This window comes from Dendrobates tinctorius, unplaced genomic scaffold, assembly GCF_039654945.1.
Source record: "Dendrobates tinctorius isolate UK_male_01 unplaced genomic scaffold, ASM3965494v1 ptg000143l, whole genome shotgun sequence".
Lineage (NCBI taxonomy): Eukaryota > Metazoa > Chordata > Amphibia > Anura > Dendrobatidae > Dendrobates > Dendrobates tinctorius.
Genome location: NW_027361810.1, coordinates 30074445 through 31226240, shown reverse-complemented (window position 1 = coordinate 31226240; position 1151796 = coordinate 30074445). Strand labels below are relative to the sequence as shown.

The 1151796-nt window shown below is 44.0% G+C and overlaps 9 protein-coding genes and 1 long non-coding RNA gene across 42 annotated transcripts in view; 5 read left to right on the top strand and 5 right to left on the bottom strand.

Annotated features, from left to right (window-relative positions):
- Positions 1 to 3464: 3464 nt before the first annotated feature.
- PLA2R1 (phospholipase A2 receptor 1) lies at positions 3465 to 55997 on the top strand. Its single transcript, XM_073545717.1, has 25 exons — positions 3465 to 3636; positions 5408 to 5578; positions 6870 to 6983; positions 9376 to 9519; positions 10758 to 10943; positions 13470 to 13630; positions 14314 to 14418; positions 16112 to 16218; positions 18622 to 18788; positions 20450 to 20658; positions 23344 to 23489; positions 25269 to 25353; positions 25587 to 25719; positions 27820 to 27855; positions 28111 to 28268; positions 28760 to 28818; positions 32550 to 32665; positions 34131 to 34285; positions 34431 to 34539; positions 38043 to 38173; positions 46652 to 46781; positions 48214 to 48452; positions 49728 to 49896; positions 52700 to 52738; positions 54332 to 55997. The coding sequence occupies exons 1-25, from the start codon at positions 3552 to 3554 to the stop codon at positions 54520 to 54522; spliced, it is 3345 nt and encodes a 1114-aa protein (XP_073401818.1). The 5' UTR covers positions 3465 to 3551; the 3' UTR covers positions 54523 to 55997.
- A 25701-nt stretch (positions 55998 to 81698) lies between these two features.
- LY75 (lymphocyte antigen 75) lies at positions 81699 to 215028 on the top strand. The gene is made up of 35 exons (XM_073545716.1): positions 81699 to 81879; positions 85682 to 86050; positions 99154 to 99324; positions 100837 to 101001; positions 108310 to 108420; positions 109490 to 109633; positions 109746 to 109931; positions 115047 to 115201; positions 116009 to 116119; positions 123394 to 123482; positions 123581 to 123747; positions 126135 to 126331; positions 127927 to 128069; positions 147506 to 147584; positions 148236 to 148301; positions 149676 to 149793; positions 151006 to 151041; positions 151144 to 151334; positions 155802 to 155860; positions 156385 to 156458; positions 157697 to 157839; positions 168304 to 168409; positions 168718 to 168878; positions 168978 to 169107; positions 180968 to 181194; positions 181313 to 181475; positions 187875 to 188030; positions 188150 to 188272; positions 189209 to 189403; positions 193395 to 193618; positions 193757 to 193928; positions 201632 to 201790; positions 209019 to 209141; positions 210283 to 210450; positions 211499 to 215028. The coding sequence occupies exons 1-35, from the start codon at positions 81783 to 81785 to the stop codon at positions 211660 to 211662; spliced, it is 5142 nt and encodes a 1713-aa protein (XP_073401817.1). The 5' UTR covers positions 81699 to 81782; the 3' UTR covers positions 211663 to 215028.
- A 12907-nt stretch (positions 215029 to 227935) lies between these two features.
- On the top strand, positions 227936 to 254384 carry CD302 (CD302 molecule). The gene is given in 7 exon segments (XM_073545226.1): positions 227936 to 228002; positions 232230 to 232272; positions 232274 to 232350; positions 232557 to 232593; positions 232595 to 232677; positions 253269 to 253531; positions 254370 to 254384. Coding segments are annotated over 7 exon segments (585 nt in total).
- A 97-nt stretch (positions 254385 to 254481) lies between these two features.
- MARCHF7 (membrane associated ring-CH-type finger 7) lies at positions 254482 to 290388 on the bottom strand. Of its 5 annotated transcripts, none has more exons than XR_012220335.1 (12): positions 290251 to 290388; positions 280632 to 280798; positions 277482 to 277634; positions 276786 to 276969; positions 274365 to 274517; positions 271651 to 272758; positions 270217 to 270386; positions 269490 to 269599; positions 261717 to 261830; positions 261326 to 261422; positions 260600 to 260648; positions 254482 to 255462 (listed from the first exon to the last, which is right to left on the bottom strand). XR_012220335.1 is itself a non-coding variant. In XM_073545715.1 (12 exons), exons 2-12 carry the CDS (start codon positions 280788 to 280790, stop codon positions 255407 to 255409), a joined length of 2157 nt encoding a protein of 718 aa, XP_073401816.1. In that variant the 5' UTR covers positions 280791 to 280798; positions 290251 to 290388; the 3' UTR covers positions 254482 to 255406. The 5 variants fall into 5 exon arrangements, 3 of the variants coding, with proteins under 3 accessions (XP_073401816.1, XP_073401813.1, XP_073401814.1); XR_012220336.1 differs by having other exon boundaries at positions 261723 to 261830; XM_073545715.1 differs by lacking the exon at positions 261326 to 261422 and having other exon boundaries at positions 271651 to 271729; positions 271829 to 272758.
- Positions 290389 to 376561: 86173 nt separating this feature from the next.
- LOC141049347 (uncharacterized) lies at positions 376562 to 379674 on the bottom strand. 2 transcript variants are annotated; one of them, XR_012220334.1, is made up of 2 exons: positions 379552 to 379674; positions 376562 to 377824 (listed from the first exon to the last, which is right to left on the bottom strand). It is a non-coding gene; the product is annotated as an uncharacterized lncRNA (long non-coding RNA). The 2 variants fall into 2 exon arrangements; XR_012220333.1 differs by lacking the exon at positions 379552 to 379674 and adding an exon at positions 378256 to 378389.
- BAZ2B (bromodomain adjacent to zinc finger domain 2B) lies at positions 377092 to 756657 on the top strand. Of its 18 annotated transcripts, none has more exons than XM_073545698.1 (39): positions 377092 to 377323; positions 465633 to 465673; positions 560604 to 560706; positions 598960 to 599103; positions 643265 to 643435; positions 652628 to 652780; positions 653137 to 653321; positions 659555 to 659740; positions 663260 to 663652; positions 674484 to 675108; positions 676467 to 676739; positions 677789 to 677849; positions 679301 to 679409; positions 687203 to 687304; positions 694088 to 694298; positions 697259 to 697351; positions 697432 to 697493; positions 700386 to 700451; positions 704022 to 704087; positions 708884 to 708928; positions 709417 to 709443; positions 711314 to 711379; positions 712461 to 712601; positions 713279 to 713533; positions 714246 to 714460; positions 714582 to 714656; positions 715143 to 715377; positions 717803 to 717865; positions 717949 to 718093; positions 729898 to 730553; positions 732588 to 732867; positions 733045 to 733200; positions 739730 to 739887; positions 741140 to 741450; positions 741864 to 741999; positions 752479 to 752625; positions 753130 to 753398; positions 753522 to 753665; positions 755036 to 756657. In XM_073545698.1, exons 4-39 carry the CDS (start codon positions 598962 to 598964, stop codon positions 755187 to 755189), a joined length of 6576 nt encoding a protein of 2191 aa, XP_073401799.1. In that variant the 5' UTR covers positions 377092 to 377323; positions 465633 to 465673; positions 560604 to 560706; positions 598960 to 598961; the 3' UTR covers positions 755190 to 756657. The 18 variants fall into 18 exon arrangements, with proteins under 18 accessions (XP_073401799.1, XP_073401800.1, XP_073401808.1 ...); XM_073545699.1 differs by having other exon boundaries at positions 659552 to 659740; positions 674484 to 675099; XM_073545707.1 differs by having other exon boundaries at positions 659552 to 659740; positions 741140 to 741345.
- Positions 756658 to 763162: 6505 nt separating this feature from the next.
- On the top strand, positions 763163 to 786451 carry WDSUB1 (WD repeat, sterile alpha motif and U-box domain containing 1). 3 transcript variants are annotated; one of them, XM_073545689.1, is made up of 12 exons: positions 763206 to 763313; positions 766330 to 766400; positions 768320 to 768727; positions 771027 to 771211; positions 771975 to 772067; positions 772150 to 772243; positions 773628 to 773661; positions 774305 to 774345; positions 774805 to 774911; positions 776980 to 777159; positions 777553 to 777693; positions 785679 to 786451. In XM_073545689.1, the coding sequence occupies exons 2-12, from the start codon at positions 766357 to 766359 to the stop codon at positions 785855 to 785857; spliced, it is 1506 nt and encodes a 501-aa protein (XP_073401790.1). In that variant the 5' UTR covers positions 763206 to 763313; positions 766330 to 766356; the 3' UTR covers positions 785858 to 786451. The 3 variants fall into 3 exon arrangements, with proteins under 3 accessions (XP_073401791.1, XP_073401790.1, XP_073401792.1); XM_073545690.1 differs by lacking the exon at positions 766330 to 766400 and having other exon boundaries at positions 763163 to 763313; XM_073545691.1 differs by lacking the exons at positions 763206 to 763313; positions 766330 to 766400; positions 768320 to 768727 and adding an exon at positions 768736 to 770920.
- A 226-nt stretch (positions 786452 to 786677) lies between these two features.
- TANC1 (tetratricopeptide repeat, ankyrin repeat and coiled-coil containing 1) lies at positions 786678 to 992515 on the bottom strand. Of its 4 annotated transcripts, XM_073545686.1 has the most exons (27): positions 991928 to 992515; positions 969449 to 969559; positions 924739 to 924808; positions 903413 to 903601; positions 871290 to 871394; positions 866802 to 866932; positions 863078 to 863267; positions 852963 to 853223; positions 845447 to 845572; positions 844734 to 845015; positions 843639 to 843790; positions 843248 to 843479; positions 842349 to 842515; positions 838697 to 839304; positions 835415 to 835523; positions 834024 to 834146; positions 828585 to 828821; positions 824674 to 824859; positions 820236 to 820314; positions 804320 to 804453; positions 799023 to 799146; positions 797929 to 798104; positions 795906 to 796038; positions 794119 to 794210; positions 793422 to 793568; positions 792593 to 792693; positions 786678 to 791763 (listed from the first exon to the last, which is right to left on the bottom strand). In XM_073545686.1, exons 3-27 carry the CDS (start codon positions 924794 to 924796, stop codon positions 790464 to 790466), a joined length of 5442 nt encoding a protein of 1813 aa, XP_073401787.1. In that variant the 5' UTR covers positions 924797 to 924808; positions 969449 to 969559; positions 991928 to 992515; the 3' UTR covers positions 786678 to 790463. The 4 variants fall into 4 exon arrangements, with proteins under 4 accessions (XP_073401787.1, XP_073401785.1, XP_073401788.1 ...); XM_073545684.1 differs by lacking the exon at positions 969449 to 969559; XM_073545687.1 differs by lacking the exons at positions 969449 to 969559; positions 991928 to 992515 and adding an exon at positions 937822 to 937891.
- Positions 992516 to 1013328: 20813 nt separating this feature from the next.
- On the bottom strand, positions 1013329 to 1023217 carry DAPL1 (death associated protein like 1). Its single transcript, XM_073545683.1, has 4 exons — positions 1023045 to 1023217; positions 1018121 to 1018217; positions 1016147 to 1016207; positions 1013329 to 1013559 (listed from the first exon to the last, which is right to left on the bottom strand). Exons 1-4 carry the CDS (start codon positions 1023100 to 1023102, stop codon positions 1013440 to 1013442), a joined length of 336 nt encoding a protein of 111 aa, XP_073401784.1. The 5' UTR covers positions 1023103 to 1023217; the 3' UTR covers positions 1013329 to 1013439.
- A 45788-nt stretch (positions 1023218 to 1069005) lies between these two features.
- The window catches only part of PKP4 (plakophilin 4), a 256389-nt gene continuing 173598 nt past the window's right edge, over positions 1069006 to 1151796 (bottom strand). For 2 of the 6 annotated variants that reach the window (XM_073545662.1, XM_073545667.1), the window contains 18 exons: positions 1148380 to 1148511; positions 1148077 to 1148264; positions 1146213 to 1146786; positions 1139746 to 1139937; positions 1126374 to 1126594; positions 1122399 to 1122527; positions 1118746 to 1118959; positions 1093573 to 1093756; positions 1090813 to 1090930; positions 1088640 to 1088828; positions 1087702 to 1087875; positions 1087369 to 1087519; positions 1085339 to 1085534; positions 1082666 to 1082750; positions 1079932 to 1080049; positions 1076505 to 1076636; positions 1073229 to 1073302; positions 1069006 to 1070086 (listed from right to left, as the gene is read on the bottom strand). In XM_073545662.1, the coding sequence (XP_073401763.1) occupies positions 1069838 to 1070086; positions 1073229 to 1073302; positions 1076505 to 1076636; positions 1079932 to 1080049; positions 1082666 to 1082750; positions 1085339 to 1085534; positions 1087369 to 1087519; positions 1087702 to 1087875; positions 1088640 to 1088828; positions 1090813 to 1090930; positions 1093573 to 1093756; positions 1118746 to 1118959; positions 1122399 to 1122527; positions 1126374 to 1126594; positions 1139746 to 1139937; positions 1146213 to 1146786; positions 1148077 to 1148264; positions 1148380 to 1148511 (3320 nt within the window). In that variant the 3' untranslated portion in view covers positions 1069006 to 1069837. Of the gene's footprint in view, positions 1070087 to 1073171; positions 1073303 to 1076504; positions 1076637 to 1079931; positions 1080050 to 1082665; positions 1082751 to 1085338; positions 1085535 to 1087368; positions 1087520 to 1087701; positions 1087876 to 1088639; positions 1088829 to 1090812; positions 1090931 to 1093572; positions 1093757 to 1118745; positions 1118960 to 1122398; positions 1122528 to 1126373; positions 1126595 to 1139745; positions 1139938 to 1146212; positions 1146787 to 1148076; positions 1148265 to 1148379; positions 1148512 to 1151796 lie in introns of all 6 variants that reach the window. The other 4 variants (XM_073545664.1, XM_073545663.1, XM_073545666.1 and 1 more) reach the window with 4 other exon arrangements.

Here is a 1151796-nt window from a genome sequence, read left to right as displayed (position 1 = left end):
CGTACCACCCGCAAACCAATGGGTTGTGTGAACGCTTTAACGGGACATTAAAACAGCTCATTGGGACTTTTACCAGGACCTACAGGGACTGAGAGAAATTCTTGCCACACCTCCTGTTTGCCTATCGGGAGGTGCCCCAAGAATCCACGGGGTTCTCCCCGTTCAAGCTGGTATACGGGAGACGGGTAAGGGGACCCCTAGACTTAGTGCTAGAACACTGGGAAGGGGAGGGCCTCATAGAAGGGGTACCTATTGTACCCTATGTGCTGGAATTCCGGGACCGCCTACAGGAGCTGACCCAGGCTGTACGTGAGAACATGCAGGCGACCCAGCGGCGCCAGCGCGTATGCTACGATCGGAGGGCCAGAGAGCGCACCTTGGAAATAGGACAGAAGGTCCTGGTGTTAGAGCCCACTAAGCAGAACAAGTTCCAAGCTGCATGGCAGGGGCCCTACCAGGTAGTGGGGAAAATAGCCGACACAACCTATAATGTGGCAGATTGTGACGACCCCAGGGTTATCCACATGTTCCACGTGAATATGCTGAAGCCTTACCGGGAGCGCCCTGAAGAGGTAGTGGACATCTGTGCAGCTGAAGCAGAGGTTTAGCCGGACTTCCCTTGCCGGATGTCTTAGGGGAAAGGACTCAGTCTAAAACATGGGACCAGGTACACTTAGGTGAAGACCTAGGCCCCCGGGAGAGACAGCAGGCGGAGGAGTTGTTGAGGCAGCGACAGAGGATGTTTTCAGGGAGACCAGGGTACACTCGCCTGGCACAACACAAGGTTGAGACCCAGGATCAGACCCCCCTGCAACAAAGCCCCTTCCGCGTCCCTGAGTCTGTACGAGAGGGGATGCGACAAGAGATTCAAGAGATGCTGCGTTTAGGGGTCATTGAAGAGTCAGATAGTCCCTGGGCATCCCCGTAGTGTTAGTGCCCAAGAAGGATGGCACTACACGGTTTTGTGTAGACTATCGTAAGCTCAATGAGAAAACAGTGACGGATGCATATCCCATGCTGCGTGTGGATGAGTTTTTAGACCGGCTGGCAGGAGCAAAGTATTTGACCACCATCGATCTATGCAAAGGCTGCTGGCAGATTCCCCTTAGTCCTGACGCTATTCCCAAGTCGTCATTTGTCACCCCATTCGGCTTATTCAAGTTTCGAGTTATGCCATTCGGGATGAAGAATGCCCCGGCGACCTTCCAAAGGCTGGCTGACCGGCTTCTGGATGGTCTTCAGGACTATGCTTGTGCCTACCTGGACGACATCGCCATCTACAGTGTGACATGGGAAGAGCATCTAAATCACCTAGAGACAGTATTGGATAGGATCCACCAGGCCGGAACCACCCTGAACCCAAACAAGTGTCACGTGGGCAAAGCAGAGGCTCAGTATTTAGGGCATTGGGTGGGAAGTGGGAAACAGCGACCAGAACCAGTCAAGATTGAGGCCATAGCCAAATGGCCCACCCCTCGAACTAAAAGCCAGGTCATGGCGTTTCTAGGGACGGCGGGGTATTACAGGAAATTCATTCCCAATTACAGCAGCGTAGCCAAGCCCCTCACTGATCTGACCCGTAAGAACCAACCCCGCCAGGTAACCTGGACCCCAGAGTGTGAGGAAGCCTTCCGCCAAATAAAGGACGCCCTCACCAATACCCCTGTATTGGCCGCACCCGATCCAACTAAACGTTTCCTTGTTCACACAGACGCTTCTATATTTGGATTGAGGCCAGTGCTGAGCCAAGTCGGGCCGGACGGCCAAGAACACCCGGTAGCTTACCTGAGTCGGAAACTACTGCCCCGTGAAGTAAGCTATGCGGCCATCGAGAAGGAGTGCCTGGCGGTAGTATGGGCACTCAAAAAGTTGCAACCATATTTGTATGGACGACAGTTTTCCCTCCTAATGGACCATAATCCCCTAGTCTGGCTTAATCGGGTCTCCGGAGACAACGCCAGATTGCTGCGGTGGAGTTTAGCCCTTTAACCTCTGAACTTCACCATCCACTACAGACACGGCAAACACAGCGGTAACGCCGATGGAATAAGTCGACATACGGAACTCGTACCAACCCCATAAACTTCGGTCATCCCCAAACCGATCCGTTAAGGATCAGACTGTGTATGCCGATCGCGTCGCTGAAAAGGGGGAGCCATGTTACAGAACCACTCAGCACCCAGAATATGTTGTGCAGTTATATGTATGTATAATAGGTTCCATGGGAGATGCATGTCCCTAATGCATCAGCCCACAGACTGCGCCCAGCTGCCCCCCCACCTTTGTAATTCCCACAGTAAATATCGGCAGGCTCCGGCCACCTGCGGCTATTGTAATGTATGTCTGGCCTGCCGCTTTTCTATTGGCCTGCCCTCTGTATCTGTGTGATATATTATGTGTCCTGTGAGTAAAGTGTTGTCAGACTGGAAATATGTGGAGAAGCAGTGATCTTTTATATGCGCCCATGTAACCAAGGAATTCCAGCCAGCGTCCTTCATTCAGACTCTAGCCAAAGCAGAGTGGACCTCCGGAAACACGGGATGGTACTGAAAGAGGTACCCGAGATTGGAAGACCCCGTTACACTAGGCTATTATTAATTGTTATGGACACTTTTTTGTATTTACCCTGATGCCGTATCTCTGTTATACATTGGTATTCGTATGTTAATGTTTGTTACGAGTCATGCTTTTAACATATTATTAAAAGTTAATTTTTATGGGTCTATTTTAGTCTTCAGGTTTTCAAATTTATAGACCCTGCTCTCCATCAATTAGTAGGTTTTGTTGTCAATGGAAAGTCCCCAGATATCAATCCTATTGAGAACCTGTGATCAATCCTCACAAACAATAACACAGAAATTATGATAAACTCCTAGCATTGATTAGGAAAGGATGGGTGGTCATCGGTCAGGGTTGTACCCAGTAGAGGCTTACTAGGGCGAAGGGCAGAAGTCTAAACTTAACGTATTTGTCATTAAAACTTTAAAAACGTGTGAAATGCTGATAATTATACTTCAGTAACCATAGAAACAGCCAAATAAAAGATCTAAAAAAACTGAAGCCGCACACGTAAAAACTAAATTTTGGCCACAACTATACAGAATATATTGAAGGCATTATACTTTTTGCTGCTAGATGGCACTAAAGCTTTTTCATTCTCCTCTGTGTCACTCCGGCTCATACCAGGAACAGGGGATACACAATATCACAGAACTACTACACCAAAGTTTCAATCAGGAGACTAGAACATTTTATTGACAACCCCGGCATAAGCTGCGATTTCAGTCATATTGGTTGTCACCGTGCTTTAATAAAAATAAATATACCCAAAATGTGATCAGTTAGATCTACAGTACGGTCATCCAGTACATAGGAGTCCTACCATCCCAGCTCCTCCTGCTCCCATAACTCAGCCCACATCCTCCACCATCCCTCACCTCCCCAGTCCGAAAGCAGCTGCATTTTTTTGCAAAGTTTTGGGTTTCATATGTTCTTCTCATTTTGTACCAGATTTTCAACTTTGAGAAGTGCTAAGATTTCGGTCACCGGCCATGTCTGCCCTACGGCACCATATCACTGGGTTGCTATATGGGATCCTGGTGCCTTATGTTTCTGCACAACTTCCCGGGGAAATCCGTGAGTGTAACTTATACAAGAAGGTCATGTGTGACTATACACAAAATGACTCATTAATACTATGTGACTATTGTAACTCTTACTAATATTATACAAAAGAATCATTGTTGCTATTGCTACAACTGCTACAGTAACACTGGGGACCTTTCCTGGGACTTATGCAAACTGGAGTCACTCTGCTACTTTTAATATCACCATATACTGCTCTTCATCAGGACAATGTCTAGTTTGTTACCACCTAATAACAACCCTGCCATGAAAGCAGATTTACCGATATGTAATTGCACCTAAGCTATGTCATAAAATGTACAAATAAATGGTGCATTTTGGCCCATTATGTTGCATCACGTTTTAGACATATTTATTGTGTGTATACACCTTACTAATAAAAAGAAATGTGACTTAATAGGGATCAAATGCAAAACTGTGTGCCAAATATTAGACAGGATTGGTAAATCTGCCCCACTATATACACGTGATTATTCTCTTGTGCAGACTCGTCAAGTATCAGTTGTGAGCTATTCTTTATTTGCATTGATATTACATGATATACATGTATATGGCAGTGTGGGAGGTCCGAATCGTTGCATCCCAGCTTCTATTCTGTCTGCATCTGAGGCTGCTGGTGAGCTGTTATATATAGAGCAAACGCTGCCCATTTCCAATGGAGCACTTTTAGAGCCCCATTACCGAGATTGGTGGGGGTCCCGGCAATCTGACCCCCACTCATCTGCAAGTTATCACTTACCCTTGGTGAATAACCCTTTGAGATTTGTTTGCACACCACACTTAGCTGCTAGACTTTTTTTTTCCAGTGACTGGTGTTAAATATCAATATTGTGCATGTTGTGAGAAATTTTAGGTTTGGCTATATGACAATACGGTAATAAATTTCAGGCAAGTCACACAGCGAAAAACATTTGTGCAACTTGCTGTCAGCGACTATATTAGAGCTCCAATATTGCTGTAAAAAATGGCCAAACTGTAGTCAAGTTGCATCCTAAATGCAGTTTAATAAAACTTGCATTGACGTCTATGACAAGTGCGTCACGTGCGATTTGCAACTAGCGACGGGAAATCAAACACATTTGGAAACCGTCGCAGTAGATCGCGGGTTGCGATGCGACAACATAGGAAATCATTAGATGTGATGTTGCAATGTCGTGTGACAGATGTCACCGTGCAAATGAGACAGAAATTTGGCTTACGGTAATTTGCACAAGAAAACCACTAGCTTACAAGCCTTGGGTCACATTTATTATGCAACTCCTTAGAAAGTTTGGAAAAGTGTCCTAAATGAATGAGAGAAAAGGCGGCAAGGCTTAAAAAGTGCCGAAATTGTGCCAAGATGTTCGTGCAACTTATGAGCCTCATGTAAACAATGGCATAAGGAAAAGTATCTAGGAAGATTTGACTTCTTTATCACACTAAATTTGGTCTCAATCTGGTTTAACATAAAATCTGCTATTTTGAGTTTTTCCAATTAGCTGATAAATTACAAGAAGGGAGGGTGTCGCTGTAAGGGGTTGAGGGGTAGCAGTCACGTCTAGGCCCTGGAGTATGAATGCATCCGCAGGCACTTTTTTGTATAAAACACTAGTACTACAAATGACACATGATAGATCCAGAAATGCAACATGACATTGGAGCTTTTGCATGGGTGCTCACAAGCTTAACGCTTCTTCTTGCCTTTATGACTATGGTTCTTGCATATATTGTACATTTTGACCCGGAATCATAAACAAATCTCGTTTACTCAATTTGCTCCTAGTTGATCGCTGTGATCTTTTATGGGAGGAAAACAGTGGAAAGCATATTTGTTATCAGTTCAACTTAGGATCCATTCTCTCATGGAGAGCAGCTCGGGCGTCTTGTCAGGCTCAAGGGGGCGATTTGTTAAGTATTATGAACGTGGCAGAGCAGAACTATATTTCCGGTAAGTGTCTGATAGCGTAATGATCGGTGCAATCCTACGCTATGTGACTTAGTGCAAAGAAAGGAAGAATAATGCAATAACCATAATCCATAAACACAATGTCCATCTCAGCGTACAGTAGTGACCTCTGTCTTTCTTATAGAAATATATAATACAGAAAATACCTATTTCTGTTTAATTATTTAGGTGACACAATGCAACATTTTCAGCACCCAAAATATAAATCCGATATCACATTCACAGAAATGGTTAAATATACCACGGCAATAACAGGCGGGAGCTGCAACAATGTAGATACCTTAAAGAGAATCTGTCATTTACCCAAACACTATTAACCTGCATGTATGGGGTTAATCTGCAGGCTAATAGCGCTACAATGCTGTCCGACCGTCTTACTGAAAGGACAGCTACCTGGAGATAATGAAGTTTATTTCTCCCAGCGGACGACTTTCAGTCATAGAGGCGTGCCTGGATCGGATACAGTCAATGCTCAGCGCACAGTGAGCAGCAAATGTCCGCACAACCTGGCACTTTGATTGACAGTTCGCTCTTCACAGGTGCACTGCAGCTGCCACTCACTGTCTGCTGAGCATTGACTGTATCTGATCCGGGCGCACCTCTACAACTGGAAGTTAGCCACTCCCGAGAAGAATAAAGTTCCTTTTGTCCTGGTAGTTGCACATTCAGTGAGGTGGCCAGAGAGCAATTTTTCCATTTATGACTGGGATTTTCCAACAAACCAATTGTCCTTTTGGAACAACTCTTGTAAGACTTATTGGACCTTATAGATGTTATAAAATGGAGTCATGCTTGAGTCCTTCCTCTATGTTGGCAACAAGAAAAGAGTCATTGTCCTTTCAGAATCTCAAAGATGCCAAAAGTCCAGAATTTTTAGAAACAATCCCAACATAGCTGGGCATGAAAAGGGACATGGTTTCCAAAACTCCATCCAGATGTGAATTAGGTGTCCACGAGATATGTCTTAAACATCTACAATTTTCCAACACTTACGTTAGCGAGTGTAGTGTCTATGTGTCTTATAGCTCACAGATTCCCATTGATTTGAATGGCCAACTTGTATTACCTAGAAGTGTTGTCCTGTTGGGAACTCCATTTTAACAAACAGGCCCCCATGACCGAGACCCCTTGCAATCAGATGTTAACACTACGGAAATGCAGTGTTTCCATGGATTATCTAACTTCATTGAGCATTTTTGAACATCTAAAGCAAATTTTTTGGAGCTAGCAAAAAAAGAAGAGTTAATCAACTGTTGTTTCGTCTACATGGGCAATGCAGATAGATTAAAGACCACTGACACCATGTTATGGATTGGCCTTAACCAACTGGACGGAGTATTCGGATGGCAGTGGTCGGATGGAGCAGCCTTGGCATTGGTCAACTGGAAAACAAGTATGTTTCATTGTATATAAAATGATATGTAATCTATAGGATAATACAGTGGGGAAAAAAAAGTATTTAGTCAGTCAGCAATAGTGCAAGTTCCACCACTTAAAAAGATGAGGCGTCTGTAATTTACATCATAGGTAGACCTCAACTATGGGAGACAAACTGAGAAAAAAAAATCCAGAAAATCACATTGTCTGTTTTTTTTTTTCATTTTATTTGCATATTATGGTGGAAAATAAGTATTTGGTCAGAAACAAAATTTCATCTCAATACTTTGTGATATATCCTTTGTTGGCAATGACAGAGGTCAAACGTTTTCTGTAAGTCTTCACAAGGTTGCCACACACTGTTGTTGGTATGTTGGCCCATTCCTCCATGCAGATCTCCTCTAGAGCAGTGATGTTTTTGGCTTTTCGCTTGGCAACACGGACTTTCAACTCCCTCCAAAGGTTTTCTATAGGGTTGAGATCTGGAGACTGGCTAGGCCACTCCAGGACCTTGAAATGCTTCTTACGAAGCCACTCCTTCGTTGCCCTGGCGGTGTGCTTTGGATCATTGTCATGTTGAAAGACCCAGCCACGTTTCATCTTCAATGCCCTTGCTGATGGAAGGAGGTTTGCACTCAAAATCTCACGATACATGGCCCCATTCATTCTTTCATGTACCCGGATCAGTCGTCCTGGCCCCTTTGCAGAGAAACAGCCCCAAAGCATGATGTTTCCACCACCATGCTTTACAGTAGGTATGGTGTTTGATGGATGCAACTCAGTATTCTTTTTCCTCCAAACACGACAAGTTGTGTTTCTACCAAACAGTTCCAGTTTGGTTTCATCAGACCATAGGACATTCTCCCAAAACTCCTCTGGATCATCCAAATGCTCTCTAGCAAACTTCAGACGGGCCCGGACATGTACAGGCTTAAGCAGTGGGACACGTCTGGCACTGCAGGATCTGAGTCCATGGTGGCGTAGTGTGTTACTTATGGTAGGCCTTGTTACATTGGTCCCAGCTCTCTGCAGTTCATTCACTAGGTCCCCCCGCGTGGTTCTGGGAATTTTGCTCACTGTTCTTGTGATCATTCTGACCCCACGGGGTGGGATTTTGCGTGGAGCACCAGACCGAGGGAGATTATCAGTGGTCTTGTATGTCTTCCATTTTCTAATTATTGCTCCCACAGTTGATTTCTTCACTCCAAGCTGGTTGGCTATTGCAGATTCAGTCTTCCCAGCCTGGTGCAGGGCTACAATTTTGTTTCTGGTGTCCTTTGACAGCTCTTTGGTCTTCACCATAGTGGAGTTTGGAGTCAGACTGTTTGAGGGTGTGCACAGGTGTCTTTTTATACTGATAACAAGTTTAAACAGGTGCCATTACTACAGGTAATGAGTGGAGGAAAGAGGAGACTCTTAAAGAAGAAGTTACAGGTCTGTGAGAGCCAGAAATCTTGATTGCTTGTTTCTGACCAAATACTTATTTTCCACCATAATATGCAAATAAAATGAAAAAAAAACAGACAATGTGATTTTCTGGATTTTTTTTCCTCAGTTTGTCTCCCATAGTTGAGGTCTACCTATGATGTAAATTACAGACGCCTCTCATCTTTTCAAGTGGTGGAACTTGCACTATTGCTGACTGACTAAATACTTTTTTTCCCCACTGTATATATGGAGGATATGACCTCTGTTATATAATAAGGCGAAAATGTATTGTGTCAATTATTTATCATCAAATGTTCATTGCAAAATTTACAAGTTGTATAATAAAGGGATGGTGCTCCCATTCTTAGCCAGCCATTAGCGGCAGCTTTAAAAACACCGCGGCTGATGATTTTATTTGTGAAGCTTGGAGACCAACAGTATATACAGGGACACCTTACTTTATAATATACTGTATATGGGGAGTGACACATTGGAATATACTGTAGATTAAGACAATTACGACTTAGAGTTTTCCAGACCTACTATATTGATGTATAAACCAACAACGAAGGAGAGGAAAAACCAAATATCTTAAAAAGTATAAATATTTTATTGAATTAGATAACTATTTAAATACAAAATGTTGCATAAGTCTCTACAAAATGGAAGGAGACAAGCAAACACCAGAAAAAAGGAACTACTATGGACCAGATTTTAACCTACAAAGTACAGTAGGTGCTGCTACAGTAGGGTAGGTGTAGATAACATTTCTAGTGAGTTCTCAATAATATCACTCACGTGATGGGGGAAGATTCACAAGGAAGAAATGTCATGACCTGAGCATTATTGCACCATATATGCACCCCGATGACACAACTGGAATCCTATTATATCACTTTTTTAAAGTTGGAATATTATCTTAAGATATATTACCTGTATGATACATTTTGTCTAGTCACTACTTGTAACTTCTGGTGCAGATTCCACCCCCTGGCTCCATGAGAGGAGACATTGTGGGACATATTACGCAGGAGGAGAACACAAATGGCTCAGCTATGAATGTGAATCCGAATTTCCTTATGCTTGTAAAAAGTATCTCATGAAAAGACAACACGAACACTATGGTGAGCAATAAATTATAATTCATTTAGGTTTCCTGCATTGTCTTAAGGGGGTTTTACACATATCGATATCGCTAGCAATATCGCTAAAGCATCACCGATTTTGTGACGCAGCAGTGATATTGCTAGCGATATCGCTATGTGTGATACTTACCTCCGACCGGCTCCCCCGCTGTCTGTCGCTGATCGAGCGAGATCGGCCGGGTCAATTTCTCGTCGGGCACTTAATGCTGGCGCCGACGAGCGACGTGTGGACGGGGGCGGGAGGACGTCAGCATCACTGCGTGTGAAAGGTAAGTAACGACCGCTGCTGCGTCGCTACGTCGCTGTGAGATCTGCCTGTTTGGCAGCTCACTAGCGACCATTTAGCGATGCACCAGCGATCTTGACTGGGTCGTATCGTGGTCAGATCGCTGGTGCATCGCTAAATGTAAAGGGGCCTTTAGTTTTGGGCTCGAGGTGTCATTGGGTTTTTGCAGGTCATACGTGTTAAGTGTTGGCCGACAACTGATGTTAAATTTAGCATTTTATGAGTCCAGTATATAATGTATGTGGTTGGTATTGTAAAAACCTGGTGAATGATCTACTTTGTTTGAGATATGTCAAGGGATAAAGGGATTGGGCATGTTGAATTTCGACTTGTCCAATTCTTTGTTCTTAAGAGAGATTAGCTGGTATCAAAGGTGCCGAAGATTTGTCTGGAGACCGCAAGGTCAACGCCGTCATGAAGAGGCTTTCATGGGACACGTAAAAGTGTCCAAGAAGCCATTTTTCTAAACAACTATGCCAGGCTGCATGCTGCTTGTGCTATTGTGAGCAATCTGCATGACCTAAACATGCTACCATGGCCTGCAACGTCTCCAGACTTGTCTCCCATTCAGCATATCTGGGACATCATTGGTCGTCAAAAGGAGCTGCCAGCAGCGGATCTTGATAATTTGCCCAAGTGCATTCAGCATGACAGACCTCACTGATAGCAGCCAAGGCTGTAAATTTGGGGATTTCTGCTAGTACTGGATACTGAATAAATTGAGATCTTTTGAATATTTTGTTTCCACTTTGTCATCATTTGCAGATCAGTAACTTGTCTATCCATCCTGCTATTTCCATAATTCCATGACTTTTCCTTCTGGGTGTTGCAATTTCAATCATTGAGCATATAAAGATATTAGGAGTTATAAATGTCTAAAATTATTCTAAAATGATCTGATGTTCCCTCTGCATGTCATGACTAATAGAAGAGACCTGGAAGTATTACCCAACACAGTGTGAGCCCGATTGGATCCCTTACAGCCAGCGCTGTAGTAAACTCCAGAAAGAGTTCAGCTGGTCTGAAGCATCTGCTGCCTGTCGCAGTCATGGAGGAGAATTAATGAGCGTGAACTCACTGGCAGATGTGGAATTTCTAGTTCATCTCTTTGACTATGGTGAGAATTTAACTGTCTTTTAATTTCTTATCTACTATTTAATATCACTGACATTCCGTGGCGCTGCACACAAATGATTGCTGCATATTCACACAATGAACACAAACAAACTGCCAGTGAGCATTTATGGGTGTACAGTGCAGCATGTTGGGCGGTACAGTTGGCAATGCATCTGCACTAGTGATGAGCGAACGTGCTGGGACAAGGTGTTATGTGAGCATGTTCATTTGCTAACCCAATGTCTTCGGCGCGCTTGAAAAATATGTCCGAGTCCCCGCGGCTGCACGTCTCGCGGCTGTTCAACAGCAGCAACACATGCAGGGATTGGCTAACCGGCAATATATGCGTGTGCTGCAACTGTCGAGCAGCCGTGAGACATGCAGCCGTGGGGACTCGGACATATTTTTCCGGCATGCCGAAGACACTCGGTTAGCTCCTCATCCCAGCACGTTCACTCATTACTAAGTTGTGCGATGCCTAAAGGCATGTCATGAACAATTCTTACTAGTGTTGATCGAGCACTGAAATTCTCGAGTGCTCAGTACTCGAATCGAGCACATCGGACGCTCGCACATGCTAAACTCCAGTAGCAAGCTTAATGGAAGGGAATGGCAAACTGGAGCATTCTCGCACTCTCCTCTCCCTCATCTCGGCTCAGATAATTCACTTACGGGGATCTGAACACTCAAGCACCACGCGATACTCAGCACTGCTCGCTACTCGATCAAGCACCCTGATGCCCGATGGAGTATTGAGCAGTGCCGAGCACACTCACCCATCACTAGTTCTTGCTAATTAGAATATGTGATGCTTTCAGTAGTGAACAGTTCTTTCCGCAACTGAATAACAACAGCCAAATAGAGATGTGGGCTGTCATGAACTGATTTATTGTAGGACTAAACCAGGGACTACGGATTGTGCATACTTCAGCCCAAACTCCTACAATGAATGTTGACTCTTCGTAGATTGAATCCCCAGGTGGCTTCCCCAGTAGTACTCTTCTTTAGCAATATTTGGTGCATTCATAGCCTGAAATTTTTACATTGCAATGCCAAGGCAAGAGACCAGGAGTGGAGGTTAGCAAATGCCCAGAAATTCCACGACTGTCAGGCTTGGACACGGGTAAGTTCGGCCGAGGACACAGCATATAAATTTAGGAAGATGGAAAAGGGAGAGGAAGGCCCTAAAGGTAGGGAGCGAGGGATGGGACACCTCCTCACACCAACAACCTGTGCCTGTCCATAAGCTCCCCTAACACTCTATGCAGGTCCTTCCCCCTGTCACCGTCATGTGCCTAGTCCCTGATTTTCACCTCAATGTACACTGGCTAGTGCACTAACCGGCAAGGACGCTAGACTCACAGGAGACAGACAAAATGGAAAATACCCAGCTCAGGCTCTGCTGCTAAGCTTCACAGCAGCAGAGCAAACGGCACCAGGAATCAGAAATCCCATAGCAGCAAGACCACCACCGTCACAGGAGAGCTCCTCACCCCCTAGCTGGTCTTCACAGAAGAACTCTATAACCGACGATCAGCTGATGAGTCATGTGACTATTTAAAGGAAGGTGGGAGTGGTTACCAACCAACATCAGCCTAAAAGATGTGCCAGCAAGAGACTGATATTAACTCTTGCTGGACCAAAAAGAGAAAACAACATTTAAATTTCAGCAGACCCAGAGCTATCCTGAATCCCCCAATGATTTGTGACAAAGACAATCCACAAAAATATTGCACTTTTTACCCTTAGTAATAAAAATATCACACGTCCCCAATTTCTTTGAAGCCAGAGAAGCCTGCTCAGATTATTATGACTGTAATTATCATTTCACAGTCTACAGTGAATGCAGCCGATGTCCTCATATCAGAATTACAGGCTGGAGACATTGATCACTATGGGCTATTTCACACTGAGTTCTACCCTACATTCAGTGACCCATTTTCATCTGAACCCCCCCATTTTCGTCTCTACGCCTATTGGAGGCAGACACCAATACATAGTAAATTACGTCTAGCTGTCCGCCTACAGTAGATGTGTACGGCCAAAACAAATCACGGCAGAGCACCCAGTGACTCTGTCTGCACCATTATAGAAAATGGACCCACTGGTGCATATGGCAGAATCCCGTCTTCGGGGGTTTAGACATTGGGGCCACTGAACGTGGGAGAGAGCGCAGTGTTTTGCACGCGCATGTTCTATATGTGGTTTTCACCGATAGAGGATATACCCATTATTGTCTACAGGGCTGTTCACCAAGAGTTCGCAAAAAATCTTAGAGAAATTTTCATTTTTTATCTGTGTCGTGGACGAAAATCAACCATACGAGTCTATGGGTTCGTGAAAGTCATGGACGGCACACGGCCATGTACAGTCCGTGATTAATATTTCAATGCATAGGAGAAGCTTTGTAAGTTATTTTTTGTTCCATACGTGAAAAACTCTCACCATTTTTATGGAAATATGTGGAAAATTAGAGATGTATGAAAGAGGCCTAGGATGCAATCCTGAATCTTTCTCCTTATTCCAGAGAATATAAGTGAAGCCTGGATTGGACTAAGCTCTAAAAATAGGGATCCGGTTCAGTTTCAGTGGTCGGATGGCTCCACAGTGACCTTCACCACATGGCAGAGACATGAACCCAACATTAGCCTGGAGGGCAGTGACCTCTGTGTGTCCGCACAAAAAACTGTAAGATAATATTTTGATGTTTTTCTTTGCTTTTACAAAGCATGCCCACCAAGATCCCCCATATTGCAGAGTATGACGCCACACTCTCCATGTCAGAGCATGCCTGTCACACTGTCTCATGTCGTAGTTTACTTACGTAAAGCAACTCCGATGGGGTTTTATAATCGTTGCAATGTTGCTGACGACCTCATTTCCTATAAGATAGCTTTTGAGTCCTTGTAGGTTTCTTAATACAAGAAATTTCTTTAAGATCAGCTGTTGCTTTTTACCCTGATGATGCTCAGTGGAATCAATGAGCATCTGTGCCAAATTTTGACTACAAAGGGTCAAATTCCAGTCCCCAGAGCTTTGCAGTATGCAGTTGCTAGTTTTCAATATGAATGAAGGGGGAAGGGCACTTTTTGAACTTTCCAATCTGCTCCATAGACTATGACAGAGCTGGAAAGGACACATCCTCAATATTGACCCCACAGGACTTCTTTTTCATGTTTTCTGTGTCCTATATAGCAAATCTACCTGCGGTAATTATGTCGGAAGAGGCAGCCAGGTTTAGTGTGCACCTTTACCATTCAGCATTTTGGAAAAGCTGGGTGCCGACCCCTTTAGGTTGCTAAAATGTATAAATGTAACAAATGTAATATAATGTATAGATATAAATATAAGCACATTTTTTTTTTATTTAGGATGGAAACTGGAAAGTGAGATCTTGCAGCAGAAAACTTATCTCAGTTTGCAAGAAACCCAGTCTATCAAAGACAACGGATGCTGCTGATGAAGAATGTGCAGAGGTAAATTAATAAGCAAATGTTCTAACCAGAAAATCTGATTTATGGCAATAATTTCTGAGAAGCCCACTTAATGAAAAATAGATGTACCTATGACCCTGTCAAATAAAATATATACACTCTCATGACTTACTCATTGCCCTATTTTGTGCTCATCACAGTTATGGATGCAGAGATGAGCAGGATCATGCCCTGAAGATTCCCATGAAACACCAATGAAATGTGGAGATTGCAAATACTCTTAGTCAATACATTCAACACTATCCATATAAATAAAACATTTCCTTTGTTAAGATCTATCTTTATCAGTAAGCAGAACGAGAGCAGAGGGAGGGACCTGCAGCACTGAGAAGAAGCAGGGTGTGGCTGAGAAATGTAGTTTTAGCAGATAAGAATAGGACCACCCTTTCTGCTTTGTGAACTTGGCTGCACAGAGGGGCAGAAGGAGAGGAAAGAAAGACACAAAAGTACAAGAAAGAAACTTTATGTTGGGTTGGTATGATATATTGACAATAGTCCTGCCGATACTGTGCTGTGCAAAATATTCACCGTTTTGGGACTAACCCTTTAAGAATATTGTCTTTAACATCCATCATAGTATAAAAATCATTACATTGTTCTGAAAGTGAACATGTGACGTTGACTGCGCTTAACTTTCAGTACAAAGGTTAGACAAGCAAATATATAACATCTGAGAAAACAAGAACTGCTAGGGGTTTGTTTGCTTATATTTGCATTTTTGGGGCTTCATGTATAGAAGTTGTTAGATGTTCTGAAGAGCAAGTAAACCACAGAGGATCTTATAAATATTGTTATCTGCACTGTGTTACTTCCACCCTGACGCTGTGCAGAAACTGCAGTTCAGCCCTATTGAAATTAAGTGGGTCAAGGTTACTGTTAAGGTTTGGAGAAATTTTATGAATTTGTATGAATATATAAGGTTTACAGGTAGACCATGGCCTTGGCATGTTTGTTCCAAGGGTCAGAATTTCAATGATCAGTTTATTGTGGGAGAAGCGCCAAAAAGTTATTCTTTAAAATTCTTATATACACTGCTGAAAAAAATAAAGGAAACACTAAAATACCACATCCTAGATATCATTGAATGAAATATTCCAGTTGCAGATTGTTAGTTGTTACGTAGTGGAGAACGTTGAGAACAAAAAAACATAAAATTGATCAATGTAAATCAAAATGAATATCCCATGGAGGTCTGGATTTGGAATGATACTCAAAATCAAAGTTGAAAATCAAATTACAGGCTGATCCAACTTCAGTGGAAATGCCTCAAAACATGGAAATGATGCTCAGTAGTGTGTGTGGCCTCCACGTGCCTGTATGACCTCCCTACAACGCCTGGGCATGCTCCTGATAAGGCGGCGGATGGTCTCCTGAAGGATCTCCTCCCAGACCTGGATTAAAGCAACAGTCAACTCCTGGACAGTCTGTGGTGCATTGTGTCGTTGATAGATGGAGCGAGACATGATGTCCCAGTACTGCTTGATAAAGTCCCACACTTAGAACAAAACATCACCACTATGACTTTGGGTCAGTGAACAGAATCTTTGTGGACTTTGGAGTGCTGCTTTTATCTTTTTGGTGATTATTTATATATAAATATAATCAGTTACTTGATCCTGATTATAATAATGTTGAGATTTTCTTTACTATGTTGTTGAACTTATTTTCTTTACAGAATTGGGAAAGGCATGGTGCTTATTGTTATGGCACTAACTTCCAAGATCAAACTTTCTTGGAAGTTAAAAGTGATTCCAACTGCCCCCCAGCAACTATCACCAACAGGTATGCTCTAACTTTGTAACATATGTTAAGTGGTCCAACCAGTGGGGCAAAGGGCAAGCCAAGTATTGTGTCCCCCAACGCAGTGGTAACTCACCCTAAGTACCCCTTTAAAATAAATAAAGCCCCACTTTGGAAATTATTAATGCCCCTATAATGCCCCCTGAGTGTTCCCTCCAAAACAAGTAATGCCATCTTTGTGCCACCCCTTCAACAATTAAACTGTAAACTTTATATTGAGCCTCTTACCCTCCTGCAAATACTGAGCCGGCACAGGTGATGTAATGCAGTGACGTCATTGTGCCATCTGCTACGGGACCCTGATATCAAGTGGTCCATAAGCCTACTGCAGCCTACAGGGCGGAGATTGGTGGGCAATGGAGGCTCCATACTCTGCAACTGGATCAAGGTGGCACTAGTCTGGAGATCCGGGGCACCCAGCCAGAAGTTTGAGGCATATGCACTTCCCCTGATCTTCAGTGCTGGCGACACCACTTCAATGCAAAATTTCAAAAGAGAACAGTACTATATATTTTTTTCTCTTAAAACTTTGTGCTCCTAAGAATTTTTATTCCCAGTGCAACCTTTTCTCTGGTTCCTCATACTATGATATGAGGCAGGACAGCAAAAAAGCCAACTTCCATATTTTAATTCTTTAAGGCTTTTTCACATAACGTTTTTAGGATTCATTTGTAAAAAAAAAACACTATAAATTTTATCCATTTTTATAAGAGTTTTGTGGATTTTTGTGTACTTAAAAGCTTTTATTTCAAGTAACATAGTAACATAGTTATTAAGGTTGAAGGAAGACTTTAAGTCCATCTAGTTCAACCCATATCCTATCCTAACTTGTCCTAAGTGTTTTCCTGTTTTATAGAGAGATCTAAAGAAACATATCAGGAATATAAATATTATTGGTTTACGAGCCATTCCTTAGTTTGATATCATGAGACCATAGACATAAATAGTTGCCAATGGTTCTGAAATTTGTCCAGGCTGTCACAATTTTTCATAGATAAATCTGGCTAATTCTGGCCTGTCCCAGGCAGAAAAGGGGTAGGGTTTAAGTAGCCTCACCAAAAAATGGGTGGTTACATTCGCCTAAGGGCCAATTCTTGAGTGATATCTAAATGTCCTTATGCTATTAAAACCAATATTGGTAAGCATAGGCATCGTTGGTGGCATGCACCCTCGGTTTAAAGCTAGAGTCGCTAGGATCACACGACCGTTTTCTTTCCATTCGAGAAAATCTGTCCAATTATGCTCATCACACTCTGATCAGAGTGGGATACGATTTTCTAGGAGGTGGAGAGAAAAAATAGGTTTCTCCACCTTCTTCATTATATCAGTATGTGAAAATGTGACCACACGCAGATGTCATCAGAACCATACACATGAATGGGCGAGTACCATCCAATTATCAGCGGCAAATTGGCAATTTTTCTACTCCTTAGATGACTCCGTCCAATGAAAAATTTTTACATGTGTACGGCCTCATAGAATAACATGGGTACAAGTACAATCCGTCAAAACCACAGACAGCACTTGTCCAATTAAAATGGTCATCAGCTAAGTCCTAAGGATAGGGTCACACAGCCGTTTTCTTCACATCTGAGAAAAAAGGTCTGATTATTCTGATCAGAGTTTGATCAGAGTGGCATCAGTTTTCTCAGACACAGAGAAAGAAAAAGTTTCTTCATCTTTCCCATTCTATCAGTCCGTGAAAATCAGACTGTACTCTGATAGCATCCAAGTGCGGTCTGATGTTTTTTTCGAGAAGCAACGAAGAGCAAGAGGAGTATGGGGCACATTGATCTGGTATACTCTTCCTGCTCTTCGTTGCTTCTCGGCTGTGCTCTGTCAGCTGGATCCAGGTACCCTCCGATGAATCATTCAACGCAACTGTTCTACAGATGTGGTAAGCTCCTACCCACCCACCTCTCTGATTTTTCTTTTTATGGACCCATAGACTTGCATTGCTGATTTTGATCCAAAACTTGGATCAAAATCGGACGTCTTCGACTTTTTCCGTGGACCACTCAGTCTGTGAAAAAAAATCAGACATGCACAGCCCCATATAATATCATAAGTAAAAGTGAAAACCATGGATAGCACTCGGTGGAGAAAACCGGTCTTGTCAATGAGCCCTAAGAAAAGATCCCAACGGCATGAGCAAAAAGAATTCATTTTAGTGATGGGAAAACTTACATTTTGGACACTTTATCTGGAGGAAGAGAACAGAGCTGATTCAATACAGCAATAGTCCTAGATATAAATCCAGGTGTCTCCTTGTTGGGAAGAGAAACCAAACGTAATCATTGCCATAATAAAAGGGAGCCTAAAAGAATGAGCCAGACAGAGTATAAGTGCATGAAATAGTAATGATGTTTTTGCTTGTTGTCTTAGGTTTGAGCAGGCTTTTATTAACAGCCTGATTTCTAGTAAGATTACCAGACACTTCGACTTTTGGATTGCATTTCAAGACATAAACAAAACTGGAGAATATAACTGGTTAATAAATGATAGAGAGTACCGGGATACAAGCTTCACAAACTGGGATGCCCAGGAACCAAGTAAGTGCATCTGTCTGGGGAAAAGAACTTTTGACTCGTGCATTGTATCTCGTGTAAGACTTGGTTTAGAATTTTTAAATTTTGACTAGATACAGCAAAAGAAGTTTTCTCACTTTGTAGGGAAAAGTTATACGATTTTCTAGTTCACTTTACGCAACATGATTTTCAAGATCACTGTTTACTGTCACTTAACCCTTTTAGCTACCGATTTTTACCTCTTCTTCCAAGTGAAATAGCGATTGGAGAAATTTTAGTTTTGAATGAAACCATTTATTTTACTATGTAATAAGCTGAAGAACAGAGAAAAAAATCCAACAACGGTGAAAAATAAATTCCGACATTGCATTCTTTGGGGGGGGTTTCATTTTCACAGTGTTCATTTTGCAGATAACTAACATGATTTTCCAGTTCAGTATGATTATGGTGATACCGAACTTGTACAGTTTTTTTTCATTAATTTAGTGGCTTAAAAAATTTCTGATCTTTGTAAACAAAGTAATTTGGTTTATGCTACCAACTTCTGAGACCCAGCACTTTTTTATTTTTCTGTTGAAGAGGGCTTGTTTTTTTGCGTGCCAAACTGTAATTTTTATTGTTTTTTTTTTTTTAGTGGAGTTGCGATAAGCAAAAAAACAGCAATTCTGGCATTTTGATTCTGGTTTTTTTTCTTTAGGGGGTTTCCATATAGGCTGAATAGTTTTACATTTTATTAGATCAGACTTTTACAGACACGGCAATACCGAATTTTTGTTTTAATTTTCTTTTCTATTTGTTTATTTTATCTATATTTTTTTAAGTCCCCAAAGGGGACATGAACCTGTGTCCATTTGATCAATTGTATATAGCGAAAATCAAAGACTCCTACTTGTGATGAGCGAGTATACTCGTTGCTCGGGTTTTCCCGAGCATCCTCGGGCAATCTCGAGTATTTGGGCGTGCCACTGCTCAGAGATTTAGTTTTCCTCGCCGCAGCTGCATGATTTGCGACAGCTAGAAAGCCTGAATACATGTGGGGGTTGCCTGTTTGTTAGGAATTCTCCTATGTATTCAGCCTGTCTAGCAGCCGCAAATCATGCAGCTGAGGCGACAAAAACTAAATCTCCGAGCACGCCCAAATACTCGGAGACCACCCGAGCATGCTCGGAGAAACCCAAGTAACAAGTATTCTCGCTCATCACTAACGCCTACAAAATCTAACCTGTGGCACAAGTATCGGCATGGTGGCTACATGGGCCTTCAGCAGGCGCTAGCTCTGTTTGCTGCTGTTGAAGGCAGGTGCCAGGTGTATAACACAGCTGACACTTGCCCTGTATTGATCGTACTCAGCTCCTGAGCCCACTACATGACCTACTGGTCATGTGGTGGGCACACAGATGTAATAATATCATAAGAGCATCCAGGAAGCGCCCTTTAGTTGCGGCAACCTGCTGCCTACATTTTATAATTCTAAGGGTTTTCTACAAAACAAAGTAATTGGATTTCACTAAAAGCAAAGACAGATGTGCGACACTAATTAGTCAACGGTATATACTATTTTTAACAGAAGTAACCATTAAGTTTACTTACATGGTATAATAATCCTGCTAAGGTTTCTACAAGACGAGTTCTCGTAAACTATAGATGCCCCTAATGCCTATCATTTCTGTTTGAGATATTTTTAGGTCATAATGGAGGTTGTGTTGTTCTGAGTAGTGGAGTCTCTCTGGGCCGCTGGGCAGTAAAGGACTGTAAAGGGTTCCGAGCTAAAACCTTGTGCAAAAAGCCGCTAAGAACTGATGTAGAGAGAGAACCAAACCCACTGGAAGGAAATATGGACCAAGCTTGTGCACCATCTTGGGACACAGCTCCACATCTTCATCACTGCTATAAGGTAACAATAAGTATAAAGTAGTGAATTCAGACATCAGTTCAAAAGTTTCCAGGATTATTTCCCAACAGCCTGGAAAAGGGTTGGTTTCCCCTGTGTTTTGCAAAATGGAACATTCCTTTTATAAAATATGATTGGGTAGTGTGCCCAATGACTAAAATGACCCTTGATGAAAGAGTGTTTCACCACTGATTGTCATCAATTTTACTCACATAGAGGCAATAAGCTTGTTGGTTGCAAAATCTAACATGAGGTAACAGTTGATACAAACCAACAGGCTGACTCCTGCACCATTTAAAAAGGGCAGTCTCATCTCCTAAAGTTATGATGCATTGCAAAACAAACCATGAATGTAGAGTAGATGCAAATCCCCATTCATTTGTTTGGAAATTTTGACCAGCTCTCCATTAACCCACAGCAGGGAGGAGACCGTCTTTAGAGAGATAGAAACAGGTTCTACACCTACCTTTTACATTAAATGTATGAAATGTGAATGCTTCTTTAACTTGCGCTTGTGACACTTTACTTGTATGTGCAGTACTTTACCTGTGCTGCCAGTCTGCTTGCAATCTCCTCAGCAGCACCTTCTTCACTCAGTGTCTTGCACAAAGCAGCACAGCGTGTACTCCCCTCTTCTGTGGCAAATCCTTACCTTTATGATGATTAATCTTCACCCTGTATGTGGATGCACACTTTAGTTACAGAATCAAGCCTCTATGCTCCCTTTTGTCATGACTATTCTTGCCCTCTCTCAATAACAGTAGTATACTAATGGGCAGGTGGACTGGTCTTCTCCAATGGGGCAGGCAGCTCAGTCTTGAATTCCTAACCTGCTCTTGTATGACCCTCTTTAAAGCCCTAGGGTAGTACACTTCAATTGTGAGTTCTCATCCCCACTTTCTAGATAGCTAAGACACAAGACATATTTGTTGAGATTCACAACTTCCTTATTTTTTCTGTCTACTTTGTTTGAAAGTGTCTGACATCTACTGGGGAGAAAATAGGAACCTTTTATACACCCCCAACAGTGTGGTCATGTAAGACTCTGGCATGTCACCAGGTACTCAGTGGGAATTCATGGGATAACAATCACAACATATTATCTGGCTGCAGCAGCAAACATCAGAAAACCAGCCATGTGCAAATCTATCTTAAGACTTTGTGTTCACATACCACTCAAAGCCTTAGATAATGGGTAGAGTTGATGCAAATTGATTCAAAAGACCCATTACGCTGGCCATGTCAGCTCTCTGGCTACTGGATAAGAGCTCTGAGACCCACCTCCTGCCTCCCGGCATCTGCAGGTCTTTATTTGCTTTACTGGCCTGGCACGACATCAAATGTGCATTACTCCAAACTAATGAAGTCGTGCCAGGCCAGCTATTCAAAAGAAGAGCTGCTAATGCCAACAGGTAAGAGTTGGTCCTCAGGGCCTGGCATCCAACCGCCAAGGATTCATGTCTTGACCGATGGACTTGGTCCTGCAAAATTGAAACAAACCAACTCTTACACATCTGGAGGTGACTGAGGGCATGTCTAAATATACTGTATTTGCTTGTTCACTAACTGGCAAATAACGCCACTCACTTCTGCATCAAGAGGTGAGCGGGGTTGGGTGATGTCACGTCTTCTGTAATCTGCCCGCTTGGTGCACAAGACAGGTAGAATGGAGCTGAATTACTTCTTTAATTTTAGGGGTAAAAGAAACAAGATGAAAAAGACACTGTTTTACTACAGTCAGTAACCATCATTTTTGTTGCAATAACCATAGAGATTAACTTTATGGAGGATGTGGCCTAAACTAATTTTGTTCAAATTTGGCATTTTAATGGGTTTTGTAGGCTTTCCTCGACGAATGGCATTAAAACTATCTTAAGACAGAAAAATCAATTGTTGTCAGGCATGCAAATGTGTAGTTCTGTAGTGTGAGATGTCCAAGACACTTTTATAAATGTCAAGTTTATTTAACAGAGGAACAGACCATTAAAGGGAAGCTGTCACCCCTTTTTTTTGTTCGAATATGAGCTGCCGGCACCGCCATCAGGGGCTTATCTACAGCATTCTGTAATGCTGTAGATAAGCCCCCGATGTAACCTGAAAGATAAGAAAAAAGTGTTAGATTATACTCACCGGGGGGCGGTCTGGTCCGATGGGTGTCGCGGTCCGGTCCGGCGCCTCCCATCTTCATACAATGCCATCCTCTTCTTTCCTTCCTGTCGTGGCTCCGGCGCAGGCGCACTGCTCTGCCCTGTTGAGGGAAGAGCAGAATACTTCAGTGCGCAGGTGCCGGACCTCTCCCGGCACCTGCGCACTGCAAAATACGCTCCCGGCGCCTGCGCACTGAAGTATTCTGCTCTGCCCTCAACAGGGCAGAGCAGTGCACCTGCGCTGGAGCCACGACAGGAAGGAAAGAAGATGGGAGGCGCCGGACCGGACTGCGACACCCATCGGACCGGACCGCCCCCCCGGTGAGTATAATCTAACTCTTTTTTCTTATCTTTCAGGTTACATCGGGGGCTTATCTACAGCATTACAGAATGCTGTAGATAAGCCCCTGATGGCGGTGCCGGCAGCTCATATTCCAAAAAAGGGGTGACAGATTCCCTTTAAGTGTTATCTCACTCAGCGGCCTTGTATAGTTATATGAGCAGATATCTGAATGCTCCACGTCTTCCTTTTTACATCCAGGTCTTCCATCATGAGAAACTGATGAGAAAAAGAACCTGGCAGGAAGCTGAAGATCTGTGCCAAGATTTTGGAGCTCATCTCATCAGTTTATCAAATATAGAGGAAGAAAAATTTGTAGGAGAATTCTTAAGCTCCATGTTTAAAAGGTCTTATGTTTCTGTCTATGTACTTTTGTATTACATACGTCACAAAGTTTCTAATATTTTTTAGGCGGGGGAATATGGGGGATGTGTGTTGGAAACGTTTAGTTGCTTACTCACACTTCTTTACAGCAAAATGTGCCCGATTTTAACCCACTGAATCTGTTTCATATTCTGGGGCTCAGCATCACAACAAAGAAAACAATGGGGACGCGCTACATTCTGGGAGTTTCTGGGACAATTCTTCAGAAATTTACTAATTCTTGTAAGAGATCTATTTTTGTCTGTTATATGTTACTTGTCTTATATTCATCGGCCATTTTATATCAACTTTTTGAGGCCGGTAATGGAATCTAAGGGGTTTTTACCAGGATTGTATTATCTTACATAGTACCATTAATTTCACAATGCTTTAAAGACATCATCATCATCGGGTCTCATAGTTTAAATTCCCTATCAGTATGTCTACAGAGTTTGCAAGGAAACTAGAGAACCTGGGGGAAACCCACGCAAACATGAGGAGAGCATGCAAACTTCTTGCTGATTTTGTTCTTGGTGGGATTTGAACCCAGAACTTCAGCACGAAAAAGCAGCAGTGCTAACCACGGAGTCACAGTGCTGCACTATAACCTTAACTTATGGACAGTGATAACTTCTAATCTTGGTAAATTCCTTTTTAATTTACATTTCAGGAGCTTTCTGGCAAGAATTTTTGGCCACTTTGAATTTGCCCATCATGTAAACCACAACTACTTGTAAAATGTCTTACAGTACAGTCTTCTTACCTAGATTCCTTATGTCTCTCACAGAAAAGAAGTCCACAGAGACACTACCACCATCTGCATGTCTGCTTCCGTTAGGTGTAGATACCCGAAAATGAGTTCCAGGAGAGAGCAGGTTCAATCTGTATCGACCACTATAGTCTATAGCCTCGTTAGCGCATACGTCCGAATCCTATTTTTCAGGGGGTTCAGATGTAAGCCCCGATGTAGCCACTGAACAGGTGTCTAAACGCAATGTGAAAGCACCCTAAGCCAGCAGTAGCTCCAGAGGTTTGCTCCAGAACCTGATGGACTTACTGCTGCTTTACTTTTACTTTTCCTAGGTAGATGATACATACTGTAGGAAGACACCGAAGGGGAGGGAAGTCCAGAATTCGGAGAATACAGGATAAGGAGGACAGCAAAGTCCATAAAGAAGAGATTCCATCTGCTCCTACGGAGGAGATAAGATCCAGCTCTTGGGTCCGTCACCTCACCTGAAGTGATGATTTCTGTTTCCTTGTATTGCCGTCCCCACGCTGCAAGCAGAAATACCATCTGCCAGGGAAACCCTGAGTGTGTCTGTATGCAGCCAGCTAGATATTCGGGACAAAACCCTTATGATCTGGGGCCCAGTGCCTAGTAACGCCCTTACCTGCTGTTCTGTAGACCGCAGGCTTAGAGCGACCTGTGCTCTATAGAACAGAGAGCGGTAGTGCAGGGAGATCATGTGTCCCTGCTCTCCCGCGAAGCTACAGTGACAGTACCGCCAGGTGGGCCCGTCCAAGCTTGGAGCCTGAGGCGACCGCACTCTCTGCCTCCCCATTGGCTACGCTATTGCTTCTAGTACCAAGAGGCTGTGATTTCACAACTTACAAGATGTAGAAAACATCAATGTTTCCATTATGTCATTACATTTCTAAAGCTGATCTTCTCCACTAAACTGAGAAATCTTGTAATAGGTAAAGTTATTCTTTTGATTTGACCCTTAATAATATCAGATCTGCTTTTGCTTTCCTTGCAGCGATGGAAAACGAAAGTTTTGGATTGGGTTCAATAAACGGAATCCATCTTCGAAAGATTCCTGGGAATGGTCAGACGGGTCCCCGGTAAGTGTCAGGTTCATTTAAACAGTGTAAAGCAATACAGTCCCACTCCAGTCAGGTTACTAAATAAGAGAAATAGAGTTTATTATGATTTAATGGTATTTGGTTGTGTTTTATTTTAAAGAGATGGCTTCGAAAAGTATACTTTGGGTTTCAATGGGTTCTAACTTCATTGTTTTTTCGTCCGCAACATACTGTAGACATAGAGTTACTATACTAGCATTTATTTTTTGCAGGTTGTGTCATCCTTTTGGCCTGATACATATCCTAGTGATGTTTCAATTAACTGTGCGGCATATGGGGCGGATATGCGGTTAGTGCCGTTAAATTGCAACGCACAAGAAGAATGGATCTGCAGAATTCCAAAAGGTAAATTACTAACTTAAAAAGGACTTGTAACTTAACAGGAATATTTTTACATGGTGTAAATGCTCCTGTTCTCCAGAATCCAGCGTTGTTGTTTGTTTTTTTTACCTCTGCCTCTCCATTCCTGAAGTATGGCCAAATTTTTCCTTTATATGCGGTAAATCCAGTCTTTTCACTAAGTGGTCATGGTTCTCAAGTTTTCTCTGTAAAAATCACTTGATGAGCACACCCATTTGGCTAAAAATACTAAATTTACATATAGAGAAAAGGAGGTCATATGTTACGCACAATATAGGACAAACTAAGTGCAACACAAAGGGATAAGGGAAGGGGAACCAAACACTAGGGAAGGGGGAAGTATAGACCCCTATACCGATTTAACGTCACCCTGTCTGTCCTACCATCCCTATATAGGTTCCACACCTATCGCCGAGCAGGATACCTAATCCCTGTGTGACCCTGGCAATAAGCGCTGCACCGGAAAGGACAGGGTGAGCTAGTCAATCCCACTAACACTAAAAACAGTAAGGATAAATGAAACCAGGGGGACACGTAGCTTGAGTAGACTCAGAGAGAAACGCCGATGTCCTCCAAACTCCAAGAGGACGCTAGTCGACTGCTGCAGCTCCAAGCCTCAACAGGACAGTGCAAATAGAAAATAACACCTGCAACTGGAACAAGAAGTTGAGAATTATAAACACCCAGATCCAGGTGACACAATTAAGGCCAGTGAAGGTGGCCACTAGTCTGCAAGGCCAACCGCTGAGACCTTCTGCAACTCGATGAAGTGCGATTGTCTGCTGCCTCTGACACACCCGTGACACCATATCTTAGTAACGGAGAGGAGCAGGAGCAGAAGAAAAACATTCCCGAATTCAGGAGAACAGCAGCATTTACACCAGGTAAACAAAATAACATCTTATAGCAAGTAACAGGTCTTCTTAAATTATATCTATGCTATGTACTGTATATTAATTTAATTTTCAGTCTTCAAACAGAGGCTGGACAGACATCTGTCTGAGAAGGTTTAGTGAATCCTGCTTTGAGCAGGGGGTGGGACACGATGACCCTGGAGGTCCCCTCCAACTCTAACATTCTAGGATTCTATTGTTCATTTTATTACTTTTTCATTTTCATTCCACACTTTATTATGGTATTTACATGCAAACGTATGCTAATGCATTGGAGATTGAAGTATTTATTATGTTGCAGCTTGTGACTATTTGTTTGCGCCAAATTTCTAAAATTGTTGCATGATGTTTGATAAATTTGGCGGCTTTTTAGAAGTAATATTTCTGTCTAGAGCTGTTTTTCTACTTTTTACTCCACCCTCTTACTGAAGTTAGAATTGCTGTACTTTTTTTTTTGTTTGTGCTACTTTAAAAAACTTGCCATTCATAAATCTGACTTTATCCTATTTGCCAAGCTAACGACGACCTCTTTCCGAGGATGGAATGGTGGGGAAAATTTTACAAAAATTAGCAAATTTTCTCACAATATAAATTTGTGAATTTTGACCCCAGAAGTCTCTTCCATAGATTACTCCCTCAGGGGTGAAGTCCAGGACCAGTGATCTAATCTATGGTAAAATGACAAAGAAAAACCTGAGAAACCCCCTCCCCATAGTCAATAGGGTCCGTCAGGTGCTGCCATTTCTTACCGTATATTCTCCTTTTGTAATGGGACATAATAATAATAATAATAATAATCTTTATATAGCGCCAACATATTCCGCAGCGCTTTACAGTTTCAAACACAACAGTCATAAGTAACAACGTTAACAATACAATAATTAAAGCGAAATAAGACGACCCTGCTCGTGGAGCTTACAATCTACAATGAGGTGGGGGAGATACAAAGCACAGGTTTGTATTTACAATGATGTATTTACAATGACGGTCCAGCCATCTTCAGGGGGTGGGGGTTAGATGGAGATAGTGAATGGGCTACACACACACAAACATGACTTTGATTACTGAATGTGATACATAAAATTTCCGTAAAGTGAACAGTGCAGGTATATATTTCATTAAAATGTTCCGTTTTCTTTGGTGTTTTGCGTCACTTTTTCTCAAGATTCATACTATAAATTTTTTTCTTCAGGTGTGATTCCCAAGACCCCAGATTGGCATATTAATGGTACAGTTGGAAAATTATAATTTGTTTTCTATTTATTTTCCATTTCTATTGTTAACCTTACTAGTTACCAGATGTGTGCGTCTTCTATTGCATGTAAAGGGGAAACTTTCAGAGAAAAAAATAGCAAAAAATGTCCTAAAATTAAGCTGAGAGGTGGCTGTAAATTGTGGCGGAATTGTTGTTTCTTTATCAATATTTCTGCTCAGTGTTCACTGAATTGTATTGTGATTCAAAATGTGTTAATTTTTTTTCCAGATATTCCATGGATTTTCTACCAAGGAAATAATTATTTTTTCTATGATACGATTGCTGATTTTGCTTCAGCTGAATTTATCTGCGGCTGGATGCAAAGTGGAGTGACCTCCATATTTACTGTGGCTGAGCAAACTTTTATACATCGGAGAATAAAACAGGTAACAGCCGGCGATAAAAATGCCTCTGTCAGAAATTGACAGCGGCATTTAACTAGGTAACAGCCATGGGTGGATCCCAATTCCACCCGCGGCTGTTGCTGGCACATGTCAGCTGTAAAGATAAGCTGTCATGTGCCCAAAAAGGTGCAGACTCAGTGCTGGAGCCCGCAGCAGAGGTAGTCCGACATTGGCGTACTATTACGCCCGATGTCGGGAAGGGGTTAAATGTAAATATATGGGGCTAAAAATCACTATTATAGAACAGAGAATATTAGTGCTGGAGCAGATAAATAATGAGAGGGGAGGATATCACATTTTCTGCAATTTCTTAAAAATTCCAGACAACCCCATTTAAAGGTTATTTTTGCTCTGGACCCCTCTGCTTTCTGTAGAGAAATGTCTAATTCACCTATCCCCCTACATTGTCATGATGCCAGCCAGGCACACACAAATGTGTACTGTAAAAATCATACATTTACCATACATTGCAGCTGTCCAGAGAGAAGAATTGGTGGATTGGACTCGTGAAGGAATCTGATGGTTTACAAAGGTACGCAAGTATATTTTTTAAGAAAGTGATTTTTTAAAGTTGTCATTTTATTTATTGTATTATCATGACATATTTGCGTCTGCGAGGGGACGTGCCTCTAAACCCAGCGTTCATTGAGCCGCACACAATAAAGTAGTTAAAGGGATTGTCCACCTTTTTTGGGAACAATTTTTTTTTTTTTTTTTTTTTTGCTTAACCCCTTCATGATCAGAGGTATTTCTGTTTTTGCACTTTCATTTTTTTGCTCCCCTTCTTCCCAGAGCCATAACTTCTTTATTTTTCGGTCAGTATGGTCATGTGAAGGTCCGAGCTAACGTTTTTAATGATACAATTTTGGTGTAGATACAATGTTTTTGATCGCCGGATATCGCATTTTATTGCAATGTAGCGGTGACCAAAAAAAAAAAACCGCAATATTTGCGTTTTGAATTTTGTTTCTCGTTCCAACGTTTAGCGAGCGAGTTAATTATTTTTTTTTTATATTGATAGATCGGGCGATTCTGAACGCGGCGATACCAAATACGTGAATATTTGATTTTTTTTAATTGTCTTATTTTGAATGGCGCAAAAGTGTGGCAGGGGGTGATTTTGAATTTTTATATTTTTATATTTTAAAAACATTTTTTCTTAACTTTTGGCATGCTTCAATAGTCGCCATCGGAGATTAGAAGCTGCACTACTTCGATCACCTCTGCTACACACAGGCGATGATCTGTGTGTAGCAGAAATGCTCACTTGCTATGAGCACCGATTACTGGGCAGGCGCTCATAGCAATCCGACAATGACAACTGTAGAGGTCTGCCTCTGATTGTCATGCCGACCCATAGGTGACCCGTGATCATGTGACGGGGTTACCGATGGGCGGGATTTACAACGCACTTCCAGTAAACGCAAGATAAATGCCGCTGTCAGAAATTGAATATATACGGGTGAAGTGTCACTGGCTGCGCTGCTGATAATAGAATTCCACGAATATTTTCCTTAGACACTTTATTTTAACAGGTTTACAAAGTCAACGTGTTTCGAGGTTAATGCAGGACCTCTTCATCAGGACAAAAACCTAGGAGAGAGAGAGAGAACAGAAACTGCAGCTGCGGATCCGCAAAACAATTGGCATGTGCACAGAGTTTTTGCATTTTCCATTTATTGACATTGTGTGCACAACGCACTGCGGATTTTAGGCAATTCTGCGCGTCCAAAAACGCTGTGTTAACACATCAAAATCCGCAACGTGTGCACACAGCCTTAGGCTGGTTTTACACTTGCGTTTTTTTGCGCTGTGTTTTTGCGCAAAAAAACGCATGCGTTTTTTTTCCTATACTTAACATGGGTACGCCTAGACATGCGTTTTTTTGTAGTGTGTGCCCGGGTGCACAAAATGCATCCTGTTGCATTTTTTTGTGTGTCCGACCTGTCTCAAAAAAACACATGCGCACGCAATGCACACATAATTCACCCAAAAGCACATTATAGTCTATGGGAGCACAAAAAAACGCATGCGTTTTTTTAAAAAAAGCCATGCGCAAAAACACAAAAAACGCATACAAACGCATGATGCGTTTTTTATGTGCGTTTTCACTGTGCACGCAGCGCAAAAAAGTGCAAGTGTGAATGTAGCCTTAAGAGTCTCCTGGCTATAGTAGCTTGTTCAGCAGTTAGCAACATTTAGGTGGTAAAAATACACATTTTCATTCCTGTTATGTCACTTTGTATTAATTCCTGAAAATCACTTGAAGGGTTAATAAATTACCTCAGAGCAGTTTTCAATATGTTGAGGGGTACTGTTTTTAAAATGGTATCACTTTTTGGGGGGGTTCCAATATATAGGACCCCCAAAGTCACTTCAAACCTGGATAGGTCCTGTAAGGTTCCACCATGTGAGTGGACGGGGATTACTCACTTTGCAGGTCTTTGAGGTAAACACTGGCACGCTCAGGGTTCAAACAAGTCCATTTTGGTTTATTATTTAGACAGTTCCAGCAGCCATTACACTGTCCGTTAAACATTCAGTTTTAACACATGAATACAGTCTCTCACCAAATAATACTTCTCGCTGACCCCGGTCAGTATAACACACGGTTCTCAAGACCGTTACCTGTTGGATCGCCACACAGGTTCTTGGATCCCTCTTATCCTCAGAGGTATCCGATAAATATCAGTTCACACACAATCTCTTTCTGAACTCGGTCAGTATCACACGGTTTTTAAAACCGTTACCTGTTGTCCACGCAGGTTCTCGGATCCCTCTTATCCTCAGAGGTATCCTGTAAATCCTTCTCACTGACCCCTGTCAGTATCACACGGTTTTCAAGACCGTCCGCTCCTTTTGGCTCGGACTCGCCAGCACGGCTTCCCCAGGCTATGGGACGTCCGAGCCTGGAACATGGGAGCTCTGTCCAGGCTGACAGACTCCAACACACTCTGTCACATGTGCAACACACCTTCCTTAGATAGCCTGTAACCACTCCCAGTTACCTCTCCCAGTTACCTATCACATGGCTAGTCACATGTTCATGACCTCATCACATATCCTCCAAATTCACAACCACACACACCTTTTCAGGCAAAGGTACAGTAAGCCCCCCTCACCACGGAGCGAGGCAAATGGGTAGCCCGGACCCAAATGTGAACAACAACTACTGAAAACTTTACGTACACTTAAGAAAACACTCTGGGCTACATCACAGGGAGCTGCCATCCCTGTGATACATACCTCCTATTAATCACGTTACCACCAGTCACACCACAGTCCCTAAAAAAATAAGTTTTGTAAATTTCCTTGGAAAAATGTAAAAATTGCTGCTACATTTTTAAACCTCCTAAAATGCTAAAAAATAAAATAACATTTTACAAATGGTGCTGATGTCAAGCAGACATGAAGGAAATGTCATTTATTAAAGTTTTGCTATAATCATTTGATTATAGCAAATGATTTGAAAATTGCATTTGAAAATTGCTAATTTTTTTTACCTTTTTGTCAAATTTCTGATACTTTTCATAAATAAACACAAAACATAGCCTGAATTTTACCATTACCATAAAGTATAATGTGTCATGAAAAACAAGTCCCCAAATCAATGGGATTTGTTGAAGCGTTCCAGGGTTATTATCACATAAAGTGACACTGGTAAGATTTAAAAAATTTGGCCCAGTGACTAAGGGGTTAAGTAAAAAAACCCGCATTGTTTCCAAAAGGTTGACAAGCCCTTTAAGAATGAACTTGTCTAGGAAGATATAAATCAGAAGTGGGCAAATATTTTCAGTGAGGGCTCTACTTTTTATGAAGCCATAATTGGGGGATCTATCAGGAAACAACTAAGAGAGCACAATATATTTTTGTTTTGGGCTATGCTCCTATTTTCAGATGTCCCAGAGCTGACTTCTGTAGGTTCCCATACATATAAGACAATAGTCATCCATATCTCTAGATTTGTCCTTGTGATTGGCTGATAATCTACAAAACTAAAATTGATGCCAAAAGTTGGGGAAAAAGAGGATCGGACATGTTGGATTACAATATGCCCAATCAAGCATTATCGTATTACCCTTTCCCTATTAAAATGAACATTCATGCTTGTCTGAGGTTTCATGTTTATGGAGGCGAAAGACATGGCATAAATTTATGGTGTACGGCCACATGACTGGTAGATGGTGATCTAATGTTCACACCCCAATGATCTTGATTGGAAGGATTGGTCACGTAATTTCAGCTTGTTATTTTTGGCTGCAGATGGAGAGATGGATCATCTGTTATATACACAAACTGGAAAACGGAGCTAAAGAGCAATACCATCAACACTGTAACAAGAGGAGACAGGCAGTGCGCCTATATTGGATCCGACACAGGTGGGTGCATCATGTTACATGTCTAAACTCGGTTGTCTTGTGTGGTAATACTGTGCTTGTGTAAGATAGCAAGGACACGGGATGCAGTGAAGAGCAGGAGGCAGAGCAAGAGTTAATGGGGTTTATTACAAGGGATACTCCACGCAGGGAGAGAATGAGTATTAAGGGGGAATGCTTAGTATACTATCAGGGTTCAGAACAAATGTATATAAAACAGTTAAACTTATCTGTCCAATGTTTCCGGGCGATGAAGGCTTGAAATCCCACGGTGGCGTTGAAAGTGACGCGTAAAGTCTCTGGCCTGATCCTGGAGAAAGTTGAGGCGCTGTCTCCTGACGGACACGGTGTTTCCTGGCTCTCCTAAGCGAGGTCCTATGGTATTGGGACAACATCTGTGACGTGGAACAGCCTGGGGTGCCGCCGGAGGGTGAATCAGTTCAGAGGCAGGAGTGAAGCTACCTGCGGGCATACAACCCGCCTGGTCAGTACTAGGCCGCGCGCTAGCGGCAGTCAGCGGGACAGCGCGGGACGGTATTTCTGTGCCCGGGGTAAGTGAACACACTGGTACACTTTGCTCACAGTCAGTCTGGATAGGGGAATGGAGTTTGCAACGCGGGTCTGTGCTATTACACCGCTCCACGGAGTCAACCTTCTCCTGCTGCGTACCCAGTCTTTCCGCCAAGTCTCCCGCATTCCCGCGCTCCATACCTTTTGTAACAGGTGCAAAAGTCTGTCCATGTCAGAAAGCTTTCCCCCCGGCAACAATGGTGACAGCCTGATAGTTCCGGATCCGACGCGAAAGAGACCACTGGCCCAGTCCATCTTCCTACACTTGCATACCATTTCTTCCCTTTAAATATAATTTTGTGTTTTTGTATATCTGTAGGTTAAACATTCTACGCTGATTGATCTCTTTAATATTTGTTTATGTAGGTCAGAGCTCTGGATATTTTGCTTACACGGCTCCAAATACTCTGCATAAACATAGATTTAAAACCTAGAATGCAAAGTGCCTGCTGACACCACTAGAGGGAGCTCACTGCATAATGTTATGATAAGACTGTATACAGGAAGCTCCCATGCTCCCTCTAGTGGCAGCTGCAAATATTTAGCATATTGTTTTATAATTCTCTGTATGCAGGAGAAATAATGCAAAGAAAAAAAGTCATATTGAAATATATTTAAGAAAAGCATCAGGAAATCATTTACTTTGTACCTAAGCAAGCCATAGTGTTAAAGCTTAGAAATTTGCTTTAAGCACACTCCATATTGCCTGATATCAGCTTCTTCTCAAAATTCACACAACCTTATGTTATATTTTGCATACAGCATTCTAGAATGTTGTAAAAGAGGCCTCCAAGGTGGTGGCCGTACTTTATATTGGGAAAACCTGGTGACAGTCATAGTTTCATAGTTTAACCTGTGTTACATTGCTTACGTTATCCCCATACGTTGTATTTTTCAGGTCTGTGGAGTTATTGCAGTTGTCATTCTATCAATTCCATCATCTGTAAAACAAATGTAACATTAAAGATTGAAAAACACTATATCCCGGTGGATATTGATGACGACCAGGAGTATGGGATCTGTCCTAAGGACTGGCTGTACTATGGAAACAAGGTTGGTGTTACTGGAGTCTATGGCACAAATATTGCAAGTCCAGACTATACATCCAACATGTGTGATGGGAGATTTCCCCCTTTATGAACAGACGCTTTGCTAATACATCATGCATTTATTTAGACTCATCATTATTATTTTATAGTGCTTCTTTGTATACAAGGATGACCTTCTGATGGACTGGTATTCGGCTTCTGATTACTGCAGGACACACGGTGGAGATCTTGCCACAATTACAAATGAAATAGAACAAGGTAACTTTTAGGAAACACTTTTACATTCCAAAAAATACCATATAGATTGCAGTGCACCGCATGCAGTGATGAGGCAGTGAACCACAAAGTTCAAACACAAAACTCCTTTAATGTGTTTCTTCACAGCATTAAAATGTCCAGATTCACACAAGTGCATATAAAGTCAGTGTCCACTTCACACAAGTGCATATAAAGTCAGTGTCCACTTCACCCAAGTGCATATCATATTGGTGCATAGCATTAGTGTCCATTTCAGCGCACTACATAATACACGGCATCCTTTAAATTACAGTCACTAAACCATGCTGGACTTCCCTTTGAACAGTAGCCGTGGGCTACTGCACTGCCGGGTCAATGTCTCTTACTCACAGTCGTACACAGTCCATGATATTCTCCGGATTACAGCCGGGAACCATATCCACCTCTTTGCAGCCATTACACATGCTAGTACTTCCTCTGGGCACAGGACAGTCTACCTCTGACTCACCTCCGGGCACAAGACAGTCCAACTTCGAGACCAGTCACCATGGATGGCAGCACCACTGTACGCTGTGGGTGCCAGGCCTATTGGCTTCGCTCTGCCCTTTGTTGCCTCACACAGGCCGGGCTCTGCAACACCAACTGCTCTGCACAGTAGCAAGCACCAACTCACTCTGGCTCTGACACACCCAAACCCTTTCCTGCAGGGCTTTTAACAAAGGATCTGTGGCCTTCAGCCACATGGAAAACCCGGGTCTGGAATGAAACGGACTGCACGACGACCATCCTGCAGTGTGTTTTACAACACAACATCCCAGAGCAGTTTTTCCCTACATCTGCCTTGGACACTTGCATGTCCAAGACTAACACTTATTTTCATTTTTTTTAGTCTACTTTGCAGTCACAGCTACGCGCGTGACTGCCATGCACTCCTATGGCCTTCATACGCCTCCGTACACAACCTGGGGAGAACACACAGTGACCCCTACCTGTGACATCGGTCACTGCTTCACCAGTACAATCACAGTTACGCCCGCGATGGCAATGCAATCCCATGACTTCAATACGCCTCTGTGCGTATCCCGGGGAGAACAAACAGCGACCGCCTACCTGTGACACGGGTCACTGCCACATAAGATGTAAAATAATGGAATATTGAACGTCTTCTCTCTGCAGCCAATATTTATTCCCTTTTTTTCTCCATCTTCCGAGATCCGCAATCTTCTTTTTTTTTTTCCCATTGACAAGTTTTAGTTGGATAAGCTGTGTATTTGTATAGCACTGTTTAATTTATCATTAAAGCAGAAAAGTAAATTACATGTTAGATGGAATGAAAAAAAGCAATGATAACGCTGTTTTCGCATGGGTTTAATTTTTACAGCGTCCTAGGCAAAAATAACACGGTAACTATTCTGCTGGTCAGTATAATTACTGAGATTCCAAATTTAATTTATATATTTTCTATTTTTCTTTTATTAATTTTAATTTAAAAAAAAATTGTTGATGGAGCGATGTCAGGGCTTATTTTCCTGGGGCACAGTTTTGATTTTTGATTGTACCTATCTTTTGGGTGCATTTAACTTTCTGACTGTTTACGGTATTTATTCCATTTTATTGGGAGACTCAGCGACTGGAAAAAAAAAACAGCAATTCTGGCAGCAATATTTTTAACAGTATTTACCGCATGGTATAAAAAATGCTTGGCAATATCAAATATGTTTGTTTCTTTTACTTTAAGACTTTTTTTAATAGAATATTTAAAAGAAATGACCTAAATTTTTAAAACAAATTTGCATCTGTTATCATTTGTTTGAGTTCTTTTCTATTAAACTTTATTATTTATATGTTCATTTTTTTGTGGGTAAAATTTTACCAATTTATTTAATATGTAGCCTGGCTTAATAGGATTTCAAAGATGGTCGGCTCCTGTCTGCCATGACAAACCCCTAGCTCCCACATTGCAGGGGTGACGAGGCAAATCACCTTTATCTGACCACATTACATGGTCATGATTAAAACGATCAGCGCTCATCACAGCCTGCACACGATATGTTTGTTCCTGAGCCTGCTCCATACACACGTACATGTCGGGAAATGGTTACATAGACTTACTAATTACTAGTTGGGCATGGTCCTTGGTGGTGGGCACCAACAAACCGCTTTGTCTTTTGCCAGAGTATTTGGACACAGAGCTTGGGCAGCAAACCGGTTCTGTACCCAGTGAAGAAAAATCTAATCACACCTCTGTTTACTGGGCAAACTGTGCCAGATAAGCGAAGAACGCGGCAGCACCTTGGCAGTGTCTATGGGAGTGACTAAGAGGAAGTTTGCACCATGCCAAATGTATTGCGCTAAATATTTCCTGCCATCTTCATATTTTTTGGCCAAGTTTTCCGTCATTTGCATTTTACTTACTTAAGTTCATGCACCCCACCTTAGTTTTGATAATGTCCTCCTAGTCGTCTATACACAAACTAAACATATTAGAGACACAGATTAGATATTAGAAAAAACTTTTCGACAGTTAGAGTGATCAATGAGTGGAACAGGCTGCCACAAGAAGTGGTGCGTTCTCCTTCAATGGAAGTCTTCAAACAGAGGCTGGACAGACATCTGACTGGGATGATTTAGCGATTCCTGCTTTGAGCAGGGGGTCGGACCAGATGGCCCAGGAGGTCCCTTCCAACTCTACGATTCTATGATATTCCTTCCTAAATTAATTCCTATACCTATCTCATAGCAGCATGATTTTGGCGCTTTAAGCTGAAAGTCATAGTGTTACATCAATTGCAGAACCACTGGTTAAAGACGTTTGCTTTATTGCATTCTGCAAACCATTCAAAGGAATTTGTATGTAAGATTAACCCACTGACCACCACCCCTCATATATGGTGATGTAGGTCTTGGAAAGGTAAATTCTCAAACACTTTTAAATTTTATATCCATTGCTGAGTAACTAGCTTTTTTTTTATTTATATGCAAATGAGGCATTAAGTGCTCTGGGAGTAACAGAGCATTTAATGAGCTTCTGCCTCTTGAGGTTGTTGCCCAGCCCAGCACCAGCCCCTTTTGCTTGATTGAAAGCTCGCTGTCTGACATCCCAGCATGGTGCCTGACATCACACAGTGAGCTGTCAGTCAAGTCAAAGAAACTCGTGCTGGATGGGGCAATAATCTGGGGAGCCAGAGACTCAGGAAATGCTCTGACATGACCATAGCACTTAATTCCTCGTTTGCATATGGATGAAAACTCTGATTGCTTGGGAATGCAACAACAGATAAAAGATATAAAAGTGTCAATGGATTTACATTTCAAAGACCTCCATGCCATTTTATATCAGTTTGGGAGAAGGAGATTGATGTTACTGATAGATTCCCTGTAAGAATTGGCAACTAAGTACAATACCTTAACTAAAGAACATTTCCACTAAAACATGCCATAAAGTAAAATGTTTGGGACTAGCATGCTCTCAAAATGTACTGGCCCACATGCTGCGTATCATCTGACATCTCATTTTTCTTTAGCTTTTATAGTTATGCAGCTCTTTGGGGAGAAGAAAGGTTTTTGGATCGGATACAGCAAAAATAATTATGATTTCTGTGAAAACGGCACTTTACAAACATACCGTAATTGGACTCCAACACTATCTGCCCATGTAAGTGCAAAAGCTTTACACTTTATGGTCATGAACAAAGTACATCTGATGCCAACCTATACTCCATGTGGGTAGTTCACTTGCTCCTACGTTTTTATGGTTTATGATAAATCGGCTGATCACTCTCAGTCCTGCTCTCAACACCCCATTGGACAGCCGATTTTGTAGAGGAAATTTAATACACATGATGACCATTCTTGTAATACAAGCATGGCTTGAATCTGCCAGAATGGGTGCTGCTTGTACATATTGGCTTCTAATTTTGTCTCACAGAGGATGGTTCTCAGAAGAAAGCCCTCTTTAATGTCGACATGAGTTTATAGGGCAAATGAACAAGGGTTATCATCATAATACTTCTCCCTTAATAGATCCATGAGGGTGACGGACAGAATAGTAAATGCCATTTGTATATTCAACATTTACACAAAATAAAGGGCACCATATTGGGAACCGAGTTTTCCCATCCATCAAGCTTTCTTTTTTTATTGTGGTCTGCAGCACTATTCCTGCTGAAGAAGACAGAACCCAGACTGAAGCCTGATGGCTTCTTTATAAATCCATGGGATCAGTCAGAATTTATTGGAATATGTATGTTTGGAAAATCCACATGACTGCATAATTGTTAAACAGGTTGTAGCAGTATGGCAGGCTCCCCTATATGGTGTCCCCTTCTTCCTCCATGCAGGGAGTATAATGTTTACACCTGCAAGATGGCTCCCAGCCAATTTCTGGGATCCATTCTGTATATAAGACACCCTCTCCCGTAGAGAGTCACCAAGCGACAAGTTGAGTCATTAGTGTGCTGTTCTACCAGTGTAGTTGTGAGGTCCCCTGGTTCCGGTGCAGCCAGGGTCCTGAACTCAAATCCTGGTCTGGGTATGGCCAGGGTCCTGAACCTGAATCCCTGGTCCCGATGAGGCCAGAGTCGTAAATCTCGTCCCCTGGTCTCGGTGCGGCGAGTCCTGTTCCAGAAGTCCCCTTCTCCAGGTGTGTCCAGTGTCTGAACGTTGTCCCTTGGTCCTGGAGTGGCCAGTCCTGAATCCGAAGTCCCTTAGTCCTGGTGCAGCCAGGGTCCTGAACCTGAATCTCTGGTCCCTATGCAGCCAGTGTCCTAAACCTCGTCCCCTGTTCTAAGTGTGGCCATTGCCTGAACGTTGTCCCCTGGTCCCGGTGCGGCGAGTCCTGTTCCAGAATTCCCCTGGTACTGGTGAGGCCAGTGCCTAAACGTTGTCTGTTGTGAGTTCATTTTTCCCTTCACCATTGAGGTCTGATGAACTCCCTCCTCTAGTGAAGGAAGGTAGTGAGACTGATTACCAAACACCTGGGCAGCTAGATGATGACTGGGTGGCTGGAATTGAGGACTGGATATAAGGCTGCCGACGCCCTTCTTCCTGGCTGGTGATTTTCCTGCTGGATTCTTGGAGACCAGTCTGATTCCTGCATCTCAAAGCTAAGTTTATTCGGTCGTCCATGACAGCACCACCTGAGAGAGGGATCCGCCCTTCCTAGGAACAGGAAAACCTACAGATACAAAAGGGCGGCACCTCTCCCACGCATCAGTTGGTTTCCTGTTCCTAAGAAGGACAGAACTGCCTACAGATCGTCAGTCATGAATAACCGAATTCCCAGGTCAGCGGACCGACTCAGGTAGCGGGGGGTTCTCCTACCTCGGTCTCGCTGGGGGCCCTGGATGCGCCACGGTGGGTCCGGGTAGGATTTCCACGACAGTGGTAAGAGCAGGCGGAGACAGGGTCCAGAGGGCGCCTTCTCCATGGGCCGGTGAGGTAAGCGGTGTCTCCCTGTGTCTCCTTCCCCCGGGGCGGTCCGTTCGGGCGGGCGCCGCCGGCGGTGTCCCACAAAAGGAGCGGCGGTTCCGAGCCGGCGGCGCAGTGCTGGCCCCTTGCCGCGCGTCCCCGCGGCCTCTGTCGCGCGGCGGAAGTGACGCGGTGGAGGGGGCGGAGCCTAGCGCCGAAACCGGAAGTCGGATGCCGGTCGACTTCCGGTTGTGGGGGACACGCGCCGATGCGCGCCCGCCGCCTGAGGGGGCCGGGCAGGCCTGAAGGAGAGGGGGAGGATCGCGGGGAGCGGTCCAATGGGGGGCCCGAACACCGGACGGAGCGCCTTCTTAAGACAGAAGGCGTTGCTGCTGAGGTGCTTCTGGAGGCCCAGCGATGGACACAACAGAAGCCCCCATGGATCCACAAGAGGTGCAGCCCGTGGCAAAGCACCCCAGTGACCAGCCTAAGAGGCGGAAGGAGGGACGTTCGAGTGGGAGCCACAGTAGTTCCTCTAGGCCAAAGGATCCTCCTGCAGCCCCCCATGATCCGGTACCTGTCCTCATCTGCAAGGGTAAGAGATCTGCGAGAATGTACCCTGATGCAGTGTCCCCTTATGTTTTTTGATTCTCAGGGGAAGAAGGCCACAGGGAAGCAGAAGCACAAGGAATGTGCCCTCTGTAGTTGCCCCTTACCAGATGGCCACCCTAAGAGATTGTGTCAGTCTTGCGTGAGACAGACGTTAGGGACGGAGATGAGGGGTAGAACATGAGTGGAGTATCAGACTCTTACACTCTTCCCTATTTACGCAGGTAGCGGAAGAAGCTCCAAGCTTCGCTACAGACCTGAGGCAATTAATCAGGACTGAAATAAAAGCCCTATCAAAAGAAGATTCTTCTAAAAGAAGACGAGCTAGTGTTTCAGGCTCAGAATCTTCAGTCGGCCCTAGGAGGGAAGATATCTCCTCAAAGTCCTCGGCCTCCTCTTCTTCTTCCGAAGAGGATTCCAGCCGGTTCTGTTTTCCCTTGGACCAAATGGATAAATTAATTAAAACCATAAGGTCAACCATGGGGGTAGAAGAAAAAAAGACAGAATTATCTGCTCAGGACATTATGTTCGGGGGTCTAGACCCCAGAAAGCAAAGGACTTTTCCATTAAACGAAAGAGTCCAGAGCCTGATAGACAGGGAGTGGAAAAAAACGGAAAAAAGGGGTTCTATGCCGCCTGCTTTCAAGCGAAGATACCCCTTTGAGGACCCAGTAGTAAGTCGATGGGATAAGGCCCCCAAGCTGGATGCAGCGGTAGCTAAGGCCTCCAAAAAGTCATCTATACCCTTCGACGATATGGCCTCCCTTAAAGACCCCCTAGATAAAAAGGCAGATTCCTTTTTAAAGGGCACATGGGAGATGTCAGCAGGCGCCCTAAGGCCAGCAATAGCAGCCACGTGCGCAGCCAGATCCATGATGGTTTGGCTGGATCAATTGGACTCCCAGCTAAAGGATGGAACCTCGCGGGCTTCCATCCGTAAGTCTCTTCCAATTATCCAGAATGCTGCTGCCTTTCTGGCAGATGCCTCGGCAGACTCAGTAAGAATGGCGGCCAGGTCTGCAAGTTTGTCTAATTCGGCCCGAAGAGCCTTCTGGTTAAAATGCTGGCCGGGAGATATCCAAGCCAGGTCCCGTCTCTGTTCTATCCCCTGTGAGGGTGAATACTTATTCGGCCCCGTCCTAGACGAACTGTTAGAGAAAGCCGGGGATGAGAAAAAGAAATTTCCAAGTCTGCCGAATACATCCTGGAGACGTCCCTTTTCTAGGAAAGGGTATTCCCGTAGGAGGCAGGCCAGAGATCAGAACAGATGGGACAACAAGAAAACCAGAGGTACGGGCTTCATGTTCGGAGGAGGGGGGCGCCAAGAAGGTCCATCACGGGATAATAAGAAGCCGCCCCAATGACTAGTGGCTCCGGTAGGAGGAAGATTATCTGCCTTCTACCCGGCCTGGGCCAGAATCTCAAATAGCAGCTGGATACTGGGGGTGATAGCTACAGGACTGCACCTAGAGTTCTCCTGCGTCCCCCAAGATCGGTTCAGGGTAACTCCGCTCAAATCTTCCCCGCTAGAACAAGCTGCCCTGGAGACCGAGGTCCTCGAGCTACTGTACAAAAAAGTCCTGACGAGAGTTCCAGAGGAAGAGAGGGGGAAAGGCTTCTATTCCCCCCTGTTCTTGGTCCGTAAACCGGACGACTCATTTAGGGCTATATTTAACCTCAAAGCCCTCAATAAATTCCTGGTCGTACGTCTGTTTAAAATGGAAACAACACCGCAATAAAAATGCTGTTTCAAAACTGCTTCATGGTGGTCCTAGATTTGAAAGACGCTTACTATCATATACCTATATGTCTAGCACACCAACCTTTCCTTAGACTGGCGGTTCAGTTGAAGGGGTCAATCCAGCACTTCCAGTATGCGGCCTTACCCTTCGGGGTGGCAGTTGCGCCCCGAGTATTCACCAAAGTGATGGCAGAGGTGATGGCCCATCTGCGCGAGCTAAACATTCTAGTCGTTCCCTATCTAGATGACCTCCTTATAATAGGCAGTTCAGCCGAGCAGTGTTTAGAACAATTACAGAAAACAACGGCGGCTCTAGAGCAGTTGGGATGGCTACTTAATATCAAAAAATCCCGTTTGCAGCCATTAAAAATTCAACAATTTTTAGGCCTAACCTTAGATTCTAAAAAGCAGGAATGCCGTCTTACCCCAGAGAAGCTGCTGCACCTGCATTGCCGGGTCCTTAACGCTTCCAACAACCCCTCCATGTCCCTCAGGAAAGCCATGTCCCTGTTGGGTTCCCTTTCGTCCTGCATTCCCGCGGTCCAGTGGGCCCAAGTTCATACGAGAACTCTACAGGGCGAAGTTTTATGGTATCAGAGGATTCTTGGGGGTAACTTAGAAGGTCGACTGACCTTATCCAGTAACACAATAGAGTCCCTGGAGTGGTGGTTAGAAAGAAATAACTTGTCTAGGGGGGTCCCTTGGGAGTATAACATTACCCGCGTGGTCACCACGGATGCAAGTCCTTCCGGTTGGGGGGCGCATATGGAGGAAATTCTGGTCCAGGGCCTATGGGAACGGGATCAGATACAAATGTCCTCTAATTTGAAAGAATTGACAGCGGTAGTACACGCAGCTAAAGAGCTCCTTATGTATCTGCAGGGCCATCACGTACGAGTTCTCTCGGACAATCGAGTGGCCGTGGCCTATATCAACCACCAAGGCGGAACTCGATCCAAAACTCTGATGAATGTGGCAGGACAGTTGTTCCAGCTAGCAGAGCGGCATTTTTTATCTCTCACGGTTCTTCACATAAGAGGAAAAGAGAACGTCGCAGCAGATTTCCTGAGCCGCAACCTGTTAAAACAAGGAGAGTGGGCCTTAAACACCTCCATTTTCGTTCAGATCGTGCAGAGATGGGGTCAACCAGAGGTGGATCTATTCGCCACCAAGGAGAACTCGAAAACGAGACAGTTTTGCTCCCTAAATCCCAGGGAGACTCCTCTGGCAGTAGATGCGCTACTGATAAAATGGGACTTCAGGCTAGCCTACGCCTTTCCTCCCCTATCTCTACTTCCTCTGGTGTTGAGGAAAATCAGGAAGGACAGGGCAAGGGTCATAGTCATCGCCCCGTTCTGGCCCAGAAGAGCATGGTTCTCGAACCTCAGGATCATGTCGGTAGACGATCCTTGGGTTCTCCCTGACATCCCGGACCTTCTGTCCCAGGGCCCGGTCTTCCACCCTCAGGTGGCTGGCCTTCATCTCACAGCGTGGAATTTGAGCGGTCATTGCTAAAAAGTAAAGGCTTCTCCCCAGACCTAATTGACACTCTACTAAAAAGTAGGAAAGTGGTGACAACTAAGATTTACGTCAGAATTTGGAAAAGATTCCTCCAAAGCTCAAATATAAATATTGACGATTCCGTCCCTATAGGCCAGATCTTGGAATTTTTACAAAAAAGGCTGGACCTGGGTCTCTCCACCAGTACCCTTAAAGTACAGGTATCCGCCTTAGGGGCCCTCTTTAGCTGCAACATCCCGGCTAATTACTGGGTTAATAGGTTTATCAAAGCAGCGAGTAGATCCAGACCAATAGTAAAAAATAGACTCACGCCATGGGATTTGAACCTAGTCCTCACAGCTATGACAGAAGCGCCATTTGAACCCATCTCGTCAGCCTCTATTAGGAGCCTGTCCCTCAAGATAGCTTTCCTGATAGCCATAACGTCAGCCCGTAGGGTAAGCGACATTCAGGCATTGTCTAGGCGCCCACCTTTTCTTCAGGTAAAAGAGGATAGGGTAATACTTAGACCTGACCCAGCGTATTTACCAAAAGTAGCCTCCAGCTTTCATAGGTCGCAGGAAATAGTCCTTCCATCCTTCCTCCCTAAACCAATTAATGAGAAAGAGGAGAAGCTACACACGTTAGATGTTAGGAGATGCCTCTTGGAGTATCTAGCGGTTACCGATCCTTGGAAGAAGGACAATGCCCTCTTTGTCTCCTACCAAGGCCCTAGGAAAGGTCTTAGGGTGTCCAAAAGTACACTAGCCAGATGGATTAGAGAAGCAATCTCGCTAGCTTACACCTCAAAAGGTAGAGTAGCTCCGGAGAAATTGAAGGCGCATTCCACCAGAGCCGTGGCGACCTCGTGGGCCGAGAGATCGGAAGTCTCCATCGACCAGATTTGTAAGGCGGCCACTTGGTCCTCTCCGAGCACTTTTTATAGTCATTATAGGCTAGACTTGGGTGCTTCTGCAGACCTCTCCTTCGGTATCAGGGTTCTGCAGGCTGTAGTCCCCCCCTAAAGTAGTGATTACTCTCTGTAATTCTCTCAGGTGGTGCTGTCATGGACGACCGAATAAAGTCTTAGTTACTCACCGGTTAACGGTATTTTTCGGAGTCCATGACAGCACCCATAGATTCCCTTCCCTTAGTCAAATTGGGTGTGCACGTCTTCCCTTTGTACATATCCACGGGTGATAAAAATTTAAGTGTTGATATTGTTGTACATATAATCATGCATTAACCTTGGAGGTCCTCTTTTATGCTCTGTAATCCAACTGATGCGTGGGAGAGGTGCCGCCCTTTTGTATCTGTAGGTTTTCCTGTTCCTAGGAAGGGCGGATCCCTCTCTCAGGTGGTGCTGTCATGGACTCCGAAAAATACCGTTAACCGGTGAGTAACTAAGACTTTTTCTGCTCTGCTTTGTACTCTTCTGTTTTGTTTTGCCTTGTTTTTTGGGAGTTCTGCAATCCCCGGCCGGGGGTGAGCTGAATTCCATTTTTGTCTCTGATCTGTTGATATTTTGCTCTGTCTTCAGAATATACCTGAGTGCTGATATAGTCTTTTGAAGCCTAGCGACTTCAGGGCCTGTTTTTCCTATCAGTCGGTTGGCTCATTTTGATAGGGTTTTTGTGGATGGCAGACAGTAGCCTTCCTATCCTGTCCTATGTAGTTAGCTTGGGCCCCATCATTTGCTCAACCTATCTTTCTATCTGTGTTAGTGTTTTCATCTTGCTTCACCGTCATTATATGTTGGGGGCTGCCTATTGCTTTGGGGTCTGCTCTGGGGCAGTTTAGTTTTCCCCTTTCTGTCTTTAGGCTATATAGTTCTCCGGCTGTGATCGAGGGGTCTAGGGCACCGTAGGAACCCCCCACGGCTACTGCTAGTTGTTGTGGATAGGTTCAGGGGTCTGCAATCCGATAGCTGCCAACCTCTCTGGTTTTTCTGGACTTAGCTGGTATTTTGTTTTTTCCTCCTTCGGTGACTCATCATAACAGTTGTGCCTTGGCCCTGGAGTGGCCATTCCTGAATCCTTGGTCCTGGTGCGGCAAGTCCTATTCCCAAAGTCCCCTGGTCCCAATGAGGCCAGTGCTTGAACATTGTCCCCCAGTCCATGTGTGGCAAGTCCCTTTATCCAGTATCCTAGACAGGTGTGTCTGAACATAGCCCTAGTCCATGTCAGAGAACCTGACCCCTTGGGTAAGCAGTTGCAGTACCGGGATCTGCCCAGGAGTGGTACCCAGCAGCTACCTGCAGCCCAGTCTGTCTTAACTATCAGGAGCTCCAATGAACACCTGGTAGCCGGTTAGCTATACCCATTCCTAGGCCCGGCCCTGTGGCACAGTGGGTCCACAAATCCACGTGCTCCATCATTGGGTGTAAAAAAGGTTTTTACATTTGCCATAAATGTATATATATTTTTTTTTCTTTACCTGGAGTAAATGCTGCTGTTCTCCTGAATCCGGCGCTGTTTTTGTTTTGTTTCTGCACCTCTCCATTCCTGAGATATCGCCTCCTCTTCACTGTATAAAACTCTACTTTTGTTAAGTGGGCATTGCTAAGTGGGCGTGGTCCTCAAATCTCTGTGGGCCTTTTCTTGAGGACCACACCCAGTTCAGTAAAAGGAATAGATTTATAGTTGACAAAGAAAGGGCCATATCTCGGTAATACCGAGGCATAGGGAGAAAAGTAACACAGTCCAAGACTCAGAAGAACAGCGGAATTTATATTAGGTAAAAAAAATACATATTTATGGTAAGTGACCAGTCCCCTTTAATTTGTTTTTTTTCATTCATTTTAATAGAAATCACTCAAACAGCAGCTGATTAGATGACAAGTTGTGTCATTTTTTCATTTTTTTTTCCTCATAGAATGGTCTAAATGATCAGAATCAACTTTGCGCTCTGATATCTGCAAACCATACTGTTCACCCAACTGGAAAATGGTATCTGGAAAAGTGCAGTCCTAAAGGCTATGGGTTTATTTGTGAGAAAGAATTAGGTAAGATACCATGGATGAATACTGGCATGTGTAATTGTTAGCGCAGAGTTTTGTGCTGTGAGACGTCTATTTGGAGCTTCCTTCGCCTGGTATTCTGGGCACCTCTGGTGACTACAAGACTACACAAGGTCGTGACATTGCAGGGCCTAGACTGTGCCAGAAGCGCCCAGAATGCCAGATTCGGAAATAAAGAGGAGGATCTGACTGGACATTGAATCAGGGTGAATTGCATTTCTCAACTCTAAAATTAAATACTCGTGCTAATGTCAGAATTCTGAGGTTAATTTTCATAGTAAGTACACCAGCCTCATTGGACCCAAGAGATATATTCAATAATGTATTCAGTGTGTATTATGAAATATGGTGACAGATCAGCTTTAAGTAACTTTTAAAATTAATCTGTTTGTGCTATGGAATCAGAGAGTAGCATGATTCAGAGACCCTGATTCCAATGATGTCTCACGCACTGAGCAGTGTTTTGCTGTTTCAATAAAATCAGTGTTTTATCAGCAGGAGAATATTACTAGAGGACTAGATTACCAGCTTTTCTGTCAATATACCATGTACACAGAAAGTGTCCAATCAGGGGTGTGGGCGGGGTTATACACAGCTCAGCATTTGAGCTCTGCTAGGTCTGCAGCAGAGAAAACTGGGATGCTATCACAAGTGCTGCACCCAGTAAACTAAGGAATACATCACTGGAATCAGGTTCTCTGTCCCTACATCATCACGCTGTCAGATTATATACCAAAACCCTGCTGACAAATTCCCTTTAAGAAAAGGCAAAAATGGACTTATGTATGTCAGCCAGTTTCCTATTAAGGAAAAAACTTTGTAGACAGTTGTACTAAAAAGCTTTATTGACTGTGCTTTACAATAGGTTAAGGTACAGAATTTTAGGATAAACATAAAGCAGCTGATTCATTATTGTATTTGCGGATTTTTGTACAGTTTTTGGTATTTTTTAACAGTTATTTCATTTGCACCCTTTTTTAAAGTCTACATTATGTGTAGTCGCCTCTTTTTTTTTCTCTTTTTTATGTTCATCATTGTGAGTTTTGGATTTCCAGATGTTTTCAGCTGATTCATCAATTGCGACTTTTAAAAAAAAAAAATCACAACATTTTTGCGCAAATGTACTTCAGAGTGATTTGTATGTACGCCTGAATTTATTATTTTTTTTAATTTTATGCAAATATTACGACATTTTAGATAAACATGGGAATTTTCACGCTAAAAAAAGTTGTTAGGAAGTTTAAAAAAAGTATTTTTTTTATTTTGCGCAAAATTTATGAAACACAAAATTAGTCAATCAATATCAGAAGGCAAAAAAAAAAGAAAAGTGACTTTTAAAAAAAAAAATAATAATAATGAATTGTGCCCGGGATACTTACTACTAAGGTGATTTTTTAAATATTTTTATTATTTTTAGATATTTCTAATCCAGCTGTTAATAGTTCTGACTTGTTCCCGGTATTAGAGACTATGGAATATGGAGATAAAACATACAGGATAATATCTGGTAACATGTCCTGGTATGAAGCCGCCTCTGCTTGTCAGCAATATGGGGGTAATTTGATTAGCATTACTGACCAATACCACCAAGCCTTTGTGACCATCCTTGTTCATCGCTTGGGATATCCTCACTGGATTGGATCCTATAGTGCTAATGTAAGTGAATATAGCCATCAATGTCTAAGAAAAAAATGTCTATTGCTGGCATTCACAAGAGTTGTCTTCTTGTATGAAGCCTTAATAGACGTTGTGTTCAGTTCATCGAGGGCCATTGTCATCCAGCTTCCCATGTACATTAAATGGGACAGTGGCAGGACTAGAATTCCATGGGCTTTGGTGCAAAATGTGGATCTGGGCTCCCACCAGCATGTTGGTCAGATGTACATGACCCTGTTATAATGTCCCTCGTCCAGGCCCCCATCTAGTAATACTGTACCCCATCCTGTAATAGTTTCCCCCTTCCTGGCCTCCATCCTATCATAATGTACCCCATCCTGTAATAGTTTCCCCCCGTCCTGGCCCACATCCAGTAATAATGTCCCCAGACCTGGCCCCATCCTGTAACAATATCCCTTGTCCTGGCCTCCATCCTATCATAATGTACCCCATCCTGTAATAGTTTCCCCCTTCCTGGCCTCCATCCTATCATAATGTACCCCATCCTGTAATAGTTTCCCCCATCCTGGCCCACATCCAGTAATAATGTCCCCAGACCTGGCCCCATCCTGTAACAGTATCCCTTGTCCTGGCCTCCATCCTATCATAATGTACCCCATCCTGTAATAGTTTCCCCCGTCCTGGCATACATCCAGTAATAATGTCCCCAGACCTGGCCCCATCCTGTAACAATATCCCTTGTCCTGGCCTCCATCCTATCATAATGTACCCTATCCTGTAATAGTTTCCCCCGTCCTGGCCCACATCCAGTAATAATGTTCCTAGACGTGGCCCCATCCTGTAATAATGACCCCCATCCTGTAATAATCTCCCTCGTCCTGGTCCCACCATATAATAATGTTCCCCTTCCTGCATTTATACCCCTCCTCCTGGCCTTCATCCAATAATAATGTCTGATGTCCTCTTCTCCAATACCTTTTAATAAAATAAATGATTCCTCTCGTGTGTCCTTGTTCCTTCATCCTCCAAAATTGTCGCATGGAGGAGAGCGACCCATGGCAGTAACGTCACAGATATATATATATATATATATAGCGATTATGATGCAGGACATTCAGTTGAAAGCGGTGCTGACGTCTGAGTGCTACCTGACTGCACTCGCCCAATCACGGTCACACGCACCCTCTGTGACCACGATCGTTTTGCCCCCGAGTAGGAATATTGCTACATAGAATGAAAGTATTAGAACATGTTTATTATGCATTCATCTTACTTTGGGATTAAAGTGAAATCTTTTTTTCTGCATATGACCAGAGCGGAGACGACTTTAGGTGGTTAGATGGCACGACGTCTCTATTTACATCATGGGCAGAGGAAGAGTCGCCGTCCGATGGGAGCTGTGTGTACATTGACACTAGTGGATACTGGAGAGCTGGACACTGTGATACAGAACTGCAGGGAGCGTTATGTCTTCCATCAGCAGGTACCATAATAAACACACTATCATCTTGTTGTTTATTAGCTTTACTAATATGTTTTTTTTATATGTATATTTTTATATTATAATAGTATAAGATTTAATTTTTTTAAATAACTTTGCAAATCACTTTATTACATTAGTCTTCATTCCTGTAAGTAATTATTGCATGTACCGTAAATGGCTTCCAAACCCCGGATTTTCTAAATCTATTTACCTTTCTTCGGCTTTCCTGATATCAGAACTTGCTCATTTGGAGTACAGATGATGGCAGTGATGGGTCAGCCCTCTCTCCTTCTCTGAGTGTTGGGCTGATCAGAACAATCTACAGCAGCTTCTCCCCAGTGAGACCCAGGCACTGAGCTGACCCATCACTGCCATTCATCTGTGCTCCAAATGAGTACAGTCTGGCATCATGGCAAGTAAAGTGAATAAAATAGATCGGTGAAAAGCCACCTGCATTCTTTTTTTTTTTTTACACGAATGAAAAAAAGTCCCTAATAAAATGATTTGCAAAGGTTCATAACTTTTCCATGCTGGATAAAATTATAAATATACAAATAAAAGTTGAGTGTTGGGATCTGTGACTACCGTTTAGCTACGGTGCCTACGTGGTATCTGAGGTAGTCTGAGACACGCCACCTGCCTCATACACTGGCTCAGACTATTGCTCTTCCCGTGCAGCTCGCCCCCAATGACTGACTGACCGCCCTACTCACCATGGTCATTGCCCAGCTTCTCCTCGCATTAGGTCGGCTCACTGAGTTTTCCCTTTTGCAGCGCTGCTGCAACAGCATGTTGCTTCCATTTGGCCTTAGGCTGTGTGCACACGCTGCGGATTTTCCCTATGGGAATCAAAAACCGCAGTGCAGACGGTGCGGAATTTTCCGCGGTTTTCAATCCGCAGAAAGAATTGACATGTCAATTCTTTCTGCGGATTCTCCTGCGGTTTGCCATCTCCTCTATTGAGGAGATGAAAACCCACAGGGCAAAACCGCAGAGCAATCCGCAGGTAAAACCGCAGGTATTTTGACCTGCGGTTTCACCTGCGGATTTTACAAAATCCGCACCTAATCCGCAGCGTGTGCACACAGCCTTAGGGGGTGGATGTCGGAATGCAGGAATTTAACCCTGCTGTGTCCTGCAGAGATCAGGTTTCCCGGCCTATCCCGTGCCAGCAGGCTCTATATTAGGCAGCTCATGCTCATCCCACCATTTCTTGCCCTAGTTTTGCATTCCGCCATATTCTGCTTCCTGTTAGTGACCTGGCTTGTTCACCCGTCCTGTCTGACCTCTTTGCTCCTGATCTCGGCTACATGTATCAAATCTGTGCTGACTGCCCTGACCTCGGATTGTCTGACCACGCCTTTGTCTTTGCTTTCCTGTATTGCATACCTGCGCCTCTGACCCTCCCTAAGGCAGATAGATGGAAAAGAAGGAGACCCCACACTCAGGATTGCCCTCTAAGTGCCAAAATGCAAAATTACTTTAAGGCTATGTGCCCACGATGCGATTAAATCCGGACACTGAAAACCAGACCCCTTCCCAGAAATCGCGCGTTTTTTGCCGCACGATTTGACCGCGATTATGTTCGCGATTTTGCCGCGATTTTCGCGTGTGATATTCAAGCACTTTCCAAGCGATTTGAAGCATCGCTTGGAAAGTGATTGACAGGTTGGTCACACTCGTCAAACATAGTGTTTGACAAGTGTGAGCAGCTTTTTACTATTGAGGCCGCCTATGCGGCATCAATAGTAAAAGATAGAATGTTAAAAATGATAAAAAAATCGGGGTATATTTACCTTCCGATGTCCCGCGCTGTCTCAGCGACGCTCCCGTTCCCAGCGATGCCTTGCGAGACCTGTGATGACATTGGTCTCGCATTGCTATAGAGAACTCACGAGACCGCTAGAGTAACGCGAGACTACATCATCACAGGACCTTGCCGCAAGGCATTACTGGGAACGCTAAGGCCCGGGAAGGCAGCGCGGGACGTCGGAAGGTAAATATAGCCCAATTTTTTTTCTTTTTTATTCTTTTTTTTTTACAGGGGGATGGTACCCAGGGCCTGGAGGACAGTCTCCTCTCCTCCACACCGTGGGTACCAATCGCACATGAGACGCTTAACTTCGCGCATGGTGGGCATAGCCACATGCGGGAAGTAAGCGATTCTTATGCATTCCCATGGGTGCGGAACCACGGCAATTCTTTGCGATTCCGCACAAAAGAATGAGCATGCGGCGATTTTTTTCCGCGATGCGATTCCGCCGCGGAAAAAAGCGCAGCATTAGCACAGCATGTGCGGCATGCCATAGGAATGCATGGGGGGCGTTATGTACAAGATTTTTAAACGTTTTCGCAGCGTTTTCGTGCCGAAAATCGCGGCAAAAACGCTTAAAAATCGCATCATGGGCACACAGCCTAAGAGTGACTCCTGCTCTGATGGATTCCAACTATCCATGTTTTACAAGAAGAGCCATATATATATTAAAGTCCACCAAACCAAAGTTAATTTGTGTTTGTAAATGTCTGGCTGACCACAGGAGCCATATGTACACTGTTACAGCTGATCACATTGGTGCCTCTGTTCTACTATTATGCCTTTTCAAAAACTTTATATAAAAGTTATGAAAGTGTATCTGTAACACTCTAAAACACAGAAATAACGTGTTTCTAGTTATTTAGTTTGTTAACTCCATGTAACAGGATCCCTTTTAATTTTAAGACTACAAAATACAGTAAGTATACAATGTATATAATGCCATATCTGTGAAACTAGCTGAAAATATATTTCTGTGTATCCCCCCAGGTCATTTGTTTTCGTTTATCCGGACAGATTCTTACAGAGGTGAGTCTATTTTTTTCTATAATAACACTGTATTTTTAGGTATTCGAGAGGCTTTCAGACCTCCTCAGTCTCCAGGGTTTGCGTACTACCCCTACTTCTGTAGCCCATAAAGTTGTACTCCTTAATTTTTTAATATGCAGATTTCATAAGCATATTTAAATTGATTTTCTAAAAGATGAAGTGTGGCTCTTCTTCTAGGGGTGGGTACATTCATAATCCAGCATCATGGACTGGAGTATGGTATATAATCCGTGCACTTCTGGCAGTACAAACCAGATCATCAAGTACATAAATACTATAGAGGCCCAAGCTACAGTTGGGTCCTTGTAGAATGGGGGCCCACTTTTCAGTTGGTCCCATTCTCTTTGCTACTAAGTGGTAAAAGCCTTTGCAGACTACAGTATATAAAAGGGTTGAAAAGATGGTTTTGATAACCCTCATATAAATCAGACTGTCCTTTTAGATTACCGTACAGTCATGCTAAAATTGTAGCAGCCCGTTGGCCAGGAACTAAGCTTGTTGTCTGACTTAAACTTGGTAGTTAGTTAAGGACTGCATTTCCTCCATTCTGGGTCAGTTGCAGGGGGAATGTAGAAGGAGCTATGCTGCCTGCTAGAGTTGGCCCAGGTTACAGAGGGGATATTGGCCAGGCTGCAGAGGGGATATTGGCCAGGTTACAGAGGGGATATTGGCCAGGTTACAGAGGGGATATTGGCCAGGTTACAGAGGGGATATTGGCCAGGTTACAGAGGGGATATTGGCCAGGTTACAGAGGAGATATTGGCCAGGTTACAGAGGAGATATTGGCTAGGCTACAGAGTGGATATTGGCCAGGTTACAGAGGGGATATTGGCCAGGTTACATAGGGAATATTTCCCAGGTTACAGAGGGGATATTGGCCAGGTTACAGAGGGGATACTGGCCAAGTTACAGAGTGGATATTGCCCAGGTTACAGAGGCAATATTGCCTCTGTGACTTTCCAGGGTGGAGGAAGCCACATGTACCCTACCATGAAGTCCATGAAAGATGTTAGGAAGATCGTGAAATGGGTGGATGATGGGGAAGTTGCCACCATAATGGTAATATGTGTTAGAAAACCATCTGAAGACATATATGCCAGAAAAATCGACAGTGCAATTGTCTCCCAAGAAGAGAGTGACTGAGAAGTGGACGGATGCAGAAGCATGGCCTATTATTGTGTGACCAAAACGAGACGTGATTTTTGTAGGAGAATTGCAGAGATTGTAAATATGTTGATACTGTAACATTTAAGGCCTCATCTAAGCAAAGTTCTTTATTACTGCTATGAAGAGACTGTGTTGGCTCCTTGCTTATGCACCGAGGGAAACCCCAGCCAGGACCGTCCTGCAGTTCTTGTCCCAAATATCACGGCTGAAGAAGGAAGCAAAACTCTGCAGCATAATGTGCCGCATAATGTGGGGGTTTGTTTGCTATGGAGCTTCCTCTCTTCTGTGTTTGCCTAAACATAGGAAGCCATTTGTGACAAATGTTGGATGCATGCATGTGCATTCGCTGTATTGTTTTGTATTATTACTATTTTATTTTCTAACATTTCTATTTTTTTCTTGTAGCCAGAAATCATTTTGTTATACCAGCTGCCCTGGTCTCAACAGTTGTGATATTCTTATTTTTATGGTACATTCTTAAAAAGAAGAGATTCCTTTCAAGCCCCGACAGCCAGAGATTACAATGCACCCAGTCCATCCCAGAGACTCAATTATGTATAGCTATTGCAGACGTGGATAAAAGTGAAAATCAGTAGTCCAAATAAAATAGCAAAAAACATTTTAATGTACTAGTTTGAAGACTGAAAATGAATAAGCTGGCCATACACAGTAGCCATGGGCCTGAACGCTTATTGCTATTTCACCCGACTTCTCAGTAGACATGCATGCTTGTCCAAGCGTGCATGTTTATTTTTAAAGGCAGATGGGAATTGGACGTTGGTGGACTCCTATATGTCTCCAAAGCATCGTTCATGCTGATCATCAGAGGTCAGGAAGCTCAAAAGGCAAATTAAATCATTGGCCAATCATTTCAATGTGCTGTATAAGGGGGCTAACCGATGAGAACTGTCTGAGCAGTGAACCACCCTTTCTCCACCACTGTGGTCACCAGTGAAATGCCTTATAGTCTGTACCATTTTATGGAGCACCTTGTTATGCCATGTTATGTTATAGATGTAAATGTCTTTTTTTTGTTGTTGTTGTGCACAAAAATGTTATTTAAATGTTCATTTCTGCATGTCAGAACATGCTTCATTGTATACAATGGGCTATAAGCAACCAGTCAGCAATTTTGCGGTGCCTGTGCTTGGCTCTTTAGTAAAAAAAAAAAATAAGTCCAAGTTGACTGGCAATGTAGGGCTAGGTACACACATCAGTTGTGGCCATTGTTGGGTGCATATGTTCAGGAGGATGTATGCACCCAACAGTTGCCTCAGTCAAGGTGGATGCCAAGGCATCTATCCACCATAGTTTTGGGTTATCTATGCATCTTCGATGGAAACGAGTGAGTGAGAATGTGAGATCAGGCAAAGTGTAGCCCCACCATTGTGCACCTGTCCTGAGAGGGTTCGTGGTTGGATTTTGGGCAGAGAACAAGACGTAAAAACCATGAGAGAAGATGAAATGGTTACGAACTCCTGGACAATGCCTTGAGCCTATTCTGGACTGCTGTGGGTTTGGGCTTGTTGGAGTGACTTCTCCTGTGCAAGTTAAGAGGATGCTAATGGTTAAAGAAGTAGAGACCTGCTGGTTAAGAGTCTGACCATACCAGCCTGCCAAGTCAAGCAATCCCAACTGTGCGATTCCCTGTGAACTGTGCCAAGAGGAAATTCCAGTGAGTAAAGTGCTACAAGAGCCTGTTCTTGTTTCTTTTGGCTACTGCCAGCTGTGTGTACTGTGACTGTTTTTGCTGCCAGTAATAACTGCCAAGTTCTGTTCCTCAATGCTGAGTTGTAACCATCAAGCTCCACATCTGAATTGTAAGTACCAAGATTTGTACCATCATTCTGTTGTATAACCACCAAGCCGCACCACAGTATTTCTGTGTAATTATTATGTTTGCTCCCTCACCTAAAGACTGTAGCCTCTATGCAAGTGTAGGGGAGAGGGCCCCGGAAAAAGGGCCAGCCGTGTGTCCGGGCCGGGACTGAGAGGGCTATCACCTGGGTTCCCAGGGGGTACGTTTCCAGGGGGAACAAGTGCAGGCGAGCACCGCCAGTTGACCTGGAAACGTGGGGGCGGGTCAAAGAAGGGGGTGGGGCCACTATAAAATGAGCGGTGAAGACCAGCAGGGGACAGTCGGCAGGGAGAGAGGAGAGGAAGACGAGAGATAGGAGGGAGGAGTCTAAGTGGTGCCCAGGAGCTAGAGTGAGCCAGCACTTTCGAGACGGGAGTGACGGGGGCTCACCTGACCAGAGGGGCGGATGGTGCCAAGCAGCGCGAGGAGGATACCCAGCGAAACCTGCGGCCTGTACAGTGAGACCCGCGGCCGCCACTGCCCCGCTCCATACCACGTCTGCGGCCTGCCCGACGAGACAACCCCGTTGGCAGGGGACAGGCACAGGGCCTGTATCGCCCACCCAGCACCATTGCGTAGGAATGCCCGAAGTCTTCAGCAACTCTTCTTTGGATGGACCCGGCGGCTGAGGCGCCGCCCGGACATTTCTTGGACACCAATTCTGCAGGACGTCAGAGATCGATAAGTGACACTCCGTTTGTTTATATTGAGCCCAAGGACCTGTAGCCGGCCATATAGCAGCCACTGCTCGCCGTACCGTTTAGTATTGTGTTACTGGTGTATTTGTGTATGACTTCCCTGCGTGGAAAACCGTTGTCAGCTTTACTCTAGTCTTTATCCGTATATATAAAAAAGTTAAGATTAACCCTTGGTCTACCTCCGGCTCGTCACTGCATCCTGCGTACCTGCGAGTACCACACAAGTTAACTAAAATGAAGTAAACCTGTGTTCCAGATGAAACCCGCTGCTTCCATGTATGTCAGCCATCATCGAGCGGAGAATCATGTTATTGGTTGTAAGCCACAGGCAAAAAGTTATCCTCTTATAAATGGGTAGTTTGAAGGTGTTGTGTAGGACTGCTCATCAAATTAGCGGGGGTCCTACACTTTTGCATAGGTAATCAATCAAGGAAAGTGGTATAAAGTACAGCAATAAGGAAGATTGTAAGTTACAACAATTCAAGGGGATATCAATAAACACAGTCTTATAATTAATGGATAAAGCAAACAAACATCAATAATTTGCATATATATATATATATATATATATATATATACACACAGTCATATGTAAAAGTTTGGGCACCCCTATTAATGTTAACCTTTTTTCTTTATAACAATTTTGGTTTTTGCAACAGCTATTTCAGTTTCATATATCTAATAACTGATGGACTCAGTTATATTTCTGGATTCAAATGAGGTTTATGGTACTAACAGAAAATGTGCAATCTGCATTTTAACAAAATTTGACCGGTGCAAAAGTATGGGCACCTCAACATAAAAGTGACATTAATATTTCGTAGATCCTCCTTTTGCAAAAATAACAGCCTCTAGTCGCTTCCTGTAGCTATTAATGAGTTCCTGGATCCTGGATGAAGGTATTTGTGACCATTCCTGTTTACAAAACAATTCCAGTTCAGTTAAGTTTGATGGTCGCCGAGCATGGACAGCCCGCTTCAAATCCTCCCACAGATGGTCAATGATATTCAGGTCTGGGGACTGGGATGGCCATTCCAGAACATTGTAATTGTTCCTCTGCATGAATGCCTGAGTAGATTTGGAGCGGTGTTTTGGATCATTGTCTTGCTGAAATATCCATACCCTGTGTAACTTCAACTTCGTCACTGATTCTTGCACATTATTGTCAAGAATCTGCTGATACTGTGTTGAATCCATGCGACCCTCAACTTTAACAAGATTCCCGGTGCCGGCATTGGCCACACAGCCCCAAAGCATGATGGAACCTCCACCAAATTTTACTGTGGGTAGCAAGTGTTTTTCTTGGAATGCTGTGTTTTTTAGCCTCCATGCATAACGCCTTTTTGTGTGACCAAACAACTCAATCTTTGTTTCATCAGTCCACAGGACCTTCTTCCAAAATGTAACTGGCTTGTCCAAATGTGCTTTTGCATACCTCAGGCGACTGTTTGTGGCGTGCTTGCAGAAACTGCTTCTTTCGCATCACTCTCCCATACAGCTTCTCCTTGTGCAAAGTGCGCTGTATTGTTGACCGATGCACAGTAACACCATCTGCAGAAAGATGATGCTGCAGGTCTTTGGAGGTGGTCTGTGGATTGTCCTTGACTGTGCTCACCATTCTTCTCTGCCTTTCTGATATTTTTCTTGGCCTGCCACTTCTGGGCTTAACAAGAACTGTACCTGTGTTCTTCCATTTCCTTACTATGTTCCTCACAGTGGAAACTGACAGGTTAAATCTCTGAGACAACTTTTTGTATCCTTCCCCTGAAAAGCGATGTTGAATAATCTTTGTTTTCAGATCATTTGAGAGTTGTTTTGAGGAGCCCATGATGCCACTCTTCATAGGAGAATCAAATAGGAGAACTACTTGCAAGTGGCCACCTTAAATACCTTTTCTCATGATTTGATACACCTGGCTATGAAGTTCAAAGCTCAATGAGGTCACAAAACCAATTTAGTGCTTCAGGAAGTCAGTAAAAAGTAGTTAGGAGTGTTCAAATCAAGAAAATGATAAGGGTGCCCATACTTTTGCACCGGTCAAATTTTGTTAAAATGCAGTTTGCACATTTTCTGTTAGTACAATAAACCTCATTTGAATCCAGAAATATAACTGAGTCCATCAGTTATTAGATATATGAAACTGAAATAGCTGTTGCAAAAGCCAAAATTATTATAAAGAAAAAAGGTTAACATTAACCCCTTCCTGACATCCGACGTACTATCCCGTCCATGGGACCCGGGCCCCTATGCCCATGGACGGGATAGTACGTCTACCGCGATCAGCGGCGCCCACGTGGTGAGCGCCGCTGATCGCGGCCGGGTGTCAGCTGATTATCATAGCTGACACCCGGCACAATGTGTCAGGGGCGGTCACAGACCGCCCCCGACATGTTAACCCCTTGCACCGGGGGTTAAAGGGAAGCATCGGCAGGGAGGGGGCTCCCTCCGTGCTTCCCTGAGCCCCCCACGGCAGCGCAATGTGCAGCGCTGCTGCGGGGGGCTCCTTTCCTGCAGGCCCCCGAATCCAAGATGGCGACGGGGGCCTTCGGGGGCCTGCAGGAAGCTGGCTTCCTCAGTGCCTGCAAAGCGCAGGCATGAGGAAGCCTTCTGCACTGCCTGTGACAGATCGCTGATCTGTCACAGTGATCTGTGATGTGACAGATCAGCGATCTGTCACAGGACAGTGATGTCCCACATGGGACTATTTAATAAAGTTAAAAAAAATAAAAAAAGTGTTAAAATAAATTTAAAAAAAAATCGCCAAATAAATTAGAAAAAAAAAAAAAATATTCCCCCAAATAAATCCTTTTTTTGGAAATAAAACAAAAAAAACAATAAAAGTACACATATTAGGTATCGCCGCGTCCATAACGACCTGCCCTATAAAACTGTCCCATTAGTTAACCCCTTTAGCGAACCCCTTAAAAAATAAAAATAAAAAACGAAGCAAAAAATAATGATTTATTATCATACCGCCAAATAAAAAGTGTAATAACGCGCTATCAAAAAGACGCATATAAATATCCATGGTACCGCTGAAAACGTCATCTTGTCCCGCAAAAAACAAGCTGCCACACAGCATCATCAGCGAAAAAATAAAAAAGTTATAGCTCGCAGAATAAAGCGATGCAAAAATAATTATTTTTTATATAAAATAGTTTTCATTGCATAAAACCGACAAAACATAAAAAAACAACCTAACTGAGGTATCGCTGTAACCGTACTGACCCGAAGAATAAAAGTGCTTTATCAATTTTACCGCACGCGGAACAGTGTAAACGCACCCCCCAAAAGAAATTCATGAAACGCTGGTTTTTGTTCATTCTGCGTCCCAAAAATCGGAATAAAAAGCGATCAAAAAATGTCACGTGCCTGAAAATGGTACCAATAAAAACGTCAACTCGTCCCGCAAAAAATAAGACCTCACATGACTCGGTGGGTCAAAATACAGAAAAATTATAGCTCTCAATATGTGGTGATGCAAAAACTATTTTTACAATGAAAAGCGTCTTTTAGCGTGTGACAGCTGCCAAATATAAAAACCGCCATAAATAGTAAATCAAACCCCCCGTTATCACCCCCTTAGTTGGGGAAAAATAATAAAATAAATTTTTTTTATTTATTTCCATTAGGGTTAGGGTTAGGGTTAGGGTAGGGTTAGGGCTAGGGTTAGGGTTAGAGTTAGGGTTAGGGTTAGGGCTAGGGTTAGGGTTAGGGCTGAGATTAGGGGTGTGTTGGGGTTCGGGTTGGAGTTAGAATTGGGGGTTTCCACTGTTTGGGCACATCAGGGGCTCTCCAAATGCAACATGGCGTCTGATCTCAATTCCAGCCAATTCTGAGTTGAAAAAGTCAAATGGTGCTCCTTCCCTTCCAAGCTCTGCCATGCGCCCAAACAGTGTTTTACCCCCACATGTAGGGTATCAGCCTACTCAGGTCAAATTGCAAAACAATTTTTGGGGTCCAATTTCTCCTGTTACCCTTAGGAAAATAAAAAATTGGGGGCAAAAATATCATTTTTGTGGAAAAAAATGATTTTTTTATTTTCACGTCCGAGCGTTATAAACTTCTGTGAAGCACTTGGGGGTTCAAAGTGCTCACCACACATCTAGTAAGTTCCGTGGGGGGTCTAGTGTCCAAAATGGGTTCACTTGTGGGGAGTTTCAATAGTTTAGGTACATCAGGGGCTCTCCAAACGCACATGACACTCGCAGACCATTCCATCAAAGTCTGCATTCCAAAACGTCACTGCTTCCCTTCCGAGCCCCGACGTGTGTCCATACAGTAGTTTTCTCCCACATATGGGGTGTCAGCGTACTCATGACAAATTGGACAACAACTTTTGGGGTCCAATTTCTCCTGTTACCCTTGGGAAAATGAAAAAATTGGGGACTAATTGATCATGTTTGTGGAAAAAATACGATTTTTTTTATTTTCATGCCCTGGCATTATAAACTGTGAAGCCTTTGGGGGTTCAAAGTGCTCACCTTACATCTAGATAAGTTCCTTAGGGGGTCTAGTTTTCAAAATGGGGTCATTTGTGGGGGGTTTCCACTGTTTAGGTACATCAGGGGTTTTCCAATCGCGACATGGTGTCCGATCTCAATTCCAGCCAAAAACGTCAAATGGCGCTGCTTCCCTTCCGAGCTCTGTCATGCGCCCAAATAGTGGTTTACCCCCACATGTGGGGTATTAGTGTACTCAGGACAAATTGCACAATAACTTTTAGGGTCCTGTTACCCTTGGGAAAATAAAAATTGGGGTGAAAAGATCATTTTTGTGGAAAAAAATATGATTTTTTAATTGTACCGCTGTACGTTCTAAACTTCTGTAAAGCCCTTGTGGGTTCAAAGTTCTCACCACATATCTAGATAAGTTCCTTGGGAGGTCTAGTTTCCAAAATGGGGTCACTTGTAGGGGGTTTCCACTGTTTAGGTACATCAGGGACTCTCCAAACGTGACATGGCGTCCGATCTGAATTCCAGCCAATTTTGCATTGAAAAAGTCAAACGGCGCTCCTTCCATTCTGAGCTCTGCCATGCGCCGAAACAGTGGTTCCCCCCCCACATATCAGGTATCTGCGTACTCAGGACAAATTGCACAATAACTTTTGCAGTCCAATTTCTCCTGTTACCCTTGGTAAAATAAAAAAAATTGAACCTGAAGTATTTTTTTTGTGAAAAAAAGTTAGATGTTCATTTTTTTTTTACATATTCAAAAAAATTCCTGTGACGCACCTAAAGGGTTAATAAACTTCTTGAATGTTGCTTTGAGCACCTTAAGGGGTGCAGTTTTTAGAATGGTGTCACTTTTGGGTATTTTCTATCATATAGACCCCTCAAAGTGGCTTCAAATGTGATGTGGTCCTAAAAATAAAATGGTGTTGTAAAAATGAGAAATCGCTGGTCAACTTTTAACCCTTATAACTTCCTAACAAAAAAAAATTTTGGTTCCAAAATTGTGCTGATGTAAAGTAAACATGTGGGAAATGTTAGTTATCAAGTTTTTTGTGTGCTGGTATCTCTGTGATTTAAGGGCATAAAAATTCAAAGTTGGAATATTGCGAAATTTTCAAAATTTTCGCCAAATTTCCATTTTTCTCACAAATAAACGCAAGTTATTTGAATGAAATGTTACCACAAACATGAAGTACAATATGTCACGAGAAAACAATGTCAGAATCACCGGTATCCATGGAAGCGTTCCAGAGTTATGACCTCATAAAGGTACAGTGGTCAGAATTGTAAAAATTGGCCCGGTCATGAACGTGCAAACCACCCTTGGGGGTGAAGGGGTTAATAGGGGTGCCCAAACTTTTACATATGACTGTATATACTGTGTATATATATATATATATATTACACATACATTTATATATATATATATATATATATATATACACGACCTCCTGAAAATTACTAGGAGGTGAGACGAAAAAAAATTGCCAAAAAGTATATATAAGATTAAAAAACTATTTATTCATAAAGTGTAATAAAAAGGTAAAAAAATTTTACACATCAAGCTAACGGAACATGATGAAGAACAACAATGGGAAAATGTAAGGTAAGTACCAAGAACACACAAACTTTGTTTGAAAATCAATGCATGAAAACATGTAAAAATATATATATATTTTTTTTAATTTAAGTGTTGTTCTTCATCATGTTCCGTTAGCTTATATACTTTTTGGCAATTTTTTTCATCTCACCTCCTAGTAATTTTCAGGAGGTTGTGTGTGTATATAATTCAAGGGGAAGGCCTGGAGGAGACAGTATGCAAAAGGTTTGCATATCCTGCATATTGCATAAAACGTTAGTATAGCCATGTTGACTGTGACACTAAGCAGGAGTGGCCTGTGTCAGACAGATGTGTGGATACCAGTCTAGATCCACTGATGCCAGCAGATAGGAGGTGGGTCACAGGGCTCCCGTCCAGAGGACACAGAATACTGACCTGGCTCCTGGATCAAGGTCCTGTGAATTTATTTGCTCATCTCTAGTGTTTACTATTCACAAATGTATTGTTCCCTGAGATAGAACCCACATCTATCTGACATTTATAACATATCCAATGAGAGTACCCCTTTAAAGAAGACCTGTCACATGCACATAAAAATTGAGTTACCGTAAGTAATATAAAAATCTCTTGATCTCCCCTGATTCTGTCGCTCTACTCTGTTTTGCATTACATTGCTAAATTGCAGTGTTTTTCACATTTGTTGCTTTTGCAGGGTAGTATGTGAAATTTCTGCTTGAATCCAACTGGGCGTTTCTTCAGAGTCTTCTTTGTTCTCACTCCTCCCTCCCAGATGCTGCCATTCACAGCTCGGCAGCTGATCTTACATTCTTGGCAGTGTCTGGAAGGGAGAGATAAAAGCGCACACCCCCAGAGAAGACTCTGATAAAACACCCAGTTGGACTGCAAGCAGACATTTTGCAGACATAGCTCCAAAAGGAAACTGAAAAGAGAGGCAGAATCAGGGGAGCTCAGGAATTTGTATAAGTTATGTAGCTGAAATTTTTTTTAAGGAAGTGACAGATCTTTCAGGAGGAATAGAAAACTTCAAGAGTAAATCCAGAAGTCTTTTCTGCATTAGGTCTCTCTGCTCATTCTTCTACATCTGACTTTGTGATGTTATCATTCTGTGCTGGAAACAAGTGATGGGTCTTAGACTTTCCAGATGAGGGATTATAGGAGCTTCTTTATATTTGAATTCCGTTTTGGTCTATTCTTAGTGGAAAGAGAACACATTATTATTAACTTTTCTACATCAACAATGGTTTACTATTTTACAGAGAACTGCAGCAATCATGACCATGATGATCTAAACATTAACAGCAGACTCTACAGACTAGTGTAAATGGCAATTATATCTCAAAAAATCCTAAATCCGTATATTGTAACCTCCTATATAAATACTGAACGACATATCCCAACCGATTTAAACAAAGGGCATTTCATTAAAATAGTGAGTGGCAACCTGTAAGTAAGTTGGAGACTTTAGCAGCACTAAGACGTCTCAAAGGGGAAGGGGCACATGGACCAGGTCACTTAAATCCTGATGTATCTCAGCTTATGAAAGTCCAAAGTGCATTGACATTGTATTATTTTTATGGGTAGTAAACAAACAAATATCAACGTATCCTTAATATAATATTTAAGTCAAGTGACCAAGGAAAGGAAAACTTCAGATATGGTGTAACGTCATTAGTTGGCAAAATTTAGACCTGTCGTGTGTTAAAGTACCGAGTGCTAGATCTAAATATCGAATATATTCAAAACCTGCTTAAAGTGCAATAAAAGCCATGTGGGCAGTAAATCAGCAGACTGCTGCAAAGTAATTGTGGGAAGGATCAGTTACCTACAATTGAATTGATCCAGCTAAGGAGGCACCATTACTGTACCCCGACAGCGGCGTTTCACCTACCAGGCTTCTTCCATTGGAGTGAATTCTTCTATGGAGGAGGAGGAACCCGGGGCCCAATGCAAAAGTGCAAGGTGTGACAAAGCCTCTGTGGATTTCATCCAATTAGCTAACAGCAATCAGGCTACACTTGGGTCTCTATGGAGGTTAATTCAATCCTCCAAGAATATACCTCCCCAGACCATTAGTGACCCACTGCTAAACTGGTCATGCTGGAAGATGTTGCAGGCATCATAAGATTTTCTGCAGATTTTTTCACCTTTTGTCACATGTGCTCAGTGTGAACTTGCTCTCATCCGAGGAGAAATGGGCAGCAATATTGGACATGCCAATTCCAGTGTTCACTACTGCACAGAACATCAGGCCCGAGTGCCACCTCATGGAGTCTTTCCAACAGTTTTGTCAGTAACAAGTACACCAGTAGCCTGTTGAAAGTGATTTTGTAGGGCTCTGACAGTGCTCCTGTTCTTCCTCACGCAAAGGTTGATGCCTTCCTCATCCCTGTCCTTGTGTAATGGGCATGGCATCTTCTTCATGCACTTGAGACTGTGGTGGGAGATAGAGAAAACCTTCTTGCACTGTCGCATACGGATGTGTCATCCTGGAGGATCTGGTGTGGTAGGGGGTCGGGATTGGGAGGTGGTCCACTGCTTACTGCGACAAGACGACACAGACACCAGACGGAGGCAGATTTTGGTTGCAACAGGTCTGAGTTTATTGGCCGTCCTCCTGACGACCGTAGTCATACACCGCAGCACCTTTACAGCTCTCCGTATCCAGGCCCGGGTACCTTCACCTTCCCTCAGTCGTAGTGACGTTCCTTGCGGATCTTTTGCTGGGGCTGCCCTAGGCTTATCTACCGCCAGCGCTTTACCAGTCCAAGTTCGTCGTCCAATCGGTACCCCCGGGGCCTCGTCTGTCTTGCGGTTCTTTGTGTCAGGGCCACCCCCCTGACTGTCTCTTCTTATCATTCCCCTGGTCGAGCTCTCTACCATTGTCAGTTCTCCGTACTGATTCTTCTTCTCTGGAGCTCCTCCCGGAGCTAGACTGCCTGGAACCCTATCCTGTTCTATTTATCCCCTCTCTCACCGGGAATTCCCCGCCTGGGTTCCTATCTCCCCGCCCCCCATGACTAACCATTTGTCAACCCATAAGCAGATGATAAGTCCTAGGCTACTCCCCCCTGCCATCTTGTGGTCATTTCTAGGTACTGCACTATCCTATCCACCTTTCCCAGCTGTCACCCTTCTATCCTGTCAATCTCCATCTCTTGTGCACAAACCGTCCCCTCCTACTACCAGTCACGTCTGTCCGTCAAGTCACCTTCCCCACACTCCCCCTCCCTTTGTCCATTGTCGTCCCGACAATCGTACTCCCTATCTACGTCGTTCTGAAGCTTGCCCACAGTCTGTTGTCGGACCGGTCGTTGGGCCAAACCCGCTGCCCATGGGGGCTGAACTAAACCGGGAGCACCATGCTATGAGCAGCCTACCGCTACTCACCAGCGCGCACACCACGTGACAACTTCTTTTCGGGTTGGCGAGGTCCACCCGGACTACTCTTCGGCATGAACCTCCCACTACTCTCCCCTTCCACTACCTTCAGCTTTCCGGAATGCCATGACCGAGGCCTTTCGCCTACCAGGTTATCATTGGCGCCCGTCCGTCCTTTTGGGGTATCCATGGTGTCGGGGACCTGACTGACGGACCACTGTCTGGTTTGATGTTCTTCGTCTCTACGTCCTTCACCTAAAAAGAGTCATGGTCGGCGTCTTCGTCACATCTACCTCGTACCCGGAACCTGTTATACACATTTTTTTTTTTTTTAAACACACTACTCATTAAATCAACTTTAACATACTGTTATCTCTACCTTAATAACAATATGAGTTACCCAACAGGGGTAACCCCTTTTCCCTTGTTTGTTTTTTTTTCGGTGTTTTTTTTCCATTTTTTTTCTTTTCTTTCAACATAACATTTTAAAACAGAACATAAATACTCCCCCTCCCTTTAACATGAGTATTTCCTCTTCCACATCCCTGCTATGCCAGGAGCAAGCAATCAACAATAAAATATGTGCCTTATCTTGGACGTCGAATTGTCCTCTTGGGGCCTGCACAACGGTGCAGCGAAATCCCGACAGTCCGGGCCATCTCCTGACGGCTGATGTTGCGCCAGTCCAGCAGGGGAACCCCACAGCCGTGAGGTTCCCGGGATGTCTTGCTCCTGAGCCCCGAGTGTTCTTTCTGCCCAGGGCTCAGGGGCCATCTCCCTCCTGAGAGATGAGTCAAAAGGAGTAGAAGGGGCCGAAAGTAGTTCCACGGCACGCGTTCCGCGCCATTTCTCTACTTGGGGACCAGCAGTCCACCACCGGTGGTGGCGTGGATGCGCTCATCTCTGTCGACGTGGTGGCTTCGCTCCATCTGGCCCCCAGCTCCTGCAGCTCCAACCTCAGGTATCGGTGAGCAGGCCGCAGCTGGAACCATGAGTGAGGCCGAGGCGGCCGCGGGTGCCGCCGGGTAGGCCGCGCGGCTCCACAATCGAACCAGAGGCGACCGCGGAACAGGCCGCAATCGGAGTCGCAGACTGGGCCAGAGTGGCGGCCGGCACTCGTGAGGAGGCCGCAGGGGAGGCCGGAGAGGCGGCAGGCTTCGGGTGGTAAACCGCTGCTGCCAGGTGGAACGCAGCAGCGTCGGCCACGGGCTGGTTCCGCTCTGGCGACGCGGGCTGATGCGCCACCGGTCGGGGTGGCTCAGGGTGGTGGGTAAGAGCGTCGGTTGGCCCAGCGAATGCCGCAAAGCCCTTCGCGACCGGGCCCACAGAAACGCAGGAGGCCGCGCGGGAAGGCCGGGTGGAGGGGGCTGGTCGCGGAGCCACCGGCCGGGCCAGGGGATCTCTCACCTTCCCCGGCACCGCAGCCTCCGGCAGGTCACTCCGCAGCTCCTCCCACAACCTCCGATCTTTGCCCCGCCGTCCGGCAGGGCTAGCCTCCAGGCTCGTGGGTCCCGCGGGGAGGCTCCCAGGCGATGTCTTTGGCGGCTGCTCCAGCAGAGCCCGAAGTCGCTCCTCCTCTCTGCCCGATGTCTGGGGGCCATCAGTGGCTCCCGAAAGCAGGCCTCCCGGTGAGATTCAACCTCTTGACGCCACCGCCCCGGATCCGGAACCAAGTCTCCAATTATAATTCACAGGTGAGCAGTCTTGTAATCCACAGGTATTTGTAATCCACAGGTGAACAGTCCAAGTCCTGTTGGGTTCTTCAGATGCAGGCCTGCCACGGAAGATGTTGTATTAGCGGCGGCGATCCTGCCGACTACGCCAAATGTGGTAGGGGGCCGGGATTGGGGGGTGGTCCACTGCTTACCGTGACCAGATGACACAGACACCAGACGGAGGCAGATTTTGGTTGCAACAGTGTCTGAGTTTATTGGCCGTCCTCCTGACGACCGTAGCCATACACCGCAGCACCTTTACAGCTCTCCGTATCCAGGCCCGGGTACCTTCACCTTCCCTCAGTCGTAGTGACGTTCCTCGCGGATCTTTCGCTGGGGCTGCCCTAGGCCTATCTACCACAAGCACTTCACCAGTCCAAGTTCGTCGTCCAATCGGTACCCCCGGTGCCTCGTCTGTCCTGCGGTTCTTTGTGTCAGGGCCACCCCCCTGACTATTTATCCCCTCTCTCACCAGGAATTCCCCTCCTGGGTTCCTATCTCCCTGCCCCCCATGACTAAGCGTTTCTCAAGCCATAAGCTAATGTTGAGTCCTAAGCTACTCCCCCCTGCCATCTTGTGGTCATTTCTAGGTACTGCACTATCCTATCCACCTTTCCCAGCTGTCACCCTTCTATCCTGTCAATCTCTGTCTCTTGTGCATGAACCGTCCCCTCCTACTACCAGTCACGTCTGTTCGTCAAGTCACCTTCCCCACACTGGACTACCTGAAAAACCTGAATGTGCTGCAGATACCATCTCATGCTACCAGTACTGACAAGGACACTGCAAAACAAAACTAGAAAATAATCAGTCATCAAGGAGAAGGAGAGCGGAATATCTGTAACCACCACCTACAAAACCTTTCCCATTTTAAGACTTGTCATGCTGTTACTCTCCAGTGATCCTGTTGATATTTTCCATTGCACCAAAGCAGGAGAAATTGATTCACAATTGCTAAAATTACCGAAGTGACAAATAAATATTCCTAAAGTTAATGTCACGGTCACTGTGTGTCTGGACGCAGATGTTACCGCAAGGCGAACCCATAACACATGTGACCCTGGATACAGCGCCTCCAGTGGGGCGAATTTAAATAATAAAACGTGCAGATGGATACACCGCCTCCACCTGGCGAATTTAGGTATTACACGTTAATATAAATTCTGGAAACCCCGCCTCCAGTACGGCGAATTTAAATAATAAGGGGGACCTGGGAAACATTAACAATGGTGGGCCCTGCAATAGGGAAAAGGGAATTGGAGACCTCCTGAGCTCCCCTGAGCCAGTGTCCCTGCACTCCTAACGTTCCCTATGCCGGTTCTGCACCGGGCGCCGCACGCGTACCTCAAAGCCCTTGCTCGCCCTGACCCTAAACCCTCACTAGGGAATTGGTCGGTGCGGAAACTAATCCCACCACTGCACTAACAACACACATGAGGGAAAGAGACAATACAGGGGGACACCACTTAGCTTTATGCTCTGTGCTTATGCTCCTGCAACAGAGCCCTCCACCTGCGTGCGTCTTCTCCTCCACCCGGATCCATCACCATAACAGGATCCTTCACCATAGTGCAGCCTTGGAGCAGGGTCCACCACCAGTTGCTGCTGCTTAGTAACAGAGTCCCAGAGATGAGTTCAGCTTCTGCCACGAAGTCAAGCATGCTTGAGTCCAGCTCAGCAGCCAAGTCCCACATGGTGAGTGCCACTCTCCATAGTCGCCACTCCACCAGTCCATGCAGACACTTCCTGCTGACACCATCACTGCGACCCCACCACGCCATGCCAGCCCTTCGTCCAGACACCATAGCTGACACAACTTCCCCCCTGGCTAAGCTGCGCAGGACTCCTCCTCAGCTCCATCCTTCCACCAGGCTCTCATCAACTCAGAATCAATGAATGAATATCACCAGCCGTGATTGCACACCCTGAGACTCATTTATAGAGCCCCACACCTGAATCATAATTACAGAGAACTTTAAACTGAAAACCTAAGGTGCGATACCACTAACCACCACCGGGGACAGTCAAGTCACCTTGGCAACTTGCCAAAAGGAAAAAAAGTTCACTCTGTGCTTTTACAACTGTCAGATCCACTCCAGATCATGACAGTTAATTTGTGGTTATACTGTGATGTGCAAGTTTTCACTTGATATTTTTAGCAGTTTTTGCAGTAGGACATGAATAAAGCTGCCATTTGTTATATCAGTCTACTTATCTGAAAACAGCTGCAACAGATAAAAAACTATTATAAGGTGCAGCCTTCAGGATTCTGATTCTATGTCCTCCAAAAGTGAACTTAAAGGGAATCTGTCATCTATTTTTGGACTATAAGCTGCGGCCAACGCCATTAGGGACTTATCTACAGCATTCAGTAATGCTGTAGATAAACCCCCGATGTAACCTGAAAGAGAAGAAAAACAAGTTAGATTATACTCACCCAGGGGCGGTCCGGGCCCGGTTTTGGTCCGAGGGGTGTCGCGGTCCGGCGCCTCATATCTTGTAGCGATGATGTCCTCTTCTTTGCTTTCCGTCGCGGCTCCAGCACAAGCGCACTGCTCTACCCTATTGAGGGCAGAGCGGAGTCCTGCAGTGTGCAGGCGCCGGACCTCTCTGAACTTTCCTGGCGCCTGCGTCCATCATGTCTTAAGTACTGCAATCGCTGCAGCTGCCTCGACACTTCTTGAATCCCTATCTTCATATATGATTATTTATCCCATAACAATTAAATGGTAACGATTTATTTTCACCAAACAATTGTAAAGGACAGTGTAATAACAATATGATACTTCAACAGGATCTTGAGCAATATCACGCTGGGTGGTTATAACCTCGCTAAACTTGTTCTTCCACTGAAGGTCGTGCCGGTATAAGATAATGTTAAATTAGGTCATCCATAAATCTTATTACTTTGTATATTTACCATATGAATGAAGCAGTGGGTGACCATGTACATTGATGTTTCACTAATATTTTATGGTCCTGACAGAGGCAACCGAGCACTTCAGTCCCGGGACATCAATCTCAAAGACTTTAAACAGAGTCGCAGCTTATATTAGGGACTCAAGACTCCCATTTTCTTGATTGTTGGGCTTCCCAGATATACAGAACTTGTGACTTATCCATTTGATAAATGATAAGTTACTTTCATGGTACAGCTCCTAAAGTGAAATTTGGTATCGTTTGGTATCGTTGTCTCCATTTGTAAAGTTCAGGCAGGAATAATATTTAAAAAAAAAACACTAAAACACCTTAAATAAAGAAAATGCTCTTAGCCTCTAATGCCGAGTCTTTTAGTTGCTGAAAGAGCGGAGCACTAGCAATGTCAATATTTCGACTTTACCGGAGGTTAAGATTGACATCTTCCTTTTTTGGGGGGTGTAGTGATGGAGGGACACATGATGCATCACTGTATAACAATCCAGTAGTGCATTTTGAAATTCTCCATGCCCATCATATTAGCATTCCTTCCCGTCACTGCAATCTCCCAGCAGATCCCGAGCAATGACGCTCAGCTTTCCGGGCATGCGCACTGAATCTGGGTGTACGTTCTAGCTTCATATCCCATGTGCGCATGCTCCGGTGCTGCTGAGCGTCAGTGGATAAATAACAGTTTGTGAGCATGCATGCTCTGTGCGCCTGTCTTCCCGCTTGCTACAGGGATGCTCATCAGCTCCAGAGCATGCATACATAGGATATGAGATTCAGTGCACATGCCCAGAAAGCGCAAGATCTTTGCTAGCATTCCTACCTATTCAGCAAGTGGAGTAGAAGTGTCCAGTGTAGTGATTCACACTCTCAGATAAGCATTAGGTAGCAGTCACACTGGCAATGTGGTTTGGTCAAAAGTTAACATGTAGTTTTATTTCATAAAATTCCAAAGGATTCAAAAACAAACCAGCCTTTTCTGGGCACAAAAGGTATAAAAGTGAATAAACCGTTCATTCAGCAGGCACACACATGTCAGTGCGACTCACCTAAACAGATTACAGTCCTTTCTCAAGAAGCAAATTTTACATACTGAAGAAATATGGTCCCACCAATCTCAGTATCCCCTTCAGCTTGAGCTCCAGCAGATTCCAGCTCCAAACAGAAGTGTTCAAAACCAGGCACAGTTCACACTGAACAAGCTGCAGCTTCCAAGCATTTCTCTGCATATCCAACACGCAGACTACTCTGCTTTCCTAGCTGACCTGTGCAGTCTCTATCCAGAGAACCTCTGGCTTGACTCTCTCCCAGCCACAGCTCACATTTTGGCTGGTTACTCACCAGTTTCAATCCACTTCACTTTGCCCAACTCCCAGCAGACTTCCACTAGGTGAACCCATTTCCTAGTTTGCAGTCAAAGCTAGCCAGGTGCATCTAATTAAGACCTGCCAGGATTTCTCCTAGTCCTACCTGGCTTTGCTAAAAAGAAAAACACATGTAGAAGTAGAATTCTGCACAATGTGCATGCTAATGTTGTGATCCCTATCATAAATTTGTTGCTGATTTTGCACGAGCTAATGCGTAAGGTGAAACCTCAACCAAGATTATTTTCTAGCTTTGATGCAAAATCTACATATATGTAATTCATGAGGATTTCCGTGAGGCATCATCTGAAATTTCACTGCAAAGCCGAGACAGAAAAAAAAATCAATGAATGGAAGTTGTTCTCTTTACTGTCCCAATAATTGTGATACACTGTAATGAAGAGGGTTAAGCAAATACTAGAAGTACTAGTGAAGGGCGACCGTGCTCAGTGATAATCGGCTATCACTTGAGTATCTAGGTGTTCTGATGTGCTCGGCACTCGTCGAGCATTGGCTGGTGCTTGGATTTGAATCTCGAATCCCCGCCCCACATATTACACAGCCAAAAACCATGCAGGGATTGCCTGCTAGTCACTGTAATACCATAGCCATCTTGGTGGTGGCATTACTGTTATTGGCCGGCCACATTTCCTCATCAGAGGTTATAAAAGAAATTGTGCTGCCATGGTCGGTGCACTGATGCCATTGCATAGCTCAGGGACAGATGTGATTGGAGGGAGAGAGCAGTTATTCAGACCTGTGTCTGTACAGTTTCGTTAATCAGTCCTCCAGGGGTGCTACTGTTGCTGATACTGTACCATTATACTAAAAGTCCTTCTAAGGACTCATCTTGTTCTTCTTCTATTGCTGGAGCAAAGAGAGTGGCTGATTACAGCCTTTAGGCAGGGCTCGTGGGCTTGTTACTAAATAATATAGCTGCTGCAGGTGACCACTTTTTCTTTTTTTTTTGGGGGGGGGGGGTGAAAAAAAATTGCTATATTGTTAGTCATACAGTTTAATGTGCCTGCCCTCAGTTAGCAGCAGGGGGCAAGTTTCCTCCCAAACCGAGGAGGAGAGGAAAGAGAGACACTGTCAAAGGCCTGGGCCAATTTCTTGACACACTCCTAGCATTCAGACTCTGATGACCGTGTATTTTTGACAAGGAGGGAAAAGTTTTTAAAGATGGTCAAGCAATACCTGGCCAACCAAACCAGCGTACCTCCTAATTCTTCTGCGACCTGCAACTATTGGATCTCAAAGCTGGACACCTGGCATGAGCTGTGCCTCTATGCCTTGGAGATGTTGTGCTGCCCTGCCGTTAACATTTTGTCTGAGCTGGTTTTTAGTGCCACAGAGGGGTCAAAACAGACAGGTGCTTTCGCCTGTCAGCAGAAAATGCTGACAGGCTTTCTCTGATATAAATGAACAAAGCCTGGATTAGCTTAGTTTTTTCCACACCACCAGATGACTGCACACATAAAATGTTTTTAATCTTCAATATTTGAATGAGTCCCTCCAGTGGTTGTCTTTAAGGGTGTATGGATGATTCTCCTTACAATTGTTTTCTGCTGGCTTTGCACTGTGTGCACAGATTTATGAGTGTAGAAGTACCACAGCTCCACTTTCTTAACTTCTTTATGAGGCACTCCAGCTGTTGCCTTCAATTGTGTATGGATGACCCTCTGTAGAATTTTTTTCTGGCTTTGCACTGTGTGCACAGCCTTTATGGATGCAGAAGTACTGCAACTACACTTTCTTAATATTTGAATGAGGCTTTCCAGTTAATGCCTTCAAGGGTGTATGAATGGCCATACTTGTAATTTTGGCAGACTTTGCACTGTGTGCAGAGCCTTTATAAATGTAAGTGTACTACAACTACACTTTGTTCACAATATTTGAATGAAATACTACAGTTGATATTTTCAAGGGTGTGTGGATGACCCAGCTTGTAATTTTTGGCAGCTTGTGCACTTAGTGCATAGCCTTTAGGAGTCTAGGAGTACCACTACGTGACAATTTGAACAGAATGTGTATGAGGCCTTTTCTGCCCATTAGCGCAAAAGACGAGGTTAATATTACTGTTGTCACTTTAATAAGCTGTAATACTCTTTTAGTGATGTCTAATGTGGTAATAGCATCATCTTGTGACGTTTAATTATATTGCATTTTGTTTTTCTGTAAAGGTGTCAATTGTATTGTGGGAGAAACCAATGCATTTTGGGTAAAAAAAAGGCCCTGGTGAAGCAGTCATTTTGTAAAAAGCAGTCTAGCAGAACAGTTGTGTAAAACTTTCTCCTGAATTATGTCACTAAAACGCCATTATCTTGGATAAATTATATCTGGTAAGGGAACTATATCTTTTCTGCAGTATTGTGTATTCCAAACTGTTGTTAAATCAGACGATGATTGTTACTAGGTCATGTGTTCACATGTTCAATCTTCATTTTGCTGTGTGTGTTCACTGTTAATTGTAAATTTCATAGTTATGTGATATTCTAAGCTCAATACTTATACCTGTTACTTATATTCTTGTAGTTTTACCATCCATACATTTGGATCCTATACATCTGTTGACTAATAAACAAGTTAGGGTACCGTTACACCTAGCGATGCACCAGCGATCCCGACTAGCGATATGACGCAGTCAGGATCGCTGGTGCATCGCTGGGTGGTCGCTAGTGAGCTGCCACTCAGGCAGATCTCACCAGCGACATCCCTGGGGAAGGGGATCGCTACTTACCTGTCAGACGCGGCGATCCTGCGTCCTCCCGCCCGGCTCCACGCGTCGCTCGTCGTCACAGCAGGAAGCGCCGCAGGGAGTGGACGACGAGAAATGGTCCAGCAGCTTCTCACGCGATCAGCGATAACCAGCGGGGGAGCCGGTCGGAGGTAAGTATCACATGCAGCGATATCGCTAGCAATATCGCTGCAACGTCACAAAATCGGTGACTTTGCAGCGATATTGCTAGCGATATCGCAGTGTAACGGGGGCTTTAGACTACAGAGAACAGTTTGCTTATCTTGGATGACAGAGAAGGGTTATGCAGTATGTCAGATTGCACACCGTGAGAAAGTGTAAGAAGACAGAACTAGGTCCTCATTTATGTCTAATACAGTGTGTATCTGAGTCCCTCTCCCATCTCATTTTGGCAGTTCTTGCCTCCTTCATAAATTACACTGAAATTTTATTCTATTTTTTATAAAAATTTCAATTTTGTTTTGCTTAAATTATTATTATTTTTTTAAATCCTTTTTAAATTGTGCCTTATATACAAGTCATTATACAGGAAGGAATGTTTCTTAACATTTTTTTTTATCTGTAAACTCCAATTTCTCATTAATTTTTAATGTTTTATTATGGAGTAAAAGTGTGACATCATTATTCTCAGCAGTGATCTTGGAGTCAGAGATGCTTCTAGGGGTCTTCCACATGCTGTTCTCCTTCCATTCATCACTTTTTTCAACCATTTCACCATTTTCACTGCCCACCCCCGACCTCCTTGTATGGTCTTATGGAAAAATACTCGCATTTCCCATTGACTCCCATTATACACGTTACTCGAAACGATCATCCGAGCATTAGGAATTGCTCGGTTCAAGTAACGAGCTTCCGAGTATTTCAGTGCTCGCTCATCCCTAGGAAATACCCATATACAGTACCTTTTGTATGCTAATAGGAAGCACATTTTTTTTGCCCTGGGGCTTCCACTAATCCAGCCCTGACCACCATATACGTATATTTGTGCACCCCTACAACAGGTAGGAGGATAGCCTGGGCGATCAGCGGCAGCATGAGTACCCTATGAGGTTTCCAGGATATGGGAGCTGATGGAGCGAATTTAGAAATGTATGTGTTCAGTTTCTAGAACAAGTATATTTACAATTTCCTCTTTTTACTGGAAATTATAAAGAAATTTGTGGTTTATGTCGAAACGCTATATTTGGATAAACTATGCTCAGAGTTGTCGTTTTTTCATCTGGATGAAGGGAAAAAAACATTTTTTAATTTGAAACATCTGGGTAAAATCCTACATGAAACTTTATTTATATTAAAATGTAAAATTATAAAATGTTATGCTTCCCTATTTTGTTTTCTTAAATCTTCCGAGGATAAGCCTTCAGAGGTCTTTTCTAACTCGTAGTCTATTGCCATAGAAAAAGTGGAAAGAGAGTAACTGACTGACGGCCTCGTTTGGAGGCTCTGTAAATATTTTATTAGTCAATTTTTGCTTTGAGTAATTACATAATTTATATTATTATTGCTTCCTGTTTGAATGAGAATAAATCTGATAATAAAGCCTGCTGGAAATCCTATTATGACAACGCAGATGCCTTGTATCCTGTGACTGGACCACTTACAAAGGATGCTGCAATACTTCAAGCCTCTCTGTGCAGGCCAAACCCTGGCAGGCACCTTAGGGTCACTTAGGATGGTTTTTATAGGACCATTGTGGACTGGGCTGCTTCATCCAGATGACAAATGTTGCAGCTGCACTAGTATAAACCCCCATCGTCAGGTCAGTACATATGGTACTGACGATAGGGGCCCGAGCTAATAAGGATCCCAAACTCAACCACCTGCCGGCTACCCACCAGTCATTGCATGTGAGCTATGGAGTTTTCATTATAAAAGTATTGTGTCCCGTAAAGATTGGTAACAGGATGCAGATCTGGCTCCCAGAATGGTGCCCAACATTTCACATATGCAAATGAAACTCTGATCATAATGTGATCTGATTCTCTCGAATGAGGAGAAAACATATTCTCCAATTTGTCAGTCCATGAAAATCAGGCCGCACTCAAATGTCATCTGAGCGAAGTCCGATGGTTTCCACAGACTCGTTTACTTGCATGGCAGAGTGCAATTTGAATATTGCATCAAACTTGGGCATCCTGCAATTTTTTTTTTCCTCGATCCTAGGAGAAAATCGGACATATGCACGACCCCATGGAATAGCATTGGTCCAAGTGTGATCTGATGCTTTGCTGGATCGCAAATGGACCAAATATATGGGCATGTGCACGTGCCCTTCCCCCATAATTATATCGTGGACCTGAAGGAGTGAATAAAAATCATATTATTCTCCTTATTTCTGTGCCGGTGAGGAAGCATACCAATGATTTCTTTCATAGGTGCCCTCCAAAAGTACACCACAGTGCAGGTACATGGACATAGTAGGGATTTCAGAGTCTCTGACCATTTTTCTGAATGTCCAGTTCTTGGCAACCAAAATACGGGTATAACCAATTCCAGGCTCTTTGTTTGGTGGCACAAAGCACCGGATAGAGAAGAATTATTGTACTTTTTGGGCATCGCTTTTTCTTTCAGCAAATTGACGCCGCAAATTCCAAATTCACTTTTGGCAAACGCAAGAGAACGGAGACTAAAGGGCTGTCACATTGTAGAAGGATCAACTTTATTCTCATTTGCACAAGGAAAGACTAGAAGCAATGGGATGAAACTGAATGGGAGGAGACACAGATTAGATATTAGAAAAAACTTTTTGACAGAGTGATCAATGAGTGGAACAAGCTGCCACGAGAAGTGGTGAGTTCTCCTTCAATGGAAGTCTTAAAACAGAGGCTGGACAGACATCTGACTGGGATGACTTAGCGAATCCTGCTTTGAGCAGGGGGTTGGACCAGATGACCCAGGAGGTCCCTTCCAACTCTACGATTCTATGATTCTATGCTCCATGCATATTTGGGTAATGCTTGGCGCTGTTATTTAGGCAGTCCTATCTGTGAACACCATTACACTATAATGGGATGTTAAATGGTTAAAAAAGCAAAATCTTCATGACAGATAGGACTGAAACCGATCTATCCCCTCTAATGACTGATACTCTGGCTTGTCCTTTATCGCTCACGATTTACTCTGCCCTCCAGGGTCTTCTCCTCCTGTTCCTTATGGATGCATAAGGAAGCAAGTTCCAAAAAGTAGGTATAACTATGTTAACAGTCCCCCCTTGTGTGGCTGGAGAGCGGCTCCCGTTCAGCTAGACAGTACGGTATTATACAAGTAGCACTCACTGTCACTACCGCATGAGGTATCTGTGCCAATAAAAAAGGCCCTGAGCAGTGTACCAAAATAGTGTTTATTATACATATGAAATGTGACGGAAACCGGAAGACTCAACAGAAAACCAGACTGAACCGACCATAGGAAGAATGTAGGAAAACCGGACTTGTGCTGAGCCTGTGGGGCCGGAGGAGGCCATATTGATAAACCCCCGCAGCCTGGGAATGACATCTGCCTGGTGTTAGTGTTTGCCACATTCATAACCAGGATCTGGCACTGAGTTTTTCATATAATTTTGTTTGGTTTTTTTTTCATGCTTTTCAAGGGAAAAAAACATACAAAAAAAAAAAACAATCAAAAAGCAATGTGACCTGAAGTTCTTTAAACCCCTTAAGAACCAGGGGTATTTTTGTTTTTGCGTTTCCATTTTTTACTCCCCATCTTCCCAGAGCCATAACTTTTGTTATTTTTCCGTCAATGTGGCCATGTGAGGGCTTTTTTTTTGCAGGACGAGTTTTACTTTTGAACGACACCAGTTCTTTTACCATATCATGTACTGGAAAATGGGGGAAAAATTCGAAATGCGGTGAAATTGCAAAAAAAAGTGCAATTCCACAATTTTTTTTTTGTGTTTTTTTTTTACCATGTTCATTAAATGCTGAACCTGACCTGCCATTATGCTTCCCCAGGTCATTACAAATTTGTAGATACCAAATATGTAAAGGGGTTTTTTTTTTTATTTAAGTGGTGAAAAAAAATCCAAAGTTTGTAAAAAAAAAAAAAATTGTAAAAAATACCACCATTTTCCGAAACCCGTAGTGTCTCCATTTTTCGAGATCTGGGGCTGGGTGAGGGCTTATCGTTTGTGTGCCGAGTTGATGTTTTTATTGACACCATTTTGGTGTAGATAGGATCTTTTGATCACCTGTTATTGCATTTTATTGCAGTGTTGCAGTGACCAAAAAAAACGTAATTCTGGTGTTTTTAATTTTTTTTCCTCATTACGCTGATCACCGATCGGATTAATTATTTTTACATCTTGATCAGATCAGCTGTCATTTGCCAGAAAAGGTGCTGGCTCGTCGCCGTAGCCCGCATCAAAGAGGGGGAAGCGACCTATGACGGACATAGCACGTCATAGGTCCTTAAGGGGTTAAGAGAACCTGGCAGCTCCATTATTGCAGCGAGCAAGTCGTAAAAAAAAAAATCCAACCGGTTACAACTTTTTCCAACTTTCTTGTTGCAATCGTGTTATCCTGTGGGTCACAATGCAGCTCCATTCACCTGCATTATACTGTAATGCAGCAGCCGCACCGAGCGATATTTGGCTGCGCAGCCTGTACTGCAGCCAAATTCGATGTGTGGCTCCAATCTCCAGCAGGGGGGGCCTTTCTGCTCATGAGGCACAAATATTCTGGCACCACGTCGGGGAGGAATTCATCGAGGGACATTTTTTTATCTCCGTTTTGCTGGTAGCTGCTTTGCCATTATTCACACCCAACTTATCAAAGTGCTGCACGACGTACAACAACCCTGGAGCACCTCGAGATATCAGATTTTTTTTTACCTTTTTATTCCACCCCAAATTGGAGTGAGAATTGTTTTGTTTTTTTTGCGCCTTTTAAAATATTGCAATTCATAAATCTGATTTCAGACGTGGAGAAAGCGACGTAGAAAAGTTGGCTGAGCGAGCAGACAACTATCTAATGTTCATGGCCACCATACTACTAAGTTCAGATGAGTGCAAAACTTTGCGGACCAGGTACAGCACCAAGATGAGAACAATGACCCAATAATTATCTGATTTGCACACATGTGGCCGCATGCAGACTAGACGTGCGCAGCCTCACTCAATACAAGTGTGTTCAGCAAGGCTGGACACGTCTAGTTGGAATGTGTCATACCGGAGAATCCTCACGTCGTGCACATAGACTGACGACTTGTACCCCAAGGCTGTACAGCCCCTTTCAGCTTAAAGACCCCTGAACTTGAAGTTACTCCTTTAACTGGTAGTGTTCAAAGCTTTTTTTGGCTGGCACCAGTGGTATAACTTGAAGCCCACGGGCCCCATTGCAGGATCTCAACTATCCCAGGTCTTTGATAGTATTGATCTCTTCTTAATATGGCACAAGGGACCTTTCGGATACTCTGGGCTCCAGGGTGTGAATGCAATGCAACCCCGGCTGCACCCACTGTAGTTATACCCCTGGCTGCCAGCGAGTCACTGGGGTATCTGACGCTGGGTTTTATGGGGCATCTGTCTGATTTTCACATTAGGTTATTTACAGCACTGTGTGCTCAACAGCCCATGAAAAAAAATCCCCTGTGACTAATTACAAAGGGAAACCACGTTGTTTTCCATTATTCCCAACAGCAAAAGCGGTCACTTTAACACTCAACACTCCATGATGAATATATCTGTAGTCATGAAGCGGGTCGGGGTTGTTGGACGAGGCTAAGGAGCTGAGCCCGCTCCACACAAGACAAGTGACGGTTACATAGCCATGATCTGCCTCTAACAGCATTTAACCCCTTATATGTATTTGTTTCACAGTTTCTTATTTTGCTATATATATATATATATATAATTAATAATCCATAAAGATATCTCCAGAGAGGGGAGATATCACCCTCACATTAAACTTATTGGATTAATTAGAACTGTGAAAGTGAGAAACTAATTATAACTAGGGAAGTGAGAGAGCTGACACTTCAATCTCCATTGAAGTAGGGACCTCCTGCAGTCACCAGGTAATTAAAAGATGAGATTTGTTCTGAGAACCAGTCACTAAGACTTTTGGCGCTGAGCGCACAAAAATGCAACACAGTGCGTTTGCTGTGCGCCGGCGCAGCGCCAAAAGGGCGGATGCGCCGACAAAAGTGTGCCAGCGCACGACCAGCGTACCCAACGCTAAATATAGAGTACGCTGATCGCATGCAGCGTCATGCGATCAGAGGAGGAGCTGACGGGAGGGGGCGCAGCTGGGGGAGGAGCTTAGCGGCGGCCGTGTGCTGCGCCTGGTAACGCTAGTGTGAAACTAGCCTTAGAAAGATAAAATCACAATAGGTAACATGACAACAATATCTACTGCCTGGGACCTACAGAGGCGAAGAACCCCCCTCCCTTTCCCTCCCCTTCCCTCCTTGATGAGTATCTCTGCCAAACTGGTGTCAGTGGTGGATGATGCTATCCGTGCCAAGTTTCATCACTTAGAAAGATAAAATCACAATAGGCAACATGACAATAATATCTACTGCCTGGGACCTACAGAGGTGAAGAACCTCCCCCTCTCCCACTTTCCTTGCTGTTATCTTTGACAAACAGGTGGAAGCGGTTGTTCTCCATGATCTCCCTGGTGTCAACCGCGACAATATATAAAAGGATAGTAAAAGGAATGGTGTCATTCAAAGCTACAAAACAAAAAATTAAAGACACTTTAGATGGGTGTATGGATGAAAAAATAAAAAGTTATAGCCCCTGGAAGAAATCGAGTGAAAAAATGGCCTAGCCATGAAGAGTTTAAGGGCATGTCTTACTTGAGAGCTTGTAGCTAGTTTATTATTTTCATTCTGAAGTGTAATGCTCTTATAATAAATTAATCTGATTATTGCCGCATCTATTACTAGAAATATCAGGGATTTGCAGGGAAATAGAAAACGCCCCAGTAGATCGGAGCAGCAACCGAGTGTGAAATATTCACATAGTAACTGATGATGCGTTTCTGTAGCCAATCAGAAAAATCCCTCTGACTCCCAGGCTGTCAGGGTCGAGTAAGTGGAGCGGGCGGGGACTCGCAGTCGATTTGCACGGTGCGGGGTGCTGTCTGTTGTTGTGAGCGGTGCGGTCGGGTGGGTTTATTATGGGAGCCGGGCGGCTGCCGGTGCTGCTGCGGTGCCTGGTGCTGCTGACGGTGTGGACCCGGCCGGTGCCAGGCTCTGCCTCGTCTCTACACAGAGGTAACATTGTACCCGCTGCTGCTGGTAACTTACGTGCTGGGCTCCTTCTTTTCACTTTCTGTTTGCAGGTTGCATTGTCTTCCTCCTGGAAGCTGCATTGCTCCTATGTAGATACCGATGGAGCAGAGTGGAGTTTGTCATTTGGCACGCCGAGTTATTTTACATGGGACTGCAATTTAACTGTTATTTTGGAGAGAGTTAGCCCAATGATGCAGCAGTCCCAGGAATGACATGACACATTCAGCTCTGCTGCATCTCATCTATTTATAGCCAATTTAGAAGAAAAAAAAAGTCTGTTTTTTTTAATACATGGATTGGAGAATATCTGGGATGGGAAGGGTTAATGGATGGATGAAGGAAGTTGCTGTCTCCATGAAGCTTCAGTTCCATTTTTTTTTTTGACTTAATAGTTTTTTTTGGGGGGATTAAATAATTGACAAATTTCTGTCGCGCCGTCACGACAGCGATGGACATCCCCCCCCCCCCAATCTGTAGCCCTCTTCTACCTTGACACCTCTCAGAAGCCTATGTCGTACAGCTGAGTCATGCCTCCGACCAAAATAATGCCGCCCCATGGTGCTGGATAGACGCACCGCCCCTCTGCACTGTGTGTGGATGAGACTCGGGGTCCGTTCACACCTCCGTATGGAGTAAGCGATCCGTCACATCGGTGATGACCGGGGCCCGATGAATTATTATGGGATCGGCCTCTCCTCTGATATGTTATTTTTTTGGGTTTTTTTTTAGAATGAAAAGTTTTGTTTGCAGTTTCTTTTTTTTTTGCAACTTAAAAAATAAAAATAAAAAAAATCTCATAATAATCAGCGCGGCCCCTCTGGATCACTTATTATAGGAACATGCGAGCGGAAATGTGAACAAAGCCCTTGATCACAAACCATAGGGAGGATTGACGGCATAGATAGTCGTACTGTATAAACAATGTTATTCCGATTGTCTGGAATCTCCAATAATCCAGATCCTTTGGGTGACGCGTTATTGTGCGTTTATAAATAAACATCTCTCCAAAAATTCAGAGCGCGGCAATAACAGATATACTATAGACAGCCGACCGGTATCTGTCATTGCCGTGGCCTGAATGATCGGAGGTTCTGGACTATTGGCGTGATACTTACTTTACTGATAAACACTGCGTCATCCAAAGTTTGAATTCTAAACTGTCCAAATGATTGGAAGTTCCGGACAGTTGGAATGACATATGAACATACACAAGCATATATGGCTATGGTGCTTGGAGTACTTATGGTGCTGTATAAGTAAAATCTATATTTACATTTTACTCCCTTGCATAGATCACGCCATCATGTTCCGCAGCGCTCTACAGACATCGATCTCCATCACTGTCCCCATTGGGGCTCACAATCTAAATTCTCTATCTGTATCTCTTTGGAGTGTGGGAGGAAACCCATGAAAGCTCCTTGCAGATGTTATCCTTGGTGGGATTTGTATCCAGGACCCCAGTGCTGTAAGGCTGCGGTGCTAACCACTGAGCCACCTTGCTGCTCTGTAGACAATGTGGAGAAAACAAATGTTGGCGTTTTAGGTGACAGTGGCTTCGGTTTCAGTTCTGATGTTGTAGTGATATTTATTGGGTGACAGTGGCCTCAGGGTCGGTTCTGATGTTCTAGTGGTATTTGGCACAAACTGCAGCGGGCTTCCATGTCTAGGATTTGCTGCCCCTGCGTCCATAAGAAGTTGTGTATGGTGACGTGATCTTTTCTCCTCTTATGACACAAACGCTCACGTGCCACCTAATACATGGTGAAGACACCGGGTTCACACACCCATGCCACCACCTTACTGGCCAAGGATTTCTGTCCAGACTTGCCTCCTGCTTTCAGGATATATGAGGAAGCTGTAAATGAAGTGACGTTCTGCGTCTATTCTCTATAAACGCACTGGACATATTTACCATCGCTGATCATTGTTGCGGATCATAAACATTTGTAACTCTTTCAGGAAAGCATTAGTATTATGTCTGCAAATATCTAACCACATAAATAAGTAAATAACTACTAAACCGAAGGCATGAAGTGGACACCTCCGGCAGAAAAAAAAAACAGTGAAAAAAATTGTTTATAAGTTTCTGCAAACTTGATGGAAAGAAGATAGACAATAAGTAACATAGTAAAACTTGGATTCTCCCTAAACCATGCCGAGTCATCGTCTTCTTTACTCTGAATTGTGTCATTCCTCCTTTTGCAAATACATAAACTAACAACTGGGTGTCGACGTTCCCATTGTCGTTGGGTTGTGATGGAATAGTAACATATTTCCAGGAGGGATAATGGAGGAACAGGGCGCAGTTAGGTCAAAAGTGGTTCCAGATTTTTTTATGGAGAGCAGAAGTAATTGCTGAAACATCATTTCAGGAGAGTGGACAGTTCATCGTCAAAGGGAATTTCTAACAATGCCGCTCTTTAATAATGGGTTATCCATGTAACTAAAATTCATGACGTTTGCATTTAGCATTAACGACCTCTGCGATCATTTGTTTACATGCATTGATTAAACGGGGTGTCCAGACTTCCACAGGCTTGTGTATCCTCGCAGTGCGTGCTGTCAGGATTCTCCATTACTGGGCGTTCAAGTGACTGCCAGTATGAGATTTGCATACTTCGGGCCACATTCCAACTAGACGTGTCAATTCACTTGTATTGAGCAAAGCCCTGAACGTCTAGTCGGCATGAGACCACATGTATGCCAATCGCATATCTATGGGCACACGCCTGCTCCTGACACTGGAGAATGCTGACACCGTGTATTCTGCAGTTGAACCCCCCCCCCCCCCCCCCAAGCCTGGACAACCCCTTTAAGAAATATCCATCCAAACCTCTCTGCATGACCTTTCATGCCATCAGTTTATTTTATTTCAATCCTTTTCTTGAACTTTGATCAGACTGTAGTAAAACTTCTGTTTTCATTGCCTTGGCTTTACCTGTACCTTGAACCTTGACCGTAAAGGAAAATTCCAACCGACCCAGATACGTCTCATTTCTGCGATGAGCAAGTTAAAGGGATTAGAAAAGTATGGCTGCTTTCTTCCAAAAAACAGCACCGCGCTGATTTTTGGAAGAAAGCAGCCATGTTGTTTTTTGTTTTTTTTTTTAAATTCTGGACAGCTTGTTCATGTATGATTTTAAGGGCGATTTTAAAGGGGGTTTACCATTACTTTATGAAGGTAATCAATGGGCAGATATGGTATCATAAAGATATATAATAACTTATATCGTCCACTTCTTTCCAGTCTGAGCTTACTTTCTGCAGCCATGGAGTGATGTCCATGCTCATGCGGTCACTGCAGACATGTATGGTGTGTGGCATTGTGGGCAAAACATCATCAATCCGAGAAGTACGAGTTTCCAGAGAAGCAGAACTGGAGCCAGCCTAGGAGTAAAGTGAATCCGTCATCAGATTTCACAGTATAAACTGCATACATTATTAAATAGATATTGTAGCCTTTATCAGGCTGGTGTACTTACTATGAAAATCAGCTGTAAAATTCTCTTTGAAAGTTTTTCCCACTCGATAGTAAAACATTTTTGACACCTTAAATAACCATTATAAGAACAAAAATGATTCAACCCTTCCGGAATGGATTTTCTCAGTAAGTACAACAGAGTCATCAGGTCCAAGGGATCAATTTAATGATGTATGCAGTGTGTATTGTGAAATCTGGTGACAGGTCTGCAAAAGTTAACATTAAGTTTAACAATAGTTTTATTCAGATTTTCTGTATCTTTGCATGTAACTTTGCGCTGAATATTTGTATTTTTCCCTGCAGAACACACATTTGAGATTCTTCACGTTCAGTCCGGTAAGTGCCTTACAGCGGAGAATGATCGTCTGTCAGTCGGGAGTTGCTCAGAGTCCGATAATTCAGTCTGGACATGGGGGTCCTCTCATCGCCTCTTCAGCGTGGCAACTCAAAAGTGCCTTGGAGTTGACATTTCTAAACCTCAGGAACCCTTGAAAATGGCTTCTTGTGACTCCACGCTAATGTTATGGTGGCGTTGTGAAGGTCGTGGTCTGTCTGGTGCCTCTGGATATGGACTAAGTGTAAAGAACGGAAATGTAACCGCGGAAATGAAGAGCAAAGATGAGTGGACACAGAATGGAAAATCCGAGGCGATATGTGATATCCCATATCATGGTACGTGGTGGTGTTTCATGGCTGTTATTGACAATTCTGTAAAATTCCTTTATTCCGGTTTCATTAGATAAATGGGTTTGTGTAAGATTACAAAAGCTCTCTTCCAGAAACAGCGCCACACCGGTCTACAGGTTGTTTCCGGTACTGCAGCATAGCTCTGTCATGGTGAATGGGGTGGATCTGCAATACCACACACAACCCGTGGACAGGAGTGGAATTGTTTTCGGGTTGATAAATCCCTGATCGCTGGGAATCCCACCAGTCCTCGCCGTCCTATAGAGAATGAATGGAGTCGTAGTGCGCATGATTGACGTGCCCTCTATTCAGCCGAATTCTATTCTTGGGACTGTGGGGGTCACAACAATTTAGGAAGTTAGGGGATAACTTCCAAACTTGGTCCATCCTTTTAATTGTTGCTGTTTCTGAAGCATGCTAAAAACAGGAAATGTGTTAAAATAGCAAAAAAAAAATAAAAATATATATATATATATATATAATCTGTATCTTTTTTGGATTTGGGGTATTCTTTCCCCACATTTTTATTATGGCTTTTGCTGCATTTTACTTTTTTTTTTTTTTTTTTTTTTTTTCTTGTTCTGCTCAACAATGTGGACATAGGTTTTCATTATCCACCAGTTTAACCATTTTCAACTTTTTGAAACGTTACGAAAATTCATGCTAGATTGTCAAATTTTACAGCTTATTATAAAAAAATGCAATTGGAATTATATTGGCTTTTTTTTTTTTTCTGTAGCTAATTCATTTAATGGGGTTGTCCCAGCTGTATAATATTGATGACCTATTCTAAGGCCTCGTTCACACGTTCAGTATTTGACATCAGTATCTGTAAGTTAAAACCAGGAGTGGGTGATAAATACAGAAGTGGTGACGGGTTTCTATTATACTTTTCTTCCGATTGTTCCTCTCCTGGTTTTGGCTTACAAATACTGATGTAAAATACTGACCACATACTGATAGAGTGAACGAGGCCTTGCGTATGGGAATCAGATTGATGGAAGTCTGAAACCGGCCACGCAACTGATCAGAAGATAGCAGGTCCAGTTAGGCTGCTTTTACACTTGCTGCTTTTTTTTGCGGCCCGTTTTTGCAGGCTGTATCGGATCGGATATGTATTTTTTGTCTGCCGCAATAACGGACCGCAAAAAAGTTTGCGGAGTTTCGTTTTTCATTTTTCCAATACTATGAAAATAGTACTGGCAAAAAAATGGCGTGCCGCAAAACCGGAAGTTGACGGTGCGCCGCAAAAGCAAACTGCCGTTTGTTTTTTCGGCCCCATTTGTTACAGTGGGGGCCGTGTCCGTACGCCGTATAAAAGATCGAGCAAGCTCGATCTTTTATCACGGCCACACGGCACACCGTGGAATTTTTGCGGGCCGATTTTGCGGCCCCATAGAAACCATGTTTTTGCGGCCCCAATAGATAAGTGTAAAACCAGCCTTACACCGTGTCCGGAGCAATACTCCCAGCTTCATGCACGGAGTAGTGTCCGTTGTCACTTGCTGCTGTTGAGATCACATCGTCTTCAGTAGCAGCCGAGCTGCAGAATCCGCTTCTGGCTGTTATTACTCCGTGTATGGAGATGTGGAGTTTCGGCTGATAACACTTGGGGTACCAGTTGTTGGACCCCCACAGATCTTACTTGGATGACCTATGGGATGGATAGACCGATATATACTGTACCTTAATATATTTATATTTTTTCCATTATTTTTCTAGTCTGTTCTCTTGGCTGCAGACTGGCGCACATACTCAGCCCCCTTCTTTTGTTTCTTATCTCACTGCTTCTGAACCCGTCAGCAAGGCCACATGATTCAATGCAATGTAATGGGCTTTGTTCTGTGCAGCTACAAACAATTCCACATCTAATCTTGTGTCAGTTAATCGCAGCACATTCTCTCCTTTTATGTTTATATTTTTATTCTATATCTGAACAGGAAAACAAAAAAATAGCCAAAAATGAGCGAAACCAGGGATTTCTCAATTTATGCAATCTATTCCATGCTTTCACCTTTTGGGCCAATATCTATGATTCCTGGAGCCACAAACCCAATACTTCCCAGTTCCTGAAATGCTCTGGCCATGATTTCTACTCCTACCACTTTGTTGCTTCAGCTTGTAAGTCATTCATCAGTGGTGTAACTTGAAGCTGCAAAATCTACAACGGGCCCCCAACTATCACAGGTCTTTAATAGTAACATGCTTTTCATAGAGGCCAAGGGAACGTTTTGGATCCCTAAACTCCAGGGCCTAGATGCGATTGCAACCCCTGCACCTATTATAGTTACGCCCTTGTCCTTCACGTAGCAAATTCATCAAAGCTCTGCTAATGGCTCTTACAACACTCTCGGGTTTCCCCATCTCTTTTCTCAATGAGGACACTCAGGCTGTAGAGAGGGAGGAAAGCACAGAATCATTTATGAGTTGTAGAAGGTGAAATCCGTCCAAGAATGAAGCTATGCTGAATTGCTGATACATGAGAGCTAGTGAAAACAGCAGAATTTTATTCTTATACATGAGGGATTGTGAAAGCTGCCGTGAAAAAAAAAATAAATGAATTGAAGATCAGAGAGGAGCCAGGGGGCAAAAAACATTGATACTATTATGGAAGACTGTAGATAGGGAGGAAAGCACAGAATCCTTCATGAGATGTGAAAGGTAAAAATCACTCCAGGAATGAAGCTATGCTGATACATGAGAGCTAGTGAAGGCACCAGCATCCGACCTTATCAAAAATGCACAATAACTTGAAGGGAAAAGTCCATTATTAAACAATTCCAAAATCATACGAATGACAGCACTGAAGGGGAAAAAAAAAAAGCCTTAAGACAGAGTCTTCTCAAAAGTTCACCTGATCCTGATCTAATTTATATTGCTATATTGAACATTTAAGGGTTTATCTCAGTCTCAGTATTCAGGAGCGTGCGCCGCTCCTCTGCCTTTCAGCCTCCTGCTTCCTATAGGGGGCAGTGCTCTACTGAAGATGGACAGTTTGGACCAGCGGCGTGGTTGCGTTACTGGTCCGTAGTGTGCGCTGTGCCATGCTCCTAGCAGAAGCAGCTTGGCCTCTGCGGCATCGAAGGAGCGCAGGGACTGTGAAGCAGACTGCACGCTGCTGCCCGGACTTGCAGCACGTCATTGCACAGTATCAGTTTCTGGTACTGTTGCATTCCTTCATTATTCTGGCAGTCACCTCTTGTTTGCAGAGCGATTTATTGCCTGCACCCTATTTCTGTAGTCGGGTTATTGGATGTCTGTGTACATGAGGGTGAGCTTTATGCAGTTCTGGTAGCTGTTTTTCTGAACTTTGCGCTTGTGGTTTAGAAGCAGGTTGTGGATACACTTACATATATGCGAGAGGTTTCTTATAAATGTGCTTCTGGATGAATGTTATACCCGATTAAAGCTGATGTTTTAATGCATTTTTAATGTTAATTACAAAGCTCATCCTTTATTAAGGATCACCGTGCAAAAAGTGCAGCCTTAAAGGGTCCCCCCTTCCTGTCTATATAGTAAAGTAGGAGGCTGGCCTAGCTATTGAAATACTCTGAGCCAGCCCCTTTAACTTCATGCTCTGTCCTGTGTCGAGCACAGAAATGAAAGCCAGGACCCAGAATGGAGTGACTAGCAAAGTAACAGTCCCTGGCCCTATTGGACTTCCTATTTAATGATCATCTATGTTTATTTGACGGTAAACCATCTTTAAAGTAAATTTTTACTTGCCTTTTATGGTTCAATGTAAGGAGTGATCTTTATGTTGACTGGAAACTTTGTGGTCCAGAACCGCAAATCCTATGCTTAGACATACGGGTAAATGATAATGAATTTTTGCCGCCTTTAGGAACCACTAGAGGGAGCCGATTGTATAAGGGTTTTATGTCGCTCACTAAGTAATCAGTATGCAGTAAGCTCCTCGGATCCCTCTAGTGGCAGCTGTAGGCAACCATTAATTTATTATGTAAATTTCCTATCAAGTCGGTGTCTGATCTACAAAAAAAAAGTTGAGCAGAATTAAATAAGGTTTGGTGGGAAAAGATTTAGGATGCCTTGTATTATAGTCATTTAAATGCCTCCTCTTTCTATGCTTAGTATCCATAGGTGGTACTAGTCAGTGATGACAACTTCCATCTATGACTGTGCTCATAGAGGTAGCTGTCAATCACTGATTAGCACCTCCCACTGGACACCTAGGACCAGAATAAACAGGGATTTAAATAAATAAAGTTATGACGAACTTTTTCCCTGCACAAACATATATCAATCTGTTATATATCAATCCTCTGGCTCTATAACATGGTGCACATCAGATATCCTTTTCAACATGACCGGTTCCCTTAGTAAATATAAATGAGGGAATGTACAGTATATATAATAGATATCTAAAAAGGGTTGAAAAAGCAGAGTCTGTACTGTGACATTAGTCTCCTTCCCGGCAATGGCTTTATGTGTTTATTATACACAAAAAAAGAATAAAGCGACAACTGGGAATGTTTTGGGTGGATGTAACCTTTTATTATATATAAAGTCAAAACAGATCATAAGCGAGCAAAGGGTCTGCACCTACAAAATACTTAAGTTTTTCGTTATTCCTAGGTGGTTAGATTGCAGAAACCAGTCTCTGATTCATAACGACAGGTTCCATTTTAAAGGAGAAATGCAGTCCTATGTAAAAAAACAAACTGTTTTGTTATGGACCACGTTTTTGGAGTGAAGGTAGAAGAAGCTGCTATGCCTTCTAGGGAATAGTAAGCTTCTCAGAGTCTGGAATCCGACGTTAAAAATGTTGGACGTTGCTGTCTTCTGAGTTTTTATATTTTTGATGTGGGTTTTTTTTTTTTTTCAACTGGAAGTGTTCAAAGGAACCAGTAGGGGAATTTCTAGATACCGATGACATGTAATGCCCACCAAAAGTAAAGTAACGAGGCTCCACAGCACAGCCTCCACTGATCCTGGATGAGCTACAAGCCCACATGAGGAATGAGGAGCCTGTAAAATGTGTTTTCTCCACCTATTTATGGTTTTATTTTCTTCAGGTTCTCGTGGCAAAGGTTGCTTGAAAGAACGCTGGCACTTTCTTTATTGTTGATGCCAATAAAAGATGCAGTAAACTCATAGGGAAAACAATCAAAAATGGCCCGGCGGCAGACAAAAACATTGGAATAGCGCTCGTTAGCAAAGAGGCTTGAAGAAAACAATCTCTGCCTTTTCCTGAAGCGTCTTCTTGCTTGAAAGCTTGGTTGGTTCACCCTGCTAGAAAAGGCATCATGTGCACATCCCCTTAGACTGGTTTCACACTTCTGTCATTCACAATCCAAGAACGGACCACAGTGTCCAAACCGGCTGTGGATCTCCTGACTCCAACTCGTATCTGCTTATGGGGTTGTTGACTTTGTATTGTTGTTGGGCTTTGCGTATATAGCGCTATCATATTCTTTACAGACATTATTGTCGCTGTCCCCTGTGGCATGGCTAAGGGTTGCATAGTTGATGGGAGGTATTTGTCTCAGAGACTACTTGTCGCTGTAATGTAAATCCTAAGTAATATCCAACGCATCCAGTGGACAGGGCAGGGCGCGGGAGCTCCACCTCTGTCTCATGGTCTACATCACCCCTCAGGTAACCGATGTACTATATCGACCTCCGGACCGTTTGCTGGAGTGGGGTTTCATGCAGTGCCGTTTATGATCCATACAGCTTTCTATCACGGCCCCTGCAATCCTCAGCCTGACCCCCTGGAAACCCCCCCCCCCCTCCCCCAGGCCCATAAGCGTCTTACTGTGGCTACCACAAACCTCAGCCTGACCCCCTGGCAAAACCCCCCCCAGCACCTGGGGACACTTAAAGGGGATCCACATTTATTACAAGTGCCACATCTTTGATACTACAGTTACCAAGTACCCCATGACTAAGATCCGGGAGGATCGAAACGTTGGGTATCTAGTCTGTATATACTAATTTTTCTGTTCTGGCACTTTTTTCTGTGGACTGGATGTTTTTGAATAAAGTTCACTAATTTTGCATAATATCCAATTAAGATGTGCGGTTAATTATATTTCTTGTGCTTATTAGGGTCTACAACCGGTCAGCAAGAGTGAGGCAGTTCAGTCCGGGAGACCGAGTTCTCGTGCTAATTCCGACAGTGGAGAGTAAGTTCTTGGTCAAGTGGCAAGGGCCGTATGAGGTGGTGGAGAAGCTTGGTGAGGTATATTATAAAATTCAGCAACCCGGAAGACGGAAACCATACCAGGTTTACCATGTTAACCTCCTCAAGCCGTGGCAGGATAGAGAGCCAGCGGTAACTCCGTGTTTACTGGGCAACCTAGAAGGTGAGGTTGGAGCAGTTACCATAGCGGAAACGCTATCGAAGGCCCAGAAACAACAGTTCCGGGAGTTCTCCAGAGAAACCGGGACCTGTTTTCAGAATTGCCGGGATGCACGAATGTCGTCGAGCACGAAGTTCTGACCGAGCCACATGTTATCGAATTCCTGAGGTCCATCGAGAAGTAATCTCCAAGGAGGTGCAGCGTATGTTGAAGCTCAGGGTCATTGAGGAATCCAAGAGCGGCTGGTCGAGCCCGATTGTCCTGGTCTCAAAACTTGATGGTGAATTCTGCAACGATTACGGGAAGCTGAATGAAGTCTCCAAGTTCAACGCATATCCCGTGCCACGCGTTGATGAGCTCATCGAGAGACTTGGACCTGCCAGGTACATAACCACCTTGGATTCGACAAAGGGATATTGGCAGATCCCCATGGCACAGGAAGCCAAGGAGAAGACTGCATTTTCTACACCAGACGGGTACTTCCAGTATGTCCGGATGCTGTTTGGCCTGCAGGGTGCTCCGGCGACCTTCCAGAAGGCTATGGATAGAATTCTTGCGCCTCATTAGCTATACGCTGCCGCGTACCTGGATGATATCGTCATCTTTACCCTGGACTTGGAGACTCCTCTGGACAAGGTCCAAGCAGTGTTTGATGCTCTAAGGGAGGCAGGGTTTACGATAAACCCAAAGAAGTGTGCTTGGGGAAAGAAGAAGCCATGTACCTGGGATATGTAGTGGGGCGTGGCGAGATCAAACCCCAAATCAATAAAGTGGAGGCAATTCGAACATGGCCGAGACCTCTGTCCAAAAAGCAAGTTAAATCCTTCCTGGGGATCGTGGGATATTACAGAAGGTTCATCCCAAACTTTGCCATGATGGCTGCGCCTCTAACTGATCTTCTAAAGGGAACAAAGTCTGTAATCATATGATCCGAAGAGGCAGAGTCAGCCTTCCAAGAGATGAAAGGGGCTCTGTGTAAGCAACCCGTTCTGGTGGCTCCGGACTTTAAAATGAATTTATCCTTAAGACATATGCCTCAGATGTCGGGGTAGGTGTAGTCCTTTCCCAGAAAATACGTGGGCAGGAGCATCCTGTTCTCTACTTGAGTAGGAAGTTGTCTTCTTGTGAGAAGAATTACTCAGTTGTAGAGAAGGAGTGTTTGGCCATAAAATGGGAAGTGGATACCTTACGGTACTACCTAGTGGGATGGAAGTTTAGGTTAATATCCGACCATGCCCCACTCAGATGGATGAGGGAAACAAAGGGTAAGAATGCTAGGGTCACCGACTGGTTCTTAGCACTACAAAACTTCAACTTCCATGTAAAGCATAGGGCCGGGAAGCTACATGGTAATGCCGATACCCTCTCAAGAATCCCTTGTCTAGTAGGTGAAAGTGCCAAGCCCCACGGCTTTAGGCAGAGCGGGGAGGTATGTGGCATGGCTAAGGGTTACATAGTTGATGGGAGGTATGTGTCTCAGAGATGACTTGTCTCTGTAATGTAATCCCTAAGTAATATCCCTATATTGCTAATATATTGCAAGGACCTGTAGTGAGCTGCTGGGTTCGTGGGTGTGGCTATACCCATATAACTAGACTGCTCCTGAAACAGAGGGCTGGATGTGAGGAGGGACAAGCCTCCTGTGTGTGCTGAGGCTCCAGGACTGAGCCTGAAGGAATGGACATTTTATGTTTTTTTTTTCCTCTTGAGCTGAAAGCTGTTTCTTTTGGTGATCTGCTGTTTTAGTTTATGAAGCAATAAACCCTATGAACTTTACATGGAACGTGCCTCCTGATTGCCACCCGTTGCACCTAAGAGAGTGAAATCCCTACACCCCATTGAGGCTCACAATCTAGATTCCCTATCAGTATGTCTTTGGAGTGTGGGTGGAAACTGGAGAGCCCAGAAGAAACCCACACAAACATGGGCAGAACATACAAAATCCATGCAGATGTTGTCCTTGGTGGGATTTGAACCCAGAACCCCAGGTCTTGAAAGCTACAGTGCTAACCACTGAGCCACTATACAGTGCTAACCACCGTGCTATCCAGGAAAGACCAACATTTTGGACTGTGTGTGATGGATTCATGAAACCAGTCTATGTTCACAGTTTTGATACCTGAACAGTGTGCCGTTGAAGAATAGCAATGTCTGTTCTGCTCAACATACCATCAAATGAATAGATGGGACTTGATCTCTTCCTTCTACCAAGAAGTGATTTAAAATGAGGTGTTCACTAACCTTGTAACTTGCCAGGTCCCATACGGTTGTCTTTTGCATCTAGAGCCAAGATTCTAGGTGGGGGTTGGAGTATTTATTTTGATGCTTGAGTTTTTCTTTCGGAACCTCTTGATTTGGGACTTGCAGTAACCTTGAGATAAAGTCTGTTAATCTGCTGGAAGCTTCTCCGTTATTTAGGAAATATTAGTAGGTTTGACTTGTTTAAAGGGGTTGTCTGGCCATCGGGTGGAAGTGTGCAATCACTCTATGTGACTGCAGACTTGTGAATCCTCCATCATGCATGCTGTGAGGATTCTCCTGTGCAATGGCGGCAAGTATGTGATTTGCATACTTCCGGTCACCTTCCAACTAGACTTGTCCGATCACTCATAAGGCAGGGCACGTCTAATTGGCCCCTGACAAATCACATACTTGCGGTTATGTGCCTGTTGTTCCTGGCACCGTAGAACCTTCACCACGCATGTGCTGTGAACATTCACAAGTCTGCAGTCACATAGGACGAATTCAGACTTGTACCTAAAACATGCAATAACACAGCCAGGCTCTGATTAATGCTGCTTGTGGTAAAAGGGTTGTCCGGTAATATGAAATGTTGCATGATCTCAGAGTGAACTTGCCTTGAAAATCCGTCTGCAGCTTTTGGAGCTCGGCTGACCAGTCTGAGGCCGGCCCCCGGCAGCTTCTCCCCTCCCTGCTTCCCTAGACTGACAGGTCTTTCAGTAACGCGGCAAGTGCCTGATACATGCTGCCTATGGTTTGGGGAGCATGAATGTTCGGTTCCCTGTAATAGTATTGAACTGGTTTTATCCTTACCGGTGGGTGGAGAAGAAGCGTGGTTATGGTTGAGATAAGGGACAAGAGTAAGGTGTGGAGCGTGCAGGCTGCAGTCACATTCCTGCCAACCTCCTCTGACCACAGCTCTCTTGTGACTCTGCAGGAACCTTAATTATCCAGTAGTTAATCCATTCGTTACAAGCAAATATTATTATATTGTGCCTGTTGGTAGGAAGGAAAACCAAATCACAATTACTTGGATGCAGATAATTGTGTAAGTGCAGCTGTTGATGTGATTATACGCGGAGCATCCAGAAATGTTGTGGTTCCGGGAATAGTCTTTTCAGTATTTGTGCTTTTCCTTGCCTGCTTCGTCTGTATACAGGCTTACTGTGCTATTGGCTAGTTGTGCTGCATTCTGAGGTACAATAAGACGTATTGCACTTTTTATATCCTGATCATTTCATTTTTTTTACTTTACTTTTAGCATCCATTTGCGTTTTTTTTTTTTTTTTATCTTTTTGTAAATTAGATTTTTTTTTTCCATTGTCTCTTTGCAATCAATACATTATTCCCTTAAAGGGAATCTGTCAGTGACATTTGCTCTTGATAAACACAGGTACTGCAGGATAGGTCTGTGTAAAACACTCAGGGATACCTATTTTGCCCCCTATCTGATGCTCCCTTTTTCTGAAATTTAACTTTTATTCATATATAAATTAGCGCGGTGGCTGCACTGGATGGTGGTGGCTGCACTGGATGGTGGTGGGTGCATTGGATGGCGGTGGCTGCACTGGATGGCGGCCCTGGCACTGGATGGCGGTGGGTGCACTGGATGGCGGGTGCACCTGCAGTCCTCATCTCCACTGTGCTTCTCCCCACCAGCACCTCTGTTTCTTGATTGACCATGGACACAGAGGCCTTTCTTTCCTTTTTTTGTCTTTGTTCTTTGATTCATCAGTAAGACGGTTTGTACTTTCTGCAAATTCTTGCACAAGTTTTTTTTTTTTTTTTTTTTTCCTTTCTGTCCCTCCTCCGATAAGCCTATGTGGCAACAGTGACTCTTCCTGTTCATACAAAAATGATCTACCGTATATTAGTACAATTCTATATGCAACCTCAGAGTTAATGTATAACTGAAAACTTTTGACATGTCGTAGAGAATTTTTGATCGAGTGGGGAACGTGGGGTAAGAACCAGAAGGTCCTCAGTCTAGCGTTTCTCTGCAAATAGCCTCAAACTTTTTTTTTTCTTTTACCACGTCTAGGAAAGCAGCCGTTGCCTGAACGCTTCTGTTCCCTCATTTTGGTGTTCAGTTGAGAGTCTAGCTGTTAAGATCTCATCGATCAAAACTTCTGTGTCTGGTACAAGTCAAAAGTTTTCTGAAAGTTCCTTTACACTTTATCCAGTGGAGCAACAGGTTGGACGCCCAAACGCCGCTTCGTTCTTTCTCTAGGGCTACCCGAAAAAGTCAAGTACTTTTTTTCTCTGTCCTATTACTTTATCTGTGCAGATTTCACCATAGTTCTGGTCTTTTGTTCATTAATCTGGAGTCTCTGGATGATCGGTATCGTCCAGCGCACAGGGAGGCATTCAGAAGTGGAAGCAATGTCTTAAGGGTACTTCACACATAGCGAGATCGCTGAAACGTCACAGGTTTTGTGATGCAACAGCGACCTCGCCAGCGATCTCGCTACGTGTGACACATAGCGGCAACCGGCCCCCCGCTGCGATATTGTGGCGCCCCTGAGGCTCAGTCGCCACAAAGGTACTGCACCTCCTCCTGACGTGTGGTATCCCACCATCCAGGTAAGGTGGAGACTCCTGACCACACTCCAACACCTGCACCCCACACCACAAAGTAGTGTAGCAAAGCACCTTCGGCGGCTCCCTGCTTGGAGTATAACAAGGCACCCATTGGTGGCTCCCTGCTTGGAACACGAAATGTGCTGGGAGGTGGGTGGAGTTAGATTACATTACAAGGAGCCGGAAGAGTTTAGGATTAGAGGTCAGTTGGTTGGAGAGCTAGAGAGAAGATGATCCCCGGAGAGAGGGATAGATGGATGGAAGTGCTGCAGCAGATCCCGGTGACCTGGGTCTGCTGGCACGGGAAAGAGAGAGAGAGCAACATAGACTGAAAGCCTGATTCTCCATAGAAAGAAAGGATTAGTACGGAACGTGAGGAGTAAAAGAGAACAGAGGATGTGGGTTAGAAGAGAACCCTTCCTAGAAGTTCTAAGCGCAAGGCCGGGACCCGATCCCCGAGGTTGTATGGATACTAATGGTCCTGCAGCAGACACCGGAGGAATAGAAGTAGTGACCACTTTATTCCCACACAAGACTTGGGGGCACAACAGCAACTGGATAGTGAGCCGGGACTTAGTAGCAAGGAGTCCCCGAAGCAGGCTACAGCTGTCTGCCGTACAAGTAGAGTTCATAGGAACATCGGACAGGAGGAACTCCAGAGTAACTCAGTACTAGGAGTACTTCATCTAAAGGCGCTATAAGAGGAGACGTTCAGAAAGGCACATATGTTGGCGGAGTGTTGGAAAGGAGTATTCCATCTGGCCTGGAGGATGACTGAGTCCCTGACCCGGAGGACACGGCACGGAGGCAGGCACCTGTTTGTACAACAGACTGTGAGTAAAGCTTTGGAACTACATGCCCTGGTGTCCTCCACTTATTCCTGCGCCAACCTGTCCAGCACTGCTACATCCCTTGCGCCTGACACCACACCAACTACGTGTCACCTCGCTTACTCTGCCCTGGGACTATAGCCCTGCCTGTGGAGGGCTATAACATCATTGCTGCACCACACCATCAGTCCCAGAGGATCTGCATGCAGTGTCGGCTTAACACCTCCCTTGCCGAACACCACAGGTGGCATCATGAACAATTCATTTCCACTACAAAACACCATCCAATCTCCCTTTTGCTTGGGCACCCAGGGCCACGGACCGGGTCACCGCTGCTGTGACTATCCCCTCTGAGAGACTGGCCCGGTACAGAGTACCCCACAGCCCTGGGAGGGCGACCCAATATCACTGATCGTGCTCAAATGTCCTGGGCCATTTTTGATCATTGGTGTCCCGCTGGCCAACATGCGTCGCTGTGTTTGACGCCATAACAACGACGGGCGACCTCGTTGGCGACTCAGAACTCAGGGACGCAGGCGTGATTTTGCTTTGTCTTTTCAAAGCCCCCTCAGCTCCGATTGGTGGTCTCAGATTAGGATCTTTGTAGCGTTTCCTTTTATAGGTCAGCTATCAATTATATGCAATCATGACATTTAACATGTACAGTTATAATAATCGCGTGTGACTGTGGATCCACGAATAAATAGCGCACTAGCGACTCAGACAGGGATGCTGAAGCAAACCGCGTAGTGATGGCGCAGTAGTGGCCACCAATCGGAGCAAAGGGGCATGGAAAAGGCAACACTGAAGCATGCCTATCGAGGTCTGAGTCGTCAGGATAGCTGCTGTGTGACAAGGTCCCAACCACTGCCGAGGTCGTTATACGGATCGCTGGATCTGTGCGGCGTCGTTGAGTAGATCTGCCTGTTTGACAGCTTACTAGCGACCATGTAGCGACGCACCAGCGATCCTCACCAGGTCGTATCGTTGTCGGGATCGCTGGAGCGTTGCTATATGTAACGGGACCGTTACTGTATATGAGCAAATGTAAAATCAGCAACTTTTATTATTTTTGTTCCCTTTTTAATCATTTTGCTTTTTTCTCTTTCAGTTGTGTATACGACAGGGGGGAATTCTTCTGGAAGACCCTGTGAATTTCCATTCCTGTATAAGGAGAAGTGGTATCATGACTGTATTCTCGATGGTACTGAAGATCAGGAGTGGTGCGCCACCTCCGAAAACTTTGATGACAATGTTCTTTTGGGAAACTGTTTAAAGCCAGGTTAGATGTGTTACATTCTTTTGTGTATAGATGAAAAGAGATTTAGGTGACAGTCCTTTAATTTCTGAACATTAGCATTCATTGCGCAGATAAAACTGCTGGAAAGTCCCCGGTCAGTCATGTAGTTTTACTGGATATAGTTCAACATTCAGAATATTTTATGTTGAATGCTATTAGAGAATTTTATGATGCCAAATAATTTTGTTCAAATCAGAGTTTTATGCTAAATATATAATATAAAAAATTTGATGATATTTTTTTTTTTTTTTTTTTTACATATTCATAGAAAAAAAAAACCCTCAGAAATCTTGCAATTTCCATACTAGCCTCTGGGCCTAATATTAGCTTTCGTGTTCTTTGTGGCAGACTTTTCAACAGTCTCATTATCATTACAGACAGGAATACATTAACAGGTATCACATTTATGGAAAACAAAGGATCCGTCATTCACAATAGGTGATGTCACAGCTCACCTCCTCCTCCTCCTGTGTAATGACAGATAACACCTCTATATACAGTAGATAACAAGGGAAGCACGGTGGCTCAGAGGTTAGCACTGCAGCGTAGCAGCGCTGGGGGTCTGGCTTCAAATCCCACCAAGGACAACATCTGCAAGGAGTTTGTATATTCTCCCCATGTTTGTGTGGGTTTCCTCCGGCGTCTCCGGTTTCCTCCCACATTCCAAAGACATACTGATGGGGAATCTAGATTGTGAGCCCCAATGGGGACAGTGCCGATAATGTCTGTAAAGCGCTGTGGAATTAATGGCGCTATATAGAATGAGTAAAATTAATAAATAAATAAGACAGGATCGACCATTCACAATAGATAATATAACAGCTCACCTTCTCCTCCTTGCTTCAAATTGACCTTTGCCCAGATTAGAGCATGCTAAGATTATGCTTCTATGCAAACAGTCGTCAGTGAGTCAGTGTATTGCTTCTAAAGTTCTTACAGAAGGTAATTTTTGTGATGACACATTCCCTTTAAAACATAGCTTATCCTTTTTGATTTGTGCCCAAATTCCTATGTAGTAATATCAGTCCAGGTGTAGGACATGTAAGAAGATACAAATGTCGGTACGTTTTTTTTTTGTTTTGTTTTACACACCTTCCTGATCTATGACATACTGGGTCCCCATCTTTGATGCAAGCTCAGGAAGTAAGCTTTCCATCTGCCCATTGGGCCCCCTGCGACCCCATGACAGCTGGGGTTCTGCTGAAGACCCCCGAGCCTGCCATGATGGTTCGCCTTTGAATCCCAGCCTGTGGCCGTTTGTTGTAAGCAATCCGATGATCGCAGGGTTTAAAAATAAAGTTAAAAAGTTTTTTAAAAATCTGGAAAAAAAATATTAAAATTCTAATCACGAATTTTTTGTTTCCCATAAAAATGCAACAAGTGATCAAAATATCGTATATGCCCCAATAAGCGGGAACAGCTGCTGCAATAAGTCCCAAAGTGAAGTTGTATATTGTATACTGATGATTTCTTACTTGCAATGTTCCCCTGTAGAGAGTGGATGTAATGGCTCGTGGACCCCAAATTTAGCACTCCAGCAATGTTACCAGTTCAATGCAAACTCGGTCCTGAAGTGGAAGGAAGCGTATATATCGTGCCAAAGCCAAGGTGCCGAATTACTGAGCTTATCCAGTCCTGAAGAGCTACGGTACATTATTGGTGAGTTCTGTTATGTGATGTTGTGTATACAGTGTGTGTGTTTACTGTATACTGTTTTAGTGAATACAGCATAGCTCCCTCTAGTGGTGGCTGCAGGATGAATTTTATTTTTTTTAAAGGTCTTGGCAATTTTATGTAAAATTTCATAAATGTGTCAGAAAGGCACATAGGCAATTTATAATATGTCCTCCTGTAGAAGGTATAGGGTTAGCACTGGAACAGGCCGCAATTCCGTGAAAAAATAAAATACAATAAGAAACTATCAAAACGCATGCACTACAAAATAGTATCAATATAATAGACCGGCTTGTTGCTCAAAAAAGCAAGCTCTTTCACCGCTCCATTGACAGAAAAATGAAAACATTACAGAACTTGGAAAATGGCGACACATGCAAAATAACTTTTTTTCTCTAGAATACTTTCTGGAAAAAAAAAAGTTTTTCAGCCTTTTAATTTTTTATTTTTTGTGTGTTCAAGTTTGGAAATTCTGTAATTATACTGACCCAGAGAATCATGTTCACAACTCATTTTTACTAAACAATGAAGCCTGCAAAAACAAGGAAACTATTCCGGAATTACGTTATTGTTTTTCTCGCAGTCTTACCACAGTTGGATTACTTCCCCCCCCCTCCGGTAAAATAAATGTTGCCATTTAAAATTAAAACTCGTCCTGCAAAAATCAAGTCCTCATGCGGTTATGTCGATGGAAATATAAAGAAAAGTTATAGCTTTTGTAAAGTGTGGAAAATAAGCGAGAGCACAAAAGCAGAAAATCACCTGGTCAGGATGGGGTTAAAAAATATTTTGTTAATTTTTTTTTTTTTGGTCTGATTTGTTAGAGAAATGTAATATTTTTTAGCTCTATAGAAGTGAATGGCTCTGAACTGCAATACCAGACACAACCTATGGTCAGGGGTGGTGCTGTTTTCCTCATAAAGCAGTCATACTCTTCTAAATCTATATTAGTTGTAGGAAATCCCACTTGGTTTGAACAATTCTAGCCTTACGATGGGGACTGAGAAAAGATAAAATACTTCTAGCTGCCCAAATCTTGAATTTGAAGTCTATTCTACATAGATTATTTTCTCCCCCATGATATACCGTACTTCCAATATGCGCTATTGAGTGGCAGGACCTGCTCACTGGCCCCACCCGCATTATGCACAGCGCAGTGTAAAGTGGTGAACTCGCTCTCCAGAGCAGGAAACGCACAGAGGTGTTGATCTGTTTGCCTGAATCTGGTTAATATGCAACTGCAGAGTCTTGTTTACACAGCGGAACGTTCACAATTGTTCCTTATGACTCATATTCTCGGGTCTCATTCATAAGACTCTCTTCAATTTGTGCAGCAGAAATTTCCCCTCTGCTAAAGTTCAATCAAAGTCCAGGTATCGGTGCACCTCGTCAGTCCATCTGTGTGGCCAATCCAGACTTCTACGTTCCAGCTTCACATTGTTCAATACTTAGACCTCATATGATACAGGCTTTAACGATGAATCCCCCCCAGACACTTCAATGTTGTCATAGTTGGAGAGCTTGAGGTGACCGGCGTAACGGCTGGATAGGGCTATGTGCATACTGCAATAATGCACTTGGCTAAAACTATACACCGTGAAAAGCTCCATGTGCGTACTTTAATTAACAAGGTCGCTCCACTACCTTTCAAATTGGTTAGGGTCCGACACCCACATCAATCGGCTGTTCTCACTGTGGAGGTTAGCAGTTGTCAAGCTGAGTAGCACAGCTCTGTCAACTGCCGGGTGGCCAGGGCCGGGTCCTGCCGGGTGGCCAGGGCCGGGTCCTGCCGGGTGGCCAGGGCCGGGTCCTGCCGGGTGGCCAGGGCCGGGTCCTGCTGTTATAAATAATAATAAAAAAATGTTCAGTCCGATATCGGATAAGTTACAGGAGCTCAGATAAGCTGGTAATGGCTTATCTGTCAACAAGCATGTTGGCGGTTTCCCATAGCAACCATCATAATTTCAAAATAAGTTCTGACCAGTAATAGAAATAACGACTATGAAAAGATTCCCAATATGAGCTGCTCTTTAAAGGGGTTGTTTAGGATTAGAGAAAGATGGCTACTTTCTTCCAAAAAGTTATTTGACGGCACAGCTCAGATGGATTGAAGTGAATTTTTGTTTGTTTGTTTGTTTTTCATCAATGTCCCACAACTTAGGATTTTTTTTTTCTTGTTTTCCAGAACATTCTTTATACGGTAAAAATGATCAGTGTCATTCAAACCTTCTACTCGTCCTGTTAAAAAAAAAATAAAAAAATAAAAAAAATCCATCATACAGCTATGTAGACCAATAAAAAAAACTGTAGTTCTCTGGAGAAGCAGGGGGAAAAAAAACTGAGTGTAAATAAAAAATGGCCGTGTCCTTAAAGGGAACCTGTCCCCATGAAAAGGCATTCCAATCTGCAGGCATCATGTCATGGAGCAGTGGGAGCTGAGCAGATTGATATATAGTTTTGTGAGAAAACATTCAGTATACCCTGTGTTTTCATCATTTAATCCTACTTTTTCTTGGATTTTTGGTCCAGTGGGCGGTCCTATTAGTGACTGATAGCTTTCTTTGTTTTCAGTCGTCTAACTGAACCAAAAATCCCAGAAAGAACAAGAGTCAAATGACTAAATCACAGGTTATACTGAATCTTTTCTCACAAAACTATACACTCACTGGCCACTTTATTAGGTACACCATGCTAGTAACGGGTTGGACCCCCTTTTGCCTTCAGAACTGCCTCAATTCTTCGTGGCAGAGATTCAACAAGGTGCTGGAAGCATTCCTCAGAGATTTTGGACCATATTGACATGATGGCATCACACAGTTGGCGCAGATTTGTCGGCTGCACATCCCTGATGCGAATCTCCCGTTCCACCACATCCCAAAGATGCTCTATTGGATTGAGATCTGGTGACTGAGGAGGCCATTTGAGTACAGTAAACTCATTGTCATGTTCAAGAAACCAATCTGAGATGATTCGAGCTTTATGACATGGCGCATTATCCTGCTGAAAGTAGCCATCAGATGTTGGGTACATTGTGGTCATAAAGGGATGGACATGGTCAGCAACAATACTCAGGTAGGCTGTGGCGTTGCAACGATGCTCAATTGGTACCAAGGGGCCCAAAGAGTGCCAAGAAAAAATTCCCCACACCATGACACCACCACCACCAGCCTGAACCGTTGATACAAGGCTGGATGGATCCATGCTTTCATGTTGTTTACGCCAAATTCTGACCCTACCATCCGAATGTCGCAGCAGAAATCGAGACTCATCAGACCAGGCAACGTTTTTCCAATCTTCTACTTTCCAATTTCGATGAGCTTGTGCAAATTGTAGCCTCAGTTTCCTGTTCTTAGCTGAGAGGAGTGGTACCCGGTGTGGTCTTCTGCTGCTGTAGCCCATCTGCCTCAAAGTTCGACGCACTGTGCGTTCAGAGATGCTCTTCTGCCTACCTTGGTTGTAACGGGTGGCAATTTGAGTCACTGTTGCCTTTCTATCAGCTCGAACCAGTATGCCCATTCTCCTCTGACCTCTGGCATCAACAAGGCATTTCCGGCCACAGAACTGCCGCTCACTGGATTTTTTTTCTTTTTCGGACCATTCTCTGTAAACCCTAGAGATGGTTTTGCGTGAAAATCCCAGTAGATCAGCAGTTTCTGAAATACTCAGACCAGCCCTTCTGGCACCAACAATCATGCCACGTTCAAAGGCACTCAAATCACCTTTCTTCCCCATACTGATGCTCGGTTTGAACTGCAGGAGATTGTCTTGACCATGTCTACATGCCTAAATGCACTGAGTTGCCGCCATGTGATTGGCTGATTAGAAATTAAGTCTTAACACACAGTTGGACAGGTGTACCTAATAAAGTGGCCAGTGAGTGTATATCAATCTACTCAGCTCTCCTTGCTCTATAACTTTGTGCCCTCAGATTAGACAGCATTATCATAGAATCGTAGAGTTGGAAGGGACCTCCTGGGCCATCTGGTCCAACCCCCTGCTCAAAGCAGGATTCGCTAAATCATCCCAGTCAGATTTCTGTCCAGCCTCTGTTTGAAGACTTCCATTGAAGGAGAACTCACCACTTCTCGTGGCAGCTTGTTCCACTCATTGATCACTCTAACTGTCAAAAAGTTTTTTCTAATATCTAATCTGTGTCTCCTCCCATTCAGTTTCATCCCATTGCTTCTAGTCTTTCCTTGTGCAAATGAGAATAAAGTTGATCCTTCTACAATGTGACAGCCCTTTAGATATTTGTAGACAGCTATTAAGTCTCCTCTCAGTCTTCTCTTTTGCAAACTAAACATTCCCAAATCCTGCAACCTTTCCTCATAAGACAGGGTTTGCAGACCGGTCACCATTCTGGTTGCTCTTTTCTGAACTTGCTCCAGTTTGTTGATGTCATTTTTAAAATCTGGTGCCCAAAACTGGACACAGTATTCCAGATGAGGTCTGACCAAAGAGGAGTAGAGGGAAATAATGACTTCACGTGATCTAGACTGTATGCTTCTGTTAATACATCCTATAATTGCATTTGCCTTTTTTGCTGCTGCATCACACTGTTGACTCATATTCAGTCTGTGATCTATTAGTATACCCAAATCTTTTTCACATGTGCTGCTGCTTAGGCCTATTCCTCCCATTCTGTATATGCTTTTTTCATTTTTATTGCCCAGATGTAGTACTTTGCATTTTTCCCTGTTAAAAACCATTCTGTTAGTTGCTGCCCACTTCTTCAGTTTATTTATATCTTTTTGAATCCTCTCTCTCTCTCTTCTCTAGTATTAGCTATCCGTCCTAGCTTTGTGTCATCAGCAAATTTAATCAGTTTACCCTCAATTCCTTCATCTAAATCGTTGATAAAGATGTTGAACAATACAGGGCCCAGGACAGAGCCCTGTGGTACCCCACTTGAGACATTCTTCCAACTGGATGTGCAGCCATTTACGACCACTCTTTGGGTCCGATCACTAAGCCAGTTATGAGTCCACCTAACAGTTGCCTTGTCCATTCCATACTTAGTCATTTTTTCAATAAGGATTGTATGAGATACTTTGTCAAATGCTTTGCTGAAGTCAAGATATACTATATCTACAGCATTTCCTTGATCCACCCAATCAGTGATTCCGTCATAGAAGGAAATTAAGTTAGTCTGACATGACTTATTAGTCACAAACCCATGCTGACTCTGTTTAATCACTTCATTCTTATCCAGGTACTGACATACATGTTGTTTAATAATTTGTTCAAAGATCTTTCCTGGTATAGAAGTCAGACTCACCGGCTTATAGTTGCCTGGGTCCACCTTCTTCCCCTTTTTGAAGATAGGAACAACATTTGCTCTTCTCCAGTCTTCTGGCACTTCTCCTGTTCTCCAAGAATTTTCAAAGATTATGGAGAGGGGTTCAAAAATTTCTTCTGCTATCTCCTTCAGTACTCTGGGGTGTAATTCATCTGGACCTGGAGACTTGCATTCATTTAGGTTAGCTAAGTGTTTCCTCACTATCTTTCTGTTTATAGATATCCTGGATTCTTCTATTCCCTTAATAGGACAGTGAAGAACAGTTGATGTTACATTTCCTTTCTGAGAGAAAACAGATGCAAAATAGGAATTTAAAAGTTCGGCCTTCTCAACATCCTGTCTTACCATTTCATAATTTTCATCCTGTAAAAATCCTATAGCATCTTTTACTTTTCTTTTACTTTTGACATATCCCCAAAATCCTTTATTATTGCTTTTGACATCTCTTGCAAGCCTCAATTCATTGTCAGCTTTATATAATCTGATTTGTGCCCTTCAGGTTCTGCAGACAGCATTATATTCTTCTTTAGATATGCCTCCCTCTTTCCATTTTATAAACCATTTTTTCTTCCTTTTTAGCATGTGCTTAAGTTCTTTGTTCATCCATCCTGGCTTCCTTAAATGCTTCCTATTCTTCCTCTTTCGGAATTGTTAACAACTGTGCTTTGAGAATTTCATTTTTCAAGATTTCCCATCCTTCCTGGACATTTTTGTCTTTAAGGATATCCAGCTATTGGATCCCTCCAATTCTCTTTCTGAATCCCTTAAAATCTGCCTTTCTGAAATCTAACCTTGACGTCTGAGTCTTCACAGGTCTTCCTCCTCTAGTTATCCAAAAATTTAAAATAGCATGGTCGCTACTTCCTAGGGTCCCAGCCACTTTTACCTCCTCAACCATTTCCTCCCTGTTTATAAGGATTAGATCCAAGGTAGCAGTTCCCCTTGTTTTCTCCCCTACCTTTTGGAAGATAAAGTTGTCAGCAAGAGAGGATAAGAATTTCCTTGACCTGTTAGTTTTGCCTGAGAGAGATTCCCAACAAATGTCTGGATAGTTGAAATCTCCCATGACAGGATCCCTTCAAGGCGGGGCTGTGTGGAACAGCATGTAGTCATCTATACTGCCCATCGTTTCTCCAAAGGAGTCCATGACAGAAATACAAAAAGAAACTGAACTGAATGAAATCCTATGTCTCTCGTCACATTTTTATTCTGGAGTGCAATTTCCAATTTTAAATAAATTTCCCCTGTGAGTCACGTTCATGGGAATCCCCTCCGCGCGCTATATGAGAATGCAAACCTTATGATGCAATCCTTTTTAACATTCCTTTTTTTTTTTTTTTTTTTTTTTTTTGTTCGTCCATAAGATTTTAAAATATGCTAGTCTATATAGGGGCAACATTACAATGTGTCCTGCTAGTTATTTCTGCCCAAAGGATGTAGTAGGAGTTCTGCTCTTGAGGAGATGACAATTTTATTTCCTCCTTATAATGCACCAACATATTTCCCAACCCTGTGTACGCGCCGTCACCAACTAATCAGTAATTAGCAAGTTTATGCAGTTAGGGCGCAAACCGGAGGAGCAGGAAAACTTTCCAGTTGTCATCCTGCAAACGAAGAGGGAAAACATCGTGCGCACAAGACTGTACCGTGGATCGTTTTTTATTGCTCGCCATTTTGTGTGTATGTCTGTGTGTTTATTGATCAATAAATTAAAAAAATGAAGCAGCAACGTGCAGGTATAGGAGCCAGCCCACAGGATGCAAGCCATCAACCCAAGGAACACAAAAAAGCAAAAACAAAAAAGTGTGCCGCACTCAATAGCAAATTCCATGCAAATAAAAAGCCTATATATGTATACGTGTGTGTGTGTGTGTGTGTGTGTGTGTGTATATATATATATATATATATATATATATATATATATATATATATATATATATATATATATATATATATATATATAAAATATAAATTTTTTTTTTGTTTGTTTGCAGAAACTGAAGATCTTCCGGATTCCATATGGATTGGCCTTAATCATTTGGCGACCAGTGGTGGCTGGCAGTGGTCAGACCATAGCCCCTTGAATTTTATCAACTGGGATGAAGGTACAGTAACTGAAATGGGTCATAAAGGCAACATCTATTATAATAATAATTTTTTTTTTTTTTCTTAAGAGAACCTGAAAGCTCTTTGCATCTTTCCTCTTCTGCCGTTTTATCTATCTATTTTTTTTTTTTCTTCTCCTGGAAATGTAAAATGGAAACGTGCACAAGCTTAGTAAAACCCATGACAAAGTTAAATTAACATGTTCTCCATAGAGAAAATAATATATAAAATATATATATATATATATATATATATATATATTATATTCTGTATTGAGAAAATGTTAATTTAACATGTGTGCGGGTTTAGTAAAATATTATATATACATCACTATGTATAGAGCGAGAGAGAAATGATAGTTTACTAAACTTGTGCACGTTTCCCTTTTACAAAATAATAACAAAAAGAAAATGCCAAACTACAAGTCCAGTAATATACGTAGAAAAAAAGGGACCGCAGGGCGAAGAATAGTCATGCAGTCATTATTGTGCCAGGCATTCCCTCTTAGAATGACATTTGGATGTTAGTTCTTTCTCCTCCACACCTTTGCCGTGATCCTTGGGGCAATTTCCTTCCCTTTTTACTGCAACAACGGGTATGGGACCCATCAGATGTTTTTTGTTTTTTTTTAAGGCATTTTTAAGCCACACATTAGGAGTTAGTGAGCCTATGAAATACTCTGGAACAACACATGGATGTCACCAGAGTGATGTACATCATTTACTGGTCAATGGGTAGGAGAAACTTTTGCTCTAGTCTACTGCATTGATGAAAAATAACCTGTCTTTTTCTTGTATACAAAAAAAAAATTCTCATGCGTTTTACAATTTTTATTATATATATATATATATATATATATATATATATATATATATATATATATTTTTTTTATTTTTTTAAGGTGAAATACTATGAATCCTAATAGCAATAGTATTCAAGGAATCTGTGCCGAGTCTTGTCGCGTAACTGGAGATTCCGGCTTCTTGTACGCTGCTGCTTGATTGGCGTCTGATACATATCTGCTTTCAAGAAATACATTATTGACCCTTGCCGTTTTTATTTTTCTAGGCATCTCTGCATTTTCACTTATAGATGGTTCAAGTTGTGGAAAACTGAATGTGAATTCTGGTCGATTTGAGTTCTTTCCATGCGATGCCGCCCTGCCGTATGTTTGTAAGAAAGCCGTAAATGAGACCAAATCTGATCCTGTGGGTAAGAAGCTTGGACAAAATGACAACTTTTATGAAAAAAAAAATGGCGTAAGAGAAAAATCTTAATTGATTTGCTTTTCTGTATTCTTGCCTCCTTGGTCGTCCCTTGGCAGATTATTGGCATTACTCTGAAACAGAGTGCACCGCACACTGGACGGCATACAACGGGTTTTGCTACAAGACACAAGAGTCCAATGCATGGGAGGAAGCCGATGTGTCCTGCAAGAAAGAGAACGGAAGTCTAATCAGCCTTCATTCTCTGGCCGATATCGAACTGGTGGTGACTAAGTTTCAGAACGGTATGTAATATTAATGGGGTATTATTTTAGATAACTTGCATATCGTAGTCTTCCACGAATGCCTCACAGGTTTCTTCTTTCAACTAGATCTTTTGTCCATCATGATGTTTGTATTTTGCTAAATAATTTTATCCCAAATGAGATGATACTGGAGCGTCTATACTAAAGTCTCTGGATTGTGACATTATTCCAAAATTCCTCCTGGAAATGTATGAATAAATGTACAAATGGGCGTAGCCATTTTCCTGGTCAGTAGGATGTGTCTCTGTACTTTCTGCCACTATTTAATTTGACAGTGTGAGACTTTTTAGGAATATTTTCCCTATTGACAAGAGGATTGATAACAGTTATCAATCCTGTCATTTGTTTCCTGGATGAATAACAGAGGAGCAGAACAACAAAAGTTATAAGAAAATATGCCACAGCATTGTCCTTTCATGTCAAATACAATGTACTAAAACAGAGATGGAGGGTAGATTTCAAAGTTTATAGACACTTCTATTTGCTTTCCAAAAAGACTTAAGTTTCTAACCATTTTGCTGCTATTTAGTGTGTGAGCATATGTAACATCTTTACATAGCTGATTTTGGAATAAATTCTCGGACTTTTGTGCGCTACCAGATAAATTCACCAATCCAATATTTAGGAGAAAGATTAATCCATTTATTTCCCAACGCGTTTCGAAATGTATACCATTTCTTCATCAGGGGATGACAATATATGATCAAACAGAACTGTCACAAGTTATATACAGCATGATTTCAAAAAGCGGCGCCAAAAAGGTCACATGTCATCTGGTGCAAATGTCAGGGTTCAAAGTATCACAGTTGAACTAATGCACTAATTAATCTCAATTCATTAAAAGCAATGTTTTTATTATAGAAAAAAATGAAGAAAGAAGAAGAAAAGAAGACCGAAAGAAAAAAAAAATATATATATATATTTAAAAAAACGAACTCATGACATCTAAAAAAACTTTTTGGCAGAGAAATGTATATCTTAGTGCACTGAACCACGGTCAGGTCATACCTGACAGAGAGGGAGAAAAAAGGACTAGTGGAGAAAAGATAAAATGTTATAATTAAAAATGATATGTATAATTTATTTGACAATAAAGGAAACTTTCTCTTGCTTTTTTAAAAAATGTATGAATCACGAATTAAAAAAATAAAAAATATATATGTGTCCGTGGATACTGCAATTGATTATAAAAAACTCTCACACGTCACTTGAAAAGGAGACGTTGGTTTCATTCACAAATATTCAGAATATCTGATAGTAGGAGGGCAAAGACACTGACTACGAAGAGCTTGCGTAGCGTTCGATGAAAGAAACCAGGATCGCTACCCGTGTTGTCCCTCATAAAGAGGGAGAGAAAGATAAAGGAGGAGAAAAAGAAAAGAACCACTCATCTTCAATACAGGAAAAATAACACTATTTTCTCACAGAAAAAATAATAATATGTATATAAAAGTATGTAGTAAAAATATATAAAAGAAAGGGAATAAGAGAAACTGTCTCTGTTGTAATATTATTACTCATAGAGAAAAATCTGTAAAATCATCTACCACCAATGAAATTTTTCCTATAAAGAATTATTTGAGTTGCACTACGGAATTTGTAATATATCTTATTGAGTGTGGATGCGGAAAACAATATGTTGGAAGAACAACCCAACCGCTACATTTAAGGGTTAATTCGCATAGATGTAACATCAAAAAAAGGTTTTTTACAACATGGTCTTTCTAGACATTTCACTATAAAACATAATAAGGATCCAAGTGGACTAAAAATCAGCCCAATTGAACATATTCCTGCTAATTTTCCTGACAGGATAGGGCAATTAAATAGAAAAGAAGTATTTTGGATCTATAGGTTAAATACACTCAAGCCATTTGGTTTAAACGAAATTTCAGAGTTTTTTCTTTGGAATGGAATAAATTTGATGATTTTCTCTTTTAATAATTTTTAATGATGTATGTATCTGTTATTCAGAATGAATTTTATCTAATCTGGTATGTTTAAACCCCTTTTTTATGTGCGACTTTTTATTCCATGTATTTTATTTCTATAATGTGGATGAATCAATTTATTCCCTTTCTTTTATATATTTTTACTACATACTTTTATATACATATTATTATTTTTTCTGTGAGAAAATAGTGTTATTTTTCCTGTATTGAAGATGAGTGGTTCTTTTCTTTTTCTCCTCCTTTATCTTTCTCTCCCTCTTTATGAGGGACAACACGGGTAGCGATCCTGGTTTCTTTCATCGAACGCTACGCAAGCTCTTCGTAGTCAGTGTCTTTGCCCTCCTACTATCAGATATTCTGAATATTTGTGAATGAAACCAACGTCTCCTTTTCAAGTGACGTGTGAGAGTTTTTTATAATCAATTGCAGTATCCACGGACACATATATATTTTTTATTTTTTTAATTGGTGATTCATACATTTTTTAAAAAAGCAAGAGAAAGTTTCCTTTATTGTCAAATAAATTATACATATCATTTTTAATTATAACATTTTATTTTTTCTCCACTAGTCCTTTTTTCTCCCTCTCTGTCAGGTATGACCTGACCGTGGTTCAGTGCACTAAGATATACATTTCTCTGCCAAAAAGTTTTTTTAGATGTCATGAGTTCGTTTTTTTAAATATATATATATATTTTTCTTTCGGTCTTCTTTTCTTCTTCTTCTTTCTTCATTTTTTTCTATAATAAAAACATTGCTTTTAATGAATTGAGATTAATTAGTGCATTAGTTCAACTGTGATACTTTGAACCCTGACATTTGCACCAGATGACATGTGACCTTTTTGGCGCCGCTTTTTTAAATCATGCTGTATATAACTTGTGACAGTTCTGTTTGATCATATATTGTCATCCCCTCATGAAGAAATGGTATACATTTCGAAACGCGTTGGGAAATAAATGGATTAATCTTTCTCCTAAATATTGGATTGGTGAATTTATCTGGTAGCGCACAAAAGTCCGAGAATTTATTCCAAAATCTGATGTGTAAGCGGTCACAGAGCTGACCTTTGGACGTGCAGCAAGCAGATTATTGATCCTACATGCTTGAACCTCTCCTAAAAAGGGTGAGTATAATCTAAATTACTTTTCCAGCATTAACCCGGATAAGACCCTATTGCGCTCTTTGTGTTCCTTTAGTTTTGACATCTTTACATAGCTGGCAGTGCTGTTGCTTCCGATGTAGATTCAATAGCAGACTGCTCCTTGGTGTGTGGGCTATATGCTTTAATTGTTCCTAACCATAGTGTTCTAGGTAGCAGCAGAGAAACCAGCGGGGATGTACATGGCAAGGTAGCAGCAGAGAAACCAGCGGGGATGTACATGGTAAGGTAGCAGCATAGAAACCAGCGGGGATGTGCATGGCAAGGTAGCAGCAGAGAAACCAGCGGGGATGTACATGGCAAGGTAGCAACAGAGAAACCAGCGGGGATGTACATGGTAAGGTAGCAGCATAGAAATCAGCGGGGATGTACATGGCAAGGTAGCAACAGAGAAACCAGCGGGGATGTACATGGCAAGGTAGCAGCAGAGAAATCAGCGGGGATGTACATGGTATGGTAGCAGCAGAGAAACCAGCGGGGATGTACATGGTAAGGTAGCAGCAGAGAAACCAGCGGGGATGTACAGGGTAAGGTAGCAGCAGAGAAACCAGCGGGGATGTACAGGGCAAGGTAGCAGCAGAGAAACCAGCGGGGATGTACATGGCAAGGTAGCAACAGAGAAACCAGCGGGGATGTACATGGCAAGGTAGCAGCAGAGAAATCAGCGGGGATGTACATGGTATGGTAGCAGCAGAGAAACCAGCGGGGATGTACATGGTAAGGTAGCAGCAGAGAAACCAGCGGGGATGTACAGGGTAAGGTAGCAGCAGAGAAACCAGCGGGGATGTACAGGGCAAGGTAGCAGCAGAGAAACCAGCGGGGATGTACAGGGCAAGGTAGCAACAGAGAAACCAGCGGGGATGTACAGGGCAAGGTAGCAACAGAGAAACCAGCGGGGATGTACATGGCAAGGTAGCAGCAGAGAAATCAGCGGGGATGTACATGGCAAGGTAGCAGCAGAGAAACCAGCGGGGATGTACATGGCAAGGTAGCAGCAGAGAAATCAGCGGGGATGTACATGGTATGGTAGCAGCAGAGAAACCAGCGGGGATGTACATGGTAAGGTAGCAGCAGAGAAACCAGCGGGGATGTACAGGGTAAGGTAGCAGCAGAGAAACCAGCGGGGATGTACAGGGCAAGGTAGCAGCAGAGAAACCAGCGGGGATGTACAGGGCAAGGTAGCAGCAGAGAAACCAGCGGGGATGTACATGGCAAGGTAGCAACAGAGAAACCAGCGGGGATGTACAGGGCAAGGTAGCAGCAGAGAAATCAGCGGGGATGTACATGGTATGGTAGCAGCAGAGAAACCAGCGGGGATGTACAGGGCAAGGTAGCAGCAGAGAAACCAGTGGGGATGTACATGGTATGGTAGCAGCAGAGAAACCAGCGGGGATGTACAGGGCAAGGTAGCAGCAGAGAAATCAGCGGGGATGTACATGGCAGTTCAAACAGTGGAGAGGGACCAAAGTATTTATTGAAGGAGGATGAGACAGACTTTACTGATCGGAGTTTCGCTGGGTGATTTATACAAGCTGTGTATGAGTGTAGAGAGGAGGAGGAAACTGCTTACTCCTCAGCATCAGTGCCTGTTGGCAAAATGGCTAGAAGAAATCACACGCATAAGAAAAAGGAAAAGTAATTAAGGAATGAAGCTGTGCTAGTACAGGAGACCTAGTGACGACAGCAGAATCCTAGAAACACAGACCTTACATCCAGCATGTAATACTGTGCACCACACAACACAAAGGAAAGTGTAAAACTGTGAGCTTCTTGCGAAGTGTATACTAAGGGGTCTGCGCCTGAAACAGTGCACCTTTTTATTTAAATTTATCCACAGATTTTAAAGAGCACCCTAGAAAGTACTAATTGTAGCCGGTGGAATTACTTTGCACCACTCACTACTTTCCTGGTCTTTGAGCGTTTATTTTTTTTTCTAGCACACATCACTTCTGTTGTTTTTGCTATTTATTAATTTTATAGAAAATGAAAATATTTGGTCGGGATTTCAAAGCCAGTCATTCCCCAATTTATTCAAGTGGTCGGATGGAACGGAAGTACAATTTACATACTGGGATCTAAAAGAGCCAGTACCTTTTTTCAATGTGACTCCGAACTGTGTGTCCTTTTCTGGACAGGTATGTATCTTTTATACTTGTGTTGCAATGCTACTGCAGAAGGTTCTCTTTACGGCGCGGGGAAATTTGCTCATTTTTACGGTTATTGCTTCTTTAATTGTGGATATGCAATAAGTAGTGATGAGCGAACATGCTGGGATAAGGTGTTATCTGAGCATGCTCGAGGGCTAAGGCTAGTTTCACACTAGCGTTCTGAGGCGCAGGGCTGCCGCTAAGCGCCTCCTCCGGTCAGCTTCTCCTATGATCGCATGAGGCTGCATGCGATCACCGTACCCTATATTTAGCGTTGGGTTCGCTGGCCTCGCACTGGTATGATTTTGCCCGCGCTTGCGCCCTTTTGGCGCTGCGGCGATGTGCGCCAAACACACTGTGTTGCATTTTTGGGTGTCTGTAGAACAGTAGCGAGACATGCAGCTGAGGCGTCTCGAACATGGTATTCGAGAACTCCGAAGACACACGGTTAGCATCTTATCCGAGCACATTCGCTCATCACTAGTATTAAGTATTTTTTTTATGGTTCATCTTAGGGTCTACATCTAGGGTTTTCACTTAAATCTCATTTTTAAGGCTGTAGCCAATGAGTTCATGGAGTGCAATATATGCTATGCAGGACTCCCTTTGTGCTCCTTTTGGATAGTGTCTCTTTTCAGACGTGCACAACAATGTAGGATCACGAACTAATCTCAAAGTTGTATTCTTTGAACTCTATTAGTTTAACCATTGGGTAAAATGAGAAGATCGCCATTAAAAAAAAAAAAATGATCCAGATTTTATTGCAAATGATATTTTTAATCTTGTTTCCAACAGACTGGTCGCTGGCAAGTAAGAAACTGTTCAGAGCCTTTGAAGTCCATATGCAGGAAACCTGGTGTGGTAAAGAATGCCACCAGCTCCGACTCAGGATGTCCTCCAGATAAGGTAAATTGCTTTCTTTTATTTTACTTTTGTTTTATTTTACTTTTTCTTTTATTTTTACTTTTGTTTTACTTTTACTTTTATTTTAACTTTTTTATTTTACTTTTACTTTTATTTTACTTTTTCTTTTACTTTTTCTTTTTCTTTTACTTTTCTTTTACTTTTCTTTTACTTTTCTTTTACTTTTCTTTTACTTTTCTTTTATTTTTACTTTTATTTTACTTTTACTTTTTACTTTTATTTTACTTTACTTTAAGACAATTTACCTTATTTTTAGCTCCTTGGCCCAGATAAATTCACTTAAACAGTACAAAATAACAGCTTTTAGGTAGCTATAGAATTATAGTTGCAATCCTTTTTTTTAACCTTTTCGTGCCTCATGCCATATATTTCCATCATGAAGCGGAAGCGAGATCAGCACTGATCAGGTGCCAGCAATGACGTACAGACAGCACCTGTTTCTAACAGCATTGATCAAAAATACGACAGCACAAAAAGATTAATTTTTAGGCTCTAATAGAATAAATAGTTACAGGTCATCATGCTGTGAAATGGACAGCACTCTATACTAAATAGATGTCTTCCTGACGCTCCTTCACCCATCACACTGTTACTTAAAACACTTAGAAAATCTGCAGCAGCATCGCCCTCCTCCCTGCTAGGAAGCTTAGTCCTTTGACCATGTTCTTAAGAAATATCCACTGTCACGAGATTTCATCCTCCGCTAACTCGCGTGGCTCTTATATTAGTAATTTATTGTACGTTCTTGTTCTATCTGGCGTTGTGACATGACTCGTTCTTGATTATCGGATGTTAAACCTCAAAATAGCAGTGCAAAATAAACAGATTTCATGCGTCTCATTTATCAGTATTGTGTAATAGAGAAAGATGGATTTTTGGTTCTTACCGTAAAAACTCTTTCTTGGAGCCTTCATTGGGGGACACAGAATACCATGGGTGTATGCTGCTGCTGCTAGGAGGCTGACACTATGCAAAACAAGAAAATTAGCTCCTCCCCGGCAGTATACACCCACCGACAGGCACTAGGCACCTCAGTTGGTGAGAAAGCAGTAGGAGAAGCAACGGAACACTCTAAACATATGTACCAACCCAACAAGGGACTCAAAGACCCAACACGGTACAATTTAAGCAGGGAGGGTGCTGTGTCCTCCAATGAAGGCTCCAAGAAAGAGATTTTACGGTAAGAACCAAAAATCCATCTTTCTTTATCGCCTTATTGGGGGACACAGAATACCATGGGACGTTCCAAAGCAGTCCCAAGGGCGGGAACAGCAATAAGGAACGAAAGAACAGGAAAGGCTTAGGTCGGCCGGTGCACCACCGCCGCCTGCAGAACCTTCCTACCAACAACTGCATCAGACGAGGCATGGGTATGAACCCTGTAGAACCTCGCAAATGTGTGCAAGGACGACCAGGTCACGGCCCTGCAAAGTTGCAGAGCCGAAGCCTGGTGTCGAACGGCCCACGAAGCTGCCACAGCCCGGGTGGAGTGAGCTCTCGCTCCCGGAGGGGGCCGTTTTTCCTGAAGTCGGTATGCTTCCTGAATGGTAGAACGAATCCAGCGAGCGATCGTGGATTTGGATGCCGGAAGCCCTTTCCTGTGACCTTCAGAGATGACCAGCAATGAATCGGATTGACGAAGTGAAGCGGTCCTAGCGAGGTAGACACGCAAGGCTCTAACAACATCCAGCTTGTGGAGTGACTTCTCAAGAGGGTGAGAAGGAGCCGGACAAAATGATGGAAGAACGATATTCTCGTTGATGTGAAACGAGGAAACCACCTTTGGCAGGAAGGAAGGAACGGGCCTGAGGACGACTTTATCCTGATGGAGCACCAGATAAGGAGAACGACATGACAAGGCCGCTAACTCAGAAACTCTTCTGATGGATGTAATGGCGAACAGAAAGGTTACCTTCCATGACAGAAGTGACAAAGGAATGTCCTGGATGGGCTCAAACGGCGCCTTTTGGAGAGCGCCAAGAACGAGATTGAGATCCCACGGTTCTATTGGTGAATGATGAGGAGGAGCCACATGAGCGACTCCTTGGAGAAACGTCTTAACCCTGCGGTAAGGAAGCGAGCTCTCTTTGAAAGAGGATAGACAAGGCAGAAACCTGGCCTTTCAGGGTACTGAGAGACAGACCTGAATCTAAGCCAGACTGGAGAAAACCCAGTATGGACGGAATGGAAAAGGCCATTGGAAAAACTTTTTTATCGTCGCACCAACGGAAAAAAGCCTTCCAACACCTGTGGTAAATGCGGGAAGAGGCTGGCTTTGATCATCGTCTGAATCACCTGGCTGGAAAAACCTGATTCTCTTAGGATTGCGGCCTCAACGGCCATGCCGTTAGATTCAGAGACCGAGAATTCTCGTGGTAAAGGGGGCCTTGCGAGAGAAGATCCGGACGGTCTGGAAGACTCCAGGGAACGTCCGCGAGCATGTTCACCAGTTCCGCATACCAAGGCCGTCTCGGCCAGTCTGGAGCCACAAGAATTACTGGAACGCCTTCCGATTTTATCTTCTTGACCACTCTTGGGATCAAGGCAAGAGGTGGAAAAAGATAAGAAAGTTGGAACTGGGACCACGGAATAACTAGGGCGTCGCACGCGACGGCTAGAGGGTCCCTGGACCTGGCTACGAAGCGCGGAACTTTGTGGTTCATCCGAGATGCCATGAGGTCGACGTCCGGAGAACCCCAGCGCTTGCATATCTGATCGAAGACTGAGGGATGGAGAGACCATTTGCCTGATGCTAGGCCTTGACGACTCAGAAAGTTGGCTGCCCAGTTTTCCACCCCTGGAATGTGAGTGGCGGAGATTGCTGGGACATAATGTTCCGCCCAGCGCAGAATCCTGGCCACTTCTGACATGACTTGGTGGCTGTGCGTGCCGCCCTGATGTTTTATGTACGCCACAGCCGTGGCGTTGTCCGACTGAATGCGGATCGGCTTGCCGACGAGAAGGGGTTGCCAGCGAAGAAGGGCCAGAAAGATTGCTCTGATCTCGAGCAGATTGATAGGAAGAAGAGCTTCCTGTGGGTTCCAGTGTCCTTGGGCCGTCCTCTGATGAAAAACCGCTCCCCAACCCAGGAGGCTGGCATCGGTGGTGATTTGCCACCGAAGCGGGAGGAAGGACCTCCCTTGGAGGACTGATGTAGACATCGTCCACCAAGTGAGGGATTGCCTCACTTTGAGAGGGAGGAGAATGGGCCGGTCTAAGGACCTCGTCGTCTTGTCCCAGACTGAAAGGAGGGACAGCTGAAGAGGACGAAGGTGAAACTGTGCGAAGGGCACTGCTTCCAAGGAAGCTACCATCTTCCCCAGAACTTTCATGCAGAATCGAAGGGGAATGGGCGTTGGCCGTTTGAGGGCTCGAATCCCTTTGAACAGAGCCGCAAACTTTTCCCTCGGAAGAAACACCCGGGCCAGGTTCGTGTCGAACTCCATGCCTAAAAAGGTCAGACGCTGAGTGGGGCTGAGGACGGACTTTTCTTTGTTGACTAACCATCCGAGACGGTCGAGAGTATCCAGGGTTATCTGAAGACTTAGGAGACAGTCTTGACGGGACGAGCCCTTGATTAAGAGAGCGTCCAGATAAGGAATGATGAGAATCCCTCTGGATCGAAGGATGGCCATGACCGTCGCCATCACTTTCGTGAAAACACGGGGGGCGGAGGCTAGGCCGAAGGGAAGAGCCGTGAACTGGTAATGATTTTCCTGAATCGCAAACCTGAGATATTTCTGATGCTGCAAGCAAACAGGGATGTAAAGATAGGCATCCTGTATGTCCACAGAACAGAGAAATTCTCCGGGCTCCATTGAGGCTATCACCGATTGAAGAGACTCCATTTTGAAGTGAAGAATCTTCACGTGGCGATTGAGCAATTTGAGGTCCAGGATTGGCCGCAGGGAGCCGTCTTTCTTCGGGACTACGAAGAGATTTGAGTAGAACCCTGAAAACCGTTCGTCTGAGGGAACGGGAACAATCACTCCGGCAGAAAGAAGGGAGGAGACGGCCTGAAAGAATCCTGGAATGTGGGACCGTTGTCTTGGAGGTCGAGACAGGAAAAAACGCCTGTCTGGCGGGGAAGAAAATTCGATCTTGTAACCGGATGCGATGATTTCCCTGACCCAAGCGTTGTTGACAACCGACAGCCAAGCGTCCACGAAAAAGGAAAGTCTGCCTCCCACCCTGGAAAAACTTCCTGGTGGGGGTGCCCCGTCACTTGGAGGCAAACCTACCGGAACGGGCACCTGAGGACCTGGAGTATTGTCCTCTAGATCTCCAGCGGGGAGCGGGCTTGTAAGAAGGTTTCTTCTGCTCTCGCTCCCTAGATGCGGAAGGACGCTCTTGCTGGACAGATCTCTCTGTGGACGAGAACGGACGAAAAGGCCTAAAGGGCCGAAAACCCTTTCTATTAAAAAGGCGTCTTGGTCGAGACTGGGAGAGAGAAGTACTTTTACCCCCAGTGGCATCGGAGATTATTTGATCCAGCTTGGCCCCAAAGAGCCTAGAACCATGGAAGGGCAGATTGGTGACCGACTTTTTTGAGGTGGTATCCGCATTCCATGATTTTAACCAAAGAACTCGGCGTACAGCCACTATATTGCTGTTATCCCTTGCTACGCAACCGGCCACATCTAAGGAGGCGGCTAAAAGGTATTTACCCGCATGATTAATTTGATCTGCTAGATCTGCCAGCTCGTCCTGGGGAGCTGCCGCTAAGTTGCCCCTGCGGAGAATTTTTGCCCAAGCCGAAATGACTTTAGCCACCCAGGAGGAGGCGAAAATAGGGCAGAGGGAGGCACCGGAGGCCTCAAAGATAGACTTCGCCAAAGATTCTAACTGTCTGTCTGTTGGATCCTTAAGCGATGCCCCGTCTGGAAGGGACAGAACCGTCTTAGAGGCTATGCGAGAGAAATGTGAGGGTCCACTTCAGGGGCTTTGGTCCATTTAGAAAGCAAATCGGCCTCAAATGGGTACAGAATATCTAAATACCTGCGGCCCGAAAAGCGTTGCTCAGGGTGCTCCCAATGTTTGGCTAGAGTAGTATCAAACTCCTTGTGGTTTGGAAAAGTTTTGGATGGAGGCCTTGATCGTTTAAATGGAACAGAACATTCCTGAGGAAGGGGCTTGTCGTGCTTAATCTCCAGGGTTTGGAAGATAGCTGAAAGAAGACTATCGACCATATTTCGTGTTTTAGACATGTCATCTGCTTCTGAACTAGATCCTGATTGTGGATCGTCATCTGACCTAAGGTCGTCCTCTGAAGAAGACGGACACCTGGGTGAAGCAGACGGGCCTAGTGAACTGGAAGACGAGCCCGATAGGAGACGCTTCCTGGACATCCTACTCGGCCTGTCCCTCTGAAGGTCGCTGTCAGGAGCGGACGACTCACCTTGAGAGGCGGTCGGTGCAGCAGTGGCTGTAGATAGCTGAGGCAAACGTTCTAGGACCTGGACCAGGGACTGAGAGACTTTGGTCAGATCGGAGACCGACTGAGACATAGCTACGGCCCATTCTGGGAGAGGGGAAGTGCCCTCATCACGGGAATCTGTGTGCTCCTGAGAGGCCGACATGGCTGAAGGACTGCAGGACTGGTAGAAAGGAGATGGCTGACCCGAAGCCCACTTCTTTTTACAGCGCGCACAGGCGTAATGAGTAGCGGTGGGCCTGAAACAGAGCTCCCCTGCAGGGTTGGGCATAAGGAAAACTGCGCTGAATGGCCGCGGGAATTGGGGAAGAACTGCGGAGGAAGACTAATATTTCTGCATAGAGCAGAGCCTACCTAGTTCCGGCGAGCAGCAGAAACGCTGAAGTGTCCCCCAGGCAGAGCAGAAAGCCAGGACCGAAAAAACAGGAAATGCCTGATGAGGTGAGCGGTGGGCGTAGCTTAGCGGCTGAGCCGCAATTGGAGCTGACATACAAGAAGAGAACAAGGAGCTCTGTGATGGGCTAAAAAAGGCGCGAGGCCAGCGCGCTCAGAAGGGGGAGGAGGCGCTCTGAGAAGCGGGAGCTGAAAACGAAAGTGAAAGTGTCGGCACCGCAGCCCCGTGATGGAATCGCCCAGGAAGGTGAAGAGAAGGCCTGTAAGGAGGTACTGTGCGCGCAGAAAAGCTTTGGAAAACCCTGCCCAGCTGTGACAACGGGGAGAGAAAACCCTGTATTCAGCTCCTGAACATAAGTGGAGAGGCGCGCGGCTGATGAGAGCGGCGCCCGTCAGGCAGGGAGAGGGGCGGGAGATTCAAACAGCCTGATGTGTTTGTCCAGTTTTCCACCGATGTGCCTCTTGGTAATGCTGCGGGCTGGAGGGATCGTACAGGCACTTACCTGTCGTCCCTGAAGAGGATGATCACAGGGGCCTCACAAGGGTAGTGGCAAGCCGCTGGCAACTGTCCTCTGTACCCGCATCCTGCAGAAGACGGCATTAACCTCTTGATGGCGAGGAAAATCTTGCGATCGCCGACTTCCTCTCAGCCCTGTCCCGAGAGAGGGGTGAGGAGGGGGATTTGGCAAGGACCAGCCACCTGTCCACATCCCATAGCACCAGAAGGTGATATGGAAAAAGTCCTGCCAGCGTACTGAGAGTTGCGATGTGGGATCAGCCACACTGCTCGCTCAGCCGCCTGATATGGGAAAGCAGGGTGAACTTCTACCCTGTTTCCCGACTTGAATCTGCAAAACAAAAGACAAAAAAAATTAAAAAGTTCCACTAGAACACCTAAAGGAAAGAAAGGTTCATTGCGGATCTGGGAAGATCCCGGTCCGCCTCCTACAGACCCTAAGCACAAACTGAGGTGCCTAGTTCCTGTCGGTGGGTGTATACTGCCGGGGAGGAGCTAATTTTCTTGTTTTGCATAGTGTCAGCCTCCTAGCAGCAGCAGCATACACCCATGGTATTCTGTGTCCCCCCAATAAGGCGATAAAAGTTTTTTTGCCCACATTAGCCAACTCTGCTTCTATTTTTGACTGGCGGCTGAGTTAACATGTAAGCTGAATTTTGATTATGATACTATTATTTTTTTTTATATACCGTATATATAATTTTTGCAAAACTTTCATTATGATTGATATTTTTTTTTATAGTTTTGAAAAAAGTTGCCTTTTTTTTGCGAATGTGTGTTTAATGTTTGGAGGTTAGTGGATCTTCGTAGTCATCAGCCAATAAAAATCACAGAGAGGGCTCGTACTGGGAAATTGAGTGGGTACTCTTTCATTCCGAAGTAACATGAATTTTATTTATTTTTCCTTTGTAGAACTGGAGAAAACATGGAGAATACTGCTACCTCCTCAACACAACAGAGGTGTCATATGACGCACAATGCAACCTCACAGTTATGAACAAGTAATGATTTTTTTTTTTAATGCGTAACTGAAAGTTGAGGTTATGTTTTTAATCCTAATGTTTTATCTTCAACTTTTTTTTTTTTTTTTTATTTCCAGGTTTGAGCAGGAATTCTTGAACTCCTTAATAATAAAGCAGAATAACATGGAGGGGAAATATTTCTGGACGGGTTTGCGAGATGTTAAAAATACTGGAGATTACTACTGGGAGACCGGGAATGGAACAAAAGACCCCACCTATTCTAACTGGAACACCCGCCAGCCAGGTAATCCCACGCTTCTTCTTTCGTATGCTTACAAGTGTTTAGAAACACCTTTTGGGACAGTTTTTTTTTTTTTTTTGGTTTACTTTATCCATAAACCCTATTGCCAAAAATTAACTCTTAGGCTAGTTTCACACTAGCGTTACTGGGCGCAGCACACAGCCGCCGCTAAGCTCCGCCCCCAGCCGCGCCCCCTCCGGTCAGCTCCTCCTCCGATCGCATGAGGCTGCATGCGATCAGCGTACCCTATACTTGGCGTTTGGTACGCTGATCATGCGCTGATACACTTTTGCCCGCGCATCTGCCCTTTTTGCGCTGCCCCGAGCGCACAAAAAAGCAACACAGTGCGTTTGGTGCACGTCGGCGCAGCGCAAAAAGGGCGGATGCGCGGGCAAAATTGTAGCAGCGCTCGATCAGCGTGCCCAACGTTAAGTATAGGGTACGTTGATCGCATGCAGCCTCATGCAATCGGAGGAGGCGCTGACAGGAGGGGGCGTGGCTGGGGGCGGAGCTTAGCGGCGGCCGTGCGCTGCGCCCAGTAACGCTAGTGTGAAACTAACCTTAGACTGTGTTCACACGTTCAGGATTTTTCACGTTTTTTTTTCGCGCTTTTGCCGCGTTTTTCCTCTGCAAAAACGCTTAAACGCATACATTAAGAATCCTATTAGAATGAATTCCGCAATCTTTGTGCCCATGATGCGTTTTTTTCCGCAAAAAAAAAACGCATTGCGGAAAAAAACGCAGCATGTTTATTAATTTTGCAGAAAATCTGCGGATTTCATTGTATTAGGATGCTCCTGAAAAAAACGCAAAAAGAAAATTGCGGATTTCCTGGGAAGGAGTCCGTTTTTTCTCAGGAAATTTCTGCATACGTGTGTACATAGCCTTAAGCTTCTAGAGCCTCACCGTACATAGACTGCAGAATGAGTTGACTATGACTCTGTCAGTGAGCTTGTCCTGACTCGCGACATTGTAAATTTTCTTCTAAGCTGTTTTATGACCAGTTGAACTTTGATTTAGTGATAAATCAACTTAGAAGATTATTCAGGAGAAGAAAGATAAGAGTGAAAATCCTGTGGACGCTCCCAGATTCTCATTCTTCTATGTCCTGGCTTGGCGTCAAACTATAAAAATTCTGTGATTAAACCCAGTTAACATAAAAATGATTATTACCCAATAAATGCTGGTATTTAAATAACATAATTTTTATTTATTGGACCAGCAGATGTCCATATGCTTTAATAACAATTTCCATTTTAATCACGGTTATATGTCCTCATAGATGGTCATTTCCTTTAAATGGTCATTTTAAGAAACTTTGCACAAATCCTTAGTACAAGCAAATATAAGAAACTTTTTTCCTTTTTTTTTTTTTATCCACTTTTCGGCCACTTTGTCCCACTCTTGCTTTCTGAACTTCTCATCCTCTGTGAAAAATTGCAAAAATTCACTGCCAGCAAAGTGAGGAATCAGATTACAGCTGCCTTTTGAAGACTATAGAGCGAGAGGCGCAGAGACACAGGGCTGCCGTTGCTTAGCCTTTTATGTCAGTCAGGGTAATGCCGCACGACTGGTTTTTCCACATCCGAGAAAAATTGTGCGATTACTCTGATCAGAGTGGGATCCGTTTTTCTCACACAAAGAGAGACGAAAAAAAAAAGTTTCTCCACCTTTCCCACTCTGTCAGTCCATGAAAATCAGACCGCACTCGAGTGTCAAGGGTCCGAATTTTTATTTTTTTATTTATTTATTTTTTTCATAGACCCGTAGACTTGCATTGCCGATTTTATGTCTGACCCGCGGATCAAAATTGGACAGGTCTCCGAAATTTTCTGCAGATAACTTGATCTGAGGAAAAAATCGGACATGTTCAGTCCCATGGAGTATCGTAGGTACGAGGGCTATCTGTGGAAACCATGGATGGCAGTTAACACGAAAACTGGTCCTAATGCTGTATGATGATCTCTATGCTGGTTCTGAACATGTTCTTCACGGAGAACGGGAGAAGAATCCCTCGTCTGTGTGTGCTGTGTATGAGAGACATGGTAGCAGCTGGGCTTCACCCCTCCAGCTCAGAGACAACTGAAAATTAGAGCAAGCTAGGGAGGGTATAAATGTAGGCAACAAATCATATAATGATCAGAAATCATGTAATATTTTAAAAATGTACTTAGTTACCTATATGACTATATGTGGGTGATGTAGCAGTGAGGGACCAAGTCACTTATTTTCTGGTTCAGGGTTGTAATTTCACGTAATTTTCATTAACAGTGTTTTTTGCACCCAAACCTCCACTCAATGTTTTCATAGCTTTCTAGTAATCGATCATTAATTTTTCTCTGTAGATTCATAGAAATTTTGCATTTTAATTTAAACTTTTTTTCCCCTAGCATTAGCCGGGGAATGTGTTGTTATGGCCACCGGAGGATCTATTGGAAAATGGGAGGTCAAAGACTGTAACACTTTTAAAGCTTTGACTATATGCAAAAAAAGAATTGGCGCAGCAGAAGAGGAGGAGAAGCCAAAACCCCCTCCCACCACGTGTCCCGATGGCTGGACGCCTGGAGCAGACCTATATTGCTACAAAGTATGATATCATTCAAAGTATGATGACATTTGTTTTACACAGAACCATAGATCAGATTTCACATTGCAAAATGCACACCTGATGAGAGTGCTGTACTTACTCTGAAAATCCATGTCGGGATGGCTGTATTGTCTTCATTGTCCCTCTTTCCTGCTGTGTCTTCATTGTCCCTCTTTCCTGCTGTTGAGACTCTGCCCACCTAGCCTGATTGTCAAATCCTCAGTATCCCTCCTCCCTGCTGCTCCTGAGATCTCACACTGTTCAGTAAAAGCTGCATCTGTCAGTCAGTCTGTGGGGGGGGGGCAAGGACTAAATACACTTGGGTTCATGAGCGCTTTCATTTTAACATTGGGATAATACAGCCATTTCGACACAGATTTTAAAAGTAAATACATCAGCCGCATCAGGTCAGAGAGATCTATTTAATAGTGTTTTTAATGGAAAAGAGTGGTACAGATCATTTTTAACCCCTTTACGACTGTTATTTAACCCCTTTGTTTAGGTCATGGGCTGTGTCTCTGCTTTTGGTGCGGGCTCGCACACTGAGCCAGCATCTTACGGGGCGCGGATGTGTTGTGACAGCCGGGAATCTGCCGAAGACACCCTTCTCTGTCATATCTTCCTGTGGACGCTGGCCTGTGGCCGCCATTCATAGATCATGATTTTTTTTTGCTAACATAGCCGTGCTGAAGTCCTGCTATGTATAACACAGGCGATCGGACAATCGCAGCTTCAAGTCTTCTAAGGGGACTATTAAATAAATTAAAACAAAAAAAAGTTTTAAAAATATAAAGTACAAAACTTCAAATCGCCCTTCTTTTACCTCATTAAAAATAAAACTAATACAAAATACACATATTTGGTATCTCTGCGTTCAGAAATATCCGATCTGTCAAACTATAAAATAAAGTAATTTGATTGGTAAACAGGGTAACGAGAAAAAAATCCTAACACCAGAATTGTTTTTTTGGGTGGCCGCAGCATTGCAGTAAAAGGCGATTAAAATATTGTATGTACCCCAAAATGGTATCCATATAAACATCAGCAAAAAAATAAACCCTCACCCAGAACCAGATCCCAAAAAATGGTAACGGTACAGGTCTTGGAAAATGGTGACAAATTCAAAAAACTTTAATACAAATTTCGGAATTTTTTTTACCACTTAAATAGAAAAGAAACTGATTGGTATCTGCATTCTCATACTGACCTGGAGAAGTCATATTGCCAGGTCAGTTTTACCATAAAAGGAACAAGGTAAATAAAAAAGCCCCCCCAAAATTGCAGAATTGCACTTTGTTTGCAGTTTTACCACACTTGGGAATTTTTTTTCCCCGTTTTCCAGTACACTAGGTGGTAAAAATCAATGGTGTCATTCAAAAGTACAACTCGTCTCGCAAAAAAACAAGCCCTCATATGACGATATTGACAGAAAGATAAAGTTATGGCTCTGGGAAGAAGGGGAGGAAAAAACGAAAAATGGAAAATCGCCCAGGGGTGAAGGGGTTAAGCATTTGGATAAATTTAAATTCCATAGAAAAATATCCATTTCTTGACCCTTGATAACATTCTGCATTTTTTTTTTTTTTTTTTTGCAGCTGTTTCATAAAGAGAGACTTTTGAGGCAGAAAACTTGGGAAGAATCCGAGGGAATTTGTGAGGAGTTTGGCGGCCACCTTGTCAGTTTTGCACATATGGAAGACCTGAACAACTTGTATTCATTTCTGAAACCGACATTGGGGTATGTTACTCAAAAACCATTTGGCTTTAACACTTTTTTTTATTCTATTATGATACGTTTTTTTTTCTCCAATCTTTGTACATACTCTAATCTTTACTTTACCTGCAATGTGCATATGACCGTTTTTCCAGCTGGTTTTAACTAGTGAGATTGTTATGGGCACAGTGCTTCATGAATCGCCTACATTTTTGCGCCATTTTTCTTGAAGATCCTTCCTGTGCGTTTTGGCTGCATTTCCTTAAAGGGGTTTTGTCCCAGTCACTCTTTGTGACTGCAGACTTATGAATCCCCACAACGTACGCACTGTGCGCTGCGTTGATTCGCCGGTTTCTGACCTGGGACCGGAGGGTATGTATGAGTTATACAAACTCTCGGCCAGTGGGCGCAGCCTCGCTCTCCATACACTTGTATTGAGCCGAGGCTGTGCCATGACTAAGTAACACTGGCGGCTAGTTGGCATCGCCGACTAAAGTGTGTGGCCTTGCCCCATACAAGTGTATGGAGCGAGACCGCGTCCACTGGCCAGGGGTATATATAATGCATACATACTGTCTGGTCCCGGGTCTGAAACTGATGAATCCCCGCATTGCGCCATGTGTGTTCTGGGGGGATTCATAAGTCTGCGGTCACACAGAGTGACTGCAGACTTATCAGTTAGGACTGGACAAGCCCTTTAAGCAGTTTGTAAAAGTTCTTTCTCCATCGCTTCATTGGGGGACACAGGGACCATGGGTGTATGCTTCTGCCACTAGGAGGCTGACACTATGCACATAAGAAAATTAGCTCCTCCTCCGCAATATACACCACACCGACTGCCGCTCAATTAGTCAGTTTCGCTTAGTGTCAGTAGGAGGTGGACTCAGGTCTTTCATTAGACCCCTATCTACCTCAGCGTGAGTCGTTCCCTTTCAGGTTCCCGGAGGGATACAGAGTGAACAGTCACATCTGTACTCCCACAAAGAGACTATGAGTACGGCGTGTACTGCCACCCTGTATCCTCATAGGTCTAGCCGGCAGGATCAAGAGCCTCTAACGCTGATGCATGTCCAGGCCACCACAGATTCTAGCCTCTGCCTCCTACCCACTCGCCCACCAGAGCCTGTCGGTAGATGGAGGCACGGACGTCCGCTAAGGGGTACGGACGTTTTATTCCCTCACTGGATTCCATGTACCTTTCCTCCTACAGCGCCTGCTCCATGGGTCCTAGGTCAGCAAGCGCTGGCTTAGGCCTCGGACATCGTTGTGGCATCTCTAGCCCTGTGCTCTCATAGCGCCGTGACAGTGCGGCCTGCGGGATACCTCCGCGCCGCACCACGTTCCTCCGGCGGCCGCCACTTCTAATTTAGGCCCCGGCTTCTATTCGGGCCTTGTGCTGGGCGTAGCCACGCCCCCTCGTTCGGGCGGGCTTTCTCCCGCCCGTCTCGTACCGACCACCGCCACACTAAGGGGACTAGAGGCGGTGAATGGTTCTGCCCACTCCCCCCAGCCGTCCTATGGGCTTCGAGCGGGTCTTTTACAGCTTCCAAGCGCAGTGGTTCCGCCCATCCTCTCTTCCGGCCACTTTTACCGCCCTCTACTTCAGCAGAGCACGTTTTCTCCCAGACAGCCTCCATTTTCTTCAACCTGAGGGCCGGTCGCCTTTCCCTGTCTACAGGAGTCATCCCCAAGTGAGCCGAGCACATAGCTGGAAGTCGCTCCGCTCACCAGTGCCGTGAGTAGCTCTGCACTGCAGACTGACACCCTCTGTCCCCTAACCGTCTGGCACTACTTAGTGGGTTAGCTCACCATGTCTAATTCTAAGCCACTTCGCTCTCGCCCCCCAACTTCCTCTTATTCCTCAGCTGTGGTCAGTCACTTTGCATGTAGTGCTTGAAAATGCAAATTTCCATCAGGTCAGTCCTCTCCCCTCTGTCAGGACTGCAGCAACCCCATTGATCCCACCCCTCAGGAGCCCCCGGCTGTCCCAAGTGAGAGTGAGACCCCTATTCCAGAGTGGGCTTCCTCTTTCTAAGTCTGCGGCAGTACTCACCAAAGTGTCTCAGACCCTGGTTTCCATACTTGATAAGTTGCCCCTGCAGACTTCCGCAGGGCCCAGCAAGCCACAGGAAGCTCCGGCTGAGCCTACCAACATTAGCTGCAAAAGATCCAGACAGGGGCACCGCTCCGATTCGTCTTCTTGCTCCGTTTTCGCCCCATAGCCCGTTACGGCGGCCCGGGTCGGCCAGATCCTCTTCTCCTGAACCAGGCGAAACTTTCTCGGATGCGTCCTCCGAGGATGTTTTGGAGCTTTTCTCGGACCAAATCGCGGACATGAGGGATATGGTCCAGAGCCTCATTGGTGCGATCAACCAAACCTTCAAGATCAAGGACTCGCCCCCCCCCCCCCCCCCCCCCGAAAGATCCCTCCCTGGTCCCGGGCTCCCATACTGCCATCGCCTCTCTCCTCGATTCGGGGGTAATTGTTCCCATTCCAGAAGCAGAGCGCTTCACAGGTTTCTATTCAAACCTGATTGTAGTACCAAAGAAAGGCGGTACGGTTCGGCCCATTCTGGATCTAAAGTTACTAAACAAAAGGGTCCGTCTGCGACACTTCAGAATGGAGTCCCTTCGTTCAGTAATCGCTTCCATGGAGGTACAGGAGTTTCTGTGCTCCATAGACATTCAGGACACTTATCTACATGTTCACATCTACCAAGGACATCAGAAATTTCTGTGTTTCGCGATTCATCAGGAGCATTTCCAATTTGTCACTCTACCGTTTGGTCTCGCCACCGCTCCCAGGGTTTTAACGAAAATCATGGCAGCGCTGATGGCCATTTTAAGGATCAGAGGTCTCGTGCTCTTCCCATACCTCGACGACATCCTCATCAAAGCTCCGTCCTTGCCCCAGGCTCACGAAAGTCTCGCCATCGTTTGCGACACCCTTTCCCGATTTTGGGTGGATTATCAACAGAAAAAAGTCCTGCCTGGTCCCAACGCAACGTCTTGTGTTTCTAGGCTTACTTTTCGACACCCATCAGGCAAAGGTTTTCCTTCCCGAAGAGAAGAGAGTAACTCTCCGGCGGGATATTCGCTTGCTTCAGAGTGCCCGGCCCACTTCTCTCCGTTGAGCCATGAGAGTCTTGGGGAGGATGGTGGCAACATCGGAAGCGATTCCCTTCGCCCAATTACACTCGCAACAACTTCAGCAGGCCATTCTGGCGCAGTGGAACAAGTCGGTCTCCTCCCTGGATCGTCCAATTTGACTCGTTTCGAGTCAGACTGTCCCTCAATTGGTAGCTAACATCACCTCTCATCTCTCAGGGCCGGTCCTTTCTTCCGGTGCATTGGCAAGTGGTGACGACGGACGCCAGCCTCCTAGGCTGGGGTGCGGTCTTTCGCCATCTGACCGTCCAGGGGCGTTGGTCGTCGCAGGAGGCAGCACTGCCAATCAACGTCCTCGAAATACGGGCAATTCTTCTGGCCCTTCTTCATTGGCACAGGCAACTGAGGGGTCTGCCAATTCGGATCCAGACGGACAATGCCATGGCGGTGGCATACGTCAACCACCAGGGAGGGACTCGGAGTGCCTTGGGCAGAGGCCTCAGTTCCAGCGATATCCGCGTTACACATCCCCGGCGTGGAAAACGAGGCCACCGACTTTCTCAGCCGCAAGGGCCTCGCGGCAGGGAAATGGTCCTTGCATCAGGAGGTCTTTCATCAGATTTGTCTGCGATGGGGAAGCCCGGACGTGGACCTTATGGCGTCCCGTCTGAACAGGAAGGTCCCACAGTTTGTGTCCAGAGCACGCGATCCTCTCGCGGTAGATGTCAATGCTCTGACCATTCCTTGGCCACAGTTTGCGCTCCCCTATCTATTCCCTCCCCTTCCTCTTCTCCCCAAACTGTTGAAGATCAAGTGAGAAGGGGTGCCAGTCATCCTCATCGCGCCGGTTTGGCCCAGACGAGCTTGGTTCGCGGACATCATCAACCATCTCGTGGATGCGCCTTGGAGGCTTCCAGACAGACCAGATCTGCTGTCTCAGGGTCCGATCTGCCACCCCAATTCTTGGTCACTCAATTTGACGGCCTGGCCATTGAGACCGCGTTTCTGAAAAAATCAGGCTTGTCAGACCAAGTAATTCACACCATGATCCGTGCTAGGAAACCGTCATCTTCCAGAATATACTATAGAACGTGGAAGGCCTATTTTCCCTTCACCCATGACAGCACCACATGAGAGAGGGATCCGCCCCGCCAGGACAGGAACCTACTGAAACATAAGGGGCGGCACCTCTCCCCCGCTTCAGTTGGGTTCCTGTCCTGGAAAGGAATCCCTCTGACAGCGGCGGTGCCTGTCAGGATGAAAGACCCAGGGCCGTCCCGGCGTGTAGAGTCCGCAGGGCTGTCTTACCTGCGACGCTGGTAGCGCAGTCCCCGGGGTTTTGCCTGATTCGGGCCCCGGGTTCGTGCGGGCACGTCCTGATGTCCTCCCTTCGGAGGTTCCTCCACGTGCCGCCCTCCCCCTGCGCGCGCCCGTCCTTCGCCTGCATGCAGGGGAAGCCGGGGGCGGAGACCGGCGTCTGACGTCAGCGGCGCAGAGGATTCTGGGAGCGCGACCGCTGACGTCATCAGGACGCGACGGTCATGGCGCCGGGCGCGGCGCCGGCCAGGCGGCTGGCGGTCGCGGGGGGGAGGGGTAATGAGGGGCTCACTCACCGATAAAAGAGGGAGCAGAAGCGGCTGCAGGGGGTGACAATAGCGTCTCAGGAGGATCGCTCACCGTCCCCATTGTCTCTGCCCCCATCGCAAGCTTCTGGTCGCAAGAGCCGCTCGAGCGGCAAAAGCAGCAGTCGTCCAAGTCACCGATCGAGGGATTCCTCGAGGTCAAAAGAGCGCAGAGCGCATGCTCCTTCACAGCCTCAGAGGCCGATACCGGTCTTTCCTGGGTGGTGAGTGATCTCCGTGAAAGTTAGATAACATTATAATAGGCCTTCCTATGTCTTTTTTTTTTTTTTCTCTCCTTCCCTTTACTTAGAGAGGCAAAAAAGCTATAAGTAAAAAGAAAAACAGAGAATGTGCAATATTCCGCAGCCCTTTAGCGAAAGATTGCCAAAAGGACTTGTGTCAGCTGTATCCAGCGGACTATGGCTGAAGAGGCGCCGAGCCTGGCAACAAACCTCAGATCCATAATAAAATCTGAGGTACAGGGCTCGCTTAAAAAATTATTAAAAAAGAAGAGCAAGAGTAGGAAAGCCTCCCCGAGTTCCTCGTCAGGCTCCTCTTCTTCAGAGTATCAAGCGGAGCACGGGTCATCTTCATCCTCAGACAGTGATACGGGGGGCAGACCTTGCTTTCCAGTAGAAGATACGGACGCTCTCCTTAAAGGCATCAGGTCCACTATGGGCCTGCAGGAGGAGAAGATAGAGAGATCGCTGGAGGATGTAATGTTTGGCGGCCTGCAAGAAAGGAAGAAGCGTACCTTTCCGGTCAATGACAAGGTTCAGGCCCTAATCGAGAGAGAGTGGAAGAAACCGGAGAGGTCAGGTAGCCTTCCCTCCTCTTCAAAGCGAAGATACCCCTTTGAGGCTAAGGACACGGACGTCTGGGACAAAGTCCCAAAGATTGACGCGGCAGTGTCTAGGTCTTCTAAGAAGTCGGCCCTGCCCCTGGAGGATTCAGGGGTTTTGAGAGACCCCTTGGATAAAAAAGCGGACTCATACCTAAGGCACACTTGGGAGGCAGCGGCAGGGGGTCTGAAACCAGCAATAGCCGGCACCTGTACAGCCCGGTCATTAATGGTCTGGTTGCAACAACTTGAAGAAAAATTAGTCTCCAAAGTACCAAGAGAAAAAATATTAGGAGAAATGTACCTGCTACACGGAGCTGCCGCCTTCTTGGCTGACACCTCCGCCGACTCAATGAGGTTAACGGCAAGAGCAGCGGGGCTATCGAACGCCGCAAGACGGGCGTTATGGCTCAAAGGCTGCCCTGGGGACATTCAATCTAAAGCAAAATTATGCTCGTTACCATGTGATGGGCAGTTCCTGTTTGGAAAAAACCTGGATGACATCCTGGAGAAAGCCGGTGATAAAAAGAAGGGCTTCCCCAGATTCATGGGTGATCAAAGAAGACCGCCCTTTCGGAGGGGAAGGTTCAATCGAGGCCGTCCCCCGGGAGAGCGAAAAAGGTGGGACGACAAGAGGAAAAAAGAACCGGGGTTCATGTTTGGGGGAACTTCCTCAACCGCCAAAAAATCCCCGCAATGACACCAGCCCTCCTGTGGGGGGGAAGATTGAGGTTCTTTTCCCAAGAATGGGAGAAAATATCGGCCAACAATTGGATTCTGAACATTATAAAGAATGGCCTAAAAATCCCCTTCTTCCAGCATCCAAGAGCTTCATTTGTGGTAACCCCCATCAGGAAGGAACCAGGAGAGCAGTTAGCCATAGAGACAGAAATCTTAGGACTGTTGGAGAAACGAGTTCTGATAGAGGTCCCAAAAGATCAAGAGAGAAGGGGGTTCTATTCTCCCCTCTTCCTAATAAAAAAACCCGATCTTTCCTTCAGAACAATAATAAATCTCAGGCGCCTCAATCAAAGGATCATGAACCAAACATTCGAAATGGAATCAGTGACTTCGGCCATAAAGCTGTTACACCACAACTGCTTCATGGCCGTAATAGATTTGAAGGATGCCTATTACCATATCCCGATGCACCATGAATACCAGAAATACCTGAGGGTAGCCCTATACATCCAGGGCGACCTCAGGCATTTTCAATTTACAGCTCTTCCGTTCGGCATCTCCATAGCGCCAAGGTTTTTACAAAAGTAATAGCAGAAATGACAGCTTTCCTTCGAATCCACAATGTGATTATGGTGCCTTACTTGGACGATTTTCTGGTCATTGGCAAGTCAGAAGATCACTGCGCACATCAGGTAGACAAGATAACAGAGACCCTGCAAAAACTGGGTTGGATGGTAAACTTAAAAAAATCAAAACTTCAACCCCTAAGGAAACAGACATTTCTAGGTTTTGTCTTGGACTCCGACCGACAAGTTTGTCTCTTGCCAGAGAAAAAACTAGAGAAGGTGAGAGAAATGACTCTTACAGCAATACAGCATCCTCACATGACCCTAAGAAGGGCAATGTCCCTGTTGGGCACGCTAACAGCCTGTATCCCGGCGGTCAACTGGGCACAGTTTCATACCCGACAACTGCAGGTGGAAATCTTGTCAGCCCAGAAACGATTAAAAGGGTATTTAGAAGGGAAGCTGGAACTTTCCGAAAGGGGGAAAAACTCTCTCACTTGGTGGCTAGACGGCACAAATTTAGCAGGGGGGACTTTGTGGCACAGGCCCGTGTCCGATGTAATATTGACAGACGCAAGCTCCTCGGGATGGGGGGCACACCTGAGAGAACATATAGCCCAAGGGTCCTGGAGTCAGATAGAGCGAAGGCTTCCTCCAACTTAAGAGAGTTGAGAGCGATAAACAGAGCCCTAGATACATTCATTCCCATGTTACAGGGCCAAAACGTCCGAATTATGTCAGACAACAGGGTGGCAGTAGCGTATGTCAACCACCAGGGAGGGACAAGGTCAAACTCCCTAATGGACGAAGCCAAAAGAATCTTCCTCAAGGCAGAACAACATCTAACCTCCCTGAAGGCCCTACATATCAAAGGGACAGAAAATGTTCAAGCCGACTTTCTAAGCCGCAACAAGTTAAAACAGGGAGAGTGGGCCTTAAATCGGGTAATATTCCAGAGGATAGTACAGTTATGGGGGCAGCCGGTAATCGTCCTCTTTGCCACCAAAAGCAACCGGCAAGTGAAGAGGTTCTGCTCATTGAACCCAGGGGAAAACCCGTGGGCAGTAGATGCTCTACAAATCCCGTGGTCGTTCAAACTGGGCTATGCCTTTCCCCCAGTAGCGTTAATCCCGGCAGTGATAAAAAAGATAAGAGACGAGCAAGCCAGAGTAATCCTCATAGCCCCGTTCTGGCCAAAAAGGCCGTGGTTTTCACTACTACAAATGATGTCTCTCTCGGACCCGTGGGTACTGCCAGAAATTCCAGATTTATTAGCTCAGGGGCCGATATTCCACAAACAAGTCAAGGGGCTCCATCTGACGGCGTGGAATTTGAGAGGGCACTTTTGAGAGATAAAGGGTTTTCCCCGGGATTGGTGACTACTCTAATGAAAAGTAGAAAACCAATAACAACCAACATATATGGCAGGACGTGGAAGAAATTCCTACAATTCCTGGGAAAACCGTTAGGTCAAGAACCTCCAATCGAGTCCATCTTGGAGTTCTTGCAGGCAGGCCTAGAGCTAGGCCTGGCGGTAAATACCCTCAAAGTACAGGTTTCAGCGCTGGGGGCATTATACAATTGCAATATAGCGGCAAACAGATGGGTAGCCAGGTTTATAAAATCTTGCCACAGATCTAGGCCAATTTCCTTACCGAAAATAGCTCCATGGGATCGAAATCTGGTACTGGAATCCCTTACGAAGGAGCCGTTTGAACCCATACAGCAGATTTCAACTAAAAATCTCACCCTAAAAACCATCATTCTGGTAGCTCTAACGTCGGCACGTAGGGTTAGTGACTTGCAGGCCCTTTCAGTCAACCCGCCATATGCACAGATATACCAGGATAGGGTGGTTATGAGAACAGACCCTGCTTACTTGCCGAAAGTAGTAACTAACTTTCACCGAAACCAAGAAATTGTCCTCCCTTCCTTTTGCGAGAATCCAAAAAACCCAGGGGAGGAAAAGTTTCATAGCCTAGACGTTAAAAGAGCCTTAGTAGAGTATATGTCTATAACCAGCCAGTGGAGGAGGTCCCAGTCCCTATTTGTAGCCTTCCAGGGTGCTAGGAAAGGTTATGGAGTGTCAAAGGGGACTATTGCCCGATGGATTAGGGAGGCCATTAGTGTAGCCTATTCGGTTAGTGGCGTCCCGGTTCCTGACGGCATCAAGGCTCATTCCACCAGAGCCGTGGCGACCTCCTGGGCTGAGAAAGCAGAGGTATCAATAGAGCAAATTTGTAAGGCCGCTACCTGGGCCTCACCCTCAACTTTCTTTAGACACTATAGACTAAATCTATCCTCCTCGGCTGACTTGACCTTTGGTAGAAGGGTGCTGCAAGCGGTGGTCCCTCCCTAAGGTGTTCGAAGTCTCCAGAATCTCTCATGTGGTGCTGTCATGGGTGAAGGGAAAACCACCATGGTTACTTACCGGTAGCCGGTTTTTCCGGAACCCATGACAGCACCCGTATATTTCCCCCCGTTTTCACCGTTTGGGTGTGCACAATAGTCAGGTGTTTTTGTGTGATGTGGTGTTGGATAAATATGTAACTAACCGGGAAGTCCTCTCAAATGCTCTGTAATCCAACTGAAGCGGGGGAGAGGTGCCGCCCCTTATGTTTCAGTAGGTTCCTGTCCTGGCGGGGCGGATCCCTCTCTCATGTGGTGCTGTCATGGGTTCCGGAAAAACCGGCTACCGGTAAGTAACCATGGTGGTTTTGGTTGGTGCGAATCCAATCGCATTCCGCCTATGTCTTTTTCGCTCCCTTCTATTCTGGCTTTCCTCCAGGTGGGCCTGGACGCTGGCCTTGCCCTTAGTTCTCTAAAGGGCCAAGTATTGGCGCTTTCCGTTCTTTTCCAGAGGTCGTTATCGTCTCGTCAGCAGGGCAAGACCTTTCTGCAGGGGGCAGCTCACACAGCACAGCCGTATCGAGCGCCCGTAGATCCCTGGGATCTAACTCTAGTCTTAGAGGCCCTACAAGGTCCTTCCTTTGAACCTCTCAAGGAGGTCTCTCTATCCTTTCTCTCTTGGAAAGTGGCTTTTCTTGTGGCCATTACTTCCATCCGGCGTGTCTCGGAATTGGCGGCCCTTTCTTGTCGCCCCCCTTTCTTGGTGATTCACCAGGATAAGGTGGTACTGCGACCTCAGCCTTCCTTCCATCCCAAGGTAGTGTCTGCCTTCCACCTGAATGAAGACATCGTCCTACCTTCTTTTTGCCCGGCTCCATCTCATCCCCGGGAACGCTCCTTGAACAGACTGGACCTGGTCATGGCGACGAGGGTCTATTTGGCTAGGACCGAGGCGTTACGGAAGACAGACTTCCTTTTTGTCATACCGGATGGTGCACGAAAGGGCCTGCCGGCCTCCAAGGCGACTATTGCTCGCTGGATTAGATCGGCAATCTTGGAGGCTTACCGGGCCAAGAGCAGAGTGCCTTCTCCGGGGGTTAGGGATCACTCCACTCGGGCAGTGGGTGCCTCCTGGGCAGTGCACCACAGAGCTTCTGCGCTGCAGCTTTGCAAGGCTGCAACCTGGTCATCTGTTCACATGTTTGTGAAATTCTACAGGGTCCACACCTAGGCTTCGGCGGATGCTAGCCTACAAAGAAGGATCTTGCAGGCAGCGGTGGTGAGTCCGCTGGCCTGATGGAAGTTTGCTTTCCCTCCCCAGGGACTGCTTTGGGACGTCCCATGGTTCCTGTGTCCCCCAATGAAGCGATGGAGAAAACATGATTTTTGGTTGCTTACCGTAAAATCTGTTTCTCGGAGCCTGGGGGACACAGCACCCTCCCATTTTTCACAACTTCTGTTATTCGTTTTGTGTTTTATAGATACAGTTGAGTTGTGTGCTTGTTCTCTACTCTACTACTTCTACTGCTTTCTCAATAACTGACTGAGCGCCAGTCGGTGGGGTGTATACTGCGGAGGAGGAGCTAATTTTCTTATGTGCATAGTGTCCTAGTGGCAGCAGCATACACCCATGGTTCCTGTGTCCCCCAATGAAGGCTCCGAGAAACAGATTTTACGGTAAGCAACCAAAAATCCTGTTTTTGTTCACATTTCCTATTTTTGTAAGTTTATTTTTTTTTTGTGTTGTCGCTTGAACATTTATTTTTTGGGTGCGATTTGCCTGCTTTTTTTCTAGCCCATTATTGGGATTATCCAGGACTATTACATTTTTTTTCACTATGGGTCAAAGAACTAACAGGCAAGTAGTTGCTAATTAAAGACTTCTCCTCCTGGCAAATCGGCAACTTTCTCTGATGTCGCATCGACAAAGCAGCAACTTTTCCTCTGCTCTGTTGACGGGGTGTAGGGTTGAGCAGATTCTCAGAATGCAGTGACGAGACACGAGACAGGGTATGACTTGTGAAATCAACTTTTATAGCTTGGAGCCGCTGGGGCTATGCTGAACAAGTAAAAGGGGTAACCACAATCTGTCCTCGCAGGGACTTACCAAAATAAACAATACTTTTCTTATATTCAATGTGACTAACCCGGCTAGTCCGGGTGTCGAAGGCCACGTATGGCCAAACTTTGGGTCCTTATTTCCTATAGTTCACTTATCCTTCCAGACGTCGCTCGGGATCTCAGGTGCGGCCGTTTAGAGGTTGCTGATGCGGTTGCCTTGACGCCTCGATATGCCGGGATGATTTGGGCTCGACAGGCCCTGAAGGATCTGTGCTGGTGGGGCACAACAGGCCCTGAAGTCTCTGTGCTGGTGGGGGCACAACAGGCCCTGAAGTCTCTGTGCTGGTGGGGGCACAACAGGCCCTGAAGTCTCTGTGCTGGTGGGGGCACAACAGGCCCTGAAGTCTCTGTGCTGGTGGGGGCACAACAGGCCCTGAAGTCTCTGTGCTGGTGGGGCACAACAGGCCCTGAAGACTCTGTGCTGGTGGGGCACAACAGGCCCTGAAGACTCTGTGCTGGTGGGGCACAACAGGCCCTGAAGACTCTGTGCTGGTGGGGCACAACAGGCCCTGAAGACTCTGTGCTGGTGGGGCACAACAGGCCCTGAAGACTCTGTGCTGGTGGGGCACAACAGGCCCTGAAGACTCTGTGCTGGTGGGGCACAACAGGCCCTGAAGACTCTGTGCTGGTGGGGCACAACAGGCCCTGAAGACTCTGTGCTGGTGGGGCTTTCAGGAGGTCTTTTACCGGCTCTCGTCTCACAGCGCAGTGATGACGCAGTTTCCCAAATGACGATCAGCCGGCCTCTGCTCAGGGTCCCTTTGTAGATGGGACGTGGGCCTCTATTGCCGCCTATGGCGAGGTGGCATCCACTGAGGCCGGTGATGGCAGGGCTGCAGCTGTGGAAGGAGACAGGGGCAGTGTCCAGGCCGCTGTAGCCGTTATACGTGTCGTCGCAGCGGCGACTTGAGGTAACGGACCTGTCTCAAAAGGGCGGGGGACAGGAGGCGTGGGTGTGTGCGACCGTGGGCGGGGAGCAGCCTCCGGTAAAAACCTCTCGTCTCTCTTGTCGGTGAGTGCGCAGCTTTCTCCTCACAGACTCCTGACGGTGTCTCTTACACACACCGCTCTTGACCCCGTCTCTCTCTAAATCACTCGTCTTCTCGCCTCCTGTCACACTCTCTGCCAACTGAGCGCCCCCTCCTCCTTTTGTCTTCGCCCCGCCCCCTGTTGCCCTGACACCTTTAGTTGTGTGTCTCCCTTTGTTATCCCCCCCCAGTGTTCTTCCTTCAGGAACCCTGATGGTGGTCCCCTGGGTTCCGGCCCAGTCACTGTCTGGGAGTCGTCCTCCCCACATTCCCCCACCCTGTAAGTTCGCCAGTCCTCGAGCGAGGGCCTTAGTCTATTGAGATTGGTCTGTAGGGGTTTCAATGTTCGTTGCCATTTGAACTGAACTTGTTCATATCGTTCAGGAGGTTTGCCAGCTGTTGACCGCTCGGAGTATCTCCGTTCAACTGGGGTGGAGTCTTCTGGGGTGGTGGAGATTGGAGGGCTGCTTGGTGCAGGCGGGCTAATTGTGTCAGCTGGTTCATTACTGAGTGGAGGGCCTCTGGGTTCTGGAGGAAAATCGTAGTCGTCGTCATCCGGGTCCCAACATATGGATGATGGTTCAGATGTCGACGGGGCAGGCACCAGTTGCTTCGGGTCGGTGGAAGTACACGGGCGTAACATATTATGATGCACAATACGAGTGGGCAGTGTTTCATCCTCCTCGGGTCGTATTTCGTACACAGGTCCTTCCGGATGGATACGGCGTAAGACCCGATAAGGACTCTCTTCCTAGCTTGTTCTGGGGGCGTTGTTCTAGTACAAGCTCACGGTCCCCGCTTTGGAGGTGAGGAGGTGGGGTTGCATTTTTCCCTGGGTGCTCCCAGTCTCGGAGCTTGGTGTGTACAATTCGATGAAGAATTTGCAGCCAATGGCGATGATTTCGGACCCAAGACGACACTCCGGTCCAGGGCTGAGATTCTTCGGGGTCCAACTCCACCTCCGTGATCCCTTTACCCTCTCGTCCAAACAACAGGGAGTAGGGGGTATAGCCACTAACTCGATGTACCCAATTGTTATAAACCCATACTAATTCAGAAACATATTCGGGCCAACGGGCCTTCTTGTCACTCTCCAGAGTGCGCAACATCTGAATCAATGTCCGATTAAATCGTTCACAAGTCCCATTTCCTTGCGGGTGATACGGTGTGGTCTGGGATTTGTCATTTCCATAGAGGTGATGTAGTTCTTCCATAACTTTTCCCAAAAAACATGCTCCCTGTTCAGAATGTATTCGTTGAATACAGCCGTATTCTTGTATAAAGTTTCTACAAATTGCGGAGGCAGCTGACTCTGCGGTCTGATCCCGAGTGGGGGGTGACCACAGTGAACTTGGTGAAACTATCTACCATAACGAGGCAGTGTTCGTATCCCTGAAATGCGGGCCCAATAGTCAGGTAATCCACCGTCAGGTGCTCAAGGGGCGCTGAGGTCACAATAGTCTGTGTTGCGGCTCGCTGAGCAGGTGGTTTGGCCAATTCGCATAAGCGGCAGGTCTGGCAAATTTCGTCTACAACAGCTGGCAAACGCGGCTGGTAAGCTTTCTGTTGCAGCCATTGCAAGGTCTTTTTTGTTCCAAAGTGGGCCCCTTTTTCGTGAGCTTCCCGAGCCAGTAGGTGAAGTTTGGCTCCTGGCGTAACCACCTGCCAAGCCGTCATTGAGGTTGTTTGTGATGTTATTTTACGGTACAATAGTCCCTTTCAGATAACCAATCTCTCCCATTGTCGCAACATCAGCAACAGGTCTTGAGTCAAACTTTGTCGTTGAGAGTCAGTGGGCAATTGCCCAGCGGCGACCCACGTCCTGAGAAGGCCAACCTCTTCATCGTCTTGTTGTTGTTGTACCTACTTATCCCGGGATTGTTCTAACATGCCCCTTGGGGTCTCGGGGGAAGATATTATTTTTATTGTCAGTTGTGAGCATGGCAGTAGTGAGAGCGAACGGTATTTCCTCTCCTAATTCTTCGTCTCGATTCTGCCCTGGAGTTGTATGTCGAATCCTGGAGAGGGCGTCTGCATGGACATTCTCGGCCCGTCTTTTGTAGATAATCTTATAATTGTACTTTGCCATCCGGGCCACCCATCGCTGTTCCAGAGCCCCCAATTTGGCGTTTTCCAAATGAGCCAGTGGGTTTGTTGTCAGTTCGCACCACCACCTTGGAGCCCACTAGGTACTCTGCGAATCTCTCCGTCATGGCCCACACCACTGCGAGGAGCTCGAGCTTGAAGGAGCTGTAATTGTCAGGGTTACGCTCAGAGTCATGGAGTGAGCGGCTTCCATATGCGATCACCCTCTCCCGGCCATCTTGTACCTGCGACAACACAGCCCCCAGCCCGTGAAGACTCCCGTCAGTGTGCAAGATGAACGGATGTGAGAAGTCTGCATAAGCCAACACTGGGGCATCCGAGAGCGCAGCCTTGAGGTCTCGGAAGGCCTCTTCCTGAGGGTGTTGCCACTGGATTCTTCGCCCATTGGCCCCAGCGGGAGCCCCCATCAGCAGGTCGTGCAAGGCTCGAGCTCGACATGCAAAATTCTTTACGAAACGACGGTAATATCCGGCTAACCTCAGAAAAGCCCGCACATCTTTTACCGTCTCGGGGGTAGGCCATTCCTGGATAGCAGCAACCTTCTCCTGGGATGGGCCTCACTCCCTCTGCTGAAACGACATGACCCAGATACTCAATCTGGGAGCGAAATAGGTGACATTTATGAGGCTTCACCTTCAACCCGTACTTTTGCAACCGGCTGAGTACCTGTCCCAACCGCTTTAGGTGGTCCTCGAAGGTGGCGGCATAGACGATGATGTCGTCCAGGTAGATCAACGTGGCCTCAAAATTGAGATCTCCCAGACGCCGCTCCATCAATCGCTGAAAGGTCCCGGGGGTGTTTGGGCTGGCAAACGGCATTCGATTAAACTCAAACAGTCCCATGGGCAATATGAACACCGTCTTGGCTCTATCTTCTTCTGACAAGGGCACCTGCCAGTACCCACTGGCCAAGTCCAGGGTCGAAAAATATGTTGCCTTCCCCAAGGCGGACAGGGATTCTTCTATGCGGGGCAATGGGTATGAGTCTTTAATAGTGCAAGCATTCAGTTTACGATAATCCACACAGAATCGTAGTGTACCATCTTTCTTCCGGACCAACACGATTGGAGCCGCCCAGGGCCTTTGACTTTCCAGTATCACCCCTTTTTGCAGCATCTGGGCCAGCAAAGTTTTCAGCTCTTGATAGAGTTGTGGCTGAATCTGTCGATATAGTTCCCGGATATGGGCCGCTCCCGCTGTGGGGATTTCATGAGTGATGGCGGTGGTACACCCAAAATCGTCCTCATGACTAGCAAATACTTCATGGTACTGTCCTAGAAATGTTTTTATCTGAGAGTTGGGCTGCAGTTAACCCAGAAAGCTCGGCCCGCATCTGCTCCAAAATATTTCGACCCTTTTTCTGTCCCGACTGCCGAGACTTCGTTGGCCTGTAAGGTTCGAATTGTTACTTCCCAAGGAACCTCGGCGTGTACTCGCAATTGAACCGCAGGAGCTGGCAGCACTTCTTCTAAAGGCCTTACTAGTTTAGCCAGTTCAGTCCGTGCTTTCAGAACAGTGTATCGGTCTTCAAGGTTAACACAGCATACCAGGACGGTTCCTTTTTGCACCGTAGCCAGGGAACGGGCCACCAGTATGCCAGGAGATAAGCGCTCCGAGTGACACGGCTCCACCTGCACCTCCACGCCCTCCAAAGGTATCGGGGCTCGAATTGGCAGGGCCACCACAGTCTGTCCAGGAGGTAGCACAAGCAGGGGAGCTGCTGACGCGATGACCTTGCCCAGAGCCTCGCCCTCCTGCCAGTCCTGATGCACCCGTGCACCTTGCACCAGCTGCTGGAATACCTGTCCCTGAGCTGTGCGAGAACCCCACTGCTTCAGAATCTTCTGTGTCGGATCATTTAGTAGTAAGTTGCCGAACTCTCGTAAAATATTCATGTCTAGGGTGACGGGGTGCCGTTGATCAGCTTCTCCTTGAGTTAGCACCACCCCTCTGCGACCAAAGGATTTACCGCACAACGTCACCTGCACCCACATTACCCCGGCAACTGGGACAGGCAGTTGGTTGGCGGCTATTAGTCTGATCTTGGGCCCCCACTGAGGTCTTGCTGCCTCCGGGAAGTTTTGTTGAAAGTACGTTGTGGGCATGGTGATTACTTGTGACCCCGTGTCCACCAGACACCGGACGGCCCGGCCCTCCACTTCTGCCCATACCACCGGACACTTTGCTACCAAATCTTCGGGACTTCTACCACCCCTAGTTGTTGTTTTCGGCTCCGAGCTGCGTCCCCCCAGCCCGGAGCCCTTTAGTTTAATGGTCGCCGGGGTGGGTATCTCCCACACCGCGGACACTCTCGGGCGAAGTGGCCTGGTTCTCCACGCTCAAAACACCGGGCCTTTGTAGGCTGACCACCCCGCGGGGGGCGGGATCCCCAGGGGCCGGGGTTAAAGCTAGGTCATCCAGTCCCGGTCTCGGTTCCAACTCGCCCTTAATATTTTTCAACTCTTGCTTCATCTCCTCCACCCACTGAGGCTCCTCGACTGCGTTCGCGGAGGCCTCCACACCTCGGACCTTCCCCACGGGGACCGCCATCCCCTGCTCTTGCTCTCGAGCCCGTGCCTGACTTCCCACCTCTGAAAAGTCTATTCGGGGATTCATTCTGATCTGCTCCCGCAATGCCTGCTTTATTAATGGATCTCGCAGACCAGTCACCAGTAGGTCACGTAGGGTAATGTCAACAGGTCCTACCCCTACCCCGTCTTTTCTTTCAATAGCCTTATGCAATTCTTGGAGGACATTCGTGTACTGAGTGATCGTCTCTCCCTCTGCCTGCATCCGACTAAACAAACGGGTACTTTCCTCTCCCACATTAGTAGGGTCCCCATGGGTCTGTTCTACTATCTGTAACACTTTTTCAAAAGTGTTGCGGTGCCCCGGAGGTTTCAACATCACTGACCTCCGCACCTCCCCGTCTAGTGCCATGAGTGCCACTTCGGCTTCCAGATCAGGGGTCATTGGGTGCATCCGAAAGAGTCCCCGCATCCGCTCTGTCCAGCTCCATAGCATAGTATTGGAGCCGGAAAATCTAGGCAGGTTGTTCAGCATGGCCCCCAATGAAATGCTGGAGCGGGGACCCTCATTATTTGTAAAGTTGACAGCTCCACCCTGATCAGGGGCACCACTGTCCGTGCTCGGAGACTGCATCCTGCCGACTACACCAAGTGTAGGGTTGAGCAGATTCTCAGGATGCAGTGACGAGACACGAGACGGTATGACTTGTGAAATCAACTTTTATAACTTGGAGCCGCTGGGGCTATGCTGAACAAGTAAAAAGGGTAACAACAATCTGTCCTCGCAGGGACTCAACAAAATAAACAATACTTTTCTTATATTCAATGTGACTAACCCGGCTAGTCCGGGTGAAGAAGGCAACGTATGGCCAAACTATGGGTCCTTATTTCCTATAGTTCACTTATCCTTCCAGACGTCGCTCGGGATCGCAGGTGTGGCCGCTTAGAGGTCGCTGATGCGGCTGCCTTGACGCCTCGATATCCCGGGATGATTTGGGCTCGACAGGCCCTGAAGGATCTGTGCTGGTGGGGCACAACAGGCCCTGAAGGATCTGTGCTGATGGGGGCACAACAGGCCCTGAAGGATCTGTGCTGATGGGGGCACAACAGGCCCTGAAGACTCTGTGCTGGTGGGGGCACAACAGGCCCTGAAGACTCTGTGCTGGTGGGGGCACAACAGGCCCTGAAGACTCTGTGCTGGTGGGGGCACAACAGGCCCTGAAGACTCTGTGCTGGTGGGGGCACAACAGGCCCTGAAGACTCTGTGCTGGTGGGGCACAACAGGCCCTGAAGACTCTGTGCTGGTGGGGGCACAACAGGCCCTGAAGACTCTGTGCTGGTGGGGCACAACAGGCCCTGAAGACTCTGTGCTGGTGGGGCTTTCAGGACGTCTTTTACCGGCTCTCGTCTCACAGCGCAGTGATGACGCAGTTTCCCAAATGACGATCGGCCGGCCTCTGCTCAGGGTCCCTTTGTAGACGGGACGTGGGCCTCTATTGCCGCCTATGGCGAGGTGGCATCCACTGGGCCGGTGTTGGCAGGGCTGCAGCTGTGGAAGGAGACAGGGGGGCAGTGTCCAGGCCGCTGTAGCCATTTTATGTGTCGTCACAGCGGCGACTTGAGGTAACGGACCTGTCTCAAAAGGGCGGGGGGCAGCGGGCGTGGCTGTGTGCGACCGTGGGCGGGGAGCGGCCTCCAGTAAAAGTCTCTCACGTCTCTCTTGTCGGTGAGTGCGTAGCTTTCTCCTCACAGACTCCTGACGGTGTCTCTTACACACACCGCTCGTGACCCCGTCTCTCTCTAAGTCACTCGTCTTCTCGCCTCCTGTCACACTCTCTGCCAACTGAGCGCGCCCCCTCCTCCTTTTGTCTTCGCCCCGCCCCCTGTTGCCCTGACACCTTTAGTCGTATGTCTCCATTTGTTGTCCCCCCAGTGTTGTTCCTTCAGGAACCCTGATTGCGGTCCCCTGGGTTCCGGCCCAGTCACTGTCTGGGAGTCCTCCTCCCCACATTGGCATGACTGCTGATGTCGTGGTGATTGACAGCCGGTTCCCCACTGCCTAACTACAGGGACCCAGCTGTCAGTCAGCATGACGTAAGCAGTCACGAGTAGAGATGAGCGATTTTCTTCGGGTCCCTGCTTATTCGGCAAGCTATAGCGCTTACCGAATTAGCTACAGAGGGAACCTGGATGGCGCCGGCTGATCAGCTGTTCGGCTCCGTGCATGGAGAACCTGTGTGCTAGTATTTTGCTTTTTCCTTCCCATAAACTTCTTTCTATTGTAAAGTATGGAGCGTCTCCCAAGTGTAAAACACCTGAATTATGATCCGCTCACGTCTCTGCACCTTTTGGCATTTTTGGAAACTTGAAGAGGGTAAAAGATGCTCGGCCGCCTGAACATGTGATCAGCAAGTCGTATTTACATAGAAATGGAGATGTTCGCTCTTTTGAGCATTTTCTGGGCACTTTAGGTGGACATACCCTTAATCTGTTGATTTCTTTATTACCAGTACCGGTTCTACCCGATGGATCTGGCTGGGGTTAAATAAAAGAAATCTGGGAAGCTGGGAATGGAGTGATGGCCGTCCCGTAAGTCAATATCTCATGTACTCTTCTTTCTCTCATTTCTGTTTGTACTAAACATGCGGGAAATAAACCTTAGGTTTGGGTTCTCCCTCCTAGTACACATTTGTGATCACTTATACTTGCACTGACATACTGGTATATACACAACAGACAGTTGAAGCTGCAGTGAAAAGCATGAGGGAGACCAGAGTAGGATTGAGTCAGGGATGAGATCTGACTTGCTTTGATACTTAGACTACAATCTAAATATAATCTAAGGCGTAAGAAAAGATCTGCTAAAAAAATGGCTACACCATACCACTAAGGAAATTGGTGGCTTAACCTTTTGGTGGCCAGAATTGTTTTTTTATTTCTTGAAACACAGGGCTGTCCCCCCCCCCCCCCTTTTTTTAGAAAAATTTTATTAGTTTTATTTGTGCATAAAGTAAAAATATAATTCCTTTTTTTTTCTTTTTTTACTGAATTGTACTTTCCTCTCTTTATTTGACCCTAAAATAAACATATAGGAATTTTCTTTTTTTGCTCTAGTTGTCTTGATACATAATATGGTTGGTACATTACATACTAACACGTTGCTTCTTTTGTAAAGCATTAGGCTTTTGGGTTGTTTTTTTTTTTTTTGTATTTTAACCCTGTAGTATCTTTCGTCCAAAGATTTCCTCCACAGTACTGAGTGATTTTCAGGAGGACTACGCTCTCCGGGACTGTGCTGCATTTGAGGTGGGTCGTGCTGTGTACGTGGACCCTGGCTGTGCTGTTGGGATGAACAGTTCTTCCAGTTCTTAGTCATTAATTATAAGGCTATGTGCCCACGTTGCAGAAATGCTGTGGAACTGTCCGCAGCATTTCCGCAACTCCCCGCCATGGGTAAAACGCATGCAGAATTTGCATGCGTTTTCCCGCAAAACACAAGCGTTTTTAGCTTGCAGAATGCTAGCGCTTTTCCAAGAGATTAGAAGCATTGCTTGGAAAAGTGATTGACAGGTTGGTCACACTTGTCAAGCATAGTGCTTGACAAGTGTGACCAACGTTTTACTATTGAGGCCACCTATGTGACCTCAATAGTAAAGATAGAATGTTAAAAATAATTAAAAAAAAAAATAGGGATATACTTACCTCCAGGCGGCCCCCGATCTCCTCAGTGGCGATCCCTGTCCTCAGCGTCACTGCCAGCAAGTTCCATTCCCAGGCGACCTTTGCGCGAAGGACCTTTGATGACGTAGCGCTCGCGTGACCGCTACATCATCAGAGGTCATTCTCGCAAAGCACGCCTGGGAATGGAACGTACCGGCAGCGCCGCTGAGGACTCCGGGGGCCTACAGAGGGTAAGTATATCTCTATTTTATATTTTAATTCTATTTTTAACGGGATTATGGTACCCAGGGCCTGGAGGAGAGTCTCCTCTTCTCCAGACCCTGGGTATCATCCGCACATGAAGCACTAACTTTACGCATGGTGGGCATAGCCATATGCGTAAAGTGAGCGTTTCAATGCAATCCTATGGCGGCGGAATCGCCGCTATTCTGCAAAATTAATGGACATGCTGCTGATTTTTCTGCTATGCGATTCCGCAGCTGAAAAATCCACAGCATGGGCACAGCAACTGCGGAATCCCATAGGAAACTAGCGATGGTGTCTGATATGGAATCCGCACGGCGTGTAATATGCACACTATTAGGATTGTGCTCTGCTTGCCAGTTTGAGCAGTCTCTCCACATGCCTGGCTATATGCAATTATTTTATTTTATTGTTTTATGTGCCCAGTTGAAAACTAAACTTTCTTATATTTTTGTTGCCCTAACAGTAACTTTAAAATCTAGTTCATGCACAACCTCTTTTAAAGGTTTGTTTGATTTTAAGACCCCTCGTTGTTGATTGTGGGCGGTTCAGACTCAGTTGTAATAATTAACAGGGCCGGTGGCTGGGTTGTAAAATGTAAAAAAAATAAAAATAATCACTTCTGCCCTTTAGCTACTTTGGAAGAAGGGGAGGAAACCACTGTAGTGGGCGTTCTTAAAAATGTTTGTTTTGTTTTTTACAGTTTACGCTTTGTTTACTTTTTTTCTATATTTTTTTTTTTCCCCAAATATACAGATAAATTTACCAAAACGAATGTACTGGATGGGGATTTTGGACCAAACTGAAACAAGTTATCGACTAAAACCATTTCACTGTGATGCAGAGCTGGAGTGGGTGTGCCAGGTTCCTAAAGGTGGGCTTCCCGCAGACTCAATCCCTGTCCGACAATAAGGGTATGTGCACACACTGCGGATTCTGCTGCGGATCCGCTGCAGTTCCGCAGACATTGTACAGTACAATGCAAAGCGATGGGATTTCAAAACCGCAGTGCACATGCTGCGGATTTTTCCGCGGTTATAAATCCGCAGCATGTCAATTCTTTCGGCGGATTCTGCAGCGGTTTGACACCTGTTCCATTGTCCAGGTGTCAAACCACAGAGGAAAACCGCAGGTCACTTTACCTGCAGATTTACCTGCAAATCCACGCGGAAAAATCTGCAGCCTCAATCCGCACTGTGTGCACTCACCCTAAGGCTGGCTGCAGACCAACGTATCAAAAATCCTCCAAGTTTCATCCAGTAAACTTGGACAGTTTTCAGCTAATTTTCATCAGTGTGCCATCCGTGTATCCATTTTTAACGTTCATGCACGATTCGTTTTCGTACATTTGCATAAAAAAAGTACATGATCAAATACAGTTTCCTAGGTTTATAATAGAAATGTATCTGTAAAACTCGAATGTCAGTCGGATGTTCCATTTAGGATCCCTTTTTCGTTTCTTATTTTTGTGCACTCATATACTTGCATGTGTGATTCTCACCCGAGAGATTTATCTTCCCTTTCATGGACAGTTAGACTGAGAAAAAAAAAAAATCATTAGTATAACTAGCCTTACTGAAGAACATAGGTCAGAGTGCTGTCTGATTAAAAAAATCGGATAGCACACATCCGACATACACGCTCGTCTGCATGAGCTATAAATGACATTTTCTTCCAGGAGGACAAATCTTCTGCAAGTCTCTGCATTTCTGAAAATAATAAATTGGTCAGAAAAGGTGATCAGTCTCTAGGATAGCACCAAGATGAGTATAAAATAGGAAAATAAAGGGATTTCCTACCACTGGAGAAATTTTGCTTAATCGTTCCCCCTGAAATAAAAACGATACTCCTCTCCTGCAGCGGCGCCATTCCAGGGTTTTGGTTTTTTTTGTTTTTTTTCTTTTTTCATCACCATTCCCGTCAAGTCACGTGATATTGTTGTCACATGGCTGCTTCTGCCAATCAGCGCTGTACACAGACTGCATTTAATGGACGCCTAATTTCGGCCTTAGATGTAAATAACCGTTGTTATATTTCTACATTTTCTACAATTCAGCATCTCATATGTGTTTTACTTTATTTCAAGGTGCCCCTCTGAAAACCCCAGTTTGGTATCAACCAGGTAATTTAATCCTAAACTTTTTCAAGGTGTTTTCCCAACCATTTTTTTTTTTTTACATTTCTTTTCTATTCAGTTTTTCATTTTGTCCTTTGGCTGTTTTAGATAAGACTGAAAGATCAGGTGCCTCCCTCATCATCGAAGACAGCGAATATTGGTTTGTGTCGGATACTCACCTCAGCTACAAGGAAGCCTCTTTCTATTGTGCCAGCAATGGCAGTGAATTGGCCACCATCGATTCTACCACCGCCATGAGAAGCATACAGGAATATTTGAAAAATAAAGGGCCAAATTTGGTAAAAACAAAATTCTGTAAATTAAATATTGAATACTTTTCTGTATTCAGTAACATCACGATGGGGGCAGCTTTGTGGCGCTGGGGGTGGCGGCCCACCCACTTCCGTGCAGTCGCAATCGGCTGGAAAGACTATGTTTTGCGGTCTGTGCTGGAGATGGTATGCTGCACCACCACAGGGTGGCCGCACCCAATCTCCAGCACAGGCCTCAAGCCACGGTCTTTCCTGCCGGCTGTGACTGCACGGAGGCGGGTGGGCAGGCAGCGGTGGGATCCGGCACATGTAGTCAGGCAGTGGGTCCTGGCGGGGGTCCGGCGGCGGCATCCCTCTCATTACTCCCCCCCTCCCCATTACACTCTCACATTATACCCCCTTCATTACACCCTTTTCACAGCCTCATGATCGCAGCGGCGGGCTGGAATCCGAGCGGCGGTCGGGATCACAGCGGTGTTTTCAGGATCGCAGCGGCAGCCTGGATCCGAGCGGCAGCTGTGATCCCAGCGGTGACCTGGATCCGAGCGGCAGCTGGGATCCCAGCCGCGTTCGGGATCGCAGCTGCGTCCTGGATCCGAGCGGCCGCTGGTACACCAGCGGTAGGAGGGATCGCAGCTGTGTCCTGGATCTGAGCGCATCGGGATCGCAGCTGCACCATGGATCTGAGCGGCATCACTCGGGTGTTCCAAAATGGCGGTTGGCGGATTTCCGGTGCGGCGCAGTGGATTGTGGGATTCGGGGACATCCAGACGGAAGTGGATGACGGACAGTTTAACGCAATTATGTATATAGATTCACATATATTGTGGTGTAGTGACCACTGTGTCCGCTAGGGGTTGCTGCGTGGATATCCCAGGAGAGAGGATGAGTGGCAGAATACTGAATGACCGTTATGTATCTCAAGGTAGGTGGCCTTGGGATGGAGACTTGTGTGTATGTTGATCAGCAGTGATACTGCTGAGGTGCTGTTTCAATGTGTTTGGGAAGTCTCCAGGTAACTGGTTAGGCGGTACCAGTTACCTACAAACCCACCCAGGGGGTGTGTTTAAGAACGCTATTATAAAGTGTGTATGAGTGGTTGAAGGACCTGTGATGAGGTCATACCCATGTGACCCGGTGGGCCTGGCTACGGCCCATATAAGGTGGCCAGGGTAGGTCACATGGGGTGAATGCTGGGACCTGGTTGGTCCGTTTTGGAAGGTCCCGCCTGAGAGAGATGGGGCTGTCTTCCTGACAGCAAGTGAACGCTGCATGTGCCTGATAGTTCCCTGGAGGGAATGGACGTCTGCAGTGAGCTGAAGCAGCCATGAGGGAACCCTGACGGTTGAGATGACTGTGAGGCTGAAGAGCCTGCGTATGGAACATTGCACAACCTGTGTGACCACAGGCTGGACAGCGTGAAGCTCTGTCATGGAAGCTATGCTGTTTTCTATTGCTTTGATGGTTTATGATGCATGAATAAACCGCATGGACTGAGATTGTTTTATGGAAAACCCGTGCCAGATCTGATTTGGCTGCCAAGCGAGTGTCCCCTATTTGAATGACAGCACTACCTTAAAATATATATATATATATATATATATATATATATATATATATATATATATATATATATATATATATATATATATATATATATATATATATAATGTGTATATATACACACTGTATGTGTGTGTGTGTATATATATATATATACTGTGTGTGTGTGTGTGTATATATATATATATACACACACACATACATATATCATATATATATATATACACACACACACACACACACACACACACACACACACACACACACACACAGTGAAGGAAATAATTATTTAATCCCTTGCTGATTTTGTAAGTTTGCCCACTGACAGAGATGAACGGTCTTTAATTTTAAGGGTAGGTTAATTTTAACATTGGGAGAATATCAAAAATAAAATCCAGAAAATCACATTGTATAAATTATATAAATTTATTTGCATTTTGCAGTGAGAAATAAGTATTTTATCCCCCACCAACCATTAAGAGTTCTGGCTTCTACAGACCAGTTAGACGCTCCTAATTAACTCGTTACCTGCATTATAGACAGCTGTCTTACATAGTCACCTTTATAAAAGACTCCTGTCCACAGACTCAATCAGTCATACTCTAACCTCTACAACATGGGCAAGACCAAAGAGCTTTCTAAGGATGTCAGGGACAAGATCATAGACCTGCACGAAGCTGAAATGGGCTACAAAACCATAAGTAAGACGCTGGGTGAGAAGGAGACAACTGTTGGTGCAATAGTAAAAAAATGGAAAAATGACTGTCAATCGACATCGATCCGGGGCATCATGCAAAATCTCACCTCGTGGGGTATCCTTTATCATGAGGAAGGTGCGGGATCAGCCTAAAACTACACAAGGGGGAACTTGTTAATGATCTCAAGGCAGCTGGGACCACAGTCGCTAAGAAAGCCATTGGTAACACATTACACCATAAAGGTTTAAAATCCTGCAGTGCCCACAGGATCCCCCTGCTCAAGAAGGCACATGTGCAGGCCCGTCTGAAGTTTGGCAATGATAACCTGCATGATTCTGTGAGTGATTGGGAGAAGGTGCTGTGGTCAGATGAGACAAACGAGCTCTTTGGCATTGACTCCACTCGCCGTGTTTGGAGGAAGAGAAATGCTGCCTATGACCCAAAGAATACCATCCCCACTGTCAAGCATGGAGGTGGAAACATTATGTTTTGGGGGTGTTTCTCTGCTAAGGGCACAGCACTACTTCATCGCATCCATGGGAGAATGGATGGAGCCATGTACCATAAAATCCTGAGTGACAACCTTCTTCCCTCGGCAACAAAAGAGTGGCTCAAAAAGAAGCGCAGTAAGGTCATGAAGTGGCCTAGCCTGTCTCCAGACCTTAACCCCTTAACTTCCAATGATGGACATAGCCCGTCATTGGACGTCTCCCCCCGCTTTGATGTGGGCTCCAGCGGTGAGCCCGCATCAAAGCCGGAACATTCGGCTATTTTGAACAGCTCACATGTGCCCGCATTAGGCGCAGGTGGATCGCAATTCCACTATTAACTAGTTAAATGCCACTGTCAAACGCTGACAGCGGCATTTAACCGGCGCTTCCGGCCGCGCGGCTGATCTCCATCACGTGATCGGGGGTCAGCAATGTGTTGGCACAACAACCAGAGGTCTCCTGGAGACCTCTATGGTTGTTGATGCTGGATTGCTATGAGCGCTACTCAGTGGTCGGCGCTCATAGCAATGCAGTAATTTAGCTACATATAGGCGATTTGCTCATCGCCTATATGTAACAGATCCAATCGAGCATGGGATGATTCTAACCTCCCATGGAGGCTATTGAAGCATGCCAAAATTTAAAAAAAAAAAAAAAAAGTTTTAAAAAATATAAAAAAAAAATAATAAAAGTTTAAATCCACCTCCCTTTCGCCCCATTCAAAATAAAACAATTAAATAAAACAATTTAAAAAAAAATCACACATACACATATTTGGTATCGCTGTGTTCAGAATCGCCCGATCTATCAATAAAAAAAAAAACATTAACCCGATCGCTAAACGGCATAGCGAGAAAAAAAAATCAAAACGCCAGAATTACAATTTTTGGTTGCTGTGACATTGCATTAAAATGCAATAACGGGCGATCAAAAGCGAGTATCTGGACAACTTTGGAATTTTTTTTCACCACTTAGATAAAAAAGAACCTAGACATGTTTGTTGTCTATGAACTCGTAATGACCTGGAGAATCATAATGGCAGGTCACTTTTAGCATTTAGTGAACCTAGCAAAAAAGCTAAGCAAAAACAAGTGTGGGATTGCACTTTTTTTTTTGCAATTTCACCGCACTTGGAATTTTTTTTCCCATTTTGTAGTACACAACATGGCAGAACCAATGGTGTTGTTCAAAAGTACAACACGTCCCGCAAAAAAAAAGGCCTCATGGCCATATTGATGGAAAAATAAAAAAGTTATGGCTCTGGAAAGACGGGGAGGTAGAAATGAAAGTGCATTACCAAAAATACCCCTGGTTAAGTGGTTAATCCCATGGAAAACTTATGGAGGGAGTTGAAGCCCCGAGTCAAACAAAGAAGAACTGCTTTAATTTTTTGCGCCAGGAGGCAGTGTAAAAGACTGGTGGAAAGCATGCCAAGACGCATGAAAACTGTCATTAAAAATTGTGGCTATTCCACAAAATATTGATTTCTGAACTCTTCCTGAGTTAAAATATTAGTATTGTTGTTTCTAAATGATTATCAACTTGTATTGCCAGCACCTGTCACTGAGACTTCGCTAGAATCTGTATTACACATGCCAGGTCTATAGGGTACCTAATCTTTTTTTTTTTTCGTATCTCTGTCATGTGACAGGGTATGAGGCGTTATGCCTAGAAAAACTGTGAAATAAAGGAAGCCTTGAAAACCCACATTTAAATGCTTTCTTTTTTTTTTTTTTTCTCAGTTACAAGGATTGATACAAAACTGGTGGATAAAGGCAACTGACTTCAGACGTCACCGTCCGTAAGTGCAACTTCATCATTCCCTGGTTTATTGCAAACAGCAGAAAACAAACTGAAGAAGAGCAATTTTAATAGCTGGACGCAACTAATGTATCAAGTGGTTTCTCCAGCTTAAAAATTCTACTTCTAGTAGTGGACAACCCCTTTAAATGACTACTGAATTCTAAAAATTATTCAACCCCCTTTAATAGAATTCCTCAGAAGCAACACATTTTCAAATCAGGTGTTGTCTCAAACAGACGTGATGCAACTAATCAAAAGCTTCTACTTCTACCTGGTGTGCTTGAGATAAATCACATCAAATACCTGGACTAGCTAGGGGCTTGTTCACTGAGATGTTTGATTCCATGTTGGTAATCTGGCAGTCAATAGAATGATCCAAAAAGTTGAGATTATTTCCTTACATTCATTATTCCAAAGCAGTTAAAGAAAAAAACTGTGTTTTGATTAATTTTTAATAGATTTCACATAGTTACTGTGAATAAGTTTCTTACAATTCCTCTTCCTATCTCTTTCTTATTTTAGGTTAGTGCTTTATCGATTGTTCGGCTCAGGTAACAGAGAGTGCAGTAGTATTTCTGCTCTCAGCCATTTTCCAGGTAATTTATTCAGACAAGGTTTTTAGGGTTAACTACGAATTTACAATTGGTAAATTATGTAAATTATCTGATGTGTTTGATTTTTTTTTTTTTTTTGTTTAATTTCCCTGCAGCACCACTTTTTTTCCATTAGAAGTTCTTATGCCCATTGCAGAGATGAGTTGTAAAGTTCATATGTTACTTTCCGCTAAAACCAAGGGGAGCATTAACAAAGATTCTTCTCCAGGGGCAGTTGCTTTTTCCCCTGTATGACATTGCCCAATCATAAGCAGGAAGCGTCATGCAGTGGAAAAAGGAAAACGTCGACAGAGAATGAGTTACTATGACACAGATCTAACTGCGGTCGATTACTTGCAGGAGGTGGAAGAGCTGTGTGTTGTGGAATAATGTTCTGGAACTTGGGATAGATGCACAGCCGTTTATGTGACAAGCTCTGATATCATACACTACAGCTCTTATCTCTCAGCATAACAGTGTCGGCAGAGGAGAGCTGCAGTGTGTAATCGTTGGCGCTTGTCAAGTACAGCACTATACATTAACTGCTAGTTGGACAGGCATTATTCCCCAATGTGTGGGATAGATGTAGAGAGGTATTTGCAATGACACTTAGCTCTGCCTTCCTTCCTCACTGTAATCGCTAGCACTGAGCTCTGTGTGACCTGGTTTGACCGGAGTTTTGCAATATCACATAGAAAAAGCCAGGTATGACCTTCCTTGGGGGCATTTACTCTATTTTTGTTCTCCTGTATGACTCCTGTGGCTTATGATTTGGCAACATCTTACAAGGGAAAATGTAAACTCTGCCAGAGAAGAATCTCTGCAACCTCCCACTTTGGCTCCTGGTTTAAAGGGGAAATTGGCATATAAACTTTTAGATAATTTCTTCTCAACTAAGTGGAAAAATCAAAAATCAAAAAAGATGTCAATCAAGGCTCAGTATCAGCTAGAACATATTGAAGGTGCACTACATAATTCCTGCCCAGATTACTTTTTTTTTTTTTCTTCCTTAATTTCTTTTGTGCAGCACATTGAAAAAGACAATTTTAACAACAGCTTGTTTCGTCAGGAGGCATTTTACACGGGACTGTAAAAGCTTGTGTTAGTTTCTTTGGCAAAAAAAATTTGTAATAGGCTTAAAGTAAAAGCACAATCCATGTAACGATTTTCTTTTCTTTTTTTGCATATAGAGTCTTAAGCTTTGTCGTCTTATAACCTAATTTAATGTTTGTATCTCGCAGACCAATTTAAGCCAATAAATTGCAATGTGAAGCTCCCATTTATATGTAAGAGCCTAAACATTTCTCTCCTGGAAATAATCACAAACAAAGTTATCAACTCTTCTGGAAGCTGTCCGAAAAACTTTACATTGTTTGGAAACAAGGTACATGATATAATAGAGACGGGTTATTAATACTTGTGATCCTGGCCTTAATAATGTTAAGAATTTTTAATTTTTGCTTTTTTAAAATGTGCTAATTTTTCCTATGGCATAGTTGTATGGAGGCTTGTTTTTTAATGGTCAAGTTGTTGTGTTTTTTTTTTTTATGTTAAAATTTAATTATCCCTAACAATACATGAGGTACTTGATTTTCTGTTTGAAATCAGATCTGTTATAGAGTGCAAATTTACCAATAGGACCTTAGTAGTTACAGTGGGGAAAAAAAGTATTTAGTCAGTCAGCAATAGTGCAAGTTCCACCACTTAAAAAGATGAGAGGCGTCTGTAATTTACATCATAGGTAGACCTCAACTATGGGAGACAAACTGAGAAAAAAAAATCCAGAAAATCACATTGTCTGTTTTTTTTTCATTTTATTTGCATATTATGGTGGAAAATAAGTATTTGGTCAGAAACAAAATTTCATCTCAATACTTTGTGATATATCCTTTGTTGGCAATGACAGAGGTCAAACGTTTTCTGTAAGTCTTCACAAGGTTGCCACACACTGTTGTTGGTATGTTGGCCCATTCCTCCATGCAGATCTCCTCTAGAGCAGTGATGTTTTTGGCTTTTCGCTTGGCAACACGGACTTTCAACTCCCTCCAAAGGTTTTCTATAGGGTTGAGATCTGGAGACTGGCTAGGCCACTCCAGGACCTTGAAATGCTTCTTACGAAGCCACTCCTTCGTTGCCCTGGCGGTGTGCTTTGGATCATTGTCATGTTGAAAGACCCAGCCACGTTTCATCTTCAATGCCCTTGCTGATGGAAGGAGGTTTGCACTCAAAATCTCACGATACATGGCCCCATTCATTCTTTCATGTACCCGGATCAGTCGTCCTGGCCCCTTTGCAGTGAAACAGCCCCAAAGCATGATGTTTCCACCACCATGCTTTACAGTAGGTGTGGTGTTTGATGGATGCAACTCAGTATTCTTTTTCCTCCAAACACGACAAGTTGTGTTTCTATCAAACAGTTCCAGTTTGGTTTCATCAGACCATAGGACATTCTCCCAAAACTCCTCTGGATCATCCAAATGCTCTCTAGCAAACTTCAGATGGGCCTGGACATGTACAGGCTTAAGCAGTGGGACACGTCTGGCACTGCAGGATCTGAGTCCATGGTGGCGTAGTGTGTTACTTATGGTAGGCCTTGTTACGTTGGTCCCAGCTCTCTGCAGTTCATTCACTAGGTCCCCCCGCGTGGTTCTGGGATTTTTGTTCACCGTTCTTGTGATCATTCTGACCCCATGGGGTGGGATTTTGCGTTTAGCACCAGATCGAAGGAGATTATCAGTGGTCTTGTATGTCTTCCATTTTCTAATTATTGCTCCCACAGTTGATTTCTTCACTCCAAGCTGGTTGGCTATTGCAGATTCAGTCTTCCCAGCCTGGTGCAGGGCTACAATTTTGTTTCTGGTGTCCTTTGACAGCTCTTTGGTCTTCACCATAGAGGAGTTTGGAGTCAGACTGTTTGAGGGTGTGCACAGGTGTCTTTTTATACTGATAACAAGTTTAAACAGGTGCCATTACTACAGGTAATGAGTGGAGGAAAGAGGAGACTCTTAAAGAAGAAGTTACAGGTCTGTGAGAGCCAGAAATCTTGATTGCTTGTTTCTGACCAAATACTTATTTTCCACCATAATATGCAAATAAAATGAAAAAAAAACAGACAATGTGATTTTCTGGATTTTTTTTTCTCAGTTTGTCTCCCATAGTTGAGGTCTACCTATGATGTAAATTACAGACGCCTCTCATCTTTTTAAGTGGTGGAACTTGCACTATTGCTGACTGACTAAATACTTTTTACTCTGTCGCCTTATTGGGGGACACAGAACCGTGGGTGTTATGCTGCTGTCCACTAGGAGGCGACACTATGCATAATCTGAAAAAGATTAACTTTGGCTCCTCCTCTGCAGTATACACCCCTGGACGGCGTCAGCCTTCTCCAGTTTTTGCTTAGTGTCGCAAGGAGGCACACCTAAGATTTTTTTCTCTCTTCCGTTTTTTTCCTTAATTTTTTTCAACGGATTACAGATGAAGAAAAGCGGGTCTCCAGTGAGACCCCCGGCATGGCTCCCTCCTCGGTCCCCTATTAAGGGGTACCCGGTTGAGGTCGAGATGGCTCTTCCCCATGTCGCTCCTTCCCCAGTCCCTCAGGTACTGGTTCGAAGTCGAGAACCCCCCCCCCTCCTTCCCCAGTTCCTTGGGCTCTGGGTTGAGGTCGAGGGTAGGACGAAGCCCCCTGACGGTGACAGCAGCACCCTCCCTAATCCCCCTCTGGGGGCATTAGGTCGAGACACCGCAGGTAGGGCCTGTACCAGGCACCATTCGGCCACTTACATGTCCAGGGACCCCAGCCCAGCTGCGGGCTCCTGTTTGGACCGGGGGAGGTGCAGGCAGGCATGGCACTTGTCAGAGACAGGGCTCCCGGCACCCCTGTCTCTGCGGCAGCACCAGCTGCATAGCGCCTCAAAGGGACCCCCCACAGGGCCCAGGTGGCGCTCATGTCTCCACCGCTAGCCTACCGTTCAATCCGGGGGGGTCTGGTTGGAATCCGACCCTCCCCAGGACAACCGCGCCGTCCTGGAGCCCTTCTGGGCATGAGCTATCAAATTTAGGCCACGGCTTCGGCCTAGCCGAAGTCGCCGCCTTATTCCCGCCCCCCCGGCCCGCCCGCCCCCGGATGACTAAAAATGACACAGTGTCATAGAAGGGGCGGATCGAGACAGGAAGGGCGCGCTTTTACATAGCTCCGCGCGCCCTTTTCAGCTCTCCGCCCCCTTCCCCCTCCACCTCAGAATCCGGTGGCCATCTTGCTGCACCTGAAGAAACTGAAGGCAGCACAGCAGTCTCTGGGGGGCACAAGAGGATTTACCAGCGCTGGACCTAGGGGGAGCACCGGTGGGGTAAGATCACAGCTGGGTCCTTTGTACTCAGCTGTGAGTTCCTGTAACCTATAACGCTCCCCTACCCCTCCTTTCCTCTGCGTAGATACACCTGTAGGGCCTCTGCGAATAGTTACTATGTCGGGCTCAAGAAAGGACCAGGCAAGACTGCTTTTGCGCAGTCTGCACAGCCTGCAAGGCCACTCTCCCCAGCAGCAGCACGTACCCGCACTGCTGGGACTGTACCCAAAGAACAGCAACGCTTCTGCGGCCGCTACTGCGCCAGAATGGGCGACTCAGATGTCGCAGTCTATAACAAAGTCTATAGATAACCTGACCTCCTCACTACTGCAGGCTCTGCAGGGTCATGTCTCGACTATGAACGTTACCCAGCAAAGGGACGTCCGGTATCAGGAACAGGCCGCTTACGACAGTTCGAGACGTAAGCGGACCCACAGGTCGCGTTCATCTGCGTCCTCACATAGCACTAGGTCGTCCCCCTCCAGGGAGAGACAGTGGCTACAGGTCACCGAGACCGTCCCCTGATACAGAGAGACAATGTGGATCTCCACAATGATCCCAGACCACACAAGACTCAGAGGGCATATGTGACTCCAACTCAGATAACGAAACAAGGAACGCTCTGCTCCCTTGTCCCCCTAGCAATGCTGCGCTAGTTGAGGATATAATCTCTTCCATCCTTCGGGTGCTAGACTTTTCTGATCCAACCCCTGAAATACCAGAACACAAGATTTCCTTTGAAAGTGTTCAGAAACCATCTGAGGTCTTTCTTGATCACCCGGAATTTCAAAAAAAAAAAAAAAAAATACTTTCTAAGCATTTTTCGCAGCCTGAGAAAACGCCAATCGCAAATACTTGAAAGCACAGTACCCCTTCCCACAGAAGGACACTAAGGATTGGACAGATCCGCCTAAAGTGGATCCTCCAGTCTCTAGGCTGACAGCACAAACGCTTCTCTCACTGCCTGACAGCTCAACCCTCAAGGACGCAGCAGACAGACAGGTAGAACGCATGGCTCGTTCAATCTTCGAGGCGGCAGGTGCCTCTTTAGCTCCTGCATTTGCTTCAGTTTGGGCAGCCAAGGCCATTATGGCCTGGGCTGATCTATTACAACAGGGCCTCCAAGCTTCAAATCCTCAGCTGGCGGACCAGGCGGTGCAAATTGCAGTAGTGACAGATTACATGGTCCATGCAGCGTTGGATTCTGCAAGAGGGGTAGCGGAAATAGCATCAAATGCCATCACAATCCGGCATATTCTCTGGCTAAGACAATGGAAGGCGGATGCGGCCTTAAAAAAGTCCCTAACAAATCTCCCGTACTTCAGGGGCCGTCCTTTCGGTGGAAAGCTGGATACAATGATATCCAATGCTACCGGGGGTAAAAGTACTTCCCTCCCTCAGCTGAAACCAAAACGCACGTTTAAAAGACGTAATCAATCTCGTTTCCGTTCCTTTCGGAATTCTTCAGGCTAGTCATAACAGTTCCCCTCTCAGGGACAACACACGGGCGGCACAGAGGCCGGACAGAAACTGGCAGTCAAAGGAAAGCCAGGCAAAATCCAAGGGAGGGAAAGCTCAGACTTTTCATTCATCATTACTCATCCCCTCCGGAAAACACCCCACTTGTAGGCGGTCGACTGCTACTCTTTCAGCAGGTCTGGCTGCCTATTACAGAAGACAGGTGGGTCAAGGAAATAATGTCTTCAGGATACAAAATCGAGTTTACTACCAGCCCACCGCACAGGTTTTTTCCCTGTTCCTCCAAAACCTCCACTCAAAGCTCGAGCCTTCCATCAAGCGGTTTCATCCCTCCTGCAAGCAGGAGTCATAATACCAGCAGACGAGCGCTTACGAGGGTTCTACTCCAACCTGTTCGTGGTGCCCAAAAAGGGAGGCAGCGTCCGACCCATACTAGACCTCAAGCAACTGAATAAGTATGTTCAAGTTCGTCACCTTCGCATGGAATCCCTCCAGTCAATCGTTGCGTCCATGGAGGAAGGAGAATATCTCGCCTCCATAGACATACAGGACGCATACCTGCATATACCGATTGCTTCTCCCATCAGAGATTTCTCAAACTCGCAATCAACCAAGACCATTACCAGTTTGTGGCCCTCCCGTTTGGTCTCGCCACGGCTCCCAGAACATTTACAAAGGACATGGCAGCTACCATGGACGTTCTGCACTCCAGAGGCATAGTAGTCGTTCCATACCTGGACGACCTGCTCATCAAGGCCCTCACCTTCAAGGACTGCGAGGTCAAAGTCTCAATCACGATCGACACTCTGAGTCGCCTGGGATGGTTAGTCAATTTACAGAAGTCCTCGACTACCCCAAGTCAGTCTCTGACCTTCCTGGGGATGCTATTTGACATCTCCAGGGGTTTGGTGATCCTCCCCAGGGACAAGACACTGGCCCTCCGTTTGGGAGTTCACACTCTCCTCCGCGGTTTCCCCCGATCTCTCCGGTATGCCATGAGCGGACTGGGCAGGATGGCAGCGGCAATGGAGGCAGTACCATTTGCCCAGATTCACCTCAGACCCCATCCTCAAGTCCTGGGACAGGAATCTGTTCTCCCTCAAGAGAGAGTTCCGGTTATCAGCGAAAACCAGGAGGTTCCTGCACTGGTGGCTCCAGCCAACCTCGCTTGCAATGGGAAAATCCTTTTCTCTCCGGTCACTGAAAGGTTTTGACCACCGGCGCAAGCCTTACAGGTTGGAGCGCGGTACACCTACATCACAGAGCGCAAGGCAAGTGGTCACCAATGGAAGTGACCATGCCCATCAACATCTTGGAAATTCGGGCCATATTCCTGGCATTGAAAGCCTTCCATCACTTGCTAGCAGACTCTCATATCAGAGTGCAGTCGGACAATGCCACGGCGGTGGCATACGTGAACCATCAAGGCGGCACCCGCAGCATCCAGGCGATGAACGAAGTAACACGTATCCTACACTGGGCGGAGGATGCGAGGTCGGTACTCTCTGCGGTCCACATTCCGGGTGTGGACAACTGGGAAGCCGACTATCTCAGCCGTCAAGGAATGGACTCGGGGGAGTGGTCTCTCCATCCCGAAGTTTTCCATCAGATCTGCCATTGTTGGGGGACCCCGGACGTGGTTCTGATGGCATCCCATCTCAATGCCAAAGTTCCCAATTTCATGGCCAGGACGCGCGATCCGCAGTCGCTCGGAGCAGATGCCCTGGTTCAGGACTGGACCCAGTTCCAGCTTCTGTACATTTTTCCACCCCTTCCCCTGATTTCCAGAGTCCTGAGGAAGATCAAACAAGAGGGTGTTCCCCACCATCCTATTCACTCCAGACTGGCCCAGGCGTACATGGTACGCCGACGTAGTGCAACTCACAGCAGACGCTCCCTGGCGTCTCCCCACACGTCCCAAACTTCTGTCACAAGGCCTGTTCTTCCACCAGAAATCAGGGGCTCTCAATTTGACGGCGTGGCCATTGAGACCTGGTTTTTGACCCAAGCAGGTTTCTTCATCGGACGTTGTTAAAACCATGATCAGGGCTCGAAAGCCAACTTCAGCCAAAACTTACTATCGTACCTGGAAGGCTTTCTTCACATGGTGCGAATTTCGTGGGCACATCCCACTCCCCTATTCTCTTCCAAAGGTCCTCGGTTTCCTTCAGTCAGGCCTGGACGCCGGGCTATCCCTGGGCTCGCTTAAGAGCCAGGTATCAGCGCTTTCAGTGCTCTTTCAGAGGCATTTTGCTAACAATCCGCAAGTGAAGACTTTTCTCCAAGGGGTTTCTCGATTGGTTCCCCCCTACAAACATCCGTCGGAGACGTGGGACCTCAACCTGGTCTTGACAGCACTACAGTCACCTCCTTTTGAACCCCTAAAGGAGGTCTCACTCCGCTTTCTATCACAGGAAGTGGTTTTTCCTGGTGGCAATCGCCTCGCTACGCAGGGTGTCCGAACTTTCAGCTCTTTCCTGCAGACAACCCTTCCTGGTTTTTCATCAGGACAAGGTGGTTCTCCGTACAGTGCCATCCTTCCTTCCGAAGGTTGTGTCCACCTTCCACCTCAATGAGAAAATCTCATTACCATCTCTTTGCCCGGTTCCCGTTCAAAGAGTGGAGAAGGCTCTGCATACGCTAGACTTTGTCAGGGCATTGCGTATTTACGTGTCTAGGACTGCTCCCTTCCGGAAGTCTAATTCACTTTTCCTTCTTCCAGAAGGCGTTCGCAAGGGCCTACCGGCTTTCAACGCCACCCTTGCTAGGTGGATCAAGTCCACCATTCAAGAAGCTTACCGCCTTAACAATTCTGCTCTTCCGGCCGGTATCACGGCTCAGTCTACGCGGGCGGTAGGGGCCTCTTGGGCCATTCAGTATCAAGCCTCGGCACATCAAGTGTGTAAGACAGCCACTTGGACTAGCCTGCACACATTTACAAAACACTACAGAGTGCATACCCAGTCCTCAGGGTATGCGAGCCTGGGTAGACGGGTCCTGCAGGTGGCAGTACCCCAAATTTAGGGAACTGTCAGTACAATATTCGTCCACTGCTTCCCACCCAGGGACTGCTTTGGGACGTCCCACGGTTCTGTGTCCCCCAATAAGGCGACAGAGTAAAGGAGATTTTTGTGTACTCACCGTAAAATCTCTTTCACTTAGCCTTTAATTGGGGGACACAGCTCCCACCCTGTTGCCCTTGCGGGCCGTTGTTACGTTTGGGTTCTCATATTGTTTGAGCTGGGTTCTCATATTGTTTGAGCTCATTTATGGTAGCCTTCTTACAGGCATGGGTATGTTTCTGGTATATTCCTCCTAATGCTTTTGCACAAAACTGGAGAAGGCTGACGCCGTCCAGGGGTGTATACTGTAGAGGAGGAGCCAAAGTTAATCTTTTTCAGATTATGCATAGTGTCGCCTCCTAGTGGACAGCAGCATAACACCCACGGTTCTGTGTCCCCCAATTAAAGGCTAAGAGAAAGAGATTTTACGGTGAGTACACAAAAATCTCCTTTTTCCCCACTGTAGTTTCCCCATTTCCCTTGTAGTTCCCAGTTCTTCCCCTTCCTAATCCTTTCCTCCTTCCTCACCCCACCTTCCTACCTTATTATAAGAAAAAAAAAAAATTCAATTACGGTATATCATACAATGTATTGAATAACTGAAAAAAAAAATTCCGGATGAAGTGAATGGTGAAAGAAACACAGTTGCTTCTTTCATTTTTGGGTTTCATTTTTTTGGCATTCATTGTGAGGTTCACTGTCCAAAACCAAACTTAGAATCATAGAATCGTAGAGTTGGAAAGGACCTCCTGGGCCATCTGGTCCAACCCCCTGCTCAAAGCAGGATTCGCTAAATCATCCCAGTTAGATGTCTGTCCAGCCTCTGTTTGAAGACTTCCATTGAAGGAGAACTCACCACTTCTCGTGGCAGCCTGTTCCACTCATTGATCACTCTAACTGTCAAAAAGTTTTTTCTAATATCTAATCTGTGTCTCCTCCCATTCAGCTTCATCCCATTGCTTCTAGTCTTTCCTTGTGCAAATGAGAATAAAGTTGATCCTTCTACAATGTGACAGCCCTTTAGATATTTGTAGACAGCTATTAAGTCTCCTCTCAGTCTTCTCTTTTGCAAACTAAACATTCCCAAATCCTGCAACCTTTCCTCATAAGACAGGGTTTGCAGACCGGTCACCATTCTGGTCGCTCTTTTCTGAACTTGCTCCAGTTTGTTGATGTCTTTTTTAAAATGTGGTGCCCAAAATTGGACACAATATTCCAGATGAGGTCTGACCAAAGAGGAGTAGAGGGAAATAATTACTTCACGTGATCTAGACTGTATGCTTCTGTTAATACATCCTAGAATTGCATTTGCCTTTTTTGCTGCTGCATCACACTGTTGACTTATATTCAGTCTGTGATCTATTAGTATACCCAAGTCTTTTTCACATGTGCTGTCACTTAGCCCTATTCCTCCCATTCTATATATGCTTTTTTCATTTTTATTGCCCAGATGTAGTACTTTGCATTTCTCCCTGTTAAAAACCATTCTGTTAGTTGCTGCCCACTTCTCCAGTTTATTTAAATCTTTTTGAATCCTCTATCTCTCTTCTCTAGTATTAGCTATCCCTCCTAGCTTTGTGTCATCAGCAAATTTAATCAGTTTACCCTCAATTCCTTCATCTAAATCATTGATAAAGATGTTGAACAATACAGGGCCCAGGACAGAGCCCTGTGGTACCCCCCTTGAGACATTCTTCCAACTGGATGTGCAGCCATTTACGACCACTCTTTGGGTCCGATCACTAAGCCAGTTATGAATCCACCTAACAGTTGCCTTGTCCATTCCATACTTAGTCATTTTTTCAATAAGGATTGTATGAGAGACTTTGTCAAATGCTTTGCTGAAGTCAAGATATACTATATCTACAGCATTTCCTTGATCCACCCAATCAGTAATACCGTCATAGAAGGAAATTAAGTTAGTCTGACATGACTTTAGTTACAAACCCATGCTGACTCTGTTTAATCACTTCATTCTTATCCAAGTATTGACATACATGTTGTTTAATAATGTATAGTGCTTTTTTATGCATATATTTTAGTTAAACCATTTTGAGATAAATACTGATGTATTAACTCATTGCTTTTTTTTTCTTGCATTTTTGTATCTGAGGTGCAGCTATCAAAAAGCGGCAATTTTGTAGATAATATAATTTTCATAGATCAGATTTTTATGGACATGGCAATACCGAATATTTTATTCTCATATATGTATGTACGGTATGTGTATACATATGCACATAGTTTTAATAATGAGGAAAAAATACAGCATTCGGTATTTCCATGTCTATGCAAATGTAAGAATATCTACAAAATTGCTGCTTTTTGATATTATGATATGATTTTTTCTTAATTTATAGGGGCCTCCAGCAGGACCCTGGCTTCAATGGCAATCCATCAGCACCCAACGGCCACAAAGGTCACGCCACATCATGGCTGATGGGTGACTGCATAGACAAGCCACGTCTTAAATGTGTTTGTGATTTGACAATGTAATTTAAAGGGGTGGTGATCTATCCGCAAAATAGGTGAAGGTCCGAGTGCAGGGACCCAAACTGATCACTAAACACGGAGCTTTTATCCCCATTGCAAAACGGAGTAGGTTGGACGCTCGACCGCTATTCCATTTATTGTTTATGCGCCCCATTGGGACGATTTAGCGCGCGTTCCAACAGTTAGACTTGCACCGATCAACGAGCTATCGTCTATCTTGTGTTCACCTGATAACCCCTTTATGCGATGAAACAGATCAGAGCTGTTAGAGGCAGGTGCTGGCTGTATAACACAGACAACAACTTCCCTGTATGGAGCGGGCTTCGCTCCTGGAATTGCTCCATACTCCCGCACCAACTCCTTAACATAACAGTACTTCATGCAGCAGGAAGGCACCTATTATAGGTAACGTCATTCTGGTAGTAGGACTACATAAACTCTGTAAATGATTGTCTTTTATTTTAGTGCTTCGTAAAAGTTCCTGAGCAAAACCTGACCTTCTTGGAAGCATCTAAATATTGCGGTATATACGGGGGCACTCTTCCTTCAATTCTGAACCAACATGAGCAAGGTAAGGAGGGAGTGCACTGTAATGTGTTGAGTGTCCTTGTGACTATTAGGAGGGAGTGCACTGTAAAGTGTCGAGTGTCCTTGTGACTATCTTCCTAGACCTAAGAGCTCCGTAGTGGAGTGGAGTAATGGCACAGTCTGTGTTCTTACTGCCCGATAATCCAAAACCTCTGATAATCTGGCACCTACCAAGCTCCATAAATACAAGAACAGCACTGAATTAGCAAGTCCAAGAGATGTCAAGATTATTTCTTTTAACTTTTTGTACAGTTCAGGTTACCAATATTTTGCCTTTTTTTCCTTCTGTAGATTTTATCACATATTTGAGTTCAAGCATGCAAAACAAATTCTGGATCGGCCTCAAAATTGGCTTGAATGCTCACACGTACAGCTGGCTGGACGGCACCGATGTCACCTACACCAACTATCATCCGCTGTTACAGGGAAGGATTAAACTGTTTCAGATTGATGTAAGGGCTGGGATTTAGAAGTTCAATGATTGCAAAATTATTTCATTGTTCTCATTCCTAAAGTTTCATTTTTTGTTTGTGTTTGTTTTTTTCCCCCAGGTAGGTAACATGGAGAAAAATCAGCAATGTGTGTTTTTTCTCAATGATCCCAAATCAACATTTGTTGGGACGTGGGACTTCACAGCTTGTTCAGATCAGCAATACGTGTCCATCTGCCAAAGATATGCAGGTAGGAAAATGGGAAAATGTAATCTTTGGCTGTGAAAAGTAAAGCATTTTAAGAGGAAAAAGGTGAAATAAAAAGTTTGCTTAAGTAGAAATACAGTAATTATTGCATATTGTTTGTGCAGAATTAGGTTTAGATGCTGATTTTGTTTTTTGAAGTTTTCTCTAAAGTAAATATTTGTCTTCTGTTTTTTTTTGTTTTTTTTTGTTACCTTATATTTTATCCACTTATGTTTTATAAGTAATATAAACATAAGATTCAGTTCTAAAGATAATATGAATATACAGTAGTATATAAAAATGTGGCCACCCCTGGTCGAAATTACTGTTATTGTAATTACATTTATGTATTACAGTTAAGCAAGTTGAAAATTAAATGATCTCTAAAAGGGCTAAAGTTAAGGATGACAAATTTCCTTTGTATTTTAGGCAAAAAAAAGCTATATTTCTCTATCGCTTCATTGGAGGACACAGGAAACCATGGGGTGTATGCTGCTGCCAGTAGGAGGCTAACACTGCAGAAAAAAAGTTAGCTCCTCCTCCGCAGTGTACACCCCACCGACAGGAAGTAATATATTCAGTTTTAGCTTAGTGTCAGTAGGAGGTGGGACACGGGTCTTTCATTAGACCCATATCTACCACAGAGTGCGTCGTTTCTTTTCAGGTACCCGGAGGGATACAGTGTGAACAGTCACTGCTGTACTCCCACGAAGAGACTATGAGTATGGCGTGTACTGCCACCCCGTATCCTCATATGTCTAGTCGGCAGGACCTCAACCCCTAACACAGAAGCGTGATCGTGATCCAGTCCTGGCCCCCGTCTCCCACCCACTCGCCCACCAGAGCCTGTCAGTGTTAGGAGGCGTGGACGTCCCAAAATGCAGCAAGTTCGGACTTCTTACATTCCTGGATGGAGAGGTACATCTCTTTCCCTCTCTCCCCCAGGTTCTCTAGAGGTGATGAAGAGAAGTTCAGAACAGGAAAACAGGGATCGATGGGTTGGAGTGTTGAGGCACTTTTAGACGATGGGGGCCTTTTTCCCCTAGTTTCCCGGTGGAATGGGGTGCTGGCCTGCCTTTTTGCGGTACTTTTTATGTCCTCCGATCCTCTCCACTCCCCCCTACTCTGGCGGTCAGGGAAATTAATCTAAGTCCCGGGTTCTCTCGGGCCTAGTGTTCGGCGTTTGCTTCGCCCCCTTCTGTCTGCACTTTGGGCGGGCTCGTCTCCCGCCCCTTGCTTAGTTCCCACCAGCCTGTTATAGCTCCGCCCCACTCGGCTTCATCTCTCTGCCGCGGAGCTGGCGCCATCTTTAGCCTTCTGAACCTGGCGCTTGGCTCCGCCTCTCTTCCGGCCTGTCAGTCTCTTAGTCAGTCTCGGGGTTTTTCAGCGTGCATCCCTGCAATGCACTCTTTTACCCTCCGGATCCAGGGCATCCTCTCACAGCCGTCAATTCTGCCTCCTGGGACCGTATAGTGCCTTTCCTGTGGGACCTTCCTCTTACCAGCAGTCCTACAGCCTGGCAGCTGAAAACAGGACGACTACTGTGAGTAGCTGCTCTGCAGACTGACATTCTCCTCTGCATCTTCTGGCACCTGTTAATGCGCAAGCCAGGCACAGCAGTGACTGGTGTAATATCTGCTCTAGAGCAGCACATTGACTGGTGTAATAAATGCTCTAGAGCAGTGCAGTCACTGGTGTATTATGTGCTCCTGAGCAGTGCAGTGACTCGTGTAATAAATGCTCTAGAACAGTGCAGTGACTGGTGTAATATCTGCTCTAGAGCAGTGCAGTCACTGGTGTATTATGTGCTCCTGAGCAGTGCAGTGACTCGTGTAATAAATGCTCTAGAACAGTGCAGTGACTGGTGTAATATCTGCTCTAGAGCAGTGCAGTCACTGGTGTATTATGTGCTCCTGAGCAGTGCAGTGACTCGTGTAATAAATGCTCTAGAACAGTGCAGTGACTGGTGTAATATCTGCTCTAGAGCAGTGCAGTCACTGGTGTATTATGTGCTCCTGAGCAGTGCAGTGACTCGTGTAATAAATGCTCTAGAACAGTGCAGTGACTGGTGTAATATCTGCTCTAGAGCAGTGCAGTCACTGGTGTATTATGTGCTCTTGAGCCGTGCAGTCACCAGCAATGGGTATTGCAGTGCACCCCACGCTGCCGTCATCTGCGCCACTGCCCGCTCTGCGCCCTCCACAGGGAGATGGGCCATTATAAAACTTGCCGCACGCTGTTTGCTCTATAGAATGTTTCACTTGCACGTTTCCCCTCAGAGATTTCCGTTACATCACACTGCTGTTGTGATTTCTCCTATTACATATCTGTGCCTTGATTTCAGCAGGGCAAGGCTCGGCCATTACTCTAAACATACAGATTCTAGAGCTCTGGCATATCATACGCTTCTATATCTCCTGCTCACAGGCACTCGCCCTGCATCTCCCTGCAGCCCCTCTCCTGTTACTAGCATTACTCTGCGCTAAGCAGAGAGTAGCTGCTCCTTCCCCTTCACTACTGCAGCGTTGGGACTAACTTCCAGCTGGGTGAAGTCTGTATTCTCCAGCAATGTTGGCTGTGGCTCAGTGGAAAAAGAAGCTGACCCCAGATCGCAGGCCCAAGGGTCTGAACCCAGGTGCACAACAGAGAGTGGAATTTAGTCTCCCTCTGATTCCAAGCCTACTGTTCTACCGTCAGGAGAGATGACTGGTCAGGACAGACTTCGTGGTGCGGCTTACTACACATGAGACTGTTATTTTGCCTAATACCATCAGGTATCCAGACCTAGACCGCCACACAGATTTGGCTCTCTCCTATACCCTTCTCCAGGGTTTTCTCCACGCTGATTTAGTCGCATGATACTGAGAGCCGATCGCAGCAGTACTCTATCTGCTGTGCAGGTTTTCAGACGCACCACCTACCAGGTACAGTAGGGTTTTTTGAAATGATGGTATTTTCAGTGGATCAGACGTGTCTTGGATTGACTGCTGCAGTGGTACTGGTGTTCTGTACTGTACTCAGGTGAGTCACATGCACTCTCCTTCACGTTCCTCGCATTTGATGGCAGCAGAACCCTATCCCCTATCCAGGTTTTAGATGCATCATCTGCCAGACACATTTAGTCGATACCTGCCATCTTTCCAGTGGTTCAGATGTGCCCGAGTTCGAGTGCTGCATCAGTCCTGCTCTTCTGTCCCAGAGTGAGGTGAGTCAGAACCGCCCTCTATCACGTACAGGGTCCTTTGCAGCATCTGCCTATGCTCCTTTCTATTCACCACTCAGTGAGAGGTGCCCGGTATTCATCACTTCTGGTTGACTGCAGCAGCGGTTACAGACCGCTATCAGGTCAGTCAGATGCACCTTCTGCTGCATGTTCATGGTCAATAACATTTGTGGTCTATTAACAGTTAAACAGAAAATCTACCACGTACCACAGGGTGGATCTCAGAACTACAGGGTGGATCTCAGCAGCAGCATTAAGCGGTCAGTCCACTTTCAGGTAGGTCAGACTCGCTGGTGTCAGGTACCGGATGGTCGCTGTTTTTTCTTCGGCCACGCACTGGGCCCTGATTGCGGGTTGCTCCCCAGGGGCCTTTACACACCATCTGATTATTCGGGCCTACCACTAACTATTCAGTAGGTCAGTTTACAGTGCTGTCCTCAGGCTATCTTCACTATCCAGTGCGTTACTCCTATCATAACTGATATACCAATTGCAGTTAATACGTTCTGGCTGTCTTACTGAGTCAGCAGAAAAGAAGAAAGGTGTGTGCTCCAGCGATGAAACAATCCACTGATGTATTAAAAAAAGTTTTTTATTTGCTTCTCAAAAACATGAAAAAACAACGTGGTTAACACAAAAAGCAGAAATATAACCTTGGTTATTGTTTTTTCATGTTTTTAAGAAGCAAATAAATTTTTTTTTAATACATCAGTGGATTGTTTCATCGCTGGAGCACACCTTTCTTCTTTTCTGCTGATTGCTGACGCCCTGGACTGGGGCGGCTCCGTGCAGAGGGCTTCCACTACTACAGACCAGTATGCGGTGGTGAGCTGACTTTCCTTTTCCCCTACCCTATCTTTTGATATTCTTACTGAGTCATGACTATTTACTGGTCTATCGTAGGGGCCTTTGCACTTCCTCAATACCAGAGCCCCCTATCTCTTTGTCAGTACTTACCTCTTCTTTCTTACAGACACCGGATAAAGCCTCGAGCAGCTCCGGGATTTGGTTTCCGAGCATGGCAGGAACAAGTTCTACCACCTTGGACAGGAATTGGAGCTTACTCTGCGCAAGCATCGACCGGCGTAGACAGCTGCTCCAGGCCTAGACCCAATGAGGAGTTTTGTGATAACATGTTTCTTCCTTCAGCCGGATTCCTATCCTTTTACTATTATCTTCGTTCCTGTGGTGTTTTATGCTTAGGTAAGTCGATCCACACACTACAATCCTCTCCCCGTTCCAGAGGGTCCAGGATGGATAGGGTCACCCAGGTAGTCATAGGAAATGATATTCCTTTCGTCAAGCAAGTTTTCTTATGGGGTCTATGTACTCCTTCCTAGGGCAACTTTTCATGGAGTTGACCTACTCCAGGTTTTTCATGGATTCTCCTCTCTCGACTGCTCATATTCTATTGTGCCTTCCAATGCCCATCTAGACTACTTTTTCCATAGTCCCTTGTAACCATCCTCATCCCGTACGCTCGAGTTTAGCTTCTTGATTGATCTGAGTCTGCGGAGTCGTTCAGTAGTCTACGTTATACCTGCTTAGATGGGCAATGGGTTGTCTCTTCAAACGGTTCTCCTTTTCGAGCCATTTTGTTGGTCAAACAGAACCTACATCACTGTGATGAGATCCAGGGTACCACCCGAGGTCCCCTTCAGTACGTCTTCAGTGTTTTACTTTCTAGCAGGTTCACAGTAGTCTACTCTCAGATTTGTACTTGTCAATTCAATTTACTGGTCTTTCTTTGTCATTTTCTGTGAGCTAACTGCAAACTGGTCCACTTCTCCGACTATAGACCCTCCGGTTTCCAGACTTACCACCAATACGGTCCTTCCTGTCCCAGAGAGAGCATCCCTCAAGGATACCAACGGCGGACTCAGAGTCCTTGGCAGAGTCAACCTTTGAAGTGTCCGCTGCTACTTTGTGCCCTGCCTTTGCCTCCACATGGGTAGCAAAGTTTATAGACGCATGGGCTAAGCTGCTCCATCAGGGCATTCTGTCTGGAGCCAGATCGAAGGAATTGACCGTCCTCGCGGACCATATTTAATCTTGGGGGGGGGGGGGGGGGGGGAGTACATGGTATCCGCATCCCTGGTCACCACTGCATGTGCTGCTTGGACATCCAGCAATATCGTGGCCATCTGAAGGACCATTGGGTTTAGGGCATGGCGGGCGAACTTGTCCTCAAAGAAGTCCCTCACCAACTTGCCTTTCCAGGGTTCCCGTTGGTTTGACTCCAAGTTGGACCAAATTATTAAGTAGGTCAACAGAGGGACGAGCTCTCTCCTTCCTCAGGCTAGAACTCGTCGTTCTCCTGGTGGTTTTTCCTCAGGGTGGCTCGTCGGGGTTCTAAGATTGCTGAATGGAGGAGTCCCTCCTTGTCTTTTCAGAATTAAATCTTTGTTCAGTAAGTGCTTCCTGGGATCCGCATGGGTTTTCTTTTGTCCCATGGAAGCATTTATCCAGGTCCTGATTTCTTCAGGGCATCGGAGATTCCTGCGGTTTTGTGAGGGGCGGATACACTTTCATTTTATAGCTTCCCCTTTCGGGTTCTCAACCACTCCCAGAGTCTCGCAGAGTCTGTGGCAGCAGTTTTGCACATTCTGTGGATCACAGGTTCAGTGCTCTTCCCGTACCCCGACGAGGTTCTCCATGGCTCTGTCTGTCATTCTTGATTCCCTTCCTTTCATCCGGCTTGGACTCATCCTTCGTAGCGCTCTCTCATCAGGCTACCTGCCAGGGTGCCGTGCGTTTATCCTGCTAAGGCCGCTCCTCCCCCTTTTCAGGACATCGATTCGGCATATAGAGGCCCTCCGGTCTCCAGGTCAGCAAATGCTCGCTGAATCCGGTCGACAATTGTAGGTTTACCAAGTCAGAGCAGAGCGCCTTCTTCTGGGTTTCAGGCTCACTCTACCAGCGCAGTGGACGCCTCCTGGCAGTTCATATAGGGCCTCCGCCCTGTACCTCTGCAGAGGGATGGTTGGTCATCCACATGTCCAGTTTCGGATGTTGCCGGCTTAGGTAGAAAGACCTTGCAGACAACGGTTGTGAGTTCTCTGAACAGATGGAGTTGTCTGATGTTCCCTCCCCTTGGGTACTACTTTGGGACATCCCATACCCTCCTGTGTTCCCCAATGAAGCGATGGAGAAAACAGGATTTTTGGTTGCTTACCGTAAAATCTGTTTCTCGGAGCCTTCACTGGTGGACACAGCACCCACCCAAGTTTAATAGCTCTGTTTATTGTATTATATTTTTACAGTTTGAGTTTCTGTGTTTTTCTTTCTCTTTTACATGTTGCTTCTCCTACTGCTTTCTCACTAACTGAATATCCTAGTTCCGGTCGGTGGGGTGTACACTGCGGAGGAGGAGCTAACATTTTTTCTGCATAATGTCAGCCTCCTAGTGGCAGCAGCATACACCCCATGGTTTCCTGTGCCCCCCAATGAAGGCTCCAAGAAACACATTTTACGGTAAGCAACCAAAAATCCTGTTTTTTAATCTTTTACATTTTAAAAATTCCAAAAAGGAAAATGGGCGATGCAAAAGATTGGGCACCCTTAGATATTAGTGTGCTCAAATAACTTTGACCAAGGCTTCAGACCTTAATTAGCTTGTTAGGGTTATGGCTTGTTCACTATCATCTTTAGGAAAGGCCAAGTGATGCAAATTTCCCTGCTTTATAAAAACCCAGCCTATGCTAACCTTGTACCAAAAAACAGCAGTCAGGGGTTCTTCTAAGCAGCTGCCTAGCACTCTGAAAATTAAAATGGTGGAGTCCCACAAAGCAGGAGAAGGCTATGGCAAAGCATTTTATAATTGCCCTTTCCTCAGTCCGAAATGTAACTAAAAAATGTCAGTTACCAGGAACAGTGGAGGTCTAGATAATGTCTGGAGGACCAAGCAAAATTTCAGTGAGAGCTGCTCATAGGTTTGCTAGAGAAGCAAATCACAACCCCTGCTTGACTGCAAAAGTCCTTCAGAAAAATTTAGCAGACTCTGGAGTTGTGCTACATTGTTCTGCTGTTCAGGAACAACTGCACAAATATGGCCTTCATGGAAGAGTCATCTGAAGAAAACCTCTCCTGCATCCTCACCCACAAAATTTAGCATCAGAAGTGTGCGAAAGAACATATAAACGAGCCTGATGCATTTTGGAAACAACTCCTGTGGACCGATAAGGTTAAAATAGAACTCTTTGGCCACAATGATCAAAGTTATGTGTGGATAAAAAAGGCACAGAATTTCAGATAAATAACATCTCAACATCCATTAAGCAAAGCGGGTGGATCAATTATGATTTGGGGCTGTGTTGCAGCCATTGGCGCAGTGAATATTTCACGGGTACAGGTAAGAATGGATTCAATGAAATGTCAACAAATGTTTGATGCAGACATAACACCATCTGTAAAAAAGCTGAAGTTGAAAAGAGGATGGCTTCTACAAATGGGGAATGATTCGAAACACATGTCAAAATCCGCAATAGACGACCTCAAAAGGTGCAAGCTGAATGTTTTACAATGGCCCTCACAGTCCTCTGATCTGAGCATCATTGATAATCTGTGGCTAGACCTCAAAATAAGATTGCAAGCAAGACGACCCAGGAATCTCACAGACCTGGAGGAATTTTCCAAGGAAGAATGGATGAAAATCTCTCAAACAGGAATTGAAAAACTCTTGTCTGGCTACAAGAAGCATTTACAAGCTGTGACACTTGCAAAAGGGGGTGCAACTCGGTACTCAACATGCAGGGTGCCCAAACTTTTGCATCTGCCCATTTTCCTTTTAAAATTTAATTTTTAAAATGGGAAAAAACTTTAAATTTTTTTTTTTTTTTTTTTGCTTAAAATACAAAGGAAATAGGTCATCTGTAACTAACACTTTTAGAGATCATTTAATCTTCAACCTGCTTAACTGTTCACAATAACAGTAATTTTGTCCTGGGGTGTCCAAACTTTTACATGCCATTGTAAGGTGCAAGTAATGAAATAATTTAAATACGTTTATATTATTTATCATTATTTTGTTACTTAGAGACAATATAACTATAATTTATTATAAATATATATTATAAATTAAGTTATTTTAAAGATTTATATTTTTTTGTCTCATTTATATTATCTTTATGTAACGTAATACTTAATCTAAATGTTTTATAGTTTATTCTTTCATTACTTATAGATTTAGTTCATTACTTATGTTTATATTGTTATATTAATACTATGTTTCAGCTATTGTCATCACTTTTATTATATTTTCTAACGTGTATATACTCGAAAATATATATATATATATATATATATATATATATATATATATATATATATATATATAATCTCTAATATATAAAGTTCAAGCGTGTGTATGTCCGGGATTGGCATCCGCACCGTCGCAGATACAGCCACAAAATTTGGCACAGTCACACGTCTGGACCCCGAGAGTGTCCTAGACTATGTTGTGAGGCGGAATTTTAACCCCGCGCGTTCCAATTCACCAAACAATTTTGCCCCTATCTACATAATGGTGAAATAGTGTGTATCAAGCCCCGCCCCTCATTATGATGTCATAATGGTTGCCATGGCGACGCTGATGTCATAGGTTGCAAGCCCCGCCACTCATTATGATGTCATAATGGTTGACGATGGGATGGAGGATGTGTGATGGGTATATGGGCACTCGACTATGGGATGGAGAATATGTATGATGGGTACATGGGCACGGGCCTATGGGATCGTGGATATGTATGATGGGTATATGGGCACGGGACTATGGGATGGAGGATAATTATAATTTGTTATAACTAACCACAGTTAGTTACTATGCCCGGGCAGCGCCGGGCTCTTCAGCTAAAATATATATATATATATATATATACACATATATATATATATATATATATATATATATATATATATACACTAGCTGAAGAGCCCGGCGTTATACCCAATTATAATTTGCGGGCCTGCCGGGGGTCTGTGCGGGCCTGCCGGGGGTCTGTACGGGCCTGCCGGGGGGTGTGTGTGTGTGTGTGTGCAGGCATCATCCGATGGGACTACATGTCCCATCGGGCTATGCCTGCTACAATGACAGTGATTGACACATTAGCCAATGATGGGACAGTAGTAGTCTCATCATCCGGCTAATGTGTTGAATGTAAAAACAAAAAGCAAAAATATACATACTACATACATACTACATACAGTATATACAACATTCATACAACATACATACATACTACATACATACTTCATATATACTACATTCATACAACATACATACATACTACATACATACTTCATATATACTACATTCATACAGCATACATACATACTACATATATACAACATTTATACTACATATATACTACATTCATACAGCATACATACATACTACTTAATACATGCATACTACATATATACAACATTCATACAACATACATGCATACTACATACATACTTCATATATACTACATTCATACAACATACAAACATACATACTACATTCATACATCATACATACATGCATACTACATTCATATAACATACATACATACTTCATATATACTACATTCATACAACATACTTCATACATACTTCATATATACTACATTCATACAACATACATACTACATAATACATGCATACTACATATATACAGCATTCATACAACATACATGCATACTACATACATACTACATATATACTACATTCATACAACATACATAGTACATACTACATACATACAACATGCTACAGACATACAACATACATACTACATACATACTACATACAATACATTCATACAATACATACATATAGACATACAGTACATATAACATAGAGTACATACTCACCATCACTTGTCACTTTGTTCCCCGAAGCCAGTGTCATCTCACTGTGAAAAATTTGAAAAAACAAACAAGCAATATACTCCCTGATCCGCAGAAATCCACGAGTGTCCCACGACGATCTCCTGCACTGCATCACTGAGAGGTTACTATAGTTTACTGGTCTCACTTTATGGCAAAAGCTGCGTGGGAACTTTCTCACACAGCAATGCCAAAAGTGAGACTAGGGACTATTTTTTTACAGTGGCGGAGGAATACAGTGCGGAAGGATACCTACCTCCCGCCATTGTATTCCTGGGGCCCCTAGAGAGCGGTGGCATCAGCTGATGCTGCTGTTCTCCACGGGAGATCGTCGTGGGACACTCGTGGATTTCTGCGGATCAGTGAGTATATCGCTTGTTTATTTTCATATTTTTTATAGATGACACTGGCTTCGGGGAACAAAGTGACAAGTGATGGTGAGTATGTACTCTATGTTGTATGTACTGTATGTCTATATGTATGTATTGTATGTATGTAGCATGTATGTAGCATGTATGTTGTATGAATGTAGTATATATGTAGCATGTATGTTGTATGAATGTAGTATATATGTAGTATGCATGTATGTATGTTGTATGAATATAGTATATATGTAGTATGTATGTAGCATGCAGTATGTATGTTGTATGAATGTAGTATATATGAAGTATGTATATAGTATATATGTAGTATGTATGTTGTAAGTATGAGTGTGTGTATATATATATATATATATATATATATATATATATATATATATATATATATATATAATTATTTTTTTTTTTTTTTTTTTTTACATTCAACACATTAGCCAGATGATGGGACTACTACTGTCCCATCATTGGCTAATGTGTCAATCACTGTCATTGTAGCAGGCATAGCCCGATGGGACTTGTAGTCCCATCGGACGATGCCTGCACACACACACAACCCCCGGCAGGCCCGCACAGACCCCACTCGCACACACAGACATGCACAGTGTCCACCCACGCACCGCCCACACTCTTCCCCCCTCCCGAACAGGATGTGCAAGTAAAGAAAGGGTTTTTTTTAATTCCGATATTTCTGTCCCATTGACTTGAATGGGACTTCCGGTATCGGAATCGGCGATACCCGATACTTTTTGGGTATCGGTCTGATCCGATATTTCTCAATATCGGAAAGTATCACTCAACACTACCCGTCATACATATCCTCCATCCCATAGTCCAGTGCCCATATACCCATCACACATCCTCCATCCCATAGTCCAGTGCCCATATACCCATCACACATCCTCCATCCCATAGTCAACCATTATGACATCATAATGAGGGGCGGGGCTTGATACGCACACACTTTTTCCCCATTATGTAGATAGGGGCAAAATTGTTTGGTGAATTGGAACGCGCAGGGTTAAAATTTCGCCTCACAACATAGCTTAGGACACTCTCAGGGTCCAGACGTGTGACTGTGCCAAATTTTGTCACTGTAGCTGCGACGGTGCGGATGCTTATCCCGGACACACACACATACATACATACATACATACATACATACATACATACATACATACATACACACATACACACACTTGAGCTTTATATATTAGATATACACACCGTTTTATATATACATATACACGTGTGTGTGTATATAATTTATTTTCCCCCCCATAAAAAATGAGAAATCTGCTATAATAGCTTTAAATAGAAGTATGATTTTCTTTTTTTTTTTCTTTCATTTATTTACAAACTATTTTTTTTTCTTTTTTTCTGAATCCTCTTCAGATCAGAGCGGCACAACTGCACAGACTGTGATCCCAGAAGAAGTAGAGTATAGAGATCGAAAGTATAGATTCATTCAAAAAAACATGACCTGGTACGAAGCAGTGTCTGAATGCAAAAGTAAAAATATGGAGCTGGTCAGTATCACGGATCAGTACCAGCTTTCCTTTCTCACAGTCACTGTTAGTCAAGTGGGTCAGCCGATGTGGATAGGACTCTCTAGCCATGATGTAAGTTTTTCAGCTTTTTTTTTTTTTTCTTCTTATGTCACTTTTTTTTAGTTTGCATTTCATGTGCACATTCCAGTAATTATTGCTGATTACTAACTAATGTGTTCTAATGTTCCAGGATGGGATCCACTACAAATGGCTTGATGGCAGCCTGGTTACCCTGAATCGCTGGTCAGAAGAAACTCAAGAGGAGGATTGCACTTTTATTTCTTTACATGGGACTTGGAAAAATGAGATCTGCGACATCCAGCTACCTGGGGCAATTTGTCATGTTCCACCAGGTAAGTTTTTGCCTTATTTTTTTTGTAGTGGGTAATGTCTGACTGGTTACATTACCATGAACGGTTGGACCTGCATCTGATGAAGTGGAATGCACTAAAAAAACTTGTGGAGGAGACAGTTGGCTACACCTGTGTACTGGCACTAATCTACTCACTGAATGATCTTTACACAAGCTGGACGTAGCCAGACCAGTGTGTCTTTACCTGTTGGTGACTTTGTCAGCCCAATATGCCTTCATCGAGGTTTCTCCGCTTCTAAGGCTACTATCGCTCGCTGGATACGTTCTGCCATTCTAGTAGCATATTGGGCTAAGGACCGATTGCATCTGTAAGGGAAAAATGGTTCGTTGGTTTCAGTGAATAACCGGAGACAGAGAAGGGGTTAACAGGAATTTACTGAACAATCAATATCAGTCAATACTCCATGCAGGCAGGAAAAGGAAATGGCAATAAAACATACAAAATAAACGGGACACTTATCGGTTGCAGTTCTGGCAGGGGGGAGGCTGGAATATCTCCCGGCGGCATCTCAAACAATGAACAAAGTCTCTGGCTCTGCTGCAAAGAAACGAATAACACTGCTGCCCGACAGTGCCAAAGAGTTCAGTCCTCTTTGTCTTGGAATCATAGAAACAGTCCTTTGTGGGGATGCTTCAGAAATGGCGCCGGGCATGGGTCGCAAGCACGTGTACAAGCCGCAACAACCCACGGTCTTTCGGAGTAGTCTCTAAACAGTTGTTCCGGTATCTCGGGTGAAACGGGTATTCAACGGTGCGAGTACAGACGGTAACTGAATAGCGTCAAGAGTAGTCTCAAAGTCAGCACACGGGGGTCTGGAAACAGAGGAGTTGTCAGTAGAAGCAGCGGAGAGGGAGTCAACCGTCTCCTGTCGCCTTCCCGCCAAGTCTCGCCTGTTCCCACGCTCGGGTCTCCTTTTGTACCCCGTGCCCCCTGCTGTCTGACATAAAGGTCTCTCCCTTTCAGAGGAAAACTTCCCCCGCCAACAGTGGTGACAGCCCCAATAGTTCCGGCCTTAAAGGGCACCGCACACCGCTGACTGCGTCTTCTATCATCTTCTTACACCTCCACTGGTGGTTAAGGTTCACTCCACCCGGTTGGTTGAGGCCTCCTGGGCCAGTTGCCATATCGGGCTTCCATTCTGCAGCTCTATAAGGCTACGATGTGGTCCTCCATTCACGTGTTCTCAGAGTTCATATCTTCTCGTTGGCTGATGGATGTCTGGGTAGAAAGGTATTCCGTTTGCAGTTGTCTGGGTAATAGCCTGAGGCATCTGATTTACTATCCTTTTACCTTTTGTTCTGTTTCCCATCCCTACAACTGCTTTCAGGACGTCCCATGGTCTCCTGTGTCCCCTAATGAGGCTCCGGAGAAAGGAGGATTTTTGGTACTTACCGTAAATTTTTATTCTTGTAAACTTCATAGCTGTCCTTGTTTGGACATGTCTTTCTTTACTGTATGTTGCTTCTCCTACTACTTGTTCACTAATTGAGTAACTAGGTGTCAGTAGGCAGGTGTACCAACTATTTTCTTTTGAGTGTAATTTTTCATGTCAGCGGTATACACTCATAGTCTCCTGTGTCCTCCAATGAAGGCGATTTTACAGCAAGTACCAAAAATCCTTCTAATATTTAAATCAGGTTTTTGACTTACGTTTATTTTTAAAAACAAATTTGTCAATGTTTTCATTTTTTGTTTTTAAATATCACTATCTTTATTTAAAAATGAAAAATAGTAATATTGCAATTTTCACCCTGGCCATTGGGGATATTTTAGATTCATACTTTGTTTTCAGAAAGGCTATTATCGGAGGCAGTGTTATAGTGACGGATGACACCTCCATGCACAGCTGAAATTACAGGATCCACCAATCACTTTTTTTTTTTTTTTTTTTTTTAATTTGTTAAACAGAATAAAATTTACACATTTGTATATCTTACAGAGCATTTGCAAGAGGTCAATAAATGTTGCACAATAAACTAAGATTATACAAGTTTTACGTTATTATATAAGCAATAAACCAATAAACAATTAAACAAGGAACATTGAGTATCATTTATTCTTATACGTGCTCAACAGCATATAGCTCATAAGAGTTCCGTACACTACTACTACTACTACTACTACTACTACTACTACTACTATCTCGCCGCCTAAAACTTTGCACTATAGTATTCCCCATGTGATGCCTCAAAATGTAAAGCTTAACATTTTACCTTGGTGTCGAGTCACTACGCATTAGTAGAGTAAGATGAGAAGAGTTCCACCTATCCCAAATTTTATCAAATTTTCCCGGGCACCCTCTATTTTGATATAGTGTACGCTCATACGGAATAAAGAGTTCACCAATTCAATCCAGGCTCTGAGAGAGGGGTGTGAGCCTCCCATCCACCATAGCGCCAATACCTTCCTGGCCATGAACAACATCTCCCCCAGGAAGATCCTCACATAATGTCCCCAAGTTTCCTCATCTAACACCCCAAACAGACCAGCGGATCGAGAGGAACAGGAGTTTGTACCAGGGATGTCAACAATTATGTCACTTCTTTCCAATAGAGAAGGATAATAGGGCATCTTCATATCATATGTATAAAATCTGCATCCGATAAGTGGCATCGCAGACATTCTGATGTCTGGAATTGACCCATCTTAAAAAGTTATGTCAGAGTTAAATACGATTGATATATAATATATAACTGGGTCATTCTATTATTAATACATGGTGACACCTTGATTGGAGATTCTAGAATCTCTTCCCATTCCTCTTCTTGCACATCAGGGATGAGTCTCTCCCACTTCCCCTTAATTGATCTCATAACAGTCAGCTCCCACTCATAGCATGTATGTATATAAGGAGGACATAAGGCCCTTGGGACCCTGTGAGTTAAGAATTCCTATCAAGGGGAGAGACGAGATAGCCCAGCCCACACCCATACCACGTATATGTGACTGGAAGGCTGATCTCAGCTGGCGGTAACGAAAAAATTGGGATCTCGGAATACTATATTTAGCCTGAATTTGCTCAAAGGATATCAGGGTACCATGGTCATATAAATCGCCCACCAAGTAGACGTCGTATGAAATCCAGAAGTCAGTAGACTGGTGGTTTAGCAGCACCGGAAAATAATTGTTGTTCCATAGAGGCATTTCAGCTATGATGCTATCGAATCTAATAACTTTTTTTAATTTGTCTCCAAACTGATCGCGCTAATCGGAGCAGGGGCAATAAATGAGGGACACTAATTTTATCTTATTCCAGGAAACCCAGTGGGCAGTCAGTCCGTGCAGCATGAATCAAATGACTTTCTGAATTAGGTAGGTAGTTGTCAGGCATCCATTTACTCAGTGCTTTAACCTGCCCAGCTAGATAATATATAAAAAAAAAATCTGGTAATGCCGCCCCACCCCCATCTTAAGGTCTCTGCAGGGTAGATAACCTGAATTTGGGCTAGCTTTCCCCCATATAAAAGATGTGAGTTGAGAATTTAGATTTACAAAAAAGGTTTTAGGTATCAGTACAGCACTGTATTGAAGGGAGTAGTTTAGGAAACAAAATCATCTAGATCAGATTTATACGACCGGCTACAGATAACGGGAGTTTACTCCAAGCTGCAAATTTAGATTTGGTTAGCTCCAACAATGGGTAAATATTGAATTGCAGGTCAAGTTAACTGCATCTGGATATAGTAATTCCCAAGATATTTCAAATTGAATACGATGGGCAGCGAGGAAAGGGTCTCAAGGTGGGGCATCGGGCTGTGGGAGAGAGGTAGCAGAGCACACTTCTCTCAGTTTATATACAGGCCCGAGCATTTACTAAATTTGTCTATAGTAGGAATTCCTTGTGTCAACGTCTCCTTCGCCTTATCCATAAATATCACCATGTCATCGGCATATAATCCAATGGTGTCCACACGATCTGCTATACGTACAGTTGTGGCCAAAAGTATTGACACCCCTGCAATTTTGTCGGATAATACTCAGTTTCTTCCTGAAAATGATTGCAAACACAAATTCTTTGGTATTATTATCTTCATTTAATTTGTCTTAAATGAAAAAACACAAAAGAGAATGAAGCAAAAAGCAAAACATTGATCATTTCACACAAAACTCCAAAAATGGGCCAGACAAAAGTATTGGCACCCTCAACCTAATACTTGGTTGCACAACCTTTAGCCAAAATAACTGCGACCAACCGCTTCCGGTAACCATCAATGAGTTTCTTACAATGCTCTGCTGGAATTTTAGACCATTCTTCTTTGGCAAACTACTCCAGGTCCCTGATATTAGAAGGGTGCCTTCTCCAAACTGCCATTTTTAGATCTCTCCACAGGTGTTCTATGGGATTCAGGTCTGGACTCATTGCTGGCCACCTTAGAAGTCTCCAGTGCTCTCTCTCAAACCATTTTCTAGTGCTTTTTGAAGTGTGTTTTGGGTCATTGTCCTGCTGGAAGACCCATGACCTCTGAGAGAGACCCAGCTTTCTCACACTGGGCCCTACATTATTCTGCAAAATTTGTTGGTAGTCTTCTGACTGCATAATGCCATGCACACAGTCAAGCAGTCCAGTGCCAGAGGCAGCAAAGCAACCCCAAAACATGAGGGAATCTCCGCCATGTTTGACTGTAGGGACCGTGTTCTTTTCTTTGAATGCCTCTTTTTTTTTCTCCTGTAAACTCTATGTTGTTGCCTTTGCCCAAAAAACTATACTTTTGTCTCATCTGACCAGAGAACATTCTTCCAAAACGTTTTAGGCTTTTTCAGGTAAGTTTTGGCAAACTCCAGCCTGGCTTTTTTATGTCTCGGGGTAAGAAGTGGGATCTTCCTGGGTCTCCTACCATACAGTCCCTTTTCATTCAGACGCCGACGGATAGTACGGGTTGACACTGTTGTACCCTCGGACTGCAGGGCAGCTTGAACTTGTTTGGATGTTAGTCGAGGTTCTTTATCCAATATCCGCACAATCTTGCGTTGAAATCTCTTGTCAATTTTTCTTTTCCGTCCACATCTAGGGAGGTTAGCCACAGTGCCATGGGCTTTAAACTTCTTGATGACACTGCGCACGGTAGACACAGGAACATTCAGGTCTTTAGAGATGGACTTGTAGCCTTGAGATTGCTCATGCTTCCTCACAATTTGGTTTCTCAAGTCCTCAGACAGTTCTTTGGTCTTCTTTCTTTTCTCCATGCTCAATGTGGTACACACAAGGACACAGGACAGAGGTTGAGTCAACTTTAATCCATGTCAACTGGCTGCAAGTGTGATTTAGTTATTGCCAACACCTGTTAGGTGCCACAGGTAAGTTACAGGTGCTGTTGATTACACAAATTAGAGAGGCATCACATGATTTTTCGAACAGTTCCAATACTTTTGTTCACCCTCTTTTTTATGTTTGGTGTGGAATTATATCCAATTTGGCTTTAGGACAATTCTTTTTGTGTTTTTTTTCATTTAAGACAAATTAAATGAAAATAATAATACCAAAGAATTTGTGTTTGCAATCATTTTCAGGAAGAAACTGAGTATTATCTGACAGAATTGCAGGGGTGTCAATACTTTTGGCCACAACTGTATACCTTGAATATCAGGAGAGGATCTTATGTGTATTGCCAGTGCCTCGATCGCAAGAGCAAAGAGGGCCGGGGAAAGGGGGCACCCCTGACGTGTTCCCCTGGATAATGAAAAAGACTCAGATATAGAATTATTTACAATTATACGAGCCTTGGGTTTCATATAAAGTACACCAATCCATTTTAAAAATTTATTGCCAAAACCATATCTCTGCAAGCAAGCAGAAAGGAAAGGCCACTCAAGAGAGTCAAAGGCCTTGGCCGCATCCAACGACACCAATGCCCAGTAATTGTCTGGTTTCAAAGAGCTATATTGGACCACTGACTGAACTCGCCTAATGTTAATAGAGCTACTCTTACCAGGCATAAAGCCGCCAATCACAATATTTGATATCACAGTTGCTCCTCCTCCTTTCACCTTTGCACACACTCAATAGATACCTTAAAAAGATGAGGTCAGGGTCTGACCATTGTGGCTAATGTAAATGTGTTATTTCTTGAAAGAAAAGGAACTTAATGTCTAGAAGAAAAAAAAGCACCAGGAGAGTGTGAAAATTTCAAGATTTCTATTTTAATTTTATTTTTAATACAGATTGATATGTAGAAAACACACTTAAAAAAATTAGCACAAAAACCAAATACTTACAAATCTGTCATTTTCTGCCGATAGTTCCCCTTTAAAAAAGCGTATCAGAAAGTTGCGAAAATGCAAGGTCCCATGTAAATTAAACTGAATACTAATGTGGGATTGTTTTACCTTTTTGCACCTTTTTCCCCAAATTCTAATTTGTTTTTCATATATATTTTGCAGAAACGCCTGCACATAAGGCAGAGGCCAACCACACAGACTGTCCTCATACAGTCGGGAAAACCGTATGGATTCCTTACAGAAATAGCTGTTATGCTTTTCTTTTAACACATAGAAGATGGTTACAAAGTGAATCAAAATATATCTGCCACACAGTCCGTATGTATCGGTCATTTATAGATTTTTTTACTGCAGTGCCAAATAATAAATACAATTCTTAATGACTTGATAAACCATCAGTAAGTGACTGTGAGCTCACGGACTTCACTGTCTTGCAGACCCGGATGCCTTTGTCCTGAGCATCAGAGACGAGGACGAAAATACATTTGTGTTTAACCATCTGCAGCCGTACGTTGACTTGGCCAAGTGGGTTTGGTTGGGACTTATTTATGATAGAAGTGGTAAGTCGTGATCATTATCGTTAAGACCTGAAACTCTTGGTTGGTTCATAGCACAGTAAGGCCAAATACCTGCCGAATAATTCTGATGTTTGCAAGAGGTCCTCAGTACATTTTACTGTGCGGGTATCTAAAGGGTAAGTGCAGCAGCTTTCAGTAAACTTTTGACCTGTTCTAGTGGAAATTGAAAAATTTTGATCTGTGAAGTCCAAGCTCTGAGAGCTCAACCAGCTGCAGAAAGTGCTCTTTTTGGGTAGACGGGATTAGCTAAAGATGGACTTATAGACTTGGCATAAAATTGTAGCAAATATCACTTCACTTAATAAGTTTGCAGTATTAACTGTTTGAGTTGTGGCATTGCATGACCCAAAAAATCCTACTACTCCAGTACATGACAAAAATGTTTTTTACAAATCTGTCAGAGCCCTGCTCAGTTAACACCTTTTTTATTATTTTTTCCCACTCCCTTCTTTCAGTGTTAGAGATAAAAGCAAGGAAAGGGGATGTATAAAGATCTTAAAAATGGAGAGTGGGGAATGTATCTACATTCTTAGGGAGGGCAGAGAAAACAGGGTTTTTAGAAAAGGAAGATAATGTATGATAATGTCTAAAGCACTGTTAAATTAATGGCGCTATATAAATGAGTAAAATAAATAAGATGAATGAAGTACAGGATAGAAGTATGAGATAATGAAGACGGCGAAACCCTGCATACAAACAGACCTCCCATCCAGCCTATATTACTAGGAGCTATGCTCCCACGAGAGAAGGATCTAAAGTGTGGATCAGGCTGCAAACAGAATATCAGAGGGTCTGCAAATGACTGAATATTGCAGACTGAAACCTAGTGTACTTGTATTAATTAAATGTAAACACTAACATTTGCATGTCCATAGTCGTTAAATCAATACTTAACCTACAGTGTTGTTCCTTTCCCAGCCAATGGTTTACGATGGCATGACCAGACCTTTGTCCGATACTCCAACTGGAGAGAGGGGAGACCAAATGTGACAAATAACAGCTTTTATGCTGCTATGAAAACTGATGGATTTTGGGACATTTATCCAAGTCCAATGGATTTTCAGCGGTTATACCTTCAACAACACTCTGTTGTGGCCTGCAAAATTGAGAAAGGTAACTCCTCCAGTAATTGGATCTAATATGTAGACAAAGTCGTGTAAAACAAAAACGAATAAATCAACAGATGCAGATGTTGAGCTCCATGAGATATGATCATTCAGTTAGACTTAGACTAACCTAGGCCTTGGTAAGGTCTAATGGCCAAACACCCGCAGAGTGATGTAACTTAATGAGTTGATCAGCCAATCATTTATAATCCGGGATCCCCCTGCTCAACTCTCGAGGTTCAAGTGAGCGGAGCAGGACTAACCCTATGACATCAAAAATTGACCTATTAAATGAATTGGATATATGTTGTTGTTGGGGTTTTTTATCACAATTTTTATTTTTAAAAATTAAAAAATCATATATATTTACATCAATAATTTATACTTGTACTTCCTGTTCTTCTAGTAAGCTTTTTCAGCAGGCTCCTTATCAGCAGACGTCAAATTACAATGACAGGTAACACCTCTATACACAGCTGATAACACAGGATCCACCAATCACAATAGGTGATGTCATAGCTGAGGGAACAGGAAGTAGGAATCTAGTGAAAATAGAAAAAAAAAGTATGTATATAAATATTCTAGGTGCACATACAGTGCCTACAAGTAGTATTCAACCCCCTGCAGATTTAGCAGGTTTGATAAGATGCAAATAAGTTAGAGCCTTCAAACTTCACACAAGAGCAGGATTTATTAACAGATGCATAAATCTTACAAACCAAAAAGTTATGTTGCTCAGTTAAATTTTAATAAGTTTTAAACATAAAAGTGTGGGTCAATTATTATTCAACCCCTAGGTTTAATATTTTGTGGAATAACCCTTGTTTGCAATTACAGCTAATAATCGTCTTTTATATGACCTGATCAGGCCGGCACAGGTCTCTGGAGTTATCTTGGCCCACACCTCCATGCAGATCTTCTCCAAGTTATCTAGGTTCTTTGGGTGTCTCATGTGGACTTTAATCTTGAGCTCCTTCCACAAGTTTTCAATTGGGTTAAGGTCAGGAGACTGACTAGGCCACTCCAACACCTTGATTTTTTGCCTCTTGAACCAGGCCTTGGTTTTCTTGGCTGTGTGCTTTGGGTCGTTGTCTTGTTGGAAGATGAAATGACGACCCATCTAAGATCCTTGATGGAGGAGCGGAGGTTCTTGGCCAAAATCTCCAGGTAGGCCGTGCTATCCATCTTCCCATGGATGCGGACCAGATGGCCAGGCCCCTTGGCTGAGAAACAGCCCCACAGCATGATGCTGCCACCACCATGCTTGACTGTAGGGATGGTATTCTTGGGGACGTATGCAGTGCCATCCAGTCTCCAAACGTCACGTGTGTGGTTGGCACCAAAGATCTCGATCTTGGTCTCATCAGACCAGAGAACCTTGAACCAGTCTGTCTCAGAGTCCTCCAAGTGATCATGAGCAAACTGTAGACGAGCCTTGACATGACGCTTTGAAAGTAAAGGTACCTTACGGGCTCGTCTGGAACGGAGACCATTGCGGTGGAGTACGTTACTTATGGTATTGACTGAAACCAATGTCCCCACTGCCATGAGATCTTCCCGGAGCTCCTTCCTTGTTGTCCTTGGGTTAGCCTTGACTCTTCGGACAAGCCTGGCCTCGGCACGGGAGGAAACTTTCAAAGGCGGTCCAGGCCGTGGAAGGCTAACAGTAGTTCCATAAGCCTTCCACTTCCGGATGATGCTCCCAACAGTGGAGACAGGTAGGCCCAACTCCTTGGAAAGGGTTTTGTACCCCTTGCCAGCCTTGTGACCCTCCACGATCTTGTCTCTGATGGCCTTGGAATGCTCCTTTGTCTTTCCCATGTTGACCATATACGAGTGCTGTTCACAAGTTTGGGGAGGGTCTTAAATAGTCAGAAAAGGCTGGAAAAAGAGATAATTAATCCAAACATGTGAAGCTCATTGTTCTTTGTGCCTGAAATACTTCTTAATACTTTAGGGGAACCAAACAGAATTCTGGTGGTTTGAGGGGTTGAATAATAAATGACCCTCTGAATAAACTTTTCACAATTTAAAAAAAAATTAAACAAAGAAATAACATTCTTTTTTGCTGCAGTGCATTTCACACTTCCAGGCTGATCTACAGTCCAAATGTCACAATGCCAAGTTAATTCCGAATGTGTAAACCTGCTAAATCTGCAGGGGGTTGAATACTACTTGTAGGCACTGTATATATAATTGTGTTAAAGTGTTTGCCCCCTTCCTGATTTCCTATTCTTTTGCATGTTTGTCACACTTAAATGTTTCTGATCACCATACAAATTTTAATATTCGACAAATATAACACAAGTAACCACAAAATGAGGTATATAAATGAAGGTCTTTATTAAGGTAAAAAGAAATCCAAACCTTCAGGGCCCTGTGTGAAAAGATGATTGCCCCTCCCCTTAAAACATAAATTAACTGTGGTTTATCACATCTTTGGGAAGTTGAGTTCAAATTCCCAAACCACACCCAGGCCTGATTACTGCCACACCTGTTCACAATCAGGAAATCGCTTAAATAGGACCTGCCTGACAAAGTGAAGAAGACCAAAGAAGTCTCAAAAGCTACACATCATGCCGTGATCCAAATAAATTCTGGAACAAATGAGAACCAACGTAATTTAGATTTATCAGTTTCTAAAAGGTCATAAAGCCATTTCTAAAGCTTTGGTACTGCTGCGAATGACTGAAAGCCATTATCCACAAATGGCAAAAACTTGGAACAGTGGTGAACCTTCCCAGGAGTGACCAGCCAACCAAAATTACCCCAAGAACGCAGCAACGCCTCATTCGAGAGGTCACAAAAGACCCCACAACAACATCCAAAGAACTGCAGGCCTCACTTGCCTCAGTTAAGGTCAGTGTTAATGACTCCACCATAAGAAAGAGACTGGGCAAAATATGGCCTGCATGGGAGAGTTCCAAGACAAAAACCACTGCTGAGCAATATGAACGTAAAAGATTGTATCAGTTTTGCCAGAAAACATCTTGATGATCCCCAAGATTCTTGGGAGAATACTCTGTGGACTGAAAAGACAAAGGATGAACTTTTTGGAAGGTCTATGTCCCTTTATATCTGGCGTAGAAGTAACACAGCATTTCAGAAAAGGATGTGATGGTCTGGAGTTGTTTTGCTGCTTCAGGACCTGGAAGACTTGCTGTGGTAAATGGAACCATGAATTCTGCTGTCTACCAAAAAATCCTGAAAGAGAATGTCTGGCCATCTGTTCATGACCTCAAGCTAAAGCGCACTTGGGTTATGCAGCAGGACAATAATCCAAAACATACCAGCAAGTCCACCTCTAAATGGCTTAACAAAAACAAAATTAAGACTTTGGAGTGGCCTAGTCAAAGTCCCTACCTTAATCCAATTGAGATGCTGTGGCGTGACCTTAAAAAGGGGGTTCATGCTCAGAAACCCTCCAGTGTGGCTGAATTACAACAATTCTGCAAAGATGAATGGCCAAAATTCCTCCAGAGCATCGTAAAAGACTCATTGCCAGTTATCGCAAACGCTTAATTGCAATTGTTGCTGCTAAGGGTGGCTCAAACAGTTATTAGGTTTAGGGTACAATTACATTTTCACACAGGACCTTGTAGGTTTGGATTTCTTTTTCCCTTAATAAAAACCTTAATTTTAAAAACTGCATTTTGTGATTACTTTGTTACCTTATGTCTATTATTTAAATTTGCTTGGTAATCTAAAACATTTGTGACACATTCAAAAGAATAAGAAATCGGGAAGTGGGCAAACACTTTTTCACACAACTGTGTATGTGCTAGTCTGTGTATGTATATATAAAGCTTTGTGTGTGTGTGTGTGTGTGTGTGTGTGTATATATATGTGTGTATTACAAATGCATAACTTTATTCTCTTGAAGTGTTTTGGGTTTTGTTTTTGTTAATTGTGACGTTTTCTATAGAAGCAGTTTAAGTAGACGCGTTTATAATATGACTTGCGATGATCCTAATGTAATGTTAATGTCACCCCATAAGGTTCGAATGGAGATTACGTTTCGCCAATGCCGACCTCTATGCCCTATTTAAATTCTACGTACTTTCTTGTAAAGAAGAAGGTTACCTGGTTTGAAGCAGTGAAGGAGTGCAGAATGAGTGACGGCCACCTGGCCAGTGTTCACACAGAGCACCAGCAATTGTTCGTAGAGCACATTCTCAGGCAGGATGGGTATACTATGTGGATTGGACTATGGAATAATGACGTGAGTACTCCAATCTCAAAATAAAGCCAGCGGGATGATCAGTCAATCACTGCAGTTCTGTAAATAATTTATTCTCTCTGAAATGTGATAAGTTTAAACATATCTGGACATTTCACTATAAATACTTTTGGCTTATAGGGGTCCAGTATGGAGTGGTCGGACGGTGCTAAAATCAACTACGCATCTAAATACTTTAAAAAGAAGCTCAGCCTTGGAAATTGTATCTATCTTGACGCAAAAGGAAACTGGAACCAGAAGAATTGTAGTGAAACGCTAAATGGGGCAATATGTTATAAAGAAACATTTCCAGGTATGTTGTGATTAGGGGAGACTTTCATAGTCCTGGAGTTTACAAGAGGCAAGTGTTACCCTCGTGGATGTTTTCGTTGGTTCTTCTTTACGGATTTCACAATTTTAAATTGACAATAGATGTCAAATCAATGCCTGCCCCAAGTATTTCAGTATATAGTACAAGCAAACAATTGCAGGTTCAAGTCCGTTAAGGGAACTAAATAAATATGAAAAAAGTAATTAAAAAAAAGTTTCTCTCTTCTCCTTTTTCCCAAAGTTAAAATAAATTTATAGTATATTTGGTATTGCTACACCCATAAACGTCTGCTCTATCAAAGCGTTTTTTTGTCTTTTGTAAATATAAAATGAGTTACCCTGTACAGTGATCTCAATAAAGAAAAAAAATTGAAACTCGAATTAGTTTTTTTGGTAGTGGCACTTTTCTTTAGAAAAAAAAAAAATAACGGGAAGAAAAAGCAATCGAGTCGTTGTTTGTAAGTCCAAAATAATACCAATAAACAATAGATGGCCAGCTCACCAGACAAAAAAAACAAGCACTTAGCGCTATATCAGTGGAAAGATAATCAAGTAGTTATGGATCTCAGAAAATGGTGACAGAAAACTTATTTTCTCGTTCGCCTTATTGGGGGACACAGAGACCATGGGTGTATGCTGCTGCCACTAGGAGGCTGACACTATGCACAAAAAAGGTTAGCTCCTCCTCCGCCGTATACACCCCACCGACCGGCAGGAAATTCCTCAGTTTAGCTTAGTGTCAGTAGGAGGTGGACACGGGTCTTTTATTAGACCCATATCTACCTCAGTGTGCGTCGTTTCTTTGCAGGTTCCAGAGGGATACGGAGTGAACAGTCACATCCGTACTCCCACAAAGAGACTATGAGTACGGCGTGTACTGCCACCCCGTATCCTCATAGGTCTCCGCAGCAGGACCAGGAGCCTCGCACAAGTAGGTGCCAGCCGCACGGACGGTCCTTGCCCCCTGCCTCCCACCCTCACGCCTACCAGAGCCTGAAGGTTGGATGAGGCGCGGATTTCATAGAGACAGACAGCGTGGGATTTTCAGGTACCTTTATTGTAAGGCCCCCTGCCTGGGTGAGTATGTCAGTCTTCCCCCGGCGTTTTCTCTTGGAGCGGTCGCCAGGGGGACCACGTTAGGGTCCCTGCACGCCCCGCATCCCCCCACGGTCACCGCATCCATGCAGGCCCCGGGTCTTCACGGGCCTCGTTCTGCGCTTCCCCCCCCCCCCTTTTTTCCATCTCGGCAGGGGTAGCGCTGGAGTCGGGCAGTTCTGGGCAGGGACGCGGCCCGGTGTTGCGACGCGTCTTCCGCGCCGACCCCCTGCTGACAGGCGGCCGCCGCAACTAATTTAGGCCCCGGCTTGTGTTCGGGCCTACCGCAGCGTCGCGGCCACGCCCCCGCCCCTTTCTACTAAGCGGGCTTCACTCCCGCTCTCCCCAGGCCCTCCCCCGCCTTTCCCTCTCCTGCCCAGCATATTATGGCTAGAGGGCAGCAATTATTAACCCTGCGAGGAGCACCGCCCTTCCCCGGGACCCGCGTTTTTCTACAGGCAGGTGCCATCTTCACAGCCTGCCAGCCGTACGCAGCTGGAGAGGCTCCCCAGCCCCTGAGCAGTTTCTGCAAGCAGCTTTTTGCCTCTTTGGGACGGCCAGCCGGACTTCTCCCTGATCTGCATCCCCGGACAGGTTGAGCAGCATCGCTTTTGGGGACACCGGACCGTGAGTAGCTCTGCACGGCAGACTGACCCTTCTCCGCCCTCTGTCCCCCAACCTTCCGGCACTACCTCAGGTTTTTCACAATGTCTATCCCTAAGGCTGATCGTACCCGCTCTTCGGCCCTCCCCTGCACCCTAGTCAAGTTCTTCACATGTTCTTCGTGCAACCACAAACTTCCCTCAGGTCAGTCCTCTCCCCTCTGCCTGGACTGTAGCAATCCAATCCAGCCCAACGCCGCTCAGGAGCCATCCATAGCCCCAGGGGTGAGTGAGCCCCCCCTTGCCGGGTTGGGCCTCCTCCCTATCACGGTCGGTGGCAGACCTCACCAAGGTGTCTCAGTCCCTAGCAGCCTTCTGGATAAGTTGCCCTTGGGAGCTTCTGCGGGACCTAGCACGTCCCAGGACGTCCCATCTGAGCCAGCCAGTGTCAGTCGCAAGAAACCCAGGCAGGATCTCCAGGCGGAGTCCTCTCCTCGCCCTACCTCACCCCATACTCCCCAGCAGTCTCCCTCTCGGGCCTCCTCTCCCGAGTCAGGTGAAGCGCTTTCGGAATCTGAAGGGGTCTTAGAGCTGGATTCGGATCAGGATGCGAACATGAAGGTTACGGTGCAGAACCTCATTGCCGCGATTCACCATACCTTCGACATCACTGACACCCCTGCGAAATCCTCAGATCAGGAGGTTTCGTTCAGACGGGCGGAAACACCTTCCAGGGTGTTTCCCTTTCATTCCGAGTTTGGGAAGATTTTTACCAAGGAATGGGAAGATACGACTAGACGCTTTCAAAGAGGAAAGCGTCTCGGCGTGCTGTATCCGTTCGCTAAAGAGCTCACGGACAACTGGGCCGCTTCTCCTTCAGTGGACCCTCCCGTATCCAGACTCTCTAATAATACTGTTCTTCCGCTGTCGTGTGTAGCGTCTCTAAAAGATTCTAATGACAGAATCATAGAATCCCTAGCAAAGTCTGCCTTCGAGGCGGCATCTGCGGCGGTATGTCCAGTCTTTGCTTCATCTTGGGCAGCAAAGGCTATATCCGCTTGGGCAGAGGACCTTCGGCAGGGCATTCTGGATAAGGCACAACCGGAGCATTTGGCCGATCTCGCCAATCAGATTTCCCATGCGGGGGATTATCTGCTTTCTGCTTCCTTGGATGCCGCATCTTGCGCGGTTCAGGCGTCAAGCAACATCGTGGCAATCCGACGTACAATTTGGCTCAAGGCCGCAGGCGGACTTGTCCTCTAAAAAGTCTCTGACTAATATGCCTTTTCAAGGAGTGCGTCTCTTTGGGTCCCAATTGGACCAGATTATTAAGGATGCTACCGGAGGTACGAGTTCTCTTCTCCCCCAATCCAAGCCTCGCAGACCTCCTCCAAGGCGTCAGTTCCGTCCCTTTCGGTCTTTCCGCCGTTTCAATGCGGCGGAAAACCCTTCCAACCAGCAAAGGCCACAAGCACGTCAGGAAAGAAAGAAGGTCTCCTTCAGGCCCACTCCGTCCTGGCGGTCCCACTCTTCCCAGGGAAGACCACCCAGATCTAGATCTGGACGGTCTACGTCCGCATGACTATCATCGGTCTTCCGTGGGTCCCTTCCAATTGGGAGGTCGACTTCTTTTCTTCAACGACGTCTGGTTCGCCTCAGTAGAGGACGCTTGGGTCAGAGAGGTTGTATCGACAGGATACAAAATAGAGTTCGTTTCTCTTCCACAGGATCGCTTCTTCCAATCCCGTCCGCCACGGGATCCTGCCTTGATCCCGGGGTTCGGTTCGGCCATCGCCTCTCTCCTCAGCTCCGGGGTGATTTGTGCCCGTTCCCGAATCGGAACGATTCACAGGGTTTTATTCAAACCTGTTTGTGGTGCCGAAAAAGGACGGGGCGGTTCGACCCATCTTGGATCTCAAGTTACTCAACAAGAGAGTTCGCCTCCGCCACTTCCGGATGGAGTCGGTTCTCTCGGTGATTGCCTCCATGGAGGAGCAGGAATTCATGTGTTCCATAGACATCAAAGATGCCTATCTACACGTGCCCATATTTCCCGGACATCCGAAGTTCCTGTGGTTTGCGATTCACCACGAACATTATCAGTTCGTCGCGCTCCCTTTCGGGCTCGCCACCACTCCCAGGGTCTTCACGAAGATTATGGCGGCTGTGAAGCCTTTAACAGCTTTCTTCATAATTGTTTATTTATTGTCCTTCTGTGATTTCTTATGTTTGTAATTTATAATGCAACAGCGCCACCTACTGTCTGTACAAACAGCTTTGGAGTTCATTCTAGTCTACTTCTCTTGTTTGATCTATCCGGCCACCGTAGTCTCTACCTTTGACCCCTGGGAGACATCATATACCCTTATTCTCCAGGAGCCATTTTAGTTTTTCATTCCATGTGGTACTGAAGCATCTCTCTGCCTCCCGGCTTACAGAAGCACCGTCGGTAAGGAGATTCAGGTTTTGACTTAGGACTATCTATACGTCAGCGCTTCTGTGTTTCTCCTTTGTAGTCAGCATTAGTTAGATCTTGTTTCCGTTCAAATAGGAACTACTTATGTACAAAATCTGTGATTTCAGTTCATGTATTACTTTACTATGTATGTACCATGTACTAAATGCTCCTATTGTTGTTTCACAGTTTCACTCTGCTTCATTGCAATAAAAGTTGAATACGGAAACTTCTCCAATCAATGAGTTGCGTGAAGGGAGTTAGCTTTATGTCGATTTATGTACGCCTTACACATAAAGAGGACAGAACAGCGGCGTTGATGGCCTTGTTGAGGATCAGAGGTCTTGTTCTTTTTCCGTATCTCGACGATATTCTGATCAAGGCTCCCTCCTTTCATCAGGCCCGCCTAAGTGTGGCGATCGTTCTAGACACCCTGTCCAGTTTTGGGTGGATCGTCAACCGGAAAAAGTCCTGTCTGATCCCTACTCAACGCCTTGTGTTTCTGGGCCTTCTTTTCGACACTCGTCGGTCAAGGGTATTTCTCCCACAAGACAAGATTCTTTCCCTGCAGCAGGGCGTCCGATCACTACAGATCGCACGGTTTTCATCTCTCAGGACAGCCATGAGGATTCTGGGGAAGATGGTGGCAGCAATAGAGGCAGTTTCCTTTGCCCAGTTTCACGCCAGGCCCCTCCAGCAGGCCATTTTGTCCAGGTGGAACAGGTCGGCTCTGTCTCTGGATCGTCTGGTTCATCTTCCATGCCGGATCAAGCGGTCTCTCAACTGGTGGTTGACGTCTCCCCTCATTCTCTCGGGGCGGTCCTTTCTTCCCAGATTGTCACAACGGACGCCAGCCTCATCGGCTGGGGTGCAGTGTTCCGCAATCATACTGTTCAGGGTCGATGGTCGACTCAGGAATCAGCTCTGCAGATCAATGTCCTAGAGATACGAGCGATCCTTCTGGCTCTCGTCCACTGGGAACGGCGCCTCAAGGGCCTGCCTGTCAGGATTCAAACAGACAATGCCACAGCGGTGGCGTATATCAACCGACAAGGGGGGACACGGAGTGTCTCAGCCCTGGCGGAAGTGTCCAGAATTCTTCAAAGGGCAGAGACCTTTGTTCCAACAATTTCCGCGGTTCACATTCCCGGCGTGGACAACTGGGCCGCCGATTTTCTAAGCCGCGAGGGTCTCGCGGCAGGGGAATGGTCCCTACATCCGGAGGTGTTTCATCTGCTCTGCCGTCGGTGGGGAACCTCGGACGTAGACCTCATGGCGTCTCGCCTCAAAAGGAAGGTACCACAATTCGTGTCCAGGTCTCGGGACCCCCTGGCAGTGGGCGCCGACGCTCTGGCCGTTCCTTGGTCACAGGTCGAGCTCCCCTACCTGTTCCCTCCCCTGCCTCTTCTTCCCAAGCTGTTGAAGAAAATCAAGGCAGAAGGGATTCCAGTCGTCCTCATCGCCCCGAATTGGCCCAGAAGGTCTTGGTTCGCGGACATTGTCAACCTTCTCGCGGACGCCCCCTGGAAGCTTCCCGACAGGGCAGATCTGCTGTCGCAAGGCCCGATTTGCCACCCCAATTCTCGGTCGCTCAATTTAACGGCGTGGCTGTTGAGACCGAGGTTTTGAAACGGGCAGGATTCTCTGATCGAGTAATTCATACCATGATCCGCGCCAGAAAGCCTTCCTCTTCCAAGATCTATTACCGTACTTGGAAAGCCTATTTCTCCTGGTGTGAGGCCAATGACATCGCGGCCATGGTTTTTTCGCTTCCTTCTGTTCTGGCGTTTCTTCAGACAGGGCTGGATGCGGGGCTTGCTCTCAGTTCCTTGAAGGGTCAAGTTTCGGCACTGTCCATTTTATTTCAGAAGACGCTGGCCTCCCGGCCCCAGGTCAAAACCTTTCTTCAGGGTGTGGCTCACACGGTTCCTCCGTACCGAGCGCCCGTGGATCCTTGGGATCTTAATTTCGTTCTTGGGGTTCTGCAAGGTCCTCCTTTTGAACCTCTCAGGGATGTTTCCCTTGCCCTCCTTTCTTGGAAGGTGGCCTTTCTGGTGGCCATTACTTCCATCCGACGTGTGTCGGAATTAGCGGCCCTTTCTTGCCGCTCTCCCTTTTTGGTACTTCATCAGGACAAGGTAGTTCTGCGGCCTCCGCCCTCTTTCCTTCCGAAGGTGGTATCTTCGTTTCACCTCAATGAGGACATTGTTCTGCCATCCTTCTGCCCGAGCCCAGCTCATCCTCGGGAGCGATCCTTGAACAAGCTGGACCTGGTCAGGGCATTGAGAGTCTATCTAGCCAGGACATCTTCCTTGCGGAAGTCAGACTCTCTGTTTATCATTCCAGACGGTGCAAGGAAAGGTCACCCAGCCTCAAAGGCCACTATTGCTCGCTGGATCAGATCGGCAATTTTGGAGGCATACCGGGTCAAGCATCGTGCAGCTCCTTCAGGGATCAGAGCGCACTCTACCCGGGCGGTGGGTGCCTCCTGGGCGGTGCGCCACAGAGCTTCCGCGCTGCAGCTTTGCAAAGCTGCAACGTGGTCTTCGGTTCACACTTTTGTGAAAGTCTACAGGGTCCACACCTACGCTTCGGCGGACGCCAGCCTAGGTAGAAGGATTCTGCAGGCCGCGGTGGTGAGTCCACTGGCCTGATGGAAGTTTGTTTCCCACCCCAGGGACTGCTTTGGGACGTTCCATGGTCTCTGTGTCCCCCAATAAGACGAACGAGAAAACAGGATTTTTTGGGTTGCTTACCGTAAAATCTGTTTCTCGGAGCCTTCATTGGGGGACACAGCACCCTCCCATGTTCTACAACTCCTGTTCTTATGTTTGTCGATTGGTTACAGTTGAGTTGTTCGTTCTGTTTTCAATCTATTCCGTTACTTCTCCTACTGCTTTCTCACTAACTGAGGAATTTCCTGCCGGTCGGTGGGGTGTATACGGCGGAGGAGGAGCTAACCTTTTTTGTGCATAGTGTCAGCCTCCTAGTGGCAGCAGCATACACCCATGGTCTCTGTGTCCCCCAATGAAGGCTCCGAGAAACAGATTTTACGGTAAGCAACCCAAAAAATCCTGTTTTCTTAAAATGTTCTAATGTTTTTTAAGAGAACTGTAAAAAATTGGTATTACTGTAATCGAACTCACCTTGAGAATCATGATACACAATAAACACTGTAAAAAATGAACACCCCCCCCCCCAAAAAAAAAAAGTTATCAGTATTGTATTATTTTTTCATCACTTCACCTCAGTTGGAATTTTTCCCCATTTTCCTGTTCAGAATTTAATAAAATAAATGGTACCATTCAAAACTGCAACTCATCCTGCAAGAAAACGAAGCCTCAAACTGCTATATTCATGGTAAAATAAGTTATGACTCTTGGAAGAAGGAGGAAGTAAAAGAGAGGATTTAAAAAAAAAAAAAAAAAAAACTAAACACGATTTCAGCTGTCTTTTTTCCAATTTCACTGTAACAATAGTTAATATTTAATGATGGACTATAATTGTGCTTTCTTTTTTTTTGTTGTTTCCCAGTACAATTGAAACATGATAGTGATGAAGACTTGTGTCCTAAAACTCCTGGCTCAGGGCAATGGATCCGTTACAAGGATTTCTGCTATGGTTTTGACGTGAAACTTTACAACTACGCTGTGTATAATAATACAGATGCCAGCAAAATGTGTCAAACTATAGGTACGTCATCACTTTATGCATAAAGTATTCCGTATAGTGTAGGTGTGCTTGTGTCAAAGTGTAAGACCCTCTAGACAAATATGTTTGTGCGTGATAGATATATATATATATATATATATATTAATTATAGAGAGAGAGAGATAGATATATAATTTCTCTATCGCTTCATTGGGGGACACAGAGACCATGGGTGTATGCTGCTGCCACTAGGAGGCTGACACTATGCACAGAAAAAGGTTAGCTCCTCCTCCGTAGCTCCTCCTCCGCAGTATACACCCCACCGACCGGCACTAATTTCCTCAGTTTATCTTGGTGTCAGTAGGAGGTGGACACGGGTCTTTCATTAGACCCATATCTACCTCGGTGTGTGTCGTTTCTTTTCAGGTTTCCGGAGGGATACAGTGTGAATAGTCACAACTGTACTCCCACAAAGAGACTGAGTACGGCGTGTACCGCCACCCCGTTTCCTCATAGCTCTCCGCAGCAGGATCAAGAGCTTAGCACGGGTGCGTGCCAGCGATCCAGATGGTCCTTGCCCCCCGACTCCCACCCACTCGCCTACCAGAGCCTGTCGGTTTGAATGAGGTGCGGACACAACAGAAGATGGATCAGACAGCGTTGGATAACGACAGGTACCTTTATTGACGGCAGAAATGGAGGTAAGTATGGGGCCCGAGTCGCATCCTCCTCAGCGGTTTCAAGATCCTTCACAGCGGTCGCTGCGGCAGTATTACAAGGTCTCGGCGCCGCATTTACTCCAGGCCCCGGCTTCAGTGTGGGCCTTGTTCTACTCTTCGCCCCTGCCTTCATTCTTAGGCGGGCTTCTCCCGCCCGGCAGACATCAGGCGGCGATCTTTAGGAGTGTTGCCGCGGCAGCGCTGTGTGTTATGAGCTCATTTTCTGCTCCACCAGCTGGGAGTTCTCCTTCCGTTCTCTCAGGTAGTGACAGGAGGTAGTGAGGTTAGTTTAATTGGTAATGGTCTGCCACCTGACGAGGAGGATAGTGATTGGATCTCTGGAGTATCAGACTGGATATAAGACAGCCAACGCCCTATCCTGTTGATGGTGATTCAGTCTGTTTCTCAGGTCTTGGACTTCAGCTCTGCTCCAGTCTTCTCAAGTTAAGTTTGTTTTTTGCTAATGTTCACACTTGCTCTTGTTGGTCAACTCAGTTTTTGTGTGGTCAGCCAAACCCGGCTGGGCTGTGCTGAATTTCCACTCTTATTTATCTGTATTTGCCAATTTGCCTTTTTGTCCTTTATTAGATTGGCCTCTTTTTGCTCTGTCTCAGAATATTCCAGAGTGCTGATATAGTGGGAGAAGTCTAATGACTTCAGGGTTAATTTTGTTATCAGAAGCGTTGGACATTATTTTTGGTAGGGTTTTTTGGCAGATTGCAGACAGTATCTTTCCTTTCCTGTCCTTTCAAGTTAGTTTGGCCCCATCGTTTGCTCAGCCTATTTTTCTGCCTTTGTTTGTGTTTTCATCTTGCTTCACCGTCAATACATGTGGGGGGCTGTCTTTCCTTTGGGCTCTGCTCTGGGGAGTTAGTTTTCCTCTTTTCTTACTTTAGGCTTATTTAGCTCTCCTGTTGTGACGAGGCGTCCAGTACCACCGTAGGCACGCTCCGCGACTGCTTCTAGTTGTGTATTAAGATCAGGGCTCTGTAGTCTGCATAGTTACCAACCTCTCTGGTTTTCTGAAACTTAGCATTGTGTTGCTTTTTTCCTCCTCGGTGACCCATTCATAACAGCTGTGGGACTTCTGCGCCGGCCCGCACTGATAGGCCGCCGCCGCTTTTACTTTAGGCCCCGGCTTCATTTCGGGCCTTCTCCAGCGTCGCGGCCACGCCCCCCGCCCTCTTTCCTAGGCGAGCTTTTCTCCCGCCCGTTCTAGGCCCACCCACCATCTCTTTCATGGACACTAGCCTGTTGTTTGCCATCTTCACTGAAACCGCGCGTTCCATCCTCTGCTCCTCTCAGGCTGCCGCCATCTTCTCAGCCTGTCAGCCAGACACCGTTCTTCTCTGCTGGGGCCCTGCATGTACAGAAGGGCCGTGTTGCATCGCTTTCTGGGAGTATCTACAGGACACTGGACCGTGAGTAGCTCTGCAGCTGCAGACTGACGCCCTCCTCTGCCTCGGTCCCCCAACCTTCTGGCATTGCTTCAGTGACTTTCCTTCATTATGCCTAACTCTAAGCCTGACCGTACCTGTCCTCCGGCTCCCACTGGCACCTTAGTCAAGTTCTTTGCTTGTTCTTCATGAAATCGCAAACTTCCCTCAGGTCAGTCCACTCCCCTCTGCCTAGATTGCAGCAATCCCATTCAGCCCGACGCCGCCCAGGAGCCATCTATTGCTCCACGTGAGAGTGAACCCCCCATTCCTGGCTGGGCTTCTTCTCTATCACAATCAGTGGCGGATCTCACCAGGGTGTCTCAGTCCCTAGTGGCCGTTCTTCATAAGTTGCCCCTGGACACTTCTGCAGGGTCCAGCAGGTCTCAAGAAGTTCCATCTGAGCCAGCCAGCATAAACCGCAAAAGAGCCAGACTGGATCTCTGGCCAGAATCCTCCCCTCACCCCATCTCACCACATAGTCCTTCCCAGCAGTCTCCTTCCCATGCCTCCTCACGCCTTCTCGGATGCGCCATCCGAAGAGATTTTAGAGCTGGATTCGGACCATGACGCGGACATGAAGGTTACGGTACAGAACCTCATTGCTGCGATTAACCACACTTTCGAAATCTCAGACTCCCCTGCGAAATCCTCAGATCAGGAGGTTTCGTTCAGACAGGCAGAAGCACCTTCCAGAGTCTTTGCAACCCACTCTGAGTTTGGCAAGCTCCTTACCAGGGAAAGAGAAAATCCGACCAGGCCCTTTCAAAGAGGGAAGCGCCTCGGCGTGCTGTATCCATTTCCTAAAGAGCTCACCGACAACTGGTCGGCTTCCCCCTCTGTAGACGCTCCAGTGTCCAGACTATCTAACAACACAGTCCTTCCAATTTCAGGTGTGGCGTCGCTAAAGGATTCTAATGATAGGATCATAGAATCCTTAGCAAAGTCAGCATTCGAAGCGGCTGCGACGATGCTAAGCCCGGCCTTCGCTTCAACTTGGGTAGCAAAGGCCATAGCTACTTGGGCGGAAAATCTCTGCCAGGGCTTTCTAGATAGAGCCCAACCAGAGAGATTGGCCGAACTGGCCAACCAGATCTCCCATGCAGAGGATTATCTGGTCTCTGCCTCCTTGGATGCCGCGTCTTGCGCAGCTCAGGCGTCCAGCAATGTAGTTGCAATCCGGCGTACAATTTGGCTCAAGGCTTGGCAGGCAGATTTGTCTTCAAAAAAGTCACTTACCAATCTACCTTTTCAGGGAGCCTGTCTCTTTGGATCCCAGCTGGACCAGATTATTAAGGACGCCACTGGAGGCACAAGCTCTCTTCTCCCTCAGTCCAAGCCTCGTAGACCTCCTCCAAGGCGTCAGTTTCGGTCTTTCCGCTGCTTCGCAACGGCAGAAGCCTTTTCCAACCACAAAGGCCGCAAGCACGCTAGGATAGGAAGGTCTCCTTTAGACCCACTTCCTCCTAGCGATCTCACTCCTCCCAGGGCAGATCCTCCAGGTCCAGAACTGGACAGTCCACATCAGCATGACTATCAACGAAATCTCGAGGCGCCTTCCCAACTAGGCGGTCGACTCCTTTTTTTCAGAGACGTCTGGCTTGCCTCAGTAGAAGACGCTTGGGTCAGGGAAGTTGTATCCTCAGGATACAAGATAAAGTTTGTTTCTCGTCCCCGGGATCGTTTCAGTCCCGACCTCCAAAAGACCCTGCCTTAGTTCTGGGTTTCTTTGCATCCATCGACTCTCTCCTCAGTTCTGGGGTGATTGTGCCCGTTCCCGAATAAGAACGATTCACAGGGTTTTATGTTTGTAGTGCCGAAAAAAGGCGGTGCAGTTCGGCCCATCCTGGACCTCAAGTTACTGAACAAGAGGGTCCGCCTACGACATTTCAGGATGGAGTCTCTTCGTTCGGTAAACGCTTCCATGGAGGCGCAGGAGTTCATGTGCTCAGTAGACATTCAAGATGCCTATCTGCATGTTCCCATCTTTCCCGGGCATCAGAAATTCCTACGTTTTGCGATTCACCAGGTCCACTACCAGTTTGTTGCCCTGCCGTTCGGTCTCGCCACCGCACCCATAGTATTTACAAAGATCTTGGCGGCGTTGATGGCCTTGTTGAGGATCAGAGGTCTCGTCCTCTTTCCGTACCTCGACGACATTCTAATCAAAGCTCCGTCTTTTCTCCAGACTCGCCAAAGTCTTACCATCGTTCTCGACACCCTGTCCAATTTCGGGTGGCTCGTCAACAAAATGAAGTCCTGCCTGGTTCCGACACAAAGTCTTGTGTTTCTAGGCCTATTGTTTGACACCCGTCGATCGAAGGTTTTTCTCCCAGTAGACAAGATAATCTCTCTGCAGCGAGATCTACAATCGCTGCAAAGCTCACCGCTTCCATCTCTCCGGGCAGCAATGGAAGTCCTAGGAAAGATGGTGGCAACGACCGAAGCGGTTCCCTTTGCCCAATTCCACTCCAGACTGCTCCAACAGGCCATCCTGTATTGGTGGAACAGGTCTTTCCCTGGATCATCCAATTCGCCTTTCCTACCGGGTCAAGCAGTCCCTCAATTGGTGGCTGACGTCTCCCCTCATTTCTCTGGGCCGGTCATTCCTTCCAATTCACTGGCAGATTGTGACAACGGACGCCAGCCTCCTCGGCTGGGGGGCAGTGTTTCACAATCAGACTGTTCAGGGTCGGTGGTCGACTCAAGAGACAGCTTTGCCGATCAACGTCCTCGAGATACGGGCGATCTGTCTGTCTCTCATTCACTGGGAGAGACTTCTCAAGGATCTACCGATCCGGATTCAGACAGATAATGCCACAGCGGTGTCATATGTCAACCACCAAGGGGGGACACGGAGTTCCTCAGCTCTAGAGGAAGTGTCCAAAATTTTCCGCTGGGCAGAAGTTAAAGTCCCAGCAAAATCCGCGGTGCATATTCCCAGCGTGGACAACTGGGCCGCCGATTTTCTCAGCTGCGAGGGTCTCACGGCGGGAGAGTGGTCCTTACATCCGGACGTCTTTCATCAGCTTTGCCGACGTTGGGGGACTCCGGACGTAGATCTGCTGGCATCTCGCCTGAACAGGAAGGTCCCTCAGTTCGTATCCAGGGCTCAAGATCCTCTTGCATTGGGCGCCGACGCTCTGACCATTCTCTGGTCTCAGTTCAGGCTAGGTGTCGATGATTTGACCATTCCTTGGCTACAGTTTGCGCTCCCCTATCTATTCCCTCCCCTTCCTCTTCTTCCCAAGCTGTTAAAGAAGCTGTTAAAGAAAATCAAAGCGGAAGGGGTTCCAGTCATCCTCATCGCTCTGGATTGGCCCAGAAGGTCTTGGTTCGCGGACATCGTCAACCTTCTCGCGGACGCCCCCTGAAAGCTTCCAGACAGGGCAGATCTGCTGTCTCTGGGTCCGATTTGCCCAATTCTCGGCTGCTCAATTTAACGGCGTGGCTGTTGAGACCGCGGTTTTGAAATGATCAGGTTATTCACACCATTAATCTGGGCTAGAAAGCCATCGTCTTAAAGATTTATTATCGTACATGGAAGGCCTATTTCACTTGGTGCGAGGTCAATGACATTCCGCCCATGTCCTTTTCACTCCCTTCTGTCTTGGCGCTCCTCCAGACAGGCCTTGACGCGGGCCTTGCCCTCAGCTCTTTAAAGGGTCAAGTCTTGGCGCTTTCCATTCTGTTCCAGAAGACGTTGGCCTCTCGTCCGCAGGTCAAGACCTTTCTTCAGGGAGTGGCTCATACGGCACCTCCTTACCGCATGCCTGTGGATCCATGGGATCTTAATCTGGTTCTCGAGGTTTTACAGGGTCCACCCTTTGAACCTCTCAGAGAAGTTTCCCTATCCCTTCTCTCCTGGAAAATAGCCTTCCTTGTGGCCATCACCTCCATTCGGCGCGTGTCGGAATTGGCGGCCCTTTCTTGTCGCCCCCCTTTCTTGGTGCTCCACCAGGATAAGGTGGTCCTGCGGCCCCCGCCTTCCTTCCTTCCTAAGGTAGTGTCCACTTTCCATCTGAATGAGGACATTGTTCTTTTGTCCGGGTCCAACTCACCCTCTTGAGCGCTCCTTGAACAAGCTAGACCTGGTCAGGGCAATGAAGGTCTACCTGGCTAGGGCGTCTCCCTTGCGGAAGACAGACTCTCTCTTCATCATTCCAGAAGGTGCGCGGAAAGGTCATCCGGCCTCCAAGGCTACTATTGCTCGCTGGATCAGATCGGCAATTTTAGAGGCCTACCGGGTCAAGCATCGAGTGGCCCTTCCTGGAGTCAGAGCTCACTCTACCCGGGCGGTGGGTGCCTCCTGGGCGGTGCGCCACAGAGCCTCCGCACTGCAGCTTTGCAAGGCTGCAACATGGTCTTCCATCCACACGTTTGCCAAATTTTACAAGGTCCACACCTATACTTTGGCGGACGCCAGCCTAGGCAGAAGGATCTTGCAGGCAGCGGTGGTGAGTTCTCAGACCTAATGGAAGTTTGCTTCTCCCTCCCCAGGGACTGCTTTGGGACGTCCCATGGTCTCTGTGTCCCCCAATGAAGCGATAGAGAAAACAGGATTTTTGGGTTACTTACCGTTTCTCGGAGCCTTCATTGGTGGACACAGCACCCTCCCATGTTCTACAACTCCTGTTCTTATGTGGTTTGTTACTTACAGTTGAGTTGTCTGTTTCTGTATCAGTCTATTTTGTTACTTCTCCTACTGCTTTCTCACTAACTGAGGAAATTAGGGCCGGTCGGTGGGGTGTATACTGCGGAGGAGGAGCTAACCTTTTTCTGTGCATAGTGGCAGCCTCCTAGTGGCAGCAGCATACACCCATGGTCTCTGTGTCCCCCAATGAAGGCTCAGAGAAACAGATTTTACGGTAAGTAGCCCAAAAATCCTGATATATATTACGCGCGTGCGCACACACACACAGGCACACCTAGTGGAATTAAGAAGGATGGAATCTTAAAGATATATATAATACTCTATTCAATTTGATTGGAAGCAGAATGTCAGCGCATTTAATAAGGATCTTGTCTCGGAATCCTCTTACCATTGGGAATGAACACCCACCATTGTGTAACATAAGCAGTATCTTTTTTTATTCACTATCCCTTTTATTACAGATCCCACTGCCAAGCTGCTGACTGTAAAAGACGAAGAGGAAAACACCTTTGTAAGCAAACATCTAAGCACCGATCCGTATGTTACCAACAAAATTTGGCTTGGAGTTAATTTTACCTCTAATGGTAAGGTTTTTTCAAAAGAAAACCAATAGTAAATAGTATGGGGCTGCAGTACCAACCATGGCTTTGATTGTAGAGTTGAGCGACTTTGGTCGGACCGGGTTTCATGAAACAAAATTTGCTTCAGATGAAACTCGTCCGACTAGGGCAAAAAAAGTCGGAGTTTCGTCCGAAACCCGACCCCAGTGCAAGGCAATGGGAAATAAAAGTCGGCATTGACCGGACGAAACTCCGACTTTTTTTGCCGTAGTCGGACGAGTTTCATCTGAAACAAATATTTTGTTTCATGAGACACGATCCGACCAAAGTCGCTCAACTCTACCAGCGAGAACAAGAATTGGCAGGTCCACCATTGGCTCTTTGTTCTCTTCGTGAATAAAAACAGGAGAACATTGGGCAGATGTAAAAATATGGCCGGTTTAGCAGTGGGTCAGTGATGATTTGTGGCGTTATAGCTTTGAAAGGTTGCACAAACCTCCATGTGATGGCCAATGATGCCTTGTCTGCTGTTTAGGCAACAGGACTGAGTTCCTCCTGGTTCCACGTGTGACCAGAGTATGTAGACATTTCCCAGATGACTAAGGCATTGCTGCCATTAACTGACTGGTGCTAACGTTCTTCAGATCTGTATGCAAATTTCTGGGACAATATCTATCCAATTCAATGCCACCACTGACTGTCCGGGAGCTCATGGATGTCCATCATCCACCGTCTCACCAGGAGCATATCCAGAAATTGTTGGGAGTGCTTCCAAGCATTTGGGGGCCATGCAGCCTACTGATAAGTCACATTAGGAGCTTCCATGATGGAATTTACGCCAATTGGACCTGCCTGTGATTTCATTTTTTTTACTTTAAATTAAAGGGTGATTTTGGAATCCAGCTCTCAACTGGCTGATGATTTTGGTCTCTATTGACTGTTAATTCCAAATGACATATTACTAAAGATTTCCTTCTTTCATTTGAGATTCAATGTCCCAGTTAAGTGTTAGCTTAATTCTTAGCAATGTATATATATGATTGTATAATCTACCAGGCTCTTCTGAGGTGGGGAAAGGCATCAATTAATGTAATTTCTGTGAATTTGTAAAGATTATGGTGGCTAAGATAAATGGAAGAGTAAATGTGCATGCTCCTTTCTTCAGGTCAGAAGGCAGTGTGGCTTGATGGCTCCCCTATGCAGTATACAAAATGGGAGCCTACACAGAATGCGGGGGCAGGACTGTGCGTTGTATTGATGCCTCAGACAGGAACGTGGAATAAAGTCCCGTGTGCACCAGGATATGGCAGAGTTGTCTGCAAATCACCATTGAGTAAGTTCTCCCAAAATTACAGATGGCGGGAGGAGGGGGTGTTCTCTTTGTTCTCAAAACAAAATGGTGTCAGACCACAAGCGATCTAATACTGACTACTTATAATTGGCATAGGCCATAAATTTCGTAAGCCATCTCTATAGATCATCTGTTACTACATTCTGCAGGGGCTGGAAGTACACTATGTATGGGGCCAGAACACCGCAGCTCTGTAGTCTGTGTTGTGTCTGATCTCAGATACTGTGGCTCAGCTCCTAGTGAAGTGAATAGAAGCTTATGTGCAGTTTACAAGTACGACCACTACTCAGTATATGGCGCGCTGGTGTTACATCTCCAGCCACCACGGAATCTGGCAACAGTTGTTCTTTGGAAGGCCGGTTGACCCACCGATCGGATACAGGTGACCTATCCTTAGAAGATACCATCAATATCTCAGCCTTGGACAAACTATTTAAAAATTGTTAACTTTCAAACAATGTTTGAGATGCTGTGACTTTTGCCACTTACAACTTGCCCAATTACTGCTCGGTTTGAGCGATGGGGATAAATGGAATCTGGCACCCTCAAATCTACAGTTTTAAACCGGGAATACGGCATAAACGTCGCACATACTTTTTAGCAATTTAACTTTACTCATTGTTGAATACCGTTTTTTCTTTTTAATTAATTATCAGGTACAGTCTGTGGACAAAAGTGGCATTGTTTTTGGGTAATGAAAAGTTGACCCTTTTGCTACTGTATATTTTTTTATCATTCTGGTCAGACAATTTTTTTCCAATTGCCTAATTTTGGGATTTTTCGAGAGAACCTTATATTATCAGCTGATTGGCTCCCTCCCATTAGCAAGAAACTCCAATAACCTGAGGCCCACATATTAAATAACTCGGCACATCTTTGATTTCAATCGGATCCACTATAAAGTACTGAGCACAGATGGCAGGAGCGTCCTTCATTCACCATCATGGGAACAATGAGAAACGATGACTTGTCCATCTCGGTAAACCGCCCCAATATTGTATTAATCCTGCTTTTTTTTATCTTGTCCTAGGATCCAGTGGAACAGGAATTGCAGTTGCATTTGCAGTGTCTGTGATTACCGTTCTGCTCATCGGGATCCTCGTCTATTTCTTTAGAAAGAGAAATCCCTTTTCTTCATCAATTCGGTATCGGCGAGCGGAAGATCAGATGGAGTCAATGATTGATTATACTTAGGACTGCTGTTAACCATTTACTTGCATTTTTATTTTGCACATTTTTTGTATTGCTGCAATTTACAAATTTTAATTGTTAGGGTATGTTCACACATTGTGCTTTTGTCACTGAAAACACAGCATTTTACTGTCCTAGCAAAGCGAATTTGATTTCTGAAATTTAGTGTACTTGTTGCTTATTTTTTCCTTGCAGATTTGAAGAGGTTTCTTATCTGCATTATGTCAATTCTTTCAGCATTACTACTACATTTTTGATTCATTTTACTGAATGGGAAAAAACACAAAAAAAAAAAAATTATAAAGCTCATTTTTTTCAGCTTTTTTACTACTAACACATCAGTATTTGTAGCAGATTAGCAAAGTTATCTGCTGCAAATACTGAATGGGTGCACATATCCTTAGTCTGTTTTCTATTTGTTGTGGAAGACTACTATGAAACCAGTCTGTTGAAAATGACTGAATACTTGATGATTTTATTTTTCCTATTAAGCCAAATTTAGATTTTATGGTTGGAATTAGAATTTTTGTTTTTGCAATTAAAAGTTTCTTTTGAAATTCTGGCTAATTTTAAGTAGAATATTTGGAAAAATATCCAAATTGGTATGGTACAGTTGGATGCAAATTGAAAGGATGTGGAACTATTTTAACAATTACTCTTAGGAACAAAATATCTACCCCTCATATCTTCTTGTAGATTTCATTTGTAAGTTATAAAAGCAGCTGCTTATAGTTTAGGGTTGATCTTTACATTTCTACTTTGTTTAATTAGTAGTGGCACATTTGGACATTTTGATAGATATGAAAAGTGGAGAAATGTCTTCCTGCACAATGATAGATATCAATACATTCATTCCATTCATTTCATTGGAGAGCATTGTCGATCAACTCTTGGAGAAATCGATGGAGAAAATACCTTATCAGTAAGGCTACGAGGTGCAGATATTTTAGGCTACATATGTATATGTTGGTAAGATTCCATACATTTTGCATTAGATTATGCGGAAGGTTTAATAAATTGCCAAAGATTGGACGGAGAGAACCAGTTACTAAATCAATTTAATTAAACGTATAATATTAGGAGATTTTGTGTTTAATAATTTATTTTGGGCTTATTCTTAATTGTAAATTTGATTTATTTTTTTTTTATTTTTTTTTTTTTTTAATACAGTGGTGTAGCGTTGGTTGCCAGTGCCTGGGCAATGCAAAAAATTGCACCTTCTAACCCATTAATAAGGTTGCTTGTGTACCCCTTTAAAATGAATAGTGCCCCCTTAAAATAAAGAATGCCTCCTTTAGAAAGTGGTAATATCCCCCTAGTATCCCCTCTAAAGTTAAAATGCAAATTGCCTCTTCAGAGAGAAAGAGGACTTTTACTCTACAGCACCACCTATTGGTAATAGTGATCCTACAAGTCACAATCAACCCTTTAACGAGTCTTGTAATATGACTTAGGATAAAAGCCAAATCAGAATCTCAATTTGCAGAAACGGTGTTTCGGGCTATTGGCCCTTGTCAGTGCAAAGTATGAGATCTGATTTGGCTGAGTGAGAGGCTCTGGACTGAGGTGTAAGGGGTAAGGTTTCTCCTTGTGGAGAGTGACATGCCAGCTCTGGCTTGTCAAGGAAAGGAGGCTTATTCGCCATGCAATGCTCCTCTGGGAAATTTAGTATGCAAATTGCCTCTTCAGAGAGAAAGAGGACTTTTACTCTACAGCGCCCTCTAAAGTTAATAATTCCACATTTTGTATCGCACCCTACAGAAAAGTTTGCACTCCTGTTATCCAAGTGACTAAGTGCTCTTCCCCCTTGCACACAGATTGAGCGGGCACAGGCGATGCGATGCCGTGACGTAATTGCGCTGCTTCTGCGAGGTTGCTGACCTACAAGACCGAGAATGGCCATAGACTCCCTGCTTTGTCACAGAACCAACAGTATAGACTTCATATTTGTGCATGGCCGGAGATGCGGGGCACGTAGCTAAAAAAAAAAATCTTCAGTGCTAGTGACACCACTTGTGCATGATTAAGTATGAACTGGCCGTAATATCTTCCTTTGCCTGCGCTACGCCACTGTTTTTAACGATAGTCTGGCACCTGTTAATGCCAGAATACATAAATATTACTGTGTGTATATAGTAGGTTGTGAGTTTCTGGAAATGTAATTTATTTTTGCTTTCTAACGCTACTGTAACAACAAAAGGAAATTTACGGTTTTTGGGGATTTTTTTGTATATCTGAATATTTATTCGTAGCACAGGTTAAAGGGCAACCCGACAAAATTTTGGGACTACAGCGTTTAGCCCTCGGAGTTTGCTTGCAAATTTTTAGTAAATTTCAACATTTTAAAACGGTATTCCCATCTGATATAGTTATGGCATATCAATGTACTAGATGTGGGACCCCCTTCTGTCTCGCGCTGTTATCAAGGCAGAGGTGGTCACAATTACCCTACAGATAACTGGGAATTCTGACTACCTCTTTACTGAAAGCCACGGCCCTGTTTTTTTTTTTTTTTTTATGTAGACTAATGTCCCATTAGTGGAATCCGCTTCTAGTTTACAGTTATGGCATATCCACAGGACAAGATGGGAATACTCCTTGTAAGATCGATGTGCAATATTTGAAGTGTCCATAATTCAGGCATACTTCAATTATAAACAATCGGCTTTCCGATACTGACCAAATACATAGATTTCATCCTGGAGAATATCTCTATTTATTACAGAGTAGAAGATTACACAATTGTCATAACGCCATGTTCAGCTCCTCGACCAAACGTTTAAAATAAAACCTCAGGCCTCAATTATCAGCACTGGCTAAAAGAAAAACTCTTTGTTGCCCATAGCAACCATCAGAACTCTCAGCTTTGAAATTTTCAAATTGCGCTTTTTAAAATAAAAGTTGGTTGTTAGGGGCAACAGTGACCCGTTTATCTGTTTGATAAATTTGCCCCATTGATTTTCTTTTTTTTATATTGCATATTACTTTTAATAAATACTTTTTGACATATAAAATAAGAAAATTAAAACACTTTTTAAATGGACTTAATTAAAAACCTGTTATCATTTCGTCTCCGGCTTCTATGTATTATAACTGTGTGGTAACTAACATAAAAAAAAAAAACTTGGGTACCATAATCAGCCAACCTCTTTTTTTTTTTTTTTTTTTTTTTATATATCGTATATATCTGCCGCCTCTGTTTTGCAGCTTTATATCCATCCGTAAGGTCCGATTTTTACGCTAGTGTGCATGAGCAAGTGCTAGCCGTCGTTATGAGTGATAACACTCACCACAATGTTATTCTATGGGGCCCTCAGACTTAGTCAGTCCAAGGTTTAATAATAAAAAAAAAAAAAAAAAAAAAAAAAATCGCATCTTGCAGAATTTTCCTCAGATAGTTGGATGGCACTTGCCCATTCATGACTATGGGTACATGGAAAACATCAGACAGCACTCGGGTAACATCTCAGTGCGATCCAATTTTCATGGATGCACTGCATGTAGAAAACTGAGAAACCATTTTTTTTTTTCTCTTCACCTTCGATAAAATCTGATCACACTCTGGACCGGTTTTCTCGGATGGAGAACATACGGTCGTCTGCACTCAGTCTAAGGGTATGTGCACACGCTGCGGATTCTGCGGATCCGCAGCAGATTCTGCTGCGTTGTACCATGCCATTAAAGTCTATGAGAAATGAAAAACGCTGTGCAGATTTTTCCGTGCGGATTTAAATCTGCAGCGTTTTGACACCTTCTCCATTATAGGAATCCGCAGGTGTCAAAACGCAGGGGAAATCTACACTAAATCCGCAGGTAAAAACGCAGGTCATTTAACCTGCAGATTTAGCCAAATCCGAGTGGAAAAATCCGCAGGGTAATCCGCAACGTGTGTACATACCCTAAGAAGTAGGAGGCAAATGGATGAAAGCATGACTGCAGTGTGTGTTTGTAATCTGTTACCATGGAGACATGAAAGCCTGTATAGGAGCTGTGAACACAAAATTGTTAATGAACAATTTTTTAAAAATTTGCTTCAGTTTTCATTTTAGATGTTTTGCAGCAATATAAATTGGATGGATATATATGGATGGATATATATACTCCTAGTTTTCATTCTCTGCAAAGTAAAGCTACCGACACCTGGTTTTACAGCACAATAAAGCAAACTTTTGAAGCTGTGGTAAATATGTACAGTAGATGATAGGTGTGATGTTGAATAATAAGCTTTAATAGAGGGTTTACACCAAATGCCAGGTGTTGGCTACCTATAGAACCCCCAATACCCTGAACTTGTAAATGCGCAGAAGTTGGAAAGCCGTAACTTGCCTTTATTTGCACTATGCAAAAATTCAGCCCTCTCATTCTTTACATCTAATGCTTTTATATACAGACCTATATGTAATGCTAATGGCTCTCTAAACCGCCAGTATCATAAAGCACATGAAAACCACTCCAGTAGGTAAAAGGAACTAAGTTTATTTTTAGTATTTATGTCCATTTTCTGTTGTGAAATAATAATTTGGAACTATTGGAATTTTACTTTTAATGTTGCATACATTTATAAACTGTAGTTTGTTTTTTTCTTTTTGTATCTGTAGTCAGCCATCTGTTTTTTTTGTTTGTTTGTTTTTATTCAGAAATACATTAAAAAATAAATTGGTACCAAAGTTTTGACATATTTAGATAACAAAGCAAGAAACTGGTGTTTAGGTTAGTCTACGCATTGTCATTTAGCTCATTGTCTCAATTGTTGTTCGTTGCATTAATAACCAGTTCCAACTTTTAGTCTCTCTTTAACAATCTATTATGTGGAAGGCTACTGCAGTATAAAATAAAACCTTCATGATGTTCAAATTTATTGACAATTTTATAAGGGAAATGGTTGCTTGTATATAAATTGTACATCTGATAAACCTTTAAAACAGTATGTTCAGTCTGAGATCAGTCAGTGCTAGAAATGTCAAGCCAATGTTTAATAAACTTGTTTTTATATAAAAAAAAAAAAGTGCTGTATTCTGTTTATTTCACATAAAGAGTTCTATAAAGGGATTGGGACCCCATGTTTTACTTTCAAAGGGGTTGTCTAACCATTGTTTGTTTGGTGAAATGCCAAAGAAATTGCACAGCTTACTCATGGCTCTGGTTCAAGTGATGGGGCCCACCTGTGGCAGTGTCCTAGTCAAACAGGTCTTATCAGTAAACCTTGGCGGAAATTTTACAATAGCCTTCAATATTACAGCATAGCCGTCTACTGTACAAACTTTTGTGTCGTAAACCCTAATGAATTTGACGAGCCACATTAGGCAATGCCCCCTGCTATCCAGCATTTTGATGGATAGCACCTCGTCACTCCCCATGTTATTTTATGGGGCCGTGCCCATGTCCGATTTTTTTTATTTTTTTTTTATTTATTTTTTTTTTTTCCCTCGGACAGAGTCAGTCCAAGTAAAAAATTTGCAATGTGCATGAGTTGGATCAATTATCGGATCACACTCGACCATTCACGTCATTGAGTCTGTGGAAAAAAATCAGACCTCACTCGGATGCAGTCATCATTGGATCTTATCATCCTCCCTCTCATGTCCTGACTCTGCTCTGAAACATAAGATATTATAGTGTGTTTTAGACGAAGCTGCACTTCATACATTTAGAACAACCCAGCACAGACTGTTGCAACCCTGGCTCACGCTGCAAACACGTTTTTTACAGCTGTGCTCCTGGTGCACCAAATGTCTATGGAGATAATCAAATCTGAAGATTTTATTTATTATAAGTTTATGCTTCAAACATACAACTCCACCCTTTACCTCTCCAAACAAGTCTTCTTTACTGCCCTCCTCACCTCACTATCCAACAATCCAAAAAGTCTGACATTTTTCATTCTCCTTTCATTCTCCCTTCAATACAAGAGTGCAGGCCCCTACTACTGACCTCAGGACTGACAATCTGGCCAGTTATTTCAAAGAAAAAATTGACACTATCTGACAAGAAATTTTCGAAAAACCCCCTAATATCATGCATTGTCCTCCCTCCTGCACGGCATCTAGCTCACTTTCAAGTCTTTGAACTGGTCACGGAAGAAAAAGTAACCAAGCTCCTTGCTTCTACTCACTACTACCTGCACCAGTGACCCTATGTCCTTACATCTCCAGTTCCTTTTCCAGGCTGTCACCACTCACCTACCTAAAAAATGTAACATCTCTCATCTGGTATCTTTCTCCCCTCATTTAAACACACCTGCATACATCCATTGCTTAAAAACCATCCCGCAACCAGCACTACACTACTAACTACAGACCGGTCCCTAATCTTCCATTCATCTCGAAACTCCTGGAACAATTGGTCCACTCCTGTCTTATCTGCCATCTCTCAAGTAACTTTTCTTTACCCTTTACAGTCTGGTTTCCAATCCTTACATTACTGAAACTGCCTTTACTAGAGTCTCTATCAATTTACTAATCGCTAAATCTAATGTAGAACGTAAGCCCTCTTGGGCAGAGTCCTCTTCCCCCTGTGTTCCAGTCTACCATTGCTAGTTTACTGTAAGTGATATTTGTATTTTGTATGTAACCCCTTCTCATGTAGCGCACCATGGAATCAATGGTGCTATATAAATAATAATAATGGTCGCTAGTCCCTGCTGATTCTCTTGGATCTCTCTGCAGCATTCAACACTATTGATCATCAACTCATTCTCACTATGCTCCGCTCTATCAGCCTCAAGGACACCATTCTCTCCGGATTCTCCTCCTACTTCTCTGACAGCTCCTTCACTGTATCTTTTGCTAGCCTCTTCCTCTCCTCTTTCCCTTACCATCAGGGTTCCTCAAGGATTAGTCCTAGGCCCCCTCCTCTTCTCCTTATATCCTGACCCTATTGGACAAAATCAGTAGATTCGGTTTTCAGTACCATCTCTATGCTGGTGACACCCAAATATATAAATAGTCTCCTTACCTCACCCATGTCTTTCCACTGTTTTTAACATCGTATCCTCCCTCTATCTAAAACTGAATCTGTCACACACTGACCTCCTTGTGTTCCTCCCTCCACTAACCTACCTATGCCTGATATTGCCATTTCCATGTGTGGCTCCACCATTAAGACCCCCCCCCGTTTCAGGGTCATATTTTACTGAGATCTTTCCTTCACTCCGCACATCCGATCACTTTCCCGCTCATGTAACCTACATCTGAAAAGCATCTCTAGAACTGGACTTTTTCTTACCTTTGACATAGCAAAAACTTACTATTGCTCTTATTCCATCTCATCTGGACTATTGTAACTCTACTAATCGGTCTCCCTCTTACCAAACTCTCTCCTCTCCAATCCGTCCTGAATGCAGCAACCAAGATCACATTCCTTTCCAACCACTATACTGATGCCTCTATCCTGTGCCAGTCATTGCACTGGTTCCCCATCCACTACAGAGTTCAATATAAACGTATCAATCTCGCCCACAAAGCACTCCACGCTTTAGCACCACTCTACATTTCCCTCTTCTCAATCTGGACTGGCCTGTGGCCTCACTTATCTAACTATTCCTGTTTTGCACATGCATTTTCTTTATTATGACCATCATAGCATCTGTTCACTTATCCTAAATGTAGTTAATAGTCCTCTGTGTCTGTACACATACTGGCTGGTGACCAGTTCTTGCAGCATTATGTAAACACCCTATTTAGTATATTGTTGGCTGGACTGTACAATATAAGCACTTTTCACCATTTACCTTTCGTGTCTCCTCTATTTCCTCATAGATTGTAGCTTGTGAGAAGCAGGACCCTGACTCCTCTTGGTATCTGTTGCGTTATATGTTATTCTGTAATGTCTTTATTCTCTGGCGCTATAGAAATAAAAATTATTATTTCAGGACTGACCTAATGTAAAAGAATGGAGAATTTTTTTTTAATTCTCCTTAACGGAGAACAGTCATCTGACCCGGCCTAGCCTTAAACTGGGGAAAAGAGTTGTGAATTTTAGATTTAGATCAAATATGTGGTGCACCATCATTTACATCTTTATGTGGCAAAAAAAATGGTCTAAATGGCTAAAGTTTTCCTCACCAACATATTACACATCACTGTACAGAGTCTGTTATTAATCATTTCAATCATTTTCTTAAAGGGGGCTCAAATATGTATTTGGGGTGGTTTTGTAGGAAGCCAGTTTGTCTGACCATATGTTTTTGGAGAGCAGGAGGAAACAAGAATAAGAAAAAGTAAATCCCTGCAAACTCCATACACATATTGTTGAATTCAAGCTGAGGGACATTATGAAGGGAGCTGGCTGTTAGTCTTAACTAAGAAGCCAAGCCAGCCCCCTTTTCTATCCATGTATTAGGTGTTACAGAGAAGGGGGCAGGCAGCAAATTAGCTATGAGCCTCACCGTCGTCCTCTTTACTCACAGCAGTAGTCACATGCTGACAGCGGGGAAAGCTTTATTTGTGTTCTAACGAACCAACAAGTGAAACCAGCACGCCAAACCTGCAATCAAAATATAAGTATATTAGTAAGTTTTATAAATTATGTAATAAGAAGCTGTGATAGCTCTGCAGAACTTGTGCCGGATGTGCCCTTAATGAAGAGAGACTGCCATCTGCTGGCCAGCCGAAATCACGCAGAACCAAAATGTGCTGGAAGATTTACAGGGGGAGTGGCCTTGTGTGCTAGACTGGATCAGGAGACCCACAGTAAGGACTTCCCTGATATAAAAGCCCTGAGTGCCAAACCATGAGGAGATTAGGCGGCAAGGAAGAGAGCAAAGCACACGAGCTCCAGAAACACTGCTGAGACCAGCTTGACAGGCCTTAACGGGAAGTCATTGCCACCTGGCAGGGTCAAGTATCGCCTGCGCTGGTCATGGCCAGGATGTGCGCCATGCGCTGGTTAAGCCTCCAAGGCCCGACGCCACCTGTCAAAGTTGAGGCCTAGTCCTCTCTGCCCCGAGCATAAAAGACTTCCGCCGATGGTCAAGCCGAAAAAAATCCGTGAGGAGATTGCGATAGGCGTCACCCGCTGGTGATTGCTTAGAAGCAGAGCAAGTGAGCAGGGCCGTCATTTACTGCTATCATCCACGTTACCGGGGTCAGCTGAGATTAGGGTCTCAGGTTGAGAGGGGGCTGGTTGGTGCGTGGGACGCTCAACGGGCTTTGATAGAATACGTCAGAAAGAGCCTTGCGGGAAAACCCAGTGACTCCCACTATTGCCAGAGCTTCAGATAGAACTTACATGGTGACTCCCATTAGTAGTGTGAGGAAAGAGGAAGACACAAGTGCAATATAGGGTCTTATCCCACAAATAAAGTAAGCAGTTTGACAAAAAACTGCTCACCTGGTAGAAGGTATTCAAAGCATGTATAGATAAGGGCTGCTGCAGATCCACAAGTCGATCACCGACTATCTGAAACAGAACTCTGCAAAGGAATACGTGGATTTCGTCCGCACTGCCCAAATGATGAAATTCCAGAAGGTTAATAAAGTTTGACAGTGGTTTATTCTACGCGTTTCAAGGTTTTTTGAAACCTCATACTTCAGGAAATACCACCTGGTACTTCCTGAAGAAGAGGTTGCAAAAAACCTTGAAACGCGTAGAATAAACCACTGTCAAACTTTATTACCCTTCTGGAATTTCATCATTTGGGCAGCGCGGACGAAATCCACGTATTCCTTTGCAGAGTTATGGTGACTCCCATGACAGGGCGCACCACCCAGAGAACATTAACATTAACTAGTGAAGACTTTCTTTGTTATTCTAAACTTATTGTTAGTCTGTCTATTGTTGATTTGCATAGTTGCTAATTTAAAGTGGTGGTGTATATAAATAGAATCATCCCTGACTGTTTCCCGCCTCGTGATCCCTGTTCATTGCATCCAGACACCTGCATTTTTTATGGCTGGATCACCTGTTTAACTGATTAATTACTGTTTATAATATTTTTTTTACAGGACTTTTTACTTAGAAGCCACATTTTTATAGCGCCCAACAATGGGTGAAAATGCAGCAGGTGCAGTGACGGTGGCATCTGCATGATTAACAGAGACAGGGGGCTCCATCTTTAATCTTTCGTTACCCAACATGATCGCAAGGAGCTGATACTTGCCCTACCTATGGTGGCCTTTTCGGCCGTGCTATAAGTAGGGTCTAAAAGGCCAAGTGTCAGTGTAACGCTGACAGGTCTAATGTACTGCAATATAGACGTGCTGCAGTGAATTACACCAGTGATCAAAGCGGGAAATGTTTAAGTTCTGTAGTGGGAGTACATAAAAATTTAAGAAAAAAAATATTTTGCCAATAAAAACGCAGCCTCTATATAAAAACAAAAATAAATAAAAACCAGACACATAATTGGTATCACCATATCTGGAACAACAAGACAGAAGAAGAATCAACGTCTTCAGAAGGATATTATCAATACCATGTGTGGAGGAATGCACACAGCCCCGTTCCTCCCACGTCACCACCGTGACGTAACTACACAGGCACAGCTCTCCGGTGCCCCTTTTGCCTCTCAGGTCAGTAAGGGAACTGCACCTAGAGCAAATGGTCACCATGGAGGAGGTCCTGTTACCCGCTGGGGGTTCTAAGATTCGTGATCAGAGTAAAAGCATCAGCCCAAGATTAAGTTTATAGTTTAATTGCCTTAAGGACGCACTAGATAATTACAGAAATATACAGTAAATTTGCAGTCAGAGAAAAGATATAACAATAAGGGTACAAGACTTAAGATATTAAGCTGGAGGTCAATATACCAGATTGTAGGGTCATGTGGGTGCTGGGGAGCTCTGCAGTCCACAGGTACAAGAATCTTAGTTGCCGGACAGACCCCCAAAGCATGGGCCGCTGCTCCCCTCGGCAGGTCTGTCCCCAGGTCCTTCTTAGATCGTCATCGTCTGGATCTTCTGTGTGAAGGAAAGAGTGTCTGCAAGGGGCTGCTAGTCCTTAAACATGCTAGGTTCCTCCCCCTGTGTCAGAGGGTGGGCTAATAATCCATGCTCCTAGGATGGAGCCAAAGCGTCTGGGACACACAAAGGACGTATATTCCTGCATCCGCTAGCAGGTACATTCTAATTGAAGCCCTAGGCTTTTTTCTGGCCCCCTGCTGGCACGGCTCCGTACCTGAGCTTTGAAGCTCTGTTTTGGGCCTATCCTCATTATCACACCAATGGCACTGGCTATTTAGCATTGGAACACTAAATCCTGCTTGCATTTGCTAAGTACACAGCACCTGGGGGTATGTTAGCTGCCTGTAATTCCTGAACTTAGACCAAAATGGATGCCAAGCTCAGACATGTGGCCCCATATCTAAGATGGCGGCTGCTCTTTCATCACACCATGGATGGCAAGTAGAACAAATAAATCAATTGTGGAACAAATCAAGCCAGACATGTCACTCAAAGTAAGGATCACTAAGCTACAACTTGCCTACTTTGGACACATCATGCAAAGAGAGTAATCACTGGAGAAGGACATCATGGTCGGAAGAATAGAAGGAACAAGGCGAAGAGGAAGACCAGCAACCCAGTGACTTAATACTATAAAAATAAGGGCAGAGAAGACTCTGGTGGACCCTCTAGGCTTGCACAAGATCAATCTTACATAAAGTCGCCGTGGCCGGAGATCAATCTGAAGGCCATTAGAAAAAAAATATCTAAAACATCTCTGTCATTATTTATTCTTTATGGTGAACACCTTAAATACAAAATAGATAAAACCCATGCCAAAAATGTAGCTTTTCATCATACTGACACACAAGTTGGAGTCACTTTGGCCTCTGTTCTGGCAATTTCTGTGTTTTAAGTGCCTTTTTCATGCACAAAAGGTATATAGGGTACATATTCCACCTGAAATCCGTCTGAACAAGTGCCACAAAATTGCCCCCATAAAATGAACATAAGGCACAGCAAAGTCAAAACGACACTGCTGTGCATATTTTCCATCTTATCTCACTTTTTTTCTTATCCGCTTCAGGGTTCGAAAACCTTGGAGTTGTTAAAAGAAGTAATATGGTCTTTCTTCCGAGAATGAAAATGAAAAATTTGCATCTAATATAACATTTTAGTGGTAAAAATTATTTTTTTATTACCTTTGCTTAACAATATTAAATTCTGTAAGGCATCGGTATCGTCAAAATGCTCAGTACACCCCTAGATGAATGGTTTCTGCTCTTCCAATGCAAATTGTCCCCACAAACTACTCCAAAAAAATCTTTGCTCCTAAAACCAAATAGCATATAACCATATATAGGGTACTGCCGAGTTCGGTAGACAAATTGTAATGTCCATTTTCTTTGTCAAAATTAAATATTTTGGGCTACAGCAATATTTTAGCTTAAAAAAACAAAGATTTTGTTTGCATATGGATAGCAACTGACGCGAAGGTGCCCTTACTAGAATTTTTAATCACTCTTTCACACATTATTATTCGCTCACTTTCACTCTTTTCGAGTAGGTATAATTCCTTTTCAACATCTACAATTGTCTATACAAATGTGTAATATTTCTTTAAAACTAAAATGCTTACAAATATGAGAGGATTTGTCACCCGTCGCTCCTCCCTGATCGCTCACAGATATGGTGGAGCTGCAGTTGTTTTCTACATTATTGTGCAATTGATATTTGGATAGAAGATTCCCGGCAGTTCCATCTCTCAGATCCCTGGCTCTAGACTAAGGGGGTACATCTACAGCAGTAGGAGAGGATAATGTGGGTTTATGTGGCTGCAGAGGTCACAACTGCTCTTCTTACATGTCTGTGTTCTGCATTCTGGTAAGAAGTAGATGGTAAGTGTTATTACTATGCTATATAATCCAGAATATTGGCTAATCAGTACTGCCACCTCATAGTAGTAGCCTCTGTACAAGCCATCCAGGCAGCATTTTAACTTTAAAGTTAACATTCTTAATTGAGTACATTTTTTTTTTATTAATATTATAGGCATTACAAAGTTATGAATTTTTGTAATATACCGTATTTTGTTTTCTTATCTCTCAAACACTTTGCTGCAGTGATGTTTGACATGGCCCAGTTCATGCTCCTTTAGAAGCTGCTTTTAACCGCTGCTCAGCCGTAATCAGTACACTATTGTCTAACATCAATCAGAGTATGGGAATCCTCCTCTCTGAGCCTCTCTGCTTATCACTCGGGTACTGTGACTACTGTTTTTACACTTTAGTCACTCCTTATTCAGCTAAAAAAAAAAACAGGCAGTTTACCCCCTTTTCAGACCAGGCACATTTTTTTTTCTTCATACATGCGGTTTAAAGAGCTGTAAATTTTTTTCTCGTTCAGATATTCAAGTGATTTTTGTGTTTTCTTTCGTGTTGCACGGGGCTTCATTTTTATGTCACTGTCATATTCTCTTTTTGCTGATATCAGTGAAAAAATAAAGGAAAAAAATGTCTACTTTTCCCACTTTTTATTGATTTTTTTATTACTACAAAAAAAACTACTAAAAAACATGTTAATCTTTGTTCCACATTCTGTAAGGCTAGTTTCACACTAGCGTTTATTCCACGCAGCGCACGGCACCGCTAAGCCCCGCCCCTGCCAGCTCCCTGCCCGCCCCATCCGGTCATCACCGCCTACTATTGCACATGGACGCTTGCGATCTGCGCACCCTATCTTTAGCATAGGGTGCACAGATCGTGCGCTGGCCGTGCGCTAGTAGGATTTTGGCGTGCGCTGCGCACTTTTGAAGGTGCACCCGTGTGCGCCGAACGCAGCATGTTGCATTTTGGCGCGCTCGGCGCACCTTCAAAAATGTGCAGCGCACGCCAAAATCCTACTAGCGCTACGGCCAGCGCACGATCTGCGCACCCTATGCTAAAGATAGGGTGCGCAGATCGCAAGCATCCATGTGTGATAGTAGGCGGCGATTACCGGATGGGGCGGGCAGGGAGCCAGCAGGGGGCGGGGCTTAGCGGCGCCGTGTGGAATAAACGCTAGTGTGAAACTAGCCTAATAAGTATTTTTGTATATCATTTTTTTTTTCCCGGTACAGGGTTAGTAAAAGCGATTCGGATTTACTTTTCATCCCCCCATAAGGTCATAAAAGACCTTTGAGTGAGAATTTAAATATTTTTATTTTCATCTTATTTCCATTGTATCTGGCTGGTATATTAGCCCCATTACAAGGGAAATTCAGCCTCCTGACTGCATAATGAAGAGCAAAAAAATGATGATACTAAAGTCCCCCATGTTATATCCCCCATCATGAAATACCATGTAGATAAAATTATCATGTAAAAAATTTAATTAAATAAATCAATCATATCAGCATTTCTACCCTGGTAAACATGGATATGGTGTCAAGGTTTAGCAGGTAACATAAAACGTGGTGCTCAGGCCATCTATGACCAATGATGCAGAGTAAATCTATTTGTAAATTACCTTAAACACCCGGGTATCCCTAACGCCCTGACGCGCGTTTTGGACCTGCTTTCGTCAGGGACCAGTTCACTTGGGACTTTTGTATCGTCATTTTTTTTGCTCTTCTTCATACATTCATGACAATTAGTCCAATTTAGTCCTTACATCATCTTATTTAGTCTTATTTTGCTTTAATTATTGTATTGTTAGCGTTGTTACTTATGACTTGTGTTTTGAAACTGTTAAACTGTAAAGCGCTGCGGAATATGTTGGCGCTATATAAATAAAGATTATTATTATTATTATTGGCATTATGGATGTTATAATATGATGTTTTACCTACATACTCTTGTTGAATATGCCAATTTTTTCTATATTGCCCTTCCTGAACCCGTAAAAGAGAACATTTCACCACTTTTTGCCTGCTCTCATCACATTATACAGCCCTCATCTGTCTGGTCATTCATAATGCAATTACATGACAGTGCTATGAGAGGAGAGCTGCATGTATTGCAGATATCAGGACATTATTCCCTGTTATTTGGAATAGCTGCAAGGTGTCGTATGTAATGTCAGTAAGCATCAGCAGGGAGATCTCAGTGTCACCTGGTTAGACATGTGTCTTAACAAATCGCAGTGATTTGAACATCTCTGGGGGTATTTTCTTCTTTTTTTTCTCCCCTGTACGTTGCTGCCTTCTTATGATTGGGCAACATCATACAGAGGAAAAAGTACATCTACAATAATGCCCGTTGGTCGAAGAGAAAAATAGCATTTAAAGTTTTGAAGCTAATATCTCCCGAACAGAGATGACAAATGGAAAAAAAAAAACTAAAAACCATCTTTTATTCAGCTTTAAAGCCACTCTATCATGATGTAGCCAGTGTAGCATGTAAAAAATGGTGAAAAGTCTTCTTTAAAGGGTTTAAAAAGTTTATCAATATGGCTCAAAAAGTAAAAAAACACAAGTCAAAAAAGAAGAGTGCCTTAACACATAATGAATTGTGCCCATTATGTTGATCTGTAGTGCACTGATGTCATTTAAACATGTTTCATAGCTTAGCGAAGATCAGCGCAAAATCCTACTGTTTGCACAAATGTATTCATACCTATGTAAGAATACAGTCAAATGTGAGTAAACTGCTGGGACCAGAGAGAACTACCTACTTAGGCATAAGATGACTATCCATCTTGAAATACCAATTATTTTTTTTTATCTAAATAGTTTCAATATTCTGTGCCGATTCATTTGCTCAAATGTCTTTTTAGTTGTTGTAGTTTTGTTTTAATAATAGATGCTGGATACCTGCAGCCACCATTAGAGGGAGCACAGGAGTCAGATGGTACAGGTATACATTAACCTTAATCATAAAGATAATAGGCTCCATTTAGTGGTGGCAGCAGGAAGACAGAATTATATCTTGTACACTGATTTCTATGCAGAAACCAGGACTTCAGAATTAGATAGATTAAGAAATAAATGAATGACTATGATGAAAAGTGGAGATTCATTCAAAGATGAGTGAGGGCACATGTGGCTGGTACTTTTAAGTGGTCTTTAAAAGACATGCCATGGGTACTCATGTTCAAGAATTCCAGTTTCTGGCACAGGGCAGCACAGTGGCTCAGTGGTTAGCACTGCAGCGCTGGAGTCCTGGGTTAAAATCCCGCCAAGGACAACATCTGCAAGGAGTTTGTATGTTCTCCCAGTGTTTGCGTGGGTTTCCTCCGGGTTCTCCGGTTTCCTCCCACATTCCAAAGACATACTGATAGGGATTCTAGATTGTGAGCCCCATCGGGGACAGTGATGATAATGTGTAAAGCGCAGTGGAATTAATGGCGCTATATAAATGAGTAAAATAAATAATTATTTCGGTGCATTTTGGAAAGTTTTAGCAGAATACGCAAGTATGGGTCTTACTTGTCATGATCATCACAATTTGGAGAAAGTTGGAGATCCAGTGCACCCAGCCAAAGGTCGGGGCAATTTGCACCGCCCCAGAGCACCCAGTGCTACTTCCTTAGGCTATATTCACATGTCCAGTAATGATCCATTAGAACTGATCCAGCAGTTGGGAAAAAATTTGTGCAGACACAACTTTTTAGTCCGTTTTTCAAGAAACTGCTGGATCCATTTTTTTCTAAAACTGAAGTCTATGGACAACGGATCCCGTAATTAGCCATCCGTTATTCTCCCATTTCTAAATATCCATTTTTCGTTTGCTGGATCCATTAGAGATAGAAGACAATGGATGGCTAATTAACGGATCCATTGTCCATAGACTTTAATGTTAAAAAAGGACAACTTTTTTGCCAATAGATTGCTGCTGGATCCGTTCTAACAGGTAATTACTGGATATGTGAACGTAGCCTTATTCTTTGGAACTTTTGCACCCAGGGCAAGCAGTCGTGTGGTCTCCCCATGCTATGCCCCTAATGCGGATCTCCCTTCATGAGAGAAGGACCTGCTTCAGCCATTAGACTACTTATTCCTTATTTGAGGGGTTTGCGCCAAAGCCACAAGTGGAGGCAACAGGAAGGAGAAGTATACATCCTTCCACTATATTTCTTTTTTTTCTCTCATCAAAAACTGCATCTAAAGTTGCAGTGGTATTGTTGTGTGAAATCAACCTTCTCAAAATTCATGCCAAATCTATATTACACTGTTGTAATAACGAAGTCTTAGTGTGTACAGCAGCAAGATGTTCCTTGGGTTTGGATTGACTGAACATGTATGTGTCCTGTATGGGGAGAGGAGTTAGCTGCAGACAGGCAACTCTGATGGCAGCACCAAAATATTGAAATTCAACATCGCAGATCCTCCTTATTTCTCCAGCATCGTCCATGTGCTGTGATTGTGCAATCACTAAGGGGATCCATCCTTTGGAACCATCAAATCTAAGAAGAAGGGGATATAGTTCTACTGCCATTTCAGTCTTTCCTTACCTAACTTGTCCAGGGTCAATGGGGTCCATGCTGTAGTGTTCTGCACGGTCACGCAGCGAGGAGCTTTGCAGGAAAAAGGGCACAAACCAAACGATCTAGCAGATCTGCAACCCTTTCAAAATCAATGGGGTCCAATGGGTCAGACCTCCCTTCACACCATAAAGTGATGGCATATCCGTTAATGAGAAGGGAATATCTTCTCAACTAACACTGCCACTTTTTAATCCCACTAGCCAAAAGGGATGAGGCCAAACCTTCCTGTAAGGGCAATAGCTTCTTCTGTAGCACGTACAGTATGTCCTTGCCAATAGCTGAACAAAACATAGCTGGAAAGAGGTAGAAGTCCAGTGGCGCAAGGTCGAGTGAATAAGGGAGATGTGGTAGAATTTCAAAGCCACAAGAGAAAGCTTCCATTTGGGCAGCATGTGAGTTGTGAACTGGTGCATTGCCTTGCAGAAAGCGGACACCTTCTGAGCATGTCACGTCTCTTGGTTTTGATGGCCTCCCGCAATTTCCGCAGCAGTGAAGCATTGTATGCCCCAGTCATCATGGTACCCTTTTCTAGGAAATCCATCAATAGTACTCCGTGCTGGTCCCAAAATACTGTGAGGATCACCTTGCCTGCCGAGGGTTGGATACGTGCCTTCTTTGGAGGCGGTGAGTCAAGATGCTTCCAATGCATCGATTGGACTTTAGTCTCAGAATCGTAGTGATGGACCCAGCTTTCATCCTGTGTGATCAGTCTCTTGAATACGTCCTCCTGGTTTCCATGGCACATCGTCAATAGAGCCTGCGAGCATTCGACTCGTTCCTGCTTCTGGAAAGGTGTGAGCAGCGAGCGGATACCTTATGCATGTGAAGATGGTCTTGGATGATTTTTACCACGGACCACACATTAATATTGACATTTTGGGCTAGGTGGCGAATGGTTACGCAGTGATTTTTCAAAGTAGCGATCTCCACTTACTGCATGGTGTGTTCATCAATAGCAGAGTGGGGTCACCCTGGAATTAGAGCTGTTTGCACCAAAATCCAACCACATTTGAATTGACGATGCCAGTTTTTGATGACATCATATGATGGTGAATCATCACCATAAACCTCTTTCATCTCATCGAATGTCTCCTTTGGTGTACGGCCTTTCAAGTAAACGAACTTGATGAACTGCTCTGTATTCCACTGGGTCCATTATCAAACCTCACACCATTTCGGCACCTGTAAAGTCAAGACTGTTTGTTATCAGTTCTGAGTTGCAAATTGGCACGTAACCTATAGAGACTTATATTATTACACATGTGGCGGTTTCAGCGTTCTGTGATAAATAGAAGTGGGACAGGGAAAATCTTTAATGAACAACCCTCATATAAGACTATTCAACCTTTTCCCAAAAATATCAAAAGTATGGATTTACTGCTTCTGTGTAGTCATAAATGATCCATACTTGAATTCCCAAGTCTCCTGGAACATTTGAGAGGGTTCTAGGAAAAGGGGTAAAACCTCCAAGAAGTGATGGTCAATCTCACACAGTCAAAAAAAAAAAAGCTTTCCGGAAAGTAGAGCATCCACCAATTTCCTTGCACTGGTATGCTCAGCCACCTAATAGCAAATTAATAGGTGGAAAACATGGTATGGGGGTGCAGGCTGTAAAAAAAAAAGAAAAAAAAAGGACTAGATAGTAACATTTTCAACAGCAACGTTTCCTCTATTGCGGATTACTTTTTTGGTCATAGTTGAGAGCGGTTGCAAACCTAGTCTCCTGGTCTGGAGGACCGGACCTGGCCTGTGTGACACCAGCCACACTCTGCTTGTGATTACTGGGTGATGACAGCATGTCAGAGCTGTCGGCTATTATCACCTCTACAAAATGTAAAAATTAAAAAAAAAAAAAAAATTGAGCTTGGTTTGAGTTGGTACACATGCAGCATATAAATGCATGCTCACATGGCCAAAAAGCATACAAAACCTACAAAATAAAAATTTAATTATAGCAGGGGTTTTTTTCATTTTGTCTTTTGTAGGTTTAAAATGTAAACATTGAAAAGTGTGGTCATTCATGGTCCCAATCACCCGAAACTCAATTAGCAAAAAAAAAAAAAAAAAATGTTGTTTCCCATCATTATAGGGGGATCTAAAGGATTTAGTAAGCAATTTTCAATTAAGACTACTTAGAAAGCCATCTACCATTTTGTTGCTGCAGAGTATCTAAGTAATTTTTCTAGCGGAGCGGTGTGCAAAAATGTTAAACAGGGTAAGCTCCTGCTCAATTCTGACAGCTCTCTTCTTCAGCTTCCCTTCTCTTAATGTTATCAATTCTTATAGAACTAATTTTTGGACTTCCATGCGCTGCTTGACAAAATACAGGATTCCAATTATAGTAGAAGATTAATCATTTATTCCCAACGCGTTTCAAATTAAGAACTACTTCTTCCTCAGGGGATATTTGTCATCCCCTGAGGAAGAAGTAGTTCTTACTTCGAAACGCGTTGGGAATAAATGATTAATCTTCTACTATAATTGGAATCCTGTATTTTGTCAAGCAGCGCATGGAAGTCCAAAAATTAGTTCTATAAGAATTGATATATTAGCGGTCACTTGTCTGGGCATTGGACGTGCAGCAGCTGACTACCAATTGTATATGCCTGATCTCTCCTATAATAGGTGAGTGGATTTCTTTTAAAATTTTAACATTAACCCGGATAAGACCCTATTGCGCTTTTTCTTGTTCCTATAGTGTACTATATTGAACTTCTCTTAATGTTAGAAATAGTAAGAGGGAGGGGGTGTACATGGATCTCCAAAGCATGAAGAGGAGAGAAAGTGTCTACAGTCTCAGGGAGGGCAGAAAACAGACTACATGAAAGGAGGAAAGAACATTTAGGGGGGGTACACAGATTTCAGCATGGAGAGAAGAGAAAGTGTCTATAGTCTCAGGGAGGACAGGTAACAGACTATAGAAAAGCACACAAAGAACAATTGGGGTGCACACTGATCAGCAAAGAGGAAAAAGTGTCTACAATCTCAGGTATGACGGAAAAGACTAAAGGAAAGCACATTAAGAGGAATTACTACAAAGAAGCTGTGGCATATTATCTACTGAGAACTATCAGTTCCAATAGATCAAAATGATCTTTGAAGCCTTTTCTGACCATTAACTCATTTAATTATAGAACTTTCTGCAACAAAGCTGCTACATCTGAACATGTTCTGTATCTCCCAGCATTAAGCTGACCCGCTTCTTTTTCTGTCCTTCTCCCTCAGATATCGGGGCTGACATTACAAGCATCAGTTCCCAGGAGGAAAACGTTTCTGGTTAAAATGTTCCTAACCCAATAGAAAGGTCCCACAGAAGTGTTACTGGGCATGTTCTATGACAGCAATGGCAAGTTACTGGTATATGGTTATAGCCAGTATGTAGAATATGCCATACAACGAGCCATATATAGAAATGTACATATTTGTGCCAAGGATGTGTAAGCTGCCATTTCCCAATCTCACAGACCGCATCAGATCCTGTCGGCGGCACTAGACATACAATGGCCACGAACAGTAACTTGCATATAAACCTCATCATGTACGTTTCCACAGACAACTCGCTAAAATGGTACAAGTCTGATGTGACTTATGAATTGGAGACAAGCAAAATCAGCCGATTAAGAATATAATCTCAACACTTGTGTGAAAATGAACACAGAGCGGCCAGTGGGACGTCATGGACCAAAACTGCAGCAAAACCTGATGCCTGCGGTTTTGCAGCGTTTTTTTGCACTAACTCATTGCTTTCTATGGGTGAAAAAAAAAATAAGCTGCATAAACAACGTGTGGACATAGCTCAAGGTTGTGCTAGTGCAACAGACTTTGCTAGCATTTCTGACTGATTGTATCTATCTGGACTGCTTGCAAATATCACCATTATGACAACTTTAGGGAAATTTACACAATTATCCATGACCTTGTAAATATACTGTGTACAGTGTTTCCCAATAATGAACACACAAAAAGCCCTGAAATTATGTTACAAAAGTCGGTAATTAGACTTACCGGTAATTGTATTTCCAGGAATCCATCCTGACTGCACCATGGAGGACGTCCTTCTTATCCTCATTGGGACAGAAAACAATGGGAGGTTAAAAGGACCCTCCCCTTACCACCCTTCAGTACCACATGTGGATGGATGCAAAGAAAATTTTCTTAAACAATCTTATACAAACCTTAGGTCACGAGTATAGAATATTTGCAGTAGGGAGGGAACTAGTAGTGCTGTTAGGATGTATTCCTGGAAATACAATCACCGGTAGGTCTAATTACCGTTTTCCAGTTCACTACCTGACAGCACCATGGAGAAGTACCAAAGAATGATAGTCTAGGGCGGGACTACTGCATGAAGGAAGGCTAACTGCCCTGAGACTACGTCCAGTTTATAATGTTTAGAAAAGGTACTAAGTCTAGACCAAGTTGCGGCCCTGCAGATTTGGTCTGCTGATGCCCCCCCTCTTTCTGCACATGAAGTGGCCATAGCTCTAGTAGAATGGGCTCTGAGAACGTCCAGGGGAACTTCCCTGCGCTTTGTAGGCTAGACTTATCGTGTATCTGATCCACCTAGCGATCGTGGATTTTGCTGCCTTTCTACCTATATTTGGACCCCCGTACTGTACAAAAAAATTTTTGTCCTGCCTCCAACCCTCCGTTGCTTCTAGGTATTTGAGAACAGTCTCCCTAACATCTAGGTTATGATAGGTTCGTTCATTCTTTCGGGTTTCTAGGGTGTTGGCAGAATGAGGGAAGAACAACTTCCTGATTTGAGTTTGAGACAACCTTAGGGAGGAAGGCTGGGTCGAGCCTCAAAACTAAACGATCTTCGAACACTTGTAAGTACTGGTTCTGAATGGATAAGGCTTGTAGTTCCCCTAGTCTTTTTGCTGACGTAATAGCAACCAAGAAAGCAGTTTTGAATGAAAACTTGCTAATATCCATACAGTAAGGTCCATATATATTTGGACAGAGACAACATTTTTCTAATCTTGGTTGTAGACATTACCACAATGAATTTTGAACAAAACAATTCAGATGCAGTTGAAGTTCAGACTTTCAGCTTTCATTTGAGGGTATCCACATTAAAATTGGATGAAGGGTTTAGGAGTTTCAGCTCCTTAACATGTGCCACCCTGTTTTTAAAGGGACCAAAAGTAATTGGACAATTGACTCCAAGGCTATTTCATGGACAGGTGTGAGCAATCCCTTCGTTATATAATTCTCAATTAAGCCGATAAAAAGCCTGGAGTTGATTTGAGGTGTGGTGCTTGCATTTGGAAGGTTTTGCTGTGAAGGAAACTTGCGTTCAAAGGAGCTCTCCATGCAGGTGAAACAAGCCATCCTTAAGCTGCAAAAACAGAAAAAACCCATCCGAGAAATTGCTACAACATTAGGAGTGGCAAAATCTACAGTTTGGTACATCCTGAGAAACCCCTTCACAACAGCCAACCAAGTGAACAACACTCTCCAGGAAGTAGGCGTATCAATATACAAATCTACCATAAAGAGAAGACTGCATGAAAGTAAAAGCAGAGGGTTCACTGCACGGTACAAGCCACTCATAAGCATCAAGAATAAAAAGGCTAGACTGGACTTTGCTAAAAAAAAAAAATCTAAAAAAGCCAGCACAGTTCTGGAAGAACATTCTTTGGACAGATGAAACCAAGGTCAACCTCTACCAGAATGATGGAAAGAGAAAAGTATGGCGAAGGCGTGGTACAGCTCATGATCCAAAGCATACCACATCATCTGTAAAACACGGCGGAGGCAGTGTGATGGCTTGGGCATGCATGGCTGCCAGCGGCACTGGGTCACTAGTGTTTATTGATGATGTGACACAGGACAGAAGCAGCCGAATGAATTCTAAGGTATTCAGAGCCATACTGTGTGCTCAGATCCAGCCAAATGCAGCCAAACTGATTGGTCGTCGTTTCATACTACAGATGGACAATGACCCAAAACATAACGCTAAAGCAAACCAGGAGTTTATTAAAGCAAAGAAGTGGAATATTCTTGACTGGCCAGGTCAGTCACCTGATCTCAACCCAATTGAGCATGCATTTCACTTGTTAAAGACTATACTTCAGACAGAAAGGCCCACAAACAAACAGCAACTGAAAACCACCGCAGTGAAGGCCTGGCAGAGCATCAAAAAGGAGGAAACACAGCGTCTGGTGATGTCCATGAGTTCAAGACTTCACGCAGTCATTGCCAGCAAAGGGTTTTCAACCAAGTACTAGAAATGAACATTTTATTTACAATTATTTAATATGTCCAATTACTTTTGGTCCCTTTAAAAACAGGGTTGCACATGTTAAGGAGCTGAAACTCCTAAACCCTTCATCCATTTTTAATGTGGATACTCTCAAATGAAAGCTGAAAGTCTGAACTTCAACGGCATCTGAATTGTTTTGTTTAAAATTCATTGTGGTAATGTCTAGAACGAAAATTAGAAAAATGTTGTCTCTGTCCAAATATATATGGACCTAACTGTATCTTCTGATAGATCACATGGCCGTTTTCACAGTGCATTAAGGACTAGATTAAGATCCCATGGTGGAACCGACCTCCGTATGAAAGGCTTCAGTCGCTGTACGACTCTGGAAGACCTAGCTATCCAGGGGTGCAAGGACAGAGCAGAGTCAAAGAATACACTAAGGGCCAAGATCTGCAACCTCAGGGTACTGGGTCTAAGGCCTTTCTTGAATCCTGACTGCAGGAAGTCAAGAATTTAAGGAATGTTTGGATGGGTAGTATCTACTGGCCCCTCTCCACAATAACTGCAGAATAGTTTCCATATTTTGTCGTAAATGGCGGAGGTCACTGGTTTTCTACTTGCTTTAAGTGTTGAGATCACCTCCTCAGACAGACCTCTGAACTTTAGGACCTGCCATTCAGGATCCAGGCTGAGAGTTGGAGAGCGTCTGGGTTGTGATGGATGACCGGGCCTTGGTGGAGATCTTCCCTCCTTGGCAGTAGGATGGGGTCTTCCGTCAACATCTTCCTCAGCAGAGGAAACCAGCTCCTTTTCAGCCAGAAGGGCACCACTAAGATAACTGTCGCCCTTTCGTCGTGTATTTTCCTGAGAATTCTCTGAATCAGAGGAAGAGGTGGGAATGCATACAGTATAAGAGGCCTTTTTCCCATGGCTGGGATAGAGCATAGAGTCCTGCTGAACCATCCAGAAGATCTAGGGAGAAAAAGGTTCTGACTTTTGCATCGCCTCTGGCGGCGAACAGATCCACGTCTGGTCTCCCCCAACGTTGGCACAACATGTTGAACACATCGTTAATCAATTCCCACTCCGTGGAGACTACTTTCTTCCTGCTCAGAAAATCTGCCACCTGGTTTTTGGCTCCTTCTAGATGTACTGCTGAGATGGATAGGACAGATCTTTCTGCCCATCTGAAGATCCACTTTGCCAGATGCTGTAGTGATGGATGCTTTGGCCCTCCTTGGTGATGCAGAAATGCCACTGCCATTGTGTTGTCGGATAAAACTTTTAAATGCTTGCCTTTGACCGGAGACCGAACGTGGAGAAGCACTTTCCACACTGCGTATAACTCTCTGAAATTCGAGGACTTGGCCTTTCTCTCTGGGCTCCATTCTCCTTGGAAGTATCTCCCTTCCATGTGACCCCCCCAGCCTAGCTGACTTACGTTGGTGGTGGTGATGACACACGGGAAGAGAATCCACAGAACGCCATTCTGGAGGTTTCCCGGAATGGTCCACCAACGCAGGGATTTCCTCACCCGAGCGGATAGGGACATTCCCTTGTCCAGCGAGAGCTGGCTTCTGTCCCAAATTGATAGGACCGCCTTCTGTAGTTCTCAAGAGTGGAACTGATTCCACCTCACGCAGGGGATGCAAGATGCCATCAGTCCCAGAATCTTCATTGCTTCCCTGATAGAGCAGCAGTTTCTTGCGAACTGGTGAATCCTTTCTACCATCACCGTCTGTTTTTCTTCTGGTAAGAAAGATCCTCTCAGATGGGAGTCTAGCAAGACCCCCAGAAATTTTATCCTTGGCTCTGGGACCAGGTTCGACTTTTCCCAGTTTATGATCCATCCTAGATTCTGCAGTGTGGAGATCGACATATGGCAATCGGCCCTGAGTTGATCTTTGGAATTGGCCACTACCAGGAAGTCGTCTAAATAAGGTATAATTGTGATGTCGCGATTTCTCAGATAGGCGTCCACCTCTACCATTAGTTTAGTAAACACCCTGGGGGCTGAAGCTAGGCCGAAAGGAAGACACCGAAACTGGTAGTGACGGACCCTCCCCTGAACTCTCAGGCCAAACCTCAGATATCTCTGGTAGGATTCGTGAATCGGGACGTGATAGTATGCACTTTTCAAATCTAAAGTGCACATCACCATATCCTTATCTATGAGGGGTATTGTGGACCTTATGGACTCCATCTTAAATCTCTTGTACCTCCCCATTTGTTTAGGGGTTTGAGATTTATTATTGTCCTGATTTCTCCCGAAGGTTTTTTTTTTTTTATCAAGAAAAGGCTTGAGTAATGACCTCTGCTTTTCTCCTGAACGGGAATCGGGACTATAGCCCCAATTCTTAATAAGTCCTGAATGTCCGACCACAGTCCTGAATGTCCGACCACAATCGGGGAGGTTGAGGGAAGGCAAACCTCTCTGGGGGTAGACAGGCAAACTCTACCTTGTAACCTTGGGAGACGGTCTGTAAAACCCACGGATTTTGAGATACTTTTTCCCAGCCTCTCAGGAACCCTCTTAGCCGACTCCCTATTCTGACGGCGTCATTCCCCTTTCCCTTGTAGTCTGACTTCTGACTAGGTCGGGGCCAATGAAAGGGCTGGTATTTCTTTGGCCTCTCCTCCGGGAACCCCTTCTTTTTATCTTAGGCCTTTCCAGAATGTCGTCCAGAACAGGCCTGAAAAGGGGATGGAGCAAAGTTTATTTTTAGATTGAGTGACCCCTGACCAGGTCTTTAGCCAAATAGCCCTTCTAGCTGCGTTGGACAATGACCCATTCCTACATGCGAATCGTACTGACTCAGCCAATGCGTCAGCCATGAAGCTGGTCACTAGCTTCAGGAGGGGCAAGGATTGAAGAATAGTGTCTCTGGGAGTCTTGGCTCTTAAATGCTCTTCCAAGTCGTCCACCCATAAGTGCATTGAGCGAGCCACCGATGTCACGGCAACGTTGGCCCATATTACGGCTGTTGAGGTCTCCCAGGTTCTTTTCAGAAGCCCATCTGCTTTCCGATCCATAGGCTCCTGTTATGAATGGGTCACTGAGGAGGAGAGCAGGCCCGAGCTGAGCCACAGAACACCAGAGAGGTTGGCAACTAAGCGGATTGCAGACCCCTGATCCTATCTACACAACTAGCAGTAGCCGTGGAGCGTACCTACGATGATCCTAGTTGCCTCGGCACAGCCGGAGAGCTAACTACGCCTAAAGCAAGAAAGGGGAAAGCTAAACTGCCCCAGAGTAGACCCCAAAGGAATAGATAGCCCCCAAACATATATTGTCGGTGAGACAAGATGAAAACACAAACGCAGATAGGAAAATAGGCTGAGCAAATGATGGGGCCCACACTGACTAGACAGGACAGGAAAGGATAGATACTGTCTGCAATCACGCACAAAAAACCCTGCAAAATGTCCAACACGACTAATGCACAAAAACCCTGAAGTCACACGACTTCGCCTCCCACTATATCAGTACTCTGGTAGATTCTGAAAGCAAAGCAACAGAGACCAATATACCAGGAGGGAAAAACAAACTGGCATAAGCAGCAACATATGGTGGTGATGCAGCACAGCCCCAGCCGGAGCTGGCCGACCTGCACAAAGCAGGAATAGACAGAACCTGAACAAATGCAAACAGAAAAGCAAATGAATCACTTAGCTGGATAATGCAGGGAAAGAGCTGGATACGTCAGACCTCAGGAGGCAAGGCAGCAAAAATCACCAGCAGGGATAGAGGGCGTCGGCTGTCTTAAATCCCATTCTGAAGCCTCAGATCTCCAATTGTTGGTGGTAAGCCTCTGTCAATCAAATCAGCTCCACTACCTCCAGTAACCACCAGATGGAGCACAGAAAGAGAATTCACAACAGGCTCATTCAGACTGGAGGAGTCCTCAAACGGGATAGAAGTTCTTTTCGTCACCTTGGCCACGGGAACATCTATTTTGGAAACATCCTCCCAGGCCTTGACATCATCTGCATCAAAGAGTAAATGGAGTCTGAAGTCTCTTGGGATCACCAGCCTTTTTTCTGCATCCTCCCATTCCTCCAGGTTCATGGAGCGGATGTGGAACACCCTACTCATCTGGGAACGTAGACCACCAAACATCTCGTCCTGTACAGAGCGGGCTTTTGTGGTTTCCTCCACCTGCATAGTATCACGCACTGCACGGAGTTCATCTGTGTCCTCGGATAAAAAAATAAATAAAAAAAAAAAAGGTACCGCTTGGACCTCCTGCATTATGATGGATCTCATATTGGCCATTAAGGTTTGTTCCTCTCTGACAATCTTCATAGTACAAGCATCACAGAGGTGCTTCTGCCAGGTCTCGGGTAGCTTAGCAGTACAGATAAGGCATCTTATTTTTACCCGATTTTTTGCTATCCTTCTTAGCAGCTGTCAAGGGAGGTTTCTCCCCCTAGACTACAGAGTACAGGCTGTGTTTCTAAATGTAGGGAAGGGGGTTAACGATGGTAAAGCTTTGGAAGCCTACTCACATGCCCCTGGCTTTGTTCTGAGCCAACCTCTGCTTTAGTGGGATCCTCCATAATAGCTAATGGAAGCGGTCCCTGTTTACAGTAGGGTAGCCTGCACGCCACAAAGGACCCTATTTATACGGTATCCTCCTGTAGCGCCGGCCTCCTGGAACGCACACTGGAGCTGACCGCAACCCAGAAGTCCTCTACCCGGCCTGCACAGGTGACGCTGCCTCAGTATAGACTGATGCCGACTGCGACCCAGAAGTATAAGTGATACACAGCCGGAAGTGCGCATGCCCGGATCCACCGCTGGAACGCATGCTGGCCCAGACCCGCCCCAGGAACCACAGCATGCTGGAGGCAGAGCATCCTGAGCCGAGCGCCCCCAGATAGGGGGAAGTTGCCCGATCCTCAGGAGCAGCGCTACACTGAGGTAGGCTGAGGAGCCCTCAGGAAGGGTGTCAGCCGCAGATCTCTTGAGGTGGGAAGGGAAGGCTGGGCCCCCTGATCCTCACCGATCTGCCCGGTACAGCCAGGAATAGGAGCTCTCATCGTTCCTATTCTCAGTGGGACAGGAAAAAACACTGAAAGGTGGTAAGGGGAGGGTCCTTTTAACCTCGCATTGTTTCCTGTCCCAATGAGGATAAGAAGGATGTCCTCCATGGTGCTGTCAGGTGGTGAACTGGAAACACTTATTTTCAAACTTTTAATAAAAATATAAAATAACAGCAAAATATTTTTTTCTCTCACCAGATATTTCAAAAGAAAGCAGGATCATTGGTAAGATAGCAGTGTTTTACTGTTTTTGGATCAAATCATTAAGGATTCTGAATCAAAATTGAAAAAAAAAAAATCTCAATTCTCAGTAGCAGTAAATCAACTCTGGCCATAAGTGTTGCATATAAAGATGACTAGTGATGAGCGCCAGTACTCGCTACTCGAATTTGCATCGGACTATCTGGTGCCATTCTAGAGCCCCCCAGCCCACATGTTTTGCGGCTGTTAGAAAAAAAACAAAAAACCACCATGCGGGGGATTGCCTGTGTATGGCAGGCAATATCCATATGGTTTTTCCCACTAACAGTCAAAGAGCATGTGGGGCCTCAAGCATGCCGTATGAGCACCCGTGATATGTACCCGAGCACCTTCGCTCATCTCTAAAGACAGCCAAACAGATAAATCATGCAACATTTTGGGCAAATTAATACAATGCAGCCATATAGGTCTCTATAAGAAGCCTATCCATTACTAATCCTAGTTATACAGTAAATAAAGACACAGCAAGTATAAAGTCTTTATTTAGAAATAAAAGACCGTTTTAAATAAAAATCCAAAACAGTTATACTCACCTAAAGCCTAATTCCACCGAATCCCTTGTCTCCTGTAATAAAAAACAAATATCCCTCACCTGTCCATCATTCTCTGCTACACCGTAATCGATGTCTGGGGGATAAATAGTTTACCACCTGGACAGTGGCAAGATGCGACCGTCCAGGCTGAGAACCACTGGGGAATGAGCTGCTCTGTGACATCGAGGTTATGGCTGATCAGTGAGGCTGCGTTCCCAGCCAGGCTGAACTGTGGTGACCTCAGCACCATGGGGGGGAGAGTCAGTGATTAGGTAACCTAGAATCACAGTGATCCACTGTGAACTCACTGAGCTGAACTGTGGGGACTTCATCACTGACTTTCCCACGGTGCTGAGGTCACCGCAGTTCAGCCTGGCTGGGAACGGCAGCCTCAGTGACCGGTAGTAACCTCAATGTCACCGAGCAGGTTATTCGCCAGTAGTTCTCAGCCTTGACGGTTGCATCTTGGCACTGTCCAGGATTCAAGCTGTGTGCCCACGTTGCTTTTTTTAAGCGTTTGTGCAGAAACGCTTAAAAGCAGCTTCACATTAAATTGCATGCGTTTTTGGCTTTTTGTGCCAATGCATGCATTTTAAACCGCTCGGGAATCGCTTAGCGGCTAAAAACGCAGCATGCTCATTAATTTCCGCATTGCTGAGCGTTTTTAGCCATTTCCAATGTTCCCAGAAAACGCGCGGAAAAACGCATCAAAAACGTGCGTCTTTTTGTGCAAAAACGTGCAAGAAACACACGGAAATAAAACACGCGTTTTCTGGGAAGGGGATCAGTTTCCTGAGCGTTTAAAAACGCTAACGTGGGCACATAGTTTGAGGCTATTTATCCCCCAGTCATCGATTACAGCGTAGAACAGAATGACGGAGGGGTGAGGGACAGTGATTTTTTTTATTACAAGGGATTCAGTGGAATTAGGAGTTATACTCACCTAGTGTTTTTTTTGTTTTATTTTTTAAATAAAGAAGTGCGTTGTTTTATTTCTAATAAAGGACTTTATTCTGGCTGTGTCTTTATTTACCATACAACTATAGGATTAGTAATGGATGTATTTTATAGACGCCTCTCCATTACTAACCCGTGGGCTTGATGTCACCTGACAATACAAAAGGTGACATTAACCCCACTTGCCACCGCTACAAGGCAATTGGGAAGAGCCAGGTAAAGAGCCAGAATTGGCACATCCAAGACTAGTTTCACACTAGCGTTACCGGGCACAGCGCAGGTCCGCCACTAAGCGCCATGCCCCCTCCGGTCAGCTCCTCCTCCGATCGCATGACACTGCATGCGATCAGCGTACCCTATACTTAGCGATGGGTACGCTGGTCATGCGCTGGTACACTTTTGCCCATGTATCCGCCCTTTTTGCACTGCGCCGAGCGCACAAAATTGCAACACAGTGCGTTTGGCGCACGTTGGCGCAGCGCAAAAAGGGCAGATGCGCGGGCAAACGTGTACAGCGCACTACCAGCGTACTCTATGCTAAGTATAGGGTACGCTGATCACATGCAGGATCATGCGATCAGAGGAGCTGACCGGAGGGGGCGGAGCTTAGCGGCAGCCCTGCGCCCGGTAACGCTAGTGTGAAACTAGCCTAATAGATGTGCCTTTTCTGGGCAGCTATTTTTAGGCTAGGGGTGGAGTGGGTCAATATCCCTGTCCCCTTACCAGCCTGAGAATACAACTCATCATTCTCCTCTGCTCATGCTGATCGCTGGCAGAGCAGAGGAGAATGATTAGATCCATCTTCAGCACCTGGCACCAGGGAACAGCGCTAACCTTACCTCTGTTTCTCAGGCACCAGTGCGTGTGGCACACATTATACACACATGGACATCTCCGGTACCAATTTGTCCAATACCGGAAATACCAGGACATGTGAGACAGTCCTTAAAGGGAATCTGTCACCCATATTTAGTGATGATATGTAAAGATATCATTAAATTGTGCGTCACATAAGGATTCTAGTAAGGCTTTTGATTCCCCCCGACCTCACACCTTTGAGGCATAAATACCTTTTTTAGCTTGTTGGGGATGCATACATATTGCCACGGTCCAGTCCGATGGGCGTGGCTTAGTAGTCTTCTCTCCCTCCCCCTCGGCTTGCTTCACGCAATCTTTGTCTGTGAATTCCACAGACGCCGTTGGTTTCCGCGCTTGCGCAATGTAAAGGCCCCCGGCGCCTGCGCAGTATGCTTTGCCCAACTGTGGGCGAAGCATAAAATCGCCACTGCGCAAGCACCGGTATTTTCCAGCGTGGTCTATGCCCCGGAAGTCTTCACATGAAGGACACACTTCCCGGGGCATAGACCGCGCTGGAAAATACCGGCGCATGCGCAGTAGCGATTTTATGCTTCGCTGTTGTGAGTTCATTTTCCCCTTCATTACTGAGGCCCGAGGAACTCCCTCTTCTGGTAAAAGAAGGTAGTGAGCCTGATTGTAAAACACCTGAGGCTGATGATTGTGACTGGCTGAGTGGAGTTACGGACTGGATATAATGCTGCCGACGCCCTACTGCCCTGCGGGTGATTTCTCTGTGGGATCCTTGGAGACCAGTCTGAATTCCTGCTCCTCCAAAGCTAAGTTTGCTGCTCGGCCTTTTGCTTTTGTGCTTTGACTTTGTTTTTGCTTTGTTTTTCTGGATTTCTGCCATTCCCTGCTGGGGTGTGCTGAATTCATTTAGCTCTGTCTTCTGAAATTACCTGAGTGCTGATTCAGTTTTTGAAGCCTAGCTGCTTCAGGGCCTTTTTTCATATCAGCTGGTTGGCTTATGTCTTTGATAGGGTTTTGGCAGATTGCAGACAGCAGCCTTCCTGTCCTTTGCTATCTAGGTAGTTTTGGGGCCCCGTCTTTGCTCAGTCTATCTTTCTGTCTGTGTTAGTATTTTCATCTTGCTTCACCGTCATTATATGTTGGGGGCTGCCTTTTGCTTTGGGGTCTGCTCTGGGGCAGTTTAGATTTCCCCTTTCTTTCTTTAGGCCTATGTATTTCTCCGGCTGTGATCGAGGGGTCTAGGGCATTGTAGGAACCCCCCACGGCTACTGCTAGTTGTGTTGATAGGTTCAGGGGTCTGCAATCTGATAGTTGCCAACTTCTCTAGGTTTCTGGACTTAGCTTGTATTTCTGCTTTTGCCTCCTACGGTGACTCATTCATAACACTTCGCCCACAGTTGGGCAAAGCATACTGCGCAGGCGCCGGGGGCCTTTACATTGCGCAAGCGCGGAAACCAACGGCGTCTGTGGTATTCACAGACGAAGATTACGTGAAGCAAGCCGAGGAGGTGGGGGGGGGGGGGAAGACCACTAAGCCACGCCCATCGGACCGGATCACGGCGATTTGCATGCATCACCAACAAGCTAAAAAGCCGGATTACTTACCGGTAATGCTCTTTTAATGAGTCCACGACAGCACCCACTTGGACAGAGGGATCCGCCCATAGGAACAGGAAACCTACAGAGATAAAAGAGGGCGGTCCGCCTCTCCTCAGTTGGATTTTAGAGTACCCAGAGGACCGCCAATTATTAGGCCATTATATTATTTAATATTCAAAAATAATTTTACATCTAAGGTGGTGTATATACAATATGTTAACTTCTAGGGAGGGTTAGTGAACGGGTGCTGTCGTGGACTCGTTAAAAGAGCAATACCGGTAAGTAATCCGGCTTTTTACTCTTCGCCACGACAGCACCCACTTGGAGAGACTTTCAGAGACCTTCACCTGGGAGGGACCACCGTGCCGAGGACCGCTCTACCAAAGGCTAGGTCAGATGAGCATGATAAATCAAGCCTATAGTGGTTATAAAAGGTAGAGGGCGTAGACCAAGTTGCAGCCTTACATATCGACTCGATTGCGACATCTCCCCTCTCTGCCCAAGAGGAAGCCATGGCTCTGGCGGGTCTGCCTCGATACCCTCCGGAGGATCTTCATTGCTCATGGAGTATGCCAGACTGATCGCATCTCTGATCCACCGAGACAGGGTACCCCTTGTGACCTCATATCCCTTCTTTTGGCCCTGAAAGGAAATAGAGCCCTACTCTTCCTCCAGCTCCTAGACCTCTCGATGTATTGTAATACTGCTCTTCTAACGTCTAGCGTATGAAACTTTTCTTCTTCTGGGGTAGAAGGGTTACTGAAAAATGAGGGGAGGTGAATCTCCTGTGACCCATGAAACTTCCCTGCTACTTTTGGTAAGTATGAGGGGTCTGGTTTTAATATTAGCTGATCCTGGAATGTCAACAGAAAAGGGGGTTCTATTGAGAGTGCTTGTATGTCGCTAACCCTTCTAGCTGAGGTTAGTGCCACTAATAGTGCTGTCTTGAGAGATAGGTGCTTAAGGGATATTGAGTCTAATGGTTCAAAGGGAGGACGTGTAAGGGCCTCTAGTACCAGATTTAAATCCCACGAAGGAACCCTGGGTATGTGTACCGGTTCACTCCTCTCACAGGCCGAAATGAATCTGGCTATCCATCTATTGCCTGCCACATTATAACTATAGAGGGCCCCAAGAGCCGATACCTGGACTTTTAGAGTGTTAACAGATAGGGAAAGATTTAGGACTTTTTGTAGAAACTCTAGGATTGATGTTATCGAAATTTCTCTAGAGTCAGGAGCTGTGTGAAACTCTAAGAATTTCCTCCATACCCTGGCGTAAATTCTTGTCGTAGCCAGTTTTCGGCTCTGTAGGAGAGTATTGACTAATCTCTCAGAGAATCCTCTTGCTCTCAATATCTCCCTTTCAAGTTCCAAGCCGTCAAGTGGAGATTGTCCACTTGAGGATGGAACAATGGCCCCTGCGAAAGGAGCTTGGGGGTTGAAGGAAGCACCCAAGGGTCGGTCACTGACATTGGAGACAAGAGAACCATGGCCTCCTGGGCCAGAATGGCGCTATTAAGATTATTCGTGCCTTCTCCGCCCTGATCTTCCTGATCACCTGCGGTAGTAGTATGATTGGGGAAAATGCGTATGCCAGCTTGAACTGCCATGGGGTTTGAAGGGCATCCAGAATTTCCAGATCGTCTCTGATATTTAGCGAGGCGAATCTTTGCACCTGCCTGTTCTCCCTGGTGGCGAAGAGATCTATTTGGGGAAGACCCCATATTGACACAATACGTGTGAATATTCGCCGGCTCAGGCACCACTCCCCTTGCCGTAGCGTATGGCGGCTTAGAAAGTCCGCTTCTGAATTGTCTCTCCCTCTTATGTGAAGGGCCGAGAGAGACAAGAAATGTTTTTCGGCTAAGGACAAGATCTTTCTTGCGGAAGACATTAATGCTACTGATCGAGTCCCGCCTTGCCTGTTCAGATATGCGACCACTGTGGTGTTGTCTGAAAGTATCCTCACGTTTTCCCCTCGTAACTGTGAAAGAAAATGATATAATGCATGACTAACTGCTTTCAGTTCTTTCAAGTTTGAAGAATCCTGATCCTCACTTATATCCCACCGGCCATGGGCGATGGTGCTTTCCATATGAGCTCCCCATCCCGTGGGGCTAGCGTTAGTAGTAATTATACGGGAGGGTGTTATTACCCATGGTACTCCTCCCGATAAGTTGTCCTCCTCTAGCCACCATGCTAGGGAGGTTAGGACCGTCCGAGAAAGGGTCATTTTCTTTGTCAAATTCCCCCGGTCATGGGTTTGTTCTAAGAGAATTTGATGCTGTAATTTCCTTGTGTGGAATTGGGCCCGCCGAACTGCCGGACTGCAGGAAGTAAGGGACCCCAGGAGGGACATTGCCTCCCTTAAGGATATGTGTGGCTTGTCTATAGCTAACCTAACTTTCGTTTTAATTGCTGTAATTTTTACCTGTGGCAGCAGACATTTTTGGTTTATGGAGTCTAGTTGGAGACCCAGGAAGGACTGAACTGACTGTGGTTCGATTCTGGACTTCTTGAAGTTTATTATCCAGCCAAGAGCCTGCAGGGACAAGATTGCATCATCCACTCGTTTGTTACATTGTCGAGTTGAATTCCCGATTATTAAAAAATCATCTAAATAGGGTATTATCAGAGAGTCCTTCTGGCGTAAGAAAGCCATCACTTCCAGAATCACCTTTGTAAAGACCCTTTGTGCGATGGAAAGGCCAAATGGCATGGCTGTGAACTGGAGGTGTTGTATGGTGCCCTCGAGGAAGACCGCCACTCTGAGGTATTTCTGTAACCTGTAATGGATGGGAAGATGATAATAGGCATCTTTCAGATCCAGGCCCGCCATCATACAATTGGGAAAAAGGAGCTTAATTGCTGATCTAATGGATTCCATCTTAAATTTATGATTTATTATAAATCATAGAATCGTAGAGTTGGAAGGGACCTCCTGGGCCATCTGGTCCAACCCCCTGCTCAAAGCAGGATTCGCTAAATCATCCCAGTCAGATGTCTGTCCAGCCTCTGTTTGAAGACTTCCATTGAAGGAGAACTCACCACTTCTCGTGGCAGCCTGTTCCACTCATTGATCACTCTGTCAAAAAGTTTTTTCTAATATCTAATCTGTGTCTCCTCCCATTCAGTTTCATCCCATTGCTCTTAGTCTTTCCTTGTGCAAATGAGAATAAAGTTGATCCTTCTACAATGTGACAGCCCTTTAGATATTTGTAGACAGCTATTAAGTCTCCTCTCAGTCTTCTCTTTTGCAAACTAAACATTCCCAAATCCTGCAACCTTTCCTCATAAGACAGGGTTTGCAGACCGGTCACCATTCTGGTCGCTCTTTTCTGAACTTGCTCCAGTTTGTTGATGTCTTTTTTAAAATGTGGTGCCCAAAACTGGACACAATATTCCAGATGAGGTCTGACCAAAGAGGAGTAGAGGGAAATAATGACTTCACGTGATCTAGACTGTATGCTTCTGTTAATACATCCTAGAATTGCATTTGCCTTTTTTGCTGCTGCATCACACTGTTGACTCATATTCAGTCTGTGATCTATTAGTATACCCAAGTCTTTTTCACATGTGCTGTCACTTAGCCCTATTCCTCCCATTCTATATATGTTTTTTCCATTTTTATTGCCCAGATGTAGTACTTTGCATTTCTCCCTGTTAAAAACCATTCTGTTAGTTGCTGCCCACTTCTCCAGTTTATTTAAATCTTTTTGAATCCTCTCTCTCTCTTCTCTAGTATTAGCTATCCCTCCTAGCTTTGTGTCATCAGCAAATTTAATCAGTTTATCAACGATTTAGATGAAGGAATTGAGGGTAAAGATGTTGAACAATACAGGGCCCAGGATAGAGCCCTGTGGTACCCCACTTGAGACATTCTTCCAACTGGATGTGCAGCCATTTACGACCACTCTTTGGGTCCGATCACTAAGCCAGTTATGAATCCACCTAACAGTTGCCTTGTCCATTCCATACTTAGTCATTTTTTCAATAAGGATTGTATGAGAGACTTTGTCAAATGCTTTGCTGAAGTCAAGATACACTATATCTACAGCATTTCCTTGATCCACCCAATCAGTGATACCGTCATAGAAGGAAATTAAGTTAGTCTGACATGACTTATTAGTTACAAACCCATGCTGACTCTGTTTGATCACTTCATTCTTATCCAGGTATTGACATACATGTTGTTTAATAATTTGTTCAAAGATCTTTCCTGGTATAGAAGTCAGACTCACCGGCCTATAGTTGCCTGGGTCCAGCTTCTTCCCCTTTTTGAAGATAGGAACAACATTTACTCTTCTCCAGTCTTCTGGCACTTCTCCTGTTCTCCAAGAATTTTCAAAGATTATGGAGAGGGGTTCAAAAATTTCTTCTGCTATCTCCTTCAGTACTCTGGGGTGTAATTCATCTGGACCTGGAGACTTGAATTCATTTAGGTTAGCTAAGTGTTTCCTCACTATCTTTCTGTTTATAGATATCCTGGATTCTTCTATTCCCTTAATAGGACAGTGAATAACAGCTGATGTTACATTTCCTTTGAGAGAAAACAGACGCAAAATAGGAATTTAAAAGTTCAGCCTTCTCAACATCCTGTCTTACCATTTCATCATTTTCATCCTGTAAAAATCCTATAGCATCTTTGACTTTTCTTTTACTTTTGACATATCCCCAAAATCCTTTATTATTGCATTTGACATCTCTTGCAAGCCTCAATTCATTTTCAGCTTTAGCTAATCTGATTTGTGCCCTGCAGGTTCTGCAGACAGCATTATATTCTTCTTTAGATATGCCTCCCTCTTTCCATTTTATAAACATTTTTTTCTTCCTTTTTAGCATGTGCTTAAGTTCTGTGTTCATCCATCCTGGTTTCCTTAAATGCTTCCTATTCTTCCCTCTTTTCGGAATTGTTAACAACTGTGCTTTGAGAATTTCATTTTTCAAGATTTCCCATCCTTCCTGGACATTTTTGTCTTTAAGGATATCCAGCCATTGGATCCCTCCAATTCTCTTTCTGAATCCCTTAAAATCTGCCTTTCTGAAATCTAACCTTGACGTCTGAGTCTTCACAGGTCTTCCTCCTCTAGTTATCCAAAATTCTAAAATAGCATGGTCGCTACCTCCTAGGGTCCCAGCCACTTTTACCTCCTCAACCATTTCCTCCCTGTTTATAAGGATTAGATCCAAGGTAGCAGTTCCCCTTGTTTTCTCCCTTACCTTTTGGAAGATAAAGTTGTCAGCAAGAGAGGATAAGAATTTCCTTGACCTGTTAGTTTTGCCTGAGAGAGATTCCCAACAAATGTCTGGATAGTTGAAATCTCCCATGACAACTATGTCATTTTTTGGAGAACTTGGCCATTTGATGCATTAAGAGTTCATCCATATCTTCAGCTTGCACAGGCGGCCTGTAGTAAATGCCTACAATGGTGTCCTTTCCATTGTTCTGACCTTGTATTCTTACCCAAACAGTTTCCACAGAACTCCCAGTCTCTGAAGCTTCAATCTCTGTGCAGATATATGCGTTTCTAACATACAATCCGACACCCCCTCCTCGTTTATCAAGTCTGTTTCTTGCAAATAAGTTGTATCCTTCTAGTCTTGTATTCCAATCATGTGAATTGTCCCACCAAGTTTCAGTGATTCCAATGACATCATATTTCTTTTCCTGTGTTAGTAGTTCCAAAACATTTTAGTTTGTGATTGGTTTCTCTTTCTCCAATATTTTTATTAATTAGATTCTTTCGTCTTTGTTCTTCCTTTCCACTTCTAATAGCAGAGTTCTCAATAGCATTTGTCAGGTGTGTGACTTTTTCTGGTCTTTTGCTTCCCTTCCCATGTTGTTCTAGTTTAAAGCTCTCCTTACAAGTGTAGCAAGGCGACTTCCAAATACATGTTTTCCAGTCTTCGTAAGGTGCACCCCATCTCTAGCAAGTAGTCCATCGTGTAAGTAGTTCACTCCGTGATCCAGAAATCCAAATTGTTGCTGACGGCACCATCGACGTAACCAGTTGTTCACCTGCAGAATCTTATTCCACCTCCTTGTTCCATGGCCATCCACTGGGAGGATGGAAGGGAAGACCACCTGCGCTCCCAGTTCTTTCACTTTCTTGCCTAAGTCTTCAAAGTCTCTGCAGATGGTTTCCAGGTCGTTTCTTGCGGTGTTATTTGTCCCCACATGTAGTAGCAGGAATTTAGCTTCCTCAGGTTGATTATAGTCCTGAATGAGCCATCTGGTTTAGGCATCAGAAAGAGAGTGGAATAAAATACTCTCCCTTCCTGTCCTTTAGGTACATGGATCAAAACTTTTTTGTCCAGTAAACTAAAAATCTCAGTTTCTAGGGCCCGCTGTTGGATTGGTGAGCTAAGGGATGTTATGATGACTGAGTTACAGGGTACATGATGGAACTCTAATTTTAACCCTTCCCTGATAATACCCAGGACCCAAGGGCTGGCTGTGACTTTTTCCATTCCCAAAGGAAAATTTTTTATCTCCCTCCTACTGGAGGGACTGGCTCTTTAGCTCCTATCCCTGCGGAAGGAGGTTCCCCTAAACATGGCCCCTTTGCCTTTTTCTTCCTTCGTGGCCCAGCGATTTAGATTTTCTGCTGGTCTCCCTCTGCCAAATGGTCGTCTCCTAAACGCTCTTCTATAAAATGGAAGAGAGGGGTTAGGGAACCTTTTTTCTTTCCTTCGCTTTGGTAAGGATTTCATCTAACGTTTTCCCAAACAAAAACTCACCCTCACAAGGTATGGCACAAAGCTTTGCCTTGGATTGGGTGTCACTTTTCCAGCTTTTGAGCCATAGGCTCCGTCTGGCATTAAGCCAGCTGTTCTGGCTGCCATGTGCAGTGAATCAGCAGAAGTGTCTGCCATATATGCTGCTGCGCCACGGATCAGTGGTATAGCGACTCGTAGCTTGTCTCTGGAAACTTTCTGGTCTATTTGCTGGTCTAATTGATCGATCCAGTCCAGCATAGACCGAGCCGTGCACGTACTAGCTATTGCTGGTTTAAACGTGCCCGTAGCTGCCTCCCATGCTCTTTTTAGTGAGGCATCAGTTTTTCGGTCCAGTGGGTCTTTTAGAATCCCTGCATCTTCCACTGGAAAGGCCGACTGTCTTGAAGCGGAGGCGACTGCTGCGTCGACTTTCAGGACCTTAGACCACGTTGATAATTCCTCATCGCTGAAGGGGTAGCTCTTTTTTGAGGCCGAGGGGAGATAACCTCTCTGGTCCTGCTTCTCCCATTCCTTTTTAATCAAAGCTTTTATAGCTGGTATAACCGGACAAGCTCTCCTCTTTCTGTTAGACCTGCAAACATAATTTCTTGTGTTGTTTGAGGATCTTTTGTCTCGGTGCATCCCATTGGGTTCCTCACCGATTTAACTAGATTGTCCATGTTGTCTAACGGAAAACATGAACGCCCTTCCGTATCAGAAGATGATGTGGATGCATTGGAACTGTCAGAGGCTACTGCTTCGTCCTCATCCGTATCTAAGCTAACTGTAGATGGCTTGTTAGTCTTAGTACTTATAGTGCTGCTAGCCTGGGTTAGGGCCTGTAATTCTTCCCTTATTGTAGCCCTTATATCTGTTGTTGAGGCCTGCTTTGCTGTTTCATTGATGCACTTTTTACATAGCCTCTTTATACGAGTCCGGAAGAGGACGTGTACAGAGGGCACATTCCTTATTTTTTGATTTTTCCTTTCTCTTAGCCTACAGCATAGCAGAAGAGAGAGAGAGAACGATATATATCAGCTTGATAGGCAGAGAGTCGTCCACTCACCCAGAGAAGCTGTAGGTATCGGCTCAGGCTGAGAAGGCGGCTTGTTGGCGTGGCTTCTATCCGAGGAGCCTCGACGTGAGTGATCCTTGGCTGCCGCTGAATCACCTGCCTGGGGATACGTGTCCTGTCTTGGGGAAGACATGCTTGCACGCTCTATCCATATCCCCATGGTCTTTTTATAGCCCCTTCATTTACCCGGTACCTCCCCCCAGGTGTGCTGCGGGTGCAGTTAATTAGCATGCGACCAGCCTGAATTACAGCCGCCGGCGCAGCAAACATTAAACCTTTTTTTCCCCCTGGAGGGGGCGGGGAGTGTTCCTCCATGCCTAGTCTCGCGTGGCTCTCTGAGACCGCGCATGCGCTGTGCACTGAGGAACCTCCGGTAACCCAGAAGTTCCTCCTTACCTCCTGTCAGCGCTGCATGTGCGTCCTCCTAGACGCTGAAGCCCCCGGAACGCCCGGGGATTTACCGCTTCCCCTCGGTTCTGCACTCCCACACGGACCGGGATGGCTTCTCTCCAAAATCCCAGTGGCGTGTGTATCATCAGAAAACGCCCTGTCGGCCCCACCAGGTACCGGTGTTTCTTATTGCGCTGCTGCTGCCCAGACGAGGAGGGAGCCGGATCCCAGCACTCAGTCGCTGCTTCCGGACCGGAACCCCTGCTGTTCCCGCAGATACCGCACAGGCGGTTCCTTGGCCCAGGTATGATCTGTAGAGAATCCTGCGGTTCCCATCGGAACAGGAAACCAACTGAGGAGAGGCAGACCGCCCTCTTTTACCTCTGTAGGTTTCCTGTTCCTATGGGCGGATCCCTCTCTCCAAGTGGGTGCTGTCGTGGCAAAGAATAAAAAAGGTATTTATGCCTCAAAAAGTGCAGGGTCGGGGAGTCAAAAGTCCTAATAGAATCCTTAGGGGACACACAATTTAGTGATATCTTTACATGATATCACTATATATGGGTGACAGATTCCCTTTAAACAGATTTCATTGTAGAATCAACATACACAGCTTGTTATTTTTTTCATTTACAGATTGAGTAATCTTTTTGGCTTTTCTGATTGCTACATTTATCATAATTACACTAGCTTTATCCATAGTAGTGATATTCTTTCACAAGAGGAGAAACTGGTTTAATAGGCAAAACAGCGCCGGAGTTCTCCTGTACAGCGATGATGCAGTTCTGGTGGACACTATGGACAGTGAAGACTACCTGAAAATTAAGCACCCGTCACACACAGCGATCTCGCTAGCGAGATTGCTGCTGAGTAACAAGTTTTGTGACGCAACAGCGATCTCACCAGTGAGATCGCTGTGTGTGACAGCCATTAGCGACCGGTCCCCCTGCCGGTTATCGCTGATAGTCCTGGAATAGCCAGGTCATTTTTTTGATCGCTGGTCTCCTGCTGGCCAGCACGCATCGCTGCATGTGACAGGCGGGCAACCAGCGATCAGCACGCTGGTAACTAAGGTAAACGCAGGGTTTCTAAGCAGCACGCAGCACTTAGAAACCCGATGTGTACCTTAGTTACCAGCGCTGATGCAGGGAGCTGGTAACCAAGGTACACATCGGGTTTCTAAGGGGCGCCCGATGTGTACCTTAGTTACCAGCTCCCTGCATCAGCGCACTGGTAACTAAGATACACTGCGGGTAACTAAGCAACATGCGTCGCTTGTTACCCTCCTGTCGCTGGTCCTGATCGCTTGTGAAGCTGCCCGTTTGGCAGGTCACCAGCAATCATGTAGCGACACCAGCGATCCTGACAAGGTCATATCGTTGTTGGGATCGCTGGTGCGTCGCTATGTATGACGGGGCCCTTACAGATCTTAAACAAAAAGTCACTGTCAGCAGGGTGTTAAGCATGAACTAGTGATGTGCAAACATGCTCAGATATGGAGTTATCCATGGGTGCGCTCAAATATGTTAAGTCCAAATGGCTGCATGTCTCGCAGCTGTTGAAAAGCCACGAGACATGCAGGCACAGTGTCCAACATTATTAGAGTATGGCAAAGTCACTCGGTTAGCACCCGCAGATAACACTATCAGAGCATGTTCGCTCATCACTAGTGTGGACTAAACTTGTTTTTGTGCAAGGTTCTGGCATTTATAGTATTTGGGTTTTTTTTGCATTTTGGTTCAGACTCATGGAGGATAGAAAGGAAATAACATTAAATAGGGTGTCATTTGAGGGGAAATTAGCAACCTCCTTAATATTCAATGCAATGACGTAAGCAAATAAAAGGGAGCAGTCATTGGTTTCGTACATCTTTATTATTTTTATCATACAACTAAAACATCAATGTGCATTTAGTGAATATACAAGGGTCTACAATTTTAGCAATTACAAGTGTTTAAAAATTTTTCTTCTTTATCATTTATATTTTTGCAAAGTTTTTTTTGGAAAATGTGCTATATACTTAAAGTCAGGAAAGAGGAGGGGGAAGAAAATTTATCAAGTCAACTTCAAAGTAACGGCTTGGTATTAAATGGAAAGGCAGATCTGAAAAGAACAGATGTACAAGTCCCTCTTCTATTAAACCGTCAACACTGGAGGCAAGACGTTCTATAAAACAAGAGCCTGCAATATAAGGCGCGGGGGGCTTCATCCTGTAGTGATCACATTACAATTTTATCCCCTCCCCCAATTCATATGATCGAGTTGCTAATCTTTTTCGAGTACCCATTACTTACAGAACAGAGGCAGTTTTGGTAGGCTGAATATTGGCTTGGCCTACAATTGTTGAGGCTTCAGTATATAGTCTCTGAGGCCATTGAGACCTGGTAAACCCATGAACTGGTGTGCAGTGCGAAGAGCACCCCCTTCACTATACACAGGTGACAGCTGAATTACATGAATAGGAGCAGAAGTTCTGATTACATAGCACATAAAAAAAAAAAAAACAAAAAAACAAAAAAGACATTGCAGCAGACAGTCACAAATTCAGCAGCAAACATGGAAAAGAGGAAAAATAAAAATAAGCAAAAAGAATTAAAGGTTCAAGAGGCCAAACTAGGTTTGACAGATGCAATATTAGAAAATTACTCAAGTGCAACAAGTGACCAAGGGGCAAAACAGTGAGTGATGCAACAGGAATGCCAGGAATGGGCACAAACAGAAATGCAAAGAATGGACTTTCTTATGAAGACTCCTTTAAGTGTCAAATCCTTTACTGTTCTTTACACTCGTTCATCCTCCGAATCATCATCATCATCATCATCGTCATCTTCTGATGCTAAAAAAAAAAAAAAAAAAAAAAAAAAAAAAAAAAGCGAAACTAAATGTTAGGGTTTTAAAAAGGCATACAGATCTTGCACCCATAGTGTTCTCATCTGAACCTGTCCCTTCATGAAGTCTTTGGCTCTAGCATTATGTTGTGTCCCCTCTGGTTCTAGACAGACTGGGCTGTTGATTTACAGTACACATTGTGCTGAAAACACAGGATTTTTGGGTTGCTTACCGTAAAATCTGTTTCTCGGAGCCTTTATTGGGGGGAAACAGAGCATGGGTGTATGCTGCTGACACTATGCACAAAAAAGATAGCTCCTCCTCCGCAGTGTACACCCCACCGACTGGCAGGGTATTCCTCAGTTAGTGAGAAAGCAGTAGGAGAAGTAACAGAATAGATTGTTCAGTTTTCAAACAACTCAACTGTAACCAGTTACTTCTCCTACTGCTTTCTCACTAACTGAGGAATACCCTGCCAGTCGGTGGGGTGTACACTGCGGAGGAGGAGCTATCTTTTTTGTGCATAGTGTCAGCAGCATACACCCATGCTCTGTTTCCCCCCAATAAAGGCTCCGAGAAACAGATTTTACGGTAAGCAACCCAAAAATCCTGTTTTCTCGTTCGCCTTATTGGGGACACAGACCATGGGATGTACCAAAGCAGTCCCTGGGGTGGGAAACAAACTTCCATCAGGCCAGTGGACTCATCACCGCTGCCTGCAGAATCCTCCTACCTAGGCTGGCGTCCGCCGAAGCGTAGGTGTGGACCTTGTAGAGTTTCACAAACGTGTGAACCGGAGACCAGGTTGCAGCTTTGCAAAGCTGCAGCGCGGAGGCTGTGGCATACCGCCCAGGAAGCACCCACTGCCCGGGTAGAGTGCGCTCTGATCCCCAGAGGGGGCCCACTCGATGTTTAACCCAGTAGGCCTCCAAAATTGCCGATCTGATCCAGCGAGCAATAGTAGCTTTGGAAGCCAGGTGTCCTTTCCACGCCCATCTGGAATGACGAAAAGAGAGTCTTTCGCAAGGAAGTCGTCCTAGACTCATCGCCCTGACCAGATCCAGCTTGTTCAGGGACCGCTCCCGAGGGTGAGTAGGACTCTGACAGAAGGACGGCAGAACAATATCCTCATTGAGGTGAAAGGAGGACACCACCTTCAGAAGAAAAGAGGGCGGAGGCCGCAGAACTACCTTGTCCTGGTGAAGTACCAAGACAGGAGTGCGGCAAGAAAGCCGCCAATTCTGACACACGCTGGATGGAAGTGATGGCCACCAGAAAAGCTACCTTCCAAGAAAGGAGAGAAAGGGAAACATCCCTGAGAGGTTCAAAAGGAGAACCTTGCAGAACCTCAAGAACCGGATTAAGATCCCATGGATCCACGGGCGCTCGATATGGAGGAGCCGTGTGAGCCACGCCCTGAAGAAAGGTTTTGACCTGAGGGCAGGAGGCCAACGTCTTCTGAAACAAAATGGACAGCGCCGAAACTTGACCCTTCAAGGAACTGAGCAAGCCCCGCATCCAGCCCTGCCTGAAGAAACGCCAGAACGGAAGGGAGTGAAAAGCACATGGGCGTGATGTTATTGGCCTCACACCAAGTGAAATAGGCCTTCCAAGTACGGTAGTAAATTTTGGAAGATGATGGCTTCCTGGCTCGGATCATGGTATGAATTATTCGACCGGAGAATCCTGCTCGTTTCAAAACCTCGGTCTCAGCCACGCCGTTAAATTGAGCGGCCGAGAATTGGGGTGGCAAATTGGGCCTTGAGACCGCAGATCTGCCCTGTCTGGAAGCTTCCAGGGGGCGTCCGCGAGAAGGTTGACAATGTCCGCAAACCAAGACCTTCTGGGCCAATTCGGGGCGATGAGAATGACTGGAATTCCTTCTGCTTTGATCTTCAACAGCTTGGGAAGAAGAGGTAGGGGAGCTCAAACTGCAACCAAGGAACGGCCAGAGTGTCGGCGCCCACTGCGAGGGGATCTCGAGTCCTGGATACAAACTGTGGGACTTTCCTGTTGAGGCGAGAAGCTAGCAGATCTACGTCCGGGGTTCCCCAACGACGGCAGAGCTGAAGAAATACCTCCGGATGTAGGGAGGGACCACTCTCCTGCCGCGAGACCCTCGCGGCTGAGAAAATCGTCGGCCCAGTTGTCTACGCCGGGAATGTGTACCGCGGAGATTGTCGGTACCGAAATCTCTGCCCACCGAAGGATCTTGGACACTTCTGCCAGGGCTGACACACTCCGTGTCCCTCCTTGGCGGTTGACATATGCCACCGCTGTGGCATTGTCTGTCTGAATCCGGACAGGCAGGCCCCTGAGGAGCCTCTCCCAGTGGACGAGAGCCAGATGGATCGCTCGTATCTCTAGGACGTTGATCGGCAGAGCAGATTCCTGAGTCGACCAACGACCTTGAACAGTGTGATGGCGGAACACTGCACCCCAGCCGAGGAAGCTGGCATCCATTGTTACAATCTGCCAGTGAACGGGAAGAAAAGACTGCCCCAAGAGGATGAGAGGTGACGTCAACCACCAGTTGAGTGACCGCTTGATCCGGCCTGAAAGACAAACTGGGCGATCCAGGGACAGAGCAGACCTGTTCCACCTCGACAAAATGGCGTGTTGGAGGGAAGTTTGCGATTGCAAGAAGAGCATGCAAAGAACTTGACTAGAGTGCAGGGCGGTTACGGTCATATTTGGAGTTAGACAGTGAAACCTGAGGTAGTGCCGGAAGGTTGGGGGACAGGGTGCGGAGAAGGGTGTCAGCCTGCAGAAGCAGAGCTACTCACGGTCCGGTGACCCCTGAGACGAAGGTATCCACCTCTCTGCAGATGCGGGACGCGCGATATCCGTCTGACAGGCTGTGCGACTGCAAAGATGGCGACCGTCAGAGGAAACAGGGAAAAACGCGCTCCCAGGGAAGGAGGGTGGAGATAACCGGCTGCCGAATCCGGCGCCTCCCCTGGCCAGGAACAGGCTGAGAAGGGCGGTGGGAGGGCCTGGAACGAGCGGGAGAGAAGCCCGCTTAGAAGAAAGGGGCGGGGGGCATAGCCGCGACGCTAAGGTAGGCCCGACAGAAGCCGGGGCCTAAATTACTAGCAGCGGCCGCCTGTCAGCAAGGGGTCGGCGCGGAGGTGCCGCAATGTGAGCGCCGCCGCGCGAGGACCCTGGAATACCCGATCGGAGTGTCGGGGAGAAGAGGACGGTGAAGGGGCTGGCTGTAGGAGCAGGATGGGCGCAGGAGTTTGCAGCGCCACCGCATCCCTGCTCCAGGGAAGACGCTGCAAACGTGCCCTCGGGGAGGAATGCTGCAGGCCAAAGGGTCCCCATACTTACCCGTCCCGGGCCCCGAATCCTGAAGAAAGTACCTGTACCTGAAGAGTCTTAGTCTCATCCAACCGACAGGCTCTGGTAGGCGATTGGATGGGAGACTGGCGACGAGGACCCTCTGGATCGCATCTTCGTGTTGGCGTCCGCCTGGAAGGCTGGTGGTCCTGCTACGGAGAACTGAGGATACGGGGTGGCAGTACATGCCGTACTCCGACTCCTTGTGGGAGTACAGATGTGACCATTCACACTGTATCCCTCCGGGAAAACCTGAAAAGGAACGATGCACATCGAGGTAGATATGGGTCTAATTAAAGACCCGTGTCCACCTCCTACTGACACTAAGCTAAACTGAGGAATTCCATGTCGGTCGGTGGGGTGTACACTACGGAGGAGGAGCTAACCTTTTTTGTGCATAGTGTCAGCCTCCTAGTGGCAGCAGCATACACCCATGGTCTCTGTGTCCCCCAATAAGGCGAACGAGAAATTTATGTTTATTTAAAGGCTTGTTTCTACTTTAATACTTGAATGTGAAGTTACACATCAGAATTGTTAGGGAAAAAAAAAAAAAAAAAAAAAAAAAAAGTTAAATTCCCTTTGTCAAAAAGGGTTATTCACTACCCACAGAATATGGGATAACTTGCTGATTGCCAGCAGTTGGACCCAAAGCAATGTCAGAGATCCCAAAGAACAGGGCTGTGCAGAGCCTAATCTGAATGGAGCAGATGCAAACATGCGTGACCTCTGCTCCAACCACTCTCTATGAGACATCCAGAAAGAGCGCAGTATTTTGCCTTCTCCAGCAGTCCTATAGGCTATGAATTGAGGGATGGTTGACCATCTGTACCTCTGCTCCATTCAGATCAGGATCTGTGCAGTGTAGTAGTTGAGATCACTTGGTGTCCAAGAAGTCACCATTTATATTTGCTGATCACTAGGAGTCCAATTTAAAAAAGATTCCTTAACTGTTTTTTTTTTTTTATGTCTGTCTTTTCCCCACATCAGTCTGAATTGAATAGAAGTCTTGATGTTTCCACACTGGCAGTTTTAGGCCGGGGTCCCACTTGCGAGTGCAATGCAAGAAACCGGCGCCAGTCTCTCACATCAATACCCTGCACTGCCGCCGACACTCGGGACCAAAGTGTGCAGCTGCATAGAAATACATGCAGTTGGAGAACTCTGGTCCAGAGTTCCGGGTATTGATGCGCGAGTTTCTCGCATCACACTTGCGAGTGTGATCCCCGGCCTTACATTTATACTTTCCATTGTTTCAGGAAACAAACATTAGCTGCAATGAACCGATTAACCCTAACTTGTGTTAAGCATCTAATCAGCTTGTGCAAAGGTAATTATGAAGAGTGGAGGAGAGCTGTGACATCTACTGTGGTTAATGGATCTTGTGTGGACATTGACACTAGGTGATGTCACAGCTCTCCCACTCCCTCTCTTTACAATGTACAATGACCTTTGTGCACACATTATAATATTTATTTTCATATAGCGCCAACATATTCTGCAGCACTTTACAGTTTGCACACATCATTGCTGTCCCTGATGGGGCTCACAATCTAAATTCGATGCTTCAATAGAAAAGATCAGAGACCAAATCTGTTCATGGCAGAAATATACATATTTTTCAAAAGTAGGTGAAAAACAAACCAAAACCACGAGACATCTCTTCTGAAAATCTGATTTACACAATATGTAATTTTATAATGAGAGGTTCCCTTTAGAGAAAAACAATGGATTCAAAAGACCTTCATGTAGACAGAAGGACAGTGTAGAGGACATGGCTAAAATGCTAAAATGACAGAACTTACTTTCAAGATCTTCCATATGTGCTTGAAGGGTCCGAGCAAGGTTAATAAACTGAAAAATAAAAAAAAAAATAAAAAAATTACACAAGGTCAAAAACAGCATTAATAGACATGGATAGTACGATTAAAAATTTTTCTCTTAAGGATTTTTGTATTCCCTTCCACATCACTTTAACAGGGAACCGATCACGTCACCCAAACGTTATAGCCTGAGGATTAACCCCATGTCTGCAGGCCAACAGCCCAGCTGCCAGGAGGAAGTTAACTTTATTCCCTCTGGCTTTCAGTCATAGCGATGAGTTATGCCACACCTTTGACTGAAAGCTGGAGGCTATCGGGTAGAATTACGTTAACTTCCTCGTGGCAGCTATAGAACACTGTTAGCCTGCAGATTTGCTGATATGGGGGTCAGTTTAATCAGGTTTGTGGATGTGACCGATTCCCTTTAAAGGTTTTGTTGTATATCAAAAATGTCTGAGTAGGTGCTACTGGTGATTAAAGAGGGGTTGCAGCATACTTTAGTCTTTATTTTCAAGACTCACATAGAAGAGAACAGAAAGGGAAATTCAATCCTGACCGCTAACCTCCATTTTCAGTGGCTACCAGGAGGGTGCAGTTCTTGAGATAGTAGGTCTCAATCCACTGATCACCTCTCCTGTGGATATACCACAAATGACACATTGGAATACCCCTTTAAACATCATAAGTAGCGCAAAAGTGAAGACTTACTCAAACTTGGAGCCAGAATTTATGTACACCTTAGTCTACTGAGCACTGCTGTCCTCCTATTCTTCCTAGTAGTGGTGTACTCTGGATTGATATTTGACTGTAAGGGGAATTAATGTAGAGTTAAACGAGGGTGAAAAACATAACACTACATGTCTGGACACTTTCCCAAAAAATTCTCCCTGAGGAATCAGGAAAGCAAAAAAGTCACCGTGCCTTTAACTGGAAAAAGGGCAGCGGCACCCACCCGTCTATACATACGGGTGCAGAACGTATAAGCGGCAAACTGGCACTAATGCAACAGAAAGTAACTGATGACCTGCATAAAGATGAGTAAACTTTACAAACTGTTTACTAGCAGAACACAAGGAAATGTAGAAGTTTGTGAACTCACTCTAACCCGAGTGTTTGCTTCGTTTGCAGCTCCCAACATGTCAGAAAAGCGCTGCTCACATAGATGCAGTAAGACAACGAGATACAGACCGGAGCTTATGAATTCATATTCAGCCTAGAGGCAACGAAAAAAAAAAAAAAAAAAAAAGAGAAAGCGTTAATTAGGAGTTACTGTAACAAAAGTGAAACACAGGATTTTTGGGTTGCGTACCGTAAAATCTGTTTTTTGGAGCCTTCATTGGGGGACACAGACCATGGGTGTATGCTGCTGCCACTTGGAGGCTGACACTATGCACAAAAAAAAAAAAAAAAAAAAGATTAGCTCCTCCTCCGCAGTGTACACCCCACCGACCGGCAGGGAATTCCTCAGTGAGAAAGCAGTAGGAGAAGTAACAATAGATTGGTTGGTTACAGTTGAGTTGTGAACAGAACAAAGTAAGAACAGGAGTTGTAGAACATGGGAGGGTGCTGTGTCCCCCAATGAAGGCTCCGAGAAACAGATTTTACGGTAAGCAACCCAAAAATCCTGTTCTCATTCACCTCATTGGGGGACACAGAGACCATGGGACGTCCCAAAGCAGTCCCTGGGGTGGGAAACAAACTTCCATCAGGCCAGTGGACTCACCACTGCTGCCTGCAGGATCCTTCTACCTAGGCTGGCGTCCGCCGAAGTGTAGGTGTGGACCTTGTAGAATTTCACAAACGTGTGAACCTAAGATCAGGTTGCAGCTTTGCAAAGCTGCAGTGCGGAGACTCTGTGGCATACCGCCCAGGAAGCACCCACTGCCCGGGTAGAGTGCGCTCTGATCCCCAGAGGGGCCACTCGATGCTTAACCCGGTAGGCCTCCAAAATTGCCGATCTGATCCAGCAAGCAAATAGTAGCTTTGGAAGCCGGGTGACCTTTCCACGCCCATCTGGAATGACGAAAAGAGAGTCTTTCGCAAGGAAGTCGTCCTAGACTCATCGCCCTGACCAGATCCAGCTTGTTCAGGGACCGCTCCCGAGGGTGAGTTGGACTCTGACAGAAGGACAGCAGAACAATATCCTCATTGAGGTGAAAGGAGGACACCACCTTCAGAAGAAAAGAGGGCAGAGGCCGCAAAACTACCTTGTCCTGGTGAAGTACCAAGAAAGGAGAGCGGCAAGAAAGCCGCCAATTCTGACACGTGTTTCGGATGGAAGTGATGGCCACCAGAAAAGCTACCTTCCAAGAAAGGAGAGAAAGGGAAACATCCCTGAGAGTTTCAAAAGGAGAACCTTGCAGAACCTCAAGAACCGGATTAAGATCCCATGGATCCACGGGCGCTCGACACGGAGGAGCCGTGTGAGCCACGCCCTGAATAAAGGTTTTGACCTGAGGGCAGGAGGCCAACGTCTTCTGAAACAAGATGGACAGCGCCGAAACTTGACCCTTCAAGGAACTGAGCAAGCCCCGCATCCAGCCCTGCCTGAAGAAACGCCAGAACGGAAGGGAGTGAAAAGCACATGAGCGCGATGTTATTGGCCTCACACCAAGTGAAATAGGCCTTCCATGTACGGTAGTAAATTTTGGAAGATGGCTTCCTGGCTCGGATCATGGTATGAATTACTCGACCGGAGAATCCTGCTCGTTTCAAAACCTCGGTCTCAGCCACGCCGTTAAATTGAGCTGCCGAGATTTGGGGTGGCAAATCGGGCCTTGAGACAGCAGATCTGCCCTGTCTGGAAGCTTCCAGGTGGTGTCCGCGAGAAGGTTCACAATGTCCGCGAACCAAGACCTTCTGGGCCAATTCGGCGCGATGAGAACGACGAATTCCTTCTACTTTGATCTTCAACAGCTTGGGAAGAAGAGGTAGGGGAGCTCGAACTGTTGTCTACGCCGGGAATGTGTACCGCGGAGATTGTCGGTACCGAAATCTCTGCCCACCGGAGGATCTTGGACACTTCTGCCAGGGCTGAGACACTCAGTGTCCCTCCTTGGCGGTTGACATATGCCACCGCTGTGGCATTGTCTGAATCCGGACAGGCGGGCCCCTGAGGAGCCTCTCCCAGTGGACGAGAGCCAGATGGATCGCTCGTATCTAGGACGTTGATCGGCAGAGCAGATTCCCGAGTCGACCAACGACCTTGAACAGTGTGATGGCGGAACACTGCACCCCAGCCGAGGAGGCTGGCATCTGTTACAATCTGCCAGTGAACGGGAAGAAAAGACCGCCCCAAGAGGATGAGAGGTGACGTCAACCACCAGTTGAGTGACCGCTTGATACGGCCTGAAAGACGAACAGGGCGATCCAGGGACAGAGCCGACCTGTTCCACCTCGACAAAGTGGCGTGTTGGAGAGGTCTGGCGTGAAATTGGGCAAAGGGAACTGCCTCTATCGCCGCCACTATATTTCCCAGGACCCTCATGGTTGTTCGGAGGGACGGAAATTGTGTGGTCTGCAGAGATTGTACATCCTGCCGCAGGGAGAGAATCTTCTCTTGTGGGAGAAAGACCCTTGACCGACGACTGTCAAACAGGAGGCCCAGAAACACAAGACGTTGAGTAGGAACCAGACAGGACTTTTTCCTGTTGACGATCCACCCGAAATTGGAAAGAGTGTCTAGGACGATTGTCAAACTTAGGCATGCCTGTTGGAAAGAGGGAGCTTTTATCAGGATATCGTCGAGGTACAGAAAAACAACGAGACCTCTGATCCTCAACAAGGCCATCAACGCAGCTATGATCTTCGTGAAGACTCTGGGAGCGGTGGCGAGACCGAAGGGCAGTGCGACAAACTGGTAATGTTCCTGGCGAACCGCATAACGCAGGAACTTCTGATGTCCGTAGAATATGGGAACATGTAGTTAGGCATCTTGGATGTCTATTGAACACATGAATTCCTGCTCCTCCAAGGAAGCGATTACCGAACGAACCGACTCCATCCAGAAGTGGCGAAGACGGACTCTCTTGTTGAGCAGCTTGAGATCCAAAGGTGGGTCGGACCGCCCCGTCTTTTTTCGGCACGACAAATAGGTTTGAATAAAACCCTGTAAACCGCTCCGATTCGGGAACGGGCACAATCACCCCGGAACTGAGGAGAGAGTCGATGGCCGTAAAGAACCCCAGGATCAAAGCTGGATCTTTTGGAGGACGGGATTCGAAGAAACGATCCCATGGAAGAGAGACAAACTCTATCTTGTATCCTGACAATACAACCTCTCTGACCCAAGCGTCCTCTACTGAGGCCAGCCAGACGTCCTTGAAGAACAGGAGTCGACCTCCCACTTGGAAGGGACCCTCGGGAGTCCGAGGATAGTCATGCTGATGTGGATCGTCCAGATCTGGATGGCCTGCCCTGCGAAGAGTGGGAACGCCAGAAGGGAGTGGGTCTGAAGGAAACTTTCATCCTATCTTGGCGTGCCTGCGGTTTTTGTTGGTTGGAGGAGGTCTCCACCGTATTGAAATGGCGGTAAGCCCGAAAGGGTTGAAACTGACGCCTTAGTGGAGGTCTGCGAGGCTTGAACTGAGGCAGGAGAGAACTCGTGCCTCCGGTGGCGTCCTTAATAATCTGGTCCAATTGAAATCCAAAGAGGCGCCCTCCCTGAAAAGGCAAATTAGTAAGACTTTTTAGAAGACAGGTCCGCCTGCCAGGCCTTGAGCCAAATTGTACGTCGGATTGCCACGTTACTGGACGCCTGAACTGCGCAGGATGCGGCATCCAAAGAAGCAGAAAGCAGATAATCCCCCGCATGGGAAATCTGATTGGCGAGATCGGCCAATCGATCTGGTTGTGCTTTCTCTAGGATGCCCTGACGAAGATCCTCTGCCCAAGTAGCTATGGCCTTTGCTGCCCAAGATGAAGCAAAAATTGGGCATACCGCTGTCGAAGCCGCTTCGAAGGCAGACTTCGCTAGGGATTCTATAATCCTTTAAAGACGCCACGCCTGAAAGGGGGAGAACAGTGTTAGTAGAAAGCCTGGACACGGGCGGGTCGACCGAGGGGGGGGGGGAGGCAGACCAGTTGTCCGTGAGCTCTTTAGCAAACGGGTACAGAACGCCGAGACGCTTTCCTCTTTGAAAGCGTCTGGTCGGATCTCCTCTTTCCCTGGTAAAAATCTTTCCAAACTCAGAATGTAAAGGGAATACCCTGGAGGGTGTTTCCTCCCGTTTGAACGAAACCTCCTGATCTGAGGATTTTGCAGGGGGGGGGGGGGTCAGCAATGTCGAAGGACTGATGGATCGCTGCCATGAGGTTCTGTACAGTAACCCTCATGTTCGCATCCTGGTCCGAATCCAGCTCTAAGATCCCCTCAGATGACCTGTCCGAGAGCGCTTCACCTGACTCGGGAGAGGAGGCCCGGGAGGGAGGCTGCCGAGAAGGACTATGTGGTGACATGAGGAGAGGAGGATTCCGGCTGGAGATCCTGCCTGGGTCTTTTGCGACTAAACGGTGGCCGACGCAGATGGAACCTCTTAAGGCCTGCTGGACCCTGTAGAGGAGTCCAGGGGTAACTTGTCCAGAACGGCTACTAGGGACTGAGACACCCTGGTGAGGTCTGCCACTGACTGTGGTAGAGACGAGGCCCAGCTGGGCATGGGGGGGGTTCACTCTCGCCTGGGGCCCTAGATGGCTCCTGGGCGGCGTCAGGTTGAATAGGATTGCTACAATCCAGGCAGAGGATTAAAAACACACATGTGACATGCACAATGTGAACAAGTCTGTTGGACCATGTTCACTCCACCCTGACTGAAACACAAACAAAAAGCACAGAATGACAAATGTGCAAAAATACCTTGCAATAAGACATATAACAGTAGTCAGCAAGTGCTGATAAAAGGTAATAACAAAAACAGGGTATTTAGTCTATACGTTTTTTTGCAAAAAAATGTATAACAAGCTGCCTCACCAACGTCAAGGTAACCCGTATTGAAGCAGTCCCTATCTAATGTATTTAATACCTGAACATATGAACTGTATCTAAATGAGCAGGATTAAGACAGGCGCTTTCTGGTATGGGCACGTGATGCAAGACAGCTCCTTATGTGCATGTCACACAAGAGAGGGGTGGGGTCTCTCAAATCATGCATAAGCACGAAAAAAACTGGATTAAAAACACATGTGACATGCACAATGTGAACAAGTCTGTTGGACCATGTTCACTCCACCCTGACTGAAACACAAACAAAAAGCACAGAATGACAAATGTGCAAAAATACCTTGCAATAAGACATATAACATATAACATATAATCCAGTTTTTTTCGTGCTTATGCAAGATTTGAGAGACCCCACCCCTCTCTTGTGTGACATGCACATAAGGAGCTGTCTTGCATCACGTGCCCATACCAGAAAGCGCCTGTCTTAATCCTGCTCATTTAGATACAGTTCATATGTTCAGGTATTAAATACATTAGATAGGGACTGCTTCAATACGGGTTACCTTGACGTTGGTGAGGCAGCTTGTTATACATTTTTTTGCAAAAAAACGTATAGACTAAATACCCTGTTTTTGTTATTACCTTTTATCAGCACTTGCTGACTACTGTTATATGTCTTATTGCAAGGTATTTTTGCACATTTGTCATTCTGTGCTTTTTGTTTGTAATCCAGGCAGAGGGAAGTGGACTGACCTGAGGGAAGTTTGCGATTGCAAGAAGAGCATGCAAAGAACTTGACTAGAGTGCAGGGGGGAGCCGCAGGGCGGTTACGGTCATATTTGGAGTTAGACAGTCAAACCTGAGTTAGTGCCGGAAGGTTGGGGGACAGGGTGCGGAGAAAGGTGTCAGCCTGCAGAAGCAGAGCTACTCAAGGTCCGGTGACCCCTGAGGTGAAGGTATCCTCTCTGCAGATGCAGGACGTGCAATATCCATCTGACAGGCTCAGGGAGCGATATCCGGCTGACAGGGGCGTCCAGCTGCAAAGATGGCGACCCGTCAGAGGAAACAGGGAAAAACACGCTCCCAGGGAAGGAGGGCGGAGCCAACCGCCTGCTGAATCTGGCGCCGCCCCTGGCCAGGAACAGGCTGAGAAGGGCGGTGGGAGGGCCTGGAACGGGTGGGAGAGAAGCCCGCTTAGAAGAAAGGGGCGGGGGGCGTGGCCGCGACGCTAAGGTAGGCCCGCTGAGGTGTCGCAATGTGAGCGCCGCCGCGCGAGGACCCTGGAATACCCGGAGTGTCGGGGAGAAGAGGACAGTGAAGGGGCTGGCTGTAGGAGCAGGATGGGCGCAGGAGTTTGCAGCGCCACCGCATCCCTGCTCCAGGGAAGACGCTGCAAACATGCCGTCGGGGAGGAATGCTGCAGGCCAAAGGGTCCCCATACTTACCCGTCCCGGGCCCGAATCCAGAAGAAAGTACCTGTACCTGAAGAGTCTGCGTCTCATCCAACCGACAGGCTCTGGTAGGAGAGTGGGTGGGAGACTGGCGACGAAGACCCTCTGGATCGCTGACACATCTTCGTGTTGGCGTCCGCCTGGAAGGCTGGTGGTCCTGCTATGGAGAACTGTGAGGATACGGGGTGGCAGTACATGCCGTACTCCGACTCCTTGTGGGAGTACAGATGTGACCATTCACACTGTATCCCTCCGGGAAAACCTGAAAAGGAACTACGCACATCGAGGTAGATATGGGTCTAATTAAAGACCCGTGTCCACCTCCTACTGACACTAAGCTAAACTGAGGAATTCCATGCCGGTCGGTGGGGTGTACACTGCGTAGGAGGAGCTAACTTTTTTTGTGCATAGTGTCAGCAGCATACACCCATGGTCTCTGTGTCCCCCAATGAGGCGAACGAGAAAGTTGTAGTTTTTTTTTTTATTTCCTTTTTAAATCAAATATTACATCCACACCTCAGCACTCCGGCTGCAGTTTTTATGCCCCACAAAAACTTGGGATAAGATTTACTTGATCCTCAAAGTCACGGCAGATTATAAAGATACCCCAGAAACAAATTCCTAATTAAAAAAATAAAAGTGTGTCTTTGAGTGTGTAATGTTATCCACTAATCAGCTGGACTGCTCTGCTCATATTCCTCTGCCTGGAAGCAGACAGTCAGCACTGCATGCCTTCAGTATAGGAGGGGGAACAGACATCTACTTTTGGCATACATTAGGCTAAGAAGTCACATGTATACAAGTTGAATAAGTTTCCACTGTACGTACCCAAGTAAATGCCAAATATCAGCCATAACACGAACAGGCCGAGCTTCTAACACAGCAAGATCCATAATTAGAATATGGAGGGAGAAGTCTGCGGGCACAGTACACAGCATTCTGCAGGGCTGAAAGCATAGCTATGGAGGAGCAGTGTGTGCGCATGTCTCCTTCTGCTGCCATTTTACTCGGAGATGGAGCAGGAGATAAAATGGATCATGCTGCTTGATGACTGGAGCTAGCAACAACTCGCTTCACTAGGAGAATATCGCACGATATACATGTTGCAATAATGCTTACTGCACGTAAAATACAGGCGAGTACATTTTATTAATGCTGGTGTAGAACTTTAATAAGTATATGAACGGGTGGGAGAAAAAAAAAAAAATTCTAATATGTAAATCCATATATTTTATTCTTTAATCTGTGTGGCCATCTGTAAAGTGACAAGACAGGTCCTGCAGTAGGGGGGGGGGGGGGAAGCTTGCTGACAAGGTCCATCCCAAACCAGAGGTATGCACTGTACAATGGCACTGCACTTAATACAGAAACCACATGAACAAGGCCTTGTGATTTTGTATGACTCCAGGGTGGCAACAGGACAATACTGCCATCGAGATGCAATACTCACGGTTTACCAGTCTTAGCTCTCAGGGATACTCACCCTTTCATTTGCATGGGCCCGATACAGCTCTTGTATGTCAAAGTCTTCCAAGTTTAAATCCAACTTCTCTTTGCACAACTCGCATGTAGTTATTGTCTCTAGGCTAGAACCTGGAAAAACAGGTTTGTTACACAATCTTAATCCAAAAAATTAGGGCCGGCAAAATGTCTACCATTGAGCCAAGTCCATGCTTCAGTGCAACTTTTAATAAGTTCTCAAACAGTGCAGCTGGTAGTCAGTTCTAACAGAAGTCTTGATGTAGGGACACTGTAGACGTAGCATTGAGGCCACACATGGGGACAGGCTATAGCAAGTAGCCTCTTCAGGGAAGTCACAGCAGCTTTACAGTGCATGCATTGCAAAGTGCTTATTTAAAATAACTACAAGGATTCTGCATAATAGTCTTGGCCAATTGCATCTAGAAAGATAAAAAGCAAGAGGGTAGAGGGCTTAACCTCCAGCACGTCAGTGTCCAACAACAACCTCCTTACTCTCCCAACGGGCTCTCATGGCCCCAGTGTCTGCAATCTTTGTAGACAATGGCAAAAAAGGAGATGGAAAACAAAAAAAAAAAAAAAAAAAAAAAAACAAAAAAAAAATATAAATAAAGCCATGGCAAAATTGTTTTGTTCCTTACGTCTTCACACCTTTTCCAAGGTTATTATATGGCAAGGAGACCTTACAACCGCCTCCCATAACATGCCCATGTGTATCCAATGGGACTTACCAGAATTGATTTTAGCATGTAGCCATTTCTTCATACAGTCCTGGTGAACATACTGCAGACTTCCTGAACATTTACACGGCTCGATAAAGGGATTAGTTGGAGTGGTGACACCAGTCTGGCAGATTCGACACAAGTCACCGTCCTCCTCTTCAGAGTCCTCCAGAAGAAGGCTAAAAAGATAACTGAAGAGATTAGATCAAGGAAGACAAAACAAAATGATTTGACTTCAGATTACAGACAAAGTTATTGCCTCTCAGAATGTCGGCAGATTTAGTTATATTACATGCCATTAAAGGGAATTTGTCACCTGGTTTTGGCAGGCTATTTAAATGAGGTTGGTCCGGTCCAATGGGCGGTGTTTCCGATCTTTGCCACCTCCCCATCCCTGGCCTCCGTCTACAGTTTTCTCATGAATAGGACTAGGTGTCCGCCATTTTTCACACGTGCAGTATGCTTTGCCCAACTGCGGGCAAAGCCAAAAAGACTGACTGCGCATGCGCCGGTTAACTAAGCCCCGGAAGTATTGTTCGGAAACACCGCCTATGGAACCGGACCGACCGCATTTAAATAGCCCGCCAAAAGTAGGTGACAGATTCCCTTTAAAGAATTTCTGTGCCACAATTTACTAGATGTGCTTAAGCCTCTTATCCCCTTCAGTACACCCCCACAAACCATCCTGGATCCTGTGGGACAGTACTGAATTTGGGAAGCTGTCCAGGTAGGTTAGGATTATGTCCCAACTTCAACTGTACCCTCAAGATACAGTTGAGCACAATGGCAGAGAAGGGAGGAGACAGATCCTTCTTTCAATACTCTTGCGGTTTAGAGACAGAAGGGCCTGCAAGGATTTTTAGGTCATGAGAAAGCAGCTGAGGCACCAGAGAAGCAATGCAGGAAATTGTGGGTCATACAGCCTGTACTGGGCACCATAAACAGGGTACCATACTGAAAACTCCCATGGGCTTTGTTAGGAAAGTTATTTTTATGTGGTACATTTAAAGGACTGGGTGAGGTTATGGAAGTGGCTTTCTGCTATGTAGCTTGTGTCCCTTGCAACTTGCAAAGTTGAAGGTATGCGTCAGTGCCAGAATCTCAAGCTCTGCTGGAAACTAAAAAAGGAAAAAACTACTCATGCATTCCAAAAACCATAAGTGGCTGAGCTGGCACAGATACCAACTTCATGTTGTAAAACTTTTCTGGCTCAAATTCTTACAGAAATCGCATGTCTAGGCATTTGCAAGTTTAAAAATCGCTGTTTAGATGCCAAGCAGCTACTCCAAGTCAAGGTCAGACCCATAAGATAGCCTTAAAACACAACTCGCAAATATGTAACAAAAATCAGAGAAACTGAAAGTCCTCAGATTGGGGAGAACAGGGGGGTCCTGACCAATCTGTTTTTGCCACAATTTGTGGTCACCGATGCTTTACACTTGCCTTTCTTTAATTTTCTTAAGCTTCTCTGGATCCCTTGAGTTTTCAGACTTTTCGCTCTCTTGTGCATCACTTGTCCTACCTGAGGGAACAATGTCTACGGTTATCATGACATTGTCGGATAAGGAGTTCCCAAGTGCAGCTGGCACTGAGAAATGTAAAAAGGAGTTAGGAAGCATGCCTGATATTCCTGAACTTCTCCTACTGAAAAGGGATTCTGCTAGAGATGCAGCTTGTGCCGAGCCCCTCAGAGAGTTTGACGACCGAGGTGAAGAGTTGCCAGAGGCTACACCTGCTCCTTGGATGGGGTGTACATCATCTAATGAAGAGTCTTCTTGAGACACTCTCCTGAAAAGATTGTGCCTCCTGCTGGAATCAGAGGTAGACGAAGCTCTTAATGGCTCCTCTCTTCCTTCCCGTCTTCTCCTGGAAAACAAAGGCGTGCACCTATTCCTTAAGGAAGAAGGCAGCCATGACCCAGATGTCCTGCTCTCAGAATCTTCTGATCTATAAAGTTCCGATTCCGATGCTGAAAGTTGATTGGGAGACACAGATGAGAATCCCCATCGTGGCCGTCTGAGAAATGCAAATCCCTGAGATTGCCCTGAAGGCCTAGTTTCTGATGTGTCTGTATTGGCAGGTGTTGTAGCTACTGGCTGAGGAGAAGAGTTTTGTAAACCGGTTTGTGCTTCTTGTGTTTCAGCTGACCTTCCGCTTAGAGAATCTTGGCTAGATCGCCTAGAGAAGAAGGTGGACGACATACTAGAGGCAAGGCGGGAAAGCAAGTGCCTTGTTGTACGTCTGCCTTCACCATCCGTACTCTGTTCACTACTAGACCTTGGAGGAGCAGGAGAGACTCTTCCTGATGGAGTCCTTGAAGTCCCTTCATTTCTACTAGAAGTATGGCGGAAGTCCAGTGAACTGTCCCTTTGTGAAGAGCGCAGGTCTCGTGACGTGACTGGTTTGGAACTTCTGCTGGAATCTTTGAGCAGCAAGGAACTCTGAGAAGGCAACTGGCGGTTGATAGATGATGTGTTAAGTCGAACTGTGCTTAGTGAATTCTCTTTTGGTCTTGCGCCTTGTGCATATGAAGAAACCCTCTCCTGAAGAGCTACATGCAATGGGAAAAAAAAAAAAAAAAACTAAGTTAGATTTAAAGATTTAATATAAAATTTTGTTCAATTTAAGCAGTTAAACTAAGTTTGTCCGCATGGTAATATTGGAAAGGTCTGATACTTGGGCCTCCTGGGTTATATTTAGAGAGACACCAGAATTGGATTCTTGTTTGTAGAGTTCCTAGATGTTGGGAACCATGGGTCTGCCTACGGGGTGGCTTTACATTCTTTACCCCTATCCTCTCTTTCACTTTTCCCTTGCCATTTTTTTTTCTTCTTACACCTAGCATCTTATTCTAGGTACCGTCTTATCAAAATTAATTCAGTTTATGGATAAAGTTATGTACTGATGTTGATTGCCTATATAAACAAGCATCTTAAGTGCCCATTTAGCATTTGTTATATATGTATGATTTTCTATAGGCAAAGCTGTTCTAAATGTTACATAATTTGTTTCATGACATTGGATGTGATGTGTCTTTTCATGATAATGATTGACATGTAACAGAAATATTTCAATAAACTTGATTCACACACAAAAAAAAAAAAAAAATTAATTGTCTTACAGATCCCACTACCTGATAAAATGCTAAATGAAGTAGATGCTCATACACAGATCCTGGATTACCCCTTTATATTTTAGTATAGAATTAAAATACTATATGAATATAACTTGTCTTTAGGATTCAGAACTGCATTCATAGCTCTGAAGGTGTCAGTTGTAAATGCACTTCTGAATCATAAGGATAAGTTCACACGTTGCATATTTTGGGCGACTTCTGTTCTTTTCATTGCAAAAGGTGATATCTCCACTAAGAATTGACATGCTATAGATTTTTAATTTTTTTTTTTTTTTTTTTAAAGTCACACTGCAGGCCAATTTATGTGCAGGAGGTTTCAGCAGTGAGTCAATGAGATTTTGCCAGTATTGTATCAAGCTGGAGATTTTTGCATGCAACTTTGTCAACCTACCCAGAAGGTGACATATGGCATATCTATTGTAGTTTATACACAAAAAAAAAAAAAAATATATGTGTGTTATATATAGAGCTCTTTTTCCCTACAGGATTAGTCATATTTAAGCCATTAGCTCATTCCCCTGTACTCCCCACTCTCCCATATGTCCTCGGTTATACTTAGATGAGAGGCATCACCAGGTTCATCTACAATCTACACTTACACGACAGCCAGGTCAGTAGTCTGTAGACATTTACTCTCAGAACCATCTCTTAGTTCCCGACATTATCCCAGCCTAGCATAACACACGTGACATTGCATTGCGTCATGGCTGACTTTAAGAAGAGCCACGGAAGTCAGAAGAACGTTATTAGGAACTCCGTCCGATGACCACAGATCACTGGCCTGGATGCAGGACCGGATACTCTGAAACAACTCACACCTCTACCCATCAATCGATTACAAGTAGTTTTCACAGATTTAGCAGTGGACGTCATTCCTAATACATCTGGCTTTTCTCCAGATTCTACCATAAAATTTTGAATGGGTTCTCACATAACGTCCATGACACTAGGACTACATTAGAAGTTTTGAAAAAAAAAAAAAAAGACTAAAAAAAAAAAAAAATAAAGTAATGGCACTTACACGAAGGTGTTGAATCACTATTTCTAGGTCCATAATCCATCAGTCCACTTGCAGATGTGTCCGTCCTCCTGTCTCTCTCACGCTCACTTGTGAAATCAGAATGAAGCATCACAGAAGTAGTCCTGGGAAAGCGCCCATACCTGCTTGACGGGTCTGAAAATAATAACACAGGTCAACGAAAAAAAATTTTTTTTCTGGTGTCCAAAATATTTTAATGAATTTGGGGTATTTTTGGGGTGCTGATTCTGAATATGTCATCAGTTTTGCCAGATTGGCTCAAGTTTTTGAGATTTTTGGTATCTTATTTATAGCACTTGTTGGTAAATGCGACGCATCATCTCATTAATTTCTTTGGATTAGTACTTGAACTGAGCAGTTCTCAATATAGTTTTGTGTTAATTAGTGTTCTAAAAGTTTGTTCATAGCTTGATTTTTGCACTAACTTTATGTTGTTGTCTGTTTTCCAGTGAAAAGCATGAACTCATCATGAAGAAGTTGTCTTAACGATCCAGACTCATTCTGTTACATTTGTGGTGAATATACACTGCCAAAACATAGAAGAAACATAACACACTTCGTAAAAAAAGTGTATTTTGCCTATTTTGGGGTTATGCTTGGGGACCAAGACAAGTTTTGGGCACCACACATAGTGTGCAAAGCATGTATCGAATTATTACGAAAATGGAGCAAAGGACAAAGAAAAAGCTTCAAATTTGGTGTTCCAATGGTGTGGAGAGAGCCAAAAAATCATCATGATGACTGTTATTTCTGTGCAGTGCAAGTGCAAGGATTCAATAAGCATAAGAAACGAAAATGGGAGTAACATGGAATCTGCAAGAAGGCCTGTCCCTCATTGTGAAGATGTGCCTGTACCTGTGTTTACCATAAATAACAGTCATCATGATGATTTTTTGGCTCTCTCCACACCATTGGAACACCAAATTTGAAGCTTTTTCTTTGTCCTTTGCTCCATTTTCGTAATAATTCGATACATGCTTTGCACACTATGTGTGGTGCCCAAAACTTGTCTTGGTCCCCAAGCATAACCCCAAAATAGGCAAAATACACTTTTTTTACGAAGTCTGTTATGTTTCTTCTATGTTTTGGCAGTGTGTATTCACCACAAATGTAACAGAATGAGTCTGGATCGTTAAGACAACTTCTTCTTGATGAGTTCATGCTTTTCACTGGAAAACAGACAACAACATAAAGTTAGTGCAAAAATCAAGCTATGAACAAACTTTTAGAACACTAATTAACACAAAACTATATTGAGAACTGCTCAGTTCAAGTACTAATCCAAAGAAATTAATGAGATGATGCGTCGCATTTACCAACAAGTGCTATAAATAAGATACCAAAAATCTCAAAAACTTGAGCCAATCTGGCAAAACTGATGACATATTCAGAATCAGCACCCCAAAAATACCCTAAATTCGATGAAATATCTTTGGCACCAAAAATGCTGTTGACCAGTGTAATCAACTATTAAAGGATGATGCATATTAAATGCTGCAAATCAAGAAAATTCACGAGGTAAAAAAAAAAAAAAAAAAAAAAAAATATGCAGTGAGCATTTTTATATTACTGAAACTATTGGTGTGGCTCTATGAGTCCTAGCCGGAAAAAAAAAAAAAAAAAAAAAAAAAAAAAAACCACAAACTACAACATATCACAATTTGTGTTGCAGTAATCCAAAGTGCTGAGAAATCGAGCTTCGAAGCCACATATATGGCGTCAAAGCTCAATTCCTCAGCGCTAAGACATCGGTATCAATTTTACTCCTGTATTATGACCTATATAGAGATATCACTAGTCAGAATAACTTTGCTAAAGCACCCCTGATACCACCTGATTAGCAGACTCCAATTTTTTTTTTTTTTTTTTTTTTGAGGGGGAGGAGAGGTTATCCCTCTTCTCTGCCTCCCTGTACATGCAGAGATGTCAGCAGCAATGATTGACAGTGGTTCTGGACTAGTCCACCTCCTGCAGGCAGGAGAGCTGGGACATAATTGGGAAAAAAAAAAAAAAAAAAAAAAAAAAAAAAAAAAAAACTACCACACAACACAGACTATTTAGGAATAAAACAGGGGTCATCATACACACACGTAGTGACAATTTAAGATTGCAGTGTCCCCACTCATGATTACTACAGGTGACTTCGGTGCTGGTGAGGCAGACCAGGGGACCACAGTGTCCATGGTGTGTTGGTGTGTAGTGACTTACATCCAATGCCTCCTTATACACACACATTGGTGCTGCGATCACTAGTGATCCGTTGGCCTTCTAGCTCCTAGTCTGTGGATATGATCCTGAGCAAAACCCACAAAACAGGAGAAGTCATGTAGGCTGCAACATTTTGTGGTGGTCACAGCAGCCATTCTGATTTAGGCAAAAAGTCAGCAAACTTCATTAGAGTACCTGGACTAGAAGAGTAGCTTGAACTAGTACTCCTTACAGTAGACAGAGGGGTACGTCCAGAATAAGACAACTTTGGTCTCTTTGAATCCCAGTCTTGCTGCTGACTATGCAATCCTGTGTAAGTGCTCGGAGACCTCTCCGATAGATCGTTCCAGGACGGCTGAGAGGACACAGATGCTGTGGACTAAGCCAGAAAAATTGGTGACAGTAAGAATTTGCCCTGTTAAGAATATATATGTTCTACAGTTTAGAGACAGGTAGGCAGATGTCTCAGCAGCTCAGCTTCCATCAGTGCAAGTAGTTCTACCAGCGCATCCAACAGTGCAGGTAGTTCCGGCGATTATGACATTGCGGAATGTGACATGTCGGAATGTATAACACCAAGGTTGGTGCTGCCTGCAAACTGGGCAAATGCACAATACAGGAACACATCAAGTACATCTGGTGTAGATCCTAACTCCCTATGATTTATCCTCTGACCCATTTATGATGCAGTGGAAACGTCCTGATAATTACTACCCAACGGGAACTGCAAGTTATTCAGGGACTGAAAATTATTAACTATTTAAACAGGAACATCCATTTTCAGCAGCCCAAATGACTGGCAGCATGAAATCCAAAGTTATGTTTTACTCCGAAGTTTGTTTTTTTTTTCCCAAAAAATAAATCTAAAAAATTTTGTTACAGGCCACTTACAATTCTGCTCCTGTTTGCCAAGTAACTACCAGATTTAGGGAGGTCGTATGTTCCTGAGCAGCGCTGGTACGTAGGAGAAGGGGTCTTCCAGGAAGGCTCAAGACTATCCCTCTCTCGAAAAGTCCAGTTTCTGCCTGACGTTCGGTTGGAAGCCTGGGCAGAAAAAGAGGGTCACAAGTCAGATCTGAGAAATACCAACCTTCACACATTTACTCTTGATGGAAAAAGATCAGCATGTAGAAGGTGGCAAAAAAAAAAAAAACTCACAAAAAGCTAACGTGATCCAAGACTTAATTGCAGTACTGCAGAAATAAACGCTCTTGTCAGGAAGGAGAAGCATGGCATTCAGCCCTTTGACCTACAACGCAGCCTTAGAAGCCAATTACGCAATCATTTGGCCCAGTTTTCTGAAAACTACATTATATGCAGAGCTAGGAAAAAGATGGTGAACTGTCACCTCCCTGAAGTGGACCCCAATGTTGGTTGAAAGCCTCAGATTTACATCAATGTCTTTATTCCAGATGTTGGCATACTAGTATCCACATGAAAGTGGCCTACAACTATGCAAGTTCAGTTTTTCTGCATGAGGATATCACAGACCTCAGAGTGGTTTCATCTATTTTTAGTGAAGGCTGCCATCAGATTAGGATTGGTGAAAATCTGGAGAGATTTGACCTCTAATGTTGAGAATAAGGGGCCCCATACATTGATGGCTGTCGACCAAATGATCGCTCTCCCCCAGACTGAGGAGCACTTGCTCTGCTAAGGGTCGCCATGTTGTCTGCGAGAGTGCCAGTGTCAAACATCTCTGGTGGTGGCTTATTTTGCAATCTACAACAAATGAATCCAGCATGTCCGATTTCAGACTGCCGAACCTCACCTCCTCTGACGTCACATGTTTGTAGACAGACGGGAGGGCCTCATGAACGTCAGCCAATATCAGTCGACATTAGTCTATAGTGCATGGGCCTATGGGTGCTTTCACACTGCGTTGCGTCCCCGTTGGGGAATACATCTGAAATCCCCCCCCCAAATGCGGCGATGGGGCCAATAGACTGCAATGGTGACAGCAGAGAGTGAGCTCTGCTGTACGTGCCCAAAAAGAGCGCATGTTTGCTCTGCCGCCACCATTGCAATTGGCCCCGTCAGCGCATGCGTCCTGGACCCTGTTTTGTGGGGGATTTTGGATGTATGCCCCAAACAGGATATAGAACGCATTTGTGAAAGCACCCCATGTACAATACTACACAAGCACAGCTTTAGAGGGGGGGGGGGGGGGGTTTTGTGGAAACCACAAATACGACCAAAGGTCCATACATAAAAAAATCATCATTATTAAACATATAATATACATACAGTGGAGACTGAACATGGGCGCAAGCACTGGCACAAACATGCCATTATACAAAAGGACGCCTGACCCAAAAGATACAAGTCAATATATAAACCTACAGATATAATAATCTTTACTGTGATCCAGGGTCTCAATGGAGACCTGACCCAAAAGGTAACATGTATAGATACAAAAGTATGCTCTTTAGCAATAATAGAATATAATCACCATAGGTCATCCTTAACACATAGGTTTCTAATGCCTGATTTGGCATGGCTTGATGCATTTTAATTACCTGCTGTATATATAGCACTTGGTAAGGTATTCAGGGTCAGCAGGTCTACCCCGACGCGTGTTTCGGATGCTCGTCCTTTGTCAGAGGGCGTGACAAGCATAGCTTTGCAGATCACAGTGCAAACCTCATCATCCGCATTATGTGACAATGTAGCAGTGGCAGAGAGACAACCTGTGGCAGCACGACTACACAGTGACGCTGACCGATCATTGCTGCTGGTGTCCGGACACACCGCCAAATGGCAACACCAAGTCAATTCCTTCACAATAACAAAAGGTTCTGCATAATTGATATATTGCAGAGATACATTAATTACACTGACCTGTGTGACACACGGAACCTGGCCAGACACTGACCCGGAAAGGGAGACAAATTGGTATCTTTTAGTACAGCGCTTGGGTTTATTTTATATGTTCCACACTGACAGACCAGTTCATCCCAGGGAGGGCCATAAACTTAAGGCTGTATGACCAGAGAGCTGAAGGAGTCACAGTTTCAATTATCTGACCTGTTTCCAAGAACATAATGAGAGAAGCCAATCCTGTGTGTATTCTGGCCTCAGGACATCACAAGTCAACAAACGCTACAAACAAACTTCTACACACCAAGATGCATTTACCTACAGAATTACCTCTGCGTCTAGCCAGAGGCAAAGCAGATTATTGCCATGTCAGAGGGGTCTCTGCTCAAATCTCCCCCTCCAAGAGCCAGAACAGATACCCGCTCTGTAGGAGCAGCCTCCATTCTGGTAGACTCCGGACATCCTTATAATACAAAGGCAGCCATTTACCAGTATGGTCAATGCACAAGCGCCTGGCTGACCACAGCTTTTATGGTGCAGGAAACAGGCGATGGGGCAACCAATCGACTGCACCAACAACCACTATCTGAAAGATTGTCCCTTGCGAGAAAGTCTCTTTAAGTATGGGCACCAGTCACCGTAGTGTCACCAGCAGAAGACGAGACCTCTTGGCTTTGCACAGCCTGAGGGTGGCATTTTAGGATTTCAATGATCCTGTAACATTCTCTGCACCCTTCATTCACATTAGACGGTCAGCCTATCCCACTGAAATTGTCATTTTGGGGGGCAGGGGTCAGCTAACATTCATTTAGCATGTACTGCCACCTTACAGGGGTTGTCCTGGATTGGAAAGACATGGCTGCTTTCTTCCAAAAGATGTCACCACTGCTGTCTACAGATTGTATTTTCAACTCAAACTATGTAATTTCAGAGCTGAAATGCAATACCAGACAACCTATAGACCGAAGTGGTGCCATTTGGCAAGATAGCAGCCATACATTTTCTGAACACCTTTAAGTTTAGGGCAAAACACCTAAAAAAGGCCCTTTAGCAATGTGATCAACAAAAAAGGTTTAGCGACCAGTTATTTTAATGGTTGACCTCCTTCCCTTGTATCATGAAGAGGTGCACAGTCAGGATTGTGCTTATTTCAATTTTTGCATTTTTACTCCAGGAAATAAAAAAAGAAAAATATTAAGTAAATGACCATTACAGATTTACCTGAAAGTCAGAATCAGGTCGTAGTGAACCGTCTCTTATGCGATAGGTTTCATTATGGCCGCTTAACCTGCCAGTTCTCAGCAATCGAGCACTTATGGGAGGAGAAGGGGAAGGCTGAACTGTTATCCGCCGGGGCAATCTTGATGGCTTGGGTTCCATATTTGTGCCTAGGGAAGGAAGAAAAATTAAAGGTTTATTTCCAACTTTATCCTGTTGCTATAATTCATCGATATCAGCAACAAACCCAGATGTTGCAGCCTGCCGCCTTTGCGCTCCTCTAGCAGTCACCATATCACACACACGTCTGTCATTTTCTGTATGTTGCACAAATATTTTAGAAAACCCTTTAACAGATTTCTTTGGAGTCAAGATGTCCATTAGCTGCCACAATTTTGAAAACGTGGCATCACATAGTGACCAGATGAACGGCCACCCAAGCAATAAGTGGACCGCTTCCATCAGCCACTTTATCCATTCTGGCTCTTACAGTGGTGGTGGTGGTGGGTGGGGGGGGGGGTATCTTTTATTACTACCCAACTACCCATCCCAGATTGGTAGGAGCCTGTGCAAGAGAACCTAGCAATGATCAACGTCATAAGCAGAGACTGAACGTGGCTGAGGACTGGCCAGATGCTCACAATTTTACATCAGTATCTGTAAGCCAAAATCAGGAGTGGGTGATAAATACAGAAGTGGTGATGTGTTTCTATCATACCTTATCTCTGATTGTTCCTCTCCTGCTTTTGGCTTACAAATACTGAGTGTGAACTTTGCCTTAGAAGGATAATCCACAGGATAGGCGATGACTGAACTGCACTGATCGGCAGAACAGGAAACTTCTTCCCATTAGGATGATGGACCTTGGAACAGCGGTTAGACATGCCACTCCATATTTAAATGGATAAGAACGTCCCGTTGAGGATAAAGGTTCCCAGTTCTGCCGATCAGCGCGGGTCCCTGTGGTCTGACCAAAATCAATCAGTAAGATGAGAAGTCATAACTTGTTTCCCCACTAGAAGACCCCCTCTAATATACATCTTCGGCCTACCACTTCCTTAAACAACGTTCCCCAGCATTGCTGCCAGTGATCGAGGAGAATCAGTGATTGCACCACCTGGCGTTGGACCACGCACGCTCTACCACGCACGCTCTGTCAAACGGTAACATTCATCATCTACCTTACACGACGCCCTTACAACAGGTCAGGAAGTGATGGAGAAACGCACTTCTTAAAATATTAATAAGTTTAAAAATATACAACTGGATGGCAGATGCCGCCCTTCGAGGGCTAAACTTAGCAGACCTCGGCCATTTTATCTAGGACACTAGGAGCAAAACAGATACCGAGAAGGCGGTGTCAGGCTCAGGTTGCTCTGTGCAAAACACGTTGCATCAGCTCTTACTGCAGGCGGGGAGACATCCATTATGCAGTCTCGGAGTCGTGCACATTAGGTTAGCTCATAAATCAGCCATAGAGAGATTTTTTTTCCCCTTTCATCAATTTCCTGTAGATTATGTAGCGCCACCTTATACCATAACAGTGCACAGATTGTAATCGCCTCCTTTCCAGTGTACCCTGATCACATTTCATTAAACCCAGATAAGAAATGGATGAATTTCTTAGAAAGTCAATTAGGTCTTCTTGTACACGCTGGTGTGGCCCTAAGGTTCTCACATCATGAAGCTGCAGATCGTACGTTGCCATCTTCTACCCAAAAAGCTAGCCTCCACAGAGAATACCACTGATATAGCATGCACTACTAGGTGTCGAAGCGTGGATCAGCAATATGTGGCCAAATTTAATGGGTCTCCGGATGGCAAGACACGATGAATGTATATGTCAGTCCATGCAAAAGTGCCTTCACATTGCATACTGGCACCATCGAGGCTTACTACCAACCCCCCCCCCGCTCCCTTGCAAAACGTAGTTCGGACGTATGTGCCGAGATGGCGCCATAGGTCAACGTGCCGGCAGAGCGAATGTGCGCTCTGATGTGCATCATTTTTTGGGAGGTTGCACCTACTGGAGGCAGACATAGTCTACTACATCCGAGTGTCCGCCTCTTGTAAGCCAATAAGCCTGAGAACGATGCAAAGTGCGCTCTGCTGGCACCATTATCATTCTATGACCCGTCGGTGCATATGTCAGAATCACATTTTGCACGGGTTTCAGATGCAAATCCCAATGGAGCCACTGAATGGGTGCCTAAACTGCGTGAAAGCATCCTTAGGCCATGTCACATGTTCAGTATCTGTAAGCCATAATCAGGAGTGGAGGGAAAAAAAAAAAAAAAAAAGAAAAAAAAAAAAAGAGGAAAAGTATAATAGAAACCTGTCACCACTTCTGTATTTGTCACCCACTGCTGGTTTTGGCTTACAAAGACTGATGTAAAATACTGAACGTGTAACCATAGCCATAAGGGCCCGTTACACAGCGATCTCACTGGCGAGATCGCTGACTTTGTGACACATCAGCCATCTCTCCAGCGAGATCGCTGTGTGTGACATCCAGCAGCGATCAGCCCCCCCGCAGGGTATCGCTGATCGTGCTGGATCGTCCTGGCCCGATTTTTCCCATCACTGGTCTCCCGCTGGCCAGCACGCATCGCTGCGTGTGACAGGCGGGAGACCAGCGATCAGCGACGCTGCACGCTGGTTACCAACGTAAACATCGGGTTTCTAAGGGCCGCGGGGCCCTTAGAAACCCTATGTTTACCCTAGATACCAGCAGGCACTGCAGGCAGGGCGGGAGGTGGAGGCAGAGCGGCGCACAGACCGGAGTAGCTCTGCTATCCGCTACTCCAGTCTGTCAGACCGGAGCAGCAGACAGACTGGCGTAGCTCTGCCTCCACCTACCGCCCTGCCTGCAGTGCACGCTGGTATCTAGGGTAAACATCGGGTTTCTAAGGGCCCCGCGGCCCTTAGAAACCCGATATTTACGTTGGTAACCAGCGTGCTCGCTAGTCCTGATCGCTAGAGGGGCTGTCTATGACAGCTCACCAGCGATCAGCTAACCATGTCCCAGCGATCCCATCCACATCAGATCGTTGGTGGGATCGCTGGGACATCATTATGTGTAACGGTACCCTTAGAGTCATACCTACAACTTCAAGGAGTCCCAATGGTTGCCAAGTTAAATCCCTTAACGCCCTTGCAAATAGCATAGCTTAAGGAAATATTGAAGTTTCCCTGCCGGTCATCCCTATCGCACATACGGCTCTTGCCAAACTGGCATTACAAGTCATACATACTGTAAAAGGGAACAAACTACTGAAGGAGTCAGGTCGCTTGGCTCAAAAAGGGAGGGATAACACAATCCAAAACAATCATTACATAAAACAGATAAAAGGAGGTCGGACCCATCAAGCACGATGACCAGTATGACATGGACCCTGGTGGGGAAAAAAACCTGACCTTGTGAGAGTGAATTCACGCTGCTCTCCGGGAAAGGCGACAGTGCAAATTGCGAGAATATCCACCAGCTCATTTACCCCCCCAAGGGAGGTCTCCATTGGGCTTGTATACATTGGAATATAACTTCCATGGTAGGAAAAGCATAGGCAGTGTGTGGTGAAAATAGGACATTGGGGCTCATGATTGATGCATGTCTGTATATACCTACACCGTGAGATATAGCCATAATGCTGCCTATGCATATGGGTACTGAACAATGGATTAAAGGTTTTTTTCCAAGTTTTGGAAGTCACAGGTGCAGATCCCGGTGTGTTATTGTTTGCGGGCCTCATGTTACGTCACCAACGCTGCAGTTAATCAGTGAGCTCAGCAACTCGGGCGGAACGACTGCGCTCAGTTATTGGCTGCAGCGCCAACAACGTGACATCAGTGCTGCAGACAACCGACTATGAAGAGGGCGAGAAAAATCATGCAAAAAAAAAAAGTGCCAATAGTCATTTACTGGTGAAAAGAGGGTGTTGGAGAATCAGAGCCCACCTCTATAATGGGCATCTAGGATTGAGTGTATGATAAATAGGACATCCACAACAGGGGAAGAGGAGGAATTAATGAAAAATAACAGCACCTTAAACAGATCAGGTTTTGTCCGTAACCTTACATTAGGCTGGCTCACAATCTGTAAAGACAAGAGTTAATAAATCCGTGTAGGGCGTTTTACAAAGCATCGTTACAGAGCCATATATGAACTTTACACTGAATCACATAAGCGCTTCTGCAAAAACAGGCCACAGGGGGGAGAAAAAAAAAAAAAAAAAAATACATATATACACACTTTCCTGTTACCAAGCCATAATGCTCCGTTTCCCGTTCAGGCGTTAACACCTTAAACACCGAGGAAAAGGGACTCAAAAGATACAAAAACAAAAGTACAAGTCACTTTCTGATACTAAGCAAACATTACATACTTTCCACAAGTTGGCGCCTGCAGCCCAGCTGTTCCCACAGATCTGGGACCCCACAAAGCTTTGGGAAATTACCAGTATACAGTCCGGGAGCAGATGTCTTCCTGAGTCTTGCTGGAGCAGGGTGACAGGATTGCTAGGAATGGAGCGGCAAGTTAAATATAAACAGCTTCCCAGTATGAGCAGGCGCACGGCTTCCTGTGCTCCGGGCAGGGACGGCGATCGCTCTGCCTCTGGACATCTGATCTCTCCTACCAGAAGCCTCAGCAGCAGCAGAACAGACTGCTCATTCTCCTCCCTCAGAAGAGACGGCAGTACAATGGGGCACACAAGCAGCGCCGGCCGCAACGTGGTGGAGACCTGCACCCGCCCCGTGTAGGTGGTGGCACCAGCGCACGGTATAGGGAGGCGCAGTCTGTTGCGCTTTCCTATACAGTTATAGACTACCTCTGTCCGGCCAGTATAAATAGGGCATTTGTGACCTCAGACTGCCAAAAGAAAAAGGGGGTCTACGGCAACATTAACGTACGCGTCCGCAGCTTTCCCAAACATGCATGTTCAGTATGCAGTTAGGCCAAGGAACCCACGGATACCGGATTATCAGACCAGTCATGGCTGCGTACCAGAGGAGCTCTATCTCAATGCATTGTTCAGTCCATAAATCAGACCAGATTAGGGCACGCTATGACTTGTTTTTTGCACACAAACATGAAGTTCATGTGAAGAGTAGACCTTGTGCACTAGCACCAGCCAACATTGGTTCCTATCCCTAAAAAAGCAACTTTCTGCCATGCATAGCCACTCCCCCCAATGATCCACCACACACACACGCATAGCCACTCTCCCCCCCCCCCCAATGATCCACCACACAAGCATAGCCACTCTCCCCCCCCCCCCCAATGATCCACCACACACGCATAGCCACTCTCCCCCCCCCCCCCCAATGATCCACCACACACGCATAGCCACTCTCCCCCCCCCCCCAATGATCCACCACACACGCATAGCCACTCTCCCCCCCCCCCCCAATGATCCACCACACACGCATAGCCACTCTCCCCCCCCCCAATGATCCACCACACACGCATAGCCACTCTCCCCCCCCCCCCCCAATGATCCACCACACACGCATAGCCACTCTCCCCCCCCCCCAATGATCCACCACACACGCATAGCCACTCTCCCCCCCCCCCAATGATCCACCACACACGCATAGCCACTCTCCCCCCCCCCCCAATGATCCACCACACACGCATAGCCACTCTCCCCCCCCCCCCAATGATCCACCACACACGCATAGCCACTCTCCCCCCCCCCCCCAATGATCCACCACACACGCACAGCCACTCTCCCCCCCCCCCCAATGATCCACCACACACGCATAGCCACTCTCCCCCCCCCCCCCCCAATGATCCACCACACACGCATAGCCACTCTCCCCCCCCCCCCCAATGATCCACCACACACGCATAGCCACTCTTCCCCCCCCCCCAATGATCCACCACACACCCATAGCCACTCCCCCCAATGATCCACCACACACCCATAGCCACTCTCCCCCCCCCCCCCCAATGATCCACCACACACCCATAGCCACTCCCCCCCCCAAATGATCCACCACACGCATAGCCACTCCCCCCCCCCAAATGATCCACCACACAAGCATAGCCACTCTACCCCCCCCCCCAATGATCCACCACACACGCATAGCCGCTCTACCCCCTCCCCAATGATCCACCACACACGCATAGCCGCTCTACCCCCTCCTCAATGATCCACATGCGCATAGCCACTCTACTACCCCTCCTCAATGATCTCAACTTTATTTTTTTGTTTTTTTGTTTTTTTTTTATCATGAGGGAGACACTGGTCTTTATAAAACCTATGGGGTGGGATTCAATTAAAATTGTGACCTGAAAGTTTCACTTTGGTCTGAAGTTTGTCACGGTGCTGCACACATGGCCATTCTGTGGAGTTGGTGCAGTAATGTTATTTTATGGCCAATCCTGCCTGCAATCGATTAGTGATGAGTCAATGTGCTGGGATAAGGTGTTATCCGAGCACACTCTGGTGCCAACCAAGTGATTTTGGCTTGCTTGAATACCATGTTTGAGTCCTCGTGGCTATTAGACAGCCGCAATATATGCAGGGATTGCCATTTGTTAGACAATCCCTGCATGTGTTGCTGCTGTGGAGAAGCCACGAGGACTCGAACATATTATTTGAGCACGCCAAAGACATTCGGTTAGTACCAGAGCATGCTCCGATAACACCTTATCCCAGCATGTTCACTCATCACTAGTGACCAGCTATCTTCTGGACAGCCATACTGATACATTTAGAGCACTTTTTTTCCACAGCAACCTGTATATCTTTGGGTTTTTCTTTCAATCCTGGCGAACGTCCAACTTTTTTTTGCGCTACCTGTCTGTTACTTGCCAAACTACGGAGCTAGTTGTTTCCCCACTTCTTGATTAGAGTTTAAACATAAGTGGCGGTAAATTCTACGGCATTGATGCTCCATTCACAGTGATGGCATGTCCGCAAGTGTGATATTACATCTGGGTATAAATGGAGGACCAGGGCACATGTGTGTCTGTTGTGGAAATGCACAAAAAAGACTAAACACATTTATCCTGCAGATCTAAAGACCCCTTTAAAATGAATTGGTAAAATTTGTACTAAACCAAAGCATTTCCAAACCAGATATTTACATGCTGCAGATAACAAAAATAAATTTCTACAAAAAAAAAAAAAAAAAAAAAAAAAAAAAAAAGACGCATGCATTTGGTTGAGACCAAGAGCTCATCCACTTTGCTGATTCTGTAAAGTTCTTCTGATCTACATGAGGAACATCTACGCCAAATATGTAAGAGTCAGAAGGAATTTGTCAGCAGGTCTTTGCTATTCAATTTGACAGTAGCATAATATGGGCAAGTGAGCTTGATTCCAGTGAATTCCAGTGATATGTCACTCATTTACTGGCTGCAGCAGTTGTAGCAGAGCTCAGAAAGCTTCTCCCACCCACACCAGACTCTATGGGCATTGTCTGTTCACAGTGAGCTGCTAATCTGTGGTGGGGCATGGTCAGACCAGAGCACACATGCACTGTGGTCCAGGCAGTGATAATCTCCAGGAGATAAAACCTTCATTGCACAGAAGCAGCACACAGCCCAATAAATGACATCGCTGAAGTCAGTGTCTCAACCCCTACCTCAGAATGCCCACAGATTACATAGCAAAAACCTCATTTCAGATTCCCTTTAAGGCCACGTTCAGTATTTTACATCAGGGTTTGCAAACCAAAACCAGGAGTGGCACAATCAGAAGTATAATAGAAACAAGTCACCACTTCTGGTCTTGGCTTAGAAATACTGATCAAATAATGAACACAGCCTAAGGGGTACTTCACACTAAGCGAGATCACTGGTGTCACCGATTTTGTGACGCAACAATGACCTCACCAGCGATCTTGTTACGTGTGACACTTAGCAGCAACCAGGCCCCAACTGTGATGTCGCTGATCCTGCTCGAATGTCCTGGGCCATTTTTTGATCGCTGGAGTCCCGCTAGCCAGCATGCATCGCTGTGTTTGACACCGATGAGCGACCTCGTTAGCGACTCAAATCATGGACGCAGGCGGGAGTCGTCAGAATCGCTGCTGTGTGACAAGGTCCCAACGACCGCCGAGACTGTTGCTGCGTTGTTGAGTAGATCTGACTGACATCTTACTAGTGATCATTTAGCGATGCACCAGCGATCCTCACCAAGTCGCATCGTTGTCGGGATCGCTGGTGCGTCGCTTAGTGTAACGGTACCCTAAGGCTATGTTCACATATTGCTTTTTTTAGGCAAAATTTTAAGCTGCGTATTACAGTATCAGCAAAAGCTAGGAGATTTCTCATGCACACAGTATTTTTTCCCGACTGAATTGAAAAACTACTGCATGTTACTTTCAGCTTTTTTTCACCCATAGGAAACAATGGTCAAGGGCAAAAATGCAGGTATCAGGTTTTGCTGCAAAAACCTCAGGAAATTGCATCATGTTTTTTTTCTTATGCACTAAACTTTCAGCCTGAACAAGAGACAAATGTACTTCATAAACACACAGCAAAGAAAAAAAAAAAAAGAAGACAGCAAAACCAATGTGTGGACATAGCCCAAGACTGCTTCTTCCAAGTGCCCTACTACTTCCACACTAGATTCCTTGTGACTGGCACTTAGAATCACTGCAAAAAAAGTGATCGTAATTGGGAAGACAAGCACGTATACAGAAGTAACATTAGGCCAGTAAGCATAAGTGTGCTGACAGGCTGCCATTTGAGTGGATGTAAAAACTTATTAGGATACGGGCCTAGTCAGGCACGGTATAGGCTGGGAGAAATTCAGCATAGAAAAAAAATAAAAATAACAAACACTACAGAAGCCATAGGTTAATGGATCTGGAAAAAAAAAAATGTAAATACATAATTTGGGTGCACACTTGGGTTTCCATGTCATATCTTTTTCTAGAGGGATTTCTGAGCACCGTCACTGTTCTGGGTAAATAACGGGACGCCTAAAGGGATGACGGAACAGAGGACATCCATGTCAAAGAAAAAAAAAAAAAAAAAACACTCCCAACAAAATTTTGCAAGTGGGAGCAGGAGTTCAGTGGTGTAGTGCACCATTACCCAGTCTAACGTATTGCCATCAAGTCAGAAAAACCTCGGCGTCAACCTCTCGTCAGGGTGAGGAAAATTCATCTACTTTTTTTTTTTTTTTTATTTCCAGGACGACAAGAAGCGCGGCCGCCATTACAGGAAGTGACAGACATGGCGGGAGCCTGTGACAACATGCGCCGGGCGGTACATAACGGCGGCCATATTCACCATCACCACACACATTCCAATACAAGAGGAAGTGAAAAGCTATTAATACAGAACTGTCCTAGAGGCCTTAATGTAAAGCCTGTAGCTTCCATATTCAGGAGAGACAAGCACAGGGACACGTGTACAGGCGGCCATGTTACCCAGCTTCCCTCAAGGCTGCACAATACATAAAACATTCACATATACACCACATTATATATCTATCTCCCCCTAAGAGAAGAGTGGAATAATCCACCTCTCAATATTATACTCAGGAGGACGCCACCATACACAGCAAAAGGAGGGGAGGATGATACTGCGGTCTATCAGGGCTGTCACCATTAACCTCACCCCTCAGCTACCGCCATTGCCCGCAGGATAACTCTTACCCACCTCGGCCCGTCCAAAAGGAGAAAGAATAAAATGGCGTCCTCGTTTTATTGTGTACGGGCCCCGACACGCAGGTCAGCTGACTGCTTCTTGCTTTTCACCTCCTTCTCGTTTCCCTTACAAGTAGTGACGTTCTGCTACATCCGGGCACCGGACTGCTGAGGCGCCATGATGGTTATGGGCAAATATCCGGAAGTGACGTAGCTGACGATAAGCGTCACCGGCCGGAAGTCTCTTATCCCTGTTGCAAAATTCATCACTTTATGGTAAAATAGGTTTTTTCCATGAAAAAAATAAAAATAAAATAAAAAAGGCTTTGGAGTTTTACTGAAATTGAGTAAAGTAGTAGAGTTGAGCGAAACAGGTCGGCCAGATTCATAAGTCCCCGACATATGGAAGGCAAAGTCACTCATCTCTATAAAGTAGTTTTGTTTTTAACCCTGAGGGATGTACCCAATTTTCAATTTTGCCCTTTTTTTTACCTTTTTTTTTTCCGCCCCTTTTGCCAAAGAGACATTTTTCCATCAACGTAGACGTATGAGGGCTTGCTGGCTTAGTAGGATGAGTTGTTGAATTCTGCCAATGTTATCATATAATGCATTGAAAAAAACAGAAAAATACCAAAAGGGCGAAAATGGTGGAAAAAACATGATTCGGCCATTGCTTTTTGAGATTTGGTTTTACTGCGTTTATTGTGCAGTAACAATGGCCTGATAACCTGATTCTCCATGTCCGTACAATTACGGCGATGCCAGACTTGCATCATTTTTGTTATTTTTGTGGTGAAAAAAATCCAAATTTTATAAAAAAAAAAAAAAATAAAAAACTAAAAATTTTGTTTTGCCATTTTGATATCTGTAGCTTTTTTACTTGTCTGTAGTTGGAGCCGTGTGAGAACTTGTTTTTTTAAATGGTGAGCTTTTATTTTTATCAATACCATTTTGGGGTACGAACAATATTTTGGCCATTTTTTATTGCTTTTTTTATGGGCAGGTGAAGCAACCAAAAAAACAACAATTGTAGAATATTTTTTTGTGTGGTGTTTTTAACAAAAGGCTTAAACAGTTTTACAGACACGACATTAGAAAATGTTTAGTTTTTTATTTTTTTAGTGTTTACTCTGGAAAAGGGTGGAGGCTAGAAATTTTTATGCTTTTTTTTAATATTTGTAATAGTCTCAAAAAAAAAATTATTTTTACTCTACACTTTATTCTTTAGTCTTCTGTGGGGACTTGCACAAGAGATTGTTTGATCATCACTTGTACTATATACAAGTGTAAGCACAGCGTTCTGATCTCCATCCCATTTATTCTATGCAGTTGTCGCTCTCGGGTCGGGAGAGCCGCTGGCCAGTCCGAGCACTGTGTTCCGATCTCAGTCCCATTTATTCTATGCAGTTGCGCGCTCAGGTCGGGAGAGCCGCCCGCCAGTCCGAGCACTGTGTTTCGATCTCAGTCCCATTTATTCTATGCAGTTGTCGTATTCGGGTCGGGAGAGCCGCCAGCCAGTCCAAACACTGTGTTCCAATCTCAGTCCCATTTATTCTATACAGTTGTCATGCTCAGGTCGGGAGAGCCACCGGCCAGTCCGAGCACTGTGTTCCGATCTCAGTCCCATTTATTCTATACAGTTGTCGCGCTCGAGTCAGGAGAGCCGCCGGCCAGTCCGAGCACTGTGTTCCGATATCAGTCCCATTTATTCTATACATTTGTCGCACTCGGGTCGAGAGAGCCGCCGGCCAGTCCGAGCACTGTGTTCCGATCTCAGTCCCATTTATTCTATACAGTTGTCGCGCTCAGGTTGGAAGAGCTGCAGGTCAGTCTGAGCACTGTATTCCAATCTCAGTCCCATTTATTCTATGCAGTTGTCGCGCTCAGGTTGGGAGAGATGCTGGCCAGTCCAATCTCTGCATTCCGATCTCAGTCCCATTTATTCTATACAGTTGTCGCGCTCAGGTCGGGAGAGCCGCCCGCCAGTCCGAGCACTGTGTTCCGATCTCAGTCCCATTTATTCTATGCAGTTGTCGCACTCGGGTCGGGAGAGCCGCCAGCCAGTCCGAGCACTGTGTTCCAATCTCAGTCCCATTTATTCTATACAGTTGTCACGCTCAGGTCGGGAGAGCCACCGGCCAGTCCGAGCACTGTGTTCCGATCTCAGTCCCATTTATTCTATGCAGTTGTCGCGCTCGGGTCGGGAGAGCCGCCGGCCAGTCCGAGCACTGTGTTCCAGTCTCAGTCCCATTTATTCTACACAGTTGGCACGCTCAGGTTGGGAGAGATTCCGGCCAGTCCAATCTCTGCATTGCGGTCTCAGTCCCATTCATACGGCCGTCTACGCCCTAAGTACCAGACTTTACTTCAGGAATAGAAGGGGGCTTAGTTCTTTCTGTCCATTCCTTTAGGTCTGTTTGCTCAGGGGGAAGCAGTGTCTTTCTTTCAGCCTAGAACCATTCTTATCAAACCTGTTTTATTTCTAGCAGCCGCCTCTACTTTGCTTGTGTAGGCAAGAACTACCACACCTAGTATCACACTTCCGTCTATGTCAGAGATGAATGCTCATGGTTGGATTGAGTGCTAAATCTGACAGATCACTGTATTACTAGGCGGATGTATTTTTTACAACCCCGGCTGTAATGGCAACCGTATTGGTTTTCACCCAGGATATAGAAGAGTAACTGGGTGCCCGGGTTAGTCTTTATTGTGGGTGCAGATGCCCTTTGAACCTCTTATCTGGATGTCCAGGTCAAAGTAATACTTTGTATTATATCAATCTGACATTGTGCTCCTATCTTCATAAATAAATAGTAAAAGTAGGTAAAACAATGGGGAACGTGGCCTCGGTGCCTGCTCTTCCCTCTGGAATTCATCTGACAGCTGCTCACAACAGGTTACACATAGCAGATACATATTCTTCATGTGACTCATGCCTTCCTTACTGAGGCCATATGTGGATTTTAGGTCAATGGAACATCAATGACAGCAGAAAAACATGAATATTTCATTCTGGAGAAGCTCTGAGATGATTTCTAAGAATGTGGAATAATTGCTTTTAGGGAAGGAAACGAGGGGGGGAAATCGCTAATGCACAGTCTGAGATGTTATAATAACTTTCCAGAGAATTTTTAAAAGCCATGTGCATCTTCACATATAATTTTTATTTTTATTGTTTACTGTACTTATCTCCTAATTGCGAAGTTAAAGAAGTTTTCTGGTTTCAGAAAACTTCTGTCCCTTCTCCGGATCCAGTACTGAGTCTCACATATCACATGATCACTTATGCGCCAGATGATTTGTATAACCTGAATTTCAAAGATGATCCTCTATGGAGCTTGCATGGAGGTGCATGTATTTCACATGCCTGATAGTGTATGGGGCTGTTCACATGTCAGTGTGCACACACAGAAAAAATGTGCCTGTTTTTGATCCGAATCAGAAATCTAACTCACCCATCCAAATAAATGTTTTTCACAAAAAAACAGAGGATGGATGTCATCTGTGTGTCCTTCAAGTGCTGTCCATTTGCTTTTTTTATGTTGTAATGGCTAGGAGAACCTTAGAACTTTTTTTCTTGCAAATGGGAAAAACGGATGCTATATAGAAACAAAGCAAAAGTGGATGAAAATCAGATCCAGAAAAGTGAAGACAAAACTCTACAATTTTTTTCCCTGTATGTATAAAGGAGTGTCTGAATAAGGTCTTAGGTGCAGATATTTTGTTTTCCACTTTAACTGGTGAGGCTTTAATCTTGTCTAGACTGGCTTCTAGTCTAGACCTGATACAATATTTGCAAACCCTCAGATAAAAGAATACCCGATACAGTTTATATAAGAGTTTTCATTTACTGATAGCAAGCTGATGATATGAAAATAATGTGGAATTTTAAAACAAAGGTTGTTAGAAAGTTGCAGAACTTTTCATTGTTAACAATCAAAGGGTTATTCTCATTTTATCACAAAGATATGAAATTATTTTATGATCAGTGGTGGTCAGATCTCTGGGATTCCTTCTGATTCTGAGAATGAAGGAGCCACGGAGCAGAATTTAGGACCATGGCAACTTCACTATTCTTCCCATCTGCTGGTTTGAATGGAACTGCAACGCTATGCCATTTAAGTTAATGAGAAACTTAGAAGGGGCACAACAGCAATGCTGCAGCTGCTTCATTCTTGGGGTTGGTGGGGGGTGCCCCTAGTGTCTGACCCACATCATTCATAAAGTAATGACATATACTAATGATACCCATCATGCAAATCTGTGTCACTGTTCAAACATTGTGTCCATTCTGCTGCTCTTTTGGGGCTCACAGATTTCTTTGGATTTCTAGGGGGATGTATATGTAAGGGGTGTGGACTGGACTGTCTCATTCCTTCCCAATTGCATTTGGTCCCAACCTAGTGGTCATGCTGACCCACCAAGGAGAGTAACTTCGATTGATCTGGGAGAGAGATTGTTTATGTGTTATGTGTTGCATTTGGTGTCTTCTAGGATTCTGGATGGTCGAGGACGACCATCAATAAAGAGGGGAGGAATGTAAGGGATGTGGACTGGATTGTCGCTTTCCCACCCCTGAAGACTTCAATTGAGTTGTGAAATGTATTGTAATGTGAATAGTGTCCTGCGCCTTGTGTATTTATTGTGATATGAAATGTTGATAGTGTACAGTATATGGTAAAACATAGGTTAGGATTTAGGACACAAAGTAGATAGGATAAGTTAGCGACTGTAGTTGATAAGATAGTGTTAATGATCGGGACTAGCCCATAATGAGAGGGGCTTAGTGTTAGGGAAAGTGACTTCTTTCTGATAGTTAGAAAGGGACAAGTTCAAGTAGGAAATGTCTGTGAGCAGTGCTGCCATCATGGGTGAACTGCTAAGAAAAAGGAGAATAAGGGACAAGGGAGTAGTGCGACCCTAAACTGACTGAAGCGACAGACATATCACAAGAAGCCCTTAGCTTGGTGAACGCTGAAGGTAAGAGGACTGAATTAGTGGGACTAGTGGGTGGTCCCGAGCGGTAGATCCAGGGCGCCAGTGGTGAAAGAAATAGGACACGGAACTGCTGAGTAGATAGAGAGACATGCTGATCAGGGCTGTGACGTAGTAGTGGAAAACAGGTTGCTTCACCGGCCCGGAGTACACAACAATGGAAGGAAACTGTGTGTGTGAAAATGCTTTCCACTGTGAAGGAAACGTCCATAAGACTTTGTACATGCTACCCCTTGTACATAACCCTTACTAAGTTTCCATTCAGTAAAGAGTGTGTTTTAGTAAGGGAGTTTGTTTTTTCAAACGTTGAACCTATGATCCTGGCCAGCCATTACCATTGGTACAGGTGGCCTGCTCGGGCGTAAGGTCCTCACAGCATCAACACCTAGCCAGGACCACACTTTCATGTAGTGCTACGGAGCATAACAGGAGAAAATGAGTGCCTTGCCCATGGCTACCATTCCACGCTACATTTACATGGTACAGTAAATCTGATATCATATGGGCATGCTGCATTTTGTTTCAGTATATAATATAGTTAATGTCTTACTGCCATTTACAGAGGCTTTACTGGACGGGACACTTCTTGGATAGCACACACCCACTTGATAATCTGTTTCACCTTCCTTGGAATCTTGTTTACCGAGCTGATTATTCAGGTTTAACACAACAATTATTACTTGTGTTATATAGTCGCAAAAGAGAAACACAAAGTCCCTGATTCATCATGACTGATGGTTTGTGCTCCAGTTTTGATGAAGAGTGCCCTGGAGTAAAGGGGGTTTTACACATAGCGATATCGCTAGCAATATCGCTAAAACGTCACTGATTTTGTGACGTTATAGTGATATCGCTATGTGTGATACTTACCTCCGACCAGCTCCCTCACTGTCTGTCGCTGATCGCGCGAGATCGGGCGGCTCCATTTCTCGTCGTCTGCTTCCTGCTGGGCTTCCTGCTGGCGCCGACGAGCGACGCGTGGACGCGGGCGGGAGGACGTCTGGATCACTGTGTGTGAAAGGTAAGTATCGTCCGCTGCATCACTGCTGCATCGCTGTGAGATCTTCCTGTGTGGAAGCTCACTAGCGATCATTTAGCGATGCACCAGCGATCCTGACCGGGTTGTATCGCTGGTGCATCGCTAAATGTAAAAGGGCCTTTAGATGCACTAAACTCATTAAAGGGAATCTGTCACCCCATTTTTGCTCTATGAGCTGTGGCCACCGCCATCAGGGGCTTATCTACAGCATTCTGTTATGTTGTAGATAAGTTCCCGATGCAACCTGAAAGATAAGAAAAACAAGTTAGATCAGTGGTCCCCAACCTTTTTTGCACCAGGGACCGGCTTCAAGCAAGACCATTCTTCCATGACCCGGCATGGCGGGATGGAGGTGTGACAGGGGCGGGGCTTTGGTCATAAGGGGGCGGGGCTATGGACGCGGTTGTAGCTTAGCAGTGCATACTTATCATTTAATTATAACATTTATAATGTGACTCAACTCACCATAGGTTTTGAATGAGTGGGAGCACCTGGCTTGTTTCTCTGTTTCAGTGGGAGCAGCGGGCTACTTCTACTGATGACCGTTACTGCTAATGATGATTGGAACCTACAAGGAAATGGAGCATTGAGCACTTAAGAAAAATTGTACTGGAGTACTGTACATGCTGATTATTTTCTAATCATCAGAAAATGTATGTGTGGTTCCCCCCGTCCTGTCCAGCTCTGTGTGGCTCCCCCTGTTGTATGCATGGCTCCCCTGTCCCATCCTTGTATACATGGCTGTGCTCCCACCCTCCCATCCTGTATACATGGCTCTGCTCCCTCCCTCCCATCCTGTATACATGGCTCCGCTCCCACCCTCCCATCCTGTATACATGGCTCTGCTCCCACCCTCCCATCCTGTATACATGGCTCCGCTCCCACCCTCTCATCCTTGTATACATGGCTCTGCTCCCATCCTCCCATCCTTGCATACATGGCTCCACTCCCACTCTCCCATCCTGTATGCATGGCTCTGCTCCCACTCTCCCATCCTGTATACATGGCTCCCCTGTCCCATCCTGTATACATGGCTCCACTCCCACTCTCCCTCCCTTGTATATATGGCTCTGCTCCCACTCTCCCTCCCCTGTATACATGGCTCTGCTTCCACTCTCCCTCCCTTGTATATATGGCTCTGCTCCCACTCTCCCTCCCTTGTATATATGGCTCTGCTCCCACTCTCCCTCCCTTGTATATATGGCTCCGCTCCCACTCTCCCTCCCTTATATATATGGCTCCGCTCCCACTCTCCCTCCCTTGTATATATGGCTCCGCTCCCACTCTCCCTCCCTTGTATATATGGCTCCGCTCCCACTCTCCCTACCCTGTATATATGGCTCCGCTCCCACTCTCCCTCTCTTATATATATGGCTCCGCTATCACTCTCCCTCTCTTGTATATATGGCTCCACTCCCACTCTCCCTCCCCTGTATATATGGCTCCGCTCCCACTCTCCCTCCCTTATATATGGCTCCGCTCCCACTCTCCCTCCCTTGTATATATGGCTCCGCTCCCACTCTCCCTCCCTTGTATATATGGCTCCGCTCGGCTCCCCCATCCTCACCCATCATACTTACCCTCACGTCGCTGACCTTCCTTCCGCTGAACTTCCCTCCCTGCATCTCGCGGCGCTTCAGCTCCTGTGCGGAGCGGTCACATGCTACCGCTCATTAAGGTCTATGAGTATGGACGCCACGCCTATGGGAGCTGAGTGGCATCCATATTCATGACCTTAAATGAGCGGTACACTTGACCGCTCAGCGCTGGATGAAGCCGCCGACAGGGACCGGTGAGTATGAGCTGCTGCACCGCCGCCGGCTCCCCTTGTGTCCGCGGACCGGCAAGGGCACTGCAACGGCCCGGTGCTGGGCCGCGGACCGGTGGTTGGGGACCCCTGAGTTAGATTATACTCACCGGGGAACTTGGTCGGGTGCGGTGGGTGTCGCGGTCCGGTGCCTCCCATCTTCTAGCGATGACATCCACCTTCTTACTTCTGCCGTGGCTCCTGCACAGGCGTACTTTATCTGCCCTATTGAGGGCAGAGCAGAGTACTGCAGTGGGCAGGCGCCGTGAAAGGTCAGAGAGGTGCGGCGCCTGCACACTGCAGTACTTTAGCTGGCTGGGGACAGTATAAAAACTAGAAGTCATACAAAAATTTAGCAACATTTCAAGCAGGATGTTTCCCCCAGAAAACGGGCTTCAACTTGATGAATCGGACCCTAAAGTATCTCACTGGGAGAGGGTGCAGAGGCATGGGTTACACAAGTGATGTTCAGACTATTGTCCTTTTTTACTCATAAAGGTACTGTCACACTTAGCGATGTACCAGCGATCCCGATCAGCGATATGACGCGGTCAGGATGGCTGGTACATCGCTAAGTGGTTGCTAGTGAGCTGCCACACAGGCAGATCTCAATAGCGACATCGCTGGGGACGGGGGTCGCTACTTACCTGTCACACCAGGCGATCCTGCATCCTCCCGCCCAGCTCCACGCGTCGCTCGTCGTCACAGCAGGAAGCGCCACAGGAAGCTGACGACGAGAAACAGTCCTGAACGTTCTCGCGCGATCAGCGATTACCAGCGGGGGAGCGGGTTGTAGGTAAGTATCAAACACAGCGATATCGCTAGCAATATCGCTATAACGTCACAAGTTATAGCAATATTGCTAGCGATATCGCTTAGTGTGACAGTACCTTAAGTTTGATCACAATAACAGCTTAATGCAAACTTGCATGACAATCTTGTCCTGACTAAACCAATATCTCCATCAGTGTGACCATCTATGGTACAGTCAATTGCTCGGTCAGCAACTAAGTAGGCCGGCTCTCCCGTACACAGAAGAATATCTAAAGAAGAATATCTAAGAATATCTAAAGAAGAATATAATGCTGTCTGCAGAACTTGCAGGGCATAAATCAGATTATCTAAAGCTGACAATGAACTGAGGATTGCAAGAGACGTCAAAAGCAATAATAAAGGATTTTGGGGATATGTTAAAAGTAAAAGAAAAGTCAAAGATACTATAGGATTTTTACAGGATGAAAATGATGAAATGGTAAGACAGGATGTTGAGAAGGCCTAACTTTTAAATTCCTATTTTGCATCTGTTTTCTCTCAGAAAGGAAATGTAACATCAAATGTTCTTCACTGTCCTATTAAGGGAATAGAAGAATCCAGGATATCTATAAACAGAATTATAGTGAGGAAACACTTAGCTAACCTAAATGAATTCAAGTCTCCAGGTCCAGATGAATTACACCCCAGAGTACTGAAGGAGATAGCAGAAGAAATTTTTGAACCCCTCTCCATAATCTTTGAAAATTCTTGGAGAACAGGAGAAGTCCCAGAAGACTGGAGAAGAGCAAATGTTGTTCCTATCTTCAAAAAGGGGAAAAAGGTGGACCCAGGCAACTATAGGCCAGTGAGTCTGACTTCTATACCAGGAAAGATCTTTGAACAAATTATTAAACAACATGTATGCAAGTACCTGGATAAGAATGAAGTGATTAGACAGAGTCAGCATGGGTTTGTAACCAATAAGTTGTTAGGCGTCGGGTTCCTGCCACTGCACAGCTGGAATTCAGAGCCTTGCACCCAGCGGTCTCATATTCTTCTTCGGCCACAGTGGAGCCTGCTCAGCAGATTCGTCGGTCCCGGCGCTCTGCCCAGGCCAACTCCGTGGGTTTGCTTGCTGCTGCCACCTCTGGCACAGCTATGACAATGCATGCTGCTCAGCAGCGAGATTCTCCAGGGACTAAGTCCTCATGTCGGGCCACTGAGCATGCCCGTGGAGTGATCTCCCATTGGAGATCGAGGGTCACGTGCTCAGGTCCTGCTCGTGTTCGGATTGGCCCATCCGAGAAGCCAGGAAGGTTCCGGACGCCCGTGGCTATAAAAGGTTCGCATGGCTGCTCGCCCATGCGCTAGGATAGACTGTATTTACAGACTATAAGGTGTGAGAGATGTATGCACGTGTGGTAGGGGGCCGGGCTAGGGGGGTGGGCCACTGCTTACCAGACGAGGCAATGATGAGACGGAGACAGCATCCACTTGTAACAGTTCCGGATTTATTTGTCGTCCTCCTGACGACCACCAAACACGCACCGCAGTTTCTTTACACCACTGTATCGCCAGGCCTGGGTACCTATTCTTCAGCTCCAGTCACAGTAACGCACCTCGCGGATCTTTCACTGGGGGCTGTCCTAGACCAATCTACCCCCAGCGCTTCACCTGCCTGAGATCGTCTTCCAATCGGTACCCCCGGGGCCTCGTCTGTCTTGCGGTACGTCGAGTCAGGGTCTCCCCCCTGGCTGCCTCTTCTCCTTGCCTGTCCTGCAGTCCGTCGGGTCAGGGCCACTCCCCCTGACTGTCTCTCCTTTGTCCGTCCCCCTGGCCGAGCTCTTCTCACTTTCTCCATCTTCTTCTGAGCTCCTCCCGGGACTAAACTCTCCTGGAGCCCCGCCTTCTTCTATTTATCCCCTCTCTCACAGGGGAATTTCCCACCCAGGCTCCTATCTCCCCGCCCCCCATGACTAAGCGGATTCCTAAGCCCTAAGCTGATGTTAAGTCCTGTACTACTCTCCCCTGCCATCTTGTGGTCATTTCACGGTACTGCACTCCCTTTTGTGTCTTTCCCTGCTGTTACCATTCTAACCTGTCAATCTCTGTCACTAGTGCACAAACCGTCCCCTCCTTCTGCCAGTCACGTCTGTCCGTCAAGTCACCTTCCCCACACTCCTCCACCCTTTGTCCATTGTCGTCCCGACAATCGTATGTCCTACCTATGTCGTTCTGAATCTTATCCACAGTCTGTTGTCGGACCGGTCGTTGGGCCACACCCGCCACGGGGACCGAACTAAACCAGGAGCACCATGCTCCTAGCAGCCTACTACTACCCGCCAGCACGCACGCCACGTGACAACTTCTTTCGGGTTGGCGAGGTCCACCTGGACTACTCTACGGCGTGTAACTCCCACTGCTCTCCCCTTCCACTACCTTCAACCATTTCTTCCTTTTTGGGGTGTCCGTGGTGTCGGAGATCTGACTTGGGACCACTGTCTGGTTCGATATCTCTCATCTCCTCGTCCTTCATTAAAAGAGTCATGGTCGGCGTCTTCGTCACAACTACCTCATACCCGGAACCTGTTACATACATTTTTTTGTTAAACACACTACTTATTAAATCAACTTTAACATACCGTATATATGATTACCACTATTCTAATAACAATAGGAGTTACTCAACCGGAGCAACCCCCTTTTCTCTTTCTCTTTTTCTCTCTTTTTTTCTTTAACTCCTTCGTTAAACACATTATTTTCAAACATAAAATGGAACTACTCCCTCTCCCTTTAACATTAGAACTTTTTCCCACATCCCCGCTATGTCAGGCAAAGCCAAATTCAACAATTATAAAAAAAAACATTTTTCCTTTAACCTGGACGCAAACTGTCCTCATGGTCTGCACAACGGTGCAGCGAAGTCCTGACAGTCCGGGCCACCTCCTGATAGCCGGTAGCAGGGGGTCCCACAGCCGTGGAGCTCCCGGGATGTCTCGACTGTTCCTGAGCCTCGACTGTTCTTTTTGCCCAGGGCTCAGGGGTCATCTCCCTCCTGAGAGATGAGTCAAAAGGGGTAGAAGGGGCCGAAAGTGGTTCCACGGCGCGCGTTCCGCACCAGCTCTCCACTTGAGAACCAGCAGCCCACCACCGGTGGTGGCGTGGACGCTCTCATTTCTGTCGACGTGGTGGCTTCGCTTCGTCCGGCCCCCAGCTCTTGCAGCTCCAACCGCAGGTGAGGGACCGGGGTCGTTGACCGCTGAGAAGCGGAGCGGCGAAAATTAGCAGATGGCTCTGCAGAGGCAGCAGAGCCTGATGACCCGGCCGAAGCCGCAATCCGGAGCGGGGCCGGAGCAGCCGCGGATCTTGATGGGCAGGCCGCAGCCGTGGTATGGAGTGCGGCAGAGGCGGCCCCAGGCATCGGTGAGCAGGCCGCAGCTGGAACCATGAGCGAGGCAGAGGCGGCCGCGGGTGCCGCCGGGTAGGCCGCGGCCAGCGCTGCGATCGAACCAGGGGCGGCCGCGGAGCAGGCCGCAACCGGAGTTGCAGACGGGGCCGGAGTAGCGGCCGGCTTCATGGACGGGGCCGCTGCTGAAAGGGGGAACGCAGCGTCGGCCACGGGCTGGCTCCGCACCGGCGACACCGGACGTGGCGCCGCCGGGCGGGGTGGTTCGGGGACGTGGCAGTTCCGCACCGGCGACACCGGACATTGCGCCGCCGGGCAGGGTGGTTCAGGGACGGGAGCAGGGCCATTGATCAGCCCGGCGGAGGCCGCCGAGTCCTCCGCGGCTGAGCCTCCAGGAGCACAGGAGGCCGCGCGGTGCGGCCGGGTGGTGGGGGCCGCATGCGGGGGAACTCTCACCTTCCCCAGCGCTGCGGCCTCCGACACGTCATCCCACGGCTCCTCCTGCAGCCTCCGTTCTTCACCCCTCCGTCCAGCAGGGCTAGCCTCCAGGCTGGGGGATCCCGCGGGGAGGCTCCCTGGCGATGTCTTCAGCGGCCGCTCCGGCGGCCCTGCAGTCGCTCCTCTTCTCCGCCCGTTGTCTGGCTTTCGTACCACCCCGGATCCTCCGATGACAAGCAAGGATCCGGAACACAGTCTCCAAATTATAATCCACAGGCCAGCGATTTGTAATCCACAGGTGTTTGTAATCCACAGGCACTTGTAATCCACAGAGGAACAGTCCAAGTCCTTCTAGGTTCTTCAAACGCAGGCCTGCCGCGGAAGGTGTCGTATTAGCGGTGGTGATCATGCCGACTACACCAAATGTGGTAGGAGGCCGGGCTAGGGGGGTGGGCCACTGCTTACCAAACGAGGCAAAGATGAGACGGAGACAGCTTCCACTTGTAACAGTTCCGGATTTATTTGTCGTCCTCCTGACGACCACCAAACACGCACCGCAGCTTCTTTACACCACTGTATCGCCAGGCCCGGGTACCTATTCTTCAGCTCCAGTCACAGTAACGCACCTCGCGGATCTTTCACTGGGGCTGTCCTAGACCAATCTACCCCCAGCGCTTCACCTGCCCGAGATTGTCTTCCAATCGGTACCCCCGGGGCCTCGTCTGTCTTGCGGTACGTCGAGTCAGGGTCTCCGCCCTGGCTGCCTCTTCTCCTTGCCTGTCCTGCAGTCCGTCGGGTCAGGGCCACCCCCCCTGACTGTCTCTCCTTTGTCCGTCCCCCTGGCCGAGCTCTTCTCACTTTCTCCGTCTTCTTCTGAGCTCCTCCCGGGACTAAACTCTCCTGGAGCCACGCCTTCTTCTATTTATCCCCTCTCTCACAGGGGAGTTTCCCACCTGGGCTCCTATCTCCCCGCCCCCCCATGACTAAGCGGATTCCTAAGCCCTAAGCTGATGTTAAGTCCTGTACTACTCTCCCCTGCCATCTTGTGGTCATTTCACGGTACTGCACTCCCTTTTCTGTCTTTCCCTGCTGTTACCATTCTAACCTGTCAATCTCTGTCACTAGTGCACAAACCGTCCCCTCCTTCTGCCAGTCACGTCTGTCCGTCAAGTCACCTTCCCCACACACGTATGAATGTATCTGGTGACTGACTCATTATGAAACCCCTACCCTTGGTATGCATGTGTTGTGCAGCCTAGCCTGCTAGTGCCCAGGCTTAGGTGTAGGTAGGTCAGGGTTTGAGTCAGACATTGGTCCTCACCAGTGATCTGTGGCGCCCCTGAGGCTCAGTCGCCACATATGTACTGCACCTCCTCCTGAGGTGTGGTGCCCCACCATCCAGGTAAGGTGGAAGCACCTGACCACACTACAACACCTGCATCCCACACCACAAAGTAGTGTAGCAAAGCACCTTCGGCGGCTCCCTGCTTGGAGTATAGCAAAGCACCCCTTGGTGGCTCCCTGCTTGGAAATGTGCTGGGAGGTGGGTGGAGTTTAGTTCGCACCAAAAAAGCGGGAAGAGTTGAGTCAGTCAGTCAGTCTTTCATTCAGAGAGTGAGTGAAAATGTAGAAGGACAGAGTGTGAGACAGAGAAGATCCCCGGGAGAGGGATGGAAGAAGGAAGTGCCGAAGCAGGCCACAGTGATCTGGGTCCGCTGGCACAGGAAAGAGGCAAAGAAAGGAAGCTTGATTCTCCATTGGGAAGAAGGATTAGTACGGAACGTAAGGAGAATAAGAGAACAAGGATGAGGGTTAGAGGAGAACCCTTTTCAAGTTCTAAGCGCAAGGCCGGGGTCCGGTCCCCGAGGTTGTACGGATACTAATGGTCCTGCAGCAGACTCCGGAGGAATAGAAGTAGTGACCGCTTTATTCCCACACAAGACTTGGGGGCACAACAGCAACATATTAGTGAGCCGGGACTTAATAGCAAGGAGTCCCCGAAGCAGGCTACAGCTGTCTGCCGTACAAGTAGAGTTCATAGGAACATCTGACAGGAGGAACTCCAGTGTAACTCAGTACTAGGAGTACTTCACTCAAAGGCGCTATAAGAGGAGACGTTCAGAAAAGGCACATATGTTGGTGGAGTGTTGGAAAGGAGTATTCCATCTGGCCTGGAGGTTCACTGAGTCCCTAACCCGGAGGACACGGCACAGAAGCGGGCACCTGTTTGCACAACAGACTGTTAGTAAAGCTTTGGAACTACATGCCCTGGTGTCTTCATGCCCTGGTGTCTTCCACTTATTCCTGCGCCAACCTGCAAAGCACCGCTACATCCCTCGCGCCTGACACTACACCATCTAAGTGTCACTTCACCTACCCTGCCCTGGGATATCAGCCCTGCCTGTGGAGGGCTATAACATCACTGCTGCACCACACCATCTGTCCCAGAGGATCTGTCTGCAGCGTCGGCTTACATCTCTATTGCCGAATACCACAGGTGGCGTCACGAATCACTCATAAACTTTCACTACCATAAGCACACTGAACATTCTCCTTTTTACAATGGGCACCCAGGGCCACGGGCCGGGTCCCAGCTGCCGTGACATCTCCCAATGAAACTCATCGGGCCCGGTACCGAGTACCCCACAGCCCTGGGTGTGAGGGTGTCCCATTTTGGCGTCACGAACAGGATGACGAGACCCGATGCCATCGGGTTCTGTGTGCCTGAGATCTGTTGGACTTAGAACTTTTGGAAATGTTCAGAAGACCTAATTTGATAGACTGTGAAATGAATGCTAAAAATGGCCGCCGGCGCGGTGAAGAAGGGCGTGACAACCTGGGTGGTCCTAAGAAAAGACTGCGAACTGTCCTGAGCCTCCCCTGTCTGAACTTCTATGCGACAGCAACATGGCCCACCCCCCGAGGGGTTCGTATACTGGCTTGGTATGGAGGAGTTGGAAGAAGACGCCGCCCCCAGAAGGAGAAGCGGAAGCCAGTGGCGGGTAAAGAGCAGAGGTGGGAAGAAGAACGCCAGAACGCCATATTGGAAGGAGAAGGGATGAGGCCTGCGGAGCGCGAGGAGGTCGAGCTGAGTCTCCCCGGCACAATGGCTGAAGGCTCCGACCCGGCTTCCAGGATGGACTGTCAACAACAGCTGGAGGAGGAGATTGCCCGGTTGACTCGCGAACTGTGGCTGAAGCAGGAGGCGCTCTGGAGGAAGAAGTGTCAGCCTGCCCTGGAGGGGTCTACACCCGCGGTACCCCAGTTACCGGTACCCGCCATCGCTGCACCGGATCTCCCCGAGACGAACCCTGTAGAGCCTGCGACCGCTGCAACACCACCGGCAGCATCCCCTGCAATCTCTCCGTTACCAACGCCGCTGTGTGAGGCATTGGGAGCTGAAGTGGAGGAAGAGGAGCTCCCGCCTGGACCTGACGCGGCCGCGCAGGTCCCACCAAGAACCCCCGCAGACCCGGAGCCGCTATCTGCTCCACCACTGCCGGCATCTGGACCTGCTACCCCGGTGGATACCCCTGCAGCTGCCCACCGTCTCAGGCCTGCACCGGAACCGCAACACCGCTGGAAAGCACCAGGTATGCCCATCGGCCCTGAAGTTATGGAAGCCACTGGGTGCCCGCCGGCTACAGCGGCCGGACAGGTGGTGCTGAACTTGGTTTGGGACCGGGTTATCAGTCCCCGGTGGGAAACACCTGAACCCCTGACCGTGGTGCCGCGGTCCACAGTGAGCAGGGGCCGGTCCCGGGAAGAGGAGGAGGAAACAGAAGCCCGATGCCAGGAGACCCTCCGCCAGTTGGCTGAGCAACGGGAGAGAGAACAGCGGAGGTTGGCTGTGCTGGGCCCTGATCTGGACTACAAGGAGAAAGCCCGTGCTGGTCACTATGTGTCCCGGGACTCAGCAGGATGGGGCCAGGTCCTTAATGTGAACCACGAGCGAGGATTCGGTTTCATCGCCGACCCTACACGGATCTCCGACCTGTTCTTTAGCCGGAGAGACGTGGAGTCTCATCTCTGGAAAGGACACCCTGCTCGAGACTTACAATCGGGGGAATATGTGACTTTCACACTGCATGAAGGACTTCACGGCTGGTACACTTTAAACGTATGCCGGATACCCGAGGACTTCCTTGCCACCTTTAAGAAGGAAAAGGCCTGCGCTTCCCCGGTATCTCCCACCGTGATCACCAAAACTGTGTTGGTACCCACACTCGTAAACCAAGCTACGTCTGTACCAATCCAGCGTCCCTTGGTACAAATCACTACTGAAGATCCGCGATTCCTTAACCCATCAAGACACCCAGAGCATCTCCCCTGGAAGCAGCCCAAGGAACCAGCTTCCAGAACCCCAGGAGGGGATAACTAGCCCTAATAACTAACTTTGTTACCTTGGAGGGTATTTGCACCCTTTGCTCTTGTTTTCTATTTTTCTTTTTGGTTATCATGTTTTTGTTTCTTCCCAGTTGTTGCCCAGTTTGGTTGGCAGTCTTTACACTTGAACTATGGAGATCATAGACGCTGAGTGATCTCGAACTGTTAATGTATATAGTTTGCACCTCTTTAGGTGCTTTCTCTTGGTTTTACATAGGAACCTGCCCTTGGAACAAGGACTAGCTCGTTATAAGGACATTTCCAGACATGATGGCCGTTCCAATGTCTACTCTTTGCACTTATTGATAATGCTTAGTATTTTTGAATAAGAAACTAGAAAGTGAAAGTATTAATGACAGATTTCATAGGGTTTAATTGAGACAGAAATACAGTGAATGTTTTACAATGTTTGAATAAAGATGTGAGAATTGAATAAAAATATGTAGATGACGAATCGAGCAATAACGGTTGTCACTCCTAAGACAAAAGGAAAGAAGAGAGTAGAAAATGTGAAAGATAACAGAAAAGAAATGTATTGCCAGAAAATATGTTACTCAAGCTGGTAGTGAATTTGCTTCTATAGCACTTTAAATTAGGTAGCATAACTTTAAATATAGATAAACAGTTAAATTGTTTGTAACGTTCAAGAAACAGTGCCTCCCACATTGGGAAGTTTAGTATAAGATATGTTCATTATGCAATATAAAAATTTGTATGTTCCTGTATTGTCAACTTTGTTTCCTTGCAGCCTGCGGACGTGCTGTGTTTAACGGGGGGGTATGTGGCACCCCTGAGGCTCAGTCGCCACAGAGGTACTGCACCTCCTCCTGAGGTGTGGTGCCCCACCATCCAGGTAAGGTGGAAGCACCTGACCACACTACAACACCTGCATCCCACACCACAAAGTAGTGTAGCAAAGCACCTTCGGCGGCTCCCTGCTTGGAGTATAGCAAAGCACCCCTTGGTGACTCCCTGCTTGGAATACGAAACGTGCTGGGAGGTGGGTGGAGTTTAGTTCGCACCAAAAGAGCTGGAAGAGTTGAGTCAGTCAGCCATCTTTCATTCAGAGAGTGAGTGAAGATGTAGAAGGACAGAGTGTGAGACAGAGAAGATCCCGGGGGGAGGGATGGAAGAAGGAAGTGCTGCAGCAGGCCACAGTGATCTGGGTCTGCTGGCACAAGAAAGAAACAGAGAAAGGAAGCTTGATTCTCCATTGGGAAGAAGGATTAGTATGGAACATAAGGAGAATAAGAGAACAAGGACCAGGGTTAGAGGAGAACCCTTTTCAAGTTCTAAGCGCAAGGCCGGGATCCGGTCCCCGAGGTTGTACGGATACTAATGGTCCTGCAGCAGACACCGGAGGAATAGAAGTAGTGACCGCTTTATTCCCACACAAGACTTGGGGGCACAACAGCAACATATTAGTGAGCTGGGACTTAATAGCAAGGAGTCCCCGAAGCAGGCTACAGCTGTCTGCCGTACAAGTAGAGTTCATAGGAACATTTGACAGGAGGAACTCCAGTGTAACTCAGTACTAGGAGTACGTCACTCAAAGGCGCTATAAGAGGAGACATTCAGAAAAGGCACATATGTTGGCGGAGTGTTGGAAGGGAGTATTCCATCTGGCCTGGAGGTTGACTGAGTCCCTAACCCGGAGGACACGGCATGGTAGCGGGCACCTGTTTGCACAACAGACTGTGAGTAAAGCTTTGGAACTACATGCTCTGGTGTCTTCCACTTATTCCTGCGCCAACCTGTCCAGCACCGCTATATCCCTCGCGCCTGACACTACACCATCTAAGTGTCACGTCACCTACCCTGCCCTGGGACTACAGCCCTGCCTGTGGAGGGCTATAACATCGCTGCTGCATCACACCATCTGTCCCAGAGGATCTGTCTGCAGCGTTGGCTTACATCTCTATTGCCGAATACCACAGGTGGCGTCACGAATCACTCATAAACTTTCACTACCATAAGCACACTGAACATTCTCCTTTTTACAATGGGTGCCCAGGACCACGGGCCGGGTCCCAGCTGCCATGACATCTCCCATTGAAGCTCATCGGGCCCGGTACCGAGTACCCCACAGCCCTGGGTGTGAGGGCGTCCCAGATCCAGCACGCCTCAGTGCACGTGCTCCACACTCCACTGCCAGCGTCTTTAGCGGCACTCGTGGCAGCGACGCCGCGCGCTCAGTGGGCCTAGAGGGACTCTAACCCCGTGTCCTTGGGGTAGCGTTCTGTGGCCGTACACTGTGCGCTCTTTTAGCCGAGCTCTGTGAGCACAAACAGGCTCCGGCGTTTATGTTCAGCGGTAGTGTGGCTCTGTGAAGCAACAGAGTCCGCCCCCGTACACACCGAGTGACGATAACCCGCATGTGTCTTTACAGTATACCGCCATATAGCATCCGCCATTACTGAGCAGCAGGTCACCACCCCTGCACGGTGGACCTCGGGCTGCGAACGCACCTTATTACCATCTTTATTATCTGGTGCGTTCCGCCAGCCTTAACTGTTATGATGAGTCACCGAAGGAGGAAAATACAAAATACCAGCTAAGTCCAGAAAAACCAGAGAGGTTGGCAGCTATCGGATTGCAGACCCCTGAACCTATCCACAACAACTAGCAGTAGCCGTGGGGGGTTCCTACGGTGCCCTAGACCCCTAGATCACAGCCGGAGAACTAAATAGCCTAAAGACAGAAAGGGGAAAAACTAAACTGCCCCAGAGCAGACCCCAAAGCAATAGGCAGCCCCCAACATATAATGACGGTGAAGCAAGATGAAAACACTAACACAGATAGAAAGATAGGTTGAGCAAATGATGGGGCCCAAGCTAACTACATAGGACAGGATAGGAAAGCTGCTGTCTGCCATCCGCAAAACCCTTATCAAAATGAGCCAACCGACTGATAGGAAAAACAGGCCCTGAAGACGCTAGGCTTCAAAAAACTATATCAGCACTCAGGTATATTCTGAAGACAGAGCAAAAGATCAACAGATCAGAGACAAAAATGGAATTCAGCTCACCCCCGGCCGGGGATGGCAGAACTCCCAAAAAACAAGGCAAAACAAAAACAAAACTGAAGTGTACAAAGCAGAGCAGAAAAACTTAGCTTTGAGCTGCAGGAATCAGACTGGTCTCCAAGAATCCAGCAGGAAAATCACCAGCCAGGAAGAAGGGCGTCGGCAGCCTTATATCCAGTCCTCAATTCCAGCCACCCAGTCATCATCTAGCTGCCCATGTGTTTGGTAATCAGCCTCACTACCTTCCTTCACCAGAGGAGGGACTTCATCAGACCTCAATGGTAAAGGGAAAAATGAACTCACAACACTTAACATTATCCTAGCGCCAGGGTCTGGCTCTTAATGGCGGTTGAACAGCGACTGCTGCAGTACATCCGGCAGCTGCAGGGCAGGTTGGCGGCTCTCGAGCGTTCAGCCTCAGCTGTGGATGTTACTGCGGTCGCTGTCCAGGCAGCCACAGAGGCTGTCTCTCGTGTGACCACAGCCATCCCTGCCCCGACTTTGTCCCGCTTCCCGCTGCCCGAGAAGTTCTCGGGTGATAGTGCTTCTTGTAGGGGTTTCGTAAGCCAGTGCTCTATACAGCTGGAGCTGCTGGCCGCACGATTCCCCTCTGAGCGGGCTAAAGTTGGATTTATTATTTCCCTCTTGTCGGGCAGGGCTTTGGAGTGGGCCACACCGCTGTGGGAGCGTGATGATCATGTGGTGCAGAGTGTCTCGCGGTTCTTGGACACTCTGAAGCAGGTGTTCCTGGGACCACGAGTCACCCATGACACCGCGCTCCGGCTGCTGGCATTGTCACAGGGCTCGTCCATGGTCAGCGACTTTGCCATCCAGTTCCGGACGCTGGCCTCAGAGTTTGAGTGGCCAGGTAAGGTACTCATTCCGGCATTCTGGAGAGGTTTGGCTGGCCATGTGAAGGACGCTCTGGCCACCAGGGAGATTCCCGCTACACTGGAGGAACTTATCACTGTCTCCACCCGTATTGATCTTCGCTTCGCCGAGCGAAGGTTGGAGCGGGCCCAGTGTAGGCAGAGGTTTAGGTTGGCACCTAGTTTTGCTAAACCTCTGGAATCTTCCGATCGGGCGTCCGAGCATCAGGGGGCTTCCCGTGAGGGATCCAGGGCCCGGTCCGCTCGAGCTCCTGTGGGCTGTCATGTTTGCCAGCAGTCCGGTCACCTTACCAACCGGTGCCCACAGCAGCTGGCAGAATGCTCGCGCCTAGTGGCCGTAGGAGGCGGCGCACTAGAATCAGTGGCGTTTTCCTCCAAGCTGTCCTTTAAGGGGACACTTGAGTTTGATTCATCCACTCTGGCAGTGGAGGTTTGCGTCGATACCGGGGCAGAGGGCAATTTTATTTCGTCAGCCTTCGCTCAATGGCACGCTATACCCCTGGTTATGATGTCTACACCAGTCACCGTCAGAGAGGTGAACAGCGCCACTCTACCCTCACAGATAACCCACCAGACCGCCCCCTTGTTATTCTCACTGGCTCCATCTCATCAGGAGATGATATCCCTCCTCGTCATGCCCGAGGGTATTGACCAGGTACATCTAGGGGTCCCCTGGTTGCGGTACCACTCCCCCCATATAGAGTGGTCCACAGGGAGGATTATTGGGTGGAGTAAATCATGTGAGAGTAGATGTCTGAGGGAGTGCATTCAGGTTGCCTCCACCGAGGTTCCCGCAGATCTCTCCTTGCTCCCCAAACACTATCGACAGTATGCGGACGTGTTCTCCAAAAAGGCGGCGGAGACCCTTCCACCGCATCGCCCCTATGACTGTCCTATTGACCTCTTGCCTGGTGCTGAGCCTCCCCGGGGTCAAGTCTATCCCCTATCTCTCTAGGAGACAGAGGCCATGTCTCAATACATCAGGGAGAATCTGGCAAGAGGATTCATTAGGAAGTCAGTGTCACCAGCGGGGGCGGGATTCTTCTTCGTCCAGAAGAAAAGTGGGACACTACGTCCTTGCATCGATTATAGGGGTCTTAATGCCATCATCGTTAAGAATAAGTATCCTCTCCCCTGATATCAGAGCTGTTTGATAGGCTATGGGGAGTGAGGGTGTTTTCCAAACTTGATCTGCGGGGGGCTTACAACCTGATTCGCATCCGTGATGGGGACGAATGAAAGACGGCATTTAACACCAGGGATGGGCACTATGAATACCTGGTGATGCCCTTCGGCCTCTGTAATGCCCCGGCCATCTTCCAAGACTTTGTGAACGATATCTTCCGGGATATGCTTACCACCTCGGTTGTAGTCTATCTGGATGATATTCTCATCTACTCTCCAGATATTGACTCCCACCGGAGAAATGTTTGCAAAGTTTTCGATCGCCTGCGGGCAAACTCCCTCTATGCCAAGTTGGAGAAGTGTGTGTTTGAGCAGGAGTCCTTGCCTTTCCTGGGCTATATCATCTCCGCCCGGGGATTGGTCATGGATCCTGCCAAGCTACAGGCGGTGATGGATTGGCAGGAACCTCATTCTCTCAAAGCGGTGCAGCGCTTTATGGGGTTCATAAATTACTATCGCCAATTCATCCCCCACTTCTCGACTTTGGTAGCACCCTTGGTAGCCCTCACCAAGAAGGGTGCAAATCCCTAGTTGTGGTCGGAACCGGTCTCCAAGGCCTTCTCCTCCATTAAGTCCCAATTCGCTAGCGCTGCCATTCTACATCACCCCGATGTTGGTAAGCCCTTCATTCTGGAAGTGGATGCCTCTTCCGTCGATGCTGGAGCGGTCCTGTTTCAGAAGGACACGCAAGGTCGGAAGCACCCATGCTTCTTTTTCTCCAAGACCTTCACACCGGCGGAGAGGAATTATGCCATCGGGGACAGGGAGTTGCTAGCGATGAAGTTGGCCTTCTCGGAGTGGAGACACCTCCTGGAGGGGGCTCGCCACCCTTTCCAGGTGTTCATCGACCACAAAAACTCGGTGTATCTGCAAACAGCCCAGCAGCTAAATTCTCGCCAGGCCAGATGGTCTGTTCTTTTCCCGGTTCCACTTCACCCTCCATTTTCTCTCCGGGGAGAAGAACGTTCGGGCCGATGCTGTCTCCCGCTCCGTGGTGTCATCGGAGGAAGAGGAGGAGGAGCCTCGGCTGATCACCCCATCCGAGAGCCTGAGGACTGTGGCTCCGGTTGCCCTTGAGTCAGTACCTCCGGGCAAGACATTTGTCCCTGCCCGTCTGCAACCGGAGGTCCTCTCTTGGGCTCATTCGTCCAGGGCGGGTGGACATTTTGGGACAAAACGGACCTCTGAGCTTCTGGCGAGGATGTAATGGTGGCCGCATATGGCCCGTGACATCAGGGACTATATCCAGGTGTGCATCTCTTGCGCCCAGAATAGGTCTTCTCGGCAGCGGCCCGCTGGGCTTCTTTATCCTCTGCCGGTAGCGGACAGGCCCTGGGAGATGGTCGGTATGGACTTTGTGGTGGGGCTACCCAAGTCCAGTGGCAGCACGGTCATTTGGGTTGTCACCGACCATTTCTCTAAGATGGTGCACCTGGTACCTCTCTCCCGGTTACCTTCTGCGCGGGGCCTGGCAGTGTTGTTCATTAAGCACGTTTTCCGCCTGCATGGCATGCCGGACAAGATTGTCAGTGACCGGGGTCCTCAGTTTGCTTCCCGGTTTTGGAGAGAGCTTTGTTCCCTGCTCAGCATTGAGCTGAATCTCTCCTCGGCCTATCATCCCGAGACGAACGGATTGGTAGAGAGAGCCAACCAGACCCTGATCACATATCTTCGACATTTTGTCTCGGCCAGGCAGGATGACTGGGCATCCTTGCTGCAGTGGGCAGAGTTTGCTTTGAACAATGCTGTGGCCGACTCCACCGGTCAGACCCCATTCCTCCTAAATTACGGCCAGCATCCGCGCGTCCCTGTGCCCATGCCCATGTCATCCACCGACTCCAGAGTGGCAGACTGGGCGGTGGAGGCACGCGACATTTGGGATCACACTCAGGATGCTATCCGAGCTTCCAAGGAGAGAATGAGGACCTCCGCTGACGCACACCGGCGCACTGCTCCGACTTTTGCCCCTGGCGACTTGGTGTGGCTCTCCGCCTGAAACATCAGGCTGCAGGTAGAGTCCGCTAAGTTCGCACCACGCTACAGTGGCCCCTTCAAGGTCCTCGAGCAGATCAGCTCTGTGGTCTACCGTTTGGCCCTTCCACCACACTTGGCTATCTCTGATACATTCCACGTGTCCCTCCTTAATCCTGTTCACTTGTCCCGGTTCTCCGAGTCATCTGCCGAGACATCAGACTTGTCCTCGGACGAGTTTGAGGTGAATGCCATCGTGGGATGCAAGGTGATGCGGGGCAAAAAGTTTTATTTGGTGGATTGGAAGGGTCATGGTCCAGAGGCTCAGACCTGGGAGCCAGTGGAGAACATTCACGATCCGCTCCTCATTGCGGCATTTGAGCGTAGCGAGGCTCAGAAGGGAAGGGGCCCTAGGAGGGGGGGGTAATGTTAGATGTCGGGTTCCTGCCACTGCACAGCAGGAATCCAGAGCCTTGCACCCAAAGGTCTCCCATTCTTCTTCGGCCACAGTGGAGCCTGCTCAGCAAATTCGTCGGTCCCGGCGCTCTGCCCAGGCCAATTCCATGGGTTTGCTTGCTGCTGCCACCTCTGGCACAACTATGACAATGCATACTGCTCAGCAGCGAGATTCTCCAGGGACTAAGTCCTCATGTCGGGCCACTAAGCATGCCCGTGGAGTGATCTCCCATTGGAGATCGAGGGTCACGTGCTCGGGTCCTGCTCGTGTTCGGATTGGCCCATCCGAGAGGCCAGGAAGGTCCCGGACGCCCATGGCTATAAAAGGTTTGCATGGCCGCTCGCCCATGCGCTAGGATAGACTGTATTTACAGACTATAAGGTGTGAAAGATGTACTGTATGCACGTATGAATGTATCTGGTGACTGACTCATTATGAAACCCCTACCCTTGGTACGCATGTGTTGTGCAGTCTAGCCTGCTAGCGCCCAGGCTTAGGAGTAGGTAGGTCAGGGTTTGAGTCAGACATTGGTCCACACCAGTGATCCAGCACGCCTCAGTGCACGTGCTCCACACTCCACCACTGCCAGCGTCTTTAGCGGCGCTCGTGGCAGCGACACCGCGCGCTCAGTGGGCCTAGAGGGACTCTAACCCCGTGTCCTTGGGGTAGCATTCTGTGGCCGCACACTTTGCGCTCTTTTATCTGAGCTCTGTGAGCATAAACAGGCTCCGGCGTTTATGTTCAACGGTAGTGCGGCTCTGTGAAGCAACAGAGTCCGCTCCCGTACACACCGGGTGACGATAACCCGCGTGTGTCTTTATAGTATACCGCCATATAGCATCTGCCATTACTGAGCAGCAGGTTACCACCCCTGCACGGTGGACCTCGGACTGCGAACGCACCTTATTACCATCTTTATTATTTGGTGCGTTCCGCCAGCCTTAACATAAGTCATGTCAGACTAACTTAATTTCCTTCTATGACAGAATCACTGATTGGGTGGATCAGGGAAATGCTGTAGATATAGTATATCTTGACTTCAGCAAAGCATTTGACAAAGTATCTCACACAATCCTTATAGAAAAAATGGCTAAGTATGGAATGGACAAGGCAACTGTTAGGTGGATTCATAACTGGCTTAGTGATCAGACCCAAAGAGTGGTCGTAAATGGCTGCACATCCAGTTGGAAAAATGTCTCAAGTGGGGTACCACAGGGCTCTGTCCTGGGCCCTGTATTGTTCAACATCTTTATCAACGATTTAGATGAAGGAATTGAGGGTAAACTGATTAAATTTGCTGGTGACACAAAGCTAGGAGGGATAGGTAATACTAGAGAAGAGAGAGAGGATTCAAAAAGATATAAATAAACTTGAGCAGTGGGCAGCAACTAACAGAATGGTTTTTAACAGGGAAAAATGCAAAGTACTACATCTGGGCAATAAAAATGAAAAAAGCATATACAGGATGGGAGAAATAGGGCTAAGCAACAGCACATGTGAAAAAGACTTGGGTATACTAATAGATCACAGACTGAACATGAGTCAACAGTGTGATGCAGCAGCAAAAAAGGCAAATGCAATTCTAGGATGTATTAACAGAAGCATACAGTCTAGATCACGTGAAGTCATTATTGCCCTCTACTCCTCTTTGGTCAGACCTCATCTGGAATACTGTGTCCAGTTTTGGGGCCACATTTTAAAAAAGACATCAACAAACTGGAGCAAGTTCAGAAAAGAGCGACCAGAATGGTGACTGGTCTGCAAACCCTGTCTTATGAGGAAAGGTTACAGGATTTGGGATTGTTTAGCTTGCAGAAGAGAAGACTGAGAGGAGACTTAATAGCTGTCTACAAATATCTCAAGGGTTGTCACATTGTAGAAGGATCATCTTTATTCTCATTTGCACAAGGAAAGACTAGAAGCAATGGGATAAAACTGAATGGGAAGAAACACAGATTAGATATTAGAAAAAACTTTTTGACAGTTAGAGTGATCAATGATTGGAACAGGCTGCCACGAGAGGTGGTGAGTTCTCCTTCAATAGAAGTATTCAAACAGAGGCTGGACAGACATCTGTCTGGGATGATTTAGCGAATCCTGCTTTTGAGCAGACGGCCCAGGAGGTCCCTTCCAATGCTACGATTCTATGATTCCTGTGTTCTCTCCGGCTAAAATCGGTCTAATGTGTAAGGGGGGCTTTACATTTGCCAGAGATTTTTTTTACCTGAGATTTTTTTTCTATCAAAGCCTTCCATATAGGCATAAATAATTGATAGGTGCCACCAGGGCAACTGTTTATACAGCTAAAGTTCCGTCACGTCACATTTGTACTGTCTGCCTAGAAGTATCAGAAGGACTACCCAATGTGTTAGCACCGCTCCCGCTGCCATACTCACCGCTCCTGCTTCTGCCCCGACTCTCTCCTCTGACGCGTCCTGCACGCGCGCCTCCACTTCCCTTGCTTTCCGGCGACCGGCGTCCCGACGTTCTCCTCCACTTCCCTCGGCCGCGCGCACTGTGCCTCTGCGCACGCGCCGGAGGGATAAGCCGCACGCTGCTACCGGCAGCCACCTGTCTGCCGTGACCTGACCCGGACCGGCCCCCCGACCTATCAGAGGCCACCACCAGGTATTTCAGGCCGCCCTCCCTTAGTGGAGGCGCCTGACTATTGAGTTGCCTCTCGGTTGTCTAGGCCGTGCTCCCTGCTGCTAGTTCCTTGCTAGCTGCTCTCTAGTTTATTCCTTGTGTTTTGTGCCTCCTGTTAGTTCCTGTGTCCTCAGTGTTCCTCTGTCCCTCTGGTCGTTCCTCCTGCCTAACCCCTGTGTCTCCTTCCTTTTCAGTTCGCCTCTTCCTGGACCCCCGCCTTCCTCCGTCCTTCTCCTCTTCCGCAGTCGCTGGACCCTGGTCACCCTGGTTCCTCTCTGGACCTTCCTCTGTTCCTCATCACTAGTTCACCCTCCTGAGCCGACCCCTGGTCCTGGCTGCCGTGGCGCTAGAACTTCCCGAGTCTGTTCCCTAACGGTCCCTGTATAGGGGTCGGTCCACTTGGTGCGCTCGCTCGGGGAGAGCTCGGCGCCACGGTCCAGTGGGTCCACTCTCGTCACCTGTGTCCACAACGTAACAGTATAGTCAGGCCATGGACCCCGCCGGGGCCGCTACCCAAAAGGAGTTGGTTTTCCTTAGGGAGAACCAGACCCGTATTATGTCTTTCATGAAGACCATGGATTCCCGCTTGTCGGCCTTGCAGGCCGCTGATCCTGGTAACGCCTCCCAACTTGCCAGCCTCCAGCAGGAGCTGGTTCAACAACGGGACACCCAATCCCATATTCTTTCGTATATGGCTTCGGTCGACGATCGGCTGCTTTCCCTTCAATCGGCCGCCGGACGCGATTCGTCCCGCAGTTCAGATCCCGGACCCTCTCCGCCTCCCAGGCTTGGTAGACCGCCTCGGTAAGGCGGCGACCCCAAGTTGTGCAGGGGCTTCTTGAATCAGTGCAGGTTGCACTTCGAACTCCTGCCCCAACAATACCCCACCGATCGGGCCAAGGTTGCCTTCATTGTCTCCCATTTGGAGGGAGAAGCACTCTCCTGGGTAAATCCCCTGTGGGAGCGGGACGATCTCGTGGTCTCCAGTCTCCAGACCTTCACTGACACATTCCGTAGGGTCTTTGACGAGCCCGGACGGTTGGCTTCCGCCACGGAGTCTCTTTTTTGCCTCTCCCAGGGCGCTCTTACAGTCGGACAATACGCCATCCGGTTCCGTACCTTGGCCTCCGAGGTAGGGTGGAATAACGAGGCTTTGGTTGGGGCCTTCTGGCGTGGCCTCTCAGGCAAAATTAAAGATGAGCTGGCAGGGCGAGACACCCCAACCTCCTTGGAGGATTTAATTTTGTTGGCCACACGCATCGACCTTCGGTTCCAGGAACGCGCTAGAGAGACTGGTAGGGACAGGAGACCGCTGAGACCATCTGCTTCTTTTCACAGGCCGTCCAGCCCACATCCGCCTGGGGCATCCTCCAGTTCGGCGTCTGAGCCAATGCAGGTGGATCGGGTCAAGTTGGCAGAACGGCGCCGTAAGGAGAGAGTGATGGAGGGTCTGTGCCTGTATTGCGGCAGCGCGTCCCACTTCTTACGCTTCTGTCCTGAGAGACCGGGAAACTCCTCCACCTAGGGCAGGTAAGAGAGGCCGATCTAGGTGTGTCTCACTCCTCTCACCCCCTTACCCTTTCAGTTCAGTTGGTTTTGGGTCGGAGACGTGGTTCGGAGGTGGCCTATGTGGACTCGGGCGCGGCAGGGAACTTCATTAGGTTGAAGGAGGTAAAGAAGTATCAGATTCCTGTGGTCTCTCTGAAGACTCCACGTGTCATCGCCTCAGTAGATGGTAGACCCCTACGTGAATCCGTGTTCCTGGTAACAGAGGAGGTGTGTCTGCAAATTGGGGCCTTGCACCAGGAGCGGATCGCTTTCTACGTCCTCCCCAACCTTTCCCATGCTGTGCTGCTTGGTCTTCCGTGGCTTAGGACTCATGAACCTGTCTTGGATTGGCGTTCCGGTGAGGTCCTCCGCTGGGGGCATCCCTGCCAAGAGAAGTGTCTGGGGCCTGTCCGCCCGGCTAACCCTCCACCAGCCTCCTCGGGCCCCGAGGCTCTTCCAGCCGCATACTGGGCTTTCTCTGACGTATTTGACAAGAAGGAGGCAGAGGTTCTTCCTCCGCATCGCCCGTATGACTGCCCCATTGATCTGCGACCCGGGACCACTCCGCCCCGAGGGCGAATTTATCCCTTGTCCCCTGCAGAGACTACGGCCATGTCCGAGTATATTCGTGAGAATTTAGCTCGAGGGTTCATACGGAAATCTTCTTCCCCGGCCGGAGCCGGGTTTTTCTTTGTAAAGAAGAAAGACGGTTCTCTCCGTCCTTGTATTGATTTCCGGGGCCTGAACGACATTACTGTGAAGAACAAATATCCGTTGCCTCTCATTCCTGAACTCTTTGACCGGTTACGGGGAGCCCGCATTTTCTCAAAGTTGGATCTACGTGGGGCTTACAACCTCATCCGCATTCGCCCTGGTGACGAATGGAAGACCGCCTTTAACACCCGGGACGGGCATTACGAATACCTGGTTATGCCCTTCGGTCTCTGCAATGCTCCCGCGGTCTTTCAGGAGTTTGTTAATGATATCTTCCGAGACTTGTTGTACTCCTGCGTGGTGGTATATCTGGACGACATCCTTATTTTTTCCCCGGATCTGGCGTCCCATAGGAGGAGTGTTCGTCTGGTCTTACAACGTCTGCGGGAGAATCGCCTCTACGCGAAGCTTGAGAAGTGTCTCTTTGAGCAGTCTTCCTTGCCTTTCTTGGGCTACATCGTTTCAGATTCTGGGCTGGAGATGGATCCTGAGAAACTGTCGGCTATTCTTCGATGGCCTCGCCCTGTGGGGGTCAAGGCGATTCAAAGGTTCCTCGGCTTCGCCAACTATTACCGTCAATTTGTGCCACATTTTTCGTCCATCATCAAACCCATCTCCAGTCTCACTCGCAAGAGCGTCAACTCCTCGTCCTGGCCTCCGGAGGCTGAAGAGGCCTTTTCCTGCCTGAAGCAAGCCTTCGCGACCGCACCTGTTCTACACCGACCCGAGGCTAATAAGCCATTCATCCTGGAGGTAGACGCCTCCTCCACCGGAGCAGGTGCAGTGCTCTCACAGAGGTCCCCGTCCGGCCGCCTGATTACCTGCGGGTTCTTTTCAAAGGCCTTCTCGCCGGCTGAGTGTAACTACGCCATCGGGGATCGCGAGCTGTTGGCCATAAAGTTGTCGCTCGAGGAGTGGCGTTACCTCCTTGAAGGCTCGGTCCATCCGTTTACCATCTTTACCGACCACAAGAACCTTGCATATCTCCAGTCAGCCCAGAGACTTAACCCTCGGCAGGCCAGATGGTCCCTCTTCTTTGGTCGGTTCGATTTTGAATTGCGTTTCCGTCCCGGGCCAAAGAACATCAAGGCGGACGCATTGTCCCGGTCTCTGCAGCCCGCTGATCTGATGGAGGAACCATCTCACATTATCGATCCCGCTAAGATCATCACTGTGGCCCCGGTGAGACTGATTACTCCTCCTCCCGGCAAGACCTACGTCCCAGATGCTGAAAGAGAAAAGGTACTGCATTGGGGACATTCCTCGAAAGTTTCCGGACATGTCGGAGTCAAGAAGACATTTGAGCTCATCGCTCGTTTTTACTGGTGGCCCTCACTACTCCAGGATGTGACAGACTTCACGGCCTCCTGTCCCTCTTGCGCCAAGGTCAAGATTCCTAGGCGACCACCCGCCGGCCTTCTGCTTCCTCTCCCGATTCCTTCGGTTCCATGGCAACATATTGGTTTGGATTTCATCACGGATCTGCCTAAGTCTTCCGGATCTACGACTATCCTGGTGGCTGTTGACCGCTTCTCCAAGATGGCCCATTTTGTTCCTCTACCTGCGCTGCCCTCCGCTCCAGAGTTGGCGAAGATTTTTATCCAGCACATCTTCCGCCTCCACGGCTTTCCACAGCATATTGTTTCCGATCGAGGGGTACAGTTCACCTCTCGGTTTTGGAGGGCCTTGTGTAAACTTCTAGAGATAAAACTGGACTTTTCATCCGCATACCATCCCCAGTCCAATGGTCAGGTTGAACGCGTTAATCAGGTACTAGCGTCCTACTTACGGCAGTTCTCTAACGCTCATCAGGATAACTGGGTCCATCTACTTCCCTGGGCAGAGTTCTCCTACAATAACCATCCCAGCGAGTCATCAGCCAAGTCTCCATTTTTCGTAGTCTTTGGCATGCACCCTGGTGTTCCTCTACCTTTGTCCGGTTCCTCCGGTGTGCCTGCAGCCGACTCCCTGACCCAAGAGTTCTCTCGGATCTGGTCCGAAACTAAGGAGGCCCTCCAGAGGTCGGGGGAACGCATGAAGAGGCACGCTGACAAAAGACGCTTGGATGCTCCCAACTACCTCCCAGGTCAACAAGTTTGGTTATCGGCCAAGTACATTAGGCTAAAGCTCCCTTCCTACAAGTTGGGACCGCGCTACATTGGGCCTTTCAAGATTCTCAAACGTCTGAACAACGTATCTTACAAACTGGAGTTGCCTGCGTCGCTTCGGGTCCCCAACTCCTTCCACGTCTCCCTCCTTAAACCGGTTGTCCTGAATCGGTTTCACCCGGCCCCGAACCTTTCTCCTCTTCCTGTTACGTCTGATGACGTCTTCGAGGTAAAAGACATCCTGGCCTCGAGAAAAGTTAGAGGTAAAACCTTTTTTTTGATCGACTGGAAGGGTTTTGGTCCCGAGGAGAGATCCTGGGAGCCGCAGGAGAATATCAATGCTCCTCGCATTCTTAAGAGGTTTTTAGCCAGACGCAGTGGAGGGGAGTGTAAGAGAGGGGGTACTGTTAGCACCGCTGCCATACTCACCGCTCCTGCTTCTGCCCCGACTCTCTCCTCTGACGCGTCCTGCACGCGCGCCTCCACTTCCCTTGCTTTCCGGCGACCGGCGTCCCGACGTTCTCCTCCACTTCCCTCGGCCGCGCGCACTGTGCCTCTGCGCACGCGCCGGAGGGATAAGCCGCACGCTGCTACCGGCAGCCACCTGTCTGCCGTGACCTGACCCGGACCGGCCCCCCGACCTATCAGAGGCCACCACCAGGTATTTCAGGCCGCCCTCCCTTAGTGGAGGCGCCTGACTATTGAGTTGCCTCTCGGTTGTCTAGGCCGTGCTCCCTGCTGCTAGTTCCTTGCTAGCTGCTCTCTAGTTTATTCCTTGTGTTTTGTGCCTCCTGTTAGTTCCTGTGTCCTCAGTGTTCCTCTGTCCCTCTGGTCGTTCCTCCTGCCTAACCCCTGTGTCTCCTTCCTTTTCAGTTCGCCTCTTCCTGGACCCCCGCCTTCCTCCGTCCTTCTCCTCTTCCGCAGTCGCTGGACCCTGGTCACCCTGGTTCCTCTCTGGACCTTCCTCTGTTCCTCATCACTAGTTCACCCTCCTGAGCCGACCCCTGGTCCTGGCTGCCGTGGCGCTAGAACTTCCCGAGTCTGTTCCCTAACGGTCCCTGTATAGGGGTCGGTCCACTTGGTGCGCTCGCTCGGGGAGAGCTCGGCGCCACGGTCCAGTGGGTCCACTCTCGTCACCTGTGTCCACAACGTAACACAATGTATACTTCTGTTTTATGTGTACATGTCTAACAGGTGACCGATTGCAACGCACAGAAGGCACGAGGCAGGAACAGTCAATTAACGGTTTAATTCTTTCAAATACAGCGGGAATATACAGCAGTTAGGAGTTAATTATATCAAACAGTGCAAAACAGCAATAAACCATACAACAATGCAATTATAATAACAGGTAAAGTCTCTTGAGAATTATGCTAATGTTCTTTATACAAGAGTGGTATGCCTGTTCCTGGGAGCTACCACATTAGCTCTTCCGGCTACAATTGCCCTAGTGAGGGTCACCGGGTTTTCACGCTAAGCCGCAAGTCCTCCTGACTAAGTCTATCAAAGAGCATTGAACCTCTGCGCACCAACCAGCCCCCGTCCCACCCGTTATCCTAACCCAAGCCAACCCCTGTACAAGGCGTTATGGCTGGAAGTGACGGCTCTGCTCACTCATGCCGCCCTTCTGTAACCGTAATTGGAAAAAAAATTTTGGCACTCAACTTTTGCAATATGTGAAGAATTTTATTTGCATATAGGATACATACATATTAAGGATATCATATTTATGTCCCGTCTTCCAATTCTCCCCTAGATCTCCGGATCTTTTGTTGACAATTTGGCCTATACTTCTCTTATCAGTGGTGCTTCATTCAAAAAATCAGAGATTTGTTGAACATGAGCAGTCTAGTGTACTGATGAAGGCTTACTGTCAGCATCGGACTGGCCCACCGGAGAACCGGTGGATTCTCCGGTGGGCCCTGGCACCTGCAGGCATACAGGGCCAGCAGTTGCCTAGGGCCCCCGCTGCTCTAGGGGCCCCCAGCCAGTGGTGTGTCGCACACCATGCAGCTGCTATGGGGGCCCCTGCCAGCGGAGCAGCAGCGGGTGTCAGGAGGCAGGAGCCCCTGTCCCCGCTGCCAGCGTCGGACTGGAACACCTTGGGCCCACCAGAGAAAATCATTCTTGGGGCCCACTATGTAGCTGCATAGAGTTAAATACCAGACCACCAATTATGTGGTAAAACACGCTAATATCCGGGTATAATATAAGGTTGTACATGTCTTAATTATGTAGCAGGAGTTGGGGTAGCCCCCTCATAGAATATAAAGCAGCCCCCTCACATAGTATAATGCAGCCATCTCATAGAATATAATGCAGCCATCTCATAGAATATAATACTGCCCCCCTCATAGGGTATAATGCACCCCCTCATAGGGTATAATGCACCCCCTCATAGGGTATAATACTGCCCCCCTCATAGGGTATAATACTGCCCCCCTCATAGGGAATAATGCACCCCCTCATAGGGTATAATGCTGCCCCCTCATAGGGTATAATACTGCCCCCCTCATAGGGTATAATACTGCCCCCCTCATAAGGTATAACACTGCCCCCCTCATAGGGAATAATGCACCCCCTCATAGGGTATAATACTGCCCCCCCTCATAGGGTATAATGCTGCCCCCTCATAGGGTATAATACTGCCCCCCTCATAGGGTATAATACTGCCCCCCTCATAGGGAATAATGCACCCCCTCATAGGGTATAATGCACCCCCTCATAGGGAATAATGCTGCCCTCCTCATAGGGTATAATGCTGCCTCCTCATAGGGTATAATGCTGCCCCCTCATAGGGTATAATACTGCCCCCCTCATAGGGAATAATGCACCCCCTCATAGGGTATAATGCTATATAGATATATAGATATAGAGTTAGATAGATATAGATAGAAAGATAGATGTAGAAATAGATAGATATAGAGATAGATAGTAGATAATGGATAGAAAGTAGATAATGGATAGATATAGATAGAAAGATTCATAGAGATAGATAGAGATAGATAGAGATAGATATAAAGATAGATATAGAAAGAAAGAAAGAAAGATAGATAGATAGATAGATAGATAGATAGATAGATAGATAGATAGATAGATCGATAGGTAGATAGATATAGAGATAGATAGAAAATAGATAATGGATAGATAGATAGATATAGAGATAGATAGCTATAGATAGAAAGATATAGAGATAGATAGATATATAGATAGAGATAGATAATAGATAGAGATAGATAATAGATAGAGATATACAGATATAATAATAATAATAATAATAATAATAATAATAATAATAATAATAATAATAATATAGACATATATAGATATAGAGATAAATATATATAGATACATGGCTATAAATAAAAATAGATATAGAGATATATAGAGATAGATAGATATAGAGATAATAGATATAGAGATAGATAGATAGATAGATAGATAGATAGATAGATATAGAGACAGATAGATATAGAGATAGATATAGAGATAATAGCTAGATATAGAGATATGTATAGAGATAGATAGATATAGAGTTAGAAAGATAGATATAGAGAGATATAGAGATAGATAGAGATAGCTAGATAGATAGATGGATAGATAGATATAGATAATAGAGATAATAGATAGATATAATAGATAGATATAGAGATAGATATAGAGATAGATGGATAGATCAATAGATAGATAGATAAAGAGAGATAGAGATAGAGATAGATAGATAATGAGATATAGAGATAGATATAGAGATATAGTGTTAGATAGAAAGATAGCTATAGATATAGAGATAGATATATATAGAGATAGATATGGATATAGAGATAGATATGGATATAGAGATAACAGATATAGAGATAGATAGATAGATATAGAGATAGATAGATATAGAGATAGATAGATAGATATAGAGATAATATATAGATAGATAGATACAGAGATAATATATAGATAGCTATAGAGAGAGAGATATAGAGATAGATATAGAGAGAAACAGATATATATAGAGATAGATATAGAGATAGATAGGTAGATAGATATAGAGATAATAGATATAGAGATAGATAGATATAGATATAAAGATAGATAGAGAGAGCGGTAGATAGAGAGAGAGATAGATACAGAGATCGATAAATAGATAGAGAGATAGATATAGATAATAGATAGAGATAGATAGATAAAGATAGATAATAAATATAGAGATAACAGATAGATATAGAGATAGAGTAAGATAGAAAGATATAGAGATAGGTAGATATAGATAATAGAGATAGCTAGATAGATAGTAATAATAGATAGATATAGATAGATTTAGATAGAAAGATAGATATAGAGATATATGTAGAGATAGAAAGATAGATATAGAGATAGAGCGATAGATAGAGATAGATATAGATAATAGATAGAGATAAATAGATAGATAGATAGATAGATAGAGAAAGATAGATAGATATAGAGATAGATATAGAGATAGAAAGATAGATAGATATACAGAGAGATAGATATAGAGATAGAGATAAATAGATAGATAGATATAGAGAGAGATATAGAGAGAAATAGATATAGATATAGAGATAATAGATATATATAGAGATAGATAGATAGATATAGATATAGAGAGAGATAGATACAGAGAAAAGATATAGAGATAAATAGATAAAGATAGATAGATATAGAGATAGAAAGATAGATATAGAGATAGAGCGATAGATAGATATACAGAGAGATAGCTATAGAGATATAGAGATAGATATAGAGAGAAATAGAGATAGATATAGAGATAGACACTTAGATGATGTGGTGTCGGGCGCAGGGGATGTAGTAGTGCTGGGCAGGTTGACGCAGGAATAAGTGGAGGACACCAGGGCATGTAGTTCCAAAGCTTTAATCACAGTCTGTTGTGGCACCAGAGCCCGCATCCGTGCCGTGTCCTCCGGGTTAGGAGCTCAGCCAACATCCAGGCAAGATGAGGTACTCCTTTCCAACACTCCGCCAACATATGTGCCTTTTCTGAACGTCTCCCTCTTAGCGCCTTTGAGTGAAGTACTCACAGTACTGAGTTACACTGGAGTTCCTCCTGTCAGATGTTTCTATGAACTCTACTTGTACGGCAAACAGCTGTAGCCTGCTTTGGGGACTCCTTACTACCTAGTCCCGGCTCTCTCACGTGTTGTGCCCCCAAGTCTGGTGTGGAAATAAAGTGGTGACAACTTCTATTCCTCCGGTGTCTGCTGCAGGACCATTAGTATCCATACAACCTCGGGGACCGGACCCCGGCCTTGTGCTTAGAACTTGGGAAGGGTTCTCCTCTAACCCTAATCTTTAGTTCTCTTCTTCGCCTCACGTTCCGTACTAATACTTTCCTTCTTATGGAGAGAGTCAGGCTTTCTATCGATGTTCCTTTCCTGTGCCAGCGGACCCAGGTCACTGAAGACTGCTGCAGCACTTCCTTCCTCCATCCCACTCAGGGGATCTTCACTCCTCCTCTGACTCTGTCAGATTGACCAAATCCTAAACTCTTCCCGCTCTTTTGATGCAAAACTAAACTCCACCCGCCTCCCAGCATGCTTCGTGTTCCAAGCAGGGAGCCACCAAAGGTGCTCTGCTACACTACTATGTTGTGTGGGATGCAGGTGTTGGAGTGTGGTCAGGTGTCTCCACCTTACCTGAATGATGGGGCACCACACCTCAGGAGGAGGTGCAGTACCTCTGTGGCGACTGAACCCTCAGGGGCGCCACATATTCAGCTAACTCTTTTTAACATACTGTATAACTTATTTTCGGACTATAGGACGCACCCCAGGTTTTGAGAGCAGAAGATAGGATAAACATATTTCCTACTAATTAAAACTTCCTTTGTGGTGTAAAGAAGTTGGGAATTTATATCATTAATTTTAATGCATTAGGGTAGAATAGGAGGTAGTAGATCTATTGTAATGTTTATCTGAAGCAAGTGTATTATACACTACACATACTGTATATACAGTACACACCACACAGATCTGCTACACACACACAAACTCTTCTTTTTTTTTTTAAACCAGTTATTTTTATTTAGGTTTCAAAAGATTTTAAACAATAAACAGTGGATATCAATATACATGTAACAATTCACATATCTTGTAGTAATACAATCAAAGCCATCCCCCCTCCCCCCTCCCCCAATACTCCTTATGCCGGGTATAACGCAAACTCTTCTACATACACACACAGTTCTGTTACATACACGCCGCTTTGCTACATCAACACACACAGCTCTTCTACATCCACACAGCTCTGTTATATACACAAATCTCTGCTACATACAGACAACTCTTCTACATATACACAGCTCTTTTATATACAGTAGGTACTGAAAGTATTCAGACCCCTTTAAATTTCTCGCTCTTTTGTTTCATTGCAGCCATTCGGTAAATTCAAAAAAGTTCATTTTTTTCTCATTAATGTACACTCTGCACCCCATCTATACTGAAAAAAACAGAAATGTAGAAATTTTTGCAAATTTATTAAAAAAGAAAAACTGAAATATCACACTGTCATAAGTATTCAGACCCTTTGCTCAGTATTGAGTAGACGCACCTTTTGAGCTAGTACAGCCATGAGTCTTCTTGAGAATGATGCAACAAGTTTTTCACACCTGGATTTGGTGATCCTCTGCTTTTCTTCCTTGCAGATCCTCTCCAGTTCCGTCATGTTGGATGGTGAATGTTGGTCGGGTCTCTGGCTGGGCCAGTCAAGAATGGTCACAGAGTTGTTCTGAAGCCACTCCTTTCTTATTTTAGCTGTGTGCTTAGAGTCATTGTCTTGTTGGAAGGTGAACCTTAGGCCAAGTCTGAGGTCCAGAGCACTCTGGGAGAGGTTTTCATCCAGGATATCTCCGTACTTGGCCACATTCATGTTTCCTTCAATTGCAGCCAGTCGTCCTGTCCCTGCAGCTGAAAAACACCCCCATAGCGTGATGCTGCCACCACCATGTTTCACTGTTGGGATTGTATTGGGCAGGTGATGAGCAGAGTTTGGTTTTCTCCACACATACCGCTTAGAATTATCACCAAAAAGTTCTATCTTCATCTCATCAGACCAGAGAATCTTATTTCTCATAGTCTGGGAGTCCTTCATGTGTTTTTTAGTAAACTCTGTGCAGGCTTTCATATGTCTGGCACTAAGGAGATGGTGCAGTAAAAACGGTCACAGGAGCGCAAGAAAGGACCAGGACAAGGAAGTTTTTTCTATAACCACAACGAGTTTCGAAGGTACCCCGTCTTCATCAGGTGGAAATTTATTATCAACAAACAGGAAGGGGTATTTAAACAAAATACAACCAATCAGGGGTTGGGGGCAATAAAACAGGTCATATGATAAGTAAGATTGCACACAATCAAACAGATCAGTGTTGTGCTGGAGGAGAGAGAGAGAACTGTGCACTGTAAACTTTTTTCTGTGAATGGGCAGAATGGTTTGTCAGCGCTATACACAATCACAGTAAGCTACCTCCAGATTATGAGACTCACACACTTTTTAGTAAGATTTTTTTTTTTGCTAAAAAGTGCATCTTATAGTCCAAAAAATACGGTACCAGCATAATTTAAAATGCCCGATCCTTCACTCACATTGTCTTGTGAGTGGAAAGTCTGGAAACTCCACTGCTTATTAGATGGTCATCCTACCTTGCAGAAGTTGGCAGGCTTGACCGGCTTTAATCCAATGTGCATGGCAGCCTTAACATAATGTGCACAGATACTAACTGCGCCTTATTCAGGAGGAAGAGAGGAATGATAAAATTTGACTACTTTGACTCAGATACTGCACAGTATGCTTGTATAAGAAAAATTAAATGTCCTGTAAAGTATATGTATTTCTATGCAGCCGCACACTCCGGTCCCGAGTGCCGGGTATTGATGCGAGAGACTTGCGCGAGTTTCTCGCATCACACTCGCAAGTGTGACCCCGGCCTAATACAGATGCTTCTGCTAACAAGCTAGCTGACCTCTTCCAATTGCAGAATTGTGAATGCAGCTCTGGATTATTATACAGACTGCGTGTCAGAGTCAGTGCGTAATAAGTAATATAGTATATTGACATGTTGCTAAGCAGGTTTGAAGGTTATATCTATAATTAAAGGGCTTGTTCTGCATGACATAAACCTGGCTGCTTCCTTCAAAAACAGCACCATACTGATATTGCGGTGACGGCATTAAAGTGAATGGGACAGGGCTGTGATACTACACACAACCTGTTGACAGGTGCAGAATGGGTACTATTTTTGGAAGATGGCAGTCATGCTTTTCTAATCTTGGATAGACACCAATCTCCAAAACAGGGCTCCGAAATGCTCTGTCGGAATGGAATTGCCTCCATTTATTCGTCCTCCATTCTACAGAGAATGAATGGAGCGACTGTCAAGCATGCACACTGCCACCCCATTCGTACGGGGCACTTTTGTTAGAGCAATCCTGTAGATAGTTAATTACTTCTTAATTACCAAGCATCTTCCTGCATAGATCTTGAAATGCTACTACAAATCCTATAGCTGTTTTGTGATATCGCCACTAGATGGCGGCACAGATAACATAATACATGTTTTGCTGGAGTCCTCTTCCTGTGTGTAATTTATACTTTTCTGCACTTTATAGAATTTTTTTTATTCAATTTTTTTCTTTGACGTGCAAATTGCATCTTACAACATGACCAAGCCGATGGGAAAACTTTTCTTCTAGAAAGCCGGTTAACAGCCAATACGATGACCATTGCAGCATCCATAAGGGTTGTCACACAGCTTTGCCAGACTCCTGAATGGCTAATCTGTTCTGTCATGCTCAGGAGAGACCCCAGAGCATAATAATGAATATTAAATTAGTGGATAATTACTTTTTCAGGAATTCGAATTTCCTGGGAAAATCCGCGCGAACAAGCGAATTGGAATTTTGCTAGATCCGCTCGCGCAGGAACAAAACCGCTACAAAATGACTAAATGTGTCAGTAGTGGGTTTATATGTGCGGTTACTTGTCTTCCCTCAGTAGATACATTGTATACTAGGTCACTTCTGCCATGCAGAGAGTAGTATCCAGCACTAATGGCCGACCTATGTTGGTGTCTGGCCCTTTATTTTTGTATTTGTATTCCGCTTTGAGCCTTGTATCTGACCACCTACACTCGACCCAGCGCCTCGTATCTATTATTCATCCAAACTATCGTCTATTAGCACTATATGCAAATAGGTTGCTTAGCAGGAATAGAAGTCATCTGCATTCCGTGCCGGCACCAAGGTGTCACCCGGCTGTCAAGGCTAGCGACATGGAATAGAAAATAAAATCCCCCCCCCCCCTCCTTATTTCTATTAGATTGCTTTATTTCCCTAAATGATCGCTGTGTTTTTACCTTTATCATAGTAAATGTAACTGACGGGATTTGAAATGTTCAGGTTATTCACAATGGAGGGCTGTTTCCCACTTAGGCTCATCAGCGTAGGATAAGACGTCGTTTTCAAGCAGCTTCCCCTCTATAATTGCCCCACTTGTAAAGGAAGTGATTTGGTTTTATTTTTGTAAATTTCTACTACTGCAATTATTACTTTTAAGAGATTGTGCGAGATTAAAACAAAATGGCTTCTCTCTGACAGAAATAGTGCCACCCGTGTCTTTTGTCTAGTATTACGGTTCTGCTCCATTCACTTATAGGGAACGTATCATCAACAAAGTGATCTATCGCTGAACTCTGGTTTTTACAATGAATGTATTTTCTAAACTTTTTTTGTTTACTTTTCTTATTACTAGCTATATTGGCCAGTTTATATACTAATATTAGACTTCTTCTAGTTTGAATGTTCTCCCCGTGTTTGCATGGGTTTCCTCCGGGTACTCCGGTTTCCTCCCACATTCCAAAGACACACTGATAGGGAATTTAGATTGTGAGCCCCATCGGGGACAGCGATGATAATGTGTGCAAACTGTAAAGCGCTGCGAAGTATGTTAGCGCTATATAAAAATAAAGATTATTATTATTATCTGTTCTTCACATTTACATTAGCAGCAATAGGACTCAGATTGTATAGAAGTATACATTGGGTATATTCTAATTTGGGCAAGGGTCATTTTGCAGGGAGGGGGAGGAGGCGAGCTGTGACATCAGCTATTGTGAATGGTGGATCCTGTCTTATAAACTGTATATATGTGTTATCTGTCCTTGTACAAGAGGAGGAGGAGGTGATATCACCTATTGTGATAGGTGGATCCTGTCTTATCTACTGCATATAGAGATGTTATCTGTCCTTTTACAGAAGGTGGAGGAGGTGAGCTGTGACATCATCTATGGAAATGCTGGATCCTGTGTTATCTACTGCATATAGAGGTGTTATCAGTCATTGTACAGGAAGAGGTGAGATGTGACATCTCCTATTGTGAATGGTGGATCCTGTGTTATTTACTGTACATAGAGGTGTTATCAGTCATTGTACAGGAGAAGGAGGTGAGGTGTGACATCACCTATTGTGAATGGTGGATCCTGTGTTATCTACTGTACATAGAGGTGTTATCAGTCATTGTACAGGAGAAGGAGGTGAGCTGTGACATCACCTATTGTGAATGGTTTATCCTGTGTTATTTACTGTACATAGAGATGTTATCAGGCATTGTACAGGAGATAGGGGAGGTGAACTGTGACATCACCTATTGTGAATGGTGGATCCTGTGTTATTTACTGTACATAAAGGTGTTATCAGTCATTGTAAAGGAGAAGAAGGTGAGCTCTGACATCACAGCTTTACATACATTACAGTGTATGTAAAGGTGTTATAAGTCATTGTACAGGAGGACAAAATTGTCTCCATCTTCTCCATTTTGTCAGTATGCAGAAATCAGACTGAAATCAGATGTCATCCGAGTGCAGTCTGATGGTTTCCACGGACTCATTAATTTGCATGGCCGAGTGCGATCCGAATACTGAATCAAACTTGGGCATGCATTGATTTTGTTCCACTGAATCAGCTCTGTCCGAAGAAAAATCTGACATGTGCACGGTCGTATAGTATAACATTGGTCCGAGTGTCATCCAATGTTTTATCAGATCGCACTTGAACTGAAAATAGAGACATACATTTATAAAAGTACTGGACAACCCCTTTAAGTCTTAGAACCATAAGGGATCAAACCTAGATCATCCTCTGTGGCCATGTCATGTCCACTCTTTGCGGTTGAGTCTTGACTTTCCACAACTTTCACAAGGCGGCTCCTAGCATGTGAATATACCCTCCGCAGTGGCGTAACCTGAAGCTCCCCGGCCCTAATACGAGGACTGAAGTAAGATTTCTGGCATAAGGTTATACCGTAGCTCGTCATGAATAAAACAATCTGTGGCGTCACCGTTCCACCCCAGCTCTGCCAATCTGATGGAATTGGGTGAAACTGGTGTGAAAACACCAAAGGTCGCAGAATGTTCGCCAAATTCAGGTTATACAAAAAATTTACAACTTATCATAGGGTTTTTTGCCAATCAATGCTTAAAGGGGTATTCCCATCTCAAAGATCCTATCCCAATATGTAGTAGGTGTAATAGTACTAATATGATATTAGGAAATGCCTCCAACTAGAAATGTAGAATAATTGTTCTTCTGATTAGCTATGTCACTTACTCCATGTGTTCAGTGTATTGCAGAGGCTTAGGTATCCATGGTTACGACCACTAACAGCTAACTGTTATAATATAAGTGGTTGTAACCGTGGATATATAAGTTGCTGCAATGCCCTGCACATGGGGTTAGCAACATAGCAAATCAGAAGAACTATACTACATTTCTAATTGGAAGGATTTGCTAATATTATTATTATTATTACACCTACTACATATTGGGTTAGGATCCTGGAGATAGGAATAACCCTTTAAGTATCGCTCCATCAGCGTCAGAGTAAAATGTTCTAGCATACAAAATAAGGATAATGCATTAAAAGGATCAAATAAAGTTGTAAAATAACAATTGCTTCATGGGAAATTGTTTGAAATATTAAATGTGAAGAGTATAAAAAAAAAAAATACAATGTTTTTTTTTTCCTGTGTTCACACTACAAAAAAAATGACATAGTAATTTATTGAAACCCCAAACAATGCTTCACAATACAGGTTCACCCACGTAATACAGCAAGATTAATAATAAAGAAAAAAGTTATGAATCCTGGAATGCAAAGAGACAAAAAAAGAAAGAAAGATGATGGGGTTAGACCTATAAAAAGTAAAGAAAATGACATAACATAGATTTTACATTTGCGCACACATACTCTGTAATGAAGGAGGGGTTCAAATATGGAATAAGCGCGGTTTCTCTATTCTTGTGTGTGAGGCTTCCCAGTGCCAGGGAAGGCAGCGCAGCCTGGGGACATCCTCTTGGGACCCTGAGGCAGATCCCCCTGGGGGAAGTGTTCACTTGTCCACAAAGTACAATTTACATTCAAAGCAGAAAAGCAATCACATGTCAAATGTCTGGGCCTGATATTGTGCAACACAAACTAGCAACGAGATTGTAGCACAGCCAGCCTGGAGCTGAGGTCTGCATAGGATTAGCTGGGAAGTGAGGGGGACACAAAGGGGACGACGTTTTTTTTTTTTTTTAAGGATTCTTGAGCTCTTTGTGAAAGTGCAAAACCTACTTCACAGGCCCCAAAGAGGAACGTTTACTGATTAACCCATGCAGCCCAGTCTGGTGTTTAACTACTGCAAGAGAATAAATTATGTTATCTATCTATCATCTATCTATTGTCTATCTATTATCTATCTATTATCTATCTATTATCTATCTCTATCTATCTATCTATCTCATATCTATCTATTATCTATCTATCTATCTATCTCATATCTATCATCTATCTATCTATCATCTATCTATCTCATATATATATCTATTATCTATCTATCTATCTATCTCTATCTATCTATCTATCTATGTATCTATCTATTTTATATCTATCTTCTATCTATCATCTATCAATTATCTATCTATTGTCTATCTATTATCTATCTCTATCTATCTATCTATATCTATCTATCACATATCTATCTAATATCTAGTTATCTATTGATTGTATCTATTATCTGTTCATCACGCTATTATTTTATCACTCTACCTAACTCCCATCTTTCACTCTGATCTAATAATTGAATATCGCTTCTCTATTTTACAATATATATATATATCTTTCTATCTATGGATCTACTATTTCTATCTCACATCTGTTCCTGTATACGATCTTTCATCTTTTTATTCGTCCATTCATGCATCTTTCTTTCTATCTATGATGTCTGTAAAGTTCTGTGGAAATAAAGGTGCTATTAAATTGAGTAAAATAAATAAATCTATCTCGCATCTGTCTACACTCACTGGCCACTTTATTAGGTACACCTGTCCAACTGTGTGTTAAGACTTAATTTCTAATCAGCCAATCACATGGCGGCAACTCAGTGCATTTAGGCATGTAGACATGGTCAAGACAATCTCCTGCAGTTCAAACCGAGCATCAGTATGGGGAAGAAAGGTGATTTGAGTGCCTTTGAACGTGGCATGATTGTTGGTGCCAGAAGGGCTGGTCTGAGTATTTCAGAAACTGCTGATCTACTGGGATTTTCACGCACAACCATCTCTAGGGTTTACAGAGAATGGTCCGAAAAAGAAAAAAAATCCAGTGAGCGGCAGTTCTGTGGCCGGAAATGCCTTGTTGATGCCAGAGGTCAGAGGAGAATGGGCAGACTGGTTCGAGCTGATAGAAAGGCAACAGTGACTCAAATTGCCACCCGTTACAACCAAGGTAGGCAGAAGAGCATCTCTGAACGCACAGTGCGTCGAACTTTGAGGCAGATGGGCTACAGCAGCAGAAGACCACACTGGGTACCACTCCTCTCAGCTAAGAACAGGAAACTGAGGCTACAATTTGCACAAGCTCATCGAAATTGGACAGTAGAAGATTGGAAAAACGTTGCCTGGTCTGATGAGTCTCGATTTCTGCTGCGACATTCGGATGGTAGGGTCAGAATTTGGCGTAAACAACATGAAAGCATGGATCCATCCTGCCTTGTATCAACGGTTCAGGCTGGTGGTGGTGGTGTCATGGTGTGGGGAATTTTTTCTGGGCACTCTTTGGGCCCCTTGGTACCAATTGAGCATCGTTGCAACGCCACAGCCTACCTGAGTATTGTTGGTGACCATGTCCATCCCTTTATGACCACAATGTACCCAACATCTGATGGCTACTTTCAGCAGGATAATGCGCCATGTCATAAAGCTCGAATCATCTCAGATTGGTTTCTTGAACATGACAATGAGTTCACTGTACTCAAATGGCCTCCTCAGTCACCAGATCTCAATCCAATAGAGCATCTTTGGGATGTGGTGGAACGGGAGATTCGCATCAGGGATGTGCAGCCGACAAATCTGCGCCAACTGTGTGATGCCATCATGTCAATATGGTCCAAAATCTCTGAGGAATGCTTCCAGCACCTTGTTGAATCTCTGCCACGAAGAATTGAGGCAGTTCTGAAGGCAAAAGGGGGTCCAACCCCTTACTAGCATGGTGTACCTAATAAAGTGGCCAGTGAGTGTATATTCTATCCTCTCTCTCTCTGAAGAGGGAATTTGCTTATATAATCTATCAATCATCATTCTTTTATCTATCATCTTTTTATTTCTCCATTCATCCATCCTTCCATCCATCTATTTCCTATCCATCTATAAAGCTAATCTATCTGTCGCCATCTCTTGATCCACCTATCCATCACATATCTATCTATCTATCTATCTATCTTCTGTGATCTATCCATTATTATTATTTATTATTATAGCGCCATTTATTCCATGGCGCTTTACATGTGAGGAGGGGTATACATAATAAATAAAAGTACAGTAATCTTAATACAAGTCATGACTGGTACAGGATGAGAGAGGACCCTGCCCACGAGGGCTCACAATCTACAAGGGATGGGTGATAATACAGTAGGCGAGGGTAGATCTGGTCGTGCAGCGGTTTGGTGGATCGGTGGTTACTGCAGGTTGTAGGCTTGTCTGTCTATCTATCTATCTATCTATCTATCTATCTATCATAGATCTGTCCATCACATGTCTATCCATCCATCCCCACTATTTCCAGCCCAGCATTGATCCTTGAGAAGTTATAGGTGTGCTTATAAATAATTTTCTTCCCACTGAGAATTCTAAATATTTACTTTCTTGTGTTAATCTTACATAAATGAGTTACAATACGTCTGCCTCTTGAAGTGTGGAAGAGGTGCTTAGGAGGTAAGTAAATAGGCAATAATTAACCAGGAACGATATTGTGCCTGGCACACAGAGAGCTCCATGATGTTACAATAGACCTGTCTGTACACTGCAGAAGGAAGAAGAAACCCTCGCTAATCGCATCGGTGAAGACCTATTCCAGGACGTCCCATAATGGTGGCTCAGTGGTTAGCACTGCAGTCTTACAGCGCTGGGGTCCTGGGTTCAAATCCCACCAAGGACAACATCTGCAAGGAGTCTGCATGTTCTCCCCGTGTTTGCATGTGTTTCCTCCAGGTTCCTCCCACCTTCTAAACACCTACTGATAGGGAATTTAGATTGTGGGCCCCATCGGGACAGCGCTAATAATGTCTGTAAAGCGCTGTGGAATTAACCCCTTTCCTACAATGGACGTAATGTTTCGCCCATGTGACCTGGGACCTAAGTCCCATGGACGGAATATTACGTCATAGCGATCAGCGGCGCCCAAGTTGATTATCACAGCTGACACCCGGCACAATGTGTCAGGGGAGCTCACGGACCGCCCCGACATGTTAACCCCTTGCACACCGCAATCAAACACGATCGCGGTGTACCGGGGGCTAAAGGGAAGCATCAGCAGGGAGAGGGCTTCCTCCGTGCTTCCCTAAGCCTACCACAGCAGTGCAGCGCTGCTGCGGGGGGCTCCATCCCTGCAGGTCCCCGAATCCAAGATGGCGACGGGGACCTTGAGGGGCCTGCAGGGAGCTGACTTCCTCAGTGCCCGCAAAGCGCAGGCATGAGGAAGTCTGCAGAACTGCCTGTGATAGATTGCTGTCCCAGGACAGTGATGTCCCCCCTGGGACAACCTAATAAAGTAAAAAAAAAAAAGTGTAAAAATAATTTTTTAAAAATCGCTAAATAAATTTAAAAAAAAAAATTCCCTAATAAATTCATTTTTTGGAAATAAAAAAAACCCAATAAAAGTACACATATTTGGTATCGCCGCGTCCATAATGACCCACCTTATAAAACAGTTATTAGTTAACCCCTTTAGCAAACCCCTTAAAAAATAAAAATAGAAAACGAAGTATGATTTATTATCATACTGCCGAACAAAAAGTGCAACAACGCACGATCAAAAAGACGCATATAAATATCCATAGTACCGCTGAAAACGTCATCTTGTCCCGCAAAAAACAAGCTGCCATACAGCGTCATCAGTGAAAAAATAAAAAAGTTATAGCTCGCAGAATAAAGCGATGGAAAAATAATTATTATTTATATAAAATTGTTTTCATTGCATAAAAGCGCCAAAACATAAAAAAAGACCTAAATGAGGTATCGCTGTAACCGTACTAACCCGAAGAATAAAACACCTTTATCAATTTTACCGCACGCGGAACGGTGTAAACGCACCCCCCAAAAGAAATTCATGAAACGCTGTTTTTTGTTCATTCTGCATCCCAAAAATCGGAATAAAAAGCGATCAAAAAATGTCATGTGCCTGAAAATGATACCAATAAAAACGTCAACTCGTCCTGCAAAAAATAAGACCTCACATGACTCGGTGGGTCAAAATATGGAAAAATTATAGCTCTCAATATGTGGTGATGCAAAAACTATTTTTACAATAAAAAGCGTCTTTTAGCGTGCGACAGCTGCCAAACATAAAAACCGCCATAAATAGTAAATCAAACCCCCCGATATCACCCCCTTAGTTAGGGAAAAATAATAAAATTAAAAACATGTATTTATTTCCATTTTCCCATAAGGGTTAGGGTTTGGGCTAGGGCTAGGGTTAGGGCTGAGATTAGGGTTAGGGGTGTGTTAGGGTTGGAGTTATAATTGGGGGGTTTCCACTGTTTGGGCACATCAGGGGCTCTCCAAATGCAACATGGCAGCTGATCTCAATTCCAGCCAATTCTGCATTGAAAAAGTCAAATGGTGCTCCTTCCCTTCCAAACTCTGCCATGCGTCCAAACAGTGTTTTACCCCCACATATGCGGTATCAGCCTACTCAGGACAAATTGCAAAACAACTTTTGGGGTCCAATTTCTCCTGTTGCCCTTAGGAAAATAAAAAATTGGGGGCAAAAATATTTTTGTGGAAAAAAATGATTTTTTTATTTTCACGCCCGGGCGTTATAAACTTCTGTGAAGCACTTGGGGGTTCAAAGTGCTCACCACACATCTAGATAAGTTCCGTGGGGGGTCTAGTTTCCAAAATGGGGTCACTTGTGGGGAGTTTGAATAGTTTAGGTACATCAGGAGCTCTCCAAACGCACATGACACCCGCAGACCATTCCATCAAAGTCTGCATTCCAAAACGTCACTACTTCCCTTCCGAGCCCCGACGTGTGCCCATACAGTAGTTTTCTACCACATATGAGGTGTCAGCGTACTCAGGACAAATTGGACAACAACTTTTGGGGTCCAATTTCTCCTGGTACCCTTGGGAAAATAAAAAAATTGGGGACTAAATGATCATGTTTATGGAAAAAATACGAATTTTTTATTTTCACGCCCAGGCATTATAAACTTCTGTGAAGCACTGGGGGGTTCAAAGTGCTCACCACACATCTAGATACGTTCCTTAGGGGGTCTAGTTTCCAAAATGGTGTCATTTGTGCAGGATTTCCGCTGTTTTGGTACATCAGGGGTTTTCCAATCGCGACATGGTGTCCGATCTCAATTCCAGCCAAAAAGTCAAATGGCGCTGCTTCCCTTCCGAGCTCTGCCATGCGCCCAAATAGTCATTTACACCCACATATGGGGTATCAGCGTACTCAGGACAAATTGCACAATAGCTTTTAGGGTCCTGTTACCCTTGGAAAAATAAGAATTGGGGGTGAAAAGATAATTTTTTGGAAAAAATATGCATTTTTAATTGTACAGCTGTACGTTCTAAAGTTCTGTGAAGCCATTGGGGCTTCAAAATTCTCACCACACATCTAGATAAGTTCCTTGGGGGTCTAGTTTCCAAAATGGGGTCACTTGTGGGGGGTTTCCACTGTTTAGGTACATCAGGGACTCTCCAAACGTGACATCCGATCTGAATTCCAGCCAATTTTGCATTGAAAAAGTCAAACGGCGCTCCTTCCCTTCTGAGCTTTGCCATGCACCGAAACAGTGGTTCCCCCCACATATCAGGTATCAGCGTACTCAGGACAAATTGCACAATAACTTTTGCAGTCCAATTTCTCCTGTTACCCTTGGTAAAATAAAAAAAATTGAACCTGAAGTATTTTTTTTTGTGAAAAAAAGTTAAATGTTCATTTTTTTAAAATATTCAAAAAATTCCTGTGAAGCACCTGAAGGGTCAATAAACTTCTTGAATGTGGTTTTGAGCACCTTAAGGGGTGCAGTTTTTAGAATGCTGTCACTTTTGGGTATTTTCTATCATATAGACCCCTCAAAGTGGCTTCAAATGTGATGTGGTCCGTAAAAATAAAATGGCGTTGCAAAAATGAGAAATCGCTGGTCAACTTTTAACCCTTATAACTTCCTAACAAAAAAAAATTTTGGTTCCAAAATTGTGCTGATGTAAAGTAAATATGTGGGAAATGTTACTTATTGAGTTTTTTGTGTGCTGTATCTCTGTGATTTAAGAGCATAAAAATTCAAAGTTGGAAAATTGCAAAATTTTCAAAATTTTAGCCAAATTTCTGTTTTTTTTCACAAATAAACACAAGTTATTTGAATGAAATTTTACCACTAACATGAAGTACAATATGTCAAGAGAAAACATTGTCAGAATCACCGAGATCCATGGAAGCGTTCCAGAGTTATTACCTCATAAAGGGACAGTGGTCAGAATTGTAAAAATTGCCCCGGGAGTTAACGTGCAAACCACCCTTGGTAGTGAAGGGGTTAATGTTCACCGGCCGCTCCAAAAGTTTCACCTTTTGCCATTTACACAAAAGTCCTTGTCAGCTTCATTAACTTTTTGAAAAGTGGGAACAGCTTCACCAGTAGGACGTGTGGTGTGTGCCGCAGGCAAATTTATAGTAATTTATGCCTCAAAAGTGGAAGAAATTACAACAGAAATGTATAGAAGCCCCTGACCAGAGTACATTAAACCTTTGGTGAATCCTACTCCAGCGCCCTGTTTATCAAGACTGGCGGGCAAAATGGTAGTTTTAACGAATTGGGGCCACTGAGCATGTCGGGAGTATTGCCTTTCAGAGGTATTTTTTGTTGGTAAACTTTGGCATATACCACTGTATTGGAAAACGTTGCCTATAATGTTCCAAGTTAGGAAAAAACAAACAAACATAGCTTTACATAAAAAAAAGGTTTTTTTTTCCTAATTTCTGCATATACCTGCCCGACGGTGGCCTAAAATGACACTCCTTTCTTTACTTTTGAATAAACTGAGTTGTATAGATACATTTAGCGTATATAGGGAAGTTTATCCCAGAGAAAGTCGACAAATGAACCCAAAAGTTTTGATTTATGTAGTTTTGATATGAGTGCGCTAAACATAAGCCTCAATAGTGATATGAACTTTTACGAAGTACACTAACAGCAATGCTGGTATAAGAGCGATTATAAATGATTGGGTTAAGCTGCTGAACCCCCTCTCTGCATGTGGTTTCCATAAGGCTGAGTTCATATATAATGGTCATGCTGTGGCTTTTAACTTCATCATCCCTGTGCCGCTGTGCTCTTTTCACTATTTCCGATTCACAATCACTTCTCATACACCTATATGACCACACAACTGATCGTAATTGCTGAGCGGTTTCGCTGCAGGATTAAGTGATTGTGCAGGCAAACAGTGGAAAGACTGCAATGTTAGAATGACCACTGACAAAGCTAGGGTGAAACGTGCGTTGGGGCGCTAGGACCACATGTTATATCAGCTTTTCCTTCTATAACAGTGTAAGTGCTTTACTTGGGTCTTTACCTCTTATCTTTTCACTTGTTCCTCCACTGCGTTGCTATCTTAGGCACTGACAAGCAATTTATATATACTGCTCAAAGAAATAAAGGGAACACAATTGTTGCAAATGGAATAGTGTTCCCTTTATTTTTTTGAGCAGTATATTTTATCAGATTTCTTGGTAAAACTTACTCTGTATATTAAATAATAGACATCATATCATGTATCCATTATATAAATGTGGTCCTCCATTGTGCTACTCTGCTTTTCTATTTTAATTTTAATAATCTTAATATTTCATTTTATAAGACTTAGTGCACCATTTGTTTTTCTGTTGTTGGTATTTTTGCAGCATAAGAAATGCAGAATCCCTGCTCCCAACTTGGCTATTACTTAAAGGAAACCTATGATTTGCAAAAAGTTGTAATTTATGGTCCGGAACCTGATACCCCACAAAACACTGATCTGAAGCGTGCAGCTCTGATAAGCGCAAGTGCGCATAACGATGTGATGAATCAATATAAACTGTCACAATTCATTTTTGGATTCGTGGCAGCTCTAGTTCCGCTTTAATTTAAATGTAGCTTTTTTCCCTTCAGGCCAGCAAGGGTTAATGTCTGTTTTCCTTGCTGGCAGCTGATTTGTTGCTAGTCAGCTGATGCGTGTGGAGACCACTCCCACCATTCTTTAAAAAGGCCCAAGACCCATCAACTGACAGTCGGTGATAGAGTTTTCTATGTTGACCAAGCCTGGAGTAAAGAGCTCTCTGGCTTCAGTGGTGCTTCTGCTGTGTTCTTGGAGTTCGTGGTCCGGGTGCCTTATCCTCTGCTGTGTGGTGCTTTACAGCAGGGACGGTGTTAAGTACTATTTCTCCTTTTTCTGTGTGTCTTGTTGTTGTCCCTCTCTCTGTGTTGTTCACCATCCCCAGTGGTGATGCTAGTGTCTTTACCGGCCAGTGCACTAGCCAGGGAGTAGTGAGGTGGCAATTAGGGACCATGCACATGACGTCAGCCAGGGGAAGGAGCTGCTTAGGGTGTTAGGGGAGTTTAGGGACAGGCACAGGTTGGAGCTCAGGAGATGCCCCATACCTTGTTCCCTAATGTGAGAGTCTTGCTCTGCCCATTCCATCCCGTTTTGTTTGTTGTTTAGTCCAGGGTTCCCAAACTCCAGTCCTCAAGGCCCACCAACAGATCATGTTTTCAGGATTTCCTTTGTATTGCACAGATGATGCAATTATCACCTGTGCTATACTTAGGGTACTGTTACACCTAGCGACTCACCAGCGATCCCGACCAGCGATATGACGCGGTCAGGATCGCTGGTGAATCGCTAGGTGGTCGCTAGTGAGCTGCCACACAGGCAGATCTCACTAGCGACATCGCTGGGGACGGGGATCGCTACTTACCTGTCAGACGCGGCGATCCTGCGTCCTCCCGCCCGGCTCCACGCGTCGCTCGTCGTCACAGCAGGAAGCGCCGCAGGAAGTGGCCGACGAGAAATGGTCCAGCAGCTTCTCGCGCGATCAGCGATAACCAGCGGGGGAGCCGGTCGGAGGTAAGTATCACATGCAGCGATATCGCTAGCAATATCGCTGCAACGTCACAAAATCGGTGACTTTACAGCGATATTGCTAGCGATATCGCAGTGTTTAACGGGGGCTTAAGGAAATCCTGAAAACATGATCTGTTGTGTTGGTGGGCCTTGAGGACTGGAGTTGGGGAACCCTGGTTTAGTCAGCAGGATGTTAACCGTGTCGGTTCGTGACATAAACCCTATATTTGGGTGATCTACACTCTAAGGACCCAGAGACTTAATATTGAGCCCATGCACAGCTCTGTGCTTATGATCCTAATGCGCTTCAGAGCAGTGTTTTGAGAGATCTGTGGGGATCTCAGGACTCAGCCCTCCCCCCCTTCCACGATCAGCAGCACTTTGCAGCCGATATAAAGTAGAAAAACATTTTAAAAGTCACAGGTAAAGTGATAAAGGTGGTGATTAAATGAGTTCTTACCAAAAAAGTGTTTTATTAGCTTGTGTAATAATATGACGATCTACACGACTTGTAAAGGCCCCGTCACACACAGTGAGATCGCTGATTTCGTGATGCAACAGCGATCTCGCTGTGTGTGGCACGCATCAGCGACTGCCCCCCCCCCCCCGCCGGGTATCGCTGATCGTGCAGCAATGTGCTGGGCCATTTTTTGATCGTTGGTCTCCCGCTGGCCAGCGCGCATCACTGCAGATGCTGGGACCTGGTATCCAAGGTAAATATCGGGTAACTAAGCGCGCGCGTCGCTTAGTTACCCGCGGTGTACCTTGGATACCAGCGTGCTCGCTGGTCCTGATCGCTGGTGAAGCTGCCTGTTTGACAGCTCACCAGCGATCATGTAGCGAAGCACCAGCGATCCTGACCAGGTCATATCGTTGTCGGGATCGCTGGTGCATCGTTTAGTGTGACAGGACCGTTAGACCCCCATAAGTTATTTGCCGATTCTATCATTTCCTTTACTTTCAGTGGCCTTAGTATGGAGATCCATAATCAGAACTGTCATATTTTAATAAAACCTTTAAACTTTCATGAGTAGTTAGGTACGTGCAGTATATCTTATTTACCCATATGATTTACTAGATCTTTGTAAACGAGAGATAACATTCCTAGCCAATTTGTGATAATACTGGAAGTAAAAAGTGGAAATTCAATGTAATCCAAGAATGGAAACACGAATAGCAGCTGCATCTCCATAATGTAAAGATTTTTTACTAACAAAATAAAGTTTTGTTATAAATGTTACCCGCTAAATGTAAACTAGGGTCTGGACTTGTTTAAAACCAATCATGAATATAAATGATCCCCAGCTATGACTGCTGCTGTCCCTTTAAATTGATATTTAAAAAAAAAAAAAAATGCCCCTCATGCTTCGTGTTTTTCATCTAGCACCTTTCAGGATGAATAGTTTTCTGACGAATTAGCACAAAAAAGATTGTCTCCATAGTTACTGATTTTAATAGAAAGGCCTAGGAATAAATTGACATTAAAACTGAAGCTTTCTGTAAGAAAAAAAAAATGGATGAGTGCCCCAGAACAGCAATCATTTTACAAACATCAAAAGTTGCATTGGAAGCTACTGATCTTAACCCCTTTGGATCTCTTTCAGCAAAAAATACAAAACCTACATTTTGCAATGCGCCTCTAGCCAAAAAATGCCAGCAGGTGAAAAAAGTATTTACATGCCTGTGCGTATTGTGTGGGAAACATGATCTGCTGTTCCTATAGTAACAGTGAAAGTATTGTGACAGTTCCGGAATTGTTGCACTTTTTGGACGACATCAAACTCCTAATTTTTTTTTATTCCCGATCGTCAGGGGTGCGTGTAGGAAATTAGAGTAAATTGTGTTATTGGTGATAATACTTTTTTTTTTGCACCGTAAGCAAAGCTCAAAGGAGTTTTGAAATATCGAGATAAAGTTGATTTGGTGGAAAAGAACCTTAAGAGAAGATAGAGATCTTGTATCCTATGAAGCCACGTGTGGACGGTAGAAGAGAGGAGCAGCTGATGTTTTTCTCATGTTAATTGCCTTCAGGTGGCGCTATCGAGATTGTTTCATTCTTCTGGGAGAGAACTAATTTGTTTTTTGCTCTTATGGGTCATTGATAATAAGACTCCATACTTAACTGATCTTTTTAAAGGGGTGTTTGAAAGTTACCTCCTATCCACGGGATATGTCCCACAGACAATGAAAAGAGCTAAGGTGTGCATGCTTCCCAAGATTGTCGGGGGTCCCAGTGTTTGCAATGTCCCAATAGTACAATAATGGATAGGTGATACATTATAGATAGGTGAAACTTAAGCCCCTGTCACACATAGCGGTCTCGCTAGCGAGATCGCTGCTGAGTCACAAGTTTTGTGACGCAACAGCGATCTCACCAGCGACATCGCTGTGTGTGACAGGTATCAGCGACCGGCCCCCCCTGCCGGGTATCGCTGATTGTTCTGGGAAGCCCGGGACATTTTTTTAATCGTGGGTCTCCCACTGGCCAGCACGCATCGCTGCGTGTGACAGGTGGGAGACCAGTGATCAGCGAGCTGGACGCTGGTTTCTAATGTAAATCGTAGGTAACTAAGGGCGCGCGGCACTTAGAAACCCGCTGTTTACCTTGGTTACCAGCTCCCTGCAGCAGCGCGCTAGTAACTAAGGTACACAGCGGGTTTCTAAGTGACGTGCGCACTTGTTACCCGCGTCGTCGCTGGTGCTGATCGCTGCTGAGATCTGCCTGTTTGGCAGCTCACCAGTGATCATATAGTGACACACCAGCGATCCTGACAAGTTCATATCGCTGATGGGATCGCTGGTGAGTCGCTATGACGGGGCCCTTACAAACTTGGTCTAACCCCTTAGATCAAGTTTGTAAGTTATCTCCTATACACGGGATAAGGGATAACTTTCCAGTCGTGGGGGTCCGACTTTCATCGTCCCTACCGATCCTGAGAGCAAATATTAGAGGATGGATCTGACCCAAGAGTAATGGCACTTATATCTACTACAAGAGCCAAAATAAGTTTAACCATAAAACTAATCCTATCTTGTGCTGAAATCCTAATCGATGGGTTTGGTTTTATTTAAAATTAACTTTAAGAGTTAACAAAAAAGGAAACAGAACTAAAGGCACCATACAATTGTGTACTATTTTTGGACCAAAAGTATTGGATGCCAGAAGGATCAAGAAAAATACTAAAGGCAAGAAAGAATGTTTTCATGGTGCCTAAGGCAAAGGTTTTTAGCTTGCCCTCTTCCACACTTGATCTATGACTTTTAGCATGATTGCTGTGGGGTGGACAATCACTCAGTTAATTGCCCTGTGTGACTTCACCCTCCCCCTCCAATACTTGGTCTTTTGATCTATAATTTTACATCCTAGCTATGTTCCTATACATGCAGTTATAAAATCTGTCTGTCTACAGTATTAATTTATCTATAAATCTCTATATTTTATCTACAGGAAAGATGTATATCTCTGTACCGTGTTAGCCAGTAGATAGAAAAATATTCAGAATTGAGAGTCCTCAGTGGTTGATACGTTTTAATGGCTAACTGAAAAGATGGTAACACATTGCAAGCTTTCGAGACTACTCAGGTCTCTTCATCAGGCTCTGAAGAAGAGACCTGAGTAGTCTCGAAAGCTTGCAATGTGTTACCATCTTTTCAGTTAGCCATTAAAAGGTATCAACCACTGAGGACTCTCAATTCTGAATATTTTTCTATATTTTATCTAACACATATTGATCTAAAAATTAAAAAAATAACAATAAAACAAAAACAAAAGACTATACTGTTGCAAGCACCCAGATACATGAACAACAAGACCAATCAATATAAAACCTACAAAGTGGACATTTGGAGATTTATCTGTCTTTACCTTTATTCCACGCCCAAGGTACACAACGTTTCAACTCCAAGTGTGAGTATGGGCCCCTGAGTATGGGCTGCTGAGTCACAAGTTTTGTGACACAACAGCGATCTCACCAGCGAGATCGCTGTGTGTGACAGCGATCAGCGACCGGCCCCCCTGCTGGTATCGCTGATCGCTGCAAGAAACCTCTGGACATTTTTTTTCGTCGCTGATCTCCCGCTGGCCAGCACGCATCGCTGCGTGTGACAGGCGGGAGACCAGCGATCAGTTGGTAACTAACGTACACATCGGGTATCCAAGGGACGCGCGTCCCTTGGATACCCGATGTGTACGTTAGTTACCAGCGAGTTACAGGTGCCACCGCCTCACGATGGGGACCAGGAGCCCGCGGAGTGTGTACCTTAAGTTTGCCGCCGCACGCTGGGGACCAGGAGGCAGCAGGACGCCGCCACGAGAGGCCGGGGATGCAGGCGCTCCCTCTGCTGGTGGAGGACTGGAACAGCAGGCACACTTGTCCGCTGCTCCCGGGCTCGCTCCTCACCTCGGCGTCGGTGTGCTGATCGCTGGTGAAGCTGTCTGTGTGACAGCTCACCAGCGATCACATAGCGACTTACCAGCGATCCTGACACGTTGATATCGTTGTCGGGATCGCTGGTAAATCGCTATGTGTGTCTCCAGCTTATCTCTCTCTCTATCTCTCTATATTATTATTCTAATTAAACACTTAAAGGGGTTGTCTAGGGCTATTTTATTTTTTTTTATTATGGGCCTAAAAGCTAACAGGCAGATAGTTCCTTACTACTTGTCTGTTCTACCTGGCTCAGAGCGGTCATGACCACTCCTAACGTGATTCAGCTGCTGCATGTGAACAGAGTAGTTCTTCTTCCGGGCTGCTCTATCGATGACTGCCAACGACATGCTGATTGACAGGCGGCTACCCACAATTAAGCTGCGGGGAGCAGACTGTTAATCAACATGACATCAGCAGTCATGCTCCATCGATAAAGCAGAAGAGAAGCCGCTGCTCTGTCAACGCGATGTCAGCGGAAGCCACTGAATCACTGGCAGGAGCAATCTGTGACCATTCTGTGCCGGCAGAGATAAGCGCCAGGCATAACAGGCAGGAGTAGGTAGTTAACAACTACCGGGCCTGTAAAGCCCCTTTCTCACATAGCAAGATCGCTGATTTTGTGACGCAACAGCGACTTTGCCAGCGATCTCGCTACATGTGACACATAGCGGCGACCAGCCCCCCCCCCGCTGGAGATCACTGATTGTGCTCGAATGCCCTGGGCCATTTTTCGCCATAGGCGTCCCGCTGGCCAGCGCGCATCGCTGTGTTTCACGCCGACGAGTGACCTCGTTGGCGACGCTGAACTCAGGGATGCAGGCGGGAATCGTCTGAGAAACTGCTGTGTGACAAGGTACCAACGACTGTCGAGGTCGTTACAGGGATCGCCGGATCGTTGCTGCATCGCTGAAGAGATCTGCCTGTTTGGCAGCTCACTAGCAACCATTTAGCGACGCACCAGCGATCCTTACCAGGCCGTATCGTTGTCGGGATCGCTGGTGCGTCGCTAAGTGTAACGGTACCCTTAGTTTTTTTGGCCCATAGTAAAAAAGTAAGTAGCCCTGGAGAACTCCTTTAATTAGTACTTGACCTGGAAAGGACAGATGTTCACCAAATGCCTTTGCCTTTGAATTGATAATCCAAATTAGAATTGTATCACCTAATACGCCAAGAGCAACTTTTGTCTATCTATCTATCTATCTATCTATCTTTTGCTTTCTTGGCCTTTTTTTCAGAGAATATGAATGACAACACCAAAACTTTTTCTCCTCTCATGGTTAGTGCTTCTGTGAAGCCATTTATTGTCAAACTACTGTGTTTTATCTTTTTAAATCATAATGACAACCCAAAACATCCAAATGACCCTGATCAAAAGTTTACATATCCCATTTCTTAATACCGTGTATTGCTCCCTCTAATATCATTGACTGTTTGAAGTCTTTTGTGGTAGTTGTGAATGAGGTTCTTTATTTTCTCAGATGGTAAAGCTGCCCACTCTTCTCGCAAAAAGCCTCCAGTTCTTCTAAATTCCTGGGCTGTCTAGCATGAATTGTATGCTTGAAATCTCCCCAGAGTGGCTCAATGATATTGAGGTCAGGAGACTGAGATGGCCACTCCAGAACCTTCACTTTGTTCTGCTGTCACCAATGACAGGTCAACTTGGCCTTCTGTGTTTTGGATCGTTGTCATGTTGGAACGTCCAAGTATGCCCCATGCGCAGCAGTATTTGTTGATAACGTGCTGTATACATCTTTCCTTCAACTTTGACCATGTTTACTGTGCCTCTCTACCTCACAGATCCCCAAAACATCAGCGATCCACCTCTGTGCTTTACAGTAGGAATGGTGATCCTTTCATGATAGGCCTTGTTGACCTCTCTCCAAATGTAATGTTTATGGTTGTGGCCAAAAAGTTCACTTTTGGTCTCATCACTTCAAATTGCCTTGTTCCAGAAGTTTTGAGGCTTGTTTCTGTGCTGTTTTCGTATTGTAGGCAAGATAGTTTGTGGCATTTGCGCAGTAATGGCTTTCTTCTGGCGACTCGACCATGCAGCCCATTTTTCTTCAAGTGCCTCCTTATTGTGCATCTTGAAGCAGCCACTCCACTAGTTTTCAGAGAGTCTAGTATTTCAGCTAATGTGATTTGTTGGTTTTTCTTTGCATCCCGAACAATTTTCCTGGCAGTTGTGGATGAATTTTTTGTTGGTCTACCTGACGGTGGTTTTATTTTTACAGAGCCCCTGATTTTCCATTTGTTAATCACAGTTTGAATGCTGCTGTCTGGCATTATCAATTCCTTGGATATCTTTTTGAATCCCTTTCCTGTTTAATACAGTTCAACTCTTTTTTTTCTAGATCCGTTTACAATTCTTTTCCTTTCCATATGACTCACAATCCAGAAACGTCAGTGGCTGGATGAAAGATGCAAGAGTCTGTCTGGATTCCAGAAACTTACTCAGCTTTTATGCACACACGTGATTACAAGCAAACAGGTCACAGGTAAGGATGTTACCTTTAGTAGCCATTCAAACCCATTTGTGTCAACTTCTGTGCATGTTATCAGGCCAAAATCACCAGGGTATGTGAACTTTTGATCAGCATCATTTAGATGTTTTGGGTTGGCATTATGACATAAAAAGAGAAAACACAGTAGTTTGACAATAAATGGCTTCACCCAACCACTAACCGTGAGTGGAGAAAAAATTTTGGTGTTATCATTCATATTCTCTGAAAAAAGGCCAAGAAAGCAAAAATTCTGCCGGGGTATGCTATCTATCTATCTATCTATCTATCTATCTATCTATCTATGTACGATTTCTGGTTCTAGACACTGACATTCTGATCCATTTTCATTTAGGTAAAAGCCAAAATGAGAATTTCTGTTAGCACCGTCACTCATTCACAGATCTCTTCTTAGCTGTAGAAATCTTCTGATCCAGCCTCATTCATACCCCAAACATTTCTAAATATGTATCCTACCAGGCTTTGAATGTTAACATGTTTACTGAAGCCGACAAATAATGGATACATATGGTAAACTAATCAGCATCGAGCCAGCAGTAAAAACAATTCCCCCACCCTGGGCACCAAAACTATGCGGCTTTACAGACACCCCGACCTTTGAAGTTTTAATTGTAAACCAGGAACACTTGTGTTTAGAAGTTTCTATCAATAATGGATTACACCCTAGGAAAAAAAAGACAAAAAGTGACAGAGGCTCTGTGCTTCAGATACTCAGTAGACAGACGGTTAGATATGGCGCTGCTGGTGCATCCAGCCATACTTCATGGTGGATATTACAAGTGCTATATACGGCTGATGATATTTTATTATCCCTGACAGAACTAAATCCATCAATAAAATTCAACATTTTCTCAATGAATTCTCTTTTATCTCATATTTTAAAATAAATGTCACCCAATCTAAAATTCTACATTTTAATTTAAACTCTTCTCAAATTCAAGAAGTTAAAAACATATCCCCATGGAGCTGGGCAGAAAAAGACTTTGTATATCTAGGTTTAAAGTTTTCTAGGGATATTAACTCTTTGATCTCTACTAATCTCAATGATCTTATTAATTCTACTATTAAGGATTTTAATTTTTACATTGATACAGGACTTTCATGGTGGGGGAAAAATTTAATTGTCAAATCCATTATTTTGCCCAAAATATTATATGTTTTTCGATCTCTCCCGTTATCTGTTTCTACCTCATTTTTAACCAGCCTACATTCTCATATTAATTTTTTTGTGTGGGGTAATAAAAGGTCTAGGATTGCTACTAATCAATTATTTAAACGCAAACCACATGGTGGAATGGGTCTGCCCAACATTACAGCATATTATTATGCTAATCTCATAAAGCAGTCTATTTGGTGGTGGCCTAGCCTATATAAACCATCTTGGATTGACTTGGAATTATTTTTCAATAAAGATTACCCCACTAAACAGAATTATTTTCAATCTGCTTATCAAAAAAGGGACTTTCCCTATTAATCATCCTATTTTCTTATCGATTTCGGAAGCTTGGATGAAATTATTCCGACTTAGAAGGCAAATTCCTAATTCAGAAATCATTAAAGTACTCCCTCTTTCTTTGGTTGAGGTTATTGCAGAGTTTAATCTAGATCCACTCTGGGCTACTTGTGGTGTTACCAAAATTCAAGACATTTACGATGGTAAATTTTTCTACCCATTTACACAAATCAAGGCCACATTTGGGATTCCCTCTTCTGCCTTTTTACAATTCTTAATCTTGAAGAACCAAATGGAGCTTTTTCTGCAGACCAAACCATATCTCTCTGAACCTTCTGTCCTTATGTTAAAAAATTTAGGTCCTAATATTTTTTGGAGCATTCAATACCCTTATAAATGGTTTAACTTGGATCAAACCTTTTGTAAATCACCTTACATGATTAAATGGGAAGACGACCTCCACCTTTCACTAGAGATAGACGATTGGGAAAAGGCGATTATAACAACGTACTCTTCCACTATTTCAATGACTCTCCAAGAGTCATTTTATAAACTATTATCACGATGGTACTATACTCCCTCTAGATTAGCCAAGATCAACTCAGACAACTCCCCAAATTTTTGGAGAGAACGTGGACAGATTGGCTCTCTATTTCACATATACTGGTCATGTCCAAAGAACCATTATGGATAGAGGATGAGTCCTTGGTTTGTCAAATTTTAAATATTAATGATTTTATTTTAACCCCTCAGTTGGCCTTACTCTCTATGGGCATTGATCAGTTCAATCCATCCTTAAGACAACTTATTCTTCATTTTTTTTTTTAGTTACCAAAAATAATATTGCTTTTTTTTGGAAGTCCCCTAATATTCCCTCATTACAAGATTTAATTAATAAACCTTCTTTACATAAATCTTATGAAAATAAAATTGCTATTTCAAATAACTGCTTTAACAAATTTGCTTGTAAATGGAACTGTTGGATAGAACTATTTCCATAAGGGCATTGTTTTTTATTTTTATTTCTAGTTTATATTTGTGTAAAGTATTTTGACTATGTTTTTGATCTGACAAATATCTATCTGTTCTATGTATTTTATGGACTGATTGCATGACAATGCATTATTTCCCTTTCCCGGTTATTATAAATTTTAATAAAATTTATTGGAAAAACAAGTGCTATAGACGATGCAAACACAGTGTTATCTCACCCCAGAGATGCAATAATATTCAATCTCAGCAAGGTCTGTCTGCAAGAAGAGAGGACTGGCTAGTTGTAAAGGGAAACAAAGGCAATGGACTACTGTATGGCCCTTGATATAGGGCATGCTTCAATGTTTTTGCCCTAGCCGCTCCAATAACAGCCAAATGCAGCCATGTAACCCAGAACTATGCAGAAAAATAAGTTATAATTGAGAACAAAAATCATATTTTTACTTTATACTGGTCCTGAAGTATAAGAAGTGCAGTAATATCAGCCAGGATTAAAGAGAACCTGTCACTAACCATAAATATGTATTCTTTTTACCTGGTGTAAATGCCGCTGTTCTCCTGAATCCGGCGCTGTTTTTCTTTTGTTCCTGCGCCTCTCCGTTCCAGAGATATGGCCTCCTTTTCTTTGACATAAATCTAGTCTTTTTAACCAATGGGGTGTGGTCTTCAAGAAAACACCCACAGAGAAGAGATTAGACCCACACCCACTTGGCTAAAAAGATTGAAGTTACATACAGGGAAGAGGCGGACATACCTCAGGAAAGGAGAGGAGCAAAAGAAAATGAAAAACAGCGCTGGATTCAGGAGAAGGGCAGCATTTACAACAGGTAAAAAACATTACATATTTATGGCAATTGACAGGTCATTTTTCAAGTTAATAGTAGTGATGTAATATGGGGGAACATGCAGTCAGAAATATTTCTCAAAATATAATAATAAATCAGCTGAGATTAACTTTTTATACTTATGGCCTAAACATATGTAAATAACCTGGAAAAGTAGATGCCTTGCATTAGAATGTAATACACCGGCTGGTTGTGCCAGTTAGTTATCAGGTTCAGGTATCACTTTACAACAGGACCCAGGAGAATCAGCTACACCTCCAGTAGTAACCAAATGTTAGTGCCAGGTACCTATATATTAATTTACCAGCTCCTCTCACATTGAGACAAGACATGCAATTAAAAATGTCAAACAAATCCATCTATCTATCTATCTATCTATCTATCTATCTATCTATCTATCTATCTATTCTACAGTTTTGACTTCTTTTTGTTTCTTTCTCTTTTTTCTTTCTTTCTCTTCTCTTTTCTTCCTCTCTTTCTTTCTTTCTTTCTTTATTTCTTTCTTTCTTTCGTCTTACTTTCTTTCTCTCTCTCACTTTTTCCCTCTTTTCCACCTTGTTTTAAATATCTCATAATTATCTATCTATCTATCCATCTATTTTATAATCCACATTTTCATTACCTTCTTTCTTTATTTTATCTGTCTATCTTTGCTAATGGGAACACAAGAATCGGCCAATTTATGGCCTTAGAGCCTTCATGTTTTGAAAGCACATCTTATTGAGTAACAATACAGCTTATATTTAATAAGCTGGATCCGGTCAGGATCGCTGGTGCATCGCTAAATGATCGCTAGTGAGCTGCCACACAGGAAGATCTCACAGCGATGCAGCAGCGACGCAGCGGACGATACTTTCCTTTCACACACAGCGATCCTGACGTCCTCCCGCCCGCGTCCAGCGTCGCTCGTCTCACACAGCAGGAAGTCTCAGCAGGAAGCAGATGACGAGAAATGGAGCCGCCCGATCTCGCGCGATGAGCGACAGACAGCGGGGGAGCCGGTCGGAGGTAAGTATCACACATAGCGATATCGCTAGCAATATCGCTATAACGTCACAAAATCAGTGACGTTTTAGCGATATTGCTAGCGATATCACTATGTGTAAAACCCCCTTAACCCCTTCCTGACATCCGACGTACTATCCCGTCCACGGTACCCGGGCCCGTATGACCGTGGACGGGATAGTACGTCTACCGCGATCAGCGGCGCCCACGTGGTGAGCGCCGCTGATCGCGGTCAGGGGCGGTCACGGACCGCCCCCGACACGTTAACCCCTTGCACACCGCGATCAAACATGATCGCGGTGTACCGGGAGTTAAAGGGAAGCATCGGCAGGGAGAGGGCTCCCTCCGTGCTTCCCTGAGCCCCCCACGGCAGCGCAATGTGCAGCGCTGCTGCGGGGGGCTCCTATCCTCCAGGCCCCCGAATCCAAGATGGCGACGGGGGCCTTCGGGGACCTGAGGAAGCTGGCTTCCTCAGTGCCTGCAAAGCGCAGGCAAGAGGAAGTCTTCTTCAATGCCTGTGTCAGATTGCTGATCTGTCACAGTGATCTGTGATGTGACAGATCAGCGATCTGTCACAGGACAGTGATGTCCCACCTGGGACTATGTAATAAAGTAAAAAAAATTAAAAAAAAAAGTAAAAATAAATTTAAAAAAATCGCCAAATAAATTAGTAAAAAAAAAAAAAAAATATTCCCCAATAAATTCATTTTTTGAAAATAATAAAAAAAAACAACAATAAAAGTACACATATTAGGTATCGCCGCATCCGTAACGACCTGCCCTATAAAACTGTCCCATTAGTTAACCCCTTTAGCGAACCCCTTAAAAAATAAAAATAAAAAACGAAGCAGAAAATAATGATTTATTATCATACCACCAAACAAAAAGTGTAATAACGCGCGATCAAAAAGACGCATATAAATATCCATGGTACCGCTGAAAACGTCATCTTGTCCCGCAAAAAACGAGCTGCCACACAGCATCATCAGCGAAAAAATAAAAAAGTTATAGCTCGCAGAATAAAGCGATGCAAAAATAATTATTTTTTATATAAAATAGTTTTCATTGCATAAAACCGACAAAACATAAAAAACGACCTAAATGAGGTATCGCTGTAACCGTACTGACCCGAAGAATAAAACCGCTTTATCAATTTTACCGCACGCGGAACGGTGTAAACGCACCCCCCCCAAAAGAAATTCATGAAATGCTGGTTTTTGTTCATTCTTCGTCCCAAAAATCGGAATAAAAAGCGATCAAAAAATGTCACGTGCCCGAAAATGGTACCAATAAAAACGTCAACTCGTCCCGCAAAAAATAAGACCTCACATGACTCAGTGGGTCAAAATACGGAAAAATTATAGCTCTCAATATGTGGTGATGCAAAAACTATTTTTTCAATAAAAAGCGTCTTTTAGCGTGCGACAGCTGCCAAACATAAAAACCGCCACAAATAGTAAATCAAACCCCCCGTTATCACCCCCTTAGGTAGGGAAAAATAATAAAATAAAAAAATGTATTTATTTCCATTTTTCCATTAGGGCTAGGGTTAGGGCCAGGGTTAGGGCTAGGGTTAGGGCTAGGGTTAGGGTTAGGGCTAGGGTTAGGGTTAGGGTTAGGGTTAGGGCTAGGGCTAGGGTTAGGGCTAGGGCTGAGATTAGGGTTAGGGGTGTGTTGGGGTTCGGGTTGGAGTTAGAATTGGGGGTTTCCACTGTTTGGGCACATCAGGGGCTCTCCAAATGCAACATTGCGTCTGATCTCAATTTCAGCCAATTCTGAGTTGAAAAAGTCATATGGTGCTCCTTCCCTTCCAAGCTCTGCCATGCGTCCAAACAGTGTTTTACCCCCACATGTAGGGTATCAGCCTACTCAGGACAAATTGCAAAACAATTTTTGGGGTCCAATTTCTCCTGTTACCCTTAGGAAAATAAAAATTTGGGGGCAAAAATATCATTTTTGTGGAAAAAAATGATTTTTTTATTTTCACGTCCGAGCGTTATAAACTTCTGTGAAGCACTTGGGGGTTCAAAGTGCTCACCACACATCTAGATAAGTTCTGTGAGGGGGTCTAGTGTCCAAAATGGGGTCACTTGTGGGGAGTTTCAATAGTTTAGGTACATTAGGGGCTCTCCAAACGCACATGACACCCGCAGACCATTCCATCAAAGTCTGCATTCCAAAACGTCACTACTTCCCTTCCGAGCCCTGACGTGTGTCCATACAGTAGTTTTCTCCCACATATGGGGTGTCAGCGTACTCATGACAAATTGGACAACAACTTTTGGGGTCCAATTTCTCCTGTTACCCTTGGGAAAATGAAAAAATTGGGGACTAATTGATCATGTTTGTGGAAAAAATACGATTTTTTTTATTTTCATGCCTGGGCATTATAAACTTCTGTGAAGCCCTTGGGGGTTCAAAGTGCTCACCTCACATCTAGATAAGTTCCTTAGGGGGTCTAGTTTCCAAAATGGGGTCATTTGTGGGGGGTTTCCACTGTTTAGGTACATTAGGGGCTCTCCAAAGGCAACATAACACCCGCAGACCATTCCATCAATGTCTGCATTCCAAAACGTCACTACTTCCCTTCCGAGCCCTGACGTGTGTCCATACAGTAGTTTTCTCCCACATATGGGGTGTCAGCGTACTCATGACAAATTGGACAACAACTTTTGGGGTCCAATTTCTCCTGTTACCCTTGGGAAAATGAAAAAATTGGGGACTAATTGATCATGTTTGTGGAAAAAATACGATTTTTTTATTTTCATGCCCGGGCATTATAAACTTCTGTGAAGCCCTTGGGGGTTCAAAGTGCTCACCTCACATCTAGATAAGTTCCTTAGGGGGTCTAGTTTCCAAAATGGGGTCATTTGTGGGGGGTTTCCACTGTTTAGGTACATTAGGGGCTCTCCAAAGGCAACATGACACCCGCAGACCATTCCATCAATGTCTGCATTCCAAAACGTCACTACTTCCCTTCCGAGCCCTGACGTGTGTCCATACAGTAGTTTTCTCCCACATATGGGGTGTCAGCGTACTCAGGACAAATTGGACAACAACTTTTGGGGTTCAATTTCTCCTGTTACCCTTGGGAAAATAAAAAAAATGGTGACTAAAAGATCATGTTTGTGGAAAAAATACGAATTTTTTATTTTCACGCCCGGGCATTATAAACTTCTGTGAAGCACTGGGGGGTTCAAAGTACTCACCACACATCTAGATAAATTCCTTGGGGGGTCTAGTTTACAAAATGGTGTCATTTGTGGGGGGTTTCCACTGTTTAGGTACATCAGGGGTTTTCCAATCGCGACATGGTGTCCGATCTCAATTCCAGCCAAAAACATCAAATGGCGCTGCTTCCCTTCCGAGCTCTGCCATGCGCCCAAATAGTGGTTTACCCCCACATGTGGGGTATCAGCGTACTCAGGACAAATTGCACAATAACTTTTAGGGTGCTGTTACCCTTGGAAAAATAAGAATTGAGGGTGAAAAGATCATTTTTGTGGAAAAAATATGATTTTTTAATTGTACGGCTTTATGTTATAAACTTCTGTGAAGCCCTTGGGGGTTCAAAGTTCTTACCACACATCTAGATAAGTTCCTTATGGGGTCTAGTTTCCAAAATGGTGTCATTTGTGGGGGGTTTCCACTGTTTAGGTACATCAGGGGTTTTCCAATCGCGACATGGTGTCCGATCTCAATTCCAGCCAAAAACGTCAAATGGCGCTGCTTCCCTTCCGAGCTCTGCCATGCGCCCAAATAGTGGTTTACCCCCACATGTGGGGTATCAGCGTACTCAGGACAAATTGCACAATAACTTTTAGGCTGCTGTTACCCTTGGAAAAATAAGAATTGAGGGTGAAAAGATCATTTTTGTGGAAAAAATATGATTTTTTAATTGTACGGCTTTATGTTATAAACTTCTGTGAAGCCCTTGGGGGTTCAAAGTTCTCACCACACATCTAGATAAGTTCCTTAGGGGGTCTAGTTTCCAAAATGGTGTCATTTGTGGGGGGTTTCCACTGTTTTGGTACATCAGGGGTTTTCCAATCGCGACATGATGTCCGATCTCAATTCCAGCCAAAAACGTCAAATGGCGCTGCTTCCCTTCCGAGCTCTGCCATGCGCCCAAATAGTGGTTTACCCCCACATGTGGGGTATCAGCATACTCAGGACAAATTGCACAATAACTTTTAGGGTCCTGTTACCCTTGGGAAAATAAAAATTGGGGTGAAAAGATCATTTTTGTGGAAAAAATATGATTTTTTAATTGTACCGCTTTACGTTATAAACTTCTGTAAAGCCCTTGTGGGTTCAAAGTTCTCACCACATATCTAGATAAGTTCCTTGGGGGGTCTAGTTTCCAAAATGGGGTCACTTGTAGGGGGTTTCCACTGTTTAGGTACATCAGGGACTCTCCAAATGTGACATGGTGTCCGATCTGAATTCCAGCCAATTTTGCATTGAAAAAGTCAAACGGCGCTCCTTCCATTCTGAGCTCTGCCATGCGCCGAAACAGTCGTTCCCCCCCACAAATCAGGTATCAGCGTACTCAGGACAAATTGCACAATAACTTTTGCAGTCCAATTTCTCCTGTTACCCTTGGTAAAATAAAAAAAATTGAACCTGAAGTATTTTTTTGTGAAAAAAAGTTAGATGTTCATTTCTTTTTAAATATTCAAAAAAATTCCTGTGACGCACCTAATGGGTTAATAAACTTCTTGAATGTGGTTTTGAGCACCTTAAGGGGTTCAGTTTTTAGAATGGTGTACTTTTGGGTATTTTCTATCATATAGACCCCTCAAAGTGGCTTCAAATGTGATGTGGTCCTAAAAATAAAATGGTGTTGTAAAAATGAGAAATCGCTGGTCAACTTTTAACCCTTATAACTTCCTAACAAAAAAAAATTTTGGTTCCAAAATTGTGCTGATGTAAAGTAAACATGTGGGAAATGTTACTTATCAAGTTTTTTGTGTGCCGTATATCTGTGATTTAAGGGCATAAAAATTCAAAGTTGGAAAATTACGAAATTTTCAAAATTTTTGCCAAATTTCCATTTTTTTCACAAATAAACGCAAGTTATTTGAATGAAATTTTACCACTAACATGAAGTACAATATGTCACGAGAAAACAATGTCAGAATCACCGGGATCAATGGAAGCGTTCCAGAGTTATGACCTCATAAAGGTACAGTGGTCAGAATTGTAAAAATTGGCCCGGTCATGAACGTGCAAACCACCCTTGGGGGTGAAGGGGTTAAGGAGGTGCTGGTCAGGGCTATAGTTTAGTATTGGAGGTTGTGACTGCCTCCTGTCTGACTCTGCACTCCTCCCATTAACCCATAAGTGGTTTTAATCTGTTCTACTTGTCCATTTAAATTGTAGGCTTATAGCCTGAGAGTGGCATGTTCAGTAGAACAGGGACCCCTCAGAGAAGTGTCACCTTGCCGTGGTTGATGGGCACACATGAATTGGCCAATGTATGCGCTAAGAATCTTCATTTTTCGTAAGTACATCTTACTGAGTAACAATACTGCTTAGATTTAAAACTGCCGGTGTTTTAATATATCTTAGCCTTTACAGAGTGCTGCTGTGTTTTCTTTTTATATATCTTTTTTCATCTACTTTTTAGTATCTATCTGTAATTTTACATTTGTATTCTAGTTGTACACCTAAGTAATACTTGACCTGGAAATGACAGACTCTAAATGCCTTGGCCTTTGAATTGATAATCCAAAGAAATGTATCACCTATTACGCCAAGAGCCACTTCATTTTTGTTTTATTATGTAATAATTATTATGAACTGATTTCACATATAGTGTAAATGTGCATTCAGATTACTTGTGTACCTAGAAACCGTGGACCCCTTGACATCATCACTGGCATTGGACTGGATGTGTCCATGTAATACTTGGACATCCTTTCTTTTGAATGGCCAGCCTGTAATGGTACAGCAACTCCAACATGCCCGATTTGTCTGACATCTGCCGGTAGTTTGCATTTCTGTAAGCGGTGCACCGGGTGGCGTATGGCAGCCTATTTCAGGAACACCCTGGAGCTGTGGGACGGCCCCTGCTGGGGATTCTCCTCTTGGGTCAAGGCAAAGGGACACACACACACAGAATGATATAAGTGCTATCTTTCCAATTATTTATGCACAGTCTTTTAACATTACTTTTTGGAATTTGCAGTTCTTAATTTAGCAGACGTGCTTCATCTGTTCATGTCCCCATCACTCTCATATTCAGGACTCCTCTCTGCCCATCCAACCTTCCTGGTAGCTCCCTCTGGGTGCAGCACACCTCCACACTTTTCCCAGGCTCTGTCACGCTACAGGGACAGCTCAGAGTGGTCTTTTCCTTCACTTCGTACAGGCAGGCAGTGCTTCCTCTGCCTGTGACAGTCACAGAGGCATACTCACCTCTAACCTGGGGCAGCACACTGTACTTACATCCCCTAACCCTCCCCTGCAGGGAAGATCCTACCCTCTTCACCTGGCCTTAGTAACTGCCCCCGAGGGACGAGAAATCGGCCCCTAAATAACCTGGGCCACGTTCAAGGTAGCATTCCTATGCTAACCCTATAGGCAGACTTTCCAACCAGTTTCACTCCAAGTACACAATACGCTTACTTAAAGGGCTTGTGCAGGACTATTATATTTTTTTTTACAATGGCCTAAAAACTAACAAGCAGCAACTACCCGCCTGTTGTACCCAGCGCCGGCTCAGAGCGAACACTGACTGCTTCTGCTGGCGACTCAGCCACCCCATGTCAACAGAGCAGCTTCTCCTCTTCCAGGCTACTCAGTCAATGGTGCGTGACAGCCAATGTCATGCTCATTGACAGGAGGCTCCCTGCAGTTAGGCAGTGGGGAGCCAGCTGACAATCAGCATGACGTCTGCAGTCACACCCTGTGAACAGAAGCCACTGAATTGCCAGCAGGAGTGGTCTGTGACCACTTTGTGCTGGCTGAGATCGGCACCGGGCACAACAGGCAGGTAGTTCTTAGGCCCATTGTTAAAAAAATGTATATATATATAGTCCTGGATAACCCCTTTAACCCATACCGTCCCAGAAGACCTAGTCACTTATGAATTATGAAGTGCTTTCACAGACCCCTCACCCATGCCCGCATGTTCCCCAACCACAACTTACATGTGGAATATTAAGGGGTAACTAAGAGGCCAGTTCTTTGTAGGAGGGTGAACATTACCTGTCCAGTTTCAATCCTCCTACAAGAAGGCCAGTCCTACTATAATTGACAGTCCTGTTTTGGGATGCTTTATTGTGCCATATATGGGACCTCGGACACCAATATATGATGATTCTTACTTCTAGTGTTTAATGTGGACAGTTCTCACACTTTAACTACATTGTTGTTCTTTTTGTGAAATTTATCACATTTGTGATCAGTGTTTTGCTCTTTTATCAATTCATTCAGCAGAACACATTCATTGATCCGTGTATTTTAGGCACATAAAAGGGATAAGAAATTAAAGATGACCTAATATAAAGCATTGTCCGGAGACGCATGTGTTATGTGCCCCCAAGCTGTTTCTTCTTCTCTTACAGATCAGTCCACACCGATACCTTTGACCTTCACAGATATGTATTGATCCGAAGGATTATCAGAAAGGATAAAAATGATACGCTTATTGATGGGAGAACAATTACATGTGAAATAGCTGAGGCCGTAAATAAATCTCAGGCAATATAGTAACCCTGACCGTGCACAGAGATGATTGCCTGGCCAAAGCTGGCAATTAACATCCCAAATCCCTCATTAACATATCAATCTCTATGGATGCTAGGACAAGGGGTTATCAATGACACCAATCAGATTTGGGAGGCAGGAGACAGAATTTAATGGCTGTTGGGTAAAACTGGAGTTACAAGGCCAAATTTCTGCCCATAACAAGCTCTGATCGGTGATAATAAGTTGATCGACGCTCGTTTAGGACTCTTTTACCAAAGTTAATATATAGGGTCCAAACAATCATTAATGTGATTGCCCACATAAAGTTTGCCAAAGTTTCACTCCAAATCAGATGGGTTTGGGACACTATGTTATTTCTGGTTGCTTATATGGCGCCAAGATATCCTGCTTGGGATCAATCACATCATTCCTGTGTCCAGTATGGCGCCCAATCTCAGGCGCACATAAACACTAATTTCTGATTCAGTTTGTAGTACAGGAGGAAAACCCAGGCAAACATGGCGAGAACATGGAAAATACAGGCAGTTGTTGCCCTTCTCAGGACTCCAGGGCTTTTCTGAGCTTGTGTGGCTGGTAATTAAAGAGGATCCGTCACCAGGTTTTTTAGATCCCACCTGATGTAGGGGCAGAAACACTGATTCCAGCAAAGTATCATTTACTAGACTGCTTGCTTCAGTTTTGAAAAACTTTCTGTTTTATCTGCTGGAGATCTACCGGTTCTTTGAATGCTGAGCTCTGTATAACCCCGCCCACATCACTGATTGGCAGCTTTCTGTGTACACTGTGCATAGGCAGAAAGCTGCCAATCAGTGATGGGGGCGTGGTTGGACTACCTGGCAACAGGTTTACTAGTCGACTAGTGAAAATTTCCTACTGATTAATCAGGGTTTTTATCAAAACTACAGCAATCAGCCCAGTCAGTGACACATCGCTGGAATCAGGGTCACTGTCTCTTTATACTGCTGTCAGATAAGGTGACAAAAACCCGGTGACAGATTCACTTTAAAGGCTCCACTTGCTGTACCCTCAACTTCTTTTTTTGGAAAAATTTGTGATGTGTCAAAAATAATTCATAATGATATAAAACCACCAATGTGAATGGCAGGTCCTGCTTCTTTTACTTTTTATTTTTGTAAGGTCATTTCTTACAAACTGTCTCATAAGGGAGCTGTGTGTGATGTTCATATGCTGCATTCTATTCCATTTCCCTGATGTCCATGCAAACGGCCTATGGGTAGCTATCTTTTTCTTTAGGAGAAGTCTCTTGTTTAGCTAAATATCCTAAGTCATGTGGCAAGACTTGTTAAAGAGGACCTGTCACCAGGTCAAAAGTATTCATTTTGCTCTTATTTTATCTCTGGTGCCCCCCTGAGTATTCCGTTTTTGCTTTTTTTTTAATCTGTTGTATGGTTCCAGACATATGGGCCTATTTAGTGTTATTTTTTCATACTTTACAAAGGGTTCATGGCTGACCAGATCCTCTGGGGCATGTCTTTAGGCTGCTCTACATTGTTACCCTGTGAGCACCGCCCCCTAGGTATAGACCATAAAATGTATAACTAAATTAAAAAGGCCCACAACTCTAGATCCATATGGCGTATATGAAAAAAAATAAGAAATGGCATCCTCAGGAGAGCCAAGTGAATAAAATAAGAGCAAAAACTGGACACCTTTGAACTTGTGATATGTCAACTTTAAAGGGGTTGTCCACTGCTGGACGACCCTTTTTCATTGTCCCTATAATGAGCCTAGTAAAGTGAAAAAAGCATAGCCCGGTGTCTCTTCTCTACTGTGAAGAGGCCATTGTAGGCTGCAGTGCTCATGGATCGCCCGCCAGGGCCGTGGGGTACTCGGTACCGGGCCGGTATCTCAGAGGGAAGTGTCACAGTAGCAGTGATCCACTCCGTGGCCCTGGGCGTCCATGTAAAAGGGGATGGTGTTAAGCGTGACTGATTAAAGTTTATAAGTGGATTATTCGTGACGCCACCTGTAGTGTTCGGCAATGAAGGTGTTAAGCCGACGCTGCAGACAGATCCTCTGGGACAGATGGTGTGGTGCAGCAAGGATGTTGTGGCCCTCCACAGGTAGGGCCGTAGTCCCAGGGCAGTGTAGATGAAGAGCTAGTGAGGAGAGCGTAATGGTGCAGTGTTAAGCACAGAGATGTAGCAGTGCTGAGTGGGTTGGCGCAGGAATAAGCGGAGGACACCAGGGCATGTAGTTCCAAAGCTTTACTCACAGTCTGTTGTGCATACAGGTGCCCGCCTTGATGCTGTGTCCTCCAGGTCAGGGGCTCAGCCAACCTACAGGCAAGATGAAGTACTCCGTTCCAACACTCCGCCAACATATGCCTTCTCTGAACATCTCCTTTCTAGCTCTTGTAATGAAGTACTTGTGGTTGTGTGTTAAACCCAAGTTCCTCCTTTAAGATGTTCCTTTGAACTCTACTTGTACGGCAGACAGCTGTAGCCTGCTTCGGGGACTCCTTGCTACCAAGTCCCGGCTCACTCACGTTGCTATTGTGCCCCCAAGTCTTGTGTGGGAATAAAGTGGTGACAACTTCTATTCCTCCGGTGTCTGCTGCAGGATCATTAGTATCCATACAACCTCGGGGACCGGACCCCGGCCATGCGCTTAGAACTTGAGGAAGGGTTCCACTCCGACCCTAGTCCTTGAATGGTGAGGTACCACACCTCAGGAGGAGGTGCAGTACCTCTGTGGCGACTGAACCCTCAGGGGCGCCACACTCATGTGACATAAACAATGTCACGAGACCACCTCTCGGAGCAAAGGAATGGTGCCAAACTGGAAGGCAAATATGCTTTTTTCTTAATTACTAAACAAATTGAAAAGGAGTTGTTCAGTAATAATAATAGTGGACAACCCCTACAAAGGGATGGACATTGACTTTTAGGGTAACCAGCTGTTAGGCATCAGGTTCCAGGCGCTGCACAGCGGGAATCTCAAGCCTTGCCGTCGACGGTCTCCCATTTTTCTTCAGCCACAATGGAGCCTGCTCAGCAGACTTTTCGATCCCAGCCTTCTGCTCACACCAGCAGTGTGGACTCGGTTGCTGCTGCGACCTCTGGTCCAGTTATGACAATGCACCCTGGCCAGCAGCAAAAGACTCCAGAGTCTGTCCTTCCGTCGCTCCACTGAGCATGCTCATGGGACGATCTCCCATTGGGGATCGGGAGTCACATGCACAGGTCCTTCTCCAGTTCTGATTGGACCATCAGGGGGACCAGGAAGGTCCCGGAAGGACATGGCTATAAAAGGTTCACATGGCCGCCCCGCCACGCGCTATGATAGACTCTGAGGCTATAGTGCTTAGTGTATGTGTGATGATGGATGAATGAGCCTGGTGACTGATGCATTATAATTCCCCACTCCTTGGATATTCGGTATGAGTTAGGGTTAGGAATCAGAGTCAGCACCGTAGCTCCGACACTGCATAGCGCCGCGGTGGTTCACATTACCGTGACCTGTGTTGTTAACAGGTTGCGGTTGTTTGCTGGCTGGCGCGAACTGCGTGAAGTAACGGAGGTCGTTCCTGCTATCACCGGGTTAATGGTTACCCATCGGTGTCCGGCTTACCCTACACGCCTTCTCCTCATTGTTCAGCTGCAGTTGGTCACCTCTGCACGGTGGGCCCCGGGCTGCAAACGCACCTCATATATTATTCCATCTTTATTATTTGGTGCGTTCCGCCAGCCTGTAACACCAGCTGAGAGCTAATTTGCATCCTTTTTTTTCCCCAGAGAGCATCGCATGACCTATAAATTTCTCTGTGCCTGCTGGTGGTCTCCAAAAGAAGAAACAGTGCCCCCCGTAGACCTCTATCAAAGGCTTGTCACCCAGCAAACCATAAACACCACGCACGCTCTAAACTGAATTCATTTTTCGACCACTTTTTGTAGATGACCCAACTCATGCGATATTTTTCATCTTCTTTAACAGGAGAAAAGCGGACTTGCATAGGATGATGGAAGTGGCTGCTCACAAACAGCCGGGAATCCCAGCCTGATGGGACCCCCGAAGCCAGAAAACATATTCAATGCCCAGGGCATGTCTGAACGGAACCCACTGTAATGCATCTGCTTTGTATTTTAAACGGGATTTTTCTGCTGTGGCCTTGTCATATTATTCTGTAAATCATATTTTTAGAATGCAGCGTAACTGCTCTTGTCACCAGCCAGATACATGGAGCTATAAAATTTTTACAGAGGCTTAAAATGCGACGAGAGGTCGGGGTGGTAGATGTCTGGTTTTGCATTTCTACGACATAAGCTTCCTCCAGGTATTTGTAAAATCATCTGAGATGGCTGCGCAGATACCTCCGTTATAAATAACCAGCATCACTCGAAATATCCCATGTGGATGCCCTGAACCTTGCATAAATTATGCACAAGTGAAAATAGGGCTAGTTATGGTAATGACTATAATAATGAATATGCAAAAGCAAACAGAAAATTGATTTATGGCCCTGATTCTGTTTTTTTTGTGTGGAAATAATAAAAAAAATAAATCTGTTAAGACAGTTTCCTTTTTTTAATTTTGTATATATACACTGCTCAAAAAAATAAAGGGAACACTTAGCCAACAGAATATAACTCCAAGTAAATCACACTTCTGTGAAATAAAACTGTCCTTTTAAGGTCCTGTCACACTTAGCGATGCACCAGCGATCCCGACAACGATATGACCCGGTCAGGATCGCTGGTGCATCGCTAAGTGGTCGCTAGTGAGCTGCCACACAGGCAGATCTCACCAGCGACATAGCAGCGGTCGGCGGTCGCTACTTACCTGTCAGACGAAGCGATGAACACTTCCTCCCGCCCGTGTTCACGTGACGCTCGTCACCACAGCAGGAAGTCCAGCAGGAAGCTGACGACGAGAAAAGGCCCAGGCCGTTCTCGTGCGATCAGCAATAACCAGCTGGGGAGCCGGTCGGAGGTAAGTATCACACATAGCGATATCGCTAGCAATATCGTTGCTGCGTCACAAAACCAGTGCTAGCGATATCGCTTAGTGTGACGGGCCCTTTAGGAAGCAACACTGATTGACAATCAATTTCACATGCTGTTGTGCAAATGGAATAGACAACAGATGGAAATTATTGGCAATTATGAAGACACCCTCAATAAAGGAGTGGTTCTGCAGGTGGGGACCACAGACCACATCTCAGTACCAATGCTTTCTGGCTGATGTTTTGGTCACTTTTGAATGTTGGTTGTGCTTTCACACTCATGGTAGAATGAGACGTACTCTACAACCCACACAAGAGGCTCAGGTAGTGCAGCTCATCCAGGATGGCACATCAATGCGAGCTGTGGCAAAAAGGTTTGCTGTGTCTGTCAGCGTAGTGTCCAGAGGCTGGAGGCGCTACAAGGAGACAGGCCAGTACACCAGAAGACATGGAGGGGGCCGTAGGAGGGCATCAACCCAGCAGCAGGACCGCTACCTTAGCCTTTGAGCAAGGAGGAACAGGAGGAGCACTGCCAGAGCCCTGCAAAATGAGCTCCAGCAGGCCACAAATGTGCATGTGTCTGCACAATCGGTTAGAACCCAACTCCATGAGGATAGTCTGAGTGCCCAATGTCCACAGATGGGGTTGTGCTCAGAGAAGTGTATATATAAATATATACATATATATATATATATATATATATATATATATATAAACAAATAATAAAACTGTATAAATGCTCCTTTGAATGATTTAGGTTGGCAATGAAAAAAATAGAAAAAAGTTGCATATTTTGGGTACATGTCTATGTTCCATGATTTTATGTATTAGTTAGACTCTTCCAGCAGCCACGTCCCCAACTGGTTCTTGAACATTTCCATCCATCTGATTTTTAATACAATTCCACATGTAATCCAGGATGATAAGGCTCATTCCTCTTTAAATTGCTAATGAGGATAGAATCAATACCAATCCTGACAGCATATATATTATCATATTGTTTTATTGTGTCCAGAAATGATTTATTCTGCATCAGTAATTTTACAATCCAACCTTCTTAACATATAATGATGAGTGTAAGTAAGTTTCTGATTTCAATCTATCCCCAACCATATAAAGATGGGCTGACTTAAGACTTTAGATTACTTTGATATTGTGAACATGTGTGACTTTTTTTTCTTCTTTTTCTTGCATTTTAAAAAGGTTTTTCCCAGAAAACACTTTTATGACATGCCATCAGACATGTCATAAAAGTCAAATTGGTGGGATTTCAGCAGCTGAGACCTCCAGCCCTCCCCTTTATTCCTTTATTAGAATAAAAGGGAATTGGAGAAAACTAGAAATTATTTTACATGTAGGTTTCTTGACCTGCATTTTGCTTCATTGCACAGGCCACCTCTTGCCTGTACCTTTTTGGTTGCCCTGACATGTCTAATTTGTGCTGATGACCTGGCCTCCCACTTTACAGAAAAAATAAATAATATCCGTCAGGACATCTGCTCCCAACCACCAAGTGCTGTGACTCCCATCCCTTCCTGCATCTCCCCTGGCTCACTTTCCACATTTGATCCCATCACAGAAGAAAAAGTCTCCAGACTCCTCTCCTCCTCTCGTCCAACCACATGCACTACCAACCCCATTTCCTCACATCTCCTCCAGTCTCTCTCTCCAGTCGTCACAACTCACCTAACAGCAATCTTTAATCTCTCCCTCTCCTCTGGCATTTTCCCATCTGCCTTCAAACACGCCATTGTTACTCCATTACTAAAGAAACCCGCTCTCGACCCATACTGCACAAACAACTACAGACCAGTCTCCAATCTCCCCTTCATTTCTAAACTTTTGGAGCGCCTAGATTACTCCCGCCTTACCCGTTACCTCTCCACTCACTCCCTTCTAGACCCTTCACAGTCCGGCTTCCGCCCCCTACATTCGACTGAAATTGTACTCATCAAAGTGACCAATGACCTTCTGACAGCAAAATGTAACGGTGACCACTCTCTGCAGCTTTCGACACTGTTGACCACCATCTCCTACTCTCTAGGCTCCAGTCACTAGGCATTAAGGACACTGCTCTCTCCGGGTTCTCTTCTGACTTTCTGACTGCTCCTTCAATGTTTTGTTCTCTGTCTCCACGTCATCTCCTCTTCCTCTCGCTGTCGGGGTACCTCAGGGCTCAGTCCTTGGCCCCCTTCTCTTCTCTCTCTACACAGCCCCAATTGGACAGACCATCAGCAGATTTGGCTTTCAGTACCATCTTTATGCTGATGACACACAACTATATACGTCATTCCCCGACCTTACCCCCGCTGTACTACCGAACGCCAGTGACTGTCTGTCCGCAGTCTCCAACATCATGTCCGCTCTCTATCTGAAACTCAACCTCTCCAAAACTGAACTTCTTCTGCTCCCGCCGTCTACTATCCTCCCTAAATCTGACCTTTCCCTCTCTGTGGGTGGCACCACAATAACACACTGGCAGCAGGTGCGCTGTCTGGGTGTTATGTTTGACACCAATCTCTCCTTCACATCCCATATACAATCTCTTGCCTGCTCTTGCCACTTACACCTAAAGAACATCTCTAAAATCTGCTCTTTTCTCACCATGGAAACAACAAAAACCCTCACTGTAGCATTGATCCACTCCCGCCTGGATTACTGCAACGCTCTATTAATTGGCCTCCCCGTTACTTGATTATCCCCTCTCCAGTCCATACTTAATGCAGCAGCCAGGGTCATCTATCTGGCTAATCGGTACTCGGACACGTCCGCTCTTCGCCAGTCCTTACATTGGCTGCCCATTCATTATAGGATCCAATTCAAAGTTCTTGTTCTCACCCACAAAACTCTCCACAGTGCAGCACCCCCCTACATCTCCTCCCTCATTTCTGTCTATCGGCCTAACCGACCACTGTGCTCTGCAAACGACTTTCGACTAACCTCTGCACTAATCCGTACCTTCCACTCCCGACTCCAAGACTTCTCCCGCGCTGCGCCAATCCTCTGGAATGCTCTACCCTAAGAAATTAGGACTATCCACAATTTGCATAGTTTCGGGCGCTCCTTCAAAACACATTTGTTCAGAGCGGCCTATCACATTCAGTAATCAAAGTCATTCTATGTGTAAGTGTGCGTGTGTAGCCCATTCACTATCTCCATCCATCCCTAACTCCCTCAAGATGGCTGGACCATCATTATAAATACACCATTGTAAATACACACCTGTACTTTGTATCTCCCCCACCTCATTGTAGATTGTAAGCTCTCACGAACAGGGTCATCTTATTTTGCTTTAATTACTGTATTGTTAACGTTATTACTTATGAATTGTGTTTTGAAACTGTTAAACTGTAAAGCACTGCGGAATATGTTGGTGCTATATAAATAAAGATTAATATTATTGTATCTGCTTTTTTGTCCTAAAACAAATAAAAATTGCACGCTTTTCCTACCCATTAAATAATTATAAAAGCGCAAAAAAAAATAACCAAAAACCCATCGTGGGAATGTAACCTAAGAGATGTCCCTCTCATAGAGAACAGAGGACCACTTTAGAGCACGAGCGCTCTGTATATGTGAGAGTCGGGCGAGTTAGCTGATGGCCAAATGTTCGACTGAAACATCGTTTGCCGATACGTGTCTAAAGTGTATGAGATACTCAAGATGTTCAAGAGATACCTGTGTAGCTCTCATTGATGAATATATATGGGTTGTGAACAGGGGTTTTGCCATTTTTTAACTTATTTACATTATTTATTACTATTCATTAGGTGTACTCTAGATCCATTTGGTGGAGCTCAGTAGTGCCTCATCCATAGAACTCTATAGGCACATACTGTACCATCATGAGCCTTAGGGACCTAATATTGCAGCCTACAGGGTGATTGCATACAGTTTTTCTGTTTTGCATGAGTCCCTGATGGAACAGACTGCTACAGATCATATCTTACAACCTGCACATACTCTGCTTTTTCACTAACCTTGATATGCACCATTCCCGGGAATCCCATTAACTACTGAAATTAGATACATGTATTTCTTTATGGAATTTTCCTAAAAAGGTCCTAATGTGAGGACTCTTTTCCATTTTTTTATCTCCATGGCTGAGATAAGAATAACCCTTTAATGAAAATCTTTCAGGAGGATTTCACACTCCAAACTATGCATATGTGCATGTAGCTCTTGCAAAGACAAGTCCGGGAATACCTTTACATGGCCAGTCCTTTCCTCCATCACTGAGAAATCAGCGTTTTAATTCATATGCAAATGGCTGTTATATCTGAAGCCTCTGTCACTCCAGCTCTATTCCCCACCCAGTGCCACCTTTTTACCTGACAACTCCTTTCCCTGAAGTCACACAGCATAGAGGCTGTAAGTGAAGCAGGAGGAGGTGGCGCTGGGTGATGAATAGAGCTGGAGTGACAGAGGCTTCAGATGTACAAAGAGCTCTTCAGCCTCTTTGCATATCAGTTCAAACCCTGATTTCTCAGTAACAGAGGAAAGAACTGGCCATGTAAAGGTATTGTTGGACTTGTCTTTGAAAGATGTGCATACATATATAAATAGTTTTGTGGGTGAAACTCTGCTGACAGATTCCCTTTAAGGCTCATACATGGTCCCTATGCAACAGCATATCAAGTCTCTATTGACTCATAGGAACTGGTGTTTATGCTGCTTTCTTAAGAATACCACCATGCATGGATTAAACCATAAGGCCGGGGTCACACTTGCGAGAAACTCGCACGAGTCTCGCGTCTCAATACCTGGCCGACTGCCGGCGGCAGTGCCGGGTGTTGAGATAGGAGACTCGTGCGAGTTTCTCACAAGTGTGACCTCGGCCTAACGCAGTTTACAGGAACCTTTGTATTCCTTCATGTAGGAGCAGGTACACAGAGGCCTACAGAATTCTATATGGCTGCCATATTATGAATGGTTCGGTAAATATGTCCAAAAATGTTCTTATTCATTCCTATTTCGGAATCCAACGTCAAAAAATTATCACAACTGGGCTATTTATTGAACACAATGGACTCATGAGTACTTTCTAACTATGATAAGACCCTGTACACATTATAGAAAGGTTGTCCTGTCCTGACAATTTCAGCTGTCCATCTAATGTGTAGGGCTTCCTGACCTTCTCCTGATAGATGATGTGAGAGTGAAATGATCAACCATACTGAATTTTATTTCCCAAACCTTCTGTACTTCTAGTCAACATTAAAGGTGTCTTGTAGCAGCTTACTCCACTCTTCTCATTGAATACATGTGCATGCTTGACCAAATCGAGCATGCATGCATATGGGAGACATAGCTTTCAAACAGCAATTATTTAAAGGGGACCCGTCACCAGGTGAAAAGTAACCAGTTTTTGCTTTCATTTTATTTCTGCTTGTCTCCTGATTATTCCTTTTTTTTTAAAATCCGCCATACGATTCCTGAGGCATAGGCCTATTTATTAAGAGCTAATATTCAAAGTCTTTACTAAGGGGGCGTTGCTCATAGGGCAAGTATGCAAAACACTTAAAGACACCCCCCCGAGGATCCCATAAGCCACACCCCTTTGTAAAGACTAAAAATTAGCCCTAAATAAAAAAGGCTTATATTTTTGGAATCATAAATACTCTAGGAAGCACGTGCCAGGGAGCTTCACTGGTGCATACACTGAGGATTCACATAGAGCCTATAACAATACTGTTTGGAAACTCTTAAACTTTTTTTTTACCTAACCTGCAAAATAGAGGCCTGTTCTACGGTAGACTTCCAGGGAAAACAAATGGAAGCTTGACATTCTTCAATGTAACCCAGTAAGTAGACTGGTTAGAGCACAGATCATCCAATCGCAAGATCAGAAGGTCTGATTGGATGATTACTAACCCATACTAGCAGGAGGGCGATCATGGCACATTCTCCGAAATTCATGTATCATGTTTTGAATGCAAAACAACTAATTTATATCGACATTGATATCAGTAGATTTCAGTTTACAGGGCTGGAAGATTATTACTAAATTTTCAGGTTAGCAAAGTATTGACCCGATGCAATATAAGCTAGAGACCGGCTGAGGAGTTAATTAAATATACGCTAATGACATATTATAACAAAACCGTCGTCCTTATTAAAAGTTATTAGGTAGTTAGTCAAATTATATCTTCAAAGGAATTCAAAGCATGGAAACTCGGGATTAAATTATGCAATTGAACCTTAGGCCAGCTTTTACTGTTGAGACAGTTTTGCTACTAAGAGAGGAATCGTGTGTCATTGAAATTAAATGCTTTTCCAGGGCTGGAAGGTTCCAGTTTTAATGAAATTACTGAGTGTGGTGTACTGAAATGATTAAAATCTGTATTCCGGGAATGTGGCAGTGAAAAAAAAAAATCTATAAATGCAAGCCCAGATGCTGTTAAGATGTGAGCACTTTCATGGATATAAGTGAAAAAAAAAAAAAATAATATAAAAAATAAAACATATATTAATTCCAAATTCACGTTACTTTTTAAATAAGACGTCTCCCGCTGCACACTACTAGAATTTGAGATTCCATTTTGTTTTGACTAGGAAATGAGAATCTTTCTTTTCAAACGACCCCATTAAAACAGGATTTGTTTTTTTTTTTTCTTTTGCCCTTCCCCCCCCCTCCGCTTTCTGCATTGCAATCATTGTGCTTACACTTATTATGTTACAAAATGACCGAGGTAAGGCTGACATTCTCATTGCATGCAAAAGACGTACTCGGCGAGGCAGTTTTTTTTTTTCCTTTTTTTTTTCTAATGAAGGAGCTTTGTACAATCTCCCCATGTGCTAATACTAATGAAGATCCTCCAGCACAATTAAAATCACAGTCAAAGCCAAAACAGAAAACAACATGAGATTTTTATTATTATTTTTATTCTTTCATTTATCCATATAAAAAAAATTGGAAATAATTTTTTTTTTATTTTCTGAGCAGATGACATTTTATTATAAGGCTGAGTGCAGACGGAGTTTTGAGCCCTGCCGATTTTTCCGTGCAGAATGGAAGAAAACCGCAGGTCAAATGACCTGCATTTTTCCTGCGGATTTCTTCCATTTTTCACGCGGTTTTCATGCGTTTTTTGTGCGGTTTTCCATTGCGGTCTTCCCCCTGCGGATTTGGTAACAGGGGAGATAGAAAACCGCACAAAAGAAGCAACATGCTGCGGATTTTGTACCGCAGGAAAACCGCACGGAAAAATCCGCAGCGTCTGCACAGCGTTTTTTTTTTTTCATTCATTTTAAAGGTACTGTACATCACAATGCGGATATGCAACGTTTCTGCGCGGTAAAATCCGCTGCGGAAACGCTGCAAATCTGCATCGTGTGCACATGGCCTAAAGGGTTAATTGCTCCTTTGTTTTTTTCTTTTAGCCTTTAATTAATTAGGTGTTCTATTTGGACTTCAAACCCTAGGCCTAAACATGATGTGAGTGTGAACTTTAAAAAGTAAAATATCTAACCACAAGTGATAAGGTATTGGAGGGACAACTGAGAGGTGCAGCCGAGCGTGGGGGGGGGATGACCTTCATTCACTACCGTAAATTACACAAGAGGTAGATTAGGGAATAGTCAGTTACTGAGACAGAGAAATGGAGGAGGGATCATTTGCTGTTTTGGTAGAAACTATAATGTTATTACTGTATTTATAGCCAGTCTGGCAGGTCCAAAGCATTAATACACACAATAGGACAGAATGTGATCAACTTTAAAAGCATTACTCAAGGCAGCCTCTGCTTTATTTTTTTGCTGATCGCTGGGATTTTTTCTCTCTCTCTTTCGCAGTACGACCTTTCATTTTATTCTCTTCATTGCTTTCTCTTCCCTACAGTATCACTTACACATAGCAGTCGTAAGCACAGTCAAGCAGAGTGCAATCTTTATTTATGATCAAGGATGTTTTTTGGAAAAGCAAGGCACCCCAATTATATCATCCATTCCCACGAGGTGTTTTTTTTTGTTTTGTTTTTTAGTTTAAGGAAGGAGTGGTCTGAAATGTGAAGAAATTAAAAGTTTTAGGCTGTGTTCTATAAGGCCATTTTATGCCTTTGTTCTAGCGATTTTTTTTTTTGGGGGGGGGCGCGTCTGATAAAACTTTACAAACGTAGTAATTTTGTATATTGATTTCAAAACGGAGATAAACGTTTTCTTCATTAGATCACAAAGAACATGTTCTCAATCGTTCCAGTAAGATTTTCTCGATCATTCAAGAAATAACATGTTCTCAATCGTTTCAGAAAGACTTTCTCGATCATACAAGACAGAACATGTTCTCACTCGATCCAGAAAGATGATATCAACCATACAAGACAGAACAGGTTCTCACTCGTTCCAGAAAGAATTTCTTGATCTTAAAAGACAGAACATGATCTCAATCGTTCCAGAAAGATTTATCTCGATCATACAAGACGGAATATGTTCTCAATCTTTCCAGAAAGATTTTCTCAATCATTCAAGAAAGAGCAAGTTCTCAATCATTCCAGAAAGACTTTATCGATCATACAAGAAAGAACATGTTCTCAATCATTTCAGAAATATTTTCTCGATCACACAAGACAGAACATGCTCTCAATCGTTCCAGAAAGATTTTCTAGGTCATACAAGACAGAACATGTTCTCAATTGTTCCAGAAAGTTTTTCTAGGTCATACAAGACAGAACATATTCTTGATTATATGTCGCTCCTTAGCAGAATTCACACCACTTCTTTGATACTTGACACATGCCCTATACAAAGATGTACAAGTAGAATATTAGATGATAGCAAGTCAAAATGGAGCCCTTTTGGAATTTATTTGGACTGCAAACATTGAGATATCTCAGTTTAGTGGCGTAACTTGAAGCTCATGGGCTCTAATGCAAAATCTTGGACAAGGCCCCCAACTATCACAGGTCTTTAATAGCATTGGCTTTGTCATATGGGTTAAAGGAACCATTTTGGTCAACTGAGACTCCAGGGCCCAGGTACGACTTCAGGACCTGCACCCACTATAGTTATGAGCCTGTCTTAAAATATAAAATGAATATTCTAAATGTATCAACTAGAACATGGATTAATTCATGGAGCTAGAGGAGGGTCAGGAACCGGAGTCCAAAATTCAAGAGAGTTTCACGAGCCAACGTAGAACGATGATGCGTCTCTTATTTTTAACATATCTGAATATACAACTGTACACAGAATAGATTTTTAAGGGGTTAAATGGCAGAAAGCCTTAAATTCTCCCACAAAATTGTCATACGTTGTATTCACCTAGCCTTATACGTGCGCGTGAACATTACACGGTGGTTGTTTAATCTGTTTAAGTTGATAATCGAGAAATAAAGATAAAAATAGAAGTTATTTTAAAAAATGACATATAAACACACACATATTTATACATAATAAAAGCAAGAAACAATAAAAATAATATTCATAATAATAAAAAGCAATTATCAATATTTACACTTGTTCAAAACAAATAAATAAGTACAATAATTAAAACTGTCCTGAAAGGATTAATAAATTAATGATTAAATCTTTCTTTATATTTTTATATTTTAGAGAACACGAACCTTATAGTTACATATGTCACAAAAGGAAGTTAGTAAATAATAATAAAAAAAAAGTGAGTTATATTTCTTTGTTTGTTAGAAAAGTAATCTTATCCGAGTATATCTTTACACCAGAGATGGGAATGACATGGAGGTTTCTCTCTTTGGCAAAGGACATCAAATCGATAAACTTGGGGTAAAAAAATAAAATAAAATAAAACAAGCAAATAAACATTTTTTTCCCTCCTTTGCAGACTCTCTGGTTAACAGCAAGTTTCATTGTTAGAGGCTTGTTGGCTGACGTCACTTTTGGTTCATGAAGCTTTGCCTTGAAGTGAAGCTGAATAAAAACCTTGAGAAGAATCTCCTTCAATCTGCTGCAAGGAACTAAACAGACACACACACATAGAGGGAGCACAATTACACCCTCTTCCTTTATGTCCTTTCCCACAGCTCCTGGAGAGACACACAGCACACAAAAAGAGACTGGCAAGGAAAAAGGCAGAGATAACCTACTATCACCTCTCCCTAAAATATTCACCCCCCTGAATCCCTGGCAAGGAGGAGACCCTGGGCATAAGGTGAGTGCACACTAAAGCAGCAGCAGGGCAAGGCAATTACAGCAAGGGGTTACTTCTGAGGGTCCCAACTAGCAGGGGAAGGATTGTTTGGATACATGGGGGGTTCCCTGTGTTGTTATACAGTTCTCTATGGGATCAGTAGGGGTGCTGTAGTCTTACAGAGGGGGAGGCACATGAGAAGGTGAATGCATGCCCTCCCTGTGCCCCTCTCCTATCTCTCCCCTTGCATACTGCTATCTGCTTCTCTGTTTGTTTTCCTGCATTTCTTCCCAGAGGCTTCTGCTAGCTTAATGGGACATTGCATTCAGTATTCCCATATTTAACCCTACAGCTCCCTTTCCGCCCCTCCCGGAGGTGCAAGGTAATGAGGCACCCTAGCTCCTGGAATATATCCTCTTCTGGCAATAGGACACTTATTATTAACCCTTCTCGTTGTCTTGTGTCGCGCCCGGCCGTCATACGAGGTCCACCTCTTCGGTATCGTAGACTATTTCCTTCCTTCTGTAAAGAGGGAAAAAAAAAATTAAAAAAATCTGGAGGATTATTTAAGATTTATTTCCATCCGCAAGTAAATTTTTATTTTTTTATTTTTTTTTTGCCACGAATGTCCCATTTTCTTCCTGTGGGTTTGCAGATATCAAGGGAAACATTTGTTGTTGAGAGAATCAGTCCAGTGTTTAAGTGTAATTCAGTTTTGCACAAATCCCATATGTCTTGCAACTCAATGCCAGGAACATCTGCCAGTAACCGTAAACTGGTGGTAATGCTGTCGATTGGCTTATCCAGCCCCCCCAAATGTCCCATTCATTCCCATCTATTTAAAGCTACGCGTCTTAGTGTTAAAGGGGGTGTTGACTACAAGCGTAATAATAACCCCACCTTCTGTTTTGCATAGTGGTTAGTATCTCAGGGGTTAAGTGAGGTAAGCCTACCTATAAAGTGATTTTAATGCCAAAATCGCCGCAACAACACCATACAAATTCCAGGCTTGATGCCAGGAGGGTAATGTGGATTGATAGGAAGGATCAGGGGGGTGAACAAGGGTGCTGTATATGGAGCATCTGATCACTGCTGTCTTCCTGCACTGCCCTCTTCATCTCTCCTACTCTTTTGTGTTCCTTCCTTGAACAGAATAGCAGCTGCTGACTGGTTGAGTTGTTGAAATTTATCCCTTTGTGTATATAACAATATCCTCCATTTTCCTCCTTTTTTTTTCCCCTGCCCTCTGAACAACAAGCTACTCGCCATCTTGTATAATCTTTTTTTATTTGCAAGATTCTTTAATTAATTAATTTTTATTTATTTTCGATAAGGAAAAGAGAGGGGGGAAGAAGGAACACTCGCACTTTTTTTTTTTTTGCAGATCAGAAGACAAGAATCATCATTGGTCTTATTTATCCGGCCCAAACTTTTATAACGCAGATTATTTCAAGTTTGGATTTTTCTACATTTTTTTTTAATTATTTTTATTATTCATTTTATACAAATCCATTTTGCTCAATTTCGGAAACGGCTTATTTTATTTTTATTTTTTTAATTCTCTTTTCGTCACCTTCTCATCAATTTACAACAGGTGTACAAATACCGTGCCATATGCGAAATGAAATTGTCCCTTTTTTCTTAAATGTGTTTTTCCAAACCTGTCACTTTTTATGGCTTGAAAACGCAATAAGATTTGCTAATTAGCTACATTTCATTATTTTATGCACATTCTTTGTATTTGCTTTGATGATGCAGATGGTTGCACAGAACTTATTTCCCTTTTTTTCCCCCCTTTATTTTATTTTTTGTTTTTTTTATGTTACTGACCTTGAATGGTTCAATGTATAATGCATGACTTCAATTATTTCTTGCCTGTCGAATGTTTATGCCATGTGTAGTGGGTGGAATTTTATGCATTGATTTGTAATAATTACTTTTATTTATTTCTCTTTTATTATTTTTGTTGGTTTGTTTATTTAGTTCTCTTATTTATTTTGTATTAACCCCAGTGGTGCAAGAGTTAAATGATCGTCTATCTGATCCCTATATTGTTATACCCTTTCAGTAAAAGTGGCTTTTTTTTTTTACATTTTGAAAGAGTGGAGTTTTCTTTTTTTTTTTCTTTCCTGATAGTTTTTAGTACTTGCTTGCAAAGTAAGGGTTAATCCATGGGTACTTGTTGTGAAATCAGAGTTTTAAAAAGCAAGGAGCTGTATGCAGGATTCCTTAGAAAAACACAGCCTTACCTCCGGCTACACCAGACTTGTCAGCCCATGTGGGAAGAGAAGACAATCAGCCTCAGTGTTCTTAAAATTGTTTCCTAAACAATACCTACTTTTTTGTCTTATAAAAAGTTCCACCGGTCACATGACCGCTCCTAATAAAACACTTTATGGCTCATCAGTAAGAAGAGCTGGAACCAGGCAGTAGTGAAAAATTAAAGATTCATTCTAAATAGGTACAAATAGAAGTTTTCAGAACCAAAATAATATATAGTACACACAGATATAGATTGTCTAAACTAGATTATCAACACATTAAGCAAGACTTATTTAATTAGCCTTATAAATTAAATCAATTGGGGAAAAAAAAACTTCTAAAATTAAAATTGTGTTAGTTGCAGTAGAGAATCACAAGAATGAAGATTAGTTTTGAAATTACCACGTAAAACATGTTTCTATATTATTAAATAAGACAATTTATTAAGCAGAAACTCAAATTTTAGTCTACAATTTTTTTATTTTTTTTTAAATGTAGATGTCTTTTGCATTTCCTATGGGCCTATGACCCAGTCTTCAACCCCAAGGCTAAGTTCACACGTTCAGTATTTGGTCAGTATTTTCCATCAGTATTTGTTAGCCAAAACAAGGAGTGGGTGACCAATGTCGGACTGGGTTGCCAAGGGCCCACCAGTAACCAACTCCAGGGCCCACTTTTCAGCTATATGCAAATCCTCAATCACAATTGTATATAACAATGATCTGGGTAGATACTTACATGAATAAGAAGCCGCCATTGTCTGTACATAGTGATTGAAATATATTGTGCCAAGTACTGCTCATATAACAGGGCTGTGGTCGTCTCTTGCACAGGGGCCCACCGGAGGATTTTCCTGTTCTCCTGTGGGCCAGTCCAAACCTGTGGGTAATAAATACAGAAGTGGTGACGTGTTTATATTATACTTTTCCTCTGATTGTTCCTTTCCTGTTTTGGTTTTCAAATACTGATGGAAAATACTGACCAAATACTGAACGTGGCCTAATGCTGGGTTCCCTCATCCTTTTGGGGACCGTGATGTGTAGGTTGGCCGTGATCTCTTGACTTGAGCTCAACAGCCTATGAGACTGATGAGTTTGGGTCAGGAGCCCTACAAACGATCTGTATCTGATAGTCCGTACTTGGACCGTTGTCACAGAGCTGTAAATTCGGCCTAAATCCTCATTTTTCTTCTATGTGATCTATCTGTGTTTTCCCCAAGTAGAGTGCCTACCCATTATAGCTTATGCAGCTTTACAAAAATCATAGCTACTCCTCAAGTGGCTATTCAGTTTTCAGATTCAAGCTTTTTCAAAACCGTTTCCGGCGGGGCTCTGACTCTGATCGTATTCAGTCCATAGAACATTTCAACAAGGGATGAGTCAGACAGCTGTTTAACTCGGACGAGAATCACAACGCAATGCTGGGACGGACGGACTGACTGGTGGCTCTCTCGACCTGAGCATGATAGCTGCCGAGAAATACATGCCGTCCTGTTCGGGTCGGGAGAGCCGGCGGCCAGTCCGAGCATTGTGTTGCGATCCTCATCCGAGGCCATCTGACTCTTTCCTAAGGAAGATAATTTGGCACTCACCAAAATAAGTGGTAAGTGCCGGGGTTTTTTTCCCCCTTATTAAAACGTTCAATGGGGTTGTGAAATAAAACAGAGACTTGTCCATTTTTAACTTGAGTCATGGATCAAACTCACCCATTTAAATCAATAGGTCCATAAAAAAATGGACAGCAAATGGATGCTATCCCTGTATCACCTGAGTGCTGTCTGATCTTATTGCTGTCTTTTTGCATACAAGAAAAAAACGGATGGTAAAAATGGACACAATGAATGGATCAAAATCGTATCCAGGCCATTGATGATGAAAAACAGTTCATTTTTTTTTCACATACGAGATAAAAAATTGATGTCTGAATGATGTCTTACAATTTGGCCATTGACCCGTGTATCAAAATAGATCTTCTACTGGACCAGAAGTCGTACGTAATACTGATATGCAGACTGTTGTGTGTCATTTGGAGTCTTGTCCCTAAATATTTTATTGTCGGAGGAGCGTTAGTCCTTTAGGTTAGGGGTTATAAATGCTGGCCTGTATGGCTCAAGGGGAAACTAAAAATCTACTATAAGGTTTCTATTCTTCTTTTTTTTAAATCAAAATAAAGACCATGGGGTTACAGTATGTCCACATAAAATCTGTAGTGAAAATGACAGTTCAAACTCAACGCAAGTGATCTGCTCCCTCTTGGCGTGGCCAAACGGTTCAGTCCACCTTCACATTTATTTGTTTTCCATCTATCTTCGCCCTGCTCTTCTTTGATTGACAGCTCAGGAGTCAGAGAAGGGAGGTGATATATGAAAAATATGTTGCTGGGAAGGTGCACTGAACTGCCCGGCCACATCCAGGGTGCGCCTGTGGTTGGTTTGAACAGTCATTTTGGGCTGACAGACTCCCTTTTAGTGATATTTTTGTTGATGTTATTTTTCTATACATTAATATGATAAATATGTTATTATAGTGACCGTGATCCTTTAGAGTCTCATGATTCGCACTTGTCGGGGTAGATTAGCAGCTGTACCCACACGCAATACTTCAGTTTCATTGGGGCATTGTAGAGATAGCCTAAACCAGTCATTTTTTTTTTTTTCCCTTTTGACATCAGGAAACTTGTCAAAAATAGTTACTTCCCAAAAAAGTAGTAATTATATCATATATACTTCTTAAATACATATATCTGTCTGCATGTAGAGTGGAGGAGTATGTCAGTAACACCTGGCATTCTTCCTGCTCTTTTCATTCAGCTGACCCTGCTTAGGTTACCTGGTCTAGTGTTCCCTGGTCTTTCAAGTAGAGAAATTGTTCTTCCAGCAGTATGATACACCTGTACTTCTGTGACGATAAGCAAAAAATACTCCCTTTTTTTTCTGTTAGGCCTCAGGCCAGGATTGAGGATAATTTACATACAAATTAAAGTCAGCACTATCAGCTGAACCTTTTAGAAATGCAACATATTAAAGGAAATCTGTAAACAGAAAAATGTCTTGCAGTACCGTTTTAATCAGGTTTTTGTATTATTATTTTTTTCTTTAGCAAAATTTTTACTAAAAATAAAAAAAGTTGAGATCTTGCAATTCTCACACTGACCACTGGGGCTAATTTTTACTGTGACTTCCTGTTTTCAGGAAATACACATGTACATTAGCCACAATCAATAGACTATTTTTGTATTGAAGCATCTAATGAGCATGTGCAAAGGTTAAAGGAAGGACGAGGGTCAGCTATGACATTGTTTATTGGAATAGTGCATCCTGTATTATCAACTGGTTATAGAGGTGTTACCAGTCATTATAATCCTGCATCTAATAATAAGGAGCCGGCTGAAAATGCTTCCTAAAAGGACAGAACCTAAAATATCCCAAGCGGTGGGTGTGAAAATTGCAAGAGTATTTCTTTTTTTTATATTTTTATAAAGTTCGTATACTGGATATTGCAAGATTTCTAATTTGTTTTTGTCTAACACAGTTTATGATATGGCAAAAAAAATGTGTTGCTCAGAAAACTGATTTAAATAGTAAATAATTTTTTGACAACATATTCCCTTTAAAGAAGCCCTCCTCCCATCAAAGTTTTTATCATTTTAATATATTGCAATCATCATATTATATAGCACTGTGTACATACATTTGCTCACTTTTCCTTTCTACCCAGTAAATTCTTCTCTTTTCTCTGCTCTATGTAGAAACAGGAAGTCTCTTGTCCCTTAATTTATAATTTCCCTCTTCAACTCCTGACCCAGCTGCTACCTCCTCCCCCCCTGCCAGGGACCTTTGCAGTGACTTATGAGTCATGCAGGGAAAAGAGACTTTCTGTTTCTACATAGAGCTTAGAAGGATTCGGCTAGTTATTAATCACGTGATGTCATAGACCTAATGGAAAAGAGAAGAATTAGCTGGGTAGAAAGGTGAAATGAGCAATTGTAAGTACACAATGCTATATAGTATGATGACTGCAATATATTAAGAGGATAAAAAGTTTGATGTGAGGAGGAGGAGGGCTTCTTTAAGTAACTTCAAGAACTAAAATTTAGGTGGAAGCTTTTTTTGTGTTAGTAGGTCTCACTTGCTCAATAAACTAACATTTAGCAAAGGGCAGAAATTCTCTTGTGTTGACAAGTTTTACTTGCTTAATCTACAAGGGTTTTGAAGCCTCCACAATTTTCCTGGTGTACTAGTGCCAATGTGACCTGCATGGTATTATGTTAGGCCCTTTAAAATGCCTAGTATGGAAAAAAAAACTTTTAACTTTCAAGCCTGCAATAGATGTGATGAAACAGAAATTAATGTATCCAATCAATTAAATTTTGGGGGGATTTTTCAGGATTTTTATCCTTATTTTTTGGGGGGGTTGTCGATTATCATCCTGTAATAATGGTAATTTTGTCAATCTGATTAGTCCAGAGTGCTTGACGAACAATATTTCTCTGTGCAGAACATTAACATCTGGTTGGCCGTAAGTGTGCATGACTTTCAGTAGACGACTAATCAGGTGTGAAATTGTTCCTATCATTAGGAATTATTGAAGCATTTTTGGGATGCTAAGTTGTTCTAACACTATTGTATGGCATGGTCTTCGATTTGGGAGGAAAATCTTGGGTCATCTGTTGTGGAGAGACTTCTGGTGGCCATACACATTACATTAGTGTTACCTGAGTCCACCTATTTTTAACAAGACTGGACGACCATCAATACACGACTCTCCACAAAGGGAAATGTCAGGGAAAAAAGGTTGCATGCAGTTTAATGAATTGGAACTACTACCGTGAGCATATCACTGGAAATTGAACTAAAACAGGATTCTTTATTATGAAGGGTGTCTCAACAGTCAACGCTAAATCCATTGTGTTATCTATTAACACTCAAAAGGTGTATTTTCTCCAAATCTATAATATTCCTTAAAATAAAAAAGATGGGACGTGTCGGATTTCAACATGTCCAATTCTTTGTTTTCATGAGAGGCTTCCCTATAGTACTCCTCTCTCCCCAGTGAGAATCATGCATGGTCAGTTTAGGGGTCATGGGGCTTCGATTGGAAGGTCTGTCTGCCAAATTAGCATTTTAACAAATGTATGACCACATTAAGAAGAATAACAGTGAAAATTTTAGGTAGAAATGAGCAAAAATTTAAAAGTATAGATTGTATGGAGAGTTGGAATTTCATTACTGATCCTTTTTGTTTTTCTTGAGTGATTTCTCCTCTCATGTATGGTCGGCTGAACCAAGCACACATGTGTATGGGAACGTCGGAAGAGATAGCTGTAAAATAAAATGTTCCTTTAATATGAGTATCATGCGAAGTCCCCTACATGGTCTCAATATTTATCTGTAGAATCAGACTGTGTATGACCAGTATAATAGATCTCTGCTAGATTGGACCCCGATGCCCATCCGTGTAACGACCGTCCGCTGACGCCAGTAGAAACTTCAACAGATGAAGTGTATTGCACATCGGGTCCCCGCGCGCCACAATGCACGCTGCCGGCTAATCAGACAACAGGACAGAGGAATATTTGTGTGTCTATGGCTATGTTTAGGAATCCTCCATGAGGACATTAGTCATGTAGTTGCACCATTGGCCTGTGCGATAACTTATAGTTAGAAATTGGCAAAAAGATTCAAACTACCCTTGTCCATTGTCCAATTCAGTCCCCCTCAGCAGCAGGTGCAAACTTCAGCACTGACAATCCTCTGCCCGGATTTCTAAATTTCATGACAAAATGACGTCAACTGGGCTAAGTCATCGGCAGGATGCCGGGCGGAGGAGTGAACACTGGCCTTTTCCAGCTGCCATGGAGGAACGAACTCGACTCTGGATCTGGGTCGTTTTCTTTTTGCTCATCTCTACTTCAGATGTTCTGTCGATATTTACCTTTCCTTTGACAATAAGATTTCCTTTCAAAAGAGGATTAGTAACCAACTTCCTTGGGGAATTTACACTGACACACCTGGATTCCTTTTTTATTTTTGCTTAATTGGTAATTCCTTTCTGTTGAAATCACCTTTGGGTTTTTTTTCCCCTTTTTTTTTTTTTTTTCCATTTTTTTTCATACTCTCAAACTTGTTACTTCACTGCCCAAATTATATTTGAAACTGCATACGTTTTTTCATGTATAAGTAACATAATAGGTGGAGAAGGTCTGATCTTAAGGTTATTTTTTTGCTTTGTGGTATTACAGTAAGCTCTGGGGCTTCCTACAGTCCTGTTGAAAAGCATGGTGACATCACCTGTTACTCAACAGTTGTAGCTGTGCCCGCAGCTCTAGATCATGGCATGGTTGGTAGAAGGCGCATAGGGCATGTTGTGTAAGCACCAAGCCTGGAAGAGTTATTAACTCACTAGGAAGATTGTACTTCGCTTGCTCAAGCCATAGACTCTTAATTTCTGGTTTGGCATATGTTGGTTGCACGGAGGCCTATTTGACGTGTGCATTTTTTTTTTTTTTTCAGATCTTTGGGAAAGTACTGACTTTCCTAAAGGAGATCAGCTGAGAATAAGAGTCTTATTGGCGATGCTCCATGGGACAAAAGTATGCAGATTAGCTCTCTCACCAACTTCTCACAATATCAGCCACAAAGTGTATCATCCCAGCACTTAAATTAGGCTAGGTTCACACCCAGCGCATTTTTTTCTCATTCGAGAGAATCGGAACGATTATGCTAATCACACTCTGATCAAACTCTGATTAGCGTTTGATCCAATTTTTCGTGGATATAGAGAAGATGGAAAAAGAAAATTCTCCATCTTCTCCATTGTGTCAGTCCATGACAATGGCACATCACACCCATATCACACGAGTGCAGTCCGATGTTTTCCACCGACTCGTTGACTTGCATGCCCGAGTGCGATCCGACTATCAGATGCGAATCGTACATGCTGCGATTTCTTCTTTAGATATCCTGTATCTAAGGAAAACCTCTGACACGTGTACGGCCTCATAGAATAACAGTGGTCCGAGTGCGATCCGATGTTTTGTCAGATCGCACTTGGACTGGAAGTACAGTCATGTGCATGAGCCCTTAACATGACACGTTAAGTTTCAACTCCAGCCTCTATTTATTAATATCGAAAACTTGCTTACTAAAGAAATAAAAAGATGACGTGTCATCAAATTCATATACTGTATATCTCCATATGATCTGAGACGGGTCCATTTTTCACTTTTCCTTTTTCCCAAAATAATGCAGCCTCTGGTCATTTGTTCACAGCAACTTTAACAATATTACGGCATCAACACTTGGGGCCCGATTCATTAACGCTTTATGCTGGCGTAAAAAGTTTGGAAAAGTCGCAAGATTTTGGAATAACTCGAGGCTGCTCTAAAATTTTGTGACTTTTGGTGTTCTCACCCAACTCTGACAAAGTGGATAGCGCTGCGGCGGGATGGAAAGAGTGGGGACCGACGCTCATTGAATAAATGACTGAGAGCAGAATTCGTTATACGCCACAAATCTTACTCAAGTTCTCCACGAGGAGATCCACACAAAGGTAGACATCATTTCGCTCCCCGACTGGTTCAATAGGAGGTGTGTGCCTCTAAGGCTATGTGCACACGTAGATTTTGGTCCTGCGGATTTTTCTGTGCGGATTTGGAAAAATCTGCAGGTACACTCTCAGGTCAAAAGACCTGCGGTTTACCTGCGAATTAGCCTGCGGTTTAGCCCTGCGGATTCACACTTCTACAATGGAGAAGGTGTGAAACCGCAGCGGAATCCGCACAAAGAATTGACATGCGGCGGATCTGAACCCGCAGCAAATCCGCGCGGTAAAATTTGCAGCATGTGCACAGTGTTTTCCAGTTTACCATTGAAAACAATGGTACTGTACAATGCACCTAAATCTGCTGCGAACCCGCAGAGCCCGATTTCACTGCGATTTTACCGCGATTTTCGCGTGCGATAATCAAGCACTTTCCAAGCGATTTGAAGCATCGCTTGGAAAGTGATTGACAGGTTGGTCACACTCGTCAAACATAGTGTTTGACAAGTGTGAGCAGCTTTTTACTATTGAGGCCGCCTATGCGGCCTCAATAGTAAAAGATAGGATGTTAAAATACTAAAAAAAATAAAAAAATCGGGGTATATTTACCTTCCGGCGTCCCGCGCTGTCATCCCGGGCCTCAGCGTTCCCAGTAATGCCTTGCGAGACCTGTGATGACGTAGTCTCACGTTGCTATAGCGATCTAGAGTCACGCGAGACTACGTCATTACAGGGCCTTGCCGCAAGGCATTACTGGGAACGCTTAGGCCGGGAATGCAGCGCGGGACACCGGAAGGTAAATATACCCCGATTTTTTTTATTTTTTATTCTTTTTTTTACAGGGGGATGGTACCCAGGGCCTGGAGGACAGTCTCCTCTCCTCCACACCGTGGGTACCAACCGCACATGAGACGCTTAACTTCCCGCATGGTGGGCATAGCCACATGCGTGAAGTAAGCAGTTCTCATGCATTCCTATTGGTGCAGAATCGCGGCAATTCTTTGCGATTCCGCACAAAAGAATGAGCATGCTGCGATTTTTTTCCGCAATGCGATTCCGCCGCGGAAAAAAGCGCAGCATTAGCACAGCATGTGCGGAATGCCATAGGAATGCATGGGGGGCATTCTGTACACGATTTTTAAACGTTTTTGCAGCGCAAAAACGCTTAAAAATCGCTACGTGGGCACACAGCTGAAACGCTGCGGATCCGCAGCAGAATCCTCACTGTGTGCACATAGCCTTAAAGAATTGGGAGCCTTACACTTCTCTCTGACTCCTCATCAAGACCAACGTGAAGATTGCCAGTCTGAGCTCTGGTTCTGCCTGAGTTGATGGCACAAGCTGATCAGAGCAGAGCTCTATCAATGTGACATCAAAGCTGCAGACAATGAGAATAGCAGTGGAGACTCAGTGATGGAGCCAGGGAGGGTGAGTAAGGCACAGTTTGTTTTTTTGTTTGTTTTTTTTTTAACTGCAGTCAGGGTTTTTCCAAAACTGTAAAAAAAAAAATAAAAAAAAAAATTAAATGTTGATAAAAGTTGCAGTGAGCAAACGACCAGAGATGACTGCATGATATGGTAAGAAGCAAAGTGAAAAATGTGGACATCTTAGGTCGCATGGAACGGTGCATGGTTTGATGACTTTTCATCACTTATTAAGCAAGTTTTCAATGGTGACCTTTCATTAATGGAGGCTGGAATTGAAGATTTATGTATCATGCTATTTGAAGTGCTGGGATAACACACTTCAGGGTCAATGTTGCCTAAAGCCCCCGTCACACACAGCGATCTGGCTAGCGACATCGCTGCTGAGTCACAAGTTTTATGACGCAACAGATATCCCACCAGCGAGATTGCTGTGTGTGACACTTATCAGCGACCGGCCCCCCCTGCCGGGTATCGCTGATCGTCCTGGAATGGCTATGACATTTTTTTTGATCGTTGGTCTCCCGCTGGCCAGCACGCATCGCTGCGTGTGACAGGCGAGAGACCAGTAATCAGCGAGCTGGAGCTGGAAGCCAAGGTAAACATCGGGTTTCTAAGCGCTGCACGGCGCTTAGAAACCCGATGTGTACGTTAGATACCAGCGCGCTGGTGCAGGGAGCTGGTAACCAAGGTAAACATCTTACCTTGGTTACCAGCGCGCTGGTATCTAAGGTACACAGCGGTCGCTGGTGCTGATCGCTGGTGAAGCTGCCTGTCTGGCAGGTCACCAGCGATCATGTAGCGACACACCAACGATCCTGACAAGTTCATATCGTTGTCGGGATCGCAATGTGTGATGGTGCCCTTAGACTAAAGAAGGTGAAGATGTGATTTCTTGTAGTAAGTAATGACGTGGTAAGTCGTTTTTCTTTTCCTTGTTTATAATCTTAAATATTGGACTGGTCCACAAAGCCAGTACCACTCCAATCCCTATGCAAGTTAAAGGCTATGCTCACACGTTGCATTTTTGCTGTGTTTTTTTTTTATGCAAAGTTTAAGTCTATGTTTAAGCTACTTACAAAAAGCAGGTTTTGCTTAGTTTGTGCTGCGTTTTTCGTTTAGTTTTTGCTGACTTTTTGTCAGTGTACATTTGTCTTTTGTGCATGCTGATAAACAGGGCCGGCGTTAGGGGCAGGCAGACCAGGCAGCTGCCTAGGGCCCCCGCTCCTCCACGGGCTCCCAGCCAGCGGCACATCACACAGCCGCTATGGGGCCCCTGTGAGGCAGGGGGGCCCGCCTGCCCCCAGCGCTGACTCCCGCCGCCGCATTGAAGGAGGCAGTGATGGAGGAGACAGCGTCAGCTGACGCTCCCTCTCCCATCATTCCCCGCTCTGCCTCTGACACAGCAGGGGTGCGATGACATCATCGCGCTCTCACTGTGTGCCAGACAGAGCAGGAGGAGACAGGAGCAGCCAGCAGCGCAGGCACGAGGAGAACGTGAGGAGTGTTTTTTTTTTTTTTTTTTGTTTGTTTGTTTTTTTTTAAATCAGTGTGAGTACTGGACTGTGGGGCCACTCTGGGTGGACTATATACCATGCTGCGGGGACTATATACCATGCTGGACTGTATTATACCATGCTGGACTGTATTACACCATTCTGGGGGGCTATATACCATGCTGGGCTGTATCATACCATGCTGGGGGGCTATATACCATGCTGGGCTGTATTATATCATGCTGGGGGGGCTATATACCATGCTGGGCTGTATCATACCATGCTGGGGGGGGCTATATACCATGCTGGGCTGTATTACATCTTGCTGGGGGGGCTATATACCATGCTGGACTGTATTATACCATGCTGGGGTGGCTATATACCATGCTGGACTGTATTACACCATTCTGGGGGGGCTATATACCATGCTGGGCTGTATCATACCATGCTGGGGGGGCTATATACCATGCTGGGCTGTATTATATTATGCTGGGGGGGCTATATACTATGCTGGACTGTATTATATCATGCTGGGGGGGCTATATACCATGCTGGGCTGTATTATATCATGCTGGGGGGTCTATATACCATGCTGGACTGTATTACACCATTCTGGGGGAGCTATATACTACGCTGGGCTGTATTACACCATTCTGGGGGGATATATTCCATGCTGGGCTGTATTACACCATTCTGGGGGGGCTATATACCATGCTGGACTGTATTACACCATTCTGGGGGAGCTATATACTACGCTGGGCTGTATTACACCATTCTGGGGGGATATATTCCATGCTGGGCTGTATTACACCATTCTGGGGGGGCTATATACCATGCTGGGCTGTATTACACCATTCTGGGGGAGCTATATACTACGCTGGGCTGTATTACACCATTCTGGGGGGATATATTCCATGCTGGGCTGTATTACACCATTCTGGGGGGGGCTATATACCATGCTGGGCTGTATTACACCATTCTGGGGGGCTATATACCATGCTGGGCTGTATTATACCATTTTGGGGGGGCTATATACCATGCTGGGCTGTATTATACCATGCTGGGCTGTATTACACCATTCTGGGGGGGTTATATACCATGCTGGGCTGTATTATACCATGCTGGGCTGTATTACACCATTCTGGGGGGGGCTATATACATGCTGGGCTGTATTATACCATGCTGGGGGGCTATATACCATGATGGGCTGTATTATACCATACTGGGCTGTATTATTCCATTCTGGGGGGCTATATACCATGCTGGGCTGTATTATACCATTTTGGGGGGCTATATACCATGCTGGGCTGAATTATACCATGCTGGGCTGAATTATACCATGCTGGGCTGTATTATACCATGGTGGGCTGTATTTTACCATGCTGGGCTGTATACCATGGTGGGCTGGGCTGTATACCATGTGGTGCTGGGCTATATACCATGTGGTGCTGGGCTATATACTATGCGGCTGTGTTATATACCATGGGGGGTACATTTTACATTATATTCTATAGGGAGAGGCTGCGTTATATAATATGTGGGGCTACACTATATTCTATGGGGAGGTGGGCTGTATTATATTCTATTTGGGGATACATTATATTCTACGGGGGGCTGTATTATATTCGATGGGGGCTGCATTATACTATATGAGGAGGGCTACATTATACTATATAAGGGGCTGCATTATATCCTATGAGGGGGTTGCCATATATTCTATGGAGGGGCTATATGGGGGGTGGGGCTGCATTATATTCTATGGGGGTTACATTATATTCTGTGGAGTGGCTGCATTATACTCTGGGGTAGCTGCATTATTCTCTAAGGGATGGCTGCATTATACTATGAGGGGGGCTGCATTATATTCTATGGGGGTTACATTATATTGTATGGCGGGGCTGCATTATACTCTGTGGGGTGGCTGCATTATGCTCTATGTGGACTGCATTATACTGTATCGAGGACTATGGGGAATACATTATATGAAGAACTATGAGGTACATTATGCTATGGGAAGTGAATTGTACTACATGGGTGACTATGGCAGTGCATTATACTATATGAAGAACTATGAGGAGTGTATTATACTATATAGAATCATAGAATCGTAGAGTTGGAAGGGACCTCCTGGTCCAACCCCCTGCTCAAAGCAGGATTCGCTAAATCATCCCAGTCAGATGTCTGTCCAGCCTCTGTTTGAAGACTTCCATTGAAGGAGAACTCACCACTTCTCGTGGCAGCCTGTTCCACTCATTGATCACTCTAACTGTCAAAAAGTTTTTTCTAATATCTAATCTGTGTCTCCTCCCATTCAGTTTCATCCCATTGCTTCTAGTCTTTCCTTGTGCAAATGAGAATAAAGTTGATCCTTCTACAATGTGACAACCCTTGAGATATTTGTAGACAGCTATTAAGTCTCCTCTCAGTCTTCTCTTTTGCAAACTAAACATTCCCAAATCCTGCAACCTTTCCTCATAAGACAGGGTTTGCAGACCGGTCACCATTCTGGTCGCTCTTTTCTGAACTTGCTCCAGTTTGTTGATGTCTTTTTTAAAATGTGGCGCCCAAAACTGGACACAGTATTCCAGATGAGGTCTGACCAAAGAGGAGTAGAGGGAAATAATGACTTCACGTGATCTAGACTGTATGCTTCTGTTAATACATCCTAGAATTGCATTTGCCTTTTTTGCTGCTGCATCACACTGTTGACTCATATTCAGTCTGTGATCTATTAGTATACCCAAGTCTTTTTCACATGTACTGTCACTTAGCCCTATTCCTCTCATTCTGTATATGCTTTTTTCATTTTTATTGCCCAGATATAGTACTTTGCATTTTTCCCTGTTAAAAACCATTCTGTTAGTTGCTGCCCACTTCTCCAGTTTATTTATATCTTTTTGAATCCTCTCTCTCTCTTCTCTAGTATTAGCTATCCCTCCTAGCTTTGTGTCATCAGCAAATTTAATCAGTTTACCCTCAATTCCTTCATCTAAATCGTTGATAAAGATGTTGAACAATACAGGGCCCAGGACAGAGCCCTGTGGTACCCCACTTGAGACATTCTTCCAACTGGATGTGCAGCCATTTACGACCACTCTTTGGGTCCGATCACTAAGCCAGTTATGAATCCACCTAACAGTTGCCTTGTCCATTCCATACTTAGTCATTTTTTCAATAAGGATTGTATGAGAGACTTTGTCAAATGCTTTGCTGAAGTCAAGATATGCTATATCTACAGCATTTCCTTGATCCACCCAATCAGTGATTCCATCATAGAAGGAAATTAAGTTAGTCTGACATGACTTATTAGTTACAAACCCATGCTGACTCTGTTTAATCACTTCATTCTTATCCAGGTACTGACATACATGTTGTTTAATAATTTGTTCAAAGATCTTTCCTGGTATAGAAGTCAGACTCACCGGCCTATAGTTGCCTGGGTCCACCTTCTTCCCCTTTTTGAAGATAGGAACAACATTTGCTCTTCTCCAGTCTTCTGGCACTTCTCCTGTTCTCCAAGAATTTTCAAAGATTATGGAGGACTGAGCAGTGTATTTTAATATATGGAGGGCTATGAGGAGTGTATTATACTATATGGAGGACTGAGGAGTGTATTATACTATATGGAGGACTATGGGGCAGATTATATTATATGGAGGACTATGGGGTGTAAACTGTAGATGTGCTGCTGATAACATGATACTGTATGGTGATCTGTTAGGGTGTGTGCACACGTTGTGGATTAGTCTGCGGCTTTTTCTGCAGAGAATCCATATCTCTTGGCAGAAACTGCAGGGTAAAACACATGCATTTTTCCTGCGGATTCCTAGTATGTGTACAGCGGATTTGATGCAGGTTCTAGTGCGGTTTGGCAGTGCGGATGAGAGATTGATTGATTTTATGTCCCGGAACGTACACTGCAGCTACGGTTCCGCAAAAAAAGAAGTAAATGCTGCGGAAAATAAACCGCAGCAAATCTGCGCGGAATTTTCCGCAACATGTGCACGGCGGATTTGGTTTTCCATAGGTTTACATGGTACTGTAAACCGCATGGAAACTGCTGCGGATCCGCAGGACCAAATCCACACCCCCTTAGTGATCCATTAGGGATCGTTCTGTTCCCATCATTCTTTCTCAGACGGTGGAAAGAGGCCGGGAAACAAGTGTTGAACGACTTCAATATTGTTGATCACACTCATTTAGCGGCCTGAACTCAGCGCATGTAAATACAATCGAAATGCTTCCGTGTGATGTGCAATATGTTAGCATTTGGGGCCCAATTTTAAACTTTGCCTAGGGCCCCACTTTGCCTAAAACCGGCCCTGCTGATAAAGTATAGTGCATAAAAAAAATCTAATTCAACTTAATCAGGATTGGCACCAAAAATGCAGCAAAACCTGATACCTGCGATTTTTGCACTATCCAATGCTTTCAATGGGTGAAAAATGCTGAAATAAGTGACCTTGCATTTTGTAAGGGTCCCGTTTCACATAGCGACGCACCAGCGATCCCGACAATGATACGACCTGGTAAGGATCGCTGGTGCGTCGCTACATGGTCGCTAGTAAGCTGCCAAACAGGCAGATCTCTTCAACGACGCACCAGCGATCCCGACAGCGATATGACCTGGTAAGGATCGCTGGTGCGTTGTCACATAGCAGCTATTCTGAACTATTCCAGCCTGTGTCCCTGAGTTCTGCGTCGCCAACGAGGTCACTCGTCGGCGTCAATCACAGCGATGCATGCTGGCCAGCGGGACGCCGACGCTGAAAAAATGGCCCAGGAGTCCAGGACATTCGAGCACGATCAGCGATATCCAGCGGGGGGGCCGGTTGCCTCTGTGTCACATGTAGCGAGATCGCTGTTGCGTCGGTGACGCATCAGCAATCTCGCTAGCGATCTCACTATGTGAGATGTGGCCTTTAAAATGCAGCTCTTTGACAAAACAGTCAGGAAAAAAAAAACAAGCTGTGTGCACAAGATTTCTGAAATCTCATAGACTTTGCAGGTACTGTGAAACGCAGCTGAAAATTAGCATAAAAAAGCAGCATTAAAATGCTGCAAAAACGCAACGTGTGAACATAGCCAAAGAGGTTGTCCTGGATTATAAGAACTTTAAATAAAAAATTATGAGCAACTCATAAGAGAGGTGAGGCTTTGTGTTTGAAATCTAGCAGCCATGTTTTTCTTATTATGGACAATTCTTTAAAATGTATTTTTTGTATAAGCAGACGAAGCCATGAATTTCTTTTGTGCATTTACATATTTAGTACAAATCACAAGCAAACTGCAAAAATATTAGCAAGGATTAGGTTTCTTGCAAGAAAGGAGCCTGACATTTATAACTTTAGCCGGATGCATTCGATGCTTCATTTTAATTCCCTGTTGAGTGGAAGAAAACAGAGAATATCTTTTGTTGGAGAAATAATTTTTCTCTGCCAAATATGTGAAATTCTAAGAAGGAAAATGTTTAAATAGTGAAGCATCTTTTGGAGCAGATTGTTGTAAATTGAGCATGCGGGAAAATCTCTGATCCTGTAACTGTACAATAGACAGAATAGAGACGATCCAGGGATTATCACATTCATAAGATAACCAATTGCTTTAGGAGATCCCATGTGTAAATGTTGTTTTTTTAGTTTGTTTGTCTTTTTTCATTATTTCTATAGTGGAAACCTATTTCACAAAATTTTAGAGACCTTGTAATATCTTATAGTAATATCTTCTTGCTGCCAGCCTGCACCACCAACCAGCGGCTACTCCAGGGACTTAAGGGCCTTTCTCACATAGCCAGATCGCTAAAGCGTCACCGATTTTGTGACGCAACAGTGATCTCACCAGCGATCTCGCTTTGTGTGACACGTACCTGAGACCGCCCCCTTGCTGGATATCGCTGATCGTGCTCGAATGGCCTGGGCCATTTTTTCGTCGTTGGCATCCCGATGGCCGGCATGCATCGCTGTGTTCAGTGCCAACTAGCGACGTCGTTGGCGACGCAGAACTCATGGACGCAGGCTGGAGGTTGTCAGAATCGCTGTGGTGTGACAGGTAACAGCGACCCCCGACGTATCGCTGCTGCGTCGCCAGATAGATCTGCCTGTTTGACAGCTCACTAGTGACCATTTAGTGACGCACCAGCGATCCTGACCAGGTCGTATCGTTGTCGGGATCACTGGTGCATCGCTAAATGTAATGGGACCCTTAGTCCAGGGTCCCTCTCTGTGTGAATCCACAGACAAAAAATTTTCATATGTCACAAGCAGTCTTTAATCTTATTTTTTATCAAATGTAGATATCTGGTTTTGTGGATAAATGTGGGTTTGGAAAGTAATGGTGTCACTCACTGTAGGAAAGATGAAGTGCAACATGAAGGGATAAGGAAAAGGGAGTCCAACACTAGGGAAGGGGGTAAGTGGAGACCCCTAGACAGATATAAAGTCACCCTGTCTGCCCTAAACTTTCCTATATAGGTTATGCACCTATTGCCGAGCAGGAACCTAATCCCTGCCTGACCCTGGCAATAAGCCCTGCTTAGGGAAAGAAGGGGAATGCACTAGTCAATCTCCACTACAACTAAAGACAGCTGGATAGACAAACAAGGGGAACACTTATTAGAGTAGACTCAGAGATGTAACACAGATGTCCTCCAACAACACCAAAGAGGAAGATAACCGACTGCTATAGGTCCAAGCCTCAACAGGGGAAGATGGAAATATCACCAGCGATTCCCAGCAGCAAGCTGGGAATCTATAAACACACTGATCCAGGTGTGTCTCTAGAATCACTGCGTTGAGAAACATGTGATGGTGTCTCCGCAGTGTTGGATGTTGATCTCCATGAGGTCATTGATCCTCATTTTTCACAGTCTTCTACTAGGCATTGCTTCTACTGGCCAGTTTCTCACTCCACACTGATGAGGGGCAATACCCCGAAACAGCTGTCTGTGGATGGATACCATGTTTTGGCATAGGTGGTTTCCTTCATTGGAGACTGCCCTTCCCGTGGTTGTTCCTTCCCGGGGAAAGACCTGGCTAGTCATTGCTTGCGTTGAGAAACATGTGATGGTGTCTCCGCAGCTTGTGTTTTGCATGTTTTTACATATTTCCCATAAGGGATGGGGGCTTTGCTCTAGAATCACTGCGTTGAGAAACATGTGATGGTGTCTCCGCAGTGTTGGATGTTGATCTCCATGAGTTCATTCATCCTCATTTTTCACTATCTACAGTTTCAGACATACCCGTGACAAAAGGAACAGAACACTGGTGTCGTCTTAGTTTAAGGAGCAAAATACATTGTTCAACTACTGTTACATTGCTTTTAAAACTTTACACAATGCGTTTTTATATTTGAGAACTTAATGGAGGTTTTTCTATTAAAAGTCAATTTTTGTTATCAAACATAAACTAATGCAAGCAGACAGTGACTAAATCTAAATGAAAGTCAGTGAGCTTTAATATGTTTCCTCGGTGCAGTTTAGAACAGTTTGTCGGTGTAAATAATTTATGACAAGAAATTGTATTTATACTTCTTGAAGTGGAATTAAAATCTCAATCAGACATAGCAACTTAGCAACGTCATTTTTTTAGCCCCAGTAACCAGTAAAATTACTTTTTCTTCTTAGCTAATCTCTAGGACATATAAGTTAAATATACCAGTAATTTGTGGCTATTTCCATCTGTGATGTCTGTATAACTTAGGGTATGTGCTGCTTGACAAAAATTAATTACCTCTTTTGGCAGCAAACATAAAGCTATCAGAATTACACAGATTTGTTTTTCCCCCAATCCCTGGTTTGTAGTACTTTAGAACCATGATGCTTGGTTTCCAGCAGCTGTGTGGCCAGTCTCTTGTTTCTAGTGGTTTTAGTGCCATGTTCTCTCATTTTCAGTGGTTTAGTGCTAAGGTCTCTCGTTTCCAGTAGTTTAGTGCCAAAGTCTTTGGTTTCCACTGGTTTAGTTTCATGGTCTCAGGTTTACACTGGTTTAGTACAAAGGTCTTTCATTTTTCGTGCTTTAGGGCCGAGGCCTCTTGTTTCTGGTGGTTTAGTGCAAAGGTGTTTTGTTTCCACTGGTTTAGTGGCAAAGTTTCCCATTCACAATGGTTTAGTGCCAAGTTCTCTTGTTTCTAGTGGTTTGGTGCCAAGGTGTCTTGTTTCCAGTAATTTAGTGCCAAGATGTTTCTTTTCCAGTGGGTAAATGCCAAGGTCTCTATTGTTTCTACTGGTTTAGTGCCAATGTCTCACATTTCCCGTGGCTTAGTGCCAAGGTCTCTCGTTTTCAGTCATTTAGTGACAAGGTCTTTAGTTTCCACTGTTTTAGTGTCATGGTCTCTCGTTTCCACTGGTTTAGTGCCATGGTGATTCATTTCCACTGGTTTATAGTCCTGATCTGTCATCTCCACTGGTTTAGTGCCATGGTCTTTTGTTTCAAATGGTTTAGTGTCAGTCTCATTTTCAATGGTTTAGGGCCAAGGTCTCTTGTTTTAGTGGTGTAGTTCCATGGTGTCTTTCTTCCAGTGGTTTAGTACCAAGGTGTTTAGTTTTTAGTGGTAAGGTCTCTTGTTTTCAATAGTTTAGTGCCAAGGTCTCTTGTTTTCAGTCATTTAATACAAAGATCTTTAGTTTTCAGCGGTTTACTGCCATGGTCTTTTGCTTCCACTGGTTTAGTGCCAAAGTCTCCCATTTTCAGTGGTTTAGGTCCAAAGTCTCTGGCTTCCAAAGGTTTAATAGCTCTATCTTGATTTCTGATAGATTAGAGTCCCAGTGCCTTGTTTTTAGTGATTTAGTACCCGGTCCCTTATTTCCACTATTTTAGATCTCCTTTTCCTGGTTTCTAATGATTTAGGGTCATGGTGGATAATCTGCCAGTCCTTGGTGGACAGTGTGTTCACTTATCTGACTTCTTATTCCTAAGAGCTCTCTTTTCTCTTGAGATGGTCGCATACCTCATACTGTATATCCAAATGAGTCTATAAATGTTAATGCTATTGTCTCCCCCCATAGAATCATAGAATCGTAGAGTTGGAAGGGACCTCCTGGGCCATCTGGTCCAACCCCCTGCTCAAAGCAGGATTCGCTAAATCATCCCAGTCAGATGTCTGTCCAGCCTCTGTTTGAAGACTTCCATTGAAGGAGAACTCGCCACTTCTCGTGGCAGCCTGTTTCACTCATTGATCACTCTAACTGTCAAAAAGTTTTTTCTAATATCTAATCTGTGTCTCTTCCCATTCAGTTTCATCCCATTGCTTCTAGTCTTTCCTTGTGCAAATGAGAATAAAGTTGATCCTTCTACAATGTGACAGCCCTTTAGATATTTGTAGACAGCTATTAAGTCTCCTCTCAGTCTTCTCTCTTGCAAACTAAACATTCCCAAATCCTGCAACCTTTCCTCATAAGACAGGGTTTGCAGACCGGTCACCATTCTGGTCGCTCTTTTCTGAACTTGCTCCAGTTTGTTGATGTCTTTTTTAAAATGTGGTGCCCAAAACTGGACACAATATTCCATTCCATGTAAGGTCTTCCTGGCCAAGTATACGCAAGTTCTCAACAGAGAGAGGGGATAAAGCCCATCATGCCGATTAAATAGTTGACGGACAAACGATGGTTTAACCGATCATTCATCTGACTGCTATCTCTGCTGACTCTTTCATGCACAGAAACACTCAGCTCTCTTGCGTGCTCCTGTCTTCTCTAGAAAGAGCCATCACCAGACTAATTTGGCAGCGGTTTATCTCCCCGAGAACAAAAGGATCGGCAATCTCAAATTGGATATACTGGATCCATATTCCCCCCCCCCGACATCATGTGTTGGGAGTAGAGTTGGGGGAGGAAATCATACACATAGACTCTCATCTGAGCCAGCAGATATCAGCTGGTTTTGGCCGACATTAGTCTAATGTGTATGTTAGGCCTCAAGACTCCTAACAGATACCTTCCATGGTGATCTTACTCGAAAACAAAAGACAAGTCATATTCCAATCTAGCATATCCAATTCTACATTCCCTCGACTTTAGTCTTTGGAGACAGGTAAGACCCCACCACACATATGAGAGGTCAGCTGATCAACCAAATTGGAAAGTCTTGCTTTAGTTTTTTTAATACGTATGGCCACCTTTATTCTAACAGACAGTTTGCTTTAGAGTTAATAGTTAGGCAACTATTGAACTTTTGCATTAAGATTAAGACATTTAATATAAATATATTTTGGACTAAATTAAGGCTTGAGAGGATGGGGTGCACCATGAGGCATAACACTTACAGGTCATGTGTAGCATTTGCAGCTCTCCATCATTCACTTCATTGGAGCTAATTTGCGCTACCAGACACAACCTATCGACAATGGTGGCGTGATTTTTGGAAGTAGGCAGTTGGTTTTTTTTTTGCTTTTTTTTTTTTTTTTTTAAATCCTGGACACCCGTTTTAAGCACTCTTTCTCCAGGGAGGGAACCATTTATATTGATGCTTTTATTCCTTCTCGGTCTCCATCTAAACCTCCTGTTCCGGGTGGGCTTTTATCTCATATTTCTATACTTCATCCAGAACATCTGTTTTTCTGCAGGGATTGTCTGTCCTGGAGGGGGAAAAAATGCAAATTGATTAGGACTTTGTGTAAACCCCTTTCATAATTAATGCACTATATACAAAGGAAATAAAATATAATAATTAGTAATGACAGCTTGAATTGGGTAATCCTGTGTGTGGAAAAGTTCCTCAAAGTCTCTCCTGCACTAAAGCTTCTGACTGACCTATATTTCTCAAGGGAGTGCTACGTCCTAATCTGAAAATTCACAGACTCTTGAAAAATCATCATATGTTTATTATTTATATATAGTTATATACATTATATATTTTAATATATGTAATTTAAATTAAAAAAATCTCTTTTATAGCATTGTTTTAGATAAACCATCTTAGTTTGGCTGACTCATTTTTTTTGGGGGGGAATGGATGTCTTACATGTATCCTGGTCTTCCTCTTCAAAGAAAATTGGATATTTTTGTGCACGTTACACAACATGAGAATGAGTGATGGGACACGGAGGCAGAGATCTGTTTCTAGACTACAATTGACAGTGATTCAGCAAGAGCAAAAGGTGACTGTGCTTCTAGCCGAACACACCTAATAAACTAATCCTGGCATTTCCTGAATGAACTTTCCCTTTTTTCTTTCTTTCTTTTTTTGGGGGGAAGGGTGTGAGGGATGAGGAGGCTGTAGATCTACTTCAAGGAAGATGGTATAAAAAGGCATATGGGACTCACATTGGTGGTAAGACGTATGGGGCATGGCAAGCGTATGTGGCATGGCAAGTAGTATTGTTCCCCCTAAGCCTAGTAATAATGCCTCTTTAGTTCCCACATTTACAAAGTTTTATCACCCAGTTAAAAATGAATGGTGCTGTCTCCAAAAGTAATAATGCCCCCTTTGTGCATAAAAAAATAAGGTTTATGTTCACCTAAACCAAATCACCAGTAGGCATGAGTGGACCCGTGGAAGTTTGGGTTCGAGCGAACTTTAGTCCAAAGTTTGGTTTGGGTACCAGAACGCTCCCCGATCCCCATATGAGTAAATGGGGACCCAAACTTTGGTGCTCTAAAATGGTCGTTGTAAGTGCTAATGGGCTGCAAAAGTCCCACTCTCTATTACATGATCTGCCTGTATTGGTGTCATGTTGACGCTGATACAAGTGAAAGTGGCGCTCGCCCGGAGATCTATTGTGACCAGTCAGAAGTCTGGAGCATATGCTTTGCTTTTAGCATTAACTATGCCACTGCTCCTTTTTTCTTGAAGAGATGTAGGGAACGTCCGCACAAGATTTAACTGCAAAAACGTGCAAATTTTGTTAAGGATTTCATTGCCAAAATATTGGTTTAAATTTTTGCATTGGACAAGGTGACATCCGCAGCATGTATTGACATGATGAGGATTTAAAACCCACACTGCTGCTCATTTTACACAAAAAGTAAACAATCCATCAGTGGAAAATCCATAGCGTTTTACTCCCAATGTGGATGTATCGTAAAAGTAATAATATTTGTTACTGAGAGTTGGAGCTCACTAGTAACATTGCTATCGTTAACTGACGTGAAACGTAACCGTCTTTGTACAACGCTATTGAATATGTTGGAGCTAGATAAGGAAAAGGTAATAATAATAGGATTGTATAAACACACATTGATAGATTTGCGTGAGAGTCATAAGAAAGGAGATTTATGATGATAATTTCTTGTTTGACAACCTGGCAAGGGGCCACGCATTATGTCCCCAATAGTGGGGTAATGAGGAAAGATGTGGCTGCTGAACCTTCCCCAACCACACACACCAGGAAACTCTCCCTACACCCAATACATGGTTGTTGTGTTCTGTCAGTATTAGCAGGGATGGACTGGCCGAACCAGAGAATCCTCCGGTGGGCCCTGGCTTCTCCTTTAGGGAAGCCTATAGACTAGTTCAGAACTTGCAGATGCTAAGGGGCTTTTGAATGGGGGACAACCCAGTACCACCATCTGGATTTCAATAGTATCTAAGTAAATACTTAACGTAGGTCCCCAAAAAATGAGAAAGGTATTCAAAGAGTGATACCTTTATGGGCTAACCAGAGAAATTATATTTGCAAGCTTTCAGGGCTCAGAAGGCCCCTTCATCAGGAGCTACATTACAAGGTATCACTCTTTGAATACCTTTCTCATTTTTTGGGGACCTAAGTATTTATATCGATTTTTCTGGCTAACACGGTACCACAAAATTATTTTGTATTGTACATCAATAGTATCTAAGCAATCACGTGATAACCAATCGAATTAGTACACAGAGCTGAATCCTGACATTGTGAATCCTACGGCTATACCACTTGATACAGGGCCTGATGAAAATTAGCCCAGTTCTGAAAAAAACCCATTAATGATAATGTATTGGCTTTGAGTAGATGAAAGGTGGGCACGCAAAATCAAGTCCTCTGATGGGCCCAATGTTCCTCAGTTTGACACTGAGTATTTCATTGTCTGTATATGCACTGCAATGCCCGGACTGACTGCAGGTATCCTGACCCGAACTTACAGCCTCATATAAGGCTTTAAAGCTCAAAGTTTGGGTCAGGAGACCCCCTCCGACCAGTCGAGGCATTGCGGTCCATACACAGACGGTGAAATACTGACTTCTGAACCCGGACTTGGTGGGATCAAATGTTAATTATATCCCGTTATAATTAGCCACATAATATAGAACACTTCTTGGGGAGATAGCCTCCATATTTAGAAGGCAAATTTTTCTACGCCTAATTTAAAAAAAAAAAAAATCTGTAGAAATGGTTTTATTAGCTTAGTTAAGGCAGGATTGCAATGTCAGCATATCCATTAAAAGTTTGTAGAATTATTAAAGCATGCGTCCCTGCATATTGATCCACGAAGAATAAAATTATCATATTAATTATTTTTGCAACTGAAAAATGTTAAAATCCACCCTGTGTTGGATGTGTTTCGTGTCCTCCGGGACCGCAGGAAAGGTTGAACTCGACTGACTCGCGTCTATTATTCGATCTCGCCAATTGTTAATGCCATATTAGTGAAATTCTGCAGTTTTAGACAATAAAAGCAATGTCTCCATGGTTTTAAATGACAAGTCTGTGCAGTATGATACCTCAGTCGTGTTAGAGCTGTTTGCTAAACACAATTTTGACAACTATTCCTCCCAGCCACCAATACACGCATGCTCAGCGTGCATATATTCCCAGTAGGATATACTGGCATCCAGGGGTCAACATACCATTGGTGCAACTTGGTGCCCTAAAGGTAAGGAGGCCCACTTCTACCTCCATAGCAGGTGGAATTGTGTATTATGATAAACGGTGGCTCATTGGTTAGCACTGTTGATTTGCAGCTCTGGGGTCCTGGGTTCAAATCCCACCAAGGACAACATCTGCAAGGACTTTGTATGTTCTCCCCATGTTTGCGTGGGTTTCCTTTGGGTTCTCCGTTTTCTTCCCACACTCCAAAGGCATACTGATAGGGAATTTATATTGTGAGCCCCATCTGGGACGGTGCCGATAATGTCTGTAAAGCGCTGTGGAATTAATGGCGCTATATAAATGAGTAAAATTTTAAAAAACTTTTGGCCTGCAAAGTGTCCATATACTGTTCTTGCACTGGAGCCCTCTTCCGTTTGTGTCCGCTCCTGTTGGCATCAGAATATTACTCATAGGCAGACTTCTATTGTAGCGACCATAGATGGTTGACTCATAGTCTCATGGATAGTCAACTGGTCCCACTAAAATCAACAGGTCTAGTAGGAAAGTAGATAAAAAAGGAAAAAAAAAAACGTCCATGTTACCTATGCAGCCAATCATTTGACTCAGCAATCTCATGCCATACATGCTAGCAGAAAAGATGATAGATTGTATAGATGCATCAGAATCCAGTGGATCACTGCAGCAGTCATGGGCATAAAAGACACGGCACGGAAGTAAGCAAAGACCGGTGGAGACCACCGGAGTCATGGTGCTAGAGCTACAGAGATAAGAGTTGAGCTTTTTTTTCCTGCTGTTAGTCCAATTTTTAAAAATCCCAAGGCGATAAAAAATATTGGTTTTGTAGCGACACCTCTTCCCCCCCCCCCCCTTTCTATAGATAGAGTGGTGATGCAGTACCCATCCTTAAACTTCCAGCCTTGCTTATATGACATGTACACATTGCTCTGGAGTCTTCGGATTGATACACTTTATGGCACTGAATATGTAACCGCTCCACGTCTGTTCCGGCATAACAGGATTTCGTAGAACATGATTTGAAGTGTTATGGCACGGACATGCTTGACTTGTGTGAGGCATATGTAACATTGCTCTAACATAGACATAACACTCTGCGTAAAGAAATACAGGATATATGATCTAGTGCATATTTTGGTGTAAGCTTGACTTTTTGGGGGCCCTTAAAGTGGTATTCCTATCTCATTACTAGGCGGTGCCATCTCATATTGACTCTGACTCTGAAAATGAATTGATGTTTTGGGCTCTGTTCTTTTTTTCCCCTCTACACAGCCGTACTGGAAACTGCAGCACAGAACAATTCTAGAGTAATGTTGCTGTCCCCCTACACTGTGTAGATCTGGGGCGCCACTGTGCAAATAGAAAGAATGGAAAGAGTAAGCAGTGCTAATTTGGTGCAGGGGCCCATTCATATCCAAGATCAGTGAGCGTACCAGAGGTCAGACCCCCAGCGATCATAAGTTGGTGGCAGAGCCTTGCGATATTCCATTACTCAAAGTGGTTTTCCAGCGAAAACAAGTAAAGGCTTATCCACAGGATTGGTGAAAATAAATTATTGATTAGTGACTGCCTGTCTGCCGGGACCCCAGCCAATTGGCAGAACTTGGAACTTTAATCGCCATAAGAATGGGTCATTAGCAGCGCGCATGTTCGACCTCCGTTCCAGTTACTACTTATGGCTCGCGCTCGCCCTTTTTCGGCCACCCCATAGAGAATGACTAGAACTGTGAACGGACGTGCTCACTGCCGCTCCATTCTAGAGAGGATAAAAGTTTCCCGTTCTGCTATAATATGGAAAGGTTGTTCTAAAGGAAGACTCCATTTTTGAAGAATAATTTTACTTTTCATTGTTACAATCTATGTAAAATCTTCAGTAAATTTCTTGCTTTCGTTATGTTGCATGGATTTGGCTTTTCATGTTTCAATTACATGTAAAAGTGTGCACTCATTTTAGGTACAAAAACGGTTATCATCTAGGAAAACTCCTATATGGTATACTATAGGTGCTAAGTATGGCTGAATGATGACTTAAATACTCTTTAGTCCAAATAGTCCAATTATCTATACACTGCCTCTAAACATGTCTGCTTCTCCATGGCTACAGACTACAAACAAACCCAGCGTAGTCAGATCCTGCAGTCACACTCCCATCAATCTGCTGCATCTTTTTGCTAACTTACTAAATATACTTTATCCAAAAGTTGAGTTAAAATGAAGGTAGTACGGCTTCAGCATCGGACTACATAGTTTGTTTGTAGTCTGTGACCATGGGAAAACCTAAGTCTTGGAGCTATTTGCGGTCTCCACAAAATTGTAGAATATGTTGTCGTATTTTATTTTTATATTACATGTATTATTTTACATTGATCCTTCATTTAAAGGTGTATGCCTGTCTTATAAGTTGATGGCACATGGCTAGATATTTTAATTTTCAGGATCAGTGGTGATAAATGTCCAATGATGAGTTATCTTAGCAAAATACATTTTAAATAGAAAATAAATATTCGGGGTAGTGGTGGACAGTGGTCTCATTACTCTGTAGGGACATTATTTCGATGCCCTTATTTAAAGTGTACTTCATTTTCTATGGGACTGACAGAGATCGTCAAGTGCAACATTACCTCCGGCAATCTCATAGACAATGAACTGCGCGGATGTGCGCGTGCGCGGCAACCAATCAATTCAAATGAGCCATTTCAGCGCTGGTGACGGGAAGGGTTCCAAGTGGTTATCAGTCCCCAGAAATAAACAGAAATTGTGTCCTCTGTATACTGTAGAAACTATCCTATATAAACATAGCAATGTCCCATCGAGTGGGATTAGTGTGCACATTTTAAACTTATTGTGGATAATTGACAATTTTTATGAATTATTTGAGCTCAAGAAACCTAAAACTCTTATTTGATACAAACGGTAAATCCTTGCAGATATGATCTATGGATCTTTCTTTTATTCCATTGCTGCCTTTGTTTTGTTTTTTTGTGTGTTTCTATGCATTGTGATTCTGCATTGGAGAGGAGCAGATGTTTTGCCAAACATCCTGATGTGTTGCTTTTTCTTATGGGAGTGCATAACCGTTTCTTGTGATGCATTGACTTGACAGCTGCTAGATTTCAGGGAGCTGCTTAGAAGCCATTAGTGGTGTCATTGAATTGAAACAGAACAGTCACTCCCAGCTTGAACTGCAATTGTTAATATCTTGTTGCTATTTTTTTTCTTGCAGCAACGCAAGGCCTGGAAGATCACATTCTAAAAGTAATGATCTTTTCTTTCCGGCTGAAGGCCCTGGTTAGAACAAAGAGGTGTTAGGACTTGTTAGGATTCTTGTTCGGAGGCAACTAATGATTTCATTTTTATTTTTACTGTTTTTTGCACTTTCTATTACTTTTTTTTTTGCATGAGGCTAATACTGCAGGGTTCCCTTGTAGCCTTGTATTATGCATTGCTAGTAAGAAGTATGATACAGGAAAGATATATATCTTTGTACCGTGTTAGCCAGTAGATAGAAGAATATTCAGAATTGAGATTCCTCAGTGGTTGATACCTTTTAATGGCTAACTGAAAAGATGGTAACACATTGCAAGCTTTCAAGACTACTCAGGTCTCTTCATCAGGCATTGACTAATACAACATCTGAAGAATCACATATTTATGCACAAAACAGCACAGAAATAACCATATAAATATGTGATTCTTCAGATGTTGTATTAGTCAATGCCTGATGAAGAGACCTGAGTAGTCTCGAAAGCTTGCAATGTGTTACCATCTTTTCAGTTAGCCATTAAAAGGTATCAACCACTGAGGACTCTCAATTCTGAATATTCTAGTAAGAAGTATAAATTGTCTAGGGATTTAACTAATTTTGACCATTAGGTTTGAGCCTCATTTATTTTATATCATCTACATGAATCAATAATTTATTTTGTCACTATTGCAGACTGAAAACCTAATACAGATGTGACACGCTTAAAAAAAAAAAAACAAAAAAAAAACTTTGACGGGATGTACCGTAATTGTCATCACAACCACTGGGTGGCCACATGTAGGCACATATTGCAGAAACATCTCCTGGTAGAGTTTTTAAAAATCATATTTTTATTCAAAGCTTCTTATTTGCAAAGTATGTCCTATGAGGAACGTTTAAATGATCTGGGAATGTTTAGTTTTCAAAAAAAAAAAGAAGGCTAAGAGGAGACTTAATAGCTGTCTAGAAATATCTGAAGGGATGTCACAGTGTAGAGGGATCATCATTATTTCCATTTGCACATGGAATCACGAGAAGCAATGGAAGGAAACTGAAATTGAGAAGATACAGACTTGATATTTGAAAAAAACTTTTTGACAGTGAGGGTGATCAATGAGTGGAACAGGCTGCCACGAGAAGTTGTGAGTTCTCCTTCAATGGAAGTCTTCAAACAAAGGCTGGACAGACATCTGTCTGAGATGGTTTAGTGAATCCTGCATTGAGCAGGGGGTTGGACATGATGACCCTGGAGGTCCTTTCCAATTGTAAGATTCTATGATCATGTGTCACTCATCTTAGGATTTGTTGAGCATAAAGGTTTTGAAGACCACATCTGTATAATTACTTAGTGATATAGCCTTATTATAAAATTCGGACTGTTTCATCATTCCATCTAGGCCCCACATGACCCTGTCTCACTGCTTCCATTTTCAACATAGATTATGTACTGTATATTTGAGTGACAAGACACCAAACAATTTTACTTTTTCTTAGCATTTTCAATATTTGCTAGAAATTCTACAGTTCCTGGAAAGCTGCCACCACTAGAGGGAGCTTATGAGCTGACTGTATACTCTTTATACATTGAAAGCCATAGTAAAACAGTATCCAGCAAGGTCCTCCCTCTAGTGGTGACAGCAGGAAGTATTATTTACAGTATGGGCCTGATTCATCATTTCATTTTGGCCATTTTTTTTATGTGAATAACTTCGTTAGTGACTTTTTGATTTACAACAAAATTATTCAAAGGAATTGTTCCTTTTTTAATTATCTTTTGTTGTTAATTTTTTGGCTTTTCCATTTTTTTCCCAATGATTTCAGCAAATGCAAATTTTTAAAAAGTAGCAAAATCTTTGCTCAATTATATACCTGTCCTGTTTCCCTGGAGTGATTTTTAATTTTTTTTTTTTTTTTTTAACACTATGAATGTTGGCCACAAATTTTGTTTTGCTGAATATTAATCATTGTTGTACCTTTTTTTGAATAGAAAGTTGAAATTCAAATATAACAAAAAAGAATTTGAAATTTGTGCAAAATTCGTGACCCATGTGCATCATTTTGAATAATTTGGCGCAAAAACTGGTGACAAATACCATAAGAAAAAAAAGAAAAAAAGACGTAAAAAAAGACAAAAAAAAAGCAAATACTGAAACGGGGCTCATGTTCTAGCGATTTGGAGCTCTTTATCGAAATAATACAACAGTCCCTCTAGGTGGTTCATTCATAGAATACAGGAAGCAAACTATTTTTCTAGCTTCTTTTAGGTTTTCTAGGCGATTGATACACATCAAACCTTGGCGTCATTTCTTTTTCAGTCCTGTGGATCTATTCAGAAAAAAAATCATTAGAACCAATATTTACAGCTCCAGACAAATGAGTCAAGTTTTGTAGAAGCGACCTCTCCAGAATTGCTGCTTTGTAAGTAATTTGACTTTCCTGGTGTTTTGCTGAAGTCAGCGAGGGTAGGTGGGATCAATGCATAAAAGTACATTTTCAGTAAGTGCTGTTGTTTCCAAGTAATTTGGCACACAACTGGGCCGAAATGGTGTTTTGTTTGTTAAATGGCTTAGAAATCTGCAAATCTCTTTATTACGGGAGAGGCAGACGGTGCGGGCTATTGCTGCATGTATATTCATGGACACAGCAAATTCTTCACTTTTATTGCACAGTGGAAAACAAATTCGTCTAGATTTAAGTAAAATGAATGTGAAGCAACACAGCTAAGAAAGTAATAGCAAAGGGCCAATATCTATAGAAAGGCTCACAATTAGTTGCCTGAAAAAAGGGTTATTACCAAAATAGTAAGTTGTTACTGATCGCTAGGGGTCTAACTGCTGGGACTTCAAGAACAAGGTTCTGGAACCCAGGATTTTTCGGTGATACATGACCCGGCTATTTCCTGCTGTCCCTTGAACAATAAACGAAGCAAAGTCGAGCTTTTGAACCGCTGCTCCATTGTGGCAAATTGCATACTGTCACAATTCTTTAAATGGTACATTTAGACAAGCATGAAAAACTAGTTGGCATGTGACTCGAAGGATGATATGCACATTGCCTATAGTTTTATGAATGGGTCACCGAGGAGGAGAGCGCAATAGGCTATGCCACCAGAACACCAGAGAGGTTGGTCGCTCAGCGGATTGCAGACCCCTGATCTTAAGACAACTAGCAGTAGCCGTGGAGCGTTCCTACGTTGCCCTAGACGCTTCGTCACAGCCTGAGGACTAACTAAGCCTAAAGACAGAAAGGTGAAATCTAAACTGCCCCGGAGCAGATCCCCAAAGGAATAGACAGCCCCCAAACATATTTTGTTGGTGAGACAAGATGAAGCACAAACACAGACAGAAAATAGACTGAGGGAATGATGGGGCCCACACTGACTAGATAGGACAGGTCAGAAAAGGCACTGTCTGCAATCATGCAAAAACCCTAACAATTCCAACACGACTGATATACAGAAATACTGAGGTTTGCACAAACCTCGCCCCCACAATATCAGCACTCAGGTGTGAACTGGCGGCTAGCAACAGGCTAATACAGCAGGGGACTGAGCAAACAAACACAAGATACAAAAATACAGGGCAGGAGCCCGCAGCCCCTAGGGGAGCAAGCTGACCCCTGACAGCAAGGCAAAATCAGATGCAAAGGGTTTAGCAAATGACACTTAGCTGAAAATGCAGGATCAGGCAGGAGACAGAAATCCTCAATAAGCAAAGAAATGAGTATCACCGGCAGCCACTGAGAGAAGTCTGCTCGCTTATGTAGTCCCAGTCACTACCCCCACTCCTCCAATTATCTTCTGCAGCTGTTGGGTTAACATCATGTTGACCAGCTCCACTACCAGCAGTATCCACCAGAGGGAGCCTTGCCTCAAAAGTCGGATTTAAGAGAGTTGACAACACTACAGTATGAGCGGTTTTATGACAACTGCTCCAGCAGCTAGACTGAGCGTGATCCTGACAGTGTGCACGCTGCCTGGAATCGGCAAGCTGCAGTCACATTGACTGCAGAAAAACAAGCCTGGCCTGGAAAACCTAGTCCAAGCGCGACCTTGAAAATTTTATTTTGGGGAATTGATATCCAAGCAATTCCTTCTTTTATCTTCAAACACACTAATAATTAGATCTTGAGAAATCGGTTGACTGGCTGTCTTGTCTTTTAGGACACACTGCTTAAAGTTTAACAATAGTCTTGTAACTGATTCATGGATTAATTCCTTTTGCTATATTTGACGTTAGGTAGGAAGTTCTCCCACGACAAGTTGTTTGCCTCATCTGGCTAAAAAAAACCTAGGATTATCGATTGCATATGTTCTGTCTTTTTTTTAACTTTACCAACTATGTTATGCAAAATCTGTAAAAGTTTCCCCAAACTTTGATATGTAATTGTGTCCACATATATGTCAGAGGAGCAATTGGATCCCCCTACAGCACTGGGTGTAGGCACTGTAATGTCTGCCATCGTTGGACTCCTATCATGCTGTTACATCAGTTATTGTGGCTGACATTTTATTCTGAATCCCCTGAAGGCTCAAAAAAAGTGGTTCAGTCACTAAAACTGAGCACAGAGCCTCAGAGTTTTAATAATACACAGATCAGCCAAGACATTAAAACCAGGTGAATCTTATTGAACATAAAGGATATATTTTAACACCACCGGAATTGTGATAGCTAGATGACTCTTCTCCAAAACACCAAGTTCTTGGTTAGTTCCTACCAAATGTGGTCCAAGGAAGAACAATCAGCAGATGGGCAAGAAATCCACATGTGCCCAAGACATATTACTACATGTATAGAGTAAAGATTAGTCCGTCAGGGCCTAACCCAAAGAACCGCCATTATAAGTCAGAAGATACTGCTGGCTATGATGGAAAGATGTCAGGACACATAGGGCATCGCAGCTTGCTATGCGTGGGGGTGATTCACTGACTGATCAAAGTGCCCATAATGACCCCTGTCCATCTTGGAAAACTACAGTGACCATTGGCAATGGAAAGAATTGTCTAGGGCTGACAAATTATGTTTTCTTTTACATGTTGTGGACAGCAAAGTGTGTGTACACTTTGATACCAAAATGTGCTACTGGGAAAAGACCAGTTGGAGGAGACATTGTAATGGCTTGGACATCATATGGATGTTACTTTGACATGTACCACCTATCTAAACATCGTAACAACCAAGTACCCGCCATTCATGCAACGATATTCCTATATAGCATTGGGCTCTATCAACAAGATAATGCCTCTCAACACATCTTCTAAAATAGATCAGGCATGGATTGAGGAACATGGCAAAGAGATCAAGGTGATGATTTGGCCTCCATATTATTCAGATCTCAATCTGATTGAGCATCTTTAGAATGTGCTGGAAAAACAAGTCCAATCTAAGCATAACCCATCCTTGCAACTTTCGGAGCTTAAAGGATTTGCTGGTAACGTCTTGATACCACCTACTACAGGGCAACTTCAGACGTGATGTTGAGTATGTGCTTCGAGGCGTGGCCTGCATGCAGACTGTGATGGCTGCTTAGAGCCAGAGCTCCAGCATCTACCAACCGAAAGCAGCACATATCAGCTCTCCACTGTGCACCCAACCTTCAAAAAAGTAACTGCTGGCTGCCTCACATATCTGAGCTCATGATGACATGCGGCTGCCAGATTTCTTTCCTAAGGAACAGACTGCACATGCTTCAGGGAAGATGGCAGCTGCATCCCCCTCCAGGTCCTCCATGTCCTCACAAGGCTCTGCAAGAGGTATGAATGTGGGTCACCCTCCCAGGACTACGGGATACTCGGTACCGGGCCGGCGTCAGCGGGATGTGTCACAGCAGCGGTGACCCGGTCCGTGGCCCTGGGCGCCCAAGTAATGGGGGGGGAATTTGTATTGTAGTTTGAATGAATAGTTCGTGATGCCACCTGTGGTGTTCGGCAAGTGAGGTGTCAAGCCGACGCTGCTTGCAGATCCTCTGGGGCTGGTGGTGTGTGGCAGCCAAGATGGTAAAGCTCCCCACAGGTGGAGCTGTAGCCCCAGGGAAGTGTAGGTGTAATGAATGAGGAGAAGCGCAGGCAGTGTAGGAGCTGGTACCCAGATGTAGTGGTGCTGAGGATGTAGGCGTGATAATGATTGGAGGACACCGGGGCTTGTAGTTCCAAAGCTTTACTCACAGTCTGTCGTGCACACAGGTGCCTGCCTCCGGGCCTTGTCCTCCGGGTCAGAGACTCAGTCAACCTCCAGGCAAGATGGTAGGCTCCCTCCAACACTCCGCCAACATGTACCTTTCTGAACGTCTCCTCTATAGCGCCTTAAAGTGTGAAGATCTCCTAGTACTGAGTTACACTGGAGTTCCTCTCATCAGATGTTCCCAAGAACTCTCCTTGTACGGCACACAGCTGTAGCCTGCTTCGGGGACTCCCTTCTCCTGAGTCCCGGCTCTCTATCCAAATGCTGTTGTGCCCCAAGTCTTGGATGGGAGTAGTGCATTTACAGCCAACTACTCCACCGGTGTCTGCTGCTGAACCATAAGTGTCCTTACAACCTCAGGGACCGGGCCCCGGCCTTGCGCTTAGAACCTATAGGCAGGGTGCTTCCTTCCAACCCACGTCCTCTCTGTTCTATTCTCCTTCGTTCCATACTATCCTCTCTTTCTTATGGATGCTTTGGTTACAGATCAGTGTCCTTCTTCCTTCCTTCCTTTCCCGTGCCAGCTGGCTCAGGTCACTGAGGCAGCTGCAGCACTCCTTCCTCCATCCCTTCTTCCAGGGATCCCCACTCCTCTCCGAGTGGCTTCCTTCTCAGACTTCCCTCATGGACTCCCCTAGGGACTGCCTTCGCAGACTGACCCCTAATTCTAAACCTTCCCAGTCTTTTATGTATTCTAACTCCACCCACCTCCCAGCACGTCCAGTGTTCCAAGCAGGGAACCACCAAAGGTGCTCTGCTACTCTCTAAGCACTGAGCCGCAATGTGGTTTTGCAGAACTACCCTGGTGTGTGGGGTGTGAGTGTTGGAGCGTGGAAAGGAGTTCCCACCTTACCTGGATGGTGGGGCACTACACCTTAGGAGAAAGTGCAGTACCTCTGTGGCGACTGAGCCTCAGGGGCGCCACAAATGCAGAGGGGGACAGGCATAGCAGCTCTACCCCAATGAATAAAGGGGATATGAGGGAATTCTTAGCCTCCATCCGTTCCTCCCTAAAAGAGGACATGCACTCCATGTTAAAAGAAATAAGAGGGGACATACGCTCCCTGGGAGAACGTACTTCACATGTTGAAAACAAAATGGTGGAATATGCTACTTCCATTAATGCCCTGGTGGATGAAAATGAGGCACTTAAGGGGGAGCTAGTTCATGTGCTTGACAAATTGCATGACCTGGAAGACAGATCCAGGAGAAATAGCGTTCGTATACGGGGTATACCAGAAGAGGTAGCTGATAAAGACCTAGCCCCCTTCATGCATAATTTTATACAAGCTGTACTTCCCACACTTTCTCCAAAGGATCTCCTGATAGACAGGATTCATAGAATTCCAAAACCCAAGCACATAGATCATGCTCTGCCTAGAGACACCTTAGCCCCTATCCATTTCTTCTCTACTAAGGATGCATTTATACAGCAGATGAGGAAACCTCCTGAATTACCTACTGAGTATGTGCTTCAATGGGTCCAAGGGCAAAGGGAGAGAGACGGCCTCCCATCTGAATATGACGAGTCAACTTTACACATTTTCTCATTCTCAGAAATTTTGCAGAATTGATGGTATGTTTTACTTCTTTTTAGGGTTGTCTAATCTTCAAGAGTGCTTGCTAGCGCGTAGTGCACTCCTGATCATTGACAGTTTGGACCAGTGACATAGGTTTGAGCTACAGGCTCAAAGTTTGCACCCTGCCATGTTGCAACAGCAGCAGAAAAGCGCAGGGCACTGAAACTGGATGGATCTAGAGATTCGACCAACTTCAGAGCAGCACTTGCAAGCTCTATACCTGTCATGAAGACTCCACTCAGTGTGTCTTGTATGCAGTGAGTGACATTTTTGCTGCCCTAAGGAATCAGTCGTACTGAGCTGTCAGTTTGGTGCGTGACATCTCAGTTGTCCACTCTAGTGCAGGGGCGTGCTGAGCTCTCAGTATTTTGAAAGACAGTTCAGCCGTCCAATCTGAAACTGGGATGTGCTGAGCTTCCTCCAGGTGTTCTGTTCTAAGTGATTAGCTGGCTACTTAGCTAAGCTGTCAGTCCCAGATCTCTGCCAGTCCTAATATATGCTCAGTGTTGCAAGTTTGCCTTGTATTTTAGTGGTCTGTTTGTTGATCTATTGCTGCCAGACCTTCGACCTTGCTCTGATCATCCGTTTACTTTGATCCGTTATCTTCCTGGTATTCTGACTTCGGACCGTGACCTGACTATTCCTTTGTCTTAACCCTTTAGATTATAACGTGCTCTCTTGGTATCTGACCCCAAAACATTTGACTACCCTGCCTCAAGGCTTGCCTATGTGTAATGACTAGTGTCACAGTACCAAAGAGCTTGTAAGTGCTTCCTTCCTTGCCTAGAAAACCAGCCAAAGCTGAGTCTGCAAAGGTGGTCAGTAATCTGGGATGACAATCAGTAAACAATTAAACACAGATGAGAGCATTAGATGATTTTTAATAAGAAGAAAATTGCAAAGTTGCTTGTTTTTACAAGCACATTGCAATTTTACTCATTTTAACAAGATGAGACAACCCCATTAAGCTTCCGTATCTGAATTTGTAATCCATGTAGTTTTTTGGACGCACCTTCATATAATTTCACAAGAGTGTGTCACTCAGGCCATAGCCACTTGTTCTTCCTAACCATTTTTAATATTTCCACCACAAAGCTCTAAAACAAGATTTTGGCTGTCTGTACCGAATAGCAGGGCACTAGAGAAGAAGCTGATCAGACCAAGAGTTTCTGTTGCTGTGCCTGCTCAACGTTAATGTATTTGACATGGTGATACACCTTCTATATTTGTGATAAATATAAAAAATAACGCTGAGTATATTATCTGAGAAACACAAAAAATGAAAACTAGGCCACAATGAGTAATTGATCAAGATGAAAAGGATTGAATGTGACTGGCTCCATTTACGTTAGATCAATTTGTAGAAACTGGCTATAGTACATATTAACGTCCCATGCACTCCAGATTGTCAGTTTTTTTTTCCTTTTATAATTATGTTTATAATTTAGAACATCTGTAAATGAGTCTTTTTGTGCAGTGTTGGCATGCTGACCTAATTTGTTGCAAAATATAGAAGCGGAAAGAATTTATAAACTGAGGTTTGTGTGAATGACCAAGAATGTCAACTACGGGTAAAGCATAGAAGAAAACAAAGAAAGCAGCTGAAGAAGTCAGACTGTGTTTTCCTTATTAAGATAAATCCTTTCCATCAAATTAAGAAGTGCGCCTGCCCTTTAAGTAGTTTACATTTTATGTACAGTTTTATTATTTATGTTGCCATGTTTTTGATGAAAAAGTGCTTGCATGAGAATTCCCCATTAATTACTTGTGTGCCTCTTGCTTGTTTTACTGCTGAAACATGATTCCAGAAAAAGACTGCCAGATGTAGTGACAGAGAAATAATCAATAACAAATGTATCAGTACAGCTGTCTCGCTCAAGGTAAAAGGATTTTCTTACCACCATCTTCGCTTTCAGGGTTTCTCTCTATATCTACTCATCTCTATAGTCTGCCAATGTATCTGATATCTATATATACTCTACTGGTCTATCCTGTGGTGTAATTAGAGTCTGACGGACCCCAGTGCAAAATGTGGCCCTGGTCCCACATCTACATGTTGGTCAGATATATGGGCCCTTGTAGCGTTCTATATCCTCTAAAGACATACATGTTCGCCCCATGTAACAATATCTCCCATTCTGGCTCCTTCTTGTAATAATCTCCCCTATCCTGGGCCCCTTCTTGGTATAATGGTCCCCATCCTGGCATAATGTCCCCATCATGATATAATGTCCCCATCCTGGTATAATTTCCCCTATCCTGATATAATGTCCTCATTTTGTTATAATGTCCCCATCTTGGTATAATGTCCCCATCCTGGTATATTGTCCCCAATCTTCTATAATGTCCTCCATCCTCACATGATATTCCCATTCAGGGATAGTGTCCTCCATCCTGATTCAATGTCCACCATCCTGGTATAATATCCCCATCATGATATAATGTCCACCATCCTTTATATTGTCATCCATCCTGGTAAAATATTCCGTTTCTGGTAATATTGTCTCCCTCTCCTGATATAATGTCCTCATTCTGGTATAGTGTCCCCCATCCAGGTATAATATCCCCATTATGATATAAGGTCCACCATCCTCTATAATGTAATCCATACTGGTATAATGTTTCCTTTTTGGTATAGTGTCCCCATTCTGGTATAATGTCCCCATCCTGGTATATTGTCCTCCTTCTGGTACAATGCTCCCCATCCTGGGCCCCTACCTTTATTTCCAGCACATTTAAAAAGAAACAAATGATTACTCTCACCTTCCTCCGCTCCTACACTGTTCTTCATCCTCTTCTGTAGCTGGGGCAGGAGTCGTCAGCAGACCTTGGGATGCTAGCAAAAGCAGCGCATGATGTCCCTGCCACGCAATGTTCGTCACTGGCAAACCAACGTCAGCTGCCGGCTTCTGATTGAGCAGCGGCGTGTATTGCAGCCAGGGCTGTGGAGTCAGTAAGCCAAAACTCCGACTCCTCAATTTCCCTGACTTCCGACTGCACAACTCTGACTCCACAGCCCTGGTCACTACTGAGCATGTACATAAAGTGCAGCACAGATTCATCTCAAATAAAAGCCGAAATCCTTAGATCAGGAATAGAAAGACATTTATAGGACATTTCATAGCTTTCCCAAATTCTCATGAAAAAATGTGCAGCACATCCTGCATTGTACCACTGTATCCAATTTATTGTATATTTTAGGAGTTGGTATCTATCCATGTTATACCGACTCCACCAAAATAGACAACGACTCCACTGCCCTGATTGCAGCGCAGTGAGCTGGTGGGTCTCTGTTCCGCAATACCTTTCAGCTGAATGTGCATTCAAGGAAACACATCCAGGTGAAATTGGTGTTGGCCGGCCCCCCTCCCACATGGGCTCGGTCACAGTCGCACCCTCTGCGATTTCAATCTATCCCTCTATTTATCTAATAAAATCACTTAATCTGAAGAATCTGATTTTCCTTTACTGCTAAAGCAAATGTCCACTTTTCTACACCATATTGTTTTCCGGTACCCCATACTGTGTTGATTCAGGTCTCCAATGGGTATTCCCATCCATATGATAAGTCATCACTTTATGACCTCTGAGACCACTTTCCTCCACAGTTGGACAGCAGTGCTAGTTTATCTTTGCAGACCCTTACATAGGATAGTCCAGGAAGCTGATAGAACCTGTAGGAGACTGTATACAATATGTTAACATCTCTCTTGACCTCCCGGGAGCCCACCCATACACATACATTCTTACATTCTCGGCAGCAGCTTATCATCTTGGAAAAAAAACCATACAAAAGAGTCAGGAGTTTAACATTTAAAATGCCGGATCCTTCTCTTCTTTGATATCATCTGTCTTTGGAGACTAGTCACGAAGTCCCGATAGGCATTAGATGGTCCAACAGTCCCCCTAAAATCAGTGACTTCATCTTTAGTGGGAAAGGCTGTGACAAGCTCTAATTTGTTTTTATGAAAGGGTTTTATTCTCTATGGCGTTGATCTCATGATCACCCGCTGCATTAAATCCCGCCTCCCAGGTAAACAAATCTACAATAACACTGTATAAATGCAGTGATACATTTTGCATGGATTTACTTTTTAATGTAGTCATTCCCATCATGCAGTTCTCACGAAGCTTTGGGTATTGAATAATTGAGCTGGAGAAGGTTTTTCTATGTTTTCTTTCCATCATGGGCTTCTTTGTCCTGTTCAGCCTCTCCATGTACATTATGATTATTGAAATCAAACCTCTCCATGAATGAAGGTCTGCAGGTCTCTTATTGATTTCTCAAGGTCTGTGGATATCTTGGGATCAATATTGTATTTAACTTGAGGCGCAATTCTACTGACATTCATTTAATTTCAGAAGAGAAATCAAGATGGCAAAAATAATAACAGCACTGCAAAAAATACAAATAATTCTTTTTTGACTTTTCATCTGTAGGAAATGTATAACTTGAACTATGAAGGATAAAAAAAACAACAACAATACTTGGTTGTAGTTAGGGTTGAGCAAACAGATTTGTAGGACTCTAGTCCAGTGGCCATGTTGGTCGTCCATGGCCTTTGGACCAGAGACCTATAAACTTCCTTCTACCCGTGGCATTCATTCTCATTAGTAGGCCCCGTGATATCAGTATGTTGCAGCATGACAAGTGCATGATGTCACAGGCACCTACTAATCAATAACGCACCAGGGTAGTAAGAGGTTTGCAGTGCTTTGGTCCAGTGGCCACCGACTACTGAATTGGCCTCTGGACCAGGATCGTGTTAATCTTTTGCTCAACTCTAAAGTGGACATTTTATCAAAAATCTATTTTCTTATGATCGTTTTATATTGAATGCACAAGAACATGCTTTCTTCTACAAGTGCAAAAAAGTGCACCAGGAAGTGGTCTATCACAAAGTTTCTTCAGATAGAGAAAGGTTTCCCACTTATCGCTAAACCTTAGCAAATGTCTAGGAGGCCTAGCAAAAATTAAAAAGAAATGGTCACCAAAATAACAATCTTGGGATGACCTGTTCGTGCTTTGTTCTGTGCCCAAGAAGTCTTGATTTGGCTTGTTCAGAAGGAGGAGCCAGGTTGCCGAAGAGTGAAGAACATAAGGGTCCTTTATTCTCCTCTCAAAATAATCAAAACTGGCAACCTGCTTTCTGAATTGTATCAGTGATAGAGACAAATGAAAATACTAGTCGTCTGACCAGAATTATAAAAATTAAAAAATAGAATGTTGGGATAAACAGGAATGCAAGCAAATTTGCAATTAGTCAGTGGGATCCGGTATCTAGTGATTGTAGGCATCCCCAAAATTTACAGTCTTTTGGTACTTTTTGCGCCATGACCTTCCAAACTTCTCAGCCCATAGCAGTTACTGCTCACCTACATGGATATAATAGCACTAATGGTTGCCATTGTGTAGGTCCATCCTGAACTATTGGCATTTTTACCGTGGATAAGAACAAATGCTATACTTGGGGTAACAATGAGGGTAGACAGTATAGTAGCTGTCTTGGGGGCCCAGCTATTATCGCCCATCTCCACTTAGAGATGTAGAGATAAGGTGTAGTTAGTGATCACAGAGAATAATGTTGCTGCCAGTAGTAGACTGAATGCTGAAGGTGATCATGGTGCAGTGGGGTCTCTGTCCATATTTTGCTTTGGTGTCCCATGACTGTTATTTGGTCAGTCAGAAAAGAGCTAATAATGCAGGTATGGCAGCAGGGTCAGCACTGATGAGAAGAAAGAACGGGACTTGGGTTTTAGCAGAAGTAGCTTTGTTTGCACAATGATTTCATACATATTAGATGGTTGACCAAAATAGTCGGATATTTTCAACTATTTAATTGATACTAATGCGTTGTAGAGGTTGTCCCTGGGTGGGATTTGAACCCAGGATCCCAGCGTAGCAAGGCTACAATGCTAACCACGGAGCCACCGTGCTGCAGTAAAAATGGAAGTATTTAGATACAGAGGCAGTAACGGTCTGTTATTAGTTGTCAAACAATGAGATTTTGTTGGATACCTGTGTAGCGATGCCTGGACGACACCGCCGGGCAGAAAAAAATACGGTACAGTAGACGAGGAGGGAGGAAAAAAACCACCGGCTTTATTGAAAGATAGAGGATTATATGCCAGAAAATAATAAGTTATTGAAATGATAATAGCAATAATAGTTACAAAGACAGATAGCTGGAGCTTGTCACACAAGCTGTGCTACAGCTATGGCAATGTAAATCTCATTACAAACAGTCTAAACTATTTCTACAAACTTCTCTAACTTCCGATAATCAGGCGGTGCTGCCACAGCATCCTAGCTAAAGAAGCCTGCTCTACACCCTAACACAGTTGTATACCGTTGTCATACTCACAGTTCTGTAGTGCTTAGAAGACGGTCTGGTGGCTGCTGGGCGGTCCTGGTAATAGAGTGGAGTTTGTTGTGTTGAGCTCTTACTTCAGGTTTTCTGATCCGTCTTCTTCCGGATCCGGGCAAGTCTCGTTCCCACTTTCAATGTTGAGAGATTACTGGTGCCACAGCCTTGTTTTCTCTCTCAGATTACAGGTGCTCAGGGAGAACTACCTGGCTGTGCGATGCAACTCTTTCCTTCTGACACAGTCCTGATGATCGATCCTATGGTAACTGGGCACTATCTTCTCCCTCAAAGCCATTAGTTAATTTACTAGTCTCTCGTTGTTAGGACACACTTATTGTCTTGCCTGTCTCTCACAGGCACAAGGGTCTCCCTTCTCTTCCTGAATCAACACTTCCTGCTTCTTGTTCAAAAAACGCACACAGCCAGCTACACATGCACACAAATCAGAGGAGAGCACTGTCTCTTAAAGTCACAGTGTAATTCAGTTCTTAGCAGGGGCTGACCACCTATACCTTCTCAGTGTATTGAACTGTAGTGTTCTAGCTACTTATACTTTTTGCTTCCTCCGTTTTCCCTCTTGATCCCCATTGATGACGTATTTTAAGTATAGGTCATCAGTATCTTGTCACCCAGTTTTCAAGACAACTAAATTTATGTTTACAAGATGTTGTTTGTTGTTTTACGGAGTAATGCTTATTGAATAAACATACACTTCATTCCAAAATGTCGTGGTTATTGGGAAAAAGTCCACTTTAAATGTATAAGACTTCTATTTATTTTTATGCATCATTCATAAACTTGCTGACACCCACTATAGAAGAATACTATTACCAGAGTCTGGAAGGCAGAATTTCATGGCTAATACTGAAATGTAATTCTTATCTTCAGTCTAAATATTGCGGACTTAGTGTGAGAGGTGCAGATCAGAATGGAAGGCGCTCCAAATATTTTTATAAAGATTATATATAAATAGATCTTTGTGCAGAGGCGGTTGAGGGGCTTCACTGGATCATATGTGAACAATAGATTTTCTGTTGCTAGTCCTTTTTTATGTTACATAAAAGCAATTGCTGTATCTGGGTTCATGGTTGAAATGGCTTCACTTTAATGTGAAGCTCCACCTTGGGTGAGTAGGGACGCATAGCCCCAGTGCAAAACTTTTTTACTCCCACCTTTACTTTGTATATAATATTTATTATGGATGACTTAAATATCCTACCATAATGAAATTTGCATTTATATATGGTGATAACATCAAAGTGAAAATAGTGACTTGGTAATTGTAAATGCAACCTCCATTGCCCCACTGCTGCATGGAATTGTACTGCCCTGCTTAATGCAGTCATTGTTGTGTGTTTTATAGAAGCCTGCATTTTGTCAATTGACCTCACTGAACTAAGTTAGCCATTGGCACAATGCATCTACTACATACAGTAATCAGCACTGTCATGTTGCAAACACAATGCATGCTCAAGTACAGTGGCATAGCTAGACCATCGGTGGGTCCCAGTGATTTTGACCGAGGTCCCCCTGCATGTTGGTCAGATGTATAGGCCCTTGTAGCTAAATCCTACAGGAACATACAAGTTGAACCTCCTCCATCTTGTGCTCCTTCCTGTGACGAGCGTCGGCTTACGCTGAGTCGTTTCTTCATTGAATGAGTGGGCCCTCTGGGCCGTGGCACCCACCCACCTAGGGCGAGCTAACCTAGTGAGAACCACCCCCTTATACAGGGAGTGTCAGGGGCAAGACCAAGGAGGTGAGCCACCACGGCAGCTGGACCAGACGGCTGGCTCAGGGAAACAAGACAAGACAAGGCGAGACGAGACGTTAGTTCAAAGAAACTTCATTTAAGGAAGGCTTCAGGGATAACATCAGGTACAAACATAACCAGAACAGGGACAACATAGCAAAGTGCGTGCAAGGGCACGCCAAGTCCAAGCATGGTACGTGCAGATGGTAGGCGGAGGCACGATGACATCAGACTCCGGACAGCAAGCGAAGATCAACCAGGACATCAGGTTCTGAAGCTCTGTAGGCAATCATCAGGATCCGGACATCCAAAGGTCAGCCAGGGTTCCATGCAAGGAAACAAGACAGGGTTAACGACATGATGCATGTCAACGGACACGCCAGGTTCGGGTTCACAGGACTGAGGCCTGCGCATGCCAAGGGGCATGCCAGGGACGGGTACAAGGACGGAGACCTGCGCGTGCGAGGGCACGCCAGGGACGGGTTCAATGGCATCGGAATCTGGGGTGCTGGCATCGACCGACAGGGTCCAGGAAGCAGGCTACGGACATCAGCTCCGGACATCAGGCCGCAGTCATCTAGGTCCGGACCTCTGGCAGCGGTCGGCAGGTTAAGGAATCCGGCAGGCAAACTAGGGTTCAGAGCAGAGCAAAGAGAGCAAAAGACTTTGTGCAAGAGTAGCACGAAAAGGCACAGTGCGAGAACCAGCGTACGTGCAAGGGAGCACGGACACCACAGCTGGGGGCACCGGCAGGTGGTACCGACTATGGCATAAGCAGGCGGGCACGACTAGAGGCGGCCACGCAGCCGGAAACCACTATAGCACTGGACTGGGGCACGGCTGAGGCACACAGGCGAGCACGGCTAGAGGCGGCACGGCTGAGGCACACCAGGCAGGCACAGGCGACCAGGCACGTGCACGGAGGCATGGAGCCACAAGGCAGGGCTAGGCAAAGGTACAGGACAGAGACGTGTGCGATACCGCACGGCAAAGCCTAGTACGAAAAATGCAAGAGCGCACGAAACATCAGAGGCAAGGCATAGAGTAGTAGAAAGGACCCTGCGCATGCAAAGGACATGCCAGGGGCAAAGTACAAGGCGAGGCCTGCGCGTACCGAGGGGCATGCCAGGGACAGGGCACAGAACAGAGGCCTGCACATTTAGACAGACACGACAGGGACAGAGTCTAGCAGCGGAGCGTAGGCCGAAGTCCAGAGCTAGGCCAAGGGAGAACCTTGGGGCTAGACAGGGTACAGAGCGGAGGCCTGAACGTGCAGAGAGGCACGACAGGGACAGGGTACAGAGATTAGGCCTGCTCGTGTAGGGAGACACGTCAGGGACAGTGTACAGAGAGGGGTACCTGAAGCCACATAGCAAAGCGAGACAGGAAACATGGAAAGAAACACAGAACAGAATGCAAACAAGGACTACAAGGCAAAGCAGGGCAAAGACAAAACATGGCACGAAAGACAAACACTAGACAAGGCACAAGACAAGAGACTGAATACGAGCACGGAGCGTGTGCAGAGACGCACGACAGAGCAGAGTGCAAGGGCACAGAATAGAGGGAGCAACCCACAGACCAAGCAGCCATGCAAAGAAGCAACACAATACTCAGGCCCTGAGCATAGGAAGGGGCGGTCTGATATAGGGCATAGCATCACCACTTCTGCGTCAGGACCAGGGAAGAGCTTCCAGTTCAGATCCTCTAGGATCACAGAGCACGGTCACATGATCAGGGCTTCAGACCTGCAGAAACGATTGCAGAACCGGACAGTGCAGGATCCTAGGAAAGGTCACATGATCAGGGTTTCTAGACATGCAGAGATGATTGCAGAACCAGACAGTGCAGGATCCTAGGAAAGGTCACATGATCAGGGTTTCAGACATGCAGAGACGAATGCAGAACCAGCCTATGTTGGAACATAGGAAGGACACATGATCAGGGATTCTAGAGCAGAAACACAGGCAGCCTGCAGCTCAACGGACATGAGGTGAGTTTGCACACTGCTCTAGGGAACATGCAGGATAGCAGACACGAGATGCGTGTGCACACCGCTCCAGGGGTTCTTGAGGCAAAACAGACATGGCAGACATGACAGACATGGCGGACATGACACTTCCTCGTATATATGTCCCCCATCCTAGGCCCATGCAAAAATATATGTCCCCCATCCTGGGAACGTCCTAGTATATATGTCCCTCATCTTGACCCCATCCTGATATGCATACAGTATGTCCTCCATCCTGGTATATTTGTCCATCATCCTGACTCCATCCTGGTGTGTGTATGTATGTATGTATGTGTGTATATATATATATATATATATATATATATATATATATACACTCACTGGCCACTTTATTAGGTACACCATGCTAGTAAGGGGTTGGACCCCCTTTTGCCTTCAGAACTGCCTCAATTCTTCGTGGCAGAGATTCAACAAGGTGCTGGAAGCATTCCTCAGAGATTTTGGACCATATTGACATGATGGCATCACACAGTTGGCGCAGATTTGTCGGCTGCACATCCCTGATGCGAATCTCCCGTTCCACCACATCCCAAAGATGCTCTATTGGATTGAGATCTGGTGACTGAGGAGGCCATTTGAGTACAGTAAACTCATTGTCATGTTCAAGAAACCAATCTGAGATGATTCGAGCTTTATGACATGGCGCATTATCCTGCTGAAAGTAGCCATCAGATGTTGGGTACATTGTGGTCATAAAGGGATGGACATGGTCAGCAACAATACTCAGGTAGGCTGTGGCGTTGCAACGATGCTCAATTGGTACCAAGGGGCCCAAAGAGTGCCCAGAAAAAATTCCCCACACCATGACACCACCACCACCAGCCTGAACCGTTGATACAAGGCAGGATGGATCCATGCTTTCATGTTGTTTACGCCAAATTCTGACCCTACCATCCGAATGTCGCAGCAGAAATCGAGACTCATCAGACCAGGCAACGTTTTTCCAGTCTTCTACTGTCCAATTTCGATGAGCTTGTGCAAATTGTAGCCTCAGTTTCCTGTTCTTAGCTGAGAGGAGTGGTACCCAGTGTGGTCTTCTGCTGCTGTAGCCCATCTGCCTCAAAGTTCGACGCACTGTGCGTTCAGAGATGCTCTTCTGCCTACCTTGGTTGTAACGGGTGGCAATTTGAGCCACTGTTGCCTTTCTATCAGCTCGAACCAGTCTGCCCATTCTCCTCTGACCTCTGGCATCAACATGGCATTTCCGGCCACAGAACTGCCGCTCACTGGATTTTTTTTCTTTTTCGGACCATTCTCTGTAAACCCTAGAGATGGTTGTGCGTGAAAATCCCAGTAGATCAGCAGTTTCTGAAATTCTCAGACCAGCCCTTCTGGCACCAACAATCATGCCACGTTCAAAGGCACTCAAATCACCTTTCTTCCCCATACTGATGCTCGGTTTGAACTGCAGGAGATTGTCTTGACCATGTCTACATGCCTAAATGCACTGAGTTGCTGCCATGTGATTGGCTGATTAGAAATTAAGTCTTAACACACAGTTGGACAGGTGTACCTAATAAAGTGGCCAGTGAGTGTGTGTATGTGTGTATATATATATATATATATATATATATATATATATATATATATATATATATATATATACACACATACACACACACACACACACACACACACACACACATTGTGGTGTAATGACCACTGCATCCGCTAGGGGGCGCTGTATGGATGTCCCAAGAGAGAGAATGAGTGGCATGAGATGGAGACTTATGTATGTGTGTGGATCAGCAATGACATTGCTGAGGTGTTGCTTCAATGTGTCAGGGAGAAGTCTCCAGGTAACTAGAGAGCTGGGCGGCACTGGTTACCTACAAACCCACCCAGGGGGTGTGTTTAAAGAACACTGTTGTAAAGAGTGTGTAAATGCTTGAAGGACCTGTGATGAGGTCAGAGTCATGTGACCCGGTGGGCGTGGCTATGGACCATATAATGTGGCCAGGGTAGGTCACATGTGGTGAATGCTGGGACCTGGTTGGTCCAGTGTGGAAGGTCCCGTCTGAGTGAGATGGGGCTGCCTTCTGACAGCAAGTGAACGCTGTGTTAATGGCTGCACATGCCTGGGAGTTCCCTGGAGGGAATGGACGTCTGCAGTATGCTAAAGGAACCATGAGTGACCCTGACGTGGGTGAGATAAAAAGCCTGTGCATGTTTAACCTGTGTGACCACAGGGATTACAGAGCTGAACTCTGTCATGGACGCTATGCTGTTATATGGAGTTTATGTTGCTTCTGTGGGTTTATGCTGTTAAATAAACCGCATGGACTATTATGATTTTATGGAAAACCTGTGCCGGATCTGATTTCGTGGCTGCTGAGCGAGTGATCCCATACTTGAATGACTGCGCTACCTCACAATATATATATGTCCTCTGTTCTGAAATATATGTTCCCCTTCCTTTCCCAATCCTGGTATATATATGTTCCTTATCCTGATCCCCATCCTGGAATATACATCCCTCATCTTGGGCCCCGTCCTGATATATATATTTATATATATAATATTTCTTCCATGCTGTTATATATGTCCTCTATCCTGGTACTGTGTGTGTGTGTGTGTGTGTGTGTGTGTGTGTGTATATATATATATATGTGTATGTTCCCCATCCTGGTATATGTCCCCCATTCTGCTGCTGTTCTTTAATGCATAGAAAAAAATAAATGCTCCTACTCACCTTCCCTTTGCTCCTCCGCCGTGCAGAGTCCTCTTTTGAAGCTAGCAGCTGACTTCAGCGTGCATGTGATGGGAGTCAATGATGTCATTGCCATGTGCCCCCAGTCACGTGCACGCCGACGTCAGCTGCTGGCCTCTGATTGGTCAGCAGCATTTATTTCCACACATGGACCCAACGAGTCTGCGCTACAATACATTTAAGTAGAATATGCGTCCAAGGATGCACATCCAGTTGAAGTTTGCATAAGCATTGCTGGGCCCCTCACCTGCACAGGCCCGATCGCGACCTCTGCCACCGTGATCGTTACGCCAATGCCGAAGAAGTAACACATGTACCAGTGCTATATGTGTATTTTATGGAATTGCAGACAGTACAGTTCATATGTGCACTGTAAAGTGGCTGCAGAGCAGAGCCTCAGTTTTTTTATTGCCTTTTCCCAATTGTTTATCATACATTTTGGAGGGGAGGGTGTTGCAGACTAATGATAGGGGGGTGACTCTTACATTAACAGGCAGTAATAACACAGGGGGATTTAGGATTTTTTAGTATAAATTTCCAAGTATAAAATACATATGGTTCATAGAAATCTTCTTTAAAGGGCATGTCCAGTCAAAAGAAGTCGTCACCTATCCACAGAATGGGTGATAACTTATTGATCTGCGCAGGCCCAACCACTGGGAGCAACACCGGCTGTCAGAAGGCGTCACTTTTATCCTTATTATTACAAGTTAATTCTGACATCCCCATAATGAATGCAGCAGCGGTCATGCATCCGACCTGCTGCTCCGTTTTGTTACAAGTATAGAAATTCCCTGTTCTGTCAGTCAGTGCAGGTTCCAATGCTTGGACCTCCACCAATCAGCAAGTCATTTCCTATCCTGTGGATAGGTGATATCTTGTTTATTTTTTCTAGACAACCCCTTTAATCCAAACTCATTTTGTCATTTTTTGTCTCATATTCAAATTAGGAAATATCTAAGAAAAAAAATATTTTCTGTGTGTCCTATGATTTCAAGTCATGTGACCCCTCTTACTGCCATAGATCCCATACTGCCATAGATGCAACGTTTCAAACAACCATAGGTCTTTTTCAAGCATGCTTGTTAAAGACCTATGGCTGGTAGAAACGTTGCACCTATGGCAGAATAAAGGGGCTTTGAAGTTTTTTTTTCACCTTATTTTGGACACCGGTCTTTTTTCATTTATTGAGTTTTTTTCCAAGTGGACTCCTTGGGACGTCTCTGACAGGGCGTCTGAGCTTGGACATTTGTAGTGCTGCAAGCAACGTTTACCTATATCAGTCCTCATTACTGTTCTTTGGCTCCCAACTGGCTGCAGCAGGAGCCTCCCCCCTCTTCTCTCCCTGCAGTAGGACAGACAGATTGTAAAGATCCACCTCCTTGATACTCAGCCAAAAATTGAACAGATCAGTAGGAGATTAAAGGCCCCCCATACACATTAGATAGTTTGGCCATCAGCTGTCTCCCCAGACTCCCTTAAAACTCAGATATGCTTGACCCAGATAGCCCACTAAGTCTGCCGGTGAAAGGTCTTCAGGACCCTAGAATTCACATAGGACAGTGGACAATCCTGCCAGTATCAGCTGGCTTGGCAGGCTTTAGCTTAATGCATTTTGGAGGCCTAACCTTGTGTTCTCTGCAGGATTTCTAAAAGGCATGCAATTCCGTCTGGGAAAGAATATGACTGGTTTCTTGGTTTAGAGTTTCTTTAAATTAGTTGTGGTATAGGATACCCAAACTGGGTGTTCGGATCGAGATCAGAAACCTCAACTTATCAATAGTGGAGAGAGAGCACAAGGGGAATCTATCAGTGCTGGAGGACCCATCAGGTCCATCTATTACACCATTCATCTCAATAGTCAAATGCAATATTTCCGTTCACCTGCAGTGGCGCTGGTTGGAAATTGAGCGTTTGCAGCTAAGGTCAACCACAGATTAATACTGATCACTGTGAGTCCAATCAGCAGGGAAACCTGAGATCAGCTTATCATCACACGACATTTCTAACAAAAATGTATTGCATAAAATGAACAACCAATGTAAGGACAGCTTGAATGAATTTAAGTAGTTCTAAAGACAAGTCCTTACAGACCAAGGCTGCACGAAGAAAGAACACTAGTGCATATTACATATCTGAATAGATCATATTGCTATGAAACCTCTCAATCCCCACCGACCGATGTGGTCCTTCAAAATCCAATCCAAGGGGCCTGACTTTCCACAAATGCAATAATGCATTTTTACATTGACGTGCATATATTAGTAAAAACTGTAAAAACAGTTTCATAAAAGATATTTTTCAAAGTGCTTTCAGGAACTACCTAAGTATAGTTTGTCACTATAAGATCGGCGGTGGTCCAACTCCTGACATCCCCTCGATCAGTGATCGAAAAGGCCATGGCTCTTCGAAATTAGCACAGCGCCGTACATTGTGTAGTGGCCAGGAATGGTACTGCAGCTCTCCTATTCAAGTACATGTATTAAATAAAGACATAAACCCCATAGTAAGTGGGTTTACCAACGCCTATTTTCATCATAGGCTCGTCTTTTACAGTTAGGATGTGACCGGTGTTTGAGTTTTATAATTTTTCACGGGATCTCACTGTTTATTAGTATATGGCATATTATGCATTTGATTTTGTTCCTTCATTTTAAGGCCTTCATTGTGCATTCTCTTGCACAGACCATATTTAATGAGGTGTCAAGACCATAGACTCCCTGGAGTAAATGAAGGTAAATTTGGGCAATGATGGGTTAAGCCCCCCCCCCCCTTTAATTTAAGTAGCGAAAATTATTTTAAAAGCAAAGATTGAGAATATTGCATTGGCCCAATGAATGCGGAGAAAAATAATTGTGCCCCCCCCCCCCCTTCTTGTTTTGCATCCTTACACTTTTCCACCACCATGCACTCATTAATCAAAGACGCTGCACTCCTGCTGAGGGCAGAGAGGTTCATCAAATTGGCAGCCGGTTTGGTGTAAAGAACGGTGTACTGAAGCTCTTAACGCACTGGGACATAAATAAATCTAAGGTCTTTGTATGCAAACCCTGGAGGTTAATACTGTATAATTCAATGTCCTGTCTTTGTTTTTATGATTGATGTTTTTAAATGTTTGAAGCTCCATGCAAGTCTTTCAGCGGGTCAGGGCTGGCAGAATCTCATTGGCTGTAGCGGAAAAGCATTAGGTTGGCAGCAGAGACTGTAAGTCTACTGCGGAGATTTTAGATTTTTTTTTTTTTTTAGTCTAGAAGATCATTGTCATTGCCTGAGATGTTCCAGTGATTGACAATCCCCGCTGTGATAATGGGCCTCGGCGCACAAAATGCCAATACTCTGCTCCTGTTTGTTCTTAAGCTTCTGACTATTCGTATCTTTAACCAAGAGAACGGATTGAACAAACAAAAGCCACTGGGACCAGTATGGGGAGATAGGACTGGGAGTTGGCTCTTTACATGAATTGGTTGCATATTCATAATTTAAGAACAGCTGCTTACAGCGAGCACACAGTGATTTGCAAGCTATTATCAGCCATTCCGCTCACACATGCCCACAGCCCTTTTTTTTTCCCTCTATATTGATCTACCTGCATTTAAAGTCTGGTCACTGCTGCAACCAGAGCAATCTTTTCATTTTAGCTGTGTTGGCAACATAGGACGGCTTTAATTTTAAATATTTAATTTTTGACTAAATGCTGCGCCAAATGATAAAGGCTTTGAAGAAGTAACATGTAAAGGTCACCATGACACATTAATCTCTAGCGGAAAGGAAAAAGGAGAAAAAAAAAGCATAAAAAAACCCACAGGGATAAAGAAGAAAGTGTCTGAGATGCAGTTGAAGAACCTTTGTGCAGTCCGTTGGCGTTGCACTTTGTCTTTTGCTCCGTTCTGGGTTTTTTTTTTGGTTTTTTTTTTAAATGACATGTGAGAAAATTGTATATTACAGGGTTTTCAAGAGTATCAGCTTTGCGGGTAGTAGCGTTCATAATTTATCTTCAGATATTATGGGCTAAGTCACGGCTGATATTTCTGAGAATTGTGTTTAAATGGAAAACAAGGATTATCTGGTTCAGGTTGATTAGATCTGTTTTCTGCATTTCGCTGTATTTGATGCTTATTTTCTGTAATATCTGTCTTCTATGCCTCACAGAATGATGTGGAAAAAAGATATAATCTGTGTGTATATGTGCATTGTTTATGAGTGTATGTATCTATTTGTCCATGTACCATATCTATTTCATGTTTATCTATTTATCTCATCTATCATCTATCTATTATCAATCTATTTATCTGTCATCTATCTATCTCTGTAAATCAAGAAAAATAGGCAGCACTCCAAATTAAATGTGAAAAAAGTGGATACTTTACTGATCGTCAGGTGGCGACGTTTCAACGGTGACCCGTCTTTATTAAGCCGTCTTTATTGGCTTGATAAAGACGGGTCACCGTTGAAACGTCGCCACCTGAGGATCAGTAGAGTATCCACTTTTTTCACATTTAATTTGGAGTGCTGCCTATTTTTCTTTATTTATTAACTCGGTTCTTTGGACACTGCAGAATAGGTTTTGCACTAATTTTATAATTTTGGTAGCGCTACCCTTTTTTTTTATTTATCTATCTCTATATGTATCCTTTTTACTCCATGTACAGATATGTCTACATATGCATATATCTAGTAACACATATTTGCTATATATAGTAAAAAATCTAAATGGTGCCGTAAGTGCGCATGTGCAGATTGATCTTCTAGCAATCTTCGGGAAAATGGCGTCATGGCAAATGCGCAGATTGCGGTCGCTTTAAACCTGCGGTCAACAAATCGGCCAAGGCACCGACACACATCAATGTCAGGGCGCAATGACTTTGTGACGCAGTGCCGGGACTCTGAAGTCCTGTGTGCGCGTCTGTGCTATGACAGCACGTTGGTCCACCCGAGTGCACACCGATACAGTTAAAGGGAACCTGTCACCCCCCCCCCAAGCGTTTTTAAGCAAAAGAGCCACCTTGTGCAGCACTAATGCTGCTTTCTGTCAAGGTGGCTCTCTTACTTAGTGTCCCTTCCACAGCAGAAATAATCGTTTTTAAAATTGTTCAAAAATACCTGAATTTTGACAGAGGGGCAGGTCTTTCCCCCTCTGACAGACGCCTCGCATCCAACAGTCATTTCTTTCTTCAGTATTTGGTGCCGCCTCCTCAGTGTTCTTTTGAAATGGCACCTGCGCTGTACTATAGTTTCGTGGGCATGCGCAGTTAGCGCTGCCTGACGTGCCCGTGCTCTCAGATCACATCCCGGCACATCCTGGCATGCGCAGTAGTTCTCTGCAGCTCTCATGCCCAAGATTCCCAGCCCCGCAGTGTGAATAAATCATAAGCGACTGCGGGGCGGGATGTCTGGCCGCGCGATATGAAGGCCGGGATGTGATCTGAGAGCACGGGCACGTCGGGCAGTGCTAACTGCGTGCTGAAGAATTAAGATTTCTCTTTACTGGGAAGGTCGACCCCCTGAAGAACAAGCCTTTTGCATTATTCCTGCTCCACCAAACTTAATAGTTGGCACAATGCAGTCAGGCAGATCATGTTCTATGGCATTCACCAAATTCAGACTCATCAATCAGTCTGACAGATAGAGAAGCTCCAGAGTCCAGTGGTGCCTGTTTTACACCGCTCCGTCCAACGCTTGGCATTGTGCTTGGCGATTTAAGACTTGCATGCAGCTACTCCGCCATGGAAACTTGTGTTCTGATGTTCCCAGCGCACATTTTTTGGGGATGATGTTAATACTGGAGAAGTTTTGGAGCTCTTCAGTTATGGAGTCAGCAGTGCTTTGATGACTTTTATGCACCTCAGTAAGTATGGCTTGTTCTAAACTCAGGACCGCGCTCACTGATACCAGCACAGTCTTGTAATAGGAGCTACCGGTGTAACAAGTCAGTTCATGACCCTCCAAAATATTCACCATCACCTGTTAGTGATTTTATTGAGAAGTGTAAGCAAACCAAGCAACTCAGCCATGAAGTGGAGACCTCGAGAAGCTACATAGTGGTGTCACTGAGCTCTAAGAAGCAGAGAGCAGAAAAGTCACTAACGCTCTGCTGACTCCAAGCCTCCACAAAAACGGTTTTTCATGGATATTTTGAGGCATTCTGGTCATAGATCGCAGGCAATGTTCAAAACAGCCTTAGAGACAGAAGTTTATCTATTTACCCTCTGGACGCATTTCATTCTGAATTCCTATGAGTCGGTCTGCTTTGCATCAAACACAGTTGTGTCAGTGACTCTACTTTTCCATTTTGCCAGTCATTGTGGTATAACACATTGACACCCCGCACAAACATTCCCAAATGTCTGCATAGAAAAGTGTCTACGTCTAATAATATGAGGTATTATTAATAACTTTTTGTTATATGGAGAAAGTTAATTTATCTCGAAATCTCAAGGAACGATATTCTATTTACCTTTCCGAGATATCCTATTTTTCTAATACTCATGAATTAACCATTATTGTGTAGGTCCACCTCATGCCACCACAACACTATGACCTATCAAGCTATGGACTCCATCCACAACACCTCCGAATCTATCTTGCGCCAAGATGTTGCAAAGTGGAGCCTTCCTTGATCTGGCCCACATCAATGAGCTTGAAATGCCCAGGACCATGTCGATGGTTCATCGGTTGTCCTTCCTTGGACTACTTTTGGTAGAAACCAATTACTGCATACCCAGACCACCATATACCACCTACCATTTAGGAGATGCTCCTAACTAGTTGCCAAGCCATCACGATTTGGCTCCTCTCAAAGTTGCTCAGATCCTTACGCTTGTCCATTATGTCTGTTTCCAACAAGTCATCTTCAAGAACTGACTGTTCACTTGCTGCCCATGTTATGGCTGATTGGTTAATAGCAGTAATATTATACAGTGTCGTCTGACAGGCTAATGTATTTGGTACAAATCTGACAAGCCTACAGCCTGCAATGATCCTCGGTCTACTGAACCACTGCACAACCAGCTCTACCCTCTCCTGGTGTATCCTCACCCATCCCTGTAGACTGAGCCCTCGCGGGCAGGGTCCTCTCTCCTTCTGTACTCGTGTGTCCCTTGTCTTGCACATGTTTATTGTACTTGTCTATATTTCCCCTTGTCCCTGTAATGCACCATGGAATAAATGGCGCTATATAGATGTATAATAATAATATTATAAAGGTTTTCAGTTTTGTAAGCTTATACCATGCCCAGACGGCAAATTATTATTTTTTCCCTCACAGTATCCATATATTTACTGCATACCATATTGCAAAAATATTGTCCAAGATGAAGATTTTTTTTCAAGGAGAGAATAAAGTGCCCCAAGGCGCCGCTATATGGCAACGCACAGATTGCCTGTGGGTTCATAATACAGTACTCTGAATGACTTATGAATGTGACCCAGTATATAGTGTTACTGTAGTAAGGTGACCGGCTAGGCGGTGGTCCTCTTACCGCCGCAAACAGACTGAGACGGAGACTGAAGTGCGTCCAACAGGTCCTCTTTATTGGCCGTCCTCTTGACGACCACAGCAACATACAGAGGCAGCTAGACACTCTCCGCACACAGGCCCGGGTACCTTCGCTTCCTCCTTACTTCTGTATGATGGCCCTCGCTGCTCTTTCACTGCCGCTGCCCTAGGCCTACCACTACAGCGCTTCGCCTGCCTGAGTCCGTCCATCTTGTGGTACCCCCAGGCTCTCTGACTGCGGCTTCTCTTGTCTCTCTGTCTGCGGCTTCTCTTATCAGGGCCACCCCCCTGACTCTCTCAGATGTCAGTCCCTTCTGGAGCTTCACCACTGTACTTCTCTTCCTCAGGTCTACTCTTCTCCTCAGCTCCTCTCCCTGGACTGACCGCTTCTAGAACTCTCTACCTGCCTTTTATCCCCCTCCTTGAGGATTCCTCCCAGAGTTCTGTAACCCCGCCCCCCATGGCTGTGCGGTTTCGTAGCCATAAGCTGATGTTAAGTCCATTCCTCACAACTTTCTCTACTCCCATCTTGTGGCCAAACTTCGGTATTACACCCATCTTTCCTTTCTCCACCTGTCTCCCATCTATAACTGCAACAGTCCACCTAAAGCACACTATACCTTTACCTTCCCACTGCAGACAGGTCCGTACGTCAGTCCACCTCCCCTACATTACATTCATTTTCTTGCCCTTTCTCTCTTCACATTCTTTTTTTTTTTGTCTATGTAGGTTTCAGTCTCCACTGTAGCTTTGGCAACCTATTCATAACAATGGAAGGACAAATATTGTAGGAAATATATCATCAGAAGATACCTATAATTTAAATAAGGTTTTCGTGTTACATGTATTTGTAAAAAAATATATATTTTTTTGGAAACTTTTTTTTTCAAGTTTATGATCTTTACAAGAAAAAATATTTAGTAATCTTTTGACACCGACCACTAGTTCTTTGTTAGACTCTAACTTCCTGACTACTGATGAGCGAACATGCTCATATGACGTGTTTTTAGCATGCTCGAATAATGTGTTTGAGTCCGCGTGGCTGCATGTCTCACGGCTGTTCTACAGCCACAACATATGCAGAGATGGCCTAACAAACAGGAAATCCTTGCTTGTGTTGTGGCTGTCAAACAGCCACGAGACATGCAGCTTCAGGGACTCAAACATATTTTTCAAGCAAACCGAAGACAGTCGGGTAGCACACGAGCATGCTCGGATAACGCTTTATCCAAGCACGCTCGCTCATTACTATTTCTAACCATTCAGAAAGTGTTTTTTAGCAGGATCCTTATCATTAGAGGCAGGATTACAATGACAGGTAACACCTATACACAGCTGATTACACAGGATCCACCTATCAAAACATGATGGCGATGTCACAGCTGACCCTTCTCCCCCCTCCCTTCACAATACAATTGCACATGCTCTTTAGATGCCTCAATGATACTAAATATTGGAGTATGTTAAATGTGGCTAATATACATGTGCATTTCCTAAAAGAACAGGAAGTTTGAGTGTAAAATAGTCACAGTGGCCGGTGAAGATTAACCAAAACATCAAAGGGAGGGATAAAATAACACAGCAATTTTGTGTATTAACAGATATAACCAATTTAATATGTCAAAAACCAAGTGGTATATTTGCTGGCCGACTAGATGGGCAGTGTGAAAATTGCAAGGTTTCTATTTTTTATTTTTGATACAGATTGTGATATAAAAAAATTGCCAAAAATGTAAAAAAAAAAACCCCAAAAAAAACATTTAGCACAAAAAAACAATTTAAACAATAGGCCATTTTCTGATGATGGCTTCCCTTTAATAGAGGATGCAGTCCTTTCAAGAGGAAAAAGTGAATTTAAATTGCAGAATTGTAGAATATGACATCATCGGAAGGTCAGGCTGTATGTAGAAGTGCAGTCTTATTGAGTAGAACGTTAGGGTTAACTCATTTAGTAGTGATTACTTTATAAAACAAATATATAGGATATGTGACAACAGATGTGGGGAATTTTGCGTTCATTTGTGCGCCAGATGCTACAATTCTTGACATATAATTTATTTTTATTCTTTTAAAGCCTGAACAATATGTTACATACGTCAGAACCTTTTAATTAGTGTTTACATCTCATCCTATGTTTTCAGATGTGCATTGATACTTTAGTCACTGTTTCTGAAAAGATCTTTTGTGTTCAGATAGAAAAAAAACTGCATATGGGAAATCTGGATACTGATGACCCTTATTCTAATGGTACCATATGGCGGTATACATAAATAATAAAGGCTGACTTTGGGGGGGGGGTTGTATGCTATTCAAGATCGAGGTGTTACCAAGGCGCAGGACATAGTGCGAAAAGACTGTTCCTCTTACTTCAGAGGTCGCACACTTCAAAAGATATAAAGCAGCAGATAGAGATGCTTTAAAATCTATGTGCACCTTCAAAACCTCGGTTTTTTTTCCGCGTTTCAGATTCATCTAGAATTAAAATTGAAGCAATTTTGCAGCAGGTTTTCATTACACATTTTGTACCGTTTCGACAGTTCCTTCTCAGACCTATGTGTCGCTATAGTAACAGACAACAAACGAACCCTGCTGTAGTCTGATCCTGCAGTTGAACTGTCATCCATCTGTCCCTTCTTGTATGCCAGCATAAAGTTGGGAACACATGGAAAGGAATATGACTGTAGGATCAGACTATACAGAGATGCTGGAGCTGTAGAATTAAATTGATAGGGCATTTCTAAGCATGAGTTATTGCAAAAGTTGCTTATGTTTCAGTTTATTTAAGATAATAAATAAATATTGGATATGGCCTGAAGTTCTACCTAATCTCCTTATCCCTCTCTAACCTCAGCTCATTGTCTCTTCAGAGTGGAAGAGGATCAGAACTCTAGTGTCTCCTATTGACGTAGCAATCCCAAAAGTCAAGATCGACTCTCTAACGAGCCTTGTCACATGACTTAGGATAAAACCCAAAACCAAACTCTCAATTTAAAGACGCTGTGTTTTGGGCATTGCAAAGTGTGAGGTCTGTTTTGACTGGGTGAGAGGCCTCTGACCGGGATCCAAGGGGTAACATGCGGAGAGTGACACATCAATCCTGACATGACACGGACACCAGGTGATGTAAGGACGAGGCAGAGACAAGTGTTGGTTGTAACAGTTCCGGATTTATTCGTCGTCCTCCTGACGACCACTGCCTCGCACCGCAGCTACTTTGCACTTCTCTGCCTCCAGGCCCAGGTACCTGCACCTTCCTCCATGCGGAGAGCGACACATCAATCCTGACATGCCAAGGTGAGGAGGAGCTTTACCCCTTGCATCCTAACCTCAGCTCATTGACAATTCCGGCTTAGGGCCCCCATACACATTAGGTAGCTGTCAGCTGAACTTCTCTCCAGCTATGTCCCTGTGGTAGGGGTCGGGATTGGGGGGTGGTCCACTGCTTACCACGACCAGATGACACGGACACCAGGTGATGTAAGGACGAGGCGGAGACAGGTTTTGGTTGTAACAGTTCCGGATTTATTCGTCGTCCTCCTGACGACCACTGCCTCGCACCGCAGCTACTTTGCACTTCTCTGCCTCCAGGCCCAGGTACCTGCACCTTTACACCAGTCGTAGTAACGTCCCTTGCGGATCTTTCACTGGGGCTGTCCTAGACCAATCCACCGCCAGCGCTTCACCTGCCCAAGGTCGTTGTCCAATCGGTACCCCCGGGGCCTCGCCTGTCCTGCGGTACGTCGTGTCCGACCCACCGCCTCGTCTGTCCTGTGGTACGTCGTGTCAGGGCCACTCCCCTGACTGTCCTCTATTGTCAATCCCCCAGTCAAGCTCTTCACCGTTTCCGACTTCCGTTCTAAGTCTTCTGTCAAGCTCCTCCCGGGACTGACCTCCTGGAACCCCAACCACTCCTACTTATCCCCTCTCTCACTGGGAATTCCCTTCCTGGGTTCCTATCTCCCCGCCCCCCATGACTATGCGTTTCTCGAGCCATAAGCCGTTGTTAAGTCCAAAGCTACTCTCCCCTGCCATCTTGTGGTCCTTTCTCGGTACTGCACTCTCCTATCCACCTTTCCCAGCTGTTACCCTTTTAACCTGTCAATCTTCGTCGCTAGTGCACAAACCGTCCCCTCCTACTACCAGTCAAGTCTGTCCATCAAGTCACCTTCCCCACATCCCCTGAACCTGCCTTTCACAGGAACGCTCTACTTAGCCGAGTGCTCCTGTGTTCTCTATGAGTCTTCTCTGGCAGTGGCTTATCTCCTGGAGAACAAAAGAATCACTGGAAATCATCTGACGGTGGAAACTCGGGAGGTCCCCATTGACATTAGACTTTTGACAGATATTGGTTGGTTTGGTCAACTTTATTCTAATACTTATAGGGGCATTTAATGGAAAGAAAACTCAGTAACTTGAGAGGACTAGATCGCTGGGATTATAAGCAATGAGATGTCACTTGAGTGATCACTAGAAGACAGTGATAAATAAGGTTGTTCAAAGTGGACAGTCATTTTTAAGAATAAGAACTTATTTAAAGGAGATTTCTAAGTTGAGACTATTGATGTTCTCACCTTAGGACAGGGCGTAAATATACGATTGGTTGTCATCCAACTCTTGGCTCTTCCCACAGTTTAAAGGTGCCTTGGTGGTTGGCAAATGCTGCAAACATTTCATGATTTGTTCAGCCGCCCTCTATTTAAATACCCAGCAAAAGCAACAACTAAGTAGATGCAGAACGGGTCCCAATGCTCATAGAGCACCACAGCTCCTTCAGGCAGATATAGGGTGAGGGTGCCTAAAGTTGGACCCACAGCAATGAGATCTTGATGGCACGTCCTAAATATTGGTCTTCGGTATTCTCAACCTGGAAAACCTCTTTAAAAGGGTTGTGCACTTTGCCTTTAAAGACTGCACAGCTCTTATGCTTTCAAAATGGCCATAGATGGAGAATAATGTGACCACACATGTCCATCACCTCCTCAAATTAATAAGAAACTTTCCCGTGTGCCGTGTTTTGGTTTTTTTTTTTTCTTCAATTGGCGGAGGCTGACGGAAAGTCTGGTCAAATGCTCCTACTTTAGCAGCTGTTTTGAGAACGGGTGCAGTCTATCAGGAAGGCTGTAATTCATGCATCATGTGGGGGCAGAGACCCGGATTCAAGTGATGTATTATTTGCTGGGCTGTTTGCTGTCCTTTTCATAAAATCATTATATTATCAGCTGCAGACCTACCAGTCCTCTGAATGCTAATCCACGTATAACCCCCCCCCACTCCCATTACCACTGATTGACAGCTTTCTGTGTACACTGTGCATAGGCAGACAGCTGACAGTCAGTGATGGACCAGGATTATACAGATCTCTTAAATATGGAAAACTACGTACAGTGGTGTAACGTGAAGTTTATGGACCCCAGTGCAAAATCTCAAACTGGGCCCTTAACTATACAGGTCTTTAACAGGTCTTCTCATATGGGCCAAAGAGAACTTTTGAGGCCTTTTAGGCTCCAGAGCGCAGGGGCGACTGCAACCCATGCACCTATTATAGATACGCCCCTGATAATAATAATAAATTTTATTTTTATAGCGCCGACATATTCCGCAGCACTTTACATTTCAGAGGGGATTTGTACAGACAATAGACATTACAGCATAACAATAATCACATACAGTAGATTATAACAAATACCAAGAGGAATGAGGGCCCTGCTCGCAAGCTTACAGTCTATGAGGAAAGAGGTAGACACGAAAGGTGGGTGGTAACAGTTGTCCTGATTGTATGGACCAGCCATAATGTTAAGTGTGTAACAGTACAGACACAGAGGGCTAATGGATGCATAAAGCATGTGGGAACATGATGCTGGGAACCTGGTTATGGTAAAACTTTTGGCTCTGCCACACAGGGATAGGTTAGGTTAATGTGTTGAGGCGATAGGCCAGTCTGAATAAATGCGTTTTCAGGACACGCTTAAAATTGTGGGGATTGGGGACTAATCGTATTGACCTGGGAAGTGCATTCCAAAGAATTGGCGCGGCACGTGTAAAGTCTTGGAGACGGGAGTGGGAGGTTCTGACTATTGAGGATACTAACCTCAGGTCATCAGCAGAACGGAGGGCGCGGGTAGGGTGGTATACTGAGACGAGGGAGGAGATGTAGGGTGGTGCTGAGCCATGGAGGGCTTTGTGGGTGAGGGTAATAAGTTTATACTGAATTCTGGAGTGGATGGGTAGCCAGTGTAATGACTGGCACAAGGTAGAGGCATCGGTGTAACGATTGGCGAGGAATATGATCCTGGCTGCAGCATTCAATACAGATTGGAGAGGGGAGAGTTTGGTAAGAGGGAGACCGATTAGAAGAGAGTTACAATAGTCGAGACGAGAATGAATAAGAGAAACAGTAAGAGTTTTTGCAGAGTCAAAAGTAAGATTGCATGGCAGCAGGTTTACTAGTCCTCTAGTGATTATCCTCTTGTGATAAAAGAGTGATTTTTTTTTTTTTTTTTTTTTTAACAAAAGCGCAGCAAGCAACACATCGCTGGAATCAGGGTCTCTACATTGTTCTGCTCTCAGATTATGTGGCAAAAACCTGGTGACAGATTCCCTTTAAGTGAAAAGCCCTATAAATGTTGACTCACTTAGCGAGCCAGTGAGTCAGGTTTCCCCTGATCATACAGAGTGATTGACAGCTTTCTCCACGCACCATACAAGCTGTCAATCATTGCATGTGTGCCGTAAATGCTGGCATCACTGAGCCTGAGCATCATTTACAGGATTCTTCTACTAATACAGGTTAATTCACCTGTAGCTGATGTATTGCAAAACTTTCTGCAACCGTTGCATTTATCTGGCTCAATCCTGCAGAAATCTGGGCATCCTGCAATGACATTTTTGCAACAACTCTACATGTGCGCATATTCTCGGGCTTAGGGCAGCATGTCAGAGCTACGATTCTAGTCTCTTTCCGTTTTACAGGCCTTGATTTCAATAGCTTTTTATGCAACTGGCAGAGTATCTTGCATGTTAATTAACCTGGCTTGTATGGTAATTGCTGCCTCAACCAGTTTTATGGCTACCCACCTTGGCCTGTCAGAACGCGAGGATGGTGAAGTACCCAAAAATGGGCTTTACTATGAATAAAAATAATTATTATATTTATTCTTCAGAATGCCCTGTTCATTAACACACCAGAAGGAAGCCCATTATAAATATTACAGCCCCCTACATCCTGTAGGAAAGGAGCCATAATAATTGGATTTACCGATAATACTTTGTTACAATGTGCAATATTTTTTTCCGGCCCTCAAACAACGCCAGCGGCATTAATATTTGTTGCAAAGATTTTCATCAGTGATAAACACCACAGGCCATTAACTGTGCTCATTACACTGGTTTATGCCATTGCAGGTAGGCAGACATTAATTCTTGTTTTTTGTTTTTTTTTTGCCGTAAACCGTTGATTGTGGACTTGCTAAAATCAGCAAACATTCGCCGTAATGATTTACTCTTTCATGCTTTCAGAGGTATGAGCCTCCTGTGAAATGTACGAGCAACCTTATGGTAAAACTGAGGCTCCTGATGTGTGGCATTTCACTGGCACAGTGACCAAACGAGGATTATGTCATGTTGGCAAAATGTATATTTAATCTGCAAAATATGTCATCTTTATCGAATTGCCAGTTTGTAATCACATTGGTAGTCATAGACTAGTATGGTCCATATACCACATCATCTATGTACACAAATGATGCTTGGTCTAAAGAGTTCATCTTGGACATCCCGTGCCATATGTCCAATTGGCATATATAGACCCATCAGCACGGAGAGGCACTAATAAGTAATAATGGATCTTATTCTGGCAGACTTTTATCCACCCTTGTATCTAATGTCTGACCATTCCTTTTAATGCAAAACCAGCTTTTTATTCGGAAAATCAGGCTTTGGACTTAAAGCAATCAACGAGTCACCTCACTGGTTCTTATATTAAGTTTTTTTTTTTCCAAAATAGCAAGTTATCCCCAATCCATAGGACAGATGCCAACATTACACACTACTGTATAATGAATCGGCATAGTTTCCAATGTTTTAAAGAGGCAGAATCCCCCTTTCTTAAAGAACACACCTCTTCCATGCCCCCATTTTATGCAAATTGAATATTCACTTGGCATCTAGGCCTCTGTCTAAAGATTAAGCATCCAAGTGCCATGCACAAGAAAATATCTGGATGTGCTTTCTGAAAAGACGGCTTTGCTGGCACCTAAAACTTTCCAACTCCTCTAGGAATATGTGATGACTTCCCTTTTTCTAAGAGTCTCCTGGAAGATCCAGGAGAGTTGGCAACTTCCTTGCCTATCGGGCATTAATACAGTACCCATGCAAGTGTATGGACTCTCATCACTGTACCCCTGCATGGCTGACTTTTCATATGGAGGTTTGTAGAGGTTTCATCTTTTAGAATCTGCTTCCGAAAAGCTTCTGAAAAGCTCCATTATATCCTTTTTTTGTCCAGAACTTGGACTCCACTGGTGGCATATCAGTAGAGTCCAAGCTGGGAGAGCCCCACTATTCCTGAGAATTAGAGTTGAGCGACTTTGGTCGGATCGGGTTTCGTGAAACCCAAATGAAACAAAATTTGTTTCGGATGAAACTGGTCCGACTAGGGCAAAAAAAGTCGGAGTTTCATCTGAAACCCGACCCCAATGCAAGTCAAAGGTGGAATAAAAGTCGGCATTGAGTGGATGAATATCATCCGCTCAATGCCGACTTTTATTTCCCATTGACTTGCATTGGGGTCGGGTTTCAGATGAAACTCCGACTTTTTTTGCCCTAGTCGGACCAGTTTCAACCAAAACAAATTGTTTTATTCGGGTTTCACGAAACCCGATCCGACCAAAGTTGCTCAACTCTACTGAGAATAAAAGGGATCCAGCACTTATGTAGACATGCACCCCTTTCTAGTTTTTGGCTTTGGGCCCCTGGCTGTACAGGATACCACAGACAGCCCCATTTATCTGAATGAAGCCGTGCTGCATTTTCTTGCACAAATGTCGGCCAGGGGTGAATAATATTGATGGGGGGGGGGGGACAGTGCGACATTAGTACAGGATTCCTGGAGAACTTAGCGATTAGACCACCTCCGTTCATAAAGTGATGGCATATCCTAGCAATCAAATGGAAGCCCCCTTTAAACAATGCCGTTCTCTGTCTTCTTAGGCTAAATGTACACCATTCATATATCAAGGGTTATAAATGGGATATTCGTCCATAAGTCTAGTATCTTCATATTTCTGTTTGGGAACAGGTTTCTTCCACCCAGTCTTTTGCGGTGTATACTTACCCCAGCACACAGTCCAGAGTCGCTAATGTCTTAATATGTTATTTTTGTAATATAACAAAATTGTTCTTGGCAGGAGGACTTCACTGGTGATGGCATAGATGTGTTTCACATTTCTAAAAGCCCAAAACAAACAGTGTGTTCGAAATCCATTACAGACCTTCTGGCACTTGCGAGAATGATGCTTACAAAGCATGAGGCTAATTCTGGGAAGCTTTATGCTATTTCATATCCCGAAAAAAAAATAATATGTGTATATTTGTGCGTGTGGAAAAAAAAAATTATATATAGATGGAGAGATATATATTACACATCCATATATGTATATTGTGGTGTAGTGACCACTGTGTCCGCTAGGGGGTGCTGTGTGGGTGTGCCAGGACAGCCATATAAGCATTTCCATTGTCCTGATAGGTGTAGGATACTGAATGATCATAATGTATCTCAAGGTGGCTGGCCTGGGGTTGCAGGATTGAGTATTGATCAGCAGAGGTACTGCTGACGTTTCCGTTACAATGTGTCAGGGAAGCCTGTGTGTGGCTGTGTGCAATAGGACCTTTAGTGAGGTCATTGCCATGTGATCACCTGTGGGTGTGGTTATGGACCATATAAGGTACCGGAGGTCTGGTCACATGGTAGTGAATGCTGGGACCTGGTTGGTCCAGTGTGGAAGGTCCCGTCTGAGTGAGATGGGTCTGCCTTCTGACAGTAAGTGAACGCTGTGTTAATGGCTGCACGTGCCTGGTAATTCCCTGGAGGGAATGGACGTCTGCCGCATGATGGTGAAAGAACCATGAGTGACCCTGACGTGGGTGAGATAACACTGAGGCTGAAGAGCCTGTGTAATGGACATTTCCTGTGTGATCTAAGGATAACCAGAATGAAGCTATAATGGACGCTATGCTGTAATGTGAAGTTTATATTGCTGCTGTGGGTTTATGATGGAGGAATAAACCGCATTGACTATGTTATGGTTATTGAAAACCCGATGCCGGATGTGTTTTATTCGCTGCCTAGCGAGGATTCCCTAACTGAATGACAGCGCTACCTCACAATATATATATATGTACATGTATAAAAAATACAGAGGAGCAAATATAATTAATTATATTGGAACAAGACAGATGCCGGCCTACAATTTTCCAGTAGTGGCTAATAAATGAATGCGAAGCAATAATTGATTGCCAGGAGCTGCTACATATTTAGTAAAAATTTGAATATGCAATGAAAATTAATATGTGTAAAGTGGTCCTCCGGTTTTCATGCTGTAGTCACAAAAGGTTATGTCAATTACCGTAAGTACTGGCGTTGTGTAAATGGCTGGCTTATGTCTACGGAGACTAGCATTGGGCTTAGACATGTGGCCATAGTATTTAAGACATGTAGGGACATCAGTCAGAATATGAGCGCCATTTCCCATGCCAGCTTGATGACTCAACTTAAGGACAGGCAAGGCGCTCTGGGAAGTGCAACAGAATGATGGCTGGACCCCAAGCTGCTGCTGATGGTCAATGTTAAAAGGGTTTTCAATATTGGAAGAACTGTGGTTAGTTTTTGTGCTATGTAATCCTGGACACTTTTATTTATTTTACTCACTTATATAGCACCATTAATTCCACAGCGCATCACAGACATCATCGTCGCTGTCCCCATTGGGTTCCGAATATATTTTCCCTATCAGTATGTCTTTGGAATGTGGGAGGAAACCCACGCAAGCATGGGGAGAACATACAAACTCCTTGAATATGTTGTCCTTGGTTGGATTTGAACCCAGGCTTAACTTGCCTTCCCCAGACAACCCCTTTTATCATCTATAGGATAAGCGATAACTTACTGATCGGTGATGGTCCAATCTATGGAATCTACACCGATCAGCATAATGAGGCACTTTTATCCGTGTTAGAATAATTCCTCAAGGGGCTGCCGAGTACTGTCCAACCCTATAGTGAATGCACGGAGTGGCATTTGAGCATCTCAATCTCCACTCCTTCTTGTAACAGGGTAAAGTGCCCCGTTGGGGATAAAAAAATCCCTATTCTACTGATTAGTGCAGGTCTCAACAGTCGGGACTCTCTAAGATCAGTAAGTTATCACCTTTCATGCAGATAGGTGATAACTTGTTTTCAATTGACAACCTCTTTAAGTGTAGACCATTAACTTTATAGGACCAAAAAAGCTTTAAGTTGCTAATTTTAAGTCTATTCTCACTCATAGAGATGGGTCCGATTGGATCCACTCTTGTTTTTGTCACAAAGTATACAGCTCTTACACAGACAGGTTTTATGGCTATATGAATGACTCTATAAAACTACATTAATAGTAGAGAGGAGAAGAGATATAACCGTACAGAATAATGCAAATGTATGTACCATATGATATGATTTATGATCCTGTCCCATAAGTTGCAGTGTATCAGGGTCATTCAAAAAGTTTTATATTCTTATGTAGCCATTTCTTTATAGAACAGAAACTTGAAATTTTGGAAAACATATTGAATGTTTTTATAAAATAGTGTGCCAAATTTCAAGCAAAGTCTTAGATTTCTTTCAGTTTTATAAGCCGTTACTGTGAATGACATGACCCTTTGAAATTGCTGCAAAGTATATTGCATGCAGTGATAAAGCACCTCTACCGAAGAGGGATATCACCACTAGAGATTGGTGATGGAGATGGTGCAAACTGTGCAGTTCACTTTTCTCCATTTTTAAAAATTCACAGAACTTTAATGGCCTATAAAATTGAAAGAAATCTTGGAATTTACCTGAAATTTTGCAAATCAGTTTATAAAGATGTACAATATTTTTACTCCAGATATCAGAACTTGGTGTAAACCAGAAGCGGTTCAGATTATGAAGGAATTGTAAGGGTGTGTGCACATGTTGCAGATTCTGCTGCGGATTTGTCAAAAACCGCCGGTAAATCCGCAGGCCATAAGACCTGCGGTTTATCTGCAGCTTTTCTGTGGATTAGCCTGTGGTTTTCCCCTGCGGTTTGACATCCGTAATTGAGCAGGTGCTAAACCGCTGCAGAATCCGCACAAAGAATTGACATGCTGCGGTTTTGAAACCGCAGCAAATCCGCATGAAAAAATCTGCACCGTGTGCACTGCGGTTTTCATTTTCCATTGATTTTAATGGTACCGTACACCGCAGCAGAAATTGCTGCGAATCCGCAGGACCAAAACCACTGTGGATCCACAGCAGAATCCGCAACGTGTGCACACACCCTAAGGCTATGTGCACACGCTGCGGATTGGTCTGTGGATTTTTTATCTGCGGACCCGCTTGTAAAACCGCAGGTAAAATGACCTGCGGATTGGCCTGCGGTTTATCATCTCTACAATGGAGGAGATAGTAAACCGCAGCAGAATCCGCAGAAAAGAATTGACATGTCATTTCTTTCTGCGGATTCAAAGCCGCAGCTTTTCCGCAGTTAAAAATCCTCAGCATGTGCACAGCAGATTGTAAATCCCATAGGATAACATGCTATTGTACATTGTCTGCAGAACTGCTGCAGTTCTGCCGCAGCAAAAACCGCAGCGTGTGCACATAGCCATAGACCGTCATGAATCTGCACAGGTAAATACCAAATCTGGACCTGTAATTTCTCAGCAAGAACTCTGCACAAATTTGCCACATGTCACTGTAACAAAGCCCGTCATGCTGCTGTGACCTTCCATTAAATAACCTGTCAAAAGCCCAACGTTGAAACCTCAGCGATAGTCTTAAAGGGGAACCTCCGTGAATGTGATGGCGGCTGGATTCTGTCTGCGGGGGTCCATCATATGCAACAGTGAAAGTTCAAACCCCAATAGTAAACTCTGGCGCACGGGAAGATGTTTGTTGAAAAGACACGGAAATGCAAAAGCATGCTAATGTTTCACAGCTGTGAGCTGAAATGGAAAAATATCTTTTGCCTGAAGAAACTTTCTTCAGCTTGGAAAGGTATTTATTATTCATAAGACCTTACTTGTTTTTCTAACGTTGAGGCACCACTGTTAAAGAAGAAAGTTTAAGAAGAGTTGTCATATTACCCCTCCCCCCAATTTAGCACTCAACCACTCAGATATTTCTTTGCAGTCAGTCAATACAAATGTTGTGAAATCATCATCAGTGTTTTCTCAGTCAGACATTATTGGGTTTTTCTTTTTTTTTTAGAATATATCTTTGGACTTTTTGTGTCATTAAAGTGCATCCAATGCCCAGGAGTAGCCATTAATTTATTACTAATCGGTAACGTTACAAAGTGCATCCAGCGACAGTGATCCACAGTGGTTTTGGTCCTGCGGATTCGCAGCAATTTCTGCTGCGGTGTACAGTACCATTAAAATCAATGGAAAATGAAAACCGCAGTGCACACGATGCGGATTTTTTCATGCGGATTCTGCTGCGGTTTAGCACCTGCTCCATGACAGATGTCAAACCGCAGGGGAAAACCACAGGCTAATCCACAGAAAAACTGCAGATAAACCGCAGGTCTTATGGCCTGTGGATTTACCTGCGGTTTTTGACAAATCCGCAGCAGAATCTGCATCGTGTGCACACACCCTTACAATTCCTTCATAATCTGAACTGCTTCTGGTTTACACCAAGTTATTCAGTGGCCGCTAATTGACTGCCACATCCCCGGATGGAAAAGGAGGCAAGGAGACCAGTGGTCATATGCCTAGCAGTGGAAAAGAATGGCAGGGGTCCAGTAGGTATCTGCATTTTATTTTATATATTTTTTAAGACCACAATGGAACAGGATTGGATCCCAGCAGGGCATAGACATTTTTTTTTTTTTTTTTTTTAATTTAAATATTTTTCTTAAGTTTCAAAACATGCATATAAAGAGATTTTAGGATTAAAACAAGCAAATTATGTTTCACTTTGGTAGCTATTCATGGTGCGAAAAAAGGTATATCCTCAAATGCAAGTTTTATATAAGAACCATCACTGTGATTATGTAAAATGTAGCACCAAGGGATGAGTACTCAACCATATTGTTTATAACAAGATCATAGAAAGAAAGGAAATTAAAAAAAAAAGCAAATAAAAGAAGGAAAGCAAAGGAGGGAGAAAGGAAGGACAATAGATAGGGACAGTCATATCAAAAGGATCTCTGAACACTACAATGGCGTCGTTTTCACTTTTCGTTGTCCGACAACCAAATAACTAGTTTGCAACCCTCCGCAAATAAGGACAAAAATGTCCACCGGCGATAAAGATTTTCTGAGCAATCATTGTTTTTTGCTACCATATTTTCTATTTTCATGATATTGTTAACCTCATCCACCCATTGTCCCAGAGAGCAGTCATTCGTAGTTATCCAAGAAAAAGTTTTTCTATGGAAATGCGCTTTAAATTTGAGATGAAAGGAGTTAGAAAATGTTCATAACCTGCAAATGTTACTTCCATAACTGGGCTAAAATTTAGAGCTTAAGCATTCCATTATGTTAATGGCAGCTGGCTGGGATACCTCGTCTGCAGTGCCAGCCTCAGTCTGTATCCTTCGTTTCTCCAGGGCCAGGAGATTGTTATAAAGAGTTTGGAACCCTGGGGACAGGCATAAAATCCTCAGCACTACAGGTCAAATCCAACATGTTCCAGGCACGAAAATGCCATTTAGGATGCTTTGAAGCTGAGCTGTTGGCCAATATTGAAATTATTACTTTTTTTTTTTTTCTTTTGCAAATCCGGCCTCCATGTTTGTTCTGAGTCTCATTCATTCCAGCTGAAGTCAGGGCCTCAGCTATCAGCACTGTCGAAATTGTTCACTGGCTGTGCCCTGCTTTTTGCATAATTTAAGCAAAATAGACAGGCTGAAGAAATGTGAGTGAATTTAATTGCAAATGTCTAAGATCAGATTTTTTTTTTACTTGCACAGTTTTTTGTTTTTTTTTCAGTTTCCAGGACCCAGAAACCTTTCTTATAAAAACGTGTAGAATAATAAGATACATTTCTACTTGGATATTGAATGTGGAAAATATCCAGTTATCTACATGGAGCACAGAGCCATTGTGAAAAGTTACTAAATCATGATGAGGGGTTCTAGAATGGCGCAATATCACACATCAGTGTGATCCTTGTATCTTATAGTACTAAATAGATGGATATTGGAGATAGAAACACACTCTAACTCACACTCTGTGTTTAGTCCTATGTAAGTGCTACTTAAGTTATACTTAAAGGAAAGTTCTTGAATATTTAAATAGTGGTATATATACATAGGCTCTTGTCCCCCAATAAAAATTATACCTTTTTTGTTGCGATCCGATGTACCAGTCACGAGAAATGACAAGTGGAAGCCTATATAAAAATCATGCCGGAAGTTCATGGGGGCGTGTCAATGCACTAGGTCTCTCACGCCCCCAGTGCAATTCAAGCCTGATTTGCATATGAATTGTATACTAGATTTCTCATGACTGGCACATCGGATCTTTACAAAAAAAGTATCATATTGTTTGGAGGACAAATGGCTATACAGCCACACCACTACTTACATATTTAAAAATAGGCTGATAGGTTCCCTTTAAGGAAATCTAACACCAGGAGATCTCTTTTTAAATTAGCATTTGCCACCATGTTTTCACTTATCAATATTTTATTATGATATATAATAATCCATCTTTCTTTTATCAACCCCTTGTATCAGTTTTCAGTAAATTTTCAAAAGAAGCGTGTCTTTGCAGCGTTTTTTTGTAATGCAAATTTTCAGCTGCATTTCACAGTACCAACAAAGTCTGAGATTTTAGAAATCTCATGCACACAGCTTGTTTTTTTTTTTGCTATCAGTATTTTGTGCTTTGCGTGTTTGTTTTTGCACAGTGAAGGAAGTCACATCTTTCAGCATTTTTTTTCAGCGTTTTTCACCCATTGACATGAATGGGTGGTGAAAAACCGCTGAAAATCCTCATCAGGTTTTGCTGTGTTTTTTTTTTTTTTTTTTTTTGCCAAAACCTGATTCTATAGAATAGGACGTTTTTTTTCAGCACTAAACTTGATGACAGTAGCAACATTGTGGATTTAATAAAATCTTGCTACAGACCAAATCCGCAGCATACGGCTTCGTTCAGACAATGCATATTCAATCAGTGTGCTGTCCGTGTCCACAATGAACCGGACTTAGACAGTACACTGACCAATGAAAGTCAATCTTATCGCTGATCGCGCGAGAAGCTCCTGGACCATTCCTCGTCGGGCGCTTCCTGCTGGGCTTCCTGTGGCGCTGGCAAGCGACGCGTGGAGCCGGGCGGGAGGACACAGGATCACCGCGTCTGACAGGTAAGTAGCGATCCCCGACCCCTGCGATGTCGCTGGTGAGATCTGCCTGTGTGGCAGCTCACTAGCGACCACCTAGCGATGCACCAGCGATCCTGACCGCGTCATATCGTTGGTCGGGATCGCTGGTGCATCGCTAGGTGTAACGGTACCCTTAGGCCAGGGTCACACTTGGGAGAAACTCACACGAGTCTTGCGTATCAATACCCGGCACTGCCATCAGCACTCAGACCGGAGCTCTCAGCTGCATAGAAATACATGCAGCCGCACACTCCGGTCCCGAGTGCCGGCGGCAGTACCGGGTATTGAGACTCGTGAGAGTTTCTCACAAGTGTGACCCCGGCCTTATAGTCAGTAAGTGATTTTCCACAAAGACTAAGGGCCCAGTTCATCATTTGCATTTTTTTTTACTAGCTTTTCTTTTTCTTTTTATTTTGCACTAAATTCTAGAAAAAAAAACTTTATTAATTTTGTGCTAAATCAAAAATGCTCCTTTTTGCAACTTTTTTTTTTTAAAGTCACAATTAGTACATTAGCAGCAAACATCTGGGAAACCCAATCTCTGGCCATAAAAGTGAGCATAAAAAAGCAGACAAACGTATATAAAATAGACTGCAAAAAAAAAAAGTGCAAATTAAAAAGAAGGAAAAGACTCGAATGAAAAAAAAGATGCTAAATACCAAATAACTATGCAAAGCAAAAAAAAAAAGAGTGCTCGCAAAACAATGATGAGACCGGATGTAACCAACTCCTGCACCCATGTGAGCTGCGCACAGACCCAACCACGGCCGAAACTTGCGGCATATGTGACAGGTCCGATTTGAACAACTGATCCCAACCTAAGTTGGCTGAAAATATTCAAATAATGCAGAAAGAAATGAGATTTTACCTCAGCAAGTGAGTGCCCCACTAATCCCATCACTGCTTGGTAACCATTGACTTCCATGAAGCCATACGACAGCACCCATAGAAGTCTGTTCTCCGTCATGTACTGAAAACATGGAAGTCTACTCAGATTTTGTATAAAGTTTTTCTTCTTGGGGGAGAATTCCTTTATAATACTGAGCTATACGCGGATACGGGTAAAAAAAAACAAAAAAAAACAACCCTTTTTAATTAGGATTTCCTCCCAAAGTAGAAAATTGTGCATAAATTAGTGACAGGAATAGGTTTTATTTCCATTTGGCAGTTTCCTGTTTTGTTATGGTGACCACTTTGATAAATGTGACAGGAAGTGCAGCCATATTGTAAATCCTATATCCAGAAACTTGTGGTAAAACTGCAAGGTTAATCATTCACAAATCGGCAACATCATCGAGGATAAAGGACCTTGAATATGGCTGAACTTCCTGTCAGGCCTGTTATGATTTATTAATATTCAGCCATTTTACAATATAGGTGTAATTCTCGTTGCTTAGCAGCAGATGGGGGTCACGTGACTATCCAGTCAGTAGATAGGGGTGAACAGAGGTGACTAATGAATATTCATGAGCGGCCATTTTTTATTAAAAAAAAAAAAGCAACGGATGAAATTTCAGAGGGTCATGACGTAAGTGATTATGTGAAACGATGTTGGTCACATAATTCATGTCTATGCCATAAAGTGGAGCATTTTGGTGACTCTATGGTGCTAGCGGCATGCCTAGCCACGGCGCTGTGACAGGACGGTTATGTGGCGCCCCTGAGGCTTAGTCATCACAGAGGTACTGCACCTCCTCCTGAGGTGTGGTGCCCCACCATCCAGGTAAGTTGGAGGCTCCTGACCACGCTCCAACACCTGCACCCCACACCACAAAGTAGTGTAGCAAAGCCACATTGCGGCTCCCTGCTTGGAGTATAGCAGAGCACCTTAGGTGGCTCCCTGCTTGGAGTGTAGCAAAGCACCTTAGGTGGCTCCCTGCTTGGAACACGAAACGTGCTGGGAGGCGGGTGGAGTTAGAATACATAAAAGAGCGGGAAGGTTTAGGATTTGAGGTCAGACAGTAAGAGAGTCACTCAGAGAGGAGTGAGGAGAGAAGATCCCTGGGAGAGGGATGGAGGAAGGAGGTGCTGCAGCAGATCTCTGTGACCTGGGTCTGCTGGCACGGGAAAGGAAAGAAGGAGAAAGACATTGAACAGAAACCTGATCTTCCATAAGAAAGAAAGAGACTAGTACAGAACGTAGGAGTAAAAGGGAACAGAGGACGTGGGTTAGAGGAAGAACCCTGCCTAGAAGTTCTAAGCGCATGGCCGGGGCCCGGTCCCCGAGGTTGTATGGATACTAATGGTCCTACAGCAGACACCGGTGGAGTAGTGGGCTGTAAATGCACTACTCCCATCTAAGACTTGGGGGCACAATAGCAACTTGGATAGTGAGCCGGGACTCAGGAGTGAGGAGTCCCCGAAGCAGGCTACAGCTGTCTGCCGCACAAGTAGAGTTCTTGGGAACATCAGTCAGGAGGCACTCCAGTGTAACTCAGTACTGGGAGTACTTCACACTTAAAGGCGCTATAAGAGGAGACGTTCAGAAAGGCACATGGCGGAGCGTTGGAAGGGAGCATTCCATCTGGCCTGGAGGTTGATTGAGTCCATGACCCGGAGGATGCGGCACGGAGGCAGGCACCTGTGTGTACTACAGACTGTGAGTAAAGCTTTGGAACTACAAGCCCTGGTGTCCTCTATTGATTCTTGCGCCAACGCACCCAGCACCGCTACATCTGGGAACCAGCTTCTACACCGCTTGTGCCTCTCCTCTCACATCTACACTGCCCTGGGACTACAGCTCCACGTGTGGGGAGCTTCACCATCTTGACTGCAACACACCACCAGCCCCAGAGGATCTGCATGCAGCGTCGGCTTAACATCTCACTTGCCGAACACCACAGGTGGCGTCACAAACTATTCATTTACATTCCATCATCTCCAATCTCCCCTAATACTTGGGCGCCCAGGGCCACGGACCGGGTCACTGCTGCAGTGACACATCCCGCCGACACCGGCCCGGTACCGAGTACACCACGGCCCTGGGAGGGCTCAGTAAAGAATCATATTGACTTAAAAGAGGTCCGTTGAGGTATTTTTTAAGGCAACAGAAGTGCTTCTGGCGGTGCCATGTTCGCCGCCAGCGGCATTAAAAAAACTCTTAAAAATAATGAAATGCGTCACCAGAAAATCCCCGCAGGTTTAAATCAAGTTTTTCTGCTAAATGTATTTTTTAGTTATGTTTGGTAATCCTATTTTTTTTTTTTTCATTTTACTTGTTTGTATAAAAAAAAAAAATCAATAAATTAGGAATATTGACATTTTTACATCTACATCCTAAGGCATCTGGAAATGCACATGTACATTAGCAGCAATAGACTGACTTAAGCCCCCGTCACACTAAGAGAGATCGCTGCTGAGTCACGTCAAGTTTTGTGACACAACAGCGACCTCAGCAGCGATCTCGCTACGTTTGACAGGTAGCAGCGACCAGGCCCCTGCTGTGAGATCGCTGGTCGTGTCGGAATGACCTGGACATTTTTTTGATCGCTGAGGTCCCGCTGGGTAGCATGCATCGGTATGTTTGGCACCTTACCAGCGACCTCGTTAGCGACTCAGAAGCGAGACACATAGGCATAGATTTGCGTTGCCTTTTCCGTGCCCCCTCAGCTCCGATTGGTGGTCGATACTGCGTCCTGATTGGCCTTGCCTTAAAAGGAGGCAACATAGTAGCACTTCCGTTCTTTGTTTCTGACCTTGTGCTGATTTGCAGATCAGCGGCTGCGACTCCACATCGATTTAACTATTCTTCAACTGTTCTTCTGACACCTATACTCTGTGTGCACGGTAGGTATCGTTGGGGTCTCAAATGCGTTTCCATTTTTACTTAATTCATAGGAGCAGCCGGAGAACGCTACTATGATCTGCAAACCAGCACGCGGTCAGGAACAAAAAACGGAAGTGCTACTATGTTGCCTTCTTTTAAGGCAAGGCCGCCAATCAGGACACCGTAGCAACCACCTATCGTTGCTGCGTTGTTGGGAAGATCTGACTGTTTGGCATCTCACCAGCGACCGCATAGCGACGCAGCAACGATCCCTACCAGGTCGCATTGTTGTCGGGTTCGCTGTAGCGTCGCTGAGTGTGACTGGAGCTTTAGACCCTATCTTTTGTATTAGAATCCCTTTCATTGTAATCCTGTCTGTAATGATAACGAGTCTGCTGAAAACTGTTCTGTAAAGAGAAGGAAATAGGAGTCTAAAATAAGGCCCAGGGGCCGATGTTTAATGCGATCGTCGGCCTCTATATCAGTCTTTGGGCCTTCTGGCGGAGGGTCACGTGGTCACATCCAAAGACTGATGTAATGGCCAGAAGGAGGAGGCTGTGGAGTGGGCAGGAAGCTATGGCAGCAGGAAACCTTAGACAGGTGAATGTAATTTTTATTTTTACCCCTTCCTTTATTATGCTTGGTGGCTGGAGACTCCTTATGTAGAGCATGATAAACGTCTTTTCGGGGAACTTTTGACTCTACCTGAATTTTATTCGGACAGAATCCAATCTGTCAAAACGAATTGTAAGCCATTTACTCAGCTATTGTCATTTTTTATGTGTGTGTTTTGTTTTTTTTTGTTTTTTTTTTGTTTTTATATTCTAGCTTTTTTATATTCGCGTGAGTCCCTCGCATCAGTACCTGGCACTAGGACCGGAGGGTGCGGCTGCATGTATTTCTGTGCAGCCACACACTCCGGTCCCGAGTGCCAGCGGCAGTGCCGGGTATTGATGCGAGAGACTCACGCGAGTTTCTTGCATCACACTCGTAAGTGTGACCCCGGCCTTATTTGAAAAGAATGGCATCATTACGTTACTTTTTTTATCCAATAGTTTTTTTTTTCTAAAAACATTAGGGTTAATTATGCCGATAACATGCCCTGGTATTAAATAATTAGCTGTGAAGGTTACCCATGATGTGTGACGTTCCTTATTGATGTCATTGTATTGTTGTGAATAAATTGTGTTCTCATAAATAAGTCATATAGTGGACTGCGGATACTGTGGGGTTATTTAAAAATGTACATTTTACAAAATTATATAGTATTGTCGCAAATACCGATTTGTGTTTTGTGGACAGTATCTGCATTTTTAATGATTCGATTCCTCTTAAGAATAACCTGCATTTTACTGTGATGGGAAGTTCTTTGCTGATGGATGAGCAACCTAAAAGTTATTTTGTGTCTTTGACCAGTGTAGGTCTGACTTCCAATACATGTATCTATACATCCCATTCATGAAAAAATGCATTATCAAATGCAAAGTGAATGAACAAAAAAGAAATCTAAATCAAATCAATATGTGGTGTGACCGCCCTTTGCTTTCCTCACTTGTTCTAGGTACTTCCACGCAGTTTTTTAAGGAACTTGGCAAGGAGTCTGTTACAAACATCTTGGAGAAATAACCACAGATCTTCTGTGGATGTCGCTTGTGTAAATCCTTCTGTCTTCTCATGTAATCCCAGGCATACTGGATGATGTTGACTTCAGGACTCTTTCGTGGCCGGATCATCTTTGTTCTTCTTGCCGCTAGATCATGTTGACATTGGCTGTATGTTGGGGGTCGATGTCCTGCTGCAGAATATATTTTTGGAGCCAATTAGAAGCCTCCCTGGTGTTATTGAAGATGGATAAGTATCTGTCTGTGATCGAGTCTGTCTGGGATTACATGAACAGACAGGAGGATTTGCACAAGCCTAAATTCACAGAAGATCTGTGGTTAGTTCTCAAAGATGTTTGGCACAATCTCCCTGGAAGAACTGATGAAGACAAACGGCGCCATACCAAATATTGATTTGATTTAGATTTCTCTTTTGTTAATTCAATTTGTTTTGTTAATTGATAAAATTACATTAACATTTTTTTTTTTTTCAAAACATTCTTCCTTTTTTGCAATGAACTGAATGTAGCCATTAGGCCTTTAAGCAGTCCTCTCTCTCTGCAAGTACACCACATTTTCTTATGTCTTGTTGTATACCATAAATCATTTGTAGTGTTTTTCGTGGTGTAGAAGAATCTTCTATTGTGCAGAAAACACAATAGTTTCTTCCTGTAGTGAGGATTTTCCATTTCCCCTTGATAGCTTTGTATTCATTTGTATGTTTAAGGACGCAGTGACATCATATAATTTAGGAGGGCGTTGTAGGATTGTCCGCTTGTGGAGGTTACAAAGGGTCAGTAGCTGTTCTCTTGTTACTGTGTATCTTATTGTAGTTCCTAAGCTTCTCATCAAGGAACAACCATGTTTCTAAAATATGTAATGGAATGGGACCATGACTGGGCATAGACTTTTCACTAAAGATGAACGTACATATTAGATGAATGTTGGCCAAAACTGCTGGGATTGCCCCGATACATACAGTAACTTTTTCCCAACAACAAATGTCAGGAGGAAGAAGGATGGGGCATGTAGTTTTTCAACATGCCCATTCCTTTTTTCTCATGGGAAATAACCTTCTGCCAAAATTATCTGTCAGCAGTGGCCTATTCTATCAAGTGTGCATGTGTATGGGAGGGTTCAGACGTATAGCTGTCAGCAAAAAGAGCATTGACCTGACAGCTAGCTGAGGGGTATGGTAATCTTAAAGGGACTCTGTGAGCACAGAAAGACTGTTCAAACCAAATACAGGTGCTCGGTGCATCATGGTGTGGCCAAACAATTAAGTACACCTTCTCACCTGCTTGTTTTTAACATATCTCTGCCCATCTTGATTAAGCCAGCCAGAGCTGTCAACCAAAGAAGGGGGGAGTGGAGATAGAGGAAAACAAGCAGATGGGAAGGTGTACTTAATTGTTTGACCATGCCATGAAGCACCGAGCACCTGTACTTGGTTTGGTTTGAACAGTCATTCTGCGCTGTCAGAGTCCCATTAAAAGTATGTCAGCATAAAATGACTGTTCAAACCAAGCACAGGAGAATGATGTTCCCTTAGCTTGATCAACAGTTCTGTGCACCTTCCGTCCTAATTGTTTGCCGTCTGTCGCTGCCCTTCTGTGACCACATGTAAAGCCAGACCACATGTAAAGCCAGAACGGTCAATCAAGGAAGAGAAGTGTGGCGAAAGATGGAAAACAAAGTAGGAGGGAAGGTGCACTGAAGTGTTTGGCCACACCAAGGGTGCACTGAGCTCCTCTTTGCTTGGTTAGAACAGTTATTTTGTGCTGACAGATTCCCTTTAAGCTTCCTTTCTCAAGATAACAAAAGAACGAAAATCCAACATCCCTGTTGCGTCTTCCATTGATTTGAAAGACAGTTAGGAAACCCTGACATTAGTTTATCAGCCAATGGCATCAAAAGTGGTGGCTGCAGCCAACTTTGATATATTGTTTATGGCCAGCTTTCAGCTTTACTTTCACAAGTACCATGGGTCAACCAGACTTCTGATAGGAATTGTGCACATGGGGTTCATGGTGGCCCCTTGGGTGCTGAGCTTGTCTAGGGCCACATCTGCATGGAGTCTGAATGTTCTGCCTTCTAGGAAACTGACCTCATCAGTCAATATTGAGCCTTGTTGGTCGGAGAGATCACCATGACTGCACTTTTTGTACCACGCTGAAGAATTGGTTGGCGCAATAGGAATACCAGATAATAAAAAAAAAAAAAAAAGTGGCTCCTTAACAGCTGAAGGCTGCCCAAGCTTGTCCTAACCACTAATCACTATTTTTAGGTATTTCCCCAGACACATAAGATTAGTACAAAGAACAATCAGTGGCTTGGTTTTCTGAGTTGCCACCAGGTTCAGCAGAATGCAGAAATGTATCATTGAAATTGAAAATGCAGACGCATCCAAAGGTGCAGAATGGAAGAGGCAGCGTCTATGATGATCCAATTATATATTATCTGTGCTAAGGTCTGCTTTAACCATTTCACTGGCCTACATAAAAGGATTATTAGAAAAACAGACAAGAACTGCTCAGGGTGGGGGGAGAACATTATTGTACTATTATTTAGAATTGTAACTTTAACATCCTATGTTGTTGAATCGATTCCATATAGTTACAATACTGTATAAACACTGCTTTGTCTCTATAGTTACAGCTCGGATTTCGCTGTTACCACACTTCATTTTTGTTTTTCTTTTGGCAAATGAGTCCAGGAATCTGTGGGTTTCGGGCCAGGAACGAGTGATGTATACATTCTCCTGCAGTGCACACAACTGATCGCATTAACCTCTTGCAGGATAAAAACTCACCAATAGATGATATCTAACAGTGTAGATCCTTCCTGAGATCAGTCATTTGCATTATGCTGTATGACCGTGAAGACCTATCCTGTGATATAACAAGTTCAACAACACCACTTTGGAAGTAAAGGGTTTTTGGGGACAAATTTTTTTTTTTTTTTTTTACTTGTGTTAAATACCTGTTTTGGGAACTAAAAATTATATTTGCAATTAGGTTTAAGATTTTTTGCACCATTTGGCTTTTTTTTTTTTACTTGCACCTTCAACTTGTTATCAATCAACAGAGAGGAGGTCAGAAAAACACAGATAAGAGAGTTACAAACCCGTCAGACAGTCATAGTGAGCTGACTGATAGATTCTCAGTTGACTCATTCTGCAGCTGGCAATAGACAGTGCAACACGGAGGCTATAGAAGGCAAACAGTACAAAATGTTTAATGAAACCCAATTGCAAAAAAGTTTGTTTTTGTGTTCTTTTTAGTACACAATACATGCATTTGAGGAGAAAAAAGACCATACAAGCTTAGGCTAGATTCACACTAGCATATGGCCGAGGTGCCGGCAGACTTCCTCTGTGAAGCTCCGCCCACAGCCGCACCTCCTCCCGTCAGCCCCTCCTACCTCGGCATGCATCCCCTATCTTTAGAATTGGGTACGCAGGCCATGCCGATGTATGCAGATGCCTCCGCATGCGTCGTTTTGACGGTGCGGCGACCGCACGAAAATGCAACATGTTGCGTTCGGCGCAGGTCGCCGCACCGTCAAAACGACGCATGCGGAGGCATCTGCATACATCGTCACGGCCTGCGTACAGAATGCTAAAGGTAGGGTACGCACGACGCCTGCCAAGGTAAGCGGAGCTGACGGGTGAAGGTGCGGCCGTGGGCAGAGCTTCACAGGGGAAGTCCGCCGGCACCTCGGCCATACGCTAGTGTGAAACCAGCCTTAGTCTGCTATGAAAAAAAAATCAGCACACAATTTTCGACCTCAAAACTTGTCACATTTTTATCTTTGGCTAATGGGGATTATGATGGATGGCCTAAATTCTTAATATTTGGAATCTGTAGTAAATTTTCAGTGTTCCTGTCCCAAAGTTGTAAGTGTATATGATAAAAAGTTATACATAATTACAATACACAATTCATTTATATAGTAGCCAATAAAATACACTGAGCACCCCCCCCCATTATGTCCTCGTAAAGAGCAAATACCGTAATATTGATACTGGTAAGATGGAGAATACATATGATTTCTAAATAAATCTTCCATTGTCTCTGCCAAAAGTTCTCAAGACAGCGGCATGACATTTAGTTTTGATTTCCCGTTGCAGAGCTGAGTTTTGGCGGATGTTCAGTAAAGGCTAAATTAGGTCGCTTCTACATAAAGTTGTTGAACAGATAAATGAGCCTTTGGTGTCCACTGAATTACAGACGCTGCATTGTAAGAGTATTTACAGTAAAATTCCACCTTCAGAGCGGGGAGTCTTTGTGGAGTCCTCATTTGCACCTATTTACATGGATTTTTCAATAGGAAATAAGTCTAAAAAGGGCCAAATAATAATAAGGGCACAACAGGCAAATGCCACACGGTTTCCAGCATTTCTTCAATCTCGCCTTCCCCTAAATAATCTTTATTTGGGTGCTGTATGATGTATAGACCCGGAATGGCACTCTTATTTGCAAGATGGGGGACCATATGGGGACATGGAGAAAGGGGGCTGTCGACAATTACCCGTGAAGGAGTCTACCTTCCAAATGAGCTGCATTATTTCTGAGCAAGTGTACTACATTTTATATTGGAAAGGTGGAAAAAAACACCTTTTGTAGGGGACAAAACTCAGTACCATAATTGGGTCCTGATATTGATATTTGCTAGAAGTTCTCTCTTCATCTATGTATGTTGGAGCCTTCAGCATCCACTCTCTTTAATTGTCAACCACTTTAAGGCCAGGTGACTTGATCCTCAGATATTCATGCCGATCCCAACAGCTCCACTTCCGACTCGTGTTTGACACAGCAGAAAACTTCTTGCGTCAAGTGATGATCGACGGTGAAGGGGGATGGCTGACTGCTCCAGTAACTAAACCAGTGATTTCACTTCCTCTTTATCTGAACCAGCCTCTTTCTCCGTCAAGTCAAATGTATAGAAGGGGGCTGGCTTAGCTAGTAACATTTAATTTAAATTTTAAAATAAACCATCAACCAGCCCTCTCCATACACAAGAACTGATAACATTCCCGACACAGGACACTCCCAGTGCCCAGTGGAGCTGCGGAGATCCGAAGACGGGAGCACCTCTCTCTGAATGCCAAATTATTGTAAGTATTTTTACTAGGAAGACTTCTAAAGTAAGGGGGAGCGGGCCCGTGAAAGTTCAGGTTCTGTTACCCGACCCAAACTTTATTTCAAAGTTCGGTTAGGGTACCAAAAATGTACCCGAAATTGAACTAGAACCCAAATCCTAATGAAAACATTGAGGACTTGAACTTTTGAGCTGGAAAATTCTCTCTCTATCCTTTCGACTTCCCCCGGAACTCCGAACTTTGCAATGGAATTCCAACTGTCCAGTACGAGATCCGAACGTTTAAGTTCGGGTTCGCTCATCTATAGTCTAAAGGTAATTTTTTGGAAGTGGATTGCCCATTTAGGCCACCTTTGCAACCACTGTAAATAAACTGACAATATTCTTGGGTGACTTTTCAGTGATCATTTATGAAGACCAAATTTAAAAAAGAGTCAACACTGTCTCCTTCAAGTGAACGTTTTAGAACCTTGGCTTCCAGTGCCCTGCACAGTGAAATAGACAATTTTGTGATCCTGTCACTTATTCTATGTTATGATAACCAGCCGCAGAGACAGTCCAGGGCTCTGCCAGTTCTGCAGCTTTACGCCCTGTGTGTGTCAGGGCTGGTTAACACACAGCAGATGTACTGAGATTATTTATGGCATGTTTTACAGCGGGTATGTTGGCTGACAAGTTAATGGTGCACCCTAAATGTATTGTTTTGCATAATAAAATGTATCATGTGGGTGATTACATTCTTTAACCCTTCCATTGCCGTCAGTCTTCGCTGGTCGTCGTGCAGTTGTACAATGGTAGATGAAAGATTGAGGATCGCTAATTAGAAAGAATTGATGTCGGCCTAGTTATAGAATCATTGTGTCAACATTTTAGCAAAAAGATACATAGCTAGAGAATGAAACAAAGGTCAGAATAACGAGTCCAAACAAGTGAGGGTATTGTTCTCGGGAAGTTGCAATTTGCATCATCCAAAAGTTTTTCCTTCCAATTTTTTTTTTAATTTTTAATTGTTTTCTAGTCTTAAATTCTTTTTTAAGGTTATATTCACCCGTTGAGTATTTACAGCAGATTTTCCTGCAGTAAAAACCAGAGTACTGGCAGGAAAAATGCTGCCTAAAATTCGGTCATTTTTGCATGCGTTTTGTTTTTTTTTCTACTCATTTACAGTGATGGCCAAAAGTATTGACACCCCTGCAATTCTGTCAGATAATACTCAGTTTCTTCCTGAAAATGATTGCAAACACAAATTCTTTGGTATTATTATCTTCATTTAATTTGTCTTAAATGAAAAAACACAAAAGAGAATGAAGCAAAAAGCAAAACATTGATCATTTCACACAAAACTCCAAAAATGGGCCGGACAAAAGTATTGGCACCCTCAGCCTAATACTTGGTTGCACAACCTTTAGCCAAAATAACTGCGACCAACTGCTTCCGGTAACCATCAATGAGTTTCTTACAATGCTCTGCTGGAATTTTAGACCATTCTTCTTTGGCAAACTACTCCAGGTCCCTGATATTTGAAGGGTGCCTTCTCCAAACTGCCATTTTTAGATCTCTCCACAGGTGTTCTATGGGATTCAGGTCTGGACTCATTGCTGGCCACCTTAGAAGTCTCCAGTGCTTTCTCTCAAACCATTTTCTAGTGCTTTTTGAAGTGTGTTTTGGGTTATTGTCCTGCTGGAAGACCCATGACCTCTGAGGTAGACCCAGCTTTCTCACACTGTGCCCTAAATTATGCTGCAAAATTTGTTGGTAGTCTTCTGACTTCATAATGCCATGCACACGGTCAAGCAGTCCAGTGCCAGAGGCAGCAAAGCAACCCCAAAACATCAGGGAACCTCCGCCATGTTTGACTGTAGGGACCGTGTACTTTTCTTTGAATGCCTCTTTTTTCTCCTGTAAACTCTATGTTGATGCTTTTGCCCTAAAAGCTCTACTTTTGTCTCATCTGACCAGAGAACATTCTTCCAAAATGTTTTAGGCTTTTTCAGGTAAGTTTTGGCAAACTCCAGCCTGGCTTTTTTATGTCTCGGGGTAAGAAGTGGAGTCTTCCTGGGTCTCCTACCATACAGTCCCTTTTCATTCAGATGCCGACGGATAGTACGGATTGACACTGTTGTACCCTCGGACTGCAGGGCAGCTTGAACTTGTTTGGATGTTAGTCGAGGTTCTTTATCCAACATCCGCACAATCTTGCATTGAAATCTCTTGTCAATCTTTCTTTTCTGGCCACATCTAGAGAGGTTAGCCACAGTGCCATGGGCTTTAAACTTCTTGATGACACTGCGCACGGTAGACACAGGAACATTCAGGTCTTTGGAGATGGACTTGTAGCCTTGATATTGCTCATGCTTCCTCACAATTTGGTTTCTCAAGTCCTCAGACAGTTCTTTGGTCTTCTTTAATTTCTCCATGCTCAATGTGGTACACACAAGGACACAGGACAGAGGTTGAGTCAACTTTAATCCATGTCAACTGGCTGCAAGTGTGATTTAGTTATTGCCAACACCTGTTAGGTGCCACAGGTAAGTTATAGGTGCTGTTAATTACACAAATTAAAGAAGCATCACATGATTTTTCGAACGGTGCCAATACTTTTGTCCACCCTCTTTGTTATGTTTGGTGTGGAATTATATCCAATTTGGCTTTAGGACAATTCTTTTTGTGTTTTTTCATTTAAGACAAATTAAATGAAGATAATAATACCAAAGAATTTGTGTTTGCAATCATTTTCAGGAAGAAACTGAGTATTATCTGACAGAATTGCAGGGGTGTCAATACTTTTGGCCATGACTGTAGGCCGGGGTGACACTTGCAACTGCAATGCGAGTCTCTCGCCTCAATAACCAGCATTGCCGCCGGCACTCGGGACCGGAGTGTGCGGCTGCATGTATTTCTATGCAGCTGAATGCTCCAGTCCGAACCGCCGGCGGCAGTGCCGGGTATTGATGTGAGAGACTCGCATTGCAGTTGCAAGTGTCACCCCGGCCATAATTGGATGAAAAACGCTGAAAGAATTGACAAGCTGCAGATTTGAAGAAACGCTTTGATGGCTCAAATCTGCAAAAATAAGCAGTATGTGCATGAGATTTCAGAAATCTCTTTCACTTTCCTAGTACTGTAAGGCTAAGTTCACACTGGGCATTTTTGCTGCTTTTTTTTCTGAGTGCTTGGCAGGAAAGAGGCTGCAGCAAAAATGCAGGTTTTGCTGCGTTATTGGCTGCATTTTTGTGCCTTTTTTTCATGTGTTTTTTTTTCATTCAACTCAATGGGTGAAAAACTCTGAAAAAACGCTGAAAGACGTTTTTCACCCATTGAGTTGAATGAAAAAAACCACAGCGTGTACACATAGCCTAATAGTATCTCTATCTTTTGTTTAATCAGTTTGTCTATTTTTTTTTTTTCAGCGTGCAAGAGTGATGTCACAGAACTGACGACATTTCTTACAGTAAGTGAAAATTTCATGCAAAAGTGTACTTGTACATGGGGTCTCCTTGGCATAGTCATGCGTTTTTTAGCTTCAAGTCAGTAATTTATTGGTCATGTTCTAGTGTGGTTTAGAGTAATCATAAGTAGCCGTACCATAGGCCAGATGGAGACAAGTAATGTCGCTGCCCAACTCGGTGACATCACTTAAAGGGTTTGCCCCATAATTGCACCTTATCGCTAGAGTTGAGCAAAAAAGATTTGCAGGACTCTGGTCCGATGGCCATGTCAGTAGCCCGTGGGGGTTTACGGTGCTCTCGTCTGGTGGCCACCAAGTACCAAAGTAGCTGCTGAACTAGGGTCTTTTAATATTTTTGCTCAACTCCACTTATTACCTATGCACAGGAGATCTAATAAGTTTCTCAGTGTTGGGAGTCTCAACCATTATGAGAATGGGCGTATTGAGCATGCTCACCTCTTCAACATTCAGAGGACTGACCGAGATGGCAAGGACATCACAGGATTGTCTTGGTCTCCTAGATAAAGAAGGAAATGTAAGGCAAGAAAATGGCAGAGATCATATCGGCCGCAGCACTATTAAATTGTAACGTGCATCATCAAACTCTGCATGTCAGGACTCATTGCTTGTAGGGGAAAATACGTGCAAAATCCAGATTATGGCAGTGCTCAGAGGTTTTATGGCTCTTTTCTAAGGAGCCTTGCTTGCTCCTTGCATTGCTGTGCTAGCTCTCTGTTCCCTGTGAGCCGAAGACATGAGATGACTGCTAGCATTATTGTGGTTTGTCCTGATGAAGAAGTTTTGTATATTTCGAAAAGTGTTGAAAAAGAAAAAAAACACATAAATATTCTTCATTGTCTTCTCATCGCCTGGTGGAACATTGGCAGTGCGGCATTATATCCATTTTTCCACTTGTCTACATGAGATGACTACTAGCTGAACAGTCATTTTTCTATCAGTCTCACCTCTTGTCCAGTACGCTTCCACTAATTTATAAAGTAAGGGAAGCACCTGGCGGCCTCAGATTTGTTAGATTTTTTTTTTTATTATTAGCAGATCCTGTTGAAAACAGAGAGATCCACTGATGATCATCTATTGTCTACAGCCAACGTTAGGACATTGATATTCTAAAGTGGTGATGTGTAGACAAAGCAAATGTTTGGTTTTGGATCTTTCGGAGGATGAGACACCTTTCCCTAAGCTCATTTATCTGTGTTGAAATTGCATTGCAACCCTCACTTCTGCACAATATTTTGTCAGATGATGATATAAAAAAGATATATCAGAAAGAAGCCGTCCTCTATAATTTGCCAGTCCTTTATATATCCTTCAGTGTTTTTGCTTTTTCGCTGTTTGCTTTTTCTTTTATGTGGATTTGTGCCAGCTGAATGCTTGCTTCAGTGTGAGCTGAATAAGACAATCACAAGTCAGGCATGCAACCCTTCTAATGCAAACTAGATAAAGAGGAGTGCTCAGCAGAAAAATGCAAAAATGTCTAATAGTCTGACTGAGTTGGCTGTATGTGACATGATTGATTCTGTTTATCTTCCTGCAGTGCTTATAGTTCAAGCATATAGTAGTGGGAGGTCACTGACCATGGTTTAGGAGGGTTGTGAGGCCCTTAGGTTCCTCACCGCTTTGCAAACCAGTAGAGTTGAGCAAAAAAGTCATACTGATCCGGCATCGGACATCCAGTCCTCGGTGGTGGCTGGACCAGGGAAGTCTTCACTTCAGTGCATGGACTCCTTGGCACAGCAATCTGGGCAGCTCTTGCTAGGCCCTTCGGCATCATGAAATTGCATGAGACTCGCACAATGTCCCAAAATGCGTCATTCTTTGACTTTACGACATCACAGGGTCTGGTAAGCACAAGAGGCGCCCAAGATGTCAAGCCAAAGTGAAGATTTCCCTGTCCCAGCTGTTACGGAGGAACGGACTGATCGCCGCCTGGACCAAACCAGTGCAAATCTTTGGCTGTACTCTACAAACCAGCTTCTCCTTCTACCTCTGGGAGGTGCTTGGGAGGCAGACACCAGAGCAGAGACGAGATGCCCTGCAAAGACGAGGATATTTTAGAATAAATTAATGTTTTTTTTCACTTTCTACATAGGGTTTGTGATCGACATGCATCCCAGTGCACATATTTGTGATGCACATCACTTTACTTGCATTTTTACATATGTTTTATAAAAGTATACGTTCAAAAAGGGTAGGTCCCCACTGCGCTTCTATTTAAAATATATACTGCGGAAACCTCCCAGACCGACCATAGGTCTCTTGACCTGCACTCAACAGTCTCCCTCATGTACAGCACCATGGTCTGGAAATCGAGGTCTGTACACTGTCCGTGAAACTTGGACGTGTGAAACCAGCCTAAGCCTATGTTCATATGCAGCACTTTTCCAACTTTTTTTAATACAAATTAAAAGCTGGGGTTTTTTTTACAATACCAGCAAAAGCTATCAGATTTCAGAAATCTCTAATGTCCGGAGCATGTTTTTATTATTTCATGACTGAATTTGAGAACTGCAGCTTTTTTTAAATCTGCAGTAAGTGACTTCTTTCAACTTTTTTTTACAGATATTTTTCACCCATAGAAAGCAATGACAAAGTGCAAACACTGCAAAATGGCAGTAAACAGATTTTGCTGCATTTTTGGTGAATAAAACTAGCTTTATTATACATTATACTGTAGACTACACATGTGATCCACACCAAAAAAAAGCTGCAAAATTTGCATTTTGGATGCAATGTTTTAACTGCCAAGAGAGCTGATTTTGCTGTAGGAAAAAAAGCGTAGCAAAAAATACTGGGTGTGAATACAGCCTAAGGCCGGCGTCACACTAGAGAGGAATACGGACGAGTGAGAGGCGATAAAAAAAACGCATTGCCCACGGACCAATGATTCTCTATGGGGTAGCTCCCATCAGCCGTATTTTTCTCGCGTATTTTCTACGGTCCGTGGGAGCCCACGCATTTTTTTTTACAACGAATTAACCCCTTAAATTAACACCTACATCTCCCAAATTTTGCACACAAACCCTCATCTAATTATTAGTCAGGGACATATAAAAAAAAACATGAAATGAAATGGTTTACTGTATGTAAACCATGTGTCATTTCATGTCGGGTAGGGGAATGACTTGACAGTAGCCGTCAATTGAATTAGCGGCTATTCTGCTATGTAGAACTCTGTGAAATATAAATATATATGTGTCTCAATGACATGTATGTATGTGTGTGTGTGTATGTGTATATATATATATATACACAGAGAATGTATGTATATATATATATATATATATATATATATATATATATATATATATATATATATATATATATATATATATATATATATATATATACATTCTCTGTGTCTATATCTATTCTTTCATTTCTTTATTAAACCTGTCAGTGTGAGTTTACTGTATAGCGCACTGAATTGCCGGCTTTTCTAAAAGACACCGGGTGCATATTTCTCACAAGTCACACGTGTGGTCCGTGTGTAATGCGTATTGTTAGCGCACCCATAGACTTGCATTGGCGTACTACAGTCGTAATACGCTGACAATCGCAGCATGCTGCGATTGGCATGGACCACAGAAAATACGTGAGAAAAATATGGCTGATGGGAGCTACCCCACAGAAAATCATTGGTCCGTGGGCAATGCGTTTTTTTTTTTTTATCGCCTCTCACTCGTCCGTATTCCTCTCTAGTGTGACGCCGGCCTTAGACGTTAGATAGCGCATGACCTTTTCAATAAAGGGGCATTTACACATTGTGATATCGCTAAAGCATCACCGATTTTGTGACGCAGCAGCGATATTGCTAGCAACATCGCTATGTGTGATACTTACCTCCGACCGGCTCCCCCGCTGTCTGTCGCTGATCGCGCAGCTCCATTTCTCGTCGGGCGCTTCCTTCGGGCTTCCTGCTGGCGCCGACAAGCGACGCGTGGACGTGGGCGGGAGGACGTCAGGATCGCCGCGTCTGAAAGGTAAGTAACGACCGCTGCTGTGTCGCTGCATCGCTGGTGAGATCTGCCTGTGTGGCAGCTCACTAGCGACCATTTAGCGATGCACCAGCGATCCTGACCGGGTCGTATCGTTGTCGGGATCGCTGGTGCATCGCTAAATGTTAAGGGGCTTTAAATGAAAACCTGTGATGACTCTTTTTTTGGATAGACCCTATGAAGACATTTTACTTATGCGTTGGGAGGTTTCTCGACGTACAGGCTAATTGTACAATGGAAAATGTAGTTTGAACTTGGCCCGATACAAAATTATTTTGATTCTTCTGTTTCTCAAAATTCCAAGAAAAGTTGGAATCAGGTCTAACAATTTAGGCTACACTACAGAAACATTTTATTAATAAATAGGAGTTCAGATAACGTGTCAGCCAATCCTGATTACATCTCTTTGAGTTTGAACAAAGGGACAGTGTTCATCTGAAATTACTTTTCCAAAAACAATAACATGGCTTATACATTAATCGCCCTTGTACTATCTGATAAAGATCACAGATGGAAATCAGAATCATATAAAAAGGTGTGTGGATCTGTAAAACGATTCCCATATCATGCTCATTCTGTGCCTCCCTGTTATTCTAATATATGCAGTAAATGTCCTCTCTCATAGGCTTAAGCCTTAAAGTGATTACGGTATACATGATTAAAAAACCTAGACGGCTTTTTTTTAATATGAGAAAAGACACTGTTTCCCACATTACAATAGCTTACTGTAGCTTTTGACCAGTTTTCCCATCTACGGCCGCTATCACTAGTTTTCAGTTGTCTCTGAGCTACTGGGTGGAGACTAGATGCAATGATGTCTCCCGTACACAGCACATACAGACTTGAATTGATTCCTGCTCTTCTTTCTCTATGTAGCACACAGACCTAAGAAGCAGCAACATGAAGGACATTATACTGTAATACAGAGCAATGTAGCTGTGAATCCATTGCTGATGTAAGATAAACACAGACAAACTGCAACATGAAGGACATTATATTGTAATACTGAGCAATGTAGCTGTGAATCCAATGCTGATGTAAGATAAACACACAGACAGAAACTGCAACATGAAGGACATTATATAGAATCATAGAATCATATAATCGTAGAGTTGGAAGGGACCTCCTGGGCCATCTGGTCCAACCCCCTGCTCAAAGCAGGATTCGCTAAATCATCCCAGTCAGATGCCTGTCCAGCCTCTGTTTGAAGACTTCCATTGGAGGAGAACTCACCACTTCTCGTGGCAGCCTGTTCCACTCATTGATCACTCTAACTGTCAAAAAGTTTTTTCTAATATCTAATCTGTGTCTCCTCCCATTCAGTTTCATCCCATTGCTTCTAGTCTTTCCTTGTGCAAATGAGAATAAAGTTGATCCTTCTACAATGTGACAGCCCTTTAGATATTTGTAGACAGCTATTAAGTCTCCTCTCAGTCTTCTCTTTTGCAAACTAAACATTCCCAAATCCTGCAACCTTTCCTCATAAGACAGGGTTTGCAGACCGGTCACCATTCTGGTCGCTCTTTTCTGAACTTGCTCCAGTTTGTTGATGTCTTTTTTTAAAATGTGGTGCCCAAAACTGGACACAATATTCCAGATGAGGTCTGACCAAAGAGGAGTAGAGGGAAATAATGACTTCACGTGATCTAGACTGTATGCTTCTGTTAATACATCCTAGAATTGCATTTGCCTTTTTTGCTGCTGCATCACACTGTTGACTCATATTCAGTCTGTGATCTATTAGTATACCCAAGTCTTTTTCACATGTGCTGTCACTTAGCCCTATTCCTCCCATTCTATATATGCTTTTTTCATTTTTATTGCCCAGATGTAGTACTTTGCATTTCTCCCTGTTAAAAACCATTCTGTTAGTTGCTGCCCACTTCTCCAGTTTATTTAAATCTTTTTGAATCCTCTCTCTCTCTTCTCTAGTATTAGCTATCCCTCCTAGCTTTGTGTCATCAGCAAATTTGATCAGTTTACCCTCAATTCCTTCATCTAAATCATTGATAAAGATGTTGAACAATACAGGGCCCAGGACAGAGCCCTGTGGTACCCCACTTGAGACATTCCTCCAACTGGATGTGCAGCCATTTACGACCACTCTTTGGGTCCGATCACTAAGCCAGTTATGAATCCACCTAACAGTTGCCTTGTCCATTCCATACTTAGTCATTTTTTCAATAAGGATTGTATGAGAGACTTTGTTAAATGCTTTGCTGAAGTCAAGATATACTATATCTACAGCATTTCCTTGATCCACCCAATCAGTGATACCGTCATAGAAGGAAATTAAGTTAGTCTGACATGACTTATTAGTTACAAACCCATGCTGACTCTGTTTAATCACTTCATTCTTATCCAGGTATTGACATACATGTTGTTTAATAATTTGTTCAAAGATCTTTCCTGGTATAGAAGTCAGACTCACCGGCCTATAGTTGCCTGGGTCCACCTTCTTCCCCTTTTTGAAGATAGGAACAACATTTGCTCTTCTCCAGTCTTCTGGCACTTCTCCTGTTCTCCAAGAATTTTCAAAGATTATGTAGAGGGGTTCAAAAATTTCTTCTGCTATCTCCTTCAGTACTCTGGGGTGTAATTCATCTGGACCTGGAGACTTGAATTCATTTAGGTTAGCTAAGTGTTTCCTCACTATCTTTCTGTTTATAGATATCCTGGATTCTTCTATTCCCTTAATAGGACAGTGAATAACAGTTGATGTTACATTTCCTTTCTGAGAGAAAACAGATGCAAAATAGGAATTTAAAAGTTCAGCCTTCTCAACATCCTGTCTTACCATGTCATCATTTTCATCCTGTAAAAATCCTATAGCATCTTTGACTTTTCTTTTACTTTTGACATATCCCCAAAATCCTTTATTATTGCTTTTGACATCTCTTGCAAGCCTCAATTCATTTTCAGCTTTAGATAATCTGATTTGTGCCCTGCAGGTTCTGCAGACAGCATTATATTCTTCTTTAGATATGCCTCCCTCTTTCCATTTTATAAACATTTTTTTCTTCCTTTTTAGCATGTGCTTAAGTTCTGTGTTCATCCATCCTGGCTTCCTTAAATGCTTCCTATTCTTCCCTCTTTTCGGAATTGTTAACAACTGTGCTTTGAGAATTTCATTTTTCAAGATTTCCCATCCTTCCTGGACATTTTTGTCTTTAAGGATATCCAGCCATTGGATCCCTCCAATTCTCTTTCTGAATCCCTTAAAATCTGCCTTTCTGAAATCTAACCTTGATGTCTGAGTCTTCACAGGTCTTCCGCCTCTAGTTATCCAAAATTCTAAAATAGCATGGTCGCTACCTCCTAGGGTCCCAGCCACTTTTACCTCCTCAACCATTTCCTCCCTGTTTATAAGGATTAGATCCAAGGTAGCAGTTCCCCTTGTTTTCTCCCTTACCTTTTGGAAGATAAAGTTGTCAGCAAGAGAGGATAAGAATCTCCTTGACCTGTTAGTTTTGCCTGAGAGAGATTCCCAACAAATGTCTGGATAGTTGAAATCTCCCATGACAACTATGTCATATTTTTTGGAGAACTTGGCCATTTGATGCATAAAGAGTTCATCCATAACTTCAGCTTGCACAGGCGGCCTGTAGTAAATGCCTACAATGGTGTCCTTTTCATTGTTCTGTCCTTGTATTCTTACCCAAACAGTTTCCACAGAACTCACAGTCTCTAAAGCTTCAATCTCTGTGCAGATATACGCGTTTCTAACATACAATGCGACACCCCCTCCTCGTTTATCAAGTCTGTTTCTTGCAAATAAGTTGTATCCTTCTAGTCTTGTATTCCAATCATGTGAATTGTCCCACCAAGTTTCAGTGATTCCAATGACATCATATTTCTTTTCCTGTGTTAATAGTTCCAATTCTCCTTGTTTGCTGCCCATGCTTTGTGCATTAGTATAGAAACATTTTAGTTTGTGATTGGTTTCTCTTTCTCCAATATTTTTATTAATTGGATTATTTTGTCTTTGTTCTTCCTTTCCACTTCTAATAGCAGAGTTCTCAATAGCATTTGTCAGGTGTATGGCTTTTTCTGGTCTTTTGCTTCCCTTCCCATGTTATTCTAGTTTAAAGCTCTCCTTACAAGTGTAGCAAGGCGACTTCCAAATACATGCTTTCCAGTCTTCGTAAGGTGCACCCCATCTCTAGCAAGTAGTCCATCGTATAAGTAGTTCACTCTGTGATCCAGAAATCCAAATCGTTGCTGACGGCACCATCGACGTAGCCAGTTGTTCACCTGCAGAATCTTATTCCACCTCCTTGTTCCATGGCCATCCACTGGGAGGATGGAAGAGAAGACCACCTGCGCTCCCAGTTCTTTCACTTTCTTGCCTAAGTCTTCAAAGTCTCTGCAGATGGTTTCCAGGTCGTTTCTTGCGGTGTCATTTGTCCCCACATGTAGTAGCAGGAATGGGTAGTCATCTGTAGGTCTGAAGAGTCCTGATATCCTGTCAGACACATCTTTAATTTTTGCACCTGGAAGACAGCACATTTCTCTTGAAGTTATATCCGGTCTGCAGATAGCGGCCTCTGTTCCTCTCAACAGGGAATCCCCCATGACCACCACTCTCCGTTTCTTCTTCACAACATTTTTCTTTCTCCATCCAGGAGGACTCTGAAGGCGTACAAGGTTGCTGTTTGTTGGCAAAGTCTTATCCTGATGTATTTCTTCATCGTTTTCCTGCGTGAGAGCCTGGTACTGGTTTCTGAGCAGTATGGGTGCTGACTGCTTCCTGATCCTCCTGCTTCTCTGGGTCACATGTCTCCATTCCTCTGTTTCTTCAGGTGCACTTTGAATTTCTTCTCTTTCTGTAACATGAAGAGATAATTCTGCTCTGTCCAAGAACTCTTCACCTTCCTTAATGATCTTCAACGTAGCTAACCTCTCTTCGAGATTTTGCAACTTTTATATTGTAATACTGAGCAATGTAGTTGTGAATACAGTGCTGGTGTAAGATATAACACAGACAGAAGCAGCATTGAGGACATATACTGTAATACTGAGCAATGTAGCTGTAAATACAGTGCTGGTGTAAGATAAAACACAGACAGAAGCAGCATTGAGGACATATACTGTAATACTGAGCAATGTAGCTGTAAATACAGTGCTGGTGTAAGATATAACACAGACAGAAGCAGCATTGAGGACATCATACTGTAATACTGAGCAATGTAGCTGTAAATACAGTGCTGGTGTAAGATATAACACAGACAGAAGCAGCATTGAGGACATCATACTGTAATACAGAGCAATGTAGCTGTGAATCGAATGCTGATGTAAGATAAACACACAGACAGAACCTGCAACATGAAGGACATATACTGTAATACTGAGCAATGTAGCTGTGACTACAGTGCTGGTGTAAGATAAAACACAAACAGAAGCAGCATTGAGGACATCATACTGTAATACTGAGCAATGTAGCTGTAAATACAGTGCTGGGGTAAGATAAAACACTTGAAAGCAGCAGCACAATGAGTCTTTTTGTCTCCCTCTGTCTCTCTCTCTGCTCTTTCTCCTCCACCCCCCATTTCCATAAACTTCAATAGGCAGCTGTAATCTGATGCTTCAGTGAACTGTCAGTCCATCCTGTTTTGACCAGGACAGATTTTACCAAAGTAATTTTTTTTCTCTTAAATATTGACCATGTGGAGGGGAAGTAGGGTAAAGTGTCAGTCTTTTCTAATTACACAAAACTATGTATGACAATAAAAGCTGAGCTAGATTGCATATTATTACAGAATGATCTGTCTGCATGGACAAACGCACGGCAAATGAGGTTTAATGTTGCTAAATGTAGATTAATGCACCAAGGCCAGAGTAAGGCTATGTGCACACGGTGCGGATCCTCCCGCGGATTTTTCCGCGCAGATTTTAAGAAATCCGCAGGTCAAATGACCTGCATTTTTCCTGCGGATTTCTTCCTGTTTTTTTCGCGGTTTTTGGGCAGTTTTCCACCTGCGGATTTGTAGAATGGAGCAGGTGGAAAACTGCAGCAAAACCGCACAAAAGAAGTGACATGCTGCTTTTTTTTTTTTTAACCGCACAAAAACCACGCGGAAAAATCTGCAGCGTGTGCACAGCGTTTTTTTTTTTTTCATTGGCTATAATGGTACTGTACATCACCTGCAGTTCTGCTGCAGATCCGCAGCGGCAAATCCGCTGCGGATCCGCGGTAGAAACCGCACCGTGTGCACAGGGCCTTGGCATATTGAGGCTGTTACAATGTCTGGGTGGGCATATGGGTGTCTGTGCAGCAGAAAAGTGAGTCACACAGGACAGAGATAGCAGACAGGAGATGTACTGAAAGCCGCAGACGTCAGGGAGACCGCAGTTAAGAAGCAGAGGTACTGAAGGCCACAGGTAACTGAGGTACTGGAAGCCGCAGGCAGCCAGGTGTCGTCCTGGAGACCATAGACAGGTTGCAGAAGATACTGAAGGCCACAGGTAGAGGAGTAACTGAGGGACTGGAAGCCACAGGCAGACAGGAGATGTCCTGAAGACCATAGACAGGTTGCAGAGGTATTGTAGGCCACAGGCGGGCAGGTAACTGAGGTACTGGAAGCAGCTGTCAGCCAAGTAACTGTGCACAGACAAACTTACAGTCTTAATACCAAGACACATATGTGTATTTTGGTGAGCCTTATATAGGCCTATGAAGTTGAGCACATGGAAGCACACTGGGCTCCTTGCAAAGCCTGATGTGGAGCACAAGAAAGTTTAGTGGACCAGGGAGCAGTTCCCAGACCCCTAAGTGACAGCGCACAACATTGTTTATTTTGCCGTTTTAAAATAAGTAGGACAAAGAAAAAAAAATAGAAAAATGTAATTTTGCTGTCAAATGATGATTCCTACATATGTGAGACGTCGTGGATAACCCAGAGTATGCAATTTTTTTTTTTTTTCTTTCATTTTCATTTCTCATTTTCTTTTCATCTCCTAATTTAACTCGGTCCTAATGCGTTTGTTTATAGCGAGGAATAAGTCCGAACTTGTAGAAAGCGTCACCCTGTCACAACAGTGGCCTCCTCTCCTCATTTCCACATGGTGAGAGGTCCATAAGTGAAAATAGCCCTCTGTCACCGGCATATTGAAGACACATGTACCCCCGCTCTGGTTTTCTTTCATGAAGGCTGACAAATGTATACCAGGCTTACAACTGGGGCCCAGCTAATCAGGGAGAGACAAATAACACATTGCTGGCAAATTACTCTCAGGATCCTGCAGGCAGCCACGGGGTTAAAATGAGTTTGCAAGGAAGAACAAAAGAATATGCTAAGGAATGCAGCATCTAGAGAGGGCTATATGCACTGTCTATACAGAAAGTAACAAGGGCTCTTCAGGATGTCTCCAGGATTCCTGCAGGGATATTTGCACATGAGACTCAACAATCCTGTGACTCAGAAGTGTAAGAAAAAATTATATTTTCTCTGCAAAGAAGGCCTACTAAAAACAAAATCCCTCCAGAACTCCTAATACATGGGCTGCTTTCAATACTTAGGATATTCAAGGACCAATATGCCCATCAAGTCCCATTTATAGGATATGTACCCCTGGGTGGGCATTTTTGTTTTACCTAAATGCATGTATTTTGAGATAAGAATAATTTTTAAATTGAGTGTCATTAAAAATGTTTTGCACCGTTCGCCTTCTACAGCCTCTATGTTGCATTCTCTATTGCTGTCTGCTGAATGAGGTAACTGAGAATCCTTCAGCGAACTAATTCTGGTGTATATTTTTACGCATAGTTTTATTGAAGAGCGTAGTCTACTGATGAATCGTAGACTGAAGTTTTGCCACTGTAGTTTACAGGCACATTAGAAGTATACACTCGGACTAAAGTTATTCAATGGGGCAGCGCAATAATTTTTTTCCACTGACTGTATCTGCATGGGAAATAATCGCAGCATGCACGATTTTCCTCTGAAAATCGGATGAGACTCACTCATTCAAATCTATGGGTGGTAGCTGTGGGCGAGGTACTCGTCTTTTACGCCCCGGTACGTTACATGAAGGTGGGGTCCTGGCTCGATGTGTGAATTTCGTTGATCGAGACGTTACTCCCTTGCAGGCTGCATGTTACCGATGACTTTGGTTGACCAAATCCAGATGTTGAGGACTTCAATGAGGAAGACCACCAGTCAAAAATAAACTTTTAACTGAACGATAACTTGTTGGGGAGTATGTAGGAAAGATAGCACTTGCACAAGCTTAATGAACGTTTCCTTCAACACACGGAGCATTTTCACACATAGTCTCAGTTCCTTTCTCATAACCCGTTTTGTTTGTGTCTCCACTAGTTCACCTGCCTTCACCACAACCCAACACTGTACGGCAGTCCAGTAACTGAGACTCCTGTACTTCAACCCGCGGCTCCACATCCTCTTTTCCTCTTAGGGGAACAAGTTTGCCAATATGGCCGGTACTTCGCTTCTCTGCCTGCTGACGCCTTGGAACTCCCACCTGGGGCACTCTCTTCGTCTCACGTTACCTGTTCCTTCCTGATCCATTACCTCTCTGAGTTATAAACTTGGGGCCGTACTGCTAGATGTCCTGTCCCAGGACCCGTCTTCGGTGTATCACTTCTGTCTTTCTGTCACTTCTCCTTTCTCTACTCTGGATTTCGCTATCCACTACCTCAGTCTCCTCAGCCACCCACATCATGCAGCACTGCTTACTGTCCATATCTTAAATCTGCTTCTGACACATACTGGGCTCTATCTGATGTCCTGACAGGAAACTGTCTCTGCCCCTTCACCTTATCCTCTTCCTCTCTGGGCTAGTCCCAACCACTGTAGAGCAACAAAACGTTATCACCAATGATACATATCTCAATTCACATTATACACCATAACAACAGTTGTGTCTTCGAGGGGGAACGTGGGCAGTATGTCCATCTCCTTACATACTACCTTTAGTAAATTAGCTGCATTTTCACACCGACTTATTTTCCTTCGATCTCCACCCCTATATTTCTTTATGGACAGCTTTGGCTTTCCAAGAGCTAGAGGAGGGAAGACCTAGATGGAAAACAAATAGAGGGGAAAGCTCACTGAACTTTTGGCCACACTAAGGGTGCACTGAGCTCCTGTGCTTGGTTTGAACATTCACTTTGCGCAGTCTCTTTATGAAGCCTATACTGCTGAATACATTTTTCAGATTTTGAGTTAGTGCTTTTTTTTTTTATTATTTAGACCTGTATTTAACTAAATGTCCCCCCTATATCTTTGTTTTTGATGTTCAATAACTTGGACAGCTACACAAGCAGCACCAGAGTTAGGACATGTGATTCATCCCTTGACATATACACATAGTAACGCCATGTCAGAAAGAAGGACACACGGTCAATTGAACTGTGATCCAGTGGACCACAGAGAAGAAGAGAAGCCAAGATGATGACTTGTAAGTACTCTGACAGGGAGAGAATCTCTGAAGTCATGGCCTCCAATGTGATTCTATATAGAGTCGAAATATGGAGGCAGATAGACATGAAACGTGACAAGATGATATACAGAAGTGTAGCAGACAGGGGTGGACACATAATTGGTGCTAACTGTACAGCCGCACAGGGCCCCAAGAGGTCAGGGGGCCACTACCACCTCCAAAGGTGGTGCAATTCTGGATTATGAAGAGCTGTTGGAGAGCAAAGGGCCCATATATTGTTTTTGTACAGGGACCTCTCATGTCTTCTCAATTAGCATTTTTTTAAAGACGTATGATAATTTACTGATAATGCTATACGTTTATCTTATGTTCTATGTGCTGGAGCATGCATGGAGAAGACAAACTATACAGCAAAAGTTTCACAAGGGACCTTCCTTGTGTTGGTTCATGGCCCTGTCTTGTTTGTTAGAGGCTGTGACCGCTCCTTTTTAAACTGATCTATCAGCAGACTTTACGATAGAAACTAGATACATTATTAAGTAGAATTCTTAGACCTGGAAAGACTGGGGCGCTTACTTTGAAAATCCATGCACGAACGTCTGTATAATCCAGATATTATCATGAGCAATTTTTATAGTTCATGTGAAGAGTGAGAGATTTCAATTGTATATTCAGTGTCTGTCACCCAGCCTGGCTGATAACTGCAGCTTGTACTGAGCAGTGTGAGATTCAGCAGCAGGAAAGAGGGATACTGAGGATTAGAGATGAGCGAACTTGTTCAAGAAACATTCACCAAATCTGCTTGTGCCATATTCGTGCCGAGTTTATGTTTAGCGATCGTGTACGAACATATCCGCTCATCTCTACTTGTATGAGCAAATATGTTCGGAAAAAAAATCGCCAAACATAAATTCGGCACGGAACATGGCACATTCGGATTCAGTGAACATTTCCCGAACAAGTTCGCTCATCTCTACTGAGTATCTGTTAATCAGACTACGTAGGTGGAGCTTTAGTAGTAAGAAGAACACTCGAATTGGGTAGAGTCTGTGCTTAAAGTTTAGTAAGGATTATACAGCCTATAGCACATGGATTTTCAAAATAAATACACCAGGCTCATCAGGTCTGATATCTACAAAATGATTATGAACAGTTTTGTTTTTTTGTTTTTTTTCAATCTGGTGTCAGATCCCCATAGCAGCTGAATGGCCTGTCTCTGTCTCTTCTATAATGCATATGCCATTTACTAATTATAAGCAAATTTGTAAAAATCAAAATGAATTTTGGAAAATGGCAAACCCAGGTCTTGTTCATCTGACAATTTAGCTTGGCGACATCTGCAGCTAGTGGGCGACTTTTAATTTCTTTTAGCGCTGGTGATCAATTATTTTATAGATATGATATTAACCTTGGGGGGTTGTTTGCAGACTCCCGGCGACATACATGTGACAGCGCAATGTTTTGCTTCATGCTAATGGTAAAAGAAACAGTTGCTCTGAGATGTTTCTGTTTCTTGTGATGTCCTTTCATTATGAGACATTTACTAGAACTGCACAAATATTAAAGAGTCGCTTTTGCTAGATTAAAGAATTGTTCTGCACCAAAGCTACAATTTTTTTTTTACCCTGAATTTAGTTACCTTGGGTGTGCGCATGTGAAATAATGGGTTGCCCATAACGCTAACATATGCTTCCTTCTGTTATTATACACGGCACACCTGTCCGTCAGGTCAGTCCAGTCATACATATCTATGTCCAGCGTCTAGTTTGCAATATATTTTATGCCAATTTTGTAAATTTGTTCCATCTGTGTCAGTTATGGGCAATATTTATATAGGGCATAGTTATCAATTAAAGGGCATGGACATCTTCTGTTTTGTTTTTACTTTAATTCATTTATTTTGGGCTAGAAATCATTTTTTCAGTTAGTTTTCATTAAAAATGTTGCATTTTTTCCTTCTGTAGTCTCTGTCCTGCACCGTCTAGTGTTGGTTGCAGAATGAGTTAACTAAGAATCCATCAGTGAGCTCATTCTGATGGGATGTTTACAACTCTTTTATCTGTCTTTTACTGAGCTTCTCCCATCTGATTTAAGATCACATAGAAGTTCATCTCTCTTTGATGTGGTTTATGGAGATAAAACTCCCTTTCCAAAGTAAATTACTGATAGAATCTCAGTTATATCATTCTACTGCCAGTAATAAGCTAAGAAACAAACAGCCTTAAAGGCCAAGCAGTGAAAATTTTTTGATTAACCCCTTAACAACCGGGGTATTTTTGGTTTTGCATTTTCATTTTTTCTTCCCAGAGCCATAACTTCTTTATTTTTCCATCAATATGTCCATATGAGGGCTTGTTTTTTTGTGGGATAAGTTGTACTTTTGTATAACACCATTGGTTTTACCATGACATACTACAAGACCGGAAAAAAGTTCGGTGAAATTGCAATGCCACACTTGTTTTTTGTTTGGCTTTTTTGCTAGGTTCGCTAAATGCTAAAACTGACCTGTCATCATGATTCTCCAGGTTATTACGAGTTCATAGACACCAAACATGTCTATGTCCTCTTTTATCTAAAAAGTTTCAAACTTTGCTAAAAAAAAAGTGTCATTTTCCGAGACCCATAGCGTCTCCATTTTTGATGATCCCAGGTTGGGTGGGGGCTTATTTTTTGTGTGCCGGGCTGATGTTTTTAATGATACGATTTTGGTGCAGATATGATCTTTTGATCTCCCGTTTTTGCATTTTAATGCAATGTCACGGTGACCAAAAAACGTAATTCTTGTGTTTTGACTTTTTTTTCTCACTACGCTGTTTAGCGATCAAGTTAATCCTTTTTATTGATCGAGCGATTCTTAACATGGTGATACTGAATATGTGTATGTTTGATTTTAATTTTATTGTTTTATTTTGAATGGGGTAAAAGGGGGGTGATTTGAACTTTTATGTTTTTTTTTTTAATTTTGTCATATTTTTAAACATTTTTTTTTTTTTTTTACTTTTGGCATGCTTCAATAGTCTCTATAGGAGGCTAGAAGCTGCCATAGCTTAATCGGCTCTGCTACATATAGGCGATGCTCAGATCGCCTATATGTAGCAGAAATACAGCATTGCTACGAGCACTGACCTCCGGGTGGCGCTCATAGCAATTAGGCATCAACATCAAGCATAGAGGTCTCCAGGAGACCTCTGGTTGTTATGCCAACGCATCACTGACCCCTGATCACATAATGGGGGTCAGCGATGCGCGCATTTCCGGCTGCGCGGCCGGAAGCGCTGATTATATGCCGCCGTCCGCGTTTGACGTCGGCGTTTAACTAGTTAATAGGTGCAGGTGGATCACGATTCCACCTGCGCCTATTGCGGGCACATGTCAGCTGTTCAAAACAGCTGACATCTACCGGCTTCGATGCGGCCTCACCGCCGGAGCCCACATCAAAGCGGGGGAGACGTCCAATGACGGACTGCACTCAGATGTCGTCCAAGTGCAGTACGATGTTCTCCATGGGCCCTTTGACTTCTATGGCTAAGCGTGGTCCGAATATTGGATCAAATTCGGACATGCAGCAATTTTTATCTTCGGACAGGTTCTGTCAGAGGAAAAAAATTGGATCGCGTACAGGCAGCAAATACGCTCGTCTGCACGAGCCCTCATAGGAAGTTACAGATACAACAGGACAGTGCCAGTAGAATGTCATTTGGAAGTTCCCACATAACGGGAATATTACATGTGGATACTGCTGCAGATTATTGTTCTCTGTTTCCACAGTTTCATTTCTTTACAATTGTGAATAGCGTCGTAGAGAAAAATTATTTGCTTTTAGAAAACTTAATTTTTAATGTCTAACTTTCTTGAATGATGTAAATTTGTTAGAATCTTACTCTCACATTGCCTTTGTAACAATTCCGGAGTCTATGATTATTGTAGCCGTGTGCAGTAATTGTAGATTTAGTTAAACTGGTAGAAATACATTGTAACACAGCGAGAAAGTGCAATTACAGCTTTCAGGAAGATATTCTTAGCAGACTTGTTGTTTTGCAGAGGTTTGTTCTACTCACAATGGTTAACAACATTGTGTAAGGTTCTAGCCATGGTTTTCACAGTTAGAACTCGAACTTGTACCCAGTATAATTCTACAGGGCTGTTCACATGGCCAAATTTTTTTGCAGACCAAGTGGTCCATGCAAAATCATGGAGACCTGTCCGATATTGATAAGAGTGTCAGATCAAAATCAGCAATCTAAGGGCCCCGTCACACAAGCGACTCACCAGCGATCCCAACAACGATATCAACTTGTCAGGATCGCTGGTGTTGCTACATGATCGCTGGTGAGCTGCCAAACAGCCAGCTTCACCAGCGATCAGCACCAGCGACGCCGAGCGGGCGCGTCGCTGTGTACGCTAGCTACCAGCGTGCTGGAGCAGGGAGCTGGTAACCAAGGTACACATCGGGTTTCTAAGCACCGCGCGGCACTTAGACACCCGATGTGTACCTTGGTTATCAGCTCCCTGCACCAGCGCGCTGGTAACTAAGGCTACTTTCACACATCCGGTGTGTGGGGTCCGGCGGCGTGCGGCAAAAAGCCGGGCCACTGGATTTGGCCTGCAGCGGTGACACCGGATGTGTATGCGGCGCCTGATATGGCTCGGACACGATTTAAAGGAGCCGCAGGAGGAAGATACACCGAGGGACGAGAGACAGCCGCCGAAAGGTTGGGGGGGGAGAGACACTTGTGGGGTTAACACTCAGTGTCCGGGCGAGAGAGAGATCTCTCTCGCCGGGCACTTGTGGGGTTAACACTCACAATGTCCAGGCATGCGCTGTGTAAAAAGCCGTTCCGGCGCTGCAAAAAAACGTTGCAGGGAACGTTTTTTGCTGACGCCGGACGTCTCATGTTTGCCGTATCCGGCAAAAAAAACGAAGCGCCACATGTCCATCCGGCACGAAGCGGCGATCATTACGTTCAATGTGACAAAACTGGATCCGGTTTTCACACTTTTCGCCGCATCGTGCCGGATTTAAAAATACAGATGTGTGAAAGTAGCCTAAGGTACACATCGGGCGTCTAAGCACCGCGCGCCGCTTAGAAACCCGACGTTTACCTTGGTTACCAGCTAGCTGATCGCTGGTCGTTGCTCTCCCGCCTGCCACACGCTTGCGTGCTGGCCAGCGGGAGACCAATGACCAAAAAAAAAAAAGTCCTGACCTTTCATGAACGATCAGCGATACCCGGCAGGGGGGCCAGTCGCTGATAGCTGTCACACACAGCGATCTCGCTGGTGAGATCGCTGTTGCGTCACAAAACTTGTGACTCAGCAGCAATCTCGCTAGCGAGATCGCTGTGTGTGATGGGGGCTTAAGTCTATGGTCCATGAACAAAATCGGACAACACTTGGAAGCCATCTGACTGCAGTCAATTTTTCACGAACTCCTAGATAGGAGAAGGTTGAGAAACTTTTTTTTATGTTTCTCATTCGAGAAATACTGAACAAACTCAGATGAGACTGATGAATATCTGAACAAAACTGCTGATGAAACTAGGACCATATTTACGTGAAAATCTCTGGTGTCTGAATGAGCCCTTATGCCTAGTTGAGGACTAACTCGTACAAACCCTCCAGTTAGAAAGCCACAAATCCTCCCAGTGCACAGTGCTTGTGCTGAGGGGATTTATGAGTCTGCAGTCACACAGAGTGACTGCAGACTTAACGATTTGGACCAGACAACCCCTTTAAATGGATTGTGCACCTTTGGGAGCATTTTTTTGTTTAGGAATGCATGTATTTGAGGGCTACAAATTATTCTCCAGTTGGGTTTCATTAAAAATTTTGCACCTTTTTTGCTTTTACGGGATCTTTGTTTCCCTGTACATTCAACCTGTGGTCTACGCTCATAAACCAACTGAGAGGACATCAGGAAAAGAGTTACCATCGCCCTGTCAGACTATCATAGCGGACTGACTGATGGATTCTCAGTTAACTCCTTCTGCAGTCGCCAAAAGACAGTGCAATAAAGCAGCTATAGAAGGCAAGGTGTGCAAAGATGTTTAATGAAACCCAATTTCGAAATGGTTTCTAGCCCCAATTACATGTAGCCACTCCCAATTACATGTAGCCACTCCCAATTACATGTAGCCACTCCCATTTAAGGCAAATTATGACAAGTTATGAGGCAGTATGGGAATAGGATATGTGTGTTCATATCTAAAGAAATGAATCATACCAGATTCTAATAAAGCAGGGTGACAACACTAATAGAAATAATAATGAACCTCCTCTTCCTCCAATGACATTTGGCCATATTAAAGCATGCTTAGATAATGCTTCTATGTAATAATAATAATAAATTTTATTTCTATAGCGCCGACATATTCCGCAGCACTTTACATTTCAGAGGGGATTTGTACAGACGATAGACATTACAGGATAACAATAATCACATAGATTATAACAGATACCAAGAGGAATGAGGGCCCTGCTCGCAAGCTTACAGTCTATGAGGAAAGAGGTAGACACGAAAGGTGGGTGGTAACAGTTGCCCTGATTGTTCGGACCAGCCATAATGTTAAGTGTGTAACAGTACAGACACAGAGGGCTAATGGATGCATAAAGCATGTGGGAACATGATGCGGGGAACCTGGTTATGGTAAAACGTTTGACTGTGCCACCCAGGGATAGATTAGGTTAATGTGTTGAGGCGGTAGGCCAGTCTGAATAAATGAGTTTTCAGGGCATGCTTAAAATTGTGGGGATTGGGGACTAATCGTATTGACCTGAGAAGTGCATTCCAAAGAATTGGCGCAGCATGTGTAAAGTCTTGGAGACAGGAGTGGGAGGTTCTGATTATTGAGGATGCTAACCTCAGGTCATCAGCAGAACGAAGGGCGCGGGTAGGGTGGTATAATGAAACAAGGGAGGAGATGTAGGGTGGTGCTGAGCCATGGAGCTTGTATACAAATAGGGTCTGACTGTTGCTGCTAATGTCCATGTAATGAACGGGAAGTGGGAGTTTTAAATTTGACCTAAAGCCAAGTGTGAAAATTACATATTATTATTATTATTATTATTATTATTATTATTATTATAATATATGAAATATAAAAAAAATATTAAAAAAAGTAAATGTAGAATAAAAATCTGATCAAAGCAATATTTCATTTAATGGTGACCCTTTCCATTATGATGAAAATTCCAGTTTCTAGCTTTTGTGAATCCAGCGACCCTGAGAACAGGGCTATCAAAGTGTGTGACCACGGCCCTATTTACTTCTATAGGACTGCAGTCCCTTGAAAGTAAATGACATGCTCACACCGCATCTAACCAGGGAGTATTAAAAGATGAAAATTCACTTCTACGATAGGGATTACTGACCAGGATTTGCAATTTTCTTGTTTTATCCCAATCGTCATGGGTTTTATTCAAGGACAGCTTTTGATGATATATCTGATTAGTGGGGGTCTGGCGGCAGGGACTCTTTCTGAAGGTTGTCATAGGAATACACTTGATAAGAGCCTTGTTATACAATAACCATGAAATAAAAGCAGAAACGTGGAACAAGCCGAGATACAACCCAAGTGCCAGGCACATCCAGTACCCGCGGGTTCGGGTGCTCCTGCGCTCCATATTCGTGCCTGTTTGTGTTTATCGCTACCTGTACATATGTTACTTTTAGCACCAGTCACGCTGCGTCTGTTTGTGGTGTCAATTTCATATGCGAGTCACATTAACTGCAAGAAAACACACTCCGCTAAGCAGAAATGTTACATGGCAGCAAATTGTCTCTATTTGTGTCACAAAATAATGTATCAAGCTCTCTAAGTAACCGTTCTAAGAATCCCCCCTGTCTTCTCCATTCGTGCTTGTAGAATCAGTTAAATGATCTTTAATAGTGACGAGAGCACGCTCGTGTCCTAAACAAGTATTTTCGGCGTGCTTGAGACGCCACGGCTGCTTGTCTCGTGGCTGTTCGACAGCGGCAACATATGCAGGGAATGCCTGTTTGTTAGGAAATCCCTGGATGTGTTGCGGCTGTCAAACAGCCGTGACGACTCGAGCACGCCGAAAATACTCGTTTAGGAGCATGCTCGCTCATCACTAATCTTTAAGTATTTTTTGGGCACTTTCCATATTTTCGTTTTTTTTGCAAATTTTCATTTTTGACATACAGTAGATTTTCCTGTTTTTATAAAACAACCCTTTCCATAATCTAGAAGAACGAACAGTGATGCACCTACATCCCACTCAGTTCTATGGGACATGGGAAAATGTAGCTACAAAGTGTCACCCTCCCTCCATAGATCACTTGGACAGCTTATTGAGGTTAATTGACAGCACACCATTTATTCCACAGCACTTTACAGATATTATTGGCACTGTCCTCATTGTGGCTCACAATCCCTATTCCCCATCAGTAGGTCTTTCGAGTGTGGGAAGAAACCGTAGAACCCGGAAGAAACCTGTGCAAACACGGGGAGAACATACAAACTCCTTGCATATGTTGTCCTTGGTCTGATTTGAACCCAGGACCCCAGCACTGCAAGGCCACTGAGCCACTGTGCTGCCCAATGTTTCATTTTTCCCCTGTGGTGGTCCTGTAGAAAATTACTTGAACTTACTAATAGGTTACTTTGCTGATTACATATGTTCTCTTTGGGTGTTACCATTGGAATTTCCTGTGTGCAGCTTGTTGTCACTCGGCCCTTTTAGGGTACGTGCCCACTATCTGGAGTTGCTGGGAGTTTGATGCTGCGTACTTGTGCAGCGTCAAATCTGCAGCGTCCAGCTGTGACAGCATACTGGATCCACTATGCATCCACAGACGCCTGTGGATCACCCGCGGAGACTGACATGTGGCGCGTCTTTCCAGACTGCAGCGTGTCTCTTTATCTTGCGGAGACGCGAATCTCCGCCAAAAAAAATTCACCCGTACAATGTATTGGATGCAGTGAATCTGTACAGTTCAATGAACACATGCGGATTCACCTGCATTCAATAGGTGGCAGTGAACATACGTTGCATCCAAAGCGCTGCTACTTCCGGATCGTGTGCACCAAGCCTTTAGGTTGATGGAAAATGCATGAGACATCAAAAATCAATATTCACATTTCCTCCCCCACTGCAAAAAAAAAACCCACAACATACGTAAAGGTAATTTGGCATTTAGATTGTGAGCCCCAATGACGGAGATGACAATCTCTGTATAGCACTGCTGAATATGTTGGTGATAGTAAATATAAAAAATTATTCATCTGTCAATATTTTAAAATAAATCAATAATAGATAATTATTTCCCTAAAGAGTTTATTAGAATAGAAAACAATGGAGGATATTTATATAAAAAATGACAATTAAAGAACACTTGCAATTATCATAAATATAAATATATATATATTTTTGTTACTGGTGTAAATGCCGCTATTCTTTTGAATCCGGCGTGGTTTTTCTTTTGTTCCTGCACCTCTCTCTTCCTGAGATATGGCCCTTTTCATCTCTGTATATAAATCCAGTTATATTCGTCAAGTAGGCATGGTCCTCATGAAAATGACACTGATTTGATAACCACGCCCCCTTGGATAATATTACTACATTTATATACAGAGAAGAGAAGGTCATATCTCAGGAATGGAGAGGCGCAGGAAGGGGAGAAAAACAACACTGGATTCAGAAGAACAGCGGCATTTACACCAGGTAAAATAAATGCATATTAAAGGGGTTGTCCACTACTCGAACAACCCCTTCTCATTTACTATATTCCCCCATGTAAAATAAAAACAGCCTGTACTCACCTCTTGCACCAGCGCCGTTCCTGCGATGTCAACGTTGGGCCATCCAGAGGAAATAAGAGCTGCTACAGCTCCGGGTGTCCGTTTCATGTGAACCAATAGCGGCTGCTGATTGGCTGCAAGGCTCATGTGACATAGCAACTTTACGCGATCCCAGGAAAACCCGGTGCTAACATCACTGGAATGGCGCCAGCATTGGATGTGAGTACAGGCTGTTTTTATTTTACAAGGTGGGAATATAATGTAGTTATTGAAAATGGGGGTTGTCCACCTAGTGGTCGATGCCTTTAATGGAAATTGACAGATCCTTTTTAAGGAAATGGCCCAGATTTTACCTGATATGCATGAAGTTCACAAAATGAATGCAAGTACCCTTATCAAATTAACCCAAGAAACACATATTAAAGTTCAAATGTGTTTATAAAATGTATCATTTTGCAGATATTTTATATTTTTATCGTATGTGTATATCAATTGAAATGAAGTCTAACTAAGTGGGTTTATTTTATGTTGTATAATATGTGTTTGTGTATATATAATATGTATTATAAGTTTATTATACTTATGTGTAAATGTCAAATTTATTTCATATTGTGGGTGCACAAACACACACACATCTATATATATGTATATACAATGTATATTGTATATGCAGTGCACGTAGCATAAATATGTTTTTGTGTGTGTACATTGATGTGTTAATGTATGCAGCTTCTATAACATGCCCACATATAAATGTTCTTGATTGCACTACATATAAGATTTATAGACCTTATTAATACTATAACCCGCCATAGACAATGCCGGGCATATAAGCCCTTCCACTCGCCATCTGTACAGTAAGCCTGATAAACGATTTATTTGCCAACAAAAGCCGTCTGACTGATGTCACCACAAATTCCAGCCGCAACTCTCGCCCTTGATTGGAGATCTATGAGCTAGGCTGATAGTCACAAGTAATTAGCTCCACTAATTAAAATGGCAATTTATGTGTATATGTTTGCGCAGACAGGACACAAAATAAAGTCATTTGCTTTGACACTGATTACTGAAATCCTGCAAGCAGAAAAAATATGGTGTAACCTCATTTTATAGCAATATTTTCTACATAATATCATAGATGAACGTGCTCAGGAAAACATACAAAGCAAATGATTAAGTATGCAGCGTAAGCCAAGATGGCTGCATAAAAAAAAAAGCTATATACATTCTGTAAGTGGAGTATGTATGTGTGCCTACACAAAAAAAGCATATATTTATATATGAGAGACAGAAGATTCGGCACTGCTCCTTAACCCCTAAGCAGTCCCATGACTGCTATTCAAGTCCAAAATCACACACCTGGACCGACCGCCAAACTACCGTCCGAACGGGTGCTCAATCCAGAAAAGCAAACATGTAATCTGATTATGTACAAAAGAGAAAAAAAGTGATGGCACTCACCGTTCTGTCGTGAAAATTCTTTATTGATTAAAAGGCATTGGCACGGGAGGAACGTACAGAGAGTGGAGCGCACTTGCCGTTTCACGTGGATTCGTTGAAGCGCATGTGCATGAAACGGCCGTCATCCACTCTCTGTACGTTCCTCCCGTGCCAATGCCTTTTAATCAATAAAGAATTTTCACGACAGAACGGTGAGTGCCATCACTTTTTTCTCTTTTGTACATAATCATATATATGGAGGACACAGACAGAAGAGGACCCTTCTGCAGGAACAATAAATGAGCCCTTTGCAGATTAATATCTTCTCATAATGCGCAATTCCACCTGCTTTGGAGGTGACTGTGGCCCCCTTACCTCTTGGGCCCCTGCAGGTCGCACCAATGGTATGTGAGCTCCTGTCAATATGTATACTTACAGGGTTATATAAAAAATTTCTGGTAGAGGTGGGTCCCACCTTTGGAACCTTCGCCTACCTCGAGTACGGAGGTCCCCTGACCATTGGGACATGTTGCCAACTTGCGGGGGAAAGTCAAGTATTGCATCCTCCTACCCAGTAATAATGCCTTCTGAGTGAGTCCTAAAGCAAAACAATGCCCCCTGAGTGACCCTTAAAACAAATAATGCCCCAAGAGTTCCCTACTTAAAAAGTATTAGTGTTTTCTTAAAAATAAATAATGCCATCTGAGTCACCCCCACCCCTCAAAAAAAAAACAACAATGCCACTGTTCACAAAAAAAACATAAAGTTTTTACTGACCAATCCAAGCAAGAGGTCCTCTTCTTCCCTGTACACAGAAGGGTCCAGCACAGGTGACGCCATGTAGGGATCTTATTGCGCTGCCTGCTCTTCGACAGGACCCAAATGTATCAGCCTCAACATTGATACAGTTCCAAGTGGCACTTGCTTAGAGATCCGAGGCTCCCGGCCAGAAGTCCGAGGCTCCCTGCCAGAAATCCGAGGCTCCCGGCCAGGAGGTAGTCCGAGGCTCCCGGCCAGAAGTCCGAGGCTCCCGGCCAGAAGTCCGAGGCTCCCGGCCAGAAGTCCGAGGCTTCCGGCCAGGAGGTAGTCCGAGGCTCCCGGCCAGAAGTCCGAGGCTAGTGGCACCTCTGCTACTTTTCTTTTGTTGTTTCCTTTTTTAAATTTGTACTCAAGGACAACAGTCACTTTGCCCTTTCACTCAAACTAGGCTCATGCCTATGGCCATGCATGCACAGTTCTCTCTAACAATTGCTATGAGGGTCCCTTATTCTCTAGACGAATCATAAATGCCTGAGGTCGGAATTCCCCTTTAAGTGTCTGCTCTTGATTATACATAAATACATAAACAAATGAGCGAATGCAAATATATTTGTTGAAAAAGACACAACCCAATCAAGAAATCCCAGATCTTCAATCAGAGAAAATGCAATTATATATTTACACAATTTATTTGGATCTGGAGCTATTTTATTAATCATGTAATGTTTAGTTTATCATTTGCCCCAAGCTAACAAACTAATTGAGGTTTCCAGCCGTGTTAATAATCAGGCACATAATTACCACGGGTTTGTGCGTTGTTTTTCAGTTCCGTTGTTAGAAATGTACAATACTCCCAGAATTTCACAAAAATGAGTCTATCTTCCTGCCTAGATCCATGCATAAATGTGATGCTTAACAATAGAAGTGCTAGCACCCAACATACTGGAAATCGCTTCTGGAGGGAGAATGGCCCTCTGATGCACATTGCCACAAATGGAAAGATTGCCTGCACAGTTCTCTCTTCATATGTATAAGGCCAGGATCACACATGCGAGAAACACGGCCGAGTCTCGCATGTTAATACCCGGCACTGCCGCCGGCACTCGGATCGGAGCGTGCAGCCGCATAGCAATACATGGAGCCACGCGCTCAGCTCCTGAGTGCCAGCGGCACTTAGTCCTGGACTAAGAGTTGTTAAAATTGCTGAGAGCATAGGATTCCAATTGCGACTGGACTCATAAGCCCCCTTTACATTTAGCGATGCACCAGCGATCCCGACCACGATACGACCTGGTCAGGATCGCTGGTGCATCGCTAAATGGTCGCTAGTGAGCTGCCAAACAGGCAGATCTCAGCAGAGACGTAGCGACGCAGCAGCGGTCGTTACTTACCTTTCAGACGCGGCGATGATGACATCCCCTGCCCGCGTCCACGCGTCGCGAGAAATGGACCTGGACGGTCTTGCGCGATCAGTGATATCCAGCGGGGGAGCCGGTCGGAGGTAAGTATCACATGTAGCGATATCGCTAGCAATATCGCTGCTGCGTCACAAAATCGGTGACGCTTTAGCGATATTGCTAGCAATATCGCTATGTGTAAAGCCCCCTTTAGAGTCTAGAGGGCACAAAAGTTCCCTTTCAGCCTATGATTTCAGATGGGAGAAGATAAGGGAGCTTTATTTTGATGAATGAAATAATTCAGGCTGCCTGCAGCCACCAGTAGGTGGCGCTAACTACATAAAAATATATACGGCAAGCATTGAGCTCAATGGAAGTTGTATAAATCTTATTGTATCTCGTCCTCGTACCATTCACTATTTTTTTCTTTCTTCTAGATCAGCGCTTATCAAACTTTTTTGAAATTTTAGAAGCACATTTCTAGACACTTCGGCCTGGTTGAACATTTGCATATTTTTATGTCAGTTTTATTTATTTTATTTTTGTTTTGTGGTATTTTTCGGCGTAAAAAAAAATGCTCTTCATTTTATTTACCTTTCTTTTTTTTTTTTTTGCAAACTCACAATTGATGAATCAGCCAAAAAAAAAACCAAACCCTGCTCACATAGGCAAGCATAAAAAAAGGTGATCAAATATAAGATATACTCAAAAAGGTGCAAGTGAAAAACACCAAAAGCTGGAAAAAAAGGACTCAAATGCAATAATGAATAGAACAAAAATATGTATCTCATATACTTTCATTGCACACTGTGCATACAGTCTGTTCAGAGTAAATCAGCTGTTTTCTGTTTATATTTTATCTATGTATTTATATGTCTATCTATTTTACTCACTTATATAGCACCATTATATTCCACAGCACTTTACAGACATTATCATCACTGTCCCCATTCAGGCTTACAATCTAAATTCCCTATCAATATGCCATACAAACTCCTTGTAGATGTTTTCCTTGGTGGGATTTGAACCCAGGACCCCAGGCTGCAATGCTAACCACTGAGCTGTGAAGCTACCCCTATCTATCTATCTATCTATCTATCTATCATGCACTCAGCTATCCACACTCTTGTTTGATGAGGGATAAATGTCTGTGTTAACACTACAGTAGATGTGTATGACACTGAAATCCTCTGTCTGCCAGATAAAGCCGGTGCCCAGAGCTTGATGCGGAGCCTGAGCTTTCTGTGTATTTCAGAGGTGATGTCAAGGTGAAAGCAGACTAGCAGAATGGTTAGATATCATTGATATTCTGACTCGGAGGCCACAAATGGGTCTGTGGCAGATGGAGTCTGTGTCGAGGAAGAAAAATGGCAGCTTTGGAGCATCGTCGCTGTGTTTGCTCGCAGCTCTGCTCGCTGCCTGTGACCTTCCCGAGTTCTCCTGCGCTTTAATAAATTGTGCTTCCTTTCTATCACCTAAAAGTAGAGAAATGGCAGCCCCATAATTCAGTACAAATTGAGTTGTTTCATTACAAAGCGGCATAAACATGTTTTACTGCCACTATTTTAGCAGTGATCTTTTATAGGCCCCGGTATTTGTAGAAATACTCTGCGCAGATGCTTTTAATAGGATTTTCTTTTTACATGGAAATATTAGCTGCTGTAAATGATTTATTCGCATTAACGCACCGTCCTAATAAAGTTGCTGTTTTCCGCCATTAACGGTAAGAATTCTCCACGGTTATTGCTGATTTAGCATAAATGGATTGAAAACTGACCTATTACCAGCTTATTCTATGAGTATCCTAAGGGTTAATTCTATGGAATTATTTGTTCTTCAGCAAAAGATTGGGTGTGTATATTGTGTGTATACTGTGTGTATATATGCATAAATATCCGTGTGCACTGTATTTGTGATATGTTTACATGTGTTATATAAGTGTGTGTTTGCATATGTTTGTTCTTTATGTATCAGTTGTGCACAAATATACATATCTATACTACATATATATATATATATATATATATATATATATGTACACACACAGTACAGACCAAAAGTTTGGACACACCTTTTCATTCAAAGAGTTTTCTTTATTTTCATGACTATTTCATTCACTCTGAAGGCATCAAAACTATGAATTAACACATGTGGAATTATATAATTAGCAAAAAAGTGTGAAACAACTGAAAATATGTCTTGGGCCGGGGTCACACTGGCGAGGAATACGGCCGAGTGAGAGGCGCTTAAAGCACGCATTAGACACGTTCCAATGATTCTCTATTGGGTCCCTCGCACCAGCCGTATATTTCTCATCCGTATTCTACGGTCCGTGCCAATCGCAGCATGCCGCGATTGTCAGCGTACTACGGCCGTAATACACCAATGCAAGTCTATGGGTGCGCAAAAAATACGGATTACACACGGACCACACATGTGACTTGCGAGAAATACGCACCCGGTGTCTTTTAGCAAAGCTGGCAATTCAGTGCGCTATACAGTAAACTCACACTGACAGGTTTAATAAAGAAAGAATAGATATATACACATAGAATGCATATATATATATATATATATATATATATATATGTATGCATTCTATGTGTCTATATCTATTCTTTGTTTTCTGTTACAAACCCTGTCCTAGGGCTCCATTATATGTCCACTTTGCAAGCCTGCGAGAAAATCTTGCCATACGGATGCCATACGGATTACATATGGATGGTGACATGCGCAAAATACGCGACACCTTGCTTACGGATGACATACGGAGCACTATTTAGGGGTCATTCATCCGTATTACGCATGTACTGTAAAATACTGACCGTATATTGCGTCCTTTAGTGAGCCCGGCCTTATATTCTAGGTTCTTCAAAGTAGCCACCTTTTGCTTTGATTACTGCTTTGCACGCTCTTACCATTCTCTTGATGAGCTTCAAGAGGTAGTAACCGGAAATGGTTTTCACTTCACAGGTGTGCCCTGCTAAGCATCTCTGGGAACTCCTTCAAGACTGTTGGAAGACCATTTCCGGTGACTACCTCTATAAGCTCATCAAGAGAATGCCAAGAGTGTGCAAAGCAATAATCAAAGCAAAAGGTGGCTACTTTGAAGAACCTAGAATATAGGACATATTTTCAGTTGTTTCACACTTTTTTGTTAATGAAATAATTCCACATGTGGTAATTCATAGTTTTGATGCCTTCAGAGTGAATCTACAGTTTTCATAGTCATGAAAATAAAGAAAACGCTTTGAATGAGAAGGTGTGTCCAAACTTTTGGTCTGTACTGTATATATTATTAATATTATGATGCATTTATATAGCGCCATTTATACCATGGCGCTTTACATGCATGTTTGTCTATTCAAATATTACTATGTATATTTGCGTGCATGTATGTGTAGATATTTTTTGTATACTATGTATAGGTGTGTATTTTTGTATATATTTATGTTTGTCTATGTGTGTGTGTGTGTGTGTGTGTGTGTGTGTGTGTGTGTGTATATATATGTGTGTGAACAGTATGTATATATTCTGCATACATATGTATGCATAGTGCATTTATGTTTTGTATATACTTTATATAATACATATATATATATATATATATATATATATATATATATATATATATATATTTATACACAAATGTGTGTGTGTGTGTATATATATATATATATATATATATATATAATAACTCATAGACTGTAAGCTTGCGAGCAGGGCCCTCATTCCTCTTGGTATTTGTTATAATCTACTGTATGTGATTATTGTTATGCTGTAATGTCTATTGTCTGTACAAATCCCCTCTGAAATGTAAAGTGCTGCGGAATATGTCGGCGCTATAAAAATAAAATTTATTATTATCTGTGTGTTAGTGTATCTATATGCATAATCTATGTAATGACTTTTGGGTTTTCATTGGCTGTAAGCCATAATCATCAACATTAACAGAAATAAACTCGTGAAATTGCTCTGTGTGTAATGACTCTATAATATATGAGATTCACTTTTTGTATTGAAGAACTGAAATAAATTAACTCTTTGATATTCTAATTTTGTGAGAAGCCCCTGTATATGTTTGTGCATACATGTCCAGTATATGTGTCTATGCATGCTGTGTTTCTATATCTATGCATGTGCAGTGTACATGTTTTGTATACACTGCAGTTAAGAAAAAAGACTAACAAGCCCTGTTTCAGTGGCCACCTCAGTAGTCCAGCAGTCACGTTAAGAATCTGTTACCACCAGAGCACTGAGAACCTCCTACTGCCTGTGGCGTCCCCGATACCTCTTCTGATTAGTAGGCCGCCACGACTTCATTATGTTGAAGTGCGATGCATGCATGACGTCACGGGTCCGGCGAATGAGAAGAGGCACCTTGATGTTGCAAGTAGTAGGAGATTTGTAGGGCTCCAGTCCGGTGGCCATGGACTTTTCAACGTAGCTGGTGAACCAGGGTCCTGATTATCTTTTGCTCTACTCTAGTATGTACTTTAAGTATATCTGTGTGTTTATATGTAGATCGTGGTTTTTTTGCTTAGTTTTTGCTGTGTTTTTATTCTTTTTTTTACTGTGCTTTTGTCAGGGTACATTTGTGATAAAGTTTAGTGTATAATAAAAAAATAATCTGACTCCACTTCATCAGGTTTTGGCACCAAAAACGCAGCAAAATCTGATACCTGCTTTTTTTTAAAAATTTTTTGGGCAGCATTTGTGCACTACCCATTGCTTTCAGTGGGTGACAAATGCTGAAAAAAATAAGAGACCTGCTGCGTTTTGCAAAAAATACAAGCTCTTTGACCAATCAGTCAGGAAAATAAAACAATGTGTGCATGAGATTTCTGAAATCTCATAGACTTTGCTGGTACTGTTAAACGCAGGTGAAAATTTACATAAAAAAAAAACACTGCATAAACGCAACGTGTGAACATAGCCTTAATGGAGCTTCCTAAAAAATGAACCACTGTGTGTGGAAATTAGATTGTAAGCTCCACTGTAAACAGGGGCAGAGATAAGTGGTGGCAATCTCTGTACAACCCTGGAGAATATGCTGGCACTGCAAAAGCAGCAGACATCAATATAGAGTATGTTAGTTTTACTTAAGGTTATTTTTGACTATGGTAAATTAGGAAGTGTCTTCTAAATTAGGAGCCCCCCTCCCCCCAACAATATTAATTTCTATTATGACTTCTTTAATGGCATCAGCAGAATAAGTGGGGTCCCCGCTGAAAGACCCCCTCAATTCAGATACAGTTTTGGATTGGGAGGTAGGGACCAAGGATTCAATAAAGCTTTATAATGCTTTGTATTGAGCTTGGCTTAAGTGTCCTCCTCACATGTATGATTTATGCAAGTGCATGGACATCTTGTGCCAGCATTGACCTAATACGTGCGGACATATGGACTCTGTGAGGCTGAACATATGGGCCTGGAAGACCTAAGCACGCAACTCTGTCACAGCAGCAAATCTGTTGTTTCTTACATTCAGTCATTGTGGGGATTGTGGAAAAACAGGTGTCCAGGTGATTGTGTAAAAAAAGGAACGGGGACCTGTAACTGCGGAATAAAAATGTGTCTCCTATATGTACCGTTCACGTATGGTACTGGGAAGGAATCTTTCTCCACTATGGGGCAATTAGCATTTGATTCATGGGGTTTTTGTTTTCCTCTGGATCAACATCTTCGGTTGAATTCGATGAACTTGTGTCTACTTTCAAACTTAAAGAAAACTATGAAATGAGGTGGAGACCAGGCAGATTTGGATGATCGCTCCTTTAGCCCCCTCATACCCATAAGATAGCTGTCAGCCAAATAATCGATTGGACGACAACTATGTGTTACAACACACATGGAGGGGTGCGCCACTTTTAAGACGCGCCTGATTCGTCGGGGCCTTAGACTTCAATATAGTAATGTCTGGCCTTAGCCCCTTTCCGACACTTGGCGTAATGGTACGTAGATATCAGACTCCATCCCTTTGAACAGCTGACATGTGCCTCTAACAGCCGCGGGTGGAATTGTGATCCACCCGCGGATGTTAACCTGTTAAATGCCGCTGTCAATCTCTGACAGCGGCGTTTAACTCGCTCTTCCGGCAAGAAAGCTGGAAATCCCGCTAATCTGTGACCCTGTCACGTGATTGCGGGTCACTGATGGGTTGGCATGACGAACAGAGGTCTCCAGCAGCCCGGTGTTCCGTGCTTACAGCAAATGAGCGTTTCTGCTACATACAGGCGATCTGATCATCGCCTGTATGTAGCAGAGCTGACCGGATTATGGCAGCTTCTCATGGAGATTATTGAAGCATGCCAAAAGTAAAAAAAAAAAAAAAAAAAAGTTTTTAAAAAAATATAAAAGTTCAAATCACCCCCCTTTCGCACCATTCTAAATAAAACAAAAAAAATCAAAGATACACATATTTGGTATCGACACGTTCAGAATCACCCAACCTATCAACATAAAAAAAATTAACCTGATTATACCGTTTAACAAAGGGAAAAAAAGTCAAAACGCCAGAATTACTTTTTTGTGGTCGACGCAACATTGCACTAAAATGCAATAACCCGTGATCAAAAGATTGTATCTGCAACAAAATGGTATCATTTAAAAATGTCAGCTCGGCACGCAAAAAATAAGCCCTCACCCAACCCGAGATCATGAAAAATGGTGACGCTACAGATGTCGGAATATGGCGCAATATTTTTTTTTTCTTTAACAAACTTTGGAACTTTTTTTTACCACATAAATAAAAAAGAAGCTAGACATGTTTGGTGTCTATGAACTCGTAATGACCTGGAAAATCATAATGGCAGGTCAGTTTTAGCATTTAGTGAACATGGGGGGGAAAAAAAAAAAAAGCAACTGTGGGATTGCACTTTTTTTTGCAATTTCACAGCACTTGGATTTTTTTCCCGTTTTCCAGTACACGATATGTTAAAACCATTGGTGCTGTTCAAAAGTACAACTCATCCTGCAAAAAAAAGCTCTCAATTGGCCATTTTGACCAAAAAATAAAAAAATAGCTCTGGAAAAAAGTGGAGCAAAAAATTAAAATGCAAAATCAAAAATACCTCTGTTTAAAGGGTTAAAGGGATTTTCCCATGAACAAAGTACATTTTATTCAATTTGTCTTGGAATAATAATTTCCACAATTGGATGTGTTTAAAAAAAATAGTTCCTGTGCTGAGATAATCTTATAATCACATATAGTGCAGTGTATAAACTGCATAATATATTCAATACTTTACAAATACTGACAATTGTAGCAATCATGTTCCTCATGCGTGTTTCATCGTGCTTTCTCACAGGCACGTGATACTGACAGGTTTTGTTCAAGAAGCCGAAGCTAGTGATTGGCTCTGGTAATATCATACCTCCTAACTGTCCTGGATCCATCCAGAGGAGCATTGCACGGCGAATAAACCTCCTTACCTTGACAAGCCAGAGCTGGTATGTCACTCTCCACAAGGAGAAACCTTACCCCTTAGGGTCCCGTTTCACTTAGCGGTGCACCAGCGTTCCCAACAACGATGCGACCGGTAGGGATCGCTGGTGCGTCGCTAAATGATCACTAGTAAGCTGCCAAACAGGCAGATATCTTCAGCAACGATCCAGTGATCAAACACAGCAATGCATGCTGGACAGCGGGACGCCGACGATGAAAAAATGGCCCAGGACATTCCTGCACGATCAGCCATATCCAGCAGGGGGGCTGGTCGCTGCTGCATGTCACATGTAGCGAGATTGCTGTTGCGTCACAAAATTGGTGACGCATTAGAGATCTCGCTATGTGAGACGGGGCCTTTAGACCTCAGTCCAGAGCCTCTCACCCAGCCAAATCAGTTCTCACACTTTGCACTGATGAGGGCCATTAGCCCGAAACACCGTGTCTGCAAATTGAGATACTGATTTGTGTGTGTGTGTGGGACACTGGGGTTATTATACTATGTGGTGTACTCTACAGGCATCATGCTCTGTGTGTGGGAGGCTGTAAGTGAACATACAATGGAGGCATTATACTCTGTGTGGTGGTCATTGGGGGCATCATGCTGCATGTGGAGATTGTGGGGGTATTATACTGTGTTTGAGGATTGTGGGGTGCATAATTCTGTGTTTGGGTGGCTGTAAGAGCATTATTTTGTGTGAAGTGCTTTGAGAACACCAAATTGTGTTGAAAACACTACAGGCATCATAGTGTGTGGGGAACCATACTTTATGCGGTAACTGAGAGGTAATATACACTGGGGGGCATCATACTGAATATAGGGGACGCTGGGCATTATATTGTGTGTTGGGGTATCATACTGTGTGTGGGTGGCTATGGGGGTATCACGCTGTGGGAGGTTGTGTTGTAAGGTATTGTGGGGGCAATATTCTGTATGTGGGGGACATCACACTTTTTGTGTGAGGGTATGATACTATGTGTGGGGGCATCATACTATGTGTGGAAGTATCTATTGTGGGGACATTATATTATATGTGGGGGAATGTACGTTAGAGGCCTCATCTGTGTTAGGGGGCACTGTAGGTGCATCATGCTTAGGGGAGTACTGTGTGGGCCACAAAAGGTATAATACTAAGAACCATGGATTTAATAGAATTCCATGGGCGTCACTAGGAGCAATGTTTCTGTGTGGGGACATATAAAACATTGGGATTGGTTAGGCTACTGGTATAACATAAAATTAAAGTCTCTGCAGTATCCATCCCTTTTTCTCATCTTCCAAAGTTGGGATATACGAGTAACCTGCCTGTGTGACGCACTTGCCAACTTTTAGACTCCGCTTTCAAGAAGACTCAAGAGTGTAAATATTTTATCACAAGTTCCATATTCACCAATCAAGCCCCTGTTTTGACTCGCCATTTTCATTTTTCATGTCCAGTAATAACTGAACCAGAGGCAAGAGCACCTAGAAGGGGTACCTGTGTTACTAATTGTTGGGCAGAAAGGCTAGTTCCACCCCCTCCGAATGTGCTGTGATGACACCACATCCCAGCGTCATCCATAGTAAATATTTAGCATGAGTTGCTACTGTGGCACCCAGGATATTTGCCAATTCTTCCAGGAATCCAGTCGGTCTCCCCTTTTTCGGAGTTAGCACGTCCTCACTGTAGGGCACATACAGGGGTACTGGAGTGTACAGATTTGAAGAGGTGATGTTATTTTTTTTTACAGTATATCCGCTTCCCTACACGTAGCAAAATTGTTAAGATCCCGGACAACCCCCTTAAAAGAGTTCTCAGGACCACATAAATAACGAAATGATTAGATATGGAAATCCTTTTCTTCTTTCCTTCAGATATATATTGTTTAAACGCACTCATAAACTTCCTAAACCGCAGTCTCTTAGATTACAGTATTGGAACCAAAATGAGACTAACCGTACATTACTAACTGTGACCACTTCCTGTGTTCTTGTCAATAAACTTTATTTATACAGGCCCAGAGAACCACAATGACAAGTATAACTACTACTATTGCTGCTGCTACTGAAATGTTTTGTTTTTTGGTTGCACATTTTTAGTTATTTTATGCTTCACTGATTGTTACTTTGTGTCATCGCTTTATTGCCTTTTTTTTTTACTTACCAAATCGGATGAATAAGCCCCAGTTGGGAAACCTTTTAAAAAATGGCTAAAGGACCAGTGTCTTGAGTGCTGCTTAGCACATAACCCAGATTTGGGCAGCATCTTGACCCTCCCCCAGTTCTCCACTCAGCCTCTATTGTTGTTATTTTCCCTGTCACCCCTCCCCCACCTGCTTACTATTTAACTGCAATATGCATAAGTACAATTGGCAATTTTGTCCCTGTAAATGTAGAAAGTCATCCACTCACTGCATCCACAAAATATCTCGCTCGGAGCAATAGAGGCAGAAATATTGAAAGGTTTAGAAGAGAAAAAAAAAAAAAACAGTGAGCTGAGAAATGATGCAAAAAGAAAATGACACTGAGGTCTTGGTTTAACACATATATATTCCAGGTTGATGGTTGATTTCATTAGCAAATCTCATTGTTATGCAATGTCTGTTCTTCTGCAGCAAAATGAATATTGTATTCTCAAAGGCTGAGTGTGTGTGCTCCCTCATTTATGTGAGGAGATAGACTTGGATGTCCTTCCATTTAACACTTCTGTGCATCTATTTATCGTAAGAAACGTTCTGGAAACACAAAATGAGCGACATCGCGTCTGCTCAGCCAGCACACATTATCTATCTATCTATCTATCTATCTATCTATCTATCGATGCTGATTGCCATGTGTCATAAACTCTGTCTTTTCTGCTTTTTCACTCTATTTATTTAATTTATTTTACTCGTCACATTCCCTATTGGGGATCACAATCTAAATTCCATATCACTTGACTTATGGATATGGGACGGACCCCCACTCCATCTTAAAACCACCATAACTACAGTAAACCTAGGCACTAGAATAAATACACAACACATTATTTTGGTTGTCAAAATGGCCACAGCTTTATTTAAATCACAGGATTAAAACAATCACAGTAGGAGTCAGGTGAAGTGCTAGTACATTGGGATTCACAAGTACTGTGATATCCCCAGCTGTCTGACATACAGAACCAGGACAGACAGCCATAAAGGGGCGGCACGCACTGGGGGCCATTCAAGCAGAGCCAGTAAACTTTCAGGGCACCAATGACCCTATTGTCCTCACTCCTGTGCTTAACCACTGTGCCCGCCCCTGATTGACGTTACCATTACAACGTCCTTGAGGCTGGCCACCAAAGCCGAGCCTGTTCACCACCATGAGGTTTTACATCCTCTATTAGTTAAAATGAGTCCACCTTAACTTGCCTGCAACTTACACCTGACTCCTAAACCGCCACCAGAGAGGCCATTTGACACCTTAAATGGACTCGACCCCCATCAACCATGCCTAACAAAGCCATCAACCATTTCTACATGCTATGGAAAGTCTGTGCACACAAGTAATAAAATTAAAATTCCAGAGCTCTGACAGATTAATTTTATCAATGCCTTGCTACCAAGTTATGATCGATAATACAGTAACTACAGCAAAATAACAGTTGCTAAACATCCTGCAATGAGGATCCCATAATGGGGAATGTGGAAAGTAAACCATAATTAAGGTCGTAGCCACAATCTGAATACCTGTATAATGACATCTATCATGCCTCAAAAAACTATTATACCGCACGTATTGTAGCCAGCTCTAATAATTCACCAAATCACAGATTTTAGTTCTAGAAACCACCATTATTTACAGTAGCTGTGCAGTAAAATTTCTTAAACCCACTTACTATCACTACCCGAAAAGTGATGAACATATCAATAGAAAGATATTATAAATAGGGAGTAATTAAAAACTATACACAATATAACAACATTATAACCGACCATAAAATAAGGTTCAGAATATCTGGAAGTAGTAATTTAAATAAACCTAAAGCAGAAAAAGGTCTACAAAGGCATTATTAATAAAACTGCCACGCCATTGTTAATTGTTTTTTATGCGCTTGATAACATTTACTGTTGACCTCTCCAACTGGGTCAAAGGCATTGGGAATAGGCATATTGCCCTTTGTGTTAACGCACTTGATTACTTTATCCTTAGCCGCTCCCACTGGCTCAAGGGCACCGGGAGTAGGCATACTGCCCTTTGTGTTAATGCACTTGATTATACCCTTAGCCGCTCCCACCAGCTCAAGGGCATCAGGAATAGGCATATCGCCCTTCATGTTAATGCACTTGCTTACTTTACCCTTAGTCACTCGCACTGACTCAAGGGCACACAGATTAGGTACATTGCTCTTCAGTTTCATGCACTAGATAACGCATTGTCCAGACGACAACCTTGTTCTCTTCTCCCCTCCAGTCACTGTTCCTGGCTCAGAGGAGCCAATTTATTCTGTAGGCATGCAAAATATGATTGCCATGACCCCTGGGACTTTACCCTAACAGGGTCCTATAAAATATAAATGCTTCTGGAGACCAGGGGGCCATACCATGATGGTTACCCCCTCCACACCAGGGGGCCATACACGAGATGGTTACCCTCCACACCAGGGGGCCATACCTGAGATGATTACCCCTCAAAACCAGGGTGCCATACCTGAAATGGTTACCCTTCCAAACCCAGGGGGAGTCAGCGGCCAGTTTATTAACAAATAACATAAACATTTACAATAAGTATTAAATACACAATCTTATTTGACATGAGGGGAGGGTTCTTGGAGCCCCAAAAATTCTGGCTAAATATTTGGCAAAAACACAAGAACTTAAAAATCCACGTTACCCTCAGCCGTAAACCACCAGCTCGAGGGCACCAAACATCCCGTTCCGGGAAGTCCAACCACCAAAAGCTCCCGGGTAACACCCCGTCCAGAGTTACCCGTCCAGAGCCGTAACCAAAAGCCAGACCCAGAATTTTAACTTCCAATTCCTTGTCGCTGATTCAGCGTCAACTCCAAGAACCCCACCCCAGAGGTCCATACTTAATATGGTTACCCCTACTGACCAATTTATAAATAACCTCAAGGACCCACTAAAATGAAAACAATTAACTTTTTTTTTTTTTTTCAATTCATGTTCTTATTAAAATAAACATAAAATAAACATCAAAGCATAAATAACATTAACACGCTGGGGGGGGGGGGGGGGGGGAGTCCTTGAAGCTCCCAAATCTGGTGATTACCAAACATAAAAATGTACCAACAATTACTCCCAGCCGTTACCCCACTAGCTCGGGAGCACCATAGCCACAAGGGTTCCAATGTTCACTTGAATTTCCTGGGGATCCGACAAACTCTTGCCGACACTCCCCTCCACCTTTCACCAGGTCCAGAACCATATTAACTTCCAAAAAGAGGAATCCATATCCCAATGGATCCCCAAGACCAATTTCTAACCAACTTCAAGGACCCCCCCAACCACCAGGCTCCAGGTAATCCACTCAGGCCTGTGCTATCCGCCAGCTTAAGCAATATAAAATAAGCACTTGGTGGGTATACAACGATCCCTTTTTTTTTTTTTAATATAATTATTATTCACACCTTTATTAAAACAAACATACCATAAAACAACAAAGCATAAATAATATTAACACGCTGGTAGGAGTCCTTGAAGCTCCCAAAAATCTGGTGATTACCAAACATAAAGTGAACATAAAATGTTCCAACAATTACTCCCAGCCGTTACCCCACTAGCTCGGGAGCACCATAACCACAAGGGTTCCAATGTTCACTTCAATTTCCTAGGGATCCGACAAACCCTTGCCGAAACTCCCCTCCACCTTTCACCAGATCCAGAACCATAATGAATTCCAAAAGGAGGAAATTATACCCAATGGATCCCCCAGACCATATTTAACCAACTTCAAGGACCCCTCCAACAGCACAAGATGTGGGATAAGTGAGGGTGAAAACCATGCAGGTTTACAACCAAGGTATACAACAGGTTAATAATGGAAAATATCCCATCGTAAGGTCCAGACATAGACAGAGATGGGCAATGCTGTGATATATGCTGTAACAATAAATGAGAATCCGCCTGCTCCTCTACAGCAGTTACAGACTCTAATCACCAGCTGCTCATAAATGTTAAGAAATATGTAGGTCTAATATAAGCTGCCTGCAGCCATAGGTGTGTGAGCAGAAAACTGCAAGTTCTGTATCCCAGTCAGTCACTCTACTACATACATTTACAATAGACGAGAGACAGGGCTGAAAACTGGGCCCATGCTGTGTCCTCCAGAGCAATGTGCAGCCTCACACTAGGAGTGCCCCCTCACTGCCTGCCATGTGCTGAGTTATTAGTGCCCACTCACTGCCCGCCATGTGCTGAGTTATTAGTGCCCACTCACCGCCCGCCATGTGCTGAGTTATTAGTGCCCACTCACTGCCCGCCATGTGCTGAGTTATTAGTGCACACTCAAATGTGCCGAGTTACTCCCCGATTATTTATTTTACACATGATAAAACATAAACCATTCAGGCCTGTTCTATCCACCATCTTAGGTAATATAAAATAAGCTCTTGGTGGGTATACTCTGATCATGCAATATATGAGGGGGAGGACTAAAGGCAGCAATAGCCACAGAAATCAAGCACTAAGCTGGAAGTCATGTCCAGATTATATGTACAGCCAGGAAAATGACCTGGAGACACAGGATGTTTATACACAGCATGATCCGTATATAGCAGAGTGAGGAGTGATATCATGTATACAGGCCTGTGGTACAGGTTAAGTATACAGCACAGGAATAGAGCCTTTACACATATACCACATATAGTGAGTAACCTGGTTACACGGGATCTGCACACCCAGCCTCACAGTATGTAACAGAGATGAGGTCACATACAGATCATCAGACTCCATAACTGGGAAGGGGGGATAATCAGCACACAGCAGAGTCAGTATACAGTGCACTGACATGAAGTGCAGCCTCTCATCATCATACATATATCATCCCCCGACTGCTCCTCTCACCAGTGTCTCTAATACATGTGACTGCTCAGCTCCACCATAGTAATGGCAGACACTGTATGTGTCCCTGCTCTGTCCTATCATACATAAACCCAGAACTCATGAAGACTCTGTATAATACAGCAGTAATGTGGTATATCAGACATGTCTGCAGGGAGGTCACACAAAAGCTGCCTCTGCAATAAGTGAGGGAACATGGCAGCTACATGAATTTCTGAGGTAATCTTGATCCCTGATATGATGTAGGCGCTGATACTGTACACACTACACAATGTCTGAGGTGAATGCAGAGTAGTATATGAAACATGTCTGCAGGGAGGTCACCCAGAAGTTGTCTCAGTCTGTGAGGAAAATGTATCATGCAAATGAGGGACATGGCAGGTACATGAATTTCTGAGGAAATCTTGATCCCATACATAATGTAGGAGCTGATACTACACTAGTACACACTACACCATGTCTGATGTGAATGCAGAGTAGCATATGAAACATGTCTGCAGGGAGGTCACCCAGAAGTTGTCTCACAGACTGTGAGGAATATGTAGCATGCACATGAGGGACATGGCAGCTACATGAATTTCTGAGGTAATCTTGATCCCTGATATGATGTAGGCGCTGATACTACCCTAGTACACACTACACCATGTCTGAGGTGAATGCAGAGTAGTATATGAAACATGTCTGCAGGGAGGTCACACAGAAGCTCACAGTCTGTGAGGAAAAATGCAGCATGCACATGAGGAACATGGCAGCTGCATGAATTTCTGAGGTAATATTGATCCCATACATAATGTAGGAGCTGATACAACAGTAGTAAATGATGTCTGAGGTGAATGTGCTCCTATCATCTGTAATGTGAGGTGATAACTCCAGTATTATACTCCCTGACACTGCAGACATGCTTCCTCCTGTTCATCCTGTGTAAGAAAGAGGGAGAGACACAGATTTCCTGCTCTATATAATCCCCACCCTCCTCACAGTAACCCACCAGGCACAGACATACTGGGCTTCTTACTCTGAAAGCAACATCCCTCGTGCTTAAAAATCTACACCACTATACCAAAAAAGCTGCAGGAGTAAAGGTCCACCCATCCCCAAGTCATGTCCTCCTCCGCCTATGGCTCCAGTGGTTTCTGTCTTTGAAGTGTGGGAGGAAAGCCATGCAAACATGGGGAGAACATACAAACTTCTTGCAGATGTTGTGCTTGGTGGGATTTGAACCCAGAACCCCAGCATCTATCCATCCTTCCTTTCTTCTGTCTGTCCATCCTTCCTTCCTAACTAAATGGCCGCACCCAAGACTTGGGATAGTGAAAAAACCGTGGCCTTTATTCAATCATATATGAGTGATGTTTGGGATTTTCACGATTTGAGAAAGCTTCACAGCTTGAGGAGCCAGAACGACGTACATACATGGGAGAATAAAGTTCTTGGGTGCTGCTATTTTTTGCGATCTATCCATCCATCCATCCATCCTTCCTATGTGCCTTTCTTCATATAATATCCCTTAAATATCTATATGAAGGAGTGGCAACAAATCTACATGTCTCCACAAAGAAGTCTGGTAGTTACAGACAGCCAAGACGTCCATCGGTTGGGAAGAAGCAATATGTCTTGCAAGATGACAATAAAGTCTCCTCCTGGCGTGGTTTCCTGTACCGTACCATCTCAGGAACAGGGCAGTCTGGTGTGTTCATTGATCCTCTAGCCATCGGATGCGGGACAAAAAAGACTTGTGGTCCTCCGGCTGTTTGCCCCTTCTCATATCTGCTAATATGAAGATCTTTGCTGGGAAGGAGCCTTATGATAGTTTATACTACTCACAAAAAAAGAAGGATGAGGCAATCTGATTTTGGTCACATTCATGGGCCCCATGTTAGCCACCTTGGGCTGCCTTTGCCCTGTGTATGACCTGGCAATTGAGGTAAGTAGGGGTAGTTGTTGGCCATTTTTCATTCATTGGGTGTTAGAGTGTTGGTCATCTCATATTAAACAACATGTCTTCTTGTGTGTTGTTAACATGGATTTCCTTGTAATTACCAGAAGCCCTTAAGAGCCGACCGCAGCTGCTGGAAAACTACAATATGTGCTTTTTTAATTTGCACTGATGCTGTCGGGAATTGCATGCATAGCAGGCAGTTTATAACATATTTATGCTTAAAGAGCAATTACACAGGATGGTGTAGATTGTGTGGTGCCAAAAATACAGAAAATGGGGGTCTAAAATACAGTCACAGCTCCACCATCTTTACTTCCCACTTACAGAATATACAGTAATGCAGAAGGATGTTCAGCCATAACAGATTCACAATGAGCAGAAACATTTTTTTTTTTTGCATGGATTTTAGGATCACAAATGTGAAGAATGACCTATAATTTCAGATTTGTCTCTTTGCAATGTTGCCATGGACTCAAAGCTTGCACTTAAATTGGAATTCTCTACAGTCGGTGGAAGTCTGAGTCCTGGGACACCCTCCAATCGCTGAAAAGACTTCTTAGTAGAGCGCATCTCGGAAGGCAAGCGCGCATATAGACCGGAGTATGGATACATGACTTCTCAGTGAATCATTTGGAGAGGATCAGGGCCATGAGAGCACCACCGATCTCTCAAAAGACCTCTTAGGAGGCAAAAGCACAAAGCTCCTTCCAGAGCGGCGCACGGATGCAATACACAGTCTATGGAACTGAATGTAGTAGAAAATTTGTCAATTTTTATTTTTTTACTTTTGCACAGTTGAGAATCAATTTGCAACATTTTTAAGATCATGCAACTTTTTACTCCAAAAAGGTGAAAAAAAAGCAACTTTGAATTTGTGCAAAAAAAAAAATACATAATACACTATTTTCATTAATTTGACAAAATACGCCAAGATAAATAAAAGACAAAACTGTGAAGTGACACTGAAGTGAACCCCCCACAAATGATGAAATAAGCCTCCTTACAATTGACATGCCACAGCCGGTATGTCACTCTCCGCAAGGAGAAATGTTACCCCTTAGCCCTCAGTCCAGAGATTTTCACTTAACCAAATCAGTTCTCATACTTTGCACTGATGAGGGGCAATACCCTGAAATGCGTGTCTGCAAATTGAGATTCTGATCTCGCTTTTATCCTAAGTTATATTGCAAGACTTGCTAAAGATTTGATAGTGACTAGTAGGATTGTTCCTTAAAAACAGGTGGTGCTATAGAGTTCAAGTCCTCTTTCTCTCTGAAGAGGCAATTTTATGATCAACCCCCTTAAGTCATAAGAAGCTTAATAGAATGATACTTTAATATCTGCGATCCAATGCCTTATTCCAGATAAATCCACATTTTTCTTATATGTAAATGAGCTGTTTAAAATCTATGAGCCGGACATAGATCTCCCTGAAAATCTGCCTCCAGAGATTATCATAAATGAAATAAGGTGTTACCAGTGTGAGACATGTAGATCAGGAGAGCAGACTGTCAGTCATTACATGTCATTACATGTCTCACATTGCTACATGTCTCAAATTTTCAGTTAAAATAAGACGCCACAAAAGATGACCGAAATGCGCCGTAGGTAAAGTAAACACCGGCGTTTCCTTTACCGTCTTCTGGTTGAAGAACTCGCCGGATATGCACAAGTCAAATAGATAGTTCTTGCACATAGCCTGGGTTTTGCTTTGGGGACCATGATTCTTATATACGCTCTTGAGCCAACCTCTTAGACGAAAAGACAATATTAAGATAGTAATTATCTCTTTTTAGACATCTTTAAGGTATCACATGAAAATCTCATCTACTTTAGAAGGCAAAATCTGAAAAACCTGAGAACGAAAGATGTGCACTACCTCCGTCATTAATCATTTGTCATTTTATTTGCATCCCCTGTGTACGTCTCTGCGGAATTGGCTGTTTCTTTATGAATTAAAGATTATTTAAAAAAAAAAAACCCTCTTCTCCCGCGTCGGTAATGCCTTTAATTCTTCTTACTGCTATCTTTATGCGCATCTTTTAAATATATATTTTTTTTGCATATGCAAATTGCTGCAATTCTTTGAGGTTGCTCTGGGGGGGGAGAGAAGAAAAACTTGGCTTTCCGTTTGGTATTGACCTTTAGGAAATTGATTGTAGGTGATATGTCTTCCAAATGGATTCTCATTTGTGCTTCGCACGTTTTCGATGTCACAGATCATATTACTGCCAGCTAAACAGACCTTCTTTGCATTCTATTTATACATCTGTCCATCCATATCCATTGCCTCATCAGGGCAGTAAGTGTGGAGATAAATTAACACAATTCTCCTTTAGCCGCCTTTTTTTTTTTTCCTTCTTTCTCATTGCTCCGTGCATCTGAACCATATTCATCAGCCGTTGTTTTGTCATCTTGGCATCTCTGTTATTGCTGTTAGGTCTCGTCCACCTCCCCTGCAGATGCTAAGCATTTATCTTCTGCTCTTCTGTGTTTTACGGGGATGAACGTCGTCTTTTGTGTTCAAGACATCCTCGCCCTTGGTCTATAAACACCGGAGGCAGCCATATTGTGGGCGGAACCGCTATATCTCCTATAATGGCACATTTTCGGCTAAAACTGAAACAAATCAGTTGGTAAAAAATTGTATTCTGCCATTTCTTATCTTCATATGTTTGAGGGAAATCAAAATAACAGCCGATATTCCCATTTTTCCAAAAATTAGTCTCAAACTCAAATCACCCAGTATTATATAGTATTGTTTGGCAGGGTTATGTGGAAATTTAATTTAACCAGTTCCTGACCAGGCCATTTATCCCCCCGTTCCTGACCAGGCCATTTATCCCCCCGTTCCTGACCAGGCCATTTATCCCCCCGTTCCTGACCAGGCCATTTATCCCCCCGTTCCTGACCAGGCCATTTATCCCCCCGTTCCTGACCAGGCCATTTATCCCCCCGTTCCTGACCAGGCCATTTATCCACAGTTCCTGACCAGGCACATTTTCGGGGTATTTTCATATATGTGGTTTAAAAATATTTCTCTTTTGGATATTCAAGTAATTTTTCCATCTTTTTTTCATGACCTAATTTTTATGCTATTTTGATACTTTTTTATTTTGCTGATATCTGTAGAAAAATAAAGGAAATACATGTCTACCTTTTTTTCATATTTTTCTACATTTTTTCATATTTTTTTTCATGACCACAAAGGACCACTCAGATACATTTTTAAATTTGTTCCGTAGCAATTATTTCCATATATCGGACACATGTTGTTGTTTTTTTTGCAATGGAGGCGGGGCTAGTAACAGCGACTTGGATTGGCCTCGGCTTTTTTTTTTCTCTGCTTCTTATTTGTTTATTTTTAAAAAAATTCTGCTCCCATAATATCATAAAAGATCTTTGGAGGCATTTCAATATTTTTTTAATCTGATTTCTCCTGAAACTAGGGCTGATAACTACTTTTCATATTTTTTTCATATTTTTTATGACCACAAAAGACCACTCAAAAAACATTTTAAAATGTGTTCCCTATTTTGTAACAATTTTTTCGCCATATCAGACACGTTTTGTTTAGGTTTGTTAAGGGAATGGGGCTAGTAACAGCTATTTGTGTTGGCCTTGACTTTTTTATTTTATTCCCCGCTTGTTATTTCATTATTTTTCTTTTATTTAAAACCTTTTGCCCCCATAAGGTCATAAAAGACCTTTGGAGGCATTTCAATATTTAAATACTTTATTTTTTATCTAATTTCTCCTGTAACTAAGGCTGATAGATTAGCCCCAGTTGCACGGGAAAATCAGTCTTCTGCCTGCAAATCAGAACAAATTGCATGTCCTAGAACCCAGCAGCTCCTGGTACTTCCCTACACGCATCTATTTCTGCATACTCAGTATGGCGCTCCTGAGGCTTAGTTGCCACAGAGGTACTGCACCTCCTCCTGAGGTGTGGTGCCCCACCATCCAGGTAGGTTGGAGGCTCCTGACCACGCTCCAACACTCGCACCCACAACAGAGTAGTTCAGCAAAGCCACATTGCGGCTCCCTGCTTGGAGTGTAGCAGAGCACCTTTGGTGGCTCCCTGCTTGGAACACTAAACGTGCTGGGAGGCGGGTGGAGTTGAGAATACATAAAAGAGCGGGAAGGTTTAGAATTACAGGTCAGTCAGACAATAGGGCAGTGTGAGAGAGGAAGCCACTCAGAGAGGAGTGAGGAAAGAAGATCCCTGAGAGAGGGATGGAGGAAGGAGGTGCTGCAGCAGATCTCAGTGACCTGGGTCTGCTGGCACGGGAAAGGAAAGAAGGAGAAAGACATTGAACTGAATCCTGATCTTCCAGGAGGAGAGATTAGTACGGAACGAAGGAATAAAAGGGAACAGAGAGGACGTGGGTTAGGAGAGAACCCTGCCTAGAAGTTCTAATCGCAAGGCCGGGGCCCGGTCCCTGACGTTGTATGGATGCTAATGGTCCTGCAGCAGACACCGGTGGAGTAGTGGGCTGTAAATGCACTACTCCCATCTAAGACTTGGGGGCACAATAGCAACTTGGATAGTGAGCCGGGACTCAGGAGTGAGGAGTCCCCGAAGCAGGCTACAGCTGTCTGCCGTACAAGTAGAGTTTTTGGGAACATCAGTTAGGAGGCACTCCAGTGTAACTCAGTACTGGGAGTACTTCACACTTAAAGGCGCTATAAGAGGAGACGTTCAGAAAGGTACATGTTGGCGGAGCGTTGGAAGGGAGCATTCCATCTGACCTGGAGGTCGATTGAGCCTCTGACCCGGAGGACACAGTACGGAGGCAGGCACCTGTGTGTACTACAGATTGTGAGTAAAGCTTTGGAACTACAAGCCCTGGTGTCCTCTATTGATTCCTGCGTCCACACACCCAGCACTGCTACATCTGGGTACCCACTTCCACACCGCTTGTGCCTCTCCTCTAACTCCACATCTACACTGCCCTGGGGCTACAGCTTCACCTGTGGGGAGCTTCACCATCTTGGCTGCAACACACCACCAGCCCCAGAGGATCTGCAAGCAGCGTCGGCTTAACATCTCACTTGCTGAACACCACAGGTGGCGTCATGAACTATTCCATTAACTATAATCCACCATTTCCATTCCCCCATTAGTTGGGCGCCCATGGCCACGGACCGTGTTACCGCTGCTGTGACACATCCCGCCGACACCGGCCCGGTACCGAGTACCCCACGGCCCTGGGAGGGCGACCCACTCAGCACTTGTTCACAGGTATTGGAGCTAATGACATGTGAAGAACACGAAGTAAGAATATTAGGCCTAGTGACCAGTGGGGAAAAGTGCACTTTTTTTTTCTTACATTGATAGTAATATATACCAAATATATATATAAAAAAAAAAAACTTAAAAAAAAACTTTAAACAAAAGCATGATTTAAACAATAGGTCATTCTGTTTAAAGGTAAATCTACTTGTGGGGTCGATCATCAGCAGTGTGAACAATGTCCCTTGATTAAAGCTTCTTAATTACCTAACCGTGAATTTACAAGACCTTGTTCTGTGTCAGGGCCAATTTTATACCAACTGATCATAAGTAAATTACCGAATACTTTGCGATTATCAGCTGCACTAGACTGAAAATTAATTTCACCACTTTAAATTTGGAAAACAAATCCCCAACCTGCAATACCGATATGTTCCACCATTGGATTTTTGGCTCTAACTATTTCTATTCTGACCACAGTGCCGACAAGGGATAATTTTCCTCACTCTCTTCTATCTGTTCATGCCAAAATTTGTGTTGTGATGGTGATTAAAAAGAAATATGAACCACCTGCCCATGTATGTGCTGGGCCTTGCAAAACACTCATTCCAAATTGTATGCATTTCTCCCCGAGGAGAAGCTCCGGAGGAGGATTATTTTCCCAACATTTGTACAAGACAGCAGATATGGGCAGAGCTTTTTTTTTTTTCTATGTATTTTTAATGAGAATTTATTATAAATTTTACTGAAGATCTGCACATTTTGTCAATGCATTGTAAGGCTTTGTAAGCTGTATGGACGCCTATGGCCTGTTTCACACTTCAGTTTTTTGACGTCAGTCAAAATCCGCCGTTTTGCAAAAAAAAAAAAAGGATCCGCCATTTTTTTTGGCGGATCTGTTTTTTTTTCCCAATGACTTGCATTAGTGGCGGATTTTGACAGATGGTCATCCGTTGCATCCATTTTTTGATGGATCGGTCATAATTTTGGCGTCCGCTGTCTTGAGTGGACAGACAATGTGTGCGTTAAAACAGTGGATAGCAACGAATCCGCCGCTATCCGCCATACGTTATAATGGACGCCTATGGGTGGCGGATCCGTTGCCAACCGTTAATTGACGGAATCCGCCAACGGATCCGCCTTTTTATACTGAGTATGCCCGGAAGAATTTCCTTTCATGAAATTTAACTCCGAAACCTGTTCTGGCAGCAAAAGTCTCTTCTCTCTCTCTCTCGCGAGTCCTGTTACTTTAAATTTTACACTGCGGCTAAAGCGGATCCGTCCAAAAAACGGATCCGGTGGCATCTGTTTGTGCCACAACGGAGACGGATCCGTTTTGTCACTCTGGCGGATTTTGACTGACGTCAAATGACTGAAATGTGAAACACGCCTATGAAGTGCAAAGCAAACTATTTAAGGGACTGAGTAATCAGAAAATGATTGAATATTTAAATCAGATTGTTTATGTTAAATGTATTGTTAAAACATTTTTACTGTCTCATTGTATTAAAAAAGAGAAATCTTACCATTTTCACACTGGTCACTAAGCCTAACACTAGACTCATACTTCCTATTCTGTGCAGATGACTTTTCAGCAGCCACATGGACATAAACAGCCAGCAATAGACTGTCTGACTCATTGACCTATTGAGAATGGTGATATCTGCTGCATATAGAGGTGTCACCAGTGATTGCAATCCCGTATGTGATGATAACGATACTGCTGAAAAGTCATCTGTACAGAGTCTAGTACAAGGCCTAGTGTGTGTGTGTGTGTGTGTGTGTGTGTGTGTGTGTGTGTGTGTGTGTGTGTGTGTGTGTGTGTATGTATGTATGTATGTATGTATGTATGGATGGATGTATATATATATATATATATATATATATATATATATATATATATATATATATTCGTAAATAGTGATTTGAAAAATACATTATAAAAATACATTTAACATACAACTCTTTTTTATTTTGCATATGATAAAATCGTACTATTTTTCATCACTCTGATGGTCACAGTTTTCAGCCATTTTTGGTCTAAGTATCCCTTTTTACTATCAGACTTAAAGGGGTTGTCCACTACTAGGACAACCCCTTCTTAAACCAAATGTTCGGCCCCGATTCAGTAATGAAACCTATACTCCCCTCCAGTGCTGGCCCAGTTCCCGCGGTGTGGACACTCGCTCCACCCTGGGACTGTTATTCGGTGTTGTGACACGTGATGCCGGCGACCAATCAGTGCTAGTGTCACTGTCTCCGCCTTCGTACGAACTGAACATGAAGAGGAAGCCAGGGATCAGCTGCAGCCCAGACTTCCTTTTCAGTTTGTGCGAAGGCGGAGACAGGCCAGCGCTGATTGGGCACTGGGCATCATGTGTCATTCCAACGCATCAAAGCCCCAGGAGCACGTGTGCCAACACCACCGGAACAGAACCGGCACAGGAGGTGAGTATAGGCTTTATTATTTTATCGGGGTGTAACATTTAGTTTAAGAAGGGGTTGTCCTAGTAGTGGACAACCCCTTTAAAGGGAATCTGTAACCAGGTTTTTGCTACTCAAACTGAGAGCAGGATGATGTAGGGACAGAGTCCCTGATTCTAGCCTTGTATAATTTACTGGACTGCAGTTTTGATTAAAAAACTGTTTTCTATCTGCAGTAGATCTAACAGTTCTCTGAATGCCGAGCCCCATATAACCCCGCCCCACCATACATTGGCAGCTTTCAGTGTATACTGTGCATAGGCAGAAAGCTACCAGTGATGGGGCAGGGTCATACAGACCTCATGAATATGGAGTACTAAATGACACAAGACAACTAGTCCTGTAGTCATAATCTCCTGCTGATAAAACTGTGATCTTAGCAGAACTAGAGCAACTGGCCCAGCAAATGACACATCGCTAGAATCAGGGTCTCTGACCCCTACATTATCTAGCTTTCGGATTAGGTAGAAAAAAAACTGGTGTCAATTACACTTTAAGGTATCACAGTAGAGCAATTATTGTGGAACACACAGATTTTGACAGTACAGGATGACCATCGAGTGTACATGGGGTGTCCTGTCACACATTAAATTTCTCACGAATACAGCAAATCAATAGGGGGCAGCGGATATGGAGAAGCTCAGGAAGGCAAACATGTTTCATATATTATTTATTTTATATTGTTGCGCTTCTCAGCCTCATTAACCAGCAAATTTTCCACTTAAAGTTATTTGCTTATGTGAATTTATTTTTAGAAATACCTGATAAATTACTCACCCAGAGATGAGGAATGACATGGAGTGAATGTTGCCAAGATATTTCTCTACTTTTTCTGCTGATAGTTTAGTCATCTGCTGATGACTGACTGGCTTGTAGAGATACCATGCCATGTCCCTTCCACTTTTGGGCTCGGTCTGTTGAGGAAGCATCTTGGAGGAACTGTTCGGAGAGCGAGAGATTTGATCATTCATCCGGGCAACTGGTAGATCTCAAATTGTTCCGGTTGCCTCCCTGATATTTCAGGAGTGTTTGAAAGCATGCTATTATACTGCGTACAAGATCATAGGGACTCAACCACTACCAAAAAAACCCCCCTACGTCAGGCACCCCCTTTCAGGGCCAACACTAGACAAATCAAAGTTTAGTGCTGCTTTAAATGGGTTGTCTGGGCATAGGTACTTTATGACCTGTCTATAAGTTAGTTCTTCAGTAGCACCTGGTGCCCCCACTGATCAGCAGTCTTTTCTCCAATGGTGGCCAGGTGTAAACACTGTGAACAGAGGTGCTGAGCGAAGATCCAAAATGTAGCATCCACTTCCAGCTACTACAGTGTAGTGCCTCTTCTTTTGCATAGCAGCTGTACCGCGGCGCCCAGCAGCAGCCGCTACACTTTGAATGAATTTACTCTTGTTGTCAGTGCAAAAATCAGCTGATCTATGGGGACGCTGGTTGTTGGACACTCACTGATCTGCTATCAATAACCTATCCTGCATATACAGGTGCATTTCCCAAGATTAGAATAGAATATCATCAAAGGGGCTCCTTTGGCATCAATTATTGCATCAATGTGGCGTGGCATGGAGGCGATCAGTCTGTGGCACCTGAGGTGTTATGGAAGCCCAGGTTGCTTTGATAGCAGCCTTCAGCTCGTCTGCATTGTTAGGTCTGGTGTCTCTCATCTTCCTCTTGACAATACCCAATAGGTTGTCTATGGGGTTAAGGTAAGGCGAGTTTGCTGGCCAATGAAGCACAGTGATCCTGTTGTGTTTAAAGGAGGTATTGGTACTTTTGGCAGTGTGGACAGGAGCCAAGTCCTGCTGGAGAATGAAATTTCCACCTCCAAAAAGCTTGTCGGCAGACGGAAGCATGAAGTGCTCTAAAATTTCCTGGTAGACGACTGCGCTGACTTTGGTCTTGATAAAACACAGTGGACCTACACCAGCAGATGACATGGCTCCCCAAACCATCACTGATAGTGGAAACTTCACACTAGACCTCCAGCAGCTTGGATTGTGGCCTCTCCACCCTTCATCCAGACTCTGGGACCTTTATTTCTAAGGTCTAGTGTGAAGTTTCCACAATCAGTGATGGTTTGGGGAGCCATGTCATCTGCTGGTGTAGGTCCACTGTGTTTTATCAAGACCAAAGTCAGCGCAGCCATCTACCAGGAAATTTTAGAGCACTTCATGCTTCCCTCTTCCGACAAGCTTTTTGGAGATGGAGATTTTTCTCCAGCAGGACTTGGCACCGGTCCACACTGCCAAAAGTACCAATACCTGGTTTACTCCATAGATAATCTATGGGGTATTGTAAAGAGGAAGATGAGAGACACCAGACCCAACAATGCAGACGAGCTGAAGGCTGCTATCAAAGCAACCTGGGCTTCCATAACACCTCAGCAGTGCCACAGGCTGATCGCCTCCATGCCACGCCGCATTGATGCAGTAACTGATGCAAAAGGAGCCTCGACCAAGTATTGAGTGCATTTACTGAACATACATTTCAGTAGGCCAACATTTCGGATTTTAAAATAATTTTTCAAGCTGGTGTTATAAAGTATTCTAATTTACTGAGATAATGACTTTAGGGTTTTCATTGGCTGTAAGCCGTAATCATCAACATTACCAGAAATAAACACGTGAAATAGATCACTCTGTGTGTAATGACTCTATATAATATGTGAGTTTCACTTTTTGTATTGAAGCCCTGAAATAAATGAACTTTTTGATGATATTCTAATTTTATGAGATGCACCTGCATGTCATTAAATACCTAGGACTGGGCAACCTCTTTAAACAAATTGTAGTGTGTAGTCAAGAAATGTTAATAACACATGAACACCATCCAGGCTTTTCATCTACAGTTAGAATTAAAAACAATGTAATCATTACATATAATAATTGTTTTCATAAAGCAGATTAATTGAGTAAAATGTAAGGAAATAATATAATTCTCCGCTCAGAATGTTTTATACTGTACGAACCCACGGTTTGTAGGAGGTGCAGGTGATCCTTCATATACCAGTGTTGCATAATTAATGCAATTCAGATCATATGAGACACTTGCAAATGAAAGAGCTTTGTTTTCAAAGTCAGTGTGAGCCTTGGCACCCAAGTAAATTAATCGAGGCCCTGGATGGGAGCTTATGGAAATTTGAGCACACATGGGAATGTTTCACTGTGACAGAATGTAAACCATTACAATTTCGGGTATTTCTGCTTGCAAGAATTATCCAAATGTGATATTTTTTTTTAATGCAGACCATGGACAACATGATGATATCTATCTGGCAATAAGCATCAACTTCTAGCACCTTTTTATCCTACATTTCGATTTGAAGCATACCTCTAAATGTTTGGGGTTTTCTTACAATATGACCACAAGAAGGGAATAGCGTTAATGGTACGTGCACACGCTGCGGATTGGGGTGTGGATTTGGCCGTGCGGATTTTGTAAAATCCGCAGGTAAATCTGCAGGTCAGAAGACCTGCGGTTTTACCTGCGGATTCCTCTGCGGTTTTGCCCTGCGGTTTTTCATCTCCACAATGGAGGAGATGGCAAACCGCAGCGGAATCCGCAGAAAGAATTGACATGTCAATTCTTTCTGCGGCTTCAAAACCGCAGGAAAACCGCGCGGAAAATTCCGCACCGTCTGCACTGCGTTTTTTTATTCCCATAGGGAATAATGGTACTGTACACCGCAGCGGCCAAATCCGCTGCGGAACCGCAGCAGAATCCGCAGCGTGTGCACACAGCCTTAGAAGTTGCGTTACTTATGTTATAGTGATCCTGGGTTACAGTTTGTATCATAATCTTGTGCAGACCTGTGCTAACAATTCTTAAAGCAATCGTATCAAAGAAAGAAAATAATCCCTCATCCTTCCAGATTGTGGAAAGTCAGTGAGGCCACGAGGAGTAGGACCGTCCATACTTTTCACCTGATCTATGACTGAGTTGTGAATGCAGCAGTGGAGTATAAGGGTATGTGCACACGCTGCGGATTCTGGTGCGGATTGATCCGCACGGATTTTGCAAAATCCGCAGGTAAATCCGCAGGTCAAAAGACCTGTGGTTTATCTGCGGATTAGCCTGCGGTTTTGCCCTGCGGTTTATCATCTCTACAATGGAGGAGATGGTAAACCGCTGCGGAATCTGCAGAAAGAATTGACATGTCAATTCTTTCTGCGGTTTAGAAACCGCAGCAAATCCACGCGGAAAAATCCACACCGTCTGCACTGCGGATTTTGATTTCCATAGGTTATAATGGTACTGTACACCGCAACAGAAACTGCTGCGGATCCGCAGGGCCAAATCCGCAGCGTGTGCACACACCCTAACAGAGGCTCGGGATTAAGGCCGGGGTCACACTTGCGAGTGTGATGCGAGAAACTCTCATCAATACCCGGCACTCAGGACCAGAGTGTGCAGCTGCATAGAAATACATGCCGCCACGTATTGATGCGCGAGTTTCTTGCATCACACTCGCAAGTGTGACCCCGACCTAAGGCTAAGGGGTACTTCACACTAAGTGAGATCGCTGATGCGTCACCGACTTTGTGACACAACAGCGATCTCGCCAGCGATCTTGCTGTGTGTGGCACGCATCACCGACTGGCCCCCCGCAGGGTATTGCTGATCGTGCAGGAATGTCCTGGGCCATTTTTTGATCGTTGGTCTCCCGCTGGCCAGCACGCATCGTGTGGCAGCGGGAGACCAACGATCAGCGAGCTCCCAGCGCTGTAAGCAGATGCTGGGAGCTGGTATCCAGGGTAAACAGCGGGTAACTAAGCGTGCGCTGGTCCTAATCGCTGGTGAGTCTGCCTGTTTGACAGCTCACCAGCAATCATGTAGCAACGCACCAGCGATCCTGACCAGGTCGCATCGTTGTCGGGATCACTGGTGCATCGCTAAGTGAGACGGGACCCTTAGTTCACACTCGTCGTTTTTGCAGCATTTTTGTGATGCTTTTTTATGCAAATTTTCAGCTGCATTTTACAGTACCAGCAAAGTCTGAGATTTCAGAAATCTCACGAACACAGCTTGTTTTTTTTTGTCATCAGGATTTTGTATTTTGCATTTTTTTTTTGCACAGCGGAGCATTCCACTTTTTTCAGCATTTTTCACCCATTGAAATGAATGGGTGGTGAAAAAAAACGCTGAAAAAACACACCAAAAATGCAGGTATCAGGTTTTGCTCCATTTTTTTTGGTGCCAAAACCTGATTCTATGGAATAGAACTTTTTTTTTGAATCACTAAACTTTATCAGCATGCACAAGAGACAAATCTAGCATGCCCAAACTGCAAGAAAAAACAAGGAAAACATGCTTTCCTGCCAAGAGATCAGGTTTTGCTGCTGAAAAAACGCCCTATAGTGTGAACATACCCTAATACAATATAATGCAATGTGTTTGCAAACAAACACACAACTTTTCACACAGAATATTTTCATATATAAACTGTAAAGTAGTGTACAAAAGTGAGGATATCTATATCTGCCAACTCAAAGTTAAAGACAATTTTCTTAGCTAATAGCATGTATGCAGCAATGGAAACTTACAGGTCAGGCAGTGCGGTTGCAGCAGAGCTACTGTACCAATTTTTTTTTTTTTCTTCGCTTTGCTTTTCTATTGACAACACTCATTTTTTTGCCATAAATGTAACATGAACAATTGCTTCTCAAAAACAAAAGAAAAAAAAACGACCATTTTTTTTTTTTTTTTTTTTTATAAGTTGATCCTCTAGTCCTATTACCCCTGGATTATTAGACATTTTTAGATATTACAGACTGCTTTTATTTGCATCATTTTAAAATGTTATTTTCAAAATGTTGAAATGTTATTTTCAAAACCCCAGCGGAACCCCGTGCAGATTTTGGCATGGATGAATTTAAGTCAACAAAACATAAGTGTTGCCCTCCGTGCCACCAAGTGATCAGGGTACAACGAGTCACCGACTTTGGTCACTTTGTCTGTTTGGTTGACTGTTGACTGCAATGACAATCTGTTTAGCAATGGACTTGAGCAATCTAGAAACCATAGCGTGCTCTGAATATTCATATCCCCGAGTCTCTCATTGGCACACACCGCTATCCTTCAGTACATCGCAGCATTACAGAATGGTGCAGGGAGGTCAAAATAATCAGCCTTGTTTTTAAGGCTGATAATAGCAGAGAATCTGGTACAAAAAAACATACTGCCGATACAGAGGCAGGAAATCTCTGTATCAGTAGATGAAACAATAAAGCAAAGCTCAAATGTTTAATATTCTCAGTCTTATGAGTTTTATGTTGCGTTTTTGGTGCCATTGGTGAACACAAAAAAGAGAGAAATCTTTCCTTTATACAGTCATGGCCAAAAGTGTTGGCAACCTTGAAATTGTTCCAGAAAATGAAGAATTTCTCCCAGAAAATTATTGCAATTACACATATTTTGTTATACACATGTTTATTTCCTTTGCGAGTATTGTATCATCATAAAAAAACAACTGAGAAGCAAAGCAAATTGGATATCATTTCACAAAAAAACCCAAAATGGACAGGACAAAATTGTTGGCACCCTCAACCGTCCATCCATCAAGTCGACTTTTCCTGAAGATCGAGCTGAAGCCGTTAAAGGGAATCTGTCACCCATTGTTAGTGATATCATGTAAAGATATCACCCAATCGTGCGTCCCATAAGGATTCTATTAGGACTTTTGATTCCCCTGACCCTGCACCTTTGATGCTTAAATACCTTTTTTATCTTGATTGAGATGTATGGAAATCGCCGCTGTCCGGTCCGATGGGAGGGGCTTATTCGCCTTCTCCCCCCCCCCCTCCTCGGCTTGCTGAATGTAATCTTCATCTGTGAATATCACACATGCCGTAGGTTTTCTGCGCTTGCGCATTGAAAAGGCCTCCGGCTCCTGCGCAGTATGCTTTGCCCAACTGTGGGCAAAGCATATAATCAGTACTGCGCATGCGCCGATATTTTTCAGCGCGGTCTATGCCCCGGAAGTGTGTCCTGCATGTGAAGACTTCCAGGGCATAGACCGCTCTGAAAAATACTGGCGCATGCGCAGTAGCAATTATATGTTTCACCCACAGTTGGGCAAAGCATACTGTGCAGGTGCCGGAGGCCTTTTCAATGTGCAAGCGTGGAAAACAACAGCATCTGTGATATTCACAGATGAAGATTACGCTCAGCAAGCCAAGGGGGGGGAGGTGAATAAGCCCCGCCCATCGGACCGGACCGTGGCAATTTCCATACATCTCCACCAAGATAAAAAAGGTATTTATGCATCAAAGGTGCGGGGTCGGGGAAAATCAAAAGTCCTAATAGAATCCTTATGGGACGCACAATTGGGTGATATCTTTACATGATATCAATAAAAATGGGTGACAGATTCCCTTTAAATAATAATAACTTATTACAAATTTTACGTTTTTTCCCTTCCATAGCCTACATTAGCTATTGCTAGCTGCAGAATGAGTTAACTGAGGATCAGTCATTGAGCTCGCTCTGACAGTCCAAAGGAAGCATTTGTAAAGGTCTTTAAACACGGGTGCAATTATCATAATTGAGCGTTTCTAGACACGATCATTTCCCTAAGATCATGCAATCTAAACCGGCTGTCGATCGCCCAACGAACTAGCAAAATGCCGCACAAAAGATCATTCTTTTCGGCAGCCATCATCTTGTGTAAACAGTGGCAGCCTATGCACACAGAACGATCTATTACAGACGCTTCAGTGCACATCTGAAGAAGTATTAAAGGGGTATTCCCATCTCCAAGATCATATACCAATCTGTAGTAGGTGTAATAATAATATTTGCAAATACCTCCAATTAGAAATGTAGTATAGCTCTTCTGGTTCACGGTGTTGCTTACCCGATGTGCAGGACATTGCAGTAGCTTAGGTATCCATGGTATACACACAGTTAGGTCCATATATATTTGGACAGAGACAACATTTTTCTAATTTTGGTTCTAGACATTACCACAATGAATTTTAAACAAAACAATTCAGATGCAGTTGAAGTTCAGACTTTCAGCTTTCGTTTGAGGGTATCCGCATTAAAATTGAATGAAGGGTTTAGGAGTTTCAGCTCCATGTGCCACCCTGTTTTTAAAGGGACCAAAAATAATTGGACAGTTGACTCCAAGGCTATTTCATGGACAGGTGTGGGCAATCCCTTCGTTATGTCATTCTCAATTAAGCAGATAAAAGGCCTGGAGTTGATTTGAGGTGTGGTGCTTGCATTTGGAAGGTTTTGCCGTGAAGGAAACAAGCGGTCAAAGGAGCTCTCCATGCAGGTGAAACAAGCCATCCTTAAGCTGCAAAAACAGAAAAAAAATGCATCCGAGAAATTGCTACAACATTAGGAGTGGCAAAATCTACAGTTTGGTACATCCTGAGAAAGAAAGAAAGCACTGGTGAACTCATCAATGCAAAAAGACCTGGGCGCCCACGGGGAAGACAACAGTGGTGGATGACCGCAGAATAATCTCCATGGTGAAGAGAAACCCCTTCACAACAGCCAACCAAGTGACCAACACTCTCCAGGAGGTAGGCGTATCAATATCCAAATCTACCATAAAGAGAAGACTGCCTGAAAGTAAATACAGAGGGTTCACTGCACGGTGCAAGCCACTCATAAGCATCAAGAATCAAAAGGCTAGACTGGACTTTGCTAAAAAAAAAATCTAGAAAAGCCAGCACAGTTCTGGAAGAACATTCTTTGGACAGATGAAACCAAGGTCAACCTCTACCAGAATGATGGAAAGAGAAAAGTATGGTGAAGGCGTGGTACAGCTCATCATCCAAAGCATCCCACATCATCTGTAAAACACGGCGGAGGCAGTGTGATGGCTTGGGCATGCATGGCTGCCAGTGGCACTGGGTCACTAGTGTTTATTGATGATGCGACACAGGACAGAAGCAGCCGAATGAATTCTGAGGTATTCAGAGCCATACTGTGTGCTCAGATCCAGCCAAATGCAGCCAAACGGATTGGTCGTCGTTTCATACTACAGATGGACAATGACCCAAAACATAAAGCCAAAGCAACCCAGGAGTTTAATAAAGCAAAGAAGTGGAATATTCTTGAATGGCCAAGTCAGTCACCTGATCTCAACCCAATTGAGCATGCATTTCACTTGTTAAAGACTAAACTTCAGACAGAAAGGCCCACAAACAAACAGCAACTGAAAACCACCGCAGTGAAGGCCTGGCAGAGCATCAAAAAGGAGGAAACACAGCGCCTGGTGATGTCCATGAGTTCAAGACTTCAGGCAGTCATTGCCAACAAAGGGTTTTCAACCAAGTACTGGAAATGAACATTTTATTTACAATTATTTATTCTGTCCAATTACTTTTGGTCCCTTTAAAAACAGGATGGCACATGTTAAGGAGCTGAAACTCCTAAACCCTTCCTACAATTTTAATGTGGATACCCTCAAATGAAAGCTGAAAGTCTGAACTTCAACTACATCTGAATTGTTTTGTTTAAAATTCATTGTGGTAATGTCTAGAACCAAAATTAGAAAAATGTTGTCTCTGTCCAAATATATATGGACCTAACTGTATATATATGCGTTTTCTGCACATCAGTTCCAAGTTTTTTCACTCTACTTAAGGATAGCTCCACTAAACCTACTTTTAATTTATTTTCCCTTTCATCTTTAAAAAAAAGTGTCGTTAATGTATTTAATTTAACTGGGAAATGTAGAATTGCTGATTTTTCTGGGACTCCCTATAGTGTCTTGTTAGGTATTTCAATGCAGACAGTAGTCCCCAGCCAAGGCAGATAAAAATAGTCCTTTCAGTGTTCTTCTCCCGGTAGGTTGGGTTATTATCATTTAATCGTTAGCTGGGATGTGATCAGACCTCTATGAGATTCCAGATAATTAAGGAGCAAGAATCTTCGCGTTAATACAGCTCAGTGTTTTCTGTTTCTTTGTTTTCTCCTGACTGCTCTTGGTGGCCACCATCCCCCATGACTTCCCCCATATATTTCAAGATGTCATTAGTACAACCTCTGTGCTGTTCAATGTGGGATTGATTCCTGTTGCCTTTATGTTTTATGCCCATTTATAGTATACTACTACAGATAAGACCAAAAACTAAAATAATGCAATGCTTATTAGCGCATATTTCATAGAAAGAGTGCAGCCCCCTCTGTGGGGTACTTTAATTTTAGATAAAGATTCACATCTCAAAAAAAGCTAAAACCTAGCTGTCCAAAAAGGAAAGGACTAAGGAGTAGATTCATTAAGATTGGCATTGCGCTGTCCAGTTTTAAAGGATTTGTCCGGAACTTTAATATTTATAGCCTTTCCTTAGGATAGGTCATCAATATCTGATCGGCGGGAGTGTGACACCTGACACCCTCACCCATCAGCTGTCGCCGTCGACAGCTGGAACTGCTCAGTTGCGGAGCTGAACAGCAAAGCTCTGTCGACTGTATAGTGGCGGCAGCCAGTATTCTGCCGACAGAGCTTTGTTGTGCAGCTTTCCAACTGAGCAGTTCCGGCCGACAACAGGGACAGCTGATCGTATCCTAAGGATTGGCTAAATGTTAAAGTCCCAGACAACTCCTTTAATGAAGGGCTCACCTTGTCAGAAATGCTACTCCAGTCAAAGACTGGAGTAGCATTTCTGCCATAAAAAGCACCAACACTTTTTGCAGATTTTTTTCAAGTGGGCATAAACACAATCTGTCCCGACTCCTCCCCAGCTCTGCCTATTTTGGCTCAGCTGCCTCAAACGGTAATGAAAATGTGAAAAGGTGCACAATTTTTCTAACGCTCCATGTTTTGCAACTTTTCAAACCATTTTCATGCCAGTATAAGCTTTAATAAATAGCCTTTTAAGACTTTAGGAATGAGGACAACGCCTAAAAGCCCCATGGCAGGAGGCGGCTCAGCACCCCTTGGTCAATTAAACAGCTCCATAAAGTTGTAACCGTTCCCTAAATTCCTATTATGTATACAAAACAAGTGTAATATGGCTAAAGTTCTTTGTAACGGGGCCCCATGGTAAAAAGGATCACTGTTTAGCTGCTGATGCAACAAAAAAAATAAATACTGTAAGTAAAATTTCGAACAAAAGTATAAGGGGTAAAGTTTCTGAGCGCCAAGTTAGCATACGGACACTTAAAGGTCATACAATGGGAATTTAGATAAACAAATCTACTCTTCAGAGAGGAAAAGGACATGACTCTAGTGCCAGCTTTCAGAAGTAGCAATCCTAAAAGTCAATATCAACTCTTGAAAGAGTAGCCTATAAGTCTCCCTACACAAGGAAAAAAATTACAAACCCCCCTGTTAGAGGCCTCTCATCCAGCCAAACCAGTTCTCTTGCTTTGCACTGATGAGGAGTAGATGCCCAGAAATATGTTTGCAAATGGAGTTCCTGGATTGGCATCTTATCTTAATGGGGTTGTCAACTATTAGGAAAACCCCTTCTTAAACTAAATGTTCAACCCTGATAAAATAATAAAGCCTATACTCACCACACGTGCCGGCGCCGTTCCTGCAGTGTCGGCCCTCACTCTCCCTGGGGGGTGATGCGGTGCTCTGATGCCAGCTCCCAATCAGCACTGGCCTGACTGTCTCCACCTTTGGACAAACTGAACATGAAGAGGAAGTCCGGGATCAGCTGCAGCCCTGGCTTTCTCTTCATGTTCAGTTTGTCCAAAGGTGAAGACTGTGACACCAGCGCTGATTGGGTGCCGGCGTCACATGTCACAGCACTGCATCACACCCCCGGGGAACGACGCCGGCATGGGTGGTGAGCATAGGCTTTATTATTTTAACAGGGTCGATCTTTTAGTTTAAGAAGGGGTTGTCCTAGTAGTGGACAACCTGTTTATGACACGTGGCAAGTCTCTTTAAAGGGTCGATATTGACTTTTAGGATGCTACTTCCAATAGCCTTCCTGAAGAGACTATTTGAATGCAGAAGTGTAAAAGAAAAGAAAACAAAAGAGACGCTCCCTAAGGTTTATCTGGGACTTTTTGAATTTTGCCTAAGGCTGTGTGCACACGATGCAGATTTGCAGAGGTTCCGCAGCGGATTTTACCGCGCAGAAACGTTGCATTTCTGCATTGTGATGTACAGTAGCCTTAAAATCAATGTTAAAAAAAAAATGCTGTGCAGACGCTGCGGATTTTTCCACGCGGTTTTCCCGCGGTACAAAATCCGCAGCATGTTACTTCTTTTGTGCGGTTTTCCATCTCCCCTGTCACCAAATCCGCAGGGGGAAAACCGCGATGGAAAACCGCATCAAAAATGGAAGAAATCCGCAGGAAAAATGCAGGTCATTTGACCTGCGGATTTCTTCCATTCTGCGCGGAAAAATCCGCAGGGCCAAAAAGTACGTGTGCACTCAGCCTAAGGCTGAATTCAGACGTATGTATATCACATTCTGAGTATGGATTGCAAAGCACGGACTGCTCAACCTGAACTCGACAGCCTTATAGTCATACATGAGGCTGTCAAGTTCGAGTCAGTAGAAACGTGGACAGTCCAAGCATCCCGGTCCATACTCACACAGGGATATTCGGATGTCTGAATTCAGCCTAAGGGTACGTGCACACGTTGCAGATTTGGCCCTGCGGATCCGCAGCAGTTTTCCATGGGATATACAGTACCATGTAAACCTATGGAAAACAAAAACAGCTGTGCACATGCTGTGGAAAATTCCGCACAGAAACGCAGCGGTTTATTTTCCGCAGCATGGCAATTCTTTGTGCGGATTCCGCAGAGTTTTTACACCTATTCCATTATAGGAATCCGCATGTGTAAAAATGCAGGTGAAATCCGCAGAAAATCTGCAGGTCATTTTACCTGCGAATTCTGCGCTGAAAAATCCGCACAGGAATCCGCAAAATATGCACATACCCTAATAGCAGGCAATGTGATAACACAGCAAAAGAACCGTAGCTTAAATCCCCATTGTTCCAGGGCTTCTTGGCTGTCCTACAGCAGTGGACATAGTTCACATAACTGCCTGTATGGCTGGTGCAAGTTATTGGCTGCAGCGGTCACATGGATAATTTATGGCACAGGCCAGCTGTAGAGCCAGTGGGGACTACTGAAAAAGGGGCACTGGAAAGCTGAGGATTTCAGGTGACTCATGGTTATTTTATGATGTTATTAAATTGCTTGCTGTTAGGCAATTTTCATGAAATCTCAGATATCCCCTCCATATCACACGCAGGACTAGAATATACACTCACTGGCCACTTTATTAGGTACACCTGTCCAACTGTGTGTTAAGACTTAATTTCTAATCAGCCAATCACATGGCGGCAACTCAGTGCATTTAGGCATGTAGACATGGTCAAGACAATCTCCTGCAGTTCAAACCGAGCATCAGTATGGGGAAGAAAGGTGATTTGAGTGCCTTTGAACGTGGCATGATTGTTGGTGCCAGAAGGGCTGGTCTGAGTATTTCAGAAACTGCTGATCTACTGGGATTTTCACGCACAACCATCTCTAGGGTTTACAGAGAATGGTCCGAAAAAGAAAAAAAATCCAGTGAGCGGCAGTTCTGTGGCCGGAAATGCCTTGTTGATGCCAGAGGTCAGAGGAGAATGGGCAGACTGGTTCGAGCTGATAGAAAGGCAACAGTGACTCAAATTGCCACCCGTTACAACCAAGGTAGGCAGAAGAGCATCTCTGAACGCACAGTGCGTCGAACTTTGAGGCAGATGGGCTACAGCAGCAGAAGACCACACTGGGTACCACTCCTCTCAGCTAAGAACAGGAAACTGAGGCTACAATTTGCACAAGCTCATCGAAATTGGACAGTAGAAGATTGGAAAAACGTTGCCTGGTCTGATGAGTCTCGATTTCTGCTGCGACATTCGGATGGTAGGGTCAGAATTTGGCGTAAACAACATGAAAGCATGGATCCATCCTGCCTTGTATCAACGGTTCAGGCTGGTGGTGGTGGTGTCATGGTGTGGGGAATTTTTTCTGGGCACTCTTTGGGCCCCTTGGTACCAATTGAGCATCGTTGCAACGCCACAGCCTACCTGAGTATTGTTGCTGACCATGTCCATCCCTTTATGACCACAATGTACCCAACATCTGATGGCTACTTTCAGCAGGATAATGCGCCATGTCATAAAGCTCGAATCATCTCAGATTGGTTTCTTGAACATGACAATGAGTTTACTGTACTCAAATGGCCTCCTCAGTCACCAGATCTTAATCCAATAGAGCATCTTTGGGATGTGGTGGAACGGGAGATTCGCATCAGGGATGTGCAGCCGACAAATCTGCGCCAACTGTGTGATGCCATCATGTCAATATGGTCCAAAATCTCTGAGGAATGCTTCCAGCACCTTGTTGAATCTCTGCCACGAAGAATTGAGGCAGTTCTGAAGGCAAAAGGGGGTCCAACCCCTTACTAGCATGGTGTACCTAATAAAGTGGCCAGTGAGTGTATGTGCACACGGACTTTTTTGAGGCTGTCAAAAGCAAAGACTTTTCCAGTGGAATCCACATCAAGATACATTCCTTGTACACAAACCATCTAAGCTTTTCAAGAGGATAAAGTTTTAGGAGTCGTCTGGGTTTTTTTTCTGAAGTTTTTTTTTTTTCACCCTTTTGGTCGTTTGCTGAGCATTTTTTTTAAGTTTCTGAATACCAGTGGGTTTTTTTTAGTGACTTTTAGAATTTTGGGGGTATTTTTAATTTATTTACTGATTATTTTACTGTCATGCCCACCTGTCTTCTGGGTCTTCCCATTGACCTCTATTATAAAGTATGCAGGGGCCGCAGAGCTGAAAACGTGCCATGCACTTTATTCTCTACCGTTAGGCATCTTTCAGAACCTGAAACGAGAAAAAAAAATGTACAAAAGACTGAACATATGAATAACGAAGTGGTTTTACTGTAGAAATTAATAATAAGCGTCTTTTACGTGTTTTTTTTTTTTTTTAGTAATTCTTTTAGGAATTTTTTTTTTTTAGAGCTCCTTAAAAAACTCTGTGTGTACATACTCTAACAGAAACCACCGACCTGCAGCGAATAAGCAAAACTAACAACGTTCCTCAATAACCAGCAATAGGTGAGGCTGGAGAACTTCAAGAATCGCTCTTGGTCAAGTGCTGTTGAGTTGTGAGACTGATGAAAAGGGTCAGCAATGTCTCGTTATTTCGAAACGCGTTTGAATCTGACTTTGCCTCGCTCTGCTACTTGGGTAAAAGACCGGTTTTGCGGACCCTCATCGGCTGTCCCAGTATTGAACAGTTCCGAATTCCAAGCAGGACCGATTCTTCTTGGTCTTATGCCTGCTCATGCACAGAATATTTCAATTTGTGCTTGTGAACTTTGATGAATGTTCTAATGATGAAATGAAAAATGATTGATTGAGACACTCGTCGGATCTTGATGCACATTGTTAACTAGGTAAAACCAAAATTACATTATATCAAATATGGCAAAGCTGTATGCTTAGACCCTGAAGACCACATAGGTCCAGGCTTGGACTGGCCCATAGGGTAACAGGTGAATCCCCCGGTGGGCCCCTGTGCAGAAGTAAACCACTTACCCCCAACATGAGCAGTAGTTGGCCCATTACATTGGATTTACTATGCAGCATCTCACCATTCATTCAGCAAACTACCTAATTGATTATTATGTAGAATGATGGTTAAATTTGTGAATAAGGGTAATATAATATTTATATGCAGCTGAACAGTGGGCCCCCAGAATCAACGCTAATGGTGGGTCCTTGTCCGACGCTGCATAGGTCTATATTATAAGCCCCTAGGTGCTTTGTGTACCAATATAAAGTGCGTCACATTGCTTTTAGGGTATGTGCACACGTTGCGGATTCTGCTGCAGATTTTTCCACGTGGATTTCGCTAAATCTGCAGGTAAAATGACCTGCATTTTACCTGTGGATTTAGTGCAGATTAACTGCGGATTTTCTGTAGTTTTTGTGCGGATTTCACCTGCGTTTTTACATCTGCGGTTTCCTATAATAGAAGCGGTGTAAAAACGCTGCGGAGTCCGCACAAAGAATTGACATGCTGTGGATTCAAAACCGCAGCAAATCTGCACGGAAAAATCCGCAGCATGTGCACAGCGTTTTTTATTTTACATTGAATATAATGGTACTGTATAACGCAGCAGAATCCGCAACGTGTGCACGTACCCTTAGAGATTTCCTCGCAGTATGGTGACACAATGTTTTTCCTACATGCCTCTTTATAGCAGTATGGGCAGCATGTGGGCATGGATACATTATACTGCCCTAAAGCAATAACACATCCTTTATTTTGCTACCAACTAACGAAAAATGACCAAATGTTGCAAATATTACTGTGCATAAATGGCGATATCAACCGTATCCATTTTTTTTTTTTTTTTTTTTTTTTTTTTTTTTTAAATCTGCTGCAAAAATGTTTCTCCAGTGATGACTGTCAATCACACATCAGTCAGCTCTGGGGTCCTGGCTTTATATCTGCATGAAGTTTGCATGTTCTCTCCATGTGCATGAGGGTTTATAAACCCTGGGAACTCCGGCTTCTTCCATACAGACCTATACCAAAAGGGAACGCAGATTGTGAGCGACCGACAATGTTTATAAAACAAAGTAAAATATGTTGACACTGTATAAGCAAACGAAAAGGAAGCGGTAGAAAAGTCCAAACTAACGAATGACCAGAATGGGGTAAGTGTGTTAACCCAGCCATAATGTATTTGAACCAGATCTGTGTAACCCGAGCATGTCAAATACACAAGAGCAGACAGAAGGCAGAGATATGGGGCTGTAAAACACACCCAATTCCTAGCTCTTGGCTTGGTCCTGTGTCTACACTCTCTACGCTAACCATTGTCTCACTGTGTCCTGAATCCACCTTCCTGCTGCCAGAGCCTAGAATATTTATTTTTCTTCTTTTCTTTTCATCTTTTTTTTTGTTTGTTTTTTGAGCCGGTGCAAATGTATGTGCAAGTGGCCACTGCTCCAGCACCAGCTCCTCGCCTGTGTAGCCCAGTTCTGCTGATGTGAGCACTATCCCTGTGCAGCTAATCCTACTGCTCCACCTGCCTTTCAGTCTGTTTACCAGGAAATCAAGATGTGTAAACTGCAGGAAGCACTATTTGACCCTCATCCGACAGTGTCTCATTACAATAATTGCTAATCTCTGAATAAGACAGCCATGTTCTGAGTGAGAGAGACACAGGCAGGGAGATACAAGAAGCGGCTGGCAGCACTAAATGCATACTTGTGCAAACAAGCAGATCATTGCCAATGGCTTCTGCTCTCATGCCTATAATATAAGGCTCCCTGAGACATCTGCTGACCTCTGGGGTCAGGAAAAAGCAGGACATGATAATATGTGTTCTTCCATCCTTCCTCCCTAACTGAAGACCTCTCTCTCGCCTTGTTCTGGAGTGCTCAGTAATGGCTACTTCCTGACTAATCCACTGGCCACAGTAAGCATCAGAAGAAGTTACATTTTTATTCCTTATTTTTCCATAGAGGGGAGGTATTTGTCTTTTCTTTCTTTTTTTTTTTTTTTCTTTTGTATCTTTTGTGATTGGAATGTTTTTGTTGTAGTTTAAAGGGAACCGGTGTGTTTGTATGTCGTGGTGGAGGAGGACGCTTTCTCTTTACAGAATGAAAGTTTTCCATTATTTGTGCTACAGAGTTCTTATTTTTTTATTGCCATGTATTTGTTTTGTTGTGTTTATTTTATTTATTGTGATGTTTTATCTTGTATTATATGTAGTCACCATACAATTTTGTTTAGTTAAAAACCTATAGACTAATCCAGTATTGGTAAAAATAAATAAATAATTATGAAATATTTCGCCTTAGGGGACGTCCCCCCCCCCCAAAAAAAAAAAAAAGGTATGCTCTGTTGTAACAGCCACCCTGCCAGAGGCATATTGAGGGGTGAGTGTGCCGTTCTGCTGTGATTCCTCACCAAAAAGATGTTTCCAGCAGGGAAGGTCAAATGTCCTCAATTTCTTAAATGGGTAATATTGGAAAGTGGTTTTAAAAATAAGCGTCAAATTCAAAACCCTCTACATCTAAAGAACAGAGTGATTTTTATTTCTTAAAGATCATATGTCCAAAAGTAATCTTCCTCCTAAATCCCTATCTATTTAGTGCCATAATCTATACTATTTACTAATATACTTGAACTAAAAATTCCTTATATTTCCCTAACTACACTATCTCACTGCTTTTTCTTTTCTCTTTTTTTACTTCCCTTTTGATGACAATTTGTTTGGGAATCCCAGTGCATGCTGGGATACCCAAACAAAGTGTCATCAGGGGGGCAGAGTCTTTGGTAATTGCTCAGTCTCCTCGTTGAAACGAAGCGTCACCAGGGGGGCAGAGCCTGCAGTCACTACCACAGCCACAGTGACGCTCTTTTCAGGGGCTGGGCTAATCCCTGCGCACTCTGCGATCTGCACAATGACAGTGCATTCTCTGTTGCTGCCTCAGATCAGCAGTAATGTACCGGCAGTAGAGTGCATTGTCAGAAAACCCGGTGTGCAGCGACCAGCGCCACCACCACAAGTGATGTCACTGGTTCCTGCACCCTGGGTATTCTGACAACGCACTCTGGGTATTCTGACAACGCACTCTGGTACTGGCTCATTACTGCTGATGTGAGTCACAGAGAGAGTGCGCTATCATTGTGCACATCACACTGTGCACAGCGTGTATGGACTGGCCCAGCTCCTGAAACAAACGTTATTGATGATGCCATATTTCTGGGAGGGGGAATAAGCTGTGGCAGTGATCGCTTTGTTTGGCTATCCCAGCATGCACTGGGATTCTCAAACAAAGCGCTATCAAAAAAGGAAGTGAAAAAAAAAGCAGTTAGTGTAGTTATAGAATTTTTAATTCAAGTATATTAGAAATTACTTTACTTTTTCGAGGCAAAGCTGTCTCTGCTAGCTCCATCAGAGAAGGCACAGTGCGGGCCAGTAAAGAGGATGCTGGTAGAAAAAGGAGTAGTCCAGTCCTGAGGACTAAACTTGAAACAAACCCTTTTAAAGGAGTCATACAGGAGTGTAAGTTTTGGTTATTATTTTCTTTTAATCAACTTTTCCACTATTTTTTTTTTTTTTAAATCCCATAAAGCAGGAGTGGATAAACTTAGGCCCTTTTTTTTCCAGCCCCCCCCCCCGGGAAGTTTCCTAGGCACTGCAGTGCTTTGGCCGGCATCTGTGTTTTGACGGCCACCAGTGCCAGGGTCAGGACGTACTTTGTGGGCTGAATTAGCGCATAATTTGTACGGCCCCCGAAGGATGGTATAAATATTCAAATGGCCCTTGGCAGAAAAAGGTTCTCCACTCCTGACATAGTCTCTTTTGGAGTATGTTCACATGTGGTAGAAACACTGATATTCTGTCTAGATTTGCAGGCTAAAAACTGCAGTAACAGTAAAGTGGATCAGTCTGTACCAAATTTTATCCTTGTGCTCACTGTGCAGTGTGGATTTTAAACTGGCAATGTATTCTGCAGATTTTCATCATGGATTTGACCCTTTGTGTAACACATGTAGATTTTCAAGAATTTTGCTACCAATTACAGCCTTTGTAAGGCCCATTCACATATCCGTGTTGTATCCTTTTTTTTTTTTTCACTGATACCACACCAGTTATAACCTATGGTGGTCTTCACATGTCCATGTTTTCACACGGACCGTGTGTCCATGTGAACCACATGGAAACATGTCTTTTTTTTCTGGCAGCACGGATAACAAGCGCCAATATTAGTCTTTGGGTCAATGAAAAACACATACTGCACATGGATGCCATCCGTGTGTCATCCGTGCAAAGTATAGGAAAAGTTCATCAGCTCCGGTTCTCTCACTTATGGCACTGCTGCGCGAGAACCGGAGCTGATCAGCTGATGAACTCCGGTGAACACTCACGGCAGCGCAGTGATACACTGCAGGAGCGATTACCTCCTGGCAGTGTGTAGCCGGAGGCCGGGTAGAGCGGTCACATCTCCCGATGTGACTGTTCTACATGGGAGATCGCCGTGGGACACTGTTTTAAATGGACTACGGCGGACAGGGAGTATATGTTGGTTTATTATTTTTGATTGCTTGCAGGAGACACGGGCGTCGGGGATTAGGCGTTCGGTGAGTATGTATTTTGTATGTGAATATGTATGGAATTATATAAATGTTTGGATTTTTTTTTTTTCTTACAATTGAACACGGGCGCCGGATGATTAGACTGTTCTCCCATCGGCTCATGCTGTCTCTGTTATGTGACAGCAGACATAGCCGGATGGGAGTAGTAGTCCCATAAGACGATGCCTAAGTACAATCACTATGGGCTGTTTGTCGCATAGGTACACACACACACACGCAGACAGACACCCACCACATATTCTTTGCTCACACACACACATTCTCCGCCCACACACTTCCTCCTTCTGACATCATTTCCTTTGACAATTTGCAGCGTTTTTGGCAGCAAACCTTTTTCCACCTACGTTTTTGCTGCAGATTTGACTGACTCAATTGAATGTCAATGAGTCAAAAACGTTGCAGAATCGCAAAAAGAATTGACATGCTGCAGAAAATAAAACTCTGCAAATACGGACAGAAATTTACAGATCATGTGCACAACACTCCAGGATTGTCATTGAATTACCTTGCTTTAGTATTCCATTGCATTTTTTGGAGCGTTTACGCACGTAAACAAAACGCATCATGTGCACATAGCCTAATAGAACAGTTCTACAAATGTCACCTCCTAGAACTCTCTGAATGTGGCAGCATATTGAATGTCACATTTAACGCCAGTCACAGTTTAATTTTCATGTTTTGCACAAATTTAGACTTTGAAAGCGTTCAATTCTAAAGGCATCTCTACAATAGTTGATACTAAGTGTTGTCACTGGCTCTGAGTTTTTTCATTGGCTACATTCTCTCACCACAGACTTTGCAGTTATGCTATGTGCCACTAGCAAATCGTTGCACATCCTGGACACCTTCCAGGAATAATATCCCCATTCTTGGCCCCTTCCAGTAATCATGTCCTGATCCTGACCCCTTCCAGTAATAATACTACCTGTCCTGTGCCCTTCCAGTAACAATGTCTCCTATCCTGAGTCCCTTTCCGGTATAATGTGCCCCATCATGGACCTCTTTCTGGTGTAATGTCCCCTATCCTGGTACAATGACCCTCATACTGGGCCACTTCTGTTCTTCTCCAGCACATTTTAAAAAGAAATAAACAATTATTTTTTACTTTCTCCCGCTCCCATGACATTCGGCGTCCTCCTCTATAGCCAGCGCTGAAGCCGGCAACTGACTTCGGCATCCTAGCATGGATAGAGCATGACTTTACTGCTATGTGCAACCTGTCACGGGCAAGCCAACATCTGTGTCACGGGGGGCTTAGATCCACTAAGGCTGTAATACCCGGGGCCCCTGTGATGTCCCTATAACTAGTGGAAACCCTGTCTGACCCTCAACCCAGGGTTTTTGCTGATGGTGCAAATGCCTGAGCCTCCAACCTCTCCTTGTCTCCTGCTCAGCCCTGCACTTAACCCTCCACCCTCCACCCAGTGAGGAGTCACACCACCAAAGCCCCCACACAAATTATGACAGACAGGGAGAACTTAAACTGCACTGCGCCGCACACACACAGGAATATACAGTAATGTGAACAGGGCACAACTAAACACAAATATGGGAAGGAGAAAGGATAACAACGGATCATACGCCACCAGATACGAATCTCTCTCTCTGCAACACCTCCACTCCAGACCGGAACCACTTGGTATGAAACACAAGCTATAATCGGCAACGCCCATAGGCCAGCATGACTATTTAAAGACCGAGGGCGTGACTAACCATCCAACCTGGCCTCCAGCAGGATTAACCCCCGAGAGCCTGAAGATCAAGTCGGCGCCACTGAGGCTATAGTGGCTGGAGGTGGAACTACCTCTGCCTGCCGGACGCTGTGGTGTGAACAGCGTCCGACATGACATTACCCCGTCTTTTACGAGGGACCTCCGGACCCTCAAGACTCATAGGACCCGGCTTGTCCGGATGACGACGGTGAAAAGAACTGACCAGCCGATCCGCATGTATGTCTGAGGCTGGAACCCAAGACCTCTCCTCCGGACCATACCCCCGCCAGTGCACCAAATACTGAAGAGTACGGCGTACTACTCGAGAGTCCACTACCTTGGCGACCTCAAACTCTAAATCACCATCCACCATGACTGGAGGTGGCATCGGCGTCGTGTCCACAGAGCCTACCACCTTTTTCAATAAAGCCCTGTGAAACACGTTGTGTATCTTGTACATCGCAGGAAGTTCCAACCGATAAGCCACTGGGTTAATGATGGCAGAAATCCTAAAAGGCCCAATAAACCTTGGACCCAGTTTTAAAGATGGAATTTTGAGTTTTATGTTCTTCGTAGCTAACCACACCCATTCACCCACACACAGGTCCGGACCTGGCACGCGTCTACTGTCAGCCACCCATTTGTACCTGGCACTCATGCTCAACAAACGCTGTTTCACCCGCCTCCAGACTGATGACAATTGGGCTCCTAGCTGATCCTCCTCCGGGACACCCCCCAAGTCACCCTGACGTAAGGTACAAAACTGAGGATGTTGACCGTACACACAAAAGAATGGAGACTCTCCCGATGACTCTTGGCGGTGATTATTTAACGCAAATTCGGCCAGAGGAAGGAAAGTAGACCACTCCTCCTGGTTGTCGGACACAAAGCATCGTAAATACTGTTCTAGATTTTGGTTCATGCGCTCAGTTTGTCCATTAGACTGTGGAAGAAACGCCGATGAATGTGACAACTTGATCCCCAAACGTGAGCAAAAAGCTTTCCAAAACCTCGCCACAAATTGCGTACCCCTATCAGATACTATGTCCGACGGTAATCCGTGGAGTCTGACCACCTCCTTCACAAATACCTGAGCCAACGTCTTAGCATTGGGCAATGAAGACAACGCCACAAAATGCGCCATCTTTGAAAAACGGTCAACCACCACCAGGATGACCGTGTTCCCCGCCGAGGCTGGCAAGTCAGTGATGAAATCCATGGAGATTTCTGTCCATGGCCTATTGGGCACCCCCAGAGGCTGTAGCGTGCCAGCAGGACGGGTACGGGGTGACTTAGCCCTAGCGCACGTGATGCAAGCTGCCACGTATGAGACCACATCCTGCCGGATTTTGGGCCACCAGAAACGACGCGATACCAGCTCTAAGGTGCCCCTCACCCCTGGATGACCAGCCAGTACCGAGTCGTGGTGTTCCTTCAACACCTTAAGCCGAAGATGCAGGGGTACAAATGATTTGTTGGCGGGAAGTCCTGGTGGTACCTCCTCTTGGGCCTCGGCAATCTCCGCCTCTACCTCCGTCGTGAGAGCCGAGACCACTACCCCTTTCTGGAGGATGGGTACCGGCTCTTCCCGAGGTTCTCCCCCCGGAAAACACCTAGACAAAGCATCCACCTTGGTGTTTTTAGCCCCGGGACGGTAAGTCACAAGAAAATTGAAACGAGTAAAAAACAATGCCCAGCGAGCCTGCCTAGGAGACAGACGCTTGGCCGACTCCAGATAGAGCAGATTCTTATGGTCGGTGATGACTGTGACCTGGTGAGCCGCCCCCTCCAAGAAGTGTCGCCATTCCTCAAAAGCCAGTTTGATGGCCAACAACTCCCTGTTGCCGATATCATAATTCCGTTCGGCCGGCGACAGCTTCTTGGAGAAGTAGGCGCATGGATGCATCTCTCTCAAGGACGAGCCTTGAGACAGTACTGCCCCCACTCCCACCTCCGACGCATCAACCTCCACCACAAAAGGTTTAGACACGTCTGGTTGCACCAGAATGGGGGCTGAAGCAAAACTATTCTTCAGACGCTCAAATGCACGTATAGCCACCTCAGGCCAGTTCGCCAGATCGGCACCCTTTTTTGTCATGTCCGTGAGCGGTTTGGCGATAGTCGAAAAGTGTTTTATAAATTTCCTATAATAATTCGCAAACCCAAGGAACCGCTGAGTGCTTTCAGACTCTCCGGCCTCTCCCATTGCAGCCCCGCTTGCACCTTAGCGGTGTCCATTTTAAACCCGGCTGCGGACACAATATATCCCAAAAAGGGCAACTCCTGGACAAAAAATAAACATTTTTCCAGCTTAGCATAGAGCTGGTTCTCCCGGAGCAACTGTAACACCTGCCTGACATGCTCCAAATGAGTGTCCCGATCGCTAGAATAAATGAGGATATCATCCAGGTATACAATCACAAATCTCCCCAGGACATGAGCAAATACATCATTAATAAAATGTTGGAAAACGGCAGGCGCGGTGGTCAACCCAAACGGCATAACCAGACTCTCAAAATGACCCTCAGGAGTGTTAAACGCCGTCTTCCACTCATCCCCCTGACGGACCCTTATGAGGTTATACGCCCCCCTGAGGTCCAGCTTGGAGAACCATTTCGCCCCCGCTACCTGGTTGAACAAATCCGGGATTAACGGCATTGGGTAGGGATCACGGATAGTAATCTGGTTTAACTCTCGGAAATCCAGACACGGGCGTAACCCCCCATCTTTCTTCTTAATGAAGAAAAACCCCGCGGCTACAGGCGAGGACGAAGGCCGGATGTGTCCTTTGCTCAGACTCTCCGATGTAGTCTTTCAGAGCTTGTCTCTCAGGACCAGAAATATTAAACATCCTGGCCTTAGGTAATTTGGCCCCAGGTTTTAACCTAATCGCACAGTCATAGGCTCTATGTGGAGGCAGCTCTGAGCAACCCTTCTCAGAGAAAACATCCGCGAAATCCTGCAAAGCCTCCAGCAGGCTGGGCATCACGGCGGACACACATGTGGCCAAGCAATTGTCTTGGCAGAAACCACTCCATTGTACTATGTCCTGAGTTTTCCAATCAATTACCGGGTTGTGCCTGGACAACCATGGGAAAACCCAGGACCATTTGTGCTGGGAGATTACGGAGGACCCTACATGTAACCGACTCAGAATGTAGGACCCCAATGTGGAGTCTCACCTCTGCCACAAACTCCGTAATCTCCCCTTGAGGGAGGGGAACAGCATTAATGGTCACCACCTGTATGGGGTGAGGAAGTTTTTCGATCTTAAACCCGGCGGTGTGTGCAAACTCCTCATCTATGAGATTGGTGGCGGAACCGCTATCCACAAACACTGATATTGGTAGCTCTCTGCCCGCAATAATAACCTTGGCAGGGAGCATACATTGTGATACCATCATGGAGGATATGCATACGCTCAGTTGGGTCTCCTCCATACCCTCTGAGCTTAACAGTTTTCCGCCGATGTGACCCTCTTAGGTAGTACCGGGCAAACGTTAACATAATGACCACTTTACCACAGTAGAAACATGCTCCGGGTTTCCGGAATCCCGGAGCGCGACGCTTAACCTGTGCCACGCCAGCAATCTGCATAGGTTCAGGGAACTCATCTACTTTAACCACACTTGCACCTCTGCTTTCCCCCAGAGGGAGCGTCTCCTGTGCCGCCTGACAAAAACGGCGATCAATACGTATCACCAAACTCATGGCAGACTCCAACGATGCCGGAGTCTCATACATCAGGAGGGCTTGTTTAACCCTCCCTGATACCCCATGAATAAACTGGCTCGCAGTGCTGGGTCATTCCACTGTGTGTCTACGGCCCAGCGGCGAAATTCCGAACAATAGTCCTCTGCCAAGCGCTCCCCCTGGCGGAGGGCGCGGATTTTAGATTCCGCTAGAGCCAGTCGGTCAGGATCATCGTAAATGAGCCTGAGGGCAGAAAAAACATTATCAACAGAATGAAATGTAGCAGAGTCAGCTGGTAAGGAAAATGGCCATGCTTGGGGGTCACCACTCAGTAATGACAACACCAGCCCTACCCGCTGGGCCTCATTACCTGAGGAGATTGGTCGCATGCGGAAGTATAACTTGCAGGCCTCCCGAAATACGACAAATTTGCTGCGATCCCCTGAAAATCGTTCTGGCAGCGGAAACTTCGGCTCTGCACCGATACCTGCAGATGCCGTTTGCACCTTCGCTACTACCAGGCCCTGCTGCTGAACTGCCCCTTTCAACTCGGAGACCTGTATGGATAGCGCCGCCAACTGGCTGGTTATGGAATCTAATGGATCCATGGACTCCTGAAAAAATGTGGGCCGATTATAATGACACAGGGGGCTTAGATCCACTAAGGCTGTAATACCCGGGGCCCCTGTGATGTCCCTATAACTAGGGGAAACCCTGTCTGACCCTCAACCCAGGGTTTTTGCTGATGGTGCAAATGCCTGAGCCTCCAACCTCTCCTTGTCTCCTGCTCAGCCCTGCACTTAACCCTCCACCCTCCACCCAGTGAGGAGTCACACCACCAAAGCCCCCACACAAATTATGACAGACAGGGAGAACTTAAACTGCACTGCGCCGCGCACACACACAGGAATAAACAGTAATGTGAACAGGGCACAACTAAACACAAATATGGGAAGGAGAAAGGATAACAACGGATCATACGCCACCAGATACGAATCTCTCTCTCTGCAACACCTCCACTCCAGACCGGAACCACTTGGTATGAAACACAAGCTATAATCGGCGACGCCCATAGGCCAGCATGACTATTTAAAGAGCGAGGGCGTGACTAACCATCCAACCTGGTCTCCAGCAGGATTAACCCCCGAGAGCTTGAAGATCAAGCCGGCGCCACTGAGGCTATAGTGGCTGGAGGTGGAACTACCTCTGCCTGCCGGACGCTGTGGTGTGAACAGCGTCCGACATGACAATCTGCTGCTGCCCACCGGCAGGTGAAATTGTTATCGGTGGGCTTCTCTATTGAACAGTGGTCGTTGCTCCTCCATGTTCAATACTGGGTCCCTGCTGGGTGCTCTGGTATGAACTTTGGTCAGGGACGTCATGTAACCACTGCAGGAAATCAGTAGCTGGGGATTGGCTGAAGCGTTTATATTTTGTCCAAGCGGAAGACAAACTTTTCTCTTTCCCAGACCTTCATGCGAGCAGGGCCGGTTTTAGGCAAAGTGGGGCCCTAGGCAAAGTTTAAAATGGGGCCCCAAATGCTAACATATTGCACATCACAGAAGCATTTCGATTGTATTTACATGCGCTGAGTTCAGGCCGCTAAATGAGTGTGATCGACAAAATTGAAGAAGTTGTTCAACACTTGTTTCCCGGCCTCTTTCCACCGTCTGAGAAAGAATGATGGGAACAGATCGATCACTAATGGATCACTAAGGGTGTGTGCACACGTTGCGGTTTTTGCTGAGGATCCGCAGCAGATTTGGTCCTGACTCTCGTCACCTCTCCTCGTGCCTGCGCTGCTGGCTGCTCCTGTCTCCTTCTGCTCTGTCTGGCACACAGTGAGAGCGCGATGATGTCATCGCGCCCTCGTTGTGTCAGAGGCAGAGCGGGGAATGATGGGAGAGGGAGCGTCAGCTGACGCTCTCTCCTCCATCACTGCCTCCTTCAATGCAGCGGCGGGAGTCGGCGCTGGGGGCAGACGGGCGCCCCTGCTTCACAGGGGCTCCATAGTGGCTGTGTGATGTGCCGCTGGCTGGGGGCCCCTGGAGGAGCAGGGGCCCTAGGCAGCTGCCTGGTCTACCTGCCCATAACGCCGACCCTGCTTGCGAGCATAGTCCAAGTGGACCACCGGTGTCAGCACTGTATCAGGGGGGAATAAGGAGGGGAGTACAGTTTCTTTTTATGTGTTAAAACATTTCCAACTGGTTTTAAATAAATAAAAGTTGGATAACCCTTTAATAAGTTTGTGCATAACGTGTTGGCCACATCTTGGGGAGGTTCAGCTGCAATATCGTAATCATGGAGCTAGATCCTCCAATATTAATGCAAGTCATGGCTTATTTTATTTTAGGGTAGGAGGAGGTACAGTTTAAGGACAGTCATCATATATATGAGTTGCAGCAATTGAAATCGCAGTGTCAGGATTTCCTGCTCCACTTAATGACACTGTTATTCATCCACATAAACACTGTGGATGCACAGTAACTGCACTGTGAAAGCTTCTTCACATTTAGGTGTTTGTTTGTTTTTTTTACATATAATACATTTCCCACTGCAAACCTCTTAAAAGCGATAAAACATGATTCCTCCAGCGGACATTTCACATAAGTTCCATATTCAGCTCCGTGCTGTACATTACTGGAGTGGATGACACATAAGGAGACATCATGAGGTTGGGGCTCTGTTTATAGATTTTGCTCTGGAGCCCCGGGAACTACAAGTGAAAGGCATTTGCGCAAGGGTAAGGTAATGATGAATAAACTTCAATGTTCAATGGGAGCCGAGCTGCAGTACCCAAGAATGGCCACTACACAATGTATGGAGCTGTGCTGTTGCTACTGAGTATTTCTGATTGTTTTGGTCCCAGCTGACAGCTGATCAGTGGCTGCCACACCGATCTGATATTGACTATCTGTCCTATGGATAGGTCATCAGTATTTTACTCCTGCAAAAACCCCTTTGTAACACTTGTAACACCTGCGCTCCTTTACTGTACAGTCCCTTTAAAATAATGCTTTTGTACATCTACAGTTGGGACCTTGGTGGTCCAGGAAGAGCATTGGTGACGATACTTGGTTTAGTGCACTACCGCTGTAGTTCTGTTTGCCGACAGGATCGGTGCTCTGGGCTCTTGTGCTCTGCGGGTGTCTTTAGGTACATGATATATATTGGGGACTTGCCATAAAGTAATTATGCAGCGCCTTCCACTTTCGAATAAGAAGGTGTAAGGCCTTGTTGATGTAGAATTGCTGGTCACCTGCCACGTTTCAGCAGGACTCATTTATGGCCAGCAGGTATAGTGCACCCGTCCTACTACGTTAATTAGAATCGCATGCATGGTATCTGCCGGCCGAGCATGACACCTGTTAATTGGCCATCAGCATCGCCTCTTGCCTCTGATTAAATGCTATTCCTTCATATGGCTACAAGGCAAATCTTTCTCTAAGGGTTCTTCTATATTTTTTTTGTTGCTTAAGATTAGAATAGAATTGGAGTCTACATCCCATAGTGTCATATCGTAATAATAATTTTTATTTATATAGCGCCAATATATTCCGCAGCACTTTACAAGTAAGCGGGGACTTGTACAGACAATAAATTCAATACAAGTTAAGACAATTTAAACAGTGACATTAGGAGTGAGGTCCCTGCACGCAAGCTTACAATCTACAAGGAAATGGGGGGGGGGGCACAGTAGGTGAGAAGTGCTTGTTAATTCAGGTCTGGCAATTATAATAGGGATTTTCATATAAAGCTGCACGATCCGGTCATCAGCCCGTGTGTTTAAGTGCAATAGTCAAGTATCAAGTGCAGTTATCGTGTGCATGGAGGGTGTGGAGACAGATGAATAGTAGGGTGCAGATTCAGAATAATATTTGGAAGGAGGGAACAGGGCAAAGTTAGTTTACTGAGTAGTTGATGTGGTAGGCTTGTTTGAAGAGATGGGTTTTCAAAGCGCGCTTGAATAGGCCGGGGCTAGGTATCAGTCTGATCGTCTGGGGAAGTGCATTCCAGAGAGCTGGAGCAGCACGAGAGGTCTTGGAGATGGAGGTTTGAGGTTTGGATTACGGGGGATGTTAGTCTTAGGTCATTTGTAGAACGGAGGGCACGTGTAGGGCGATAGACAGAGATGAGAGGAGATATAAGGCGGTGCAGAACAGTGGAGAGCTTTGTGGGTGAGAGAGATGAGTTTATACTGGACCCTGTAGCGAATAGGTAGCCAGTGTCATGACTGGCACAAGATGGAGGCATCGGTGAAGCGGCTGGACAGAAATATGACCCTGGCTGCCGCATTCAAGATGGATTGGAGAGGAGAAAGTTTGAGGGAGACCAATCAGAAGAGAGTTGCAGTAGTCCAGACGAAAATGAATAAGAGCAACAGTATAAGAGTCTTAGCAATTTCAAAGGTAAGAAAAGGTCGGATTCTGGAGATGTTTTTAAGATGCAGTAGTCAAGAGCGAGTGAGTGATCGGATATAGGGAGTAAAGGAAAGTTCAGTGTCGAATATGACCCCAAGACAGCGGGCATGCTGCTTGGGAGTTATGGTTGAACCCTCCAGGGTTATTTCGATGTTAGGTAGAGTGAAGTTAGTAGAGGGGAGAAACACAAGAAGTTCAGTTTTGGAGAGATTTAGTTTCAGATAGAGAGAGGACATGATGTTAGAGACAGCAGACAGACAATCCTTGGTATTTTGAATTAGTGTAGGGGTGATGTCAGGGGAAGAAGTGTATAATTGGGTGTCATCAGCATAGAGATGATACTGGAACCCAAATCTGCTGATTGTTTGTCCAATAGGGGCAGTGTATAGAGAGAAGAGAAGGGGCCTAGGACTGAGCCCTGTGGGACCCCGATAGTAAGGGGACGAGGAGAGGAAGAGGAGCCGGCAAAAGATACAGTGAAGGAGCGGTCAGAGAGGTAGGAGGAGAATCAGGAGAGGGCTGTGTCCTTGAGGCCTATAGAGCGGAGCATAGTGAGGAGGAGCTGGTGATCCACAGTGTCAAATGCGGCAGAGAGATCCAGGAGAATCAGCAGGGAGCAATGACCTTTCGATTTAGCTGTTATTAGATCATTAGAGACTTTAGTGAGGGCAGTTTCAGTAGAGTGTAAAGAGCGGAAACCAGATTGTAAGGGGTTGAGAAGAGAGTTATCCGAGAGGTAGCGGATTAGACGGGAGTGGATCAAGCGTTTCAGGAGTTTAGAGATGAAGGAAAGGTTAGAGACAGTTCTGTAGTTAGCAGTGCAGTTCTGGTCCAGGGATGGCTTTTTAAGTAAAGGGGTTATGATGGCATGTTTAAATGAGGAGGGAAATATACCTGAAGAAAGAGAGAGGTTAAATATTTTAGTCAGGTGAGTGGTGACCACTGGTGAGAGAGACTGCAGGAGCTGTGAAGGAATGGGGTCACTGTTGCAGGTTGTAGGCCGAGCGGAAACGAGGAACTTGGAAACTTCTTCTTCTGAAACAGGTTCAAAGATATCTAGTGAGCTTGAGGTGCGGCAGGGAAGGGGATTCAGGCACTGAGGAGATTGGGCTGAGATATCCTGATGGATGTGGTTGATTTCTTTCTAGTAAATAAGTGGCCAGATCCTCACCGCTGAGGTTGGTGATGGGGGCCTGTACCTTAGGTTTCAGGAGGGAGTTTAAGGTTTCAATAAGTCATCTTGGGTTGTTGGATAGTGAGGTGATGAGGGTGGTGAAGTAGGATTGTTTGGCCAGATGAAGGGCAGAGTTATAGGTTTTGAGCATGAACTTACAGTGTATGAAGCCTTCTGCTAAGAGAGTGGGTCGCACCTCACACCCAGGGCAGCGGGGTACTCGGTACCGGGCCGGTGTCAGGGGGATGTGTCACAGCAGCGGTGACCCTATCCGTGGCCCTGGGCGCCCAATATCAATGGCGGTGATGTTAATGGTGTTAAGGTTTAATTGAATGGTTCGTGACGCAACCCGTGGTGTTTGGCAAGGTAGATGGTAAGCCAGCGCTGCATGCAGATCCACTAGGACTGATGGTGTGGTGCAGCAAAGATGGTATAGCTCCCCACAGGTGGAGCTTTAGTCCCAGGGCAGTGTAGGTGCAATGGATGAGGAGAGGCGCAGAATGGTATAGATGCTGGTACCCAGATGTAGCGGTGCTGAAGGTGTTAGCGGCGAATGAATGGAGGACACCAGGGCTTGCAGTTTCAAAGTTTTACTCACAGTTCGTGGTACCCACTGGTGCCTGCCTCCGTGCCGTGTCCTCCGGGGTAGAGACTCAATCAACCTCCCGGGCAAGTCAGGGTTCTCCTCTCCAACACTCCGCCAACATGTGCCTTTCCTGAACGACTCCTCTATTGCGCCTTTTAATGTGAAGAGCTCCAGTACCTTAGTTCTCTGGAATTCCTCCTGTCAGATGGCCCTAGAACCTTACTTGTATGACAGACAGCTGTAGCCTCTATCGGGGACTCCTCTCAGAGTCCTGGCTCGCAGATCGGTTGCGGTTGTATCCCAAGTCTTGGATGGGAGTAGTGCAGTAGTGCATTTACAGTCAACTACTCCACCGGTGTCTGCTGCAGAACCATAAGTGTCCATACAACCTCGGGAACCCGGGCCCCGGCCTTGCGCTGAGAACCTATAGGCAGGGTTCCTCTTCCAACCCACAACTCCTCTCTGTTCTCCTACTCCTTCGTTCCGCGCTGTTCCTTCTCTCTCTTATGGAAGCTTAGGTTGCAGTTCTACGTCTTTCTCCTTCTGTTCCTTTTCTAGGGAACTCGATCCACTAACACCAGTCCTCAGCCTCGCCTGACTGACTGCCTTCCTCCGCCTTGAGCTCCCCTCAGGCTGACCTCCTGTCAGCCTGCTCTCTGCCTCCCCTCCAGACTGATCTACAATTCTCAACTTTCCCTCTCTTTTATACTAACTCCACCCACCTCCCAGCACATCTTGTGTTACGAAGCAGGGTTCCATGAAGGGTGCTCTGCTACCCCCAGCCTGAAGCTGCTAGGCGGACCTACTGAACTATCCTGTGTGTGGGATGCAGGTGTTGGCGTGTGGAAAGGAGTTCCCAACCTACCTAGTTGGTGGGGCACTACACCTTAGGAGAAGGTGCAGTACCTCTGTGGCGACTGAGCCTCAGGGGCGCCACAACAGATGTTCTCCACTGCCGCTCTGCACACCTTGAGCAGCGCTGAAGAAAGCGTGTTTGCATTGTGTGCCAGGGCTGCCGTTGTCTGTGTCGGGCCTTTCTGCGTGTAGAAGGTGCTGCTTGATCTAGGGCATTCTTCAGTGTATTATTGAAGTGTGACAATGCTAAGTCTGGACAGGAGAGGGAGGAGATGGGGGCTAAAGATGTGTGGAGATTGTCCATAAGTTGCTGGGTATTAATGGTACGTGTATTCCGATAAGTGTGGTAAGTGGGGGTGTCCCGGGTGAGGAGACAATTCTTGACTGAGAAGGAAAGAAGGTTGTGGTCCGAGAGGGGAGTTAGTGCAGTGCAGTGAGCCGGGACGGGAGAAAACCAGGTCCAGAGTATTCCTGTCTTCATGTGTAGGAGAATTAGTAAACTGTGAGAGGCTGAATGAAGAAGTTAGGCTGGAGTCACTCACAACGAATAAAAAATCGTTCTGATTTTATCGGTACGAAATCACACAAAGAATTCTTAGAGTCCAGGGATCCGTCTGTCATCCCATTTTCCGGCGAGGAACCGATTTTATTCGCATCTAAGCATTAAATTGACATCCAATGCCAATGCCTGATGTTCTTTCCTGTTGACCTTGAGAAGTCTTGCGATTTAATCACAAGTCACACGTGTGGAGCGTTTTCAATGCGATTTTTAATCGCATCCATAGACTTGCATTGGCGAATCCAATCCGAAAATCGGTGACAATCGCAGCATGCTGCGATTGTCTCGGTCCGAGGAACGGATCCGATAAAAAAAACACATGATGGGAGCAGCACCATTGAATAACATTGGAACGACTGCAATGCGATTTTTTTTTTTTTTTTTTTTTTCGCATTGCATTTGTCCGATTTAATCGCTAGTGTGACTCCGGCCTTAGAGAAAGAAGATGAGAGGCAGATTGGGAGAGGGGATCATTGATGGGGATGTTAAAGGGAATCTGTCATGCCTTTTTTTACCCTATTGGCTGCCGGCATAGACATCGGGGGCTTATCTAGAGCATTCTGTAATGCTGTAGATAAGCCTCCGATGTAACCTGAAAGAGAAGAAAAACACGTTATATTATACTCACGGAGGTGGGCGGTCCAGTCCGATGAGTGTCGCCGTCCCGTCCGGCGCCTCCCTTCTTCATGCGATGACGTCCTCTTCTCCCGTCCTGTAATGGACCCGGCGCACTGCTCTGCCCTGTTGAGGGCAGAGCAGAGTCCTGCAGTGCGCAGGTGTTGGGAGGTCTGGAGCCTGCGCACTGCAGAATTCTGCTCTGCCGTCAACAGGGCAGAGCAGTGCGCCTGCGCCGGAGCCATTACAGGACGGGAGAAGAGGGCGACATCGCATGAAGAAGGGAGGCGCCGGACGGGACGGCGACACCCATCGGACCGGACCGCCCACCTCCGTGAGTATAATGTCACAGGATAGAAAGTGAGTAAGCCAGGTGGCGACGTGGTCTAGAAACTGGCGGGAGGAGCCTGGTACAACAAAACAACGTAGTATTCTTTGTGGCTAGGGAAAAAGTAACCCAGGTTGTGTCAGTTCAGGATTCTGAACTTTGCAGACCCTGTAACACTTGCTATGTTACATGTGAGTGAGTTAAATTTAATATAAAAAGTGTCAAGGTAATAATCAAAGTATCCAATACAAACCTTATTGTGCCATAGACATACAGTACGACAGCTATAAGGCTTACGTCCCCAATTTTCCCGTGAGTGGGCATTGCTCTGGTGTCGCTAATCTCCTCTGAAGGATCTCCAACCCATCTAAACCCTTAAGTAAGTAGGGCGCGGCAGTAGAAGAGTAGACTTGCATGTGTACCACTCAAATGAATGGTTATCTCTGTACATCATGGACAGACAGGGACCACAAGAGTGAGAAATTTGGTTTGTTAGGGGAGCTTTGCTTTGGTTCATGAAGGTACAGCTCCTGAGCCTGCACCGTACATGGGGACGACTCATGTAGGTGATGATTCATGCAGGGAAAATTGACCTCCTGTTTCTACATACAGCTTAGAAGGCTTCACTAGTCGGGTTTTAATCACGTGATATCATAGACCTAATGGAAAAGAGAAGAATTAACTGGGTGGAAAGGAAGAATGAGCAATTGTAAGTACACAGTGCTATATAATTTCATGATTGCAGTAAGGGAATACAAACTTTGACGGGAGGAGGAGTGATTCTTTAAATGCATGTATTTGGGGCTCAAAATCGTTTTCAGCAATTTGCTTCTATAGCCCTTTTGTTGCACTGATTTGGCCTGCAGTTAATTGATGTCAATGAGCTCCTTCTGACTCTCCAATAGGAGAGTTTGTTACTCTTTATCTGTCTTTTTCTGAACTCGTCTCAGTTGACTTATGACCAAAAACCATATCAAATTTTAATGTGCTTGAAAAAAAAAAAAACTGTAAGAGCCAACTGGTGCAGATTTTTAACGAAACCCAGTTGCAAAAATGATTTTTAGCCCCAAGTGCATGTATTTAATTAACACAAATAATATCTCCAAAAGTGGAAAACCTTTCTAATACATAAAATTAATGGATTCCTAAAGAACTTTGATTAGCCATTACCAAAGGTGAGTACTTGACCCATGGAAGACTATGGACTTCATACAACACAACTGTCTTGAGGGGGAAAAAAAAGTAACCAATCAGAGCTTGGCTTTTATTTATTAAACAGTTCTATTACAATGAAAGCTGCACTGTGATTGGCTGCTACGGACAAAAAAAAAGACGTTTCCTTTTCGACGGGTTTGAAAACTCTTAGTAAATTCTACAAAACATTTTGTAAATATAATGCAACAATTTGGGAAAAAAAATAAAATATAATTCTTTTTTTGTTTTCCATGTCGAGTTTAGTTTATAAAGAAGCTGTTTTGGGTGTGCCGTTCTGTAGGCACAAACACGATTTTATCAACCTTTACAAATTATTATTAGTATTTTTTTTTTTTTTTTTTTTTTTTAAATAGGTTTTATTTTTGCCGCTTTTGGGTTGAAAATAACACTATAATTATTTTCATAGGAGAAAGAATTAAAAACTGCTCCTCTTGATTTCATTTCTATAACCTTCGACTTAATGTTTTCATCTAATTAGTGGTTACAGTGAATTTTAATGGTTCAGAGCTGCCGATTTTATTTTATCTCACGTTTCTATGTTGCTTACACTTATAATTACTCCATATTTAATCTGCCCACTTTGCTATTCAGCTTTTAATTTAATAAAGCAACCTAAGGATTTTTTTATTTTTTTTTCCACGAGGCCTATAATGTTTCATGGCTGCGCGGTGTCTCCTGAGGTCATTTTTGTGACATTGCTATACTACATTTCATTTATTACATTGTGTCGCATTTGGTGTTCTGAGTCTTAAGGACTACATTCATCATTTGCGGTAGCTATCGGGTAACAAGATATATAGCACTCAGAGTTACAGCACTTACATAGCACCTTAGTGCAAGAAGGATTTGTACCATATATTTAAGGGAAAATACAATAAAGGAAACGTTTTAGCTTAGAGTAGGAATAAATAGTTTTGATGCCTCTTCAAAGGCCCTTTTACTCAAATTTTTTTCTAATTTAAACTCCGTTCCACCTTTTAATTGCCGTTGATCCACTGATTCTGGAACAGTTTTTCTTTTTCTTCTGTGCCCCTCCATTCCAATGTTATGGTGCAAAATTTCCCTTCAACAACTGGATGTGTACCATAGAAGTTCCTTGTGGGCGTTTCCTTTTTCTACTCTGGTGCTGGCCAATCAAAAATGGCCACGCCCACAAAGAAGCAATGTGTTATACGCCCAGTTGGTTGAGGGGAAAATTTTCACCATTATTACTCGGGGGCATAATTTCAGAACGGAGGGGCACAGAAGAAAAAGAAAAACTGTTCCAGAATCAGTGGATCAATGGCAATTAGATGTGGTGCTGAGTTTAAATTAAAAAATCCAGTGAAAGATTCTCTTTAAGTTAAACTATAAAAGAACGGCGCCTTCCTATGGATATAGGATTTGTTAAATGAACTGTACTATAAATTAAACTTGAAATATCTAAATTTTATGTTTTTGCCATTTTTATGGGTTTTTTTTTTTTAAAGTGTATTAGCAAATAGGAAGAGTGCCAAGAAAATTTGAGGTTATTGAAAGATCATAAAAAGACAATTACTATTAACAATTAACAGAACACGCTCTAGATGAGCAATCTTTCGTAGTACTATAACATGTTCTGCTGTCACATAGGTTTAATGTGAATTTGTCTTGTTCGGAATTTTCTAGAGTAGATTGATACATAAAGTCCGTAATGAAAGTGTTTGCCCCTATTATCTGACTCATCAGTTTTAGTTTGGACTCAGTACACATTGATGCCGTCAGTCACCCGACCTCTAAGGCTAATAAGTGCACACGTAGCAGAAAATTTCTGCTGGAAAACCTGACTCCCTTCCCAGAAACTGTGCGTTTTTTTTCTGCGCATTTTCCGTGCATTTTTTATGCGTTTTTTTTCCCGCGCGTTTTCAAAACGCATAGAAATAGCCAGAAACGCGGAAAAATCCGTGAAATTAATGAGCATGCTGCGTTTTTTTTCACGGTAAAAATGCATCATTATGCACAAATTAGTGCAAAATGCATAGAAATGACTGGGAAAAATACTGCTAAAAAAACGCTGTGTGTGAAGACAGCCTAAAATGTATCAGCCTGGAATAAAGCAGGTCTGTTGTGAACTCATTTTCTGCTCCACCAGCTGAGAGTTCTCTTTCCGTTCTCCCTCTGGTGGTGACAGGAGGTAGTGAGGTTGGTTTAATTGGTAGTGATCTGCCACCTGATGATGAGGATAATGATTGGATATCTGGAGTATCAGACTGGATATAAGACAGCCGATGCCCTATGCTGGTGATTCAGTCTGCTTCTCAGGTCTAGGACTTCAGCTCTGTTCCAGTCTTCTCAAGCTAAGTTTTTTTGCTAATATTCACACTTGCTTTTGTTGGTCTATTCAGTTTTTTGTGTGGTCAGCCAGCCCCGGCTGGGGCTGTGCTGAGTTTCCACTCTTATTTATCTGTATTTGCCAATTTGCCTTTTTTGTCCCTTATTAGATTGGCCTCTTTTTGCTCTGTCTCAGAATATTTCAGAGTGCTGATATAGAGGGAGAAGTCTAGTGACTTCAGGGTTAATTTTGCTATCAGAAGTGTTGGACATTATTTTTGTAGGGTTTTTGGCAGATTGCAGACAGTGTCTTTCCTTTCCTGTCCTTTCTAGTTAGTTTGGTCCCATCGTTTGCTCAGCCTATTTTCCTGCCTGTGTTTGTGTTTTCATCTTGTTTCACCCTCAATACATGTGTGGGGGCTGTCTTTCCTTTGGGGTCTGCTCTGGGGCAGTTAGTTTTCCCCTTTTCTTGCTTTAGGCTTATGTAGTCCTCCGGTTGTGACGAGGCGTCTAGGACCATCGTAGGTACGCTCCACGACTGCTGCTAGTTGTGTGGTTAGGATCAGGGATCTGCAATCTGCATAGTTACAAACCTCTCTGGTTTTCTGAGACTTGTCTATTGTTTTTTCTCGGTGACCCATTCATAACACAGGTCATACACATTGGAGTAATGTTGGCAGAAACGTTCCACTTTCTGTTTGATTCGCCAACAGGGACTCTCATCCCCCCCACGATGGCAGATGCTGGTGGAGCAAATGTTTCGGCAGTGTACTTTGAGATGCCTGATTTTATGTTTTGTTCCCAGAGAAGATAAGCCTCATTGCGAGATTAAGCTTAATGTGCCTGTCATTTCATCAAAAACGAAGGTCTTGCTGACCCCGTGTCTCACAAGTTAAAACTGGTTTTGGTTCACATGCTAGTCTAACATGCCAGGAAGTTTACCAATTCTCATGGCCTGTAACTTGCTATTTTTTGAGAGGGGAATTCCTTTTTGTTAGCATTCTGCCGCCACAATAGGAGCTGGAACTTCCTTTCCCTCAGCTTGTATTGCTCCTGCTATTGTCCAGTGGCTTGCCTGCCCCAAATTGCAGTTGAGTAGGCAGGAGAGTGAGAGCACCAAGGCAAAGACCCATCTTAATTTCCTGTAATTTGTCTTGATGTCCCCACTGCTAGAGAGAGATTACACTTGAACAAGTTTTTTGTATTTTTTTGGAGGGGGAGCAAAATAGCCATTTTGGGTAATAAAGTACTTTGCAATTTTGTTAACCATTGAATTAACCTAAATTTATTGAAACTACACTGCCCCAAATTCAAGTGTCAAGAAACGCTAAACTTTGCGGTGCCCTCATTGCATGTTCTTGTTTCGCCTCTCCCCAGGTTGCTCTTACTTACTTCCTTGCCATGATGATTTTCAGTTTCTTAATCGAAGACCCCCAGTTCTGGCCTCAGAGCTGACACTCACTGGTAGTTTTTATTAAAGCCCTGACAACCCCTTTAATTGTTTAACCCAGACTTTATTTTTTGCTTGCTCTACTCCATCTTCATTGCAAGATCTAATAACTAACTGATGGTAAAGAAACATACTTTGCAGGCCGTTAATTTACAAAAATGTCAGGAATTTGGCCAAGAAATGGAAAACATATTCTCACTGGTATCTTTCCGAGGCAGTCCTATAGAAACAAAAGCAAAAAATTGAGATTAGGAATGTGTAGGTTTACAAACTTTGTCTTTCCATTTTATTTTTCACTCAGATCATTATTCACAGTTCAAGTTTAATGCAAATGGACCTTCCTAGTATTGCGTTATTCTCACAGATATTATGATACAATAAACCTAGAGAATATGGAATCTTTTGCCAAAAAAGGCCTTATTTATTAATATTCTCTTTCAGATAAATGGCCTATTTGACTATAGCATCCAATCACAGTTCATATTACAATTCTTCCACTTCTCTGAGTAGGTGAAAACCGCTCTGTGATTGGCTGGTTTTCCCATAGACAGTCTTGATAAATAAGGCCCTCATGCACATTACACTAGAGATGGATGAAATCAGTAGGATGCGAATGGAAACCTCCTGGAATCTCATCTGTCAAAGAAGGGAAGGATCGGCATGGTCGATCATTTTGTTCTCTTGGAGATAAGCTGCTATCAGACTCTTCTTATAAAGAACACAGGACCTTTCGGCCAGGAAAATGGCTGAGATAGCTGTCAATTGAAGGATCGTTAAGACAACAGCTATTTAATGTGTGCGTGGGGACCTTTAGGTCTTCTTTTTGCCAAAAAAAGTTACCTATTGAAGCTCTCATAGACTTGCGTTGAGAAAGCAAGTTTTAGTCCAACATAAGGGATTCTTTCTCTCTTGTCTGTATGTAGCACTTGTTCAGAAGCAGCAGCAGCTGCATGGAGGACAGTATATAGTAGAAGTAAGCAGTGTAGCTGTGAATCCTGGGTTGAAATAAAGGCCTTCTAGGAAGCAGTAGGTCTCTAAGCGACTCTTTTTTTCATTCTACTTTTGTCTTCCTCCACACCCTGTAGACTTTATTGGCTAGCTGTATTCTGATCATTCAGTGAGTAGGCAGTCTATCCTGATTTGACTAAGATGGCTTTTTATTTTTTTTTATTTTTTTTCCAGAGTTAGCCACAAGAGGTGGTGAGTTCTACTTCAATGGAAGTCTTAAAACAGAGGCTAAACAGACATCTGTCTGAGATGGTTTAGTGAATCCTGCATTGAGCAGGGGTTGGACCAGATGACCCAGGAGGTCCCTTCCAACTCTACCATTCTAAAAAAAAAAAAAAAAATGATAAATTCAAAAAGCAAAAGGAAAGTGAAGTGGCTCATAAGTGAAGATAGATCCATATTTCTCTGATAAGATATATTACAAAGTTCCATGTATTAATTTGTACTATTCATTTCTGCAAAGCTAGCTGAAACTACAGCTGTGTATAAACCCAGCAGAATACCGTAAGTTTAAAAATTAAATAATTGATTATCGTTAATAATGTCAATTATTCTACATTGGTCTATTCAGCATTTTTGGATGTAAGTTGGAGTATATGACACGTTCCCCTTTAAAAATGTTCTGCCTTGTGGACTGTTTGTATTATTCGTTTGTCTGGGAGGGTGTTGTCTGTGAGAAGCTTCTATAGTGATTCACCTGAATGAAGACATACAGTTCCCTGTACATTTGGGCAGGTCACTTACCTTGTTTATTACATAAGTATTTGCCATTCAGCCCAAAGCTGTAGACACACGCTGACATAAATCTAGGGGGAGCTCCATTAATGCCCGCAAAGCATAATTGCAAAGTGCTTTAGTAAACGGGAGATGGTATATAAATACTAAATATTATTACTATTAATAGGAGCATGGCCTGTTAAGTCGGAGCTAAATCACAGCGCGCACTCCGGCTGTCACACCGGCGCTGCAAGAGAACCTTTTGTTTAGCTACTATATCAAGAAGAATTTTTTCCCTTCGAATACCAATTTTGAGTTTTGAAGGGTGTAGAAGCAATTATTTTTCTATCAGTGATCTCAAAGTATGTAGAGCACAGAGAAATGCTGCTAATTCTTAGGTTATGGGCGCAGAAACAGGAAATGTTCTTTGTTGTGCTTTCCTAACTAGGACAATAGCTATAAAGATATTTCACAATTTAACTGCAAAACTGACATTTTTTTTTTCATCTTCATATTTCATTTGGCATAGTGACACGTCAACCGTTTGTCGGGAAAGGGTGTGGGGGGGAATTGTTGCAGCTTGTATAAAATTAAAAAAAAAGGTAATTTAAGCTACTTTCTATATATATGAGTATAAAAGTTTCCTGGGTCATGTAAGAGGAGAGGTCACAGAGAGGGTTGAAGTCAAGACCGAGTTTATCAGTGTTTGTTACTAGAAAACTTTTGTTACTTTGTGTTGTTGTTTTTTTTTTTTTTTTTTTTGAAGGTTTGGGTAACAAATTTTATTTGGGGGCTACAAATCTGCAGTTACTCTATGACTGCAGACTTGTGAATCCTCACATCGCAATCACTACATACCGTGAGTATGCTCCTGTGTTGGCTCCGGGAGCATTGAGCACTTGACAGCAAGTACCGTATATGATTTTGCATGTTTTCAGGATTGCCGTAGTATTGCCCAGGTGATGCAATTATCACCTGGGCAATACTAAAGAAATCCTAAAAACATGACCTGTTTGTGGCTCTTGAGGATTGGAGTTGGGGAACACTGGTCTAGTCGGAATGTGACCAGAAGTATGCAAATAGCATCCTCACAGTGGGCAGGATGCACAAGTTTGCAGTCACATAGAGTGACTGCACACTTGTTCCTTGAGGCTGGACAACCCCTTTAATTCATGGTTCCTCTGTGTTGACTGGATCCTGAGACAGAAAAGCGACCCAGATTCCCATCACACAATCGCTTTCTTTTTTATTTCTTAGTACATTTTTGCTTCACTTCACACACAATAGAAGCTGTGATAACCCAAAAAATTCCATGTGATGATATAAAAAGAGTGGTCAACTTTTGTTTTTTTAAGACCTAACACAAGGTCTAAAAATAGAAATGATGCTTTCCTACTGATCAGCTCCTCCGTAGTTATTCCTGGAACCCCTACAGTACCATTGCGTCTTTTTTTTTAATTTTTTTTTACATTTTTGACCTCCTTGGGCAATGTTTTAAGAAAAAAAAAATGGGAATGGACTAGTCCCTTTGTTGCAATAACTTTATGAACATGACAATATGTGTGTCTAGAGCCACCCATAGTTCTTTGGATATCTTTGTAGAACATTTTATTACTTTCTTGACATGTTGTTGTGCCTTTAGCTGGCCATACATTCCAGATAAATGCAGGTAGAATGCGCATTATGCCAACATCTGTTTCCCAACTCCATCATGCACTTGCAGCTTGGCTCAATAAAGCCTTTCCTGTTTGATTTGTGTAAAGCGGGGGGGGGAAAGCCTCTGCCAGACACCTTTGGCATATGTGTCCCACGATAACAAACAATCCACCTTGTCTATTTTTTCCTCAATATTTGCTGCCAAAGGAGAGATCTGGTGATATCTGTGGGATCTAAAAACTTTTATATAATGTGTATGGCCAGGTTTGCAAAACTTTCACATTCCAACCACTCCTATAACAATCCATTATTATTTGGAATCAGTGGCCATTGCTGGGGTCTGTGGAGTCCAGAAACCTTACAAATGTCTCTGTTACCCTTTCAATATTGACAACTCTAACTCGACACCAGGTTTTGGATATGGTCATAGTATAGTAGGTGTCAATGGATACTTTTACCACTTGTGTAAAAACCTATCCATTTATACTAACTTTCTATGATTTTTGCATGATGAATTTTTGGAACAGTTACATTCTGGAGCATTTCTTAAAGTCCAGCTGCAACACTTAATTTCCCAGAATTCAAATCGCAAATTTACTGGAAGTTTATTATGGGTTAGCCATGAATCCTTTTTGAAGCCATGTTGCTCCACGTCCCATCCAAACCACAACTGGACACCAGGACTTGTCTCTAATAAAGGAGAATCCTGGCATCAGACATAGGGATGGGAACCTTCCAGAAATAATTGTTTCAAGAGGTTAAGTTAGATGATGCATGTAAGATTTGCCAACTCTTCCAGAGGTCCGGGAGGTCTCCCCTCTTTTTCCTTGGAGTCACGTAGACTTTTAGGGACAGTTGGCAAATATGAATTGGACCTATGTAAGGATTATAGACCTCGTTTCTTTTGGTTAAATTAACTCTTTGTTATAGCACTTGACCCCTGACGATACCATAGATATGTCCTTTTTTTTTACTTTTGTCTCATGCAACTACGTATCGCTAGATAAGTGGCACGAGCTTTATAAAAGAAAAAAAAGAATTTTTTTTAGTCGGGGTTAATGAAAAATAAATATTTGGGGCTACACCTCTTCAGGTTAATCAAGACAAAGGAAAAGTAAGGAACGGCAGATCTGTAAATAGAAGGGTATAATATTAATATAATAGTTTATTGGTACTAGTACCCCAGCAGCTATCACTGTAGCCATCATTACAGCCATTCTTCTGCAAGGAATGCGTATAACCAGGTGGTTGCTGTTGGTATCCGGGCCATCATTATCTCTTCTCTCTGCAGTAATTTTATTTTTTTTTTATTGTTCATTCTATGAAACTTACATTTCTTTAAAATTAGGAAGTGTCATTTGCATCACTTTTTGATCTTGCCCATTGTGATGTTATGAAGGAGACACACTAGCGTTCTGCTGCGAATTGTGCAACATATGCTCAGCACTGTTGGGGTGTTGTGCAAATATTTTCATACCTTACAAATACATAAGATTGACTTAAATCTTTCAGGAAGTTGGCAAATGCTCACATAGAAGTTTATCTAGTTCTTCCCTCGAGAAGACAATCAATGAGTCTTTTTTTTTTTTTTTTCCCTGCTCTTTCTTTCTAGAGAAGGGGTTATAGCCCCGAGCCCCTGAACAGGACAGATTGGAGGCTCCTGCACTGAACTCATGAACATGTCTCAAGAGCTCATGTAGGATTATCATGATACAGTAAGTATCATTTGATTTTTCATTTGGATGAGCAAACTGATCTTTCTTTACTGATTATAAATGCTGTTTTAAAAACAGTAGTAAATCACCCAGAATCATGTCTTTATTGTATTTGTACTTGTTTTGCTGTTTTCTTGAACTTTTTGGGTTCTCCAGCCACTGTTAGAATAGGCGAAGTGGAGGTGAGGAGGACAATCGGGACATGTGCTCCAGGTGCTGTGTGATGGGGATGTCAACAAGCCACTTTGTCTTAGCCAGGGTAACTAGATGGTTAGGGCGGCAAGCTGAACCTTTGCCCCAGGAGAAGCCTAACTATAGCTGTAACGTCAGTCTTTGCCCTTCTCTACATAGTTCCTTGTCCTCACTGTACATGCCCTGGTTTCTGGTATATGGACTTGTGTTTTAGTGGGTTCCACATAGAGCAAAAAAAAAAGTGTCCTGGAGGAAACATGCAGAGAAAACACTGGCCATATAGAGAAGTTTTAGGCGGCTGTCATGTCCTGAACTATAACTACTGCTAGATTTCCAAACTTAGGGTATGTGCAGAAATTGCTGCATTTCTTGGCAGGAAAATGCTGCGTAAAATTGGTGCATTTTTTTTCTGCTTTTTTTTAATGATTTTGTTGCATTTTTGGTGCAGATTTTTCCCCACTTGCTAGTATTGGTGAAAACTGCAGCAAAAACGCTGAAAAATTGAGATGCCGCAGCTATAAATCTGCAAAATTAAGCAACATGTGCATGAGACTTCAGGATTTTCATACACTTTGCTGGCATCAGGAAACCCTACAGCGTTTGTAACAAATCTGCACAGAAAAATCTGCAACATGTGTACGGTCCCTTTTGTGTCAGGATCGGCAACTTTCTAATATGCTTTGTGTTTGAATTGTTCATTATTTATAGGATCTTTGTCTTCTGTCAGTGCAAAGAAACTTTTATGTGTACATATGCCAAACCTATGTTTGACCTTTGTACTAGCCAAACCGTGTCTCCATTGTCCAAATGGTGATTTCCATTTAAAAAAGTTTAACTATTAAAAAAAAAAACCTTCATACTCACCACCTCTTGATTTTTGTATTCTTTAGGTTACATAAGTAACCTGTGACCAGACGAGACGCTGCCGTCTACAAGTCACTTACTCCTCCGGGCAGAGATAAGCGCAGAGGTAGTGCTATTGTGGGGTACGAGTTGTCCTTGACTGTCCACTCCGACCAATACATTTCTGACTTTGCAAGACTCTTGATCTTTTAGGGTGTGTGCACACGCTGCAGAATGCTGCGCGGATTCAGTAAAGGTACTGTACAACGCAGCAGAAACTGCTGCGGATCCGCAGGGCCAAATCTGCTGCGGATCCGCAGCAGAATCCGCAGCGTGTGCACATACCCTTAGAGGATCTAGAGCAGGAGTGTACAATCGTCTGTGTGGCCCTCAACCATCTGACTAGTGTCTGGTCACGTATGTTACATTTCATGGAAAAGACCAGTGGGATATAGCAGTGTATGGATGAGTAATTATGGATGGTGTGATAGGTGGGGGCCAAATAAATGGAATCATCACCTATTACATGTTCACGGCACATACTTTCCATGTTCAGTAAATGTCCCAGCAGGTAATACTTTGGTGATGTTGTGGCCGATGGAGTTTGTTCATTATGACCATGTGGCCCTTGAACCCAAAAAGGTTGTTGGTCTAGGAGGACTAATTTTTTTTGAATATCCCCAAACAAACTGGAAGTCTTACCCATGATTTGTATGTACAGATGTATGATCTATGCATGATGCATGGTATGATGGACATTCTATTAGCCATCTTTTTGTGCCTCCCCTGCAAATGCATTTTGCGGAAAAGCATAATATAACATTTAATGGAAAGTGCTTCCAATATATTTTTAAAGAGCCAGACATATGGACAGCAGGAGTCTGTATGTGCACCATAGTATGGATCCATACAACATGCATCCGAAATAGGTAGGGTGCCTACAATGTCATAGATATAGTACTGTGCAATAAATGGGCTGGCCACCTTCACTAGCCCCGTTTTCATGCATGAGTGTTGATTACTGTACCATATGCTGATTTACAATTTATGCACCATCCTTCTTTTTGAGGTCGAGGAGTTCACAAGGGGACCGTCCATTTATAGAGCACGAGTACTGACCGAAGAAAGAGTTTTACATTCCTCACCAATGTTTTGTAAATGTTTTTTTGCAGATATTTCTTGCAATCATCTTGACATCCATTGTCTTAAAATCTACCATAGCTGTCAACTTCCTGAAACATTTCACTTATGCAATAGAACCTTGATTTTTCTGTCCTCGGATTAACTGTGTCCTCTCACAACACTGCACAAGTTATGAAGAGAGACACGTGCACAGTTGCACATCTTAAAATATTTTTTTTCTACATTTGCTCGAGGTCAAATGTACACAAATGTAAGATCGCCATGATCTTACAGTCACAACCAGGGGCATAACTATAATGGGTGCAGGGGTTTGCAGACGCACCCAGACCTTGGATTCCATGGGGGGGGGGGGCAAAAGTTCTTTTTGGTCCTAATGTGAAGACCAATGGAAACTGTTAAATGATAGAAGAAAACTTGTTAGAGATTCTGCGTTGGGTCTCATGAGCTTGAAGTTACACCACTGGTCACAACATAAACTCCAATAAAGATTAGTATGCAAAGACCTGTAGAATAAAATGAAAAACCAAACCAAAAATACTGATGAAAATTGTACTTTTTTTTTTTTTTGCATACCATAAAAATGACTGACGCCTGAACAAGGCCTTATGTATTGTGTTGTGCCTAGTACATGACTGTGAGACATGATTTCTATGGTGTTTTAAATCCTTGGGTCATGCTTTACCCCTCTGAAAAAAAAATATTGGATCATATGTATAGCATTTTATCCAGTGCCTAAAATGATTTCTAAATGATCTAAAATTATGCATCCAAGATTTACCGTAGATGTATATGCGGCCTTGTTTATTGTAATTTGTTCTTTAGGTTTTTGGGGGTTTTTTCTGTCCTTTTTGATAATCTAGGACTATTGTAAAATTAGTATGATAGAATCAGGATTTTCTAAAACTTACTTTTGCGAAAATACAAGTTAGTGGAGTGGATTATTCGAGGCCTACAAGGCTCTTCTGACTGGTGGTCACTAAGAGGCTTTACTGTGCAAGCCAGAAGAGTGCCTCGGGGGCTTAGTGAGTTTAACTCCTTCATTCTAACCTTGACCAAAAAAAACCCACCAGGGACCAGCGTCTTATCCTGAAAAAATAGGACAATGCAGCCATCTTTCTAATTAGTCTTAATTATAACATTGCTGTAAGCGTACAATGGAGTCTGCAGAGTTTCTGTGCCCTCAGGCCATGGAGAAGTTAATGCTGTAAATATCATTCAGAATATTTGTGTGTTGTGTATATTGACCTATATATATTTGATATAAAGAATGCTGTATATTCTTATATTTATTCAGTCTTTGTCTGATCACATTATATTCCCTACATTGGAATTATATTATCCATAGACTGGTCCTGTGGAGAATAGCATTGGGTCCAAACAATTGTATTATTAGGAGTTGTCCACTGTTAGGGACATTTTGTTTTACTTAATTGCATATATTTTGGGCTAAAAATCATTTTTGCTGCAGCATTTGGCTTTTAGACGCTCTTTGTTTCACTGCGCATACAACTTTGATTTGGATTATAATCATATCAGCTGAGAGCAGCTGAAAAGAAAGACAAATGAGAAATAAAAAATCTCTCATTGGACCTCCAGAACGAATCACTGACTGATTCTCAGTTAACTCATTCTGCAGCCAGCAATAGACAGCACATCACAGAAACGATATAATAGACAAACAGTGCAAGATTTTTAATTAAACCGAATTGCAAAATTATTTTTAGGCTTAATACCGCAGTCTCCGTTTCTCCTATGCGATGTATACAGCAGTCTCTGTGTCTCCTATGTAATGTAATTACAGCAGTCTCTGTGTCTCTTATGTTGATATATATACAACAGTTCTGGTGTCTCCCATATGATGTATATACAGTAGTCTTTGTGTCTAGTATTGGGATGTATGCTGCAGACTCAGTGTTGTCTATGTGACACACTCGTTGTCTCCTATGTGATGTAAACAGAAGTCTTGGTGTCTCCTATGTGATATACATTACCTTTTAAAAATTTGGGGTCACCCAGACAATTTTGTGTTTTCCATGAAAACTCATACTTTTATTAATCAAATGAGTTTCCAGATTAATTTAAAATCTAGTCCAGACATTGACAAGGTTTAAAAAAAAAAAAAGATTTTTATTTGAAATAATAATTTTCTCCTTCAAACTTTGCTTTAATCAAAGAATGCTCCCTTTGCAGCAATTCCAGCATTGCAGACCTTTGGCATTCTAGCAGTTAATTTGCTGAGGTAATCTGGAGAAATTTCATCCTGCACCATGTGTCTCCCATCCTGCCCCCTGTGTCTCACATTCAGCCCCGTCCTGTGTCTCACTTTCACATTCTGCCCCCTCCTGAGTCTTACTGTCACATTCTGCCCCCGTGCCTCTCATTCTGCCTCTCCTGTGTATCACTGTCACATTCTGCCCCCTCCTGTGTCTCACTGTCATATTCTGCCCCCTCCTGTGTCTTACTGTCACATTCTGCCCCCTACTGTGTCTCACTTTCACATTCTGCCCCCTCCTGTGTCTTTCTTACTGTCACATTCTGCCCCCGTGCCTCACATTCTGCCCCTCCTGTGTATCACTGTCACATTCTGCCCCCTCCTGTGTCTCACTGTCATATTCTGCCCCCTCCTGTGTCTTACTGTCACATTCTGCCCCCTACTGTGTCTCGCTGTCACATTCTGCCCCTCCTGTGTCTCACTGTCACATTCTGCCCTCTCCTGTGTGCTACTTTCACATTCTGCCCCTTCCTGTGTCTTACTGTCACATTCTGCCCCCGTGCCTCACATTCTGCCCCCTCCTGCATTTCACTGTCACATTCTACCCCCCTCCTGTGTCTCACTGTCACATTCTGCCCCCTCCTGTGTCTCACTGTCACATTCTGCGCCCTCCTGTGTCTTACTGTCACATTCTGCCCCATGTCTCACATTCTGCCCCCTCCTGTGTCTCACTGTCGCATTCTGCCCCCCTCCTGTGTCTTACTGTCGCATTCTGCCCCCCTCCTGTGTCTTACTGTCACATTCTGCCCCCTCCTGTGTCTCACTGTCGCATTCTGCCCCCCTCCTGTGTCTCACTGTCACATTCTGCCCCCTCCTGTGTCTTACTGTCACATTCTGCCCCATGTCCATTCTGCCCCAATGTCTCACATTCTGCCCCCTCCTGTGTCTCACTGTCACATTCTGCCCCCTCCTGTGTCTCATTGTCACATTCTGCCCCCCTCCTGTGTCTCACTGTCACATTCTGCCTCCTCCTGTGTCATTACTGTCGCATTCTGCCCCCTCCTGTGTCTCACTGTCGCATTCTGCCCCCCTCCTGTGTCTCACTGTCACATTCTGCCCCCCTCCTGTGTCTCACTGTCACATTCTGCCCCCTCCTGTGTCTCACTGTCACATTCTGCCCCCTCCTGTGTCATTACTGTCACATTCTGCCCCCTCCTGTGTCTCACTGTTGCATTCTGCCCCCCTCCTGTGTCTCACTGTCACATTCTGCCCCATGTCTATTCTGCCCCCATGTTTCACATTTTGCTCCCTCCTGTGTCATTACTGTCACATTCTGCCCCCTCCTGTGTCTCAATGTCACATTCTGCCCCATGTCTCACATTCTGCCCCCTCCTGTGTCTCACTGTCACATTCTGCCCCCATGTCTCGCATTCTGCCCCCTCCTGTGTCTCACTGTCACATTCTGCCCCCATGTCTTGCATTCTGCCCCATGTCTCACTGGCACATTCTGCCCCATCCTGTCTTACTGGCACATTCTGCCCCCATCATATCTGCATTCTGCCCCCATGTCTTGCATTCTGCCCCCATGTCTTGCATTCTGCCCCCATGTCTTGCATTCTGCCCTATCATGTCTTGCATTCTGCCCTATCATGTCTGCATTCTGCCCTATCATGTCTGCATTCTGCCCTATCATGTCTGCATTCTGCCCTATCATGTCTGCATTCTGCCCTATCATGTCTGCATTCTGCCCCCATCATGTCTGCATTCTGCCCCCATCATGTCTAGCATTCTGCCCCCATCATGTCTAGCATTCTGCCCCCATCATGTCTAGCATTCTGCCCCCATCATGTCTAGCATTCTGCCCCCATCATGTCTAGCATTCTGCCCCCATCATGTCTAGCATTCTGGCCCCATCATGTCTAGCATTCTGCCCCCATCATGTCTAGCATTCTGCCCCCATCATGTCTAGCATTCTGCCCCCATCATGTCTAGCATTCTGCCCCCATCATGTCTAGCATTCTGCCCCCATCATGTCTAGCATTCTGCCCCCATCATGTCTAGCATTCTGCCCCCATCATGTCTAGCATTCTGCCCCCATCATGTCTAGCATTCTGCCCCCATCATGTCCAGCATTCTGCCCCCATCATGTCCAGCATTCTGCCCCCATCATGTCCAGCATTCTGCCCCCATCATGTCCAGCATTCTGCCCCCATCATGTCCAGCATTCTGCCCCCATCATGTCCAGCATTCTGCCCCCATCATGTCCAGCATTCTGCCCCCATCATGTCCAGCATTCTGCCCCCATCATGTCCAGCATTCTGCCCCCATCATGTCCAGCAGTCTGCCCCCATCATGTCCAGCATTCTGCCCCCATCATGTCCAGCATTCTGCCCCCATCATGTCTTGCATTCTGCCCCCATTTCTCCATATTTGCCCCTGTGTGTCTCCAGTCCTGCCCCAGAGTCTCCATTCTGCCAGGGAAACATATTGCCCCTTTCAATAATAAAATAAAAACTTTTTTCCTTACCTGGCCTCGCTCCTGCATTGAAGTTGGAGCTGCAGCTGTGTGAGGCTGAGCTGAAAGGACCTGTGGTGATGTCATCTTCATGTGATCAGGGGGTGGGCTGATCAATGGTGAAGGACTGTGGTAATGATGACGTCACCACAGGTCCTTCAGCTCTTCTGTAGCTTTGAATGTCGGCCGCTGTGGCGGCTCTGCTGATGTGTGCGCTGCAGGCCCGGCTGCAGCGCACACTTGGGGCCCGACCGGCGACCGCATCGCACACTTGGGGCCCGCCTGGTGCCCCATGACATGCAGCACTTGGGGCCCGATGAATGTAAGCACAGGAGCGGGGCCCCTGATCTGCGGGGCCCCCTTTTGTACTGCTATTCATCGGGCCCCATACATCAGTAAGGGCTGTCATGCCCTGATGACGGCCCTGGGCAGGCGCCCCCTGGCTTGGGTGGCGCCCCGGGCGATCGCACCCCCCGTCCCCCCCTAAAAACGGCCCTGACCTCCACCATGCTTGACAGATGGGGTCAGGCACTCTTCCAGCATCTTTTCAGTTGTTCTGCGTCTCACAAATGTTCTTCTGTATGATCCAAACACCTCAAACTTGGATTCGTCTGTCTATAACACTTTTTACCAATCTTCCTCTGTCCAGTGTCTGTGTTCTTTTGCCCATTTTAATCTTTTCCTTTTATTAGCCAGTCTCAGATATGGTTTTTTCTTTGCCACTCTGCCCTGAACGCCAGCATCCCGGAGTCGCCTCTTCACTATAGACGTTGACACTGTATTATTTAATGAAGCTGCCAGTTGAGGACCTGTGAGGCGTCGATTTCTCAAGCTACAGACTCTAATGTACTTGTCTTGTTGCTCAGTTGTGCAGCGGGGCCTCCCACTTCTCTTTCTGCTCTGGTTAGAGCCTGTTTGTGCTCTCCTCTGAAGGGAGTAGTACACACCATTGTAGGAAATCTTCAGTTTATTGGCAATTTCTCACATGGAATAGCCTTCATTACTAAGAACAAGAATAGATTGTCCAGTGATGAATTTCACTTTGAGGAGACCTGCAGTGTAATATACATCTGTTTTTGGAACAACTTACTGCTGCAAGTTCTTTACAAAACTTATTGCAAAGAGTTGTCTGCTCTTCCTTCCAGACTGACGCAAATCTAGAAAATCAGTTGTGAGTAGTAACATCATCAATACCACCTAACATCAGAGCTGTACCAAAGAGAAGCAGCTCTAGCCATCACATTAGGGTGAGTTAATTACTTGTGTGACCAAATATAGCAGAATTATTTTCTAGTTTAATAATTTGTACGGACCCTGAATTAAGTTACTAATATTCAAATGGACTTTGGCAGAAAAGGTTTCCCACCCCTGCTTTAACCAAATGCTTAACAGTGGCATCCATCATCTATATAATGTAATGGAGTTTGTTTAACAGATATGTCATGAAAAGCTCATGACGGATCCACTGACCATCCCAGCCTCTATCTAGCATATACAGTACAGACCAAAAGTTTGAACACACCTTCTCATTCAAAGAGTTTTATTTATTTTCATGACTATGAAAATTGTAGATTCACTGTGAAGGCATCAAAACTATGAATTAACACATGTGGAATTATATAATTAACAAAAAAGTGTGAAACAACTGAAAATATGTCTTATATTCTAGGTTCTTCAAAGTAGCCACCTTTTGTTTTGATTACTTCTTTGCACACACTTGGCTTTCTCTTGATGAGCTTCAAGAGGAAGTCACCAGAAATGGTTTTCACTTCACAGGTGTGCCCTGTCAGGTTTAATAAGTGGGATTTCTTGCCTTATAAATGGGGTTGGGACCATCAGTTGTCTTGTGTAGAAGTCTGGTGGATACGCAGCTGATAGTCCTACTGAATACACTGTTAGAATTTGTATTATGGCAAGAAAAAAGCAGCTAAGTAAAGAAAAACGAGTGGCCATCATTACTTTAAGAAATGAAGGTCAGTCAGTCCGAAAAATTGGGAAAACTTTGAAAGCGTCCCCAAGTGCAGTGGCAAAAACCATCAAACGCTACAAAGAAACTGGCTCAAATAAGGACCGGCCCAGGAAAGGAAGACCAAGAGTCACCTCTGCTGTGGAGGATAAGTTCATCTGAGTCACCAGCCTCAGAAATCGCAGGTTAACAGCAGCTCAGATTAGAGATGAGGTCAATGCCACACAGAGTTCTAGCAGCAGACACATCTCTACAACAACTGTTAAGAGAAGACTTTGTGCAGCAGGCCTTCATGGTAAAATAGCTGCTAGGAAACCACTGCTAAGGACAAGCTACAAGCAGAAGAGACTTGTTTGGGCTAAAGAACACAAGGAATGGACATTAGACCAGTGGAAATCTGTGCTTTGGTCTGATGAGTCCAAATTTGAGATCTTTGGTTCCAACCACCGTGTCCTTGTGCGACGCAGAAAAGGTGAGCGGTTGGACTCTACATGCCTGGCTCCCACCGTGAAGCATGGAGGAGGAGGTGTGATGGTGTGGTGGTGCTTTGCTGGTGATTTATTCAAAACTAGCTGAAGAGCCCGGCGTTGACTGGGCATAGTAACCAACTGTGGTTAGTTATAACAAATTATAATGATTATATTGCACATAAAAATCGTGCATCTAATCCTATCCTGTGTGATACTGACTGCTGAGCCGTGTATCTAATCCTATTCTGTGTGATACTGTCTGCTGAGCTGCATATATAATCCTATCCTATGTGATACTGTGCTAAGCTGTGTATCTAATCCTATCCTGTGTGATACTGCCTGCTGAGCCATGTGTCTAATCCTCTCCTGTGTGATACTGACTGCTGAGCTGTGCATCTAATCCTATCCTGTGTGATACTGACTGCTGAGCTGTGTATCTAATGCTATCCTGTGTGATACTGGGCTCCCCCTGCAGTCTGTGTCAGAGGGTGGTCTGTGTTGGCACTGTAATAAATTGTGTTATTTCCAGCTTTACAGAAGGACGATAACACCATAGAAATGATAAGAATAATAGGCCTCAGTTACCACAACTGTCTACAAAGAAAACTGTTACTGATAGTAACCAATCACAGCTCATTTTTCATCTTTTAAACAGCTCTGGGACAGCGTGGCGAGTTTTGAGTGGCGACTTTTGTGTTTCGACTTTTATGTGGCGAGGTTGGGGTATGTGTGGTGAAATGTGTGCTGAGGGTGGTATATGTGTTGAAGCACGTGGTAGTGTGTGGCGTATTTTGTGTGTGTGTTCATATCCCCGTGTGTGGTGAGTATCCCATGTCAGGGCCCCACCTTAGCAACTGTACGGTATATACTCTTTGGCGCCATCGCTCTCATTCTTTAAGTGCCCCTTGTTCACATCTGGCAGCTGTCAATTTGCCTCCAACACTTTTCTTTTCACTTTTTCCCCATTATGTAGATAGGGGCAAAATTGTTTGGTGAATTGGAACGCGCGGGGTTAAAATGTCGCCTCACAACATAGACTATGACGCTCTCGGGGTCCAGACGTGTGACTGTGCAAAATTTTGTGGCTGTAGCTGCGACGGTGCGGATACCAATCCCGGACATACATACATGCATACACACATTGAGCTTTATATATTAGATTGAAGGCATACTAAACCTGCATGGCTACCACAGCATCTTGCAGCGGCATGCTATTCCATCCGGTTTGCGTTTAGTTGGACCATCATTTATTTTTCAACAGGACAATGACCCCAAACACACCTCCAGGCTGTGTAAGGGCTATTTGACCAAGAAGGAGAGTGATGGGGTGCTACGCCAGATGACCTGGCCTCCAGTCACCAGACCTGAACCCAATCGAGATGGTTTGGGGTGAGCTGGACGGCAGAGTGAAGGCAAAAGGGCCAACAAGTGCTAAGCATCTCTGGGAACTCCTTCAAGACTGTTGGAAGACCATTTCCGGTGACTACCTCTTGAAGCTCATCATGAGAATGCCAAGAGTGTGCAAAGCAGTAATCAAAGCAAAAGGTGGCTACTTTGAAGGACCTAGAATATAAGACATATTTTCAGTTTCACACTTTTTTGTTAATGATATAATTCCACATGTGCTAATTCATAGTTTTGATGCCTTCAGAGTGAATCTACAATTTTCATAGTCATGAAAATAAAGAAAACTCTTTGAATGAGAAGGTGTGTCCAAACTTTTGGTCTGTACTGTACATTGGGAGATTTTCCCAGCGCTATGTTACTGAGTCAAAAATGTGATGTTAACAGAGAATTATTCTAGATTCAGCAGGTAAAAAACTAAAGTTATCGGCAGAAATGTAGTATAATTCCAAGAAAAGAGCACTCAAAAAATATCGAATTTACAGTGTCAGACGTCTCAAGTGCTATCTAAATGATATCTTATAACTCTATTCATGGGAAAATTGTATATTCTTCAGGAGTTTTTACAGCTTTTAGAAGGAGTTGTCCACAATTTTTTTTTTTTTAACTAATTTTACAGCAGTTTCTGGCATGTCCGAATTCGCATTGCCAAGCCCTATGTTCTACCTGAAATAAGCCGCCGTCTGTAGACTCTGGCAGGGTCTCTCTCAGGTTTTCGTGGGCGCAGTGCGAAAGAGTCGCTGTGGGCCCTTTTAACACATACTACAATTCATGATGCACAGATACGGCAAAGAAATATAGGTATAGTACAATGTCAAAAGGTTTCACTTACAACTTACATTACGTGAGTGATATCAATAGCTCAGAAACCAGATACCACATAGTGCTCCATACAGAATAATGAGCCCCATATATTGCTCCATACAGTATAATGAGCCAGAATAATAGACCCCATATAATGCTCCATACAGTTTGATGCCACGAGCATTACATTTCCTTAATTGGGAAAGATACCACATGTCCACCTAACTTCTGAATAGTCATTGATTTGTTATCTAAAGTTGTGTTTCTGTAATTTATTTTCCATATTTCCATGGGTGGCTCAGTGGTTAGCACTGCAGCCTTGCAGTGCTGGGGTCCTGGGTTCAAATCCCACCAAGGACAACATCTGCAAGGAGTTTGTATCCTCTCTCCGTGTTTGCGTGGGTTTCCTCTGGGGTTCTCCGGTTTCCTCCCACATTCCAAAGACATACTGATAGGGAATTTATATTGTGAGCCCCATCTGGGACAGTGCCGATAATGTCTGAAAAGCGCTGTGGAATTAATGGCGCTATATAAATGAGTAAAATAAATATATATTGGTTTGTTGTGTAGATATTTCTAGACGATCTCTATATGTTCACCATGGAGCAGGAGGGAGGGAGAAAGACGAAACAGTGATTCAAACAATCAGTGAATAGAACAGAAGGTTTCTGATTCTCTATGCTCCATTGAATATGGAGGTGTTTATAGACATTTATAGCTTATTAATTCGATTAGCATGTTTATAGATTGTTAAAAGTGAATTCTTAGTGCTCCTTGTCACCTGGATTTCTGCCTAGACTACCGTATAATTATATCCTGAACAGGAAGATATCACAATGTGGCCAAGATTTTACATTTTTAATGGGGAGGAGATAACAAATACCTACCGCATTATCTAATTGTGCAAATTGTTTTGCTGATATTCCTTGACATACCTGTGTCATAAACTCAAGCCTCAAGGAAGGTCCAAAGACAGTTCAAGGTTTCCTTAAAGGGGTTTTCTGAACTGAACAGGAAAATCTGCAGAATTGTGACAAAGCAATCCACACACTGTTAGCATTCCCCTTCTGTCCTCATCGCTAGTGTGCGGCCGGAATACATCTTCCCACTATGCAGTCACGTGCCCACTATATTCTCATTATGCTTGGTTCAATATTCTGTTGAGAAAACCAGATGAGAATCTAGTCGGCATGTGACTGCATAGTGGCAAGTCTTATATTTGTCATGTGACCGCCCACTTGCGCTGACGATACTGGGGAATGCATTGCACACTGTCACGATTCAGCAGTGTGCCGTCTTAAAGAGTGAATGCAGACTTTTGTGTTCAGCACGGAAAACTCTTCTAGTATCTGTAGACTTTGAAAAGGATATGTTGAAATCTACACCTGCTGGTTCATGGTCCAAGCTTGTGTTTGGCTTTGGCAAATGGACCAATCAGTGCCTCTTGTATGCACAGCCATTGCGTAGTATCTAGTTCCAGGTCCCCCTTATGAAACAAGATTATGGACACTTGTTCCATTGCAGTGAAAACCGATTAACTAGAGTCCTGGCAGGAAGACGGAGACTTCTCTCTGATCCTACCCAATGCCACTTCCAGACCAACACAATAAATACAGAGAAGCCTATTTCTCTGGATACTGGCTGGCATATTTCTGCAGTAGGAAACGGACTTCCCATGCCGTCAATGCCCCTGTTGAGCAGTGAGTGACCCTCAAGTCTTTAAGGTGGCATGGCGCTCGCTTGGGTCATCCAGGCCACATTTTCATCACATTCAGTCTGATGGAACAGTGAGCAACCTTAGTAGAACATTCATCTTTCCAATCTCCACTCCCCTCCAAATCAGCAGCGCACTTACAATATTTTTATAGATCATTTCTTTTTTTTTTTTTAATTAACGTGTTAAGTTTATTTAGATTTGCTTCATCTTACAGAATGTTGCATTTCGCTGTAAGTGCCTCATGAACACAAATTACAATTAGAGCCAGCAAGCCGTCATGTAAGTCTACACAGAACATTTCAAATGTTCCCTATGTGGCTCGTAAGTGCCGCGCTTCCATCAATCACACGTTGTGACATGCCGCGTTCCTGTAATCTGGTCTATCTGACTATTGGCTAATGGTCTCTTCTATGGAGATTGACAGGCATAGAACTTTGATGCTGAAGTCTGCAACCTTTTGTGTGTTTGGGTGCGTGAGTGACAGTGACATCTAAGGATCAAGGGGGCAGTTGATGGTAAATGATCTGATTAGACTTTCACAGGAATAAAAATGTTTAGATATTCTCAACCGATGGATTGCAGAAATAAATAAATATATTTATACATACTTGTTTGTATATGTATGTGTGTATACAGTACATAACTACTGAGCATAGAGAACAAATCCCTATAGTGTTGCTCCCCCAACCTCCCAATCCATGCAACACCCTCATTCAATTTATACTCTAGGTTCAATTACAAAGAGAGTGTTTGTATTAGTGACAATGCAGATATACACGTATATTGGTCTTGAATGAATTATTCTTGTAATTGCATTAAAGTTGGCTGACAACTATCTTTCCCCAAAACATGCATGCTCAGCTCAAGCAAGAGTGCATGTGTATTTGATGCATAAAATAGAAGAATAAGTCATATTTCCTGCAAAGTAAAATAAGTAGATAAAAATAAAAAAATCACACATGATGAAATTCGACATGCCCAATCATCCCCATACAGTCTAGATCACGTGAAGTCCTTATTGCCCTCTACTCCTCTTTGGTCAGACCTCATCTGGAATACTGTGTCCAGTTTTGGGCGCCACATTTTAAAAAAGACATCAACAAACTGGAGCAAGCTCAGAAAAGAGCGACCAGAATGGTGACTGGTCTGCAAACCCTGTCTTATGAGGAAAGGTTGCAGGATTTGGGAATGTTTAGCTTGCAGAAGAGAAGACTGAGAGGAGACTTAATAGCTGTCTACAAATATCTCAAGGGCTGTCACATTGTAGAAGGATCAGCTTTATTCTCACTTGCCTAAGGAAAGACTAGAAGCAATGGGATGAAACTGAATAGGAGACACAGATTAGATATTAGAAAAACTTTTTGACAGCGTGATCAATGAGTGGAACAGGCTGCCACGAGAGGTGGTGAGTTCTCCTTCAATGGGAAAAACTTTTTGACAGCGTGATCAATGAGTGGAACAGGCTGCCACGAGAGGTGGTGAGTTCTCCTTCAATGGAAGTCTTCAAACAGAGGCTGGAAAGACATCTGTCTGGGATGATTTAGCGAATCCTGCTTTGAGCAGGGGGTTGGACCAGATGGCCCAGGAGGTCCCTTCCAACTCTACCATTCTATGATTTCCCCCCCCCCCGCATCTGCAAGGAAAGCCAGGCCAGGACACTTCCCTTATATATTAGATGATATTGTTAAGGGTTCGATGTTATGGTGAAAGGACACACAACATGCCAGATCCAATACTTTCTTATGCTGATATCGCCTGTCCATAGGGAGCCAAGACATCCCTCTGTGTATCCTAGATTGCTGGCTGATTCAGCTAAAGTTCAACTAATGTGCATGGACAACTTTGAAAGGACTGTCTAGGACTATGATATTGGTCACCAATGTTTAGGATACTTTATCAATATCATACCAGATTGGATCCAGGCACCTGGCATTATAATGACATGAAGAGGAGATGAATGCGCTACCTGAAAATCATGACACCGTGTACACTAATGTGGTGTTTTTAACTGTGTACTTCTAGCAGACCTGCTAACAGCTCATCGATGTCAGGTGGCGTTCCCCTATCAACGTGATATTAATGACTTATCGGTTAGGGTTAGACGGCCGTAGATTCTCTTATCCGAAAAAATCTTGCCGAATATGCAAATGAAACTCTGATCAGAGTGTGAGCATAGTGTGATGCAATTTTCTCGCATAAGAGAATCTGAGCACACTGTGAGGATAAGATGGAAACAAATGGGGGAGAAGTTGGAAACAATATTTCTACATCTTCTCCATTGTGTCAGTGCGCGGAGAACAGATTGCACTCAGAGTGCGATCCGATGTTTCATCGGATCGCATTCAGATGGAAAATACGGTGGTTTGAGCGATCACTAAGGACAGGTCATCAATATTGTAATTCTATTACACCCCTCTAACGAGTTTATCCAATTACATCTTTCTTGAGCTTGACTTGACCATGCGCACCAACAGCTTTGTCAAACTGCTGGCCTGACCTGTGTGCTTCTGATGCCACAATATGAGGCCGCTTTAACTCTACAGTATCGGAAGAGTACGGTGTCACTAAAACCATGCAGGATCATGAGCTGAAACCAGCTCCAGAACAGCGTTTACAAGCTCTTTTGGAAACCGCTTGTAAGCGCTGCATATCTTTGGCCACCACTGCTAGACTGCATCAGTGACTGATATCCTAGTCAATGAGCAATAAGAAATTTAATAAAAAAAGACTCCGTTATTGAGAACAGAGATACATTTTAAAAAAAAAGTAAATTGCAAAGTTGTTTTTTTTCCAAGCACTTTGCAAATTTTTCCCCATATATAGGCATTGCTAAAATTGTTGGCACCTTTGATATTGTTCCACAAAATGAAGTATTTAGCCCAGAATATTATTACAATTAGACATGTTTTGTTATACACATGTTTATTTCCTTTGTGAGTATTGGAACAACACAAAAAGTGGAAAAAAAAGTGAAATTGGATATCATTTCGCAAAAAAAAAAATCCAAAAAGTGGGCAGGACAAAATTGTTAGCACTTTTCCAAAATTGTGGGTATACAACTATTTCAAGCATGTGATGCTCGTTAAAACTCACCTGTGGCAAGTAACAAGTGTGGCAATATGGAAATCATAGCTGAAACCAGGTAAAAAGGGGAGAAGTTGACTCAATCTTTGCATAAGAAGCTGAGAATAACTCTTTTAAGGCCTTAAATGGGTGTACACGATTAGAAAAATGGCATCAGGTGTAAATAGATGTGTGTAAAAATACACACATGAAGCATACATTAGCAGTATATAAGTGTGCGGTAAGGAATCAGAGAATTCAGAGAACTAGAAGAACCCCAGACAGACAGACTCGGTACATATGTTGCTCTGGATGGCTGAGAATCCGAGGCAACAGTGCTAACCACTGAGCCACTTTGTGATGCAATGTATCCCAATTATCACTACATGGAATAGCCAATCACTGAACAGACAGATCAGTTGACTCATGACTAGTCCCAACTTTTCTTTTGCACCCGACGTCCGGCCTGTCACATTTTTACCCGACTGCTTAATGGTTATCGTGAGCTTCGCTCTCTGGTTTTCCTCAGTGGAAACTTGAAATCTAAAAATAAATGAAGAGAAAACATGGGTATAAACAAGTTAGCAAGATTCCGTAATGATTTCCTGGAATTCAGTTCACATTACGACTCCTCGTCTCAAGTTTGTTTGTAGTGCTGATTTGGCATTTGCAGATAGGGAAAATGAGGCGGCACGCGGGTACTGCGGATTGTATACAGAAATTTCTGCTGGAATCTCATCAGTATTTTTTTTAACAATATGTTTGTTTTTTTTTTTTGAGTGCCTGGCACAGGTTTTCTGACACCGAGATGGGGGGAGGGGCTCAGTAGGCAACAGGGCTTGACAAAAAGGCTAGTGATAGAGAGACATTTGGTCTAATGTCTAATTACCATTCATCCTTACTAATTACTGCTGCAGGGATTATTTTGGTTGTGACCGTCTGTTCTGATTTGCAATTTGCCAGAGATGAGAAAAAAATACAACTACGATTTCAAAATTATACGTTAAAAAAAAAAAAAAGAGCTACAATCAAATATTATTCTCATTCTTTATTGTCTTGTAAAATCTCGGATTTACAACTAGTAATAATCAGACGTGCTAACGCTGCCTGATACGTGTCTGTATCGTGTCTGGATAATCTTGATGAAAGCCGTGTACTCTTAGAAAGTGTCAGACAGAATATTTTCGGGGCATATTTTCTTGATTCTTCCACCCCAGAAGATCTGCGTCAGGCGTCAGTGCCAGGCTTCCAGTCATGGTACCATGTGTGGTGGTGATTATTATATTTTTAACCCTTCAAGGCAGAACTTGTTTTCTTGGTGATGTGAAACTTCATTTAGTTTAGCTTTGTGGACTATATAGCAAAAATGTGTTTTTTTGTTTTTTTTTTTAAATTATTATTATTTACATAATATTAACATATTTTAGGAAACTTGCCAAAGAACTGTTGGTTACCGAACTCCCACCTATCACAAAAAGAGGAATGACCTTCTCACCTATTTGCATTCTGTTCCTTAAGGCTATGTTCACATGTTGCGTTTTTCTTTTTAATGCAAATTGAAAGCTTCTTTTTACAGTTCCTGCCAAAGCTATGAGATCTCATGCACACACTTGGTTTTTTTTTTCTTGACCGAATTGGAAAACTGCTGTGTGTTTTTTAAGTCTGCAGCATGTCCATTCTTTCAGCATTTTTACATCATTTTTTCACCCATAGAAAGCAATGCATAAGTGTACAAAAGCAGCAAAAATGTTGCCTTCACTTTTTGGTGAAAAAGATGCAGGTACAGCAGGATGTGAAACCCGTTTGTTTTTGTGATATTTTTTTTTTTTTTTCCCCCGTGTATAAAACATAATGTATTTTGGTATCCTCCCAGGAGCCTTGCTGATGTTATTAGTACAGTTTAATTACATTAGTGATAAGTTTTAAAGTTAACAATCCCAGTCATCCCAATGCCATATTAATGTGAAAAAGTAAACAATGCCCTACCATATCAATGCCCTACTACTGTGTGAAAGTAAACAATGCCCTACTAAGTCTAGGTGAAGAAGTTTATCCAGCAGTTTATCTTCTGCAAGATCAAAGGATTGGGCATGTTAAAATCCTACCTGCATGATCCTTCTTTCTGTCATCAAGGGAGAATCTGGACAACACAATACTTATTAGAAAGTCATTGGAATCCCCAAATTTTGCTTGGTCAGCTGACCTTCATTAAAAGTGTACATGTTCTTTTAGGGCAGGTGCAAACTCATGCAAGAGACTCAGGTCGATTATGCAAATCACACTCTGATCAGAGTTTGATCAGAGCGCGAATCATCATGTGATCCGATTCTCTCGGATGAGGAGAAGATGGAGAAAAAAAGTTTCCATCCTCTCCATTCTGTCAGCCCATAAGAAACGGACTGTACTCAGATGTCGTCCTAGTGTAGTCCGATGGTTTCCACGCACTCATTGACTTGCATGGCCGAGCGAGATCCGAATATCAAACCGGGGCAATCCGTGATTTTTTTTTTTTACTCGGACCTATGCGGTCTGAAGAAAAGAACGGACATGTGCATGACTCTGAAGACTAACATTGGTCCGATGTTTTGTCGGTTTGCACTCGGGCCAAAAAGACGCTGTCCTTAAAAAACAAAAACCTGTAAATAATAGTCTTGATGCGCTCATCACTCACAATAGGTTAAAAATGCTTTTGTTGCACATGCCAGTTTAACATGTCAAAGAACTGTCAGAATTCTTATGCTATTTATCCGGCCAACTATTCTTTTCAATTATGAGGTTTTCCTTCATTATCATTATTTCAGCACATTGGGCATGATAACTTCCTTTCTGTCATCTCCCAGAAAGTAATGTACCTACCATTGTCCATTGGCTTGAAAGCCCTCCTCTTTGTCATGCATGTATGTAGTTTGACAGACAGGAGAGCAGTAAAAGAAAAAGCTGGAGAGACAAAGACCCACCTCCACTTCCTGTAGGGAGACAAAGACCCACCTCCACTTCCTGTAGGGAGACAAAGACCCACCTCCACTTCCTGTAGGGAGACACCCACCTCCACTTCCTGTAGGGAGACACCCACCTCCATTTCCTGTAGAGACAACTGCACCACTTCCTGTAGAGAGACAAACCCCCTCCCACTTCCTGTTGAGAGAGAGACCAACCTCCACTTCCTGTAGGGAGACACCCACCCCCACTTCCTGTAGGGAGACAAAGACCCACCCACGCTTCCTGCAGGTAAAGATGTGCCCCACTTCTTGTAGAGAGATAAAACCCCACCCCTACTTCCTGTGGAAAGACAACCAACTCACCCCCACTTCCTTTGCAAAGACAAAGACCACCCCCTCTTCCTGTAATCCATGTTGATTTCTCTGGTGCAAGTGATGGATTGCACGTGACAACAGGCAGTGGAAAGAAAATTAAGGCAAGGGGGATACCCAGTGGCCGAGACTTTTAAAGTTATTGTTGGGGGGCCGAGACAACATCATTTGGAAATGTAGCGATTTGCAGATTTATCAATTTTTTTTTTGTTTTTGTAATGAGCTGTTTGAAAGTACAATGACCATTTAATGTGTATGAACAAAGCTGAAAAAACGCCACATTCTTTGTGGCTTGTGATTCCACATGAGAGCAAATTTTTTTTCCTTGAAATTATTGACTGACCATTTGGTAAAACTCTGATAATCTGCCTTTTGTACTGACACATTCTAGTAGACCAGCCTCTCTTGAGACTTTTACTGTGCTAAAATGTATTCACAGTTCTGCTGCAAGAATAGGATCACCAACATTTAAGGACAACGTGTATAGCTAGAACTGCTCTCCAAACCCGGCTACAGTTACCTGTGCTGTAAGCTCATTTGATCAGAGGCAGGACGAGGTGACAAATAACCTGTCTATACAAAGCTGATAACACAGGATCAGCCAATCACAATAGGTGATGCCACAATGATCTTTGCACGTGCTCATTAGATGTTTCAGTGCAAAAGATAGGCTCTGGGTTCTGACCATTGTGGTTAATGTACTTATGTTGTTAACTGAAACCATAAAAATCGAGAGCCTAAAAAGTGTGTGTCCAGTGTGAAAATTGCAAGTATTCTATTTTTCATTTTAATAACACATTGTGATATGTAAAAAAAAAAAAAACAAATGCCCAAAATTGAAAAAAAATAATAATAATTTAACACACAAGCCTGCTTTACATACTAGATAATTATCTGAGTTGCACATTCCTTTAAAGAGCGTTGTTTTTAGTGTTTAATTCTTGATCCATGTGTGACATTTTTAAAGGAATGGCGCAAAAAAAGTCAGCGAATAAAACAAGACAGAAAAAAAAACAAAAGTGCAAATGATGAGTATTTTTGTAAGCATTATGTACAGGCTCGGACTGGCCCACAGGGGAACAGGAGAATTCTCCGGTAGGCCGCTGTGAAGTAATGCTGATGAGAAGTTCTATTACACTTGATTCACTTTCATCTACCAATCATTTATTAAACAAGCTAGCCAAATTAACATGACATAGAAGCAAAAGTCAATTTATGTACCAGGGTCATGTTATTTTTGCATGTTAACTGAGCAGTGGACCCCAAGAGTCAATGTTATTGGTGGGACTTGGCCAACCCAGTCCGACACTGAATTTTTTATTTTTTTTTTGCTGGGAGTTGACGAGCCCTGAAAAGAGAAACACAAAAAGTAGTCTTATAAAGAAGAAAGCTGCACATCATGAATACAGGCACGCAGAGGTCAGCTCTCCATTTACTCCAAAGTGATGTCACACCTCCCCATCCTGATAAGCTTCATCCACCTTCTCCGTCAAGTCCAGATTGCTGCATACAAATGACATTTTGTTTGGCTGTGAATGTTATATTTCCATTGACCTTGACAGCTGCGCACACTTGGACTTAATAATATTCATTTGAAATGTGAGTGGAAGAAAGTTGAAGCCGGTGTGGAACATCATTGGTAATGCATGACGTTACAGGCTTATCCGGCCTGTTCTGCAAATACTGAAATGGTTTATTTTCTCTTGGAGATGTAATAGGGAGTGTGGGGCGAGGGATAAGGGGTGTTAAGTAATAGCTTGTCACCCAAGGAATGATACGGCGCAGAAGGATCCTTTTAATGATAGGTATTTGGAAGAAATCTATTTTGTACACTACATTTACATATGTATTAAAATATCACATTCCAAGAATCTTCTCAGCCCGGGAAAAAAAAAAAATTCCATTACATTTCCTATTTCTATTTCTCCTTTTTATACGGTTGTGCTTTGATTGTTCTGTAGCTGTTGGGCGGTTGCTTATAAATATAGATATAAACATACTTTCAACTCCTTTCCAATATTTGACTCTCATTTCCCATTTGTTTTGTCCCCCTATTTTCTAGCCAAATATATAATATTATTGCAAGAACAATTTGTGTACGGCTTCTCCAAACTAGCATTAGATCCTTATGGGTTTTCTATGTGTTAATCGAAAACATAAATATATATACATATATATTAGGCCTGTCCTTGATTCCCATTACTTTCAATAAGCTTAAAGTGAACAACTTTTGTGAACTACGCCATTTTGGGTCTGATTAATTTCCTATTTTTTTAAGCAGTCAGAGCTATGTTTTTGTTTTATACAGAGTTACAAATCTTCTGCCTAGCAATGTAATTAAAAGATAGCACATTAGATTTCTTTTGCCACCACTAGAGGGAGCTTAGGAGCATACCTAGTATTTTTTAAATATTAAACTGTATAATAACTGTATGCACTAAGCTCATGAGCTCCCTCTAGTGGTGGCTGTAGCTTCTATCTTGTAATTTCATAACTATGTTATGGATTTGGAGCTTGTTAAAATGAGTTCCAGACATTATAAAATCTATTAGGAAGTAAGTCAGAATGGAATTGGACTAAAATGATGCTCAATATTACCTGTTTAATTTGGCAGCAGTAAAAACAATGGGCATCTTTTGATATATAAAAAAGTTACATGTTAGTGCAATTTTTTTAAGTAAAAATAATCACTAACTTACAGATTGTGATCGTCTTTCATTTTCAGACATCCCCCCCCACCCCCTCACTTGTAGTTTGCAGCCTGATTCAAATTTTTCTCTTATGGGAGTAACTCTGCCTGTAATATAGGCTGGAAGTGAGACCTGTATGTAACTAGAGTGGCACTGTCTTCACTTGCTTTCATGCATCAGCACAGCTCATGAACCGCACTTCCTTTTCATGCACTTTCCTCCTGATCTAAGGCAGTTTTCTATGCTCTCCATAAAACTTTAGACACTTTCTCCTCTCTTCACTGCAGATATGTGTACAAAGATACCCTAAAGCAGCAAAATGGTAGAAAACTTTTAATGAAGACTTAACTTTTAATGAAGACTTAACTTTTAATGAAGACTTAACTTTGCATTTAGGAAGCCAATGGTCAAAGAGAATTATGTTCAAAGACGTACATAGTGTTTGAAGATTAGTGCTGTACAGATTCGTATTACGGAACCCATATTCAGATTTTTTTCTAGTGGGAGTGTCTCTCGCTGTAATATAGGCTGCATGTGAAAGTTGTATGTAACTAGAGTGCTGCTGTCTTCATTTGCTACCCTAACCCTAGAAATGCTTAGACCCAAATGAAACCTCCATATGCCTCTATAAGCTTAGAGGTGTTTTTCCTCATATATTTAAATGCAAATAAAGTCCGTGGAGCCTCATTTAAGAGTCTCAAACACAGGACTAGCCAGATCTTCCTCCAGGGAAGGACCCAGCCAAGGGGTGGCTCCTTTCGGAAACCACCATTACCACCATATTAAGTGGCCCTTTAAGTCAATATCCAGCTCTGTACGAGTTTACAGATATGACAAGGGAAATACCAAGGCCAGGTATCCATCCACAGACAGCTGTTTCGGGGTGTTGCCCCTCATCAGTGTGGAGTAGGATTCTGGCTAGGTGGGAGCATTGCCTAGTAGACCAACATCACGAAACAATCACTGACCTCAGGGAGACCAGTCAAAGAAAACACTGCGGCAACCGGCAAAGGCGCTCAATCAGTGAAATCCTAGGTGCATTGCTCCCTGGGAAATCCGAATATGCAAATAAAGTCCGTGGAGCCTCATTTAAGAGTCTCAAACACGGGACTAGCCAGATCTTCCTCCAGGGAAGGACCCAGCCAAGGAGTGGCTCCTTTCAGAAACCACCATTACCACCATATTAAGTGGCCCTTTAGGTCAATATCCAGCTCTTTACGAGTTTACAGATATGTAGAAAGAAAACCATGGCCATTACTTGCTGACTTATTTGAGATATTCTATGTGGAGCCATACAGACATTTCTGAGGTTCTGCCATCTAAAAGGGGTATAAAAGATATTTCATTTTTTTTTTTTTTTTTTTAAATACCCTTCAAAGTTAATCTTATTGATATTTGTATTTTTTTTTTTTTTTATGCTAAAGGAAAAAAAATCACTTCATTATCTCTGGTTAATAGAAAAATAATAATGGTTATTTGTCTGATTTTTTTTTTTTTAACAGATTTTAGGAAACAGATTATTTCTATTCAATCCACTTTGATCTGGCGTTTAAAACCTAAGTGGCCCCAAAAAAGCCACAAATAAACCATGATGTACAGAGGTTAGAAAAGGACATGGGTTCAATAGGTTCAGCCTGTAATTAATTAGACATGTGTTATGTTGATTAAGAGGAAAGCAAAGCAAAATCTCCAGTGAGCCATCTGCCATTGTAACCACCATGGGGGGAGAAGAAAAAAATCCTTCCTCCCCCCATATCTCGCTGTCATGTCATTCTTTTAATTTACTCAATTTAAAATTGATAGTCAAATCCAATTTCTTGTCTGGCTCCTCTTCCATTCATGTCCCCCCTTTGTGGTGAATCCCACCGTATCTATCTATATATGCAGATAATGAAAAATCCTGGTTACAGTTGAAGTCAATTTTGCTGTCCTCGGTCTGATGTAAATGATTTTTCTTGTGCGCAAAAAAACGGACCGATTTTCATCAGTGTTTGGTCAGTGAGTCCGTTTTTACCTTCAAAGTTTCATATTTAATTTTTTTTATTTTTTGCATCTGAGATGATTTCCTCTCCTATCAAACAAGCATGAAAATCGGATAGTCCTAGGACACAACTAGAATGCCATCCTAGTGCCGTCTGATTTTTTTTTTTTTTTTTGCAACTTGGGAAAATAATCTAGAGCAGAATAATAACTTTTCTTTAGAATACTTGAAATGGAGTGTGACATTAAGAAATCACCTATTATTTAAATCTGTTTTTTTTTGTGATAAATTAATTTTTATTATTTTTTGGCAATGTTTGATTTGCTCCTTTTTGACAATCTATTAATAACAACAATTAGAAATCTTGCAATTAATTATTATTATTGGCCACTGTGTCTTTTTTTACACTCTAACTTACTGTTTATGTACATTAGCCACGATGAACAGACTAAGGCCCTGTATTTTGTAATAAAGCATCTAATGAGCGTGTGCAAAAGTAATTATGAAGGGAGGGGGAGCAGAGGAGCTGTGACATCGCCTATTGTGTTTACTGGATTTGATATATCAGCTGTTTACAAAGATGTTAACAGTCATTGTAATCCTGCCTCTGCTGATAAAGAGCCTGCTGAACACTTCCTGAAATGAAAGAAAGTTAAGAGTATAAAAAAGCCACAGTGGCCAGTGTGAAAATTAGAAGATTACTAAAAATCATTATCTGAAAAAAACCAAACATTGCACCACTTATTAAAGAGGATGTTCGTAACTTCAAAATTGATGGCCTAGCCTTAAGGTGCTGTCACACTTAGCGATGTACCAGCGATCCCGACCAGCGATGTGACGCGGTCAGGATCGCTGGTACATCGCTAAGTGGTCGCTAATGAGCTGCCACACAGGCAGATCTCACCAGCGACATCGCTGGGGACGGGGGTCGCTACTTACCTGTCACACTAGGCGATCCTGCGTCCTCCCGCCCGGCTCCACGCGTCGCTCGTCGTCACAGCAGGAAGTGCCGCAGGAAGTGACCGACGAGAAACGGTCCAGGACGTTCTCGCGCGATCAGCGATAAGCAGCAGGGAAGCCGGTCGTTGGTAAGTATCAGACACAGTGATATCGCTAGCAATATCGCTATAACGTCACAAGTTATAGCGATATTGCTAGCGATATCTCTTAGTGTGACATGCCCTTTAGGATCGGTCATAAATGATTGATTGGTGGGGCGCAATACTCGTCACCCCGCCAAACAGCTTTTCCCAGAACTGCTCATTTGTGAAGCTGCACAGCTTTGCCGACTGTATAGTGGCCGCAGCCAAGTACTACACATCCGCTCCCTACTGTAATTAATAGGAGGTGGATGTGCAGTACCCGTCCACAGCCACTATACAGTTGGCAGAGCTGTGCAGTTTCGCAAATGAAGAGTTCTGGCAGCCGCTGACACCGGGTGTCGCACCCCCACCTATCAGACAATGATGACCTCTCCTAAGGATTGGCCATCAATGTTCCGGATAACCTCTTTAAAAATTCCTCTATTTTTGAGAGATTAGAGGATATTTAGTGTTATGATTTACTGCTTTAATCCTAGATAACTAGTCATGTATGCAGTTTACAAGCTCTTTGTTATAGAGCTTGTAAGCGCTGCCCTGAAGTTGGCAAGATAGATGGATCCAGCCAGTTTCAGTGCCCCTGCTTTCCTCTGATGCTGCAAAGGTAAAGCTGGCTCTGCTTGCAGCATCTGAGAGTGCACAGGTTAGATAAGCATCTCAGCCAGCCCCGTCCAAACTGTCAATGTGCACATCGCCCCTGCAAACAGGAAGCCAGGATACTGGTGCACTCTTGAAGATACAAGATGCAACAATCCCTTTAAAAGTGGAGAAAGGCACGGACTGTAGGATGTATAAAGGTGAAAATTAATAATAAAAGCTTGATAAAAGAGGCTCAGCATGCCGTGTCCAAACTCTTCCTGAAATCAGTAGGTTTGGGGAAAGTTCACACTAGGTGTTTTTTTTTTTTTCAGCAAGACCTGATCTCTTGGCAGGAAAGAAGCTTCAGAAAAAAGGATGTTTTCCTTGGTTTTTCTTCGTTTTTTGGTTGCTGTGTTTTTTTAATTTTTTTTTTTTTTATGGTTTTGGCATGTCTCTTGTGCATGCTGATAAAGTTTAGTGTTGAAAAATGGTCCTATAGGATCAGGAATTGGCACAAAAAAACGCATCAAAACATGACACCTGCATTTTTTGGTGCAGTTTTTCCAGCGTTTTTTCACCACCTGTTCATTTCAATGGGTGAAAAACGCTTAAAAAAAAAAAAGTTGAAAGAAGTGACATGCTCTATTTTGCAAAGCACAAAATCCTGATGACGAAAAAACAGTGTGTGCATGAATTTTTTTGAAGATTTGCATTTAAAAAAACGCTGCAAAATGCCTAGTGTGAACTTAGCCTTATATGTCTCTCAAGCTCAGGTGAAGTTTTTGCTTCCCTCTTAATGGCAGAAAAGAAGGCCCACTACATTTCTAACATTTTCAAAAATAGACGACCTTCTGAAATATCGGTAATGTGATGTCTGACAATAAAATGTCTAGCACATCTGCAAGAAATGTTGTAAAATCAGCCGGATTTGCTTAATTACTGATCCAAGTGATTTTACATACGGTAATTGAGATAAAACTGTTTTTGCTGTGAGTTTAGCAAATCTTAATATGTGTTCTGTTTTGTTTTTTTTTTTGTTTTGTTTTTTTTGCTGCAGTTTTTTAAAAATGTAAAATTACTGAGTTTTTACTACTTTTTGGGAAACACATCAGAAATGCACATAATGAACACGATCTTTTTCTATAATGATTAGTGAGGAGTATTGGATGACGCAAGCTTGGAGCTCTCAGGAATAGTACTATGTTTCTTACAATAAAGTATCTGGGTAATCCTTGTGGAACAGGGAGGATTACTAGAGTTAACAGCCAGATTGCCATGGCATTTTATAAGGTGCCAACTCCAAGCCCCTGATCACTTTGTGAACCTCTCTTAAAACATATAAGGTATTAGAATACGTGATTTATTTCTGGCCATTCTGGCAGGTCAGGTAATGCTTCTGATTTATGGAGCAGAAGTGCTGAAATTGCAATCACTAACCTGGATCATAAGAAATGATGAGTTTGTGGGATGAGAGCAGGTGCTTAAAGGAAACTGGCCAGCTGCATTATATAAAAGCAAATCTGTCATTTCATCTAACACCAGAGTAGAAGCAACATCTTGCTTCCCACATTCCACACAAGTTAAAATAGCTTTTTTTTTGGTACACATATTAGTCTATTATATTGTCTCTGTAGACTGTAACTTGCCATCTACCCTTTTTGAATGGGAAGGTTGTCTTTATCAACATTATGCCAGCACTGTAGGTGTGGGAGCTTCCTTTCCCAGTATGCATTGTGACTGCCATTTTCCAGTGGCAAAGCCCATCTCCTTGGTATGCAGTTTGACAGACAGGAGCACAAGAGCAGAGAAACAAATACTAGCTCCTGCTTTGTGTAGAGAGACATAGACCAGCCCCTGCTTCCAATAGAGATAAAGACCTACCTTGTTTCCTGTACATGCTCTGTGTAGAGAGACACATGCCGGTACTCTCTCCTGCTTTGTTTTTTTTTTAGACAAAGACTCACCCCTGCTTTGTGTAGAGAGACAAATACTCCTGCTTCAGTTATAGAGAAAAAGATCCACCCCACTTCATGTTTAGAGACAAAGACCTGTCCCTGCTTCCTGTATAGAGTCAAATACTCGTCCCTGCTTCCTGTAGAGAGACAAATACTCGTCCCTGCTTCCTGTAGAGACAAATACTCGCCCCCGCTTCCTGTAGAGAGACAAATACTCGCCCCCGCTTCCTGTAGAGAGACAAATACTCGCCCCCGCTTCCTGTAGAGAGACAAATACTCGCCCCCGCTTCCTGTAGAGAGACAAATACTCGCCCCCGCTTCCTGTAGAGAGACAAATTCTCGCCCCCGCTTCCTGTAGAGAGACAAATTCTCGCCCCCGCTTCCTGTAGAGAGACAAATACTCGCCCCTGCTTCCTGTAGAGAGACAAAGACTCGCCCCTGCTTCCTGTAGAGAGACAAAGACTCGCCCCTGCTTCCTGTAGAGAGACAAAGACTCGCCCCTGCTTCCTGTAGAGAGACAAAGACTCGCCCCTGCTTCCTGTAGAGAGACAAAGACTCGCCCCTGCTTCCTGTAGAGAGACAAAGACTCGCCCCTTGTGAGTTCATTCTCTGGTTCACCAGTTGTGAGTTCTCCTTCCAGACTCCCTCTGGTGGTAACAGGAGGTTGTGAGGCTGATTTGATCGGTGGAAATCTGCCACCTGAGAATGAGGATGACGATTGGACCTCCGGAATCTCAGATTAGATTTAAGACAGCCGACGCCCTATTCAGTTGCTGGTGATCCCTTCTGGCTTGTCAGCTCTTGGTTTTCAGCTCTGTTCCAGTCATCTAAAGCTAAGTTTTTCTGCTAATGTTCTCACTTGATTTTGTTGGTCTATTCAGTTTTTTTGTGTGGTCAGCCAGCCCCGGCTGGGGGCTGTGCTGAATTTCCACTCTTATTTATCTGTGTTTGCCAATTTGCTTTTTGTCCCTTACTAGTTTGGCCTCTTTTTGCTCTGTCTCAGAATATTTCAGAGTGCTGATATAGTGGGAGAAGTCTAGTGACTTCAGGGTTAATTTTGCTATCAGAAGTGTTGGACATTATTTTTGTAGGGTTTTTTGCAGGTTGCAGACAGTGTCTTTCCCTTCCCTTTCCTTCCCTTTCTAGTTTGGGCCCCATCGTTTGCTCAGCCTATTTTCGTGCCTGTGTTTGTACTTTCATCTTGTTTCACCGTCAATACATGTGTGGGGGCTGTCTTTCCTTTGGGGTCTGCTCTGGGGCAGTAAGTTTTCCCCTTTTCTTGCTTTAGGCTTATTTAGTCCTCCGGCCTTGACGAGGCGTCTAGGATCATCGTAGGTACGCTCCACGGCTGCTGCTAGTTGTGTGGTAGGATTAGGGATCTGCAATCTGCATAGATACCAACCTCTGTGGTTTTCTGTGACTTGGCTTGTTTTGCTTTTTTCTCCTCGGTGACCCATTCATAACACTCGCCCCTGCTTCCTGTAGAGACAAATACTCGCCCCTGCTTCACTTGTAGAAACAGATCCACCCCATTTCATGTTTAAACACAAAGATCCACCCCTGTTTCCTGAAAGACAAAGACCAGCCCCTGCTTCCAGTAGAGTTAAAGACCCACCTTGTTTCTTGTAGAGACAAAGCACCACCCCTGCTTTGTGTAGCGAGACGAAGACCCGCCCCTGTTTCCAATAGAGAAGGAATAGCTGACACTGTTTCCTCTATGGCGACAAAGACTTCCCTCCCACTTACTGTAATCAGTCATGTAAAATTGTATGGGCAATTTGCCTCATGTAATTATTTGTGCTTTTGTGATCGTACGTCACTATTAATTGCATAGTGTTTGGCAGTATTTTAGGCACTGTTATATTACAGAATTTTACCTGTGCAGTATAATGTAATATTTACAGATAGTATTGGATTATTTTTTGTTAATTTACTCTGTATGGGATTTAAGACCTTCATAAAAGCATACTGTGGACACTGTTCAGGACTAGTTTTGGGAACTATATAGCTCTAAAACTTGAGCACTAGATAACAATAATGTCACTGATTTGTATTAAAATAAGCGACTTTATAAAAACTAGTGACATTTTTCTTAACACTTTGTGCAACTTAATTTATTTCTTTACTTTTCAAAAAAAAAAAAAAAACAACAAAAATCTGTCGATCATCCTCTACCAAAATAATGTGTATCCGTATTTTACTTGTAGTTCAACGTTTTGGAATGTAATTTTCTTTTCTAAGTAGCTTCGAAAGTGAAGATACCATTTAACTACATTAATAATGCATCTGGCCCCATGTGTTCACTAATGCTGAATATTAATTGCATCTCTTATTCAAAGTGTCGGAGCGCAGAACTTAAGCGTAACCCAGAGACTTTTATTATGCGGTTATGGTTTGAGGGGTGCAGTTTCGAGAAACATTTTTCCTTTTAAAATTCAACCCCATATATTAACCACACGTACACAGCTGGCAAACCACACGTAATGACAGATTTTTATGGTTTTGCTGCAAAATAAAGTTTTTCTACAGATACCGACTTTTATTGATCTGGGAATGAGATCAGCATATTAATATATTGGTGCCGTTATACTATACAAATAATTAAAAAATTTTAGCATTCTTTTTTCCTTACAGTATATTACCATAAACCGAACTATATTTTCCCATGATTGTGATCAGCAATATAACTCCTGAAACATGGCACCTTAAAGCCTAACCGTCATTTTATTATTAGTTGCTTGTTTTTTTTTTCTTCTTTTTTTATAAATCATTAGTAATCATAAAAGTAAGAAACTTTTGTAATATATTTTATCAGAGAAATCTGCTTCTCTCTCCTCCTGGACTGATCATTAATTCTCCAAAAGTCTCAATTCACGGGTAAAAATCTGTCTTCAGTGAATACAGACATTCCCATTACCAAGATAGGACATGACAGTTGGTACTCATAAAGTTCTATGGAGAACTGTAATGTGTGTCTGCCTTTAGACCCTCCCTCCTCCATAGAATGTTATAAACACCAACTTCTATCTTAACAATGAAAAAATCTGTCATCATTGAACATAGATTTTACCAATGATTAGAGTATTAAAGATCAGTCCAGGAGGAGAAAGCAGCAGATTTATCTTGCGTATTTTCATGTTAAAATGACGATTACACTTTAAAGAGGAATCTGTCAGCAGGCTTTTGCTATTTAATCTGAAGACTGCATACTGTAGGTGTTAGATGCCTCTTGTATTAAGCTCCTTCTGTTGTTTATTTGCAGTGATTGCTTCAGCACCAAGAGCTTATCATTGCCCAGATACAGTGCCTGGTAGTCTGACACACCCCCTTCTGAGATAAGCAGCTCACTGTCTATGCACTTTGTTTTCAGAGAGCCTGGTGTGGGCGAGGATAGCTTTCTTAGCTCTGCTGCATTTCTAAATATAAAAACTGTCAGTACGGCTGCACCTAGTAGACTGACTTCCATGGTCAGTATTGGCAGCGCTTTGGACGCAGCTCCGTCCAAAGCACTGCCGGCTTTTGAACTCGTGGTGATTCCGCATGTGTTCATTGAACCATGCGGAATCACCGCGTCTTATACATAGGACGGTGATATTTATCTTGCGGAGACTGAACGCCGCATGTCCGGTTACTCATGGAAGCTGGAGGCATCCCTGCACACATAGTGGAGATGGTGTTTCATAAAATCCCCTCCACTATGATGTAACATCTGGCCGCTGCGGATTGGGCGCTGTTGTTATACACCGCGTCCAATCCGCAGCATTTACTGACCGTGGAAACATATCCTTAGTTATACATCGCATGCATCATGCTGCTTTCAGTTGGGGTAGCAAAAACCTGCTGACAGATTCCCTTTTAAGTCAGTTTAAAAAAGTATATTTGTGTGCCTGTATTATGGATACAAGTTCTGGCCTCACTGTGGGTTTAAGGACCCAAACCTACATGCTTATGAGGATGTATACTATTTTTTTTAAAGAGGGAAAACCGCTTTAAGACTTAATCTGTGAAGATCTGAATTCCAAGCTACTTGCCTATCATGACCTTGACTGGAGCTGAATAGGATGAGTTATAGTCCCTGGCACTAACACTGTACTTGTGTGATAAAAAAAAAAAGAAAAGCAGGGACCTCTGTCCGGATCAGCAGGGATGTTGGAGGTTGGACTCCACTGTTCAAACATCAGTGGGAGATACTGAACATTGTATTTCGGAAGTGGAACGCTTTCCAGCCTATCGACTTCCAGGTTATGTAGAACTGCGTCAGGGCAACCGCTTATGCCCAAAAGCAGTAGCATGGAATCAAATGCGGCTATAGAGAGGTGGCCGGGAATGTGTGCTACCAAGATCTTGGCTAGCTTTATTGCCTGAAGTACACATGATTGGCCATCACTTCCAGGCAGCAAGGGGTGGCCAGATCTCTTTGGTCCATTAAAAAAAAAACAAAAAAAAAACAGAAACAGACAAGTAGGGATAGAAATAGCAAGTAAATTGTGACCTTTCTTAATTTGTCAGGATCTACTATGCTATTCCTATTTTTTAACTCTTAAGTTCAGATCCAAAAAAACACCCACATAGTGCCCACTTATATGTAACTTCTAGGTGCAGTTCCCATCAGTAACCAGTATCCCTGAATTTATGGTTTTGCGTTTCTACTCGATCCTAGGACTTTACAAGGTGAAAGCGTGTTTATTGCGGATGATAGGAAGTTTAATTTCACCTTCTAAAGTCCTGTCTCTTAATTCTCCACACTGCAGCCATATGTTGAGCTATCAGGCAGCATGACGGATGCGTTAATGTTCTCTATAGCATAAACAGCTGCTGGACACCGTGCATATATACTGTAGATGTAGCGCAATACACCTGTCCTGCTTTATACACATTACATCATTTGCATTATCTCAGTAAAAAAATAATAAAAGAGCAGCCCGAACAGAACATTTTTATAATGATAATATGTACAGCAATGTCGTTTGTTCAGAGATATCTGTAAATTGTCCTTGGAAAGTAGATCCACATACATTGTGCACATGAGTTGTAGTTACAGAATTGAGCAGCCATAACCTGTCATAGGTAACACAGTCTCGTCATTACACTGGTCATCCCCAAAGGAGTGTCCATCCTATACAAGGCTCTGAATGATTCTGATGTGGATATAAAACTTCCTTTTATGTCTCTCTGGGATCCTTCACTGGGTATATCCTTGGAGCCGGGGGCTGGGAGAGGTGTTACGGGTCTCATCATGTCTTAACCATCTTGAACAATTGAAAAAAATTCATCTTCGTTGGTATAGGTTTCCGGTACAAGTGGCTCACTTTGGCCCGGACCAATCCACATCATGTTGGAGGAGATGAGGGCTTCGGGGGGACACTAGAACACATGTGGTGGGACTGTCCAGCTCTGAATAATCTATGGAAGGACATTGCCAGATTAATACTAGAAGTCCTTGGGGTAGGCCTGACGCTGTCTCCTTGCCTGGTAGTCTTAAGGGCCTGTTACACTAAGCGATATCGCTATAACGTCACTGTTTTTTGTGACGCAGGGTGGGAGGACGCAGGATCGCCTCGTCTGACAAGTAAGTAATGACCCCCGACCGCTGCTATGTCGCTGGTGAGATCTGCCTGTGTGGCAGCTCACTAACGACCACTTAGCGATGCACCAGCGATCCTGACCGCGTCATATCGCTGGTCGGGAACGCTGGTGCATCGCTTAAGGCCCCTTTACATTCAGCGATGCACCAGCGATCCCGACAACGATACGACCCGGTCAGGATCGCTGGTCATTCGTGCAAAGGATTACTGGGACCGGGGCGTGGAGAGATTCGGGAATGCTGCGCGGGACGTCGGAAGGTGAGAATAACAATATTTTTTATTTTAATTCTATTTTTTACAGCTGATCGCTGGTCTCCCGCCTGTCACACGCAGCGATGCGTGCTGGCCAGCGGGAGACCAGCGACCAAAAAAATGTCCAGAGGTTTCTTACAGCGATCAGCGATACCGGCAGGGGGGCCGCTCGCTGATCGCTGTTACGTCACAAAAGGTGTGACTCAGCAGCGATATCGCTAGTGAGATTGCTGTGTGTGTGACTCCCGCTTTACACAAACAGCCTCTGCAAAAAAGAAGACTCAGCGTATATGGGATCCCTGGCTGCAAAGCCGGTGTTCAAATGTGTCGAGGTCATGTGATGTATAACATACGTTTGAAAACTGGTTCTACTGTTTTAGTGTGTGGGGTTTGGGTCCTTCCTTTGATGGCAATACATCTGATGGCAAGAGACTTATTACATAATCATTCCGGGAGATAAGCCTGAGTTTTTTGTTTTTTTCCTGTTTTAAATTTAATGCAAGACATTTACTGTATGTTAATGCTTATGTCTTCTTCTGTCATGTTATGTGCTAATGTTGTAGCACTGATGTTTTTTATGTCAGTTTTTGTTTGTCATGTTTAAACACCAATAAATAAGATTGGATCAAAAAAAATTACACTGACCTTCAAGTGATCATATTCATGACATTGCCAAAACTGGAAGGTTCAAAAAAGACCTATAACCTCTTGGAAAACTTTGCGAAGTTAAAGGAGACCAAAAAGTATCCACCTTTATTAAATATGTGGAATAAAAGGAAAAGTAATCCTTTTTAATTTAGTGATAAAGGTTCTGGCCCTTTAAGGGACTGGGAGTGTGCAAAATGCAAACACAGTGGAGGTCTGTGAAGCTCTTGAACATTATAATGAATGTTATTGTATAAGAAGCAAAGTGTATTATGGAGAAGCAAGAACAGAGGTAAACCCTGGCACAGCTTTCTTCCCAGTGCGAAGTGCACATGATTGACTGTGGGTGGTATACAGTTAAAGACTCAGATTAAACCAATGCAAGCAGCTATGTCCTCATCTAGAAAATTAACATTTTATAAGCAGCTATGTCCTCTTCTAGAACATTGACCTTTTATGAGCAGCTATATCCTCCTCAAGAAGATCAACCTTTTAGAAGCAGCTATGTCTTCCTCTTTTGATTCAGTTTAATTTGCCTCCTTATTCTGGGCTGCATATCCATAGCCATGATAATATCTTTTTACATGTGTGATAAATACCCATATTCTGTAAAAAGTAAATGGTGGGAAATAAGGAAATGGTTTGCATCTTGCTTATTTGCTGAACATTAGGTTACATTTGTGAGCAAATTCACCATGTTTGTACTTCGCTTTCACTGACTTTATGAGAAAAATAGGTGAATCAATTCTGTCATTATGTTCTATATTGTAGTTAGTTGGCAAAACAGTAAAAAAATAAAATCCACAAGGCTGTTTGCCATTCAGCTGCTGTATAGAATCAGCTCATCCGTTCACAGTTTTTAACACCCCAAAAAAGAGAATCTCAACAGATTTTTTTGTTCACTTTGTTAAAGTGGAAGTGAAACCTGCATCCCTCTAATGCTGACATATATTTGAGAAAAGTCTTCTGATTTCGTCTACTGTCACTTTAAATATTTTCTCAGAACCGATAAGTTCCCTTTAAATAATGTGTCCAGAAATATAGTAAAGAACTGTTCCCTGTAAAATCCCTTAAAAAGACAACAGGGAACTACCTTCAGCTAGAGCAGTACAACTCCAGTCCTCAAGAGCCACCAACTGTTCATGTTTTCAGGATTTCCTTAGTATGGCCCAGGTGATAATTGCAGTACCTGAACAGGCAAAATTCCATCACCTGGGCAATGCTAATGAAATCCTGAAAACATGACCTGTTGGTGACTCTGGAGGACTGGAATTGGGGAACACTGAGCTAGAGAAATGGAAGAGGTGAGAAGGCTTCTTTACTGTAAGAGCAGTGAAGCTGAGGAATAGTCACTTAAGGAATTTATTTTACCAAGAACAATTGATAACTGCAAAAAAGACTTAGGTGGTTTCACTCCTAGAATACTTTGGTCTTTTTGGGCATAAAAGTATTTACATTGTGGTTTCTCAAAACAATAAATTAATACAAATGTAGTGAATCCTTATCTGATTGTCGATCCAGCCTGATCGCCTCTTGGGATCTGGAAAAAGGGTTTTCTTTGTTATAAGGGCAGATTGGATTATGACTAATGGGGTAAATTCACAGCGCTGGATCATCTATGTCCTATCCCATCCTTGGCTGAACTTTTTGGTCAGCTTATTAAGTTCTCTCACTTGTCGTTGGACTTCAGTATAGAAGGCAGCTTGCACTGTATCTTTGTGGGTGAATTAAATAAAAACCTTTTTCGCTACATTGGATGAGCAACTAAATCTCTTCTGTAGTCATTAGAGGCTATTATTTACTCGCCAGCTACGCAATGTCAAAATCTTCCACCAACCGTGTACCATCACATAGGTCCTGGTCTCCAGGGGAATCACAGCTTAATTTTCCCTATCTCAGCTACTCGCACACTTTGTACGGTTTCATAGGAAGCCAATAACCCTAAGTGCTGTATGTTTCAAGAATATTAGAGGAAAGTGGATTATCTGGAGGAAAAACACACAGATATAAAGAAAATAAACACGGAACATAAAACTCCCATGGAGATGATGGATTAGTTGACCACGCAGAGATGAACTAGATACCTGGGAAACATCTAACTATCTAATATCAATATTGCCAGGACAGTTTATTTCATTTTATGTCCTTGTTTTTATAGTGATTTGTAATAAATTGCCACAGACTTGACCTTGGAATTGGGTATGGTGGCTTTTGATGAATCTAAGGACGGCCATACTGTTGGCTGAAAGATCTCAGTTGACCCTCCCATACAGAGAAGCACTCGTTCGGCCAAGTGCTCCTGTGTTCTCTGAGAAAGCCACCTGCAGACATGTTGGCCGGCAACTTGTCTCAGGGAGAACAATGTGATCGGCATTCCAAAATCGGACATGTCTGATCGACATCAGTTGGCTGGTACCCCCATTCACATTAGACTGGTGTCTGAACCTGTCGATATATTGGCGGATTAAGCCAACATAAGTCTAATTTAAGTTAAAAAAAATGCATCTTTAGTCCAGCCACTTGGATAATGCATAAAATCTTCAATATTGAGTATGGAGTAAAACCAAGTTGTAACATTCTAAAATGAGGTACAGAGCCTATGCGTTTTGAGCTCTTAATCATGACAAGTCTGAAGTCTATTGTGTATTGCCAACTTCAGAGTCAATGTCACCAGCATCTCTCCCGGTCTTTCTTTTGACTTCTATACCTACACATGTATTTGGTATTTCGTATTAAGAAAGAACTGGCTAGTCCGCATGGAGGCCTCTCGGGTGACGGCCCCATACAAATAATCTTTGTAATGAAAATTGCTTCCATAACAGATTTAGATGACACTAAAGGGAAATTGGATAAATGAGGGACCCAGCAGCCAAACCCCATAGATCAGATATTGAGGGCATGTTCATCTTATTTAAGATTCTATATGATAAAGTAAAAACTATTACATGAGTGTCTCAGCTACCCCCAGTCATTTCTTGTGTACTTGCAACATAGAAAATGTCTTAAGAAAGGTTTATCATACTTACTAGCTTATCTAAAATCTCTGGCCAGTTAGCTCCTTTTAGAAGATTTTTTTTGTGTGATACCAGGATGTCCCATCTTATTTAAGGAGCCTCCACATCCACTACCACATTCACGGAGCACGCCAAAAAAGATGTGAAGGTGGCGTAGAAGTGAAGAGGAAAGCATGGCTTCTAAATGGTGTCAGGCTATGGGGAAAAATGTGGAAGGCACTTTTCATTAGAGTTGAGCGAATATGCTCGGAAACGATCGCCAAATCCGAATTTGCCATATTTATGCCATATTAGAACCCTATTTGTGCCGAAATGTGTGTTTGACGATTGTTTCCGAACATATTTGCTTATTTTTACTCCCATTGACTCCAATGGGGTTCGGCTGTGCTCGGCGAATATTGTAAACGTGATCGTAATCCGAACCGAATATTGAAAAATTTGCTCAACTCTTCATACACTGTAACGTTCTTCCAAAGGGAAATCCCAGTGAGCTGTATATGAAAGCAATATGGTCAGTTAATGAAACTGGAGATTGTATTGAGTTCTTAAATGAGTATTGCCAATTTATGCATTTGTGTAATAGCCACAGAAGATGCCTTAAATTTCTGACAGCACTGGGTACCATCCCTGGGGCCCTCTTCCTCTACTGCTGATTTACAACCTGAGCATATATAAATAAATGTTGAAATGTGAATTCCCTGATAATACTTAAAGGGATGTACACATGGTGTGGTATTATAGTCTCACGCAACAGTTGTTATCATGTCTCTCCGATAAAATACATTTAGTAATTTTTTAATCTTTTCTGTCAGTTATGGAGTCTGCAGAGAGGATAACATCAACCCCATCGTCAGTGACTTCTTCCTCGCCTTCTACCCCATCTGTAGCATCAGTGGTGACTAAAGGAGGCCTGCCCATAGGAGTCACCCCTCTGAGCTCCTCAATTACGGCTTGTGGTAAGCATTTATTTTATTTTATTTTATTTTTTTAGCACAGTTTTATTTTTTGGTCCAAAATGCTTTACTGACTAATTTCCTCATATACTGTATTTTTATACCAATTTTTCTTATTCAAAGATTCGATTTCATTGTTCATACATATATTTAAAGGGAACCTGTGACCAGTTTTTGGCTTATAAACCCTGCCCATCACCTTTATACAGTCATATGTAAAAGTTTGGGCACCCCTATTAATGTTAACCTTTTTTCTTTATAACAATTTTGGTTTTTGCAACAGGTATTTCAGTTTCATATATCTAATAACTGATGGACTCATTTATATTTCTGGATTCAAATGAGGTTTATTGTACTAACAGAAAATGTGCAATCTGCATTTAAACAAAATTTCACCGGTGCAAAAGTATGGGCACCCTTATCATTTTCTTGATTTGAACACTCCTAACTACTTTTACAGATGCCACTCTTCATAGGAGAATCAAATAGGAGAACTACTTGCAAGTGGCCACTTTAAATACCTTTTCTCATGATTTGATACACCTGGCTATGAAGTTCAAAGCTCAATGAGGTTACAAAACCAATTTAGTGCTTCAGGAAGTCAGTAAAAAGTAGTTAGGAGTGTTCAAATCAAGAAAATGATAAGGGTGCCCAAACTTTTGCACCGGTCAAATTTTGTTTAAATGCAGATTGCACATTTTCTGTTAGTACAATAAACCTCATTTGAATCCAGAAATATAACTGAGTCCATCAGTTATTAGATATATAAAACTGAAATACCTGTTGCAAAAACCAAAATTGTTATAAAGAAAAAAGGTTAACATTAATAGGGGTGCCCAAACTTTTACATATGACTGTAAGATCATAAGAATGGGGTTCTGGCGACCCCTTTATACCTGCAGCCTTGCCCCTGCATACCTCAGAAAAAGTGTTTTATACTTGTTCCACGCTGTATGTAAATTGTGCGTTCCAGTATGATGGGTGTCTTCACATTGTGATCAGCGACGCTCCGGTCCCTATGAACGCCGCCTCTTCTAAGTGCATGGAAGTGGCTGACGTCTCTCCTTCATCCATGTCGTGCCTGAAGTCTCGTGTCTGTGCAGTGGAAACGGAGAGCTATGTAGGCACGCCTTACTAAGCCCTACTGAACAACCAGTGATTCCACTACGGATGCGCGAGATTTCGGGCACTACGTGGATGACGGAGAAACGTCATCCACTTATGTGGCGTTTGAAGGGCCAAGGATAGCATGGCGCTCATCAGAATATGGACAAATAAGTGTTGAAAACACTATAAAAAGTAAAATGTTTTTTGAAAAATGCAGTGTGTGAATCTAAACTAAAGGGTTTTTTTGCCGCAAAACCTGTAATTGTGATTGGATAGGTCACTTAGGTGTCAGTCCTTTATATCAGGACCTGGGCTTTGACATCACTGACTGCCCGTATGTTAAAAATGTTCTAGAAATAGAAAAAATGAATAACTAAAGGAAATGTCATTATAACGAATATTCATAAATACATTTAATTAGCAAATCACAATCGTTTTCTCTGAGTAGGTGATCACTATAGAAATGGTCGTCTTGTCACACTGACACAAAACCTGTCTTACAATGTCACTGCACGTCAAGAGCCAGTGAACATGTACATTCGGAAGCTCCTTGCAGTGGCTTGGAGATGGCTACACCATGTATTGTTATTCAGGATGACAGTATGCACAGCATTGTGAGCGTTGGTGGTATTTCCTGAAGAAGAGGTTGCAAAAAAACCTTGAAACGCGTAGAATAAACCACTGTCAAACTTTATTAACCTTCTGGAATTTCATCATTTGGGCAGTGGGGACGAAATCCACGTATTCCTTTTGCAGAGTTCTGTTTCATATAGTCGGTGACCGACTTGTGGATCTGCAGCAGCCCTTATCTATACATGCTTTGAATACCTACTACCAGGTTAGCAGTTTTTTTTTTTGTCAAACCGCCTACTTTATTTGTGGGATAAGACCCTATATTGCGCTTGTGTCTCCCTCTTTCCTCACAATACTAACATCTCTAGTATTAGATCAGATAGACAGGGTTGACAGCATTGTGAGCAGTCTCCTCTTAGCTCAGCACCCCTGGCATCTCCAGTATTAGATCAGACAAGCAGAGTGGACAGCAGTGTGAGCAGCCTTTTCTTCAGCACCCCTGCTATCTCCAGCATTAGATTAGGTAGACAGGGTGGACAGCAGTGTGAGCAGCCTCTCCTTACTTCAGAACCCCTGCTATCTCCAGCATTAGATTAGATAGACAGGGTGGACAGCAGTGTGAGCAGCCTTTTCTCGTCTCATCATCCTGGTATGTCCAGTATCAAAACAGATATACAGGGTGGACAGCAGTGTGAGCAGCCTCTTCTTACCTCAGCACCACTGGTATCTACTGATTAACACCTGTGAGAACATCTTTTTACACATAAAGAGGAAGGCAGACCTTCCTGCCACACAGACTCTTTTGCACATGTCCTACAGTGTAATGTGGAAGAGAGGGTCCCTGCCAAGTGTCCGGGTCGGAACCAAGGGGACCGTCACCTGGGTTCCGGGGGCATCTGTTTCCGGGGGACAGAGTCCAGGAACGGACCGTGGAGACTGACACGTGGGCTGGGGGAGGAGCCAATATAAAAGGGACGGGGAACGCGAGTCACAGTGAGTCAGCAGAACGAGACAGAAGGAGCAGGAGATCGTGGGAGCGACTGAGAGCCAGAGCGACTTACCAGAGCCAGGGAGGAGGCCAGAGACAGGAGAGATACTCCCCCTGGACATCAGTGGGACAGCACCGAGACGACCGCCGAGAACCGCTGCCCCGTGTCGACCAGCGGCCGTTGCCGCCTCGCTCCTCCCCGCGGCTGTGGCCTGCCCGCGGACATCAGTGGCCGTTGCCACCTCGCTCCTGCCCACGGCTGCGGCCTGCCCGCGGACACCAGCGGCTGCTGCCGCCTCACTTCAGCCCGAGGCTGCGGCCTTTCTCCCGCAGCCGCCCCGCTTCTACCCGTGGCCGCGGCTAGTTCTGTGCCGTCGGCGGCCACCACCGTCCCGCACCAGCCCGCGGCAATGGCCGGGCTGTTGCTCGCCGCGGGTCCTCTGTTGCAGTCGCTGGCTGCGCAGGTGGCCTGCAAGCTGCCACCCCGCATCGCCGCTGCTTGCCCCTGTCCGGGGGCTGCGGCCCACCTGTCCAAGGACTCCTCCTGGGCCTGTTGTGCCCCTGCTTCACCGGAGCGTTGAAACGCTCGAAGACCACGAAAAATCTTCAGCGGCTGGGCCCAGCGACTGCTACGCCGAGGAACCATCGTCCGGGACGCCGAGGGACGTCAAGCTGTTTAAGTGACACTGTATAGTTAATGACCCGTAGTCGGCCATACCGCGGCCCTATAGTGACTGGCTCTGCCGGACTTAGTCGTGTTCTTAGATTTCCGTGTTGGCTTGTAATGAGTCCCTGCGAGGACAATTCCTGTTATTTGTTCAGTTGCTTAGACTACCCCTGCGGATAGTTACCTTTAAAAGTTATTACTATAAACACCAGACCGTCTCGCGTCTCATCACTGCATAGTGCGTACCTGCTTTACCACATTTTGACGTAGTCGGCAGGATTCGAACCTGCGCGGGGACAATGAGGGCCCCCGGCCCAGCATTTCTTTGGGGGCTATGCTAAGCAATCTACCCATGTTCTCCGGCAGCAATACTATGCTGTGGAACTGGACGGAGCGAATGCGTGGGTTATTTAGGATGCATCCGCTTACCCCTGACCTAGAGGCAGAAGTGTCCCTGATGGCGTTGGACGGGGAAGCCCGGGATACCGTAATGTTGAGGCCCCGGGGGCAGCGTAACACCTTCATCAGGGTGTTACAGATCTTAGAAGAGACCTATGGGGACCCGACCGATGTGGGGGAACTAAGAACCCAGATATTTGGACGCATGCCGAAAGAGGGGGAAACAGTGACCCAGTATATGAATGTTTTGCAGGAACTGTTTTTAGCTATTGAAAGGAAGGATGGAGTCGGCGTGGGGACCGTGGGCGTAACATTACGTGACCTGTTAATGACCGGGTTACAAGACACCCTGACAAGACAAGCTTTGCGAGAGCGGGTGCGAGCGGACCCACATCTGACCTTTTCAGAAATAGGGAAGGAGGCATGGGTTCGGGAGCAGGAGCAAGAGGTGACTGTCCCCGTGGGGATGGCTCGGAGTATCGAAGCATCCGTAAGCGCCCTAAGCGAACCCCACTGGGTACAAGAGGTGAAGCAAGAGATACAGAGTATTAAAGGTGAACTGGCCGAAGCCAAGAAAGCGGCCACAAGGAGTCGGCCAGGGCCGGGTAAAGGAGGCATGAACCATCGCGGCCCTCACCCAAGTCGGTCCCCACGACCATTCGCCTGTTACGATTGTGGAGAATTGGGACACCCCGCCCGAGAGTGCCCGCGTTCCAGGGGAAACCCGCCCCGCTGGCCAAGAAGACCAGTGGACCCTGGGCCTGGAGCCGGAGCCCACCACACGGGGTGGAGGAAGTCATGAAGACCTGGTCACGCGGTGCCCAGTGGTATGGGCAGAGATCGAAGGCCGTGCCGTGCGATGCCTAGGAGATACGGGAGCGCAAGTAACGACCAAGCCAGAGACTTATTTTCGGCAGCATTTTCCTGAAGCAGTGAGACCTCAGTGGGGCACCGTTATAAAGTTGGTAGCCACCAACCAGCTACCAGTTCCTGTCGTCGGAGTAGCCTGGATGCAGATTTCGATAAGCGGCAAATCAGTCGGCCGCCGGGGAGTGGTCCTGACCCAGGGAGACACAAACAGCAAACATCCGGTTACTCTGGGTATGAACATACGAGAGTTCGGCAACCTCCTCCTCAATGAGCCCACACAAGAGACTCTGAGACACTGGGGTCCTCGCACGGCCCAAGGGCAGGTCTTCCAGCGGTTGGTGCGGGAGGTGCGAGTGCTCCTGGAGTGCCAGGAGGGCAAAGTCATCACGCCGGCGGCTCCCCCGCTCGTGCTTCCTCCAGGGCAGACGGTGGTGGCCTTGCCGATCTGTGCCCAGATTACACTGGCGGGCGTGGAGGTGCTGGTGAAACCATGCTACTCAAAACGCCTGCACCCCGGCATACTGGTAGCCCGCTCCTTGGCCACGGTGCGGGAGGGGACCATCCTGGTGCCCTCAACCTGGAAGACCAAGATATCGCCTTGAAGCCCCGGGCCAAAATGGCCAAACTAGTAAGGCCTTTGGAGGAGATGCTGCAGGACCCCGCGGTCCAGTTGAAGGTGCAGTCGAAGATCTTTGGGCAGTGACTATACGGACCCTACAGACTGCCGTATCCTCAACCCAGGAGAAAGGCCGAGCCGTCCTGGAGAGAATGTGGGCCGAACTTTCCGGCCTAGCGCCCGCCCAACTTCTCCAGGTAGAGACACTTCTCGGACAATATTACAGTGTCTTCGCCAGTCATGAGGATGACTTTGTGGATGTGCCATGGCCATCACGCATGGGATCCCCACGGCAGGAGCGGCCCCCCATCCGGGAGCGATATCAGCAAATTCCACCGCAGCTATACCAGGAAGTGAAAACCCTATTGGCTCAAATGCTTCGGATGGGGGTCATACGAGAAAGCCAGAGCCCCTGGGCGGCCCCCATTGTACTGGTACGCAAAAAAGATGGTACGCTGCGTTTTTGTGTGGATTACTGAAGGTTGAACGCCTGCACCATCAAGGACTCGTATCCACTGCCCCGCATAGAAGAGTCTCTGTCCGCCTTGGGGAACGCAAGGAACTTCTCAACTCTAGACCTGGCCACTGGGTACTGGCAGGTGCTGATGTCGGAGGAAGACAGAGCCAAGACTGCATTTATCCTTCCCATGGGACTGTTCGAGTTTAATCGGATGCCGTTCGGGCTGGCCAACGCACCAGGAACCTTCCAGCGGTTGATGGAGCAGTGTCTGGGAGACCTCAACTTTGAAGCCACGTTGATATACCTGGACGATATCATTATCTATTCCGCCACGTTCGAGGACCACCTGCGGCGGTTGGGGCAGGTGCTCGGCCTGCTGCAGAAGTACAGGTTGAAGGTAAAGCCCCAGAAATGCCACCTGTTCCGCACCCAGATCGAATATCTGGGGCATGTCGTCTCGGCAGAAGGTGTCAGACCATCCCTGGAAAAGGTTGCTGCCATCCAGGGGTGGCCTACCCCCGAGACTGTGAAAGACGCGCGGCCTTCCTGGGGTTGGCCGGCTACTACCGTCGGTTCGTGAAGAATTTTGCACGCCGAGCCCGAGCCCTGCAGGACCGGCTGAAGGGGACTCCAGCCGGGGCGAATGGACGGAAGGTCCAGTGGCAGCAATCACAAGAGGATGCGTTTCAAGATCTCAAAGCTGCACTCTCGGAAGCCCCGGTATTGGCATATGTGGATTTCTCGCAACCGTTCATCCTGCATACCGACGGGAGCCTCCAGGGACTAGGAGCTGTGTTGTCACAGGTGCAGGACGGCCGAGAGAAAGTGATCGCCTATGGTAGCCGGTCGCTGCATGATTCCGAACGCAACCCGGACAATTACAGCTCCTTTAAGCTCAAGCTCCTCGTGGTAGTGTGGGCAATGGCGGAGCAGTTCGCAGAGTATCTGGCGGGCTCCGAGGTGGTGGTGCGGACTGACAACAACCCACTAGCCCATTTGGAGAATGTCAAACTGGGGGCCCTGGAGCAGCGGTGGGTGGCTCGGATGGCCAAGTTCAACTACAAGATCATCTACAAAAGAGGGGCTGAAAACGTGCACGCTGACACACTCTCCAGAATCCGACACACCACCCCAGGGAGGAATCGAGATGAAGAATTAGAAGGAGAAGAGACGCCGTTTGCCCTCACCACCGCCACACTTACAGCCACCGCGCAAGAAGCGCCTCAGCCGGGACCCTTAGGGGGAATGCTGGAACAGCCGCGCGACAAGTGGTTCCAGCAGCAGCAGGAAGATGGAGAAATTGGACTCTTGCACCAATGGGTGGCCGCCGGCAAATTGCCCACTGGCTCACAGAGACAGACTTTGACCCAGGATATGTTGTTGATGTTGCGCCAGTGGGAGAAACTAGTCATCAAAAAGGAACTTTTATATCGGAGAGCCGTGTCACGAACAATGTCTGCGACAGCATGGCAGGTGATCGTGCCCGGAACCCATCTCAGTCAACTGGCTCGGGAAGCCCACGAAAAGGGGGCTCACTTTGGAGCTCAAAAGACTTTGCAATGGTTGCAGCAGATAGTGTACCATCCACGCTTGCACACTGCTGTGGAAGAAGTTTGCCCGTGAGAGCTCGCTAAACCTCTCACGCAACAAGCCCCGGTGCAGACAATTGTAACATCAGCTCCCCTCGAGCTCCTCACGGTGGACTATCTGACCATAGGTCCTGCCTACCAGGGGTATGAGCATTGTCTCGTTATGGTGGATAATTTCACCAAGTTCGCCGTGGTCACCCCCACCCGAGACCAGACAGCGGAGTCGGCCGCCTATGTGATTTGTAAAAACTTTATCCAAGTGTACGGCTGCCCGCAACGAATACATTCGGACCAAGGAGCGTGCTTCCTAGGAAGAGTCATGGAAGAACTACATCATCTCTACGGTATCGATAAGTCACGGACTACACCATACCACCCGCAGGGAAATGGAGCCTGCGAATGATTCAATTGGACATTAATCCAAATGCTGCGTACCCTAGAGAGTGACCGAAAGGCCCGCTGGCCTGAATATGTCCCTGAGCTGGTGTGGGTATATAATAACCGGGTGCATCGGGTGACTGGTTACACTCCCTACTCATTGCTGTTTGGACGGGAAGGCAAAGGAATCACGGAAGTGGAGTTAAACCCGGAGGAACCTCTACCCTGGACCGAGTATCCTTGTGGGTCCGAATCCACCGGCATCGGCTGCAGACCCTCCACCGAGTCGTCCATACCAAGCTCCAGGATCTAGAACACCCGGGGGGAGCGCTGCCCCCACCAATTGACTTCCAGACTGGGGATCGGGTACTCGTACTAGATCAACGTCCCCAAAACAAGTTAGAATGACGGTGGGAGGAGAACCCGTACCGAGTGTTGTGCCGGATAAGCCCCGACGGGCCTGTGTATGAAATACAATCGGAAAGAGACGGCACACCTCTTACTTGTACTGTGCACCGAAATATGTTGCGCCCCTGTGCGTCCTCTGATCCCATGCGACCCGAGCCGATCCCTCAGGTCCCTGACCCCCCCCCCCCGTCAACGGTCTGGGACCTGGATGACAAAGAGGACTTCCCAGCCACATCAGCGGGCCCTCCAAGTAATAACATTGCAGCACACCCAGTTAGCCCGCCAGAATCGACCAACCTACCACCATCCACCACCCCAGAAAGCTCCACCACGGTCGAACTTAGATGCTCCGAGCGGTCAACAGCTGGCAAACCCCTTGAACGTTACGAACAGGACCAGTTCGTATGGCGACAAGAACTGTCGTCTCCAAAGACTAACTCGAGTCGCCTAAATCCCTCGCCTGAGGACTGGCGAGCATACAGGGTGGGGGAGTGTGGGAGAGAGGGTCCCCGCCGAGTGTCCGGGTCGGAACAAAGGGGACCGTCACCTGGGTTCCGGGGGCAACTGTTTCCGGGGGACAGAGTTCAGGGACGGACCGTGGAGACTGACACGTGGGCTGGGGGAGGAGCCAATATAAAAGGGGCGGGGAATGCGAGTCACAGTGAGTCAGCAGAACGAGACAGAAGGAGCAGGAGATCGTGGGAGCGACTGAGAGCCAGAGCGACTTACCAGAGCCAGGGAGGAGGCCAGAGATGGGAGAGATACTCCCCCCTGGACATCAGTGGGATGGCGCCGAGACGACCATCCGAGCACCGCTGCCCCGCGTCGACCAGCGGCCGCCGCCGCCTTCCTCCAGCCCGCGACTGCGGCCTGCCCGCACTCGCTGTCGTTGCCACCTTGCTCCTGTCCGCGGCTGCGGCCTGCCCACGGACACCATCGGCCGTTGCCGCCTCGCTCCTGTCCGCGGCTGCGGCCTGCCCGCGAACACCAGCGGCCGCTGCCGCCTCACTTCAGCCTGAGGCTGCGGCCTGCATCCCGCCGCCCCGCTTCTACCCGTGGACGCGGCTAGTTCTGTGCCGTCGGCGGCCACCACCGTCCCGCTCCAGCCCGCGGCAAGAGCCGGGCTGTTGCTCGCCACGGGTCCTCCGTTGCAGTCGCTGGCTGCGCAGATGGCCTGCCAGCCGCCACCCCGCATTGCCGCTGCTTGCCCCTGTCCGGGGGCTGCGGCCCACCTGTCCAAGGACTCCTCCTGGGCCTGTTGTGCCCCTGCTTCACCGGAGCGTTGGAACGCTCAAGGACTACGAAAGATCTTCAGCGGCTGGGCCCAGCGACTGCTACGCCGAGGAACCATCGTTCGGGACGCCGAGGGACGTCAACGGTTAAGTGACACTGTATAGTTAAGGACCCGTAGTCGGCCATACCGCGGCCCTATAGTGACCGGCTCTGCCGGACTTAGTCGTGTTCTTAGATTTCCGTGTTGGCTTGTATTGAGTCCCTGCGAGGACAATTCCTGTTATTTGTTCGGTTGCTTAGACTACCCCTGTGGATAGTTACCTATAAAAGTTATTACTATAAACACCAGACCGTCTCGCGTCTCGTCACTGCATCCTGCGTACCTGCTATACCACAGTAACAAGATGGCAGCCATTTCAATTCTATAGTGATTGTTTCCATTGTCAAAATGACCTTCTTCTGCTAATTAAAGGCATTTAGAAATGTATTTATAATGACATTTCCTTTTCTTATTTTTTTCTCTATTCCCGGAGAATCCCTTTAAGTCAACCATGTTTGAAATCCTAAAGAAAACTGCATAAATGAAATAACTGTAACACATTAGATAATAAGCGCTCGCTATGTTTCTCTTTTGTACTGTACGTTTTTACTTCTGAATGGTTTTATAGATCTCATCTATCACACAAGGCCGTCTATTCTTCATTATTTACCACTATTTATGTACATTTTTGTGCGTGCGTCGCCTGCTCACAGTGACATTTCAGAAGGGAATAAGTCTCATCAACATTACTGGAAAAACAGTATTTAAAATGTCAGCTCTCTGCTAGAACATTAATCATGAGCTTAATATACCTATTGAGAACGAAACTCTGCCCACAGGAATGTGTTTCATCGGGGATTATGGAGTATCTCAATAGTTACATTTAAATAGACGTTCCTGAAATGGAGCGCCTGTAATGACTAAATGAAATGCATTAAACATTACCGTGTTTAATAAAATGTCCTAAAGTGTTTAAAGGGAAAGCTTTTGTATGCTCCTCTCATATTTTATAGCTTGGAGGACTCTTATAATGGAAAGCCTAAGAGATACTAAAGTATTCCTGCTGTACAACACTAAAATGGCTGATAACAGAGAACAATAGTTAACTTCTTAATATCCAGTTAAGTGCTATGTGACTTTAAAGGTACTTCCATCAAAAAAGTCACACCATTTTGCAGTTTCTGCAAAGAAAAGGACTCCTTTAGAAATCCGGATATGTTTCCGGAAACATATTAATTGGGATTTGTTAAAGGGGTTGTCCTCTACTGGACAACAACTTCTTAAAGGGGTTATCCCGGACTATATTAATTTTTTGAGAAAGGAACCTCAGCACCACAAAAGAAAATGAGTCTGTAGGCCTCGCTGCAGTGATAGTTTGTTTTGATCCGGACACGAGTCAAAAACAGATGTGTTCCAACGTTTCGTCCCGGAGCGGTCTTTGTCAAGGACATCTGTTACAGGTAGGCAGAGATCTAGTAGAGCAATAATGTAAATGGTAAGATCTCTTTCATGTCAAGGAGGACCTGTGTGGAGCAGGAGCTAGGAATCCCGAAATGCGGCAAGCAGGGTATAAGCCGTATCTAAATTTTTTACTAAGGGTCTAAGAACTAACAGGCAAGTAGTTCCTACCTACCTGCCTGTTCTGCCCAGTGCTGATCTTTGCTGTCACAGAGCGGTTCTGCCAGCAAATCTGCCGCTTCTGCTGATGTCATGTCGACAGTAGCTGCTTCTTTTCCGCTCTGCTTTCTTGACCGGGCGTGACTGCCAAAGTCATGCTGATTGACCGCCGGCTCCCCGCTGCCTAACTGCAGGGAGCCGGCTATCAATCAACATGATGCCGGTAATCACTGTCAGCAGACCCAAGTCTTCCTCTTCCGAGCTGCTCTGTTGATATGCAACATGTTTGAGCATGATCACACTGGCCATTAAACAGACAAAACCTGATAAAAACAAAATGAACATCTATCCTTCTGTAAGTAAGTAAAAAGCAATAGTGCATATTAATAATAACACAGGGCACTTAGTATACACTGTCTATGAGCACGAGAACTATAAAAGCCATCCCATCAGAGCCAAGGTGTACCCAGTTGGGATGGTCCTAACATCTAGTAATAAAACCTTACCATCTGTCAAAAGTGACCTTAATGTGAACACTGTCCAAGAAGGACGGGGCCCAACTATGGACACCAAGCAATGGGAAGCTATATTAATATGATGTTCTGCTCAAAGAAACGGAGGCCATGTCCTTGTGCGCAAGAACCTGAAGCAAAACCAAAAGAAATGAACTGGAGTATAAGTTGGTATACATGCAACATGTAGGAGCATGTTCACACTGGTGATTAAACAGACATAACCTAAGATAGAGGCTATGTGCCCACGTTGCAGAAATGCTGCAGAATTTTCCCAGCATTTCCTCATCCCCCCGCCGTGGGTAAAACGCATGTGGAATTCGCATGCATTTTCCCACAAAATACAAGCGTTTTTAGCTTGCAGAATGCTAGCGTTTTCCAAGCTATTTGAAGCATCGCTTGAAAAAGTGATTGACAGGTTGGTCACACACAAGCATAGTGCTTGACAAGTGTGACCAACTTTTTACTATTGATACTGCCTATGCAGCATCAATAGTAAAAGATAGCATGTTAAAAATAATAAAAAAATAGGGATATACTTACCCTCTGTCGGCCACCAGAGTCCTCCCGGCCCTCAGCGGCGCTGCCAGCAAGTTCTGTTCCCAGGGATGCATTGCGCGAATGACCTCTGATGACATAGCTGTCACGCAAATCCGCACAATTAATGGACATTGCCGCGGATTTAACCGTGATGCGATTCCGCAGCGGGAAAATCTGCAGCATGGGCACAGCAATTGCGGATTGCATTGAAAATCAATGTGATGCATTTTGTTAGCCTTTCTTTAGCGTTTCTGCTGCAGCGGAAACGCTTAAAAAACACAACATGAGCACAGAGCCAGAAACTGACTGAGCCGCCCCTTTAAATGGAAGTCAAACGCTGCCGGGAGGAATAAAGTTCATTTTCACCTTGCAGTAGGGCTCTCCGTGCGGGTGACGCACAGTGTCAGATCGCTACTAACCTGCAGTTTAACACCATATCTGCACGTTAATAGCATTATTTTACATGACAAATTCCCTTTAACCCCTTCCTGCCATCCGACGTACTATCCCGTCCACGGTACCCGGGCCCGTATGACCGGGGACTGGATAGTACGTCGGCGCGATCAGCGGCTCCCACGTGGTGAGCGCCGCTGATCGCGGCCGGGTGTCAGCTGATTATCACAGCTGACACCCGGCACAATGTGTCAGGGGCGGTCACGGACCGCCCCCGACACGTTAACCCCTTGCACACCGCGATCAAACACAATTGCGGTGTACCGGGGGTTAAAGGGAAGCATCGGCAGGGAGGGGGCTCCCTCCGTGCTTCCCTGAGCCCCCCACGGCAGCGCAATGTGCAGCGCTGCTGCGGGGGACTCCCTTCCTCCAGGCCCCCGAATCCAAGATGGCGACGGGGGCCTTCGGGGGCCTGCGGAAGCTGGCTTCCTCAGTGCCTGCAAAGCGCAGGCATGAGGAAGCCTTCTGCAGTGCCTGTGTCAGATCGCTGATCTGTTACAGTGATCTGTGATGTGACAGATCAGCGATCTGTCACAGGACAGTGATGTCCCACCTGGGACTATTTAATAAAGTAAAAAAAAAAATAAAAAGTGTAAAAATAATTTTAAAAAAATCGCCAAATAAATTAGAAAAAAAAAATATTCCCCCAATAAATCCATTTTTTGGAAATAATAAAAAAAAACAAACAATAAAAGTACACATATTAGGTATCGCCGCGTCCGTAACGACCCGCCCTATAAAACTGTCCCATTAGTTAACCCCTTTAGCGAACCCCTTAAAAAATAAAAATAAAAAACGAAGCAAAAAATAATGATTTATTATCATACTGCCCAACAAAAAGTGTAATAACGCGCGATCAAAAAGACACATATAAATAGCCATGGTACCGCTGAAAACGTCATCTTGTCCCGCAAAAAACGAGCCGCCACACAGCATAATCAGCGAAAAAATAAAAAAGTTATAGCTCGCTGAATAAAGCGATGCAAAAATAATTATTTTTTATATAAAGTAGTTTTCATTGCATAAAACCGACAAAAACATAAAAAACGACCTAAATGAGGTATCGCTGTAACCGTACTGACCCGAAGAATAAAAGCGCTTTATCAATTTTACCGCACGCGGAACGGTGTAAACGCACCCCCCCAAAAGAAATTCATGAAACGCTGGTTTTTGTTCATTCTGCGTCCCAAAAATCGGAATAAAAAGCGATCAAAAAATTTCACGTGCCCGAAAATGGTACCAATAAAAACGTCAACTTGTCCCGCAAAAAATAAGACCTCACATGACTCGGTGGGTCAAAATACGGAAAAATTATAGCTCTCAATATGTGGTGATGCAAAAACTATTTTTACAATAAAAAGCGTCTTTTAGCGTGCGACAGCCGCCAAACATAAAAACCGCCATAAATAGTAAATCAAACCCCCCGTTATCACCCCCTTAGTTAGGGAAAAATAATAAAATAAAAAAAATGTATTTATTTCCATTTTTCCATTAGGGTTAGGGCTAGGGATAGGGCTAGGGGTGTGTTGGGGTAGGGTTAGGTTAGGGTTAGGGCTAGGGTTAGGGTTAGGGCTAGGGTTAGGGCTAGGGTTAGGGTTAGGGGCGTGTTGGGGTTCGGGTTGGAGTTAGAATTGGGGGTTTCCACTGTTTGGGCACATCAGGGGCTCTCCATATGCAACATGGCGTCTGATCTCAATTCCAGCCAATTCTGAGTTGAAAAAGTCAAATGGTGCTCCTTCCCTTCCAAGCTCTGCTATGCGCCCAAACAGTGTTTTACCCCCACATGTAGGGTATCAGCCTACTCAGGACAAATTGCAAAACAATTTTTGGGGTCCAATTTCTCCTGTTACCCTTAGGAAAATAAAAAATTGGGGGCAAAAATATCATTTTTGTGGAAAAAAATGATTTTTTTATTTTCACGTCCGAGTGTTATAAACTTCTGTGAAGCACTTGGGGGTTCAAAGTGCTCACCACACATCTAGATAAGTTCCGTGGGGGGTCTAGTGTCCAAAATGGGGTCACTTGTGGGGAGTTTCAATAGTTTAGGTACATCAGGGGCTCTCCAAACGCACATGACACCCGCAGACCATTCCATCAAAGTCTGCATTCCAAAACGTCACTGCTTCCCTTCCGAGCCCCGACGTGTGTCCATACAGTAGTTTTCTCCCACATATGGGGTGTCAGCGTACTCAGGACAAATTGGACAACAACTTTTGGGGTCCAATTTCTCCTGTTACCCTTGGGAAAATGAAAAAATTGGGGACTAATTGATCATGTTTGTGGAAAAAATACGATTTTTTTATTTTCATGCCCTGGCATTATAAACTTCTGTGAAGCCCTTGGGGGTTCAAAGTGCTCACCTCACATCTAGATACGTTCCTTAGTGGGTCTAGTTTTCAAAATGGGGTCATTTGTGGGGGGTTTCCACTGTTTAGGTACATTAGGGGCTCTCCAAAGGCAACATGACACCCGCAGACCATTCCATCAAAGTCTGCATTCCAAAACGTCACTACTTCCCTTCCGATCCCCGACGTGTGCCCATACAGTAGTTTTCTCCCACATATGGGGTATCAGCATACTCAGGACAAATTGGACAACTTTTGGGGTCCAATTTCTCCTGGTACCCTTGGGAAAATAAAAAAATGGTGACTAAAAGATCATGTTTGTGGAAAAAATACGAATTTTTTTATTTTCACGCCCGGGCGTTGTAAACTTCTGTGAAGCACTGGGGGGTTCAAAGTGCTCACCACACATCTAGATAAGTTCCTTGGGGGGTCTAGTATACAAAATGGTGTCATTTGTGGGGGGTTTCCACTGTTTAGGTACATTAGGGGCTCTCCAAAGGCAACATGACACCCGCAGACCATTCCATCAAAGTCTGCATTCCAAAACGTCACTACTTCCCTTCCGAGCCCCGACGTGTGCCCATACAGTAGTTTTCTCCCACATATGGGGTACAGCATACTCAGGACAAATTGGACAACAACTTTTGGGGTCCAATTTCTCCTGGTACCCTTGGGAAAATAAGAAAATGGTGATTAAAAGATCATGTTTGTGGAAAAAATACGAATTTTTTATTTTCACGCCCGGGTGTTATAAACTTCTGTGAAGCACTGGGGGGGTCAAAGTGCTCACCACACATCTAGATAAGTTCCTTAGGGGGTCTAGTTTCCAAAATGGTGTCATTTGTGGGGGGGTTCCACTGTTTTGGTACATCAGGAGTTTTCCAAATGCGACATGGTGTCCGATCTCAATTCCAGCCCAAAACGTCAAATGGCGCTACTTCCCTTCCGAGCTCTGCCATGCGCCCAAATAGTGGTTTACCCCCACATGTGGGCTATCAGCGTACTCAGGACAAATTGCACAATAACTATTAGGGTCCTGTTACCCTTGGAAAAATAAGAATTGAGGGTGAAAAGATCATTTTTGTGGAAAAAATATGATTTTTTAATTGTATGGCTTTATGTTATAAACTTCTGTGAAGCCCATGGGGGTTCAAAGTTCTCACCACATATCTAGATAAGTTCCTTGGGGGGTCTAGTTTCCAAAATGGGGTCACTTGTACGGGGTTTCCACTGTTTAGGTACATCAGGGACTCTCCAAACGTGACATGGCGTCCAATCTGAATTCCAGCCAATTTTGCATTGAAAAAGTCAAACGGCGCTCCTTCCATTCTGAGCTCTGCCATGTGCCGAAACAGTCGTTCCCCCCCACATATCAGGTATCTGCGTACTCAGGACAAATTGCACAATAACTTTTGCAGTTCAATTTCTCCTGTTACCCTTGGTAAAATAAAAAAAAATTGAACCTGAAGTATTTTTTTTATGAAAAAAAGTTAGATGTTCATTTTTTTTTAAATATTCAAAAAAATTCCTGTGACGCACCTAAAGGGCTAATAAACTTCTTGAATGTGGTTTTGAGCACCTTAAGGGGTTCAGTTTTTAGAATGGTGTCACTTTTGGGTATTTTCTATCATATAGACCCCTCAAAGTGGCTTCAAATGTGATGTGGTCCTAAAAATAAAATGGTGTTGTAAAAATGAGAAATCGCTGGTCAACTTTTAACCCTTATAACTTCCTAACAAAAAAAAATTTTGGTTCCAAAATTGTGCTGATGTAAAGTAAACATGTGGGAAATGTTAGTTATCAAGTTTTTTGTGTGCCGTATCTCTGTGATTTAAGGGCATAAAAATTCAAAGTTGGAAAATCGCGAAATTTTCAAAATTTTTGCCAAATTTCCATTTTTCTCACAAATAAACGCAAGTTATTTGAATGAAATTTTACCACTAACATGAAGTACAATATGTCACGAGAAAACAATATCAGAATCACCGGGATCCATGGAAGCGTTCCAGAGTTATGACCTCATAAAGGTACAGTGGTCAGAATTGTAAAAATTGGCCCGGTCATGAACGTGCAAACCACCCTTGGGGGTGAAGGGGTTAAAGAGGAATAAGAATGTCCTCACTATGACACCCGGCACCCCCACTTATTAGCTGAAAACGGCTCCAGAAGCGGCAGAAACTAAGCAATGTACTGGTGGAAAACCGCAGCTCCTTACACCACATAGTGGTCGCTGCTGAGTACTGCGCTTTATCACTTACTCAGCAGCGTCCGCTAAGCAACTTACAGGGCATCTGGGTTCCTCCCCAAACATTGCTTAGTTTGAGCCGCTGTCGGAGAAGTTTTTAGCATGATAGGGGTGCATGGTGCTCGATCATATTGATGCCCAGTCCAATAGATAGGCCATCTATATGTCAATCTCGAACAACACCTTTAAGAATAACTGCAGTCAGCGTAGCTTCAATATGACGGTGGCTTAAAGTAAAATCTGCCTCTGAGTCGCTGATTTCAGATTTCTGCTCTATATGGTTTTCAGTTCTGTATTTTTGGTTTTCGTTCTGTTTTTTTTTTTTTTTTTCTTCACTATTCTTATTACCATAAAAGCCATTTTATTTACTCTCAAAGGACATTTTAGTGACAGAAGAAGTACCGTATATTAAACATCCCGGCATTTTATTGACGTGTTATTAAACGACTCCGGCATTAAACGGCGACGACGTACGTAGGACTGATTTCGGAAAGGCAAATATACTCTCCTGTTTTAATGCAAAAAAAAAAAAAGTGTTTTGGCACAATACCGAGCACAGTGGTTTCTATATCGTGTTGCCAGAGGACCATGTAAGCAATTCTGTCTGCTGGTTTTCTTTTTTTTTTTTTTGCTTTCTATTCAAGGAAGCAGGTTAGCAGAAAAAAAAGATCCAGAGTTTTTTTTCTTACTGACATGTGCAAAGTGCTCACTGATGTCAGCAGAAGTCCTAATGGAAATGGCCATTAATATACATTCTCCCCGCACAGGAAGAACAGCATAAATTCACTTACTGTCACTGAGGAAACAAGCTTTCTGTCACAGGCTTAAATGTATGTTTTACCCTATATATATTTATTCCTGCATTTGGTAATTCTGGGAACTAAAGACATAAAAAAAAAATATAATTTAAAGGGACATTCCACATGGAAATAAGTAAGAGAAAATGAAAAAACAGTTCAGTTCAGAAAACGATTTGCAAGGCTCTAATAGTGTCTTTTAAAAATCCAGGAAAAAAAAAAATCAAGGTCTATTTCCTTGGGTCCCTTTCTGGTCTGCCACATAATGTGAGAGCAGCATAATATAGAGAGAAATCTTGATTCCAGTGTTGTGCCACTTATTGGGCTGCTTGTTGTAGTTTTCATAAAATCACAGTTTTATCAGCAGAAGATTATCACTGGAGCTATGCTTAACCCTGCCCTAAGAACTGATTGGTAGCTTTCTGCCTATGCACAGTGTACACAGAAAGCAGCCAATGGGCGGTGTGGGCGGGGTTATACAGAGCTCAGCTTTTAGGGAACTGCTAGATCTGTAACAGAGAAAACAGTGATTTTATCATAACTGCAGCAAACAGCCCTGTAAGTGATACTTCGCTGGAATCAGTATCTTCGTCGCTACATCATGCTACTCTCAGGTAGGAGTAGGAAAAATCTGGTGTGAAAATAAATTTATGGAAAAAAAAAAATAAAATCATGGTTCTTATTTAAAGGAATGGTAGAGAAGCATGATTTCTTATGCCTTAGTGCAGTGTTTTAATGTTCCTTAAAATTTATTCAGAATTTAATGGAAAATGAAACATTACTGGCTATCTGGCCTTGGTTGTGAATGGATACTGTTGGACTGCTGCCCAGTGGAGAGCGCTGCAGATCCAGGCACTGCCACGTTCATATGATACAGTAAAGAAGGGTGGGCAGAGTGCTGCAGCGCTCTGCCCAGTCATGGGGTGCAGGAGATGGGTCTCCACAGTTATTCACTAATGTTCTTTCCCGAAAAAAGCCTAGTCCTTGTCGAGAGTGGTGGGCATGACGGATTTGGTATATCTAGTTCGGCGCCTTACGATCCCTTTAAGGTTATTTTAGAAATCGGTAGAAATTGAAGGCTTTGTAGCTTTCACTGTACTTGTCTGAAAAGAATGCTGTCTCCACGTATATTACCGCTATCAGAGATAACACACAGGCAGGCGTCATCGAGGGTCCTTCAGGAGACCAAAAAATCTAAAACCATCATTTAGTCACCAGTGTATTTGTACAGAACGAAATGAGAAGTATGAAGTCACGAAGGCACGCCTGGTGTCAGCCGGGGAACAGGTGGAACCTGAAAATGATGAGGATTTAAGGATATATTTATATGGAGTTAGTTAAAGATTAAAGCTGACATCTAGCACACAAGAAACGTGCAGAGCGCCTTAGAGGGGTTCTCCTGGAATGTATAATTATGGATGAAATAACTCGGTATTCGGTGATATATTTTAATAACAAAGATAACCAGATGCGGGTTAAGAAGAGACTGAGTTGCTTTTTTTCCCATCTTTGGTGAACTAATAATACACATCTTAAAAAAATACTTGCCAACTTTTAGGAATCGATTGCTCAGGTGCAGACGACGTTGCATTCTCTCAACCAAGAAAATCAGGTGGACTATGCAGATCACACTCTGATCAGAGTGTGAGCATGGTGTGATCTCATTCTCTCGGATGCGGAAAAGATGGATAAAATGTGTTGTCAGTCCATGGAAATGGGACTACCCTCAGATGTCATCCGAATGCAGTCCAGTAGTTTCCCCAGACTCCTTGACTTGCATGGCCAAATGAAATGCGAATATCAGATCAAACTTGGGCATGCAGCGATATTTTTCCTCGGACAGATTTGATCCAAGGAAAAGCTCTGATGTGCACAACCTCATAGTGTTTTGTCGGATTGCACCCAGACCGAAAATATGGCCGCGTGCACGAGCTCTAAAGATGAAAATATTCCCTATGACTTGTGCTCTCCTGAGGAAGAAGTCGTACTGACTTCGAAACGCGTTGAGAATAGAGAATAAAATACCATCCTTTATCATCTATATGCCTGGATCGTTATTGCCACAGCAGCGCGGGGAATATCCACGTTTCTTCCAATTTGAAAATGCTCCCCATAGCCACTCCACCGTTTCATTTCACACCCTGTCCACACCTCTTTCATCTTCTCTTAAAGAAGCACTCCTCCTCCCATCAAAATTTGTATCTTAATTTATTTCAGACATCATATTATATAGCAATGTGTACTTAAAATTACTCATTTTGCCTTTCTACCCCAATTCTTCTCTTTTCCATTAGGTCGATGACATCATGTGATTATACACTGACTAGCTGAATCCTTCTAAGCTCTATGTAGAAACAGGAGGTCATTTTTCCCTGCATGACTCATGAGTCACTGCAAAAGCTCCTGGCAGGGGAGGAGGAGGGGGAGCTGGGTAAAGAGTTGAAGAGGGGAATAATAAATGCAGAGAAAAGAGACTTCCTGTTTCTACATAGAGCAGAGACAATTCGAACCAATGGCATAGTCATAATTCAGAGCTTCAGAGCAGCGCAAGCAGGTCCTAATGCATAGAGCATGCAAGAAGCCTGCAGCCTTAGGCTAGGTTCACATTGCGTTTAACCAGCCTGTTCAACGCATAGCGTTGACGGGCTGGTTAAACGGTATAGCATAACGCGATCGCGTTATGCTATACCCGCTAGCGCAGATGATTCATCTGTGCTAGCGGTGACAGAGCCTCAGACGCTGCAGCCCGCGTCCGAGGCCCGTCACTGAATGACGGCACGTCGCGAACGCCGGCATGCGTCGCGATGCGCCCGACAATGGGGGTCAATGGCAGCGTTAACGGACTACGTTACACCGTGTTATGCCGCGATGTAACACAGCGTTAACAGACTGCCAAAACGCAGTGTGACTCCGGGCTTACCTAGGTAACCAGCCACTCTAAAGGCTCCTTTACATTTAGCGATGCACCAGCGATCCCGACCACAATACGACCCGGTCAGGATCGCTGGTGCATCGCTAAATGGTCGCTAGTGAGCTGCCACACAGGCAGATCTCACAGCGATGCAGCAGCGATACAGCGGTCGTTACTTACCTTTCAGACGCGGCGATCCTGATGTCCTCCCGTCCGCGTCCACGCGTCGCTCGTCGGCGCCAGCAGGAAGCGCCCGACGAGAAATGGAGCTGCGCGATCAGCGACAGACAGCGGGGGAGCCGGTCGGAGGTAAGTATCACACATAGCAATATCACTGCTGCGTCACCAAATCGGTGATGCTTTAGCGATATTGCTAGCGATATCGCTATGTGTAAAGCCCCCTTTAGACTGCAGGATAGCCAGTAACCTAAGATTAAACTTCCCTCTGTTCTTGACAACAGAGAGGATTTTTAATTGTTTTTACAAGCACTTTGCAGTTAACAATTTCAAATACCTTGAGACAACCCCTGTAACTTAACCCAGCGTATCCGAGATGTATGATATATGTTTAAAAAAAAAAAAACCCTGTAGAAATGATTGTGTACGTTTGTTAGGGTGCATTTACACTGACTATCGTGAATGAGCAATCCTAGTAATGCTCGTGGCCTGATATCTTGCAGTGTAAACAGGCGCCAACTCCCCAACTATGATGATTCTTAAGGGTACTTCACACATAGAGAGATCGTTAGCGAGATCGCTGGAACATCACAGGTTTTGTGATGCAACAGCGATCTCGCTATGTGTGACACATAGCGGCGACCGGCCCCCCGCTGAATATCGCTGATTGTGCTCGAATGTCCTAGGACATTTTTTGATCGTTGGTGTCCCGCTGGCCAGCATGCATCGCTGTGTTTGACACTTTAACAACGACGAGCGACCTCGTTGGCGACTCTGAACTCACGCCTATCGAGGTCTGAGTCGTCAGAATAGCTGCTGTGTGACAAGGTCCCAACGACCGCCGAGGTAGTTATACAGATCACCGAATCGTTGCTGCGTCGTTGAGTAGATCTGCCTGTTTGACAGCTTACTAGCGACCATGTAGCAACGTACCAGCGATCCTTACCAGGTCGTATCGTTGTCGGGATCGCTGGAGCATCGCTATTTGTAACGGTACCCTTAGAATTGTTTTAAACCCATCGTTCTAGGCAGCAGGATGTCTTGTGCAAACAGGACTTTTGCTGAAGGCAGCAGTGACAGTCCATGCATTCAGAAGGATCTAATCCTGATCTATCGCCCACTACTCTGTGCACACCGGATGTGTCGTCAACCTGTCTATGCCGGTTATTAAACGACCCCCAATTTGGCAAAATCGTAGCCAGTCAGCAGTCATTTAACAGCTGCCATCGGTTAGTCTAAAGCCAGCTTTACTGCATTGCTGTGAGGGATGTCTCTAGGAGAGATGGGGACAGGGGAAATATCTGTCGGATCAACAAACAATCGGCGCATGGCCACCTTAAAGGGGTTTGCAACTGTATTTTTATTTTAACAAATATGTTTCAGACATGATTTTATTACACTCACTAATATACTGTTAAGTATTACAGGTTTTCCTCCTCTTGTTAGAATATCCTTCCTCAAACTGAACAGACCTCTTGTCCTTACAATGGCTGCTTGTGGAGGAACATGTGACCAGACCAGTTCATCTGCCTCTTCCAATAAAAAAACGACTTTCTCACTTGGAGTGTTTTTTCATTGGAGGAGGCTGACGGGCAGGTGGGGTCACATGCTTCTTCATGAATAGGTATTTTGAGGGTAGGAAAGCTGTGCAATCTCTTTGGAAAGCTGTACTAAGTGCAAGAGGCGTAATGATCTTGTGTCCATGGTCCTGTGGTGCAGAGGAGATTCCCGAAGCCAGTGCTAATTTCACCTGTATATCTATCCTTGAAACGCCCATTCAGCTGATATGTAGTGTGGTGCAGAGACCCGCCGGCTCCATGCACTGCAATACACACTGCCAGTCAATCAGAGCCCGGCAGCAGACGTCAGCTTGCCCGGTGATGGGAGGCGCATGGCAGTGATTATATGACAGTGACGTCATGCACTGCATGCGCTTTCACACCGAAGTCAGCTGCCAGCTTCTGTGCCGTCTATAGAGGAGGATGCAGCTCATCCTGGGAGTGGGGGAAGGTAAGCATAATTATTTGTTTCTTTTTAAAATGTGCTGGAGAAGACTAGAAATGGGCCAGAGTGGAAAGCATTATACCAGAAAGGGGCCCAGGATGGGGGCATTATACCAGAAAGGGGGCCAGGATGGGGGCATTATACCAGAAACGGGGCCAGGATGGAAGACATTATACCAGGAAGGAGCCCAAGATCAGGGACATTGTTTTAGCATAGTGTCCAGGATGACAGGCGTTATTAGTGTAAGGGCTCAGAGTGGGGGGACATTCTTCTTGGATGGGGTCAGGTTCTGGACATTATTCCTAAAAGGGGCCCTGGATTATTATTACATTACAGGAAGGGGCAGGACGTGGGACATTATTACATGGGTGCAAACATGCATGTATTTATAGGACCTAGAAGGTTACGAAGGCCCATTTATCTGACCAACATGTAGGTAAGGAACCAGGCCTAAATTTCACCCTGGGGCCCATCGGATTCTAGTTGTACCACTGGCTATGCTGTAATACTCATATATTAGTAAGTGGCGCAAAATCAAAAACCAACATATTTTTTTTTGTTTTTTAAATATAGATATAATGAGCAATCCCTTTAAGTCTGACGGATGTGAGTGAGAGTGTTACCTGGTATGATGATCTATTATTGCATTGCTCTGGAAGGTTCTTCTACTTTAAATAACCGCCCTCAGGATGGAGATAATTACCTGCATTGTGGGGGAGGCATGTGATCAGTTCAGTGTAGAAGTCATTTTGCAGACTGTCCTGCTTTGTCTAAGACATTGACATTTTGGAGGAGTAATAAGTGATTGCTTTGTGATCTAAAGCTGATTTCCTCAGCAGGATTGGGAGATAAACCTGATCTGTCTTTTCTGGTACACGTCTTGGCTCACTGTACCGTATTCATCTTTACACCAACAAATAATTTATGAGTTTACAAAGGAGAGATTCTTTCATGCAATGCAGCCAAAGTGACCTCGAATCCTCACTCCGGTATAGCATTTAATGGTCCTGCATTTCGCCTCTAGAAGTGTTTGTAGCAGATGCAGTTCACCTTTAAAGTAACACGATATTTGTATCCTTTGTGGAAAAAATTGATGTTTTCTCGTCCTTTAGCTCCTTCAAGTGACTGCATATCGGCTAATTAAGTATACGCGTATGACTAATGATGCCATTTAAATTCTATACACATAAAGATCAAAGCAAACCGGCAACTTATTTGTGACAAATTGCAATAGAGCGGGGAGAAATGCTGGAAAATGCACCACAATGTGCAAATACATTCATTTTTGAGGAATGGGATATAGATGATATCTGAGCGACGGACCCAATGGTTTGCAGACCCTTATTGTGTGTGATATATGTAATATGTATGTGTGTGTAATAAATATATAAATAAATATATATAAACACGCACACATTTATCTGCGACTCTGCAGGAGAGATATTTATTGGAATGAATGGACAGTCCATTTATATACTCTTGACTGTTATGACAAGAGTATATATTAAAGTTTTGTTATGTAATCACCATTAAAATTATTTTTTTTTTTTCATAAATCAATAGTAAGGGTGAAAATAAGCAAATTTATAATATATTATCAGAGAAATCTACTTCTTTCTCCTCTTGGCGTAATTTTCAGTGAATGCAAACTTTCCCATTACTAAGAGAGAAGATAACAGTTTGTGCTCATAAAGTTCTACGGGGAACTGTAACAGGAGAGCATGCAGCAGAATTTCTGTGTCCATCTCCAGCTCCTCTCTCCATAAAATTTTATTAGCCCAAACTATCATCTCCTATTTCATTTCTTGCTTTGCCCTGAGGAGGGGCAACACCCCCCGAAACACGTGTCTGCAAATTGAGATTCTGGGTTGGCTTTTATCCCAAGACATGTGGCAAGGCTTTTATTGACTTATAGGATTGCTACTGCCAATAGGTGGTGCTAGAGTTCTAGTCCTCTTCCTCTCAATATGCATACTCCTATCTACAGGAAAATCTGTCTTCACTGAATATAGAGATTTTACACATGAATTGAGAGTCTGTGAGGAGAAAGAAGCAGATTTCTCTGATGAGTTACATTGCAAACTTGTTTATTTTCATGTGTACGATTGATTTATGAAATAACAATTAAAAGGACTATTGTGACAACATTACTATTTAAATAGAATAAAAAAAATGTTTTTATTTTTCATATTAGTATCATTATTGAAATAAATGAATGAAAACATGCAATTTTCACACCGGCTATTAGGCCTAATATTAGTCTCTTAATTCTTGCTGGGCAAATGGACATTAGCAGCGATGGACTGTAATATACCTGCAAAAATCGAATACTTTACTTTGGTTCCGTATGACATCCGATTTTTTTTTTTTTTTTTTTTTTTTTTCTCGCACCCGTAAACTAAGGGCTTGTTCATACTAGTGTATAAATAAGACGAGTGCAATTCAAGAAAAAAAAGTTATTGCACTCATACACAAGAGTGAGCGAACCCTTAAATGGGTGAGTCTCCTCTGATTTACGGAGGAAAATCGTTCATGCTGCGATTTTTAATCACACACCAATTCGGTCCGGGGAAAAAAAATCGTTCTTCTGCACTGCCCCACTGCATAACATTGGTCCGAGTGCGCTCTGTTTTTTTTTTTTTTAACAGAGAGAACATGGACCGAAAATACGGTCGTATGCACGAACCCTTACTCTGACTCTGCCTTGAAGCCACATTTCTTGTGGAGGTTTGCTTCTTATGCTCTGCACCACTCTTCTGCTGGGTTTCAAGCTCCAGTGATGGTATGGTTGCGCAGAAGATCCCTGAATGCAGCACCCACAGAAGGGAAGATGAGGTATGTGTTTCTGAGGGGGCGCAGGATTCTGGGGCCATAGCTGACGCTGATGTGAAGGGGTAAGTATTACAATGAAGACAGGAGACGGGGATATTTCTTCTTCCAGGCACCGCACGCCCCCGGAGCTTGCAAGAAATCATTAGCATAAAGACAGAATATAACAGTTCTCTACAACAAGACCATTAATATGAGCATACAGGTAGGACTAGTGTAACATTTCTATCACCTGTATGCCCATATTAATAGGTCATATACGTCTTGGGGGGTGACAGATTCCCTTTAAAGCAGTATAATTTTCTCTTTAGATTGGCGTCCATGATTTAGGTACGGGGCTACGTGCTCAGTTTCTGGTACCCAACAAAATAAGGTAAACAGGATTGTGGCTTTTCCAGCAAACAATCCAATTATTATTCTGCAATATTACCTTTGTGCTATTTTTGTAAGCCCTTTCTATACACCCAGTCGTCTCGGATTATGAAGCCATGCATTATATAGGATGGTCATATTCAGCAATCAGATGATTGCCGGTGAATAAGCTTCAGTCCCTCATTACAGTAATTTTACCCTCTTTTTTTTAAATTGCCGTCTTTACACAAGCACAGACTTTTATATTGTGGCCACATGAAATTAGGAAGCTGTTTATTCATCTGTGTGAGGAAGTGTTCAGGGTGTGAACATCACCCCGCCTCTGTGAGAATAAAACCCAGCATATAATCGCTCAGATTAAAACAAAGTTCTGTACTTGACGGGAATCTGGGAAGTTGCACAACAAGGTTCGCTTTCATTCTGAAACTGTGTGACGCTTCGTATATCCCAGACAAGGACTAATTGCAGGAGCCTTACATTTATATGTGTAAGTGTTTGTTACTAATCACAATCACATCTTCCCTGTTAGATGCTAACATATATAGGGGGCTATGTGAGGGCTCAGACTGTTTATAGGGGGCTATGTGAGGGCTCAGACTGTTTATAGGGGGCTATGTGAGGGCTCAGACTGTTTATAGGGGGCTATTTGAGGGCCCAGACTGTTTATAGGGGGCTATGTGAGGGCTCAGACTGTATATAGGGGGCTATGTGAGGGCTCATACTGTATATAGAGGGACTGCATAGAGGCTCACTGTATATGTGGAGGCTTATACTGTACATGGGGAACTGTGTGCGGGCTCATACTGTATATAGGGGGCTATGTGACGGCTCATACTGTACATAGGAGGCTATGTAAAGACTCATACTGCACATAAAAGGACTGAGGATTCACGCTATACAGGGGGCTGTGTGGGGGTTAAACTCTATATGGGGGACTGTGTGCGGGCTCATACTGTATATAAGGAGGTTATGTGAGGGCTCATACTGTAATAGGGGGCTATGTGGGGGCTCATACTGTATATAGAAGGACTGTGTGGGGCTCATACTGAATATGGAGGCAATAATGTATGTAGGAGGCAATGTGGAGGCTCATGCTGTATATAGTAGGCTGTGTCCATTGTATGTATGGAGTTCATCCTTTATATAGGGGGCTGTGTGTGAGCTCATTCTTCATATAGGGGGTTGTGTGGGGGCTTTCAGCATACTTAATTCTGGTCAATATTGTGTGTTAAAATTAATATAAAATAATTATTATCATTAATATGTGAATATTATTATTAAGCAGAATTAATTTCAGCTTATTGGTTCGGCCCCCCCACAACAGTCACTGTCTCTGAAGTAGCCCCCTTGGGGAAATTAATTGCCCACTCCTGCGCTATAGGATTTGTATGATTTAGGAAACTCTTTTATGAAACTCTTACTAGGCCTCATTCAGACGTCCGTTTTTCACATACAAGTGCTATCCATGTTTTTGATGGAGAGCCCTCGTACCTGTAATAGTCTATGGCACCATGTCACATGTCTGTGATTTTTTGTGGACTGTGTGTCGGATCAAAATCGCCAATGCAAGTCTATGGGTCTGTGAAAAAATCAGACCGCGCTCAGATGACATTCGAGCATGGTCCGATTTTCATGGACTTTCAGAAAGGAGAAGTTGGAAAAACTTTTTTCTCTCCACGTATGAGAAAAACTGATGACACTCGGACCACACCCTGATCAAAATATTTGGTCTGTTTTACTCGTGCTTGAGAAAAATGGACATCTAAATGAGGCCCGACCTGAGCGCCGCAGAAAATATTTTCTCCAGCTACTGAGGGACTCTTGTGCATCACACAGCTAAGGGTACCGTTACACCTAGCGACTCACCAGCGATCCCGACCAGCGATATGACGCGGTCAGGATCGCTGGTGCATCGTTAAGTGGTCGCTAGTGAGCTGCCACACAGGCAGATCTCACTAGCGACATCGCTGGGGACGGGGGTCACTACTTACCTGTCAGACGCGGCGATCCTGCGTCCTCCCTCCCGGCTCCACGCGTCGCTCATCGTCACAGCAGGAAGCGGCCAACGAGGAATGGTCCAGGAGCTTCTCGCGCGATCAGCGATAACCAGCGGGGGAGCCGGTCGGAGGTAAGTATCACATGCAGCGATATCGCTGCAACGTCACAAAATCGGTGACTTTACAGCGATATTGCTAGCGATATCGCAGTGTGTAACGGGGGCTTGTCACAGATTTCTTGTAATGCTCATTTTCACCTCTAGGGGCACTGCAGCACAACTGGACATTTCCTGTGGGTTTTCCCCATATATTAAAGCTAATTGTTTGGGTTCCCAACATCAGGGCATCTTTTATTTAGCAATTAATTAGGTAGACAACCCAGTCAAAGGGGTTCCTAGGACTAAAATACTGATGTAGCGGGCACCTCACGAGAAGAGGAAGCCAGTAGGCCAGTGAGGGACCAAGGCAAGAGTAAGGAAGAACGGCAGGGAGCAATGATGGGTATCTGTTTGTATTTATTTTAAACCTATTTGGCACAATTTTAATAAAAACAATCAGTAGTGAAATTTAATCTGCATCCTGAGTTTTATTGTGTAATCTTCGTGCAATAAAGTCTCTGTTTGTGCCAAGAATCTAGAAGAGTAATGTTACTTAATAGGAGTTTGACTTCTGCTTGGAAAAGCAAACACAATTTTAAAGATGATTTTTAGGGATGAAAAATATGTGGATCACTATCATGATTGTTTTTCCCATTTTTATTTTCTGATTGTATATTTTTTTATTTATTTTAGTTTCTGTACATAATTATGCAGTCGTCCAACTTGCCTAAGCCACATGGACTTCAGGAACCTGTAGACTGATATGGGAAAGAGGTGCAGACATGCTCTGTGATCTGTATCGAATCGAGGTCACTATGCAGGAAAGGGGGGGTGAGCTGTGACATTACCTGCTGTGAATGGTGGATCCTGTATTATCTACTGTATATAGAGGTGTTAGCAGTCATTGTACAGGAGGAGGTGAGCTGTGATATCACCTATTGTGAATGGTAGATCCTATATTATCTACAGTCTGTAGAGATGTTATCAGTCAATGTACAGGAGGAGGTGAGCTGTGACATCATCTATTGTGAATGGTGGATTGTTTGTTATCTACTGTAAATAGAGGTGTTACCTTTTATTGTAATCCTGCCTATCGTGATAATGGGATGCTGGCTGATAAGTGGTCTCTACATAACAGAAAGTGTCAGTAAATTGTGACTGGTAGTAGCTGGAGTGAAAACTGCAAGATTTCAGGGTCATATTAGATATAGATAATGACCATAAAATCATATAAATTAGAATAATCATAATTGCTTTTTTTATACAAACATTTATCATAAGAACGTAATTTAAAAAGTAGTTACCGGCACATTTTCTCCTTCGCCTCGTTGGGGGACACAGATACTGTGGGTGTATGCTTCTGCCGCTTGGAGGCTGACACTAAGTGAAAAAAAGAGGTTAGCTCCTCCTCCGTAGTATACACCCTCGCCCCTATTGCGGGTGGAAATCAGTTTCTTGCTTAGTGTCTTTGGAGGCACACGTGTCTGGTTTTCTCCAGACTTCTTTTTTTTTTCCCTCTCTTTTTTTTTCCATGAAGATAAGACAGGGGCGACGGATCCTATTGAAAGGGTCCAAACTCCCCAAACCAACAACGGGCGAGCACGTGTTGAGTATCGTCTCCACCTATCCTTTCCCGCACCGAGGGACATATCTGGGCTTTTTTCCCCAGACATCTATTTTTGTTTATTTTATGAAGAAGAGACAGGGGCAACGGATCATATTGAAAGGGTCCGATTTCCCCAAACCAACAACGGGCAAGCACGTGCGAGTGTCCCTCCACGTATCCTCTCCCGCGACGTGGGACACGATGCCGGACTTAGCCCTGTCCACCCCTAGGTATTGAAACCATGGGCTTGCACAGAGGCACAAGACTAGTCTGTGCGGCCCCCACTGCTCCACCAACGCTAGACGGCGGTGCTGCAAGGCGGCGGACGGTCCCTCTCCTCACCCCCTGAAGGGGTTAGATGGAGCTAGGGTGCCTGCACCATCCAGAAACTAACCCCATCCCTCTACCTGGTGGCAACAGGTTAGAGCCGGAGTCAGGAATGAAGGGCTGGGGAGGGCCTGCGGCAGCATTCCGGGAAGCTCCAGGCATCTTAGGAAGTGTAGAAGAATCCTCCTTCCCTCTCCTCTCTCCTCCCTCCTCCCTCCTTCCGCCAGGCGTGGGCGCCGGGTTTCGGCGGCAGGGACTGGAGCCTTCAGCCTGTGGGCCAACGGTCCGCTCACCCCCCCTTCCGCGGCAGGCGGGCAGGCGTGCAGGCAAAATGTAGTCCGCGGCTTCGGCCGTGGCTAGATCGCGGGCAGAAGTCCCGCCTCCGGCGTGATGTCATTCCCGGCGCCGCCCCCTGGCTAGGGCGGACGCCAAACAAATTGAGCCCCTGGCTTCATGGCAGGTAGGCCGCGGACGGGAGAGGAACAGCCCGCCATACCCGGAGGACAGGAGAGCGGGGCAGCGCAGAGGCAGCGGCAGGAGCACGTGGTTCACAGGACGCGGTAAGTGTGACTCCGATCTCGGAGGCTCGCTGCGATTAAAGGTGGCGTTTTTTTTTTCTCCTCTCCTCCCTTCCCTTCAACCCTCATATGAATTAGACCTGGCTGCAATATGATTGGGAAAAGTAAATCGCGTTCCCTTATGCCGCATGCATTTCTGGAGGGGCTAATTTTTTGCCACACGCCAGGGCCAAAAATTATGCGAAGCCTGTGAGCCCGATTGTGCCCAGGAGCCCTCCCCGGGGTGTGCCCTATGACTGTCACAGTACGTGGGCAATCGCGTTCCGTCAGGGCCCAGATAGGGGCAGGGACAGTGGCTGGTTGGCCTTAGAGGGACCTCCACCTCACTAGAGCCTTCGGCCTGCAGGGGCCGCTCTTACTTCAGGCAGACCCGGTGGAAGGAATCCTCGCGGTGTCGCCCAGTCCATCCGGTGCTGTGGCATCCGTAAGTCCTGCTTCTCGCTCTCCGTCACCAGGGTTGATTGCTGGCAGACCTCAGGTCGACTCAGACAGACACCTTGACTTGGATGCTCCAGAGTCATGTGAAATAGTGGTCAGGCTCATAGAAGCCGTCGGTCAGACCTTGAGGATTGAGGATGGTTCCACCGCGACTTTTAGGCCATAAGGTGGCGTTTAAGCAAGTGAAGCGGCCTCACGGAATTGGTTCCTCTTATCCTGAGTTTGAGGACATAGTGCAGCGACTCAGGGAACGACCAGACGGGGGTTTCTTGGGTCAAAATGCACTCAAAGTAAGGTATCCATTTGCCGGACATCCGTAAGAAATGGATGAAATCTCTGATGGTGGTTCCACCGGTGTCGCGTCTTGCCACTGAAACCCTGTTGTTTCGTTTCTAGTGGTTCCTCTATTAAGGATTCCACTGATCGCCTCATAAAGAGCTTCTTGCTCAGTAAGTGAGGTGTCAGGATCAGCGGTCTTTCCCTCGTTTGCAGCGACTTGGGCAGCCAAGGCCATGAATTCATGGTCAGAATCGTTAAACAGGGTCGCGCAGAAGCAGAGCTACCTGCCGAGATATCGGAGATCGCAATGGACCTGAGACTATGTAATCAATGCGTCTTTGCATGCGGCTAATTGCTCGGCACTTGCTGCCGCTAACGCAATTTCTACCAGAAGAGCTCTATGGATGGCGGGCTGATTCTGCTTTCAAGAAGTCCTTGACTTCTCTGCCTTATGATCAGTGCGGCGGTTTATTGGAGAGAGGTTGGATAAAATTATCTCTGACTCCACAGGAGGAAAGAGCGTTTTTTCTCCCTCGACAAAGGATCAAACCGCCTTTTTTGCGCCCTTTTCAGGCAAGTTTTCGATCTTTTTCGCAACCCCGGATGGACCACAGCAGCCAATTCCGCCGCTTCAGGCCGCCCCAACCAGGATAGGAAGCGGCAGCTCTCGTTTAGATCCAACCCATTGGGGAGAATGCAAACTCAGCAGCCCAGCTCAAGGGGATCCAGATCCCAAAGATAGTCGTTTAAATGACTTGAGGCGTTTGCCAGACGACACCGGCAGGGTGGGCGGCCGTCTACTCTGCTTCCGCCACGTCTGATTCAGTGTTGCACGAGACACATGGGTATGGGAGTTGGTGGCCTCAGGTTTACAAAATAGATTTTGTCAGATGCCCTTCAAGACGGTTTTTCCTTTTCTTGTCTTCCCAGGGCGGATACCTAGGCAAGGGCTCTATTAGGGGCCATCGAATCGCTCCTGTACAACGGAGTCGTCGTTTCCGTGCCAGAGCACGAGAGCTCAGGGTTGCGATTCCAGGCTGTTTGAGGTTCACAAAAAGGGAACGCGTCTGTCAGACCTGTCTTGGACCTGAGGCTTCTGAACAGGTTCGTCAGCATCAGACATTTTCGGATGGAGTCTCTCCGGTCAGTTATATCGGCCATGGAGCGGGGAGAATATTTGGCCTCAATAGATATCCAGAACGCATATCTGCACATGGCCACCGGCCATCCTAGGTTGAGCATGAGTGCAGTCATCAGGTGGCGAGCCCATTTTTTCCTGCTCATTAGAGGTTTCTGCGCTTCAACATCAATGGTCGACATTTTTCAGTTTATAACACTACCCTTCGGGCTAGCCAAGGCTCCCGGAGTGTTCACAAAGGTTATGACAGTTGTCATGGTCATGCTACATTCTTGAGGCATAGTCATTTTTGCCTTACTTGGATGACCTATTAGCCTCTTAGTCAAGGGCCCTTCAGCACGGGCATGCGAGGAGAATGTCGACATCACGCTGGATACTCTTGGCCGCTTAGGGTGGTTGGTCAGCGCGAGGTAGTCATCTCTTGTGCCAGCTCAGAGGTTTTTCCTTCTTCGGAAGGATCCTCGACGCTTGCCGAGGGCTGGTAATTCTCCTTAGGAGGGAGTCTGGGCACTTTGCCATCCAGTCCCTCATTCCAGCTGGTCCGGGATGAGGATTCTAAGAGAAATGGTGGCGGCAGTAGAAGCGTTACCGTTCACCAGTTCCTTCTTCGCCCCCTGCAGCGCGCCCTCTTGTCAGCCTGGGACAAGAATTCCGTTCACTTCGTTCAGTGGGGCCGGCGATCCTGTCAAGTCAGGGAGTCGCTCGAATGGTGGATAACCAGTCCCTCTCTGTCCCAGGGGAAGCCCTTTTTGCCAGACCATTGGTTGGTGATGACAACCAAAGCCAGTCTCCTCGACTGGGGAGCAGAGTTTTCGCCACTACACGACCCAAGGGCGGTGGTCCCCACAGGAGGCTCTCCTCCCGACCGAGATAGTGGAGATACGGGTAATTTGGCAATTTGGCTGGCTCTGCAACAGTTTCATCACTTTCTGCAGGCCGCCTTGTCCGAATTCAATCGGACAAAGCTACGGCGGTAGTCTATATAGATCATCAAGGGTGCATCCGCAGCAGAGCAACCATGCGTGGGGTGGGGCACGTTCATCAGTAGGTCAAACAAACCACTCGGTGATCTCGGCAGCTCTCATCCCGGGCGTGGAAAATTGGGCGGCAGACTTTCTCAGGGGGAGAGTGATCTCTACATCCCGAAGTCTTCCAGCAGATTTTTTTAGCTGCGGGGAACACCAGATGTGGATCTGTTGGCTTCCAGAGTGAATGCCAAGGTGCCCACATGCGTCGCTCGGGCCTGGGATCCGCATGCAATCAGTAGACGCGTTGGTTCTGATATGGAACCAGTGTTGCTGCCCATATCTATTTCCCCCGCTGTCTCTACTGCCGATAGTCATCAAAAGGATCAAGAGGGAAGGGGCACCGGCGATTCGGCTGGCCCCAGACTGGTCCTATTGAGCGTGGTACGCAGTTCTAATGCTCCTGCTCGCCGATGTTCCTTGGCGACTGCCAGAACGCCCAGAGCTACTTTTTCAAGGGCCGATTTTGCAACTCAAGCTCAGTGGCCCTGTGTTTGATGGTATGGCCAGTTAATCTTGGATTCTAACCCAGGCAGAGTTTAGGAGCAAGGTGGTCGCTAAAATAGTTAGCGCCCGGAAGTCGACCTCAGCACGAATTTACCACCACACCTGGAGGGTGTTCGCTTGGCGTCGAGGACGCGGCGTTTCTCCGCTGAGATTCTCAATCCCCAACATCTTGTTTTTTTTCTCCAGTCGGGCCTAGACTTGGGCTTGGTCCAAGTTTCCGCAGGAGACAAATATCATCTTTATCCGTCCTGGTCCAGTGCGGAATGGCTACCAGGTTACAGGTAAAGACTTTCATCCAGGGTCTCTCCCACTTGGTACCTCCCTATAAGGCGCCTATGGATGCCTGGGACCTTGACCTGGTCCTGAGGGTTCTGCAGGAAGCTCCTTTTTGGGACCACTTCAGAAGGTTTCTTTGAGGTTCCCTTCCTGGAAAGTGGCGTTCCTAGTGGCCATCACTTTTGTCAGGCGGGTTTTTCAGAGCTGACGGCACTATCCGGCCAACCTCCGTTCCTCGCTTTCCATAAGGATAAGGGGTGCTCAGACCAACCCTTCCTTTTCTGCCGAAGGACATGTCCTATTTTCACATTAATGAAGATGCTGTCTTGCCTTCATTTTTGTCCAGCACCGGTGCACCGTGTGGAAGAGGCTCGTTTCACGGTAGACCTGGTAAGAGCCCTCCGGGGGTACGGGTCGAAGACTGCTCCCTTTCGTCAGACGAACACGCTGTTCGTGCTCCCCGAAGGGCGCAGGAAGGGGACACGCCTCAAATTCGACCATAGCCAGATGGTTTTTTGTTTGACTTTTTAGGAGTCCTACCGCATTAGAGGCACGCCGATTCCAGCAGGGATCAGAGCACACTCTACTTGGGCAGTGGGCGCCTCTTGGGCGCTTCGGCATCAGGCGTCGGCAGAACAGGCTTGCAAGCAGCAACTTGGTCCAGCCTGCACACATTTGCCAGACATTGTAATAGTCATACTCAGGCTTCGGCGGATGCGAGCCTGGGTAGAAGGATTCTCCAGGCAGCGGTGGCGCACCTTTAAAGAAAAGAGGCATGTAGCTTGGACCGGTGAGTCAATCTCCCACCCAGCGACTCCTTTAGGACGTCCCACGGTATCTCTGTCCCCCAATGAGGCGAAGGAGAAACATGCATTTTTGTGAGTACTCACCATAAAATCCTTTTCTCCGAGACGCTCATTGGGGGACACAGCACCCACCCTAATAGCCAGTTGGTTCTTGTTTTGTTAAAATTTAGGTACATTTACTAGTTTGAGATAAGGGTGGTGCTTTTTGACATGTTGTACCTGTATTAAGGCTGATTTGTTGTCCTCCTACTGCTTTGGCACCAAACTGATTTCCGCCCGCAATAGGGGCGAGGGTGTATACTACGGAGGAGGAGCTAACCTCTATTTTTCACTTGGTGTCAGCCTCCAAGCGGCAGAAGCATACACCCACAGTATCTGTGTCCCCCAATGAGCGTCTCGGAGAAAAGGATTTTACAGTGAGTACTCACAAAAATCCATGTTTTAACTAGTTTCCAGTTCTGACAAGCTAGAAGCCGACTTTTAACTGGCTAAGGCTGGTTTCACACTAGCGTTTTTTTGCGCTGCGTGCGCATACATGCGCAATGCGCCCCTATGTTTAACATGGGTGCGCATTGTCTAGCGTTTGTATGCGTTTTTGTGCGCATGCATTTTTTTGCAGTGTGCGCTTTTGCGCGCCGGACGCACCCTGTTGCATTTTTTTGTGCGCCCAACCTGTGTCAAAAAAACGTGTGCGCACGGAATGCGCAAAAAAAACACATTACAGTCTATGGAAACGCTGGCGTGCGCATGTCCATGTCAGCGTTTAAAATCGCATGCGTTTTAAGAGTCAACCTGGTTAAAACGCATGCGTATAAAATAAGCAAACGCATGCAAAACGCTTGATGCATTTTTGTATATGTTTGGACTGCGCACGCATCGCAACGCAAAAAAACGCTAGTGTGAAAGTAGCCTAAGACCGGTGTTGGACTAGGGTACTTTGGAAATTATTTTATTGTGATTGACACAATATCCTGGTGTAGATAAAAATGTGTCATAGAGATAACAGTCCCAAACTGTTACATTGTGCGAACCCCACTGTAACATAGTACGCTTATGTGTTCCCAAAATGCAAGTTAGAAGACCCTAATGCTTCTATGCATTTACAATGTAAAGGGCATGTCACACTAAGCGATATCGCTAGCAATATCGCTATAACTTGTGACGTTATAGCGATATTGCTAGCGACATCGCTGTGTCTGATACTTGCCTACGACAGGCTCCCCCGCTGCTTATCGCTGATCGCGCGAGAACGTTCAGGACTGTTTCTCGTCGTCAGCTTCCTGTGGAGAGACGAGCGTGGAGCCGGGCGGGAGGATGTCAGGATCGCCTAGTGTGACAGGTAAGTAGCGACCCCCGTCCCCAGCGATGTCGCTGGTGAGATCTGCCTGTGTGGCAGCTCACTAGCGACCACTTAGCGATGTATCAGCGATCCTGACTGCGTCATATCGCTGGTCGGGATTGCTGGTACATCGCTAAGTGTGACAGTACCTTAACTAGTATTAGACAATTAAGCTCAGCCATGGAATTGGCCAATATATTACAGTCTGACCAATATACAGAATTGTCTGCCCTGGGAACAGACACCACTGGTTGCCTAAAATCCCAGAAATATTACATGGTCAGAAGATGCTCCAGAAGGGTGCTCCATCCATGAGGCTTCTTGACAAAAAAATACCCTCTCTTCAATGTAAAACAGGGCAGCCTTTTAGCAGAAGTACAAACTGTCCCTTCAGGAGCGGACAGAGGCAGAGGAGGATTACTGTGCAGGTAAAGTATATGGGCCCTCTGCAGTCTGAAAGCTCATTATACCACACATCTCAACCTAAAAGTAGAGCCCTATAGGTTGCACCAATGGCATGTCAAGTCCCACACCCCTGGACTTCCCCATATCTAACATGAAGTGGGAAGTAAAGTGACATTTTACTTTTGACCTCCGCCATCAAAAGGGCCACGAAAAACCATGCCAAGAAGGACAACAGAATTAATGCAATATGTTAGTACATCCTAAAAGCAGTGGAAACAGGTCCACAAAAATGATCTGAATGTTTGGAGAGGAGACCCAATCAAACCGAAGAGCAAACCTACAAACTCTGTGCACAAGTTGTTTGGTTGGATTTAAAGCTAACCTATTGCCCTAAGGCTACAACAGTGCAGATCACTAAAATGCCACAGTGCCCATAGGTGTGTTGTCTATTCGGAAATGGCTGTCGGTGATTGGAATACAATCGTCTGCTTTTTTATCCACAAACTGCACTCTCTTGTCCATGTCTGCTGTTCCAACTTAAGGCCCCTATACATATTAGACTAATTTTGGCTGAACCCATCGATATCGATGATCTAATGTGTATGGGGGGGCGACGGCCGACACGGTCGGGAGAGATAACGATCGCGCATGTTCGATTTCGGACTCCTAATTGCATTATTCTCCTGAAAATAAGCCACCGACTGACCTGTTCATAGAGAACCCAACGAGCAATCCTCTGTATGGGAGCGTCGGCTGAGACGGCTGCCAGCAAACGGAAAGGGTGCAGTCAGACGTCCGTAAAAATCGGACCGAGGTCGGATCGCTGTGCACAAATTGGCCGGCACATGAAGCTTTCACGCTTGGGTTGGAGCAGCCGCCGGCCAGTCCGTGCACTGCATTCCATACTCATTCAGATGTATACGGACCTCTGACTCCATCCTAATGTTTATGGTCGGCTTTAGCCCCTTGTTCAGCTGAACAGTGTGCTGCATTACCAGATACGGACTATTGAGTGGCACTGAAAAAAACTTTTATCTAGTCTCCCCCCCATTACTTATTTACTGCTAAAATAACTTGCTATGTTTACCTGTAGGCTTAAAGGAGTTGTTCATGGATTATATATTGCTGACCTACCCTTTGGTAGACATTATCCATATCAGACGGGTGGAGGTCCGACACCTGGCGCCCCCAATGACCAGCAGTTTATATGGTCAAATATGCAAACTATACAGAGCTGGAACAGCGCAGCTCTGTACACTGTGTAGTAGTTGTTCTGGGAGGGGGGGCAGCAGCTCAGCTCCCACTCACTTCATTAGGGCTGTAAACAGGTGATCAGTAGGTGCTTGCAGGTGTCGAACCCCCCAGTCTTATATTGATGACCTATCCCAAGTACTGTACAAGCCCCTAAAAGGATGTCACAAAATGCATGTCTCGCTATAGATGGACCACAGTTTATCACTGCCCTTTCTCAAAATGCTGTTTTTCATGTTTTCTGGGATTGTATCTGGTATCACAAATTCACTCAATTTATTATATCTGCAAAATATTCATCAGCCGCCGCCGTTTCAGGTTTTGCAGCGTGGCGTCTTTGCAGAAGCCGTATTTGTGCCGTGCTTTCTTATTGTTCCGCATCCTGGGGATGTTTTATCTGTTTTGCAAACTATAAATTATAGCAGGAGAGAGAGCTTTACAGGAATACAGCTAAGATGAAAGCTAATTGCTAGGAAAGTTAAGTAGGTATTTTCTTTGTCACCATAAATGTATAACTAGCATTATCTGTAATACTCTGTACCGTGGGCAGATGGACAGAAGTATTAAGAGTCCACGGTATAATTAGTCTTGTTGTTTTGGAAGGATTCAGCCTATGCAAAGACCTCTGTCTAGACGAGCCATAAAAGCTGCTGTGAAATTAACAGAAAAAGACAAGCAAAAGAAAAACCAGAAAATGGATTTTTGTCTATCGCCATTTCTAATTTTTACATGGTAGGTGGGGGACCTGGGACAGACTTTGCATTGGGGTCTAAAGAATTACAAATTTGTGAACAGATTTTGGGTAACAGTTGTTATTCTATGTATGTGGGAAATAAAGCAGCATTCTTTTTAAGCTCATACCAATCATATTAAAGGGGATTTGACATGATCATGTAAAATTTGAAATTAGTGGTACCGCTGTGTGGCTCCTAGTGCAACAATAAAAATGATACCGATTTTGTAGTAATGTGATGTGCCAACTCTGATAAATTAAGCTTTAAAGCCACATGCAAACTAGCCTGGATGTGCATTGGGGTGTGTCAATATCCATAGAGTGCACTGACACGCCCCCAATGCACTTCCAGGCTAATTTGCACATGGATTCAATGACTGATTTCCCAGTGCTGGCACATCAGATTTCTACAAAGTCGGTATCATTTTTGTTGTTGCACTAGGACCCTTACAGCTGTACCCCTAGTTTCAATAGTAAAATTGTCTTGGCAGGTTCTCTTTAAGAGAACCTCCGCTCTATTAATTTTCTATTGGGCTGGTGGAAACGAAGGAGAGCTGTATTCATTTTTTTTATTCCAGCAGTCCAAACAATGAATAGAGCAGAGGTCGAATATGTGTACCACCACTCCATTCAAGATGGGGCTCAGCAGAGACCAGCTCTCGGGGTTCCTGGGATCGATGTGAATACCAGAGGTCAGACCCCCAATGATCAACATGGTATCCCCTATCACTTGGATGAAGGGAAAATTTACAATTTTGGGAATTCTCTTTTAGGCCCTCTGGTAAGCGCTGGGGGGGGCTACAGGTCCCAGCATGCTCGTTTCTATTTGTAGGTCACCATGAGATTTATGGCAATTCAACGGGAGCCGAAAATTCACAGTTTTCCATAAAACTGCATAAGGAATATAAAATGAAATATAAGTTGCCTACAGCTCTTCTTCAGCAGCGAACCTGCTCCTTTCAGCATGCCGTGCAAGCATTTTACTCTAGCATTTTAGACATTGAGCTTCAATTCCCAGCATGCTTATCTGGCATATTATATAATAAACTATAACCTCCGCACACTTGGCGCGCATTCAAGACGATGAATGTTTAATCCTATTAAATCTGCAGATTACAAGCCTGTTTTCTTTAAGCATTGTATACCTATTTTCTAATATTGCGGAAAGTCTTTTCTATGTGAAGTGTCTGCAATGTTAGGGCTCATACCCATCGACCAAAAAAAACCGGTCCGATTTCCGGACTGAAAAAAAACGGACGAGTGTCATACAAGTGGCATGCGAGTACAATGCGATTTTTCTCACATAGCATCCGTATGACATCCGTGTGCAATGCGTTTTTTTTTCTCTGCAGCTATTTTTCTACAGTCATTTACAGTGTTCTATGACACACAATGGTAATGTATCCGTAAAAAACGGATGGAAAACGGATTTTCCATTTTTCGTCCGTGTTTTTTTTCACACCCATTGACTTGCATTGGCGAGTCTCATCCGAGAATCGAAGCAAATCTCAGCATGCTGCGATTTTTTTTTTTTTCTCAGTCCGATTTCAGCTGAGAAAAAAATCGCAAATGAGATGTCACCTATTGAATAACATTGGTCCAAGTGCAATCTGATTTTTTTTATCTGATTGCACTCGTCCGTATTTCTCACCAGTGAGTATGAGCCCTATAGCGTACATACAGACGAGGCGATCTTCTTGTGCTTTTATTTGCCGGGTCTATTGCAAAACTTTGGGAAAAGTCCTGCTTTTTCTTTTTGTAATCTCCCAGCAGTAAATGCTGAATTTTGTTTTGTAATACAGTAAGTGTCTAACAAAGTAATAATAGAAAAAAAAAATAAATAAATAAATAAAATATATATATATATATATATATATATATATATATATATATATATGTGTGTGTGTATTTAGATGTCATATTTGTTTAGATGTTATTATATATATTATGTGCATATATATATATATTTATAGTATGTACGTATATATATTCTGTTTATGTAATATATATTTATAATATATTTATAGAATATATATTCTATATATTTGTATATATGTACAGCAGGTGAAATAAGTATTGAACACGTCGCCACTCCGAAAGATATTTCTAAAGGTGCTACTTGACATGAAATTCTCACAAAAAAACAGCAACCGGCTTTTATATGAAGTGACTTCACCTGGGAAAATCTCGGCAGGTTCGCCAGTGACTTAACAATGTCTTATCCACAAACCCTTAGGTAGATTTACCTGCAAAGTTTTTTGGCAGTGGTAAAAAAAAAAATCATTAAAAGTGTTTACCCATCACATCCCATGGGACATCTGATTTACAACTCTCATTTGGGTTATAGAGGGAAGTGGTCAGAGTTGCCAACCTGAGTTTTATCTAATTTCCAGACAATTTATCCAAAAATCACAGGCATAGAGGCTTTAGCGGAAGAGGTTCTCAGTGAGCTGGATCCGGCTGGCTTTGCCTTTCATTGGAATAGCAGCATGCTGTAATGTATTTTCCATGTAGTGGCAACTTTAAAGCCCACATGAAATCAGGTACACATTAGACTAATGTCAGCTGAGCTTGTCAATGTTTCCAGAAAAACAGAACTTCCTCCTGATCTCGTACAGCCCCATTCTTCTGGCTGGGCTATTGAAAGGATGAATATGAGACGAATGTGGAGATGGCTACAGTCAGGGCATATGGTAGTCTTGGAGAAAGTGGATCCTGGAATATTAGGACCTTCTGCAGGATATAGATATCTTCGGAGGCCTTTGCATTTTTTTTTTTTTGCTTAAATGCATGTATTATGGGCATTTATGTTTTATTAACCTTTTCACACAATTTGGCCTTTCCGGACTCTGTGTTTCCCAGCCCATTGCTGGTTGCTGAATTAGTTGACTGAGAATCAGTCAGAGAGCTCGTTCTGAGTTTGCTTCTTTTCTCAAGTCTCTTTCAGTGTGATCTGTGGTGATATCAGCACAAAGGAGCTCAGAAAAAAATAGATAAAAGAGTTATAAACTATCTGTTTAGAATGAGTACACTGATGGTGTCTCAGTTGAATCCTCTCGCAGCCAACAATAGACAATGTAACACGGAGGCTATAAGAGGCAAACGATGCTACATTTTTAATAGACCCAAATTGCATTTTAAGCTCAAAAATACATGCATTTAAATAAAAAAAGGCATCGAAATCCTTTATATATTTTTATATATATATTTTCATCTTTTACATTTTAAAAATTACAAAAAGGAAAATGGGCAGATGTAAAAGTTTTGCCACCCTGCATGGTTAGTATTTAGTAGAACCCCCTTTTATAAGTATCACAGCTTGTAAACTCTTTCTGTTGCCAGACAAGTGTCTTTCAATTCTTATTGGAGGCATTTTCATCCATTCTTCCTTTGAAAATTCCACCAGTTCTGTGAGATTCCTGGGTTGTCTTGCATTCTCTGCTGTTTTGAGGTCTAGCCACAGATTTTCAATGATGTTCAGATCAGGGGACTGTGAGGGCCATTGTAAAACCTTAAGCTTGAGCCTTTTAAGGTCGTCTATTGTGGATTTTAACGTGTGTCGTATCATTATCCATTTGTAGAAGCTATCCTCTTTTCAACTTCAGCTTTTTTTTTTTTGCAGATGGTGTTATGCTTACATCAACAATTTGTTAAAATTTAATTGAATCCATTCTTCCCTCTAACCGTGAAATGTTCCCTGTTCCATTGGCTGCAACACAAACCCCAAAGCGTGACTGATCCATGTTTATCTACATACATGTACCTGTTTATTGCTTCCCCTGAATGTCAAGAATATTGACCGTTCCCTATATATATGCAGCTATTACGTAGGATATTGTTATCAATATTTTACAGAAAAATTTCCATTCAATCATTACTACCTGGCTACATTAATACGACCATATTTTCCTTTTGAGTGCTGTCCATAAAAAAATCTAACATTATTCAATTGGGCTTCAGACGACCAGTATTTACATGGTCGCCTAAAAAAATCGCTATAATAAAGTAACTTGGCACTCAACTGAATGATCCTTTTTGAAAATAAGTTTTTATAAAAACTTATTTTCAAAAAGGATCATTCAGTTGAGTGCCAAGTTACTTTATTATTCACTTGGGTCTGGGTAACCTACTTGTGCACCCTGTAGTAGTGCCACGCTATACTTTACACGCCTAAAAAAAATCGCGACATGCACTAAATCAGATTCCATCCGGATCAAACATATCATCCAATGTTTATGGACGTATTTCCATAATTAACATTGGAAACTGTTTTTAGTTTTGCAAATATTATTCACTGCTCATGTAAAAAAAAAATGGGTTTCATACTGATCACAATACAGATGAAAAATCAAATTTTTTTTTTTTCTAAATGAAAATTGTATGATTGTTTATATGTTCTTGTGGACTTAGCCTCCGTTGGGGGGGGGGGGGGGGTCACCTCATTAAATTCCAAAAATGATGTATTGTCTCATAGGTATATGCTTCGGTTTAGATTAGAGATGATCAAAAAGATTTGCAGGAACCCGGTCCAGCTGCCACATCGTTTCTTGGTGGCCATCAACCAGAGCTCTGCAATCCTGAAACCCGGCACCTCTTTTAATTAGTAGACCCAGCACAATGTCATACATGTGTCACGCTGCAACGATGACAAAGGGGCGCTGGGGATTCCAGACGATAGGAGGAGGTTCGCAGAGCTATGGTTGGTAGCCAACAACTTTTGACGAGACGTTGAATCAGGGTCTTTCAAATATTTTTGATCATCTCCAATTTACATGTAATTTTTTTTCCATAATCTAAATAAATATGACAAAGTATGAATAAATGCTTAAGATTGAAATATCCACCAAGTTCAGTACCATAGTTTTCTGATCAGTCAGAATTCTCTTATACGAAAACTAATCCAAGTATATTACGGTACTTTCACATTCACTGAATGGCACCGTTTGTTTGTTTTCTGCACATCCACTTGCCATGTGGCAAAAATGTGTATGTTTTTATTGCAAGTTTTCCCTACTTTGACACAAAGTAATTGGCCATGTGGCAAAAAGTTGGTGCTATTTGACTCATCTGATGGTATACCAAAAAGCATAGTTATAACAAAAAGGGGTTATGCCAGTCTGTAAATGAGGAGTAAACTCATGCAGAAGTTCTTATAATTAATGGGACACCCATCTATAATCTGATTAATTGCGATTATAATAATTGATGTGTGTATTTCTCTGCTTTTCTAGGACACTTGTTCAGAGATCAACCGTTCAATCTGTCCAGTGCCTTTCCAATGATCAGCCACCCAGTCTTTGGTCTGCATGCAGCCAGCTCAGGACATTCCGAATTTGGTGGTTTGGGAATGCTTGGTGCACCCACAGCCTTAGCAGCACATCCCCAGTTGTCACCTTTCCCAGGTAAAGGCTGAAATGACTTTCTCCATGTTTGCATCAGTTTCCTCCATGTTTTCTGCTTTCCACCTGCATTCCAAAAAAATGCTGCAGCTTCCTTTTAAAGTTGATCCTAGTTAGAGTTTAGCAAAAACATTTCCAGGATACTGGTTTAGCGGCTACTTTGTTAGTCCATGTCTGCCGGTCCAGAATCCTGCGACCCTTCTCCTATCTGCACAAATCCCCAGTGCCTCCTCTGATTAGTATGCCTCGTGTGTTGCCATCATTGCGACGTAACACAACCATGGCGTTGCTCCAAGGCACTGGAGGTTCACTTGGTTTTGACCCAGCGGTCATAGACTACCAAAGTGGCTGTTGGTCCAGGATCCTGCAATTCTTTTTGCTCCACTCTAGTCCTTGTGTATGTCTAACACATGCATTTGCTATAAGTGGTGACAACCTGAGTACAATGCTGTGGAATATGTTGGTGCTATGTAAGCAACACACACAAAATAAATATTATACACTCACTGGCCACTTTATTAGGTACACCTGTCCAACTGTGTGTTAAGACTTAATTTCTAATCAGCCAATCACATGGCGGCAACTCAGTGCATTTAGGCATGTAGACATGGTCAAGACAATCTCCTGCAGTTCAAACCGAGCATCAGTATGGGGAAGAAAGGTGATTTGAGTGCCTTTGAACGTGGCATGATTGTTGGTGCCAGAAGGGCTGGTCTGAGTATTTCAGAAACTGCTGATCTACTGGGATTTTCACGCACAACCATCTCTAGGGTTTACAGAGAATGGTCCGAAAAAGAAAAAAAATCCAGTGAGCGGCAGTTCTGTGGCCGGAAATGCCATGTTGATGCCAGAGGTCAGAGGAGAATGGGCAGACTGGTTCGAGCTGATAGAAAGGCAACAGTGACTCAAATTGCCACCCGTTACAACCAAGGTAGGCAGAAGAGCATCTCTGAACGCACAGTGCGTCGAACTTTGAGGCAGATGGGCTACAGCAGCAGAAGACCACACTGGGTACCACTCCTCTCAGCTAAGAACAGGAAACTGAGGCTACAATTTGCACAAGCTCATCGAAATTGGACAGTAGAAGATTGGAAAAACGTTGCCTGGTCTGATGAGTCTCGATTTCTGCTGCGACATTCGGATGGTAGGGTCAGAATTTGGCGTAAACAACATGAAAGCATGGATCCATCCTGCCTTGTATCAACGGTTCAGGCTGGTGGTGGTGGTGTCATGGTGTGGGGAATTTTTTCTGGGCACTCTTTGGGCCCCTTGGTACCAATTGAGCATCGTTGCAACGCCACAGCCTACCTGAGTATTGTTGCTGACCATGTCCATCCCTTTATGACCACAATGTACCCAACATCTGATGGCTACTTTCAGCAGGATAATGCGCCATGTCATAAAGCTCGAATCATCTCAGATTGGTTTCTTGAACATGACAATGAGTTTACTGTACTCAAATGGCCTCCTCAGTCACCAGATCTCAATCCAATAGAGCATCTTTGGGATGAGGTGGAATGGGAGATTCGCATCAGGGATGTGCAGCCGACAAATCTGCGCCAACTGTGTGATGCCATCATGTCAATATGGTCCAAAATCTCTGAGGAATGCTTCCAGCACCTTGTTGAATCTCTGCCACGAAGAATTGAGGCAGTTCTGAAGGCAAAAGGGGGTCCAACCCGTTACTAGCATGGTGTACCTAATAAAGTGGCCAGTGAGTGTAGTACGTAATGTTAGGGAAGAAATGTCATGACGTGACTTGTTACATCAGTGGCTCCTAGTACAGGACCGCACTGGTATAAGTGACCTTGTTACCACTGGCCATTCTGTCACATGTTAGTAAGGGCAGACGACATTGCGAAGGGCCGGATGTTATCCACCAGGGGCGATGCCACTGAGTCAAAAACCTAAATTCAACGATTAAGACGTGTATCTCGATACTTTTATACATATAGTGTATGTGGATTTATGTTTCTGGTAAAAAATAAAGGAGTATTCAAGCCATTAAAGGGGTTTCTAGTACTAGTTTTTATTGATAGACTATTCTTAGGATAGATCATCAATATCAGAATGGTGGTGGACACTCTGTACCCCGCTCTGTAACCCCTCTCTGTACCCATACCGATCACCTGATTCCAGCTCCATAAACAGTGTAGGAAACAGAACCGCACCGCTCCCCACACTTTTTATTGGCCGCTCCACGGTATTCAAGTGAGAAGCTGATCTCCACGCACATCACATGGGGGGGCCTAAGGGGGTCACAATATGGAATAATGGGACTTTGGTCATATGCATTAGACATTGTTTTGTTTTATCTTATTGATTTACAATTGGTAAATTGTTGCATAGTTCTAGACCTTTTGAAAAATAGCCAATGGACTTCATTTTTTTTTTTTATGTTTTATTCGTCATATTGATTGTCTCCATTTGATTTCTTATTTTCTGTGTTGAAAGAAAGTAATGATCGCACAATGCAAATTCTAATAATGGGTGGAGGCCTGTGCTGCCCCGCAGAGCGCAGTTTACCTGCTTAGGCGACTTTGTAAATCTGCCGTCATAGGAAATGACACAAGAAGTAGTTGATGCTTTCAGCTCCTGCAGCTCTGATTTTGAATGAGCGCCTACAGAGCAATGCCAGTCACCGCCAGGCAGCCAGACATGAACCTGTTGTGTTCCGGCTGCTTGTTGTCATCATCCCTCTCCTCCATGCCCGTCTGGCATGCCAATAAACCTCCGTGCCCCGTCGATTTATGCATGTACATAAAATTCAACCTCACAATTTCCTATTTATGTATTTTAAGAAAACAGAATTAACACTTAAAAAAAAAATATCCATATGTTAAAAAAAAAGAAAACATTTAATGTAATGATATTTCAATCGGCCACCATTGGTGGTCCCATAGGTATTGTTACCCAGCTTTCTCATACGTCTGGATAGTGATTCTAACAACACTTGGCAGATTTGTTGCATGGGGTTTGTTTCTGCAGAATGTGCATGAATTTCTCCCTTCCCCAATTTAGAGTATTGAAACATTAGAAGAAAGTTTTGGCAACAAATCTGCTGTATGTGAAAACTGGATATTAACTATTGTAATGAAGGCCACATTATTCATTAAATTACCCAACTATAGATTGAAATGGCTACAAAAGAACAACCAAGTGACCAGTGGGAATTGCTCTCGAAAGGGCCTAAAGGCATTAAAGAAAAGTCGGCCAAACACGATGATTTCAGGACAACCTCGTACAATATACAGGGCCCTTCCAGCGTTCTATTAAAAGAGGATGTTGGAGAGAGAAGGATTGGGTCTGTAGAGTTTCAACGCGTGGTCCTTTTGCTCTCCCAGGAAATAAGTTGCCACTTAGAGATACCAGGCAGTCACTTATTGCTCTTTCACTATTGGAAACCCATGAAGGCTTTGCCATTTACATATATATAGGAGCAATGAGAAATGGGCGTCTAGTTAAAATGTAGCAGAAGCTATATTACAAAATTGGAGCACCAAAGATGGACGGGCCATTTGGGAAGAGTCCAAGAGACCACAAAGTTCTCAGTACTTATTAAGCTCTTAATTCAGGTTCTCCACAAAACACAATGCCACCCCTTTGGCCAAGGGTCCAAACAAGTGTTACTCCTTTGCCCAAGGGTCCAGATTACTCTCAGTAAACCCTTTAGAGCACTGCATATGTTTTCAAATGGAATTCATTTGCTGCTGACTGTAACACAAAGGGCTCTCTCTATCGACCCCACATGCAAATGCATGCTCACTTAGGTGGAATATGCATGTGTTTTCAATGGATAGAGGGGAGTAAGCAGCTGCCAAACACCTCTAGGTATAGCTTATCTCCTGCAGAAGCAAAGGGTTTGGGCATTTAAATCAAACTGCCTGATCCTCCATATAATAAAAGGATGAAGGAGAGAAACAGGAGGTGGTTTGCGGATACTGACGAAATCAGCATGTTCGCCGACTTTACTGGGGGGGGGGTCTTTACATAAGTACCAAACATTTAATTCCGTTGCCTAAATTTCCTACAAAAGAATCTGAAGTCTTTATGGGACACACATCTATTGTGCCACTTTCATAGGTCTATTCTTGGTAGATTTGGCGTGTCAACAGATCCCAAAATCTTTCCCAATAGTAAATCTGCCTAGTTCGGCATTGGTGCAGTCAGTTGTTATTCCAGGAAACCTTATGGCAGCCATAACAGATATATGTAAGTAATGGGAAACTACAATCTTCTACAAATTTTCAATTTTGTTTCTTTTACTGGGAAATGTGAAAGTTATAGTTTTCCTCAATGGGGTTTTTTAGACAGAATTATTTGCTCCATATATGCACGCATTTTTCTGAGCAGAGCTCGGAACATCAATGCGAACCTCATAAAAAAAAAACAAAAACATCCTACTTGGAATAAGACGGCGTCTGGTCGTTGTAAGGAGCATGAATATTCTAGTGTCGGTTACCTGGGAGAAGTCTTTTTCTTGCTTCCTGCGAGACAGCTTATTTTAGTTTGATAAGTTATATAGAGAAAGTTTAGTTATACACGAAGATGTTGTTCCACCTCGGAGGACATATTATGTTGTGCCGTGGGCACCCCAGAGGTTTTACACATACAATCTCTGAAGCTATCAAATCTCCAGCTGTTGTTGCTACTTATTTTGTCCTCTTTGGAGAAAATGAATGGTACTTGTTACTGCGGTTCTCCAAAGACATTTGAAATCATTGAGTATGTACTGGCCTTTAGGGAGCCATTGTATGTACTGTAATCTACAGCCTCGTCCTAATAGGCTTTGTACAGTGGCGGAATCTATGCACTATACCGTTCTCCTCCTTTATACATACAGAAAGCCTCAGAGGCGTCTTGTCTAATACCTGAGCCCAGATCACCAGTCATAGCCGGCCTATTTTAGCACGAAAAAAAAATTATTATGGAAATTGTGATCTCTCTGTCCACATTCTGCATAGAAAAGCACTCAGGCTCTATTAGAGTGCCACAAATCACAAGCCATTATAATGCCGCCATTCCTGGAATATCAGCAGGAAACTAACTTTGATATAATAATAAAATAAAACATGCCAAGTCATCACACCCACTTCATGGGAATTTTCATACTTGCTCATCTTTCAGTCCTTGCTCGGGGATAAAGTAACGGGCTGTATTTTTAAAAGACTATTCGATGGGAGTCTAGATCTAGGTTTCTAGATCTTCATGGGTCATGAATAGAACTGGGCAGTATCTAAGACATTTTTATGTGCTACGATACACATAGTAGTTTTCACACCATAGCCAGATAGTAGATATCATCATAAAATGGTAATTAGTGGGAGTCTTGGGTGTAGGTACAATATGGGTCATTCATATACCACCATGGAGAGTGGAGACCCAGCCCAGAGACTGAGATGGATCCACTGGGTATCAATATGGCATTTCTTGGCCATGCCCAAGATAGTGGAAATTGGCCCAAGACTTATGGAAAGAGTACATGCAGAGACAAACCCCAGACCCCTCTGTCCCATATGGAAAACCAAAACCCCTCTGTCCCATATGGAAAACCAAACAAAATAATGAGGGGCTCACTTTGATCTTGTAGTTAGGCCACCTTTCTTCCGTGTAACTCATTAGTGTTGGTCCTGCCAGTCCTGAGAACAGGATAATTTTAGAACTAAAATGCACACACTCTTCACATTACACCCACAAACATAAATATATTTTATCGGGGTTTTATGCGATATGAGAAGCATAAAGGAAATTACACATTATTTTAAAAAATATAAATCTAAAAAATTGCGAAGTGCATTTGTATTCAGCCCCCTGTAGTCTGATACCCCTATATAAAATCCTAAGTGACTAATTGCCTCCATAAGTCACATAATTTAGTAAATAGAGTACACCGGTGTGTAATTTCTTCTCAGTATAACTACAGTTGTTTTGTGAAGGCCTCAGAGGTTTGTTAAAGAACATTACAGATCAAACAGCATCATGAAAGCCAAGGAACACACCAGACAGGTCAGGAATAAAGTTGTTTAGAAAGATAAAGCAGGCATAGGTTATATTGAAAAATAAAAAAAATAGTGCCCAAACTCTGAACATCTCATGGAGCACTGTTCAATCCATCATCCAAAAATATAAGCAGTATGGCACAACTACAAACCAACCGAGACATGGCCGTCCTCCTAAACTGACATGCAAAGAAAGGAGAGCACTAATTAGAGAAGCTGTCAAGAGGTCCATTGTCACTGAAGAGGGGGCTACTGAGATCCACAGCGCAGGTGGAAGAATCAGTCCACAGGACAACTTAGACAACGTTCACACGTTCAATATTTTACATCAGTATTTGTAAGCCAAAACCAAGAGTTGGTAAAAAAATACAGAAGTGGTGCATGTGTTTCTATAAAACTTTTCCTCTGATTGTCCCACTCCTAATTTTGGCTTACAAATACTGCCCAAATACTGAACGTGTGAAGGTGGTCCTAGTCATATACACCACAAATCTGGATCTTTGGAACAGTGGCAAGAAGAAAGCAATTTTGGAAAGCAATCCATAAGAAGTCCCTTTTGCAGTTTGCAAGGAGACACAGCTAGCTTGTGGAAGAAGGTGCTCATATCAGATGAGACCAAAGTAGAACTTCTTGGTCTAAATGCAAAATGCTATGTGTGGTGGAAAACTAACACTGCACATCACCCTGAAAACACCATCCCCACCATCAAACATAGTGGGGGCAGCATTATGATGAGGGGATGCTTTTCTTTAGCAAGAGCTGATGGGAAGCTTGATGTAGATAAATACAGGGCAATCCTGAAGGATTCATATTTCAGGAGGACAATAACCCTAAACATACTGTCAGAGTGTCCGAGAGAGCTACAATGGATGGTTTAGATCAAAACATATTCATGTGTGTGAATGGCCCAGTTACAGTCCACACCTAAATCTCATTGAGAATTTGTGGCAAGTCTTGGAAAATGCTGTTCAGACGTCTCCATCCTATCTCACTGAACTAGCGCGATGGTTCAAAGAAGAATGGGAAAACATTTCATCCTCTAGATATGAAGAGCTGGTGGAGACAGACCCCAAAACACTTGCAGGAGTAATAGCAGTAAAAGGTGGTCATATAAAGAATTGACTTCGGGATGGCTGAATACAAATTCACATCACAGTTTTCAAATTTATATTTTTAAAATAGAAAAACATGTATCACTTCCTTTACACTCCACAAATACTTAGTACTTTGTGTTGGAATATCACATAAAATCTCTATAAAATACATTTAAGTTTGAGGGTGTAATGTGAAAACAAATGTGGGGTATGAATACTTTATAAATATACTATGTGTGTGTGTATGTATGTATATATATACACACACACACACACACACATATATATATATATATATATATATATATATATATATATATATATATACAGTACAGACCAAAAGTTTGGACACACCTTCTCATTCAAAGAGTTTTCTTTATTTTCATGACTATGAAAATTGTAGATTTACGCTGAAGGCATCAAAACTATGAATTAACACATGTGGAATTACATAATTAACAAAAAAGTGTGAAACAACTGAAAATATGTCTTATATTCTAGGTTCTTCAAAGTAGCCACCTTTTGCTTTGATTACTGCTTTGCACACTCTTGGCATTCTCTTGATGAGCTTCAAGAGGTAGTCACCGGAAATGGTCTTCCAACAGTCTTGAAGGAGTTCCCAGAGATGCTTAGCACTTGTTGGCCCTTTTGCCTTCACTCTGCGGTCCAGCTCACCCCAAACCATCTTGATTGGGTTCAGGTCTGGTGACCGTGGAGGCCAGGTCATCTGGTGTAGCACCCCATCACTCTCCTCCATGGTGAAATAGCCCTTACACAGCCTGGAGGTGTGTTTGGGGTCATTGTCCTGTTGAAAAATAAATGATGGTCCAACTAAACGCAAACCGGATGGAATAGCATGCCGCTGCAAGATGCTGTGGTAGCCATGCTGGTTCAGTATGCCTTCAATTTTGAATAAATCCCCAACAGTGTCACCAGCAAAGCACCCCCACACCATCACACCTCCTCCTCCTCCATGCTTCACGGTGGGAACCAAGCATGTAGAGTCCATCCGTTCACATTTTGTGCGTCGCACAAAGACACGGTGGTTGGAACCAAAGATCTCAAATTTGGACTCATCAGACCAAAGCACAGATTTCCACTTGTCTAATGTCCATTCCTTGTGTTCTTTAGCCCAAACAAGTCTCTTCTGCTTGTAGCCTGTCCTTAGCAGTGGTTTCCTAGCAGCTATTTTACCATGAAGGCCTGCTGCACAGAGTCTCCTCTTAACAGTTGTTGTAGAGATGTGTCTGCTGCTAGAACTCTGTGTGGCATTGACCTGGTCTCTAATCTGAGCTGCTGTAAACCTGCGATTTCTGAGGCTGGTGACTTGGATGAACTTATCCTCCGCAGCAGAGGTGACTCTTGGTCTTACTTTCCTGGGGCAGTCCTCATGTGAGCCAGTTTCTTTGTAGCGCTTGATGGTTTTTGCCACTGCACTTGGGGACACTTTCAAAGTTTTCCCAATTTTTCGGACTGACTGACCTTCATTTCTTAAAGTAATGATGGCCACTCGTTTTTCTTTACTCAGCTGCTTTTTTCTTGTCATAATACAAATTCTAACAGTCTATTCAGTAGGACTATCAGCTGTGTATCCACCAGACGTCTGCACAACACAACTGATGGTCCCAACCCCATTTATAAGGCAAGAAATCGCACTTATTAAACCTGACAGGGCACACCTGTGAACTGAAAAACATTTCCGGTTACTACCTCTTGAAGCTCATCAAGAGAATGCCAAGAGTGTGCAAAGCAGTAATCAAAGCAAAAGGTGGCTACTTTGAAGAACCTAGACTATAAGACATATTTTCAGTTGTTTCACACTTTTTTGTTAATGATATAATTCCACATGTGTGAATTCATAGTTTTGATGCCTTCAGAGTGAATCTACCATTTTCATAGTCTTTAAAATATAGAAAACTCTTTGAATGAGAAGGTGTGTCCAAACTTTTGGTCTGTACTGTATATATGAACTTTCCCACATTTTTTACGTTACACTCATAAACTTAATTTTTTTTGTTATATATGTGTCAAATATGCCTTGTCTACAATGTCCGTGTGATACACGATATGTAACTAGAAGCTTTTATTTTTCTGAGGTGCAGAATGGTGGAGAGCGGCCGACCCGCACACCCGCGCTGCTTTCTTCCCCCCGTTGCTTGGAATCCCACCCATATTTACTCCCCCATCGCAGAACCATGACTCCTCATTTCATCTACGGAGCGCTGGGAAAAATAACCGTGGAGGAACCGAGAAGGGTACGGCATAAAATGTGCACGTGTATTAGTTAGTTGGTGATTCCGTGTTAATCCTTGAACTTCTTGATTAATAGTTTGGGGGTTTTAATGAAATAAACGTCCAATATAATTACAATTATCGCTGTTTTATCAGCCACTTGTTAGTATGCTAATTACAGTTATTAGTTAAGCTATACAAATGTAATTAGTATTTGCCTTGAGTACATTTCATTTGTTTCTTACAATGTAGTATATAATTGCATTCGGTATATTTGTTTGTTCTTTTGTGTAGTGACTTGAAGATTTTTTTTCATTTCCTTTTTACTGCATTTTCCCACTTTTTTTCACTTGTACTTGGGCTTTCTTCTTACCTACAGGCATGAATGGATCTATAAACGGAGGTAGTCCCACACTAGTGACTAGTAACTGTGCCCCTGTGTTATCAACCACTACCACCAACAGCCCGGGACAAGTAAAGAATGCAAGCACCGGAGCGGGTAACCGTGCAAGCGGCCAGGAGCAAAGCAAGTCAGATGGCAGAAGTGAAAAGAATAAAGATAAGGTTCGATTTGCTAACATGAGTTACACTATATGTGTTTGCTTTTTGATCATTTCAATAAGGGCCTTAGTCCTATCAGCAGGTGTTGGTAGAAAGGAAAGCTGATGGCCTCTGTGATCATACCCTCCACTGTTTGGTAAGTTATCTCCTATTCCTTCCGATACACAATAATGTTTATGGCCCTGATACACGGTAAATGGAAATTGGCCGAAACAAATAATTTCAACCATAACGAAATACTGTTGGCTGGATTGTTGAAACGAATGCTTGTTCGTTTCCACTGATGGCCAGCTGATGAACGTTCACTATCGCTTTAAAGATCGACTGGGTATGTTGGGATTTTTTTTAAGCCAGTCACAAGCACAGACTTTTTCATTGGCCAAAAAATTCCAACATTTCCTATCCAAAAATTGACAGTCCATATTTGTCTCATGTATATGGGGGACATGTTGGAAATAACCCTTTAAATAAAGCTGTCCATACATTTTGATAGCTATTCCTCCCAACTCATATCCCCATACTCCCCATACACATGCACACTTGGCTGAGCGTTCGTGTGTTCCCAATAGAGAGAGTGGAATAGTCTGCTGACCCTCTTGGTGGCGTATTGTCCTCCCTGAGAAGAAAGTATCAAGGATGTTGAAATTCAACTTTTTTCCCCTCAAACATCAACAGTCATGAAAGACTCTGGGTACCACTACACAGTAGATGGTCAGCAGGTTCTGCTGAAATGATCGGGTTTGGTCTACGTTCAGTCTAATATAAATGGCCACCTTAAGCATATGTACGCACAATGTTTTTTCAGGCAAGTCTGCTCCGAAATCCACCTGAAAAAGCGCTAACTAAATGCTCAAAAAAATGAAACATATGGATTTCTTCAGTAAAAACCACTTGCTGTTCATATGTTCAGCCTTTTGAGCGTCTTTCAACCGCTCCAGGTTTCCGAAGACGCCAAGTTGTTAAAAGAAGTGATCAAAGCAATCTTCAGGCGTTTTCCTCTCCGAAGATGCTCTATACTTTACACCAAAAGTCTTTTGGATGGTTCAAAAGACAGACATTCTGGGAAAACTCTCAAAATAACTGCTAGTGGCCAAAAATCTCAAAAAGTGCTCAGTAAATTGCTAAACATAATACTCTCAAAAAGACACTTTGGGGGGAAAAAAAACCTGTAGTGGTTTCCGCATGATAATCTTTTCCTGTTTGACCACCTGGAAAAGATGTCAGGTACACACATCTTTAGCCCGAATTGATACAAAAAAATGAATGCCACTGGCACTAACTGAGAGTACCTTACAGGTTCCCAGCCACAAATATACGCCTCTGAAACCACAGGGTTAATATAAAATATAAGAAATAAACTAGGCTATTGCGCAAAGTGACAAGATGTAATATCCCACCAGGCAGCTACAAAGATTATTTCACAATTACCTTAACCCCTTCATGACCCAGCCTATTTTGACCTTAATGACCTGGCCATTTTTGGCAATATTGACCAGTGTCCCTTTATGAGGTAATAACTCAGGAACGCTTCAACGGATCCTAGCGATTCTGAGATTGTTGTTTCGTGACATATTTGGCTTCATGTTAGTGGTAAACTTAGGTCAATAATGTTTTCATTTATTTGTGAAAAAAACGGAAATTTGGCGAAAATTTTGAAAATTTCGCAATTTTCACATTTTTAATTTTTATTCCGTTAAACGAGAGAGTTATGTGACACAAAATAGTTAATAAATAACATTTCCCACATGTCTACTTTACATCAGCACAATTTTGGAAACAAAATTTTTTTTTGTTGGGAAGTTATAAGGGTTAAAAGTTGACCAGCGATTTCTCATTTTTACAACAAAATTTACAAAACCATTTTTTTAGGGACCACCTAACATTTGAAGTCACTTTGAGGGGTCTATATGGCAGAAAATACCCCAAAGTGACACCATTCTAAAAACTGCACCCCTCAAGCTACTCAAAACTACATTCAAGAAGATTATTAACCCTTCAGGTGCTTCACAGCTACTAAAGCAATGTGGAAGGAAAAAATGAACATTTTAATTTTTCCAATAAAAAATTTCTTTTAGCATCAATTTTTTCATTTTCACATGGGCAACAGGATAAAATGGATCCTAAAATTTGTTGGGCAATTTCTCCTGAGTACACCGATACCTCATATGTGGTCATAAACCACTGTTTGGGCGCACGTCAGGGCTCAGAAGGGAAGGAGCGTCATTTGACTTTTTGAATGGAAAATATGCTGGAATATTTAGCGGTTGCCATGTCGCGTTTGGAGAGTCCCTGTGCGCCTAAACATTGGAGCTCTCCCACAAGTGACCCCATTTTGGAAACTAGACTCTCCAAGGAACTTATTTAGATGCATAGTGAGCACTTTGAACCGCCAGGTGCTTCACAAATTGATCCATAAAAAAAAAGGACTTTTTTTTCACAAAAATTTTCTTTTAGCCTCAGTTTTTTCATTTTCACATGGGCAGTGGGATAAAATGGATCCTAAAATTTGTTGGGCAATTTCTCCTGAGTGCACAGATACCTCATATGTGGTCATAAACCACTGTTTGGGCACACGGCAGGGTCCCGAAGGGAAGGAGCACCATTTGTCTTTTTGAATGGAAAATTAGCTCCAATCGTTAGTGGACACCATGTCGTGTTTGGAGAGCCCCTGTGTGCCTAAACATTAGAGCTCCCCCACAAGTGACCCCATTTTGGAAACTAGACCACCCAAGGAACTTTTCTAGATGTGTGGTGAGGACTTTGAACCCACAAGTGCTTCACAGAAGTTTATGACCCCATTTTGGAAACTAGACCCCCCAAGGAGCTTATCTAGATGTGTAGTGAGCACTTTGAACCCCCAAGTGCTTCACAGAAGTTTATAAACGCAGAGCCATGAAAATAAAAAATCATTTTTTTTCCTCAAAAATGATTTTTTAGCCCGCTATTTTTTATTTTCACAAGGGTAACAGGATAAATTGGACCCCTAAAGTTGCTGTTCAGTTTGTCCTGAGTACGGTGGCACCCCATATGTGGGAGGGAACCACTGTTTGGGCGCACGGCAGGGCTCAGAAGGGAAGGAGCGCCATTTGACTTTTTGAATGGAAAATTAGCTCCAATCGTTAGCGGACACCATGTCGTGTTTGGAGAGGCCCTGTCTGCCTACACTTTGGAGCTCCCCCACATATCACCCCATTTTGGAAACTAGACCCCCTAAGGAAGTTATCTAGATGCATAGTGAGCACTTTGAACCCCCAGGTGCTTTACAGAAGTGTATAACGCAGAGCTGTGAAAATAAAAATATTTTTTTTCCTCAAAAAATGATTTTTTTAGCCCGCTATTTTTTATTTTCACAATAGTAACAGGAGAAATTGGACCCCAAAAGTTGTTGTCCAGTTTGTCCTGAGTACGCTGGTACCCCATATGTGGGGGGGGACCACTGTTTGGGCACACATCGGGGCTCGGAAGGGAAGTAGTGACGTTTTGAAATACCGACTTGATGGAATGGTCTGCGGGCGTCATGTTACGTTTGCAGAGCCCCTGATGTGCCTAAACAGTGGAAACCCCCTACAAATGACCCCATTTTGGAAACTAGACCACCCAAGGAACTTATCTAGATATGTGGTGAGCATTTTGAACCCCCAAGTGCTTCACAGAAGTTTATAACGCAGAACCGTGAAAATAAAAAAATCTTTTTTTTCCTCAAAAAATGATTTTTTAGCCCGCAATTTTTTATTTTCACAAGGTTAACAGGATAAATTCGACCCCAAAAGTTGTTGTACAGTTTGTCCTGAGTACGCTGGTACCCCATATGTGGGGGGGACAACTGTTTGGGCACACATCGGGGCTCAGAAGGGAAGTAGTGACGTTTTGAAATACCGACTTAATGGAATGATCTGCGGGCGTCATGTTACGTTTGCAGAGCCCCTGATGTGCCTAAACAGTGGAAACCCCCCACAAGTGACCCCATTTTGGAAACTAGACCCCCCAAGGAACTTATCTAGATGTTTGATGAGCACTTTGAACCCCCAAGTGCTTCACCGAAGTTTATAACTCAGAGCCGTGAAAAAAAAAAAATCATTTTTTTTCACAAAAATCATTTTTTTAGCCCCCAATTTTTTATTTTCCCAAGGGTAACAGGAGAAATTAGACTCCCAAAGTTGTTGTGCAATTTTTCCTGAGTACGCTGATACCCCATATGTGGGGGTAAACCACTGTTTGGGCACACGTCGGGGCTCGGAATGGAGAGAGTGCTGTTTGACATTTTGAACGCAAAATTGGCTGGAATAAATCGTGGCGCCATGTCGCGCTCGGAGACCCCGTGATGTGCCTAAACAGTGGAAACCCCTCAATTCTAACTCCAACCCTAACTCCAACACACCCCTAACCAAAATCCCACCCTAATAATAACCCTAACCACAGCCCTAACACCAACACACCCCTAACCCTAATCCCAACTCTAACCCTAACTACAAGCCTAACCCTAACCCTAATTCCAGCCCTAACCCTAATTCCAGCCCTAACCCTAATTCCAGCCCTAACCCTAATTCCAGCCCTAACCCTAATTCCAGCCCTAACCCTAATTCCAACCCTAACCCTAATTCTAGCCCTAACCCTAATTCCAACCCTAACCCTAATTTTAACCCTAACCCTAACCCTAATTCTAGCCCTAACCCTATTTCTAACCCTAACCCTATCTGTAACCCTTATTCCAACCCTAACCCTAATTCCAACCCTAACCCTAGTTCGAACCCTAAATGGAAAAAAAAATATTTTTTTTATTTTATTATTTGCACCTGGCTATGGGGGTGATAAAAGGGGGGTGTATTTACTTTTTTTTTCATTTTGATCACTGTGAGAGTGTATCACAGTGATCAAAATGAAAAATGAACGGGCAACCGGCAAATTCATGGGCGCCGCCATCTTGGACAATGGCAGGCGCACTGCGCATGCGCCCGCCATTTTGCAAGATGGCGGCGCCCATGATCCGGACGCCGGGAGCCACGGCGGGACACCGGGAGCACGATCGGAGGTCCTGGGGGCATCGGAAGGTGGGAGGGAGCGATAGACAGGGGAGGGGGAGCAGATGATGACGGCGGCGAACGATTGCCGCCGTCCATCGGTGGCGGGGGCCGATCGGCCCCGCCAGTCGGTGTGTGGGGGGGTCGGGGGTCAGTGTCCAGCCATGTCCGATGCTATTGCAGCATCGGCCATGGCTGGATTGTAATATTTCACCAAATTTCATTGGTGAAATATTACAAATCGCTCCGATTGGCTGTTTCACTTTTAACAGCCAATCAGAGCGATCGTAGGCACGTGGGGGCTAAGCCACGCCCCCAGGGATTAACTGTAGAGTGTCCTTTGTGTGCGGGTCGGGTGACCTTTCAGTGACCCCGGTCACCCGACCCGCAGGGGGGCTATTTATAGCATGACGCCTACGTAGGCGTCATAGGTCGTTTGGGCACGACTTTTCATGACGCCTACGTAGGCGTCATGGGTCGTGAAGGGGTTAATGGGTGTTGATGTACTAAATCCTAAAGCTGGCAGTCCAGACTTCACATGTCTATAGGTAAATAGAAGAAAGTCATAAATCCATATCCATAACGTCCATTCCCACTGGGATGGACCTTGTGAGTTTAACTCCGCCCAAGCTTCTGAGATGGTGCCCCGGCCAGCAGCTACTATCCCAGTGTCTGTGATGCACACAAGGAACTTCGGATGCAGATGGTAACGTCACTTCGTATAGCTACAAATTCCTGCTAGGTCCAGAACACTGCGTTATCCAATGGATATGGACTTTTTACATTATTTATCTATGGACAATTGAAGTTTGGACTGCCAGTTTTAGGATTTAGTACATCAACATCTATTAAGGTAATTGTGAAATCATTTGTGTAACTGCCTGGTGGGCACTATGTTTGACGGTGGGGATGGTGTTTTGAGGTGCCTGGTGGGATATTATACCTTTTCACCTAGCCTAGCTTGTTAATTATATTCTTTAGGCAGAAGTGTCTTCAGACTTTCCTTCATCTGGGGTAAAAGCTTGTTTGCAGTCCTGTGTCTAAATACCCTAATCAAGGAAAACTGGTTTATTGGTGCTCCTATTGGCATCCAGTGTCTGGGCACAAGCTTTATAAGACCCCCTCCACCCATACACCCCTGACTGAGGACTGTGTTATATTTGATAATGAGCAATAGATCAATTCTGTTTAGATATCACTTATTATTTTCTATAGCAGAAACAAAGGAAAAAAACTGTTGAAAGTTCCAGTTCCAGCGATTCTGGGTCTTCATCCGATACATCTAGTGATGGAGCCAGTAGCAGCGATTCTGATGACTTAGAGGAAGAGGATCAAAGCATAGAAGAGAGTGATGATGATGACTCCGAATCTGAGAGTGAAGCACAAACTAAAAAAAAGAGCAAGGTACAACTCCTATACTCTTCCTTATTCCAAATGTATAAAACAGAACTTTTCCATTTAGGAAAATCACCAACCTCAGGGTCTGTGATCAGACCCGCCAAGGGACAGTGGCGTGGTAAATACCTTCTGTAGTCATGCTCCATATATAAGAAATTTCTCACTTGGGCTAAAATGTAAAAAAAAAGAAAAAGAGAAAACAGGGGCACTCCCTAGTGCTGTACGTCTTGGCTTATCCTGCCTGAAAAGGTACTTGGAGGAAGACCACTCGCCGTGTTATGTGCAAAAGATAGGCGCCACATTATCGAAGGCAGATCAACATTTCCTAGAAGGTGATGGCTGCTGTATCGGCAAAGGATGATCCTCTTCTTTCTTGGTAGGGGTAGAAGATGGATCGCAGCAAATGCCTCTAAGAACAGAAAGTTACATTTAGCCTCAGGAACTTGAGAAATTTCTTTCAAGGAAGCGCCCAAGGTTAAAGGGAACTTTTCTTTCGTTAGAGGTATATGGCCAAACCAAGTGTTTTGTTAGGTAAGTCGCAGGACAACGGGAGAAATCCAGCTTTGGCGTATTGATGCTAAGAGCACTTGAAACAGGACCATGAGCCCCATTCATTATTGCATTTGCGCCAGTTTTTTGTCTAGTTTTTGGTGCTCTGCACTTTTTTTTTGTATGCACCAAATTCATCTTTTACATTTGCACTTTTTTTTTAAGTCTATTTTATATGTCATTCCAGGTTTTTTTTCCATTCACCACTGTAGTTGGGGTTTAGGGCTTCCAGATATCTTTGCCCTATTCATTATTTATGGCTTTCCAAGATTTCAAGAAGTTGCAAAAAAAAAAAAAGAATCTGGTTTCCATATCTTCCCTTTGATCTCAGGAAATGAAGACTAGTAGAGCCACAGTTGGTTACGTCAATCTCCAGCAACATCTTCTTAGAAAGATACTGGGGCCGCTTCATCAAGATTGGCATAGCACAAGCATTCACTGCGCCAGTCTTGACAGAGTACATGGCACCAAATTCATTTAGAGGTGCACGACACACGCAACTTTATTAATTCGGTGCCACTTTCAAATGGCGTGCCCCTCTGTGCGCTGCACCAGTAACTGAAAGAGCATTTCTGGGGTAGAAATTCGACAGGGACCGTAGCCATGTCATTTCCACAGCTGCCGCTCCATCCATTTCAGGAGAACTGATCCAAATTGGCGTGAAAATTTGATGAATCAGAAACACTGACTTTAGAGGGTTTGTCGTTACTGGCAGCCCCACGATCAGCTTTGATCTGATGAGGCTCCTTCAAGAAAATAACAAGTCCAATGGGAACCACTCAACTCAATGAACGTCCCCTCGTTTTCAGCTGACCTCTGTAATAATTGAGTCTCAAAAGTCAAGGAGGTGCAAGAGTGTGTCTGATATAGAAGAAAGTAGGGAGCCATTTATCAGATCAGACCAAATAGACGCATAAGGAAATGACATTTTATTTTAGTAAGCGAAGTGATGTGCATCATAAGCTAGCAGTCCTCAATCATCGCATGCAGAAGACCATTTATGAAGTTATGCTCTGGTGCTGCCTCTTGTCTGTTGGTCCATTAGCAAGCAAATCAATAATGAATTTAGCAAATTACCCAGATAATGTTCCTTAGTTGGCCCCAATCAGTTAATCAATTCTCTACTATTTGTTAGTTAACTTCTTAATCCAGGCCCGTGATTAGAGTTCAGCCTGACAAAGTAATTTAGAGAAAATGCATCATAAATTAATATTAATAAATCATTACATGGCACCCTTTAAACATAAAAGTATTTTATAACACTTAACCTTTCACTAGGTGTAATCTGCTCCTATATAGTAAATGTAATCTAGAAAATAGCTAATGTAAGGCTTCATTTACCCTGGCCAATTATCAGGAAACCAATAATAATTATTATTTATTATTATAGCACCATTTATTCCATGGCACTTTACATGTGAAATGGGGTATACAGTTGTGCTCCAAAGTTTACATACCCCGGCAGAATTTTTACTTTATTGGCTTTTTTTTTTCAGAGAATATGAATGATAACACCAAAACTTTTTCCCCACTCATGGTTAGTGGTTGGGTGAAGCCATTTATTGCTAAACTACTGTGGTTTCTCTTTTTTAAATCATAATGACAACCCAAAACATCCAAATGACCCTGATCAAAAGTTTACATACCCCATTTCTTAATACCGTGTATTGCATATGGCGCTCTACAAAACCCCATTTTTGAGATCGCTGAGGGTCCCAATGGTCGTACTTCAAGTAATCAGTGAGTTATCTATTATCCTTTAAAGGTAACATCTACCCATTTACAGGGATATGTTGTGAAAACAACCAATATTTAGTAGTCAGCTGAAATGGGCAGTTCTGGCTTTTAAAAATCCTGGAATTGAGAAGATATCACTGTATGCCCTGTCTGGAGGAGAAATGTCGTGTTGCATCTCATTGATCTAGGCTATGTTGAGTCTGCCACATTGGGGAAAAGAGGGGTGAGAAGGAGGCACAAATACTTTGTAGCTCACTGCTCTATAATAGAAGATCCCAAGAGGAGACATCCAGCACGACGTACAGTACAGCCCATTCATTCCAGCTCTTGGCTTCCAAAGCATGTGACTATTGAGAAGTTCTGGCTAAAATATTATAACTTTGGTTCTCCAGGTTCCAAAGACATTTTATAGTTATATAACTTAATTGTACAGTATATTTGCTAACATGTAACGGGCCTGTTCTCAACAGTAGTCACCAACTGCAAGAACCTAGGGTCCAAGGGTTGTAGTCCACTGGAAGTGTATTGTTTAGCCATCACACCTTCTTTTGTTCATTTGCTTCCTAAATGCAAAGTGAATCAACTTTCCAAGTAGTCTTCATTATAAATGTACTACCTTTTTTTCTGCTTCACAATGTCTGTAAGTTTTTTTGTTTTTTTTTTTTAATTTTTTTATCAGATTTGTCACATTTCCATCTCTCAGATTTAGAGATGGCTGCAGGGAGTAGGTAGGCGTTGTACACAGATCTCCACAATATGTCTAGAAGAGGAAAGTATCTACAGTCTCAGGAAGAACAGAGAAAACAGGTTATAGAAAATGAAGAAAGTGCATTAAGATGAAATAAGTTGCAGGATAGAAGCTGAGCTAATGAAGACAGCAGCATCCTGGATATCCAGCCTATATTACTGGGAGAGACCCTCACAGGGGAAAAATCTAAAACTTAGATGAATACCATTGGTCTGAAAATGAGTGAAGGATTGAAAATTGCAGACTTAAACGTCATGCATTTTTTATTAGCGAAATATAACAACTAAACATATGTAAAAATTCCTTTTTCTATGTCAAAGGTACTGAATGGTTAAAAAAGGTAGGATTTCTTTTCAATTACAAATGGAAAAAAAAAAATCTTCTTAGTGGTGTTTGTACAGGAACTATTCTGGGAGCCAGCGTTAGGAAAACAGCTGCGCATTCGTGTCCTTATTCTTTAAGAAATTTGACGTTTCCTTTATTTATTTTAGGTGCTAATTCATAACATCCCTGACCTGAAAACAGATGGAAAACAAGTAGAGAAGTTGCCGGAGAAATGTGTACACCAGCAGTTACCTCTTATTCCCAACTCCCAGAACCGCTCACCATTCCAGTCCCAGCAGAAACATCCTCAGGTTCTGTCCCAGCATCTTCCTTTTATATTTCAAAGCTCTCAGGCCAAGGAGGAGGCTGTGAACAAACACACAAGTGTAATACAATGTACAGGACTGGTTTCCCCTACCAAACCCTCTAGTTTGCTAAATCAGTCCAATAAGGATGTCAGCTCGAAGCTTGGAGCTCCCCCTTCTGATGGACACAAACCAGGAAACAAAATTACCTCTGAAGAACCCATGCCACAACCCAGCGACTTGAGAATTAAAAGGGTAGGATGATTCACTTTATTTTTGCTTCTCTTTGCTAGAGTTTCGCACAACTGCTTAATTGTGCAAAATGGGTGGTTTACATGGAGGACGTGCACTGTACTATTTTCTAGTTTGCCAATGACCAGAACTCTTTGAACCCTCAAACAAGTTCAGAGCAGATGACTTTAGCGATGAATTATGCAGAATTGTGAATGCAGCTCTCGACTATGCTGTAGGCTGTAACTGACAAAGCAAAATGTGTAATGCAGTACAGCTAACAGTTTACCTCCCCTCAGGGGCGTAACCATCCGTAACCTCTGCGACCGACCATTGTGGGAGGGGGGGGGCCTGCCAATGCCAGCATCAGTTTCACCTCGATGAGGACGCATATTCCGCTAAGATGTATTGTGGCTAACATGGAGGAACCCCAAAGAAATGAATGATATAAAATATAACTTTTAATGATATACCGTTAAAAGGAACAAACAACATTAAAAAAAGTTGTGTGGTTTTTTTTTTTAATCACTTATAAGACACGCATAGGATGGGGATCAGTTAACCCATTTATCATACAGTACACATCCCATATGTGGAGACTCAACATGTGTTGGTAAAGTACAGAATTTAGCAAAAAGGTGAATCTGGGGTCAGAGTTGGATTAGGAACCAGGAATTCGCTGTGGTCTATGAGGCTCTCTGATCCGTAAGTGATACTAATGCGTCTTACCTGAAGATCTGTTGCGGCTCTCTAAGTGATCGATGTTTAACTGTAAAATGACTTGTAAATGCGAATTCTTTATTTGTTGTTTGTAGCCCTAAAAAATACAAATGTTAAAAATGCAGCTCCACCATCAGATATCTGCAACCATGCGCTCCCTTTAAAATAGCTCCGAGATTCCCGCTGTGCCCTTCAATGTCTCACAACAGGACACTCGGCGAACAACGGAAAAATAGCTTCTTACCCCGAAAATGGGTATTTCAGCTATTTTCAGTGCAGCTATTTCTGAATATATTACTCAATGGCCATAGAAGATAAAGCAAGGAGCTTCTTTAAATTAATGTTCATGAACATGCAACAGACTAATTCACTTGGGGACGTGAAGCCGAGGCCTGAAGTGTCTCATAAATGTTGACAGAGTATTTATAAATTGCCATGTCATGAATATTTTTAATCTTGTGAATTGGATAAACGCATAAGGTTTTGATTCCAGTTGGGACCCAGAGCCCTTCATTCTTACTCTGCTTCTCTTTCGTTCTGTTATGGATGCCTTCTAGTGATGAGCAAACGTGCTCGGATAAGGTATTCTGCAAGCATGCTCGTGTGCTAACAAAATGACTTTGGCGTGCTCGAATAATATATTCGAGTCCCTGTGGCTGTATGTCTCGTGACTGTTCCGACAGCCGCAACACATGCATGGATTGCCTGTTAGGCAATCCCTAAACACGCTGGTGAACAAAGAGTGCCATGGTAAATCTCGCATAGCTCATGAACATGGTGCACTGAAGAACCACGCTGATCTACTACTTGGTGGTATGCCCATTGTGACTGTTGGTACCACTCAACAACTTAATCCAAAATAGGTATGCCACTTAACTTAGTTCAAAACTACTTAATTGAGGTGAAATGATAATAAACAGCACAGGTTTCAGATGTTATAATCTCAGGCTAAAAGGTTACAAGAAAAATGGTTGTAGGCTGAGTCCACTTCTTCTAAGGAGGTTCTCTTAGGAGCTTAGGTCTCAACTTCCATCACTTCTGACAGAAGGATTAGCATTACTTTCCATGCTTCTGACAAAATGTTGGATTCCATGTTGGAACTGGGCAGATCCAACGACAAGTAAGTGAAGATTTATCACTTGTTGCATGCGTCCCTCGTGTTTTGGATCCCACGCAATACGCGTACATCACAGTTTACGATGCAGTTGCATAGAAGCCTAAAAATCTTTGGGGAGTCATATTTTGCTTTTTACCAATGGACCCACTTACTGTAAAAGTGGGAAATGATGAGAGTCCCATGAAGCTGGTCAGTACAGCGGAACTCAATAGACCTCATCATAAGCCAACGTGGTCTGATGACTGATGTCCATAGGACAATGGATTCAGGTCATAGTTTCAGGCTCACAAACAGAAACTAATCAATCAAGTAGCAATAATTGGCTTGTTATCCATGCTCCCACTGACTATAAAACAACCCTTTAAGGCAGTATAAAACCACAGATCTAGTGGTCTCCTGAATGTAGTGAGGTAGGTCCAAAATAAGCCTGTTATTTGGTTGAGGCATTATAACTAGGTCTTAATAAAGAATTACTTGTAAATCTCTGGTGAACGTCCTTTGACCATACGGTTAGTAGGCCAGTAACACATGTCCGACAAACCAAGAATGTGTAAGGTTGTTTTTTTTACACCTCCAACAATTATGGTCTGCAATATCCAGACTCACCACGAGTCTCTTGACCCAAACTCAACAGCCTCATTTACGCCTATATCCATGACCGCTGTAGACCTCATGTGTTTGGTACTCAGACCGTGAATGTCGGACATGTGAAACCGGCCTTGGACATTCTTGGCTTCAGTCCTTGACCAAGGAGAGAACAATATTTAACCAGAAATGTTGCTATCGGTGTCCTTTTAAGCATGAAGTCATTGTTTGTCTCAGGCGAAGTCTTGAGAAATCGATACAAATTCCTCAGGGTTTATTCTGATTCTTAAAAAGAAAATACTGGACATTCTTTTTTTTCCTCAGGAATTACAAGAATGTTTCAAAAGTCTCAGCTCAGAGTTCATCGCGAAGAACATTACCATCCCTGTCTGCAAACGCGCAGGGACAAGGCTGGAGAGAAGTGCGCACTTTATCTGATTGCCCTTTGTCCCAAGCCAATAAAGCAGAAAGATTCCTCATTACTGGCCTCCTCTTATACCGGGCTGTTTCTTAGCTGACACCATGCTACAAGAGCTGGTTGCCGAAACTTCTATCTAAATGGGAATTATTTGCTGAGGAAATGGCTGTATTGCCTTGTTGGGTCTGACACACTCATAAATCATCGCAATAATCTCAACAGATAATGACTCTTGAGAAAATCATCTATTCAAACATTGTAAAAGATAAACTGAATCGGACATGGTGTTACCTCAAATTACCCCATGGGAGACATTTTGTGTATTAGCCCTAACCATGCCTGCCCTCTTCAATGCTGTTGAAATCAGTAAGGAGGCTAAGTGCAATCAAGTCCTACATAGAGGCTTAGAAATTGAAGTCATTTTATTCAAAGCGAGGAGCCATCCATCTGGGCAAAATAACATGTATGGGGCACGCAGTCTACATTGTATTGGAATTAAAATTCTGCAGAATTTTAATGATAAACGAGGACTCAAATTTACAAAGTTACACGTGCACCTGTTACACAAAACCTGGTCTCGCTGCCCTGATCCCCAAAAGCATGGTAAAACGTCTTTTGGTGGACATACCAGTCTAATATGTCCAAAAACTGTTACTATTCTCATGCTCTGTAACTTGCCAACCATATTTTTTTTTTTCAGTGGGCAATTCCTGTCTGTAAAAATTCTGTCAGCACTACAGGTGCTGGACCTTCTTTTCTCCCACACCAGCTACTGTAAAAATTGCAAATTTACTAACTGTTTTTTAATTTAAAACATGTTACACAAAAATATCCTGATTTGAAAAATAGGTTATTTTCTGATGGTAGTTTGACTTTAAAGCATCACTGCCATCAAAGTTTTTACCCTGTGTACTTACAATTGCTCATTTTGCCTTTCTACCCAGAAAATTCTTCTTTTTCTCTGCAGGAAGTTTCTTTTTTTTCCTGCATTTATCATTCCCCTCTTCAACTTCTGGTCCAGCTGCACCGCGCCTCCCCCTGCCAGGGACTTTTGCAGTGATGACTAGTGCAGGGAAAATTGACCTCCTGTTTCTGCATAGAGCTTAGAAGGATTCAGCTAGTCAGTTATTAATCCCGTGATGTCATAGATCTCTTCTTTTTAAACTGTGTAAATTTCTTTTGGCAGTACAGGGGTTAATCTGCCATGTTGAGAGCTCTGGGAGCTAGGGCTCTTAGCTGAGCACAGTTAGCCACTCCTATCCCCTATATTATCTGGGCCCTGGGCTAGCACTCATTGTCAGAGGTAGCTTATGCTGCATATCTGGGAGGATAGTAGTTGGTGGTTATAAGAGTAGGTATTTGGTGGACTTATGTGACTGTTGCTTGGTTTAGTGAGTGTGATTATTCCCTTTCTTCCCCTACTTTGGTTTTCCCCATCCTCCATTCCCCAATGCATTCCTCTGTTATATGTGAGTGAATATTGGTATGCCTGGTATTTTCTGTTTCCGCTGTTTGTGTAACCTTGTTCATCTGGTTGGTGTACTACTACTCCCCTCTTCCCTGGGTGGGATAAGGGTACAGACGGAGGTGTTATGAATGGGTCACCGAGGAGGAAAAATCCTAAACATGCTAAGCCCAGAAAAACCAGAGAGGTTGGTAACTATGCAGATTGCAGATCCCTGATCCTAACCACACAACTAGCAGCAGCCGTGGAGCGTACCTACAATGAACCTAGATGCCTCGTCACGGCCGGAGGACTAAATAAGCCTAAAGCAAGAAAAGGGGAAAACTAACTGCCCCAGGGCAGACCCCAAAGGAATAGACAGCCCTCACACATGTATTGACGGTGAAACAAGATGAAAACACAAACACAGGCAGGAAAATAGGCTGAGCAAACGATGGGGCCCAAACTAACTAGAAAGGAGAGGAAAGGAAAGACACTGTCTGCAATCTGCCAAAAACCCTACAAAATAATGTCCAACACTTCTGATAACAAAATTAACCCTGAAGTCACTAGACTTCTCCCACTATATCAGCACTCTGAAATATTCTGAGACAAAGCAAAAAGAGGCCAATCTAATAAAGGACAAAAAGCAAATTGGCAAATACAGATAAATAAGAGTGGAAATTAAGCACAGGCCCAGCCGGGGCTGGCTGACCACACAAAAAACTGAATAGAACAACAAAATCAAGTGTGAGCATTAGCAGAGAAACTTAGCTTGAGCTGACTGGAACAGAGCTGAGAACCAAGACCTGACAAGCAGAAGGAATCACCAGCACCAGAGTAGGGCGTCGGCTGTCTTAAATCCAGTCTGAGATTCCTGAGGTCCAATCGTCATCCCCATTATCAGGTGGCAGATCTCTACTGATTAAATCAGCCTCACTACCTCCTGTTACCACCAGAGGGAGCCTGGAAGGAGAACTCAATGAACTGACAACACGGAGGGCTGATTCAGGAGATAAGGCAAGGTACGTGGCCCCGGCATCATCACCTTCAGAAGTAACCCCCTAGCATAAGGGACAGGAAAGGAGCCCATAGTTCCGGTCACCTGACAACAGAGTCGTGACAGACAGTGTTATATAATAAGACTAGCTGAAGAGCCCGGCGCTGCCCTGGCATAGTAACTAACTACGGTTAGTTATAACAAATTATAATGATTATATCTAATATATAAAGCTCAATGTGTTTGTATGTATGTCCGGCATTGGCATCCGCACCATCGCAGCTACAGCCACAAAATTTTGCTCAGTCACACGTCTGGACCCCAAGAGCATCATAGGCTATGTTGTGAGGTGCAATTTTAACCCCGCGTGTTCCAATTCAAACAATTTTGCCCCTATCTACATAATGGGGAAAAAGTGTATCTATTGGCATCTGCACCGTCTTAGCTACAGCCACAAAATTTTCCTCACAAAAAATGCCCAAACCAATATTAAACCCCCAAAGGGAGTGATATATCATAAACCAACAGTATTTTCACATTGTGGTAATCTTAATTTCTAATAAAGAACGGGTACCACACAATGGTATATTCAGAACAATCAATTTTTATTTACACAGTATATCCAAAAATGTGAGAAACAATTAAAAAGAAGGTGCCAGACCGAAATAACAGAGACCCATTAATTTTGGAGCACCAACACTACAGCATCTTAAAGGTATTCAACCATGGCATAGTAAATATTGCACTACAGGGAAGAGAGAGTGCAGGGTAATCTTGTCCGCTGTTAACAACAAACTACCTTCAGGCATATTTGTTAGAATCAATCAGGACTGTTATGTGTAACCCCAATGAATACTCCCTATCAGTGCCACATGCTTAACATAAAAAGCAAGATGTTAATATTTATTAATAAGTTCGCCATTATAACATGATGAAGCAGTGTGAAATGCGCGTCGGGGCATAAGGGACGCTTAGGAAGCACCACCAGCTTTATTAGAAATTAAGGTTACCACAATGTGAAAATATAGCCACAACATTTTGCACAGTCACATGTCTGGACCCCGAGAGCGTCACAGGCTATGTTGTGAGGCAAAATTTTAACCCCGCGCGTTCCAATTCACCAAACAATTTTGCACCTATCTACATAATGGGGAAAAAGCGTATGTATGTATTGGCATCTGCACCGTCGTAGCTACAGCCACTATCTACATAATGGGGAAAAAGTGAAAGGAAAAGTGTTGGAGGCAAATTGACAGCTGCCAGATGTGAACAAGGGGGACTTAAAGAATGAGAGCGATGGCGCCAAAGAGTATATACCGTACAGTTGCTAAGGTGGGGCCCTGACATGGGATACTCACCACACACAGGGATATGAACACACACAAAATGCACCACACACTGCCATGTGCTTCAACACATATACCACCCTCAGCACACATTTCACCACACACCAACCTCGCCACATAAAAGTCGAAACACAAAAGTCGCCACTCAAAACTCGCCAAGCTGTCCCAGAGCTGTTTAAAAGATGAAAAATGAGCTGTGATTGGTTGCTGTCAGCAACAGTTTTCTTTGTAGACAGTTGTGGTAACTGAGGCCTATTATTCTTATAATTTCTATGTTGATATCATCCTTCTCTAAAGCTGGAAATAACACAATTTATTACCGTGCCAACACAGACCACCCTCTGACACAGACTGCAGGGGGAGCCCAGTATCACACAGGATAGGATTAGATACACGGCTCAGCAGTCCGTATCACACAGGATAGGATTGGATACACAGCTCAGCAGTCAGTATCACACAGGAGAGGATTAGACACATGGCTCAGCAGTTAGTATCACACAGGATAGGATTAGATACACAGCTCAGCACACAGTATCACACAGGATAGGAACAGATACATGGCTCAGCAGACAGTATCACACAGGATAGGATTAGATACACAGCTCAGCAGTCAGTATCACACAGGAGAGGATTAGACACATGGCTCAGCAGTCAGTATCACACAGGATAGGATTAGATACACAGCTCAGCAGTCAGTATCACACAGGATAGGAATAGATACACGGCTCAGCAGACAGTATCACACAGGATAGGATTAGATACGCAGCTCAGCCCACAGTATCACACAGAATAGAATTAGATACACGGCTCAGCAGTCAGTATCACAGAGGATAGGATTAGATGCACGGTTTTTATGTGCAATATAATCATTATTTGTTATAACTAACCACAGTTGGTTACTATACCCAGGCAACGCCGGGGTCTTCAGCTAGTCTATATATATATATATATATATATATATATATATATATATATATATATATATATATATATATATCTGAGTGTAGAGCCACGCCCACTACGCATATCCGCATTCACTATAATATCCCACATCATCCCGTCAGCCAGAGCTACCAGACTACTACCCCTAATATCCCACATCATCCCGTCAGCCAGAGCCACCGGGCTACTACCCCTAATATTTCACATCATCCCGTCAGAGCCACCGGACTACTACCCCTAATATCCCACATCATCCCGTCAGCCAGAGCTACCAGACAACTACCACTAATATCACACATCATCCCGTCACAGACTACGGACTACTCCCCCTAATATCCCACATCATCCCGTCAGCCAGAGCCACCAGACTACTACCACTAATATCCCACATCATCCCATCAGCCAGAGCCACCAGACTACTACCACTAATATCCCACATCATCCCATCAGCCAGAGCCACCAGACTACTACCACTAATATCCCACATCATCCCATCAGCCAGAGCCACCGGACTACTACCCCTAATATCCCACATCATCCCGTCAGCCAGAGCCACCAGACTACTACCACTAATATCCCACATGATCCCATCAGCCAAAGCCACCGGACTACTACCCCTAATATCCCACATCATCCCGTCAGCCAGAGCCACCGGACTACTACCACTAATATCCCACATCATCCCATCAGCCAGAGCCACCAGACTACTACCACTAATATCCCACATCATCCCATCAGCCAGAGCCACCAGACTACTACCACTAATATCCCACATCATCCCATCAGCCAGAGCCACCGGACTACTACCCCTAATATCCCACATCATCCCGTCAGCCAGAGCCACCAGACTACTACCACTAATATCCCACATCATCCCATCAGCCAAAGCCACCGGACTACTACCCCTAATATCCCACATCATCCCGTCAGCCTGGGGTCAGAAACAGAGCACTGAGTGGAACGATCCTAACTTCCATACCGGGGATCCCTTTAAGAAAGGCCTGGGGTCAGAACCAGCGCGCTGAGTGGATTTGTCCTGACTTCCATACCAATGATCCCTTTAATAGAGCCCTGGGGTGAAAATTGGAGCGTTGAGGGATTTGCCCTAACTTCCATACAGGAGATCCCTTTAAGAGAGCCTGGGGTCAGAACCAAAGCGCTGGATGGATTTGCCCTGACTTCCATACCGGAGATCCCTTTAAGAAAGGCCTGGGGTCAGTACCAAAGCGCAGAGTGGATTTTCCCTAACTTCCATACCAATGATCCCTTTAAGAGACTCTGGGGTCAGAACCACAGAGCTGAGTGGAATGGTCCTAACTTCCATACCAGGGATCCCATTAATAGAGGCCTGGGGTCAAAACCAATGCCCTGGATGGATTTGCTCTGACTCCCTTACCAATGATCCTTTTAAGAGGGAAGATGTGCCTATGGGATGGAGGATGTGTGATGGGGATATGGGCAGGGAGGGGGGGATTCATTTCTGTCATGTGCTCTCTGCTCCTTTCAGGGGGGCAGACAATGGCTGGGAGCTTATCTTCCCAGGGATGCTAGATTTCTCCCACCATGTCAGTGTCTGCTGAGGTGTTGTCAAGTAGGAAAACTTGCTCGGCTACTTTTAACCAGCTCTGGTGAAATGAGAGATGCTTAGTGATTTGGTTGCAAGGAAAACTGTTGCTCATAGCAACCAATCACAGCTCAGCTTCTTTTGAACAGCTCTGGTAAAATGAAATATGCTTCGTGATTGGTTGGTGACACACACACACACACACACACACACACACACACACACACACACACACACACACACATACATACATACATACATTCACTTTTATATATAGAGATGGCTGCAATATATTAAGAGGAAAAAAATGTTGATGGGAGGAGGAGTGCTTCTTTAAGTATACGGTACCTTCTAAAACACATCTGAAGGTGTTAATGTATTTCCTCTTATATGCAAAGAGGAAACATTGGAAACGTTCACTGACAACAGGCATGGGTCTTGAAAATGGTAAGGATTCGGAACTAAAACACAAAAGATAGAAAGTTGCCCAAATTTTAATTTTGCAATACTGCGGTGGATGCAGCATTGGGGCTGAGGGAATGTCTTCATTTTTTTCCTTTGTATTGTCATACTGGCAGGGAAGGTGGTGTGCCTCTGCTGGGTGTATTTTTGTGCATGTTTTTGTTGGAGGGAAGTTAGATTGCAGCCTTCAGTTGTAATGTTTATAGAATCTGTGGCAATCGCTGTGTAATTTATGGTAGCTTACGAGTGAGAAATGAGAAAAATTGTAATATTTCTGCTCCGCATTCTAAAATCTCAACAAAAATGGATTTGATTTGTTAATTTCCTAAACCTGCTCACATCTTTAGACTTTGTTGGCCTGACAGAGTTAGTGGATTCTATGCATGGTTCTTTCAATGTCCACCTTTCTGTTAAGACATCTAAAATGAAAAATGAAAGGGCTTGTCTCATAATCACAACTTGTCACCCAACCTGGACCCCAGTGATCATGAGAACAGGGGACTAGAGCACCCCCATTTGAATGGAGAAGAGGTCCTGCATGTGCGCTGCAGCTCTATCCAAATGTGGGACACTGTTCTGGTAATCAGTTGATCAGCAAATAGGTGATAAATTGGGATTTAGCAATTTTGCAAATGTTCTCTTTGTAAAAGTGTTACATATTCAGAAGGAAGGACACAACACATACAATGACTACCCCAGTTTAAAAATAACAAAATTGGGTTTTATGCACCCTCTGCAGGTCCAGCAATGCCTCTCCACCTCTGCCCTTGTTTTTTTTTTGCATGTAGTAGTGGTGACATCACATCTACAGTGCACATGACCGCTGCCGCCAATCACTGGACTCAGCAGTTATGTCACTGGAGCTGGCACGAATCAGAAGAGCAAACAAATTGCCTGCAACTGTCATGTGCACACGGTCACTGCTGCAGCCTGTCAACAAACGCTGGAGACAACGAAGGAGAGGCAGCACTGGTCGAGGGTCAGTTAACCTAGTTTTATTCTCTTTAACCCAGTCCGTTAAAGAATATTAATCCAGGAAACCACTTTGAGGCACCAATTTAATGAGGATCATGGCTCACCATTACTGGGGGATTGTAATTCACCAAAGCACTGTAATTCATGTATATAAGAGGGACAAACATGAAGGTGCTGTTCTATAGAGAGCAAGGGGGTTCATATACTGTTTTTTTTCCACAGGGGCCTATATGTCACTGTCTGTCTGTGTTTTACAGATTATTTTGTTTTGTCTCTATGCAGGATCACCACAAACAGACATTCCCTGCACAACTATCCAAGCCACAGGACAGCTCCAAACACCCGAAAAAGACAATGGTATCACAACTAGTTTCCAGTCCCATTCCCAACTCCGTATGTCACCAAAAACAGTCCTTAGAGAATAATCACTCCAATCCCTTCTTAACAAACGCTCTGTTGGGAAATCACCAGCCAAATGGAGTCCTTCCCTATGTTATACAGGATGCCCCACTGGCGCTCACCACCAAATCAAAGCGGGAAAGTAAAGTAAGTGAAAATGTGGTGGTGACCACTAGCGCCCAGTTCTCCACTCCCATCAACCTGACATCCTGTATCAAAAAGAATTCATCTAGCAAATCAGTCCTGAGGTCGAGCGGATCCCCCTTATTACAAAGTCTCTGCAAGGAGAAAGCTCTGAACAATAACGCACCAGCAATAAAAACCTCCCATCACGTAAATGCTGCAAAGCCTTTATTGGACAAGTTTCGAGGAACTGACTCTGATATCCCCAGCAGCAAGGACTCCGATGACTCCAATGAAGAAGACGAGGATGAGGATGATGATGATGAAGAAGACGATGAAGAGGAAGATGAAGATGACGAAGACGATGATTCAGACAGTCAGTCTGGTTTGTGACTCGCTTATATTGAGAATTTTAGTGTTGGCTTAATGAAAGATTTGATATGATGTACTCACATTGGTCTCTGCCATTGCAAAAATACTATAGCGGGACGTGCAAAATTTTGCTACTTCTACTATAGATGCAAGGGTGCAGCATACCACAGAGCAGTACATTCGAACAGTTTTATTTTTTTTCCTTTATTATGTTTAAATATAATTGTTTTATTTCCTCTTTTTTTTAATCTTTTGAGATTTTTTTTTTTTTTGAGGGGGGGGGGGGTTGTTGATTTACCAGCTGCTGTAAAAACATGTACAGAACGTCATCAAGGGGTTAGAGAAAAAAAATAGTCCAAGCTAAAAGTTGATTTACAGTGGCTTTTTATGGTCCCTAAATTAGTTTTCTCATATTAGATGTCTATCAGAGCCCCAGATAAAGCTCAGCAGGTGTGCTCCGCTTTTTTAGAACTCCTGTAGAAGTCAATGGTCTTGTGACCTCTCCACTGACAGAACGAGAGGTGGGAGGGGGGTCTAGGGACCCATCTTCTCTGGATAAATATGGGTACCAGATGATATCCGGTATCTATCAGAGATTTAATAAATATCTAACACTAGAATATACCTCTAAAGAGGACCTCTCACCAGGTCAAACTTGGCCAGTTTTTTTTCTCTTATTTACTCCTTCTCCCCTGCGTACTGTTTTTTTTTTTTTTTTTTTTTATTAATTCCGCCATACAATTCCAGAGATACGAGCTTTTATACTTTGTGCTACTTTTTATGGCCTTTATTAAGGAGGCGTGGTTCACAGGGCAATTATTATGCAGAGCAGCCTAAATACACGCCTCAGAGGATCCTAAGAGCTGTGTCCTCTTGATAATGGTCATAAAAACTAGCACTATAAAAAATCTGTGCAAATGTATGATGGATTTGAAAAGAAATAAAAACTTGGGAACAGCAGTAATAAAGAGCAAAAATTTCCACTTTTGACCTGGTGGCAGCTTTACTTTGAAGCTAGTGTGCCTATATCGAAGAGGTTTTATACAAAAGTAAAAGAGAACAGAAAGTCGTGGTGATAGCACTGAGGATGGTAAAGTTTCCTATTAATTACATGCAGGTTAATGTAACAGGCATAGGTTACACTTTGGAACATCTTATGCCTCGCTCGTAGTTGTGAATGTAGGCTACATTTGATATATCATCTAGTCCATGAAATCGCTAAAGATCATAGGAGTCGTTATCTAGAGACAACTGCAAGGCGCAGCTTGGATACTCTAGACAGCAGATATCGCCATCTCTACCCCATACTGTGCAGAACTCCAAACATCAGCTGGCAAATTTTACTTTTTCTATTTTTTTTTTCCCCCACAGAATCGGACAGCAATTCAGAATCTGACTCTGAGGGATCGGAAGATGACGATGATAAGGATGAATCTGACAGTGATACGGAAGGAGAGAAACTGAAGTTCAACAAAACAACTCCTTCTCCAAACAGCAAAGCAAACAGCATGGCGGCCAACTCCACACCCCTGAACCTGCAAGTGATGAAGAGCCCAAGCTCTGCTCCTGCCGCCCTATGCCCCGATACTCAATCCCCCGACTTCCACAGCTCCTCCGCCACTCTCAGCCCCAACACGCCATGCGGTATCTAATATTTATATTCTCTTCTCTAGTCTTCTGTTGGCATGCGGTCCGGATATCCCTACTTTACCATTTTGAGAGTTTTCTTCAGCACTGGAAAATTTCATGTTTTTACTGGGGTGTTTGACTTTCCTTCTTTGGGTCAATGTTGTCTTTTTTCAAACTCTGCATGTCCGTTTCTTTTTCTTTTGGGGGGTGCAGGGCCGTTTTCACTGATTTTCTCTCATAGACCTCCATTGGCATGTTGTGTTGTATTTTTGGCCGCGTTTTCAATCCCATCTTTTCACAATCGCGATTCTAATAAGATTCCTCGAGTGGCTGACGTGATCTATTACATAACTGAGAATGTAAAAAATGCAATAAAACGCATTAAAACATTTTTGAAAAATGCTGTAAAAAATGCTATAAAAACACACGCCACTTAGAGAAAAAAAAAAAAAAAAAAAAAAGGCTAGCATTTCTACCTGCCTTTTACCTCCTTCAATCTGCTATTAATGCATATATAAAAAGTCGGAAAGACTTGAATTTTTTTGGTGGCTTGCTGTGGTTGTGATACATTGTAAGTCGCAGTGCCCCAATCACTAGCATTATGTTCCGATGTAGCAGCAGAATGCAGCGATCTTTGGACGCACAGTCTGTCTTGGTCAAAGTCGTCATGTAGCCACAACCTAATATTATGTACTAATGTAATGTACTAATATAATATACTAATGTTACATGTTACACATTTACTACTGGACTCTCAATGATATGAATTGATATCTGAAACTTTTTGTCATCTGATATAAAACATTTTCAACTATCAAAAGTCAAAGTGAAATATTTGGGCTCAAACTTGTTAGATTAATGCAATGGAGTCCAGAGTAGTCCATGTGCAGAGCCCCCTGCTGGTCGCCTGTGGTATCATAGCGGGGGATAGAGTTACAGAATATGAAATCTAAATAATTGTCATTATTTGTGATGTATTCAGTAATTGTGGTTTTATTATACCAAAATGAAAGTAGAAAAATACGTACATTAAAAATATCTAAACCATTCACCTTTATTTTAAGGTTCTGCCAAGAGGCGAAGAGTTACAGATGAGCGTGAATTGCGTATTCCACTGGAGTATGGGTAGGTCATCTAAAGACACATTATTATCATTTCTTAATATTAGTGGACAAACTATGTTTTATGTGTTTGGTTGTATTTTTTATTTTATTTTATCAAATGCAATAACAGGAAATGTTATGGAATTGACATTGGCCACATGATGTCACCATGGGAGGCTTTTCTGCAGACCAGTGAAGACAGTAAGGGATCATTTACCCTGGCTGCCAATCACCTAACAAACATATTTCTTGGCAGCTCATCAACCTGTGTTAACAGGACATGTGCTGCCGAGAACAATCTATCACTAATCATTCTGTGCACATGGGAAATGCGTCTGGCTTGTCTAAACAGGCTATTAAATGACCGCCGATTGGCAAATAAGTAGGCGATCGGCAGTCACTTAATGGATTGTTATTGACTAGTCATTTATTATTGTCAAAGAGAAGTGATAAGTTTATTATGTCGCCTGAGCCAAGATAAGCATCTTTCACGCTGACAAATTCAAAAGGAAGACTATGGATGACTGGTGAAAAGATGAGTAAGAAGGCCGGTCGAAAACAGCAATACACACTAGATGTATATTGGCAGAACTTGCCAACTTGGTGGGATAGCCTGAGCACCTAATGTGTATGTAGGTGTCTCGACTCTCCCTCCATGACAGATGTCAGTTGAAAGAAGGATTGGTCATGTTGGTTTTCACCAGATATAGTCCTTTTTTTCCTGATGGTCCAGAGATTCACTATCTAAACTGGATGACCATCATTACTAGGATATGCCACCACCATCAAACTATCTTCCTTCACTTTTGCTAATATTTAAGAAGCAGCATAACCCCACTGAGTTTAAAGGGCGCATTTCTGATCTTAAAAACGGGTCTGATTAGTGCATGCTGCAATTTTACCAGAGGAGCATTGCGGCTTTAAGTCTCCTCATCTCGGCATACTTAGCATGTCATTCTCCGCAAGGAGAAATTATACTTCTTGGATATCGGTCAGACGCCTCTCTCACAGCCAAACCAGATCTCCCACTTTGCACTGACGAGGGGCAGTACCCCGAAACACAGTGTCTGCAAATGGAGATTCTGGCTTGGCTTTTATCCTAAGTCATGTAACAAGGCTCGTTAAAGGGTCAGCATTGACTTTTAGGATTGCTACCTCCAATAGGTGGCACTAGAGTTTTAGTCCTCTTCCTCTCTGAAGAGACAATTTGCATAATTTGCAATTTTACTTACACGCGGACCTCATTTATCTGCACAACCCCATTTCTGTGCATTGGTCATCATTGTGCGTTAGTTTTGGCACATGGACCGCAAATACTCTCGTCTGGACGAGCCCTAAGAACATGATGTTAGTGTCTGTCTCTGTTGTCTCACTGATCATGAATATGTAAGCTCGGCTCTTCTTCTTTCTTTATGACCTGATTTAGGTATGACACCTCTGTATCTTATGTAATGCTATGAATCATTTCTATAGCTGGCAACGAGAGACAAGATTAAAGAATGCCAGTGGACGGCTGCAGGGAGAAGTGACTTATTTTGCCCCGTGTGGAAAGAAATTCCGACAGTATCCAGAAGTCATGAAGGTAAGAACTGTCCGTAAGACCAGAACTAGGACCTGGTAGAAGTAGAGTGCACACCCATACGTACCTGTCTGTGCTGTTCTGTCTTGTCATATGGACGTACAATATGATTTTTGTTTTTTGTTTCAATTTCACAAACGGGTTTTCCCAAGATAGAAGGGTATCCATAACCCCTTTAAATTGGTTTTATAGGTCTAAAAAAAAATTGCGGTTTTGTTTGTTGCGTATTTTTCCCCAAAAACAGCACCACATCTGTCCATGGGTTGTGCCTGGTATTGCAGCTCAGCTCCATTAAAGTGGGCAACACTGAGCTACAATATCGGCCACCAACTGGGGAAAGGTATTTTTGGAAGAAAGCATCCATGTTTTTCTAAGCTTATACAACCCCTTAAAAGGAGAACTACCCTAAAATCTGTATTAAAGCAATGTTGTGACATATTTTTTGCACCTTTTCCACTGTTTGAGAACATTAAATCCTTTGCACATCCCATCGTACCTGTACGTAACAGTCAGGGTGCACAAGTATGGAACAGGCTCAGGGGCTGTGCCCTCTCCATCCACTGTAATACATAACCACCATCTGCCCATAAAAGCAGCGATCAGCACTACCTGCGATCACTGCTGTTTCCATGCTGCCGTCAATCTGACAGCAGCATCTAAATAGCACTATCACAAGTGCACAAGATCATAGGTAACCTTGATCTATACTATACACTGCAATGCTGTGGTATTCCAGTATATAGTATAAGCAAATGATCTCATGGTCACATCCTATGAGGAGATTAAAAAAGAAAGTTAAATATTTAAAAAATGTATTAATAATATACAAGTTTGAATTAGCCCCATTTTCCCAGTTGTAAAAATAAATATAAAAAAAATAAAAACATATTTGGTATTGTTACATCCATAAAAGTCCAATCTATCAAATTATAAAATTATTTAAAAAAACATTGTAACCTCAAAAATAACAAAAATAAAATGCCAGATTTGTTGCATTTCAGTCATCTCAATTCCCCCACCAAAAATGTAATAAAATGTGTTCAATATGTCTATGTACTCCAATGAAAAACTACAGCTCGGAATGAAAAAAATCCAAATCTCACGCAGATCTATCAACGGAAAAATAAAATAGTTACTGGCCTTAGAAAATGGCAACATAAACAGCTTTTCTTCCTTCAGAAATTTTAGAATATTATTCACTACTAATATATATATATATATAAATAAATAATAGTAGTGTATTATATTATACACACACATATATACAGTCATGACTAAAAGTGTTGGAACCCTTGAAATTGTTTCAGAAAATGAAGTATTTCTTCCAGAATATTATTGTAATTACACATGTTTATTTCTTTTATGTAATTGAAACAACACGAAAAAGAGAGAAAAAAAGACAAATTAGACATAATTTCACACAAGACCCCAAGAAAGGGCCTGCCAAAACTGTTAGCATCCTCAACTTAATATTTGGTTGCACTCTTTATGCAATAATTAGCTGAAATCAATCGCTTCCTATAACCATCAACAAGCTTCTTACCCCTGGAACTTGAATTTTTGACAAGTCTTCCTTTGCAGATTGCTCCAGGTCTCTCATATTTGAAGGTGACTTCTCCCAACAGCAAATTAAGATCTCTCATAGGTGTTCAATGGGATTTAGATCCGGACTCATTGCTGGCCACTTTGGAACTCTCCAGCGCTTTGTTTCCATCCATGTCTGGGTGCTTCTTGCAGTATGTTTGCGGTCATTGTCCTGCTGGAAGACCCATAACCTAGGACGCAAACCCGAAGAGCACAGAAAAATGGGCACTGCTAAAGTATATTTAAATATAAAGGGAGGGGTGTAACAGAAACCCTGAAAAATAACTATGAATGGAGAAGGAAAAGACAGGGAAAAATTGTGTACACACCCAAAAAGTAAAATAATATTTAATTTTATTAAGGACAATGTATAGCAAAAACAGAAAAATCAAGAAAAGCAAAATTAAAAATGTACATTCATAACAAAACAAGACAAAATTTGCATAGAGTAGTCCAAAATTGGTCACTCGGATAAGGCACACTTTTTAAATATAGTGGTCTAACAGTCCTGGTTGAGAAAAAAAAGGTATATAGAACATTATTGTCAAAATGTAAGTATCGAAAAGGCATATCAATTCATATAGGTAATATGTAAACACATATCAGTAGAGACACATATACCAGCAAAATGACAAATATGCAACCATGATTATCAGAGTACAATACCAGGATAAGACAAAGTGCCTAATGCTGACAGAACTCAACGCGTTTCGCTGCTTGGCAGCAGCTTCGTCAGAGGTGGCGCAAACCCAGCTTTCTGACACTGGGCGCTACATTGCGGCCCAAAATCCGTTGTTGATCTTCAGATTTCATGATGCGTTCACACAGTCAAGGCACCCAGTGCTAGAGGCAGCAAAACAACCTGAAAACATCTTTGAACCACCATCTTATTTTACTGTAAGTACTGTGTTCTTGTAGGCCTCATTCCGTAAACAGTAGAACAAAGTGCTTTACCAAAAAGCTCTATCTTGGTCTCATCTGTCCGCAAGATGCTTTCCTAGAAGGATTTTGGATTACTCACGTACATTTTTTCAAACTGCAGTGTAGTTTTTTATGTCTCTGTGTCAGCAGTGGGGTCCCCTTGGGTTTTCTGCCATAGCATTTCATTTCATTCAACTATTTGACAAATAGTTTGGGCTGACACTGATGCACCCTGAGCCTGCAGGACAGCTTGAATTTCTTTGGAACTTGATTGGGGCTTATCCACCATCCAGACTATCCTGCTTTGCAACCTTTCATCAATTTCTCTCTGCCATCCACATCCAGGGAGGTTAGCTACAGTGCAATGGGTTGTAAACTTCTTGATTATGTTGCACACCGTGGACAAAAGAACATCAAGATCTCTGGAGATGGACTTGTAACCATGAGATTGTTGATATTTTTCAACAATTTTGTTTCTCAAGTCCTCAGACAGTTCTCTTCTCTTTCCGTTCTCCATACTTAGTGTGACACACAATGCAAAGATAGAGTCAACTTCTCCCCTTTTTATCTGGTTTTCAGGTGTGATTTTCATATTGCCCGCACCTGTTACTTGCCACAGGTGAGTTTGCACGAGCATCACATGCTTGAAACAAAGTTGTTTACCTACAATTTTGAAAAGGTGCCAACAATTTTGTCTGGCCCATTTTTGGGGTTGTGTGTGAAATGATGTCCAATTTCCCTTTAGATTCTTAGTATTTTTTGTGTTGTTCCAATACGCACAAATGAAATACAGATGTTTTGTTATACACATGTTTAACTGCAATAATTTGCCGGGAGAAATAGATCATTTTCTTGAACAATTTCAAGGATACCAACAATTTCGCCGACGATTGTATATATGTAAAACACAGTAATCTTTACTACAAAACTAACACTAAAAAAAAAAACCGCAAACGAAAAACCAATGGCAGAATTACAGTTTTTCCACTATTTCATCCCACTTGGACATTTTTATTTTGCCATTTTTCACTAAATGATACAGTAAAATGAATGTTATTCAAAATTACAACTTGTCCCACAAATAAACAAGGCCTCGACGGAAAAAAATGAAAGTACAAAAAAAAAAAAAAAGTCCGGTCCCGATGGGGTTAAAACCACATAATTACCCACAATACTCCCAGTAGTATGGCAGTTTAATGTTATCACTTGTGCTCATGGTAACAAATCAAAAATCAGGTTTCATTTTCATAGCTCAGTTAAGAATATGAAAGAAGAGGTGTGATCGGTTGCTAAGAGGTCCAGTGTTGCTATGGATAACATGGAGGTGCAAGGGATGCTCGGAGGACTTATTGACTGAGGGGAACAGGTAGAATAAAATATATTGCAGGCTTTAATGTAGGTTTTCTGGTAGTTCTCCTTTACATATGGCCATCTGTCCTCCTGAGGACTCCATATTTCTCTAAAATGGACGTTATAGTTGTCAACGGCCTCTTAGGTAAAAAAAAAAAAATGGAGTCTTCTGTACAGTAGATCAGGGCAATTTACTAACTTCCTCTTGTTGTGGAACTACAAGTTACAGTAAGCCCTGGCAATGCCTATGACTTACAGATACATGGCTACATGTCTATACATTAGGGTTCCCAATGGACATTTTGGCTCAGTTTTTGATTATTCAGACCAATATCAATATAAATTGCCATAGGAGTCATACTCAGAACCTGATGCCTGAGGGACCCCAAAGAAAACAAAAGACACATGGTAGCTGGGGGAACCATCATTTTGCATTGGATCTCCCTGGCCATCAGTTATGATCATGTAAACTAATATGTGTAATTGGTAAGCTGGTATTCCAGTAACATGTCTTCTAGCATTACATGTTCATCACAGTGATGATTTCACGAGTTCTAGCATTACATGTCCACCACAGTGATGATGTCACTAGCTCTAGCATTACATGTCCACCACAGTGATGATGTCACTAGCTCTAGCATTACATGTCCACCACAGTGATGATGTCACTAGCTCTAGCATTACATGTCCACCACAGTGATGATGTCACTAGCTCTAGCATTACATGTCCATCACAGTGATGACGTCACTACTTCTAGCATTACGTGTCCACCACAGTGATGTTGTCACAAGTTCTAGTATTACCTGTCCACCACAGTGATGATGTCACAAGTTCTAGCATTACGTGTCCACCATAGCGATGATGTCCCAAGTTCTAGTATTACGTGTCCACCACAGTGATGTCACAAATTCTAGTATTACGTGTCCACCACAGTGATGTCACAAGTTCTAGTATGACGTGTCCACCACAGTGATGTCACAAGTTCTAGTATGACGTGTCCACCACAGTGATGTCACAAGTTCTAGTATTTCGTGTCTACCACAGTGATGATGTCACAAGTTCTAGCATTATGTGTCAACCACAGTAATGATGTCACCAGTTCTAGCATTACGTGTCCACCACAGTGATGATGTCACAAGTTCTAGTATTACGTGTCCACCACAGTGATGTCACAAGTTCTAGTATTACGTATCCACCACAGTGATGATGTCACTAGCTCTAGCATTACATGTCCATCACAGTGATGACGTGACTACTTCTAGCATTACGTGTCCACCATAGTGATGATGTCACAAGTTCTAGTATTGCGTGTCCTCCACAGTGATGTCACTGCTTCTAGCATTACATGTCCACCACAGTGATGATGTCACAAGTTCTAGCATTACGTGTCCACCATAGCGATGTTGTCACAAGTTCTAGTGTTACGTGTCTACCACAGTGATGATGTCACAAGTTTTAGCATTACGTGTCAAACCACAGTAATGATGTCACCAGTTCTAGCAGTACGTGTCCACCACACTGATGATGTCACAAGTTCTAGTATTACGTGTCCACCACAGTGATGTCACAAGTTCTAGTATTACGTGCCCACCACACTGAGAGATGTCACAAGTTCTAGTATTACGTGTCCACCACAGTGATGTCACAAGTTCTAGCATTACGTGTCCACCACAGTGATGTCACAAGTTCTAGTATGACGTGTCCACCACAGTGATGTCACAAGCTCTAGTATTACATGTCTACCACAGTGATGATGTCACAAGTTCTAGCATTATGTGTCAACCACAGTAATGATGTCACCAGTTCTAGCATTACGTGTCCACCACACTGATGATGTCACAAGTTCTAGTATTACGTGTCCACCACAGTGATGTCACAAGTTCTAGCATTACGTGTCCACCACAGTGATGTCACAAGTTCTAGCATTACGTGTCCACCACAGTGATGTCACAAGTTCTAGTATGACGTGTCCACCACAGTGATGTCACAAGCTCTAGTATTACGTATCGACCACAGTGATGATGTCACAAGTTCTAGCATTATGTGTCAACCACAGTAATGATGTCACCAGTTCTAGCATTACGTGTCCACCACACTGATGATGTCACAAGTTCTAGTATTACGTGCCCACCACACTGATGATGTCACAAGTTCTAGCATTACGTGTCCACCACAGTGATGTCACAAGTTCTAGCATTATGTGTCAACCACAGTAATGATGTCACCAGTTCTAGCATTACGTGTCCACCACACTGATGATGTCACAAGTTCTAGTATTACGTGCCCACCACACTGATGATGTCACAAGTTCTAGCATTACGTGTCCACCACAGTGATGTCACAAGTTCTAGCATTACGTGTCCACCACAGTGATGTCACAAGTTCTAGTATGACGTGTCCACCACAGTGATGTCACAAGCTCTAGTATTACGTGTCTACCACAGTGATGATGTCACAAGTTCTAGCATTATGTCAACCACAGTAATGATGTCACCAGTTCTAGCATTACGTGTCCACCACAGTGATGATGTCACAAGTTCTAGTATTACGTGTCCACCACAGTGATGTCACAAGTTCTAGTATTACGTGTCCACCACAGTGATGTCACAAGTTCTAGCATTACGTGTCCACCACAGTGACAATGTCACTTAAACACATCATCAGTGTATGATGACCTCAGGAAGCACGGGAACAATCATTGGATTTTTTTTTTACAATGGAGCCATTTGTTTTATATTGGTCTGATTAGTCTTAAAGGGTCTCCTGGAACCTGCAATCTAATCTGTGGGCAGCATCATGCAGAGTGTGGGCAGCATGGTGCAGAGAGGGAAAAGCTAAGCAGAATTTTGGTTTGTTGGAAGAGATTTGGTATAGCTTGTAATTTATTCATTGAAATGCATGAGTCCAGTGGGGGTCCTACTCCATGATTGACTGCCATCTCTGTAGCTGCTCTGGAGGACCATGGCAGCACGGAGTAGTGACTTATTTGCATGCCGCTTAGTCGTCCAGGCACCAATTGTCCACAGTGGCTGTTTCCCATAAATTTGTAGGGGCTGTCCATGAGTTTGAATGGTAAGTACAAATACGATCCCTTACAGAGCTGAATGCTCTATCTGCTGCCGAGTTGTAACAAATTAATAATATACAGACTGTATTTTGATATTCATGAAGTGAAGGAGCAACTCTTAAAGGGTCTTATTAGAATTTAAAATTGTACCTAGAAAAGCCCAAAAATGTTTGATCCGTGGGTTTTAGATCCCTGGATCAGTACGGAATGATAAACGCTCAACTGCAGGATATGACAAAGCCTCATAGACAAATGTGTTTCTATGTTAGTACTGCAGTGAAGACCCCCTGATTGAGTCAGATCCCCACAAGTTGTAGGAACACATTAAAGAGGACCTATCACTTGCCATAAATATGTCACTTCTTTACCAGGCATATTCTCCTAAATCCGGCAATGGTTTTCTTTTGTTCCTGCTCCTCTCTATTCCTGAGATATGGCCCTCTCTTCCTTGTATACAAATCTAGTATTTGCTAGCCAGTGGGCGTGGTCCCCATCTCTTCTCTGTGGGTGTATACTTTAGAGCCACACCCAGTTGGCTAAAAGACATATAAAGGGAATAATGGACCATACATCAAGAACGGAGAGGCGCAGGAAGAAAAGAAAAGCAGCACCGGGTTCAGGAGAACAGCGGCATTTACACCAGATAAAAAAATGAAATTTTTCGGCAAGTAAGAAATCTTCGTTAATATAAGTGTCTCCTCTATATGTCACAGTGTAGTCCAAATAAGTTTGCTGTTGTGTTCCATCTTGTCCTGTATATGTGAGTGCGGAGTCCCTCTTGCTATAGTGTTACTGTGTGTGACTGGGAGAAGGGCAACAAACTGGCTGTCGTTCTTTGAAATCCTGAAGTGAAAAAATCTGTGATTTTTTCAGTATCTCAGCAGAAATGGAATAATGGATATCACAAGGGACAATTTCAGCTTCAGTGCAAAAATAAGAGTGGGGGACTTCTATGAAGCCAGAGATGGACCACAGGTATCCCCTTAAACACACATAGTTCTAGCATACATGTAGGTAAAAAGTCATATTTCATGGAAATCTGGCTTTTCTCATTATCACCTTCCCTCCAAGCTGAACAATTTGCAAATGTGGGTATTGAAGACCCGGGTGTCAGCGAACTTGGAGCCTTTAGTATTGATTTTAACTCTTTCGTTTCTAGATTGATCGGCTCGGAGGGAGCCTCGCTCATGTGTTGGAACATAAGCTTAGCCGTTTGACATTGTGATACTTGCCATATTATCACAATTTCTTCCGCTTGTTCATGTGTGTAGTAGAATGTGCTGTTATTTGTGTGTCTTTAGTACTGTTTCGTGTCTGTTTTTCGGTGTTTGCAATTTCGTTCTGTTCCTTTTAAATAAGTAATGGCGTCAAACGTGGCTGCTTCTTTTGACATGTGAAAAATATTTTGGAAAGTCAATTGAAAATATTTTCAAAGTCTGTCTCAATTTCTACACTATAAATTTTTTCCTAGGTCAGTACATGGATAGCACAGACCTTACATCTTTTCTTATTACTGTAACCTTACCTGAAGATCCTCGGTTCCTATGCAATCTGCTTATGCAATCTGCTTATGCTATGTTGGACCTAAAACAAATCTGTGTACTATAAAGAGGGAGTCTCTTGTATATCAAAAAAAATATTTAAAACTTCCTGTTACCCCCTTAAAGGGTTTGTATCAAGATTTGAAATTATCCCCTATTTGTAAAATAGGGGATAACTTCCTGACGGCTGGGGGCTCAACTATTGGGACCCCAATTATTCTGAGAAAGGGAATGGGGCAGATGTCAAGCATGCAAATCTCAATGGAAGTGACGTTATCTTGGCGGTCCCATTGAGAGTGAATGGAGCAGAGGTACACATGCTCGACCTCTGTTCCTTTTAGATCGGGGGTCTTCAGAGCCCTTGTCATTGGGATCATTTGGGGTCCCGCGGTGAGACTATACTTTTCATGTAAATATGAAAAAAGTTCCTCTTTATACAAGCCATGTATGTAAGGTTTCATTGCATCCCATGAGCAGAACAATCGTTTGTTGGGTGCAGCAATGGGGTGGAGGATTCCTTCCAGAAACCGGTTTACAATATTACACTCCCTCCCCATGATGGTACCAGCCCCATACGGCATGCTAGGGCACACAAATCACTACATTAACAGACGGAGCTATTTATCTGAAGTATTGCGGCATATAATTCAGTCAAAAAATGGAGGTGCTAGCATGAAAAAACATGAATATTTCAATGTGGAGCGAAAAAAGAAGAAATATGCAGCACTCACCGATATAGCTGAAAAACTGTGCGTCTTTATTTCACATAACGGCCGTAGAAGCGAGTAATCGCGAAACGGCCGTTGTCCGGCACCTCCCTCCCCTAGCATTCCTCTAACGTCCTGCATGTCCACACATCTATTGATGAAATTTATGTGAAATAAAGACGCACAGTTTTTCAGCTATATCGGTGAGTGCTGCATATTTCTTCTTTTTTCGCTCCACATTGGACCCATAGACATGAATGGGCAAGTGCCATCCGATTATTGGAGGGAAATTGTGCATGCTGTTATCTTTTTTCCCAGACCAACTCGGTCCAAGGAAAAAAATCAGACATGTGCATGGCCCCATTGAATAACATTAGGATGAGCACTGTCCATCAAAACCACGGATATAGCACTTTTCCAAGTCATACAGTCATAGGCTCAAGCCTTTATAATGTGGATTTGTGGCGTTGCATAGTAAAGTGACTTCCACTAACCTGTAATGGTTAATTCTGTATTCCACAGATCTCAGATACTTTGAGTAATGTCAGTCTAGTTTCTTCCCATTTCTACTTGTTATATGACAATTAATAACATTTGGTCAACAGACTCAATTACTCGGTGTGCTTTACTCCGCTGGGCCCACATGTAAGGGGCATCATGAAATAGTTTATTGAGATTTCTTAGAAGTTAAAGAAAAAAATGCTGGAGGATCTGACAAGGAACTATCAGAATAATAAGAGGCAAAACTAAAGAAGATATATGGAAGACATCTAAGTGAAACGGAAGCTTTAAAGATGGATGCTGCGCCTTTGATTCTGGTCCTGATTAGAAGGCTACTTGGGGATAGATGATAGGAGTTCACGTTTTGATCTTCAGTTTATAGTTTGTGAGCAGCATCGTTAGCGGCAGGGCTTATTACTGCTGAGACCTTGTAAAGTATGATAAGTTGAGTTCTGCTTTTTTGCGTCTTTCTCGGCAGCGCTGGCACACTCACAACATATTCCATTCATCTTCCTAGGACACAGAGTGATAGTTTCTTGTATAGCGTCTCTGCAGACTTTACATTATGAGTGTTTATATTGTGGTGGCTTAATAGGATATACAAGACCACTATCGGACTGGATTGGCAAAGACTCAGCGGTAACATTGATTTTTGGGGCCCACTGTCCAGCTACAAGAAAAAAATAACTTGGTTCTAGTACACAAGTTTACTTTTGCTTCTATGTAATATTATTTTGGCTAGCTTGTTCAATGAATGATTAGATTATGCCTTTTTCAAATTTTGAATCAAGTGTACAGCTCTGGCAAAAATTAAGAGACCGCCACTTCAAAACCCTGTCATGGGCAGCCCATTCGCCAGACCTGAACCCCATTGAAAACCTCTGGAATGTAATCAAGAGGATGATGGACAGTCACAAGCCTTCAAACAAAGAAGAACTGCTGACATTTTTGAGCCAGAAGCAGTGTGAAAGACTGGGGGCAAGCATGCCAAGACGCATGAAAGCTGTGACTAAAAATCATGGTTATTCCACAAAATATTGATTTCTGAACTCTTCCTGAGCTAAAACATTATTGTATTGTTGTTTCTAAATGATTATCAACTTGTTTTCTTAGCATTATTTTGAGGTCTGAAAGCACTGTTTTTTATTTTTTTTATTTTGACCATTTCTCCTTTTCAGAAAAAAAAACCCAAAATTTATTGCTTGGAAAGTCGAAGACATGTTGTCAGTAGTTTATAGACTAAAAGAACAATTTACATTTTACTCAAAAATATACTTATAAAGAGAAAAATCAGAAAGCTGAACATTTTGAAGTGGTGTCTTAATTTTTGCCAGAGCTGTATTATCATTTCTCATCAGCACTCCTTCACAGCGGCCTACCGGAGGTTTCTCCTGTTCACCTGTGGGCCAGTCCGAGCCTGTACAAGACTATTATGACTGGACCTGTGCTGGTGTTGCTTACGTTAGGTCAGGTCATCCTCCCTTTTGGACTTTGTTGTTCTAACATATCATAGTTTATGAGATAAACGGAGTTACTGGTAAGCAAAAGTTGACCAGTAATTTGGCTGTCATGGATATTGACCTTTCACCATGCACACTGCCTCATCTCCAGAAGGAAGAAACTCTTGAATATTGCCCGTACATATTTACCCTGTATATATACAATTACACATTCATGAGACCGCTGGTTCGCCTTCATTGGCTGTAATCATAGATCATGTAGTGTATGAGAGGTGCCGGCCTGAAAACAATATTTGTGCTATTTTCTTAGCAAAATCATTGAGTATCTAATTCTTTTCTAAACAAAACTGCACATTTCTGCTAGAGTATATAAAGTGCTGATGAGAAAGATTTAGTGCAAATAAATATCAGTATTCCTTGTAGCAACTAATCAGATTACGGCTTTTCCATGGAGAAAAAAAACCAGTGGGTGGTTACTGTGATTGTGGGGGACTACTCTGATTTTCCTATTCCTGCACAATTAAAACCCCACATACACATTAGATAACTATTCTGGACCAGCTGCTCATCTAATCTGGGTTTCCTCCAGTTTCCTCCCGCACTCCATAGGCGATAGGGAATTTAGATTGTGAGCCACGATGGGGACAGCGATGATGATGATGTCTAGAAAGCGCTGTGAAACTAATGGCACTATATAAGTAAGTAAAATAAAAAAAATAAAATAAGCACCAGCTTATACTTGGCCTTAAAGTGATAACTTATCGATCCGTAGGGATCCAACCTCTGGGATCCGCACCAATCAGCAGAATAGGGCACTTTTATCCCTGTTAGAAAGGAGCGGCAGTGTGCGTGCTTGCCTGCCTTCAACTGCATCCATTCCTTACGGGGCTGCCAAGCGCTGCACTCGTCTTTTTCCATCTGCTCTATAGAGAATGATTAGGTGTCCCGCCGGCTGCTCTATTTTGTAATGAGGATAAAAGTACCCCAATCTACTGATTGGTGCGGGTTCCAGCAGTCAGACCACACAGACCACCACTGATCACCAATCATCCACTGTCTTATGTTTTGGTGGGTAGGTGATAAAGTAGTTGTCCAGTGGAAACAAGTTAAGTCTCGGAAATATAAATTAGAGAAAATGCATTTGTAATTTCACAAACACATACAAGACACAAGAATCACTTTGCATTTTTATGTTCTACTAATCCATTAAAAAAAAAAACAAAAAGAACTAGTCACTAAACACTAATGAACTGCATAGACAAATCTTATTTAAGAAACACAAGTCAGCTCCCTTGTGCTTTACCATTCATCACATGGAAAGTGGAAATTTAATGTAAAATATTATCCCAGGTTATAACAATTATTAATGAAAAAAATAGGATGTAGTCGTCATTAATATGACCAGGAACTGAGGCTATTTTAGAGCAAAATATATATTATGCACAATACAATTATGGTATTTCAGCATCGTACAGCCCAAAACGTATTTCCATAGTCCCCGACTAATCGTTGCTTATGCTGCTGTGATCGCAGGCCCAGTGGTGACTTGTAAACCTGCAGCTAATAATAATTTAAGACCATTTAAAGTTCCCTGTTACAGAATTGCGATATAGCTGTAAAAATCAAATGCTATTCAGTGGCTCTGTATGGCATCCAGTTTTCTTTTTTGCGCACCCATAGACTTGAATGGGCGAGACTCATCCGATTTGCGGAGTAAGCTATTGCGTGCTGTCATTTTGTTCACCCACCGATTCGGTCAGTGGAAAACATTGCTCCTCTGCACTGCCTCTTTGAATAACATTTGTCAGAGTGTGATCCGTTTTTTTCACAGAGTGAAAATATTCTCATGTGAACAAGCCCTAAGGCCTGTTTCACACATCAGTTTTTCTTGTCAGTCTAAATCCGCCAAAATAGCGGAAAACGGATCCGCAGGCGGACTGACAGGAACGGGTGTCACCAGAATGGCGGATGTATGGATTCGCCGATGGTTAAAACTTAAAGGAACCCTCGCAGAGACCATATCGGCGCGATATAGCAGAGTACCTGCATGTTGGAGCGGGGGTCCATGGCTGCGATATGAAGGCATCGCGCGATGAAGTTGCGGGAGTACAGCAGTGAAAGTATCGCGCGATAATGGTTGAAGTCACGGGAGGAGAGAGAGAGAGTGTTTTCATACAGCAGCGAGACTTGATTCAGGGTTAAAAGGGGAAAATGCGGATCCGGACAGCAAAAAAAAGTTGCATGGTCCGTTCGGTGATCTCAGCGGACGCCAAAATTTTGGCGGATCTGCACAAATATGGACGCAACGGACGATCATCAGTCAAAATCCGCCGATAATGAAAGTCAATGGGGAAAAAAACGGATCCGCCAATAAAAACGGTGGATCCGTTTTTTTGGCAAATCGGCGGATCTTGACTGATTGTGAAAAACCGAAGTGTGAAACAGGCCTAAGAGCGAGATTTTCATTCAGTTGTGGACTTGGTGAAAATTTTGCCCAAAACAAATCAGTTTGTACTTTGTTTCTATTACACTCGCATGTTTATTTTGAGAGTTAGGGCTGAGACAGACTGCAGTATAACTCGTGTGATGATCAGATCACAGTGCATGGACTGGCCCGGCACCTCTCCTGACCTGGGCATGACAGTGTGATGTATTTCTATGCCACTGTCATGCTCAGGTCAGGAGAGCTGACGGCCAGTACGGGGATAACGATGCGATCCTCACACGCACGAGTTATACGGCAGTCAGTCTCTGCCCTTACTTAGGACTTCCTTATTTCTCTTAGTTATTTCAAAGGAACCAATCCCCTTGGAATTAGAAAATCTGTAAGATGAAAAACATTTTGCTTTCGGTCTTGCTTCTTGAAGTGCAGATTTGAGGAATAGGTCCCCTTGCCCACGCCAATGAGAATATTTGGCTTTTTGTGTGCCCTCTCAGCCTGCAAACAGAAACAAGTTCCCTAACTTGATCTTCACCTTCAGATGATTTGGAACCAAGGGCAGGAGCTACACAATACAGCTGTGCGCTCATAGCGTTCATGGATAATATCATTTAGGGGTTTTTTGTATGATTTTTCCAAGTTGTTCACCCATGGGTGACATTTTTTTCTTTCACACTTGTACCAAGCAATGAGGCTTGATATAAGGGTAGGTAAAGCATATTGTTATATTTTGGCCAGGATTTGTCGCCCCCCCCCCATGCTATAGAATCTATGAGCAGCCTGAATAGGAGCTGATCTGCAGTACCTGGGAGTGGCCACTAAACAGTTTATGGAGCTGTGGTGCTCTGTGCCATTGACGGATCTGGTGAAAGCTGATAGGCGGGGTGTCGGACCACCACCGATCGAAGTAGTTGAAAATTCCTTTAAAAGACTGAATAGAGCGATCCTTTCCAGCATATTTCACATATAAAATGATTACTTTATATGCTTCAGTAAGCACAACATTAGCTATAATAGTGCATGTGCATCGTGCTAATAGTTGTGGTGGCAGCTGGCAGCGGCGCTCTCCTGTGATCACTCTGATCCCTGTTTATCTTTTTTTTTTAAAGGGACTGCAATGGTGTCTTCTGAACGAAGAAGAAATTGTTCCACGTATCCGAGCAATGGAAGGACGCAGAGGACGACCACCTAATCCAGAGAGGCAACTTGCTAGAGAGGAAACCAGGATGAGACGCAGAAAAGGACGACCCCCAAATGTAGGAAACCCAGATTTTGCGGTGAACGATGAGGCAAAGCTCCTAAGAAAGCTTCAAGCACAAGGTATGTGAGCTGCCCGAATTATCAAGGGTTGATGTGCAGCATCTCCCTCCACCCAGTCGCTAAATCATTGGAGTCCGGTAACGTTAGAGGTTAAGGATGAACCGTTATTTTTCACGTTGGCAGCAAAACCCACAACATTTCCAGGGAGTTTGCATGTTATCCACTTGCGTATTTCTGCTTCCAGTTGCTCGTACATTTTCCACCCTAGAAAAACCTCAAGATATTGATTTTTTTTTTTTAGGACATTTGCACTAGTGTGTGTTAATACTCATTCTCTGGCTGTATATCTTTGTGAAACTTCACCTGAAGCATCTAGGAGCTAATCCAAATAATGACCCCACAGGAAAGTTTTCAGGATCGGTGTGACACCTGAATACAGTTACAAATTAACATAATTTGGAAGGCTGAAAAAAAGTTATTATTATTATTCATTTTTATAGCGCCATTTACTCCGTGGCGCTTTACATGTTAAAAAGGGGGCATACAAAGACAAGTACAAAACATGAGCAATACAAGGCACACACAAGTACAAAAGGAGAGGCCCCTGCCTGCGAGGACTCCGTTTACAGTTCAGCCTATTCACCTGCAATTTTGATCCAAAGGAGGTAAAAAAAAAAAAATTTCTTAATATTAGAGAATAAATTCCTTCCAAACTACAAATATATCAAATAGAATAAGTCCCTGGATGATTGACCCATCTGCAGAAATCTGGTACCCATAACTTCTAATATTATTACTCTGGAGTAAGGCATCCAGGTTCCTTTTAGTTGTTTCAGCAGTTACTTAAGTCTCCCTTTTATAGTAAAGATTCCCATTCTTTCCTTTTGACTTAGTGGAAGGCTCTTTATAGCTTCAGTCTTGAGGTAAAAAAAAAACAAAAACAAACATGAGAGAATTTTGCATCTGAATATATATATATATATATATATATATATATATATATATACACTCACTGGCCACTTTATTAGGTACACCATGCTAGTAAGGGGTTGGACCCCCTTTTGCCTTCAGAACTGCCTCAATTCTTCGTGGCAGAGATTCAACAAGGTGCTGGAAGCATTCCTCAGAGATTTTGGACCATATTGACATGATGGCATCACACAGTTGGCGCAGATTTGTCGGCTGCACATCCCTGATGCGAATCTCCCGTTCCACCACATCCCAAAGATGCTCTATTGGATTGAGATCTGGTGACTGAGGAGGCCATTTGAGTACAGTAAACTCATTGTCATGTTCAAGAAACCAATCTGAGATGATTCGAGCTTTATGACATGGCGCATTATCCTGCTGAAAGTAGCCATCAGATGTTGGGTACATTGTGGTCATAAAGGGATGGACATGGTCAGCAACAATACTCAGGTAGGCTGTGGCGTTGCAACGATGCTCAATTGGTACCAAGGGGCCCAAAGAGTGCCCAGAAAAAATTCCCCACACCATGACACCACCACCACCAGCCTGAACCGTTGATACAAGGCAGGATGGATCCATGCTTTCATGTTGTTTACGCCAAATTCTGACCCTACCATCCGAATGTCGCAGCAGAAATCGAGACTCATCAGACCAGGCAACGTTTTTCCAATCTTCTACTGTCCAATTTCGATGAGCTTGTGCAAATTGTAGCCTCAGTTTCCTGTTCTTAGCTGAGAGGAGTGGTACCCAGTGTGGTCTTCTGCTGCTGTAGCCCATCTGCCTCAAAGTTCGACGCACTGTGCGTTCAGAGATGCTCTTCTGCCTACCTTGGTTGTAACGGGTGGCAATTTGAGTCACTGTTGCCTTTCTATCAGCTCGAACCAGTCTGCCCATTCTCCTCTGACCTCTGGCATCAACATGGCATTTCCGGCCACAGAACTGCCGCTCACTGGATTTTTTTTCTTTTTCGGACCATTCTCTGTAAACCCTAGAGATGGTTGTGCGTGAAAATCCCAGTAGATCAGCAGTTTCTGAAATACTCAGACCAGCCCTTCTGGCACCAACAATCATGCCACGTTCAAAGGCACTCAAATCACCTTTCTTCACCATACTGATGCTCGGTTTGAACTGCAGGAGATTGTCTTGACCATGTCTACATGCCTAAATGCACTGAGTTGCCGCCATGTCATTGGCTGATTAGAAATTAAGTCTTAACACACAGTTGGACAGGTGTACCTAATAAAGTGGCCAGTGAGTGTATATATATAGTTATTAGGACCGCTAATGGGTGACCTTTTTCTGAACTAAATAACCCAAAATTTTGATCATCTGATTAATACTTCAAAAGTAGCTTCACATATTTTTTTTTTACCTAAAATTCCTGGATCTGTTTAAAGGACATTGACAACATTAGGGGAACTTTATTTTTCTAAGATACATATATCTTAGGCTGCAAATCATTTTTGCAATTGGGCTTTACAGTGTCTTTGTTTCTCTTCTTCCCATTGCTGGCTGTAAAAATGAGTTACAGATGTTGTCCACCCTTAGGGTGTTTTCACATTGTACTTATCTTCACAGTCGTGGGTCCCGTCAGGGCTTACGTCCGAAACCCCCCGCAAAATGGGATTTGGACGTATGTGCCGATGAGTCCATAGACTATAATGGTGCCGGTAGAGCGAATGTGCGCTCTGACGTGTATCAATTTCGGTAGTATACGACTACTGGAGGTGGACACCCAGATGCAATCTACAATGTCTGGGCGTCCGTCTCCAGTAGGCATATACACCTGAAAATAATACACCTCACAGTGTATTTTCACTCTGCCGGCACCATTATAGTCCACAGACCCATCGGCACATATGTCCAAATCCCCTTTTGCAGGAGGTTCAGACATAAGTCCAAATGGGGGCCACCAAACTGGTGCCTGAACGGAATGTGAAAGCACCCTTAGGCAACAAGTCAACAGTCAGTCTATGTGACCTCAGATTTGTGAATCCTCACTTCACATGCAGTCTCAGTTCCACGGTGCCATCTTTTTTTGGGGGTTACAGAAATCGCCAGACAAGCTGCACAGATAAAACTTCTACGAAAGCTTCAGAAACAAGAGCAAGTGCGAGCAGCTAAAGAAGCCAAGAAACAGCAAGGTAGAAATACGGAGATATATATTGGCGGTGTGTTTCATCTTAGATTGTCTCCAGTAAATGTAGTCATGTTTGTGTTACAGCTATTATGGCCGCAGCGGAGAAACGGAAACAAAAGGAGCAAATTAAGATACTGAAGCAACAGGTAGGATATTTTTTCTAATCAGTGTCATTAAAAATGACAAATTTTGTAGTCCTACATGTGCAATCATGGGACCCTTCTGCTGGCCTGGAAATGTGCTTAATTAAACGTATTTACTCTTTTCAGTATATCTGCTGTTGGCAGGTCGTATTCTTGATTTGGTGCAATGTACAAAGATATCTGTTCTGAATAGTCCTGGCTCATAAGTACTGGAAGTAGAAATGCGGCTGATAATGAGATCTGTCAACAGCAACTAAGCTGATAACAGCAGCTATATCTATTCCGAATAGGTCTCACTTATTAAAGGGGACTTGCCAGGCGATTCATGCTACCCACACCATGCAGCCTTATTGCACATTTGCAGCCAGGCAAATTAATTGCTGAAACGTCCCGGAGTTTCAGAAAAAATATACGTTGAAGATCTGGTAGATGATGCATAGAGAGACCAGACTTGTCCAGCTCCGTGTCAGGCCAGCTTCTCCAAGCACTGCTACAGAGGATTGACAGGTTTCTATACTAGTGAGACCTGTCAATCATCTGTAGCAGCGCTGGGAAGAGGCGGCCAGGGACAGTGCCAGTCTAGTTTCATCCCTGGCTATGGTTCGCAGCTGGATCAATAAAGTATACCTTATCCATACACCTTAGTAAGTTGGACGATCCAGCTGAATACAGTGGGTTTGGACCACTTTTAGCCAGTGTGTATGGGGGCCTTTAGTTTCCTTTCTGCCATACATCTGTCCAGCATGTCTGTGCATACCTTCTTTTTTTCACAGTATTCAACTATATACACTTTTTAATACAAAGTTATATGTTCATTGTATACATCAAGAGTACACACCATGGACAATCACCAGTCAAGCAGTCATTCACCTTTGACAGCTGTTTCCCCGCATGCACGCACGCTTCAGCTTAGGCTGGTTTCACACTTGCATTTTTTTGCGCAAAAAAAACGCATGCGTTTTTTCCCTATACTTTACATGGGTGCGCATACACATGCATTTGTACGCGTTTGTATGCACATGCGTTTTTTTGTAGTGTGCGCTCGGGTGCACAAAATGCATCCTGTTGCATTTTTTGTGCATCCGACTTGTCCCAAAAAAACGCATGCACACACAATGCGGTTTTTTTCACCCAAACACCCATTATAGTCTATGGGTGCACTGATGTGCTTAATGCACACGTCAGCGCAAAAAAAAAGCATGCGTTTTTTTTAAAAAAACATGCGCAAAACTGCAAACAACCGCACACCAACGCATGATGCGTTTTTTATGTGCGTTTGCACTGCGCACGGTGTGCAGCGCAAAAAAACGCAAGTGTGAAAGTAGCCTGAGTGAGCATCTGTTCTCAGTTGTGAAAGGGTAATAAGGTGGCTTCCCTCCCTTGAGGAAAATGGAGCGGGCATGTTGAAAAGCAATATTCCTAATGCCTCTTTCTGTTGACATCTAGATCAAGGAACCTCCATATGTATTAGATGGGCAGCCGGTTCCACTGAAACCATTCTGCTTGGCTGATGTATGTCTAATGTGTATGGATACCTATAGTGGTGCCGACACACCTCACAGCTATTTGGCTCCGAAGGTGTACATGTATCTGTAGAGCATTTAGAAACCGAAAATCATCACCTCATTATTCAAAAAAACTGAAGTCTGAACTGATAAAATAAATTGATGTGTATGCACAATGTAAGTGCATATTAACACATGACCATTAACCAGAGAAAACAAGAAGCAAAAAACACAAATAAAAAGTAAAAAATAAACTGCAAATAATGCATAAAGGTAATAATAATAATAATAAGGGTATTTAGTAAACATAATTTTGATCAAAATAATGTACAAGCCATCCCGCCACGTCACGGCAACCCCTGTGAGACAGTCCTACTCTAGTATTTAAAACCTTTTCACTTGCCAAGTGACGTGAATGTGAACAAGGATCGAGGGACTGACCCACTAGTAAAAGCAAAGGCCAGACAGGATGGTTTCATTATTTAAGTTAAGACACCAAAGAAAAAAGTTGAGTAAAGAGCAGATGCGTATTGTATTGTGATTGTCAATAATTATGTGAGCTAGTAAAACTACCTATTATGCATATTAAACAATAAGGTGCAAAGTACACCCAAACCGGACGGGCAAAGATGAATTAAAGGGCCTTTCTCACATAGCGAGATCGCTAGCGCGTCACCGATTTTGTGAAGCGCCAGCGATCTCGCTTTGTGTGACACGTACCGGCGACTGCCCCCCCACTTGATATCGCTGATCATGCTCGAATGGCCTGGGTCATTTTTTCGTCGTTGGCGTCCCGCTGGCCGGCATGCATCACTGTGTTCGGCACCGACTAGCGACGTCGCAGGCGGAAGTCGTCAGAATCGCTGCGGTGTGACAGGTAACAGCGACCCCTGACAGATTGCTGTATCGCTGCTGCGTCGCTGGTGAGATCTGCCTGTTTGGCAGCTCACTGGTGACCATTTAGCGATGCACCAGCGATCCTGACCGGGTCGTATCGTTGTCGGGATCGCTGGTGCATCGCTAAATGTAACGGGACCCTAAGACTGGAGCCATGATAATTCAGACATCAGGACTGATAACACAGTCGCTCATGCTGACATCAATCAGACTAACTGGCATCAGGCAAAAAATGTCGTCTATATATCTCCAGGAACACAAGCTTAACAAATCTCCATAAAGAACACCACTTTTTAAAAAAAATAAAATGGCAAGTTGCACACTTTCATTACCCGCATTCCTTCTTCTCCCTACCTCAATCACTGCTAAATGATCCAGGTTTCCCACTTTATAGGTGGGTATGGATTCCTTTTCTATTTTCAGGACTAATGACTTCTATGTACAGTATGTGTGTAATGTACATTTCTTTCATAACTCTTTTTTCCAATCTTAGGAAAAAATCAAGAGAATTGAGCAGATACGGATGGAAAAAGAACTCCGTGCCCAACAAATTCTAGAGGTATCAGGGAGTATCTGCTGTTTTGTGCTTACTTCATGTTTAATATGACTTTCTCTTTGTATTGTGCTTTTGGGCATGTGTCAAGATTAGAGGGATGGGACTCGCTGCATGCGCACAGACCGCTGTTCTCTGTTACTGCTATGGTCAGGCTTACATAGGTCTTGTGCATATGGCGGAGCCTGTACAGAGGCACTCTGTGGACCCCTGCATGGTGCATCCATACAGCATCGTATTAGGGAGCATCGCAGTATGTGGTCAACATGGCACAATTTATTTTCTGTAGGATTCATACAGTGTGCCTCCATATGATATCAGACACATGGCAGAACAGTAAAGTCAATAGTAGTCTACTAAAATAATGAGATGAAACCAGGCGTACTAAATAAGATGATCAAGCAAAGGAGGTGCAAAACCAATAGTAATGAAGTTGCAAAAGGAAAAAAGAAAGAAAGCACTACTGTAAGTATGCACACTACACCAAATTAAGTAAAAAACACATGAAAAAAATTTACTGACACACAATAGCAAAAAGGTGATATTAAAACATAAGTAAAATCATGAGTTTAAACTCACTCAGGGTTACCTGCCAAAAGCACAAATTGAAACAAGGCATACATGGAATATAATATTAAATGTACAAATCAAAAACATGGCTCATGAGGGAAAATACAGAAACCCAGAGATAGATAAGGCTAAAGGTTCAAAATAATATGCAAAGATAGAACAGAACCAAAACCATATATAGTAACCCTAGATGAGAATCACAAACCCTGAGGGCTGAAGATACAATGCCATGAAATGTGGCGCATGGCACTAGTATATGTAAAGATCAACAGAGAAACCAAAAGTGGAAGACCAGTGCATGATAAATGAAGTTAGAAAAGCAGTGCCCTTATTAAGATGGACCAGTGTCCAAATGAAAACAGCCCAATAGTACATAAGGTATCATACCGATATTACCAAAGGAAGGTCAGACGTGCAAATGGATCCCGATTGGCAGGGCCAGAAGTGGAGACCCAGGAAAGTGGCCCCACGCGTATCGCCCTAACAGGTACGGCTTCGTCAGGGGAAGTATAGTCTACTATACATGATTATTAATGAATAGGGCAACCCCGATATGCGACGCTAAACTAAAGTGTATGTGATTCCAGGTTAGATACTGCAGTAGTATGAGAACAGAACAGTGATTACAAAGTAGTCCATCATTTAAAGAGTAACAGTAATCAATCATTTAAAGAGTAACGAAACTTTCATTTTTAAAGTTTTGAAACTTTGTAAATCACTTTATTAGGAAATTCGTCTTCAATCTGGTAAAAAAAATAAATTGCAAGTAAATGGCTCCCGAACCTCTGCTTTTCCCCAGTATGATTGCTGCTTTGAGCTGTGTTAATATCAGAACTTACTCATTTGGAGTACAGATGATGGCAGTGATCGATCAGCACCTGTTTCCTCCTCCTAGTGTTGTGCTGATCAGAACAATCTCCTGAAGCAGCTTCTCCCCAGAGTTTGTGACACTGATGCAGAGCTGGCCTTCACTGCCATCATCAAATGAGTACGTCCTGATGTCAGTGCAGCTGAAAGCAGGCGAATAAATGGGGAAGCGCAGAGGTTTGGATGCCGCTTACATGCAATTTTTTAAAGGCAGATTTCCTAATAATTTGCAGTTTCATAACTTTCCATGCTGGACAAAAAAAAAAAAAAAGAATAATAAAAAGTTTAGCTGCACTTTAAAAATATAACTCTTTTCTCCCAATGGAATATATTAAAACATGAAGAAGTGGTGCAATGTGCTATTTTGGAACCCTATAATGGAAAGATGAAGGTGGAATAGAAATTTTTGCTAGAACATATATCCGTGTAGGCACATGAAATTTGCATACAATTGCTGGTCTAAATTTCTTCCCACTTCTGCCTTTTTTATGAAAACTGGGGAATTATGTTTTATAAATGGGGTCCCCTGACGTGTCGTTTAGTGTTACACATATATTTACATCAATAAATCAGAATTGGGTACAGAGAGTGCTTCATGAACGATACTACCAACATATTGATATGTTCTCTTGTTTTTATATATCCGTGTGTTAAAATTGACACAAGCAAATTACCAGTCTATGGTAGGCGGACTCTTTTTTTTTTTTTTTTTAAAGTGAAATTCTATCTTTTGCTAAATTTCCCGGTACAAATTGAAAAAGCTGAAAATCTTTGCAAATATTTTGCTTTTACCATTTTTGTTTTATATTTTTCTCTCTCTGCCCCTACATTATGCTGCTTTAACATTAAATAGACCTATACAAGAGATGTGCAAGGCTCAACATATGGAAAAATATGTATCTTTATTATTACGCAATATTTATAAAAGCAATGAGATAAGCATACAAGGACAATAATAAATGCACTGCTAATAGGTGGGTATGACAGCATTCCCCCAAACCTAGCATAGGGCAGATCAAGTAACAAGATATATAAAATATATAATATAGTACACGGAGTCATAGCGCTGAGGATGGATACTCGAATAAGCCAAAATAGTCACTGAGCGACAAACAATCAAAGAACAATGGATAAAGAAAAATATGATAGTAGAAGGTCACAATGGTTTTAAAGAATGCTCACCTATCAAAGAAAACGCCCCCGACGCACGTTTCGCATCAAGCTTCATCAGGGGGGGGATGAGAACTAAATGGCAAAATCCTGCTGACAGATTCCCTTTAAATATCCTAAATTTTGCCTTATAAGTGTTGCTAAGTGCTTTATATTACCCCAGTTCATTATTTCAAACCTCCCTGCTGCCCATGTACAAGTCCACTTCTGCACAGGCGCAGATACAAGAAGATGAGCTATTTGTACATGTGCAGAAGAGGATGTGTGATACAAAAGTGACTGCCGCCATCTTGATTCCTATGGGTGGGAAGAATAGAGCTTCCAGAGTTTACAGTCCTGTCCATTGGCAGCAAGGGGTTGAGAATTAATAAATTGGGTAAGTTTAGAGGTTCGCGACACAAATCAGAACACTTTATGTTCTAATAGAAATATGGTCGAGATGCAAAGAATGAATCCCACAGAGAAAAGTAGTGTATAGGGTTAATTTTACCTCCTGTTTTTGTGATGTGAAGAAATAACGGTTTAGCCGATGGCGGCATGATCTCCATACACTTAAGTGCAGTTCTATGTAAGTAGGAAAAGGGAGAAATATACACAGACATGATTTCATTAGATTGAAATTGGAATAAGCTATTTATTGTGGGCGATTGCACATGAATGACAATGCCGAGACCGGGATATGTCATAGGAACAACGTTATTCTCTAACCCCATAATGTTTCATGTTTGATTTAGGAAGAGGAGCCAGTGCCGGAGTGTTAGGGTGAAGGGTGTCCGACCTTAAGCCGTGCACCCATTATTTAATTGGCAGTCGAACTATAAGCATTAGCATGCAGGAGAAGTACGGCTCCATTGTGTCCTGTATTGTGCCGTCACCCAGTAGGACGTGAGGCTCTCTCTAGCATCTGATAAAGTGTTCAGATTGTAGTTGTGCTGTTGCATGACCTTGAGACCTGTTTTGCATGCACAGGCTAAAAAGAAAAAGAAAGAAGACGCAGCAAATGCCAAAATATTGGAGGCCGAGAAACGAATAAAGGTTAGTTTAGATAAGAGCATCATTTGCCACCGTTTTCTGTCTGACTTGCTTTGGATAGGGTGTTTAGACTGAGTGACATGCTTTTGTTAGAATCTTGAGCAGGGGGGGGCACAAAGGCCACACAGCCAAATTGTAATATGAAGGGGGTCACAAGGATACTTAAAGCGAACCTGGCAGCAGGATTTAGCTAAGTAAACTACAGGTATTGTCAGGTTGGCGCTGCGATGCTGATTAAAATGATACCTTGGGTGAAGAAATCTGTCTTGTGGTTCTTGTGCAATTAGTGTTAGAAGTTTTCAGTTAATGATATGCCCCGTGTTCCAGGGCAGGACTGTGGGCAAAGTATTATCCTCCTGCTCTAAGCCAGAGTACCCAAGGAAAGACCTGCCCACAGGATGCCCTCAAGCACAGGGGCGGCCGGTGCGCAGGTCTCTTCTTGGTTTCTGTGGCACAGAGCAGGAAGATAAGACTCTGCCTACAGTCCAGCCCCGGAGTACGGACATATCATTAACTGAAAACTTCAGTTAACACTGATTACACAAGATGGATTTCATCACCAGGTATCATTTTAATCAGTGTAGCAGCGCCAACCTGACACTTTCTGTAGTTTACTTAGCAAAATCCTGGTGACAACTTCACTTTAAAAAAAAAAAAAAAATGTCCGGCTTTGCTCACTCAAAATCTTCCACTGATTAGTTTCATATCTGTCTAGACTTTGGAACTCCAGTTTTTTTTTTTTTTAGACACAATGCTCCCAATCCCCAGCTTCCTTAACAGAGCAACTGTGGTATTAATTCTTCTTCTTTCATAAATCAGTGTACATGTCAAAATAAGAAACTTTGTAATATTTCTTATAAAAGAAATACACTTCTTGATCCTCCTAGACTGATCTTTCATTATCAAAATTTTCGACTCAGGGGTAAAATCTGTCTTCAGAGAATAAAGACTTCCCCTTTACTAAAATAGGAGATGACAGTTGGTGCTATTAAAGTTCTATGAAGAACTGAAACTGTTTCAGGAGAACTTACAGCAGAATGTCAGTGTTTGCCTCTAGCTCCTCCTCATCCGTCCCCCTATCCATAGAACCTTATACGTACCAACTGTCATCTCATCTCAGATTTCCTCCTTGTATTGAGAGAAAAAAAGATTAATCCAGGAGGAGAAATAAGTGAAATTTTCTGATAAGCTATTTTACAACGTTGATTATTTTCATGAGTACTATTGATTTATGAAATAAAATGTTTACTCTTTAAAGCTTGAATCAAAGACTTCATTGATAAAATTCTGTCTATCTTCAGTCACCACTAGGGGGAGCATCCTGCACCAATTGTACTCAGTAATAAGAATATAACCCCCAATGATTATATATTTATGGGACATGCAATTAGTCTGTTGTTGATTAAGAAAGTAGTCGTAATATAATTTATTGCTAACAGTGGTGGCAGACCACGCAGCTACTGTAGGGCACTTGAGTTGGGGACCCGGTGTTGAATCGCCCAATCCCTGACCAATGTCTGCCCTCTTCTCCAGACATCCATTGTATATCAACATCAGTAGTTGGGAAGAGTTGATGTGTTGATCCCGCACCTTAGCCTACAGGTGCCGGATATTTTACGTCTGCAGGTAACTGCTGCGATTGGGGCTAAATCTGATTGCAGAAGTTTAACCCCTTGAATACTGTGTGTGAACATCAACAACATAATAAGTGGTTACACAGAGGAGGGCCCCCTTTATCGCCAACATTAAGCCCCCAAGATGTGATAGTGGGAACCCAATTGGTTGTTTTCATGGCATTTTGGGCCCGATTGAGACCTTTGCTATGGGGCCTGTGGATTATTCATATAAGTGCATTATTCAACGGTAAATGAAGATGTAGATCCAGATACCACCGCCTTCTCTTGGGACGTGTTACCCACTATGTCCATTTACACTGGGTAATAATCTCCCGAATGACCTTTTTTTTTTACCATGTAGTCCTGCCAGAATGACAAATGAGGGGATGCTTGCTTGTCACTGGTTACATCTGGTACGTGGGCATAAAACTTCTCATTGGACAGAAATGAGTGCCAGTCTACGTGCCATGGATCTGGATTCGGATGACTTTGTTGTGTATAGCTGTTGACCCCATTTGTTTTCAAAACGAATCCGACCACGATGAATAATGGAATTTCATTTCATTTGCACTTGGTAGAGAAGACGTAAGGAAGTTGTCCTGTATTATACACACTTTTTGTATAGGTATAGTCCCATTTGTAAAAAAAAATGGGGTCCTGTTTCCCCCTGATCCGCCTGTCTATGAGGCTGGTTTGGCCATTTCCCAAATACTAAAATCAGCCAAAAGCTTAATCTACATTTCCGTCAGCATGTAGTGTTGGCCCCATAGGTGAAGCAAACGGGGGATCAAGGGACCACCATGCTCCCAATATGGGGGTAGGGAAGCCAGAGGTTGGACCCTATATTACATACCCCATGGGTAAACCATAAACGTCTTGTGGTAAAACTGCTGTAAGGTATGTGCACATTTCCAGGTGGATGAACACATCAAGTTTTTCAAGAAGACGCTTCAGGAAACACCAGCATTTTTTAGTAAAGCATCTTTATTAATGCAGGAATTTTTGGGGTAATTTCCTGAGCTTCTTTTATCTATTTTTACTGAGGTTTTTGAGTGTTTTTTTTTGTGGTCTCTTTTTTACATTGTTCAACAATAAAGAAACCACTAGTGATTTTTTGATGCTAAAACACTCAAAAATAAACCCTAGCACCCTATTGACTTCTCATTTCTTTGAACCGCGTGGTGTCTTTGGAAACTGAAGTGGTTAAAAGACTTTGAAAAGCCTGAACATATACACAGTCCCTGAACATATACACAGTCAGTCGTTTTTATATAGTAATGCACATGTTTGTTCGTTCTTTTGAGCATTTCGAAAGTGCTTTTTTTTTTTTTTTTTTTTTTTCTTTTCTTCAAGCGGTTTCCATCTGAACACAATCGTCATGTGCACATACCCTTAGATTGGGCATAGTAAAAGGTTATGCAGTGGTGTCATGAGCTTTAGGTTTCAGTTCCTCAAGATCTCTGTTTGCCTTTAATGATTGTAGGCCAGTACATACCTCATACTTCTCACAGCTGAGATTTTGCTACAATGTCATCCAGTCTAGATAATCTTAATACGCAGCAACACAGATCTTTCTTGTGTTCTGACACCGTTCTGTTATTCCCGGTGACTTTTGGGAACAAGCTGTCAGGTGTGTCTGTTTTTTTTGACCTGAGGAAGACGCCAGACACTTCGAAACGCGTAGACTTCAATAAAAACTACAATTATACCGCACATTCCTGTGTGTTATCTGGCGTTACTTTCATTCATATCTCCACAATAATTCTCTCGATATATCTAAAATCTTCTTTAAAGGACTGACGCCAGCATAATGCACATCAGCACAGTCTTTAACTCTGCTTAGAATTTCCAAGAATAGATGGAATGTGATATATTCTTTCAGATTTTTTTCTGCTTGGAAATTCTACCACGCCTGTATGTGAAGTTACGGAAATGCCAAACACATAAATAAGGTTGCGGATTTCACAAGGCACAGAATTCCTGAAATCTGCCTTAAATAAGACACACGTGCACATGCACGAATACCCAAAAAACCCACATTGATTAACTCTTTCCTGACATAGGGCATACTAGTAGACTATGTCATGTGCAGAGCAGGTTTAGGAGCTAGTGCCAATCGCTGCTGTTAACCATTTATATGCTGCAATCAATTTCTGACAGCGCATTTAAATGGAATGATCAAGTGGTGTAATAACTACATCACTTTTCGCCGACCCCCCCCTCACATGGAGTATATGGGTTGCTATGGCAGCTGGGTCCCCACTGAAGGCCCCCAGTGTGCCATCTTGGAACTCTTATAAGAAAGTATAATGGCATACTGTTCAAGCAATGGAAAGATGCAGTATATGGTGAAATGAATGGTGCCATTCTAAAAAAAAACAAAAACACACATTATAGGGCTGTTGATAAAAAAAATTAAAAAAATTATGGCTCTTGGGAAAAACAAATTAAGCACAAACATGAAAAATTCCTATGCGGTAGGGGTTAAGAAACAGGAGGAAAAGTAGAAACGTTGCGTTTGTTATGTTTAACTATAATTTGGTGCTACCATACTACCATATATGAAAATCGGATAGTGATTTTCAGAAAATAAAAAAGAGAAAGTCCAAATTTTGGCAACATTTAAATATTAAGTCCAAGTAAACATGCAAATGTTGATGTTTAGAGACTCAGTTCTGCGATTTACTTGTTTGCCATGATAATATTACTCAGTAGGTGATTGTGCAAAGTCCTATGCATAAAAAAAAAAAAACTAAGGAAACTTTCCCATGACATTGCCACTACACAATCATTGTAAGGTACTGCTCTGCTCTGCCATCTGCTGGCTAGCTTGTGGAACAACAACTGAAGTTTTGCTGTTGCAGTGACCGTAGTTTCCCTTGTTTTAAGGCGGTACTTGTAGTCGCCACTGTTTCTCGACTCTTCCAAAAGCATGTTAAGGTTTTTTTTCAACATTCTGTTCAATCCAAAAAAAAAAAAAATCAGTTTTTATTTAGATGCAGAATATTTTTAGACTTTCTTGTAGTCAGGAGGAGAGTTTAGAAACCATGCAGTCTGTGATGTATGAATTACTTTCGGAAGGGAGGTACAATTATTTTTGTCTTCACTTAGTAAACATTAGTAATTCTTTATACTATTCTTTTCCTACTAATATTAAATATTTGTGTTTTTGTTTTTTTAAAGGAGAAGGAAATGCGACGTCAACAGGCCGTTCTCTTGAAGCACCAGGTCTGTATTTTTCTATAACTAGTACCTTTTAAATACATACATATGTTATTAAGTGGTATCACTTGCTGCCATTTTTGCGAAACCCATTCATAAAGTAACTCTTATTTATGTAAATAAGCGGAAAAGAAAACATTTCTGCTGAAAACAAACTAATCTGATTGGATGTTCGTATCATGTTTTCTTTTCCACTGATTTTCTTAAATGAGCCTCCCTTTCTTTATACCTCGGTGATACCAGTACCCATTGTTCTGTATGTTGACGGATACATATTATATTGCTATTCCTTGCTATAATGGAATACCCAACAATTAGTATGATAATTGCACCGTATTTCCCGCTTACATATTACCTGCCTTGCTTTGGTTATGGGTGCTTTTGGGGGTAATTTAACTTTTTTTTTTTTTTTTAATTATTATTATTCACAAATGGTTATTTTGTAATCTGCATTTATTTCTGTTTCATAATGATGTGCCAACTCTTTCTACCAGGAGTTGGAGAGGCATAGACTAGATATGGTATGGGTATGTTTATTTTTGTACGTCTTAACACCGCATCGTGATTTTTATTTTTTAATTTATTTCTTTTTGGTTGTGATATGGTTGTCCTAGCAATGCATAAAGTGTAGCACTGGCTGCTGTCATATGACCTCTCCCCCCTGCATGGCTTAACAGTGCAGAGCATTGCATACATCCGCTAATTAACCCAGGATAGACTAATACATGTCACACTGCTGATCTCAAGGCTGCACTTACTATTAAGGAACATATTTAGATGATCCACATTGCTAAATAAGAAAAAAAAAAAAAAATAATAATAATAATAAAAAAACAACAATTCTTTTCTAAATTCCGAGCCGCATATTATTAGCGATTCTTTGCGCCCAGATGTATTTAATAAAAGGCATGCATACATTAAAAAGAATCCCTCTCTGCAAGGTGCAGCGTTACCAACTTTATGCAGTGCATCAAAGAAGCGTCATTTGGATAATCCTTTTATGTTTACATTCATGCATGTGTATATTCTCCATAAAAAGACCTTATGTTTGCATACACACAAAAGACCGTTCTCTAATATAATTATTATTAGGTATCAGCAGAGCATTCATGTACCTGCTGTAAAGGACTGCCTGACTGGTCTGCATTGTACTAGTGGGGAATGTGACACCCCCCCGCCAAAAACAAAGCTAAAGGGAGCAATTCTCATCTTATCTATGCAGTTTTCTAGCATATTTCTTCAAACCAGCCCCAAAAGTTAGCTTTTAACCCCAATTTAGGCAATTAAACCAATGAGCTGTCACAACACAGGGTTAAGTGCTCAGTGAGTAATATATCTGTGGATCTTGCTGGCATAAAGGATAAGTCCATCTTTGAATACCATAAAGCATTAATCCTATGAAGAAAGTTGAGCAACTTTGTAAATGCATTCCATTAATCTGCATTATATTCCGGAGCTGCATTAACAGTCCTGCGGGATTCAGAGCTGAAATCTTCAGGCATTCCCAGCAGCGTGTATTCTTTAGTTTCTTGACGAATGGGAAGCGGCGTATAGTAGAAATGCTAAGGATTAGTGATGAGCGAGTATACTCGTTGCTTGGGTTTTTCCGAGCATGCTCAGGTGTCCTCCTAGTATTTTGGCGTGCTCGGAGATTTAGAGTTCGTTGTCTCAGCTGCATGATTTGCAACTGCTAGAAAGCTTGAATACATGTGTGGAATGCCTGTTTGTTAGGGAATTCCCACATGTATTCAGCCTGTCTGCAAGTCGCAAATCATGCAGATGAGACGCGAAAACTAAATCTCCGATCACGCCAAAATACTAGGAGGACACCCGAGCATGCTCGGGAAAACCCGAGCAACGAGTATACTCGCTCATCACTACTAAGGATGTGTCTGACCACCAACAGAACTATGAATTCAGCTCTGGACTGTAAATTATGCAAAGCCACTTAAATCTTCATGTAGACTATAAATAAAGAGAAAAATGGTGTTTAGAAGTGGAATTGCCCTTTATCAACATTATGAAGTAACCAGCCCATTTCAGAGGGAATATATAAGCTGTTAGTAACCTTTCAATGGAACATCATGCTGCAACTCTCCATGAGTATACTTTGTGCAATTTATTTTTTTTTATTTATTTTTTTACACCGTCTTCATTTTTCATTGCTTTACTTTTACTGCTTATGATTGTGTACCCGCTTTCTAAACCTTGACTAAAACGTGCACAACTTGACCTTATGTGCCTTGTATTTATAGCATTCACTGTGACTAGTGTCATTGCTAAATCTGCAATTCTCAGCTTCATTGTTCACCAAATGCCCTGTGTATTTTTTTATTTTCTCCAATGATGAATTTGGCTTTCTGTATCTGATTCTTACATTTGTTTTACCAGGAACGAGAGAGGAGAAGACAGCACATAATGCTCCTGAAGGCTGTGGAAGCTCGTAAAAAGGCAGAGGTAGGTGGAGGTGCCGGGCATAGAAATTAAAGGTATATTGCAATCTTTTACTGATATGGTGCTTACTATGATAAGCCATATTCACAGAAAAATACATCCATGAGAGTGTGCAAAAAAAAAGGCTTACAGAAAAATTTCTCTAAAATCACAAATTTGATTGTGATTTTATGATAAGCCATACCATTAATTATGATCGATGGTGTCCATCTCTTGGTAACCTGCATATTACATGAATGAAGGGACCATCACATATCATAAAATTCATTCTTTAAAGAGTACCTAACTTTTTTTTTTTTAATTTAACTACGAATTTGCTTTTGCAAAATTTTGAATATTTGTAATATACTCAATTATTTTTTTTTATTTTTTTTTCAGCTTTCTTCTCTCTCAAATACCATGCTGAGAGTGCTGTTTTGTCTGACGATTTCATGTTCATTTGGAAGCTGCTTTAAACTGCTGCTTTAGCAAGAAACTATAAACAAAACGCTATTTACAAACACTCTCGATGTCTGAACATATTGGCGGTTAGCAGAGAAGTTCATGCAAGGAAAGTGTTTGTAAACAGTGTTGGAAGACAGATTGTTGCTAGAGCAGCAGTTCAAAGCAGCTTCTAAAAGAACACAAACTAGGTAGCTAAAACAGTAGTTTTGGCATGATATTTGAGAGAGAAGAAAGCAAAATAAGGTAATGGGATTCATAGCTTCGCAAAAGATCGATAATTAAATGAAAAATTAAAAAATTGGCATTCCAAATAGGTCTATATAGTCCATAAAATTATAAAATGGATATTTTTTTATTGGGTGGTGCAATGTAAAACATGGCAAACTGTGTAAATACAATGGTATTATGCAGCTACAAGACTCGTATTATTATTATTACAATAGTGATGTTGTTAGGTGTGCCTGCACGCAAGCCACAGATACAGTAGTGGTACTAAAGCTATACCTAAATGCCCTATGGTTAGCCAGGAACTACTTACCTCACAAGTCAAGGGCACAGTGGCTCACCATGAGAGGCACCAAACAATATTTTTCTAAACATTTACCAAGCCTTACATTTTCCTGTAATTTTTTTTTTATAGGAGAGAGAGCGTTTAAAACAAGAAAAACAAGATGAGAAACGTCTCAATAAAGAACGTAAGCTTGAACAGCGCCGCCTAGAACTAGAGCTGGCCAAGGAGCTTAAGAAGCCAACTGAAGATATGTGTTTGGCTGACCAAAAGGTATGTGCACATGGAGACTCCCGGTACAGAACTTCCAAACTTTGTTTAATCTATAGAGTTAGTGACATCCTTTTGATGGCAGCTATCCATTAAGAGTACAACTGGTTTGTCCTTCTGCAGTACTCCATGGGAGAACATGCAAATTAGCTCCCACCCATAAAGAAAGAAAACTATTGCGCCAATGTCTCAATAGATACCCTAAGAGTCAATGTCCAACCCATTAGCCAGCCTTACACCATCATTGGGGAGCACAGTGGCTCAATGGTTAGCACTGTTGATTTAGGTTCCTGGGTTAAAATTTTACCAAGGACAATAACTGTAAGGAGTTTGTATGTTCTCCCCATGTTTGCGTGGGTTTCCTTCCTAAAATCAACCTTTTCTTGATTCTGCCCACATTTTAGATGAAATAAAAACGGGGTAGTGAGTAAGAGCACCTTATTCTCTAGACGTCTTTTGCTACTTCGCATTAACTGAAAGACACATCTGGCTTCTACTATTAGACAAAAATTTGCAGAAATATAGATGGATGGCTATTGAGCTCCTTTTGCAATTTGATGTCATGAAATCTTCCCTCAAATTTAAGAAATGTTACCCAACGGCTGACTTTACAGATTTTGCCTTATTACTGTAACGTGTTTTCAATTAATTCTCTCATCTTTCGTTTTTTTTTCTTGTAGCCCTTGCCAGAACTGCGGCGCATCCCAGGTCTGATCCTCTCTGGCAGCACATTCTCCAACTGCCTCATGGTGGTACAGTTCCTACGAAACTTTGGAAAAGTTTTGAACTTTGACATCCATAATGATATCCCATCATTGAATGTCTTTCAAGAAGGCTTATTAAATATAGGGGACAGTCTGGGAGAGATTCTCGATTTGTTAGTAAGGCTCCTATCTGCAGCCGTGTGTGATCCCGGAGTTCCACCGGGTTATAAGGTAAAGTATTACAACGTTGTCTGCCATTAGATAATCAACACACCAGCTTCCTAGTCCAAAAAGGACATAAATATTAACCAATTTATCACCTTATGTAGGCAGTAACTACTAAACCACCCTGGACATAACAAATAGTCTCACTGACCTTTAGGGTTCTCTCACATTAGGCAGATCCTTTTTAAAAAAAACTTTTCATGGTTGGTGAAGATGAGCAGAAGGCCAAATGTTCACAATATTACATCTGTGCCAAGCCCTTACTACTAGCGATGAGCGAGTATACTCGTTGCTCGGGTTTTCCCGAGCATGCTCGGGTGTCCTCCGAGTATTTTGGCATGCTCGGAGATTTAGTTTTCGTCGTCTCAGCTGCATGATTTGTGGCTGCTGGCCAGTCTGAATACATGTGGGGATTCCCTAACAAACAGGCATTCCACACATGTATTCAGCCTGTCCAGCAGCCACAAATCATGCAGCTGCGTCGACAGAAACTAAATCTCCGAGCACGCCAAAATACTCGGAAAAACCCGAGCAATGAGTATACTCGCTCATCACTTTCACTACTTACTATGAGTGCCTATACTCTGCCAATGAACTATCAATGTTATTCATGACTGTAAATACCATCTGTGAAATACAAAATTGATTTGCACTTTTATAATCATATTCTAAATTGTATTTGTTGTAGTCTTACATTTTTTTTTTTTTTCACGTTAAGGCTAAAACTGCTCTCGGCGAACACTTGATGAACATCGGCATCAATCGTGACAACGTATCCGAGATCCTTCAGATCTTTATGGAAGCGCATTTTGGGCACACCGACCTCACCGAAAGTCTTAAGACCAAATCCTTCCAGGCACATACCCCAGCAGAAAAGGCGTCAGTGTTTGCTTTTCTAGTCAACGAACTTGCCTGTAGCAAAAGTGTCGTTAGGTAAAAGCCCTGCAATTAATTCTGTTTTGTCCATTTGCATATAATTATTATATTTTGTGATTTTATTTTTTTTTATTTTTTATTTTTTTAATAATTATTTCATCATTGATTTTATTTTTAGTGAAATTGACAAAAGTTTAGACCACATGTCCAATCTTAGGAGAGACAAGTGGATGGTTGAAGGCAAGCTTCGCAAGTAAGTTACTTTTTGATTTGATTCTAGATTTTTTTTTAATCACTTATTGACATTTTTAGTTTGAATATTCTACATTTTATGGCTCCCGACTTAATCAAGACTAGCGTTTTGACTGCCAGTCATGTTCTTAATGGAGAAAGGGTGATGAAGCCTGCACTAGACACCTGGCGGGAGAATATCTCCCGGAAGAACTAAAGGATAGGGCTTTAAAATGTCACGTTCCTTATCCTTCCTTGTTTGCGTCAGAAGGCCCCCATACACATTAGATGATCGTCTCATTTTAGTGAAATCAGTGGGTTCTGACGACTTTGCGCTAATGTGTATGGTAGCCTTAATATCATAGAAATGTGACGGTAGTATATGGCAGGGCTGAACATTCGATGTACTCAGACTGAAATCTTGACAATCAGAGATCTGGCATTAACAAACCACACAGATACGTTTTGTTTGTAAAAGTTAAAGATCTTTGTTTTAATTATTCTAAAGGCTTAGAATAATACACGCAAAGAAAACTGGAAAGCGAGACTCCATCGCAGGCCCTGAAGGAGGAGAGGAGCACCCATCATTGGGCACCCCCACACCTGGCAGGAAACGCAGGCGAAAGGGCACAGATAGTGACTTTGATGACGACGATGAGGATGACACCGATGACCCAGCAGATGAAGATGATGAAGAAGATGAAGACAAAAAAGGGAAAAAGTCTCAGAGTTGTGATGATGAGGTATAGGATATTACTGGGGCCTGTCATTTCACTATTGTGAACAGTTATCATTAAACTAGATGGTGGCCCGGTTCTAACTCAACGGGTATTCTAGAATCTCCCGGCGGGGGAATGCATCGTTCGAAGTCGCTGATTGGTCACGGCTGGCTGGGCTCAAGCAATCAGCGACGCGGGATTTCCGTTGCAGAAAGGCAGAATTAGCCTATTATATAGCAGATAACATTAAAGAGGTATTCCTATCTCCCAATATGTAGCAGGTGTAATAATAAAATTAGCAAAGACCTCCAACTAGAAACGTAGTATAGTTCTTTTTTTAATTTGTTATGTTGCTTACCTCATGTGTAGGGCATTGCAGTAGCTTAGGTATCCATGGTTATAACCACGAACAGCTACCTAACTCACTGTTACCATATGAGTGGTCGTAACTATGTATACCTAAGCTACTGCAATGCCCTACAGATGAGGTAAGCAGCATAACAAATCAGAAGAACTATGCTACATTTCTAATTGGAGGTATTTGCTAATATTATTATTATACCTACTACATATTGGGTTAGGATCTTGGAGATTGAAATACCGCTTTAAATTATGAATTTACTCATGAATAAATCCAATAGAAAACAGGTTATTAAATCTACATAAAACAATAGAATCTTTATTCTAAAAAATCAATTAAAACCCAAATAAACCAGTAATATAAGCGCAATCAGTATGAGGAGGAATCCAGTCATAACATGACTGGAGCTGCAGAGGATATAAACTGACACATATAGGTACACGTGTCTGGAACTAATGTAAACCTATATCTACAGGGAGGAAAAACAAATAACTTCTTATGAGCCTACAAAGGTAACGTATAATCCTAGTAGCAATGTCCCCAAAGATAAAGACATTCAAATAAATATATACAAGAGCACCTCACGAAGCGAATGATAAAAATGTCCTACAGCCCAACGTGCGTTTCGCCTGTCTTCGTCAAGGGGTATGAGGAGATTATCTGAACATATATCAGTACATGGAGAAAGGTTACGGCTCATGTGACTAGTTCAAATGAATCTTATCGTCACAAGTGCCACCCGCGTCACTCTCACGTATGCGGCATGAAGTGTTGTGGTAAAGGATGCACACGGGTGGTGTGTATGCTAATAAGTTTCACATGAAATTAGACATGTAGGATGTAACCTTTGTCCGTGCAAAACGCACCTTAGGTCACAGGCCATTGTCTTCGTTAGTTTTGTGAGCTGCTCATATTTTTGTCTGAACATATTTGTCCTTGGAGATGTTGTTACTATGCTTCTAATATGACGCCTTTGTAGGCTCATAGGAAGTTATTTGTTTTTTTTTCTCCCCTGTGGATATAAGTTTACATGAGTTCCAGGCACAAGTATCAGTGCTTGTCACTTCATATCCTCTATATCTATTGCCTATTCTATACTGAGCTATCTGCAGCCACATTCATGTCCTAGATATCACTGGGTTCTCTATAATGGGACCACATTGATTTCCAGAATTGGGGACTTCTGTTCTACAATCATTGATGGTTGAAAAGACTGTGGCCAGAATGAGTTGAAAGGAGTGGATAGTCGTCCAGTCTCCTCTGCCACTTCATTAAAAGTGACTCTTTAAAAGGCCTTGTCACATTACTTAGGATAAGAAGACCTAATAGAAACTTCATTAAGTCCATGGCTCCCTGTCAGAGGTTTCTCACTGAGACAAACCAATTCTCCAGCTATGCACTGATGAGGAGCAGACACCCCAAAACACGTCCCTGCAAATGGAGTTTCTAGTTTGCCTTCTTATCCTAAGTCATGTAGTAAGTCCCCTTAAGGGGTTAATATTGACTTTTAGGATCACTTCTTCCTATAAGTGGCACTATAGTTCCTGACTTCTTCCTCTCTGAAGAGGCTTCTTGCATAGCCGCTGTATTCAACTTCTCATGAATCTATCATTGAAACAAGTCCTCCTCTCTGGCAGCAACGGCGTTGCCAGTGGAGAAACCCCCACTGCTGACAATTATATTAGATCGGAGTATCCCTTTATCTTAAAGCTTCTGGACCGCTACGCAAAGTCTGTACTAAGGCTCTCCACCAAGCATGATGGCATTTTCCATTAGATGGTCTTTTCCACCTCAAAAATACAGCCAGGGCAATGGTGGAAGCGTGGGTAGAATGAATAGCAAGGCTATTGATAGTCTTCATTACGGGCGCTCCATCTCGATGCTTGTTATAGGCTCCTTTCCCCTTTGCATACACCCCTGAGTGCATTTGTCATTCTTTTGAGTTCCATAGCATCACCTGGGGAAAAGCCACGCTCGGCAGCTTGTCAGTCTAGAATTCTCCATAGGTCCACTTCTTCAATACAATGTGGATTGTGTACTTGTCATTTTCTCTCCTTTTATAAGTCTACTTTGTTTTGACAACTGTAGGACGATGGAGATCAGACGGCTACTGTAGAGGAACTGGAGAAACAGATCGAAAAGCTGTTGAAGGTAATTAATGGATCTCATGCACTCCGATACTGTACTCCTACATATTGTAGAGATTCTTATAAATCCATATCTTGTTTTCACAGCAACAAAACCAGTACAGGAAGAAGTTGTTTGAGTCATCTCATTCCTTGCGCTCTATGATGTTTGGTCAAGATCGGTATCGGCGGCGGTACTGGATTCTTCCACAGTGTGGCGGTATATTTGTGGAAGGAATGGAGAGCGGTGAAGGTAAGGATCCTAATTAGGATGCAAGAAGGGAATTTTTTTTAAAAAGCTTTATGCCAATTTTATGATATTAAAAAAGTCACTAATGTTGGAAAACACCATATTTTGTACTAAAATTTGAAGGGATTAGCTGGGACAGCGTGACCAATTGCAAGCTGGCCAATATACAGAAATTAATCTAAATTATAGCACATGAGCAGATGTAACTATCAAACCACAGCACACAGAAAGCCCAAAAAATGCACCAAATGCAGTAAAAATCATGCACCTCTTACTAAAGTAGATGCATCTTACTGTGCCGTACGTCAGTTGAAGATTGGCAGAAATAAAGAGTCCATGTTAAGGGGGCTTTACACATAGCAATATCGCTAAAGCTTCACCGATTTTGTGACGCAGCAGCGATATCACTAGCGATATCACTACATGTGATACTCCCCTCCGACCGGCTCCCCTGCTGGCTATCGCTGATCGCGCGAGATTGGCCTGGTCCATTTCTCGTCGTCGGCTTCCTCCTGGCGCCGACGAGCGAGCCATGGATGCAGGCGGAAGACGGTCACCCTCGCTGCGTCTGAAAGGTAAGAACGACCGCTGAGCATCGCTGCGTTGCTAGTGAGATCTGCCTGTTTGGCAGCTCACTAGCGACTATTTAGCGATGCACCGGCGATCCTGACCGGGTCATATCGTGGTCGGGAACGCTGGTGCATCGCTAAATGTAAAGGGGCCTTTACCCTCCTTCCTAGTGTGTTTAAGATTCTGATATCCTGTTAACTTAAAGTGCACCTGTCACCAGGTTTGGCCGCTATAAGATACAGCCACCAACTTTCAGTGCTTATTTACAGTATTCAATAATGCTGTAGATAAGCCCCCGATCCGACCTGAAAGATAAGAAAAATAAGTTTTATTATACTCACCCGGGGGACGGTCCGATCCGATGGGTGTCGCAGGTCCAGGTGTGGCGCCTCCCATCATCTTATGATCGCTGCCCTCCTACTTGCTTCATGGCTCCCCGGCATCGTGCTCCTGCGCAGGCGTACTTATCTGCCGTATCTTATATCGGCCAAAACAGGTGACAGGTTCGCTTTAACTATAATGCTGTTGGTGGCGTGGCTATGTAGCAGAGGAGAGAGGACGTGTCCTGAAAGAGCTCCTGGAATCCTGATATCATCCTGCAGTTAAGAGCACCCCTCAGCAAGGTATATTTATCAGCATCGGGACTCTGGGAAGCTCTTGGTCCCTGCAGGAAGGTGATGTGAAGCTCCGGTGAGCCGGGAGCTGAAGAGACCCAGGCGGACGGCGGCCATCTTCTAAGGCGCGCTCTGACAGGAGGAGACATGGCGCCAGCTCTCATCACTGCAGCGCTGCTCAGGAGGTGAGCACGTATCCTGGGGATATCTAAGGGAGACGCGTGGTGTGTGCTCTGAAGGATTGAGCCCCGCGCCCCCCAATAATAAGACTCTTACCTGTCAGTGCCAATACTTTAGGGGGCCCTGGACCTCTGCTGCTGTCTCTGCAGGCGCTGTGGATCCTTCTTGCTGCACAGAATCCTGGAAATGACCCAGAGCCTGTTATAATATCTACAATTCTAAACATCCCGTCTACTTAGAGTTGTTTCATGGCACAAGAACTATACAATAGCCCTGCTGTGTTTGTGACTGGGAGTGAGGAGTCCCTATAAAGTATAATTTCAGTCACCCTGCTGTGCCACATTGTTGTTAATCATGAATTGCTCCAAGGGGTCAGGAGCTGCCGACAAATTAAGAGTTTGCTAGAACTGATTCCTCTGCACAGTCCCTCAGAAATAATCCCTCACAGGTTCAGCATAAAAATCATCCTTCTGATGGTGAGGAGGGGAGTGAACAGGAAGAATTGACTCTTAACCCCTTCACCCCCAAGGGTGGTTTGCACGTTCATGACCGGGCCAATTTTTACAATTCTGACCACTGTACCTTTATGAGGTCATAACTCTGGAACGCTTCCATGGATCCCGGTGATTCTGACATTGTTTTCTCGTGACATATTGTACTTCATGTTAGTGGTAAAATTTCATTCAAATAACTTGCGTTTATTTGTGAGAAAAACGGAAATTTGGCGAAAATTTTGAAAATTTCGCAATTTTCCAACTTTGAATTTTTATGCCCTTAAATCACAGAGATACGGCACACAAAAAACTTGATAACTAACATTTCCCACATGTTTACTTTACATCAGCACAATTTTGGAACCAAAATTTTTTTTTGTTAGGAAGTTATAAGGGTTAAAAGTTGACCAGCGATTTCTCATTTTTACAACACCATTTTATTTTTAGGACCACATCACATTTGAAGCCACTTTGAGGGGTCTATATGATAGAAAATACCCAAAAGTGACACCATTCTAAAAACTGCACCCCTTAAAGTGCTCAAAACCACATTCAAGAAGTTTATTAACCCTTTAGGTGCGTCACAGGAATTTTTTTGAATATTTAAAAAAAAAATGAACATCTAACTTTTTTTCATAAAAAAAATACTTCAGGTTGAATTTTTTTTATTTTACCAAGGGTAACAGGAGAAATTGGACTGCAAAAGTTATTGTGCAATTTGTCCTGAGTACGCAGATACCTGATATGTGGGGGGGAACCACTGTTTCGGTGCATGGCAGAGCTCAGAATGGAAGGAGCGCCGTTTGACTTTTTCAATGCAAAATTGGCTGGAATTCAGATTGGACGCCATGTCACGTTTGGAGAGTCCCTGATGTACCTAAACAGTGGAAAACCCCTACAAGTGACCCCATTTTGGAAACTAGACCCCCCAAGGAACTTATCTAGATATGTGGTGAGAACTTTGAACCCACAAGGGCTTTACAGAAGTTTATAACGTACAGCGGTACAATTAAAAAATCATATTTTTTCCACAAAAATGATCTTTTCACCCCAATTTTTATTTTCCCAAGGGTAACAGGACCCTAAAAGTTATTGTGCAATTTGTCCTGAGTACGCTGATACCCCACATGTGGGGGTAAACCACTATTTGGGCGCATGGCAGAGCTCGGAAGGGAAGCAGCGCCATTTGACGTTTTTGGCTGGAATTGAGATCGGACACCATGTCGCATTTGGAAAACTCCTGATGTACCAAAACAGTGGAAACCCCCCACAAATGACACCATTTTGGAAACTAGACCCCCTAAGGAACTTATCTAGATGTGTGGTGAGAACTTTGAACCCCCATGGGCTTCACAGAAGTTTATAACATAAAGCCATACAATAAAAAAATCATATTTTTTTCCACAAAAATGATCTTTTCACCCTCAATTCTTATTTTTCCAAGGGTAACAGGACCGTAAAAGTTATTGTGCAATTTGTCCTGAGTACGCTGATACCCCACATGTGGGGGTAAACCACTATTTGGGCGCATGGCAGAGCTCGGAAGGGAAGCAGCGCCATTTGACGTTTTTGGCTGGAATTGAGTTCAGACACCATGTCGCGTTTGGAAAACTCCTGATGTACCAAAACAGTGGAAACCCCCCACAAATGACACCATTTTGGAAACTAGACCCCCTACGGAACTTATCTAGATGTGTGGTGAGCACTTTGACCCCCCCAGTGCTTCACAGAAGTTTATAATGCCCGGGCGTGAAAATAAAAAATTCGTATTTTTTCCACAAACATGATCTTTTAGTCACCATTTTTTTATTTTCCCAAGGGTACCAGGAGAAATTGGACCCCAAAAGTTGTTGTCCAATTTGTCCTGAGTATGCTGATACCCCATATGTGGGAGAAAACTACTGTATGGGCACACGTCGGGGCTCGGAAGGGAAGTAGTGACGTTTTGGAATGCAGACTTTGATGGAATGGTCTGCGGGTGTCATGTTGCCTTTGGAGAGCCCCTAATGTACCTAAACAGTGGAAACCCCCCACAAATGACACCATTTTGTAAACTAGACCCCCCAAGGAACTTATCTAGATGTGTGGGGAGCACTTTGAACCCCCCCAATGCTTCACAGAAGTTTATAACGCCCGGGCGTGAAAATAAAAAATTCGTATTTTTTCCACAAACATGATCTTTTAGTCACCATTTTTTTATTTTCCCAAGGGTACCAGGAGAAATTGGGCCCCAAAAGTTGTTGTCCAATTTGTCCTGAGTATGCTGATACCCCATATGTGGGAGAAAACTACTGTATGGGCACACGTCGGGGCTCGGAAGGGAAGTAGTGACGTTTTGGAATGCAGACTTTGATGGAATGGTCTGCGGGTGTCATGTTGCCTTTGGAGAGCCCCTAATGTACCTAAACAGTGGAAACCCCCCACAAATTACCCCATTTTGAAAACTAGACCCACTAAGGAACTTATCTAGATGTGAGGTGCGCACTTTCAACCCCCAAGGGCTTCACAGAAGTTTATAATGCCAGGGCATGAAAATAAAAAAATCGTATTTTTTCCAGAAACATGATCAATTAGTCCCCAATTTTTTCATTTTCCCAAGGGTAACAGGAGAAATTGGACCCCCAAAAGTTGTTGTCCAATTTGGCCTGAGTACGCTGACACCCCATATGTGGGAGAAAACTACTGTATGGACACACGTCGGGGCTCGGAAGGGAAGCAGTGACGTTTTGGATTGCAGACTTTGATGGAATGGTCTGCGGGTGTCATGTGCGTTTGGAGAGCCCCTGATGTACCTAAACTATTGAAACTCCCCACAAGTGACCCCATTTTGGACACTAGACCCCCCACGGAACTTATCTAGATGTGTGGTGAGCACTTTGAACCCCCAAGTGCTTCACAGAAGTTTATAACACTCGGACGTGAAAATAAAAAAATCATTTTTTTCCACAAAAATGATATTTTTGCCCCCAACTTTTTATTTTCCTAAGGGTAACAGGAGAAATTGGACCCCAAAAATTGTTTTGCAATTTGTCCTGAGTAGGCTGATACCCTACATGTGGGGGTAAAACACTGTTTGGGCGCATGGCAGAGCTTGGAAGGGAAGGAGCACCATTTGACTTTTTCAACTCAGAATTGGCTGGAATTGAGATCAGACGCCATGTTGCATTTGGAGAGCCCCTGATGTGCCCAAACAGTGGAAACCCCCCAATTATAACTCCAACCCTAGCCCTAATCTGAGCCCTAACCCTAGCCCTAACCCTAGCCCTAACCCTAGCCCTAATGGGAAAATGGAGATAAATACTTTTTTTTTAATTTTATTATTTTTCCCTACCTAAGGGGGTGATAACGGGGGGTTTGATTTACTATTTATGGCGGTTTTTATGTTTGGCAGCTGTCGCACGCTAAAAGACGCTTTTTATTGTAAAAATAGTTTTTGCATCACCACATATTGAGAGCTATAATTTTTCCGTATTTTGACTCACCGAGTCATGTGAGGTCTTATTTTTTGCGGGACGAGTTGACGTTTTTATTGGTACCATTTTCGGGCACGTGACATTTTTCGATCGCTTTTTATTCCTATTTTTGGGACGCAGAATGAACAAAAACCAGCGTTTCATGAATTTCTTTTGGGGGGGGTGCGTTTACACCATTCCGCGTGCGGTAAAATTGATAAAGCGGTTTTATTCTTCGGGTCAGTACGGTTACAGCGATACCTCATTTAGGTTGTTTTTTTATGTTTTTGTCGGTTTTATGCAATGAAAACTATTTTATATAAAAAATAATTATTTTTGCATCGCTTTATTCTGCGAGCTATAACTTTTTTATTTTTTCGCTGATGATGCTGTGTGGCGGCTCGATTTTTGCGGGACAAGATGACGTTTTCAGCGGTACCATGGATATTTATATGCGTCTTTTTGATCGCGCGTTATTACACTTTTTGTTTGGCGGTATGATAATAAATCATTATTTTTTGCTTCGTTTTTTATTTTTATTTTTTAAGGGGTTCGCTAAAGGGGTTAACTAATGGGACAGTTTTATAGCGCGGGTCATTACGGACGCGGCGATACCTAATATGTGTACTTTTATTGTTTTGGTTTTTTTATTATTTCCAAAAAATGGATTTATTGGGGAATATTTTTTTTTTTTCTAATTTATTTGGCGATTTTTTTTTAAATTATTTTAACACTTTTTTTTATTTTTTTTTTTACTTTATTAAATAGTCCCAGGTGGGACATCACTGTCCTGTGACAGATCGCTGATCTGTCACCTCACAGATCACTGTAACAGATCAGCGATCTGACACAGGCACTGCAGAAGGCTTCCTCATGCCTGCGCTTTGCAGGCACTGAGGAAGCCAGCTTCCTCAGGCCCCCGTCGCCATCTTGGATTCAGGGGCCTGGAGGAAAGGAGCCCCCCGCAGCAGCGCTGCACATTGCGCTGCCGTGGGGGGCTCAGGGAAGCACGGAGGGAGCCCCCTCCCTGCCGATGCTTCCCTTTAACCCCCGGTACACCGCGATCATGTTTGATCGTGGTGTGCAAGGGGTTAACGTGTCGGGGGCGGTCCGTGACCGCCCCTGACACATTGTGCCGGGTGTCAGCTGTGATAATCAGCTGACACCCGGCCGCGATCAGCGGCGCTCACCACGTGGGCGCCGCTGATCGCGCTAGACGTACTATCCCGTCCATGGGCATAGGGGCCCAGGTCCCATGGACGGGATAGTACGTCGGATGGCAGAAAGGGGTTAATCAGGCGTCTGGACAGTTAATGCAGGCTATATCCTTAACCAGAACATCCCTGACTGGGAAAATCGAGGACGTACATGCTGAGGTGTTGGCGTCTTCGGCATGACATGCAGGCCATGAGGGGACGCATTACAGAAGTTGAACCAAGATTGTCCCAGATAGAAGATACCATTACACCTATGGAGGCTAAGTTGACTAAAGTGGCTGGCTCTATAAACGCCTGGAAGCAAAAAGCGGATGATCTAGAGAATAGACTACGTTGGAATAATATCCGAATCATTGGTCTGCTAGAGCGCTCGGATTGTCAGCAACCTGAGAAATTTTTAGAAGGCTGGCTTAAGGCTTATCTGGGGGATGAATTCTCTCCAACGTTCTCCGTGGAAAGGGCTCATAGGGTCCATACAAAACCCCTTCCTCCAGGTGCCCCGCCTAGACCTTTCTTGACGTGTCTCCTCAAGTGTAAGGATAGAGATGCTATTCTACGTTTGGCACGGCAAAAAAAAGCCCCATTAAGTTCAACAATGCTACGATCTTGATTTTTCCGGACTTTTCTATGGAACTCCAGAAACAGCGGGCACAGTTCATGGAAATCAAGAAGCAACTCAGAGAAAAGAACGTTATATATTAAGTGATTTATCCAGCTCGACTCTGAATTGTCCACGAGGGTTCTTCCATATTCTTCACGGATCCAGCGGAAGCAGCTGAATGGCTACGGTCCCATAAGGTGTCTAGTGCTAAGGAATCCTAATATGTTTACAGTCAAGCAGAACTCTTCTAACAATAGTATGATCGGAGCTCTTTTCACAGGCGTCCAGATTACCAACCATACTGGACACTGAAATCAGTAAGGGTATCCCCTTGTCCACTTTATGATGGGCGCACAGGACTTTGCTCCTATACTGTTTTGGTTCTTGCTCTGTTCTTTCTTTTGCATTGGTTTTATTTGCTGTTTATGTAGAAGTCGCCACCAACAGCATTCTCATTTTCTGTGTGATGTCTCAGAATTTTACTTGAGTAATAATGTATACCATATTCAGATGAGTAAGTATGGGGTCTGAATTAATATTCATGACCTGGGAATGTGAGAGGTATTAAATCTCCCCGGAAGAAAATCAAGGTATTTTCGCAGATCAGGCGCGATCATCTTCACATTGTGGCTTTGGTGGAGACGCATCTGACCAGGGATACATGGCAATAGGGGGGGTCTCAGATCATAGCCCGGTTGTACTTAAACTTAAATATGGACAACTAAATAATGGCATAGTCTGGAAGCTGAACCCTTTCTGGCTAAAATTAATAGGATCTAACGATAGAACGGTCGATCAGTTGAATTGCTTCATTTTGTCCCACCCAGAACCTCAGAATGTCAATTTATTTTGGGATACCCTTAAGGCATATTTAAGAGGATGTCTATGCTCTACGATTTCTTATATTAAACGGGTAACTTCGAGGGAAGATGATGAGATGAAGCGACGATTGAAAGATTCGGAGGCTGCATACATATCTAATCAGACTAACGGCAACAGAATAGAGTGGCTAGCTTCTCAAAGGTTATACAACCAATATATAGAGACACTAAGTCTAAACTTAAATTATTCTTTACCCGCCAGTCCTATTTTGAATTAGGAAACCAGGCAAGTAAATTTTTGGCCTTCCTGGTGCACCAACACAATACTACAGATTCGCGCACCAGGGGGTTCACTGGTATCCTCGACTGAAGAAATACTTAATTATTTTCACGATTACTATAAGTCGTTATATAAATCTAAGAGTGGCTCTGATATTCTGGAATGTCTAGACTATCAGATATAACATTTTCCACACTGAGTCCTGCCTAGCGGGCCTTTATGGACACTGAGTTTACTTTGAAGGAGATAGAGAATGCCATGGCGGACATGGCCTCCGGGAAGGCTCCGGGGCCGGACGGGTTTCCCATTGAACTATACAGGAAATACCGGGATATATTAGCACCACTTCTGTTAAGGGTGTTTCAGGGGATTTGGGGGGGAGAGTCTATGCCAGAATCCTTTTACGAGGCAAATATTATTGTACTTAAGAAGGAGGGGAAGGACCCTCTAGAATGTGGATCTAATCGCCCTATATCGTTAGTGAATGTAGATTATAAAATCTTTACTAAGGTCCTAGCCACCAGAATGAATTCGATCATACTGGACCTTTTACATCCAGACAGACTGGCTTTATGCCTGGTAAGAGTACTTTTATTAACATCAGGCGGGTCCAGTCGGTGGTTCAATATAGTTCTTTGATACCAGACAACAATTGGGCATTAGCGTTGCTGGACGCGGCCAAGGCCTTTGAATCTCTTGAGTGGCCTTTCCTGTCTGCATGTTTGTAAAGATATGGTTTTGGTGATAAGTTTTTAAAATGGGTTGGCGTATTATATATGAAACCCAAGGCTCGTATAATTGTAAGTAATTCCATTTCTGAGTCATTTTCATTATATAGGGGGACCCGTCAGGGGTGCCCCCTTTCCCCGTCCCCCTTCGCCCCCTTGCGATCGAGGCGTTGGCAATACGCATAAGGTCTTCCCCTGATATTAGGGGTATAGAAATAGCAGGCCGTGTAGACACCATTGGTTTATATGCTGATGACATGGTGATATTTATGGATAAGGTGGAGGAAACACTGACACAGGTGATTGTCACTATAGATAAATTCAGTAAATAATTTGGCTTATATATAAACTGAGAGAAGTCTGCTCTATTGCCTCTCTCCCATGCCCCGATGTCCCGCCTTGAGACCCTTTCCTCGCTGCCTATTGTATCTAATGTCAAATATTTAGTTATCCACATATCTCAATACAGTAAACTTGACCTACAACATAATGTCTACCCACTGCTGAAGCTAGTCAAATCTAAATTTGCAGCTTGGAGTAAACTCCCGCTATCTGTAGCCGGTCGTATTAATCTGATCAAAATTATATTGCTCCCTAAACTTAGCTATTCCCTTCAACACAGTGCTGTACTGATACCTAAATCCCTCTTTGCAAATTTAAATTCCCAAATTACATCTTTTATATGGGGAAAACTAGACCCAAACTCAGGTTATCTGCCCTGCAGAGACCTAAACAGGGGAGTGGGGCGGCGCTACTGGATTTTTTTTTATATTATCTAGCCGGACAAGCTAAAGCCCTAAGTAAATGGATGCCTGGTAATTATCACCCCAATTCTGAAAATCATTTGCTCCATGCTCCATGGATTGACTGCCCACTGGGTTTACTGGAGTTGGAAAAAACTGGTGTCCCTCGTCTATTGCCCCTACTTCGACTAGCGCGATCAGTTTGGAGGCAAATTTAAAAAGTTATTAGATTTGAAGACATCATAGCTGAAATAATAATATGATGACCCAGTTATATATAATTTACCAATCATATTCGACTCCGACGCTACTTTTTAGGATGGGTCGATTCCAATCATCGGAATGTTTGCGATGTCACTCATCAGATGTAGATTTCATTCATATGGTATGGAGATGCCCTCCTGTTCCTCTTGAGCTGCTGGTCTGTTTGTATGGGGTCAAGGACGAGGAAATTTGGGGTCACTATGTTAGGATTTTTCTACGGGAGACTCTGTTTATGGCACAAAAGGTATTGCCACTACGATGGATGGAGGGGTTCACGGCCCTCTCACAGAGCCTGGATTGAATTGGTGAACACTATATCAGAACAGAGGATGTCCGGGTAAATTTGATAAAATTTGGGATAGGTGGAACTCTTCCCATCTTACTCTACAAGTGCATAATGACTTGACATCAATGTAAGGAGTCAGGTTTCTCGTTTTGGGGGCATCACATAGAGGATAATACAATGTAAAGTATTAAGTGGTGAAATAATAGTTACTGTAGTTGTAGTTTAGGAACTTCGTATGAGTCATATGTTTTTTGAACATAGAATCATAGAATCGTAGAGTTGGAAGGGACCTCCTGGGCCATCTGGTCCAACCCCCTGCTCAAAGCAGGATTCGCTAAATCATCCCAGTCAGATGTCTGTCCAGCCTCTGTTTGAAGACTTCCATTGAAGGAGAACTCACCACTTCTCGTGGCAGCCTGTTCCACTCATTGATCACTCTAACTGTCAAAAAGTTTTTTTCTAATATCTAATCTGTCTCTTCCCATTCAGTTTCATCCCATTGCTTCTAGTCTTTCCTTGTGCAAATGAGAATAAAGTTGATCCGTCTACAATGTGACAGCCCTTTAGATATTTGTAGACAGCTATTAAGTCTCCTCTCAGTCTTCTCTTTTGCAAACTAAACATTGCAAAATCCTGCAACCTTTCCTCATAAGACAGGGTTTGCAGACCGGTCACCATTCTGATCGCTCTTTTCTGAACTTGAACATGTACAGGATCAAATGATACTTACTGTTCCGTGTTTTTGTTAATAGGTTTATCACTTATGTAATAGTATAAGGACTTGTATAAGTTACGTGGCATAGTTGATTTATTGTACACAGCTTATAGTCCTTTTGCAAAATGCTCCATAGGTTACACATGTATCACCTTGGATATAAATAAGAGTGTGCATTTTGTTCTATTTTTAATATTATATACAAGTATGTGTACTCTGTATCGTGCTTAATGATGTATACAAATGTGTATATTGTATGTTTTATTTTGTGGTTAATAAAAGAAATTTAAAAAAAAAAAGTATAATGCTGTTTTTATGACACATCACTGAAAATAAAAGGGCCATACGTACCACTACATAGTTACGTGTAGTGCACCACGCTCGCTAACAGAAAAATTGTTACAGCCTCACTATAAGGCTGGACAGCCGCTTTGATCGCTCTGTAAATGCACCCTAAAAGTAGGTAGAAATGATGTATTCATGACACATAAGACCCTAACCCTATGAGATGTACATGACCAATGGAAGGTGAAAGTATGCGACTCTATAGGCATCCACTGACTTCGAGGGTGAAGTATTTGGACACTGGGAGTAAATAAATACCGAACTGGGGATTCCGTTTCCAATCCCAGTCCAAATACTCTGACCAAGGCAGACTTAACTTATTGCCACTGCCGCCACCCTACATACCCACCTATCCCCCCCCTAGCTATGCTCCTGCTTAATGACAAATTTGGTGTGTAATATTAAATTAACTGTGTGTATAATACAATTTTAAAAAATGAGTGTTATTGACTCCTGTACTAACTGTTACTGTACTCTATGTATTAATCCCTCCATAGGTCTAGAAGAAATGGCAAAAGAAAAGGAGAGGCAGCGCCAAGCCGAAAACATTCAGATAAAAGAAGAAGCGATTGAGAGCTGCGATGAGAAACCAAACTGTGTGAACGCCAGCGGTGGGGAGCAGAAATGTCTCAAGCATAAAGGCAGCACCAATTTATTCCTCCAAAAACCTGGATCCTTTTCTAAACTTAGCAAACTGCTAGAAGTAGCCAAAATGCCCTCCGACATGGACCTCATAACCCTAAAACCAAGTGTTTCACCAAATGGCTGCCCTGTGCCTTTCCAAAATAATGCCAGGAGCACACCCATCAACCTGCAGGCCAGCACGTCCCAATGTCACCCCGAAAAGACAGATCTGAACCCATTCAGTGCTGTGCTCAGCAGTCACGGAAAGTTTTACAACTCTCCAATAATTCCCAATGAACAGCTGCTGAAGACTCTTACCGACAAGAGCCGGCAATGGTTCAGTCTCCTTCCGCGGACACCTTGTGATGACACTTCAATAACAAACGTAGAGTATTCCACATCATTAGCTTCTACAAGTCAGTCTCAGCAACTGTCTCAGTCTCCTTCACCAGTGCCATCACCGGTCATGACCTCCTCCGCTTTACAGAACAGCCTGGGTCTGAGTCCATTCACAATGTCTCCACTTCAGGTAGGTCAGGTTAAAGAGAGGCTCCAAATTTACTGACATTTTCTACTTGGGCATTTAATAGTCTCCATTTCTCCTTTGGCACGAACTATAAAATGCAGCCTCGAAAAAGTAAGCAAGCTTGATTGCTCATGTAGTCGTGTTTTTACATGCAAGTCTTCCACCTTCCTGAACCTTAGCATTTCTTAAACCCCTTTTCGGCATTGGGCGTAATAGTACGCGCACGTCGGACTCACCCTGTTTGGTGTGGGCTCCAGCACTGAGCCCGCACCTTTCCGGGCACATGATAGCTGATTTATACAGCTGACGTGCCCGCAACAGCCGCGGGTGGAATCGCGATCCACCCATGACTTAAGTAGTTAAATGATGCTGTCAATCTCTGACAGCAGCATTTAACTAGCGCTTACCAGAAGCGCGTCGCCAATCCCGTCACATGATCGCGGGTCACCGATGGGTCGTCGTGACAACCGTTGTCGGCGCTCATAGCAAGTGAGCATTTGATCGCCCGTGTGTAGCAGAAGCGATTAAAGTACTGCAGCTTCTAGTCTCCAATGGACACTATTGAAGCATGCAAAAAGTAAAAAAAAAACTTTTCAAAAATATATATATATTAAAAAAAGTTCTAATCACCCCCCTTTCGCCCCATTCAAAATAAAAACAAAAATCAAATATACACATGTGTTTGAACCGCGTAACGAGAATACAATTCAAAACGCCAGAATTACGTTTTTTTGGTCGCCGCTCCATTACAATAATGAGCGATCAAAAGATCATATTCTACATCAATATGGTATCAATAAAAACGTCAGCTTGGCGTGCAAAAAGGAAGCCCTCATCCAGCCTCAGATCATGAAAAATAGAGAAACGCTAAAGACCTCTGAAAATGGCGCTTTTTTTTTTTTTTTTATACACATTTTGGCTTTTTTTTGCCACTTAAATAAAAAAGAACCTAGACATGTTTGGTGTCTATGAACTCGAAATAACCTGGAAAATCATAATAGCCGGTCAGTTTTTGCATTTAGTGAACATAACAAAAAAAAAAATCCAAAAAACAACTGTTGAATTGAATTTTTTTTTTTTTTTTGCAATTTTACCACTTTTTTACCATTTTCCAGTACAAGATATGTTAAAACAAATGGAGTCATTCAAAAATACAACTTGTCTGGCAAGAAATAAGCCCTCACATGGCCATGGTGACAGAAAAATAAAAAAGTTATGGCTCTGGGAAGAAGGGGAGCAAAAAACAGAAATCCAAAATCTGAAGGACCCCTGGTCGTTAAGGGGTTAAAATGATATGGACACCATTAAGGACCTTTGTTTTTTAACTTAAATTTGAGGCCCCAAACAAATCTTGCGCTGTGTGGTTTTTACTTGCTGTCATTTCCCTGCTCATTGCCGGCTGCAGAATATCTGTCAGGAGAGTTTGTAGCTCTTATCTGTATTTTTGTGAGCTCCTCTGTGCTGCTTTTTGAACAAATAGTTCAGCTCAACTTTGGATGAGGCCTCTGCTCATAAATCAGCGGAGACCAGTACAATAAAAGACAGATTTACAAACTCTCCTTTCAGAAAGGGCTCACTGACAGATTCTTAGTTAACTCCTTCTGCAGCCGGCAATGGAGAAAGCAACAGAGGCTTTAGAAGGCTAACAGTATTTTTTTTTTTCTTTTTTTTAACGCAAACTAGTTGCAAAAATGATTTTTTAAAACCAAATGCATGCATTTAAGTAAATAAAAGTGGTATCTATATATTTTAAGCCATTATAACACTGATTTATACAGAGTCAGGTGCATTCTATCTTTGGTACTTTCTGTAAGCTTGTAACCTGCTCCCACCCATTTGTCCTGGTATAACACACCCCTCATAAAGCAATCATGTCTGTCCTCACTACAGAATACAGGCTTTTTAGGTCGGTGTGGGGGAAAATACGAGATGGTTTTCTTCATTTATATTTTGGTTTTCAGGTTTCATTTTTTAATTTAGATGAATAAAACCGATAAACCTCTCTCTGATAATAATATTGTCAATTATCACATCTAGATAAAGCATGGTTTACCTCTCATGGGACTTCAGTTTTGCGGATGGCCGTCGCCAATTGTGCCAGGAAATCTACCTTTTCCTTCTCCAATGCCAAGCCCAATGCCCAGTCTTGGACTTGGAATGTCTGAAGGAAACGGGCACGCTTTCATCACTCCAAACACTCAAGCCGGCAAAAGTGAATCTCCCGTGCCACAAAATGACAAATCCGTCTGCACCCCGTCCCCTGCTGTGGAGTTACCCAAACAAGTAGATTTTCCCAGTCCTCGACCGATTCCAGAAGGTACAATTACACTCAGTATTTTGGGTTTTTTATTATTTTATTTAACTATAATTCACATTTTATTTTACATTTTTGTCACTTTTATACAAAAAAAATGTTATATTTGATTTCGGAAATAATAAAAAATCTGGAATCCATTGAACTTAATCTCTGGAATTTTTTTTTTTTTTTTTAAAGAAATGCAATTTGGCTGGTGGAGAATCACAGATCCGGAAGATCTAAAATCTCTGCTGAAAGTATTTAACGTCCGCGGTATACGAGAGAAGTCTTTACAGAAGCAAATTCAGAAGCACTTAGACTACATCACCCAAGCCTGCTTGAAAAATAAAGATCGTAAGTTCTGCGTTCTCTTACAACATGGAGTATTATTGCTTAGAAGGGGATTAGCTGGTGTAGAAAACCCATTTCCACATAGCTTTTTAGGGAATTTGGAATTAATAGAGGGGGTTCAATGTTCAGGACCCTCATCTATTAGACAGAGTTGTGAGCAGCTACAAAAACATGTCTCACTCTGGAAGACCCAACATGTTGGTGCATTATATAGATAGTCCATTGGTTCTAGTGGGAATAGTGTAATCCCTGCTTTCTCCTGTGGTATAGCAAAAGTGATCAGGCTGTCGCATGTATAGTCCCCTAAAGGAACTAAGAAGTATAGTGAAAAGGAAAAAAAAAATGGTTAAAAAATATGAAAAATATTAATAGTTAATAATATCAAAAAGGCAAAAGTTTAAATTATTATTATGCATTTATATAGCGCCATTTATTCCATGGCACTTTACATGTGAAAAGGGGAAATATAGACAAGTATAGTAAACATGTGTAAGACAAGGGACACACAAGTACATAAGGAGAGGGGACCCTGCCCACGAGGGATCAGTCTACAGGGATGGGTGAGGATACAGTAGGAGAGGGTAGAGCAGGTCGTGCGGTGGTTCAGTAGACCGAGGATTATTGCAGGCTGTAGGCTTGTCGGAACAGGTGGGTCTTCAGGTTCTTCTTGAAGGTTTCCGTTGATGGTGAGAGACTGATGTGTTGCGGCAGGGAGTTCCAGAGTATAGGGGAAGCACGGGAGAAGTCTTGTATGCGGTTGTGGGAAGAAGAGATAAGGGGGGGAGTAGAGAAGGAGATCTTGAGATGATCGAAGGTTGCGTGCGGGTAGGTACCTGGAGACCATGTCACAGATGTATGGAGGAGACAGGTTGTGGATGGCTTTGTATGTCATGGATAGGGTTTTGAATTGGAGCCTCTGGGCGATAGAAAGCCAGTGAAGGGCCTGGCATAGGGGGGAGGCTGGGGAATAGCGGGGAGACAGGTGGATTAGTCAGGCAGCAGAGTGTAGGATGGACTGGAGCGGAGCCAGAGTGCTAGGTGGGAGGCCAGAGAGTAGGAGGTTGCAGTAGTCGAGACGGGAGATAAGATAAATCCACCCTTTTCCACCATTAAAAACAGAAAGATAATAAAAAAAATACACATGTGGCATCGCTGCATTCAGAAAAGTCCAATGTATCAAACTCAGAGCCTGGACAAAGTATTTTGGTGCCCTAGGCAGATGAAACCAATGGCGCCGCCCCAAAGCAAAGGAATGGCTCAGAAACTAAGGTAACAGGACCCCTAATGCACCTTCCCCTCTCTAGTTGGGTAGCAAATTCTGAGGGCCACTTCAACTAGAATTGTTACCTTTTTTTTACAAAAAAAAGTGATCAAAAGTAAAAAAAAAAAAAGTTTTGTACTTTAGGGATGTGACCTAACAGAGAGTGCAATTTCCAAGTTAGATACAGAATTAATCATTTTTTGTGGACCATTTACACAAATCAGGGGAAAATATAACAATATTCATCCCTGACGTCCTATATTTTAAATGTAGAACCCAAGGATAGTATTGGAAACTAATAAAGTGTGACTATAATCGGAGCCGTCTAATTTCAATTAAAGTGTCCAGCATTTGGCAGATACCCTAATGGAAAATAAACGGACCCCCATTATAGATAAAGGGATATGTCTGATGTTTTTTGCGATCGTCGTGGGAAAAATACAGCTTGCACAAAATTGATGGCGGTTGTGGTGATGTAGTTCGGTGACATTCCTGTAGTGATGGTTGTTCTGGTGCTGTATTCATTTAGTGATGATGATTCTGCTGATGTTTTCATCACCAGAACCATCATCCATCCATACATGAATACAAAGACAAAATCATCATCAGTACATAAATAGAGCACCAGAGCCATCAATAGTACATGACTATGGCACCAGAAACATCATCAGTAAATATGTCACCAGAACAACCCTCAGTACATGTATACGTTACCAGAACCAAAATTAGTACATGAATGAATCAATAGATCCACCATCATCATATGAGTACATCAAAAGACCCATCATCAGTACTGAACTATATCACCAGAACCACTATCAGTAAATTAATACGTCACCAGAACAACCGTAAGTACATGAATACATGACCAGAACCAAGACTACTTGAATACAAGAACCAAGCTTAGTACAATGATCAATTGATATATCAAGTCAGCCCCATAAACAATTGAACCTACAACTGCCAGCAAGTTCTTAACAATGGTACCAGCCACCATCAGACTGCGGACCACCATACAGGAACCACAGTACTGATGAAAATTAGTCAGTATCACAAACATTTACATCCAAATACCTTATAGATTACATCTTATCTGGAGTCTTTCTTTTCATCTCCATCTTTCCTAGATGCCATAATGACATTTCACATCCACAGCCCTTCTCTACAGACTTCCCTCTTCTCCGGTGTTTTGCAGCACCCCCCTCACATAAGTGCCCTTAAAAATAAGAGTGTTATTAAATTGCCCTCGGCATAAAAATATCTGTTCATATTGTGACTAGTGTTGAGCTTTCCGATACCGCAAGTATCGGGTATCGGCCGATATTTGCCGTATCGGAATTCCGATACCGAGTACCGATACTTTTTTCGTATCGGATACCGGAATCGGAAGTCCAAAATGCAATGAGCCACTTTTGTGGCTCTGATTGGCTGCCGAAATGACGTCGTCATGATGCGCTGTCTGTGCGCATCATGATGCGCCGTCAGTTCGGCCTTCGGGGGGGCTGTGCCGACTGTCCGGGGGTCTGTACCGGCCTGCCGGTGGTCTGTGCAGGCTCCGGGGGTCTGTGCCGGCCTGCCGGGGGTCTGTGCAGGCTCCGGTGGTCTGTGCCGGCCTGCCGGGGGTCTGTGCCGGCCTGCCGGTGGTCTGTGCAGGCTCCGGGGGGTCTGTGCAGGCATCGTCCGATGGGACTACAAGTCCCATCGGGCGATGCCTGCTACCATGACAATGATTGACACATTAGCCAATGACGGGACAGTAGTAGTCCCATCATCCGGCTAATGTGTTGAATGTAAAAAAAAAAAAAAAAAAAAAAAAAAAAATTTACATGCTACATACATACAACATGCATACTACATATATACTACATGCAACATGCATACTACATGCATGCTACATACATGCTACATACTACATGCATGCAACATACATACTACATATATACTACATGTAACATACAGTACATACTACATATATACTACATGTAACATACATACTACATACATGCTACATACTACATGCATGCTACATACTACATACATGCTACATACATACATACTACATACATAATACATATATACTACATGCATGCAACATACATACAACATATATACTACATGCATGCAACATGCATACTACATATATACTATATATACTACATGTAACATACATACTACATACATACTACATACATACTACATACATAATACATATATACTACATGCATGCAACATACATACAACATATATACTACATGCATGCAACATGCATACTACATATATACTATATATACTACATACTACATATATACTACATGCTACATACATGCAACATACACTACATGCTACATACATGCAACATACATACTACATACATGCTACATACATACACACTGCATGCTACATACATGCAACATACATGCTACATACATACCACATGCATGCAACATGCATAGTACATATATACTGCATATATACTACATGCATGCAACATACATATATACTACATACAATACATACATATAGACATACAGTACATATAACATAGAGTACATACTTACCGTCACTTGTCACTTTGATCCCCGAAGCCATTGTCACCTGAGGGATAAATATCAAAATAAAAAAACACCAATATACTTACCCCGATCCGCAGAAGTCCACGAGGGTCCCACGTCCATCTTGCGTGGAGAACAGCAGCATCAGCTGATGCTACCGTTCTCTACCAGCTCCAGGAATACAATGACGGAAGGTAGGTATCCTTCCGCACTGTATTCCTCCACCACTTTAAAAAAAAAAAAAAAAAAAAAAAGTCCCAAGTCTCACTTTATGCCATTGCTGCGTGGGAAATTCCCACGCAGCAATGGCATAAAGTGAGACTAGGGACTTTTTTTTTTTTACAGTGGTGGAGGAATACAGTGCGGAAGGATACCTACCTTCCGTCATTGTATTCCTGGAACTGGTAGAGAACGGTAGCATCAGCTGATGCTGCTGTTCTCCACGCAAGATGGACTTGGGACCCTCGTGGACTTCTGCGGATCGGGGTAAGTATATTGGTGTTTTTTTATTTTGATATTTATCCCTCAGGTGACAATGGCTTCGGGGATCAAAGTGACAAGTGACGGTAAGTATGTACTCTATGTTATATGTACTGTATGTCTATATGTATGTATTGTATGTAGTATATATGTATGTTGCATGCATGTAGTATATATGCAGTATATATGTAGTATGTATGTTGCATGCATGTGGTATGTATGTAGTATGTATGTAGCATGTATGTAGTATGTATGTTGCATGTATGTAGCATGTAGTATATATGTAGTATGTTGCATGCATGTAGTATATATGTAGTATATATGTTGTATGTATGTTGCATGTAGTATATATGTATTATGTATGTAGCATGTATGCAGTATGTAGCATGCATGTAGTATGTAGCATGTATGTAGTATGTATGTTACATGTAGAATATATGTAGTATGTATGTTACATGTAGTATATATGTAGTATGTATGTTGCATGCATGTAGTATATATGTAGTATGTATGTTGCATGCATGTAGTATATATGTAGTATGTATGTAGCATGCATGTAGTATGTAGCATGCATGTAGTATGTAGCATGTATGTAGTATGTATGTAGTATGTATGTTACATGTAGTATATATGTAGTATGCATGTTGTATGTATGTAGCATGTATGTAGCAAGTAAATTTTTTTTTTTTTTTTTACATTCAACACATTAGCCGGATGATGGGACTACTACTGTCCCATCATTGGCTAATGTGTCAATCACTGTCATGGTAGCAGGCATCGCCCGATGGGACTTGTAGTCCCATCGGACGATGCCTGCACAGACCCCCGGAGCCTGCACAGACCACCGGCAGGCCGGCACAGCCCCCCGGCAGGCCGGCACAGACCACCGGAGCCTGCACAGACCACCGGCAGGCCGGCACAGACCACCGGAGCCTGCACAGACCACCGGCAGGCCGGCACAGACCACCGGAGCCTGCACAGACCACCGGCAGGCCGGCACAGCCCCCCGGCAGGCCGGCACAGACCACCGGAGCCTGCACAGACCCCCCGGCAGGCCGGCACAGCCCCCCGAAAGGCCCGTACAGACCCCAGAGAGGCTGTACAAGGCAAAAATAGGGTTTTTCTTATTCCGATACCGGAAGTCCCATAGACTTGAATGGGACTTCCGGTATCAGAATCGGCGATACCCGATATTTTTTTTAGATCGGCCGATACCATCCGATACGATACTTTTAAGTATCGGACGGTATCGCTCAACACTAATTGTGACCTAAATAAGCTTCCTCTGGTATATGGCCTCCACACTGTCTACCATTGGTCACCACAGCTCCTCATATACTTTGCTGTCCCCTTGCACAGTCCCTTATTTCATGGCCAAAACACACAGTCCCTCATTTCATGGCCCGAGCACAGCCTCTCATTTTGTTCCCCCCATCTGCACAGTCCTTCATTTTATACCCTCAATTTGAACTGCCCCTCATTTTATTTCCTCCCTTTGCACAGCCCTTCAGTTCATTCCCCCATCGGCACAGCTCCTCATTTTATTACCCCCAATCAGCACAGCCAGCCCATCCTCTCATTTTGTTTTCCCCTCCATCTGCACAGCCTCTCATATTATTCCCCCATCATCACAGACCCTCCCCTCACTTTATTCCTACATCAGCACAGTTGCTCCCCTTATTTTATTCACTCCATCTGCACAGTTGCCCCCCCCCAATTTTTTTTTTACCATCAGCACTGCCCCCCCTGCACAGCCCCTCATTTTATGCCCCCCGGCACAGTAATGTTGGAATAAAAAAGCTCTTACTGAACTAATGCCGTTCACCGTCACTTCTGTGAAGTGCAACAGTAAATGCACGACGGCACGATGATGTCACTATCGCGCCATCTAACCTCCACTGCGTGCACTTTCTCCAACAAGGCGCAGGCTGGAAGTGGCGAATACAAGTGAGTGTGGGGAGGGGAGTGATGGCTGGGCCACTGGACGGAGATATTGGTGAGCGATGTCAGTGACTGATATCACTCACCTCCGTGCCTGTGTCCCGGCTGTTACTGTGCTGAATGTCTGTGGCCGCAGGAAGGTCCAAGCTGCAGAGCCACAGCTTTGGCAACATGCAAGAGGGTGACCATTTAAATAATATTCACCAATTCATGCATCGTAGTCTGATTATGAAAAGATGTAGTTTCTCCGATGACCTCCAGTTATCGTCCTGCTCTGAATCTATCAACGTTCTTGTAGCTATAATAGATACGAGAGGACAAGAACATGGAGAAATTACGAGAGATGTGGTGGAGAACTGGTGTATGGAGGATCACGAGATGGAGGTGGATATCGCTATTCTTCAGCAGGTGGAAGATCTGGAGAGAAGAGTGGCTTCTGCCAGTCTGCAAGTAAAGGCAAGGATTTCTGCTCATCAAAAATAATTGTATTTTTTAATTTTGGTTTCTATGTGTAATGTAGGCTGATCTAAGGGTAAGTGCTTGTAATAGAGAAATGTCAGACGTTTCGGTCGGGAGGAGTCCAGATGCTGAGACAATCACCAACTGCAAAATGAAGACGCAGAAGAGCTTAGCCAAGTGCTGCTCCCCTCCAGAACTTAAGATAGACTCTCGATTAAACCCATTTCTGTGACAGAGGAGAGGAACACTTGGCTGAAAGCTTCTTGCTCTTCTGTGTCCGCTATTAGTGGGACTCTTGACCCCAGGAACCTCCTCTGCTAAATCTTAGTAAACTTACAGCTTTTTCAAATGTGAAACTGGCCCACTAGAGCACCAGATCAGCCAATACATGAAACAAAAATTTTTAGCAAAAGTAACCAACCCCATTCTTGGAGATATCTTTGGAAATCCATGTCCAAATAAAAGGCCGACCATGTAACTCCTTGACAGAACATTGACACTTTTACATAGCAGGTTTCAAGACACATTTTGTCCTTTAGTTTTATACAGTACAATTTATTTAATTACTCCAGTTCTTTGAAAAGGTCATGATTAAAAATATCTTTTACGGGAGATGGATGGCAAGAGATATAGCCTTTGGCTCCCACCTCTCAAGGTGACCATACATATTAGGTGAATGATAGTCGAAGCCACTAATTTCATCAATAATCTAAATGTGTATGGTGGTGCCCTGAAACTTCTGTGAAGTTCTGGTGGAAAAGGAGAGAGCATATTTGATTTCGACATGCTCCATCCTTTGTTTTTACAAGTGATAAGCCACCAAAGTTATCTGGTGGAAAAGAAGGATCACACATCTTGGATATCAACATTCCCAATCCCTTGGTAGTGACTTATCATACCTAAGAATAAAGGACTGAGCACCTAAAGAATCCAACATTATCAATCCGTCTTCTCTACGAGACACCTTTTGGAGGTGACTTATCACCGGTGAGAACAAAGGTGTCTGGTAATGCCTTAGTTCCACCAATGTGTGCATGATCGCCAAGACTGTTTGTGTGTTGACAATGGTAAGCGTGAGGTACAGCGTTTGTCCAAACGTTATATCTTGTGTATAGCCATCTTTTCTTTAACATTATTGATTTCTAAATTGTAATTAATGACTCTCCTCCTCTGCATTTGCTGGAAGAAGCTGAAAATGTATGGTAAAATGATTTGCAGAATTCGTTCTAACGTCTCTCTTGCTGCTTAGGGCTGGATGTGCCCGGAGCTCGATTCTGAGAGGGAAGACTTGGTTTATCACGAACATAAACCTCTTGCCAAATGGCATAAGGAACGCGACGGAGATCACACAGGAGACGAAGGACGCAATTCATGTGCTATAGAACGGAAGAGTGACAACCCTCTAGATATAGCTGTAACCAGGCTGACTGACTTGGAGAGGAACATTGAGAGAAGGTATCTGAAGAGCCCCTTAAGTACCACCATTCAGATCAAACTGGATAATGTGGGCACAGTTACTGTCCCTGCTCCTGCACCATCTATTAGTGGTGATGGTGACGGGTAGGTCATTGAAATTAATACATATATATATAACCAATCACTGTGTTTCTTTGCTCGGTGGAGCTTATTTCCTGCCTGTTTTTTTTTTCTGTAGCTTTTCCTGTGTCTTTTTACAATTGTGTAATCCTGCATGGTGCTGTTGTACTGTACGTCAATAATCCTGCAAAGTCAACGCTTAGCCTATACCTTACTCGTATATGATTATCACTACGTTTCTCAGCTTAGTCAACCTGTGCTCTACATTTGATTCATTTGCTTTAATGTTGCATATATTGTTTTTTGTTTTGTTTTTTTTAATCTGTTTTGTCACTGCCTGGCTTTCTACGTGATTGTTACTTATGTGCGTTCGGAGGGAAGTCAGTTCGTCTCATGTATTTTTTATTTTTTTTTATTACCAATTGTCACTTCTGCAGGACTGAAGATGACATTGCCCCGGGGTTGAAGATCTGGAGGAAGGCGCTGTCAGAGGCGCGCAGCGCTGCACAAGTATCATTCTGCATTCAGCAGCTGCAGAAATCTATCGCTTGGGAGAAATCCATCATGAAAGTTGTAAGTTACCTCTCTCTCCATTTGTAGCAGTCACACATGGTGATCTTTGGTCAAGCGACCTACTTCACGGCCATAGTCGCCGTGTAGACCTAGCCTAGGGGGAATGCAACTATTTCTGAATTCAGAAGGAGCTGACCTGCCCAACTTTAGTGTAAATGGTGAGCAGAAAGACCTATTATTCAGGCTTACAATCTATTATGTTATTTGGCCATGTGTGAGTTTTGGTATAATCACAGGATTGAAACAATTTGCGATTTTATTAAGTAATAATGGAATAAAAAGCCTCCCGTCTCCATCGCCAACATCTGATGTTAATATTACGTTGTAGTCTTGGTAATTTTACAATAGTATTGTGACCATATGGTTCCAGGGCATTAATGTAGGTTTTCTTAACTTCATATCTCCACCCTTGATTAACCCGTGAAATCCATTTCCCATCTACGTATAACCCATTACAATGTGCTTTAAAGGGAAGGTGCCGTGTCTTTTCATAATTTAATGTAAAAAAGAAAATGGTATAAAAGGATATTGTCCCCTAAGCTGGACTCAGTGGTATGTATGTTTTTTTTTGTTTGTTTTTTTACTGTATTAATGCAGCCACTGGGGGCTGAAAGACACTTTCCATGCTCATTTACAGCAGTCCCTGGGCATAAGGCTATGTGCCCACGTAGCGATTTTTAAGCGTTTCTGCCGCGATTTTCGGCGCGAAAACGTTTAAAAATCGTGTACAGAACGCCCCCCATGCATTCCTATGGCATTCCGCACATGCTGTGCTAATGCTGCGCTTTTTTCCGCGGCGGAATCGCATCGCGGAAAAAAACGCAGCATGATCATTCTTTTGTGCGGAATCGCAAAGAATTGCCGCGATTCCGCACCCATAGGAATGCATGAGAATCGCTTACTTCCCGCATGTGGCTATGCCCACCATGCGGGAAGTTAAGCGTCTCGTGCGGTTGGTACCCACGGTGTGGAGGAGAGGAGACTGTCCTCCAGGCTCTGGGTACCATACCCCTGTAAAAAAAAAAGAATAAAAAATAATAAATCGGGGTATATTTACCTTCCGGCGTCCCGCGCTGCATTCCCGGCCTCAGCGTTCCCAGTAATGCCTTGCGGCAAGGCCCTGTAATGACGCGGTCTCGCGAGATCGCTATAGCAACGCGAGACTACGTCATCACAGGTCTCGCAAGGCATTACTGGGAACGCTGAGGCCCGGGAATGCAGCGCGGGACGCCGGAAGGTAAATATACCCCGATTTTTTTTTTATTTTTTTTTTGCATTTTAACATTCTATCTTTTACTATTGATGCCGCATAGGCGGCCTCAATAGTAAAAACCTGGTCACAATTGTCAAACACTATGTTTGACGAGTGCGACCAACCTGTCAATCACTTTCCAAGCGATGCTTCAAATCGCTTGGAAAGTGCTTGAATATCGCACGCGAAAATCGCGGCATAATCTCGGTAAAATCGCGGTGAAATCGCGCGGAAAAAAACGCGCGATTTCTGGGAAGGAGTGCGGTTTTTAGTGAGCGTTTTAAAACGCTATGTGGGCACATAGCCTAAGACATAACAGTCGGCTGCCGAACCTTTCTCTTTCATTGCAGCTGCATCAGGAGTGAACTGGCCACGCCTCTGTGGGCGGCTCAATTCACAGCTGTAGGTGTGGCCAGGCGCCATCTTATTAGAGCCCAGTGCTTACCTTTTAGCTCCATTTACACTCTATTGCAATCCCTGGATGCTGTACTGTTCCAGCATAACAGGGCTTGGATGTTCACTCTGCACATACCAGCTACAGGAGAGGATACAGGACGAGCTCCTGGAGACCCGAGCTGACCTTCCAAAACACCCGACCAGCTGCTGCCCCTTCTCTTGCAAAACATAGGAGGAGCAGCTCCCTGCTGTTTCAAAACACTTGGCAATCTGCTGGACATCTAATCCTCTCCTGTGTGATACTGACTGCTGAGCTGTGTATCTAATCCTCTCCTGTGTGATATTGTCTGCTGGACATCTAATCCTCTCCTGTGTGATACTGACTGCTGAGCTGTGTATCTAATCCTATCCTGTGATACTGTCTGCTGAGCTGTGTATCTAATCCTCTCCTGTGTGATACTGACTGCTGAGCCATGTATCTAATCCTCTCCTGTGTGATACTGACTGCTGAACCGTGTATCTAATCCTCTCCTGTGTTATACTGACTGCTGAGCCGTGTATCTAATCCTCTCCTGTGTGATACTGTCTGCTGAGCTGTGTATCTAATCCTCTCCTGTGTGATACTGTCCGCTGAGCCGTGTATCTAATCCTATCCCGTGTGATACTGACTGCTGAGCCATGTATCTAATCCTCTCCTGTGTGATACTGTCTGCTGGACATCTAATCCCCTCCTGTGTGATAATGACTGCTGAGCCGTGTTTCTAATCCTCTCCTGTGTGATACTGTGTGCTGAGCCGTGTATCTAATCCTATCCTGTGTGATATTGTCTGCTGAGCCGTGTATCTAATCCTCTCCTGTGTGATACTGTCTGCTGGACATCTAATCCCCTCCTGTGTGATAATGACTGCTGAGCCGTGTTTCTAATCCTCTCCTGTGTGATACTGTGTGCTGAGCCGTGTATCTAATCCTATCCTGTGTGATATTGTCTGCTGAGCCGTGTATCTAATCCTCTCCTGTGTGATACTGTCTGCTGGACATCTAATCCTCTCCTGTGTGATACTGTCTGCTGAGCCGTGTATCTAATCCTCTCATGTTTGATATTGTCTGCTGAGCCGTGTATCTAATCCTATCCCGTGTGATACTGACCGCTGAGCCGTGTATCTAATCCTATCCCGTGTGATGCTGTCCGCTGAGCCGTGTATCTAATCCTATCCCGTGTGATGCTGTCCGCTAAGCCGTGTATCTAATCCTATCCCGTGTGATGCTGTCTGCTGAGCTGTGTATCTAATCATCTCCTGTGTGATACTGACTGCTGAGCCGTGTATCTAATCCTCACCTGTGCGATACTGACTGCTGAGCCGTGTATCTAATCCTCTCCTGTGTGATACTGACTGCTGAGCCGTGTATCTAATCCTCTCCTGTGTGATACTGTCTGCTGAGCCGTGTATCTAATCCTCTCCTGTGTGACACTGACCGCTGAGCTGTGTATCTAATCCTCTCCTGTGTGATACTGTCCGCTGAGCCGTGTATCTAATCCTATCCCGTGTGATACTGACTGCTGAGCCGTGTATCTAATCCTCTCCTGTGTGATACTGTCTGCTGGACATCTAATCCTCTCCTGTGTGATACTGTCCGCTGAGCCGTGTATCTAATCCTATCCCGTGTGATGCTGTCCGCTGAGCCGTGTATCTAATCCTATCCCGTGTGATGCTGTCCGCTAAGCCGTGTATCTAATCCTATCCCGAGTGATGCTGTCCGCTGAGCCTTGTATCTAATCCTATCCCGTGTGATACTGACTGCTGAGCCGTTTATCTAATCCTCTTCTGTGTGATACTGTCTGCTGAGCCGTGTATCTAATCCTCTCCAGTGTGATACTGTCTGCTGGATATCTAATCCTCTCCTGTGTGATACTGTCTGCTGAGCCGTGTTTCTAATCCTCTCCTGTGTGATACTGTCCGCTGAGCCGTGTATCTAATCCTATCCCGTGTGATACTGACTGCTGAGCCGTGTATCTAATCCTATCCGGTGTGATACTGTGTTGAGCCGTGTATCTTATCCTCTCCTGTTTGATACTGTCTGCTGAGCCGTGTATCTAATCCTCTCCTGTGTGATACTGTCTGCTGAGCCGTGTATCTAACCCTCTCCTGTGTGATACTGTCTGCTGGACATCTAATCTTCTCCTGTGTGATACTGTGTGCTGAGCCGTGTATCTAATCCTATCCTGTGTGATACCGTCTGCTGAGCAGTGTTTCTAATCCTCTCCTGTGTGTTACTGTCTGCTGAGCCGTGTATCTAATCCTCTCCTGTGTGATACTGACTGCTGCGCCGTGTATCTAATCCTCTCCTGTGTGATACTGTCTGCTGAGCCGTGTATCTAATCCTATCCCGTGTGATACTGACTGCTGAGCCGTGTATCTAATCCTATCCCGTGTGATACTGACTGCTGAGCCGTGTATCTAATCCTCTTCTGTGTGATACTGTCTGCTGAGCCGTGTATCTAATCCTCTCCAGTGTGATACTGTCTGCTGGATATCTAATCCTCTCCTGTGTGATACTGTCTGCTGAGCTGTGTATCTAATCCTCTCCTGTGTGATACTGACTGCTGAGCCGTGTATCTAATCCTATCCCGTGTGATACTGACCGCTGAGCCGTGTATCTAATCCTATCCCGTGTGATGCTGTCCGCTGAGCCGTGTATCTAATCCTATCCCGTGTGATACTGACTGCTGAGCCGTGTATCTAATCCTCTTCTGTGTGATACTGTCTGCTGGATATCTAATCCTCTTCTGTGTGATACTGTCTGCTGGATATCTAATCCTCTTCTGTGTGATACTGTCTGCTGAGCCATGTATCTAATCCATTCCAGTGTGATACTGTCTGCTGGATATCTAATCCTCTCCTGTGTGATACTGACTGCTGAGCCGTGTTTCTAATCCTCTCCTGTGTGATACTGTCCGCTGAGCCGTGTATCTAATCCTATCCCGTGTGATACTGACTGCTGAGCCGTGTATCTAATCCTATCCGGTGTGATACTGTGTTGAGCCGTGTATCTAATCCTCTCCGGTGTGATACTGTCTGCTGAGCCGTGTATCTAATCCTCTCCTGTGTGATACTGTCTGCTGGACATCTAATCTCCTGTGTGATACTGTGTGCTGAGCCGTGTATCTAATCCTATCCTGTGTGATACCGTCTGCTGAGCCGTGTATCTAATCCTATCCCGTGTGATACCGTCTGCTGAGCCGTGTATCTAATCCTATCCCGTGTGATACTGACTGCTGAGCCGTGTATCTAATCCTCTTCTGTGTGATACTGTCTGCTGAGCCGTGTATCTAATCCTCTCCAGTGTGATACTGTCTGCTGGACATCTAATCTTCTCCTGTGTGATACTGTGTGCTGAGCCGTGTATTTAATCCTATCCCGTGTGATACCGTCTGCTGAGCCGTGTATCTAATCCTATCCCGTGTGATACCGTCTGCTGAGCCGTGTATCTAATCCTATCCCGTGTGATACTGACTGCTGAGCCGTGTATCTAATCCTCTTTTGTGTGATACCGTCTGCTGAGCCGTGTATCTAATCCTATCCCGTATGATACTGACTGCTGAGCCGTGTTTCTAATCCTCTCCTGTGTGATACTGTCCGCTGAGCCGTGTATCTAATCCTATCCCGTGTGATACTGACTGCTGAGCCGTGTATCTAATCCTATCCGGTGTGATACTGTGTTGAGCTGTGTATCTAATCCTCTCCTGTTTGATACTGTCTGCTGAGCCGTGTATCTAATCCTCTCCTTTGTGATACTGTCTGCTGAGCCGTGTATCTAATCCTCTCCTGTGTGATACTGTCTGCTGGACATCTAATCTTCCCCTGTGTGATACTGTGTTGAGCCGTGTATCTAATCCTCTCCTGTGTGTTACTGTCTGCTGAGCCGTGTATCTAATCCTCTCCTGTGTGATACTGACTGCTGAGCCGTGTATCTAATCCTATCCCATGTGATACTGACTGCTGAGCCGTGTATCTAATCCTATCCAGTGTGATACTGTGTTGAGCCATGTATCTAATCCTCTCCTGTGTGATACTGTCTGCTGAGCCGTGTATCTAATCCTATCCTATGTGATACTGTGTGCTGAGCTGTGTATCTAATCCTCTCCTGTTTGATACTGTCTGCTGAGCCGTTTATCTAATCCTCTCCTGTGTGATACTGTCTGCTGAGCCGTGTATCTAATCCTCTCCTGTTTGATACTGTCTGCTGAGCTGTGTATCTAATCCTCTCCTGTGTGATACTGACCTCTGAGCCGTGTATCTAATCCTATCCTGTGTGATACTGTGTTGAGCCGTGTATCTAATCCTATCCTGTGTGATACTGTGTGCTGAGCCGTGTATCTAATCCTCTCCTGTGTGATACTGTCTGCTGAACCGTGTATCTAATCCTCTCCTGTGTGATACTGTCTGCTGGACATCTAATCCTCTCCTGTGTGATAGTGTGCTGAGCCGTGTATCTAATCCTATCCTGTGTGATACTGTCTGCTGAGCCGTGTATCTAATCCTCTCCTGTGTGATACTGACTGCTGTGCCATGTATCTAATCCTCTCCTTTGTGATACTGTCTGCTGAGCCGTGTATCTAATCCTATCCTGTGTGATACTGTCTGCTGAGCCGTGGATCTAATCCTATCCTGTGTGATACTGTCTGCTGAGCCGTGGATCTATTCCTATCCTGTGTGATACTTTCTACTGAGCCGTGTATCTAATCCTATCCTGTGTGATACTGTCTGCTGAGCCGTTTCTAATCCTCTCCTGTGTGATACTGTCTGCTGAGCCGTGTATCTAATCCTCTCCTTTGTGATACTGTCTGCTGAGCCGTGTATCTAATCCTCTCCTGTGTGATACTGTCTGCTGGACATCTAATCTTCCCCTGTGTGATACTGTGTTGAGCCGTGTATCTAATCCTCTCCTGTGTGTTACTGTCTGCTGAGCCGTGTATCTAATCCTCTCCTGTGTGATACTGACTGCTGAGCCGTGTATCTAATCCTATCCCATGTGATACTGACTGCTGAGCCGTGTATCTAATCCTATCCAGTGTGATACTGTGTTGAGCCATGTATCTAATCCTCTCCTGTGTGATACTGTCTGCTGAGCCGTGTATCTAATCCTATCCTATGTGATACTGTGTGCTGAGCTGTGTATCTAATCCTCTCCTGTTTGATACTGTCTGCTGAGCCGTTTATCTAATCCTCTCCTGTGTGATACTGTCTGCTGAGCCGTGTATCTAATCCTCTCCTGTTTGATACTGTCTGCTGAGCTGTGTATCTAATCCTCTCCTGTGTGATACTGACCTCTGAGCCGTGTATCTAATCCTATCCTGTGTGATACTGTGTTGAGCCGTGTATCTAATCCTATCCTGTGTGATACTGTGTGCTGAGCCGTGTATCTAATCCTCTCCTGTGTGATACTGTCTGCTGAACCGTGTATCTAATCCTCTCCTGTGTGATACTGTCTGCTGGACATCTAATCCTCTCCTGTGTGATAGTGTGCTGAGCCGTGTATCTAATCCTATCCTGTGTGATACTGTCTGCTGAGCCGTGTATCTAATCCTCTCCTGTGTGATACTGACTGCTGCGCCATGTATCTAATCCTCTCCTTTGTGATACTGTCTGCTGAGCCGTGTATCTAATCCTATCCTGTGTGATACTGTCTGCTGAGCCGTGGATCTAATCCTATCCTGTGTGATACTGTCTGCTGAGCCGTGGATCTATTCCTATCCTGTGTGATACTTTCTACTGAGCCGTGTATCTAATCCTATCCTGTGTGATACTGTCTGCTGAGCCGTTTCTAATCCTCTCCTGTGTGATACTGTCTGCTGAGCCGTGTATCTAATCCTATCCTGTGTGATACTGTGTTGAGCCGTGTATCTAATCCTCTCCTGTGTGATACTGTGTGCTGAGCCGTGTATCTAATCCTCTCCTGTTTGATACTGTCTGCTGAGCCGTGTATCTAATCCTCTCCTGTGTGATACTGTGTGCTGAGCTGTGTATCTAATCCTCTCCTGTTTGATACTGTCTGCTGAGCCGTGTATCTAATCCTCTCCTGTGTGATACTGTGTGCTGAGCCGTGTATCTAATCCTCTCCTGTTTGATACTGTCTGCTGAGCCGTGTATCTAATCCTCTCCTGTGTGATACTATCTGCTGAGCCGTGTATCTAATCCTCTCCTGTGTGATACTGTCTGCTGGATATCTAATCCTCTCCTGTGTGTTACTGTCTGCTGAGCCGTGTATCTAATCCTCTCCTGTGTGATACTGACTGCTGCGCCGTGTATCTAATCCTCTCCTTTGTGATACCGTCTGCTGAGCCGTGTATCTAATCCTATCCTGTGTGATACTGTCTGCTGAGCCGTGGATCTAATCCTATCCTGTGTGATACAGTCTGCTGAGCCGTGGATCTATTCCTATCCTGTGTGATACTTTCTACTGAGCCGTGTATCTAATCCTCTCCTGTGTGATACTGTCTGCTGAGCCGTGTATCTAATCCTATCCTGTGTGATACTGTGTTGAGCCGTGTATCTAATCCTCTCCTGTGTGATACTGTGTGCTGAGCCGTGTATCTAATCCTCTCCTGTTTGATACTGTCTGCTGAGCCGTGTATCTAATCCTCTCCTGTGTGATACTGTGTGCTGAGCCGTGTATCTAATCCTCTCCTGTTTGATACTGTCTGCTGAGCCGTGTATCTAATCCTCTCCTGTGTGATACTGTGTGCTGAGCCGTGTATCTAATCCTCTCCTGTTTGATACTGTCTGCTGAGCCGTGTATCTAATCCTCTCCTGTGTGATACTATCTGCTGAGCCGTGTATCTAATCCTCTCCTGTGTGATACTGTCTGCTGGATATCTAATCCTCTCCTGTGTGTTACTGTCTGCTGAGCCGTGTATCTAATCCTCTCCTGTGTGATACTGACTGCTGCGCCGTGTATCTAATCCTCTCCTTTGTGATACCGTCTGCTGAGCCGTGTATCTAATCCTATCCTGTGTGATACTGTCTGCTGAGCCGTGGATCTAATCCTATCCTGTGTGATACAGTCTGCTGAGCCGTGGATCTATTCCTATCCTGTGTGATACTTTCTACTGAGCCGTGTATCTAATCCTATCCTGTGTGATACTGTCTGCTGAGCCGTTTCTAATCCTCTCCTGTGTGATACTGACTGCTGAGCTGTGTATCTAATCCTCTCCTGTGTGATACTGTCTACTGAGCTGTGTATCTAATCCTCTCCTGTGTGATACTGACTGCTGAGCCGTATATCTAATCCTATCCCGTGAGATACTGACCGCTGAGCCGTGTATCTAATCCTATCCCGTGTGATGCTGTCCGCTGAGCCGTGTATCTAATCCTATCCCGTGTGATGCTGTCCGCTGAGCCGTGTATCTAATCCTATCCCGTGTGATGCTGTCCGCTGAGCCGTGTATCTAATCCTATCCCGTGTGATGCTGTCCGCTGAGCCGTGTATCTAATCCTATCCCGTGTGATGCTGTCCGCTGAGCCGTGTATCTAATCCTATCCCGTGTGATACTAACTGCTGAGCCGTGTATCTAATCCTATCCCGTGTGATACTGACTGCTGAGCCGTGTATCTAATCCTATCCCGTGTGATACTGACTGCTGAGCCGTGTATCTAATCCTATCCGGTGCGATACTGCTCTCCTGAAATACTCTGTGCTGCTGTCACCCTGCTCCTCCACCATATAACTCCCTCTGTGCCCCTCATAGACCAGTACACTGCTCTCCTGAAATACTCTGTGCTGCTGTCACTCTGCTCCCAGAATCCTTGCTGCCTGCCATCCTCGGTGACTGAAGACCCCATTCCTCACCTCAGATCCTGTCCTGGCGATGTGTGAAAGCGAGGCGACAGGGGCCTGATGTATGGTGGAAGGAGCAGGGCGACAGTAGCACAGAGTATTTCAGGAGAGCAGTGTGCTGGTCTATGGGGGGCACAGAGGGAGATATATGGTGGAGGAGCAGGGTGACAGTAGCACAGAGTATTTCAGGAGAGCAGTGTGCTGGTCTATGGGGGGCACAGAGGGAGATATATGGTGGAGGAGCAGGGTGACAGTAGCACAGAGTATTTCAGGAGAGCAGTGTGCTGGTCTATGGGGGACACAGAGGGAGATATATGGTGGAGGAGCAGGGTGACAGCAGCACAGAGTATTTCAGGAGAGCAGTGTGCTGGTCTGTGGGGGGCGCCCTGTTCGGTGCCAGGGAGTGTACATAGAGCGCTGTGTTTTATACACATGGATGGACCGTCTGCTCCACAGAAATCCAGGAAACATGTCTGCTGATTGATGGCCTGTTCTGATCCAGACTTTACATGCAAAGACAGTCAGTAACATTGCAGGCCCCATCAAAATGGCTGCTCACTGTGTTCCTAAATGTCATCCTTTCTTTTCCCTTAGCAAACACCCAGAAGGGGAGGAGAGGAGTGGAGTGACACCACACCCATGTCAGCAGATTCCGCCCATAATTACTGCAGGGCAGTAAAGTGAGCTAGTTGTACACTAGGTTTTTGTGCCAAATTTCAGTAGCTGCTCCCCCTAGTGTTAACAAGTGGAAATGCCAAACTTTTTAAAATTATTTTTCATATTTTACAAAATTAAAAACAAATAATATTTTTTAAGAAAATGTAAACATTAATTCTTCACATTTTTTCAATTGCTGAAAAAAAAATTTTTGGATGGTACCTTCCCTTTAATTTACAACTAGTTGATATGTTTTCCACGTCTTAGCATATTAACAGATATAATAAAAATAGGACGATGCACACATTTATAATTTGTCTTTCTTACATATGTTGCAGTACTGCCAATTATGCCGCAAAGGGGACAACGAGGAATTGCTGCTTTTGTGTGACGGTTGTGACAAAGGATGTCACACCTACTGCCATCGGCCCAAAATCACTGCGATTCCAGAAGGCGACTGGTTCTGCCCTGCCTGTATTGCTAAGGTAAGACACAATTTCTTAAACAATAACTCAGGGCCTACCTGAAATAGTGGATACACCATGCTGCTACAGATTTAGCTGTCCTCCAGAGTACTCTCCATTACCAACCTCTGATGAAGCTTGAGAGGCGAAACTAGTTTGCAGAACCAGGAAAATGAGAAAAGTCTTTTTCAGGTGGGTTCGCTCTGAAATCCTTCATAAAATGCTCAAAAGGATGAACATAAGCATTCCTGTCTTAAAACAACTTGATTTTGTGTGATCAAATATGCCAAATGGTTAAAAGAAGTGATCAGACCATTTTTTGGGTATTTTCCACTTGGAGGACACTCTATACTGTACATAGAAGGCAATGAGAAAGCTCAAACTGCAGACAAAAATGACAAAAAAGACGCTTCTCTTGACCTCTTATTCTCTACATTACTTTGTCACATAGGCGCAGAACCCACAAGGTGCTACAGCCATTTCTAGTGTTAGCGGACATTTATGTTATTTGTATTTGTATCATAGGCAAGTGGTCATACTTTAAAAATGAAGAAGGCCAATCTAAAAGTGAAGAAGAATTCTGAAGCGAAGAAAGGGAAGAAAGTCTCTGCAGACGCCGATGATGAAGACCCAACTGTACCAACTGGAGGCTCTAGCAAAAAAGGAAGCAAGGACTCCAAAAAAAGAAAATCGGATGAAAATAACGTTAGTCCTGCAAAACAAGAAGGTTCTCCAGCGTCCAAGAAACCTAAAACCTCCACCAAGGATGAATCTAAGGACCTGGCTCTTTGTAGGTAAGAAATGTTATGTGTTCTCCCAGACACGTGATTGGGTCTCATTCCCAGAGGGGAAATAACACTGCCCTAGCCTTTAGTTCTTGTACATGTGTCACCTGCTGCTGTCTCTTATTCTTGCAGCCTAATCTTGTCTGAGATGGAGTCTCATGCGGACGCCTGGCCTTTTTTGCATCCTGTTAACTTGAAACTTGTACCTGGTTACAAAAAAGTCATCAAGAAACCTATGGACTTTGCAACCATCAGAGAAAAGCTGAGCAATGGCCAGTAAGTACTGTGCAACCATATACAAGGAGTGTACGTCACCAAATACCACAAACCCTATTCATACTGCATCCCACTCTTGCCCTGACACACTTTAAATGAAGACACGGGGGTTCAGCCGCTGCATTTTCTGATCCAAGTTCCGGCTACAATACCCAGCCCAGTCACCTGAACTAACAGCATCCCAGACATGCATGATGCCTCGTACATGTCACGGAGCCCACAGTCATGCGTCAACTTGCGGCCATAATAAGGGCGAGAAAATAAAGGCTCCAAACAGCCATTTGAATTACCCAAACTCGCACCATTTCTATGCCATGGAAAATAATTTAAGGTTGCATAGATTGGATGCAATTGTCGAAAACTTAAAAGTTTCCATTGATTGACCGTCAGGTGTGTATCACAGTGGTTGCAAAGACTGGAGTTGCACCCAGGCCCAGGAACCTTGGAGGGGGGGGGGGGGGAAGGTTCCTTTAGACAGTTTTAGAATAACAATACCCATAGTTTGGGGCCCTGTTAAAGATTTTGCATTAGGGCCTTAGAGGTTCAAGTTCTATCCAGGCTGACAGCAAGTAGAGGATTTACAACACCCAGATCCCAAATTGTCAAAGCAGCAGGATTCTGGAGTAAATCACTTTGAAAAGTTGACAATTTTTTTGAACAATGTGGATTTTCACAGACATTTTGCGACTTGTTAAGGATTTCACGCTTGTTCTAATTGGACGGAGCTAAACTGGAACAGTGGCGTGACTCTACAGCTCGCTGAATTCCTGACAATCTGTGGTGTTCCCGACACCAGAAATCTGGTAGGATTCATAGCGAGGCGCACCTCACATGCCAGACGCTCCCGATTCAGTAAGAGCCACGCACCTATTAATCATCCAGGAGTGTCTGACTTCTACACACACCCTCATGGACATCGCTGGTCACAGTGCTTCACGCCCTTGAATGGGTTGTCTGGTCTTAGGCTATGTGACTGCAGACTTGTGAATCCTCACATTGTGCACAGTGCACTCTATGAGGGTTCTCTGGTGACGGCAGCAGGCAGTCATGTGGCCGCAGGTATGTGATATGCATACTTCCAGCCTCGCTCAATATACTTACACTGAGTGAGGCCACACGCGTCTAGTGAGCATATGACCGCCAGTAAGCAAATCACATACTTGAGGCCAAGAGCCTGCCGCTCTCTGAGCCGGCAAATCCTTACAGTGCATAGTGCGCACGCGATGTGAAGATTCACAAGTCTGCAGTCACATATGGTGACTGCAGACTTTTAGCTTAAGGCCGGATAACCCCTTTAAGTTTGAAAATTTGGGAAAACCTCTACAACTTCCTTCTGACTTGTAATAGTAATATATTTAATTCTTTTGCAGATACCCCAATTTTGAGGCTTTCGCTCTGGACGTCAGACTTGTCTTTAACAACTGTGAAACATTTAATGAAGACGACTCTGAAATCGGTAGAGCTGGACACAAAATGAGGATACATTTTGAAAAAAGATGGACAGAAATTTTCAACATGAGTTGAAACCATTCGACGTTACTTTATCCTGATAACCGCAAGACCAGCAATGTGAACGATCACTACACCCACAAGATATCGAGACTATGGAAGACCGGGGCGTCATCAATAAAAGTCTTAGGTTACAACATCAGTCCTATGATGACCATATCCCTTTTTTTATTTTTGTTCTATTGTGTTTGCGTGTGTGCGTTTTATCAACTACTACTGTACTTGTAGTCCAGGGGGCGTACACTCAAGTCAAAACCTAAAAAGAAAAAAAGGGTGTCCTAGTGCAATAGGTAATAAAAGGTTTCAAAACGCACTGATTCTTCATCCGCCAGAGCTGTACTGAGGAAATGGTAACCCATTCCTTTTTCAATAAATATCTATTTTTTATTGTTTTAATATTATTATTATTTTTTATTACTTTGTAGCTTACTGTTAGTGAATGTATTTAATTTTATGAATTATTTATGATTAAACAGACCGAATCTTCGTTTTCTGTGAAAAGGAAGACTAGATTAAAAAAAAAAATAATAAAAAATAAAAATATTGCTTTAAATCTTGAAAATACAAGAATGTTAATAAAATAAAAAAAAAAATAATAAAACAAAAAAATATCAAAAAAACAAAAAAAACAAAACAAGCCAAGTAAAACTGTTTACACGGAAGTGCTGAAACGGCACCGAAACGGAACTTTACTGTAAAGTTACAAGTACATTTATATAAATATACGTTGCTGCATCACTCATATAGATAAATTGTATTTCAAGATGGTGAAGACAAACGGAGAACTATGTATATACTGTTCACAATTGTTTATATTACGTCTTGTTATATCTGTATGATGTGTACATATTGTTTGCGGGCATCGGCTATGATGTCTGTTTTAGAAGGATTGTAGCATTATTATTTTAGTTAGGCGAATAATAACCTATAACTTGTACAGTATCCTCTATCAACACTGTGGCGTCTCCCTAACATTGGTAGTGCCTGCCTTCAAAAACAGGGTGTAGGGGGATATGATATTGTGGTTTGTTTCTTTTTTTTTATTTTGTTTTTTTTTTTAACATTATTTTATTTCATTTTTTTTTTTCTATTATAATTTTATTTTCCAATTTTGTTTATATCATTCAAAGCCAAGTAGGCCTGAAAAAAATAAATATAATCATTTGTATCCATGTGAAATTAAATGTGTGACGAATTTCCTACGCACAGTATTTTTTCATAGATGCATTTCCCGTCATTCGCCTCGCCACTGAAATGATGATCATAAAAGAAAAAATAATAATTACAATAAAAGACATTTGTAACCACTGTGTTTTATCTACTGTGTGGTATGGTGGCCCCGTCAGAGGCAAGGAGAGCAGACATTTTTTGTACCAATTGTACTTGAAGTTGTTTTATTTAAAAACAAAAATGTTGTGAAAAGGGTAGTTTTTTTTTCACTAGTTTGTGTGGCACGGATACAATAAACGACTGTTTTGCAATACCTGTGGTGTGTTTTCGTGTGTTCTGAAGCCGGTGTCCATAGTGGCCTTTATTCTTACTAAAAGGGGAACTGTCATTTGCCGTAAATATGTAATTTTGTTACCAGGTGAAAATGCTGCTGTTCTCCTGAATCCAACATTGTTTTTCTTTTGTTCCTGCTCCTCTCCATTCCTGAGATATGGCCTCCTCTTCCCTGTGTATAAACCTAGTCTTGTTATCTAAGTGGGTGTGGTCCTCAAGGTCACGCCCACAGAACACTTTTGAAGACCACACCCACTTAGTTAGAATGACCAGATATAGATCTAGAGAGAAAAGGCACCATATCTCGGGAATGGAGAGGCCTAGGAACAAAAGAAAAACAACACCGGATTCAGGAGAACAGCAGCAATTCCAACAAGTAAAAAAAAATTACCGATTTTTTGCAAGTGATGTGTTACTCTGGTCCAAATGAGGTTTTATTTAATGTAAGGGCTCAGTCAGATTGCCATATAAATCTGACGGAGATTGGAACGCAGTTCTCGGACTGGTTCGCAGCTCTCCCAACCCAAGCGTAACAGCTGCTCAGAAATATATAAAGCTGTCAAGCTCAGGTCGCAAGAGCCACCAGCCAGTCCGAACAATACGCTCACATCTGCGTCTGATTAATACGGAGGTCTAACAGTGTCCTAATGTGGACACACTTTAGTGTCTGTGTTTTATATACAAGTCCTAACCTGATTGAGAATCCACCTGCTAAACTTTCAGCACCATAGATCCCTATTAGCAGGGCCGTATATGGCATTCATTCATGCTGCCCTAGGGACTGGAAGTGGTCACACCAATTACTGATAAGTCAGGCTATGAGTATGTGCACAAGGCATCTATTACAGGCAGATCTGCTATGTAATCCGCCTGAAAAAGCGCTAAACGCTGAAAAGAATGAACATCTGCACTTGCTGCTCATATGTTCAGTCTTTTAAACTTCTTTCGACATCTTCAGGTTTCCAAAAACGCCAAGAGGTTATAATAGGTAACCTAACCATTTTACATGCTACCACTAGGAAGCCGCTCACTAGTACTTACCATAATACAACTTCCATTAAAAAATGGCTAAAAGAAGCAAACAACAGCTGCTTTAGGACAAAAAAAACTAATCAGTGTGTCCTATTATGTCTTCAGCCTGAAAAATTCACGAGATTCGCAGATGTGAAGCATATCTTGTGTACATACCCTAAAAGGTCACACACCCTTTAGATAGTAAAGACACTCACACACATTAGAATAAAGTTGGCCAAACCCAGTGATAGACAGGCTTGGCCGACAGTCTAATTAATAGTAAGTGAGATAAAGATTTAGCATGTCTGGATTCAGACTGCGGATTCTTTTGTTCTCTAAAAATGAAGCACACTGCCAGCGAAGTCTAGCAGAGGTTCTCTTGGAGAAGACAAGAGTGCTCCTATGTATGGGAGAGTTGGGTGAGATAGCTGCCAGACGAAAATGGGACAGCTGTCTATAGTGTATGGGGGGCTTTAGTCAAAAGGCCTCATTTAAATGGCTATATTTTTAGTCTGGCCACTGACTCTATAATGATCTACTATCAAGTCTAATAAATTAAATATTGCTACCTCTACATGACCACATCACCAGAACCAGTGACGGTACAAGACTACATCACCAGAACAATCATCAGTACACAATTACATGACCAGAACAACCGTCGGCAGACGACTTACATGACCAGAACCACTGTCGGTAGACGATTACATGACCAGAACCACCGTCAGTACACGACTACATGACCAGAACCACCGTCAGTACACAACTACATGACCAGAACCACTGTCGGTACACGACCACATCACCAGAACCAGTCAGTATATCACTAAGTTTAGTACAGTGATCAATTGCAATGTCAGGTCATCCCAATATACAATTGCATTGCATGAAGTTTTAGCTCCTAGTATGTCTTTAACAATGGTAAGGAGACAGTAGGAGTTGTTGTTACCAGCCATCATCAGAGTACGGACCGTGCAGGAACCACAGTACTCATGAAGTGCAGGCTGTAACACTATTAAATAATTAAGGTATTTCTTAACTATTGGAAGATTTCATATGTTTTAGCTCCATTCATTCTGAGCACATTGGTATGGGTCTGAGATCCCTCAAAAGACCTCTTAGAAGTGCACAGATTAGGAGACGGGATTATGACTTAACTGCATCCGCTCTGCGTACACTTTTCTAAAAGATCTTTTCATCTGTGCTTGGGGATCTGAGAACCAGATTTCCCACAAATCTGCTCAGAATTAGTGGACATAACAAAAAAAAATCTCCCTAAAGTTTAGTTACTCTTTGAGGTGCATTTATTACAATGCTGCCAATAATCGGAAACCGAATGGTCTATCTAAGCAGATTATCTATCACAAGAAAAATGTTCATTTGTCCGGTGAAATAATTTTTCAGCTTACCTAAAGGGAGTCTGTCACACCAAAATGCTTCCTAAACTACATAAACATTTATATAGGGGCATATCCCCTACAAAAAAAACACAGTTTAGCTTAAAGGGGTTGTCACTGGTCTAGAATGACAAGTCTGCAGTCACTCTGTGTGACTGCAGACTAGTGAGTGCTCCCAGTGCATGTACTGTGGCTGTGGGTGCGTACTGATGCCAGGTTCCAGCGTGCCTGTGGCCGCCACTTGATGTCCCAGAAGAGCAGCAAGCAAATTGCTTCAATGAGGAGATGGCCTTGTGATATGCGCACGCTGTCTGCTCATTCAACACCCCTCCTCTTTACTGAAGCCGTTCAAAGGGCAGCCAAAAAGACCAGAACCAGGCGTCAGAACAAGTCTGCAGCCACATTGTGTGCACCCACACTGACACTTGGAGCACACTGCTTTGCTCGTCCAGTGTCGGTGTGGTCAGACTCGCAAGCTGATTTTAGACCACACTCACTTTTACAAACAGAGCGCTATCAATAAAGACAAAAGACTGGTTTTAATATAGAAATAGGATGACGTAATGGTGCACCAAAGCATAGGCCACACGAAGAGTGCACCCAAGCATAGGCCACGCCAAGCGTGCACCAAAGCATAGGCCACGCCAGAAGTGCACCATAGCATAGGCTACGCCAAGTGTGCACCAAAGCATAGGCCACGCCAAGCGTGCACCAAAGCATAGGCCACGCCAAGCGTGCACCAAAGCAAAGGCGACGCCAAGCGTGCACCAAAGCAAAGGCCACACGAAGAGTGCACCCAAGCATAGGCCACGCCAAGCGTGCACCAAAGCATAGGCCACACGAAGAGTGCACCCAAGCATAGGCCACGCCAAGCGTGCACCAAAGCATAGGCCACGCCAGAAGTGCACCATAGCATAGGCTACGCCAAGTGTGCACCAAAGCATAGGCCACGCCAAGCGTGCACCAAAGCATAGGCCACGCCAAGCGTGCACCAAAGCATAGGCCACGCCAAGCGTGCACCAAAGCAAAGGCGACGCCAAGAGTGCACCATAGCATAGGCGACGCCAAGCGTGCACCAAAGCATAGGCCACGCCAAGCGTGCACCAAAGCATAGGCAACGCCAAGAGTGCACCAAAGCATAGGCGACGCCAAGTGTGAACCAAAGCACCCTAATTTGCATAATAAATAAAAGTAGATTTTTCTGTAAATATTTTTTTTTTGTAAATATTAAAGACGCATTCTGGTAATTTTTTCCCCTAAACCTGTGTAAAGGTAATGCAGAGTGTCATTATAATGTTCCTGAATAAAAATAACTACCTATGCTGTGCCCTTAAATAAATAATTGGTTATCACCGTGCACCCTGCAAAAAAACATTCCCCCACATGGTCCCTCTTACGGTACATGGCCTCCACGCTATCCTCTCCTATAAAATATTCCCACCACACCATCCCCCTCATATATTCTGATCACCACACTGTCTGCCCTTGTGTACTATGACCGTGACACTGTCCTCCTTTAGAAATTATACCCACCGCACCTTCCTCAGTTATGAACCATGATCTCCACATCTTGCTGCCCCCTCTTCTCAGTGTCCCACTCATGCTGTCCCCACGCCATACTGAGCCTTCCAAGCTGCCCCTCTCTATGCTGAATTCGCTATGCTGAACCTTCTCCATAATAAGATCCTTCACGCTGCCACGTCTCCACAATGAGACCCTCGCATTGCCTCCTCTCCATACTGCGACGCCTTCACACTGCCCCACTTTTCATACCGAGTCCCCTACATTGCTCTTCTCAAAACTGTCCCCCCACCATACTGAGCCCTTACACTATCCCCCATCCGTTTTGTCCCTTGCACTATCCCCTCACTCTGTAAGCCCCCCTAATCTCCATTCTACAGTAATACCCCCACAAACCCCAAATCTACAGTAATACCCCCCACTATCCCCAAGTGTACAGTAATACCCCCACCAACCCCAAGTGTACAGTAATACCCCCCACTAACACCAAGTGTACAGTAATACCCCCCACTAACCCCAAGTGTACAGTAGTACCCCCCACTAACCCCAAGTCTACGGTAATACCCCCCACTAACCCCAAGTGTACAGTAGTACCCCCCACTAACCCCAAGTGTACGGTAATACCCCCCACTAACCCCAAGTGTACGGTAATACCCCCCACTAACCCCAAGTGTACGGTAATACCCCCCACTAACCCCAAGTGTACGGTAATACCCCCCACTAACCCCAAGAGTACGGTAATACCCCCCACTAACCCCAAGTGTACGGTAATACCCCCCACTAACCCCAAGTCTACGGTAATACCCCCCACTAACCCCAAGTCTACGGTAATACCCCCCACTAACCCCAAGTCTATGGTAATACCCCCCACTAACCCCAAGTGTACGGTAATACCCCCCACTAACCCCAAGTCTACGGTAATACCCCCCACTAACCCCAAGTCTATGGTAATACCCCCCACTAACCCCAAGTGTACGGTAATACCCCCCACTAACCCCAAGTCTATGGTAATACCCCCCACTAACCCCAAGTCTACGGTAATACCCCCCACTAACCCCAAGTCTATGGTAATACCCCCCACTAACCCCAAGAGTACGGTAATACCCCCCACTAACCCCAAGTCTACGGTAATACCCCCCACTAACCCCAAGTGTACGGTAATACCCCCCACTAACCCCAAGTCTACGGTAATACCCCCCACTAACCCCAAGTCTACGGTAATACCCCCCACTAACCCCAAGTCTATGGTAATACCCCCCACTAACCCCAAGTGTACGGTAATACCCCCCACTAACCCCAAGTCTACGGTAATACCCCCCACTAACCCCAAGTCTATGGTAATACCCCCCACTAACCCCAAGTGTACGGTAATAACCCCCACTAACCCCAAGTCTATGGTAATACCCCCCACTAACCCCAAGTCTACGGTAATACCCCCCACTAACCCCAAGTCTATGGTAATACCCCCCACTAACCCCAAGTGTACGGTAATAACCCCCACTAACCCCAAGTCTACGGTAATACCCCCCACTAACCCCAAGTCTACGGTAATACCCCCCACTAACCCCAAGTCTATGGTAATACCCCCCACTAACCCCAAGTGTACGGTAATACCCCCCACTAACCCCAAGTCTACGGTAATACCCCCCACTAACCCCAAGTCTATGGTAATACCCCCCACTAACCCCAAGTGTACGGTAATAACCCCCACTAACCCCAAGTGTACAGTAATACCCCCCACTAACCCCAAGTCTACGGTAATACCCCCCACTAACCCCAAGTGTACGGTAATACCCCCCACTAACCCCAAGTGTACAGTAATACCCTCCACTCACCCTCAACCCTAAATGTACAAGTAATACCCCCCAGTAACCCCCAGTCTGCAGTAATAGTACTCCTAACCCCCAGTCTGCAGTAATAGTATACAGTTGCAGCCAGATCCAATTTTCAGATTTTTCTCTTGTGGGAGTGTCCATCCCAGTAATACAGGTTGGATGTGAGGTCTGCATGTATCCAGGGTGCTGCTGCCTTCATAAGCTCATATCAGCACAGCTTCTATCCTGCACACATTTCCTCTTTATGTGCTTTCCTCCTTATCTATACTCTTTCTTACTCCGTCCTCCATGATACTGTAGATACTTTCCCCCTTTCCATGCTTTAAATCTCTGTATAACCTCCACCCTCCATGCTGCCATCTCTTAGGCTTCATTCAGACGTCCGGTTTCCGTGTACACGTTCCATCCATGTTTTCCACGGATAGAAATTATACCTAGTACAACGGAAGGCGCTGTTCACACATCTGACTTCTTTTTTGCAGCATGATCCTTGCAAAATTGCGGAGACATTGGGTCAGTCATTGTAGAGTTTTGCAGAACAAGTCTGCCACTTACCTAGTATATTTTAAAGGGGACAAAAAAAGTGCAACGTCCCCTTTAAATGTGCAAACATAATTCTTACCATATATCTACATTGAAAAATAAAAAAAAAAACCGTTCAAAAAATCCCCGAGAATTCCAGAGAGAAATACAATAAAAAACAAAGGCACTCACTGGCTGCCAGCACCTGGAGTCACGTGACTGACACCGGAGACCCACGTGACTCCTCTATCAGGGAGCGCAGAGAGGATTGGGAGTGACGTCACCTCCTGTAGCTCTCGCTGCTCTGCACGCTCCGCCCCCTGCCGGTCAGGACGTGCTCTGTCTGGGTGAGTGTGCTATGTTGTTGAATGGGGGTCTGGACTGTCCCACTTGATGGCGGGGGGCGACGTTTGTCTATTTATTCCTCTTTTCTTGTGTATGTATCCAGTTTCCGGGTTTGGATGCTCTGAATTCCCTTCTGGATATTATCATCCCCTTTTGCTGTGCTGGACTTGTGTATTGGTAGTAGTGAACCCTAATTTGTTATATCAGTGACCCCCCATATTTAGGAGTTAGCAGACCCAATGCGGTTACTAAGCAACAAAACATGGAGTTCACTAATGGGATGAATAAATGATAGTGGCCGGATGTTATTATGGTTGTGTGGTGTCCTCTTATAAAAGGATGGCAATACTTCCTGCATGTTGACCCTTAAAGGGGCTGTCTGGCCTTGGGGTACAAGTCTGCAGTCTATGGTGCCATTGCCAGGAGCGGGTGGTCATGTGACCTCAATACTTCTGGACACATTCCGACAAGACGTGACCGGAGCGAGGCTGCACATGTCTAGTCGGCACGTGACTGCTTCTATGCAGCTCATATCCTTGCGCTCCCGGCACAGGAGAATCCTGACAGTGCGCAGCGCATAGGATATGAGGATTCGCACAGAGTGACTGCAGACTTGTACCCTAAGGCCGGACCGCCCCTTTAAGGCTCAGGCTACACGTCACACAGCCAATATTTGCAGCTTGTCTGCCACTTACTTTTTTTTTTTTTTTTTTTTTAGAGCCAAGACTTTGAACTAGGAAAATATCCAAATCACAGACAGGTCGCAGGCAGCGTGCATCTGACACGTAACATGGCGACCAGCGACAGAAAATCCCACAGATTTAGGGCTTTCAGTGACAGTCGCAGCGTGACACTATAGGAAATAATTAGATGCAGCGCTGTCAGACACGTCGCTGTGTCACCTTAGCACAAAATAAGTGACAGTGGTAAAAAATGCATCAGAAATCACAGGCGGATTTACCGTGAATTGCCGGGATTTCCGTTGTGGGATTTAGAAAAGTGGGGTTTTTTATGAGTAAAAAACAGTGGAGTGCCACCAATAATGGCTGACTACGTAGTAGCTAAGGGGGCTGTGAGGCGAGGCGTCTAAATTCCAGTGGTATCTGCAGATACAGATGAATACAATGGCGGAACAGGGAGCCGTCAGCTCTCTGCTCCACCGTTCATCTGAGGCTCAGCGCAGCAGGTGTGACGACATCACCGGATCGTGCCTGCTGCGCTGAATCTCAGTCCATGCAGTGTAAAGAGCAAAGCAGTGCATCATGGGGAAAAGGACTTGGCAAAGTAGTTTTCTATGTTGTCAGCTCTTGTGGAAACTGTGGGGGCATCATACTGTATGGTGGGAGCTATGAGGGGCATCACAGTGTGTGCGTAGACGAATATCATACAGTATGGCGAAGTGTGGAGGTCATCATACTGTATGTCGGGAGCTGTGGGGGTCTCACACTATGCTGGTGTATGGAGGCGCACCATACTATGTGTGAGCGCCATCATATTGTGCTGGGAGGCATCACTGTGTGTAAGGGGCTGAGGGGACTATAATATTGTGGGGGGCATTATACTTTGTTGGTGGTAACTGTGGTGGCACTGTAGCAGCATCATAATGTCTCGGAGTACAGTATACTGTGTGTATGGGCGGTACCGTGGGTGGAAATTCACTGTGGAGGTGTATGGGGGCCATGAAAGGGGTATCATAGTAGGTGAGAACACTCTGGGGCTTCATTAGAGGGAGAATTACTGCGCAAGTAACCCATTACCTGTTCCCATGTGGTGTAACGATAGCGGTCGTAAATTCTGAAGCCAGCGCAGTTTTCAGCTGAATTTGCTTCCAAGGCTATTGTGGTGCAGATGGCTGCTGGCTCCCTGCACCACAATAGCTATACAGGCTGCTGGCCAATCAGAAGACGGGAGCTGCCGGTGGCGTGCCTGTTGAGTGAGGCGCATGACATCACTGCCATGCGTTTGCCCCCCCACACCGGCTATGGAGCAGGAAGATAAATACAAAAATCCAGGTGCACCGCTAATCAAGGATAAACCACTGGGTGCTGTATCAGTGGCAATGTGCATGTAAAGACAAAAGGGGCCACTAGAAGATCCGCACACCAACAACATTACATATATAAAAGTAACAATAACTTTATTGACAAAATGTTAAAACCGTAAAAACACATAACGTACATGATCCCCCTCCAAATGCAAGAATCAACTTCAAAGAGTCGTAAGACCTGTTTGAGACAATCCACAGTGTAAATAATTCAGCCCCAAATGTACATCCAAATATAATGTGTGTCCTAAAGATACTAATGCAACATTACTGACATGACCGATCACATGAATCTATAGGAATCAATCAATGGAACAGACACATAGCCACATTTATACTATGAAATATGAATGCTGGAATCAACAGCATGCTCAAAAAAAAGATAATAACTATGTGCAGCGCTATAGAATTACTTGCACCAAACCCTAGTGCTGCAGACAACCAGACCCATGTGCCTGCTGTGGTCAGTGAGGTCCATGTGATCTCCCCGGGATCCATCTCTAGGCTGAAGTATAAATGGTAGCAGCTGAAAGAAGCTCTGCAAAAAGATCTAGCCCAAGTGATCCTGGAAAAAGTCTTCCGCTGGTGAAGCTGTTGGTATAACCGCGATACGCATGGGGTACTGGTTTTTGTCTCTCCCCCTCCTCCTCCACCTGTTTGAGCTTCCCCCAGGTGCCTCTCCACATGGATTTAGGATGGCTGCAGATCACCATTCTTTCTGGCATTTTCCAGGATCTCTTGGGCTAGATATTTTCACCATAGCAGGCACATTGGGTCTGGTTGCATTAGTATCTTTAGGACACACATTATATTTGGATGTACATTTGGGGCTGAATTATTTACACTGTGGATTGTCTCAAACAGGTCTTACGACTCTTGGATGTTGATTCATTCCCTTGGAGGGGATCACGTACGGTAGGTGTCTTCACGGTTTTAACACCTTGTCAGTAAAGTTGTTGTTACTTTTCTTCTAGTGGCCCCTTTTTTCCTTTTGTCTTTACATGGAGCCGGAAGATGATGATGCTCGTCATAGAAGCGGGGACAGGTAAGAAGAATATTTTTATGTGTTGGAGAACACAGCAGGATGAGGGCCATTATTACAGGACAGGGGCCATGACGGTGGCCATTATAGCAGAAAGAGTTCAGGATGGGGACATTATGACCGGATGAGGATTAAGACAGGGGGCCATTATTACCGGATAGTTGACATTATTACATTATAGGGGTCAGGACGGAAGACATTATTACAGAGGCCAGTTCATCTGACCAACATACTGGTGAGGGCCCAGGTCCAAATATCGCATCAGATCTCATAGGACGCGAATGAGGTCACTGCATGTTTCTCAATCTGTCTCTAAAAGTTGGGAGTATTTATTTCATGAATTTTATTCTCTTATTTAATGTCCTTCTATGACAAAAACTATACACCTTAAACATGATGATTTTTTATTTATTGTGGGGCTTGAGAGGATAAGAGGGGGCCCAGATAGGACTTTTGCTATGTCCACCCCTGGGTGAAACGCAGAATGTGAACAGGGGAGACGTATGAAGCTAAAAGCGACAGAATTCTTGAGTAATTTACTGTATGCCATAAAAAATATTTTATGATTTGCGCTGTATTTATTACGTATTTTAGAAACTTTCTGGGACTTGTCTAACAACCAGCAAGGAAAGTGGGTGCCCCCAGCACTGACTGACAGCTGGGTCTAATGCTGAGCTGCTGTCAGTGCCGGAGGCCTATCAGGAGAGAGCATTATACCGTCGTGTATGGGAGCATTGTGCTCTGTGGAGGAATAGTGGGGGCATTACACTGTGTATTGGGTGTAATGTGGGGGCATCATGCTGTGTGATCAGATAGTGGGGGTATTATACTGTGTGTGGGAGCATTAAGGTATCTTGTGTGGTGGAACAGTGGGGGCATTACACTGTATATTGGGTGTAATGTGGGGGCATCACACTGTATATTGGGTGTAATGTGGGGGCATCACACTGTGTGATCAGATAGTGGGGGCATTGTACCGTGGGAGTAACTGGACATGATTGAGTGTGTGGGGTGACTGGGGGCACAAAACTATGTTTTGGGGACATCATAAAATGTGGGAGTCATCATACTTTATTTCTTTTCTAACTTTTAAACTTGGGAGGTATGACCATGGCTTTACTGAGAAGGGGGATGGTCTCACTTACAACACCGTGTGCTAATAATTTGGCACATGTTTCTGGCACAAAGTGAACTAACAGCTGGTGTAAACTTTGACTAGAGATGTATCACTCAGTAGGGATAAGGCTGACGCATTTTCAGACTGCCTCATCTAGGTTTCCTCTCTATATAACGTCGTCTGAGTGGATAACTCTGCCCGTCATGGGGTTGGAGAGCTTCTGTTCCGAGAGCTGCCTAATGAGTTGAATCTCTTTCTTATCGTTCCCTCTCTTGGGGAAGAACCGATCACTGGGGATTCTGCTGGCACCTGTATGTTTCCTCTGCAGGGAAGATGTAATATTACTTGGCACAGGCTGACACAGTTTCTGTCCATTAGAATGTCAGTTACTCCCTACAGTGGCTGACAGAGGGAGTCCTGAGCGGCGGACCCCGTGAACGACATCGTTGGGCCAAAAAGTGGGGAATGTGCCTGTAACTCACAATCCACTGGATTAGTACCAGGAGCGACATACGGACCGGGTGTCACCAAAGGCTCAAACACTTTAGTGACCGCCATGATTAAGAAGTACAATGTGAAAGGCGTTGGATTAATGCTGGGAGACGCTCTTGTCCGGCTTTGATGTATCTTCTATTAAGTGAGGCCGTTTTTCAGCCGAGGAGACGGAGTGTTGAACTTTTTGCTTGTGATCTTTATAAATCGCACACTGAAGCAGTCGTGCATCTGTCATTAGGGACAGTTTTTAATTTTTCATTAATGGAGGTGCGTCATGTGTTAACCAAATTTCATGTCCTTAATCTTCCAGATTTGGTAAAATGGTGGAGTTAATCCGGACGTTGGCTGATCACATCAACGATGTAAACGGCTGCTGCTTCTCGGACTCGCTCCTGGCTACGTGTTCCTTGGATAAAACGATCCGGGTTTATTCCTTAGAGGACTTTACGGAGGTTTCGTTCTCGCCGCTGCGGGGACACACGTACGCCGTGCACTGCTGCTGCTTCTCCCCTAATCAGACCGTCCTGGCTTCATGTTCCACCGATGGTAAAACCATCCTCTGGAATATGTGCAGCGGGCAGATATTGGCGTCGTTGGAGCAGCTAAGTAGCAGCCCGGTCAGAGTTTGCAGGTTTTCACCAAGCTCCATGTATTTAGCTTCGGGGTCCGCGGATGGATCAGTGGTCTTATGGAATGTCCCGTTGTTAAAGTTTCACAGGTGTGTGTGGTAGACGGATAAAATAACTTTGGTCATCTACTTTATGGGAGTTCTAAAAACAACTTAGAGGTCAAAAGGTCCAGACGAGTCTTTGGGGTACCACCTCTGAGATGCCCATATTTTCTTGCCGGCTGTATTATAGCGATGTAGCAGCAGTAATCGAATCTAAGCTCTGATTACTGCTGTTAAAACGGGCTCCATCTTTGGAGACAATTTTATTATTATTATTTTTATTTTTTGCACTTAATTGCATGTATTTGGGGCTAATAATCATTTTTTGCAATTGAATTTCATTAACATTTTTGCCTTGTTTACCCTCTATAGCCTCTGTGCTTTACTGACTATTGCTGGCTGCAGAATGAGTTAACTGAGCATCCTTCAGTGACCTCTTTCTTATGATCTGATAGGAAAGTTTACAAATTCTTATCTGACTGTTTCTGAGCTCCTCTCTGCTGATTTATGACCACAGGCCAAATCAAAGTTGAATGGGGAGGGAAACCAAGAGCCTGTGAAAGCAAAATGGTGCAAAAATTTTTATGAAACCCAATTGCAAATTTTTTTTTTTTTTTTTTTTTTAGCCCAAAATACATGCATTTATCTAAAAATAAAAAAATGTCCCCAATGCCGCTGTCAATGTCTGCCTATCCCAGGGGCACACCATCAAGTCCCTATCTGCCCCCCGCTAGTGGATGGGGGTCTGCTGATGGAGTGGATTAGCAGCCGAGGTCTTGCTATGTTGGTACTCCTGGGCAGCCTAGCCAGATAGGAGACCATGATGTAACTATGTGAACCCATGTGATAAATGCTGTAAAGATAAAAACTCCAAAATTGTGTTTTGGTCGTTTTTCTGGTCGCTGTACTGTCCCCAAAAATTTCAATAAGAAGCGATCAAAACATTGGGTGTACCCCAAAATGGTATCAATAAAAATGTCAGGTGGCCACACAAAAAAGTAAGGCCTCGCACAGCTCAGCTGGTAACAAGGGAAGGAAAACAGAAAAGCGCAAATATGAAAATTGGTTTCTGCGGGAAGGTTTGACGGGTCCCATAGGTTAGCAGGTCGCCTGCCTGTCTATAAGGCCGAAATCACACATCTTTGTTTCGTGGTCCGGCCACGGGTCTCCTTGCCCAAGGTCAATGGCATCAGATACTGTACGCCTATGAGCCTGTCAAGGTCAGGTCCGGAGACACGTGGCCGGTACTCGAGCCCCAAAATATGGATATGTGACCCCGGTCTAAGGAGATGATAGAAGCAATTTAAAGCCACTTATTTCTTCATTTCCAGCCTACATAGCGCTCAATGACCAGCGCAGGCTTTCTGTTAGGCACTGCAATCTCATCACTCAGATCCAGATTAGTCCTGCAGTGACAAATGTCACCACAGGGGGCAGTGTCTTTGAGAAAAGTGCATATATTACCCAGAGGTCTTTGATGACCTCCTGGGGGATATATTAAGTAAAAGAATATGTGCAATTATACGATAAGTAAAAAGATTGGACACACCAAGTATGCGTGGAGAGATTAGTTGTACCAAGATATTGGCAACACCAAGGGTGGACCGAGAGAATGGCCACACCCAGGGTGCACCAAGAGATTGATTACACCATGAGACTGGCCACACCAAGGGTGCACCGAGAGATTGATTACACCATGAGACTGGCCACACCAAGGGTGCACCGAGAGATTGATTACACCATGAGACTGGCCACACCAAGGGTGCACCGAGAGATTGATTACACCATGAGACTGGCCACACCAAGGGTGCACCGAGAGATTGATTACACCATGAGACTGGCCACACCAAGGGTGCACCGAGAGATTGATTACACCATGAGACTGGCCACACCAAGGGTGCACCGAGAGATTGGCCATGCCAAGAGTGCACCGAGAGACTGGTTACACTGCAAAACTGTCCATACCAAGGGTGCACTGAGAGATTGATTACACCATGAGACTGGCCACACCAAGGGTGCACCTAGAGAATGGATATACCAACAGATTGGCCATTGAGAGATTGTCCACACCAAGAATGCACTGATTGATTGGCCACACCAAGGGTGTACCTAGAGAATGGATATACCAACAGATTGGCCATACTAAGAGATTGGCCATTGAGAGATTGGTTACACTGCGAGACTGGCCACACCAAGGGTGCTCCGAGAGATTGGATGTACCAAGAGATTGGCCACACCAAGGTTGCAATCACCCTCATTTGCATATGGATTAAAAGTGTAGATGTAGATGCCGGAAGTGCTGGTGTCAGGAGTCCTGAATATTTTGCATTGTGGCTTCTTCTTGCAGATCGGGCCTGGTGAAGGATGGCTCTCTCGTGGCTTGTGCCTTCTCCCCTGGCGGGAATATTTTTATCACCGGTTCTTCATGTGGAGATCTGACGGCCTGGGATGAGAACATGCGCTGTCTGTACAATGACAAGGCTCATGACCTGGGAGTAACGTGCTGCGACTTCTCACCAACACCAATAACTGGTCAGTAAAGAGAGAAAGTCAGCAGAGATCAGGAAATCTCAGGTTATTAATACATGGCATAGAAATGTTTCATGTTCTATGTATTAAAGGGGCTGTCCGGCGCTGACAGCAAATCGATGGGGGTCCAACACTGGGCAGCTCAGCTGCAGCAATCGGAGAGCAACATGATGTAGGGGCAGATACTTTGATTCCATGAATGTCACTTACTTACTGGACTGTGTTTGTGTTTAATTACAATCAGTGCTTTATTAGCAGGAGATTATCACTACAGAACTAGGTGTCTTGTGCCTCCTCCTGGTCTGGCCATGCCCCCAACACTGATTGGCAGCTTTGTGTCAATATACAGGGTACATATAAAGCAACCAATCAGATGTGTGGGCGGGGCTATACACAGCTCAGCATTCCGAGCTCTGCAGCAGAAAAAATAGTGATTGTATCAACTGCTGCGCCCAGTAAACTCGTTGGAATCAGCATCTCTGACCCTACTTCATGCAGCTGTCAGAAAAGCTGCTGATGGATTCCCTTTAAAAAAAAAGTTTAGCTTCTGTTCCAGGCACAGCACATGGCGGAGAGTGGTGTCACTCAGGTGTATGTCGAACTCTCTTGGCCGCACCTGCATGTTTTCATTGCACCAGTTTTGTAGATGGGAGAGAATAAAACATTGAAGCTGTGGCTGATATTAGCCTGGCTCAGTGGGTAAAAGCTCCATGTCTGTTTTGGATATCGCCTGTCGTTTTTTGTTAACATCTCGGCTCTCTTTCAGACACGACACGTGGCACTCAGTGCTTCCAGATGGCGTCTTGTGGTCAAGATAATGAAATCAAAATTTGGCTGATATCATTTGGAAGTGAAAAAGGTAACAGTAATCCAGGCGGACGGACCTGTGCAGAGCGGCATCCTCTAGGTCATGGATTTACTTTCTTGTCTTTACTATAAAGGTTTTGCCATTAGATGCAAATTAACACTCAGTGGTCATGCAGCCCCGGTCTTATGCTGCGCTTTCTCCAGTGACGGGGAAATCCTTGTCACCGGGTAAGTTTTTTACTTAAAGACCATATACAACTTTAAGGACTTCATTTTTTTTACTTAAATGCATATGTTGGGCGAAAAATAAATTTAGCAAATTCGGTCTCTTTAAAAAATGTTGCACCGTTTGGCATTAAAGGCTATTTGATTCTCCGCTCATTGCTGGTTGCAGAATGAAATAACTAAGAATCGGTCAGTGAGCTCTTTCGGACGTAAGGCCTCATTCAGACATCGGTTTTCATCACGTACGAGAAAATGGACTGATTGTGATCAGAGTGTGGTCAAGTGTCATCAGTTTATCTCTTACATGCTGTAAACAAAAAAAACAAAAAAAAGTTTCTCACCTTCTCCTTTCTGATAATCGGACTGCACTCGGATGTCATCCAATTTTTTTTCATGGCCCCATAGACTTGCATTGCCGATTTTGATTTGACACGTGGATCCAAATTGGACACGGGTCTGCGCCAAAAATTATAGACATGTGGCGTAGCCCCGTACAAGGAAAACGGACATTTGTTGAAATCATTTTAGCTGATTTCTGACCATGGACCGCATCAAAGAAGAGCTCAACTTCCCAGTGGTCACAAATCAGCTGAGAGGAGATCAGTAAAGAGAGATAAGAGATATGAACTTTGAACCAGCTCACTGATGGATCCTCAGTTAACTCATTCTGCAGCCAGAGGCTATATTAGGCAAACAGTGCAAAATTATTAATAAAACTCAATAGCAAATGATTTTTTTAGCCCAAAATATACATATTAAAGTGAAAAACAATCACCCAAATCATAATGTGAAGGCGGCCAGTTTAGGATGTAAAAAGCGGTGAACGGTTCCTCTTTAGATTCACTTGGAAATTAGCCTGCAAGTGCATTAAGGGCACTGACGTTTCTGCACGGGGTCAATGCTTGATTTCTCAGCGCTGGCACATCGGATCATTTTTGTCATTCCGAGTCCCATTGTAAAAATGTATATGTTTGACAATTTTTTTTTTTTTTTTAATTTTTTTTTTTTATACTGAATACCGTTGTGCATCTTACACTGGTAAGACCTAAGCCTTGGATACCAGATATGTCTTTAGCAGCATGAAAACATAAAAAAGTCCAATATTATTCATTAAAACCCTTGGCAGTTTTTTTTTTAGGTCATTTTACATAAGGCCACTAGAGGGCAGCAACTATTTTTTTTTTTTTTTTTTAAACTTTTATTTATCCTAAGTGGATAAGTTTCTGCAAAAAAAAAAAAAAAAAAAAAAAGGCCAGGAATAAAAGGACTGGAAACTTCGTAAAGTTTTATATAGATGCTTTACGGCTCCCATAGAGTTAGTTACCCGGTTATGTTGAGCAGTCTGCACTTTTCTGCTTAACTTTTTAATTTTTTTTTATTTTTACAGGTCCGTGGATAAGTCAGTAATTATTTATGGGGCAGTAAGTAAATTATTTCTACTGAATAGAGTCTTTAAAGGGGATATTCACTGTTGTTTTAGGATATATTGTTGAGATTACAGTAGCAGTGATAAAGGATTACTGTTGTGTTTACAGCTGCCACTAGGGGGAGCTCACTGCCTATACAAACACACACTGCAGGGCCCAGCTGTATAAATCTGGGTGCAGGAGGACAGTGGTAACTTTTTCCTGCCTGGAGAGCCCATAGTCACAAGGGATGTATAGATTGTTTTGTTCAAGCTGGATACATCTGCAGTGCAGAAAGCTGGTCTCCTTCAACTACCTGGATTGGAGAGAATTTTTATCTTGGCATCTAAGCAGTTAGACAGGAGGTGGACCTCCCATAGCAATGTAGTTGTGGGGCCCTGATGGGTCGTTTTGGCGAGAAGGGAGCCCAGGCAAAATATACTGAAGTAGTGGGGTGCATTATACAAGTGATTGCACGTACTAGTCCCCTAGCGGGAATAAAATAAGCAAAAAAGAAAAAAAGTTTAGAAAAGTATTTAAAAAAACAAAATTTTCAATTTATTATATAAAAAATACCGATAGCATCGTGTCCAAAGTTTTCTGGCAATACTAAAAGTTTATTGGATCAATATATTACTGAGTTTTCTTTTTATTTCAGAAAAGCGGCTGCATTCTGCATATCCTGACACATCACAAGCGGTGGGTGATCTCCAGCATTGACTGTGCGGTATGGACGTACATTGCTGCATGTTATCCGGGGAGGGTGGCTCTCTCCAGCGCTGACCTTGGCGGGTGCCATACTGTCCCGTCAGGAATGTGCACTAAGTGCATGTTATATACTCAGCTGCCAGGAGAAGAACAATGGCGCATAGTGTTCCGTCTGTGTCATGTCTTCCTGTATTGACCGGGATCTAAGAAGGAATGTTTCTCCTTGCGGAGAGTGACATGTCAGTGTGAGGAGGCTTTTAAGCTTTGCAATGTTCCTTTGAGAAATTTAAATATACAAATTGCTTCTAGAGGACTAGAACTCTCGGTTTGCTCCTTCCAGTAGGCGGCTCTGGAGTCCTCGTCCGCTCTCTGCAGCGGGTTTTGAGCCGCCGTATACTGGGGGGTGGGAATCACGTCCGTGGTGTAACCAGGGTGGCGTTTCCTCAGCAGGTATGTGACGGCCTGTGCACTCGCTCCAAACCAAAATCTGCTGGCAACCGGTTCTATGGACAAGACCGTAACAATCTGGAAATTGGGAAAAACCAGTGATTCACCAGGCAAGTTCTTACCAGCGAGGCTCAACCCAGTGTGCGGTTACCGTGAAATGATTTCACTGCCGTGGGGGAAGAGATCAACTACATGACAGTGCACGGTATAAAAAAAAAACAATATAATTTAGAAAACTGATGTGCCTCAGAATAAAACAGGCCAAATTTATTAAAAAGTGGATGTCCCTTTAAAAAAAAAAAAAAAAGGCAGAATTTGTGTTCCATGCCCGCAATCAGAAGGGGGTAGATGTGCACTGCACTATAAGGCAATTTATGGGGCAAATGATAAATTATAATTCCGGTGGATCATACCCCTCCCACTATTTTTAATTCTCAACGTTTTTTGTTTTTTTTAATTCCGCACACTTTAGGTATAATATTACTTTCAGGCATTCTCCCATAGGCTATAGGAAGCCCTCATCCCCTACTATATAAACCTGCTTTTGGTGCACATGCCAGTCTAATAAGTCCAGGAACTGTCCTTACTATCAGGCGCTGTTATTTGCCAGCCACTCTTTTTGAGTGGGTGATATCACTATTTTGTCGGCACTATAGGTGCTGGAGCAGGCTTCCCTTATTTCCCAACATGCATATAATCTAGTGTTACCTGAAGGCTTGCCCACCTTGAACTGAGAGCCCACTTCTCTGTTACGGCTGAAAACAGACAGGAGAGCAGGAGCAGAGTGACACAGACCCATCCTCACTTCCTGTAGAGCTACAAGGCCCGCCCCTCACTTCCTGTAGAGACACAGTGCCCGCCCCCCACTTGCTGCAGAGACACAGTGCCCGCCCCCCACTTGCTGCAGAGACACAGTGCCCGCCCCCCACTTGCTGCAGAGGCACAGTGCCCGCCCCCCACTTGCTGCAGAGGCACAGTGCCCGCCCCCCACTTGCTGCAGAGGCACAGTGCCCGCCCCCCACTTGCTGCAGAGGCACAGTGCCCGCCCCCCACTTGCTGCAGAGGCACAGTGCCCGCCCCCCACTTGCTGCAGAGGCACAGTGCCCGCCCCCCACTTGCTGCAGAGGCACAGTGCCCGCCCCCCACTTGCTGCAGAGGCACAGTGCCCGCCCCCCACTTGCTGTAGAGACACAGAGCCCGCCCCCCACTTGCTGCAGAGACACAGAGCCCGCCCCCCACTTGCTGTAGAGACACAGTGCCCGCCCCCCACTTGCTGCAGAGACACAGTGCCCGCCCCCCTCTTGCTGTAGAGACACAGTGCCCGCCCCCCACTTGCTGTAGAGGCACAGTGCCCGCCCCCCACTTGCTGTAGAGGCACAGTGCCCGCCCCCCACTTGCTGTAGAGGCACAGTGCCCGCCCCCCACTTGCTGTAGAGGCACAGTGCCCGCCCCCCACTTGCTGTAGAGACACAGTGCCCGCCCCCCACTTGCTGTAGAGACACAGTGCCCACCCCCACTTGCTGTAGAGACACAGTGCCCACCCCCACTTGCAGTAGAGACACAGAGCCCACCCCCACTTGCTGCAGAGACACAATGCCCACCCCCACTTGCTGCAGAGACACAGTGCCCGCCCCCCACTTGCTGTAGAGGCACAGTGCCCGCCCCCCACTTGCTGTAGAGGCACAGTGCCCGCCCCCCACTTGCTGTAGAGGCACAGTGCCCGCCCCCCACTTGCTGTAGAGACACAGTGCCCGCCCCCCACTTGCTGTAGAGACACAGTGCCCACCCCCACTTGCTGTAGAGACACAGTGCCCACCCCCACTTGCAGTAGAGACACAGAGCCCACCCCCCACTTGCTGTAGAGACACAATGCCCACCCCCACTTGCTGCAGAGACACAATGCCCACCCCCACTTCCGGTAGAGACAACGTGATACATTTTATATATTATATTAGCCATTCTGTTCTGTGGGAAATGTCTGCAATTGTGTCAGTTCTTAGTACGTGTTGTGGTGGCCATTACATGGGAATCCCAGCCTGATGGGATCTGTGGACTTACAAGTCTATGTTTCCTGGTAGATTAACGATCCCCAGTTAGGTGGCAATGACTGATAGATCCCCCTCGGTTGTAGCTCTGGATGTTCTCTCCCGTTATGGTTGGGTATATTTTATGTTCCAGCTGCTGAAATAAAGAGAAAACCCAACATTTCTATTGAATCGTGGACAGAAGAGGATGTCAGGACGTGGCTTGTAAACGAGAGCCTGGCGGAGGTAGAGCATCAATTCACCACAAACAACATAGACGGAAAAGAGTTACTTGGCCTCACCAAGGACTCCCTGCTCCATGACCTCAAGATAGGTATGGTGTCCCGCAGATGACGACATTGAGCCCCGAGCAATCAGTATTTGCCCAAATTTCAATCTGAAATGTCACAAAAATTTTGCGCATAGAAGTTGCACAGAAAAGCATTGCCACTTTGTGTTTTATGCCAACTTCTGGAAAAATGACATGAGCCAAGCACGCTCAACAAACTAATCACAATTTACACCACAAAAGTTGGCATTAGCTACAGAGACTGGCGAACGTTTCTGGATGTGGCTCCGGTTGCAGTTTGCTTTTAAAAAAAAAAAAAAAAAAAAAAGAATGAATTTGGCGCATCTTATTCCAGCGCTCCCCTCATTAAAAAACATGATGAATTGGGGCCATAATGGTCATAGATTCGGGACTAATCCGTGTGTTTTTCTTCGGCAGAATCCTTAGGGCTGAGAAATAAGATTTTGAGAAAAATTGAAGATCTGAAAAGCAAAATGCAAGCAGCGACTTCTAGCATCCCCGAGGAATTTCTCTGCCCCATCACTTGTGAAATCATGAAGGATCCGGTCATTGCATCAGGTAACGTTCATTATAACCAGTACATCCCCTTTAAGACTTCTTCAGGCTTTTTATCTACTCACCATCCAAACCATGGAGGCGTCTGAGCACCCATTTATGATTGACATTTGTGTCATATGAAGGACATCCGGCAGAGATCACAGAGTCCCCCATAGAGGAGGATGCTCCGTACAGATGGAGCCTTCACCAAACCATGATTTCTTGCACCAGGACCGTTTGTGCTTGGCATGGCTACTGCACCAACGCACAACGTGTAGACATGCCATGTTAACGCTGTAGCCAGAGTTGCGGGTTTAACCCTCTGGTACATCTGTAATATTTTTTTTATGCCATCAATTTGACAATCAATATCAAAATCCCCATGTGAATTTCACAGCAAATTCGCTGTATCCTGATTCGTCGCATAAAAATACACCACGTATGCTGAATCCACCCGATCAGTACCAGTCACGGAATATACACTCACTGGCCACTTTATTAGGTACACCATGCTAGTAACGGGTTGGACCCCCTTTTGCCTTCAGAACTGCCTCAATTCTTCGTGGCAGAGATTCAACAAGGTGCTGGAAGCATTCCTCAGAGATTTTGGACCATATTGACATGATGGCATCACACAGTTGGCGCAGATTTGTCGGCTGCACATCCCTGATGCGAATCTCCCGTTCCACCACATCCCAAAGATGCTCTATTGGATTGAGATCTGGTGATTGAGGAGGCCATTTGAGTACAGTAAACTCATTGTCATGTTCAAGAAACCAATCTGAGATGATTCGAGCTTTATGACATGGCGCATTATCCTGCTGAAAGTAGCCATCAGATGTTGGGTACATTGTGGTCATAAAGGGATGGACATGGTCAGCAACAATACTCAGGTAGGCTGTGGCGTTGCAACGATGCTCAATTGGTACCAAGGGGCCCAAAGAGTGCCAAGAAAAAATTCCCCACACCATGACACCACCACCACCAGCCTGAACCGTTGATACAAGGCAGGATGGATCCATGCTTTCATGTTGTTTACGCCAAATTCTGACCCTACCATCCGAATGTCGCAGCAGAAATCGAGACTCATCAGACCAGGCAATGTTTTTCCAATCTTCTACTGTCGAATTTCGATGAGCTTGTGCAAATTGTAGCCTCAGTTTCCTGTTCTTAGCTGAGAGGAGTGGTACCCAGTGTGGTCTTCTGCTGCTGTAGCCCATCTGCCTCAAAGTTCGACGCACTGTGCGTTCAGAGATGCTCTTCTGCCTACCTTGGTTGTAACGGGTGGCAATTTGAGTCACTGTTGCCTTTCTATCAGCTCGAACCAGTATGCCCATTCTCCTCTGACCTCTGGCATCAACAAGGCATTTCCGGCCACAGAACTGCCGCTCACTGGATTTTTTTTTCTTTTTCGGACCATTCTCTGTAAACCCTAGAGATGGTGGTGCGTGAAAATCCCAGTAGATCAGCAGTTTCTGAAATACTCAGACCAGCCCTTCTGGCACCAACAATCATGCCACGTTCAAAGGCACTCAAATCACCTTTCTTCCCCATACTGATGCTCGGTTTGAACTGCAGGAGATTGTCTTGACCATGTCTACATGCCTAAATGCACTGAGTTGCCGCCATGTGATTGGCTGATTAGAAATTAAGTCTTAACACACAGTTGGACAGGTGTACCTAATAAAGTGGCCAGTGAGTGTAGGTGCCCATACATCTTACTGTTGGCAGAGCACCATTTCTCCTCATATCCATGGTTCGTCCAAGCATCCATGTGTTCTCGATGGGGACAGCAGAGTGGGCCACTAACAAATGAGAACGTGATCACTAGTGATGAGCGAACGTGCTGGGATAAGGCGTTATCATGCTCGGGTGCTAATGGATTGTCTTCAGCATGCTCGAAAAATATGTTCGAGTTCCCGCGGCTGCATGTGGACCTTTTTTTTGTCCCCTCAAGGCAAAGAAAAGTTCCATCTTCCTTTTCAGATCAGACAATGAGATTATGTGATAGACCCCCCCCACCTCGGTCAGGGACAGATTCACCAAGTCCTGGCACAGGTCCATCCTTCAGAACCAGGGCCACTTCGGAATCCGGGTGCCATCTCATCCATGCGTCCCATTAGTTCTGGCATTTGGTTCGTGCACCAGGAATACACTGTGATGTGGTTGCAGAAGGAGTTAATTTATTTTTCAGACAACCAGGAAAACGTAAAAGGAATAAAAGATTGTCAGCTTCAATTAATTAGCGAGTCACGTCCCCGTTTCTGTTCTTCCTATTTACACATGAAAGCGTTCAGCCAACCAGGGACTTCTGAGAGCATCTTAGATTATTCCGGCGACAGATCTGTGATCGAAACTCACAAAACAATTTCAAACTCACAGCGACGGCTGATTTGCAAAAAAAAAAAAAAAAAAATACTTTTCTCTTATCAAACACTTGGAGAAGAACTTGTGCCGCGATGGAAAGTGCTTTATTATACTTAAATGTAAATGTAGCAGGAGACTGGGCAGAAGGACGCGTTATACGTAGTCACAGGAGGTCACCATGATGCAACCCAAGATCAGCAGTCACCTAACGAATGCGAACCTCAGATTCAGGCTACGTTCCCACAATGAGGATTTGGTGCAGTTCTGAGGTTCCAGATTTTAAAAAAACAAACAATTGCACAGTGTGCATAAGGATTACATCTACTTACCTGGACACCGAATTTTTGGAGTAAGAAGGTACGCAGCAGAAACAGAATGGTCTAATTACTGTGGGACTTTAGTGTAAGGGAAGAGTCACACAGTCTTAGAACTCAGGGATTGCACGGACTGACAGTCAGCTCCCAACCCAAGCATGACAGCATGTATTTATATGCAGCTGTCACGCACGGGTCGGGAAACCCGCCGGCCAGTCCGAGCACTGGGTTACGGCCGTCTGACTCTTCCCTTGAAAGCATAATTTCCACCCATGGGCTTTTATCACTACCGGATAGGTGATAAATGTCCGATTGCTAGGGGCCGTACCCATCACTAGAACAAGGGTCCCGGAGTCGCAGTTCCTCTATACTGCACTACCACAGAGAGGGAGCGATGTCATGCATGTGCCATGTTTTTTTTAATCTACCAGACCATGTCCGTCAGCACAGTACTGGTATATATGCAATCAGTGCTCCACTTCTACCTACCACAGTGGAGATCAGTGGTGTCCCCAGTGATCGGACATATTTCATCGATCCTCTCCATTGTAAACGTTAATATCCCAGAATTTTCTGAGGCTAAATTAGCTTTCAGAGAATGAGAAATCTCATCAATTTCCTGAGGAAAAAAAACAGCAATGTGCGGATTCTCAGTGCGGTCCATCCACGTAGGGAGTCAGAGCTACAGAGACGGCACAAGCTTTGCGCTTTTGGATGGACGAGGGGGCTCACATATTGAGGCCATTATGTAAAAAGAAAAAATAAATGACGATCCCCCAGAGAGGAGACTGCGCCCACCGAGGAGGCACAATTACACCCACGTAGTATCATTAGGCTGCTGTGCACTGTATTATTATTTATTGTTATAGCGCCATTTATTCCATGGCGCTTTACATGTGAGGAGGAGTATACATAAAAACAAGTACATTAATCTTAAACAATACAAGTCATAACTGGTACAGGAGGAGAGAGGACCCTGCCCGCGAGGGCTCACAATCTTCAAGGGATGGGTGATAATACAGTAGGTGAGGGTAGAGCTGGTCGTGCAGCGGTTTGGTCGATCGGTGGTTACTGCAGGTTGTAGGCTTGTCGGAAGAGGTGGGTCTTCAGGCTCTTTTTGAAGGTTTCGATGGTAGGTGAGAGTCTGATATGTTGTGGTAGAGAGTTCCAGAGTAGGGTGATGCGCGAGAGAAATCTTGTATGCGATTGTGGGAAGAGGAGATCTTGTGAGGATCAGAGGTTGCGTGCAGGTAAGTACCGGGAGACAGGTTGTGGATGGCTTTGTATGTCATGGTCAGGGTTTCGTACTGGAGTCTCTGGGCAATGGGGAGCCAGTGAAGGGATTGACAGAGGGGAGAAGCTGGGGAATAGCAGGGGGACAGGTGGATTAGTCGGGCAGCAGAGTTTAGAATAGATTGGAGGGGTGCGAGAGTGTTCGAGGGGAGGCCACAGAGCAGGAGGTTGCAGTAGTCAAGACGAGAGATTATGAGGGCATGGACTAGGGTTTTTGCAGATTTTTGGTTGAGGAATGAACAGATTCGTGAAATATTTTTTGAGTTGAAGTCGGCAGGAAGTGGAAAGGGTTTGGATATGTGGTTTGAAGGAGAGATCAGCGTCAAGGATTACCCCGAGGCAGCGAGCTTGTGGGACTGGGGAGAGTGGGCAGCCATTTACTGTAATGGATAGGTTCGTTGGGGGGGTCACATGAGATGGGGGAAAGATGATGAATTCTGTTTTGTCCATGTTAAGTTTCAGAAATCTAGCGGAGAAGAAGGATGAAATAGTGGACAGACATTGAGGGATTCTGGTTAGTAGGGAGGTGATATCTGGTCCAGAGATGTAGATCTGTGTGTCATCAGCATAGAGATGATACTGAAAGCCATGAGATTCTATGAGCTGTCCCAGGCCAAAAGGTGTAAATGGAGAAGAACAGGGGTCCTAGGACTGAACCTTGTGGGACTCCGACAGATAGGGGGCGAGGTGAGGAGGTGGTGTGTGAGTGGGAGACGCTGAATGTCCGGTCTGTTAGGTATGATGAGATCCAGGATAGGGCCAAGTCTGTGATGCCAAGGGATGAGAGGGTCTGTGGTCCACTGTGTCAAAGGCAGCCGACAGGTCCAGGAGGAGGAGGACAGAGTAGTGTCGCTTGCTCTTGGCGGTTAAGAGGTCACTGGTGACCTTAGTAAGGGCAGTTCCAGTGGAGTGGTGTGACTAGAAGCCAGATTGTAAGCGGTCGAAGAGGGAGCAAGAAGAGAGATGGGAGGACAGTTCAAGGTAGACGTGTTGTTCCAGTAGCTTGGAGGCATAGGGGAGATGTAGGGCGATAGCTAGATACAGAGGATGGGTCAAGAGAGGGCTTTTTGAGGATAGGTGTGATGGAGGCATGTTTAACAACTGGTGTTTTCCCCTCAAGCTTTAGTGATAGGTTGAAGACTGTGGTGAGGTTTGGGATGAAGTAGGAAGGGATCGGGTCAAGTGCACAAGTGGTGAGATGTGATCTTGAGAGTAGAGTGGAGAGTCGATCTTCTGTAATAAGTAAAAAAAAAAGTGTAGTCAGCTTACCCGTCTGCAAAGCAATCCCCAAGCCTGCCAACGCCCAGCACGGACTGTGGTGAGCATCCACATGAATTAGGAGCAAGAGGAGGAAAAAAAAAAAAATTGATCCAGCTGGAGATGGAGGCGGCTGCAATTAACAAAGCTTTATTGGACAACTTAAAAATATGTTGGTTCTAAAAAATTTCTTATAGCAAACACCAAGCACACCAGTGAGGAGGATCAATGCGTTTCAACTAAAAAATAGTCTTAGTCATGATCTTCTGTAATGGTGGAGAAGTTGGTTTTGGAGGTGGAGGGCTGGGAAGTCGGGAGGAGGGGCTCTGGGGGTTGTTGACCAAAACTGTCTCTGATGTTATCAATCTTCTGCTTGAAAAATGAGGCAAAGTCTTCAGCTGAGATGAGTGGGGAGGGAGGAGGTGCTGGGGGACGGAGTAGAGAATTGAAGGAGTTGAATAACTGTTTAGGGTTGTGAGACAGGGAGGATATGAGAGATGAGAAGTAGGTTTGTTTAGCTGTGGCGAGTGTGGTCTTGAAAGTAGTGTGGGACTGTTTGAATGCGATGAAGTGCTCGTTGGAGTGGGATCTTTTCCATCTGCGCTCAGCAGCCCTGGAAGCTCACCTCAGTTCTTTGGTCAGGCTTGTGCCAGGGCTGTCTGTTGATTTTGCGAGCTTTGGTATGTGTAAGTGGGGCAGCAGATTCCAAAGCTACAGCTATTGTGGTGTTATATAGAGCAGCAGCATCATTCGCATTGTGTAAGGAACTTATTCTCTGAATCCCTCCTCCCTCTCACAGATATGAGTGTAGGTCAAGGTGTTTAAGATTTCTGCGAGGGTGTGAAAGTTTGTGGGGTGGGGATTGTAGACATGGAGTGGAAAGGGAAGAGAATGTGAGAAGGTTGTGGTCAGAGAGAGGAAGAGGTGAGTTCGAGAGGTTAGATAGGGAGCAGAGGCAGGTGAAGATGAGGTCCAGTGTGTGGCCATCTTTGTGGGTGGCTGTAGAAGACCATTGAGTGAGGCTGAAGGAGGAAGTGAGAGATAGAAGTTTAGTGGAAGCTGAGAGGGAAGTGTCCATGGGCGACTTCAACATCCCCATTATGATAGTAGGGATGTCCGCGGAAAGGAAGTAGCCAGGTGGTGAAGTGGTCAAAGAAGGTGGTGGCTGGCCCTGGGGGGCGGTAGATGACAGCCAGTTGGAGGGGGAGTAGATGCGCACAGAGTGCACCTCAAAGGAAGGGAGGGTAACAGAGGGTGGCAGTGGGATTGGGGTGAAGGAACAGGTATCTGACAGGAGAAAACCAACTCCTCCGCCATGTTTGCTGCTGGGGCGGGGGGTGTGAGAAAGATGGAAGCCACCATATGAAAGTGCAGCAGGAGAGGCTGTGTCAGAAGTGGTGAGCCAGGTTTCGGTGATGGCGAGGAAGGAAAGTTTGGTAGTAACAAAAAGATCATGGATGTAGGAAAGCTTGTTGCAGACAGAGCGAGCGTTCCACAGAGCTCCTATTAGTGGGACTGGGGGAGCGGGGGCTGGGTATAAGGTTGGAATGGTTACGGAAGGTTGTGATAGAGCGTGGATGGGAGGTAGAAATGACTGTGGGAATGTGGTGAGGAGGACCAGGATTTGGAGAGATATCACCAGTCGTGAGAAGGAGCAGAGAAAGTGTTAGCAGGTGGGAGCAGGAGAGGGCATGAGGGGGCTGTCTGTGTTTGGAGACAGAGGATTGTATGTTAAGGAACAGTTTTGAGGAGGAGGTGAGGTGGATGGGGAGGACTGAAGAAGATATGAACAGTTCCTTACTAGGAGTAGGGATTAGGGGAATTAGCAGAAAGTGAAGGATTATTGGGGTGAAAGTGAAAACAAACAAACATTGTTTACAGTGACTGTGTACAGTTACCTTCAGTTCACTTCTGGTTTAAATTCTAAAATTTATGTTCACACTTTTAGGACACACTTATAGGAATCACACTGCAGACTGAAGTCTATGCAGACTTGAGCTATGCAATATATGTACAACTAAGTGCAGTCAGGTGTGAAGCAGAGAGGAGTGGTCTCTGCTCATCTTGGTCACACAATTAAGAGTGGACCAGATGCATATGATCAAGCCAGAGTAAACAAGGTCATTAACTCTGGGGTAAGCTGGGTTTAGCTGAAAGGCATACCATGTGAATGCTAGGTGCAGAGGCAAGTCTATGTGCAAAGCTGGGTGATGGACTATGTGCACTTCATAGACAGACAGCAGGAGAGCTGGGTTTATGAACATACCATGTGAATGCTAGGTGCAGAGGCAAGTCTGTGTGCAAAGCTGGGTGATGGACTATGTGCACTTCATAGACAGACAGCAGGAGAGCTGGGTGGATGAACATACCTGTCGGAAGAATAGAGATGCTTGTTAGAGTGCGATGGTGGCAGGTAGCACTGTAATGGATGTACAAGGACCTAGACTGCGCCCATATGGGCCACGACTATCGGCAGCGGTCCAACCCTGGGATGCCCTCAGAGCGGCAGAACAGAGGGGCACTCGGACACTTCATTATTTCTCCAGACACTGACATACTGGTAGAGCCCAAACTTTGTTCTGCCATTTGCAGAGATAGTTATGAGTCCAATGCATTCACTGCCCCCATCCTTCTCAGTGATGATTGACAGCAGCCGTCAATCAGTGTCCTCGGATAAGTCCCATTAGCGAAACGGCTCATTGCTTTTAATGTTATTTTGGGGTAAAGTCCATTCTCCATATTGTATGAATTGTACTTTTCCTCTTACTAATGCAGATGGATATTCCTATGAGAGAAACGCCATTGAAATCTGGATCAGTACGAAGCGGACAAGTCCCATGACCAACCTGCATTTAGAGAACCTTCTCCTCACACCCAACAGGACATTGAAAATGGCGCTGAACCGCTGGCTAGACACCAGGCCAGAGGGAAAAAATAATTATAATTCACCCTGATATAAATGACATAAGGGGCAACATTCCACCTCACTGAAAATCTGCAACCAATCTGCCATGTGCGCATGTGGCTCTACAGTGCAGGGGGGCCGCCTTTCAGTACCCCCCCCCCCGTCTGCTTAACCCATGAACTTCCTGCACTGGTAAGACATGTTCTGTATCTGGGGTCGGCACCATTGCCTTACAGCGCTCAGGGTCCAGCGTCTGTACAGTACAATACTGGCAGCCTTAGGACGGCGCCGCTCCCTTACAGCGCTGGGGTCCAGGGGTCGGCACCATTGATTTACTGCACTAACGCCGGACCCCAAGCGCTGTATCCTGGTAGTGCTGGCAGCCCTGAGACAGCGATGGCGGTCCGGGGCCAGCACCATTGCCTTACCGTGCTTAGTATACTTACAGTGCTGGCGGCCATGGGACGGCGCCGCTCCCTGGCAGCGCCTGGGGTCCAGCATCCGCACAGTACCCTTACAGCACTGGGAGTCACTCTCTCTGAAGTCCATTAATACCTTTTATGTATATATTTATTAGTTGTATATGTAGATAATATTTTTTGACCACTGTTGATCTGTAAATAAAATTCATTGGTTTAACACATTCCAAAAGAAACTGGTGGTGTGACTGGGATATTCCGTCATGGGGTACTCCGCGGTATTTCTGGAGGTCAGAGCCTCTCCGGAGCAGCGTCACTTACCATGCACTTATCAGACTTCCGTTTTTCAATAAAGGACAAATGTGGTAAATATTCTCTGAAAGCTCCGACCATACCGATTCCGCTACTAGCAGGATATTGCCGGTGGACAGACACGGTCCAGCCACACAGTTTTATCATAAAATGATATATTTTTTAATTCCTTAAGGAAATACAGTAGATGTGCAAAGGACAGTTACAGACCGAAATAAGAGAAAGGAAACCATCATAATAAATAAGCTATATGGTAACATACTGAACTGGTGAAGGTCTCGTTAACATTTTTACACTGATGCGACATATTACAGGTACGATCCGTCTTAATGTAGCAGGAACCTTAAACAATTCACTAAAATACAGAGAGTGAGAAATTCCCATCCATTGCTCCAGAAGAAACTCAAAATAATCTTAACGTGAGGTTTCTGCCTGAAAACCCAACATCTGCGGATCACCAGGATCCCACTAGGCCAGATCTACTGTACAAATAGCCAAAATGCAGAGTTCAACATCTATGACCCAAATCCCCAGATATGGAAAGTATTAAAGGGGTTGCTCACCTTTGAGGATTTTTTATTATTTAACTTAAATGCATGTAGTATTTTAGGCTAATTCATTTTTGAAATTTAGTTTCATCAAAAATGTAGCATAGATTGCCTCCTATATCTTTCTGTTTTGATTTAGCTGTTGCTGGCTGTGGAATGAGTTAACTGAGAATCAGTCAGTGAGCTCGGTCTGACAGCAAGGTTTGTAAATGTTCCCATACAAATTAGATGAAAGTTGACCTAACGGGCTGATATTCATGTCTAATTTGTATGGGGGAGACCTGACTCTTCCCAGTCAGATGAATGAATGACCCGGTATGCTGAAATTCATCAGCCAATCGATCTTAAAGATAAGTCTTGCTGAGTGTCCCTACTACAGAGCAAAGGCGCACTCCTGTATATGGGGGAGGGAGCCCGAAAAATTAGGTGTCGGGACAAATTGTTCAGCCTACAGCTATCTAATCTTTATTGCAGACCCCAACTGTATGCTATTATTTTACAAGCTCCTCTCTCAGCTGATTTATGGAACGCAGACTACATCAAAGTTGAGAACTGCAAAATAAAGAGCCTTTATGTCAAATTTTGCAAAATAATAAATGAAACCCATATCAACATTTATTTTTAGCTTCACTTCCATGCATTTAAGCCAAAAAAAAAAAAAAGTCCCCCCCCATAAGTGGACAACCCCTTTAAATGCTAAAAATTTTGGCTGCATTCATCCACCACTAGAGGGAGCTCACCGCACATTCAACTCTATTATGCAGCACTCCCTCTAGTGGTGGCTGCTGGAAGTCAGAATTTTATAGCTCATCTCTTACGTCTACACAGGAGACTTCGAGCTGAAATAAAAAGCAATTAATGCTAGAAAGATATTCTAAATAATTGTTGCAGGATCTAAAATGTGGACGTTCGCTGGTTTCTAGTGAACTGACAAATGTCAGCTTACCCTATAAGCTTGTTGGCCGCAAAGTAATATCACCATCCCCCCGTACATTATAACACTCCCTGTACCTTTTTTCTTAAATGTACAATTATCCTCTAAGATAGCACCTTAAAGGTGTTTTATACAAAACCGGAATAAAGTGCGATAACTGTTAGGACTGATACTTTGCCATAGTTATACATTAAACTCAGTGCAAAAAACCAGCAAGGTCGTAGCTTCAAAAAAAGTTACAGTATATACATGTGAAACACAAATTCTGGTCAAAGGTTATATTACGACCTAATATGACCCCTCTATATAAAATATATCAGACTGGTAAAACATTCATTTACGTGGCTATATAAGGTCGACCTTGGAGTTAAGAACTCGCGTTACGACAATCTGCCCTTCAAAGGCCGCTCATTGCCCTCGTTTATAAACTTTGGATGGGGACAAACTAGAATTTGGGTCGTCTCGTTCCCTTTAAGTGGTCATATAAGGCACCATTTGAACACACAATAAATACGCACTGCTACTCAATCATCATATACAGTTCAACACAGAAAAATAGGGAGTTTTTTTTAAAAAGGCACCATGACAATATTGTATAACACTGATATTCCAGTTACGATCTGCTGTAGAAAAATGCATTTTACACAACCCCATAAATCTAACTAGATCCATTACAGGGCAATCCTGAGAGATACAGGAGGAACCCCCTACAACCAGTGCTCATTGGCTGTCTAAAAGGGGTTGTCCAGCACTAAATAAAACAAAACTAAAGGGCTTTGCCTTCAGGATTTGATGAATGGTGGGCAGAGCGAGACAGGGGGGGGGGGCGGGCAGAGCGACACGGGGGGGGCGGGGGCGGGCAGAGCGACACGGGGGGGCGGGGGCGGGCAGAGCGACACGGGGGGGGCGGGGGCGGGCAGTTTTTTTTGTTTTTTTTCAATATCTACTACAGCTGGTGTATGGACAGGGACTGACAAATATTGTAGGGTTGGGGAGTTATGCAGCCTGCCCCCTTTAGCCTGGCAGATACATGTACATAGAAGGGGGCAATTTAGCTGATGCACACACCAAAAAAAGGGTTGGCTTAGCCATTAAAGTTAGGGTCCTGAGAATCTCTTTACTTGACTCTTTCAGCCACATTGGTAGTCTATGGCCACCGGGCCAAAGCACTGTGCACCTCCTACACCATGAGACATCTCGGGAACCGCTTAGGAATAGCGGACCCCGATCTGCCATAATGTTGTGGTGCATTGGGCCATTGTGGGAATCGACTAACCAGAAGATGGGCCAGAGATGCTGCAGGGAGTAGAAGGCTCACAGGGCTCTGGTCCAGCCACCATAAGGAATTACGTAGCCACTGGACCAGGGTTCTTCGAATCTTTGGCTCAATTTAAAGTTGAGCAAAGTCAGCCAGCCCCAATATATACAAAGCAGCCGGAAGTGATCAATACCAGGAGGTTTGCGGCACCTTTGATTAAAGTTAAAAAGTTTTATACAGGTTTCAAACACATTTGAACATCAGTTTTTATTCTACAGATCCCAGGTGGTTGGACCTACACTCCTCCAGACCTCCATTAATGGGCTATACTAACCTATCAATGTACTCCTGGAAAACCCATTTAAAATGGCCAATCCAGCGGCTATGGACAACAGCACCTTTTACTCTTGCACCAGTTTTAAAAAAAAAAAAAAAAAAAAAAGCAAGTAGTGCAGTACTGTGACACAAGGCAGTCAGATATACGCGGGGCCGATGGTTCTGGTGGAAAGTGTGTCCTATGTTATAAATTGCAATCAATTTTAATGCACCTTGTGCTAATCAAGGCCAATCGATTATAAGGCCAGACGTATCTGGTTGCCATTTGTTACGGTACAGGGTATTGTTAAAGGCATAAAGAGTGGTCTATTCTGTACAGATCAAGGCAAAGCTTGCATTTTTTTACTTTTATACATTGTCCATTGAGATTTGGTAATGTCCTGAAGACCAAGTTATGGAAAAGTTCCTCCACAGTTCTTGGGAGTCCTTATGCTGCACCCGGCAGTGAAAGATATGGAATCTAGTGGAATCACCAATGCCTAACAGTTCAGTTTTATTTCCGTCTGCCGAGCCCAAAGCTGTTATCATGCACCTCCTATATATTCCTTGACACTGACCAGCAGCCTCTACTAGAATTTTTGGCTAGAACTTCACTCCGGTGCCAGCCATGTTCACACAGCAATTAAAGCCAAGTTAAGCGTTTTATTTCCAGGAAATGTTTATCCAGAATGTGGTAAATGGTTCCCATCGATCAAACAGAATTTTGCTTTATCTTTGTTCACACAAGGAAATGAAAGATAAAGCAGCCAACAGTAAATTAGCGGTTGTGAATGAGAGCAGCCTTTGTACAGCAGAGAAGTTGACTCTCACTTGAGCCCTTCAATGTCCGTTTTTCCTAAATCAGTGGATCACACATTGGATTCTATGAATGATCGCTTTGGTTTTGTAGAAGACAATGAGCTTAAATTTGAGTCTTTAACGAGTAGAGATTGTGACCTCAACATGGCTTCTTGGTAGGACTGGTTGACCGCCTTGGCCGTTCTAAGATCCTGAGTGAGGCTGGATGCTGGAGGCTTTCCTTCCTCATTGTCCTTAGCGTGAACCCCATTTTGGGCAACTCCTCCAAATACATTTGGTATGGTTTTATTTTGATTTCTGTACACATTTGCCTGCCTGGTAGGGAACTTCTCCAAGTTTCCAGGCCCGGGAGGGCTTGTGTTCACATCCATGGTCTGGTTTTGCCAATTTCGACCAGGTTGAGTGTTTTGCTGGAAGGATCTAGCGGTTTTGTCCATAATTCCCATAAAGGGTATGTTTCGCGGTCTATGGTCGGTTGCACTAAGGGTTTGGCTGGTCTTATTTTCTTTGCTTCGTACATCTGGTATTTTAACACCTTCGGAAAAACTACTGCTTGAAGTCAAGCCGTGTGTGCCTATCCTTTTGCCTTCTGTTCCAATTGTTTTTTCAATATTTGATTGGGTCTCTGGAGGTGGAGAGAGGCCCACATATCTTTCTGAAGTTTTAGAAACAAAGGAGCCAGAGGACTTGTATGGCTGGAAGTTGTTGGCATGTCCGGAGGGAAGCTTCTCACTGTACACAGGACCACGAGATGATACACACTGTGTGGCATCTGCATTAGCACTTCGCAAACTGGCTTGGTTGGAAGACTGTCTCAATGGAAGTGGGCTTGAAGGTACAAAGTTAGAAGGAACTAAATTCTTCGGAGTGGAAAAACTGTTCCCAGATCTCGTCATGGATTGCAAGGAATTCATGTGCTGATTGGTTTTCACTATCTGCGCCTGTTTTGCTGGTCTTTGTACTAATGCTTGCTGTAGGCATACACCCTTCCCAGATAGTTCATCAGCAGTTTCAGAACGGTGCTTTTGAGGACCATGTTCCGTCACTCGATTGTGGTTTGATAAATCTTGTGGTTTCAAGTTTCCTGGGAGTTTATCAGAACTTTCACATTCTTCCTCTTGAATATCTTCAAAATTGAGATGGCTGTCCAGCCCTTCCTCAATCGCCTCATCTTCCTGATCGGAGTCATTGCTTGGTGGTGGTGGTGGTGGCTGGAATTGCTTCTGCTGTTGTGACCTTTGATGCTGTTTGAACTCTTCTTCTACACGGGCTAAAAGTCGTCCTACTTCCTGGTTGTTGGGGCACAATTTCAAAGATTCGTGAAGATCGGCAAGAGCAGCAACAAATTGCCTAAAAGGGAGCACAAAGCAGTAAATGTAACTCATCAGAACACTCCTATAGACAAAAAAAAATTCCTTCACAATGGCCATTTTGGCTGTGGTAACATGGTAGAAGGATCATCAAGATGCCAGGATTATATTTTTATAGCTGTATTCTGATCTTAGACATATCAATAAGATCACCCTTCGGACGTGCACTTCTCTCCAAAATGGGTGCATCCCCTGTCCACCACATCAAGTAAATCAATGGAGAGTTAGCTGCGCATTTCTGTGGGAGTCACTACACGAGTAACTCCCATACAAAAGAACAGAGAAACCTGCGCATAAATGCAACCTCCTCTCCAAAATAAGGCAGCCACCCCCAATATGCACACAGATGCAATGGGAGCGATCGAGGTGGGACATGTCTCTAACAGATGCCATCAGTAGGGTCAAGGAATAGGAAGCCATCAGAATACACCTAAAAGGGATTGTCCAGGCTTGGGGCACAAGTCTGCCGTTACTCTATGTGACAGCAGACTTGTGAATCCTTACTGCATGCACAGTACACACTATCAGAATACTCCAGTGACGGCAGTGGGAGGTCATTTGACCGTGACTGTCTGATTTGCATACTTCGGACACATTCCGACAAGAAATGTCTGCACGTCTAGTCGGCACCTGACTGCAAATATGCAAATCGCATACTTGGGGTCACACCTGCCCAATTCTAGAGAATCTTAACAGCACAAGCCTGGACAACCCCTTCAAAAAGGAGTAAACTACCTTGGCAAAGAATCTCTTTGGGTCACGCAAAAGAAACCGTAAAGAAACCATTCGCTATATAGTTAGAGACTTACCTGCTGTTTCGCTTTGCTCTTGCCCTTGCATAATAAGCTTCGTAGCAGTTTGGTTTCAGTTCTAGGGCCTTACTTGCAAACTCTTCCGCCATGCCAAAGTCCTACGAGAAGAGGGTCATGTTGTATTTTTAATTTGGCGTACTTTGTAACCACAGCAAGGGACAATGTTAATATAAAGTACAGAGTATTACAGCACGCGTATTAGTGACGTAGGGGCGGTATTAACGTATGATCCAATCCCAACAAGGCAAGTCTCAAAGACGGGGGGGCACAAGGATCTCATACCTGAGGCCCCTTCCAAACACTAATGATTGGCGAGTCATCCTGTAAATGGGTGAGTGATGTACCTGCTTCCTCCTGTAAAACAATCAGCATGACCTCACCTGCCCTTCCACAGAGTTAACACTTCACTACAAAATAGGGGCCATAGAGAATTTAAAAAAAAAAAAAAGACTCCATTCCTCCAAAAACAGCGTCACCACACTACATGGGTTGTGTCTGGTAATGCAGTTCAGCACTACTTGCTTTAATGAGCCAGAGCTGCAATACCAGACACAACCTATACACAGGTGTGGCTCCATTTCTGGAAAAAAGGAGGGTTTTTTTGTCATTTTCTTCTACCCTCTTTAACAAGCAACCCAAGGCATGCCTTTCCTCTCCAATAATGATGACTTTTCCCCAGCAACTACATACAATGCATCTCAATATGTACAATGTAATGGACTCCTATGGACACTTATCTCTGTGGAGACAAGAGCATAAATCTGCATATATTGCTGTTTAACAATCTGCAGAAAGTAGAAAACGGCGCAAAACTTTTTTTTCTTACATTCATTTTTCGGCGACATCTGGACAGGTTCAAGTAGAGAGAGACGCGCAGCTCATTAAAGGCTTTCATCTCTTCTCCCAATCCTTCTCGGGGAAACTTTCTAAGTGCGTACTGATACCGCTGGGCCGCTTCCTTCATCTTTCCCTTCTGCAGGAAACAAAATCAATGTCAGGAAGGAGAAACCAAATAAATTCACAACTTTTGACATTTGCACGGGAAGAATGGATTTCCTATATTTTGGAGGTCGGACACCTTTAGGGGTTGTCTTAAGTAAAAAAAAATAAAAATGAATGTTTGATGGAAGAGTCCCTGGAAAATAAATCAATTACAGTATGTCTAGTAAATCCTGGCAAGTATTTGATTTCTCCTGCAGTCTTTCCCCACAGGAAAAATGAAGCATTACATGTTGCCCATCTAAATCAACAGGCAGTCAATGTAACGCACAGACGTGCTGGGTCCTCCAGAGAAAGACGCTCTAGCCAGCTATCTTCACTTTAATACATATGTGGTGGTCCCAAATTAAGAATTCACTTTTTATAGCTCGGATAAAGGTTGGGGGCAGATGGCTGTATTTGACAGTCCATATGATGACCACAATGGTGGAAATACTGGCTCTGGGTGCCAATCCTCCTTCAGAAAGGCATTATATTCTTAATGGATCCATTTTATTGATCTGACATTTTAGCAGACAACTTACTCTGTACAATATATTGCCTTCATCCATTAATTTCTGTAGGAGAATGATTAGGATGTCTGGCTTAGAAGTGGCCATTGCCCATGCTGCATTTCCTATAGAAAGGAGGAAAAAGGATTGAATACAGGCAGAGTAAGGAATGTTGGTACCCAAGTTATTAATGAAACAGTAATATAATTAATACATGGCACCGATTGGGTCCCATTATAGACAAGATTACCCACCAAGCCCTAAAGGTCTCCAGGCACATTAGACCAACTTCAGCCAAACCCATCAATATAGACTATTTATGAAAACAGTTTAATGTGTATATGGGTCCCTGACAGATGAGGAGGATACGTCATGACAGATTTCAGACTTCTGATCATTTTGTTCTCTACGCCACCAATAGAAATATCTGATATCTGGCTAACTGATCAATAACACAAGAGCGCTCAGCCAAGCAAGTGCTCCTGTGTATGAGAGAGCTGGACCATCGTTTGGCCGACAGCCATCTAAGGTGTATGGGAAGGTGTCAGTCTCCTGACTATCCCCCAACATCACTGGAAATTCAACGGCCGATCCTTTTGTTTTCATGAGAAATAAGCCGAAGATGGAGGAGTCCGGCATCAACTTTCTCCTAACTTTCCAATTGAAAACTCATTAACGCTTGGCGATGAGCTCACACAGAAAGGGTTGTTGGGCAGGTGAGTAGTCTACCAAGTGAACATTCAGCAGAGAGTTCTCATGCTTATATCTGGATTATGCCAATGTCCAAGCTCCAGGGAGCGCACAGGTCCCTCCCATAAAAAAAAAAATGTATGGGTCACTACGTCCATAAAACAGCAGCTTTGATGGTTGTACATTACATAAACCAAGATCCATCATCTGACCTGACCACATAACGCTTCCTATGGAGGTTAAGGGTGGGCGCTAATGTGACTATGGAAGGATACGACAGATGTCCCTAATACAATAAGGAAGCTGAGAAGGAAATGACATCAACTTCCTCCAAATGTGGCTTCATGTCAGGCAGTCTGACTGATTGCGGCACTGTGGGATCGACAGACACGAAGGTTATATAGAGCATAATGGGACCATGCACACGTCGTTCATCACTGGCTACAGACCGTGTCAGGAAGCCGGGCCATTAACCAACATTAGTAAGAAGAGATCGCAGAGCATTATATCAGTCAGGGCCATTTCCACTTCTCCTTTGTGTTTATATTTGGTACTAAATACAAAGAGGATGTGTGATAATGTGTGTACACCATCATTGGTAAAATCTAAGACATGCACAGGGTCACGAGCCCAACCCTGCTGCCGATCCGTGGCCGTGACAGTCATATGACTGTCTGGATGGGATGTCATCATTCCCGGTAGACCGGAGCAGTGAGTGATTGCAGCAGTAATTAATGACTATTTTCTTATTTTATAACAATCTCTTCGGTCTTGAAAAGTCAAGAAAAATCCCTGTAAGAAATGTAAACAGTTCAATTGGCACCTAAGTGGCCCTTTGTGTTTTCTTAGGACCCTCCATGAGTGATGGTGAAAAACTATGGGGTATTTGCTACATACCCCTACAGCGAAAGAGAGAGAGAAAGAGAGAGAGTGAGAAAGAGTGAGAAAGAGAGAAAGAAAGAGCGAGAGAGAAAGAGTAAAAAAGAGAAAGAAAGAAGGAAAGTCAGAGAGAGAGATAAAAAGAGAGAGTGTGTCAAATCGGTTTTGTAAACTCTTTGACATGCATCAATTATGATGGTAAATGTGAAGCTCTTATCACACACTTGTATTAGTTGCAATAAAATCGTCACCTAATTTGGCTCCTTTTCTAAGTAACGTCACAACCACCGCTGTGTTTCGACAGCCGATCGCTCGATCCAAAGGTCTCATCCCGCTGTAGTCCACGTGTTCAATCATCGCTCCGTTATCAACCAAATACTGCACCTAAACAGATTAGTAACACAGAGATGAACATAAACAACGAGGAAGATCAACCCGGGCAAACATTCCATCACACAGATATAACCACCGGCCTTCTAGTGCGGCGCATCAGATATACAAATAATACCAAAGCAGAATAAGCATTCAGTACAGCAAAACATTCAGATAAATAGGGATTAGATATCAGAAATCTGGATTATTAAGGCACTGACCTGGCTCTTTCTGCTTCTGGTCTTAAAAAATTAAAAGTTGTGGGTCTCCATGGTAACAGACTACAAATAAACTGTGTAGTCTGGTCCTGCAGTCATACTCTCCTCCTAGTGTATTCAGTAGGTTAAAAAGGGTTTTTCGGTATAGGAAATCCCCTGGCTGCAGTTGGTTTTACTAATACAATTATTTTCTTCCATCAGTCTGGGCAAAACCTCTGCTGTTGCTCGCTGCGTCCGTTATGGTCATGCAGAGCTGTAGGCAATTTGTATGCTCCATATCTGAGTGGCTCGAACCATCAAAATCGCAGCGCTGTCAATGTAACGTCAGTGCTACAGACTATCACAGACATCGGGAGCAGCGACAGACCTGGCGAAGGACCCAGTAAGACAAGGGAAGTACAGTTTGTTTTTGTTTTTGTTTTTTAAACTGCAGCCATGATCCAACTACACAGGGTTGGTTTGTAGTCTGTTACCATGGAGACTCATAACTCTGCCTAAGAGCTGCAGACAGAGTGATTTTTATATACGACCATTTGCAAAGTTGCTTCATTTTTTCCCCCCACTTTAGATGTTTTATTACTTGAGATTAGCCAAACCTTACCATATCGATTAAAGGCTCATGGCCACCGCAAATCTGTTTTTAAATTAATTTCAGCTGGATCCCCCACATTTAAAGAGGTGGTCTGGGACTTCTATATTGTTGGCCTATCCTTAGGACAGGTCATCAAATGTCTGATCGGTGCGGGTGCGACACCCGGTAACCCCACCGATCAGCTGTTCCTGGTGTCGGCTGGAACTGCTCAGCAAAGCTTCATCAATGGAATTTTGGGCACGGCCGAGTACTGCACATCCACCAATTATTGATTTGTATAGTAAACTAAAGTGTAGTACCCGGCCACTATTTCATTGACGGAGCTGTGCAGCTCTGTAATTGAGCAATTTTGGAGGCCGCTGACACCAGGAGGTCACAACCCCACCGATCAGACAGTGATCCCAAGGATAGGCCATCAATGATAAAGTCCTGGACAACCCCTTGGGTACTACAATCAATCATACTATAGATGTGAGAAATTATGCTGCGGAAACACTTTCTCTGATGCATACAGCAGCAGCCAGAACAGAGGTGACCGATAACATGAGCCGTCCCTTCCCGGACCGTTTCCATGTTTCTGATATGTTGGCATGAAATAAAAGCGCCAAACCCAACCATCCATCACACGCAATCTACAAAACGTCCGGAAAATAGCACCCAGATTTCTTAAGAGCTGCAGAAAATTCCACTTTATCGCCTCTCCGTGCAAATGTGAGGGAGGACGTAATCTCCAATCCTGTAGACGGGTGTGTGATGACGGGAATGCAGCTTCTGCGCAATATCTGTAGCTCCCACATCGGCAGCCAGAAAAAGACAGAGTTAAAACCTCTATCATGGGTAACAGAAGATGTGCTCATCCCCTGCAGAAGAACATAAAGGGCATTCCTCTTCAAAATGCATAGGCATGTATCCCTGGTACTGCCGGAGCTACGAGCGCAGGGATGCTGCCACCCGCGCAATATGTAACCGTAGGATTACTTATGATGTTCAGTAGCGGGGTCCGTGTGTTTCCAGCGCTGCAGTGAACGCTCATCTATCGCAATGGTCCTCTTAACATATGTGAGTTATGGAAATATCTAGCTGTTCACTTACAATCTCAGCATCTCCATAGAAAGCAGCCAAATCCAGCGGTGTGCGGCCATTTCTGTCCATCTGGTCAATGGTGGAGCCTCTTTCCACTAAGCACTGGACAACCGCTTTGTGGCCCTTCAGGCAAGCCCAGCTGAGAGCGGTCAAGCCTTCTTTGTCCAGTGCCGCAATGTCCGCCCCTGGGGAGAGATCATCAGGAAAGTCATCCTTCCATCGTCTGAGAGCACACAATGACTGTTCAAACCAAGCACAGTCACTTAGTGCACCCTCAGCGTGGCTTTAGCGGTTCATTGCACCTTCTACATCTATATCTACCATCGTTTTCCCTGATTGACAGGAGTAGAGATAAATGGAAATGAAGCGGGTGGGAAGGTGAACTGAACAGCTTGGCCACACCAAGGGTGCACAAAACAACTGTGCTGGGTTTGAACAGTCATTTTGTAATGACAGACTCCCTTTAAAGTAATCTGGAGTCTTTTTTTTTTTTTTTTTTTTAAACTTTTTTCCCGAATCCAGCTTTTTCTTACATAAAACTAGGTGTGAGGAATGATTATGACCGCCACACAACTTTCACATACTCCTTTAATGGGTTTTCCCTTAATAGAGAGTTATCCAATAAGCTATAGAATATCGTACAGATTGCGGAGATCCCCAGAGATCCAAAGAAGTTGGCCCAACCTGTAACTTATCACCATATGCACATACTGGTTTCTGAGATTTGTAGTGCTGACCATTTATTTACTGCACAATTATAATATTTTCTGTGCAGTCAAAATAAAAAAAGCCAAATCTTTCAAAACCTATGTCCTCATGAGCAAACGTTTACTTAGACAGGGTGCAATACGAGCATATTACCAGCAGGTGGCGGTGTTGATGCTGACTACTGAAAAAGGGGTTAAATTAGCTTCTAAAGTGATAAGCAATTATTTTTCAACCTCCTAAAGTCGGAAAGTATCTGACCCCATGCAGTATGTTAGAATATACATTCCCCCACCCCATGACCCTTCGGCTCGAGACCCCAACCTTGCGATTGACTTAGGATTTTATGGTATTGTATTTTTGCATGCCGTTTCTTTACAGAGAAGACATTTTCTCACCCTCTGACAGAAGGAACTCCACGGTGCCACAATGCCCCTCACATGCAGCGACCATGAGAGGGGTCCTGCCTTGCTTGTCACACAGATTCACATCACAGCCGTGCTGCATGAGAAGCCTGGCAACCTGCGGAGAGCGAGGAAGAGGAAAAAATATAAGAAAAAGCCAGAGATCTACAAGAAAAAGCTCCGATATTGTATTATACCGCCATTGTGTGTTACATCTATACTCGGATGCCTGTTATACTGTCAGGAGGAGTTTTATGTATATTACTATGGTTATTATAGAAGAAATCCCAATAGGATACAGCAACCATAGAAACAGTGCAAACAGATCTGGGAACCCCGGAGGATTGCGGAGCCCAGCGGACACGTATTACAGGAGATCCGAACACAGGTTTATGTGGGCAAATGGAAAAGTTAACCCCCTCCACCATACTTCCCCAAACTGCTATCAGTTTGGAACTAAGTGAAAAAGTTCTACTAGCGCTTCTGACTCAACTAGGACCTTAGCCATATACCATACTTACATACTTTCTGGTGGAATATTTACATTTTGCGCCAATTTCATGCACCATTTTGAAAAACATGGTAGAATATAGAATTATATCAGGAGGCGGAAAACTCATTTTTGAATTCACACCTTTTATTTTTGTCATCTATTATTGTTGTTGCTCCTTTTATTATTGTTGTCCCGCCCACCCCTGACTTCATTATCTTATTGTGCCTCTTTTTATAGTGGGTTGCCACTTTTCTTTTCAATGTGAACTTGATTGGTCAATTCCAGATGTTATCGGTTAATTTGCAACTTTTTAAAAAAGTTGCTAAATTTTCACGCCATTGTACTCCAGTCCCCTTTTAAAAGTGCAAAGCAAGTTTCATTTAAATTTTTATTTGGGAAGATGCCGGTAACTAAAAAAAAAAAAAAAAAAAAAAAAACACGCACAGAGGTCGTGAGGACAAGATTAAGAATAACATCCGTATTTGGATGAATTGTGCTCCTGCTCACTAACATACCACATTTTAATGCTTATTGATAAGATCGTGAAACTTTTAACTCTAAACAGTGGCAAAAAAAACCTAACAGGGCAGAAAAAAAAACCCTAAACAGCTCATATTTTGTATCCAGTCATCATGCATTTTGCACCCATTTTAATACGTATGGTGCAAAGTCAGCAACAACAAAAAGACAGAAAAATTATAACAAAAAATTCAAAGTGATGAATTGGCCGCGTATATCTAATACATCTAGGCCATGTTCACATCTGGAGGCGATATTAGCTCATGCAATTTTTTGTTAATCTTAACCGCTTGACTAAATGCAATGGACGCCATTGTAGGTCAGCAGGGGGGTGTAAGGTGCTGCCGAAACCAGACATGAGATATGCTGCGGTCTCTTTTTAGAAGGCTATGAAGAAGCCTGTGGCACATCCGCTTTAGGAGTTCTACTTTTCTTTTCCATTACAAAAACTGGAAAACAAGTTTTGTGCAGGGGATGGATCGGTCACATTAGACAGACGCAAGTGTCACCTAATAGACGCCAACGACTACAATGAGATCCATCAGGTCTCATCAATTGTGTACATTTTGGCAGAAAAAAAAAAAAAAAAAAAAGCAGCATACTGACTATTTTTGTTCTCCCTCTAATGCGATGGAATCTGCCACAAATGCTCCTTTTATAAATATGAACAGAATCTGAAGGTGCCTTTTATAGCAGGTAATGATCGCCAATGCTAGATCAATGCCAGTGTAAACAAGATCAACAGGCTATGGATATCTATGACAAGCAAAAAAAAAAAAAATAATGTCAGAGGTTGCCTTTAGTGAACAAAATATACACAAATTTTTAGTTTGCAATCTTCATTTATTGATGAAGTTTCATATTTTTCTCTTGTGGGAGTGTCCCTCCCAGTAATAAAGGCAGGAAGTGAAATCTATGTGTAACAAGGATGCTGCAGACATCACTAGTTCAAATCAGGACAGCTTCTATCCAGCACTTATTTCCTCCCAATGTGCTTTCCATCTTATCTATTGTACTTTGCTTGCCAAAAAATTCATATAACTCCATCTTTAACACTGTGAGAAAGGATTGAAGAACAGTTTGCAGCATGATCAAAAGTTTAAGATTTTTTCTTGTGGGAGTGTCCCTCCCAGTAATATAGGCTGGATGTAAGATCTATGTGTAACAAGGGTGCTGAAGACTTCACTAGTTCAAATCAGTACAGCTTCTATCCTGCACTTATTTCCTCCCAATGTGTTTTTATATGATCTATTGTATTTTGTCTGCTCTGTAAAAAAATCATATAACTCCATCTCTAACACTGAGTAGGGAGGGGAGGGCAGGGATCCTGTCCATATAGTTTACCTCTACTGATACATTGTAGCAAAGTGTATCAAAGTGGAGTTTCAGCAGTTTAGCAAACAGAGGATTTGTCTGGACTGTAAACAATTGTAACAAACAATATGTCTGCACAGATTTGCTATTTCCAACTATAGAGAACAATGTCAGCCAGTGCGCCAAAATAGGCTGCAAAATTGCAACTCAAATTACATAGTATACGAGAGTGAACTGAAGCACAATTCATCCAAATGAGGATATTATTCTTCATCTCGTCCCCGGCGACCTTTGCGCATATTTTTATTTATCGTCCCAAGTTAAAATATTGTTATAATAAAAAGCAGGAAATTAAAGTTTACATTTAACCGAAGTAAAACGCAGAAAACCTGCCATGCTGCTCCTCACAGCGCCGGTAACGGTTATGGTGACCTGGCTGGGAGCCCGATCAGAATCTCATAGCAGAATATAGAAGGCGTTGTATGGCGGCATTGTGCATTGTCCGGACGCTGTAAGAAGTGTTGTGAATAGCTGTCTCCACCAGAAGAGGAGAAAGAGAAAAGGAAAAGGCAAAGGAGACTCTGCGCCAACACAAAGGACCAGACTATCTCATTAGAATTTCTATGGCCAGTGTCTTCCAGGCACAAAAAAGTCTTTTCAGAAACTTCTTGTGCTAAATATTATTTGACCACTTTTTAGTGGAGCATTCAAGGACCCAGAATACATTAATTCAAGAAGGAACTAAGTGCCAAGGTTACTGCTTCCAGCATTATGTTATATATATTTCCTTAAAGAGTCTCAATAAAGATACATATTGCCATCGCTGCAGGACAGTGGGGGAATATGCCATGAAATGGAATGGACCCTTTGATCCCCATCTCCTTACTGTTGATCCATCTACAGGTTTTGAAGATCGCTATAGGGAATGTTCACACTTCTCTTTTTTTGATGCGGCTGTTACGCCATAAAAATGAATGGCCAGAAAACCACAGTGGAAAATTATTGCTTTTTTTCGGGGGGGGGGGGGCACATTTTTGGATGTGTTCTACGATCTTCGCATGTAGCAGAAACCCTACTTTTTTTTCCACCACCGGAATGGGGGCTACATCCTCATATCAATCATCGAAAAGAAAGTGTGGTTTACTCTTCTGCTCCTCGACGTCAGACCGTACAATGCACAGTCTAGCTAAACATTTCAGAAGGTTAAAGGAGCGATAAAGTCCTATTTCTCCAATCTCTAGACATTTAAAACTCATTCTTTTTGGTGGTGAAAGGTTTCCTTTCGCATATTGCTAAATTCTTTAAAAGGCAAGATAAAATTCCTGTACTCCCAAGAATGCTGGAGTTTCATATTTTCCTCCTATCATCATAAATAATCTTAATCCTTTACATCGCCCTCACTATTTATTTTTCATGTCAGGGGAATAATGGGAGATAGAAATTCCCATACAATCTTCTGATCATAAAAAGGAGCAATGCCAAGAAATGTAGAATTGCTTCATGCCCTGTGATCAACCTTCCACAGAAGGGTCCACCACCATAAATGATCTTATTAGGGCGTACGTGCAATGGAGGAAGGGAGAAGAGAGGCTGTCCAGTTTTGTGTTGGCCCCATCTCCTTTTGTTACTCGTTGGGAAACCCATGCAAAAATGAAGAAAAGACTTGGAGTGAATGGATTCCTAGGTCTCGGGTCCATCAGACAGTAATTTGTGGCGGCTGGAACCTTAAAGAACCGCTTCTTACCTCCCAACATCCGCGGCTCTTGCTTTGATTAGTCGTTCTGGTGCAACGTCATGGGTTACACCGCAGCAAAGACATCAAAAGAAGAGTCAAAGATCTGTCAGGCAAGAGTCGATTCTCAGGACTCCCGTCCGGTGTCCACAGATTCAGACATGGCCGACGTAACAGGTCCTACGAGTTGATTTTGCACCAACTCAAATCATGAGCAAACACCTGATTCATCATTGCGGTTTCTCCACTTTTCCTAATAATTTGCTCTTTTTTTAATACCGTAGCTTCTGTATTTGCAAATTATTTTTTATTTATTTAGTTAATATAAATATATATATATATTTTTATTTATTTTTTTTACACATTTTGCAACACTCTTTATTTACGATCCTTCTAGTTTTTAATTTTGTTCTCGACAACTTTGCTTATCCAAAATGATTTAGACAGATTCATTGTATAAAAGGTGTGTGGATATTTTCTGCGCTGCCACAACAATACAATTCCAAACTTGATGAGGTAGCAATGGTGGTTTATTCAACGCGTTTCAGGGTCTTCGTGACCCCTTCTTCAGGAAATGCCACACAAAACATAGAAGAACAGTATACTTACACGTCGTAAGTACATGGGAAATTCAAAAAAAATTTTGTTCTTGACAACTTTGCTTATCCAAAATGATGTAGACAGATTCATGAAATGCAGTGAATTGAACTACAGATCTACAGGAGCTCAACGGCTGGTTCCTATGGAATTAGCTCCCCGTATAAATTCTGCCTATTAAGGGTGTGCCACCAACCCTATTGATTCTTAGAGATTCATGCAATGTAACTTGTACAAATGCCACATTTTTTTTTGGAGATCCCTCCATCCCAATACCTCCCCCCGGTGTCAGCTTTCTGTAGTTTTCTAATATGCCGCATGTTTAAACAAACTTTTCAAAAAAACTTTTGCAACTGAAAAGTCACAAAAACTGGTTAAAAGACTATAAGCACTGCGCCGAATTTACAAACCACTTTCAAGAATTTAATGCAAAAACTTCAGCAAATTCCGAAAGCAAAAAAAAGGAACTTCAAGAAACCCCAAATGATGAATTGATGCCTGGGTCGTCCTGACCTGGGGGTCACCATAGTGGAGAGCCATTTAGATCTTTGCTTCAGGACACCACTAGGAGGCCCCTTTAATATTCATCGTACCCAGAAGAAAAGACAAGATTTGCACAAGATTTTAGGACTTTACCTGCCAGTGACCTTGCCGAACAGCGCAAAACAGCGGAGTGATGCCACGTCTGTTTAGCCGGGACAAGATGGCTCCATGGTCAAGAAGCAGCTCGCACACCTCCAGCTTCCCCCGTCCTGCAGCTGCTGTAAGAGCTGAACCACACAGAGAGGAGATTCTAAGTACTCATAAAACCACATCTTATATTACAAGCCCGTGTACACACATATTCCACTGGATATTACAGACAGCGCCTGATTCCTGGAGCCCCGAGGCAAAGATTTTGGGGATTTTCCTCTGTGCAGTGTGTATATGGTCCTCATGGGAAGCCAGTCTCAATAAATCGTAGACGCGAGAATGTGTCTGACTTGATGAAATATTTAATTCAGCAATGCCCTTGTGCTAAATAAAAAGGCATAATTTGTTCTACTTAAACAGATTACAAGTGAGGATGAATTAAAGATGTTTTCTGAAGCCTGTCATTTACTCATAAAGCAGATGTGTGTGTCCGGACTTAATGTGATGCATCAATCTATACAAATGGATGGAAAGTCCTACAGTCATAATACAACCTTCCGATCCGTTACGGATCAGCGACAAACATTTTTGCCATAGATTTTATTTCTTAGTGTTGGATGTTCCATAACATCAGGATAGCCTACATTTTAATTTGGGACTTGTTCCTTTGTAGCCAAATAGATTGTGAGATTGATAACGGCAGAAGAGTGTGTTGACCTTGGTGGAGACAGTGACCGGTCCTACAAAACTATTAGTAAAGACAAGGCTATAGACAGGGCCAAGGAAAGAAAACTTTGTCGCTATTCAGATAAAAAAAAAAAAAATCAATCAATAAAACTCATAGCAGTAAGAGAGGAGTGTGCTGATTTTGACGCAAACAGTGACCTGTCCATTTTTGTATGGTTTTATCAGTATGGACAGGGCTTAGGAAAAAGTCAGCATTACTGTGCCATGAAGAGAAGGAGCAAAATACAGTGTGACCAAGATGATCAATGACCAAGATAGCAGCAGGATAGGGGTGCATTGAACTTGAAAGAGGCAGTGACCTGTCATATTTCTGATCCTATGGTATTTGCAACAAAGCTACATATGACAGGGACAGTAGAGGTGTACAGAAAACCCTATAGCCAAACAGATTATGAAGACCGCAGAAGAGGAGTGTGCTGATCTTGTAGCAGTCAGTGACCTGTCCAATTTTACTTTACTGTATTAGTAAGGTAAGGACAGGGTCACAAATATCATGCCATGAAGTGATGGACACCAACGACACACCATTAGAAAAAAGAAAAAAAAGACAGCGGCAGAAGAAGAATGTGTCGATCTTGTGAGAGACAGTGACTTGTGTGAAATCTCACTGAGTAGTTATGTAATTTTACATGTAAAAACACAGGAAAGTTTTAAAGAAAGTAATATATGAGACGACATGTCAGGAGAACGGTCAGAGATTCTTTAAAAAGGAGTCTGTCCTCCCCAAACCACTTCTACAGGTATGTAGCTGACTTATATGCAATAAAAATAATACCCCTAGATTTTAGAGGTTGCAAATGAGGGGGCTTTGGTATCACCTTGGCGAGGTCAAGTTCTCAATTCCCCATTATGCACCTTCAATTTGCATACTGAGCCGTTTTCTATATCTTGATTGACAGCATTGCTTGAACTCAGTCAACATCTCCGCACAATCGCTGGCTCCATTCTGCAGTAGAGTAGTGAGCGACGGCCGCAGATCCAACACTGACACTGCAAGAGCCCATCTGCACACCACGCACACAGTGTCCGCTCTCATCCCCGGCTCCTGCCTGTGGCCATCCCTCGATACTGCAGACAGGAGCCAGTGAGCACAGCTGGAGTCCTGCACAGTCCATGCAGAGGTGCAGAGCTGCTGATTGGGAGATCTTAATTCAACTCAAAGTGCTCAGTATGCAATTTAAAGGGGCATAACTCTGCACAGAGCCTTTGGCCATACCAAGGGTGCACCGAACCGAACACCCCCCCCTCCCATTTGTACACAAAATAATTTTTTTCTGACAATCAAACTACTATAATCTATACTACATGCAAACATTTTAGGGGTTTAAGGCCCTTTTACATTTAGCGATGCACCAGCGATCCAACCAGCGATCCGACCCGGTCAGGATCGCTGGTGCATCGCTAAATGATCGCTAGTGAGCTTTCATACAGAAAGATCTCACAGCGATTCAGCAGCGACGCAGCGCACGATACTTACCATTCACACACAGCGATCCTGGCGTCCTCCCGCCCGCGTCCAGCGTCGCTCGTCGTCACAGCAGGAAGTCTCAGCAGGAAGCGCCCGACGAGAAATGGAGCCGGACATTCTCGCGCGATCAGCGATGGACAGCGGGGGAGCCGGTCGCTGGTAAGTATCACACATAGCGATATCGCTAGCAATATCGCTATAACGTCACAAAACCAGTGACGTTTTAGCGATATTGCTAGCGATATCGCTTAGTGTAAAACCCCCTTAAGTCCCCTATAAACCAGGACTGACAAGTAGTTTAATTGGTGTTCTAAGGCTGACAGACCCCCTTTAAATGCTACAAATGATGCAGACATTTTAATCATAGAAAGGGTTAATTCAGCATAAATTGCTGGTTGTGTATTTAGAGTATAATGCCGTCTTTTTTGCCATTTGTGGAGAAAAACCTAGAAATTTAATCTCAGAATACTGTGCTTCTTTGGGATCTTCTTTGCCTTTCATTAAAGATCTTGGACAATTTACAGCTGAAGACTTTTTTTTTTTTCAATAACCTCCTTCATCGAGGCCAAACATTTGCCTTTTGCGCGGCTGCGGTACAAATTATTACAATGCAATAAGAAGCCATTTATCTCACATTTGGCCGGGTTACAAACGGGGTTTAGTGGTGCCAAGTACGAGCGCAGAATGTTATGGTGTCATTGTGCGATGAGATGAATGACACAAAGTGTTGGCCAAAGACAATCGACTCGTTAATGTGTCTGACTTTAGATTATTCGTGCGCAGATTAGCAAAACCTCGGTCTCTCATTTTCATAACAGGCCTGAATGACCTATGAGGCAGAGGCATGCAGAGGAACATTTCTAACTATTGACACTTTCTGAAATCGGAGATTTTCTTCTTCTTGGTACGAGAAATTAAGCCCAGACTTTTAGGACTTGGAAATTGTATCACAAGGGCTCAAGCGCAATGACCTAAAGCTTTACAATCTTTCACCACTTCTGCCGTCCAGTGGAGATCTGGTGGGACAGGTTGGAGTTCAGGCCCGGATTGGTAATATACCCAACCAGGCATTTTCCCGCTGGGCCACTGTCATGTGGGCTGCGGGCGGCAGCGCCCCATCATCTGGCCGCTGGCCGTTTGCCAGCTGATGCGGCCACTGGCACTCCATTCTCGTCCTAGCATGAGACCCCCCCCCCCACGCACTCCGAATGGAGTTAAAGGATATGGCCACCTTCAGGGACATTTTTATATACTTAAATGCAAGTGTTTTAGCATTAAAGTAGTTTTTCCAACTTTGTTTCATTACAAATTTTGCAGTTTTGCCTTTTGTAGCCTCTGGATTGTCTCATTATTGCTGGTCACAAAATGAGTTGACTGAGAATCCATAAACTTACCTTGATTTTCTTCTCTCAGCTGATTTATGATCACATGAAAGTTCAGCTCTTCCTTTGATGTGGTTTGCGGCCATAAATCAGCTGAGAACGGCTTAGTAAAAGGGAAGTGTCAGAGGCCCTGTAACTCGGGAAGAGGATCGAAACGCAATGCTCGGACTGGCCGGCGGCTCTCCCCACCGGAATTTGACAGCTGCATAGAAATACATGCTGTCACGCTCAGGTCAGAATAGCCGACGGCCAATCTCAGCATTGCGTTGCGATCATCATCGTCCGAGTTATACGGCTATCTGACTATTCCCATGCTCATTGAGGGGTTTCTTCACAAGTCTAGTTTCATTCTCAAAGAAATCAAACATCCTTATAAGCCGAACGGTGCAAAATTTGTAATGAAACAAAATTGCAAAAATATTTTTTAGCCCAAATACATTCAATAAAAATAAGGATATGGACCTCTTTGGGGAATTTTTAAACTTGCGTTATTTTACATATAGAGGGTCTGGCAGTCTCTCATCTTAATCCTCTATAGACTTGCACCAACATCCAATACAGATTTGGCATCCAGCACCGATGACATATTGGAATAGGTTCCTTTGCAATAAATGGCCAACGACTATTCCCGGGACAGCCTTGACTTTTCAAGGAACCACATAAATTGCATTCAAAGCACCCAGGGTGGCCCTTAAATAGTTTTCAAATACAGGGTGGGTAAAGGGGTGCAAGGGTTAACTCCTGTTATAAAGTCTAGCCCAGAAGCAAATCCCTGGCTACGGTCTCCGCTTCCTTTTAATCCTATGTCTTTCGGAATATATAGTTGGCCATAAACCAAATTACACAAATATAAAAGACCTTCATACAAGCAACCAGGCTCCTTCCCCATTCCAGGGAGATGTTCTTCCTTCCTTTACAGGATAAAACTTGAAAGCATATTTCACTGACATTTATAATCCCCAGTTATATCCGGAATACACCTTCCATTTATTAAAGGCATTTATGCCGAGGTTGCAGCAGTCATAGATAGACTCTGGTATCCTGGCACAAGGCCATTTTAGGAGGATATTTACACCTTAAATAGTTGTAAGTGACTAGTAAAGTGTCACATTACTCTTAAAATTGTTTGAAATGTTGGTTTTCATTTTATCTAGGTGCATTAAAGGGTCATCACAAAATAGAGCTAGAATAAAAGAAAAAGTGTGCACTAACAAAATACAACAACACACTGTCTTCTCCTATTATGGCCAAGGAAAGGATCCACCAACACAACAAATCTGCCAAAACAATGCAAAACAATCAAAACTGGTAATTGTATCCCAAAGTAGATTTATTTTGTTTACTCACTTATATAGCACCATCATATTCCACAGCGCTTTACAGACGTCACCACTGTCCTCATTGGAGCTCACAATCTAAATTCCCTAGGTCTTTGATGTGTGGGAAGAAGACAGAGCGCCGAGAGGAAGACAGAGCGCCGAGAGGAAGACAGAGCGCCGAGAGGAAGACAGAGCGCCGAGAGGAAGACAGAGCGCCGAGAGGAAGACAGAGCGCCGAGAGGAAGACAGAGCGCCGAGAGGAAGACAGAGCGCCGAGAGGAAGACAGAGCGCCGAGAGGAAGACAGAGCGCCGAGAGGAAGACAGAGCGCCGAGAGGAAGACAGAGCGCCGGTTTTCAGGGTGAACATACAAACTCCTTGGAGATGTTGTCCTTGGTGGGATTTGAACCCAGGACCACAGCATTGCAAAGCAACAGTGCTAACCACTGTGCCATCATTCCTAAAGGACATGCAACTGGAGTACAGAAACTCTGAGGCAGTGAATGTTCCATGGGAAGAAAAGATGCAATTAATCTCTCCTCCAGAAGGAAGAACATTTCTTCTCTAGCGTCACATATACAGTGCCTACAAGTAGTATTCAACCCCCTGCAGATTTAGCAGGTTTACACATGCGGAATTAACTTGGCATTGTGACATTTGGACTGTAGATCAGCCTTGAAGTGTGAAATGCACTGCAGCAAAAAAGAATGTTATTTCTTGGTTTAATTTTTTTTTTAAATTGTGAAAAGTTTATTCAGAGGGTCATTTATTATTCAACCCCTCAAACCACCAGAATTCTGTTTGGTTCCCCTAAAGTATTAAGAAGTATTTCAGGCACAAAGAACAATGAGCTTCACATGTTTGGATTAATTATCTCTTTTTCCAGCCTTTTCTGACTATTTAAGACCCTCCCCAAACTTGTGAACAGCACTCATACATGGTCAACATGGGAAAGACAAAGGAGCATTCCAAGGCCATCAGAGACAAGATCGTGGAGGGCCACAAGGCTGGCAAGGGGTACAAAACCCTTTCCAAGGAGTTGGGCCTACCTGTCTCCACTGTTGGGAGCATCATCCGGAAGTGGAAGGTTTATGGAACTACTGTTAGCCTTACACGGCCTGGACAGCCTTTGAAAGTTTCCTCCCGTGCCGAGGCCAGGCTTGTCCGAAGAGTCAAGGCTAACCCAAGGAAAACAAGGAAGGAGCTCCGGGAAGATCTTATGGCAGTGGGGACATTGGTTTCAGTCAATACCATAAGTAACGTACTCCACCACAATGGTCTCAGTTCCAGACGAGCCCGTAAGGTACCTTTACTTTCAAAGCGTGATGTCAAGGCTCGTCTACAGTTTGCTCATGATCACTTGGAGGACTCTGAGACAGACTGGTTCAAGGTTCTCTGGTCTGATGAGACCAAGATCGAGATCTTTGGTGCCACCCACACACGTGACGTTTGGAGACTGGATGGCACTGCATACGACCCCAAGAATACCATCCCTACAGTCAAGCATGGTGGTGGCAGCATCATGCTGTGGGGCTGTTTCTCAGCCAAGGGGCCTGGCCATCTGGTCCGCATCCATGGGAAGATGGATAGCACGGCCTACCTGGAGATTTTGGCCAAGAACCTCCGCTCCTCCATCAAGGATCTTAAGATGGGTCGTCATTTCATCTTCTAAACAAGACAACGACCCAAAGCACACAGCCAAGAAAACCAAGGCCTGGTTCAAGAGGCAAAAAATCAAGGTGTTGGAGTGGCCTAGTCAGTCTCCTGACCTTAACCCAATTGAAAACTTGTGGAAGGAGCTCAAGATTAAAGTCCACATGAGACACCCAAAGAACCTAGATAACTTGGAGAAGATCTGCATGGAGGAGTAGGCCAAGATAACTCCAGAGACCTGTGCCGGCCTGATCAGGTCTTATAAAAGACGATTAGCTGTAATTGCAAACAAGGGTTATTCCACAAAATATTAAACTTGGGGTTGAATAATAATTGACCCACACATGTATATTTAAAATTTCTTAAAATTTAACTGAGCAACATAACGTTTTGGTTTGTAAGATTTATGCATCTGTTAATAAATCCTGCTCTTGTGTGAAGTTTGAAGGCTCTAACTTATTTGCATCTTATCAAACCTGCTAAATCTGCAGGGGGTTGAATACTACTTGTAGGCACTGTAGGTCACGAACAGATGAGCAATTCCATTCATGTTGCCCAGGTCCTTCATCAAGCTAGATTTCATTGCAGCCAGATTTCACAGCTTCCTCGGTGCCTCTGGTGCTTACTAAGCCCTGTAAGGTCACAACATCATGGGACCTAATAAGTGCAAGAGGCGTCTGACACAGAAGTGAAGACCGGCTGACACGGAGGAGTGGACTGGACACCGGACCATGGCATCACAAATCAAGAAACCATCCTGTAAGTCAAGGCCTGAAAGTCAAGAGCTGTGAAACATGACGAATAATGAGCCAACCAGACATAGATGCACCGGGGTATTAGATGGGTTTATTCAGCGCCTCTTACTCTTGGCTATTGATGGAGGGTCTGGCGCCCGCTTTCTGATACACGACTGGCAGATGTCACGCTCCTGTCCTCAATTAGAATAGTACGCATGCACTTCTGCCGATACCTGACACACACCTGATGTACGCCACTTCAATTGAACCGCCAATGTTGACAAGAGACGCTAGATAAGCCCTTTATTGCACATGAATCGGTTGTACAGAATTCTGGCTCCAGGGTGTGCAAGTTTTGCAAGGATGGACAATATTAATTTATGGAATGACCATATAAGCAATTGCCTGATACAATCTAGTGAGGAATCCTGCAGTACTTCCTAAGTTATTCCACATCACAACGGCACATACATGGGTGGGTTACCGGCAGCGGAGAGTCCAGAATGCAGGAAGCAGCAGAACAAGGAGGGAGGTGTATGGGGAGGGGGGCAGCAATAAAGTAAAAGAATGTTCCCCATAATTATGGTCTGTTTACCATGGACGATGGCGGCAGCCTACAAGTTCCACCCTGAATCCAGTTTACCATATTCGGAAACTGGCTTACCCACAGAGTTCTTAAGTAAACAGCATCATGGCAAAGTTATGCTCAGGAATTCCGGCTATTTTAGTGCTAAGGACTCGCTCTTATCGGATACTCTCTTGGCAGGCGTATGTGCACTAACCCCTCTCCTGCCGGGGAAAAAAAAAATACAACTTTAAAGGCAATTTTTTTTTCAATGAAATCTGCAAAAATAAAAAATTAAAAAAATGATTTCAGAAAATCATTTGGACAGGAGAAAAAAGTCTCTTCAGTGACTACTAACGAGAAGCCATTAATCTGACAGATCTTTGATCTTGCTCCAAGAAACCTGGCAGAAAAAAAAAATAGAAAAAACAAAGATGCGTTTGTCTGCCAGAAAGAAAGGCGAAGAATTTGACAGCAGGATTAAGGGAGGGGAAGAAGAAACCAACACTGGTATCCCGAGTAGTCCTGAAGTCTGAGGAGGACCCTGGAAGACGTCGAGGTAAATGCTGGCGATAGGCGCCATTCAGCCCATCCCCTCATTACAATACTAGAAAGACACACACGGCGTTCGCCAACTCGCACAGATTTTCTTCTCCTTCCAATCCAGATAAAACATTTATCAAAGTGTAAACTAAAGACAAGTCTAAAGCCGGGACAGTTTACTGTATTTAATAGGTACATTAAGGGATTAAATGCATTAGAGGAATCTGCAAAAACTGGGAAGGTCGACAATGGGAACCGCTATAAAGGACATAATGAGGCGACAATGGGAACCGCTATAAAGAACACAATCAGGCAACAATGGGAACCACTATGAAGGAGGAGACAACGGGAACCAAATAGAGGACACAATGAGGAGACAACGGGAATTGCTATAAAGGAGGACACAATGAGGAGACAATGGGAACCGCTATAAAGGAGGACACGAGGAGACAACGGGAATTGCTATAAAGGAGGACACAATGAGGAGACAATGGGAACCGCTATAAAGGAGGACACAACGAGGAGACAACGGGAATTGCTATAAAGGAGGACACAATGAGGAGACAATGGGAACCGCTATAAAGGAGGACACGAGGAGACAACGGGAATTGCTATAAAGGAGGACACAATGAGGAGACAATGGGAACCGCTATAAAGGAGGAGACAACGAGGAGACAACGGGAATTGCTATAAAGGAGGACACAATGAGGAGACAATGGGAACCGCTATAAAGGAGGGCACAACGAGGAGACAATGGGAACCGCTATAAAGGAGGAGACAACGAGGAGACAATGGGAATTGCTATAAAGGAGGACACAATGAGGAGACAATGGGAACCGCTATAAAGGAGGAGACAACGAGGAGACAACGGGAATTGCTATAAAGGAGGACACAATGAGGAGACAATGGGAACCGCTATAAAAGAGGGCACAACGAGGAGACAATGGGAACCGCTATAAAGGAGGAGACAACGAGGAGACAATGGGAATTGCTATAAAGGAGGACACAATGAGGAGACAATGGGAACCGCTATAAAGGCGGAGACAACGAGGAGACAACGGGAATTGCTATAAAGGAGGACACAATGAGGAGACAATGGGAACCGCTATAAAGGAGGGCACAACGAGGAGACAATGGGAACCGCTATAAAGGAGGAGACAACGAGGAGACAATGGGAATTGCTATAAAGGAGGACACAATGAGGAGACAATGGGAACCGCTATAAAGGAGGAGACAATGAGGAGACAATAGGAATTGCTATAAAGGAGGACACAATGAGGCGACAATGGGAATTGCTATAAAGGAGGACACAATGAGGAGACAATGGGAACCGCTATAAAGGAGGAGACAATGGGAATTGCTATAAAGGAGGACACAATGAGGAGACAATGGGAACCGCTGTAAAGGAGGAGACAATGAGACAATGGGAATTGCTATAAAGGAGGTCACAATGAGGCGACAATGGGAACCGCTATAAGTAATGACACAATCAGGCAACAATGGGAGCCACTATAAAGGAGGAGACAACGAGGAGACAATGGGAACTGCTATAAAGGACACAATGAGGCAACAATGGGAACCCCGCTAAAAAGGAGGAGACAATGAGGAGACAATGGGAACGCTATAAAAGGAGGACACAATGAGGAGACAAAGGGAACCGCTATAAAGGAGGGCACAACGAGGAGACAATGGGAACCGCTATAAAGGAGGAGACGAGGAGACAATGGGAATTGCTATAAAGGAGGACACAATGAGGAGACAATGGGAACCGCTATAAAGGAGGAGACAACGAGGAGACAACGGGAATTGCTATAAAGGAGGACACAATGAGGAGACAATGGGAACCGCTATAAAGGAGGGCACAACGAGGAGACAATGGGAACCGCTATAAAGGAGGAGACAACGAGGAGACAATGGGAATTGCTATAAAGGAGGACACAATGAGGAGACAATGGGAACCGCTATAAAGGAGGACACGAGGAGACAATGGGAACCGCTATAAAGGAGGAGACAATAGGAATTGCTATAAAGGAGGACACAATGAGGCGACAATGGGAATTGATATAAAGGAGGACACAATGAGGAGACAATGGGAACCGATATAAAGGAGGACACGAGGAGACAATGGGAACCGCTATAAAGGAGGAGACAATGAGGAGACAATAGGAATTGCTATAAAGGAGGACACAATGAGGCGACAATGGGAATTGCTATAAAGGAGGACACAATGAGGAGACAATGGGAACCGCTATAAAGGAGAAGACAATGGGAATTGCTATAAAGGAGGACACAATGAGGAGACAATGGGAACCGTTGTAAAGGAGGAGACAATGAGACAATGGGAATTGCTATAAAGGAGGTCACAATGAGGCGACAATTGGAACCGCTATAAGTAATGACACAATCAGGCAACAATGGGAGCCACTATAAAGGAGGAGACAACGAGGAGACAATGGGAACTGCTATAAAGGACACAATGAGGCAACAATGGGAACCCCGCTAAAAAGGAGGAGACAATGAGGAGACAATGGGAACGCTATAAAAGGAGGACACAATGAGGAGACAATGGGAACTGCTATAAAGGAGGACACAATGAGGAGACAATGGCAACCGCTATAAAGGAGGACACAATGAGGAAACAATGGGAACCGCCATAGAGGACACAATGAGGAGACAATGGGAATGCTATAAAGGAGGACACAACGAGGAGACAATGCGAACCGCTATAAAAGGAGGACACAATGAGGAGACAATTTAGCATAAAAATATTGTCTTGCTGTCAGGTGGTGGTGTGAACAACAAACAACGAGTTGCCCTTGGGCTTCCCGCTATGACAGCTCCTGTATACTGTATGGGAAGAGACAGCCGGAGGTGGAGCTGGACTAGTTTAGTCTATATATTTAGCAACTATATTTTTTCTGAAGCTTTCAGAGAGGAATATACCTGGCTGCAATCCTGCAGCCGGACTCTGGTTCTCACTGCTCATGGTTTGGGCATGAATCAGGTGACAGTTCCCTTTAAAAAGTTTTTTTTTTTTTACACTACATGGTATAAAACAGAACTTAAGTGTGTTAATGGCAGGATGAGGAAGAGTAGGCAGCCGTCTAGGGGGCCGTTGCTGGGTGGAGGGGACCATTTATGGATTCAGATCAATTACACATAAGGGTAACACGGGAGCATTTCTGAACTAACAGAACCATAAGGATATACAGGTTGTTCGGGTATTTATATTGGCAGTTGTGCCAAGACTCCTGGCCATTAAAAGGGTGCCCCTGCATAACGCTATGCAGAAGGAAACTGGCACAAGGAGAAAATACTTTACCTTTGTACAGACATTTGGGCACTGATAATTCTGTTAAAGAGGTATTCCCACAACTGACAGTTGTCCCCAGGATAACTAACTGATCACGTGGGGTCTTCTTACTGGGACCCCCAGTGATTTAGAGAACAAGGCTCCACAGTGCCCCCCCCCCTCTTGAGCAGCGTGGAGCCGTGCCTTCTTGAACTCCACTCTATCCACAGTCTATGGGACTGCGGGAAACAGCCGAGCGCTGTACTCTGCTTTCTCCGAAAGTCCTATAGACAATTAAGTGAAGGCTCAGAATGCGCACCTCCGCTCTATCAGATGGGGCTCTGCATAGCCCTTTTCTCAAGGTTCTAGAGCCACCAACCTCAGGATCATGGCGTGTCCCAATGGCCAGACTATCTGCGACCCAATGGATAGAGGATAACTTTCAATTGTGGGGATACCCTTTTAAAATTCAATAATCTTGTGCTTAGTGGATCTAGGTGCAATTAAATGATCATGTTAATTCTTTAAAGGCCAGGGGTAAGGAAGAGGGACAACTCTTGAAATCCTGCTTTGGGGCACTAAGAAAGCGTTCCAGCTTGTGATGAACGAGTATACTCGTTGCTCGGGTGTCCTCCGAGTATTTTGGCGGAGATTTAGTGTTTTTCGATGCAGTTGTATGATTTGTTGCTGCTAGACAGCCTGAATACATGTGGAGATTCCGTAACAAACAGGCATTCCTCACATGTATTCAGCCTGTCTAGCAGTCGCAAATCATGCAGCTGCGTCGACAAACACTAAATCTCCAAGCACGCTAAAATACTCGGATATCACCCGAGCAACGAGTATACTCGCTCATCACTAGTTCCTGCCCTTCATCGCCCATTCTCACCACCACATTGACACTGTATGGAAGGGGCAGCGGTCGCATGATCCAACTCTAGTCTTGCCATGATACCAGGGCAGTGGTGTATTACCATTCAAGTATCCAAAATTACCACTCGGAACCTAATGCTCATTAGTGATGAGCGAACGTGTTAGGATAAGGTGTTATCTGAGCATGCTCAGGTGCTGAGAGTGACTTCAGCTTGCTCGAGTAATATGACCGAGTCCCCGCGGCTGCATGTCTCGTGGCTATTCGACAGCCACAACACATGCAGGGATTGCCTGGTTTAGGGTCACGCCGTGTCTCTTTTGTCTGGACGTCCATGCGTTTTTATTTCTCACATTTACTAATGGTTTTTGCTTTTCAGTTTGTTAAAATGTCAGAAAATGCAGGAAATTAATTTGTTTTACGATCCTACGTCTCCTTAGATAATCCAGCAAATACTCTGCAGTTTTATAAACTAATGAAGTAAAATAAACGAAAATCCGAAAAAAAAAAATAAAATAAAATCCAGAGCGCAACATCCTATCTGCCAAACATGGAACATGTGCAACCAATCTACCGCGCCGAAGATAAATGATCAAAGGCCGTACAGTAACGCGGTGACACAAATAAAGGTCAGATGGATTCTGGAAGCATTTGTTTTTTTGTACGGCAATGTTGGCAGCCCCCATGATTAGAAACCCCTTCCCCGGTGATTGTACATTCCGCACACAGATGTTTTCTGTAATTTTGTTCACGGTAATTTAGAATGATTAAATAATACTCGAATGGTAACAAGTTACTATCTGCTCCTTATTACTGAACGCTCCCTCCCAGGAAATGGAAACCGCAAATAAATTATGGAACACAATAATAATTTCTTTCGACAAACATTTAATTAAGTGCATGGATTTGGGGCTAAAAATCTTTTCGGTTTAATTAAAAATGTTGCACCGTTTGGCTTTTACAGCCTGTTTTTTCTTTTTTTTCTCCTGCACATCCAAATTGGATATTATCTGTGGTCATAAATCAGCTGAGAGGAGCACAGAAAGTATAGATAAGAGTTAAAAACTCTTAGTGTGAACTCACTGACTGACTCTCAGTTACCTTATTCTGCAGCCATTAATAGACAAAACGCAAAATTTGTAATGAAACCTAATTGCAATTTTTCTTTTTTTGCCAAAATTACATGCAAAAAAAAAAAATTGTACCGACAAAAGAGGACAACCCCTGTAAGGTATAATCCTGGTTTATGGCACTTGGCTTTTCTTTCTGCCTGGAAAGAAAAGCAGCATTGCTTTCTGCAAGACCTAAAACGGGAAACGTCTTTCACGGTAACGCGCCACCTTTATATTAGTGGATCTAAACCCGCGCAATCTCTTTACATGTTAAGTCGATTCAGCTGTACAGAAGAGAAGACGGGAGAGGACGAAAAAAGGAAATATCTACAAGGAGAAGTCTGGATCGGATTTACTCGAATCAAATGGGGAATTGCAGAAATAGTAATAAATCTCGGGAGTCATCACGGGTAATACGAAATTGCCGAAATTGGAAAATGGGTAACCGTGACACTTTTACATAGTGTTCGCTATTTCACAGACTATTACTATGAAAAAAAAAAGTTTAAAAAAACGGCACTACAGTTATGGGAAAACACACAGCCCACGAAGGGAAGCACATGAACCAAGACATTTCAACTTGGACCAATGCGCCATTCCGGTCCATTGTTCAGTGCCAGAAAAGAGCATGCGCCAGACAGATATTCACACAGGAGTCAAACACATCGGCATTATTATATGGCCATCAAAACCTATCTTAATATATAAAAGGAAAAAAAAAAAAAAAAAAAGACTTTTTTTGGCCACATTATAAAAGTCATCAAGTGCCTTCCATATAAAATTATATGCTCCCAGCATTATTATCTTAAGTGGCGTCACCTTTATTACCTCCCTCGCCGTAAAAACATGAAGGGAAGGCAGCACAATAAATGCACATTACAGGGTGTAGACGGCAGGTTAATCATTTCGTCCTGTCGTGTTTCAACACAAGTATCAGCTGATGTTATCGCCATTCATTCGGCGCGCGGCTCCTGATCAAGGTGTGGCCTGGGAAAAGCAGTGCTTTGCCAGCACTAAATAGTAAGAGACACAGTCAGAGGATGACCCGGATCACAGAACATACTTCCCTTTGTTTCAGCTTGTTTGATGGGAGAAACATGTGCGGACGCAGAGAACAAAAGCAGCGGCTTAAAGTGCACCTGCTGCTCAGACACGCGGCGGCGGAAGCCATCGTGCAGGCAGAACCGGTACTCGCCGGCATGCCAATTAACGACTTGGCGACATCGCTGCCATTTCTTCCCCCAATCTGATGATATAACAGCAGTTTCCTGAATTTAAGGAAGGAAAACGTAAGAATACGTATTAGGGGCCAGCTCGCTCGGCAGAGGGCGAATACTTCCAGCACGGACTTCTCTCGCCTAGGAACAATGCGCCCAATCATCCTGTCAAGACGGAAGAATCTTGTAGAATAGTTGCGATGCCCCCATATACTCATTTGGTTGACATTTACATTGCGAGTCCATTCAGTTACACCATTACAGAAACGGTCACTGCCTCCTGCAAGATCAACACACTCCTTTCCTGCTGCTTTATCTTTCCCACCGTCTGAATTTGCCAAAAGGACGTTAAAAGTACAGAGAAGAGGGAAAAAAAAGCATTAATGCTGAAAAGCAAGCAACCCATTGTTAAGTCATGGAACATGGATAAAAAGAAAGGGTCCACTTTCACAGAAATAATTTTAGAAGAATTGAAGATATAATAATGGACTAAATAGACTAATTTTCAAAGGCGTTGCATTTTTCAACTACGGCATGGGATCGTGGTGGCTCAGTGCTCCACACAGGACAGAGTTTCCTTCAGAACGCTACATAAAGGGGGCTGGCTGATCAGTTCAATAGGTAACTGCATCTCCATTCATTTTCTATGAAGCTGCCGGAAAAAGCAGAGCACAACGATTGGCAGCCCCCATAGGGAATTACTGGAGCGGCGGTGGAGCATGTGCACTGCGCTTCATTCTAACAAGGATAAAAGTTCCCCATTCTGACGATCGGTGCATGTCCCAGCGGTCGGACCCCCACTAGTCCACCAGTTACCACCCATCCCATGACAAGGAAATAACGTCTTTCACCAGGCAGCCCTATAACCTTTCATGCTGAAATCAGATGATTGACATGCCGCCATTTTTCCCTACAATGCTCCCAAAAAAGAACAAGCGCAGACAATTCACATTAATTCCATCTGGTAGACCGTAACACAGCAAAGCATGCAATCCGAGCGCGCCAGTGATTTACCGGTCTCTCCCCACAGTGTATCGTTCTCATTGATGTCTATCTGGTAATCCGCATCTTGGTTCAAAAGGCATTTCACCACCTAAAGAGAGAAAACAAAGGAAAACTGAAAGGTTTGCATACAGAGAGAGTGTAATAACTCTGCCGCTTGGCATTTCACAGAGTTTATAAAACTTAGTCTTTGCATTAAAGTTAGCGACATCCCCTTTAACAGCACCAGACTACTTCAGGACATGGTGATTGAGGCTGGAGCTCCATTGTTTCTGACCTAGAGCTCCAAAATGCCTGCACAAAAAAATTAAAGGGGTAAAGTGAGGAAGTGATGCTAGGATATTTCACGGCTTTATGATCAATTCCGGGATTGCACCCCTTCACTGCAAAGTGGCACCCCGGCTACATTCTACGGAGAAATCCTATTCTGCACGCAGGCATGCAGCAGGAGCTCATCCTCAGGACTGACCCCCGCCGCGATCCTAAAATGATGGTATGTATCCTAACAGTATGCCCTAAGTTTAAGAGTTTACACTACCCCTTTATAGGGGCAGTAGCATCTTATCAGATGGGTAAAATTGCAAAGTGGTTGTAAAGAGAAGCAACTTTTGTAAATTTACCCTCATTAAAAAGAAGAGATTTAGAATTCCACAGTGTAATCCACTTGTTGCCAACGTTGCCTCTGAAATGGCAGATTTCCTTGGCAAGGAACACGCGCTTGCAAGCGCTGCTCTGAAGATGTCCAAATCCCGCCAGCCCCAGTGTCCGTGCGCTCCTCCGATGCTGCAGAGGCAATGCTTCTTCTGCTTGCAGCAACAGAGAGAAGAGTTCAGGCCAGTGGGACTGCGCATCGGGAGCGCGACGGCAACCTGGCAGAGGGGGCGCGACGGCAACCTGGCAAAGGGGGCGCGACGGCAACCTGGCAAAGGGGGCGCGACGGCAACCTGGCAAAGGGGGCGCGACGGCAACCTGGCAAAGGGGGCGCGACGGCAACCTGGCAAAGGGGGCGCGACGGCAACCTGGCAATGGGGGCGCGACGGCAACCTGGCAAAGGGGGCGCGACGGCAACCTGGCAATGGGGGCGCGACTGCAACCTGGCAAAGGGGGCGCGACGGCAACCTGGCAAAGGGGGCGCGACGGCAACCTGGCAAAGGGGGCGCGACGGCAACCTGGCAAAGGGGGCGCGACGGCAACCTGGCAAAGGGGGCGCGACGGCAACCTGGCAAAGGGGGCGCGACGGCAACCTGGCAAAGGGGGCGCGACGGCAACCTGGCAAAGGGGGCGGTGCGTTCCCGCAGAATAGGACCCCGAGACAACCCCTTTAAATGGAAAAATAATATTGTAGTTGCTTGATTTTATCAATAGGGTGGAACTTACTGCATACTTTGGGCATCCACTTTACACATGAAGGTATAGGAAAATGTCACCAATTAAGCCATGTGTTAAGTACAACAGCTGACACCCGCCACATAACCTATAGAAAATATTCCAAGATCCTGCAACATCTTTTAGACCGTAACTAAAAAAGTATAAGAGAACCTATTTATACGCGCTCAAACAACATAGCTACATAGTTTTCGCTCCCATGGCCACTTTGTTTTCATGTGGGTTGACAAACTACATTTCAGGGCACTAAATCATGTCAGGTCTTTGAGAAGCTAATTTGCTAAGAGAGGTTGTGTGAGGCTAGAGACACGACTACAGCGCCACCCTTGTCCATAGGATGTGCCAGGTACTGCAGCATTCACTTCAATGGGAATGCGCTGCAAATATCAAATACAGCACGTGGAAAAATAAAGGTTTCTTGGAATAATGGAAAAAAAATTCTAATTCAGTTTTGGGCATCTGGCTTAGGGCTCAACCAGACGGCCATATAAATCGGACAGAGATCGAAATACAGTGCACAGACTGGCCGGCGGCTCTCCTGACCATAGAGATATATGAAGTTGTCACGATCTCTGCCTGATCTATAATGCAGTCTGTCTGCGCCGTTAAACTGAAACTCAGGACCCAGAGTTACTTTAGATGTGAGGAATCTGGATTTAATGAAGAGACACTTCGTTACGGGACTGCCTTAAGAATATGAAGCAGAACATTGCTCCCCCCATCCCATCTACGCCCTCAGCAGCCTTCCTACCAGGGTGTCCTCTCCTCCTAATCAACATACAAATAGGCATAAATTATATATAACAACTTTCTCAGCACTAATGTCCCCTCCAGCAGAGCGTTCCTCCCCAGACCTGCCCTGCCTATCCGTACCTCCAGTCCTGCGCTGCTCTCGTGCTACATCCTCTTATTAACTGTTAGAAAAACTCGTAAAAACTTTTAATTAACATCATCCCACCAAGGACAACATCTGCAAGGAGTTTGTATGTTCTCCCCGTGTTTGCGTGGGTTTCCTCCGGGTACTCCGGTTTCCTCCCACATTCTAAAGATATACTGATAGGGAATCTAGATTGTGAGCCCCATCGGGGACAGTGATGATAATGTGTGCAAACTGTAAAGCGCTGCGGAATATGTTAGCGCTATATAAAAAGATTATTATTATTATTATTATTATTATTATCAGAAGCCATCCTACTCTTGGCTGTGATAGCCGGCCGTGGTAGACTCGCTCTCATCTGTCTTATGGCTTTCAGTGTCTCAAAAAAGCTTCAAAACTAAAATACTCAGGCGTGTCCTTCTGAAGCCTATAATACACGGCGGCCACCGCCATTATAATCAGCACATTGCTACAATTAAAGGCGCCGTACCGAGGTCAGGAGACCGAAAGAAAAGAGGAATAAAACTGCAAAAATAACAGCAGTCCGACATTCTGGGGTCTGGATTAGGAGAAGTTTTAACATGAACCGTAAAATTAGTGGATCTTATAATTTCTGCTCTTTCCCAGCCCCCGGTAAGGTACTTTTATTTTTTTTGCTTTAACTATTCAAAGCTTGCAATTCAGATTTTACCAAATTTTTGGAACATTAAAGGGGAATAAAAAGCTATCCTAACAAAAAATAATACTAACAATTGGGAAATAAATCTTTTAGACGGGGTCTGCAGGATAAAAATGTGTAAATCTTTATCCGGCAGGCCGCCATCTCGCCTAGCTCCCCGTACACACGAGCGCTCCGCACGGCAGCCACTTCTCTCCCCAAGAACAAAAGAATCAACCATCGAAATTCCAACAGTTTTATCCTTCTTGTCCCAAAACCCGAGTCGGTCAGGGAAAAGTCGGGAGGCCATTATATATGTCCGATGATTGGCCGGTCTCGCTGAAATGGGTGGGTTCATCTGACTTTCATGGGGGACTTCTGTTTGGACTGTGAATGAAGCAGCTCTCTCCTCCCTATCACAGCAGAAAGTGCCATTAGGATCTCAGCCACGTGGTGCTTTTTTCCTCCAAAACCAAAAGCGCCAATCATGTAATAAGCAGTTTCTGTAGCTTAGCCCCAATTACTAAAATGAAATACCAGACATCGACAATTGCTAAAAGTGGCACCATTTGTGGGAAAGGGACTAATCTTGTGGGATGAAGACAGGACAGTGCTCATCAGCAATCCCATAAAAAAGTGGCACACGTGGAATACTCCCGACACCCCAAAATATCCAGAAAGTAAAAGATAAAGAAACAACAGCGTCCAATATGTCACCCAATCCTGAGGACCTGGAGGAGGTGCAGGACATGCGCTGCGCTTCACTTTTTGTTACCGTCAATAGTATCTGAACTGGCTTCCAGGTGAGGATATGATAGTCTTGTACTTGTGAACACATGCTTCGCTGCAGTGTAAAGTATGGAGAAGGCACAGAGCAGCAGCCTCAGACCACTGCAGACTAAAACAAACAATGCAGTAAAGCTGGAGTCTATGGTTGTCTCTTATGTCTGGAAACTATTTTTTATCTAATGTGTGGAAGCAGTGATATCCGGAGCTTATGGTGCGGACACACTGCGGCCGAGCAGCAGTAACGCCACGAAGATAGAAGGTTTTTGCTCCCTGTGCCTATTCTTGCCACGCTTTCAAGATGCATCGGTAATTTGCAAACAAATGGCAGCACCCCCTTAAAGAGGTTATTCAGGATTAGGAAAAAAAAAAAAAGTAATCACTTTTTTTCCTTGGACTGATATGCAATAAAAGGCACAAACCAATAGTCGGGGTGGCACTGTTGCTAAAACAAAGCTGGCATGTTTTTGTATTCCAGGACGACCCCTTTAAGGCTCTCCATGCACATTTCAAGTCTTGTGGGAACGAATAGCAATCGGTTTAGTTATGGGGGCTCCCAACACTGTCCAATCAGATGATGACGGGGGAGAGAAAGGATCAGGAAGTTGTTAATTTATAAGGAAACACGTGCACGCTCAGCTGAGCGGATCATCCATGTGTAGGGGGAAATAATGATATTTTTGGCAGAGAGTCCTAAGACCCCCGACCTCTAACGTGCAGCAGTTAAGACCTGATGCTGTTACCTCTGTATGGCCCATGCTGGCCGCGGCCGTCAGTGACTGCTGAAGAGCGTGACTCCTCCGCACATAATTCGGCTGCTGGCTGCAGGACGTCCAGTCACAACTCAATAGATACTGGAGGATATCACAATGGCCTCTCAGGGCGCTGTGCACCAGAGCACTCTGCCCCTTCTTGTCAATGTGATCCACCTGGAAAGAAAAAAAGGAAAGAAAAAGTTTAATATATCAATCCTTGCACATATCCAGGATTATTCTCTGTCTCTGAGAACTTAAGACACCACCAAATAAATACAAATACATTCAGGCTATGTCCAGATTGAGTTTTATTTCTCAGGAGTTTGGTTTGAACAGAAATTTTGCAAAGTCCTCAAAAACCGCTTCAAAAACTCTGGGAAACTGCTTCCAACACATTCCTATGGGAAATCCACTTTGCTGTTCATAGGAGTTTTTTTTTTCCCCTGAAAAAGTTTTTTGAAAACTCTTGGACGCTATATAAGCGAGTAAAATAAATAATATTAGCACAATAATAGATCTGTTATTAGTGGCCTCGTTTTCCATGTGAACACAGCCACCCAGGGTGGGTAGGGGGCATATATGTGGAATACAAACAAATTGGAAAGTCAAATACATTTATTCATTTTACTCATTTTAACACATCCGCCTATGGCAAATTATGGGATAGTCCGCACTTCAGGATATTATTTCTTAAGGAAATCTGTCAGTAAGATCAACCCTCTCCCCCCAAACCTCATATATGGGCATACAGGTCTTTAAAAGGCAAATCCATTAACAACTTTATAATCTTTTATCTGTTGCTATATTCCCGAGAAATCTGCATTTTAACACTTAAGGAAATAAGGCATTAAGTGCTCTGGGTGTGACAGAGCACTTAAAGAGGAAGTCCAGGCTCAGGGATCAAGTTTGCAGTCAGTTTATGTGACTGCAGAATTATGAATCCTTAGAACGTGCCAGCGTCGGGAGTCAGCAGACGCATGCCAACCAATGAGTTATCAATGAGTGGTACAGGCTGCTGTGAGAGGTGGTGAGTTCTCCTTCAATGGAAGTCCTGAAACAGTGACTGGACAGACATCAGTCTGAGATGGTTTAGTGAATCCTGCATTGAGCAGGGGGTTGGACACGATGACCTAATTCTACCATTATATGATAAGTATGCGAGCTGCATACACGTGGTCACGTGCCAACTAGACGTGTCAGACAATTCTAGTTGGAATGTGCCCAGTTGTGCGCAAAATGTATATTTGCAGTCACATGACCGCCTGCTTCACCACTGAATCATGTCAGCGGTGAGGATTCACGAGTCTGCAGTCATACAGCACAGCACGAAGCCTGGACAACCCCTTTAAAGGAGCCTCTGCCTCCTGAGCTTGTCTCCTTGCATAGAACCAGTGTCTTAAGCTTGATAGCTCACTGTCTAATTTCCTTGCATGATGTCACGCAGACATTGAGCCATCAATCACGTTAATGAGGCTGGAGCTAGGCAGGAAAAACAACCTCAGGAAGCAAAGCCCTGGGAAGTGCTCTGTCATGCCCAGAGCACTTAATGCCTAATTTGCATATAAATGTAAACGCTGATTTCTCAGACATGCAGCAACGGATATAAGACATAAAGGTGTCGATGGATGTAGTTTTCAAAGATCTAGGATGTGGCGGGGGGGGGTGGGGTGATCTTGCTATATTCATGATCTTAAAGGGAATCTTATCATTGAAAGAAAAAAAAAAAAAAGGGATCTATCCAATCCATCATAGACACTGCGAAGACATTCAGGAGACTTTCAGCATTACCGAAAGCTGGAACAACATAACGTTTGTAACACCACTTCAGGAAATCGGTCATCAACGAGAGTCATTAAAAGAGGAAGTCCCAACATCTGCTGATTATTAGGGAGGAAGGGGCGCATTACCATCCGGCAGCCACAATCCCTCACGGGGCGCACTCCGGCTCCATAGACGTGGGATGTGGGCTCTGCACGCTCCAATTCCAGCCGTCTGGTGCCGTAAACATCACAGTGTTGTGTAGGAGGCGACTACGGCCGAGCCCGTAATTACCCAGAATATTCTAGTATTACGGCCGCGCTGCTTGGCTCCAGTTCACATTGGTGTCACTTTCCACATTTCATACACGACACAAACCACAGAATAAGCCAAAACATTCACCGACGACCGGTTTATTGGTTAAATGCATCTGCAAATCATTTCCTTTCCGTTATTGTTCTATTATGGAAATATTTGTTGTAATTTGTAAAACACGTGCGATTCAGCGACAGATTGAGGAATTTGGTCAGAAAAGATGTTATTAATTTATGTTCTTGTGTTAGTGTATCTAAAAAGACAGGGAATTTGCAAATGACCTTAGTTGAAAAAAAAAACAAAAAAAAAAACTGCGCCCAACAGCTCCTATGTAAAGCTGTGTGTTTCCATGGTTACAGACTACAAACAAACCCTGTGTAGTCTGATTCTGAAGTCACCCTTCTTGGCATAAGCCAACTTTAGCTTAAAAAAAAAGGGTCGTCTCTTCGGCACCCTTTAGTGGTTAACTATGCAATATGGGGAGAAATAATTATCCCTTCTACTCCAAACAACTGGAGTCAAAAGTCACAAGTGATACCGTATTTTGCGCAAAATATTGCAACTTTTGGGCCAGCAATGACACTTTTTTTTTTATTTTTTTCCCCCAAGTGGGAAGAATCAGTAAAATGGGGCAGAGTCAATGGTTCCGAGTCACATTTACTATACTGCACACCAGTAAACCGGTGTATATTGGTGTACATACAGCTCATGACCTGAGTAGATGTCAGTTCCCGATGCATAGAAGGGCTAAAAAAATTATTTAGAGGAGTGCAATTTGATAAATTCCCTCCTGTATTTGTTACATACACTTAAAGAGAATCTGCCATTATTTTTTTACTACCACATCTGAGAGCAGCATAATGTAGGGGGAAGAGACTCCGATTCCAGTGATGTGTCCTTTACTGGGCTGCTTGCTACAGTTTTGATAAAATCACAGTTTTATCTGTTTCACAAGTACCAGTTCTCTGAATGCTGAGCTCTGTATAATCGCGCCCACACCACCGATTGGCAGCTTTCTGTTTATGCACAGTGTACACAAAGCGTCCAGCCAATCAGTGATGTGGGTGGAGTTATACAGAGCTCAGCATTTGGAGAACTGATCGATCTGCAGCAGATAAAACAGTTCTTTTTGCAGCAAGCAATCCAGTAAGTGATACATTGCTGGATTCAGGGTCTCTCTCTACTTGATATTTTCAGATTAGGTGACAAAAACCTGGTGACAAATTCCCTTAAAGGAAATCACCACCAACCTATGATCCACAACCGTGACCATGATATACTTATTATTATGCACAAAATAATATTATAAAAAAAAGTACCTTGAAAACACAGCATGACATATGCTAATGAGCTGTAAGGAGTCACAGGGGTGGAGTTACTACTGTGAAGAGTCATGGTACCTCCTGGTAAGTTTGGCATTGCACTGGGCCGATTGCACCATCACAAGCTTACTCCGTACACATCACAGACTATAGGTTTTCAAAGCACTTTTTATATGTTATGCTGCATAAACTGGAATATAAAAGGACCTAATTGCCAAATTGTTACCGTCCTGAATATTAGGTTGTTGGTCATTTACCGCCTAAAGCCTCCTGACCGCTTCATTTAAGAAAATCTAATGTTCAATTTTTTACCTTTTCTTTGCGGTATGTGAACTGGGCAAATTAAAATGATTAAAAATTAAAATATTCTCCGACAGCTCGGAAATGGCGACAATTGAAACCCAATCACATAAAATGAAAGTGGGCACTTTTGGTTGAAATAAAAAGAAAAAAAAAAGAATGTACAATATCACGGAGAAATCAACCCGAGATCGCTAATGTTACCTTAGCTCCTTTTTTGCAGAGGAGTGACACGACACTGCAGTGTCCAGAGGCGGCGGCGTAGCACAGCGGTGTCATTCCACTTTCTGACGCTCCATCCACAAAGGCGCCGTATTCCAGCAGAAGGCCGACCATTTCCTCGTGGCCCAGGTGCGCCTGCACACACCCTATAGGGGCGTTGTTCAAAACCTCCGTCCTGTAGTTTACGTTGGCGCCGGCCAAGATCAAAAGTCGGCTCACCTGCAAAACAACAAGGTTGATGGTGAATAGCAGGACGTATGGATGATGTATGGGGCTTCTGCAAATTACTGAATTCTGCTAAAGGCAATATATATATATATATATATATATATATATATATATATATATATATATATTCACCGCTGTAACCAGATGATATACATTTCCCTTCTTCGTCTATTCGGGAGATCTGACAAATGAGCCCTGTATAATGAAAGGAGGCCAATAAATGTGCAGAATGTTACAGGACTCCATACAAGTAACCGAATCCACCCGTCGGCTGCGGGGTAATGCCAGAACGTCTGGAGAAAACATCAGCAGCGGTTACGCAGCAAGTGCGGCTCCAACCTACAAAGAAATCTTTCCTCAAAGTCCAGGGTCAGTTTGAGCAGCTGCAGAAGCTCCGATTTACACCCAGCCTCCATGCAGATAAGTACAAGCTACGTGTCCTGTTGTCACTAGTGAAAGGAGAACAACAGGCACCAACTGCAGAAAAGTCCGGGCACAACGCTGTCCAATTCTTTCATTTGCCCTCCTCATATACCGGTATATGTTTTTTGGGGGAGGGCAAATGATTATGGTGTTTCACTAAGGAAAAAAAATAATGCAAATGAGTTTTTCCAGGAAGGGAAGAAAACTATTTACCATGGGTCACCTTGCCTGGCGTGCCACGCTTGTTCCCTCCTCTGAAGGTGGCATTCCAGTTCTTCTACATTAAAAATGTCTGCCATAGTGAGATAGGGAACGGTTACGTCTCAACCACACCTTCCCTGTAGTTTTAAGGGAAAAACATTTGGTCTGGCGTCCAGTCTGATCCAGAGGCCGCCAGACCACAGCATTCTTCACTTCTCCGGCGGCATCCTGAGCACCTCTTGTGCTTACTAGGCCTAGGGAAAAGTCCTCATGATGTCATAGGGTCTAGCGAGTGCAAGAGTTGCCCAAGATGACGGGTGCAGAAGTGAAGACTGCTTGAAACTTTTTGCTCAACTCCCATTCCCCTACTTTTCCTGTAGAAGCGTGGTTCAGACGTAGCTCGGCCAGACAGCGGCCATCCTGGATGTAGGAGAACAAGAAAGCCAGTGACCAGGTAGGTGGTCCTAGATGAAGCTTTATTGGGTCAAACAGATGGGTTTGGCTGAGAGTCTAATGCGTATGGGGGCCCCTGACATCTTCAGCCGATATCGAACCATTGATCCCTTTGTTCTCTAACAGATAAGCCGGCCCCCCGCGGAGTCTGATGGTGGCTCTCTCAGAGAACACAGGAACACTTGGCTAAGGGTACCGTTACACTTAGCGATGCACCAGCGATCCCGATAACGATCTAGATCGCTGGTGCATCGCTAAGTGGTCGCTAGTGGGTTGCCAAACAGGCAGATCTCACCAGCAACATAGCAGCGGTCGGGGGTCGCTACTTACCTGTCAGACGCGCGATCCTGACATCCTCCCGCCCGCGTCCACACGTCGTTCGTCGGCGCCACAGGAAGCGTCCGACAAGAAATGGTCCAGGACGTTCTCGCGCGATCAGCGATAACCAGCGGGGGGAGCCGGTCGGAGGTAAGTATCACATGTAGCGATATCGCTAGCAATATCGCTGCTGCGTGACGTTACAGCGATATTGCTAGCGATATCGCTATGTGTAACGGACCCTTTAGTGAGCGCTCCTATGCACGGAGGAGTTCTAGGACTGGCAAAGAATTGGCCGACAACTATCTAAAGTGTATGGGGGCTTTAGAAACTTGTTACCTCCACAGGTGGCACAAGTCAGGTATTTTACTTTTTTTTCAGGATTGCTATAATTTGCATGAATTATTAAAGAAGTGGAATCTCCTGGCAGACTATCGCCGGTCCGAGCGTTACTGCCGCATGAAAGGCAATCCCATGGACTCGTCTGTAAGCCGATGCCTCGTTGGAGGAGGCGCAGTAAATTCTCACACAGCAGATTCATTGGGGAGTCTGGAGGAGTTTTCATTTACCATAATTAAACTGATATGTAATACACTGAGCTTTGTAGATGACTATAGCAGTCAGTGGAAGAAGCCAGGCAGTGGAAAAGACTGATGGCTTTTCCACCACAGTCGATATTTCACTTCTACAGAGTTTGGCAACTGCGACCGATATAAGAATGTGAAGAATGATTTGATACAGTATACTCAAAAATCATTACCACTTCCATACAATAAATTCTTTCTTAAAAGGGATCTCCATTTTGGATCATGCCTACTTATTACAAGGCCCTTAATAATAAACTGGTCGCAAAGTCTCCCCAAAGGCTGAATTTGGAGGTAAGTACTCAAATTCCCAAAGTTCCACTTATCACCAATCTTCCCTATCAAAGTGTGGGCAGTTAGTGCACGAACAATCAGATGAGGATCATAACAGCAGCAGCGGATGAGAGTTTTGATGTAGGAGGCAGTGACCTGTCCATTCAGATGATGTGCTATGTAAATAAGGTAAGAAAAAAAAAAATCTATACAACATAATTGCTATAAATGCAATTTTATAACATACAAATCATAGCTTCTTTTGTAAGTCGCTCAGGATCCCTCATCAAAAGGTCATGCATACCTTTGGACACTATTATTTGTTTCAAAATTAAATGTTATGCAATCTTCTACATTAGACTTCATTAAAAATATTCTATAATTCTGCTGTTTTAGATTGTCAGTGTTAGAGACAGCATCATGGAGAATGGTAGGGGTCAGGGGGTTAGCTGAACACAGATATCCACAATGTGGAGAGGGAGAAAGTACACATTGTCAGGGAGTGCAGAAAATGCAGGTTATAGAAAAGGAAATAAGTGCAGGATAGAAGCTGAGCTGATACACATCCACCCTGTATTACTGGGAGAGACACTCCCATTAAAAAAAAAAAAAGCTGAAAATTTGAGACTGTAGGGTCATGAAACTTAATGAAGTGAAGACTGCATTAGAAACTTAGAGCATTTGTTAACATAAGGTTAATAAAAAATGCTTTTCCATGACAAAGGTGTCCATCGCTTTTAAGTCTCTCTTTCAGAATACAGAGGCTGCTTTTCTGAGCTGGAAATAAAACGAAAGTAATGACAGCCATGGGATTCCCTGATTCTGATATGTAATACACACAAAGCAGTGCCCAGTGGAGTGGAAGGCATCTCCATTGCCTTGTGAAAGCCCCACTTGTTTGGTTTAGTTAATCCGGCATAAAGTTTCAGATGCTGCTATTCTCTAACAGAAGACGACAAAACACTGCAATTACCGCGCAGTTGGAGCGGCCCCCGTAAGCAGAACACCATATTATTATTATGTACATTGACATGTACAGAAAGCACAGGAAAGAAAAAAAGAACAGACCTGAATTAATGAGGAAAACAATAAGTCAACAGTCTGCAAAACGGAAAAGTAAAAGTATGCTCTCTATTCTATAGCTGCCTGGGCCTTACTAAAGGAGACACACAATATATATGTACAGTATATCTGCAGAGCAGATCAACATACAGTCAGATATTACAAGGCTAATTGGACCATTTTAGGATCAGTTTATCAAAAAGTCTGACTTGTCAGATGGTCACAATCAAATATTAGACTTTCCTATAAAAAATCAATTAACAGGTGGTGACTTTTTTTTTCCTTTAAGAAAAAAATGCATTTTGGCTAATAATCAATTTTGCAATTGGGTTTCAGTAAAAATTTTGTACCGTTTGCTTTCCATAGCCTCTGTGTTGCACTGTGCTTTTTGGCTACCAAATGAGTTAACTGAGAATTTGTCAGTGAGTTCCTTCTGATCGTCCAATGGAAGTATTTCAAACTCCACTTAGTTGATTTATAATCACAGACCACTTCAAAGAATGTGAAGGGAAACAGAGGCTGTAAGAACCAAATGGTGCCAAATTTTTAATGAAGCCCAACTGCAAAAATTATTTTTACCCTTCAATATATATGCATTTAAGAGGAAAAAAAACTGTTCCCTTGAACATATTAAAATACTGGCCAAGCTTGCTGATTTTGATGCTTGACATGTCGAACCCTTATTTTTGGTGGGAGTTGGCAGTAGTCCCCCCCCCCCCCCCCCTCACAGCTTACTACCATTTCTCTTACTGTTAACCTTATTCTCTTCCTTCCAAAACTGTCCACAATGGTTCTAGTTGATTTATTATTTTGCTAAACAATGTCAATTTCTGCGTGCTCACAATATATTCTAACTAATTCCCAGAAACTATAGTTAACTCCTAACCACAGGATAAGGGGATGACTCACTAATCTCTGGGGTTCTGACCACTGGGACCTCAAAGTTATTTGAAAAATGGGACTCACATCTTGAATTGAGCGGAGGTACAGAGCATGGTTTTTGGGATCCAGAACTTGATTCTCTGAATCACTGAGGGTCCCAGCATATGGACCCCCCAATGTCCAGTAAGTAACCCCTCTAACTTGTAGATGGGGGGATAACTTTCGATTCTTGAAGTCTATGGAGTCAAGGAGCTGAAACGCTGCATAGCCAATCTATTGGTGACTTATTACTGCCCTATATGGAGTGAGTCACACCCCTGAGGAGCCATATTACATCATCATTGTAATTCAACGTGATCATCATCATCTATTGAGGGGCGAGTTTGGGTATATATATATATATATATATATATACACATACATATATACACCCAAACTAACAAGGATTTGCTCTTTTCCCAAGAAACTGTACCATTGTCGACTGTGCCTGGTTTTGTAGCTTCGTCTCATTCGCTTATAAAGGGATGAGCTGTCATACCAGACAACCACTGGACAAGAGTGGCACCGTTTCAGGTAGAGGAAAAAAATAAGCAAGACCCCTTTTTTTTTGTTTCTTATAATCCCAGACAACCTTTCTTTCTGCCCAATTCTTTCTATCCCTTTCTTGCCATTTTCTATAGAATATAATTCTTTTCAATCTCCGAAGTTAATGGCCTTACATCCCCTTGTTCTCTTCATCTCCGGCAGCCAGAACAAAGAGCACAGACAAGTTTTGTGGAGCGCGAGGCATGAGCAGCTCCGTAATGATCTCACACAGTTCATGTTCCTCTGATGTAATGTCTTGTCCACGTACTCGGATACTGTTAGGCTTCTTCAGTTCACTGCCACCCAAAGAGCGCAGGCTCCAAATCCGGATTTGTGGTGACTGTCTCGGCTGCTCTGGTCTCCAAACGTGCAGCCAAGTTCATCTACAGCAGATTTACTGCAACATCATTACCTTAACATTCGGGGTGTACAGATTCCTGAGAGAGGCGAGTGCCGCTGACAACCCATCTGTGCTGTACCCGATCCACAAGGCCTGCAGAGTGCTGGAGGAGATCCCACTTTTCTTACTGAGGCCCTGCAAGAATTACAAGGAAGGTCATCAGCACACATTATCAATGTTCCCCAGAGACTGATACACAGCATTTATCCAAGTCAACAGATAAAAAAAACAACATTTTTCGTACTATAGGACGCATCCCAGATTTAGAAAGCAGAAACAAAGAGACATATTTTGCATTGGTGGTGTAAAGAAGAAGAGGGGGTCAATATCACCAACTTTAATGCATTAGGGTAGAATAGGAGAAAAGATGTATTGTTTCTCTGCAGTATGTCTATTAGAAACATATTGCTTTATAGTATGCACACTAAGTACAATCTGCATCAGCTCTGCTACATAAACACACAGCTCTGCTACATATACACACACACACACAGCTCTGCTACATAAGCACGCACACAGCTCTGCTACATAAAGCACACACCTCTCAGTGATCGGGAAGAGCACTCTGAGCATTCTCCTTGATCACAGGAAGTTTTACTTCTTAATAAAGTCTGTTTCATAGTCCACAAAATAAGGGAATATGTTATACCCCAAGAGTTGATTGTGGGGATCCAGGGCCTGAGATCCCTAAATTGCTCCAACCAAGCAGCTGATCCTAAAGCACAAATAGAGCAGTGTACGGGGTGAACTATGGACCCACGGTCTACAGACCTTTCTACTCATACTTATAGGAGCTGGGATTGTAGCCGTCATGTTCACCTTCCAGCTAAGAATTGGCACAAAAAATAGGGACATAAGGGGGCCATGCACATATTAGGGATGGTTTGTCTAATGTCGCTGTTTTTTTTTTTTTGTTTGTTTTTTTTAACAGAACCAGATCATCCAAAGTGTATGGCGTCGTCCTAATTTACCTCTACTGGATAAAAGGATTGGTCATGTTGGATTTTAAAATGTCCCATCATTTTGTTCTCCAAGTAGACGAGTTCACTGCCAGATTTGCGGACACCAATATTTCCAGAGCAGGGAACTCCGCAACATATGGAAATCATAGAGGAACAGTAATTGCCTTAATTAACAAATCCAGTTTAAAGGGGTTTTCCGATCTTATTAAGTGTTGTATATCTGTAGGCTATGCCCCAGACTTGATAATTGGGGGTCTGAAGTTTGGGACCCCCCCACTGATCCCAAGAATAAAAAGTCTGCAGTGCTTTACTTTCAGGATCAGTGGGGTCCCAGAGGTCAGATCCCCAAGATCATCAAGTGATGGCATTATCCCCACTATGCGCCATTTCTTTATAGGATGAGACAATTACAAGAGTAATATTCATTTTCGCAAAAATTACCTTAAATATGTGCGCTTTTAAAATATGATGGCCCAGCTCCATGGTCTGCTGGCGATTTAGCTTTCCTTCTTGCCGAGAAAACATAAATGCTAAGAGGGCATGTCCATTCCTAGAGAAAGAGAAAATAAATATACAACAATGAATAACACAAAGTTGGTTTTATTTAAGAGGTCGTACTAAGTTTGGACATTATCTCCTATTTTTATCCCAGCATTGTACTTTGCTTTCTCTTATTATTATTTATTGTTATAGCGCCATTTATTCCATGGCGCTTTACATGTGAGGAGGGGTATACATAATAAAAACAAGTACAATAATGTTAAACAATACAAGTCATAACTGGTACAGGAGGAGAGAGGACCCTGCCCACGAGGGCTCACAATCTACAAGGGATGGGTGATAATACAGTAGGTGAGGGTAGAGCTGGTCGTGCATCGGTTTGGTCGATCAGTGGTTACTGCAGGTTGTAGGCTTGTCGGAAGAGGTGGGTCTTCAGGCTCTTTTTGAAGGTTTCGATGGTAGGTGAGAGTCTGATATGTTGTGGTAGAGGGTTCCAGAGTAGGGGTGATGCGCGAGAGAAATCTTGTATGCGATTGTGGGAAGAGGAGATAAAAGGGGAGTAGAGAAGATGATCTTGTGAGGATCGGAGGTTGCGTGCAGGAAAGTACCGGGAGACGAGGTCACAGATGTATGGAGGAGACAGGTTGTGGATGGCTTTGTATGTCATGGTTAGGGTTTTGTACTGGAGTCTCTAGGCAATGGGGAGCCAGTGAAGGGATTGACAGAGGGGAGAAGCTGGGGAATAGCGGGGGGACAGGTGGATTAGTCGGGCAGCAGAGTTTAGAATAGATTGGAGGGGTGCGAGAGTGTTCGAGGGGAGGCCACTGAGCAGGAGGTTGCAGTAGTCAAGGAGAGAGATGATGAGGGCATGGACTAGGGTGAAGGAGCAGGTATCTGACAGGAGAAAACCAACTCCTCCGCCATGTTTGCTGCTGGGGCGGGGGGTGTGAGAAAGGTGGAAGCCACCATATGAAAGTGCAGCAGGAGAGGCTGTCAGAAGGGGTGAGCCAGGTTTCGGTGATGGCGAGGAAGGAAAGTTTGGTAGTAACAAAAAGATCATGGATGTAGGAAAGCTTGTTGCAGACCGAGCGGGCGTTCCACAGAGCTCCTGTGAGTGGGACTGGGGAAGCGGGGGCTGGGTGAATGGGTATAAGGTTGGAATGGTTACGGAAGGTTGTGATAGAGCGTGGATGGGAGGTAGAAATGACTGTGGGAATGTGGTGAGGAGGACCAGGATTTGGAGAGATATCACCAGCAGTGAGAAGGAGCAGAGAAAGTGTTAGCAGGTGGGAGCAGGAGAGGGCATGAGGGGGCTGTCTGTGTTTGGAGACAGAGGATTGTATGTTAAGGAACAGTTTTGAGGAGGAGGCGAGGTGGATGGGGAGGATTGAAGAAGAGATGAACAGTTCCTTACTAGGAGTAGGGATTATACAAAGATGCAGTGGCATACATCCTTAACCTCAGCTTGGGGTTGGTGGAGGTACCATCGGTTGGACACCCGGCAATCAGGAAATTATCTCCTATCTAACTCTTATAAAAAGGGAATCCATCAGTAAAATCAACCCTCCCACACCACATGCATGGGTATGCAGGTCTTTGAAAGCCAAGTCAATTAACACCTTTATATCTTTTATCTGTTGCTGCATTCCCAAGTAATTAGTGTTTTAATTCCTATGCAATTGAGCCTTTAAGTGCTCTAGGCGTGGCAGGGGTTGGACACCCAGCGAACAGCAAGTTATCCCTTATCCTACAGATAGGGAATAACTTGATATTTTGGGGAACAACCTTTTGATTACACAATAGTCAAACTGAACTTTCTGGCAATGGTTTTTTTTTTTCTTTTTCCCAAAGTTTAGGGGTACAGAAAACGTCAACCTTCAGCACAAGACCCATTCAGGGCCTTTAGTCTGGTAGACCATTATAAGCAGGTGTTTGCTAGGCAATGAGCTGACACGGGGAGCATCTCTCACGTTCAAACTGCTTAGATGCCACAGTCACTACTGATCACAGCATCTAAGGGGGTCACAAACCTCAATCAACAGTCATCTCCGATGCAGGTTGTTACGGTGGGATTACTGCACCGAAGATGCTGAAATTAATTTTTCCCAAAGAAACTTCACTGCACATTTATCATGGAGCCGCCTGCAGTCTGCCCGTGAAGGCTGTTACATTTTCCATTTAATTGGGGAGCTGATTAACTCTCTTTGTATGTTAAAAAAATGGAAATCGAAAATGCGATATAGCTGTGCCGTAATAGTGGGGTGGTGGACGGGAATTACTAACTGTGATCTATGGTTAAAACACTGGGTGGGAAGAATGTAAAGGGGTCCCAATTCCAGGCTGGAAAAATTTCAGAAACCAGGAAGCCATTGCAGAAGGGAATTTCCTTTTTTCTAATATTTTTTTTTTCTAGTGATGTCTCATTTGGCAAATAAAGAAAAAAGTCAATCTGGCCCCCAGAAAGGCCTAGCTTGCCAAGTCTGAAGTCACTTGTCCAGCTCAATTAGGCTTATTTAACATCTTGTTTTTGCATATGTTTAGTGTGTGCGCCAGGAAAGCTCCTGATATGCATGCTAATCGTGTCCATAGGTCACAAACATAAGTCAAAGAGACCATTAGGCACACTCTGCGTCGACATGTGTAACACATACTTTTTTTTTCCACTGTATAGGAAAGTGTACTCTATTGTGCAGTTTTTTAGCCAATGCCCACAGGTATGTGTCAGAGGTATACGATGGGGATTACTCCCAATATATACCTGCGACAGGACAAGGAGTAAACGAGCCTAACCATACTGCCCCAATGAAACGTTATACCACTAATACAGATGCTGCAGTGTGGTTCTCTAGACCTGAGGACTGGAGAGAAGACAGAAGCTCCATGTACTGTTACATTCTCCCACATGGAGGACAAACCTATAGCACTTGTGGAAAAGTATCAAGCACTAACAGCAAAAAAAACAAAAAACAAAAAACAAAAAAAAAACACAACTTTTACAATCATTATTCAAAGCGGACACTGCCTCCGATGAGCATTTCTCACTCCGGAGGACTATAAGTGTGTAATACTTCAATCTTCCTCTGGGGGTGCGGCAGTAAAACTAAACATTGCTGCCAGATTTGATCTGAGCCTGAAGTCAGTGGGATACTCCTTGATATTCAAATAAAAGATATTTCTGAGAACTATTTTTTTTTTTTTGTTATGCATGAATTCTGTCCTTACCGTGGTTCACATAAGAACTGTGCGCTCTCTCCATCGGCCCTCCATACCAGCCATTCCCTAAAGGACGGGTGACAAAACATGCGCGTCTTGTCCCTCCTCTTGATTAAAAAGCAGGAGAGCAATTCCATGCGCTGTTGAAAGTCTTTCCAGTTCTGTTCGGAGTAAATGCTGCCGGCATTGATGGCCTGAAAAATCTGCTCGTCAGTCATCGGGTGCAGCGAGGCCAGCGCCAGGTTCAGAATGGGTAGAGCTTTCTCGAAAGCAGAATTCGTCATGAACTTCATGTTGCATTGGAGCAAATAAAGCTCGGAGACGGAAACCGGCACCACCTTGTAGCTGGAGCTCTTGATCACCAAGTGGCCCCTTTCGAAAAGATCCAAGGTGAGCTTCAGGTAAAGATAAGACCCCTGGCTCCTCATCACCAAGTGATCGCACAGTTTGCCGAAGCTGCTGGCATCTGTTTTCCCATTTAAAGAGATATTGTTTGCAATTTCCTGGCTAGTGCCGTGCCGGTATTGTATATAGGCCGTCAGGTCGTTGTAAATATCTTTGTTCTCGGGGAAATCATCTAAGGAAATCTTGGACAAGGGCAGTGAACTTGTTATTTCCTAGAATTAAGAAAAAGCACACATTTGTTAAGAGACTTATTACAGTGGTAGAGAGATTGCACCCTTCCACTTACGGCGCACTGTAATTCCCTGCATGCCAACTAGCTGTGAATGAATAGGTGCTCAGCAGCTGTAGGTTACATAAAAGTTGGCTTATCGGAATGGCAGATGGCTGGCTGCTTTTAACACATGAAAATGTAATCTGTTGTACATGAGACATGTGACAAACCCTCCTGATGTTTGCTCCAAGACGATGCTAACTGTTTTTCATTCCCCTCAAAGCGCATTTAGTAAATTGCCTGGCAGTCAAACACGAGAAGTAATGTAACTGGGAGGATCAACAATGACTTAGAGATATTCTGGCAACCGAAGGAGGATTACCAGCGAGGCCATAATATCTGCGGCTCAGAGAAGAACGCACAATATGTCAGTGCTAAGAGAACGATTTAGCAGGAATTACCTATGGGGCAATATCTTTACACAAGACATTTTCTTTATTTTAATCTTTCCATATGGATTTAAAGGCAAAGAAAAAAAAACGTGGCCCAATATTATCTCTAGTTTGTCATCACATTTATGTTCAGCATTTTTCCAATTAATATTATTTTGCAAATCTAAAATCAAAAAGGAAGGCGATTCAATTTGGTTAAACCTCTAAAGCTATGGTCGTAGTCGACCAAGAGTATCCAAAAATTAGACCCTAAAAGAAGTTTTCCAAACTTGGGGTTACAGTCTGCAGTGTGTGTGATGTCAAGATTCTCCAGTGCCAGGCGGATCAGTGACCTCAAGTATGTGATTAGCATACATGCAGACTTGCGTCAACTAGACATGTGCAGCCTTGCTCATTACAAGTGAATTGAATCTGGAAAAGTTTAGTTGGAATATGGCTGGAAGGATGCAAATCACATACTTGGAGTCACATGATCGCCGGTAACTGGCACTGGAGGATCCCAACTGTGTGCACTGTGCACTCTGTGAGGATTGACAAGTCTGCAGTCACAGAGCACAGATCCACGCCAAGAAAACATCACAAACACAGCAGAGTAAGACCCACAACCAACCAAGGAGCCCTCATGAGAGAATCACCTTTGTTATCATGATATTGCCCCTACCACGTCAGAGAACATGTACATACAGTAGATAGAATCTCCCATAATATGGCCATGTGTATGATGTCGAACGAGGCCAAGAGTTAAGGCATACTTGGCAACACTCCCAATTTTACTAGGAAAATTTAATGGAAAAACCAGCTTAGCTAATGCAGGAGGTTTGGGGTCATATCTAGGTATTTTTGAGGGTATTACTTGGTGGTCCCAGAGTAAAAGTTTAATTGTCTCAATTTTTGCTACCCAATTATTCATAAGTATGTTAAAGCATAAATGTAGCTTTGGATGACTTTTCAGTATTAGCTGTTCTTTTATATATGAGTGGTGATGTGTCCTATAAGAGCAAACACACAGAATGGGAAGTTCTGCTCCCCAAGGTGCCTGTAGAAAACACGCAGAAGCAGCAGCGCAGAGAACAAAGTGTACGTCAATAAACAGCAATGTATCTGCGACCATTAAGCAGCCCCTGAGGTGGCAAAGCAGCTGCTGAAACGTTCCCCAAGTATGCGATACCCCAACTCTCTCATCTACCAGTCAGAAGAGAGGGACAGCTCAGACATCGGAAAAACCTTCTGTCTAAATGATTGGTAAATACTTGACTTGGTATCATAATCTACATTTTATTACATTTCCACCATTTAGGTATCGATGAAAAATGGATTCTATCGGGAGACAGATAACTCAGAGCTGATCCAATCTCACTTTTCTGGTTTAGCAAGTCAAGCGTGCGTCTACTTCGGCTAGCTCTGACATGTTACGGTTGGTGGGTGGTGACTTATGAACAAATACCAATATTCCTTGTGAACGAGGTCATTAGGAGGTTATTAGTAGGACAATAGCTAAGTAAACCAACAGATGCAAGTCTAGGCAAAGCTTAACAGTCCAATTATAGCTGCATTATACAGAGATGAAGCAGAGCTGACTTAGTCATTTGGCATATCACCAAATATCGCTTATATTGGTGAAGACATTTCCCAGATTTTGACAACCCTAAAATCTTATATTTCCTGCTGTGAATTACATGCAAATCTGGCGATTCCAGATAGTGATCCAATGACCTCATCTTTGGGACACCATTTTCCTAGCACATCATGTCCCATATATTAGATATGCCATCTATCTAAACACCCAATGTATACATCAGCACCAATGACATCAAGTACATGAGCTGGTTCCAGAACAGCGCATGTGTGCTTAAAGACTGTACGTACAATCCAAGGATCAAAGTTAAAGAGTAATTTGAAAGAGCTGTTGTATCTACCTTGTTTGTGCACTTACAGCAGCTGTTTGCACTGCAGGTCCAGCAAATATCCATACTCCTGTGTGAGCTTCTATGCGTCCCACCTTTTTGTTCAGACGCCATTCATACACTCTCTCCCTGTCTGAGCACGGGGACGAGGAACAGAAAAGCTCACACTGGAGTACGGAGATTTGCTGGACAAGCAGTTCAAAACAGCTACTCTAAGTGCATGAACAATGCAGCACAAACAGCCCTTACAGCATTGAATTTGAGAGAAAAGAAAGCAAAATACAAGTAATGGATTACATTAGAAAGATTTTTGACTTCACAAAGACTGCTCAATTACTAAAGAAAAAAAAAAAAGAAAAAAAGAAAAGTTTGCACTTTTAGAGCACAGAGCGGAGAAGGGTCCTCACAGCTGGTAGGTTTTGCCTGTCTGTCCATCTATATACACATACGTAAAAATAAAAATTGCTCTGTCGACACCCATGCTTCAGCCAAAAGCCAAACCAACGATTATGGCCGTGACAAAACTATACTACTCGAGCATTTTTACGGGGCACAAACCAGGAGTCTTAAAATAGTTAATTGACAAAGTTACTCTAACCTTTATGAAATCTGGAAACACATATGGGTAGTAGTCAACTTATAAAAACCGCTAACAGAAAAAAAAAAAAAAGGATTCAGCATGGATTTACCTGAAAATTAGATCGCACTGTCATAATGAGTTTTATCCAGGGTGGAAATGATGGAATTATTTTGCCTATAAATGAAGCAATGGTGTCGCCATAATCCGGTTTGTGGAATTCAGCTTCATTTAAAGCATCAAGCAGGATAATGAATTCTTCCTCTGGGATCCTCCGCTCTGCAATATTAATAGAACACAGTGATTACCCAAATCCCAGGTGGTCACACAAGAAGATGGAAGGGGGGAGAAAATAACACATGCAAAAATTATTTTCCACACATGCAGACCTATCGGCATAGTGGTGTATTCTAAAGGTCCTGGGTCCAAATGCAAAATCGATAAAATGCCCTGTCGCCTACAATACTGTTATAGGACCCCCCCTGAGGCACAAAGAACAAAAGACTACCATCCGGCACAGATATGACCCAGCCTATTGACCTGACTAAATTTGGGGGGGGGTGTGGGGCGGGGGGGGGGGGGTCGGCGTTTTTCACCTCTTTTCTATTTTACTCAATTTGCTGTCAATGGCATAAAATATAAAACACTAACTTTAACAATCCTCTGCCACACCAGTTCTTAAGCTTTCCTGGCACCCTGCCAGTGTCGGACTTCAGCAACATAGTGTTTGATAGAAATGTGACTGCTTCTGCACCTCAGGGGTGTCGACATGTCAAAGCAACAGCCTGTGATTGGCTGGAGTGGTCACAAACCAAATCATTGCTGAAGTCCAGTAAACATAGACTGGCAGGGGGTCCAGGGAGGCTTGAGAGAGGCAGGTGATTGGTAAGGTGAGTATTACTCTTTTTTTGTCTATAATACCATTGTCACTCAATGTTAAAAGGGGTCTTTAAAAAAAAAATCATGATTTTTTTTTAAACAGCTAAGTTTCCAGTTAACTTTGCCACCTACCTCGACGAAGATTTGCCATTGGCTCTAGGACTCCTCTTCTAAAGGCAGTCAAAGGGTCCTGCACACAAGACCGTAGGCTAAGCATGCTCTGCAAATGAGGTTCCCTGATAAGTAGGTCTCGGTAAGCCGTGAGCTGATGTGAGCGGCACAACAAAGCTGCCACACTGTGCACAAACTCCGGCACCAGGCAAGTGTACGTGTTGTCCGCCTGACAGTAATGATAAGCAACAACCTGAGGACCAAAACACGACAAGGAGGGATATGAAAAAGGCTTAAGAAAAAACAGTCGTGTACTAGATTAGGATTATGCAGATCCAAGCACTTTAAAAAGTCGTCCTTACTAATTTTTTGGAAAAAGTGAAGAACCGTATGAAATAAGAAACGGAGATACCTTAGAAGCCAGATGTTTAAGTGAATCATCCATCATTTTTTGGTGCTCCGTGCTTCCACAAGAGCCTAGCGTTTTCATCGTGTTTGCACCACACATGCTGAGGCTTAGCGGAGATGTTTGAGACAGGGGAATCTCGGGGGCATGGTCATTACCTACCCAAACGAGAGTAAAAGAGAAAATAGTTAAAGACCTAAGCCCATCAAGATCAACTAGTTCTCAGCCGAAACAAAAAAAAAAAAAGGGGGGGGGAGGGGTGGCAAAATGATGGACTCAAACTTTACGTAAAGTTTGCATCTTGGACGACCACATGAAATCATAAACTGGCAAAAATAGAACTTTGCGAGATAAGTTGGACAGGCAGTTAATAAATCAGCCCAGATTTGTAAAGGAAAACATACAGGATGGATCTGGCAGGAAGGACTTAGGCTATTAAGTAATCTAAAATAAATGGCCTGGAGATTGAGCAAATACTTGAGCCAAAGGAACGATCCCAAAATGGAGAAAGTCTAACTTGTCTTTTGGCAACTGGATGTCGTTTCCATGGAGGGATATTTCTTATTTACAGTATGAGATTTTCCTGGCAGGAGCAGGTGGCTCGGCAGCGAAGCCTGGTACCTCCAAGATTAACTGCAGCTTTTTCTTGCGGAGACCTGCCAATGCTTCCTGGGGAAAAAAGCATGTAAATTGTCTTTCCTCCAAAAGGAAAGGCAAAGCTTGTTCTATAATGCCCCTTTCTTGGAGGAAGCTACACTATAAGTTGATGCCCTTGACCCTTTAGTTGTAGACAGTTTTCGTACTTCTGGTGGAGACATAACTTGAATATTTTTTTCCCCTAAAGCACTGCTTGGCCTGTAACCCTCCCTAAACCAGAGGGTGGTCATTGCAAACTTTGAATTTGCAAAGTATGACACATGAAAAGCCATCACCACTCCTGTCCATGTGACAAATATAATCGCTTGGCTTTATCCCACACAGAGGAAAATGGACAAAGTGAACAATCTCTTTAAGGATACAAATTATTTCTGAAAGAGTGGTCAATGCATCAAGTCAGATATAATGTTAATATAGAACAGGTCTACATTACAGGTAACAAACCTTTGGGAGAGGTACAAGGGCTATTTGAGGCAATCTGCCTCATTCGAGTCCCATGACAGCTGAGCGCCACCAACTTAGAAATTACCGCCGTCTTTCCAAATCCGACACTGCCAGCAATCATGACTCCCCGGTTCTCCGGCAGCTCTGAACAACTCAGTTTTTCCTCAATCTCCTGAAAGAGCCAGCCCCTTCCAATAAACACTGAGTCTGTTGTTATACTTGGCACCTCGAACAACAGCGGCTTCAACAGAATGTCCTGTGGCTTGTAGGGGACAAAGCGAGCTGCAAAAGGAATAAAAATCTCAGAGGAGAAAATGGTAACCCCTCACTTCCCATAAAAAAAAAAAAAAATAAAATCAAAGAGGTAAATGCAGTTTGGAGCAGTTAAGGGTTAAATTAAAATGAGGCAATATGATCAAACTCCAGCAAATGACACAGTGCTTAAAAGGCGGACTACAGGGGCATCGGTACATTGTGCCAATTTATTCCGAGACTGCCAAGAGCAGTCAAGTGCGAGAAAGGCATGATGTGTGAAAACTAACCTAGTTTCATTTGCCAAGTTGAGTTTCTTTCCTTAGAGAAATATCTCTAAATTAGAAGGATGAGGTGGAATTTTATTTTTTTGCCAAAAAAATCATTGCACCATCCACCAAACCAACAGAGGGCTTAGATTTAGCAACGGCCACTTTGCATGGACCATGATTAAAACCAACCTTTGATTTCCTGCTGCACACGGGTCCCTGCTGTGTTATGCCAAGGCATCCGGATTGATGTTCTCAGTGGCGCATTTCTCTGAACATCTAAATAACTCAAGTCTTCCAGTTTTGTGCAACTTGTAGCTGCAAGAAAGAGAAAGTTTTCCTTATTTTTATTTACCATTTTATGTTCAGAACTGGTGCTGAAACATTAAGGCTGTGTTCACTCGTCATCCTCTTCGTTGTGAAAGCAAATATTCGACAAGTTAACACAGCCTATAAAAGTCTGGACAACATTGCAATAAAACACAAACTAATAACGCAACCCAAATTAAGGAGTCTGGTGAAAACGTGACATCACCTATTCACAGGATAAGTGATAACTTACTGATCGGTGGAGGTCTTGTGGGCACATCCCCGTTACACAATGGAAAGTCAGGTCAGATGCGTGACCGCCCTCTTTTTTCTTTATAACATTGCTGTAAAAAATTGAGTTCAGCGGGTGGCAGCTCCATAGTAATTGGGTTAACTGATGGTTGAACATGCACATTGCATGTAAAATTACCCGATCTGCTGATCGTGCAGGTGCTACAACTTGGACCTCCAGCAATATATAAGTTATCAACCCGTGTCATAAATTTTCACAGATATTATAATTGCAATATAAATACAAAAAAATTAAAGAAAAAACATGAACGTGCAAAGTCATGTAGATTTAGGCTATAGGTAACATTTACATCCAAGAGGGTTCACTAGAAGTTCTGGCTTGACGATATAGGACTTGTATATTAGATGACCTTCTCAAATGTGTTCATTTAAAAAGGATAATATCAGCCATACACAGATAAATGTTCAGCAAATTTGTGGATTTCAGGGGGGGGCAGCCAACCATCTAACTAATCTGTATAGGTACATCAGAACTCTTCTAGATGGCGCAAAAAGAGGAAAAGTTATATTGAATTTCATGTTCGATTCTATTGTTTTCACAGACCAAGATGTCAACCGGGAAGTTTGGCAGTAGTCTAAAGGTGATCATACCAGTCAGAAAGATGTCAACGGAACTTGCCGATTTCAGCGTTACCGACCAAGCATGCGTGCAGCATATGGGGAAGACGACTGTTGAAGGTGTATGGTCAACTTTACTTAACTCCATCCATTGGAAACATGTTTAGCTGCATGGGTTAACATGACATTCATGATTCTTTCCTTCTCAAACACATACCGTTATTTCATCTATTGTTGCCTATAGTCAGGTTTTTTTTTTTTGTTTTTTTTTTAAATAAAAGAGAAGTTGACCGATTTCACTTATTCACTACAAGGAAATTTGGATTTCACCTTCTGACAGTACATGTAAAAAAAATATAACTATAAGCAAAAAAGCAAAAACTGAGAATCTGGAAAAAGTGATTTTTGCCACTTTACAATGGTCAACCATGATTTTTGTTTTGGGTGGAGAGAACAGAAACATCGAAAGCCACTTTAGACTGTCTAAATCCAGAGACCGGCATGTCCTCCAACTCAATTCCTTGATAGTTTTCCTTCTCAACAACCTCTTTACTGCGAGAGTGGGTGGTCTTCACGGGCTAATCCCATTATCTTTCATCACTTACCCACTGTTCTCATGGCCGGCATGTCATAAGTAGTGTTATTTCTAACCGCGGTCTAAAGAAAGTTGACTGTTTATTATTGTATTAACTAGGTGGCATTACGTCTGTTTGATCTGGGCACAATCCGCAGATATTTATCACGTTGACATCGACCTCAACTACCCTGTGATCTTGTCGCTGTTCACAAAAGCAAACATATGTCCATAAAAAGTATGTATCATGTGGTCTGTTTATTTCAAGCCATGAATGTTTTGACGAGTCCCAGCTCAATGCTCCAGCCGGGATTTCATTGATATTACAGTCAGATTATTTTGGAAAGATTAAAGAAATACCCCTGTAAGATTTTTCAGCAAAAGGCACATCTAAACATACAGGCATTTCTGGTGCCCAACTGGAACAATTCTAGCAGACTACTCAACAAATGCTTTTGTTGATTTTCTTGCACTTTTGAAGAGCATAATTTCCTTATCTTTGCCTCATTATAATAGTCAAAATACTTCCTCTTGGTTGTTTACTAAAGTTGCTCAGATATTACATCACGGGATTGCCACCTTACATATGAAGGCTTACAAAATGCTTCCTGAGAAAGGTATATAAAAATGCTCTTCTCCAGGATGAAGAAAGGAGGTTCATTAGTGCCACCAATTTGAGGCATCTACCATAAATCAATTTTCAACTGTTCACCAAGCCTTGCCACATGACTTAAGTAGTTTGGCAATCCACAATCTTCTCCAAAAACAAAGACACCAATCCGCAGACAGTTGTTTGGGGGGTTCTCGGTCTTCTTCCTCACTCTGCTGACCAGGAAATTAAAAGGCTGGATGAGAAGCCTTAAATGGGAGGTCTAGGTAGCACAGTTTCTCTTCCTAAAGGCCACACCACCAGCTGGCATAGTAAACCACCAGTTGTCAAAAGGTTGGACTAATAGGAGAGGCACCTCTGATAGGTGGCATTAGAGTAATATTTTTCCCTCCCGAAGAAGAATTAATTGCATATTGATTTCCCGAGGATCACTGACAGTCCTATAAGTCTCCCTAATACAAGTTGGTAGTCTTCCTAAGGAGAAACCATGCCCTCTATACGGTGTGCATTTAATAGCCTGGATGAAGCATCTAAAGTAGAGGGAGCCTACGCCTAAGTTCAAAGCAAGCCACCAACTACTTGTCTTGGTTGTTTACTAAGGTTGCTCAGAAGTTACATCACGGGACTGCTACCTTACATATGAAGGTTTACAAAATGCTTCCTGGCATGCAAAAAGGATCTCCTCTAGGAAGAAGAAAGCTGGTTTATTAGTAGAGTTGAGCGAATTTGTCCGGATGCGCCGAATCTGAATTTGCCATATTCGTGTCATATTGGTTCCCTATTCATGCTGAACGTATGTTTGATGATCGGTTCCGAACATATTCGGTAATGTCTACTCCCATTGACTCTAATGACGTTCGTCTGTGTTCGACGAATATTGCAAAAGCAATATTCACTGCCGATCGAATTCGGAACCAAATCCGAACAAATTCGCTCAACTCTATTCATTAGGGCCACCAATATGAGGAATCTACCATAAATCAATTTTCAACTGTTCACCAAGCCTTGCCACATGACTTGGGTAATCTGGCAATCCATAATCTTCTCCAAAAAGGCCTTAGAAAACGTAGGCTTCAATAACACACAATGATCCCAACGTAGTGGACGCCAACAATCGATTTTAGCAGCCGAATCTACCACCAGCGAGACAAGGATGCATGCCTCCCAGAAAACAATCAGGCTAGTCATGGACTACGTTAGGTGGACTAAAGCCAACAATGACCAAATCTTAGATCTTGTGTTGGGTGAATTCAGAAGATCCTTGTGTTGTCATTCGGGAGAGGACATAAAAAAATATACAAGTTGAGCTTCAAATCTATAAGATTTCTCCAACGTTTTTGTTTTTTTTTTTAAAGCCAATCACAGAAATGGATCCAAAAAGAAGGAAAAGTATAAAAAGGATAACTGAGATAAAGTATAAAAGAATTCTGAAAAAGAAAAAGGTTTCCAGGGATTAGCCGTAAAGACGGCACAGTGAGATGACTGCTGTAAGCACATGCTATTTGACATTAAACTTTCCCATGACTCGTATATCTTAAGGGCAGAATTAAATTGATGTCACTTTAAGCCATCTTATCACATTCATCTGTAGTGAAAGATTGCAAGATCTTATCTATGGAAAGCAGCGCTGCATGCAAGAGATTCTCATACATTCCTGGGCTGCTATGAAACGGACAGGTGTATATAGATGCACTGAGGGCAGCGTGTATATACTCAAAATACACATCATACCATAACCTCAGAAATAACAACGCTATATATAGCAAATTCCAGCAAAATAACACCTGAGGGACCAGAGCGGTGCTACGCCAACTCATATTATGGAGCCTAGGGAGGGGGTTTTTTTTTCCCTTAAGTTCTCTCAACCTTCAGTGGCTGGATGTTTGTTTTTCTTTAAATTTTTATATTGTTAATATATCATTTTGGCTGCCAATACCCACCAGTCGGGGGATTTGAAAAAACTTTTATTTTAAATAATAATAAAAGTATAGCAAGGGGCTTCGCAGCGGCTCATCGCCTGACAAGGTACAGGTAATAGAAACATAGAATATTAAAGTTGGAAAGGACCTCCTGAGTCGTGTCCAACCCCCTGCTCAATGCAGGACTCACTAAAACATATCAGACCGATGTCCGTCCAGCCTCTGAAGATTTCCATTGAAGGAGAACTCACCACCAATCGTGGCAGCCTCAGTATTATTCTAGAGAATATCTTTTTGTTAAATGTCCAATCTAGACAGAGTAAAAGGTGGCGGTTTTCACTGGTGCCATTTTTGCAGAATTTGTCAGGAATTATCCAGGCGGCAGGTTTGAAATACCCAAATCTAATGACGTGCCCAACTGAACCCAGACGACTAGCGGCTGCAATAGAGAACTATAAAACTTTATTTAATAGTATCTATTAAAATATCAAAAGAAAAAAAAAAAAAAAACACACTAGGCCTACGCGTTTCAAGCCCTAAGACTTCTAATCATAGTACTCTAAGAGCCTCAGTGCTCGAAACGCATAGGACTTGTGTGTTTACCTTTATTTTTTCCTCTATTGATATTTTAATAGTTACTAATAAATAACGGTTTTATAGTCCTTTCTTAGGCAGTTGCTGGATGTCTTCCTACATTCTACCTGTTCATTTTCACCCTGGAACTGGACAGAAGTCTCTGTCCGTGCACCTCATTCTTATTAGGCTGAACGATACCTGGACCGAGTGAGCTGATAGAATTTTTCTTTAAAAAAACTTTATCCCAGTTCCTTGGTATAAAATTCAAAGTTTATTTAGTCCATATTAAAAACATATCAATGCTCCTGAACAGGACACTGGCAAGAGAAGAGGCGACACTTTTCTATTGCAGCAGCGATCTTTGTCAAAGCCTGCAGCGATCGAAACGCGTCGCTTTTTCAACTGAGTGCTATTCAGGAACATTTATTTATTTAATACAGACTAAATAAACTTTGGATTTTATCCCAATTTGCTGAAACATTACACAGCTTTTTCATTGCTGATCACGTCTCATCAGGACAGTGTTCTGTGCACCTGCCAGGGTTGTTGGTGAGCTGGCTTTGCCTTCATCTCATTTTTTCTTTGCCAGGATTTGATAGACACTGCTGGGGCTAATGTGGGAACTGCACGGTCGTATATATCTGCTGGTGACGCTAAAGCACGCCATGAACTTAAAAAGTTTGAAAAAACGCTAAAAACAGCTACGTACGCAAAAATTTGGTGCAACTGGTGGCTCTGGTGTCCCGCAGCATGGCCCTTGTGTAATATTTGCAACCTACAAGAGTTGTAATGTGGTGGTCAGGACTGATGAGTATGAGCGGCTCAAAGATAGGACATTGTAATAAAGCTGCGCACGGCTTGCATCGTTCCTGCAATGTAGTAGATTACTCCCAGAAGCGATCTTAACCAGCGGGATTTTTAATGTTGACACCTGTTTAACAATAAATCCTGCATGTGTGAACATGTAGCACTTATCGAGCTTTGTTTTTTTTAGCGTCGATCAGGCCTAATATCTAAATCCGTTGACACGTGAACCGACACAAAAGAGGAAGTTGCCACATCCTCTCTCCACCATACCTTAACGCCTCAATCATCTCTCCCTCTTCTACGAGCCGCCCAGTACCGGAGAGACAAGATCTGCTGTTCAATATGTCAGCAACTTAGGAAGAGAAAACAAACAGCGGCTGACACACACCTACTCAGTTCTCATCCTTCCATCCCCTCCCCGGAGAGACACTGAATCCCAGCAATGCCGGCTCATCCTGGAGGAATGCAGGACAATTAGGACATTCAAGATGTGAACTTCCTCTTGCAACCGCGTAACAGTGTTAAAATTAAAAACTGGGCAATAAGACAAAATTCCGCTCCTCAGACGCCTCCCTCAACCCCTCCTATCATTACATTTTAGAATGCCGACGGTGTGAAATGCCAATTCCTTGTAGGAAGCATCATCTCACATCCTGAAGAAGCTTCATTTATCCTTTACGGAAAAACGAGGAGATAAAAATCACGCTAAGTGAAGAATTATTTCGGGGTATGTTTCATGCGCCGAGTACTGGAGATGAAGAAAATCTGATGAAAAATACAAGATGATTCTAGCGTTCACACATTTTCTCAGAGCATTTGCCATAAAGATTTGTTACTCGAGTTTGACAAGGGTGCTCGGGTATGTACCGAGAAGTGTGGGTGCTCGAGTGAGATGTTCGCATCTCCACGGCCGCAGGCTTTGCGGCTGTTAGGCAATCCCCGTATGTTTTGTGACTGTCTACCGGCCCAGAAACATGCAGCCGCGGGGACACGAACATCTACTTTGCGCTTCCCCGAGCACCCCCTGCAAACTCTAGTTACGAGCACTTGCACTCATCACTAATAAAGATACTAAAGGACAAAGTGCACCAGACTTCCTGGCATCTGGTCCTTATTTTAATGGACAAGGTTGAGAAAATAGAAAGACAATTGTGTCATTTCTTTAAGGATCTTTCCATGAAAATAGGCTCAACCCCAATGATCTTCATAAGAAGAATCGGGTCTCAGCACAAGAGAGATTCAAAATGTTCTCAAACATGTTCTTAGCAAATATTCCTGCTCTCTCGTGTCAAGATCTGATTAATAATGTATGGGACAGTAAATCTTCTGAATGCTATATCAAAAGGAGCAGGTGCTCGAAAGACGAGTCACTTTGGCCTGGAAGATATATTTTGCTGCACTTATATATATAAAAAAGATCCGTGGGAATTTTCCTTGATCTCGTCAGTTTTCAATGTATACTCCCATACTCCCAAATTATTAGGTTTTCCGCTATCCATAATGTAGGGGATAACTTATCTTAAAGGGGTTGTCCACTACTTTTATACTGATGACTTAACCTCAAGATAGTTCATCAATATTCAGGTCGTTGGAGGTGCGACACCTGGCACTGCCACCTAACAACTGCTCTCGGTGCCGGCCGGATGTGATCAATTGGGTAGCTGCACAGTACAGCTTTGTTTCCAGCATATATAGTGGCAGGAGCAGGGTCCTGAAGAGCTGACGGAGCTGTACTGTGCAGCTACGAAATAGATCACGTATCGGGAAAAGTGGTCCAACTCCCAGACATCAGCCACTTATTTCTCATCTAATGGATATGGTGAAACAACCTGTTTTTTGTTTTTTTTTAACCAAAAGCCAAGTCTTTTTTTTTTTTTGTAATATATAACTCAATATTGCCAAATATCATGACCCATTTGCAGATCGTAAAAAACCCCAAAAGATGGAAAGATTCTTCCACAGAAACGCAATCACCAGGATCAACCAGCCTCCAGTAATCCACCCAAACAACAAACCCCTCCATAAAAAAGACTTTGCATTTACCTGCTACGGAGTTTGGTCGTTGCATTACTAAAGAGCTGGAATTCTGCATGTAGGATACTGGTCCTTCCCCAATTGGTGGCTCAGTTTTTGGCAAATTTTCAACTGCGCCTCCAGTTTCTTCCTCCACTACAGGTGAGCAATTATCTGTTCTCCGCTCATGGATGATCCCTGGATGCCCACCAGTCCTCAAGCTGCCATCTTTGCTCCATTCCAGGCTGGAACCGCTGCGGTCGTCGTTCTCAGAAGAACTTGTGATTGTCGCTGAAACAGATGGACAAGCGGAAAGCAAATCAGTGAAACATGGTTTCGGTTGAAAAGCAGAATCCAGAAAGTAGCCAACGTGGGCAAAGAAAATGGCAATTAAGAGTTGGAGGCAAGACCCTGAGCTGCTGGATGCCCGAGTGCCGCGTACAGGACTGCTGCGCCTACAATACCAATCATCCAAGGCTGATTATATCTTTCTAGAGATAGATCAACTACTTTACAGAAACATTCTCCAGAAACTCATCGAGATCAGACTCCTCCACAGCGATACGACCGGAGGAATGTAAATAAATAAAAATGAAGGCAGTGGCTGTTACACGCACGCTCATGATACAAGGGAGGCTGTCAGGGCAGCCTTCAGGCTAATGCAATAAGGATACAATATATACCTCAGTTTACACCCAGATGACTCGCTCCCCTGTAAACCTCTCTCTGATCTGCACCGTGCAAATCTTGCTTCATTTTCAGCACTTGTCACAGCGTTCCTTAAGGAGCAAGACCAATGAGCGCACGGCCATTCATCACGGCAAGCAAAATATACCTAGGTACTACCAGATGGGGTATAAGTCTATAAATCCTACCAGCATATACAGTGGGGAAAAAAAGTATTTAGTCAGTCAGCAATAGTGCAAGTTCCACCACTTAAAAAGATGAGAGGCGTCTGTAATTTACATCATAGGTAGACCTCAACTATGGGAGACAAACTGAGAAAAAAAAAATCCAGAAAATCACATTGTCTGTTTTTTTTTCATTTTATTTGCATATTATGGTGGAAAATAAGTATTTGGTCAGAAACAAAATTTCATCTCAATACTTTGTGATATATCCTTTGTTGGCAATGACAGAGGTCAAACGTTTTCTGTAAGTCTTCACAAGGTTGCCACACACTGTTGTTGGTATGTTGGCCCATTCCTCCATGCAGATCTCCTCTAGAGCAGTGATGTTTTTGGCTTTTCGCTTGGCAACACGGACTTTCAACTCCCTCCAAAGGTTTTCTATAGGGTTGAGATCTGGAGACTGGCTAGGCCACTCCAGGACCTTGAAATGCTTCTTACGAAGCCACTCCTTCGTTGCCCTGGCGGTGTGCTTTGGATCATTGTCATGTTGAAAGACCCAGCCACGTTTCATCTTCAATGCCCTTGCTGATGGAAGGAGGTTTGCACTCAAAATCTCACGATACATGGCACCATTCATTCTTTCATGTACCCGGATCAGTCGTCCTGGCCCCTTTGCAGAGAAACAGCCCCAAAGCATGATGTTTCCACCACCATGCTTTACAGTAGGTATGGTGTTTGATGGATGCAACTCAGTATTCTTTTTCCTCCAAACACGACAAGTTGTTTTTCTACCAAACAGTTCCAATTTGGTTTCATCAGACCATAGGACATTCTCCCAAAACTCCTCTGGATCATCCAAATGCTCTCTAGCAAAGTTCAGACGGGCCCGGACATGTACAGGCTTAAGCAGTGGGACACGTCTGGCACTGCAGGATCTGAGTCCATGGTGGCGTAGTGTGTTACTTATGGTAGGCCTTGTTACATTGGCCCAGCTCTCTGCAGTTCATTCACTAGGTCCCCCCGCGTGGTTCTGGGATTTTTGCTCACCGTTCTTGTGATCATTCTGACCCCACGGGGTGGGATTTTGCGTGGAGCATCAGATCGAGGGAGATTATCAGTGGTCTTGTATGTCTTCCATTTTCTAATTATTGCTCCCACTGTTGATTTCTTCACTCCAAGCTGGTTGGCTATTGCAGATTCAGTCTTCCCAGCCTGGTGCAGGGCTACAATTTTGTTTCTGGTGTCCTTTGACAGCTCTTTGGTCTTCACCATAGTGGAGTTTGGAGTCAGACTGTTTGAGGGTGTGCACAGGTGTCTTTTTATACTGATAACAAGTTTAAACAGGTGCCATTACTACAGGTAATGAGTGGAGGAAAGAGGAGACTCTTAAAGAAGAAGTTACAGGTCTGTGAGAGCCAGAAATCTTGATTGCTTGTTTCTGACCAAATACTTATTTTCCACCATAATAAGCAAAGAAAATGAAAAAAAAACAGACAATGTGATTTTCTGGATTTTTTTTTCTCAGTTTGTCTCCCATAGTTGAGGTCTACCTATGATGTAAATTACAGACGCCTCTCATCTTTTTAAGTGGTGGAACTTGCACTATTGCTGACTGACTAAATACTTTTTTTCCCCACTGTACCTCCAATGGAGAGTCTGGAGATGGCCTTGTTTTTGGGCTCTGTTCAGAGTGTGAAGGGTATTACAAGACTAGGCTGGAAATCCCATTTTTCAGTAGACAGCACCATCCTCACCATATAATATAGTATTGATACCAGTGTACTGTCTGTGCCCAATATATCTCGTTGGACTCGTCGTACAATGCGATGGCTAGGAACATGGCTCAGGCTTGGCAAGCAGTGATAGAAAGGGCCAAAGCCATTTGGCCTCCAGACAACAAGCCCGGGACCATCAGACTGAAGAGACCATACAAGAAGCCTCTTGTTTGCCTGGATGAAGTGGACGTGCTCTTACGCCTTAGTAATTACATACTACGAAGTCTGATTTTTGGAAATTGTCGCAATGGAAATAGACGTGGAGCAAAAACAAGAACTTAACGGGGAATTCTCAAGCTTGGAAGTTGTAACCTTATCCAACTTCCCGGTCACTGGCGGTCCTACAGCGGAGATCACCACCACTCCCAAAAATGGGAATGGAGTGTTGGTCGAGTGGTGGTCCTACTTAAGAGAGTGCTGAAGACCACCCGACAGCAGCACTTGGCCATCTCAGTTGATAAATGGAGTATCAGTGACCACGATCTACCACCACTCAATTCACACGGAATTCTTCGGAGTCACGGTTCTCAGGGTTGGTAGGGGGGGCCCAGCAGTCAGACCCCCAGCGATCCCATGGATAGTGGATAAATTCCAAAATTGAGAATACCCCTTTAAAAGGCACAGGGAAAAGTGCATTTTAGGCTCTGCTCAGATCAGCTTTGGGGATTTCGTTATGACGCAAATCAAATGAACGCTATTATCATCTACAGCAGTGTTCCCCAACTCCAGTCCTCAAGAGCCACCAACGATTCATGTTTTCTGGATTTCCTTAGTATGGCGCAGGTGATAATTGTAGTACCTGCACAGGCAATAATTCCATCACTTGGGCAATACTAATGAAATCCTGAAAACATGACCTGTTGGTGGCTCTTGAGGACTGGAGTTGGGGAACACTGATCTACAGGATCCTTTGGGCGCCATTGATGCCCATCATGTAACTGATCCGTTCCCGGATTGGATTTACATATCCTGCTGCAATAACGGAACCAAAAAAATTAAACCGCCTAGTGCTAATGTAAACGAGAGATCTGTGGATCTGTCAAATATGGAGTTATAATAGGGCTCACATAGAGCTGCATGGAGCATTACTAGGATTCCCACTACTTTGTACGGACTACAATCTCATTTGTATGAGGGAAGCCCAGCAGCCCCCCATATCATAGCATGCTGCTCCAATGTCCAACAAGGCGATAATTATCATTATCCCCATTTTTTATACATCCATAACCATGCATGCTTAACCAGTGGATTTCTTCCAATTATTTGTGTTTGCAAGACAACGCAGCCTCTGTCCTAAATAACAGGGTTAAAAAAAAATCTCTTCTGGCACAAGTTAATATACATATATCATCTATACATTTCTAGCCAAATTTCTCTACCCTGATACTTGGAGGACCTATTAATGTCGATCAGATTTCAAAGTAGAAAACTTGCACAGGGCTTAAACCTGACAAGGCTGGTGTACTTACTCTGAAATGTGAGCATGGCCTTATAATGCTGAAATTAAAGTAAGGATTTTAATATTAGGTGGGGAAATTTTCAAAAAGGTTTACAATGGAATTCTAACCTGGGTTTTGAAAGTAAGTGCACCAGCCTCATCAAGTCTAAGATTAAGGCTGGTTTCACACGCCGCTTTTCAGTGCAAAAAAACGCATGCGTTTTTCCCCCTATACTTTAACATGGGTGCGCATACATATGCGCACGTACGCGTTTGTATGCGCATGCGTTTTTTTGCAGTGTGCGCTCGGGCGCACAAAATGCATCCTGTTGCATTTTTTGTGCGTTCGACTTGCCCCCAAAAAACGCATGCGCACGAAATGTTTTTTTTTTTTTTTTTTTTTTTTTTTTACAGAAAAACACCCATTAAAGTCTAGGGGTGTTTTTAAAAAAATGCACCAAAACCCGCAAAAAAACGCACACAAACGCATGATGCTTTTTTTCATGCATTTGTGTGCGCAAAAAACTCGCAGCAAAAAAACGCAAGTGTGAAAGTAGCCTTAGAGTGGTTTTTTTGACCCCAAACACATTTTCTATAACTTAATTTGGGCAGTATTTCAATTAAAAAGAGTGTTTTTTGTTAGCCATGCTCAAGATTTTGGCTTTAGTGGAGCCATTTTGTCGGTTTCCATGCTCCGTTTCCTATGTAGGCAGCTTCCTGTGCTTTATAGTAACCAGTCCTGTGATGCTTTGCACTGGCGGGTGCTAGCAGCACCCTGTGGCATGTGTTTGGTCCAGCAACCTCCTCCTTAACCCAGCTGTCAATCACGATTAGGTTAGCCGTAATGTCCTGTCAATCCATTGCGGAAGAGAAGGAACAGTTCTGTCGATGGGACGTCACAGACAGTAGGAAGGTCGCCGGGCTAAACTGCTAAAAGCAGGAAGGGGTTGGCGCCAACCAAGGGGGGCAATTAGTTTTCACCTTTGCATCGTCATATTACATAGTAAAAAAAAAAAAAAAAAAAACACAGGGTCTCTGCGTACTTTTATAATCGTGAAATCTGGGACTGGCTTTAAGGATTGGAGAGAGGGCGGAGTGGTGACGGGTCCTCTTTAAGCCATCGCTCCATTTACTCTTTCTATGAACCGGTCTGGAATTTTGCTATAAGATATATGGTCCTTACATGGACCGTTCATACAGAAGTGTGAACACCGCCTAGGGAAAATATTTTCAAGGTGATTAAGGATACGGGGAATTCCAGAGAAATTGCAAAACTTTCTGAGTTATAACTTCATTTTTATAGTTCCGTTACATTCTTTATATATCATGGACGTTAACCAGCAATGGAAAGTCTGTATTGCAACATAACCCCATTCTTACAGCCGCATCTTGTATCCCTGTATGTTTGCACCTTTCCTGCTTCTTGCACAGAACGGCTTTTATTCCACAGTTGTTTTCTTTTAATGCTCCCGATATACTGCTTACATGAGCCAAATCCTCCAAACATAATCTTCAATTTAGTCAGTCTGGCCGGATAATCCCCAGTGCGCTATATCCTGGCTTTGTCAAAAGCAGCAAATGGATTTTATGTGCAAAATGTTCTGGTCCCTTTTCACGGCTTTTAGGGGGCGAATTATTGCACCACAATATTACAATAGTGCAGGGAACCAACATTTATGGAGGTCAGATGTATTTAGGTGACCTGTTCACCGCCTGGAAGAAAAAGAGGGGTCTTGTTTCTGGAGCCATAAATGTAGCGGTAGGAATGTTTCGCAGCTCTCGGGGGTCCACGGAGCGGTTATTAGGTTCTGCGCGTTACTCGCTACCAGCAATAATTACAGATAAGCTCTAAGAATATAGAGGTGATAATTGGCTTTTAAAAATCAAATAGAAACTTGTTCATTCTCAGTTTAGTTATAAAGTACAGTAGTCGGCTCCCAGCGCAATTTACATACAGGCATTATATATTCATAATGAGAAAGGACGCCAAGCCGAATGAAGAACGAGGCTTCTTGTGTATTGGGGCATCTAATTCTCTGGCCAAGCAGGCGATAGAACACAGGCAAAAGGGAGAACAAGCATGCGCCAGACCACCGGCAAAGGGGGAACAAGCATGCGCCAGACCACCGGCAAAGGGGGGAACAAGCAGGCGCCAGACCACCGGCAAAGGGGGGAACAAGCAGGCACCAGACCGCCAGCAAAGGGGGGAACAAGCAGGCACCAGACCGCCAGCAAAGGGGGGAACAAGCAGGCACCAGACCGCCAGCAAAGGGGGGAACAAGCAGGCACCAGACCGCCAGCAAAGGGGAAACAAACAGGTGCCAGAAAGCCTGCCAAGGGGGAACAAGCAGGCTTCTTGTGTATTGGGGCATCTAATTCTCTGGCCAAGCAGGCGCCAGACTGCCAGCCAAGGGGGAACAAGCAGACACCAGACCGCCGGCAAAGGCGGAACAAACAGGCCAAGGGGGAACAAGCAGGCACCAGACCGCCAGCAAAGGGGGAACAAACAGGCGCTAGACCGCCGCCAAAGGAGGAACCAGCTGGTGCCAGACTGCCGGCAAAGGGGGAACCAGCAGGCGCCAGACCACCGGAAGAGAGGGATAAACAGATGCCAGACCGCTGGCCAAGGGGGCAAGCAGGAGCCAGACCACAAATGAGGAATCCGACAGGCACTAGATCATTGATGAGGAGGACCCACAGAAGATCACACACTTAGGCAAACTCCGATCAGGAGCCTGTCAAGTGGAAAGTCTTCTCAACAAATTGGGACACAGGACCCGTGTATGAATTCCTAATGAATTGATGGCAGATATAGGTTAGAAGAAACAAGGGAATAATTACTCAGATTTTCTATTTAACATACAAGCAACCAGTGAACAAAACCAGTTGGCTGCCTGAGACCATATAGGACTGAATAAATGACATGGTCCCATTGATAACACCTAAAAAAATGCAAATATTCTGCACTGAATGCCATCTGTAAACTGCAGAAATAATTGGCATTTTCCAGTCATGACTGGGTGAAGAGACCATGAATGTAAAGAACAATGGGAGACTCTGTGTTTAACGAAGGATCTCCAGTGTAACTGGATAAACCATATATAATTTTTAAGACCTCCACAAAGACGTCTTGATTCATAACTCCAAGATAGGCAGCCGTTGGCGAGACCCAATAGCGGCCACATGTTTTGTTAACCACCCAATACACGCAGCAATAAGTGCTGTATGTCATAGATGCCCAATACATATCATAATAGTAAATGCTAATTTAATTCCAGCTCTCAATCCAAGAAAATTAAAAAAAAAATCATTATATGGGGAAATTAATGTTTTCCCAATACTACTGGACTTCTCCAGCAAAGTTCGGGCTACATAAACCTCTATCCAACCGCACATTCAGCGTCTCCCACACTACCTCCTCATCCCACCCTCTCTCTGTGTTGGAGTCCCCCAAGGCTCTGTTCTAGGACCCCTACTCTTCTCAATCTACACACTTGGCCTGGGACAACTCAAAGTCCCACGGATTCCAGTACCACCTTTATGCCGATGATACTCAGATCTACCTCTCTGGCCCAGACATTACCTCTCTGCTGTCCAGAATCCCAGAGTGTCTATCCGCCATATCCTCCTCCTCCTCTCGCTTCCGCAAACTCAATGTGGACAAATCTGAACTGATCATCTTTCCCCCATCTCACAGATCTTCCTTACCTGACCTATCTATAACAATTGACAACATCACGCTTTCCCCCGTACTGGAGGTCCGCTGCCTCGGAGTAACCATTGACTCTGCCCTGTCCTTCAAACCGCACATCCAAGCTCTCTCCACCTCCTGTCACCTCCAGCTCAAAAATATTTCCAGAATCCGTCCCTTCCTCAACCCTCAATCTACTAAAATGCTTGTGCATGCCCTCATCATCTCCCGCCTCGACTATTGCAACATCCTTTTCTGTGGCCTCCCTGCTAACACCCTTGCACCTCTCCAGTCCATCCTCAACTCTGACGCCCGACTAATTCATCTCTCTTCTCCCCTCTGCAAATCTCTTCACTGGCTCCCATTCCCTCAGCGTATCCAATTCAAATTACTAATACTGACCTACAAGGCCATCTATAACCTGTCTCTCCCATATGTCTCTGAACTAATCTCCCGATACCTTCCCTCACGTAAGCTCCAGTCCTCCCAAGACCTCCTTCTCTCATCCACACTTATTTGCTCCTCACCCAACCGCCTCCAAGACTTCTCCCGAATATCCCCCGTCCTATGGAATTCCCTGCCCCAACACGTCCGGCTATCAACCACACTCGGATCCTTCAGACGGAACCTGAAAACCCACCTCTTCAGGAAAGCCTACAGCCTGCAATGACCCAGCTACCGCCTCACCATCACTGGAGCTGCTGTCTCCTTCCCCACCATCCTGTAGCAGAGCTGCTGTCTCCTTCCCCACCATCCTGTAGCATGTAAAGCCCAAAAGGGCAGGATCCTCTCCCCTCTGTATCAGTCTGTCATTGTTAGTTTGTTTACTGTAAATGATATCTGTAATCTGTATGTAACCTCTTCTTATGTACAGCACCATGGAATCACTGGTGCTTTATAAATAAATAATAATAATGACCCCTATGATTGAGCACAGTAGTAGTTACTGAGACAAGAAAACTTGTGTCAAGTGATAAAAGTTCTGTCAAAAGTTTAATTAACTCAGAAGGGCATAATGTACATAATTAAAAAAAAAAAAAGATAGTTAACGCTACAGCGCTGCCTTAAAGGGTCTGTCCATTATTAGGCAACCCCTTGTTAATGAACCCAGTGTGCTGCAGAAATCCTTTTTTCGTCCCAGACAGCACCGTTTCAGCAGCAGAAGAGAGCCGATCCAAGGGATAAGTGTAGTTTTTTTTTCATTTTTTAATTTCTGCAGCACTCTGTGGCTAATAAAGAGTTACCCAGTAGTGGATTACCCCTTTAAAAGGCTTTTGCAGATAACAAGCAAAACATGGCTGCTTTCCTTAAAAAAAAAAAACAAAACGCACCACACGTGTCCATAGATTTAACACTGCTGCAATCCCAGACACAGAACAGGGTTTAGGTGCAATACCACTCACAACCTATTAGCAAGTGTGGCACTGTTTTTTTTGGAAACAGACAGTCCCTTCTAACTAACCAAAAAGACAAGCAAAAGTGGAAATGATAGCAGTGCAATTAGATTAATTTATAAAACAAAAAAATTAGGGCTCGTTCTCAGATCGGATTTTCTCGGATTAATGCTATCTGTGATTTTCACAGATGGGGACGAGTGCTATGAGAATCTAAGGGGCTGTGCACGTCTGATTTTTCCCCACAGTCTGAGGGATCTGCAGAAAATATCGGAGACATTCCATTTTGATCCGAGTGTCGTATCAGAATCATCAATGCAGCTACTGTGATGAAAGAGCACAGTCCAATTGACCACGACCACCCACCCTCCGACCACCACCACCCACCCTCCGACCACCACCACCCTCCGACCACCACCACACTCACTCACTCACTCACTTCACATAAAAACCACTGTTTTTATCTTATATGTAAAAAATACTGATGTCTGAATGAGACCTTACATACAATCTGTGTGTGGCATGAGGGGTCTCTTGTTGCCAGTGTCCACTCCTACTGGGAAGCAATGATCTGCTGCAATAAAGACAAGCCTATCGCTATCTCTGTGCCTGGGATTACAGAGGAAGGTAAGTCCCTATAGTAAAAGACCTAAATCCAAAGAGACCCCAGCAAACCCATCAAGGAGTCAACTGTGCACGATCCGAACCTTGCAAGACAGTCAGCATGTATCGGTAGATGGAGTCGCATATGGTTTATATAGTATTCGATTAAATTTCATGAATCGTCTAACAATTTTGAAGCAACATTCAATATTTTTCAATTATTGAATCAAAAATGTTAAAAATATATCAAGCAATTTTTTTATTTTTTTATTTTTTTTTTTAAATTTAAAGAGCATCCAGTCAATGCAGCATAGTAGTAATAAAACTTAACATAAACTATAAAAACAAATGTTAACAATAAAACGACAATATGGAGAGGGCTGGCTCTCTTACCGATGATGCCGCTGTCTTTGCTCTCCAGCGTGGAGCTGGGGCTGCTGATGGTTCCACTGGGACTGGTCCTGTTTGGGGCAGTGTTACTGGTGCAGCTGTTCAGCGTGGAGCACGGACTGGCAGTGCTGGGGGAGGCCGTGCTGTTTGTCAGCGTTGAGCAGGGACTTATCCCGTGACTTGTCGCTGTACACTGCAGGAAATCAACAACTAATTACCATGTGCACAGACAGGACCTAGTAACAAAGATCTATTTCTCCCCTCGTGGCATCGCGTTATTAGCACCCATATATCACCTATGCTATTTTTGAGTCTTCATTCCTTCACATCCACCACCACAAGTCTGCTCCGGCCTCTCCAGGGAACTACGGCAGGCAGCACTTTTCTTTAAGGAGCATATCCCCCAAAATAAAAAATGAGTGTCAAAATAGCCACCATTAACCAAAAGTTCACCCAAATTTGTCATCCAAATGTTCTACCGTGTAGATGTAGAAAACTTTATCTTGGGTTATCTGGCTTTTTATTTAAAAAAAAAAAAAAAAAACACAAAACATTCTTTTAAAAAGTTGAAAAAAATAAGTTACCATATATTCATCGCCTTTTACCCAAAGCACTCCAGAGCAGACCACATTGGTGGCTTCTGCCAGGACAGGAAGTGCTGACTTCCTATTTTTTGAGTCACCGGATTGCTGAGGCTTGCGATTGGCTGTAACGGCCAGACTGCCGAAATGGAAGTCATGTATTCCAGCCCCTGTGATGAGCACCGGAGCGGCCCAAGCCTTCCAGCCACAGAGTCTAGCTTCTTTTATAATTTTAAAACATTTGTACTGAAGGACAATCTGCAGAGTGATGTAGGAATACAGCAGATATAACGTGGCAGCTCTAACATTCAGGACCCTAGAAAAGCCCAATTACTACCCCTGTGGGGACAGCCACTGCTTGTTGACAACCTATCGCAGAAACTTTGCAAAATAAAAGAACTCAACGTGATATTTAAAGGTTTTTTTATTTTAGGAGAAAACTTGTCTGCTTTGGACAGTCACTAGCTTTTTACAAGTATCTGGTGACCGTAAACCGGGCAAAGGCCGGCCAACTGGCCGGGATGTCTCAGTAATTAGCTGTAATCCATAAAGGAAGCTTGCAACATTAGTTTAATTCCTGACAGCGCCTCCGGAGAGGTCATGAAGTATTACACACACAGGGTCCTCCAAAGGGACATATGCTCTTTGCAGCTGCTCTCTACTAAGTAGAGCAGGGGTATGGAATTTTTTTTTTGCCAACAGCCATTTTGGATATTTATACCATCCCTTAGGAGGCCGTACAATTGGAGTGCTAACTCCGCAAACAACGATGGCACTGGTGTCAGGACATAATCTTTCATTGCATGCGCCTCAGTGTTCAGTAGTGAACACTGCGAGGGTGTGCTCACAGAGCAAGAAGAAATTAATGGGCCGGCGTCCATCAAGATACATCTGCCGGCCCAAATACTGCAGTCCCCAGGAATCTGCCCAGGGGCCGGATAAAAGGTCATCGAGGGCAGTAAATGGCCAGCGGGCCTGAGGTTTGCCACCCCTGAAGTAGCCGGATCTATTAGTGAAGAATTCTTTATTGTACCATTTAACTGTTTTTTTTTTTTTTTTTTCAAAATCAACTATCACTGCAAAAGAAAAAAGAAAAAAAAAAATATTAATCTTGAAGGTACAAGACTGAAATGTAGCAGCTGTTTTTTTCCATTATAAAAAGACAGCAAAACTAGAGATTGGGGTAAAACTATTCCAAAAATGTGTGATCCACAGAGTATAAGGGAGGTCACCTGAGCGTGATCTAAGTCATCCAGGCAAACCCTTGATCACATAAGCCCCATTATCTATATCCAGGCATTGCGTGATGTATCCTGCTGGACACGGCCATGAGGATTCTGGTTTCCTTCTAATCCTCCTTATTGGATTAAACAATCTCCAGACTCCTACGACTGATATTTGTGAACTAGGACGCGGCCGTCAGCGGTACAGTGGACCTTCATCTACTATCTCAGTATCTGTTTTTCCCGTAAAGTCTTGTACAAGTATCACATTGCATTCCTCGTAAAAGGACATTTGTCGATATATTACATTTAAGACTAAGAAATAGATGGCCGTGATCACAATGGAGGTTAATCCGGATGACCACACATGGTCCACCAGGAACTCCCTAAACTATAGTCTACAGCAGGGTTTCCCAACTCCAGTCCTCAAGGCACACCAACAGATCATGTTTTCAGGATTTCCTTAGTATTGCTCAGGTGATAATTGCTTCACCTGTGCAATACAAAGGAAATCCTGAAAACATGATCTGTTGGTGTGCCTTGAGGACTGGAGTTGGGAAACCCTGGTCTACAGGGCTGAGCCAAATCAGGAGGAGCATTTAAAGGAAGGGTAGCCATCATGAATTTTCACAAAAAAACAAACAAAAAAAAACCTGCATACATAGTTAAATAGATCTCTTTGACCGGATGAGACTGGTGTACTTATGTTGAAAATCCATGTCAGAATGGGTGTATAATCGTGACATAAAAAGGAGTCCAGCTTGAAGCATGCCATCTTATCAGGATAATACAGCCATTCTGACCAGAAACAAAAAAGGGCCCGATGCAAGAGCAATATATGGGCCCTTTGCTACATTTATGGTAAAAAGTACATAAATTATTTCCCAATTCTAAAATAGTACTGTATCATGATCAGACCACAGAAAAGTTAAAACAAAAGGACTTTGCTGGAGATTTGATAACCACAGAGAAGCACCAAGGTAGCCCAGTTCTTTGCGATAACTGAAGCTGGACATGGTATTTTGCAATGTAAAGGGAAAGAAAAAAATTGTTTAAAGGGTTTTTCCAGTTTCAGAATATCCCACTCTTATCTGGCCACAGTTTCTTTAAAATGGGGAAAAAAACACCCAACAACAACTAACTGTACTTTACTCATCATCTCCGGGTCCAGCACTGAGTTTCTGCCGCGCTGACGTCACGTTGACGCCGCTGCAGCCTATATCTGAGCACAGTAGCTCTGCCAGACTTCACAGCACGTGCCTCTGAGCTCAGTGAAATGGGCATCGGGGAGCAGCATCAGAGACTCAGAGATGGATCGAGGGATGGCGAGTAGAGCATGTTCAAGAAAAATAAAAAAAAAAAAAAAAAAGGGGAGGGGGGGGGTGTTCAGAAACTGGAAAAACTTATTTATGCCTGTTAAACATGCTAGTTTTTAAACTTACTAATACTTTTATTATGATTTTAGCTCCGGTGTCCGGATTTCACAACCACTCCTGCAGTACTGCCAGAATGGGAGAATACCAGCTTTGTCTGTATCGACATGTGACTGGTGAAGTGCAGGAAGGCTGTCAGGCTCAACACAAAAGCCATCCATCTTCTCTTTCTGCATCAGAAGGGGGCAGGCTCAACTATTGAGCTTTAGCCAGTCGGCCAGTCCCCTTCATACACCGCATCTTTATAGGGAACTTGAAACTTCCAAAATGTGTTTCAGCGATGCCAGAAAAGCAGCGGAATCACTGGGTTTCATTCAATAAAGTATATCGGTAAATTTCATAAGATTTTCTTCGGGCTGGGCAACCCCCCTTTAATAAAGGTCCAGTCTGACAAGTCGATCCTTTGATGGAAAATAAGGAAGGGCTAAAATGGAATAAAGTCATTATCACCAGGTCACTAGACCTCAAGAGTGCCAAGGGTTTGGCTTACCATAGCCTCGTTCTTCTCATCCATGGACACTCGAGCGGAGTTCGGAATTCCTTCACCCAGTAAGAATCCCAATCTAGTCATGAGCTCCTGGGCGGCCGGAGAACAGCCGGAGTTTTTATCCAGAGCCGCTTCTAGATGGAGGACACAAAAACAGAGGTTCAACCTATATGATCTCGCTAAATGCCATACAAAAACGCTGGAGAAGGATCAGCGCCAACATTTTACCATCTGAACTCTTGGCGTCTGCAATAATAAGAGAGCGGAAGTCCATCAAGCAGCTGTGCGCTTCCATCTACTGTAGGAGACTTATTAGAGGATAGCATGGGGTCCTCGATGCTCCCTCAGCTTTATTGTCCACCTCATCTCGGGCCTGCTCCCCATATATCCATTCAATAGCTCTATCCCAATTACGTCCGCCCTCCTGTCAGCCCTGGGGACGCTGGCGTGAACCCTAGCTTACAAAGGCAAATTAATTAACCCTCGAAACCAAGACTTCAAAGCAGCCAGAGAGAAAACGAGACGTACCGGGCTTGTCCCCAGCCGTCATTTCATATTTATTGTGCACACATTAAGGCGGACTGACAAGTGCTTGGAGCCTCCACTAAATAAGTGAAGGAAGGAGGAAAAACAAAAGTAGATAGGCCAGGAAGAAAACAAATGATTCTCTAGTGATAAAATCTGGAAGGAAAAACACTGAGGACATTTTCAACCATGTAGCACGTAAATTTCTGTTGCGAATTTCCTACCATGGAATTTTTCAAAAAAGTTGGCCCAAGTGTCCCATCTTGACCATAACGAACGATCAGCTGGTTCAGTGTAAAACAATTATTCCTTTCGCTGGGTTGGCCGTGTTGGATATTTCTGGCTAATGATGGGCATTGTTTGCATCACCATCTGAAATAAATCTAGTGTGGCTGATGAGGTCCGAGATGGTACCGTTTGTTGGGCCATTTTTTTGCCTTATTGATATGGTGACCTTAAAAAGGGGTTGTCCACTTTATCTTTATTTTCACAAATAAGTTGGGGGACCTACGGTAATTTAGATACAAGTATTACAGGTTCTCCCTCCTGAACTTATCCCAGACTTCCTCTTTGGCTGCACAGTTCTCTTCTCACTACTTCTGCGCTGGAGGATCACGTGACCAAGCCTGCCTATCGGCATCCTCCAATTGAAAAAGCTTTGCCATGTGAGACGCTTTTCAATTGAAGGAGACTAATAGACAAGTTTGGTCACATGATCCTACATCAGTAGAGGTGAGAAGAGGAGAACTGTGCAGCCAAAGAGGAAGTAGGAGAACCTGTAGTACTAAAGATAAAGTGGACAACCCATTTAACACAAGCAGCTGATGAAATTTAGCAAGGCTTCAAAACAAACACTAGGCCTCGCAAGAAGGATGTGGCTGTCGGACGCAAGGCTACAGAAAGTCCAACACTGAAAACTAATCAAGATATCTTCTAACATCTCACTGACACAATGGGCCTCCATGAGGATAAGAGTCACCCCGATGTTAAATTGTGCCATAACGTACAGTTCACACCTTGCATATTCTCCATGTTCAGCACATGCACTGATGGTATCCATAGGTTACTACCCACCCACCCAACGAGGCATACGTTATTTTACCACGAGTTATTATGGCAATGTATTCCGCAGCATTGATCAAGGGCTTTTCCATTTGGGGTGTGTATAGCGGGATATCTTCCTAGAGTGTGAACAGAGCCTATATCAACAGGTTACGACCATAGTCAAAGTTTGGCAGTAACGCTGCATTAACAATGGAGATACTGGCATTTTTTTTTTTTTTAATTATTTTGTTGTTCATATACAGTGCCTACAAGTAGTATTTAACCCCCTGCAGATTTAGCAGGTTTACATATTCGGAATTAACTTGGCATTGTGACATTTGGACTGTAGATCAGCCTGGAAGTGTGAAATGCACTGCAGCAAAAAAGAATGTTATTTCTTTGTTTAATTTTTTTTTAAATTGTGAAAAGTTTATTCAGAGGGTCATTTATTATTCAACCCCTCAAACCACCAGAATTCTGTTTGGTTCCCCTAAAGTATTAAGAAGTATTTCAGGCACAAAGAACAATGAGCTTCACATGTTTGGATTAATTATCTCTTTTTCCAGCCTTTTCTGACTATTTAAGACCCTCCCCAAACTTGTGAACAGCACTCATACATGGTCAACATGGGAAAGACAAAGGAGCATTCCAAGGCCATCAGAGACAAGATCGTGGAGGGTCACAAGGCTGGCAAGGGGTACAAAACCCTTTCCAAGGAGTTGGGCCTACCTGTCTCCACTGTTGGGAGCATCATCCGGAAGTGGAAGGCTTATGGAACTACTGTTAGCCTTCCATGGCCTGGACAGCCTTTGAAAGTTTCCTCCCGTGCCGAAGCCAGGCTTGTCCGAAGAGTCAAGGCTAACCCAAGGACAACAAGGAAGGAGCTCCGGGAAGATCTCATGGCAGTGGGGACATTGGTTTCAGTCAATACCATAAGTAACGTACTCCACCGCAATGGTCTCCATTCCAGACGAGCCCGTAAGGTACCTTTACTTTCAAAGCGTCATGTCAAGGCTCGTCTACAGTTTGCTCATGATCACTTGGAGGACTCTGAGACAGACTGGTTCAAGGTTCTCTGGTCTGATGAGACCAAGATCGAGATCTTTGGTGTCAACCACACACGTGACGTTTGGAGACTGGATGGCACTGCATACGACCCCAAGAATACCATCCCTACAGTCAAGCATGGTGGTGGCAGCATCATGCTGTGGGGCTGTTTCTCAGCCAAGGGGCCTGGCCATCTGGTCCGCATCCATGGGAAGATGGATAGCACGGCCTACCTGGAGATTTTGGCCAAGAACCTCCGCTCCTCCATCAAGGATCTTAAGATGGGTCGTCATTTCATCTTCCAACAAGACAATGACCCAAAGCACACAGCCAAGAAAACCAAGGCCTGGTTCAAGAGGCAAAAAATCAAGGTGTTGGAGTGGCCTAGTCAGTCTCCTGACCTTAACCCAATTGAAAACTTGTGGAAGGAGCTCAAGATTAAAGTCCACATGAGACACCCAAAGAACCTAGATAACTTGGAGAAGATCTGCATGGAGGAGTGGGCCAAGATAACTCCAGAGACCTGTGCCGGCCTGATCAGGTCTTATAAAAGATGATTATTAGCTGTAATTGCAAACAAGGGTTATTCCACAAAATATTAAACCTAGGGGTTGAATAATAATTGACCCACACTTGTATGTTTAAAATTTATTAAAATTTAACTGAGCAACATAACTTTTTGGTTTGTAAGATTTATGCATCTGTTAATAAATCCTGCTCTTGTGTGAAGTTTGAAGGCTCTAACTTATTTGCATCTTATCAAACCTGCTAAATCTGCAGGGGGTTGAATACTACTTGTAGGCACTGTAAGTACCAGCAGAGGTGCAGTCATATTGGTTGCCACTAACCCATTTTATATGGCTGCATTTGCATTTTTCCTTAAAAAAAAAAATATTATATATATATATATATATATATATATATATATATATATATTATAAATAATAAATTATGAATAAAAATAAAATTAAATACGGCCGAAAAGTGGATGCAAGCACTGAAGCTCACCCTTTCCCACGCCATAAAATTTGATTTGCCCAAAGATGAATTACTAACCTCCCCCCCTCTATACTATCACCAAGAAACTGTCATTTTACCTTGAAGAAGTCTGCCAAGAAGTGAAAACCTGCTGTAACCTCCTCCCTAGAGCTAATATTAACCCCTTACGCACTGGCGTTCAGCAATTTCCCACGGGGTGACGTCTCCGGTCCCGCAGGACAGGAAGCCGCTTTAACCCCCTCCCTGCTGCCAATGCCAACAGCTCGGAGGAAAGGCAAGACTCTCCCTATGACTTGCAGATGCCAAGTCGTTTGGCAGTTCCCGGGCAATACCGCAGAGCGGTGCCAAACCGGAGTCTGAGCTATATTGGCTTAACCTTTACACCGCCAGGTTTTGCGCATCAATCCAGCGGTGCCACGGTTAATGTTCCATATTAAAACATTTGCAGCAAACAGCTGGTAACGACGCAAAGTTCTGGACAGAATTAAGGCGTCTAAATCGGTTAATGCGAGCGTGGAGAACTGCTTTATGGCGACAGGGTAACTTAATCCCCCTCTCACTGCCTTCCCAGCGTCGACAGGAAAATCAGGTTTTTCTCACCGGTTGCAATATGCGGCGTTCGCAGGTTGAGGTGTTGACGGGAGCCAAATAAAACGAGGATAATGCACATTGAAATAAAACAAAGAGCTGCGTCTAACCTGCCAGCCCCGGCACACCCTTTCATTGCTGCGACGCTCCGACACACAAAGACCAAATTACGAGACGGCTGTCAAGTCTGACAAAAGTTTCAGCTGCGCTAAAAAACTTTCCCAAGTTTTTTGAGAAAAAAAAAAAAAAAGGAGACAAGATGAGATTAGAAGACAGGAGGACACTCACCATTCTGCTTGGGGTCTGGCAACTCGGAGACTTTTCTCAATGGCATTACAGCTGCATCTCCGGGCACTCGCGGACTCTCAACATACTTGGGCTTCCTCATTGGCCCTGCAATGAATAAGGTTTGGGTATGTCTTATTCTTCCCAGATGGGATGTGTGAGAGCTTCATGACGGGCGGCCGCAGTTCTCACAGTCAGATTAAAGCTCAGCAAAAGAAGAAAAAAAGCTGCAAAAGAAGGAAGTACCAAAACCGTCCGCTGACAGCTCAAAGCTGTCTACAGGCAGCCGCATCCAGAGTCACTGCTGCTATGTAAGGAAAATGACAGGCAGCCGCCCCTTCCGAGAGCCTGGACGCATTCCAGAAAAGGGCTAAGGTCCCAATCGGCCACTTTACAGACGATCAACTTCTTATATCAGAGGTTGATGGGACACTGCAAGCTGCCGAGGTGGTCGGGGAAGTGACAACTCCCACTGGACTCAGGACAGGAGTTGTAGTTTAGCCAGCTGCTACACAGTACATAAAAAGGCATACGAAAGGAACACAGGTCACCCGTGCAATGGTGTATGCCTCCAATAACCCAGCAACCGATTATTCTCCATAGAGAGCAGAACTGATGGGTTGTTAGGGATTTACAACAGTAAAAAAAAAATCTACTAGCAGTAAATCAGCAGCGGTCGGGTATTTGCAGCACAGGGCTCATTCATACTTTGGTTTGTTTTTTTTTACGTATTTTTTTTTTCCAGTGGGGATAAAAAAAAACCTACCAGCGAAATGCATGAGATTTCGGAAATCTGATTGCACATTCTGCTTTTTTTTTACCTTGCAGTTTCAGATCAGTATGTCACTTCTTTCAACGTCTTTTGCATTCAAACGTACGAGAAAAACGTGCACAAAAAAAAAAGCGGCGGTATTGTAAGCAGCGTTTTTCCTACCAACATTCCAGCATTTTCTGCTGATTTTCCATCACCCTAAGCAGAAAAGACGCCATACTTCTTGATCAACTTCTATAGCAATTTATAGGCATATGTAAAGTATTACATAACGGCATATAATCGTGATTATATACTATATACACGAATAAAAAATTACAAATGTATAAAATCTGATTTAAATTATAAAAAAAAAAAAAATAGAATACTCACCTGTTCAATCCCAGTCCCTCCAGCCTCACCGCGCAGGTCGTGTCCATTCTCTCCCTGGTTTTTGTTTTTTTATATTGTAACAATGACATGCTGTACATCCATCCATGTGACCACTGCAGTCAATCACTTCTGCATTCTCGTGCCAGCTGTTGGCCAGTTATCAGCTGCAGCGGTCACATGTATGTACTTCAGTGGTATAGGATATAAGACTGGTGGAGACCACTGGAAAACCTAAGTGTTTTTTTTTCGTCTCCCAACTTTTCTGCTGTAAACCGAAATCTTGTACAACTCGTTAAATGTCGTGCACCTTTTGCAAAAAAAAACACAAATCTTCAAAAACGAGGAAATACAGATATTTTAGCAATACTGTACTGCAGCCACACCGGCCAATGAGATGGTTAAACTTTTACTACACGTTTTTGCTTTATGTGCCAGTGTCGCAAGGACAGGAATGTGAAACAATCACTGGAAGTAATTAAATGGAACACAAAAGATGTCTTCCTGCATGTTCAGACTGGAAAAGCAAGTACTAATGCTGCCACCTACTGGACAAGGATAGAACTTGCAAATTGCATTAAAAAACCCAGAGCGTTCTACGCAGGCAATAGATACCCCATTCTGTACATGCCCTGCTATTAACATGCTTTATAATACTCTCTTCTAGTACAATATGGATTTAAATAAAGAGCAAAAACCCACCTTGTAAATTCCTATAAAGTTGAGACTAATCAAATGTCCATGCTTTATACTGCAGCGCTGCTTGTGCAAATTGTCTGCCATTTATAAGCACAAACCTGCTGTGCTGAGCAGAGCCCAAAAGATGAAGTCTGGTCAGTTGGGCTCTGTTGTGAAGAATAATGGCAAGTGCAGTTTCTGGTATCTGACCCTGCCATGAAGTTTACCTCTGCCGATACCTCCCAGGTAATGCTGCCCCAGGAACACATCAGAGTGTGAAACCTGCTGCTGGGGCCATGAAGAACGCTGGCCACTCTTGGTTCTCAATTCTGCATGTTTAGGAGTACAGAACGGCCATGTAATTGCCCCAGTTGCTCAGGTTCGAGTAGCAGACACCTGTCTCTGCCTGTCAATCACTCCAGTGACCACAGGAGAGGTGGCAGAAAGACTCCGAGAGGGCACCGTGTGCAACCAAATAGATTGCCGCCTTCTTCCCATCACTCGCCCAACCTGAGAGGGAAGAATCCACTGGATACGTTGTCGCCTGTGTGAGTGGCGACTTATTACTTCCAATGTTCCCAACTTTATGCCGATAAAACACACAATTAATTTGATTGGCGCACGACTGCCATGAGGCCCAACAGTCCAGGGTCCAAGAGGGGCGCCGCCGCCCCCCCCCCCCCCCCCGGGGTCCAAGAGGGGAGCCCCCCCCGGGGTCCAAAAGGGGCGCCCCCCGGGATCTTATTCTCAACTGTACCTGCATCCTTGGGACGCATATACAGATCCATACAACGGTGGAGCAGGAAGCCATTAGCGTCATAGCCCCATCAGTGTGGGGGCACCTTATTCTGCGTGGTTGAATGCACTGTGGGGGAATGAAAGGGGGATTTTACCATTTTGAAACACTAAGGGGCTTCACTTGGGGCACCATTTCAATGACAGCTTCCATCATTTGGGACAGAATCACTTTACTCCCCAAAAAATCTGAACTTTATCTAGTGCATCACAAAGCTGAATTCTCCCCCAATTCTTTTTTCTTTTATCTAAATATACATATTTGGATCTTTAAATCTTTTTTGAAATTTGGTTTCATGAAAAAATTTGCACAGTTTGCCTTCTATTTCCTATTGTGTTGGACTGGCTATTACTGGCTGAAGAATGAGTTAACTGAAAGTCTGTCAGTGAGCTTGGTCTAAGAAGAGAGTTTGTGTATTTTCCACTCAACTGATTTCTGACTACAGACTACATTAAAAAGTTGCGTTTGCAGGTAAACAAAGACAGTAAATGCCAAATGGTGCAACATTTTTAATTAAATCCAGTTGTAAAAATAATGATTTTTTTTGGTGGCCCAAAATGCATGCATTTAAACAAAAAAAAGTCCCCTTTAATCTTGAGAAAGGATCGTCCTCAAGTGCTGCAAGGTGGCTCCGCATGCACGGCTCCGTCACTCATTTGTACAGGATTTTCCTGCATGACAATATCTGGAACTCCCATACAAATGAATGGGGAGCGCGGTGCAGGTGCAGACGCTTCTCCATTTCGGAGGGCGCAAGACAGGGCGTAAATGTGTTTCCCAGCCATGGGAACCTGCATCAAAAATGTATGACACATCCAGCATGTTCATGGGTTTAGTATTGGATGTCCTACATTTCATAGGTTATAAAAAGGGAAAATTGCACTAGTCAGAAATCATGGTAAAAGAGGAAAGAAAGAAAAAAATTAACTGAAGACAAAACTTCAATGGGCATAAAAGATGGCGGCCACAAGAGGGCACAATTGCTGGCTCTTACAGATATGTTCACACGGCATACACATTGGAAAGATTCCTGTAGATTTCCATAAACATCTAGAACCCTATAATACATCTATATATAGGAAAGTGCTGCGGAAAAGGTTTGCCTGATATAAAAAATTATATAGATGTATTTACATACACATACTTCTATTAAATACATACAGGATTGTGCCAAAGTTTTAGGCAGGTGTGGAAAAAATGCTGCAAAGTAAAAATGTTTTAAAATAATAGAAGTTTTAAGAGTTTATTTTTATCAATTAAAAAGTGTATGAACAAAAGAGAAATGTAAAATCAATATTTGGTGTGACGCCCTTTGCCTTTAAAACTGCATCAATTCTTCTAGGTACATATGCACAAAGTCAAGGATTTTGTGGGATTACAGTCAGGTGATTGGTATTATTGGTCGCTCAAATAGGTGATCGTGTTCATCATTTTGATATGTAGAGTGAACCAGTCTCAGCTAAAACAGCTGTGTAGGAGGCTTGAAATTGGGCAAGGAACAGAAATTCTGCTTCAAAAGGAGAGGATGTGGAAGACAGTTTCATGTCATAGGTCATACACCACGGCAAGAATGAGCAGAGAAATACACAAGGTAGTTATACTGCATCAGCAAAGATTTCAGAGCAGACTGTTCAAGCTCTTTTGAAGAGGACCGAAAAATTGACCATTGCTGAGGACCATAGACGCACTTGTCGTTCAAAGAAAATTAGAAAGGAAGTAAGCATGTGTCACTGTTGCTCTAAGTTGGAGGTTGTCCAGCAGTGCCATCAACTCAGAAGTGGCAGCAACCTACACTCATCTACTATATGGAGTAGTCTGGCCAGAAGTGGTGTTCATGGAAGAATTACATCCAAAAAGCCATACCATCAACATTTAAACAAGGCCAAGTGACTCAACTATGCACAAAAACACAGGAACTTTGGTCCAGAAAAATTGGAACAGGTGCTCTATACTGATGAGTCAGTATGTAAAATATTTAACTTTAACAGAATGCAGTTTGGTCCCAAAAATTTGGAAAGTGGCACAATAACAAGTGTCTGCAAGTGACAGTGGGGGGGGGTCCTCGCAAGCTTGGGGCTGCATTTCAGCAAATAAAGTTGAGGATTTGGTAAGTAATAATGGTGTCCTCAATGCCGGAATATAGTCAGATATTTTTCATTTAACGCCACCACCATGGAGGCGTCTGATTGGCACCAAAATTTATTCTGCAGCCGGACAATGACCCCAAACATAAAGCCAATGTCATTAAAAAGTTGTTTAGTCACCTTGCACTTTATTAATGATAAAACTAAACAATTGCGTCTTCTAATTCTGAAAGCTCCTTACTTTGCAGAAATATTAATACACTTTTTATATATAATGTATAAGTGTATAATTAATATGTGTGTATATAATATATACACGCATACACAATATACCGTAAAAATTAGACTAGTAATCTTATACTACACCCAGGCAAATTTATCTGTGTTCTGCATGTTATTACAGATGAGCGATAAATATAAAATTATTATTTATATATATATATATATATATATATATATATATATATACATACATACATACATACACATATATACATACACACACACCTACACGCACACACACATACCTACACATACACACACATACCTATACGCACACACACATATATATTACACATGTTCACACTTTTGTTTCTAATCCACACACAGTGATTGATAGAGCCGTTAATGTAAAACTAACTAAATATAGGGGCTGCCGACAGCTGAACCCCAACAGACGTTGCCACTAAGAAAGAAAACGAGATATGTACGGTCTTTTATTAGACTGTCATCCACTTCAAAGGACAGAGTGTGGTCCTCTTACCTCTGATCGGTCACTTAGCAGCTCAGACGTGTAGAGGACATTAGTACAGGGCGCTTTACCACTCATTGTGCCGGGGACGCTGCCCGATTGTGGCTGACACAGCAGGACAAATCATTCTCCGAGCCAGCTGACCAAACACATAGTCCGGGCTGAGCGGGGTAAACACTGCTGACAGCAGCTCTCCCGGTACAAACATGTGCAGCAAACACAGAACCATCCGAGAGGTCACCAATGTCCTCTGGGTTCACCATGACGGTGCCCGGCAGCCTACATCAGTATTTGTAAGCCAAAACCAGGAGTGGGTGATAAATACAGAAGTGGGGACGTGTTTCTATTATACTTTTCCTCTAAGGCCGGGATCACACATGTGAGAAACACGGCCGAGTCTCACATCTTAATACCCGGCACCGCCGCCAGCACTTGGATTGGAGCGTGCGGCCGCATAGCAATACATGGAGCCGCACGCTCCGTTCCTGAGTGCCGGCGGCAGTGCCGGGTATCGACATGCGAGACTCGGCCGTGTTTCTCGCATGTGTGATCCCGGCCAGATTGCTCCTCTCCTGGACATGCATTTAGTTTTCCCCACCAGGCTTTATTTTTTTTATTTAAAGGAAAAAATGCTCAAAAGATAGAACAGAACATAAAAGTGGTTTTACAACAAACATGAATAGAAAGACTACCAAATGGGGTTTAAAGACCAACTAAACCTGTAATGTCTACTTACCTCATTAGGCTTATAATTACATGCAGATTGACGCGGGGCCGGATTAGGCTTCATAGCCGATGTTTTATATTGGAGGTGCACAACCAATTTTGATCCGAGTGCCAAATTTTGTGACGTAGTACTCCCAAGTGCCACAGCATTGAAAAGGGTGTTCTGATATAAGGTACCGTATATATCGCCACTGCTACATATGCCATAATCGAAAACAAGGGGGTTCAATTTCTGAATCTTCCGCTGCGGGTAACTTGCGGAGGTGAGTGTGCTGTGTGTCTGTCTGCGTGCGTGTGTGTATGTAGGGCAGTGCTTTGTGTGTGAGTGTGAGAGAGGTGCAGTGCTGTGTGTGCTGGCAATGAAGGGGTGGTGTGGAAGGACAGTGATGGTGGTGGGGGGAGGCAATGATAGAGGTGATGAAATGGGCAATGATGGGGGTGGTGGGGGAGAAAGCAATGATGGTTGTGGTGTAGACAATGATGGTGGTGGGGGAGGAGACAATGATTGAGGTGGTGGAATTGGCAATGATGGGGTGGTGGGGGAGAAGGCAATGATGGAGGTGGTGGAATTGGCAATGATGGGGTGGTGGGGGAGAAGGCAATGATGGAGGTGGTGATGAAGGCAATGATGGAGGTGGTGGAATTGGCAATGATGGGGTGGTGGGGAGAAGGCAATGATGGAGGTGGTGATGAGGACAATGATGTGGTGGAGGGGGAGAAGGCAATGATGGAGGTGGTGAGGAGGACAATGATGGGGTGGAGGGGGAGAACAATGATGGAGGTGGAGATGGGCTGCATTATACCCTATGAGGGGGGCTGCATTATACTCTATGAGGGGGCTACATTATATTATGTGGGGGGATTGCATTTTTCTCTGAGGACTACATTAAATTCTGGGGGGGCTACATTATATTCTGGGGGGCTACATCATACTATATGAGGGGGCTACAGTATACTCTATGGTGGGGCTACAGTATACTCTATGGTGGGGCTGCATTATATTCTGTGGTGGGGCTGCATTATACTATATGAGGGGGCTGCATTATATTCTATTGTGGGGACTACATTATACCTCATGAGGGGGTTGCATTATATTTTGTGGGGTGCGGCATTATATTCTATGCGAGGGGGCTACATTATATTCTATGAGGGGAGTTACATTATATTCTATGAGGGGGATACCCCAACCCCTGCTACATAATAAGATCTGTACTACTTTATATTATACCCTGATATTAGCGTGTTTTACCACACAATTGGTGGTCTTGTATTTATTTCTATGTAGCTACGTAGTGGGCCCCAAGAATGATTTTCTGTGGTGGGCCCAAGGCCCTCCAGTCTGATGCTGCTTACACAGGGGCCCCTTTTCAGTCTGTGTCTGCCAGTGCTCCAAGCAGTGTGCGCACCCATATACTTTAAGAAAACCGTTTTATGCATAGACATTAATTTAGTTAATCAAGGCAGCATTAAATTCTTTTCTCTGCACATGAATATGAATGGTCATCTCCCCAGGCATATTGGGCATTTTTCTTCCTTATGCCAAAAGGAGTACGACGCGCATTTTAGGACACGCTGTGAAGGTTTAAGTTATTTGACGTGTTCAGATTTTTTAGCAGCCGGAATGAAGTAGAATAATCCCGCAGATCTCCATGGCCAGAGGTGCCCACTTATACTAACGTAAACCCCTTTTGCAGATCCAAATTGCTCTGCCAAATATGAGACGCATGGGGAAGGAATGTCTGCATCAATACAGTTGTAACGGTAGATGGAAAGTATGTGCAGTATATAGCTGGAATATTGGCAGTATATAATACTGGAATGTGTCCTGGAGATGTGAAAATCCTATGGGGCCAGCATATTCCACAGCACAGTACAGGATACGAGGTCCCAGTACCCGAGCCACCTCTCCGAGGAACACAAGCCAATTAGGCCGGGCTCCCATATATATCAGTCCGGGCAGTTAATGTCAGAGCTGGACACAACTTCTCCACTTTGTGAACCTTCAATAGTCAAATCCAAAAATACGGAATGCAATGATTTTTTGACTGATAACTAACCCATAAGAAAAAACTATAGGGTCAGGTCCATCATCAGTATTCCTGCAGCAACTCATCACCAAACCAGAGGGGAAAAACATTGGATGTCAGCATAAATGGAACAGGACACTTCGCCGACCTCAAGACTCAAAAATACTAATACAAGATTATTCTTTGATGCCCACGGCATCTTCTGACTATAATATTGGCTGCAAATGAACACAACAAGACAAGTAATTTTTCTTAAACATAGCTCCAAATCCTCTGCAGAGACACAAATTTAAGATAACTTGCTCCCCTGGAGCCACCACTGGAGGGCGCTAGGAAACACACTGTATACTGTTTAAGCATTGACATCAATAGCAACACAGTATGAAGTAAACACCTGAGCTCCCCCTTGTGGTGGTTACAGGAAGCCAGCATGCTTTTTTTTAATTTATGTCTATATAAGGGAATTAGAGGTTCCATTTACCGTACATTACTAGGAGCTGAGCTGCAATACCCAAGAATGAACGCTACACAGTGTGCAGCGCTGTGGAGTTCTGTTGCTGCACACCATTTGATCCGGCTGCTGAGGGAGGTGCAAACGGTCGATCGGTGGGGGAGCCGGGGGGGCCGGAGCCGTGTAGATCAGAAATTGATTACTTTTGCTAAGAATAAGCCACCAAACTCAAAGTTCTGGAAAAACCCCTTTAAAACAACCTGGGGACTAATCAGATGCAAACAATTTCATATAAAAAAAAGTAATGTAAACAGAATTTCGCTAAAGATGGGAAAAACCCCACACGCAATAAACAGATAAAATAAATCATCTGCCGGTGACATTCTGAGATTTATTACGGAAATCAGCCCTGTGCGTCCAAAACAAACACAATGACGTGATCATGTCCTTTCCCAGCCCTTCCTCCAATGTTATACAGGAGCAGGGCAAAGTCCATGCAACGAAAAAAAAACATGGAGATCACGACCCGCGCTCTGTTCCGATTATCTCACAGCAGCCTTTATAAAGATCCTATCCGGATAAAGGAGCTTCACATCAAAGCAAAACGCTTTATTACAGCAGCCATTAGGGGTAATGACAAGTCCCATTATGACTCGGTGTCATGAAGCAATAATGCGCCAACGAGAAATGCGGCATGGCTGCTAAATACGATAAAAACAAGCCGCCTATGAATATCACGCCAAGGATCTGTGCCCACCAATAAAGCACAATTGTGTATAGATTTATCAAATAAGGGGCAAAAAGTATTAAGTTACGTACCGGTAACGGTATTTTTCGGAAGCCCATGACAGCACCACGAGAGAGGGGATCCGCCATATAGGAACAGGAAACCTACAGATACAAAAGGGCGGCACCTCTCCCACGCATCAGTTGGATTACAGAGCTTGAGAGGCTACCATGTTTAGTACACAACATATAATATATACAACCTATCTACCCTATTTACCAGAATTATTTTACACCATCTCCCACATAAGGTGACTTTATGAACAATCTTCTAAAGGAGTGCACCCCTATATGTGAACAAGGGAGGGAACTAAGGGTGCTGTCATGGGCTTCCGAAACATGGATTTTTGTGAGTACTCACCGTAAAATCCTTTTCTCCGAGACGCTCATTGGGGGACACAGAGACTGTGGGTGTGTGCTACTGCCGTCTGGAGGCTGACACTAGGCATACAAAAAACAAGTTAGCTCCTCCTCCACCGCATACACCCTCGCCCCTATAGCGGGCGGAAACCAGTTTAGTGCAAAAGCAGTAGGAGGACATACAAAAATTAGCCTTAATGCAATAAATCATATGTCTGAAAAAAGGATCACCCTGTCTTAAACAAGAAAATATGTTAAATAATAAGTATGAGCCAACCGGCTATCAGGGTGGGTGCTGTGTCCCCCCAATGAGCGTCTCGGAGAAAAGGATTTTACGGTGAGTACTCACAAAAATCCATGTTTCTCCTTCGTCTCATTGGGGGACACAGACTGTGGGACGTCCTAAAGCAGTCCCTGGGTGGGATAACACTCACCGATCCAAGCCGCATGCTTTCCTGTTTAAAGGTGTGCCACTGCTGCTTGGAGAATTTTTCTGCCCAGGCTCGCATCTGACGAAGCCTGAGTATGCACACTGTAATGTTTACAAAAAGTGTGCAGGCTGGCCCAGGTTGCTGCCTTGCATACCTGTTCTGCCGAAGCGCCCACGAGGCGCCCACTGCCCGAGTAGAATGCGCCCTTACTCCAGCTGGAACTGGCGTGCCTCTAATACGGTAAGCCTCCTGAATGGTTAGGCGAATCCATCTGGCTATGGTTGACCGTGAGGCTGCGAGGCCCTTCCTGCGCCCTTCGGGGATCACAAACAACGAATCCGTCTGGCGGAAAGGTGCTGTCCTCGACACGTATCTCCTGAGAGCGCTTACCAGATCCAATGTGTGGAGCGCCTTTTCCACCCTGTGAACTGGCGCTGGACAGAAAGAAGGCAGCACAATGTCCTCATTAATATGGAACGAGGACACCACCTTTGGTAAAAAAGGTGGCGGAGGCCTAAGGACTACCTTGTCCTTAAAAAAGGTCAGGAAAGGGGCTCTACAAGATAACGCTCCCAACTCCGATACTCGCCTAATGGATGTTATGGCTACCAGGAACACAACCTTTCTGGATAGATATGCCAATGAAACATCCTGTAGTGGCTTAAACGGAGCCTCCTGTAGTACCGACAGGACCAGATTAAGATCCCAGGCCTCCAATGGTGCTCTGAAGGGAGGTACTAAATGAACGACCCCCTGCAGGAACGTTCTGACCTGCAAATTGGTAGCGATCTTTCGCTGAAACAGGACCGACAGGGCCGATATCTGTCTTCTAAGGGAACTTGGCGCCAAACCTGCGTCTAGGCCAGACTGAAAGAAAGCCAGTATGTTGGGCACAGAGAAGGACAATGGCGGAACCCCGTGTTCCCGACACCACTGGAAGAAAACCTTCCAAGTGTTATAATAGATCCTTGCCGAGGCTGGCTTTCGGGCCCTTACCATTGTCGCGACTACCTCGCGCCCAAACCCCGCCTGGGTCAGCACCCAAGATTCAATGGCCACGCCGTCAAACGCAGGGCCCCTAAGTTCGGGTGGCAGATCGGTCCGTGGGACAGTAAATCTGGTCGTTCCGGTAGCCGCCATGGTACGTCTGCGATGAGCTGTACCAGATCTGCGTACCATGCCCGTCGGGGCCAATCCGGGGCCAGCAGAATTGCCGGAACCCCCTCTGTCTTGATCTTCCTGATAACCCTGGGGAGAAGTGGCAGCGGCGGGAACAAGTATGGGAGCCGAAATTGGTTCCAGGGTATCACCAATGCGTCCGCTGCGATTGCTTGCGGATCCTGAGACCGGGCGACAAACACGCCCACTTTGGCGTTCTTCCTGGAGGCCATCAAGTCCACGTCTGGTGTTCCCCAGCGCTGGCAAATCTGCTGGAACACCTCGGGATGTAGTGACCACTCCCCGGCCGTGATGTCCTGGCGGCTTAGGAAATCCGCTGCCCAATTCTAGACGCCTGGAATGTGAACCGCTGAGATCGAGTGGCTCCTCTCGGCCCAGCGGAGCACATGTCCCACCTCGCGCATGGTTGCCCTGCTGCGTGTGCCCCCCTGGTGATTCACGTACGCCACTGCCGTGGCGTTGTCCGACTGAATCCGAATCGAGTATCCTGCTAGCACGTGTTGGAACTGCTGCAAGCCAACTGTATTGCTCGAATCTCCAACAGATTGATAGGGAGACGAGCTTCCTGAGGCGACCACTGCCCCTGTGCCGTGTGGTGGCAGAAGATTGCTCCCCAACCGGAGAGACTCGCATCGGTCGTGATCACTAACCAATGATCCGGAGGAAAGAGCTTTCCCTGCAGAAGCGACCGATCGCGTGTCCACCATCGAAGGGTCTGTCGGACCTGAGAGAACAACCTGCACGGGTGATCGAGTGAGAACGGGCTCCTGTCCCAAGCCGCTAACAGGGCATGCTGCAGGGGGCGGAGATGAAACTGAGCAAACAGGATTGCTTCCATCGCTGCCACCATCCTGCCCAGGACCCCCATCCCGAATCGGATAGTATGGAGGCCTGGCTGTTGAAGTCTTCGAGCTCCCTGTCGGAGTGCCCGAGCCTTGTCCTGAGGGAGAATTACCAATCCCTGGGAGGTATCGAATATCATCCCTAGGAAAACAATCCTCTGGGCCGGCGTGAGGAATGATTTCTTCCTGTTGATCATCCATCCTAGACGAGACAAGGTATCCAGTGTGATAGTGACACTCTCCTCGCACGCTGGACGGGACGGGCCCTTTACCAGAAGGTCGTCCAGGTATGGCAACACCACAATGCCCCGGGAGTGAAGAGTGGCCATGGCGACCGCCATCACCTTCGTGAATATTCTGGGGGCCGTGGCCAAACCGAAAGGCAGCGCCACAAACTGGAAGTGCCGTCCCTCGACCGCAAACCGTAGGAATCTCTGATGCGGGGGAAAAATAGGGATGTGTAAATATGCATCCTGAACATCGATTGAGGCCAGGTATTCTCCCTTCTCCATGGAGGATATAACCGACCGGAGGGACTCCATGCGAAAATGCCTGACCCTGATGAACCTGTTTAGTAGCTTTAGGTCCAGAACCGGCCTTACCGCTCCATCCTTTTTGGGCACTGCGAACAGGTTGGAATAAAACCCTTGGGTTCTTTCGCTCCTTGGCACCGGAACGATGACCCCTTTGTGCTGCAGCACTTCGATGGCCCCCCGTAATGCCTCTGCCCGAGACCTTGACTTGGGAAGCCGGGAGGGAAAAAATCGTGTTGGCGGACTTTTTATAAACTCTATCTTGTACCCGGAAGATATCAGCTCCGTCACCCATGCGTCGCGTGCCACCGCAGCCCATATGTGACAGAACCGTTGCAGACGACCGCCAATCCTGCTGTCCTCGGGTACCGCACTTCTCGAGTCATTTTGTAGAGGGCCTCTGGGACCTGGCCCCCCTTGATCTGGGCGGACGCCCTCGCATCCTACCCAGCGGGTTGGTCCTGTAGGTGACCTGACGCTCTTTGTCATGGTTATAGCGCGCAGGAGCGGGGGTACTGGCCGTTGCCGTCCACGCGGGTGCGCGAAATGCCCGAAAACGCGCCTGAGGCTGACGAAATGGCGTTCTTGTCTTCTGTTGTGGGAGAAAACTACTTTTACCCCCTGTTGCGTCCGAAATGAGTCTATCCAATTCTTCCCCAAATAGTCGGTTACCCTGAAAGGGCAGGGAAGTCAAGGATTTTTTAGACACCGAATCAGCCCGCCACAGCCTTAACCACAAGGCTCTCCTAATGGCGATTGCGTTTGCTGCTGCAAGTGCTGCGCTATTAGCTGCATCCAAGGATGCATTAGATAGTCACCCGCCATTGCGATCTGACTTGTTATCTCAGCCACCTCTGCTGGCAACTCCCTATCCTGCAGGATCTCATTTAAAGAGTCCGACCAGGACATCATGGCTTTGGCTACCCATGTTGCCGCAAAGGAAGGGAAGAGTGCTGATCCTGATGCTTCGTATACCGAGCGCGCTAATCCCTCTATGAGCCGATCCGTGGGGTCCTTGAGGGCCGAACCACTAGGCACTGATAACAGGGATCTCGAGGCCAGGCGGGATACCGGGGGATCCACTGCCGGAGACTCTGCCCATTTTTTACAGAGCTCTGGCGCAAATGGACATCTTGATCCTAGCGTCTTCTGTCCTGAAAAACGCTTGTCTGGCCGTTCCCGGTGCCGCTGCACTATATCCTCGAACTCAGGATGAGTGCTGAACACTCTCCGCGGCTTCCGGGCCTTTTTAAAAGACACCATATGCCCTGCGGTTAGGGTGACCTCATCATCAATACCCAGAGTCTGGTTGACAGCCTCAATGAGACTGTCCACCGTCTCCCGGCACCCTGGGGTGTCCAGGTCCAAGGATTCTTCCACATCCTCTACTGAGCTCTGCTCGCTCCCTGAAAGGGGTGACGGCGAGCGTGATGCCACACTCGCAGATGCTGAAGCACCGGAGGGGCCTGGCGACACAGTATGGGTTCCCTTCCTATGTGCCTGCCTAGAGAGAGTGTGGCCCCTGCAGGCCGGCGGCTCATGTGAGGAGGCAGAACCCTCCCAACCAGGCGAGCCGTCATCTCTACCCCTATCCGGGGCCTGAAGGGTCTCAATTGCCATTGTTAATGATACCATAGACCGAGAGAGGGATACCGCCCACTCTGGGGGTTCCGGACCCCTGGGCGCGTTCGGTGACACAGGTTTCACATAATTTACTGGTCTGCGCTCGTGGGAATCTAACCCCACAGGCCCACAGGAAACGCATGCGGCATAGAAGGATGCGTGCGCTTTACCTTTTCCATACTGCTGGAAAAAGGCCAGAAAAATAAATAGATAAATAGACTCATATATATATATATATATATATATATATATATATATATATATATATATATATATGAGTCCCCGGAGACCGCCACCAACGCAGCTGGAGGGGCCTCCCACGGCAGGAGCCGGGAAAAGGACTACAGAGGGGTAAGTGTGACCCTGGCCTGAAGGCCACGCTAGGGCATATAGGGCTCCCCTCTCCTCCGCATTCGCCCTCCTTGAAAAAGGAAAAAAAAAAAAAAAAAATAACACACACATATATATATATATATATATATATATATATTTTTTTTTTTTTTTTTTTTTTTTCCTTTTTCAAGGAGGGCGAATGCGGAGGAGAGGGGAGCCCTATATGCCCTAGCGTGGCCTTCAGGCCGGGGTCACACTTACCCCTCTGTAGTCCTTTTCCCGGCTCCTGCCGTGGGAGGCCCCTCCAGCTGCGTTGGTGGCGGTCCCCGGGGACTGCCGCGCTTTGCGGTAAGCTCCTGCGGCCTACCCCGGACTGCCGCCGGGGACTCCATTTTATCCGGCGCCCGCCCTGCCAGGAGGGGGGCGGCGCCGGAAGTGACGCCGACGGACGCCGCACTGAGGGCGGGACTTCCGCCCGCGGATCAGGCCGGAGCCGCGGCCTAAATTACGTTACAGGATCCGGGGCGGGGGGTAACGCCGATACCGGGGACGGGGGGCGCCGAAGCGACGCCGCCTAAGATGCGGCCGGAGCGCTGCCGCCCACTTCCGCCCGCAGCCTAGGCCGAAGCCGCGGGCTAAATTAATGGCGCTACCCACCTGGGGTCCAAACGCCGGGCCCCAGCGACGTCCTCTCCTCCACCTCCTGTGCAGCCACTGCCCGCTCTGCCCCAGGTATTGGGGGGGGGTTTGGGGGGGGGGGGTGGTCCACCTGACTCTGCGCCCAGGGCCCTCCGCACCTGCTAGTCTCCTTCTTGGACGGTGCAGGCACCCTAACTCCGTCTGCCCTGTAGGGGCGAGGAGAGGGACTGTCCGCCGCCGTGCAGCACCGCCGTCAAGCGTTGGTGGAGCAGTGGGGGCGCACAGACTAGTCTTGTGCCCGTGTGCAAGCCCATGGTTTCCATACCTAGGGGTGGACAGGGCTAAGTCTGGCATAGTGTCCCACGTCGCGGGAGAGGAGACGTGGAGGGACTCTCGCACGTAGTCGCCCGTTGCTGGTTTGGGGAAATCGGATCCTTTCTATAGGATGCGTTGCCCCTTCTCGTCTTCAAAAAATAACAAACACGAAAAATAGATGTCTGGGGAAAAGTCCCAGAGGTGTCCCTCGGTGCGGGAAAGGATACGCGGAGCGATGCTCAACGCGTGCTCGCCCGTTGATGGTTTGGGGAGATCGGACCCTTTCTATAGGATCCGTCGCCCCTATCTCCTCTTCATAGTGAGAACCGAAAAAGAAACCTAGTCTGGAGAAACCAGACTGCGTGTGCCTCCAAAGACACTAAGCAAAAAACTGGTTTCCGCCCGCTATAGGGGCGAGGGTGTATGCGGTGGAGGAGGAGCTAACTTGTTTTTTGTATGCCTAGTGTCAGCCTCCAGACGGCAGTACCACACACCCACAGTCTCTGTGTCCCCCAATGAGACGAAGGAGAAAAATACCGTTACTGGTACGTAACTTAATACTTTATTCGGACTCCCATGACAGCACCACGAGAGAATTACAGAGCTGTAAACTAAGTTAGTGAGGGACTACGGCCTGCAGCACCCTTAAGGCCCCATCTCACTAACCAATCTCGGTAGCGAGATCGCTGCTGAGTCACAACTTTTGTGACATAACAGCGATCTCATCAGCGAGATTGCTGTGTGTGACAGCGATCAGCGAGCGGCCCCCCTGCCGGTATCGCTGATCGCTGCAAGAAATCTCTGGACATTTCTTTGGTCGCTGGTCTCCCGCTGGCCAGCACGCATCGCTGTGTGTGACAGGCGGGAGACCAGCGATCAGGTGTAAAAAATAATAAAAAAAATAAAAAATATAGTTAGTTATTCTCACCTTCCGACGTCGCGTTCAGCCATCCTGCCTCTCTCCACGCTCCGGTCCCAGTGATCCTTTGCACGAATGACCGCGAGACTTTGTTATCCCGCGAGACTGACATCTCGCGGTCATTCGTGCAAAGGATCACTGGGACCGGAGCGTGGAGAGAGGCGGGATGGCTGAACACGACGTCGGAAGGTGAGAATAACTATATTTTTCCCTTCACCCATGACAGCACCACCTGAGAGGGATCCGCCCCGCCAGGACAGGAACCTACTGAGACATAAGGGGCGGCACCTCTCCCCCGCTTCAGTTGGGTTCCTGTCCTGGAAGGAATCCCACTGTGGTGGTGCCTGTCATGGGCGAAGAAAAAGATAAGACCCAGGCCCGTCCCGGCGCGGGAAGAACAGGTAGCTTACCTGTAGCGCCGGCCGTCGGGTCCTGGAAGCGCAGTCCCCGGGGTCCCTGGGGCTCCGGGTTCGTGCGGGCGTGGATGGGATTCCGGTGGCTCCGGGAAGCCCCCACCGCGCCGCCCTCCCCTCGCGCACGCCGCATCTCGATCCCCGTGGTAGGGGAGAGACGCTGGCGTCTTCCGGCCGCTGACGTCAGCGGCGCTTGGAATGCTGGGTGCGCCGGCTGACGTCAGCAGAAGGCGACGGTGTAATGGCGCTGGGTGCGACGCCGGCCGGCTTCTGAAGCGCTGAGCCGGCGGTCGCAGGGGGGAGGGGAGGAAGACGCTCACCAGGCGGAGGCATGCAATTTAAAAGGAGGAAGACAGCTGTAGATCGGCGGTGCAAAATGGAGTCCGAGCAGGAACGTTCAGCGTCCCTGCCTCCCTCACAGCCCTCTGGCAGGAAGCATGGAAGCCATTCAAGCAGCAGTCGCCCCAGCCGCAGGTCGGGGCACTCCTCAAGGTCCAAAGTGTGCGGGTCAGGTGCTCCGATGCAGCCTCCAAGTCCGGTACCCTTGATTACGGGTGGTGAGTGATCTTCGTGAATGTTAACAGTATATTAATAGGGGTTTTCTATTGTATGCTTCACCCTGTAGGAAAGGCCCAGAAAAGCGGGAAGCAAGAAGAAGAATAGGGATTGTGCTATATGTAAATCTCCCCTAGCAAGAGACTGGCAAAAAGATCTCTGTGCTTCGTGCATTCAGCGGACTATGGCGGAGGAAGCGCCTAGTTTCGCAGCCAATCTAATATCTGCCCTCAGGTCAGAAATGGAAGGCTCAATTAAGTCCTTATTGAAAAAAGGGAAAAAAAGCAAGAAGGATTTCCCTAGTTCCCCCTCAGATTCCGCGTCAGTATCATCTCAGGCGGAAAAATCATCCTCCTCAGACTCCTCAGATAGTGACACAGGGGGTAAGCCATGTTTCCCTGTAGAAGATACAGATGCCCTCCTAAAGGCCATTAGAACCACAATGGGCCTACAGGAAGAAAGGGCGGCTAAAACCCTAGAGGACGTCATGTTTGGGGGGCTTCAGGAGAGGAAAAAACGAACCTTTCCAGTAAACGCGAAAATCCAGGCGCTTATTGAGAAGGAGTGGAAAAAGCCTGAAAAATCGGGGGCCCTTCCATCCGCCTCTAAGAGACGATACCCCTTTGAATACAAGGATACGGAGGTATGGGACAAAGTCCCAAAAATAGATGCAGCGGTGTCCAGATCTTCCAAAAGGTCGGCCCTGCCCTTGGAAGATGCAGGGGTTCTTAGAGACCCGCTGGACAAAAAAGCGGACTCATATTTGAGGCACGCATGGGAAGCGACAGCAGGAGGTCTAAAGCCGGCGATAGCGGGCACCTGCACGGCACGCTCCCTCATGATCTGGCTGCAGCAGTTAGAAGAGAAGCTGGCGTCAAGGGTCCCAAGAGAGAAGATCTTATCAGACATGTATCTCTTGCACGGGGCAGCGGCTTTTTTGGCAGATACCTCGGCGGACTCTATGCGATTGACAGCCAGAGCAGCGTCACTATCAAATGCTGCTAGACGCGCGTTATGGCTTAAGGGCTGTCCGGGTGACCTTCAGTCCAAGGCCAAATTGTGCTCTCTCCCCTGCGATGGTCGATTCCTGTTCGGCAAGAACTTGGACGATATTCTGGAGAAAGCAGGCGATAAGAAAAAAGGCTTCCCCAGATTCCCTATGGATCAGAGGAGACAGCCCTTTCGGAGGGGGAGATTCAATAGAGGGCGTCCTCCCGCTGACAGGAGAAGATGGGAGGATAAAAGAAAGAAAGAATCAGGGTTTATGTTTGGTGGAGGCACCTCCACCTCAAAAAAGTCACCACAATGACGCCGGTATTCCAGTAGGAGGGAGATTGGCACTCTTTTTCCAGGCCTGGGAAAAGATCTCCTCCAATACCTGGATTCTGAGCATCCTAAAAGAAGGCCTGAAAATCCCCTTTATTCGTCAGCCAAAACCCGTGGTCGTCATCACACCTATCAGGAAGATGACCGAAGAACAACTGGCCTTAGAAACAGAAATCCTGAGCCTGATAGACAAGCGGGTACTGTCCGAGGTGCCACGCTTACAGGAAGGAAAGGGGTTTTATTCACCCCTTTTTCTAATAAAAAAACCGGATCAGTCGTTCAGGACAATCATAAACCTCAGACGCCTCAATCTTTGGATAAGGAACCCGACCTTCAAGATGGAATCAGCGACAACGGCAGTGAAGCTGCTACATCAAGATTGCTTCATGGCCGTAGTCGATTTAAAGGATGCGTATTATCACATCCCTATCCATCCAGATTACCAGAAATACCTGAGGGTAGCGCTTTATATTCAGGGCACACTAAGGCACTTTCAGTTCAGGGCTCTTCCGTTTGGCATATCCATAGCCCCGAGGGTCTTCACCAAGGTCATAGCGGAAGTGACAGCCTTTCTCCGGATTCACGATACGGTCATAATACCATACCTGGACGATTTTCTTATAGTGGGCAGTTCAGAGGACCACTGTACAGCACAGTTGACTCAGGTGATCAACACCTTGCAAGAATTAGGGTGGATAGTCAATTTCAAAAAATCAAACTTACAACCCCTAAAGAAACAGACCTTCCTAGGATTTATACTGGACTCAGAAAGGCAAGAGTGTCTGCTCCCAGAGTCCAAGATAGAGAAGGTACAAAATCTGGCCTTGGCGGGCCGAAACCAACCATGCATGACATTAAGAAAAGCAATGTCCCTACTAGGTACCCTAACATCCTGTATTCCGGCGGTCAGGTGGGCTCAGTTTCACACCCGGCAACTTCAGGGGGGGATACTAAGAGCACAAAGATCGCTAAGAGGGCGTTTGGAAGGGAAGCTGGAGCTTTCCTCAAAAACCAGAGACTCTCTCAACTGGTGGTTGAACGGGACAAATGTGACCTTAGGAATACCATGGGACAGACAGGCGACAGATATAATTTTAACAGATGCAAGCTCCTCGGGGTGGGGGGCACACCTAAGGGGTCTCATAGGTCAGGGTTCCTGGACACCTCAAGAAAGGAAGGCATCCTCCAACCTGAGAGAACTGTGGGCAGTGGGCAAGGCCCTAAGCCACTTCATTCCGCTACTCCAGGGTCGAGACGTACGCATCATGTCAGACAAGGTAGCAGTGGCATACATCAACCACCAAGGTGGGACAAAATCACACTCCTTAATGGAAGCAGCAACAGACATTCTGAGCAGTGCAGAGGAACACCTACACTCCGTGACAGCCCTACACATAAAAGGGGCAGAAAACAAAGAGGCAGATTTCCTGAGTCGCAATACCCTGAGGCAAGGAGAATGGGCGCTAAACCGGTCCATTTTTCAAAAGATAATTCAGCTTTGGGGGGAACCGGTGATAGACCTCTTTGCAAACAAGCACAACAGGCAAACAGAAAGGTTCTGCTCTCTAAACCCGAGGGAAAATCCATGGGCAGTGGACTCGTTGCACATCCAGTGGAACTTCAGACTGGCTTACGCGTTCCCCCCAGTAGCTCTGATCCCAACTGTGGTAAGAAAAATCAGAAACGATCGAGCCAGGGTGATTCGAATAGCTCCATTCTGGCCAAAAAGGCCCTGGTTTGCTCTGCTACGGAAGATGTCCCTCTCCGATCCATGGGTTCTGCCAGAAATCCCGGACCTACTAGCTCAGGGTCCAATATTGCACGCTCAGGTCAAAGGATTCCATCTGACGGCGTGGAATTTGAAAGGTCGCTTTTAATGGATAGGGGGTTCTCCCCTGGGCTGGTGGCCACTCTGCTAAAAAGCAGGAAACCGGTGACTACTAACATCTACGGCAGAACATGGGATAAGTTCCTACAGTTCTTGGGTAAGCCGTTAGGAAAAGAACCCCCGATTAGGGCCATCCTAGAGTTCTTACAATCTGGGTTGCAGATGGGGTTAGCAGTAAACACACTTAAGGTTCAGGTGTCGGCACTACACTAGGGGCGCTCTACAATTGCAAACTGGCATCAGATAGGTGGATAGCCAGATTTATTAAATCCTGCCATAGAGCTAAGCCTATTCCAATACCCAGAATAGCCCCCTGGGATTTAAACCTGGTGTTAGAAGCCCTTACAAAAGATCCGTATGAGCCATTACATCAGCTACCCCTAAAGTTCTTGACCCTAAAAACAATCCTGTTAGTAGCCCTCACATCAGCGACTTACAGGCTCTCTCAGTAAATCCTCCTTACACGCAAGTCTTTCAGGATAGGGTAGTTTTAAGAACAGACCCCAGTTATCTGCCCAAGGTAGTATCAGATTTCCATCGGGGTCAGGAAATTGTCCTTCCATCCTTTTGCGAAAATCCAAAAAATCTGGGGGAGGAAAAATTCCATAGTCTGGATGTTAAAAGGGCTCTCGTAGAATATATATCTGCCACTAGCCAGTGGAGGAGGTCACAGTCCCTATTCGTAGCTTTTCAGGGTGCCAGGAAAGGCTATGGGGTTTCAAAAGGGACTATTGCTAGATGGATTAGGGAAGCCATTAGTGTAGCCTATTCAGCTAGTGGTATCCCGATTCCTGACGGCATCAAGGCTCATTCCACCAGAGCCGTGGCGACCTCCTGGGCTGAAAAGGCAGAGGTATCAATCGACCAGATTTGTAAGGCTGCTACCTGGGCCTCACCTTCAACCTTCTTTAAGCACTATAGATTAAATCTATCCTCCTCTGCTGACTTAACCTTTGGTAGAAGGGTGCTGCAAGCGGTGGTCCCTCCCTAAGGTGTTTCGAAGTCTCCAAAAATCTCTCAGGTGGTGCTGTCATGGGTGAAGGGAAAACCACCATGGTTACTTACCGGTAGCCGGTTTTTCCGGAACCCATGACAGCACCCGTACATTCCCCCCCTTTTTCACTGTATGGGTGTGCACAATTAGTAGGGTGTTTTGAGTGTTGTGGTGTTGGATTAAACATGTAACTAACCGGGAAGTCCTCTCAATGCTCTGTAACCCAACTGAAGCGGGGGAGAGGTGCCGCCCCTTATGTCTCAGTAGGTTCCTGTCCTGGCGGGGCGGATCCCTCTCTCAGGTGGTGCTGTCATGGGTTCCGGAAAAACCAGCTACCGGTAAGTAACCATGGTGGTTTTTTATTTTGATTCTATTTTTTACAGGATGGCCAGCGATGCCGGGCGCTCGGCATCGCTGTGCTGATCGCTGGTGAAGCTGTCTGTGTGACAGCTCACCAGCGATCACATAGCGACTTACCAGCGATCCTGACACCTTGATATCGGTGTCGAGATCACTGGTAAGTCGCTTAGTGTGACGGGGCCTTTAGCCCGAAGGTGAGGTCTGAGGAGGCACCCATGTCTAACCTATAGTGGTTAAAAAAGGTGGAAGGAGATGACCAGGTGGCCGCCTTACATATTTGATCAATTGATACTCCAGATCTTTCTGCCCAGGATGATGCCATGGCCCGAGTGGAATGCGCCCTCAGATTCTGTGGAGCTGGGCCGCCACCTGCTGTGCAGGCAAGAGAGACTCCCTCCCTAATCCACCTTGCTAACGTGCGTTTTGATACTCTGTATCCTTTCCTGGGACCTTGGAAGGATAGGAATAATGCGTTCTCCTTCTTCCAAGGATCCGTGGCTGCTAAATATGTAAGTAAGCATCTCCTAATATCTAATGCCTGAAGTTTTTGCTATTTAGGGTTGGTTGGATTAGGGAGGAAGGAAGGCAGAACTATCTCCTGTGTCCTGTGGAATTGTGTTGCTACCTTGGGAAGGTATGCTGATCTGGCCTTAGGATTACTCTATCTTGCAAGAACTCTGTGTAAGGGGGCAATCTGGAAAGTGCCTGTATGTCGCTCACCCTACGTGTGGATGTTATCGCTACCAGAAATGCTGTCTTAAGAGATATAACCTTTAGTGAGGCAGAATCTAAAGGTTCAAACGGACCTTCCGTCATGGCTGTAAGGACTAAGTTTAAGTCCCATGGCACACATCTGTCTTTGTGTATAGGTCTCGATCTGGCCGCTGCTCTGATGAACCTTGCTACCCAATAATTTTTTGCAATATCACCTGCAAACAGGGCCCCCAAGGCTGAAACTTGTACTTTTAACGTACTTGTGGAGAGACCCAATTCGAAACCTTTCTGGAGGAATTCCAGAATATGTTTCGTGGGAATTCCGTCTCTGACGTCAAAGTGAAAGGTGGACAGGAAGCGTTTCCAGGTCCTAGCATAGATATTAGTGGTAGTTAATTTTCTTCTCTTTAGGAGGGTGTCAATTAAGTTCTTGGAGAACCCTCTATCCTTTAATAGTGACCTTTCAAACACCACGCCGTCAAATGAAGTCCCGCTACTTGTGGGTGGCTGACTGGCCCCTGGTAGAGGAGATCCGGAAGGTTCGGCAGTACCCAGGGATCGCCTACCGACATGGTCCTCAACCATGCGAACCAGGTCCTCCTGGGCCAAAAGGGGGCAATTAGTATGACTTTTGCCTGATCCTCTCTGATCTTCCTGACTACCAGAGGAAGAAGATTCAATGACGGGAAGGAGTATGCCAGAGAAAAGTCCCATCTTATCAGGAGGGCATCCACCGCCAGGGGATTTTCCCTGGGGTTCAGAGAGCAGAACGATTTTTCTTTTTTGTTTTCTCTGGTGGCAAAGAGGTCTACCTCTGGCTGACCCCATCTGCGGACAATCTGGTGGTAAATATCTTTGTTCAAAGCCCATTCTCCTTGTCTTAGAGCCTTGCGGCTTAGAAAGTCTGCTCTTACGTTGTCCTTTCCGCTGATGTGGAGCGCGGTTAAAGATAGCAGAGAGAAATTTTCTATCTGGAGGAGCCGTTCTGTTATCTGCATCAGAGCGCTGGAGCGGGTTCCACCTTGGTGGTTGACATATGCTACCGCTACCTGGTTGTCCGAGTGTATCCTCACGTGATGGCCCTGTAGGTACATAATGAGTTTCTTGACTGCCCGTTCTATCGCCAATAGCTCTCTCTGGTTGGATGAGATTTCAGAATCAGAATCCCAATGTCCCCCATATGGGCTCCCCAACCGAAGGAACTTGCGTCTGTGGTTATAATACGGGTTATCCGTGTTATCCAGGGCACCCCTGATGCTAGGTTCTCGCTATCGAGCCACCATCTCAGTGATGTAACAGCTGAGGGGCTTAGCAACATTCGACCTTGTAAGGAGCCTTCCAGGGCCCTGCTATTAACCAAGACGTCGTTTTGAAGGGCTCTGGTATGGAATTGTGCCCACCTGACTGCTGGGATGCATGAAGTTAGAGAGCCTAACAGGGACATGGCCTGTCTGAGGGTCATAGATGGATTATCAATTGCCCGAAGAACCTGCTCCTGTATCTTTTGCAATTTATCTAGTGGCAGCAGGCACTGCTGAGTCTCTGAATTTAGTAATAAGCCTAGAAACTTTTGTATTTTTACGGGCTGGAGTCGGGATTTCTCGTAGTTTAAAATCCATCCGAGGTTTTCTAATCTGGATTTAGCTTTTTCTATCTGGGATCTACAATGACCCACTGATTTTCCCACAATCAAGAAATCATCTAAATATGGAATGATTAAGACGTCAACCTCCCGTAAATGAGCCATAACTTCGGCCACTATCTTTGTAAATACCCTGGGTGCTGCTGAGAGACCAAAGGGAAGGGCTCTATACTGATAATGACGCACTGTGCCACCTACTGAAACCGCCACCCTCAGGAACTGCTGGAAGTCTGTATGGATAGGTACATGATAGTACGCATCTTTCAAATCTATGACTGCCATAAAACAACCTTTAAACAATATTTTTATTGTTGTATTAATGGACTCCATCTTAAATGTACGATCAAAAACTCGTTAAGGAAACGAAGGTTTATAATCGTTCTGAATGTCTTATCAGGTTTCTGGATTAGAAACAGGGGAGAGTAGAACCCTCTTCCTCTTTCAGCTTCTGGAACCTCTACCAGGACATTTTTCTGGCATAGGGTCAAGACTTCCGCTTCTAAAGCCGCTTGTTCGAGATGAGAAGATCTTAAAGGGGTTAGTTTAAAGGTATCCCGCGGGATCTAGGTAAACTCCAATCTAAGCCCGGTGGATATTACCTTGCGCACCCAGTCACTATTTGTAATCTGTGACCATGCCGGGAAGAAGGATGACAGTCTACCCCCCCACGGGAATTGCTAGTCATTGATTTGGTCTCTTTTGATCTCTCGACGAGCGTGTGAACATATAGCCCGTACCTCTTCTCCTTCTGTCTTCCCATCTGGGCCGATCTCTAATAGGCGAAGAGTTGCGCCTTCTCCCCTGGCCGAAACTTCTTCTACCAAATGGACGACGGTAGGACGCAGACGAAAGGTTTGGGAATTTCCGCCTTCTCAAGCAGCTCGTCTAGGACAGCGCCGAACAAATATTCGCCCTCACATGGAATCGCACAGAGCTTTGCCCTGGACTGAATGTCACCCTGTCAGCACTTTAGCCACAGGGCTCTACGAGCTGCATTAGAGAGACCTGCTGCTCTGGCGGCCATTCTCACTGCATCCGCTGAGGCATCTGCTAGGAAGGCTGCTCCCTCTTGGATGGTCGGTAGGGCCCCAAGAATTGTCTGTCTTGATGTACCCTGTTTTAGTTGTGACTCCAACTGGTCCAACCAGACCATCATGGACCTGGCCGTGCACGTTGATGCCACTGCTGGTCTTAAGGACCCGGCCGCCATTTCCCAGGTGTTTTTAAGGAAAGTATCTGCCTTCCTGTCTAGGGGATCTTTAAGGGATCCCATGTCCTCAAAGGGCAGCGAGGATCTTTTCGAAGCCTTTGCAATGGCTGCGTCTAATTTGGGGGCTCTGTCCCAAGTATTCACTGCCGGATCGTCGAAAGGGTATCTGCGTTTGAGGGCTGGTGGTAGCGACCCTCTTTTATCCGGTTTTTTCCACTCTCTGTGGATCAGATCCTGGATCTTTTGATTTAACGGGAAGACTCTCCGCTTCCTCTGTTCCAGACCACAGAACATGACATCCTGCATGGACAATTGGGGCTTAGGCTCCTCTACCTCCATTGTCCCTCTAACTGCTTTGACCAGCTTGTCTACCCGGTCAAGAGGCAGACAAAATCGCGCCGAGTCCTCTTCTCCTGAGGAGGACGAGGGAGATGAAGCCTGGGAGTCTCTGCTTTTTCTCCACTCTACCGAGGAATCGGACTCCACCGGGACCTCACCCCTTAGACTTTCCGGCTGGGACAAGGACTTTAGGGTTTCCCTCATTTCTGCCCTGACAATGTCCCTTAAACTCGCCGCTACTGCAGGCGACTCTTCCGCCACAGTCTGCTGAATACAGGGGGGGCACAATTTTTTGAGGCATGCGTCCGGTAATGGGCATGCACAGAGTGCGCATTCCCTATGTTTAGTCTTACTTGTAGCTTTTTTCCCCTAGAAAAAAAACACAGAAGGGGGGTCCCGTCACTGAGTGAACTTTCACGAAGATCACTTACCAGTGCCACAATCAAGTACCGGAGAAGGAGGGGGATTTCTCTCAGTCGATGCTCCTGTCTGCCTGGAGGAGCTCTTACGAGTGGACTGGTCACTTCGTCCCGCCCGCTCATTACTGTCACGGGACACTTTCTTTTTCTGTTTGACCTGCCGAAGGTCATCCAGGGGCGGCAGTGATGTTTGCCGCTGCTGTCGCCCTTGCTTCTGCCGCTGCTGCTGCTGGTGTTGCTCTCGATCACTTTCCATTACCACTGCTGCTGCTGTACGCTGCTGCTTGTAATAATGTGGCCAAGGCAAGGTACCCTGCCGGGGTCCTGCCTAAATACCCCTCCTCCGGTCAGCAGTATCCATGCCGCGCCCCTCCCCCCCTAACAGGGCTCCCTACCCCAGCTGGCGCCGGACCCGGTCTGAAAGCCGACGTTATCGGTGTTTCCGATGGGCGCCGCCATCTTGGATTCTTCACGCATGCACAGTGGCGCGCCGACCCGGAAGCGCATCCTCCGCCCGCCCCCTGACGTCACCGCTACCCCGGGAAAGACCGGAAGTCACGCGGGACGCCCGGGAGCCCCGGAAGCAGCGCCACCCGGTCACAGCCCCCTGCAGCCGCGCTGCCGTCGTACCTGCGCCGCCGTAGCCGGGAACCCCCGGGGGGGAACATACTCACCGGCGGCGGCCTAACCCCGGAGACGGACATCCTCCGGACGCCGCTCCCTGCTGCACACGCCACCGCCGTGACACCCATCCTGGGCCACCGTGGCGTCCTCCAGGAGATCCGCACCAGGCCGAGGTAGGAGACCCCCTCGCTACCGGTATCGGCTGGCCGGCCTGGGATCCGGTCTTCTGTAGGATCCCGTCCCCTCAGGAACAGGAAACCAACTGATGCGTGGGAGAGGTGCCGCCCTTTTGTATCTGTAGGTTTCCTGTTCCTATAGGGCGGATCCCCTCTCTCGTGGTGCTGTCATGGGAGTCCGAATAAATGTGCATAACGTTGGACAACACAGGCTGACGTGTAGTGCTAGCCTGAATAGATTCTCCAATTTCTAGCGCATCTGGAGGTCAGAAGCGCAGGTGAAGTTGCAGGAACAGATGCTAGCAAGCTCCTGTGTACTGCATAGCAGGCAGGTATTGATACCAGTCTTATTCAATACTCTAGGACCCACACAAGACACCTGCTGGCCGTGTGTACGTCCATGCAGGCACCTGGTGACACATTATCAGCACCTCCCGTCACCCGATGTGGTAGCTAGAGGCACTAGAAAACCCCTTTAAGAGGTCGAACACTGATTTAAAAAGAGTAGCCGCCATCATAGTTGGCACAGTTTTCTTTCCTTCTGGGAGAGAGCCAAATTTGCATATTTTTTCCCATGGAACACTGAAAAAAAATTCTCCCAGATCCTTGGAGATTTTACAGCGGCTCTCTGAGGCGCTGATAACGTTGCATTCATAGGCACCTGCCAGGTATTGCTCACCTGTCCGCACATGACAACTCATCAGTGCAACAGTCCTCGCCGGCACCTTGATGCAGCATCATCACCACCTCAATAGGAGCGGACAGACACTGGAAAGGGTAGGACACCGATTTCATAAAAGGTACCTACTTCCACTAGGTGGCACTAGTGAGATCGTTCTTTCATTCTGGCAGGGAACGGATTTGCACATTTTTTTCCCCGCGGAACATTGCCAATAAGACACTATAAGCAGCTAGTCCCCTTCAGGAAATCCAGTCCTCTCCCTTCCCAAAGCTGCTTCTAAGATTTACAAAAAGGATTGAAGACCATCAGACAACGCAGGTCTCCTCAATTAGACAAAGGGGGCAACAGGAGCAAAAATGTAACAATGGGATATATCATTTCAGTAGCCTCTATACTTGCAGAGTAAAATATTTTCTTTGCAATATTTTACTATAATATTTTAACAAGAAATAAAAACACTTTAAAAACTTTTCATTAACGCCGTAAATATTCAAGACAGTTGCTACTTCAGGGACCTGGGACGTCGTACAAAACATTCAAGGTCCCCGAATCCTTCTGTAGTCATAATATAGGCAATCAACAGCTGACGGCTCCAACCCCTACAGGCAAATTTACACGTAATCCGATTCTAACACAATCCCCTCACACCAGAGACCCCCGAGAACATTAACATGTTTTATAAACTCCATAGTTGACTCTCAGAAGTAACAGAAACCTCCAGTGATGATGACTATACATTTCACGCAGTTTGCCGACGACACATTTTCTGTGTTTTCACTAAAAAAAAAAAAAAACAAACTAAACTTTTTATTTTGCTCAGATTTGAGCAGACCCCAATAAAAAAAAAACAATGCATAATGTTCGAAATAGCGAGTTATCCACTATTCATAGGATTGGGGATAACTTGGTGAGCTGATCACTGGGGGCCCAACTGTTGAGACCTAGAGAAGATAAAAATGAGGCTAAGGAAGCCCGAGAATCGGGCTCTGCAGCGCTTCTTCTTGAATGGGGTGTAGCCTCTGCTCTATTCATGAAAGGGATGTGAAGAGTCCCGCCCATGAGGATCCGGAGCACCTTCCGAGGATCTATGGAGGTACCAGGTTTGGACCCTCAGTGATCAGCAATGGATGGATGGATAGGAGACACGATTCTATGCGGAGAATAACCATTAACAGACATTGTCGCAAGTCAGCAAGTTATCAGATAGGAGAACACGATGATTCCCGGGATCTGACCGCTGGGACAACCTAAAATCTCAAGAACGGGGATTTGAAATGGGGGCAGCTCTATTCTGCTACCTCCAGGAGTGCTTTGGAAAGCGAGTGGAGCAGTTGAGCCCATGCGCAGTCACCTCCAGGTTTTTTTGGGATTTTCTAAGCCACACTCAGGATTGCTGGGGGTCCCAGAGATCATACCACCATCAATCAGCAGGCTATCATATCAACAAGACTAGTGGAGAATAACCCTGTAAAAAGAACCATTTCAATTTAAAAAAAAAAAAGTAATATTTTGGCAGATTGCAGAGTTTTCTTACATTGTTGGAATTGTATTGAGTCTAGAACATGCTCGAAGATAAACAGACTGGACTCCAGATTGGTTCAATGTAGCAATATATGAAAGATTACTGATTTATTTAGCTCACAGAGCATTGCCTAGACTGGAGCAGGAATGGGTGTATACAGGTTTCCCGCTGCTCCAAATTACTGAATTAAAACAAAGTATAAGAGACTATCAGGCTTGCTCATGTAGCACCATCAGATTCCACAGCGCTTTACAGACACTAAAAAGTTCTAGAACTTCATTTACACTAAATCAGAAATGCCCTTTGAATATGAAGCATTCAGATTCCATTTCTCAGGGGAACGGGGTCCAGCGTCTAAATACAGACCATTAAGAAAATCTGATCTGTCCATAAAAAAATCAAAACAAACGGCCCAGTCTGGTGTACGGTTACCCTTCATCCATCATCGGAGTGATAGATATGACAGCAGAATGACTGGATCCCTGGATGCTTAATAAATGGGGAGAGGAGAGGGGATAATGGAGAACTATTTTGACTTCTCCAAGGAATAGAAATGCAAATTAGTTTATCTGCTTGAAAAAAAAAAAAATCATTAGCACCACTGGCAAGATAGTCATCTGTCTTTACAGGAGAGATCTAATTTGCATGTTGTTTTTTCAAATAAAGACTCCATTCTCAGCTGTTCTCAGGTAAATAAAAAAAAAAAAGTTTCTCAAAAAGTTGTATCAAAAAAGTAAAAAAATAAAATAAAATGATCTTTGCCCGCTTCAAAATAGTGCTTACAAGCTTAACAGAAAACCGCTTGTGAGCACTGCGTGTGTTCTGAGGTCTCGCAGCGATGGTCGGTCTCTAAAGCAAGGAGTTCTAAACAAAAGAAAAGCGTGAATATCTCAAAAACAACTGAAAAAGTTAAAAAGCAGTAAATGGCCAAACTGCTTGTAGCGCTAGCCAACAATACCCATTCATGAAGATGTGAAAAAAAAATTTTGACATTACACCAGTTTATGGGTGAAAAATTTGCAAAAATTGCCGCATTCTATTCGCCAAATTAGTGGCAACTTTTTATCTTTTTTGTCATTCTACAGAGTGAGAAGGGGCCAAGAACGTTACTATATCCAGCAGCCTGATGTGTACTATTAACATATGCCAAAAACCTGGCAATAGCGGACATTACTACTACTTTTTAGCTGACATCTTAATAAATTAAGCAAAAGGGACTCTGGCTTAACCTCATATTACCACTAGCGTATAAAATGCCAGTCTACTTTTATATTGATGACCCAGGCAAAGGTTAATCCAGCACATACACCGATCAGCAGTTTTGATCTCTGGGATCTCTGGGTGCTGAACATCAGTTCTTTGATGGAACGCCAGGGAAGTAATGGTGCTCATCAAAGAGACCAATTACAGGCAATGCTATCATGGGGGGAGGGGAATGTATATCAGCTGTTACACAGAACAAAAACTTTCCACTAGAACCAGCTCCCCTACAGGGCAATGTCCAACCCTTTAACAAGAAGAGCTCATTTGCATACTTTTCTCCCAGTCTGTTAAGACTCCATACTCTGATAGATAATCACCTTTGGGGAAAATTTAAAAAAAAAAAAAAAAAAGAAAAAAAAAAGTGGGATCATTTTTTGAAAAAATTTTTGCAATGATCATCTTCAATAGTGCCTGAATTGCTAGCTGCAGAATGCGTTAACTGAGAAACAGTCAGTGAGCCCCTTCTGACTGTTTGACCCTTTTTTATCCACAGGTCATTTGAGAGTTGAATGTGCAGGGAAACCGAGCCTGAGAAAGCAAAATGGTTCATGAAATCAAATTGTTTTTTTTTTTTTTTGTTTTTTTTTTAATAGCCCCAGATACAAGAGTTTTAATTAAAACAAATGCTTATACTGGGAGACATTGGTCATGTAATTTTACAATACATATATGACTAGACAATCAGTTTAATCCATACACAGTATAAAGTGATATAACAGGAAGCCTTTTTCTATATTGGTAACAGTTGAAATAGAGCATTATGGTAAAACTGATTTGGTTTAGTCGCCTGCCATTCTCTGAATAACTGCAGCTCATAGGTACATTCAACAATAAATAATGCATGATTGCATGGCCTATAAGTCTCCACACACCGGCATGTCACTCTCCACAAGCAGTGACATTACCCCTCAAACACCAGTCAGAGGCCTTTAATACAGCCTCAGATTTCTTGCTTTGAACGGAGGAGGGACAAAACCCAGAAACACAGCCTCTGCAAATTGAGGTTTTGATTTGGCTTTTATCCGAAGTCATTTGGCAAAGTTCATTTAAGGGTTAATGTTGACTTTTAGGATTGCTACTTCCAAAAGGTGGCACTAAATTTCAAGTCCTCCTCGCTGAAGAACCATTTAATTTCCCATTGCAAGGCCTACAAGTCTCCTTACACCGGTATGGCACTCTCCACGAGGAGAGATGTTACCCCTTAGAAAATAAATGAAAGCAAGGAAATATTCCATTTTTTTCCTTTCTCACACTGAAGACTTCCATGCGGCATGATAATTTGGCAATTTTACTGAGAATTGTGACAGATTCTGCGCTGCCATCTTAATGGCAGCCAAGTACACAAGTTGAAAAAATCTCTTAAAGAAACAGTCCCATTACGATACCTGGAGATTTCTTGGGGGTTCTTGGATGCAAGGCGTATGACTGGCGTGGCAGCAAAGGAGAGGATGGTAAAGAGACAGAAACTCCCTTGGTAAAGCCCATTTTGTACAGGTCATCCTCATTTCCCGGACTCACGACTGGGTAATCTCCATTATTACCAGTGAATAAAATATGTTGTGCATTTTCATCACCTAGAGAGAGAAAAAAAAAAAATGCATAAAAATTAATAAACCGGTTTCTGAAAAATCTCAAAAATCAAACGGTAAAATATATTTCCAGTTTCCTATTTTTTGGACTCTGGACACATACAGATCGTCAGACCAAAATAGCGACCACAGAACACTACGCTTTTAATTACAACTCTAATAATGTCCTCCAGTCTGGGAAAAAAGTCATTGTCAAAAGTGATTGGCTGCATCATTACTTATAGGGATGAGTGACAGGTCAGCCACTGGGTATCTTCACCTGCAAAAGCGTGGAGAGCGGAAACCGACATGATGTCACAGACACAGAAGGAGGCGCTAAGGATGGAAAAAAAAACCTCAAGTCGAAGAGTTACTTTAAGTGCTCTTAGTGTGACAAAGCACTTAATTTGTATATTGCAAAAGTCGCGGATTTCGATATCTCTAATCTATGGCGGCAGAGAAAGTGCGTCGTTGGTGACTTCTAAGTTTCCAAACCCAAATTTTCAGAAACAATTTGCAAATTAGCCATGACTTGGCTGAAAAACAGAGGTAAGAGGTTTACATAAACACTGCCCAACATTGGGGGCTCCCAATCTTTTGTTTGTTTTTTTTTTGGAGGGGGTGTTCCAAAGGCAAGCCACTATTTTGTCAGAGAGCTGGTAAGTACGAAGTACCCTAAACCGACCACATAGATCCAACCCGGTCCATCCATGCCTCAGCCGATATCATAAAAAAGTTGTTGAGCTGCAACAAGAAACTCTTGACAAGACAGACGTTTCGCAGGGTTTTTTCTTTTTAAAAAGTAGCCATGTTTTTAGAAACAGGTACTACCCTTTGAAAGGAAGAATTCAGCAACAATGAAGTTCCACGTTATGCCTAGTTGTAGAACCAAGAATGCAGAACAAGGCGCAGCAATTCCCACTTTGGCGTTCCACACATCCCCCTGCCATGCACAGACTACCTAAGTGCCCTCAGAGCTTGCATAACACAAAGTTGCATCTGGAGAGTTCCTTTAAGGAGGTGCAATGAGTGCGGATACCGCCTTCACTGTCATCACTACATGGTCTCTGGTATCATTGCTGGAGCGCGGTTTGGCCTTGAAGAACGAATTGATTTACCCTTCTAATGAAACCGGAGACTTCACTGAGCGCTTACGGCAATTTTCCAGCCTATCTATAGCAGCGATATTGATCCTAGAGCATTACTTTACTGTTGACTCATAATAGCCAGGTAACTCAGTGTCTGATGACCCCCAGGAGTCAGAGCAAAACCTTACACTAGAACTCCAGAATCTGAACATATCTGTTTGATTGTAAAGGAGTCATCATATGATGCAAAGAGCAGACAGAAATTGCAATACCAATCTCAGCCTGTGCGTAAAAGTGGCACTATTACAAAAAAAAAGGACTCATTTTGATTTTTTTAATGTTCAACAACCCCTTAAAAAAGAACACGACTTTCAAAAAAAAAAACATTTAAAAATTAACAGTCATGTGTGCGTACAATAACAACCCTATTTCTGGACATTAAGTGACTTGTACTCTGCATTTTCATCTGTTTTCTCTTTGTAATTTCTGTTTTTAAATTTGCAGTTGACTCTGAGCTGGTGGTACGAGACTAGCTGTAAGGCTGGAGACACTGGCATATAGCATCGGATGCGAGATGTTAATGACACTCGGCTCTAGCTCTGTTGCGAGCAGGAGTCGAATTTCAGTGCTATATCTCCTCCATTGCCAGAGTCCACTGGAATCGCACTGCAATCAGATGATAGATTGCAGTGTGATGTTTCACATGCACCCATAGACTTATATGGGTGCGTGCGATCAGTATTCACGGATGTAAATTACAGCATGCTGCGATTGTTTTCACATGTGTAATCGGCATGAGAAAATAATCAGATGTGAGCTGCCTCATAGGTCAAAATTCAACCGAGCGCAATGTGATTTTTTTTATCAGATTGCACTCTTCCAATTACATCGCAAATGTCAGCGGGCCCCAATATCTCTCACACAGCTCCTCACACAGCTCACAGTTGAGGGATTCCTGCTCTTCATTCCTCAGCACACAGACAGAAGCATGGAGGACATTATACAGCAGTACTGATCATTGTAAATGTGAATCCAGCTCTGGAGTGAGGAAGAAGACTTGTTAGAAAGCTCAGCCCAACTTTTTTTTGCCTCCCTCTACCAGTTTTCTCACTCTGCTTTTCTCCATAGAATATACACGACACCTCAATATGCTGGCAGTTTGTCTAGTTTTGACCAAGACAGAGCATACATTTTTTTTTTTCCAGAGAAGAGGAGTTCGGGAGTCAAGATGAGGGTAAAGGAGTGGCTCATAAGTGGAGAAGGATGTAGATTTCTTTGATACATTACATGATTGCTTATATTCCCCTGTACTATTGACGTATGCAAGTTTATTGCAAGTATAGTTCCCATTTAGAGGGAACCCATCAACTGCTCTAGAATCCTTAAATTGCCACCATAACTCCATTCTATACTAATTCTCCATTCTACCAACCCCACTCTTTTGGTTTTGCAATCTTTATAAAAATTTTCAAAACAAAGTTTTATTCTGTGTTCACGCTAGGCGGATGTCTTTGGACTAATCTTTTGGGAGGTCGACCTCCTAGACTAGTCCTGCCTCCCCATCTTGTAAGGATGTCCCTCTGTGGCGGATTTTCATAATATGCAAAAGCGGTTGTCAAGTATTGCTCCTTGCCTATTGTGAACATGCCTGCGGCAGTCTGTAATGCACACGAAAGCCGGACGTACGCTCCAAAGCCCCATCAGGAGACTGCGCATGCCACAGAGGCAGAACACCGCGCTCATGCTGGAGATTTACAAGGACACAACAGAGACATAACTCTTGCAAAATATGTAAAGGGCCATGCTAACAAGGGAAGCGGGACTAGTTTGGAGAAATCAACGCCCCACCGGACTAGTCCTGAGACATTTGCGTAGCATGAGGGCAGGCAAAAACTTGATTTTGAAAGTATTTTGAGGTTCCAAAGCCCAAGATAAGGGTGGGTATAAATAGCTTGGCGTAGGGATGTGGTGGTGGTTTGGGCAGGGGGGGGGAGCTAGGGCTGCTGACAGGCTCCATAAGAAATGGTTTACAAAAAAAGTTAATGACCAAAAATTATCTCCCAAGACAGAATTATTTTTTTTTTTATTTTTTTTTTTTAAATAGGGGAAAAAAAACCACACACACAACCCAGATCCAATATATCACTATGGCATGTTTTAAGTAAAGCAGCGTTTGGAACCACAAAACTTCCTGAAAGAAAACTCGTAAAATTATCGTGAACATCCCAAAAGAGTAGTAAAGCGAGTAAAGATGGGAATACAAGACCCCCGACTCAAAGGAAGAAAATAAAGAAGAATGGAGGGAAGCGAATTAGAAAATCGGAAATCCATTTGTATAGAACGGACAATTCATCCCGGGATTCATGGGAATGCACTGAAAGACGACTTTCCTCTGAACTTGGATACAGCGGTGAAAGATTTACAGGACTCGAGCAGAAAACGAGGGAATAAATAGCACTTAATGTAAAGACCTCCTCCGCATTGCGTTTGTGTTTTATTTGGCTACACAAAGACATTCCCGCTACGGGCCTTCGGCTTGTCTTCACTGATGTAATATATGTTCCACATTTGTGCAGCACGATTCTAACACGATGGAGGGCAATAATGAGTTCTACATGCGAAGATGGGGACCTTTCATACAGAGGGACAGGCTCACCCTGTGGGGTCCGTTTTCTATGCATGATCTTGACCCGATCATTGAAGGGTCATCGATATCCAATAGTCCTTCAACTCTGATCAACTAAAAGAACTTTGTGGTGTTCGAGGCACGAGGAACCACCATAATGATGAGCAAACGTGCTGGGATAAGGTGTTATCAGACCGCTTGGGTGCCAACCGAGTGACTTCGACGTGCTCAAAAAAATATGATATCCTCTAGAATTAGTGAAACTCTTAGCTCAAATTGATGAAAAACTAAAAAAAAAAAAAACAAAAAAACAAAAACCAAGTATAATCCAACTAACAAAGGAAATTTTGTAACTAAAGCAAAATAACCAATGGTCAAAGAGTAAAACCCATCTGGACAGGTAAAATTGACCTCCAAGAGTCTTTCCAGAGAGTGGGAGCACCATAGAAGTTCACTGAGCTGATTAGTATCATTCTGATTATTTAGCTGATTGTTACACGTAGGCCACCAAAATTATAGGTTGAAGTCACCAAAATTTACATTTTGGGGGTACTGTGTGAAGATGATTACCGGACAAACACTAGAGCGTTTAGACAGCCATAAAAAAAAAAAAAAAAACTATCACAAACGGCTATCAACATTCAACAGAATATGTTCTAAATGGATTTTCACGTACTTGGATCGCCCTCCCAGGGCTGTGGGGTACTCGGTACCGGGCCCGATGAGCTTCAATGGGAGATGTCACGGCAGCTGGGACCCGGCCCGTGGCCCTGGGCGCCCATTGTAAAAAGGGGAAAGTTTATAAGTGATTCGTGACGCCACCTGTGGTGTTCGGCAAGGAAGATGTAAGCCGACGCTGCAGACAGATCCTCTGGGACAGATGGTGTGGTGCAGCAATGATGTTATAGCCCCCCACAGGCAGGGCTGTAGTCCCAGGGCAGTGTAGGTGAAGTGACACTTAGATGGTGTAATGTCGGGCACAAGGGATGTAGCAGTGCTGGACAGGCTGGCGCAGGAATAAGTGGAGGACACCAGGGCATGTAGTTCCAAAGCTTTACTCACAGTCTGTTGCAGGTACAGGTGCCCGCCTCGGTGCTGTGTCCTCCAGGTCAGGAGCTCAGCCAACTTCCAGGCAAGATGAAGTACTCCCAACACTCTGCCAACATATGTGCCTTTTCTGAACGTCTCCTCTTATAGCGCCTTTGAGTGAAGTACTCACAGTACTGAGTTACACTGGAGTTCCTCCTGTCTGATGTTCCTATGAACTCTACTTGTACAGCAGACAGCTGTAGCCTGCTTCGGCGACTCCTTACTACCTAGTCCCGGCTCACTATCGTTGCTGTTGTGCCCCCAAGTCTTGTGTGGGAATAAAGTGGTCACTACTTCTATTCCTCCGGTGTCTGCTGCAGGACCATTAGTATCAGTACAACCTCGGGGACCGGGCCCCGGCCTTGCGCTTAGAACTTGGGAAGGGTTCTCTCTTCCAACCCTAATCCTTAGTCCTCCTATTCTCCTTACGTTCCGTACTAATCCTTCTTTCCAATGGAGAATCAAGCTTCCTTTCTCTGTCTCTTTCCTGTGCCAGCAGACCCAGATCACTGTGGCCTGCTGCAGCACTTCCTTCTTCCATCCCTCTCCCAGGGATCTTCTCTTTCTCACTCTCTGTCCTTCTACATCTTCAGTCACTGACTGAATGAAAGACTGACTGACTCAACTCTTCCCGCTCTTTTGTGTCAACTAAACTCCACCCACCTCCCAGCACGTTTCGTGTTCCAAGCAGGGTGCCACCAAGGGGTGCTTTGTTACACTCCAAGAAGGGAGCCGCCGAAGGTGCTTTGCCACACTACTTTGTGGTGTGGGGTGCAGGTGTTGGAGTGTGGTCAGGTGTCTCCACCTTACCTGGATGGTGGGGCACCACACCTCTGGAGGAGGTGCAGTACCTCTGTGGCGACTGAACCCTCAGGGGCGCCACATACTCCAAATAAAAGATGATATCCATCATGCTGGACTTCAGGAGATGATACTGGAACCTAGGGTGTTGGGGTATTACACCACCGGCTGAAAATATGCTCCAAAAGGTGTGGCGTGCATGTAGGGCTCGAGGGAAAACTCCTTCAAATTCATGGGCTGCAGACTGGGGGTGGTGCGAAGTTGGCTTTGGAGTCCATAGTAGTTTTGTCATTGTTCATGGATTGACAAGATATTTAGTAAAATTTATTGAATATGGACGAATCTATTCGATGAGCTTTCGTTGAATTTAATGTTACGGACTTTCTTCAACATCATAGAGGCCGGGCAGAGGAAGGCTGCTCCATTCTCCTTCATGTTCTTTCTTCAAAATGTTAATGATTGTGTAAAAACTGAGCTGTTCGCTCCTTTGTTCCATCCGTCTTGGCCCACCGCACATGCTCCATTACATCCACATTCGCTAATGTGCAAAGAACAGAAAAGTATGGGCTGCACTATGATTTCATCTAGTTTATACTTTTCCGACTCCTTTGAGCGGGCTCTCACTGCACCATTATGATTCTCTCTCGTGGGCGGCTGGGTCAATGGGCACGAGTCCCAGTGACAGCATCTCAAAGTATCCTATTGATGCTTTATAAAAGCATCAACTCTGCAGCGCCACCTGGAGGTCAAGGCAAATTAGGTCTTAAAAAAAAAAAAAAAAAAAAAGCGGGGGCTTCGTTTCTGCAAACTTCATGCTAAATTATGACCAAGTGTTATCATACAATGACTGTCCTATACTAACAGGGGTCTCTACAACAGGGCCAATTAGGGTTTCAAGATCATACGTATTCTCTGCATACATAACTGATCAGTTGCATCCACAAACAGAGAGATCAACATATATACTTGGAATATGGTGAACGTGTACTAGTCCTTGCAGGTGACTTTGAAGAATAAGTAGTTGTGTGTCTACATGAGAGATAGCACTATTTATGCCAAATATATGATCTGCAATTGTCACCAGATTCCTCTGCAGACTCTTATTTTTAGTTGTTTATGAGCTAATTTGTGGAGACTAGCTGTCATGAAGTCTCCTATACACAGATAAAGGGATTCCTGCTCTTTTCTCCATAAGTAGCACATTTTCAAAAAATAGCAGCATCATGGAGGACATTATACAGCAGTATTGAGAAGTGTAGCTGTGAATCCAGTCCTGAAGATCAAACATTTTCTAGAAGATACAGCAATATCTTCCCATCCCTCACTTTATCAACTGCTCCTCCCCTCTCCATAAACTTCAATAGGCAGCTATAATATGATCTCTTTCATTTTGGCCAAGATGGATTTTAGATTTATTTTCAACTGGATGAGGAGTTCAGAAATGGCTCATAAGTGGAGAAAGTAGCAGATTTCTCAGTTCTTTATATTCACTTGTCCGATTGAGTTATGCAAACTGTGTTGAAACGACTGACCATGTACGCAAATTATGATAGGGGAGGAAGAAAATTTGAAAAATACACAGTGTCTATAAAAACTAGATGCAAACAGAGGTGTCACTAGAAGAACCTCTGCTCCAGGTCAAGGGGGTACGGGCCAGATGCCCAGATACCGCATCTGTTATAGCAAGCAGAAAGTCTAATAAGTCGCAGGTCGAAGGATCTCCAACGTCTAGGAGAGCAAATTCTCATGAATGCCAGTTGACGAAGCCTCAGCCATACCTTATGCAGTTATGCCTCCTCTGCTAGGCGGACCTCCGTTTGCTTTTCACATTGACAGACTGAATGCACTTCACGGCTACCTCACAAATTCCACTGGCAGGTACCCAGCCTCTGGGATGGGTCAGCTCGGCCTAGTCATAGCTGCACACAGCGTCCGCTCTGCTATCTCAGGGCACTTTTCCTGTTGCAGCAGAGTAAAGGGGTATAGATAAAAGCAATGCGCCTCGCAAACATCTCCCGCAAGAGTCAATATTTCCAGACCCCAAAGGTGCACAATGGCCACCACATTCCCTTTCGGTCTGGTGAATGGAGGAGGACTCCGTGTGTGCTCAGGAGGCCGATGAACTTGTAGAGACACCCGGCTGTCCGCTTCTTTCTGAAAAGGAGTGCCACATTTTTCTTACAGTCACTGACAAATTTTTCTTCTGCAAACAAAGGGAGAGTGGGATCTATAGGAAAGTGAAACGTGCAGAAACAGAAGGCGGATTTTCCTCGTCCATCTCATACATCAACCTTTATATATAACGAGGCCTCAACAACCTCAATAGCAACAATCCCGGGCTGGCATGTCATTGTCCTTTAGTATGAGAAATCACCTTCAGGAAGCCATAAAGAAGCCGCAGAGCTGTCCCGTACAAATGAAGGATGTGCGACAATTTCCTATGGGTCGCCATCATAAGCCGGTAGTAATTTATCTTCATATTAAAAGCTAGCCCCCCCCCGCAGTCGTCAAAGAAAATGGGATTTAAACGGAAGACACATTCCCTTTATGTCAAGCGGATTTAACAATTTCTATATTACCATTTAAATAAAAATTGAAATTTTCACACAAGTCAAGGGCCTAATATTAGACTCCCATTTCCTGTTGGGTACACGCACATTAGCAGCAATAAACCGATTCAGACCCTGGTAAATTGTATTGAAGTATTTAATGAGAGTGCTCTAATCTGTACAAAGGTGAATGGTGGATCCGGTGTTATCTACTATATAAAAAAGGTATTAGTAATTGTAATCCAGCCTGTGGTGATAATAAGACTGCTAAAAAGTCAGCAGTACAGAACATGGAGTACAAGTCTTATTATATAAGACCTATTGACGAGTGTGAAACTAGTAAGATTTCTGTACGTTTTTCATTTTTAATGATCATGATAAAAGTAGAATTAAAGAAAAAAAAAAAACTAAAATTTAAATAATTGCTGATTTTCTGATGACAAATTCACTTTAATGCACTGTGTCATTACCAGGTGCCATTCAGATTACCGTCTATCAATGTTATACCGGAATGCTCGAGTCCGTTAGATCAGGAGCTCCTCAAATGGAGAGTTCTCCATTGTGGCTTATAAAAGGGGTGTCCTGAGCATGCGGACCCTCCTATGACATCTATGTGCTTTAATAGGGTATATCATACTTTTGAGGAAGCCCATGTTAAGGAAGAAAAGGACTCTCGCATACAAATGGTGTTGCCAAAAACGTCTCCCCTCACCATGTTCCCTTTGTCACCATGTTTCTTCCATGCCCAATCCACTCCTTTACCATCACCGCGGAATGTGTTGTCAGACACCAAGGCTTCTTAAGACTGAGCTGCCCATATACATTTGAGAAAAATCACCCACATCCATACTAATGTAAGGGGGTGAAGAGGAAGGGGGGGGGGGGGGGGACATTCGGGCCCTGACCGACTGAACCGGGGGCTGCGACAAGGGAGGAGAGGTGTTGGAAAGGAAGCTGTGTAGGGAAAGGGCACGAAAGCAGAGCGAGAGCGCGCCAGATGCAGAGCAGAGAGGCAGAGCGCACGGGACAGAGGCCAGGATGCCGCACCGCGCTCCCAGAGGATGAGAACCCCCCTGTCCAGAGACAGAGACCGAAGGACGAGGTGTAGAGAGCGCCGTATGAGAGTACGTCGACCCGGTAGCTTCCGAGACTAGAGGAGACTTCCTCCCTGACAGTGCAGAGACCGTGACCCTAGAGCGCAGTCCTGGAGACCGCAGTGACAAGCTGGGGCCCCTGTGGAAGAGACTTCCCAGTGTGCGCAGCATCGTTCCTGTTCGGAGAGACAGTCGGGGTATCATATAGAGACTCAGAGCAGGGGAGACTCAGGTTCGCAGGGTCTCCCTGCTCCTGGCTTTAACCCCTGAAGTCCCAGCTTCATTTAGAAAAGAGACTCTAGAGACTGCAAGCGCCGCTGTTGTCGGTGCCAACATGGGAGTAGACCCCTTCAATCAAGTTTCTCGGACTGGTAAGTTCTAATTTCCTGAGGTTCACCATTTCAATGCCTGTATAACTGTTTTATTGCTTTCTACAGCTCCATTGTGCTCTTCTACTGTTTTATACTGTCACCTTTAACCCCCTACTGCGCCTCCCTGCGTGGAGAGAAACTCCTTGTAAATAACTCTTGGTCTGTCTCAGATCCGTGGCGACATCCTCAGTACCTGCAGTTTATTACACTATCTGCAGTGGGAAAACGGAAATCTGCCTGACAAGACAGCGATTGGACATGATGGATTTATGTGATGGTTCTAGAACTCCTTTGAAATGAAGCGAACTATTGCAAAAAAAAAAAAAAAAAAAAAAAGAGGACAACCTGTGTCCATTTATTTGATGATTATAATTATGAACATTGCCAAGAATCTGTAAATGGAAGGTTCTTGCGTTTGGATTAAGAACGCAATAATTAATCAGTGTCATAAAAAGGCCCTAAAATATTTCATCACAAGATAAATATGCAGCATATTAGGCTATAAAGATTTAAACTCTCCTGGTATTCCAAGCGAATAATCATCGAAGGACATTGCTGAAATAATTCACACTTAAACATCGAAAACTGGGAAACAAATAGGAGGCAGAGACGAGATCAGGAGACTATTTACAGCTTCTAAAAAAAAAAATGTAATATAGTGGGCAAAATCTGTTTTGGGGACTTAAAGACGTACTCTGGTTTCAACAAAGTCATTGCGTTATGATTTTACAATAAGTCTGTATTGACACTTCACTTTCTGCAAAGTCTGCGCTTTTTTTTTTTTTTTTTAGATTTTAGCGCTTTGGTCTATGGCGAAGGTAAGTCTTTTTGGCCACAATTCTTCCATGAAGCCCACTTCTAGCCTGACTTCTTTGAATAGCAGATGGTTGTAGCTGGGTTACACTGGTTCCTTCTAGTTCTGATCTAATGCCAATGCTGGGAATCTTCTGAATTCTTAGAGAAGTATGATGTGTCCTTCATATGCTGGCTGCTGCACTAAGTTTCCTCGGCCGACCACTGCCTCTATGGTCCTCAAAATCTTCCATTTCATGGGGAGTCATCAAAAAAGCTTGAAAAGCAGAACTTGAAGCTCCAGTCTACTTTGAAATCTTTGCCTTGGAGAATTTTGGCTGATGCAGTATAACTTCCTTGTGTCTTGTTTTTGTCCTCAGTCTTATGGTGTATGAACTGTGACCTCTAACTGTCTTCCATAACCTCACCTTTGTAGCAGAGTTTGTCTGTTCTGCGCCAAGTTTTAATCCTCCTACACCGGATTTTCTCAACCTACATTTGAAAATGAACACCTTTATCACCAGTCTGGTATAATTGGTTACTCATACACCAGACTGTAATCCCGCAAAATCCCTCCTGATATTGCACAAGCGTACCAAGAAGAATTAATGCGTTTTAAAGGCAAAAAGGGCCGTTACACCGAGTATTTCATTTAGATTTCTCTTTTGTTAAGTTTGCCTTTTGTTAATTGATAAAAAAAAACTATTAACACTATTATAGAAAGTATAATAACTTTGCAGCATTTTTTCCACACCTGCCTAAAACTTTAGCACAGTACTGTATATACATACATAGTAGTTTTACAGCTGTCTTATGCTTAGATCCATCAGAAAAAAAAAGGAATAAATTCCTAGGCAAAGGATGAAAGTCAGGAAAAGACCTGCTCAAGTATAAAACTGCAATAAGTGTAATAAGTGCTTTTTTTTTCTATAAATTCTGGAGGAAATCTCCAGTCAATGACCCATAGACCTGGTGATTGCATGAGGTCTGATCAAGCATGAAACCAGAAAGGGCCGAGAATGCTGTAATGAACCATCCGACCCCCTGCCAGTCCCAATAAAAAGGGGACATAAAATACATGCAAGACGTGTAATTCAAGCCGGCTGCCAGAATGCAGAGGAGCGGGATTAGACTTTAAAAAGGAGCCATGTATGTACGGCTGATCAATACCAGCTCTGGGGTCTGTAATGCAGATGTGTTGAAAGTCTTTTTACATTTCATTCATGCTTCATGGCGTTCCACTTTGCAGACAGTAACATGGAACAACTTAATGAACCTTATGTGGAAACTAAGCAGAGCAATTCCTTTCATCCATGTGCGTTAAAATACTTGCCGACAGCCATCAAATGTGTGCGCGGCTTGGGTATATATGCACGTAAAATTAAATAAAAAATTACATAAAAAATTAAAAATGAAGACCTATGTGTCTGCATTGTAACAGACTGCACAAAAGCTGTTGTCGGATTGTGCGCTGATTATTAGAAGGATTAATATACATCAGCAAGAAATGGACCATATACTTATGAAAATGGTAGATTTTTAATTTTGCATGCATTGCAACAGTAGTCAATTGTAAAGTTGGACATAATCAAGGCTATAGAGGTGCACAAGCAGGCTTACCAAAATTTAGACAACAAAATGCTTATTTAAAGATATATTCACATTTGTTTCTTTTGAAGCGCAGCATTTGAAATCTCTGCGTTGCAATCCATCTGGGCATTTATTCAGAGTCTTCTCTGTGGGCACTTCCTTTCAACCCTCCATACTGGACCCTTCCAATCATTGCTCGGCATCTGATCTAATGGAAAAGTAACGACCAGCTGGACTGCAAGCAGAAATTTCACATAGCGCTGTCCAGAAGATGCAATTGTGAATATCTGTACAGTGGATTAACTCGTTGCAAAATGGAAAAGATCTGAAGACTCTAGGGAACTCAAGGATTTTACAAGATATTAAACACAAAAAAAACCAAAAAACTTTTTAACGTAACAGTCAGGTCCTCTATTTCTAGAACCTACAATACAGTGCTACCCAGAAACCATAGAAGCTAAATGCTAGAACTTTTTTTAAATAAACCAAATGGGAAAAATTATTTTTAGCCCCAAATGCACGAATTAAAAAGTCAACCCCTTTACAGAAACAGTTTGGCAAACTTCAGTGAAATGAATCATCAGCTAATTACATCAGTTCATTCATTAGCTCAGATCACGCATGGCTGTGGGCAAGTCCGTTGCAGCACTACATAAACCTGCTGTGCCAATGTGATTTTCATCACCTATGATATTACGAGGGTAAATTACACAAGTTGTCTTTCTACAGCAACATCATACCTAGGGATATATGCAGCAGCACGTTACGATACACCCCACGCACGGATTCTGTGGCTGCAGCACATACAGAACAAAAAAAAACAGTTGTAAAAGCCAAAAGGTGGCTCCATGAGCACAACATAAAGGAGAGTGCAAACACCTACAGAGGCATGTAATAGCTTGGGCACCCCTCGTCAAAATTATTGTTATTGTGAAGAGTTAAGCATGTTGAAGATGAAATGATCTGTAAAAGGCCTAAAGTTAAAGATGACACATTTCCTATGCATAATAGGGGGGAAAAAAAAAAGATTAAAAAAATGCATGGTTAATGCCTAGTAGCACCCCCTTTTGCACGTATCACAGCTTGTAAATGGTTTTTGTTTCCAGCCAAAAGTCTTTAAATTCCTCCAGTTCTGTGAGATTCCTGGGTCGCCTTGCATCCTCTGCCATTTGGAGGTCGAGTCACAGATTTTCAATGATGTTCAGATCAGGGTATTCTGCTTTGGAATTTTCCGCGCAGAATTTACTAAATCCGCAGGTCAAATGACCTGCATTTTTCCTGCGGATTTAGTGCATTATTTGTGCGGTTTTCCTGCATGTTTTGTGCGATTTTCCACCAGCGGATTTCTAGAATGGAGCAGAAGGAAAACTGCAGCAAAACCGCACAAAAGTAGTGACATGCTGCATTTTTCATTCCGTACCAAATCTGCGCAGAAAAAAACGCAGCATGTGCACATCGGATTTTGTTTTACATAGGCTATAATGCTACTGTACATCACATGCAGTTCTGCTGCGAATCCGCAGGGCCAAATCCGCTGTGGATCCGCACCGTGTGCACATAGCCTTAGGGTCATTGTAAAATCTTCAGCTTGCGCCTTTTGAGGTCATCTATTGTTGATTTCGACGTGTGTTTAGGATCATTATCCATTTGTAGAAGCCATCCTCTTTTCAACTTTAGCTTTTTTTGCAGATGGTGTCATGTTTGAATCAAGAATTTGTTGAAATTTGATTGAATTCACTTTTCTCTCCACCCATGAAATGTTCCCCATGCCATTGGCTAAAATACAGCCCCAAAGAATGATGGAACCACCCCCATGCTTGTTAGTGAAATGTTCTTTTGCTGAAATTCTGTGCCCTTTTTTTCTCCACACATACATTTAATCATTGTGACCAAAAGAGTTCTAGTTAAACCTCATCGGTCCACAGAACTTGTTTACAAACGGCATCGGACTTGTTTAGATGTTCTTTTGCATACTTCTGATGCTGAATTTTATGCTGAGGACACAGGAGAGGTTTTCTTGCGATGACTCTTCCACGAATGACATGTTTGTGCAGGTGTCTCTGAACATTTTCGAACAATGTACCACAACTCCAGAGTCTGCTAAATATTTCAGAAGGTCCCTATGCAGTCAAGCAGGGGTTCTGATTTGCCTCTCTAGCAATCTTACGAGCACCTCACTGAAATTTTGCTTGGTCTTTAAGATCTTATCTTGACCTCCATGGTTACTGTTAGTTGCCATTTCTTAATTACATATCGAACTAAGGAAAGGACAATTTGAAAACGCTTTGTCATCTCCTGCTTTGTGGGCCTCCACCATTTTCAGAGTGATGGCAGCTGCTTAGAAGAACCCTTGACTGCTGTTTTTTGCGTAAAGTATAAAGTAAATGTGTCATCTTTAACTTTAGGCCTTTTAGAGAGCATTTAAAGGGAATCGGTCACCCCTTTTTTGAGATATCATATAATGATATCATTCAATTGTGTGTCACATAAGGATTCTCTTAGTATTTTTACTTCCCCCTGACAACGCACCTTTCATGCATGAATACCTTTTTTATATCAGTTCAGATGTATGTAAACTGCCACGGTCCGGTCCGCAGCTTATTCAACTGCTCCCCCCCCTGTCTTGCTCTACACAAGAAGAAATGTGTAGAGCAAGACAGGGAGGGGGGAGCAGTTGAATAAGCCCCGCCCAGTGGACCGGACAGCGGCAGTTTACATACATCTGAACTGATATAAACAAGCTATTTATGCATGAAAGGTGCGTTGTCAGGGGGAAGTAAAAATACTAAGAGAATCCTTATGTGACACACAATTGAATGATATCATTATATGATATCTCAAAAAATGGGTGACAGATTCCCTTTAATCTTCAACTTGCTTAAGTGTTCCCAAAGAGTAATTTTGACCAGGGGTGCCCAAACTTTTACATACCACTGTACTAAGCTCACAAGTCCAATAATGTGCTGTTAGAAATGATCCAGCAGCAATCTGTTTGCAAAAAAGTTCGGCAGACACAACTTTTTAGTTTGTTTTTAAATAACTGATCTCTGCTGGATCCATTCTTTTAACACTGAAAAGTATGGAAACCGGATGCTTATTGGATCCAGTAGCCTAATACAGGAGCTGAACACATATCGCCAGGGGAGACCTCTGATGGCAGTAATATCACTAGGATTTGTGTAGCACAATTGTTCAGCATCTGTAGCAGTTAGAGATAGAATTGTTGTGTCGTACTAGATAGCAGACGCAGATCTGGGCAGAACATCACACATCAGACCAGCAACAGTCAAGACGTTCTTCTTGTGAAACAAAAGAGGTTTTGTGTTGACTCCGTCAATTTTTTCTATTTTGCTTCCCCTAAAGGACAAAATCTTCGTCAGGACTGCAGGGGCAGGAGGAAAAGGTCTCAAGTCCATTCATAAAGGCGAGAACTCCTTAGGATTGTCAGTCACATGGAAACCATTCATAATCCAGAAAAATCGATCTGAAGCATATGCCCATTTCTACATTTATGGTATATCTACTGAACCGATCTCAAGAATGGGACCCTGCTGCATGCGGCTGTCAGCAGGGAGGTGCAGACGTGTGCACTTGGGATCCACATCTATCAGACATTTATGATGTGTCCTGCAGAGAGGTCATCATTCTCTAACATGGTACGATCCCATTAAAAGAAAATTCCAAGAAAAACAAAATTAGGTCATGCTACGTGTAGGGCCCCAGGGAACAGAGCATAATATACTGCAAGCGCCTTCAAGCCCTAAGAGTTTACCTTTAAGACAATTGGAAATACAACCAGGATGACTATAGAAGGCTGGAGATCTGACTCCATAGCATAGGCATCCAGGTAAGCCAAGAGAGTTTCCTTTTGTTTTGGTTTATAGTTAATGGCACAGAAAAGCATAAGTCAGACGCATGTCTCGGAGAATACTCCATGCCTAAAAATGAGACACAAAGAGATCCCAATATGCTAACAGGAGGTTCTCACCATTGATATTTATGGCTCAGATCTTTCTGTAACCATCTGACTTTAATGGAGAGATGTACAGCCACTTCTTGGTCCGATCACCACCTGGCAAAATGTGGATTAGGGGACCACCTAATCAGGAGACTGAACACGAGTTTGGGACCTCAAAGCTTACTGTAGATACTTCAACCAAAGATGGAAATAAGCCTCTACAGAATAATAATAAAGCTTTATTTGCGCTTTGAATTCTAGCTCATGAATGAGACTGAATGCGAAGCAGATGACGAGAGCAGAACTATGGACGAGCAAGCAAATGTGCAGCACAGTGAGCAGCTCTGCGGCACTCAATGTGGGGACTCCTGTGCCTTAATTTGTCAGTACTATAGAACCAGTGACCCACAAAGCACTGAGAGGTCACCAGATCTCTGGAGTATGGCGGATATGAAATCTGTTAGGACACAGTGAAAGAGCCTACTAGGACATTGGAGGTTGCACTTACTGGAGAACCAGCAGTCATCAATTTATTGCAACCACTCCCAGGATCCAGGAAAGTGAAAGGTGATGCCAAGACTCACTCCAAAAGCAATTGGACAAGTGGTGTGGTTCTCGGAGCTCAGTACCGAAAGAGAGGGCTGTGCCATTAGATGCATGAAGGCTACGTTAGTCCGTGTAGTCTATAGGATAAGGGTCTTATACAAGCCGGCATTGGCATCGCTAGTGCTAAAGATCTGGAGGTTCGGCCCTAAACTACTTCCCCCGATGCCCCAGATCTCTAGTGAGCAACACTTGAACTGTGTCATCATTAACATGGTGCAGACAGTCCAATTCCTGGTAAATCAAAGAGCCACATACTCCCTGACCCACCGCTCATCGCAGACTACCGTAGTTCTACAACCATTCGACACAGTTGACCACTGCCTCCTACTACAGATCCTCTCCTCCTTCGACATCAAAGGCCTTGCCCTATCCTGGATCTCCTCATACCTTTCCAACCGCACATTCAGTGTCTCCCACACCACCTCCTCATCCCACCCTCTCTCTGCTGGAGTCCCCCAAGGCTCTGTTTTAGGACCCCTACTTTTCTCAATCTATACACTTGGTCTGGGGCAACTCAAAGTCCGACGGATTCCAGTACCACCTTTATGCTGATGACACTCAGATCTACCTCTCTGGCCCAGACGTCACCTCTCTGCTGTCCAGAATCCCAGTGTGTCTATCAGTCATATCCTCCTTTTCCTCTCGCTTCCTCAAGCTCAATGTGGACAAATCTGAACTCATCATCTTTCCTCCATCTCACAGATCTTCGTTACCTGACCTAGATATAAAAATTAATGACATCACGCTTTCCCCAGTATCGGAAGTCCGCTGCCTCGGAGTAACCTTTGATTCTGCCCTGTCCTTCAAACCGCACATCCAAGCTCTTTCAACCTCCTGTCGCCTCGAGCTCAAAAATATTTCCAGAATCCATCCTTTCCTCAACCCTCAATCTAATAAAATGCTTGTGCATGCCCTCATCATCTCCCGCGTCGACTACGTCAGCATCCTTTTCTGTGGTCTCCCTGCTAACACCCTCGCACCTCTCCAGTCCATCCTTAACTCTGATGCCCGACTAATTCATCTCTCTCCTCGCTACTCCTTCGCTTCTCCCCTCTGAAAATCTCTTCACTGGCTCCCATTCCCTCACTGTATCCAGTTCAAATTACTAATACTGACCTACAAGGCCATCTATAACCTGTCTCCCCCATATGTCTCTGAACTAATCTCCCGATACCTTCCCTCACGTAATCTCCGGTCCTCCCAAGACCTCCTTCTCTCCTCCACACTTCTTCGCTCCTCATCCATCCGCCTCCAAGACTTCTTCCGAATTGCCCCTGTCCTCTGGAATTCTTTGCCCCAACAAGTCCGACTATCAACCACATTTGGATCCTTCAGCCGGAACCTGAAAACCCACCTCTTCAAGAAAGCCTACAGCCTGCAATGACCCCACTACCTCCTTCTCTCTCACCACTACTGGAGATATCACCTCAACCAACACCGGAACTGCTGCAACCCACCAACCTACTGTCTCCTTCGCCACCATCTTGTAACATGTAAAGGCCCTTTTACATTTAGCAATGCACCAGCGATCCGACGAGCGATCCGACCCGGTCAGGATCGCTGGTGCATCGCTAAATGATCGCTAGTGAGCTTTCACACAGAAAGACCTCACAGCGATGCAGCAGCGATACAGCGGACGATACTCACCTTTCACACACAGCGATCCTGACGTCCTCCCGCCCGCCTCCACGCGTCGCTCGTCGTCACAGCAGGAAGCCCCAGCAGGAAGCTGACGACGAGAAATGGAGCCGCCCAATCTCGCGCGATCAGCGATGGACAGCGGGGGAGCCGGTCGTTGGTAAGTATCACACATAGCGATATCGCTAGCAATATCGCTATAACGTCACAAAACCGGTGACGTTATAGCAATATTGCTAGTGATATCGCTTAGTGTAAAACCCCCTTAAGCCTGAAAGGGCAGGGTCCTCTCCCATCTGTATCAGTCTGTCATTGTTAGTTTGTTTACTGTAAGTGATATCTGTAATTTGTATGTAACCCCTTCTCATGTACAGCACCATGGAATCAATGGTGCTATATAAATAAATAATAATAATAATAATAACCTGTAAGACAAAGGTGATAAAGCTTGGGTCTTATATTTAAAAGTCAATCTGGGGACCTTATTAGTCTTAAATGAGGGTATTATTAATTTTAATGAGGGCCCCCTGGAAACAACTTTTTAAAGGGGTACTTGGGGCATTATACCCAAAAAAAACCTCACAAAGGACATTTTTTAAGGGGCACTATTAGGGTATGTGAGCACAAAGTTTCATGGAGTTATTCATAAATCTAAATATCACAAAATTACATGAACCACAATTCCCTTATAAATGGATATATTTCAATTAATAGAGCTTTTGGATTCCGCATATACGAGTAGAATAGACATTTTCTGTGGCAGTCTTTATATTTATATAGGAAGGCGTAAATCTGGGTTTAAGCTTCATCTGGAGGCTACTATAGCTGCAGCCAAAGCGCCTGCCAACGGGCTGCGGGAAATAAAGTTATAACAATATAATAACACATTATTAGGGAATTGTATCAACTGCAAATGTTTAAGGATGAAGCGACACATTAAAAAGCATTTTAAGACTTTTAGTGCATGTTTATAGCATAAGCTCTCGAGCAGATTGACACCAGGCCGTCACGTGGTATAATTATGGCCAGGACTCCGCCCCGTGGCCTGGAGCCATATTCAGCCTTCATCTTACTTGGTGGGCCAAATGACACAAAGTTCTAGAGTAAATGGGTACATGCAAAAGTTTCTTCAAAGAAGGGTTAACATTTCAACAAAGTGGTCCCGAAATAAAGCAATTATCTTGAAGCTCGAATACCCCAAGGCAACTGTCAATATCTGAGCCAGCACCTGAGTATCTGCTTTGAGCCCTTGAAAAGGAAGAGAGAAGATGAGAAGACATATGCATCCATGCTTTGTGCAACAGGGAAACGGTCACATCCGAAAACTTCTGAAAAAAAAATTCACATCAAGGATAGAAAGAAATAGGTTTTCTATTGGAAATGGCTTTGGGAAATGCTCCTTCTTTGTGTATGTGCACATGGAGCAGTTTTTCAGAATTTTTAAAGCAGAACCAACCTCTAAAGTTAGAGAGGATTTTTGAGATTTGGAAGAAGATTGAGAGTCTCCGTTAACTTTCTGCTCCAAAAACGCCTCAAAAGTTCCTACAAGCACATAGCATTTGGAGAAATTCTGGAGGAACTTTTCATTTCATAAAGCCATTCTGAAAACTTTTTCAAAATTAAAGAAAGTTTTCCAGCGATGAAAAAATGGTCCCAATGGAGGGATAAAAACAACTTTATTTAATCCATTTAAAATTGTAGGCAACCAATATGGGTAACTGTACAGATGATGCACACATGAGAGACCTATGCATCATCTGCACAATTACCCATATTACTTGATTACAATTTTAAATACATAGACCTACTACAGTACGTACAATAGGCAGATGCGGCCATTTACAAGTTTAGATGGAGGCAGAGGAAAAAAAAAAAAAAAAGTTAACCCATTGATAAAGATTTATTGCTTCATCATCACACAGAAAAGCAATAAATGCCTCAGACAAGGAAAGAAATTTACGACAGAAAATCCCAGATATGTAAAATATGTGCAAGTGGGAGTCGTGACTGTGCAGTCTGGAAAAGAAGATCAGAGAGCAGAAAACAAATCCTTATCACTACGGTGGATAAACCGGAGGAGGAAACATCAGATACAGCACGCAATCTTCAGATCTATCTGCTGCCTCTTAAAATAATGGCCATGGACACCAACCTAACCCCCTTGAACGAATAAAACCCCTCACACACTGTATATGGCTGCCAAAAAAAAAAAAAAAAAAACATTGTTTGGCGGGCTGCAACCTCAGCCAGCTCTCCCTTGAACTCGCTCTGCTGAGCGCTCTAATGTTCTCTACGAGAGAGCTGAACATTTCTTGGGGTGGCTCAGCAAGAACAAAATAAATAAAAATTAAAATAAATAAATTTTTATTTTTTATATTTTTATATAGCGCTAACATATTCCGCAGCGCTTTACAGTTTGCACACATCATCATCACTGTCCCCGATGGGGCTCACAATCTAAATTCCCTATCAGTATGTCTTTGGAATGTGGGTGGAAGCCGGAGAACCCGAAGAAACCCACGCAAACACGGGGAGAACATACAAACTCCTTGCAGATGTTGTCCTTGGTGGGATTTGAACCCAGGACCCTGAGCGAACCACTGAGCCACCCGACACGGTCCAAAATGACCGACAGTCCAAAATCTGACATGCTAGATCCTCATTTTCCCCTGACATTTATCGGGGATCGATAATCGGCGATTTTGGCCAACGTTAGTCTGTGTATGCAGTGACTTTAGAGTGTCCCTCAAACTAGTGCCAGCTACCAACAGTATCAATAAATGAATAATTAGTCTGATTGATAGGTGGTATGTATGTCCGCAGCAATCCGGTTTGTCAGAACATCAATGCCAAGAACTGAATGAAGGCCAGGAATAATTAGGCTAGGGAATAATCAACTCAACCATTTAACCCATCACTTAAACAATGATCCAAAACAGACCTTGATTCCGGTTGTTCTTTACGCCCTCTCGGCTCTTCTTTAAAACTGCCTTTAACATTTTCGAAGAGTTCTGGAATAGAAAAAAAATATATATTAAAAAAGATAAATACATAAACGTTATTAGCATCCAACATGACCATTATTTCTCATTCACTTCAGAACAGTATGAAACGTTTGCTATTGAAATTCAGGAAGAATCTGGTTGGCCAAATATCTCTCAGTGGACAGTGAGTGTAATCCATTACCAAAAACTTTAGGGGACAACCAGACCAATAGTAGAATTAACGTGTGGCTAGGCAGAAAAACAAAGACCGGATGGCCAAATATTACCAGAGCCCCAATGGCTTGACATGCGTAGTCTTATGAACTATGCCTCAGGAACTGAGCGGTGCATAGGTCCATAAATAAGCCTCCAAGTAACTGCAGCCCGACACTTATAGGCGACATATTGGCTATCACGAGAACCCCCTCCATCCGACTCCTTCCCTTCTCTATAAAAAATACACCAAATATTTTTCCTTCCATTTTTTTTTTTTTTTGCAGAAGGCGCAGCTTTCAAGAAAATAATAATCTGCATACCACATGGTATCAAAAGTTTGACGCCTAAACCCAAATACTTTGAAGTCTTAAGAAAAGACAAAAAAAAAATGGCAAAACTCCAAGGCTATAAGGAACACAAAGACTAAACACAAAAACCTCATGGGGGAAGTTCACATATCTGGTTAATATTATATCATCAACCGACTTGTTGCGAGAAGGATCTGAAGGATATGGAGATGACATGGGGAAGTGCTACACTATATAGGGATAGAGAACCGCAAACTCAAACTTCAAACTTTGGCAATTTGCACATTAAGAGGAAATTAAGTCGGAATCTGAAAGTTTAAAATTTTACTACTGACACTGAATCCGAGATGCACTAGACTGTAAAGTGTGCAATCGGCAATGGAAATCTGCAATGGGCAAGCTGCAGTTTAAAAAATACTTTCACTTAATGTGTCCATGAGCCAACCTGCCTTTATGTAAAATTCAGTCTTGGCCATCTTGGATTAGGAACACGAAAGATACAGCTACTAAGTGGAATTATTGGTTATCTATGGTGTCTAAGGCAGAACGTTTCTGCTTGTGGACAGTGTCAAGCTAGGAAAATTAGGTCTCCTGCTTTGCACCGATGAGGGACAAACACCCTGAAACCAGTGTCTGCTAATGGAGTTCCAGGTTTGGTTTCTTATCCCATGTCATGGATCAAACACCAGTCTGCAAGTGGAGTTTCTGACTTGGCTTCTTATCTTAAGTCAGGTGGCAAGGCTCATAAAAGGGTCGATATTGACTTTTAGGATTGCTACATTCAATAGGCGGCGCTAGAAATCAAGTCCTCTTCCTCTTTGAGGAGGCTATTTGCATGGTTAACCACGTTACCTTAAACTGGACTCCAATGGGTTCCGAATCATGCTGATAATTATATAAAATTAGTAAACCAAATTCTATGTAGATTGTTCCTACAGTGGAGGACCACACAGCGCACTACCACGTGTATTTACCCATCTGGTATGGGCATAACCTATCATATACTGCGCTTGGTCAGACAAGGCTTGTTTGGATAGCTCTGACCAGATCACTTTTAGTTGTTCAGGATCATCTGTGTTACTCTGGAGCCTGAAGCCAGTACATCTGGATGAAACTTCCATGGAATCACAGAGATCAGAACCTAGTGTCTGGTGACTGCACCTAGGTCCTTTGTAACGATAATGCTGTATGGTCCTTTGCAGTGTTCTAGGGGTGCATTTTTATATCAGTCAATTATCGTTTAAGCAATAAATGATACTATGGGAACAAACGACCTGTGATGGTAGACAAAGTCTTTACATTGGACGAGAATCGTGTAATCATTTAAAATCGCTACATCGAAGATCGCTCAGTGTTCCCTTCTTCAAATTTTGAAGACAAACTATTGTTCGAGCAAACATTGCAAACAAACAATGTGGCATGCATTTTTCACCTTAATTTTATGCACAACGAACGATCGTTTTGGGACATATTTAGGGGCTGGTTCACATTACAAAATGTATTGAGAGAAAGGAGTTGTAAACCATCAAATTTTTATATGCACCATAGCGCTCAATGAGAGGTCCAGAAGCAACTATTGAGCTCCTGATGGCAGCAGCACCAAGCCAGAGAGAAATTACTCAACCTGGTTTCTCCCTAATCTGGCGTGTTTTTTTCTTTTCTTCCTGCGTCTCTCCATCCCTGAGATAGGGTCCATGTTTTTCTTGTATATAAATCTGTTTTTGTTAGCCAAAGGGGTGTGGTCCTTAGGAAGACTTCCCTTTGAAGAGTTGAGGACCACACCAAGTTGTATAACAAGACTACATTTATAAATAGGGAAGAAGACAGGGCCATATATTGGGAATAGACAGGTGCAGAAACAAAAGAAAAAACAGCTCCGGATTAAGGAGAACAGCTGCATTTACACCAGGTAACAAAATACATATTTATGGTGACAGGTCCTCTGTAATCCTGATCATAGAGTAAATGGTGCGACTATACATAGTTTTGTTGGATGACCAACGTTGCATTTCTGCCCTATACAAATACAAGTCCCTACCAGCTCTGTGACATGATGGCAAACAATACAGCTCGGCGCAATCCCATCCGCTATAACACCGGCAGGTACGGATCAGCCTCAGGAAGAATTGCATGTTTTATTCAATAGCAGATTTGGCAGAACTCTTTCTCACTCTATAATTAAGGATGACAGGACAAGAAAACTATAATTACGCGAATTCCAGAGGTCCGGCCTGCAGAAAACGAATGTATGTAAGGGACCGTAGGGCTGGATCAGCCCGGCTGCTCCCTGTGATCCGAGTCACGTTGTATTATTAGGCTTTTATGGTCCGCGACTGCTCTTTGGTAGAAAGGAAAACTGTAATTCAAGGCTGGAACACACACCAACGTTAATTTAGACTTCCTAAGCCAAACCCAGACGGACGCACACAAAGAAACGAGAATAATACAACTTAGGCGTAGTATTTACGGGGCATCACATGGTTGCCACACGAGTCCTGGACCAGTAGGATGGAAATTATACATAATTATATTCTTCCACTCCAAATAAATAATTGCTGGATGGTATGTAAGCCGGAAGAGCTACATGATACTTATATAAAAAAAACAAAAAACACAAAAATGGAGCTTGGTTTGAGTTGGTACACATGCAGCATATACAGTGCCTACAAGTAGTATTCAACCCCCTGCAGATTTAGCAGGTTTGATAAGATGCAAATAAGTTAGAGCCTTCAAACTTCACACAAGAGCAGGATTTATTAACAGATGCATAAATCTTACAAACCAAAAAGTTATGTTTCTCAGTTAAATTTTAATAAATTTTAAACATACAAGTGTGGGTCAATTATTATTCAACCCCTAGGTTTAATATTTTGTGGAATAACCCTTGTTTGCAATTACAGCTAATAATCGTCTTTTATAAGACCTGATCAGGCCGGCACAGGTCTCTGGAGTTATCTTGGCCCACTCCTCCATGCAGATCTTCTCCAAGTTATCTAGGTTCTTTGGGTGTCTCATGTGGACTTTAATCTTGAGCTCCTTCCACAAGTTTTCAATTGGGTTAAGGTCAGGAGACTGACTAGGCCACTCCAACACCTTGATTTTTTGCCTCTTGAACCAGGCCTTGGTTTTGTTGGCTGTGTGCTTTGGGTCGTTGTCTTGTTGAAAGATGAGCAAACTGTAGACGAGCCTTGACATGACGCTTTGAAAGTAAAGGTACCTTACGGGCTCGTCTGGAACGGAGACCATTGCGGTGGAGTACGTTACTTATGGTATTGACTGAAACCAATGTCCCCACTGCCATGAGATCTTCCCGGAGCTGTTGTCCTTGGGTTAGCCTTGACTCTTCGGACAAGCCTGGCCTCGGCATGGGAGGAAACTTTCAAAGGCTGTCCAGGCCGTGGAAGGCTAACAGTAGTTCCATAAGCCTTCCACTTCCGGATGATGCTCCCAACAGTGGAGACAGGTAGGCCCAACTCCTTGGAAAGGGTTTTGTACCCCTTGCCAGCCTTGTGACCCTCCACGATCTTGTCTCTGATGGCCTTGGAATGCTCCTTTGTCTTTCCCATGTTGACCATGTATGAGTGCTGTTCACAAGTTTGGGGAGGGTCTTAAATAGTCAGAAAAGGCTGGAAAAAGAGATAATTAATCCAAACATGTGAAGCTCATTGTTCTTTGTGTCTGAAATACTTCTTAATACTTTAGGGGAACCAAAGCAGAATTCTGGTGGTTTGAGGGGTTGAATAATAAATGACCCTCTGAATAAACTTTTCACAATTTAAAAAAAAATTAAACAAAGAAATAACATTCTTTTTTGCTGCAGTGCATTTCACACTTCCAGGCTGATCTACAGTCCAAATGTCACAATGCCAAGTTAATTCCGAATGTGTAAACCTGCTAAATCTGCAGGGGGTTGAATACTACTTGTAGGCACTGTAAATGCATGTTCACATGGTCAAAAAGCATACAAAACCTACAAAAGACAAAAAGAAAAAACCCTGCTGTAATTAAATAAGTAAAAAGCAAAAGTGCATTTAAATCATACAGGGTTCTTAGTAATACTGTCTTTGATCAAACATAGCATAAAAGCCGTCCCACCATCGACAAGGTGACTGTGGTCGGGGCGGTCCTACACTGACTAGTATTAATAACCTTATCATGTGTCAAAGTTGACGTCTGTGTGAATAAGGGCAGACAAGGACCGGGTCCCAACCACTGGACACCAGTCAGGGGAAGCCTTTAAATACATTTTCTAGCTCAGGAGAGGGAGGACACACACCAGAACAGAATGCAAAAATACAAAGAAAAAACACAAAAATTGTCTGCCCTTTTTCTCACAGACGTCAACTTTGACACACGATAAGGTTTTTAATATTAGACAGTGTAGGACCGCCCCGACCACAGAGTCACCTTGTCGATGGTGGGACGGCTTTTATGCTATGTTTGATCAAATACAGTATTACTAAGAACTCTATGATTTAAATGCACTTTTGCTTTTTACTTATTTAATTACAGCAGGGTTTTCTTCATTTTGTCTTTTGTAGGTTTTGTATGATACGTATATAGTTATACTGTCCAGGATATACATGCATATATATAGCTGATATACACACCACTGACCGATCACCCACCCATTGCTCATACCAATGATTAATGATAACCAAACCACAGGACAACAATTAGCACATGGATGAGTTACACAAGCGTCGGACTGGGCCAGTGTTCATTCCGCACAGTTTAGCCATAGCTTTGGGTCATTTACAAAGCTATATGGTCGGTGATTTGGAAAAGCAGAATAGCCATTTTCATAGACACAAAGAAAAAAAAAAGTGAAAAGAGGAAAAAAAAAGTTAACAGAGAAACTAAAAAGTTCACGACTGTCTTACAGTATTTTTGGCCAACTATAGACTTTCGCATATGGTGCAGATCTGGACCATTTTCAGAAACGTGGACCATTTTGGCTAGCAGCTTTTACAAGTGTCCTTTATGGTGGACAGAAGCCATAAGTGTAACACATAGTACAGAGGTGAGCAATTTGATTCAAGTTGACCTTGCCCGGTCCTCCATGGCAGCCAGCCTCCACTTCTCTGGCCAACATCCTGAGCACCTGTGGAGCTTACTAGACCCTATGAATCATAATCACTGAGGCCTAATAGGACCTTGCTTGGCCAAGAGGCATCAAGGATGCAGAAGTGGAAACCGACTGCCATAGAGATCAGAATTGCATGCCAGACCCGATCAGCGCGAATCCATAGGCTCTGAGCTGTACCTCAGTCTGATGAAGCACCTCAGAGGAAACCTTCCAGAGGAACGGCTTTCCAGGAGGTTTCTGCAGCACCAGGGAGTTTTGCCCACTCTTCTGGGAGTCCAGGAGATCTTATCCTAGAATTCCTGGCTGAGTTGACGAATATATGGGTTCTTTAATTCTTGCATAAATCTAGCGTTAAACATAGAACCCCAGGGCACTCCAATATAGTAGCAAATGGTGCAACAGTTTTAATGAAACCAAATGGCAAAAGAAAATATTTTTGCCTCTATTACAGGCATTTAAGGACAAAAAAAGTCCCCCAAAAGGTGGACAACAACTTCAAAATACTAGGCAGAAAACTACTGAAATTATCATACTTTAAACCTCAAATGCCAGAAAAATTTAAAAAAAAAACAAAAAAAACCAACTTTAAATAAAAAGAAATACATAAACCCCGACACCGTTTTCACACAATAAAATGACCTACTAAAATTTTATGACAGACTGAACAGAAGACTTCAGATCTGTGAGCAGTAAACATGACAATGGCGTCTGCCTATAAATAAGAACCCAATGACATTTTTTTGCTGAAGTATCCCCCATCATTAAAAAATGACTGGATTAAAACTGCAACTTGTGGACAAAGATTAAAAGAAAGAAAGAAAAAAAGAAAAAAAAAAAAAAACCAAAACCTCTTCCAAAAAAACTAATTTCCGAAACAAGCCGAGATGGCCTGCAGCACTGAACATGTAAAGTCAATATCCTGTTTCCTATCTGCAAGTCATCATAACCTCACATAAAAGAATAAATGTGGAGACCAAGGGGACTTATTTAACCCATAAAGGTTCTGTTTTTGGTTTGTTTGTTTTTAAATAAGGAAAATCCAAGTAAAAACAATACGGAGCATAATTTCTCATCTTTTTCGATCTGTCTCTAAACAGTAACTTATTTTGGACAAACTGCTATGAGCAAGAAAGCCTAATCCAACCATAGATCAAGATTCATTTCTGTGGTCCATTGACCTCGGTTTTATCAGGTGAACTGTCCAGGGCTTAAACGGTGGCTCTCCCAATTTAAAGAAGAAGACCATCACTTGCCATAAATATGTATTCATTTCACCTGGTGTAAATGCCACTGTTCTCCCGAATCCGGTGTGGTTTTTCTTTTCATCCTGTGGCTCACTGTTCCAGAGATATGGCCGCCTCTTCCTTGTATATAATTATAGTCTTTTTTAGCCAATTGGGATTGGTCCTCAAGACGACGCCCAGAGAAAAGAGTCAGTAACCACACCCACTTAGCTAAAAAGACTAGACTTATATACAGGGAAGAGGAGGCCATATCTCAGGAACGGAGAGGAGCAGGATCAAAAGAAAAATCGAGCCGGATTCAGAAAAAAAGCGACATTTACAACATGTAAAAAAATAAATACATATCTATTACAAGTGACAGGTCCTCTAAGCCAATGAGGGATGGAGAAACTGCCTAACACAGTTTAGGCCTGATCCTTAATAAAGCATTACAACTAGAAACAAATATATTTCCGTTATCAACGTCGTCATTTAACAACTGCATATAGGACAAACTTCTATTAAATCTTATAAGTGACATAGTCCTTGTTGGAAAGTAAACACATGCAATTCATTATTTTTTTTTTCAGATTTCCAGTGACTTCTTGTTTTTATACCAGACGGTCACATCCCTACTGTGCCACTTCCTTTTTTTTCCCACATGCTCAGCAAATCCAATATCTATCCTGATAATCTCTCATTCCATTCTTATCACTAAAAATACATCCAGACCACACACCGCCCCGACATTCAGATAAAAGGGGACTTGGCTTACTGCGCACACACGGAATGCGGCTGATTAGTATAATACTAATTCTACACAGCACTGATGTATACGGATCGTTGTTACTCAGCCTCACAAAAAAATAATAATATCAAACAATGTAATAAGGATAGGACTGTTGGGCTTCAACAGGTCCAATCCTTGTGTTTCAAAGGTTGATAAGTCACTGCCAAAGTCCCTGTAGCGTTTATAAGATTCCATACACGATAGACTAATGTCGGTAGCACTCAACGATATTGACGGGTTTCAGCCGACAATCTAATGTGTCTAGGGGTGCAGTCGACTGATTGTTGGGAGAGAAGTTGATTTCACACGTCCAATTTTGAACAGCCGATCCCACTGTTCTCCCAGAGGTAAACTGCCGGCCGACATGCCAGTTGGCAGCTCTCTCAGAGAAGACAGTCGACTGAATGAGCGCCCATTTGTCCAACAGCCATCTAATGTATATGGCCATCCTTACTACCCTGTCTCCCATTTTGAAGAGGTGTATAAGGCTAGTTTCACATTTGCGCTTTTGAGCGCAGCGATGGCCTGCGCACGGCCGCCGCTAAGCCCCGCCCCTGCCGCGCCTCCGCCGGTAGCTCCGCCTACCGACGCATGACGCTGCATGCGTCCCCTATCTTTATCACTGGGGCGCATGCCGTGCGCAGTAGGCGTTTGGCGGCGCATGCGTCCTTTTCACGGTGCGCCGAGCGCAACCAAACGGCAGCAGGTTGCCTTTGGCGCTGGTCGGCGCACCGTGAAAAGGACGCATGCGCCGCCAAACGCATACTGCGCACGGCCTGCGCCCCAGTGATAAAGATAGGGGACGCAGGACACACGCAGCGTCATGCGCCGGTAGGCGGAGCTACCAGCGGAGGCACGGCAGGGGGCGGGGCTTAGCGGCGGCCGTGCGCAGGCCGTCGCTGCACTCAAAAGCGCAAATGTGAAACTAGCCTTAGGAGGTGTAAAGTAAAAGCTGTTGTGGAATAGGTGTTTGGCTAACAGTTATGCCAAATGCATGACTAGCTTTACAGAAATATCTGGTCTATCAGTATGTGCTTGCCATGGGCCACTGTAGCTTTAACTAAAGGCCAAAGGGCAGGATGGATGGATGCTATGGAGGAGGAAGGAGGAAAATGACCTTATATTTCTTTTACAGCCACTACATGAAAAGTTACTAACAATTGTGGTCTGAGAAGTAACATCTCTCCTTGTGGAGCGTGACATACCTAACATGCCAGTGTAAAGCATGGCCTATAAGTCTCCTTACAATGACATGTCTGGCATGTTACTGTCCACAAGGAGAGACGTCACCCCTTTTAGAAATAACACAGCATTTCAGAAAAGGAGCATCATAACAACAGTAAAATATGGTGGTGGCAGTGTGATAATTTTGGGCCGTTTGGTGCTTCAGAACCTGAAAGATTTGCTGTGGTTAATGGAACCATGAATTCTGCTGTCTACCAAAAAATTCTGAAGGAGAATATCCAGCTATTAGTGATGAGCGAGTATACTCGTTGCTCGGGTTTTCCCTTGCATGCTCGGGTGTCCTCCGAGTATTTTGGCGTGCTTGGAGATTTAGTTTGTGTTGAAGCAGCTGCATGATTTGTGGCTGCTAGACAGCCTGAATACATGTGGGGATTCCCTAACAAACAGGCATTCATGTTTGTTGAAAATGTTAAACAATGGGAATTGTTTTTCTCAGAGACAATGATTCCTGCTCTTTTGCCTTTTGTGTATTGCTAAATGTATCACTAGCAAAGAAACACTCAAATGTTCTTGTTTTTGGGAACTTTTCTTACTCGCCCGGCTCCTCCAGCTTTGATGCTGACCAATGTGATCTGCCATATTATTACTACTTGCTATCAATGTTAATTAACACCTGTGGAGATATCACTCATGGTTATTTGTGACATCATCAAATACAGGAGGCCATTGTTACCTCACAGCATGATGTCACAATGACTGTGGGTCTATAAAAACGGGTGTTCAGGGGGCAAAGGCTCATTTGAGAAGATGAAGACAAGGAGAACGGAAGTTCCTGGATTGAGGATACAGGTAAATAAGAAACCTTACAGGGATTTCTTAGTGAACTTACCACCAACATGGACCCTCAACATCTACAGATTGTGGCTGTAAAGTGCTGGATTTCTCCAGTCCTTGCTGGTAGAATCTGTAGACTTGGGTGTTGAATTTTCTTTGTGAGGTCACACAGCGGAATGTTGGACACAGTTCTATGCAGCAAACATGGGGACATCCCTGGGGCTATTACAGACATCAGCACAAACATGACACCTCGGATGGAGACACTACAGTAGCTACTTTGTTCAGTGACACTAAGTGGTATCTGTGGCTGGAACAGATTGTTGGTGGTGGTTCTGTCACTTTAATTTAATATTATTGGGGCAAAAAAGTCTACCATTATGCCCCTACATGGGAGAGAGGTGTGCACATACATTGGGGGAAATATATTTTTTAAAATACTTTCTATTTATTTATTTTACTATTTTATTTTACCATTTATGTTACTTATATTTTAATGCATTTGGAGAAATTTTTTTCTTTCAAATCATTTATTACACCATTTTTAATTGCCTACATCAAAACGTAATAATTTGTAGTAAAAGGAGCTTGGATACCTGGCACTTTATGCTTTTCTACAGGTTTTATACTGATACTTATCCTCATTTTATTTTTTTTCCTTACTAGGGAGATAATCTGGATCCTGGAAGAATCTAAAGCGAGCAATGCGATTGTGTAGTATTAATCATATAATATGGCTGTACATTATATTTGCTGTCTTACTTATGATGTCATTATATACTGATTATATGGATTTAATTCTGGAATCAGTGCATCATGACATTATATTGTTTAGCTGTCTGCTGTGTAACCAAGCAGTATAAGGCTGTGTGCCCACGTAGCGATTTTTAAGCGTTTCCGCGGCGTTTTTTTTAACTTGCGATTCTGCCGCGGAAACGCTTAAAATAAGCGTTCCATGCATTTGTAATAGAAAACGCACACGTTGTGCCAATGCTGCGTTTTTTACCGCTGTGGAATCGCTTAGCGGTAAAAAACGAAGCACGTTCATTAATTTTGCAGAATCGCCCGCGATTCCGCATACCATCAATTGTATGAGCAAAAATGCATGTCAAAACGCTTGACAATCGCGTCAAAAAAGCATGTCAAAAAGCGCCTGCGTTTCTGCTCAGGGAAAGAAAAAAAAAAAAAAATTCGCTTGAAAACTTGAAAATCGCTACGTGGGCACATAGCCTAGGGAGTAGTACATACTGTACATATTTACATGCTTTAGCACTACAGAGTGCAACTTTGTTTTCCAACTGTATAGGGTCCTGATAGGACAGTTATATGTCTGTATATTAAGGGTAGTATTTGTACGGGGGTAGTGTTCTGCTTTTTTTTTTTTTTTTTTTTACAAGGGAGATGAACGTAGTCAAGTTATGAGTTCCAGCGTCTGATCTGACGAGGGAAGGTGAGGCGTGTTACCAGGACAAAGAAGATCTGCCATCCTGAAACAAGTCTCCATATTGAGTATCATTGCTCTACACATGTCAGTTAGTTAGTTGTAGTATGGCCTTGGTCCAGGGTTCTCGAACTGATCGCCTTTTCCCGGGGTCAAGAAGGAATTTTTTCCCTGTAACACATTGGCTGAATGTGTGCAGGTTTTTTGCCTTCTTCTGGATCATTGGCTTTAGGTAGGGGTAGAGATTGTAATTAATAAAATATGTTTAAAATCAATGATCTGTGTCCTTATATCTTTATTTCATACTCCGGTAGTTGTATATGTTAGTTCTCATTCATGATCCATGGCTGCCACAATATGAAGGCAAACAGAAATACAAGGGTGGTAATTATGTGTCTGCTAATGTAATGTCTGCATTCATGATATATAAAATAGAGATCTGAAGTAGTGGGAATTATTATCCTCATAGAAAATAATTACGGGCTTGACTCGAATATCGAGTATAATGGAAGTTTGTGAGAAACGCGAGCATTTTTCAAGAAGTTCCTGACAGGAGAGCTGGTGGGGCAGGAAAATGACTGAAATGGATGAAAACTTTGCTCAAATGGAATGAGACCACCACGTGGAAGACGCCTGGATGCATCGCTGACTCCAAGATCTCTGTTGTGAACGAAATAAATAAATTTTAAATGTTGTGAGGGTGTCCCTCATTTTTTTTACAACCAGCCACAGCAACGCAGACAGCCGAGGGCTCACATTATCAGGCTGGGAAGGCCCTTGATCATTTGTCCCTTTCTAGCTTAAAAAAAAAAAAAACAGCCTACAACTGCTCCAGGATTGGCACATCACATCAGATGTACCAATTCTGGGACTTTGCCTGGCTCTTCCAGATTGGGGGACGTTATGGGGGTGTCTTATAGACACCTCTTCATTACTAACCCCTGGGCTTGATATCAGCTGACATTACAAAGCTGATATCAACCCCCAAAAATATTACTCCAATTGCCACAACAGGGCAATCGGGAAGAGTCAGGCAAAGCGCCAGAATCGGTGCATCTCATGTGACGCACCAATTCTAGGGCAGCTGCGGACTGGTATTTTTACGCTGGAAAGGGCACAATATTGATAGACCTTTCCAGCCTGATAATATAAGCCTGCAAGCTGTCTGCTTTATCTTGGCTGTTACCAAAAATAAGGAGCAGCCCCACATCATTTTCTAAAAAAGTAGTTTATGATAGGTTTGTGTAGATGCATTTTTTGGGTGCGTTTACAGCCGCAAAACATGCGGGGTGGGGACTTGTATCGTGAGTGCTCAAGCATCATGCTCTTGATCAAGTATCAAGCAGTGGTGTGCACTAGAGTTGAGCGAAACAGGTCGGTCAGATTAAAAAATCACCGACTTTCGCCTAAGTCTGGTTTCGCTGAGCGAAACCCGACCATAGCGTGAATTCGGCCATGCGGTCGTCGACCTGAGCGCCAAAGTCACGTTTCCCATAATGCTTGCAGGCGCCTTTTCTCAGCCAATGAGCAAGGACGCACACTGTGGGTAACAAGATGACATGGGCAGCGGCCACCAATTAGACCGCAGTCCGAGGCCTCTCATACAGATGAATCAGACCTCTTGCACTGCACTGAAGAGGTGACATAGCCCAAAACAACTGTCTGCAAATTGAGATTCTGGTTTTAATTATTTGGCTCATTTTTTATTTTGAATTCTGAATAATGGCAATCAGCGGAGAATGTATGGGAAGACCCGGCAAGGATCCCTGCAGAGGCCCCATCCTCATACTTCACCGCGCTCCATTTAATAACCCTACACCCAGCTCCCCCAAGGACCACCAAATTGATGCTCCTAAATCCTTAGTGTAAATATTTGCCATCGTTTTCTTAAAACATAAAGCTTTGGGCAAGTGTAAAAGTTCAAGCGATGTCTTTCAACCGGTAATTTGCTTACCTTAGGAAGTGAAATGTTTTTCTTAGGAGCAAGACTTTAAAAAAAATTAAAAAAAAAAAAAAAAAAAAAAGGTTGGCACGCCGCAGTTGGAGGGCTGTAAAGAAAAGCAGAAGGTTCATGTTTATGTCAAACCTACTTATGAAATGCTGGAAGGTCTGTTACTATTTGTATTATTCTATAGACCATTAATTTCGCGACTTGGAAAGGTAAGTACAAAGAAACATTAAATAAACTCCAATCTTGGCACACTCGATCAAGCTCTCTCGGTACGACAATGAGTCCATTTTACTGCTCTGTTAACGCGACAATAATTGGAAAACCTATTTAATTAGTATTTTCTAATGCATATCATATTTCCTTAACAAAAAGTACTCTGTTAGGGAATCGCGGATGGAATTATCAAATTACTTCCCAAGAGCCGGCTACCTTCAAAAAGTCTTACAACGGATATCATACAATGTTCCAGTCTTAATCCTCATACACAGCCGGCTTAAAAATGCTAAACTGTTATTGATCTCAAGTTAAAAGGGGTTATCCAACTTTCGGGACATTTAGTAGTTAATTAAGACTATCAATAATGAAGTAGGGTTTCATATAAAAAAAAAAAAAAAATATTGCACCGTCTACCTTCTATAGCCTCTGTGTTACACGGTCTATTGATGGTGCGGCAGAATGAGTTGACTATGTCAGTCCTCTATAACGGTCTAATTTAGTGTTTGCAACTAGTGATGAGCGAACGTGCTAAGATAAGATGTTATCCGAGCATGTTCACATGCTAATAGAAGTATCTTCGGCATGCTCGAATAATATATATAGCATAAAACTCATTTTTGGAATTTGCTTTCATTAAAACTTTTGCACGGTTTGGTTTTCAGAAACTTTTGCCTTGCACAATCAACTTTGAAGAGCTCAGATAAAGAGATAAGAGTTAAGCTTGTTTCACACTTGCGTTTTTTTGCGCTGTATTTTAGCGCTAAAAAACGCATGCGCTTTTTTCCCCCTATATTTTGCATGTGATGCACTTATGTGCGCATACACATGCGTTTGTATCCATTTTTATGCGCATGCGTTTTGTTGTGATATGCGCTCGGGCGCACAAAATGCATCCTATTGCATTTTTTGGGCGTCCGACTTGCCTCAAAAAAACGCATGCGCGCAATGCGTTTTTTTTACAGCAAGATACCCATTGTAAGTCTATGGGTGCGCACACGTGCGCATTGGCATGCTCATGTATGCTTTTTTTTGCGCATGCGTTTTTTTTGTTGACCATTGGTTAGACAATGGAAATTAGGGGTTTGAGTTAGGGTTAGTTAAGGGGGTTAAGGGTTAGGGTTAGTATGGTTTGGTTAAGGGTTAGGGTTAGTTAGGGTTTAAGGTTAGGGTTTGGGTTAGTATGGTTTGGTTAAGGGTTAGGGTTAGTATGGTTTGGTTAAGGGTTAGGGTTTAGGGTTAGTAAGGTTGGGTTTAGGGTTAGTATGGTTTGGTTAAGGGTTAGTGTTAGTATGGTTTGGTTAAGGGTTAGTGTTAGTATGGTTTGGTTAAGGGTTAGTGTTAGTATGGTTTGGTTAAGGGTTAGGGTTTAGGGTTAGCATGGTTTGGTTAAGGGTTAGGGTTAGTAGGGTTTGGTTAAGGGTTAGGGTGAGTATGGTTTGGTTAAGGGTTAGGGTTAGTATGGTTTGGTTAAGGGTTAGGGTTAGTATGGTTTGGTTAAGGGTTAGGGTTAGTAAAGTCATGGTTTGGGTTAGTGTTAATCCTAACCCTATCTTGATTTTTTTGTTGAGGCCAACTAATGTTGGAAAAACCGCAAACGCGGTAAAAACGCACTAAAAACGCATACAAACGCATAAAAACGCATACAAACGCATAAAAACGCATAAAAACGCATAAAAACGCATAAAAACGCATAAAAACGCATAAAAACGCATAAAAACGCTGCGTTTTTTTCATGCATGCGCATAAAAATGCTTGAAAAAAATGCAGCATTTGTATGCTTTTTTTGCGGGAAAAACGTGCTGCAAAAAAAGTGTGAAAGTAGCCTTACAAATGGTGATTAGCGAATGCACTCTGGTAAGTCATTATCCAAGTCGAATACTATGTTCGAGTCCCTACGGCTGCATGTCTCACGGCTGTTCAACACATGCATGGACTACCTGTTTGTTAGACAATCCCTGCATGTGTTCCGGCTTTCTAACAGCTTCAAGACATGCACCCGCAGGGGACTCAAACATATTATTCCAGCACGCCGAAGACACTACTAGCAGTATCCACAGGTAGAGGGAAGAATGGATTCAATGAAATGTCAACAAATTCTTGATGCAAACATAACACCATCTGTAAAAAACTGAAGATTCTACAAATGGATAATGATCCGAAATGCACCTCAAACTCCACAATAGACAACCTCAAAAGGCGCAAGCTGAAGGTTTTACAATGACCAAAATTTTGCATCAGCCCATTTTCCTTTTTTTTTTTTTTTTAATGCTGACAATGCAAAAGCAGAAAACTTTTTTGGGGGGCTAAAATACAGAGGAAATATGTCATCTATAACTTTAGGCCTTTTAGAGATCATTTCAGCTTCAACTTGCTTAACTTTTCACAATAACAGTAATTTTGACCAAAGTTGCCCAAACTTTTACACCCTATATCACTGGCTGTGACAGCAGGGACAAGCACATTATTTTGTCGTTTGTATGTTAAAAAAGGTGGAAAACGCACGGTCAAGAGAATGGGGAGATAAATTAGGTAGCTCAGCTGTCTGTGTTTGGAGGGAAATCACAATGAAATAGCACTTTGAGAAGTGCATCACGTCATGGAATCCCTTTTAAAAATTGATTGTTACCGATCCAACTTCTAGAACCCCTAGCACATTGCCATATTTGCCAAAGCAAGACAGACATGTTGTGTAGAGGCCCCCATACTCTGTAGATGAAAATCATCCAGATGAGCCAACTATATGATGTCTATGGGGGCCACTCGACTTCTCCCTGTGACCGATGTCAATGAGGAGAGATGTCTCAGGCAGATGAAACTCTAATTCCCCATCCTTTTCATGCAGTCAGATGTATCTTCTCAATGAAAACACACAAATGCTTGGCCCAGCCATCTAATGTACATGGACAGCTTTAACTACAGCTGTACATTCTGGGTCAAATACAAAAGCTTCTTCAATGCTTCTTTATATTAAAGAACAAAGTCCAAAAAATACATACCGTATAGTTACAATTAAGTCCACCACCACTGTCATCCTAGTGGAATCAGTCCATACAGATATTTTGGGCTGCATTTGGGCCATTTTCAGCAGAGACATTGCATCGGAACGGGACATCCACACCCTTATTCTCCATTTTAACTGATTCAGGCTGTCCCCAAGTGGGGATCGCCCTCCGTTATATGTATATGCCTTATGGGATTCACAAACAATGGCTGTCTTCATGAGACAACCTCTTTAAGAAAAAAAAAGTTTTAAAAAAAAGTTTCCATCTCGTTTATAGACCAAACGTTGCGTACTTTATTCTTTATACCGTGGTAATTACTTTTTTGTACTTGGATGTTGCATTTCAATTCCATCATGAAAGAAAACACCCTCAAATAGCTGTGGGTTTAGACAGTTTATATGATGAATAATTAATCTACGATGGCATTATGTCTTTGTAGGATGGTTCAAAGCACCTCGATTACAGGAATAATTCAGTAAACACTCCATTACCAGATAAATTCACTTTTATTCCACCTTCTTCTAAATGCAATACTCGAGACCCTGGAGTACATTACACTACAACGTCTGGGATTTTGGGGGGGATGAGCAAAAAGGAGAAGGATCCAAACTAGGTATATGCACGGTGCTTGTTCATGCCACCAAAATACTCTACTGAAGTAGGAAAACCTAAATCTCTCAGGTGTCCCATGCCACCCCAGTGTTCCAGGTAGGAACACTTACATTGTATTGACTTCCTAATCACTTTTGTGCCTGTGGATTTAGTGAGCCGTGTAATGCTTGGATGCTGGTAGAGTATGGGACGTAAAAGTGACAAGCTGATCTGCTCTTTAATAGTCTTACAATTATTCTTGGTGACTGGCCTGCCACCACTTCTGAGGATTCTCCATTTTAGAGTCTAGATGTTCAGGATAGACACCAGCTTCCTCAGGCTTTATACAATGGGTGCTCAAGGGTATTGACACCTTGTGACCTGTCAAGACGTAATCCTGAATTCTCTCAGGGAGAGTCTAAAGCAAACTGTGAAATATCTGCAGGATTCCATCAGAGCTGAAGGCCTGAAAGCATTTACAAGGTCCGCTCACTAAACAAACACATTTAGTTTAACACATGGAGCCCACTACCTCCCAGGGATGAGTAATCCCAATATAATCCCTTCAGTAAACCTACTTCCACCAATATTAAAGGCCCCATTACACGCTTCAATGTCCCAGCGATCCCACCAAAGATCCGAGGTGGATAGGATCGCTGGGATATAGTTAGCTGATCGCTGGTGAGCCATCACATAGGCAGACTCACCAGCGATCAGGACCAGCGAGTACGCTGGTATCCAGGGTAAACAGCGGGTAACTAAGCGCTGTGTGGCTCTTAGTTACCCGCTGTTTACCCTGGATACCAGCTCCCAGTGTCTGCTGTATGGCGCTGGGAGCTCGCTGATCCTTGGTCTCTCGCTGTCACACGCAGCGATGTGGGCTGCCCAGCAGGAGACCAACAATAGATTTATGGCCCAGACCATTAGGCAACGATTAACGATCAGACAACTGATCGTTGATCATTGCTACGTGTCACACACAATTATGTTGTTTCGACATCGCTGCAACATCACCAAGCTGGTGACGTCGCAACAATATCGTTCACAATATCGTTGCGTCTAAGGGGGCCTTAAGAAGACTTCTCCATGTGAACACAAGCCATGCATTCATCGATAGCTGTAGGAGGCTTCACCCTAAAATAAAAATGGCACATAAAAGTCCGAGAAGGAAAGTCTTTTGTCAAGAGGATATAAGTTATATGCAGAGGTAACCTGGTTTAACCTCATTCTGAAAAAGCCAAGTGTTAACCAATATGGCCACCATAAAGGTCACTAGGAGAGTCACTTTCCATAGGCCCTGCTGGCTACTCCATGGCACTCTTTGGAAGCCACAAGGCGTTCAGAGACTACGAGTTTGCACTTGAGCCTCATTGATCTCCATTGGGGGAGAAAACAAAAAAATATATGTGAACAAGTCCTTTTAGACGTATATACACGTTTTACTTTTTAAAGAAGTTGTGGACAACCCTTCCTAAAACGATGTAGTCCCAGGGTAAAATTAAGATGATCATATACACCTACCACACCAGTGCCATTGCAGTAATGTCTGCTCTGAATCTCCGACACTCGCATGACATGTTTATGCCATGGGAGCTCTGCAGACGCTGATGGGCTGCAGCGCTCATACTTCCCTCAGCCAAAACTCTGAAGTGTGAGTGAAGCAGGCCATCACTGAATGTTGATCATTATGACACTGCTGACAGTATCAAGCAAATGCCAAGAGACCAACATCATTGGAATGACTCCGATCTGGGAGGAAAGTTTAACAAAAAAAAAATTATTATTTTACAAGAGTGACTGCAGAATTTAAGAAGGTGTTGTCCATCGAGTGGTCAACCCCTTTAATGTTTGACTTCTTTTTTGCATTAGTGTGAAACCCACAAAGAATACAGTTTTATCACCATGGCTTTGCAATTTGTCAACTGCCAGCAATTTATACAGATTTTCCCTGCAAAAAAAAAAAAAAAATATAAGTGTAAAGGTGCACGATTTTCCAAATTTTTCAAGTGCTTTTTAACTGCAATGTTTGAATACACCCTTACGACGAGGCATCGATCGGATCCTTCTTCATTAGCTACTTATGGTAATTTCAGTTGGGTTAGTAATATCAGTCGCTCATTAGTACTACACTGGTTAATTACACACCTGACCGTTTTATACATCTAGGCCACATTTCTTCCTGCAGGACGCACCATGGTTCATATGTTACAAATAGCAAAACGCTAAGGGCTGGAAATTACATTAAAGGTAAAAATAGCATAAGAGACAATTTAATTACATAGGACTGAATACAACTAAGTGGATTAAATGCCATCGAGACAGAAAAAAAAACCTAAAACAGGTAATGTAATCTCTGCTCAATACCAGCTCCTTGTAACGTAACATTAATCATTTCATTGTTTAGAGGTCGTCTAAAGACCATCATTCATAAACTTCTCCGTTCGTTTCGGCTCACAACAGGTTTATAGAAGCCATTAATACGGTTCTGTACAGCAGATTCCTGGTATGGCAGTGTGTATTTAAACGGGTTGGATTAATACATTATATGGGCTTTTCTGGGATCCAGATGGACGCCCCCCAATGTAGTCATGAATGGGCAAGTAATCTTAAAGGAAATGGTGTTTTTCCATTATTCAATTGAGTTAAAGAGAAAAAACTGTATATTAAAAAAAAAAAAAAAAAAAAAAAAACATTGGAAAGCATTCAGGAAGTGATAAAAAAAAAAAAAAAACAATGCTTAAATAAAAAAAGTCTGTTTCTGGAAGAGTCCTCTCTAAAAACTCAGCGGCTTCGCCTGACTTTAAACAATGTCGTGTACACATAGCCTTTAGTTAATGGAGTTTATCAGGTGTCATAGATCAGACCCACAAAAAGTGATAACATGGTCGTTCAGGTTCAAATTAAAAAGGAAAAAAAAAAACCAAAAGATGAAGCCATACCCTTAATTTCATCAACGATACGACCTGGTAGGGATCGCTGGTGTGTCGCTAGTAAGCTGCCAAACAGGCAGATCTCTTCAACGACGCACCAGCGATCCCGACAACGATACGACCTGGTAAGGATCGCTGGTGCGTTGTCACACAGCAGCTATTCTGAACGATTCCAGCCTGCGTCCTGAATTATGCGTCGCCAATGAGGTCACTCGTCGGCGTCAAACACAGCGATGCATGCTGGCCAACGGGACGCCGACGGTGAAAAAATGGCCCAGGACATTCGAGCACGATCAGCGATATCCAGCTGGGGGGGGTCGCCGCTATGTGTCACATGTAGTGAGATCGCTGTTGCGTAACAAAATCGGTGACGCATCAGCGATCTCGCTATGTGAGACGGGGCCTTTATTCACCAGCCCCTTGCAGTTCCCATGCCTCTACTGCCCCCTGTTGCAACGTTGGCGAAAATACCTGTTCAGCCAATCACTGGCCACAGAGGGACCTATTTTCATGTGTAGAGATAAAGAATACATGTTGAAAGAACAGTGGTGGGACTTCATGAACGTCATTCGAGAAGTGAGGGAGTTGACTAAGGATATGTATTTTATTTATTTTTCTTTTACCAGTCTGAACCCTTTTAGAAATATTTTGATCACCTGGACAACCCCTTTAAGAAACAGGTGAGAGCAATACCTTGTCTATAGGGTGACTACATTTTATGTATAGACCATTCTTGGGCGTATAGCAGAATATCCACTTTCACGTCCTGGAATTTCTATCTATATGAAGAATAAAGAATGAATAGAAGTTGATGGCAAAGCGCCAACGCAAGCTCGAAGATATCACCTGGTAACAGGAACGTCGGGCGTCAATATCTTCTTTTTAATAATCACATAGCTGGAAAAGGCGACATTTCATCTAACAAAGACCGAGCACATTCCATGATAACCAGACAATTATAAAAAGGTACAGTGAGGAGGAGGCCATCCCTACCCTGTAGCAAAAGAGGCTCGTAAAGAGATAAGATAACTGCAAAATACACAGCTCACGATTCACAAGAATTGTCTTCTCTTGAAATCTGTCAAAAACAGGAAAACATGAAATTTACACGAGTAACACAATCCCCACACGACCTTTACCTTAGATCCGGAATATAAAAAAAATAAAAAATAAAAAAAAAAAAATGTTCAAAATTCCTCTCCATCTAGATATTAATACAAGCTTCTCCGTTGATTACCGGCTTCCATATACAGTGAAGTCAGCTAAAGCTGCAGATTTTGGAAAGAATTATTCATACATCTGATGTATAAAGGTGTCTACCGACTCACACTCCAAATAGATGAAGTCAGGGGAAAGAAGATTCAATAATGTAAAATTTTCAGCACCAGTCTTCTTCCCAATGGTGATAAAAGTAACATCTGATCCCATCATGGAAAAGCAGGAAGACACCAAACAGCACCCAAGTATTCAGGTAGTTGGCGTGCATGCCACAATGGTTGCCCGATTTGACGTAGTTTTGCTTTATCACTTGATAACTCGACTATACTTCTGGCCAGTTTTGCTTGGACTCTGTGACAAACCCAGCTCTGCTACACCGCTAACTGGTCCTGGCTGTTCTGAGTGACTAACCTAGCTCTCCTACACCACTGGCCTCTTCAAGCTGGACTCCGTTACAAACCCAGCTCTAACACATCACTGAGGAACCCTGCCTAACCACTGTACAAAGTGCTACTTCAGTCTCTCTGGCACTCAGCTCTGCTACATTGTGGAGTAAAGTCCACTATACTACCAGTCAGCTCTGCTTCTATGGTTCCTCATCATTTTGTCCAATTTGCTACATCATGGTCGAACAATGCTACACAAGTTGCTGTAACCTCTACTCTGCTTCACTGGTTAAATGACTTGTCCAGGACTAAATTATTTTTACTGTGAGCCAAAAAACAGCCTTGTTCAATATGTCGCCAGGTGAGAGGAGTCGCTGACCGCTCCTGTCGGCGATGCAGCTGCTCCATGTCAATAGAATAACTCTTCTCCTTCCAGGCTGTTCTGTAGATGAGGAATGACTGCGGACGTCATGCTGACAGCAGGCTCTCCGAAATTAGGTATGGAGCCGGCTGTGAATCAGTAGGACATCGGCATACACAGCCCGTTGACAAAGCAGCCCTGGAGAAAAAGCTGCTCTATCGATGTGACATCAGTGGAAGCCACAGAATCACCAGCAAGAGCGGTCAGTGAAAGCTCTGTGTTAGCAGAGATCGTATCTGGGCAGAGCAGGTAGGTAACTAGCAACTACTTGCCTGTTAGTTCTTAGGCTCATTGGAAAACAAGTAATATAGTCAGGGGTGAACCTAGCCTCTCTGCTGCCTGAGGTGAGCAGCAAAATGACGCCGCCCCCCCCCTCACACACTGAGTAAATTTTCATATCTATCCTGTAAAACTGAGTACAATAGTGGACATTTTGATTTAGATATATAGAAAAAAAAAAGGTGTCCAAACACAAGGATGTCAGCGCCATCACACACACATACAAGAACAACACAGAAGTATCCAGAACGGTCACTAATGGCAATGGTAGGCCTGTCACAGGGCCGGACTGGGACAAAAATGCAGCCCTGCCACACAAATCCCACCAGCCCACAAACTATAGCACTCATCACCCCGATCAGTGAATTTTTGCTATACTTTGTCGTCCCCATATCACTCTCTTTAAGGAGTTATTTGAAGAGCCACATGTGAAAGGCATCACAGTGCGTATGATTGACCACAGCTCCATTTACATGGTGCTCTTCAAAGCTATGTTACCTAGGATCATGGGGGTCCCAGCGGTCAGATCCAGAACAAACAAAGTCATCCCCTATCCCCACATAATGCTCCATACAGTATTATGGGCCCCATATATTACTGCATACAGTATAATGGGCACCATATACTACTTCATACAGTGTAATGGGCCCCATATATTACTGCATACAGCATAATGGGCCCCATATAATGCTCCATACAGTATAATGGGCCCCATATATTACTTCATACAGTATAATGGTCCACATATATTACGTCATACAGCATAATGGGCCCCATATATTACTTCATACAATGTAATGGGCCCCATATATTACTTCATACAATGTAATGGGCCCCATATAATTCTTCTCCGCAAACCCCGCTGCTCTGGTCTCCGTGTATTCTGATCCTCCGCACTGCTTGGCACAGGGACATCATTACCTTTACGTATATAATTGTCCACTTGGGCTGATAGTAATAGTGATTTGTTTGTACCCTGTTGTCTGGGGCTGGCCCTCTTTATGGGGGTGCTCAGGGCATATGATTATACACCAATAAAAAGTATGAGAGGCTCAAGGTGACCAGTGCCACCTAGTTTCCTACCCCCCTTATTCTACTGGTACTGTGGGCACGCTAAATGGTACTGAGGAAAAGAAAGAAAGAACAGAGAAAAAAGAAAACAGAGAGAAAGAAAGAACAGAGAAAGAAAGAAGAAAGAACAGAGAAAGAAAGAAAACAAAAGAAGAAAGAAAGAACAGAGAGTGAAAGAAAAAAGAAAGATTAGAGAGATAAACAGAGAGAAAGAAAGATTCTATAAAGATACTATAGCAGCCCAGCTCCCACTGTAGTGCCCACCTGAGCCTCCCGATGCAGGACATATCACGATCCGCTCACATGGCCGGCATCCCTGAGTTCAAGGCGATCCTGTTATCCGCACTGTTGGAGGAGGACACTGTGATGGATCTGAAGCATTCCCTGAAGTGCCTCCTTGGTTCCGTCACAATCTCCTCCCGAAATTACCTAATTTCCGGTCAGCTTCTAGCACGTCATTTCCGGTGGAACGTCACGTGCGAATTTTAAAGTGCTCCTCGGGGCTCTGCCGTGTACTCCTGTGTCCGTGGGAAAAGTAAGCTCCCAGCCGGGGCAGTATCTCTCTCAAAATCGTGACGGTCCCGCTGGGAGGTATGAATGCTCCCCACCATACACCTTGTACACGTATGGCTCCGCATACATCCTACACACACTGTTCCGCTTTTTATGCCTCGCACACACACGGCTCCACTCAGTACACACATGGCTCCACTCCGTAAACCTCGTACACCTTATACGAACGTGGCCACGCTCTGTAAACCTTGTACACAAATGGCTCCACTCCGTAAACCTTATACACATGCGGTTCCGCTCCATACACCTCACACACACGCGGCGCCGCTCCGTACACCTCGTATACATGCGGCTCCGCTCCGTACAACTCACACACTCGCGGCTCTGCTCCGTACATCTCGCACACACGGCTCTGCTACATCCACACTGTAAAACCCTCCCTGACCCCACACAAACTTCACCTCATCCAGGACGATGAGAACCAGCACAGACAGCAGAGTCCTGCATAAACCAAGGGCTGAAACTGGGTACTGGGGGAACATTATACTGTGTATGGGGGGATGGCAGTACTGGGGGAACATTATACTGTGTGAGGGGTGACGGTAGTGGGGAACACTATACTGCGCATGGGGGATGGCGGTACTGGGGGAACATTAGACTGTGTATGGGGGGGATGGCAGTACAGGGGGAACATTAGACTGTGTATGGGGGGGATGGCAGTACAGGGGGAACATTATACTGTGTGGGGGGGGGCGACGGTAGTGGGGAACATTATACTGCGTGTGGGGACAGGAAAGGGACATTGCAATATGTGTTTCGTTACTTCCTGTTTTCCATACTTGGGTCATATGTATCTATCAGAGGAAAAGGAACAAAATGCTATGATTCTTAGAAAGTGACAACAAAAAAGCACCAAGATAGTCTCTAGTCCTGGACAACCTCCTTAATGTGGCTCCAATTCAATTTCCCCATTTACCATCCCACACACCTGCCTCCACTGCTCCAAATGGGATTGCTCTGCTGCGCCAACGCCATCAGTCCGTGCTGCATTTGAACTGGTACATTTATATGTACGAGTAGTCTGAAAAGCCATAACACAAATGTAAGGAAGAATAAAGCGGATATTTCCAATATGAAAATTACCGTAGGATCATCTACCGTATATGAAATTACTCTGAACTGGAGCATATAATACAAAAGCTAGAAAATAACACGGATTTATTGATTTTGGCCTCTGATGTCACTGCCTGACATTTGCCAGTTTTTTTTTGTTTTTTTTTGTTTTTTTTTAATACTGCTGACAGCCTGTAACTAATGACTCATGAACCTTGCAATACTTCAAAGGTAACACCAACACGCAGAAAGCAAAGGACATGGAAAAGTCAGATTCCTGATCAGCTTTTCAGCACTGACCCCGTGCGTCCTCTTCCTTTCAGACAAACTTAAAAAAAAGAAATAAAAAGACTGAAATAATTAAATTGAGGTCCTGCGCAATATACCCATCACATCTCCTCACAACAGAGTCAATGGCAGGACGCCAACCACGTCTTGTGGCCACCTGCTGTGAAACAGTAGAATAGTAACACTGTATTCAGTCTGTGCCATGTCTGATAGGACGGGCCGCGCACCACGCCGAGCGCCCGAGATAGAAATTGTGATAGTCTGTATTAAATATTAACTTGGCAACACAATGCAGGACAGAAACTTATCCGAGTATCTGAATCTCCTAATGCATTCCTAGGAATTTTTATATTCAATCAACAGATCATCCACAAAAGGTGTAGATAAACCTGGCGATATGGCAGCAGCATATGCTACATCAGTACACATTTACTATACATGAGCAATTTGACTGACGCTGCCTGATCCAGTGACCGGCCAAGTCCTGAACAGCAGCCGCTCTCCACTATTGCACCAGTCAACCCTGGAAGAAAAAAAAAAAAAAAAAAAAAAAAAACACAACACACAACAACAACAAGAAACAAAATGAGCAAATGAGGTCGGCTGTCACAAAGTAAGGCTTTAATACTAGAGATAGGACCATCCCGACTGGGTCACCTTGTTGCGGTGGGATGGCTTTTGTGCTTTTATTTTAATAAAAATAGTGTAAACCAAGTCCCCTTTGTAATTTTTATGTACTATTTACTTACTATAGGCTCATTTTATTTTTCTCGGGTTGTCAGTGAAATGGCCACAGTGTGAACGTGCTCTTACATACTGCAAAAATACGTGCTTATGCTACGGCTCATTTCTTTGGTTTTGTCAGTCAACCTTGGCGCTTCTGATGCTTACTGTGCACCACGATGCCATGACGCGCATGGTGACGCAACATCACAAAGTTACAGGGTGCAGTAAGCACAACAGGCACCCAAGATACCGATGCGGGAGGGAAGATTGTCTGCCATGGAGGACTGCTCGAATTGCTCATCTCTAGTACTTGTATTCCCCATGAATTACAGTGCAGATTTACACACAACTGTGTGTTGCACCGTTCCTCTGTTATTCCTCATGACAATGTATAAATAACCTGTTGCCATCCCACTTGACAATGCAGACTTGCTTGCAGTCTCCAATAGTGTAGGGACGCACCCCACTGACAAGGGCAATAATGAGGACCAGTTGTTGATTTGTACATTTACAGGAGGGATAAAAGGGGGACACACAAAGATTAAGGAAAAGGTGGTGCAGCATCATCATAAGGAGTACAGGTTTTTACTAAAATGGCCTGGCAAGGAAAGCCAACGGGTCTTCTTTAAAAGGGGATGTATAGGATCCTTCTCGAATCCTGGACTACCACCTTGGCAGAAAAGTATCTATTATGCAAAAAGTTTATGGTCAATGCTGCCTTTGGAGTAGCAAATGTTGATCGGCTGGACCTCCGGGCATAAATGTCGCTTAGTGCACATTAATTTCTTTTAGACCTTAGTATGGGTTATTCGGAGCATACATGAGCCTTGGCCTCTATCAAAGTTTGGGAGTTTATGGATCGTGAGAAGATGCCTTCAAAAGTATTACATGTTGTGTCATGCGGTCCAACTAGCTGCACATAATGATGTGACTAAAGCCAGCTGAAACTGTAATATGTATGGGGGCGCCGGCCAACTGATCGCTGGAGGAGATGCTGATTGGGTAGGTACGATTTTGGACTGCCGATCTTACGGTTGTCCCAGAGAGAAACCACTGTCAAAAAAGTCTGTAGACTACTTTCCCATAGAGAATACATGAGCACTCGGCTGAACGAGCACTCCTGTGTATGGGATAGGCGGCCAAACAGCTGCCATTTAATGCCTATAGCGGCCTTAAAGAGGTTGTCCGTGCTTTTCACATAATCTCAGTGCATATCTGGGCTGCAGAATGCTGACAATAAGTAATTTACCTTCTGTCACCAGTTTGCACGGTTTCCAAGATATGATCTCTTGCTTGTAAGAAAAACGTCCAGGGGGGGTGTGTTCTGGCATTGAAATGAGAACTGGTCGTTTCCTCCTACTCTATTAAAAACATGCCCTCTATAGCAACAACCCCACCCTCCATAGCAACAGGCCCTCCCCGACCACATGAACAAGCCCTCCTCACACAGTAACAAATCCTCCCCCTCTAGCAGCCTCAGTGCATAGAGCAGGACCACCCAGCGGCTCCTCCCCCAGACACATGCTGAACAGTGATCTATGGAAAGTGAAACTATTGAGGAGGAAATGACCAGTTCTCATTTCAATGCCAGAACACCCCCCCTGGACTTTTTTCTTACAAGCAAGAGATGATATCTAGCAAACCCTGCAAACTGGCCACAGAAGGTAAATGACTTATTGTCAGCATTCTGCAGCCCAGATATGCACTGAGATGAGAAAAGCCCGGACAACCCCTTTAAGATGACAAAATGACCACTCAGCATTAGGTCTACGCAATTTCCTAGATTTTTGAGATTCCGAAAATAAAATATAAAAAACAAATAAAAAAAAAAAAAAAAAAAATTCAAAAACATGCACCAACAGATACTTCGGCCTTCGACAAGAGCTCACGTCTCATTCCCTCTAATCAAAATGTACCGTACATGAAACAAAACCCCACAATGAAACATTGTTTCACTCCGCAAACATTTATCCTATTTGATTAGGCGTTTTTTTTTCTGTTTTGGTTTTATATCGCTTTTTGAGAAGGCCGGTGACTCACCCGTGGAAAAATTTAATCTGAAGATCGAAAAGGGGTTTCTGGAGGCACCGCTGCAAGATGTTTATTTTCGAGCTGCAATTGTTAAGATCTTCAGCAAGAGTCAGCATGGAGCCCCCCAGGAGCTATTTTAGACCTGGATGGAAGAAGATTCTTGCTCTACAATTTATCCTGCCGCCAGTCGGCATCCAAAAAGTTGTTTTTTTTCCCTCCAAGTTAGCAACCAGAGATTTCGGGTGTGTCGGATCTTCAAAATAGAGCCAATAAAAGCTGCTGACAGCTGCTGCCTGACCAGTATAGCACGGCCGCAGCTGCTTCCACATAGGGGACTCTCACAAAAGACAGTAAACTTATTTTTTTGCCGCCTTCCCCTCCCCTTGGATATTGAGGGAGATTTTGGCTACTGTGGAGAAGGCGCTTTGACATTTTTTTCTGTATGAGCACAGATGTTAATAAGTGCAAAGAATAGAAGTATTTTGCTGCATATAATAAGAAGCAGCTGCACAGAATTCTTCACACGGCCGGGAATGATGGTGTCAGGTATGGCTGCGGTTTCATGGTTTGTGAAACAATCACCTTGATTGTTTTTCCTTTTTAAAAGGCAGGAGTAGAAATTAGATCGCTGATCCGACAGCAATCAGCTATGACCCTACAAAAAAAAATTTGCCTCGGCCAAACATGAACGCCATTTCTGCCTCCGGTGTGGCTCATCTCTAAAACCAAAAAAGAAAAAAAAAATGCAACCTGTTCGAACTACAGTTTTCTCAACGGCAGATGTCAGAGGAAAGCTTGGCAGCCAGCTCTAGGTATTAGAACTAGTCAAATAGTATAACAATGGCTGACTTCAAGCAAGGTGTTAGGGTATGTGCACACGTAGTTTTTAGTCTCTGCGGATTTTGTAGAGAAAACCGCAGGAAATCCGCAGGACAAAGTGCTGCGGTTTTTCTGCGTTTTTTCTGCGGTTTTTGCCCTGCGGTTTTACACCTCATAATGGATGAGGTGTAAAACCGCAGCGTTTCTGCACCAAACAATTGACATGCTGCGGATTGTAAACCGCAGCAAAACCGCACGGAAAAAAACGCAGCATGTGCACAGCTTTTTTTTATTTCCATAGGAAATAAAGGTACTGTACAACGCAGCAAAATCTGCTGCGTTTCTGCAGAGCCAAAAACGCTGCGGAAACGCAGCAGAAACCGCAGCGTGTGCACATACCCTAAATGTCATGGTTTTGGGCAGCAAAACAAGAACCATTTATATTAGTGCCAAAAGAAAATGTCAACACATATTGTGCAATATGGAGAGAGGTTAGGATTGAGCAGCCATTTTACAACAGGCCAAAACCCTTGGAGAGTGGGAAAGAAACTTGGTTGACTTGAGCTGGAACCCATTTAGTAGTTCTTCAGGGTGTAAGGATACTATAGAGAAGGGTCCCAACTAGAATGCTTGAGTTCACGGTTTCTTGGGAACTCAAACACCTGGAGATCCAAATGTGCAAAAAAAAAAAAAAAAAAAAAAAAAAAAAACCACCTTGCCCGGCACCATTTTTTACACAGTGGAAACAGAGAGCAGTTTAATGTCATTTTCCATTTCCTGTAGAGTGTAAGCTCTTATGGTCAGTGGGTTCCTCTCTCTCTGGTAGAGTGTAAGCTCTTCTGGTCAGCGGGGTCCTCTCTCTCCTGTAGAGTATAAGCTCTTTTGGTCAGCGTGGTCCTCTCTCTCCTGTAGAGTGTAAGCTCTTATGGTCAGCGGGGTCCTCTCTCTCCTGTAGAGTGTAAGCTCTTATGGTCAGCGGGGGTCCTCTCTCTCCTGTAGAGTATAAGCTCTTTTGGTCAGCGTGGTCCTCTCTCTCCTGTAGAGTGTAAGCTCTTATGGTCAGTGAGCTCCTCGCTCTCCTGTAAACTGTAAGCTCTTATGGTCAGCGTGGTTCTCTCTCCTGTAGAGTGTAAGCTCTTATGGTCAGCGGGGTCCTCTCTCTCTTCTGTAGAGTGTAAGCTCTTATGGTCAGTGGGTGCCTCTCTCTCTTCGGTAGAGTGTGAGCTCTTACGGTCAGCGAGTTCCTCTCTTTCATGTAGAGTGTAAGCTCTTACGTTCAGCATTGTTATGGTTCTTCCTCTCCTCTCTACCTTATGTGTATTTTCTGAGCAATTACACGTTTTTCAGTATTGAGATTCACACATTCCCTTTCAATCAAATTTTTAGGATTTGTTTTTTTTAAGACGGTAAGTTTTGAATTTAAAAAGATCCTCTCATCTGTAGTCCTAACTAAAGCCAGGAATGCACATGAACAGCTGTCAGCCAAACGATCTTTCCCAATTCTAACAAACATGAGTGATCTGACATGGCCAAATGTTCATGTGACAATTCACTGATAATAGTAACAGCCATTTAAATACCAATGGCCAGATCCTCCTCTCCCCGATTATTAGGGAATAATTGGCATATTCCCATGCACAGACAATCAGCTGGTCTGACAGTCCCACTAAAATTGGCGTGTTTAGACGACTTGCATGTAATAAGTATGGGCCTCTATCAAGCTGTCAGTATGTAATAACCTGCCAGATTTTGGCAAGCTGACCCTTTCTCTACTTATAAGTCTCCTCACATTGGCATGCCAGGCTATGCATGTCACTTTCCCCAAGGAGAAATGTTACTGCTTAAATCCCAACATTTCAGTGCAGAAACTAAAATTGGTAAAAGGGATTTCCCCATAAGAAAAAAAAATAAAATAAAATCAGCTGAAATTGGCAAGATGTCACCTCTAGTCCCTCATTTTCCCTGTTGCTGCTCCAGTCTGTAACTGCCTTTGGTGAAGGAGACTGCGGCCCGCTTCCTTCAGCCAGCCCTCCGAAGAAAAAAGGAGATTCCCTTATTAACTGAAAACAAAAAAGCAGACCGCGTGCCCCCCCTCCCGTCACGTACCACCTGTATTGGCCTGTGAGTGTTAGTCCAGACTATGGAGTTGTGACCAAAGCCAAGTGGCTATGGGGAAAATGGGGCAACAAAAGGTAAAATTATAGTCGGGAAGTTATACATTTTACTATTACCAGCTGATTTTTTTTCCTTTTCTCTGGAAAATCCCTATAATCACTTTGTCAAGGATCAAGGATTACTCTCTCCTAGCCTTGTCAGACATGAATGCAGTTCTATGATCGGCGTGTGCTGTGGTTACAGCTCACCAGTTGTGCAATCACTTCTGCTATTGCTCTCTCGATCTCTCAAGCTTGAGACCCCCTATTGTAACCTGTATGAACAACGGTGGATCGTGCGTTTGCCTAAAAATAATTTGCCATAACTTTTCATAAAGCGCCATAATTAATCATGTTAGAGGAGGTCAAGGGAGTAGGACGGCGTTTGTGTATACAGGCATGTTCCATTTATCTGCACCATCGTATCGCGCTCTTCGCACACTTCTTACCTGAAAAGTCAAAATCAAACTGCAGCCATGTTTTAAGTGAAGATAGAGGTGTCAGATGAAGGGACTGTTGTAAAGATTCCAAAGTTCAGACATGATTATTATTTTATTATTATTGTTGTTGTGCAGAAAAGTTAGAAGGGCCAAAGTTCTTGAGCGATGCCGACTGCTTAATCGTTTTGGTGCATCTTTGCCAGTCCGTGCACCAAAATTTGCAGATGTTATGCCCGCCAAGTGCAGCTCTACATATGGCTAAAGTTTACGCCAATTTCTGATGTACTGTAAATGACAATTTGTCATCTCATTTCTACCAAACCCAATCCCCTTTTGGAAAAATGATGCAAGAAATGAAAAAAAAAAATTGCACACTTTTGCACAAAAATTACACTTGCAAAATTTGTGACTTTTTTTCTTTTTTTTTTACTCTACACCATAAAGCCCTTAATAAATTGCCTTTGGGGATTTATTGGTCCATCACTTTTCCATTATCTGCAGATATTGTAATCTGCAACACAAGTCCATCATAGTCATCATGGATCCTTTCCGAATGGAAACCATTACAGAGTGAAAAGGACTTTAAACCAGAAAATCCTAAAATACTTTTAAAAGGCATAAGAAAACATTAACTCGACGTGTCTTAAAATAATCCTAAATATATGGAGAGGAGCTGTAGACTAGATGTCAGGAAAGCTTCTCCAGGAAGCAGCCACATTAGAACTTCATCCTTGAACCCTAATGTAAAACTACCTAAAACATTAGAGACACAAGTCAAACTTCTAAACACGTGGGTAACCAGTCTCCTGAGATCACACCTGTCCATAGTAAAATCTATAGAAATTACTCATTTTAGACTTTTTATAGTTGAAAGCTCGACAGACAACATTGTAAAGCCTACAATCACAGATTACTTATCAAAGTTGTATAACACAATGACACCACTTCTAGAAGTTTTGCTCTGGCCAGAGAGCCATATAGTGGAGTTTTTTTTTTATCCTCTCCATGTTCTCATGGGTTTCTTCCAGGTGGCCTGGACTAATTCCAGAGCCTAACATGCTGAGAAAACCATGGTGAAGTCCAATACTCATGTTCCATCAGTGAGGGATATAAGATCTTGCATGTGGTCTACAGCAGGTGTGAAAACAGAAGTTATCCTCTATGTTAGGGACCATTTATTCTGGCAATTTATGGCCACCTTCAGTAAATATAATCCCCCCCCTCCTCATCTCCATGTTTGGGTTCTCCAGTAGAACCTCCCATTATTGTCCACTCAACATTCGTGATCAGTAAAATAAAATACTTGTGTGCCTAGAAGATGATACTCGTTATTCAGTCGGTCGTATATCAAAGCTTGGATTTTGATCCAGGGAGTGAACAATTATTTTTTAAAAGGTATGGGGAAACCATGCAAAATTACTCATACTAGCCAAACAAAAGACCAATCTGTAGACTGCTCTGTTTCAGAGGTTTTGCCCCTCATTAGCACAGAACAAGATACAGAACGAGATGTCTAAAGGAAGCTGGGTTAGAGACTGCAATTATGTATGGAGACCTATTTCGAGGCAATGCTCCATGGGGAAAAATAAACATAGTTACAGATACCAGCCAAGCAAGAGTCCGATCTGTTAATCGCACAGTTAATGTTACACAATTCAAGAAAGTTTATCACGTATTTTTTTTTTTCTTAACATGGGTGGCAGATTTTATCCTTCAGAGACATCCATCATAGCCATCCAGTAAAACAAATCTAAGCATTGAATGTACACTTGTTTTGTTTTTCCCTTTTGTCATGGGAGCCAAAGAGTAAAAGACGACCATGCATTTTGGATGACTAGTCCGAGGCAGGTTCTCCTCACCCGATCCCTTGGCAAGTCGTTACCTACAAACACAGGGAGTTATCAGTTATTTGGGGAAGGGTGTGGAGGCCCTCCATTGTGGACCTACCTCTTGAAATATTTATCAGAGACACTTAGTCCCCTGTTGGCATTTAAAAATGCGTTTTCTATGAAACACTGCAACATTTCTGGATACAACATACCCATCCGCAATAGCAGAGCTGGTGTGTAATTCATTACGACCCGTAGCTCAGGCAGCATGAATCTAATGACAGATTCCCTCTAACATCGGAGCCTACAGGAGACATATCTGAGGGCAAACGCTCGTCATAGCACATGTTGGGTCAAACTGTGAAAGGATCTTCAGCAGTAAGGCTACAGCCATTGAGATATTGGACAAGTTCTTGCTTCATGCCTTAGATGTGGGATCAGTTATTTAGTACTTTGTGATCCGTGAAGTTGTGCCAAATGAGCAGATGTTCATCTCCCCGTACGAGTGCGAGAGTCCGGACTGATTAATACATAACAGATACAGCAGATGTTCTCGAAAATTGAGATGTTTCCTGATGCTGGATCTGCTCAGAAAGTGATTTCTCCAGCATGCCAAGTATCTAAGAAGCTTTGAAGGAAATTTCATTTTGAACGGGAATCGTAGGATCAGACTTTCTAAATGTGGACTATCAAAAGGAATATCTGTCCAGGAGCATGAAGAACATGTATGGTGCTAGGAGGAACAGAGCTGCAGGGCAAGAGAACATCCGGAGACCGAACACTTACAATTAGTCTAGGGTCACACGACTGCATTTTCACTCATTCAAAAGAATCGGTTCGATTATGCCATTTACACTCTGATCAGATTTACGGATTCAATTCTGGCATGCTGTGATTCTTTCCTCAGACAGACATTGACCGAAAACTTAAAACAAAAAAAAAAAAAAAAATTGGACATATGCACGGCCCCACAGAATAACATTGGTCCGAGTGCGATCCGATCTTTTGTTGGACTGCACTTGGACCGAAAATACAGTTGTCTACACGAGCCCTTAACAGGGATTGTTTCATCATAGCAAAGTGATCACTTTATCGCCATGGTTCTGGCTTCCAGAGCCCCTGGCACCATGATGGATCCACTATCTTTGTTGGGAGACATCTACTTTGCCAAAAACAAAGGAGGTTACAAATGGGGAAAACCTTCACTTATTGCATCCACATGATGAAATAAGGAATATGGAAACAAGTCAAAGTCACTATTAAAGAGAAAATCCCATCTCCAAATGTTATAGCACAAATTACTACATAAAAGCCTCTTACTATAGGTGCGAGTCTCACCTCTACTTGGTGGGAGCTTTTGGCAATCATTATAGACTTAGGGGGATTAACCAGGACTAACAACTTAAGAGGTTGGCTGGGACTCAAGACTGCTCTGGCAGGTATAAGCATAATTGTGGGGGGATGATGGGTGTCAGACCCCCTATCAATCTCCTAAAGATAACCTACCCATTTAATAGGTCATTATGTTCATTCCCGACAAGCACTTAAAATTAAATGGCAAGTGCTAAAGTGTTTCCACTGTATCTTATGGGATTAGGACTACTGTGAATAATGTAAAACCCCTTTTCTCCTAAACATCTCAGAGGTGGTCCTATGCACATGCCATAAATGCTGAAGGGGGTGATATTGATGACCTATTGATGGATTAGCAGATCTAGGGGAGTCGAACACCTGGCACCGCACCAGCCATTATAAAGGTTCACTTCAGAAGGAGCCGAGCTGCAGGACCTAGCAGTGTCCAGAGCACTGAACGTTTCATACCGAGCCACAGTCATTTGAGCTGAAAACTATGGATCAACGTGGTGGGTGGGGATACCGAATGTCTGAGCCCCACCAGTCTGATATTGAATGACCTATTCTAGGATGGATAATCAGCTCTTGACAACCCCTTAAAGAAATGACCTCAACTACAGCTGCTTGGTCAATTCTGGTAAACTCCTTGGACTGTGATCAATGGACCATCAACTTTTCCTGGAATCATAACTTGCCAGTTTGGTCAGACTGTATTGTACATATGACCACGTAAACTGGTCAAATCTAATTTGGTGAAAATTACTTTCACATGCAAAAATCATAATCTCAAATTCTGTTAGACGTCAAACAAGATAATTACTACTCTACAGTGGACACAGTGTGACGGGAAAACAAGAGCTCGTCCTCGGAAGCATTCTGTACGTTTCAATCCAAGAATTTCTGTATATTTGTTTACCATCAGTGAATGAAGACAGACTCGTGTCACTAGATCTGGTCTCACCAGAAGCAGAAGATGTGGAAAATTTATCAGTGGTGCGTAGAGATGAGCGACTTTGCCTTTTTAGGGTCGAGTCGGGTTTCATGAAACCCGACTTTCTCAAAAGTCGAGTCGAACGAAATCGGCTGACTATCGGGAAAAGTCGAAGGTCCGACTGAAACACGAAACCCAATGCAAGTCAATGGAGAAGCAAAGTCGGCAGGGAGTGGAGGACAGTAAACACACCTACATGCCGGACCGCTTTTTTAAAGTATGCGAAAACTCACTCACTCTCTCCAGACGCTGCACATGTCATCTCGTTGCCCACAGTGTACGTCCTTGCTCAATGGCTGAAAAAAGTCACGTGCAAGCATTCTGGGAAATCCAACTCGACTTTGGCGCTCGTTTTTCCGACTGCATGGCCCACTTCACGCTGTGGTCGGGTTTCGGTCAGCGAAACCCGACTTTGCCATAAGTCGGCGACTTATGAATCTGGCCGACCTATTTCGCTCAACTCTAGTGGTGCGGATTTGGAATTTTCTAGGGTAATTTTTGGTCCAGATTGTCACTACAGGATGTCTGCAGCAAAGTCCTCAAGATTTGTTGCAGAATATGAGTCACAAAGAATCGTATAAAATCCGACGTGGATGTGCTCTAAGGAATATTCTAATGGAAAAGGAACGCTCTCCGAAGATCAATGCCACTTCTACGAAGGTGCCCTGTGGGAAGTGATTGAAGATTGGAGCCAAGAGCTGACGATCTAAACTAGTGAAGACTTCTCTAACTTGAAACATTTTAAATTAAGTAATTTAAACACAACCTGTTTTTATTGAACCACAAAAAAAAACAAAAAAAAAAAAAAAACACACACAATCAAAGCTTCGACCTCCGACCTGTGGATCCTACACATCAAACAAACTTTCCACTGGAGCTAACAAGCTACAGATTCTGCAAGGAAATTCCAATTAAAAGAACATTTTAGAGAAACCTTCCCCCTGCCAGTAGTCCCAGACAGATGGATTAAAAAGCTTGTAATACTGTGTTACAGTAAACGGCACATTCTTTGCAAAAACTACTTTTTTTTTTTTTTTTTTTTTAAATCAGATGATTTTTATTCAGCAAAAAAAAAATAAATAAATTGACAATTACAACATATACCAAATAGCATACAATTAGGCATTTAGAAAACTATATTCCTTTTTGAAATTTATGTTAAAGAAACACCCCCCCCCCACACACACCTCTTAGTAGACAGCAATCACGCTGTACTCCTTCCTGTGGGTACCCAAATACAAACTTTGCAATACACACTAATACCATAATGTACAGCTAGAATATGGATCCTGCCCAGGATGCTCTAGACAATCTCTAGTATAGCTCGAAAGTCTATATACCCCCCTTTACTTTAACCTCAACCATGATGCCCAAATTTGTTCGAACTTTTTCACAGCATTCCTTCTCCTATAGATATTTTCTTCCATACAAACTGTATAGTCCACATGCTCAATGTATTCTTTTCTAGAGGGCGTCTTGGCCCTTATCCAACCCCTCACAATTATCTTTACGGCCACGAACAGCAGTCTTGCCTCTGCCACCTTCCTTGAATTATCAATTCCAATTTCTTCAACATACCCCAACACACACACTAACGGAGTCCTAGGCACTACACATTCATACCTCCCTTCAATCAGACTAATCACCACAACCCAAAAAGTTTATAATCTCGGACATTCCCACAACATGTGCAGAATTGCCCACACCCTCATTCATATATCTCGGACATTCAGAAGTACTTCTCCCCCCACCCTGTGAGGAAACTCAGGTGTTCTGTAAGCTCTGTGAATGATATACAAATGCGACAACCACCCGGGCTCACTTAATGACAATTTTGGTACATATTCTAATATAGACTCCCAAAATTCATCATCCAATTCACCCAATTCCTCCTCTCATTTGTCCTGCGCAGGGATAGGATGCCGCAACAAAAAAGGTATGTAACAGGTCCTCATAGATCGTGGAAATAACCCCTCCATACAAATACAGTCTAACACAATATCTTTCTGCACCCTTAGACCACCTACCCGCCTCTGCTGCCTATAAGCTTGCTGGACCCTCGTATACAGAAACCGGTCTTTATCTGGCACCTGAAATTCTTCTTGACAAGGATTCAAAAGACTTCAACTCCTGATTCATAAGTATCTGCGACATGTAGCATATCCCCCTACGTGACCAAGCCCGCTGCTACCCCAGTTTATAAAATTCACCCAAATTCTCATTCAACCACATGGGAGTATAAAGTCATTGTAGAGAGCTCTCCATTCTTTTTGATCTTAGACCACGTCTTCTGCACCAAACCCAGGTGGGGAATCTCCTACCCATCCGACCAAAACTCCCATCCTCGAACCCTTGCACTAAAGGGGTCCTCCGCACCACATACTCAAGCATTGCCTGCACTGAACTCCCCCCCCCCCCCCCCCCCCCCTCCCCTTGATACCCATCCTCTGATATACTGGCCCTGGGACACCAGGAAATAAATCCAAGGAGTGGGCAGAGCAAGTCCTCCCTCCTCCTTGAGTCTCTGCAAGATATCTAGTTCTATCCTGGGCTGACGTCCACCCCAGACTAAGTCTCAGAGCATGGAATTAATTCTCTGGAATAAACCCCACGGAAGCCATATCTGCAAATTATGAAGCAAATATAGGCGCTTTGGCATGAGTATCATTTTTGACAGGATCACCCTAACCACCACCGAGAGACGCAGCTTGCTCAAAAGCCTGGACCTTATCTTTAAATTTCGCCAGGAGTGGTACCATATTCAATCCAAAATTATCCGTGACCGGCGAACCAATCTGTATTCCAAGATATTTAAACTGATCAACCACTCTAAAAGTATGTGCACACGGTGCGGATTCTGCTGCGGCCCTGTGGCACATTCGGCCCGGCGGCAGATTCGGCCTTGTGGAACGGCGGCAGATTCGGCCCTGCGGAACTGCAAGTGATGTACAGTGTGGCTCCCCTGAGGCTCAGTCGTCACAGAGGTACTGCACTTCCTCCTGAGGTGTGGTGCCCCACCATCCAGGTAAGGTGGAGACTCCTGACCACGCTCCAACACCTGCATCCCACACCACAAAGTAGTGCAGCAAAGCACCTTCGGCGGCTCCCTGCTTGGAGTATAGCAAAGCACCCATTTCTCCCCAAATTACTTTACTTATTTCATGTCTTGCCAGTCCCTGTCCCTTCACACTACCTCAAAATAGCCCAACGATTAGTGGATGCTTTTGTTTGGAGAAGTGGCCTCCCCAGGGTCAATAGAGCTACCCTCTACCGTCACCGTTTGAAAGGAGGCTTGGGAGTTCCCAATCTTTCTAAATATTACCATGCAGCCCAATTGGGTCAACTGACCCTATATCATGCCTACTCCGAACCCCCACTGTGTCTATCTCTAGAGGCCCCTGAATTTCACTCAGGTACCCTCGACACACTACTATGGATTCTCCCAGCCCAGCGAAAACACATCTCGAATCCTATTATAATGCACTCTCTTAGGATTTGGGACTCGTTGAAATATTCCTTGCAGCTAATCTCACCATTATTACCCATCACCCCACTTTAGGGCAATCTCCAGTTTCCCCCAGGCATGGAATCCCTTAGGAACTTTCATTTATGGGTCACTGCAGGGATAACCAGAGTCCACAATTTTTTTTAACGTTGACGGGATTATTCCATTCTCAGTCCTGAGTGAAAAATATAATTTCTCCCCTGGAGAGGTATTTCGCCATCTACAACTTAAAAACTTTGTCAACTCATTACTAAAAAATTCTACTCCTCCCTACTCCTTTACTCCCTTCGAACAAAAATGCCGTCAAAATCCACATGCTCCAGTTATTATATCTCTCCTCTACTCACATATCAACTCCTCCTCTCATAGGCGCTGCTTAAAATACTCTTCTCGCTGGGAGTCCGACATTGGTTCCACCTTGGAGTGGTCCCAAATTTGGCCCTCCTTTACTGGAGGAACATTAAATACCCTTATGCTGGAAACTAACTATAAGGAGTTAACCCGATGGTACCTGACCCCAGCCAGAGTCGCTAAGGCAGTCGCCAACTACTCTCCAAATTGCTTTAGAGGGTGCAACTCCACAGGAGATATGTTCCATACATGGTGGCTATGCCCGACCGTACGTAGATTTTTGATCAGAATCTACCATTTGGTTTCCTCTATAACAAATATAAACCTTAAAAAAACCTTGGGAGGCCTTACTCAACAAACGCATCCCCAACATCCCTAAACACACTCAAACCCTCATTGCATTCATATTCCTGGCAGCCAAAAAAACCATAGCTTTGACATGGAAAAAAAACAAATTTAGATTTATCTGCGGTTAAAACACGCCTTTCTTGGTATATGATCAACGAAAAATTATCTGCCATACTTACAGATAAAGTAAGTTTGAGAAAATATGGCTTCCCTGGGCGGAGTACGCCAACCACACCCCCTTTGCCACACCTGTATTTCATCTAACCAACCTAGATCCCCCTGACTCTGATTGAATCATTAACGATAATTGAACACAACATAGCCCCCTCCTCGGGCTTCCCCCCTCCCTTCCCTTGTCTCCTACCCTGTTGTTAGTTTGTCTGTTTGTCAACCGTTTACATGCTCTCTTATGCATATTGCAAATACAGCTCTGTACTGAGAATTGCTATCACCTTATTTGTAAAATGCAAACTTTCAATAAAAGTTTATTGTTCAAAAAAAAAAAAAAAAAAAAAAAAAAAACAGCATCCCATGCAATCCTATGGGATTCCACAATGCTGTGCTAATGCTGTGGATTATCCCGCGGCGGAATCGCATCGCGGAAAAATCCGCAGCATGCTCATTAATTTGCGGAGTCGCTGCATTTCCGCCCACATAGGAATGCACTGTTCTCCTTACTTTGCGCATTTGGCTGTGCCCACCATGCAAAAAGTAAGCAGAACATTTGCGGATGGTACCCACGGTCCGGAGGAGAGGAGATTCTTCTCCGGGCTGTGGGTACCATATCCCTGTAAAAAATAGAATTAAAATAAAAAAAATCGGGTTATATTCACCTTCCGATGTCCCGCGCAGCGTCCCCAGGCTTCAGCGATACACGCGGCAGCTCCCGTTCTCAGTAATGCATTGCGATGACCTTTGCTGACGTCGCATCTCGCGATGCAGTAGTGGCCTCGCGAGACTGCGACGTCAAAGGTCATTGCCGCAATGCATCACTGGGAACGGGACCTGCCGGAGCATCGCGGAGGCCTGGGGACGCTGTGCGGGATGTCGGAAGGTGAATATAACCCGATTTTTTTTATTTTTTTTTATCATTTTTAACATTAGATCTTTTACTACTGATGCCGCATAGGCAGCTTCAATAGTAAAAAGTTAGTCACACTAGTCAAACACTATGTTTGACGAGTGTGACCAACCTGTCAGTTTTCCAAGAGATGCTACAGATCGCTTGGAAAACGCTAGCATTTTGCAAGCTAATTACGCTTGCAAAATGCTAGTTTTCCGCGGGAATTTAAAATGTAATTTTCCCGCAGAATAGAATTCCAGAATTCTCGCGGTAACTTCCGCAGGAGTTCCACAACGTGTGAACTTAGCCTAAATCTGCACTAAACCCGCAGGTAAAACGCAGGTCATTTTACCTGCGGATTTAGCAAAATCTGGGCGGAAAATTCCACAGCAGAATCTGCAACGTGTGCACATAGCCTAAGGGTGCCAGCACACTAAACGGTGCACCAGAGATCCCGACAACGATACGAACTGGTCAGGATCGCTGGTGCATCGCTACATGAACGCTGGTGAGCTGTCAAACAGGCAGACTCACCAACGATCAGGACCAGCGAGGACGCTGGTATCCAATGTAAATATCGGGTAACTAAGCGTGCACGTCGCTTAGTTTCCCGCTGTGTACCTTAGATACCAGCGTGCTCGCGCAAGCACACTGGTATCTAAGGTACACAGCGGGTAACTAAGCAACGCGTGCTTAGTTACCCGATATTTACATTGGATAACAGCTCCCAGCGTCTGCTTACAGCGCTGGGAGCTCGCTGATCGTTGGTCTCCCGCTGCCACACGCAGCGATGCACGCTGGCCAGCGGGAGACCAACGATCAAAAAATGGCCCAGGACATTCCTGCATGATCAGCGATACCCGGCGGGGGGGGGGGGGCCGGTCGCTGATGCGAGTCACACACAGCGAGATCGCTGGTGTGATCGCTATGGCGTCCCAAAATCAGCGATCGCGCTGTGTGTGACAGGGCCTTAAGTCTAGTACATCCAAACTCTCCCAACTCACCCAATCTATCCCTATCTACCATCATAAGATTGGATTTATCCCAATTTATCTTTAGACCAGACATTTCCCCAAACCGCTCGACAATTGCTACCGCCTGACTCAAGGGCTCCAAGGGATCCTGCAGAAATAGGAGGACATCATCTGCATAAAGTGCAATTTTTTCCTCCACCGGGCCATATTTAAAGCCTTTTACCTCCGGAGATCTCCGAATATGGGCAGCAAGTGGCTCAATCGCAAGGGTGAACAACAATGGAGAGAGGGGACATCCCTGCTGAGTCCCTCTGGTAAGATCAAATTTATCAGATCTCTCTCCATTTACCCTAATTCTTGCTATCGGGGAGGAATCAAAAACTACATTGACATCTGCAGGAATAGTTCTCAGTTCACATGTAGCAGAGTTTGTAATTTGGTAAGACTTGCAGTAATTTTTTTCTAGCCACATGAAAACATTGTAGCATCATGTGTTACCATGATGGATAAAACTAAATACTTCCAGCTCTGCTACATCTATATTTGGCGAGTGTTTTTACAAAGAAACTGTATCTAGATGTAATAAGCGTAAATGCATTTCACAATGGCGTCACCATGTCAGAGGAAATGCAAACAACTAGTTGTAGATTGTATCAATAACCCGAGAATTCTTCTGACATGCTGCACAATGTACAACATACCAGATGTCACTAAGTTGTGTACATAGGCACAAAGAACGGTATTTAGGACAAGTCTACAGACAAAACCCAAGAGAGGTCTAGAAAAGAGATGGTATCAATTCACCAACTGGCATGCTGCTCGTAATAAGTACAAGATAAGCCACAAAAAGGCAGGGGCGGCTCCTCGATGCGCCACAGAAAGGAGGGGGCCAGCTCCTCGACGACGCATCAAAGGCGGGGGCCGGCTCCTCGATGATGCATCACAGAAAGGCGGGGGCCGGCTCCTCGACGACGCATCACAGGAAGGCGGAAGCGGCGACGCCACGCGACAGAAAGGTGGGGACGGCACCTCGACACGCGACAAAGGCAGGGACGGCTCCTCGATGTGGTGCTCTGACTCCCATGTTTGTCAAACTTCATGCAGCCATAACAGAGATGAGGATTTTCAAGGCAAGCAAGCCACTGAGTGAAGGAAGGCACAATGCATGCAGAAAAAAAATGAGAAAAAGGAAGAATCAGCATCTACAGGTGCTGTCAGAATGCTGGACTGCCCAAAACAAAAAGGCTAGCGAGTTACTCCTGGTAATATTAGACTAGTACATAAACCAAAAGCCGTTTAAACATGTCGTGGACATGAATGCAGAAAGATCATGCTATTCGACAAGTTTTGCGTAAATACACAGGTCCGCTTTAATTCTATAAAATACTATGCGAGCAATAATTTCTAATTATCTGTAAAGTCTTAAGCCAATTGACAATCCTATACAGACACTGTTTGCAGCAATGCAGGACATCAGAAGATTTACAGATAGAGAAAATGTTTATAAGAATGGAACAATCAAAGGTACAGGCATAAAAGGGTTACTAATGTCAGCCATCGGTATGAGGTATAAATCGTTACCTATGAGGTCACTTGTCTTCTAAAAACCTTGAAGTCAAATCTGTCAATCGACCCATTACCAGGCATCACTATGATTGACAGCTCAACTTCCCAAGAGGTTAAGTGGAATTCCAATTACATCAGTGAGTGGTCTACACCGAGGGGCCCAGTATCTCTCCAAGGTCCCACCGTGTACGAGAAGCAGAAATCCCTTCAAATAGAATCCAACATCTGTCTATAATAAATGTATTTTGCCAACAAGCCCAATCATGTAATAAATGTAATACACACACACACTGTACTGTGCAAAAAAAAAATCTAAAAGTATAAATGCTATCAGAACTAGAAGTGTCAATAGTTTATTCTTCATCAATAATATGAAAAGCGAATGAACCAACAAGAAAACACAAATCAATATTCAGTGTAACAACCTTTTGCCTTCAACTCTTCTTCCAGGTATACAGCTTTTAAGGAACTTTGTGGGAGGTTGTTCCAAACATCTCAGAGAACTAACCACTGATCTTCTGTGGTTGTCGTCCTTGCAAATTGTTCTGTCTCCTCATGTAATCACAGAGACTCCATGATGTTGAGATCAGGGCTCTGATGAGATCATCACTTCTAGGACTCCTTGTTCTTCACTGAGATCGTTCTTAATGACAATAGCTTTATACTTGGGGTCATTATTACGTTTCAGAATAAATTTGGAGCCAATCAGACGCCTCCCTGATGGTGTTGCAAGATGGATAAGTATCTGCCGTGATCTCCACATCATCCAGTCGGTATTACATGAAGATACAGAAGGATTTACACAAGCGACATCCACAGAAGATCTGTGGTTAGTTCTCCAAGATGTTTGGAACAACCTGCTGAGTTCCTTCAAAAAAAACGTATGCAAGTGTGACTAGAAGAAGTGATGAAGGGAAAGGGCGATCAAATAAGTTAAATATTGAAATGTAAAGTGCTGCGGAATATGTCGGCACTATAGAAATAAAATGTATTATTATAATTTATTAATATTGATTTAATTTGCATTTCTGTTTTGTTCACTCACTTTGCTTTTCTATTTGCTATGCAATAGGTATAGTAGAGAAGGGTAATATAAAAAAAAATTAAAAAACAACAACAAGCATGTACATAGCAACAATCTGAAAATAAGGGCCAACACTAGTGAAAATATTGGGTTACAGCAAGGTCTCCGGGTCAGGAACCAATTATTCCGTGGTCTCGCTATGAAAATGGAATGTGATATAATGAACGACCGGTCTTGGAAAAACTCTATAAATCTCACCGACCTGGCATGTGGGTGAAAGCAGGGGCACAAATCATTCCTGCAAAAGTTTCCATGGTAGGAATTATACAGCCGCTGTGTTACTATATGTAGTGCTATAGGAACAACACATTTACACCATGCAACAATGGTGACGACATTCAGGATCTTTAGAAAGCTGGGTGACATTACCCATTCAGCTCCAAAATCCTCCTCAAAAAATGCTCGCTAAACTCTTCCTATTCATTTCCGTGGGAAGTCCACTTTACTGATCACATGACTTTTTGAGCCATTTTTTTCACCCTGAAAAGAGATTGATGGGAGAAAAAAAGATTAAAAAAAAGTACCGTACGCAGTGCACGTCACTTTTTTAAACCTTTTCAAAATAGGCACTGTCCAATCAAAAGGCTACAAATACTTTAGGACAAACAAACACTATTCCAAAGCTTCAGGCATAAAATAAAAATGATCATTTCCTGAAGCAGTTTCCACTTGAAAAAAAAACTAAAGATTATATAAAAAAAAAAAAAAAAAACACTTGTAGTTTAGAATAATGTTCAGTTTTTTTACGATATGCGAGCACGCATTACGTCAATCTTGATGAATCTGCCTTATAAGTCGTTTTTATTAAAAATGCCAAGTTTTAGGACTTGACCAAGGGCGTGGCTAACAGGATCCTCTGGGGCGTGTCTTTGGGCTGCTCTATATTTTTACCCAGTGTTCCACGCCCCCTCGTAAAGATCATAACATCACTAAATGTACCCTACCTGCTTACAATGGGGTCCTTTGGGTTCCTCCCAGGTGCACATCAGTTTGTCAAATGTGCTGGAATCTGGGACAAGTGCTACAAGCCTCCAACACATGTGAACACAGCCTAAAACTTGTATGGATTAAATATTCAGAGTAAAATATAACTCCATAACTCCTCCTCCCAATAGTAGTTCTGTAATTATAATTAAGAACCAGGGAGCTCAGGATGAACAGTACACAGGGATTCGTGGCAGCTAACGTGCCCAGAGAAGTCTGTTCTACAAATTCCAGGAGAAGATGCGATTATGATGATGAAATAATGCTGGATTATGAATAGTTATGGTGCCGTCTGACCAGAAGTAGAATTTGGGGCTTTAGGTATTTTAAACCAAGCAGCAATAAAAGATCTCCTGGACTCATTTGAAGTCTTCTACAATCTCCAAGCAACCTCCTCAGCCAGGAAAGACTTCACATACCAGAGGGCAAAGTGCGTCTCTGGTGTGGGGTGGGGGGGTAAGGTATTTCTGGCATAAAAGGCAGAGGAGCCTTTGTTCTTCTTCAGGTCCCAATAACGAACATAAAAAGCTTTTCTCTGATGTACCATCAGCACAGGTAAAACCATCTAATCTGCAGACACTAGAACTTGCCCTGATTTCTAACATATGGCTGCAATGCTGCATTCACCATAAATGAGATTTACCTATGGCTGCAACATCATATGGAAGAAAATCTCCCAAAATGACTACTTAAAGGGAACCTGTCTGCATACTTTTACATCTAGAAGTTATGGTACAGCTGAAAAGCCGCTTGTCTCCCAATAAAAATGACACCATTTTTGTACAGATTCGATGTGCCAATCATAAGAATACTAAAGTAGTAGTCATATGCAAATCAGGTTGCATGTGGGGGCGTGTCAATAGAAACTCACTGACACGCCCACTGTAAACTTCCAGCCTGATTTGAATACAAATTCTATACTAGATTTCTCACGACAAGAACATCAGATCTCTACAAACAAGGTATTTTTATTGGGGGACAAGCAGCTATACAGCGGTAACACTACTTTTATTTGTACAAACTTACCGACAGGTTCCCTTTAAAAAGGGCAAAAACATAAAAGAGATCCCAATAGTACAGATATTTTCTGGAGGAGGTCAGTGGATATATGTGAGATAAAGTAGCCATAGGAGGGTGAAAGTGCATTATGGAGGGTCCTCAATTTCAAAGAAGAATTCTACAATTAGCCTACTTCCTACTAAAAGGGATAATAAAAGGTCAACATGAGTAATAAACTGGTATGTTCCAATTAACACATTACTTTCCAAGACTTATTCACTGCGTACGCAAAAAGTGGACAATGGACATTTTTGCATCCATTTGTCATCATTTTTCCATTGCTACCATCCATCCATGCATCACGTAAAAAAAAATAAATAAATACAAATATCGGTTGAAGGTTTCCCCAAGTCTAGCAAACGATCCATTAAAAAACAAAAATACATTTTTTTTTAGTGGGCACATTCACGTGAAATGTGCAAGTTCTGTCCATAAAACAGCCCAGATTTGGACAGGTCTCCACAAGAAAACAGACATGCTATAGCCACAGAGTATAATATGTCAGTGACCACCACTAACATCTGGATGAGCCTTAAGTATACCATGCTTGCTGATCGCACATTCTTCAAGCAATTTTTACTAGTTTTCTGGAATAAAATGGTCTGAAATGTCACAATTTGGGGGAAATTGTGCACACATTTTTCAGTATTTGGTGCTTTTATGCCAGTCCTTCAAACTTTTTAGAAAGGGGGTGAAGCATATCCAGGGGAGGGGTAGCAGAGCAAAATTGACAAGTTTATAATTTAAGCCCAAAAAGTGGTCTAATTTCTGACAAGTGCACATCGGTCCCAGACAGAAGGACATTTCTTGCAGTGGCGCACAGCAGGTGAAATATAGTTAAGAGGTGCACACCTCCTAATGGATTTAGCACATCTTCCCCAATTAATTCTGGGGTAAAAAAATGCAGCTTTCATGAACTGGGCTCTAGGTGTTTCCGAGACTCTGGGTGCAACCTTATAGGCTCCGTGCACACGTAACTACACCAGAAACTGGAAGACAACACAACAGAGCGGAGACTTGGAAATATTGCCTAACTTTTCAGTAGGAAACTTTCCCCCTCTCCACTTTCTGGAAGCAGGGAGGTAGAGGTGCTGCCAGCGCAAGGCCATGAAATTCTAGCATTAAAATTCTTTTTTCTTATTTAATTGAAAATTGACTTCACATTCCTTTTGTTGCTTTTCACCACAGAAGGCTGGGCTTCACCACAAAAATCCATTTCTGCCTCCACAAAAATGTGTTTACATACCCAAAACAAACTTGATATATTTTCTCCACTGAAGCAATGACATTTACCGGATGTTACAGATGAGTTTACCGGGAAAGTTTGCCCGTAGACATGGCATTAATTCAGTCAGTCTAATTATTCGTATGGCTGGAGATTTGGCGACAACTAGAGTTGAGCGACTTTAGTCAGATCGGGTTTCATGAAACAAAATTCGTTTCAGATGAAACTGGTCCAACTAGGGCAAAAAAAAGTCGGCGTTTCGTCCGAAACCCGACCCCAATGCAAGTCAATGGGGAATAAAAGTCGGCATTGAGCGGATGACATTCATCCACTCAATGCCGACTTTTATTCCCCATTGACTTGCATTGGGGTCGGGTTTCGGACGAAACACCGACTTTTTTTTGCCCTAGTCGGACCAGTTTCATCTGAAACGAATTTTGTTTCATGAAACCCGATCAGACTAAAGGTGCTCAACTCTAGTGACAACTAGTGGTGAGCGAACATGCTCGGATAAGGTGTTATTCGCCGTGCTCGGGTGCTAACCCAGTGTCTTCAGCGTGCTCGCATACTATCATAGAATCGTAGAGTTGGAAGGGACCTCCTGGGCCATCAGGTCCAACCCCCTACCCCCCCTTGTCACACACTATGTTCGAGTCCTCGCGGCTGCATGTCTCGTAGCTGTTAGACAGTCAAAACACATGCAGGGGTTGCCTGTCTGTTAGACAATCCCTGCATGTGTTGCGGCTGTCGAATAGCCGCGAGACATGCAGCTGCGGGGACTCGAACATATTATTCAAGCAAGCCAAAGTCATTCGGTTAGCAGCCAAGCATGGCAGATAACACCATATCCCAGCACAATCGCTCATCACTAGTGACATTATCAGTTCCGACCAAAATCTTTCCAACCAATTAAATTTAGTATAGGGTCCTAGACAATAATGTCTGTGGCAAATCATCCAAACACTGGATTCAGAAGAGTGCAAGAAAAAGCATCTGGTTTAATACATCAACAGTTAAAAAAAAAAAAAAAAAAAAGTTACTAGACCAAATACTATAAAATGGAAATGTAGCAAAATCCACATCCAAAAGAGTATTTGAAGCAGTTGACGTGAATTCTGAAGAAGATCCCTAAAGCTTCCAAGAGAACATAACACATGAACAATTGGAGGCAAGAATCTATGTACACAACCATAAGATACCGGTGTGCTCACAAAAAAACAAATATAGTCGGAGCGTTAGGGTCCCGTTACACTAAGCGACGCTCCAGCGATCCCAACAACGATACGACCTGGTAAGGATCGCTGGTGCATCGCTACATGGTCGCTAGTAAGCTGTCGAACAGGTAGATCTACTCAACGACGCAGCAACAATTCGGTGATCCGTATAACGACCTCGGCGGTCGTTGGGACCTTGTCACACAGCAGCTATTCTGACGACTCACACCTGCGTCCTTGCCAACGAGGTCGCTCGTCGGCGTCAAACACAGCGATGCATGCTGACCAGCGGGACGCCAACGATCAAAAAATGGCCTAGGACATTCGAGCACGATCAGCAATATCCAGCGGGGGGCCGGTTGCCGCTACGTGTCACACATAACGAGATCGCTGGGACTTCGCTGTTGCAACACAAAATCTGTGACGTTTCAGCGATCTCGCTAACGATCTCGCTATGTGAGATGGGCCCTTTACACCAGCAGTCTGAAGCAATTTTCTTTCCACATCTTCGATTGCTAGTTGTGTGGATCATAATCATTTCTTCCTCCATCCGCAACAATATATCTTCATAAGGGATAAAGAAGAAGTATTGTCATATTTCATGGACCTCCATAACCCGATTACTGAAGAGGAAGCCAGTAATCTCCCAACAAATTACTGGGAGGAACAATCCCATACAAATTAACTGTTCTACATTCAGACAGGGAGGAGATCGCAGGGGGAGCGTTGATAAATGCCCGATTTAGGACTTTCTTTGAGCTTACATCCATACCATCTGATTTATAAGTCGGACAATGGTATGAAGTGAACACGTAACGTCTCTAGAAGTTTATAAACTTAATAAAAATTAAAAAAAAAAAAAGGCGTGTAACCCTACATGTGACTTCATAACCTCTATCCCACGAGCATAGTTCAAATCCATTCCAGAAATGACCTTAGTCCCCTTTAATGTTTGTCAGCTCGGATAGGGTGAAGGGGAAAAAAAAAAAAACAAGGATTTCTCCATGGGATAGACCTACAGTCAGGTAATGCAGAGCAGCCACGTCTGACGTTCACAGGTTAGGTCTAGAGTTAGAACAAAATTGAGACGTTCCTGCATGTGGGTATAAAAAAAAAAAATAAATAAATCTGGTAAGCAGAAACTAACTGGGAGACCACAGTCATCTGAATAAATGTCATGCAAAATTCCAGCTACTGGCTTGTCATGGCCTCCACAATATAAATGGCTTTTGGAATCTAGTTTCATGGCAATGAGTAGTGGGGCAAACCCTTGTGACTTTATTTTAGGTAAACAAACCAAAAATTAGCAACTTTTAAAGCATACTGGCTACATAGGCCAGGACTAATTCACAGTTATAGAGATTGCCACCAAAAACTTGACCCTTATCTACAGTCTAGGCAACAAGTGTTTGATTATCCAGGGTCCGACTGCCGGGATTCCGCCAATCCTGAGAATGTGGGTTCTGTTCTTTAGAATCTGGTGTTTTTTCTTTAGTTCGAGATAAGACCACCTCATCTCTGCATATAAATCTAGTCTTATTAGCCAAGAGGGTGTGATCCTTAACTCTTCTGTGGGCATCTTCTTGAAGTTCACACCAACTTGGATAAAGAGACTAAATTACATGCAGGAAAGATGTAGCCAGTAATGGTGAGCAAGCGTGCTCTGATATCGTGTTATTCGAGCATGCTCGGGTATTGTCAGAGTATCTCAGGCGTTTTCATATACGATGTTTGAGTCCCCGCAGCTGCATGTTTCGTGGCTGTTATACAGCAGCAACACATGCTGGGATTTCCTGTTTGTTAGACAATCCCTGCATGTATTGCAGCTGTAAGGATAAGTGCACATGTTGCGGAACTCCCGCGGAAGTTACTGTGGGAATTCCATTCCGTAGGAAAACCCCATTTTAAGTTCCCGCGATTTTCCAGCGGAAAAACTAGCGATTTGCAAGCGTAATTAGCTTGCAGAATGCTAGCGCTTTTCAAGCGGTCTGTAGCATCGCTTGGAGAACTGATTGACAGGTTGGTCACACTCGTCAAACACAGTGTTTGAAGAGTGTGACCAACTTTTTACTATTGAGGCCACCTATGCAGCATCAGTAGTAAAAAGATCTAATGTTAATAAAAAAAAACAAAAAAAAAAAAAAAACACAGGTTTTTCTCACCTTCCGACGTCCTGCGCAGCTTTCCCGATCATCGCGATGCTCCCGTTCCTAGTAATGCCTTCCGAGACCGCTACGTCATCACAGGTCCTTGCCGCAAGGCAGTGGGAACGGGAGTTGGCGGGAGCATCGGTAAGGCTGCGCGGGACGCCGGAAGGTGAATATAACCCGATTTTTTATTTTAAATTCTATTTTTTACAGGGATATGGTACCCAGAGCCCGGAGGACAGTCTCCTCCGGACCGTGGGTACCATCCGCAAAAGTTCTGCTTACTTTTCTCATGGTGGGCACAGCCAAATGCGGAAAGCAAGCAGAACAATGCATTCCTATGTGAGCGGAATCGCTGCGATTCCGCAAATTAATGAGCATGCTGCGGATTTTTACGCGATGCGATTCCGCAGCGGGAAAATCTGCAGCATTAGCACAGCATTGCGGAATCCCATAGGATTGCATGGGATGCTGTTTTTTTGTGTTTTTGGGGCAAAATCGAGGGTTAAAAACCGCCAAGAAAACATTAAAAAACCGCCATGTGTGAATGCAGCCTGTACAGCCATGAAACATGCAGCTGTGGGGACTCGAACATAGTATATGAGCATGCCCAAGATACTCTGAGAACACCTGAGCATGCTCGGATAACACGATATCAGAGCACGCTTGCTCATCACTACTAGCCATGTCTCAGGAACTTAGGGGTGCAGGAAGAAGAGAAATACATCACAGGATTAAGGAGAAAGGCAGGAATTACCGTACACCAGCTAAAAATTAAACTAAAAAACAAAATGTATGGTAAGTGACAGGTTGTCTTTAAAATGTTCGCATGCATCATTTGCTGAATCTCAGAGACAACACCTAACCTTTTTGGAGATTTGTAAAAAGACCATTCCTGTACATAGTCAAAAAGTGAATGTGGAAAGTAACCATTGGTCTCTATGTACGTGTCATGATTAGGCAGACAATAAGGGATGGATTACCAGCAAATAGATCAGAAAAAGAGAGCAGGTTTAGAAAACGGGCAGACAAAAAAAAAAAAAAAAAAAAAAAAAAAAACTTTAAAAAGTCTTGACCCCAAATCCCACAAGACCCGTCAGGGACCATTTTTATTTCCTTCCCGCGAGCCTGACAGCCCTCCACACTGCGGGCTTATAGTTCCTGAAGCGACAATTAGCTTGACTTTGTATTTAGAAGATTTATAAAAGGAAATCGTTTGGGCTGAATTTTCTTTTTTATTTCCAACATTCTTCATAATTGTCTCCAGGTTCGATAGGATCTTTTTTTCTTTTTCTTGTGGGTTAAGCATTCCGAAGAATCTCTAAAAATATTACTTCAGTGCGCGGGTAATGAAAAGCAATCATGAAACGTCTACCAGGAATGCGGGACAAGGGTTTTACTGAAAACAGTTAAGATTTCCTTTTTTTCTTGCTCCCATGTGGTTTAGATTTATGGCATCTTTGTGTTTGTTGGGCTCTTTTCGTGTCGGCTCCATAACACACTGTAAATCTCTCTCGACCCTTTACCAGAAGACGACATATGGTCCCTTACAACAGCGAGTCACTAAAAAGCTAAGACGTGGGGAATATCTAGGCCCAGTATCCATAGTCAAATGTCCAAAAAAAAAAATATGATCAAATTGACCTCATTACAGCTGTAGTTTTTATGCACAAGTAATGGAGGGAAAACCATCGCAATATGATGCAACCCCAAAACAAGGAAACCGGTCCACCGATTCAGCAAAATTGAACGATTGTCCAAGCCACTCATGACCCATGGCAAAACAATACGAACTGAACACCGTAGAGGACAATTATGGCTGGCGTCTGTATACGGTGCTGCAGAGAACGGGCAAATATACGTTGGACGATACCGTTGGCAACACCCTTCGGGCACCTCTATGAGGATAGACTTTTGTATGGGTACTGCTGCATGATCGGAACTATTTTATGGCCTAAATTAAGTAACGTATGGAATGTTTTTCTCTGATTGGGCATTATTGCAGTCGTGGCATTACAATTTGGTCTGGCCTACATCACAGGTACTGAGATACTCAATATCTACAATCTAGCATGCAGGTGTAGGCACCAAGGATAGCTTTGTAAGAGTACCACCAGACAGCACCAATAGTGATCCGAACTGTTGGATGGTTACCAATAAAACTGGCTGTCGGAGTGTAAGCAGTGGTAGAATTTGCATTGGTGTCAAGTCTAAATTTATCTTTGAAAGGAATTCTAATAATTTGTTAAAGGAGAAAAATTCTAATTTCAGTAATTGTGTGGATGTCAAACCAACTATACTTTTTCCAAAAGCGGTTAGGTTTGGAAAACCTGTGTCGCCCGCCTGCAGTTCTAGATAAAAACTATGCTTTATTCATGCTCCCCAGGTCCGGTGCCAAGCCTTCGCGCCTCCTCCTGATGCCCAATATTAACTACAACGCTGCTGTTACTTCGCTGCAGTCAGTGAGCTCAACGGCTCTTACCATCAACTCGGGCAGAGCCACTGAACTTCTGGCTGCAGCGCTGTCGACTTGATGTTACCACTGCAGACAATATCCAACATGGGGGAGCAGCAGTGGAGAATCAGTGCTGGACCCAGAGGAGAGGAGTTTTTTTTGTTGTTTTTTTTTTTTAAACCAAAAGCAAACCGCCTGGGGACAGGGGTTTTCCCCAAACAGAAAACCCCCTTTAAAGAACTAAATATCTAGCAGTCCTACCATGCCATAAGGGCAACATAAGTGAGGTCAAGTGGTGGTTCAGAGGGAGAGCTCCATCTATTTTATTTCCAATTCATTAATGCTTCATAGGGATGAGTGGACCCAAGGAAGTTCAATTTCTTTCTTCTGACGGAACTTTAATCCAAAGTTCGGTTTGGGTACCAGAATCCCATTGAGATGTAGGGGAACCCAAACTTTGCACCTGGAAATCTCTCTCTTGGAACGTCGAACATTCAAACAGACTTCCTGGAGAAGTCAGTGTCCGGTACAAACCCAGAACTTTAATGTTCGAGTTTGCTAATCTCTACTGCTTAAATCTACCTTTGCATAGAGTGGAAGAGGGTATAGCCCATCTTGATTTTCTTATTGTGAGACACTCCTCTACGTACCCTCCTGCTCAGGGGAGGGACTACTATATCTGATGCGGAGTCCCTCCCCCGAGCAGTGAAATTTAGCAAGTCCTTAATATTTATGGCAGCAAACAGGATTTTCATCATCATTATCATTAACTAGAGGCATCAACATCCAATAACAATTAAAATTGTTCTTGTTACATTAGTTCATTGCAAACAGCAGAAAGTTTGTAAAAAACAATTTTCAATGGGGGTTGAACCATTTTGATTGCATCTGTATTTATCTAGATGACAGCATTGCTTGCAAATAACTTCATATGTCGATACCTCAGGCACAAACAATGACATCATTATTGGATGGGAATACACTGACATAATTGTATAAAAGGAAGGATTTGCTTGGTTGGCACAGAGAGCATGAAGGGTTTGTTTCAGGGGTATGTGAAAAATGCAGGTAAACAGTGAAGAGCGCCATCTCCCCGGGGCCTGATATGCTAGAACTTTTGATCACCTTGGCATGCCAACAAGGATGTTTATAGAAAATTCATTTTGGTATATTGTTCTTTTTGGGTGAATCCAGGCACACCCATTAGCTTTCCATTACACAGACCTTTGTTTAGCGAAGCTGCTGGATTCCAAAATTAATGAAAAAGAGGATACAAGATATTTTAAAGGAAGAACAGATGCAGGTTTATCTGAAAACATAACACTACTCTCACAACAGATGCATTTGCAAATATACAATGGTACAGGCAGATGTGACATGGCTGCACACAAGGATTTGGTCTTACGGTCACAATCTGAAATCCAAGCAAGGTTTGAGGACAATTTTGCTTAAATTTGTCATTTTTTGGCATAGTATATAGTGAAATACATTAGTCCTTTGCTACCAAGTCATATCCCCTTTAAAATAGGATCTGTCACTTTATAAATTAAGAAATTCCTGAGTTACCCATGCTGCTTTTTCCAGTTTCTTGCTATGTTGCTCCATTGCAGAGATATTCACATTTGTTTCTTTTGGAGGCGTATGTGAAATCTCTGCTTGTAATTAAACTGGGCGTTTCTTCAGAGCCTTCTCTGGGGGTGTGCGCTTTTACTCCTCCTTCCCAGACACTGCCAATCACTGGACGGCATGGTCCAAGACTGATAGATCAGCTGCTGAGTTGTGATTGGTAGTATCTGGGAGGGTGCTGTGAAAACACACCCTCCCCCAGAGAAGACTCTTAAGGAAGTGACCAGACGGACTGCAAAGCAGAGACTTCACATAGTGCACTCCAGAAACACCACATGTGAATAACTCTGCAATGAAGTGATGGACCACAAAATGGAAAGCAGCATCAGAATCGGGGGAGGGATGAGTTCAGGAATTTATATCACATTTTTTTTTTTTTTTTTTAGAAAGTAACAGGTCCTCCTTAAAGGGAACATATTATGTCAAATAAAATATATATTTTTTTCAATATCTATATAAAATAAGTGAAATACTGCAATTCTTAAACTGGCCACTAGTCCTTATAGTAGACTCAGGTTCTGATGTATACAGCAGATCTATTTCAGCAGTGTCATTATCACAGACATCATTACAATATAAAAGGTAATCAACATTTTATATTCCACAGATAACAGAATTCACTATTCACAATAGGTAATGTGACCATCCAGGCTGAGAATCACTGGTGAACGAGCTGCTGTGAGCACAGCGGTGACCTCATCGAGGTTAGGCCGGGTTCTCACTGCGCTATGGCAGTCCGTTTAACGGACTGCGTTACACCGCGGAATAACAGTCCGTTAATGCTGCCATACACCACCATTATGTGGCACATCGCGACGTATGCGGTAAAGCAGCACGCGTTCGCGATGTGCCGTTAAGCACTGATGGAGTCTCGGACGCGGCCTGCAGCGTCTGAGGCTCCGTCTCAGCTAGAGCTGATGATTCACCAGCGCTAGCGGTATAGCATAAAGCATATCGCGTTATGCTACAGCGTTAACGCAGGCCGTCAACGCTATGCGTTGATAGGGCTGGTTAACGCTATGTGAACCTGGCCTTACTGCCGGTCACTCAGGCTGCATTACCAGCCAGGCTGAGCTGCGGTGACCTCGGTGAGATCCCAGCTAGCAGAGTGAGAAAAATTTCACAGTGCAGGGTTGAATTCACCGCAGTTCACCGGGAGAATTTAATTGTGGTGAATTTGAACTGAGGTGAACTCGCCTCTGCACCATGAGAGTTTTTCCTCACTGTGCTAGCAGGGATCTCACCGAGGTCACCGCAGTTCATTCGCCCGGCTAGAACGGCAGCCTCAGTGACCGGAGGTAACCTTGATGACATCACTACCAGTCACTAATGCTGCGCTCACATCAGTTCAGTCACCAGTGGTTCTCAGCCTGGACAGATGCATCTTCGCACCGTCAAGGTTGAAAACAGTTTATCCCCCAGACAAGGGATTACGGCGTGGGACAGAACGTCGGACAGGTGAAGTGTATTGTTGTTTTTTTATTTTTGTTTCATTACAGGAGATGAGAGATTCAATAAAATGAGTGTTAGATGAGTATAACTGATTTTTATTTTCATATAAAAAATGAAATGTGTGCTTTGTTTTATTTCAAATAAAAGACTTTATTCTGTGTCTTTATTTACCATGTAACCATAGGATTGTGTCTTATAGACACCTCTCCACTACAAACCCGTGGGCTTGATATCAGACAATATAAAAGGTGACATCAACCCCACTTGCCACCACTACAGGGCAAGTGGGAAGAGCCGGGCAAAGAGCCAGAATTGGCACATCTAACAGATGTGCCTTTTCTGGCCAGCTGCAGGCTGCTATTTTTAGGCTGCCCCCCCCCAATACCCATGGCACCTTAACATCCTGAAAATACCAGCCCCTAGCTGTCTGCTTTAGCAAGACTGGCTGTCAAAAACTGGGGGGGGGGCAACATTTTTTTTTTTTTTTATTTAAAATGACTTAAAAAACAGCATGGGGACCCCTCTACTTTTGATAACCAACCTTGCTAACAATGACAGCTGAGGGAAACCCCCAGCTGTCCGTTTTGCCTGGCTGGTTATCAAAAATACAGGGGAACCCATGCAGCTTTTTTTTTTTCTTAACTATTTATTTAGAGCGCAGGCACCAGCTGATGAATACTCCCAACAGAGAGCAGGAGCAGCTGATATTAGTGGCAGCAGGCGTAGGCTGATGGGAGCAGTAGTCCCATAAGCTGACGCCAGTGACTATAAGTAAACTTTACATCTACAATCACAGCTGCGGGTTCACGCTGACAGTGCAGGAACCGCGGCTGTCTGACCGGCGAAAATTATTTTACAGCTGATCAGAAGCAGTGTTTGCCGTTCTATTATGCACATGACAATGTGGCAAACATTGGTATAGACCAATTATATATTCACAAAGAGAAAATTTACCATTTTTCTAGGTTTGTAGTATCCTCACAGAGATGTATCATGTATTTTGTTTGTTTTTTTCTAAAGTGACAACCCCTTATACATAAACAAGAGAAAAAATATGACAAGAAAAGATGATGATTACAGAAGTGTCCCTGTAAAAGTGATTACTTCTGAGCCTCAACACATCATCAAAGCGCTGTTCTGTAATTTGCTACCGGGCTCAGAAGCCAAGAATCAAACCAAAACTTATAATTAACGGAACACACAAAATGCACTGTATAATTACCAGAAATTTCAAATTTTAGTTTCTTCCCCCACTCACTCCGACGTATTGTCACCATCCTTACTGGAATATGGGGTGATGCAAATTTGAGCCTACTTGGTCTGATACAAAAATAATGTGTATGGCCCCAATGAAATGTTTTTTGAACATTTTTTGGAATTTGAGCGACGATGTTACCATATGGGCAAAGCAGCAAAAATAAATTATTGGTAATGTAATCAATACATAACAACAATGGTGCCCCTTAATCCAGCGGCGATCAGAATATGATCAAAGAGGGACAGAGAGATGGGGATCCAAACCAACGCCAAATAAAATTACGTGAATTCTTCAGTACAGGCGGAGAAGTGGCCACAACGCCCTTATGGGTGTATTTTAGTTTCAGTAAATAAAAGTTTAGAACGAAAAGTTATATAACTTTCCAAAATACTCTGCTGTTAAAAAAGATCTCTGCTTGCTGTTTATTCAAGAGGCGATATAAAAAAAACAAGCCCCTCCCCCCAAAAAAAACAAAAAAAAACAAACACAAACTGGTGGTCGTGTGATGTTGATACACACATGCTCGCTTCTTAGTTATAAGACTCGGACAAACTTCTCCCCTGCAAGTACTTATTGAGAGAGTGTACATTAAAGCAAGCAGTGATCTTGAAAACTAAAGGAATTTACCCAAAAATTATACTAGAAAATTAGGCTTTTTTTTTTCCCCATCACACAAAAGTACAAACTTCATTTGCTGAAACCAGAATACCCTTTGGAAATTTAGAAACAGTCAACATTTTCCAGTAAGATTCAATTACTTCTGAAACTCTTGAATGAAAACACTTTCACTGATTAGGTGCCAAACGTCTATTATGTAGGATTTCAATTATTAAAGAGCTTATACTTATGCTTCTACAATATTTACAAGAGGCGGTAACTCATAGGACTGCAGCTGCTGCGGAACTGCGGGTGTGCATTGCCAAAGCTGCTGTTCTGCAAGAAGACAGATCAACATAGAATTGTAGGAATATTCAGTAATGGATAAATTCCTAGTAAAAAAAACACCTTATATTCAAAGAATAGGTTTCACTGGAACTTGTGTTGTACGGATCCTGTTATTCCTCCTGGAAATGTATCAATGAATTGACAGTTGATTGTTACCTTTACCCTTGTCACATACTATATTCAACAGGTTACATTTTATGAAAAAAAAAAAAATAATGGTAACATCCAGTTTCCATTTCCAGGAGGACTAACCGAAGAACGCCACAATGCCTAGTTCTAAGAAAAGAAGCTCCAGAAGTGTTTTATTATGGGCAATAAAAATAACCTACAGAAATCAAGCCATTGATGTCCATAGATTAACTTGTGTAAAAGTGAGAAATTACACAGGGAACAAATATTGAACATGATTAGAGAAACACACACAAGTCTTTATTGGTGATGAAGCTTCAAGATGCTTCCTGTATGGAGAAACTAGTCACATGCATTGCTCACGTGTGATTTTGGGCCATTCTTCCACACAAACTCTACAAGTCTCGTGGGCTCCTTCTATGAACTTTGAGCTTTAGTTCCTTCCATACATTTTCTATAGGATTCAGGTCAGATGATTGGCTGGGCCATTCTAGAAGCTTTATTTTCTCTTTCTGGGAAACTAATGGAGATTTTCACTGTTGGTGTGGTGTTTTTAGGGATAATATTTAGAGCCTTTTTGGTTTCCAAACATGGTGTGTATTATAGCAAAAAGATCAAGGTTGGTCTCATCTGACCACACTATATTTTCCCAGTATTTCACAGGCTTGTCTAAATGTTGAGCAAACTTTAAGCGCTTGTTCATCCTTTTCATTCTGCAATGGAGTCTTGTGTGGGGTGAGTGTGCATACATGCCATAGACGTTGAGTGCATTACTTAGAATCTTCTTTGAGACAATTGTACCTGCCGATTCCAGGTCTTTCTGTCACACTTCACAAGTGGTCCTTAACTCTTGGACAATTCTTTTCACTCCTATCTGAAATTTTGCAAGGAGCACCTGATCGTGGCCGGTTTATGGGAAATTATTTTTTTTTTTTCCCACTTCTGGATTATGGCCCCAACAGTGCGCACTGGAACCGTCAGTTTAGAAACTCTTCTGTAACCAATGCCATCAGTAGGTTTTGCAACAATAAGTTTGTAAAGGTCCTGAGACAGCTCACTGGTTTTACCCATCATTAGATGTTTCTTGTGTGACACCTTGAATTAACAAGACACCTTTTTATACCAGCTCATATTTTTCACTAAGTGGAAGTATTGCTTTCTAATTACTGATAGGTTTCAGCTGGTGTCATGACTTTCCATGGATTATTGCAACTCTTTTTTCATGTGTCTAATACTTTTTCCCCCAGAGTTATTTCTCATTATTACACATATATGCTATTTACTTGGACAATTGGTGACATGTTCAACAATTATTTCACTAATATATAACTTTTTTCACTAAAGCAAAACGTGCTTCCGATATCATCTTTGAATATTTTTTGCAAGCTTTTCTGTGTCACTTGGGTGGGCAAAATAGATTTAGAACAAGAAAAAAGTCTGTTCCAGGAGACGGCTTAATTTAATCTACTTGGTACTAAAATGGGCTGCTATGTATTTAGGCCTCACAGTCTGAGTGGCGGCTGGTCACTGGAGGAACTTACCGTATTTAGGGAGGTAATTGGCTAGGAGAATACTGAAAGCGACCATGTTTGTTTAGCTTTTGAAACAGACGATTGAGACGTTCTTACATTTGAGCAATTATTACGCTTTTAGATTATTAATCCAAAAAAGTAAACCCTTGTGCATATTGCTGGAACATTGGACTCTCTTACACGATTCATCTTCTATACAGTAATCAGTACAATGTTCACATGCCCTCTGCATAGGACAAATCCTTTAAGGTTCGGGGGTCTGGAACCGAGCCTCATCTTAAAATAGATCACAAGAGAGACTGCTCGACCTCTGCTCCACTCATGGCCCATAGGACTGCTGCTGAAAGCCTAGAACAGAACGCTGTCCCATAGACAATAAATGGAGTGGAGGTTTAGCATACGCACCTCCGCTCCATTCAAGATGAGTCTCTGCAAAATCTGGTTCCTTACCTCCAAAACCTCAGTCTCAATAAGTCGTTTGGGGTCCCTTAGAGGCGTTATCCATCTCAGGGGACCAATATTTTTTTTTTGTAAAAATTTTCCAGTTGGATTTCATTAAGAGTTTTGCACCATGTGGCCTTTGCAAGTTCTTATATTCCCTGCATTTTCTACTTACATGTGGTCTCTGGATAAATAAAAGCGTTCTAAGCTTAGATGTTACAGTGGGCTCACTGACTGATTCACAGTTGACTCATTCTACAGCCAACAGTTCACAGTGTCAAGCAGAAGCTATAGAAGGCAAATAATGCAACTTTTTTAATGAAACACATTTGCAAAAATATTTTTTAGCCAGATTTAAGAAAAAAAAAACAAACAATCTTACAAAGTTCACAACCCCTATAAACCTCTTCTTGCATGGGGGCAAGGTCTTGCAACGTCCGTGTAGAACGGTTGTGTCTGATCAACAGAAACAGACAATCGACTGATCACCTTCCTGCTGAACAAAACCCGAAGTCTCATCCTGCACCAACAACCAGACAGAAGTGGTACATTATATTGCTATGAGATCGGTCATGAATATTTTAGTTGTATTAAAAAAAAAAAAAAAAAAGCTTAATTCACACAGTTAGGGCTGGAGGGGAAGAACAGTAACAGACCTCATTGTTATTGCTTTGCTGAATCAACTGTAGCAGACCGCCATTCTTGTTGGTACATGTACCTGCGGAGCTGTACATCACAGAGGTCTACCACAGCGCTGCCGTACCCCACACTGAAAGTCTACGGTGACTCAAAAAGTAACAGACAGACACTGTCACAAGCTTGTAAAACAAGCAATCAGAAGCAGACGACGGAACAGTCATTTGCGGCTGAAACCTAAAATGATCTCACTGATAGATTGGATAATTTAGATGTAGGAACTTGTCCTCTAGATATCAGACCTTTTATCTCACACGTGATGGTCTTCATAGAAGTGAGTTTCTTAATCAACCTATTGTCGGATCAGAAGTTTTTTGGGTTGACTATAAAGAAAACAGTGAGGCTTCTTCAGAAATAGCAGTTCCAACGAGAATTGCTGAAGAGCAAGAAATGGGCAAAATGGAACTTGTTCTCTGTTCATCAGACCTTCTGTCCCACATGTGATGGTCTTCAAAGATGTCAGTTCTAATGGTGAGCACATGTGCTCAGATAAGGCTTTATCTGAGCATGCTTGGGTGCTAACCGAGTGTTTCTGGCGTGCTCGAATAATATGTTCGAGTCACTGCGGCTGCATGTCTCGCAGCTGTTCGACAGCCGCAACACACGCAGGGATTGCCTAATCCCCACGTGTTGAGGCTGCCAAACAGCCACAAGACATGCAACCATGGGGACTCTAATATTTTATTCCAGCACGCTGAAGACACTCAGATAGCACCCAAGCATGCTCGAACAACACCTTAAATAGCTGATCTGATGAAATCTGATTTAGATAAACTCATTTCTATAAGAACAGTGGGTCTGATGCACAGAAAACAAGTTCCATTATGAGTCAATGTAAGTAGAACACAAAAACCTTATATTTGGCTACGTCTTGGCCACTTTAGGACGCAGATACATCTGAATATAGTTATTGCTGGGCAATTTGGGCATAAACATGTTGTGGAATGTACTGTATGAACAAGGCGTCCGAGAAAGAAAAGAAAAATTCTGAAAAAGAAAATCTATGGGATGATCTTCAGTCATTTGACTGCTATTTAGTAGGTTTGCTCAAGGTCTTTGTACATTAAAAAAAGGCCTCGATGGGGACCCGGCACAAGGTCAGCCACTCCGTTCTCATCTACACGAACACATGGTATCTCCCAGCTGGTCTACACGACTCAGTCGAAAAAAATCTATGCCAAAAAAAAGCTTACGGAGCCAGGTCATGTGATGGCACGAACCAAACAAAATAAGGGACAACGTAAACAAGTATGACAAACTGAGGCATTCGACCACAAGCTTGACAGCTGAATTTTGTGTCAACCCAGTCTACCCAAATTTGGCCTCTAAAGGTCTCCTTGGAAGTGGCTCCCAATTTTCACAAACAAAGCTTTGCCACCTGGCCGCTGGCATTGGGCAATTCTACGTGGCCACCATGTAGCCCTATGGGGATATACACAAGTTTCAGTCTCTTGAAAAAAAAGAACAAAAAAAAAAAAACACAACACCTCCTGCTTTTGTCAAGACCACACAAATGTTGGATAATAATGCAACAGGTTGACTTTGTCCCAATGTTTTCAGTAAACAGACACTACAGGTAATGACACTTTAGCCCCGGCAGACTTCCCGTTGCTTCCTGTGCCCGTCAGAACATCAACCATGTGTTGACACCACGATAAAGCTGCTCCACTCCCAAATCTGGCGAGGTTCCCACGGAAAGTTTTAGTCTAAGTGAAATATTATTGTATGACTCAACATTGCGGTACGGTATCAGACGGTTCGTCGTGTCGCCACCAAATGAGGCCTTCAAGAAGTGAAAGGACAGAGCCGATAACGAGCAAAATATTTCTCCAGTGACTGCAGAATGTCGTCAGCTGTTGGAGCATGCCGGTGATGGTAAGTAGAATGAAGTGGAAGCTGAGGATGTCCAGAAGGCACGCCATTATCCAGACTGACTGTCGAGTTTTACATTGCGCATCCTACACTACCGGGATCCATGAATCGTTGGAAATGAAGACCTCATTCAAACAATTTGATTTTTTTTTGCATGTCCATTTTGATCATTATTGGGGCATCCAATGTTCTCTTAAAAAAAAAAAAAAAAGCCAAACCTCTCCTACTTTCATTATACAGGAGAAATCAATCAGAAGATGAGCCACAAAAGCCATCAGGTAAGAGGTGGTTCTTCCTCTCCGATGCAGCGGGCGGCCACCGTCGTGGCTGATGGAATGAGACATATAAATCCACTCACCCCAACTGTAAAGAGCATTAGGCACCGGTGGTCTCAGGTGAACAACCAGTAATATATGGATTATGGGACAATAATAATACGTCAGAGGTCACATCAGCCGACAGCAACAGTGACATTCCTGAGGCCTAATGTACACAGCCGCCCGCCCAGCGGTAGCATCTAAAGACATTTTAATCCAAAAATATATTTTCTTGTTTTTTTTTTTATACAAGTTTAGGGAATTTTGGGGTAAAGTTTGTCACATTCAAGCATGTATGTTACTGTACATTATAAAGGAGACCGACTGGCGTTGGCTGTCAGGACCTAAATCTGCCGACAACTTACCGTCCCTCAGAGAGCAGCTGCTTGATGACCCCCGACTGCCCAAATACACAAAATCTCCACTGTATCCTGCCAGCAATATGATGTATCCAGAGGGTTAGGGATGGCTCAGTGAGAACACACTGTCAGAGAAAGGAGGAAATACCTGGTGATCATTCGCACATGTAGATGGCGGCACAGCACAGATGACCACATCGGCCGTGTTGTGGACGTCACGCTGCCATCTGACAATTACATGTGAAGGACGACAACTAGTGAGATCTGTGTTCCTGCTGCCCTATGGTGAGGTCCCACATAGGCCCTTATAGGAGGCCACACATATTACATACGAATATGATGGCGGACAAACACCCGTTAAGTGAACAATCAGCTGAAGAACATTCATTCTGCAGATGCAGCCATACAAACAGGAGCTCATTTAATTCAGTCACACATGTACCATCGCCCTGGATAAAGGACCATCAATATTTCTAGAACTACACAGCTGATAAATATAGGTTTGCTGGGAGTCTAATTATGACCGCCATTTACATCAACCAGTCTACGTTATTAGCAGTGCGCATGCGCAACCACATTCACAACAGTGAATCTACATTATTAGCAGTGCGCATGCGCGACCACATTCACCCTTGGCTAAAATGAGCAGATTTATGTGCAGGGAAGAAGCGGCTATATCTCAGGAATGGAGGCGCACCAACACAAGTAAGGCCTGTTTCACACTTCCGTTTTTGACCATCAGTCAAAATCCGCCGTTTAAAAAAAAAATGGATCCACCATTTTTTTGGCGGATCCGTTTTTTTTCCCCATTGACTTGCATTACCGGCGGATCTTGACGGATGGCCATCCGTTGGATCCTTTTTTTTTGGCGGATCCACCAAATTTTTTGCGTCCGCCGACATGCCCGGACGGACCATGCAACTTTTTTTTGCTGCAGGATCCGCATTTTACATTGCGCATGTCCGGAGGAAGGAAGTCAGCCGGAAATTTAACCCTGAAATCCTTTCTGGCGGACGGAAAAAAATTCTCTCCCCCCGGGCTACGGTTCCTTTAAAATTCTTCATTCATCGGATCTGTCAAAAAAAACGGTCTGGTGGCATCCGTTCACATCAGTTTAGCAACGGATCTGCTTTCCGCCATTTTGGCGGATTTTGACTGACACAAAAAACTGAAGTGGGAAACAGGCCTAAAACAGCGGCATTTACCTAATGATGGCAAGTATCACGTCCTCTTTGATGGTGCCGTTTTACATCACTGTGATATAACACATACCACAAGTAAAAATGTGCACACAAACACTATGAAGATATGAGACAGTTTTTGTTGAATCCGTTTCCTTTCCGCTCAGGGTCACCGTCGTGATACAGAGACAAGTCATCAGTAGTCAGGTCACCGCGACGTAATCTGACGCCTGCAGGTCATAATCCAACAATTGCACCGTGCAGCCATTAATCTGCAGCCATCTGATGCCAAAACTGCAAGGTGATTACCAAGCGCTTAAAGAGGGCAATTAAATCTTCAAAAATATTAACTGCCCACTAATCATCATCATCACCGGGGAGGAATGTCAGGAATCTGCGCTCCTCTGCACAGCCGGGATAAAAGCCTGAAGTGTCACAGGTAGTGGAGACCCTACCTACAGGCCAGGTGATGACTCACGCCTGGGAACAATTAACCTGCGACTACTGATTAACCCCCTCTAGCCGGAGGTCAGGAATACAATAGCGAGGAAAGGGTTAAGGTATAAAGTGTCACAAAATGTTATTAGGAATAATTAACCAAAGAGAATCTGTTACATATCTCTGAGCCCTCCATCCCCCCACATGAGTTTTTGGTGAGAAATTGTTAGGGGGTTTTTTGTTTTGTTTTTTTACACTGTTTAAAAAAGAAAACAACAAACCAACAATGGATTCAGAAAATCTGCAACATCAAAAAGCGGAACAAAGGATTTTAAAGCAGATCCGCTCCAAAATACACATCAAAAACGGCTTCAGATACTCTCGTTGCCTATGTGCACACTTCGTTTTAGGACAATCAGTTTTTCATCCAAAAACGCTACTTTTTTTTTCTGGAGTTCTTCTTCTGAAATAGTTTTTGGAAGAGTTTTTTTTTTAATGTTTCTTTATTTTCAGCCTAAGAGTAGAAATTCCAAGTATAGGACGAGTTTTGAGTTGGTGAGGATTTTGGAAAACTTCTGCTTCCCCCCCCCCATAAAAAAAGCTAAGTGTGAACACACCTTATTGATTGGACAGTCCCTAGTTTCTAGATCCCATCAGGATCCGCTTTAAAGTAGTAACTTACACTTTTTTTTTTTACTCACCAAGAATTTTTTTTTTTTTCTCAATTATTTTTATTGAGGTTGAACAAGAAAACAAGTCAAAACAATGACAACCATAGTTACAACCACCATACTCACCAAGAATTTTTAAAAGCACTCAAACTTACTGGAAAACTTACTGTCTAGATGGGGTCCGACCACTGGGACTCGTAACAGTCCTGAGAAGTGGGCTCGGCAGAGCCCCATCTTGTGTGGAGCAGCGGTGCCCATACCGGACCTCCACTCCACCCATTGTTGAAAGACTTCTGGAGAAAGCAGAGTCGGGGTCCAGAGCCCCTTTCTTGGAATCACTGGGAGTCCCAGTGGTCGGACCCCAACTGATCAGTAAGGTTTTCCTGATACAATAGATGGGGGATCATTTATTATATGCAATAACAATCCTTTAACCCTAGACGATGATGAACTGCAATACAAACAACGGCCATGGACAAGAGTGGCGCCATTTCTGATAAAACACAAAAAAAAAAAAAAAGGGAAAAGAATCTGCCGCGTGTGAACGCAGCCACATTATGTGTTGGTGGCCGCTCATTTAGGCTGGGTTCGGGTGGGCCGTACACGGGGGGCAACACCACCTCATTTATGCCCATGAGGCCCCGGACATTAGTCGTGCGGACCTGAGGCTTTAGTGGAACTATAACTCCCAGCATGCCATAATGATTCAAATTAAACAATCTGCAAATAAGTAACAGAAACAACCCATCAGTACGTGTAATAACCCCCCACAGACCCCCGAGACCCCCGCGCAGACCGATCCCATTACAACCTGCGCTGGACATGGCGGTGACAGACGAGGCCTTACCTGGGGCCGCAGGTGAGGGAGCTGGACAGGGTTGATTGAAGAAGGGAGCGTCACAGGGAGATGGAGCTCAGCCGGGACATGTCTCACCCTAAGGGAGAGCGCGGTATAAGGGGTGATCAGCGCAGGGTTAATGGGGCACCCCAATGCTTGCTGCTCCCGGGGAATGGACAGGGGGTAACCCCAATGCCTATGTCCAGACACACTATGGGGTCTGATGCTGGACACCCCCAATCTCCTCAGCAGCACTACAGCCCACTCCAACTGTCTCTTCACAACTTCTCTGCTCCTATGGAAACTTCAGCAGTCTCAGCCCCTCCAGGACTAACTTGTAACTTCTTCACACAGTCACCACAGCAGCCCATGGACAAGACCTCCGCTCCCTCCGGCTCCTAGCTCGGTGTCACCACCTCCGGGTGCAGCGATCCCCGGGAGCTCCTCACACTCTGCGTCCCAGCAGGCAGCGCTGTGCGAGTAGTGCCGCCTCCCTGCAGTGCGCGCGGCGGACACCAGATGGCGCACGGATATGTTTGAGTAATAATAGAGGCAGCAGCTGAGACCAGAAGGAACTGAGAAAGTGGCTGCTCGTCCAGAGGCAGAGAAAGGAGCTTCTTATCGTTTACACTCCTAATAAATGACCTTGTCATTAACAAAAATATATATATACAGTACAGACCAAAAGTTTGGACACACCTCATTCAAAGAGTTTCCTTTATTTTCATGACTGTGAAACTTGTAGATTCACTCTGAAGGCATCAAAACTAGGAATTACCACATGTGGAATTATATAATTAACAAAAAAGTGTGAAACAACTGAAAATATGTCTTATATTCTAGGTTCTTCAAAGTAGCCACCTTTTGCTTTGATTACTGCTTTGCACACTCTTGGCATTCTCTATGATTCTATGATTCTTGATGAGCTTCAAGAGGTAGAAACTCTTCAACTCTAAAATCAAAACTTTTAAGAGTCATTTGCCTTTATTTATTTATTTTAGTGGCTTTAGTATTTTCGCCTTATTCTCCAAAAATTTTGCTACATTTTTTACGTAGTTTTTCTTTTTTGAAGTCTTTTTTTATTATTATTATTATTATTATTATTATTATTATTATCCTATTATTTCTAAACACTGTTTTTCAGTGATTCCTTTGTATCTCCGTTCATACTGCACACACACACAAATGATACACCATTTGAAAGGTAAATTTGCTCCCTTCAGCAACAAAATAGCCAAACAAACCACACATCTACGGATTTGATCACATAATACAGTTTAAACATTCATTTTCATAAACCTGCAGTAAGGAAAAATGACCTGCAGGTGGCACCACAGTACCCCAAAGCACACTACCAACACATTTGTAAACATGCACTGCTTTTTCACTGATTACTTCGCCCCACACACACCCACGATACACCATTTGAAAGGTGAACTAGCTCCCTTCAGCAAAAAAAAAAGCCAAACAAACCACACATTCATGATTTTATCACTAAGTACAGTCTAAACATTCTTTTCCATAAACCTGCAGAAAGACACATTGACCTGCAGGTGGCACCTCAGCCGGAAGACATTTTTTGGCCTCTACTTATCAAACCGATTTATTGTATTACTAACCTACATATATAAATACCTGTCTGTGTTCATTAGCTCATGAAATACATTTACATTTAACCAGCTTGCTTTTTCTAAAATTGCCTGCGCCCCCGACGACCAATGAGCGAACATTTCGCAAGGGCCAAGCTAGTTATTATTATTCAACTTTGCTTATCCGGATGTTTGCAAAATTAATGAAATGAGACTTTTAGCAAATGTCGCTTTTTTTTCCCCCCCCCCCGTGCATCTCACTCCAGTCTCTGCCCCGGACTTTTTAAAGGATTTACTATTATGGGGGATAAAAAGTTGTGGTTAAAACCACACAAAAAAAGAAAAAAGAAAATCAACAACTTAAGGAAATTGCAAATGATGAATTGGGGGCCTTCGTTTTTTACGTTTCTGCTCTGCACATTCTGCAAAAAAAAAACTCTTAGGCACCGATTCATCGAAGTGTTTATGTTTGATAACTGGTGTAAAACATTTTGAAAAGTAGTAAAATTTTTGCACAATGTAGAATTGCGCAAGAGTTTTGTGACTTTTGCGCAAGAAATGTTATCCCAGTCCCTGAGTGGATTAACATTGCTGGTATGATGCCCACCAGTTACCACTTTAAAGGCGTCTTCCGGAACTTTAGCATTGATGGCCTATCCTTAGTCTGATGTCTGATTGGTGGGGGTGGGACCCCCAGGACCTCCGCCAATCAGCTGGTTCCAGGGGCTAGAATTGCTGAGTTACGGAGCTGCACAGTACAGCGCTGTCCATGGAATAGTGGTTGCAGCCGGGTACTGTGCATCCACCACATATTGATGTGAATGGAGTGGATGTGCTGCACCCACCTGCATCCGATATACAGTCAGCAAATTTTGCAATATTTTAGTAGAACATGGAACGTTTTGTATGAAAAAGTCGGAATAAAAAGTGAAAGGCAAAAATAAAGAGTATTTTTAGCACAATTCACGAGCCGCATGAACCATTTTTAAGAATTTTGCACCAAAAACTTAAATGAAAGCTACAAGACAAAAAAGAAAAGTGATTTCTAAAAAAAAAAAGCAAATGAATCTCGCTCTGTATCTTCCAAGATATCTGCCCTTGTGGGGTCACATCTGTCCGTCGTGAATAAACTTTCAATACATTGCAGTTGTGATAAAATTGTTTCTCCTAATCTGATAGTGACCCCAGTGATAGAAAGTCCATTTTTGTGATTTTTCTGCAGCCACGCACAGTGACCAGGGCCAATGGCATGTCAGAACAAAGCCCTCTCAGTATAGAGACGGTGTCAGTAAAGATACAGTGGGTGGTCATGGTCTAATACCGGGGGTGTGGAACATGGGACCCAGAAATGTCAGTGTCCCATTAACCTTTAAGGGGTTGTCAAAGTCGAAACCATCAAGATGAGACGGTTTGAGGGGGTCCAGGCACCCGGCACTCCCTATAATCAGCTGATCCCTCAAAAGTTGAATCTAAGTGAAGTTCGGAGAGGAACCCAGCAGCTCCGTACATTGTTTTCTGGTCGCTGCTGAGGGCTGCAGTTTATGTCACATACAAGAGAATGCTACTTAATAATGTACGGAGCAACGGGACTCCGCGCCATAAATTGTCACATCCGGGTACTGCTGGATCAGACATCAGCTGATCGGTGGAGGTGTTGGGCGTCTGATCCACAATTATCTCATATTGATCACCTATCCATCAATTGTCTCGTTCTGGACAGCCCCTGTATCGGTCATTTGGATGAAAATGTAATATAAATGCCCAATCCTGTATAGCACATAAAACCTTGGCTATTATTCAGCTTTTTTTATTCTCCTAATCGTTCTTATGCTTCCCCTTTTTCATTTCTCTGAAGAGCAGGAGGCGAGTGCAGTTCCGGCTGAGCGGCCAGCAGAATGCACTCCTGGCTTCCTTTCCCTGATATATTTGCATATATTAATGCATGTGTTTATGGTGTATCTTGCAGCTTATTATTCATTCTCTATATATTGTATGTACTTTTGGATGCATTATAACTAGAAGTCAAAGCAGTGTGAAAGCTAAGTTATAGCGGCTGTAACCCTATCAGATAATCATACCTGACAAGTGAATCAGTCACGGACTGACAAAAGTCGAGAATTTTTCCTACTAACTATGAGGCCGTGTGTAGCAGGAGGTCGTGTATCACGCCGTGTAACGGCACAGTCAGACGTCCGTATACATCAGACAGAGATCAGAACACGGTGCTCGGACTGGCCGGCGGCCTCACAGCTTCATGTGTTTCTATGCAGCTGTCACGCTCGGGTCGGGAGAGCTGTCGTAAGTGACATCATATTGCATCCCGAGGTCTTTCCAAAATAGAATGCGTTTTTATACGTATGGCCGGGATCACACATGCGAGAAACTCGTCCGGCTCCATGTATTGCTATGCGACCGCACGCTCCGATCCGAGTGCCGGCGGCAGCGCCGGGGGTATTAACATGCGAGACTCGGCCGAGTTTCTCGCCTGTGTGATCCCGGCCTATCTCAAGATCACTAGTGGCATTACCAACTTAACGATTTGGTGGAAGCTGGAATGCTCCTTTTGGCCGATAAATGGGGGGTCCTGTGCTGGGATACCACTCTATGACATCCATAAGGGCAGATGGACGAGGGTTGGCCATAGAAAAATAAATGGATACTATTACGATGGAAAAGTACAGAATGCGAATGTTCCATTAATAAGCGTGAACGGCTATGTGCGTTTTTTTCCGCGCGGAAACGCAGGTAAAGTGACCTGCGGTTTTCCTGCGTTTTGGTCTGCAGTTTTGCCCTGCGGTTTCACACCAGGTATGAAACCGCTGCGGAAACCGCACAAACAATTGACATGCTGCGGTTTGTAAACCGCAGCAAAACCGCGCGGAAAAAACCGCACCGTCAGCACAGCGTTTTTGAAACCCCATAGGGTTTCATTGTACTGTACTTGGTCAGCGGAACTGCTGCGTTTCCGCAGCGGCAAAACCGCTGCGGAAACGCAGCAGAAACCGCACCGTGTGCACATAGCCTAAACAAAGCCCGTCTCAGAAATGGGATATTATTTGTGGCCACAGCAGCTGGAGAAGACTGAGACACTGGTGTTGAGCTTTCATTGGGAACTTTAGGCTGTTGTACTGAAGCTGAGATCCCATATTCCGGCTGCGTCACACCCATAAAACCCGTGACGCACGCAGATCAGTGACAACAGCTAAAAGCACGCTCTTTGTTAATGACCACATGGTCAACTGTCTAAAATTGACTTATGAGCCTATTCCATAAAGGGAAGCCATTTTCATAATCAGGATTGAGTCCTACAGCACATCCACAGGTGAAATAAAGTATTACACTATCGGGTCCTCCAGACTCTCTCTGTAGCGATGAGGATCCTAAACAGGTGACACCTCTCTACCCACCTAGAGTGCCACCTAAGTTTTTTTTTCCCTTAATCAGACAACCCCCTTTGATAGTTGCCCGAAACTGATGACATCATTAGTTTTAGCAGATTTCTGCATAATGTCTATATAATGGCGCCAGGAAGAAAGGTTACAATTTAGTTTGAAGGAAAGTTTTAGACTTAAAGCCCAGTCTTGATGCCATTGTATATGTATATATTGTATTTTTTTTTTTAATTTTGATCCCCTTTTAAGTGTCTTTTTATTTTTGAATGTGCACATACCATTTGTAAGCGATCAGTTCACTTTTTATTCATGTTTCAAAGCATTCTTTAGGATTAAGCTTTAGCGTAAAGTAATGGTTTGATTTTATCTGCGGATTAGCGTGATGTTTTCTGCTCCGCTCCATACGAAGAGGCCACATGGATGTTACACATACGGTTTCTTTTAGTGGAGCACAATATGGGGATTGCATGTATACAGAGAGGAGAAGAGGCGGCCGCCGTCTGCAGCGAATGACCGGACGCCTGAAATAGACTGCAGCTATGTTGGGCGCTACAGCTGTTCTGGGAACAAATTCTCAAGTGCTTTTCACGTGTGCGCCGAGTGCTCGTCTCTGTGTAGTGTTTTCTCAGGGGTCAGACTGGTCAGTCTGGAAGGAGCTGAAGACTTTTAGGAGAATTTAGAAAAATTCCAAATTTTGGTCACCTGTCGCTCTTGGCAAAACAAGTTTGCCCTATATAAGTATCCCAAAAACTTCTAGCACTTCAGGCACTAAGGACCCTGTCAACTCAATTTATTAGGATGCTTTCCGAAGTATCTTTGTACATTTGGGAAATTGCAACACTATATGCATTAAATTATCAGCTTTCATATAAATAGGTAATAACCTGCTGAATTGGGACCATCCCTTTAACTTAGGCGAGGTTCAGACAGGACTTATTTCACGGTCTATATATACCCGGACTGACCGCGAGTCTCCAGAGTCTTAGGCGCATATGTGCACACGTAGTGAAAGGTGCTGCGGAGTTGTCCGCGCAGATTTGGAAAAATCCGCAGGTCAAAAAAGACCTGCAGTTTACCTGTGGATTAGCCTGCGGTTTCACACCTCTACAATGGAGCAGATGTGAAACCGCTGCAGATTCCGCACAAAGAATTGATATGCTGCGGATTTGAACCCGCACGGAAAAATCTGCAGCTTGTGCACTGCGTTTTTCATTTTACCATTGATTATAATGGTACTGTACAATGCAGCTAAATCTGCTGCGGACCCGCAGAGCCAAAAACGCTGCGGATCCGCAGCAGAATCTGCAACGTGTGCACATAGTCTAAGTCTGAAAGTTTGGGTCTGGACACCAGCGGTTAGTCCGGGAATTCCATATATATGGACCATGTAATACAATAGTCTACACTGTGTGCAGAATTATTAGGCAAATAAGTATTTTGATCACATCACCCTTTTTATACATGTTGTCCTACTCCAAGCTGTATAGGCTTGAAAGCCAACTGCCAATTATGTAAATCAGGTGATTTGCATCTCTGTAATGAGGAGGGGTGTGGTTTAATGACATCAACGCCCTACATAAGGTGTGCTTAATTATTAGGCAACTTCCTTTCCTTTGGCAAAATGGGTCAGAAGAGAGATTTGACGGACTCTGAAAAGTCAAAAATTGTGAGATGTCTTGCAGAGGGATGCAGCAGTCTTGAAATTGCCAAACTTTTGAAGCGTGATCACCGAACAATCAAGCGTTTCATGGCAAATATCCAACAGGGTTGCAAGAAGCGTGTTGATAAAAAAAGGCGCAAAATAACTGCCCATGAATTGAGGAAAATCAAGCGTCAAGCTGCCAAGATGCCATTTGCCACCAGTTTTGCCATATTTCAGAGCTGCAACGTTACTGGAGTATCAAAAAGCTCAAGGTGTGCCATACTGAGGGACATGGCCAAGCTAAGAAAGGCTGAAAAGCGACCACCTTTCAACAAGAAACATAAAATAAAACGTCAATATTGGGCCAAGAAATATCTTAAGACTGATTTTTCTAAGGCTGAGTTCACACGTGGAGTTTTTTTCGCGTTTACGCGGCGGTTTTAACCGCGCGATTTTGCCGCGAAAACGAGAAAAATAAGCATCCCATGCATTCCTATGGGATTCCGCAATGCTGTACTAATGCTGCGGTTTTTACCGCGGCGGAATCGCTTTGCGGTAAAAACCGCAGCATGCTCATTATTTTGCGGAATCGCAGCGATCCCGCACCCATAGGAATGCATTGTTCCGCTTACTTTCCGCATGTGGCTGTGCACACTATGCGGAAAGTAAGCAGAACAATTGCGGATGGTACCCACAGTCCGGAGGAGAGGAGACTGTCCTCCGGGCTCTGGGTACCATATCCCTGTAAAAAATAGAATTAAAAATAAAAAATATTGTTATTCTTACCTTCAGGCGTCCCGCGCAGCCTTCCCGCCTCTCTCCACGATCCCGTTCCCAGTAATCCTTTGCGAAAATGCCCGCGATGACGTCCGTTCTCGCGGGATCGCGAAGTCTTGCGGTCATTCGCGCGACGTCATCGCGGGCATTTTCGCAAAGGATTACTGGGAACGGCTGCGCAGGATGCCGGAAGGTAAGAATAACACCATTTTTTTTTTTTTTTTACATTCATTCTATCTTTTACTACTGATGCCGCATAGGCGGCCTCAGTAGTGAGAAGTTGGTCACACTCGTCAAACACTATGTTTGATGAGTGTGACAACCTGTCAATCAGTTCTCCAAGCGATGCTACAGATCGCTTGGAAAACGCTAGCATTCTGCAAGCTAATTACGCTTGCAAAACGCTAGTTTTTCCGCGGGAAGTTAAAATGCGATTTTCCCGCGGAATGGAATTCCGGAATTCTCGCGGTAATTTCCGCGAGAGTTTCGGTACGTGTGCACATAGCCTTAGGTTTTATGGACTAATGAAAGGAGAGTGACTCTTGATTGGCCAGATGGATGGGCCCGAGGCTGGATCAGTAAAGGGCAGAGAGCTCCACTCCGACTCAGACGCCAGCAAGGTGGAGGTGGGGTACTGGTATGGGCCGGTATCATCAAAGATGAACTTGTGGGACCTTTTCGGGTAGAGGATGGAGTGAAGCTCAACTCCCAGACCTACTGCCAATTTCTGGAAGACACCTTCTTCAAGCAGTGGTACAGGACGAAGTCGGTGTCGTTCAAGAAAAACATGATTTTCATGCAGGACAATGCTCCATCACATGCATCCAAATACTCCACAGCGTGGCTGCCCAGTAAAGGTCTAAAGGAAGAAAAAATAATGACATGGCCCCCTTGTTCACCTGATCTGAACCCCATAGAGAACCTGTGGTCCCTCATAAAATGTGAGATCTACAGGGAGGGAAAACAGTACACCTCTGGGGACATTGTCTGGGAGGCTGTGGTGGCTGCGGTACGCAATGTTGATCGTAAACAGATCAAGCAACTGACAGAATCTATGGATGGAAGGAAGGTGAGTGTCATCGTAAAGAAAGGTGGCTATATTGGTCACTGATTTTTTTTTTGTTTTTGAATGTCAGAAATGTTTATTTCTAAATTTAGTGTTGCTCTATTGGTTTACCAGGTGGAAATAAACAAGTGAGATGGGTATAGGTTTGGTTTTTATTATGTTGCCTAATAATTCTGCACAGTAATAGTTACCTGAAAAAACAGATATCCTCCTAAGATAGCCTAATCTAAAAAAAAACACTCCAACTTCCAAAAATATTAAGCTTTGATATTTATGAGTCTTTTGGGTTCATTGAGAACATAGTTGTTGTTCAGTAATAAAAAGAATCCTCTCAAATACAACTTGCCTAATAATTCTGCACGCAGTGTAGGGTCACATGACCGTTTTCTTTCCAAAAATGCTAATCAGACACTGTTCAGTGTTTGATCAGAGACGGATCCATTTTAGTCGGAGATGGAGATAGGAAACTTTTTCTCCATTTTGATAGTCCGTGAAAATTGCATCGCACTCAGATGTCATCTGAGTGCAGTCCGGACCCATGGACTTGTATTGGTGTTTTTGATCCGACACTTAGTTCTAGGAAAAAAATCGGACATGTGCAAAGCCACGTATAGCGCCCGTCGTGTGCACGAGCCCTTATTCTGTCTTTTCCTAGATAGAATAATATAATTTAATACCATGACTTATCTAGTCATGTTAGTTTTCCACCTTTCTTGTTACATCCCGCAGATGTCATTGATCTATAAACTGTCAGTTATAGGATTTGTTCTGTGAGCAGCAGGATTACATAATGAGGCAATGGAAAAACATAAAGCGCGTGAACATTAGCATATAAACTCTTACCAACTGGCACAAATCATGAGAACGAGCTCCATAGTTTTGCTAAATATGGTGAACAGATATTATGTTTGTTTATAATTGATTTACTTGACTTTTTAAAAACGTAGTTTGAAAAAAGTTACATTTTTTATGTTCTTACTTTGAGTTTTCTTTTAGACTAGGCAGGGACATGGGGTATTTGGGTGCTCCAGCTGGACAGTGGGACACTTTATAAGTCCTCCATCCAACGAAAGAGTTCCTATAGATTTTACAGAATGAAGCAGCGGTAAGGCGAGTGCTGCCCGCCCGCTATCAGGATAACGTGCAGTGGTCAGGAGGGTGATGGGCAGCACTTTCTTTGCTCAGTCCATGCATTGGTCATCTGTTCAGTTTGGTGGAATGGTAATTTCCAGCTAGAATTATTGCACATATTGTGTTTAAAGAAAGTGGGATAGTTTATCATAATGCAGGGTTTACTACTAGGCATGCGTTTTTTTTTTTTTGCTCATAAGCAAGGGTTTTTTTTTAGTATCTAAGAACAACAAATCTCTTAAAATAATGAATGAATCACAAATAAAATCACATCAAATACGATGTTGGCTACCGGCTGGCTCCAAGTTTTGTCTTGATCGGTTCTTCCACGGCCATCAGAGCAAAGCTTAAAATCGGGCAAATGACCTTGTGTCTCATGTGATTTTAGTATTCAGTTACCTGTCTCTCCAGAACCACAGCACCAGTACCTGTTGCAATCATATCATGTCTGACTGTCACGGGTGTGTCAGAGGCTGCAGACCGTCGCACTGCATCTGACTGCAGAAGGTCTCAGCAGTTTGCTTTGCAGACTTCTTCCTGGTCATTCTGACTCTAGGAGCCAGTGGCAACCTTCCTTCTACTCTAATGGACATACTTGGACCCGGGTGTTTATAACACCCAGCTTGCTGCTGGGAGTTGCCGGTAATATTTCCATTTCCCTGTTGAAGCTTGCAGCAATAGCAGTCAGCTATCTTCCTCCTTGGTATTTGGAGGATGTCTGTATTTCTCTCTGAGTCTACTCAAGCTAAGTGTTCCCTTTTTCTGTATCCCGTCTGTCTTTAGTGGTAGTGGGGACTGACTAGTGCTATCCTGTCCTCTATGCAGGGCTTATTGCCAGGGTCAAGCAGGGGTTAGGTATCCTGCTCGGCGATAGGTACGGGGACCTATATAGGGACAATAGGGCAGACAGGGTGACGTTAGATCTGCCTAGGGGTCTCCACTCCCTCCTTCCCTAGTGTTGGGTTCCATTCCCCTTATCCCTTCGTGTTGCAGTTTGTCTTTCCTACACTCTGCGTGACACTGACATAACATTACTGATTTAGCAACTCATTGAACCCAGCAGTGATGCTTGCTTGAACATCTGGCATGTGACCGCTTCTGGGGAATACATCACTAAAAATACTGGTGGTCCCTGCTGGTCTTGGGTGATGTAATCCCCCTGAGAAATCACATGCCAAATGTACAAGAATCACTGCTGGGGTCAGTGATTGGCTGCAGCTGTAATATGAATTATGGACATGACGTCATTGTTGCAGAAGCAGCAGGGACTACTGGAGTTGTGGTTCTGGAGATGCAGGGGATATAATAGTAAACTCCCCTCAAAGATTAGATCATCCTTCGGACTTTGAGTTTCACTCTGATGGCCCCAGAAGAAGTCATCAGGGTGAAACTTGGAGTGATTTCATTTCCAATGTGATTTTATAGGTTGTGATTTAAAGAATAATTTTGTGAGTATAATTACATTTTTTAGCAAGTAAGAAGGTCTTATGACATGTCACTATTTTCTCTTGTTGCTGGAAGAGTTCATGAAATAGAAAGGCAAATATAGTAAAAGAAGATAAAAGTGGATGAAAGCCGCATCACTTGTGCAATCACTCGAGTGAGAGGATGAACTTGATCCAGATGAAGCGCAGCTTTGTCCTGGAATAGATTTGTTAGATACTTTTTCACATTTTTTTTAAACATATATTAGACACTTTCTGAAAGATGAAGACGGATGGACACAAGGTCTGAAATAAACGATAAGAGGAGAAAAGAGTTATTAACTATGGCTGCTTGGACTCTATAAGAATATTGTCATTTAATCCGGATCACAATACAATTTTACATATAAATTTACAGAAATGTTCATGTCCGTCAGAGGCAAGAGAACAACCGTGATTGACTGTTTTCAAGGCGCTAATAGAAGTGAATGCAGAGAGGTGAGGACGTGTGTGGCCACTTCTCCATCCACTCTTCACACGCATGTGGAGGCAGACAGTCTACATGGGACAAGGTCCCCTATGTAGAGAGGTAGCCCGTTAGTTTTAATCATTCAGGGTTCATCCAGTAGGCAAAAAAGTATTTTAAAAATGTAGTTTGGAGTGTGCCTTTAAGACACAAGGTTCTGTTACTTAGACAAAAACAACTCAAGATGCATATCCTCTTTCTAGAGAGAAAAGCAATTTGCGTTGTGTTGTGTACTGGACCTGTATGCTAAAAAGTTCCTCAAGTTATGTAAAACTGAAAAGGTACTAAATAATGAAGTTTGGCAAAGCTGAGAATATCACAAGGTACAGACTGAGCGCACGTAAAAGAGGAGATCCGGAGAGTATAAGCAAGGTTTTTTATTTACACCAACGCGTTTTGGCGTCGGAGCAGCACCTATCTCAAGGCTAAAAAGCAAATGTCACATTTGGTTTTACACCATGGGAAAAGAGCCGAAACGCGTTGGTATAATTACAAAAACTTGCTTATATTCTCCGGATCTCATCCTTTCCGTGAGCACAGGCCTCACATCAAAATACTCTTCGCCTTGCCAAACAGCTATCTGGACAATACTCTACAGCCGCGGGGCTGTAGCTATGGCACATCTGGCGTCTACAGGTGCTGTGTCCTCACATAACCCCTAAAGGTGATTGCTATCATCACCCTCACCCCCATTTTGATCCTCACGGTACTGCCCTATCTGTGAGCCTCTGTCCCAACCACACCTTCCCTAAATAATGAAGTTGACTCTTCATAAGCCTGAATTTTAACTATCATAAACTTATCCAAAGCTGTCACTTTGTTATATATACAGTTGTGTGAAATGCTGTGTTACTCGTAAGTCCACAGACTTGGGGATCATCAAGATGTTTTCTGGCAAAACTGAGACAAGCCTTTATATTCTTATTGAGTGGTTTTCGTCTGGATCTCTGCCATGTAGGTCATTTTTGCCCAGTCTCTTTCTTATGGTGGAGTCATGAACACCGACCTTAACTGAGGCAAGTGAGGCATGCAGTTCTTTGGATATTGTTTTGGGGTCTTTTGTGACCTCTTGCATAAGTCGTCGCTGCCCTCTTGGGATAATTTTGGTCATCCGGCCAGTCTTGGGAAGGTTTACCACTGTTCCATGTTGTCACCATTTGTGGATAATGGCTCTCACTGTGGTTCTCTGGAGTCCCAAAGCTTGAGAAACGGCTTTATAACCTTTTTCAGACTGATAAAGTAATTGAGATCTATTTCCCATTTGTTCCAGATGTTTTTGGGATCGCAACATAATATCTGACTTTTGAGCAGCTTTTGGTCTACTCCACTTTATAAGGCAGGTCCTATTTAAGTCATTTCTTGATTGAGAACAGGTGTGGCAGTAATCAGGCCTGGGTGTAGCGAGGAAATTTGATCTATTCCTAAAGATGTGATAAACCACAGTTATATTATCTTTTAAGGGAGGGGGGGGTATCACTTTCACGCAGGACCCTGTATGTTTGGATTTCTTTTTCACTAAATAATAAAAGACCTTCATTTAAAAACTGCATTTTGTGATTACTAGTCTTATCTTTGTCAAATATTTTAATTTGCAATGCAAGAGAACAGGAAGTCAGGAAGGGGGCAAACACTTTCACACTACTGTACATGCTGTATGTATACTGTACGAGAAACGTCGTCTATGTACCGGGTCTACAGCTCGAACTCCTCGAGCCCCGGTAGTGATACAGATGTGGCATGAATTGGCACATCTCGGCCTAATGACTTCTACATCTGTCAGTGCAGATGAGGCCCGAGAGCCCATTGGAGCCGGCGCTCAGTGTTTTCTACCTATGCTTTGTTAGATAAACAGCCAGGAGCAGATAACTTGTATAGAGATCAAAGTACATCTCTGCAAATAGAGAATGACTGCCTTATCCTAAAATCTTGTGTTTGAGCTGCCAGTAAAGTCTCAGCGCAGCAGCTGGAGCTCACAATATGGCTCTCTAGGGGAGAAAACAGACATATTAAACCATTGTATAAACTTTCTTACATGTCACCGATGCAGACAAACAACTGTAATGTAACAGGACTGTGTTCATGCGTCTACATTTCTATGCTAAAACCTCTCTGAGCGTCTGTATTTAATGACAAAGCGTCTCTGCCAAGCGATCGCTAATGAGGTAACTAGCAAAACAAACACTGGAATAAATGTGCTTTCAAAATCGTCTTCTTGGGGCGCCAGGAATTTGTTTTCCTTCTCTGATTATATGAACAGAGTTAGATCCTATAAACAAAATGAAAGGATGGAAGATGAGGGAGGGCAAGATGAAAATGAGAAATGAGTAAAGCGTAGATGAACGTGGCAAAAAGAGACTTAAGGCCCCTGTACACATTAGATGGCTGTTGGCGGAACGATGCCTTGGCTGATGATTCGGCCGACAGCCATCTTGGCCGTCTTTCTGAAACACAGGAGCTGGCGGCTTATCTACGGGAGAACAAAGTTATCGACAGTCCAAAATCGGACATGCCCAATTGGCATCTCCCCAACAATCAATTGGCCGGTGCCCCCATAAACATTAGACCATCCTCTGAACCTGTCCATATCGGTGGGTTCATCCGACATTACTCTAATGTGTATGGGGGGGCTTTAGAGTCTGCTGAGTGACCCCCTTACTTCATAAATTGAGATTGGATTCTTGCATCTGATCCAGCTTTTCCTGGGATTTCCTGCCGTGAGGGAGGCCGAGCTATCGGTTCACGGGTCCTGGTATAAATGTTCCTTTAGACCTATCCCTCTAGTAGATATCTGATTTGCAGGCAATATCTTCTAAGATTGGAGTCGTCCTCTTCTTTTCTCTTCTCCATTCCCAGGATGTGGTGTGGGGAGGAAGGGAGGTCTGCGAAGCCACATGGCTTTGGACTCCAGTTGCATCAGTAACTTTTATAGCTAGGCCACTGAGGCTAGATGCTTCCAAAGTTTGGGCAATGAGCTGTTTAAACCTGGCTTTTCCATTTGCACAAACCATAAAACTTGTAAAATAGAAAAATACACTCTTAAATGAGTTGTCCAGGCATGGGGTCCAATTCTAGTCATTCTAAGTGACTTCAGACTCGTGAAACCTCACAGTGTGCGCACTGTCAGGATTCTCTGGTGCAACGTGCATACATGTGGTCACATGCCAACTAGAAATGTGTGGCCTCGCTCAAATAAATAAATCGAGCTAGGCTGGACACGTCTAGTCGGAATGTGACCGGAAGTATGCAAATCACATACTGGCAGTCACATCACTGCCTGTTCCTGGCACCGGAGAATCATCCCTGTGGGGATTGTGTGCAATGTGTGGGTTCACAAGTCTGCAGTCACATAGTGTGACTGCAGACTTGTACCTCAAGCCAGGACAACCCCCTTAAGATCTAAAACCTCATTGCACACATTTACAACACTACTGTATAAAGGCTAAAGCGCCTTTAAGAAATCCATGCTTTAGAGGACAGGGTTGAGTTTGGAGACAAGTGAGTGCTACACCAGGAATAAGGAGATCTGACCTGTCCTTCCCATACAAATGCACCCTTGGCTCTCCATGGCCTCAGGTGTATACAATAGGGAGTGAGGAGTAAGCTGCTGCCAGACACCTCTGCTCACGTCCTTGAGAAATAAACTGGTATGTCAAAATGTAAAATGTCCAACCGATCTTCTCCCCAAGTAGGAGTTTGGAGGCTGCATGTACAATGCCGCTGATATTAGGGGGTTTGGCTGACAATCTGATGTGTATAGGGACATACATTCTCGTCCTCCATATTGTTAATACCCCTTCACAAAAGGACTAAATCTTAAGATTCCTTTAAGGAAAAGGCGATAATATTTCCTTTCTTATAATATTTGACCAAATTTATCTCAAAAACTTTTTTCAGTGGCTCATAAAAGCAAAAAGGAAATGCCGCTCCCCGTCACTGGAGAACTATGCCACAGAATCGGGGCAAGCGTCGTGCCCAGAGCTGAGTCATGTCACATCAGATCATGGATTTCTTCCTCTTTAGTGTAAAGGTTACATCTGTACAGATATCGTAATGCTTCATCCTCCTTATGTTACAGAATGTGAGCAGCCGCTAAACATTGTCCTACTTCATCCACACTGTGTCCTCCATCGTGCTCCTGCCGAGGTCAGAGTGATGTAGTGCGCATGCGTCGAGAATGGCCAAAGAGCGCCGACGTCGCATAGAAAAGGCTTGCGCATGAGCAATACAGTGCGTTACTCTGTCCTCATCAGTGCAGAGAGAAATGCACCTATGGAGCAATGGAGGACACTATGTGGATGATCCAAGACCCGTCATCCACATGAAGCAAGAAGAACGATGATTGTAAGGAGAAAGGAGACACCAGATCAAGACCAGAGACGCCCATCGAACCGCACTGTGAAATCTAGGAGTATAATAAAGGTCTTTATTGTGCCTCTATAATGAATTGGTGACATACAGTCAGATACTAGAATGCTGTGATGGAGGCTTATAGGTGCTGACCCTACTTTATATAGGGAAAACCTGGTGACAAGGTCCCTTTAATACTTCTAGGAGCACAATAAATAAACTGTGCCCTGGGCTGAACTTTAGGAAGAGCTTGTTCCTTGGCGCCCACCACTTTGGGGACCTAAGAGGTTTTTACCACCGACCCTCTGATGGTTTTTCAGTGGTCTTATCTAGTGGTGAGGTTCCCATGACTTTCTGAATGCACCGTGGAGTAATTAATTAGCTAATCACTCGGGTCCCTCTCCCCAGCAAAAGCTTTTTTTGGCCAAAATAAGCCCCAGCAAGCCAACCATGTCCCCTGCGGTGGCCACTGAAATGTAGAGTTACGTGGCGCATGAATGGCCGACCATGTTGCCAGAACAGGTCCTGCTTGTACAAGAGTCATTTCCCATTCTGGCAAAGTATTTTGAGACGTTGTTATAAGAGATTTCCTAACATTTTATGAAAATTGTGGCTCCATCGTGGGCAACTGGAAATTCATAGCGGCTTCCAGTAAATTCTGGGGTTAGTCGTAGTCAGACCGCACATTGTTTGCATTTTCTGTGTTTGTAGAACTTTACAGAATAACCTTTCTCCGCTCTCAACGTGACGCTCAGAGCAAAACTTCTATCAAGAGGAAACACATTTGGGTTTGCTCACAGATATGATCTGTTGCTGGATCATCATAGGAATTTGCTCTGGCCAAAACTTCAAAGAAGCCCAGAAAGGTAAACTGTGAGGACGCTTCCTAGTAAACAGAGCTCTGCGGCTACAACCCCGAGCATCCCCCCTACTGTATCCAGGCCGAAACCTCATTATTACAGTGTCTGCACCGCCATCAAGCCAGCCAGATTACTCCAGCCTTTGTCCTCCGGCTCTCCCGGATCACTGCTCATTGAATGCCGTATTGCACTGCGCCAGACATCCAAGGATAATTCTACATCTGGGGTTGACATAGCTCGGTGTTCCTCAGGCAGTCTGTTTTCTTTCAGGCTGAATTTAAACAATAAATAGCCGTTTTTTGGCCAAATGCTTTTTATTAAACGATGCACATGCACGCTCAATCTGGCCGAGCGTGCATGTGTCCTCAATAGAGAGAGGGGCGAAAGTGCTCTGCACTTCTCACCTTAAGAGCAAAAGTATTAAGCATGTTGGGCTACATTCCCACAATGAGTTTTATTTTTACGCTGCTCATTTTAGAAAAAAAAAAAAAAAAAAAAGAATGCAAGTAACCCATTTAATTGGTGCAGAAAATCTGTAACCTCAAAAACTTCACCAAAAGCTCATTGTGGGAACATAGCCTTAAAATCAAATTACCCGACACTTCTAAACACCAAATATCTGCCATCGGGGATTGTTACTTAGCATCTAAAAAGGGTTTTTCGCCCATATGTGACTGCAGATTGTCAGTATTCTCCTGTGTGCATTACATGCACTGTCAGGATTCCCCTCAGTTGTCAGATAGCATGTGATGGCCCACCCTTACTACATTCTCTCATGTTCTATTAGGAGAAACATGAGAATTTAGTAGGCTCATGACCGCCAGTATCCAATCGTATATTGTTGGTAACTTGACCATCCGTTCTGGCAATTAAAGAGGGAATCCTGACCGTGTGTATATTGCACACAGTTGGGACATGGCAATCTACAGTCACAGAATGATTGGGGGGGGGAGGGGGGGTGTCCAAAATTCTGTGCAGACTTTTAAACTATAATTCTGGCTGAAGGCAGCCTCCACTAGAGGGAGCAGAAGAGCAAATTATATATTTTTTAAAAAGAAGCATTCCAAGAATTGAAATTTGATAACTTCCTGATCGCTGCAGAGCCGACAGTTGTAACTCACAGCATCCCCGAGATCAGAACCCCCTGGATCCCAAATATGAGGCTCTGAAGAGAGATGGCCGCTTCCCCAATCATTGTCTAGGGGATTACTAGAAATGGAAATATTGGAGCGCTGTAGTCCGCTGCCTGCAGCCGTCTCAAACCACAAATAGAGAGTTGGAGTTGAGCAAGTTTTTTTTAAGGGATTAGAAAAGCATGGCCGCTTTCTTGCAGAGAGCCCATCTGATCATATCTTGTAGGTCAGATACATTTGCTTCAATAGGATTGAGTTACAATACCAGAAACGAACTGCGATCCAAGGTGGCGCTGTTTCTTGAAGCAGCCATGTTCCTGTAACCTTGTGAAAACCCTTTAAGGAAGAGGTACTACACATTCAGTGGTAATGTTCTGGTATGTGGAGCGCAGTCATAGTAACAACTAGATGGTTTAAAGAGAAAAAAAAAACTATATATATATTTTTTTTTTTTAAACATACACTAACATTCTTAATTGAAAAGTTTGAATGGCGTTCTGAACATTCATAGAAATAGTTACATATAACAAGTTGTACGCATTATACAAATGCTGCCCCCTTTCTCTACAGCAGCTGTCCATGAGATCAGCACTGAGAAACATTTGGGTGAAAAGATGGGAACTACATAGAGCAGAGAACACTGGCTCCATGCCAGCAACTAAATCAGTTATCCAAAACAAGAATGATTCTATCGCCCCCTGCTGGTCAAAATCTAGATTTCACATCATCTCCATCTGCTTTCTAAATCGAATTCTTTACAGTATGGACAGATCCAAAAACCCCTGTACTGTGCATCTGCTGAATTTTTTTTTTTTTTTAGTTACTCCCCAGCTACAGATTTCTCTGCAGATACAGATTTTAAATAAGTAATGTTTTATTTTTACTCCTGAACAGCATCTGCACCCTATTCTCTCACTATCCCAATCAGATGATATTATCTGGAGGATTTTATGAGGCCGGATCATACATAGGACAGCACTCCGCCATTCCAGCAGTCCCATACACAATGAATGAACAGGAGCTCGAGAAGGCGCACCTCCGCTGCATTCAAGCCCCAATTTCAGGATCACTGATTTGCTAGTCGCTGCGACAGTTACCCCTTCTCTTATGCATTCGGAAATAACTTTTTAATGATAGCAGACAGCAGGAGGAAGGATCTCAGGGCACATAAAACAGGCTGTAGACAAAGCACCCGGAGAGTAAGTGCAGGATAGAAGCTGTGCTGATACAGGAAAGCAAGTGAATGAGCAGCACACAGAGCTGACATGCAGCCTATATTACTGGGAGAGACACTCATGGGAGGAAACCTCTGAAAGTTCAATCAGGCTGCAAGCTAAAAGTGAATTAAAGGTATGAAGATTGCAGACTGAAACATTAGCGATTGCCTTCAGATGGTAAAAGTCGAAGATGTGTAAAAATGCCCCCCCCCCCCCCATATTAAAATGTGTTCATAGCCCAATAATGGATAGATAATAACCCTTTAAAATTCACATGTACTAATATTTGCCAAACCACAGTGTAGCAAATAAGAAAGGCATATTGTATTTTTCAGGTAGTCACATTTGGCAAAAAAAAAAAAATATATATTATACTACAGTCCCTTCCCATACATCTAAACTAGACTTGTGAAGAGCCAAAAAAAAAAAAAAAAAAAATTCAGTGACAAACCATTTAGATAAAAAGAAAAAAATTCTGCAGTTGATTTTATGCAGAAAACCTGGAGCATGTCATCTCAGGACCCTCATAATAGGCAGATGTTATAGTAATTTGTTGGGTTAGCTCTCCCTCTAGTGGAGACTCACTGTCATTACAGTCTCTGAACAGTGCAATTTATGACACCATTCACCAGACCTGTCACCACCAGGAGATTGATGTAAACCTAGAGTTCTGTTATTCTTGTCCATATTAGGAACAGAATTCTTGAGTTTACAGCACAGACAGACCGCACTTGGGTAGGAGAGGGAAAAAAAAAAAAAAAAAAAAAATTATTATTTATATATATATATTGCAACATATGAATTCTACATAATATCCTCATGTATATTTAGTGGATCCTGTATTTCAGACATTTTTCCTGTGGGCAGAAGAGGTAGAATAATGCCTCACACAGCTGTCACATGGATTGGACAGGTCACGGCTGTATCAGTGGCCCATATGAGCCTGTACTGTCATATACTCATAATCATCTATATTTTTATTTAGCGCTAACATATTCCGCAGCGCTTTACATTATAATCGCCATCCCCAATGGGGCTCACAATCTAAATTCCCTATCAGTATGTCTTTGGAATGTGGGAGGAAACCGGAGAACCCGGAGGAAACCCACGCAAACGCGGGGAGAACATACAAACTCCTTGCAGATGTCTTTGGTGGGAATTCGAACCCAGGACTCCAGCGCTGCAAGGCTGCAGTGCTAACCACTGAGCCACCGTGCTGCCCATGCAGGCAGGTCGTATGCCACATAGAAAAAACTTGCGCATTTCACCACTAGTGAAACTAGAGTCACCTACACATGTAGCTGATTTGCTGCAGAGAGATTGTATTTTATTTTTTTAAACTTCTAAAAAAAAAAAATAAAAATCTGCCATTTCCAGTGCAGAGAAAAGTTACACAAAGTCTTATTTTGTGGCAGCTATAATACACTACAGATTTTCAGAAAATCCGGCAATAAAGTCACCATTGTATCCCACACTTGTGATTGCAGCTCATCAGACGTACGTGCCATCCCAAAAAGTGTTGGCTTTCACCCCAGGTCACTCTATACCTTCAGCTCCACATTACACACTGGAAAGTACTTTATGAGCCACCATACTGGGTCCATGCACGCACCTTTACCTTATATAAGGCTCCTATACAAATATCAGGGTTTTTTTTGTTTTTTTTTGTTTTTTTAAATCGGATCGCACTCGTCCGCATTTCTCGCAAATGAGTATGAGCCCTAATGGCAGGCACTCCAATTCTCAGCATAAAGTTTATTGTTCTTGCACTCCACCAATTTACAGTTTCCCATGATAAAGAATGAATAAAATAAAAACAAAAAAACCAAAAACAAATGAATATAAAGACCGAACACGTGCGCTTCAGAACCTATCCTAACGGTTCATACTCACTTGCAAGCTACATGTATTTCTATGCAGCCGCATGCTCCTGTCCTAGTGCAAGTCTCTCACGAGTGAGTATGAGCCCTTAGTGCATTTGTCTGTCAATCTAAGAGAGACAATGAGGATAAATTGTCAAAATATCAAACAATCCCTTTAAGTTTTCAGATCGTCACCATTACGCATTATATAACACGTTTACTGCATGCTTACCACTTATTTTGGCGCGCTCGCTCCTCTCCTGCAGGAGTCACAGCTCCGGCCTTTCTATAGCTCCAGTTTCTTCCCCCCTCCCTCCAGTCACATAATTTGGCCCTGTAGATGGACATGTACTTTCTTGCAGCCCCACCGCAGTAATGGCGGCTGTCCCTATAGTAGAGCTTTAGTTTGGAACATCAAAGTGAATGACTGGAGAAGACAATAGATTTTAAGTGCTTTTGTTTGTTTTTTTTTTTTTTTTATTATCAACAGGTACAAAATTGTATTTATACAAAGGCTGGTTCCCCATTAGTGGGCCGTCCGCAGGAAGGTTGTCGCTAACATCTGCGCGGCTGCTGGATAATTAGCTGTTTTTTGGGAAGGATGAGCTTTTCCACGGTGGGTCTGGGCTTCTGGTGAGCGAGTTGTGCTGCTTCTGCAGGAAATTCGTGGCTGAGCTGCAGGGACCAGAAAAGCAAAAAAAAGAAAAAAACCTGATTAACATGAACGTCCTTGACCAACTTGTAATTGCTGCATTTTAAATGGAGGGGCCTATATGAAGGTGTTACGTAACCCCATCCATTTTGTAATCTGCAAGACCTTTTGTGTCTTTAAAAAGGAAAACTATGGTTTGGGGGGGGGGGGGGGGTTACCTGCCACCGCTGCAGTGTAGCAGCAGTGGGTGAACATATGCAGTACTTACAAGCTCTTGCTGAGCTTGTAAATACTGCTCTGAACTAGCCTGGATCTTTATAGGGCACAGTTAGCGCTCAAACCGGCAGATGACAGTGCTACTGAGCTCTTCTGATGCTGCAGAGGAAGAGACAGTCCTGATCGCAGCATTGGAAAATGCACAGAGTTCGGGCCAGTGGAGCAATGATGCCGCTGGTCCAAACTGTCAATCAAGCAGGAATGAAAGCAGTATTAAGTCAATTAGACTGCAACTGCCTACCCCCCCCCCCCCCCCCATCATGCCAGCCTCAGTGCACCATTTGTAATGGCCAGTCCTTGCACTGGTGCAGGAAGATGCGCGAGGACAGTTACAATGGGCACTCACATGCATCTTCCAACACCTGTATTGTTTTCAAGGATCAGGACAGGTAGAAGAAGCCCAACGGCCACCTCGTCCTTCTGACGCAGAGACCAGAGTGCATTCTTGGCAGCCACGCTTATTGAAAAATATCGGCGCACAGACAAAAAATGTTTTGCCCTAAGAGTTTAAGGTGGAAAGTTCCTCCCAAGGGACACATACTGTGCTGGGTGCCACACCAATTTTTTTTAAACCACGCTTACCCTGCTTTTAGCAAGTCCTTTATAACCATCCATATAGAAATATGGCTCCTAGTGAACCCCATTACAGTTCCCACATCATGGCCACCACATTGATACTCACATACAGTATGATGCCCCCATATCCCTGCTCCTCTGTGACCATACTTGTCTCTGCTGTCGAATCACGGGACCTGGGGGTCCATCAGTCTCTACCCAGACAGAATGTATCCACGATCTGACGGTTCCCTGCCCCACCACCGTACTAAAATGCACTGGTGACGACGTACATACAGGTGAAGTCAGGAGATACCCCAGACCTTCCGTTCTATGGCAGCCTCCCAAATTCAGGACCGTTGGGAGGCATGGCTACATGGCGCTCACCTCTGTTCTGTTTGCAGAGAAATTCATCCAATATAAAGTCTTTGTCTCTCCGAGCAACTATTATGGAGTGAGGAGAGATCCTGTAAGGATACGGTAGTGACACCGCTGCTATGTAGGATCAAAGCCAGACAGTCAGTGAGACATCTCACCGACCGAGATGCACTGATAAGCAAAGCGACTGGATTTTTAGCCATTTTCCTGAGCGACTTCAGTCCCCATTATCGGTGTCTCCAGCACCGGAGGAGTGCAGCTGCTCCACGGATGTAGACGGCAGCGCAGAGTTTACCTGTTCTTCGTTCTATCAGATGCCTCACAACGAGGAGATGCTCACATCAGAGAAAATCCATAATCTGTCCACCACGGCAGAAGCGCTGATTGCTGCAGCACCAGGTGCCTCTGGTACATGCATATACTCTGTCGTACCCGGCCACGCATCTCCATAAAGTCATCAGAAAATGGACCATTGTTTATGTCAGGTATTAATGCTAAAGACGACAGTCACCAGTTTGATCACATCATTGAATGGTCACTACAGAGCTGAGCAAAACATTTATGCATTTTTAATTTCTCATCTCCTTGTATAGATATTTGCTTGTCAAGTTTAGATCCAACTACTTGTCAAGACTAAAAGGGGCATTAGCAGAGATTATATAGGGGCAGCTACCTTCTTCCCCCTGCATGACACTGCCCAACCATAAGCAAGAAGTGTCAAAAAAAAAAAAAAAAAAAAAAAAAAAGCCCTTACAGAATGACAGAACAGATCTTTTCCTTTGAGACATGTAATGATAGACAGCTCGGCTTTCCTCCGATCTGACTGCTGGTAGTTTCTGTGTAGAGCAGAGCTATGTGTCATGACAAAGAAGTCTACAAGAGGCGTTCGTAACGGTACACACAGTAGCTGTAGCTCTGCTTTAATCTACTCACTAGATGCCGGCAGTGAGATCATGGAGAAGAGCAGGGCTGTCTATCATTACACATCTCACAAGAGAAAGCCTATTCTAAGATTCTATAAGTGCACTTATCACCCCCCCCCCCCCAGGGGTGTTAATTTGGTCCCCTGCATGACACCTCCTGCTTATGATTGGGCAAGGTCATGCAGGGGTGCAAGAAGACAACCCCCAGATGAGAATCTCTGCCAACACCCCCTTGTTATTAACACAAGTTAGGTCCTAATCTTTACAAGCCAATACATCTTCAACGGATAAAAAATAAATAAGAACCTACATTTTATTAAGCTCTGCGGCCACCATTTCATGACTAGTAGTAAAGCAAAAAAATAGTTTCTGGAAACTACGCCAAGTTCCTCCCCTTCCAATGACATTTTTGCAGTATTGGACGAAGACTCATTGTTAACCAGACACAGACTTCTAGAAAGTGTAAGAAGACACCGACCTTCTCTAGAGCTCCAGGTAGGAGATTCATGGTTTGCACCTTCGGCAGGTTCACCACAGAGCTGTCAAGAGGAAGGAGACAAGACATGGTGTAATAGACTTTAAAGCAGCTTTCCTCCATCTAATGAGGATCAGTGAGGTGTAACACCTCACCGCACAGTCATGATACAATACCATGTGGAACGGGCAGGAATGTGCAGAACTTCTCCTGCATTTGGCCAATTATTAACACAAGAACTTGTGACATTCTCAGAACGTTCAGTGGCTCCGCAGACACGATGCCTTCCAAGGCGAGCAAGAAAATTACTACTGCTCAGCTTTTATGTAAAGATTATTATAATAAATTGGTGCAATAGTTTGCACCCTGCTGAGGACCATCTTCTGATGCCTTCACCCAAGCACCAAGATGTGACAAGGGGTCCAGGACGATGCCACCTATATCAGGACTAGTTCACATGACTAGCTGTCTTACCGGCACTTGTGATTTTCTTCTCCTCTCACTTCCTCAAACTCAATGTGGACAAATCTGAACTCATCTTAACCCCCCCCCCCCCCTCACAGATCTTCCTTACCTGACCCATCTATGCCTCGGAGTAACCCTTGACTCTGCCCTGTACATCCAAGCTCTACCTCCTGTTGCCTCCAGCTCAAAAATATTTTCAAAATACATCCTTTCCTCAACCTACTAAAATGCTTGCGCATGCCCTCATCATTTCCCGCCTCGACTACTGCAACATCCTTTTTTGTTGCCTCCTCGCTAACACCCTCGCACCTCTCCAGTCCATCCTCGACTCTGCTGCCAGACTAATTCATCTCTCTCCTCGCTACTCCTCCCCTCTGCAAATCTCTTCACTTGCTCCCATTCCCTCAGCATATCCAGTTCAAATGACTAATACTGACCTACGAGGCCATCCATAACCTGTCTCCTCCATATGTCTCTGAACTAATTGCTCAATACCTTCCCTCACGTAATCTCCGGTCCTCCCAAGACCTCCTTCTCTCCTCCACAATTATTCGCTCCTCACCCAACCGCCTCCAAGACTTCTCCCGAATATCCCCAGTCCTATGGAATTCTTTGCCCCAACATGTCCAGCTACCAACCATACTCAGATCCTTCAGATAGAACCTGAAAACCCATCTTTTCATGAAAGCCTACAGCATGCAATGACCCTGCTGTCCTCCTCACCACTACCGGAGCTACCGACTCACCATCACCAGAGCTGCTGCAACCCCCGAACCTACTGTCTCCTTCCCCACCATCCTGTAGAATGTAAGCCCACAAGGGCACATAATCATTTTTATAGCAAAAAAAAAAAAAAAAAGGTCATAATTCTACCACATTAATCTGTTTAATGATATTTTCACCCAGCTGAAGACTGCACTTTATCGAAAAGTTAAGGGAATCGGTCATGTAAAGTAAAGAAATTTACTGGTAGATATTGCGTTAATCTGCAGGATAATGGCATTCTGACAGATGTGGTGCTGGCACTGAGAGCCCCTCTGCCAGGGGGAAATAAACTTTATTACCTTCCCCTCTCCCCCCCAGCAGTCTCTCTCTTTCAAACATATGGGTGCTCAGTTCATATAGAGCCCTGGCAGGATCGCACAGCAGTCCTGAATGGATTCTCCAGTAGTGGACAACCCCCTTTAAGTAATCAAGTCATATCGGTGGAGGTCTGATAACCTGCACTCACTCCTCCCATGAGGTCCCCGCTGTGGCCAGAAGTCAGACCACCAGAGCTCAGTACATCACAGTGGATGCTCGGAGGTACTGCAGCATGGATCACATTCATTTCAACAGGAGCCGAGCTGTAATTCTCATGAACCGCCACCATTGTGCATGTGCTGTTCTAGCCAGCGCGAGACCCACTCATAGCTGATCGGAAGGGAAGGGATTTCGGAGCCCATTAAGAGTTAAATAAGATACGCACACTGCACGCGCCTTCATGCACAGTACCGCCGCATAACGCCATACCTTGGTGTTTCAGGTGCAGTTTTCTTTGCAGTTTTTTCTGGTGTAAAGTTTTCTTCATTTCCTTGTTTTTTGGAGACTCGCATGCCTCCAGCTTTAACTGTAAAGAGAAAAACAATGTGAAGAACCAAAAGCCAAGAAAGAATCCAGGCAGCAGGGGGGGGGGGGGGGGAAATAAAAAAAAAAAAAATTTACGGGAACTGCTTTATCTAGGCAGCATGGCTTGTTCATTCCTCTCTTGTATAGATATGTTCACATGGAGTAAATACGTTTTTGAATATCCAGTGTGCATTTGCTGTGAAATTTATGGCAGATTTTTGGGGTTAGGGCGCAGACTTGCAGTTTTAGCCGTCTTAGGCTAGTTTCAAATTTGAGTATGGAGGAGCTGCGAATTTCCTCCGTGAAGCTCCGCCCACTGCAGAACCTCCTCCGGTCAGCTCCGCCTACTTCTGCACACGAACCCTATCTTTAACTTTGGGTACACAGGTCACGCAGATGTATGTGGATGCCTTCGCATGCGTTGTTTTGACGATGCAGCGACCGCTTCAAATGCCATCATGTTGCGTTCGACGCGGGTTGCCACATCGTCAAAGTGACATGCGGAGGCATCTGCATACATCCGCACGACCTGTATACCCAAAGTTAAAGATAGGGTACCCGGGCCGCATGCAGAGCTGACTGGAGGAGGTGCGGCAGTGGGCGGAGCTTCATGGAGGACGTCAGCAGCTCCACCAGACACAAATGTGAAACTAGCCTTAGGCTATGTGCCCACGATAGCGTTTTTAAACGCTCAGGAAAAGGATCCCCTTCCCAGAAATCGCGCATCTTTTTCCACGTGTTTTTTGCGTGATTTATGACACACGATTTCTGGGATCATTGGGGATGGCTAAAAACGCTCAGCAATGCGGGAATTAATGAGCATGCTGCGTTTTTAGCCGCTAAGCGATTCCTGAGCATGCATTGGCACAAAAAGCCAAAAACGCATGCTAATTAATTTGATGCATCTTTTAAGCATTTCTGCAGTGTCTGAGCCGGCACAAACGCTGCGGAAATGCTTAACAAAACGCATCGTGGGCACACAGCCTATATAGGTTTGTATATAGATTAGCCACATTTAACAGGGCTTAAGACATGTCAATAGTCAGTGATAAAAAAAAAACTAGATAAATAATGGAGCTTGGGCTGAACGATGGCTTGTCTAATAAACAGATGGCCATGTGTGGATGCCACACTTATGCTAAAGGTGCTGTCACACTTAGCGATGTACCAGTGATCCCAACCAGCGATATGACGCGGTCAGGATCGCTGGTACATCGCTAAGTGGTCGCTAGTGAGCTGCCACACAGGCAGATCTCACCAGCGACATCGCAGGGGTCGGGGGTCGCTACTTACCTGTCAGACGTGGCGATCCTGCATCCTCCCGCCCGCGTCCATGCGTCGCTCGTCTCCACAGCAGGAAGCTGACGACGAGAAACGGCCCCGGACGTTCTCACGCGATCAGCGATGACAGCGGGGGAGCCGGTCGGAGGTAAGTATCAGACATAGCGATATCACTAGCAATATCACTATAACGTCATAAAACCAGTGACGTTACAGCGATATCGCTTAGTGTGACAGGCCCTTAAGGCCGGGGTCAGACTTGTGATAAACACACGTCTCAATACCCAGCCTGCCGCTGGCACTCGGACCGGAGTGTGCGGCTGCATGTATTTCTATGAAGCTGAGCGCTCCGGTCCTGAGTGCCGGGGGGTATTGATGCGCGAGTTTATCACAAGTATGACCCCGGCCTAAGAGGGTGTTTCAGACTCCATTAGGGTGTGTGCACACGCTGTGGATTCTGCTGTGGATCCGCAGCGGTTTTGGCCCTGCGGATCCGCAGCCGTTTCTGCTGCGGTGTACAGTACCATAATATCCTATGGGAAGTGGAAACCGCAGTGCAGACAGTGTGGACTTTTCCGCACGGTTTTGAAACCGCAGAAAGAATTTACATGTCAATTCTTTCTGCAGATTCCGCCGCGGTTTACCATCTCCTCCATTGTAGAGGTGATAAACCGCAGGTCTTTTGACCTGCGGATTTTGCAAAATCCACGTGGATCAATCCACAGCATGTGCACATACCCTTAGTGGGGTTGCAACAATCAAACAAAAGGTGATAGCTTGTCCAGATGAGCAGGCTTGGACTGGCCCACCGGGGGAACTGGTGAATTTCCTGGTGGGCCCCACGTCCCAACCTGAGATGTGACTAATAGTGATGAGCAAATGTGCTTGGATAAGGTGTTATCTGAGCATGCTCAGGTGCCTTCAGAGTGACTTCAGCATGCTCAAATAATATTTTCAAGTCCCCACATGTCTCGTGGATATTCCACAGCCGCGAGACATGGAGACTCTAAAGGCTCATTCACACGTCAGTATTTTGCATCAGTGTTTGTATGCCAAAGCCAGGAATGGAACTTACCGAGAAAAAATATATATATAATTTAAAGGCTGACTCCTGTTCTTTATTTTGGAGACATTCCTGGTTTTGGCATACAAATACTGATGAAATACTGATCAAAAATACTGATGTGTGAAAGAGGCCTAACATAGTATTCAGGCATGCCGAAGTTACTGATATCACCTGAGCATGCTCAGATAACACCTTCTCTGAACACGGTCGCTCATCACTATGTATAGTCTATTTGCGCAAATCTAGAGTGCAAAAACATTCAGGAGATTAGGGTAAATTGTCAGTGCTACACATTACATTGCTCAGTTCTGCTCGTCCATGGAATTCAGAATATTCTCATTGTGAAACTTTGCATGAAAACTGCAAACTACCGGGAATTCCTGCTCAGTGGATTTTATGTTCATTGTTGAAAATACAAGACGAAGGCCCGGCTGTGAGAATTGTGATCTCTCGAAGGAGAAAGGCAAGGAATGTTCACAAACAAACAATAATTTGCAAGAAAGACACTGGACGTGCAGTTTTTTTTTTTTTGTTTTTTAAGTAACCCATTAATCGACGATGACCTCCTTCCCCTTTTTTCTAACATTGTCTGAGACTCGTGTCTAGCCTGAGGGTGTGTGCACACGCTGCGGATCCACAGCAGTTTTTGCTGCGGTGTACAGTACCATAATATCCTATGGATATTAAACACCGCAGTGCAGACTGTGCAAATTTTTCCACACGGTTTTCCTGTGGTTTCTAAACCGCAGAAAGAATTGACATGTCAATTCTTTCTGCGGATTCTGCTGCGGTTTGCCATCTCCTCCATTGTGGAGATGAAAAACCGCAGGTCTTTTGACTTGCAGATTTTACAAAATCCGGGCGGTCAAATCTGCACCCCAATCCACAGCATGTGCACGTACCCATACAATGCGTGTGAATGGGATTCACTCAGCTGATAAAATCATAGTGACAGATGGCCACTAAACAGCTGCACGGATTATCACTACGCGGGACTAGTGTGACAACTTCGGAGAGGTTCACAAAAAAAGAAAAACCCAAACAGACACACACAAACTGTTTGTAGCCCCCACCCACAAAAAAAAAAAAAAAAAAAAAAAAAAAGGGATGTGCACAAAGTTAAATCAATGCACACATTAAATACAGACACATCTTTAATGAAGCAGGTGCCAGAAAGCCACAAGACTTCATCATAGAGAAAAGTTATTTATTTTGCTATCTTATTCCACAGCACTTTACAGATATTATCATCCCTGTCCCCATTGGGGCTCAATCTAAATTCCCTATCAGTAGGTCTTTGGAGTGTGGGAGGAAACCAGAGGACAGTGCTAACCTCTGAGCCACCAGGCCGGAGCTACACTGAAATTGAAAGTGGAGTAAGATTAAAAAAAAAAAAAAAAAAAAAAAAAAGTTTGTGAGTTGCATGGTGAGTATGTCACAGACAACCATGAAAAAAAAAAAAAAAAAATCAAAATGGCTTAAAAAATGGGTTGGATTATAAAATGACATAAAGCACCTGAACATGTGATATTAATTAGAAAGAACCATTGGCATATTTTGGTGGGACAACCAATTAGTTTGTGAACTGAAACATATTACACAATATTGCTGCCACCGCCTTCCCCTTTAAATGCATATTTAGCAGCTCAGATAAACATGCAAGCTGATACTCAAGGTTCAAGAGTGGGAGTGATCCCCTCCCCCAATGGCACCTCCCATGCACATCAGCACGTGTGGTCATTACGTTTGCAAAAAAACAAACAAAAAAACTATATATAAGTAGTATATATCTTGTGGTTTTTAATTCCACCTCATAGGGGGTAGGGCTTTGGTAGTACGGACAGACCTACGTAGCACTGGTGTTGGTGGTGACCTTACTGGATTCACTCACTGGTGTACACAGACATATGCCAGGGTGGCACCAACACGACAGGGTATGTGCACACGGTGCGGATTCTGCTGCGTTGTACAGTACCTTTATTTCCTATGCAAATAAAAAAAAGCAGTGCACATGCTGCGGTTTTGCTGCGGTTTACAATCCGCAGCATGTCAATTGTTTGGTGCAGAAACGCTGCAGTTTTACACCTCATCCATTATGAGGTGTAAAACCGCTGGACTTTTGTCCTGCAGATTTACCTGCGGTTTTCTCTCCAAAATCCGCACACCCAAAAAAACTACATGTGCACATCGCCTTACTCTGCTTTGGCCAGACTAGTAACAACAAACTGACCCTTTACCAGAGTGATAGATTCACCTCCCAGCTCTGACACTACAAGAAACAAAATCAGTCCTGTGCAGATGCCCCCTGGCCCCACTCACCTGCAGATGCCCCCTGGCCCCACTCACCTGCAGATGCCCCCTGGCCCCACTCACCTGCAGATGCCCCCTGGCCCCACTCACCTGCAGATGCCCCCTGGCCCCACTCACCTGCAGATGCCCCCTGGCCCCACTCACCTGCAGATGCCCCCTGGCCCCACTCACCTGCAGGAAGGCGGCCTCCCTTCAGCTCGGTGGTCTGCGCAGCCCCCTCTCTCGCCATCCTCTCTGCTACTTACACTTTGTTTTCTGCTCCCGTCCCGCTCAGCCCTGGGCTTTATACTGAGGGCGCGGCGGGGCCCGGGCTTTGTTCTCATTGTCACTGGGGATCAGCTGAGTCTTAAATCTTCACTTGAGTCTGATACAAAGTAGCACAGAGCGTCACCCCGACAATGAGGAGAGGGGAGCGGCGCCTGGTCACTTTCTGCAGGACTTTGCGGGTGTTTGGTGTCGGGAGCCCCCCTGAGTGGGGCCCTGCGTGTTTTGCTCGACTGTGGAACGGACAAAATACAGGAAATAGGGCGAGGTGCCGCGTGTGCCGCAGGGCGAGGGCGCGTTATTACCGGGGGGTGCGAACAGCAAAATGAATGCAGAATTTTCTGCAACTAGTCCCATTAATCTTTCCTCATAGACTGTAAGCTTGCGAGCAGGGCCCTCACTCCTCTTGGTATCTGTTATGATCTATGTGATTATTGTTATGCTGTAATGTCTATTGTCTGTACAAGTCCCCTCTGAAATGTAAAGTGCTGCGGAATATGTCGGCGCTATAGAAATAAAATTTATTATTATTATTATTATTATTAATCTGAATAAGGGTCACTTTAGAAAACCGGGCCTGAGCTGCAAAATGGCTGCCGCTCACATAGGACGGGTGTTCAGATGAAGACATTTCTGCGGCAACTTTTTACCAAACTTTAGGAGACCCTCGGTGAGTTTCCGCGTGGAGTAATTCATCTGGATTTACTGCGGATTGGACGCTGTGTGCAGCCACAGCAGAGCGGAGGGGATATAATGACATCCTGTCTCCACTATGCGTGCAGGGACGCGGGTGACAGACCCAATATTACGGACATGCGGCGTGTCTCTTTAGACTGCAGCATGTCTATTTATCTTGTGGAGAAAATTCTGTGTATAATTCTATGTATATGATTCAGTGATTCCGCATCAATGAACACATGCGGTATCACCGCGCATAGAAAGGGGGAGCGGCACTCTGGGCGGAGCGGGGTTTCCGCAGCGTCCAAAGCGCCGGCAATACCCTAAGTCCAGCTAAAAAAAAAAATGCCTATAGAAAACTTATACGTTGACACCACAACTGGTGCTCGGCTTTGGTTCTCCTTCTGATGCGTCTTTTGGGGAGAAAATGGTGTCTGTAGTCACATCGGAAAGTCCGGACAGCGCCTCCCGGCATGGAGACTGAGGCAGGATGCTCGGGGTTAAGCCACAGTCACACAGACATGATTCCTGGACTATGAGGCTGTCAGGAGACTAGTGGCAAATCCATGTGTTGTGGTCAATGCTCAGACTGCGCCGCACGGATGTGTGAACCCGGGATTGTAAGCACCACAGAGCAGCGTGCATAAAGCTCCTGCCGGAGCTGCAGGCACCAGAGTTTGTCCTGGGTGAAGGCGATCAGCTCACCTGTGTGAGAGTATCCACATTAGAGGCCAAGGGTGATTGTCAGAGGGGATCAGCGAACACATCCAGACTAGTGAGCGTCCTGGGATAAGGTGTTATCTGAGCATGCTCATGAGCTACCCGAGTGTCTTCAGGGTGCTGGAATAATATGTTCCAGTCTCTGCCCCTGCATGTCTCCCGGCTGTTAGACAACCACAATACATGCAGGGATTGCCTAACAAACAGGTAATCCCCGCATGTATTTCAGCTGTCGAGCAGCCGCGGGGACTCAAACGTATTTTTCGAGCACGCCGAAGACACTCGGTTAGCACACGAGCATGCTCAGATAACACCTTATCCCAGCACGCTCACTCATCACTAATCCAGACGTCTGTGAGTCACATACTTTTTCTGTTTTTGCACGGATAGAACACGTAACTTTTATAATCTATGGCGCTGTTCACATGTCCATGTATTTTTGCAGACCGTGTGTCAGCAAAAAACTCATGTGCACGTGTTTGTTTTTGATCAGTCACAAAAATTACCTATACATGTGTATGGGTCCAAGCAAATCGCAGAAGGCACATGGATGGCATCCATGATGAACACTGCAATGCACAGGAGAAGATTTAAAAATTTTCTATTTTTCCATATGTGAACATCATTGATGAAAGTGTTCTGTCCAGAAATATAATTGCTGTCTAGAGTTTAGTCATTTTTTGTGCCTCAGGTATTACAGACATCGTATTTTCTGTGTATCTGAATCCTTCCTATATTTTTATATTGTAAGGTAACAGCACCATCTGCTGGCGGTTTAATGTATACATTCTAGTTCAGTTTACAATTTGTTATGTGTAGTTCCTAGGGCATTGTGGTCTTATTATGACACTGTGAGTGTAGGTTTTCACGCTGCGTACGTGCAACACTTTGGATGCAGCGGAAAGCCCGCTCCGCCCAAAGTGCCGCCCCTTTTGTACGCATGGTGATACCACATGTGTTCATTGAAAACATGCGGAATCACCGCATCCTATCCATAGTCTGGATTATTTATCGTGCGGAGACGGAGCGTCTCCGCAAGATAAATACACATGCTGTGGTCTGGAAAGAAGCGCCGCATGTCCGTAATTTCGGGTGTGTCACCCGCGTCCCTGCACGCATAGTGGAGACGGGATTTCATAAAATCCCTTCCACTATGCTGTAACATCTGGATGCTGCGGATTGAACGCAGAGGCTGTACGCAGCGTTCAATCCACAGGAAATCCTGAACGTGGAAACATACCCTGAGAAGAACAGCAGCCATTGTTCCTGTATGCTTTTGAGGAGAAAACACACCACTCGTTTTTCTGCATGCTCCTTGTAAGCATAGTTGGTAACTCATTATCTAATGTGTTACAGTCCTGTGTGTATAAGTACGTTTGTATTAAATAGGTAATCATCAGCTTGTATATTACCTCATGTTACCTATGTATTACCTCATGTTACCTATGTATTACCTCATGGTACCTATGTAATTGACTCGCCCCCAGAGGCTGTGGGGTACTCGGAGCCGGGCCCGTTGATTTCAATGGGAGATGTCACAGTGGCAGTGACCCAGTCCGTGGCCTCAGGCGGTCAATGTAAAAGGGGTAGAGTGATGGGGATAAAGTTATTAAGATGATTTGTGACGCCACCTGTGGTTTCTGGTCAGTTTGACCAGCGCTGCAGGGTTGCTTCTCTGGGACAGATGGTGTGGTGCAGCAATGATGTTGAAGCTCCCCACAGGTGGAGCTGTATTCCCAGGGCAGTGTAGATGAGGTTGGTAAATGGTGTAGTGTTAGGCACAGAGATGTAGCAGTGCTGAGTGGGTTGGCGCAGGAAGAAGGCAATGAGACAGCTGAGTGCAGTTCCAGTTCTTGTACTCACGTTTTTGGCACAGACAATGCTGCGGACTCCAGATCAGGGGCTCAGCCAACTCCCAGGCAGATGGAATTAACCTTTCCAGCTCTCCCTTTCGTGTGCCTGTTCTGAGCGTCTCCTCACTAGCGCTTATACTGACGTACTTGTAGTTGTGTGTTAAACTGAAGTTCCTCCTCTCAGATGTTGCTTAGAACTCCACTCGCATGACAAGTGACTGTATCCTGCTTCAGGGACTCCATCCGTCATGTCCCGGCTCACACATAGGTTGTCACCATGTCTTCGAGTCTTTTGTGGGAATAGAGTGGTCACAGCTCCTACAGTTGTGGCCAAAAGTATTGACACCCCTGCAATTCTGTCAGATAATACTCAGTTTCTTCCTGAAAATGATTGCAAACACAAATTCTTTGGTATCATTATCTTCATTTAATTTGTCTTAAATGAAAAAACACAAAAAGAATTGTCCTAAAGCCAAATTGGATATAATTCCACACCAAATAGATGTGATAAAGTTATAAGGGATTGTTATAATGTGAAATTGTTCAGATGATGTACAGTCTTTACCATTTTGCATGTTTATTTTGTTTACTCTGTCTATTTGATGTCTCTTTCAATAAAAATAGATTCAACATAATTCCACACCAAACATAAAAAAGAGGGTGGACAAAAGTATTGGCACTGTTCGAAAAATCCTGTGATGCTTCTCTAATTTGTGTAATTAACAGCACCTGTAACTTACCTGTGGCACCTAACAGGTGTTGGCAATAACTAAATCTCACTTGCAGCCAGTTGACATGGATTAAAGTTGACTCAACCTCTGTCCTGTGTCCTTGTGTGTACCACATTGAGCATAGAGAAAAGAAAGAAGACCAAAGAACTGTCTGAGGACTTGATAAACCAAATTGTGAGGAAGCATGAGCAAGCTCAAGACTGCAAGTCCATCTCCAAAGACCTGAATGTTCCTGTGTCTACCGTGCGCAGTGTCATCAAGAAGTTTAAAGCCCACGGCACTGTGGCTAACCTCCCTAGATGTGGACGGAAAAGAAAAATTGACAAGAGATTTCAACGCAAGATTGTGCGGATGTTGGATAAAGAACCTCGACTAACATCCAAACAAGTTCAAGCTGCCCTGCAGTCCGAGGGTACAACAGTGTCAATCCGTACTATCCATCGGCGTCTGAATAAAAAGGGACTGTATGGTAGGAGAGCCAGGAAGACCCCACTTCTTACCCCGAGACATAAAAAAGCCAGGCTGGAGTTTGCCAAAACTTACCTGAAAAAGCCTAAAACGTTTTGGAAGAATGTTCTCTGGTCAGATGAGACAAAATTAGAGCTTTTTTGGGCAAAGGCATCAACATAGAGTTTACAGGAGAAAAAAAGAGGCATTCAAAGAAAAGAACACGGTCCCTACAGTCAAACATGGCGGAGGTTTCCTGATGTTTTGGGGTTGCTTTGCTGCCTCTGGCACTGGACTACTTGACTGTGTGCATGGCATTATGAAGTCTGAAGACTACCAACAAATTTTGCAGCATAATGTAGGGCCCAGTGTGAGAAAGCTGGGTCTCCCTCAGAGGTCATGGGTCTTCCAGCAGGACAATGACCTAAAACACACTTCAAAAAGCACTAGAAAATGGTTCGAGAGAAAGCACTGCAGACTTCTAAGGTGGCCAGCAATGAGTCCAGACCTGAATCCCATAGAACACCTGTGGAGAGATCTAAAAATGGCAGTTTGGAGAAGGCACCCTTCAAATATCAGGGACCTGGAGCAGTTTGCCAAAGAAGAATGGTCTAAAATTCCAGCAGAGCATTGTAAGAAACTCATTGATGGTTGCCGGAAGCGGTTGGGCACAGTTATTTTGGCTAAAGGTTGTGCAACCAAGTATTAGGCTGAGGGTGCCAATACTTTTGTCTGGCCCATTTTTGGAGTTTTGTGTTTAATGATCAATGTTTTGCTTTTTGCTTCATTCTCTTTTGTGTTTTTTTCATTTAAGACAAGTTAAATGAAGATAATAATACCAAAGAATTTGTGTTTGAAATCATTTTCAGGAAGAAACTGAGTATTATCTGACAGAATTGCAGGGGTGTCAATACTTTTGGCCACAACTGTATTCCTCCAGTGTCTGCTGCTGGAAAATTAGTTTCACAAACAGCCTCGGGGACTGGACCCCGGCCATGCGCTTCAAACTTCAGGAAGGTGTCATGATCCATGCTGGATCTGACAGATAAATGTACAAAGTAACCTTATTTTTTTTCCTTAAGCTGTGTGCTTAAGGTTGGTTTTTGCCCCTGGTGGCCAATAGGATTATTGCACTGTGGTGTCGTTTGTTGTAAGTTTGCCCCCAGTGGTGGTGAGCGTCATTGCACTCTGTTTCTTTAGTTAAGTGCACATGTTTATAATGCAGGTGTGATTGCTGGCTCTGCTATAAAAGAGTCACAGGTTTTGCAATCAGGGTTGGTGATAGTGTTCATTTCAACCATCCTTGGTGGAGGAAGGAGCTGGAGAGCGTTCCTTGCAGCACTGTCTTAGCTCTGGTGTGGAAGGAGTCATAGGGGATTTCCTTGTAGCTCTGACAGAGCTTGGTGGCAGCTATTCAGGAGGAGATCTGCATTCTGGTGGTGGACTCTGTTGCCAGGAGCAAGTGCAACAGAGTAAAGCTAAGTGGTGTTTCCCCGTTTGTGTTTTTCCTTAGTGTGTATTAGTACAGCGGTGGGGCCAGTGCCTGCGCCACCCAGCTCCCTAGCAAGGGATAGGTGTAGGGTGTGCTAGAGTTATTAGGTATCCTGATCGGCGCCCGATGCGGAACCAGCATAGGGAACGTTAGGAGCGTTAGGGACACTGACTCAGGGGAGTGCAGGAGGTCTCCACGTCCCCTTTCCCTATCGCAGGGCCCACCGTTGTAACTGTTTCCCTACCCCTTGTCTTGTCGTTTTAGTTACCGGCCTGCTAGCCGTGTCACACAGGACAGTATCACGTGCCGTGTCCTGTTGTTTTAGTTACCGGCCTGCTGGTCGCGTCACACAGGACGGGTCCACGTGACAGAAGGGTTCTGCTCTGACCCTAATCCTTAGTTTAGTACAGAACGTAAGGAGAAGAAGAGAACTATCTTCCTTCTGAAGAATCGGGCTTTCTATGGCTCTTTCCTGTGCCAGCAGCTCCAGGTCACAGGAGTCTGCTGCAGCACTTCCTTCACTCCATCCCTCTCTCGGGATCTTCTCTCACAGACTGACCCTTTCCTAATATTCTCCCGCTCTCTTGTGAAGTCTAAGCTCCACCCACCTCCCAGCACTCTTCGTGTTCCAAGCAGGGAGCCACCAAAGGTGCTTTGCTACACTACTATGTTGTGTGGGATGCAGGTGTTGGAGGCTGGCAAGGTGTTACCAACTTACCTGGAGAGTGGGATACTACACCTCAGGAGGAGGTGCAGTACCTCTGTGGCGACTGAACCCTCAGGGGCGCCACATATTACCTCATGTTACCTATGTATTACCTCATGGTACCTGTGTATTACCTCATGTTACCTGTGTATTGCCTCATTTTACTGTGCATTGCAGACTATCCGTATTTTATGCTCTGTGCAGTTATATATTCTGAAATGCTCCTGTTATTGCATCCTATAGTTTCACCCTTTCCTGTCACATCTACAATCAATAAAAGAAGATTACAACTTTACAGGCTCTTTTATTAAGGAAGACAGGGGGTTTAGCTACATGTCTCACTACACAACGTGCTGACATGTATGAGGACAGCATAGAATGAGGATAAAACTGAAGTTCCTAATTTTCAGTAGAAGGTCATTGAAGTTCATTGCGATCATCTGATAATCTCCCGGTGGCTTATTCTCAAGTTTGAAACCATCAGAACACATTAGTGACACGTTCTTCATTCCTGGTTCTTGCAAATATCAACAAAATTCCCACGCGAGTGTAACAGGTGAACTGTGCGCACCACTCCGAACTAGACACGATCTCCGGAGCCCTCAGGCGCTGAGACCTCACAATCGCCAGCCTGACCGTCATTACAAGGGGTGAAAGAAATGTTAGCATGAACCTAGACTCTATAGGACAGATTGTTTTATGCCTATGCTCTCAATGTTCTTTTCACCAAATTTCATCCCCAATAAATGAGAATGGGTTTTGAGATTAATACACAACCTGAATATAATTGCCATGTACGAGTTGACTCGAGTGCACTACTTCATTCTAAAGAAGTTTTTTGGAACTTCATTATATAGTATATGGCGCCTCAAAAAGGAGAGTCTCATAAAGGTCACTCCTGTCTATTTGAATATACGGACTTTTTAAAAAAATTTTGGGGGCGAGAGATTCTGTTTCGATACTCCCTTTATGTGCCAATATGGAAAGCTGCGACACAATTCTCAATTTTTTGGAAAGCATCCTACTCTCCAACTTGTTGGCATGCCTTTAAAGGAAAACATTACCTATGGTACGCAGTTAGGGACCTCCAATAGCCATGCACTTTTATTGGGTCACCTCCACTTTGTCTTTTTCATGCCTCCTCAATGAAGGAATCCATTGAATAAAAGTTCAGATTGTCACAAAGTTCAAAGGGTTTCCGCCCCACCCTCCTAAAAAAAACCTTAGAAGAGGGGATAACTTACTGATCATTAGGGGGCCAATAGCTGGGACCCTCAACAATCTCAAAGCGCCATCTTGAATGGAGCAGTGGTGCGCATGCCTGATCTCCACCCTATTCATAGTCTGTAATACAAGTACAGTAATCGGCTTTTCCGCCAGTCCCATAGTCAATTAATAGAGTGAAGGCCGAACATGCACCTCTGCTGCATTCAAGATGGTGCTGCAGAACTCTTTGGATCAGTTATACAATAGGGAATAACCAATTAAAGAGACTTTGGACACACAAAATTTTGCCAAATCTTCTGGACGTTCGAGGTCTCCCCTTTTTTCCAGGATCTTCTTGAACATTACAGGGTGGATGGCACATGTGGCAAACATTTCTAGTATTCTGGAGGAAGCAGTCATGAGCTAGTTTACATTATCTTAATGGGATGAGCTCTGTATACTCTATTCACAGCTATTCTAGCAGTACCTAAAATGGTAACATTGCCGTCAGCCTCTACCTATCCTTGGAAGTTCGGCATCCTACAGCTGACATTCGAGAAACCTGCTATTACTCAAATGGGCAGAATAATTTTCGGCTAACAATGCAGCCGTACTGTGCCTTCATACTATGCTGCCCTTATGTAGGACGTGTTTCAGTAGTCACACATTGTACCTTCTTCACCTAATGTCATCTTCCCTAATACATTTCTGGCACTATCTGGTGCATTCTATGTGCTACACCTGCTTTCCAATTTCAACCCCCTTTGGGTGGTAATTTGTAAACGGTGAACCTTTACCATGCCCATCTGGGGTTTGGTTACTTCTGCATTTTGTGATCATTTTTAGCGTATTTTTCTTTATAGCCATTGTTGGCTGCTTCCTGTGTGTGTACTTGTTGCACTTTCTAAGTAGTTTTCAGTCGTACAGAAAAACGTGGCAATACTGGCATATTTCTACTTCCATGAAAGCTGGAAATTCTCAGAAAATTAAAAGGGTTTTCCAAATCCTGGATATTGATAATCTACCCTTAGGATAGGTAATCAATATCAGATCATTAGCGTCTGATCCCCGCCAATATGCTGTTATCATCTCCACTGGCAGCCGGATATAAACAGGTTGTTCAATCGGAACAGCACAGCTCCATACATATAATAGCGCATACTCCGCTCACGACTCAGTAAAATAAGTAAAATAACAGTGTCTAGATATTTAAAGAGGAAATGTCTCCAGGACAAAAATGTTTAGTTTTCCTCTTGTTTGATTTGTGCTGCTCCTCTGAGTATTCTGCTTTTTGTTTTGTTTTTTCAAAATCCGTCATACAGCTCAAGCAATATGGGGAACTATTATGGTCATTACCAAGAGGGTATAACTCAGCGCTTAATTATGCAAAGCAGCTTAAAGACACGCCCCAGAGGATCCTGTGAACCATGTCCACTTGTAAAGGCCATACAAATTAGTACTAAATAAAATGCCTATATCTCCAGAAGCGTATGGTGGATTTAAAAAAAAGAGCCGTAATACTCTGGGGAGTAGAGTGAACAAAATAAGTACAAAAACAGGCCGCTTTGATCTAATGATAGATCTTCTTTAGGGATGTTCAGGTTTGGTTGAACTGTAGTCCAAGATTTGTTTTGGGTACCAGAACCTGACCTGTACTTGACCCAAATCCCCACAGAAGCTGATGGGGACCCAAACTTTTGTGCTGTAAATTGGTGGTAGTAATGGGTAGAGAGGGGATTACAAAAGGAAGCAAAATGGGGGTAAGAGCAGGACACTTGCCCTGCAAACAATTGTGGATAGGGAAATTACTTAAAATGACATAAAATTAACGTAAAATAATAATCTTGAACCAGGAGGCAGAGGCCCAAGTGAAGGAGGAGGTTGAAGAGGAGGTGGCGGTGTAGATGGAAGAGATAGGGGAGGACAGTCAAAACTCTTTTTGCGTGTTTTTTTTTTTGGGGGGGGGCTTACTTTGCAAAACAGCCTCACTGGGGGTACTCTGCAAAACAGCGTCTATGGGGTGAACTCTGAAAACAGCCTTTGTGGGGGTACTCTGCAAACAGTCTCTATGGGGTGAACTCTGAAAACAGCCTTTGTGGGGGTACTCTGCAAACAGTCTCTGTGAACACATTCTGCATAGAGGCTGTGTAATAATCTGCTGGCCACTCTCTCTCTGTATACAAGCCATATAATCCTCTGAACTTTTTTGGGGTGCAAAGAATGAGGTGATCCCAAAATAGGGTACGTGACCTTGGTGCTGCCAGTGGTGGTGTAGCTTCTGTAGAGAGAAGAAGTGTTCGATCTGTGCCTTCTATGCTTCCAAATGAAACACCTTACTCTGGTACACGCAGGTGACAGGGCGTTCTGCAGAATTTTGTTATCTCGAGTATCGCTGGATGAATGGTGACTCCAAAAAAGTAGAGGTGGTCTTTTATTTTCTGCCCGGTCCCCTGCTGAAAGTGCAGAGTTTGCACCTGTGGCCCATGGGAATCCCTTTTCCACCTCACCACCCTTGCAAATCAGGCAAGCAGTCTGAGCCTCAAGTCATGCAGCAGTTGCTTCTGATTTTTGATGATGCCGCTAGCTGTGGTTCTGTGGGCCATCCACCTGAGCCAATACTTCTGCAGCTATTGCCCACCCCGCCGAATAAGTGAGCACACCAAAGCCAGCTCAAAGAAGCTCCCTGAAGTGGCATTTCTTCAGGCAATGTGCTGACAAGACACGGGTGGTTTGCACGCTGTGCCATCAAAGACTGAAGCGATCTCAGCTTCTTACTCCCACTCCCGAGCAACAGGGCTACTTGGCTCCCCACAATGATAGAATGTGACAGCACCGCCACCACCACCTCTGTCACTGAGCACCTCCACACCACTCATGGAAGTGTGAGCTGTCCAGCTCCCAAACACTGGAAAGAAAGAGGACATGTCCCCCTACCCACCCACAAGCCCTGGTCCTGAATGAAAATTTCAAAATGACTAGCCTTGAATTACTGCCATTCTGGCCGGTGGAGACAGATACTTTTAAAAAACTTATGGCAGTGGTTGTCACACAGTACGTGGTTCCCATCCACCACTACTTTTCCATGGAGGGCATCCCTGCCCTGCACGAACATCTTGTGACAAAATCAGGCGTGCACTGCTCAACGCCATCAGTGGCAAGGTCCACATAACCACCAATACGTAGTTCAGTAAGCATGGAAAGGGACATTGTATCTCCTTAATTGCCCACTGAATAAATGAAATGCGGGCTGGACCTGAAGAGGAAAGCATTCTGGCGCATATCCTACCACCTCCGAGGATTGATGGATGCTTCTCCTCCTACTTTGCTTCCTCCACCGCCTCCTCATCCGGTCAGCGTACCACCTGCATTAACAACTTCAGCAAAGCCATTGGGAAAGGACTGCAGGTTGTTCTGAAACTCATCTATTTGGGGAAAAAACTCCCACGCCGTGCAGGAGCTGTGGATGAAGATCAATCAACCGACCAATGAGTGCTCGGGGCCGCTGAACTTCAAGCCCGGCCTGGTGTTGTGCAATAGTGGGCGAAATCTCGCTGCAGCTCTGAGCTTAGCTGGTTTAATGGACTTCCTTTGCCTGGCACATGTGCTGAATTTGATGGTGCATAACTTCCTGAAAAATTACCCCAAGATATCAGAGCTTCTGCAGAAAGTGCAGGGCCGTCTGGATGTCCTTTCAGCATTCTCACCCTGCTGCTACTCGCATGTGTGCGCTGCAGATTCATTTCTGCCTTCCCGCTCACCGCCTCATATGCGACGTACCCACAAGGTGGAACTCCACCTTGCACATGTAACACAGGTACACGGATGCAGTGACACAGAAGCACAGAGCAAGGGTTCACTATATCAATACGGGAATAACCTCCTCGCAGGGAGAAAACATGGGAAATACAGTTAAAGGGGTAAGGGTTAAACAGGGTAACAGTAATTCCGATTAACAGTCTACCTATCAGTTTCACTTATCGTGACTTGGTTGTCCGTTTCTCTCTCAAAGTCCGATGGCTGCTTGGCTGCCGGCTGAGGCCGGTACTGAGTCCCCTGACTTCCCCGCTTAACAAACGGTCAAACTTCTGGTGGCAGCGGTGGTCACCGGTTTTGCCCACTGAGCCCCTAGTCCAGCTGCCGTTCAAGAAATTGGAGTCCTCCGTAACCCTTCACTCGGCGTGCATCTCTCTGCACGCCCGCCGGTACTTGAGAGTTCTTGCCGCACTCGTCCAGGATCTCTACTCTGCGGCCTATCCCTCCTCACAGTCCAGCAACAGTCCTCACTCGTTCTGCTCTCCGGCGGGAAGCTCCTCTCTTTTCCAGCTCAAACTCCCTTATACTCCCCTGACTCACCACGCCCCCCTTTCTGCAGGTCATGGGTCTCCTCCGTCCTCAATTTCCTTCCCCCCCTGCAACAATAGGTGCAGCCCCAGCAGTTCCGGACCCGCTTCCCTGTCAGCACCCACAGCCCGGTCTTCTTCCTTACACACATGCTGGAGAGACTGTGCAAGCTACAGGCGATAGTAGAGTTTCGGCTGCAGCACGCAAGGGTGAGTCGCTCTGCAGAACAACACAACTCCACCACAAACGAGTGGGCCTGCATTCGGCACATGTGTGCCGTGTTGCACTGCTTCGAATACTCCACGAACATGGCCAGCGCTGATGACACCATGATCAGCATTACTATCCCACTTCTATGCCTGTGGTAAGAAACGCTTCAGGCGATGTTGGATGAGATGGTGGCACAGAAGGAAGAGTTGGAGGAGCAGGCAGCTTTCACACTGTTATCTGGCAAGTCGGCCACACATGGCTCGGAGGGTGGACTCCTGTACCAATAGCAGCCAGATACACAACTGTCCAGCCAGGGGACAGTTTTGGAGGATGAGGACCAGGAGGAATAGTGATTATAGCAGAGTGACACTCAAAGCATCTCACATGCATCACTAGAGCGTGGATGGAGGATACAGGGGACACAGACGATACACCCCACACTGAGGACAGCTTGTTGTTGCCTCTGAGCAGCCTGGCACACATGATCGAATACATGCTGCTTTGCCTGCGCAACGACCACTGAGTTTCCTGGATTGTTACCAGTACTGATTACTGAGTGGACAACATGCCATCCCTACTTCCGTCACTAGAGCATGATCGGAGGATGCGGGAATACAAGCACACATTTGTAGAGGCACTACTGATGGTGTCCCTAGCTAACAGCGGGGGATCAGTGGAAGCATAAGGAGGAGGAGGAAGTTGCCAACGCAGCTGAGGCACCGGCACCACCTCAAAAGGGAGGGTTGCATGGCTGAAATGTGGAAACCGTCCTCAGCACGCCACAACATCCCGCACCACCATCTGATACTGTCCGTATTAGCAGGAGGCAGCGTTTCAACAACATTGTGGAAAAGTACCTGTCCACATGTCTCCACGTACTAAGTGATGAGACTGCCCCATTTAACTTCAGGGTCTCCAAATTGGACCCATGGCCTGAGCTTGCCCTTTATGCTTTTGAGGTGCTGGTCCGCCCTGCGGCAAGTGTACTGTCTGAATGTGTGTTTAATCCAGCAGGAGATGTGATCACAGACAGGCTCATCCTCTTGCCCATAGCCAACATGGGCAAGCTCATATTCATTAAAATGAACCAGACGTGGATCCCACAGGACTTGCCCGTACCTACGGTTTAATAGAGAAGTATTCCAGCTGCACCCAGACACTGCTATACTCCACCATAGTTTGTTATATTTGCCATTCCCAATGTTTTGGGGTCTCCTCAAATCATAAGCAAAAACAACAAGGCTATTTTGAAGATTACTCCAACATAGGCTGTTTTGCAGAGTACACCCAAAGAGCCTACCACTGTCCCTAACTCGAGCTGCATCCGGTCCCTATGCTAGTCAGAGGAAAATGGCGGTGCCACCCGTGATGCAATGTTTATAGTGGCCGGGTCAGGTGGTGCACCGGCCAATCCCAACCATACCCATACTCCGCATGTCTGTGATGGCTGCAGAAGTGCCCACAGATAAAAAGCTTGTTATTGGCTGCTCTACAGCCTTTGAACAAACTTTATTGAGCATCCGAACTCTGAACACTAAGGCTGTGTGCACACGCTGCGGTTTTGGCCGCTGCGGATCTGCAGCAGTTCTGCAGACAGTGGACAGTAGCATGTAAGTCTAGGTGATTTACTGCTGTGCACATGCTGAGGATTTTTAACTGCGGAAAAGCTGCGGTTTTGAATCCGCGGAAAGAAATGACATGTCACTTCTTTTCTGCGGATTCTGCTGCGGTTTAACATCTCCTCCATTGTAGAGGTGATAAACCGCAGGTAAAACCGCAGGTCATTTTACCTGCGGTTCCGCAGACCAATCCACAATCCGCAGCGTGTGCACATAGCCTTAAACGGACTTCTGGGAGAAGTCTGTGCTCGGTGTTAAGCACAAGTGCCGTATGAACCCCAAACTTTACAGTTCGCCTTCACTCATCTCTAATCTTTAACATAATACAATGTCCACATAAATTGTACCTTACGGTATCAGATAGGTATTGTTATACTGTGTCCAGATATATAGTGCCATACAATATCCAGGTAAATAGTGACATACAGTGTCCAGATAAGTAATATTATACAGTGTCCAGATAAACAGTACAATATTATATCCAGATAAGTAGTTTCATACAGTGTCCTGTTAAGTAGTTACATACAGTGTCCAGATATATAGTACCATTCAATATCCAGATAAGTAATGTCATACAGTATCCAGATAAGTAGTGATACACAATGTTCAGATAAGAAATGTTAGTTATACTGTGTCCAGATAAAGTGGTGTCATAAAGCATTCAGATATTTTTTTAAAAACCCACAATATAAATAACTAAATACAATGGAAAAGTTGAAACATGCACACCTATATGCATGCTGAAAACTACATGTAAACATGCAAAGCCTATTGACTAGGACACAATTGTTAGTAAATCTGCATTCTCCCCCCCAGACTCCAATATGCATCACCACAAGAGATATTTTACCCTCCAGTTCTGATTTTTTAATGGGTAAAGTCTGGACTGTCACGAGGACATCTGGACATTCTAAAATTGTTGCTTTATTTAGGAATTTCTAACATAACAACGAACATTTATCTGGTGTCCTCCAATGATCTGTCTTTCCGTGAGAAACTTTTCTAATTTTTACAAAATTTTTGGGAGACGTCTTTATATTTGTAGCTCTTGATCGTTACAATAAGGCAGTCATTTATATGTGTCAGAATACAAAGGGAGCGACAGACGGCAAATCGTATTTTCTATAACGTCTGTTCCAGTGGGAGATGGATTTTACTTTAGTTAAGTAACTTTCTGTATTTCTGATTAGGCTGCAAAAATTAAGTCGGATTTTATAGACTGTAATGATTGACAAGATTTAGACAGATATAGACTGCTAGAAAAAAAAAAGATTTCACAGCTGGATTTTTTTCAGCTACAAGAAATCAGAATTAATTACCTTCCTGATATGGATTGTTAAATCTTTACCAGGCAATGTGCACACTCTATTGATAATTATGTAATTAAATTCCTGACACATATTTCCAATCAGAGGCAAAAAATTAAAAAAGCGAAAAGAAATGGAAAAAAAATTCCCAGCAACACAATGCCATATGTAGATTATTCTAAAAGGCATCTGTTGTACCTGTCTGCACATCAGACTAATCAAACTACTCTGTTCGTGCGGGGCAGCTAGAGCTTTATAGGAATTTTCTCTGTTTTCAGTAGAAGTCAAACAAGGTAATACAGTGGGGTGTCCCAATAATAATGATACAACATATACTCGAGACCCTGGCCAGCAACTTTGTTGATAGTCCGTGCCCGCCAGACCAGAGCGCTTGCAAATCTTCTCCTACCTGTCATGATCCAGCGTGGATCTGACAGATTAAATGGATAAGTGAACTTTTTTTCCTTTGGCTAGGTGCCAAAGTGATGTGATTGCCCTCGGTGGCCATTAGAATTATTACACGTGGTGTCGTTCATTCTAAGTTGCCCCGGTGGTGGTGAGTGGTAGTGCATTTTGGTTTCTTTGGTTTAGTGCACGTAGTTATAAATCAGGTGTGAGGCTCTATAAGAGGGAGCCAGGTTTGTTCAATCACTGTTGGTGATATTGTGTTCGTCATTTGGGAAGCAAGCCTGGGTGAGGAAGGAGCTGAACATGAGTCCTGCGCAGCCCAACCAGAGGGGACGAGTGGCAGCTATGTGGTCTGCAAGAAGGGCTGGCATGGCGTGGCGGAGTCACAGTTTATGGTGTCGGCAGGAAGTGCTTGCATGGCTTGGAGTGATGACTATGGAGAGAGTTGCACTCAGCATGCGGGACTTGGTTGCTGAGAGCTGGACTCAAGCATGCTTGACTTTTTGGGCAGGAGCTGAACTCATCTTTGGGACTCTGTTACTGGACAGCTGCAACTGGTGGTGGACTCTGCTCCAAGGCTGCACTATGGTGAAGGATCCAGTTATGGTGATGGACCCGGGTGGAGGAGAAGATGCACACAGGTGGTGGGCTCTGTTGCTAGGAGCGTACGCAACAGAGCAAAGCTAAGTGGTGTTTCCCCTGTTTTGTCATCTTTCCTCATGTGTGTTTTAGTGCAGTGGTGGGATTAGTTTCCGCACCGACCAATTCCCTAGTGAGGTTTTAGGTTCAGGGCGAGCAAGGGTTTTTAGGTTCCTGTGCGTCGCCCGGTGCGGAACCGGCATAGGGAACGTTAGGAGTGCAGGGACACTGGCTCAGGGGAGTTCAGGAGGTCTCCACTTCCCTATTGCAGGGCCCACCATTGTTAATGTTACCCAGGTTCCCCTTTATTATTTAAATTCGCCTTACTGGAGGCGGGGTTTCCAGACTACTGTATGTGTAACGTGTAATACCTAAATTCGCCAGTTGGAGGCGGCGTATCCAGCTGCGCGTTTTATTATTTATATTTGCCCCACTGGAGGCGCTGTATCCAGGGTCACGTGTGTCATATAGGTTCGCCTTGCGGTACTCGTTGCGTCCAGACACACGTGACCGTGACACTACCCGAATAGTATGTCCATCGTTACATCATCGTTGTGCAGTGACGCATGAGTGATATCACACCAGGCCTACCCATCAGAAGAGGAGCTGGAGATGCCGGCAAGTAGTAGGAGGTTGAGAGAGTTTTGGTCTGGTAGCCACAGAGTACCTTGGACCTGGCAATTTTTTTTATCAAGTCTTCTTCACATCAAGGGACATTTCACTGACAACGACAAAGACACAGCTTGTACATAGTTTGGTCTTTTCTGTGGTAGCAAACGGATGAAAAAACTGACTATAAAGAAACAATACAGAAGAAGAATCGAGGCCTTCGAAATGTCATGCAGGAGAAAGATCTCAAAACCTTGGATGGCAAAAAAAAACAATCAACCCAGACATGTCTCTGGATCCCCAAACTATGACTTGTCTACACATCATATGAAGAGAGCCATCACTGGAGAAGGACATCATGGTCGGAAGAACAGAAGGAACAAGGTGAAGAGGAAGACCAGCAACCTGATGGCTTTGACACTATCAAAATAAAGGTGTAGACCTATCTAGGCTTGTACAAGATCGATCTTCCTACAGAGCGTTCATCCATGATGTCACCATTGCTCGAGATTGAGCAGAGGGCAATTACAAATTATATATATGTATGTATATATATGTACACATATAAAATTATGTTAATTGTGAACTGTGGTTATGGTCTACACTGATCTGATAACAAAAAGCGATCAATTAAGGCATCCTTAAAGGGGTTTCTGCTTTAATCGATCCTTTTTTTGTTAGAAGGGTCTCCTGAAAATAGCCCTCGGTGATCAGTTGTTATATTAAAGGTTACCAGTAGTAAGTGTTCAGTTCCCCAACAGCACCTCCACAGACAAAACAAAGCATTACATGCTGCTCATGAAAATCAATGCGCTGTGTAACGCATGTTTTGTGTCCTCCAGATGCTTTTTTTCTTATAATGGAGCTTTTCTTACCTCCCCAAATGCTTTCACAGTTCCTTCTATTTAGTCTTCTACAATAAAACGATAATTAAGTGTTAAAGTAAGAAGTTATGTACTAGATGCAATGTGTAATTACTTTATTTCCAAGTGGTCTATCTCCTGGAGAACTCAGGAAACCGGCAGCACAAGGCATATTCTGTCTAGTAATTATCCTCGGCTTGGGGAGACTGCCTGGCACCTTGAGATATAAGGAAATGTTAGATGGAGGAAATAATTGTAAAATTTGAGTATTCTCATAGTGAAGGTTATCATTAATGTAAGTACACGCAGATTTAACTTTTTACATATTGGTGGCACATAAGCTGCCTCTGATGTTGTACTGCCGTGAAATAATGTGCAGGGAAAGTGGTGTCTACAAGTATTACATTACCAGATGTAACAACTTACTTAAAGGGGTTGTCCCCTACTAGGACCACCACTACTAGGATAACCCCTACTAGGACAACTCCTACTAGAGCAGCCCCTACCAGGACAGCCCCTACCAGGACAACTCCTACTAGAGCAGCCTCTACTAGGACAGCCCCTACAAGGACAACTCCAACTAGAACAGCGCCTACTAGAACAACCCCTACTAGGACAGCCCCTATCAGGACAGCCCCTACTAGGACAACTCCTACTAGAGCAGCCCCTACTAGGACAGCCCCTACTAGGAAAACTCCTACCAGGACAGTCCCTACTAGGACAACTCCTACTAGGACAGCCCCTACCAGGATAGCTCCTAGCAGGACAGCCCCTACTAGGACAACTCCTACTAGGACAGCCCCTACCAGGATAGCTCCTAGCAGGACAGCCCCTACTAGGACAACTCCTACTAGGACAGCCCCTACCAGGATAGCTCCTAGCAGGACAGCCCCTACTAGGACAACTCCTACTAGAACAACCCCTACTAGGACAGCCCCTACAAGGACAACTCCAACTAGAACAGCCCCTACTAGAACAACTCCTACTAGGATAGCCCCTACTAGGACAATTCCTACTAGAGCAGCCCCTACTGGGGCAACTCCTACTAGAACAACCCCTACCAGGACAGCCCCTACCAGGACAGCCCCTACCAGGACAGCCCCTACCAGGACAGCCCCTACCAGGACAACGCCTACCAGGACAGCCCCTAATAGGACAGCCCCTAATAGGACAACCCCTTATCATTCCCCATGTTTGCCTCAATAAAATAATAACACTTATACTTACCTCTCATGCTGGCGCCGTTCTAGCAGTGTCAGCAGTCATGTTCCCGGCTGCGGTTGTTATGAACTTATGACACATTTGCCCTGCGCCCAATCAGCGTCACTGTCTTCTCCTTTAGAGGTATTAGTATTCAACAGGAAGTGAGAACTGCGTCAACAAATGGCTGCCTCTTATGAAAGCATCGTTTCTAAACGACTGTTGCTACCTGCTGGTCTCCTCCTCGTGGGATTAAGACAATGAATATGGTTTCTGTCATTCATGTGTAGTGATGGGTTTGTGCTTTGTTTGCAGTCTCGCCTGTGGACTGTTTTACTGCTTTAAAAAAGATTAGCACCACTTAAAGGAAACTTGTCACCACATGTTCACATATAAATGTTGCTACATCTGTGTGGTCACTTGTTTCTCCAATTAACATCATACCTTTTCTGGAGAGATCAGATGTGCCTGCCATAAAAATCTTAGTGCGAAAGTCATATGCAAATCAGATTAGAAGTGCATTGGGGGCGCGTCAATACACTTGGAAGAAGCAGTCTCATTGCACTGACACTCCCCCAGTGCACATGCAACTTAATTTGCATATGCCTTCTACACAAGATTTTTCATGACTGATCTCTATTAAAAAGGTTTTTTTTTTTTATTGGAGGACAAGCGCGTATTTGGCCTTTTGCGTCATCCAGATAACCGGGCGAAATCTCACGCCTGCGCACTATGCTTTGCCATACTGCGGGCAGAGCCTAAATCATAACTGCGCATTGCACATATATTTTTGGCTCTGCAATAAATGCTGCAAATATTCTGCACAAATAAAACGCAGCAAAATAATAATATATATATCAGCGTTTACGTTACTTGGAAACACCACCTTATTGTTCAAGGTTCTGACATTGCATTGAAATTAAATTATCGCAAGGGAAGATTCGGGGCTCTGAGCAGAACTACAGCTCCCATCGTGCCCTGACAATGTATATACGGGCTGCACAAATATTTAAATTCACTGTAAGAAAAAAACATATATATATATCCGCATTATGTGTGTATAATATATGGATGAAATCAGCCAATGGAAGATAAATTCCATCTCCTCACCCATACACCTTTCAATCATTACTGGTTTTGCTTTTTTATCCATCCTAAAGACACATCTGAGACCATCTCACCTGCACCGTGTCGCTCTGCTTCATATTTTCCCAATTATTTTTCAGCCCTGGCAGTAAAAAATAATTACCATTAAAGCAGTTTTTAGAAAAAATCCAATTTTTATGTAGAAATTTGATGTTTGCTGTCCTGATGTTATTTTTTTTTCCAGTAGGAGCTTTATGGACTTTGCTTTCCAGAATTGATTAAAAACATATGTGACATGCACAGAACAAGTCGGTCAGACAGTGTTCACGCCACCCACTGGCTGAGACACAACAAGAAAACACAAAATGACAAATTTGCGAAAATACTCTGCAGTAAAAAATAATGACAGTAATCAGCAAGTGCTGGATAACAAATACAGGGTATTTAGTAGATACGTTTTTGGCAAAAAGTGTATGCCAAGCTGCTCCACCACGTCACGGTAACCCTTCACGGAGCATGCTTAGCATGGTTTGGGAGACCCCACCCCTCTCTTGTGTGACATGCACATAAATGATCTGCCTTACACCACAAGCCCATACTAGGAGGCACCTGTCTGTATCCTGTTCATTTAGACACTGTGCACATGTTCAGGTTTTAAATACATTAGATAGGGACTGCTCCGTGAAGGGTTACCGTGACGTCGTGGAGCAGCTTGGCATACACTTTTTGCCAAAAACGTATCGACTAAATACCCTGTATTTGCTATCCAGCACTTGCTGATTACTGTCATATTTTTTACTGCAGAGTATTTTTGCAAATTTGTCATTTTGTGTTTTCTTGTGTCTTTTCCAAAATTGATGTCTGGAGATTGGTAACATCATTCAGCGTTAATAACATGTTGCCTTCTATCTAGATGTCATGATGATCTTACATATTCACTAAAGATCATTATGTAATGGTGCAGTAAGCATAACCCCAAATATCAGTCCATCCAAAGTGTTGCCAGCAAAGAAGGATCCAAAACAAATGCACCCTAGCAATCTAAGGTGTGAGGGGGGGACTTGGGAGGTCTCATCACCAGACATGTTTTGAGAGAAACTTGGTTAGAAACCAAGTGACCAAAACGCGTCTACATTTTGGAGCAATGTGGTCCACTTTGTCTCATTTCAAGCCATGCTCTTATACAAAATAAGCCCCCCAAAATGTGCCTAAAATTTGGAGTATTTACAGTCCAGGCACGAATACTTTAGTAAAGCTGACCCATCGTGTCTGGATACAGGAGTAACACTTTTTTTTTTTTTATTATGGCTTTTCCTATTGTTTTAGCTACAATGGAAAATAGGAAAGATATCCATAGTTTTCCTAAAACATATATCCTATGGAAGTCCGCAGCCGAAGATAGTGGGTTTTTTTTAAATTATTATTAATATGTAAAGGATTGGTCCAGTGTGCCTTTACCATCAGATTAGATAGTGACCAGTTGACATTTTGCTCTTCTCGGTGCTCTTCTAGGTTTAGGGCTACTGGGTTTTGAGATCACTTTTACAATTTAGAGAAGGCTTTACCCCATGCAATAGGATTTGAGTACAAGTGGTGGTTTATGACTCAATTTCCTGGATTTTCTGATAGGGGGCACTACAATTCTCTCTCTTTGGAAGACCATAAATGTGTAATACATATATCTACCTGTGATGGTGCTGCAGGAAAAGTTATCAGGCTTTACTGTAGATTACAGCTCGTTGGTGGAGCCCCGTAAAATCAGGAAACCCCTTTTTTGAGAAAAGTAAAACCACATGTGGAGGGAGGTATCCTGTCAGTGAATTTTTCTATGGTTCAGATTCTTATTAGGACAGCATGGTGCATCAGTGATTAACATTGTATCCTTGCAACGCTGGGGTCTGGGTTTAAATCCCAAGCAAGGACTACATCTGCAAGGCGCTGGGATGTAACTGCTGTTGGTGCAGGGTTTTCAGTCCCTCCCGATCATGGAGCCTACTATGGCTCAAAATGTTCCTTGTAGAGCATATGGAAGATAAGTCCTATTAAATACCTAATAATTGGGGGCACTGTTGGAGATTTTGCATTGGGGCCCATGAGCTTCAATTTACTCGAAAGGATGGGGGCGCACCTGGAGTGTGAACCGGTCGGCATCCTTTACACATGCCTACCCAGCTCCATCCACTGCAGGTTTTACAGATGAAACAACCATCGGAGGATTTTTTGTTGCTATTTTTCTCCTCTAAGAGCTTCAACTGAGCCGACACAACAGAGGCAAAGCATGAAATCCGGGAGCGTGTCAGTTCACAGGCGTCACAAATTTGACGGAGAGGCAGTGACTTCCCGCTGATCGGTGAGTGGGATTAGAAGTCGGTAAACATGGTGAAGGTAAAATACACATCAGTTGAATAGAGATGACAGGACGCACCTGTGTGTTATATACTTCAGGCAGGTTCAGACCTGAACGACGGATGTGAGCCGGAGAGTAATGAGACGTTTTATGAGAAGTCCCGCGTGCAGCGTTCACTGTATAATGATGGCGCTGAATTTGTCATCTAAGACTGAAAAAAAACTCAAAACTTCTTATATTGGAGCATTGCGGCTTTCAGTCTCCTCATTTCGGCGTGCTTAGCATGTCAATCTCCACAAGTAGAAACGATACTTCTTGGATATCGGTCAGACGCCTCTCACACAGCCAAACCAGATCTCACACTTTGCACTGATGAGGGGCAGCACCCCGAAACACAGTGTCTGTCAATTGAGATTCTGCATTGGCTTTTATCCTAAGTCATGTGACAAGGCTCGTCATTGACTTTTAGGATTGCTACTTCCAACAGGTGGCACTAGAGTTCTAGTCCTCTTCCTCTCTGAAGAGGCAATTTACATATTTCCCAGAGGAGCATTGCGACATGCTTAGCATGTCAATCTCCGCAAGTAGAAACGATACTTCTTGGATATTGGATCAAATCATTTTTATATTTAGACTTTTGCAGTAAAATCTTCGCTACAAATGCAATATGATCTGACAAAGAGTAAATAGGACATGCCAGATCCTTAATGCCCCCCTCAACAAGAGTCTGTCCAGGGGCCCCCATACACATAAGACTAAGGTCAGCTAGACCCAGTGAAATTGACAGATTCAGTCAACAGTTTAATATGTATGGGGCCCCAGACAGACTATTCTTCTGGGTGTTATGGGTCCGTATGTCCGATTTCAGACTGCACATCCTTTGTTTTCCCTGAAATAAGCCACCTCCTAAGATGTCTGCAAGCCAGGGCTGTGGAGTCGGTAAGCCAAACCTCCGACTCTGACAACTCAATTTCCATGACACCGACTCCACAGCCCTGCTGGAAGCGGCTCCCTCTTAGAGAACACGGGAGCACTTGGCATAGTGAGCGCTCCTGTGTACGAGAGAGATAGCCAAGATGGTTGTAGCATATCCTATAGATATCACAAAACTCAAGATAAAAAGCGGACGGCACCGCTGTTACCGTGTATCTTCAAATGATGTGCGGCATACAGAAGTCCAACAGCTGGGAATCTCGGGTGCCAGACCTGGAAACAGTCAATCCTGGGGATCCATGCAAAGAGAAAAGGTCGCACTCATCGAGACGGAAGTTTCACTGGTTTATTGACATATCATGAATAGTGTTGAGCATTCCGATACCGCAAGTATCGGGTATCGGCCGATATTAGCGGTATCGGAATTCCGATACTGACTTCCGATACTTTTGTCATATCGGATTCCGGAATCGGAATCGGAAGTTCAAAGTTGATTGACAGCCGAAATGACGTCATCATGATGCGCGGTGTGTGCGCATCATGATGCGCCGTCATTTCGGGCCTTCCGGGGGTCTCTGCCGGCCTGCCGGGGGGCTGTGCCAGCCTGCCGGGGGGCTGTGTGGACTGCCCGGGGTCTGTACCGGCCTGCCGGGGGGCTGTGCCGGCCTGCCGGTGGTCTGTGCACCCTGTGGGGGTCTGTACCGGCCTGCCGGGGGGCTGTGCCGGCCTGCCGGGGGGCTGTGCTGATGTCCGGGAGTCTGTGCAGGCATCGTCCGATGGGACTACAAGTCCCATCGGGCGATGCCTGCTACCATGACAGTGATTGACACATTAGCCAATGATGGGACAGTAGTAGTCCCATCATCCGGCTAATGTGTTAAATGTAAAAAAAAAATAAAAAAAATACTACATACATACATACTACATGCATGCTACATACATACTACATATATACTACATGCATGCTACATACATACTACATGCTACATACATACTACATATATACTACATGCATGCTACATACATAATACATGCTACATACATACTACATATATACTACATGCATGCTACATACATACTACATGCTACATACATACTACATATATACTACATGCATGCTACATACATACTACATGCTACATACATACTACATATATACTACATGCTACATACATACTACATGCTACATACATACTACATATATACTACATGCATGCTACATACATACTACATGCTACATACATACTACATGCTACATACATACTACATACATACTACATGCATGCTACATACATACCACATATATACTACATGCATACTACATACATACTACATACAATACATTCATACAATACATACTACATGCATGCTACATACATACTACATGCATGCTACATACAATACATTCATACAATACATACATAGACATACAGTACATATAACATAGAGTAACATACTTACCAATACTTGTCACATTGTTCCCCAAAGCCATTGTCTTTTACGGAATAAATATTAACATAACAAACCACAAAAATACTCACCCATGATCCGAAGCAGTCCACGAGTGTGTCCCACGACGATCTTGGGTAGAGAAATGCAGCATCAGCTGATGCTGCCGCTCTCTATGGGCTGCAGGAATCCAATGACGGAAGGTAGGTATCCTTCCGCACTGTATTCCTCCGCCACTTAAAAAAAAAAAAAGTCCCTAGTCTCACTTTATGGTAAAAGCTGTGTGGGAAATTCCCACGCAGCAATGGCATAAAGTGAGACTAGGGACTTTTTTTTTTTTTTTTAAGTGGCGGAGGAATACAGTGCGGAAGGATACCTACCTTCCGTCATTGGATTCCTGCAGCCCGTAGAGAGCGGTCGCATCAGCTGATGCTGCAGTTCTCTACCCAAGATCGTCGTGGGACACACTCGTGGACTGCTTCGGATCGTGGGTGAGTATTTTTGTGGTTTGTTATGTTAATATTTATTCCGTAAAAGACAATGGCTTCGGGGAACAATGTGACAAGTATTGGTAAGTATGTTACTCTGTTATATGTACTGTATGTCTATGTATGTATTGTATGAATGTATTGTATGTAGCATGCATGTAGTATGTATGTAGTATGTATGTGGTATGTATGTAGCATGTATGTAGTATGTATGTAGCATGTATGTAGCATGCATGTAGTATATATGTGGTATGTATGTAGCATGTAGTATGCATGTAGTATGTATGTAGCATGTAGTATGTATGTAGCATGCATGTAGTATGTAGCATGCATGTAGTATGTATGTAGTATATATGTAGCATGTAGTATGTATGTAGCATGCATGTAGTATATATGTGGTATGTATGTAGCATGTAGTATGTATGTAGCATGTAGTATGTATGTAGCATGCATGTGGTATGCATGTACAGTATGTATGTAGTATATATGTAGTATGTATGTAGCATGCATGTAGTATATATGTAGCATGCATGTAGTATATATGTAGCATGCATGTAGTATATTTGTAGCATGCATGTAGTATATATGTAGCATGCATGTAGTATATATGTAGCATGCATGTAGTATATATGTAGCATGCATGTAGTATATATGTAGCATGCATGTAGTATATATGTAGCATGTAGTATATATGTAGCATGCAGTATATATGTAGCATGTAGTATGTAGCATGCATGTAGTATATATGTATGTATGTAGCATGTATGTATGTAGCATGCATGTAGTATATATGTAGCATGCATGTAGTATGTATGTAGCATGCATGTAGTATATATGTAGCATGCATGTAGTATATATGTAGCATGCATGTAGTATATATGTAGCATGCATGTAGTATATATGTAGCATGCATGTAGTATATATGTAGCATGCATGTAGTATATATGTAGTATGTATGTAGCATGTAGTATGTATGTAGCATGCATGTAGTATATATGTAGTATGTATGTAGTATGTATGTAGCATGCATGTAGTATGTATCTATGTATGTAGTATTTTTTTTTTTTTTTTTTTTTATATTTAACACATTAGCCGGATGATGGGACTACTACTGTCCCATCATTGGCTAATGTGTCAATCACTGTCATGGTAGCAGGCATCGCCCGATGGGACTTGTAGTCCCATCGGACGATGCCTGCACGGACCCCCGGACATCAGCGCAGCCCCCCGGCAGGCCGGCGCAGCCCCCCGGCAGGCCGGTACAGACCCCCACAGGGTGCACAGCCCCCCGGCAGGCTGGTACAGACCCCCACAGGGTGCACAGCCCCCCACAGGGTGCACAGCCCCCCGGCAGGCCGGCACAGCCACCCGGCAGGCCGGTACAGACCCCCACAGGGTGTACAGACCCCGGGCAGTCCGCACAGCCCACCGGCAGGCCGGCAGAGACCCCCGGAAGGCCCGTACAGACCCCCGAGAGGCTGTACAAGGGCAGGAAAGGGTTTTTCCAATTCCGATACCGGAAGTCTCAGACTTGAATGGGACTTCCGGTATCGGCATCGGCGATACCGATACTTTTTTTAAAGATCGGCCGATCCATTCCGATCCGATATTTTGAAGTATCGGACGGTATCGCTCAACTCTAATCATGAACATGTCAAGTCGGGGGAGTGACATAAGGAGTGCAAGAAAGGCTGAAAACGGCCGTTTCGCGCTGCTCGAGCGCTTCAACAGGTCAAACAGTGGGGGGAAGTGCCGGGTTCATATGGAAATCACATCACTCCGTACCTCCTCCCTCCACAGCTGCTGTCTAAGTGACATTAGTGAATTAAAAACATGCTGAGATGCATTACAACATGCAAAAAGCATAAATGCAACTTACTGCACAAGCAGAAAAATGGTTACATCGAGAGATAATAAATTACAATGCATATTCATGTGTAAGGTACTCCTGGGGTGGACCCACTAGACCGTGGCAACGAACCCCCCAAGGGCGAGCTGACCAGGTGGACCACCCCCTATACAGGGAGTGTATGGGGCAGGCCCACGGGGGACTATCACCACGGTAGCCGGTACCCGGGAAGGTCAGGGCGGTCAGAGAGGTGGATCCGAAGGGCAGGCACTGGACAGACGACACGGCTCGGAGACACAGGAGAGACGGCAAGTCTTGGCGAGACAGGAGGAATGGCAAGGCTTGAAGACACAGGAGGGAAACGGGCGAGGACTGAAGCCACAGAACCTAGGAGAGGAAACACAAGAGGAGCAAGGTAAATGCACGGAAAAGGCAGGGGAGAGCTAGGAGAGCGGCCAGAGTCACTAGCAAATACTAATGATAGTCAGGCATCGCCTCCAGAAGGAGGCGGCCTGATATAGGGAGAGCGAAGGCCTGCCGGGTCATGACCTCCAGCTGGAGGAGGAGACGCGCGTCCTCAGGCGGGGGAGAGCGCGCGCCCGGCCATAGTGAGGAGACGCACCCGCCGAGGAGGAGGAGCGGGAGCGCGCACCAGGGGGCCGGACAGAGGCAGGCGTGGGCCGTGGACGGGGGACCGGGAGAGGCCGCGCCGAGACCCGCAGCGGCCGGTGAGGCAGAGAGGTGACCCCCGGAGAGCGGGTGAGCCGGGGCCGGAGGGAGGTAAGAGAGGAGGTCCGCGGCAGCCGCCGCGTGACAGTACCCCCCCCTTACGCGCCCTCCCCTGCAGACCGGACAAAAATTTAGCCAGGATTCGAGGAGCTTGGATATTCTCCTGGGGTTCCCAGGATCTCTCCTCAGGACCAAAGCCCTTCCAATCAACCAAGAAAAAGGTTTTCCCTTTTTGCTTTCTCATGGCCAAAATATCTCTCACCTCAAATACATCGTCTGCGGCGGCAGGCGGAGGTGAGTGAGGAGCTTCAGAAAGGAAACGATTGAAAATAACTGGCTTAAGCAAAGACACATGGAAAGCATTAGGGATGCGGAGAGAGGCGGGAAGACGCAATTTAAAGGAGACATCATTAATACGGGACAAGACCTCAAAAGGTCCAATATAGCGGGGACCCAGTTTGTGGGATGGGACCTTGAGGCGAATAAACTTGGAGGCTAGCCAAACTTTGTCACCTGGCTGATATGGTGGGACATCCAGGCGCCTCTTGTCTGCGAATCCTTTTACCCTGTTACGTACCAACTCGAGAGCGGTCTTGGTCTCCTGCCAGATCCTGGAGAATTCGCCGGACAGAAGATCAGCCGCCGGTACACCCGAGGCGGGGGGAATTGGTAGAGGTACACCAGGATGTAGACCGTAGACAACAAAAAACGGGGATTTGCCAGAAGATTCACTGATGTGGTTATTATAGGAAAACTCAGCCCACGGGAGTAATTCAGACCAGTCGTTCTGGTGGATATTAGAAAAGTGCCGGAGGTAGTTCACCAAACTCTGATTCGTCCGTTCTGCCTGACCGTTGGACTGTGGATGATAAGATGAGGAGAAGTCAAGGGTGACATCCATCGATTTGCATAGAGCTCTCCAGAAGCGAGAGGTGAATTGGACTCCTCTGTCCGAGACAATATGTTGGGGCAGACCATGGAGACGAAAGATGTGCTGGACGAAAATCTTCGCCAAGGCGGAAGCCGATGGCAAGCCAGGCAAAGGGATGAAGTGGGCCATTTTAGAGAATCTATCCACTACTACTAAGACGACAGTACACTTGGCAGAGGAGGGTAAGTCCGTAATAAAGTCCATGGCAATGTGTTGCCAAGGCGACGAGGGTACTGGAAGTGGATGTAGAAGACCAGAAGGCAGCTGCCGAGGCACCTTGATCTTGGCACACGAGAGACAGGAGGCGACGAAATCCCGGACATCCTGGGAAAGGGTCGGCCACCAGTAATAGCGGGACACCAGAAGAAGTGTCTTTTTATGGCCGAGATGACCTGCCAGTTTAGAAGCATGGCCCCAGTGGAGGATTCGTCTTCGGTCCGTCTCAGAAACAAAAGTCTTACCAGGTGGGGTAGCGAGGAGAGAAAGCGGAGCCACGGTGATGAACCTGGATGGATCCAAAATATGTGCAGGTTCCTCCCCGACATCCGTGGAAAGAGAGGACCTGGACAAGGCGTTGGCTTTGAGGTTCTTGTTGCCTGGACGAAAATGCAGATCAAAATCGAATCGGCCAAAGAACAGAGACCACCTGGCCTGCCGAGGGTTGAGTCTTTGTGCAGACCGCAGGTACGCCAGATTCTTATGGTCTGTGTAGATTGTGAAGGGATGTGCGGCGCCCTCCAACAAGTACCTCCACTCTTCTAGCGCTAACTTGATGGCAAGCAGTTCTCGGTCTCCGATGGAATAATTCCGCTCTGGGGTGGAGAAGGATTTTGAAAAGAAACCGCACGTAACGAGCCTGCCGGAGGAGGACCTCTGAGACAAAACAGCTCTGGCTCCTGTTGCGGATGCATCCACCTCAAGGACGAATGGTTTGTTGACCTCAGGGCGACGGAGTACGGGGGCCGTGGCAAAGGCACGTTTCAGAGATAGAAAGGCTTCTTCTGCTTCAGGGGTCCAGACGTGTGGGTTGGCTCCCTTACGGATCAAAGATGAGATAGCGCCAGTCAAAGAGGAGAAATGGGAGATGAACTGCCGGTAGTAGTTTGCGAAGCCGAGAAAACGCTGAATGGCTTTCACCCCTTGAGGACGTGGCCAGTTAAGCACGGCCGAAACCTTCTCAGGATCCATACGCAGACCAGAGTCGGAGATGATATAGCCCAGAAATGGGAGAGAGGACTGCTCAAAGGCACACTTCTCCAACTTGGCGTACAGACGATTCTCCCTCAAACGGAACAGGACGCGCCGGACATCTCTTCTATGAGTGGACAGATCAGGAGAAAAGACCAGGATATCGTCGAGGTACACAACCACGCTGGAATACAGAAGGTCTCGGAAGACGTCGTTCACAAATTCCTGAAAGACTGCGGGAGCGTTGCATAACCCAAAGGGCATGACGAGATACTCATAGTGTCCATCTCTGGTGTTGAAGGCGGTCTTCCACTCATCTCCAGAGCGAATACGGATGAGATTATAGGCTCCACGGAGATCCAATTTAGAAAAGATTCGTTCCCCACGCAGCCGGTCAAACAACTCAGGGATGAGAGGTAGCGGATATCTATTCTTAACGGTAATCTCGTTGAGACCACGATAGTCAATACAGGGGCGCAGGAACCCGTCTTTTTTCTTGACAAAAAAGAAGCCCGCTCCAGCGGGGGAGGAAGACTTTCAGATGAAGCCCCTAGCCAAATTCTCCTGTACATATTCGGTCATGGCCTGGGACTCGAGTGGACTCAACGGATAGATCCGCCCTCGGGGCGGAGTCGAGCCAGGAACAAGCTCGATGGGACAATCATATTGCCGGTGCGGAGGAAGGACCTCTGCTTCCTTCTTATCGAAGACGTCCGCGAAGGCCCAGTAAGCCGAAGGCAAGTCCGCAGGGCCCGAGACAGGAGAGGAGCATTTGAGGGGTCCTACAGGGCGGAGACATCTGGTCTGGCAGAAACGGCCCCAACGAAGGATGTCTCCGGAGCGCCAATCCAGAACAGGTTCATGCATCCGCAACCACGGAAGACCCAGAAGCACGGTGTGGGACAAAGACGGCAGCACGAAGAAGGTTATCTTTTCACGGTGCAAGACCCCGATCTGTAAGTCCAGCTCTTCAGTGACCAGGGTAACGGCTTCGCGCAAGGGAGCACCGTCGACAGAGGCTAACTGCCGGGGAACCTCCAAGGACCTGACAGGTATCCCTAATCTCTTCACCGCCTCGAGTTGGATGAAGTTTCCCGCAGCCCCCGAATCAATATAGGCTAACTCCGAAAAACGTTTGGAGCCCAGGAAAAACACAACAGAAAGGGTCAAGGGTAGAGAGGTGTCAGTGACACCTAGGGAGGCCTCTCTTACCTGTCCTAGGCGGAGGAGTTTCCCGGCCTCACAGGACAGGAACGTAGGAGATGGGAGGCGCTGCCACAATAGAGACAAAGGCCATGAGCGAGTCTGTCCTGGCGGCGAAGCTCCGCGGGCCTTAGTCGGTCCACTTGCATGGGTTCGGGAGCTGTGGCTGCGGCGGAGGACCGTGAGCGTGGTGGGCTGTGTGTAGGAGGAGAAAAACGATTGGGCCTTCTCTCCCTGGCGATCTCGCGGGAACGCTCCCGGAAACGCAGATCAACTCGTGTTGCCAGCGAGATGAGGTCCTCCAAAGTCGAGGGTGTATCCCGGCCTGCCAGCTCGTCCTTGATTCGGGATGATAAGCCTCGCCAAAAAGCCCCAACCAGGGCCTCATTGTTCCACCCCAGCTCCGAGGATAACGTACGGAACTGGATGGCGTATTGTCCAACCGAGAGGGCACCCTGGCGCAGGCAGAACAAAGACTCGGTAGCAGAGACCAGGCGACCGGGCTCATCAAAGACCTTACGAAAGGTCTCCAAGAAAGTCGCGAGCTGGGAGACAATCGGGTCATCGCGTTCCCACAAGGGATTCACCCAGGACAGTGCCTCACCCTCAAAGTGGGAAATCATAAAGGCCACTTTGGCCCGGTCGGAGGGATACTGTAGGGGAGCCAACTCGAAATGCAACTGGCACTGGTTGATGAACCCCCGACAGAGTTTGGGATCTCCGCTATAACGTGGGGGTTTAGCCAACCGGGGGGAGGCGTGTGGAACTGCCACAGGTGCCGGTACTGCGGCTGCCGCCTGTAGGGCTAGTAAGCGGTTATCTACAGAGGCGATGTAGTTCAAAATATGGGCCTGGGTGTCGCGCTGCTGGGCCAGTTCCTGCTGCAGGCCGGAGATCTGGGAGGCAACTCCCGGATCGGAGGTCTGCAAAGCGGAAAGTCGGGAATCCATCGATTTGAGGAACGACATGATCCTCGCCTGGTTCTCACGAAGGAACAAAAGTTCCTTTTGGGTCGGGGTCGAGGTACCAGCGGGATCCATGGCCTGACTATACTGTAAGGTACTCCTGGGGTGGACCCACTAGACCGTGGCAACGAACCCCCCAAGGGCGAGCTGACCAGGTGGACCACCCCCTATACAGGGAGTGTATGGGGCAGGCCCACGGGGGACTATCACCACGGTAGCCGGTACCCGGGAAGGTCAGGGCGGTCAGAGAGGTGGATCCGAAGGGCAGGCACTGGACAGATGACACGGCTCGGAGACACAGGAGAGACGGCAAGTCTTGGCGAGACAGGAGGAATGGCAAGGCTTGAAGACACAGGAGGGAAACGGGCGAGGACTGAAGCCACAGAACCTAGGAGAGGAAACACAAGAGGAGCAAGGTAAATGCACGGAAAAGGCAGGGGAGAGCTAGGAGAGCGGCCAGAGTCACTAGCAAATACTAATGATAGTCAGGCATCGCCTCCAGAAGGAGGCGGCCTGATATAGGGAGAGCGAAGGCCTGCCGGGTCATGACCTCCAGCTGGAGGAGGAGACGCGCGTCCTCAGGCGGGGGAGAGCGCGCGCCCGGCCATAGTGAGGAGACGCACCCGCCGAGGAGGAGGAGCGGGAGCGCGCACCAGGGGGCCGGACAGAGGCAGGCGTGGGCCGTGGACGGGGGACCGGGAGAGGCCGCGCCGAGACCCGCAGCGGCCGGTGAGGCAGAGAGGTGACCCCCGGAGAGCGGGTGAGCCGGGGCCGGAGGGAGGTAAGAGAGGAGGTCCGCGGCAGCCGCCGCGTGACATCATGTATCGAAGACTACTGTTATTTTCATATGTCGAAAACTACTATATTTTTCTTTTTCTTATGGAAAACATCTACAGTCATATGTATCCAGAGACCCAACTGTCTCACTATTATTGAACTCTTAATATACTCACAGGAAAAAAAAAAAAAAAAAACCTTTCCAAAAAAATATTTTCAAAAAAATTTTTCCAAAATTTTTTTTTCCCAAAATGAAAAATGTGTTTTTTGTGTGTAACTGAATATCTGTTTTTAGAACATTTTCATGAACCACTATATGCCTCCATAGCTATATCTTATTATGGATGAATCACAAAAATAGACTATCAATGACAAATCTCAATCATAACGGACAAAAAACACTGCACCGAAAACGCACAATATGAATGTGCACTTATACTATACAAACAAAAAACAAGTCACTATACGATTCAAATGTTACGGGAAAGAAAACCAACTAAATACAAGAAAATGTCTTTGCCTCAAATATGTGGAAGTTCATCAAAGCTACAATAAGAGACTCCAGGAAAAAGCACCAACCAGAAAAGCCACATGTGTGCATGTGTGACCTAGTTCTCCTATCAACTTAAAGGGAAATGAGGGAAGATATAAACTCCTTCATAAAAAAATAGCCATGTCTATTCTATCATTAAAACCCAGCGGACCTGTCGCCTGTGTGTTCACAATCCACCTGGATTCTCGTTTTAATAAGATTTTATTTAAATGCCCTCCCTGCGGCGATAAAACCACCTTCTCAATTCCTGCAAAGGAGAGAACATTAGGGTCATTTCCATGTGCATCTCTTACATGGTTAATTAAACGTGGGACTCCTTTTCCCGTTCTAATGGACTTAAAATGCTCACGAAAGCGAATGTATAGCGGACGTATAGTTTTGCCTATGTAGAAAAACCGACATGTGCAAAAAATCACATAGACTACATGGTCTGTCTTACATGTGATCAAATCTGTTACTGTATGTGTGACCTATAGATATATATAAATGTTCTTTAGACGTAGGTCTTACTGCCAAGAAAGGTGAACAAAAAGAAAACGGTCCATACAGTGGTGGTCAATGTTCTGCATTGTCGATTCACCTGTATTAAATCAAGGCACAACTCTTTTCAGTGGCCGAGTCTCTTCAACCCTAGAAGGTTTTCCCCCTCCCAACCCAACCAGCTCCGAGACAGCTCAGCTGCCTTTAGGCATCGTGCACGAGTTGAGTATTTGGTGAGATTTTTGCCTCAATATTTGTAATACAAGACCAGGAGGGGGTTAAAAAATAATACAGAAGTGGTGACATGTTTCTATTATACCTTTCCTCTGATCTACTCCTGGTTTTGGCTTACAAATACTGTGGGAAAAAACTATCCAAATACTCAAGGAATGCACAGGCCTTAACAGCACCTGGAAAGCCCAGACTGGAGCTATGGGAGCAGCCATTCCCACCCATGCTCTTCTGGTCACTCCCAAAATCCAGTTCCATTAAAACTTCTCAGCAGCCTGTTGCTGGAGCTTTCATCTCCAGGGGCTATATCACAGAGGCTATCCACCACAGTGACACATACCTCCCATCCAGGACTTTACCAGCTGCTTTCCTACAGAGTCAATTTACATACAGAAAAATTGAACCATATGTGAATAAGATTTGTTAAAATCTCATCAACTTGTCTGCCACTGTATTCCCTTGTGGATTCTTTGTTTGCAATCATCCAGAGAAAATCTAGAGCATTTCTGTCCAGTGTGAGCTTTGCAATATTGACATTATGCACATCGCTTCCTACACCCAGGGGAAATTCGGCCATCATCCGTAGAATTCTGCAAATTCTCTTGCTCTATGTGAAATGCACCTACTCCAGGGCACATCACAGTTATACACCAGAGATTAGAATTACCTGCAGGGCAATACTGCCCTTTCCAGTGTATGGGGCCCAGTGAACAGAAGCAAAGACCTGGGTCAGGGGCAACAGTAATCAGGGCCACCGTGGCACCACACAGTTAAGTCTCCTATGGTGATTTAAAAATACACCTACAGTGTTAATTGGGCGCTGTACCTTTAAGCCATGGTCAGGTGTATCATGATCCTGATGTAGCTCACTCAAGTGTCATGCACTCCCATTTTAATTTCTGACTCGGAGCAGCGTGTCGCATGCGCAAAGTGGGAGACAAGCGCCATTGGAGGCTGTGGCGGACAGTGTGAGGAAGAGGTGGGTGGACAGTGTGAGGTGAGAAAGAGGTGGGTGGACAGTGTGGAGGCTGTTGAGGGCTGAGGAAGGGAGGTTGCTGAGAAGGCAGGCAGGGTTAGGCTGAATAGGCGGTGGTCAGGGCAAGGAAGTTGCAGGTGGACAGTGTGGGGAGGGGTGGCTTCTGAGGGCAGGCTGAGGAAGGGAGGTTGCTGAGGGGAGACAGCAGATGAGGGGAGGCTACTGAAGGGAGGCTGCTGAGGAGGAGGGCAGGGTGAGTAGGCTGGGGCCAATAGATTCTTCTTGACTGTACGGCGACACCACTGGCTGTGTAACTTACTTGTATTAATTTATCTAAAATTCCAGCACGATTCCATGATACAAATACAATCACCCCCCCCTCTTCCCTAAACAGTCCGACTTGTAGGGATCTTGAAGAGATCAAAGGGGTTAATCACCGTTCCATTTTACAGCAGTGGCAGGCTGAAGCTCGACCTCCTTATAAGGCCTGTTTCACACAGTTTTTCACCATCAGTCAAAATCCGCCAAAATTTGAAAATCGCGGATCCGCTTTTCTTGTGGCGGATCCGCCATTTTTTCCCATTGAGATACATTAGTGGCGGATTTTGGCGGATGGTCGTCCGTTACGTCCGCTATTCGGCGGATCCGCCAGATTTCTCGCAGATTCTGTCTGAGGTGAACGGACTTTGCAACGTTTTTTTGCGCCGTCAAAATGGCGGGAGACGGCGGATCCGCTGTCGTCCGCCATGTGGTAGAATGGGCGCCAGATCCGCCGGGATCCGCTATTTGGCTGAATCCGCTTTTTCGCACTGAGCATGCTCAGAACAAAAGATACTTTTCCAGACAGTCCAAAAACTATATAAGGTGGGCTAATTAATCATTGGGCCCAGACATTCGGCACCAGCCACACTGAGGAGACAGAGACAGCCAGCACCTGCCCAGCAGCAAGACCCCTGGAACCACAAGCCCAGGAGCAAGAGGCCTGTCCGCACCTAGCCAGGACAGAGCGGCCTGCCATTGCCAGCCAGCACAAACAGCCTGCTAGCAAAGCCTGCAATTATTCTGTGAGTATAAAACCAATTTGTGTGGGGCATGTCTGTGTGTGTCTGTGTCTTGCCTGGCTGGGTGTGGTCTGGTTTCCTGCATGTATGTTCGTGGCCTCCCAGTGTTGCATGTCTGTCTGTGTGTGTGTGTGTGTGTGTGTGTGTATTTTTATTATGGTTTTTTTTCATACTTTGTTTTTCTGTTGCATATGTACTGCAATTTATTTTCATAGTACTGTAATTTTATTTGCAATTGTGCAGTGATTTTTGTTGTGTATTGTATGTGGTGTAACTGTGGTATTGTATGTGGTGTTACTGTAGTATATCACTGTTCTTTTTATTTTTCATTTATTGTGGTATTTAAAATAAAGAGCAGAGTAGCTCCTACTTGTGAAAAAAAAATATATAAATTTTTTTTAACAAAAACTGTTCATAAAAACTGTCCATAGTATTATTTTAAAACCAGGTAAAATTAAGTATGGGTATACGTGCAAAAAAAAGGTTACATTAAGTGTTGGTTTTTGGTATACAAGTGTGGTTATACTCTCAAGTGAGAGATTGTAAGGGAATTTACACATATAAACACTTGGGTATACTCTCAGTGAGTTTCAGGGAATTACACACATCCAATCACAGTGTGGTTACACTCTCAGTGAGAGATTGTCAGGGAATTTACACACATGCAAACACTTAAAAGTGTGGGTATATACTCTGTGATACATTCTCAGGGAATTACACACATTAATACCAATGAAGAATTTTTTTTATGTTACTAAAATTCTCTTTATACTTGCAGATCCCTTCAGAAAGGAGCCACCAAGCCGCAGCATACCCGCCACGCCACAGCATACCCGCCAGACTGCAGCAGACGCACATAGGAAAAACTTCAGTTTTCCCAGTAAGTATAAAAGCCTGAAAGCTTTTGTTAACCTTTGTATAGTAGCTTAACAAGTGTCTTTATACTTGCAGATCTGTTCAGGAAGGACCCGCCAGGCCGCAGCAGAACCGCCAGCGATCCATTGAGGAAGGACCCGCCAGCCAGACCGCAGCAATAATGTCTTCTTCTGGGATCACTTCAAGAGGGACTTCAACAAGGAGATGCAGGCCCCGAGTGGATCGAAAGGACGCAGGAGCAGTTGGTATAAATACTACAGAGCCCTGTCGTTCCTCACATCATCAGCGAACTGAGGTAAATAATTTTTTTTTTTTACTCTTATTTTACACATTTTGTATTATGTTTTCACAGGAAGCTGAATCTGAGGAACTTCCAGGAGACGACATGCAGGGTGGAGAAATGCAAGGATGGGGCACGCAGAGTGTAAGTTTAGCAGATACAAAAACTCACCTACATACATAATGCTACACCCAACACAAACATTCATCACAGCACACACAGTAACTCCGCATCCATCCAACCAAAAATTTTTTTTTTTTTTTTACAGTCTTCAGAATCCGGTGCCCGCACTAGAGCGTCTCCCAGGACATCCCAGCGTCGTCGAGGTGATTCATCTGGTGGTCGGCGAACGGTAAGTAACCCTTTATTTGGGCGATTGATTAATGAACCTCATGTTTGAATGTAATTTTTTTTTTTTTTTTTTTGTTTTATTTTTTTTCTTCACAGGTTTCACAGCGTGCTCCCCACAGACCTGTGGAAGATTCATCATTGAGGTTATGCAACCACGGGAGCCGCTGTGGAACATGGCAAACCGCTTACATGTCGACCAACCAACCACCCGACGGCTATGGGATGAGGTGTGTTCGGAGGTTGTAGAGAACTGGGAGGAGCTCGATGCGAGGGCCAGGGATTTTGTGCGTAAGGATTCCAATTTCAGTAACTTATATTACAGCATGTGAAGTGTTGAATACTAACTTTTTTTTTTTTTTTTTTTACTTCACAGGTGACAGGGTTATCACACGGTGGTGGTCGCTCAGGGATCACTTCAAGAGGGACTTCAACAAGGAGATGCAGGCCCCGAGTGGATCGAAAGGACGCAGGAGCAGTTGGTATAAATACTACAGAGCCCTGTCGTTCCTCTGGTCGACGATGGTGAGCAGAAGGTAAATATTCCACACACCATTTCTGTAGTACAAATGTTTACATGTTTAACCTATTTTTTTTTTTTTCAGCAATGTTACATGAAATCAATATATTAAAATATATTTTTTTCTCTTTTTTAGCACCGTCTGCAGCACTCGGGAGCCTGCTTCTGAGTTGCCTCCCTATGGAGGGATCCCTTCAGAGACCGCCACTGGTAACCACATCGAGGTATCCGACCCCTCTCTACCTTCCCTCTTGTCTCGTCCCTCTATCCCCTCCTCCAGCACTGGAGCAGCAGGGCAGACTTCATCACATGAAGCTGCTGGTGACGATTTACAGTACCCTTTGCCCCACCCCTCTGACACTGCCGCAACATCTCGACCAACTTTTGGTTCTGGACGGCAGCGTCAGATGTCAGGAAAGGATGACCTTGTCTGAACTCATCCGTCCAGAATGCTTTCCACGTTTTTGGGCAACAGTTAGCTTCTGGGTTGAACATGATAAATCAAAGTATCATGGAACTCAGAAGCTACATGGAACGGATGCATGCAGAGTCAAACTAGACGCTGAGACATTTTTTTTCATTCAGTTGTCCGGCAAATGGAAGGTTTAAATACCAGCAGATGCATGTGATGCAAGCCTGTCACAATGCTCTAGTGGCTGCAGTGTCCGAAGCATCCCATGCACCTATTCCATCACCTCATTCCACCGTTCATCCTCCCTCTGTCCATCCTTCCCCGTCCATCCTTCCAACGTCCATTCTTCCACCCATCCTCCTACCACCATCCATCATCCTACCACTCCTTCTCCTTTCTCTAGTTCCCCATTCCATTCTTCCCAGTACCTTCCTTCCCCATTGCATTATATCCCAATGCCCTCACCATACCCACCCCCACACACACCTTCAATGTTCCCACAAACCTCCTCTGTCCATCAACTCCCGTCCCAACCTCATGTTTTCAACCCCCCTTCCACTTCTGATCCTCACCAACTCCATTCCCAATCCCCCCCCCCCCCCCCCCCTCGATGTGGTCAACCCTGTTAACCCCTCCGATGATATCTCCACCCAACAATACCAGCATATGTAATTTGCTAAAAAAATTAAAAGTTTCTAAAAAATTAAAATAGTTTTCTAAAAAAAATTAAAAAACGGTATATAATTTTGAAAAAAATGCAAAAATAAACATGTTTCAAAACAATTTTATTGTTTAGTTTACTTTTTTCTTTAGTTCTTGGTAACATTTCAAAGTACACCGGTGGTGTAAAGGTAAAAAAACACAACACTTGGTAACATTTCAAAGTACACCGGTGGTGTAAAGGTAAAAAAACACAACACTTGGTAACATTTCAAAGTACACCGGTGGTGTAAAGGTAAAAAAACACAACACTGTTATTACCCACTATGAAAGAAAAAAGGAAAAATTACTAAAGTTTCTCTTATCCAAAAAAGGAACCTTGGTAAAAAAAAAAATAAAAAAAAAGTTATACCTTGTCATCTTGCCAGTCAACTCTTCCTTCTGGTGACAGAAAATAATCTGCAAATGTGTCCCTCATTCTTGAAACTGACACAGTACTCCGAACACTTGTCTGCTGATAATCCCACAAGGTGGTTTCACAAACATTTTCTTCCATGGAAACAGGTTCCTTTGAAATGACAAAATTGTGCAGGATGACACACGCCTTCACCACCTCATCCAGTGTCTCAGTTTTCATTTTAATGGCAGTTAACAGCACTCTCCATTTTGCAGTTAAAATCCCAAAAGCGCACTCCACCACTCTTCGCTCTCTTGTCAAGCGATAGTTAAAGATTTTTTGTGTGTGTGTCAATCCATGACTTCCATATGGCTTGAGAAGATGTTTAGAGTTGAAATGCATCATCTCCAACACATACAAATGGCATTGGTGGGCCTGTTGGTCCAGGGAGTGGTCTTGGAGGTGGGAATTCAAAATTTGTCTCCATACAAATGACGGCCCATTGCAGACATCTTGAATACCTGTGAATCATTGGATCGACCATACGCACCAATGTCGACCCCAATAAATTTGCATTTTGAGTCTGCAATGGCCATCAATACAATGGAAAAGAATTTCTTGTAGTTGAAAAATTCTGATCCAGATCCAATGGGTTTCACAATCCTTATATGCTTCCCATCCACTGCACCAACACAATTCGGAAACTGGCAGATTTCTTGAAAGTTGTCAGCAGTCTCCAGCCACCTTTCCTGTGTTGGCTGTGGGATGTACTCCTCGTGTAGACAATCCCACAATGCCCGGCAGGTCTGCTGGACTATTCCAGAGATTGTCGATATCCCAAGCCGGAACTGGTAATGGAGGAAGGTGAAGGATTCTCCAGTTGCCAGGAATCTGGTTAAAAAAAAAGGGAAAAAGTAAAATTAGTACAAAATACAAGCCATAACATGACAATAAAAGTCTGCAGAATCTGAAAACTTTTATTGATAACTTATCGAAGGGTCACCATCAAACGCTCCGCCGGTGAAATAGAAAAGCGCATGTAGGTGTCCCTTCTCCGGATTTGCGCTCCACCAATATCTCAAACAAGTCCTGTCTCATCCGCACATAATTGAAGAACTTGTCCGGATTATCCCTCAATTCCAGATAGTGTAGAAAACACGCCAAGGGTAAACCTCTGCGCCTTTATAGGATGAATCCACTGCCGTCTCTTCCTTCTCCAACGCAGGATTCGCAGTCTTCTTTTCTCCCTCTGGAGAGCAATAATTGCCAAACAATTGCAGTGAAGATCAAATTCCACACAGAAGCTGTCAATACTCGCAATAACTCCTTCCATCGCTGCCACTAGCTCTACAACCTTTCAAAGATATTGTTTTACAACACCATAGATAAAGTTTCTCCTAGTTTCCAGGATCCAATCACATTTGGGACCATTTTCCAAGAGCCAATCATATTTGGGAGCATCCCATTTTGGAGGTGTGGAAAAACGGATCCGTTAGAAAACGGACCCTACGGATGGCAAAAACGGATGCCAGCGGATGGAACGGATTTGTATAAAAATCCGTTTAGCGGATCCGTACCATCCGCTTGCATCCGTTTTTGCACATTTTTAGCGGATCCGCCATTTTCACTTTTTGGCGGATTTTGACTGATGGTGAAAAACTGATATGTGAAACAGGCCTATAAGGGCGTGACAAAAAAAAAAAATATTTTGCAGCACTACAGAGGCAAAGGGGGGAGGCTCCTGCTGCACAAGTTGTCCTACAGCAACACACAGGAAAGAAAGGAGGAAGAAGAGTGGGGACAAGGCTAAAGCAATAAGACACAGAATATTCATATATTTTTCAATTTTAATTGTAAAATGAGACAAAATAGGATCAAAGGAAGAGGTTAAGGGAGGGATTGTTGTTTTTTTCTTCTTTTGCACTTTGTGATTATTTTACCATTTAAGCGGTATTTCCAGAAGAGAAGCAAAATAATAACCAAGTGAGAAGCAAGCAGATCATTGTATCATCATATAGGGAATGGAAAGACTGGATCCATCAGAGGCTTAAAGGGAATCTGAGAGCAGCATGATTTAGCAACAGAGACCCCGATTCCAGTGATGTGTCACTTACTGGGCTGCTAGGTGCAGTTTGGATAGAATCTGTAGATGTAGCAGTGGTGGTCAGAGTGCTGAGCTGTGCAGAACCCCACCCACCATTAATTGGCTGTTTCCTGTCAACAAGCTGCCAATCAGTGGTGGTGGTGGGGTTGCACAGATTAGTTGGACTGCCAGTTACAAGACTTCTAGTCATAATCTCCTGCTGATAAAACACTGATTGTATTGAAACAACAACAAGCGACCCATCCCTAGAATCAGGCTCTCTGAAAAGAGGTCATCCATGCGGGAGGCATCTGCCGTGTACTTTGCAGCATATACAGTAATAAAATTGTGCATATTTTTCTATGGATTCCTCGGCAGGTTTACTGCAGATTTCTTCCTTTGCAAATCCAGATTCTTCCATGTTAAAGTCCAATACAGTAATACACATACATATGGTGCCATTGATTGACTTTGTAATGTACATTCCCAGCCAAAGTTTAGTTTTAGTGACGCAGATCTACAAAAACCCTATATGGCTGTAAATTATACAGTCAGATCTGCCTGCAGTCACCACAGGTGTGTGTAATATATGTAGTAGTGATTCTATAATTAAAGGGAGTCTGTTAATTCAAAAATGTAAACTGCTCCTACAGTCCTATAGGGGGGCTTAGCCCAAAACTCATAGCTGCAGTATAGATTTTACTTCTTCAGTTGGGACAGAAAAAATGTTTTTATTTCAATTTGGACACGCTCTCATCCTGCTCTCCTGCCTACAGCGCCTACTCGCTGCACACAGAATCACACAGTAGCAAGCGACCACTGCGGACAGGAGAGAGAGATGAGAGCACGCTTTTATCCCGCTCTCCTGTCTACAGCATCTACTTACTGCACACAGGAGCAAGCGACCACTGCGGACAGGAGAGAGAGAGAGATGAGAGCACGCTTTTATTCCGCTCTCCTGTCTACAGCATCTACTTACTGCACACAGGAGCAAGTGACCACTGCGGACAGGAGAGATGAGAGCACGCTTTTATCCCGCTCTCCTGTCTACAGCATCTACTTACTGCACACAGGAGCAAGCGACCACTGCGGACAGGAGAGAGAGATGAGAGCACGCTTTTATCACGCTCTCCTGTCTACAGCATCCACTTACTGCACACAGGAGCAAGCGACCACTGCGGACAGGAGAGAGAGAGATGAGAGCACGCTTTTATCCCGCTCTCCTGTCTACAGCATCTACTTACTGCACACAGGAGCAAGCGACCACTGCGGACAGGAGAGAGAGAGATGAGAGCACACTTTTATCCCGCTCTCCTGTCTACAGCATCCACTTACTGCACACAGGAGCAAGCGACCACTGCGGACAGGAGAGAGATGAGAGCACGCTTTTATCCCGCTCTCCTGTCTACAGCATCTACTTACTGCACACAGTAGCAAGCGAACACTGCGGACAGGAGAGAGAGATGAGAGCACACTTTTATCCCGCTCTCCTGTCTACAGCATCTACTTACTGCACACAGGAGCAAGCGACCACTGCGGACAGGAGAGAGAGATGAGAGCACGCTTTTATCCCGCTCTCCTGTCTACAGCATCTACTTACTGCACACAGGAGCAAGCGACCACTGCGGACAGGAGAGAGAGAGAGATGAGAGCACGCTTTTATTCCGCTCTCCTGTCTACAGCATCTACTTACTGCACACAGGAGCAAGTGACCACTGCGGACAGGAGAGATGAGAGCACGCTTTTATCCCGCTCTCCTGTCTACAGCATCTACTTACTGCACACAGGAGCAAGCGACCACTGCGGACAGGAGAGAGAGATGAGAGCACGCTTTTATCCCGCTCTCCTGTCTACAGCATCTACTTACTGCACACAGGAGCAAGCGACCACTGCGGACAGGAGAGAGAGATGAGAGCACGCTTTTATCCCGCTCTCCTGTCTACAGCATCTACTTACTGCACACAGGAGCAAGCGACCACTGCGGACAGGAGAGAGAGAGATGAGAGCACGCTTTTATCCCGCTCTCCTGTCTACAGCATCTACTTACTGCATACAGGAGCAAGCGACCACTGCGGACAGGAGAGAGAGAGATGAGAGCACGCTTTTATTCCTCTCTCCTGTCTACAGCATCTACTAACTGCATACAGGAGCAAGCGACCACTGTGGACAGGAGAGAGAGATGAGAGCACACTTTTATCCCGCTCTCCTGTCTACAGCATCTACTTACTGCATACAGGAGCCAGCGACCACTGCGGACAGGAGAGAGATGAGAGCACGCTTTTATCCCGCTCTCCTGTCTACAGCATCTACTTACTGCATACAGGAGCCAGCGACCACTGCGGACAGGAGAGAGAGATGAGAGCACACTTTTATCCCGCTCTCCTGTCAACAGCATCTACTTACTGCACACAGGAGCCAGCGACCACTGCGGACAGGAGAGAGAGATGAGAGCACGCTTTTATCCCGCTCTCCTGTCTACAGCATCTACTTACTGCATACAGGAGCAAGCGACCACTGCGGACAGGAGAGAGAGTGATGAGAGCACACTTTTATCCCGCTCTCCTGTCAACAGCATCTACTTACTGCACACAGGAGCCAGCGACCACTGCGGACAGGAGAGAGAGATGAGAGCACGCTTTTATCTCGCTCTCCTGTCTCCAGCATCTACTTACTGCACACAGGAGCAAGCAACCACTGCAGACAGGAGAGAGAGATGAGAGAGGACCCACACTGACACTGTGTGCATGTCTGCTCGGCTCCTGCAGTGTCAGTGTGGGAACGCTCTCATCCCATTAATGTTGAAATTAAACAAGAAATATAGTTGCTTTCACTGTCTGGATCATTTTGTACATGATCCTGAAACCGTCATACTGCGGAGAACACAGGGATTAAAGGGACTCTGTCAGCACAGAATGACTGTTCAAACCAAGCACAGGCGATCGATGTTTCATTGCGGGTCCAATCCTTTAAATACACCTTCGCACCTGCTTAGTTTCCATCTATCTCTGCCCTCCTCTGGGCACTATAAAGCCAGAGCTGTCAATCAAAGAATAGGGGAGTGGAGATAGAGGGAAAAAAAGCAGGTGGGAAGTGTATATAAATGACTGGCCATACTGTGAAGCAGAGTGACGGGTCTTAACTGGAAGTCAATTCTGTGCTAACAGAGCCCCTTTAATCTCCTGCTGATCGGCCCATTTTTACTTGTTGGCCGACTGAAGGCCCACTCCACTAACCAAGGGAGTAAGACTTGGTGATAATGTGTCCTACTGCATCTAGCGCAAAGGGTGGAGGTTTCTGCTGCAGCCAGGCACAGAATAGAGATGAGCAGGAGGCTGATCTAAGACGCGCACAGAAAATTTTCTTATATACCGTATTTCTCATTCTGATACGAGACAAAATATATTCAAACAAAGGGAAAAGAGGATGTACAGGGATACTTGCTCAAAAAATGGAGTTATATGCCTAGTAAAAATCCCTGCGCTTCCCTGATTCTGCAGATTTTTTCCGTTTTGCGCTGCGTTGCTCCATTGCAGAGATATGCACATTTGTTTCTTCTGGAGAGCAGTATGTGAAATCTCTGCTTTTAGTCCATCTGGGCTTTTGTACCGAGTCTTCTTTGGGGGTGTGTGTGCTTTCTCCACACCATCCCAGACGCTGCCAATCACAGCTTAGCAACTGTGACTGGCAACGTCTGGAAGGGAGGAGTAAAAGCACACGTCCCTATTTGAAGATTCTGATGGAACTCCCCAGCTGGACTGCAAGCAGAGATTTCACATAGAGTGTTCCAAAAGAAACAAATGTGAATATCTTTGCAATGGAACGACACAGAGCAAAAAGGAAAACAGCGTCAGAATTGGGGGAACTCAGGGATTTTAACAAGGTATTTATCCACATGCCACCACATGATGTAAAATTAACATGCAATTACTAGACCTGATCAGGAAGACAAATAGCTATCAGCAGACACACAGAACACATACACGACTGACTAACAGAGGAGCAGACAGGTATAAAGGCTGATTTTCCGTGGATGACATGTCCACATTTATTTCATCTTCCATGTGCATAGAAAATGGCAGTGAGTTATGAAAGAGCAGGGAATGGACAAAACATATAGATTATCTTCTATTCTTAAATGAATCTATGTGTAAAAATGTTAGCATTTAATATCGTGATTTACATCTCTGGATTTTCAGTGATTCCAAATGATACACTGCAATACAAACGATGGCACCCGCGACTGGTAATGCACTGCTATATTTACATGGGTGAGAAAAATTTACAAGACAGGATAGCATACAAGGTTGACACTGAGTAACAATAAAACAAAGAAACATTCATTGGATCCGTATTTCTGTACAAACTAATTGGAACGAGACTTTATTCACATTTAAAAAAAATATCAAGATTTGATTTGACCATAGACAATTTCCCCAAGAATCATTTTTTTTTCATCAATCGCATACCTTCCCTCACATAGCTTGCACCATCACCAAACTACAGAACTACAAGCAGCAAGAACTACAACCAAAAAGAGCAAGGTAAAAATGAAAAAAAAAAAATATATAAAAAATAAGATTGAAAATTAAAAAAAAAAAATAAAAAAAACACTGAAGGAAAACAAACAAAAAAAAAACAAAAAAAATCAAAAACAAAACATCCTTCTTGCTTCATTTCCGCTCGTCCAGGCTAAACCTTCTGAAATAAAATTACCACGTCCACCATGGTCCTTCTCTTTTTTTTTTCTTATTTCACTTTCTATTTCCAACCGTAAAAAAAACAGCAAATAAGGCCATTCAAAAAAAATCGAGTCAAGCATGATTACTAGTACGGAGTCCGTGGAGAGATCTCACACCCAGGAGTCCGGAGACCCCGGGTACTGTTCTGATCTATAAGAAGGTCTCCGAGTGGAGTAAAAGTCAACATAGTTTGTGGTTGATTTTAGTCCGTATTGTGCATTCTGATCGGCCGTTGACGTGAACTGAACGCGCTCGTCAAAATATGGGTCTTCATAGCTGTGCGGAGACTGCAAATACAACCGGTAGGAGTCATAATTTTTCCTATTTGAATCTTCGGGGTTATAATATAGTTGGTGAGGCTGCAAGAAAAAGAAGGTAACGGTATAATTTAATAAAGTAATGCTACAATAATAACAGTAATAAAGTAATAATATAGAATAATAATAATGATAAAGAATAACAGTAATAAAATAATAGAATAGTAATAAAAAATATAGAATAGTAATAAAATATAGAATAATATCAATAAAATATAGAATAGTAATAAAATAGTAATATAGAATAATAAAATAATATTGACTAATAAAGAAAAAGAACAGAGTATTAGTATATAGAAAAAAACATTTGATAATATAGAATATTAGTAACAAAATAATATAAGAATAATATTTGTATATAGAATAGTAGTAACATAATGATATTGAATATAGATTAATAATAGCAATATAATAATACAATAATGGTATACCAATAATATAGTTTTCATCTATGCAACTTGGGCTTTTAATTTAGATTTGGCTGATATTTGCCAATTTTTTTGTGTGTTTCTTATGGAACAATGCCTGTAAGTGTCTCCATATACCTCGGGGTCTCTTTAATCTCTTTAATGACAGCCAGTATCCCACTACAACTAAAGACCCCCATTATACATTAAGCGTATGCGCATACTGAGTATTTTGGGTGAGATTTTGGAGCAGAAACTCCAAATAAATTATTTGGGGGGGGGTTGTGCATATCTGAGAAAGATGTGGAGTCTATTTCTACTCCAAAAACTAAAAACAAAAAACCCCTCTAACCACAGACCGGAAAGGTTTAGTGATGGATTTGGAGCGTTTTTGTTTCTACTACAAAAACTCAGCAAAAAGACTCGGCGTGCACATACCCTTAATAGGGATTTCCGGTTTCGAAAAACCCATCCCCGGGGCCGCATTTTCTTTATAAAAGACAACAGACAAACTAACTGTGCTAATCCCACCCAGCCATGGAGCAGCAGCACAGAGTCTCCACCGCCGCCTCTGTATTGTCCGCAGCATTGATGACATGTCAGCAGCGCTGCAGCCAATCAGTGAGCTCAGAATCTCTGCCCGAGATGACGTCATGAGCTGCTGAACTCACCGATTGGCAGCTGTTGATGTGACGTTAGCGCTGCAGACAAAAATGTACGGCGGGAGCAGAGAAACTCAGAACTGGGGAAGGGGAGCAAAGCAGAGTTTGTATTCTTTTTAGATAAACTGCAGCCTGGGGGACAGGTGGCTTTTTTTCCCAGAAACTGGAAAACCTTTTTAAACTTATCCAAATCTGCCATTTTTGAAGGGATCAGATGACAACTTGTTCTAAGTTATGAGCGCTCCTTTAGGCAACCAAGTTATGAAACATTACCCAAACAGTGCAGTCTACAGAGGGGTTTCTGTCCCGTTATGGGAGTCTCCAATTTGCATATATTTATTGCCCCTCCCCCCCATGTATCATTACTTGTAAGAAGACTCCATACACTGCATCTCTCTTCCAATCTCCCCCAGAACATAGTGTAGAGAGGTGGATGAAGGTATAAGTTTTTGTTATGACACTAAGAAGTCTAGTGCTTCTAGAAATGACAATATTTCTGGCGTATACCAATGTACAATATCGTGCAGGGATCCAGGTGTTAGAATACAATCCCCAAAAGTAAATTAAGAAAAAAGTTTCTAAAGTGACCACTAGATGGCATCAGGCAGAGCTGGCTGGCGGCTGCCAGTGGCAGATCAGACAGATATGGGCTGAACGTTTCTTCCAGCTCGCAGTCGGCGTCCATGAGAATATTGATTTATCATTTCAGAAGGTGGATTCCCAGAACATTCGCCGAGCTCCGGATCCCCTACTACTACAAACATTCAGGCTTCAGCTCGGCCACTGTGAGTTGTACATTTTTGGGAATTTTTTCTGCTGTAGAAAATTGAATGAGACTTTCAGAGAAGCCGCAGCGGATCCAAGAACAACCGCAGAAAACGGGGAGCGCCGCAGCCATTGATGTACACCTCCTGGCTATGTCCCCTCGCGCCTTTTTCTCATATCTAGAGTAATTTAAAGTTAAATTTTTAGGCTTTTAGGAACAGGCGGCTTTCACTGCCGGCAGGTCAGTTATCCACCTTACACAAACAATCAATAAACAGCAGCCGTACGTTCCAGCGGTATCAGACTTCATGATCGCTGAAGGCAGAAAAAAAACAAACAAACAAAGGGCCGAAATAATCAGTCTATAAATTTAGATTATTTTACACTCCAGCCTATCAGAAGCTTCACCGTGGGACGCAGGGCTAATCATTCTGGACCGCGGGGGGGGCTGATCATTCTGGACCGCGGGGGGGGTGTGTGTTATGATTATTATGGACCGCGGGGGGCGATCATTCTGGACCGCGGATGGGGCTGATCATTCTGGACCGCGGGGGAGGCTGATCATTCTGGACCTCGCCTCGGGGCGTGTGTGTGTGGGGGGGCCGATCATTCTGAACCGCGGGGGGGGGGGCTGATCATTATGGACCGCGGGGGGGCCGATCATTATGGACCGCGGAGCTGAGTATTCTGTACTTATTCTGGACGCGAGGCTGATCATTCCGGTACACCCTTAAGAATAATAATAAAGAAGCCCACCAGGTGTGAAGCTTTAGGATCGGTCGGTACTACACGAGAATTCAACCATGAACCTCGTGCGGATGTTACAGCGGATCAGCAGCGACCCGGCAGCAATATCTGCTCGTGTACAGACACGTTCACATGTGATGGGCACGCTGCAGATTTTCCATCCGGAGATCTGACACAGGGTGAAATGTGCGGATAACATTTGGGGATTTCGCTGTGGATCCACATTGGCAGAGTTGTTCTGATTGCATTACATTAAAAGGGGTGAACATTTGCAAACACAAAGGGACGCGCCATGTACTTAACAAATCAGTCTGCAATTCCTTCCACTTCCTCCACACAGCTGGTGCTGGAGTCTGAGTGTGAACAGGCACAAATTCCTTCTTGTACGGAAATATCCTTATTAGTGCCGGGATGGGGGGGACGTCGGTGGTCCGACTGATGGAAATGTTTAACTGTGAATGAGCTGCATTCAAGAGAGATCTTCTGGATGGGCTGTATGTTGGGACTGTGGCCCCTTATTAAAGTGATAGGACCCCAGTTGAATACCTTAAATCATAATGTGAAGAGCAATCGATGCAAAGAAACCCCGGAGCGGTCCCTCACCTGTTGCCTCCTGTTCTGCTCCCGTGCTGGTGACGAGTAGGAGCTGATGTAGATGGGAGATGCTTTGTTGGACCCTGAAAGAACGACATATGATTAGATCCCTCAGAGAACAATTTCTGATCTGCTGTATGCCTATGTACACGCGTGGCGGAGAGCTGTCAATCACCCAGAGCGGTGCAGGGAGCAGCCGGCCGAGGGACCACTCATCGCTCCCTAATGCTGGAGCCTGAGATCACACCTGGCTCCCATTCATGCTGCCCGTAGACTGAGCAGCACCAACAGCTGATGGGTTACATTAAAGAAAGGGCCATGTCAGGGGATTTCCTGTTAATTATTTTTTGCTTTATTTTGACAATTTTTTTTGCTTTTACGCAGGGCTCGGGCCATAGGGAGACCTATCCGCCAGAACGCCTGCCATTGTGCCTGTATACAGATCCATACATCAGTGCTCAGCCTGCAAGAGTGGCCCACAATACCGGATACTTCCTTAATAGAAAGCCCCTGGAAGAGACACACGGGTAACAATGGACCCTGACATGGGCTCCACACCAGGACTGGAGTCATGCCATGTCTCTCCTCACCCACAGTGTATTAATCACCCTGTGTCACTGCCATTATTACAGCCAAATAATGGGGCTGGCATGGCGGACACACACGTAGGGCGATGCCTTCTTCCCAGCGTAGACCACAGCGAGAGTTTCTATTTCCAAGCACCACTCACTCGTGGTCGGCCGCAGTCTGAGTATTAATAGTGTCACCGGGAGTCCGCCATCGCCAGCTTGTGCCCCCCGTGCACCCAGCCTGACTATATACGCGCCATCACGAATGGATTCTGCAGTGCAAGTTAATCGTGTAGACCCCTCCGCCTCTCCCGGGGGTCATTCTACTTAATGAAATTCTGGTATCTGAGCTTTGGTGAGAAGCGGGAAGGGCAGAAACATCGGGGACAGCTGCGGCACGTCAGCACAATCTGACAACTGTCACAACCCATTACTGATGAGAGGCGGAATGAATTGTATTCAATACCTGCTTTATTCCCACAGTATTTATGGTATCAGCAACCTCATTACACCGGACGACTGAGCCGCGGGCCATTATCCTGCTCATATAGCGGGCCTGGAAGTCAGTGACAGCAGGAGGAGGTCAGCTCTGCGGCCGCCGCTGCTGCTCAGCTTCAGAGCACGGCACTTTACGGCGACGTCTGAGCAGATCGACATCTTTATAACTGTGACAGCGCTGCTTCTTCTTCTCACACTAACGTCTGCACAGACACGCCATGGGAAAAATACAACATGCTGACTGCCTGTAATGGCCACCAGGGGGAGCTGCTTAGAGAGGCTGTACCCATGGACCGCAGGGGCCGGACTCTCCACATCCCGGCCAATCAGCTAACAGGAGCCTGTAATATCTTAATAGCTAAAACTTTTATGTTAACTTTGATACCAAATTATATTTGGTTTTTAAAACATTTAGGATTCTTTTTTCTTTACATTGATTATTTTTACTTTTTTTTTTATTTCTTGTGCAATAAAAGCATGTTTTTCTGTTAGGGGGCCATACTCTGTAGAGTGAATGCAGCTAAACCTGGTGGGATCGGGCCTCAGCATAAGGGGGGGCGAGTGAGACCTCCCAAGTCGTCCCCGTCAGATGGCATCGGAGAGACAGGGATCCTGCCTGTTGGCTTTTCATTGGCCGATCCTCTTGATCAGTGGGTAGATGAGCCTCTTCCAGGGGTACACAGAAGAGCTCTGTGTCTCTGTGCATGGGGGAGACAGCTGTCCAATGTGTATGGGAGTCTATAAGCCAGGCATGTAAGCTTAAAAGGGTCACCCACCTTTGAAGACAATTATTTATTTTACCTAAATGCATTTATTTGGAGCTAAAAATTATTTCTGCAATTTGGTTTCATTCAAAAGTTTTCACCATTTGGCTTTTTACAGGCTGCACATTAAACTTTGATGTGGTCTGCGGTCATAAATCAGCTGAGAGGTGCTCCGAAAAAGACAGATAAAATCGTTACAAAAACGCTGTAGTTAAATTTGAATGAGCTCACTGACAGATTCTCAGTTACCTCATTCTGCTGCCGGCAAGAGACCGTAGAGCACAGATGATATAGAAGGCAAACAGAGTAAAATTTTTTATGAAACCCAATTGCAAAAATGATTTTTAGCTCCAAATATGTACATTTAAGTAATAAGAAACAACCCCCCTTCCCTTTTATTGGTAGAAAACAAAGGGCAGTCCTGGAGGTCTTACACCCTCAACTGCACTGCTCATATGCATTGTAATGGGCCAATGGGGGGACCCAAGGGGCACCTTCTCTGTTTAGATGCTGCGTTTTCTATTGACCAGCAAATCATATAAAAAATGAGCACGGGAATATGTAACAAAAAAGCACATGAATTAAAAATTACAATTTTATTGAATAGTACAAAAATAAAATATGAATATATCAATTAGCCAAGAGATGGCACCACATACCAGCAACTGGGGAGAAGAGATCATTTTAATTAACAAAGTCCCTGAGTGGGAATAAGACCGATAATATCTGATATAAGGCAATACCACATCTAATCGGAAGTACATAAAAGTACAAGGATGCAGATTAAGGCAAGTAGCATTTTAATCCTGTTAGAATGTGGTGCACGTTTCGCTGCTTTGCCTTCTTCTGGGGGAGCATCGATTCATACGCATTTCTTTTTATATGATTTGCTATTCCCATGCTGCAGAGACATACTTACTAGTACCAAAGTTATTATGAGCTTACTTTTTTCTCACTTTATTTCTATTGTACCTGGACCAATTGCTTCTATTGACTGCAGAATACAAGGGGTTGACCTGCTGCGATCAAGACCTCTCCAACTGTCGCGGCTGCAGGTGGGCAGCACCTGCTGTTTACGGAGTGGGATTCACCTCCATACACCTGCACCCAGGGCATTTGGACCTTTGTATCAGGAGCAGCCTGCCCTCGCACTGCTGAGCTCACGGGTAAAAGGCGTTTCCAGATTTGACAGCACGGATGTTGGCGATAACTTAAACGTCCTCTACGTGTCAGTCATCGTTACAGAACAGCGCTTATTAGTAAAACATGGAGTAAAGAGTAGTGTTTCCTCAGGTCTCCGCTCCCCGAGCATCACCGCCTAATGCAGCATTTATCACAGAAGTCAGAGAGAGCAATGACTAATAGATCCCGGGCTCGACCTCGAAGGGCGGACGGTCACAATTTATCGTTTCAGACCAGACAGAAACGCCGAGACACGTGAAGAAGCCGCTTACCGCTATACATATCCTTGTGAATTAAGGATTCCCCCTGGCTGTTGTAGTATTGCATAGAGGACTGCGTTCTCTCGTAACCGGAGTGCGGCTCCCGGATTCCTAACAGTGCTGGTGAGGACGACGTGCTGCCCACTGTCCGAGAAAGAAAAACCAGTCAGTCGTACAAGGAACTACTACATCATCTCCTCCTGAAAATGTGAACCTCCACCGCCAGAGCCAAAATCTGATTGGGCTTAAAGAAAATCAGAAAAGACCTATTTTTAACCCCTTTGCAACCTCCACTGTACTAGTACTGCGCAGGTCGCTTCCCTCCCTTTGATGTGGGCTCCGGCGGTGAGCCCGCATCTTTCCCGGCACATGGCAGCTGTTTTGAACAGCCGCGGGTGGAATCGGGATCCACCCGCGGCTATTAACTCATTAAATGCCACTGTCAAACTGACAGCGGCATTTAACGCGTGCTTCGGGCCGGAAATCCTCCCACCGGTGACCCCGTCACGTGATCGCGGGTCACCGGTGGGTTTGCATGACAATCAGAGGTCTCCTGGAGACCTCTATGGTTGTTAGTGCCGGCTTGCTGTGAGCACCACCCAGTGGTCAGCACTCACAGCAAGGGAGTAATTCTGCTTCTTACAGGCAAACTGATCATAGCTTGTATGTGGCAGAGCCGTTCGGGTTATGGCAGCTTCTAGTCTGCCATGGAGACTATTAAAGCATGGCAAAAGTAAAAGAAAAAAGTGTTTTATAAAAGTTTAAATCACCCCCCTTTCGCCCCACAATAAACAAGAAAAAAACAACACACACTTATTTGGTATTGCCAAGATCAGAATCGCCCGGTCTACCAATTAAAAAAAGGATTACCCTGATCACTAAACGGTTTAGCAAGAAAAAAAAAGTCAAATCGTCAGAATTACGTTTTTTGGTCACTGCGACATTGCATTAAAATCCAATAACGGGCGATCAAAAGATTGGATCTGCACCAAAATGGTAATAATAAAAAGGTCAGCTGAGTATGCAAACAACAAGCCTTCACCCAACCCAAGATCACTAAAAACGGAGAGACGCTACGGATATCAGAAAACGGCGCAATTTCATTTTTTTTTTCAACAAACAAGAACTTAGACTCGTAATGTTTAAAGAGAAACGTGGCACAACTGGTGCGGTGCTGGATCCCAAACCAATAGTGCAAATAAGTAAAACCTGCCACTCAACTTGTTTCGCTGATTTACTAGAAATTTTATTGAATAGTCAGTGATACAAATAGACGTTTCGGTCTAACGCGACCTTCATCAGTATACCGACTGCTATAATGAATGAGTCCTGAAAGAGGGATTGACAGAATATTATCCTCTCTGAGCCGGTTGGACTTCCTCAGTCCTATGTGCCGTGTCACTTAGAGTGGTCTCCTTCTCAGTGAAGAGCACATTATGAGGTCTGCATGGTTTCAGAGTGAATGTTGCTGTCCTGGTCTAATCGCGGTATCCACCGCTGAGAACTCGTAATGAACCTGGAGAATCATAATGGCAGGTCACTTTTAGCATTTAGTGAACATGGTTAAAAAAAAAAATCCAAATAAACGTTGTGGAATTGCACTTTTTTTTTTTTTTTTTGCAATTTCACCGCACTTGAAATTTTTTTTCCCACTTTTCAGTACACGACATGGTAAAACCAATGGGGACGTTCAAAAGTACAACTCGTCCCACAAAAAACAAAAACCCTCACACGGCCATATTGATGGAAAAATATAAAAGTTATGGCGCTGGGAAGAAGGGGAGGGAAAAACAGAAATGCAAAAACTAAAATGGGCAGGGTCTCTAAGAGGTCAAATCAGGTTTTTGCATTGTCACTTTAAAACATTTTTGTCACTTTTATTTTAGTTCATATCATAAATTTTTACACTTGTCTTTGGGGTTTTTTTTTTTTTTTAAAAGACTTTTACTTCCTGTCTTTTCAGCAGTCTCATTATCATCAGAGACTGCACCTGTATACACACAGCAAAACTGCTCTAAAAACACCAACAAAAGTCACAATATTTCTGTGCAACGTTTTTGACAATTATCTGGGTAGAAAAGAAAAATGAGCAAATATAAGTGCACAGTGCCATATAATATGATGATTGCAATATATTAAGATAGAAGCTTTGATGGGAGGAGGAGGAATGCGCTTCTTTAATAAATTGGGGCCAAAATCATTTTTGCCGTTTTCTTATTTATCATCTCCATATAACATGCATGTAGTTACATTTTGCTGAACACAGAGTTTCCCAGGTAGGAGCGCGCCTGAGGCGGCCAGGGATGATTTTAGTAATACATCTTAGCATGTGACTCTCCGTTAGCTGTCAAGCTGTCTCCATGCCTGCCAAGCACATTAATGGAAGTGAAGGAGACAAAAGCTGCGGGGACTGGAAATCAGACAAGGCTTGTCAACATCAGCAAACATTACAAGAGCGGCGATATCGCCATGCCGGAACTGCAGCACTTGAGAAACGGTGCGGCGACATTCCTGTGAGCATGGGCTTGTGTCGAGCATCTTATAGTTCATTAGTCTTTAACGGTGTGAGGACAAATGTCACCATGTGGGGCCCCTATGATTCAGGAATATCTAAAATCGAAATTAGATATACCAGGGGGTCGGCAAAGCGGATTAAAGATGACCTGTCGCTTGCCATAAATATGTCATTTTTTTTTTTTACCCGATCTTCTGAACCTGGTGCAGTTTGTCTTTTGTTCCTTGACCTTTACGTTTCTTATTTCTTAAGCATAAAACTAGTCTTTTTAGCCAAGAGGGAGTGGTTCTGGAGAAAACACCATGCCCACATGGCTATCAAGGTTAGGAATGAGGAGGCCGCATCTCAGGACTGGAGGGGTGCAGGAAAAAAAGAAAAACAGCGCCGGATTCAGGAGAACGGCTTCATTTACACCAGGCAAAAATAAACATTAATAGCAAGTGAGGGGTCTTCTTTAAGAGGTGAATGCCAGTCTCTGTGCACATCTAACGGGCAGTGACAAAGAACATAGAGAACTTTGGTTCATACAGGTCTGTATCCTTAGGGATAGGTCATCAATGTCTAATCGGTGGGGGTGAGACACCCGATGCCCCCACCCATCAGCTGTTCCCGATGTCGGCTGGAACTGCCCGGTTAAGAAACTGCACAGCTTTGTCGTCTCTATAGCGGCCGCAGTCTGGTACGCCCTATTGATTTTAATAGGGGGCGGATGTGCAGTACAAGGTCACGGCCGCTATAGAGTCAATGGAGCTCCACAGCTTCGTAACGGAGCAGTTCCAGCCGACATCGGGAACAGCTGATCGGTGGAGGCATCGGGTGTCTCACCCCCCCCGATCAGACACTGATGATCCCGGACAATCCTTTACGAACAACTTTCTAAACCTCACGTTATGGATTGTGTAGGATCCATTTATGAACGCTCACCTGACTGGATCATGGGCGACATTTGCTGATTATTGTTTGATAACGACGGGTGGGATTTGAATCGCTCGCGCTCCAATGTCGAGACCGGAGTTATAAAATGTGATTGATTCCAACCGTCCTATATAGGAAAAGGAATTCAGATGTTAGTGGTGGGTTTTAAATAAAAAAAAAAAAATGGGATATTCATATAATGTCAGTAAAAGTCAAACACCACCAGCAGATATCCTAAAATATGTACAACTGTGTACTGCATTTATGTTACTGAAAATTTGCTCCATAAATACAAAATTTGAAAACGTTCCTGTCCTTTTGCTTCTGCAGAGGACTTCACTCAACAAGATGGTGTGCAAACTCTGCCCCACATCCATTAGAGCTCTGCTTCCGGCTGATGGCGCTCTATGCTCTCCTCTTCCCTTCTCTCACAATTAGACATATCAGCAGGGAAGGGATTGTAAAGGACACACAAGAGATAGGGAGGAAAGCATGTAACCTATTGGGGAGGGCAGGCCACTGGCTGTAGATAGGGAGGAAAGCACAAAATCCATCAACAGCTGTAGAAGAGGAAAACACTAAAAGGAGTGAATGTGTGCTAATGCAGGAGAGCTAGTCTAGACTGCTGCATGTAGCCACAGAGACATCACATGCAGCATGTGTTACTGTGAGGGTCACTTCCACGTGAGGAAAGTCTGAAACCGAGGCAGGCGCAGAGGACAGTAGATTCTCTCATTTGAAAGAAACGGGCCGATTATGCAAATGACGCTGTAATGTCAGCATAGTGTGATGCGATTTTCTCGGATGAGCGAATCGGAGCACCATGTGACACAATAGAAAAGATGGAGAAATTTTGCTCTCATCTTTTCAGTGTGTGGAAATCAGACTGCACTCATGTGTCATCCGAGTGCAGCCTGATGATTTCCACGCATTCATGATCCAAATATCAATTCAAACTTGGGCATGCAGTGATTTTTTTTTTTCCTGGGAAAGACTATCCGAGGAAAAAATTGGACATGTGCACGGCCCCATACATTAACAGTGGTCAGGGTGCCATTCAATGTTTTGTCAAATATCACCCGGACCGACATCATAAGGACACGGCTACAGAGATGTCAGAGCCAACAAGATCTGCTGTTGCCCCTGCTGAGTTGTAGCTATGTAACAGTCCAGACCCTTTTCTCCTTGATATATTTCCATTATTCAGAAACCTATAACAGGCAGCAGTAACATCAGACATCATGAATACAGGTGAGCTGCGCTGGCATACTGCATCTTATGTATAATTTAGCAATGCAAGCAGAATCGGAAAGAAATGTTTTCCACAGCAGTAAAGTTAACGACTGCTGCCAGCCATGCGGCTCACAGATCTGCAATTTTAATTTTTCATTCTTACATATTTTTCCATATACACACTCATTTCTGTTTTTAGTTTTAACAAAATGCAACGTGAATAAAGAAGAGAGAAACCTAAATCAAATCAATATTTAGTGTGACTGCGCTTTGCCTTCAAAACAGCATCAATTCTTCTAGGAACTCAGCATGAGGTTGTTCCAAACATCTTGGAGAACTGACCACAGATCTTCTGTGCATGAGGCTTATGCAAATCCTTCTGCCTCGTCGACGTTGAGTTCAGGCCTCTGTGGGCCATATCATCACCTCCAGGACTCCTTGCTCATGTGAAGACAGTGCTTAATGACGTCGTTAGTCTATTTAGGGCCGTTGTCCTGCTGCAAAATAAATTTGCAAGAACCGTCCACCACACATCACTGATGCCTGCAGACACTCATTACTGTACTCTTCTCCAGCCCTTTGGTGAACAATCTGACTTCTGTTACAGCCATTGCCTGCTGAAATTTTTCTGGACCTCAGTTTCTATGTTTTTCTGCATCGTTCAGTTGCATGACATTGTCTCCATATTGAAAGTATGGCTTTTTAGCCACAATTTTTTCCATGAAAAGCACTTCTTGCCAGACTTCTCTGAAGAATAGATGGGTGCAGCTGATCTGACTGGTTGTTACCAGTTCTGAGTTGATGGCACTGCTGGGGACCTTTCAAGTTCTGAAGGAATTAAGCATGCTGTGTCTTTCACATGCTGCACTAAGTTTCCAACTACTGCATCTTGGTCCTCAACATTGGCCATTCCTTGGTGCTTCTTCGATAGAGCTTGAACCGGATATCTTGAAACTCCAGTTTCCTCTGAAATATTTGCCTGGGAGAAACCTTGCTGATGCATTAGAACTACCTTGTGCCTTGTTGCTCAATCTTGCCATGATGTACAGTATATGACCTGTGATATGACAAGGACTTCCACAACCTCACCTTTGTAGCAGAGTTGGCTGTTCCTCACCAAGTTTTAAGCCTCCTACATAGCCGTTTATGTTTCAATTCATGACCGTTTCTATCTATATATGAAATTGATGATCATGTCTGTTATACTTAGTTACTCATAAGCCTGATTATAATCCTACAAAATCCCTGACTTTGTGCACATTTACCTATAAAAATTGATGCTGATCTAAAGGAAAAGGGCGATCACACCAAATTATTGATTTTATTTACATTTGTTCCACACCTGCCTACAACACTGACAGAACTATATATAGATATAAAATTTGCGGTTGCAGCAAAAGTAATCTAAATTCTACAAAGATAAATTGTGAAAAGGAGACAGAGAGAAAGTGGAAAGTAATGTACAGCAGGATACTCTATCGTCAAAGGTAAAATAGAAGAATGCACGGACCTTCTTGTAGATGCTGCGGAGGTCTCTATATTGCCAGAGCGTATTCAGCACTTGTGCAGCAGCTTTCACCACCTTCAATGAAGATCTAGTAATAGAAAAAAAATATTCTATAACCAAGCTAAAAAAACAAAAAACAAAAAAAAAACACAAATAGACCTCATGTACCACTGAAGAACTACAAGCAGCACAAAACATGACGCATTTGTATGCGAACAATGGTCTGAAAAATATGGTTAGTGTATTCGTACACACAACCGAATCCACACAAAGTTGCAAGACTTAGCGCAAATTATTTTTCCTGTGCAGCGCCGCTCCCTGAAACAGAGTGGTGCAGGGAAACCGCCGGCCCCATTCATAGGGCTATGCTGCACATAACCACAGAGCCGAGTGACCGGGGTGCCGCTGTGCAGGGAAACTGCCGGCCCCATTCGTTTAAATAGGGCTAAGCAGCAGATAACTATAGAGCTCAGTGGCCGGGGCGCCACTGTGCAGGGAAAACCAGAGCTGCAAACCCTCCAACCTGAAGATGAATGGGGGTTTCAGAGGCTGGATTCCACCCATCGTATAGTGATCTGTCATCAGATTATGACATAGCAACTCCCACTTCAACAAACGGACACAGTACGTACAATACATTGATGGTCTTGCCATGTTATCCAATACGGATGCAAATTTTATTTTCCAAGCCCACCCATAAAAGTAGCAAGGATTAAAGGGAATATGTCATCAGGTTTTTCCTATCTCATCTGAGAGCAGCATGATGTAGGCAAAAAGAATCCAACAGTGTATCACTTCGTTTACTGGGTGCAGCAGTTCTGACACAGTTTTTAGCTTAAACAATGCAGCACAGCTAAGGAAGCTAGCCCCGCCCTCACCAAGCTCTATGTACATCGTCTGGTGACAGTGAGTTGCTTATCACAGGAGGGGGCGGGGGCAGACTTGCAAGCGTGGTCAGCTAGTCACAGCAATGATAATGTCCTAGTGATAAAACTTTCACTGTAAATAAACAACAGCACATAGCCTGATAAGTGACACATCATTGAAGTCTGTGATTTAACCCTTACCTCAAGTTGTCCTTAGATTACATAAGCAAATCCCTGCTGACAGATTCCTTTTAAGCAGGGATATTGGTAAATTTGCAGTGCATCAGCATGGACAGGCTTTACTTGGGCAATTTTTATAGGTGGGTAAAGATACAGATGGCAACTAGGGTGAGAACAGAGCGCTCTCGACTTTGCTTAACCCCTTTAACACCAAAGTCTGTTTTTACCTGCCTGACCAGGCCAAGTTTTTTTTAATCTGCCATATGTCACTGTAAGTAATAATAACTACTGGGGTGAAGGAGCTTTCTCTCCCACTCTCAACCTCCTAAATGCTATTATTGCAACTGATTGCAGCATTTAGAGGATTAAACAGACATAGGTGGTGCAGGCAGCTCCTGTGCTCGATAAACGCCAAGACATACCGGTACATCCACTGCAGGAACGCACTGCACAATAGGATGTACTGGTACATCCAATGTCGAGAAGGGGTTAAATAACCTGGAAAAAAAAGGTTGACATCACGGTGATCACCACGCAGCCTGTGGCTCTTACGCTTGTCATGAGTTTTATTAAAGGGAATCTGTCACATATTTTTTCGCATATAAGATGCGGCCACCGCCATCAGGGGCTTATCTACAGCATTCTGTAATGCTGTAGATAAGCCCCCGATGTAACCTGAAAGATAAGAAAAACGAGTTATATTATACTCACCCAGGGGCGGTCCGGGTCCGATGGGTGTCGCGGTCTAGGTCCGGCGCCTCCCGTCTTCTAGCAATGACGTCCTCTTCTTTGCTTCCCGTCGTGGCTCCGGCGCAGGCGTAATTCTCTGCCCTGTTGAGGGCAGAGCAGAGTACTGCAGTGCGCAGGCGCCGGACCTCTCTGACCTTTCCCGGCGCCTGAGCACTGCAGTACTCTGCTCAGAGCAGTACGCCTGCGCTGCGACGGAAAGCAAAGAAGAGGACGTCATCGCTAGAAGATGGGAGGCGCCAGACCGAAACGCAACACCCATCGGCCCTGGACAGGACCGCCCCTGGGTGAGTATAATATAACTCGTTTTTCTTATCTTTCAGGTTACATTGGGGGCTTATCTACAGCATTACAGAATCCTGTAGATAAGCCCCTGATGGCGGTGGCCGCTTCTTATATGTGAAAAAATTGGTGACAGATTCCCTTTAAGAGAAGATGAGCAGGCGGCGGCACATGGAAAAGGAACACCGTGACTTATGAGAGAAAGTAAAATCTGGATTCCATCTAATAACATTAATCTAATTTTGAGAAGAACATGGATTTCTCTTTGTCGGCTCGTTCATGCTGTGAAACCAAATAGCCAGAGGTTTCTAATGACAAGCACGATAATTAATGAACAGATATCTGCAAAAAAGGTTTTGTTTAAAAAAAAAAAAAAAACTTATTACAATCTACTGTATTTCTGCAACTTCAGGGGGTATTGTGCCTCCACGACGCGCGCTGCATAAGGGGCAGTCAAGGGGCTTCTAGAAAGGAATAATTAAAAGCAACAGGTTACTGGCTGTGATAGTAGATGAAGCCGAGGATATCACGGGGGTGTAGATGGGTAATGGATCATTATATACCATTTCTGTACTGGATCGCCGGGCTGTTGAGTACTTGCCTGTCTCCTTTTCCTTTTGTGATATTCACCAGTTTCTCGATTCCTCCCGTGTCCGCCAGAGCCTTCGCATTCTCCATGTTCTTACTGGTGACCTCATGCAAGGCACAGCAGATGGCCGCGATGGTGTCGTCCGATAACACGTTGGGGCCGTTGCCTCCGGGGAGCCGGTTGACAAGGTCCCGCATTGCATATTTGCCTGGAATAGTCAATGAATAATCTCATGGTAAGAATTCTTGAGTTTGCGGATTCTTAAGAAATGATAGGCTCTGATACACTCTAAGGCAAAATGACTGTAGTTAAAGAATGGTCTACAGACAGTGGGACCCACACCTCAGAAACGAGAGTCCTCCAACCCTATCTTCCAACTGCAGGGATTGGAAAGGTTGCTGCAAGTTCCCGGCTCAGAGTTCCAAACATAGGTGTGCCGCTGCCATGGGGTCATTTTTGTTTTTTAATTTGTAGGGTTTGGGGGTTTCTAGATAATTTCATCAATTGCGACTTTTGAAAGTCTCAAACCTTTTGTGCAAATGTACCCCGGTCCCCCTCCCCCTGGAGTGATTTTATGTACGCCTGAAATTTTTGCAATATCTTAGCAGGAAAGTAGCTATTTGTGCTAAATAAAAGTAAAAAAAAATGTTAAAGACCAAAATAAAGTGGGTTTTTTTTATTTTGCACAAAATTAAGGAATCATGTGTGCCATTTTGAAGAAGTTGGATCAAAAAACATCAATGTACATCACAACACAGGAAAAAAAAAAGAAAAAATCCCAAATGATGACTTGGGCTCTTACGAGTATCATTTGGAGGACAAGGACGTGTTGCTTAAAATGCATTAACACACAAAATAAGCCAATAAAGGGAAATTTAAATGAATGTGTGTAAATATGCACCAAAATTATCATCCAGCAGTGATAAATTTGGCACATTTTCAGACTGTCTAGACCAATGGAACTTTTACACAAACTGATAATCAGAAGATGAGCCGGGACGCTTCTTCCAGATTGTCTGCCGATGTAAACATGCTGGTAATTATCCGAACAACGAGCAAAACACTTGTTTGTAATTTTATTTTTAGGCACGCCTAAAAATTATCATTATCGACAGCACATCGTTCAGTGTAAACAAGAGGGAACCTGTCGATTACTAGATGCTGTATGGGAACAGGACACTTGTATTAGGAACCATTCTGTCCTCATCACTGCTCGTCGGCCTGTGTAAACAGGCCAGTAAATAAGCGCCGAACATATTGGGTATAGTCGATTGGTGCTCGTTACTGGCCTGATATTGGCCTATGTAAACAGGCCATACATAAGTCTAGACTTGAGTAATAGTAGACAGGATTAATCTGCCCCTATGTGCTTAGAGGAATGTTTTAGGCTCCGCATTTTATGGCCCTTTCAATTATGTATGTATGTACATATATATTGCATGCATGTATGTAGATACAGAGATTTCATGATAGATGTAAATGTAAATCAGACCACTGACCCTTTCCTTAGGGCGCTGGACTGATTAAATCCAGGGTCACCAAGTACAAAAGTACTAATTTCTAATTAAACTATCTTGGAAACATGCGGAGTAAGAATCAACTCAATCTATTCTCCTTTTAAAGGGAATCGGTCACCCCTTTTTTCATATATGAGCTGCCGGCACCGCCATCAGGGGCTTATCTACAGCATTCTGTAGAAGATGGGAGGCACCGGACCACAACACCCATCAGACCAAGACCGCACCGCACCGCCCCCCCCCCCGGGTGAGTATAATCTAACTCTTTTTTCTTCTCTTTCAGGTTACATCGGGGGCTTATCTACAGCATTACAGAATGCTGTACATAAGCCCCTGATGGCGGTGCCGGCAGCTCATATTCGAAAAAAGGGGTGACAGATTCCCTTTAAGATGTATTTTCATTTATGGCTATTTCATCAACAGGAAAAAGAAGAACAATACCTTTTTTCAGATATATTTAACTAAAGGAAGAATAAAAACAATGTTTATTATGTACTGTGTCGTTTTTCGGCACGGGCTACATACCAATTAGCTCCTTGTTCCGAACATCCAACGCCATATTCCTCAAAGCGGTGGCAACAGAAGACACCACTCTGTCGTTATCCATCCTCAGAAGCTCGACCAGGATGGGCAGACCCTTTTCTTTCCTAACTGCTGCTCGAATGTACGCTGCAAACTACAGAGAGAGGACAGCGGTAATTGACAGCTCCAGCGGGAAGTTCTTCAGGCCACTGCTGCTCCACTTTCTATAGTTTATAAACAACTAGCAGCGGGTGTCACTTTGCCCCGAGCCCCGGCCCTATGAAATATTACAGTAAACAGGAGCCGTCGGAATTGCACGTTTCATGGCTTCATTACCTTCCAGTTGCCGGCGGAGAGATTCTGAAGAGACCCGGCCGAACCTTCTAATGTTGCAGGATTAGAACTTTCAGCTAAGAGTGTCAGATATGGCTTAACTACAGTCGGGTGCCAGAGCATTTCCACCCCCTTTGGGGACTGGGAGAGTCCTGGAATAGGTCCCACGCCGTCCCACTGTAAAAACAAAAATAATGTCACTCTAAGGCTACAAGACTATCTGCGCAACATAATGCAGAATTGCACTACTGAAATATAACTTCTGATGGCAACTTAATGGGTTGTCAGAACTCCAACTCTACTGGATTTCTGCAAGACCACATTGACTATTCGCACTCGCGGATGGCTGCACCACATTTGTGGTTGCAACCCTCACATGGCCACAAAGTCTTGCATTATCGTGTAACTCGAGTTCAGCCAGAGAGACATCACACTAGATTAATGAAAACCAAGATGTGTCATTTCATCATGCACAATCCTTATTTTTGGGGGTGAAGAATAAGCGCCTGCCGGAAGTGTCTGAAAGCAACCTCCTATTGAAGACACGTGAAGGCTGGTGTGCCAGGCTCAGCTCGGGAAGTATTATTAGAAGCTGCAGACTGGACTTGGCGCTTGAACAAGAGAGAACTTGCTGATTTCTGTGGGTTGCAATGCTGGGACCCCCTTCTATTCTGAAGATGGGGCTCCAATACTATGGGACTGGTGAAGAAAGCCAAGTACAGAGCTTGGCTAATTTCGGCAGTCCCCTTGACAATATAAAGAAGGTGCACCTTCCCTTCATTCATGATGGGGCACTGCACAGCCCCGTTCTCCGGATCAGCCGGGATCCTAGAGGTCGGAGCCCCATTGATGAGCAAGTGATCCCCTATCCAATGTATGATTTGCAAATTTCTGAAAAGTATTTTAAAGCATGCAAATAAACTAAAACTGTTTGCACCCACCAGGTCTTCTTGGGGTGGTCTCTTCTTCTTTTTCTTTTTTTTACCCCAACAACTGGAGTCTGAGTCCTTGCTGGGGGATTCCTTGCAGAAGTCCTCCATTTCATTAATTCCCAACAGTCGAGCTTGAGGCACTTCCAATTCCAACCGGTAAGATAAGTTTCTCAAGGTGCAGACGCAGTTCTCCACTGTCTGGAAAAGAAGGAAATTCGGTGTCAGTGTCTGTCACTCCGAGGTTTCGGAAGGTTGGCAGAATCGGAGGATCCGTGTAATCAGCGGCTCCGTGTAATCAGCTCTGCTGCAGAGGAGCCGCTGTCACAGGAAAACTGGAGATTTTATGTGGTTTTCAGACTGCAGATGCTGCACGCGGTAATGACGCCGGAGCAGCTACTCCAAGTAATGGAATGAAATTAAATCCAAGCACTGGGTTATCGAGCAATTAATACCGGACGCCACGTGGTCTTATTAACAGTTATCCAATGTGCATGGGGGACCTGGGGGGGAAATGTGTCAGCAAAAACACATCACCTACTGCTTAAATCAGGTTTTTGAGTTAAATGTATTTAGTAACACTTTTTATTTAAAATTTTCCGTATTAGTATTTATGTATAAAAAAAAAAAAATTAGAAATCTTGGAAATTTTCACACTGGCCACTAAGTCTTTTAAAAGACTAGTCCCTGTTCTGTATATTTTCAGCAGTCTCATTATCACAGACAGGATAACAAGAAAGGTAACAACTGTATATAAAGTAGACAGACAACACAGGATCCACCATTTACAATAGGTGATGTCACAGCTCACCTCCTCATCCTGTACAGTGACTGATAACACCTCTACACACAGCAGATAACACAGGATCTTTCATTCATAATAAGTGATGTCACAGCTCACTTCCATCCCCTTCTGTACAATGACTGATAACATCTCTGTATACAGTAGGTAACACTAGATCCACCATTCTCAATAGGTGATATCACAGCTCGCCGCCTCCTCCTCCTCCTTTACAATAACATCTCTATGTATAGTATATAAAAATAAGATTCACCATTCACAATAGGTGATGTCATAACTCCCCTCCTCCTCCTGTAGAATGACTTATAACACCTCTATATACAGTAGGTAATACAGGATCCACCATTTACAATAGGTGACATCACAGCTCACCTCCTCCTGTACAATGACTGGTAACACCTCTACATATAGTAGATAACAGGATAAAGAGGTCACAGCTCACCTCCTCCTGTCCAATGATTGATAAAACCTTTATACAGTAGGTAACACTGGATCCACCATTCACAATAGGGATGACGCAACTTCCCTCTTCCTCCTGCGCAATGACTGATAACACCTCTATATACAATAGATGGCACAGGAACTTCCATTCTCTAAAGAGGTAACAGCTCACCTCCTCCTGTACAATGACTGATAACACCTCTATATACAGTAGGTAATACAGGATCCACCATTCACAATAGGTGATGTCACAGCTCACCTCCTCCTGTACAATGACTGATAACACCTCTACATACAGTAGATAACACGGAAGCTACCATTCACGATACGTGATGTCACAGCTCACCTTCTCCACCTTTCTTCACAATGACGTTTGAACACATCAGATCATGCACAGATGAGGCAAACCTGGTCTACATTAGAGTATTGCAGCTAATACGGATGTAAAGAATAGGAATTGGTGCCCTGATGAGGTGGGAACCTAGATGGATCTTTCAGATGGGTAGAAGAATAAACCACTTTCTTTAAGGGTTTGTCCACCTTTGAGACAAAAAAAAACCAAAACAAAGCAAAATTGCACGAATGCAATGAAGTGTGAATATTGTAAGCGGTTTCCTAAAATCTGGGCATCTGTGAAAGCATGACACCTCATGCCGCGCTGACAGCTCTCAGACCACGTGACCGTGCCATAATGGACGCATCGATCAGCGAGCACGGAGCAACAGGAGGCACGGATTCACATTTAACCGTTTGTGCCACCAGGGATTTAGGAAAGTGCGGCACAGAGACGGCAAACTTCATTCCTGAAACATCTTTTACCACTAAGTACACAGACGGGAGGAAATTGCCTGTGGCTGAGGTTTTAAGAAAAGCAATTGCTTAATGCGCAGTAAACAAGGCTGCGTAAAACGCGTTATTACCCCAGGAATAAATATAAAATACCTTGCTGTCAAAATCTGACGTGTTCACACAGGTCTGAATCACGAAGAGGAGGGAGTCCACCAAGCCTTCACAGTATCTCATCTGCTTGCGTGCCTCTTCCCCCGCTGAACTCAGATTCCTGGAGGAACAAAAGCACAATTTAAGAAAATGAGCGCCGTCAATAAAAAAAAGTACCATCCGACCGAGGTCGAATAAAACATCAGGGAGCCGGCGTAGAGATTTCTGTTCTGCAGAATATATAAGCCATGAAAAAGATTATGACATTTTTTTTTTTGAGGTAAAGAACAGTGTATAAGGCTACGCTACCACAGAGATTACAGGAAACCAGATGGACCCTATTAAAGTCAATGGGGCTCAGAGTGAGCGGATAGTGGCGTCTGAAAATAGATCTGGGATCGCGGTGCTGGTTCTATTATAAAAGGATGCCATGGGGCTATTCTGGATCCTTAAAAAAATCCTATAAGTTATTTAGGTTGTCGCAAAAGTGTGAAATTAGTAAATGTGGGAGCCACTACAGGTACCAGAAGGCTAATCACAAAGTCCAAAACCTATATTTCTAGCCATCCATCCCTATGCATATCTATCCCTAGCCATCTATCACTATATATCCATATTTACTTCTATCTATCCCTCTCCATCCATATCTATCCCTATCCCTCTCCATCACTCTCCATCCATATCTATCCCTCTCCATCCATATCCATCCATATCTATCCCTCTCCATCCATATCTATCCCTCTCCATCCATATCTATCCCTCTCCATCCATATCCATCCCTCTCCATCCATATCCATCCCTTCCCACCCACATCTGTCTGTTGTGAATTTGCTTTCCGGCCTACCTCTGGTTACTAGTGAAGGTAGTGGAGCTGGTTATACTGACAGAGGGGTCGCGAGTTCTCTTTCCAGGCTCCCTCTGGAGGTTACTGGAGGTAATGGAGCTGATCTAATTAATAGAGGCCTGCCACCTGATAATGAGGAGGATGACTGGAGATCTGGAGTTTCTGACTGGATTTAAGACAGCCGACTCCATCTATCCCTGCTGGTGATTTTTTCCTGCTTCCTGAGGTCTTAGTTTCCAGCTCAGTCCCTGCATGCTCAGCTAAGTGTTCTTTTGCTATTGTTCACATTTGATCTGGTTTTGTCCATTTCAGTTTTGTGTGGTCAGCCAGCTGCGTCTGAGGCTGTGCTGAATCGCCGTCCATATGTTACTGCTTGTGCCAGTTTGTTTTTGTCCCTTATTAGATTGGCCTCTTTTCGCTCTGCTTTCAGAATATACCAGAGTGCTGATATAGTGGGCGAAGTCTAGAGATTTCAGTATTTTTCTATCAGACGTGTTGGGCATTTTTTGCAGGGTTTTTGCGTGATTGCAGACAGAGTCTTTCCTTTCCTGTCTAGTTAGTGAGGGCCCCATCGATTGCTCAGTCTATTTTCCTACCTGCGTTTGTGTTTTCATCTTGTCTCACCGACAATATATGTTTGGGGGCTATCTATTCCTTTGGGGTCTGCTCTGGGGCAGTTTAGATTTCCCCTTTCTTGCTTTAGGCTTATTTAGTTCTCCGGCTGTGTCGAGGCATCTAGGATCATCGTAGGTACGCCCCACAGCTACTGCTAGTTGTGTGGATAGGATCAGGGGTCTGCAATCCGCTTAGTTACCAACCTCTCTGGTTTTCTGTGGCTTAGGCTAGTTTCACACTAGCGTTTTGGGCCGCAGCGCACGGCCCCTAAGCCCCGCCCCCTGCGGTCATCTCCACCTAGTATCGCACACGGCTGCATGCGATCTGCACACCCTATCTTTAGCATAGGGTGCACAGACCGTGCGCCAGAAGAATTTTGCATGCGCTGCGCCCTTTTGACGGTGCTCCGAGCCCACCAAAATGCAACATGGTGCGTTCGGCGCACCGTCAAAAGGGCGCAGCGCACGCAAAATTCTACTATGCTGAAGATAGGGTGTGCAGATCGCATGCAGCCGTGTGAGATACTAGGCGGAGATGACCGGAGAGGGCGGGGCTTAGCGGCATCCGTGCGCTGTGTCCCAAAACGCTAGTGTGAAGCTAGCCTTAGCTTGGTCTTGCTTTCCTCCTCGGTGACCCAATCATAACATCTGTCCCTGTGTATCCATATCCATCCCTATCCAACCATATCTATCTCTCCCCATCCACATCTGTCTTTCTGTATCCATATCCATCCCTATCCAACCCACTCCATCCATATCTATCCATCTCGGAGCACAAGGCACATAGTATAGCCTATCATGTTCAATGCTTTCATGTATCTGGGTGCATACAGCGCTTGCCCATGTTCACACTCTCTTTGGATGAGGTACTGCTTTTTTTTTTTTTTTTTTTTTTATATAAATCACCCCTTTAATGAAACCTCCAGACTTTAGTCCTCTTATCAAAACTGCGCTTTACTCAGTTACGATCAATAACAAGACCAGTTTGTTGGTGGTAAATCTCCCGCAGATGTAAGTTGCCATTTTGTGGACATCAAAATTGGACCACCGCAATCACTAGATAAAAGCGAAGAAAAGCAATTGAGGGTCATTGCCACACGTTGACCCACAGTGATAAATCTCATCTAGATGAAGAGTAGAAGTCCAAACTTTAGAGATGGAAACATTTTATCACATCTATATTTATGACATTTTATTACATTTTTGCTAAATAAAAAAAAAAACCTTCATAAAATCTCAGGTCCAATTTCCATCAGAGAATATTAGTTTTTCTTGCCTCATAAAGCCAGTAAAGCGTTCTCTTACCTCATGCAGCCAGTGGTATTGCGGAGAACGGACGAGGACTGGAATTTCATTTTGTGGTCGTCGTCAAAGGAGGAATTATTGAATCCGGAGTGTGGAACGATCACAGTGTTTGTGAGCGGAGACAGAGCATCACGGATAATGGTCATCTTTACGGCATCGCAGGATGATAAGTTCCACAGGACTCCTGGAAGGACAGAGCACAGACTCCATAAAGTACCACAGGAGAACACAGGCCGCTCCTCCATGTGCCCTCCATAGCACAGTATGTCCCTGTGTTGTATGTAGGCAGACATTGATGTGGGCACAGCACGTATAATGTTGGACAACAGGCGCCATCATCTTGATTAACACCACTTTATTGCATGGTAACCTCATGCAATCACCTCCAATTACCAGTGATAGTTTCCATACAGAATTACATAAAAAAAAGTTAAAGGGGTATTATAAAAAAAAAAAAAAAAAAAAAAAAAAAAAAAGCATTACCATCTCAAATATCCTATGCCAATATGTAGTAGGCGTAATAATAATATTAGCAAATCCCTCCGATTAGAAATGTAGCATAGTTCTTCTGATTCGTTACGTCGATTTCCTCTTATGCAGGCATTGTAGGACCTTAGGTATCCATGGTTACGACCACTAGCAACCAGCTGTCACTATATTAGTGGTCGTAACCATAGATACCCAAGGTCCTGCAATGCCCTGCACATGAGAAAAAGATATCGTGAATCAGAAAAACTATACTACATTTCTAATTGGTGGTATATGCTATTATTATTATTACTACATATTGGGATAGGATTTTGGAGATGTGAATACTTCTTTAACTGTACAAGTAAAAAATTCCTAATCTTATACTGATCCTGAAGCATGGTATGTCTTATATTACATTCAAAATATTACGGTCTTCAGAGCTGAAATTTCCCAGACCTCTCTGCTTGCTCTGCTAACTTGCATTGAAGGTTGCGTAAAGGACCCCATATACATTAGATATAGGTAGGCCAAAACCGCCAATATCAACTGATCATCTAATATGAATGGAGCCTCCAGACTCTCCTATGACAGATGACGCTGGGGGAAAAGAACAATCCAGAATTCTGAATTTCAAGGAATCTGACTATGCAGCATACTTGTGGTTGCTATGCCGAAGCTTTCTATGGTACAACACACTGTGTGTGTGTTCAAGCAGGAGCTGTGCACTCCTAACCCCCGAGCTGTGCGCTCCGCAACCCCCCCCCCCGAGCTATGCACCCCCCGAGTTGTGCGCCCCCCACCCCCCCGAGCTGTGCACCCCCCAAGCTGCACGCCCCCCACCCCTGAGCTGTAAACTTCTACGAGGTTTTTTTGAGCGAAAGGTGAGGGTCTCTGGATTCGGACCGTCACTGATCTGCTTGCAATTGGAGGGTATAAAAATATTTTAAAAATGGTCCAAATGTCAAAAAAATGGAAGACCTGGAACAACAAATTTCATATCAAATAGACTTAACAAGAGGCACTATATTTTGAAGTTTAAACCTGGATGCTTTAGTACTGGGATGCTGTATCTCCTTCCAAGAATGTTACCCCATAATAAGGATTGTTGATTTGTTTTTCCTTTTATGTTGTTATTCGATATATGTTATTCTATGCCTATTTGTGGGTTCTCTAGTTTTTACATTTTTTTTCCGTACCTGTACAATGTTGTTTATTCACCACTCCCTTCCTACCTTCCTTTCCCTACCTTGTTTATTTCTAAAAAACCAATAAAATTTGAAAACAAAAATGGTCCAAATGTTTAGCTACTCTTCAATATACCGTACAAACATTTTTGTGATGTATTTAAAAGATAAACAAGATAATGGAATTGTAAGATTCTCTTTTACTTCATGAACAGAAGCTAATTAGTGTTTTAAGACTCCATAAGGTAGTGGATCTGCAATGCAGCTATCTGGAGAACACTGCACGGCTGATGTACAAAATAGGAACTGTATACAGTACATATAGAAGTATATAAGAGCAAAGCGGAAAATAAGTCTGCAAAGATAAAAAAAAAAACAGGCATAAGGGTTGTAAGAGGTGTTTTTTTTCGGGCCTAAATAAAGGAATTTTACTTAATGCACATTAATCACAGGGAGATAGGGCTTAATAATGAATAGGAGGGTCCTGACCTCCTTTTCTCATAACCAGATTCTTATGTGTTAACTATCAAGTGTGCGTCTACTCCATACAACCTTGATAGCCAGGATTCTAAAGGCGCAAATATATCGAATGTCTGCAGAACCCGCCAATATAGGCTGAGTGTCTAATATGTATGGGGGGCCTCCTGGGACTCTTCCCAGAGAGACGATGTCGGGGATGACAAGGGTTGGGTGGTTTGAATTTTAACCACCGATTTGTTGCCGAGCCCAACGATCCTTTGTGTTGGGGAGTCGAGATTGACAACTATTTAAAGGGAAAATGGCGATGGATGCTGCTCAAACCACGGGCAGCAAGAATCAGAGCTTGGTTGCAGATGAATTTTTTTCATTTTTAAATGCTCGGTCGTTGCAGAGAAAATATAGTGTGAAGGACGGTCAGGGACCAGAGCCAGAGACTAGACTAGTCTGACGTCGCCCTCGGCCAACTTCACCACAGACCTCTCTAAATGATTGACAGCTCTCTTCCATGTGTGTACTTCGCAAGAGACTGGTCAGTTACCAAGAGCTGCGCTTGGAAAAGACGACCAGGTGTGGTGCAGGACTAGTCCCATCTCTGCCTTTGGTCCAATGTCTTCTCTGAAAAGCAACAGTGTTTCAAAGACAAAAAAACTTCATGACTGCAGCCAGGCATGGATTCATGCAGCCGGTGGTTTGGGCAAAATGAATCAAGTGACGGGTTCTCTTTAATGTGTATGGGGACCTTAACAGAGTAGTAGGTTTTAAGTCAAGTTGCCTAGCCTAGCCACTCCACATCTACCCGTGCTACTGTCAACAGAGCACATACTTTACAGATGTCGATGGCAGATGGTGCTAAAAGATGGCCATACCCAAGAGTCATTTCCATCTTCATAAAAAAAAGAAGCTAAAAAGTTCTATCAAGTCACAACCATCTTCATGTGTTTGTCTTCCTACATTCATCAGGTTTTTCTCCTGGTTGATCTTTTGGAATCTCAGAGTTCGCTACGTTGTAGTAGTCATTGTTATCTACTATGGGACTGTCATTTTGTCAGAGTCTCTGAAGGTCACAACGATCTTCATGGGGCAAATAGACTGAGCTACGAACAGTGTTTGTCTTCCTACGTCATCAAGTTTTTCTCCTGGTTGATCTTTTGGGATCTCAGAGTTCGCTATGTTGTAGTGGCCATTATTATCTACTATGGGACTGTCATTTTGTCAGAGAGTCTCTGAAGGTTACAGAAAAGTATAGTCTGGGCTTTGCCCACCTGCCATTTAGAATTTAGCTGAATCTAACCCTACTTCAGACTGGTAGTGAGAAACTAGCCAAGACTTACTTTTGGTGCCTTCATCCTGAATCGGGAGAGACATCTGCTCCAATGGAAATCTCCTTAAAGAAAGTAAACTGCGAGTCTTTACCATATGCCTGAATCTCTTCATATTTTACTCCGTGTGTTATCTGACCTTGGAAGGTTCACACAAAGAGCTCTGCAGGTTTAGCCTGGCCGTGTCATCTTGATACCGCCACCTCGTTTCTCCACAACATGTCATCGGAATTGATGGACAAATTATTAAAACTTTCACTTAACATCCGCCCTCGGCGGATTTGCTTCTTGGTGTTCGTCAGGCAAGTAATACTTTCCTAAATCTGAGCAGACAAGTGCGGTCTCCAGCCATTTAATACAAAACTGTTGTGAAGAACTTGTGTACTGGATTATCAATGCAGAACACACGCGTCTTCCATATGGCCTTGCTTAATACTCTGCTGTGTTAGAAGTTTCGCTGGCATTAATTACATAATTGTTTTCATACCGCAAGTTAAATCCGACACAACAACCTTCACAACGAGGCAGGAACATTTTGGCAATATATATTTGAGTGCTGAAGGGGTCGCAACTATCACAAGCCCCATTATGATGCTCTCCCTCTTGCAGTGGATCTATCTCACCTAACAAGGTCTTGCCCTCGGGAAGGACTGCATATTCCATGGCAGAGACTTTTCAGATTATGAAAAGAGCCTGTATTAAATCTGGGCTGGACCACAGGATTTACGACCCTAAATAATATCATAAGGATCCATGATGCTGTTAGTTCAGGTCTAAAACTGGCAATTGGGCCAGGACATGTTACTGTAGACTGGATTTTAAAATGATCCCACATTACAGTGATCAGAAAGGAGCCTTATCATATCTGGGTAGATGGAAGCCATGAACATGTGAACACTATCATAATATGTCTCCTACTGTCTCTTTCCTCATGTGCAGGACATTGCAGGACCTTAGGTATCCATGATTACGACCACTGATCCAGTGATAGCTAGTTGCTAGTGGTCGTAACCATGGATACCTAAGGTCCTGCAATGCCTGCACATCGTCTTTCCTCCAAACGAAGAGAATGCCCCCTTGTTGTGACAAGAACAAGGGGGCATTCTCTTCGTTTGGAGGAAAGACAATTTCTGCATCAGCATAGAAGAGGGTTCTTCACGGTAAGAGCAGTGAGGCTCTGGAATTCTCTTCCTGAGGAAGTGGTGATGGCCAACTCACTGAATGAATTTAAGAAAGGAATGGAGGCTTTTCTTGTGAGTAACAGTATAGAAGGTTACGAATAACAGAATATTATATGTAAATGGTTGACCCAGCTTAGGGGAAGGAATTTTTTTCCCTATGGAGGAAATTGGCTTCTACTCTGTGGGTTTTTTGCCTTCCCCAGGCTCAACAATGCAGAACAGCTCCACTAAAAATAGGCTGAACTAGATGGACATAAGGTCTTCCTTCAGCCTTCAAAACTATGTTACTATGTACAGTGCCTACAAGTAGTATTCAACCCCCTGCAGATTTAGCAGGTTTACACATTCGGAATTAACTTGGCATTGTGACATTTGGACTGTAGATCAGCCTGGAAGTGTGAAATGCACTGCAGCAAAAAAGAATGTTATTTCTTTGTTTAATTTTTTTTTAAATTGTGAAAAGTTTATTCAGAGGGTCATTTATTATTCAACCCCTCAAACCACCAGAATTCTGTTTGGTTCCCCTAAAGTATTAAGAAGTATTTCAGGCACAAAGAACAATGAGCTTCACATGTTTGGATTAATTATCTCTTTTTCCAGCCTTTTCTGACTATTTAAGACCCTACCCAAACTTGTGAACAGCACTCATACATGGTCAACATGGGAAAGACAAAGGAGCATTCCAAGGCCATCAGAGACAAGATCGTGGAGGGTCACAAGGCTGGCAAGGGGTACAAAACCCTTTCCAAGGAGTTGGGCCTACCTGTCTCCACTGTTGGGAGCATCATCCGGAAGTGGAAGGCTTATGGAACTACTGTTAGCCTTCCACGGCCTGGACAGCCTTTGAAAGTTTCCTCCCGTGCCGAGGCCAGGCTTGTCCGAAGAGTCAAGGCTAACCCAAGGACAACAAGGAAGGAGCTCCAGGAAGATCTCATGGCAGTGGGGACATTGGTTTCAGTCAATACCATAAGTAACGTACTCCACCGCAATGGTCTCCGTTCCAGACGAGCCCGTAAGGTACCTTTACTTTCAAAGCGTCATGTCAAGGCTCGTCTACAGTTTGCTCATGATCACTTGGAGGACTCTGAGACAGACTGGTTCAAGGTTCTCTGGTCTGATGAGACCAAGATCGAGATCTTTGGTGCCAATCACACACGTGACGTTTGGAGACTGGATGGCACTGCATACGACCCCAAGAATACCATCCCTACAGTCAAGCATGGTGGTGGCAGCATCATGCTGTGGGGCTGTTTCTCAGCCAAGGGGCCTGGCCATCTGGTCCGCATCCATGGGAAGATGGATAGCACGGCCTACCTAGAGATTTTGGCCAAGAACCTCCGCTCCTCCATCAAGGATCTTAAGATGGGTCGTCATTTCATCTTCCAACAAGACAACGACCCAAAGCACACAGCCAAGAAAACCAAGGCCTGGTTCAAGAGGCAAAAAATCAAGGTGTTGGAGTGGCCTAGTCAGTCTCCTGACCTTAACCCAATTGAAAACTTGCGGAAGGAGCTCAAGATTAAAGTCCACATGAGACACCCAAAGAACCTAGATAACTTGGAGAAGATCTGCATGGAGGAGTGGGCCAAGATAACTCCAGAGACCTGTGCCGGCCTGATCAGGTCTTATAAAAGACGATTATTAGTTGTAATTGCAAACAAGGGTTATTCCACAAAATATTAAACCTAGGGGTTGAATAATAATTGACCCACACTTTTATGTTTAAAATTTTTTAACATTTAACTGAGCAACATAACTTTTTGGTTTGTAAGATTTATGCATCTGTTAATAAATCCTGCTCTTGTGTGAAGTTTGAAGGCTCTAACTTATTTGCATCTTATCAAACCTGCTAAATCTGCAGGGGGTTGAATACTACTTGTAGGCACTGTATGTTACCTTGACTTACTAGTCTGTCTTTGACTTATTTAGATTTAATCATGTTGGTTGATATGCGCTGTTCTTTCTCGGTTTGGAATCAGCATTCTGTCCACACTATGAGATAATCTTTTGCGCGTATGCATTTCTCTATAGGCAGAATTTGTTTGCCAATACTTGCATCATGACGCGGTCCCCTTTTTCTTGTATTTCATGCATTTACCCCCTGAGGAAGCTGCTGGCTAGCGGCGATACACATGGCGCTTGCCTCTACCTACATTTTCCACATCTTTTGATTAAATTCCATATTCCGGACCTGGTCTCAGTTCCTCCTCCTCTTGATCAGCATACGTATTGGCTGGGTATTATATCTTTTTGTCTAATAGTTAACCTTTTTTCCTTTTTATTTCGTTATTACGCAATTGGCATTTGTATGCAGGGGGTAAGGTGGGAAAACATTTACTGCCTCCATTAGACAATATATTGAGTGTAATTTTCATGTACAGACTGAAGATTTTTTATAAGTCCCTTTGGCATAATTAGATGTTTATATTCGTGTACCATTCCAGGCCCTATATCTTAGGACCCATTTCTTTTATGGGCCGTTACTCTTTTTGATGTTTATGCAGTTGCTTTGGGCAAAGTTTGTTTTTTTAATTGTTTTTCATGTGTTTTGTGATATTGAATAAAACTGTTGCTTTATATTTAGGTGAACATATCGCTTCTTTAAGCTCTCTTGTGTTTTGGAACCTGCACCTTTGACATAAGTGACAGAATGGAATATTTTTGTTATTACATACTCTACTAGTACAATGACGCACACACACAATTAAAGTTCTAGTGAGATTTTGGCTTGTTAACAAGTACCGATCGAACATTTTGGAGCCAAACGATGCGGCGTTCATTGGTTGCTGTACGCAGGCCGACGAATAATGGGAAAGGAACAAATGTTAATTGTTCTCCATTTGTCGGCCCGTCTAAATGCACATTAAGCCAGTCTCCACATTCGCACATGCGGTCATTTGCCGAATACGGCGCCATTCATTATTGGTTGGAATGAGCCACGAATTAAATACCGTAAATGTTCCCATTTCGAAATGAGGTGCTCAAAAAGTAAGATCTGATTGTGAACAACGAGCAACATTTATTTAACTCTGAAGCGTAGAGAATAAAAGGTTCGTCTTGGGTGAAGGATGGAAGCCGCTTCATAGTCATAGCTACGTTAAGCTGCGGAGGTGTCAAAAGTGCAGCAAACAAAATCCACATAAAGCGGCGCTGCATCTCATTTTCCTAGCAGACGTTTAACTCGGTTTTGTAAGTGTTCTGTTGCTAAGCTGAAATGACTTGAGTGCTGCGGACGGAGGGCCGTGTCACTAATGCACCGGCTCTTTCTATATTTGCGCTCGAGAAGTATAATAATAAGGCTCCGGCGCTGCAGGTGACCGGCCAATGAGGTGAGAGACTCTTTTGTAAGTGACGAAAAAGCAGAATGAATTCCTTGTTCTGCTTTGTCGAAGGCGGTAATGTAAAAATCACAGCCCCATAGAGGTCGGCCAAGTTGTAAAAAGCTTCTTTGATTATTTTCACCCATGTGAAACAATGACATAAATGTTCATACCTGGAGCCAGGACTTTCCCTAAAATAGTGACTGTTCCATTGAACTAAACAAAGAATAGGCTTCTATATCTTCCAGTGCGGTCACCGCACCTCACAAAGAAGCGCATTAGTATTCCTTCCAAGTGTAAGGACACCAGGCCAAGAACACTGGCAGCGCCTCAACTCTTGGGCCGTGACATCGGCGCACAGGAAAGAAAAAAAAAATACATCGATGGATTGCCTCTACAGAAAATTACAATTAGATGAGCACTGTTGCATTACCCGGACCAAACTCCTCTCGGCTTTTCATGTAATTCATTCCTGGGTAAAAAAAAAAAAAAAAGTCATAGAACTCCAGCCAGTCTAAACCTCATGGGGGCTTGCCGGTCCAGATGCCACCAGGTGGAGGGGCTTTACGAGAAGTGTCAGACCCAATGAATCCAGGTCATTGATCAACTAACCCCTTTGTTGGCCAATTTCCAACTTGCTTCAACGCTCTAGACAGGGTTTTTCTTTTGCTTTTCTTTGGTAAGAGTGACTCTGCAGGGAACCACCGATGTAACCCAGTCGATAAATCAAATGGAGAAGTCTAAATGGGGTTCTGCCGTTGGGTCTACTACGCTGCCAGAAAGGAACCATTTCCATAAACCAAGTTTGGCTTAGCGACCAAACCGGTAAGTGTTAACAGTCATTGTAACCTTGCCTCTGCTGATAAGTAAACTGCTGTAAACTCTCTTGAAAGGACAAGAAGTATTAGGCCTCAGTTCATCAAAACGTTTACACCAAAAATTCTGGAGTAAAAAGTTGTCAAAATTGGCAACATTTGTGCACACCCAGAATTTGACAAAAATGTTGCAACTTTTGGCATTTTCACAGCAGTTTTGTCCCACTATTCCAAAATGGGTGGGATGGGGGTGCGGTGGGGCCGTCATCTAATTTATGATAAACTGTGGAGTTCCTTAAGTAAGAAATTTTACTCCAGTCTCAGACTGGAGTAAAGTTTGTGGCAAGGTGCACGCCGTTGATCATTATTGCTGTAGGATAAAAGTAGTGTTAAGCTGCGGAAATTCAGATAAATTGCAGTCTATGTAACATGGGGAAAGTCTAAGATCCCTAGAGCAAGAGTCACTGCTCGTTTTCAGCTTACCGGCTTACTGCTCGAGCTCACAAAGGGTGGTCCTGACTCCTGAGTAGAGGACATCCATGAGTTCGAGGACCTTTCCCTACAAGTTTTCCATACTGATTATACTGAATATTTAGGGACTTGATAAAGATGAAGGATATTCCAAGACTGAAATTAGAGAAGTTTCAATTGGCCATGGAACGAGGAGCGCTGGTGTTACCACATACTTGGGTGCACCATCTAGCCTCTAAATAACGCTGAACTATAAGGCTGAATCCAAGCAGAAACCCAATTTATTACTTACACATAAGCAATATGGTGGATTTTTAAATGTTCGTTAGTCACTCCAATATGTTCGAAATATATGTCTAACTGGCACCATTCCTATTTGTAGGAGTTACAGCAAACTGGAGGAATTCAGGGATTTGGATAGACATGTGGCTGTAAAAAGGGCACCACAATGCTGCCGGCGCCCCCACATGGCGCCTCTTTCCCCATCATGGTGGTTCCCGGCATGCTCACCGTCCTCTGCTGTAGTGTGCGCCGCAGTTCCTTGTGGGGCGCCTAGTGTGTGCACACATGCTCCCTTGCTCTTAAAGGAGCAGAGCGCATATAGTGAACTGCCCTCAGCTTGCAGCTGAGAGGCATTTAATATAATTAGTACACCTGCAAGATGATTCCCAGTCAATTGTTCTCCTGTATAAAAGACTCCCTCCCCCCTTAGGGAGTTGCCGAATTAACAATATTCATTAGTGTGTAGTTTCTCCAACTAGTGAATTGTGAGGTCCCATGGTCTTGGTGTGGCCAGGGTCCTGAACCTGATGCCTTGGTCCCGATGTGGCCAGGATCCTGAACCTGCAACCCTGGTCCGAGTGGCCAGTGCCTGAACCTGCTCCCCTGGCCAGTGTGCGGCCATTGTCTGAACCTGCTCCCCTGTTCAGTGTGCGGCCAATGCCTGAACCTGCTCAGTGTGCGGCCAATGCCTGAACCTGCTCCCCTGGTCAGTGTGCGGCCATTGCCTGAACCTGCTCCCCTGGTCAGTGTGCTGCCATTGACTGAACCTGCTCCCCTGGTCAGTGTGCTGCCATTGCCTGAACCTGCTCCCCTGGTCAGTGTGCGGCCATTGCCTGAACCTGCTCCCCTGGTCAGTGTGCTGCCATTGACTGAACCTGCTCCCCTGGTCAGTGTGCTGCCATTGACTGAACCTGCTCCCCTGGTCAGTGTGCTGCCATTGACTGAACCTGCTCCCCTGGTCAGTGTGCTGCCATTGACTGAACCTGCTCCCCTGGTCAGTGTGCTGCCATTGACTGAACCTGCTCCCCTGGTCAGTGTGCTGCCATTGACTGAACCTGCTCCCCTGGTCAGTGTGCTGCCATTGACTGAACCTGCTCCCCTGGTCAGTGTGCGGCCATTGCCTGAACCTGCTCCCCTGGTCAGTGTGTGGCCATTGCCTGAACCTGCTCCCCTGGTCAGTGTGCTGCCATTGACTGAACCTGCTCCCCTGGTCAGTGTGCGGCCATTACCTGAACCTGCTCCCCTGGTCAGTGTGCTGCCATTGACTGAACCTGCTCCCCTGGTCAGTGTGCTGCCATTGACTGAACCTGCTCCCCTGGTCAGTGTGCTGCCATTGACTGAACCTGCTCCCCTGGTCAGTGTGCGGCCATTGCCTGAACCTGCTCCCCTGGTCAGTGTGTGGCCATTGCCTGAACCTGCTCCCCTGGTCAGTGTGCGGCCATTGCCTGAACTAGCTCCCCTGGTCAGTGTGCGGCAAATGCCTGAACCTGCTCCCCTGGTCAGTGTGCGGCAAGTGCCTGAACCTGCTCCCTTGGTCCGTGTGAAGCCAGTGCCTGAAACCTCTTTCTCCAGTCTGTAAAAACAGCTCCGGTCGGGACTGCTAAAACCAGTATCCAAATCAGCCCAGTCTGAATGTAGCCCTAATCAGTGTCAGTAGCCGTTCTGCAGAGGAGCCAAAACTTATTAGTCTGAACAGAGCCCTAGTCCTTAATCAGTGTCAGCAAACTTGACCCCCCTCCGGTGGGAAAACTTTGGTCTCCAACAGTCTTGACTTTTACCAATTCCTGCAGATGAGGCATGCTACTGAAGCACAAGAGATGGCCGTAGACCTTCATATCTCCACGAATGGAGTGTTGGCACATATTGTTCTCAGAAAGGATACCAAAGGCCTGATCTCTGATGCACAAGTCACTACTGATGGCGGTATCAGAAGAACCCATGGATGAAGTCAAAGGGAAGTGGGACACAGACCATGGATTTCTCTTTTCCGACAAGTTGGGTAAAAATATATGAGTCCAGAGGTCTGGTAACTGTGTAGCACAAAGGACGTCACAACCCTTCCCAATTCATAGGATGAATGAAACCTCATTGGTAATATATACAATGGGTTTGAAAAAAGATGACATGTTTCAGTAAGGAAGGAGCAGAACTGAAACATATTTTGGTTGCATCCCCAACCAAGAGAATCATGGATTCAAGTGAAAAAAATTATTTAGTAGAAATTGTTAGTAGAGTATGAGGTGCAGATTCCAATGGAACCTGAAGTTTGCCTGTTAGGTTATTTGGGGGCTTCTGACTCTAGCCCATCAGAACACAATTTGTTTTGGCTAAAATATAATATCACGTAAGGAAGATCATAGCCAAGAACTGTCATGATACTTCTCCCTGTGTTACGAAGTGATTCAGGGACTGAATGCAACAATTCTCTCAGAAAGAGAAGCATTAGCCAAATTCAAAAAACAATGGGGAAATTTGGTTAAACTGCCCAGGGATGGCGACTGAAACCTGGAGAACTGGAATGTTTGGGGTAATGGTGCCCTTAGGACACTCTAAAGGATTTTATGCCTCATCAATGATTTCTTTTTCTCTGGTCGTACAACTAGGGGGACAGGAGGGATATTATCTCTCTGCGTCGCCTGTATTTGCCATATCTTTTACTATTTTTGTAGGGATCGATACAATTTTTCCCACACTTATTGTACTGCTTGTGTGTTTTTAATATCTCTCTAATAAAAGGTTACAAATGAATAAAGTAAAAAAATTATTGACTCTCTGAAAATAAATGGGTGCATAGGCAGGGGGGAAAGTGAGTCTTGTAATATCCATGCAGTGACAGAAGCTTGGAAAATATGTAGAGTCATGGATGAAAGTTGGTTATACACGTTTATTTCATTTGTGTGTACTGGAATAACACAAAAAAAGGGGAAAAAAAAAACCCAAATTGGACATAATTGCACACAAAACCACCAAAAATGGTCCGGACAAAATTGTGAATAAACAACTTTATTTCAAACGTGATGTTCGCTCACACTCACCTGTGGCAAGTAACAAGTGTGGGCAATATGAAAATCACACCAGATATCAGAAAAAGGGGAGACGTTGACTCAATCTTTGCATTGTCTGTCTATGTGCGCCATATTAAGCATGGAGAACAGGGAGGAGACGAGAACTGTCTGAGGACTTGAGAACCAAAATTGTTGAAAAATACCAGTTTCAAGTTACAAGTCCATCTTCAGAAATCTCGATGTTCCTTTGTCCACTGTGCGAATTATAATCAAGGATTTACAACCCATGGCGCTGTAGCTAATCTCTTTGGACGAGGACGGCATAGAAAAATTGATGAAAGGTTGCAACGCAGGATAGTCTGGATGGTGGATAAGCCCCAATCACGTTCCAAAAAATTCAAGCTACCAAGCTATACAGTATTCATAGCTGGGAATCCGGGTAAATACTTATGTTATGTGTAAGATTCTGAACATTCAGGTAAGGTATAACACGATTATAGAGCGGAATCTTCTTACATGTAGATACAAGGCACCGATGCCCGTGCCACACGCTTCCACAACAGCCTGAAAGAGACCCTTGTTGTCAGATCTGGGGGGCTGCATTACTCCCTTCCTGGTGTATAGAAAAACTTGGAAAATTCCAGGCACGCTCTGAAGCACTTGAAAGAACACAGAGCGGAAGGAGCAAAGTGAAGAATGGAGAATATTTAAGATCCCTGACACTTTGTACTTATGCAATCGTACGTTCTATAAAAGAACTGAATTTGTTTAAAACATCTGATGGAAACTGAACGGAATCTGCCCGTCCCGTAATCATTCTCTGAAATAAGGGAAAATGTTCAAAAGGGAAATGGGTCAGCGGCATACACTCTCCAAAAGCAATAAAATAGTGTGCCCGTGTGGTCATAAATACTTTTTTTTTTTAAATAACTACACACCCCTGGGTCATTGGACAAAACTGTTCCAAACGTGAGCGGTGAGGACAGGGTTGTGTCTGTAATATAAACAGAGGTCCAATTTGTATACTGCAAATTCCGCGAGTAATTGCAACACGATCCAAAGAGGAAAACCCATGCAGGCGCTCCCATTTCTGCAGCGGGTGGGCAGCTGATACACAGGAAGAATAGCCTCATCGTCATTAAGGCTAAGGGGACCTTCATGGCTGGAAGATTGCAGTGTCAGTTGGCAACATGACGTCTGAATTTTCTGCAACATTGACCATCCCAAAAAGTCCAAGAGATTAATTTTCGTTCGACGATTGCGTACGACTTTGCTATAGACTGCAGTGGCGGTCACATGCCCTTTGTTCGGTCTGGTTGTTTCTTTGTTTTTCTTTTTATAGCCAAATCATACCTCTAAAATAGTTTTGTGTTAACAAGTCACAGACATGTTGCACAATAAAATACGGTAAGTAAATAAGTAGCATTCAATGATATTCGGCTGCTGATTTATCAGCAGCATGTGAATTGGAAGCAGGGGAAGGGGTTCTTTCCTTTTAACATGAATTAAACATTGAAACAAAACGCATATTTTGGTATGGAATAAAACTAAAAGTAATCTCTTCCATCAGATAGGGAATTTAGATTTCCATAACGCAGCTCTTGCATGTGTAATAATTACATGCTACCATAAACACTTCCAGATTGCATCTCACAGCAGTCAGTGTGGGGGGGGAATCAGAGCTTACAATAACTCTGAGATGAGATCCAGAAGTGTTTCTAATGAAGCTAAACTCTTTTGTATCGCTACACATTAGCTGCAGAGATCAAAAGGGCATGTTCTTTCCTCCCCTGCATGACGCTGCCTCCTTGCGATTGGTCAACCTCATGCAGGGGAAGAAGTACACGTCTCCAAACACAAGTTTATGGTGACACTCAAACTATAACAAATTATAACCTAAAGTTTACAATCTCCACAATACAGAGAAGAATCTAAAAAATTATGGTTTACTCAGCTCTGCAGACACTATTCCATAATGTGCCCAGTTTAACGTGCTCAATTTGGTAACTATTACTTTTTAAATCAGATTTTTGCATTAAGTGTACAGATGAAACCAGAAGTTTCCATACACTATTTTAAAGATAGACATATGCATGTTTTTCTCAATATCTGACATGAAATCAGAATAAACCTTTTCTGTTTTAGGTCAATTAGGATTACCATAATTATTAATATGTTCCAAATGCCAGAATAATGAGAGGTACAGAATGTTTTGAGGCATTTTTATTACTTACTTACACTAAGATTACTATGCCTTTAAACAATTCTGGAATGTCCATATGATGATGTCATCTGTGAGAAAGCTTCTAATAGGTTTTTTTGACATCTGGGTTAATTAGAGACACACCTGTGGATATATTTTAATGCACACCTGAAACACACCACTTTTGTGTAGCAACATGGGAAAGACTAAAGAAATCAGCCAAAGATGTCAGGAAGAGGATTGTGGACTTGCACAAGTCTGGCTCATTCTTGGGTACAATTTCTAGCTACCTGAAGGTACCTCATTCATCTGTACAAACAGTTATACACAAGTACAAACAAAATGGGAATGTCCAGCCATCATACCGCTCAGGAAGGAGAGGGGTTCTGTGTCCCAGAGATGAACGTGCTTTGGTCCAACATCTGCATATCAACCAAAGAATAAAAGCAAAAGACCATGTGAAGATAATGGCGGGAGCTGGTAACATTGTGTCAATATCCACATTGAAACGAGTACTGTATCAACATGGGCTGAAAGGCCACTCAACCAAGAAGCAGCCATTACTCCAAAAGAAACTTAAAAAATGCAGATTAATGTTTGAACACAGGGACAAAGACCTTAATTTTTGGAGACTTGTCCTGTGGTCTGATGAAACTAAAATTGAACTTTTTGGGCATAATAACCATCGCTATGTTTGGAGGAAAAAGAAGCTTGGAAACCTAAGAACACCATCCCAACTGTGAAACACGGGGGTGGCAGCATCATGTTGTGGGGTTGTTTTGCTGTAGGAGGGACTGGTGCATGTTATGAATGAGTCACCGTAGGAGGCAAAAACAGAAATACTAGCTAAGTCCAGAAAACCAGAGAAGTTGGCAACTATCGGATTGCAGACCCCTGAACCTAACAACAACAACTAGCAGTAGCCGTGGGGGGTACCTTCGGTACCCTAGACCCCTCGATCACAGCCGGAGAACTACATAGCCTAAAGACAGAAAGGGAAATCTAAACTTCCCCAGAGCAGACCCCAAGCAATAGGCAGCCCCCAACATATAATGACGGTGAAGTAAGATGAAAAAACACTCACACAGATAGAAAGATAGGCTGAGCAAATGATGGGGCCCAAGCTAACTAAATAGGACAGGACAGAAAAGCTGCTGTCTGCAATCCGCCAAAACCCTCTCAAAAACAAGAGCCAACAGACTGATAAGGAAAAAAGCCCTGAAGACGCTAGGCTTCAAAAAGACTATATCAGTACTCAGGTATTATCTGAAGACAGAGCAAAAAGGAATTCAGCTCACCCAGCAGGGAAAGGCAGAAATCCAGAAAAACAAGGAAAAAAACAAACAAAACACAAATGCAAAAAGTAGAGCAGAAAACTTAGCTTTTGAGGAGCAGGAATCAGACTGGTCTCCAAGAATCCCTCAGAGTAATCACCCGCAAGGCAGAAGGGCGTCGGCTGCCTTATATCCAGTCAGCAATCCCAGTCACCCAGTCATCACCATTCTGCTCAGTTGCTTTGTAATCAGCCTCACTACCTTCCTTCACCAGAAGAGGGAGTTCATCAGACCTCAATGGTGAAGGGGAAAATGAACTCACAACAGGTGCACTTCACAAAATAGATGGCCTCATGAGAAAAGAAGATTATGTGGCAATACTGAAGCAACATCTCAAGACATCAGCCAGGAAGTTAAATCTTGGGCGGAAATGGGTCTTCCAAATGGACAATGACAGGAGAAATGGGCCCAAATTCTGACCCACTATTGTGGAAGGATATCCCAAATGTTTGACCCAAGTCATTCAGTTTAAGGGCAATGGTGCCAAATACTAATGAAATGTATGTAAACTTTTAACTTTGTAATAAGTAATAAATATGCCTTAACATTCTCTCTCATTCTGGGATTTGGCAAATCTTAATAATTATGGTAATCCTAATTAACCTAAAATGGGAAAGGTTTATTCAGATACTGAGGAGAAAAACGTGCAGATGTGTCTTTTTATATAGTGTATGGAAACTTCTAGCTTCAACTATATTTAAAAAAAAAAAAAAATAGGCTAATTTTTTATTTTTCACTAGCTGAAGAGCCCGGCGCTGCCCGGGCATAGTAACTAACTGTGGTTAGTTATAGCAAATTATAATTATCCTCTATCCCATAGTCCCGTGCCCATATACCCATCATACATATCCACGATACCATAGGCCCGTGCCCATGTACCCATCATACATATCCTCCATCCCATAGTCCCGTGCCCATATACCCATCACACATCCTTCATCCCATAGTCCCATGCCCATATACCCATAATACATCCTCCATCCCATAGTCCCATGTCCATATACCCATCACACATCCTCTATCCCATAGTCCCATGTCCATATACCCATCACACATCCTCCATCCCATAGTCCCATGTCCATATACCCATCACACATCCTCTATCCCATAGTCCCATGTCCATATACCCATCACACATCCTCCATCCCATAGTCCCATGCCCATATACCCATCATACATATTCGCCATCCCATAGTCCAGTGTCCATATACCCGTCATACATATCCTCCATCCCATAGTCCAGTGCCCATATACCCATCACACATCCTCCATCCCATAGTCAACCATTATGACATCATAATGAGCGGCGGGGCTTGCAACCTATGATGACATCAGCGTCGCCATGGCAACCATTATGACATCATAATGAGGGGCGGGGCTTGATACACTTTTTCCCCATTATGTAGTTAGGGGCAAAATTGTTTGGTGAATTGGAACGTGCGGGGTTAAAATTTCGCCTCACAACATAGCCTAGGACACTCTCGGGGTCCAAACGTGTGACTGTGCCAAATTTTGTGGCTGTAGCTGCGACAGTGCGGATGCCAATCCCGGACATACACACATATACACACATTTGAGCTTTATATATTAGATATCACAAAGTGGAGAAATAAATAAATCTTATAATTTTCACACCGGCCACTGGGGTTATTCTAGACTAATACTTCCTGCTCTCTCTAGAAATTCACACGTACATTAGCAGCAATAATGTGACTCAAAATATCTTTTGTATTGAAGTATCTAATAAGCATGTATAAAAGACATTTGAAAGGGAGGGGGAGGAGGTAAGCTGTGACATCAGCTATTCTGAATGGTGGATCCAGTGTTATCTACTGTATATAGAGGTGTTATCATTCATTGTACAGGCGGAAGAGGATGTAAGCTGTGACATCAGCTATTGTGAAGCTATTATGAATGGAGGATCCTGTGTTATCTAATATATATATAGATGTGTTATTAATGTACAGGAGGGAGAGGAGGTGAGCTGTGCAACCTCCAATTATTATTAGTGGATCCTGCGTTATCAGCTCTGTATAGAAGTATTACTAGTCATTGTAATTTTATCTGTGATAATAAGACTGGTGAAAAGTGTTCGGTACAGAACAGGAAGTATCAGTCTAATATTAGCACTAGTGGCCAGTGCGAAAAATTTAAAAAAAATTTATTTTATTTTTTTAATGCACATTATGATTTGCAAAATACATTGCCAAAAGTGTCTCAATTTAAATAAAACGGTCATTTTCTGATGCAGCCGGACCATGCTTTTAAAGAGATTGTCCAGTCACTATGTGAATGCAGACTTGTGATTCCTCACATTGTGCGCACTGCGCGCTGTGAAGATTCTCCAGTGTCGGCGATGGGAGTAGTGGGTATGTGTTATGCACACATGCGGTCACTGGACAACTAGCTGGGTGCGGCTAAATGTATTGAGTGAGGACTGGATACAGTCTAGTAGGAATGTGGCCGGAATTATGCAAATCGCATACTTATGGTCACATGACCAGCCGCTCCCGGAGAATACTCAGTGTGGGCAGTGTGCTCGGATTCACAAGTCTACAGTCACTGCAGATAAGCGGAGAAAAAAAAAAACATAATAAAAATGTCACTTTATAAATGTGAAGCTGAGACGAGCAATTTTATACACCAAAAATATGACTGATCGAGACTCCACTGCGCCTCGTCTCTAGAGTACGATGTCCGCAGGCCGTGGAGCGAGGAGTCCTTCTATATTCACGGTGATCGAACTTGAGGTCAAAGTCATCATGCTTGAGAGGCCCAGTGGGGATTAGAGAGGAGATTATCTCACGGGTTATTAAAGAATATACAAGTCTCTATGAACAAATTGGGCAAAGTGGAGAAGAAAAGATCAAATCTAAAAATATATATCTGGCCGCCCTAGAAAGTAGCGACCTACGGGCCCCGCAGAGGACAATGGAGATTATCAGGTTTCAGATTCCTTTTTTTCTTCTTCAGCAAGTTAGAAAGGCTAAAGTAACATGATTAAAAATAAATCCTTCCCTAGTTAAAGTAATACATGTATCGCTCAGCGCTCTAATGAGACAGCACAGAGGTTAGCACGCCCGAGCTGCTGACAGTCTAATTAACAGTCAAATGGCAGAGGGAAAAAGTTTTGTAGTAAGTTTAAAAAAAAGTTTTCCTTTTTCCCTCTGGTGCAGGAGGGAGGAGATTATCAAGAATAAGCTACTGGCAGCAACTACAGGTAGACTTTAGAAATATTTTAATCGGGACAGCCAAGACAAGGGCAAAACAGCAACAGTTAAAATGGAAACTGCGCCACTTTTGCCCATGGCCATGGCTGGTATTGCAGCGTGGTGTGATGCGGTTTATAGGAAATATACACTTTTTTCCCCCCCTAATTTCATGTATTCTATTTTGAAATGACATAAAACGTTAAGTAAGTTTTTCTCTCCGGGCTCCGTTCACACTTGTGTTGAGGGCACTGAGGCAAATTATTTGCCTACCTTCCTGTTAAAACGACAATGGACCGTATATCTGGCCAGGATGAATGCCACAAGAACGTGCTGGGAAATCCTGAAGGTCTTACATAAAAAAATCTGGAACGAAAATCTAAAGCAAATCCAGTGTGTGAACATACCCCAAAGAGAAGAGAAATTAAGCTTCCAAGATATTCTGATAAAATCCAACAACATTTGTTGTAAAAACACAAACATTAAAAACTGTTGCAGCTAAACACCAAAATGAAGGGAGCAAACGGGTTTCAGATTACAATAACTAAAGACTCTGTCTGAAACTCGTTTGCGCCCTTCGTTGTTTTTCTACAATAAATGTTTTTGGATTTTATCAGAATATCTTGGAAGCTGGATTTCTCATGGTTTTTCATCAGTTTTTGTGCCTCTGGATGTTCCAGTGGGTGAGCAGATTTTCCTCTTATATTCTACCCCAAAGCTATTGGAAATCGAGTCAGTTGTAAGGGGCTCTGTGTGCTCATCCGCACTGCAGACGCATACTGGAGCTGCATTTACATTGCATGCATTATCCAGGTCCAGAAAACAGACTAATGTAACGTATGCTCTGATTTTTTTCCAAGCAGACCATTCATTGATCCAACATGGAAATTTAGACTCTGTGTGTAGTACATGGCGCACACGAAACGGGGACAGCACATGGACTGATCTGGTAGTCTGAACGAGCCCTAAGCGTCATACGAAATACCACAATGCAAAGTACTTTTTCATGTTGCAATAATCCAGCAGAATTATTAGTGTCGCCATCAGTCTGAACACAGAATATTGTATTGTATCAATAAAAAAAATGATTAGAAAGCAAAAAGCATCATGTAGAATACAGATATCTTTGGGGTGAGATAAAACACTTACTAGAAAGAAACAGCTTAAGTCTGTGTGTCTGTCTCTCCCATAATCATCAATATGTAGCTGTAATCTGATCACTCAGTGAGCTGACAGTTGACCAGACAGATTTAAGGAGAAGTGGATCATAAGTGGAGAAAACAGATGTTTTACAGTTTCCTGTTGTTTTTTTTTGTTTTTTTTTACTATTAATATAAAACTTACAAAACCTTTGATATTACAGTGAACATTTTACATTATGAATATGTAAAATGTGGCAAGTAGCAAACATATTGTACCAAAACGTAAATTTCCTTTAATTAAAGAAATAAACTGCCAAAATAGGTGATCCGCTGTGTCCTTAGATCCCAGGGCTCACACAATCCAGCCTAACTATCTGAGAAACTCATCAGGGTTTGGGTCTCTGCGCTGCTTTAATTAACACAACTTCTAAATGCGATTAATTTTCTTTTGGGGAAACATCAAAGCCCCTCTGCAGGAGGATCTTTAGTGGAGTTTTCTCATCGCTGTCCTCATTTCTTCCTGTAAGTAGAAGCTAGCTGCAGAAAATACATTAAAAAGGGGTTTCTGTCTGTATAAAAATGAAAGTTACGATCTCTGCACGAAACTCATCAAAGGTTGACACCTACTGAAATCCTCCATTCTTGGAAGCGGTTTTCACCGTAGAAATTTAGATATTGCCACATTTTCTTCACCCCCATCCTGCCAGAGGAGGAACCGCTAATCACAGCACTCATGAATAAACGACATGTTTCGCCCATTTACACTTGATTGATGTCCTGTGCAGCATGTGGTCAGTGCCAGCTGTGCCAAGCGGCATCGGTCAAGGCAGAGCGGGCGCGCTAACCGCGAGGAGGCCGAGTCTAGCAGTGATAATGCCTTTGCACGTCTCAATCTAGGGGGTTTCTTTGCCGGCTCCTCTCCCGAGAATGGCCATACCACTGGTTCCACGACCAAAACAATGCAACGACGAGCTATTCGTGTAATGAAGACTAGAGGGTCTGGATACTGTACATTAAGCCACCCCACCCAAGAGAATGTCCCCATGAAGACCTGCCTCATTGCCTACGTGGTCTTCAGCCCAATCACTGGTTATCAATGAACACAATAGCAGGACTCATTGCTGAAGAGGATAGCCCTCCATTTCGGCCAGAGAAGACTAGCGAGATTTGTGACCAGTTTAACGCTACGTCAATATAATTAGGACAGTGGAAACTGCGAGGCAAATCCAAAAAGATGAACGTTCTTAGAAGCGATCTCCATCGCGAACCGTGGAGAAATTCAACAGGCACCATTGTGTTTGTTTATGCCGAGCCGCCGGGGAATATGACAGATGATGGTCTGGCCGAGAAACCTTCCTAATGACCTGAGATGGAGGCTCATTATGCGCATCGATGACGGGTTTTGGCCGCAGCTTCAGAGTCTTTGAAATCTACTTTAATCTTTCTGAACAAACATACGAGCATACCTATCCGTGACCAGCGAGTGCGAAGAGGCTAATGGGCTGCGAGGCAACCTGACATCAGCAAAAAAAGAGGAAAATAAATGTAAGACAAGAACATGGCTGACTGCGCCGCTCTGATTGTTGGACAATGTTCTTCTCCTCGGCAGGCGTGGAAGGTGGCACACATCCGATCATCTGCCCTTGCTTTGTATCCATTAGATACTGATGGGAAACCGATGAGAATTTACTCTTTTCACCTCTCCGGGGGGAGGGGAAAAAGGAAAAGGAAAAGGAAAAGGAAGGAAGGAAGGAAGGAGGAAGGAAAGAAGGAAGGAAGGAAAGAAGGAAGGAAGAAGGAAGGAAGAAAGAAGGAAGGAAGGAGGAAGGAAAAAGGAAAAAGGAAGGAAGAAGAAAGGAAGAAGGAAGGAAAGAAGGAAGGAAAGAAGGAAGGAAGGAAAGAAGGAAGGAAGGAAGGAAGGAAGGAAGGAAGGAAAGAAGGAAGGAAGAAGGAAGGAAGGAAGAAAGAAAGAAGGAAGGAAGGAAAGAAGGAAGGAAGAAGGAAGGAAGGAAGAAAGAAAGAAAGAAAGAAAGAAAGAAAGAAAGAAAGAAAGAAGGAAGGAAGGAAGGAAGGAGGAAGGAAAAAGGAAGGAAGAAGAAAGGAAGAAGGAAGGAAAGAAGGAAGGAAGGAAGAAGGAAGGAAGGAAAGAAGGAAGGAAGAAGGAAGGAAGAAAGAAAGAAGGAAGGAAAGGAAGAAAGAAGGAGAAAGAAGAAGAAAGAAGAAGCAGGAGAAGAAGAAGCTGTAAATGTAGTTAAAGAAGAGAGAAAGGAGAAGTTGGACGCGGAGCATTGCTCTTATTCTGTCTGACTAAGTTCCCCGAACAAGATGCATGGGGAATATCAAACAGCCACACAGTCACGGCCAGGATTTAAAGACTGCCAGTAAAGGTGAAATGGCGGCACTTCATTTTCGGATGTCAGGAAAAATAAGTGTCGGAGAAAACGAGTCCGGACATTGCTACGCACTTCATTAAAACCGGACGAGGAGAAAGGAAATAATGGACATTTTCATTATTATTACATTTACGGACGGAGTTGGCCTGACAGTAATGTATGGAAGTCACGCTGTAAGAAACGTTGTTTTTTTCTGACCACTCGCTAGGCAGTCTCCAGACTTTAAATGCAGTGAATAAACCCTGCGGTTCTAAGGTATCATTTCCAGGTTTATCAACCATCTACATAAAACATTGTAGTTAAATTATCCAGATATTATACCCCAGAGCTGCATTCATAATTCTGTTGGTTTCTCCTGGAAAACAACCAACAGCCATGCCCGCTAACTACTAAGCTGAGCTTTTAGAACAGTGGTTGGATTTGGAAATGTTAAAGTCCAGAGCTGCATTCCTAATTCTGCATTTTTTTTCTTCATGTAAACACAGACGCACATCTAATAACTCAGCTCGGCTCCTATAATGCACCCATTAGCACTCAGGAAAAGGTGGATTTTATTTTTATTTGATCAGATAATATTTTTGGACAGAGTATGAAGATACAAGGAAATAGGGAAAAAAGAACACTGAGATTTATGCTCTAGTTACTCTAGTATACAGGTAGCTCTATGAAATACAAGCATTAGTACATAATGCTGAAAATTAGGTGTATGACGATTTTAGTTGACCTTGTAAATATATTCCAACTACTCATCGTATACAGATTTATAAATGTTATTTCCCAGAGCTGCGTTCATAATTCTGCCATTTCTTTTTGGACAGAAAGTCAACAGACTCATATCTGATCACTCAGCTCCTAAAATGCAATCTTGTGCACTGAAGAAAAGATGGATTTTTTATTGATCACATGATTGTACCGTGTATAACGATCACATTTTCGAGAGAAGAGACACAGCAGCGAATGTTGGGAGATCGTGTGTGTTACGGATGACATTCAGGTGAATGAATCAACTACAATTCCTGGACTGTGAAGCAAGGAAACAATAGTTGACCATGGGCAACCTGGTAAGCGGCGCTGCGGCAAGAAGAGACAAAGCAGCTGGCAACTCTGTGGAAGGAGGGGCTATGAGAGGAGAAAGCGGTAGTGGGAGGGGCAAAGAACTCAGGGGGCGTGAACAGGCGCAAAAAAGTAAACAACATTTTTTATTACACTTTTTGACTTTATGCAAAAAATTGCCCCGCCTAATCTATGTAACATTTTTGGGTTGTCACTGGCATAAAGCGCCACATACCCGTCGCTCTAGGAGGGTGCGGTTCGACGACTAATGTCATATCCACGTTAATCACCAGCTCGGCTGCCGTCACTTACTGTAAAACCTGCCTGGCAAGCCTATTTCTGCAAGTTCATTTTGATAATTACATCCGTATTAAAATAATAATTAGCTTGTGTACCGTGACACGAACGCAGGGAAGAACGCGGGAGAGGACGGCTCCTGGTCAAACACACTCATCAGTCATTAGCCGGAGAATTTGTCTACGAACGTCGCATTTTTCATTTGTGAATTATGTTGGGAATTAAAAAAAAATAAAATAAATAAATAAAATAACATGAACATTAGTCGAGGAAATTCACGCACGGAACTCAATTATTTTTTTCGCCAATATCATAGCAGCTTGAGATTGAATGTTAATGCATTAGACAATCAGCGAACTTGGCGTCAGAGGCGATTTTATAAAATAATAGTAATAATGAAAATTGCAGAGGGAACAAATTACCCAAACAAAAGCGGGAGGCAGCGGCGCTCTGCAATCACAGGACGCTCCGCGTTACAAACATTTTAATTAGCGGCCGCCGCACTGGTGCTTCTATTTTCATGGCGTGCAACGCAAGTCACGACCCGATATTATAAATATATGCTGGGCTAGTGTTAATTAGATGCGGGACATTTTGAGGTCTAAAGTTAGAGGAGTGTGTCAGAATAAAATGACTGTACAAACCAAGCACAGGCGTCCAGGGCACCCTTGCAGTGGTCGAGGAGCTCAGTGCACTTTTTTCAACTTTTTGTTTTCCATCGATCTTTGCCCTTCTCTCCCCTATAAAGCCAGAGCTGTCAATCAAGGAAGTGGAGGTGCAAAACAAGTACCTGCGAGGATGCACTGAGCTGTTTGGCCATGCCAACTGTGCTTGGTTTGCCGCAAATTTTCCCCATTGAATTCACTGATGAAGTCAAATTTCTGCCATCTCAGAAAGATAACGCCTTAACGATGGCTCTTCGGACATCACATCATGCCGTATAGATCCCCGTATATCCTACGACGGCTGTATCGTGCGATAGTTACAAGGTTCGTCACCGTGCGCTCCACTCACCCGTCACGAGTTCTCTTATTTCTTGGTCATTGGTTTTTCTCAGTAGTCTAAGGAGGGCAGGGATCCCGCCTGCGTTCTTCACCGCAATCTTGTTTTCATCAGTAGATTTGCCATATACTAGGTTTCTTAAGGCGCCACATGCGTTCTTCTGAACTTCCAGAACTTTGTGATCCAGAAGATCGACCAGATGTTTTATTCCTCCAAGTCGACACACCTGAAAAATTAAAAAAAAAAAGATTAAAAAAATAAATAAAAATTAGAAGACTGTAGTAATGAACAATCTAAATACACTACTGCTGGCGTGCCCAGATCTAAAGGGCTGTGCAAAGTCATATTCACCTATACCCAGATGGGAACAATATAACCTCTACATTAAGAAATAAAAATATCACATTCCCTCTGCAGGCAGTTGTTCCCGAACCGATGTGCGTATCCTACTGCTTTGGGGTATTTTCCTTCCTTCTCTTAATATATTTCTTGTATTCTGTGCCATGAACCAACCCCCTTCCCTCCCGTTGGACAACTTCTCACACACACTGTGGGATACTGCAGCTTCATCCCCCTCCTCCCTCATTTTACCCATGATGGATGTTTTGGGTTTCTGAAAGGGAAGAAACAGAAGGAAAAATGCAGGGCTCATTAATGATTCACATTCATTGACTGCAATGGTCTTGCTGGCCTTCTGGAATGGTGGGGGACCTACAGGAAAACAAATCAGCGTTCTTGCAATACAAAGTTACTAAGTATCACCTAGGGGAGGTGGTGACCCTAAAAGTCAAGGTTTGGCTTTTTAATGATCCTTGTTGTAACATGACCAGGGATAAATGCCAAGGTAGAAATTCATCTGCTGACAGCGGTTTTGGGGAGTAATCCCCCTCATCAGTGTAGAGCACAGACTAGCCGTCAGAGTGAGACGCCCTTGAGGCAGCATGGTGGAAGCAGCCTAGTGTAGAGTCTTACTGCAATGCTTCATGGGAGTAAAGTATGCAAATTAGCAAACTAAGAGATCGAAAGAAGCATGGTATACTCTCCCCGTGTTTGTGCGAGTTTCTTGAGGGTTCTCCAGTATCACCCCACACTCCAAAGGGTGAAGCTTGGGGAATTATGTGGATTGTGAGCCCCAATGGGAGCAGTGATGATGATGCATGTAAAGCGCTGCGGAATATAATGGTGCTATATAAGAAATGCATAATAAATACATTTCCATACTTTTCTCCCATGGAGCACTCACTGCCTGTAAGGCCCCTAATTCCTTAAAGAATTTTCCCATCTTCATAGATTTATATTCTTGGATAATGGTTGTAAAACCCAGCACTTTTGCAGTTTACCATTTATTAAAATTTGAAGCCGTCCTTGAGATAGAACACTTTTCTTGTGCTTACAGCTCGTTGCCTAGGAGACTGACCACCGCTGCCGTCTACATTTGTAAGAATGGTGCTGAAGATGGCCGAGATTAGGAGGGAACAGTGCGCTGTGGAGGTGCTAGTCACCTTCAAAAACAGTGCTTACAAGCTTGATAGAAAAGAGCTTGTAAGCTCTGCACATTTTCTGCCGTCTAGCAGCGGTGGTCGGTCTCCAAGGCAACGGACTGTAAACAAAAGAAATGTTAATATCTCAACAACGGCTGAAAAGTTTAATAATCAGTAAATTGCAAAAGAGTTTCTATTTACTAGCAGTATCTGAAATATCCATTTGTGAAGGTGAAAAAAACCTTTCAAAAAGAACTTGTCATGTCCAAAAAAATGCTATTAAATAGCGGATATGGGGTTAATCTTCAGGTTACGGTGCTGTCCGGCCGCCTTACTGAAAGTGGGACTACCGGGACAAAAAGGAACTTTATTCCTCTTGGAAGCCGCCGGCTTTCAGTTAGAGGCGGAGCAGGGAGATTACAGTCGCTGCGCAGTATACAGTGAGCGGCAGCTATATGCACGCCCTGACATTTTGATTGACAGCTTGCACTGTTAATGCCAGTTTAATCACATCACCTCCTCCTAATTGTACCGGTAAAAAAAAAAAGAAAAAAGTATGATGTAAAAGCAAATTCTCTTGCTCAGGCGCAGTGCGCTCTCGTAGCGATCATCTGCAGCGCGCCGATGATTATACAACCACTTTAGATGATGGTGTAAATCCCGAATTCATGCGAAGTGCAAGTGATAGAGATGAGATGGTTCTACCTAAATAACAGCGTTTCATTTCTGCAGCCTGAATGCGGCTCGTATTCTGTGACAGAGGAAAAGATTGCTATAATTTCGCCGGAGTTTAAAACACAATTATTGCTATAGGGAAAACGTTTTGTTATTTATTGATGCAGGTTATAGCGGATGGATTTTGCAGTTTTTTTTTTCTTTTGTATCTTAAAAGCAGGTTTTCTTGTAAAGATCGGTCACTGTTAGCAGCAGGCAGGTCACTGATCAGGAAACAAAGCCCCTGAGATGCAGAATCGAGGCTGACTATTGGGGAAAAAAAAAAAAAAGATCTATAACCTATAAAGAAAAGCTATGTAATCTGGCAGCATCTAGCCTGCTTGTTGATGGTTTCCAGCAGGGGAGTAATGATCGCGGTCACAGAGGATGAGACCTCAACTGGGCTAGTGTGGGAGGGAGCCTGCCGATGCCAGCACATATTTCATTTGGCCGGGATGGGAGACCTCCACACCAGGACGGGAGACCACCAATACCAGGAAGGGCCCAGGCAGAGGGAAATCCATAATAAGATGGGCACGCATGGCCCAGGATGAGGGACATATATACCTGGAGGGGGCAACAAGTATGTGCTCATAGGATTTAGAACACTACAAGAGACCATACATCTGACCAACATGTGGGGCAGGATGGGGGGGGGGGTCTGAATTTTGCACCAGGGCCCATCGGGCTCTAGTTATGCCAATGGTTTCCAAGTAACAGTTTTCTATATTGCTTCTAGGCTCCACACAGATTAGATTAAAGGGAATCAGTTAGCATAAAATGACTGTTCAAACCAAGCACAACTGCTTGGTGCACCCTTGACATGATCAAACAGTTCAGTGCTTGTGCTTGGTCTGAATGGTTAGCATCCAAATGACTGTTCAATCTAAGCACAGGGGCTAAACTGTTTTGCCAAGTCAAGGATGCACCAAGAGGTTGTGCTTGGCTTGAACAGTCATTTTGTGCCGACAGACTTATTATAAAGTCAACCAAACCTACCGATTTCCATTTTTCCTACTGAGAAGGATCAGGCTTGTCGAATTCAAACACCACCTCATTTTGGTCTTCCGATAGATGAGCCACTGCCAGGAATATCTGGCAGAGGCTTTCTCCCCTCCCCTACTATAAGTACATGAATGCTCAGCCAAACTCAGCGTTCATGTGTATGAGGGAAATGGAGGAGGTAGCCATCGGTCGAGAGAGATTTTGACTGACAGCTAGTTAACATGCATGGAACGAGACCATTGAAGCGCTGTTTATATCTGCACCAAGTCTCAAGCCGAAGTCAGAATCCACATGTGTCGGACCCCCTTGACTTGTAATGGGGTCTGTCTCAGATCCATAGTGGTTTCCATCACGTTGACGACAAGATCGGTGATATTTTTGCTGTCAGAAACGGAGGCTGTAAACGATGCGCAACATTCACGACATGTCTGATTTTATGAGAAGGGATCTACATTAATATCTTACCTCAATTTTGATTTTATGGTCCCCGAAGCAGAGATGTTGAAGGTAAGCAGCGGCATTTGCTTGCACTGAAGGGAAGTGATGCTGGAGCATATGGATGACCTCGGGTAGTTCGGGATCGCGCCAAGCAAACTCCCTAAACCAAGAAAATATGTTATAATTTCAAAATTATTCTTTACATTACTATAGCGCCATTTATTCCATGGCGCTTTACATGTGAGAAGGGGTATACATAATAAAATACGAGTACAGTAATCTTAAACGATACAAGTCACAACTGGTAGAGGAGGAGAGAAGAGCCTGCCCGCGAGGGCTCACAATCTACAAAATAGCATTGATTTAAAAAAAAAAAAAAAAAAAAATAAAAAAAAATTAATAATCCATATACAGTGCGATTTACAGTAAGAAAAGGCTTTGAGACTGACTGCCAGGAAGAGCTAACAGAGGAAGGCAGAAAAAAAAACAAAAAAACTGCGGGTGACAATCGGCAGCCATTCACGAAATTCTCACGGAAATCAATTTGCTCAGATTATTTTTAGATTCAGCAGTATTTTTAAGCTGTAAAAGGGATGTAGAGAGATCTGCAGCGAAAAGAGTGGGCATTATCTCATGGGGTAGAGAAAAGAAGGCATAGACAAGGAGGAATTAACATGGAAGGGGAAGTACTGAACTGGAGCTACACTGATCTATGACAGTAAGTGAAGGAGGTAGTACTCTACATGCACCCAGTGCTTCCATCCAGCCTATATTACTGGGAGAGACACTCTCACAAAGGAAAAATCTGAATCTGGAATCAGACTGAAAACTGTGCATCAAGGGGTGTGACAATGAATACAGATCGAAAACTAGTGTAATTTTAAGTTAACTACTAACATTTGCAAAAATTATTTTTCTCGACGTCAAAGGTGTACAAAGCCTTTAAGAAAAGACGATCAGGCATTTTGACATCCCAATCTTTCTTTTCCCCCCAACTTATCATTTGGGAAGACGAGAGTCAGGCTTTTATATTTCAGCATGTCGGTTCTTTTTCAGGAGAGATAGACCGCAAATTAGAGGAGTCTGACTGCGGGGTAGGAAGAATGGCAGTCATCCTCAGGAGCAGTCAGGACCCCTGAGGGGCACCTCCGCATAAAGCAGAGGAGTCCGATCCCACCGAAATCGGTCACAGTTTATCTAACGTGCATGTTCACTTTTATTGTAGTTAAGTCTAGAAAATCTACATGACAACTAATTTGGCAGCCAAAAAAGCCACCTACAACGTCCAATCAGCCTCCTTTTCCAGAAGCAGGGGAACAGATGGCTACTGACCTCAGTAGGTCAGTCATTCCTGAGGCTGGGAAAGGTGAATGATGAACCCTGTGGGTGCAACAGTAGAATCCTAGAACGTTAAAGTTGAAAGGGACCTCCTGGGCCATCTGGTCCAACCCCCTGCTCAAAGAAGGGTTCACTAAATCATCTCATACAGATATCAGTCCAGCCTCTGCTTGAAGACTTCCATTGAAGGAGAACTCACCACCTCTTGTGGCAGCCTGTTCCACTCATTGTTCACCCTCACTGTCAAAAAGTTTTTTCTAATACCTAATCTGTATCTTCTCCCTTTCAGTTTCATTCTGTTGCTTCTCAAGCTTCCATGTGAGAATATTGATGATCCCTCTACACTGTGACATCTTTTCAGATATTTGTACACAGCTATTAAGTCTGTTCTTTTCAAGCTAGGTCCTTTATCAGTTCATTGTAGGACATAGTTTACAGTATGCTCACCATCCTGGTCGCTCTTCTCTGACCCTGATCCAGTTATTCAAAGTCTTTTTTAAAATGTGGAGCCAGAACTGGACACACTATTCCAGATGTGGCCTGACATTAGAAAAATTAGGAAAAATAGAAATGCTCCAACAAGAAAAGCAAGTATAAAAAAACTTAACTTTTCTTACATTGATTTTAAAAACGGAGCCTGACATAACACACAGGTTAGGGCGGGCTGACGCGTTTTGACGTTCAAGCCATAGTCATGGTCATACATTAGAAAAGGTGGAATTTCATTTTTACCTTGACGTTTTGGGGATTCCTCTATTGGAGCCCTTTAAATAGCTTTTGGCCATAAATTATAATTCCGTAACATGTAAGTGCATACGAAAGACGCAGCCTTTCGGAACAGGTACAAACGACCCGGTAGATTGGAGAAATTGGTAATGGAAATTAAACCACAAGGCGCCTCTGACCTCACTTAATATTAAACATGAGTAATAAATTGCCTCCGTCCATAAAATGTACACTTCCATCTGCCGAGCCAGCAAACCTCTCACAGCAGCGAATATCAGAAATCTATTTAGTGCTAATCATATTATGCCTGAAGAACACGAACGCCGGCTGCGTCATCCGACCGGTGGATTACTGGGAAAATAAAGACAAAGTGCCACCGGCAAAGTGACAGGACCGGCTAACGGCGTGCATCAGATGAAAGCCATAGTCTTGTGCTGCAGACAGGAAGCGTTCTGGCTCGGTTTCCATACCTGTAGGTTTGCCAGCACCTTGTCGGAACGTGATAAGAACACTTGACGGCCCCTGGCATATCGTGAAAGTAATCCGCCAGTGTGCCCGCGGCTTGTGCCAGCTCAACGTATCCAACAGGCGCGACACAGAAATGCTGCTGTGTCATGATCAATTATACCGCGCGCCCGGATAAAAGGGAGGGATGGTGACGTAGTGGTAGTCGCCCGAGCTAAAACTAAGTCTGTAGGGTGGAACCATTTGTGCTGCATTTTTTCCTGCAGAGCAGCGCTCTCATCCGCGTCACTGTGCGGGAAGCTGCAACCGGACCCGATCGCTAGAAATGGACGCTGCCACAGCATGGGCAAAACTGGAGGGGATGCAGTGGTGAAGCGGCTCTGCGGACCCTCCTCAGGGTTTTCTCTCAGCGATCAAGAGGTGATGGCATATCGTCAATAATTCATCTATTAGTGTCGAGAACATGTAATGCCCCATTACTCCTGTTGGGGCGCTGCAGGTAAAGCTAGACAAAGAAACGCGTGTTGCAAACGACTGCTGACTATCTCGGCGGCTGGACCCGCTGCGGTCATAGTTGGGGGACCGTTCAAACAAAAAGTGGATAAAAAGCAATAGACATAAAATAACTTGATGCCTTAAAATTTCAGTAAAATAAGACTGCGCTTCTTCATATATTCCATTTCTGACATTTTTTATTTCGTTTACAAATCTAGTAATATTTATTTCCAAACAATCAAAAACAATTAGCATTAAATATAAGATCTACAAGGATCCAAAGAACGCCTGTGCCGCTGCTACATGGCAGCAAAACATAGGTGAGCGGGTACTGATCTATATGTGGCGTCTGCGGGAAATGCCCCCCGATGAGACACATATACTCAGTCTCAGGGCTGGACCTTTTCTACCTCTAGGATAACAGCTTTGCTCCCATGATCAGAGATACAGTTGCAAATTTTGGGCCGGATCAGCACAAATTGTAATAATGCAAAGTACATTAAGTGATGTCTTGTAATGAAACCAACAGGTGGCGCTGTTCTCTTGCTAGGCGACAGCCGATCGGGGTGCAGTAACAGCTGTGCACATCGGCCAACAATGCGCTTTACAAATCACTTCCATTCATGGTTTATAAAAGTACAAAATATGGATCAGTTCTCCTATTCTAAGGGTAAAAAATACAAATTGAAAGCGTTCTTCAAAATTCCAAACTCCTACCTGAGTGGATATCTAGTGAGATGAGATGCTGGGTGGTGTAGTTACGCACGCCACCGTACATCACCTGGAAAGTATTGTGTATGGGTCCAAATAATTCAAAACAGTTTCTTCCAACAGGCGTTGGACAGGATTAATGCATGCTGGAAAGTGCGTAGAAAGGAAGTTCCAGCACCTATAGTGCTGGCAGAAAGTCAATGGTCAGATTGTCACTGATTTAAGTGATGGGATATCATCTTATTTTACATAAAACCCAACGTTTACTTGCCTGGGATCCTTCTGTATGCTGTCAATGGATGGCGATCTTGTGGTCCCATCGTCGGCGGGGGCTGTGTGTGGCATCCGGTTGTAGCTGCCTTCGGATACCCGGTACGGCATTGATCTGTATGGCTCTGCATAGGTAGCTGCAGTGTTGAGAGCATAATTATTTCTTTGGTATGCAAGTGTGTTACGCTGGCTCAATGTCCTGTGTAGATTACCCGACCCTAGCAAAATAAAACGATAAGTTCACGCCGGACCTCCAATAAAAAGTTACCAAACTAAGCCCCTCACTACCGAAAAACACACAGTATGACATTAGCACAAGGGTGATGGAGACAACAAAAGGAGACCCTTATCAACGGGTATGACAACATGCAGCTGTACAGCCTGGGGGGCAGGATAACAGGTGGATAAACAATGTATGTCATGGTGTCAGGCAGGTGCTCCGTCCCCATCGGTGTATGACACCTATGGCATTCTGCCATAACAAGCATGGGTACTATGGACCGTGGCAAACTAGGGTAGCAAGGGCCCACCCGTAGCACTGAATTAGGGGGGCCACTGTTTTTAGTCTGTAATAATATAATAATAAATTTTATTTCTATAGCGCCGACATATTCCGCAGCACTTTACATTTCAGAGGGGACTTGTACAGACAATAGACATTACAGGATAACAATAATCACATAGATTATAACAAATACCAAGAGGAACAAGGGCCCTGCTCGCAAGCTTACAGTCTATGAGGAAAGAGGTAGACACGAAAGGTGGGAGGTAACAATTGCCCTGATTGTATGGACCAGCCATAATGTTAAGTGTGTAACAGTACAGACACAGAGGGCTAATGGATGCATAAAGCATGTGGGAACATGATGCGGGGAACCTGGTTATGGTAAAACTTTTGGCTGTGTCACACAGGGATAGATTAGGTTAATGTGTTGAGGCGGTAGGCCAGTCTGAATAAATGCGTTTTCAGGGCACTCTTAAACTTGTGGGGATTGGGGACTAATCGTATTGACCTGGGAAGTGCATTCCAAAGAATTGGCACTGCACGTGTATTGTCTTGGAGACGGGAGTGGGAGGTTCTGATTATTGAGGATGCTAACCTCAGGTCATCAGCAGAACGGAGGGCGTGGGTAGGGTGGTATACTGAAACAAGGGAGGAGATGTAGGGTGGTGCTGAGCCATGGAGGGCTTTGTGGGTGAGGGTAATAAGTTTATACTGAATTCTGGAGTGGATGGGTAACCAGTGTAATGACTGGCACAAGGTAGAGGCATCGGTGTAACGATTGGTGAGGAATATGATCCTGGCTGCAGCATTCAAGACAGATTGGAGAGGGGAGAGTTTGGTAAGAGGGAGACCGATTAGAAGAGAATTACAATAGTCGAGACGAGAATGAATAAGAGAAACAGTAAGAGTTTTTGCAGAGTCAAAAGTAAGAAAAGGTCGAATTCTAGAAATGTTTTTGAGTTGCAGATGACAAGAGCGAGCCAGTGATCGAATGTGGGGGGCAAAGGAAAGCTCAGAGTCAAGTATGACCCCAAGACAGCGGGCATGTTGCTGGGGAGTAATAGTGGAACCACACACAGAAATGGCAATGTCGGGTATAGGTACATTAATAGAGGGAGGAAACACAAGAAGTTCAGTCTTTGACAGGTTCAGTTTCATATATAGTGAGGACATGATATTAGACACAGCGTTTAGACAATCGCCGGTGTTTTCTAGAAAGGCTGGCGTGATGTCAGGAGAAGAAGCGTATAATTGGGTGTCATCAGCATAGAGATGGTACTGGAAACCAAATCTACTGATTGTTTGACCAATAGGGGCAGTGTACAAGGAGAAGAGGAGGGGGCCTAGGACTGATCCTTGAGGAACCCCAACAGTAAGGGGAAGATGAGAGGAGGAGGACCAGCAAAAGATACAGTAAAGGAGCGGTCAGAGAGATAGGAGGAGAACCAGGAGAGAACGGTGTCCTTGAGGCCAATGGAAAGGAGCATAGTGAGGAGGAGCTGATGATCCACAGTGTCGAATGCTGCAGAGAGATCCAAGAGAATTAGCATGGAGTAATGACCATTTGATTTAGCTGTTAGTAGATCATTAGAGACTTTAATGAGGGCAGTTTAAATAGAGTGTAAAGAGCGGAAACCGGATTGGAGAGGGTCGAGAAGAGAGTTATCAAAGAGATAGCGGATAAGGCGGGAGTGAACCAGGCGTTCCAGGTGTTTAGAGATGAAGGGAAGATTAGAGACAGGTCTATAGTTAGCGGCACAGTTTTGGTCGAGGGATGGTTTTTTAAGTAGTGGATGTATGATGGCATGCTTAAATGAGGAGGGAAAGATACCAGAAGAGAGGGAGAGGTTAAATATTTTAGTTAGGTGAGGGGTGACAGCAGTGGAAAGGGACTGGAGGAGATGTGACGGAAATGGGTCACTGGTGCAAGTGGTTGGGCGAGAAGATGTAAGGGAGCCTGCTTACTTCTTCCTCTGTGACTGGTTCAAAGTCAGAGAGTGAGCTAGATGCAGTGGGGGAGGGAGGACAGTGCATGGTATGAGGTGATTGGGAGATAATTTCCTGTTGGATCTGGTCAATTTTTTCTTTGAAGTAATTGGCCAGATCGTCAGCTCGGAGCTCCGTGGTAGGGGCCTGTACTCTCGGGTTGAGTAGAGAATGAAAAGTGTCAAAGGGACGTTTCGGATTATTGGACAGTGAGGTGATGAGGGTGTTGAAATAAGTTTGGAGAGGTGAAGGGCAGTGTTGCATGTTCCAAGCATAAACTTATAATGGATGAAATCTTCGTGTAGATTGGATTTTCTCCACAGACGTTCGGCGCCCCTGGAGCACCGCTGCAGGAAACGTGTTTGCACCGTGTGCCAGGGTTGTCGCCGTCTGTGTTGTGGTGTTCTATGTATAGGAGGTGCAAATTCATCCAGGGCACTTTGAAGTGTTTCATTGTAATGCTTCAATGCAGAATCAGGACATGAGAGAGAGGAGACAGGGGCCAATAAAGACTGCAAGTTCTTCATAAGTTTCTGGGTGTTAATGGCCTGTATGTTTCTATAAGTATGGACAGTGGGGGTGTCTGTACATAGTGCACTAATGTATTGGCCAAAGTCTGCTCACATTGGGGGTAAGTGGCTTACTCTTCCATAGGGGCCCACCCGAGGATTCTCCGTTTCTCCGGTGGGCCAGTCCGAGCCCGTCTATGGATGATGTGTGCTTTTTTATGAAAGGTGCTTTACTCAGATCTCCATGAAGACAGAGAAAATTGATGAGACTGGGAAGCTGCCATTGCCCCTTTAATCCTGTGATTGGTGAGGGTCTCAAAGGTGGACCCCAAGTGATCATAAACTGCAATCACATTAAGAGATGGGACCGCCAACGATGAGATCTGTGACCACAAATTAATCCTTTTTTTGCCAAAATAACACTACAACCTGTTTGTAACATACAGACATAAGTACACCCGGCAGCTTGTGACGCCGGCTGGAGCCAAGCATCTGTCTGACACCATGTAGATAGAGTACAATTAAATATTAAAGCGATGTAACCAGTGATTCACATCATGCACACGGACACATAACAAGTCACTCCCGTTATGTTATTAGAGTACAGGATGAGACGTTAAACCCATGTTCTTCCCGCTGTGACCGGTGGAGCGGAGTTTACCTCTGTCTTCCGGGTCTATACATCACAAGTCGGGGGCTTCACTGCTCCCATGGCTTATAATCTACCTGATCCAACAAAGAAGGCTTTGTCTTTTTAGGACGGCGCTACACTTTAGACACAAAAACTAAACTTTTTTTTTCCTTTTATTTTATATTATCTAGACAAGAAACAAGAAAGCCGGAGTATGACTGATTGGAGGTTTGTATGATGGCGCGGAGTTAGCCGAGCTCACAAGCAGTAAGTGTTGTCATATAGGAACAGGAACTTCAACAGTAAGAACACATTTTTTTTATTTCATTTTTTTTTCTGTCGACTGGTTACTTAGGCTACGCTCTGTAATACAATTTTGAGTCCATCCACTATATACCAGTGATGGCCGATCTGTGGATTGACAGTCGTTCCATTCTACAGGACTGCTGAGCGCTGCACTTGGCTTTTTCCGGCAGCCCCATAGAGTATGAATGGGGCGGAGTTTGGGAATCCGTCCTGCCCCTTCCATTATCCCGATACCCATCATCGGTATGGGTCTCAGCAGTTGGACCCCCACCCATCAGTAAATTACCACCAATTATGTAAATAGGTAATAACTTGTTTTTATTGAACAACCCATTTATATAACTGGAGATTCACAGGCTGCAGACCAATGCAATAGATATATAGTGGCATGTAAAAGTTTGGGCACCCCTGGTCTGAATTACTGTTATTGTTAACAGTTAATCAAGTTGAAGACAAAATGATCTCTAAAAGGGCTAAAGTTAAATATGACACATTTCCTCTGTAAAATATATATTGCTATTTTTTACATTTAAAATTACAAAAAAGGAAAACGGACTGTTGCAAAAGTTTGGACACCCTTGGAGATATGTGTGGTCAGGTAAGATTGAACTAGGTATCAGACCTTAATTAGCCTGTTAGGGTTATAGCTTGTTCACTATCATGGTTCGGAAAGGCCAAGTGATGCAAATTTCCCAGCTTTATAAAAACCCAGCCTCCATTTACCTTGTGCCGAAAAACAGCAGCCATGGGTTCTTCTAAGCAGCTGCCTAGCACTCTGAAAATGAAAATGGTGGAGGCTCACAAAGCAGGAGAAGGCTATAAGAAGATAAAGCATTTTCAAGTTGCTCTTTCCTCAGTTCAAAATGTGATTAAGAAATGGCAGTTATCAGGAGGTCAAGATAAGGTTTGGAAGACTAAGCAAACTTTCAGTGAGAGCTGCTCATAGAATTGTTAGAGAGGCAAATAAGAACCTCCGCTTGACTGAAAAGACCTTCAGAAAGATTTATCAGACTCTGGAGTTGTGGTACATTGTTCTACTGTTCAGAGACACCTGAATACTTCTAACTCTGATTTGTATGGTGAGGATGCAGGAGAGGTTTTCTTCTGATGACACTTCCATGAAGGCCATATTTGTATATGGCCTTCAAGGAAGAATCATCAGAAGAACCTCTCCTGCATCCTCACCATACAATTCAGAGTCAGAAGTACGCAAAAGAACATCTAAGCAAACCTGATGCATTTGGGAAACAAGTCCTGTGGACCCATGAGGTTAAAATAGAACTCTTTGGCCACAATTATCAAAAGGTATGTGTGGAGAAAACAGGGAACAGAACTTTAGGAAAAGACCATCTTGCCATTAAGCATGGGGGTGGATCAGTCATGCTTTGGAGTTGTGTTACAGCCAATGGTGCAGGGAACATTTCACGGGTTGAGGAAAGAATGGATTCAATGAAATTTCAACAAGATCTTTATGCAAACGTAAAACAATTTGTTAAAAAAAAAAGCTTTAGTTGAAAACAGGATGGCATCACAAATGGATAATGATCCTAAACACACGTCAAAATCCACAATAGACGACCTCAAAAAGCTCAAGCTAAAGGGTTCACAATGGCCCTCACAGTCTCCTGATCTGAACATCATTGAAAATCTGTCGCTAAACCTCAAAATAGCAGAGGATGCAAGACGACCCAGGAATCTCACAGAACTGGAGGAATTTTCCAAGGAAGAATGGAAGGAAATCCCTCAACTAAGAATTGATGGTCTCTTGTCTGGCTACAAAAATCATTTACAAGCTGTGATACTCGCAAAAGGGGGGTGCAACGAGGTACCATCCATGCAGGATGCGCAAACTTTTGCATCTGCCCACTTTCCTTTCTGTAATTTTTAAATTGTGAAAAATGACAGTATTTTTTTTGCCTTAAAATACATAGGAAATGTGTCATTTTTAACTTTAGGCCTTTTGAGATCATTTCATCTTCAACTTGCTTAACTGTTCACTATAGCTATTTTGACCAGGGAAGCCCAAACTTTTACATGCCGATGTTTAATATCCATAAGTGTAAAATGATAAAATAAAAAGGATCATATAAAGAAAAAGAAAAAAGTAGGGGTAGCATAGACTATGCATTTTCTATGCTGCTTTAAGAAAATCTGCTGCGATTCACAGTTCAAGCGACGTGCACCCAATTTCCTAAAAACTCAGGACCACTGTGCGTCTAACGACCCTGTAAGGCGCACACGGTGCGTATTCTGTTTAGGAATTTTCCGTGCAGAATTCACTAAATCCGCAGGTCAAATGACCTGCATTTTTCCTGCGGATTTAGTGCATTTTTTGTGCGGTTTTAGTGCAGTTTTAGTTCAGTTTTTGTGCGATTTTCCCCTGCGGTTTTCTAGAATAGAGCAGAGGGAAACCTGGAGAAAAACCGCACAAAAAAGTCACATGCTGCAGTTTTCATTCCGCACCAAATCCGCGCGGAAAAAAACGCACCATGTGCACAGTGGATTTTATTTTACATAGGCTATAATGCTACTGTACATCACATGCAGTTCTGCTGCGAATCCGCAGGGCCAAATCCGCTGCGGATCCGCAGCAGAATACGCACCGTGTGCACAGAGCCTTAAACTGTTTTTTTTTTGTTGTGAGTTTTTCTCCCCCTATAGCCTAAATGCAGGTATGAAAAAAATTGTGTTAAATGCAGAAGACCAGCGTTTCAAGGCTAAAAAACACATTTAAAAAACGTTGCAACAAATCTGCACAAATAAAAGGCCTAAAAACCAAAAACAGCAAAAGTGCAAATAATCTGTGCAGATTGCGGCTGTGTATTTTCGTGCAGAAATTTGTAGCTTAAACAAAGCAACGTTTCCGCCTGTGTGAACATGGAGTGATGGTGCCCAGGGCAAGAAGTCCAGTTAATAAAGACCTGTCATTTTTGGCAACATCATAGATGCATTATGGTTTCTCCATTTGGCCTTAGCCTAAAAACTTGGAGCCGACACTCGCTTTGCAAAAAAATGCAAAAGCGTGGTAATCTGCGTGCAACCCAACACCCCACTGTCCTACAAATGCCACTTGAAAACCCAAACTTACAAAAATAAAAATGTATGAAAAAAAAATTCCCTCAAATTGTAATTCAAAAATGTAAAAAAATAAATAAAAATGTCTAAGGCTCCAAACAGGACTTGTTTCCCAAATGTATCAGGCTTGTTTAGATGTTCTTTTGCATACTTCTGACTCTGAATTGTATGGTGAGGACGCAGGGGAGGTTTTCTTCTGATGAGTTCCACGAAGGCAATATTTGTATATGGCCTTCAATGAAGAATCATCAGAAGAAAACCTCTCCTGCGTCCTCATCATACAATTCAGAGTCAGAAGTATGCAAAAGAACATTTAAACAAGCCTGATGCATTTGGGAAACAAAATTTGTAATTCAAAAATGTAAAAAAATAAATAAAAAAATGTCTAAGGCTCCAAACAGATAGAAATGGGTAGTATCAACCAATCATAATGTTACTTTTAATTATACAGGACAATGAAGCTGTGTCCTGATTAGTTGCTCCATTTACGCTCTTCGCTGCGGTGGCCTTGGATGATGCTGGGCCCCGTGCGCTTCCCGCAGCTTCTAATAAATAAAGGCCGTGTCTCGGTGAGGTTAAAAGGCCATATTATCCTCAGGAGACACTTGTAATGGCGGCCTGACAGCCATATATTACGGCCTGTAGACTGTAATAGAACATCGCATTATGATCCGGCACTCCTGCTCGAAATCGACAGGAGCGCCACACCATCACACCTAATGGATGTTTAATAGGGAAGGTTATTTGCATGAGGTCGTTGAAGCTAATGGGAGAGCCGTCTCTGACAAGTTATGAAATTGACTGGGTTGCCAGAAGGAGCCATTTGTGGAGTCCGGGCGCGGAGAGCGGTCAGGGATCAGCACGCAGAGGAGAAGAGCGGCCTTTATTCTTTTAATAGTGGTGTCAGATCTGAGCTCCGTCACTATAACTCCGCACATTATTAAAGTGGAGCTGTTCAGCGGAGGAGATTTTATTTCACCATTTTATTATGCAGTAAAAACTAAAAGCGACTTTTCTCTTATTATAAACTGCAGGGCTGTGAAGGCGTTGGAAGAAAGGAGGGGGATTTAGAGGAGACCCCTTAGAACGAGAGATCGGGTCATAACCGAAGAGCAAGAGAGGAAAGGGAATAAATATATATCGAAGAGAGATGAGATCATTATATTAGGCCACACCGGAAAGACAATCTCATCGTGGTCCTGCAATATTTCACATCCGTGCAGGTAATAATCCATCATGTGCACAAGGTCGTAGTGATCGGGGACGTCGCACTCTGAAGGTTTCCTGAGAAATCGGGCAGGAAATATTAACTGCAGATTATTCAGGGCTTGTCCACTTTTGGAGACTTTTTTTCCTAGTTAAAGGGAATCTGCCAGCAGGTTTTTGCCATTTAATCAGAGAGAAGTATCATATAGAACAAGAGAGCCAGATTCCAAGGATCTGTCACTTATTAAGCTGTGTGCTGTAGTTTTAATACAATCAGCAGGAGATTATCACTAGAGGACTAGGTCTCACGTGCACAGCAGTATAGATACTGTGTAACTGCACCGCCACCACTGATTGGCAGGTTGTACACAGTGTACACAAGAAGCTGCCAATCAGGGGTGTGGGAGGAGTTATACACAGCTCAGCATTTGAGCACGGCTACATTTACAGCATAGAAAACAGGGATTCTATTAAAACTGCACCAAGCATTCCAGTGACACATCACTGGAATCAGGGTGTCTGCCCCTACATAGTGCTGGTCTCAGATTACATAGCAAAAACATGCTGACTTATTGCCTTAAATACATGTAATTGGGGATAAAAAATAATTTTGGCAATTAGGTTTTATTAAAAATGTTGCACTGTTGATTTTCTTTAACCTCCTTGTTTCACTGGCAGCTGCAGAAGGAGGTTACTGAGGATTAGACAGAGCTCAATCTGAAGGAAGGGTTTGTGATTTTTTATATTTCTGAGCTCTTTGCAGCCGAATTATGACCACATCAAAGTTGTATGTGCAGGGAACCAAAGAGCTAATAAAAGCCAAACAGAGCAATATTTCTGACGAACCCCAAATTTCAAAAATGATAATTAGGCCCAAATACATCCATTTAAGTTAAAACAAATCCAGAGCTGTCAAATCAAGGGAGAGAAGGGTGGAGATAGATGGAAAACAAGCCGGTGGGAAGGTGCACTGAGCTGTTTGGCCACACCAAGGGTGCACCGTCGCCTCTGCCTAGTTTGAACAGGTATTTTGTGTTGACAGACTCTTTAGGGTTCACATGTCTGTGTATTTTCCAACTAAGTGGTCTGCATCAAAAGACAAAGACATGTCTGATTAGGATCCGAGTCATGGATGAAATTCACCAAGTCTAGGGGTCCATAAAAAAAAAAAAAAAAAAAAAAAAATCGGACAGCACTCAGACGCAATCTGTTTGCTAGAAGAAGCCGGAGAAACTTCAGTTCTGTTTTTCCTTCATACGAGAAAAATTGACGTAACAGTAATGGTAAAAACTGACACCAAATTCTGATTAAAAACCATGAAAAAACTGGTACTGATTTCTGCATGCGAGAAAAATCACGGACGTCTGAACGGCCCCAAGGCTGTAAGTTTGGGTGAGGAGACCTACAGTCAGTCCATGCATTGTGGGCTACATATGGGCCGAGAAACACGGCTGTGTGAACCACCTGGTGTAAAGTTAAAGGGGCTGTCCAGGCTTGGGGCCAAAGTCTGCCGTCGCTCTATGTGACTGCAAAATTGTGAATAATCACAGAACGCACTGTAAGGATTTTCCGTCGCCGGCAGTGGACGTTCATGAGACCGAAAGTATGAGATTTGCACACTTCTGGCCACATTCTGATGAGACGCATCCAACCTCGCTCAATTCACTTGCATTGAGTGAGGTCGCGTACGACTAGTCAGCATGTGGTCGCATGTATGCCAATACCAAGCTTTCAGTCACGCGCCCGAGCTGCTGGCAATGGAGAATCCTGTGAGAATTCACAAATCTGCAAACACAGAGAGTGACTGCTGACTTGAACCCCAAGTTTGGACAACCCCTTTAACTACCGTTGATTGACACTTGTGTATGGCCTCCTTTACACCGGCTGACAAATACTGTGCAGAGAAGATAGAACATAAAGACGAGTGTTCTGTCCCTGTACAGCGTCACGTTATAGGCAGTACATCGCCTGCTTACATGGGGTGACGGACAATGATGACTTCTTACGCCTGTACATACGATCTGATCACCCAATGACTGAGCGCTTAGCTCGCTGGTTGGGTGATCAGGGCCATGTTGGCGGATAATGGAGACTGTGCATTCTTAAGGGTTTGCTGTATTGTAATAATGGCGCTCTCGCTCTGCTGTATTTTTTATAGCAGCGTCCCTTTAAGCCTGAAATCATCAATATCCTGCATGTTACTAATTGGCGTCCAGACTTTAATTACTGCAGTAATGAGGCGGATTCCCTGACTCCAGCAATACTGAAGTGGAAAATTCCAAGTTCTCGGAAAGTTCGGTTAGTTGGCCATTCCTGTAAGAGTCTTCAGGACGTCGGGGAGGCCTGTCAACACTGTATTGTACGCGCGTCCATCAAACCATTAGTTTAAATCATTTACAGCGGGGCGCTCATTTAATCAGAGCCGGCTGATTCAGTGGCCCCGCCGGTAATTGTCTGATACAAAAGGTCCAGTACAAATGACTTTTGTGCGGAGTAACATGGTCACATCTCATGTATACAGCACATTCATCATCCTGCGGACGACTCCGCAGCCTCCATCACTGCCACGAGGTACAGACAGAGGGGCTTTATAGAGCCCAAAACAAGCCTGGCGATCACTGATTAATTCATCTCCTCGGGGAGAAAACTTTATAAAAGCAGAATATTCTCCTTAATTTATTTCTCTAGGACACTCCATTACTTTATAGTGTTAAATGGGACCTGTAAATACTTGTACGCATGTAAAATATCAATTCTGGGGTATTTTTTCCATTACAATTATGCTGTTCCTCAGTTGCTACTCCTGGAAAAGCATGCATAAATTGATAAATGGGTGTGACCAGTTGGGGGTGTGTCACTGCAGTGAACACTGATTGGACAAGGTCAGTGTCCAGAGACACGCCTCTAGCTGTCAATTTATTCATGAATTTCCAGGAGGAATCACAGAGGAACAGAACAAAGAGTTGTATTTGAAAAAAAGCTCAGGAATTCTCTTACTTGTTTTTACTACACCAGACTGTCCAAGAGATGTAAAAGATGCAATTTAAGGGAATCAACTGGGTCAGTAAGTGGACCCTTTGTCACCCCCTGCAGGCGTTTTTAAGTAAAAGAGCCACCTTGTGCACCACTAATGCTGCATTCTGTCAAGGTGGCTCTCTTATTTAGCGTCCCCTTCCACCGCCTAAATAATCGTTTTTAAAATTGGTCAGAGATACCTGATATTTGTCAGGGGGGTAGGGCTTTCCCCCTCTGACAGAGACGCCTCACACATGTCAGTCATGTCCAGCTTTTGAATTTGGCGCCGCCTCCTCAGCGTTCATTTCTTCTCGTGCCTGCTGCACCGCTGCCCTGCTTAGCTCCTCCCCTACTGGTCACATGGTGCTGACGTCATCACAGGTCCTGCTTGCACCCACTGCTCTGGTGAGCTCAGCCCCTACTGGTCACATGGTGCTGACGTCATCACAGGTCCTGCTGCACCACTGAAAGAATATTACAGCGCAGGTGCAAGAAAAAGAAATGAACGCTGCACCTGCGCTGTAATATTCTTTCAGTGGTGCAGCAGGACCTGTGATGACGTCAGCAACATGTGAACAGTAGGGGCAGAGCTCACCAGAGCAGTGGGTGCAAGCAGGACCTGTGATGACATCAGCACCATGTGACCAGTAGGGGCGGGGCTAAGCAGGGCAGCGGTGCAGCAGGCACCAGAAAAAGAAATGAACGCTGAGGAGGCAGCGCCAAATTCAAAAGCTGGACATGACTGACGTATGTGAGGCGCCTGTGTCCAGGGGGGAAAGCCCTGCCCCCTCTGACAAATATCAGGTATGTCTGACCAATTTTAAAAACGTTTATTTCGGCGGTGGGACGCTAAATAAAAGAGCCACCTTGACAGAATGCAGCATTAGTGCTGCAAAAGGTGGCCCGCCTGGGGGGGTGACAGGTTCACTTTAAGAGTACTAAAATTAGTTTTTGATGATCAAGTTGTACAAGTCATAGGCAGGAGAGCCAACATCGGTCCTCAGCGAGTCTTTTTTGTGATATCCAGGTGGGCACAACCAGCCTAACCCAAAACCTTCAGGGTATGTTCACACGGTGCAGTAAATCCACTGTGCATTACAGGATCACAGCGCGTCAAGTTTATGTCATGGGTTTTTACCATCGATTTCACCCTTGTTGTCCGAAGTACAACAAATTTTCAGGTTAGGCTAGTTTAACATTTGCATCTTTGTGCACAGCGCATCATGCGCAAGTAGAAACTCATGCAAAAACGCATCATGCGTTTTTGCATGCGTTTGTGTTTTTTTATGCGCATTCGTTCTCTAGGTGTTAAACCAGTGTCTACACGTTTACTCTTAAAACGCAGGCGTGCGCATTCCCATAGACTGTAATGCGTTGTTTTGGCGCATTCCATGCGCCTTTGGGCGGGCCCAAAAATGCAACAGGTTTTGTCCGGCGCGTCTAGACGCACACCTTGAAAAAACGCATGCACACAAAAACGCAGACGAACGCAAGACCATGCATACGCCATGTTAAACATAGGTACGCATGACGCAAGCGCACGGATGCGCTGCGCACAAAAACGCTAATGTGAAACCAGCCTTACTCGTGGCTTTTGCAGATTTGTCTTTAAAAAAAATGCCACAAATAACTATTTCTATTGCAATTTCACATGCATTTTTTGTATTTTTTTACGTAGATTTTATAATAACAGTCCGTGCCAGGAGACCCGCGCGGCCAGCCCGTGCCAGGAGACCCGCGCGGCCAGCCCGTGCCAGGAGACCCGCGCGGCCAGCCCGTGCCAGGAGACCCGCGCGGCCAGCCCGTGCATTCTGGTCCATATATAGGGACCATGACATACAACTGTCTGAACCCGGCCTTACTTGAAGCCGCCCTCTCGGTTGCTGACTGCCCGCTACATTTTCCAGTCTGACTACCCTGCCTATCTAACCACTTGCATTACTTTTACATACCTTGCAAATTGGTTATAATTTCTACTTTAAGGAATTGCTCAAGCAATAAATTGACTGTAATAGAAGTACAGAGCATTTAGTAGAGGAAAGCCAGTATTTCTAGAGACTAAAATCCATTACCTGTACACACAAGTCTCATTTTTACATCTTAGAAATAAAAAAAAAAAAAAAAAAGTACACCCACCTGAGCCGGTGCGGTACACGGCCGTCTGTGAGCCCTGGCGCAGCTCGATGGTTCCGTGGTTGGCGTTCCGATACACCGGACTGTAGTACGTCCTCCCCTCGTATATAGGGGTGATCTGCAGGTCGGGGGATACAGTAGAACGCAGCTCCTGGCCTAGCTGACTATGCTGACTCGCGTAAGAACTTCTTAAACCTGATAAGATGAATAGAAATTAGAAATGGATCCCAAAAAGTTCTTATTTATCTGAAATTTCTAAACTATGCACAAGTTTCACACTACTCTTTCTGCCAATAGGGAGAAGCCCATCACAAGCAGGAGGCAGAAAATACAGGCAGTATGGACTGGGCAGCAGATTTATGGCAGTGATCCAGTACAGAAAATGGTCAAGCTGTCAATGTCTAAACAATGGATAAGTATATATCTGTAGGACAATTAGAGTTATGTATTTTTGAAAACCCCTTGTAGCTGAATAGACTGTCTACATTAACCCTTCACATACTCACTGGCTACATTCTTACTCCTCTTTCTGGCTCCCAACTTCTCCATAAAGGCATCTGTCTGCGCAGTAAGAAGTGGGTAAATCACTGAACTACATTTCCCACAACCCCCTGCTTCCCCTCCAGGCTCCCTTAGCAACAGGTGTGGAGCCAGCGGTATGGCAATACTTATTACTTCATTTTTATTAATTTTTTAATATTTATATTAATCATTGTTTTCTGTCCCCACCACCCTGTGCACTAACTCTACATGTGTTATAGATATATTTCCCCTGTGTGCGCCAGGGCTGTGGAGTCGGAGTCATGGAGTCGGTGCTCATTTTGGTGGAGTCGGAGTCGGTATAAAATGGACCGACTCCTAAAATATATAATAAATTGGGTACAGTAATTCAATGCAGGATGTGCTGAATATTTTTTCATAGGAGTTTGGGAAAGTTATGAAATGTCCTATAAATGGCTGTTATATTCCTGATCTAAGGCTACATTCACACACAGCGTTTTTCCTTTGTTTTTTGAGGATACGTTTTTCAGCTGCAAAAGTTGATCATCTTTTTAAAAAACTGCATCACCTGAAAGGTTTTTGAGCTCATAGATAATGTTCTCAATAGCAAAAGCAGATTAGAAATCTGCTCTATCTATCCATTTATCCATATCTGTCTATCCATATCGTATCTGTACCAAAAAGAATGAAAACCGGGTAGTACACCAATATATATTCTGTTCTATCTAAATATCTTGATTATTGGATCATAAAAATGATTAAATGTCTGAGGTTCACATTGTACTACAATAAATTTTTCACTTAAATATAAGCAATATGTGTGGGAGTCGGAGTTGGAGTCGGTGTAAGGGAAATTGAGGAGTCGGAGTCGCAGGTTTGGCTTACCGACTCCACAGCCCTGGTGTGCGCTCTCCTAGCTGTTTCTTGCCCATAGCAACCAATCACAGCACAGCTTTCAATTCACCAGAGTAATTTCAAAAATGAAAGCTGAGCTGTGATTGGATGCTGCGGGCAACAAAGACAAAGTTTTCCCATCAGCCATGACCCAGGTGTATTTATATTGTGTTGAAGGGTAGGAGGCGGCCATTATAGTGGACATGGACTGAAATATGCACGCCTTTAATGAGAAAAATCATTAGTGGTTTAGTGGCTGCTACTTCTAAGCTTACGGCTGGGAAGCACAATCAGAGGCGGCTAGTTTTACCTCCTTTCACAGCAGCGTGTACTGAGCATGTGCGACCTTTCATTAACTACAGGACGTATCCGCGGGCAATCAGAGAAACGTGTAGATTTTCAGGCGGTGATATCGAGAGCAGCGAGCGTTTTTGGAAGTTGATTGCATTTGACAAGCTGTTTTTTTTTTTTAGGACTTTGAGTCATGAAACTATGACTGATATTGCGGGATTAACCCCTTTAAGACCTTCCCGTACACAAAGGTGAATCTGGTGACATTTAAAGGGAGACGCATAAAAATCAATAAAATATGAAAAATGACTGAAGGACGTTCCAATGGCGCACGCTATCCAGAAGCCATCACGCGGCTTTACAAAGCTCAATCAATGTAATAAATCACAAGCTCTGGAAGCTTTATATCACAACATATAATGTCTTGGTGTCAGATTTAGAAATCCATAGGGCGTCCCTAGGTTCAAGGATATCTGACAGGATATGCTGCGGCAGGTCCCTGGAGTTGTGCGGTAATTAATGGTAGAGCGCTACGGCGTGCACGCCGCCATCATCATTCCTCCATACACTTACATCTCCAGGCTCCATAGAAATAACATTAATATCCATACATCAGCCGGCCACATTTACATTCCAGACGGGTAAATAATACATGGCATTACTGCACACCTCTGAAGAGAGGTTACACCATATACAATAAAGGGCCCGAAAGATGGGCCCTATGTGGAAAACCACATAAAAGCTAACCTATAGGTGACGAAGCCTAAGGATTACCTAGAAGACCCTATTTCTATATGCAGGTCCCTTTCCACTGGCCACGTCTGATCTGTTACCACTGGAGGAACGTCTCTTACTTGCTGGTATCCGTGGCTCTTTTCTATTAGCCGGCCTGGTGCCAAACCATCGCACATGTGAAGTCATGTCAGGCTGGCTAACGAAAAGAATGGCAAGGTATGCCGGCGGGTAAGAGACGGTACTCCGGCTACTGTGATTCAGCCACAGACATTGCCAATGGATATTTTCGCACCAACTCTAATACCTATATAGTAGGATACAGACTAAGGCCGGTTTCACATTTGCGTTAAAGGCCGCAGTGTCAGCCTGCGCACGGCCGCCGTTAAGCCCCGCCCCTGCCGCGCCTCCACCGGTAGCTCCGCCTCATGGCGCATGACGCTGCATGCGTCCCCTATCTTTATCACTGAGGACACAGGCCGTGCGCAGTATGCGTTTGGCGGCACCTGCGTCCTTTTGATGGTGCGCCGAGCGCAACCAAATTGCAACAGGTTGCGTTTGGCGCTGGTCGGCGCACCGTCAAAAGGACGCAGGCGCTGCAAAAACGCATGGCCTGCGTCCTCATTGATAAAGATAGGGGACGCATGACGCATGCAGCATCATGCGCCCGGAGGCAGAGCTACCGGCGGAGGCGCGGCAGGGGGTGGGGCTTAGCGGCGGCCGTGCGGAGGCAAACGCTGCGGCCTTTAACGCAAATGTGAAACCGGCCTCAGGCTGGTTTCACATTTGCGTTAAAACAACGCTGCGCCCTGCGTCGTTAAGCCCCGCCCCGAGCCGGCTCCCTGCCCGCCCCATCCGGGATCACCGCCTACTTTCGCATTTGCACGCATGCGATCGGCGCACCCTATCTTTAGCATAGGGTGCGCAGATCATGCGCTGCCAGTGTGAAAGTAGCGTGCTGCGCACTTTTGACGGTGCGCCGTGCGCGCCGAAATGCAGCATGTTGCATTTCGGCGCGCACGGCGCACCGTCAAAAGTGCGCAGCACGCTACTTTCACACTGGCAGCGCATGATCTGCGCACCCTATGCTAAAGATAGGGTGCGCCGATCGCATGCGTGCAAATGCGAAAGTAGGCGGAGATCCCGGATGGGGCGGGCAGGGAGCCGGCTCGGGGCGGGGCTTAACGACGCAGGGCGCAGCGTTGTTTTAACGCAAATGTGAAAACAGCCTTACAGACCATTTTTTTTTGGAGATAAAGCTTTAGACCTTCACTTGGTCAAGATTAAAGCCACAATAACCCAGCAACGGATTAAGTCATAGAATCAAAGAATGTTAGAGTTGGAAGAGAGCTCCGGGGTCATTAATTCCAACCCCCTGCTCATTGCAGGACTCACTAAACCATCTCAGACAGATTTCTGTCCAGCGTCTGCTTGAAGACTTCCATTGAAGGAGAACTCACCACCTCTCGTGGCAGCCTTTTCCACTCATTTATCACTCTGTCAAAAAGTTTTTTCTAATATCTAATCCGTCTCCTCCCATTCAGTTTCATTCCATTGTTTCTAGACTATCCTTGTGCAAATGAGAATAATGATGATCCTTCTACAATGTGACAGCTGTCAACAAATATCTGAAGGGCTATTAAGTCTCCTCTCAATCATCTTTTTTGCAAGCTAAACATTCCCAAATCCTGTATCCGTTCCTCATAGGACATGGTATAAGAAATACATACACCAATATAGGAATTTTTTTTTGTTTTTTGCAGGTAAAGGCATAACCAAAATGTGTTAAAATAACAAGTGCCATGGCCGTTTGGGGACTAAAGGTGACGCTTGCAAAGTTCGGCGCACAAGTTTAGAGATTTTTCTCTTTTTCCAGGTCAATCGTGAGCTACAAACACAATGTGCAAATAATACAACATCCACAGTCCAAATGATAGCTGGCACTCATATCTTCTTAAAAGAATTGCTTTATTGATCCAGTAGAGCAAAAAAGGTGTAAACAATGGTGGAACACAACAGCAAAAAAAGTTAGAAAATAAATATCCGCTGCGCTCCCAAGTGAACATGTTACAGACCTGCATCGTCTGGCTTGACAAAGGTCCATGAAGGTCTGAAACATGTTGCCCTTGGGAGCGCAGCGGATATTTCTTTGCTGCGGTTGTGTTCCACCGTTTTTGTGCGCTTTATACTACCTGATCGGTGAAGCAGCTCTTAAGAAGATGTGAGTGCCGGCTACTGTTTGGACTATGCGATTATGGAGTATTTTGCCGTCACTCGGACATGTGAGCCGATTGAGCCTTCTTATATTTTCTGAAGAATCCAACATGTACAGGACTCGCGAGAGTCGCTGAGAATTTGGCATCCGGATACGCGGGAGGGTAAATGTGCGAACGCAGATCGCCAAGTATGTTATCCTTAATTACTGACCGGCTCCTTTAAGGAATATTAAAGAGCGGAGATGTCTCCTAAGATGAATCCGAAGTCATGTGGAAACGCCAAGTGTCAGCAGAACACAGGAGTGTAAGTCAATGGCGTCTTCAATCATCCCCACTAAGCCGGCACGGAGCAATATTAGAGCGCACGAGCTCGGAGAGAAGACGCCGGTGGCAAAACCTAATTATAAGCGCTTATTCTATTCTAAACACGGCATTAAGAGTATGAATGTATGTCATCTGTCCCGCTATCTGCGACGTGAATGTGTGCCGACGGTTTCCGCATTTAAACCCCGATTCTGACTGCGGCACATACGCCAAATCATCTCCTCAGCTGAGAATACGATTCATCTAAAAGCAATTATGTGGAAAAATAGCAAATGGAGATTGGGCAATTTGTTATTGATAATTGCCATTCCCACCTGGCATGATTTTTCTGATCTGAATTTCTAGATAATTGTTTCATCTGAAAAGCGCTTTTATGGCTTGGAAACACTGTACATTTTTGCCCCAGGCACCAAAGAGGAAGGTCTGGCAGAATGCAGAATGAGGTTTTAAAAGAAGCGCAGACTCCTGATCACTGAGCTTACTTAAACGGGTTTTTCCCCATTTTGGAAATGCCCCCATTCCGCCGGCTGCAGTCCGTTTTCAAAAACTGAAATTTCTTGTACTCACCCTCCCCAGGTCCAGTGCTGAATCTAACCCACTATTCCCGGTGTCTGGTATTGTTGGCAGCCAATTACTGAGCAGAGCTCATGGATTGGCTGCAGCGCTGTCAAGTTGACATCAGAACTGAACACAATAGGATATGTCGGGAGCAGCGTCAGTCTCAGCAATGGACCAGGGCAGGGTGGGTAAAGACAGTTTGTTTCTTTTTATTTTACTTGATAAAAAATACCAAAAAAAAAATTAAAGGAATTTGCCTGTATGCATCTGAACGAATCGTACCATGATTACCAAGATTGTAGACATCTAACACAAAACTATGGATTCATATGCGTTACACGCTGGGCTATACAAGCTGTCCTACAAAAATATTAAACTTTAGGGTGGTTTTGCAAGTGTCGGGATTTTACAACACAAACGGATCTGATGTAAAAATCTGCATATTTTGCACATAATGGTAAATTGCCAGCAATATTCTACCAGTGTACATACATTTTTGTCTTTAATTAGGGACAGCCGAGTCTGGCTATCGTTTCAGTACATGCCCCACTGTGAAAAGCATGGGCTCACTCTACGACTTTCTATGAACTACATGAAGAGATAGTCAAACTGACTGTATGCACTGTTTACACTATGTGCATTATATCCTAAGAACTTAAGCTTCACACTGTTCATTTCTGATAACAGGGAGAAGCCCATCACAAGCAGGAGGCAGAAAATACAAGCAGTATGACTGGCCAGCAGATTTATGGCAGTGATCCAATACAGCAAATGCTCAAGTTGTCAATGTCTAAAAAATGGATAAGTATATATATGTAGGACAATTAGAGTTATGTATTTTTTACCTCAAGCAAGCAAAACTAAACTGTTAAGATTTCTTCATCAAGCTTACTAATTTGGAAACTATACAATACTACTGTGGAAAAAAAAAAGTTTTTCTTATTCTTTACCAACCTGTAAGGCTGTCAGGTCGTGATGGAACCATTCTTTCATAAATGTCAAATGGCTGATGACCAAATTGGTCAATGTCATGCAAGTTCCTCTGTAACGTTCCCATGTGCTGAGGAACAGCAGTCATTCCCGCTCGCTTTGGAGAGGAGGAGGATACAACAGGAGTTTGGGATGATGTGCCAACTCGATTTTGCGTTTCTGATAAAGTCAGTGGGGAACCGACTCTAACTGAAGTACCTAGTGTTTGGTAATTTGAGGTGATGCCGTTAGGGTTAGAGTTTTGCCGAGAAGTGAGTGAACCAATCCTTCGAACACCCGTTGGAGAGTTAGACCTCCGGATTGTGTAAGGAGAAGCTGCTCTCTGAGAAGGCAACGTTGTAGAGGAGTACGTGGTGGAAGCTGGAAGTGGTCGCGAATCTGTAATGGATGGGGAGCCGTAGCCACTGCCAAGTGAAGTTCTCAAGGACCCTCTAGATGGCGACACTCCAGATCCAATGACGTAAGAAGGGGACTGTGATCTTGAGGGAACAGAGCTGACGCGCCGAACTGCCCGGTTAGCTGCCATAGCATTTGTTGGCTACAAGTGAAGGAAAAACAATCTCAGTCAATAAACAATTGGTGTACAAAACCATAAACACTAAAAAAAATAATAAAATAATGTTTGTGCCTTAATGAGACCATAATTCCCCAGACAGTTTTCACTTTGAGAACATTGACTGTTTCAGCTTTTCATTTCCCAATTCTTCGATCAGAATGTTGGGGTCTCGTCGTAAAGCATAAACACTATGGTTGATAGGAAGGGACGTCTCTCTGGCTTACCATATGGCCCACACATTGATACAAAAGTGAGATTCATTCTCATGACCAAGTCTCCATTATCATTTAACGATCACATTCCCAAAAATAAAGAATTTGGAAAAAAACTGGGGGGAAAAAAAAAAAAAATTCTCCAGAAAGGAAGAACAAAGAACATAACGTTCTCAAGTTTTCTAATTTATAGATTTTGGAATGCATTCTTTGGCCACATGAGACCAATAAGGGAATTAGCTACCTAATTATTAGTCATGGCCACCAACCCTGGAGGATCCTCTGTTCTGGAAAACCTCCCATGACCCAAACACAGAGAAAATGTTTTAAGGAGCAGGATAGATTGAAAAATATAGTTATATGGGAAATGATTCAGCATAGCTTAATATGTAACGTGTAATTTAGTCATTTACAGCTCTGCTCATTTGGGTTTTAGGAGTCCAGTGGGCGGTCCTAATTATTGATTGACAGTCTATCCATTGGCGAGGTCGCTGAGTAGAACTCCTTACTGCATTCCTAAAACCAAAATTAGCAGAAAAAAAAACTATTTTGCCCAGTCTTTTCCCCAAAAAATATATAATAATCATCTCATTTGCTATAACATATAGTCTATTTGCAATGGACCGTGTTTTCAGCGTGCTGTGGTCACTTTAAGATCGGTTCAGGGCAGAGAAATGATGACGAGGAAGGCTACATATGCAATGTACATAACGATGAAGTCGGAAAGTCGTCTTTATGAGCCGATTCCTCTGAGCTGAACACAATTAAAATTACAGAATGGAAATACATCCAGACATGTACAATAACAAGATGAAAATATAATAAGACACCGCTGTCTTCGCCAAAGCGGTTACAGCGGGAGGATAAATCATATCTTTAGAACAATGTTATGAGCAAAAACATGAAAAAAAAAAAGGATAACAATATAACACTGTGCTGGATTTTTCACATTACAGAAACATCCAAGCAGCCGTGATCCGATCACAATGAAAGCGAGAGAATACATGCAGACAATGACACTTAGGAAATGTAACCTAAAATAAAAGCAATAAACGTCTACCTGGACTACGGTTTGGCCTTCAGCCCGTGAGGACCTCACCAAGTGGTTACTGGTAGATCCTGAGAATGAGTGTTGTTGGCGCAGTTCGGGTTTACCCGCATTGTGGTTGTGAACAGTGCCGGCTTCCTGATATCCGCTGTCGGAGTACGAGTTCATCTGTGTGGAGCTTCTTGAGTTGCCTAAAGATCCTGAAAACCCAGAGTAGTAAAAGTTAAGCAGCAAAGTAAACCCAAAGTAGCTAATAACTTTCACATAAGTTATCTCAGTGGTAAGAATGAAAGAAAAAATAATCCAAAAACAGACCCTCACTTTCATGGAGTGACGTCTGCTCCGGGGAATACATGGTCACAGGTTCTGGGTCAGGTCTGATGAGGAAGTGGTTGGGGTGAGAAGAGTCAGACAGTCTCTGCTTAGGGGGACCTCCGGATGACGCATCTGAAACCGAAAATAAACCATCACGTAAACAGTGGTGTATTCATTAAAGAAGGGAAATAACATTAGAAAAGCAATTCACTTGTCTTAAAGAGAATGTTATAAGCTAAATAGCTTTATAAGGTCCTCCTTAAAGGGACTGGACTGTGGCCGAGTGGTCTACTCTTGGCTAATCCCACTTCATACGCTTTTGGCTAATCCATAGGATATGCCATCACAACACAACTTTTTAGTAACAATTTTTTCACACTAAGTTACCGCTTACCACCAGATAAGACCCTGTTGCTCTTTTTCTGTTACCTAGTTTTCCTTCTACTACTATAAACTTACGGCTCACCCTTCGGATATGCCATAAGCGCACGAGATGGAGACAAGCACTGGCTTGTAACAATGGTCTGATGATTTTTGGCTTCCAAGCCAAATCAATCCTTGGTAGATTTAGAACACAGAGATCAATCACAAATGTTCGCTGCCATATTCTTACGAGGTCCGATCAAAAACCAAATATGCATCGGAAGAAGATCGACTAGGAGTGCTGGTATGGGTTACACTACACTGCAAATAAATAAATAAATAAACAAATAAATAAAGACCCTCCAAATCGCACTAGACAGACCTCCCTGACATATAGGGTCCATTTGGGTCCATCAAGATTTCTGTTGGCTTGATGGCAAGAGCGACACGTCACTCTTGGTGAACCCCAATGGAATGGACTCTCTAGGTCAAGGAGGTCTGTCTAGCGCGATTTGGGCTCTGGCGCAGTGGCATGGCTCTTATTGTAGGCTGAAGCTGGCAGTGCTAAAATGGAAAACATCTCAAAGGGCGAATTTACTCTCTTCATGTTGGTTGGCACTATTCTTCATGTCAAGATGCCAAGAATCTTGATGGAACGACTGGCGCAAATGTAGACATAGCCTAATCTAACATCTCCACAATTAAAGACGTGACTATTGTCTTAATTTGCATTTAATAAATAATACACAGGAAAATAAACAATTTTGCAATATCTCTCATCAGGAGAAATCTGCATCTTTCTTCTCCTGGACTGATCACTCATTTTCAAAAAAGTCTCAATTCCCGGGTAAAATTTGTCTTCACTGAAAACAAAAAACTTTCCGATTACTGAGACAGGAGATGTCAGTTGGTGCTCGTAAAGTTCTATGGAGAACTGGAACGGTCATTTCAGGAGAGCTTGCAGTAGACTGTCTGTCTCTAGCTCCTCCCTATTCCTTCCCCCTTCTCATAGAATCTTATAAACACCAACTGTCATCTCCCATCACATTAATGAGAAAGTTAGTCAGTTAGGTGGGGGAGTAATATTGGAATTACCAAGAGAACGGGTCTTCAAATTTCTATGTATGGCCAAAGTGCAGAACACGCAAGCTCTGTATCTCTTCATAAGAGACGTGAATGAAGTCACCGATTGTCCTCTACCCAATTTCTTTTTTTGCAGGTGGGAATCATCTGAAGTCTAATATCTTAGTTTCAAAAATGTAATTTTTAAAAAGTTAGGAAATGGTTAATTTAGTTTTCCAGCTGGCGCCGTGCCAGAGCCGACATCCTCTTCCACCATTTCTCCAATTATAGCACAAATTGTATAAATAACTAAAGAGCCAAAAAACTTCCTTCCGCAGACCCAAAGTTTACCATCTCTTGTGTTAGAACCACTTATATGCCTCTCATCGTAGAAAACAAAGTCTGAGAGCGTCCTCCCAGGCTAGGATATCATATCTCATATTGGCCACTGGGGCTATTTATAAGCTCATACGCCCTACCCGTTCACAAAGAGTTCAATCAATTCACCTTTTTTTCATTAAGTAAAGCACAAACAAATGTGCAGTGAATTAAATAAATAAATAAATTAAAAACTGGAGATAAATTTCCAAACTCTCATTGCCAAGAGCCAGAATTTTACTTCATACAGAATATTATTTATCAGATATGAGGTTTGCAGTATAGTCCAGATAAAGGGGGACAAAGCTGCTGCTAAAGGTTAATCTGCAAGGAGACCACAGCTGCATCTCAAGGAAAAATCTAAAAAGAGGAAACAGCTGATTGTAAAGGGTAAATCTACTATGGGGTACATAGCAGCTTTGAAATCTAAAGGGCAAAACTTAGTGTATCTCAACTACATACACAAAGAGCCCACAGAAGACGCACTGAGGAGAAGCTGTGACATGCTTTACCTAGGAAGATGTTTCTTCTAGATGACGCCTCCATAATACACAGAAATTAATCGTCATAATTCACTATAACAAGCACGAAGACAGCAGCATAGATCTACCCTCTGTTTCCATGCTGGTTACTGACCCCTACAATGGTATCCTCCCAGCTCAGAGGCAGGAAGTCTCACACAACTGTCACAATAGTGAGATAGTGGAGCCTCCCTCTCTTAAAGGGCCAGTGTCTAATGATATAAATAAATAAATAAATAAGTAAATATACGGGCCAGTGTCATATATATATATATATTTATTTATATCATTAGACACTGGCCCTTTAAGAGAGGGAGGCTCCACTATCTCACTATTGTGACAGTTGTGTATATATGTATATATATATATATATATATATATATATATATATATATATATATATATATATATATACACACACACACATACACAATATATAAATATATATATATATATATATATATATATATATATATATACACACATACACACACATACATATTTTATGGGGCTATTGGAGTACCCAATAGATTCTATGGAGGATAATAATCTTTATTTTTTATATAATCTTTATTTTTTATATAGCGCTAACATATTCCGCAGCTCTTTACAGTTTGCACACATTATCATCACTGTCCCTGATGGGGCTCACAATCTAAATTCCCTATCAGTATGTCTTTGGAATGTGGGAGGAAACTCACACAAACATGGGGAGAACATACAAACTCCTTGCAGATGTTGTCCTTGGTGGGATTCGAACCCAGGACTCCAGCGCTGTAAGGCTGCAGTGCTAACCACTGAGCCGCCGAGTTTTTTTATTATAATAATGCAAGTGACAAAGACTATGAAAGTGTGAGTCTGCAAGATCGGGTTGATTCCATGACTTTCCCTTTTTGTGCTGTGAATATTAAATCTCTACCACTGACTACACAAAGATTCTAAACAAAGGAGAGAAAACCGACCCAAGGGTCGTAATGTCCTGCCAAGGACTGGGAAGAGTGAAAATGTGCCAAGTCCCAGTACTCCAAAAAAAAGTTGGTGTTGTATCATGATTAGTATTACAAGAAACAAGGACACCGTTTCCGTTGCCAAA

Coding starts and splice junctions, on each gene's coding strand:
- PLA2R1 (XM_073545717.1), top strand. CDS start 3,552: ATGTCTGCCCTACGGCACCATATCACTGGGTTGCTATATGGGATCCTG. Junction 10,944..13,469: donor AGTTCATCTCTTTGACTATG/GTGAGAATTTAA, acceptor TCCTTATTCCAG/AGAATATAAGTGAAGCCTGG. Junction 27,856..28,110: donor CCCAGATTGGCATATTAATG/GTACAGTTGGAA, acceptor TTTTTTTTCCAG/ATATTCCATGGATTTTCTAC.
- LY75 (XM_073545716.1), top strand. CDS start 81,783: ATGGGAGCCGGGCGGCTGCCGGTGCTGCTGCGGTGCCTGGTGCTGCTG. Junction 123,748..126,134: donor CTGGAACACCCGCCAGCCAG/GTAATCCCACGC, acceptor TTTTTCCCCTAG/CATTAGCCGGGGAATGTGTT. Junction 201,791..209,018: donor CAAAATGTGTCAAACTATAG/GTACGTCATCAC, acceptor CTTTTATTACAG/ATCCCACTGCCAAGCTGCTG.
- MARCHF7 (XM_073545712.1), bottom strand. CDS start 280,790: ATGGAACCCAAGCCATCAAGATTGCCCCGGCGGATAACAGTTCAGCCT. Junction 261,831..269,489: donor GGGCCCATGCAAATGAAAGG/GTGAGTATCCCT, acceptor CGTTGCCTCTAG/GCTGAATATGAATTCATAAG. Junction 255,463..260,599: donor ACATATGGAAGATCTTGAAA/GTAAGTTCTGTC, acceptor TTTTTTTTTTAG/CATCAGAAGATGACGATGAT.
- BAZ2B (XM_073545694.1), top strand. CDS start 598,962: ATGGAGTCTGCAGAGAGGATAACATCAACCCCATCGTCAGTGACTTCT. Junction 653,322..659,551: donor GTGAAAAGAATAAAGATAAG/GTTCGATTTGCT, acceptor TATTTTCTATAG/CAGAAACAAAGGAAAAAAAC. Junction 732,868..733,044: donor TCCTCGACCGATTCCAGAAG/GTACAATTACAC, acceptor TTTTTTTTAAAG/AAATGCAATTTGGCTGGTGG.
- WDSUB1 (XM_073545689.1), top strand. CDS start 766,357: ATGGAGCCGGAAGATGATGATGCTCGTCATAGAAGCGGGGACAG. Junction 772,244..773,627: donor GGGGAAATCCTTGTCACCGG/GTAAGTTTTTTA, acceptor TTATTTTTACAG/GTCCGTGGATAAGTCAGTAA. Junction 777,694..785,678: donor GGATCCGGTCATTGCATCAG/GTAACGTTCATT, acceptor TTACTAATGCAG/ATGGATATTCCTATGAGAGA.
- TANC1 (XM_073545686.1), bottom strand. CDS start 924,796: ATGTTAAAGGCAGTTTTAAAGAAGAGCCGAGAGGGCGTAAAGAACAAC. Junction 863,268..866,801: donor ATGAGAAGAACGAGGCTATG/GTAAGCCAAACC, acceptor GATTTCCTGCAG/TGTACAGCGACAAGTCACGG. Junction 793,569..794,118: donor AAGGCAATATATTGTACAGA/GTAAGTTGTCTG, acceptor TGTTTCCTGCAG/AAGGGAAAGATGAAGGAAGC.
- DAPL1 (XM_073545683.1), bottom strand. CDS start 1,023,102: ATGGCGAGAGAGGGGGCTGCGCAGACCACCGAGCTGAAGGGAGGCCGC. Junction 1,018,218..1,023,044: donor GGGAGGCCGCCTTCCTGCAG/GTGAGTGGGGCC, acceptor TTCTCTTTACAG/TTAAAGCTGGAGGCATGCGA. Junction 1,013,560..1,016,146: donor TACCTGGAGCTCTAGAGAAG/GTCGGTGTCTTC, acceptor TGGTCCCTGCAG/CTCAGCCACGAATTTCCTGC.